This window comes from Ptiloglossa arizonensis, chromosome 2 (assembly GCF_051014685.1).
Source record: "Ptiloglossa arizonensis isolate GNS036 chromosome 2, iyPtiAriz1_principal, whole genome shotgun sequence".
NCBI classification, from domain to species: domain Eukaryota; kingdom Metazoa; phylum Arthropoda; class Insecta; order Hymenoptera; family Colletidae; genus Ptiloglossa; species Ptiloglossa arizonensis.
Genome location: NC_135049.1, coordinates 5,416,583 through 6,354,198, shown reverse-complemented (window position 1 = coordinate 6,354,198; position 937,616 = coordinate 5,416,583). Strand labels below are relative to the sequence as shown.

The 937,616-nt window shown below is 33.0% G+C and overlaps 31 protein-coding genes and 3 long non-coding RNA genes across 100 annotated transcripts; 20 read left to right on the top strand and 14 right to left on the bottom strand.

The window, feature by feature from the left end:
- Window positions 1-14,774: 14,774 nt before the first annotated feature.
- Dnc (phosphodiesterase dunce) lies at window positions 14,775-636,456 on the bottom strand. 17 transcript variants are annotated; one of them, XM_076327449.1, is made up of 15 exons: window positions 636,433-636,456; window positions 610,183-610,384; window positions 607,844-607,961; window positions 112,936-113,124; window positions 109,768-109,800; window positions 103,376-103,396; window positions 72,911-73,012; window positions 71,727-71,791; window positions 70,383-70,495; window positions 26,881-26,974; window positions 23,390-23,619; window positions 20,028-20,291; window positions 19,584-19,683; window positions 18,843-19,501; window positions 14,775-18,160 (listed from the first exon to the last, which is right to left on the bottom strand). In XM_076327449.1, the coding sequence occupies exons 1-15, from the start codon at window positions 636,439-636,441 to the stop codon at window positions 18,026-18,028; spliced, it is 2,334 nt and encodes a 777-aa protein (XP_076183564.1). In that variant the 5' UTR covers window positions 636,442-636,456; the 3' UTR covers window positions 14,775-18,025. The 17 variants fall into 17 exon arrangements, with proteins under 17 accessions (XP_076183564.1, XP_076183573.1, XP_076183570.1 ...); XM_076327458.1 differs by lacking the exons at window positions 607,844-607,961; window positions 610,183-610,384; window positions 636,433-636,456 and adding exons at window positions 471,206-471,433; window positions 485,901-486,287; XM_076327455.1 differs by lacking the exons at window positions 607,844-607,961; window positions 610,183-610,384; window positions 636,433-636,456 and adding exons at window positions 327,745-328,130; window positions 361,827-362,481.
- LOC143155110 (uncharacterized) lies at window positions 55,345-58,689 on the top strand. The gene is made up of 3 exons (XR_012994320.1): window positions 55,345-55,545; window positions 58,165-58,331; window positions 58,407-58,689. It is a non-coding gene; the product is annotated as an uncharacterized LOC143155110 (long non-coding RNA).
- Window positions 416,952-419,351, top strand: LOC143143555 (uncharacterized). The gene is made up of 5 exons (XM_076304926.1): window positions 416,952-417,108; window positions 417,274-417,403; window positions 417,679-417,757; window positions 418,110-418,338; window positions 418,378-419,351. The coding sequence occupies exons 1-5, from the start codon at window positions 416,952-416,954 to the stop codon at window positions 419,349-419,351; spliced, it is 1,569 nt and encodes a 522-aa protein (XP_076161041.1).
- Window positions 636,457-638,621: 2,165 nt separating the features above from the next.
- On the top strand, window positions 638,622-641,715 carry LOC143155366 (uncharacterized protein F13E9.13, mitochondrial). 6 transcript variants are annotated; one of them, XM_076328010.1, is made up of 8 exons: window positions 638,960-639,100; window positions 639,176-639,297; window positions 639,416-639,473; window positions 639,899-639,981; window positions 640,050-640,190; window positions 640,267-640,466; window positions 640,556-640,683; window positions 640,795-641,715. In XM_076328010.1, the coding sequence occupies exons 3-8, from the start codon at window positions 639,449-639,451 to the stop codon at window positions 640,992-640,994; spliced, it is 777 nt and encodes a 258-aa protein (XP_076184125.1). In that variant the 5' UTR covers window positions 638,960-639,100; window positions 639,176-639,297; window positions 639,416-639,448; the 3' UTR covers window positions 640,995-641,715. The 6 variants fall into 6 exon arrangements, with proteins under 6 accessions (XP_076184122.1, XP_076184123.1, XP_076184125.1 ...); XM_076328009.1 differs by having other exon boundaries at window positions 639,176-639,322; XM_076328007.1 differs by lacking the exon at window positions 638,960-639,100 and adding an exon at window positions 638,622-638,826 and having other exon boundaries at window positions 639,176-639,473.
- A 2,316-nt stretch (window positions 641,716-644,031) lies between these two features.
- Tp53inp (Tumor protein p53 inducible nuclear protein) lies at window positions 644,032-664,748 on the top strand. Of its 6 annotated transcripts, none has more exons than XM_076327468.1 (4): window positions 644,032-644,178; window positions 659,815-660,001; window positions 661,611-662,002; window positions 663,031-664,748. In XM_076327468.1, the coding sequence occupies exons 2-4, from the start codon at window positions 659,839-659,841 to the stop codon at window positions 663,184-663,186; spliced, it is 711 nt and encodes a 236-aa protein (XP_076183583.1). In that variant the 5' UTR covers window positions 644,032-644,178; window positions 659,815-659,838; the 3' UTR covers window positions 663,187-664,748. The 6 variants fall into 6 exon arrangements, with proteins under 6 accessions (XP_076183583.1, XP_076183578.1, XP_076183581.1 ...); XM_076327463.1 differs by lacking the exon at window positions 644,032-644,178 and adding an exon at window positions 644,185-644,516; XM_076327466.1 differs by lacking the exon at window positions 644,032-644,178 and adding an exon at window positions 644,185-645,122.
- Window positions 647,651-649,726, bottom strand: LOC143155109 (uncharacterized). 2 transcript variants are annotated; one of them, XR_012994319.1, is made up of 4 exons: window positions 649,422-649,726; window positions 648,738-648,854; window positions 648,017-648,569; window positions 647,651-647,893 (listed from the first exon to the last, which is right to left on the bottom strand). It is a non-coding gene; the product is annotated as an uncharacterized LOC143155109 (long non-coding RNA). The 2 variants fall into 2 exon arrangements; XR_012994318.1 differs by having other exon boundaries at window positions 647,651-648,569.
- Window positions 664,749-668,167: 3,419 nt separating the features above from the next.
- LOC143143077 (uncharacterized) lies at window positions 668,168-670,888 on the bottom strand. Its single transcript, XM_076303952.1, has 3 exons — window positions 670,672-670,888; window positions 669,924-670,088; window positions 668,168-668,761 (listed from the first exon to the last, which is right to left on the bottom strand). The coding sequence occupies exons 1-3, from the start codon at window positions 670,781-670,783 to the stop codon at window positions 668,448-668,450; spliced, it is 591 nt and encodes a 196-aa protein (XP_076160067.1). The 5' UTR covers window positions 670,784-670,888; the 3' UTR covers window positions 668,168-668,447.
- An 849-nt stretch (window positions 670,889-671,737) lies between these two features.
- Window positions 671,738-673,275, top strand: LOC143143076 (uncharacterized). Its single transcript, XM_076303950.1, has 3 exons — window positions 671,738-671,806; window positions 671,893-672,148; window positions 673,094-673,275. Exons 1-3 carry the CDS (start codon window positions 671,738-671,740, stop codon window positions 673,270-673,272), a joined length of 504 nt encoding a protein of 167 aa, XP_076160065.1. The 3' UTR covers window positions 673,273-673,275.
- On the bottom strand, window positions 672,526-694,038 carry LOC143143074 (uncharacterized). 5 transcript variants are annotated; one of them, XM_076303945.1, is made up of 7 exons: window positions 693,638-693,697; window positions 693,215-693,239; window positions 692,826-693,141; window positions 686,332-686,501; window positions 674,571-674,655; window positions 674,450-674,496; window positions 672,526-674,143 (listed from the first exon to the last, which is right to left on the bottom strand). In XM_076303945.1, the coding sequence occupies exons 1-7, from the start codon at window positions 693,650-693,652 to the stop codon at window positions 673,968-673,970; spliced, it is 834 nt and encodes a 277-aa protein (XP_076160060.1). In that variant the 5' UTR covers window positions 693,653-693,697; the 3' UTR covers window positions 672,526-673,967. The 5 variants fall into 5 exon arrangements, with proteins under 5 accessions (XP_076160060.1, XP_076160061.1, XP_076160062.1 ...); XM_076303946.1 differs by lacking the exon at window positions 693,638-693,697 and adding an exon at window positions 693,732-694,038 and having other exon boundaries at window positions 672,527-674,143; window positions 693,215-693,253; XM_076303947.1 differs by lacking the exon at window positions 693,638-693,697 and adding an exon at window positions 693,732-694,038 and having other exon boundaries at window positions 672,527-674,143.
- Window positions 694,039-696,464: 2,426 nt separating this feature from the next.
- Window positions 696,465-705,521, bottom strand: Ack (activated Cdc42 kinase). 2 transcript variants are annotated; one of them, XM_076304095.1, is made up of 4 exons: window positions 704,822-705,521; window positions 702,873-703,415; window positions 699,620-702,790; window positions 696,465-699,346 (listed from the first exon to the last, which is right to left on the bottom strand). In XM_076304095.1, exons 2-4 carry the CDS (start codon window positions 703,394-703,396, stop codon window positions 699,247-699,249), a joined length of 3,795 nt encoding a protein of 1,264 aa, XP_076160210.1. In that variant the 5' UTR covers window positions 703,397-703,415; window positions 704,822-705,521; the 3' UTR covers window positions 696,465-699,246. The 2 variants fall into 2 exon arrangements, with proteins under 2 accessions (XP_076160210.1, XP_076160209.1); XM_076304094.1 differs by having other exon boundaries at window positions 704,896-705,521.
- Window positions 705,522-710,793: 5,272 nt separating this feature from the next.
- On the top strand, window positions 710,794-729,071 carry LOC143143144 (neprilysin-1). Of its 3 annotated transcripts, XM_076304092.1 has the most exons (15): window positions 710,798-710,943; window positions 711,674-712,156; window positions 712,355-712,512; window positions 714,720-714,939; window positions 717,611-717,649; window positions 721,697-721,942; window positions 722,966-723,174; window positions 723,449-723,628; window positions 724,166-724,377; window positions 724,834-725,050; window positions 725,865-726,047; window positions 726,118-726,280; window positions 727,563-727,879; window positions 728,132-728,400; window positions 728,535-729,071. In XM_076304092.1, exons 3-15 carry the CDS (start codon window positions 712,405-712,407, stop codon window positions 728,536-728,538), a joined length of 2,367 nt encoding a protein of 788 aa, XP_076160207.1. In that variant the 5' UTR covers window positions 710,798-710,943; window positions 711,674-712,156; window positions 712,355-712,404; the 3' UTR covers window positions 728,539-729,071. The 3 variants fall into 3 exon arrangements, with proteins under 3 accessions (XP_076160206.1, XP_076160207.1, XP_076160208.1); XM_076304091.1 differs by having other exon boundaries at window positions 710,794-710,943; window positions 711,674-712,512; window positions 728,535-729,070; XM_076304093.1 differs by lacking the exon at window positions 711,674-712,156 and having other exon boundaries at window positions 710,803-710,943.
- An 846-nt stretch (window positions 729,072-729,917) lies between these two features.
- Window positions 729,918-734,067, bottom strand: LOC143155340 (RNA transcription, translation and transport factor protein-like). Its single transcript, XM_076327965.1, has 4 exons — window positions 733,891-734,067; window positions 732,605-732,826; window positions 731,784-731,885; window positions 729,918-731,382 (listed from the first exon to the last, which is right to left on the bottom strand). The coding sequence occupies exons 1-4, from the start codon at window positions 733,949-733,951 to the stop codon at window positions 731,018-731,020; spliced, it is 750 nt and encodes a 249-aa protein (XP_076184080.1). The 5' UTR covers window positions 733,952-734,067; the 3' UTR covers window positions 729,918-731,017.
- Window positions 734,068-736,275: 2,208 nt separating this feature from the next.
- On the top strand, window positions 736,276-748,131 carry Ranbpm (Ran-binding protein M). Of its 3 annotated transcripts, none has more exons than XR_012991001.1 (8): window positions 736,276-736,529; window positions 739,989-740,344; window positions 740,812-740,999; window positions 741,089-741,201; window positions 742,070-742,492; window positions 743,218-743,538; window positions 745,126-745,309; window positions 747,992-748,131. XR_012991001.1 is itself a non-coding variant. In XM_076303884.1 (7 exons), exons 1-7 carry the CDS (start codon window positions 736,331-736,333, stop codon window positions 745,257-745,259), a joined length of 1,734 nt encoding a protein of 577 aa, XP_076159999.1. In that variant the 5' UTR covers window positions 736,276-736,330; the 3' UTR covers window positions 745,260-745,663. The 3 variants fall into 3 exon arrangements, 1 of the variants encoding a protein (XP_076159999.1); XR_012991002.1 differs by lacking the exon at window positions 747,992-748,131 and adding an exon at window positions 745,392-745,663; XM_076303884.1 differs by lacking the exon at window positions 747,992-748,131 and having other exon boundaries at window positions 745,126-745,663.
- Window positions 748,132-758,113: 9,982 nt separating this feature from the next.
- Galphao (G protein alpha o subunit) lies at window positions 758,114-803,759 on the top strand. Of its 3 annotated transcripts, XM_076327471.1 has the most exons (10): window positions 758,114-758,811; window positions 758,904-759,073; window positions 771,927-772,408; window positions 780,443-780,485; window positions 781,992-782,133; window positions 784,689-784,849; window positions 795,007-795,135; window positions 796,995-797,124; window positions 799,717-799,870; window positions 801,220-803,759. In XM_076327471.1, the coding sequence occupies exons 3-10, from the start codon at window positions 772,291-772,293 to the stop codon at window positions 801,405-801,407; spliced, it is 1,065 nt and encodes a 354-aa protein (XP_076183586.1). In that variant the 5' UTR covers window positions 758,114-758,811; window positions 758,904-759,073; window positions 771,927-772,290; the 3' UTR covers window positions 801,408-803,759. The 3 variants fall into 3 exon arrangements, with proteins under 3 accessions (XP_076183586.1, XP_076183585.1, XP_076183584.1); XM_076327470.1 differs by lacking the exon at window positions 758,904-759,073; XM_076327469.1 differs by having other exon boundaries at window positions 758,114-759,073.
- A 6,536-nt stretch (window positions 803,760-810,295) lies between these two features.
- On the top strand, window positions 810,296-812,226 carry Psf3 (DNA replication complex GINS protein PSF3). The gene is made up of 4 exons (XM_076305361.1): window positions 810,296-810,518; window positions 810,963-811,107; window positions 811,420-811,549; window positions 811,884-812,226. Exons 1-4 carry the CDS (start codon window positions 810,413-810,415, stop codon window positions 812,109-812,111), a joined length of 609 nt encoding a protein of 202 aa, XP_076161476.1. The 5' UTR covers window positions 810,296-810,412; the 3' UTR covers window positions 812,112-812,226.
- Window positions 812,227-813,991: 1,765 nt separating this feature from the next.
- On the bottom strand, window positions 813,992-819,826 carry LOC143143730 (SET domain-containing protein SmydA-8). Of its 2 annotated transcripts, XM_076305345.1 has the most exons (8): window positions 819,199-819,825; window positions 817,686-817,940; window positions 816,636-816,890; window positions 816,147-816,300; window positions 815,582-815,738; window positions 815,012-815,367; window positions 814,387-814,487; window positions 813,992-814,264 (listed from the first exon to the last, which is right to left on the bottom strand). In XM_076305345.1, the coding sequence occupies exons 1-8, from the start codon at window positions 819,337-819,339 to the stop codon at window positions 814,109-814,111; spliced, it is 1,575 nt and encodes a 524-aa protein (XP_076161460.1). In that variant the 5' UTR covers window positions 819,340-819,825; the 3' UTR covers window positions 813,992-814,108. The 2 variants fall into 2 exon arrangements, with proteins under 2 accessions (XP_076161460.1, XP_076161461.1); XM_076305346.1 differs by lacking the exon at window positions 816,636-816,890 and having other exon boundaries at window positions 819,199-819,826.
- Window positions 819,827-820,173: 347 nt separating this feature from the next.
- Window positions 820,174-826,881, top strand: LOC143143729 (transducin beta-like protein 3). The gene is made up of 16 exons (XM_076305344.1): window positions 820,174-820,424; window positions 820,522-820,664; window positions 820,884-820,935; window positions 821,002-821,212; window positions 821,554-821,728; window positions 822,053-822,223; window positions 822,310-822,488; window positions 822,963-823,162; window positions 823,241-823,444; window positions 824,093-824,282; window positions 824,795-824,913; window positions 825,005-825,163; window positions 825,245-825,410; window positions 825,470-825,694; window positions 826,077-826,204; window positions 826,320-826,881. Exons 2-16 carry the CDS (start codon window positions 820,639-820,641, stop codon window positions 826,512-826,514), a joined length of 2,400 nt encoding a protein of 799 aa, XP_076161459.1. The 5' UTR covers window positions 820,174-820,424; window positions 820,522-820,638; the 3' UTR covers window positions 826,515-826,881.
- Dic1 (Dicarboxylate carrier 1) lies at window positions 821,661-841,029 on the bottom strand. Of its 3 annotated transcripts, none has more exons than XM_076305353.1 (9): window positions 840,856-841,029; window positions 840,216-840,326; window positions 839,999-840,149; window positions 839,676-839,831; window positions 839,398-839,564; window positions 839,123-839,330; window positions 838,817-838,897; window positions 838,693-838,749; window positions 821,661-821,702 (listed from the first exon to the last, which is right to left on the bottom strand). In XM_076305353.1, exons 3-9 carry the CDS (start codon window positions 840,092-840,094, stop codon window positions 821,676-821,678), a joined length of 792 nt encoding a protein of 263 aa, XP_076161468.1. In that variant the 5' UTR covers window positions 840,095-840,149; window positions 840,216-840,326; window positions 840,856-841,029; the 3' UTR covers window positions 821,661-821,675. The 3 variants fall into 3 exon arrangements, with proteins under 3 accessions (XP_076161468.1, XP_076161466.1, XP_076161465.1); XM_076305351.1 differs by lacking the exon at window positions 821,661-821,702 and adding an exon at window positions 836,633-838,101 and having other exon boundaries at window positions 839,999-840,112; XM_076305350.1 differs by lacking the exon at window positions 821,661-821,702 and adding an exon at window positions 836,634-838,101.
- LOC143143732 (pH-sensitive chloride channel 2) lies at window positions 827,181-833,542 on the top strand. Of its 2 annotated transcripts, XM_076305349.1 has the most exons (10): window positions 827,181-827,635; window positions 829,421-829,494; window positions 829,695-829,884; window positions 829,997-830,226; window positions 831,106-831,188; window positions 831,273-831,428; window positions 831,499-831,654; window positions 832,163-832,328; window positions 832,421-832,607; window positions 832,683-833,542. In XM_076305349.1, the coding sequence occupies exons 3-10, from the start codon at window positions 829,711-829,713 to the stop codon at window positions 832,944-832,946; spliced, it is 1,416 nt and encodes a 471-aa protein (XP_076161464.1). In that variant the 5' UTR covers window positions 827,181-827,635; window positions 829,421-829,494; window positions 829,695-829,710; the 3' UTR covers window positions 832,947-833,542. The 2 variants fall into 2 exon arrangements, with proteins under 2 accessions (XP_076161464.1, XP_076161463.1); XM_076305348.1 differs by lacking the exon at window positions 829,421-829,494.
- On the top strand, window positions 833,554-844,198 carry Elp6 (Elongator complex protein 6). 8 transcript variants are annotated; one of them, XR_012991232.1, is made up of 4 exons: window positions 833,554-833,809; window positions 833,899-834,202; window positions 835,329-835,450; window positions 837,971-839,564. XR_012991232.1 is itself a non-coding variant. In XM_076305355.1 (4 exons), the coding sequence occupies exon 4, from the start codon at window positions 843,304-843,306 to the stop codon at window positions 844,120-844,122; it is 819 nt and encodes a 272-aa protein (XP_076161470.1). In that variant the 5' UTR covers window positions 833,669-833,809; window positions 833,899-834,202; window positions 835,329-835,450; window positions 843,287-843,303; the 3' UTR covers window positions 844,123-844,198. The 8 variants fall into 8 exon arrangements, 7 of the variants coding, with proteins under 7 accessions (XP_076161470.1, XP_076161471.1, XP_076161473.1 ...); XM_076305355.1 differs by lacking the exon at window positions 837,971-839,564 and adding an exon at window positions 843,287-844,198 and having other exon boundaries at window positions 833,669-833,809; XM_076305356.1 differs by lacking the exons at window positions 833,554-833,809; window positions 833,899-834,202; window positions 837,971-839,564 and adding exons at window positions 834,832-834,936; window positions 843,287-844,198.
- Window positions 844,199-847,418: 3,220 nt separating this feature from the next.
- On the bottom strand, window positions 847,419-848,824 carry LOC143143209 (uncharacterized). Its single transcript, XR_012991059.1, has 2 exons — window positions 848,627-848,824; window positions 847,419-847,722 (listed from the first exon to the last, which is right to left on the bottom strand). It is a non-coding gene; the product is annotated as an uncharacterized LOC143143209 (long non-coding RNA).
- On the top strand, window positions 848,606-850,971 carry Mrps7 (mitochondrial ribosomal protein S7). The gene is made up of 6 exons (XM_076304223.1): window positions 848,606-848,712; window positions 848,805-849,170; window positions 849,467-849,652; window positions 849,738-849,969; window positions 850,051-850,191; window positions 850,770-850,971. The coding sequence occupies exons 2-6, from the start codon at window positions 849,121-849,123 to the stop codon at window positions 850,848-850,850; spliced, it is 690 nt and encodes a 229-aa protein (XP_076160338.1). The 5' UTR covers window positions 848,606-848,712; window positions 848,805-849,120; the 3' UTR covers window positions 850,851-850,971.
- LOC143143208 (transmembrane protein 186-like) lies at window positions 850,875-852,151 on the bottom strand. Its single transcript, XM_076304224.1, has 2 exons — window positions 851,661-852,151; window positions 850,875-851,255 (listed from the first exon to the last, which is right to left on the bottom strand). The coding sequence occupies exons 1-2, from the start codon at window positions 851,989-851,991 to the stop codon at window positions 850,936-850,938; spliced, it is 651 nt and encodes a 216-aa protein (XP_076160339.1). The 5' UTR covers window positions 851,992-852,151; the 3' UTR covers window positions 850,875-850,935.
- Window positions 852,152-852,845: 694 nt separating this feature from the next.
- LOC143143206 (dual specificity mitogen-activated protein kinase kinase 4) lies at window positions 852,846-855,856 on the top strand. Of its 2 annotated transcripts, none has more exons than XM_076304221.1 (9): window positions 852,846-853,214; window positions 853,481-853,552; window positions 853,672-853,786; window positions 853,892-853,966; window positions 854,074-854,251; window positions 854,317-854,436; window positions 854,502-854,801; window positions 854,882-855,108; window positions 855,195-855,856. In XM_076304221.1, the coding sequence occupies exons 1-9, from the start codon at window positions 853,172-853,174 to the stop codon at window positions 855,358-855,360; spliced, it is 1,296 nt and encodes a 431-aa protein (XP_076160336.1). In that variant the 5' UTR covers window positions 852,846-853,171; the 3' UTR covers window positions 855,361-855,856. The 2 variants fall into 2 exon arrangements, with proteins under 2 accessions (XP_076160336.1, XP_076160335.1); XM_076304220.1 differs by having other exon boundaries at window positions 853,877-853,966.
- An 11,150-nt stretch (window positions 855,857-867,006) lies between these two features.
- LOC143143455 (forkhead box protein J1-B) lies at window positions 867,007-870,347 on the top strand. Its single transcript, XM_076304700.1, has 3 exons — window positions 867,007-867,280; window positions 869,598-869,776; window positions 869,925-870,347. The coding sequence occupies exons 1-3, from the start codon at window positions 867,043-867,045 to the stop codon at window positions 870,345-870,347; spliced, it is 840 nt and encodes a 279-aa protein (XP_076160815.1). The 5' UTR covers window positions 867,007-867,042.
- Window positions 870,348-875,146: 4,799 nt separating this feature from the next.
- LOC143155283 (GDP-D-glucose phosphorylase 1) lies at window positions 875,147-879,620 on the top strand. Of its 3 annotated transcripts, XR_012994367.1 has the most exons (7): window positions 875,147-875,431; window positions 875,526-875,843; window positions 876,853-877,133; window positions 877,964-878,066; window positions 878,225-878,531; window positions 878,831-879,087; window positions 879,273-879,411. XR_012994367.1 is itself a non-coding variant. In XM_076327845.1 (6 exons), the coding sequence occupies exons 2-6, from the start codon at window positions 875,634-875,636 to the stop codon at window positions 879,407-879,409; spliced, it is 1,038 nt and encodes a 345-aa protein (XP_076183960.1). In that variant the 5' UTR covers window positions 875,147-875,431; window positions 875,526-875,633; the 3' UTR covers window positions 879,410-879,620. The 3 variants fall into 3 exon arrangements, 2 of the variants coding, with proteins under 2 accessions (XP_076183960.1, XP_076183962.1); XM_076327845.1 differs by lacking the exon at window positions 878,831-879,087 and having other exon boundaries at window positions 879,273-879,620; XM_076327847.1 differs by lacking the exons at window positions 875,526-875,843; window positions 878,831-879,087 and having other exon boundaries at window positions 879,273-879,620.
- Window positions 879,621-880,372: 752 nt separating this feature from the next.
- Chchd3 (Coiled-coil-helix-coiled-coil-helix domain containing 3) lies at window positions 880,373-883,119 on the bottom strand. Of its 3 annotated transcripts, XM_076305313.1 has the most exons (4): window positions 882,899-883,119; window positions 881,923-881,984; window positions 880,876-881,350; window positions 880,373-880,667 (listed from the first exon to the last, which is right to left on the bottom strand). In XM_076305313.1, the coding sequence occupies exons 3-4, from the start codon at window positions 881,243-881,245 to the stop codon at window positions 880,498-880,500; spliced, it is 540 nt and encodes a 179-aa protein (XP_076161428.1). In that variant the 5' UTR covers window positions 881,246-881,350; window positions 881,923-881,984; window positions 882,899-883,119; the 3' UTR covers window positions 880,373-880,497. The 3 variants fall into 3 exon arrangements, with proteins under 3 accessions (XP_076161428.1, XP_076161427.1, XP_076161429.1); XM_076305312.1 differs by lacking the exons at window positions 881,923-881,984; window positions 882,899-883,119 and adding an exon at window positions 881,623-881,881; XM_076305314.1 differs by lacking the exons at window positions 881,923-881,984; window positions 882,899-883,119 and adding an exon at window positions 881,656-881,881.
- Window positions 883,007-886,676, top strand: LOC143143715 (B-cell receptor-associated protein 31-like). 4 transcript variants are annotated; one of them, XR_012991223.1, is made up of 4 exons: window positions 883,007-883,231; window positions 884,368-884,668; window positions 884,769-885,284; window positions 885,615-886,676. XR_012991223.1 is itself a non-coding variant. In XM_076305309.1 (3 exons), the coding sequence occupies exons 2-3, from the start codon at window positions 884,398-884,400 to the stop codon at window positions 885,197-885,199; spliced, it is 702 nt and encodes a 233-aa protein (XP_076161424.1). In that variant the 5' UTR covers window positions 883,007-883,231; window positions 884,368-884,397; the 3' UTR covers window positions 885,200-885,393. The 4 variants fall into 4 exon arrangements, 3 of the variants coding, with proteins under 3 accessions (XP_076161424.1, XP_076161426.1, XP_076161425.1); XM_076305309.1 differs by lacking the exon at window positions 885,615-886,676 and having other exon boundaries at window positions 884,769-885,393; XM_076305311.1 differs by lacking the exons at window positions 883,007-883,231; window positions 885,615-886,676 and adding an exon at window positions 883,379-883,580 and having other exon boundaries at window positions 884,769-885,393.
- A 226-nt stretch (window positions 886,677-886,902) lies between these two features.
- Window positions 886,903-890,518, top strand: LOC143143713 (B-cell receptor-associated protein 31-like). 4 transcript variants are annotated; one of them, XR_012991222.1, is made up of 4 exons: window positions 887,446-887,572; window positions 888,316-888,617; window positions 888,718-889,233; window positions 889,564-890,518. XR_012991222.1 is itself a non-coding variant. In XM_076305308.1 (3 exons), the coding sequence occupies exons 2-3, from the start codon at window positions 888,347-888,349 to the stop codon at window positions 889,146-889,148; spliced, it is 702 nt and encodes a 233-aa protein (XP_076161423.1). In that variant the 5' UTR covers window positions 886,903-887,248; window positions 888,316-888,346; the 3' UTR covers window positions 889,149-889,346. The 4 variants fall into 4 exon arrangements, 3 of the variants coding, with proteins under 3 accessions (XP_076161423.1, XP_076161422.1, XP_076161421.1); XM_076305308.1 differs by lacking the exons at window positions 887,446-887,572; window positions 889,564-890,518 and adding an exon at window positions 886,903-887,248 and having other exon boundaries at window positions 888,718-889,346; XM_076305307.1 differs by lacking the exons at window positions 887,446-887,572; window positions 889,564-890,518 and adding an exon at window positions 887,279-887,422 and having other exon boundaries at window positions 888,718-889,346.
- On the bottom strand, window positions 889,715-894,633 carry LOC143143712 (FAD-dependent oxidoreductase domain-containing protein 1). 2 transcript variants are annotated; one of them, XM_076305304.1, is made up of 8 exons: window positions 894,512-894,633; window positions 893,897-894,187; window positions 892,620-892,901; window positions 891,955-892,437; window positions 891,479-891,624; window positions 890,869-890,955; window positions 890,633-890,786; window positions 889,715-890,466 (listed from the first exon to the last, which is right to left on the bottom strand). In XM_076305304.1, the coding sequence occupies exons 2-8, from the start codon at window positions 893,984-893,986 to the stop codon at window positions 890,212-890,214; spliced, it is 1,497 nt and encodes a 498-aa protein (XP_076161419.1). In that variant the 5' UTR covers window positions 893,987-894,187; window positions 894,512-894,633; the 3' UTR covers window positions 889,715-890,211. The 2 variants fall into 2 exon arrangements, with proteins under 2 accessions (XP_076161419.1, XP_076161420.1); XM_076305305.1 differs by having other exon boundaries at window positions 893,897-894,096; window positions 894,512-894,625.
- Window positions 893,285-919,864, top strand: Liprin-beta (liprin-beta 1). Of its 3 annotated transcripts, none has more exons than XM_076305302.1 (11): window positions 893,285-893,420; window positions 896,290-896,428; window positions 897,056-897,213; window positions 898,221-898,382; window positions 898,555-898,686; window positions 898,814-898,988; window positions 906,172-906,464; window positions 906,572-906,748; window positions 910,674-911,045; window positions 912,867-913,049; window positions 918,339-919,864. In XM_076305302.1, the coding sequence occupies exons 2-10, from the start codon at window positions 896,299-896,301 to the stop codon at window positions 913,023-913,025; spliced, it is 1,758 nt and encodes a 585-aa protein (XP_076161417.1). In that variant the 5' UTR covers window positions 893,285-893,420; window positions 896,290-896,298; the 3' UTR covers window positions 913,026-913,049; window positions 918,339-919,864. The 3 variants fall into 3 exon arrangements, with proteins under 3 accessions (XP_076161417.1, XP_076161418.1, XP_076161415.1); XM_076305303.1 differs by lacking the exon at window positions 893,285-893,420 and adding an exon at window positions 895,432-895,723 and having other exon boundaries at window positions 898,814-898,895; XM_076305300.1 differs by lacking the exon at window positions 893,285-893,420 and adding an exon at window positions 895,432-895,723.
- A 1,296-nt stretch (window positions 919,865-921,160) lies between these two features.
- Window positions 921,161-924,232, top strand: Fbp (fructose-1,6-bisphosphatase). 2 transcript variants are annotated; one of them, XM_076304315.1, is made up of 5 exons: window positions 921,161-921,336; window positions 921,685-922,149; window positions 922,232-922,421; window positions 922,774-922,973; window positions 923,176-924,232. In XM_076304315.1, the coding sequence occupies exons 1-4, from the start codon at window positions 921,161-921,163 to the stop codon at window positions 922,963-922,965; spliced, it is 1,023 nt and encodes a 340-aa protein (XP_076160430.1). In that variant the 3' UTR covers window positions 922,966-922,973; window positions 923,176-924,232. The 2 variants fall into 2 exon arrangements, with proteins under 2 accessions (XP_076160430.1, XP_076160429.1); XM_076304314.1 differs by having other exon boundaries at window positions 923,171-924,232.
- On the bottom strand, window positions 922,763-924,119 carry LOC143143254 (cuticle protein 7). Its single transcript, XM_076304316.1, has 2 exons — window positions 923,621-924,119; window positions 922,763-923,463 (listed from the first exon to the last, which is right to left on the bottom strand). Exons 1-2 carry the CDS (start codon window positions 923,762-923,764, stop codon window positions 923,191-923,193), a joined length of 417 nt encoding a protein of 138 aa, XP_076160431.1. The 5' UTR covers window positions 923,765-924,119; the 3' UTR covers window positions 922,763-923,190.
- A 5-nt stretch (window positions 924,233-924,237) lies between the features above and the next one.
- Window positions 924,238-927,531, bottom strand: Septin4 (septin 4). 3 transcript variants are annotated; one of them, XM_076304310.1, is made up of 9 exons: window positions 927,401-927,531; window positions 927,041-927,217; window positions 926,888-926,980; window positions 926,644-926,809; window positions 926,406-926,556; window positions 926,126-926,291; window positions 925,870-926,038; window positions 925,579-925,660; window positions 924,238-924,939 (listed from the first exon to the last, which is right to left on the bottom strand). In XM_076304310.1, the coding sequence occupies exons 1-9, from the start codon at window positions 927,417-927,419 to the stop codon at window positions 924,778-924,780; spliced, it is 1,185 nt and encodes a 394-aa protein (XP_076160425.1). In that variant the 5' UTR covers window positions 927,420-927,531; the 3' UTR covers window positions 924,238-924,777. The 3 variants fall into 3 exon arrangements, with proteins under 3 accessions (XP_076160425.1, XP_076160426.1, XP_076160427.1); XM_076304311.1 differs by having other exon boundaries at window positions 925,882-926,038; XM_076304312.1 differs by having other exon boundaries at window positions 927,041-927,213; window positions 927,401-927,499.
- Between the last annotated feature and the right edge of the window lie 10,085 nt (window positions 927,532-937,616).

Here is a 937,616-nt window from a genome sequence, read left to right as displayed (position 1 = left end):
ACAGCTGTACATAAAGTAGCGTTACATTCACGAGACACGTTTCCCTCCATGAGACAGGAACTTTGCGGCGCGTTCGTGCTCTATCTTCGATGGAACTGCTCGCCCTGGAAATATTGCCGGCCTCTTTTCCGGATTATTCCTCTCCTTCTTACCTGGGGACCTACATCCTTCTCCAGGCACGTACATATGTTTACTTCGATATGGTTGTTTCGAGGTCCTCGGTTGCGAGACAGTCTTATGGTTAGTTTCTGTGGAGGTTAGAGTTCGATCTGTGGCTGTGGTTTGGATTGGTTTGCTTGGGTGTAAGCTACAGATCTTTCTGGAAGCTATTGTTTTGTGGATGCACACAAATCTGTTTCAAGTTCAATATGGTATCAGAGAGCTACAATGTTCTGGGGAGTTTAATTATTGGAGGGCCAATGGAAATATAGATTTATTTAAAAGATTCTCGTTCAGTTGATATTCATGAGAAAGTGATAATCGTATATTATAATGTGAAATATTGGTGTATATACATTTTTTATTAAAATCGGATTCAATTGTCAATAAACTATCGCATGATAAGTCGTCTGATCAATTTCTGTTAGCATTTTCAATGACCAAGTCACACGATCAATTATATTTTCAACAAATGTTTAAAAAATATGGATGACGATACTACACGCAGAAAAGTAGATTAACAATGTGTTTCTACTTTAACAGGATAAAATTGATAAAGTTTTAAATAAATGTGAATTCTAAAGAATCCCTATGTATGCATACTTAAAAAATAAATAAAGACTATTTAATGCACCTTACCTCACAATTTATCTGCAAATGCGAATATGACATTATTTATAATAATATAAATATCATAATGTTATTAAAGACAAGGATATTTACGTAAATAAATAAAGAATCAAAAAAGTATGAAAAGACACGAGCTAAATAATAAAAATGACACGTAACTCGTCTTCCCTCGTTTATAGGTTAATTAATTCTTCCGATTAAGTGACATCAATTTTTAATAGGCTCGAGAAAGTTGTTGCACATTAAACAAACAATACCTGTTTCATTAAACTCTTGTAAAATGTCTGACCCGATCAGTTATTGATCGTTCGTCATAATCAATACGAATATTTATGTTTCATGAAGTGATTATATCAATGCAGAACACTGAATCGTTTCGTAGAATTCAATAATTGAAGGAAAACAAAGTACATGATAATTGGAAAGTAAAGAACAGAATGAAAAAGTTAGGAGAGAAAATGATAAAAAATCATTACTGAAGCTAAGTCGAATATAGTTTACAAACTAATGTTGAAAATATTATTGTCGTATATTGTAAAGCAAATTACAACGAATGAAAGTAACAAAACTATAAATATGGATACATTTTATTCGTATCCATATCCACAAACTAATTGTTATAATTATCAATCTTTATTGTAATTAGTTTCAAACAAAGTAAATATACAGGTAGAGACAATTGAAATTATTACCTTGATTTGTATCAATATTATTATATTAACAGAAAAACAGGCCAGGTGAAAGTTCCATGCTTTCAACAAGAGCATAGAGTTTTAAATGGAAAAAGTAATTTCTTTTTAACGAAATTAATGAATGCATTACGTTTAATACAATCATTATAATTTACACAGCCATTAACCATAATAGTCGATACAACTTTGTCGATATTACTTGATTTTTCGTTTTAAATAATGTTGTAGTGTGTTAGTGCACTATCAAGGGAGTAGAATGAGAAATTGATACTTTCCCAGTCATGTTCCTCTAGTTTTTGTAATGTATTTTTTTGGATTGTATTGACAGAAAAGGACTTTCTTTCCATTGACAGAAGCTACCTATCTTACTTCCAATGTTGATTTCAGTTAAACCGTTTGTTCACTGTAAACATTACTAGTACTAGTTTGAATGTATTCTAGCACTTCAGAGTATAACAACCTCTTGCATATTGTACCAAATAGTTAACAGGATTTTGACGTTACTTATGAAATGAAGAATCCTCTTCTTACCATAAACCTGAACAGAAATATCTTACATTTTAAACAATACAAGGGAGAAAAGCGGACTAACAATTTAGTGAAAAATCTTCTTGAAACAAGCATGTGACATCTATTTCTCCAATTTGGACACTCCTGGAAGGTATTTTTGGCATTAATGAATGGCGAAATTTCTCGAATTAAATTACTAGAACGGTTCTGCAAATGATCTTCAAAATATATTTTAAACGCATTTTTAAATATACGATTGTCCTTAAAGTAACACGAATTGCATTAAAGTCTCCGGTAGACCTCCATTTAAAAAGATTTCGTTCAATATGTAATATCTTCTCTTTGAAAGCAATAGAACTAGAAATCTTGGCCATTTCATCTGGGAACTGTAATATCGATACGAATAAACGTGACAGTTTCAATTACTTCACCTTGTACGTTTCCTGTACGCTTGATTCGGTTTTGTTAATCAGTGTCCAAGGGAAGTGAAAAGAGTTGTGTGTGCAGAGTAGAAACGTCGAAGCTGTCTACGTAGATAGAATTGGCGAGGTTTCGCGTTGCTTTGTTACATTGTACGTTCGCTTTTCACGGGGATGGAAAAGCCTGGGGCTGATGAAACGAGTCGAGAGTACTCATAAAAATGCGACGAATACTGAAATACTGCCCTTCCAAGTTTACCAATATTTACATGTTCCTTTACTGATTAGCGTGTTCGACTTGGACGTCGATATTTTCGCTCGATTGAACGGAGGTCAAAGGGAAAAAACGAGATTGGACCGAGGAATCGGGAAATGTTCGACGATGCACGATGTTCTGGAAAATGACCGGTAAAAATAAACGATACGGCGATATACGATTTTCTCGGTGACATTTTTGATCGGACAGGTATTTACAAATATTTCAAAACTGGTTCGTTTAATATCGTACGTGTAGTTTCTTCGTTATGTTCAGAACGAACGACACTGCTTCTAAAATAATTTACAAAATATATTCTCAATTTCTTCGTGCACCCCTTTTACCAAGAATCCAGTTGAATACAGTTGTATTTCAATATTTGATCGCAATCAAGCCCAAGGAGTCCCCGCGATTGTGTCACACGTTACACAGAGCGATCTAGAGGGTGTCCCAATCATCACTGGTCGATTTACATTGTTTTCCCTAATCGATAGCGTCAAAGATCGCGATTCTTCGTAATACGCTTGAATAATTCGCACGCGTTCTTTCACCGTGTACTTTCCCACGATTAATTTCCCATCCGTCTAGATGACGTGCGTCGAGTTTCAGGTTAGTCGGTTCGATGTTTTAAAAATACCGCGAAATTCAAATCGACCGGCGACGACCGGGTCGCCCTATCTAATCGAAGAAAAACAAAACAAAAAAAAGAAAGCGACGAAAACCAAAAAAAAAGAAAGAAAAAAAAAATACAAAAATAAGGGTGATGGGGCCAATACTGTGTGCGATGAGTGGTGATTGTGAGCCCAAGTGTGCAAGAGATAGACGCGAGGAGACGAAAACGAGAAATTAGTACTTATTTAAGTCTGCAGGGTTTCCGCCACATTCGCCAGGGGTGCACGCGATGTTTCCCGGCCGAACGTTGTGTTTACTCGAGACTGAGAAAACAGGAACATTATTGTATTTCAGCTGTAATTATACACACGTTTTAATTAAAGTTCCGCGGCACGATCGCGTCGTGACGGAGGGAGAGAAAAAAAAAGAAAAAAACGAACTCTCTGTGCGTGTGTAAAAATGGAAAAAATAGTGATGGAGTGGGGGGAGGGGGTGGGGGTGGGGGGTGAAGTGCCCCGGAGTCTCACCGGGCTACGAGTACCGACGACGAACGAACGAACGGTTATTATTATAACTATTATTGTACGTGCAGGAACGAGCGTGTAAATGGACTTCTCCCTTCTTCCGTGTCCTCTTTTTTCTGTATTTTCCTTACCCTCCCACTCTTCGGCTTTCGTTCGCGTTTTCCCGAGGGAGATCATCGGGGGCGACGTTAGCTCGTAAGTGCCGCCGTTAAAAGCTACCAGGACACTGTGTTTTAACCGAGAGAGGAAGCTTTCCCTGATCCGATCTCGAGGTCATCCCCAAAACCGGTCGACCGACATAACGACTTTTGGATTAACCTTTGAATCGAAGCACTCCGCAAAAGATTGTTATTTTTACGTAGAATTTGAGCAGTCGATGAAAACAGACCGTATGGTATCTGTTTAGAGCAATTTGCTGATAAGGGGTACGGACTGACTTGACAGAATTGTCTTCATTGCCCGAAGAGAATCACGTTGCTTCGAGGGTTAATTCGGAGAAGTTTCAATGCGGGAGATTGGCTCGATGCTGCGCAAAATGGCGCCGAAAAGGAGAGATGGGAAATCTTCCCTGTATACGCACGTTACTGTCATCACAGCGGCCAAAACGTCCATTCGTCTCTTTCTTTGTTCTGGGATCATTTTCTAACACTGATTGAAAAACTGATGCGATCTCTGAGGAAACATTTTGTATGCAACTTGTGAAATTTTGGTAATAAATTGGTCACTCAGAAAGAAAGAATGACAGAAAGAATAAAAAGTTTATTTTGAAACGGCTGGGGTTCTTGCACATCATGATGCTAACAGTTGATAAGCCTTGAAAGTTCAGCGAACATTGCAGTTCATTTTGCTAAGGATAATGCACTGATACTGATGTACTCACCTCTCCAAAGAATTCACAGTTATCCTGTATAAGATACAGTCATGCTCAGTCGTGTGTAGATGGCAGGAACTAGGTATAGCATAGACACACTGTATAAACACGAGAGATGCCTCAAATTAGGCTGTTTACCATCAATCATGTTACACAATATTATAGAACGATAGAACTAACGTGATAGCTACGAGAAAGAGATAGCTCTTGAGGGAGCTGGAACGATGAAGCACTAACAGGGATACTGGCTATCAATTGAATTTTATATGAGATATTTTTCCATTTTTTAATCAATTATGATTAAAAATATCGTTAGCAATCCTTGATACAAGCATGGGTATCTTAAGTAAGTAATACATTTGTTTACGATTACAACAAAGAGGCGCATGTCAGTATCAGTATCTCAACTCCTGATAGATCCAACTGAAGTGACACCAATTGAAAGATACTAATGCTTAATTGGGTTTATGAGAATGAGAGTAGCGTGAGTTTAAGATATTGGAAAATTAAGATTATCTTCATATTCCTGGCCCTTGTGTTAAGTAATCCCTTTAAATTAATGCCAATCTCAATGGTTTATATGATAATGATCCAAAGTATCACGTTAGCAGGTTCTGTTTGACAATTCGACACGTACGAGCCAAGATGTCCAAGATTTTCTAGTTCGCGAGAATTATCAAATTGTAGTGCATATTTGTTAAAAATCCCAGAACAAGGAAAGGTGGTATCGTCCATTGACGACGAGACGAGATATTATTGATAAACACGACATATCGATATCAAGAGGAATCGAACAAAGAAGCCAGATAAGCTGCTAGGGCGAGAATTAGACTATGCGGAAACGATAGATAATTAATCATGCACCTATTTGATCAGAGCTAACGGACTTTGAGACATAGGAGAAGAAAGAGAATGAGAGGAATGAAACGAGCAAAAAAGAAGGGATACGATCCTTTTAGCGGAAATAAAATGCAGAAACCCAAAACCTCGACAAAGTACACATATTTTTCACTTAAACTATTTTAATTAAGTACGCCGATTGTAAGAACGAAGAAAGAGGAGAGTACTTGGTCGTGTATTAGACGGTTACTATACATACTTGGTTAGTTGGATATACATAATATAAATATGAATATAAATATAAAATATAAATATATAAATAAATAAATAAATAAATATATATATATGTATACATAAATATATAAATACATGAGGACAATTTGATGTTGGCTATAAACTGTACACTATTAGGTAAATGAAAAGGAAACGGAAATTTAAAAACGAGGGAATGATATATCCGTAACGGTTGTCGGTAACGAGCCAAATCCACTTTTTAACCACTCAATGATCTTTGAGACTTTTGCTGTCCTGATCATCATGAACAGTTTCTGATTGTTGGTATGAAACGTGATAATTAGCGTAACGATTCACTTTGTACTTTAATATACTTTCATACTTTCACCGACTAATATATTTTTAATTCGACAGTGTAAATTTCCTCCTAACGCTTTTGAACATTTTCTGTTCACTGTTGAAAGTATGGAATGCATTATCCATAAGATTGATTGATTACAGACTCGACCAAGTCTATCGTAAACGTAACATACATCCGATCAATATTTAAAACAGTATATCTCAGACTTGACTCGATCTTGCTCAGGTCTAATCGATATCTTACTCAATCTATCTCGTACTAGGGCCTAACATAGTTCAACTGAGTTACATTCAAATCTAACTTATGTTTTTTGAAACTGGATTCAGTGAACTGAAAAGAAAACTCAACTCGAACTTTCACTTTATCCAACTGAAACTAATTTTCGGATAATTTCTGGTTTTATTAATACACAAATTCCTATTATCATGGTTCATCATCACTCTTGCAATGACAGCTAAAGTGTCGAAATATCACAACAATTAAACACACTATATTTATTTCATTCACTCTTCGTTCCACACAATTTTCCGAATGCTTAAAAGTTACCTAAATTTAGACGCGATTGCATCCAAACTTCAATAAAATAGAGAATCAAAGCATGGTTATCTTAGTCTCTCATATTTTTCTAACAATTAGAACAAACGAACACGGATTCTGATGTTTCTTTTTTTTTTGCCGAAAAGAATGGGGGAAAAAGTGAAAGAGGAATTGCGAGCCGACAACTCGACCTATTTGTAAATAGTAGAATTAAAGATTTCCGTATAGAGAACAAAGAAAAACAAAATACGGTCAATCAGTTCCATGTCACGATCCTCGAACGTGGCTGGTTTAATCGCTGGACAGACTTTCCTGTAAAAAATGAGAAGGAGAAAAAAGACCGAAAATCGGACGACGCACGGGGAGAGTTCGGTTTTATATAGAACGCGAGAATGTAGATTTCAGGGTATTTATATCGAGGGTTGAATAGTTATACGAAATATACAAAAATATTTAAATATAAATTATATTATAAATATAAATATGAAAAAATATATTATATATATTATATATACTATGTTTTTATTGTTGTGAAGTTACTGAAATGGTCGAAAACGACCGTGTCGTCAGTGGGGATATACTCGTGTTTCATCGAAGAACGGATCTTTGTGATTCAGCCGTAGCTGTTCGCGTAGCTTTTAATATTTTCACAACTATTTCGTAAATTGTGCGAGCATTTTCATTTACCAATCACTCGTGTAGTAGGCCGATTCGCACCTGTAGTGCACGATGCGTTGTTTTAAAATGGAGGGTGCTTCTTCCTTGAAATCTTTCTCGAGTGGATTTCCCTGCGGCTAAGTAAAATGTACAGGGCATAGTTGCCAGAATATTGATATGAAACTTCATGTCCATATGCTACCCGTCAAAGTTAACAAAAAGATATTACTGAAGTAGTTGGCTTAAAAGTCATTCGTTTCAAAGTTGTAAAGCGATTTTGGTGATCAGTTGCTGTCATAATTGAAAGATCAGTCCTGATTCGCATGCAGTGGTATTGGGTAATCTGAAGTCAGCTGTTGCCATTAAAGGAAATTGAATTTCTTATTTACAATCTGGGTCTGAGGCATTTTGTCTCTATTATCCTGTAAGTGATCCTTTTTTACCGTTAAAGATAATTGTAGAGTTTCAATTTGGTAATGTGTTACCGATACGTTCAATAATTTCATTCTGACCTGTTAGTGATAATGTGGAAAACTACCTAGTTGTTATTAATGCCCAGACTTCAAGACACTTAAGATTTCTTTTACTCTCATTGTATACTGTTTCGAGAATTCATTATAATGACGAGTTGCTGACATATGTGGTAAACCAGTTTTGGTTTGCTGATAGTAGTATTTAAAAATCTAGGATCACCAATTGTTATTAACACCAGGGAACGAAGACATGCAAACTGAATAATCCTCTATTGATCTAAAATGATCTTTCTTAACCCTAGTGTGGGATATAGGGAATAAAGTCTTAGGATATACGGTGACTGACAAAAGTATAATGACAAAACAAAAATATTACTATAATGCTGGCTACTCAGTTCTGCACTCGCTGCTTGCTACGACAAGATTCTTATACCTATGGTTTTGGGCCTATATGACGTAGGCTAAATGGTCTACCTTTTATGGGTGGTCGCTAAGGTGTAAACCAGATGGTGGGCCTCTCTCTCTCACACGCACAAACCTTCACTAACACTCTACACTAAGTCCCGTAATTCTGTAGATGAATTCTAGGGAGTTCATCTAGGGTGTTCTATTACACCCTACATTAGATTCTGTAATCCTGTAGATGAACTCTTCTGCCTTTATCTATGCAAAGTTTAATATCTTCTTTTTCATGGAAACACGCGTACACTTCGATGCGAACAAACTGTTAAGTAAGTTATTTTGGTAGTTTGTTCATCTAGAAATATTATAAAACACAATTCGTGTGCTTTTCCTTTCGTTTAATTGGGGAAGGAATAATCCTTTTATTCTGGTGTTCGAATTTCCTTAAATGTTACTTAAATCTCCAATTCTTCGCTTTTGTATTCCCAAAATTGAACAAATTCAGGCACCAAAGTTTTCCACGTGTATATACTAGTCCGACAAAGTGTCCTTCTCATCACTGAACATCGCTCTTAAATTTCCCCGCCCTTGGAGCATCGAGTGTTTGAGGTTTGAAGTGGCGGGCGCGCAGAAGTCTCATTTCACATTTCAAGTTGCGGATTTTCAAGAGGAGAACAAATTTCTGTACTACTCGGTCGGTGTTTTCATCGACAGTTTCTTACACACACACACGCGCGCACATAATACGTAGAAAAGTGTTTGATGATTTTTTACAATCTACACAATTAATTCGTGTACTCCTAATAGATATCTTCGTTCTCGAAGCGTGATACATGATACGCAATCCTTTAGATCTTGAACGTTGGGTAGTCTATTTTGTCGATCGATTGTGAATCGAATTTCATTGTGGTGATTTCTGTTTTTCGTACGAATGTTTTTTTTATTTCTATTCTGGATAATTATTAGTTATCGTCGCCGAAAGAAAATTATTTCTTTTTCAATAATTGATTACGAAGTCAACATACTTACGAGTATTTCAGATGGTTGATTTAGAAATGTTTAATAATTAGAAAGTTAAAGAGTTAGTTTCGAACTAACAATTTTCGTACAAATCCTTTGGAAATCGTCACAAGTTCATTTGGTGAACTTTGTAAATAAAGGAACCTGGAATTCACGGGCACCCTGATTTAATATTCAAAGTTTATGGATTCTTTTCTTATAAACGAATTCCATTGAGTGCCAAGGATCACTTCTTGGGTCAAATGTGGTTCAACTAAGCATTTATGCTTTTCAAGAGTTCAATGTAGGAACTTCAAAACTTCTAGTGAATTAACTTGCGATCCATAAAACTCAAAAATCCATGCTGGAATTCATTTTATGTTTTAGCATCGTTTAATTGCAAACAAATGCCGTAATTTCGTCACAAATTATATGTAGAATTAACTCGATGCCCCAAATATTTTTCAACGTAGAACAAGTTATATTACTCTTTGTCAATGGTAATCAGGGAACTTTCGATTAAAAAAAAAAAACATGTTCCACAAGTAACAGTACACGGTAAAGACAACGAAAACGTATCCGTCTTTTTGTGAACATGTAAAGTAATGTACATATCGGATTAAAAATTCAAGGGTCGACTGTTTTCACACGAAGATGTTATCGAAAAATTAAAATTAACAATTACAATTATAATAAACAATACTTCAAGTACATCAAACCATCTCAAACCACCTTAAACCTTCTCAATTATATTTTTGGATGCTACGGGCGCTTAGAAGCGTTCAGTTTACCAGTATACTGCATGCATAACAAATTTGATCTTAGGATGATTATACTAAACTTTCAAATCTGCAGATCGAAAAATTCATAATGCATTTTATTCAATTGTGAACAACCTATCACAAATCACCAAAACGTAAACGCAACACAGGTCGTACTGAAAAATTAACGAAAGAAAAAATAAAATTGAAATTATTCGTTCCCTCTCCTCGTTACGCGCACATGTTACTGCCAGTAAAACGAAACACAACGACTACTACCGTCTCTAGCTTAGCGATTTACATGGTAATTTCGATTTCGTAAACGACGAAAAATCACGGCCTGGCGATAATCGATCGAGACTCGAATGGGGAAATCCATTCGATGTATTGTCCTCGATTTGTACATATCGAGAAGCTTAATTCGACCGCGTCAAAGATCAAACGTAACCTTGCTCGCAGGTGAATGCAATTAAAGAATGATATTGCCAAAGGAATTATTGATAATTTGGTGAGTAAGGTTGATACTTCAATCGTCTTGCATTCGATTGGATTTGATCATCCCGGTTCGTGGAAAACATGAATTTTCATTTAAAATACGAAAACGTGATCAAAGTGTGGCATTGTTTGCACACGTCTGGCGTTGTTCGTTGATGTTTTCTAAACAAAAGCGGGATTAGTTATTTTCTACGAGTTTAAGAAATGGTGCACTGCCGATTGCACTCTAAAACAAGAATGGAAAATAAGGCAAGAACGTTAAAATTAGAGACAAAATTGATGTAAATATTTATTTCTCTTCTGTTAATTTCTTATTGTATCTGAAATTGTACCAGAAGGTGGGACACAAAATTGATCGAGAAACGTTTCAGATAAAATAAGGTAAATAATTTTTGATCATCCATCCTAAATAATGTAAAACAACGCAAACAATGTCCTCATGGAGAACCTCCGGGGTGTCTCGAAGAAAAACTCCTTCGTGCAATGCTATAAATCTGATCAAGACTCGGTAGATCACGCCATTCGAGACTCGATCGAAGGTCGCACCGTGAAACTCGAGCCATCTCGATAATACCTGCAATAACCACGCTAGATTAAGTATGAACACGTGTAAAAGGCGCCTGATACATTTTTTACCGAACGAAAAGAGAGAAGATATCGACTTTATTTCGCGAACCACGATAGCGTTCGGGGTGAATGGGGGATGAAAAGCATCCCCCACCCCTCCTTACTCTAAGCAGGGTATCGGTAAACGGTACCCTTAGGGCAGGAGAGGAAAAGATGACACGATTGAAACACACACGTTTTCTGCACTCTGAACTCGATCCGATGGTACTACTATCCTAGAAATGGATCCACGCTTGAAAGCTACGAAGTCTTATACATAACTGAGTGTTTTACTAATGGATTATAAATATTACGGCGATACTTATTAATGTACATGATTTTTCATTACTATATTATAGATGTTACTTAATAATATATTTACAAATAATTAAGCGAAAGTGGTAGTTTCATTGACGTCCTCCGCCCCAAGTACTTCATTCACTCCCATCACTGTAACGTTCCCGATAGTTTCTAAAATTAATACGTGTATTTTGTATTTCTTCTGTTGCGATAAACTTGATAAGTGTCTTCAAACAATTATATGTTCCAGGATTATTTTTCACTTCTTTCTTTCTCGTAACGTGTTCGGGAACTCCTCAATGAAAGTCACAAACTTGAGTCCACTCGGAGACTTTTATTTTATTTCGTGGGAAGAAGATCACCATGGAGGTTTCAATGAGTGCGCTTCACACCCAAGGGCCAGGGCATCCCCTGTTCCCTCTGACCTCACCCCATGGAAACGAGGAAGTCTTCGAAAGATTTTTTCTCATGAAAAAAAGACCTAATCACTCATCGGGATCCAACGATACTGCTTTGTAGACACTAGGGGAACAAAATCCATGGCAAACAACGAGAGAATTAACAGGAAGCTGGACACGTCACAATGTACCTTTTATCGTCATTTGAAAAAACTCGGGAAAACTTGCAAATTGGGTAATATAGAAACAAAGCATGTTCTATGACACCAAACTGAACTCTTTTGAACAGAATTATCACTGGTAGTGAAAAATGGGTAACACGTAAAAATGTGATTAAAAGGCAATTGACTTGATAAATATTAACAATCTCAGCTAGGTTTAAAACTTCCTTTATACGATAGAACGTTTATGTTGTGCGTATAGTGAGATTTCCGGAAAATTGTAACCTCGAGATATTTAAATCACAACGAAATACTCTCCATAAATATTGCAGTAATTGCAACGAGTGCAGAAAAAACGTGGAGAAGAATGTCCTGTGCTATCGCAAGGGTATTGTTCTATCGTATACAACGAAACCTATGGAAGAAACAATTTTAAAACATCGGTGGTCAGTTCTATTTGTCAGACATCACACCTACTGACTACCATCTGTTTCGAGCTCCATAAAATGCATTAAATGAGAAACAATTCGCAGATGATGAACAAACGCAGCATTTTGTGGAAAATTTTGTTGCCTCAAAAGGGAAATTGTGATCAATAACGAAGAGGAATATGTAATAAACTAATGTAAACATTAAGGTGTGTCAGGCAATCGGAAATGGAAAAGAAAGAAAACAAAAGTTGTCAATACGGAATAAAAAGAGGAAAATAAAACTAGGAAGTACTGGAAAAGCAACAAAATGGTGCTCATAGGTTTGTAGCTATTAATAGAGAAGAACTATTCGTACATTATGAAGTCGGTATGCAGATGACTTCCTCGAGTGAAGGTGTTTTTTTAAATAGAATTGTACATTCTGTAATGCACTAATACAGCTTGTTATTTCCTACAGAAAAGTATTAAACTACTTATGGCAAAAAATCATTAGTTTAGAAAAAAAAATCATTAGTTTAGAAAACATTTGAATTTTAGGATTGAGTAGTGGTATTAATACTATATATCCATAATACAAGTATTAACACTTATCTGTCTAATCATAGTGCTCAATAGTACGTCCTTCAATCTGAGTGTAGAAATTTACTCGATATTTAAATGACATCGATTCATTTTTGACGTTTGTAGTTGTATATTTTTCTGTATCGACCTTATCTTTTAAGTATTTCGATAAGAAAAAATTCAGTCAGATTTGATAATCTTAGTAGAAATTAAATAGACTCACCTTATCCAATCCAATGGTTGGGAAATAATTTATTGTGGCTCGAATTGTACGGTAATAATAAGCGGGAGCACATGAATTGCAATTTGTATCGATGGTATCATTGACAGGAAGATTGTGAAAAGAAAAACGAAAATAAAATATTATGTACGAAACTTTTGTAACGCGTAAGACTGTATGGAACCTTTTTATACTTGAATGGAATACAAGAATATGTATGTAACCGATTCATTTTAATAAATTAATTTCTAGTAACACAAATAGTTTTTGTCCCCTCCTTTTTACTATCTCTATATATGATTTTAAACTATGATGTTAAAAAAGTGACATCATAGTTTCAGGTGTTATTTAACCGTTTGTTTCTTAGAATTTAAGATATTAGAGAGTACGTGCTGACACTAGATGGGAAGATTTTAATGAAGTATTAGGGTAGCTGTAACTTTGAAAATATTCTTTGTTTCATAGTGCTAAAATATTCAAAATTCTATCTGTTGTCACATCGAACTTCGAGAACGAATAAAACTTACTGTTACAATGTTTTCTGAAACTGAATAGGTTTAATAGAAATACATAAGATGTATAATCATTTTTCTACGTTTAGTATCTTTATCAACTTCAGTGATTTGATTGTAAATAGTTCTCAATATCACCATTTTTAAACAAAGAGATCGCTTTAGAATCACTGATATTTTACGAAATCGGCATTTTAAATTGTGCGATAGTAACTCCCTTGTTTGTGTCATAGCATCTTGATATGAATTCTCGACTGAGAAAAAGATGAAGGAACATAACAGAGAAAAAAAGAAGATAGACTCTAATCAATGAAATTAAACCTGATAATCCCTGCTTTAGACGCGTGGGGTAATATCATGAGTTTTGCAATTTATACTTATACGAAGTAGTATAGAAGCAATTGTGTATATAGCGAACCTCTTTATTGTCTTGGTAATCTGTCAACAAAGATGTGACAACTGTCTACTCTATATTTCGTCCGATGTAACACAAAAAAGGTAAGGAAGACTATAATATATCGTGTATCTTATCTGTGATAGAGTGTAAAATATTTTCTGCAATTATTTATTTCAATTCTTATCACTAATAGAGAATTTATTCCATCTTATTCCCATTTATTCCATCTCGAATTGATAATGTAGAAGTTGCCATCGAAATAATGAACGTATCACTATAGCATCCCTTTTTAAATCTAAATATTATAGACACCGATTACGCTCAAAGTACGTTAAAGTGGAAGATTACGTGTGTTTAGGACAAGAAAGTCTCGATTAGATTTGAATTGCTTGTGGATTGCAGCCAGTGCAAACAAATGAAATACAATTTCAGTTGAAAGTAAATTGTAATTACCTACTATGCTTTTATTACGTTCTGATTCCTATAGCTTCAAAACTAAGAGTAAATGATTCTTAATCGTTGATAGAGGACACTCTCTAATCTTTCCTCTACAACGTACTTAGAAGTCATTAACGAGTTTTTTAGTACTGTGCAAATTACCGAATTTTTCAATTTTCTAAACTGTAACTGGATAATTCTTTCACATCGAGGCTACAACTCTATAATTTGTATACTCGTTCGTTTCCAAATTGTTCGAAGAAATATCTTCAAAGATCGTGGATCTGAGCTGGAGGTAAGAATAAAAAAAAACAGGACTGATAATTCCGACAATAAATATGTTTTATTACACATACATCTCGTACGAGGGTTACACGATATTAATACATGTTCATTTAACTGTCCAGCAATCAAACACGTTGTATTTCTTTTTACCTCTATTTATTTCGCAATCATCAGCATCTTAATGTCGCGTGACCATATCGTTATCGTCATCGTCGTCACCATTGTCACTGTGATTAATACAAGCACACATATCATGTGATTTCATGGTCATTGTCATGCACGGTAAAACAATCACTGGATTAGTCATCGCCAAGCTACTGTGTATCATACGAGGTTGAACAATATCGACGAAAAAAACTTTTGGGGAGGGGGGAAGGTAATAGAATAAAAATCTAACGGGTGAATGGAAAGGAAAAATCGAAAAACCATGTCGTTCGATCGGTCGTTCATGCTTGAACGGAACTTTCTTTCCTTATCGTCTTTCAATTATCTCTTTCTTCTTAACTTTTATCTCGATCCGATCAAATCCATCTCGAGCGGAATTCTCGCAATTTTTAAAGGATCCCGTGGGAGAGGTGGAAAAACTCATTTTCCCTCGAAAGAGCGTCCGCACGCCTGCGTTACGTCAATTTCTCTTCTTTTTACGGTTACACGTTAATTATCATTAATAACCTCGTTGCTTACGCTCTAAGAAGTTCGTTTAAGTTAATCTTCAGCTTAATATGTAGTCTCGTAGCCTTACGTAATACTTTTACGAACTAAGCTTGGTGACCAGCACCAAAAAAACATTCACTAGGTTCACTGCCTACGACACAGATACAGTTTCGCTCCTTTCTCAAGTAGGTCTCGATTACTTATTACTTTGTTGCTTTTTGAGCCCCTTTTGCGCGTCGTTTGTTTCATCTTATTATATATAACTCAGTTATACCAATCTCGATCCACAAGAAATTTTGACAATTCGATGACGCTTGGTCGGCGAGGAAGTGACGGGTTCTATCTGTTCGATTAACAATGCATACTTGTTTCGTTTCACTTTCGTGTCGATTTATTCGTATAAAAATTTATGAAAAACAACAAAAAGAAAAAATAAAACAATTTTCGATCACAGAAACACGGCGTTACACGCCGGAAAGTAATGATTGGGAACATTTTGTAAAAATCTCAATACAATGTAAACACTCTTTTCGATTTGAAAAAAAAAAAGAAAGTTTTCCGAATCGACAGTCGTTCGCAAAGAAAATCTCTCTTCGAAATGGCGCATCAATTTTCCAGGCGAATACTGTCCCCATTACTCTCGTGCCAACACGCGCTCGAAGTCCAATCAGCGTCGCGAACCGGAAGTGGACACGCGAGTGGTCCATTCTTCGAAAAAGACAACGTCGTGTTCCCAAGGAATCGACGTTCGACGATCGAAATATATGATTGATCGCATGAATACTAGATTAAAGTCGCGGTTCCGAGATGACTTTCGTCGAGGTCGACTCACGAATTTGAGCGATTCACAGACATCCAAGCGAGAGTAGTTTGTATTTTTTCTGGATTTTTTTATCATTATTATTTATTTATTTATTTATTTATTTATTTATTTATTTTTTCGTAACACATCGAGCTGCAATCCTATCTAATTAATTTTCACTTTGTCACGGATTACGATCCCCTACATCTACCATCGCTAGAAGCCAAAACGTGCGATGATTACTCGCGAGAAATGTTTGTTTCGTTTGTATATTTTCTTTGTTTCTTCGGATGAAGATATTTCGAATGTCTTTATTTCTCCTTCGACGGTGACTAACATTATTCTTTGGTTAAAAATTAATCCTCGGTGTCTCGTGTAAATGTGTATGCGCGTGTATGTTTGTGTGTGCGTGTGTTTGTTTCTTTGTTTGTTTGTTTGTTTGCGAACGTTGCGACGAAAACGTCACTACACGATAATTTTAATATGAAGAACCCAAAGAAAAGGCCAGCCTTTAGCGCAGTTCTATAGTAAAATTAATCGCTCGTCCGTTCGTTCCACGGTCCGACATGTAGCTTCGAGTCTCAACAGATTCCAGCGACATCCATTACGATCTCGTTCGCATCGGGCGTGGCTACATCTGGCTCTCCATTGAACTTCTTCCACCGTTACTTCTTCTACGTACTAGTCAGCGAGCATGACTTTGAAATCTTACGATTAGAGATAGACTTAGTCCTTCTAACGATTAGGTTGCTGCCGAGGTATTCATCGGAGAATCAAGGATGAACGTGAAACGCGATACTAATGTTCCTCTAAAGTCTTCTGTTCAATTTCTGCCCCTGATCCCCTCCTCGAGTTCCAATCACTGTTTGCATCTATTATTTGTACTTGTACTTCTTGGCGACAATTTTTCCAATTGCTTCGTACCTAGACTGATCCTCTTCGACGACATTGTTAACGCCGAAGAGGAACTCAGCCTCTTTTAAAGCCCACGACCAACGAGATTCGAATACTTTACTGTTTTCCTCTCGGTGTATGCTCGATGAGGGGTCAGCTGGCTACACAGAAGATCCTCCGAATCGTTCGAAAATCGCGGCTTCGACCGCACAGCTTGTACCATGTAATTGATATGTCAGTAAGGATCCTGTCACTGCGAAATGAGATTTCTGCATCCTCGAGTCGTGTCGATTCTAGGGAACCCCGGACAGGGGTCATCCCTTTCTGGTATCAGCCCTCCGTACTTTGCACAGGTACTTCGTGAAGAGATTCGTCACTTCGTTCGACTCTCGGACACCCTTAGGGAGGGCCCGATCGAACGACAACATGGGAAAGAAAAGGACGACAATGGTAACGACGACGATACTCATCTCCATTGCGAAGTGAGGATATCACTTTCGACGCTTTCGATACGCATCGAGCCAGCCGAAGCGCAGCGATCGAGGATCGTTCCTCATCCTGAGACCCGCGTCAGCGAGGAGGAAACGATCACCAAAGCGTACAAGGAGCTCCTCCTTGTGTGTGTGTTACTTTCGATTGTTTTCATTTTCCTTTCTGTCTCTGTTCGTCTCGTTTCCAACGCATCAGAAAGAAGGACCTTTCGTGTCCTCCAGGTCTGAACTAGCAGCGACTAGACATTCCCTTCGTATCCTTGCTCGTTTTATCCCAACAAGGCTTTTCCCACCGTTCCAGGGAGTGGAGCTTGGCCAAAGGTCGGTAGATCGACACAAAAAGACCCGGCCAGCCGACAGTGAACTAGTCGTCACTGACGCACACGCCACAAGGTCTGCTGCACCTTCTCTTGGAGCTTTCTGCAAATACCCGCGAGCCTCCGTCACATTCCAGCCTCCGCGGCGTTTTCATCTGCCTCACCGCCCCCTTCGTCACTCGGCATAGTTGTTTCAGCCGCTCCACCTGCGTCCCCTGTCTCCGTTGTGTCTCCAGTCTCGTCACCCTCTTCCAGTGTCACCTGAAACAGTTGGTACGTTCAAGTTGATCAAATGGTTCGACACGAGATGGATGTTTCGATACTCGTACAGGTATTCAAATATACTCGACAACTTTTATTGCCAATTTACGAGATCGAGTTTAAACGTATGCGACGCATACTTGAACCACTTAAAGAGAAGTTTCAAAATGATCGGATTTTATGACAAATACGCGCGACAGAATTATCTTATTATTTATACACTTATATTCTATATTTATCGATGAGTCACTATTATCAAATCGATTTATTTATTATATTACGCGAAAGAAAAATACACCGTTTTTACATTTAAGTACGAGTACCTAAACTTTATTTCAAATACGTTTTGTGTATATGACAATATGCCAACAAAACTAAATTTTTCAAACACGATCCACACCGATTAGAAATTTGATTAGTACTCGATCTAACGTACTGACATAAATGGAGAAAATTGTTACCTAGGTAAATATTTCGAATGACAAATGAAAGGTAAACAATTTTTGATGCGTTATTTGTCCGATAAACATTACAACGAAATATATATTTTACATCGGAGAAATAAAATTGACACTTATCGGAGTAACCGTCAGTTCAATGAACGTTATAAATAAATAGCTGAACAGGGTTTTTTATACGTCTGAACCTAGGTAGTAAAGAGTAAGTCATGACGCTAACTCACCTGGAAGTGTATTCTGTCGGACTGTTCGTTCCCTTGATGTTGCTGTTGCTGATCGTCGGACGGTGGCGACGGAGGGATCATCGACAAGTAAGAGCTACGGTTATCTTCGAGGGTGTCCAAAATTTCTTGTGCGTCAGGGTGTACTAGATCCGCCCAGGTTTCCCAAAGAGGATGGACAATGTAATCGATGAACCCGACCTGCGTTTTCTCGATCGTCGCATTGTGTCGGTCGCACATCGGGCTGATATCCATGTTCAATTCGCGTTCACGATCGCCTTGCAAGAAGAACTCCTCCATGAGTAGACCGACCCATTGTCGGTAAAGGGGTAACGGTTTTGTAGGGTTTGACAGGTCAGCGCAGTGTACCAGGTTCTGCAGAACTTGAATACGGTCCGTGTAGTTGTCAAGGAGGAGTACACCGGACCCGGCCACTTTCTTTGTCTCCACCATGGTCTTCAGATCTGCCAATAGAGACATGTGCTTGGACATGTCTGTCGACAGAACCATATCGATCACCATCTTGCGGAGGGTTCGACGTTGTTTCGTCGTTATGCTGACGTATATGTCGCAGCCCTCGTTCTGAAGGAGCTTGAACGCCACTGCCAAGTGGTGATTCTCCAAAACGGATTCGTCATTGTACATCAAGGCGAGCTCGGAGCCTGGAGAGATAAACAAATGGATAACGAATACAATTTTTCCGAACGATTTCATATTTCAGCGGCTAGCTGATCAAATACTCACTCGAATTGATGAGGAACTGATTCGTGAGTCCAGGATGGTCCACATCGTGAATGGTGGCCGCGAATAGAGCTGCGGTGATTTCCAATGGCGTGAACACGGACTGTGAAGAAGAAAAGAAATCCAGTTCATTACAACTGTCCGTATTCGGTAAAGTCATTTGACTACGATTAAACGCACAAAACCGCGAATCAATGGCTATTGGAAGCTGGAGAGTAACAATTAATATTAATTTATAGTAAGTAATATTCGTTAGATCTTTGTTAGGTACCAAGAAGTTCTAATCAAATGGTAGCGAATTTGTTAGGCTATGCCACGTGTACGGAAATACTTTCTGATGGAGAGAAAGGGGGGATCGAAGGAAACAGTTGTATTCGACACGATTCTAATTGCGAAATTCGCGCGAGCACGAACAGTGAAACAAACAACAGTGAATACAATATTAACCTCGAGTGCGGGCGTGTTGAGGAGAGCGTGGGTGGATTGGGTCACATCGGCCGCGTGGAGACTATTATGGAAGGGATTGTCCTTGACGTAGTGATCCTCGAGGGTCATCATGAAGGTCACGAAGGTCTTTGGCGGTATGCCCAGAGATTTCAGCAGATCTCGCCTCTGGAAGACTGTGTAGGCAACGCAGGTCAATGGTCTGTTGCTGCTCAGCTCGCCTATCCTGAAGATGTCGATGCCCCACTTATCGATGTCCGACAGAAGCTGCAAATTTTTAACATAGGGTCATTAACAAATTTGTGCGCACGCAAAATAAAAACATTTTTCTTTGGTAAAGTTATTTAAATCATAAGAAGGCTGTCTAACCCTGATTTCATCGAGTAATATAACAATTAATAATATTACCGCCTTTTATCCAATGTGCGTTTGGTATATAGTCAAAACTCAATTTTTTATTAACAAATATTCAATTAGAAGCCCAAAGACATTCCGATGTCTATCATACCTACTATAACTAGTCTTACAAAACTTGGAATTTATTCATTCGAATTACGTTATTAAATAAATCCATACATTTTTGTGAAAGTTTTAAACATCTTATATTACATTTGATGTTCAACCTATGTCAACAGCTTGTTCGTTAAAAACAAAAAATACTTTCTAACATCAAAATTTTATCCAGTACATTTCTACACTTTTTAAAATGTGTATCGATCATTGATCAATCTGAAGATAACCAAGTATTCTAATTATTCTGAAATATTAAAATTAATAATTTTCTGAATCTATATCAGCTACCAATATTCTAGTTAAATCAGACGAATATTGGGACGATTTATGAAATACACAGGAATCTATCAATGGTTTCCATATTTCAAAGACGACTTTGTTGCGACATAGTCTTCTTTTTTCTATTCTTTCACTTTCTAAATTTACTATCTTAATATACTCGCATAACCGCCAACAAGCAAATATTTGACAGTCGTGGCATCTTTCATGCCGCTGGAAATTTCCTAGGCCAAATGTTTTCGTAAAATCTCTAGAGTCTCGTATAAAACCAGTGCCTATAGACGCAAGTATAAAGATAAAAAGGAGCCGCAATGAAATCTTATACTAACTTAAGTGGTGACTTCTCGATTTTTATAACAAAAAAACTTTTGAAATACGATATTTTGATTTTGAACAAGATACTCGTAAAACTCCAAACTAATGGACCTATACAATTAATTCTTTAATTTGTATACACATAGACTATAAAACGCTTCGCAAACAAATTTATTAATAAACTTACTAAATACTTCCTAAAGGTAACCCATTTGTCTCAAAAATCAAATGCAAAGCCATGCTGCAAAGACACACAGACACAAATAAATTTTCACAGTGCTGCAGCCTAACCCAGGTCTAATCCAGTTTAGAGCACACCTGGCTCCAATCCAATAAAAAAAGAAAAATAAAAATAAATTCTCACAGGTCTAATCCAAACATAACACAAGCCTAAGTAAACCTGACCTTGGCTCATATCCAATGCAAGAAAAATACTAATCGTTTCTCACAGCTTTTGAAAGTTCATTCGAATTTGATCACAAATAGGGAACACGTCGAAGAATCCGACACCAAATAAAGAATTGAAATAACTGAACAATCTTTCTAGGGGACAATCAAATCCACAGCTGCGCAACGAATATAAACAACAGATCAGATCTCCATGTTCGTTCAGAATGTTGAAACGAACGTAAACTCGGATGCCTTCTGTACGTGTCAGGGATTACACGTGTTCCAGGTCTCGTGCAAACGCAATTGATAACCAGACAACAGCATGGAATTAGCAGAGGAGTAAATCTGGAATATTGCAGAGCAGTGTGTGATCTGATTTGCGGTTTCACCACGATTGGAAACTATGGAAATGAAACGAAGTATTGCGAGTAACTGTTTATTCCCGTCGACTGTGAACGAGTATAGATCCAGTTTATTATTGAACGAAATTTTATCAAACATTTGCATTCACACGATGTGGTATTTTTTTCATATCGGTATTCGCGATTTGTAATGAACAATCAACGATCGAGGAGATTCGTAGATTGGTTGTGTAAGTGACACTCACTGAAAGCCATTGAATTCGTAATCGAGGTCTTCTTAATGGGTAGAAAGCGTTGGCCCTGTTAATTAATTTAGCTTTCACGATTCTAGGTTGCATTCTCAGAGATGATTACACAATTCGAACAAGTAAATTTGGACATAGGAACATATACTTTGGTACATTGGAAACGACGTAATAGAAATGTCAATCTTAATCTTGATCTTCTCGGATAATATAGCAGTAATTAAAAATTAATGCTTGAACGAAAGTGGTAATCAACGATGCATCTTTGTGTCTATAGTGAACTTTAATACAATTAAAACTGATTGCACATTCTGATACTCTATGTTTACATCAGCTTAGGTTTCATAGTAAATTTGTCCCTAATATATGTGTAATTTAAGCTATGCTCTTGCTATTTATTATATTTTTTCCCAATTGAAATTTTATAATTATAATGCAATCCAAATTCCACGTTTCTCCGATCCAATAGTTGTATCAACTCAATTCACAATAGTCGGTGCAGATCCAATTAATATATAATGATCAGGCAAGGAAATCTGGTCTATATTCTTACATGTCTTTCTACCTAAAATCTTATGATCCAACGAGAGTATCCAACATCCACGATCATGCTACCAAACACTAGCATCTCCTAATTTTCATAACCATCTTCTATCAAATTAGAACCTGACCTTATAGCAAAACAATTCCATACAAGGAGTTTGCAACTTAACTACAGTAAAGTTAGCTTTCCTAGATGACTTTTCTATAATCCCAGTTTTTTTTAAATATAAAAATTATTCTATTAACTTAATCATTGTCTCAGCATTTCTACTTTTTAAAGACACATTTAGCTTAAGATTTACATCAATTTAGCTTTTAGGTTCAATTAACTTCCACATAAAATCTAATGAGCAAATAAGAGTAGTTATAATAATGTATATTACCGTCCTCTCCTTAGTTGTCATAATAATGTTTTGCCCAATTAGAACCTGACATATTAAGAAATCAATTTAACACACATTTGCAGCTTAATCATTGTATCACTTTAAATTTTCTACTCGATTTCTTCTGTATTTGACGATTTGTAACGCAACGTGATGCTAGCTTTAATGTTCTGGTTACTTCGCTTTCTAACAAAACCTATTGAGTTGTATCTCAGCATTCTTAGTAAATTTTTAGTATACTTCAACCTAGTCATCAAATCGTCAGGGATTGAAATGTGTTTGGCTACCAATCTTCGGGTGAGTGGCCAATTAAAAGCGAAAATATTCGTTCTTACCTTGCCAAGTTCTTCTTCGTGAGGTGTTTCAACGCCATAAAGTGGTACACGCTCCCCTGTGAAGCTATTCGTGTGAGTGAGTGGTCGTTTAACACCACTTATGTGGGACATGGCGGCCGGACCTCTCTCAACCCGGTCCTTCTTCTTCGCCGCCCGTGCATCTACGCTGCCTGCAGCTGCAACTGCATCCTCGATTCTCAAGGACGGTAGGTCCAACTCCTGTTGCTTGTCTGCGAACATAGACAGAAAACTGACCAATCAGAAACATAGAATAATGGTTAGATATTTTCACAAACAAACAAATTATATGACCTTTAAAGAAACAATACAAGTAGATAAAACTAACGAACAATTGATGCAAAGCTTCTCCTCCGCGTTATTACGCAAAGATCATTTTAGGAAATGGCAAACTGAAATTATGTCGTAAATGGTTTATGTACCGGTAACATTTTTCGTTGAGCGACTCTGCTGGATGCAATCAATTTATTTATTTTATAAAAGACTTAGTGCATCTCATTCTAATCGACATTATTCTTTCGATATTTTATTCAGATAAGTAATTAGATTAAGAAATTCTTGAAAAATGTTTCAATTTCAGTCTAAACATCGAAATAAAGTACTAAACTTACTTTTAAGACAATTAAGAAGTTTGATCGTAATTATGTTGCTTTTTCGTTTAATTTCTATGATCAAGTTCTCACATGTTCGAAGTTGGAATTTCCCTTTAGAAGGAAACATTTTTCCACGTGAAATCTCCGACGCGATAATCGCAAATGTGCTACAAAAGTGCCTTTCATACCATCCTCAAATCGGTTGAAAAGGCTGTTTACGTAAACGAGAATTCATTTCCTGGCTTAACGAGCAAAAAGGAATCCACGGGACAAAACGAGTCAGACGGGATGAATGCTCGAGAAATATGCGTGCAAACGCGGGGTCTCAAGGGCTTTTAATGCGTAAGAGTTGGTGCTCGATTCATTGTCCCTGATAAATTTGCTCCTGGCGATGGCCTCGCAACGCTTAACCATTATCCTTTCTCTGTTTTGTCTTCTCGGTGCTCCAGGTCGCGTGACGTACATTGCGAATATCAACGAACTCTGTCCAGGGCAAAAACTTTCTTCAAAATTCTATTTTCCACATATGGTAGTAATTGGAACTTTGGAAATTCAATTCAAACCTACAGACGTGTTCGAACCTTAATACGTGATAACACAGAATTACCACCATATTAACTGCCTACCAGCGTGTAATAGTTAAAAAGGAAAGTACACTTTTAGAATTTTGCAACAACCTAACCTATTATATAGAAATAGTATTAACAATAAAACTTTGTTGTTTTTAATGTATAGAACAATATATACCGAAGTAATGTAAGATAAAAATTGTATATTATAAGTATTGTTTTGAAAAACACGAAAAATTTATAGCTGTCCGGTGCTTAATTATCTAGTTATTCTAAATTTGATACCGTTTTATAGGCAGGTAAACAAATGTTCGTTTCTTCGAAGAAGGAGAGAGAAATTGGCAAAAGTTCACAGGGATAAAATATTTAAATACAATTATAACTTTCATTAGAAGTTATACTTAGATGACGCTTAAATTATAATTAATTAATATGTAAAGATAATATTTGCTGAAAATAGCTTTATCTTAAAGATCGAGAAGTGCTCCAAGCATTTGAGAGGTAATATAAGTGTTCTAGAAATTAAACATACTAGTAGTTATCTAATCGAAAATGAACAACTATGAGAGTAACTAAGATAAGTTAAGTGGTGGAGGTGCATGACTATCTGACAGCTAACGAGAAACTACTACATTTGACTTGTGAAAATGAAAATTGAATTTTATGTCTTAAATTGAGTGAAATTAATAGTAATTAACATTTCAATGGGATACTGACTGGAGTTTCACTTGGTAACTAATTTATTCGATTGTTGCAGATAAAATGGACAAATTTATATTAACTGAAATACGATGCAGTAGATTCAATATACCTTAACCACCATGAAGTGACTACAAGTATGCTTTTATTGAAAAGTCAATACATATTTTGTCGATCACATTTATATCTTCTAATTAAAATTATTTAAACCAACAACCGGTTGTTCGTTTGCTATGTTCCTAAAAAATTGTGTTAACTAACTCTCCAGAGACCAACTAATTTATTATAATTTAACAATCTTTCTTGACCTAATGCTACAAAAAAATATGTTAAATTTTTCACAAGTTTCTCAAAATTCTACAAACTCAATTTTATGCGCATAAAACTTTCAGTTTTATGATTGTTAACATTGTTTGAAAAGCTGCAGAAGAAACAAAAACACGACTGCTTTACACCCAGATTTCAGGCGATGTGAAACACGAAATAACGATATTTTTTTCTGTTACTTCTGGAAAACCGCTTACAGAAGCACAGGTACGAAAATACCTGGCATGATGTCATACCATACCAGTTTGCGAAAATACCGGTAAACACTTATTTACATAACGAGTGTTTTTTACGGCGTATTTCTTGTACATATTTTTTATGAACTCTCCATTTAAAAATTACATCTGTATTACGTATATAGTGATTCTTGTTTTTAAATGGCAATATTTATCCTGAATTCAAGTAAAAAAGTCGTCATCATCACTATCTAGGTTTCTTTTATATTCGCCATTATACGAAATAAAATTATAATTCTGTGTGGAATTTATTGCATTCGAAAAACCAACACGGTATTTCAGGAGAATAAAATAGCTTTCAGAACAATGGTAGTAGACCATATTTTAACTTAACTTTTTTGACACCCATTTGTATGCATGAATACGTGTATTGTAAATAACTTTATGTTCCTCTTATATTTTACACTCTTTCGTTTTTTCTTTCTTTTTTCGATCTCTTCTTTTTCACATATTTGTTATCTTCTTTATTATAGTCATTATTTTAATTTTATTCATTTCTCGTCCTTTTTAACCATTACAAATTAGATGTAACAATAGCACAGCTCGTTTTTTGCACTATTCTATTGTGTTAAACGTTTCAATATGCACTAGGTTTTTTAGAATAGTTTAATATTATGTATGTGTGCAATTTAAGAAATACATAAAAATTATATTGGATAGATGAAAATAAAAAAAAAAGGAATCAATTTCGATTTCATTATAATTTTGATTTTGAAAATTTTGATATATTAAAGTTTTCAATATGATTTAATCGAGAAATTACCAATTACGAAATAGTTTCAGTTTTAAGTCTTTGGCACGAATTACAAAAAATAACTGTTTGTTTAACAGTTCAGAAGGATTTGTAAAATAAACTGGGAAGTTGAAAAAGACTGTTAAATTATTGATTTGTTCAATCACAGAATATCATATGATAATTTTCCTCTATTTTAAAACATCGGTGCTCAATTGTCCGAAAATGCTATCTTCTATTTTATTGCAATTTAACAGTCCTCCAGAAGCTTCTATTTTCATTGAATAGGCGAAGAATGAATAATTTTTAAACATACCAAGGAAGGTGCTGCAGATGTACTCCGATATTTGGTTTCCAGATTTTGAGGACTCTGAGAAATGGGAGAGTTCCTTGTTCAACATTCGTTTGAACTGTAAACAGAAAAGAACATAGTAATTAGTGTTCGTCGTATAATTTTTTATTATTAATTGCTGTAAAAATAAAACTGAACAATTCCTTGTAAAAAAGAGATTAATCGTTATACGCTGTTCAAAATAAATAAAGAATCACCTACTGAATTCTATTTACATTTGGAGATTTTAATGTATCCAATATTAAACTATAATACCAAATGTTTGAGGAAAATATTAACAAATTACCTAAATTACTCGAAAACTTTGGATAAAACATTATTTGAGTAATTTCTGATGTGTATTTTTCATTTTATTTCACTTAATATAAAATATAGATATTTTGATTATTACAAATCCTATCAAAAATTTGTATATAAGAGAAACATTTTCAAATTTAATTAATAATATTTGTTATGTACACGTACATTTGCTGTAGTAGCAGGAGTAAACGGAATAATTTTCTGGCAAAAATTTTGCGATCTTAACATAAATTTTAAATTAGGTTACTGTATAGATATATTTCGAATTGTGTCGCAAATGTAGATTTGCTCTGTATGAAAACCACACTTTGCTATTTGCATTATTTAAGACAATTAACGTACAGGTGATTACCACGGAGGGCTCACAATGTTCATGCATCTAGAGAGGAATGATTACGAACAGGCAGTTGAACGCGGTGGAAAAACTGGCATAATTTTCCAAATGGGGCGAAAACTCGTCAAACAAGACCGAGAGAGACGGGAGGCTCATTTCCGATTCGTCGAGCAGCCCTTATCTCTTGAAATTTACGATATTTGTGCCCGGTGTCGTGTATGAAATTTCAACGCAGAAAAGTACACACAAGCAAATGGGACATACACACAATCGAGTGTAGACATACTCGTACAGACGGTAGCAAAACTCTACGTACACCCTGGAATATTATGAACGAAACGAGACGCAGCGTTAAGGGCAATATTACAAAGTAAACGAGAGTGTCTGTTTTCTCCCAATTAATTTATGGAATGTCGCATCAGTTTACGAATTATTAGAAAAAACCCCCAATTACACTCTTAACATTCAATACGTATCGCCAGTGATAGTATTTATCGATAGGATTTTAAATAAATATAAGCATTTATATATATTGAATTTATTTATATAAGTATTTATATAAATTTATATATACTGGAGGAAAATGCTGCAATAAATGCTAGATCAGAATTGTTTTGGTGAAATACGAGATACAATGCTAACAGATTGTGCATTGAAATATTAAAAATATATTAACTTGTTAAGTAAGGAAGGTGTGTTTCCAGATATTTTGTCAATTTTTTATTTATTCACCTGAAAATCTCTGTCTTTACTCGTGTCGTGATATTTGTTTTGATATAAATGATATCTTTACATTTACTGTGTGATAAGGAGGTATATATACACTCTTTATTCATTTCTAACGTTTAGAGGCATTTATGATGAAGTTACACGGTCGTCGGGTTAGAGTACACAAATATTAATCCTGTCGCTATACATATTCATATTGTGCCCGTCAAAACATGTTCAGAACACAAAAGTCCTATAACAGCAATTGTACTCATTAAATGGATACGTGTAAACTTTTGTGACGGTTTGTACGTGTATATATTTTGACGCGCATACAAAAAGAGACAAGATTCGCAAATAGATCGGCTGTTCCGTTGTCTGGGTTTCACTGTCTTATCAGCTTTGTAGCAGTCGTCAAAAGGATTCTTTTTTATCCCTTACGATTATGCGGATATCGATGCAGATATGCAAGCGAGAACGAAACGAGAAAGGAGGAGTGACCTGTTATCGAATCGATTGTTTTGAAAACTCGATTAAACGTATGTTGTTTAAGCGTTTCTTAACAACGCTGGAACGCCTCTCAGCTCTTGTACACTCTGATCGCTTCGTGTAAGAAACTAATTAACAAATTTATTATTTCGAGCCTGGAACCCCATATTACTCGTTTATCAATTTTCTATTATCTCCCAAGTAGTTCTGCTACTCCCCATATCGAAATCGCGTTCTGAATTAAGTCCAGATTGATTTTTGAATTACAACATTCTTGAATATTCAAATTTAACATTCTCATACGTTTTAATTTTAGAATACTTCCGAATGTTACGCTCTTCCGATTCTCGAAAAATTGAGTCGGTGATTTATTTTCTCGTCTTATTGAACGAATAATTTTTCAATTCTCCAGCTTTTATCTCCAGGAACTTTCTGGAGCACCAAATCTTTAACTAACATTTTTTTTAACTCAGTTTAGTTTTTAGTTATTATTTAGTTACTTTACTTATTATCAAGGACTTCTTCCCAAACTTTACTAAAATTCACATCGACTCTACTGCAAAAATATCGAGAAAATAATTTTAAGATAAACTCATTATGTAATTTCATAAAAGCAATCGAACAGATACTGCGCACAACAAATAAACGTATCTACGTGCTCCTCGCTGCGGTGATATATCGTTCCTAACATAATCAATTCATGAGAAGCACGTTAATGCTTCCAGGAGACAAAACAATTGTTTCCCGCTATGCAACGTTGCGGTAATGATCATAAATATATTAATCTATAACGTCGCGCTTAGACAAGCTTTATATATATACACGTCTTTATCAATTAACCACTCGATTGTACGAAACATTCTGGTAAATAACGTGGAACGTAAAACTCTCAGATACAAGAGTTTATAAATAAATAATCCAATTGCGTATGCCTGGGTAATTACAAGATTTATATAACGCGGCCAGTTAAATCACCGATAAGATTATCGATTATGTTGAAAAGATAATTTTTGAGAGGACACACACGACACTAATTTTCTGATAAGTAGCTGTATCGTCGATCGTTTTGATAGATATTCTTATATAGATGCAACTTCACAACTTTTTGTTTACTAACATTATATAATATATATCGTACCATATGTGCCAGACGAAAGTTTTTATTTGTCTTTTAATCAAAAAATGTGAAATTAATTCTGATATTAAAAATAATATCGAACAGCTGCAGTACGAGTTCCTTCTTTTAAACGAAGGCATTAAATAACATATTTCTTGCAAGCAAAATTTCTTTTATCAATACAAAGGTATTTAATACGGGAGTTTAGTTTCAATTGCACGAAGAGATGTATAATTAAGAATACTCTGTTATAAATTAATTTCAATATTTTTAACTGGTCGCCATTAAAGTGGCACACTAGTCTAGGGAAAGTGGAATTGTAAGGTTAAAAATAAAAATGTTATCTATGGTAATTTCTAATGCAAAGAACCTGCAGTTTTATAAGAGAACGAGTCAAAAATTTTAAACATTTCTTCGTTTGAATAACTTGCTTAAGAAATAACATTTATGTAAATATTTTTATTCTTGATTTTATTCTTCAGTATCAAATAATACAATTTCTTCCTTAATTGTAAATTAATAAATCGAATTCAGAGATTCAAGAAAAAATTATTATGTATGTAGCTGGAAGCTGTTCGCAAAATAATATTTCTTGAACTTTAGAATTTGATTTGTTAATTTACAATTGAGGAGGAAACAAAGCAGGTCTCAAACTTCCATTATTATTATATACTTTTAATGAATGTTATATTTCTTTTATCTCATGATTCATATTTTCATTAATTTCAGTCGATGGTAGAGTTATATAGTTGTAGAAAATTAGAAAAATAAAGTATTGAAGCACGAATAATCTGTTCCAAAATTGCGAATGAATGAGTCAGTTGGAGAGTCCAAGAAAAATCACTATTCCAGGAAGACACATAGCAAGAGCAACGACTCATTATATTGACAGTACAAGTTCCTTATCGTTTATGCTTCAGCGAATTAAAGTTAATTGCTCTGGTACTTAGAAAGGTGCTAACGTAGTTTTTCGAGACGTGTCTGTATCTAGCAACCATTATGTCATCGTCAATGATGGATGTTGAGCTACTTCAAAATTTCGTGACAAGTTTTCCATGTGATTTCTTATCGTCGCGGTATAGTAGTCTGCAGCAGCTTTCTCGTATCTCAAATCCAACCTTAAGCAAATTCGCACAGATCCACGTCCGCGTAATTTATGATCGTGGAAAAGTACTGGATCATTGGGTACTGCGGATAACAATTCTAATCGTTTAAACGCACAAAATTTATACTTCAGGGTACAAATGTTATTATATAAATTGTGCTTGAACGAGAGACGGAAAATGAAAAGATGAGCATTATACATCGAGCGAACGAACTAAAAATTAATAAAAATATTCCCATTTGAGAAAAAAATAATTCCAGGAAAATTAGAACCCAATTTTTTTTTTCTTAGAAGTTACGTTTCTCGAGAGTAATGAAATGAAAATCGATGACGTATCCTTTTGTGTTAATCATTAGGAAACTTTCCAATAAATACAGAATAACCGCATTGTAAAAGAGTTAATCGATAAAAAAAGAACGTGGAGTCAGTGTTCTCCAATTATTTTTTTCAGTATTGAAACAATTGAGTTTATTTGAGCTTACTACGTAACGAAACGTCATCAATGCTGTGATTACATGACCTCATGACACTCTTATCGGCGACATCCTGAATTGCCATTGATAACATTTATCTTCTGGTTCCCAAATACTCGAGTTTAATATCTTTTTCTTGAATGATACGTTGGTGGAATATTTGAACAGGGTTGGTTGATACATTTGATACAGTTTAATGAAAAACTAAGATTTTCATTCCCGGTTTGTTTCCAAAATTCCACTCTTCTTTTTTTTGACGCGACAAAATGAATTGATACTAAAAAAAGAACATACCGTCCAATAAATCCCAGAGGGAAAATTTTGCATGTACTTTGTAGATTAAATTGCATACATTTTACGTCAATGTAAATAACAATTCCGTTGGATTCTATTCCAATTAAAATATTAAACCAGTTAAATTTGATTGGAATTGGAGTATCAATTTGTTTGAATTTTGTAAGATGGAAATTCTAGTTACCCAATTTATTAAAAATAACAATAAAATTACTTGCATTTCACTGCGAAACGCTTTAATTGAAATACTCAAATTTGTTTAAATAAACAAAAATTATTTTCATCGATAAACACTTTACAATCCTCGTCGACGTATTACAAATAACTTATCCTTAAATTTGTTACTTTTACGAAATTAAAGAATAAAATGAATCGCTATAAAAATAAACTTGTACACTAAAGGACGTTTTGTATCAAATTTTTAAGAAACACACGCAAAATTATCGTTTCATCGTGGATATTTTTACATTTAATCAAAACGAAAGAGCAGAGTTTATAGTTCGATATTTGGATGTTCGAAGATTAACTTCTCAGAGATATGTCAATTTCTGGGAAGTGAATATACTATGTATATATGTTTTTAATTCGACGAAAATTTCGTAGAAAAAGTTCATTGTGCGCGAATTCGCAGATAATATACAAACGAGCCGATACAGAAATCTGAAATCGGTTGCTAAGATTGGTTAATCAGATTTAATATTCTCTGTAAACAAAGGAGGAGATAAAGAACCATGATATCTGATTGGAAAACATGCATACGAGATCCTCGAATGATGATATATCCATTAACGATCTTTTTAAGGAAATTTTTCGATGCTCAGTTGCACGATTGTCACGATTAAAATTAAAAATATAATGGACAAATTCAATAACAAAAATATAATCGTTTATCGTACTCAAATTGTCACAAAAGCTTCAATATCTTACTTTTTCCATTGATTTATTTCCCATGTATGTGCATCAAGATCTAACAATGGATTCGTGTCAACATTACATTACAACAACCATTATCGATCTTTCTCAGTTGTATTTATTTTTCTGTTTCTACACATTTTTATCGCTATTAGTAAAATTGAGATCGAAATTAAGACTACGATACAGATAAATAACTAATAATAGAAATATTAGTTGGTCAACTCGTTCGATAAAAGTTCATCAATGTTTGATTTAATTAATGTTAAAAATTATCTCGTTATTAACATTTATTCTCCACATTTTTGTCACAATTGATAAAATTAAAATTGAAATTAAGACCACGATACAAATAAATAACAATATAATAGCCAACTCATTCGATAAAAGTTTATGAATATTTGATTTAATTGATGTTAAAAATTCACTCATTATCAACAGTTATTCGATTCAATCGATTGAAATTTCATTGAAAATTTACAAAAATTAACTATCACGGACGTCTGAGACAATTCAACATTCCACAATAGAATCTATTGTTTCTCATCGAGTTTGATTAAAAATTTCACAAACATAGAATTCCGTGGTCAGGTGCAAGGTTAATCGGTGAATCGTCGTGAAAACCGGAAACAACTGATCGATTAACGAAGCGATTTTTCGCGTCACTTCGCCCTCATTCCGTGGCAATGAAGGGCGTAACTCGTTGCGATATCGATCGCTTTCGAAATCGTCACAGCGAAACCTCTACTACTTCGTTTCGACACAACATATGGTGCGGAGGATCAAGATGTACATGCGAATCAAACGATTCAGACTAAATCCACGGTATTCATTCTATAGATCAATATTTCCTCTTTTATCTAAGAAAGTAAGCCGCTAGAATTGGAATGTAAATACTTTTCGTGGAAGCGTACGATCATTTTTGCCGCCCAATCCGACAAAAATTTATTTGCAAGAAAAAAAGAATTCCATATTAAAACTTTCAATATTCAGATTCAACATTCAAGATTCAAGATTCAATATTCTTTTGGCATCTTATACCTCGACCGAAAAAGAAAAATGTTTCTAGAAAATATAGCTTTGAGAACCAAAAAAAAAAAAAAAAACATAGGAATTTTGATGTGTTTATTAATAGCTTCGGAGAAAATATGAAATATTATAATGCACATCCGGAATGTAACTTTTCTTGAAATTTTAACAAATCAGATAGTTCGAGGGATGATTCTACCTTGAAGAAACAGTTCTCGTGTGAAAAGCGATACTGATATTTATTTTTAGAAATATGTAGTATCATCAAACGTAGGAGTTCATTTTGAAGTGTTTCGTTTACCTTTTCCATATAAAAAGAATGACTTCGTTAATATAGGAGATAGATATTCTGCTTGCGTGATTATTGTCACGTATCAAGTTGTATATATATATTTTTAGATGTCAATGCTCTTAGAGATTGGCTCGAAACAACCTTGTTGACAAACTTTCTCTCCAATCATTGTCTGTAGAAGTATTCTTCACTCCTCGTGAAAATAAAATAAGATTTAAAAAATTGTCAAACTCAAGACTAGTTGTAAATTTATACGTTGTGTAGTTTCTAAAGAACACACTAATCGAATATAAAAATACTCATACATCTATATTTACGAAGAATGTTTCAATACAGACTTTGTACTATCAGTAGTATCCAATCGATCGATGTATTATTCGAAAAGTGAGAATAATATGCAATAGGAAATCCTGATCTTATCGACTAAACTTTAAGAATACAGAGTTGAAAAAGAGAAGAAAACTAATCTTTCAACCACAGTGATACTAGTTAGAATCTGTACAAGAACAAAGAAACTGTTTTCATCTCATCGATAAAGATGTCTGGATTCAGAAGAATGACGAAGTCAACTGGAAGATGAATAAATATAACAGTAATTGTGTCGAAAATCTATTTAAAAATGGAATATGTTCATAGTAAAAGTAGTTGATCGATAAAATTCTTAAGAACAGCCAAAAGATGAATTTAACTGTAAATAAGCCATTTTTAAGTGAATAGTTCAGTTGACATTATTTTTAAATCAAAATCTCGCCACCAACAATAGCGATAACTATTTGGCTTTGTGAAGAAGCAATGATTGAATAATCGAAGTGGCATGTTTGAAATTAATATCTCATTGTAAAGTGTCCACATAACAGTGGCGATGTTTTATCAAGGAATATCCATAGATTAAAAATTGATAAGATCCTCAAGAACAATCAACGAACGCATTCAACCGATGACAAATTGTATGCAAGTAAATAAACGTCAATCTATGACGTTTCTGAGAATAAAGCCTTCTCTTCGAGTCTTCTACAACAATAGCCACGTCTGCCAGTTCTCGTCCAGGAATATCTACAGATTCAAGATCAGCTCCATAAGATCGTCAAGAATAACCAAGAGGGGGGGTCCAACTAACGGTACAATAATCCAAGCCGAATCAAACGTCAATTGGTAGTAGTATGAATGTAATAAATTTGGTAATAGTAGTTCCGCAATAAAAATCCCATAAAAGAATTACCTGGACAACTACGATACTAGCCATGGCTGTAAGATCAGCTAGGGTTGCCAAACAATTGAAATATCTCGCGGACTCGTCCACGTTTCCGGTTCCGTACTCCGTGTCCATCTGTTGGACCATGGTTCAATGGTTCTCTCGTTCCAATGGGCGAATAGTCTCCAGTCAACGACCAGATTTTACCGGTACACGTTGTCGATACACGCCAACGAGGAGCAAACTACGAGCACAGTCGTGTCTCTCAGGTCGCAGGAAATTGACTCACTTTCACCAACCTTCCTCAGAACCTGTCTTCCTAACCGTACAGAACTTGCAACGCACTTTCTATATACTGGAGCTTCTCTCTAACTCTATTAGTCTTATTCTCTCCCTTTGGCAAATCAAACGATTTTTGACACTTACGGTCCACTTGGGACTGCACAAAAACTAATCACAAGGTGCTTGTGAAAGACTAGAAGATTCACTATTTTTTTTTCTTTGGCCACGATTTGCGAAACTGGCCAAAAGTAACCGAGTACACCAATGTGTTGTTTCACTGGATATATTGTGTTACGAGATGCACTATGCCTCAGAGGACGCCGCGACTCGCGTGAACGTCACTCGACTGCTAAACGTGGTCTACGTGTCGGAATCGCGTCCGCCTGCTTTTTATCGCGGCCAAAGCACTGTGTCTCTTTCACGCTCGTGAAACGTTCGCCTCGCGCGAACTCGCGCCAAAGGGTGGGGGAATCGTTCGGCTGCTGTCGCGCGAATCGCTCGTGCGAGAAACGGAGTTTCGAGAATCGGCGGGAGCCGATGCAATTTGCTCCGAGTCTTCTTTTGAAACGATATCACGAGAAGGTAAGACTTGCGATAATTGCGCTTTGGATGATTCACGACGGTCACGAGATCGTATCGTAACGATAAACGAATTGAAAAATTAAGTGGTTTCGTCAATGAGCTTTTGGTTCTTCTCTTTTTCCACCGGTGAGAATTTTTCTACCAGAAACACTTTTTTTTTCATGTGACGATATAATTTCAGATATCGATCGTATGGATCAGATACATCTTTGAAGTAAAAGTAAATAATGATTTGTGTAAGTAATGATAATAATTTTAATTTTTGACAAAAGATTGTTTTATAGTATTAAAATTGAGAATAAAATTAGAGGTGGCAGAATTTCTGATAAAAAAGAAACGAAAGGAAATACAGAATAAAATTAAAAATTTAAAAAGGTTATTTGGATTTAAATCCTGGAGTGCAATAAAATTATATTATTTTGAACACTCGACAAATGTTAAACAATGTTACGTGTTCAATATTAATTTCTTTATTTTCATTGCTATGGTGTGTGGTTGTTTGAAAACGGAACAAATCAAATTATATTATTACAAAATTAAAACTGTGTTCATTTTTATTGGCCAAAGAAAAAAATCTTTTTTAACAGTTATCTATTGACCACCAAGAGCAAAATTATACAATCTTTATAGTTGTTGAGTATTTTCATAACACATTAGTATAAATTGACTTTCCTGTTTTCATCTTTTCAAACCTGACATGTTGTTCAAAAATATATACAGTATATATTAGCAAAAAGAATTGTGTATGTTTGTAAGTATGCACAATAACATTTACGGATATACAATATACATCTTAAAATTATTGACTTTGACACGTCACGTACATGTATGTCAACGTCAACTCCAAAGGATAAGGAACACTTGCTTAGCTTTAATGAACAAAATAATGGAAAACATAAGTCAAGCTATTGAACGTGTCAAATATACACTTTTCAACCTTGATCACTATACATAACATGATATAATAGATCGATGTAGAAAGTAAGGTCACCGGTGATTTTTAAAATCACCGAAATGCAAATGTAATTAAAACAGAACTGACAAGCAACATCATTCATTTGAAAATCTCTTATTTTTATAACACGTGGCGCTCTGATAGAGCATTGAAAAATACTCCTCAAGTTATCGATGGAATACATATTTGGTTAAATATCTCGAAAACTAATAGAAACAGAAAAAAATGTTCTACATAAAAAAAATCTGATTTATGATAAAAAAATCTCTGTCTGAATAAACATTTCACCAAGATTGTTTCTTTGTAAATATCTGATTCGTTACAGTAAAGTCACCTATCACTTGGTAACAACAATTATAGTCAATCCATGGTAATTGAATCCGGATTGTGGACAATTATATTCAATCAAATTCCTTCTTTATAAATAGCTGATTGGTTACAGTAGTTTTAATTGCATACAATTCTGAAACAATAAATTTTAAACACAAAATAGAAACACGCTCATTCGATACATTACTGATTTTATTTTTGTACTCATGACGATCAGGAAATTAATTCATAGTGTAAGTAATTCATATTTATTATACAACAACGTTTCGTCAGTTGACTGAATTTACATTTCAGTAGTACTAATTCGATTTGAAATTCATAGTTTCGAGATCACAATTTTTCTAGTAGTTCTTAGATCGAAGAAACTACAAACGTGACATATAATTATAGTACTTTTTTTATTGAATAATAAATTCAGAAGGGAAGAAATTAGAAAACAGGTTTGAAATTTTGTATTAAACGTTTAGACTTATTAGTGAACGAAATAGAAATTAAAAATATTGAATTGTGATGCTAGGTTTGCTTAAATTACTTTCAGAAAAGTACAAATGATAAAACTAGCAAATAAAACTTTTACTTTATTTTTAAGTATAGCAAATATAAACAACTTGAAAACTTATTTGAAATTGTTTTACAGATATTAAGATGATAAAATAATATGAATTGAAACAAAAACTCTGACACGATATGAGACAATGTGACCGTAGTATTATTCGTTCTAGGGTAATTTTTTTAAATATTAAAAGTACCAAACAACTTTTTGCTATTAAATTTGTAAAAAACAGACATAAGCAAATGAAATGAGAGTAAACAGCATCAAATTGTAATACTAATACGTTTATAACCATATCGATTTATATTTCGCCAAGTTGCAAATTACTCTCTTCTAATATTAGTAGTAGAAACAAGAGCAGATAATAATAGACAAGAGCTGAAATTACATAGGTGTACTTTTGGATATTGTTCTTAGCAAGATTTCTCACTGTTCGAATTTATACGAATTTAAAGGAAACCTCTTTGAGATTCCATTCGCGTCATTCTTGATCATTGTTAGAGTTTCCAGGAGGGACGTTACTTCGAACGTGTTTTCTGTGTTGAGAAATCCCGCTGTGCAAATAATTTTTTGGTATTTTCATTTTGGGTCAACAATTTTTTCGTATAATACAAATTTACTACACATTAAACGAGAATACTTGCTTTCGTTAGGAAAGGCTAATATTGTAATTTATTATTTTCAGTTGCCAGTTTACACATTAATTTGCGCGCTAAGTGAAATTGTTTGTTATAAGTCTCGTACTTTTAAAAAGTGAATTACCAGAATAGTCATACCGATCTTTGAGAAAATTTTCCTTCCAATTCAACCTTTCCAAACAATTAAACGAAGAATTGAAATCATGAAATTTAGCAATTAAATTTAGTTAATTAATTCATCTTCAGAATGCTGTAACTTCTTCGAATTTCCACACAAATGTAACACACCAGGGATGGGCAAAATTATTATATTCGAATAATACACAACAAATACAAACTATGTAAGATTACTTATCTACAATATTTATTCGGTTGACAATCAGTTGGAGAAGCTTGTATTCGTTTAACGTGAAATGTAATTTGGTTGTGTAATTCAGATTGTAATTTTTGTTGAGCAAATAACGCATGAAAAATTGTTTCCCTGATATTCGATATTTAAAATATTTATAAAATTCAATTCTTGACTCATCGAGTCAGCCCCCCAAAATTCGTTTTTCACTTTGACCGAACCTCGACAGATTCCATAAATGAGTGTCCACTTTTCCTGACCCTGATATCATCGACGACGAATTTACCTAACATCCGAAGAATTAAATTGACTCACTTTCTGCTTCTTGAAGTGAGTCAACAAAGAATTTCGACGAATGCGAACGTTGTCTCCTATTTTGAAGCCCGACAACTTCCAACGCGACGTTGGACTAAAAAAAAACGACACATCTCATAGGAGTGTCTTTCGTTCCACTTAGGAAGTATCCAATAGAGCGAGCAAACGACTTATAATTTTGTAGAAAATATCGAGTATCGATGAGCGAGTAATTATGTAATTAAAAACGTCACTAGAGGTACTAAAAATATCGTGGTACAGTCAAGCCTTAAATAGTAAGATGAACCGTATATTTTTCATACTTTGTGTACTGAACTGGAAGAATCAAATATCCTTCAAATTTCCAATTAGAGGATCTACATCGATACGAGCCTCGATATTTTTGGTCACCTTTGTGACGGCCATGTTGCGTAAAAAAGGCTTATAATTTTGCAAGAAATATCAAGCATCGACGAACGAATGATTACGTAACTGAAAACATCACAAATGATATTAAGAGTACCATGACATAGTTGCGCCTTAGATAACAATATATACACGTGTATTGTATATTTTCTGTACTTTGTGAATTGGAGCAATCAAATATTCTTCTTCAAATGCTCAATTGAAAGACTTAAATAGGATCCTTGACATTCATGATCGCCTTTTGTATCGATCGTGTTACACAGGAAAAATTTGCAAAGAACCCGTCAGTTCGAAAAAGGTTTATTGAAATCACTTTGCATTTTCCTGTACAAAATATATCATAACACAAGGGCACAGTATCATCGACGAATTAAGAAACGAATTAACAAAAATAGTGACAAAAATTTTATATAAGTATGTGCCCCAATTCGACAGTTTGTTTAACATTTTATTTTCAAGTCATTAAACATTTTTATAATCTACTAAATAATTTGCAAATAATGCTCGATAACTGTTTGGTATCTCTCAAGTTTGTCGATAATTCTATTCTATTCCTAGCCAGTTTAGCTTTATTAACTAATACAACTTAATACTATACAATGTATGTGTACAAATTATTCTTGAAGAAATGATTCCATAACTAATGAATAGACCATGAAGGATCTATTCTTTGGCCTATTTCACAAAATTCACTTAAGAATATTTGTTTACTCAATTTTCATGATTGAAATACTTTGGCAACGTATACGAGAAGGCTGCCAACAAATCCAACAAAAACTAGGAACATTTGAAAGATTGAGAAACTGTGATACGACACGTGCGGTCTTGTATGTATTTGACCATTTCAAGCACTTTCTGTGAAGGTAAACAACTGCACATTGCTGGAGTACAGAAATGGTTATAACTTGGAAACAAGGTTAAACACTACACATCTTTATATAAATCATTTTCATTATTTCGTATCCCGCATCGACCACTTAAGTGACTCCCACATGTTATGATACACCTTATATATTCAACGAGCCAGAATATTCTTAGAATTTCCCAATAGGGTTATTACACCCGAACTTGGACACTTTTTAGAGTAACCTTTTTATATTTCATCGACCTTTGGATATATTATAACGTTTAGCGATATTTAAATATCCTTTGAAGGATTTTACAAAATTTTGAAAATATTTATGCTACAATTATTGCAATAAATTATAACTGTTGAAATAGAAATCGAATGAGAATGAACTTCTGAGTGTTTACACTGAAAACATAGGAATTTTAAATAAAAATTATTTCGATTTAAAAAATTATCCTTTAATCGCTTCTTTTTCCCATTGTTTCGAAAAATTGTGATTTTTTTAAGGGAAAGGTCAAATTGAAAGATTTTTGAAAATGTGGATACAGGTTCATTTATCCTTTTTGGAAACAAATTTTAAAAAATGGTGAAATTTAAAAAATTAACCGCACGAAAATGACTTAAAGTCAACGCTGCGTGTTTGTATATATATTATCGTTAAAAAGTTTAGAAGCACTTGAAATATATTTTTATAGTAAAAGAATGCAGTTGTGTTTCTGAACTTACATTTATTAGTAATATTTGTTTTCATGGAAACAGTAAAACTACAGGTACTATTATCTTAGAAATGCTACTCAAACTGTTACTTTTCTCTCAAACATACATATAAACAATGATTAAATACTTTTTGAATGTAGTTTAATATTTTACAATTACAAGTGTAGCATAGTTTTTGACGATTAAAGTATAGCGTTTTATTCAGCGACACAGTGATCATTAATTAAATTTATCATCGTGTGGAACTTCTATGTCAAAATTAAATTACGGACAAAAATTTTAAATATTTGCAACTATTTTTATCATTGATTCATTCTTTAATTTTTGTGAAAACGATACATTCCTTGAATCTATTGTTAGAGACCATGAGGAATAGATACTTCATAAAATGTGGAGCGGAAACGATCGTTGAGTAAGTGAGATGAAGCATTGCTAACAAGTCGAAAAGATAGTCTGCGTTCATAGATTATGTTTTACATCTGGTGTGATTGGAAGGGAATTCTATATTACGGGCTACTTCCAAATAAGCAAATCATAAATTTGGACTTATATTTCTCGAAATGGGACCAAGCAAATGAAGGAATTAAATAGAAACGACCGAAATTAGCTACTAGGAAATATATTTACGTTCTAGGATGCTAACACGAAACCATAGCTTTTAGGTTCACTTGGATGAATTTACGATTACTTATTGAAAAATTTTTTTCGGGATAAAAATCAACTTCGTACCGTTTTTCATTTGAAGGAAAGAGTAATTCTTCTGGAATTATGAAACTATCGAGCAGACAATGAAAAATCATTAAACAAAACGATGCTTATAATACTACAGTGATGGCCAGCTATTTAAAGCCGCTACAGAGTCCAGCAAATAAGCATGACTTGCATTTCACAAATTGAATTTTTCACGTATTAAATTTATCGATAGTATATATTGAGTATTGTATAATACAATAGTAGCATAACATTAATTTCAACTTAAAAGTTGCTAATATTTTTGCAATATCGTATCAACTATATCAAACCAATTTAAATTAATGTTGTTAATGCAGATTACATTAATAAAATGAATGGTACAATCATATATCAGACAATATAATATAAGTTATAAGTTAGGAAGGTATCAGTTAGTGCATTTCTCTCTTTTGTTGATATATTTTATAATTGTTTCGCAATGAGATGTCCCTTCTGTGATTATATAGCATTTAATTAATTAAATAGCGAAAAAACTCAACTGGAGTTTTTTTTGAAATTTTCAAATTTCATACATATTTCTCCAATCCATAATATTAATATAGCATTGAGATTTGAAGATTAAGGAGGTCATGGAAAAATTTCTTATATCTTACACAGTTATATCAATTTACATTTCGAGTATTTAAGATCATGTGTTTGAAATCAACTTATAGAATCCAGTTCCCTGGAATTTGATCATTTGTAAATGGGAAGAGTACTGTGCTTGATTTATGCACACACAATATTGATCTATAATACAATCCATCCTACGAATAAGAATATACCAACATCTTCTAGCATCATTACTTCCTGAATGATTACACATTTTCCTGACGTTTGCACAGTTGATTTTAAATATTTTGGAAAACATTCTTCGTTTACACGTAGTCGAACCCAAGTTTTTTCATAAAGATTCAATCAATTAAATATCATTATAAATCACCCATAGAAAAGACTTTAGCGAATTTCAAACTTAACAGTTTGACGTATCCATCAGTTTAAATTCGTTTGATCTTATCCTTATTGTTTAAATTCTAATTTTATTGCTAATTTTGATCCCAGATTCAAACATGAAATAGATGCGAAGTTTTCCAATTGTTATTTTACAGAATCGTTTTTCCTGGACTACAATATTTTTAAAAATCTTCATAGTTAGCATATACATCGTTTTAAAAATATTTTTACCACTTTCTAAAGAGGTGAATATAAAATACAACATAATTCCTAAAATGTATACTAAGCACGGTACGTACTAATATTATAATACAATTTTAATTTTGTCATTTTTAAATATATAAAATTCAAGACTTATCTAACAAAAATTTAAAACATTCTTGTAGCTGAAGCATAAATCTGCCACGTAAATTAATCGACTAATTCTTATTAATTAATTCGTTTAGCAGACTTAGGACGAAAAACAATTCCATTTTTCTCGTCTAACCTATAATTTCAACTGATCATATTACCAGCATAAATTTAATTCTTAATAATTATTCAAATATAAAGATATCTCTAAAACCTAATGGTAAGATATTTCCTCCTAGAACTTCCGTTATTAAAGAACAAGGTATATAAATCTTATTTTCCTCGAAAGAAAGTATATTTTATGTGAATAAAAACCAAGCAGAGGCTTTTTTACCGCGAATCGCTTCGACAGCTGTCAATTGCTAGGAATAAACACGAGGACGTGACAACGCGCACGTAGATACAGTACACTCGACACGTCGTATCTCAAAATGTGAAATATTACGTAGCGCCAGAGAGATAGATAACTCTTCTCCCAATTATTACATACTTGTCTAAATCCCCCAAGCAGATGTCCTTTGTGCTATGGCGTGTAGTTTCCAGACGGAAATTGCAGCACGTTCTTTCTCGAAAGTTTGATTTCGCTGTAAATTCGCAGATACTTTCTGATTTTTTTATTTTTGACCTGTTTCTATGGAAGTACTTGAAATATACGAAATTTTGTTTGAAATTATTTTTACATAAAATTCATAGTATTTTTAACTTGCCAATCTTTTACACAAACTCGAAGATCGCAGGCTTGCAAGCATAATATTAATATTCAATGATATCGTAAACAATTTGTTAACGAATAAATTTATCGATAAAAGTAGTATCCAATTTATGTTATATATAAAAATTGTAAATATTTTGTTGCAATTTTTATCTACGTAATTCAAAATATATTAAATGATGATATCAATATTTTATTTCTTCTTCAAGAAAGATGTTTTAGAAAATTTCGTATACTTAGAAATTTTATATATATATTTTAATGACACGGAATAAAATAAAAATCTCTAGAACCTATGTATTATATATTACATATTATATATGTGTTTGCAAGACCAATACCCTGAAGCTGATTTATATCAGTATGATTATAGCATTAAAGTGACATTTGCAAAATGTCAAAATATGTGAAAATCTTATCTCGAAATAAAAATTTAATTAACTGACATTACTAAATATGTAATATGAAAAATTGTAGGGAGTATCGAAAATAATACAAAAATTTGATAAATAAACAGGTACAAATTGTTTGTACGTATTACACCGTCCGTTTATTACAAAATTATGAAAAAGAATAAAACTATAAAACTTCGTAAGAGTTTTGCAAGCAAAATCAGCTAAATTGAGTTAGGGACATAGTTATACTGTATTGACATTGACAAAATTTTCGATAGTATCGATATTTTTCTTTAGGATATCTAAATAATTTATCGTATTGAGAACAGTAATAGATATAGTCAAGTAGTCAAGTTTTGTGAATAACGTATTTAAAAATCTCAAATATCTAACTAACATTCTTTAGAATTTACATGTCAATAACTTACACTTGACTGATTTTGAATGAAAAGCTTAGTGTACTCTTCAAATACGTAAATTTATAATCAAGTTTTAGCACATACAACAAGTCGTTAATAATCATAATCAGACTCGAGAAACGTAATTTAAAAAAAAATGTGCGCATGTGGAGATCATTTTGCAAAATTAACCAAATTCGCTGAAATAAATTCAAGGCTGTTTCATCGAGACGATTTAAAAATCGACGTCTTGGAGTTTTAGTTCAATGACGTTAATGACGGTTCGTAAGTAAATTATATAGCTGAAATAATTATGAAATCCTAAATGGTTGTCGATTTTTAGCTTCCAGTCATGCAACAAATTACAGTTCAAGGTTCCGAATTCCCAGCTTTGCTGGGGAACGGTTGAAATAATAATCGCCCGTGATTTAATGCCGAGAATGGATCATTTCCCACGCTCTTAATTTAGATCGAGAATTACAGTTCTTGGAGGAGCTCGCCACGGAATTGATAAGTTTATTTGATGTACTCTCGGACCTAAGGAAGCTGCGATGCTTATATAAAAGCGTAGGCGAGCTGGTACTCCGAGTTTGGCGATTACGATCAAACCGCTGTTCCCGTTCACTTTGGAAATTAATTTAACTTGAAAATCGTTAAAAATTGCACAGTTGGTGGAACATTATTAAAATAATATGTAGTTGATTCGTAACCGTATGCGTAACCGTAGTCCATTCTAATGCTAATCTCGATTGTGCAGTAACTATTTTCGTGTCTTTATTACTGGAACAAGTTGCCGTTAACAATGATAATTAAGTACACGTACGGTAACTTTGCAAAGAACAAAAACCTCGCAATTAATACGGATTTTGAAATCTGAATAAATTAAGATCCATTTTACTTCGCGTTTCACACCGATTTCACACTTAACGCAATAGTATTTAATGATACACGTTTCTATCAACTCGGTTTCATATCAATAATTTTATATTGTAAATATATTATATCAGTGTTTCGTATCTGTCGATTCTTTAAAAATTTGTCTCGTACGACATATTATATAAATACTTAACAACGCACATACGAAACAATGTTCGTTTAGAATAAAAATGATCCTGTATTTCTAGTTAGATAAATAAAATTGCAGTAAAATTTAAAAAATTCCACACTAGAATTAAAATCAAATTGAGGAATAATATATATATACACATATTCCCAAACTATGTTGAGACAAACTCGAAGATCGAAGAAAATTATTTTCATTTTGTTTAATAATAATTCATAAATTTCAAATAGAACTATGTATAATTCTGTTCATTGTTAAATTTATATTAAACAAATAAATTGCATGTATTTTTTAATATCTTCATAAAAAATTATATTATTATGTAAATCATGTATGTGTATATACGTATGTAAATAAATAAGAAAATTGTTACGATTATAAATATCAACGGAAGATCAAACATTTTTTGAGTAAGCTGTATTCTATATTAGTTTCAAGGAATCAAGTTATTCTTAAAACACAGTAAGCGTTATACTTTTGTTAGTATTACGATTTTTCGAGTAAGCTCTATTCTATATTAGTTTCAACGAATCAAGCTATCCTTCTATACAATGGATTTGCTCAATCCTTCTTCGCTGAAAAGATAGGTTAACCCCTTAAAGATGGAATTTCCTATCGACGTCAGGGTACGTTTAACGTACACGTCGAAGGCTTGTATACCGATGCAATGGAAATAAATCCTTCTGTTTTCCTAAAAACGTTTTTCACCGTACGCGATTGCGTCAGATGATTGCGTCTGACAGGCGCCTACTCGAAGAGAAGTCTCGACGCAGACGTATATACTGTAATCGGTCAATCAGAACTGGAGCCGAAGACTCCTGTTTGATCATGTATGAGTTTCATAATACACGTTTCTACGTGGTACGCGTACTTGATATGGGCAGAATTTTATTCGAATAATAGATGACGAATATTTTAACTACACTCACTCCGTAATGTTTATTCAATCGTAAATTATTCAAAAAGGCTTCTAGGCGTTTAACGTTCAATATAATTTGATGGTATAATTCAGAATATAATTTCTGCAAATCTGTGAATTGTTTATCTTTAGTTCGTTATTAGAAATTTGCCTCTAGATAAAAATTCAACCCACCTCTAACACGTACCTGGAAAAATCATCGCCAAGAACACGAGCTGTTACGTCAGGCGTATTTGATATCTTGAAATTCACTGAACTAAAAGAATCGATCTTCGTTTGAGTAATTTTAAATAAAATGGAAATAGGAACCCACTTCTTGCAAAAACATTTTGCGCCTACTTCACGTGTCATAAATCTGAGCGATGAAGTACTGTATACTGTGCGGTCATAATGGACTGTTGGATTAGTTACGCTGTACGCTTATGGGATCGCGTAAACTGGGCTTTATATAGAATATTTTATTAAATTTATAAACGTACTCGTTGGATCAACGAAACTGTACCGATATGGTACACGCATATTGGGACACGTTACCTCCAATTGAGCAAGTCTCACGTGTACGGTTTGGATATACATATACCCGAGAGAAACTGCAAAAGTGTCGAGACAATAGTGCCCTTGGCTGCAAGGCGCTAGCAGTTTCAGATCTTAGCACGCTTACTGCCTCCTGGAGCAGTGGATCAGGATATTTCTTCACGAATCTCAGACCCGCGTACAAGTTGAAGTAACTACGACCTAAGAAGCTTACTTTCTATAGCGTTGTTTGATATCCATTTTCTCGGTCGATTTTTCTTTATGTACATTCTATTTATGAGTACAGTGAACGTGTCAAGACACTGGTCTCTCCTTTGTCCTTTGCTGTCTCAAAAATACTGATCATTCTACCATATGGCCCACAAAACATAGAATTTTTTTTAAGAAAAAACTTTCTTCAAAACACGAAGAAGTAAAATTCTGTGACGAAGAAAACAAAAATAAGCTTGACACATATCCAATAAGTACAGCCCTGCAGCAGTCAATAAACCGTTACCCCACTGAGAAAACCCATTTAACGACTAACACCCAACAAGGGCAGCGCTTTAGAGACCTCTTGAAACTAACCGAAGAAAACCGTATTATATTTATATAATATGATTGTATTTGTATTATCGATTATATGTCTATACGCATACCTTTTACACGTACATTATACTGAAGTGTAATGTCGGATCAAAGTCAAATGACCATTCAAGGCTACTTTCTCGTCTATGAATCAGACTAGACACGATTCCAACTTTCACACCACTTGATTGTTGGCTGACAGGAAGTTTTATTAAGTGTTGTTTCCGGCGGCGAATTGTCGTATCATTCGATATTGCAACGTATACGCGATATAGGCACGAATAACCTATATCTACGCAGTAATTAATGCCGTAGAACCGTGTTGAAACGTGACCGACACGTTGGATAAATTAAATCTTGATACATTTTGTAATGTTCACTGAAACGAGTTTGAATGAACGTATACAAGTTGTTTCTTAAAAAATGATATAGTTCTTGTGATTTTTAATACGAAAAGAGAAGGCTTAGAGCATCAACGCGTACACTATTCTCATAAGCGTAAATGACCTTCACTGGCGTGCCCTAAAGGGTGTCCCAATAATCACCGGTCGATTTACTTTTTGAATAAAACTCAAGCGGTTTAAGTAATCTTGATACTTTCTCTTTTATTTAAAAACACAAACTTGGGAGTTAATAATGGAACAAGATATCTTCCAAATGACTGCCTCGGCTTTTTTTACAGACCATCAATCTTTTCCCAAAATTTTTCATAACGTTTTTCCACAAACTGGGATTAATTTCACCAATGACACGTTCGATGCTGTTTTTCGGCTCTTACGTTTTAAAAATAGCGCGAAATTCAAATCGACCGATAACGATTGGGACACTCTGTATAAGTCTCTCGAGTTCAAACTATTCTAACCCGTATATGGGTCACAGACTTTTGAGTGAGAACTGTCCTAACACACATGTAGACCCACCAAGATGTGTAAAATTCTTATATGTGTAGATAAAAACCTCGAATACATTAAGTAACTTTATCTCTAGAAGTTTATAGTTTCCTGGAACGTGTGACGGTTGTTTCTGTTTATGGAAGCAGTGCCGGTGTTAAAGCCCTATACCTTTCCTCTTTATGCTGAAAAACACAGACACAAGGACATCCTAATATTTGCCTCACGTTATATCAGTTTTTCAAAAATGAGATAGAATTGTCCTCAAAAAGACGACGAACCAAAATTCCATGGCAAAGAAATAATAATAGAAGAACCTAACAATAAGTCAAGAATCCAATAAATGGCAGTCGCTTTTGTCGACGAGCAGAGTTTAACGTGTTAAAACCTTGAACTTCATCCTTTTATTTAAAAAAAAAAAAAACACAAAAACATTCTGCCACTGTTACCCATGCCAGAAAGGTTTTTATACCACTTGAAATCGGTGCTCCATTGGTCATTTTGTTATTGGTGTAAGCCCACCTTAAGCTCCCGAGCAAATAAACAGTGTAATCAAGCTTAGTGAGCTCGATCGATGCACTTGAACGTCATTGTCGGGAGAACGGGCGAACCAGAAATAAAAAATGAACGTACTGCAACGACAAATTATCGATCTTCGCGGTCGGTGCATGTGGGCCGTCATCGGAAATAACTTTTGTTCTTCCTTCCGACGGATGGAGGAAGAAGGCCGTCTGCTTTGTCAGTTTTCTTTATTTCGCTTCTCGTTTTCTCGGTTTCCGTGTAAATGAAATTTCCTAAATCGATTTTCTAATAAACGAACCACCGAATCTAATATTCGAGTACAGAATTGATGTTGATCGGTTGGTAATTGGTTTATTGACAAATCGATCTGAAAAATCGGTAATCTACAATAATCTGTTTTTTAACAAAATAAATTTTTATTTTATGTTAATGATCCATAAGTAAATAATTTACTTTCTTGGTTAGGTGAAGAAATTCGATTTTTAAACGATTAATGTAATTTTTCATATATATTACGTGTGCCGATAAAATATTGTAAAACGGTGAATATTCTCAGGATTCTTAACTTTGTCGATAAACAACTGAACGACGAAAAGTACCATAAATTACATAATCTTGATAATGACTGTAAATTTGCATTTACTCTGTGTATTTCAAAAACATGAAGTGATATAGACAAAAATATAGTTTGGTATAGAAGTAGAACGAGGTTGAACTTTTTCGTTTCGTATCTTCATTGACACAAACAATATAAATGCTTGTTTCGGCTAAAATCGAAATCATAATAATAAAGGAATTAACGATAGAAGAGATAAGATCCACGGTTTTCAAAGCAACAGATGCATGTTATTGTCTGTAGAAGTATTAAATTTAACAAATTGATAAAATGGGGCAGACAACTATGCATTGAGTGCATATCGTTCAACGATGATTGTTCACGTGGCAAACGCGTGTTTTACGAATTGTTGTTGACACCGATTATGTGAAATATTAGAGAGACAAGTGTCATGTCACAAGGTACAAAAGTGCATCTGCAATTTGCTAAGGTCGTGTAGAATAATTGATGACATCACATCTTGTTAGCTGGTTCTTCAATGATTGGTTGATGTAATGATTTATTTTTAATTTATTACATTTTCTATTACGAATAGATATATTCTAAACTAATAATGTAAACTATATGTTCTATCGTTACAATTTTAGATCGAGTACACTGATATTGGAAAATCTTGAGCAGGTACTTTTGGAATGTATTAATTGATCATTTTTCTTTATACTAAATTTCTCAATTTTATATCGTATCCATGTCGTTGGTGTCCTTCTTCGTAATATTTCAGCTTTTTATTTTTTCTACATATATGATTTACAATTGTGTTCCAATATTCATTAATTAATACATTCACTGAATCTTCTACTTTTCATTTTGTTCTAGTTTCACAATTTTTATTTCTCATAAATTCTGATTTTCCTCAATAACTGTTGTTGTAGTGTGTACGTAGACATCCGTGACTGTTTTTGTCGAATTGTTATTATAGAATTTATAGCTTTGTCTCCTTCTTTTCCCTTATAAAAACGTTTCGTGAACTTCTTTTACTTCGTTAAATTCTATATACTTATAATGAAGTTGTGATTTCAAATACGCATCGAAAGGTTAATTATTCACCACTTCATTAATACAGTATCGGATTATTTTAAATATCCTATTTCTTTTTTGTCAACTTTACAAGGTTAATAGTCAAGAAATAAGAAATTCAGTACAATAACTTCGATATTGCTTCTATTCAATTACACATTTAATTGATTTTGATACAAATGGCACGCCCTAGTTTTGCAGAATGATTAAAAGATGCACATTGTTATGCAATAGAAAATTGCAATTCAACTCAGCAACATTTGTCGCAATTATCAATTGCGGCAATTGAATCTTAATTACGCGGAAGAAATGGTTAATTAGTTTCCCGTTTTTGCGCTCGAATTACAAAGAACCAAATTTATGCTCTGCAATTAGTGTCGTACACAACACTGTAGATTCTAATTAGTTATTTACGATTCTCTTCGTGAGTGCGTTAATTGGATAAAATCTACCGAAAGTAGAGTTTACAATTAACAAGATTTACATTCCATTTTCTACTAGGTGCACAAAATATCTATCTTTTCAATTTTTCCAATATTTAATCTCTCTGTTATCTAATTTCCTATTTCTCTTAATTTCATTAGTTTCAATCTTCGATTACCTCAATCTTCAATTTCTATGTTTTATAACAATCGAATATTCGTTTTTCCGAACTTTTTTTAAATTCCAGTCATTGTAGTTTCCAACAAACTTTACCTTGTATTTTGTAACATGAAAATATTTGCAAAAATTTTCCACGAATAGACGAAGAAATTCTAAAGAATTCTAGACCGTCACGCAACCGTTCAATTCCTTTAATGTTACCAAAAAGAAGCCACAATAATAAACTTTTATAAATAACATTTCACTAGGAATGACCACCCACATACATCGTTACATCAAAGAAGCAGACCGATCGATTAAATAGAATGTGTGTTCTTTGTATCTTCTTTCAAGTCGAATATCGTAATAGGCAAGGATAAAACGCTTCTAAACGTGTCTTTAAACATTGAACAATGAATATTCAAAATAAAAACGAGTTTTTCTTTACTTTTTTTATTCTTTGTATCGAGTTAACTGTATCCATTCCGTCGAGTGCAATTCACTTGGTGTACCGTGAACCACCACGTTTGTTTACTGCCTGTTGTTTACTCATACAACAAACAACCTTCTGTGTTCAATAGACGAATATGCTAGTATTACTCTGTAAGTTTTCCATGCAATAAATTTGTACGAGATCAAAAGAGGTGTATTATTGAAGAAGAAAGATAACAATAGTTGTTTGGTTATTGAAAATAGTAATTATAGTCCTTCTTGGTTATTTCAAGCATTGCATTTATAACGTTTTTGATTTGTTATTTAGATTATCTTCAGCAATACGGGGTTTTTCTCTAAAGTTTTATAAATTGAACAAAAATAATTTTTTTGTATAAAACATATTAAACGTGAAAGTGAGAGGAAAGTCATTTTTGAAAATTCACTTACGTGGTGGCGAAAAAAATGATATTAACCTTGTAGAAATTTTTATTAATATTAAATTTTATGTCCCTTGTACTGTACAAAGTAATGTGTAGTTAATGAAAACTTCCTGTTTGAAAATAATACATTAGATTTCAGACTTTTAACAATTAAGACTGCATTACTCTAGAACGACCATGAATTTCAACTACCACGACTCTCATCCACAACTTTAAACGACTGAATAATTCTAAGCTTACAGACTCACTGCATTCTTTACCCTAACGTTGCACACACACACACACACACACGCACACACATTGAAAACTGCTTGCTTTTTAAACTTCACGTGCAGCCCTCGAACCAAATAGTCATTATCATTCACACGCAGCACATAGAAAATTTATTCATCTGTATTGAGTTTGGGACAAGAGTAGACCGAGTTGTATCATAACAATAGGATACATTTTGTGAATCACGCCAAATCTTACTTTTATGCCATGCACATTCTTTCAAGTCTATTCTTGCAAGCTCGTAATGTGTAGCTCAGCATAAAATGAAATTTCTGGGCTATAGGTATATAATAATGATCTCATTGCAAGGTCTCATCCGTAACATTAGTGTTCTAGATTTAAATAATTCTTCCAGGGATACCTGCAAGTTTATCTGAAGAAACCAGGAACAGAATAATATAAATAGATAGTTCGATAGTGCAGTGACCTTGAGCGACTAATTCATTTTGCTATTACTTTATAATCTATCGATAAAGACGTAACAAGTATAAATGAAAGTACATTCAACACTGTGTATTTACGACAAAGTACACTTTCTGGATATAACTAAGGAAGTGATTCAAGTTGAAAGAAATATATGGTATGAAATTTTATTTAACGGATAACCTACAGTTTACCACGTAGGAAACAAAATGATAAATCGAGCTGCCATAAATTGATCGTAGGTAATTTGTCTCGTCGATTAATCTATCTGGAAGTATACCCTCGTGTACGTCAGACAATGTTTGCGTCACGACCATGTGTGTATTCACTAGTATTCTTATCTTCCGCTTACAAAATCCGTTTGCAACGGTGACATTATTTTGCAGCTACCGCAAGTGCGTAAATTTTGCGTTTACACGAGTATCAGTCAGGGTTCAAAGTCGAAATTACGTTTTGCAACTTGTATGCAAACATTATGATAGCCTTAATAAAAAAAACACTTGTTTCATCTAGTTAACATTTTATCACATTATGATGTTATGGTAATCTCGATAGAAGACATTTCATTCTTCTTAATTATTTTAATATATTATTATTGTAGTTGTTTGTAACGTTTCCTTACGTCACAGAAAGGGATCATAATAGACGAATGTATCATTATATCAAATTATAAAAAGCATGAATTTTAATAGTGATTTATCCAGGGAGAAATAACGAGGTTAGGTGGTTATTGAAAGGTATAACGCCATCTATCGATGAACAGTTACCGAATGCGTTGTAGCGTTGTAGCTACATGTCGGTTAACTCTTTGTACTCTTCAACTTTTTCTTTATCTGTCAACTAGTCCTTGATTAATTTACAAAATACGTCAAGAAATGAAGGTCTCGAGAATGTGTTGTATTGCAACCGTGTTTAACAAATATACATTTCATTTAGGTATTCACTTGAATTGAGGAGTTGGTGTAAGTAATATCGAGCCACACTCCACACAGAATTGTTAATAGTTAATATGGAATATGGTAAAGCTCGACTACGCGTATGCGAAAAATCGGGACTGGACAGTAACACATAGTGGAGGTTGAATTTTTTTTTCTATTTTAAACTGAGCCATGCATGAATTGCATGAAACAAACAGAGAGAATGGGATAAATCAAGAATAAATGCAATAGCGAGTGTGTCTCGTATTACAGGCGCTCAGTTGCAAAACTTCAAAGGGATACCATATGCCTATTGGTGTGTCAGCTGTTAATGCAAATAAAAAGCTTGTTACATGTTTTATTGTATCTTCATAAAAGTATTATCCGAGATTCTTCTGATAAAAATTAGACCAAGCATGATTGTATTCGAATTACTTTTAATTATATACATATTTGATTTGAATTAGTTCTGAAAAACTTCTAATCGCATATATTACATAAGTGAAAATATTTTATGTAATGTTTGCAGTATTAGGATGATTTAAAGGAAAATATTTGTGAAGATTTTAATAATAGCCATCACCTTATAACAAGCAGTGAAAGTGAATATCGGAAGCAGTTCAAGGCTGTTTCGAGGGTGAGAGAACACATCAACGTGTTGACATCGAGGGTTGAAGTAAGGCGTCAAGATGCTTGGCGTCGTTTTATCGTCCCCGTTCATTCACTTTCAATCGATTAACAACGCGATGAGTACTCCATTTAAAATCTTAGATGTGAATTTAAAGATATTACTATTAATTTCTATTAAAAAATTTTCAGCATTTTGCTAATTAAATATATTGCATTTAATAACCCTGAAATAAATTCGATTGTATATTTAATCCATTTAAGTGGTTACTTTCTTTAACAATAATTTTTATCGTTTAAATATGTTGCTTGCACTTATTAATAAGAACAGCCTTTACGTAGTGATTTATATTTCATTTCTTTGATAAGTCCTCACTTAATAGCCATCAAATATGTTCGATTGTATATTTAATATATTTAAGTTGTTTTTCAACGATAATTCTGATCATTTAAATATGTTGCTTGCACTTGTTAATAAAAACAAGCTTTACGTAGTAATGTACATTTTATTTGTTTTTAACTTCTAGCTTTACTTGTTATAGATGATCCATCCAAGGTTAAAATTATTAAAAATTGTTAACGTCATATTTCAAGAATAATTCGCAGAATTATACTATGTAAATTAAATAAAGTAGGATGTGCAGTCTTGAACATCCGTATATTTAATTGTATAATTATTTTGCATATAATTCTGAAAATGATTCTGAAATAGAGAATCGAAATGTAAATACATAGATGATTAAGACAGCAATTGATGATTAAGACAAACCTTCCTACCAGGAAATTACAGTAGCAAAGGAGATGGTACTAATTCCGTGAATGCTTGGAATTTCACGTTAAATGTAAACAGTAGATAATAAAGCTACATATTGTTCTAAACATAAGAAAAAGTCACATCGTTATCGAGTATGTGCTGTAAAATAGATAAATAGCTGTCGAAACACGTGCAAAACTGATGTACGTAACGACGAGGGTAGAAACACAAGAGGGGTGCAGAGTGAACAGTGCATAATGGCATAGCACACGGAGATGGCGACTTATGTAAGGTTCGATGTATTTTTATTAAATGCTACCTCTATCTAACGTTACGTGTAATAACCCTCGAATGAGCTGTCTGTCGCAGAGCTTAAAAGGATCCATTATGTAACACGGATGAATAGTTTCAAGAAAAGTAGAGATAATAATAGCGAATGTTGTTATCCGAATAATTTTTAAATATATATATATATATATATATATATATCTGTTCTTTAGAAATTCGTACGTGTCTTATCTTCTTTATTACACAAATTAGTTTCTTTTCCCCCGTTATTTAAATTATTTTCAAATTTTAAGTTAGTATTAATTAAATCTAGATTTACTCAAAAAATGTTACAATCTAAATTTATTCGCGATCCATTAAAACGATATGTAATGCAAATTTACAAGTGCAATTTTTTTATACAAAATATAGATTAACGAATCACAAAGTATTTCGAAAAAGTTTCTTTCACGATGTTTTCTCGTGAACCGGGTCAAAAATTATAAATATATAATGTAGATAAATATAAATTGTAAATATGTGATATTCGGAATTTGTTTTTGATAAAAGTACACGACGTATTCAAATGAAACTTTCTGCACAAATTAATACACTCGTGAAGACAATAATCCTATATAAATTTATTTTCATTTCAATTTAATTATGAACTTTTGGACAAAATGATTATAGCTTTCCTGTTACGAATAGTAGAAGAGTCGAGCAGAATACAATAATAATTTTAGGAAGAGAGACAAAAATTGAAGCACATTCCTTTACAAACGAAAAAGAAAGTGTAAGGAGAGAATGGAAAGTAAAAGCAAACAGAGTAGTATGAGAAGCGTTGCGACGTCAGGCACCTCTTGGCTGGACGCCAGTCTTATGGATTTTCGGACAATTTCAACGAACACATTCATTTGTCTCATTTAGGTCGCCGGGTGAATAGATTTCGCCTAATCTATCAAGCTTAGTATAGCTTCTGCGAAAATCAGGCTAACTGGAAGCGATGCCATTCGTTATCAATCAGACAATTTCGAGAAACAAACTTTCGGATTCGTCATACCTTTCGTAGAAACGAACGATGACCACAATCATAACAATAGAATTTTTCGTATATTCACAAATTTAGAAAACGTTACAGAAGAAAGAACGTATTCGAAAGATTTGTGAATGATTTATATCCTGTTAATTAAATTTTTTTCGAAACTGTTATATTTTGACGAAATGCATTTATTGAGATGGAATTTAATTACATACTTAACGTATTAAAGGTGCTTCAATCTAGTAAATATTTTTATTATCGAATTTTATTCTGTTAATTAGAACGAACACAATTTACGATATCAATGAAATAAAAGATATTTGGAGTGTGATTGTACAAATGTTATTTCATAAAAATAAAATACAATATAACTTTAATTATATTCAATTTAATATCTGCTGAAATTAAATAAAGTCTAAATACAGAAATAAAATTCGTTTAAATGAAAGTTATATTCGGAATGGAGGAAAAGCTTTCAATATTTATTTTTTATTTAGTGGTTTGCTCGTTATTTGATAATTATCGAATAGTATTAATATCAATAAAATTAATGACATATAGAGAATATATTATGATTTTCGTTTTATAACTATTTGTCAAATAATAAATGTGAATTTAAAACAAAGATATAATTAATGTCTGCAATATAAAAATGTTAACAAATATAACGGTAAATACTTTTGTAAAACAATTTATAAGTATCAAGAAAAATATCAGTAACACTAGATGCATCGTTCTTACATTAAATATTTCTCTATTGAAAATAATTTACAAATATTGAAAACCAATATCAGTGTCATTCGATTCTTTACTTTTATACTGCACATTAAATATTCATCAAATTATTCGTATATACTAGCAAAAATGTCACCATTCAATTTGTATTCTTGTTTACTTATTTACTTGTGATACTTCACTACTTGATGTATTAAAATGATTAAATTCTTCAATTCCCAAAATCAAGATCTTTTTAAATTGCCACAACATACAAGAATCTTCTAAGAACATTGGGTAAGTTTAGCCTTCTGCTACTTCAGAGACGATCGTAAAATTTAACGAGAATTTAACACACGTTGAGGAAATTTCTTCTACACTCTTGTCAAAATTATGTTGATATTAATACGTTTTATGTTGCGAAGACCACCAGTACGGTTCTCTATTAATCCTTTCTTTCTTAAAGTATTTAAAAGTCACAAGAAAAAATATTTATTTATACATGCGTTTAAAACAGATAACAAATAATCGATTCATGAAAATAAATGAACGTATAAAAACTTTAACGATTTTTTCCATACCATTTTTATCGTAAACATGTATCGTAATTTGCATTGAAAAATTCATATACACAATAAAACCGGAAATATTTCAAGGATGTCCTCTAGACTCCAGTTATATGTATAGATAATATTTACATTAGTATCACACTGTAAAAATTAATACCTATTCATAGATTTTAAATAGAGATAACAGTAATATTTAATTCATATGTGATCATATGACATACAGTGGAAACAAAGGGTATAAGAAAAATATTATTACAAAATATTTCATAGTATCATGAATTATAATTTGTTCGATAAAAATATTTGACTGTTTCTAGGGCAATTTGTACGTTTACCTTTATTTCTTGGTATTAATAATGTATTTATAAGACATAAATGGTAATACACGCGGCCTAAATGGAAAGTCACGCAGAATTGGCGCAGCACAGAATGTGTTATGCACAAAGGAATTTGGGGAATCCGTGATGTGGAAAGAAATCGACAGGTCTGGCTCTACGCCATCTTAATTCGCAGTATCAGCAACGAACAAAAAGACTCATATTTGTTTGCCTTTCCATAGATGATTGACTGTCGAAAGCCCTTCAAGTTTCGGAAAAAATTGCGGAAAAAAAATTGCAGATCTCAGCTCGAAGAGGAAATCCAGACGTTATCGATCGTACTTCGACATCCGGGCTACGAGTGGAATCGGAAAGAGTCTGTGAAAATTCGATTGCCACTCGTCGCGTGGAAACTTTTTAAAGGTCACATTGAAGACGGGTTGGCGAACGAGTGACTGTTCAGGGAATTTCAAATTTCACGCGGATCGGCTGCACGTCGACAAAGATGTCGAAATTGTTCCACCGATGTTTGTCAACGGAAACCGTTGTTGTAACACATTTTGACTGTTAACTGAGGTGCAAATGTATTCAAAGATGTTCATAAATGTGTTTGAATGTATTCAAAGATGTTCGTAAATGTATTCGAATGTATTCAAAGATGTTTGTAAGTGTATTCGAATGTATTTAAAGATGTTTGTAAGTGTATTCGAATGTATTTAAAGATGTTTGTAAATGTATTCGAAAGTATTCAAAGATATATCTAAATGTATTTAAATTCATTCATCGACTTGTAAAGAAGTATTCAAACATGTTTCAATATTGATATAAACGTATTTGACTATGTCCAAAGATTTGTGCAAATGTATTTGAAGTTATTCAACGATTTGTACAAAGGTATTCCAATGTATTCGAAGATGTACATAAATGTATTCAAATGTATTGAAAGATGTACGTACATGTATTCAAATATTAATATTCAAACATGTACGTATATGTATTTAAATATTAATATTCAAAGATATACGTAAAAGTATTGGAACTTATTTAAAGATTTTCCTGACCGTTTTAGGACAAATAGGATTATGAATAATTTGAAAAGTGTCGGTGACAAGAGACACAATATAAACATGAAATAGTATGAATATTATTTTAATCGGACAGTAGGTAATCTCTGCAAATAAATACATAATAAGGTTCGATAACAACTTGACTTTTACGTTGTGTTCATCAAAATATGTTACGCAATAACGAAAAACATTTAAGCTAGTAAAATTGATCAAAATAATTGTAATAAAATTTTGATAAAATTTTCATATTATTGTATTATAAATTAGCAACTGTTGTGATAAGTTATCTTATCTAACGTACACGTTTCCCGTAATTATATAATTCAAAATTGTTAATAGAAACGTATCTAATCAGATGTGTACATACGCATTTTAGTTAAAATTATACCAAATTTCTGCGCGCATTAAGTATCCAACCTTCTTTTCAAATGTGAAAATATCAATTTGCTAGATATCTGATACAATAATTTTGGTTTTCACTAAAAATGACACAGTCAGTAACTAGTATAGAAATTGAAATATAGCGTGACTGTGAAAGAATTTAAAAATTTTAAAAATTCATACCAAAATATAATGTGAATCAATATGTCAAAGAATTCTCACTATTGTGGCTTAACCTTATCGGTGTTAAATATCTCGTAATTTCATTCGTAACAGCATAAATTCAATTGCTAAATAATTCGTTCTTTAGAGCATGTAATTTGTTTCAAAACATCCTCTAAATTCAACGGTATAAGGGCCAATAGATGCGTGTGGAAGGACGAAAGTGAAACTGAACGCCTGCTTGAGTGTTATAAATACATTAAAGTTCTGCTACTTGCTCGACAAAATGATATTCATAGTTCGTCCACGTGCATGTACACCGACCTGCACGTTGGCTCGCTCGCGGTATGTCTAATGATGAGGTCACGAGTCATCGCCGTCAATGTAGGTCAATTAATTCAAACTATCGATTTTGCGGTAGAAAAAGCCGAAATAGACAAGGGCGGCCCTTGAGTCAGGCGAGAAATTCGTTCGTTTTTATCTGAAGGTGTTTCAAGTTTAAAAGTTATCTGTTCGAGAAGTTAGAATGAGACGAAGAAATAGAATTTCGTTACCTGAATATAATTTTCAGGACCATTCGATTATTTCCTGAAATAAATTTGTAATTTATTCGCATACGGGATAATTGAGAAGAGTTGAGCGCTTAATAAAATTTGAAAGTTTATTTTAGAATGAATTTAATAAGTTCGTAAAATATTAAGTTTCTAAATAATAAATATTTAAAACTGTGTAGAATTGTTTTTGCATTACTCTACATATTATGATATTGCATGTCACGTCTGAGACATAAACATTTGAAAGAGCTAGTTTATAGAGGACTATGGAAAGTAGACATTACGAACTAAGTATACCAATATCGTTATGCAATATCTGCCTTGCAGAGTATATTGGAACTTTTACGAGTGCTGAAATCAGATTTGCAGAAAATTGAGGGTAAACTTGGATAAACATTGAAACTTTCATGAGTTCTAAGATTAAATTTGTAGAAATTTGAGGAAAATATACCATATATGAAGGTTGAATATCAAATATTAAATATAGTAATATTGTTATGTAACAGTTACCTCAAGGAGGATGTTGGAACTCTGTTCGGTATATTATACGAGTATAATATATACGCATTCAAGAAATTTACTACATTACAATATAAATCTTCATATATTACTTAAATTTATTCCAAGATTACAAATGATAAAAATATAGGATTTATTATTCTGATAATAGTATAGAGCATTTATGCTTTAAAAAAAATCCTTTTAATGGAATAACTTATCGCAACATAACATTTTAATGTTTTATGATCGCACATATGATTAAAATATCATAAATATTATAAACACCATTAGCATTCCTTTTATTTTATTAATTCTAATTCATCGGTATTGTACAGGGTATAAAATCAGACATAATTTCAAAGGTGAAATTAAACGAATGTAGAAAATAACTAAATTAAAAAATAAAGAATATATAAGATAATAGGCACAATACTTTCTTGATGTTACTATAAACTGGTCCAATGATAAATCTTTCGTTATATTCGGTAAGAATCGACTGATAAAGACTGACATTGTACTAAAAATAATTTCATGCACCGAAAATGTTTACACGTAATTCCGCTGGACGTATCTGATTGGCAAAAACAACGTTTGCATGATAGTTTTCAATTTTCGAATCTGCAACATGACGCCGCCTACGCGGTTGCTTCCAATTAACGGTGCTAAATGCAGTATGATCGTCTACGTTTCTGGCTTTTCGCGTGGCCATAATCGATATTTCCTTGAATTCTTGCCAATTCGACACTCGAAGAACATCCGCTCGCGTACCGTCATCTCGCAAAAGAACCAATACGCGTGAAACGGTTCGCAAAATTACAGGAAATACTTTACCAATCTCGCGCAATTTTCACGTACATTCTGACGATTGTTACATTTTTCACGTCTATTTTCTTTAATCGTATCACCGATATTAATTTTTTCCTCGGTTCAGAAAATGCAGTCTATCGATATAGCTTTTGGATCATTTGATGGCTCTGTTTTGTTTTACGAGAGACAGGACTTTCAATTATTTAAGTACGCTTAGAGAGGTCGAACTACAGTGTCAACTATAAATAAAGAATATTTTAAAGTATGAATCTTACTCCTCTCGATTTCTATCTATGTGGAAAATTAAAAAATATTGTTTATTTTAGCAGGCCTATACTACCCGAGAATATGAAACAAAGAATTATTGTAGCACGAGTTTCAATTACGTCATAGGAGTTAGAAAATATACCGAAATCATTTATAATGAGACTTGATTATTGGATCTAAGTGAATTGCAATCATTTTGAACACAACTGTGATGTAACTTCGGATCACGTAAGTAAAATGAACATTTCTCGAGATTGAATGATCGGAACAGTATGGTTTATAAAATTATTGTTATTTAAAAAGACATCGATGACCTAAAATTGTGATAAAAAGATGACCTCAAAAAATAATAATGCTATCGTTACACGTGAACCTTTGATTTGAAGAATTTTTTTAGAAAAAATAAATATTTCAGAGATACTTAAATATTCCTATTTAAATGGTCTATCTGTATACTTATCTGCTTTCTATATACAAAGGGTGAAAATAATATTAAATAGTTAATACAATATATAAATACAATAATATTGGTATTCAATATCTGGTTTATGGAACGTAGATTATTATATCGGAACTCTATTGGGTTCTGAAATCATATCTAGTGATAATTGAAGAAAATCAACCATATACGAAGGGTGAAAACGATGTTAAATATTAAGTAAAGTATTTAAATAACAACTAGTTATCGGTCTAAAACAAGTTATTTTTATTATTAATCTTTCGACAGATACGTTTCCAATCATCTTTAAAATAGACATAATTATGTAACCTATAAAAATAAAATTAAAATTAAAAATATTTCAGAAAAATGTTAGGGGAAAAGTTCCCAAAAAGAAAAATAAGAAATTGATTAAAACGAATAATTAAAGAGGAACAATAATACATTGAAAATATATAGGTACTAAATTAACTTCGTATTGGCTTTTGCCTGTTTCGAAAAAGCGATTTAACTGACTATTTCTGCGAACAAAAGATTTCAGTTTCATCCTTTTCACGGCCTAAACTATTGTTCCATACTCATGACGGAAATACCCCAGTACACGATCGAAACGGTAAAAGAACTTTGCCGGAAATATTCCGCATTTTAACCATGTTAAATCGAAACCGTGTAGAGATGTGCAATGTGAGTACCGTGTCAATCGGAGGTTACCTGTATTGTTGAAATCGAACAAATATATTTTTATACGTGTTAGGCCTGAGCAATGTAACTCAGACTGACCATAGTAGCTAAAGTAATAATACTTGCGATTCCTCCGACAATCTCACCACTGACGTCGTTGGACTTACCGTGAGCTACGAACGAAGTAAAATAAACGCAATAGCCCTGTGTTAGGCCATGGAATGTTCGTACACAAGTAAACACAACTTATATTTGAGCATTTACTCTATGATCGTTATTCTCATTGTAGAATAACGTAGAATAATAATAATTATTTACTCTACAAATTATTAATCATAAATGTTATATTCATTAACTTCGTAGTGTTACGTCTACTTATTAGAATTAAATTAATTATTATTAATTTATAGAGTACAGATACGTAATAAGAATGAAGAAATATGAGTTGCGTTTAAATATATTGTTTCTTATAATATAGTATTATTTTTATTTGTCTACTTTATCCATTCCTTTAACATTCGTTCACTTAATATGAAGGGTGTCCCAATCGTCACCGGGCGATTTACTTTTTGAATAAAACTCAAACGGTTTAAGCAATGTTAATTTTTTTTTTTTTATTTAAAAGTACAAACTTGTGAGTTAATAATGGAAGAAGATATCTTCCAAATAGCCACTTTAGATTTTTATACAAATTGTCTATCAGCTCTGGAATTGTCTCTGGATCGTCGGCATAACCCTTACCTTTGACCTCAAAAAAAAGTCCAAAGTGGGGGTTTTCTCACACTTTCAGCAACAACAGCAACATTTTGCAGCAGTGACTTTTTCAGATCTTCATCTGAACCAGTTTTGACAAATCTAGCGACCAAACTTTGCACAGTGCTTTTGAGATATGATTTCGAAGTTCCTAAACCGTTAGCGTTAAAGATCGCGATTTTTCGTAATACGCCTGAATAATTTGCACGCATCCTTTCACTGTGCACTTTTCCATAATTAATGTCCCATCTGTCTAGATGACATACATCGAGTTTCAGGTTAATCGGTCAGGCGCGTCAAAAATAGCGCGAAATTCAAATCGACCGGTGATGATCGGGACACCCCGTACTCGAAAGATACTCACTTTTTAGAGAGACGTAAAACACCCAGAAAATAAACCCGAGAAATAATAAATCCAATCAGAATGGACATCATTCTTCCCCGTGAAAGAGTATCGATATATTCTCTTTGATTCATTCTACCGAATGAAAGATTTTGAAAGGCGGTGATGTTTCTCGACGACTTCGCGAGTTGTATCTCCATAACAAGTCTCCCTTCGAAAGTCCTCGCCCCGAGGCATCGAACTTCCTTAAAAGTTTCTTCGCAGCTTCTCGAACAACTTCCTCGTGGGTGGTAACATTCTCAATGACCGAGGTCCGGAGTCCAGTTCTGACACTCGATTCCAAAGTCCAATCGAGTTCCACGTGGAACAAAGTCAACAGTGACCGCTACAATTTGCCAGACGGCCTCGGGTAGCGATTTATCAGCGCCATCGGTGCTTTATCAATCGCCTTAACCGTGAAATGCGAGCACGGTTACGTAATACGTTTCTCAAATATTGCGCATACCGCGTGTTCGCGTGCTCGCGGGGTCAAAGTCGAGCCAGAGACTCGGCAAGTTTCTATTTTCTGGTCAAACATCGGACTCTCGGCACTCGATCGAATCAAAACAAGTCGTAAACATTCCCTTGATGAATATAAATAAACCGGGGCAAACAATCGAGTACATGTAAACAACGCAACGATCGCGGTTCGGACTTGAGTCGATTATAAATTCCGCTTCGCCCCTCTCTTTCTTTTTGCTTCGCGTGTACTTTGGAACTTGTCTCGTTAGAACGTCACCGCCGTTCCGACACTTTCGAAGGAATTTCAGAGGGTAATATCGAAGAAGCGATTCGAGATGTTTCGAGGTGACTTTTGAACGTTGCAATACGAGCAATGCGGAGAGAGTACGCAGAGAAATTTCAAATCGAATCGTTATTCTAGTTTAACGCTTCAACTCGCAAGTTCTATTCGCACGAGATTATTTACAAAATGAAGTTGGCTAGAATCGTTTAAACGATTTAAGAATCACACTTACCGAAAGGAATGTTATACAAGAACTAGATTATAGAAATATTATTGAGAAATTTACCGCTTTAAATATTATTATCAGGGTAATTACATTTTATATGTTTCTACTTCATTAATCGATGCTCCTAATTTTCTTATTACGAATGTAAAAAGTTTCAATCGAAATTCGTGTCTTTATTCGTGCGAGGAACTTAAAAATTCAAGTACATTATTTTTAATTTTTCTTTTCACGAAAGTAATACGATCGTTTTAATATATTTGGTCTTTTCAAATGTGTTTCAATGTGATTTTGTCTATGATGAACATCAATTGCAATTATTCATTATGAAAGAAAGGGTATATTTGTTCTTTAATCATCGTATGCGTAATAGAAAATTAATGTTCAGAGACTGTCTAATGTAGTTACACACAATGCACTATTATCAATAACAATTCTGGTACTATAACGTGATAATTCTCGATCGGCCACCAATTCCTGTCTGCATAACTCGTCAGTTTACCATGAGAAATAGGACGTTGAATAAAATACCATTTTGGATTTTACTTAAATTTCAATTCGACTCAAGTTTTTCAAAATTCTTTAAATTGTGGATGTTACATCTGTTTGAATAATAGTGTTATATTAAGGAAAAAAATTGGCTTCTGGCTATTTACATCGAAAACATGTTTATTCGGAGTACCGAACAAAAATTTGTTCAGTTTAAAAAAATAATTGCTTCACCATTTCTTTGTACTTCCTTTCTCAAATAAATAGCACGTTTTTATAAAAAGCGTAACATTTTTTGTTGCGAGAAGCATTAAAAACATAGTCTCATTTATCCTCTTTCAGTTTGAAATTCACTAAATGGATAAAAATTTTGGATAAAAATGAACGGTGATCCTTAACAATAAATATTTAGTACTCCTTCTCTGTCGAAACATTTTCATTCTCGAGATATGTTTAAATATCTCCGAAGACCACAACATATTTAAACTTGAGCAAAATTCGAAATGATGCTCCATTTAGTGTTCGATTTTACATGGAAAGACCCCCATAAAAAAAAAAAATACAGAGACATGAGAATATTTCAGAAAATCCAATTTAAATAACGACGTCAATCCCATCCAGTTTACGCGATGAGTAATCAAAAATTAAAACAATTGGTAAAGAGGGAAACATCGTCGATAAAACTAGGTCACGATCATGATTATTTTTACGAGAAAGAGATGCAAATTGTCAGTTTAAATAAAAAATGTCTACGATTCGAAGTAAAAAAAAAAAAGAAAAAGGTTATGTGTCATCTATCTACAACTGACTCGAAACGTGCTCCGCGAAATAAAAGTTGCAAAAGAAACGAGAGCATGGCAATCGATCGTCTGCCTCGAAACGCCAAAAAACGCACTGCCTTGACCCGGCTACGTGACACGCGCGACATTACGCGAGTCTCTATTGCTGGCAAGGAAAGCGTCGCCGAAAAATTGCTTCCTAGGGAAGGAAGTTCGAGGCTGTACGGTCAAAATTCTGTCAAGTTTTCCAGGAATTTCGCGAGGCTGCCGGCCCGCAGCGGGCGCAATAAATTACGTTCGTCGAGGAACAGTGATAGCGATCGCTGCAGGCTGTTCGATTCTATAGAGGTCGATTTCCCTCATACTGATCAGCGAATGTGTTACAAAATTTCCTGGAATATCTACCCCGACATGGCTACGGAAGTTGTTCGTGGAAATTTTTGGAGACAGAACAGGAAGCTTGACAAATTTATACAAATTTGTATTATAGCTTGTTCGATAAGTTTTGTCGTTTTTTCCATTGTAAAAAGATACTATGACACTTCAACTTTGAATAATTGTAAGTATACGAACGAGTCGACAGATCTACGTGAAACTTCACACATGTACATCGAACAGTAGTGCCATATTTAGAAAAATAAAACGATGAAATTGGTGGCTACATTTCTTATGGGACGACGAAACTAATTGAGCAATCTATTGTATTATTAAGGTTAGACGATTTCTAGGGGAAAGAATGTATACTTCGATAAACAGAAGAGAAGTGACTGATTTAGTATTCGTGTATGAAGAACTCATCAGGGACTGTAATAGTGGCTTTGAAAACTTAGTTAGGTAACTTGAGTTTAAGTTAGAGATTCCCACCGGTGACAAGGTGCCTATTATAATTGTAATTATAAGTTTGTTAGGAAACAATATATAAGGTAGATAAGGTTTTGGGTGTGATGTAACATATATAAAATTTTGAATATAATAAAGATAGTAGTGCAATACTAGAGAGGCTCAAAAGGAATGCATATAACAACCATAACTATGAATGCATTATAAGATAACTTAGAATGGTTATTTTAACAAATATGAGGAAAATAGCTGATTTAGTATTCTGTGCAAACTTCTAGTGACGTCATTGAGAGTATTTCAATACTCGAGAAGTTCTAATTAGATGCATTCACCAGTGCGAATATGCAACAATTATAATTATCAAACTGTTCTGAAACAACTAAAATTATTTTGGGAAAATAGACCGAAAGTAACTAAACAATATTTACGTGTGACTGTTTTAGTAGTAAACACTTGAGAAGTTAAAATTAAATGTACCGTTAACAAATAACAAATGTGATTGTAAGCTTGTTATAGAACAACTCTAAATAGCTACCTTGGTCAATAAACAGAATAGAACTGATATAGATCTTATATACAAGGTACTTAGGTTCCAATATTCAGAATTAGAATTGGATAAAAAAATTTAACTCGAGAAGTTAAAATTTAACGAAACTAAAAAAATAATATTTAATAGACCATGTTTAGCTTTCTTTTCGACAAAATAACGATAAAGATTCTTGAAGTTCGGTGGTCTAGTTTTTCATTGATAAAATCATCACAGCTCTCGTTTGATAATTCTATTACAATTTCAGATTTCATCATACATTTACGCAGCGTCCACCAATAAGGATAGCCTGAGGTATTACAGTATACGTGCTCAAAACTCGTAATGGAAGCGTGACGTATCTTCCTGGCGGGAAACCGAAAGCGCGTTGACGTAAAATCCGTTGGCATGCTAATGAAATTTTTATCGCGGGAACCACGCCGCAAATTAATCTCAAGAAATTGCGTGCGAAGATTCGCATAATAATCCGCGCGATCATAAATATTCATGGGACTTGGTAAGACATTCGCGTCATATAACCGATCGATTGGAACTGGACCACGAAATGCGCGGAAATATTCAAAAATTAATGTCAAATCGAGCTTGATTCATAGACCGAGAATTATTTAATATGCGTCATAATATCTAGATTCGATATTGCAGAGATTTTTTCTAATACGTTTTATCGATTTAATTTGAAATAGTGTTAACTTTGCTAGACATACGACGTATATTATTAAACAGAATTGAATTTTTATGCTAATAATAAAATTGAGATTTTACACGCTAATCGAAGATTCAAAGTCGAGTTTTTTCCATGTAGAAATCGAGTACACGAGACAAGTCTTGTAGCAAGGTAAATGAAATTACACAGGTGTTTCGTTTGTTAACTCATGAAATTAAAGTGAGACACAATCATTTTAAGAAGCATCTTTGTCGGAGCTGCGTATAAAGAAATATTTGAATTTAATCCAGTTTCAAGTTTCTTCAGGGGCAAAGTTAGACAAAGTAAATTTCAATCGCTTCGAGATTTAAAAAAAAAAAAGAGAATACGAGGAAGAGTCATTTAGCTTGTTGACCTTTCTCTTCTTCTGGTGATTTTTTTTTACGAGAAACGGAAATTGGAAAGTCTCCTAAACGGAATATGAAAGTAAGTCAGGAAATTGTTCGCTCGCGAAAAGATTACCATTGAGAGTACTTCAAGTGCAATTCTTTTTTCAGATCTTAGGATTTAAAATGTTATTCTTTGTTCCTTTCCAATCCGACGTTGTAAAAACGTTTTACAAGGTGGAGATTCCCTTCTTCGTCGATTCATTTTTAAAACGATTTATCCGAGATTGAGACGAAATTGATAAAAGTTTGGGATCATTTATCAAAGTTGAGCGAAATTCGTTACAATTAAAAACCACATCTCGATCGAAAGAAGAGGAAAAGGAAAATGACAATACTTCGAGTTCTACAGAATGTTTAGAAAAATGTAAAACCATTCTTTAGGATAGATATATAACACAGGCTGTAACATTCATTGTGCAATCAATTGAATAAATTATAGTATGACGAACATTGGAATATCCATTGCTAATGATCTTTGACTTGTAATAAATTACATGACTCAGGTGGTGCAATAAAATTAGATGGTTCATGTAGACCTGCATGGTCATCTGATTCATCAGTTTTTGTGTCGTTGGACATCAATAATTCGTGGTATGGATACTCTAAAAAGATGACTAGCATCTTTTTCTTAGATAAAATTCAGCAAAATAATTATACATCTCAAATAGTATTGACGAGGCAAGTCTCGTTAACAAAGATACACTGATCAACCTGGACAGAAATGTAGACAATGTTGCCACAGTGTGACATCAATTACTTAATGAGTTGGTTAACTTAAAATCTGCGATTAATGACAATCAGTTATATCTGACATGAACCTGGATTGCCTAAACAAGTCACATTGATTAGGTGAAGAATACCAATGTCAGTGAGTTATCAGACTCCTCACAATTTCAGCTACTTACACTCAGTATGCTCTGACATTGCTAAACGATTTTTATCGATCAGGTGAGTTTATTCTAATTATAGACGCTCTTACACATCTTGTTATCAACTCTTGTTAAACATATCATTAAGTCATCACGACTATGTAGTAGTTACACGAAATTCATCAGAATTAGCATGTCATCAACTCAGAGAGTGTCATTTATTTTTCGCGATCATGTTACGTTGGCTTAACTATAGATACTATCAACGCCTTCTAAACATATCAACAAGCAATTGAGAATCATTTGTGAGTTACACAATAGTTGGGAATCAGTATGAGTGTTTCATACAGATCCTAATTCCTTATACCCACAAAGTATTATCACTTATAACGATAGTTTCGAGCAACCAGGTGATTTTATCTCAACTATAGTCACTTTCTCATTCCCAGGTACCAATCTTAAATACTTCATCTTCAATAGTGACCGAATCTCTCTATCTCTCCCTAACAGATATTCTCAAAAGATTCTTTAGAATAACATTGGAATAAATCTTTTGAATATTGACGAGAAGATCAGCGTAGATGTAAAAAAAAAAGAATAGGAGAAATTGAATGACTGTGAGAAAATAACTAGAACCTACCTTGAGGGAGGCCATGTCTGACACGGATCGATGCGTCTGAATAGTTTCCAGCTGGTCCAAGCACCAGTCCAACTCCTCCATCGTTTCCACCGCCAACTTCTGGTAGGGCTCCTCTGAAAGGCAAAAGGAAACGAAGACATTAGTCGACAGACGTATCAAAGGGAAAGTGACTGAGAGTTACTTGGACCAGACAAAATTAATCGCAGAACGAAAGCGATAACTCAAAGGGATACTTAAGGATTGAAAAGGAGAATTGGAAAGATCTGAATGGTTGTTTTCGATGAGAATCATACACGATAGTCGATAATTATACGTTTAGCTTCAAATAGTGAAAGAAAGAGAGATCCTAGGAGAGTATTATATTTATTTAATTCAGAAAAGAAAGAGTGAAAACAATCATAAAGCTGTGGGTAAAATAGAAGTTTCGTTTGAATTGATAATTTATTGGGTTGTAATTTGTAAATGATTCGATTTTGTAGGAAGATAAAAAATCCGTTTTTAACAGAAGGCTCAACGTAAATTTGTTTAATTTTATTTCGAAGACTGTGGAAACAAAATTTAACGTAACGTTTTATTTGAAATTTGAATTTTTTTTTACATTGTAAATTATTTTAACGTTCTAAAAAGTACTTAGTTTCGAAGTTATTTAAGATTTGATTTAAATAATTAATGAATTATTACATAGAATAATTATTGAAAATATTACTTCCTAAAATTTAATTATCTAATTTGATTGATGAAGATAACAAGTCGTGTTCATTTGTATAAGTTGATTCCTCTATCTGACTCAAACGAATAGGTTACACCGTGAAAGCTTAAAAATGAGATACTTTGTTTGGAAATGAAAAACTATTAGAGCTTTGAGAAGATTAATAAGAGTGGGCGGCGAAAGAATCAAATTTAAATCCTAAATCCTGTTGAAGATAAAAAGTTGTATAAATGAAGTGAGTAAAATGTTGAAGCAAAAATTAGAAAAGATCAATTTGTAAATTTGTAAATTTGTAAATTTACAAATATAGAAAATGAGCATTATTAATTCAAAACAAAATCAGTTTGCATATTCGTACGAATTGAGATAGTCAATAGGAGTATTCCAGTTTCGAAATTGAAATTTTAGAAATTGATATTCACAGAATTTCGTTTTTATGTTAAAACTAATTCTCAAAACAATTTATAGATTAATTTTGCAAGCGTGGAAGATGAATTATGGCCAAGTGAAAAGGAGCTCGAATATTCAGATTCAATAGATGCATGTCGTTTCCGAAATTAATTAATTTTGAACATCGTAATGTACCACATTTTATTTATACATGGGCATTGATTACGAATTTTTTAATTGTTTACCTCCTGGCGCCAATATTCGAGGTTGTGGTGTGCTACTGCCCTGCGCACCACTACTCCTTCGTGATCTGGAAATAAAAAATCAAAATACCATTTCTATAATACAAATTATATGAAATATAATTCTTATTCATAATAATAATATATATAACAATAAATTCTTGAAAAGTTTCCAAAAATGATTCACTAACGTAATAAACCTAAAATTAAACAACATTGACGTCGCTTTTAGAAAATTAAGAAAACACGGAATTTCACTAATACTAAAAATGCTAGGAAAACTAACACATATGAATTTGAAGAAAGGAGGGAAATTCGAACTCAGGTTATTTCATTTTAAGAAATGAATTCGAGTACTTATAAAATAATGTTATCGAATATTACAAACTTTGAGCTCAAAAGCTCAAATGTTTCATTCAAAGTATTATATAATATAAAAGAATAAAAGGATATCTTCAATTATAAGAAACACGAGATACTGTTGCACAAGAGTAAAATACACTAATTAATCTTCTACGTTTCAGTCGTCAATATAATTTCAGTTGTCACAGTTCCATTGTACCAAATCGATAATAATTTCATGGTTTCAGCATATTCCATAAAAATCTTAGCGCGTTTCGAGAAATTTACTATGCATATGTTTTAACTTATCCCAGTAGTGTTTTCATAAAGTAATTGGCAGACACATTTATAGATGAATTGTAGAACAAAGTAATAATAAAAAGAGGGTGAAACGTAAATAAATAATTAGTTATTTATTAAATTCAGGAAGTCTAAATGAAGATATTTGATGTCGGAAAATGAGAAATTTATCTATAGGCTACATAAGTAACATTATTGTTATAAGTAACATTCAGTTCCTTCAAGAGATGTCCAATATCTCGTTTGCAATTATCTCCACAATAAAAGTGCGTGTAATAAAAATTCAAAAATAAATTCAATTTGAAAACTTTCGTTCTGTATATAAATCTTCGAGAGAATATATACCAACGAGATATCGTCCATATCCTGCCTGTCTTTTCAAGGAGGATAGGTAGCAGTAGAACCCTATTGATTTAGAGAGTACATAAGATGTATATATGTAAGAAAGTAATAAAATATTGTTTACATTCAAGTAATATTTCCTACCTCATACGACGTTGAATAATTCAGCTAGTTATTATACAAATGAAATGATTTCTACTTACTTGTTTGGGGGTACATTTGTGAGCGACGCGAAGTTGTTCCTAACCGAGCGCAGAGATGCAAGAATCTGCGCGAATGGCGTGACGATGAGCTCCTCGCCATGGCTGCAAAACGAAACAAGGGAAAATCAGTATATAGAATTTCAAGTCATGTATTAATAGGGAAATCAAGGAGTCAGAGGGTTCAGCGTTTGTGTTGCAACGAACGCGTCGTCTATTGCATGTTAGCAAAGCTGTACTCTACCGACATGCAAACATGGCGTTTCGAAGTAGCAAACTGTACACCGTTCATTTTCTCTGATAATTATCTCTTACATTAATTCTGTAATATCGTTGTCTTGTATACTTGTCTTTATTAACTAAGGACGAAAATAACAAATTTCGGAAGCAATTTCAAACGACAGCAAACAAAGTAGAAGTTTTTCTTTTCTAAGTGTCGAAGAATCAATATAGCACTTTTATCGAGTTATAATGGGTGTAATAAGGGACATATATAACTTCTTTACCAAAAAGTAAATCTGAAAAGGAATTGTTAAGAGCGTGAGTAATATTCGTATGGAAATACGATAACCATAGTTTTGTAATTTTCCACGGTGTTTATCATAAATATAATCCTCTGGGGGAATGTTAAACTCGTCTCGAGAGGAATATAAATTGTGAAACAAATAACCAAGTTATTTACGATTTAACGAGGGAGAACTACCCCTAGTGACTTAAAGAATGTACAAGAAAGATGTTCTTTAAATTGATTTAGTAGTCGAATCGGTAATAATAATTCGCAATGATTTAAAAGTTGCCATAAGTTTGTTGAATTACTGTTGGAGGTAGATTTATTTAACAGTTTTCTCCTTTCCAGTTGTTCATTGAAGTATCGGACATCTGAATTTCGAAAATTGTACAAGGAAGAAATTACATCGATGAAAAGTTTACGGTTGAAGTAATGTACTATGTGAAAATTTTTACCTACAAAAATTAATAAATATTTTTTATTTAAAGAAATTTAATGAGACAGAGATTTGTATGCAATTGGTATTATTGCAATTAGTGAATTAAAGAAAACCCCTATTGATAATTGACAGAATTATCATAAACGACATCCGTTATGAATAAATTTATTTAGCAAAATTTACAAATCGAAGGAATCCTACTTTTTAGAAACGAATTAACAAAATTCAATGTTCAATGCTTTTTCAGAAAGAAATCAGCATAACTTAATGGTTCAAATATTAACAAGAAAATAATTTTTAAGTAATAAAATTTTATTATAACGAAAACAAACAGATTGTATTTTAATTGATTTTTCGTTGCACACGTATTTTTTACAATTCAATCAATTAAATTCACTGCAACGTCATCAAAAATTTATCATAACGTAGTTATGATAAATAAATGCTCATTTATACGTATATGTGGATTTTTATTACCGTGAATTTTGGAATGTACTCATTAACCATTACAAATTGCGGAAATAATTGTAAAATTGTCAAAATTGTAAATCTATTACAAATGTGAGTTTCTTGAGAAGTATGCCTTAAATATTGTTACTGCTTCTTGTCAAAATCATTCGAATTATAGTTTCTATTTATTTTACAAATTATTTATATAATATTACTGAAGTTTATACTTACACTACACCGTACTACAGATTACTCATATCATACTCTATCATACCGAGTTCATAACATACTATACTATAGTAAATGCATATCAATAAAACTCGTACTATATCATATTGGGTTTCTAGTTGTTCTTTCTCTTTTATAATTTCTCATAAAACCAATTTTGATCACTGATGATTCCTTGAACGATTCACTATATTAAGTCATTCAAGGATTGCCAGCGGAGTTTACTTTAATTAGATCATACGCTTCTTCCGGTGTGTAATCAATTATTATACACCATTCTAGCAAATTTCTTGTAAGGTCAGGGTTCACGTGCGTTCCATTAATCGCCATTTTACTCTAACATTGTCTTTGATCTTCACAGAATAATTAAGTTCTGTTAATTGGCAATTTATTCATAGACTGAGAAATGCGATGATTAATATCGAAGTGAACGTACACTGTACCCGAAAATTGCTTTCAACCGTCATTTAGTGAAAACTGATGACTATGAATAGGGTTGAGTACAACGAAACGTTGATCATTTAAATAAATCGAGTTGCGTCTACATGTACAAATATTTTGCAAATTCTTTCTTTTCAATTCGATCAAAATCACAGAGCTTCATTTATTTTTTGTTTTTCGTTCTGATACGTATCATAATTTTACTGAAATTTTTTACCAAGAGAACATCGTGGTTGACATCAGGGGGGATCTTCTCGATAAACTTTATCTTATAGAGACGTCAAAGCTATACTTTCTCATGCTATTTGGCGATCAGGAAACATGTTCAAGGTTTCTTTATCCTTACGATCATAATGGGTTTTGTAAAAGATAAAGTTTATCGAAAACAAAATATTCCTTGTTTAACTTAAAATCATTTAAATTTATTCATGTTTGATATCATATTCACCATGATACTATTGTTGATAGTAGTTTATAGTAGTTTAATCATGATAAAATAAAACGATAAAATTTTTACTTTTCTGCTTCAATAGCTCATCACTGATATGATAGTTCGCCGGTTGCGTGTCGATGATGATACTGAAGCTTGCTCCAAGTTAGCAGTTCCAAGAAATAGCAGGGATAATCATGCAAACCTTCAGAAAGGAATTATTGTGACACTTATTGTTAGAGAGAATGTACTGTACATGGAAACTACTTCATTGTCAATTAATTCTTAAAGTGGTACTGTACCCTGTGTACACATACAATAAAGTATTCTTAAACTTAGACGAGAAATGTTTTGTACATAAGATCAGACCAGATGAAATTCTACTTGAAACAAAAACAATAAATAACAATTCAAAATATTCCAAGTTTATTTCCCGCAATATTATTTGGATATCGGTCGATTTATTTGAAATAACAGTATTAACATTCACATAACCAATAATTATCTATGGATTGACTACACAGTCGTTTATTATTTTTAGGCAGCTCTTTCTCTTTCTCTTTCTCTTTCTCTTTCTCTCTCTCTCTCTCTCTCTCTCTCTCTCTCTCTCTCTCTCTCTCTCTCTCTCTCTCTCTCTCTCTCTCTCTCTCTCTCTCTCTCTGATGAGAATACATTAAGTATAATCCGTGGATTTCATCAACAATTTTCGATAACATCCTACAGAAGCACCTCACTGGAAACTCGAAAGGTACGGTCAAATCGAGCGCTCAATTGCGTTCGTCGAAATAGAGGCACGAACGTTCCATTAAAACCACTGGTGAAGAATATAGATTCAATCGTCGAGAAAACGAATCGGAAATAAAACGTGAGGGACTCATAGCCACGTTACTGGCAGTCCGTGAACGAATGCAGTTTTATATGTAATTCAACAATCGACTACATATCATTTTCTCTTGTGTCAAATATAGAATTTTCAGCGATATTGAAATACAATTTTAAACCCAGAAATTGTTACAAACTTCCTTGACAAAAACGGTTATGTTACGATAGAAAATCACTCGATAGTGCGATAGAACAGATTAGTGTTACTCCTTCTAGACTTAAGACAGATAAAGAGAGTCTATCAGCTCGACGAGTGTTTTGTTTTTAACCGAGCCGTATTCTAGTTGTAGAAACTATAACTAGAAATAAATCAAACACAGTAATCATATCTAATCGACTATTTTTTTTTTTTTAATAACTTTAAACTTTTAAATGACATTATTACTGGGTCGAGTTAATTCTTCATAGAGTCGAAATATTCTGATAAAATAAACAATTTTTATAGAATAACGGTCTAGTGTCAATAGTTTTGTTAAAACATTTAATTTTTCATCTTTGTCAAACATGCAAAACTCAAGAAATTACACAATATTTGTTCTTAACGGTATAATGGAGAGAACTTCTTATTTGCAATACCTATTTGTTATAAATAAAATCATGTTTAACATTAAAACATGATATCGATCATATAATATTAAAATTTATTTTCTTCGTGTTATATTGTTCATTTAATCATATTGTTTATCATAAATATTAGAAACAGTAAATTTTGTAAAGTAATTAAAATTGAATACTGTTACTGTGAAGATTATATTATCTCACCATTTTATACATTATATCGTTTTAAATTCAAAAGCCTTGTGTTTACCAATCCTTGACGCACTACAAAAACAGTTATTACAAACGACAAATTTCTTAGGTCTTACAAAAATCATTAAAATTGTATTATTTAATGCAATTCTTTTTGAATTGTATATAATGTTTTTCAGTTTACATCATTCAACCCATTTACAAAATGTTAATCAGAATCATGAACTCTTACATGTGTAATTTATTTCCATTTTGCTCGTCTTAGTACATATATGGGGCGAAAGTAAAATCAAATGAAATACATAAGATTAGTGTCAACAATTTCAGGAAGTGATGGACAGCATTGTAATTATTTGTTTAATTCTTATTACACTAACCCCCACATGTTAGAAACAATTTTACCCCACATGTACGAAATGGTGTCATCATCAGAATAATATCTTCGGATTGATGAAATTTTTTCAACAAAAGTGAGTCTAAACTCAACCTTATTCAAAGGCGTGATTATTTTCAAAATTGGGAAGTGATTATACATACAATTAAAAATACTCCAAGTAAGATAACGTTCATGTTGTCACTATACTCTGACGAAGATGTAATCAATTAATTAAGGTATAAGAATGAATATAAAAATCTTAACTTTCAACAGTAAATAACTCATCCAGTTCGCAATGAAAATCGTTCTCGGTTGAAAGAAGTTCGAAGAACACGATTTCTATTTCATATTTTTGCCCTTATCGTTCGATTCTGGTAGACAAAAGACTGAAAACTATACCCATGAGTCACTGGAATATCAATTCCACTCGAGAACTAAAATACTTGTCGCCAAAATTGCTCCCACAAAAGGTTCTACGACATCGTATCCCTCGTTAAACAAAATCCAGGAAAGTTTCCCTCGTTTCAGGGATCGGTCGAAGAACTTCGTAAAGCTCCGAGAAAAGTAGGTTACATTAAACGATCTTGGACGACCATAAAGCGTATCTTTTCGTTGCTAAGAAGACGTCTATGTCCCTCGATAAAGTTCCAGACAAGAACTACGCGTCACGTATCGAGGTGTATCTAACTAGAGATTGTCTATAAAGCCTGTGTGCAGTTTTAACCTTTAATAACCTTAGGATGCACACGTGATAAAAGAACATGATGCACACGTGATGAAAGAACACGATGAAAGACTATTGTTGTTCGGTGATTTCTCAGATTTCATTTACGAATCAGTCAGTATTCATTCAAATTGCAAATTACACAATCAGATGAGATTATCGAAAAGTAAGTTTCTGATGCGCTCAACATGATCATTTTCTATCTACAAGAGGGTAGCAAAAGGTCAGTACAGTGGTTCTCCCCTCGATCAATACCTCGAGCCGAACTTTTCGACTTTTGCAACAGTGTAGCGCAAAAAAAGGAGAGAACAGAATGACAAAACAAGAAGAACGCTGTAAACGGTTCCAGATGGAAGAGGAAAAACCTTTTCGACGGAGTCTCAACTGGGGCACCATTTAAAAGACCACTTCTAGGTAAATGTACGTGCATCTTTTACGAACTGGAGAAATTCAGGTACTGTCGAAGACTGTTTTCTGACAAGTTAGAAATTAGGGTACTAAATTTCAGGACATTCGAGAACAAATTTTTCCATAGAATGATTCTTTGAAAATATGTATTCTTAAATATATGAAGATTTTACCTCGATCCTGTTCTTTATAAAAAGGACACGATTTTTAATTTTTTTATAACTTAAAGTAAGTAGCGTTTAGAAACAATTTCACTCTGATGATTCGATGAAAATGTTAGGTGATTAACGTAACGGACTTGAATGCAACTATTCATATTTTGGTTGTTTAATTTTCGACGAGGAAGAAATATTTTAGTTTCGAATTTTTCATGATAAAATAATCAGTACTCGTACAATTTTTTTTTTAAATTCTTCGGAAGATGAAGTCCATTTCAATTAGAGAATTCTTAATAAGATGGAGAATCAATTGTTTTAATACAATTTTAATTTTAATTTTGCAGTTATAAAGTACAAAATACAATCGTTTTGAAATCTGCTCCATACTAATTTATTTAAATATTTGAAACGTTAAGATCCCACGAAGAATATTCTTTTGCAAGAAATACGAACAACATCATTATATAAAAGTAAATGAAATATTAACATTTTCTTTTTTTTATCATGTTAATTAAAGAATTAATAAATATATTTTTCATTAAATACGAATATTTTTCAAAATGCTACGTTTGAAATTATTTCCTATGTAAAACAAATTTTTTCCTATTTGTGAAAATAACATTTCAATTTAAAGCCCTACCTATTTATTTGTTGTATTGGAAAAATACAAACTAAAGATTTTGTCCGGCATGAACAAAAGCATGCAGTTTCAAATTAGGGAAAAGGTAGAATATGATTGACGCACTTATAATATCACTGGATTACGCAATCTGCAAATGGCTGAGCGAAATTTAGTATTGGTCGAGTGAAATTTGACAACCAAAAACGAAAACCATATTTCACGTAGCACATAATTTCACGAATTCATATCAGTAAAATTTTTTAATTTACGAAGAATGACGCTTATCATATTCAACTTCAACAGGAATTAGAAAATCAAATAATCAAAAATTCGAAAAATACATTAATTTCAATAACATTACATTGTTAATATATTTTGTATCAAATTATAATTAAGAATAAAGTTCATACTGTAATCAAACCAAACTGAATTCTTACTAGAATTGATAATTGGACTGATAGATTGTTTTTGTATATTTTTTAATTAATGAAAGTCAAAATTTAAATTTAAGTTGCAATTACCACCCCCTATCGTTTTAACTTAGGTTCAAATATAGTTACAAAAATCTGCTTTAACAATACTTTTTTTATGTTAAGTGTAAAATTGCAATTTACAGTAACGTTAATTCATTATCGAGAAACAAGAATTATATTTTCGTTGAACGTGATGTAACAAAAATGCAATTAACCAATTGCATCAAGTTTTCCTTATAAATACTTCTCATTCGACAATTTAACTAAATTTTAAGTAAAATAAATACAAATCGTGAAATAAAAAAAAATGATCTTTCCTGGAAAGCAATAATAATTTTTAATCTTTAATTGTATTAATTTTTCAACAAGTGAAAATTCGCATTTAAGACAGAAATAGTTTCCCTAGAAAATTCTAAATGGATTTTTGGCCTTTCTCCAAAATGTGGATTTATTTTCTCTGACAGTCATTTACTTGATTCATTATGTAGATACATCAAACCGATAAATATACGTGTAATAAATATTAAAGTCATCCATTCATGAGTCCCTTGAATATCCGCCAAATATTTTCGTCATTTCTATGCATTACGAAATATTTTGCAATCAGTCTTACGATTGTATTTTTGTCCAAAAAAATTAAGTAAGAATATGTGAATGAATTTCTAAAACTTCACTAATTATCATTTATTAATTAATCTTTATTTTACGTTAAAACTATTCATTTTGAAATATAATCAGACATTGTTTTGAGATAAGTACTCAAACAATGTTGCATTACTCAAAGTTCAATTAAAATGTCGATAATCAACATTTTTTTTACTATAAATAAAGAATTATCAAAGAATCATGAATCGATATTTTATGAATAAAAAGTTATGAACCGCACCTAAATTTACTTCACATAGATATCATCATTTGACACTTCATTGATCAAACATTATCACCAATTATATAATCCAATTAACTATTCTCGAATCGTGCATCAAAATGTTATCAACAATTTATCAACCTATCAACCTCGATCAACCTTTAATACTCATTAATGCTCGATACTTCATTAGTCAAATATAATTGTGAATTATAATACAATTTACAATAGCAAGAATCATCGATCCAAATTTTATCAGAATCAATGTCACCGACGTCAAAAAAGAAGAAGCGATAAACACTCGACGCGTTGTATACATTCATACTATAAACGCAATGATCAAGAACGATTTAACAACCTCGTCAAACAACAGTAATCAAAATCAAACAATAATGGTCCTCGTTAAACAAGAATGTATCCACTTCAATATACTCATTCGCACGTAATGATTATCATCCAGAGACTCCTGATGATCGATAATTAAATCGACCCTAAAAAGTTATCCAAAACCTGTACAAAATGGTTCGTAAGGATCTATCACAAATAGGTATCAAACAAACCTTCGTCAACTCTATTCATCGAGGTCTCAGAAGTCTCAAGCATGACCAGTAATTACTAAACTACCTCACGACTGATTGTCGACCTCGATTCGACACTCTTAACTCCTCCAACAACCATCATCCACTTACAAGTCTCTCTTTGGCGGCGAGTCGAAGCACTGCTCCCAGAAGAGAGCCTTCCTAGAGGATCGTACCCGGAGAGCGGAAGCCGACTGAGTTCGAGGCAGCCCTCCGGAATTTCCTGCACTGCCTCCTGCACCCAGAGACGGCGAACTCATGCCACCGCCGCATCTCTTCAGACCACCGGTGGACTCGGAGAAGTCCATTAGTCCGCCGCTGGAGCCCGACATCGTTAGGCTGGCCTGTTCTCTGTTACTCCTTGGTATTCCGTCTTCCAGTACATTTCTGACGAAGTAGACCACTCCTTAATTGTCACCGTGTCGTCTTCGTGGTTAAATTATACGAACCGAGTCTTCATCAAGCTGGAGCTTCGCTTTGGATAGCACCCAAAATATGCAATGGATCTCGTCCTCGATCTTCGATTGATTGGAGAATTTAGAAAATTTGGAACAAATACAATGGCTGATCACAATGCTAGTTGGTCAAGTGCTGATCGAGGACAGTGTCCTCGGAACACTTTCATTCCATAGTTATTCATGTGCAATAGGATTCAATTTACGATGGAATGGTTTATTTTAGAATCCAACTGAACAATTTATTCTCGGTTGCCATTGGAGGATAATTCCTCGACGAGCTCCAATTGTTTTTCGTTTCTTTATTCACTGAGAATACCAGAAAAATCTATTCACTGATGAATAGATAAACGTTCATTCTTCACGATCCCATCTCACGGAATACTTCTTGATTTTCATTTCCAAACTTGATGACAAGGTAAACACTCATTATCGTTGATCGATATTATTGTCTGATTAAATTTCAAACTCACTTTACAAATATAGAGAATCGCAGTTCGATCGTCACTGAAAACTATTCTTGATTGGTCACATCGAAGGAAACACTTTTCACGGAGATCTTCCGAAGGAAATCATTGTATAAGAAAAATTCACTATTCGTGGTATCTTTGATAACGAAAGCTGTCGATTATGAAAGTAAGAACACGTTTACTTAAAACTGTCATTGCATCTTTCATATCTCCTCAGTTTCTACAATTTGGTTTATTTCCCTAATTGGCTTCGCTTCTTTAGACAATATACTGCATTATAACAATAACATAGAAGTACTGAACTGAACACAATAGAAAAGATGAAGGAGACTAGTCAAAAGATTTCGTTTGTCTCTCACTAATTGTCAGCCAAATTATGAAATATATCGAAAGGGATCGAACTATGTCTGAACATTACTATCAATAACTTTAGATTACACAAAGAAAGGCTCCTGATCTGCTTAACAAGTTCATAAATTACATACAGAAAATAATTTTAATACAAGTGGAAGGATTTGTGAGCATATAGAGTGGTTATAAATGTTTCAGCTATCTATTCAAAATGTTTATCAATGAAGTCTAAACTGAACACAGTAGAAAAGATGAAGGGGACTAGTTAAATTCGTTGTGACTTAAACTCGAAATTACTCTTAGTTTTTCTAGAAAGAAAAGCTCATAATTTCAATGTGCATTGTACATAGGATGATTTTAACAGAAGTTAATTTTACACAATTGCAAATTCTTTAGTTTCCTATTCGAGCTGGTTGCCAAATTGCAGACTTTAATGAGAAGATTGTAATCGAATCTCATGGTCAACAAATTTGGTTCGAAGAAAGGAATACTTTTTGATTTCCCTAAAGAGCCAAGTTAATTATCACCACTTATTTTATATACAAGATGATTTCAACTGGATTTTAAAGATCATTCATTAAAATGTCTACCAAAGTATAAAGTTTGATGATAGGATCGTTGTCGTCGAAGATAATAATCAAGCAACCCTTGGATCAAACAAAAGAATGTTCGTGATAATTTTAAGACAAACGATCAATGTATTATATTTTGTGCAAAGAGTGATCTTAAAATTAATCACAACATCGACAATATACTACAATGTACAGTTTAGGAACTGTATTTATTTATCTTGTTAATATACTTAAGTATATCACCTTATCAATGATTATAGCAGTGCTTCCACGCTACTTGAAATTCAACAACTTGAATCAACTGGAAAGTCTGATCTTTTTACCAAGTTACGCATGCATCATATTTTTCTAAACAATCTTGCGTTGCTCAATCTTCTCGTTACTGAAATTCGCAAGCAATTGAATAGCAACAAGAAAGTAGATTTTCATTTACATGATCGTTTCCTAGAAGACCTTCATCGGAACGAGTGAGTATCAAACGGACCGTTTCACAGCAGAAATCGTAACGTTGATCCACTCGTCAAAAGTACGTGTAGGCGTCGCGACGCTTCCGTAATTTACATGTAGCATCGAGCATTCAAAGCGAGTACGTGTTCTGTTGTCGTTCAAATTGTTATCATTTGGTGGTTGACTTGAATATCGTTCGTTCATTGCGTTCATACGAAAACGAAACAATTTCGATCCCTTTAGCATCGCTAACGAGAAGAATTTTTATTCGCATCGGTACCTTCGAAGCTATTGAACCTTTTGTTTGTGCTATGATTCTTCAGTTCGAACAAAATCATTAATTAAGCAATATCGAATGAAACGTTAATTAAGATTCTCTGTATCGACGATACAGGGGAACTGTGGCATTAGAATGGAATGGGGGAGGATCGGTTTTACCGTGGACCGTCGGACAAACTGGGACAAGTACCAACTTAACCAAATGAAACTAATTAGGCTAGACTCTCGTTACTCGATGGCATTGCGTCTCTTTATCTTGGAATTTAAGCGGTGATGTTAAATTTCAGCGTATGCTTTGACTGGTTCTCAACCTCAGAAATGTGAAAAATCAGTGTCGAAGATGAAGAACATCTGTGTTTTTGAAAGGAAACTTCTTATGAGGTGAAGACAAAATTGCATATTTATTATCATAATAGATGATGAACAGGTTTCATAAACTTGGGAATTTAACCGTTTTAACAGATGAGTTCACATTGGGTGTTACAAAGTATGCATCGTGATTGAAATATCACCTGAAATAACAGTACAGAGGAAACATTTTATGGTTTTAATGGGGAGTCGGATGCAATGAAAATAATTTCTTTTTCCATTTCATGAAGAACCATTCAAGGTCAACTTAATATTTTTAAAGAGAGTTCTGCATTTTTGTTTTTGTCGATACAAGGTTACATTAAAAGTGACGCATTCGAAAACTAGGTAGTTGATCTAAATTGCATTTAGATCATTATTAAACCATAAGATTTTTTCGACAACAACTTTTCGTTGGTATTGTCACACGATTTTTCTCGAGTATGCATACAACAACTTTACATTCGCGAATTCCTCAAATTTTACTACCTCACCTGTCTCGTGTACACCTTTATTTGTATTCATTTTTTAACACGTAAAACAGTCAAAGATTTTCTAACTATTTAATCTATTTAAAAAAAAAAAAAGGTAACCACGAAATGACCAACGATGAAGGAAATCAGAATTTCATTCTTACTGGCGACGACAGAAAAATTACGTCTTTGTTATAATTTGATAAAATCAGTAGTTCAGGGATTATTTTAACTAGAATTTATCGAGTGTGCCAATAAATAGATTTACTTAAATCTACAACCAATGTGTGAAAAAGATTTACATTCAATATCAAGTAATCCATTTGTAGATTAAATAATATATCTGTATCAATATATATATCTATAATAATATCTTAAAACAAATATCTATACATTGCGCAGTTCATCGTTAAACAGTATTAATTCTGTTTTCCGCATTCAACTCTCAAAGAGGAAACACTAACGCACAATAAAACACGATGTTCCGGTTTTTGTAGTTAGGTCTTACAAGAATTAATGAGCACAAGGATGTTCAAGGAAAACCAGTATGTAAAAACGTCGTCTAACGTGAAATGCAGTCACGACGGTTGTCCGACTGGCGTCCAGTGGGATCTCTCGTTTCAAACAAAAAATTAGAATTTTTGAGCAACCGAAGTTTTCTCGTTAGCCGCGTTACGATCGCCGCTCCATGGGATTACAAAATCATCTCGTAATGCGTTTCTTTATCCATCGAAGGAAAACCGGGGAGAAGACTGACCTTTCCAGGCATCGAGAATTGACGCAATTCAAAAGAAATCCTTCACCAACTCTCTTTACGATCGTTCCAGCTAGCCTATAAATATATTTAGATCCTTTCCGGTCAGTGGAAAGGTAGATGACACTTCTGATTACGTCTTCCGATACCCAGTGTCTTTCTCGGAAATCCAAGTGTAATTTCGCACTAACAAGAGCTTCATTTTACGAACCATTCGGTTTAAAATAAAATTTCGAACAATTTTGCGCTCGATGGAAATCTGAATAGACTAAGGTCACAGTGTTAGGTCTAGATGAATCCTATGCACTAAATTTTTTCTTTGAGTAAATGGGTTATGTTCTTGGAAACTTTAGATTATCGAGATTGAATTATCAAAAATACTGTCTCGCTCGTAATCATTACTATTGGATCGTAAGGAGGATTATTTTAATTTTCATGACTAAAGGAGAGTGTTAAGAAATGCCCATTTTTAGCATCGCTTGAAAATGAAAAATTCATACAGAATCTTTTAGATTACCTTGTCTTCCAAGGGACAAAATATGTCCTTATCACTTTTTCCAGAAACAATGGGAAAGTTGTCAAAAATAACTTCAGAGGAATTTGACTCTGAAGTTTTGCCTGTATGTTTTGGAACATCCTGTATATTTAAAATTAGCAAGTACTATTTTATATTTTGAATTAACAATTAGTATTTAGTAGACATTTTGTATTGGTAACTAGTATTTAGAACTGACGAATAGTATTTAGTGTTTGGCAATTTCAATTTAAAATTCAATTGCCAAATTTAGTATTATGAATTATCAAGTATATTTAATAATTCAAATTGTTGAATGTTTTTTTCGTATTACGAATTAGGAACTAATCTTTAATATTCAAAGCTGGTAAATAGGGTTTGATGTTACAGATTAGTAAGTAATATTTAGGATTGGGTATCTATATATTATTTAATCCTTGATATTCACATACTATTAGGTATTAGGTGTCCATTTAGAATTTAGTATCTTAATTAGTAAATAGCATTTAATATATATTTAGAATTAATTGATAGTAATTAATATTTAGAATTAGCCTACAATATTCGTCATTTAATATTTTAGGTAGACACACGTTATACAGAGTTTAGTATTTTGAATAAACACAGAGTATATGCTATTTAGAATTGAACGTTTACGTTACGATTTATCTTATATTTTTGATACGAGAAGAAAAAGAAACGTATATCAAAAAGTGGATTGCATCTGACATATTAATTTATAAAATATCCTTCGATAATTCCATATTTCGATCATTATAAACTGACATTAATCTCCTCCATTCGCAATTCTTTAGCATCGTTAAAAGTTTTTTTCGATTTTCCAGACTGTACAGTATTTAAAAAGTCTTTAAGTGTCAAGATACCAAAAAATATTTACAACGTAAAAATTTGGAGATGCAAATATAAAACACATTCTTGAAAAAAATATATTTACTTACTTTATCTATTTTCATTGAATTTCTCGTATTTGATTTAACATTGTCAACTCGTGTTTTTATGCTTATACGTACGTATAGCAACAATGATTAACGCTTATTGGGCTCTTCGTTAAAATATGTCACTCGAAGAGCCAAACGAAACTACACACGTGTAGTGTTTACATAATAGCCGACGTCTATTACTGTTTTAGGGTCAACGAGAAATTTGAAAACCTGTTCTGCGAACGGTTTATGTGACATTTGAATTATATTTTTCAGGAAGTACACTATTTTACCACGTATTTAAGTACGTTAAGTCTACGACCGAAAATTATATTAGGCACTTAAACGTTACTCAATAACGACTAAATATTTAAATTATAGTTTAATACTTGACTTTCTGGTTTACACTCTACTTGTTGTTGAATGTGATAATTTCCTACTATTTTAAGTTCTAAATTATAGTATCTTGAACCAGATGGCGTAATTAATATTTCTAATAACTTAACATTAGTGCATTTCTCGATCCGGGTTTGAAATATTTCAATTTTTCAATACCTGATTCTTTTCTTAAATAAAATTGAATATAATTTCTTTACCCGTAATAAAGTTCACAATATATTTAAATAATTTTATCCCCTTTTTGAATGTTTTAAACTTTATAACATAATGTTAATACTTTATTTCTTTTAAACATTATAAAATAAACTTTAATATTTTATTTTTAGTTCAAATACAATTAAATGCAATATTCTTTCAGAATTATTGTGTTCGAACAATTGTACTCATAATATCAATAATATACTTGTATGTATAACTAAATCCGCTTTTTCGAATCAGGTCTGAACATTTCTTCGTGTTAAATATCAATACTTTATTTTGTGCACAAATACAATTAAATTTAATACTTTTCCACTACTCCACGATTTTAAACCCTAAAGGAAACTTCTGTCAGATGTCAAAAAAATATATTTTACACCATTTAATTCTCTTTTCCAATCCAGTTCTAACCAATTTTCTTCATTTCACATTCTCTTTAAAATACCAATTTTCATCGGTCAAAGTCCAAAATTCAATGAAGTTTATTATTGAACAATCGTTACATACATATGTATATAACTACGATCCGAGTTGCCTATTCTAAGCTCTTCTATCACCGAATTTATGCGTCCAGATAAGACTCGAAAATCGTTTCGATATTGACTAGACTGTGTTGATAACAGTATATTACCGCAAGATAAACATTATCTACGGCTTTATCTCGCTGACAAAATTCAAATTCTGACGTCAGCCAATGTGAAGTGACAAAGACCCCTCTATCGATGAGAAAAGAAAGTCTGTTCCGTTCATTAAAAGGGACGTCAACTTTTTCAATAATTCGTCGATTCGTACGAGGTCCATTCGCGTTTGTAACCATGGTTAAACACACCTCGTCAAACTGCTCGGGAAGTGGCTTTATTTCTGATGCTTAATCGCCAAAATTCTACGATTTTTAACGGCGAACAATGATACGAGTATTAGTAATAATACAGAGTGAAAATAATAATCTACAGAGAGAGGAAAATTTATCGCCCTTTAATCACTATCGAAGTTACTTTTCCACGAACTTTAATAATGTCTACGTGCGATTGCTTAACTCGATGTTTCATAAAGCGCGGTGAACTGCGAGTTAATCGATGCACGGTGAGAAAGCATAGATATATAAGCTACCTTTACGTACACTTTCCATTGAACGTAAATGAGCGAATGACATTAAAACGTTTTATTCAGCATGCACGCACACAGGAGAGATCATTATAACAGGGTGTACTTGCATGAAATGCTTTTGTATACGGCTTAAGTAAGTTAAAAGATTTCAAATGCCAATTATTGAGGTATTCAGGATTCCTTGTGTTGCTCATACTGCGTGAACTGGATATTTAAAAAAAGGATAATTGTGTTAATCTCTGGGGTGCACTTGAGCGAGAAAAAGGAATTAAAGCTACAAGAAAATGCGAACCAGCTGGTTTTTCGTTAAAAGGAGGTAGAGCTTGTTAGATCATTTCCTGATATCGCGAGAAGTGACAGAGAGATATCAATATTCAAACGTACAATTAACGTTTCATGAGCTATTAGAAGTGTGACGTGGTTTTATATCTAAGCGAAGCCAGAAGTTGTTATTACTTGATCACATTGAATTTGCTCTTCAGTATGCATAATAACGTCACGTGTAAATTTCAATTATAAGTAAAATTTCTTATTTGTAAAATAAGAAATAAATTTTCTAGAAGAAAGTGTTACTTCAAGTTAGAAATTAGAAATTACAATAACAGTTGAAAATGTAGTTAAAATGTCGATTTTGTTCCTCTCCTGATCGATTCAATTGGCAAAGTAACGTAATGCACGATGCTTGTCTAGCTAGCCAGTAGTAATGTTTAAAATATATACGATTTCTATCTACACCAAGTCCAAGTTATCTACGAATCTATTGCAAATCCTCAAAAGATGTACAAATATTTAATGTTCAACGAATCCGTAGTTCCCTCTATCGGTTATATCATTCTTTTCGGATCATCTGTCACCGTGTCATCACTTTCTCACCAAGAACTGGGTATGGGCGTCACAAATGCGTTTCAGAGGGCCAACTAAACGCGCATTTCCCATGTTTAGTCGTCATCCAATACCGCAAAAATGGCTACCATGCTCACAAAAATACCGATCAGTGGAACACTTAAATCTTCATTATCCTTTAATCTGTTTCAACAGCCACGTATCGATCGACCCACTAAACTCGTACACCAAATCCACCGATCGATTTATTATTTCTCGGAAAGGTTACGAAGAAACCATGTGTCCATTCATAGCGCTACTGAGTAAGGGGGCACTTGATTGAACAACCGCGATCGATTACTAACGAAAACGACCAGGTTTCCAGCTTTCGTCACGTGCTCGAGCGAAATTACGATCTCCATACTGAAAACGTGACGAAATCATACGTCTTGATTAAGTTCGGTGCCACGGTGAAGCGATAAACCCGTTCGGTTCGCCGATCTAATGCACAGCGAATCTGATAAGGAACTGGAGAGATTAGGGGGATTCGAGTACCGAGACAAGCACCCTCCTGTGTAGACCGATAACGTTGAAGATATCGACGATGGGACCAGTTGATCTTCCCAAAGTCGTTTTATGGAGGGAACTACACTTATCTTTATAGAGTAAAACGTCGAATAACCGAAATTTTAATCTTGATTTTAGAAAAGCCTTTCACCGAACGACTAATTAGCGGGAAAGATGAGATAAATCGTTCGTTGGGTTATTTCTAAAATATTTCAGATCGGGAAAATGTAAATTTTTTTTTTACATTTGCTACAGTCATGTCTACAATATTGTAAATATATTCGGTAATAAATTATAACTATTTCTGTTCTCTTTTTGACGAATATTCTTTTAGTCTGTCTTTTTTCATTTTTTTTTTTTCAGACGAATATTCGATTTCATTTTTGTTTTGTCGCCTTATTGTTCCTGATAAGCGACCTTCTGTTATGGTTATACGTTTCACAGTTGCAGAGGAAACTCTAAGAAGAAAGGTGTCTTCTTTTGTTAAATTAATCTATTCTTTTTCCATTCAATATTATCAAATCTTACGACATTGTGATTTTTTGTTATCGATACAAATTTAAATTCACGTATGATTCGATAAATTATACAGTGCAAAAATATCGTATAAAAATTTGTAAATAGTTCATTATATTTTCGCGAGATCGTTTTTCATTTCTGCTTTACACGTAATTGTATTATGTAACATTACCTTCGGCAAAACTTTCGTTCGGTGCTATACATATAATGTTGTAGCAGTAGAATAAGCTGTGCAAGACATTTCAGGAAATACAATCTTGTCGCGTTGACACGATTTCATTAATCTCAGTAGTTAGGAATACAAAAGAAAAAGATTAAAGACTTGTTCTGTTACTGGTACTTCAAACATTAACAAATACTCAAATATACGAAATAATAAAATATAATAATCAGAACCAACATTTCCACTGATCCAATAATAAAGGAATATTCACTGAATATACATACATACATTGAATTACTATACATAGTAGTTCAAGAAGCTTCGAACTTCGTTAAGAAAATTAAATACTTCATTTTTTGGAAAGTATTCTTTCATTTATCTACCACTCCATCGAATATAGTTTTGTTTTTAAGTAAGTACTAACACAATATGCGTGGGATAATATATCCAGAACCATCTACACTGAAATGTCTATATTTTCATTATTTTGCGGTATTTAGACAAATGGTTGTAAAAGAATATTTCTAAAAGTACTTTCCGAAAATGAAAGAGGAAAAAATCGATCTTTTTGGGCGTGAAAAATCAGAATGTTTTTTTTTATTCAAAACAACGGAAACATGTCGATCGTACAGGATTACGTTTACGACCTAATATTTTTCAATCCAATAATTTTCATGCGGCTAATTTATTTTTAACGTTACGTTCGCGTCTTTTAGTACGTCTTATGTAGCCGTTCTGTCGGCTGACAAAATGGTATAGTGAATCGCGAAACGAGTCGACGAAATCGCGAAACAGGAAACGCTGGCTGTCGGTAATTTCCATCCGGCTGCGTTAAATCCAGTGTCGTTATTCCGGCGGACGACAAGGTTGTGACAATCGAGAGGAGGATCTCGATCTGGGAGTCAATTATGAGAGGAATTTTTCTGTCGCTTAGAGGCTGAGTAGCGTCTGGTTACGATAAAAGACAAGTGGGACGATAAATTTATTTAGGCATGAAAGAACAACCTATATTATTATTATTATTGTTGTTGTTGTTATTTTACGAGTAACGATTCTTTTATAAGTAAATTTTGTTAACTCTGTGAGAATCTAGTGGTTTAAAAAAAATTGTTTCGAGCACGATAAACACTGTTTGCTAACTGATGCATACGGTCTACATTAGTGGTGCAACAAAGTGCAACGACGAATGCAGTTGCTTCTGTTGATTCAAACTATAGAAGAAAAAAAATTAAGTTAATACCTAATTTATTATTCCAATTCCCTATTATTAAATGTACGATATAAGAATATGAGAATATATCCAGCTGTACCGAACGATACTTTCAGGAAGATCCTCAGAAAACAAATTGATTGGTATTGAAGGAACTCTGTTTGCTAGAGGCAACATTTGATCTGTTGTTCATAAAGATCTTGTTCAAACACTCAATCTTCAGATCATGTTGCACTACGTGTAAAAGCATTCTTCCATCCTACGTATCTACGTAAATCGTCATTTTTTAACTATGAAAACAATGAAAAACAAGCACAGAAATAGTCTTACATATTCACCGAATTTTGATAATATTACAAACGGAAACGAAGTTCAAATAGATGGATAAAAACAATTCTTTAATTGAAAATAAAATTCTTCATTTTTTAAAGAAATGTCATGTTTTTGTTATTTGTTACTTACATTTTAGCAAGTGACTTATTGAAAATTATAAAATTCATATAGATAGATCCTACATATACGTATAATACATGCACTTCAAATTCGAGAATGACACATAATAACACATAATAATATTCATCAATGATTCTGATGTGTGACAATAACTACAAGAAAATGTCCCAAGTATTCTAACTTTAAAAACATCGAGCTCGAATATTTTCAGGTTTTCAAGACAGTCAATATGTCTATCTAAAACCTTGAATATAAACACCAAGTCGGATATAGATCGGCATTGTTCGGGTATACACCGGTCTAGTCGTATACGTGACATGTCTTCAGAATTGATTGTCCTAATTTATATGCGATAAAACGTATGAACTTGTATTGGATATTTTCTATACAGACAGTATGGCTAACATTATAAGTGTTCCAAGCAGAAGAGTTCAGAAGTAGTTCGATCAAACTTTTGTACGAAGTAATTCTCACAAAAATATTCGATCCCTAGTCCATTATAGATAAATTTACATATGAACATGTTGAAAATAACCGTCAATATTTGAAGTGAAAACGCTATTTAACAATATTCCAAAATCTCGGAAACTACTAGACATAGAATAAGAATTTAAATATGAAAATAATGTATTTCTGAATGCCAAATTCAGCTGTATAAACAAATATAAAAAAAAACTATTGCGTAAATCATATATTAAAAATTAGTACACGTAAATATATTGTAACATATTTTTACATCGAAATTACTTTTTCCATCAGATCCGAAACTAACGACCCTTTATTTTGTTACAGTCTGTATAAATGCACAAGTTCACTTTAAAAGGAAACAATCAATTTTTGTCGCGTGACGTCGAATCAACAGCCAGCTCGAGATTTCATCAGTTTCAAAGTTCGATCAACTGTCGAATCCTATTCAACGAATGAAATTTTCTCAAAAAGGAAAAATCGTCTGGAAACATTTTCAACGAGGAAAAGAAGAAGCCTCGCGAATAAGTCGTAAAGTGCAATTACCCGAGATTGGTCCGGAAAAAAGTTCCCGGCCGAGATCAAACCGATTGCTGATGCAGTTCCCTTTGCTTGCTTAATTTCTCGATCCTCTTCGCACAAACGAAGTTCCACGGATGCATTCGGAGCTTTAGATTCGAAGTTCCCAGTTAATTTCAAGCTACAGTTCGGTGGTTAAACGAACCGAGCGACTCCGAAGTTTGATCTCTTTCTCATGGAACGACACTCCGCATCTCGACGCTTCCTCCTCACTCGATAATAATCGAGTTCTTTATGGATAGAGGCGGAAAAGACCCCCCCGTGAAGAAGGGTGATAGAGTGCCATAGAAAATTCTTTGCAAAATCTATCGAGTTGGAAATTACGACAGATGTGCGTGAAAAATGTTGTCTTTCGTTCAGCAGAAATAAAATACAGAAATAATGCTAAACAGAAAAATGAATAAGAAATAATTTTACAAGAAACACGGTCCAATCAACGATCTCCAATTTTTTCACGAAACTTGCCACTCATGGCGTTGAAAAACATTTTTTAATCGGCTAATTATTATACTCATGGGGTAACACTATTCTCGGAATAGTAGATAAAATAGTAGACAAACGCTTTCGATGATTGAAAATAATGCATGCATAGCTTGTCAACCGAATTCAGCATTTTTGAAATATGCAGAGTTCATGTCGTATTTATATATATATATATATCAATAAATACAAATAAGTAGCGTGAGGCGTATATAAAATTCCATAAATATTCAATGTTTTCCAGATTACGTTCAATGCATATTTATGGAATCTGTTTTTTCTCTGGACAAATAGTAGATATTGTAGAGTATTACTAGCTTAAAAATGCATTTAAAAACTCCGCATCGTTTATATAATGTATTGAAAAATTTATCATATTAATAAAGTAATTTCTGATCGTTCTTTCTTGGAAAAATACTCTACAAAGTCTTCTCCAAGACTCAAATACAAACTCAATGAAGTCAACAAACTCGAGTTGTTGATATCTTGAACTTAGGTGCAATTAATTACAAATAGTGTAACGTATAACGAAGAAAAGTCAAGTTTCAAGAATGCATATAATGTCCGTTTGTTGTCTACACATAAACACGTAAAGCCTCAACCATTTGCTACAAATAAATTAATAATTAAATGAACTTTAATCTCGTCTATATAATCTACATAGTCACATTTAAGAAAACAAAATTTTAAACCGAAGAACAGAAATGTAACCTTATTGCTTTTTTTTGTATGTGACGAGTCTTAATTTATTAGTATTTATTTTAAATAAATAACTGATTGGAGAGAAATCCACTTTATGTAGGTAGACAACTTACAATGTTTATACATTAATGACAATACGTAGTTCGAGGATAAAATTCTCAAAAGAAGCGTATAAAGTTTAGCTTCTTTTGTGCGTACAGAATCTTGACTTATTCGTATTGGATATGAATAAATAAATAGTCCAATATACGTGTTTAGTATAAAAGTGAGCCTTGCAAAGGATTCGTTAAAGAAAATACCCAAATGCCTTCAACGCTTAAACAAAATTAGTATCGCCTCATCGATCGTTTCATTAATCCCACCTGAATTATAAGTAGCGAGCCACATTCGTGCAATTAATAGACAAAAGTATAAATAGAAACGGAATAACCGTTATGACCACTTTCGTAACAGTGTCTATTTCCTCCTAGTCCTAATTCTATTCACGTAAAATGCTTCACGAAAAGAATAACATTCTCCGTGACAACTCCTGAAAAGTCTTCCGTGTTAACGGTTAACAAAATATATTCATAGGGACTGCATTTGCCACGACGATTAATTCTGAAACATCGAGATCTCCGCCTAACCTCCCTCCCCAAGGACAAATGTTTTCGGAACGTCAATCTCCGAATACGCATCACTCTTACTTTCACAATGAACCTCCGTATTGACAATATTTGATTCCGTGAACACCGAACAATCGTCGACCATCGATCTTCCTTCCCTCTCACTGAACAGTTTCCGATAGTCCCGACTGTTGATCGTGAATAATCATCGAAACTCACAAAATGTTTGGTCCCGATCGAGGAGTGTCGAACCGTGTCGCGTGATTACACGAGCCTAGTGTGCGACGTATACGATGCAAATCGAACCTTTCGCCTACTCGAGTCCTCCATGGAATGCGTAATTACACCCGACGGAGCGACGCGGGATCATCGACGGGCGATCGATGGCCAGTGCATCGATCGTGAAACACGCTCGAGATCCTGACACGTAAACGGACAGAGGAGTGAGGCAAATGAGTGGAACTTAATAGAACGCGGTCAACGTGACGCGTAACCGAAGGTACGCGCACTACGTGTTGAAAAAGGTCGGCGCGCTGATGTCGTCGAACACCTTGTGTTCGTCGCGACGTCCAACTGGCCAGGGTGTTCTGGTTTCGCAGAGATTTCACTCGGCGCACGGGGGAGGGGAGGTGGGGCACGGTTTGCGCGGGAAACTTGCGCGTCGTCCAACCGACGCTTCTCTCGCTCCTACCCACTCTTTGGCCTCTGCTCATCTTTTTGTCTTCCGTTGATCTACGGCTAGTTTCCGTTCACTACGTTCCTCTGGTTATCTTGGTAGCCTCTAACTTCACTATGCTTGAAATATTTTCCTCTTCAAAAATTGCTTAACCTTTCTTTTACCCTCTTCTGTGCCGAAATTGACAGCTTTAGTTCCTTTTCCTTCCCGACTATCACGATACTCTTCAATTTAGTTTCTCTATGCTTGTCTACTTACCACTAGGAAAATACGGAATTTTTATCTAGAATTTCAATCTTTTGTTGTTCTTTCAAGTCTTGGGATTTTCTATGGATACATAATTATGTTGTCTTCTTTTACTTTTTCTATTTCTTCTCTTTAGTTTCTCTACCTTTGTCTCAACTACTTTACACTATGAAAATACTGAATTTTTATTTATAATTTCAATCTTCTGTTGTTCTTTCAAGTCTTCAGATTTTCTATGGATATATACAAATGCTGTCTTCTTCCACTTCTTCTATTTTTTCTATTCAGTTTCTCTGTGCTTATCTGAACCACTTTTCACTATGAAAATACGAAATTTTTATTTATACTTTCAATATTCTGTTGTTTTTTCCGAGTCTTTGGATTTTCTATGGATATATACGTATATATGGTATCTTCTTCTATTTCTATTTCTTCTATCTTTGTCTATATGCATAGTTTTCTATCTCACCTTCCTTCCGACTAACAACATTCTCTTAATTCTGATTTATTCGTACTTGTTCGATTTATTTAGTTCTATGAAGATATAAACATTTTTTCTATACTTTCTATCGCTCTTTATTCTACTTTTTTTCTATCTTAAACTCTTTTTCAGGACTTTTTAAAAAATTCTTTTTATTTCTTACGCTGTAAAATGTGTACAGTTTAATTCGCATTCTTGCCTTGAAACTTTGAAGCTTCCTAACCTTATCTTTCTTTCTATTACACATTTACTTTCGTCCTCGCGTATCACATGTTGCATTTGCTTTTTATTATCTCTGACCACGTCTGCATTTACATCTTTATCTTTGCTGGTTCAGTGTACCTTTCACGATTATTCACTTCTTCCAAGCCACTTTTCTTTCACTTCGTGTTTTACATTTTTACATCCCTTTGTCAAGCTCTGAACAAAATTTTGTTTATTTGCGACACTACTCAACGCCGAAATATTTTTGTAAATAGAATACTCTGAGTTCCATCAAGTACACGTTTCAACTTTGTAACGTGAAATTTTTCGCGCTTAAATTGTCAAAGTTGATCGAAAAATAAAATTCCACCGACGAAAATCGAAAAGAAATGTGAATCGTTAGGCAAAGATAAAATTGATTTCAATCGACTAAAGTTGAAGTCGAAAAAATAGAAATTACATTCGATGAAAATTGGAACGCAATGCGAGACAAGTTTACGAGAATATTAAACATTTACTTTACAAAAATTTACGACGTTGTTTATCAATGAAATTATGGCGATCAAAGATTAAAGAGAGATATTTATTTCCTATACCTTTCGGGTCATCGTGCGTGGCATTTAAGTACGATCATCGAATTCAGAGTGATCATTAACGCATCGAAACGCATTAACGGGACATGTTCAATGAATATTCAATCAATTTTAATGCCCTATTTTTCGCGTAAATGCATTGTTCGATCGAAGATTTAAAATAGTATTTAATACTCGAAACCACATATAAGAATCCCAGTGCATCTCTTTCAAGAAGAAATATAATCCTGAGAACCAATCATAAAGAAACAGAATTTTTAAATAATTTTTCAATAACCATACTTCAGCTACCTTTTTGCCATGAAATGTACTTGATCTCTTTCAAAGAGTTGTATACACCAAAATGAAAAAATTTGAAAACTCATATTTGCTTCAATTGTGTATCATTTGAATTTAAAATACTTTTAATTTTCCAAAAATTAATCGTCCATGTTCAAACGTGACTCTAAACGGCAATCACATTTCCCTAATGCGTTACAATTTTCCAGATAATAATTACAGAATATAAAAGAATGATTACGAAAGTAATGAAACTGATAAATTTGAATAATCGAGTAATAAAAATAACGGATAAGGTACTAAGAATTGTTACATCAAACTTAATTATGAAATTATATTCATCGTAATTTATTCCACAAAATTCCATCCCTATTTCAGCAAATTCTAACTTAACCTAATCTAACCCGGATCTAACTGCCATTTGCTCAATCTTTTACGCAAGTGTGGCGTCATCTCCTCGTTGCAATTTCCAATTGCGTCATTAGCAGTGAGGTTTTATTGTTAACACAGAATTTTCAATTTCGCGTTAAAATCGCACAACTGACTAGCATAAACCGCGATAGGCCCTTCACACTAGTTCGCTAAATTTCACAATACAGTCTCGTGAATTCTACAACATTGTTAACAAAAGTTTTATCTTACTCTCCACTCAGAAGTCACATTTATCTACCGAAGGCCATTGATGTTCACGAACCACAGACATCGCATTTTGCAGCCAGAAAATACAACAAATTTCACCCACGGCAGCTTCCTTCGATAGAACAACAGAAACAATTGTTAACAACGTATTGTCTATTATGATTAGTCCTCCGTAGATAGATCCTACAACGCGTAATAACGCTCGACCACTGGCAACTTGTCACTTCGAACGAAACGGAGATATTACATTGACAGACACTATCCGCAATACAGTAATTGCTACGTACACAGTTGAAACAGACCAGACGTGTATAGTTATCGTTCTATTCCTAAATGACTGTCTTAACGTGGAACGGCGGTAGTTATTTTAATGAACACTCCAATCGGTCTTAATTCCCTGGATTCTTTAACTGCACCTATGCAACCGATCCATCGTGGATCGTAAAACAACGAGGCCGAGGAATTCGAGGCGATCGTGGATCAGGTTCGCTGTCAAGGACGTCGACGAACATTTATTCTTTAATATACTTAATAGTTCCATGCTACGAACAATTGCCTCAGGCTTCAAATCTTACGGCTAATAAGCTTATCGTCGTGCAATTTTTTACAATTCACTCGATCTTGCTTTCCAAGAACGAAATAACAAACGAAGAAGTTATAACTTGCGGTTACAAGTTCAAACGAATTGGAAACGTGTACCAATCTCTATAAGAATATACATATTTTCGTTCGTTTACGAACGCTTTGTTTTGTCTGTACTGAATTATAGATAGAATTAATTGGCTGTGAAATACCACCGAAGCTATCTTACTCTGCCACATCGTTTGTTTGCATCATGTTTTATTTTTAATCTCTTTGTGTAAATCTACAGACAGGGATGGGAAAAATGTTCACCGTTTATTTTTATTCGTTCTGCGTGAAATACGATCTCATTTTATAATTAAAATTCCGATTTCGATTCAACGAATAACGGATGAATATTTATCCTTTTTTCCTTATTCACCTAAGTCAACATCGCAGGCATATATTCTCGGTATTGCAAACAAAATAGTTGATTTACTGGATTAATAGTTTTCTAAGAATAATAAATTTAGAATTGTAATTGTATTCTAAAGTAGCGGAGAAAAGAAATTGAAAATATGCAACTGGTTATAAAAATTAAATTCTTATATTCTTTCACAGAATGTCACGCATTTTAGTAAATTTAAGATAAATTTAATTTACTTGCTGTTTAAAATCATATTGATTATTCGTATAAAGGAGTCTATGTATTTTGCTGAAAAGTTTTTCAATATATATCAATATTATGTATACAAGAGTAAAATTGGAAATGAAGCGATGCAACGGTATGAAAATATATTTTCAAATATGAAAATACACGTGACAGTAATATCACACTTCGTAATTTTATAGATATAGTTTTAAGGTTAGAGTACGAATAGAAAGGTTAAAAGTAAACAATAGTTTGTTTTGGTTACAGAGTTTTATAAACAACATCCAGTAACAATTATTCCGAAATTAAAACAAAACTTTCGACCAAAAAAACATTCCATACGTGTGATAGTTCAAATATCAATAATGGTAATATTTATAGACACACTGCATAGTTCAGAATAACTAACAGAGTACTGTCGTCAACAATTTCATTAAGTTGTCATAATGCCCGGTAGAACGCGATAATTAACTGGACTCGTCCTGTTTGATTGGTATCACTATACGCATTACAAATTCCCGCTCTGGGAATTAGATAAATTGTCAAGATGAAGGAAAATCATCTATGAGTATTCTTTAACAACACTCGAAAAACGTATAAAAGGAAAATCGAGAATTTTAATGAAATTTACTCGCAAAGAAATTGTATTTTACCGTACACTCAATTATGTCGTTTAAACTCTGAGAAAAATTCTATTATTCACTGTTCGAAGAAATTAAAAAATGGAGATTTGCAGGAAAATTGAAGGACCCTAAGTTACTACGTTGGCACGAATGCCATCATTTTGTCTCGAATTTTCGATTCTGTGAAATTGCACGGATATTGCTGTAATTCGGCTGAGATTAGGTTTACCTAAACAATGCGCATATACAGTTCACGTTGATTATAGTTCCAAACCTTGGATACAGCCGCGCGTGAAAGCAAGGGTGGTATTAATAGCCTTTATTACAAGGTTTGCACAGTCAATTTCACCATTTTAATTGATTCAAACTACTGTCATTGGAATCATTATTCAGTAACGAAGTCCGTTCGAAATGTATTAAGGAAGTATAATTTGTTGCTGAAATCGATCTCTCGTATTTCGAATCAAGACTTAACCATATGTGAACTGTCCGACGAAGGAAATGAAAGAAATGCATCAAGAATTCAACGACAAACGTCGATCATGGCCTGTATCGGTATAACGGGTTCTAATTGCAAAGTGAAAACTTTTTGATTAATGTTTTCGTAGTTAACATGTTCGAGCTAAAAAACATACTTTCGAATATCAATGCTAAGGACATATTATAGTAGCAATTTATTAAGTTAGAGTTATATTATTTTAAAACATGACTTTTAAGATCGTTCATCAACTAGTGTTCTATAAGTATACAGATACACCAGATACTGTTGTTAATCTAATTTAAATAATATAGAATATTGTTTCAGATTATTTACTGAAAGTATAGTATCACAACGATATACAAAAAGTCCACTCGCAAACAAACTAAAAAATCATAAAATGACTATCGTTCGCTGTGTCAAAGAGATTTTTTAAATTATTAACTTTATATTTTTAACTGTCAATGTGTATACAGTATCGGTACAAAGGTACGTATGGCTAAGTATGAATTAAGAATAACAATAGTTCGTAATTTCATATTTTCACAAACGTTGAGAAGAAAAGTAGTGAACGCGACTATTTGATTTCCTCGTTAATTTCATGGGATTGGCGTGAACATCTTGTCTTTTTTCCCCGTGAGAAAAGCATATAGAATTTGTCTTGGAAACTTGCTTTTACGTCCGGTAGTTTCAAAGATACCATCGAAAGGATAAAACTTCGGAGGCTGGTTTCACCCCTTAAACTCGAGTTACAACAGTTAAGAAAAGTCGTGTTGGAGTCACCAAAAGAGCGTAAGCACGATGCAAGGGTTACTATAACTCATTACTGTTGTCCAACTTGCGCTATAAGAATCTACCAGTAAGGATGACACGGTAATTGCGAAAGACTATATAAATCGCGACTCGAAGACTCGAATCCCTCGATGCAACTCTATGCAAATCGTGACAGATGGAGTAAAGTGAATACACTGCACTACCTCCTACGTATCATCTATGTTTGCTCTACTCGAGATAAAAATATTTGCACGCGGTGCACTTCCACTCGCGTGCACTCACGCTGCATTCGTTGCGCCACGAAAATATTTACCAATGAGCGCTTCCGGTGATTTGCGTCGAGATCAACGGAACTGCAGCGATTAACACTCATTTCGACTCCAGGAAAAACAAATACATTTCGAGTAAACGCTTCTTCCGCCATTCCTCGCCTTTTATTCGCGAAAAGTGCTGCTTAATGATCGCGCGATCGTCGTTGCCATCCTTATGCTTGTAATGTTTATACAAACGTGTTTTTTTAGCTGCACGTATCTGCTACCACCGTTTAGTTGATAAACGATACGCCAGAGACCATGTTACACTTAAATAACGCGACACTGGTTTATAGTTTTTACTTTATTTGTTTCTACGAACATAAAATAGAGAGAATTCAAATTATTGCTGTCACATATAGGAGACATTGTTGGTAGCGAACGAGTTAATAATTTTGAACATTTAATATGCAGAGTAGTCCACCTAAAAGCTCTTCCAATTGTGATGATACAAAAAATACTTTTCATGCAATATGTTACAAAGAATGTTTTTATTTCATGGTTATTGATATTCTTTTTTCACGTACAATCTGTCTAACAAGAACGTGACCAACATAGTTTAATAACTATCCATTGTAGTCGCAAGGAAATTATTGTATATATTCTTCTTATCTAGTACTATGACCCCTGTACTATGTTCATGAATGGTCCAGTAACCATTATCGTTAAAAATTTTCTTATGACCTGAAGGCGTAGTGTCGATTAACTTAACTACATATTCCTGAGGTAAAAATTTCCATAATATTCATATCTATCGAGATAATTGTTTAATATTCCGCATACTTTTCCCTCGAAGTTCCATCTTTATATGACTCCAAACATTTTGTATTATGTTCGCGTCTAGTGACTGTAATGGATTTTCCAACACTTTAATGTATTTTTCAACTTTTCACTCCCTGTAAAATCGACTCCTGTTATGATTGTTCCGGAGATGTTTAAAAACGCACGAGTTGACACACTAAACGAAAATACCGCGTTTAAGGCAAACGATTAGTGATCCTTTATTTATTACATCGAAATTTTTAAAATTTAATTTTGTAAATTTCTAGTTTTAAAACAAAGTTTCCAAACTAACGTTTCGATAATAAATTTCATATCGATCAATTGGAGGCAATAATATTCAATTTCCATTTCGTAATAAACAGAATACAATTTTTCAAATTTTATTTGCCCAAAATCTTCATTCAATTTGATCAGAAACAGGGATACAGGTTTGTTGGTACTAATTTCCTGTTAAAAAATTTCTATTCATCGACAATAATCTCAAAAGAGGCGACTGAATCTTTGTCGGGATATTTCCGGCTCTCCGAATTTTATCGATCATTTGTATTAGTCACGCAACGATAGTGATACAAACTATCTTCTTATCCTTCAAACTCTTAACAAGATTGAAGCAATTTTAAAAACACCAGGAAAAATATAAAATTTCCAAATTAAGACCTCGGAACTACAGTCCAAGTATTAACACTTTCCGGTATTAATGTTTGCTCGATTTTCAGCAGACAAGTTTACATCGAACAAAATGCATATTCTATAGCGGAAAAGCAGCAGGATACAATCTTTTATTGCAAAATCAATTGCTTCTGTTTTTAATAATCACAGCTCTCGTCTGTAATTCCATTTCCATCGCACACAATAAATATCATCGATTAAAAAGCAGTATAATTAAAGAAGCATTCCGGGCGTACAGTTTGCAACTATAATGATTACGGCATACCCAAATTACGTAATAATGCAACTTACCTAAACTGATCGGTAAATATCCTGAAAATAAGAATTCATTTTTATTCGAAAACGTTCCACTATACGCGACATGCTGTTAATAACTTATGTATATCCCGCAGTCTAAAGAAAACAAATTCGAAGAAACAATAAAGATTCTATCGTGTCAGAGTTATTTTATGTTTTCTATTGTTCTAAGGAACTTAGCAAAAGCTGGCTGCCTGAATGTTTTACACGAGGTTTGCGCGTTTAAGGGGATATTCTCATTAGTCCGGTTAAAAATATCGATATTGTTAAATCACATCTCTTAAAGTTTAACCTTTTAAGGTTGCGTTTCTAATGTATTGTATCGAAATTAACGAAATAATGCAGTTACAGTGATTTGAACACAGCGATGCATCGCTACAGGCGCAACATAAAAATATTATAGAACGGAAAAGTTTAAAAAAATTTGTCAACCAATACATGAATTTTTATTTATAATTTAAATTTGTTCCAATAAATATTTAAACGGCTGCAGTAGTTTGATTGTACGAAGGTAACATAATTTGAAGGCATTCAATTGATGCCTTGTACGAAAAGATTAATAATATGAACTGTTTCTATTATATAAATAGAATTTAAATTTTAAGTAAAAATGCACAAGTACGGTTAAATAGCGAGAAGGCCAGATGTAACATAAATATATGTCGCACATATGCATAAAATAATAATAAAATCAATTACTTTGAGTGTTCGAAATTGAAACACCTGTATTGTGGAAAACAAATAATGAAATTTACATTTGATTTAGCAGTTTGCATATGAAATTACGAATTTTATTCAATCTTACAAATATCATGTTTGATGAGAATCGATATTGCTCAGTAAGCAACAATATTTGCCAATTTGATAGGAGTGCATTCAGAAATGTGAGAAACCCTTAACGCATTAAAACAAACTACGAGAATACTTTTCAAATCATGGTTGTTACGATATTTAAAAAAATTAACGAACCAACTACATTAGAATTTGACACGCGTATAAAATACATAAATACATGCTTATCGTTCGTATCAAAATAAAGTCAATATCTGCAATAAGTATTTCTTTTCTTACAAATTGTATAAATTGAAAAATGTGTGATAAAATCATTGTTTCGTGATCAAAAAGTCTCCATTTTGGCAAATTGTATTTTTCATGCATTATTTTGGTGTGATCGATAATCACACTCATAGATTAAGATTTTCATCGACCGATATGTACAAGATAAATAGGTCCATGTAGACATATATTTTTAATGCATCGTAGAAAATAATTAAAACTTTAGAAACACACGAAGTAATTGCATGCAAATTTTTGTGCACTTTCTCAAAAGGTTAATGTGTGTGACAAATTTCAAATACCTGAGTTTTATATCCTATATCTTATATACGTTTTGTTACATTAACACCTAAGGGCATTCCAAAAATGATTCTTTAACTGAGAATATCCCTTTAATAATGACACCTAACGATTAAGAAAAAAAAGAAAATAATTGTTTGGAGCATTTTTCTAAAATTCTTTATAACTTTTCATCCTCTTCTACAAACTTGGCATTGTTTCGACGCTGTACAATGTTTATTGTTAGTGAAATGCAATTGTAGTGCTTTGTGTCGAAATTTGAAAATGGAATTTTGCTATTGCGTTCTGTTTTATTTGTTGGCGTGTATAGATGTTTATGTGAGTGCTGAAGCAACGATTTGATCGATCCAATTCTACCACGTATTTCAATTGACAATTGTCTCGATAAAATTCTATTGACTATGTTAAATTCACAATGACTAGTCTGTTGCATAAATATTGAAAAAAAAACATTGATGACAAATTTTGGTTGATTTTCTACTGACAGTTTCTGAATTAAATTAATTTTTAATTTCTAAATTAAACTTTCCTGGATCGAACAGGAAACTCGTTGCAATTTTTTAATTCACTTTCTACTTGCAATTTTTCAGTTTTCTTTTGTGCTTAACTTAATCGAGATTTTTCAAAACTTATGGAATATCCAATAAATTTTTCCTGAATTAATTAGAAGCATCTTAAGCGTGAAATGATCAATATTGTAAACAAAATTCCGGAAATAATTTTCGAAGTACGAAGTAAATGAATTCTTTTTTTAACTGATAGAAGTTTTGTAAATCACTAGCTGTGGTTAACAAACGAATCTATTTGTTTTCGAAGAAACTTTAACCGAAGTTTTTTATATAATTGTCAAATGTCCGAAACAAAACAATAAAATATTTGTGAAGTAATAAACACATAGAGGAGAGTTGCCAAAATGGTACCATACTTAATAATAATAAATTTTGTGGATGAAAATAATAAAAAGTAAAGTTAAGAAGAAAAATTATTTTACTAATAGATATTTTATCGATAAATAAGCAGAAAAAGTTCAAGGTATATTACAAATGATTAATTAACGTATTTTGTTTGTTTTATAAGTCACAGTTCAAACAATAGTAGATATGGTTTCTTTCTAGACTACAACTTTCAGTATTATTTAAGAAATCTTGTGGTGGTGTAATGGAGAAATCATGGCAATTTTTAGAAAAATATCGATTTAATCTTTATAACAGTTATAATGAGTAGATAAAATGAATATAAAATATTCTGAAATAAATCTACTGGGTTGAATCATAAATAACTTCCACTGTAGCTAGAGATAGCTTACTCTTATAAAAGAACCCATGTGGTTTATGTTAGGTCATCAATTCTTGTAATTTTATAAAAAATAAGTGTCCCTCATTTTCTGATCATTGATAGTATTCTAAATCAGAATATCATTTTAAAGTATCGTTTTGAATTAAAGAAATGAAAAACTTGAAAATGCTTATTTCTTATGTTATTTTCTGGAAATTTAAACAAGGAAATAATGCAACCACAACGGTTAAAAAATATCTGATGTATAAGTTATTCTTATGATAACGGATTGGGTAGTACAAAATTGATTCGTAAAATTTCGTTTGTGAGATATGAACCTCAAAGATGAATCAAGGCCTGGTCTCTCATCAGGCTTCAAGGATGACACTTTGAAGATGTTAATGGAATAAAATTTACTACAAACAATAACGAAATTAGCAGATAAACTGGACACGTCATAATGTAGCATTTATTGTCATTTAGACAGAAGTCGAGAAAACTACCCAACTGAGAGTATGGATTCTTTGCAAATTCAGTGATAAGAACAAAGCAGACAGTAGAATGATCTTTTGTCACGATAAAGACACGAATAATCTTTGGGCAGAATTAATAGGTTAACATAGTATCATTGAAAGTGAAAAACGAATAACATAAAAATATGGTCCATAAAAACATTTTCTGAAAATACGTACACTATCGTGCCTAAGTATTTGGCACACTGTGAAACAATATGTACAAAACAATACCTAATAACCATATACCTTAACATTGAGAAGATTTATGATATGATATGGAGACAGCGAATTATTCAACTTTTATCACAACAGAACATCAATGAAAACATGCTTTGGTTCATATATGGGTTTTTAAGTAACAGATCATTTATTTTCCGGGTCAGTAGATACCTCTCAGAAATGACAGTGATCTCAAATAGAGATTCTCAGGAGTTGGTCTTAAATGTCCATTTCTAATCACAATTAATTATGTCGCTAAAATCATTCAAAAACCTGTAAAATTCTCCTCGTTTTCCAATAATTGACAGTATTTATCAGTGGAAATGTTCTAAAGTCAACAAATCTACAAAATACCTACGACACCCATTTCCTCAAATAGTAGAACATTCAAAAATGATCGTGTACAATTGTACTTGGAACCACAACTGATTAAAGTAACAGACACGCCAAAAATTCTTTGTTTCGCTTTAGATAAGAGGTTTACCTGGAAATCACTTCTCAGAAACCTCAAAGCCGATTGCTGACAGAAAATAAATATAATGAAAGATTTTTAACGTCAAAAAATTGAGGTGTTGAATTCCAAGTTTTAATCAAAACATACAAAGCTCTGATCCTATCCAAATTGGACTACAGCTCAGTCGTGTACGAGTTTGTGAAATACAGTATTTTAAAACTTCTCTCGTCAATAAATAGTGGCAGTGTTAGGCTAACACCTGGTGCCTTTCACAGTGGTCCGATATATGCGATTCTATGAGAAGCAAACATTCTCCCACTTGAGATAAGAAAGACTTATATGCAAAAAACTTATATACAATATCGAAACTGTCCTTACCACCAAATCCTATCTATGACATAGTCAATGCTTTTAATATATTTCAATGATTGTACGAATAAACCAAAACTATCGAAACATTTCAATATTCGATTTAAACAATATCTCTGAAATCTACAAATTGATTTTCTCTCTATTATTTCAAGAAAACAATAACAATTGTCACTGTGGAAAATGGAAACACCTACCATAATTGAAAAATTCTCAAAAATAGGCAAAAATAGACTAAATCGGAGTGTATTCAATACTCTATATATGAAACTAGGTAACGAATATTCGAAATGTAAATAAATAATCACCAATGCTTTCAAAATAGAGAAATAAACAGGTTGTGCTGTATGTACAACTAAAGAGGAAATGTTATTACGATTATTTAATATTTTTACATCAATTTTCAATAGCGAAGTGAATCATGCAGTTTTGCAAGGTTTAAAATACATAGGAAAATCGATACAAAATAAATTCATAATTTTCTTAGATCCCAAAAGTGTCGTATCAGCTTTAAAGAAATTTGATAACAATATTACAACACTCCAAGGCATATTAGAAGAAACTGCAGTACTCAGACGTGATAATAAAGATATTGTATAGTCATGGATTTCAGCACATTCTGAAATAGAGGGAAGTGAAAAAGCAGATGCAGCTGCTAAGCGAGTTCCAACTCTATAAATAAACTCTATACCTGTATTCCACAGGAATTTTCAAAAATTTCTCCTGAAAGCCGCAACAGAGTCTTGGAATGAAGATTAGAAGAACTACATAGAGACCAAACTACGAAAAAACTCTATTGATTTTCATTGAGTAAATTATTTTATTGAGTAAATTTTAAGCAACTATGATAAGTAGAGGGAAAATATGTTTAAACATGGTTTGTCAACTTTACCAGAATTGCTACAAACAACTCATGTAAAAGAGTGTTAGCCTTTTTAAAAGAAAAATTATGTTAACTTCGAAATCGATTGTTTGATACAAACTCTAATCTAAAATTTAATTACTGACTTCTCCAACGTGGTCACTAATAACCCAGAAGGGTTAATGTGACCTTAAATACTAAAATAAAAAAAAAATTGTGACCAACTTAAAAATATTGTTATTATTTGATAATAATAAAATATTGCTATTATCCAAAAAGCGGACTCGTAAACAAACGAAATATTTAATAATTTTCATTGGTTCGTTACAATGTTGTTTAACATTCTACGCCTCAATAATATTTATCAATGTTAATTGTAAGTAGAAATATTGTAGTCTAATAAAGTTACAAACCTATTTAATCATATTATATAGAGTATCCACATACTTATACACGGTAATGTACGTACAATAATTGCAACAAATACAGAAAAAACGTCCTGTGTTTATCAATTGCAAGGGAGTTGTTTTTCCACATGACAACATGTAATAAAATTTACGTAATAAAAAATATTGGAACTTAAGTAGTCAATTTCAAAAAACAATTTGCTAACGATGAACAAATACAGTGGTAGTTCGTTAAAAACTGCTTTACATCAAAATCCACTAATTTTTATTAATAGGGAATTGACAAATTGCTAAATAACAAGGGCGAATATGATTATATAATAAACTAATATAGACATTAATATGTGTTGGACAATGGGAAAGAAAATAATGATTTCTTCTCAACTCGATACTTTTAGAAAACAGTCAACATTTAAGATAAAATTGTATTATTATGTTTGCAAACTAAATAAATACAGTAAAAAATGACACCAATTATATTTAATTGTCTTAAATATCTAGAGCAACCGTATAATAAAATATTATCTGTCAATTTTTGTTTCTATTTTTCGTTGCTCAGTTATTTTATACATATATTCACCGTTACGTGATGCTTGCATTAAGTAAGAACAAAAAAATTGTAGAAGTGCGATTTAGGTGAGGTTTACATTAGGCAACTCTTCCCTATAGTGATCAAAATGAACAATGTCGAAAAAATATGAAAAAATTGCAGACTTTCTGTACAACGAAGAAATCCATGCACATCGGAACCCAGTTCGCGTGAAAAATAAAGAGGGAATCGAACAGAGGTGTTAACGGACAGAGAATCGAATCGATGTCACAGCGATTAATTATGATGGCAAGGGGTGTCGATTAGTCTTGTGAGTGTGTAGTGGATATATGTGAAATAAAACGAGATTGGTAATAGATAATATGGATCGAGTACATACGCTCGCTCAACAGGAAGCTCGGTCTCTTTGAACCTGCAATCCAAGGATCACATATGTACATATCGTCGTAACCTACGCCCATTGGTTGCGCTTAAAAGTAAAATCGTTTCGACGATGCAGCAAGGCGCGAATGCAAAAACAGGTCGTTCGATCAAGAGGACACTGGACATTAAATGGAACAACCACGGTTACCTAAAATTTAGATCGTTTTAGCAATTTTAGTAATTTAATTGCATCGTAGTAATTTATTTCTGAGTTCGGTAATTATTTTTTTAATTGTAATTTATCAATGTATTAGCAATACCTTCTTCGAAGAATATACGTTTAAAGAACCATTGAAAGATGTTGATTTTTGTTTAGATCGTTTGGTCGTCGAAACTGAGTGTCTTGTGGTTGACAAGTTATTGTATATTATCATTTACAATAATATCGGTATTATTAAGTTGTGGATTTTTATCAAATAAAAATTTCTAAAATTGTGGAACTCGTTTAGAGTTAAGTGTCACACTTTTTATGTCAATTTCCTCGGGTTTACAAATATAAAATGAAAGCAAAGAACCCAGTCAAGATCAAACAGTATACAATATATCAGAGAATGTACTGACAAGTTTATTATTTTGAACGTCAAATTAAATTGATAAATAAATTTCAAACTAAAATAAGCAAATGCATTTCATAATAGAGCTTTGAGAATATATTCTTATATAATTCAAATTTAAATGTTTCAACAGGGCACCGTGGTTATTACCATTAAAATACATCAAACTCCTACCAGATATTTCTCATGATTTAAGAATTGTCTACTTAAAAAGAGACAACAGTTAAAATTCAATTAACTGAACAATTAATTAACTGCGTCTATAGTTTTTAGGAGAATGAAATGTTGTATGTAATGTAGTTTTAAAGTAATTGTAGAGGGATACATTCGTAAAGGTTTCTTCTTACGAACAACGTTTCAAAGAACACTTATAGAAATGGCATAAACAGCAGAAATTTGTACACCAAATTGCGCGTTCATCCTAATTAAAAGTAATTAAAATTTAAAATTAATATTACTCTTTACGAGTATATAACTTGAAGGAAAAACTGTGACGATTTTGTTGTAATCCAATCTGATAATTAATCTGCTTAAAACATTTATAATAATATTCGAGTAGTTACGTGTGCATACGTTCAAATTTCAAATTTCGCGCCTGCAGTTGGTCCACTATTGACTGTTAGAGAAATGAATTTAAAATTCTTGAATTTTGTAAACAATTAATTCGTTAGCACACTACTTTGATATGTTCCATGAAATCATCGTAGATTTTTCATTCGGCACCTTATTGCATCGAACGCGTGAAATTATAAATTATAATAATACGCGTTGTCAAGCGTCGCCACCAATAAAGGAAACTACGATAGTTTCAAGCTACACATACAGAGAAGAGAGATCGTAGTCTGTTTTTGTACAGTTGTAGTATGACGCGGCGGTATTCGTAAGATTGTGTTCAGATCAGATGTCCAACACTGATATTTCGCTGTACACTTGTTACATGTGCAACTTGCAACTCTGCGTGAACATCTTGGTGCAAATGCAAAAACAAAATCGATCCGCAACTACGTGTAACAATTCTTTGATTGTTATTAAACACACCGATTTTTACGAAAATTTGATTTCCAATTAAAATTGCTTAGAATTTAAACGCTCCGAATCAAATTGTAAAATAGAATCAATAAGAAACATATAGTGTCTTACTTACGCGCTACCATGATCTAAAATTGTTCAGAAAAAAGATTTTTTCCTACGATCTTGTCAGTATTAGTACAACCATAGTCAGACATCCAACATATATGAAGTATTACTGTTTAATTTTAATCAAATCGATAGAAATATAAAGGGTTTGTTAGAAGTTGAATAATAAAGTAATTTACACTTTAGTCATACGTTCATACAAGTTTAGTTACGTACAAATATACACAAACAAATGCAGTTACAAACCGAGGTTATACAGTAACTGAAAAAAAAAATATTTGTTTCACAATTCCATGTAATAGTAAAATTAACTTATTTTTGAGTTTGCATCGTTTCATTTGAAAATGGTATTCTACGTTGCCAACTGAACGAGTCTTTAAACTTCAAAGTTCTTCCAAGGCTCTCAAGGGAGCACCAATATCGACATAACTTTCAAGATTCTACTTTATCTTCACCAATAATGTTGAAAACTGTTGAAGTATGTTACCAACCGAGGGTCCACTCCCGTTTTCGCGCCTGTAGTTTGTACTACAGTCGGTAAAGTAAATATTTGCCAATCGATAATGCAGTTGAATAACGTATCCAAATTAGGGCGCAAAGTATGTTTTAGGAAAATATAAACGAATCAGTGAAATTACAATGTATGATTATACATTTTACGTGCTGACGTCAAGTAGTCAGTAAAGTGATATTAAATCCAGGTCGTGTTTATTTTATCATTACCGTTTAACTATTCGTGAAAACATGCATATTGCGTTACGAGTTACGACACACCAATTATCATCGGTCTGTATATATAGGTTCATTAACGGCGCCATGGCAAGAGGAATCCGTGATTTACGTAGGCGTAAATTACAGTCAGCTTGCCTAATTATGAACCATAGTTTGGCGTTGAATAACCAGTAATTATGAATTCCTCGCCAGTACACAAAACATCTGATAACCTCAATGAACGAATCAGTGTAAATACATGATCAAGTTGCGACAACGTGTTCTTTCATAACGATATAGAAACAGCTAATGATTCTATTTTGTTCGCAAATGTAACAGACCAGAGATCCCAATTATTTGAATTTTTTTCAATAAATATACATTTCTTATATCGAATAATAGTAAATCTGAAAATAATAACTGATCAAAATGCACCAAAATTGGTTTTCATGTTCCGATTTGGATGTCTGACCGTGGATGACCATTTTTACTAAAAATTTAACACAATTTAATACTTTTTAAAATACAAAATTCGACAACTTTGTCTGATCGAAACTGCACAATGTGGTTGTTAGTTTACGATACTCTACATCTCTCAGGACTTCATTTATCTCTAGATTAGGTTCTTTTCGAATTTTTCTAGGGTATTGGAAGAAAGAAAGACGATTTTCGTTCAATTTGATTATCGTTTGAGAGAAGGAGCAATCTTCGAATTGTCTCACCTTTCGCTGGCGATCGAACTGTTTCGAGACATCGATTTCGGTGACATCTCGAAATCACTGTCGCTACGGTAGAGGAAGCTTTCTCTCCGCTGTGGCAGAGTTTGGAGAACGAGGCCTGCACTTGGTGAGGCGCCACCGCCGCCTCCAGCGCCACCGTCCAGAGTCGAGGCGCCATTTTCCACGTCGAAACTGTAAACAAAAATAGAAAGCGTCTAATGAAGAACAATTTCATTCGTGCACAACGTAGCAATACAAGTCAACATGACTATACAGTTGAAAAATTAATTTCAATTTGTCCTCAACAAGCTGAACACTGATTATTCAACACTGTCAAGAATAAGATACATTATTTTATTTCCTGATGTACAACAGTGTTCACTTGATTGTTCGAAAAGAATTCTACTGCTATTCGTTCAAGTATAATTCCAAATTTTTTTAAGAAATACATAAATGAGTATTAATGTCTAGATACAAGCCTTGTTTGTAAGAATTTCGTAATAACTTTCACAGAGTTTTAAAACTTTAGAAAAGTCCCTGTAACACTGAATCATGACGCTGTAAATAACCCACCGACACATTAGACAAACTTCGTTATGCTAATGATGGTGTTTGATTTCACCATCGAACTACTCTTTTTTCTGGTCCACGATGTCCCATAAATATGTCTAATTAAACCGCGACGAAACCGAGACACGACACTTTTCATCCTGCGAAACCAATTTACTCTACGTCATTTGAGTCGATGGAATAGTTTACTTGCAAAGTTTCAAACTTTGTATTTCTATGTAAAAACTTTTTCTCGTAACTGCACGCACTATTTCCAATTTCCACAGTCAGTAAATTTAAACGGATAAAATTATAAAAGAGATACTTTTGGGTTTTTGTGCCATTGAGTTTGAAACTTATATTAGTTTCAATAAGTAAGAAATCAAAATGCAAGAGATAATATAATAAAGATGATGTTATTTTCTAACAAACTAATTTCAAATTAGAACAATCCTATATACACGCTTTGTCACAAAAATAACCGAACTTGTTGAAAATAGCATAACATGGACAATTTTTTAATAGAAATATCTTATTTTATTCAAAATGCATTCCTTCTACAGCGGTGCAACGATTTTCATCCTTTTGCGGATATGTGTTTGAGAATACTCGTCACAACGTTTTCAATGTCTGGAGTGTCATCGTGACGGTTGCTTTTCGTGGTTATTTTAAGTCGTGGAAACAAAAAATAATCATACGGTGCTAAATCTGGTACATATAGCGAATGGTGCATTATAGTAATTTGTTTTTATGCTAAAAGAACAGTTGCAGTCTCCGCAAGGTGAGCCGGGCGCATTATCGCGTCAGAAGGCCCAACTGCAGGTTCACGATATCGAGGACGATTATGGCGAATTCATTTTAATAAACGTTTCATAATTCCTAAATAGATGTCACCATTGACTGTATGACCTGGCGAAAAATATTCCTTGCGAATAATTCCAATTGAAGCGTAGAAACGGATAAATATTTTCTTTATTTTCGATTTCTGCAAATAGCATTTATTTGAAATATTGTTACAAGACAGATGTCTGAAAAATTGGAATATATATATTGCAAACACAGACGAAGCGAAACATTCAACGACGAATAGGAAATATAAAGTATTGACAAAAAAGAAAACTGGGAGAAATGTAAAATTAGTAAAACCAATTTTAGTACCTGTGGGTACTAAATTGTGGGTTGATTGAAATTTTGAATCAAAATTTTAAAAGTCGACCGAGGTTCACAATGTACATAAATTTTTCAGTTAACTGGTCAAACGATAATTAAATTTACTGCAACAGAGGAAGATTTGCATCGAATCATAATATGAAAATGGGTAAAAAAAATTCGGTACGCAATATGGAAATGTTTGTTAGGTCGCCAATTATGAAGAATTTAAACTAATAGCGATCGAATAGTTTAAATTTGCAAATTACAATTTAAGAATGATGTCATTAGTCCCATACGTCGAGACTAATATTTTTCAACCAATTGTTATAATATTATTCGTTGATGGATTTAAGGCGAATTGAACGTAAGGCGTATTAAAGACCATTGTTTCCAATCTGTATTTTAATTTTAATAACAACAATCTAAACATTTTGCTGATAGGGAAAAAAAAGAATAAATTTCATTGAGGCCTTCACGATTGATTTGCGTCTTAACTAGTCCTGAAATAATTACCCGGATAATAATTGTCAAGATTGCAATCAATTCGCTCGTTAAGCGAGTCTAATTACCCAGGGGAGCTTAACTAACATTCTTTTATTCTTATGATCGTCGACGTTGACCAGAAAACTCGTTTCGTTTTCCTGTTCCCGATAGTAATCATTATACGCCATTATGTAAGCCGCGATTAATGCTCTGACCTTCCTATTCGATGGTTAAGTAGTTCGCTATTGCGACAGTGACCGACCACAGAATGAATGCCAATAAATGTTTCTTTCAGAATTAAAAAAATTGCTATCGTGAGTGTTTGATTGCTATCAGCGGTAAATTTAGTTACTAATGTTAGATTAAAGGGACATTCTAGTGTGTCGTTAAGCAAAATTTTGTTTAGTCATAAAACTGTGTCCCTGAAACTGAAAAATATTCATATAGTTACTTAAATCATGTATAAACATGCCTGCAGTTTTACATTATTTATACTTTTGCTAATTTGCTTTAATAAAATTCTTGAAAATTTATTTTTTAGCGATTCAACATTGTATACCCTCTTAAGGAGTTACGTTACATTCGTGGCAAAACAGATTGAAAAATTTGTTTCGTTGTATAACAACAGTTTCAATCCTCAAAAATAATATAGAACAGGTCCCACTGAAAAAATTATAGTAATGACAGCGTTCGTATTACGACTGCAAGGTGGAGAGCTAAAGACACAACGCAAAAGATCAGAATTGTTAAAGGATAAATAAAACGATACACAAAGATTTAATGATTAAAGGTGAAGTAAATCACGTTTATAATTTCAAAGTTATTGGAAAGAAAAGAATATCTCTTGTATGACAATACCTACTATTTATATAATATATGCAACTTTGAATGCATTTTTTTTCAAAACTATGTTGTCCATGTTATCGATAATTTTATTTCTCGTTATTATCGTTATTGATAACTTTAATTCCTCTAAGTTAATTTTTATGAAATTTGGTACAAATATTTTCAATCATATTGCCAACTGTACGTAGTACGATTTCTTTTTTTATAATTTCAGTAAGATAATAAACAAATTTTTCCTACGCATTGAGTAAGTTATTTTGAACAAAAGTATCATATACACTATAGGTTCATTTCGTTCCAAGTCAATACTAAAATGCAACTGAATACCATGCACAAGTTTTACCTTCACTATTGGAAACCACTGATCCCTCGTTTTGAAACCAACAAAAAGAATGTTTATCCCATTAATGAAATTAATCGTGTAAACGATTGACATTATATCAAAAAATGGAACGTCGACAGTTTCGACAATACTTGTAAATTTCATATAAAATAAAAAGTAGAATAAAGTAAATACGTCAGAATTATTGTTTCGTTATGTAATATATTACTCTACTACTACTATTCCTCTACTATGTTTTCTAATATATTCCTCAAGTTCGATGTATTGTAAGGAAAACAACAGATCACTCTTGGATTTACAAAAATGTAGTAGGTACAATAAATAAAAGAAACGTGGATAGTGTCACCTAATTTCTACTTAATTACAGGCCTAACTAAGGCTGACAAAAACGTCTGACCCAATACGACTTGTAATTCTTTCCAAAACGTATCTTTCTTTCTCTCTAGAATACATTTGGTATGCAATCTCAATTTTCAAAATCGAGGTTGAATCGATCCATCTGTACTCCTTTATAAAAAGTCAATTGGCCAACAAGATCATGCGATTTGACACCTTCGGAATTTTTTCTTTGGTGTCACGTCAAAGGTAAGGTTTGTACTGACAATCCAGAGCTAATTCCAAAGCCGAAAGACAACATCGAACGTGTCATTGGTGAAATTGATCCGAGTTTGTGCGAAAACGTTATGAAAAATGTTGGGAAAAGGTTGGTGGTCTGTAAAAAAGGCCAGGGCGGTCATCCAGAAGATATCTTCTTCCATTATTAACTCTCAAGTTTGCACTTTTAAATAAAAGAAAAAGTATCAAGAATACTTAAACCGTTTATGTTCTATTCAAGAAGTAAATCGACCGGTGATGATTGGGACACCGTTTAGAAGCTATTCGGTTTTTCCAATTCATAGCTATTTAACTCAAGTTGGTCGCAGTAACCAAACATCCCTACTATTGACAGTAGGCCTACCATGAGATACGAATGAAAGAAATAAAATAAACTCGATAACCAAGCGTGACAGTTACGCAGCCTTGCTATAATTAGTTGAAAGCAGTACGATTCCAAAAATGAGTCAGAAGAGTGAAAATTAAGGGAAAGATCTGCGCTTGAAGACGATGCATGTGATTCGACAAACTGTTGCAACAAGTGTTTCATTTCGGAGTGCAAACTCACGAACAAGATATGGGGAGCAATCGTGACGTTTATCTGACACGGCCAAGCCTGAACAGCTAATATTAGTTGTCGAGCCGAACCAATAACAAAGAAGTGATTAAAAGGCACTTCCGTTTTGTAGCTGCCGCGCCTGTAACACTGTTACGTAAGAAGCGTTGTTCTGCATTGAGTAATGGTTAAAAGTAACACGATCGATCAACAAGGGCTGTGCAACCTCGATGTAATCCGACCGAGAAATTTTCGTGGCGAAATGCATTGCTTTCGTTGAAAAAAAATCATTTTCTGTTCGAAGAAAATGAAAACCGACTGGAGAAAAAAAATTCTACAACTGTAGCAAAATATGAAAGTTGCTATCATCTTAAAAGGCAAGGTCCAGTCGAAAAGTAAGCTTGCAATAAAATTTATGTTTGAATTAAAATAATGAAAGAATCATTAATTTTTTTACTGCTGAATTAATCAGCGATAGAAGCAGCCTGTATGCTGAATTAATTTCACAATTTTTTTTTCATTATTATATTCGTGAATACATGTTAAAATTGAATACAGAAGTAAAGGATCTTACAAAATTGTAAACAAAAATTCAAATGTCTATATACCTGGTGTTTTACATACCTTGAATATCTAGAATAATATTATTACAACTATATTATTATTATAAAATTTTAATTCTTGTTCATGATTGTCAAGTGTTCGTCCTTTTCGATCGGTTTAAAGAAAAAGTAATTCGAACAGTATGACAAACACGTTTTCACTAAACAAAAATTTAGCCTTTTTGTTAACTAATATAATTGCTCTCCTTCGTATAAATGACAAAAGTTTCTAATGAATTCCTCTTTCAGTAGTATTATTATTGCTAAGAAAGGGTTAACTTTAAATCACCGAAAATCCTTTTTCAGAGACTCGAAACTATAACTCGAGATCGCAATGCTTCCACGCTATGATTACTAGTATATTTCGTAGGATCATGAGAGTGAATAGTGTTCTCCATTTGCATGTAATGTGTTCTTCTTAGTGAAACAGATCGTCTCTATTTCTCACTTTTTATATAGAGAAAGCTTAATATTTTGCCCTGATGAATTTATTCCTTGCACTGCAAATAACATAGTAAGTAAAATGAACGATTATCAAATATATACCACACGGTAGTAATTATTGTCGGTGATTTCAACAAGTTGGTAGATAAACAATGTCGACAAAACTTGGTGTCGGTGAAAACATTGTCCGTGAAATGATTGTCAGTGATAAGAAAATGAATGTGTAATTAAAAAGGTTAAGTAATTCAGGAACAAATGGCGTTCACAGAAATGGACAAAAAGTATCCATTTAATATGAACTTCTGAATCGACTTTGATGTACCTAAGGTGAAATAAAGACAAAAGATCATTTCAAACCAGAGTATTGTTTCGAATTTTTGCAAAAAAATATTCGACGCATTTATCCTCCATTTCAATTTCGTCACATAGATATAGAATTGTACCGAAAAACTGAATAAATGTTGTAGGTCAACTTCAACGTCATAACATATCGCAGTTTGCATACAACTGGTTTTGACTAGTAAAATAAATTGTCTCTGTCAAGGTGGATTTGGAGACTTTATACGTCGATTGGACATTTTTTGTCTATTTCTCTAAGCACTAGATCCATAAATTCCTCTGTCTCTTCTTTGGATCACCTAATATACTCTCATAGTATTTTAAATATATACAATTTTAAGTAAATAATATTTTTTACTCTCAAATCTCTACTTTGGTTTGAATTAATGAAGATTTAAGGGAAACGTGCTTAGTTTCGACATTCTTCGTCTTATTTTTAATAAACTATACATTTTAAATTAATTTATCGATGATGGAAACACTGTAATCATTACCAACACAGAAATCCTAGCGATTAAGTTTTCTAAATTTTATGGACAATTTTGTTCTCATTTCGTAAGTAAAAACTCGTACAATAGTTTGAGGACCTACAGTCAAATTCTCGAACATTGATAACTTGTTCCTTGAGAAATTAAATAAAAAAACAAACTGTACTTTTATAAAAAGCTGAAACATATTAATAGTATTGTAATATAGACAAGAAATAGTACCCAGAATTTCCAACCTATTTACATTCAAAGAAATGAATGCAAAAGAATAAATCGTTAATTAGAACATTTACTTTATTACTTCTATTTACTCTATTCTATTTGTCGATCTCGAATATTATTGAATTTTGTTCAGTCAGAGATTCAGTTTTGCGAAAACTTTGATAAATTTTTCTGAACAAACAAGGAAGGATTAATTAATAGTAATCGACAGTTTAATTTCATTATCGGAAATTGGGCGAAACTTGTGCGGAAAATAACATCGATTATCGACCCATCGGTGCATGCGTTGCATATTCAGCGATTGGAGGCGTTTCGTTGATCGCGACAGTCTTGCATTACAAACGAGGATTGGTCATTTACACGCACCAGTCCCTTTAATTCTCTGTTCCCGTACACTTTTCAGGAAATTACGCCAGGGATGTCCGATTCCAGCTGCGTGTAGATTTCACGTAATCGCTGTTGCACACGCTTGACGTTAACGTGACAGTTGAATCTGTGATATAGATCTCTTAGAATACTACTATATATAGAAAGAATTGTAACGAATTTTTAATCAATTGATTTTTGCCAGTCACAGATATAATAATTTTTCGTAGAATAATGATAAATAATTTATATAATTATTGTTGACACTAATGTTTTAACCATGGTTGTAAAATACAATATGGAGTTGTGCAATCACTTAGAATACTAATAATATTTTTTCACAACATTTTGAGAAACTTCTCACGAACTGATTTCTAGGGATTGTTAACGTAATCATTTTTTGTACAATAATTTACAAACTATTTGAATAATAATTTTAAAGTATATGGGGTTGTAGGATCTAGTGTATGATGCAATCATGTTATGGAGGCCTATGGCAACGCAGCACTGTTATTTAACACGGCCATATCGTGCTACAGATTATACAACATTACACGCATTATAACTATCATTCAAACAGTCGCATTAACTATAATGGTACAAATTATTGTACAAGGAATTGTTCATCAACGGTAGTGGTTCCTATTAATCTTTTAACTGCTGCGCTCGAATGTGTTCAAGTGTGAGAAATATTATTATACTACCCGAACTCTCAAGTTGAAAAAAAAAAAACACTGAATATATATGCTTTTCGTGGACAATTATCTAAGATTGTTTATTTCGTTATTTCATTTTTACATATACATGCAAATATAATTGTAAAAAATAAAGTGTGAAATTAATTCAACATACAAGTTTTTCTTATAAATTACATATAACATATTCTCTCTCGATATAACGTCACGTGAATTTCACTGAAATTAAAATGTGCTATTAAGGAAGTCAATCGCAGAACTTGTTGGAAATTTATTTATAATTTTAATTTTCCTTATTTTCCTGTTTATAATGCTCCTTCCTTATTTTTAACTCTTTTGGAAGTATTCGCTTTATTAATATTGTTAAATCTCTTTTAGATAATAAATATTTAAGTCATTCGTTTATGTTGTTCAGCTAGAATTATTAATAACTTCCTTAAATCATAGAATTCAAATACAAGTTTATGTATTTGAACAAGTTCTTGCATTATTTTAATCTCTTTAAGACTGAATTATTGTCTATAAGATAAACTAAAACTGACCGATATCGTGACCCATGACATCTATCAAATTTGTAACGAAGTTTTCGTGTAGTATCTATTAGAAAAATAATATGAAATAATGTTTTCTTTCCCCAGAGTAATACCTTTCAAAATTTTTTTAATCGCTGATTTACATACATCATCTCGTGTATAAATTGTATATCAACGTTTGAAAAGATATAAGAGTTTCTGGAATTTGATGCAGTTATTAGATATATTAGAACCTCGAATAACTGAAGAAGTCGAAGAACATAATACATTCACCGATGTGCGTGTTTGTGTGTGAATATTGTACAATAAACTTTTATGCTTGCACTAAAACATTGTCATTTGATTCTCCGTATATCCCCTCCTCCTAACAACTGCCTTTTATTCAAGACACTGTTGCATTCATATAAATAGTCAAAGTAATACATTTCCCAAGACCTTGTTGTACTTGAAAACAGATACTTTTCCTAGAAAGAAAATCACAAAATTCCATTCTAAGAAAAGTTGAGTGTCCTCAATTATAGTTGAAACTAACAAGATAACGAAAATTGTCCGAAATATTTTTCGTCGATCGTCATTAAGTCCAAGATCTTAGTGTAGAGGGTGTTCCAATCATCACCAGTCGATTTACTTTTTGAATAAAATACAAACGGTTTAAGTAATCTTGATATTTATCTTCATATTCAAAAGTACAAACTTGGGAGTTAATAATCGCATAAGAAACCTTCCAAATGGCTGCTTCGGTTTCTTTTTAGGGACCGCCAATCTTTTCGAGGAATTTCGCATCTGGTTAGATGACATATGTCGAGTTTCGGGTTAATCGGTCCGAGATTTAAAAAATAGCGCGAAATTCAAATCGACCGGTGATGACTGGGACACCCTGCATTTCAAAGCAGGTGCTTTTCCCAGAGAAAAAATCAGAAAATTACATTCTAAGGTTGAGGGGGGAGGAGAGGCGAGTTCCTCGATCATAATTGAAACCAACAATCCAGATTACTAAAGGTGCCCGGATTATTTCTCGCCGATCGTCGTTAAGTCCAACGATTCTCCAGCGAACAGTAAATCTCCCTCGATCGTGAATCGTTGTGCCGTGATTAAGGTAATTGCGCGCGACTGTATCCGCGCGTAGAGCGAGGCTCGAGTCTCCCTCCGTCGACTAATTAAACGGAATCATCAGTCGGACCATTATTTCGAGCTCATTTCCTAATGGATTCTTTCGTTAACGGAAATGGCAAAGGCTCATTTGACCGCTGAGTTAAGGTTCCAGGAAAAGAGGAGCTCCGGATAACTGGCCAGTGAAACGCAACGCAAACAGAATTTGCATTAACTTTCGGGCGCAGGTTTCATCCGGGATCCTTCTCTTTCACTTGATGGTAACTCCGAGAGAGTCGACAGAGGATTAATGGCGATGATCAAAGGTTCAATATGTACACAGCAAGTGAGATCGATTCAATATCTAACTGTAAACACTGGTCTGCGATCAAACGGAGATAGGTAAATTTTTTAACTACATGACAAATTTTGAACAACGAATAAAAGGTCGACTACTTTCGATTCGTTATTTCATCGATAAAAATTACTATTTTAATTCAGAAATTAAATTATATTTCACAATCAACGAATGAAAACTTGTCTTGATAACTGTTCGGTAGAATAAACGTACAGAGTTACTCACTACCCGCCGTTTTTATTTCTAATTGTATTATTCGAATCAAATATTACCCATCTCTGCAATCAAACAGTACTCAACTATATAACCATTTCAGTTAGCTTCTAAACGATGAAGAAGATCGATGCTCTTCGAAATGATCTGTAATTCTCAATAATTCCACGTTCTCAGGATTTTTATCTTCTCGATATGCAGCGAATCTGCAAACTGGAACAAGCTGTAGCTCTTTTCCAGGCAGATATATAAGAAATTGATATCACTGTTCAAAGTCATCATTTTAAATGTATAAATTAAAGCTCGATATTATAAAATGCAAATTTAATTACAACAACGGTTTTTTCTGTAACTGTTATTCAGTAATCTTGGATGATCTTGAACTGTAGATAGCTTAGTGTATATTTCTAGAACAAGTCTCTGATTGAATTTCTTTAAAAGAGAAAATAAATGACCTTGAAACACATGTCCACCTGGAATCAAGTATATTTCATTGCACTACAGTTCCCTGGAAATGAATATTTGTCATAAATATTCTTATCTATCGTTAAAAATAAACAAGTTATCCGAATAACCTGTCTTTAAGTGTATACTCGGCGTTAAGTTTTAATACAGATACATTTGTAACGATTATTTAACCAATCCCGTATAGTATCGAATGGGCATCGAGACTTGTGTACATACATGTAAAAATAGTAAGAACTAAATCGTTATGAAACAACAGCTCCGACAGGAGAAACGTTTGCGATGCTTATCTCAAATGGACATCAATTCTGTTTGATTCTGTTCGATAGCAGTTTATAATTTATGACTTGTTATCGATAATACTGAGTCGATATCATCCCCATTAGTACCACGTTGATCCGTCAAGATGCAGGTATTACACTCTATCTGATATTCTTATCAGTCTTGTTCTTGTTAGTCAATCTAGGAAACTTACGGGACGGCCACGTAGACCAATTTAGGGTGCGGCTTCGTTCTTGATAGCGTTGACACGCAACCACTATGCCTTCTGAACGAAGACAACGGAAGTGTCACTCTCATCGTCCCCGAATCTCTGCGTGCCAATCTTGAGGAGACCTCGTGAGGCACGAGAATAGTGTAGTCGTTCATGTCGACGTCAATAGTTCCCATTGGAAGTAATTCTCCATCGATAATTACGAACGACCCCTTCACATATCGCGTCACTCACATTTCGTCTGTATTCGATAGTTGAAATGCTTTTTTTAATCGAAAGTTAGAAATTTAGTAAGCACTCGACAAATAATAATTATCCTTTCGATCTCAAAAAATCGAAACAGCCTCTATGTAAGAATTAAAATTTAAAAACTCAATTTTTTATTCACTATTAGAAGTATTTCAGAAAATTCATTAAGTTTATTTCGGGTTTAGTGTTTAGGAAATGTTCGATTTACGATTTACCCTTTCGACTTTGTTTCTGTAGAATTTTTAATGCCTCAAGTACATATATAACCAGGAATAAATTCTTGCCAAAGACGTAATCGTTTAGCTGAAATGTCAAGATAGACTGACACGAGATATTTATTTCTGAGCATAAAATTCGAACGATACTGAATACGTAGGAAATACGTAGGAACGATAGGAAAAATGAACATTTAAATGCAATATCTGAAATGGGATCATAATAACGTTACAACGTAGCATGTACAATAATACCAAAGGAGGCTTCCGTTTCTGTAATAGTAATCTTTGATGTGTGGAGAAATCGCCGAGGAAAAAGAATAACGTGATACACCAATGGAACAAACAACTTCTCCACGTCTAAATCAATTTCTTCGGAACGAATTTCCTCGAGAAAAAAAACTGATTGCTTTGTGCCCACAGAAGGGCACAAGGAGGAAAGGAGAAAACTGTTTCTCCTTTCTATCTGGAAAAAAAAATAATACAGAAAGTCTCAGTAGACAGAGGGTGAACGAATTTCAACTTGCAATCAATCATACAAGTCTGAGACAAAGTGCAGTCAATTCGTTAGTTTGAAAACTAAACTCAAAAGTATGTTGTATGTTTGTCTTAAATTACTTAGATCTAAAGCAATAATTGTAACAACGATTAAACTGTAAATAGAATAAAGGCTCTGGTGGCATGTTTGATTCGACAATTTGTGCGAAAAAAACAGGCTTGAAATTTAAAAGTGCAACGAAGAGTGGTAAATTTAAAACTGCTGCAGAACTGCTTATTCTTACAAAGAAGGACAAAGAAAATATTACTATAATCATCGTTTTTCGAATCATTTCTTTATGTCGTTCCGAGTATTTTTTTAAATATTTTTAAACATCTTGAATAATTTTATCTGGAGAATGAAAAAAAGAATCGAGATCCACCAAAAACGAGGTCGATAGTATTGAAATATAAGCATAACCTTGGGGATGATCTTTTTCCCATAATTATACTCGTTGCTTCGAACAATTTAACTTCGCACTGAACAATTTTTGCATTTATTTTCTATCGAAACAATCCTTCATCGTGAGAAACAGAATATATGGTAATAAAACATACAAAGAATGAAGGTGCAACTGAATCGCTATTTCTGAATCTAACATTAAATTTTTCGAAAGGTGTTTATTTTTTATTCAGTAAATTTAATAAATATTATTGTTTCTTAGAAATGTTTCATACTTTCTATATTACTGACAATGCATAGGGTGTACGTAGATTTTTGTGTTCGATTGTATACTTGTGAATTCGAATCGGAAAAAACATTCAAAATGTAAGAATACATTCAAATCATCGATTTTAATTCAAACGCGTTATCTATGCGTTTCAATCTGAAATAGGGAAGCCAATTGCGAATTTATGAGTAGATTTTTATTTATTAAACGCCGTAAAAAAAATTATAACTGCACAAAAATGCCAATCTTGTATCTACATCCTGATATCACGAATAGCATGAAAATTGTCCAAAACGAATTTTCAAGGGAATTTGTTTTCGTGAAGAAAAGTTGAGGAAATGAAAGCGGAAAGTAACTTTTATGGATGAGGTCGACGCGAAAATTACGGTGAGTAATTGTAAATGGAAAAATCGAGAGAAATGTTCTATCATTTTAAATTCAAATCGGTCTTGGCACTACTTCTTTGTCAACAGATAAACTGAACAACGTGTTTTAAATAGATTCATTGACGGCAATGTTTTAAATTTTGTTTCAAAAGAATTTCATACTACATTTTCTTTACCCTCGAAAATTCTTTTGCCTCGAACATTTGTATTCTTTGATTACGTCTCCGTGGAAATTCATTTCTCATGTTTCAAAATGCGTCTTTCGTCAAATATTAAATATTAAATCGTTTTATTCTATCGAGGAAAGTATTGCATAAAACAAAGTCTCTTCCACTGAGAATGTGTTACTATAGTCAAACACAATTGACTAAATATTTAATTAACCATCAGGTACCATTAAAAGCCATGCAATGCAAGAATAAATAAATCAAGACATTCTCAACATCGATAAGTCAAATTTTGTAAATGACAAACTGTTTCGATATTAGACATTATATTTTACTATTAAAAATAAACATCTATTTTTATTTTTATTCGAACAGAAACAATTGATTAAATTTTATATTTAATAACACACACACGTATATATATTTTCATTCCAATAAAGAACAATTTCGAGTACTCTTTAATAATTTCCAACCGACTTGTACGTTAATTTATCATCTAATCAATTAGAACTACCAATTAGAGCAGCGTTACTTTTCATTAGAAATATATTCCATGAAGTATTGGACCGTTTTTTAAATAAAATGAATACTGTTTACAGGACAAAACTAAAGGGAAGATTAGCATTTATTCGTAATTGAAGAATAAAAACAAATTAGTAGTCTGACACACCCTCGCGCTCTTACTTACAGATTAAAAAAAAATACATACAAGACAAAATTCTTTTCCTTTGCAAATAGTTTCCACAAAAGTGATGCAAGAGTTTACCAAATTTTCTGCAATGAAAATTCCTCACTGAAATTTCTACCTGAAGAAAGAAGCATAGCTTCTAAAGAGCAACGTACAAAATGATTACTCTGGTTTTAATTCTCTTCTTGAATAAAAAAGGCCTGTATGAAACGTGTTCTCCCATAAAAAGGATTTAGCGTGAAACTAGGACACCATTTTCCAAAAGGAGAGCTTCTTTTTAAAAAAGTATCTCCGTTTCATCGATCAATATACTCCTAAGGGTAGTACGATGTAAAAGCAATTTAACTCGACGGGAATTTTTTATGGTTTCGAGTTATTCAAATTGTATCGTGAAAAATACACACGTTTAACATAAAAATGTACATTTTTTTTTTTCTATTCACTATTGCTTCTAAAGGATTCCTAAAGAACTCAAAGTAAATATGAAAATGCGCGACAAAAGAGTCGAAATAAAGCGAGTGAAATAAAACAGAAACACGCGAAACATTCGTAAAGCTTTACGAATTTCATTATTCGTCACTTTATTCTATTGTGGGGAGCATTTTTCCACACCAAACACTTTTAGCCGCAAATAAAATAAAGACGGATAAATTGTATTTGAAATGAAGCGACGAATGAACCAATTTCATTAATATTTTCAGTTTGAACCTATGATATGTATATATATATACGTTTGAACCGAGAAGGAAGTGATAGTTTAAATAATATTGCTGGAAACGTTGCCAATTTTTAAAGAGGAATGTATATTGATGGAGAAATGAATTTTCAATCGAAATAAAACGGACATGAAAGTATGAATCGAAAGGTAGTTCAGAATTTCCTTCTGTTTTTCCTTTAAATGTTTTGAAACATATGCAGAAGTTCCACTGAGGTGAACAATATTCTTTGATACTGAAATATGACTTGAATTCCTGTGTGAGAAAGTTTCGCAACTTCTTTGTGATCATTTTTCACGTGTTCTACTTCAGGTTTGCTTTGAACCGTGATTAATCAGAAACTCCGTAGAAATTTCCTGATTCGTGCTTAAATCGAGAAAAATGTCTCTACCATTGCCTGGGAAATGGTTTTTGGAGATACATTGCTGATTGGACACAAAACACGTGCACCATAGAATGACACGAATCGCTTCTTTAATTCACCTGCATGCAACGCTACAAAACTATGTAACATGCCATAAATCTGTAATACGAACAAGTTTTTGAATAGATGTATAGAGATGTATAGAGCAATATAGAGTATTGCAAAGATGTATAGAGTACCATTCAGTGTACCATTTCATTCGTATGCAACAATTTTGTCCTATTTATTTGACAGAAATGATTTTGAATACACGCGAAATAGAACTTCATTCATCCCTGAGAATGTAAATATTTACAGTAAAAGATCTTACAATTAAATATTAATTAATTTTCAAGAGAGGTTGTCGATGTAGTAGTAAAGAAAACATTTATATGTCTTATGACAGAAATGGCAATGTATGAATATATTTTCATTTACAACTGATGCTTGTTTTTTAATTTTAAATCAACAACTTATCCTAAAGGCAAATAATGTATAATTGCAAGATTTTTTGCTAGTAAAATAATCACAGGACAAGAAGAAACGAAATTTAATTAAAAATTAGTGAATACGTTATTATATCTTTGTCAGAGTATTGTCGGTGGATCTTCTACGTTTTCCCGATAAAAATGAGTCTAAGCACATTTTCATGCCAATTATTTTTAATTATACGAAACTGCAAGTTCCTCAGAAATATAAATAATATAAAATAAGGTCGTGTTTGTATTCATTTTCACCGAGGAAGCATCATACATCCATTAAGAATACTGTCTGTCATGCATCATGACAGACAAATTTTAACAGACAACTGTACAAATTTTAACTGTCATTATTGAATAATTCGTCAGTCGTCAAATTTTCTCTTACTAATTTACATAGGTCTAGAAACAATGCAATTTAAGAATTGCATAGACACGAATAAAATGGGTAGCTCTGGTAGAAAGGATTTCTCTTTAAAACTGAGAAAGTAATGAAAACGAAATACGACATAATTTCTAACAAAAATTAGCGTTTGGTAGTTCACAGGATTCCCTCGCGAGTGAGAATCAGAAAAGTCAGCAACACAAAACGTTCACGATTAGAACGTCATTTTTAAGATACAATTGTTGGTAAAGTGATACGAAAATAGAAAAATACCGATAATCGTGGAAAAAATAACAGTGTCAATAATATTACAATCAGTAGCTAAGAATGTAGCATCAACCAAAGTCTCAAAGAGTCTTGACTCATTCTTACGTAATTTTGCAACATGCTACTATTATCTTCCTAGTCTCCGAGTTTCGAGATGAGAAAGATTTACAATAACAAGACTACGCTGCTGTTAAATTTTGAATATGTTTCATTAAGTTTCTATATTCGTATATAGAAATGACAAGAACGAATGAAAACTAGTCTTCTTTAACACTAGATTTACCAATCAGTTAAAATGATTGATTCCAACTGCCTCCATAATAAAATTTACTTTAAATTCCATGGCATGTTTTCTGAAGGACTTATGATTTTCCTATTGCAACGTATGTGATCAATTTTATAAATTCTTCTTTTTCCTCATCGATTGATTTTCTTTTAGACATATATATATATATATATATATATATATATATATATATATATATATATATATATATATATAAGGAAAACTTAACATTACGAAATCTGTCGGTAGTTCTAGTGTTAAGATGTAATTTCCTCCTCTGATGGCAGAGAGGGGAGTAGTAGCCGAAACTGAAGGAAGAAATCTTCGTTTACCGTGAAAATCGTCGACATGGGGGAAGAAGGGAGATTTACATAGAAATGGAAAAAGTTCCAGGTGGTCTGAACTTTGGCTTAAAGAGCGTCTACGACAAGAAGGAGGCGTGCTCGAGGTAAATTTGGAACAGCATCGTGGGGGACCGTGAAAGATTAACAGCTCGAACCCTTGACAGACAAATGGAGCCCTGGTGAGATACGGAACGCGTTGTATTAAAATTAGAAAGCGTGTAACGGCTTTGCTTGCGATTAGAAGCCAAAGTCGAGATCGTAATGGATAAAAGCAGCCTTTATGACTTGGCTAGGTACGAAAGCCTATGAATAACGTGTACATAATCTATATTCTAAGGAAATGCTTTCTGAATTAAAGTTACATTTACGGTCGCTATCTTTTCGCGAATTAGAAACGTCGAACATCTCTTTCTTGATTTTCCATGCTGAGATTTCTTTGTCGTTGGTTCTTTATTGGAATATGCAGGTGCATTATTTGTAATAATAAATATACCAAACAATTTTGCACTCAGAGTGCAAAAATTGGTTTTGACTAGCTTATCTCCTTGCGGAATATTTCTTACTAAAGGAATTGTTGATTATTTTTTGTTCAGGTCTCGAATTAAATTTTCTGTGTTGCTTAATAGACGTTTTATAATTGATTAAAATAAAGATTCTATGAATCGTATTACTATGAATAGTTATGAATAAATTTATTCTACATTTTATGTGTCTTATCTTATTATTTCAATTTCTACCTATACTAACAATTTCTGTCCAGTTAGAGACTTCATGACTTATTTTTCTGTAGAGAAATGTGAACAAGTTTAAAAATCTACAAGAGTAAAGATTCTACGATTTGTCGCATAATAAAAAATGAGAAAAAAATCTCTATTCTAATACAGAAGACCTTTTATTTTCTATTTTGATGAAAAGATACATTTTCTATGAATAAAATAATAGAGTGAAAACAGAGAATCTATGGCTTCCAAATCTTCCATTTGATTTGATAGATATTCCTTACGTGGCCCTAAATAGAGATTTTATAAATAATTGTACTATATCTACCTGCAAATATATTCTCCTTGTGTCTTATATAATTCCAAAATAAGCCAAATTCAAGATTTATCCTACTATAAAGAGCTCTAAATAATATCTAGCCAAAGAAGCAGATCATATAGATATCTTATCAGTAGACAAAATAAGAAAATCTATAATTAACTTTACTAAGAATAGTATCTTCCACAAGAGACATTTTTTCCCCACTATGCCTTCAATTAAATTCTATATTTGAATGAATATGTATCTTTCGAATGGATGAAAGTAGAGTTCCTGTAAAGTGTCTTATTATGAAGACTATGAATTACTATATCATGAATAAGAGCTGTGATAACATCGTAGTGAGATCATCAACCACTGCTTCCAATATGTTTACTTAAATTCATTGTTTCCATAAGTAGAATGCCATAACGCCAGACAATAAATGTTACCATAAACACCATGGAAAAAGAATGTTCAATCATTTCTGCCGGAATTCAATTTTTCTTTGGCTCAGTAGACAACCGTGGAAACTTTATAAGTCACATTATTGTCAATCATTTGTAGTATTTGTCACAGATATAATAAGCCAAGCTTTTTGCAGGATCTGAGTAACATTCTTTATTTATGTGAATAAAGCACTTCTAAAAATATAAAAATAGAGATTCCGCGATTTATTTTATTATGCTGAACCGCGAATAACCAGTTGTAAAAAGGATAATAAGTTACACAATGGCTGGAAGTAAATATTCTATTTATATAAATAAACATGTTAGAGGCGGTTGAAAGCAGATACTAAGAATGTGAACAAATATATTTGAAATGGACATAAATAGGATAGAATAACTTTTTGCAAAAGAAATGGTTGACAGTACTTCTGTGTTTTGAGCCAAATCTTTTTTTAAATCTTTTAAAATTGAGAGTTTTCTGTTGTAATAAATTTTATCGATTACTTTGAATTTTTGTAGAATTTGATATAATTTTGTATGAAAATGCTATATGATGTTAAATGATATTGAGTGAAATTGATTCCTTTAGTGAATCTAATTAATTATCGATCACAATATTCGTATTCAATTAGAACGTTAATGTTTAAATTCCACTTCTTCCACGAATTATTTACTACTTGTTCTAGATTAAATGTATTGCATTTCTTTCCATTTAAATGCAGTCTTATTTAATTATTTATTACATGCAGTGTTACCTACGTCAGAGAAGATTATTGGAAGTGCTTTTTCGGTAACGATTGGAATGCAATATTACGATTCAAATTTCAGCTTGACTGATTGCCTTATCGTTTCATTTAATTTTCAATACACAATTCTCAGAAAACTAATATTAGAACGTATGAAGCCATTCTATAATCCTAATAAATTTTATATAATAGTTCTATTAAAGTGTATTTAAATTTTCATTTTTCATTTGGTATTCCTATTTCAACTCAAAGTCTTTTTTGTCGTTGATTTCGAAATTATTGTTGTGATAATATTACTTGTTTCGGTCGTCGAGGCGTTTAAGATCGGAAATTACAACCGAAACATGATCGATAATTGTGTCGTTGATACGTCCTAGCACGATACCCTTCGATCAGCGACCAGTGTTTGCATAGATACGGAAATCTACCAGAATCACTATCGACGTGAGTGTCGCGAGACAAGATGCGATAACAAAAAAATTTTTACAACATAAAAATATTGCAAACTTCGTTGTTCAATCGTTGGTCATGTGGGAATTTTCTATTTTTTATCCAGCATACCTTGAAAGGGTTGTTAATTATACACGATTTATTATTGTATATATTATAAGTATTTAGATTCATTGGCATAAGTGTCATTATTTTAAAAGTTAATACTATTTTTTTCAAATTAATCTATGTATTTTCTTTTGAATTATTTATGGCGCAAAATTTATTATTCAATGCCTGTATAATTATTAAAATTTATTCACGTAAATATGTTTAATGTCGATACTGTTTTGCATTAAATCATGCACTGTTAATATAATAATTATACTTATCAATTCTATCTTTAAAATTCTTACAAGTTTCGTTTGTAATACTTTCTTAAATATTTCACTGAAATTCGTAATCGAAAATTGTAGTAATAATAGAAGTCACATTTTCATATTGACATAATATCTAGAAAACATTTATCGAACTTCTTCAGACCAATTGCTACTATGTGTATTTTGAAATTGTTTGCACTGATTAAATTATTGCACAATTATAACTATACAACACTCAACGAATCTTGGTATTTAAAAAATTATTTAATTAACCGATGTTCCACTGATGAAGGTATTTCTCATATAACCATGTAATAACTATCATTCGTTTCAAATACATGTATTTTTACTCCAGTATTCTGAATTCCTCGAATCGATAAGTATTGATGAGCCAGCATATTTCGCTTGAAGTAAGAAAAATATTTATTTCCATTTGTAGAATGTTAAACCGACATTTTCGCGAATATTCTTCGTAGTGGTGGTGTAATAATAATAATAACAGTGTCGTTTATCTCGACTGTGATTGAACGTGAAATGAAAGTATTTATTCACTTGCCTCCCTTCTCTGATATTTGATTTACCCTTTTGCTTCGTTTAACCCCTGACGTGATGACTTATAGAATTGTTAGTCGTTAAGAGAAATTACGTTCCGCTATGCGTTACGAGGAAACGAATACGAAGACTTTTACTATTGCTCGTTTTATTATCGTGATAAATAAAAGCAATTTGACTTTAATTAAATTTTTTAAAAATTATGGCACACAAGAGGGAAAAATGTAAAATTTCTTCTCAATGAATCGATTTTATAAATTTTCTAGATGAAAATTTAGGTTCTACGAATTTTTCATTACTTTTACATACGAATATTCTAATTCCGTGTTGAAAACTGATATCGAAACGTAAGTTTTCTATAATTTGCATATAGTATAATAGGATATCAAATTATCAGTCATGGTTTTTTTGAGAAATATTACTAACAATATTGCACGAAACGTACAAATTAGAAATGTGGTCATTTAGAATATAGTGTTATACGAGTATCCGATTTTCAATTAATTAATTTCTTACTTCGTTTAATTCTTAAAGTGGGAAATACAAGAATAAAATTGAAATTTTCTAACTATAATGTTATTCAAGGAGAAACACAATGTTATTTGTCAAGAAATATTGATGAAACAGTGAATCAACATTTGAACAACTCTACAAGTCTTACTCTCTCGTTAAATTAAACACAAAATTTTAATTAAAACTCGTGCCGGAATGTAAATAACGTAATGTACCAATGTCCAGAATAATCCGACAGGAAATCCCGCCTTAAGAAAACATTTCCTTTTTCCTGATTTTTCATCAAACTAACGAATGAAGTAAATAAAGAACTTTATTCCAACTAAACCTTCCTGGAAAAAAAATCTTAGAAAGTCTGTCGAAAGGGCAAGTACCAAACTCTTGATTACTCATGAAACAGAATCAAAGATAAAAACGAAACTCGCGGAACATCTTGCTAATTCCAAAATTCTTCAAAGAATTTTGGATTCACTGCGAACTGCGTTCGTCTTTAAAAACAGCCACCAATTTTTCATTAGATCATCACCAATCACTAGTTAAGATCACCGCCTTTGGATCGTTCGATTTTCTTCTTTCTTCAAAAAGCACATCCCGCTCCTTCCAAGGTAAACAAAAAGGAAATAAAAGTCCACACGTTCCTTCCTCGGAGACTATTTGTAATGAAATTAAAAGTGACAGAAATTAAGACACTCGGGCCAGCTCTGTTGATAAACAATTGTACTTTTCACGAACTCTGTATAGTTCTGGCGCGTGTCCTGCAGGAAGGACGCCGGCATCGCTCACGCGCAGAGCGAAGAACGATCCTCGTCGGTCGCGTGTCGGCTGTGAACTGACTCTGAGTACGCCTGAGGCTGTTGCTTATACGTGGCTACAGGTGTGTGTACCTATGTGCCGCACCAGGGACAACGTTCGAGTAAATATTGAAATTTTTCACGATTCGAGTATCGAGTATCGAGGGTGGGATTTAGAAGACGACAGAACGTTGGTTTACAAATAAGTGGTAGCCTGGAGACTGAAACCTTTGCTTTTTACTCGATCGTTATTTCGATGACTATTTTCAGCTTTTACGGGACCATCCGCCCTCTATTACATTTCCAGGAACTGTTGTTTGCAATAACTTTGGGAAGATATGGTATAAACCGTGAAAGTATTTTGGTGCCAGTTATGGTATTCGTGAGTATTAACCGTGATAGTGTTTTGACATTAAGTAGTGTTATGTGCAGTGTTAATTGATCGTTACTTGGATGACTATTTTCAGCTTTTACAGGACCATCCAACCTCCGTTAAATATCCAGAAACTGTTGTTTGGAATAACTTTGGGGAGATATGGTATAAACCGTGAAAGCATTTTGGTGTCAGTTATGGTGTTCGTAAGTATTAACCGTGATGTTGTTTTGATATTATTTAGTGTTATGCTGGTGTTAATTACAGCATTATATAAATATTAACAGTAGCGATAGAACGTCATCTGGATGTAGGTGGTACTCTGGAAACTAGAAACATTGATTTTTGGTTAACTATTACTTCTTGATGACTAGTGTTATTCGACTGAATCTCTACTTCTATCGTTTACAAGACCAACCATTCACTCTTGTCTATAATTCCAGAGGCTATTGCTTGGAATAATTCAAAGAGATGTTAACTATAACGATAAAATGTTATCCAGATAAGTGGTAATTTGGAAACTGAAAACATTGGTCTTTAGTTGACCATTGATTTGAAGTGTTAACTGGAAGTTTTCATTTTGAGATTTGTTCCTACTACAGTTTTTACAAGTTCCAAAAACTACTGTTTGCAAAAATTGAGATATGCTGTTCAACGAAATGTTTCTTCGCGTTAACTGAGATGTCCTAATTTTTACTTCTACTTTCTACATTTAGAAGTCTGAGTTCAAATTTAGACGAAGTGTGAAAAACGTAATTTAACTAATTATAACGAGGAAAGTGGCTTTGCAAACATTGCTGTATTCCAAATAGAAAAAAATGACCTAAGTTATTTAGATGCAAAATACTCGTTCGCTGTCAGTGTTGCTGTTAGTTTTGATAGATATAATATCACTCTTGTAGTCTTGAGGTTTCACTTACACGACTATCCTTATGTTACGATTATCTCTTTTTCTTACATACATAGGTCATAACAATTTATTCCTCGTAAAGGTATGCCCAAAAATTAGTAGCTAATAGTTCAATCAAATCAATTAATTTTGTACACGAAGTGTAAGATTTATGATGTGTCTGTATTTTGTTGTAGTTGTTATTAGATTCAAGATACGAATAAAGGAACTCAGATGTTGAAAAATAACTATCGCATAATTAATTGATGACAATTTTTACATTTGTTATTAGTTAATAATTGGATTACAAGCCAATGATTTTTTTTAATTATTAAATGGCAAATAAAGATTAAATCGTGTCGAATATTGTTAATTGTGAGCTATTTCTGAAGAGTAAAACAGCGGACATGTCTGAGAATGAAGAAACAACATTGAATCTATCGTTGTTGTGAAGATGAAAACTTGCGTCTGTTAAGAAGACGTAAAAGATATATCTTTATGGGGGAAGTTTTCGAATGAGACCACTTACTATTTACTTCGTGGTGGAGATAACACAGCAAGCATGAGAGACGGATAATAAAAAGTTGAACGTTTATATTTTTCTGTGGAAAGTAAAACGTATTTAATACGCGTGAACCATGCATGAATAAAAAATATGCACATGTGTATGATTATTATAGACATTGACATTTAGAACATTACTACAGTTTCATAGACTAACAACAATATCAGACTAAATCACATTGTTTTATTTTTTCCTAGAAAAAAATATATTTCCATGAATAATTGTATTCCTTCCTTAAGTTAAATATAAATAGTAAATGTTCTTCGCAATAGGAATTCCCTAATGAAATTAACGATTACTGAATACAGCCTATAAACCGTTACAGATATAACTGCAAGCGTAAAACTGTGATTGCAATAGTGAGATGTTTGTGTTTTTCATAGAAGAAAGGAACATATTTAAAATGTCTGAATCGAGACATTCCCCTACACTTCATTTTCAAGTTATAAATTCAAATTTGTAAATATTATTTGATGTAGTGTAAGATACTTTCTTGCTAGATATTATTATGAGATGCACTTCTTCGAGCATCAGAAATGATTCTTTTATGAAATTATTATTCATAGATAATTCAATTGAAAGATTCATGAAGTGGTGAAATCTCTGACGTCAAGAATTTTACAGTAAAATGGAACTACGTACAATTTACGTTTCATGTATTGAAACAGTTACTAAATTGGCTGAAGCTATAAACCTAAATGCATCAATGAAAATTGTAGCAATTCTCGTTAAGAGAGCCTCTAGCTGACACCACGTGATTCATAAGTATTAATGAAACGTAGGATCAAAGTTTTATTCCTTTACCATTTCTTTCACAATGAAATTGTTTATCAAACTTCATATACTTCAATACCTATATTACTATAAAATAAGAATCAAAATTTATTCCTTCTATTGAAAAAGTTTCGTATAGAGAAATATAAAAAAATGTCTCTTAATATATTAATGTATTTTAATATATTAATGAAAACTAAATACATACGCATGAGTTACACTTTTACATAGTCGAATAATTAGAAATAGAAATCTAAATCTACTAATTCATTAATTTTCTTCCAATGAAAATCTTTTACATATTTAATAATCCACAGCCTTAATAATTATTACAGCCCAGTATAATTATTACAATAACGATTATAATGAAAATTACTACCATTTATATTATACAAGTTAAACATATACAGTACATTAATGATAAATAAATCTTTTATAATTAAAATTCATCAAGTTTCATATATTTTCGATGCCGGTCTGAGCAATAAGAATCTGAACTAGTAACAATTTAACAGAACGGAGAAATCACGATTTAAATTCTGGTTAAAGTCACCAAGGAGTATGTTTTAAATTTTCCTCGACTTGCATAAAAGAGACAATCGTATTTCTTCTTTCTGGATTTGAAATTAAATGGAGATGAACGACGTTCAAAGAATCAGGATTGAAGCAGTTCAAGTGACAAGTTTGAACCGGTTTCTATTCGATGTTTTATCGATTCGAATGATCCGACTAAATTGGAAGATGTGGAAAGCCATAGACTCGGTTGATCGTGAAGAAAATGAACGTGTCACGCTCGTCTAATTGAGCGCCGCAGAAAATCCTTGTCAGGGTATTACAAATGCCATTACACAACATACCGTTCTCCCAGAAACATTTTATTGGTTAATAACACCAGAATTATAAGAACAGCTACTGTTTAAGAGGAAACTTTCTTCTAATTTAGAAAATTTCATTGAAACGGACGTATCTTCGAATTACTTAAAATCGTCCAAGTTACTTCGATAAATATTTATACGATTTTTACTTTGTATTTGTACGGAAAAAGAACTCAAGTTCGTTATCAATTACTTTTCTTGGTCATCCAGAGCATCGATAAATTAAAAATATTATTAGTTCGATTCTCCCTAAGTATACAAACTCTACGTTTCGTTCATATTTCTGAACCTCTTCAGGAGTAATCATTGAGTAAACATATTGAGATTAATACGAGTTACTTAATTATATAAGATAGAAACAAACATCAAGTCGAGGTATCTTGGAAAAAAACTGAAAACGATCTAACTCGTAAAAATTTCTTTGATATTGAAAGCTCAAATAAGTACGAAATTTTTCGAAAAAGTTTCTATTGTTTAATATTTTATAATTAGTAGCAGCTGTGAAGAAATATATACACAGTATGGCCCACAATGAGTGAAAAATAAAACAAAAACACAAAATAAAAATGTGTTCTTTGACGTTTTGTTTTCACAAAATTTAATTTTGAAAGTGCCTCACGCGCGCATAGGTTAAAATTACATAGAACTAAGAGTGTACACTCAAAATCTATTCTTTCAAAAATAAAATGGTTAATGAAAAATACTATTCTACGTATTTCAACTTTTGCCTGTGGAATAGTATATTGTTCGGTGGCACAATTTATTGACAGATATTTAAATACTTTTGATTTTCAATTGATGTAAAAAAGGAACATAACTGGAGTATTATCGAAATTGAAAAAATTAAATTCTATTTAAGTATTCTATCAATAATGGGCCAATTAAATTGATTTCTGACGTGTCGATAGATAATAAAATTTTCAAAGAATTTTCTAATCGTTGGTTCGACGAATCAATATAACTCATTTCACACTCACGTAAGTTTTTCGTTTGCTACAAGGTGGAATTAACCTTCAAAGGTTTTATGATTATTAACACCGGGAATTTAATTTCTCTCGCGTGTTTTTGCGTTACGCATTCATTTTTGGAACTTCATTTTCCGATTTAAAGCAGATTATTTATCCGACGATGCTTTAACAACAGTAATTTTAATTAAATTCTACCGTTTCAATTTCAACTGTAATCGTAACAGGAGGGACGAAACTTCATGAGTGAAATTTCATAGAATCCCGAGAGATATATTTTGAATTTTAGCAAGGAAGGAAATTCCTAACTGAATTCTGAATCGTACGAAGCAAAGAAAAGTAGAGACTTGTTTCTGTCGTAAATAAATTGTAAAAAAATATTATACTTGGAAAATACAAGAACGTTTCCAGATTATAAAATTTGAAAATACGAAAACATACGAATGTTTTAACGAGGATGTAAACTTTGCTCAAAGACGCATCGATCGTCACTGGTTGAAATTACGAGTTTCCATGCATTTTCCTTATTGGAAAAATCGAAAACAGTAGCGTGTTCGCAGTAGTGCGAACAACGAGGTTCGCACAACTACCCAAAATAACAAGACGTTGTGGCTATCGTAAATCCCAATGGTGACTTTTATACGAACTTTCGTATATATCTAATTTACCACTCGTTTTGTAAACCAGCGCGTTTTCGGTCTGAAAGACAAAAGCAAGGAATCTGAAGTGCCAAACTCGGTTCGTCTAAAATTCTAGATGATCAACCTTTGCCTAATCTTATCAGGAAGATAACCATTATAGTTGTGACGAAGTATCTCGATTAAATATTGGCAAAGTTGAGTCGTGGAATATTACGATAGGGTTCTTTTTACCGATGAGAGACACTTCAGAGATGAATTCAACTTTTATGGATAATAAAAAGATCTTCGATCCTTTGTATCAGTTGCGAGTATTTCTATTTCCTTGACCCTACTTAACAAGCTCTACTTAACAAGCTGAACCAAATCGTAATAAAACGAATTGGCCATTTGCTCATTTTTAATTATGCCACAAGCTATTCCCTCAAGAAATTGTGTTATAATTTTTCACAGTTCTGGGAACCACGTAATTTTAAATTTTAGTTATTTTTGTTTCTGGATTTTTGCTTCTTAGTTTTTATATTTACAATAGATGTTATACAAGTATCACTTAAGTGTGTAATATAAAGGAATTGGTATTGAAAATTAATATTAAATAACTGAAATGTCGATACCTTAGTTTCTAACAAGGCACACTTTAGTATTGAATTGTTTGAGTACTATCGGTACATAATCGTGTTAGGCTCATCACTGGTTAACATTGGTATTTTCCTATTGGTAGGTCTACATGCACTGATAGAAAATATGTAATAAGCTAAGAAAATAAATTTACAGACTTTAAGGGTATATATTACTCGTTAAACTGAGCAAGAAATGCGAAATATAGATCATTAATAAATAATATAGAAAGTAAAGGGCCTGAATGAGAGTCTCGAAGAACTCCAAATTACGTATTAATACAAAATGAATATGAACCAATTACTCGAACAACTTGTCTTCGATCAGCTTGAAAGCCATGACAAAATTGAGTTACAAAGACCAAAGGAGGAGAAATTTTTTTTAAATTCAGCAAATATGGTACTACCAACACTTATGTACTATTGTAAAAAGCAGGTATTGTGTGTTTGGTAGGATAGAAGTAGACCAAACTATCACAAATCGTAAGCACAAATGAAATTTTATCTTTTTGAAAATACTGTAACCATTTGAAAGTGTGGAACCTGACAGTTTTGGAAAATTATATTTCCAGCTATTAAAAAGCTCAGATGAAATACGTACATTGTAAACTACGGTAAAATAGTAAGTAAGTAAATTAGGTTGAGAAATATTCAGCTACCAATATTACTATTGCATCAAAGAACTGTTAGTATAACTTTTTCACCGGTAACTATTTACTTTCAATAATATTGATAACTCTAAAAGTAATGTTATCCTTCGATAATCAAAAATGGGTTATTTTGCAACTGAACGACAGTAGAAGGTTCTCGTGTGTGTTTAACAACGAAACAATTTTAAAAGTTAAATCAGGGAATCTTTGGCCATCTCTAATAATATATTTTCCTATAGAACTCTTATTATGATTTTTTGAGTAACTATTTATTTTGACTAATATTGGTATAGAAATTGTTAGTGTTTGTCGAAAATATTAATTTATGTAATGAAAAAAAGTGAATTTAATGAATCGATAATTCGCGTGCAATGAGAATTTCTAACTGCAATAGAACGAATGAAGCACTTGTTCCATTATTTCACTATCTTTTGTTTACCTTGTACTTAAAATAGATTTTTTTACAATCCTGATAATACTTTGGATTTGATATTTTATTTACTACCGAGCTTAGTAACAACCTGCATTTTTTAAAGCCGTAATCTTAACACAGAAGTACGATAAAGTACTGCCAACTATGAAACGAACAGTTTTGATTTCAAAATGCAACTGCAATACAAATATCAAAATTATTAACTTCACTGTCTCTCAGATTGTTTACTTCTGCTTAGTTTATTCGACAAACCATATATTTTCATTATCAAAAAGTCTGTCAATTTTAATTTTACTGGTTCATTTGTTAAATACTTATTTTTTACTGATCGTTGAAAGTTTGACTTAAATATGAATATACTAGTAACGGAATATTTTTCTTGTATATAAATTCAGCCAATAACTCCATGAATTCGTTTGTACAGAGTGAGTCAATAAAAACTGTTATCTGATATAGCTTGTTATCTACTAAATTGATTAAAAAACGTTTTGTACGAAACATACTGTATATATTTTAGAAATGTTTCAGAAATAATTTAGAAATTCTACAATATTCACTAATGTTGCAATAACATTTTAGAACTACGTTAGAAACCATATAATAATCTGATGCATTGAAAAATGCTTTAAAAGTGTTTAAGAAATATTTCAGCAATATTTTAAATGATGAAATATTTTGCAAACAATAATCAAATCAATTCAATACAAATTGTGCTCCGAGAAATTTACATTTGTAAAATTGGTCCTACTTAACGACTTTTTTAGAAATTTCCAAAAATGTGATAGTAAAGTTTATTATATGTTAACAGTACAATCAAACGTGATGATTAACATAGAAATGAACTTGAATTCATAAATCAATAAACACTTTGTACAACCAATCGATATACAGGACCTTCAAAAGATATGCAGCTGGATTTGTACAGTTCATTTAGGACAAATAAGTGAAAAATAAATAATGTACTTAAATCCTCCAGTAAGATTACTTGGATGTTTTACATCCACAACAATTTCAAATTTTAATAACTTATCAGTTCACATTCTCACTAAACTAAGTTCAGTAACTGCATTTTGTAACGTAGTGAGTCATTTGCCATAATTTGACTATTTACGTAGTCGTTATATTATTCATTTTAAAGTATTTGTCAGCTGTTTGAACGTACTATATCCAGCGACACTATTTACGTAACATTCTTCGTAAATAAAATCATTGAAAAATTTACAATCTAATTGTTCAAATTATTCGAACATTCATATATAAACGTTGCAACTATCAATGGGCGCATTATTTTGCTACCATAAGAAACTAAAACTAAAAAGTATAACAAAACTATATGAAAACTTTCTTGGAAGATTTAGTTAAGGCTCTAATAATAATATTCGTGCTAAACTCGTCAATATTTCTACAAACTTTAGGTATTTGTTACCAAATATTCAAAAATCCATTAAAAACTGATATGGCTATCACAAGTTTGGAACATCAGATGCTGATTGTGTAAACAATGATGGTTGAGAAAATATTCTTGATGTCAGTTATTTAAAGAACAAAATTAGAAAGTTAAATCATTGTGCCTGGAGTGCAATATTCGTGCACTGTTACTTGCGATAATTGTTCTGACAAAGAAAGAAATAGAAATTTATCAAATTTTATCGAACTTCTGACATGTAATTAATTTGTAAACCCCTTTGTCGAACTTGTACAACTCTTTTATCCTTCGTAATATTTTCTTTCTCCAGTAAATTAAATTTCAGTTCTTATATTTTGTTTTATTTCTATTATAAAGTATCTTTCGTTATCAATCATTGATAAATCGCCATAACGCAAGTGGATCGTACACGAACTATTTGCAAACATTACAGAAGAGATGTAATAGTATTCTGTGCAATGCATTCGTTTTACTTTACACGCTGTTTTTATTTTAAACATAGTTTTACAATTACCAAGCTGAATGTTTCACAAGAATGGTTTCTGGGTGAGTATTCTCTGCAATGCATTCGTTGCACTTTATACGCTGTTTTTATTTCATACGTAATTTTACAATTACGAAGCTGAATGTTTCACAAAAACAATTTCTAGATGAATATTGGCTGTGTTACTGTGTGCAACGCAAGTTGTTGAAAGATTATCATCTATGAAATATGTAGCCTAAGCGTGGGCGTGTTAATAAGCAGAAAATGGATTGTAACCCTTGATTTCTTACGGAGATGTGAAATATGCCCAATAACTAACAACGACCTCACCTCGTAAGAGAAGTCGTCGTCTAAGGGGAATTGTTAATAACATCGACTCGATTTACGTCGAGAAACAGTAGCACGTCCAAGTCAACGTGTTCTGTGCAGATGTGGATAAATTTATGGCAGCTACCGGTAATAAGTGAGCGGTACTTAATGTATGACGAGTGCGTGGTCGAAAAACCTTCTTAATTTCTTCGGTGGGATGACCTTTGAGTTTAGTTATACTAGATTTGTAAAATATTCTAAAATGGCGTAGTAATTGTACAAGTTTGATATGATAATTATTTAAATGTAAGCCAAATATTCAAAAATCCATTGAAAACTGAGCTTGAATTGACACAACTGTCTTATCAACGGTTCTAAATAAAATTTTAATATTTTCTAATATAAAAAATGTTAACACATTGCTTTAATAAAAACAATCGTAATTTGGTTACATTAGGTTGGAATTTGTACCACAAAGTCGGTTGAAGATGATCTAGATGGCACTTATTGGGTCAAGAACTAATTCTGTGACTATCTAAATGATTTATTGGATCGTTGATGGAATTCTTATTTATAAAACGGTATTCCTCTCAGATCTTAATTTCTGCTACAGCCTTGCATCAATTAGAAACTGAGAAATATTTCTTCTAAGTAAGGCGTTAAAAATGAGAAATTCTAGTTTGCAGTGGTATATAAGCACGCATGATCTACTTAAATAGTTACCAAATTTTATTAGCATTATTATACCGAAATACGTTTATACATGTCCTCTTTAGAAATGATTAATAACGGTGGTTGAAAAAGAGTGATATTATTCATATATTGGATTACATAATTTTTGGACACCTACAGGACACGCTGTAGGTTTCTATTAAACAAACAAACAAAGACCAAAGAGAATGGAAATAGACTTAAAAGCTTGGAGAATTTATAGAGCAGAAATGAAACTTCGCCCTCATCGCAAAATAGAAATATAAATAAATGTTTCTATAGATTGAAGAAACAAAATATACGAATTAAAGAATATTAGAACGCAGATATGAACATTTCTGCAAATTACATTGTGAAAAAGAAAATAAAAATTTGCATGAGTCAGGGAACGTGAACTAGAAATTACAATTAAAGTTTATGCGAGTAAAAAACTAATCTACTGAAAACATTTTACGAAACAAATTCTCTGTAGAAAAATTTACATTTTCACAGTTACAATTACGATATTATCGGACTGACGTTCACGCTTTCCTCATTAAAACGTTACTATTATAATAATTGTTTGTCCAATTTTACAAGTATTAAAGTGTCCTAAAAAACATTTGGTAGTTTTAATCATTTTGGTTCATGTTATTTCTAAACCATTCATCGAAATAAAGGACACAGATATATTTAAATCTCTAGTTCTACATAAGATTTTAGTTAGTTACATTCAAATGGAATTATTAACTTTAAGATCATTTGAAGAAGAACTTATTTTTGTTCATAAAACTATATTTCTTATCTTTCTTTCCAGTGTAGTCATTTTTTGAGACATTTCTTGATAGACTATATTTTTAGTATTCTCTCGAGGAAAAACTCTATTGTTGTTAGATCTGGAGAAAAAGTTAACCATGAAATTTATTCTCCACATCCATCAATTTCGATAAAGTTCGTTAAGTGTTCTAATCTCTGAGCATAATGTGCTGGACGCCCATCATGTTGGAAACACATTGCTTGACAATCATTTAACGGTATATTTTCAAATAATGTCTCATTGTATTTCTTACAAAATATTCATATTTTTCAACAGCAAGATTATCGTCCATAAAATAGGCTCCAATTATTTGATCGTGAATAATTCCATGCCATACATTAACTTCCTATAATCGTTGATGCTTTACTTGTAATCAATGTAGATATTTAACATATCATAATAGTACATACATATTATGTAGATTTAAATTTCCATGATTACTAAATTTAGCTTTATTGGTAAATAATATTAAAAAAAAAAACATTCCACTCTTGGTGAAAATTAATATGATATGGATAAAATTTATATCGTTTAAGAATTTATAATACACTTCTGCTGATATCAGACTTACGATTTACGTGTATCTAGACATTCTGTATAACTATCATACTCCATGCAATATCGTAAATGCAGAGTTGGAAAAAATGTTAGTGGAACGCCATGATAACTAGAGAGGACTTCGCTTGGTCTGCCTGGTTCCTTGTTGTAATAACATTATTCGTAAACGTAAAAATAACAGTCGATAAATTGCAGCATTTTCTAGAATAAATCTAGCGACAGTAAACGTTTTTGTGATTCTATGGTCGTCAGTGAACTTGAATTTATTCAATTCGTTGTACGGTATAATTTTAAAATAGTCTCAGCCACAGCTATCGTATAACGATAAGAAACATGTTACATTTCGTTTAAAGAATATCGATGACTTTGAAGTCTCATCGAAAAATAACTTTAGAAAACATTATACTATAATATTACAAGTGCTCGTCGAAACAATCTGACTTTGTTTTCACTTGTTTATTGGACGAATAACAGAGATATTCAAGGTGAATAGAGTTTTTGCCCCAATTTATGTGTGTATGTTTAAATTGACTCTACATGGCGTAGGTATTTGATTTTTAATTATGAAAAAATATAGATTTATTTAATGAACGAATAAATGCACTAGTTTCACGACAGTTAATCGATATTGGATAAAATTGTAACGGTTGAACATTTCATTACTAATTCATAGCCATTTTATTCGCAAGAACCGAGTATTTATCAGTTAATAAATTGAGATTTAACAATACCCAATATTTTGTAGCCTATCGTATTATTATGGCGTCATAATTATTTTAGATAAATTCTATGATTAGATGAAAACTTCAAATCTAAAAATTTCCTCTTCTTACGTAAAAGCAGGTCATTTTTCGGTTTCTCTTTTTTTGCAACTGGGAGCTGAACTAGGTAACAATGGATCATGAATAGGTTTAAAATACTCGTGTTACAATGAATAGTATAATCCATGATAATATCAGAAAAAAAAAGTATAGAGTTGAGATTCACAGTCGATGAACGTTTAAAGGCGTGGCGTCTGTTCGTCCATAGCTACTGTCAATATAATTTTCCATTAGCTCAGCTGAATGGAAACCTCGATTATGCTCTAAAATTAGGTCGCGAATGATGCTACTAGAAGGAGAATATATTACAATACACGCGGACCTATCGTGCGCACGTTAATGCAAAAACGTTGATTAGAAATCTTCGTTAAGAGTGTAAATACATATTGTGAACACTGCTTAAGAAGAATTGGTTGTTTTTAATATTTTCATTTATTGCATGGAATTTTCAAAGAAATAAGTGGAGAATGTTTGAGGTAACATCAGAGAGTATTTAGGAAAAATACCAGGGAACATTTGAAAACAAAGTAGCGATGTTTAGACAAAATATAATAAAAATTGAATGACAACCTGGAGAATATTTAAGAGATCTATAGAATATTTCAGAAAAATTAGTCTATGGAAACATAAATTGTGGAATATGAGTGCAATTCGTAGCTTGATTTATGAGTAATTATTAATTACATTTGAGGTTAAAAAATGTAAATATGTTTACTACGATCAACTATTTTAAATTTTGTTTCGCTTATCGGATTGTCAATTTGGAAAATATTTAAGGGAAAAGTAAAAACTATTATGGGGTAAGTAGTGAACGAAAAGAACAGAAGATAGTGAATATTTGGATACAAAGTAAGGAATAGCCTACATGTAGAAAATATTTCACGAAAAAATTTAGGAAGTATCTTTGGAATCGATATTTGTGGATGAAAGTAGTATATATTTAGAAAAAAGTTGAAGCATGATTAAACGCAAGAGAGTGTTTAAGCAAAAACTAAGAAATACATAGGGATAAATTGAAAAGTGTATTTAAAGGAATAGTGTCAAATATTTGGAAGAGAAACGGATAAATATTTGCTGAGGGAAACTAGGCAATGTTTACACTGAAACTTATCTAAAAATATTTAGGTAAACACTACTAAACGTTGATTGTAAAGGCACAATTCCATAAAATTTTCTTTTTCGTAACTCGTTTGTAACTTCAGAAAAGGGGAATTCTTTTTTTCTGACTTTCCTTAATTTCATTTTAATTCTTATTGCACAATTATTCGAACGTTTTCAAACATTTCAAGGAAAATAAGAGAATATTCCATATGAACATTTTCTCAGTTCTCACCCCCCATCAAATCCTATCGAGAGATTCTCCACAAGGGTGACAAAGCTGGATTAGTTCTCAGATTTTTCAGAAACGATTAGAAACACGAACTACCCCAAAGGTCGGCCTGAAAGCTCGGTATCGATCACAAAAAGAGTTGGCGTGCCACACGGTTGTTAGGGGTGTTTATCACCTACGTGCTCTTCAGGGTCGTCAGATTTGTGTCAAGAACTCCTTTCTCAACTTGTCTGAGTGCGATATGCACGTACCAGAAGTCGTAAAAGAAACTCATCGAACGTACACAGAAGAATTTACGATGCTACAAACACCGGATATTTAAGGCGTAAAAGTCGTTGTATTCTTCTTCTACTAACGATATTCAAGGATGGTTCTATGCAGCAATCATGGCCTCGACTTTTTAACACAACTGCTTTCCTTTCCATAAACCATTTTGATTAAGCTGGTAATGTTCTTCATTCAGGATAGTGCTACTTGTACGTGAAGTATTTTTTTCATAAGAAAGAAATTCAAACTAAATTATTCGTTTCCAAATAAAAGAGTAGCGTCTTCTTGACAGCACTGTTTTTCTATTTTAGAAAATAAATAAATAAATACGCAATCGATTCTCTTTTGCTTCTTTGTTTTCCAATTCGTGTATGCCTCTACTGTATTCATTACATACACTAGTAGTTTCTACTAATCACACATTCTTCATTGGTGTCACAATTTTCATTTCTAATACTATCGATATATCGATAATACCTACACATATATCCACAAAACTATACAAAGTACCAACACGGTCGAACCTGTGAGGCCACGTTAGTATTGTAATCCAAGACACTTAATTCTCGATTAATTTCATCGCTATGATGTGCATCATGTCCATCCACGTATTACGAAAATAATAGTGCTATTCATTGTGTAATAAAGTTACCACCATATTACTTGAACCTTCCTCTTCAAAATATCTGTTATTCAAAATAATATAATATCGAGAAAAACGTTTAAAAGAAAAGATTAGGTATAAAAGTTTCTCGTATCTTGAATCTTAGGTATAAACGGTTCTGTATCTCCGTTTCTCGGTTACAGTTTCCAGTACATAATCGGTAAGTTTTAATTTTTATTTAACATCCCCAGGAATCGACTCACAGCTTGGGAAATATGCATTGAAGGTCCAAAAGAAGATAACGCCATTTTTTCTTTCTAAATTTACTCACAGAGAACTGGACACGCATCGATTCCTTCAAATTGCAAATAAACGTTGCATGATCGACAAGGGTAAAAACAAAAAGATACACGAGGCTCTCAAGATTATATCGAATACCAGGTGGTAACGAATTTTCGTCAGACGGTTAGTAAACTGCACCGTAAGCGAGCTGCGCAACGATTACATTAGCATTAAGGGTAGTAAGTGGATCAGATTTAATAAACTTCGCTGGATATAATCTTAAAGGAGCATTAAACGCCCCCACTTTATTTACACAAGGCTATCTAGTAAGGGTGCAGTACGCAGTTGGGATTATTACGAGACTACTTATTAAAATAGCTTAATTTTGATCTCCAGAGAGTAATGCGATTAAATGCGAAGAGATGACATGAGATCAAGAACTACAATTTTGTCTGTGACCAAGTTTCTTAATTTAATACACGAACACCATGTTGATACACTTAAATGATTTCAATAAACAATTTTGGGATGCCAAGATCCTTTCAAGCATGCATTCATTTCCCTAAACGGTACATACTAACAATATACTTGAAAGAAACTAGTTTTTCTTTTGCTCTTACAAGTATATGGCATATACAGTGGAAAAAATTGATACAAAATTATTATTTTTAGGACTCTACCTTTTAAAGGAGTTATGCATCACTCATTGATAAATGTTTTCGACATTAGTATACTCCTGAAGATTTAGTATTCTTGCTACTTTGTGTTATACATGTATCTATCCCTGAAGATCGAACTCGACACGTTCAATTTACTACGCTCTAAAAATTTTGTTTTCAATAAAAAAATATTCTAAAGGCTTCACCAATAAGACAAATTATGTTTCTCCAGTTGCTTTACGTAATTGTCTGTAATTATTAGAATATTTTTCTTTCAAAGGAATCATATTTCCATTTTTCTTTCAAAAATAACACGTAGAATTTTACATATTATCCAATCATAATTTTATATAAAACATTCATCATTCGTTGCATTTTCGAAAACATTCAGTCCCCTGTCATTACAACGCTACACATCGAATGATTTTTCACACCGAGTCGCTGCAAGAAAGTCAATTACCTCTGACAAGAACATCTCGACATCAAGGCGCCACTTTAAAAAATAATTAACGGCCCGTTACTCACCTCCTGTTACGATCGACGTAATAACGACGCGAGTGACGTCGAAGACGATATCGACGTCTTTCGACGTACGATAAACCAATAGTTGCAGTCTCTCTCGAATTTCGTCTCGAATCGCTTCGATCTCGACTATCCTTAGTGAAGGAATTTCTCCTGGAATCCTGATTCTGATCCTGCTGCTGCTCCTTCGACTTGACTATCGTCCAGATGAAGAACAACACGGCGATCATCGTCGTGTCTTCAATCATCGCCTTCGTTCCATTCGCTCATCGATCGAGGCATCGATCATCGACCGTCCGGAACTCGAAATTCGCACGGTTGTTCAGCGATCACACTTTAATAATTTTCACGAGCACTCGGAGAACATTTTTCTTCTTTCCGATATCAAATCACAAGCGATTGAAACTTTTATCGCAAACGATGCAAATTTACTCGATAAACATTTCACTCCCCCTCTATTCACAATAGTCTTTTAATTAAATTTTTAGCGATTTAGTAGAAAAGAATATCATCCGAAAATAACAAATTGGCGAAATTCTATTAATTTTTGTAAAAAGTTTCAAACAAAAGAAGTATGAATTTTAATTGCGAGTGGTAACATTCTTCTATTGTTCAATAAACACTCTTTTATTTTATGACACGAAACAATTACCTTCAGATTCATTTTTAACAAAAGCGATCATGCACATCATGACATTTTAGTTCATTTTTCTATCAATACTTATAGGAAATTTTTATAACAAAAGATAGTAGATATGTGATCAATTTTGTTGAAATTTCCTTTTATAGAACGTAAGATACGTAATTTCTTTTTTATTTTCAGCAATTGAGGGCTAAGTTTCATTTTCTTGTCGAAGGAAATTATTTGAAACATTATCGATTTCATAACCGAAATTTTTTTTTGCACCATTGAACGTAAGTTACGATAGAACGATTTTCATGAATCTTCGCGTTTCATTTCGCATTAGAAGTTAACGTTCTATACTTCCATTTTCAGCGAAGAATGTTCGCTCTGTTACGTTTCTTTTCTGCGAAAATATTTCTTGTACCAAACAGTGAAAAAGTAAAAAAATCACTTTCTTTCACTAGCGCGTCGTTTTACATTTTTCCAAAGCACTCTACACCTATTTTTACGATCAGCGACCATTTCCGCTGTCGAATGCACGTCACGTGCAGTTCGAAGAAAATGACTTTTTGCATTTCCTTCGATCGTCACCGGGCTAGAATTGTCTCGTGAGAAAAATAAAATGGATTTATCGGTCTTGATTTAAATCATCTAACCAGTTATCGAATTGTTGTCTAACGATGCTGAAGAATATTACATGATGTATTCTTAATGGATTCAATTGCGTCCTCAATTGGGCGTAAATAAGCATGTGAAAATCGACTCGGTAACGTAACTGCTTTAAATCTGAACGAACGTTGTACAATTTACTCGTGTTAAAGTGCAGTCTCGCAATTCAGTAACAGTATCGCGTTATTAATTTATTTTAATCAAAGTTATATTAATAGGAAATCATAGTGACCAGTAACTAGTAAATTGGCAATAATCACTATCGATTAAGAAAGTTTCAACATTTTTTCTGGCGAGTGAGAATGAAAATTTTCTTCGATAACAATGTACTTTTTTATATAATTTTAGCTCGTATCGAGGAGGATCCAAAATAGGATTGGAAGTATTGTGATCACTAAGATAAGCAAATAGAGGGATTATTTGTTTATGAATATGGAGAATTTTAAGGTCTAGAAAGATCTAAATCAGATCTGTAATACTTAACCAAGATTTCAAACCAGACTTGAAATACCTAACCAAGATTTAAATTCAGATCTAAAATACCTAATCAAGTCTTAAATCTAACCTACTGAAGATCTACACCTAGATATTCGAGTAACGCTAAATTTTCCAGGAGCAATGCCAAAAGTGTCATACGATCAACTTATTTTCCAACTAAGACCTAATTCAGATCTAACCCAGAATTTTTACCAAACGTAACTTTCCCAGAAGCGTCGATAGCAATATCCATTCGATAAAATATATTTTTCAACCAAACCTTCCAGAAGTAATAACAATAATACAATTCGACCAAACGTGCGTTTCAAAATCACAATTTGTGGGAAAACGTGATGAAAAATTTTGGGAAAAGATTGGTGGTCTATAAAAAAAAGCCGAGACGGCCATCTGTAATATATCTTATTCCATTATTAACTCCAAAGTTTGTACTTTTAAATAAAAAGAAAATATCAAGATTACTTAACCAAGATTACTTTGAGTTTTAAATCGACCTGTGACGATTGGGACACCTTTTTTTTCACAACAGGGATAAACCTCATAATCACGTGCATAAAATCTTTTTTATCTAGCTGAAAAATTTATCCGGTAAAACAAGTCGTCCAATTATTCTCAGAAAAAGGTGGAAACTGGAACTGTATTCTAGTGAAAATCAATTTCACGCTCAAGACCACGGTCTGAATATCTCCACAGATGTTTGGCTACTTCTAGCATTTTATTTCTTGCCTCCTCGCGTAAACTAAAAGTGTTTCCAGCTTTTGGCAATTGTTATTTAAAGATCTTAGTCTAGACTAGAATTCCTGTCTAGACATGGACATCAATTTGGAATTTTATAATACCTAAACTATTTAAGATAGTCTTCAAACTTCACTTTATCGTTTATACAAATCTCATTAAATTACAAATAAAAATATATATTAGTTTTAACGTTATAGGCTATTTGTGCAATTACTGTAAGAGAAAAGTATCCTCACGGTTCAGTGGCAAAAATTTTTTAAAATTAAACAAATTATTAATCTATACGAGTATGGTCGTAGGTATAACTGGAAGAAACGCTGTTTAAATAATTTATGACAGGATGCATTATAGCAATCTTCGGAAAAATGCTTATCTGTTTGACGATTTACATCCATGGCTAACGACAATATGAATTATTTATATGAAAAAAAAACCTTCTGGGTATTCATTGAAATTTCCTTTCCACCATTCAAAAAGAAAGAATCCCATTCTTCTAATTAGACAAATGATGAACTAATTGTCGTTTATCTATGGAAAACTAGAGGTACATTTTTTGGGTTTCCCTATCTCTCAATAAAAAAAAAAAAAAAAGAAGAGAGAATCTGTAGTGCGGATATGCGTTTCCGGCAGTTGCTGCCGTCATCGCCTCGAGAACAATAAATATTGTTCTTGAATAACGTCGAACGACTCTTGTCCCAAATCTCGGAAATAATGGATCGCCGTTTCGCGTTGTCGTGTGCTAAAAAGTACGTTGTTGATGATTTCTGCGAAACAAGGCTGACCTAATTCCTCCGATGAAACTGATTTTTTTCCAATTTGGTGTCGATGACTTGACAACGATACGCTTTGAACTTCTTTAATACCAACGTGGTGAAAATATTTAAAATTTAAATACAATCCTGGTCTGAATTTTCTAGTCTAGATTATACATAATTCTTCGGTGTTCGATGAGACAATTATTCAATTTAATGACAAAGATTACTTTATGAATCAAAAATGGTTTAATATCGTATAAGTACCATCAATAATAGTATTTAACTTAGCAATGATATATTTTGATAAGGTCGATATGGTGACAGGTTTTTAATATGTAAACTGAACGTTGATGTTTAATTCTGTTCCTTTTGACGTCCTCTAAAACTTCTTTTATATACAATCATAATTTCCAGCTAGTAATTAAAGTATTTCTTACATTTTGTTATATCGAAGTCTGGATGAGAGAAGAACAATTAATTAATTTTTTTTATACGTTGATATTACAATATTTTGTATTGTACCTATATTTTGACTAATTTTCTCGAAGAAGATTTGAAAACTGAATCGAAGTATTGAAAAATATTTAAGTTTTGATAACTATTGTGCTCTGGACAGTCTAGTAAACTCCATTGACAATTAGAATTTATTTGTACAGTTAATAACAAAAGAAAATTAGTGGTATTACTCGAAATGGTCATCTTTCATAGCGATGAAAGTTTACAAACAACGCGATTAGTTGTCTATTACGTCAGGCATTGTTTTTATAGTTGTTTCAAAAGATGCTTTTCTTGTGATATTCTACGGAACATAAAAATTTCTATGAGAAGTTTTATACGACATAGGTAACTCTGATACTTATGCATAATCGTTTCAAAATGGATTTATATCCAACACACTAGAAAACCAGTAATTGTTTTTTAAATAGTGTCCTATAATGCACTTCCATTTCTGTAAGAAAGGCATAAAAACTGGGATAAACGTTTACCAAAAAGAAGTACTGGAAGAAGTAATAAAACCCCTGAGTATGACTCTCTTCCATAGACAAAAGTGGGGTTTTCAACAAGATTTTGCCCCAGTTTATAAAGCAAAAACAACTTAAAAGTGGCCACGGAACAATGGCGCAAAGTTCATTTCAGTCGAAGACTAGTTCTCTGGTAACCGCGATTTGAATCTCATTGATTATAAATTATGGAAAATGTGGACTGTAAAACTTGATATCAAAATGTAAGTAGCTCGAAAAATACTCTGGAGAAGTAATTTCTAAATTAACCTCGAAGATCGTGAACTTCGAAGAGTGATATCACCTTAGCTCATTGGCCACATCGTTTACAAGCATACTAGGTTGTTCAATAAGTTTTGTCGTTTTCTCCATTATAAAAAAAATACTATGATAGTTCAACTTTGAATAACTGTAAATATATGGACGAGTCGACAGATCTACATGGAACTTCACACACGTTCATTAAACAGTAGTACCATCTTTAGAAAAATAAAACGACGAACCTAACAGCTTCATTTCTTATCAAACGACAACATTTATCGAGAAACCTATTACATTATTGCAAGACACTTTTATTAATATTACTATTTTTCACTTGGATTCTTCGATTGATGGAAACCTGCATTATCGCAGAAGGACAACTTTTTTTGAACTTTTGAACCTTTTTTATACCTGTCATAACAATTGATAAAAATCATGGAGCGTTTATAAATTTTCAGTAAAGAATTTTCAGAAGTTTCACCATCTCGTGGAGAGTGTAGGAGATAAAAAATAGGCTTAACTATTATTAGTAAAAATTCTTCGACAGATGATCAACAATTTTCCTTCAGAAAACATAATTTAACAATCGTACATGTAACAAAAATAAACCCAGCTTAAATTGATTTGCTTGCGTTCTATTTAACGTAAATAATAATACAATAGCGTGAAAATAGGATTAAAAATATACGAAACAATGCAACTTCCATAATTAACATTTCCTCGAATCATAATGCCAAATATTTAATACATTATATTAATAACCAAATATGGACAGTGGGGTGCATAGTTCGGCAACGTGACAGAAAAAAGTATAATTTCTTCCGAAAATATATTTTCCAAAAGATCGAGTACGAATGTCTCCGATGTAGTGGAATACAATAAAATTGAGAGAAAAGGAATTCTCGTGAGTCGATACAACGAATCGTGAAATATGGAGGGACGTCCCGTTTCTTTGTTCGCGAAACGTTGAAAAGTTGCGTCCCCATCGAAGAATTTATCGATGACCATCGTTTTATCGGTTCCCTGGCGTGAAATTTTGTTAGTTCCCTTGCGAGAAAAATAAATCAACGTTAAATAGGAGGCCATTTCTTACGATCGAATTTACGAAGAAGCATCGTTAATCATCGTGCAAGACTCTAAATAATGCACTCACTATCTGTAATTTATTGCCACTATTTAACACGTTTCAAGGAAATACCAATAAGAATTATACCAGTGTAGCAAAACCATCGAAGAAGCATTTGTTTGGCTAGAATTATCGAAAGATCGGATTCATTTTTGGATAATCCGATATAACGCGAACGAAAATCGCGAATAGAGCGAAATTATGGAGTTTTTAGTAGCGAAGAAAAGGATCTTAGGACATGAGATTACCCAGAAGACGAGGTTGGTCGAAGAACACCTCTATTTACGAAAGAACTATTCTTGAGAAGAATAATTCGCGAACTTGCGGATATAGAATTCTATTATATAAAACAATCAACTGGTTCGAAGGCTAAAGAAATGAACGATTACTGGCCAGGGAATATTCTTCCGATTTAAAAATGAATAATAATTTTAACAAGAGGCTACCGATGGTTGACAAGTGGCAGAACTGTGGACCTTTTCTTTCGGTAGGTTCTGTTCTCAGAAATTCTGTAGATACTCTAATCTCTGAGCTAACACTTTCATCGACATCTACGTAGAAATAAAGAGCGACTTGGACTTTTCCCTACAAAGGATTGGCCTTCGAGGTCGACGACGTTTCGTCCAATTTTTCGCGATTTCCACGACTTTATCACGAGGCGGAGAAAAATTAATCCCGGCGGCCGGAGTGCTTCACAAATATTAATACTTTCGCGAACTCACGGAGCGGCGAATCCTTGCCCGAACCTCGGAGCTTCTCCTCGGTACACTTTGCAAAAGGATGACGTCACGAGATTACGCCTTCGTTGCATGCTTGTGCGATACTTCTAGTCAATATTTAGCGATCGAATCACGGTCGTGCAGAATCGAACAAAGAATCCCGCAAGCGGCGAGGTTAATTGCGTCTCGTCTTGCAAACAACGCGAATGGCGCGCAATTTAATCGTACGATCGTGACTAGGATTTTGTCGAAAACAAAAGACGATTGAGTTCGTGAGAGCGCGACGGGTCGAACTGGTTAAACTTCCGGTTGATTCGCGGAAGTGTCTGTTAATATCATCTCCACAGTCCGTTGCTTCGAAGAACACGAAATACGTAATTTAACGTGTTTATTTCGATGATTCCAGAGTACCGATGATTCTCTACGCGAAAAACACTTAACAATTAGAAAGTGACGAAATTAACAATCCGACGTTACTTTTCCTTGTAGAAAATTAGCAACGAAATATTCTTGTAACGATAAGATTTATTTCTTTGTAACTTACGAATTGACGATCGAATAAATGTATTTGTATTTATGAAACATAAAATTCAAGTATGTCAAATTAACAATTAGAAAGTGACGAAATTAACAATCCGACGTTACTTTTCCTTGTAGAAAATTAGCAACGAAATATTCTTGTAACGATAAGATTTATTTCTTTGTAACTTACGAATTGACGATCGAATAAATGTATTTGTATTTATGAAACATAAAATTCAAGTATGTCAAATTAACAATTAGAAAGTGACGAAATTAACAATCCGACGTTACTTTTCCTTGTAGAAAATTAGCAACGAAATATTCTTGTAACGATAAGATTTATTTCTTTGTAACTTACGAATTGACGATCGAATAAATGTATTTGTATTTACGAAACATAAAATTCAAGTATTTCAAATGTTTAGTTCACGTGCAATTTACGTATCTTATATAATAATTGTTAAAATTTCATTCGATCGTCGATTTGAAGTCTGTAAGGAGAATTTGTTTCGTCGAGAACGTTTCATCTTTAAAATCTTTTAATTTGTTGCAAACCATTCGGAGAAAAATATCTTGTTATTTATATTCGACAGTGTACACGTTACGAAAACTCTTCTTTTAAATCTGTCTTCGAATCTAATAAAATATACAAGTAGAAGAAATTGTGAAAAATTGTCCGTGCTTGCAAAAAACTTTTTAATCAGATTTGACAGTAATTATGAACCAAGTGCGAAGGTCTGTCTACTATTTCGAAGTTACTAATTTTGAATAAGTGTTTAGTTAAACAATTATTCACGGCCTTACGCTTTCAAAATAAGATAATAAAACTGTGCTTTGTAACGAGTAAACGATACTTTGAACAAAATTACGATCTAGAAAATATTTTCTCGCAATTTTTCGACTAGATTACTTACAAAATTTAGCACACATATAACGCATAGTGTCTGCAATTACTGTTTCCTATTTAAAAACTGTTCAATTTTTCATATTAAATTACACTTATCATTTTAAAGCGTCGTCGTTTAAAATATATTCGATACAATTTCTTTGTATAGTTTCAGCTATAACTATAGTCTCACTAGATACTAAACTGTGTTATTGTCTCGTTTTGAATAAAATTTAAACAATCAAGGACACCAGCAGGGTATGTTTTCTTTCACTGAAACTGTTCGATTCGTATTTTTTATTTTTGAACCAATACTTTTCTATTCTAGACTAAAATACCCCCTTAATTCAATGGACGAAGGATGTGATCGATTTCCGACGTTCGTAGGTCTGGATTTTTCAATGGAACGCGTTACGCTGGAACAAAATCGATGGAATCCATTACGAAAATTGAAATTCCCAGCCGCAGCGAACTCAACAAGTACTTCGATCCTGCCACTTCGTGGAACAATGTCTCTGGCCTGGGAGAAGGCACCACGTCTACTTTCCCGAAGGCTGTCGATTTCTCGACTCACTGACTCGTTGTCGATTCGAATTTCTAATAAAATGAAACTACGAACTCCCTTTCAATTTTTAAGAATAGAACTGTTGAATTTCCAATATCATCTAAAGATGATACAACAAAAATCATCTCTAGTAATCGTGTACATGTCTGTGTATATATGTCAATATACGAATGTATGTATGTATGTATATATACCTGTGTATATATGGTATGTCTGTTTAGAATCTACGAACTCACTTTTGATTTTTAAGAATGGAACTGTTAAATTTCCAATATCATCGTTTGTACGTATACACCTACTTCAGAGACGTTTCCATTAATCAAAACAGTGGTGCAAGTAATCCTTTTTTGAAGCATTGTACAATAACCTTATTGTTTCTAGTTTTATGGTGTCCACAACCCCTAAATACCTTACATGAGGTGTTTTATTTTTGGGAATAAGACAAAGTCACAAGTAATATGTTCTTAATGTGTTTCTAAAGTTTAAAAGAAAAATTTTTAATCAGACTACACGTGCAATCGATTATGGATCGGTGTGTACTTTCTATACTGGATCGAAGAATAGAAAAATAATTTCTTTTGCGACTAAAACTGTTTGAATATGTTTTATAGTCGTTCCTTTATAATATATAATTGCTACGTTTTACGAAGATTTCGATTACGAAGAATAACCTAAAATATAATTACTGTAAATCTTTTACATATTTTGCGTTTCATCCATTTTGTAATTTATCGTTCAATGCTCTTTTCGTCTCTACAAAAAAAAAATTAGGACGTTTTTATAGATAACTGTGAGATATTTCAACTTTGTATAGATTTTGTGACCTAGAAAATTTTCATTATTACCCTGGGAGCACATGCGTTGGGATAAAAATTATACACGTTTTTGCAACACTGAAAATGTGACCCAGGTGATAGTTCCAGGTTTTTTTTCCTCGTAATGTCTTTCAAGGGAATTTTCTTTTCTGGATACTGACAATGTTTTTAGACATTTACTTTAATCTATTGACTATATATAATATCGTTATCTTGATTGTGACGAATTATAAATATTTCACGCAGTCGTTACCGTACATTTCATATTTCACATGTAAATAAAATACTAGATAATAAATCTGTTATTGATCTACCGTACAATTCTAATTTTAATAGTTTTTTATATTATTATTTATTCACGATGTATCGATTCAGAGTATGCCAAGTAAATTTTATCTCACTCGTGTGTACTGTCGGATTAAGAATTTTATTGTATTAAACTGTGTAAAAAAACTTATCGAAAATTAAAAATTAAAGAGCTAATATTTATCAATAGAAAAAAATTCTGTTTTCTTCTATATTTCTTTCGAATATGTTACACAGAATATCAATTTCTTCTTTTTTCACCATTGTATATACAACATTTTTATTTCTTCCTTTTGCAGTTTGAAAAGAGCTATCGAACATTGATCAAACTATTCAATTATAATCGTTATCAGCACTGTATTAATAAAATCCCCCCTATAATTAATCTACTCTTAACCGGTTTAAATACATAAATGTCGAATTAAACTCAACTAACTCTTTAACATAGTGAATAGTAATGCTGTAAAGTATTCGCAACAAAGACTAAAATTAAATGGAAAAACAAATTTATGTTTTTCAAAGGGCTGTATGCGACTATTTTATTTGAAATTTTCATTTTGTTTTTATAAAATCACTTTAACGACTCTTTGAACGTTTCATTTGCTCTGTATAATTTAAAAAGTTACGGTGAACATCGAGGGGTCTGCAAATTTTAATCGCAAATTTAGAATAATCTTTTCGAAGAAAAATATATCTGATTACAAATTCTCGAATAACACGTCTCGAGTTAACAGGAATAATAAATATATATTTCTACAAATAAAAATTGAATATATAATAATTATATAATAAGGAAAAAAATAAAAGCAATAAATATTCAGGAAAACTAGTAAAAAGTTAATAATAATAAATGCAGAAATGTAAATGGAAGAACAATAATATACATAATATGACGAGTATAATTATATAACAACAAAAATTTCTTAAAATTAACATTAACGTTATTAATCAATATGTTCAGACTAAGATGCTTATCAGTAAAGATTGCTCATTGAAAATATACATTCTTATTATTTAAAATAAATTAGATATTTATACTGTATGAAGCATATAAATAATAAACCATACTATCCAAAGAGTTATACAGAATCACTTTAATTGTTTCCATTCCCAGCAACGAAATCGTACACTCTCAAGTTTGTTTCCTCCTCCTCTCCCTTCTTTTTTTTTTTTTTACTCTCCTTTCTTATCTTTTTTTCTTCTCGTTATAGTGTTTTACATATATTTTTTTTTTCAAACAAAACGATTGCATAATCGGAAGAAGGGTAAAAAACACAGAACAAACATCGCTGTTGTTGTTAAAATAACGAAAATTTATAATCAAATAAGAACATTTATTCACTCCCAAGTGACTTATCGATCTGAAAAAAGAGAGAACAAAACTATTTTCTCAATTATACAAAGCTCTGTGTAATCAGTCTTCGTATTTGTTATTCAATAATTTTTACCGCTGACAAGTGTGCTTTTGTTCGAAAAATTTAATAGCCTATTGTAAAAATGTATCTCTGTGGCTCGATCAGTGTCGCTTCACAGTCGAATGCAAATTCGTTCGCGCGGCTCACTACTCGAACAATGATATAACCGGCTCCATAACAACGCTGAATTTTCAATGAACTTAACGAGCGTTTGATAAAACGAGTGCGACGTTCGTAACGTGTGCGCGCGAACCACCCGTGGCCTTCCTCTCGTTCACGTGAACCAACCACGCTAGCGAATTAACACGAACACGATAAACATTCGATCAAATCGCGGTCGGCTGTGAATCGTCAATATGAAAGCAAATTGACTGCAGTAAAAATTGTCGACGGTTCGTAGTAAGAAATCATTCAAAATAGCGTTAATTGCAGAGATGACTGAAACGAACGTAACATTCGGAGTGTGAAAATGAAACATTGTCGTCATCTAATTGCAGTTAGTAATTAAAAATGGAATTAATTCGATTAAATATTCCAAAGTATCAGCATCTACGCGTTTACTTTTTAAATTATTATGTCACCGTAAAATCATTCCAAGAATTGTTAACGTTTCAACCATTTTATTCTACCCCCCTCCCCCCTCCTTAGCAACATACGATTATACGAATGCATATGATAGAAACGTTATAAAAATTATCTATGGTTGGACAAGAAACATCCTAACAACTTAGTAGTTATAGATGATAATATTATGGCCAAGTTTTGTACAGAAGAAGAGTCAAAGCAAATAGAAATACGTAATTGAATATACTAAATATAATATTTAGAATTAGGTTAAATTTGGCTTGAAATATTTGTAATAATTCCTTTCGCTTCAAATCGACAAGAAGTGTACATGTACGTGAATGTATTGAATGAAAATATAAAATCAATGTTTTAAGTTATTTTAAGTATTGTAACATGAAAATAATCATTAAAATGATGAATGTACGTATATTTATAATTGTCATAGAACAATATCGAATTGAATTCTTCATCATTTCGAACAAGGTGAAGTAGGAAATATTAAAAGATATCCAAGTCTTAAGTACATAGGTACTTTATCATTTTCGAAACCGATACTTTCGTTATGTAAATTTGTAAAAAATAAAGAAATAAACAGGGTAAGCAAACCGATATAACGGCTAGTACATAATTACAAAACTTAATCGGAAAAAGTAACGACCTAAAAATTTTAATAGAATAAATTAAATTAAATTTATTTATTGAATTATGATAAATTAAGTACAATTGAAAATACAATGTATGACTGTGCTATTTCAAAGGTGGCTTGATTTTCTTTAAAGATAAAAATTTAATTATTCTTCGCACAATCGACCATACAAAAATTTGATTTGTTTCGATAAAGTTTTAAACTCGAAGACCAAAATGTTGGAGACTGATATCTACAGCTAAGGTCGAACAAATGAAAGAATCGGTTGGAAGACCTCCCATTTGTTGTTTCGTTAAGGAGAACCTCTTACTTTGATAGCATTCAATGAAAGTAGCGATGGGATCGAGTGAATTGCAGAAAAAGCTTCGTTTCCATACGTGTTATTTCAATCAAACGAACTTGACGAAATAAATACTATAACAACGTACATTAACAGTAACGACATTAAGAATAATTATGATAAAAGACGATATCTCTATGATCATGAATTTTTGTATTTATTTATTATTTATTTTTCCTAAAGAGCACCACTTATATATGGTCGAAACATCCTAATTCTTTGTTTAAATAAATAATATTCCTCTTGCTTTAATGATTAACGATAATTACCATTTCTTGACAAGATTTCACTAACAATAAGAGAAAAAACTGAAATTGTTATGTTCATATATAACTTAATGACCGTGACTGTACTAACTCGGAAAACATGATCGTCGGATAAGCTAGGAAAAACACGCTTAGAAACTGAATTAATAAAGAATAGAATAAAAAGCATAATATAAAATTTATAACAGAAACGTTTTAATACATTTTTATAACTGGCGTCATGAAGTACTTAAAAAGTGAAATAAGAAAACAATATGTTTCCTAGATCGACCACCAAACATTGTATCTATAGATAAGTACGTAATGGGTAAAATACATAAAATAGTAATAAGAAGTAGTAACGGTAATAGTGATAATAATATTTGTAAACCTTATTGATCACAAGTTGAGTACAATCGGTGACAATATTGTTTGACCAGCAGAAGTCGTTAAATGTTTCGAATACTTCGCTAGAGGAGTTCGAAAAGCTAGGATTTAGGTAGAGAGTGGGGGCTCGCGTTCCTGGAACCTCTTCCCCTAGCCAAGTTAATTCTTTCATTTGTCCGACCTTAGCGGCATTAGTTTGTACATAGCTTTTTGGTCTTTGAGTTTAAAACTGCATCGAATGAAGTAGAAATTCAACTGGCCGATCGTCGCAAGCATAATTAAACCACTGATCTTTAAATACAATCGAACCGATTTAAAGAGCGATTAACGTGACTATTACGTACTATTATAACATACTATTAAAATGTGTTCCTATTTCGAAGAAAATAAATGACCTGCAGCACCTACGAAAGTCAAATTCTTAACTCCATTTAGGAAATTGTAATTATTATTAATCCTCTGAACCATGTCGATTATATTTAATTGTTCAAAAATGTAATTGTTTAAAATGTTTCATACCGATCAAACATTGTTGCTTATTTTTCATATATTTACGGTAGTATTATTACTTACTCGGTTTATACGACACCGATCGAGTATTCATTACAAAAGTGTCGGTATTGAAAATTGATACCAAGTAGTATGTCCTGTTGAAATTGATACATATCGATACTTTCGCGTAGGTATTACCTATCCGTGACAAGCAATAAACAAATAAACGAAATATATGTAATTTTAGAATCAGTAGTCTAATTTTATTATTAAAATCGGCAAGTGAATGTGAGACAAAAATTAGGGGAGACCACCATAATATGCCATTGTGTCGACTGAGCTGTGCAAGTGTGATTAAATTCATAATATAATAGTTGAAGGTGAATAGTTTCTATGTCGGTTGGTCAGCAGATTGTTACATAATTATTCGAATTTAAAAGATGAGTAATATCTTCGTTTACCAAGTAAATACCGGGATCTCGCAAAAGCTTAAAAATTCATATTTCTATTAATATTTTTTTTTAAACGATCGAATTCTCAAACGAATCTTAGGTCGCACTGATCATCGAGGAGTTAAATAAATATCCCGCCAGCATTATTGCTCTCCTTTTACACTCACGAATCGATTCTAAGAACATAAAATTACAAACACACAAATATGTCTTTCATAACGTCACAATGTCTTCGATCGGTCGACTTTTCGTTTCTGCTGCCACAGAAAAGAACACAGACGCGTTTTGTCTGTTGATTCGTGTCACGTTTCACAGAGAATCACTTTGAAAGTCCTTGAACTGTTAGAAAATTTACGTAAAAATCGTTAACGGTCCGAAACATCGTGGTCTCGTAGAGTCGCAAAGAAAAATCATCGATTTTCAGCTGGGCGTGCGATTTTTCAAGTCTCTTGGTTGTAATTTATGCAAAATCTATAACCGAAATGAGAACGTCGAAGGTCCGTACGGTACAATCACCGAAACTTTCGAATGCAGTGGAAGTTTCCAAGATATCGAAATATTCGAAAATCGTGGCGATTGCAGACGAATTGAAAGACTTTTGGCTGCGGAAAACGATCGAAAAAGGACGAAAAAACAACGAACAGGAACACGTTTCACAACTGCACTACCACGTGAGTCGAGGCGAACTAAGCGTACGGCATGCGTTTACGGTCACGCGACGTGGCGACGCTGGGCGTCGCGACGCGACCACCGGCGCAACTGCACGCCTCTTGTTGCACGTTCACGCCCGAATTTCCATATTGGAAATACTCTTACATTCTTCGTGTTCTCTTTGAAAAATAACCAATCTCCCCTCGTATGTAACTGTCAACAGAATTTTCGAACGATATTTTCTAAATCTTGATAAATAATTTCCAAAGTTATTTGATGTAATTTTCTTCGTTATTTCTTTATTACATCGGGTAAGATGTAACGAGTATGAAAAATAATTAACCTCCTCTGGGGAACAATTGCTAACTCCAGTGTTTTATTCGTTAGAGATGTTTTCAGTCACTTTGGAAATCGTTTAGTATAATTTTATTGAAATCTTCTCATTGTGTTGGACGAAATAACAAACAATCGACCTACTGTATTATGTAATTTGTCAGTGTACGTTTTTAACACCATACTGGTATTTTAAGAATTTAGCGAAACAGGTTTGAAAATGATTTACAATTGTCTTAGAATTCTTTTGTTAGATTGGTAGAAATTAAAAACGGGGTATTGTTTAATTCAATAATGATATTTTAAAGACTGGAGTTTACGGTTTTGAAAATCATTTGTACAAAAACATTTTTTGAATGGATATTAGAATATGTAACACATACACTGTACTTTACACAATAATCTCATTTAATAATGAATAATATTTATCGTGCAATACTGTTTAACATTAGGGTTACAGACATATCTTGTGTGAAATTAACGCGTATAAAATTAGAAAGCTTTGAAGAAAATGATTTCGATACATATTTATCTCGGTAAATGAATAAAAGTCTGGAATGAGCAACTTGCATAATTAACCATATTTGGTCTCGTTTTGATGTATCCAAGACGCGCATGGAATAGATTGATTTATTATTTTTTTCATTTTATCCCATATATAAATGTATTTGCGCAGTTCTGGTCATAAATTAATTAAAAATTTACGAAGAAAATAAATTATCTTCGTAGACATAAAATAAAATTAGTTATTCCTGATTCGCTGTAAATATTATTACTAATGTTGGAATTAATTAGCTTCTTATTCTACACGACTAATATACCAATAATAATACTTTCCCTCTACGCACGCTCTTATTGACTTAACCATTTATGGTTAACTGACTAATCGTCTAATGTTCCAAGTATCGATACCACTCTCCCTACTCCAACTATGGAAACTCCTATTTCCATATACGCATACATGTATAATTATGATATATATAATTTTCTAAAAATAACATAAAAATACAGCCATTTAAATTTCATTTTTACAAAAAATTTCCAAATTACAATAACGTATCACCGAATATAAAATCAAGAAACATATCGAGTTCTCTTTACTTTCTCTAAGTGCTCCAAGACAAACCAATCACAAGCACAATATTTTCACTATCACTTTTCAAATTTTTGTCTAACTTTTAGTTTAGATTTGACCAAAATAGGGTCTCTCCTTGAATATAGAATTTTTCGAGGATCCCAACGGTCTATCGACCAAACGAAATTAAATAGAGTAAAAACGAACATCTGTTGCCAAAGGATGAGTGCGCGAACGCGTCGTAGGAATTAGTGGAACGAGGTTTCGCGAGAGTTTTCACGTTCCAACGATCACAATGGCCGTTCGATCTCGTGACGAAAGTAGATCAATCTGCGTTTCGAGGTGCTCTCGTTGCGAGGACAAACTAAGAGAACGGTCGAGGTGGAACTGCTGAAAATCCGTCAGCAAGAGAGAGAAGGAAAGAAATCGATTGTCTTGCGATATCTTCGCACGCTTTAAATGCGAACCATTCATGGCCGTAGCTTTGGCTCGCGGAGCCCGGTTCATTCGACCGTCTTCGTTTCATTTCTGAGAGAAGTGGTCCGCGTCAGTATTATTTATTTGCAGTTACTTGTAAAATCAATATTATTTATTTCAATCGATTACTTTACAAGCTAAGAAACTTACGTTGAATAACGAAACTTATATTTATTAAAATTATTAGCAAATTTGATAGTAAATATATGTACTTTCTTATCTTCGTTTTTATTTATCGTGTAATTTACTTTTGACCATCTACAGATGTAATGTTTTAAATAAAAAAAATGTTCAAGAGTTATGAAAGTAATCATTAGCAATAAGTAAATTTGTCTACAGACGAACCTTTCTCAAAAGAATGAAACTAAATCTAAAGAGTATACAAATTGGTATAATTACTAACGGTAAAATGTACGAATTAAAATTCTATAACAAAATTGTCTCTATTTACTAGTAACGTACAGATTAATTTTCTTATCGATAAGAATTGTTCACAGAATGAAACACATTTGTGTTATTCAAGAAAAAATTAAGTATTCTGTTATTCATCCTTCTTCGATTGATTACAAAAGCAAACGGTAGATTACAAAACTAACCGTAAAATGAAAAGAAGTGTATGTTTTCCAAATTGCAACGGAAGATCTAACAATTTAATATTTCATTTCGAATAAGAGTATTATAATACCTATCTCACGTATTAACTTAATTTTAAAATAATTCTGTCGAGTTTGACTTCTAGAGTCATTCGAGACATCTTGGGAATTTAAATTGCATTAGGTTTGTGGTTCATGAATTTATAGTGCATATAGTACTAAAGTAACGTTATTTGTAAAACAATATTACTATATTTTCACTTATAATAAAGGAAAATATAGAAGGAATAGAAAGCACACGAACAATTTCATTAAAAAAGTAATTAACTATTTTACATAACTAATTCTACGTAAACAAAGTGGAAGGTCTTCCCGAAGGACGTGCCAAAAACCAGGGCTTATAACCGTAATTCGTGTTAGTTTTGGTTCTCTGTAACACGGTGGAACCCAGGCAACCTAAAGAACCGTCTGTTAGATGCTTTCGAGTAACCCAGTTAACCCGGTAAGAACGAGTTTTGAGTACAAAGTTTTGACTTCCTATTCGTAACTACACATAGCAAGTCAATTTGCTTAGAAACTGATTTTAAATGACGTGAAAATATAGCTTATTATTTGTACGGGGTAATTTTTATATTATTTAATTATTTTATAATTTCTATCTTATGTAATTTATGTACGCAGTATTCAATTTTCATTTATCTCGTCACATCGCAGCATTATAAAATTCCAATGCTACGTTTACATTCAGTAGTCTAAGGTTAAATATTTTTGTACTGTCTAAAAGTAAAATATGACGTATAGCTACCACGAACATAGTATTGTGTTAATAAATATACGATGTTATACAGTTTTTGAATTCATTTCAATATCTCCTATAATACGTTAAGAAAAAAATATCTGCTTCTATTTGAACAATTCAAAGTAACACAAAGTCGTACACTCGATATCGATAACTTTCTGTTGAAAACTATTTTGTCATATAAAGTAGCTAAAAATTCGTGTGCCTCGTTAAAATATATACCCTAGTGACTTCAATACAACTGTCACCACTACAAATTGTATCTCACACATAAATAATCTCTTAACGCACATGGCTCGTGACTGTCTTTGGAATATTGGGAGCATAAAAACATGCTTATCCAGAATTATAGACGTTCTCGAAAATTGTTTACGCTGTATCCACCAGATATCAGTAGAACTATTCTATTTTCAGCACTGAAATTTGTATTGAACTATCAATAATCACGAATAAGTTATGATATTCCAGATACAGGTATTAATGTCTAAAAACGAGGCTGGTGTTAAAGTCTAAAAAATTATATTATTATAATTATGATTATTTCAATATTATTGGCATTATTATTATTATGATTATCATTATTACAGAATATATTTAAAACTTTATTAGAAAGTTTCTTTCAATGTTATCATTATTCCCTCACATTATATTACCGCCACTGTTATTCTTAACACATCTAATTTTATCGGATTAAATTACTTCAAACAGTAATCATTTTTTGTACCGAGTTATAGTAACGTAACGATTAGTCTTTTCTGGTACTTGGGAACCTTTTTCTCGTGACTACTACGGGTTACTGAAACTTATAGGAACCTTTCTTGGTTAACCGGGTTAACCAAGATTCGGGTTAGGCGGTGAGTTAAGATCCCTGCCAAAATCAATCAAATTAATTTGAAATTTATTCTTGTGTCGGCATTTCGGAGTAGCATTTTCTGCAACCCATTTTCTGCGACTAATTAATATTAGCAAAATTGTTACCTGCTTATACTAATTGTTGATACGTGTGATTGGTGATTGGTTGAATGTATATATTATATGTGTTATTAATGTTAGATTAGTAGTTGTAGTATTATTAGTATTAGACGTAGTATTGGTAATAGGTTTCTCTTTTCACTAAAGATACATCGACTATGTATAAAACTAAGCTAATCGTCTTAGTGCCCTCGCGTCTTTAACGTCTTCGTCGTCTACGTCTTTACAAGTCTCTCATCTCACTACGTCTTTACCAGTCCTTTCTCGTACTCTTACTCATACTGCCATTATATTTTTACCAGTTTCTTCTCCTACTCTTAATGTCCTAAACACGCTCCTTTCGCACCCTACATCCTTACGTGCATTCATTCTCTTTCATTCTAATCCTCAATCTCTCTCATTTCAGGACCAACGCATTTCCTTTCGTTTTCATGCATTCCCACGCTTGGTCGTCTTGCACAACCCCCTGTAAAGGGTCGCTCGTGCCCTTTAAGAAACCTGGCAACAGATCGGCGCAAAGTGTTTACCCTAACGCAGGTCCATTCGTACGAAATGTATCTTCTAGGCCTGTACTCGAAGCAGGCTCAAGTGGGCACAGAAGATAATTAGATATACTAATTATTATAATATTTACCTTTTCTATTTTTCTCATTTTAAACGTGGCATACCAATTTGTATGTTAATAATACAGGTATGATTAAATTAAAGAAAAATAAATAATCGAAGAATAAAAATATACTGTAAATAATTCAAAGATTTGTGGGACCAGTCGAAAATCCAATAGCCTTTTTATGGTTAATGAATGTTTTTGTCATACTTGGCTAAAGAACACGTTTGTGTTGAGAAAGAGATTACTGTAATCGGTATTCAGTGCATTATTGACTTTTGTTTTCTTATCGTTTTATGTTTCATAAAAAAGTATAGGGTATTTTCTTCGTTATTGTCGAATCAAATTCAATTGGTCATTTGAGGCCATTTTCTTCATTGTGAATCATATGACGTATCACATCTACTTTTATACCACTTGTTAATTTGGGACACAGAAAGTGTGTAGTATCTGTATTGCACAAAATGGTGAGAGTTAAAGTTACAGAGAGAGGAGACTCAACTCACAGTAGCCTTGAGCAGCTAATACATTTCGTACTAATTTCGAATCTAAGATTCAATTCTCGAGTAATCATTCAACATAAAATACCAAGGATATTTTCATACGTTTCATTGAAAACTATAAATTAGAGAAGTATTAAATAAAAGATGTATCTTTTCTAATTGAAAGGAAAATAATGCAGTTCAATGAATATGATGTAGATTGATTATTAGCACGGATAATCAAGAAATTAAATTCTGCAACGCTTGTAATTGAAGACTCCTATTGATTTTGCCGAAAATTAATCGCTTCTATTTAACAAAAAGTTTCATAAAGTGAAACAAACGTTTACCTCCTACCATTAATCCAATTTAACTTACATAAAGTCACAATGTCCACGTTGGAGTGAATAGGCATTCAAAATTTATAGCAGCCACTTACCTGTAACAAACAAGTTAAAAAATGTTGTTAATAAATTATCTCAGGATATACAGATTACAAAAAGTGAATCATATGCAATTTTTACTACAACAGTGTTTTTATAAAAGTGAACATACAAGGTGGTAAAAGAATAATTGGTTACTTTTAAGATATATTACTTAATAACCCTGTTTAGTCTGAAGTGAATTAAACTACAAAAAACTATGAGAGTTTCATTACAAATCGATTTGGACCACATTTTCATTCGCAACTAAATCATTGAATAACAAATATTCGAAAGTGTTCAATTATCTTTTAATTGTCCTGACATACATATACCTTAGAAACAGCTAACTTTTTAGTAGAGAAAGATTTTCTTTTAATTATTTTCTATTTGATACTTGCTTTAAAAATGAGAGTCGATCAACAACTATGTATCTGTGTAATAAGTATTTAATATATTTATAAGGTATAACATTATACCTTCTTTTTCCAATTCGAACGATCATTATTCCATTGAAAAATATCTAACAATCAAGCGTTTTTATCTATTTACTTAATTGTATTTGAAGATATGACAATTTTGTATATATGCTAGTCTATATTAAAATTAATACATATTAATTAAAAAAAATACTTCGCTTCTGTCAGTGTCGACACTCGAATCACCTCAAAAACGTTTTTCGTACTCGTAAACAATTAAAATTTAACGAATCGTACAGGCGGAGCATGAATATTAAAAATGGCACGAGTTCACGGTTGAGATAAGTTAAAAAAAAGATTGTGTAATAGTGCCGGGAGAATCAATTACTGTAACAATCATTCAATAAATGTGACGCTCTTGGTGCAAATACTTTGGAGTAACAATTCCTTTGTTATGAAATATTCATGCGTAGACTTAAATAATCGAAGAAATAATTATTCGTGCAGGAGTTACGTTCATTATACAAGCTTTACGTCACAAATTATCGTCGTGTTACCGTTTTATTTCACGCGTTATGCACTATTCTTGAGCCACTATTTGAAAACTGTGCCGCAATAGGAAAATATTAAGAAGCTGATGACTTATACGATAAGCTTTCCTATTTTTCATGTTTCTAACTAGATAACACGAAAGGTTTAATAAATTATTTGAATAAACAGTCTTGGAGTATACTAGACTATATAAAATATATGAATACTGTAGCATAATATTTTGATACTAATGTGCAATCATTACACAATTGAGTAAAATATGGTATGGCATATTTTTGTATATTAAATAGTAGCGTATTAAAGCATACCTTAGTGTATGCATTATACTTCGTGAAACATAGCATATACATACTATTTATATTATAGTATATTGTTTTCAAGCTAGACTGAAATATAATATACTAAAGTGTTGGAATATTTTACTAACACACTACACCTTTAGTCTAAAAGATAGCTAGTAATTAACAGTTATGTAGCAGTAACGAAGCACTAATTTTCTATGTGAAATATACGGTGTAGCAAACGTTTGTTTATTTATATATGGTACATGTATTATACTAACCTATACTATAGATGAGCATAGTAGTGAATTGGCTAGTATCGAATGTATACTGCATCTCAATGGAATATAGTGTTTATCACTACACTATTCTACATGTGTAGTATATTTTCTACTATACAATAAATTGCATTACACTCCAAGAAGCAAATACCAGCTGGTTTACGTTAAAAAATTTACGAGTTTAGTGATATGCTTTTGCACATATATTTTTATGACTACATTCTTTAAGAAAATTAAAAAAAAAAATCGAATTTTTTGGTGGGTTACAGTAGAAGATCCCCTTAGAGGAGGAATAGGAGGGGGAAGTTATGCGAGTTTTCAAGCACGTTGTACATTGATGTACTGAATTTCTGCGTTATTGGTACTAATTGTAGTACAGTATTTTTAGTATACTATATACTATAGTATTTATAGAATACTGTAAAGAATAGCATTTTTAGTGTATCGTGCAGTATAATATAACATAATTAGTACAATAGCAATATTGTGTCTCCTAATAAAGTGAAATTCATCAAAAGGTAAAAGCTTGAATAAAAGTTTTTAGAAAATTATTACTTTTCTTAATCCCTTTCCTCAGTTTCAAGACAGCTTAAAAAGTCGAATCTGGTATTCTGTTCTTCCCCTCTTTAGCAATGTGAAAACTTTCGAACTCGTGCTATGTAAACTCTGTAATATGCCAAGTATCGAACAGAGCTGCAGTTGAACAAATTGCAATGTTCGTCCCCTAAATTTATACGTTTAGAAAAATAATATCTTCGTTCGACGCAAGTTTCTTAAATTCTTCAAGCAATTCCTATATTAATACCACTTTTACTTGGTTCCGCATTTCTTCGTTAATTAAATGTTTCAGCTCTAATAATTTCAGTTAGAACGAAAACAATCGAGGAAAAATTCTCAATTACTCATTGTTCGCTTCTAAACTATGAATACTGTCATCGACTGATTTTCCACAAATTGAATTTCAATTGGAATACGAACTATCGAAGTACATTTCTGTTAAACTTTGAAGATATTTGAAACACTTGTTTCGTTATTTCCGCTTTCGTTTCGTATAGTTTGAAATTTCATAGGAATGGTAACATTTCAATTTCTTTCTACTTTTTCAAGAGTCGATCGATCACTATTTTAAAAGAAATTGTTCAAGATTTAACAATTTCAATTTCTTTACACTTTTTCAAAGGTCGATCGATCACTATTTTAAAAGAAATTTGTTAAATCTTGCGTCAGTCGACCAGTTTCGACGATTTGTCACTATTTAAATGAATCAATTGTTTTTTTGTAATTTATTCCAAATGTTGTTAGCAAATTTCATTGCGTTTTGTTTCGAGAAAAAAAAAAAGAGGTTTCGATGAATCTGACATCGCAGCTTTCTAATAAAGTTTCAGAGACCTCGACGCTCCCCTTGATCTTTGTTGGGCATCGAGGACTTTGTGAACAGAAGAACACAATGGTGCCCCATGCTGCACGGAAAATCAACTCGCGAGGCTACGTCGACCTACATTCGTTGCACGCAAAACGATAAATCATACATTTTGACGTCACAAGTACAACAGTTTTCCTTAATAATGTCATAAATGAAACTAAGAGATATTAATAAAAGGAAGCTTGTCATTCTTCTTTATTATTTGAAATGCAAATTTGGGGATATATATCATTTCAACCAATTGTGTTAGTATTTATTTTTTGCGATAATTATTTGACGGAAAGGGTTCATATTTTTCATGAGTGTCAAGGATACTTTTATAATTATATAATTACCGAGTAACAGGGAACTTACGAAATTATTGCACGTGAATATTATACGTTTTTGTAACCATAAATTTGGTATGTTTGAAAATATAAAGAAGGACCATACTACAATCTCTACAATCCATTTACAATCTTTGTTAGACTATTATTCTATTTTACTATATCATATTATACGATACTGTATCAACTGTAAACATAATATACCGTATTATACTGTAAGCGAGTGTACTATAAATACTATAATGTACTTATACATACAGTACATTAAAGTTTAATTTAGAATAGTATTCGATAGTATACAAATACATATGTAGCACATAGTAGCATATTTGTACAAAAATAAACTTTAAAATATAGCACTTTTGTATAATATACAATTACTATGTACTTTTGCTACAGTATTTAAACTATAATACATCACTTGGAGAAAGTTACGATAAAGGTTTCATTAAGTAAATTATTCGAATAAAAATGTTCAAACTAAGCACAATACTTTGAAAACTTACGTTTGAGATGTTGGTTGAAATAAAATTGACGAAAAATGTGTCGTCAAATTCAACAGAGTATAAATTATTCATAACAGAGCTTAGAAAGCGACGATGGGAGCTTTTATGAAACAGCTCACGAATTTAATACTCCCTTGATAAGGTATGTATATTCAATATTACTAGGACGATAAGGTAGGAGAGAAAAGTATGTCGATAAAGAAGATTCCTACAGCGGATGCCTACCGACTGAATAGGTCTGATGCTTTCCACTTTGATGGATTGTATCACGATATACGTGTTTGCGCATTGAAATTCATGACAGTATAATTCGGAAAATATTTTCTTAAACCGATAAACGTAAAAATAAATCATCCACAATATAACAAAATGAACAGTTACACGTTCAAATAGAAGTAATATTGCTACAAAAATAATTCTTTTTTGGGACTTTCCTTTTCGTAAGTCCCTAGATAGATTTAAACTTCAAATTGATACGATACGTGTGCTTTTAAACAGTATGAGATTATTCGGTTAATTTGTAATCCAGATTAAGGTGATATTGACATCCTTTAAAATCCTTAAAGAAATATTATTAGATGATGTATACTACATAAATGGTAAAAATAGAATTTGATTAATTTGTATAGATCTTGAAAGGTGATCATTACTATAAAATGTCTTTCTTTCAATTCTACGAATCCTTAAATTATTGAAACACAATTCACCGTAAGATTAAAGTAAAACTTTCAAGGCAGAAGTGTTGCACAAACAACAATATAAATCGTTGTACGACGTTTACAGAAAAATCATAGATCCGATAAAAAAAGTTCGTAGGTCATGGACCATCGAATGCAGCAGGATCCCAAAAACACGTAATCGTTCAGTTCTGTAAGAAGAACTCAACGATCGTTCTTCGGATAAAGATTCAACGATCGTAATTTTCCAAAATAAATAAACGAACGTACAAAATGAATCCTTCCTGTGTGTCCAGAAACCTGTAACTTTACAAATCTCCGAAACAAAGACCAATTGAATCGAGAAACCGAATTTCCCGGAAGAGGACAACAGACACGTGACCTCCTGAAAAATCACAAAATTAAATGGAAAATAAAATCCCTAGCTTCGCGATCGTTAAGCGGATCGGGCGTGGGAAGATCCATTCTCCAATTTCCGAGTCCAATTTCCCCCTTTCGAGCCCCGTTCCATGATAATGCCAACGAGCCAACCAGATTATTGCTTCGCAGCACGAAAAAGCCAGGAATTATGCTCCCAGTTAATAATCGTCTCGCTATGACCCGTCCGCGTTAACGTGCCGCCGTTCCATTTTTCTAACCTATACGGCGCACGACGTCAGGTAGGAGAAGTCGACGCAAGGCTGACGATGGAAGAAAGAAAGAAAGAAAAAAGAAAAGAAAAAACGAGTCGGGTGGTACGGTGTGGTGCGGGGAATGCTAGTTAGGGTGGGGAGGTCAGGGGTTAAGTGGTTGAGAAACAGAGGGTGCAGGGGTGCTGCAGAGATTCTCTGATACGCACCTGGCCACGCGCATTTGAGGGCATCAGTGACGTCAAACTTCGGGGGTGGAGGTTCTCGATTACGTCACTGGCCCAGGCAGCCTTCGCCGCCACAACATCGATCAGTTCGGATCGCGTGGCGCCGGTTGGTGGGAGGGGCGGCTTGGGTCGAGAGGAGGGGCGAGGCGACGGCTGATTCGAGGAAATATCGCTAATAACCGACTCGCGGTCCATTAATTAAATTTTTGATCCGTCGGCGATATACCCCGGCCCGGGCCCTTCCAACCAATCGATGCTCACCTAGAAACGAGACTTTCCAGATCTTCGAATCGTACCGTGAGATTTTCATTTCAATGAACCGTGTAAGAAAATATGTTCGATTCGCGTCACACTCCTCACCGTTAAGTATTATGATTAAACGATTGCGCTAAAAGTCACTTAGGTGTGGTCGATGTCGCGTTGTGTATATACCGCGACGCGAAATAAAATTTCTCAAACCCTCACGGTGATTAATTAATAACTGTTTTAGTCATGTTTATTAGATTATTTTCTTTTCGCAGAGGAATAATTTTTAAAAAGTATACTCGGTTCTGTTTCCAGGTAGGTATATTCTTGAGACATAGGAACCGATCTGAAGTAAAATTCACTCTATATAGGCAAATATTTAACACGAACTGGAGAGTATCGTTGTTTCTTCAGTATTGGCATTTGCTTCAATTTAATCACGTTTGCTGTCATTTTCCATCGAGTCTGTTGGTTTTGTCATGCATAATACCGTTCAAAAGTTCGAAGCGTCCTTCCATCTCGATAAAAATAAAACTTTTTTATACGAGTGTACTTCTTTCATTGAGAAGTATACTCTTTCGTATTACAAGGATATCACTGAGGTACGATATAATATAAAATTGGCATATTGTAAATATTCAGTAGAAAAACACGAAAAGATTACAAATTGTTCTTTCTCGCAGAAATATGTAGTAAATATTGTGTTTTAACGTTTTACTCAAACTATTTCTTTTTTAATAAATTTGATATAATATATTTTTTACATTTACTGCGTCTCTTATGTCTTATCTTATTGTCAGTTTCCTGCGATTTTTATTTTTAAGAAAGTTTGTATTACGGAAGAATATCTCTGAATTACACGATAAGAAAGTTGAACCAAATAAACATTACTCTTTGTAAGACCGAAATTTTATGGTGTTCGATTGGTCAACAAAAGAACATTCTTGTTGACATTTAAATTTTCCGATTTTTTCCTTATTATTCAATTTTCACTTCTTCGAAGAAGTTGATAGACAGATTATTAAAAATTCACATGCGACGATACATTTAAATCCACGTACAATTATAATTGTGACCTTGAATTATACTTAAGTAATATTCAGTTAATACGTAAAGATAATATTTTTTCGAAACGTTTGTGCATACGTTCGTGCGAAATACGTTCATTTACTTTAAAAATTAAAGATCAAACGGTACTCAAAGTTTGTCAGCGACAATTTGTGTACATTGTGTTTAATTATAGTTATCTTCGGTATCCAATTGCAAAACTAATAATTGTACTCATCGAGACATTTTTACATTCTTAAAAGCCTAATATGCAACTCTTAATTAACAATAGGTCACAGACGCTACCATGTAGAAACCAGGTCAAATGCGCGGTTGTTGCCAACTCATGGGCGTCACCAGATGTATTCTTTCGGTACACGTTCTATACATATGCAAACTCTGTCGTGTGGAAATATCAGTATCAGTTCAAATAAAATTTGCATTGGTAAGTTGGATGTTTAGCATTTACCAAAACGAGGAAGACCATCGTCAAGGTATTTTTCAGCATATGTTAATCATTTACGATGTCATGTATTTTCAACTCTTATAATCCGGAGAAAGAATTAACAATTAAATAGTCTAAATATAGTGATTAGAGAAATCGTTCTACAATCGATATAAAGCTCGAGTGAGATAACAACAATTACTATTTGATCGATTCAATTGCGTTTGCTCCAAATTTCAGAAAATATCGAGCATCCAAAAGTTTAAAACATATTTTACAATTCTCACTGTAAAATATGCATTTGATACAGTCTTTAGACAGATTTGAATTTTAAATTAATGTAATATTTGTACCGACGAAATATAATAAGTTAGTATACACACTATTATCTAAGAAAATGTTTAAGTGATTTGTTGAATACAGGCCGATTAAAAAAGAATTAAATAATATACTTCAAAAATAAATATGTCGGTAACTAAATTCATTTTGGAATGCAAAAAACTACAAAAGTTTCTGAACAAATTCGTTTAGACGATAATTTCAGACGAAAAATAATTGTTGATTAACGGATTTTTTAAATTACTCGATTATTTATTAAACATTCTATATATAAACCTTGAATGTAATTGAATTTCATTTACCCAGTTCGAAGAAACGATTACTGATCACAGACAACAAATTATGCAATAAATTTATTAAAAATTGAATCGCAATTAAAAAAATAAGTTGCTATAGTTCTATTCAGAATCTAAACAATACAACAATCTAATTTCTCCGCGTACAAAATACAAGCACACGTTTCCAAGTTCGCGGTAGTATCTCCCAGAATTTTTTACCGAGGAAGCTCGAAACACGAAAACTGTCTCAGGTACGTCTGTTAATTATTAGAACTCGTAAAGGTTTTACGCGAACCTTCGGATATTTGTTTTGCAGCCTCTGCAGTTTGCTTCTCGGCTCGGTGCACGAGCGAGTAATTCTTTTGCTGCATTTTCGAATAGAATTTTCCGCGGTGAAACAGTAGCGTGCGTCGTTTCAGGTTAATAATGGCGCCGCGGAGACTCAAAAAGAGGAAACGCTGGAAGAATAACTGACGCTGGAAAATAATATAATTTTACGTCCAGCCATCGCCCTCGCGGAGATATAATTTTGCGATGTCTCTTTCGTTTATCACGTTTCCTGTAACGTTTCGACTCGTTTTACGTTCAGAGAACAATTTTTGCAAATAATATTTTGTTCCATAACCATGTCAAGATTTCATCATCGATTCACGAAAAGAACAATGAAGAAAGAATGATACAATTGCTCATTAAGAGATGATTATCTTTTTTAAGGAGACTTCAATCGGGTTGGATCAGAAATATTAAACAAATATACATAAAATTTGGAACATTTGTCAAGTTTTCGAGTCAGAATTGGTTAACTCAACAATTTCTACGATTCAGGAAACGTTTGAATTGTTACTCCATTTTCGAAAATTGTTCAAAGTTTGAAATCCAACAACTCAGAGACTCTCTTCTCAATTTTCTTCAATACCTTGTCCCAGCGACACCAAGCGACGACACTTTCACGACCACAGCTAAAGAGAAATTCTAGAACGCGCTCACCCTCATTAATCCCGTTGCTTAATTAATTTCACAGCAAGCATGTCAAGAGATAAACTCAACGGCCCACAAAAGTGCCGGGAGGACACCTATACCGGTGCCATTACAGATAACGCATAATGGTTTCTGAAATTACCAATCTTTCCCAACTTTCCATAAATGTTCATTTTTCGCGACCATATTTTGCAAATTAAGCACGAAGACTACGATGCATCCGATATCGGTTTATTGAACCGACATCGTTAACTGAATTCTTTGTTACGGTCATGCAGATGTGTCTGAGTCTGACCAAGAGTTCTTTAACGTGTACAATCCGAGTAAAATTGATTGGTCACTCAAGGACACGCTGCACCGTACCTTTTCTAGCATTCGAGTATCCCTACTCTATTTCTCGTTCTTTCGTACAAACTTACAGAAATATGAGCTCTGTTTTTCAAACGTGGCTGAAACTATTCGAATAATATAGTTTAAACCTACAGAAATATGAGCTTTGTTTTTGAAACATGGCTGAGACTCGAATAATTTAATATTGGAATATTACTATTGTAATTATTGAATGAAATACAAATTTTTTAAAACGATGGAAATTAAATCAAGATGAGTTTTCTTCTGTGGCAAATTTAACGAAATACTTTTTAAATATTCTACCACTTCTTCTTCGTTGAAAGAGTCTTTTTTATGAATATAGTGACTGCAAGAAAAAATTGCTTACAACCGAAATATGTAAGAATTAGTTTTCTTTTATCACAATAGAAATGTACAAAATATCGTTAACGAAATATCTTAAATGAAAATAAAATTTAAAAAAGAAGGATAAGCTTAAAAAACTTGATTTATAATTTACATTATACAATTTATTATTCAAATACTATGCATGTGATACTCGATTAGTGCCCAAAATATTTCAATAGATTGCATTTGATTAGTATTTGAATTGTATTCACTGAATATTTGAATCGTTGAATTATTCAAATACAGAACAATCCGTAAAGTAGTTTCAGTACTATAGCAATACTGATAGGAAAACTGGTATGATATAAATACGGATGTCGTGATACATAGTGAAAGCGTGACCTTGAGCAACCAACTTATTCTGTCCAGTTCAAGTTGATTCTATCTCAACTGTAGCGAAGGAGTATAAGTTGGTTTATCGATATAGTAAAAATTTATTTACAACTTACAAAGAATTCTGCAGTCCAAGATTCATTGCTAATTTAATCGCAAAATAATTTATTATCAAAGCTCACTTAATGCCACAGACATTCGTATTAAATATACATTCATGTCATTCGTGTCATGAATGTTTAGTCTCGTACCGATACAACATGTAGACTTTTTATTACCGTATAATGTAACTGAAATCCCCTCTGTCGTAACACAAATAAATGAAAACTTTAGAGATTTTGATTTTGAGCGGTCAATTTAAATTTGATTTGAGTTCTTTCATTACAGGGTGACTTTTCACTATTTATGGAAAAAAACTGAAAACCTACTCTTTCCTACGTACACGCTCACGTTTACTAAAATACGAATCCATCAATAATTTAAAACACGTCTGAAAGAAATGTACAACACATACCACTACCATATACGAAAAGCTGTCAATAAAAGATCAATGTTCGAGGTTGACCTTTTAAGGCATACCTGTTTCTCAAGGAGAGAACACGTTAGTTTTTTAGGGATTCAACGCAGAAGACATTCAGAGCATACTCGTACTACAATGCTTGCTGCAACGTAAATTAAGTTTGCTGGATGCACAAAGATCATAGGTTAGATTGACTTCCAAGTATCCCAGAATAATACTTATTTTTGCAAAGACAGAGTTCACCAAACATAGTTACCTTCTACTTATGGAAAACTACCAATAGAAAATAGTAATGTTAATGTCAGAGGGCACTTGCGAACAGAATAAAAAATAAGTAGTAATTTATGTTTGCAAACATAGAGTTCATCAAACATAGTTACTTCCTATATAGAAAACTGCCAATGTCAATATCCAATGTTAATATCTAAGAACACTTGCAAACAGAATACTAAGTAATACTCCTAATTAGTCGTTTATGTATGTGAATAGGTATACCAAGCTATTGTTACAACTCGTTACCACTGCAACCACCTTTTACCTAGCCTGATGATATTAATTTCTATTTATGCATATACTGAGATGTCTCTATCCTGAACTTTGTTTCACCTCTCATCTTCGTCTTTGTAAAACGTTTCCCATTTCAAGTAGATTTTACAATGACAATTCATAGTCTAGATTAGATATAATATTAATATTTTAGTTTGAATTCATCCAGTATTCAGTAACACAGTCGCTTGAAATTTTTTGCAATTGTCGGAGTTTATAGGGTGTCCCAATCATCACTGGTCGATTTATTTTTTGAGTAAAACTCAAACGGTTCGAGTAATCTTAATATTTTTTTTTTATTTAAAAGTAAAAATTTGGAAGTTAAAAATGGAATGAGATACCTTCCAAATGACCGACGCATGATTTCGAGAGAAATGCTTACGAAGTTCTCGAATCGTTAGCGTTAAAGATCGCGATTTTTCGTAATACACCTGAATAATTTTCACGCGTTCATTCACCGTGTACTTTTCCACGATTTATTTCCCATTTATCTAGATGACACACGTCAAGTTTCAGGTTAATCGGTTCGATGTTTTAAAAATAGCGCGAAATTCAAATCGACCGGTAATGATCGGGACACCTTGTACCTACCGGAAATACGGTGTCAATTACTTTTACTGTGTTCAATGAAAATCGAAAGGTTCCGGAAGAACTTTCGTCATGTGAGACGTCGACAGAGCTCGCTCCACTATGCTAAAACACATCTCACGTTCTCGTAGAAATACTCATCGTGACCAATATCACGTGTTACCCGCTTCGATGTCGGTAGGTAAACGCTCCGAATCGTGCGAGTTGCTTTTCGACCTCGCAACGAGCGCGTGTCAACAGTCGAGACGGAAATTGAAAAAGATGTCACGAAGGTGGGTGTAAAATGAACGATAAATGCACATTTCTCGATGATTTTCATGGAATGTGGCAAAAGGAATGAGAAAAGGGAGTGTTCTTTCGAATTTGGTTGGAATGTTCGACCTACGTTTTGTGATAAACAAAACTTGCCTTTTGCCAGGTTTTACCAATGTTGGTTATGAAATAAATGGTTAATGCTAATCGAGATTGTAGAAGTGAACCTTCAGGTTCAATGAAAATTTTCAGCTAATATTCGCAACAAAAGAGTCTCTCTTGGTGTTCAGTTTAGAGATAAATGTTTCCTAGTTAATATCGTTCCACAAGTGTTTAGTGGAGTTGAATGAAAATATCTGACTAATATGTGTTAAACCTGACAACACATTTAGCTAGTGTTTGCTACAGCTGGATGAGAATCTCTGACTAGTGTTCACTGAAGTTGATCGAGAGTGACTATTGTTCCCTAGAGTTAGATGGGAATATCTGCCTAACGTCTGCTGGAGGAGAATGTTTGATCAGTGTTTTCTGGAATTGATTGAAAATGTTTGAGTAGATATTTCTAGAACGGAATGACGATGTCTAAATTGTGTTAGTTGAACTTAAACGAAGACGTTTGACTAATGTTTCTTATAGTCAATCGAGAATATCTGATTGGTGTTTACTAGAATTAAGTAACACTTAATATTTGGTTAATGTTTGATAGAGATAAATAAGAAGACTCGTGTTTTTATCGAATTCAACTCGCTATTAATAGAAGCGCACAAAATCTTTCAAGACTTTTCCACCGAAATTTTCCACCGGTACGTTTGCAGTACGAAAGTTTTGTTATTAATTTTTGATGATAAAAGTATAAAATTCCAAACTTTTTAGCACTTTCACAGGAAAGAAGTTTTCGTAGAGTAATCACGATCGATTTTTCTGACTGAGAGTACGAACTGACGCGTAATTTGCTCAGAAAGGAAAAAATGCTAGGGAAAACGTTACATGAATGGATGAAAAGTGAATTTGATTACAGCAAGTTCGTCAGCATTTGAAAAAGTTCCTCGAGCAATTTCTTTCCTACAGAAGATTAATCGAAGCTCGTGCGATTGGGCTTTACCTCTCGAAAGACATTTCACTGTTTCTTTTCAATCATTCACGTTTCTCAAATAATTCAAGAATCGTACAAAAATCATTCAATATATACGACCAAGAGTAACGATGAAAATTGTATTAATGCTTCTTTAATTCCATTTTGTAATAAACGGTAAACCTGTAAAATTCTTAGAGGAAAATTGAAATGAAAATTCTAGGATACATTTCGGACTACTAACTTCAAAATGTGCTGCTTCGATCAATTTGTTTTCGAACAAAAAAGAAAACAACCAGTAATGCGCAAGAAACGAAGAAACTCGTTAACATTTTTATACATTCACGCTCCTAAGAGATTTGACTTTTCAACGAGTCTGAAAATTGTTTTCAATTGAGTTTTAACAATTTATCACGTTCGTGCATCTCGAGTTTCGCGATAGTGTCGCACAGGAAAATCGTGGTATTATTAACAAAAATGCTGCAATGACTCACGAATGGAGCATAATTTATTACTGTTAAAAAAACAAACCTTGAACTGTTTCGAAATGTGCATTACAAAATTTAAGAGAAGGACGTTGTAATTTAATAATTTCTTCATTCATCGGTCTCCAAGAAATGACAACTTCGAATTATCGTGTAAAGTGTTCTCTCGTGCGTTATTTCATCAAACGTTATTTGTAAAATGAAAAGAAAGAACGAGGTCTGTGAATCTACACACGCGCTCGTTCATTTCAACGCCACTAACAAACAGTTTCTTGAAGTCGTTATTCCAAATACCTTTTCGATCGTTATTTTATTTCACGTAAAATCGCTAAATAATTGTTTCGATACTCACAAAATGGAATTCATTAAGTACAAACTCCTTCGTTTATTAACCCCCAAGTAACTACTTCCTCAAATCACTTCGTGACCTTGTCTGTCTGAAAACATCGTTGAATATAATTTTAAACGCTAATGAAAAAATATAATGGCGGTGTAAATCCATTTAAAATTCTATGAAATACAAACTTTGTAGTTAGTAACCCTGAAGAAGCCAACTTTACCAAACTGTTTCAAACATCGTTTAACTCATTGCTTTGTCTTTCGAAAGAAATCGTCAAGAGTAGTTTCAAACGGTTGTCATCACGAGCAACCATAATTTAGAATATCGGTTACCAAACCTTTCGTTTCTAAACAAGTCAAATTCGAACAAATCATTTCGAACGTCTTTTTATTCGTAATCTTGCACTCTCTCTGAAAAAATCGTTGAAAATAATTGGAAGCGCTAGTCACAGAATACAATGATGGAGTAAATCGATTTAAAAATTAATAAAATACAAACTTCATCGAACCGTTTCCAATATCGTTTCGCTCGCTGCGTCGCCTCTTTAAGAACTGTTTAAAAATATTTCAAAAGGATTGTTGCAACGATTGTGACTACAATTTAAAATTCATCGGCTACCAATTGCCCTCCGTTTACAAACCCTCGACAAGAGTCACTTTTGTTAAACCATCTCAAGCATCTTCTCATTTACGATTTTATCACGCTTAAAAATGGTCGAGTATAATTTTGCCTGGCAAGGGCAACCTCCTTGGTTCAATTACTTAAAATTCATCGTCACGTCCTTCTTAAACATTCCTGAAACTAATTCTGAACGCTACATTCGAATTAAAAGCTGTCCCGTCGTCTCACTAACCTACTTGAGGGATGAACACGTGGTCCGCAGGGGCAGCAACCGCTGCTCGATCGTTTCCTCCTACGTGCACACCAATCCTGACCCATCCTCCGCGTCCAACCGTATCAATTATCACCTCTTCCAATAATCTACGCGACGCTCGAGTCCTCGAGCCACTGCGAGTTGCTCAGGAGGAACGCTTTTCCTCTTCGAGAGAAGCCAACGTAAACGCATTCTCGTGGCAGGGGTCACATTTACCCTCAACTTTGGTAAAACTCCAACCTTCGACCAGGAACATTCCCAATCCCTTTGCTCCTCGCTGAAATGTTTTCATCGGAGCCACGACAGTCCCGACGTTTAACTTTAATCCGTTCAGGCTACGTTATTTCGCACTCGGTCGAAACCATGTTCTCGAAGCGCGATAAAAGGTAGAATTTATCGTTTTCCGTTCGAGCCAAGAGTCCAAAGGGAAACGAATAAAGATATCATCGGTATTCCTTATAGATCCCCAGAGGAGCTTTCAGCAAAATTGTAGGATTACACGCAATCCTTCCAATTCAGAGGACCGTGTCACTTCTACTTTAACGATCCAGCTCGAGATGTGACCAAGATGGATTTTCGAAAGGTCACGGGGAAGCGTCTCCGCTTCAACGTCAGGCCGAACCTCTCGATCAATTTGCCAGAGACGTGACTGTAGTGGCATTCGATCTTGCATTTCCCTTTCGAGGAATCATTTTTTCACTGCTCCTAGCTTCCATCGCGAACCTTGACTCTCCGATCCCGTTTAAAAACTCGTGGCAAAATTGACGACGCGAGTCATCCATCGCAAACCTCCTAGTATCGTTCCAACTTGCGGAACAAGCTTCACTCTGCTCCTATTTTTCATCCAGACGACACTTCACGGTGCACGGTGCACGGTACACGGCTTCGAAACACGTTCAATGTATCTCCGTCCATTGAATCTCCGCCAAAAACGGGACACTCCGCTCCCCACCCCGCGCGCACGCTCGGATTTTCACTCCAGTCCACTGGCTGCCCTCGCGAAGTATGTCTCCGTGGACGATCCACCACGAGGAATACGGAATTCGTTTCGACTCGATCCTACGGGACAAATCGGTCCTCGCGATACCACTGTCTCTCGACCAGGTGTGAACGACACGTGGACACTTCTCACCTACTTCCTACGCGCGAGGATACTCGGAAACAAACAAACCTCGACACGCTGATTCGACTTCCCAACACGATGAGAAACGAGGACGGATGACGTCGGTGAGACACCGCGAATACACCGTGAAATCTCGAGATTCACAAAAGATTCGAGACTAGAGTCGGTTACCAGCTACGAGGATGTGGAAGATCGCGTTCTCTGCCGGACAGGGCGAATCCTCGCTAATTTTTCGAACGTCACGGCACAGGAGGGTGGCTGATACGTGACGAGCTCCAACGTGGCCGCGGAAATTGTAAACTTCTTCGGGGATGTGCTCCGACGTGAGGAGCGTGGGGTGGAGGCCAACGAGGGGTGGGTGCGAGCCACGTTGGAGCAAGACGAGGAGACGGCGAGTCGTCCTCTCGTGGCTCTATCGACGCGAGCGCCTCCTTCGTCGAGGCTTCGGCGCCGAAAACGACGACGCCGGGACCTCTGGAAGGGGTGGCTACCGAGAACGCCCGGGGACGAGGGGCAGACACGAGGAACGGAAGACGATGCGTGGAGTGGAGTGGAATTGTTTTCGAAGGGTGCCAGATCTGTGTAGTTGTTGTTGGTCTCCTTTTCTATTTTTTTTTTTTTTTTTCGTTCTTTTCCTGCGAATTTTCCCACGTTTTGCGCGTTTTTCGGTCGTCAGGGGTGAGAGAGTAGAACGAAAGAATACCCTCGAATCGCGTGGAAGTTTTCGTTGTTAACAAAAATTTCGTTTCTGTTTTTCTTGCGGTTCTGAACCTTTTGGTAGCGAACACTAGGTGCAATTTTCCATGAACGAAGGATTTTTGGTAGGATATTTCGTAGACAGGAGTTTCGTGGCATCGTGATAATCCTCGAGAGTTTCCAGCTTCCCTATATTGGATCTTGAATTCTTGGATCGTGATAGGTGAGAGTTTTGATGGTATGATGGATCGGTGATAACATTTGACAGAAATTCTGGGGAAAAATTGATACGTGGGCTATTCTTAATCAACGTTTTGGCCTTTCGAATAGGTATTTCAAGATCTACGAACGGAAGCAGGATAATAATGAATTTAAATTAAATTGAAGAGTAGATAATGTGCACATCAGGTACATATGTAAAATATTTATGAATTATTTTAAGGAGCATTGTTACTTGATGTTAGAAAATCATCAACACTATGTTGAGAGAACAGTTTTTTAAAACACCCCAAAAATGTTATATTACGATAATTGTGAAACATCTATGTAAGATGGTGTGCTGGTTATACATAAATTGCAATTTAAACAAAAATTTGCTCCATATTATTTGTTCTTAAACTAAGAACTGTGACCTTTAACTTTTTGATTCACTTTTCAAACCAATGACACATCGATAAGTATTTGTTTTTATTTTCTAAACAAATTTTTGTCGTTTGTTTTCAATTTCACACGATATTGATTCGAATATTACTGTTTTAAATAATACGAGAGTATATTTCTTCGACCACAATCCACATTATCTTCAATGAAGCGTTGGTTTTACATCGTGTGTACATTATTTATTGTTTAATTTAAAATTATGTTGCTATATCTTGAAATATTTTTAATTTACTTGACAACAAAAAATGAATAATTTGATAATTTAAAATACCGTCTATATTAAGACCTTGAACTCTTTTGTACTGGACGATTCAACTCTTTTGTACTGTACGGTAATATTTGAAAATTTTTTAAATAATCATTTGTTGACTTTCGTGTTGAAAACTTGAATCATCTTATACTGTCGAACTGTTTAAACTTCAGGTTTAAAATAGATGTAGACTTTAAGAAAGATGGAATGTAGACATCAATGCCTATATGGTAATAATTTACGTATCTAAATTGATAAATTGCTACAGTTAAACGTTCGAAAAAGAATTTCGTTACTACTATGAATTAGTGTTAAAATTTATATTTAGACTATAAATTCTTCTTATTGTAGAACTAATCCAAGTGTTGGATCATACCTGTCGAAAATTGTGAAAATGTTTACGTGTGTATAGATTGTTGAACTTCCATGATTTAAAACTTCAAAAATTCAGGGGTTGGAATATTTTGAGCTTGAATTCGCCTCTGCTGGAAGGTCTGCTGAAGGATTATGTGTAGCTAATGGTATGGTGTCGTGAGGCCAGTGCTAATTTTCATGTTGAGTGCTCGAGATATTTTGCACTGAAAGGCTGAAGTCATCTTTAGACCTGGAATAGCTCGATCTATGTAGACGATGAGGTGACTTTATGGACCGACCACTACTAAATTTGAGAGTTTCTGTACTGAATAGCCAGCTGAACTATTGGACCGAGATACTTACAAATTTCAAGCGGTATTTTGTTGTGACGATGAGCTGGTACAATAGAACAATGTTAATATTAATATCAAGTGCCTGAATTTAATTATAATTGAACACTGGTTAAAGTTTAGGATGATAATACAGGATATGCAGTTCTGTTCGAGAAAATTATTTGAAAATACTCACATAAAAATGAAACAAAATTTAAACAATTTCCAAAAATCAGGTGTTGTAGATGTTAAAATGATTTTCTGCGTTGGTACCAATTGTTATATCAAAAACTCGAGCTCACTTTTATCAGAGACTTTGTTGAAGACTTGGACCATTGTATTCGAAGATTATAAGAATATACAATTGTACGTAAATGAGAAAATGGGGTTTTAGAACACTCTTAGTTAAGAAAACTGTTTAAATTTTTAACAAAGATTTTATCTAAATAAATAGATAGTTTGTGAATGAGTATCATTCCTTACAATAGGGATCTTGTTTATCGAATAACTAATTCGTTTGGGTTGCGATAATTGAAAACTTTACGTACGATGAAATATACAGACTGAAGTTTATATTTCTTGAATAGCGCACTGAATTTTTGGGTGGCGATAGTTCAAAGGTTTCTTGAAGTTTATTCGAAGGTAGTTGGCATAGATCGAAGTTAGTAAGTTAGAAGGTTGAAACGATACTTGTACAGATTATAAAGTATCATTGTAATCAAAGACTAAAACTTTCTCTTCGGTAATAGTAACGAAATTTCGATGTTGTAACAGTCGACTGCTTTTTAAAGAATTTTGAAGTATTCTATTGCAAATTCTGTTTTACTTCTGTTGCATCTAATACTGTCAATTTCAATTCTTGAAAGAACTATTTGCTGTTTGTGTTATAGCATTCGAGACTTTGGAATTTTATCCCAAAATTGAAAATTCCACTTTGGAATTTTATTTACAGAATTTTTCAGCTCTGCTACTTTCGTTTTCTTTTAGTGTTTAATATTCACACTGTACCTCGTTTTACGAAACTCATGATACAAGCTCTCGAATATACAACATAAAATGCAGTTAGGAACATAGATAGAGAAGTTAGGTATCTCCGAGTGTACAACACAATGATTAAATGGCAAAGTTTCAATGAACTCGGTCGTTTTGTCGTAAACATCACCTGTTTATCTATATTTTGTTAGCAACTTTCGGAACCGTGACGTTTAACAAAATTCTATTACTCCAACTATACCAATATTGCAAAGCATTTGTTGTGTTACCCAGTTAACTGTTTTCTTGATTATTTATCATTTATTTTTTTCTACTGCTTGTAAAATAATTATTTATTAAATAACCGAGCAACAGAATATTTTTAAAATATATTTAATACATTTAATATTTATTTGATAGATTGATTTTTAATTTTCGTGCGAGTTATTTCTACGTAGAGCCAGATAAACGTTTATTAAATAGCTAGTATGTAAACATTTTTGGGACAGTCATTTATGTTATCGAGAGCAAAATGTAATTTGTCTTTAACTGATTTATTTTTTACGTGTAATATTTTGCTTCTTGACTGACATTCTGTACAGTAAAAATTTTAGTTTTTGCTCTGAATGGCCACGTGCTTCGTGACACACCCACGATGCTCAAAATCAATGGACAGTGGGAAGGGGTAGGGGAGGGGGAGGGGGAGGGGGAGGAGTGGCGGAAATGCCGTGACCCTTCCTAGTTCGAATGGAAGCTGTAGTCTCTCGACCGAAAGAATTAAAAATTAACAATCAAAACTGTTGGAAAATATTTTTTGAGACATTCGAACAATCTGTTACACTTAAAAGTTTTTGACTACTTGTTTGAGTACATTTGTAGAAGAAATAACTTACAACCATTTCCATTTTGTTCTTCATTATTATTATCGAATTTTTAAGGTTGCAACAACAATCACAATAATTACATTATATAAGAGTTTAACATTTTCCAAAAAAATTCCCAATGCTATGAATGTTCATCTTTCGAAAATGTTTCGTATCGTATTAATTTTAATAAAAGGAAAGAAAATAATTGCCTTTCATACATAAGCTGAGAGTGACGCTAAACAGCTACAAACCATGATATACCTCAACAATCGGGATTTGGTCAAACATCATCAAATATTGTTACATACAAATTTTTCGAACTTCTTTTTAATCTTTCTTCAACGTGTACCTTTAGTTTTTCAATTATTTAAATCTTGTAGCAGGGAAGTAACCACTACAATTGCGAAAAATATTTACAATTACTAATTTACTCATGGTCACGATGTTGATAGATGTTAAAGATAAATATCAATCAGAATATTTATTTATTTCGAAGAAAATAATTCATCTTCGAAGAGGTTGAGATGTGTTGAACTTTCGAACCCAATTTTTGCAAGTGGAACATTTTTGACACTTTCAGTCTCTTAAATCACTTAATACCGACTGATGTCTATTCTTGAGATTGTTTAGCCTCTCTCAGAAAATCGAGGAAAGTGATGAAGAACGAGACACGTGAGAAAGAACAACAAGGAAGTAGTCAGAAGAACGTAAAAAGCAGTTGATTTCACTCTCGTGATAGAAATGGAACCATGACCCGCGTAACAAACACAGTCATGATTATAAACACCGTAGACAGTGAAGGCAGCGGGTTACCTACAACCTACGTCAACAATTTCTATGCTATACTGATCCTACGCACGCTACTATTAGCATCACGGAACAAACGGGCCGAGTTATGTTTCGAGAAAAAGCTAGAGGTTAACAATTCTGGCAGAACGATGAAGCAATGCGACAAGATCATTTAGAATTTTTACATTGCGTTGTCTCGATATCAAAATTATATACAATATACAACTAGCGTAATACAACCAGAATATACAAACAGTCAAAATTTACTGGTGTCGAAATTTGGACTATTTGTATATTCTATTATATTAGTTGTATATTATATTATTGCATATTAGTTGTATATTATATTATTGTATATTAGTTGTATATTATATTATTGTATATTAGTTGTATATTATATTATTGTATATTAGTTGTATATTATATTATTGTATATTAGTTGTATATTAGTTGTATATTATATTATTGTATATTAGTTGTATATTAGTTGTATATTATATTATTGTATATTAGTTGTATATTCTTCATTTACTGTTATCCAGTAAATAAACTAATTATTTACTTTTGTCCAGTAAATTTCAACGAGGGGGAAAAGTTGCTAAAAAGCAACATCTTTCTGGATATGCAAGTATGGTTGCGTTGATGGGTGTGGCAAAAGAATTGAAAGAGAGAAGAGGAAAGAGGGCAATGGGTCCACAGATTACCACCTCCTTCGTTTTTCTTATCCTGAAGCTCGTTGAGGTGCAATCAGTGATAGAGAGGGAAGTTTCCTGACCATCCTTCATCCAATGTTGAGGATTTTTCTGAACCCTTTCGTTTACTATATCGTGTGAGACACGTAGTAAGGAAATGGAACCCAACGTAAGAACCAGAGGTGAATCTTGTCCACATTCGTACGTTCAAATATATTTCCTCGAAAATATTAGAGAGGAACCCTTACGTAATGTCTTTGAATAGAAAATTTAGCGTTCACGAGAACAGTTGGAGTTGTGACTGATCTTGATGTTGATTGTAACACGCGTTATCAAAACTTAAATCGTAAGGCAAACAATCCTTAAAGAGTTAAGGAGCTAAAATCGTAAATGGAAGAAGGGAGGATGATGTGGTACCCTCCTATCCACCAAATCAGCATGGAACAGGATTTGTAACAAAATTGATTTTACCAAAGTTGTTTTTAATAAAGTTAACACTTCAAGTGTCGTACAGCATGAAGGGTCAAAGCATCAGGTATTACGTCGATGGCAGTTTTCGATTCTCTGGACAACTTCTTGTAGGAAAAAAGGGGGTAAAATTATACTCTTTGAAGGGGCACGTGTAATAATTAGGTCTAGATTGAATGAAAAATGATCGAGATCGATCGATCGGAATAGTATATTTTAAAGGTCGTTGGATTTCTTTTCTCTTCTTTTATGATCGATAAGGATATCGAAAAGAATAATAGACTGTTATTCAAAAAAATAAGGATAATCTTAAATTCTAGCAGAACAATGATCTTGGAAAAAGAATAAACCTACCACATGTGTTTCTTCAAATAGTACAACTTTCTCCTGAAGAGTTCTTTATACAACCATAAGTAGAGATTTAAATGTCCCCCATTTAAACGACCCATTTTGTATAATATTATTTTCTCGATGAAATAATTCGATCGTTTGATGAAATTGCCAAAATATATGTTTCGTTTACTTAACCCCAGCCAATCACCAACGACCCTTTATCAATTGAAACAGATGAGGGATGAAATGGAAGCTTGAAATCGATCCTATCAAACTGATAATATATTCTGAATTACTTTCATCGTGTTAAGTCTCCTCGAATAATTCGATTGAATCTATATTTTCCAGCTCCAGTTTCGGTTTCTCGTCACAAGCGAGCCTCAGACTCTCGAATGAAGCTTTTAACCTCGAGAAACTTCTTAGCTCCCGTGAAAGCGTCTGAGGTGTCCCTGAAACTCAAGCAGAGAGAGCGAGCTACATTGCTTTAAACTACATCGCGTAACAACAAAAAGCATCGTGTAATGTGATTTAATAAAAATGCAGCACTGACTTGCCACTAAGAAATTTAGTTTCTACTATACTTAAATCAGCTTGATTTAGTGGAAATTTGGGGCACTTAAATACTTAAATTTGACACTATAATACTCAACTGTGACGAGAATCTAGGAAATTTTACTTGGAGATTTTAATAAATTTGGGATGAAACTGAAACGATCACGTTTATTTTGGTATGTCCACAGCATTAAGAGCTCAGATTTTTAAATTCGATTTTAGTTAGCAGATTTTTTACTTTAAGTTTCGATTTAGTGTAAACTTTCATTCGCGAAACGTTTCAAATTAAATAAAAAACACACAACGATTTTACTTTGTGGAAATTTTTCACAGGGTGATAAATTGAAACCGTTTCTAATTGGAGAATAGAAAAAGTCTAAAGTTTTTAAGGATTTCATTCGTTTAGCAGTTATTTATGAAGGTCAATCGAACGTTTGGATTGAATAGTGAAATATTCTGAAATTGTTTTTTTCAACAATTTGTACAAGATATTAAAAATAATTTTGGAAGACTTGGACCTCTTTGAAAGACTAGTATGTATGTACGCGCTTATAGATTTGTATTAGAATATATATATCTTCCATGTTTTATATATTTATCTATATATTGTATTTTCTATACCTTATTTTTCTTCATAAATTGCATTACTTCATTATCCATTGTTTTCTAAAATTGTCCAAAAAATAGTCAATTTTTAACAAAAACTGAATACAAGGATTTTGAAAATTTAAGAAAAAATTCAGATGATTAAAGAGTTTAAAGTGTTCCAAGTTAATACGAAATTGATATTACTCTAGAAAATTTCGATTAATTTTATTAAATAAATGTATTAAATTGTCTCCTTAAAAGAGGTTTTGTGTCGTTTTCTATAATTCCACTATTTTTTGGCTAATGGTTATCGAGATATGTCTGAACTTTGAATACTAATGGTAAAAATAAACCAAAGCAGAACAGATTTATCACCGAAGAGACAAGCGAAAACAATCTGGTTCTAGTTATTGATTTACTACAGACACTTTGGTGCTGCCGCAATGCTGGCGTACAAGAAATTCTGCAACTTTTGTGATAGTGAAATTTCGCGTCGGTAAAGTAGTTTTCTCGACATGATGTTACCTACAGTGGTTCAAATCATTTTCAAACAGCACTTGGACAATTTAGTATAGAATCTGTCCAATACTGGCGCCACGAGAAAATTAGTAGCTGCACGCTATAATTATTTCGGATAATTTGGTGAAAATTCTAACCTAATATTGACAAAAGTTTGCTCACAAGTTTTGTTGAACGTAAATAGTTAAAAAAATTAATATATCTGTAGTTCACATGAATATTTAAAAATTTTATTTAGGTTGTTAGGTTATATTCTTAAATTTGATAACCTTAATTTAGGATTTCCGAAGATTCGGTTTTTTAACATTCATCGAATCCGAAAAAAGTAATTCAAATATTTGTTGAACTCGAATCCGAATCCGAATAATGAAATAAAACAGATTCTAAAGTACAACGCCTACTATGAAAAAAAAAATTTTTTAATCACCAACATTTCAATCGAAATCAGATGTGACAACTAAAGTAAAATAAATTTAACAATTTTATCATAACGAAAATCTGTATCTAGATATTCGAAAGTTTTTATAAAAAATCGATCTCCAAATATTTGATTATTACAACAGGAATAACGAATCGAAAATTTTACCAAAGATTTGTTCGAATTCAAATCCGAATGATTCATTTCAGAAACCCTACTTTAACTTGATAAAATAGAAAACTGATTTATTAAATTTATCTGCTTCGATCCCATGATAATTTTTTAAAATCAAACGATAGTTTCCAAATTCATTTCAAGGACAAATGAATTTACATCCTACAAGATACGCAAGAAGATTAGTTAGGTTAATACGAAGCTTAGTTAATTAGTGAGTTATCTCAGATGGAAATTTCGAGGGATTCTATTTGTATTTCAACATAGAAAATTAACGAGCTTTGGATTATTGTTGCTTGTTCAGCGAAAACCAAACTATGGTTTGGCATTTATGTTTGAATTCGAATTGGAGGGTACAACGGTAAAGCGGAAATTCACTTAGCGCGCTCAGAAATCAATATTTCAAATCGATCACTAACCCACTGGAGCCCATTCTGCAAACAACAATGTCTAATCGAATTATCGATGAAACAGCCGGTTGTGTTTCGTGACACAGGACACATATGATCTATTGGTGACATGTTTGCACAATAAATAACTGACATTGTGCGACTGAAATGTGAGAAACGGAACATTCGTTTCATACGTTGCAATTTGTATGAAATAATAATGTGTTGAAGTGTGTTAAAAGTAAAGTAAAAATTTATACAAAGCAACAACAAATATAATAAAATAGTAATACATGTAAATGAATCGTTTAAGTAAATAAAATAATTGTCGATCTAGTCAATAGGAAATAGTAATCGACGAAACAATTATTCTTGAAATACGCAGTTGCAAAACTTTTGAGATTTTTCTATACTGTTTGATTTGAAATATTAATATTCGTAGATCAGTAAACAAAAAATGTCTCGTTCTCTGTACAGTCGTTTCGTCTTTTAATCTTGCTTAAATTAATACTATAATTTTCTAATTGCTAACAACATTAGTAAACTACGTGCTAAATATATTGTTTAAATGTTTGTACATTTATTACAGGATTCAATTGTAATAATTTAACGAGAATTTTTCTATCGAAAAGTGTATCAATAAAATGATTCAAATCAATTATGACATAATCGAAAGCCTTGTCCACATTGGAAAGCTGTTTCACCACCGAGTCACTCTCGAAACCTCAAATCAGGTACAAACAACCGAAGCACTGATCGCTAGGACACATGAAACCAGAAACGTTGTCAGAGTACCGAACAACATGTTTCACGTCAGAAACAGTTACTATCTCTGTCAACTGTATAGTACTAACTTCCAATTCTAATTACCTCGCATTTACATTCTCGAATTTCCCTTTTCTCTTAAAATTTGTCTTCTAAATTACCTAAATTTATATTTTCGATTACACCCGCGGCTCTCAAGCTCTTTAAACAATTCAATGTCTCTTACGATTTTATCTTATAATGTTCCATAAGTTTTTAAATTTCTAATTGTGTCCACTTTTATAATTTTATAATTTTCCATATGGTTCGTCAGATTTCAGTAATCTGGTATTTTTTAATTTTCTAATTTTTAAATTTTATAATTGCCTAGTAATATAATTTTTCTAGCTTGCACTAGCTTCCTTTTTTAACTTTAATTTCAGTCTTTTATTTTGTAACATTCCAAACTTCAAACATCCTTCTTTATAATAATTTTACCGTGAATTTCCTAATTTTTTAATTCTTCAATTTCTTTAACACGCTAATTTAATTTTATATCGATTGTCTCAAAAAGATACAGTGAATCAAAGAGAAGTTACTTGGTCTAGAACGTTTTGAGTAAAATTGCAAGATGCAAATAAGTCGTTCTTTAAAAAAAAAATTGCAATTTGCCTGCCAAATATTCAAATAGTACAATAAACCTTTCAAGTTAAAGGTTAACGTCAAAATCCTAACTTTTCCACAAATAATTCCGTTTAATCTGTAACGAACAACGGATAGAAGTTATCTATCCTTTACTTGTTATTCGAAACTTTTAGTTAAATCGTAATACAGCCCATAAAAAATATACACAGTGATGAGTATGATTCCGTGATTCGAATTCGGAATAAAAATTATCATATAAAGGAAGCAATTACTGTAAACGAAAATTTGTTATCGTATGAATCTGATTACAATTTTTTTCATTTCTATTTTTAAACTTTCTCCAATAATCTTATTCACAACGAAGTGTCCGAAATGGAAGAGTTGTTTTTGGAACGCTGGAAACCATCTTGGGTCGTTCGCGAATTAAACGGAATAAGGAACGAATCCAATCGATGGTCACCTCGTTAAAAATTACGATCACAGTATTGAAACACTGTCAGCGTGATACGAGCAAGCACGTAACTCGTCGGAAACAATTATCGTCCGTGTACGTTCGAGCACCGACATTCGAATCGATAACTTGAAACCGACATCACCGCCTTTCTTCTCTCTTCGAGTCGCGATACGAGCACACGATCGAGATTGCACGAGTTGCGACAATATCGCACAATCTCTTAACAAATAAACTCGATATTTATCATATCGTAATATTATCAGTGCAAGGATTGCTCTGTTCCCAAGCTTCTAGATCGTAAAGTTAAATTGATCGATCATCGAGTTCTGATCCATGTACATTTAACTCCTAGTTAAAACGTCGCGTTTGTTTCTCGATAAAACGTACCGAATCATCCCTATCATTGGCTAAGCTTCGAAATAATATCGTACGCGTATCAATGTGGCTACTAATAAACACTAAAATCATTTATATTTTTTATCGTATCCTCGTGAGAGTATTATAAATGGATACGAAGTTGTTCTGAAAAAAATAAGTCTAAATTCAACCTTATATGTACTATTTTTAATTTTATGCAATAGACAATTTTTGAAAAGTGATTCGTATAAAGCATAAGTGTAAATAGTCCGAACAAATTTGCTTTTACTTTTATCGGAATATCTTTACCGATCTATCGATAATATTATCACGAAGATACTATGAGAAATAAAAAAATTTTTAGTTTGTATTTGCTACTGTTGCGCCGATACGCGAGCAGAATCGCTTTGAAGTTTGATAATCAAGCACTTGTAATAGGAAGTGCGTTTACTTTAATGTGTCTCGTTTATTCTCTTCGTTGGACATTTGTATCGCGAAAGATTACCTAACCTCAAATATGAAAGATTGATTCGAGAAGCAAGTTCTCTACCAACCCTTCTTAAAACATTTGAAACGATCTCGAAAGTGTACATTTCAACATATAGTTACTGTAGTAGACAAAAGAAAAGAATAAACTAACAGTTTGTTGATAAATGTTTATGCAATCAACAACGTGACATGGAATGTGGGTTGGTAAAATTATACGAAACTAGATCCAAGTTTGACCTACATATGGATTTGACGTTAGACTCTGAACTAACACTGAACTTAAACTTAAATTTGAAATCAGTGTAAATACAGAGATTCACTGGAAATTGAAAAATGAATTGGTTAAGATACGGAGATTAAATGTTGACTTAGAACTGAATTGATATTGTCTCGGCAAAAAAAAAAAAATAGAACGGTTTTCAGTGCTTTCGCTCATGATATAACCTACATCAGAAGAAAATGTCAATTGCATCGACCATTTTCTCTTTATAAATTAAGAGAATTATTTTTATCGATGCAAATATGTAGATTCGAAAGGTTAAAACCGGTGCAAGTAAATGTGAAGTGTACTTACGAACATCGAGAATTTATTTTTTATTTTAGATATATACATCGTAGAAATTCTATTATATCGTCTTTAACAGATTATAGCATTTCTACAGTAAAAACATAAAACCATTTATGTCCCAGGATTTTACACCATTTTTAAGTGTGCTTGGACTGACCTACATACTTTTATATATTTAAGTAAAAGTGACTTGATAAAGGAATTTCATTTTAATGACACTCGAACTTTTTTTACAAAGAAAGTTATGTTTTTTAAGCATTGCTCGTAGGAACACCATTTTTATGTTAAAACTAGATTCATGTAATAGAAAAACAATACATTAACACACGTTCAGAAGTGAAAGAATACGAAGGCATTCGAGTACTTATTTTAATCGTATTATTAATCATTTTATTAACATTGTCCTAAAACTAAAAATTCATCATACATTTAACACGAAGCGAACGCTGCTTTATTTCTTCAATTGATTGTGTGGTATCGGAATTTTCTGGGCCCACTTGGGCCTGCTTCGAGTGCAGGCCTTGAAGATACATTGCGTGCGAATGGATCTGCGTTAAGGTAAACACTTGGCGTTAATCTGTCGCCAGGTTTCCCGAAGGGCACGAGCGACCCTTTACAGGGGGTCGTGAAAGACGACCGAGCGTGGAAATGCGTGAGAACGAAAGAAAATGCGTGTGGTCTGGAGAAAATGAAGAGTGTTTGGAAAAGACGAACGATGGAGATGAGCCAACGTGACCAGATGTCCGAAGTGAGAGGGATTGAGGACTCAAATGAAAGAGAATGAATGCACGTAAGGATATAGGTTGCGAAAAAAGCGTGTTTGGGACAATATGGGTACGAGAAGAGACTGGTAAAGAGGTAGTAAGAGAGGAGAGTTGGAAAAACGCAGTAAGATGAGAGATTTGTTAACACTAGGTTTACAGGACACGTCATTTTGACGCATTTCTATCGATGAGGAAAATTACAAGAATTACAATACTTCGGTCACTTGTACCGACTTTTATCCAATTAACGAGACAAATATTGTTGTTTCGTTCTCTCCTCCTATCACTTGGATCTCTGGAGGAGAGATCCTTTTGAATGATTTATCCCCGTACGAGCCCCCAAATAACTATTGCTCTGATGTGGTATATTAAAGTATATTTAATAATATTATATATTACAATGATGATAGTGTTAGATGTAGTGTCAGTGGTTAGTTTCGCTGGATACGTCTCTTAGTTGTCTCGTCTTATCGTCTTTTTAGTCATACCGACACACTCTTCGGACATACTCTCGTCGTCATACTTTGTCATACTCTGTTCCTACGTTCTTCTCGCGCTCTATATAGTCATTCCCATTCATTCTCTTTCATTCCAATCCTCAGTCTCTCTCACTTCAGACATTCGGCCACGCTCGGCCATCCCAATCACCCGTCTTTTCTAAACACTCTTCACTTTCTCCGAACCACATGTATTTCCTTTCATCCCCATGCATTCTCACGCTCGGTCGTCACACAAGACCCCTTGTAAAGGATACTCGTGCCTTCCAGGAAAGCTAGCGAGCCGATCGGCGCTAAATGTTTACTTCAACTCGAGTCCAACCGCGCACGTTATCTTGTTTAGGTCTACGCTCGAAGCAGGCCTAAGCGGACGCCGAAAATCCGATACTACAATATGTATTGAAATTCATTTTCTTCAAAGCTTTCTAATTTTATAATTCTCTATACGGTATACATATTTCTTCACGATACGCGCCAATTTAACACAAGAAATATTCGTAAACCTAGTGTTAAGACGCAGACGACGAAGGCGATAACGACACGTGCCGAGGGCACTGAAACGATCTTAGTTTTATACATAGTCGATCTATCTTTAATGAAAAAAGAAACCTATTACCAATACCACGTCCAATCTATAATATTGCAATAACAATAATAATACTAATATATAATACTAATATAATGTATCCAACATCAGCAACCAACACACGACCAACAATTTTTTTATGTAATACTTCCATTGTACGAATATTCAAGCCATTAGGAATTATTGAAACAGTTTCGTGAAACAACAACGAATTTTTTGATGCTATTGTTTCGAAGTTTGGTTCGAAAACGATGTCAATTTGTACTTTTATCGTAAAAATTACAGTGTATCTCGCTTCTTGCATATTTCATAATAGAACAGTACTTTATTATTCATTATGCAAACAGTGAACATTAAAATTGGATCAATCACTGTAGAATATTGCGGAAAGGAAAAACTTTACCACATTATCATAACCGACCTAAAAATGCGAGAGTTGACATACGAGGTAATATTATTGCAAAGATAACAGAGAATTAGCATTGAAGGAGCTGCATTTAGTGCAGAAGGTTCGTTATATGGCCCTGCGGCAGATGAATTATGATAATATATTTGCAATACATAATTGTAACTAACGTTGAAGCATGCAGCATCATTATTACGAAGATAATAAGGGAGAATTCCTAGTGTTAAATTTGCAATATTTGTGAGTACTATAAAACAGTAACTGATTTTTCAGCGATTACTTTTATAATTGATTAATAAAAGTATTCATAATAATGAAAAGCATTAATCAGATAATCGTCATCCCTGAGGTTATTCAGTGATCATAAATAAACAATTTGTTATTATTCGATGAAAGATTGATTTTAACATTTACTACCTTTTTAAACTTTTTTACTACTAAATTGTTGATTCAATCGTACTTATAGACGTGTAATTATTTTCCGATTAAATGATTAATCATTTAATCGTATCTGACAGATACATTTGCTTTGATTACACGCATTAGGTATTAATCATGATTAGATACTGATTTCTTACTAATTACAATCATTAATTGTTAAACAATAATTAGATTACGTTTTGCTCATCACTGCTATGGAAGGTTCGTTATATGGTAGTGACTGGATTGGAATAAATTTCTAAATTTGGTTATTAGTATATTAAAAAATAATATTATCTAATATATCTCAAACACGTTTCTCATAAAATCGATTTTTTCAAACTAACAGACAAGATTATACTGTAATCGATTTATTTAAAATTTGAAATGTTCGCTGGCGCTCAAAAGTAATTTGAATACATGTTATACATATATGCGTATGTTTGAGAAAACAGTAAGAGATTGATTATTATTTTTAAATAGGTAAGATATTCAAAAATATGTGTATATAGTTTTACTACTTTTATGAATGTAAACATTTCTAATAAAATACACGTGTGTTTGAAAATGCGGTTAAATGCTTTTAGTAAATTAAATTGAATTTCTGTTGCATCGATTGCATCATCAAATAGTTTCGAGCGATAGTGTGTATTCGTAGCTATGTTCTCTATTATTGAATAGATCCTTTTTACGTCCGAGATGTTTCCTAAATGAATTGGAACCACCATAACTTCAAATGATATTACATATCTCGCGCGAGTGCTATACAGTCTACGACAGATGCGTGATAAAACATTTAGGGCTCTGTTATTTTTACGAATTTTAATCAAATCTTTTATGTGCATATATGTTAAACCCCGAGGCATAAAAAGAATGCAAAAAAAAAAAAAATTTTCCTAGCTGCTTCACTCTTACATATATTAAAATTTCAACTTGTCTCTGTTCGAAATGCTCTCATACTGGTTGTCATCTCTGTTAGCTGGAGGCGTTTCAGCGTTTCAAAAACAGAGGAAAAACATTTCATTTACCATGAAATGGAACTCGCTAATTAATGATCGCGTCGGTGCCCGTTGTAACATGATTAGCGTTCCCCATGGTGCAAATTAAATTCGCAGGTACGCAAACTCGTGCGACGAAAGCTTATTAACGACGAAAAACAGGGTCCAACGTGAAATAAATTGCACGTAAAGCTTCCTTAGTTTCTTGATCATTGTGCATTGGACTAAACGGCTTCGAATTACTTGAAAGTAAAATCACACAGTACGCGTGAAAATATCGCGGCTTAGTAACGAAATGTAGAATTCAATTAAATAATGAAACAGTTCGTCCGTTGGCAAAGCCTGATCAACGTTGACGATCCATTATTTAATACGTTCCTGTTGAAAAGTAAATAAATATCGAGACCGGTGTACGAATTAGTATACGTTCCGCGTCACTGAGAGTGAATATTGATCACTGGAGAAGTGAAACGTAGGTAGGAAAATATACGAAACAATAGACTAAATTAAAACCTCGAGAGAAATTATCGAAATAGTGATATACTTAAGAAATTGTTAAAAAACAACGATCAAAATAGTTTGATGAATATCTGAAAAAAACTTCTTGGAATACAAAGAATTCCATTTAAACGGTTGAAATTGAATTCTTTGAAAGGAGTAATCAGTTAGGGTATACATTTCACATAGGGATGTCGATTCTTGTTAAAAAAAATTAGTTTTTTGACTTTATACGGATCACACGTTAAAAAATAGCTAGTGAAAATGTCATGGTAAAAATAGACCCAACCATAAGATTGATATAAATCAATCTTTTGAAAAATTCGATTTAAAATTGTAATCTGATTTTTCATGTTTCCGTACCGATAACTCAATCACCGTGATACGAAACTCCGTTTTGTTTTTAGCCATTAAATGACTTCAATTTGGCGCTATTTTAACCCTGATATATTTCTTTATTATATCTAACAGCATCTAGCAAAAAACGAAACCCGTGATTAGAAAATTTTACTCTTATTTGGAAAAGTGCACTTTTGTGCACTTTCATTTTCTTTTGTATTCTTTTCACGAATGAAATCTCTATAGATATATTGGGTAAATAACTATTAACAAGGTACTATTAACACAGTATATGTGGGTTAATAGTTAAATAAACTAATGCAATAATAGCGAAAATAAATTTGAGGAAACTAGTACAAATTAAAATCGGAGAATAAATACAGATATATTTGAACAAATAAGATAAATGAAGCAAAAAAGGAAATTAAAAGAAAAATAATTCACCGCCTATGAGCGGTTAGCACTGGTTACCAAGGGGTCAACCGGCATCCGTGGTAGTCTGTCGAGGGTCCAGTTATCCAAACGGGACTGGTCAGTTGTGGTCAGTATTGGTCAGCATTGGCCAGTAGTGGCCAGTAGTAGCCAGTAGTACTCAACAGTGGTCAGTAGTGGTCAGTAGTGGTCAGTAGTGGTCAATAGTGGTCAGTACTGGTAAGCACTGGTCATTAGTGGTCAGTACTGGTAAGCACTGGTCATTAGTGGTCAGTAGCGGCCAGTAGCGGCCAGTAGCGGTCAGTAGCGGTCAGTAGCGGTCAGTAGCGGTCAGTAGCGGTCAGTAGCGGTCAGTAGCGGTCAGTAGCGGTCAGTAGCGGTCAGTAGCGGTCAGTAGCGGTCAGTAGCGGTCAGTAGCGGTCAGTAGCGGTCAGTAGCGGTCAGTAGCGGTCAGTAGCGGTCAGTAGCGGTCAGTAGCGGTCAGTAACGGTCAGTAACGGTCAGTAGCGGTCAGTAGCGGTCAGTAGCGGTCAGTAGCGGTCAGTAGCGGTCAGTAGCGGTCAGTAGCGGTCAGTAACGGTCAGTAGCGGTCAGCACAGGATTAGTCGGGCTCCATGGTAGTCTGCGGATGGTCCACGTGCTTCAGAGGGACAGATTCCTCCACCTCGAAGACTCCCCAGAGAATGAAATTTTTGGAAACCGGCGGCACTATACATACCCTCCGACAAGATGGTTTGCAGTTACTTCGATTGCTTTTGTTCGATTTAACCAAATATTTCAACAAATTGATGTTTTCAGTCATTCTTTATACTAAGACATTACGAATAATTGTTTAATGTATGGTCCTACGAGGGTTTATAATAATTATGATAAATAAATATCAAGATATTGCGAAATCTACGAAGGCGAATGGTTTTAGTGAATGTTTGTTCATGAATGCGATCGTTATTAACATTTACTCCTATTCCAAATATTATCCTTACAAAACGCATCTTATTCATATATTATAAATAATTAATTTGCCTGTAGAAATTAATTTTGATCAAGATTCGAAGTAAGGAAATGTTTCTTTATGTTGCGAAGTAATAATTGTTTATTGGATACATTAATTTAACATTTCTTTAATTCTTATAATTTACACACTACGCGTAAAAGATGCATTTTTACTTAAAAGAGCCGAAATTCAATCAATCACTTTTCTAGGTAGAAAAATCATCTACTTAGAACCAAAAACAATTAATAAATTATATACCACTATATTTAAGAAACTCTCTTCTATTTTTGAGGGCTAATTAAAAGCTTTCTGGTGATTCTTGCTTGTGATCGTATGAGCAACAACGGATTACGAGCGGAGCGAAGATGTAAACACGTGTGCCTTCTTCTTGTGAACGGATAATAGGTCAAGGTACTTCCGTAATTTGCGAGTGCTCCTCTGCCTCGATGCTTACACTTTGAAGACTCGTATCTCGGAAACCGATAGAGATATTGATTTGAAACGAAGTGCTTCTTGAAGAGCCAATCTTCCTTAACTTACAAGTATATTTATCTTCATCCTCTGGTGATTATTCGAGCTGCACTTTATGTTTAAACCTCACATTACATTTATTATGTTAAACAGTTTCATCGATTTCTGAGAATGCAAAGAACTTCCTAGCCCTATTTCCATCATTTCGTGTCCCTTTTCCTTGTTTCACGTGATCGACTAATAACACCATGTTGCTTCTGAACTCATTCATAATTTGTTCCTGTTCTGTTCTTAAACAGTTGTTTGTGACGCGAGGACTTGCCAGTTTAACATTAAAAACTAAGTTTATGCGCAATGTGAATAAGACATTCGAAGTATCTTACTAAACAATGCGAAAGTGACAACTTAAAAGAATAAAATTCGTTAGATATTTATTCGCAAAATAGAACATTAGTTTACAAAGCTATCTAATATTGAATACCCTAGAATAACTAGTGCTGCAACATGTAAAAATCTTGAACATAATTGTGCAGGTTAATAATATGAACTTTGATATTTCGTACCAATATCCAATATTACTTTAGAGGTTTACATCAGAGGGTCAACGGATTATCGAGGCTGTCCAACCGCTCTAGAGAAATGGCTGGACATAAGTTATGGCGAACTCAGCTTCCATTTGGTGCAGGTGTTCACCGAGCATGGATGCTTCGAGAGTTTACGATATGTCAATCGTTATTGTAGACGAGGTAGTAAGACAACACTACAAATCCAAATGGTCGCCAGAAGCCCAGAAATTTCATGACAACAAAGCAATTTCTAAGACCTTAAACTTTAGCAGAGTTTGACAAGCGGAATGATAATAATTCCGTTAGCTGTTATTAATTAATTTCGCGTACGATATTATAAACTCAGGTTTAGAATACCTGAATACATCGTCCTACATTGTAATCGGTCAATAATGAAACATAAATTAATATTGTTAGACCAATTAGATAATTAATAGGACCGCATTCCTATTACGAAATGTCAACACCGATATTGCCTAAAATTAAAAGCTGGTATTATGTAAAATTAAACGCCATTTCAAAATGACATTTCAAAGTAATTTTATCGAAATTTTTCTTAATTGCTTCGATCGAACCAATTATAACCGGAAACTTTTGCACCATATACGTAAATAAAATTACTTTCAGGCTCTTGACTTAACTTCGAACTTTAACACTCAACTGAGTTTAAAAAATGTCTCTGAGTGGTTAATCCGAAATGCATATTTTGCAATCTCGTCATCGAGGAACACGAGAGAGAACAGAATAATACGACATTTTAATGTTAGAAACTGTAAAATTAATTATGTATATGATAAAGATTCATAGAGTATGTTTTATAAATATTTCTAAAATAAGTTTTGAAATACTATATGTTTTTCGTTGTCTAAATTATTTCAATTTCACATTAAACATTGATAGTTTTTTTTATCAGGAATTAATAAACTAAACGCAGACACGTGTGCTTAATTAAACAATTATTGGAAAAGATACTCGTCCTTCGGTTCTTCGATATTAACGAGAACTTAAAAGCATTTCGTTTCGAAGAAAAACATACTTTGTTAAAATCAGTACAATGATAACATTGTTTAAGTAAATAACAGTTTTAAAAATGTGATCTTAAATTCCACGATCTATTTAACATAACGTTTCAAATACTATGAATATTTAAGTTTCATAGGTAGCATTTTCAAAATTAAAGACTACTTCAAAGTACAACTTTAATTTTTATCCTTTTTTTTGATAAGCATTACAAACAACAGTTACACCATACTGTTCAAGTTAACATTCAGAGTATACGTCTAAAGAAAAAGGGTAATTTGTCTGGTAAGCAAAAAATACTTTTACACAATATATTTTAAATGAAAAAAATTCTCTTAGCCTACCATAATTCTCTAAAAGGCACGGAGTTAATTAATAAAATCCTTTTTTCTTCTTTCTTTTTCAACGAGAGAGGGAAAATATTGCAAAGACAGGAGAAAGGTAGGAGAATCTAATAATTCCATTTGACAGATTAAAGCAGAAAAAGCGCTATAGACTACAGACATTTTAATTAAAAAAATTGCGTCTTCGGCTGAGGAACGAAACATATTTTATAAAGATAAAACTGTAATAGAAACTAGTGTCAAAAGGAATTAATTATACAAGAGAGATTTTGATTTCGAAAATTATGTGTCAAAATATATTATTAAAAGTAACAATGAAGCACTGAGAATAAAACCACTATTTACTTAAAAAATTGTTTTATAAATCATTTTACATTTGACTTATTAATCAAAGATTATTTAGTTAACGACATAGCATAAGTAGCAATAATTACGTACTATTTGTACTATCATTTGTATTATTTAAATAAAATGAAAATTTTTTCTACGCCTTTTTTAGTAACTATATCATAAATTTTTGGAAAAGCACTTCGAAAAATACTTCGATTGTGCCTTTTACAAACAATAAAAAATTATGCTTCGTAGAATATGCTTCAATTTACTTTTTATTTGTATTTTTATTTTACATGCATGGACAATTATGTTTAGAAAAGTTTTATGGAAAAAACTTTGGCTATATTGCTGTAGAAAAATATTTAATTTAGGAAATACCCTTTATAAAAAAATATTGTTTTATTTATTTATACGAGTATATACATAATTCTTTTGTAATATTAGTTTTGATTTCTGTTAACTTTCTGAAGTTTACTGTGCCAGAGCTAATTAGCAGTTACATTGTAGTTATACTAGAAAGTCATAAAATTGCAATTAATAGAGATACATGAACAAACACATCTCTTCCTATTTTAATTAAAGTCGTCCTCCAATGCGTAAGAAATACGAGGCTATTATTAACATAAAAGTCATTTCAATTTCAACGATAATTCATTTCTCCAATTTTCCTCTTACGCTTGTTTTTAACATAAAAAACGAAAAATTGATTGAATTCAGTATTAAATTTAATACGATTCATGAAACATCAAAACCGATACTCATCGTTCATCCGTATAGAAATGTGCAATAAAACACGCATACGTTGTCATTAATTTAAAAATATCCATTTTGTTCACAACAGTGTATTTTCTTTAAAACACGTATTTATATTTAGTAAATTACATTCTCCTTTAATTCAGAATTTGAACTGGCTATTTAAACAAATTAGTGCAACGAAAGGACAAACTATTCTCAATTTTCGCGTAATTGGCACACAACTTTCCAGGAAAATTTATTTTGCTCGTACAATGGCTGGTCGTAGTTTCTAACTCTAGGAAAATTAATTTTTCGCCTCGTGAAACGTGAAAATAATCGTAAAACTTGTAAATGCATATAGCTTATAATAGGATCAATGAATTACGCTAAAAATTTTATTTTGCCTACATCTGACAAAGATTAGAGCGTTTTACTTTATGTAAATCAACAAGATTCTACTTAATAAATTTCTTGATAAAAAGTATCTCGCAGCAAACGTATTAAAGAAAACAAAGGATGGAAGTATTGATAAATACGTCTACATCTCCCTCTTTAAAACCGATAAAATAAAAGGAGATAAATGCACAAGACGTTCGAGATGTCTAGTCAATGGTACAAACGTGACAAATTGAATAATAAAATAAGTAGAAAGAAAATAAATATACATAGTTGGCTACAATATTGAAATACATTTGAAAATTCTATCACCAAGTTTTATGACAATTAGAAAACTGAATTCGTAAAAAACGAAACAAAAGTAGAATATATTCAATGAATGTTTCTAGCATTCGTCTATCGCGAATATTTATTTGTCCAGTTTTCATAATCGAAATAACTCACACTCAAAAAATTCAATTTTCACTGAACAGTTTCTCATTTCACATTTCGAAAAGTTAATGAACTGAAAGACCTCCAACCTAATAAGAAATATATGTATTTAAAACGATGGTTCCCTTATTGCAAATTCTAAACTTTTAATTACGTTTTCTGATTAGCAGGCAGCGATTGTAGTTAACGGCCAACCAGGTACAACAAATTCACTTCGAAACTGCGCTTTAGTCGTGGAGGATCAAATTAATTCTAAACACGGACCCGTTTGCGTATTCAAAGGAATTTACCACAGGGGTTGTCGGTGCTCTAATGTTTGGCACGCGAGACAATTACACGACTTAACCCTTTGAAACAGTAACGAGTTGAAAGGTCACGCGTGAGCTTTCACGCTTAGTGAAAGTTTCCCTTGAAAGGTGACACAATTTTTGAAATTAAAAATACCGCGGCTCTCCGTGTTACCATTTAATTTCACAGTTTTATGTTCATCCATAATTTTAGTTACATCGCCTTTAGCGGTCTATCTAATAAAGTTTATTCGAACACGACGTAGTTTTTAACGTACGAATGTGAGACCCAAATGAAATGCACTATAATGTTACTGTGAACCTTTTTATAATAAACGATGAATTTAGTAATTCACTCGATAGTTTTGAGTTTCTATCCGTTAAATAACTCATGTTTCTTCTTTCAGATTTAATTTACCCTATTTTTATTTCGAATATAGTGCTTCTAAGTTAATTTATTATTTAGAAGCATTCATTAGTCTTTGACGATATTAGTTTACGGTACGAGTTTAATATTTATTGATACAATAGAGCTTTTATACGTATGAAATCCTACGAAATAACAATGCTCCGTTGATAACTCAGCGTCTTCTAAAATTTAAAGTAGATCATCGAAGCAAGCGTTAAATTAGTTTTTATTCGATGCGTTTCATTGCATTTTGAGAAAGTTTTGAGCGATTTAATGCATATTTGATCTAAAAGGGATACACTTACACAAATAAATCGCACATAAGAAGAATACATAAAAATTTATATTTCTATAGATTATAATACAGGTTGATTCTCTTGTCAGTGGGCTCAGAATGAATGTCGCTGCTTGAACGTTACGGGGATAATCCCGTGTTTGTATAATATATAGTGATTTATCGATGAAGAGATGATAACGCTATTGTGTCATCGGTTGGTCGATGATAGCTACCACAACAGCATATTATACAGTACTCGTGCAATGACGCAACAGCAATATCGTCGATAGATCATTGCAAACAAATAGAAGATTATTCTCGCGGTGTTTAGATAGTGGCACTGCTTTTGAGTCCACTAGCGAGAAAATCACCCTGTATATTTCATAATACGCGAGTGCATTGGAATATGCAGAATTTATCATAAACTGCATACTCTGCACATTTCGAGATATTCTGCATATACATGTTTTTTAATATATTCTAATGTATTAAACATGTGTAATATGTTTGTGTATAATATGTATATGTGATTTAAGTAAAAGATGCAAATTATTGATTGCACGAATTGGAATTCATTGTTAAAATGCAAGAAAAATATAAATAATAAATAATAACAAATGAAATATAAAATGCAAAGTTTACATTTTTTCTAAAATGCAGGAAAGCTAAATTGAAGTTATATATTTAAGCTATAGTGTTCGCTGACATGCAGGTTAGTCTAATGTCTACTTTGATCAATGAAGGTTGAACCCTAACAACTATTTGTGAGACGAACTTACATTACAGACGGTTCTGTTCTTCTTTCTTGTTGAATTTATTATTAACGAACAGTGGACAAAATTTTTGAATAAGTTCATCATTGTACCTAGAGAAATTTCTATTGATATTCTGAAACCCTTTTGTAGGCTATCGACTTCATAGATTTAGTATTAATACTATTATAAATTATGTCTTCAAACACCGGTAAAAATAATTTTAAATGATTCAAAAATAAGTACTTAGTATTATTAGTTACTCAAAAATATTTAGTAATGTTCAATAAAAATGAAAAAACAGAGAATTATGAACAAAATTTAAACATGAAAAAATCCTCTCTAGGACATTGAATAAAAATTACAAAAAAAAAGCAAAATAACATCATTATTCCTCCAATAAAAAATCGTCATATTTTAGTCCGTTAAAAATCTTTTGAACAGCTTGCTATCATGAAGAATATCAGCTACTTGGCAGACTCTAATTTCAATAATACTTAGCCCATTGATAGAGCATTGAAAAATATTAATCCCACCTTTATTTGCTAATATTCATATACAAGGTGTGAAAGTGTGAACCTCAAATATTGAAATTTACATCGAGATCTTGCGATTATTATAAATCAATCATTTGTTCTTCTAATTAAAATTTTTGCATTTCCAATTGCTCTTGAAATGTTTTACTAAATATGTACCTCATCCAAAACTTTGAAGGTAGTTAACACTCTTTAAATATAAATATTAGCAAATAAAACAAAAGGTTCCAAAATCTTTCAATACTCTATCCGTTTCTCAAGTTTTATAAACAAAGGAGATATTAATTCGATATTATTTGTCGGTAAATTAATGTACAGCAGCCCTTCGATAAATAGCTACGTTTGTTTTTCTATAAAACGTACCAAATTATTCCCATAATTTTTATTAAAATAATTGAAATTAAAAACCAGCTCGCCAACCTTCAAACTTGTGCCTCTCGCGTATCGACAATAATAATGCAAACTAAAAACTTTTATATTTCTTATCACGTTTTTATGAGTGTTATCATCGAATTGACGAGATTCTCAATAAAAATGAGACCAAATATGACCTTATCGGGACAATTTCTAATTATACGTACATAGTTGAAAGTTTTCAAACGATGATTCGTATGACATATATCTGAAAATAGTCCGAATACGGTTTGGTTTCATTTTTATCGGAATAACTTTACAATATATTTATAGTACTCTTATAAAGATACAACGAGACATATAAAAGTTATTAATTGTCATTTGTTTCATCACACCGATACGCGAGCAGTATCCCTTTGAAGCTCAGCGACCGGGTGCGTAATATGAGCCATGCTCGCTGTTACGCGTTTACTCTCCTCGTTGGACGGTTGGTACGTGACTAGGTCTGAATTCGTGAAACAAAAAGTCGATTCCAGGAATAAATTCGTTACCGTCCCCGTTTAAAAAGCTTCGTACGGATCTGACAGTGTGCGTGTTATCGATGGGTTACTGTATTTAAAATGTTTCTAAATCTAATCCATCAACAGCAATCACTACAGCCAAGCGATCTATGTCACGAAATATAAAGTTTAGCAATTTTACGTGTATTCAAACCAGCCAGATTTATCCACCTCTCCAGAAGTCAACACCGATTGTCGTAACTCTATCATGTTAACTACTCACTCTAAAAAGACCTCGGAATCGCTTCTGGGCAACACCAACCTCGGCAGAACGATAGCCTTCCTTCGCCTGGTCTTGAGTGTCTGGCACGCGAATTGGAATTCCGTAGACTGGAGTGGCGAATGAGGACTCAAGATTTTGATCTTCCGATCACTACCACCTGGACTGGTTAGCGAGAACACATTGGACGGAGGTGGTAGGCTCAGATGTTGAGGAATCTTTCTCTCCAAACCGGTATTAGCAAACAATCCGCGTCTGACTTCAGCGTTCAGGCTCTCCTCTCTATTGAGGTTATCACTGCTTCTAGACTCCACAGTGACAACTCTTCTGACGTCCTTCGTGGACGAGGTTAAAAAGCTTCTGTAGTGACTTCTTGTACCAGTCATGTGAGTTTCCGAGGATAGAGACAGCGACTCCAGAGATTTCGAGTCCTCGCTGTAGCGATCGTCAGCACTGAGGAAGTTCTTCGAGGTTCGTAGGCTCTCCATGGATCTGGCTGTTATTTGACCACCACTGCCGGTTGTCAGGAGGTGCGGTTGCTGATGTTGTTGCTGCTGCTGCTTGTGAATCTTGGAGAGGCTCTTCACCTCGGGCTCGTATTCTTCTTGGCTCGACGAGGATTGGGAGCTCCGATTGAGCAGTCCAATACGCGCACCAGAGTATCCAGATATCCTGGACTCCTCGTTCACTCTGAGACTGGTCCTGATCATCCGCTGACGATTCAGTAGCAAGGTTTCTGCTTCCTCGGGCACATCGAGTGAGTGTCGATCCCCGCCTGATATCCTGTTGCCTTTCTCGTCCGTGACCAAAGGTTCGGGCACCTCGTCGTCCTTAGGGATGTTCTCTACCTCGTTCTCAGAGGCGCACTCCATCGTGTCTGAATCTTCTGTGGAGTTACGATGACGAATCTCGAGTTTAGAGAACCTGGAGCTGAATTTCGAGGAGGCCACCAGGGTTCTGGTCTTGGATTCCTTGTGCGATAGTTTGTTGACCAGTGTCACGGATTCCCGTTTTTCGTCGGTGTCATCGTCATCCATTTTTCGAGAGTCCCCTAACGTTGAAGGGAATTGTTCGAAGCGATCGTCGACAATGCAGTTCTTTTTCCTGTTCTAGAGTCGTATACCGGTGAGTTGGAGGTTTAAAATGAAGAAAGAGGAAAGAAGTTTCACGTTCGAATTCTGGCTTCTCGAGTTGCTTTTGCGTCAACGCTTGAAAGTGTGCAGTTTCTGTCAAGGATAATCGAGTCCTAATTCCTCCTGGATTTCTGGGATCATCTGAGTGCGAATAACTCCCGCCACTTCGTTCTCCCCTGTCCTCTCGGATCTCTTATTTTATCTGGCTGGCTGAAAAAGTTAACGCTACTTTTTCACAGTGTTCCCCGATTAACGCGCGATAACTTTACTTTTGGAGTACCTACGGTTACCAGAGATTAATCAGAGACACGAGGGTATTATTGAACGAAACCCAAGTCCTCTATTCCTGGAAATTTACGCTGGAGTACTACACTAAATTTAGTCAACGGATTAATCGCAGTTCAAGGTGGACAGATACAATTTTTTTTCATATTTAACCTAAAACGAATTTTTCACACGATTACATCAGATGCGTTTTTAAGGTCATACTTGGTGGTTAAAACGAACATTCGGATCTGGAATGAAACGTTTCGAATAACGAACTTGACTGTTCAGAGGGGTATTAAATTCTCGTCAATGTAAAATTCCAGCAATCGTATTAACTACGCTTGCAGGCGCATCCGAGGAATCGCTATTAACAATGATTTAATCGATGATTGATGCGAAAAGGATCGGTTGGAGTTAGTATTCAAAGTGCAATTTTTTGCAGTCGAATGGAACTGGAACGACATCAGACTTTGACATTTGAGGAAAATCTAGTCGATTCGTAGAGAAATAAATTAAAAACATATAACCTGCAAATTATCCGAGTACTTCTTCAAATTAAATCATTTTATCACTGATAATTATTGTCCCAAAAATGCAACCCTTTTTCAGATTCAATGTAAACACGATTCTTTTATTTAATGTTCGGAAAATTAATTTAGGAATTTGAAAAATTTGAAACCAACTTTAAAATATAACTAATACAATATTAAAATTCGATAAAAGAGATATGAGATTTCTCAATATGGAACGTGATTTCTTTAGCGAAATTTAGTATGTAAATTAAATCGGAATGTAACGAACTGTATTAATTATCGGTACGAGATAGCATGATTAATTAATCTCTCTTTGCTGGGTTTGAATTTGCATTTTTATTGCGGCACAATATAATTCGCTATCGAATGATTTATTTTTCCAGTAATTATAAATGTCCCTTCAAAATGGCCGTTAATTGAATTTTCGGGGGGAATATACGTTATCGAGCTCTCAGACTGAATTTCCGATCAATTTCAGTACGTACAATTTTCAACAAATTTTCAACCGAAAGAGTTTCCAAATTTGCTCAACTCAATTTTAAACTACAGTTTATTCAGCGGGTGCACTGAATCTCAGTTTTCACGTTGGTTTTTATTCGATTTCTATTCCCTTCCGAGCGGAATAACAAAGTAAAATTAAATTTCACGTGATACACGATTCTAACTTGGCGTGTAATTTTTCCTTCTTCATCTACAATTTCTGTGATATTCTTACTAATTGATAACGGGTCCCATGAATCCAGATATACTTAATCTAACTATCGAAGCTCAACTTGGCCTTTTAAAAGGTGTGTATTGACGTGTAACATTTTTCTCCTCAATTTTATACCTTTCTGTTTGCTTTTTCGCTATTCACGTGCCATGCAAAAGGCACGTAAACGTTACGATGAAGTAAATTTGTGAGTAGATATCTATCCTAGACTCGTTTAGATTAAGTCCCTTTTATCTCCAAAGCTTTCGTTAATTTTATGCTTCTAAGATTTTAAAGAATTTAAAGACGAGAACAGTCGATAAAGTAGTACTAAAATAAACATGTACATAAAGCAGAAAGATAACAGAAAGATAGATAACGATTGAAGTATGAATAAATAAAACGACCATAACGGAGGAATAAATTTTCGATTATAAACTACATAGTTTGATTTTACAGATTCTGTTAGATCCTGAATACAGTTCAAACGCAGATAAGCAATAATACGTCTCATGTGAGTAAGACGTCTCCAAATGAGAATAACTCATCGTCTAATGCTCGAAATGTTGTCTAATTTTAGATCACACCCGTAAGAGATGGGACTATATTGGGTATCATGAGTTATATTAGTAATAGTTATATTCTTGGATATTCTTCGTGACCTCGCTGGGAGACCATCCCCTGGACTACATTTCTATATCCATTTTTGATTGCCTTCTCATGCTGAGATTGGGTTGACTACTTTTAGCAGAGTCTCCTTTATGCTTTATTAAAAATACTACTTGTCAAATTTACTTTGTCGAGATTACTACTTGTCTAATTTACTTTATCTAGTTTACTACTTATCAAATTTACTTTGTCAAGTTTATTTTGTCAAATTTACTTTGTCCAGTTTACTTTGTCCAGTTTACTTTGTCCAGTTTACTTTGTCCAGTTTACTTTGTCAAATTTATTACTTGTCAAGTTTACTACTTGTCAAGTTTACTACTTGTCAAGTTTACTTTGTCAAGTTTACGTTGTCAAGTTTACTACTTGTCAAGTTTACTACTTGTCAAGTTTACTACTTGTCAAGTTTACTACTTGTCAAGTTTACTACTTGTCAAGTTTACTACTTGTCAAGTTTACTACTTGTCAAGTTTACTACTTGTCAAGTTTACTACTTGTCAAGTTTACTACTTGTCAAGTTTACTACTTGTCAAGTTTACTACTTGTCAAGTTTACTACTTGTCAAGTTTACTACTTGTCAAGTTTACTACTTGTCAAGTTTACTACTTGTCAAGTTTACTACTTGTCAAGTTTACTACTTGTCAAGTTTACTACTTGTCAAGTTTACTACTTGTCAAGTTTACTACTTGTCAAGTTTACTACTTAACAAATTTACTACTTGTCAAGTTTACTACTTGTCAAGTTTACTACTTGTCAAGTTTACTACTTGTCAAGTTTACTACTTGTCAAATTTAACTGTATTAGATGTGTTTTTAAGGTCATACTTGGTGCTAAAATGAACATTCAGATCTGGGATGATCTTATGGTCATAGGATGTTATTTAAACTCAGTTTCATTTTCAATCTAGTCTTCGTGCTGTTCGATCAATTATTTGTTATTTAAACTGCATGTTTCGCAATTCAAGCTATATATTAAGAATTGATGTAGGAAGTGTTTAAAAAACGATCTGAGTTTGGCCTAATTGTGACGATATATGTTACAGAATAGATACGAATAAACAGTAGAATGGATAGTGTAGGTGTATATGTAGAGTAGGCAGCGTGAATAAAACTGGTGTGAATACAGTAGGTAGTAGCAAGATTAGGATACGTAGAGTTTATGGAGTAAGAGACAGGTGGGGTTGGTATTGGAATCAGGCGTAACTGTTGGAATAAGTTAACTACATAAACAAATATAACTTATGTAATGGATATAGATAGGAAAGGTAAAGACTGGTGGAATTCATGTGCCACATAAATAAATAAATGGTGGATAAAGACTGTTGGAGAAAACGTGATTTATAAACAGGGAAAAGATAAAACAAATTCACTAGATGAGGATAAATAGAGTTGATGAAATAGATGTGACATATGATCAGAGAAAAGTCTGATGTAATAAATTAATGAGGAATAAAGGAGGAAAAACGCAGACATGAAAACCGAAATATGAACATACTAATGGTATAGATACTCTACAAGAGGTATTGAACGAGTGTAACTGATAGTTAGGATAGAACAAAGACCAGTTAACGAATGAATTACTTACAATTAGATTGAAGTAATTATCAAAACAGATATAATCGAGAAGAAAAAGTTATACGTGTCCAGTTTTAAAAAATATTAAAATTCTTCATCTCTGATACCCGATATGAAAAAGTCAGTGACAAGTCCACCACTTTTACGATATAAAATAAAAGTACAAGAATGTTCACATTTATCCTGTTCATGTTTTTAAATGTGGATAAAATTTCAAATCACTCTTTGAATAATTAACGGTATCAATTTATTCCTAACTAAAGTATAAATTGATCAGACTGCAAACGTCCAGTTGAGCTAGAGTAGAGTGCAAGAGATGTTTCGAAACGAACATATGATATTAATTCACAGCGACAGCAATCTGTAAATTATTCTCATCAGGCGATTTATAAGTTTGTTTTACATCAATTCTCGTGACTTGAATCACCCCATAAGTATTCTTCGATATTTTTGTTTGTTTTCGAACGTTACAGACAGCCAGCGATATTTTATTTGTTAAGAGGAGCCTGACAAAGCGATGCTCGAAAGGAGATTGGATTCATCAATTGCCGATACTGTAGACTAAACTTACTTCACGCTCTAATTGAAGTTATAAAGAGTTACTATTGTCGAGTATTCGAGGACCTGGGTTCGATTGCTCCGAACAAACAAATACCAAACGTTTCATGGTTGACAAACCTATATACTTTGAGCAATTTCCTTCTTCGATATAAATGTAGTTTATATTAATTAAAATGACGAAGAATACAGAAACGGTGACTAAATAATTATTAATTTCAAATAAACTGTTTTTATTCTCCAATCTATATATAATAGAATGGCTCAATGGATTTCAATGAAAGATTTACATTGAATATTTTCGTAATCGAAATTTACGAGAAATAGAGTCTTTAATGTTCATAATACGCATTCATGGTCAGTAGACAATCCACACATTATTGTGAAAATTCACTTTCAAGAACGATGGAGTTTCAATGTGGAACCTAGCAATCAAACAATCGAAGTACATTTTCTCCTGGATTTAACAGGCGTATAGTATTTGTGTTTTTTTATTTTATAATTTATCTGGTTTGTACAAAAATTCATTTCTTAGGAGAAATGTACACGAGGTCGATCTATGCATCGAAGAAGTTCTGGGAACACTTGAAGTGTTTACTTCACATTGTAGAAAAGAATTAGGGGATTAACTGCACTTGAGTTATGTCTTGTGCTGCATGAGGTTCTAGCAAGAACGATACACCCTTCTTGAGAAATAAAATATAAAGTAAAATAGATTACGTTATAGTTATTTCTTCTAGTAACCCATAACTATCAATAGATGACAGAACTTCATTCACACTTTACCAAGATGTTCAAAACTTTTTCAACCAGAGATATAACTGTTGGATTGGCCAAGGTGGAACTGCTACGTAGCTCTTGAGATCACTAGATCTTACTTTTTAAAATTTTCATTTATGAAGTTACAAACACATTATCAAACACATTACTTTTAGTTGATGCTTCGTTAATTCATTCAGTAAGAATTTGTCAACGATTGTTTAACAACGAGGAAGACATTTTCAACATTTGTAAATTACTAGAATAAATCGATTATTGAAACTTACGGTATACTGTTAATTAAAATTAAACCATATCCTAAATATACAATACTGTTTACAGAAGTAACGAGCGATGGGAATTACGAAGCAGACTTGTTTACATGCACTCGTGCTTACACGAAAAAACTTTATTCTATATTTTCGTCTCAATGTTGTACGAGGAATCACTTCCCTACTGATTGTACCACGATTTCGCAAACACTCTCTATATACTTATTTTTTCTTCTGTGCATTCATTTTCATTCCTGTCATTTTCCATTTTTTGATACACAATCTTGATACAATGACGACACATTACTATTATTTTCTTTTTTTTTTATTCAATACTTAAATTCGTGTTGCAATAAAATCTAGATGCAATTAAGATATATTATTATTATTATTATTTTCAATTTTTTGCTTCTCCATCGAAACTTTTGCATTTTACACCGCTTATTTATTGATTTATGTTTAAGGTTTGTTATTTTATGTATAATTGGCGCGAAAGTCCTTGGTGTTATTTTAAATGCATCTGTAGAACTCGACATGGAGCGACTTTTCGTGTTATTCGAGCGTAAATATTTCTCAGAACGTTGATTTAACATTTTCATTTCATACGCTTACTGGGACAGGTAATTATCGGAGAGACTTTTGACGCGATTGATAAATCGCGAACATCAGAAACGAGGAAAAAGCAAATTCGCTCGACGATTGCACTTTTTTAGAGAGAAAATCGAGATACGATTTCAGGTTAATCTATTTTCGATTTTGTTTTACGAAATTACCGAGCAATATTACCTACGCTTTGAAATTTTGTGAAATTATCCTTTGCGAACGAATATCAACGTATATTCATCTGGTTCGGTGTATATTCGATAAATAAATAAAAGATAAAATATAAAATCACCAGGCTGGAAAATAAGCTCTCCAACGTAAATAGACACGTAATACACAAAACAGTGCATACACAGCTAAGCCATAATTATAATTGAGATTAAAATGCATGAGAATGCATTAATTGTGAAAATAAAGTACTATATTACGATTTCTTTGGTTTAAACAAATAGAGTAAGATAAATAGGACAACAGAGTAGAATGAATGAAACAGTATGAAACGTAAATTAAATGATGAGATTTTCATTACAAATTCTTAAACTGGAAATAATTATAATCTTCTTAAATATCGTTCAAAATAATTTATAGATAAATAGTTCAACGACTAAAAAATTAAATTATTTTTAAATCCAGAATTTCACCACAATGAAAAATATTGAACTGTCTCTTCCACATTGGATGAGTTTAGATTAATAGTTGTACTGACAATGTTAAAAGAATTCATAAATTATAAAACGAAGAATTTCTTAATAATTTTCTGTAAATTGGTTCAAAATAAAATTCCTCAGAAAGAGAATGTTCAACATTAGAAGAGTATATCGAGTGTCGGTCAGCAGAGTGCAAGAAATTTTCCATAGGCAAAATTTTACTTCCAAAAATGGTGACGAACGGAATCAACATAACGATTAGATGATTAAATTTTTATTTCTTCGTTGTATTCACAATTCGAATTATAATTTTTATTCAGCCAGTAAGAGATAAAAACATCGTTTGTTAGCTGCTTGAAATTTCCATCCGCATACAAATTATGTCGATTACTACTATTCAATTTGGTCAAAACAAATAGCCGACCCGTTGCAATAAGCTACTTCAAGGATAATAACAATCTAACTTTTAAATAATCTTACTCGGAGCTGCGTATCAGATTCAACGTCACGATGCACCGTATTGGATACCGTGAAAACGCGATGGAGTCTCGAGATTGCATGCTCCATTGCATTCAAATATAGGTTCACTCGCAGTTTACCTATCGATTCTGTGTTAAGAAGGGCAAGCTTTTACCAAAATTACCAGGGAATTTCTTCGAAAGATAAAATCAGAACTAGTAAATGGTTTGGCACTCGTACGTTTGCCACAATCAAATTGTTATCTGCTTCGTCATGTAAAATTAACGATTAGGTATCAACGAGACATCGATAACCCTCCATCACAGATGGGTATTTAAAAACTGATGAAAAAGTATAATATAAAACTCTATCATATTTCTTAAGGTATTCCACATGAAGTTATTGTCATGAATTTTTTCATTTTCTTTCTTTTCATAGCAGCTGAAATAATTTTAATACAGAAAATTCATTTTCTATAAAATGTATCGTGAGACCTAATGTGACAAACGTTCCTCTTTTGGTACAATTGATAGAATTTTGAAGGTTTCAACCATATTTTGCGATACATTCGATACATTAAAAAAATATAGGTTGTATTTACTCACGTTAAGATAAAATTAGTTAACAAAAAATTATTTTTTAGGACAGATTTATTATGCGAAACATTACGACCGATTAAAATTACTTTACACAGATAATTGCAATGCAAAGTTATATTGTACGCGACTGTGCTACTTCTAGTTGTGAACTTTGTGTTTAATAGACTTTTAGATATATTTATGGATATTTAAGAAATGAAATGTTCAAAGCACAATGCAAGAAATTGTTAGAAAGGTAATTTTTTGCTTTATCGTGTATACAGGCTTCTATTTCACGTCACGTGAAGGTCTCTAACTGAAGAAATATAATTCGATGTCTTGAAATTAGACCGAGGTAAATTCACTACTAGGTCACGGTTAACCCTACCAAATTTTATTTCTCACTTTCGAGATAACCTTTCGTTAAAGATTCCATGTGCTTTACAAATCACGGAAGACTGTAGGAGAAACTTACCTATAAGGGTAGGTTAATTAATATATATTGTTAATAAATTTGCACCGACATGTGCTCTACCGTGAAAAGATTTACCGTAGAAACAAATCATTAATATGCCATTCATGTGTTTCTGACGACATAATCGCACGTTGTGTAAAAGTTACCAGCGTTTGTTCAAAAAATGGCCACGTAAGTAAATATTTTTTCTCGAAGATTTTGTGTTTCATTGTTTCAATTACAGTGGAATAAATGTTAAATGAATATTTCAAAGTTTGTTCATTAGACGACTTTTTATCGAAACAATATTCTTTTATACACAAATAGTTCAAAGTTATGTAAACTCTAAAGTCAAAATTATCGATTCGGGATATTTGATTAGTAACATTCGAGATATTAGTTTATATGAACTTTTCTTCACCAAAGGTTAGTTCATAACATATTTCATAGCATAATGATGACATGTGGAAGAAAGTCAGAGTTCAACATCAAAAAAAATTATTGAAGAAGCATGTCACGAAATAATTCATAAACAAAAAGCATTTTGAGAACATTCTAGGGAACTGAATACACCATATGAAACATTACACAGATATGTAAGTAAAATGAGAAGTAAAAGAAGAAAAAGGTCTGAGTTGGTTCTAAACAGAATTGGATATCAAAGAAATAGATTTTTACCACTGAAGAAGGAAAAGCTTTAGTCGAATAAAAAAGCTGCTGATATTTATTATGGGTACCCTCTATGAAACAAGCATATGAGTATGCCATGTATAGCAATAAAATGTTATCCAATCTATGAATAATGAAACAAATTGTCGAAGAAGATTATTTGGGAGTGTAATAAAATGTATAATATATTTGAATCCTTAACATGTAAATAAAATCAAAAAGATTGATAAAATCTTGAGAATAAATCAAAGTTATTAAGTAAACACGTGTCGCAATCTTAAACATGTATTGTAACACAATGAATTGTGATACAAGGAACATAATTCACTTCTGACATTATAGTTCTTGTACAATAATTCATTGTGTTCTAATTTATATTTACACCACGTGTTTATTTAATAATTATGATCTTCTTCCGAAGATGGTTACAAAGTACAACAGCAACCGAAAGTGTATCATTTTATTTGCTCATTAAAGCTCCGAAAAATCACGAATAAAATATAATCTTTCGTTATCGAGGAAGAGTTTCAATTTCAAGGCCTCTTATCGCCAGAATTCCATTTCCGAGCGAAGCTTCTGCTCAAGTCCGTTTCCGCTCCGTGAACTGGAATCGTTGCGATAATATGCAACTCGGTGCAAGCTGCATAGATCGATCGTACTTTCGGAAATTTATTCATATGTACGGCTTAATCATCGACGTACAATAATTTACAACGATTCAATGCGTAACAAACATTTTTAGAACTTTCAAAAACATTCTTACAGCGTAATTATTGTCAAACAAGGTAATTATTTAGAAAAGAGCGAATCTCACCGATTTTGACGATTTTTGAATATGTTGTAGAAATCGACATTTCGAACAACTTTTTTCTATACATCTAATGTTGTAGAAATCAACATTTCGAACAACTTTTTTCTATACATCTAATGTTGTAGAAATCAACATTTTAAACAACTTTTTCTTATATATCTAATGTTGTAGAAATCAACATTTTAAACAATTTTTTCCTATATATCTAATGTTGTAGAAATTAACATTAGATATATTCAAAAATCGTCGAAATCCGTGAGAGGCCCCATTTTTTAAACAATTACTCCAAACAATTTCAATTATCTGTGTCAAGTAATGTCCGTTTCGACCTAAATATAATAAATAGTCAAATACTATTCACGAATATTACTGTCTCTATAAAATACTATACAAGGTTAATCTCAAATGAATTAAGTTCACCAATTGATTCGTTGGTAATATCATCTACGATTGTCGGAAGCCTTTAGGTGTAAGATTATATCCTTTTGAGAAATTATGGTAGCTTAGTCAGGACTGCGAGTATGTATGCAGGATTAATCAGAGCCCAGTAATAATACCTTCGCGCTGTAACAGTAAGGACTATTGAATAGTATTACTCAAATATTTGAGTCGTTTAATGAAAATTATAATTTGACATTATAAAATTAAATTGTATTTTTGTTGAACGAATAAAAGTTTATCCGAATATCTGTTTAATAGAATAATCATTATACGGTATTTTTATTCGCCATTTAATTTGTGCATAACATTTTTTCCATTTCTGCTTGAAAAGATTTTGAATGATTCAAAGGTGGTTAAAAATCGTGTTTTTCACGATTAATCATTAGCCTGGGATCATCAAAGCGTTCAGTTTTTGAAAGAGCGATATTTGAGAACATTCATTACGAATATGGTAGACTCTTGGTTCTCCGTCATTGAACAAAATTAGTCTGATCTATTTTACTATCGAATTTCGAGGAAACAATGCGTAGCGCTTTTCATCGATATCCAATTTCCTATACCCTCTTCATTTTTAGCGTTTCGATCGGAATGCGAAATACGAGCATCGCACAGTGTTTCGTTCAATAGACAAAAGTCGAAAAATTGTCGTAAATATAATTCATAAATTATTATATCCCGAAATACTAACGAAGGTAAATAAATTTTAATACAGCCCATAATTAATATCAAAGTTACTAATTTTTTGTGACAAATGATGATCGAAATTCATTGCAATTTTGACTGCATTTTTTTTAATAAATTCGATTTGGCGAATTATGTGTTTAATTTATCTTAATTATTGTTAATATTTTGTTACCTCTCAAACCAGTATAGAATCTTTTTTAAATATTTGCAAATTAATACCATGTAAAGAATTAAAGTCGTTAATTTTTTCAATGAAATGAAATTTCGATGGAAGTTTTGGTCATAGTCGTTACAAACAAAAGTTTATCGTGCACTTAATTAACAGACGTGTTTATGTTTGTTTCAGCTATGGTTCCAATTTATATGGTGGACACGATTAACAAATGTACTCTGTGGGAAAATGAAACTCCTTCAACGTCATAATTATACTTTCGTATTTTTTAAGATGATTTATTGTTTTAATTTAAGTGAGAAAATGATTTCGACATAATTTATTTCGTTTTACTACAGAATCAAATTTACTTTTTACGATCTATCGTTTTTAACAGGTTATTCTAATCTAACATAATGGAAAAATCGATTTTTTTTTAAATTCTTTTACAGATTAACGTCTTAAAAATGTGGTCGTAACAAATTTTATTAAAATTCATAAAAATAATGGTCCTATAAACGTTTTATCGTGTAGGTGTCAAGTATTCTTTGCATATTGAAAAGTGCTATAATAAGACGTTCGAAGCTCTCTTGAAAGCAAGTTACATATAGTTTCGAAACACAATGGAAAATCATAAAATCGAGGACAATGTATCAGTGTGCATATGAAAGATAACGAATATTTAATGAATTTCATAAATCTTGACAATAATGGGAACGAAAATCTCGAAAAGACGCTTTTAAAAATGGAATCATTCAAGAAAGGTGCATTGTGGAACTTTGATGGCACTGATTAAGAATAAATACTATGGAAATTCTGTTAAATCTACTCAAAACATTAAACGTGTTTATTTGGAAACAATGTTTTTTAAATTGGCGAGATCGATAACTAAGAAACGACTTCTCCGATTGACTCACATTTTTGCATAAATATGGTGACTCTAGCTTTCGTATGATAATTTTCACCCCGGATTCAAGTAACAAAACATCGACGACATCACTGTTTTCTTCAGTGCAAGCAATTAATCGATTTATATGCTCAGCAGAAGTGTATATAAATTTTGAGATAAAAATCACTACGTATCCCGCTTTGAAGTTAACTGACACGTCAATAAATCACTCGTGAACAGAGTTAGGTAGAATTTTATTTGAATAGTAGATGAATGCAAACTCCGCGCAACAATTTATATGCAACGTTTATTCGATCGAATAGTTATTCATAGAAGCTGAATATTTTGTTCGTTTAACATAAAATACGATTTGATTGTACGCACAACTCGAATTATAATGTTTATTGAACAAGTAATAGATTATTTTACTTGGATGAAAATTTTGTCTATCGTTGCTTGTCATACATATTATGCATTTACAATCACGTCGAAATCCATTTTGTTGCTTGAAAGCGGGCATTACTGTACACAGTACAGTCTGTTACACAAGAGCGTAGCAAGTGAGATGAAGAGAATTGTTATACTCTTGAAGCACATATTGTATAAAAATATGAGTCATAAATGTCGACCAAGTATCGCTATAGTGTGCTCTCAAGAAAGAAACTCAACCAGCCAGGAATTACTTCATAGAAACTCGACGATGTGATTTCTCAAAGAAACACGAATCATTAACTTTAAATATATAATTAATCGATTCAAGATTCATTAATCTTAAAAGCATATTCGCAACAATCTACTACGTATTTTGTATTATGTATTGCAAAACAAATCGTGCAAATATGGTGGTTAATGTTGAAATAAAAAATAAACAAATAAAGTCTCTTCAGCATGTAATGACTAAAGATAACCTATACTGCTTCATTGAAGTGTATCCATAAATCGAAACACTTTATTAGAAAGGGGATAATTCAAGAAAATATATTTCAACGAATGAATGTGAACAAGATTCACCTGTGGTTATTATGTTTGGCCTGATTTACTACGAGTCTCACACGATATTGTAAACGAAGGGATTAATTTATAGCAAAGAGTATATTCGTGTCATCAAACGGTATACTAAAGAGTGTCGGACGATTCCAGAATCTGTTAACTGAAACGACGCTGAACATTTTGGTCCTTGAAGTCGGATCAAGTCCTGTAAGAGCTTTGTTCCTCGTGGACTCATAAAACACAAAGAAAAAGAGCAATTGAGACGCACCAGACTGAGGAATTTTAGGTGAATGTGACCAAATGTATCGAGTGAGAAAGGTTCAGAATTATAATCAAAGGGAACGAATGCATGAGAGAATATACGTTAGGAAAAAGCGTGGAAGAAGCTAGTCGAGCGAGGATATTGAGAACCTTCGTGTGAGCCTTAACTTCTATTTTAAATAAACTTGTTATTAATATTAAAAGAGTTCCTTTAGTTCTTATACCTTAAACCTTCGTCCACGTGAGATTTAATAAAGATAATCTCTATATTAGCATTAGTGAACCGTATATATCGGCTAAGTGCGAAGAAAGTACCGGCGCAAATGCATCTAGCTTCGCAAGTAGAACTGTTTGCACATCCATCAGATGCACACCAAATTGAATTAAACGTGAGTTCACCGTTAACGGAAACCTCCGATATTCAAATCCGATTGCCTCGAACAGACTTGCCAAAGTTTAACGGCTTGTACGAATCCTAACCAGGCTGTTGCGATGCACTCAAATCTATCATTGCAGGATAATCTGAGTTTCCAAGATTCGCAGCGACTCGCATATTTGTGTTTGGAAATCACGTTACTTATTCCGTTACGTGGAATTTGTTAGAAAAATCCTCAAATGATCTTATTACTACCAAAAAAAAAGCATTCTTCGAATTATCTGCGTGTACGAGAGTGAACCCTTGCATCCCTGGGAGAAATATTAGACATGGCGAACAAACACTATCGCGTTTTAAAGTTCTCAATGGACCGTTTTTGGAAGCATTCCAAATTTACGTTATTACATCAAAATTAGGTGTACGAACGTGTTTACGTTAAAAGGAAACGTTTCAAGGCGATTCGTGTCTTACCATGGAGTAATTATTCGAATTTTTACACTTAATACTGAAAAATTCATCGAACCTTGTTGTCATATCCAGTGACTAGATTAGCACGTTATATATGTGTGTGTAAAAATTTGCATTTTACGTATCAGGGGCCAAAGTTGGTCAAAGTAGCTATCCAACAACGCTTTGATTTGATAAAGGACGTTGAACTTCATAATAATTACTTGTATCTTCGTTACACTGCGTACAATGCATCTCTGTTGGCTGGAAACAGTGTAAGACAAAGCATCATACAAACCAACAAACGATAATATTATAACGATAGTATTATACTGCATACTACAGAATTTTTTCTTCCGAAGAGAATAAAGATTTTCGTATAATTTGCCTACGTGTTTATTTTTTCTTTATATTCCTAAAGTAATCCTCTGGGAGATATCGATATCTATGATATTTATATTTGCGGTTTGCAAACGTTGCAAAATCAACGTTGAAAGTCCAATTTTCCACTTTAGAAAATTCGATGTTATTTACTTTGGGTCATACGATGTCCAAACTCGTATAAATTAAAAGTAAACTTTTCAATTGATTCAAATGATCAAGAAGTGTACAGTAAATGTTACCAAATGAGCAGAAATTTCAAAATACGATGACCTTTTTACAATTAGTCGAAACACGAATTAATATCTGCATAATACCTCAGTGTATTGAATTCAATAGTATTCTTCTTAATTCTTAATACGATCATTCAGAATAGAATACTTCGATAAGTTGACTGCCAAACAAATTTCATAAAATCCCTGTGAGTCACTTTGAGTTTTTTTCATAATGTAAACATTTAACATGATACATTCGAATCGATGACTAGAAGAATAGTACAAGTTCAAAATTAGCCAGTTTTAAATAATCTTTAAACTATATATAAAATGCATAAAACATTTCTATCAAAAAGCTACTTTCTCAAATATTTAAAAATAGTGTGATTTTTGGATTTGTACTGTTTTTCACCTTATCGATTAATTTACATAACCCGTTTGGCCAAAAGTTTCTACACAGAGCTATTAAAACTTATTTTATGTACCCTGTGAGAATGTAAACTAATAAAAGCCAAAACGTCTGGTTAGAAGCGTTGTTTTACTTTGCTCTGGAAAATCCAACTTTCTGTTTAATTCCCGTACACGAGATAAAAAAACAACAACGAACATTTACACCGGTATTATTATTTCATTTAAGAATTGCCTAAATACAAAAGTGGCTGTAACTTGGCAACGAGGTCAATTAAGGCATATCTTTATACGAACTTTTATCAGCGTTTCCGTACTCCAATCTAGATGAAATGGCTGCCGTATTTTATGATACGCTCCATAGATACTCGACGTTAATGTGTCGAGGACAAAAAAGTGGTTAATCTACTGAAATTTGCGATGTTACGAAACGTAAATGGTCGAAAACAACGATAGGAGAAGGATGACGTATGATAGTAAATTTCTGGAAAAATTCTTTGAAGTACAAGAGGCTTCCTGGCTTCCCTCCTTCCCTTTTCTGTATTCTTTTCATCTCCAGTAATACTACCCAGCTGATGTGAATTCTATTCCAAGAAGAAATACAGAACCTCGGGCAAAGAACGCAGTAGGGTTTCTACGAGAAATCTCGAAAGAAAATTGATACTATGAGACATTCGATGGTGGAAAGTCTTTTATAGAACTGGCATGGAAGTTGATACATGCAGCACATTCGATGAATGTATATTTCATAGAATACCAAGTATTCAAATATTGTATGCCTGGTATTCTATGAAATATAATAATATTATTCCATTATTTGTAATGATAAAGTATCGTTGGTAATATGTATATAAGTAACGACTAATTGTCAATCTTCGATAAGTATCTTATTATACTTTCTCACGATTTCTTTCGTTCGTTACACGATGGACTTCTACTCCAATTAATAATGACAATATCTGTGGGCAGAGGTGTCGCTGTAACAATCACTGAAATCAGTGAGTCGAATGAATAATTACTTTCACCCCTGTACCATTTTAGGTAGTGTGCCAACATCTCATCTTCGTACAACGTACACCTGGTCTAGTAGTTCCTGTCACTTCAAAGAAGTTAGAAAGAAACTTGGTTTAATGAAATGCAATTTCTGTCGAGTAGTCGGCATTTGCATTCAAAACGAAACCCTCGAGATTTCGCGGCGATTCACAGTTATGATAAAAGAAAAGTTTCCCTCCTTAGCTAGGATTGTTCTTTACGCCGTGCTCGTTTCATCGTGTCCTCTTTTTCCATCCGTGTCGATGTACCGCTGGGAACACTGTTGCGAGGCAGCGTTTTAGAAAATTAACGTCAAAATGCATCGTTCTTCTTTCGATTACTAGACAAAATGAAACACGTTACAATCGAAAAGCAGATAATTCGCTCGTAAGAGAAACAGACGGAAAAATTTAGAACATTTATTACATTTACACCGAATCACTGACAATTAAAAACTGTAATGGTATTTTTTTTTCATTTATTAAGACATTTTGACCTGTCATGGACAATAAATCAAGTTTATGGCTTGTAATTGGACCTCATCTTATACACCAAGTTGCTTGACACATTTTTATAGTAATAGAGTTTATGGCTTATAATTGGACCTTATCTTTTACACCAAGTTGAGACCTTTATACATATTGAGAGCTTTACCTCATTCTAGATTTCAAATTTAGAGGCACAAATCTCTTAAATCTGCGTTTATTTGTTTTGGCACACAGTACTTTTGTAGCCAATTTAACGATAATGAGGCTAAGAAAGATGTTAGAACTACCAAGGTGTCTGTGTTTGAGTAAATTTAAGTGTTGAATATTACGTAACTACTATATTCAAACGAAATTTAATAGAATGCTCAAGGCTATCGTTCTCTTAGTATCAGTTACTCCAAACACTTAAGTTACATCGTGTTAGCTAGCCCTTCTATGCATTGCTAGTTTACGTCATAAGACGACAGATAGAATGGTGGGTGTAGCGAATCAATATGAGAAACTTCTCAGTGACCTTGAACGGATGAATGATTTTATTGTACCTGTAGCAAATTCGGTAGAGAACTCAAAGAGTTTGGAAACACGTTTTCAAATGATTATTATATGTTACTTACGTTATTTAACAACTCAAATGGTTGTGCATGTATTTATTATGTTCGGTGCAGAACGAACATCGGTATAATATTATAATTATCTAATAAAACAATAAAAAATAAAGTAATTTTGAAAAGTGCATGTTCATTGCGTGAAAGATCAAATGATGAGTGTAATATAAAAAATAAATTTTCTCGTTTTAGTGTGATATAAAAAACAAATTTTCTCGATTTAGTGTGAAATAAAAAACAAATTTTCTTGTTTCAGTGTGATGTAAGAAATAAATTTCCTCGTTTTAAATTTTCGTATAAATAAAACTCTCCTGTGAGGTAATACTCTAAAATGAAACAATACGAGGCATGAGATATGTGTAAGTATACGTCCACCGCGTGTGCGATAATCCGCTACTAAATATTTATAACCAGGTTTCGTTTCCTGTTAAAATGAATATTTAAAGACAACTATTCCTTTCAACTATGACCTTTCGCTCATCTTAATGCTATACTCGTCTTATTTTAAAATACCACCACTTCGTTTTTGCGATATCTATTTCTGCATTGCTCGATTTATAACTTATTGTTCGTTGCAAATTTTACACTCTTTTGGGATAGTTATTGCCTCAATCGCTCCACTCATCTTGTTTCGACATTCGGATAATTCTAATTCGTTACTTTTAATTGTGCTAATCGTACATTTTCCATTATTGTACCATATCTTATTTTAAACGTTCAATAAACAAGTTATGTTTCTTGTCAAAATCGAACATTGCGAGTGAAAAGTAGTGCTTTAGTCCTCTTTTCAAAACGGTTCCTCCTCTGCGTTGAATTAAACTATATTAGCTACAAAAATTAGAAAATTTTTAAGCAACACATTCCCGCAAACATGAGCGACCCCTGTCTATTTTAAAGTGCAAGTTCCTCAGGGCCTTCACTCTGAATAATCTACCTCAAAGACAAGGTCAAAGGCAAAGGTGAGGGGTAAGTTTTTTCAAATAATTGCCAATTTTCTTCTCAAAGGTCACTGGAAGGTATTTTTAAGTATTGCATTTTCAATAGACTTCTGTTGCAGCGTTATTCTCTATTTGGTTCCAGGAAATGGAACCATACGATGTAATCCTTGTAAGTGTCATTGACAGACTTATTTCATAGAAGGCATCACGAAGTAGCGATACAAGCAATACATTTGAGCAAAGGGATGATCCGTGACATTGGAGTCAGTCGGGAATCGGAAACAACACCGGATGAGGCGACATCCAGGAACGCGGTCGTGGTTGGCGCAGTGTCAGCATCGAGGAGGTTAGGAAATGAGGCCAGAAAGTTCGAAGGACTCGTGAATGATGCGGCCTCAGGGCTGTAATTTGAAATTCATACTCCCTCGTTGCTGGAGGAACTCGACCGTGCAGTGTGTCCGTTTGTCGCACTGCTATTTACCATTTCAAGGAAGTCAAAGAAGGTCAGGTTGAACGGTGACACTAATCAATTAGCTAGTGTCGAGTATCTTTTGAACTTTGTCACTTTGTGCTGCTATGTTTGAGGTTGGTACAGCGATGAAAAATTTTTGGCAGAGTTTTCCCGCCTCGAGGATGATTCGAAGAGGAGAGAGTGTATTACCCTGAGCTCGTAAGAAACAGAATGAACGACTCGTCGATTGGTATACAGGGAAATTTATTTGAACACACGGTCTATATTCTATGAAAACTGCATCTCCTTTTCTAACGAGAAAAAACAAGGTTTTCTTGATTAGAAAACAAGAAGAATAAGGTTTTCTTGGTTAGAAAATAAGAAAAATAAGTTTTTCTTTGTTAGAAAACACGAAAAACAAGATTTTCTTTCTTAGAAAATAAGAAAAACGAAGGTTTTCCTTGTTAGAAAATAAGGTATAATTTTCATAGTTGAAATAAATTTCCTTGTGTGCTAATATTTTTATATACGCGAAGTCGAATCTTTCAAGTCAAGAGAAGAAGAAATCTAGAACAACGGAATGGGAGCGTCTTTCTTCTTCCTGGTATAAATACTCCTTGTTGTTAATAATTGATCCCTTGACGTTGGACTCTATATCACGTAGGGACATTGTGTTTTTCATAGATCGCCGATGACAAGAGGAAGTACGAACCCGTGCAATCGGCTGTTTTCACTGGCTTTGCGTCGACATAAAAAACAACAATATTGTAAAGGAAAATATGTATTTGATGAACTCCAAAATATTCCTATCTATTAGATTTTATTTTATTTACAATTACGTAGAAAGAATTTGAAAGACTTCTCATCTAATTATTTTTGTTAGTGTCGGACGTATCTTGGTGCGGTAAAGATATCAATTGTGAAAAGAAAATAATGTAAACCTAGAAAAAATGTGAAGGTTCTTCTCTCATCGGAAGTAAATGTGAAAGTAGTTGATAATTGTCAAAGAAATTCTTTTTTCGTCGAACGAACTCCATTTGGTTACTTATAAGTGAAAATGACCGTATATTTAAACTTTTGTAAATAGATCGACGATTTATAAATAATGAGAAGATCAAAGTTTCTAAGAAGAACACAAAAACTTTGAGCACTCTCGAGAAATCTCATCAGAAGTCCGATCTCTCTGTTAACGAGTTCGATGTTTGAATAGGATTATCGATCGCAGAACCGTCCATGTCGTCGACATCAAACAATTCTCCGAGAAAAACAATCTCTGGAAATCTTTCGACGAGCGATGAAGTAATTCTGGAAAGTTTCCAATCGAAATTTCTCCTCTCGAAGGAGTTCATTGTCTGGATTGAACTCAAATTGCGTGTTTAATTTATTTATGACCAACATAAATAAAACTGGCTTCGTAGCCGAGATTATACAGTACAAGAATAATTTTCCCATGGCAATGGTTCCTTTTATAATAACGCAGGAAGTTAATTGCATTTGCAATCAAGTAATAACGTTAATAAGCAATTCATTTAACAAATTTTGATTTAATTCAAGGACATTTAATATATCCAAGATAACGAAACGTCTATTTTATCTGTTACAGATTTCTATGTTATATCTATGCGAGGATTAACTTTTGATTCACCGAGGAAACCTAACACCAGAGTCGACACACATAAATGATATACTTGAATATACGTGTTCGGGCTAACGCGAATAATTGAATTTCTTATTTCTTGTTTAATTTGTGAATTTTCCACATTGAATAGAAAACGTTACAAAAATTTTGCTTAAATATTGTAAAATAAAAATTAAAGAACATATACAATATTTCATATCTTTATTCAAATTACGCGTTAAACAATAACTTAAAAAATCGTGCATTCCCAAATGGTGACCGTAGAGGAAAATGGATTAAGGTGAGGAGTAATGTATTATAAAATAAATATAATCAGTAGTCATGAATTTCGATACAGATGAGATAGGACTATCGTTACGAATTACTGATTCAAAATTCCCACAAATACAATCTCAAACCTCTCAGTTGCCAAGAAATAATAAAATCAAAAATATAAGGAATGTGTTAAGGACTGATTTTCTTCTAGCTCTGCAGTGAAAAGTTGCATCGCTCGCATACTGCAGATGTAGCTGTCGATACATTAAAATCTGGAGTACGAAACAAGAAAACATAGAGTCAACGTTTCGAAAACTCCTGATGCAGAACTTTTTGCAGTTTATTAGGGAAATCTCGCGATTGAAGCTCCCAGAAGCAGGTGAAAGCTAAGTGGGAGTTGCTAAATTCATTAACGTTATCAACGAAGTGCTCGTTAAACGTTAAATGAATTCCCGGTTAAGTTCCACGTTAATTATCCACTTGGAATACTATATTCCATGCGAACGAACGAACTCGAAGTCGAAGGGAATGGACGCCCTTTTGCCTCGAGTGTTACAGCTGACGAAGCAGATTAAAGTTGTCGCTGGCTCCTCGAATGTTGACTATACTGGGACAAATTGCTTCGATTCACTGACGAAAAATTAGCACAAGTAATGTTCCTACGAAGACTCAAATAACCTAACAATTTTCAATTGAAAATATAGCAATTCGAATTAAAAGTAGAAAAATGAATCGAACAATGAAAAATAATTGTATAACCAACGTATATACAGTGTGAAATTAAAAAGGAAACTTTTTTTCCTTTTTAATTTCACACTGTTCTGTTCATGGCAAACCTTTCAAGCTAAACATAACAAAATCAAAATTGACTATACTAGGTTGTTCGATAAGTTTTGTCGTTTTTTCCATTGTAAAAAAATACTATGACACTTCAACTTTGATCAGCTGTAAATATAATGAGTATAATGAGTCGACAGATCTACATGAAACTTGACACACGTTCATCAAACAGTAGTACCATCTTTAGAAAAATAAAACGACGAACCTAATAGCTCCAGTTCTTATCGAACGACAAAACTTATTGAGCAACCTATCGAAACATGGATTACTGCACCATTTCGTGCGATTAACAGCTATGAATAATGCTGGATTTACACGTTATAAATTGTTTCGCCTGCCTCTCCTATTCGCCTTCGTGTGGTAAACAATCTATTTATTCAAACAGGAAGAGATTTCTCACCATACGTCATAGAAGATACTCCTCTCCGGTGATAAATGACCAGCAACTTTACCTTTTTCTTTGCGTCGTGATATAACTATCAATAAGTGTAAGAAACATATCATATGTTCGAGTTGTTTGCTGTCGACGATCGTGGCGAGCATCGTTCAATCTTTAATCGTAGAAAATACAAACATCGTTTGTTGAGACTCCTTGATACCGATACCTAGAACAGCATTTGTTTCGAGAAACATGTATAGTTCACGTGCCAAAAGTACGCATCTGGCAGTTAACCAATTGTACTCATCCAGATATCCAGACACCCTTGCTGTTCTTAAATACATCTTTGGTGCTCGTTTTTAATTGTTCTCAATGCACAACTACCAAATCATGCGTATACACTCTGCTGTTGTTCACATGGTGGCTGAGGCTTATAATAAAATATATAATTTTCTTATCAAATTGTAATAGAAGAATACGTATGTTCACTTGATGAACATCATCACTACTAATCACTCATCCCTAGTACACTTACTTTGAATTTACCCATAATTCATAGCTTATAGCTGTTACTGACCTTTACACCAGACTTCGATTTTCCATTAACGACCCAATCATCGACCAGGTTACGGTGAAGTAAACGGAAAAATCAACACGGCTAGTGAAACTCCCACTCTATCATCCTAAATAGACACTTGTAATAGTGTTCAAAACATTTTATGATTTTATAAATATCAAACAGCATTATCGTTGTTACGATTGTTAAAAATGATTAACAAATTCAATTTTCCAGATTTAATTCGTCAGAATGGTAAATATTTCCTTTTTTGTAATCGAGTGCCTCCATATTTGAAAGATAAAGAGTGTGTGGCTGCAGATTTGCACAAAGGGATAAAGTAATGAGAGTAATCGAATCTTATCGTAGAGGATCAATTCTCAGTGGCTTTGAGTGGTAAATTGAATACGTGCAAACTCAGTCCATCGTTTTGTACAGAGTTTGTCTACATATTTCATAAAAAATAACGTTCTTCTAGATGCCTATATCAGGAACTCAATTGTCGAAAGAAGAGTCTATGCTTATTCATAGTATTCAATTTATAATATTATGCTGATACAGCGTATCAATAAAAATTTGCATTGAAGTAAATATCATATATTTTCAATTGTTCATATGTTTGATTATATTTAAGTATTCAGCACTTGAATTTATGTTTTTCAAACAGAAGAAATCAACGTGTTTCGAGATGAACAATTTATTTAAATAAATTGACTGGTTACGTTTTATGTATATGTTCGTTAATATATCGTTTAGAATAAAAATAGTGTAAGGTACAACCATTGTTGAAGCACAAAGGGCACGCGTGCTTATTACAGAAACAATGTTCTCATTAGACAAAGTAATTACGTGTACATTCCGCTTTTTCGAATGGACTCACGAATGATTACTTTACCAAAGGAGAAAAATGGAGATGGAGAAGCTTGAATTCAGGTAAATTACAATTGTGAACATTAAATGTCGACGAAAGAGGTTAACCAAGTGTTTCATTAAACATATTTCGTATTTCCTATCGAAGTAAAATATCAAGTTTATTGAAAATTTGCAACGATTTTCAAATTGTCTAAATATACATTTTTTCATTCCTTAGATATAAAAATGATTTTGTTCAATTTTCTGAACTTATTGAATCTTGGAAATTTCTAAGAGTTCCTAAATATTATTAATGTATAAAATTTTTCTCAAATTTCTAATTTCATTTTCTCCATAGTCTTTGCTTACCTCAATTATCAAATTACCAAAAATTCCAATATTCCAGGTATCCATCAATTCATAAACTGTAACTGCTCGAAACCTTCATGTTTTTGTAGCTTTCAAAAATATTAAATTACATTTTTCTATGTTCATTTTCTTTGGCTATCCTCGGGAATAAAATGTATGATATTCAAATTGACGCATGACGTCGTGATTAAAATTACAATTATTCTAGATGACTTGTGTGAGTGAACGTTGACGAAGTCCAACTTTAATGTGTAAAATATATGCACGAGAATCTTATACGAGTGACTGGACTGGTGTGCATAATTTAAATGTCAGCCCTCTGTTTCTGTCGCTTAAATTCATTCTATCATTCTACTTTGCATTACGTCGCACTATTATCCTAATAGCAATGTTCATCAATATTTAATTTCGTAGTATGCACACATAATTAGTCAATCTACTGATGTTAGCAACATGCATTTGTAAATACATGCTTAATTTTATTAATAATAAATACATTGGTAAATACATTAGCTTTACTAGGTATTTAAAAAAGATTGTTTCTAATTATTTATTAATTACAAGTTTCTGTAACTTTGGTTTACTCTTTTTTTGTTTCTATTTGATTTAGTTATAATTGATATTCTTCCTCCCCGCACAGACGGTAAATGTAACAATAATAGGAATTTTATACCATACAAACATTGTTTTGCTGTATACAATTTTGACTATATGGACGTAATTTTTGAGATCTACTTTTTCTCCTTTAATGTAATTTAATTAATATTGTTTTGTATAAATTCACTTTCCTTTATAATATTTTTCTTTTACGTTACATAAAATAAAAATTGCATGCATTGTCAAAGGGAACAAAAATATAATACAGTTGAAACGTTTAAATAAATTGGACTTTGAACAAAGCTTGGTTTGCTATATAATTGTGAATATTTAACTTGAACAACAACACTAAAGAAGACACTTCTATAGTAAAATCATATTATTTGCATGCCAGAATTTAATATATTCCTTTTATAAAAGAATTTTTAATTGCCAAATTAGTCCTGGTTATTATGAAAAATAAAGTAGATTATTTTAACTGGGATACTGGAGAACGTGCATTTATTTAAAAGACATTTGTTTTATTTAAGTTGAAAATATTCTTGCATTAAAAGTTTCCGATAAACCATAGTCGTGTTTCGAATACTTTATTCATCGAATTATTACAGCAGTGTTGGCTATTGAAAATAAACACGAAATACAAATTGCACGGTATAGATATTTAATTAATTCAAATTATCTCATCACGAGGTTAACGGTGTAATATCCATAAATTTTGAGGTATTATGCATTGCAAATTTGACGTTTTCCTCAGTCTATTTCGTAAACGACTCAGCTTTAATTAAATGCCCCGAGAGCACCGAGATGATATGAATTGAATTTCATTAGAAGGAAGTCTAGTAATTTCAGATATTTGCTACAGATTTTGCTATTTGTGATTGTTAAATTGTTCAGGAATTTCATTACTTTTATTTTTAATTATAGATGCTTGTATTTTATACAAGTTTTTCAAATTTGGTTTCTTAAACGTTGAAAGTTCATGAAAATTTATTGATAATTTTTTTCTTTTTTAATATATCAATTATGATTTTCAAAATCACAAATATTCTACAATATGTAGTCGATATATCACATTAGTTCTTGTTAAATTGATATTGCACCTTCAAAAAATTTGTATAAACGTACAGGTTACGTTTGTTAGCTATTAAAAATTACTGAATATATAAATGTAACTGTTTATAAGTTAATAATATTCGACATGTTTGGACATCAAGTATATAGAAATATTTTATTTGAATTCATTGACAAATCAATTTTTCAATAATCATTATAAAATCTGATCGTCCAATTTCGTTATTAAATAAACGAAACGTTATGTTTAATCTTTCGTAATTCATTTTCAGATTCCAGTAATTCCTCGATAAAGAATAGTCGTTGGGAAAGTGTCGTTTTAAAAATAAAATATCTTGTGCTCTTTGTTGCATCATATCCATTCCTCGTTTTTCAATCTAAGAAAGTACAGTTGATAATGTAAAACAAAATTGAATAATTTTATTTTGGCAGTCAAGTATTCGTAAGAATGCAGCTTTGACGGAGTGAGTTGACCGATTAAACTGGCCCCGATGCGAAATTGTCGATTACGAGGAAAAATGGACTCGTACCAGGTTGAATAGCCTAGAAATCGAGGTTGAACGACGGTCGTCTACACGCGCATTGTAATTGCACGTTTTTGCCATCAATAAATCAGAGGGAACGCTTGGAATGTTTTCTTATGCACATTTTAACTCGCAAAAATGTGTGCTCCAATTTTTTAAGAAATACAAAACATAGAACACTCTTGCTACGGTTTTAATCGAGACGCTCTAACCTTGCGATAAATTAAGGGGTTGCAACATTTTTTTGTTGGACAAAACTATAGTTTGAATCGTATAAAATAATATAAAATTAGTATAAAATTATCTTTAAAACCATGTTTTTTGTATCGGTGTACTGGAAGATTCAAATACATTTACTGTTAATCTGACTTTAATTAAATTCTTTACAATTAATTTCTGAAGTATAACCAGAACATTCTAGGATATTTTGAAATTTATAAATTACTATACTTGATACTTATAAAGTATAAAGAATACCTTAAAGAGCAATAATATTGCTCAACTTTGAATTTTTAAATATTAATGGACTAGAATCAAGGATATCGACGTCATGCACATGTCATAATCGTCACGAATAACAACAACGCCATTTTATTTTCTGGAATTTAATGTGAACATAAAAAATAGTTTTTAATATTTTTAATGAATAGATTATCAAATATTCTATTCATAAAAATAAGATTTGACTCATTCAGGCGAATAATAGTGTTATAAAAAATTCACAAAGATACCCTTGGTTTGACGCAATCAAGGTAACGTAACCTTTTAATATTGACACACATATAGTATTCGATAATTAATATAACGAGAAAATGAAAATTAGTGGTAAAACGTTACTTTAAAATTCTAACAATAATAACGAATATGTCGAATATACGAAGATATGTGTATATGTGGCATAGAAAAGTATTTATACAAACGTTTGTCTTATTTGACCTCGTTTCCAAGTTGTTGGCATTTCTACAATACTTCAATAATTCTTGTTATGGACTGACAGTAAGTCTAGCATAATTGACTTGTTTCAGCTGTTTACTATCAATGCCTTATGTGTCATGTGCGACCTTACTAACTATAAACACTTTCGTAACATTCTACGTATCAGTTTAGTCTATTTCCTGAATAAGAACGCTAGACGGTTAACAATTCAATTTTTGCTCTTATTTAATCAATACTTATTAATAAATTGTTTATTTCATTCTAATGTTACGAACTACACCTCTGATTATTACACCCCTGATTTTGTACAATATTTTCTTCTTCTTTATTATTATTAACTTTTCCTCTTACATATTATTCGAGTTTCCCGCGTTTTAAATTTGATTACACTAAATTTAAACAATATATAAGAACAGCTGATACTTAGTTTCTGTATATTGAAAATACTTGTTAGTGGTAGAAATAACCTTCTTATAAATATTTCATTACAAGTGAAACATATAGTTTTTTATAGGCAGTATAAATAATATTTTATGAATTTTTACCATTAAGTTACTTATATTTGGTTGTACAATTTTTCCGTAATTAGTCACACATTATTTCTTGATGTAAATGTACATAATTTGTACTACTAGTAAATTTGTTAATAATTTAATATTGTTCGTACGTATTATTTGTATAATCATTGGACGTTTATCAATTTGTTACATTAATTTACTAAAAAGGACCCACAATCGGAACCAAAAACATTTCATTGAATATATATTCGATGACTAAATACACAAACAATGTTTATTATCTTCGCATGAGCACTCAATGTCAAAATATTTAATTTATATATAGTTTTCTAATATGTCTCATTTAAAGCGATAATGTCAAACTATGCAAATGCAGGAATGGTAAATATGCCCTTATTGCATGGTTTTGCTAATTACAATTCTAATGCAGTTTACGTGTCAGAAATCGTAATAGTGTCCCAAACCAAATAGATGCAAGTAAAGTTTAAAAAGGGAAACATTATTGATCCAATAATAAACAATTAATAACACGTAACTTTAGGAATGAATTCAGCACAAAGAATAACGATAAAATGTTGTAAAAAAATTTGTCCTATTTGACCTAGTTTTCGAGTTAGAGGAATTTTTCAGATATTTCAATAATTCTCATTACAGACTGACTTAGCGTGACTGTTTTTACTCAACTATTAATTATTAACGATAAATATGGATGACTATTGGTAAAATATATAATTCCAGTTACAAAAACACCGATAATCTTAATATTTCACAAAACTAACGTTGAGAAAACCCGTTTCTCTCTGTACATGTGCCTCTTAAAACAGTGAAATCGTTTTTCAAGAGGACTTCTTCAAACGACCATGAATAACGGAGATATGTAGGTGTTACCATTTATATGCTTCTTTTTATAGGACACAACTGATGGTGTCCCATCAAAGCGAAATCATATAGGACTATCTATAGAAATAAGTATGAAACAACCTACGTTAGACAAAAAAAGAATTTCTTCTCGAGGTTGAGGGAAGACTCGTATAAGCGTTACAATATTTTAAATTTTAAATTCTTTCCAAGAAATAATTTTACCATTGAACAACGTCAAATGTTTGTAAATTTTGTCTACTCTCACGAAAACGAGCTGAATAAGTGAATTTTTTTATCTTCGAAACAATTAACCGTATTGAATCTCTCATTTCTTTCATTTTCATAGAAGAAAATCGATTTTTTGAAATGGATTTTGTTTTCGATCGATTAATCTTTTTTGCAACATTAAAATTATAGACAAATTCTTATTTTGGAAATTTCGGATCGAAGGTTTGTAATTCAGAGTCTTGAGAAAAGTATTATCCAATTCTCTGAAGCTTCCTCTTTAAAACAAGTAATTTCTAGCGTGTTTGTTTCATAATTAACATCTCAGTGAGCTGTTAAAGGTCGTGGTGCAACCTGTTTTAGGTAACTGACCCATATGTCCAGCTGCTACGTTCAGCGGATCGTACAGCTCTCACATTATATTGTTTCAAACAAGTTTGCAATCGAAATCGGTATTCTTTATTTTCAATAAAAAATACAAATATCTACAATACTTGTATTAGAATTTATTCTGTATTATTTATTAATTTTGTTCAAAACTCATGATTCATGGTAGATTTATTTTATAATAATTTTATAATAATTCATAATGTTATGAATTATAATGTCGGTATGAAATTTTGAAGTTTGCATTAGAACCCTAGGTGGTCAATTGAAGTATTTTCTTGGAGAAAAGGCTTCTATGTGAACTCCATAGCCAGCTTTGTATGTATATAACAAGAATTATTGACGAAACAAAATGCCTACAACTTGTGAAGAAGGTCAAACAGAACCAATGTTTGTACAAACTTTTTCATTCTTTTGCGAGCCAGAATCATTCTTGAAATTGTGGCTGTATATTTTGCAGATAGAATAGCTTTTGATATTAAAAATCTAACCAAATACAGCACTAAATACCTATCAGATTGCTCTAAACTTGAGAGTCATAACAAGCTGAGAATAATAATAGTGCAGTTACAAAGTGCATAGTAAGGTAGGTGAAATTTGAACGCTGTTACTATGTAATAATTCAAACACACTTTCCTCTCGACTGTTGCTGGGTGAAATGTAATCTGATTAATAATAAATGGTTATTATTATCGTATAATCGAAACCAGTGATTAATGATTATGATTTCTGAGGATTCAATTGTTACGGTTAATGAATTACACAAATAATAAAGGTTAGTACACATTTGATCATAATTAATTCACTAAACTACTATTAAAGAAAATAGTAGAAGATAATATTTAATTAAATGGAAAGAACCTATTGGTAGACAAAGAGAAGTACAATTTCAGTCGAACAGAGAAAATTTAAGTATAAAAATATACACCTAATAATAACAAACTGATGTAATGTGTATATATCATATATAATATTGAAAAAGAAAGAGAAGGAAAATAAAATAAAAAAGAGAGATGAACAACATAGTTAGGGAAAGCGATTATAAAAATAATACTAAAAACTATACATAGTGCAATGAACAGTATTTTTAAAGGTAGTAAACGAGTTACAGAATGCTGATAGTCTAGAGAAATTAAACAAGGATCGATTTCTTACTAAGCACAATTAGAAAATAAACATGTGTTTTCTTGAATAAGAATCCCTTTTGTTGTACAGTTCCAGGCATTTAATGTTTCTTTTCTGACCGAAGAAAGTAATATGCACGAAATTAGTTTTCCTTATGGTCGCCATAAACAGTATCTACAGTAGAAAGAAATTACTGTTTGAGTGATATGTTATGCGACTAACGTATAGCTAAAGTTGCTCGGTTTGGAGGTAGTTGAAAATCTATCTATTCATTTTTCTCCGTTTAAAAGATAACTTCTGATGTTTCTTACTTAATGAAGAAGTCGAAGTTTCGAAACAGAATTGGTTCGTTATAGAATTGAATATTTATACACTGGTAAAAGTCTTTTGAAATTATGGAAGAAGTGAAGGTGAGGGGAGGAAAATATTGTGGAAAAGGGGTTTGAAACTTCTTTGACGTGACTAGTTTTCATTTCAAAAGCAGTTGTGTAACTTTAATGGGAGTTTGCAGACTTTCGAAAGTTGGGCTTAACGAGGAGTTTATCATCTGTTTATCGTGTAATGGAGATGTATTCATTTTAGGAAGCGTTCACGTAGACATTATACCTTGAGTGTCTCAAAAATGTGAATGCTAAGCAAATTTATGCATCAAGTAATATGCACAGCTCAAAATTTCATTTATTACTTTCAACATACACCGATCAGATGTATCACTACATATATCAAATATATACGTTTTTATAAATCATTGTGAAATATGAATCTGATGAGAAATAAATAAAACTTTTAAAAATATCAATTCATTTTCAACTTGTTTCTGTAATAATCAGAGAAACAATACTGCAAATATAGTAGTTTCATTAACAATAATATTCCTGTATAGTTTCATTAACAATATTATTCCTATATACATATATTCTCAAATATAAATAAGTATATTTATATACAAGGATTATATAATATTAAGAAATATATTGTGATATGTACTTAGTAAAAAATATACAAATTGTATTTCTTTCTATTTTGGTGACTCATTAGTAACTGACTCATAAAATAGTAAGTAGAAAATGAAATGGAGGCACTTTAAAACTAGCAGGAACATAGTATTGCACTATTGTATTTACTTACATAGTGTTTCATAACGACGACCATACTATTATACAATATAAGAGGCTTAGATTTGGGATCTACACACTACACAAGGCTTCCCCAAACGTGTATGTGTGAAATGTCATTCGTGGATAAACCTATTTTCAAAAAAATCGAATGGAAAATAATATTTCAAATAAGTTTAAATGTAAATATTAAATATTATTTGCCTGCCGTACATATCTTGTCCGAAGCAGTAATTTCTTATAGTTATATCTCATTGTTTACCATTCTTACCAAATTTATTTCAATCTTTCGAGACATCGAGGTGACCTTGAAGTGATGCAAAAATATTTAAACGAAAAAATGTTACGAAAAATATACAAGATATTTTTGATATTTTATTAATTAACTACCTGTCAATTACACGTCGAAATGTTTGAGTTCTTAATGAATTTTGTCGAACACCTCTTTCATATTTGCTACAAGAAACTCATCAAGAAGTAATCTGCATATGTGAAATAATAGTAGCATGAAATAATCTAACAGTAAAACTCGAAATTCGAGCCTTTGAAATTAAATTGTTTCATGTTCTTTTTGTCGTTTAGCATCTTGTCATAGAAACGCAGTAAATACTCCAACGTGAATTATTTAAATATGCAAACGCAGGAAGCACTCTACCCCGAAGAGCTACAAAGAGATAGCTAGCCTTTGCTGTGTCAAATGGAAAACACACGCGTATTTCTCGTGAGAGATTTGCATGAAAATATAATTAATTCAACCTTCGAGAAAACCTTTGCGCATCCTTACTCGTAAATATATTTAGTAAACACAATTTGAAACCTCGAAATTATTCTTTGCGTTACTTCAAAAATTTATTAAAAATTTGAGTACAAAAAAAGAATTTAAAAATGAAACATTATTTGATATTGGACAAAATAATAGATATTCGAAATCTGAGTTAACTTATTCTCGATCTTCAAATTATTATTAATTTTTATTAGAAAATTTAATATAATTCAGAAGCAGAAGTTTCGAGAATATATCATAGAATTTTTTCAACAGGCTGAAGAATAGAAAATACTTTCATTTTTTTTTTTCGATAAAAAGCACATAAATGTGTACTCGGTTCACATCTACGCTCTGATAAATCTACTAGAGAATTTGTAACATAAAATTGATTTCAAACTATTCGTGTATAATTTGATTTAACGTCAAAAAGTTGGACTCTACTCTGCCCACACTATGTGGATTTTAATGGTTTTAGAACGGAGCTGGAAATAATTGAAAATCACGAAAGCGAAAAATTCTACGAATGAAAAGAAACAATTAGCGATGCGGTAATTGCATACATGCGAACATTGATTGGATTAAAATTGAATAAATCTGTCTCGGTGAAACAAAATGGCATTTTTCTAAAAAATCTGCTAGATACGAGCAGGGAAATCCCTTTTTAATTAGATTTAAAGGAAATCCAATATTGAACAAATTATAACAATAGTTTAAGGAAAAATAAATTTATTTTCTCTTTAAGTTTTCCTTAATGCAATAATATAATACAAAATCTCTCACTATTAAAAAATGAATCAATCTGGATAATTTATTGGAAGGAGCTCTACGCATAAAGTAATAAGTGAAATCTTTCGAAAATAAAACATCAGAAAATAACTGAATTAGAAAACGACTCTTCGAATAATGATACTGTGTCACTGTGTCATTGTAAAACAGTTTCGAAATTGTTTTCAATTCAAGGAATTAATATTTCACAGAAGGGGAATGTAAATAGTGAATGTTAAACGAAGCAATTCAACGAATTAATTCTGCAAAGAAATACAGTTTACATATGATAAAATCGGGACCACCAATTCACTTGAAAGCGGGGTAGGTAGCGACGATTCCATTTCAGTTTCATGTAAAATAAAATGGGTCACCTGAAAGCAATAATTACAATACATCGAAAACTTCGTGGGAGTTATTTCACCTAGAAAGAAATTAATAAAATTTTACATGAAAAAATGAACGAATGTGACTTACCATAAATAAAAACACATCAAATTTCAGAAAAGTGTATCCCACCGCAGTACTTGAACAAAATATTAATTCGTTACAATATTATTCACGAATGTAACCAGTTGAAATAATTAAATTTTCTACGCAAAGAATTTATAATTGAATAACAATAAGTACAACGAAGAAATAGTTTAATTAATGAGGCGAAGATGTAGTTGAGGCAACAGGAAGCATTTCGTATTAAAAATCCGGCATAGTGCAATGTTTCGTAGAAGATCCTGTTTACTTTATAAAAAATTTACCAGCATCCCTGAAGCATAGTTTCAATTATTCATTCATTGGCTGTGCAACAGAACTACTGCTACGTGCGTTTCATTATTAAGTCGCACTTTCAAAACACACATTTGTTTACCGTTAGGCAGTAAGACACTTTCAAGCAAAAAGCTAGGAGTAAAAATTGCGTGCGTGGTTATCATATCTATGCATCTGTGTAAACTATATAAATGGACACCAATTTGTCGCCGCGTGTTTTCTGTTCTAACGACGATCGAATATATCACTAGTGGTATCGAAATGTACTGCGATAGATTCGAATCTAACATGAGTATTTTAAAAAACAGTAACAGCATTTACATTTTGACATCACTCGTGTTAGTGCCAAAAGAAGGTTAGTAATTCATTCCTAAGGAATATTCTCTAAAAGTGAAAGTAAAACGAGTGTTTTTCTTCGTTAATGAAAATGAGATATCGGACGAAGTATGAAACGATAGTAAATTATTAAGAGAAACACTGAACAAAAATCTTCATTCGTTACATACGTGGGCAAGCATACATGTAGAATAATATTGGAATAGTTTGAATACTTAAATGTTTGAAATATATTTGATAAATATTGAAAACAGTTAATAAATGTTATAAAACAAAAGCATCCTTCGCAAGTATGTTGAAATATATTCACATAAATTAAGTTAAAAAGGGAATAGTATTTCTGGAATAATTTTAAACGTTAGTTTTAACGACACATTAATTTTACCCACTTTTATGATTACGTAACAAAATTAACAGAGAAGATATGCACTTTTGGTACGGTAACATCTCGATAAAAGTCACAATCTCAAATTCTATATTCGCTTTTACAGAATACAATGAGAGTGGACGAGTGGCCAAAATGTCAAAGCAATGTACATCAGTGTATCAACCACCAATGCAAAATAATATATATTTTTCATTATTTCTTCATGAGAGTTTTATTATTAATGTAGTGGCGAGGTTTCCACGACGAAAATGAATCTAAATACAACTTTATCTGGACTAGTTTTAATGGCAAGTTATTCAAATAATATTTTAAAGCCTTCGACTTATTAAATATTAAATATCAACGTAGTAACATCAGTTACTCCTGTAAGTAGATTAAATGGAACATCACTGTTAATCGAGTTTAACAAAATTATATTTAGGTATTAAACTGACAAGGAGTTTACGACCTAAATCATCGATTTAATTGAAATTTTGGCCACTGATAGATTTTGTTATCCCATTACACATATATACCATTATAAAGTCATATACTCGATATTTTTCAAGATATTTACAATTAAATTTGAATATTCTTCGGAAAATAATTGAATCAACAGCAATGAAGTATTGTTGTTATGACCCAAGTGTTGTGTATCACTTTTTTGTTTCCTTCCCTCGCCAGATAAAAAGTTTAATTAAAAAGCTCTAAAACTACAGCTATCTGATAGAACTAATAATTAAAATAAAGATATTTTCATGAAAATATATTTTTTCACAAAAGTATTTGAAATCAAAATTAATGTATTTTGTATGTTTGAATGAAGAAAAGAAAAGAAAATTTATTCACGGACTCTCAAGCCACGGTAGCACTCTTTTTAAGGATATCGAAACTTTAATTGACAATATCTTGAAAAATATTGAGTACATACTTATAATGGTACTCATTTGTAAATAAGATAACAAAATTTAATCGTGGTGAAAATTTCGATTAAATCGATGATTCGGAGGTCGTAAACTCTACTTGTGAGTTATATTCTTGAATATATATTGATCTAACCACTGGCCTTTCATTGAACGAGGAAGTAGGGTATGAAATGCATAGTCAGAGAAGTAATCGTAAATTCCATTTGTGTGCTGAGTATAGTCATGTTAACTGACGTCGAATATGATAAGACGATAAAGATCTAAGGCTGTGGTATATACGACGACGCAATACCGGAAGTAGGGCATCTTATGATTAACGTTGATTGATTGCTTCGGCATTATAGCACCTGATGAGTTGATACATTCAAAAATGATATTTACAAAAATTTTTCAAATTTCACTGTATTTGGATATTAAACGAACATTTGATCCAAAGAGTGTACCTTGTTTGTTTATATGCAAAATGCTGTTGTTTTATTGGCAACATACGTGTCAAAATGATTTTTCAAACTTATACTTATAACAGCGAAGATATATAACGGCTATAATACGTAGTTTGAAATATAGTTATTTATCAACAGGAAAGAAAACTTTTATATTTATTCTCGATGGAATATAACTATTTATATTTGGTTACAATTAAAGAAATACATTTCTATTGAATGCGTGGTTTATTTAGAAACTATAGACATTATAATGTATTGTTATCATTCTCTATTGTTTTGAGTATTTTATGAAGTTACATGTCACAAATGATTTTCTATAACTCAGTTTTAATGCTATCATACTCATACATGTTTTCACTTTTGTAATTCATTTATATTCTGAACGTTACGTTCCTAATAATAATAGTAGACATCTGTATAGGAAAATTGAATATTCGAGAAAGTTCTATGATGTTTAGTTAAAGTTGTAGCTTAATTTTCACAACGAACGTAACTTTTACTATTGTTGCAAAACGTTGTCAATTTCTAGAGAATCACAGTATTCAAATATTCATTTATTTTCATCAAGATTCTATCATACAATTGAAGTATATAATCATGAACTTTGTGGCTGACACAATTACCAGAGAATTAATTCAGTGTTTCGCAAATGTTGGCTTACACTTCATCAAAGTTTAAGTCTTCAAATGTTTACATTGGTGAACTGACGAAATACACACAGCTCAATATATTCAAACGATACTAACTGGAGGCAAATCGGGAGAATTAACAAGATATCGATGATGATAAAACTAAATAATGTTAAAACCTTATTGCTTTATAGGATTCTATAATCCTCAACTTTCAGAAACTTTCACTAACAAGAGAATATCAACTGGATGAATATATGACAATAGATGTCTTCAACGAGGAAAGGAGTTAACAAATTCATCGAAACTGGTTAATTAATCCCCCAAATAATTCAAACAATTCGGCTCGTTGATCTTTGCCAAATTTGCAAGTTTAGAAGCCAGCATTGCTGCAGAGTTCCCAATGAGGATACATCGGTGACTCATTGTTTATTACTCGATATTACTTCGAATAAATAATTATGACCATAGCGAAAACTTGTCAGACAGGTTTCTATAACTACGAAACCGATTTGCGTTGATAGATCCCCGACAACGTGCATTGATGCGATGGAATGCAACGTCTTGTATGCAATTTCCTGCGAGTATAACGTGTTAGGAGACACCTAACGATTGGACCTTCCATTTGCCAACTGGCGATCGTGAATTGTTCGGAAATATCAAACGAATGCCAAACTGCTGTAAAGGATTTCGCTATGTCACTGGGCAAAATATTTTCACGAAGACCTTGGGCGAATTGTTGATGCAATTTTAAGAGTGACCGGTTTCGAGGAGTTGGAAAATGTTACGAGATAGCTAGCTGCTCTTTTAGTTACGAACACCAATACCGATATTTCGAGAACCAAGTCACATGATTGCGCCGGCGCAGAACGAAGCAACCCTGCAAACAGGAGAGACAGGGAGCTTATTGTTTCAACTTTTAATTAAATTTATTCGACAGTAATGTTATTTCGAATACAACACCTTCAACTACCACAGTCAAATCAATAGTTTCTTTTTTCATCTATATATTGCTCTATTAAATTTAATTTCCAATTAATTCAAAGATTAAATTTATTGATAATAGATAACAACACACGTGACAAATTGTATGTACAAAACGATGTCAAATAAACGATATTCGTAAAATAATTAAAAATAGAGAAAAATTCGTAAAATAATAATTGCAGATAATATTTCGTGGTTATCTCGATTGCAGTTTCGTGAAATATGCACTTAGCGTACTGAACACACATTTTATAATTTGTTTGTTATAAAAGATACCCTCGATTCGAGTTGCATCACTGATTCATCGATATTTTATAGAATTTCGAGTTAGTGTCGATTATACTCAAAGCCAGACTTTCAGCAAACGTGTCAAAGGATTTCTATTTAGGAGTGAAATATTGAAGAGATCACAAACCGAGACATTGAGAATAAGCATTTATTTTTAATATAAACTAAGTAGCGCGAGTCCTGCGACAGAAATAACTTTGCTTATTACACATGTGCAAATCAAGTCTTTTTTTTTTCTAATAAAATTAGTGTATCGACGAGAATTTTAAAGCGATACTTCTATCCTAATCATGTGTAAACGACCTTCGTTTCCATCTAAGAGTCTCGTAAGTTGAATTGTGAAATTGATAAACAGTACTCACATTTCTAGAGTATTCTGGATTGTTAACGGTTCACTGCGAATTTCAACATAAATATTTAAAGACAAGATTTGGCAATGAACAGCTTTATCGCATTCACCTGTAACATTTATCTGTAAAGTATTGTACAACAGAAGAATAATTTGGAACTTGAAAACGAGATCAACCAAAACAAATGTTTCTACAAACATCTGTGTACAATTAGCTCTAAAAGTTATATAATATATATATATATATATATATATATTATATATATATATATATATATATATATATATATATATATAAATTATCATATCAATGTGTCCAATTGAAAATCAAATTTGAACTTTTTTTTATATTAAAATTTTGAATCTATTTCTTTCTGCAGTAGCTATGTTCATGTTTTGTGTAACAATTTTCGAGGCAAACATTTGCCCTGTTAGTTGATAATCAAATTCCAAGTTACATTGTATGCACATAACACTCCAGCAATAACATTTATGTGTTATGAAACAATCTTTAAAGCAAGTACTTGCTTCTCAACTGAAAGTCAAATATTTCTAACACCCTAACATTTATTATTTTATATATTCAATTCACTTTTAGTTAGTAACTAAATATATGTAGCAATAGTTCTCAAAGTAGACGCTGTGGGAAATTTCAAATTTTTTAGGAAAACGTTTATAAATATAAAGTATACTTTTTTAATCAAATATTCTTATAGCGATCATCTTTTTCTTGTTTAAGAATAAATACTTTTTAAGTTTAAAGTTATTTTGAAGTAAATATTTAATAATTGGAACTGTTTATTCGCTGATTATATGAAATAAGATTTCCACGGCTGAACGAAAAGAAATAGTGCCTATCATTGTTTGTTTCTTTAGCACGAGCAATCCACGTGAAATGAAATCGAATTCATCCATTAATGGAAATTAAAATTGTTTTATTCGAAGAAAATATACTGTAATAATATGATAATATATTAATTATTTTGAAAAAAGGCAATAATGTAATGCTAATTCAGTATCAATATTTACAACCACATATAATTTTCATATCAATTATTCATGAATTATGCTTTCTGTTAGCTTCAATAAATATATATAAGCTTCAATAATAAATACAGTTACACATATAAACATTCAATTTTAATAACTTACATTGCCTGTCCATGGCTTTCGTTACTTTTTGTAACGAAAATTTGTAAATATTTCATTTTCGATACTATCAAAGATTATTGTTTCTTTTCTTAAATTTATATAAATATATTTTATTTATGTCTATAATTCAACGATAATTGTTTATTTTTCACACTGCAAATTTGAGGACCGAAACTTTAAAGGAGCTTGTTTAAAACTATTATTTTCCCGATATACGTAACTAAAAGTTTCTAAAAAATTATTTGAAGTAAAATATACAATTAGAATGTTAATTTTTATCAATGGGTAGCTCATACTGTGCACGCGGCTTATCGGTTAAAAGTCGTTTGACAAACAGGCTGTGAAAATATTGCTGATACAGTAAGAGCTTTGTGAACAGAAAATGTTTACAAACCTCTGATCTACGCATTTATTAATCTAGTACGCTATCTTCATACCTTCAGTTTGCAGTCCTGCAAGTATTTGTCCTGTCGGTCGAAAATCAAATTCCAATTTTTATCTACGTATGAAATTTACACCTGCATCAATGTCCATGTTTCATGAGACATGCACTTGCCGCGGGAAGTATATTAACAACATAAAAAAGTATGTATTTTGAACAAACAACAATGTAAATACGTATCTTTTTATTTTTAAACCACAGAATTTTATTTACAAACCGTATTATAATGTTACTGTTTAATTTGTACTCAAGGACATGTGTACAAAGTCAATTTTGTATTTGAAACTCAAGTGGAAAGTAAGTTAATGAATATTTTCGACTTTACTTTATTGTAATATACTCAAAGAAATATTTTTAAGTTATTAGAGATATTTTTCAGAGATTAGAGAAAATTGGAACAGCAAAAACTCGATCAGGACGACGACCGTGGAAGTTAATAAATATTTACTTTATTCTTTTTTTTAATTTTACGTCTTTTTTTGTACATATATGTAAAGATACACATATAAAATAAACAAGTAAAATATACTAATAATTGTGCAAAAGGGACAAGGTACAGCTAAAGTGCTATAACTAACTTCACCTTGATTGTTTCGTTTTTTCAAAACAATTGAACTCAAAGTTGCAGCATTCTATTTACGAAACTTAATTTTATATACAAATTTAAAGAAACAGGATCTCACGGTGGGGTGACCAGGAAACATTTACGTATTACTTCCACAAAGTTAATGTACGAAAGCAGTTAGAGAAATGGCATATTTAGTGACGCATAAAATTTCAAATTTCGTTTAAATAATAAAATAAAATACCTGCAAAGACAACGCGGTGAATATTTTATACCCAATACGATAATTTCAACTGACAAGCACGATAGTGGATTTGTATTAATTTAAGATGGTCTTTCGTTATCTAGCGCAGACAATTTACACTTAAAAAGAGTAATGATGTATAAATATGTATTGTACAACAAAACCTATATGGATCTACCGAAATCTATCTAGGCATTTAAGACTTTTTTATTGTGTATTATAAAAAGATAACGACTCTAAACATACATACGTGTAGTCGTATCAAATAACGTCGATTCGACTTACAATGTCATGTGTAGATCACTGCATTTGTTTTAACAATCGTTGTTATATTATAAATAAAATAAAATTAAGAGTCCCATTTAAAAAAATTGACTTTGATATCTTTTCCATTACTACATCTACAGGAAAATTATTTATACCACCTAATGTGCCAAACAACATTTACACGAATATTCTTTTTATAACTTCGATCCCTCATGAGATATTCCACCGCTTCCGGTTAAACGGATCACCCTGTATATTATTTTTAAATGTTAAAGTAAACTTCCGTACATTGTGCGTTAATTTTTGTAAAAAATACTATATTTTACTAATCAACATGTATCAATTATCACTTCGAGTAACAATATTATTCCAGATGTTCAAGTTAAAGAAAATACTAGTATATCGACTTTATGGTTGTGTTTTATGTAAGATTTTCTACTTCTTCGTTTAACTTTTACATTGTATTTATAGATATAATTATTCAATACTAAATTGTGAAATTAATTCAGCATAGAGGCTCTTTTCGTGAAAATTTATTTTACAGTCTTATCGATATATTTTCTGCGGCGAGTGTACTCCATACCACACATTTGTCCTGTAAATTGAATGTATACCACGAACTGCAACACTTAACGTGTTGCCTAAAATTCCTCCCAAACGTCTTAGAGTTCACTGTCTCGAAACTTGGCAAGCTTGCCAAGCCTTCGTCCACAATTCCCTAAAATTACCCAAAATTGTAATCCACCCAACGTCCGCAAACTTAAATCGCGGTTGCGTGCCAAGTTTACCGACTCATCCGCGATCTGATCGAGTGTGTCGAAAGTCCATAGTGATTTCAGCCGTTTTTTCTTTCACACAGCTGTTGCTCTTCACATCGTTGTTCCACATTTCATGCGTAACACATTCCCATGCGACAGCGACAGCGACAGCACCAGCTGACTGTCAGCGCTGTTCAAACGAGTAACGTTGAAAGACCAACACTCGATGGTCCCTACTTCTGTTGTGTCGTTTTTTTCCGTTAGTTCAAATTTATGCGAGACGTTTTGTCATAACAATGACGAGCACTTTGTCAGACGGTCCAACGAAAATGACACAGCCAGAAATAGAACTTTTCGAGAAGTAGTGCTTCAAATTCTTGCAATTCCACTCATCGTCACAGTTTGATTAAGTTTTATAGGTATAGTCGACTGTTTGCCTCGGTATTTTTTTTTCATAAATAAATCAATATTTTCCTTAGTAGGAAATTCGAGGAGCGTAATACCAGAATTTATGTTTTCTATATACATATATTTTTATGAAAATTGGCAGAAATATTGTTTAGAGTATATTCTTTTAATATATGTACGAAACCTTCGTATCAGACGTTCAGTGAAATCTTTTCTGAAATTCTTAAATATCAGAATTGTTTATTCAGCCTGCCAGGTGGTTCTCTCTGTTAATAACGTAAGTATATTTTTATTATCATAAGTAATCATACCAGGCATTGATCTATGGAAACTGACCATTAATTTTCTAAATTAATACAATCTTCGTTTGTTAACGGTTTTATAATCTAGAAAAGAACATCGTAGCAAAAGCTTAATTTAGAATGCAGTTCTCAGATACTATAATCTAATAGACATCCTCAACCATGTTCTCCTAACACGTTTGTCGATTCAAATTTGAACAATTGACATAGAAAATGCTTCCATTAAAGTCGATGAGGGAAAGAGCATTACGCGAATATGCTGCAAGTTCCATTTAGTTTTTCCCACTTCGGTGCAATTTTTCTAGGTCAACTCATTTCAGAAGGTCTTCGGCTGAGGCACATCACGAAAAAGTACCTGCAGTTTCCTACGTTCCAAAAGCAACCAGCGAAGCAGTTTTCTTCAAACGAAGACACTTCACGAAAGTTTAACGACCTTCCAACCAGGTGAAACAAAACAGAGTTAAAAGAAAGTAGTGCAATCATCTCGATCGATGTGTGAACAAAGAGTCCAAATTGACATCAAGTGGATAAACAGCCTAATTAACTAATGTAGATTGTACGATGTACCAGAGACCCAGTCTAACTGAAATGTCCAATGTCAATTGTTAAGACACTTTAATTAACGTAAAACTGTTGGTAAATTTGATGCAAATCAGAGTTTCAAACTGTCAAATACTAAATTGATAAATATTGAAACAGTTAATTAATGTAGACTGTTTGGTGGACCTAGCAATAATCAAGATTCTCTGATAGAACTCAACTCTTCAAAGACTCAAGTCCAAATGTCCATGCTGGTGTTTATCGAATCACTTAACGAATGTAAATTTGCTTGATGGAAGTTAAAGATTCAAACAATCAAGTCCTAATGGCTAGGCTGATGGATATTAAAATAATCAATTCGTTTAGATTGTTTTGTAATCAAGATTTTCTGATAGGACTTCCATTTTCAAAGATTCAAGTCCTAATGTCCACGCTGATATTTAGGAAATCATTCAATTGAGTAGTTTCTGTGGCAGAGTTTATAAAACTTTTGGTCTGCTGATGGAATTACAAGCGTCAAAGAAATAAATCCCTGTGTTCGGACTAGCATTAATTAAGGTGCCAGAAAGAACGAAGTTATCAAAGAAACCAGAAACCTTTGAAATCGCTAACGTTATCCAGAAAATGTAGTTCTTGGTGTATCTATCTCGTATCTTGTTTGAACAATTAGTGGCCCTGGAAAGCAAGGCGCTTTGGTTCGTTCATAGGATAACCTGTATTGTACTTCTCTACCATAATACGCGAGACGAAAGGAACTAGAGTTGGTTGTAGTATGGAATAACAATAAAGACATTTCCTGGTACCTCCTTTAATTCTCCAATGAGTATACTAACTTCTGTGATGTTTTCCAGTGGAAAAAGCTTTTAAAATCGAGTTGTTTGTTAACATTTAAAAGTGTTCAGGTAAGATTAGAGATTATTGCGAAGTAGTTTTCGTTAAAGTTCAAAGGTTCTAAAAACGAACCAGTTATGTTTACAAACCACTAAACATTATCTATAATAATAAGAATTTTGCTTGTAGATCTATTAACTTTTATTACCGATTAACTAAGCGTTTAGCTGTCGTAAAGTTTTAGCAATTTAGCAATGCCAATACTTGTGCAACGTTGTAGAATTTTGATTATTGTTACTAAATGTACTATATACTCGAAAGAACGATAAACATTTTTAAATGACCTATTTGTCACAGATTAGAGTACGATTTCACTGCAGAAGGCTAGCCTAATTTCTCAGATGTCATAACGTTCCTCAATTTCTTCGAACAATTCCAAATATATTTTGTTCTACAATGTTGCCTATGGCTTCTTCGGCACTTATGAGCGAATCAATATCGAGAAGCGAAATGCCCACGGAACTGATGATCCGTCATAATCGTTTAACATGTACCCTAACAAAATAACGTGCGCTGTCCCTCTTCGGAGAATCGATTCTCTGTTAAAGTTTATGACAATCGACCAGACGGTTTTATCGTGTTATACGAACCTCTAGAAAAGTTCTTAGCCTTCCCAGGAGGTAGGCGATATATAGTGACCGTAGGTACTCCAAAAGAAAGGAAACGATTCACGAGGTAAAATTGTCATAGTGGCAGAAGAGTCCTTCCAACGAAAGTTTGCATGAAAATAATTTCCTTCTTAAAATAGTAAATACGAACGATGTAAAGTAGAGTTCACGGGTTCCAAAATTATGACGATCAAAAAACTTTTTCAAGAGAGACTCGGGGATTAATGCATCTGTTCCTTTGGCGATCAATGATTCAACGTTTTGGACACGTGGAGGTGTGGTGTTTGATCTCGAAGTAGCTCGTCAACTTGTTCATTACCTTTTATGGGTTCGGAGTCTTGATAAACAGAATCCTTTCAATGACGAACAGACGTCAACAATTCGTAAACCCTTCAGAGTTCAGTGACAATATTTATCACACGTGGAAATTTGATACTCGATTTTTGCGAATGGAAATTTGACGAATCATAAATTGTATTGTAGTTTAAGAGTAGAACTGACTTTTCCGTTAAAATTCAGAATTTTTACCATATTATCAATTTTCCAACTCGTCGAAACTTTTACTCATACTTGAAGGAATTGTGACATCTTTCGTCACTTTTATAGATTCGTAGCCTTGACAAATAACAATTTCGTAATCGTTTAATATCGTAAACGTTTTTAAGCTTTAAAATTTAACCATACTTGAAATGTTCCGCTCGATTGTTTTATCTACCGATCTAAAGTCTCGATGATCATAACTCTAACAACTCAAACGCAGGATTAACGTTTCAAACGCTTATCAGTTCAGAAATTTCACAACGTTAGAATATTTCTCGTCGATGCTTGGATCTGATATAAAATATATCGTTAAATAAATAATTAATCGGATCTTGGAAAACCAAAAGTAAATATAACCGAGTGAACAGTTTATTGTTTTAGAAATTGATATAATAAAAAAAGAGTATTTTCTTTCGTACTTTCAGTACCATAGGACTTGTACGTTCACAGCGAAAACAGGTAAAACTGTAGATGTCACCAGATACGCTTTTTCTTTCCTTCGGAGTTAATAATAAAGATGATCAATTATAACTCAACAGAAACTAGCGAACCGGCTATTAATTCATGCTGCGATCCACTCTCGGTAGTATCGTTCGAAAACACGCAACTTTGAATATTCGGTTCGAGAATTACTAGCAAACACTCAACACCCTCATTGGCCAGGAAATATCAGGTCCTGTACAACGCAAGTGGACAAGTGAATTCTGAACTCTGAAGTTACATATGATATCACATTCAGTCTTCAATGCAACCAATCCAAAAGTACAAATTTCGCATTTCAAATGGTAGAATATTGTCAGAATATTGATACCAGATCGATCACAAGCCACACTGAACCACGTCCGACCCGAATGATCTAGGTATCACCAAATTGAATCGCATTGATCGCCAATAAACGGGTGTATCTCCACGAATCTTTCGTTCACAATGGGACTAAAGACTCTTTCGATGCAAGTGACCCAATTCGAAGTACTCTTCTCCATTTTCTCACAAGCTCACTCTCACCTCGACGATTCTTAAAATCCTTCCTCCTCGACACCAACAAACACACCACGGCGAACGAAGACGACGGTTGCGTCAGAGATTACTCCACACTGGCCACTGACGAACAGGACACTTCGAGTCTCCCATATCCGCGTGCTGACGACGATAACCAAGCGATCGACGATCTACGTGGACGAAGTTACGGATCGAGCGGCCGTGATCCGCTCGAGGTCGCGCGTACTGTCCGACTGAGAGAACAGCAGCGTCGAGCTGTCCTCCTGCGAACCCAGACCAGCGTCGTGCTCACCCACTGCCGTGAACATGCTCTCTATCCTTCTTCCGCGCGCTCGACGCGGCTTTGGTCTCGTACCGCGCTAGTCGTGTCGGTGACAGAGAATGCGGACAGTCGCTGTGTGAATGGGATGGGGAGCCTCGGGATTCCGGCTCTGGAGGGCGAATCGTTGATACCGTAGGGGTGAATATGTTCGTGTGCGATTTAAGTGCTGGTCTCGGAGCTCAGTTGCCCGGAAACGTGAAACAGATTGGGGGAGAAAAATTCGAACGAAGAGAAAGTCATCCTGCTACTAAGAATTTGACAGTGTGCGTAGTTTGTAGCATTGGAAAATTCGTTCAGTGTTTAGTATTTGCATTCGTGGGAAAACTTTCGCGCGAGAACACTTAGGGACGTGTCTTTCAAGGAACTGTGACGCGCGAGTGCCCAATGAAGTCAGAAACTTAATTCGTTGAGTGTTCAGTATCTGCATTCTTTTGGGAACTATGACGCAAGGGTACCCAATGAAGTCAGAAACTTAATTCGTTGAGTGTTCAGTATTTGCATTCTTTTGGGGAACTGTGATGCAAGGGTACCCAATGAAGTCAGAAACTTAATACGTTGAGTGTTTAATATTTGTATTCTTTTGGGTAACTGTGATTCAAGAATACCCAATGAAGTCAGAAACTTAATACGTTGAGTGTTTAATATTTGTATTCTTTTGGGTAACTGTAATTCAAGAATACCCAATGAAGTCAGAAACTTAATACCGTGAGTGTTTAATATTTGTATTCTTTTGGGTAACTGTGATTCAAGAATACCCAATGAAGTGGGAAACTTAATTAAGACTGGGGGTTACGTCTAAAGTACAGCGATAAGAGATGCTGCAGATGTTTAAAGAGTGTTCTGGTTTTGAATGGAGGCTGACTTCTACCTGAACTAACTGTTACATTGTGAATGAAGATTTATAATCATCTACTGAAGAATGTGCCTAGAAGACAGGAATGCACCTATTCTTGATTCTAGACGCGAAACAACTACTTAACTAACTGAACCGGGAAGAAATGACTTTAGAGTGGATTTATTATTGTAATAGATGACCATCTAAAAATGTTAACCGATAGATGTTAGACTTGCACGTAAAAAACTATGTACAAATTTGTTCTTACATTTTCATGCAGTATTTGCTACTTTTTCAAGAAGACAGGAAAATATAGTTATTTTATCTAGGAGATATTCTTAAAATTTTCCCCATTTTTATAAATCGGTGTATCTAATAATTATTCTTTGAACGATATTTAAATGTATTATAAATTCTTTTATGGTGTTCGAGAGCAGCAGTAAATTATATAATTTATTTTAAGGTTTGGGTTTGAATTAGGTTTAAGTTACGTCCAGTCAGTATTGGATTTAGTTAAGTCTAAGTAGGTGTGTATCTAATAACCTGTACTACATCTAGGTTAGGTCTGGTGTTACGTATTGCACCGGGTGGTTAAACCTTAGGAGCGTATTATACTTATCGAAGAATGAAAAAAAGTCATGACTTGAACTGGCTGTTGAACTGGATGTTGGACATGGCTTGAGAACTCTTTCTATGCCAGTTTTAAATATTTATTTTTCACGATGGAATTTGATAAAGAGTTGGCTTCCCATATTTAAAGGTACAAGTAATGTTATGTTTCTTCTTCTGTTAGAATTAAACAATAGTAATACTTGCAATCGAATGTGTTAGCTTACTATCTAATTATAGACTTTTTATTAAACGTGCTTCAAAATGTGTAGTAGCTAACAAAATTTTCTTCCATTTATTCTTACTAAATTCTATCGTAAACAAAAAGGTTCCTTAAGTGGTAAAAAGAGCCATTTCAGGGTTCATGTTCGTATGAAATTTTTGTTGAATAGAATACTCTTCTGAAGCTTGATCATCAATTTCTGAAACCCTCTGTACGAGTTTATAGAGTCGTGTTGATTAAAGTTCGAGCATGTTTCCATGTTTAATATCTTGATCGCAAAGAAAAGAATCGTAAGAGGCTGTAGAATAACGCGAGAGCGGTCAATAACTAAAGTGGTATTGTTGTAATGATCTTGGAGCGTTTCCTGAAACGATATTAGAAGCTCCAACTGTGAATCAAACTGCATTTTCCATGGATGTAAATTGAACAATGGTAAGAACCCAGATGCAAAAATTTGAAGAGAATGGAATACCTCGCACCACTTGAAAAAAGGGCGAACAAATTAAACTCGAAAATAATAAGCTTTTTATAATTAAAGGGGAAATGAAAGAGGAATAAGAGAGGGAATTGATAAAAGGGATGAGTGATTAAATAATTTCGTCACTTCTGGGAAATGCGATGAAACCTAAAAGATGCACAGAGAAAGAGGCATTTGACAACTATATATAGAACTTGTTATTTACCGACTGGATTTTCGAAATTAAAACGAAGCGAGTGTTGATTCACGTTGACTTGAATATTGGCAGCCATTTGCGAATTCTAATGGAAATTCTTGTTTCTATACATATTTGTTTTCTAACAACGGTAAACAAACCGCAGGGAAATATTGCAATGTTTATAAATATTTCCATTCGATTCAGATCGATTACGCAAGTATAGAAATACTTATTTTTGGAATCATGCCACGGCTTCATTTTAACCGTAGCTGAGTCCACATGTTCCCCAGTGATTAAAATTGTGAGAAAAACAATTGAACGCGTGGTATCGAACTTTTGTTAAGTTTACTCGAGTTTATATTTTTGAGTGACAATAATACTACCAGCCCGTACTGTTATTAAAGTTGGTTAAGCCTCAAAGGGTCGCTTGAAAAACCATCTGTTGTTAAAAAGAAATTTGAGATTTCTTTCCTTCGGTTACCCAACAATTATAATTTTTTGCATTCTTGAGTAACTTGTACTGGTAAATGTTTCTCAAGCTAAGTTCCAGTTATTGCACGAGTCACAAAAAAGGTAGGAAGTTGCAATTCAATACGTACGTACAATCGCTTTAAAAGGATATTTAATTTTTGTTCTATCAAATGACCAGATCATCTGGATCGCGTCATTTGACAATTCTTAGCTAGTTTATTACTAAAATAGTGTGTACTCGTACCTACAATAGGTATACCAATACCTAGCACTCAATGTCTACGATCAAATTTTTGTTACCAGACGTCCAAATTTAACAATTTCTATTTCTCCAACTTATTTAAAAATTTTTTAACAAATTAATAATAAAAGTAAAAGTATTCGTCAGACCAGACTCATGAGACTTTCTTCAGACACGACGAATGTTTCGTTAAACGAAAGTATTTAATATTTCTCTATTTCCTTCATCTGTCCAATCGAAGAAGTGGACAGCTTCATTCACTTCTAAACAAACCGAATTAATTCCCCACGATTACTGGCTACCACCTCGATCTGCAAGCACAGGCACTCGAGGCTCGAAATAAGTCTCTCCCAAGTGCAGTAACTTAAATAGCGTGAAGCTTTTCTGCACGGAACAAGAGTTAACTCGATTTCTCTGTAAAGTCAAACGTGATAGCTTTCTCTAATAATCAGTCCAATCGCTCGAACTTCCCGTAAAGACGCGCTCTTTTCTATCTCGTTTTTCTGCGCACAGAGACCAACAAAGGCTCAAGGTATCGTAGCTCGACCTTTCCTGCTTTGACGAAACCTTCTCTGGTGAACATACCCCGCTTCCTTCCTACTTTACCGGTCCCTTTTCGCTTAATATAGGCTAGGTGCTTGCACTCTGCTTGGCTGACATTGCACGAGAAAAGCCCGCCTCTCTGAAAGGATTTAGTCAGCCTCGAACGCATCTCATCCGTGGAAGTTTGCATGCAAAAGATCAGATAAACTTGTCACACCGTGGAAACAGTGACATCGTTCCGTGACTCTTAGCGATCTTCGTGAAATTACTGTGCAAGGTGTCTAGCGGTGTTGGGGGATTTGTTCGATACCACCGATCACAAGCTTCGGCACGTATGTATATGTAGAGTCTTAGAGCCTTCGATGCCCTGCGTGCAGCGTTCAAAGTTTTCAAACGATCCCGCTCGACGTTTCGCAATGCTCTAAGTTTGAATTCCAATCTGAACGTTAAAGCGAAGTTGATATTTCGAGGATTTCGATCGTTCCTACGAACCAAGTCGACAGATTTGGATTTAGACCCTGATTAAGACGCACTAGCTAGGTAATCTTAGGATGCACTTTGTGATCACCTGGTGAGAGAAGATAGAAGCCTAGGGTACTTTGGAAATTTGAAATTAATTGATAGTTATTGATACCGAAGCCATTAGGTGTCCTGACTGATCTGTTCTAGTTGCCCTGGTCGTTTTCATAGTGGATCTTTCGGTCATTCTGATGCAGTTATCGTAAATAATATTCATCTATAAATGAATATTTTACTGTTGAAATCTGATTGTTTTGGTAGATGTTGAGTTTGAGCCTGAACTTTAATCGAACACCTAAGATCCTTCTTTTCGAAACATTTGTCTTATTTGACTTATTCTTTAATTCATCCATTGAACAAATTTCATTTTCTTTAGTACCCAGAATTTGGTAGTAAAAAGACCAAATAATTTCACGCGCGAAGTGAAATTGAGAAATGCTCGACAAAATTCTTTAATTAATTTTTCAAAAACTTCTGAATCATCTGAAGAACAAATACCAATGTATTCTAACAGTTCCACTGTATTACTAGGATTATACCTTATAAACGTTTCTGTTTCAACAATTGAATTGCGTTAGTTAACAATAGTAGTGATACCGATTAATAAAACAATTCGAGGCGTAATTGAAATATAAGATGAAATTTAAAAAATGAAATGCAGAGTATGGTGGAAATGGTTTATCGAATGTTCAATACAATAATCAATTACCCAGTAAGTTATTCCTCTGATGGATAACAAAATTGCCGAAATTAACTTCGCAAGATTTTGTTAAATGTTTTGAAAACAAATACGTAATAGAAATACAAATAGTAATCGAAAAAAAATTTTAAATACCAAGGAAGTTTGGCGTTTCGACGAGCAATAACATTGTAAAAATAAAAATTTCACCAAGTCATAGTTAACGCTACTATATCCAGTCGCATCACTTTTCTATAAATATTTCTGTTCAAACATGTTTCTCCTGACTGTTTCCTTGAGAACATAGCAAAATATAAACTTTTTAAGTCGTGCATGTGAGTTATGCATAAAATTATTATTTCTCGTCAGAAATCAAACTTTTTTTTCTATATTAGTTTCTGCGAATTTTAACTAAATATGTATTTTTAACATCGAGTGTAGGTTTGCACCTTTTATTTCTAATGTTTTTCAATGTTCTCTCTAAGTTTCATAAAAAGCAAAGATTGTCATTTGATTGATGTTCCTCGCTCTTTAATCGGTGTTTTGTTTCCAGGAGATCACTGATTGTGAGAATTTACTCTCTGTCGAAAACCTGTAACCAAAATGATCCTTAAGAAAAGAAAATGATCGATTCGTTCATTTCGCGACTTCACGATTTTATAAGTCATAGCGTTTTTTTTCAGCTGAAAATATTTCCCCAGAATACTCGCAGCAGTGGAGTTCCAAGTCACAGTGGGAATTCCAGGTTCATCTATTCGTCGAAATAACTGCATCGCGCGAAAGCTTCAATTCGGTCTGGCAGAATACCTCTCCTGGATAAAAGGCAGAGACCACGAGTCTTCTGCAAGTAACTTTTAAGGAAAGACGTTTCTACGAGACACGAATCATTAAGAGAAGCATTACACGGTACAGGTACAGAAACTACGTTTACCGCTCTGCTAGACGTAATGCAGTTTTAAAGCGATGGTGCATACGGAGGAAACGAAGATGACCTTTGGAAGAAAAAATTGCTGGAAAATATTATCCTTGCATTCAGAATTTCCCGGCTAGTTGCAGATTAATATAAAAGTGCAAAATAAAATCAATTTTTATAATTCCACAAAATGATTTGCAATTCAAACTGTAAGAATATTTGACACGTAAAATTTATAATCAATAATGTATGTCGTAACAGAAGATCAATTCATACAGATTGTAAATTACGAAAGCATAATTTAGTACTCTTATTGAATATTTCGACCCGTTTCTGTACGTCCTCTTCAGTGCACAAGAGATACAAGTAACCTATATAGTTAAACAAATAAAAAAAAAATACTACATTCACATCAGAAGAATTAATACATCAGAATAATTATAGTTCTTTTATCAAATTGTTCGACTGATGAACTTTTATTGGATCGAAAAAATCGATTTTTGTTTTTCTACACTTTTGTTGAATCTAAAGATTTCGTTAATCAATTCTAGTCGTTACGAAATAATGATCTCTAGCAAAATACCTCGAATCTTTGAACATACTTGTATAAATGTAATGCACGGAAAAAACGGCAAGACGCGTTCAAATGTGAATCGAAGATAAAGAATAAAATTTTTTTGCCAGAGTCTCTATTTTTGAGGGAAACGATTTTATCAAATATTCGCGCAATAAGTGAAAAAGCCCAGTGACAACCACTGGTGCCCTCATTGCAGATAGTGTGTATACGCAACGAACCTATTTTAAATCTCTTTTCGAAAAGGAACTGTCGTAAAAAAAAATATATATTTAAACAAATTGTAAAACTACAATTTTGATTCATTTTTAAACAAGAAACCACTTTTCGTAAATTGCACCAAGAATTTTACCGATATTTCATTTCATTGATATTCCAATTCGTTGGAATAACTCGCTTCGTAAATTCTCAATGAAAATACAAATGATAAAGACAAATTAACAATTAAAACATTGATACGGTAGAGATTCATGTGCAACACAAGATTTACATATTACAATTAATCATAGTTGTAAAATCATCTTATCCCGTATACATATTACGATTAATCATAATTATATAATATTATCTTATTAAAGCTACGTCGATCCTGTTACAAAAGATCCTTGGCGAACGTTCATTATTTCAATTTCCTGGAATGTGACGGTATACCTGGATTTAAGACCACCGCTATAAATTAAACGATTGCTATTAGCAGATAACGACGAGCGCAGCAATAATGCCATAAAGTGATTCTTTCAACATTGGAACATCATTTACGAAGGCGAGAGGTTTCAAATCTGCGTTGTGGCTTGAATAATCGCCTATACGATCGATTGGCACGGAATGTAAGCTCGACTTCGTTGGTAAGCAAAACGTGAGCTCCAAGAATTCGAAAGACGCAGTATACGAGCGAAGGAACTCAAAGCACTCCACTGTTTAACTTCGGAACTCTCATCAACGCAAACTCGGTCTGGTTTAGTTCTATGGTCAGAGAATTGTTCATAGGCAACTGTTTTACGTGACACGATATTTGTCGGTTAGGTCATTCGGTATACCAGGTTGCTCGATACCACAATTTACCCTTGAAGACGTCGATTTAACTTAAGACAGTCGAAGGTTTGTAACAGTTTTACGAAAATTTAATGTTAATCACGATACACAGACTGATGGAATTGTTTGTATATTGAAACGTGAAGAACGATCGTCTACTTCCAATGGAAGATAATATAATAGGTTGCTCGATAAGTTTTGTCGTTCGATAAGAAATGGAGCTATTAGGTTCGTCGTACACATTGGTCCTAATAGAAATGGAGCTATTAGGTTCGTCGTTTTATTTTTCTAAAGATGGTACTACATTTGTATTTTCATTGAGTATTTTCAAAGAATTGGAATATCAATGAAATGAAATATCAGTAAAATTCTTGGTGCAATTTACGAAAAGTGGTTTCTTGTTTAAAAATGATTAAAAATTGTAGTTTCACATGGCTTTATTGCTGTGCTCGTCGTCGTTATCTGCTAATAGCAATCGTTCAATTTATAGCGATGGTCTTAAATCCAGAACATGTGTGAAATTTCATGTACATCTGTAGACTCGTTCGTATATTTACAGTTGTTCAAAGTTGAAGTGTCATAGTATTTTTTTACAATGGAAAAAACGACGAAACTTATCGAACAACCTAGTAGTTAAAAAATACATTCTTCCTTTAAGTTTGTTATAGACAAAATTTCACAATCGATGGAATATCAATTTTTGTAATAAACAAGAGGTGCAAGAAAATATGGAGAATTAATTCATTTATTACAGAAACGAGAAATAGCTGCCTCGATTAATTTTTCGTAGATTTTATTCAATTAATTATTAATTATTGTTGTCTCAGTGAATACGTTATTGGATATTTCCAATAAATTATTCATTGTCGATGTCTAATTATGTGGAAAGTTATGACCTGCTTTGTGTAGGAGAATTTTCTCTTTGATTTACGTTAATGACCCAAAATTTATAATAGAATTATTGCCGTGAGAATGAATTCAATTTTTAACAAGAGAAAAATTGTTAACTTGAACCTCGATAAATATTACATTACTTTTACTTAACGTTAATAATTCTAAACGTTTAATGTCGCAGACTATGCAGAACGCAGGATTAACACCGTCGATTATTGATGCGCGAATATTTCGTGCGAAATTGACATTACGTAAGCTTAAACTTGCTTCGTTATCCGTGAAATTAATCCACGTTTCGTAACATTTAGGACAGGTTCAGATTTTCAGTTCGCTGCAATTAGCATGTTTGATCTAGATAACGTGCAATCAGGCGTACGGAAATCGTTGTGTCAAGGATTTCTATAAATAATACCTTACACGACCTCCCATAATCGTTAAAACTGAACAAGTTTTGTCGGATCATCTAAACTGGCAAATGAATACGATTAATGATATATCTAATTTCAACAGAGTTGAGTGATTTAATTAGTCGTCCTGTTTTTCTTAATTTCCAGAGTCAACAAAGTAGAATGTTCTCCAAGCCTAAAGTAGTTGATTCGATTTGGAAATTATGATTTAATTCAGTATATGCTTCATATGGGCTAGTTACCATATGAATTAGTAATAACAACTTATATTTTCATTTATAATAATACCAGAGTCATTAAATAAGTAAAGAGATAAATGTTACAGTTCACGTACTATTCGAATAAAAAATAAAATACTTACTGAATCGTTAGTCGACATCCCTACCATTAACTTCAGTCGACTGTTTGTTTATAGTTTCAATATCCATAATCTTTACCGTTTGTTCAAAAATGGTAAACTCATTCGAAAACTGCACTTTGGAAGAGTAACGTTTAGGTGTAAGATTCTTAGTTCTTGAGAATGTTAATCATCTGAAATTTACTCGAGAATGTTATTAAATAATATGGTACAGCTTGTATGAATCGAGCAAGTCTCTATAAATGAGTGAATAATTTCAAAAACGGTCGAATACACGTTATGGATAGTCATCGTGCGGGAAAACCGATCTGTGTTTCAACTACTATGGAAAGTAGTATTTATAAACTCATTCTTGGCGACAGGCGAGTTACAGTAGAACAAATGCTGGAGATTATAATGTAAAAGTTGATGTCGTTCATCTCGTTATTCGCAAGAAACGAAACTTACGTAAAACATGCGCCAGGTGGATTTCCAGACAACGTAATAGGTTGTTCAATAAGTTTTGTCGTTCGATAAAACTTATTAAACAGTACTACATTGAACAGTACTGTTCGATAAGTTTTATCGAACGACAAAATTTATTGGACAACCTAGTATATTATAGTTTGGTTATTACTACGAAAAGCGAAAATACTGTTCACAGATGGTACTACTCAACGTGATACCAACGAGCTTCGCAAATGCGATAATTTGTATTTCAGAAGCCGATAAGCATCAGTTTCCAATTAGTCATTGGTGTGTTGTTATTGAATTATTGTCCATTATAGATAGTCTACCATTTTGCAATGTTTGATAAGCAGTAATGTTCCAGTACGTCGCACATGAATTTTCTTTATTTAATGCATTACGAGTCCCGAAGATGACAAAGATGGAAACTAATAACTCATTGTTAATAATACGATACGACACACTGCTAGACTTTTAAAAACTTCAAGAAATTGTGTTACTTCACGATATTTATAATCTACAATAAATTACGCACTAAATATTTTTAATTTATGTTACTTTGATCTTTCCCCTTTTCCCTTTGTTTATGGCTCAGTCTATAATCAATTTAAGAAACAAAGGACTGACAACGTCGAAAACACTGCACTTGTGAAATTTCCACTCTATTAACAGACACTATCAAACATGGTACAAAGATCACTTTAAACAATTTTCACTCCATTAACCGATTATTTTTGGTTTTCGAATTAAACGAAATTTTCTAACGACAGTCTATTGTTTCATAAATACATAATACAATTAAAGAAGTAATTACCAAATTGTAGGAGATACGAGAGAAGTAACGTGACAACATCTTCATCATTTTTCATCTAAAATTTGACGTAGAATTTTGTCTCCAATTTTTCAAACTGATATCAAATTCACAATCGCCTCTCACTTAAAAGATTAGCGATGTCGTGGTTACTTGTGGAACTAGTCGGTGAATTAGCATCTTTAATTCTCACTCGTAAACAATTTAGTACGTAAGCAATCGACCAAATATTATTCAAGTATTTTTTCATTCTCCATTTACCCACGAAATTATATTAAAATTGTCACGACGTTCTCTCACTAGTTTCAGTAATAATACGGAGCACATATAGTCGTGAATTACGGAGATTCGAATTTAACCAGCGTAAGTAACATCCTTTGTCGCATGCAAAGCATAAAAACGGCAGAACGAGTCGGACCAATTTTTGGAGCGATCTGAAAAACAAGCAACTGTTACCTTTGAAAGCTGTACACGCATTTGTGGTATTCACTGCTGATGTATAAACTTTCATGCATGCTTAGTCTATTAATAACTTGATACATACAATAATTGGAATAAGCACACTCTCGCTTATAATTTAGAATCTCGAGTATAATCCTCTTCTTTCGTCCTCAATTTATCATTTCGAGTACAAAAACTGTTCATCCGCTTACAATGCAATCTGCCTCGAAACAAACGTTAGAATATAACGATGCAATCCGAGTCGGTATAATTCTGCCGAAACTTCCATTGCACTATCGTGCAGATATACTTTCTTGTTCAATTTATGCAAAAATAAACTATACCGTCAAAACGACTATCAAAATACATATTTTCACAACAAATTTCGTGTTTCACATTCACCGATCTCCCTCTTCTCGAATGCAATTTCTTCACAGGTTATACTAGTTTACCTATTATCGAGGTTTTACGGTTGCTACAAGAAGTCATGAGAATGTTGCGAAAGGATAACACCATTTGTGCCCAATATACATATGTACATACAGCATAGCGAATTATTCACACCACACGTTCCGTCTATCGCAATTATTTTCGCACAGGGGATATTTAAATGAACACAGTATCGAGAAAGAAAACTCGGAAGCTACCATTAGAAACGCAACAAGCATACAGTATTAGATAATTCGCTACAATTACAATTAAGTGCTATCTCGGAGAGTTATTTGTTTGCACGTAACAGCGGTTATGGTAACCACCCATCTGCATTCGTTACATTCAATATTTATCGCAATTATCTTGCACCATCTGTCTAATCTTCTGAATCAATATCTCGTAGATCAATCTACCACTGGAAAGGACTCCAGTAGAATCGTTTCGCTATTTTGTAAAGAAAGTATGAGACGTTTTCGCTGATCTCGTTATTTCGTAGTGTGCTCATTTTTACCAAGCGTACCGTTGATTTCAGTTTGTTCCATTATGTTCAACAATGTAACAATAGAAAAGGCCATATCATTTACTCAAATCATTACAACAGTGAGCTGCAACTGGCCACCACCTGCATCGGCTACCAAGTTTCAAGTGTTGCGTTACAAGATTCATAAATCTCTAGCAATCCTCAGCGCTGTAATATTCCTTTACCCTCTGATATATGGAGCCCATTTGCACAGAAATGATAAAATTATTGTTGGAAAACTCGTGTGCTTTATCGATGCCCTCGGCCATGTGATCATTCAGATCGTTATTGGCTCCATTGCTTCCGATCGTATTCAGGTAAAATTTGCATCACTATTAAGTTTTTTTTCTTTGCTTTAGAGAAACAGAGAAACATCCGTAAATAAACATGTCGTCCATAACCTTGTGGATGGATATCATTTGTTAACAAGACAGAAGTGATTAATGTACTATGCGAAATTTTATAGTTTCCTGTAAATTGATACGTTACTGATGAACTATGTTAACAAAAGAACTGTATATTTTATTGGGTTGTTCGGAAAGTCATTTTGTTTTTCTTGGTGAAAATGAAACACAATTTTTTAGAGTATATGAACATTTTATTAAATTATATATTCTCCATTTTGGAAAATGACTTTACGAACAACCCAATATTTGAAGACACCAGTAACGGAAGTGACGTGTCACAGGCGACAAAAATGATTAATATTTCTCAATGTACTATCTGAGTGCGAAGTTTTATAATTTCGTGGAAATGGATACGTTACTGATGAACGATGTTAACAAAACAGAGCTGTATATTCTATGTAAAGACACCAGCAACAACTTTGAACCAGTAACAGCAGTGACGTGTTACAGGCGATGATCCAAGTGATGCTTGATTTCTGCGCGACAGCGAAGTCATACGAAAAAGTCGTTTTGCAACGATACGTCGACAAGTATTCAAAGTTTTACGGGCTGTCTTCGTGTTGGCTGATGGTAGCCTCGGGCAGCTTCGTCGTTTTAACACTGTTTATAGCTCAGCCCTTCCCAACAGACGCGGAATACCCTTTCGCCGTCGACTATGAACCTTTGAGGACCATCATTTTCTTGCACCAAGCTTACATCAACCTGCAGTGCTGTTCGATGCTGTGCAACAACGTGTTCATTGCACTGATGTTGTTGTTTACGGCATCTCGATTCGAGATGTTAATGGTGGAACTCCGTGCCGTTAAGAACATAGAAACATTGATCGAATGCGTGAGGAAATATTACCGTCTGAGAAGGTATTGAACAAATTATATCAGAACGAAGGATAAGCAGTTGTATACGACACAAGCGCTTCAAGTGGAATAGCTGAAAACAAGGCAATGTCTTTCCAGTTACGCGCAGGAAGTGGTTGGAGTTTTTGGATACATAGCTATAGTTACGGTAATGATGGCCACTGTGCCTATTGTGCTCTGCGGATTCAATATTATCGGTGCAAGTATATTACTCTACTATTAAAACAGTACATATTGCAAGCTAAAATTACATATCTGAAAATATTCTTATAAACAGCGACTACCGGTTTTGGTAAAAGTGCAGTTCGTGCTCATGGCTGGGGCTGGACTAGTGGAGGTTTTCATGTGCGCATGGTCAGCTGATATTTTGATGGATGTGGTAAATTGCTCTGTACCTCTATTCGTACGAATCTCTAATTTCTATTACATTCTTATTATATATTGTTATAACAATTTGTTTAACAACAGAGTGAAGTCGCTACTCGAAGTGTGTACGAATCGGCATGGTATGCACAATCTGTAGGAATGCAAAAATATGTCCTGCTCACGTTAGTACCTCAGAAACCGTTAACCATCAGTTTGATGTACTTCGTTCCAATTCTGTCATTGAAGTACTTTTGCTCGGTATAAGAACGTTTTCCTTGAAGATCTTCTGCCACATTACGATGCCAATTGATAATCTGTGATATTTCAGTATGTCGGGAACGTATTTTCCTTGTTTACTGCTTTACGAGTCGTGATGCACGATGACGGTGAACAGTGATGAACGAGACCAATGACGCTACATAGACTACTGCTTGAGTAACGGATTAAAGTGTACGTTAATAGTTGGATAATTGTATATTGAAATATAGCAATACACAGTGAATTTTGTAAATTATTATGCGAGCGGTGTTGACACATGCTCGCAATATTCAATGCGTAAGACTCGAAACAACGTGAAACAATACATTTGAAATTGGATAACTGTAATTACACGAAACTAGGTAACTGAAATTGTGAGAAAGAAGAACCGCTTAAACAGAACGGGAAAACGATTTTAGTATGTTACTAATCACATAGTTCAAAGTGATATAATTATAAAAATTAGTACACAAGCTTGTATAACAAAAAAGAATAATTTCTTAATTCCCTTTAATGATCATTCTTTCTTCCTAGAATAAATAATGTTTATATTATCCATTGATGTTATACTGACTATTTTGAATTAGCTAATTTACAAGTACCGAGAGTATTTCTAGATGAATAATACGCAAATACCAGTTGTATGCCGGATGTTTCCATTCCACCGCTAGATAATATCTAATCCAGTAAGATCTTCATCGTTACTCTACATTTCATATTTTTCTTGTAATTTTTATAAAACATTTGCACTACGTTTATATACTATTTTGGCTTTTTTAGTCGTAGAACACGCTGACAAAGTTTGTGTGAAAACTATGGGTTACCTTGTACATATATTTACCTCTTGCTGGACAAATACAAGGCCCAATAGTGTCCATATTGATTAACAATCGAACGTAACAGTTGTGTCGAGTCAGTACTTTGTAACAATCATTGGAATGTCAGGTAAGAAATTGCGCAAAACAAAGAGTATTCTACGAGTTATCGAAAGCTCGCCAGATACTACGTATATATTAGAAATGATAATATATACCGAGAAAAATGTGATAAATGTAATAACATTACTGTTTCTATATACAGGATGTCCCAAACATCACCGGTCGATTTGAATTTCGCGCTATTTTTAAAACGTCGAACCGATTAACCTGAAATTTGACATGTGTCATTTAGACAAATGGGAAATTAATCGTGGAAATGTACACGGTGAAAGAACGCGTGAAAATTATTCAGGCGTTTTACGAAGAATCGCGATTTTTAACACTAACGATTTGGGGAAAAAGGTAAATCGACCGGTGATGATTGGGACACCCTGTAGACGCACGATCGAGAAATATTTCAGCATTTACTAAAAGTGAAAACAATATCTTTTTTTATTTTCATATAACGCATTTTGGATGTTTAAATATTCCAAAATTGTACTTTGGTCATTACCAAAATAATAGTAATCATGAATATAGACAAATATGAAGTGCGGCCGACTGTTGGTTTATATATTATACGATCTGTATCGAATTTACAATCGCATCTCACTTAAAAGATTAGTGATGTAGTTACTTGTAGGACTAATCGGCGAATTAGTATCTTTAATCCTCACTACCTTGTAAACGATTAAGTACGTGAGTAACCGACAAAATATTTAAATATTTTTAGATTCTCTATTTACTCACGAAATTATATTAAAATCGAAGCACAACACGTCATGAAGTTCTCTCAAAACGAGCAATCGTTATCTTTGAAAACTGTATACGCATTTGTGGCATTCGCCGCTGACGTATAAATTTTCATGCATGCTTGGCCTGTGAATAATTTGATACATACAATAATTCGAGTAAGCACGCTCTCGGTTATAGCTTCGAATATCCAATATAATCCTCCTCTTTCATCGTCCATTTATCATTCCGAGTACAAAAACTGTTTGTCCGTTTAGAATGCAATCTGCCTCAAAACAAACATTAGAATACTAGACCGATGTAATCCGAGTCGGTGTAATTCTGCCAAAGCTTTCGTTGTACTATCGTGCAGATATTCTTTCTTGTTCAATTTATGCAAAAATAAACTATACCGTCAAAACGACTATCAAAATACATATTTTCACAACAAATTTCGTGTTTCACATTCATCAATCTCCCTCTTCTCGAATGCAATTTCTTCACAGGTTATACTAGTTTACCTATTATCGAGGTTCTACGGTTGCTACAAGAAGTTATGAGAATGTTGCGAAAGGATAACAGTATTTGTGCCCAATATACATATGTACATACAGCGTAGCGAATTATTCACACCATTCGTTCCGCCTATCGCAATTATTTTCGCACAGGGGATATTTAAATGAACACAGTATCGAGAAAGAAAACTCGGAAGCTACCATTAGAAACGCAACAAGCATACAGTATTAGATAATTCGCTACAATTACAATTAAGTGCTACCTCGAAGAGTTATTTGTTTGCATGTAACGGCGGTTATGGTAACCATCCATCTGCATTCGTTACATTCAACATTTATCGCAATTATCTTGCACCATCTGCCTAATCTTCTGAATTAATATCTCGTAGCTCAATCTACCACTGGAAAGGACTCCAGTAGAATCGTTTTGCAGTTTGTTCCATTATGTTCGGAAATGTAACAATGGAGAAGGCTATATCATTTACTTAAATAATTGCAATGTTGAGTTGCAACTGGCCACCATCTACATCGGTTACCAAGTTTCTAGTGTTGCGTTACAGGATTCACAAATCTTTAGCAATCCTCAGCACTGTAATATTCCTTTACCCTCTGATATATGGAGCTCATTTGCACTGAAATGATCAAATTATAGCTCACGTGCTTCATCAATGCTGTCTCCCATGTGATCATTCAGATCGTTATCAGCTCCATTGCTTCCGGTCGTATTCAGGTAAAATTATAGACAATTGTTCCAAAGATCAGTTCAGTGGTTCTTAACTTCCATGAAATCATAAACACTATGCTATATGTAAATGCCTAGCAAAAATGAAGTTGCAGTTTTAAAAGTTTACAAACTTTTTATTATAGTCACTCATAATTAAGAAATTTGTATATTTATTGTACATGAATTGCGTCACGACCTCAAGGAGGTGAAGTAGCTTCTATTAAACTCGTAATGGCAAATCAAGAATATACTAGGTTGTTCGATAAGTTTCATCGAACGACAGAAGTCATTGAACAATTTATTATTCTAATCTGTGCCATGAGCTAAAAAGAATTAAGAATCACTACACTAGCCTAAAACTTTATATAATATTGAAGACACACACGGAATTTTGCACAACTCTATGAGGCCGATTTTTATCAAATATTCCACATGGATAAAGTATTGGGTATTACACAGTCATATTTATTTAAGTTGCTGAAATTTATGACAACGATGTGAAAGCTACCCTTTGTGTTCTGAATGATATACATATTTAATTAAATCTCTCAAAAACTAACGGGAATATAAAAAAGTTTCGAATATAAAAACAGTTCTTCATGGAAAATAACATGTGTATAAATAAAATTTCACTGAATTATAGGTAGCACTACCAGAGCTAATCAGATCGCATTTGTATAAATATTTCTTCTATAAGATAGTTTTGAAACTAGGCAACTGTAATTGTGAGAAAGGGAAGCCGTTTAAACAGAACGGGAAAATGATTTTTAGTATACTGATCACATTGTTCAAAGTAATATTATTACAAAAATTAGTACACAAGCTTGTGTAAAAAAAAGAAATAATTTCTTAATTCCCTTTAATTTTCTTCCTAGAATAAATAATGTTTACATTATCCATTGATGCTCTGCTGACTACTTCGAATTAGCTAATTTCAAAGTGCCTATTATATACTGAAGACTATATTTCTCGAGATCTGTTTTTCTGTAAATTTTAAGTATTGTGTCACGTGTCTGTTTTTCACTGGGTAACTCAATTGTGCGAGGGTTGCGCGCCAACATTCAAAAGGATTGTTGCACCGGTTCAACTAACGTGGATTTCTTTGGGCAAAGCAACAAGGATTGAAAGTTTCTTCTCGCGTTGACCAACAATACAAAATCCGAACTTCTGTAAGTAGGGGAAAAAACACATGGAATGGAAATGCCTTAGGGTTTTACAGTGTTTAGCGAAGTTGCACACCGTTACGCGAAACACAAGCACCAACTGCACCACAGCAAACCATGGGACCACCTCCAGCACAGTCTGGAGAACCCATGCTCCGACCAGTAATAATTATCCTGGACGACCAACTCCCTTGGACGTTTTTTAGGTTTCATTCATTCGTCCCATCTCTTTGAGGATTCGATTTACTCAATAATGAGGTGTGTTTGAAAATAAAATGTTCATTGTTCAATGAGCGCAATTAATTATCCAAAATCGAACATCCTATTTTGAATCATCTCAATATTAGCAATTAAGAATTTTAAGAATGTTGAGAAACTTCTTAGTGACGAATTGAAATTGAAACGCAGTAGAAACCTATCTTATTCGAATTACTAAGAAGGTACAAATATTTGTTTAAATGGAAACATCATCTTTTGATCCGAAAAGAAGAATTTGGGAACTTTTATTGACAATATACAAATATCTGATAGAAATGATTGATAGATATTTGAAACGTATGTACTTTAAATAATATTTCTGGCAGTTTTCATAAACAATTGGTAATTTATTTGGAAGATGGGAGGATTTTTCTACCGTCCTATCTGAACTTTTTAATCTCATGGTGAAGTCGATCACTCTGAGCCCAATTCTCAGAAACGAATATAATTTTTAAAAACTAGATGTTCATACGTCAATATTTTTTAACTATTTTCTATGAAAAAATGTAACTTTTCAGAGAAAACAACAACTTTTTATACTTTTCTCGAAAACTGTTAAAGAGAACAAAAATTCGAGGGTATAACTGTAGAAATTGTTGTGAATACACAGTCCCAAGTTAATCGAAGAAATAGTTTTTTAAATTTTAAGAAAATGCAAAAAAGAAAATATCAATTGTTTGAAATCGAAAAAGTCGTGTTCTACATTAAGAAACATTTCGAATAATAGTATTATTTAAAAAATTACCTACTCTTCTGACATTGATTAATTTACGTCTATAATAAAATTAAAGAAATAACGTCAGGAAGATAATATATACAAATAATGTTTTTAAAAGTCCATAAGTTCCGCGTATCTTAGTCATTAGTCTCACAGTTTATTTTAACATAATTCCATGGAATCACGTTTCTTTTATGTCTCAAATTATCAAAGAGTTCTTCTTAATAACAAAATGCTCGCAAAATTTTCCCGGCACCGTGAAATTTTTATTTTTTAGTCTATCAATTGTCATGAAATGATCAATTGACTTTAATACGATCATTAATTATACTGAATTAAATTTTTTTATTAATTAATTGTCAATATTATGAAAAAATGTTTCAATTTAAAAGGACCCTCTATTTAGAGAATGGAAAACTCGGATGGTTAATAATTCCGATAAAGGATGTTCGTATAACGGAAGTTCTACTGTATTAATTTTCTTTTCCTATAACCGTAAATTGTCAAATTATTTCTCGACATATTCATGTACGCGGATAGATTGGTACCTCCCACTACCCAGAGAATTATTTATTTTAGTAATATAAATGTAAATATACATGTAAATATATATGTAAATATACGTGTAAATATACATGTAAATATACATGTAAATATAAATGTAAATATAAATGTAAATTCACATTCAGAATAATTAAAAGCCGCTCACGAGATCATTCAAGCGACTGATGAATCACGACCCCTTGCGTCAAGTCGCATCACGACAAATGTTGACGCTTCGTGAACATTTTAACTTCGTGAGAGCTCAAAACGAAATTATCAAACGATAAATAACACAATTTGAATATATAATATCCTGGCTATGATGTAACAGAAGTCACCAATTGAACTAAAAGTGAGTGTCTCTGGAAAACAAATACCTATTCTAGGAAATTTGCAGTTTTAGTTCGAATAGTGCGTTTAAATAAGCAAATTGAAAAATAATATACACTACGATATACAAAGTGATTCTCCTAATTTAATCGCCCTTAAATATCTCACCTGTTTTTCATTAGGAGAAAAAATGTCGAAGAAAAACGTTATTAATGGTATTTTGATCGATGTCGTATTTTTATGGATTTCAAGGTCACTTGTATTTTTTTAAATTGGACTACATATTGTTATCATCGTGGCATAATTGTTGATGTTAACATCGATTCACTGATCAATGATAAAGTAGATCTAAAATAGATTAAAGTCTTAAATACTGGCAAGCATCAGTTCGAGCAATTGTTCAAATTAATTTTCTTAACTAATGTATCGTAGTTACGGTAATATATAATATATATGAAAATACATACATACATATGTATGTTCATATTGTAGGAATTTTATTTAAATAAGTAGTGGCGGTTATAGAATAAGGGTGAATACATTTCTAGGATACATGTGCATCGAATGATGTAGTATTAGGAACAAAATATTAACAAATCACAGAAATAATGACTACACTAATTACGCTGACTACGCTATTCCTTCTTTACGCGACACGTCGCGCTTTCCCAACCATTCTCAATGACTGCGAAAGACTGCCAAAGACTGTCAAAGACTGCTAAAGACTACCCTAAACGCCCTTCTCTCAAACCTTATATCTTCACACGCATTCATTCCGTTTCATTCTAATCGTCAGTCTCTCTCACTTCAGACTAAATCGTTAGCGTTAAAGATCGCGATTTTTCATAATATGCCTGAGTAATTTTCACACGTTCTTTCACCGTGTACTTTAACATTGTAGAGGCTTGCAGCTGCGGTTTATGGCGGGACCGTGCTTCGAGTTTGTTAGAGAAATTGTCCACATGGCTACGGCAAGGGCCTGTCACCGTGGGTCAGTTTATTTGTTGTTCGACTTGAGGCACGGAGCAAGTGATGGCTATTTCCCGTCATAAAACACTGCAGGCACTTGGACAGGGACCCTCTGCACAGCCTGGCACGCGAGGCCCTGGCGCGGCCTTGTTGCGTCATTCGGGATGCTGGAAAATTCCAGCCCAGGCCTGCAGGGGTTTGGACACCCTGTCTACGTCGCGACGCCCCCACCTAGGCCCCATAGCGATGGGCATGTCTTAGATTCGGCGGGACTAGGACCCGTCGTAATTGGTCAGGCATTCGTCGCCACCCACCCTTAATTCAAGGGAGTAGGGCGAACCGAGGCGACGTTTGCACTGACCCGAGAAATCTTAGACTAGTGCACAGAATACCACCAAGACAATAGAGCCAAGGGTCCACGACTAGAGTGTACAGAGTATCGCCAAGGGTTTACAGCCAGAGCGTACAGAGTACAGCTAAGAGATCACGGTTAGAGTTTCGGCCTGAACGCACGGATTGACGTGTGAAGCTTCCTGCGTTAGTTCCCATAAAGAACTTGCACTCCTCGAGGGAATTACCAGCAATCCCTCGAGCCTCCACGGAATCTTGGACCTTCGAGGAAGTTCGGCAGCCGGCTTGTGCATCCAGTGAGGCGCCGTGTGTGAGGACAACGCTCAACACCCCCCTGGACGTGAGAGCAGCAAGCGGCGGAGACCTCGAAGGCGGCATTACAACCTCCATCGGTCCAGCCTAGCGGACAACGATCAACAACAGTTAGTCCTTCCAACGGGAAGGTGGTCCTTCGAGTAATCTATAGTCGGCACCCATCGTGCAAACACACTCAATGCTCGAAAGATCCTCGAGATCTACCACGAGCAGCTACAAACATGATTAATTTCCCATCTGTCTAGATGACATATGTCAAGTTTCAAATTAACCGGTTCAACGTTCTGAAAATAGTGCGAAATTCAAATCGACCGGTGATAATTAGAACACTCTGTATAGTTTTTGCTCACACTACACTCTGAGAATATTAAGAATAATAAAGAAAGGAAAGTATTCACCATACATTACCGCGCACGAAAAACAAGGTAGAAAAATAAAGCTGAATGTAGCATATTTCTACTCGCCTTTTCAATGTGTTATTCGAACAATGAATTCAGAAAATTTCTAAAATCGTGGCTCACGGTCCTTGAATAGGACTATCAACAACAAAATCCAATTATCCGGCAGCTTCTAATGTTATCTTAACTCCTCTCGCCTGATCGATAAATCAGTTAAGCAACGAATGAGTAATTAACGAAGCAACTGACGAGGAAGAGCTGACACTTTCCACGGGAAATTTCGAGCGACCAATTGTGATCGAGAGAGAGGATGTCGGTAAATTTTGCTGGGGAAAATTAATAGCTAACACTATTTGCACCTAACGATTGAAATACCCATCGAATTTCCTTGAAGTTACGAGTCATTGAGGAATTCAATCGTCGACCAGTTGTTTGTAAACTTACGAGCGAAATTAAACGAAATTGAAAATTCCTCGCTAGTTCGTCGAAGTTTGTCAGTTCACTTGCAATTGCAACCCTTTGAAACATTTGTTGCATCGAATTACATCGTAAATGGATTGTAAATTTAAGCTCGAATAACGGTAATAATGAACTACAAACATGGAGGGCAGTTCCGGGAACTGAAGTGGTTTTCATTGTTGCAATCTTGTGAAATTATTCGAAAGGATAAAAATGTTAATTCGCGATTCTTTTGAAAACTTTTACGAATGTATAATGAATATATAAATGTTAAATAAAATTATTTTTGTAAATTCGTTGTTTATCATTCATATGCCCGTAAATAGAAGTAATTATATTTTCTTTAGACTTTTAATAATTTGATAATGCAAATAAACTATACCTTCAAGGGGGATGTACAATTACTCGATTAGCATTGTTTGAACCATATATTTGCAATGTGCCAAATTTCTTTGAATTCTCGAGTTAGCTTCCCTTGAATTTCTGAAAGCTTTCAATTTCTTTTGAATCGCCATGCAGATTACTCGTAGAGATGAATGAATAGATGCCTTTGAAGTTTCTACTTTAGAATCTTCTCGATGATGGCTCATTAAATGTTGTCAATGAGGAGCTTCTTTATTGGCAACAAAGTGTACGAAATCTGGAACGCTCCATCCAGACTTCACATTTTTGTCGTTCTTCCAGTTATTGATCGAGACTTTAAAACTCGACGCGAATAGGAGCTGCAAATATTGAAAACGCTGAGTGTGTTTGGTCTGGTGGTTGCATCGTTTCACGTAAATATTGCCTGACTGAGATTCGTAGCGAGACACGGTATAATACGGGACGTTGTTTTTGCTGGATTCTCCCAAAGAATAACAGTGATTCGATGTTGTCAGCGAAAGCATTGAATTCACGGCTACGAGATGCACTCGGAAGCTTTTCGAGCGTACGGTAGTATACGATTCGATGTTCGAGGAATGTTATCCAATAATCGAAAATATATTTTCGGTTATTCGAAACAAAACTTTAATACAATACGAAACACCGTGTGTCGAATAAATGGGTTTACAAAAATACTAATATACTATTTTTGTCACGTAGCGAACTTGTAGTCCGCAATTTGAAAAAGATTGAAGCAGTCTGGGAAAGCTGTGCACGTTGATCGAATGATTCTTTGTTTCTGGTAACCGCTTGCTCGTTTTCCAGTAATTCTTTTCTAGAAATAAAGCTCGATGGTTTTCCAAGAGGTACTGAATTTACATTGCGATGCATGTATTGTAATATCGATGGCAAAAATATAAAAATACATACTTAGTTTGCACGAAATGATCCCTAAATATTAAATGCGAGTTTAAAATGTATCGATGCTATTTGGTATCATCTTTCCCTTAAAAATTCTTTTGATCAATTATTGTCTCGAAAGCTTTATATTTATTGCGCATCAACCTTGGATAAAAGGTTTGTCCGATTTTATGGATTACTTCCATAAATTATTAGAAACATTTACTTATTAAGAATGCAGCTTTCAAATATATATAAATACGAGCGAAATGAAACGAAAAACCTGTAAATAAAAACAAGTGTGTGTGTGTGTGTGTGTGTGTGTGTGTGTGTGTGTGTGTGTGTGTGTGTGTGTGTGTGTGTGTGTGTGTGTGTGTGTGCACGTATTAATATATAATTTTAATCGAAGAATCCAAAAATATTAAAAAATTAAGCACCACTTACATGGCACTTTAAATTTTTGTATCGATTAATTTATTCTTTTGTTAATAATATTTTCCATTCTCGAAACTACTTTTCCCAGTTTTCCAAAGAAGTAAACAAGTGTTGAACTGATTATTTACATCGTAGACATGTGATACCATAAACGATATTGGTTATCGAAACAGTTTATTTTTTAGGGAGAAGCTATGAATCTTCCTTCCTGGCAATAGTAAAATCACACAAACAATGTGTAAAGATTAAAATATGGTCAAATGTTCAACCTTGCACTTCAGATTCAAGTGCAAAATACAAATGCAGTCGATGTACCTAAATTTTTTACCAGTACTGTATATTCATTGGTCTGTCAACGTACGTTCATATACTACTTACACGTAAAGTTAATTTTAATTCCAATCTAAAATATAAGAAGAAATTTATCACGCATCCTACGTTGAAAACTGTAAATTTAATTTTCCTATTATTAGCAGCCAACTGAAAATTAAAGCTCGTAAACAAAAATAGTAAACACTTAGTTTTTAATATATCGATATAAAAAAGAAAATTAAACATTTTTAAAGTTAATCCGTCGGTTTGTTTCGTATTTACACTTCACTGTGACAGTAGTACGAAAATTTAGGTAGATTCTTACTTCCAGAAAAAATTTTTCATCTGGTTAGAAATTACACGAAAGACGTGCTTATCGTCACTCGAAAGAGGGTAAAAACATGGCGGATTGCCACGCGCGATATTGATCTACGCTTTACTATACGAGATATCTCAAATCCAGAGAGCTTTCAAAACGCATCCGAAGGTGGCAGCGCTGTCCTGTTCAACAATTTACCAACAAACCATACTTGAAATCTCATTACCGACATTCCAGAAATGTTATCCAATGATTTTCTTAACAAATCAACTCGAATAGTCACCTTCCTGACATAAATATCAAATTCAAGTTCCAAATAAACAAATAGAGAAACACGAACAAAATACTGAAAAGAATCGAAACATAGTTTCTGTGAAATGCCAGCATAAGTGTCAGCTTGATTATTATGATGAATACTTGGCATTAGTCTTTGGTATGAGTCGTTGTTTCTACAGCGTAAACAAGTTTGGCTTAGGTACGTGTTAGATCTGGATTAATATATTGTTACTTTGATTATTACGATTAAGAGCGACACGATTGTTTGTTTAGCACAAGTGCACTTTTCTACTTCGTGGCCAAGTTTCGGATCTTAATTAAGTTAGATTGGTAACTAGTCTTTATTTCAGGGTAGGGTATTTAGGTAGTAATGGTATTATATAGCATTCAAGTCGACAGAGATCAATCTCTCCAAGGTTAAAACTCAAACGATAGTCCCTCGGGTACAAGGTATCCCATTGACTAAAATGGTATCATCGTCTACTTCAGTCTGGCGCCAGGTGTGGGGTAGGCTACGTCTATACATCTTATTGTAAGATAGGTAACAATGACGTAAGGTCATTCACCACTCGAGCTTTGTGAATCTTTGAACGAAGTTTACATTCTACAGCAACAGTCTCAAGGACTGTTTCCCATTCACACAATGTCTTTTGCATAATGATCATCTTCGATATTTCCATTGTATTCGAACATACAAAAACATTTCTTTCTTTCCAAGGAGTACATTATATAATTAACGTATCACATTTCACGATATCGAACGTTGATAAATGCTAGTTTCTTATTAAACAATTATTAGACCTAATTGGAACAAACAATATCTTCGGAAAAGATGACTGGACATGAATTTTTTGCAGTTTCATGTTCGGAGAACAATGGATATTTTTTCATGTCACTCAAGATGACTGTGACAAAGGGTATCCTCTACAATACTAAATACTAAAATCATCGATAAAATTCACAGATTCTAATACGTCCTACCCTGCTCGGTGCAATAATTTCTCTATACAATTGATTATCGAGAATTCAATAATTTTGCCCCTGACGCATGAAATGCAAGTAGACAAAACCTTGCAAGAAAACCAAATAGAGACAGTAGATTAATCAAAGGTACTATAATCCGAAACTGATCGTTCAGATATCATCAGTTAAAAATGCATCCAGTTGAATGTCTTTAACTATGGAAAGTAACTGTACGTCAGGTCTTTGCAACGAATGCACAATGCATGGTAGGTTAATCTAAGAAATTTATGCTCCACTCTCTCGATCATTCCTACGCAACAACGGGACAATTCAGCTCTCCTGGGAGCACCTAGCCCATTCTTGATAAGGGAGGTTTCACCCAGAGTGAAATATGCATGATTTATACTCACCGCACTTCATGGCCGACCACCACCGTCCAACCCCTGCGCCTTCTCTTATCTTTCCTCCGTAATGTTTCCGCGACACTGAGCCTCTCCATTTCGCGACACGTGTCTCAAACAAATCTTCCACGTTGCTATTGAATTGGCCTCGTTTCTCGAACTCTTCTCTCGCTCACCACGTGGCTAGCTTCCCCCGCGGTGAGCGACTTGCTCCATGGCGTGAAAACGATACAGTACCAGAATTTAACCGAACTACGGGGGAAAAATTATTTTCTTCGACCACCGAAACGACAATGTTTTCCGTCGCGCTTGAAAATCCTCCTAGCGTATCATGTGAAAGCAAAGAACCAACTATCGGGCTTCTCTGTTCGAGAACTTTTAGGGTAGCAGTTGAATGTTTACGCTGCAAAGGAACTCCAGTATTCGTTGGTTCAAAATCGATGTTTGCAATTAACGACGAAATTGTACTCAGCTGATGGAAAGTTCTGCAAACGACACTGTCAAAGGCCTCATCGCGAAATAAATACCAGCAGGTTCGAGTATACCGCAGAACCGAGAACACGGAATCATCAATAACGCATAGTGTCACCTTGTCGAGTCAGTTCGTGCCACTCAAGACCAAGATGAAACAATATTCCATCGAAAATAGCATCGTGTAGTTGTGCTTCCAATGCCAAACGCATGAATGCTCGCGAAACTCTTCGCTAAGTACGTCTCAAAATGTTCAATCGTACACTGCAACCACCCACATTCAACGATGACACATGCACGTCAACTTGCCGAATATGATCTAGAAGAAAAGGAGCAATTCATCGATCGAGACCAATGTTACGCACCAAGGAGAATGTTACTCGATCGTTGATCGCGAACATTTCGCGTCGAGTGAACAGCGATTGGATAGATGCTACTTCCGTCAATCCTGATCACCTTATCAACGAAAGGTATCGCCACAGAGAACGAACACGCGTCAGATAAACATCCGAACTTCGCGACGCGCCGCACAGTACTGAATGCCGCATTGTATTTATAGAGCGAGTTGGATTATTTTGAACGGCGTCGCTTTTCTCACGTATACGTCGTTTGTTCAAGACGCTGGTTTGTCCAAGAACCCCCCTGGTTTTCGTGGAAAACACCTTCCCCTTCGTTTTGTTCGAACGCCAGGATTTTCGTAAACACGCGCCCGAGAGCTTCACGAGACGAGGATCGGACCTCGAACGAGTAGTCGTTTCTGTGTCACGACTAGTGGCGGGATTCGAATTCGTTTCGATACCATTGGTACAAGTACTTTCGAAACTGATACTCTTGTATCCGATCTGATGAATGTCTTCGAACAATTTGACACTCATTGAGACGCACGATTGTACTCGTCGATGCTCGTCACACGATTATACTTATTTATGAAGATTCACACGTTCGATGCTTATTTATGTAGATTCACGACTCAACAGGAATGAAAGAAACAATGCGATAAGAACAGTTAGCGATCAATCTGGACGTCAAACGTAATTATGGTTTTTAGGTTAGAATGAATTTTCCATGGTGAATCATCCCGAATCTTTAAAAAATTGGAAATAATGAAGGCGATATGTACGCCAATAGCGATATTAATTTTTATCGAAATGAAGGTTCGTAAATGAAAATGATAAGTGTTCATTTTTTGATCTTCAAAGTAACTAGGACAATGTCGATAGGAATGTGCAATGATTTACGTTTACTCAGTTAAACGTTTTGATCGTGTAATTTCAGTCCTTGTAAAGAACAAAATGTGAAGAAGGTAAAGATTCAAACATCCTAATAATAAGAGGCAACTTAAGAGAAACGATATAAGTAAACTATGTGCTTCAACAAAGTGACATCAAATGGAGCAAAAGAAGATTAACACAGCACTTAACTTGCTGCACTTAGAGGCTGTTTGGTATATGTATATCATTAAAATTAATATTAATAACGAACTGGAGTTTTCATGGAAAAGTATTAAGAACAAACGTGAAACATTAATTTAATATAAAAGGCCAAAAATAAGAAAACCATAGTTGTGTGTTATAAATATTTTTTCCGATCGATTGCTTTTTAAGTACTGACTATTTATTAGGTTAAATTAATGCTCCGGATTTGTGCCCTATAGTTTGCCATCTTAAACCAAGTTAGATATTAATGTCAATTTTCGTGTAAAAAATCTACAATCTGAAATTATATCGATTTTTAACCCAGTATATTAATTTTTATTACGTTAAACGTAAACTACTTATCGTTATCGAGGTTTCGACAGTACTTGATGTTCAAATATATCAGTGCTACAAAAAATGTCAAGAAGTGGGTACAAATTACCAATATCAATGACGACTCATTTATTCTAGACACCTGTTTAATACCTTATTCCAATCATGGGAAATTGATACGTGTATCATTGAGTTTGTTCCATTGCAAGATAAAGTTTCCATTATCTAGTATACACTCAAGCAATATTATAATCGAGACTACTTTTCCCAATGTATAACATGCCGAGTGTATTCCTCGGTTCTACTTGTTGATAATGATGGACATAGTGACCAATAGATATTGTTAGAACACTCGAATACTTTCGTCCTACTCGCTTTACGGAATTGGTATTGTTTGAGAGGGAATAACTCCTCGGTGACCTTGAACGATCATTCGATTTAACTCCGACTTCTTCGTAAGTATATAAAATTAATCCTAAACATTATTACAAAACACAATTTTCTTTGATACTACTCGTATAGGATCAACAAAGCTATTACTTATTTGTTATCAATTCAAGGCTACGTTAACCGTTTCAATCCTTTCGTAGAAAATTTCAGAATAGACGGAAAGTAATTCAGAAAATACGCAATTCGAGATGATTCGTGGAAGAAAATATGCAATTGGAGATGATTCATCGAGGAATATAAGTAGAGGGAAATATTTTGGGCATAGTGAGCAACATAGAGTCGAAAGGATCTTTTCATTCGTGGTTTGCGCGAAAATAAACATTTTCGCAAACGAGTCTAATTTCTTCTTTCCTTCGAAAACTGAGCACCACTGACAGAGAAATCGTGTCGGGACATTTTTTATATACTTCCTTTGGCACGTCTTCAGAGTCACATTTTATAAGTTGTACCAACGTCATAGTAATGAATTTTTCTCCCACACACAAGTAGTCGAGGCTGGCTACGGAAAGTCGATCTTTCCAAATTCCTCGTTGATATGGACAAGAAACGCAAGAGCGACTGTCAAATCGCTCTTTCCAGTCTCTTCGAGTACGCATAACTGAACGATAAAGCGACTATTACCTTTTCCCTGATATCTCTCGCGATCAGTAACAGAATTTTAGGTTTACCGACATCGTAGTACATCGAAACAAGCATCGAAAACTTGCAGTACTATGGTGAGGGACACGTGTTGCTCTCAGAATGCAGTAATGTGTACAAAATAATTGCCAATAGCGTGACAAACGGCGATTAATATAATGGGAGACCGGTGCCAAAGCACGTGTTTCAACAAATCGTCGTGTGTACAACGAACAAGAATGAATGCAGAAATACACCGATCTCTGTCTCAATAGTTCTTCAACCGACTGTTGAACACTTGTAGTTATGTCCGACTGTAGACGAATATTTTGTCCGGATACGTGCGAAACAATTATACTGCCAATACGATAATATGTGATGATGGAAATTGAAATTTTTGTATTCGATATTATACGATATCTTTATAAGAATAATATCAATGAATTGTTGACGGTTTCACATTGGAAATGAGTCCAAACAGTTATTTATGTACACATCGAGCACTACTTTATCTATGTTATACACTCGCCAGAAATTGTGACGCAACTACGGTAGATGGCAGGACGGTATATAGAGGTTATGGTGAGACACCATGGGGCGTTTAGCGCGTATCATCCAGGTGAATTTTACCGATACTAAAAGACGTAATTTGTTTCGTGGCTGTACTATTGTCTCTAGGTCTCTCTACGAATGAAACTTTCTGTGTCAATTTTGGAACCTATATTTCGTTTTATAAATTCATACTTAGTTTTCGTTAATTTTAAGCTGCCAAGTGAATCAACACCGGAAATGATCGAACGAATGATAAAATCGAGATAATGTATTGCCTTTGAAGGATACTATTTTAAATATTTACAAAAGTAAATAAGGCGATTCAACAACCTAGTCATCGTTGCTTCATTTTTTAAATACTAGACCAATCCTTTCGGTGTCGGCTACGAAACGAAAAATAAGAAAGTACGTCGCTTTGTTTAGAATAGCAAATTGACCTTCAAAATTCTAAAAATGTTCCCGAGAAACAAATTCTTACAATTATGCAAAATACGTTCTTGACATTTTTTTCGTATCCTCGAAATTAAGAAAATTGTTCAGTTTCCAGTGGACCAACTTGGGATTCCTGTATCATTTTTATAATCAAACACGTATATATAACCAAAAGTAACACTATCTCGATTATTTCACGATTATATTTACACCTACACATACACGCATACACTTCATTTAATTTTGTTTCATATATAACTTTGTAACTATTTTACCAAAGAAACGGATACTCGTTACGACTAAAAGCTAAAAATTAATACCAAATTAAAGATTATTCCGATGTAGCGGAAAAAAGACTCTTTACGAGTCTTAACGTATCATAAATTAAAGCAGCGATGGAAATAAAGCCATTTTTTATATTTTGCAGAGTTGAGTCGAACAGCATTGACCGAAACAATTATTTTTTAATATCGAAGACTCTTAAGACGGCAATAAATTGTAGACAATAATAGCGACTACATCAACGGTGTCATTTTTGATAAAGAAAAGAAATAAATATAACCTATTTACTATTTCTTACGCGAATTAGTAAAGTTGTCGAAGAGGATTCTATGTCAGCAAGTGCAAAGAACTTTCTCGACCGAGAAAAGTGGCCGTAAGAGAGAGAGACGAAAACGATTCAACGACAAAGTTATGTTTAGATCGCCTTGATCGCAAAGAGACGCGACACCGCCGGAAGGTCGTCGATTATTTATCGTAAACAAGAAATTCCGCGTCGCGAATATAAATCGTGGGAGTCACGGGGACCAGTTATAATGGCCGTATTTCGGGAACCGTGATCCCGTGGTCGGTGGTGGCCAACTTCGTCGTCACGATGGCCGATTTTTCTCACACTCGTGCGAAATGTTGGCAAGCCTGCGGGCGACGCGTGATGCAAGACACGACGTGAATCATAAGCTGTTATAATCTGGGCACAGGCTGCTCGCCAAATCGTAGGACTCTACTACGATATGCGACGAAAAAGAACACGGGACGGACCTAGCTCATCGGGACTGCGATGCTACGAAAAAGTTCTGTCAGAAATGAGAAATCATCCCAGTTAACTGAAAATACAGTGCTCCAGGTGGTTTCTATTAGTTTTCGGACCTTGGTCTCATTGTACCAAAGTTATATCTCCTCTGCTCCTTCGCTGAGTGTTTACTGTTGCATGGATTGCTGGTAATGGTAATAATCAGTATAGACGTATGAACCGAAGGGGTTCAAGGCTGATCTCCCCACTCTGAACCACGCCAACCTCGACGCATATTTACTCGTCGTGTCAGCTTTATCCTCCATTAGAAAGACAGAGTGCGTTGTGGTAGAGAGCTATAGGGATGGTGACAGTTGGACAATAAGATAACGCCGGTTGATTTTTGTTTGGATTGTAGTTGACTTTTATCTCAGTCTAGAGCACATTTTGCTAAAGTAATATTAACTGGATACGTATATGGAAATGTTAGTAATGTATAATTATCTCTGTGCGACTAGAAGCCAGAGATAATTAAGATTCTGCAACTTATACAAGGAAATACGTGTAATTTCTGACCTATTATTCAAGTTTATTTGTATTAAAATTTTTTTTCGCAGAATTTATTGAAAGAAGGGTTTCTTTTATCAAGATGAAAAACAAATAAATCTTGAAAATAAATTCCGTTTCAATTTTATTCTGTTAATTCTATAGAACAAACTGATATTTGAATGAAGTCTTCTGAAATCTATTTAATTTACTTCTCAACAAACCTAATTCTATGTATACGTTTTGTATGTTGATTTTCGCGAAGAAAGGAGAGGTTCAGCGGTGGGGGGAAATATCTTTGAGCGGTCAGATAATTATACCTCGACTTAACATCCCGATATGATTACATCCATTAGTCTTATGGATATAATATTACATTAGTTTTTCGAATAGATTTGCTTCTCTTAAAAAAATTAATACATTAAGAAACTTAATAGTATTAACACTGTTTGTTTATTATATTAACATTGAAAGTTTTGTGACGAGTCATTTTTAATTAAGGATACTGTATAAACTTGTAATAGTATGGACGATTCACGGTTGGTTAATTGCTTTGAAAATACAGTACTCTCATTTTTATTACATTAATGTTTAATTTGGTCAAAGAATACTTAAGAAGATTGGAGAACAAATGCAAATACTTATAGATTTTTTTAGAGTTAAACATTTCAGAAATACTTTTACTGTAAATAATGTCGTATTTTAAAATCATTGTTTAAGACTTGACCTTTTGAATTTTCAAAAGGATATCAGTAACTTTACGTTATTAAATTCTTCTTTTCTACAAATACACTTAACTGAATACCATTATTTTTTAACGTATCTCTCAGCCTTTCTCAGCTGGTCTAATTATTTACTATAACTTTTTTTAGAATTTAGAACACCCAGTGAAAAGTTGGAGATTGTTGCACGAATTCTGAGCATTTAATTGCGCGACACATTAAGACAACAATGAGAGAAAAATTGTATAATCGATATCCATTCGAGTTATAGGCATATTGCGTACATCAATTATTGTCCCGTCTTTTATTGCAAACGTAACAGGACCGTTATGGGTGCTTAATGGATCGTTTAGTTAATCGTGACCCTTACAAACAATTCCTCAATTCGTCAATTAAAGGACCTTTTCCTTTTCTTGTAGAAACTTTTAAAAGTTTTTTTTAAACTTTAAAAGTATACTCGTATACTGATACGTGAATGAAGATTAACTTTTTTTAATAATAAAAGAGATTAGAAGACATACAATTGTGAAATTATATTCTATCAATAACTACTATTACTGAAAAAGGAAATTGAATATCAAGAAAATATTATAGAGAAATAATAATCTAAAACACTAGAAAAATAATGTTAAGGAGTCGAATTTAAGAACAATGTACTAAGATCCTTAGAATTTTTTTCATCGAAATTTTTCGCGTTAATCTTTAGTATGCAATCTTTGACAATAACATCATACTTGAAACCAAAAATTACTACAGTCGACGTTAACTTTATCTCTTAACACTTTAATAATAGAGAATCCATGAAATTGTTATTAAAAGTTATATTTGTTTAAATGAAAATCTATCACAGGGATGGAATGTAATTTTATCGCGTACACTTTGATGTAGAAATAGGAAAAGTTTTATTGTATTTTCAGTCAAATTTAAGAAGATTATAACAGCCAAATAAACGACAGTCGTGTTCCTATTTGATTTAAAGAAATACTAGATATAAAAATTACGAATATTCGTTCGTTTTAACCAAAGGATAATGAAAAAAGAATTTGTAATAGAGATTTTCTAGTTACAGTTTATGTAGATCCATTCTAAAATGGTATTCAGGCCGAAAAACTAAAATCTTGAAAGTCTGGTGAGCGGTATGTGGGCCACAACCTTGTCACAAAATCTGTGCCTGTTATTTTGTAATGTTGCTTTGAAATCGTAAGAAGCATCGATATATTAGCAAAAGACTGACCCGTTTTCGAAATAACAACGAAATGGAAGTTAAGATAATGCATTTCTTAAATTCTCTGGTTTTACATGGTAGAAGCTTCTTTAAAAATAATATCTCACTCGTAAGTCTGTAACCTGCATATAGCCCATAACGAATGGTGATTCTGTAAAATGATTTTACAAATAATTGAACGTTAGAGAAGAAATTCGAAATTTAGTTTTCAAGAAGTTTCAAACGTCGGTGAATAGTTATTAATCGGAACCATCGAATTTTTAGGGAAGTTTCAAAATTTCTTACATATTCAACGAACTTGGTTTCGAGAGCAGAACTTTCAGTTCTACAGAATTAATTTGCACCAATTAGCGTGAAACGATGAGTATAAATGAAACATGAGTAGAAAATGAACAGGTGCGTCCCAGTGTAAGAATGACACTGTTGAAAAAAACTTCAAAAAATTAACCACTGACTGATTAATTATATTTACGAAGAGTGTATCTGAAAACTAAATTGTTATTTCTATTTATCGCAATGAACTGTTCCTTATTTTTAATGAGCAATAATTGTATATGAATGATCACCTTTATTAAAAAATTAAATGAAATTTAATGTCAAAGTAGCAGTTTTAAGTCGTTAACAACACAGAATTGTAGTACGTACATATGATATTCGAGTAAATTAAATGGAAAATTAAAATCTATAAAATGGATCGCAAATATTTTAAAAATACAATTATACAAACTGAATATAGAATGTTTGTATTTAGGTTATGTTCAAGAATTACGATTTCAAACAGATACCTCCGTTATTAGTTACCGAAAGTTGGTAATCGTACGATAGCGTGGCGCCATCGGTAGATTCTGAATGAACTGTCTGACGTGGCACACTGGCATGCTACTGCTTCAATGATAACTGCTACTGAAACTGCAAAATATCGGCCAACAGTTACGAGTTAGATACGATTAGGTTACACGAGGTTCATTACATACGAAACTAAAACATTCTACAACAATTTTATAAATAATTATATAAAATAACATTGTATCAATTTTGCTCGAAGAAAGCCATTTCAATTTTTTATTTTATTGAATTTTCGATAATAATAATATTTACTAGAAAGACAGTTCAATGGTCGTCTACGAATCGAAAAATATTTTCCCTTCTATAAATTGTCGATCATCAAAATGGATTACGTGTACAAGGCTATTTTAGAAACAAAATTTTTTTTCCCCCAACTGTAACGTAAATTTTTATTTCTTCCAATCTTACGGGCCAACATGGTTCTCATCAATCTTCCAAGTAGACCTTCGTTAAACCCAAAAATAAATACACAACAATTTATCTTCCAACACGGAAGAACCCGTCAATCTACGTCACCCAAATAAGCAAGGTACCGTGAAATCAAAATTTATTTGGAAAGAATACTCACGTCTCTAACGAAATATTCATGCGGAAATGGTTCTCCCAGGTTGTAATTTCTAATCTCACAGAGCACAAGAGAAACGACATCGTATGAAGTTAGAATATTCTGTCAAAGACGCAACGTCTTCTCATCAGTCGTGGGGAAATGAGAACAATTGCAGAGTGCACGTTGGCGTCAAACAGAAAAGCAAACCATTGCGGCTTAAGGAGTTTGCGATTGCTCGCGAACAATAAAATGCAAATTAAGATGACACGGAAGTAAGGGCTAGCGATGTTTGAGCGCGAAGAGACTTCGGTTTACTTGGCGATTCGTTTCTACGAATGAGCGGAGCGTTGCTAATGTGGTAAACAAACACAAGGAGTATGCAACAGGGACCAGTGAGCGTTCTATGCTACAAGTTCCACGTCGGGGTCGTAATTACTCCAAGCTTAGGGGAAACTAGAAATTCACAGCTTCAGGGTGAACGGGAGGGTTTGTTTAAATAGGTGTGCATATTCGTAACGGATGACCAAAGTCCCGAGATTTAGTCGCTTTGGGGTATTTTCAGTCTACGAGAGACAATGTTTGAAGATGGCTAAAATCTAAGTGTCTAAGAGTAGTCTAATTTCATGAGAATCGTTTGTACGTATGAAGGTATTTTTCTTGAATGTGATTTGATCTGTAAGTGCTCGAAGGTATTTACTTTGACCCATTGAGGATGAACGTTAATGATTCATTCCTTAGGATTGTTTCGTTTCAAAGTTGGACCACGTGTTTACATTTTAGCTCACCACACAGCACCACACTTTACTCTCACACTTGGTACTGTTCGTACCAAACGAACGTACTTTGTTTGTACCAAAGTTTGAAGTTCTCGTTCTAAACCATCACAATCTTTGATTCCCCACCAGTGCTACAGAATTTGGAAATCAAACTTTAAATACTTTCTATACTCGTTATTTCGATTGAATCTACCAACTGAAATCTCGAGAGCGTTCAAAATGTTGCAAATGTATTTGAAATGACAAGGAATATAATACAACATGCGATGAATGTTTACGACATGTTCGTAATACGCAGTTTAATGAATTACGAAATTTCTTCATTCTTACAGTCGTTAATTTTGTCCATATTGTGAAAAGCGTTCAAGTCAAAGTTACATTGTCAAGCACAGAATTAAAAATTGAACATGAAAGCTGATTGTTCGTGGCTAAGGTTACTTGTGAAACAAGGTTGGAAAATATCAACAGTGTCCCCTGACTGTGGTAAGAGGTGATTGAAAGTGGTTGGGCATGGCTCCAGCTCTATCTCAAAACGAGAAAGTATTACGTATGTTCATCTGGGAAAGGTCAGCTTATATACAGAAAAAATACATAAACGATGTCTATTGAATCTGATACTTGTACTTTAATAATTGTTTTTAAGGAATTGAGAGTGTTCAACCATTGAAACTCCAAGTACAATGAACGCTTTCACTAATGTGGGAATAAACTGATTACAATTTTTTAATTATTTAAAGAGAAATTAATTTCATAGAAAATGTAGTAAAAATATTGATTTTTTTCATTATCTTTCGAGGAAGTATCTTCGGTTATTATATTCTGTTTGTTAAGAATTTGGAATTCTATTCACCACAAAGATATACCGATTCAACGTTTCTTACAAGTTAATATTATTTATCATACTCTATGATAATCTGTGAAAGGAGCGAGTCTCGACTTGAAAATTTGAAAATAAATCATCTTAGATGAATTACACATAATAGATCGCTTTGCAAATTGGTACACGAGTTATTTTCACGCATCAACAAGCATTTAAAAACATCACGCGATTTAACTACAACGCAAACTGTGTTTGCATACTAAGTAGGCATACTTGATAACGAATAGACATATATATTTACATATTTTCCATAAACAAGTTTTCCACAACATCGTTTATTTACGTTGAAAATTTCATAACCTCGTCGACGATTTCATAATCAAGTGTCATTAATGTTGTCAATAATGATGACTGGTTGGCGGCAGTTTCTTCATTAACTTCCTCTTTTTGCTCGCCATAGGAAGATTAATTATTCATATGACGCGAGAAGAGATTTTCAACGATTTGTCGATCGAATCTGTCTCGAGAAAGAGTTTCCAATCTGTCGACGAATTTTTCCTTCTTTTTTCCCCAACGCGAAGATTAACGATCGAATGTCTGAAAATTGAAACACACATCTGTGTTTGCTACACCGAGGCCTCTAACCAATCTCCATTATTATTTCGTTACTGCTCCAATTGTTTCCTTTCTTATCTTACTTGCCAATTCATTTTTCTGGACGTATGTAGTTTATTACCCTCGGTACCTTCCTTCTGCCAATGTCCTCCCGCGTCTCAAGATTCTTTCATCTTTGTTGTCCAGTTTGCTATTCGACTTGGACGTTTAACGAATTATTGTAAAGGTAATTCTGAACTTTTCACTCCTTTTGTTGAAACGTTGAACTAACGTACTATTGTAAAGGTAACTATTAAACTGATAAAGAGAAAGCTATCCGTTCTTTCTTTTGGCTTCTTCGTATATTATTCTACTCCGAAGAATAATTAACTAAAGTGAACGTCGACTTCTTTCGTGTTCTGTCTGTTTCTTTGATAATTTAACATGTTCCTTTAAGCATCTGACAATCTCTCTTTTGTTCCCCGATACCATTGTTTTGGACATCATTGTATTTTGTACCTGGTCTGGCAGTGAAATATAAGTTCCTGCGACACGCTTTTCACGTTATTGTTTTTATTATTCTTTTGCGCTAAACGTCATTACGTTCATTGTTTATTGAACGATCTAACGAATGCTGATAATAATAATATTTCCGATCTCTTTTACGATTATTTCTCGATCAAAATAGTTATTGTATTTCTCTTATTAATCATATATATATGTAAGTTACTATTAAGAAAAAAGATTAGCTTCTGTCGTAACGAAAATCAATAAAAGTGAATTGAAACTTGTATATACAAAGGTTTTTCGAGACGTTAAATTATTTAGAAACATTGATTTACAAGTAAGGGTTCGATAACATATTGTGAACCCAGTAATTAAAACTAGTTATGTAATTATGTCACGCACAAGTAATATAAGTACCTTTAAAAAATATTCTCTTCTTTTTTCTTTTGAGTACCTCGCTTAATAATAGTAAACAAATTAGTTTGTATTTGTATATTTTTCATACCTTTAAAATTCATTTTTCTCCTCTACAATGAGCTGGATCTGTGTGCAATATTTTGCAAGCACATCGAAGCTTTTAAATAATAGAACAAATTAACTCTTGTTAATTTATACAGATACAATGTTTTCAAACGTTCGTTAAATTTCTACATAATGTTATTCATATCCAATTGTTATACTTTAAAGTATAACAAATTGGGTTGTTCGGGAAGTCATTTCGTTATCTTTGGTGAAAATGAAACACAATTTTTTTAGAGTGTATAAACATTTTATCAAATTATATATTCTCAATTATATATTTGGAAAACGAAATGACATTCCGAACAACCCAGTACGTGGTTACAATTACAATATATATAAATAGCTAATTGATGCGGCCATTTGGAAAATATCTTACTCCATTATTAATTCCCAAGTTTATGCTTTCAAATAAAAAAAAGAATATCAAGATCACTTAAACCGTTTGAGTTTCATTCGAAAAGTAAATCGACCGGTGACGATTGGGACTCCCTGTACGTACACAGATCACGAAATTCTGTTTAAACGCGCATTGACAACCGTCTATCGTAAATACTCTTGTAGATCTTCGTTTTTTCAATGAATAAGACCAAATGTCCTGTCTTGTCAAACTTACGAATACTTTTGATCGGTACTATACGAATCATCTGCCCGTTCTACAATTCTCGGCTGGATCGCGTGCGTCGCGTCGACCAAGGTTCATTGTAGAGCTTTTATAGGTCAAGTTCTCGTTTCGTCTCGCCGTGGAAGGTGCAGCGAAAGCTCGTGGGTGTGCCGTGTTCGTGAGCAAGTTAATGGGTGCGACTTAACCCAGGCCTAGAGCCCGTCTAGTATTTCCTGCTCCGCGATAACAGCGAAGGTTACTAGACGTCTGTTTTTGAATAAAGCATCCTCAGCGCCGTGAAAGCTCGAACCGAGTGCATCGTGAGTAAAATTAGTTGTCAGCCTCGTTCGAAATAGGCTTGAGAAAGCTATTAATACGAAAATTTCTGGTACTTTTACCAAGGGGGGAACACCACCGTGACAAGTCAAAAGAATGGAATTCTTTTCTTATTTTCTTGAAGTTTGATTTATATCGAAAAAATATTTCGACACCACCCTGATGAGTCGAAGAAATGGAATTTTTTCTTATTTTTTTTAGAGTTCGAAGTGTGTAGAATGTTATATCGAAAGGATATTTCAACACCCCCTGATGAGTCGAAGAAATGGAATTTTTTCTTATTTTTTTTTAAAGTTCGAAGTGTGTAGAATGTTATATCGAAAGGATATTTCAACACTCCCTGATGAGTCAAAAAAATGGAATTTTTTCTTATTTTCTTAAAGTTTAAAGTATGTAGAATGTTATATCGTTAAATGTATCTCGAAATTAAAACATTTAACGAAATTGCAGTGATAAGTAAACTTGTTTTACGTTTCTCTCGAAACTATATCTTTCAACTTGGAAATCTCCGGAACTATAGATCCGATTTACTTCAAATTTTATAGAGATATTCCGTATAGAGTATTCTACAATGTGGCGTATAGTTTTTTAAATACGTTAATTGTTTTATTTTTCATAAACGTATAAAGTCATTTTCTTGAATAAAAATGATTGTTTTCTCTTCAATCTTCGACTATTTCTACAATAACTAAAATTTTCGAAAAATCGTACAAAAGAAGAATTCTCTGCTAGGATAGAAATTCTTCTAGAGTCACTCCAGACTCTAACATTCTTCTTTGTTATCTCGAGTGACAAGTCTGATGGAATTTCTATAGACATCTCGACAACTTTTCAAAACGCTTCGCAAGAGTTTCAATTTTACGTCTCAAAAATGAAGATTGATCGTTCGTCCGAGATGTACTTTGACGGTGTCTGACTTAGCAACTTTGGAGCTTGAAACTTCTTCAGAGTATTCTTCGCGAGAATTCTTCGAACTTCAAATTTTGGCAATAGTTTCCATACCGGATCGTAGTTTCTAAACTTAAAATTGTCGAGTTCCGCTAATAATATTGAAAACCCTCAACTTTTCGTAAAACACAGCTCGGACTCTGTGGTCATCGAACAATATCGATTCTCGCCAATAACCAAGATATTAAATCGAAGAGCTGTTTCAATTCTAATCCGAATACTTCATAATTTTCTACTCGATTATTATCTGTATCCTGATAATGGAAAATTAGATGCTGAGAGTACCCATTAAAGTATAATTAAATACGAGAAATATTTAATGTGCGGTTAAAGTGAATATTCTTCTACGAGGTGATCACAATTTTTTAATATTCTTATGGAATATTAATGTAAAAGGTGTCCATTTACTTTTATGTTTCCAGCTTAGTAATTTTGATTAGTTGAAAAAGATTATTGGTACTAATACAGTATAACGAAAATATTAGAGTAAACGAGTGAATAATTCAAAATTTTTCAGTAACACAATGTTGCAAATACACCTAATAGATTAACTATCGATATTTGCTTACAAATAATTCTCGTTATTGACTCAAAATTGCTTCAATACCTGGATAATAATAATTTACATTAATCATAAGATTTGAAGCCACGTCTCGCGTGCATTTTCGAAAATTAATTCGCAAGAAAAGTCTACTGAATTCTTTTGCATTAAATCTGTGAGAATGTTTAGGATAGAAAAATTAATATACGTGGTTGCACAAGCAATCGTCCCTACTTCACGACCGTGTCAATTGTTATTAAATTATTTAACGGAATACTAAAATTACTTGCACTCTCATTCGTTCGAGTTTTCGAACGAAATGGAATCTTTACTTCACGACGTGGGTCGTGCCTATTGATTGGGAATCAAAATGTAATTCCAACTGGCTAAAATTTGATTGTGTACCACTGCGCGGTGGCGCTTTGACAACCGGTGATATCGACCGCCCCCAAAACGCGTCCTGGTCCCAACCCCCTTCGCGTCTCGTCGAATAACTACACTCCCTTGGTCGACTATCTCCGACACTAGCATCCGAGCGTTAAACTGACATTTTTTGTCCAGTCCACCGGAGAAATGTTCGAACGGAACATTAGGTACGGTGGGTGAAAAAGCGTGAGGATTATAATTCGTTAGGTTGCAATCGTTAATTAACTCAACAGACCTTACTAGTGACTCTAAAATAAACGAAACGCATAGATGAACCTCTACGGTGATCCTGAAGAGAATCAAGTGAATGGTTAAATCGGTTTATTCATTTGGAAAGAAGTGAATAATAAAACGTGTAAACGAACGAACTGCTGCATTTGATTTTGAAACGAATAATATATTAAGCGAGATAAGTAAACACTCGCAGTGATTGTTGGATAAATTAAATAAATTAATATTCCGCTGTTAATAAAATTAAATGTTATTTATATATGCGAGCTTATATTGTTTCTTAATCAATTAAATGTAATTGCATCGAAGCAATGCTGATGAACGAACTAAACGAGGTAAATATTCATTTCATGTTCGTTTCGAATGATACAAACGATCAATTGAAAGGAACTATGTCAGTCTGTAGTCACTTTTGAACAAATAAGTAGTAATTTAAATACATCGATACACCTCTATTTTGATTTTAAAGTAAATAAATTGTAATATCAGTATCGTGGTAGGTTAAATTGATCAATTGATAAATAAGTCTCTGTATTGAATCTTAAATAAAGTAAACGAATCGACGAACCCCTTACAGTAACTTCGAAACAAATACGTACGAAATTGAATAAATGAACAAACTTCGAGATTATTTTTAAAATAAATAAGCAATAAAGTTGGGTAAACGAATGAGCCGTTATACTGATTTTAAAATAAGCAGTACACCGTGAAAGTTAAGAAACCCCCAATGATAATTTAAAAATAAATGAAACGAATCAAGAAACTTCTCTTCCGCTCGTTTTATAATTAGGAAATAATCGATTAAGTAATATCTCGATTAATGGAATCAAACGACGGGAGAAAATTATTATTTTAACGCTTTAGCGAAGAGATTGAAGTATTTGAAGAAGTAATGTATAATTTTTTCTGGTCCGTCGTGTACCATTTCTCATCGAAAGTCGGATTGTAATTAAAGGAATCGCGAAAGCAAAACGACAAGTCTCGCAGCAGCCAATCACGTGCGAGGAGAATCGCGCTCGAGCTTAATTTCGCGTCCAGAAGCACAATGGCAAAGCGATCATTATTTTTCGAGCGGAAGGAGGAATCGTTTTCACTCGAAAACAGACGAAGGTAATTTCCTTTGGCAAATCGAATCTCGCTTTACCAACCAGAAGGGCAAAAAATGATGAAATAATGGGTACAGGGAACGTCGACCTTTTTCCTTTCAGCAGCTCGATTGTTATTTTCTAATTTCGTGCAATCATTTATCAAAAATTGAAAACTTAGAGAACAAAGTGAATTGTTACATCGACATCGATACCAAGCTTTGAGACCGAATATTTTTTCAAACCAGATAAGTGGTTTGAAAACCATTGTTACTCAAATTCACAGAAAGAGGGTGAAAAGCGAGCTATACTGATTTCGATGAAATTAATATTGGTGGGTCTCTACTGACGAAGACAGTGTAAATAATACGAACCGTAGACAACCATAAAATTTTGAGAGAGAGAAGGTATATATTTTGAAAATTATACTGAGTCGTTATGTACCTACTATTCACTGTATCATTTTAACAAGAGTAGTTGTAACATAATGACAGTATGTACCATCTATTTTATTCAAGTTCAAATTACGTGGAAATATATACTTGTTTACTCGAACAAATTATTTATTGATGGTTATAATCGTAAAATATTTAATCGCCAGAACGAATGTAAAAATTAATTTCTAACGTTAATTCCATTTTATCGAGGTATTTTGATTATACCTCGAAAATAAACGATTTGGTTATATTTTTTGTCAAAATAGGCAAACATCGATTGAACATTGTTTAAATTATTCACAGAGGCATTGTTTCGAAACTGTTTCATAATTTCAGAGTAGTTCGAACTATTTCGAGAATTCGGTAGAAATGAAACATTCGTTGAAATATTCGATATCAGGATGAAGCCTAAAGGGAAATGTAAAAATAAAACTGGACTAGTTCTCGATTTTACGAAATGAATGTAGCCCTGATTGAAAGCAGCACGGAAAATCAAAAATTTACTTCCCGCAGAAACGAGTATTGAAATTATAACTTCTTGACCCTTTTTCACTTAGTACTCTTCAATTTGCTCCCGTTTTCGATTACAGAGATCGATCGAATCGGATCAAAGCACGAGAAAAATAGTTGAGACAATTAGTGCAAGAAAAGGGCACAAGAAAATCTTGAATTGATGATATTGAGAAGAAATTTATATAAAAAGGAAAAACGTAGTGTTGTTTGTTTCGTTTATTTTACACGAAGTTCTCTACGTCTAAACTTTTAATGTATATTGAAGTTTGAATAGAATTATTTCCCTTAAATTCCATGGAGCGGATTAAAATTCTATAAAATTGGGAAACACCGATTCGAAATATTGAGTTGAATATTTGTAAGGAAACACTAAGATTTCGTTGGTAGATAACGGAGTGAAATCAAACAGCAACCTGTGTAAAGAACGATGTTAACCAAACACATCTCTTGTACTTGAGATTGGTATTTAAAAGCAGAGGAAGGAAGGTACCCCAGGAAACTGGCTTGATCTAATATTCCAAAAGTAAATTATTGCCCGATAAAAGTGTACTCTACCTGAACTTGATTTCGCGTCCATTAATTTCTCTACTGTGTTTAGAAAAAATTCAAGCGAAGCGTAATAAAATTATTTTACTCTTGTGCTATCGAAATTTTACAGTTTACTAATTTCAAATTGCCAAGTATTTTAACAAAACTGATTAGTTTGATGCATTCGATTAGAGAATCTTTGCAAATAAGAAATAAACATGAATGAAAATTTGCCAGTTTTCGTAAAAGCTGTGCAAGTAAAAATTGGAAAAGAAGGGGATCAAAAGTAGTTTCAATCGTAATCTCATACGACCTATTGAATTCAAAAGAGTAAATAGTCAAGGCCATCAACATTTCTATTTAGCTATTAAACAGAATTGGAAATACATTTATTTGAAAAGAGACGTAATTCCATTCAAGATTAACAAAAAAATTATTCTATTAGGGGAACGCTAATGAAAATAATAACGTAATATATTTGTATGTATCTAAAATCACAAAAACAATACAAGCTTAATAGCATTGATCAATATTACAGATACCATTCTAATGCAAACAATTAAATATCGTAAAACAAAATAATTAACAGATTAAATGATTCGACAATTTTAAAGATCTATTTAGCTTGATCTACATTACGTTCTATATATTACGTATTACAAAATGAACCACGTAAGTGTAGTCGCTGATACCTAAAGAAAAAACATGCGATTTGAAATAAAAAAAAAAAAAAAAAACAGAGATAGAAAATTATAATATTTGAGTTTATGATACTTTCAAACGTAATGGTTTATATAAGAAAACCTAGAAATTAAAAGAGCATTGCGTAAACCTTCAGCACGCGAGAACGATCACGTAATAATAACATTGCTCGCGATTTCTTCCGACGCAGCTCGCTATTCGCAAATGTAAATCAACGATAATGAGTACCGGCCGACGGTTCTGTCGATCAAGGTAACGTAACATTTCTCGATCGCCGGAGAAACGATAGCACGTGTTCCATCTCGTGCACTCGCCTCCAAGATCCGCCATTTTGTTACACCGCTGATGCGCGCGCCATCTATCTATCAAAAACCCAATTGTGTTCGATTTGTATTGACTGATTGTTGTTTTTAGATCGTTCACCCTCTAAAATAAGACAAACACAACGATGAAAATGAACTACAGGTCATTTGCAGTTTTCCAAAAAGTTTATGATTCACCACCGGAAGTGGAAATTATTATACTTGTGACTCAACCATACTGCTGTAATTAATGTCAAGACTGATTGAACCGTGTACCATAACATAATGTTGAAATGAAATTTGACGCAAAAATGTATAACTTTACAGTAAAAATCTTCGATTGTGAAATTATCTAGTCGTCTTGAGTTTTCAAATTTAATTCATACAATATGAAATCACATGGTGTGAGTTTACCAAGGTAATACCTACATGCTATATTTTCCTGTGAGTTATTAACTTCTGCTATGTTAAGTTAAAAAATAGCTCAACAACAAACGTAAATATTACAATATCTTACTTAATGGATTGATATCTTCAAATTATAATCTACCATAGTAAATACTGACTTAACATAAAATATCTACGTTCAAATTCATTTTAATATCACATTATGGCACGCATTATAAAAATATGCAGTTCCATTTGAATAGAAAAAAAATTAACGACCTTGAAAATCTGAGAAAAATGACTTTGAGAACAAAAGGCTACGTATAACCTTAACTTCTCACACCATCTTCAAATCCATTCGAGATAGATGTCCTTTTTCTCGCGACTCAGCCTGTGCAATAATACGACGTATTGTTATTGCTATAATTACAATGACGACTTAAGTGCCTCCGTGGATGACAACGTTTATGAATTTATCCGAATGGAGCCAATTTCCAATTGAAAAATCGAGGAAATCTATAGACTCTAGTGAATACCGTTAAAACCGATTTTACGTGTGACAGATTACGTCTTACTCGATCGACGAACTGTTGCTCTATTATTAATTGAACTGCGCCTAATTACGCATCAGAAGAAACGACTTACATTTGTGCAAACAGCTGCACGAGGAATAGACGAAGGTGAACTTTAGTGGTTGAATGATTGCGTTAACGGTGTGTCGCAGGTAGAGCAATTTCTTTAAAACTATTTCAAGTTAAATCATTTATCTCGACCGTCTGAAATTACTCGTAAACTATTCGGTGTAGAAAAACATATTTAAAAAAAAAAATAGGTCACATGGTACAAAGAGGGAAGTACAGTACGGTAATCAGTTTTTTGCTATTTTTCTTTTTTATCGAGATACCAAGGTTAGCTTGAATGATTTAAACATGATACCCAAGATTTCACTTTGTAATGTTAAGAGTAACAAATACCAAGTGAAAATTTATTAAAGTGCACGGGACCAATTATTAATCATTACTTAAATATTTTTGTAATTACGTTCAATGTAACTGATGTTTTTGGTGACTTGTTTCTTCAAATTTAACGTCACTTGGAAGAATGTAACAAATGAAATCTTTTGCGAGCAGCTAATGACAATTGAAGACATACGAGAATGTATCATTACAGTATGTAATGTTATACCTGGAGACACATTTTAGCGTGTCACTTTCGCTCGTTAACCGATTATGCACTTGCATTGAGCGTAATGGACAACATTTCGAAGCATCATTTGCGAGAGAAAATAATTTCTGATCGAATACTTCAGGATTATTTCGACTTTAATACTAACTTTTGACCCGTATAACAAATAATATTTCAATAACCATTGATGTTGGATTCGATATAACATTTTCACTCATCGTTCAATATCCTTCGGAATTCCAAAATGAAATTGGGTGTTCTATTTAAAAGATATTTGTACAAAAATAACGAAAAGGTTGTTACTATAATCAACGTAACTTGATAATGATGATAATTCACGCGACTGTTGCTATTTCGCACAACATTCATTGTAAATAATCTTTTTCGAAATTTTCGAGATCACTTTCACTCGTTTCGCATCAATATCACATTTCGTTTCAATTTGTACGAATTAACTAATGGAAACAGAGCGTGAACAAATATTAAAAGTCATTCAATATACGTGGGAATCTTTTTGATAACGAGTGCTGCACGCTCGAGTAAAAATTCCACCATAAATGAAATGTCCATGAATGTATTTTACGATCGTTAAAATGTACAAATTTCGACGAAAGACTTTAAAATGAACAACAAAAGCAATTTTAAGAAACGATGAGTATTCTCACGTATAATGGAAGAATATACTGCGATTGTCTACAATTACCGATTTACATTTGCATGATACGTAAATGTATAATTGACGAATTTTACGAACGATAATACCACGAAGTTATCGACGTTGGTGCATCGAGCTTTGATCGTTGTTACAGAGATGCACATTCACGACGCAGGCGCCAAGATATCGCCAGACGCGTGTTGATAGCCGCGAAATTATGCCAATACACGCGAACAACTCGGTTTCATTAATCACACAGTATAAAATTACATGTTGCACGACGCTATGTTCGTGTTTCACTCGTTCTATATTGCGGCTGTGGTTCCCGTCGTCATCCTTTGAATTAACGAGAATTTCTCTCGATACTAACGAGCGAATTAACAAAAAGGAAAACAACGTGCAAACATTGTTGGCATTTTACTACGTTACAGGACTATAATGGAAGTCCATTTTTTATTGTTCCGCGACAAAAGCGAATGATTTGTGAAACTTTGAAGCCATTCAATTGCAAAAACTCGTTACAGTCGAGTTTGAAAAGAAATTACTACAAAGTATACTAAGCGCAACATTTCTACGATTATTAAACGGTGTTTACAAGGTTACTAATGGTTAACTTTTTGTAAGACAGCACGTGTTAGTAATAAATTTTTGTGCAACTTCGAATCCATTAACATCTGAATAGAGTTAAATATAATATTATCGTTATGGAATTTATCTCGTAAAAAATTTGCCAGTTGTACTTTCTCGGGTACGAGTAAAATTTGATTTTCTTGCTCAGAAATAGGAATTTTCATAAAAATTTTCACAAGTTAATTAATGTATAATAAATATCGAGTACTCGAATTCGAAGGTTAAATTGGTACTCTGTAGTTTCTTCGTAAATGAAATAATTTGAATTCGAGAAATGAGAATTTCAAGGAAGTAGTACAAGTTACATTTCCAGCCATTCATTTCGAAAATTGCCTATCCTTCTCCCAGTCTATGTAATTCCTTCCATTCTTGACAAATTACACGCCGAAATGGAGAAATTGCGCTCCGAAGCTTGCTACCTCTGCGCAGATAAGACCGATTGCTAATAAACGTTACAAATTATTCATTTCACACATATTTTTCACTACTATACTGTTTCCATAAAATAAATCTCCATCGTAACTGTATCTAATTTTATTAATACGGTAATGGAATTAAGTTGATCGTTTTGAAAAATTATCTTTTTATTTTATTCTAGCGAATTTTCATACACTTTGCACAGTGAAATAAACCGCTTTCTCCAGAAAAATCTTTCTTTATTATAAATACCATTATACATGAATGTTTAATCGACTAATGAAAATTATAGTTTCTGCAATTGAGGAATATGGAAAAGTTTCCAATTGTTTCATTTTGAAGTTTATCTATGGAAAATAAGTACAAAATTTTAGTAGATTTTCACCACATACTCTCTATATACATTGTACATATATGTGTATATATATATGTATATACATCGTATATAGAATCAGACAAATAAAAATATAATGCACAATTTATATTTCTATTACACGAACATAAAACAAATGTATAAATCAGAAACACAAATTGTATATTAACTTTTAAACCGCTCGATGAGGTCCGAAAGTAAAATAATCGAAACGTCGTAATTAAGCATGCCAATAATTATTCTGAAAAATTTTAAATATACCTTCCGTTGCATAATTTCCTTGCAATATAGATTAACAATTGACTGTTTGTACTATGAAGAGAATTTCAAATCAAAGATCGAAAGTCTGTATATAGTACTTCATAGTATTTGTACTATAATCAAATAAGTAAAAAAAGTTAAGTTTTCAAAATATAATACTTAAATTGTACAAATTAAACGCATTTCAATTTTTGCGTTTCAATTTTTTATGCACTCAATGTCGGGAACCGAATATTTTATAGAAATCGTTCGATAAACAGAGTATTGCACTTGATAAGAGGGCACATTTGGCAATTCTGAGGGGGCACATACTCGAAATGTGGCTACTGTGGGGACGAAAACTAGATGCAAGGCTACCGGGGAGAAGTCGGTGGTCCTGAGGGATCGATACGAACCGTTGCCTGCCTCCGCTTGCACAGGGTTGCACGTTCACCAATAGGCGACAGCCCAGTTTTGTTGGTTGTAAAATTCAAGGAATCCTGGTCCACGTGAGCTTGTCACTGGAGTTACATAGGTCTTCGTAAGAATCCCGAACTAACGAGACACGTGTTCTGAGGGAAGACGTTGATCCCGGGAATTAGACGTAATTTATTAACCGAGATACTTTCCGTTAGTCATTTAGGTCCTTAAGTGGGGACACTGACGAGTTAAAAGAATGGAATTTTTTTCCTTATTTTCTTCAAGTTTGAAGTGTGTAGAATGCTATGCCAAAAGGATATTTCAGCGAAGTTGCAGCGAGAAATAAACTTGTTTCACGTTTTCCTCAAAAGTATATTTTTCAATACGGAAATCTCCGGAACCATACATCCGATTTACTTCAAATTTTTTGAATATGTTAATTGTTAAATTTTTCATACGCGTTTAAAGTCGTTTTCTTGGATAAAAATGATTGTTTTTTTCTAAAATAATAGTCTTTAATTTACGAATCGACAACATTTTTTGATTTCAAACTTTCCAGTTCTTATTAACTGTGGCGGTCAACAAACATTGTTTCACCAGAAGAGGTTCTAGGAGTAGCGAATAACTTCGCCATTTTGTACGGATTTTTACTTCCGCAAAATTGTAAAATCAAGTTGAAAGTTATATTTATATTCTCCAGAAAAGACTACTTTTTTCATTTAGTTACTATTTAGAGAAAAGGATTCGCAAAATTTACCCGTTTTTCGATGTCTCAGAGTGGTGTCCTCCCTTAAGTTGTTTCAAACTCTCGAAGATTATTAATTAAATTTTTTGCCTTGTTACAACTGACGTTTCAACGGTAACTGTCCGAATGTTTTTTTAAAGAATATACTCGCAGAATACCTTTATCGAATTTTTGTTCAAAAGTTACCGAAACCATGAACCGCGTGTTCTGACAGAAAGATACTAATCCCTGAAGTTACACGCGACTGTCGTCGTTATATCAAGACAGGGATGCTATTAGTTCGGAGTTTGATCCTTTGAAATGTTGACGTTTTGTAGATAGTACAGAATGATTTTGTTTCAATTTAAAGGACATAGATCTGTCAGCGCGTAAATATAGTTTCTTGAAATTGAATACGTCAGTTTTTATTAAAATTAAAATACAGACACTACTAGAAGATTCGATCACTGAGAGTTCTGATGGACTGTGTCTGTCAATCCCGGTAGAGTCTATTTTACCATCTAATTTTCACCACTTAACATCAGTCATCGAGACAATGATCAGTTCGTATAATCTTTTAGCTCTTTTATTTGAATAAGTAACCCCTAAGGAAAGACCTTATTTTAATCTATACTCTTAAGCATGTTTGCACGTTGCTCTTTAGTGATGAACGCACTGTTCATAATAATGATTGCTTCAAAAGATCTCTTAGCTCTTATCCTGGAGTCATTAACTCCTTAGAAGTCTTAGATAAGACTTTGAACTCCTTGTATTAATTGGTTTCAATTAGTTATACAGTCAATTACTTCCTCAGGTAAGACTCTCACACGTTTGTGGTACTAGTTACTTAAACTTGGTCTGTACAAGTCAATTAGTTCTTCATTAGTCTTAGAGAAATTTCTGTACGAACTCAGTGTTTGAGAATCAGATGTGTTGTTCCGTTCTCTCCTCCTATCACTTGGATCTCTGGAGGAGAGATCCTTTTGAATGATTTATCCCCGTACGAGCCCCCAAATAACTATTGCTCTGATGTGGTATATTAAAGTATATTTAATAATATTATATATTACAATGATGGTAGTGTTAGATGTAGTGTCAGTGGTTAGTTTCGCTGGATACGTCTTTTAGTTGTCTCGTCTTATCGTCTTTTTAGTCATACCGTCCGCGACACACTCTTCGGACATACTCTCGTCGTCATACTTTGTCATACTCTGTTCCTACGTTCTTCTCGCGCTCTATATAGTCATTCCCATTCATTCTCTTTCATTCCTATCCTCAGTCTCTCTCACTTCAGACATTCGGCCACGCTCGGCCATCCCAATCACCCGTCTTTTCTAAACACTCTTCACTTTCTCCGAACCACATGTATTTCCTTTCATCCCCATGCATTCTCACGCTCGGTCGTCGCACAAGACCCCCTGTAAAGGATACTCGTGCCTTCCAGGAAAACTAGCGGGCCGATCGGCGCTAAATGTTTACTTCAACTCGAGTCCAACCGCGCACGTTATCTTGTTTAGGCCTACACTCGAAGCAGGCCTAAGCGGACGCCGAAAATCCGATACTACAGATGCTTGCGTTCCATTATATTCAAGAATATATGATTATATACAGAAGAATCTTGAAAATTGCAGGAAAACGAATCCAAAAGTTCCTGCATGTATCGAGATTCTTGCAACTATCAAAGTACTCGATCTAATAAAAGGGAGCCATACAATATATCTCCACTACCTATGGTCATTACTATCGGATTCACCTCCAGCTTCACTCGTTACTAAGCGACTAGCCTTTTCACTTGTCAACACAATGCAACAAGCTAAGTTCTCGTGGAATTATCGAGGTTTAATTACAGTTCTACCTTAGTCATTCACTGAAACATTGTCATGTAACAGCGTATAAATGGACTATCGGACTTTTGTTTAAATGAAACATTGTCCGTTCAATTCGGAGATCCCCAAGCAGAATATGTATTTCTCTTGAGCCTGACAATCCATTAAAAATCATTACTGTCAAGGATTCGGTAAAATTGAAGATTACTCGATACTCAAAAACAACTACATCAATAATTAAAAATAAAGGAAAAAGCATATACTTGCGAATGAAATTTCTTTTACATAGATAAGTATTCATGATACATTTTATATTATTTAAGTTCGCTCCTTGTCCTTATAAATCAATTGAAACGGATTGGTATCGAAAACGATGTAGTACAAATGAAAAGGTTATTCAAAGAGCAAACGATTCAAGTTTCGAACATTCGAGAAGAATGGCTCAATTTCGAGCGATTTCAGAAAGAATTTATATCGAGGCAACTGCCGCTGTCAAATGTGACCAATAGCGAGGAAAATGAAACGAAATTCGAGCGTAACGGGCCACGAAAACGTCGCTTGATTTTCTCGCTCAACGCTCTTGAATTCGCATTATCGCACAGCTATCCGTTATTTCGATCGGGTCTGGTGAATAAAACTCGAAGGAACGCGACTATCGTGCCAGGACTCGTTCGTGTCATCTTTGAAAACAAAATACAAGGTGGGTGGACAGGGACAGAACGAAAGAGGAGGTTAGAACGATCCACGAAAGTCTATAAATAAGGAGTTAATAAAACAACGTTCGATGTACTTGACCTCTGGAATGCGGTACCGACGATCCAAAAGAGGAATTGTGTACAACGGGTGTCTCGTTTATTCCAGCGACTTTTGGCACCACGAAAATGTGTGAAAGGAAATAGTTGTGGTTTAAGAACATTTTACTTGGTCGTGATTTTTGTTAGAATTGAACATTGTGTTTTATTTATCGTTGGTCGAATTAAACGATCATATTTTTTCGACGAGAAATAGATTTTCGTTAGTTGTTATCGACCTGAATTGAAAGTGACAATTTTGGAAATTATATCAATTTCGAATTCAATTTATCGTGTATGTAATAGTTCCATGCAGCATTATTTTAAAATGTTTACCGATAAGTAAACGTCATACAATACAATCAATTTATAATAATTATTATACGAACATGAAAAGTACAATGTACGTATCGTTTTGTTTTTATTTATAGGAGCCAATAAATGCACAAAATCAAATGCATATATGAAAAACTTTACATCTCGCCCAAATTTTCTATTCCACAAATAATAAATGAGACACAATTATATGTTATAATTGTATATTGTATTATAATTAAAATTATATATTAAAATCATTATAATATGTTTTCCAATATTTTCTCAAATACGACTAATCTCAATTAGAATGCAAACGGTGGTTTAAAAAAGGCTACTTTTTCTTAATAACTCTGCAATAGTAATAACTTTAATTTGTAATAATGATATAATAAATTTATAATACTGATTTAAAAAATAAAAGTTACCATTTTCTAATATTGGACCCTTCGATATTTACAAACTGGAAGGATTAACAAAAAGATTAGAATTTCCAGGTCACCGAAGATTTCTCATTGGTAGAGCAGAATAGAAACTATAGAATTGATCGAAAAATGGAAACAATAGAATGTTGTACGAAATAATTCGGAATCTAAAGAAAGATTTTTCTGTGGGGAACGAAATTAAATTTCGACGACTTTCGTCGATGACAAGTGGATTTCTATGAGAGAAGAGCTAGCAAAATGGAAATTATGTTCATACTCAAAGCTTCTTGTGTTCTTTATGCAAGAGTTAACGCAGAAAGTGGTTCAATCCTTTTTCATTCCGAGAAAAGAGGGTTTTACGCCCTTTGTAAATTCGTTTACCTGCCAGAGAGCGTAAAACCGCTGAGATATTAAAAATGAAATGTGTGAATTGTAGCACTTTACTTACGTAACAGCGTCGCAACACGTTTAATCATGTGTAGACTCACCTGAAATAGAAAAAGACAATCGATATTAAAAATAATAGAATGGTAATAACAGTAACTTGTGGTATAGAAATTTACAATTGTTAAAATAGATTGTACAATTCTAAACTAATGATTTTAATACATCAGTTATTATCGGTACACTTGTCTTCAATTTTCATTTATATTTTTATTGTAAATTTAAATTTCAGTTATTATTGCAAAATAATAATTCACCATTATATTAATATCCGCAACCGTTATTAGAGTTTCATTAAAACGCTCTCAACTGTAATTTCGGTCCTCTTTAGTAAATCACATAATAATTTTGAACATAATTGCATACTAATTATAAGATACATAAGAAGTAGAAAATTATACATATTTATTTGCATTTTCATGTAATGTGCACTTACTGATATTATCATAGTATTTAAATGCTTTTTATAACTATTGGACATGACTTAATTTATTCTACTGTTATTAACAAAGAAAAAAAATAAAACAAATATCTGAATGTACTGTGAAAAATTATTTTACGGTTGAATATATTTCGTTTCTCGACAAGGTATACTAAACTTTACACTTTCTGCAAAAGATATGGGTACAATCTTGCGCGAAGAAAATTTATACCGTGTTGCTGCATTTTTATCATCCACATGCGTCACATGAATCATCTTCAACTTTGTCATCGACGGAGTCAATGTCATCTACATCTGATTATAAATATGTATGTAAGTGTTTGACGTTTCTATAAGTTCTTTCTCTTTGTAGCCATTTTAATCGAAATATGCAAAATGTTTTTAAAATTTATTATGTATAGTTGTAAACTAGCAATAGTAAAACAACCAATGTGTAACAATTGTTAAAGTTTGACGTAAATTTCAATGAGTATGATACACAATGATTGAGTAGCTACGCGCATCGAAATTTACAACAAACTACAACCAGTTCAAAATTACATACCAAAGCATTTTAGTTTTACGTAATAATCTCCAAAATTTACAGAGAAATATCTCTATAATAAAGACAACAATTTTGTTTCACTAACCTTCAAAATTTCTGACAATTGTAGTTTACACTAACAGTTTTAAATATTTTATAAAATACTCAAGAGATGGTGTTACTGAGAACACGATTTGTTTTTTTCTGAACACGTTCAGAAAAAATAGAATGTCTCGTCCCCAAAACTATTGCAAAGACAAACTTCTAAATCAGTAGGATGACGAATGGAAGAATGTCATACCCTCGCTTTTTTAAAAATAGACAAAAAAATGTTCCGTATAAATAAAAATAGAGCCAATTTACTCGGAAAGAGGAAACAGTATCAAATGGACTAAGAAACAACTTAATTTCATAGTTAATTTCCACAATAAGTCCTCCAATTTGTAATAAGTGCAACAGAAAAATTATAATAGTATTACGTCGAAATGTATCAAATACTTACTCTGAATCTCAAAACATATAATCAATAAACATCAATTGACTCCGGCCCCAACAGAAAATGTGAACGATAGTCATAGAAAGCATAAGACAAAATTGTTTTTGAAATATGATATGCACGGTAAAATATACGCGTTTGTTAAGTTAATGAATTTTACGTAAACAAAATTTGAAATTCTAAAGAAATCAATGAGTAGAAACTATTTTCACGTATGCATTCGATTAAATTTAAAAAATGTTTCCTACAGTTATTGAAAAATAAGAATTTAGATCACTTGGAACCAAAAAAATAACAACATATCCTTTCCATCGTTTTCAAACCTCTTCAGAGAAGTTCAGTATTCCTTTTGAACTGGAGTGCTTTTCTAATTCAGCTAGCCATACGAAATATTATTTTCTTTAGCAAAATGCTTTTAATAGGCGAAGAATAGAAAATTCGAACGAAAAACTCCGCTGATTTCTGAGACGTCTTTAAGATATAGAATAAATAGAAGAGGAAAGCAGAGCTGAAAATACAAGTCTGGGCCATCTGAAATCGATATTTCCGGATTTCATCGTTGCGTCTTATGGACACTCGATTCTGAAGCTTTTAGTCGCTTCAAGTCTGACCAGCTAAAAAAATATTCGTATCTTCGATTCCGTTGTCATTTATATTTCGTCATTTGTATTTCTCATTTACTCTTGTCACTCTACTTCGAGCAAGTTTGAATCAGGACAGAGGCTACTTTCATAATTATTAAACAAACAGTTCATCCATTCACCATTATTTCTGTTTGTTATTATTTCTATGTAAATATTTTTAACGTGTAATAGTACTGAGCTGAGAGGCTTTCCGTTCAATGACGTACATGTATTTACATCCATAGCGAAAGGGTTAATGCTCATCTGGTGTTGTTAAGACAGCAGTCTCTATTACACGTCTCTACGACAAACCTAGAAGTCCCATCATCGGTGTATTTTCCCGACTGGTTCTACCTCAAAGTGAAGAATGGACGTCTCGTTCAGAAGACGAGATAATAAACGACGCTTCAGCTGGAATCCCGTTTCTCTCGATGCGCTGCCACGCCAAAGCCACCGCAAAGACACAAGCCGGGTAAACAACCCGAAACAGATCTACCAGAACGAATTCTCCGTCTTCGTTGAAGAGGAAAGATTGGGGACAAGTGTATCCCCCTATTTTTCATCGTTTGAGAATAGTCTAAACCCCTCTTGACTTCTATTCCCATGGCCAATCTCCAGGGACTGTTGAATGTCTTCGATTGTCCTCAAAGAACGGAACGCATCTTTATACGTGATAAGGTCACGAAAAATGCTTAGCCAAGTCACCATTCTCGTGTACGAACAGAGAGCAAACTGCCTGAAAGTTGCGTGACTAACCTAACGCAGATCAGCATATACTGATTCTCTGAATATAATAATTCTCGATTTTCTTCGTTGTTCTCTTCCCATGGTCGAGACAATTGTATTTTTAACTCTAGACTGTACTTCAGAAGTAGATGTAGAATCTTATCAAAAATGATAAAAATTTATAATATTTTCTACTAAAATACACACGCTATCAAAGGTATCTGAACGGTAACTGCATGTATCAGTCAAGGGATGAGGATTAAAATAAAATTTCCGAAGGTCTAGGTGAAATAGCTTTTTGCCTCCAGTTGACAAAAAACGTAAATTACGCTAAAGAGTATATAAACTTATCAAATGTATCAAAAGGAAGTTTGTTAGGTGTGGTACATTCTAATTCTGAGATGTATCATGCATTAGTTTAGATAGTTTATAAAGGATATGTGTTATTACCAAAGAAATAAAATGAAGACAGATATTAAAATGAGACTTCTGATGAATAATTTTTCTTATGACAAGAAAATTTTCAAGGTGGACGAAATTATGATAATAAATATGGAAAAATGACTTTCATGGGCTGTATTAGGAGAAGGACAATGTTTATTTTACGGAAAGTGCATTTAATTGCCTGAAAACTAAGTATTAGAATATATCTTCTCTTAGATCAATACATGTTTAAAGATGAACATAATGGTCAACATTTTACCTTAAGTTCACAAGAAACAACTACAGCGTAGAACATGAAAAAAATTTGTGAACGTAAGAGAAAGTAGATTACAAGGTTTATAGAAATGTCAAAGTAGCTTCTAAGAAGTAAGAAATAACTTATAACTCTATGAAGGGTACACTTAGTGTTAAAGTAAATACTAAAATAGACCTTTCGAAGAAAGGAATTCTTAAGGTGGACGCAAAGTAAAAAAAACTTTATAAGCTGCGTCGAACCTAGGGTATCTGTTTTATAAAATAACTTATCCCTCGGAAAATGTGCCTGATAGCAAAAACACTAATTCGACGGCTACGCAACATCGTTCATGGAAGTCTTGTAATAAAATTACTGGAGGAACAGCAAATTTCTCAAGGTGAACAAATCAGTCCAGACGCAACGACGAGAATTTATCACAAGTTCGCAAGTACTGTAAGAAACTTAAGGGCAAACATAATAAAAGGATCTTCGCAGGGTGTATCGTGCCCTAAAGTGTCCTCTAAGCCGTGACATAAAGAAATACAAGAAACTCGGGAACAAACATTGTTCCTGAAAAGTATCTTCCAAGAACCGTAGAACATAAATCATCACTCCTCTCCTTAAGGGGGCACATCACCCTGACAAGTAAAAAAAATGGAATTTTTCTTTTATTATTTTCTTAAAGTTCAAAATGTGTAGTATGTTATGTCAAGAAGATATTTCGAAAATCGAACATTCAGCGAAGTTGCAGCAATAAATAAACTTGTTTTCTCAAAACTATATTTTTCAACCTGGAAATCTCCGAAACTACCCATCCGATTTACTTGAAATTGTGTAGAGATATTCTGCATAGATGATTATTTAACTTTTTATAAAAGTTTAAAGTTTTTTTTCCGATAAAAATGATTGTTCTCTCTTCAAATTTTGACCACTTCTACAATTATTTAAATTCTCGAAAAATCGTACGCTACATTTTAGATAATAGTCTAGTTTACGAATCGACAACATTTTTTTATTTCAAACCTTCCAATTCTTGACAATCGTGGCGGCTAACGAATAATGTTTCACCAGAAGGGGTTCTGGGTATAACAAATCACTTCGCCATTTTGTACGGATTTTTATTTTCGAAAAATTGTAAAATGAAGCTGAAAGTTATATTTATATTCTCCAAAAAAGACTACATTTTTCATTTGGTAACCACCCAGAAAAGAAATTCGCAAAATTTACCCATTTTTCGACGTCTCAGACTGCTGCCTCTCTTTAAAGACAGAGCAAGAGAGACCTGGAGAAGATAACGAATGCTCGATCAATGATTGTCAGAAATATCGCGGTATAGATTACGTTTGCTAGCGGGGTTGCGAGGAATTTTCAAATCCCTTCAACCCCTCTCGCCTCGAGAAGGGGCTCGTTTTCTTTCGCGAGGTGAGAGCGCTACAAAGGAACCCTCTCGGTGAGGCTCGAGCAGCAGCAGCAGCAGCAGCAGTAGCTATTTTTTTATGAAGCAGCACGCGTGCTTTAACGATGATGGCTTCTTTGTGGCCGGAGTGTTTTATGCATTTATAGTTAGTGCGTTGATCGTTTGCCGAACGAGCTTATCGATTTCATGGTTGCGGCGATTGTTATACAAGACGGATCGCCTGGAATTTATTCTTTAATTACGATACAGGGTGTCGAAATAGTAAAGAACACGAGAAAATGCACCAAGGTCTTTTCTCGTTGACTCCATTGTTGTCGTTACCACTGTTATATTTTTAACAGAAACTTGTCGTGTAATTTAATTTATTTGTTTTCTTATTAATAGGATAGACGGTTTGGTGCAATAAAGTTTTAATAGTTAGAAAATTTAAGTGTACATAAATAAATAAATAAATTTATAAATAGATATAGTAAGTGTATCTGAACGTGCGTAAACGTTCATTGATATACGGAAATACGCATAACCATGCGTAAATATATGTTAATCGACGTAAGTTGTGTGATAAAAATAAATATAAGGGAACGTACAGCTACAGTCAGGAACAAAAATATTTCGACACTTCACAGTTTTCACCCTATCTCTTTATAAGTTTGAATGTGACAAATGATAACATAATTGGAGTACACAGAGGAATAGGTGTCACTGGAAAACATTATTCGTATGAAAGGAATAAATACTGTAGTAAGAAAACAATTTTTTTGAAGGTTATATTTTTAGAAATTTCAAGATTATCTGTACTTCTTTGCAGATGAATGTGAAGCCAAAACTGTTTCAAAACCTCACCTCAAAAGTGCAAACACATATATTCCACATATTTTATAAGAATAATACAAGATCATAGTACAACTCTGTAATGTAGAGCTGTGTTTTTTCAATTCGGTGAATTTATGTTGAACTATCTCGAAAGAATGCACAGTTCAAATAAACCATATTTGAGAGTTAAAGGTATAAGTAGAACTTTAAAATCATGTTTAATGATTTAAATATGGAATAACTGACAATTTGTTTTGTGATTTAACAAGTTTTACGGTACAGCGATTTTGAACATGTTTGGCACAAATACGAGAATCCACTGCGCGTGAAATTAATATTTTTGTACGTCCATGATATAATAGAAAATACAGAAGACTGCTAACGAAACATGCGTGGGCTTGAAATAATATTGAAAAGGTAAGGAGTAATGTTGTTGAGAAAATATAATTATAAAACTTTTTATGGTATCTTTAATATTATGTTAATATTTGAAAAATCCACGAATAGATACTCTATTGTTAACAGTAAAAAGAACGGACGCGGAAAATTCTTTTCATCCCTTCCGTACAAACAACTTCGATGACGTCAAGAAATTTTTTCTTTCCATTTTTTAAATAATCGATGCAATCAGTTCGACAGTTTTACACGAGACTTTTATAGCATGCTAGTTATTTTTTGAACGTTTAACATTTTCCATATTACGCTTTGTCAGTTGACGTTAGATAAAGAGTTCTATAGTACTAATTGGTAAATATTAAATAGCTACTTTCGATAGCTTTTAGAGTCAATGAATACAGTAATGGACACAAATATTTGTATTGTCTATCAAAAATGAAGTCCCGTTAATAATTGTTTTTATTTTCTCGCGCATCGACCTGTTTAATCCACGTTCAGAGTTTGACGTTGCTGCACAAAGTACAGAAGATTTGCAGATAATTTCATTAACGTCGATGAATCAAACGCGTAACGAGTTTGATATTAATTGTCTCGTTCGTACGGGACGATAAGGATTCAACACATTCAGTTTTAGCGCGAAATGCAAATTTGAAAAATAATTCTTTGACAAGTTTAGAATGGCATTCAAGTTAATATTATCACTCTCCTGTGACCTATTCGTGTGATCTCGCACAGTTTCATTTATGCGATATTCTTGGTAATGTTTTTATTCTTAATCTGAAATGAGATTCGAAATTATTCACTATGGAAGGTATTTTCTCTTCAAACGATAATTTTATTAAATCTAAGTAATGTAAATTTCTTATTAAAGATATTGTCCATGAATTCTATATTAGTTTATTCATTTCTACATTATTAGATATTTTTATCGAAATGTGTACAAATAACTGTGCAGAGTTTTAAAAAATTATTATCAGTAGGGTTTGAGTAAACAGTTTATGAAATAACATTTGTTTAAGCGTTTAAATTAAGAGATCCTCTTAACCTTTTCTTGAATAGTGCGGGACCATTAAAAAATCCTTTCAAAGGTTAAGGGGATACTCTATTCTATTTCATCACTTTACTACAAATGTTTTCTCGGGTTTCAAATAATAGTGCAGAAGATTTCAAACAATTATCGTTAATATTCTACAAGATGAAAAACACCACCGACGAAATGTAATACGAATTAAGTAATCTGACCTTTTCAAAATTGATGTTATTGTAGCTATTGTCGAAACTAAGAAATATAACATAGAATAACGTTTAACAAAATGGAACACACATCGAAACACACACTTAATTCTCAATGTTAATTTTTCAACTTTTGTAAACTGTAAAATAAAATATTACAGTTTTTCAACATAATACTATTTCAGATAACAGTCAGGAACTTAATTCATATATTTCATACATATACTCTCTAGGAGCATATATAAGATGCATCAATTTTACCAAGTTGTGTAAGTTCAATAGTGAACATCGAACGAACTGTACTATTCGTTAGTTGCACAAGGTGCTCTTGTATTTTAATGCAATTAAATCTAGTAATTAATTTGTCTTCAAAAGTGGGACAAACTGTTGTAGAAGCGAGCTGCACTCTGCGGTGCAACTATAACGAATTGACTTAAAGCAGGGGTCGAATAAACAAATTAATTTCATCGTGACTTAATTCGATCCAATAGAAGGTAATTGCACCGGAAAGTTTGACCGAAAACTTAATCATAACAATCTTCCGAACTAACAAACGCAATATGATATCAGAAATATCGGATTAAAAAGTAATTTAACCCTAAACTTTTAACTTTCCACGCAAGAAGGGAAATATGTACACGAATTTTTATTCGATAAGAAATAATTTACAAGGGATATCGCTTAAGTGTAAATCACCGATTTTGTTGAAGCTTACTTATAATATAGTTCTTAGAAAAATATTTGACACGTATTCTTTTTATCTGCAATTATCCATACGTAGGGGGTGAAATTAGCCCTCTAATTTGAGGCAGAAAAACACATTTTTCTTGATACTTTGAAACCTAGAAAGAAGATGATTTGACTAACATTCTCTGACTCTCATTTGATCAGACTATTACAAACTTATTTAAACGTAAAAGATTTCAAAATCTCAAGTTAAAAACAGTCTACGAATAGATATACTTCGATTTAAAATCAAAAAGTTACACATAGCATAGAATTAATTGTTTCTGAGATATTCAGCAATTCGACTTATACAAGTGTTTGTTAAAGTGCGATCAAATAGTGGTCGGTGTTTCGACGCTACTTCAAAACCTGAATACAGTAATTCCTGTTTCCAAGTAACATAATTGAAACCACTAGTTCACTTGAAAGTAGAGTAACAGGCGATTTCTGTCTCGAGCTCAGATTCAATCACGCATAAACTACCCACCAATAACATTGAATGAAGTACCCCGAGTGTGAGCGAGATAAAGCAACAGTCAGCGAGTATAGCATTACGCGCGCTCGGTGACCGAAACTTCAAAGCGATGGTGTATATGCATCGATGTGTTAACCACAAATACTATATAAAATTTTGTAGATATATTACTACATATCTACGAAAGTATTATCAATGAATTGGAGCAAAAAACACAATTTCGCTCGAACTATTTATTCAGCTCAGTTTCTCTTACTCGAAAAAATGCACTTTTGTGTATTTTCACGCTCTTTTGTATTCTTCTCTCGACTGAAATTTCTATAGATACACTGGGTAAATAACAATTAACACAATATACGTGAGTTACTAGTTAAATACATTCAGTATTTTTTTTTATTGTATATCAAAGACATGTGTGATCAAATAAGATAAATGAAGCAAAAAGAAATATTACAGAATGGTCGCCAGTACTCACCACCGCCTATCAGTGGTCAGCACCAGTTACCAAGAGATTAAACGGCATCTATGGTAGTCCGTGGAGGGTCCAGATACCCAAAAGAGTACTGGTCAACAGTGGTCAGTACTGAGCAGCACTGAGCAGCACTGAGCAGCACTGAGTAGCACTGAGCAGCACTGAGCAGCACTGAGCAGCACTGAGCAGCACTGAGCAGCACTGAGCAGCACTGAGCAGCACTGGTCAACAGTGGTCAACAGTGGTCAACAGTGGTCAGCACTGGTCAGCACTGGTCAGCACTGGTCAGCACTGGTCAGCACTGGTCAGCACTGGTCAGCACTGGTCAGTAATGGTCAGTAGTGGTCGTTGGGTCTGCGTTATGTAGTAGTCGGTAGTGATCATTAGTAGTCAGCAGTGGTCAGTTTAGTTCAACTTGGGTCCGCAGTGGTCAGCACAGTGGCATTCGCACTCTATGATTGTCCGCGGATAGGCCAGGTTCTCCCGATGGAGAGATCTGTCCACCACGGAAGTTCCCCAGAGAATAAAATTTACTTTGATTGCCTTTGTTGTATTTAACCGAATATTTCAACAAATTGATGTTTCAAGCCATTATTTCTACTAAGATATTATTAATAATTGTTTAAAGTATGGTCCTATGACGGTTGTGAATAATTATGATAAATAAATATCAAGATATTGCGACATCTGCGAAGGTGAACGGTTTTAGTAAATATTTGTTCCTGAACGCGATTATTATTAACATTTATGCATCTTTTGAGTATTAATCTTACAAAACGCATCTTATTTATCCATTATAAATGATTAATTTGCCTGTAGAAATTAATTTTGATCGAAATTTAAAGTAAAGACATGTTCCTTTATGTTTCAAAGCATGCGAAGTAACAATTATCTATTAGATACATTCATTTAACATTTCTTTAATTCTTCTAATTTATACAGTACGTGCGGAAGTTGCATTTTTTACTTTAGAGATCCGAAATTCAATTAATCACTCTTTGCTTATAGAAACTCTTTGCTTTTCATTTTATTGTTATAAAATCTACTACTCGCGAGAAAAAAGCTGGTAACTAACGGTGCAAACACCCTATATACATTACATTTAATAGAAACAAAATTGACCTTTGTATCTCCTCTTCACAGTGTTCAGCAAAGAAACCATTGCAACGATATTAGGTTCCTCTTTGGCAAATAATATTTCTTTCTTTTATTTACAATAGAGAAGATACAGGAGATGGACAAAGTTATTGGCCAATTTTGTATTTAATAGTTATGTTGCCGTTGGTCCAGGACCACACGTCCTATTCCAATTCTTTCCGTGAAGCGTTTGTTGTTCGCTATATAGACGAGACTCTAGTCTCAAGAAAGCACCATTGACACGTGCATCGTATATTAATAGCCAATTGTTGCTGACACGTATTTACACGCGCCTCGTACGAACGATCTAAGGTGACACGAACATCTTTTTGCGACGCCACTCGAATATTTCAGACACGTGCATCAGATCCACACTGGCCATCCTGATGCGGATCTACACTGATCCAGACGAAACGAGCGGAGAATTAATATCAACGCTTGACTATGTTGTTTCATTACTTTTCTTCCATATAGGTCGGAAAGTATCGAAAACATTATTTTTAACGGAATAACACGTTTTAAGATCACCCGGTCACGTTTTACCTATTAAATAAAAGGGATAATTGTTTTTGAATGTGGCATTCGCACGTACACAATCACAAAAAAGTTTGGAGAATCTTTCGAACTTCAAAATAAATGAATCTTTTTCACACACACACACACACACACACACACACACACACACACACACACACACACACACACACACACACACACACACACACACACACACACACACACACACACACACACACACACACACACACACACACACACACATATATATAATTAATAATATTATCCTTACATTTTAATTGGACATTATTTAAGTACAGTTTCGGTTAAAAATTGTAACTGCACGTATTATCTAGGTGTAAAACCTCTATTGTTTAAAATATTTGGAGAAAGATTCTAGCAGAAAATCATTTTGTAGATATTTCTACAAATATTCTAAAAATCAGAGGTTTTTAAAAAAATATTTCAGACAAAAGCGATACATATTTTTACGTAAAATAGGATTTCGAAATAAAAGATATAATTTTATGGTAAGAGAAATAAGCTAACCTCAAAATGGACTCGAAAATGTCCACGTATTAAGAATGAAAAACTGAAAGACTGAAAAATATCTTCCTTTTTAATTCCTTGTCTATGAAATTCTTTGATGTGGCAACTTAAACAAACACCCTGTATATGTGTATGCAAAAATTGTTCTTCTATAAAAATTGAAATGTGTTCGAAACTTTTAGACGACAGTGCATGTATGACTGAAAGCGTGTATACCCGTTAACACGATTGCGTTAATTTAAATGAAACTTTACATTTAAATTTAGTATTTTCATTTTGAGACTTGATTCAATTTTGAGCAAAATTAATTAAACTCTGGTCTCTATAGGCTGTTTACCAGTAAGCGCTATCGTAAATGTTCATCATGAATAATAAACTTGCTAATCACGATCGCGGTGGCGGAAGTGCGTTTGAATAATCGAGCACGGTCGATTTTAATCTGTGATTGGTGATCGTAGTGGCTTCGAAAAGAACGAGTCAGTTGTGTTCAGAATAGGCGAGTATTTAAGCCGGTGGAAAATGTAATTAAACTTACTTGAGATATCGTTTCGCGAAAGAAATGACTATCGTGGGTGGTGGAAATTGAACTCCGTCGATCAAAAGAACGTGATTAGTTTTGGAAATAACGAATCGTAAAGCTGATATTAGTAAAGCATAATATTTAGAAATATCATGATTATTTGATAATTTCTATTATTCTATAAATTTTCGCAAAATTTTTCAAAAATTTCCTCTATTACGATACTTCTCGTATAAAATTAATTTACAAGTTGAAAAATGAAAAATAAAATAAATACATTTAGAAAGAATATTTACGAGTACGAGATAAATGCAACTTCCACAAACGCAAACTCGATATTTGCACGCGAAACTGAAAATGCAAGTGAAATCGATTGTACGTGAGAAAGGTAAATGTATACGTTTATTGGATTGATTATGTTTAATGGATGTGTTCATGTTTATTGGATTGAGTGTACGGACACAATTTAGTTCGAATGTTGACCTTAGGTCGGTTTGGAGGAAGCTGTCGGTTTCAGAGTTTCATTTTATCTGATTTTTTGTCATGAAATTCGGGAGTAAATACTAAATTTAATGAAATTGTCACGGAAATTGAAGCGCCACATTTTCCTCGGCTACTTGCTGAGAGCTGACTAGGACCTCTTCTTTTTTTCTCTTTTTCCTGCCTGGCTAGGAGACCATAATCTTTATGTTTCAAGATCTCTGATCGCCTTATCGGGGGATTCCCTCACTTTTTACCGGCGAGGAAATAGCACAGGAGTGGAAAAACTGAACTAGAAGGCATTACGATGCGACAAAAAGTCTTATCAAGTTTCGCAGATGCTGTAGCACGAGCAACGAAAATAAAGTTTTCTCGAGATCGTTAAAACGGAACTGTTAATGCTACGTTGAGAAAACTTTTTAATCTTTTTCCTTGTTAATTGTGTAACGTGTTATTATATTAGTAAAAGGAAAATTGGTTATGAAGTTGCTCTTATTTCATTTAATTAACGATATTACGTTAAATAATCAAACTTTGTTTCCGTATTAAATATTATATTAATTTCCTACAGCTCGACGTCGAAATATATTTTAGTATTGAATATTAAATTATTTTCTATAAATATTGACAGTATTGTTTATTCAAAAGAGGTAAACAATACTGTATAAATTATTTCAAAAATATATTAATGGTTATTTTATTGAATCTTTCAAAAATTTACTCATTAATTGTAAGAAGCGAATATATCGAGCAGAGAAACTTTCAAATTGATGGCAAACTGGCATATGTCGTTTCAATACCTATTTAACAGGTAATTTTTTACTTATTATTTAATATATGATCGATTTTGTATACTTTTCGGTAACTTCTAATATGTAATATTTTGGGAAGAATATTATAACACGGATTATTAATAAATAACGAATATTATTTTCAAAACGTTGAATTTGTATCGTTTTTCTCTTTTTAAGTATCTGATTTTATTGAAATTAATTTTATACACTAATCTTCGATGTTTTGTACAAAGAATCAATATCGGTCGATCAATAAGGTCGAAAGAGTAAATAAAGGCAATTTGATACACGATAAAAAAAAATAAACTTTTTATCGACTCAATGAAGAAGTCTGGAAGCTGTCTCTGATCTAACAGTTCACGAAATTCATTCCATTTCGGAATTATTCTCAGAACAACGTTCTCGGTCGCGAACTGATAGATCTTTCGGAGATTTAATTAAATTTCGAAATTGAAACGGTGAACTGGATCGGATGAAACGTGGTGGAACAAATCGACGGAAGTTTACTGCAAAACAATTACATAAAACCATTTCCTTTTTTCTGTCTACGTATTTTCCTTTTTATCGTCTAATATTTATCCTGTTGGTCCAAATATCGGAGCGATTGTAATGTAAGTGAGAAATCACAAGCTCAATTTTTGCAACAAAATCTTCCATTCCGACAGAATAATATTATTTTTACTTTATTTTTCATCTTTCTCAATTTTCCACAAACTAAGCTACGTATAATTAAGAAATAGAATAAATATATTTTCATTTTGAAAGTTCTGGAGCTAAAATCCCTTAAACATTTTCTCCAACATTTTGTTACACGGATTGCAATGTTGATACTTTTCCATGCCAAATTTTTTAACTATCCACAAGTTTAAAAGAATATTGAACTCGTCGATAGTCGTTGTCTAATAGTAAACCCTCTTCACCAAAAATTCTATGCTGGTTAGTCAAAAGAATTTCAATTAACGTCATAAACACTTCGCGCCGGTCACCAGGTTTCTTAAAGGGCACGAGCGACCCTTTATATAGGGTCGTGCAAGACGACCGAGCGTAGAAATGAGTAAGAGCGAAAGGAAATGCGTGTGATCCGGAGAAAATGAAGAGTGTTTGGGAAAGACCAACGATTGAGATAGGCAAACGTGACCAGATGTCTGAAATGAGAAGGATTAAAGATTGGAATAAAAGAGAATGAATGCGTAAGGATATAGGGTACGAAAGGACGTGTTTTTGGGAACAGTATGGGTACGAGAAGAGGTAAGGACAGTATGAGGTAAAGACGTAAGGACAGTATGAGTACGAGAAGAGATTGGTAAAGACGTAAAGAACGGTAAGAGTACGAGAAAGGATTGGTAAGGACGTAGTAAGAGAAGAGAGTTGGAAAGATGTAGTCAGATGAGAGAGTTGTAAAGACGTAGTCAGATGAGAGACTTGTAAAGACGTAGTCAGATGAGAGACTTGTAAAGACGTAGTCAGATGAGAGAGTTGTAAAGACGTAGTCAGATGAGAGAGTTGTAAAGACGTAGTCAGATGAGAGACTTGTAAAGACGTAGTCAGATGAGAGACTTGTAAAGACGTAGTCAGATGAGAGACTTGTAAAGACGTAGTCAGATGAGAGAGTTGTAAAGACGTAGTCAGATGAGAGACTTGTAAAGGCATAGGCGACGAAGACGGTAAAGACGCGTGTCGAGGGCACTAAGACGATTAGCTTAGTTTTATACATAGTCGATCTATAGTGAAAAGAGAAACCTATTACCAATACCACATCTAACACTAATAATACTACAACTACAATAATAACACTATATGCTAGTATAATATATGTACATTTAACCAATCCCCAACCACACGTACCAACATTCTGAATAGACTTAATAAGGGAAGAAAAGGAAATATTCTTGTAAAAAGATAAAGTCAAAAGTGTGGAATAAAATCGAATCAGATTTACTTTTCGAAAAAATGGAAGATAGATGATCGTAAAGCGTGTAAAGAAGAAATCTTACATCCGATATGCATTTATTATACCCATAATCCCTTTCTAACAAGCAATATCTAATTAACGTTTAGGATAACCAGAAATGGCTATCTCCTTTACTCCATTTTTTCCCCTTCCTTATATTTTCTGTTCTTTTATCCCTGATGCGTCTCATAATTCTTTCTTTACCCATTGCGTAATATAATGTTCCTTTATCATTAAAATTATTTTAATAGACGCAACTGGAAACTTCTGCATTTTCTTACTCACTTTACTGTATCAAAAAGTAAAAAAAATATGAGTTTCGTATATTCAAGATATTTTTTACCCAAAGTGCTTAACTTATGGTGAGAAACGTCATAAAAAGATAAAATATAAACCAACACAGCATAAAAGTAAGTTAGACGGAATTCATTGAGCCGGGTTAAATATCTAACGATCGTTCCCTAATTTATAAAAAAAAAAGTATTCAATATGCAAAAGATAAATAAATTAAGCAAACTCCAGTTTCAATCGCATGCAGTAAACTTTTCGAAATCGTTCGTCTGGCCTGGCAAACCAACTTCCTGCGTGCATAGGTCGAGCCTTCAATACAGATCCCCAGCCATTCGATTTGCCGATAACATCGGCCCATCGAACATCGAGAAAAATTCTATCGAACCAAATCCAATTTCCTCCAATTCGCTCGGATCAACAGGTATGCGGAAAATTGCTTATGGTTGCAGCGAGGCTGTTGAAACTTAACGATATTCGTGACACCTTAGTCTTTAGGGAAATGAAGAAACTTCACGGGATTGGGTGTACGAAGCGCAAAGAGACTCACCCGCAGATCCAGGAGTGCCTCCTCTTGGGCACGTTGCTCTGCGGAACCAGCAACAAAGGGACGGTGCCCTTTGTGCTTCCGCCATTTCCACCGCCGTCGCCGGCCGGAAGCCGAAGCTCCGGTACCTGAAGGCTGCTCATCTTCGACCTGTGTCGCGCTTCACGTCACCAAAGTGACATCACCTCGACGTCCTCGCAGACCCATCGATCACGCATCACTGACCTCTTGGCTCGTTCGGTTCTCAACGAATCCATAAGAATCGTGGGCGTGGACTCGAGCTGCCCTGGTTATAACACGCTCCGTGAAGACTACGAAAGGTACATTCTTCATTTGTACTCGCGGAATCGTCGCCGTTTCCTACTGTATCCGACGTCGGGCCGCAAATTCTACGCACGGTAAACCCGACGCATTGGGTCGCACGTTTCACGAAAAAGGTTCCGACAAAGGGGACACACCCTTTGTCAGAATGTACCACTGATATTTAAACGAGCTTTCGTTCAACATTGGAACTTGAAATTATGAAGATAATGATACACGATTTTGGATATACAGGCTGTCCCAATCATCACCGGTCGATTTGAATTTCGCGCTATTTTCAAAACGTTGAACCGATTAACCTGAAATTTTACGTACGTTATCTAGATAGGTGGATAATTAATCGTGGAAAGGTACACGGTGAAAGAACGTGCGCTAATTATTCAAGCGTATTACGAAATATTGGGATCTTTAATGTTCACGACTCGGGAACTTCGTAATTCTTTCCCTCGAAATACTGTATCGGCAAAAAGCATTACGAATAAACAAAATTGTCGCATATGGAGCTCGGAAAATCTACGACAGGTTGAACAATTGTCAATGCAGCCAAAAGAAGTCACTGTTTGCTGCGGTTTTTTATCAAAAGGCACGATTGGGACATTTTTCTTCGAAAATGATGACGGCAAAGTCTTTACTGTGAATGGGAAACGATATCGCGACACGTCAACTGGTTATTTCTGGCATCCATTGGAAGATCTTGACTTGGATGATATTTGATCTCAGCAAGATGGTGCCTCGTGTCACACAACGAATGGAATAATGTCACTTTTGCAAACAAAATTTCCGCAACGCGTAACTTCTCGAAAAGATGATGTCGATGGGCCACCAAGATCATGCAATTTGACACCTATGGACTTTTTCCTTGGGGGTCGCGTCAGAGGTTAGGTTTATGCCATTCAGAGCTAAAAGACAACATCGAACGTGTCATTGATGAAATTGATCTGAGTTTGTGCGAAAACGTCGTGAAAAATTTTGGGAAAAGATTGGTCTATAAAAAAAATTAAGGCGACCATTTGGAAAATATCTTGTTTCATTATTAACTCCCAAGTTTGTACTTTTAAATAAAAAAAAAAAATATTAAGATTATTTAAACCGTTTGAGTTTTATTCAAAAAGTAAATCGACCGGTGATGATTGGGACAGCCTCTAGAAGATTAATAGTTCAGAAGATATTTAAGGGGGTAGTTAAACTTTAAATCTTTAAGGTGGATAAATTTTAAATATTTTAGGCATATATATATACCTACCTATTAGGTATATACATATAAATGCCTTCAACATTTTAAACCCTATCACTGTACAAAAGCTCATTGAAATATCAGATTCATCGGCGTCTTACAAGTCCCCTTGTAAGTTTGAGAATCCACTTAACACTTTATAAGATGTATTGATAGTTGATAGTAGCTCCTTATGGGAACTGTTATGCACAATACTGAGAATTTAATGAAATTTTCTTGAATATAGAATTGTATCAATGAAAAGAGAACCATTTAGATGACAAGAAATTTTGTAAAAGACTTCGTATCGTATTTAATTTCGAAAATTATTAATTTTCCTTAAAAGAAAATCGTTTCGTTGCTTACAATTGATTAGGTATTAAATTTAGTCTGGATCTAGTACAAAATAAAAGAATTTGATTTCTTATTTCTTTGACATGCTAGCTTATACCGCTATCTTACAAAAAATTAAAGGGAATTCTCTTTTAACTCACGAACGTATCGCATACGCTTATACAAATTATTTCTTCCCGATGGTATCAGTGCTGTGTGAAACACGAGAATATTTCGATTTCCACGGTTCTTTTCGCTAAAAGTGCTCTAAACTTTGTGTATAATTCTTCGTAACAAAATACGTCAAAAATGTGGAATACAATTGTATTACGTCTTCGTTTGTGAGAAAAATGACATTGAAAATTGTCGAGCGCACATGTCGTTAATGAAACAGCTGAATAGTTCTTCGTACAAACAGTTGCTACGGTCTAGCACAATGTGCACAATGTTGTTTCGATTAAATAAATGACTAAACAACGTGTATAAGTCACCAAGACGAATATTCTGTATTGTATTACATTGATAAACGCGATATAATGTACCCTTACTCGATACACAGAAGTGACCTGTATGGAGAACCACTGAGATGCCATTGCCATGAGAGCGGCTGATTTTCTCGCAGAGGATCTATGAAAAACATGTATTCTACACTTTTGACTAGTTTTGTTTTATCATACACGCGCACGAATGCACATATAATACAGATAATTTTTATATTATCTTTTTAGAGTTCACGATCTCTTGGTATACAATTTCAAAGTCTCCAATTATTAAAATTCTCATCGATTTTTCCTTTCCAGAACTCGCGATCTCCTCTTCCTTCTTCCTCTACAGTGATATCGTACAATTATCGTTTCTTTATTTGAACGATTAAATTCGCCACGCACAAACCTTTCTCGTTTATGCGAAATAAACAGAATTTTCCACACAACTGGTTCCAAATATTCTCAAAGTATCTTCTTCGTATCTACATATTCTACTATATTCTCTCTCCAAGAATTTATCGCCGTCAATTCCATTCTCTAATCTCGAACATTTCTCTATTATCTACAGAAGCGACTTCACACGAATACGTAGCTGGCGGCTATAGGAAACACATTGAGCGAGAAATTATTGAAATTCATAGCGATTAGTGACGACGTTGAACGGACCTCATTAAGTCGGATGACAATTGTTAGACACCCGCCTCGAGTGCTCGTTAACGTCAGATCTGGGGAACGATTGTTTGTTAAATTATGGAACAATGTCAGAGATTTCCTAACGAAAGAACCTCGGTTTTTCTCAACGACTAGTCTATGGCCTCTCCTTGGTTAGAGCACTTTTTGTCGATGACAAAACGTCAATTCTGATCATGAGCGCGACACGTTTACATAAATATGATGCACGTGAACCTGGCACAACCTGATTCTTCGATTCGAGCAAACCCATTTAATACAGTGCATAATGCACGAAAGATTGTAGGTGAAAATTCCATTACAACAGATTTACTGTTCCTCGCGTGCTTGCAAGCAGCCATTTACGAGAAAATAACACAATGGAAGAAAAATCTCTCCTTTTCTAATGTACCTTTTATTATAAGAGAAATATGATCGCAGTAAATCTTCGTTAAAGTAAAGAAACGAAACTATACAAACTTTCTAATTCAAAGGATGCATCTTGACTCTTTTCTCTATCCTGAAATGTTGTGCTCTGTGGGGAGAAATAGATGAAAATTGTTGAAAATAAACGAAATAATATGCTTCTTCTGTTATTTTTCATTCAGTAGAAAAAAATGAAACAAGCGGTTAATATTATCTTAAAAAGATTCAATCGAGAATTGTTTGTAAAGAGGAGGGTTAGCATGGTGTCGCAATAATCATGCTTCAGAAAAAAAGGGGATGACGAAGCATCCTTGATCTTATATGTTTAATTTTACAGTCAGAAGATTATACACCTCAGGAGATAATATCAACTATACTTAACCGAAAGTACAAGTCACCTAGAAACATCTGATCGACCGTGACATCCAATGGCTCCTATACACGATGCAAGTAGCTCATTGGCTAATTTGACCTATTCAGAATCTGAATCGCATTTGTGTTAATGAAACTTACAATTTTCTTAATTAGGTCCTTCTTGTATATTTGTTGATATTGATATAATATTTTTCTATCGTTAAAATTATTTTAATAGATACAATTAAAATCTTCTGCATTTTCTTAGTTATCTTCTTGTGTTAAAAAATTAAAAACTCGAGTTGCATATATTAGGGATATTTTTTACCCAATGTCCTTAAATTTATATCGAACAGAAGGACGCCATTCAAAAAAAAAAAGAAAGACGAACCAACATAAAATGAAAGTAGGTGACGTTATTCATTGAGCTAATTGAATCTGATCTAATTTTGATTAAATTTTTCTATAACTAATTCAGAATTGCGTACAAAAGCACCGAGAAAAATTCTATTAAGCCAAATCCAATTTTCTTCAATCCGCTCGGATCAACAGGTCTGCGGAAAATTGCTTATGGTTGCAGCGAGGCTGTTAAAACCTGATGATGTGAAATGGAGAAACGTCGCGGGGTTGGATGTAAGAAGCGCAAAGTGACTCACCCACAGATCCAGGAGTGCTTCCTCCTGGGAATGTTGCTCTGAGGAACGAGCAACAAAGGGATAGTGCCCTTTGTGCTACCGCCATTTCACACTTTCTCCAAATATATTGCCATTTTATTCTGTTAGGAAAGGCTACCGAATATGATGCAACAATAAAATTGAGTACATGGAAAATTCTTCAAAATGTACATTCCTTCAGTTTTAGTATCTTCTGAAAAGAAATATGCCAAGGGAATATACCAGTTGTCTGCAATTTTTTTTGAACAGAGGGAGATAAATATATGTAGAATCCTACTGTCAAAGTTTGAAACGCTGTTTTTGATAAAAATAAGTCAAAAATGTGAAATAAAATATTTTGTGCGTGACTTTGTTGTTGAGAAAAATTATTTCAAATATTTTACGAAGACTTGTTATTAGCAAAATAATATTTCTAACGTTTCGTGCAGATAACTATTACGTAACACTGGAAAAGTGAATTTATCGACAATTTAAAAGTAAATTGGAAAACTTGAACGAACGTCACATTCAGAATAAGTCTTTTACAATTGTGATTTATTTGTTCATAAAAATCTGTACGCAGAATATATTTTTTTATTATTTTAATTTAGATTTAGTATTTACTGTTATTTATTATAGTATACTTTTTTACCGTTTTCGTTATTAACTGTTTCGTTAAATTGGCTCCTTTATTCGGAAAATGTACGGAGTATTTGTTTTAAACCAGCGCCAAAATTTATATACAAACGATCAAACAAGGAGGATACGTGTCGAATAATCGATTATCGATTATCGACGCTCCCTTTGACTCCTGTTGACGCTCGACTAGCGGTCGCTTATTAATTATAATATAATAAGGGTCGCGTGTGCAGCTGCATCGTTGTACAATACGACACGCATTAATTGCACAGGCTAAAGCCTTTCTTTGACCCTTTACCCCACACCGCACGACCTGGCTGCGATCGTGATGCGGTTCACTAGGGACAAATTGCGTGTTTATTAATAATAATAGCAAACATGTCCCATTATCGACGGTTCACTCTATAGTAGCAAACTTGACAATCCAAACAATCTTCTTGTTTTCACATTTCAGTTGAAACATCGCATACATGAACGCTACAAGATTTCTAATACCGAAAACACATATATCAAACGACATAGAGTGAGCAAGAATGAATAGTATTGACCGAGTATACGATGATTTCTTACGAGAAAATAAATTGAAAATATACAATACAATTTTTGTGTAGGAATCTTCGTTTTCGAAAAAATCGAACTTGAAAGATTATCGATTATCGACTTGACCAACGGGTCTGTTTATCAGTCACTACTTCTACTTGTGTATCAGTGTTTCTAAACATTAATGGCAGTAGAGTATTATCTGTTTTCCACTTATTTAACGATCCTGTAACTAGTTACAACCAATTAAAATAAATAAAACGACCAGCGATGTTCACGTACGCCAACACAAGTCAAGATAGTTAGTAATGAAGAGACACGTAGGCCAATTATTAAATTCTACGAGTACTCGAGGAATTTTTAAACCTGATTTTCTTGAAAAGGAAACATCGAATAAAAGAGAAATATTATTTCTTATTTTTAATGTATTCTTTTCACGGAGAATTACCATATTTCTGTTTGTATCATCGAATCTCACCCATTGGGTATATACAGGGTGTATCCCACGCAATTTGACCAGGGTGTAATATTAAATCCTTAAAGAGATGCAAATTGTTTGAAATAAATAAAAATTCAAACAGATATTGAACGAAATCGTATCAAGCTGAGTCCTTTAAATGTCTATACTACAAAAAATTACTTTATAAATTAGAAACGAATAAGAACAACATCTTTTGTCCTTGTTGTTTTACAAAAAATAAACTTCTTTGTGTCACATTTAAATTTCTTGGAAATGAATTGAAAATATATTTAAAAAGTTACGAATAACGAACATATGCCAGAAAAATCAAAGAAATTCAAGAAGTGAACTATTACTTGCCGATTTTGCTTAAAATTGAACGAGAATATAAAACGTAAATATAAATGAAATTTCCATTTCAATATTCGTAGTAAAACGTAGACAGAAAGTTTCAAAGTCTGTTTTTCCGTAAAAAAATGTTTTCGAAATTTGTTTCGATCACAATATTTACCTCCCTTATAGGTTCGAAAGTAAAAATAGTGATTTAATTCCAGTCTCAGGGATCCGTCAAAAGTTTTTCTTTATTGATGGGAATTGCGGGAAGGCGAAGTTTCAGAAATATTATGCTAAATAATTTATCCCACGGACTTGCTGGGATCCTATCAACGCCGTATAAAAAACATTAATCGAAGTTTATTCATCGTAACAGTTTGAACGATACAAAAAGTGAATTTCGTAGCATCTCTTTCATCGAACGTCTCATCCGTTACAATCTATCATTAACAAGCAAGATCAGAAATCGTTTGTCTACTCAGAGAATGTTTACTGTATAATTAGCAGCACGTTAACGAAGAAAATTAATCGACGAAACTGAAGATAGCTTCTTGACAGTAGCTCGCCTGTTTCTAAGAAAAGGATCTCCGATCTCGAGTGCAGTCACCTTTGCCAGCAATCTCTATCGTTATAAGGCTTCGCGTGCGGTCTAACAAAATTACGACGGAGGACAAAATGCCATGATTACACCCTTAGGGCAGCTGACCTGTGGCGTCAACGAGGACGAGGATCCCATTGATCGGTGATAACACAATCTCGATGATCCGTGTCTCGCCATGAGATAAATGATATCGTTCAAGAGCAACGAAGTGAATTCAAGGTAGTTACGATTGAATGACTGTGACACGGTAATTGAAAAGAGGATCAGACTTATATATTTTCAATAATTAATCGCCGATGCTGCTCTATTTTTCTGAAGCGAATTTGGTCGAGGAACTTTATTCTGGTTTTAAAAATTGAATTGTGTTACATCCTTAGATCTGATTTAACATTGATTTACTTAGACAGAAATAAAATATTGAAATTTTGAATCGTTATCTTCGATGAAATTATTTATATTTATCAAGATATAGACTATCGAAATTAGCCCTGAACTGAACGTGAAAGAACATACAGCATTTTTCCTGCAGTGGGTTATGGAACATTCATCGATTACCAAGTGATTCTTATATACGTATTTTGTGAGTGATTTCACAATGAATGCTAGAAAAGAAGTTAGATTCTTCTATTATGCTGATTTTTTATGTCAACAATAAAACTCAACTAATTTTAATCTCAAAACGTAAAAACTGAATAGGTTTCATTACACTTTATGGAAGACAAAAGTTCCAAAAGTCGATATTTTCTATTTAAAAAATGTATACAATTGAAACTTTTACGATTATTAAAATGTTGGTTTCTTCACAGAAGAAATATAATACCAGAGAGTGAGTCACACTTTTTAGAAAGTTACGAAAAAAAAATTACTCGAAATAAGCCATTTGGTTTTTTCAAAAGAGTGGAACCTACAGTGAAAGTTATTTATAACTCAACCCAGTAAATATTTTCTGCATTCAGACTCCAAAATTGGAAATCTTGGAAATCTTTCAATTTTGGAGATTTGTGTCTCCCTGCAAAGTATGTTTTTTTTTTTTTTCTTTAGAAAACTTATTGCAAAATCTCGAACACAATGGTCTAAATTTTCTTATCTTTTCACAAAAGATACACGTAAAAGTATAACAACCTAACAAGCGAAATTAAAATTTTTATAAGACGTTTTCGATTTTCTAATCGCGAGAAAAATGATTTTTCCTAACAATTCATCTCGGATAGAGAAAAGGTACGAATACTCGCGTTGCTTTCAGGAACATCATGATATTTATTAAGCCGGGATTCAACAATTCCTCACGGGAACGTGAAATGAGGTTTCCACTGCAGAGAGATCGTACGTCTGTATCAAATCACAGAACAGCATCATGACATTCTCATTTCTGTGATAACGAACATTAATTAAACAAAGAAATTGGAAATGCGAGTCGCGAGATTTACTCCAAACAATGGCGTTGTGTCGTTGGAATACCGATTCGACAAGAAAAAAAGAAATGACCTGATTCGAAATAGCATCTGACACTAATTACGTCGCAAATGGTGTCCGCGCCATTATGAGACCATAAAAGATCTTATGTAGTTGAAAAGTCGATCGTAATAAAATTAGAATAATAAGATTATCTTGCCAACAATTAAATATAAAATTAACGGAAATGAAATTCAAGGAGGATTGTAAAATTAACGGGACTTTCATGTGACCGTATGAAACTAAATTCGAAATTAAATAATTAAGCGTAGTCACGTTTAAGGCAAGGTTTATTAGGTCATCTTTATCGACGAATTGACTAGCAAAATCTGAACAAAACTTCAACTTGTTTTCGTAACCTTTTGTTTTGAATTTATAATTTTGATTAACAGTTACTTCTTCATAAACCTCTTTTTTTACAAATGACTTTTTGCTTATAAAGAGCAAAAGTTCTTGGTGGATTATTACTTAATAATGAACAATAATCAACGAGTAATTTTAAATTTCTATTATAATTATATAATTAAATCACTTTTAACGTAATAAGTAAAATTGTGCGAAAATATTTCTAAAGAGAAACAAAAATTAAATTTTCTCTGCAAATGTGATACTTCTCTCTTTTAATTTAAACTGTGTGCTGTTTGTTTGTTTCGCTTTTCATTTTTAAAGGACGTGCAATATTCAAACCTTTTAATCACGTGATATAACCATTAGTTTACACATTGTAATGTACACAAAACAGAATACTGTGAAACAGAAAGTTCTTGCACTCTATGAATTAAAATCACGTGCAATAAGCTTATCAAGTACATTCAGCTGCGACTGCATGTGATTTCATTTCCAAGCGTGACGATCCTTTGCTACCAATGAAACATTTATTGAAGTGTTCCGCCCATTTTATATATATATATTTTAATGAAATACAAGAACGTAATCATTTTATGATCATTTTTTCACAATTACCATCAGAAACTTGAAGTTCGGTCTTGGTGAAACAAAGCTTTCTAATGGAAAAATATTTCGAGTAAATTATTCAATATCAGTAGATAAAGCAACCAGGATTTGCACTTTTGTCGATTCGTTAATAAAATTTTGATGAAACTTTGATTACAAAAATGAAATCTGAATTTTATCGTAATTCTACTCTTATTTTCTTTTTAAAAGTGAGACATGATGAACGGATGAACAAGAGAATACTCAGTTTCATAAAAGAACGTAAAAGTTTATAACAAATTGATCAATTGCTAAGATAGCAGAAATCTAAAATATACAAGCCACATGTAACTGTACATGCGTCTCTATGTGAGTTCATCTATGTACGAGTTAGCTTGTACCAGATACTTTGAAGCAGTTATAGAATCCGAAAGATTTTTTAAAAAACTCAAATGAATTGTTTCACTTGGGGTTTATCTATGTACAAAGTAGCCTGTAGTCTAGGAATTCTCCAACTAAAACATGCCACCAAATCTGAAACATCAATGAAGAAGTAGATCAAGAAGTAGTACATCATTGAAGACATTTAACCTGTTACAGCTGTAATCATTTGTTTTTGTAACAATTGTCCGTGATAAATATTATAACCTTCAAAATACTATGGTGTCTCTCCAGAGATTTAAATAATGTCCAATAAAACCTTTCGAAAAAATTGTTAGTATTATCTCACGATTGGGTCGTGATTGAAACGTCGAAGTTAACGTGAAATATAAAGCATCCTCGCACTCAAACTAGAGAACAGTTTCATTGACCGAGGCCAACGATGTCTCTAATCAAAAAAAGGAGCTCACCGCGTCTTGCCGACTCAAAAGACGCTTCAGTGTATGTGTTCCCCTGCGCGACGAAAAAGTATTCATTCCCTTGACATCTTTCTTTCACAGTGTCATGCCGACGATAAAGTGTAGTAGTGTCGGCTTAATTACTGTTTTCTTCGCTCCATCCACTGTGCCGAGGTCTTTCCGGTTTCTTGCTGTTTTATTTTACGTTCAGGAACGTACCTCGGCAAAAGAGACCAGCAACTACCTACAAGAGAATATGATGCTTGATAATTACTGACGACCGATGACATTTTGCTCGTGAATTTTCCTGACCTGAATTTTGGTACTTGAAGCTAACATTGATAATAAATGGATTAGAAAGTTTGTTGGGAACACGAACTGAAGGTGTTTCAATTGTACAATTGATTGAACATTATTCAATTGTATTGGACAAATTTATATGCGATGCGCGTTAATAATTATGATTCGGTCAGAATCGAAAAATAATGTGTCGTGATGTGAAAATAATAGTTGCTCTGGAGCAAATCGATAAAAGATGTTTCCTGATATTGCTCCACTTCATGTTATGAAATTAATGTTGAAGTGAATGTTGAATTAAATCAGTCGAGTTTAAATATGAATAATTTTCATACAAATGGATTGACAATTGAGTTTGGAATTTTATATAGATTGACAGCGATTGTTATGATGTTTATTGGTCAAGTCTTCAAGTTTCGATTCTCTAGGTTCTTTGTATAGCACTTTGGTGACCAATGGACGCACCAATCAACTACAAGCATTTTTCTCCTACGAAAACTGCTTACTTTATAGCGTTTTCCCAGCTCATGGCCAAGTGTGACTTTTGTTACCTGAATTACCTCGGTCGACACGTTCCAGGTCGATATTGTTCAAAGGTTTTTATCGAAGATATTAAAATCCTCTGAAGCCTTTAAAGATCTTATTCTTTATTGTTACGCCGTAATGTTGGATTGTTCGTAAAAAATATAAATCTTACTAGAAACTGTAGAAAATAAATACTATTACAAAGCTCGATAAATGACTTGCGCTTCCTCGAAAACCAATTCAAACTATTTGTTATACAATGGTGAAATCAGAGAGAATGTAATAGCTGGTAAATTCTTGGCTTTCAATTTGTTGATGCATTATCGAGTGCATTCGATAGATCGTGTTCTGCACCGCAGACAAATTCCAATCATCCCTGCGACAGAACTGGAATTCCCGGAATCCTAATTATTAGGGAATCTTGTGTAGAAACCGAAATCGTCTGGCATTCGAAGCTCTAGGACGTGAACATCACTCGCAGAAACGAGGAGCATCGATTGCATCGGTTTTTCTCGTTCGATCGGTGCAACCAATCGGAACTGGTTCCTCCATTCTTCAACTACTGTCGACTACACTCGTCGCGAATCCTCGATGCTTCCTTTGGAGACACCAGTTCAAGCAAGAGCCCCCAGAGACGGACTACAATGGACTCTTATTCCTTAAAACCAACGCGAACTTGAGCACGGGGAGGAACTTATGATCGATCGGTGAATCGTTTACCTTTTGTGTAATTTCCTTGCAAAGGAATTCTATGAAAACGAAAGAGACCAAGAACACCCGATGAAGTTTGATCTTGAGGAGACTTCTTTTTCAAAGAAATTCTCTTGCGGTAAGTGTAGCGTGTATTATCAATATTCTTTTCAAGTGCTTCTTAAAGACAACGTTAAGGGTGGAGTTTACGATACAAACGTTACACTACTTTTAAATTGTGTCCTCTGCTCAGCTCGTACAGTGTTACAAGTTCTTATATTATTATTATTATTATTATTATTATATTGGGATATTATAAAACAAATAACGATCGTTGTCGTTTTTAACCGATCAGAATTTATTTTCACAGTTAATAAAAGGAGAACAATGACGGTGTTATTCAAAATGGCCACTTCTTGCAGTGATGTAAGCTTACCACAGTTTATATCCAACAAGATTCAAATTTGATCTATCAGAGGAGCAATCTTTGGCTGAAATGAACTCTGGATTTTTTAGTTGTTTTTGCTTTATGAATCAATGAACGAAAACTTGTCGCAGAACCCGTTTGTCGACGGAAGAAAGTCATACTTGGGAATTTTTCTAATCTGCTAATAAAGATTTCAATACCCCCCTCCTAAAATTAGAAACACGTCACACTTTGATAGGGCACTCCCCACAAAACAATCACTGGTTTTCTGGTAGATTAGATTTGAGATCACTTATGGACGATTATAAACTATGCTCAGATTTGAAGAATATATATACGCTTCAATTAATTCGTGACTTGTCCACCAATAACTAAAAATATTATTTCCATATTAAAGGGTTTCCCCATCTATCGAATAAATGAATTGTAAATGACGGTACCGAAAAGTTAAATGGCAGAAAAGTGTAAAACAGTAGTTAAACCGTAAGGTTTCTCAAATTATGGGTATGTACAAGGTCAACAAATTGTGAAAAGAGTTTGCAAAATTCTTACATTTGATCTGACAGTTATACCTATCACTATCTTTGAAAGATTAGTGTCTTTTTAGACACTGGAAAGTTTAAAAGATCGCGAGCAGAACAAAATTAAGTTTAGGATTAGAATTAACTGGGCTTTTAAATAAAAACTGAGAAATTGAAGCTCTGAACTAAAATTTTTCAGACTTCAATTGAGTTTCTCGGAATATTCATTAAACTTTCCGAACTTACACTTTTCAAAGGTATAAAACATTTCTAAACTAGTAATCAATAATAAATCTTTCCTATTAATAAGACAATTGTATTGATCAATTATCCATAACTTACTAGATGATCAATTCCATAAACTTTATAAAAGCTGGACATATCTTTAATCCATTAGAACGTCAGGTTTGAGTTTAACGAAATTGAACTATAAGTCAAAAGCTTATGGTCTCTTGCTAGATCAATTCTAGATTGACCGTCATTTATAACCATCGAACAGAGCCTTACAGATCCTAGAATTAATACAACAATCGAATGAACTTGGAGAATTAGTTGAAGATTAGAACAAAGCTTTCTACTTTTCAATTCTCTTGGATATTAAATTCACTGATATTACTTGAACTTTCGAACTATGTTCATTCCGAATTCTATATGAAAGTGTGACTCGTCAACGTTTGTTAAAATTTCTAGTATTGATCGAACGAAATTGCGTCTGCAATTAGTAATATCATTTGCCTTAACGAGAGTTGACAATTTTACATACGAAGCTACGTACATACTTTTTCAGGTATGCTGTCATTTAAAAAATTTTTAAACTTTTGTTAACCCGGTACTATTAAGTTCTCAAGTTTGCGACTTTATAATATCCTAAATATGTCACCTAGAAAAGCAGAACTTTTCAAATCCTATTCATTAAACTTCCCGCCTTTCACATTTTTGAGAATCTAAAGTGTCCAAGTCTTGTTGCAACTTCCGCAAGCCTTAAATAGACTAGCACCCTAAATCTTCAAACTTTTAATTGACGAAAGCATTAAATTCACCTTCCACGGAAACTTTTCAGCAAGCAACAAAAGCACTCCGAGTTTGCCAAAATAGGTAACAAACGTGACGAACAGAATGTATTCGTCACGATAATGGTTGGAACAGTGTCAAAAATACAGAAAGTATTGGATTTCACTATTCTACGACCTTTACTCCTGCAATCAAAAAGCTTTCGATTCGAAGACCTTTTAATCTTATTGCATGGAAGTTCCAATTACTTAACATCGTTCAATTCCGACGAAAGTCCATATCGATAATCTGGTTGATTTGTCTGCAAACTGAACCCTGTTCCAACTTGAAACAAAATTTTTCGTCGACGTTTTCACGTCGATTTTGCCATATTATAGGCCCATATAAGGAATTAATCTTCAACGGAAATTTGAATAATTGCAAAAGTTTACACAAGATATCTGCTATGTTCATTTACGTTAACACGAGTAGGGAATTATCTTCAAAGAAGTCGATTTAATGGCTACAAAATTGCATCGATACATAATTTTACAATATTTTAAGATTGTAGCAATTTTCATAATAACTTTGATTGCAAGCACATGAGTGTTAAAAATTGCTGTTAATTTAAACTGTTACGTGTAAATAATAAAACTACTAAGACACGATATCTGAGATTAATTCGCATCGATCAGGTTTGAGCCTGATTGCTGCAAGGCTTAAATTGTACGATGCTAATGTATAATTAGATATAATTATGGCAATTAAATCAATATCGATCGCGATTAATCGGCGACCCTATTTGCATATAATTGTCCGCGGATTACCATCTACTTGAGTTATGCTAATATGCCATGGTTCTATAACACGTGTAGCTCCAATCTGTAATTTGTGTTCCACAAACATCAACATTTAATTTGGAATTTCTTTTCAACCCGAATACTTGTGTATAACTTTTAGGTAATAAGTTTCTGACGTAACTTCGGTATTTCTGTGAAATTTAAAACGACTACAAATAGGTATGTCAATTCTGCGCTAAGCTTGCGAAGTGAAAAATTCAAGAAACGAATTTCCTGATAATAATACAACTATTTCCTAGCAATTACTTTCAACGTAGATCTTTTAATCTAAATACATTTAAATATTAAATACTTAATTTTTACGTGACAAATTGTATTTATTTAAAGACTGCTTTTACTTGAAGATATTCAAACTCGCACAATTGTTTATTTCAAAAACAAAATAACGAACAAATGAATCTAACCCAAGAAACTATATTAAATAGTTCGTTGTATTTATAAACACTGAATCATCTTGTGAACATAATTTTTAAGATTTCATCGGTAGAAATAATTTACAGAAACGTAAAGTTACAATTACAATATTAAGAAAAAATTTATAATATAATTGTAATGATAAAAAGTATACAAGGGATATAAAATTTATGAACAAACGAATCTTCATCGACTAATATATAAAAATATGTATGCGAAATAAACATTTTTCTAAAGTACTGCCTGTTGTATGCAAGCCTAGGTAAACTGCAACTATCTGCATTACACTTATCTGTTCCAGAATCTTTTATCACTCACAGAACAATCAACTCGAAGGCCACCGTGCCCTGAGAATTATTTAGAATTTTAAATGGAGGATTAGTTACAAACCCAAGTAGACTGCAACAATTCTGCTTCGTTCAGAAATCTTTTATCATCCATAGAACAACCAACTCGTAAACCACCCAACCGTAGGGATTAAGGAGGCTCTGCAACCAAACGCCTAGTCACTCTTCAGGTACAAATCACATTACCGGTACCATAAATGTAGTAACATCTGCTCAGTGGATATTGATTCTGGCAGCATCGAGAAGCAACAGAACATCCAGATCAAATATTAATAACAATTTCTCCCTACGTGATAACGCCCACTACGATGGACCTTGGTTATTCCTCAATCGTCGCATCTTCGTATCCAATCAAGAGTTAAATTTGATTTTTGACGAATTAGCGCGTTTACACTGAGGTAACATTTTTCGTGAACGATCAACTTTCATTAGTTAAACTATAACAATCGGTTAGACCACGTCTCTTGAAATAAATATAACAACACGAGTCAGACTAATACTGTGTGATATATTAATTTCACCTAATACAATAAAATAATATTCTATACATGTGGTCTGTGAAACAAAATAAAAATTGTTACACAGATAATAAAAATATACTATATATGTGTTATGGTTTATTCGTTAAATACCAAGTAAAACCTAATATTGGAAGAAAGATGAAATATTTTCTCGTAGAATTCCATTATCATTATATTATAATAATCTTACGCGAGTTTTCAATTATTTGTGTATATCATAGCAAAGAAAAACTTCAAAATATGACCGAAAACGTTATATAAACGAACCTTAACATCGTTAACATCGATAGCTCCTCTTTTCCTAAACTCTAGGGTGTCCCAATCATCACCGGTCGATTTGAATTTCGCGCTACTTTTAAAACGATGAACCGATTAACCTGAAACTTGACATATGTCATCTAGACAGATGGGAAATTAATCATGGAAAAGTACACGGTGAAAAACGCGTGAAACAATGGAACTTTTGCAAACAAAATTTCCGCAACGCGTAATTTCTCGAAGAGGTGATATCAATTGGCCACCAAGATCATGCGATTTGACACCTTTGGACTTTTTTCTTTGACATCACGTCAAAGGTAAGGTTCATACCAACGATTCAGAAAAAATTCTAGAACCAAGAAACAACATTGAACGTGCCATTGATGAAATTGATACGAGTTTGTGCGAAAACGTGAAAAATTTTGGAAAAATTTTGGATTGGTGATCTGTAAAAAAAGCCAAGGCGATCATTTGGAAAATATCTTGTTCCATTATTAACTCCCAAGTTTGTAATTTTAAATAAAACAAAAATATTAAGATTACTTAAACCGTTCGAGTTCTATTTAAAAAGTAAATCGACCGGTGATGAGTGAGATACCCTTTAATTATTCGCGCAACTTCACCGAAAGATAGAATAATTTTAACATCACGATTAAAAGCAAACAACCACCCCAGAAAGGTTTAGTGCGCAACATTCCATTCTCTTGAAAGCAGCCAAATTTTTCTTGTTTTCTAATTCCCTTGAAACTGCCATGAGTAATAAAAGGGGAGCTCCAGCAACGTTCCATGCACTTGCGCGAAAGTAAACGTAAAACACGACAAAGGTTCGCCCGAAACAGCTTCATCTTCGCTTCCGGAATCGCGGTGTACGTGCAGAGGTGATATACACCAGCTTCGAGGAGCCATGAGACTTGAAAAAAAATGGAGAAACCGAGAAAAATGCCATAACGGGCAAAAATGTTTCAGAAGACTGTTAACGGGAGTACCGATCGAGCGATATGGTACAGAATGAATAATGGAACGTAGCTGGCCGCCATTCCAAGCGGGATCGCAACGAATACGAAACGAGTTCTCAATGGATTATCTTGCTGCTGACTGCAAAGCGCCGAGAGAGCAACCGTGCAACAAGAGCCTATAATCTATCTGAACGCGAAGAAACTCTGACGCCGACGTTGACAGAATCGACGGAATAATTAGGGGAAACGTGTCGACGCAATTTGGCATCAGACAGTTCGCTAATTTCTGGAGTTCCCAGCTTCGATGGAGTAATGGCCCTTTAGCAGTTTCAGCCAGAAACCTTGCATCGAATTAACTAGGCTACATACATACATAGATCAGTTGTTACGTGGGAGGATCGTCTCGATAAATAACAGGAAACTGGACGCAGAAATGGTTGCGATTTACATTTCACGGCAGCCTTCTGCAGAGTTGTCCTAATTTTATTGGGCATGGTACGAGCCAGATGAAAGTGACGAAGATAAATTGTATTAGGAAGGAACGAGGTATTTCCGGCTACATAAGCAAGAAATGCTCGACAATTCGAACGAGTCGCATACCTCTTACGATTTCGCTCTGAAATGAAAAATTTAAGACTTCGAATGTATCGTTTGGGAAGCATAAATTTAGACTTTACAAAATTAAAATCAAAAAATCACAATAGGCGATTCGTTTCTTCTTCGTGATTTTTCTCCATAATAGGAATAAAAGATGAGTTAAATTAATAAATAATCCGTTCTTTCTTTCTTCAAGATGATTAATTAAATATAATCTTCAAGGATCTTTCGTCCCGTGCACTTTTTATGTGCTCATTGCCCTTATTATATGCATCTGCACCACTTTCACCAACTCGTTTAAATCCTTTGTATAACCTGCAAATGTCATTGGCTATAATCTGTAATACATCCAACTGAGAATTGAGTTTGTTTTTCACTTTTCTGCCTCTTGTTCCTTTTTTTCATGTTTCTCCTCCTGCTTTAATTGCAACACTGCTTTCAGCGATGTAGGCATGAGAATTTCAGTGTTTTAGTATTGGTAAAAAATTTGCAATTATGTCGTATGTTGAATCTGTTTCTTTTGAAGAAAAACATGATGAAGGATCTACTAATCCTGAAGGACGTGCCAATCTTGACTTGTTTATCTCTACTTTCGACAATATTTTTCTCAGTTGATATTAACAAGGTTCATGGTAAAAAATCCTCATCGTTAAAAATAAATTTCTTGACGGTTTCTATCTATGCCCGTGGTTCGAAATCTTTCAACTTTATTAAATACTTTTACAACCACATAGGGAATGATTTTTTCTAAATATTTAGTTTATATATATCTTAATTACTGTTTAAAGGGGTCAAGAATGACACACATTGTCAAGAAAAAGAACTCAAAATTGATTTTAGTGTTGCAAACCTGAATACTAAAATGATCAAATAAGAGAATAAAATTATTTTAACGAAGCAAAAGGAATTGGTGCAAAAGCACGTAAATTTGCGACAAGAATATTCGTAGCCAGAAATATGCGACACGGCGTTAATGATCATCTTATGTCACGGGCGACATAACAATCGATTATCAAGTCCAATCTTGTTTTTTCCTTTCATTGGAATTCAAGGTACGTGACCTGAGTAGCTGGAATACAATGAAAGCATAAAGCGGTGTTCTCAATGGCAGAAATGCTTTTAGAAGGATAAAATCGTTTGCAACTGTACATTTTGTTATCATATTCGCTCACTTTTGTTTCCTATGTTTCGTCAATATTCACCTCAAAATGAATAATTAAACACATCATATGTTACTAGGAGCGACAATAATTTAATCCATGTAATTGTTACAAACCGATGAATTTGTATACTTCATACATTTAAAATTGCTACCTTAAATGTATAAAATAAATTTAAAAGACTAATGAATGTAACGTAACATATTTTTGTTATACAAGAACAGGTTGAAAGCGAATAAATGAAAATGGAGAAAGTAATTCCTTGAGTAAATTTGATAACACAAATACCTAATCATACAAACTCACTACTAAAAGTGACTAAATGTAACTGCGTAATGAAGCAATGAATGTGGAAAGTAATACATCATTATTTAGTTCGATTTAATTCCAATGATTTAAAATTTATTTCAAATTCAGTAATGCAGGAAATAATGGAAATTACGTAAAGTAAGGTGTAGTTAAATAATAACCCCTTTGATTATTTCACACGAGGCAATTTAATTTGAGTTCGACAGGTGTTTGAAGAATGAGAAATGTGTAAATCGCAGACGTGTTAATAGCGTGAAACGATCGATCATCAAGTTCGATGTACATACGCTACGCACGAAGAATGTAATCTCGAGAGAGGAATTTAAATAACTGCTACGTTTTAATCGTGAAAAATGTAATTGAGATGTCGAAAAAAAAAAAGAAAGCGCAGGAATACGATGTATCAAAGTCTGCAGTTATATAACAAGCGAACCAAATTGTTTTCTCATTCACTGCACACGACAAATAAATAATTGTGTTATCAAAAACAATTTCACAACGATTATGATATTTCTGTTCTTGTGCAACGTTCGGATGTAGTACTTGATTTCTAAACTTATACCTGATACAATCATAATTTCTACCATTGCAAATTGATTTTTCTTTAACCATTTTTCTGTGCTACGCAATTTACAACGAAATTTTAATTTTACAAAAAATTAAACTGATTCTGTGATTTCTTAAATAATTGTCATTTCTCTGTTAATATTTACATTCATGCAAAAGTATAAAAAGTATAGTTATTATTCTGATTAGTTATTAATCGAGTCTTATTTTTATTATTTATCGATTATATATTTCCGATGTAAGTATTATTTACATAGACATAATTTTCATATTAAATATTACTCTTGTGTGTTAAAGTTTAAAGACTTCGCAGTAAGCAAAATTTAATGCAGAATATTTTATTAATAATTCATTTGAGTAATTTTAAATGTTTAAGTAGAAGCGTTCAATGTGCAGACGCAGTAAGTAAAAACAGATACGAAGAACCGAACACCGTTCCATACTGTAAGGAGATTCAGACAGTGGTCAGACATTCTGCTGTATGCACGTCACTTGAAAATTTTCTACTCGAAGTTACTTTCAAAACCATTATTATAATTTATAACCAACATTTCTCTCTCACAGTAAAAAAAACACCAATCACTTGTTCACTTGCATCGTTTTCTTTAGCAATCAATTTTAATCTATTAACGACAAAAGCTCCTCTAAGTATTTTTCTTTAATAGGGTTTTAGGCACGTATTGATTAACAGGAACGTTTTTTTTAATTAAAATTTGCAAGACAATTTTTAACCAAAAAGGTACAAAAAGCAGAAAGCAAGACACGAGTGGAAATTTTAACGCAACTGCAAAAACAGCTTTAGGCAAATTTATGCACGCAAACATACTCGTTCTTCATTATTTTTTTTTTTATGGAGAAATTCTTTCCTGTTCGATTGACTTAACTCGATTGCTCGTTTTGATTTATTGGAACGGTTACAAATTTTTTACCGCGGGAACGAGAATGAGGCAATGGAAAAATACCGCTGGAAATCGACAAACAAATGTTTGCGATAAAAATGCATTTATGTGCCGGAGCTGATAGCTTTCTGTTGCGATATGAAAATTAGTTTGCTTCTGCTGGAAAAACAGTGCGTCTTGTAGGAGCGTTACAGTAACAATCATTGTCAACTATTAACGGTTACACCTGGTCTGGATTAACAAAAAAATATATGTTAGCCATGATAATTGATTTAAAATTCGATCAACAACGGTATAATAGGAAACAATAAAATTGTTTGTTAAACTGTTGTTTAACAGATGTTACAAAATAATTTATGCTCAAAGACTGACCACAAAATAAAAAATTTGCTCTTTCTGATGTCAAATAGGAAATTGCTTTCGGTATTTTTGAATCGGTGAACCAATTGCATCAAATTTAGTGCGAAGACATTGCAAGATGTTAAATTCATAATTAAAAAATACGATTAATTAGGAACTATTCCAATAACAATTCTTTGAATCTAACAGCTCAAATTCCATTTCTATGTTTTTTACGCATTTTTATTTCATCGTTCTTTGTACGACTTTAACTAATAATTTTCAAATATATGAGAGAAAACATATACTAATGTACTCAATAGTAAATCATCTTCCTAACGAAAGTAAGTGAATTGAATAGATTTATTCCAGTTTTCTACCAGCAGAAAAAGTTCCGACATTAATAATAAATTTGTAAAGACGATTTGCGGAATGGAATAGTGGCCCAAAGCAATCGCGAATATGTTGGAAGTGGTCTAAAACCGGTTGCGGCTAATTTATAGCCTGTTGCAGTATCGTATTGCGATCACGTATGCATTTACTCGTTTATGTCGAGGCAGCGTAAAAGGATCAGATAATTTGTACTTATGAAATCCCGGTGTTTGCATTAACTTTCCACGATTCGTTTATCGTCCGTGAACTAAATAATTCGTCTTGAATCCCGGCCAATCAGCCTTGTTTTCCAAAGTGTTTACAGGATTTATTAAAGCGACTGCTTAATCAGAATATGTTTCGACAACAAAATGAACTAAATATAGGGTACAATCGCGTTTGACAAACTCTGAAATTCGAAATTTAAACTATGTTTGACAATTCATGAAACATAAATCTAACACTTAATGATAGTACTGAATGATTACAGTTAGACAGAAATTGTATACAAATTCTCAAATCAAGGTCCCATTCTTGTCACAATTCGTTACAAACTTTAGTGATTACATTCTAGAGTGTTGATGCAACGAGCATTGTTGAACTCCGCGATCTTCAAATTTACAACTAACACAAAGTATATATTTTAACCTCTATACTTACTTCAATAGCGACAATTCTAATATTTATATTTTTAATTCATTATAATAGCAATAATGCCCCACAAACCTCATCAAACTATCGATTCGAAGGGACCGTAATTTTAGTATCAGAATTTATGCCTTCATCCATAACTATCATCATTCGGAGTCCCAACTCTGTTAACCACTAGTCTATTCTAACTTCGAAATGGTTCTATCTGACAAATAATTACAATAATCACTAAAACTTCAGAAAATCGATAACAATATTACTCTAATTGTAAGAGATGATCTCCGATATACATATCTTAAAACCTAGACAATTTATAGTAGTAATAATGTTCTAGAAATCTCAACGAGTAAACTAGTTCCAACAAACCATAATTTTAACGTTCAAATTTATAACTTTATCCACATTATCGTCACATTCTATACCACTCATCTTCATATTTGAAATTGTTTCGTAATAAACGCTAAATGCTCAGTCTCGTACTACACGTCAAACAGCTACAATTACACGACTAAAACTTCAAAGAACTCCGGACAATGTTATCATCGCCTAATTACAAAACAAACAAACTTAAATATAACTAACTCAAGGTCCAAACATATTACAATAACAACAGAGTTCCACAAACCTCGTCAAACCAATATTAAAAGAATATAATTTTAATCTTCAAATCCATAACTTTGTCCATAACTATCGTCGTATTTCGAATCCAGATGTTTCACCATTAATATTCAATTATTACATTCGAAATTGTTTCACACTGTCTATAATGAACACTAAATCTCTAAACCTATACCGCAATTGCAAAATAACTATAATAATGCTTAATATATCAAAGAGCACCCTGGACAAAGCCACCGTCTCCTAATTGCACGAATGGTCGTGAATAATGCGTTCCTATCGTCACTGAATCCATGCATCCATATAGACTCCCATTGTCTGTGTCCTGTACGGCGTTAGACCGAGAGATACTCGGCTATTGTGTCGGTAAACCATGTGTCGCTCCCGCCACTTAGTTATCGATCAAACGGATACACGATATGCTAGCTTTAAGGCTTCGAGACCGCGAAGGACGTCTTTTTCTTGCGAGGAAACCGGTGTGTGACAAAGGGAGAACACTCTCGACAACTTTAGACACTTCGATTAAAAGCACATATAGAAACAAGTTTGAGAAACGCCCCAATTTCTATGAATCCTGTGTGGGAGTATCCTTTATATCCTTTAAATGGAAATGCGTTTCCTTACGTTCGAGACCTTTATGTGACATTTGTGTCGGAACTACACAAGTGTTACATTTAATACCCGAGCGATTGTTAGAAATGTTGGGCAACAATTCTCTGAAATGCAATCGAAAGAACACCATAGACTTCTCGATTTAATGCTGTTTAGAAACAAGTTTCAGAGAGAGGCATCTCAATATCTGCGAATCATCGGTAAAAATATCCTTTAAATATGTGTTGTATTTGAGACTTCTCGGTAATTTTGGGTCAACAAGCCTTGTTTAAAATCAAGAAAGAACGCTTGAACATCTCGATTTAATGCAATTTAGAAACAATTTTGAGAGACATCTGGATTCCTATGGATCGTCAGTGAGAATGTCCTGTATGTTCTTTGAATAGAAATGATTGCAATTTTCTGCCATGCGTCTGAGACTTTTGTGCATAATTTCGATGACAAGTATCCACATTATTACCAAACAAGTTTGAACGATTTCTAAGAAGGGTGGGTGAAAAGTCTTGGCTAAAATAAAGAAACAATACTTTATGCACTTCAATTTAATGCAATTTAGAGACGAGTTTACGTCTTTTGGTTGGAAATGAATGTTCCAGATTGCGTTTAAGATTTCTACGTGAATTTCGAATCAGAACCAAGTTAGGTGATCACTAAATATAACCTCTGACCAATTCCTGGGAATGTTGGGCAATAAGTTCAGGCTAAAAACAAAAAAGAATATTTTAGGTACCTAGATTTGAAACAATTTAAAAACAAATTAGAGTGACATCTGCATTTCTATAACACTAATTGGCAATGAAAGTGCTCCCTTTACATCCTCCGAATAGAAATAACTTTCTCAAATTGCGTCAAAGATGTCTACGTGATTTTTCAAGGACAATTAAGTGACTACCAAATTTCATCTCGGATTTATTACTAGAAACAATGGGTGATAAACTTCAGGATCAGTATTTTTAATCGCTCGAAGTAGAACATTTTTTTCAGTCTATAATATTCTTTTTCACGTTTAGCAAAGACTTATTATTCACTATAAAAGTATCCGAAGTCTTCGATCGTCGCCAACGAATATTTATCCAATTCACCGATAACGGACAAGCAGAAGCACCTGATGACTGTCTTCTAAGGCGAACAAATAAGGAAACCTGTCAAGGCAGGAAAAGAAACATTCGTTTTATGATACAGAGGGGAGTACGTGCGATTATGCACACGAGTGCGACGTAAAGGTTCCTTTCAGAATGCCCAGTCAGCGAGAAATACTCGCAGAAAGGATGAGCAGTTACATTTAAAAGCGTGGAGATCTCAAAGCAATGCTCTATGAAAGATAGGAGCAATGCTTTCTCACCGACTAATAGAATTGTCTCGTTGTTAGGAGTAACAATATACCTCTGTGCCAATAAAATCTACTCTCTAGAAATATTCCCGATACACCGTCGTCACATTCGCGCTTCAAAGGGGCCGCGAACTTCTCCAACGGATTTCTAAAATAATGGCTGGTGTATGGATTTTCAATGCAGCGCATGGTTTGTTTGCACACAGAAGAGTACACGTAAAAATACCTACTTTGTTGCGACAAAGTTTGTTGCGCAATACATTCGCTCCGAACTTGTAGTAAAGTCCATAGTTCAGGGACAGTAGAACAGTTCAATCGATTGAAAACATAATGTACAACGATAGAATATTGTGACTGATGCGAGGCTACTCCGATGTATAGTGTTGTCAGACCTTTTTGTTGACAGTAGCTCTGGACAATCGGTGGTGTAATTGATGTCCAGTTAAATCTTTCACGAGGGATTATACTGTTAGAGGATTACGACTGCAGTTCAAGTATTTGTAAATCTACTTTTCATCATTCTTATATAGATGTAATTCAGAAGATACGTAAGGGGGATTGAGATTCGAAGTTATAGGGGTTAAAAGTCACACTTATTACCGCTTTTGTATTACATCGTGGCAATATTGTCAAACGAACCGGAGAAAAACTGTTTCAATAAAGCAGTTTTTTACATTGTATCAAATAATGATGCACATATGTTTCATATTTGATTCAAAGTTTGAGTGTAATTATCGGTAAAGTAAATAAGGTTTTTATTTAGAATTCGATTTATCATTACTATTTAACTATTGGTACTACCAACTCCTTATTGATACAAATAGTACTGTACAATGTAGGCTTTATATTGTTTACTTATTCGGGGAAAATAAATTCGAAGTCAATTTGTCACACGGTATAATTTGCCCCATATTGTTTTATATACGATACTTTATTATTTTATGCGTAAAAATATGTTTTTGCTTTATTTGAAAGCAAAAATATAAAATTATTAGCTATAAATTGGGAAATCTGACGGAAAGCTCGCTTTCTATCATACGTAGATAAGAAATGAATGTTAATTTTTGAAAATGACAAAATTTTGTAAGAAACAAAACTCGTAGATTCTGTGCTATTGATATACCATGGTATATGTGTAAACAATATAAAAGAAATAATCACTAATCACTTGTTGTTAATAAATAAATTTGATCTTTGAACTAAATTAAAATTAAAATTAAAATTACTATGGAAATATATAAATGAAAAAAAATTGATTCGATTGTGGTAGTTGAAAGAGTAGTATTCAAAATAATATCGTACAAAAAGAAAGTTACCTAAAAATTGAAAGAAGCCTCTGTTTCTCCTACAATTTATTCCATGTTAATTGGTAGATCGGTAGAAAATACGTAGCTGATACTTTGGAAGCTTCGAATAGATGCATCGTAACACTTACAAAATTAATCGTGACACTTACCGTAATAAATATACCGTTCAATAAAAGACAATCCAGGATCGTTGTTTTCCATTTTAAAAAATGAATTTCCGAATCTTTTGAATTTCTCAAATTTATATTAGTCTGGTCTACAATTGAACGCAGTTCAGTGTACTGGTCTTAATAGCGCTGATGGAATATGAAATATTGCCCACCACCTGACATTTTCTCGTGATATGATCAGTATGTACGAATCCAGAAGTTCTAACTTCTGCAGAGGTCGCATTAATATTTATTGCGAATTTAAAACACGAAGTAAGCCTCTATTAAGCCTTGTCGCCGATGGAGCAACCACAATGCTACAGCAACACCTAGATTCGCATAATATGCGAGCACTAATCATGTTCACAATAACTGTAATGTTGTCCATAGAAAATTTACAGTCTCTTTAAGTATAGAAATCCCTAGACGACATGCTCGTAGAAAAGTAACCAAGGCACGCGTCCGTCGGAAGTGGGAAATCAATCTTATACCTACGGTACTCTCCAGAGACCATCGGAAAGGTTTCGTTGCCGTTTCATCGGTTTTCAAGTTCCAGACCAATTTCCAAGTGGCTACGGAACCATTAAGGCAACGATAAATGCCTCCACCTATTGTCTATCATTATCGACAGATCACGCAAGAAAGTTTCGGGCACTAATTTCTGTACACCTATTATCCGTTATAAAAGTATTAAAGACGCCAAATTACGAGATGCATTAAAGACACCAAATTGTGAGATGTGTTATAGACACCGAACTGTTAGATAAGTAACTATTCAAAGTGATAAATACTTAGAAAATTAACGAAATTACTTAAAGTATCATCAGGCGACAGTATTTTAGTAGCTGACAGAAAAGTATCCTCTATTATTAAAGAATATGTGAAAATACTCAACAGTGAACTCCTAACTTCGAGCTGTTGTCGAACTGTTCAAGTTCCATGGTATTCCAAATGTTTCGATTAGAAGAGAATGATACTAAGATTTCAAATGCTAGTGCAGAACAGATGTAAAGTAGTAAACACTCGAGAGTCTCCTATTATTAGCTAATAAGTAAGACACCTAACTGACAAGCTGCTTATCAAATTATCCAAGTTTTCATAATGATATTCTAACTATCTAAATTAATAGGAAATGACCAAGGTGGGCAACAATGCCTTGGTATAGAACACTTAGGTGTCTTATACTATTATCTATAAGTATAAGGCACCTAACAGAGAGCTAATTATCGAACTGTCAAAGTTCTCGTAAAGTCCAAGTAATAATATTTTAACTATTCAAATTGTATAAGATGACGCCAAGATATCTATTTCAACGAAAGAACCAACAGTTTCCAAACAACAAACATTTAGATGTTCTCTGTTATTAACTAATACATGGAGGACCTCCAACAGCTAAATATACACATATTCAGATCTCCGTAATAATGTTTCAAGTGTTGAAATGCACATGAGATAATGCAAAGGAACTTCTTTCAACAAAAGCATCATTGTACAACTGCAACTCATTACTAAATGGTCAAGTGCCCTTTGTGATTACATTGAATGCTATGAAACACCGAAGATACTTAACTGCGTGCCAAATGTCGAGCTATCCAACTTCTAATAATAATATTCCAATCATAAAAGTTACTAAAAAATAATTTTGATAAAAATTTTATTCAAATACAAATACTTTCACAATAGAAGAGGCGTTAACGTCGTACCTTGTACAACGAAAATATTAGAAAGAGTAATGGCATTCTCCTTCCACAGTTTACGTTGACAAAAGTTTGCACGTTCAGTGTAGTTCGAGTTTTCCATGTTCGTCCGTGTTGTTCCGTGTTATAAGGTAAACGCTTACATAAAGTACGAAATGTCCTCGCGAAACGGGTATTACGCTAAAACCGTGTCGACTTGATTCTTGTTGAATACACTGTGTTTCGTTTAAAATTATAGACGGTTAACATTTGAAAGCTAGCGGAACAAACGTTAATTTCTAGCTTTTGTGTAGGTATTTTGCGTGAGAACTAATTACGTTTGCAACTAAAACGATTATGTATATTCTTTTGCATATTACCAATGATACCACTTGTTGTCGAGGATACTCTTTTACAATTTACAATAACATTATCCTTCGATGAAAAAGAAACTTGGGTTACCACGAGGATTTTCTTCGCTATCAACGTCCCTTACATAATTCAAATCTTTAGAGAAATAAAATAAGATTCTTTAGATAGAGATTCAACCTTGAAGATCAACCTCCATCAAAGACGAGCACAGCTAAATCCTGGCTCCGTAGGAGGACACTTCGTCAAATACAGCAATTTCTGTCAGTAAAAATTGCATCTTTAAAAAAGTGGTAAAAACCCACTCTCCTAGCATCTCCTGACAGAAACATGTCGATTCAACCAATAACGTCAGGAGGATAGAAAATGTTCTCGACGGGACTATTAAATCGTAGCGCCCGATGTTCCCGCATAATTTTCATGCGATTTCTGCATTGTCGCGATCGACAGACAGTGAAAGGTCAGAAGGGATTGTAAACGATCTATCTCGACAGACGCAAAGATTTCTTTCGTAAAGGGAGAAGCTCTCTGCATACGGAAGACATACGTCGTTTGGTTAACTCGAAACGCTTGTCAGCGTTATTGACAGACAGCTGTGATCCAGGGGTCTTTGTGGCTCGTGCTACGGAGTACGAAGAAAAATGCTCTTAATGATTGCTAAGCACAAAAGAAAAATCCTCGATTTTAGTCGCTGACGTACTCCTCTTAAATCACGCTTCGATATCCAATCATTTTCACTGGGGGCTCGTTTAGAAACACCTCAAGAATTCTGCCATCGCAGCTGAACGCGATAAAGAACATTAACGATTTGTTCGATCAACGACGAATGGAGAATTTGTTCCCAAGAATGCCTTTGATGGAATTTACCGAACAGAGATCATCATTGATTAACTGCGTTAGAATTGGTTCTTTCGGTCGAAGGTCTTGCAGAGAATATTGTATTTTATGTAAAAACTTATGATAACGTGAAATTATAGAACTTCATTTGTAGAGTTCCTCCTTCTGATCTGTTTTTATGGTGAAGATTAGTGTTGAATAAATAGCGTCAGGTTTGCATTCGCTATCTCTTCTTCTCTTCTACCTGATTTAATATAAGTAAATTTGTTTCTGTTTATCGAGAACATTTTATATTTTTCTTCTTCTGTTTATATATTTACCTTACTCCGCACTTAAACAATAGTTTCTTACCATTCATATTCATCGACACACATTCCATATTTCTTTGTCCAAAGAAAACTAACTCCTATGCATGAATTGCATAATCAAGTTTGCGAGGAGAGCCTACTGATGTCGAAACGTTGAGCGCAACGAAGGATCATGTGAAACACCAATATAGCCGTTGAAACAAATCACGATCCCTTTCTACCATTTTCTTGATCCATCGTACACAATGACTTAAAAACTATCGAAACATCGATAGAAATTGAAGTCTCTGCTCTTTTTCAAATGTTCAAATTCGATTTTCTATTCAACGCGCGTGTAATCTACCCTAATACTTGAACCAAAATAATTGGAAAGTTTCGACAATCACGATGAAACTTTACGAAACTGAAGAAAGGACGATTGATTTATAGTGTCGAATCCATTTTCAGGAGTGAAACGCAAGTTGTATAATAAATCAACTACTACAAAGAGTCACGAACTCGCGTTTCTCTAATTTAGTTCGATCTTTCGTCTAAGTCTAGTGGTTATGCAATTCGCTGACAATTCGTATTTTGATACAATTAACACAATTTCCTGCGATTTACGAAACAGCTTCAAGCACGGACAACACACGGTTCCCAACTACGACGACGCGTTTGTACTAATTTACAGACGAGCAGCGTTAAATATGAATTTCGCAAGGATAAGTGTGCGATGTCGCGTTGGTTCGGCAGGAAACAACCAACGAACCGAGGTGTCGCGCATTTCCGTGGACAGAATTGTCTATTTTTAACGCGTCGGAGTTCAACGAAACCCTGGCGGTAACTCGTTAAAATTTAAGCAAATAAAATAGAACGTAACCGTGAAACAAAAATAGAGACAGGAGAGGAAATTTTTGTTAATACGTGAGAGGGAAAGAAACGCAACACGCGCGACTGGTTGTCCTAAAAATAACAGGACTGTGTTCGATGTGCCGGCGGGATATTGGCCTAAAGAAACCGGAACTACGCATAATAAGACGAATTTAATAGAAAGACTTCAAATGGTCTAATATCGCGCAAAATTTGCACATCTTCAAAATAATACAAATTTTCGGGCAAACACGCCGAAAGGACCGAAAGTACCCTCTGAATAATGATTGCACTGAATTTTTAATTAAGACTCTAAACTTAAAAAGTTATATAAGAAGTCTTATAATTCGTACGATATTAAATTTATTAATTTCATATCGAACAATATTATTAATACTGGCTAGTATTTTACTCTTGAATATTATTTCATTTAATATATAAGGAACAAGAAATGTAAATTATATAAAACGAGAAAGGATACTCCAATTTAATGCATATTTGACTCATTAATTAGATCCTTATTACACTTTCCTTTTCAATGTTTCATAATAATAAGTATATTAATATTTTTCAATTTTTTCGAAATACTTTTATTAAAATAAATTTTATTGAAATACTTTTGTCAATTTATATTATATGTAGTTTTATATCACTTGTATTAATTTTAATATTTAAAATCTATCGATTTATGTATTAGTTAATAAAACTTACAATTTTACTTTAATACGTGCATATACATTCATGTACATATGTTAGAATGATTCCAGCTATAGATAGTCGAAAATTTTGGCCAAATTGTTTAGTCTCGCCCTCGAAAGTGATTTCAATATCGTGCATTAAAAATATAATTCCTGTCAAATATAAGCTCGATCGAATAGCGAAAAAACGTGTCATACAGGCCTTGAACTACCACATGTAAAATTACATATACGTAGCTTCACCACTGTATCAAATGTTTCAAATATAACGAAACTATCCGACCACTATATTTATTTTTTGACTACTGCAGTCAATTTTTTAATATCCCTTCAAACAAAAGACGCATTGAATGCCATTATCTTCTACAACCATTTATCTAAGATTACCTGATTGCCTTGGGTTTGAAATGTTAATAGAATTAAATAAAGTTTGATAGATCATTTAAAAGTATGCGATTATTTTTTAGAAAAGCTGTTCGACAAATATAAAATTTATAACCAAATACTTATTTATAAATTTTCCTGTCTTGAACGAAATAATGTTTTCTTTTTACGATCAGAAGAGCGACATTGATACTCTTTAACAGTTTGCAAAATTGCTTTCAATCTTACCAATTCTAATCTTCGTTCTTCGTAATTACTTTATTACATATTTCCATCAATTCAACGTCTCATTTTGTCGTAATATTAATCATTTTTCATTTCCTTGCAATTTTTAATGCTTTTTTAAAACCATTGTTTCCTAGTTGGGTTTTCTAGTCTGTAGTCTATGAATAAAAATTCTCAATCTAAATGAAATCTATCGAAAAGAGAATCTAAAGCGCATTTGCGTCAAGAGGTCACAGAAAATCTGTTATGTACCCGTAAATAAATAATAAAATTACCAGATTGGTGGACAAATTCGGTGGAGAATTTGAAATAAAAATGAGTAAAAATCTTCGATTACCTATAACTAAGGACCATCTTAATATATACACCGTGGGTCGAAATTCGTGGTACAAATGGTGTTAGACCGATTACTTATATCGATTCAAACTAAAAAATGCATTTGAAACTCAATTAGGACCCATACATCTAACTGATGACTGACATTACGAATTCCACTACAGACTTTTAAAATGCATTTCGCTCAACTTAAGAACGCATTAATAGATAAGTATCGATAGTAAACAGTACCTGACATTCTATCCTATAAAAATATAATTACGTCGTTTGTAGTGAAATCCGTAAGGTCAGGCATCAGATTTTCAAATGATTTTTTTTTTTTTCAAAACAGATTCACAATTTTGTTCTTCTTTATTTTTTTTTTATTTTGGGCCAAAGAATTTACCTGACTCAATTCATACCACAAATTTTGGCCTACTGTGTATATCCTTAGCTATAGATTATCGAAATTTGTTTTTAGATATTACGAATGTATATAAGTATAGTCTATTTGAAGAAAATTTGGAGTATGTAAAAAGTTTGTATTTTTAAACAATAAAATAACTTCAAACGTTCCATTTATGTTTCAAAAATATGCTCACGGAGTGAAACTCGACAGAAAATATTTTCGCGATTACATGAATATTTTAATCGTCTCTGACATAACACACAGATTGCATTTCTCTTAAAAGCAACACCGCTTTCCGTATAAATCAACCGGTGGAACCAGGTACGAGCATAATGAACTTAACGAAAAGATTTCCGTGATAAACCAATACTTCTCTCTATAACTCTAAACAATCCAGCGTAAACTTTTCACGAGGCCGCAACAAGAAAGTCTTGTTACCGCATGGAATTAGAACTACAGAAATAGGCTAATAATTAATTACTCCCAGTTTCTGGCGAACAGACATCGTTTCGAATACTATTGTATATACAGAGCGAGAAGGAGAGCTTGAAAAGTAAAGGACAGATAGCGTGATAAATAAACGAGAAAGAAGGAGGATGTTCACACGTTTCCATTTAGTCTTCGTTCGAAGCACAAAAACACACCTTGTCGTGAATTTTTCTCTACGATAACTTCTTTCCGGTTGTAATGGCGCCGAAAACCAACGTTCGCGAGTCACATAGCACTGATACCCTTGTGTGTATATATACTAGGTTGGTCGGTACGTTTTATCGTTTTTTCTATTGTAAAAAAATACTACGACACTTCAACATTGAACAACTGTAAATATACGAATGAATCGACATGAAACTTCACACGTGTTCATCAAACGGTAATACCATCTTTAGAGAAATAAGACGACGATCTTAATAACTTCATTTCTTATCGAACGACAAAACTTATCGAGCAACCTATTGTATATCTCTACTTACTTTGTACAACAAAACGCTTATAATCTATTTTTCCTTTATTCTTTACTATTATCTTTTTTGCAATGTATCTTTCGAAATTGTTTTTTTGGAGAACGATTCGACGTACGAGACACTTGTCGAACGTTACGCACATTATAATTAATTTACCAAGCAATCCTTGAACGGAACGAGGGGCGGGAGGGAGGGACAGCAGTGTCAATAGATCCAATTATACGTGAATTATTTAAATTCGATAAAATGGACACGAAAATCTTATCGCAAAATAGAATTACTTTACTTTTTGCTTTTTACAAATGTAGTGTCATTTGACACTATGATTTAAATGTGACAGAAACATTAGAAATTTGATCAAATGATTAAGAATTGGCAAAAGTAATTTTATCTTTTACCTTCAAGTAGTAAAATATATCGCGATTATGTACAATTTTAGAGACACTCGAAAATTATATCGGAATAAATAATTGTCTTAGTTTTCAAAATTAAAATAGTCCAAGGTTATCAAATTGTTCGGTAAAAACGAAATATTACGATTAACATTACGTTTCAAATCTGACAGAAGGTTTAGAAAATAATTAATTTTATAAATTGAATAAAATTTCCGAAAACCTTGCCGCTAATAATAATTACATAATTTTGAACTTCAAAAGTACATTGTGTCACAGTTATTTGGTACTTTGTAATAAATTATAAACGTCGGTAGAGGTTTCATGGCAGGTTAAGTGGAACTGGAAAGTATGCCAGCAGACAAGCTAAATTCTATAAACTCAAAAATCGTATCATCAAAATAATCATCACCTTACGTTTCAACTGTAAATAACACATCGCGCCCACAATTATCTATTTTAATCGAACGTGGAACATTCGACACTTGCTTCGAGCAATGTAAGAAGCGAAGGAACAAAGAGAGACGAATTCCAACCTCAGAAGGAAAAACAACGAGGTAGGATTTCGTTTTAATGATCTTTTCCCCCTCCGTTTGCCGCCCCGGCGGTCCTACAGGAATTTTCCGAAACAGAAGTCTCGTACGCGACGTCTCCGTGCGTCGTTAACAAAACAAGACGTAATTTTTGTACTCACGTGATCCGCTCGAGGTCTCGTTTCTTCCCTCCTAATTAGATGCGCGCAGCGCAAGTGCGTTCGCCGGCGAGTACGTTGACACGCCGGCGGAAAAAAGGGCAGGTCATGTACGGTTCACGAACACATTCACACAATGGGAAACTCACTCGCGGGGGAGGCAGAAAAAATACACTGATCACCATACGAACGAACGTACGAACGAAGAAAGAAGAAGGAAAAGGAAACGGTGAAACTGCGCGCGCGAAAAAATCATGCCTCCTTGATCGCGCTATCGAAAGCGGCCCGGAAAACAGCGCACGGCTCGGTTCACTTCCGACGAATGAGCATCGTTTTCGGCTTGAGTGCGCAAAACGGTGAGTGCCTCTTGTTTTGTTTTCTAACCGCGGGACGCGTGAAAGAATCGCGCGACGCGTGCACCAGCCGGCACTGTACACGACTGACTAGCTGACTGACCGACGAAGAGTCGCGAGAAAACAAGCGAGAGAGAAACGCGGAACGTCGTCGCAAGGATTCGTCGGGCCGATTTCGCGGCGAAACGGTGTGACCAACGCGTCAACGGCCGCCAAACGATGAATGAAACAACGACACGTCCTTCGGGGCGCGTGCTTTTCACGCGAGTCGCCCACCGTCGTGGACAACCGCGACGAAGACGATCGAGACGACGGCCACCGCGTCGAGAAAGCACGAAAACTACTCGCGCTGCGGCGCTGGTGGCTCGCACGGGCCGCGCCGAGCGAGCCCGATCGCCCACGAAAACGCACGAGGCCTAATGTTGCGAGTCCGTCGCTTTGAATTTATCGGACGCGCGCGTCCTTTCAACCCTTTCCGATGATTATTTTTATAGAAAATATTCAATTCGCATATCCGAGGTGTTTCATAGGTGTGTGTACTTGAGAAACAATGCGGAAAGGACGAAGATTGGACGTTGAAAATCACGGAAAAGACTAGACGGTTATGCTTACGATAATTGCGCGAACTTTTGATTGCTAATCTGTATGCGACAAAATTTCGCACTGGTGCGTCAATGTAGTGGGTATACAAAAATGGTTGTAGCTCTAAAGTGATTCTATATCACGTATTGTTATTAAATTTCACACGAACGCTTGTAACGAGTAAGGACACCTTACCTTCACTTTCAAAGGGAAACTAATATATATTTATTGTACTATGCTTGAGTAATTTTTAATTGAAATTTTCGACGAATTATCCAAATACTTTATCGTCATTATCGTTAGTATATGAGGCTAGTTTTATGTATTATCAATATTAAACACCTACTTGGAGATATTTTTGTGACACAATAATAAGAAACAGAAGAGTTCGATATTGATAACGTTTGATCTTAAAGCACATCGTTTATGCTTTTCGGTATACGTCTCTATTTGATAAGAACAATTTTTATGCGTAATGAGGGACACGCGATTGCAATGACTGAATATTCCTTATGAACCGATAATTGATATCGCACATTTATCGTCTATTACATCGTCATTACGTCAACCGGAATATATACATGTAATTAGAAGGAGGACAGAGAGTGAGACTAATTCTTTAGATTAACGTCTAATTCATTTAAAAATGAAATTATGTCAAAATACTTAAATGTTATCATCAAATTTATAGAACATTTTATTTAAGTAACAAGCACGAATTTACAGTTTTCAGTTTTAGAAAAGTGATTTTCAATCATGAAACATGTTTTTCATAATGAATTGAATTAATAAGATTCGATTGACTTAGACGTTGATCAATTAACATTTGCAATGTTAATTATAATGCAAATATCGAATCATAGTGCTGTATTTTATTAAAATATAATACGGAAATGTATGTTTGACTATACATAACAGGCTGAAGAGACACACAAGTATTATAAATTCATCTTGAAACAAAATAAAGGTAAATACATACTTTTAATAACGTTACATCATTTTTCAATATCAAGCGACACATTAATCCAGTGATACTGTAATAAGAGTACATAAATTATGCAAATTAAGTATTAAATGTCTGCAAATTGTCTCTCTATACATATTGCAAACATTAATTATTTATTACTTACCTCAGCACGTGAATTATAATTGTATTATATCAGCAATGAATATTGCGATCCATTAAACATTTAATGAAAAACAATTTTAATGATAATGATATTTCGATAAATACCTAAATTACTGCCAAACATGAAACACAAAAATTTGTATTTGAAATACAGTTGTAAAATGTATTCAACGTAAAGGATTACGAAAGTTTCTTGGAACACTATTCTTCAGTCTCCATTTTATTTTGTTAAAATTCGTGCACATCCCGGAGGTAGACGAAAAAAACGAAACTTTTGGGATAAGTAGATTTCAAACTGATGGTCGAAACTTCTTAGTAAGGGAGAATCTGGATCGAAAGTTTCATCATGGCCTCCAGCTCTTCTCTAAAAATAGTGTCGAATACTTTTCTCAAATCGGGAGTAAGAATTCCTCGATATCTTCGCGATTTTTTCTTCAGTTCCAAGCATGATTTTCGTTTCCTATTTTCTCGTCAAACGAACAGAAAATATATTTCTAAAGTGGAAAATGCGACAGTATAAGTTTTGACTTTCTTATAACTTTGTAAAACGTTCGTATTATCTGCTTGTATTCTCGTAGCTTTTCTTTTATTGCCACGGCAATTACAAAGTTGAAGGTACCAGTTCAAAAAGTAAAGCAGTGGTTTCTTACTGGTTAGAAAATCACAGGATCAGAGTTCACAAATATGATTTTTTTTTGGCGCGCCTGGCCTCTGGAATATGTATTATAATTTCTAATATCAAGGGAGATGTCGTCATGAAGCTATTACAACGACGAACATTGATCGTGATATGCAAATCTCTTCGTAGATGCAAGTTAAATCATATGTATTGAGTTGAAATTTACTGTATTCGATCGAGTAATTGATGGACCTTCTATTGAAATCCTTTTCTCTGCACGTAAACATATCTTGAAACAGTTTTAATTAAGCTTCACCCTTTTTCAAGATTACAAATATATTGGACACCATTCAATAATATCGAAGTGTTTTGTTCCAATAAAAATTTATTCGAATAACTTGCAACTCAGATATGAATGTACTTACAGATCAACCGTATTAAAGTCGTTCAAATATTGCATACAACACATGTTTAATATACACACATATTACATACACACTGTACAAATACTACATACACCACACATACACGCATTACATATACATACGTACGTGAAAGATAGTCTTATCGTCTGATACGAATGAAATTAATAATTTATTCTAACGAATAAATTTTATTCCAAATGAAAATATATTCCTCCTTTATGAATATGTTATTCAAAATAGAATTTTCTTAACTCTGGTCATTAGAAATTTAGTAACAGAGGGGATATGAATATTGACAATATTTATCTACGTATTCATCCATTTATTCATTTTTTTAGTGATGTAATTACTTAATCGGTTACTTACATGTTTATTCATTTAATTATTCTGTATATTCTAGCGAAAATATACAGGGTATCTCATTTAAGTTAACACAACGAAATAGACAACAAGCTATTTGTCTCGTAGAAAACAAACTAAGGAAAATACAGAATACGTCAACTTATTTCCTTTTTATCATGAACATATTTTTTTTATTTCGTGGTTTCATAATTTCGTAGTTTTATTTTGTGTTTCTTCTAGTTAATGAGTAAAAACAAGAAACGAAGGAGAAAATATTACGCGATATTTGCATAGAGTATAATGTATACAAACGTTCAAAATAATTTCGTAAATAGTATTAAAATTGTTAATAGACCAAGTCAATCGAAAATAATTAATAGAAAGCTTAGAAATTATATTCACTGAGTTAGACAATTTTATTTCTTCACATTCTGAAAAACTTTTTATATAAACTATTCAGATACAAATAATTCTGAATATTAGAATATAGTTTATAACCATGGTTGGTAATATACTTGCATCAAACCTAACAACATTTTGTTTACGCTCGTGAAATCGTCGATTTCTTCTTAACTCACATTTGAGTCAGTGAATCAAGGTAAAAAATCGACAGAATAATTCCGTATAATGGCAATCGGAATCATGTAATTTCTAGTTCGTATCGGCGCAATTAAAATTCATTTTAATGATAATGCATTCACATTCGAGGTAGCCGAGCCAAGTTTGCCCATTAACTTGCGTGTAACTGCACGAGTCTTAATCGTTACATCTGCCTGGAATAAAAGACCTAAAATTTTTCAGGCTATCTGATGTATAATTTACTTTTCTATCTTTCGAGACGAGGTTCTCGAAAGTGGTAAAACCAAATAGGAATAGCACGAGACCGCGATGGAATTAGGAAGGGCTACTTGATGACACTGCATAATTTTCACGAATTTAATCGTTAAAAAGTTTGTTATTTGTTCTATAAGCGGGGTACGAAAATTCTGGAAATCAAATTTTCGTCAAACACTACTGTTTTTATAAGTTAACAATGCATCGATAATGGACCTACTTGGAGAAAAATAAAGAAGTATATATATATATATTTTTTTTTTCCCAATAATATTTACTCTATACAAAACATTTCGAAAAAAGAAAGAAAATAATCGACTTCAGGCCTCGATGAATCTAGATCCGCCCCTGTCGACTATAACGACTTATTTGGTTCTTCGCATCTGAATTTTATCTTTCCTTATCTATTACAAATCGTAATAAAAACCGACATCGAATATAGTTCACTCGGTGGCTTGCAGAAAAGTTTACGACAAGTTGAGAAGTTATTACGCGAAAGGAAGGAACGCAAGCGGCACGCGAACATGGGTATAAGTTCCTAAAGACATAGGAAGACATATTTAATAATTCTGGACGGTTCGCGAGAACCGGCCGAATTGCATTTACAAATGTTTTACCGGTGCGCGCAACCATACTATATGTATCCCGCTGTCAGAAGTGTTTAATTAACGCCACGAGTTACAACATTGTAGACAGAACGGTATGAATTACGTGCACCTCTCTCGCTCGTTCATAACTAACGCGTTATGCAATCAAACGCTATGCGTCCGGCTCGCGAGACTTTCCCAGGTATTTCGCCCCGTATTTCGAATGCCGAAAATAATTATTCTCTCGCCGCTATAATAATTGCACGGCTCGTGTGGATTATCGTCGCTTATATCAGAGGCACGCGCGTACCGCGACGCTGCTTGAACGAAATGTGCATTACCGAACGAATTGGCTAGCGCGAGAACGCATTCGCGATAAGAGCGTACAGCAGAGGCCACGTTATTGAAATTAGCGTTAGGACTGTTCGAATATTTTTCAATTATTCGAATACCACGCATATTTTACAATTATTCGAATGCCACGAGTATTTTTCAATTAATCGAACGCCACAAGTATTTTTCAATTAATCGAACGCCACGAGTATCTTTCAATTATTCGAATGCCACGAGTATTTTCCAATTATACGAATACCACGAATATCTTTCGATTATTCGAAAGCTACGAGTATTTTTCAATTGTTCGAATGCTACGACTAAATTTCGAGTATCAATATTTAAAATTTGAATATTCGAATGTCATTATTCGAATAATAATAACTAAGAAACTGCTCGCTGCCTAAAAATATAAATACATTACTTTCTTTTCATCGAAATGGAAAGTTTGTCTAGAATATTGTGAATGAAATATCTTAATCGAAAATGTTTAAAAAAGAACGACAAACCAAAGGACTTAATTTCTAGTCTGCACAATACTATTCAAATACTATGAATATTTAGATATGTAATCGCTGCACATAATTATTCGAATATTCAAGTATACGAATAGTATTTAAGTGAAATAGGAAAAGAATATCTGAAGAAATAAGTATAAATGTGGATGATAGATACAATGAAACGATTTTCTGTAAAATTTTTAACTCAACCATTTTAACGTATGTTACGTGTATCGAATAGAATTGTTAGGTCAAAAATTTTTACTTGAAGTAGACATGCTACTAAAAAGAATTAAATAATATTATATTATTACCATAACGCATCAACATGTACACGTTTGAAGACTGGGCTTGTAATTAAAAAATGATGCGACCATAAAATCAAATATAATATTTAGAACAAAATATTGATTCACAGGAACGAATTGCAGCAATATATCTAAGAAAATGTTACGTCGTATTAGTATAATAAAAATTTAATATGTACGTAAAAAAATGATAATTATATTTAACATAAAGTCAAACATTTCACAGTACTGGTTTTCCACTTCTCTTTCGTTTAAACTTTTATATTCAGTTCTCGCAACATTATAACGTGTGAATTAAAATGACAGAACATTTCTATGTACCTAATGCCTATGATACTAACGTTTGTAAAAGAAACTTCGTTCCTTTTCTGAAACACCTTGATTTCATCAGAATTGGAAAAGTTCTTAGAGTGATTTATTTCGGGGGAAAAAATTAATTAGAGTTCCTTCTCGAAAGATATTTCAATTCTCTTTCGACAATCACTGAAAGGTTGAAGATTGGCGTAAAAATTACTTTGTATGACAGTGTTCGATCGTGTTAGAATGCGAAGACGGCATAATTCTATTTCTGATGTCATTTGTACATACGTGGTAACACTTGTTATGTATCAGGATCCGCGAATCTTGAATTCATTGCCTAGTACTCGCACACAAACATCGTCTAAGGGAAATTGATGTTACCGACACCTGCTGAGGAATGGACTCCTCTTTCATGCGTTACAACTTAATAGGATTGAACGTCTGTAGAGCATTAATTGCGTTATGCTCACGTGTCACACAATGTTAATCCAATATTTGCGTGCAGATTTTAGTAAACTGAGACAAAATTTCGCAGTTTATTTTGTACGAGCTGAGGATGCCCGCGAATTATATCGAATTATACCATATTCAACATTTGTACTAAACCTTCTATCGTTTGATTTCATATGTAAGATTGGACAAAAGTTTTAGTGTGCTCCAAAAGTGATTTCTTATAGTTATAAAACTCACTTGCTGTATAGAATGTCTCATCTAACTTAAGTACATTAAGTATCTCACTTGTTTTTTATAATAGGAAAAAATATTTAAGAAAACGTGATTTATTTGAAAAGGACACGTACTATAGGAAACAACAAATTCATCTTGAGGTCATTGATGTTATTTGAAATGGAACCTCATATTTTTATCATTGTACAGTATTAAATGAAGTCAAAATCGATCGAACGAGCAGCATTTGAACAAGAAAGATTCCAAAATGTGTAAGAATAGATGTAATTAAGAAAATAACGAAAATTTGAAGCGAAGGCTTCTATTTATTGTAAACGTTTTCAAAATTACATCCATTAATTTCGACACAAGCAGCCACTTACGACGATATTTCACAATCTCGGACGATACGAGAAAACGATATGAGAGAATCGTTCATTTATTGTATAAAATATATTATTAGATAATATCACATAATACACAGATATAGATATATGCAAAGTTAGATATTATTTAATTACTTACACAGTACTTACTAAGTTATTTGCAAATATATTCAAAAAGAAATTGTGCGCGAAGAAACTTTATTTTAAATTATCTATGTATTTGTTGCAGAGGAACCGGTTACTTTCAGTTTCTGCCACCATAATTTTGGCATCGTGCGTCGGTAAGTAGTTTCAATATAGACAATTAGCAAAAAGTTTCTTCGGTAGGGAAAGCTTCAACGAAATTTCCAATGAAAATGAACTTAAAAGCACCGATAGATTTGAAATTGTAATTTCCCGAGAGCAAAAGAGTGCCTTGAAACTTCGACACAGTTAGTTTTACTTATTAACGTCGCTTACAACGTCTCTCAATCGTTGAGTATCAGGGAATCTGTTTCCGAACCGTGATTACTTTTTACATTTATCTAGCACGATAACGAAACCGAATTTCTTAATGTCACGAAACTTGATCAATTATAATTACAATTTTCGCATGCACTGTTCGGTTCATCGATAATTTATGCAGATTTCTATAGCTTACGGATACAGTGCAATACTTACGAAAGCGCCAAATTTATTTTGCTGAAAAGCTTTCAAGCACGAAGCTTCAATTTATCGCGAACTTTTGAACTAGTTTTTATTCGGATAATGAAGAATTTATTTGTCTTAGCAGAAATCGCTTATTTCCAAAAATCGAAAACTATTTTATCTCAATTAATATTTTTACATTAAAAATAAAATATTACTTCGCTTCTATCATGCACAATGATCAAAAGATGTACAAATCTATAGACACTGTAAGTATTTCAACATAAAATTTCATTCCATTATGTTGTCAATACTTATTGCAAATTTGTAGGAAAATCCCAAAAATGATGTTTTAGAACAAATAATTAAGAAATTTATACGTACGGTTAAAAACGGTTGGAGTCGTAATAAAATTACAAAAATAAGTTACTTGCTTATTTCGAAAGAATATTTTATAGAATATCAGTTAACTTCTTTGCAAAATACGCATAAATATATTTAAATGCATTTAAATCCAAATTGAAAGAAAAATACAAACAAATAAATAAAAATGTCAAAATTGAATATAAAAAACGAGCATAAAATGAACAGAACTGTAATAGCAGCAAAGAAAATAAAGCATAAAAGAATACATACATTGACTGCAAAGTTTGAAATATTAAAATAGAACTTTTCATCCAATAGAGTAAAACGTTTTTTCTAACGAAGAAATTATATGTTCAGGCCGAAATATCGAGTACATCGTTTGTGCACGGAAAGTTATTATTTCCGCAATCTTTTAAATCGTGTCGATCATAATGTACATACACTTGATGGGCGAATTCTGCCAGGTTCTCGCGTTTATCGCGTTCAGACATCGCGATTGCAGATACCGTTGAAATTTACAGAAAACAAGAATAATTGCAGAAACGATAAACAAAAATACCGCGAAGTTTCACAATTGGCAACTCCTCAAAACAATAACTTTCTAGCACACGTTATTGCACTTTTTGCAAGAGTATCGTGTATCGATACGTGTGTTTCTTCGCAAAATACGAGTCAGAGCTGTGACCAAACGAACGTATAAATGAAACGTTTACTTTTGCAAAAGTATCAGTATGCGATGAGAAATCTGTTCTTTTTAAAGATATTGCTCCGGGACTTAAATTCGTTGAAGATGGTTAGGCTTCATTAAGAATTGTTGATCGATGTCACATGATGACATTTATTGTGCATTTAAAATATTAATACAATTTTTCAGGGATCCTCAGCTTTGTTTTCCCTCTTGATTAACTCAGTTGAATTCATATTCAGGTTCAATATGAATTTTCGAGAAGTGTTATTGCAATCAAGTAGAATCAAATAAAAAAGGAAAATGATATATACAGATATATAATTATTTGCAAACGTTTCGATCTTTGGTTTAGGTCTTCTTTGGTATGATATATTATTAATCTAAAAATGAATTACACAAAAACTTATTTTCTTAAATTTGCGATACTATAAGTTTATCATATACGTGTAATTACTAAAAAAATTCATATGGGTATTTCTGTTGTACTTAAAGTTTCAAGAAGATACTACATGTTTTTGAAACAATGTTTTCTATAATAGATAGCCGTCAGATACAAGCAGAACTAGTAAATAATTCTGCGTAAATACAAATTCTTGTTCATAACCAATTGACAATAACTTACACTGTTGGTCAGAATCTCCATAATAACTACTTTGTGCAGGTGATTTGACATTAATAACTTGTTTGGATATGAGATAAAAAATGTTTCCTTCTCAGTCATACTCCTTTACTTGTTTTTTTTGTTTTCCTTTGTTGATCACTTCTGTCTCCATATGTTTCTTTGCGCAAGTGTATATACGTATACTAATTAATTTATTAATTCACTCTCTGCTATTGATTCCTTTTGTGATCATTACTTTTCATTTTTACTATACATTCAACTAACAAGAGGTCAAGACAATTTTCTTTTAATATGTTACACAAACTATTTTTGCATTTCATTTGATTTTCTAAATCACAAGCATCTAATTATAATTATACCAACAGTTTATGTGCCTTATAATTATAATTGTAAAATCTTCGAGTGACTTCTTTACATTTTCCTTAAGATAATTTTCTGTAGAAAAGCAACAGTCTCGAAATTTGAATAGAATATCTACGATTTAATACATATGAATCTTTGCATCTGCAACCGTTTATTTGGAAAATTTATGCGAAACTTTAGTCATGCGACGGACCTTAGCCTGTCTTCGGAGTTGATGATAAATGACATACACCGTTTCGACTAATTTCTGCAAATATCTTGTATTTGGCAACAGCGTTGATCGAACAATTTTGGAACCCTAATAATACCCGCTAGAATATTCTTAGCTTCATCTATTTAAATAATCTGAGAAAACATTTCGATTTCTACCTATCCAAGCAGATTACTAAAGTACTTCAAGTTGTGCCTACTTAATAATCTATTAAAATATTCTAGCTTCTACAAATCCTATCAATCTCAAAAAATATTCTCAGTTACCATACTAACGTTTCAATAAAATATCCAAAGTTCCTTCTACCATGGCAGTCTCAGAAAATGTTCTTAGCTATATGTATTCGAACTCCTTAACACCAACCCATCGAGTAGATCTACCTTCTTTGCGTCATGCCGCATAGTGCGCTTACAAATATGCACGAACAAATAAGCGTGTTTATACTAACTGTAGACAAACTGAAATCAAAGATAAGATTAACAGGCATTAAATAAGAGTTATTACTTCATATTTGCAAAGGATATACACATTTAAGATCACTTGTGCCGCTAATATGCGGATTCTTTTAGTCTCTTTCGAACTTCGATCGAGTACTGTTCGTAAGATGTTGTTTCTGCACTTAGAAGAAAAACAGTTATTTATTAGTTATTTTATTGAGCAAGAGTAATGTTTAGTAACATTGGTAAAATTACATACGAAATAGTTTTATTTAAAAATTTAATAATAATACTTAATATTTGTATAAGCATTAGGATCTAAATATAATTTGCAATTATAAGAAACTTCGTTCCTGAATTTTACTAGAGAGACACGATAAGTATTGTTTTAATATTGTATATAATTAATCTCAATATTACAGGAGTTACACAAATTTACATTAAAGATGTATTGCATATAGTTCACGAATAGTACGCGATTGGCAAAGTGTTAATAAAATATAGACCATTCTAACTTAACAGCTGACTAAAATAGTTTAAATTTTGCTCAATCTGACAACCAATGAAAATATTGCCAATTCCCTTCTGTTCTCATAGTTTCATGTTACAATAGACGAGACCTGGAATATTTTCTTCAATTATAGCCATAGATATAAATAGAATATTGTATTCTCATAGAAACATTGATAGAATTTAAAATATTTTAGTAATGTAATTAAAACATTTTCAAAGCTCCATAAATTTCAACTTTTACTAAAATATTCCAGGTTCAATCAATTCTGATCTCTTAATAAAATATTTTAAGTATTTTAATTGCAACGAAATAATAGCAAACCTTCGTACTTGTATAAAATTTTTCGTTTGTAATATAAGTTTCATGTCTTTATGAAAATGATCACGCTTAATGTATTATAAATTCAAAATTTACATACATGATTCTTATCTAAACACGAGAAACCTTCAAATATAAAACACTATCATTTTACCAATTTTTTCTACTTTTCCTAATTTAATTAATAAAAATATTTTCTTGTGCAACAAATATTTATAAGTTTATTTAACATATTAAAAAACACAGTCACAAATTAATAGTTATTATAGTAAAGTAATTATAAACTTTGACAGGAACGGACACAAAAAAATAATGAAAATTCATATAAACATTTATCCTGTTCGACCTTATTTTCGTATGACAGGTGTTTCTGTAATTCAGTAATTCTCGTTACAAATTGAATAAGCTTTCTTCTCAAACAAAATGCCCTAAGTGATCGCCTCGGGCTTCAGTGCAAGCTTCTACAAGTCTTCTCATTGAGCTTCTAATATATTCGAAAATTCCAAGTGCTGCTCTCATTCTTTGACATCATCTTCAATGCATTAACGAAGTAATTAAATGGCATCCACCGTTTTACTATATATCTCACATTTTAACCGAAACCATGTGTACAAATTCATTGAACTTAAATTTGGAGCTTGAGATGGTTAGACGATAGATTCTTTACGTTCAGTTTATTGAACGTAAGATCTAATTTCAAAATTGTCTTATCTTACGACTAGGCAAGCGTCGTTATACATAAACTACATATGGTGCACAATTTCAAATGGAACGTCGCACAATAATTTATTTAACACATTTGCTGCGGATGACGCCATTTGACGGTTTCGCTTGTTTCAATACGTATGAACGACACCAACTGTCGTTGTCACTTGTTTTACGATTCATTTGTTAATATCCATCGTACACGTTAGTGAAAGAACACGCATTGTCACAGATATTACGAGAAAGATTCAGTGCACGTGTTACTTATAGCCATTTTTAATTTAATATGCTTATGAACATATTCTTAATTATGCAAAAATGAGTGACGCTGATAATGATCAACCATGCTGTTCTGGAACGAACAGATAAAAAATGGATGTCATACATCATGATATAGATTTCAACAGAATTTGAAAGCACTGTGATGGAGAGGAAAAACAAAAGAGGAATATTAAAAAAGAAACCACTTCACAGTGTTGAATAAAATAAATACACGAGTGTCATCGATAGGCAGAACCAAATGGTGGCTAACTATCGCTCTCTTCGAAAGTCGTTATATTGGTACAAAAAATTGGAAATTCATATTTTTCAATTAATACTTTTAAATTTCTATATTGCAAATTTTCTGCTGACAATATAGCATATTTTGAGTACAGAATGGAAATTATTGGAAAACTATTGCCTTCCATAATAAATACAGAAAGAATTCAGAAACGTATGACCATTAAGCTAGAGTCAAACGAGTATAATACTCGAAAAAATAAGAAGAGATACTATGTGGAAATGCACGTTCTGATAAATCAAAATTGTATATTGATTCTTATTTTAGTTTATTTCATAAAAAAATGTACGATTCTGTAAAATATATGTAATTTCTTACATATGTACTTTTGTTAATTTTATTCCCATTTATGTATCGCACAAAAATTTATTTACTGTAATACTACTAAGAATTACAAAATAAAATTTTTCACTGCTGACAATTTTCTTTTTCAGTCAGAATAATGTCTTTTTTAAGCAACGCCAATTGGCATCAGCTGCACAGTTTAATACATATATTAGTACAAGTGACACCAATTGACGTCAGTTAAATTAAAACTTAAATTAAGCTTTGTTTAAAAAAATACATGCTGTCTATTTTTTTACAGATCTGCAGCATTTAAGTAATAGTAACCCGCTCTTACGCGGTTTATTGCGACAATAAATTCTCTCTCTAATTTTTTATCTGCGTATGGTAAATTGACCGTTACAAAAACATAGGGAGTATTTGTTTCCTTTACTAATACCTTGCTCTTTGACCATATTATTCGGATTGTGTTTGGCTTTACATTTAAGTGTATCGGACAAGTCAGTAAATGGAATTTTAGTTACGTCCAATACCTCGGAGTTTGTTGTAGCTTTAGCTAGAACGTTGGCAATCTCGTTACCCAATATTCTTATATGAGATAGAACCCAGAAGAATTTAAAAAATCGTAACATAGCCTCTCCTCGATTATGTTATCATTTTTTTAATTTCTAGAATATACTGATTGGTTTTGATATCTGCATTCGGAGTTTGGAGTCTTTTTAAGACGCTTACGGTATCAGTAAAAATAAAAATTTTGTTTCCTTTGTTATTTAGGGCAACGTTGATTGTTTCATTTACGGTAACGCATTCAACTGTGAAAATTGAGCTATTTTTTTTTATCAATGCTCTTTGTAATATTTAAGCCTAAATCTGGACAAAAACAAGCTATATATTTTCAGAAATCTTACTTCCATCTGTAAATATAATATACTTAATACATGAAATTCAATTAATGTTATTTGTTGAGTAAATATTATTAGTAATGTGCGACAATAATTTTAATTAAAGTTTCCAGAACACTCAGAATTATAAAGAATACAATGATGTTCTGAACTTAGTTATAAGCTTACAGGTCCTCATCAGGAAAGTGAGTATAATATGTAATAAAAATTATATTTAAAGATTGTATAGTTCTCTACAACTATAAAGAAGATGCGAAGTATAATGTAGATACCTATCAATTTATATACTTTCTATTTAATTACTTTTACTATGAAATTTTGAAATTTAATTTTATATTATATTTATCTAATGAAAGCTTAAAACCTAGAACGAGATATGCTCTTTACACCAGATGTTCTAGAAATATTAATTAAAATTATTTCTCCCATGTTTTCTCCTACATATTATTAGAGTGCATAAAGTTACAAACTTTTTTCAGTTTATAATTTTATAGTTATAAAGCTGTGTTAGTTAAAGTTGTTAAGTAAAAGAACTCTGTTCTACTGTCAAACTAAGCACCAAGCATTGTTTCGAAGAAAAATTATTATCATTTTCAAAGGATCCCTAAGAGTAACGTGCAATTGCATTTTGATTTGCATACATGGGTATATTATTAAAATTTCATGAAATTGTCTTTTCCTCGGTTGTACACAATGGTTCTTCGCCGTTTGTGCCACAGAAAAAGTAAATGCAGAAGAAAGTGCAAGGAAATTGCATCGCGAATAACGACGGAGTTTTGTCCTTTATACATCGTGGCAGGATCCCGCAAAAGGATCCCTGTTTCTGAAACTCTCGACAAAGGATTTTAATGATTCACTCAATAGACAGTGTCTCGGATTTCCCAGCGAACGGACGGCTCTATGATTGCAAGGGTTCGTTAAAAGCTTCGTTGAAACCGTCGTGGAAACTCCAAAGGCAAGGTTCCTCGTTTTAAGTTTTAACGTGTGTGAGATAATGAGGACTTTTCGTATCTGAGACATACTAGTGACTCAAAATTAGTTGCATAGGTTATCCGAGCCACCTAATTTCCAAGGTCCTTGAACAATATTTCCTACTAATTCCATCGAGATTAAAATGTACAGTATGTGTCGATAGTTTTTACACATCGAATCTATTCGAGAAACTTCGAAGCAATAGTACAACAAAATTTGAAATAATAAATCGCCTTCAAGTCGTGTATTGACACTTTCTCGAAATTAATTTTCAAACACCAACTGAAAATCAATTGTCGAATAGACTTGTACTGAATTCATATCATTAGGATTTACTCAATTTCTTCCTTATATGACTTCAAGTATCACACAAAAGTGAATATTAAATGATCATTTACCAAACGTCGAAACCGAGTTTAACAAACAGTTAAGTATTGAAACTTTTTATAGAATATTTCCTATTTATAGAATAAAAGGGGTGATGAAATTTGATGATCGGGCACTAAGCTGCATCCTAGAGACTTATGGGCCACATGTTTGACATTACTGTCAAACCTTCACCTTGAAATGTGTTATCAAGAACATCCTCCAATCAGTTGTACTAGTTATTCATTTTTGGGTACAATATTCACTAGAAAAGTTTTAAAAATATAGCACTTATTTTTGGTAATTATTCGGCAAACAATAATTATTCGGTTAACAACATTTCTCTATAAAGATCGTCAGACGTATATAGAATGTATGTGGTATTTCAGTATATACCATAAGATATAAGAACTTCTCCTAAATAATCCTCAGGCAGTTGTACTCATTATTCATTTTAGGGTACAAAGTTCACTAGAAAATTTTTAAAAATGTAGCACTTATTATTCGGCAAACATTATCATTTTTAACATTTCCCTATAAAGATCGCCAGACATATATAGGACGTATATGGTATTTCAGTATATAGGAAGTAAAGTTGCTTGTTTTTAAAACATTATTTCGATTTAAGATAAGCAATTTAAGATAAGAAACCAATCTTACCGATCTCCCAACATCCCGTGGTATAAGGCAGAGCCTACTAGGATACCTTACCGATGAGTCCACTAGCAGGCCCGAAATGAAAACTTTTCCTACCTTTATCACCCTACAGCGCGCCAAAATTTCAATGATCTTGTCGATCACATGACAGCAGTTGAGCTATTAATCTAATCTAATTCAACCTTATCCACCAATTGAGTTAGATTAGTTTAGATTAGAGTTGAATTATTTTAGGGTGGGAGTGTAAGCAGACCCCCACCACCGGCCGCATGGTAAACTTTCAAAGAAAATATAATTTTCTCTTATATTGATTCAACAAATATAAATACTAACCCCTTCCTCGCCCTCCCGCTCCATAACAAACATTACGTTTAAACATTAGTCTTTTTAGCGATCAACCGAACCAGACGATATTAATTTTCTTGTAAGTACGGCTAAGAAGTATGAAGGAATATTTGTTATCTTATTAAATAGGAAATATGTATAGTTGCGGTAAATGAAGTGCTAGCTCCCAGAGAAGGAGGTCTCATGCTGGATAGGAATTCGCAAAAATAAAGCGTGGAGAAATAAAAACAAGTTGGACAAGATGCGTTGTTATGTAGACTGAAACTCAACACGTGTCATTGTCGTCGTGTTTGGTTCCTCGAAAGTTAGATCTGTCACTAATCAAGGGTCATTTGCACATGGTGCAGTGAACAACCGGACAATGACGCTTCGACGCTGTAAATATCGTCGGAAACGCCAGTGACAAGGAGAACTATTTGGAATGTGGCCAGCAATGCGTTTATCTACACTCTTGTGGGAATATCAAGCATTAAACGAACACGAGGTGACGTTTATGTAGCCTCCGTTGTCAATTAAACCGAGCCTTTGATGTATGTTGTATCAGATACCTGAAAGAGCTCCCAATTACTTCATAGGATATATGTTCCCTCTTAAAATAATAAGCATTTCATGACCAATCGATTATCCAATTATCATGTACTTGTGTAATTGCATAATTATTTCAATTACTAGCAATATCCTTAAACAGGACACAACTTTCTTTTGATATAGCTTAGGTTCTGCCAATGTTAATAGCAATCCTTGATTTGTTACCATATAATTCTTCATAAATATCTATTTAGGTACCAATTTTATTCTTATCGAGCTTATGTTTATTGACAGAACTTTAGCTGCGCCCCTCATGCATTTATATATTCGTAACACTTTTTAAACGGTTTACTAATAAGTATTTTACTAATGAAATGTTTTGATTCAGACCCCACCTTTCTTCAGTTGTTCTTAAGCGTATTTAAAAATCCATTGAAATTTTTATACAGTTTCTGAAATTGTGTGGAGCTCTATCGTTAGAGTTTTCTGATTCTACTTCACCTCGATATAATACTTTTCCTTTAGGATTAGATTTAACTTGGAGAATGAAAAGAAATCTTTTGGAGCGAGATCAAGCGATTACACGCGTTTTTATATGTATATTAGACAAAAGACACGTTTTTAGTACAACTTGCGAGTATAATATATTGTGAAAACCAATCTTATTAATGTTAACTTCGTTCGCCATAATTCAACGTATTAAGAATATGAAAGTAACGTTATTCACATTGTATTACCTACTGGTTAAAAAAAAGTGACTGTAAAATATCATACAAATAGAGGAAAACTTTTCATTTATAATTTGAGTATCGCTCAATACATGGGAAATTGAGTATTTTGTGGAAAAAATTACCCCAAGACCTCTTTGAAGAAACGATGTACGTTTATCATGCACATGCACTTTCATATCTTAGGTAATAAGGGTGTATAGATCTGCAACAAATTATCTCGAATTTTCCAAAATGGTTGCATCGAATTCCAAACAACGAAACGCAAACGTCACTGATGACTTATCGAGCAATCTGCGAGAGCAGCGCGGCGAATAGTATTTCCATTAATTATGATCTCATTCCTCATTCTGTAGAAACCTTCTTCAGTCTGCGTAGGGTTCTCTTTAAACGTATCCGGAGATCTTAATAAAGCGAACCGAAAATTCCATTAGGGTGTAAAGCTAGCAGCGAAGGAAGCAAAACCAGAAGACGGATAGTTAATTTATTGGAACTTCAATCTCTTTAATATTTCTGTCCCAAGTGGCTCACTTTGCTACAGAATGCGTGGCTAATAATTTCGTTAAGTTTTGATCAAGATGACCCCAGCTTTCACTTATTCAACGTGACAAGAATTATCCAAGAGAACAGAACACACGAGTATGTCTGAAGTTATTTCCCCTGAATTTAGGCCTCGTGTCACTCAAAGATATTTTGGACAATATTGAGGTGAAACTTGTTGCTAGGTGGTACGAAAGATTTATAGAATATAGTAACTTACTAGGAAAGATAGAAACTCTCCAGGACGATCTCGATTTATTTATTCGTTCAGAAGTGACAGGTCTTGACGATAGAACAACTTCCGATTAAACCCTATAGTTCAATAGACACGTGGCAGCAATCTGCGTACCTGCAACAGCTATGCAACAGTTGGCCAATCCGTGATCAACCTCAATTTATGATTGGGCACGCAGTTCCACATGCATGAGTTAGCAGCATTATGTAAAATGCCGTTCAAACAGATTTCCTTGAATAGAAAACCGGTTTGCAAACGTGGGTTTAGCGACGGTGATCGGGCTCCTGATTATCCGTGACCACTTATCACGTTGGTACTCCTACGTCACTGACACCGCTCATATAATAAAATTCGTTTTAGCGACGGTGTGTTTACTCGAAATATGCGAAGGAACTCGGGTGCAACTGTGCAAAGAGAAGCAAATTCGAACAGTAGATTTGTTTGGAATGTCGAGAACGATGAATACTCTTCAGTAGTGTTTAACACTGAGCTATCTTCGCGGGCATAATTTATCGGCGACGAAACGTTTGAGAAAGACATCCATTGAAATACTTATGAAACGTCTCCTTTTATTTACTCCAACAAAACTAGTTACATTTACTTCTACAAAAACCATATGCAAGAGACGTTGTATTCTTATTTACAATAATCGGTAGCAAAAACTTAATCGAGGCTACGTTATCTACATGCATCGATTATAATTCTAATAAGTGCCTCGAATCCGTATTCTCAATTTCAGGTAAAAGTTTACAAAATCTGTATCACCGTCAGATGTTAATGTAACATCTTCCTCGCCCGGGAAAACTTCAAATAAAATCTAAAATTACGTTATTCACGGTAAGCTCTATCCCAACAAAGTGCAGAATCCTCGATCCCAGTTTTCGAATTTCTCCATGTCTCGATTCAGTTGATCATCCAAACATTTCCCAAGACGAGTCGTTTTGATCGTAATTCTGGGAGCATCCATAGATGCAACACATGTAGCATGCCCTTAAACGCAATTAGGTCGAATGCTCAGGTGTCGTAAAGAAAATCTTCCGGTGAACTACTCATTCCACGTATAACCTTCTTCGCCCTTTGTTTCGTTGACTCTGCACATGATCTGCTCGCACGAGTGTTTCCAGATATCGTGCTTCCATGTCTCTTGCTCTTACCAGTCCTCTGATACTGTTCCGATAGGGTTTTCATGGTGCTTGACAATTGGGACGGATGTTTGCTGTGCATGGATGATGCATCCCGACTGACGCAAGAAACTGACAGTCCACTATTCCAATGATCTCTGTTTATCAACTTATTTCCCAAATAAGTCTCCATTGCTAATGATTCGACACTGGTGTCAGAGAGCAAGCTGCTGTGCGTCAAAGTGGAAGCTCTTCCACCTAAATTCGCCATACGATTATTTGTTCTGGGTAAATAACACTTTGATTTGGTAAATTTGAAAAGAGGGACCTTAGGAGGCTCGGGTACCCCATCGATGAAACGAATTGGGACTATCACAACCTTCTCGCCGGTATTGGGTATTTGTATATTCCTCGTTTTGTCAGAGTTCGACTTAAATGTACCGCTGTCTTCGGATTCTGAAGGTCTCAGAAGACTTTCCATCGATTGACGAAGAACGATTTCTTTCTGACGATACGTTAGATTGAATCCTGAACATTGAACATCCATATCGCGAATCTTCTTTATTTCTCCGCCAAAATTCTTCTTCTTCGTGATTAAGTGCGTCGAGGAATGAGTCACCGCATTCTGTGCCTTTCCAAGGTCTGTTGTCTCTATGCTTTGGTCTTTCTTCGAAATGATTAGAGATGTCTGACTGTTCACACGCGTGTAGTTTACGTAACGGGTCTTGTTACTTCCAGACGATCCAATGATCATCAGAGGCAAGACACTCTCTTCGGGAGGATGGTAGAAACTATTGTCGTTGTTAAGCAATTTCTGCTCCTTCGTAAAATCCTGACACGGGCTAGTCACCTCTCTGAAGCTAGAGTTTGCACCTCCAACTATTCGACCAGTGTAGTGTTTTTCCACCGTGGCACAGAGTTCTGTATTCATGCTGATAACACGTACCTCTGGAGCAGTGCTCGTAGAGGGTGCATACGATGACTCCGTCAAATTATTCGACACTGATTTCTTTCCAAACTCTTTTTCAGCGTATCTTGAAGTACATGCCGATTCATCGGATACCATGACGCGTGACGTATGCTTAGGTGTTCTGGATTTAACATCCTGATATCTGATGTTAAGAAAATTCGTCCGATCAATTGGTCTACTAGAAGCTGACATGGTATCGGTACTTATATTGGATAACGGCTGACTACCGGGAGAAGATCTTATTAAACTTTGTTTCCTATAACTGCTACTGTACCCACCAGCTTCTAGCTCATTGGAATAGTAAGGAGTACGCGGCCTCTGATAGCCAATTCTATTCTTGTAACACGAACTGCTGACAGAAGGTATTAAAGAACCCGAAGGGTCCTTGTTGATACGACCTTCGAATTGAACATAAGAATTTCTCACAGTAACGCAGCTGTCATTTTCTTCGAGCAACCAGTTGCTCGTCACATTCGACACAGCTTTACTAGGACATCTGGACGGATACAAGTTCTCAGGTACAACACTCGCGCACTTGCTGAACGTTTTATTCACTGAAACGGAGTTGCGATTCAAAGGGACAGACTCGGTGCCCAATGGATGAAACCATCGGTTATCCAAATGATCAGTAGCTCCAACTTCCCGTGAGAAGTTGCCCGTCATGGTACAATTTGGTATCTTTTTGCCAACAAAATGGATGACGTTATTGATGTTCGAGTCACGACCAAAGGTGTCTGTTCGATGGAGATAGTAGCTGGACATATTCGGTGATGGTGTGCCCCAAGAGGAGTAATGTCCTTGGCTTAACAGAGGCGGGACAGTGAGATTCAAGGCTCGAAACTTGCCAGTTATCTCGTTCAGTTTGTGCTGGAGAGGACTTAGTTCGCCATCGATCCTCAGAAGAGCCTCCAGGTCTTTCATGACCCGCGGCTGAATCTTCGCTTGCGTCGAAGAATTCTCTTTCTCTTGCGGGTTTGGGGGAAAGTAGAAGGATTTGATAGACGGTTGAGGATTCTCCGCGATATCTATTAGATCGTCATTTTCCTGCGAGTACTGGGAATTTCCAGTTTCACTGCGGAGCGAACTATAACTCTTTTGTGACCTCTCCCTCGTAGATTGTTCAACGTCCAACATTTCGTAGTATGTCACCTCTTTTGAGCTACTTGACAGCTCGTCTATCGTGTCCTGGGAAAAAGAGGATCGAGAATTTAGGAACTTTAGACAATAGTCCAGGGAAGATGGGCAAACTGCTCAAAAAAGACTGGGGGTGCAAAAGTTTTTAAAAGGAATTAAATTCCTTATTATGTAAAACTCGTTTCTCTGGCACACCTAGAAATCCTGTTTCCCCAGTCTACGGTACGAAACTATAGTGTATTGTATCCAAATCGTAAGTGAAAGACATTCGCATACCTGTAGCACAGGTAACTCGGTTTTTGACTCCAGCTTCTTTGCTTCGTAGTTGTCGTCAATTAAATCCACCTTCAACGTATCCGCGGAAGTGATCATCGTTAAATTGGATCTTGAAGAAAGAAGTGGATCCATCCGAGCCATGATCATCTTCATCTTTTTCTCGCGGGCTAACGAAGATTCTGAAGTCAAAGCGACATGTCCCACGTCCTCATTTGCCTCCTTCGACGATGAATTCTTGAGCATCGGCATGGACTCCGATCTCGTCAAGATAGACGATGAGCAAACAGCTTTGTAATCGTAAGAAGACTCCTTTGTTGACATCTCTTCCTTCGAGATGGGATTCTCTGCTTCGTTGTTACGTTCCGAACACATTTTCATCGAATTTGTGTTTTCTATATTCGATTTTTCGATAGTTTGTTTTCCTTGCACTACACGAATCCGTCCCTCGCTAGACGTCTCATAGTCTGCTTCTATGTTGACGTGAAAAACAGAGATCAGGCTGTAGTTTCTCAATGATAGTGACGAACGTGGGGAATTTTCTGCTAAATGTGAAAAAGATTCTGCTATAGCTAACTATAATTATTGTCGGGGAACCAATTGTACGTCGATGAGAGTTACAACTTTGTTGTTCATTCGAATGAACGAAAACTCTTACTTTCGATGTATTAGTGACTGGGAACGCTCTTTGAGCGTTATCCCCACGTTCGAGGAGATAATCTACTTGAGAAGAGCGAGATAAGCACGTAACAAGGACCAACCATCGGTTTCTGAGGCACAAGTGGTTGTAGTACTGCCTTTAGCCTCGATTGACATCACGTTCGAAAAGGTTAGTTATCGATATTCCAGCATCTCGGTTGATTTTTTTCTCTTATCACACCTCTAATGCCGTCGACAAGAGGGATACGTATTCGTGTGGCTCTTGGGTAGCATACTTCAACGAAATCGCAACGCGAATGCAAAATTCCTGGATGGTCACTCGTGATCCAATGTATTCCGAACGAAGACAATGACATTCGAGTGTTGCTGATCGAGAAGTCGCAGCTGCTCGAACGATTGTTTTTTTTCGAGAATAATCAATTTCAATGGTAGATTACACAAGAAGATTCAATTTGAAGATCTGTCTATCTCGAAATGACAGAAATTAAATGTTCACGTACATATTTTGTGCAGTAAATAAATAGATGGTGTTTACGTGAACTTAGCTTTTAAATTGCAACTAAAATTTGTAGAGCATTGTAGAAATATTAAACCTTTTATTGCTTATAGGTTCAGCATTGCATCAACTGCACCTAAATTGTTATTAAAGAGGATGATACAATACTATCTGAGTACTGCTTTAAATAAATGTTTTTCACTAATCTCTGTGTCGTAATTATTTCAATAGTTACATCTATTCCAATACTAAAAAAAGAAAAAAATTTTTCGTCACATAGAGATCGTGTTGTTGTAGGTTATTGGATTATTCTTATATGAAAAGCAGAAACATTTAATATTTCATTAAGTATTTCTAACTGAATTAGTGTTCTTTACGAGGTTAAATTATTAAGGATTCTTTATGGTGAATGTTTTTAATTAAAGATTAACAATTTTAGTAACAATCTGAAACTTTAAATAATATTAATATATTTAAGGGCTGCTTAAATCGAGTAATTCAATCTATTTTATGTCCGCATTTTCATTCGACAGTTCCTGAAAGATACTGTTATGTACGACTCAGAACACGTAACTGGCTAAAATCGAAGAACGACAAAAGTGCCACTGGTTATTAACACTTGGGCGAGTATAAACAGAAGATTTATTTCCGTCAATATCATAAATTCGTATCTCGTATTTTCCGCAATTGTTTAGTATGAATTTCTGTACTGTAAATGACGGTCAGTAATTGAAATAAATTGAAATAATTTATGTAACACAAGCAACATAATTCCATGTATTTGAAAATAATTACTTATTTGAGAATAAAATATTTGCTCATTCTAGAATTACGACAGATTAGTAACATTCTTCGAAGATTTCTGAACCACCGTTATTATTAGTTTCTTTTTAATCGCTACTTTGAGAACAAAGTAAGATTTTATGTAATAAATTCTATATGTGACGAAAAATTGTTTAGAAACAATTCCACAGTCTTTCTACAAAATTTGATAGATTTTAGTATATCGAATGAAATTATTATTAATGCTGGTAAAATTTTACTTAAGTGTTTAGTAATAGTTGATAACGAAATCGTGTAGTAGGTTCACTCCGGGAATATCTGCTGATGAAGTATATGAAAAGAGTATTGGCGGATGAAAAAGTAGACGAAGAAACTTATATGTTATTAAGAGGAACGTCTAACTACGAAGCATACCTCGTTGTATAAATATTTTTCGTCGTAGATCGTAAACAGATATTAGTAACAGCGATTTGTTTTATTCCGTAGGACTTTGATTCGGACTGTATAATAAAAGTTACGTTTGGTACGTTGTAAAGAGGATATTATAATTGTTAATGCGGAAACAGTACATAAGTGTTAGTGTAAAAAAATTAAATGTAAAATCAAATGGGCGAGAAAACATTTACCGATCAATGTTAAAAACTATTTTACGACGGCTAGGCGACGTTTACTTAAGTGTATTATGAATATTTCAAATATTATGCATATTGCATTTTAACCGAAGGTTAGTAGCAAGATGGACTTAGATTTATACGTTGCTTTCTTCCCAGGATTCTAGTTCAAATTTTGTATACAGTATATACATATAGCAAAATTACGCTGTGAAAAATAACTTTTTTTTTTAATCTATGCTTACTATAGAAAACATTTCGCGATAAGTGTAACGTCAAGTCGAATATACAATCGCAAATATGTAGATGAATTTCTTTTGTTGATCAACTAAATTGTCAATGTGGATGTAAAATAAAAGTTATTGTAGTTATAAAATGTTTCTCAAGGAGAAAACATGAATAACATATATATATAAGAGAAGAAACACATTTCCGACATTATATTTATGGTAAGTGAATAATTTGAAAGAAGCAATTAGTTTGTACTACGTATGATGAATCTCATTTAATTGTGTTTGTTTGCAGGATTTTTACCGTACTTTTCTTTAGTATTTAATGAAATTCCGAGAAAAACTTAGTTAACGTTCGTTTACAATTTACATTCTCACGAAACCAAGGATTCTGATAATCTCACAGACTATTGTGCTTGAATATGTCTTGTACCAGAGATGGATAAAATATTTATTTACATATATCTTGGAATAATAGATGAACGAATTATGTACCTACAAGTTTCAAGTTGTGAATAAAATATAAAAGAGTAATAACGAATAATGAATACAAAATAGAATAATTATCTACATAAAAATATTAAATAACGAATTAATGTGAAAGAATTATGTACATACAAAATTCGAATAATGAATAAAAGATAATTATGTTTGAATTTATTACTCGTTGAATAAAAATAAAAGTTTGAATTAATTTAGTAATTCAGACAGTACGCGCAGTCGTAGCATGTGTTGCATAATAGGACCAAAATATAATTAATTACTTTGCTAAACATAAAATTTATCGTCATGAGTACCTGCAAAATAATCTATTGTGTAATTTAAGTTCTTGAAATTTATGGTCTTGCAAATTTATCTACTTCTGTACAAAGGAAACAATATTCTTACGAAAAAAATGTAATGTGAAAGTTGGAGCTTTTACTCGCATTGTGCCTTTTATCACAATAAAACAAGTGTTAAATTAATGTATCTAGTAAACAATTATTACTTTCCATGTTTTAAAATTTTAAGAAATATGTCAGAAACCAATTTTTACTTTAATCTCGATCAAAATTAATTTCTACAGGCAAATTAATCATTTATAATGCATAAATAAGATGCATATTTTAACATTAATGTTTGGAACAGATGTAAATATTAATAACAATCGCGTAGGGGAATAAACAATCACAGAAATCGCTCGCCGTTGCAAATTTCGCAATATCTTGATGTTTATTTATTATAATTATTAACAACTGTAGTAGGCCATAGTTTAAACAATTATTAACAATGTCCTAGTATAAATAATGGCTTAAAAGTCATCAATTTCTTAAAATATTCGGTTAGATCGAACAAAGACAATCGAAGTAACGGTAAGTCACCTTGTGGTGGGTACATAAGGAACCCCCGGTTGCCAAAAATTTAGTTCCACCGGTAGCCTCGGAGCTGGACGGATGTCTCCATTTTTGGTACCTGGATACTCCGTGGGCAGCCGTGAGCACCGTATGCCCTTTTAGTAGCTGGTACAGATAGGCAATGGTCAGTACTGGCGATCATTCTCTAATTTTTTTTGTGACATATTTGTATTTATTCTCTGATTTTAATTTGTGCTTGTTTTACCATGTTTATTTTTTCTTTTCACTACTTCGTTAATTTCTTTTGTTACTGCATGACTATATTTAATCATTAATCAACTTATTTTCTAATAATGTTACTAATGTTTCTTGTTACTTTGATTATTGTCCCATTCTTTATTTTTATATAACGCCATATATTTGTATGCCTCTTAATTTATATCGTGTACTTCATGTCTACGGTGCCAAATTTTCTATCATGCCTTGATTAATCTCATATTTCTCTTTCTTCAATTTCTTTCTCCGAGGTAAGTACATTGGAAGAACGAAGAACGAAGAAACGAAGAAACGAAGAAACGAAGAAACGAAGAAACGAAGAAACGAAGAAAGAAACGAAGAAACGAAGAAAGAAACGGAGAAACGAAGAAAGAAACGGAGAAACGAAGAAAGAAACGGAGAAACGAAGAAAGAAACGCAGAAAGGAACTAAGAAACGGAGAAACGAAGAAAGAAACGGAGAAACGAAGAAAGAATCGGAGAAACGAAGAAAGAAACGGAGAAACGAAGACAGAAACGGAGAAAGGAAGAAAGAAGCGGAGAAACGAACAAAGAAACAGAGAAACGAAGGAAGAAACGGGGAAACGAACAAAAAAACGGAGAAACGAACAAAGAAACGGAGAAACGAAGAAAGAAACGGAGAAACGAAGAAAGAAACGGAGAAAAGAAGAAAGAAACGGAGAAACGAAGAAAGAAACGCAGAAAGGAACTAAGAAACGGAGAAACGAAGAAAGAAACGGAGAAACGAAGAAAGAATCGGAGAAACGAAGAAAGAAACGGAGAAACGAAGAAAGAAACGGAGAAAGGAAGAAAGAAGCGGAGAAACGAACAAAGAAACAGAGAAACGAAGGAAGAAACGGGGAAACGAAGAAAGAAACGGAGAAACGAAGAAAAAAACGGAGAAACGAAGAAAGAAACGGAGAAACGAAGAAAGAAACGCAGAAAGGAACTAAGAAACGGAGAAACGAAGAAAGAAACGGAGAAACGAAGAAAGAATCGGAGAAACGAAGAAAGAAACGGAGAAACGAAGAAAGAAACGGAGAAAGGAAGAAAGAAGCGGAGAAACGAAGAAAGAAACGGAGAAACGAAGAAAGAATCGGAGAAACGAAGAAAGAAACGGAGAAACGAAGAAAGAAACGGAGAAAGGAAGAAAGAAGCGGAGAAACGAACAAAGAAACAGAGAAACGAAGGAAGAAACGGGGAAACGAACAAAAAAACGGAGAAACGAACAAAGAAACGGAGAAACGAAGAAAGAAACGGAGAAACGAAGAAAGAAACGGAGAAACGAAGGAAGAAACGGGGAAACGAAGAAAGAAACGGAGAAACGAAGAAAAAAACGGAGAAACGAAGAAAGAAACGGAGAAAGGAAGAAAGAAGCGGAGAAACGAAGAAAGAAACGGAGAAACGAAGAAAGAATCGGAGAAACGAAGAAAGAAACGGAGAAACGAAGAAAGAAACGGAGAAAGGAAGAAAGAAGCGGAGAAACGAACAAAGAAACAGAGAAACGAAGGAAGAAACGGGGAAACGAACAAAAAAACGGAGAAACGAACAAAGAAACGGAGAAACGAAGAAAGAAACGGAGAAACGAAGAAAGAAACGGAGAAACGAAGGAAGAAACGGGGAAACGAAGAAAGAAACGGAGAAACGAAGAAAAAAACGGAGAAACGAAGAAAGAAACGGAGAAACGAAGAAAGAAACGCAGAAAGGAACTAAGAAACGGAGAAACGAAGAAAGAAACGGAGAAACGAAGAAAGAATCGGAGAAACGAAGAAAGAAACGGAGAAACGAAGAAAGAAACGGAGAAAGGAAGAAAGAAGCGGAGAAACGAACAAAGAAACGGAGAAACGAAGAAAGAAACGGAGAAACGAAGAAAGAAACGGAGAAACGAAGAAAGAAACGGAGAAACGAAGAAAGAAACGCAGAAAGGAACTAAGAAACAGAGAAACGAAGGAAGAAACGGAGAAACGAAGAAAGAATCGGAGAAACGAAGAAAGAAACGGAGAAACGAAGAAAGAAACGGAGAAAGGAAGAAAGAAGCGGAGAAACGAACAAAGAAACAGAGAAACGAAGGAAGAAACGGGGAAACGAAGAAAGAAACGGAGAAACGAAGAAAAAAACGGAGAAACGAAGAAAGAAACGGAGAAACGAAGAAAGAAACGCAGAAAGGAACTAAGAAACGGAGAAACGAAGAAAGAAACGGAGAAACGAAGAAAGAATCGGAGAAACGAAGAAAGAAACGGAGAAACGAAGAAAGAAACGGAGAAAGGAAGAAAGAAGCGGAGAAACGAAGAAAGAAACGGAGAAACGAAGAAAGAATCGGAGAAACGAAGAAAGAAACGGAGAAACGAAGAAAGAAACGGAGAAAGGAAGAAAGAAGCGGAGAAACGAACAAAGAAACAGAGAAACGAAGGAAGAAACGGGGAAACGAACAAAAAAACGGAGAAACGAACAAAGAAACGGAGAAACGAAGAAAGAAACGGAGAAACGAAGAAAGAAACGGAGAAACGAAGGAAGAAACGGGGAAACGAAGAAAGAAACGGAGAAACGAAGAAAAAAACGGAGAAACGAAGAAAGAAACGGAGAAAGGAAGAAAGAAGCGGAGAAACGAAGAAAGAAACGGAGAAACGAAGAAAGAATCGGAGAAACGAAGAAAGAAACGGAGAAACGAAGAAAGAAACGGAGAAAGGAAGAAAGAAGCGGAGAAACGAACAAAGAAACAGAGAAACGAAGGAAGAAACGGGGAAACGAACAAAAAAACGGAGAAACGAACAAAGAAACGGAGAAACGAAGAAAGAAACGGAGAAACGAAGAAAGAAACGGAGAAACGAAGGAAGAAACGGGGAAACGAAGAAAGAAACGGAGAAACGAAGAAAAAAACGGAGAAACGAAGAAAGAAACGGAGAAACGAAGAAAGAAACGCAGAAAGGAACTAAGAAACGGAGAAACGAAGAAAGAAACGGAGAAACGAAGAAAGAATCGGAGAAACGAAGAAAGAAACGGAGAAACGAAGAAAGAAACGGAGAAAGGAAGAAAGAAGCGGAGAAACGAAGAAAGAAACGGAGAAACGAAGAAAGAATCGGAGAAACGAAGAAAGAAACGGAGAAACGAAGAAAGAAACGGAGAAAGGAAGAAAGAAGCGGAGAAACGAACAAAGAAACAGAGAAACGAAGGAAGAAACGGGGAAACGAACAAAAAAACGGAGAAACGAACAAAGAAACGGAGAAACGAAGAAAGAAACGGAGAAACGAAGAAAGAAACGGAGAAACGAAGAAAGAAACGGAGAAACGGAGAAACGAAGAAAGAAACGAAGAAACGGAGAGAGAAACGAAGAAACTAAGAAACGAAGAAAGAAACGGAGAAACAAAGAAAGAAACGCAGAAACGAAGAAAGAAACGGAGGAACGAAGAAAGAGACGGAGAAACGAAGAAAGAAACGGAGAAACGAAGAAAGAAACGGAGAAACGACGAAAGAAACGGGGAAACGAACCAAAAGACGGACATACGAACAAAGAAACGGAGAAACGAAGAAAGAAACGGAGAAACGAAGAAAGAAACGGAGAAACTAAGAAACGAAGAACGAAACGGGGAAACAAAGAAAGAAACGGAGAAACGAAGAAAGAAACGGAGGAACGAAGAAAGGAACGGAGGAACGTAGAGAGAAACGGAGAAACTAAGAAACGAAGAACGAAACGGAGAAACAAAGAAAGAAACGGAGAAACGAAGAAAGAAACGGAGAAACGAACAAAGAAACGGAGAAACGAAGAAAGAAACGGAGAAACGAAGAAAGAAACGGAGAAACGAAGAAAGAAACGGAGAAACGGAGAAACGAAGAAAGAAACGAAGAAACGGAGAGAGAAACGAAGAAACTAAGAAACGAAGAAAGAAACGGAGAAACAAAGAAAGAAACGCAGAAACGAAGAAAGAAACGGAGGAACGAAGAAAGAGACGGAGAAACGAAGAAAGAAACGGAGAAACGAAGAAAGAAACGGAGAAACGACGAAAGAAACGGGGAAACGAACCAAAAGACGGACATACGAACAAAGAAACGGAGAAACGAAGAAAGAAACGGAGAAACGAAGAAAGAAACGGAGAAACTAAGAAACGAAGAACGAAACGGGGAAACAAAGAAAGAAACGGAGAAACGAAGAAAGAAACGGAGGAACGAAGAAAGGAACGGAGGAACGTAGAGAGAAACGGAGAAACTAAGAAACGAAGAACGAAACGGAGAAACAAAGAAAGAAACGGAGAAACGAAGAAAGAAACGGAGGAACGAAGAAAGGAACGGAGAAACAGAGAAACGAAGAAAGAATTGGAGAAACAGAGAAACGAAGAAAGAATCGGAGAAACGGAGAAACGGAGAAACGGAGAAACGGAGAAACGGAGAAGCGGAGAAACGAAGAAACGAAGAAAGAAACGGAGAAACGAAGAAAGAAACGGAGAAACGAAGAAAGAAACGGAGAAACGAAGAAAGAAACGGAGAAACGAAGAAAGAAACGGAGAAACGAAGAAAGAAACGGAGAAACGAAGAAAGAAACGGAGAAACGAAGAAAGAAACGGAGAAACGAAGAAAGAAACGGAGAAACGAAGAAAGAAACGGAGAAACGAAGAAAGAAACGGAGAAACGAAGAAAGAAACGGAGAAACGAAGAAAGAAACGGAGAAACGGAGAAAGAAACGGAGAAACGGAGAAAGAAACGGAGAAACGGAGAAAGAAACGGAGAAAGAAACGGAGAATCGGAGAAACGGAGAAACGGAGAAACGGAGAAACGGAGAAACGGAGAAACGGAGAAACGGAGAAACGGAGAAACGGAGAAACGGATCAGCTCCTATTTCTTTAAATTTAATTGGGGAGGTATTTTTATTAATTAATTTAGTTATTTGGTTGAAAATATTAGTAATTTTATTGTTATTTATATGTTTTTAAAATTTTTTATATTCAATATGTATGTTCATTTATATTTTTCACGGGAAAGGTAATTATTTTTACAAGTATAGAAATAGCTATTCAGTATTTAATTATATAATAGTTTTAATACATTGAATTCCTTTAAATTTTATATTTTAGATATAGTATTGTTTTATAATTAAGTTTACATAGTTTATTAAAAATATTGATTTGTGGAATCAAAGATATATAATGTTATTTTAAATTATGATTTTTTTTTTATACAGTTTTATTTTAATATTTATTAATAGGGTGAGTTTTATATTTTTATGTTACAAAAATTGATTTAATTATGGAGTGAGTTTTAATAAATTTAAATAGGATAAAATTAAATTTTTTAATTTATTTAGATTTTATGAGTTTAATATATTTAGGAGTAGTTTTATTAATTTCGTCGATGATTTTAATTTATAGGGTTGAATATATAGAGGGTGATATATATATATTGATCGGTATAAATATATGTTATTATTATTTATTATATCTATATGTATTATAATTATAAGACCTAGAATTTTAAGTATTTTAGTTGGATGGGATGGTTTAGGATTAATTTCATTTTGTTTGGTAATTTATTATCAAAATTTAATTTCGATAAATTCTGGGATTTTAACGGTTTTATGTAATGGAGTAGGTGATGTGTGTTTATTAATATTAATTGCTTTGGCTTCAGTTAGGGGTTCTTGGGAATATATATTGATTGATAGAATAGGAGGCTCTATGATTTTGATATTATTAATTTGTGGAATAACTAAAAGAGCTCAAATACCTTTTTCTTCTTGATTACCTGCTGCGATAACTGCTCCTACCCTTGTTTCTTCTTTAGTTCATTCTTCAAATTTAGTTACTGCAGGAGTTTATTTATTAATTCGATATAGAAATATAATTTTAATGTATAATATAAATCTTTATTAACATTAATTTCTAGTTTAACTATATTAATGGCGGGTTTGATAGCAAATTTTGAGTATGATTTAAAAAAAATTATTGCTTTTTCTACTTTGAGTCAATTAGGGTTTATACTAATATTTTTGAGATTAGGGTACCGAGATTTGGCTTTTTTTCAGTTAATTGTGCATGCTTTATTTAAATCTAACATATTTATATGTGCAGGGGATTTTATCCATAGAATAATAGGAAATCAAGATATCCGGAAATATGGCGGTTTAGTTAAAATTTTTCCTATAAAGAGGATAATTATGATTTTGTGTTTATTGAATTTGGTAGGGTTTCCTTTTTCGTCTGGATTTTATTCTAAAGATATTTTTTTAGAATATTTTTGTGTGGAAAAATATAATTTAATTATAATAGTAATTGTTTATATCTCTACCTTTTTGACTATTTGTTATAGAATTCGTTTGATTAGTTGGGTTTTATTTAATAAAGAATTAAATTTTAAACCTTTAGTAAATTTGGGGAAAAATAATTATATGGTAAGGTCTATAGTTATAATATTATTATTTATATTTTTTTATGGATGGATATTTATAAATATATTTATGTAAATGTATGTTATTCCTGTGGGGGGGATTGATAAGTATATAGTGTTAAAATTATATCTAGTTGGTTATTTATTAAGAGGAATTTTTAATAAAGGATTAAAATTAAATATTAATTTAGTTAAATTATTAAAATTTATTATAAGAATATTTTATTTAAATTATTTTTTTAAAAATTCTTATGGATATTTATTTAATATAGTGTATAAATATGAAGTTTGTGTTGAAAAGGGGTGATTTGAATTAATTTATGGTTTAAATATTTATTGATTAATAAGATTAAGAAAATTAATTGAAGGGGTAAAATTTAATATTATTAATATAATAGAGTGGTATATTTTATTTTTGATAGGGTTGTTTTTATTAAATTTGTATTGTTTAAATAGCTTAAACAGTATAATATTGAAAATATTAGGATAATACATATTTTGTATTTTTTGACAGAAATAAAGTAAAAAGAATTTCTAATTCCTTTAAAATGATTAAAATCATTTTATTTCTAAATTATGAAAATATAGGTATAATTTTATTATTGATTTTTAATAGTAAATTAAGTTTTATAATTTAACTAATACCGAAGTTTATATAGTTTATAAAAATATTATATTTTCAGTATAAAGATAAATCAATGATTTTATTATACTATATATATTAATAAATATCTCTCCAAATTGGTGTATAGAATATATATATATATATATTTATTAAATCAAGCTATTAATTGGAAATTAATTATATTTTATTATACTATATATATATATGATTTATTGAATCAAGCTATTAATTCGAAATTAATTATATTGTATTATACTACAATATATAGTACAATATGCAATTAATTGGAGATTTAATTCAATGAAATTATTAACAATAATTTACCTCTATTTTGGTTTCAATTAAAGTGTCATTTTAGAAATTTTATGTATCATTCTAGTCAGAGGGTCAATAGTAGAATTCAGATGATAGAAATAAAAGAATAAAAAGTGGTTATTTCATAATATTTATTAAGAGTAATGATTATAGGAACAATTAATATAATTTCGATATCGAAAATTAAAAAGATTAAAGCAATTAAATAAAAATTAATGGAAAATGGTAGGCGATTTTCTGATAGTGGGTCAAATCCACATTCGAAAGGAGAAATTTTTTCTCGATTTTTAAAATTGGTTAATGAAAATAAGTGATTTGCAATAAAAATAATTATGGGAATAATTAGAATAATTATTATTTTAATGAAAATATGAATCATTTTAAATATATTTAAACAATAAAAATTTAATTATAAGTTAAATATAATTATTTATTATATTTATTTTATATTAATATATTCGTCAGTAAATTATTATATATAGAAATAATCATACAACATCTACAAACTGTCAGTATCAGATAGCAGCTGTAAAATTAAAATGACGAATTGAAGAAAAGTGATTATTATTTATTCAAATTATAATAATTAATAATATAAAGCCCCCAATTAAAACATGTAATCCATGGAATCCTGTTGCTATGTAAAAAATTGATCCAAAAATCCCATCATTTATAGAAAAAGAAGATTGTTTATATTCATTAAATTGAAGACTTATAAAAATTATACTTAATAATCATGTGTTTAAAAGATAAATTTTTCTATAGATTTTATTTTGTAACAAAAGAAAATTATGCCTTAAGGTTAATGTAAATCCGGAGGAAATTAAAATGATAGAATTTAATAATGGGATATCAAATGGATTTAGTATTTTAATTGATATAGGAGGTCAATTTATACCTAGTTCAAAAAAAAGAAATAAAGTAAAAAAGTTCAGAAATAATAAATAATAATATACTTATTTTTAATATAGAATGAATTGATTGAGAGTGGAATCCTTGAAATGTTCTTTCTCGAATAATATCTCGTCATCATAATGATAAACAAATAATTAATATAGATAGATTTGTTATTAATAAAGTGAAAAGTTTTAAATTTGTGAATAAAATTAATCTTACAAATAAATTTATAATATTTATAGAGGTAATTAAAGGCCATGGTCTTGGTGTAACTATATGATAAGGGTGGGTAAATATTTTCATAATTTGATTCATTAGAATATAGGGTTAATAAAATAATAAATACGTATATTTGAATTAAGGAGACTGAAATTTCTAAAATAAATAATATGTTTTGAATTAAAATTGTAAAAGGTAGTCAAGTTAGAAATTTTCTAATAGTTGAGCCTAATAGGGATAGTAGAAAATGTCCTGCTAGTATATTAGCTGTTAATCGAATAGTTAATGTTCAGGGTCGGATAATGTTTCGAATTGTTTCAATCAATACTATAAAATTTATTAATATAAAGGGAGTGTTTATTGGTACTAGATCAATAAATATTTTTTTAGTATTGATAGTTCACCCAAAAATTATAAATCTAATTCATATAAATAATGATATAGATAAATTAATTGATACATGTCTTGAAGAGGTAAAAATGTATGGAAATAAGCCTAAAAAATTAAAAAATAGGATTATAAATATAAGTATGTTAAAGATTAGTAAATATTTTGTAAAGTTTTTTTTTGTCAAAATTTTAAATTCTGAGTATAAAAATTTTAAAAATAAGTTTCAAAATGTTTAACATCGTGAATTTAGGACTCAAAATTTTATAGGGATAAAAATGAATGGCAGTGTAAGTCTAAATCAATTTAATGATATATTATTTCTTGTTGATGGGTCAAAAATAGAGAATAAGTTTGATATCATTTATCATTTATTTGTTCAATTATTTGGGAAAAATTTTTTAATCGTGGATAATTTTATTTTATTAATGTTGTTAAAATAAATATTTGAAATATAATAATTAATAAGATTAGGATAGTTAAATATAAAGATGTTCAGTGAAGGGGTATTATTTGAGGAATAAAATATATATATATATATATATTTTTTTTTTCATACGAAGGTAAGCTTTTAATTTGATTAAAAATCAAATTATATTTATTTTATTTTATGATAAAAATATTATTTTGTAATAACTTTAAAATGACAATTTAATGTTATAAATTTAACTAATTTTTATAGTTTATTTAATCATTAGAAGTAATTCATTACTATAATTTGATTTAAAAAATCAATTCTTTTGTCAGACATCTAATGATTTGATTTAATTAAATATTATGTAATAAGTAAGTTTAAATTTAATTTTGGTTGTTGATTCAATTAATAAAGTTTGAATAATTAGTTCTTTCTGCTACAATTGGTATAAATCTCTGATTAGCCCCACAAATTTCAGAACATTGACCGAAAAGTACTCCAGGCCAATTAGTAATTAAATTTATTTGATTAATTCGTCCTGGTACTGAGTCTATTTTTAAGCCTAAAGAAAGAACAGTTCATGAGTGAATTACGTCATTCGATGTTGTTAATATTCGAATTGGTGTATTTGATGGGATAATTATTCGATTATCTACATCTAGGAGGCGAAAAATATAAATATTGTTTAAATCTTTATCTATATAGGAGTCAAAATTTAAATTATTAAATTCTGGGTATTCATAGGATCAATATCATTGGTGTCCAATTGATTTGATCGTTAAGTACGGGTGTTCATAGTTCATCAATAAAATATAGAGCTTTTAAAGAAGGGAGTGTAATTACACCTAAAATTATTATTGGAATTAAAGTTCATACAATTTCAATGTGATGATTTTTAAGTAAAAATCGATTGATAAATTTATTAGTAAAAATATCTAGTATAATTATTAGAGTTAATGAAGAGATTATAATTATTATAATTATTGTACAGTTGTGAAAAAGATTTAAATTATCAGCATATGGGGAATTGGGGTCTTGAAAATTAATTATTTTTCAATGAGACATGTTTAATAAAAATATTAAATTTTATAAATGAATCTTAAATTCATTGCACTAATCTGTCATATTAAAATTTGTTTTTAATAATTAGAGGGACAGAAAGGAATGAATGGTCTTTTGGGGGAAAGTTTTGGAGTCATTCTAGTGATGATTGATTAAATTTAAATGTAGCTAGACGTTTAGTTATAAATCTCTCCAATATAATAAACAAGAGTAAAATTATTCTTTTGAATGAAATTATTGAGCCAATAGATGATAATAAATTTCAACAGTAGTAGGAATCCGGGTAATCTGAATAACGTCGAGGTATTCCTATCATCCCTAAAAAATGTTGAGGAAAAAAGTTATATTTACTCCAATAAATATTATATAAAATTGAGTTTTAAGATAAAATTGATTTAGGGTTAATCCTGTGAATAAAGGGAATCAATGAATTAATGAAGCAATAATAGAAAATACAGCTCCTATTGACAGTACATAGTGGAAATGAGCGACTACATAGTATGTATCATGTAGTATAATATCAATAGATGAGTTTGATAATATAATTCCTGTTAATCCTCCTATAGTAAATAAAAAAATAAAGCCAAATGATCAAATAATAGAAGGATTAATAATAAGTTTTGACCCGTAGTATGTAGCTAGTCATCTAAATACTTTGATCCCTGTGGGAATTGCAATGATTATAGTTGCCGAAGTAAAATAAGCTCGTGTGTCGACATCTAAGCCTACTGTGAATATGTGATGAGCTCACACAATAAATCCTAGAAATCCAATTCCGAGTATTGCATAAACTATCCCTAGGTTCCAAAAGTTTCCTTTTTCCCTCTTTCATTGAAAATGATATAGGAGATTAATCCAAACCCGGGTAAAATTAAAATATAGACTTCAGGATGCTCAAAAAATCAAAATAAATGTTGAAATAAAATTGGGTCTCCTCCCCCAGTAGGATCAAAGAAGGAAGTATTTAAATTTCGGTCTGTTAATAACATAGTACTAGCTCCGGCTAATACAGGTAGTGAGAGAAGAAGTAAAATTGTAGTAATTAATACTCACCAAGCAAATAAGGATATTTGATCGAATTTTAAAGCATTATTTTTTATTTTAAGAATTGTAACAATAAAATTAATTGATCCTATAATTGAAGAGATACCTGCAATATGCAAATAAAAAATTGTTAAGTCTATAGATAAAGATGGGTGATAAAGATTTGATGATAAAGGAGGGTAGATTGTTCATCCAGTTCCCGAGCCTGGGAATAATAGTGTTGTAAGAATTAAAAGTAATAATGAAGGCGTAATTAATCAGAATTTTATATTATTTATTCGGGGAAATGCTATATCAGGGGCTCCAATTATTAAGGGAATTATTCAGTTTCCGAATCCTCCGATTATAAATGGTATAACTATAAAAAAAATGATTACAAAAGCATGTGATGTTACAACTGAGTTATAAATTTGGTCGTTATTAATTCAAGTTCCTGGCCTACTTAATTCTATTCGAATTAGTATCCTTAAAGAAGAACCAATTATACCAGATCATATAGCTGATATGAAATATAATATCGCAATATTTTTCTGATTTGTTGAATAGAATCATTTTATAAAGTACATTAAGATTTATAATTTTGTTTATATTTTTAAATTTGAAGTTTAATAGATGTAATAACTTAAAATCTTTGCAATAATATTATGCCTGATAAAAGGAGTAAATTGTAAATTTATGTATGAATTAAAATTTCTAATATTAATTTTTATAGTTTAATGAAATTTTTAAATTGCAAATTTAAAATTACATATATTAATTATGTTAAAAATTAGTATAATCAGTATATTATAGATATAAATATAAATATTAAAAAAATTATAAATACAGAATAGTTTAGAAAATTAAGGTTAATTTTGTCATATATTTTTGATATAATTGAAGAAAAAAATATAAGAAGGATATATTTAAATAATTTCATGATGTAATTAATCTTATAAAAAGATATACAATTATTAAAAGTATAAATTTTTATTCTTGAATTTATTAATGTTTCTAGGATGATTCATTTCAGTATAAAGAGAGCTATAGGTGGGAAATTTGTATACATAATAATTAATGAGTATAAAATAATTTTTATTTTATTAGAGGTTAATATATTAAATAAGGAAGAAGAATTAATTTTTATTATTTTAAATATAAAAATTAAAATTAAAGAAATTATTGAATATAAAATGAAATATGTTAAAAATGTATTTTTGTTAATTATTAATAAAATAACTATAATAGACGTTTGTATAACAGATGAATATCCTATAATTATTTTGATTGATTTTTTATTTAAGCAAATGATAGGGGCAATAATTACATTAATTAGCCAAATAAAATAAATTTCATTATTAAACTTTAATATGAGTTCTATAATAATTATAGGGATTAATTCTATAAAATTATTATAAAGAATAGATTAATTCAATTTAATGAATAAATTAAAGAAATGAATCAAACATTTAAAGAGTACATCCCAATTTTTAAGATAAGTGAAAAAAAAACAATTATTATAAATAAATAATTAGTTTTATTTCTGATTTTGTGTAAATTATTATTTATAGTAAATAGTATAAATAAAATTCTTCTGGAGACTAAAGAGATTAAAAAATATATTAAATATGTATTTAGAGAATTAGTGTCTAATTTAACTATAGATCAACTGATTTATAATAGAAATTATAACTATTATAATCAATTAATCGAAACGGAGAAACGGAAAAACGGAGAAACGGAGAAACTGAGAAACGAAGAAAGAAACGGAGAAACGAAGAAAGAAACGGAGGAACGAATAAAGAAACGGAGAAACGAAGAAAGAAACGGAGAAATGAACAAAAAAACGAAGAAACGAAGAAAGAAACGGAGAAACGAAGAAAGAAACGGAGAAACGAAGAAAGAAACGGAGGAACGAAGAAAGAAACGGAGAAACGAACAAAAAAACGGAGAAACGAAGAAAGAAACGGAGAAACGAAGAAAGAAACGGAGAAACGAAGAAAGAAACGGAGCAACGAATAAAGAAACGGAGAAACGAAGAAAGAAACGGAGAAACGAAGAAAGAAACGGAGAAACGAAGAAAGAAATGGAGAAACGAAGAAAGAAACGGAGAAACGAAGAAAGAAACGGAGAAACGAAGAAAGAAACGGATAAACGAACAAAGAAACCGAGAAACGAAGAATGAAACGGAGAAACGAAGAAAGAGACGGACAAACGGAGAATGAAACGGAGAAACGAAGAAAGAGACGGAGAAACGAAGAAAGAAACGGAGAAATGAAGAAAGAAACGGAAAAACGAAGAAAGAAATGGAGGAACGAATAAAGAAACGGAGAAACGAAGAAAGAAACGGAGAAACGAAGAATGAAACGGAGGAACGAAGAAAGAAACGGAGCAACGAATAAAGAAACGGAGAAACGAAGAAAGAAACGGAGAAACGAAGAAAGAAACGGAGTAACGAAGAAAGAAATGGAGAAACGAAGAAAGAAACGGAGAAACGAAGAAAGAAACGGATAAACGAACAAAGAAACCGAGAAACGAAGAATGAAACGGAGAAACGAAGAAAGAGACGGAGAAACGAAGAATGAAACGGAGAAACGAAGAAAGAGACGGAGAAACGAAGAAAGAAACGGAGAAACGATGAAAGAAACGAAAAAACGAAGAAAGAAATGGAGGAACGAATAAAGAAACGGAGAAACGAAGAAAGAAACGGAGAAACGAAGAATGAAACGGAGGAACGAAGAAAGAAACGGAGCAACGAATGAAGAAACGGAGAAACGAACAAAAAAACGGAGAAACGAAAAAGAAACGGAGAAACGAAGAAAGAAAGGGAGAAACGAAGAAAGAAACGGAGAAACGAAGAAAGAAACGGAGAAACGAAGAAAGAAACGGATAAACGAACAAAGAAACCGAGAAACGAAGAATGAAACGGAGAAACGAAGAAAGAGACGGACAAACGGAGAATGAAACGGAGAAACGAAGAAAGAGACGGAGAAACGAAGAAAGAAACGGAGAAATGAAGAAAGAAACGGAAAAACGAAGAAAGAAATGGAGGAACGAATAAAGAAACGGAGAAACGAATAAAGAAACGGAGGAACGAAGAAAGAAACGGAGAAACGAAGAAAGAAACGGAGTAACGAAGAAAGAAATGGAGAAACGAAGAAAGAAACGGAGAAACGAAGAAAGAAACGGATAAACGAACAAAGAAACCGAGAAACGAAGAATGAAACGGAGAAACGAAGAAAGAGACGGAGAAACGAAGAATGAAACGGAGAAACGAAGAAAGAGACGGAGAAACGAAGAAAGAAACGGAGAAACGATGAAAGAAACGAAAAAACGAAGAAAGAAATGGAGGAACGAATAAAGAAACGGAGAAACGAAGAAAGAAACGGAGAAACGAAGAATGAAACGGAGGAACGAAGAAAGAAACGGAGCAACGAATGAAGAAACGGAGAAACGAACAAAAAAACGGAGAAACGAAAAAGAAACGGAGAAACGAAGAAAGAAAGGGAGAAACGAAGAAAGAAACGGAGAAACGAAGAAAGAAACGGAGAAACGAAGAAAGAAACGGAAAAACGAAGAAAGAAATGGAGGAACGAATAAAGAAACGGAGAAACGAAGAAAGAAACGGATAAACGAACAAAGAAACCGAGAAACGAAGAATGAAACGGAGAAACGAAGAAAGAAACGGAGAAACGAAGAAAGAAACGGAGGAACGAATAAAGAAACGGAGAAACGAAGAAAGAAACGGAGAAATGAACAGAAAAACGGAGAAACGAAGAAAGAAACGGAGAAACGAAGAAAGAAACGGAGAAACGAAGAAAGAAACGGAGCAACGAATAAAGAAACGGAGAAACGAAGAAAGAAACGGAGAAACGAAGAAAGAAACGGAGAAACGAAGAAAGAAATGGAGAAACGAAGAAAGAAACGGAGAAACGAAGAAAGAAACGGAGAAACGAAGAAAGAAACGGATAAACGAACAAAGAAACCGAGAAACGAAGAATGAAACGGAGAAACGAAGAAAGAGACGGAGAAACGGAGAGTGAAACGGAGAAACGAAGAAAGAGACGTAGAAACGAAGAAAGAAACGGAGAAACGAAGAAAGAAACGGAAAAACGAAGAAAGAAATGGAGGAACGAATAAAGAAACGGAGAAACGAAGAAAGAAACGGAGAAACGAAGAATGAAACGGAGGAACGAAGAAAGAAACGGAGCAACGAATGAAGAAACGGAGAAACGAACAAAAAAACGGAGAAACGAAAAAGAAACGGAGAAACGAAGAAAGAAACGGAGAAACGAAGAAAGAAACAGAGAAACGAAGAAAGAAACGGAGAAACGAACAAAAAAACGGAGAAACGAACAAAGAAACGGAGAAACGAAGAAAGAAACGGAGAAACGAAGAAAGAAACGGAGAAACGAAGAAAGAAACGGAGGAACGAATAAAGAAACGGAGAAACGAAGAAAGAAACGGAGAAATGAACAAAAAAACGGAGAAACGAAGAAAGAAACGGAGAAACGAAGAAAGAAACGGAGAAACGAAGAAAGAAACGGAGCAACGAATAAAGAAACGGAGAAACGAAGAAAGAAACGGAGAAACGAAGAAAGAAACGGAGAAACGAAGAAAGAAATGGAGAAACGAAGAAAGAAACGGAGAAACGAAGAAAGAAACGGATAAACGAACAAAGAAACGGATAAACGAACAAAGAAACCGAGAAACGAAGAATGAAACGGAGAAACGAAGAAAGAGACGGAGAAACGGAGAATGAAACGGAGAAATGAAGAAAGAGACGGAGAAACGAAGAAAGAAACGGAGAAACGAAGAAAGAAACGGAAAAACGAAGAAAGAAATGGAGGAACGAATAAAGAAACGGAGAAACGAAGAAAGAAACGGAGAAACGAAGAATGAAACGGAGGAACGAAGAAAGAAACGGAGCAACGAATGAAGAAACGGAGAAACGAACAAAAAAACGGAGAAACGAAAAAGAAACGGAGAAACGAAGAAAGAAACGGAGAAACGAAGAAAGAAACAGAGAAACGAAGAAAGAGACGGAGAAACGAAGAATGAAACGGAGAAACGAAGAAAGAAACGGAGAAACGAAGAAAGAAACGGAGGAACGAACAAAGAAACGGAGAAACGAAGAAACGGAGAAACGGAGAATCGGAGAAACGGAGAAACGGAGAAACGGAGAAACGGAGAAACGGAGAAACGGAGAAACGGAGAAACGGAGAAACCGAGAAACGGAGAAACGGAGAAACCGAGAAATGGAGAAACGGAGAAACAGAGAAACCGAGAAACGGAGAAACGGAGAAACCGAGAAACGGAGAAACGGAGAAACCGAGAAATGGAGAAACGGAGAAACAGAGAAACCGAGAAACCGAGAAACCGAGAAACGGAGAAACCGTGAAACCGAGAAACGGAGAAACGGAGAAACTGGGAAACGGAGAAACGGAGAAACGGAGAAACGGAGAAACCGAGATACGGAGAAACGGAGAAACAGAGAAACGGAGAAACGGAGAAACGGAGATACGGAGAAACGGAGAAACAGAGAAACAGAGAAACTGAGAAACGGAGAAACGGAGAAACGGAGAAACGGAGAAACGGAGAAACGGAGAAACCGAGAAACGGAGAAACGGAGAAACGGAGAAACGGAGAAACGGAGAAACGGAGAAACGGAGAAACGGAGAAACCGAGAAACTGAGAAACGGAGAAACGACGAAACGACGAAACGAAGAAACGAAGAACGAACGGGTTTCTCATCGCAGCCGGCGCGGGATCTTTAGTTAATTTTTAAGTTTAGACTAACAATAAGTTAGTTTTAAGGCCACCACGTACAAATATCTGTGGCCTGCCAAGCAATTATCGAATCTTTAGCTTCTTTTTGCTCGCTTCCTTGTTCCGTAGTCTGGTCACATCTGCTTGTTGCAAGAGCAAGTGACCGGCCGTGTAGCTGGTCCAAACGGTCAGTCGCCGTCTCTTCTGGTGCGTCCATTTCCAAAGAAAGAAGTTGCGAACACAGAGGGAGATTTTTCATCTCTGTCTCTGCGAAAGTCACTAATCGCAGGAGTGGACCCTCTCTTCCGTAATCCTTCGTAGGTCTTGTCCACGCTTGCGTGGCTCGCGGCGCGGAGTTGTGGGGAAATGGGGCACTCGTTTCGGTGGCGTCGGCCACTTCCTTTCGAATTGGGCCATTGCGGGGAAACGGGACCGATCTAGTAGGACCAACTCCACGGTTCGCGTCGCGTTTTTCCTAATTTCGTCTTATTTTGTTCGACGATGTAATTGCTTGGCAGAACTAAACGAGGGAGATCGATGGAACTTTGATTCCATCTATCTCTCTCCGGGTCTCCGCTCGCAGCAACCTCCACGTGGTGAGACCTGGTAATCGGTATTACTCGTGACAAACGATAATCCTTCGTCACGGGTAGTACCGAGCTAATTGGCTGCGAATTTAAAATAGTTATTTGAGATATAGGAACAACCACAAAAAGAATAACACATTTAATTTTACAAATTATACATGTTCTATACCCTTAAAAGTATATACCTGGGTTATTAACATAGTCAGAAAGAACAAAACTTGTTGCATTAAATTTATGCGACTTGTTTGGTTGCTATTTTACGTGTATATTGTGAAATAAAAAAATAAGGAATCAAATGTCTTGGAAACTGAATCGATAGGTTGTCTAGACACAGTAACACCTTTTTCGTGATCGTTTCTGTCCCGAGTAATTTGACAACTGTCAGAGTCATTGATCTTCCTGGCGAAAATAAATTCTCCAGTTGGACAAGTATGAATTGAACCGGTTGAAGCTGGAACATGGCATGGGAAAAAAGTAAAACGGTGAAGACGTGACGGTCTTGTTGAAACAACTTCTAAGATGTTTTTAAAGTGGAAGATCTCGTTTGCATACAGTTTACAAACTATTTATAAAAGATACTACATAGACAGTAGTTTAAAACAATTATTGGTCTAATATTTTTGTATTTACAGTTTGTTAAACATACTTTTAAATGATAGTTACACCGTTTAAAAATTAAAAAAATAGATTAGAAAGAAACATTTAAAATAATCGATGAATAGTTGTTTATTTATTTAAAATTATTTATTGGAATTACAATTATCTTGTTCAAAAGGGATCGCTAAAAGAATCATTTTAATATTTTAATACTTTTTTAATTACTAACTATTTTAATGACGTATACCATGAGGTCTTAATTTAGTCAATATTAATTTTTTATTCATGAACGAACAATTATGGAGATTATTCTATTATTTTAGAGACACATTTACTTAAATAAGTGTAGAGACAAATTACATTTTACTGCATTAGCTTAGTTTTCCTTATTTACATTAAACAGATGACGCGATATGTACTATTTATTTATTTTTGAATGAGCTCTATGACTAAACAATTTCCAAAAGTTACATTCTAGTATTCTCTTGCATAGACAGTATACCTTATGAATATGTATGTACTTATAAAAAGTGGAAATATAAATCTTCGAGAAACTTTTACGAATTTACGAGCGATAGCGTCTTCAAAGTTCCTAGAATGAACTTTTATTTAAAATAGAATTCAAATTTAATTTCAAAGGTGAAGTTTTAATCGATATTCTCTTTAACGAAATAGTAATTAATGATACAAAATTTCAATTGCGCTCGAATAAAATTTCGTACTTTTTTGAGTGTTTTGAAATAATTAACGAAAATATAAAATGTTACGTTCGATTTTTTATTACACCTGTGTGTAACGTGATATAATTATAAAATAGTAGAGCATACACAAAATTGATTGTATTTAGTTAGACATTAAAATGTTTCTTCTTTTTAAAGTAATTTGGATTATTGGGCAACAATAATCAATAAAATTCATTAACTTCGAACACAGTCCTAATAAAATTGTTCTATTTAATATATTTTACGTCCTAATACTTTAACATTTAGATAAAACATAAGAAGACTTACATGAAATTACGAAGAGAAAACAGTATAACCGTTAATGTTGTACAAACAAACTGGTGGAACGTAACATTTTAATGGATACAAAAATTCAAAGAAAAGGATATAAACATCACGTCAAATATGTGGAAGCTTCGTAAAACAGTAATACGAATATTATACAGATGTTGAGTGAAAACATCGTACAAACTTCGAATTGAAATTATACAAACATTAAACAGAAACTGTGTAATAATATCAAATAGAAACATTGTGCAATCATTGGACGAAAATTAACATCAGGTGTGAGTATCGTATAAAGCTTGCACAAACATGTAAATATCAAACACAAAAGATAATCATCCGCATATGATAGAGACGTCAAATGGAAACTTCGTATAAACAACAGACAAATATCAAATAGAAACATCACCCAAACAACAGATGGAAATTTCATACTAACATCACCGAGCCTCGTATAGATGTGAATATCGTACGAACTGTTCCCACCCTCGTAAAAAGACAAACAAGCCGGACGACTAGTTCATTCGTATTGGGAAAAATCCTTGTATTGTTCTAGTTCCGAGATTTGTGAGGTACCAATCGATGGCAAACGGTATTTTCAAGTATCGTTCCATTTATTGACTCCCAAAACAATACTATCGTAAAATGCTACCCTGATGAGTGAGTACCGATAACCAATTCTTGGAATTGGCTCTTCTTTAATTAACCTGATGTTTATCCTGAAGGAAAACATCGATCTACCTACTTCGAAAAATTGAAGCACCCATCACGTTCGAACTCCAAATATTAGTTATCAAACTTGTGTCACAATCATCGTGTAATATTCGACAGAGATCAAAGACACGTTCTATTAGATCATCCGAGAAGTTCGTGTCGCGTAACGTAAACATCCTTCGTGATGTCCTCAAATAGTGATAGGATGTATATTGAACCGCCTCGAGCCATATTGGCCGAGGACTGTCTAGAGACAATCTCTGAGTGTGCATCTGTGAGTTTAAAAATGTTTAAAGTAACAAGGAATACTACCGAAACATTAGTTGCTACGATATTCTTACTCCATTGTTTATGAATTGTTGACGGTCAAATGCCTCATCAATTTTGCGTTGAAAATTGACTCAGGCCCGGAACAATGAAATTTGTTAAAATTGGACGAATAGTAATGATACAATGAGTAGAAAAAATATAGCAGTTAAGCGATATAAATGTACCCTGATATCCTCTCTCGAGGAAAAATGTATACATTGCACAAACGTCACATTACAATTCTCAAAATTAGTAAAAAACATAGGACGAGACTTGTAAACGATATCCAAAAACGACTTTAACTCGAAAATTATTTACAGTGAACGTATTTCTATTTTTACCGGACTTTATACGTATCTTTGAAAGTAGAAAAGAGGAATTAATTTACGAATATAATTAATTGTTTATTTTAATAATTGTCACCGAATATCTCAGGTAAATGCGTCGTCAATAATTGAGTAACTTTAAAAAGAAATTTAAACCGGGGTCAAATGATACCTTTGGTGGTTTCGGTGTACAAATGTGTCTCGAATTGAAAACTAGAAAATGTAGCACGTAGAAAAGTCAAAGAATCGGAAGTATGGTGTACTTCCTCATCCTCAGATTGAACACCTGATTTCCTCCGGGAGTCTGGCTGAGTTTACGCTGTTGGCCAATATCGGCGTTTCGATTGATTTATGAACGTGTTTTCGAGTCGTCGTCGTTTGTTTTTTCAGTGAGAAGTTCGGACGTGAGTTGTATTAATGAAGGTCTGCACCCATCTTCGTCGCGTAATCTAACCGTTCGTGTGGATGGAAACCTATTTTTTGCAATGTGGTTCGCAACGACTCCATTATTTGTCAATACTTTGTTGACATATTAAACGATGTTGTATAATCTGTCTCGCAAGATCGTGACCGAAAAACTTTAACAACTACTTGTTCTAACGACATGAAACTTATTTTGCACGTTTCTTTGACTTAGTTTTATCACTCTATTGTATCAACTATTGATCTAATCACCATTGTCGTCCAAAATTGCCTCACAATGTAAGTGCATGCTGTCAATGAATTTAATTGCATATGCCTAAGGTACAGATTCCAATAATATTCGTATTTGTCGTAATAATTATTTAATATTCCACAGATATTTTCCTCCAAGCTTTATCATCGTATAACCATAAACATTTTCTATCGCGTCTGGAGGTTATGTTTACCAATCCAATAGTTTGAACGTCTTTTTGAGATGTTGTTTATAAAGTTGATTTCTGTAGTTAGGGTAATTATTCTCCTGTAATATCCAATTTTTGTTTTCTCTTCCAAATCACTTGTCTGTACATTTCAAAGGAATTCTCTTATTTTTCTGCGTTTAAATTACCCATAAATAATCATAAAGTTCCAAGTCCTCATTTTGAAAAGTAATCCCAAATATGCGTCTTTATCGAGTGTTTAACTATCCCCTGGAGAAACTATTGATTGATAATGATCAGTCGTGGAGAACTGAAGATTATGCCGAAAAAGAAGACTCATCCGGAAAAAACGTTATCCAATCACGTTCGATATTTAAACATACCCAAACGATCCCCTTTCTCAATGTGCTTTTGCAACAATAGTAGTTTCTTGATAATAATACAGAAGTTAATGTTCCTTTCAATCAATCGTCTCTGAATAGTTTCACAGGGTACATCAAAGCCCTTTTCTTTTAATTTGAAGAAAATGTCGATGATCAAAACTTATCTTCTCTATTCGTCGTTTCTCGTTTCGTATCACTTGTTAATAAAAGTCTTCGATTTCTTCACAATAGATTGCTCGATAAGTTTCGTCGTTCGATAAGAAATGGAGCTATTAGGTTCGTCCTTTTATTTTCCTAAAGATGATACTACTGTTCGATGAACACGTGTGAATGTTCGTGTAGATCTGTCGACTCGTTCGTATATTTACAGTCGTTTAAAATTGAAGTGTCGTACTATTTTGGAAAAAACGACAAAATTTATTGAACAATCTAGTATATTTCGCAACGTATTTTCGCGACATTTTCATCCCTTTTGAACGTGTACACTAAAACACAGCTTGAAAACACTTGATATAGACGACACTCGTGATTAAATATGTTCGGTGTAACGACTTTGACGCAAAGATGTTAAGAACCACCTTAGCGTAGACCCATCACTTTGAGAATGATCGTTGCAGCCTAACACAAGGGACATCGCTCTCTAAAAAGTATAGAAAGAAACGCAGCTGGAACTCAAGAGAAAATATTCGATAACACGTAGACGTATCACAGGAGTGCGATCGTCAGACCTTCACAATTTAATACTTTCATCGGTATTCCGGGGAACAGTTTGATGTCGATACCGATCACTTTCCACGAACGTGTTTGCCCATTCTCTCGTTACGTTCTGACCTAGTAATTTAACATTGTTGCGAGTCGAGATTAGCCAAATTATCGTACATCTAACATCGTCTGTTCCTTTTATCATTTATTTTTTCGACAACGTACACTTCCTGCTTGTTCCGTATCGTAGAATCATGGCCGCTTTACCATTGTAAATCTAGATAGATTTTCTGTTTCCGGACTTTCTCTGTCGTCAACTTTTTAATAACCTTTCACGAATGACGGAGACAGAATGCTTCGAACATTTTACGTTAGACAATATTCTAAAATTTAATTTACACTTTCTAAAGGTACGTTACTTGTTACTTTCCTGAACATTTTCGAAACTCGAGGCTCTAATTACTTTCAACGATGTATTATTGCATAATTGGCTGTGTCGTTAAAGGAAAAGAAGTCCTCCGACTATTCATTCGTTTACAATCGAGAACTTTTAATTAACAGAAGGAATGCAAACCCGGAGCGCGAAGTTTTACTAGCTTCTTTTAATAAAAATTAAGTATACGATCTATCTTGTATAGTTTACTTGGAACTTTTCATTAAAGGATCCAGATTTCGCTTTCGATCTTAAGCAACTCTCAGTTACAGTTAGATTTTTATCAGCTTGAAAATAATTTGTATGGAACTAATTTGCTAATGTTAAAACTCGTATCGTTTAAAATCAGATGTTCGATTATGCGAGATCTACACTCCAAATTACATACGGAGGAAAGAAGATGAGAATTTATAGACGAAATCAAAATTTATAATAAAAAGGACGATATCAAACGCAAAATCATCAATGAAGGATTAGGATCAAAAGCCTATCATAGAAAACTTTGTCTACTTCGATCGTAAATTTTCTTTTAACTTCAATTATTTCAATACTTATCAATTGTTCCAAATTTTCTCCTTCTACAAGTGAAAAGTACTGTTAGAAAAAACAGTTAAAAGTAATAACCATCTTTTGTTTCTAAGTATAATAAGTTGAAGACTCACGTGATTAACATTATAATCATACACTTTGCAAAAGTCATCTAGACTTTCATAATTTTGAGAAATTCACGAATATTATTAATTCAAACTTACAAAAGCACTTACAACAAGCACTTACACTTGCATTCGAATTTACAAAAGCACGATAACAATGATAAACCATCTACAGAATTCGTCTCAAAATTCATCTCAAAATTCATTTCAAAATTCATTTCAAAATTCATTACAAAATACGTCTCACAAATGCGCAAACTCGATCTCTCGATGATGTCCAAAGTGAACCATTGTTAAAAATACTTTGTCACCCGTTAAAATAACGTAACGAGTTGCATTGGCTTTTCTCCGATAAGTTAACGAAGACTTAACTGCATTTCACGGTCGAACAATCAGTTCCAGGATGCGATAATAGGCTCAACGTTTCCATCATCGGGAAGCGTTCACGTCGCATTAAATTGATCGACGTGTTCGAAATGACATTTTCACGGGCTAACAAAACAGGTTCCAATAACGAATGCATTCGCTGGAAAATGAACACTGACCAACGGTATGCCGAATGAACGCTACGTATATGAAATTACCTCGGTTTGATAGTCACTTTAATTGCCAATCGCGACGCATTCATGAATTTCAGTTCTGTCAGGCAGAAGGCGAGTCCACTGTAAACGAGCATTTAATGCAACCATTTTCGATGGGTTGGTATAGATCGTATTCTGTAATCTTCAATTCTTAAAGATCGTAGCTCTGGCACCTACTTCGACTCTTGATCGATTAATCTTATCGAACGATTGAAATTGGTCAATCGAAAGTGGTCTTTAATGCTTGAAGAAAATAGAATCAACACCTAAGAAATCCTGAGCAATGACTTACAGTGAAAGATTAACTTATGGAGAATCTATATTCTTGAAGATTTCAAGGTTAATATCTAGTTTATCCTGATCGATTGTCCAACACGAAATAGTTTAAATTAAATTTTCAACTGTCTATATACTTTAAATATGCAAAGTCAGTGCTCAGATAATCCTGATTACTGGATTGGATAGAATAGTCGAACTTAATTTGTTAGAAGTCTTCGTGCTGGTAGATTGTAAGTCAATATTTAGTTCAACTTAATATAATTTGTCAAGGGTTTTAAAACTACTTGTTTGGAAAATTTTTGCAAAGTGAAAATTCTATTCGATGATTAATTCTAACTGTTACGTTTTCAATATTGCGAAGAAAGAAGTTGTCAGGAGTCTTTCTTGCAAAATCGATACTTGGTTTATGGCCATTAATAGAACATATTGAATAATGCAAACGAATCTTTAACTTCTAAAAATAACTGCTGTAACATCGAATCAGTTTTAGGTTTCAAAACGACAATTATAATTGCCGCAAAGGTGCTGATCTCCCGATATCGTTTTCCAAAGTACATTGTACCTGTACTGGCAATGTCACGAGGAAACCATAATGTGTAATGTAATGCCACGTACGATGCAGTTTCAATCGCAGGATTATATGTCAACCAATTGCGAATTACTACCGTATGATGTAAGGATGAAGACCACTTTCTTTGAAATGTGGTTGTGTATTTCCTATCTAGTATCGCAATTTAATAGTTACACTTTTCAGTTTGTAAATTATAAATATATGTACACGTGAATCGTACAGTATGCATTAACACACGAAATACAACTCTGAATTGTCGATAAAATTAAAAGGATGTTTTAAGTTGCTGAATTCAATTTTTTAAACAAAAGCAGTTTACACATTGACCAAGTGTTCGAAATTTCTTCAAAACTGCCCAATACTATTTGAAATATATTTTTAAAAGGAATCAGACATATCGTTAAAATCCTAGATTCTTCGAGAATAATTAAACTTTTTAAAACCATTCGGTGGTACCGTTAAAGTAGACGTAAATAGAATTAATAGTTAACAAAATCCGCAGACTCTTTATTTCTTTCATCCCTGCTGAAGAATGACGATTCCAGGTAGCATGTTTAGATAATGACGCAGACGTAACACTTGCCTAGAATCTTCCTAAGTAGAGGTACAGCGATTTGAATAAAACGTACTTTCCTGGGAATATATGACGTGAATATAAAGTGGCCCCGTAATGTCCGTGAAATTCAGCGGGGGTAGGATTTACTTCTTCGCGTAGCCATTTCCTGGATGAAGAATAGCTCGGCTTACATCAACTGCAAATTTTTCCATCCGATCCCAAAGGAGACTTCAGTTATCTTCGAATGCCAAGCAATCACGAGATTTAGTTTTATTAACTGCATCCCTCACCGTCGCGATTATTGTCGTTAGAAATAAATGATCAAAATTCATATATTCGTTTTGGCTCGTCGTTTGGAAATTATTTGAATCATACGTCTCGAATAAGCACGGTGATGTGCTTGGTAAAAGACACAAGTTATTAAGTGTAAAATAATTCAGGATTAATTCATTATAAAACTAAACACTCTGAGATAGGGATTAAAAATTGTTGGTGAGTTGAATTTATTGTTTATTGCCAATTGAGCACGATTGAAGTACGATTGAGTACGAAAAGCATAAGTGGGATACTATCTACAAATAATTACGTACTATAATTTTAAAAGGATAGTTTATTTTAATTATATTCTACCAATTGTAATTTAAAGTTCATTTCTACAAATTTGAAGTTCGTTTCTAACAACGTGTTATTAAGTTTTAGGATACTTTAGCTACAATATATAAATCTCCAAAAATGGAGATTTTTATTAATTTAATTTGATTGCTATTGATAATAGCAATAATAAATATACGAATAGTATTTACAAATAGTTTTTTAGGAAGCTATTATGTTATACAATACAGTTTCGATTACATGTGTTTCTAGAATATCTCCAAACGTATTACACTATTGTTTCGTTAAAAGTCGTCCATTTGGGGGACAGGCACACCTTATAACGAAACAGTCTTCTATTTTCCAGTTCTTCTACTCTTTGACGCGACAAGTGAGACAGACTGCATATTTAAATATTCTTCCCCAATATTGTATAAATTTATTCAAATTTACCTGCGCTACAGTTTATAAATTGTAATGTTTTTATACAATATTTAATTCATAATCACACAAATTGACAAACAGAAGATTTAGTAATAAAAACGTTCGGTTGAGCTCGACAAATTTTGTGATAATTAAATGGTGATTTGTTCATAAATAGTATAAATTCCTGAAATCATCGACGCAGGAGAATTGATTCCTAACGCGGAAGCGCGCGCAGAAGCTTCTTTTTGCCGTACAAGCCGCCTTTCAAATTCGAGGCCATGATTTGTTACTTTGTACCAGACAGTTAATACCGAATCGTTTTTACTTTCGTCACTTCCGCGCCTTTCGAAGTCACCCGAGTTCGATATCTCACTTTGGCGAACTGCATCTCGATTGTCCTGTTATTTCGATAGGCATACCTTTCATAGTTCATTATCAATCATTATGTGCAGAGATACTGTGCCTTTTACCGGAACCAAAGACTTATACGTCAATTTTACGGTCGATAATTAACACAAGTAGGATGTAATCAATTGCGGAAGATGTTAAAGTTCATTGCACTGTTAATTGGATTATGTTCATTCCGTGTTACAGGTAGATATACTTAATTACAAAATCTTTGATCGAGAAAATTTTCATTTCAAATTCTACGTATTGAAGTTTTAATAATACTTTTCATCGAAGGGTGTACTTTTAGCAAATATTAAAAAATTCGTTTAATAAAAAATTCCATTATCTATATTCCATTAGGTGATCCACGTCCTCTAATAAAAAATTTATTATATTACAATTTTCTCCAATTATTTTCACTTTTTGCAACTCATTGTTTTATGAATATCTCATTACGTTCATTACGACACTATTAATTACTTTAATTAAATCTACTTAATAAAAAATCTATTATCGACAACTTTCGTTGTTACTCATATCTGGAAGGCATAGTAAATAATAACTTCGCCATAACTTCGCCCTTTTTTAATTATATTTCTCAGAAATAGGGAAATCTTACACAGATGCTTTTTATATTAAATAATTATTTTCTCGAAATTCACATTCCAACACATGTTTCAAGATGGATTTTTTCTACAGTTCTGCCACATTTTAACCCTCCGGTGTTTAATTTAAAAATTGTATTACAATTTTGTTTATCATACGTCATTAAATTTTCATATGACATGTTGTACGTAAAAAATGTGAGAATTAACACACGTATGAACTACAACCAGCGTGTGATGCAATATATTTGTAATATAAGGATATTGTTGCAAAACTGTGGGTTTAACATGTAATAGTAAATGCGTTTTTGCAAACAGCAAATTGAGTTTTTATATTAAGGAAAGTGAAAGACTATCGGCATTGCCTTCGTCCTTCGAGCACTAAATGAACGAACTGTGAAATAAATTAATAAAAACCGAATAGAACTTTAGGCTTAAAAAAAAGATGCTAGAAATATATAAAAAATAGTAATAAAGATCATTTTTAATTTTCGAGTAACTTTTATTTTAATAATTACATTGCATTTGAAACAAATTTGAAACAAATTTGAAATATATTGATTACTCAAATGAAACAGTCAAGGTTAAATCAAAATCATTTCCATGGATTTTGAGTTAATTCGGACCAAAGAAACAAGTAAATAGACAAAGAAAAATCCTAATAATTCGGTCTAGATACTCTACAAACCAGTAGAAGTCTAAGTCGAATATCCCCTAAAAATTTCACAATTTCAAAAAAAGTTACGATTTTATTTATTGTATATAGAAATAAGAAACGTTGAAAAATGTAAATTTAATCGACACGAAGCATTGTCCGGAATACATACCTACTATAAGATTATTATTGCAAAACTGAGTCGATGCAAAAATATATCATTGCGCACTGTAGGGTCGAACTTCTCGGTAATTGGACTACTATTGCCTGTTCACCTTTCCTCCCTCCAAGAATAGCTGACAGAATTGAAAAATCGTCATCGGGCTTCCTGATTGCGAGAGTCATCGAGAACAGACGCACACGAGATCGTACATGCGTCGCAAAAACGCAGCCACTACGCGTGCACGATACACGATACTGCATAGAAAGGCGAGGATCATGGAAAGATAGTATCAATCTGAATGGTTTTATTGAAACACCACCCCAAGTTAAACGCGATCCAATAGCGCACGCACGGAAGAGTGTATGTCCTGCAACGCGGAATCAGTCTGTTTTCAATCATTGCGGTTACATCACAAGAGGGGGGTCGGATGAAGTAGTCGCAGAAAAATTAGAATGAGAGTATCTAGCGAGGCGTGCACCTCCGTCGATTTAGTGAAAGTGATTGCTGTGTCCGACACGGACAACTTGTATAAAACCGGGGTGTGGACTGGAGGATGGCACACTCCAAGCTCACCTCCGAGAACAAGCAACAATGAGGACCTTCGCAATAGTAAGTAGAACGTCGGTAAGCTTTCCGGACTTTGAAAGGAGAGAATGTTCATGTTTGAGAGTTTCGTAAACTTTTATCGAGGAAAAAATTCATATTTCGAGGGTTTAACGAAGGAGAGAATTATTACAATATTGGTCGGAAGCTGTAACCATGTGATAAATTCAGGTATTGGGGTAAATAGAGTGATCGATCATAGTGGATGCAGAGTTTCATTAAATAGTGGGTATCATGAGGGATTTAGCACTTTCAAGACTAATGAGAGACTGATATCCATGAATCTGCAGTTTGTGATTTGGTGACTTTAAGAATAAATATATTTGTGGGACCTCTAAATAAGGGTTAATTCGAGTTTCAAGACGAGAAATGTTGTTGGTGCAGAGTAGTTAACAGAGTTAGGCCATTGCATTGTACAGTTTGTTTCATAGTTTGGAAACTTTATTGAATATTGGTAAAATTTTTAAATAGTTCATCAGAGCATTGAATTTTAGAGATTAATATTCTCGGAACATTTATTGTCAGAGTAGTTAAAAGATACTATACTATACTATACTATAAAGACAATATATACAGGTATATTGAACAATGTGTACTTTCTGATAAATGTTGGTGTCAAAACAAATCTTGCAAAGCTCGAAATACGGAAAAATTTGTTTTTAAAATTTGAAAATTCCATTCAATGAAAGCTTTAATACATCCAATTTTAAGAATATTCGAATGAATTTCATTAAAAAAACAGCTACAAATGCAGCCATCGTTAGTATAACTTTGGAGTTATTCAAATATTTTTTAACAACAATATTTACCTCGTAGAGAATATAATTTGTCACTTTACTGCATCATTTCAATACACGTAAAATTGGATCACTTCAAGACCATCCACAATAGTCTTCTAAAATGTCATGCATCGAGAAAACGTTTAGCTTAAACTCAGCCATAGTCACTGCTATCTTTTTCATGTAAAACTGATATGATTACTAAAAAATGATTATCCGTTCACGCAGATTTGCCTCCTGGCCATTGCGCTTTCCGCCGAAGCGGAACAAGCGAAAAAAGAGAAGACGAAAAGGGGTATCTTCGGCGGTTCAGGAGGATTGGGCGGATCATCTGGTGGACTTGATCTTAGTTCTAGTTCAAGTTATGGCAGCGGCTTAGAATCAAGCGGACTATCCGGAGGATTGTCCGGTGGACTGTCCGGAGGTTACTCTGGAGGTCTTTCTGGGGGACACGGAGGTGGAATTTCACTTGGAGGAGGTTCAAGTCTCGGAGGAGGACTCAGTGGTGGAATTGGCGGAGGTCTATCAGGAGGCCTCGGTGGAGGTCTCGGTGGAGGTCTTGGTGGAGGTCTTGGTGGAGGACTTTCCGGTGGCGGAGGTGGTGACACCCAAATTCGCACAATCACCCAGCAAGTCCCGATTGCTGTACCTCAACCGTATCCTGTCTCGAGACCGGTACCTGTTCCCTATTACGTAAAGCAAGCAGTCCCCATTATCAGGGAAGTGCCAGTCCGTGTACCTCACCCAGTACCAGTCACCGTTGAGAAACCAGTAATCATTCCTCAAACTGTGAGAGTACCAGTGCCGGTTCCTCATCCAGTGCAAGTCCCTGTTCCGCAGCCTGTGCCAGTTCCCCAACCTGTGCCTATTCTGGTCACCGTATCGTCCGGAGGATCTGCTGGATCTGGTTTGGGCGGTGGCTCTGGATCTGGATCTGGTTTAGGTGGTGGCTCAGGATTCAGTTCGGGTTTGAGTTCTGGACAAGGAGGATCTGGATACGGTTCTGGACTTAGCTCTGGATTTAGCTCTGGATTCAGCTCTGGACTTGGCTCTGGACTTAGCTCCGGACTTGGCTCTGGACTTAGCTCTGGACTTAGCTCTGGACTTGGCTCTGGACTTAGCTCTGGACTTAGCTCCGGACTGAGTTCTGGACTTAGCTTGAGTCTGGGATCTAGCTCTGGTTCAAGCTCAGGCCTGTCTTCTAGCTACGGTTCAGGATTAAGTTCCAGCGGAGGTTCTTCGGATCTCGGCTTGGGTTCTAGCTACGGTTCAGGATTGGGTTCCAACGGAGGTTCTTCGAGTATCAATTTGGGCACCATCAGCATTTCTGCCAGTTCAGGATCTGGCTCTGGTTCGAGCTCAGGTCTCGGATCTGGATCCAGCCTTGGTTCTGGATACTCTGGTTCTGGTTCCGGCTCTGGTTCTGGTTCCCTTGGCGGAGGTGGTGCATTGATAATAAAGAAGTGGTGATCCGATGAATCAGTAAAAGTCGAGGTATATTTTGTATAGATGGATATATCCATGTAAACATGTTTCTAACAGTGTGATACTCATTTTTTTGTACACTTTATACGATAAAATTATATTTTTTTACGATACTTTTACTTATTGTTCCTAAACGCTTTTAATTATCCCAATAATCCCTTTTTGTATAGTAGAGTATTTTAATTTATATATGAATAATTTTTTATATGAATACATTGAATCAACTTTAACGTGTCACGTATTGATTGACACGAACGTCGTTCTTTAAGAGACAGTGGATTGTACCCTAAACTTAAGCAACGATACACAAGAAGGTATAGCAATGAAGAGCATCTCCTTCGTAAACTAAAAAGAATATATAATAAGTACGAGATTAGAAAAATAAGAATTAATTGTTTTTATATCCTAAAACCTAACAACCCTGAAATACCATATTTGTGTATTAGAAGCAGAAAAATATCTGTGTACCTATATTGTACATAGGTGTGTAACAAAAAATTATTTAGAACAGTAAAAAGAGCAAGAAACTCGAGCGATTCTCGAATTTTGTTTTCAACTGTTCGTAAAATTGGCATGCAAGTTTCGGTTAAATTTCATTAAATACAGCGTATTTGTATTATAGTAACTCCTCTGTAAATAACTCTTCTTCTTCTTCTATAAAATATAACGAATCATCATTTACTTGAGCAGTCAGTAGCTCTGAATTTAAAAATTAGCTGACTACTGGTATTAAACTTTCGTAGATCAATGGTTTGATGAGAAATCAAACACGAACGTATTCGAATTATATTTAATTATACACGATAGAAAGTTCTTCTGAAATATTTATATATTTACAACTGCAAAACAGTCCAAATATCAAAAATAGTTTGGTCTTATTTTTGAGACAAAGGTATCTCTAAGACAAGATATCGCTTTAAAGTTCATCTTGTTAGACGGTTCACACGTGACTGGATTTCACAATAAGAGATAAGAAACGTTAATTCCAGGAACAACTTCGCTACTGTCCCTCCTTAAAAGGTCTTACACGAACGCGACAGTGAGCCTTTTATCGAGGAGTTATTGTATCATCGCGATTATACCGTAGAGCGTCGAATAGCTTTACAACCCATTACCTAGAATGATGTTCAACAAAATTTACAGTGGAAAATATTTTGTTGTAAATTGTGTAATAATCACCGAAAAGAGTTTCAACGAGATGTACACAAAAATTGAAGAAAAGTAGGCGATATTTACACACATATGCATATAATAGGAATAATAGTAGTTCCTCGAGGCAATGGCTGAACATGGAGATCATGTGGGCTGTTATTACACCCACAAATACCCTTTCGCGACGTATAAAGCTCCGAAGCTATTATGCAAAACAGGCAACCCCCTTAAATTTGAACTTATCCTATTTACAAACACAGGACGAGGATTGTATCTTCACTCAGTATCTTTCCTTCAGCAGAATCTGAACAATCGATCGAGTGAACTGTATACTTGAGTTAAAGAAAAAGAAAGTAATGCTACTTCTTCATCGATATTTAATCGATTTCGAATTGTAACAATTCCTTGCGTATCTCTCTTCGTAACACGATATTATATAGGATCGATCTAGCATGTAATGAAAAAATTGCCCAACTTCGAGTTTCTATAATCTTCCAAACAAATAAAATTCGATATTATAGATGGAAGAGTGAGCAGTGCTACTAGTATCAAAAATTAAAACTAACGTCATTAGAAAATATTCTGCATTCTATCTATTCTATTAGAAATTCTATTAGAAAAATATCAACGATGCAAAAACGAACGAAACTAGAAATATTTTACCAAGATTGTAGAGTACATGGATGGAGTACGGTCAAAAGTTACAGCTATTTAAGCAACGTATTAGATTGTCCACGATACTTCTATTTGCGGACCTTACTCTCGTATCTTCCATTTTAAGGCAGGAATAATTAAATAATACTTGGAAGTTTAATAGCTTTTCCTTTGTCTCATAATTTGGAATTATATAAAAGAAATAGAAGCAAAAGAAAGGACGAAAGGCGTTCCTTTGTTACCAGACACGAATCTCCCGAAATATGTGAAGATTACCTACACATACTTATATTTCATCATAATATGCGTTATAAAAGTGTTCCAAGTTAAAATATTACACTTGTTCTCGTACCATAAAAAACTATTTATTTTAAGTTTGTTCTTTTAAGCAAAATAACTTAGAACAATTCTTATTAATACCCCTTACCGAGACTACTAAACTAAGCAGATAAGAGGAATCTAATCTTATTTCTGCTAAAATAAGGGTGTAACGTACCTCTTGTATTTTTCTTCCCAAAAAGTGAACTTTCGATACGTTAGTAATTCAGAATAAACAGATAATTATCCAACTCAAAGATAAATTGCAAAGATAACCTTACTTTTCGGCACGGCACCGTGGTTATGCTCCTTAAAACCTCGTCCATATTATTGACTTTCCGTCGCATAGTAGTTGGGTCGAGGTTGATAGAGGTGATACAAAGCATTGTCCTATAGTCGAGGAGTGGTAGACCACGATCCCACATAGATCCATGTTTTTTACCACCTCGACCAAATTCTCGTGAAACGAAAACGATAATTAATTAAGTTTCGATGTATGCTCGAAACTTAATTATAGAAGTCACGAGAAAATAAAGAACGCGAATTTGAACTTGGAGTCTTCTACTTGCTGATCGAACTCTTTATCTATTACAACGTTGATCCTTATTGTTGTTTTTCCTTCTTCGGATAACTAGACAAGTGTGCCTAGTTATTGATCCCCGTACGAGCCCCCAAATAATTGTTGTACTCGTGCGGTGTATTGATGTATATTTAAGAATATTATAAGTTACAGTGTTATTAGTATTAGACGTGGTGTTGGTGATTAGATTCGCTTTTCACTAAAGGTAGATCGACCGCGTATAAAACTAAGCTTATCGTCTTGATGCCCTCAGCACGCATCTTTATCGTCTTTGTCGCTTATGTCTTTTACTGGTCTTTCGTCTTAGTGCGTCTTTCTAACTGTTTCGTATTATTACGTCTTTTTACTCGTACCGTCCGCGACATACTCTCCGGACATACTCTCCGCGTCATACTCTCTCATACTCTGACATACTGTCTCACACTCTCTACGTCATACCGTCTTATACTGTGACATACTGTGCCAAACGTTCCTCTCGCACTCTATATAGGTGCGCACATTCATTCTCTTTCATTCTAATCCTCAGTCTCTCTCACTTCAGATATTCGGTCACGTTCCGCCATCCTAATCGTTCCTCTTTTCCAAACACTCTTCACTTTCTCCGAACCACATGTATTCACTTTCGTCCTCGTGCATTCTCACGCTCGGTCGTCTCTCAAGACCCCCTGTAAAGGGATACTTGTGCCTGCCACGAAACCTACCGAACAGATCGGCGCCAAGTGTTTATCCTAACCCAGGTCTGTCCGCACGCGCTATCTCTTCTAGGCCTGCGCTCGAAGCAGGCCCAAGCGGACACGGAAAATCCGATACCACATTATTACCCTACTATCCTCTCTTATGTTTATTAGACATAACTAATAAGGAGAAGAATTTATTACGTTACATTATCGAGGGAGAGCTTAAAATGAATCTTGTTCCAAGTTTCTTTGTTCGACGAAACACCGAACTAAGAAAATAAGAGAAATATATAAATTTCGCATTTCAAGTAATCTTCTTTCGAAGATACGATTAGATGAGGGGCCCTGTGAATTCACGAAATAATCAAAATATAGAGATAGTAGATAATTGAGCGAAATATTTTATAACTAAAATGTTATTTAGCTGGGGAGTCACTTTAGCTAAGGATTTAAATAGAACGTGATTTCCTCGCCATTCTCGTAATTAAGAATTTTTATGTATATTTGCTGCTATACTCGCATTTTTAGTAATTATAACTAGGAAGAACCCAGGACTTGGACATTTTGAATGAAAGGAACGATACTATGGCAGAAGAAGGATGTGTGACAGCAGAAGGATATGTGACAGGCCCACCTGACCACAGAAGTCGCCAATTTTGGACTCTTTTCTGTGATGAAGTCATCCTAAGCTTTGCTCAACTCGTAGTACAGAGAGCAATAGAAAACTCGTTTCGGATCGTCAATCATCTTTTTCTTCAATCCGACACACTAACAATGAGAAGCACTCAACCTGGTTCACTTCCGATTTTAACCTACTTTTGTAGGATGGTAGGTTAGAGGTCCCTGTTGCTACGTGTAAAATATTACTTGTAAATACTCAATAATATTAGAAATACAAGCAATTTGTATTACATACCTTCTAATGTATACCATAAATATAAATTTCTGCTTGAATTTCGTTTACCCAATATATGCTCTCTTTTAAAATGATGTCTTTTATTATTGTCACAGAGGTTAATAAAGAACAGAAAAATATTGTACGTATTGTATGTATTATAACTTTGAAAGATTTTCTAAGGCATAAGAATGAACAGAAATATTAAAATGAAACGTAAGGATAAGTGCATAATTTTTATGTATTTCAATAATTTAATTTTTAATAACACGAATAACTTTCTTCCTATACTTCTTTGTATCCATTTTCTTTATATGATCCTAAGTTTCGAAGCAAAGAGAAAGATATCAAGCTTCAAAACGCCGTTTCATCATTCCTTCATTAGGAACTTCAAGTATTTTAGTTAGGTGCTAATATAATTGTAACTTGAAAACTCTAGCACAGTACGAATATCTTCCAAGTTCAATTTATTCTCATATTCTAGAATTATTCAAAGTTCCATTTATTCTGATATCAAACTTTGAGAATGGGTATAATTAATTGTTAAAATATTTTCAGAGATTGTTAGGCTAGACTGAACCATATATTGTATGGAATGACAAATTTCTTAACCATCTGATAATATATGTACAAGGTCCAGTTTTTTACGTTTCTTACCTTTAGCGGTAAATATTTGGATAAATAGTGAATGTCAATTATCGTCCTTACATCTAGAATGCGCTGCAAAATCATTGCCAAGTCGTTGAGTCGGTATTTCAGTTTGTGTGATACTAACGTATTACATAAGGTACTAGATCCTTAAGATGCTAGTTTTATGCTATTATCTACTTTACTATCAGTAAATGATATTCCAAATTTATAAAAATTATTCATCACTGGTAAGAAAGATACCTGCAAATGGACGCAGATAAAATGTTCCTATCATATAAAATGTGTAAGTTACATTTAGAATTATCTACCGTAGATAATTTTCTGATTTATTTACAACAGATAACGAAGAGCGCGTATACTACCAACAGTTGGTAATATTGCAAGCTACGGTTAATAATACAGTGTTCTACTTTCACTGCACACCGATGCTAGAATTGTATGGCTTCCTACTTAGCCGACAGTCGGTTTGCCATGCAGAACTTTAGTACAATTTATTTAATGTCGTGTTTTAGATTTAAAAATTAAACACATTAATATTCAATGCAATGCGTTTTAATACCAAAATCTAATACCAAATGCTCATTAATATCAAAATCAGTTACGATACAAAATTCTTCATAGGGAAGTGAGACAGAACGTGATGTTATCCATCATCTCGATTTAATAATCTACGTACAGTCATGCAGAATCGTAACAAAAAATTTCAACTTACGAAACTCTGAGTACTGACTAAGGGAGACGAATGAATGCACACTCACCTGAAATAAAAAGAAAACAACAGTTATTTACTGTATAGTTTATGAAATGTTTACGACACGTTATTACAAATTGAAATGAGTACAACAAGAAACGATCCCTTCTAGAATTATTACTTCATGAACAACTTGTCCAAGAATATTTTTCTTCTCATTAAATGAGGAATAAAAGCTAGTCCATCTGTTTAGTGCACCTGCTGCCTCGTCATATATTATACATCCAGTAAAAGATATTGGAAGCACAGAAAAGACTGGTGTGCAATGCTCTATGCAAAGCAGCGCGCATAATGCCAAGTAATTTTCCTTTGCAGACCCCGTTGCTGTGTTAATTACCACAAAAAGCATCGTTTTTCCGAGAAAACTTTTCAGCAACCAGGCCGTTACGGATATTAAGGGGAACTGCACTGTATGACTCGTACGCAGTAATTCATTTTTCCAAGGTAGGCCAGACGTTACTTTTACAATTAATTATAATGCAATGTTGCCTCGTAAATAAGAAAGTTATGAGAATGGTAGAACATTTTCAAAAAAAATCTTCAAGCATGTTCCAAAAAGATTGAACTTGAAAACTCTTGCATAGAATGTAGTGAAAGTGTTTTACAGTTTTTTCAAGTGTTAATAACGCGAGAAATTTTTATACGGAACAATTTTTAAAAGAATTCATATTATTTCAATTTTACAATTTGTCAGTGACAAATTTATAAGAAACTATTTTATTTACCGGCGAGAAATATACGATAAATTTGCGAAACAATACTCAATTTTATAATATTTTATTTGTCAATTAAATAACACATATCTGACTTTTTAAGGGACAAAGTTTACCTCTTTGAACATGAAAATTTATTTTGATTGAAATAAATTTTACATTTTTTTTTATATATTTCCAATATTGTATAATATTATTTTCTAACTTGTTATAAAGCGACATACAGATTTTTCTAACCGAAATACATTCACCAGCAATTTTATCCAAAACTTGCTGTGAGAAATGTTTACATATAAATTTTGTTAACAGCAACAAGTTTGCAGTTGATCGTTATTGGTACATAGTCTTTTTTTTTCAGGTTAAAGCGAACTGCAGGAAGTGTCGGTCGATGGATTTGCATATTTTATATACAGTTACGGTTGCGAAAGCTTATGTAGAAACTCAACGTAACTATGTAGCGAAGTATTGACGTTCCGAACGCGAAGGATAATTTGAAAACTCGATGACTGTTTGGATAAAACATTATCTATTTGCGGTAGATTTATTAGTAATTGGGAGGTTATTCTATTGTACACGTAAAAATGAAGAAAAAGTAAACAATAACATCTTTTCGTAGAAAGCTCGGTTTTGGAGGAAATGAAATTTGAAATTACTTAGATAATTACTTAAGTTAGGTGGTTACTAAGGTTGATTACTTAGGTATTCATGCAGTTGACTGCAACTTGACTAATGTGTCTGTTTATTGCTCGTTGTTTCTTACTGTTCGTGAACATTGTTGACGCTGCGGTATTATGTGTTATTATTCTATTTATATTGAATAATACGAGAATCAAAATTAACAAATGGCACAAAATGTTTGAAAATTCTCCTGGAATAATTTGTATGAAATACGGAAATAAGATATTTTCGTCGCGTTCTTTTTCATTTCATCCCAATCTGTTCACTATTCTACATCTTGGATCTAATCAACCTTCTCCACGATTATTATTCGGTCGTACGGACGAATCGGTAGGTAATTAATTAATCATGCGTTTGAAACTTCATCATCCAGCCGCGAGAGTAATTCGTATTATTAATGTAACCCGTTCGCGGAGCGATCATTAGCGATCGAGTGATCCCGTTGATTATTTATCGTCGTCTAGCTTCGGGAGCATTAATTTTCCCTCGGGTAAAATCGAGCTTCGAAATGATGATTCGTCGTGCAACATACGAGCGAGTCGATAGGGATTTATGGTAAATTTGTCACAATTCTGTTCGATTTTAATTTAGCAAAATTAAATCTCGCGAAAGTCAGTGATATTTTGTACATTTTTGTATAAAAGTACCTTTTATGAAATAGAAATAAAAATAAAAAGGCGATTTTTGTAAAATATACGTAGGGATGTTATTGTCGAATTAAATTTGAAAGTTTCGGAAACATTTATTATTGCACAAAGTAATGTTCTTATCACGTGATGTTAATACACAGATACATGTGATATAACTACTAGTTATATTTCTATTTAATACTTTTCATTTCACGTGATAGGTACAGATATGGCGAATTTATATTTTCATAGGAGAAAATTTCACCGAAACATGGACATATTCTAAATAAATTCAATTTTATGTCATAAATTTTAAATCTGTGGAAATTTTATGAACTATAATAATAATGTCGATTCTAGTCTCGATAAGTTATTTATTATTCCCTCTTAGTTTCCAATCTTTACAATTTCCATACAAGGATAATCTAAATTCACAGAATAGTGAGAAAGTACTGTAACCGAAATAATAATTTTTAAAAAGTATTTATCGTAATGGTCTATTTTGCAAATATGTATTTTTTATTTAAATTTCACACGGATTTAAACACTTAGGTTTCGTTTACAATAGTTCTTTACTGTCTCCATGTTTCTTTCACCACTATGAATTTAGATTATCTCAATGTAGAAATTTGTATTAACGTCATTGATTTTACTAGAACAAGCTTTATTCCATTTAATGTAAATTACAAGTATTTTGTAATAATGCACAGATCTCTTAAAATAATTATACGTTCGATTGAATAGTAACAGTGCACGTGTACCGACATGCTGAGCGACCTTCCGTTCGACCATAGTATGCTAAATCTAGCAACACTGCGCTTGCACTACGCAATTATTTTCACATTGCGTTTCACAAGCTTCAAATTAAATTGAGAAAATTTCATAAAAGTAACATTTTTTCTTTACTTGCAATGTTACGAAACTGGGATATTGATTACTTTCTTGCGATTTTATGAAAGCGAGACATTGCTTACATTCTTGGAAACTAAAAAAAGAAAAATAGGAGGAACATAAATGTATTATTCAAGGGTATTTGCAAAATTACGAAACCTGTTTCGAGTGTCAGTTCTACGTGCAGAAACTAAGAAAATATTTCTTTTCATTCTAGTAGAATAAATGTAAAGTCGATAATCTAAATATTTACGAATTGCTCTCGAGGATAATTGGAATCCTTGAGGTAAATTATTTTTCATCGTAATTGACCTTCAACAATATTGAACGACCTTTAACCCATAGATTACTACACGCGTGTTGAAACACTCTATTAGAAGATAAGTAAAAAATTATTACATTTAAAATCGACAATTTAAAACTGATGCATTTTTTTTCTATCGCATATAGTAGTCAAATTATTCAAATGACTTGTTTTAAACATCCCAGCTTCTACGTTACGGCCGAATATTGCAATAAAATATATTCTACAATTTTTTTCTTTCTTTTCTCTTTTTTTGTTTCATCTTTAGTCTCGAACGCTGTTCGATCGAAAATGAAAATAAAAATACAAAGTTATTCATATTTATTGCAATTTATTCTTACGAGGCAACGCACATTTATTTAAAAATAAACATAGATTAAACCGGACGGTACAATATTCTAAAATCGTTGCCTACTGTTAATTCTCAGGTGTACTTGGCGTAGGTCAATGAACACTCGCTAAGACTCGGTTTACTTATTTAATTATAACTACCTTATCAGCTGTCTATGCACCACGGTAATTCACACGTTGGATACTGTGCACAAGTTTATTCGAGGAGCTCCGAGTAACCACCAGCAAATGAACAGATCGTCCTCAGTGAACTCAGTGTCTGATTTTCTGAACAACGCCCGTGGAAACATCGGCTAAATAGTGGGTGTTCCAATCATCACCGGTCGATTTACTTTTTGAATAAAACTCAAACGGATCGAGTAATCTTGATGACTTTTTTTAAATTAAAAGTACAAATTTGGGAGTTAATACTGGAATAAGATATTCTCCAAATTGCCGCCTTGGCTTTTTTTATAGACTATCAATCTTTTCTCCAAATTTTTCACGACGTTTTCGCACAAACTCGGATCATCAGGATCATCAATAACACATTCGATGTTGCCTTTTGGTTCTGGAATTTTCTCTGAATGGTCAGCATGAACCTTACCTTTGACGTGACCTCAAAGAAAAAGTTCAAAGGTGTCAAATCGCATGATCTTGGTGGCCAATTGATATCACTTATTCGAGAAATTACGCGTTGCAGAAATTTTGTTTGCAAAAGTTCCATTGTTTCACGCGTTTTTCACCGTGTACTTTTCCACGATTAATTTCCCATCTATCTAGATGACATATGTCAAGTTTCAGATTAATCGATTCGACGTTTTAAATACAGCGTGAAATTCAAATCGACCGGTTATAATTGGGACACTGTAGTTTCGTTCGATTGTTGCTACCCGAAAGTGTTTGATTCTTCAAACAGGATTTGAAAAATTAGATTCTTTGCATGAGATTTCTCTAGGAGGTCATTGCTTCGGTGCAGTCAAGCTGAAGTATCATCACTTTAATTTTTCCATTTTCTATTCTGAATTATTTCAAACGATAAATAATTTTTCTTTTTTTGCTCCATTGAATTGAAGTCCATCATTTATCCAATATATAGTGCAAATTATGTTTCATGTTATAACTTTTCCGTACGACTTTGTTCTGCAGGCATCAAGTAAAAAATTATGATAACTTTAAACGTGGATGTTACACGACATTTTGCAGGCGTTAAGTCAACAGTTCTGGTAACATGAACCGGGTGAATGTTACATAGTATTTTGTATCAAAAGAACCAACATGTTGTTGTAGAGAAATGTAATTGCTTCCGGTACGTTGTCAGAAAACCATGAAAACTCAAATTTTTTTAGTCGAGGAACATATTTTATCTCACAATATAAATATACATGTATGGTTTAACGCTTACATTTTTCGTGGCAATTTAAGTTTCAAAATGAAAAACGTACAATTAATGTTGAAACGCGATTTATTTTTTAAAACAGCATCGAAGTAAAAATGAAAAGACACGAATAATGCCCTGTGAATAATGCACATTCGCTGTGCTTTGAATTATTATACTTCGTTCCGTTCACGCTAAATCAATGTAATGACGACGATATAATATGTAGAGTGCTCGACAACAGGTGTCCAAAACATTAAGGCGTGATTCTCTATGCCAAAATAAGACGAACTGCATTTCAGGCTTTGTGTCTAAATTATTAATTACTGAAGGTACGTGCAAGAGATGTCAAGAGCCAAGAACATATATTATTGACAGCGCTCAGACGTTAGCTGTCTGACGATAAGGTCAGTGACCGACAGTGCCGTAACTATTTAAAAGGGTCCGCTTATCTCGTAGTCAACATAATAATTCATAACATTACGTGCTATAGTTACAAAAGTTGCTATTAAATTAAACCTTCTGCACAATTTTGGAGAGAAACTTCTAGGTAACCACGACACTACCCTAATCGTGAATTAGCTGACATCCGTGCCCCGACAATAATACAGGATTGGTCTAAATAACTTGTATAAGCAAGCTGGAGGTAATTGTTTATAAAAAAATAAGGAAAATATTAGGAAGAAAATTTTCTTATTTTTCTCATGCATTTGCATTTAATATAAGATACGATTCCCTGATATTTACCAAGTATTATAATTGAGTAGGACAAAGAAATGAATTCTATTAACTATTTTATTTATTACTTAAAAAAATTTCTGAGATCGATTATCTCGTTCTCAGGTATGCATAGCTGTGTTTAGGTAACGTATTTCATTTTTTAAGCTTTTGAATACGCGATTAATACGTTGCATTAAATGGTACCGACTTTGAATGTCTTTGTTGTAAACTTTTCCTCCAATGTGACTCCACCAATAAAAACCAAGGGTCGTAAGGTCAATTTTTACTTCACGACCAATCCAATATTTATCATTTTCGAGCGTGGCGGAACATCATCATGTTGGAAAATTTTTCGTTCTCGAATGGTATAAGACACAACATTTAATACTGTTAATAATTTTTCACATGAAAGATGTAAATAAGATTCTCCTGTTAAAGTATGCTGCGAAAATTGTCAGCCAAAACGAAGATTCACGAAAAATAGAAAGTTTAAGTAGTATACCAAAAATCATAATATATTATTTATACATACAATCGATATTATACGTGTGCTTAATGAATCGTATTTTAGCCGTAAGTATGTAGATACATACGGAGTGAATTTTCAAATTTGATTATCTCGTAAATTAAGTCGTAAATTAAGAAATTGTATGTTATTTATATTTTTTCTTTTTTTTTCTAAGGAATCATTTGTCACTTACTTACACACGTTATTTAAACACACCGTGTACAAATCTTTCACTTCTCGAAATCTATTGCAATTTATTATTCTTAATTCGACGTACAGAATTATTTATTAAAATCGCGTACTACTTTTACCGAACACGTTTAATTCATAACAATATCGATCGAAATTAGACCAATCGTATACAGTGTCTCGGATTTTTTCTGAAAAACTGCGAACACTTTATTTATAGAGAAAAATAAGAAAAAAATGTTGTGCTTGTATCGGGGCTCCAGGGCAACATTTTAAAACGAGGAATTAAAATACTATGTAATCATTTTTTATTAGACTGATTATTAACGACAAGAAATTATTACCAAGCGATAAGAAACATGTCACTGTGGTGGAAAATGCGCTGTTACATGTTTTATACGTAAAACAGTTAATAAGTTTGCAACACAGTGTTTATTAACCAACCTTCATTGTTTTTCTCGCGTATGTATATTTTTTATTAATGCCTCGTTGGTATTATAATTCTTACCTGCCCTATTTAAACATTATTTATGTTTTTTTGATAAACAGATATATATATATATACCAGTGGTATGTGTTTGCTTTAGGAATATTATATAACAAATTTTTGAATTCACGAAGAAGAACTGTAACTAACCGAACGCAAAGTAGTAATAAACTAATAGCTAAAAGAACGAATGTAAGAAGGCAAAGAGCATTCTAACGCAACAAGATTATACGATAAATACATGAAACCAGGATTAGATGAAAATAAATAGTTACCGCGACAATTACGTGTAATGTCATCTTAAAAAATACATTCTTTACAATTGCAAAAATTATACAAAATTATATTATTCTTTGTAATTGTGTACAAAAAGAAGATTTACAAAAATAATCATTTTCAAAAAAGAATTATTTTTCGAAAATATATAATTGTAGACTACCATCTACCACCTTTAGTCTTTAATATAACGTGGCTCAATGTTTTCAGGGTTAAGGAGAAACCCTTGTATTGTTCTGCAATATCGAGGCGTTTGCGAAGTGCCTGGGAACAATACCACCGTAAAACCCTATCCTGGTGAGTCAGCTCCGACAACGGCGCGGTCGATTCTTAGAATTGGCCATTTTTAATTAAGAAACCGTTCCTCACACTCGTTCTGAAGCAAAGGTCTCGTTCTCGGCCTTTCTTCTCCAAAAAATCAAAAACTAATCATTCTTTTCCCCACGATACCTTAATAATTCTTCACGCAGAATGGAAGGGAGAATGGATCTCTGCTGCAAGAAATATGCATTTTCACTCGAAGAAAGGATGCAATTCTTAATTGAATTTTCGAAAAGAAACTAAGGTACTACAAATGTATCTATAACAGAGTTACGACTTGAAACATTTGCCTGAACCACCCAGTATATTGGAAACACACAGTTTCCCTGTGAAAATGGATCTGTGCTACAAATTATATGCACTTCCATTTAAAGAAAGGATGCAATTCTCAATTGAATTGCGTATCTATAACAGAGTTATCACCTGAAACGCTCGCGACCACCCAGTATATTAAAAGCGTACAAATTTACCAGCACAAATGAAACGGTCACCCAACTAGTTACGAGGGACATAACAACGCGTTGTATTTTCTGGGAAACCTTAATATTTCAACTGTCTTCGTGATTTCGATTCTCATCTTCCCCTCTGTATTCGTAAAATGAGAACTACCTACAATAGGCGGAAAAAGTTGAACGGGAATTTATTATCGCGTCTTATCGAAGTTCACGGGACAACATCGTCGAAAGCTAGCGCTCGACTCGGCCATATCAAAGTGGAAATTAATATCTGCTCCGGGACACGCGCGACGTTCAGTACCTACTGTTATGTCGACGAAGGCTTTCTGCTTGCGATCATTCCCTGACACAAATACCGTCCCCGCGGAATAGTCGTTGGTATAACTTTGCGCTCTCTTTTGTTCGATAAATTCCGAGTTTCGTACGTTTTCCTCGTCCCATTGGCGCATTCGTCAATGACAAAGAGTCAAAGTGACAGTATCGAAGCGAAGAATTTCGCGCGAACTGGGTTATTGATTAAGCTCGGTATTGGAAATTGAATTCCGAGTACGTTCGAAGGGACGATTAAGACATTCTTTCGAGCGCGGATCATTCCTCGTACGCATGAATCTTTCGTCAAAAACCGGAAATTTCGGTTCGTTGATCGATCGAAGAAGTCTTTGTTAGGCGAAATGGATTAACAAACTAATTTCAAAGTAACCTGGCGGGGTCTGACAGATCACAGTTGACAAACATGGATTTATACGAATAAAGCGCTTAATGAGCTAGCTTCTGTCTAGTTTCTGACTCATTATGCAGGTGTTGATGTTTTACAATTCGGTGTATCGTTTGTAGCGGAAAGTAACAAGACAGTTGGATCCACTAGATACAAAAGTATATCCGAAATCTACACATATAAGCGACGGTGTCTTTTATTTGTAAATACTATACATAAGAGATAACCTATTTTTCGATTTTTTCTAATAATCTTGAATAAACATTATTAATACGATTTTCGACAAATATTGATATATATTTGTCATTAATTTATTCATCCTTTAACGTTTAACAGCTCACTATAATGTCAATTATAAAATATCTACTTTAGAAGCGAGTTCGTTTTCGAGAATGATTAACCTTTTGGGACGAAGATTTCATTTAAGCTGTAAGCTGAAGAATCGTTTTAGCAAAGGTGACAATTATCAAAAAATGTTTAATTTTTAAACTTCGAATTAAAGGAAAATTTTTAGAAGTCTAGAAGAAATATAAGCATATTTCTTGAATTTTTATCTATAAAACGAGGTTAAGGTATGAAACACGTCTATGTTAACAGCTAATTATAACGTTACTTATAAAACACCCACCTTAAAATAACATCGCGTCGTAGTTCTCCACGAAAAGCTATAAGAAGTAATTTCACGTTTTCTCTGAGTTTTGAAACATCTCCTTTGATCCGAAAATCGAAAAGTACGAATTTTATTATATTTTTTTTTTTCACTTGCAATGATGACATTTCAGCACAAAATAAAACAGTTCAAATATTATTCCTTCTCGATAAAAACAAACGAATTCGGTATAGTCGTTAGTTTTAAAGATAAATAATGTACGCCCCGTTTTCGTACAAATATATAAAAATTGCAAAATTCAATATCCTGTATTTTTTAAACGAATAAAATGATCCCCGTCGTATTTACGTGGGTCGCGGGAAATTTCAAATTGATCAAAATCCCTGACACAGAGCACAAAAAGTACTCGATTTGATGTGAAACGATCCCTTTTTTTTTTTATCCTTCAAAAGCTCGCAAACCTGCAGGGTTTACGGACCACAATTTAAAAAACACTGTTTCAAACCATCGCAAACAAGGGAACTCCATGGACCAATACCAGAGCGGGGGGGGGGGGGGGGGATAGGATAGTCGGGGATTTTCTCGAAACGAAAATTGAAAAGGAGTCGAATAACAGTGTAAAGCATGGACCAACCTGACCACTGAAGCGTGAACGTAACGCTTGCAGCTGGTATCAATTTATCGCATGACGTATCACAGTACGACATCATACTGTGTGCACGTGTTAAGCAACACAACAAGGGAGTGGTTTACTTCGGGCCACTTTCCACCCCTGCCCCTGGTCTTTCTTGTTGTCAACGTGACAGAAGACACAGAAGATGCTGAGCACCGTGTATGTACACCCGGTATTTCGTGATGCAAACATGTGCACTAAGTGTCTGTTTGTATCGCTTCGATGAATTTCCCTAATCTCTTGGCAAAGTGTTATTAAATGCGAAAATAGCTATCTAATATTAATTGAACGAAGAATGCTTTGAAAGAATTTTACTTGGACTTATCGCCGAACTTAGATGCTCAAAGTCTCGACAAATTTCATATTTTATTAGATCGAGTGTTTTTGAAGTCTAAGAAGTACATGGCTGAAAACAATAACGAATTCCTGTAAATTGCTTCGCGCTTAAAATTCTAGAGATTCTTGAATCTACCAGGAGTCTCGCGACATATTTATGAACATCTGGAAGAGTTGTTTTTTAAATTATTCAATGAAGAATTTGAGGAGGATGACTTTGAAAGCCGAAAGTATCTATTAAATACTTAAATTTCTATCGTTCAAGCTTTAAAAGTAGAAGAGAAACTATTTTACGCGATAATTCGAGTAATTGATCGAGTTTGTGTCATCTTAGATTGTCAATTTTTATTGTATACATATAACTTAGATTACTTTGTAAAGTCTTTGCGTAAGGAAGATAGAATTTAATTATACAACAGGTAATGATAAAGTGCAACAGGAATGATAAAGGCTTTTATCCCAGCTTCTGATTGTCGCATTGTTGAATCACTAGATGGCGTTACTACAACGATTTAACATGGCCGAAACCGTCTAAAATATTTGACACAACTAACCAATAATAGTGTCGCAGTTATTGTTTCTTTCATCGTTACACACAACTTTATTTAAATAACATATAAGTATGATGCATTTATTTAAAAAATATTGAATGCAAAGTTTCGTTGCAACTCTATCGAGATATAGTAAAATAAGAATCATTATCATTTTTACCCAATCAGAATTTACTTATATCGTTAATAACAAAGAAAAACTGTTATCATTCGATATAGCTTTTACAACGATGTAAACTTGCAAACGTTACCTAACCTGACCTCCTATCAACAAAACTTAAATCAGTTCGCTATATATAAAACGTTTTACACTAATTAAATGAAATAAATTCTTGCTTCTGACGAAATGATAGAAAACAAGGTGACTATCGTTGTTCGTTTCCAACTGCACTTTTCGTCTCGGTCGGTTAATTGATTCTAACGGAAAGAGGATATTTTATCGAGGACAGCGTCGAAACGCCCTCTACACAAGGCTAGGAACGTGTGTAGGTAGCTTCGCCCATAGATTCAAAAGAGTGTCCAACAAGCGAGCTCAATCAGCCACGGCTGATAAACTCTACAACACTATTTTCCCTGTGTACACCATGTAACCATTTCATCGTAGCCTTCCACTCAACGTAACATCCTTGGTATCGATGACACACATGCGCGCGCGCAAGAGAGAGAGAAAGGGAGAACGAAGGGAGAGGATTTACGTAGGGACTACAACAGAAATTATGAGGCTGGAGCGAGTGTGAGTCTGGAAGAAGCAAAAGAGAACAGGTAGAAGTAACACGGAAGAATACAAGTAGAGGATGGCAGGTGAAAGAGGAGAGGAGACACTCAAAGGCCACAGAGGCCAACGAGGATAAAAGAGAAACTGTAGCAAAGAGGATTGGAAAGTTGAGAAGAACGAGTGAAAAATGGTTAAAAAATGAGAAACGAAAGACCTGGAATTTTGTAACGTGGCCCAGATTTGCGACCGTAAGCTCGGTAAACAATGAAGAAACGCATGACACAAAACTGCACTTCTCCTGTTGGATGTCTCCGCTTTCCTTCACTGTTTTAAAACACTCCCGGTTGGTATTATCAAAATGCCAACGGAAGGTGATTCTTCCTCCCTTTCAGCATTTTTTTCTTGCAGAACTTCATCTTCAAATATTTTCACTCCTATATAGTGATATCGAACTTCGCTTCTTTCCGAGCTCTTTACACCCCAACTCTAATTTTAAGCTTCGAAAGTTTCCGATTTCAAATAATTACGATATGTTGTTCAATTTCTCGATCGCATAGCTAAACGAGCTATGTGCAATACAACATTCTGTGCTTTGAAAATGTTTCAATTCGATCCCTAATAATTTGCACAAAAGCAATTCGATTCTCAAAGTCACCATCGAGCAATCCTCACTATGCCGTTTGCTTCTCCACTTGTGCATTCTCATCCTCTCATCCCTTCACACAAACCCATAAACAGTGCCGTTTGTCTCTCAAACAGAAAGACGAGATATACACAGTGCTAAATCTATTGATCAGTCAGAAATATTTTGTTCTCTATGAATAAGGACAAGATCATTGACTATCGCAGATAGCCAATGTTTCCTTTTCTCACGTAGACGAACACTTATAGAAGTGTCCGTCTTTTAACTGTCAATCAAATCTAGATCTCTTGAAATCTTCTTGGTCTAGAAAACATCACAGTGAGTCAATTCATGTACGTAATAATATTCTGAAAAAATATGCTGAAAAATATAATTATTTCAATTTTTATCGTCAATTGAAATTTAGAACACAGGGACAATCAGTATACTTTACACACTTTGACCAACTGACACTTCATCGAAAGACTTCTGATGTTTCCTGGAAAGACTGGCCACGTAGTAAAGAGAGGCCAGTTTACCTCTATGTTTGAGTCACAGACGGTGTATAGTTCAGCCGAGTGTAGTTTTAAATGCGTAAGTGCAAACTAACAGTTGGAATTGGTGCAGAGTTATATCTCCCTTCACTTCCTATTCTGTGCTTAAACGCTGGTGTGTTGGAGTTTACTTGAGGTTATTCTTCACTCGACACTTCTCACTGTGACGTAAATTGGTCCATAACTGTTGCCCACCGATTGCCTATGAGCTGAAACAAGCAATCGGTCACTCATCCCCAACTCTGGCGAATGTTTCTGACCCACCTATCCCATCACACACGTCTACCCTCAGAAGCATTAATGCGTCCTGTTGACAAGCGTCTAGTTGTTGCGCGATGGAAATGCTAGATGGTGCTGTTGCACTAGTGCAACATAAAAGCGTAGGACAATTATGTATGTATGCACGAACAAGTGTGATCATGTTTATCATATAAGCGTATACATTAAAACTAATTACAATTATATTGTTCATAAATGAATAACTTCAAATGTCTCAATAGTTATGGATTATCTTACTGTAATACGAATACGAGGACGATACGATTAGTACCTGTATTAGGGGAAAGAAATGCATTTAAAAAAAATTTTTTTAAATTCATTTTTCAACAGTTTAACTCGATGCGCTTAATCACGTAAATACAAATCAAATATTATAATAATCATTAGGTAGACATATAAGTACAAATTGAATTTAAAAATATGTTACGAATTCAAGGAATAAATAATTTTTTTTTTATCAACACTTTCCGATAGGCTAGCTCGAGTTAACAATTCTACTTAAGGTGTGGATGGATTATATTCTAGCTATTGTGGGTATATTTAATTCTATTCATGTACGCAAATATATAGGAACATATGCTTACATACATTTTAAAATTTTAAATAATGAAATATTGAAATAGCGCGATAATGTTTCTAAATTAGTTTCTAAATTCGTTCACACGAGCGAACAAAAAATATAAACAAATATATATCAAAGAAAATATAAATATTCAAATATTCACACTAAAAATTTCATTTTACTTAAAAATTTCTGTGTACTCGTATATGGTATTTACGTATGTATCATATTTTATATTATAGAATTTCCGGATGAGGTATCCCAACAGTAATTCACATCACCTTCCTTTTTTCAATAGGAAAGCATAAGATACAAAAGAAAATATACATACAAATATGGAAATTACGGTTTCAATAAAAGCTGCAGCTGTTCATTCGACTATAAACCGAGGCGAACTGACCCGTTATTCGGGATAGGAAAATCAGGCCTCTGCAATTCAAAATGTATAACACGAGGCAGCGTGGAAAATAATTTATTTTATAGCTAAACATAAGCCCATCGAATGAGCGTAACTTAAGTAATCACGTAAACGCATCGTCTCGCGAGCACGGTTTTCATCGCGTTTTCTTTTGCGAGATTAAAGGCTCTCCCTTCCGGTGGAAAGCAGGCCGGAAAAAATCTGGGCGAAGCTTTATTAAATTCTAGAAATCTTCAGGGGAAATTGCGAATTACATTGCACCGGTAAATTTCGTGAGCGAAATAGAAATCGAAATTGGACGTCGCTATAAATGGAAATTCAAGTTTGTTTTTTCGTTCTTCAACTCGTCGGTATTTCGTTATCAATTTTTATGTCACTAGTCTGAAGATTAAATCGACGTAAGATTAAGTGCTGTAACGTAGGGATCTCCAATCTCGAAAGGTATTGGTACTATTACATAGATCAAATAATTTCCAATGAGCTATTTGTTGGGAACTCATAGCTGAGAATGTACCTCAAAAAGTATCGGAGCTATTATACAGATCAAATAATTTTTAACGAGTTATTTATTGAAAACTCATAGTTGAGAATGTACCTCAAAAAGTATCGGAGCTATTATATAGATCAAATCATTTTTAACGAGTTATTTGTTGAAAACTCATAGTTGATATGTAACTGAAAAGATATTGGAGCTATTATATAAATCAAGCAATTTCCAATGAGCTATTTGTTGAAAACTCATAGTTGATCTATACCTCAATAGGTATTGAAGCCATTGTATAGATCAGATAATTTCCAATGAGCTATTCGTTGAAAACTCATAGTGGATAATATACAAGATGTTTCAATAAGATCTACCAGCTGAAACATACAAATATTTCCTGGAAAAGAAATTGAAAAATTCTTCACCGTTTTGCATTTTAAAACTTAGCTATCGAAGTATGAAGAGTTAACAATTTTACGCGCGCAACACAGATACGTATGTATATCTCGTGTATGAATTCGCGCACAAGATGACTGGAATATAAATACAGTAGTGTCAGACTATATATAAGAAATCGAAATGAACATTTGCATGTAATCGAACATGGTTACGAATCCGTTTTAGAAAATCACACTTTTTATCTCGAGGTAAAGCTCACAATTAACCCCGCGTGAAATGTCCAAAGAGAAGAGTGAATGTACTACACAAAAAGTAAGCGTAACAGCGAGCGTGTCTTGTGTTACAGATGCTCGGTCGTGGAGTTTCAAAACAATGTCGCACGCGTTCTTTTATTTTTAGACAATTGCAACAGCCATATTTTTTTCCAGCCAATACGTTAAAAGACGATAATTTTGAAACGATGTATTTTCTTTGCCTTTTATAACTCGACCAATGGAATTTCTATATTATATTTCCGAGCTAAATTCATACAACGAAAAGTTTTTAAATATTCTGTTGGATTGATAGAATTCTATGAGAAATAATAATATTAAAGAAATTTGTGACAGTCCAACTCGTTCGATTTTTAAACATGCATCGTTAGATTTTTTATCTACGAATACTTTGTACGATACTTTGTCTTCTTTTTAAGCGCCATCTAGTTTTAGTCTATTTTCTCACTTTCTCTTCTGTGTTATGGTTAAAAGCAGCCTCTCTGACTGTAGCCCGTCATTGTGCCACTTGTTCGTTTCATGACAATACGTGTGAAATGTCTAAGAAATGTACACGTATGAAATGTGTGTAAATACATCTGTGTAAGATAAGCTTTAGTTTATTTTACTTAAGATCTTCTCTGCAAGTTCGATGATCGTTTTTCGTTAAGATTTTAGACCGATTTTTAGAAGTGCGTTTTTCCCTTTATCCGTGACAATGTTCACTTTTCCCATTATTCCATTTATTTGTTATGACATTGTTTTTAAATCGGAAGCGGTATTTCTTTCACTGTCGAATACATTATCCATGTTTATAAACCGTGTCTGTTGGGATATGAGAATGCAAGCATGGATTTTCGATACAAAAATAAGAAAAAAATTCATATAAATAAATAGTTAACTTTGTTTTCAAGTTTCAGCTATCACCTGCCTTCGAAGATACTGTCGATGTGACCATCACCAGCTTCAATACAGACATAACTAATTGTAAGTCGTATCATCGATTCTCGAATATGTTCGAATAAGCTGGATATTGTACAGATTTGACAGCAGCCTTCGTTAACTCGTTGACGTAGTGTTTCAATATTATCGACTGGATTTCCGTAGACTATTGATCTTAAACGTCCCCATAGATCATTTCTTCTTTTTATTTCTAGAAATCACACCTATAGTAGTACTTCTCACATGCATGCTGACACCCTGTATAATTCTATTCACATAGAAATCTTTCGAACGAATTAAACGCGTAAGTTGTTTTCAATGTACGTATATTATATTGTTTCTATATACGCGATAAAAACATACAATAATAATTCAATAAGAGTGAATTATTTCGAGCCAGTTCGCTCGAAACTGACGATCTTTAGCAATTTTTATCTTGTGGACACCATCTAACGAGGAAAACGAGCAATAGAGGAATAACGAGTGGTTGTCACATTACACGTAGAGCTAAGACTACTTGTCGAATAATTTTATATTTGAATATTGGAACACTCGAGTGACTCAAGGACTCTATACAGTTTGAATAATAATAATAATAATTTAGGTGGGACCTATGGTAATGAGTTCAATATAACGACCAAACGCGATCTAATGAACGCTATTGCCGCAGAAATGAAGAATTCGAGTCGACATTAAAAATTCCTCGACTCGGAATGGAATTCAAAGAGGAGCCTAGTCATTCCTTCGCGTTCCACCATATATCACTTCGTAGTTTCGACACGTTCCAATCTAATACCGAAGTTCGAGGCATCGATTCCCAAAGGAAATCTCAGTCCGCGTATTCTTCGTTGCACTTAATTAAAAAAAACTACACCGAAACAGTGTGTCCGGTTCGGTGTTGTTTGTCCCATAAGTACGAGGAAAACTAACCTTCGATAACTATGATTTAAAAAAGAACTTCGTTGAATCTTATCCATCTGGGAAATCTGAATATTTGATCTTCTTCGAGTACGAGAGAATCCATTGTTTCACGAAATGACAGAAAAATGCAAAATGTCGAAGTCTGAAGAAATAATATACAGGATAAATTGTTACTACTCAATCGTCCTTAACATCTTAGAAACATTGTCGAGAAATTTGTAACTAATACCAACGAAAATTGTTGTATTTGATACACTAAAATAATGAAAACAATTCATACAAACATTTGTTCTGTTTGACCTTGTTTCTAAGTTATCGTTTCTTTTTTTTACGTTAGTGTATTAATTTTATTTAAAAACAACCTTTTAAATTATTTAGATTATTATACTGAAAGGACCCAAAAACAAGGTCCAAAGCTTTAATAATTAAAGTAAATTGAGAACTATGAAATTCTCATTAGTAAATTATACGAACTGTTAAGAACTCTTGTTTGAGCAAAAAGTTACGAGTCTTTTTTCAAAATGGGCAGCTCGGATGTTTCGAATAGGAATATAGCGGGGAATAAAAAGCAAATTGAAAGGTACTGTCAAATACATTATGTAGATAGTAGATCTTTTTGGCCTGGGGTGTGATACGTCAGTTATCTACCTTGTATCAAGATGAATTGTACATTTCTTTCCAGCGAAAGAAATTGTAGTATTATGTACGAAAAGAGTGACAAGGGGTTTCTTAACAATTTTGAATAAAAAATAAAAATAACAGCGTGTGTAGACAATTTTAGAAAAAGATTCAATATGTAAAATCTTTAAAATATTAAAACTATTTGAACAATTGATGAACCCAACTCGAGTCCAACCTAACATAAAGGCAATTTAGATCTATTTACGTAGGTTTGAATGTGTTTCGTTACATTGGCCAATGACTTTTTTCTATAAAGTTTTTACGAAACTAACACTAAATTAGTTTAGATCTAAAATACATCCAATTATCTTGATCACCATCTACATAGTGATGAAAACCACGTGTGTGTTTAAGGCTGTTTATGTATGACTAAGTAGATCTATTTATATATGTTTGAACGTGTTTCACTACGTTGACTAATGACTGTTTTCTATAAAGTTTTTACGAAACTAACACTAAATTACTTTAAATCTGAAATACATCAAACTATCTATATAGTGATGAAAACCACGCGTGTGTTTAAGACTGTTTGTATATATGTAAGTACGTTTGACTGTGCTAATAAAAAATTATGCAATGAACCTAACCCATACCTCAATTATTTCTAGCTATCTGTCTTATGTGTGCCTCTAGTATTCTTTTTCTCTTTATTATATTATATTAAACGGCAACTTTAACAATTGTGTACTATATAATTTTATAAATACACATTTCTTTCGCTATTTATTACGTCAAATTTTTATTTCAAAATGGTAAGAGAAATTCACACTTCTTCGAAGAATTTATATTTTCTCGTTACAGGACGAACAGTAAATTTCATATTTTTGAATTTCCAAGAGCTTGTGATAAGGATTTATCTTGTACATCCATATCGGATGCGACCGTCCACGAAACTAGAAGCATACTCCGTTGCCTCGCAGTTCTGTCAACACGTTCGAGGATGAAGCCGAGTCTAAATATATCTCGAAGTCTGCCAGATCAAAGATACAAAGAACCAGCGAATTGCACTCGGTCCGAAGAGAACTTACGCGTTCGAAGAGATAATCGATCAGATTGTAACACTTTCTAGAGGGTGGCGGGTTTACGGTAACGTCACTGATAAGAATCTCTCGACGCAAGCAGAAAAGTGAATTGATCAGCTGGTTCGGTCGCTTGATCGCTCGGCTCGAAATTCGCTCGAGATGAGGGGAACAATTTCGCGCGATTTTGAAATACAAAAATTGGAACACTGATTTCAAATAACAAATACCATTACAAACTCTCGTAATAAAAGATACAGCGAATAATACGAAGATGTCCAAAGTATTAAAAAAAATCAGAATTTCCAAATCCCGAAAGAGAGTGTTCAGAAACAGCAGCGCAAATCTCAATTCGGAAAATCGTTTTAGGAAACATAAAAAAATCTCCACAGTATGCTGGGCAGAATTAACCAATCGTATTCCAATCGTACCTGCAATACATAACTTGAAATGCGTTAAAAGTTAAAAGGAAACTTGAAAATTACGCTTTGAAAATCCCATCATTTGTAAGATGATAGGATTTTCAAAGCGTAATTTTACATCTTACAAATGATAGGATTTATCTTATAAATCCTAGAATCGAATCGCTTAAGAATCTCGTTCTTTAAAGCGGTAAGCAACAATCTCGTTATCTCTCTGTCAATGGTTATCTCGGCAGCGGGTCACCAATCTCAAAGAAGCTCTCTTCAATAGTTTCGATGTGTCAGGGTTCCGTGGACTCGTACGTAGAGTTTCACTTGTTGGACGTCAAAAGAAGACGAAGGAGAGGGCACCAGCCACCTGATGCTACGCCACTGTGGCATCGATTCCCCAAACTACCCCACCACCCGTTGCCATGGCGACCAGCTCCCCCGTCGTCAGCCACATCCGAGGAACCATGACCCTCGGTTCTACCCCCTCCACACGCTCAACTGGCGGAGGTAAGTGACGTCAGGTGATAAACATTAACCGCGGCGTGAACGTGCTCCGTACGTGCACGCTATAACCCCTCTGCGCTTACACCACTGGGATTTTTGACCAATTGATCGCTTCGTCTCTCAGGGAGGAAAGAATCAGAGGATTTTCTCTTATTTAGAATTGGGATGCGCCAGCAGGATCGAACGAACGTGCCAGACCCTGTAATTTACAGGGGTCGCTTCCGATATTTCGTACGAGAACGATGGGGGTGCGCGTCGATGTAAGTGGGGTGAGATTTTATTGATATTTTTGCGTTCAACTAAAGTATCCAGAATTTCAAGAATAAAATTGTACATTTTTATCACGATAAGTTCAACAGTGTCTTTAATTGTAATTGAAGCACTTTGTGTCAATTTGCGACAGAGTACGATTCATTGTTGAAATGTGGATAAAATACGTGGAACAAAGCTTTCACGTATCGCGTATCGTTTTCGTGAAAATGGTCTTTGAAGTTTATTGGTTGTGCGCGCTTCCTGAAGCCCCAAGGCGACTTCGTCAAACGTGTACACACAGACTTCGAAACCGATTTTCTCGAAAATGAAGCCACGTAGGGAAAAATTCATTCCGCGTTTTCCACTTTCCGACGGAAAATTATCCCCTGGTGAATTATTTAAAAAATTGCAACATTCGTCCATTCGAATTGCGCACTTTGGTTTAGTGGAAATACTTTCGTATTTTCAAAGGTAAGGAAGGTACTTGATACGTCGACCTGTGTATCACACTTAACAGAGTAATGACTTATTTCAAAGAAACAATATTTCTCGGTAGAGTAAAAATATTCGATGGAAGACTGATTAAAGCTAAATTTCTTCAAGGCTTGTGTTCAGCAGCGAAAGCTTCGCTTTTAATAACAACAGAATACATCGTCCTTTCCTCAATGCTTCATGAATTTGAAAGGATTTATTTAAATTGATAAAATACGCTTGAAAAGATTTCCTGAACGCATAGATCGGAGATTATTTACATTACAGAGGTTCCTGATGACGTGGGGGTTTCATAAGGAAGGGACAGAATTTTCTTCTAGCTGTATTTAAAAGTATAATCTACGTTGCATCTGAAAGAGGGTGTTGTTGGAAAAGCAAAAGCTTCATAACTTAAAACAAAATATTATGTTTGTATTGTACAAAAAACTTTAGTTTTGTGCTTTGTTTGTTCAATAGTTAAAATAGTCAAATAAAAACCAGATAATATATTTTCATTCTTGAAGACATATCTCATCTTTGTACGAAATTTCAAATGTTTTACAAAACTCCAGAATCTCTGTTTTTGAAAATGCTTTATCATTGTATATTAGGAGTATATATAAATTTCTATTCATTTTCTGATACATAAGTTTCTATCTATTTCTATGAGCGTGCTAATAACTAATTTCTATTAAATCCCATTTATTTTGCGATAAATTTATTAGTCCTTAAATACATATAAATTTCTAGTAACTTATATCTTCTTGTAAATCGATAAAATCAAATGACATCACTTTCCATTACATTTAACAATTAATAACAAATAATTTCCTTACTGTAATGTATTTTGACATTTTTGTAAACTACTTTTTTTTTGTATTATTTATGACGTTTGATAGAGGAAATACAACCAAAGATAACTTCACATATTCCCATTTTATTACAACCGAAGACAACGCAAGTTTTATTGGCTTGTCCTATATATTCGATTAAATGCGGAATCGTATATTCTGATGTTATACACTAAACATTGCATTTATCGTCAATGGATTTCCTTGAAACCCGATTTCGTTCAGGATCAATATCTTTGCATCTAACAGCTTGATTACTTAGACTCGCTCTATAAAGAAGATAGTTTGTTTTTATTATTCGTAGTACAGTCAGATCTTACGATTTACGAGTGTTCTACATCTGTCTAAAGCGTTTTCCTTTTTACAACTCCAATTTATTTGAATACCATTTTTATAATAAACAATCGCAATCTCCACATTTTATCTCCATGAAAAACCATTTGTACAATTTTAGTATTTCCAACAAAGTGTTCGAACAGTTTCGAAATTACATTTTTGATTATTTAAAGTTAGGTCAGATCCCACCAAACCATGTTAGATATACTTGTACGTAATAAGGTTTAAATATTTCAAGGTTATCTAAATATTTTCAAAAATATAAAATGTTCACTGCATTTTCATTAGTATATATTTTATCTTGCTTGTTGTAAATAATATAATATCATCGTAGGTTTATTAATCGTCACTGATTGGGTACGCAACGAAGTTTTCCCTTTGACAAAAAAAGGCTCAAAATAAAAGCCCGCATATAATTGCGCCACGAACGGTTAAAATGAAATTACACGTGCAGGGAATCGTAGCTCGTTATTAATAGCGCGAGCATGGATTCGATGTTCGCGAAATTCAGCCCAGAATTCGTAATTTCCTGTGCTGTTGCAGGTGTGCATAAAACTAATTGTGTACAAACTGCAGTGTCCGTTATCTTTGCACAATCGGTCGTCAATTATATTTTATAGAGTCGAAAATTTTAAATTTGCGTCTTAAAATTGAATTTCTGCTATGTTTGTATTCCCCTCGTTCAATGTAGAAAACAAGTTTGAACTTTATCGGGAAAAAAATAATAAAATTAAATATTCAAACGGTGTTTGAGAATTCCAATGAACTACGTGTCTAATTTTGGTAAAATGAATATCAGACTTACGGAGAAAATATATATTATATATTGATAAAGTTCGGCCAAATTGTATGCAATAAAATTCATTATTCTCTTTGCTGGGAGATTCGTTCTCGTGTTCTAATTTCTCGGTGAGTAATAAATTTTTAACGACTGGAATACGGTCTCATTAATATCAAACGACGAATACAAATCATGTTCCCTCTTTACGTTATCGAACAAAGTTAGGCGGTTCCAAATTATGTTCACGTTCGGGTTATCTGGCTGCCACATATTTCGTTTCATAAAATATCTACCTAGGTTAATTTTTTCTCAAGAAGGAGACCTTGCGGTGTTCTTAAGAACTCTGTAATCTTAAATGTAATTGGATACTCGGCGTAATAAAACGATGTTATGTTCCTGGTCTTCTACCTCAGACAATAAAGAATTCATCTCGTCGAAGGTACTCGCAATCATCGTAATAAGAAATGAACGCCTTCGTCTCTTTTTCCATTAAAAGGATTAAGAATAATTTCTTAGCTTGTTCTATTATTTCGTCTCAAGTCGGAGGGCTTTAACTCGAGATTTTCGAGCATCGTTACCTCGATAAAATAATTTTCGTAAATATTAATTTTGATACAGAATTTTACATTCTATAGGTATCAAATTTTCATCTCCAATTCTATATTTACGAATTAAAATTTTATTTCATAACGATTTATATTCTTTCTCATTGTGCTTTCAACTCTACAGACGTATGTATATTTTTACGTTTAAATTTTATTTACAAATTTCGTGTTACCTTTTGAATCTATCATCCATGTATTCGCTAAACATTTTCAACGAGTTGCCATTCAAATTTGCGAAAACTCGTTAAGAGTATTATGAATTCCACCGAATTGATTCATTTAATGGAATCTTTATATTTGCAAACGGTTGGATCCCATCGAATTAGACTCCTCTCTTTCATTTGATACGAAATAAAGCAGAAACAACGAGAAATTTCAAGTAGAATTACCCAACCAATGATCCGACGTTTCCTGACTCTCTCTCTAATTCCTGGAGAAATGAAAGAAAAACAACACCGAATCCGTCCTTACATCCTCTAAAAACAATTTAATTCAATCGATTGATCAAAATTTGATCGATAAAAACACGACGCCATCTCTAACATCTAAACGGACCAGTCTCTGCGATACACTGGATAGATTTGTACTTTTCGATTGTCTTATTGAAGTATTGATAAAAAATATATACGTAAGCCATTGGAAATATATACGTTTCCATTTTCTTTAGCAATAAAAGTCAAGTTACAATTTTTGTTTGAAAGTAATGATTGATCCTACAATGAGTATTGCACATTATTAAGCTTAGGAGCACACGAAAAGCTAAAATTTAGATATACTTTGGGTAGAGGACATACCGTCTGACACTATAATTTCGATTAGTGTATACAATTCGATTTAGGATCCACTATTGAAGGGAGTGGAATCGAGCAAAGTGGAAGAAATATAAGTATCAACATTCGATTATCATTGAGAAATTGCAAATCACTCATTGCAAATGACAGGCTTTCGATCTGTAACCAGTCTTCTGACTAAAAGTCCAGTTACAATTTTTTTCGAAAGTAATGATTGATTCTACAATAAATATTGCATATTATTAAGCTCAGGATCACACGAATCTCTAAAATAAATTCTCCAAAAGAACTGAAGTCAATCGAATCTAAAAAAAAAGAAATAGCTGTTACCTATGGGAGATTAACGACTTTCTTTGTTAATAATAGATATCATTATAGACTTATGGTCAGCGTTTCGGGTTAAAATCATGCGTTTCGCACGAACCTTCGCAGAGGATTATCCGTTTCTGAGCTCCCAAAGCGTTCCGAATCAATGCCTATTCGACCAGCAATCAGTGCACCGAGGAAATCGAGGAGCTCTCCAATTGGTCGTATATTACTTTGTGATGGTCATTCGCGGATACCTGTTTCGAGCTGCAATACACGAGAACTGCGGTGAATTATCGACCAATGATAGGACACCATAACGGTCGACGAATCTTGAATATTACATGATCGTGATGGAGCACAGGTGTTTGACCGAATCTAATTACCACAAATGCTGGCTACGATGAACTTAAATCCTTGTTCCAACTTACACCAGTCTTCTACGTGTTTAAGTAGAGATTGCAATACGCTTAGCAATATAAATAGCTTTCCATTTGGTCGTGTAAAAATGAAACAACATCTACGAAGAACACTAGGTTCAATACACGATGAATATTCATGTAACCTAGTCAATTAAAAACTGATGTTTCAGTCACTTTGTGGGACACTGAATTTCGATCAAACTTCCTCCTTACTACCGAAACGAACTTCGAAATAGGATTAAGCAACCAATCATGCAGAGAAACTTCGTTTGCCTGTACTAGACGCGAGAATTTACGAGAACCGTACCGGAACTCGTAACATGCCGAGGACAGGCTTACAGGCTACCTTTCTGAACATCTGGAATTTCGAATTTACTATCATCGATCATATTTCACTGTACAAGGTATATAGGACGTGCCAGAAAAAGGGACCCATTTATTTGCATTGTTATTTTCGATACCGAGTTGCTTCGACAGATAATTTTACAGGCCACACAGGATACGTTACGTGAAAAAATGTTTTCGTAGAAATAATTTTCTTCAGAGTCTTCAATGTTATCGATAGTGTTTGAAACGAATGCATATTGTTTCGTTTTTCTATACTTTTGTATCTTAGCACGATTTGGAGCACCAACAACTAAGAACCTTTTCAAAACCTCGAAAATTCTTAAGGAATGAGATCAAAGAAGAGTTCTCTTATTGGATAGTATCTCAAGTTATGAACCACTGGAATTATAACCGAGGCATTTATCCTCAAGGGTGAAACTAAAGGAGATAATTGAGTGAATTGTTTCTAGAGTTTGCAGCAAAAATGGAGCTAAGGATATTTTACGATTCAAAATAAGACGAAAACGAAGGAGAAACTGCATTGAAGGCTTTGTTTTCGAGAGAAATGCACTTAAACGTCAATCAATTACGCGTGCAGCTGATCGATGACTTGTGAATTTTGCAGTCCATTTGAATTTTACAAATGGACATCGTGATTGGTTTGGTACATTTACTATCGATACTTACGTATCTATTAATGCGATCTTAAGATATGTAACGTCATTTAGGTGCACGCATAATAGATTTCTTTTGAAATGCATTTTTCTTAAAAACGAAATCTCCAATGTAATTTCCTTATTGTGTACTGTACCCTAGTCAAAGTCAGTTACGATCGAGTTAAAAATTCTCAACGTTTGTACAAGTCGAATTATCATCGATTGCAGTCTCTGTAAATGAATAAAACTTAAACTCATTGAATTTCCTTCGTATCATTTTTCCTTGCGCAACACTATTAAAAAAAAAATAACTCGAGGGATTCGGAATCGACGGTTTACAAATAACCTTCGCGGCAACATTTGCGATGCACCTAAGTGCTATTAGCTCGAATGGTGGGATCAAATATTACTGGTATGCAGGATCCTTATACTCACACATAGTCACAGCTATGTCTCTAGGAAAAGTTATGGATATTAAGTCCAACGGAACGTGAATTTACCCGACGTGCTGGGATTCGATCCTATTTGCAATGCAAGCTAGAGTGCGAACATATCGTGTCGGAGCACATTCATGTGCATTCATACAAGCGTTTATGTTAATGGATCGACGGACACAAGAAACAGCGTGTGCACGAGCATGGTGATTGAAGATTTTCAGGAACTAACAAGGGGACTTACGATAGTGAAAATCGTTTTTCAAACGGTAGTAGATAGTGCATACCTAGTATCAAAAAACCGTAATAAGTTTTTTCAAAATGGGCCTTCCTTTTTGAAATATTTTGATTTAAAGTTTGATACGCATATATTAGTATTTCAATAAGTTACTTAAATCTTTTCAACAGAGTAAGGTTTGAGTAAATTGATAGAGCAGGTAACTAAATACTATTTTTATTTTAGTATAATTTCGAAATGCTGAAATATGTTTGATTCATTTCTGTATTTAATATCAATTCTACGTGATATGATTCTATGTGACGTCAATTCCTTGCGAATTTTTCTTCTAAGTAGTTACTGAATGAAAAATGTAGTCTTTTCCGGAGAATGTAAATACAACTTTCAGCTCCGTTTTACAATTTTGCGAAAGTAAAGATCGTACAAAATGGCGGAGTTATGCACTATTCCTAGAACCCCTTCTGGTGAAACATTGTTTGTTGGCCGCCATTGTTGACAAGAACTGGAAGGTTTCGAATAAAAAAATGTTGTCAACTTAGAAAGTAGAGACTATTATTCAAAACGTAGCGTACGATTTTTCGTAAATTTGAATAATTATAGAAATGGTTGAGGGTTAAAGAAAAAATAATTATTTGTATCCAGAAAGAACGACTTTAAACGTTTATAAAAAATTAAGTAATTAACGTATTTAAAAAAGCATACGGTACATTGTAGAATACTCTATGCAGAATATCTCTACAAAATTTTAAGTAAATCGGATGCGTAGTTCCGGAGATTTCCAGGTTCAAAGATATAGTTTTGAGAAAAACGTAAAACAAGTTTATTCATCGTTGCTGCAATTTCGCTAAACGTTTGAATTTCGAAATATCATTTTTACGTAACATTCTACACACTTGAAACTTTAAGAAAATGAGAAAAAATTCGATTTCTTTGACTCGTCAGGATGGTGTTGAAATATCCTTTCGATGTAACGTTCTACACGCTTCGAACTTTAAAAAAAATAAGAAAAAATTCCAATTCTTTGACTCGTCAGGGTGGTGTCGAGATATTTCTTCAATATAAATGAAACTTTAAGAAAATAAGAAGGGTGATGTCCCTCCTTAAACGGGGATACAGTCCCGCATTTAGGAATCCATCTAATTCGTGGGTACGCTGTGCATTTTCTTTACGCCCATCTGAAAATCGACTTTCGATCTCGTTGAAATCGATTTAGCACAGGGTAAGCGCGGTGCATCGACGTCAATGACCTGCTCGAAGGCTTCGCAGCACCCATTGCATATTTCACTCCGCACACGTCATGCGCGGCAGATAGTGACGTCACTGGTAACCTACATACTTTAAGCGAAGGAATGATTCCGATGCTGCCACGGCCCGCATAGTGGCCGTCGAAGCTCCTTTTAGTAAAATATACGTCGAGCGGTGCACTGGGGTAACTACGGATGCATTTTACGTCTCCGTGCACGTATGTACAGTGCATTTGTTCCCGACCGCGGAAGTGCGCGTAGAGTTTCCGCTCGCAAGCTTTAGAGTGTTCGGTAAACAAGACCGGAGCCCTCTTTGAGTTTCGCAAGACGATGTATCCGAAGAAGAGGGTTGAGACACAATTTTTGCTCCTATCGTTTTTTTCGTTCGGTTTAGATGATTTTTAGAAACTTTCAATTGTACAAACTGTGATCTCTCCATTTCTTTTTCATATCAGTTAAGTCGTGTGACACGACGGAAATTGTACCCTTGAGTTTGCAGATAAAGGATTTATAGTACAGAGTAGAGTTCGCAAACAAATATTTGAGATCTCTTTATTTCAATAACGAGCTGCTTCCTGGATAACGAACGATAGACGTATACAAAAATTTCATTCAACATTTTCGTTCTTTTTCACGAAGAATTCTCCTTTTCTCGGTTGTAGGTACTACAATTACCGAGACACTCTACATGTCGGTTATTGCGTTATCCTTTAAGTATTTCATACAGTCCCTTAAATTGAGATATTTATTTATTTTAATTACGAAAGGGAGTAACCTTGTAATATAATGAAGTTAAATCCGTATATAATTAGTTACAATAAATTTAGGCTTACGTTGCGACTAAAGTTATTTAGGAAGATGAAAATTCTATTAATAGGATCGTTAAGACAGTGATTATTAGTGCTTAGTTCGGTGTACAGTAAGTATCATGGAAAGGGGAAATTTCAATTATCTATTGTATACGCGCGAAGAAATTGCGTCTGATATTATATAACGGATCCTATTCGTTCAGGGATCCTTTTTCAGGTGCCCGTGAGGAGAAAATAAAAAATAAATAAAATAAAAAAATAATTCTTTTTTCGTTTGAACAGATAATCCCTGAATGAATAGAAATTTTTATAATTTTATACACACACACACACATAATTCTACTACTGTATAATATTTGTAATACCTACTGGATACAATTTTAATACATACCCACGAATTGATTAATTCAACGAGCAGTTGTTTTTGTAAAAATTGAATATATTTCTTCATATTAGAGTATTTTGCCTTTTTCCTTTACATGCTTCAATATTATTCGTACTTTATTTCTATTTCCATGCGCCTAATAATGTAGAAACAGTTTCCAATTATTTGAAGTCAAATATTCAATCTTGTATTCAATCCTCTTCAATTGCAGTGCAATAATAACTCCTCTATAGTAACAGGCATTGCTTAAAAAGCTTGTAAGAATCTAGTAATAAGACGAGAAGAAATACCAATAAATAGAAAGCTTTCTCAATCGTCAAACAATGAACTTCAATGGAGCTCGCAATTTAATGAGACCTGGTTCCTAACTAGATGCATAATAGTGAACTAAAAAAGGGAAAAAGGGAATGACTTAATCTGCGTCCTTTGATTTTAACGTGTTTTTACAGGATGCAAAAATAAGGGCCTCCATTGCAATATGTAAAACATTAAGCGTAGACATTCGATAATTGTGAATATCGAATATATATATTTGTAAAAATAGTATATATAATATATTATTATATATAATATATAAAATTATTACATTATATAAAATTATTACATTATATATATATATATATATATATGCTTTGTTTAAGTGATACAATTGATATATATTAAGCTCATGGTTACACTACTTTTTTTTCCTTCTCAAATATACTATTTTTCTTTTGCGAAGGAACAAATATATTTTTGGCTGTAACTATCCAGAGTATTTAATATTGTGTAAGAGTATTTTTTATTTTTAACATTTGTTTCCGTGAATGGTTCATCTTGGCATGATAAAGTCTACCAAATAATTGTTCGACTTTACATTTACGTCACGCTGATCTCGACGATAGGTTAATATGAACATCGTATAACCCAAGCTTGAACTTTAATTATTTATATCTCTAAAATTATCCAGTATATTTTGTGCATCCTAACAGGAAACTGTACTCTATCATTCTGCGAAGTCACGTTATAATCGGAGAAGGTTAAACTGGTTCTTTCACTTGTTAATCACTCTTGAAAATTTCTTTTTGAAATATCTGTCATGGGACAACTACAAGATGTGTTATTTCATGAAAAATTAATTCCTGTAAATGGATAAATCGATCATAATATAAGAATGTGTACCGTAAAGAACTTTATTATATTAAAACACTAAAAATAATAAAATAAGGATATGTACCATAAAGAACTTTATTGTATCAAAACACTAAAAATAATAAAATAAGAACATATACCAAAAAGAACTTTATTGCATTAAAACTCTAAAAAGTACATACTAAATTAACTTCAGTAATTATTACATATTATTTTAAGAAGTGAAAGTGGGGGTCGTTCTGGGTTAGACATTTTAATCAGCCTTGATAAGGCCAATAAAAATGACGGGCACTGTTCAAATTCCCCTTGTGTATGGACTATATACCCCATAATCTAGGATTTATTATTGAGTGCGCGTTACTTACGTTGAATTTAATATTAAAATCAAAACATTTCGAATACATTGTTTAAAGTGAATATTCATATTAAACAACTGATAAATAATATATTTATTAAATATTAATAACTTGAAAGTATACAAATAAAGTTAGCTCCAAAATTAAAGTGGAATAGATAACCAACATTTTTAAACTTACATTGTAACATTGTTTTTACATAAATTATCTTTCTATAAAATGCATCAAATCTTGGATGTCTCGTGATAAAAATTGTATGATCAAAAAATAAGGTTTGTGGTAATTTATCATTAACACCTACAGAACAGTCGCCATATATGTACTTTTCGAATAATTATGTAAAATAAATCGTGATATTACAATATCAACTAATACAGTAAGCTTTAATATTTATGTAGCGGTACTTAATTCCAAAAATAGGTTTCCATATGCATCTGTTTGTGTTATAATTATAGAAATAATATCTATAAGAAAACTAAAATTATTAAAAGGAAAGCAAAATAATCGTTAAAACGAAAGTTACGTTCAGAGTGTGCGACATTGTTCTAAGTTTGGTTAAAAGCGTGAAATATCAGCCTTCGTCCGGAAAGAATTAAAGCTCCTGAACGTGTCGGATCATATTGTAAGGGTCGAGAAAAAATTTGCACGTGAAAAGAGAGAAGCTGATCTCTTCGAAGCATTATTCATTTTATGAATGCATAATGAAATCTTAAATACATGTGAAAATTCCTACTTTAACCTAACATCGTTAAATTATAATGACAACTCTCTAAGACTCGACTTAAATTCTTTGCAATTTTCTTTATATTCTGAAACTGAGAGAGACATAAAAATTGAGAAAGTTTAGAAAGTAAAAGTGTGTAAGATTAAAGTAAGAGAATTTATTAAAGGATCTACTATATTTCACCCAATGAGAAATTTAATTACTCTGGCTGAGTTATACTTTATTATATAATACAATAATTTACTGCTATTGAATGATACTTTGTTCGATCAATCTCAATTTATTTAAGAGAAAAGAACTGAAAAAGTTATATTCTCGACTGCAGTCACAACGTATTGAGGCACGTAGTTTGTGATGTCATTCACAGTTTAGAGAAGTGATTTGCACCTATTCTAACTGTTGAAATGATCTATAACCACATTGAAACGCACGAGATGGTCAGCAATCTATGGAATCCTAGCTTATTGCCAACGCAACAAATAGATATGTATTATAATACCCAATTTACCAACATCAAATCCTGCTATATTTAATCTCAGTTCGTGATCTTCTTATCGAGACAAAATTTATTGAAATGTGCAGTAGAAGATTCTTTTTACATAAACTTGTACAGATTCGTGTAAGAAACCGTCTCTTCGTGCATTAAAATTTTAAATGACAAAACGAGACAATGTTAAACCACAAGATTCGTATTAATTAATTTGCAACGAATTGTCCTTGTTTTCACCAGACATTTTAAAAACAAGCTAAGTTTCCGTCGGTAGGCTGTCGACGTTGATGCGAAACCCAGATTTAATTATTCAAATAAGTCCATCTGAGCCGTATTAGACTCTGACGCGAAAGGTGTCGGACTTTTTAAACTTCTTAACGAGTTTCCTCCTCGAGAGGTTGGCACACAATTTTTAACGATGCACCGGACGCTCACGGTAACATTTTTCCGTCGTTTCCATTTCCGGTTGAGCCACGGATATCCTCTTCCTGCGAAATTGAGCGCTGACTGCATTTCTTCTGGCAATCAATGATCTCACCAGGAATCTTGAAAAACTCTTAGGAATATTAAGAGCACTGCAAAACTAGCTGTTAACCTGAATATTAAAATGCAGATACCTGGACAATCATTAAGAATCCGACCTAACTGTAATATTTTCTTCAGTGCCAAAATTGCCTGTGAAATTTATTAAATGGGGATTGAAAATTGAATTTTTATCTCAAAAGGAAATTATTTCTATAATCCATGGAACCAACCGATTAATTAGATGTTTAAAGTCTCGCAGCTTAATAATCACTGCAATTTGAACCCATTAATATTGTTTCATTCAATACTGGCTAGAATGTCCAGAAGGTGATAAAAATTAAGTTAGTACCACCGTAACAACTTCGTGAAATCATCCGATGATCCACATATCGTGTCGATCTTAATCTTTGATGCAGCTAGTGATAGTCAAGCTCGATCTAACATTTTCCACTTAAACGTAACAGTAGAATCCATAAGGTGATCATTCGTTGTAAATATTTGATATAAATTAGCTGCAAATGTAACTATAGACTTCGTGAAATCATCTGATGATCCACATATCGTGTCGATCCTAATTTTTGATCCAGCTAGTGATAGCCAAACTCGATCTAACATTTTCCACTTAAACGTAACAGTAGAATCCATAAGGTGATCATTCGTTGTAAATATTTGTTATAAATTCACTGCAAAGGTAACTATAGACTTCGTGAAATCATCTGATGATCCACATATCGTGTCGATCTTAATCTTTGATCCAGCTAGTGATAGTCAAACTCGATCTAACATTTTCCACTTAAACAGAAAAATAGAATTCACAAGGTAATCATTCGTTGTAAACATTTCTTCTAAATTAGCTGCAGCCTCTAAATACCAGTCATTGTCCTAATACTGACAACTTTACACTTTGAATGGACTATTGACAAATCCATGTTTCCCCAGTATCTTTTATTTATTGTCAACCAGCAGGATCATGTGGATGATCGTTCAGAGTATATTGCCAGTGTTAGCTCCATGTTACCTATAGAATCCAATAGTAATGTATCGGTTCTTAAACACAAGACATTCTACATGATGATCGATCTACTCTCTGGCAAGAAATTGTCGAAATTAGTTTCCAGCTGGATTCTCAGCGACATTCCAAACCGGAGGAAGTATTCTATCGGTTTGCTTCCGATAGTTTCGCCGCCTATATTCCAGATTCTGTCAGTCCGTGAACTTTCGGCTTCTGGTTCGGGTCAAATGCGGGATAAACTCAGTACACCGATACTATTGATTTTGCTACGGATGCAGAAAGAAGGGTGGCGGAGAAAGTGGAGGGTGGGTGAGGTCAACTCCCTTTTCAGACGAGCTCGTATTAAACAAGGTTTTTCCGGGGCTTATAGCGTTTAATCCTTTAACGATACTTTTCTACTGGAAAAAATTGATGTTTAACTCTGGAGTTCTGGTATTTTACTATGCTGCATTTAGACGAAATCCTTTTGTTTTCATTAACGGTTCATTTGGTGCTAGTATATTGTGCAAAGTTTCTATCTTGCTGGTTGTTTCATTAACGTTTATTCCTTATCCAGAGAATATCCGAGTTTTGATCATCAGAGCTTCTTTAGTTAATACAAAAACAGAGCTATGGAACTGAGAAAATTCGAGGACCGCTGTTAGATCGATATGTGAAAATGCTACGAAGTTGAGAGTTAATTTTTTGATATTTTGACGTTATTTTTCATAGACTCTGACTAAAGTAATTTTAATAAGTTTTTTTTATATCGAATTGTGTTTCTCTTTGGTCACGATGCAAAAGAAGAATTTCTAATCTAGAAAAATATGGATAACTTCAATGCCATTTTCGATTAATATATTATTAACAATCGTAAGTATAGATTTTCTCGTATCATTTGAAATATTCCACTTACCTCGTTCGATAGATACTTTCATTTCTAAATGTTGGTCGAAGAAAATTATACAAATATATTACTCAATTTGTTTCGAAGCACATTATTTGTCATATATTGTATAGTATAATAAATACGATTTATCTATGAGGCTAGAGTTTTTCTAACGATTACTGAGAATAGAAAATTCAATGAATTGAAACAAATGAAACCAACTTACTTTTGAATTAATTGAAATAAAAATAAGAAACATTTTTTTAGTATGAATTTTGAATAAAAAGTTTGAAATCTACTGTTGCAGGCAGACAACTCCAATTCGTCCAAACCTATTCAAATTAAGTCAAAACTACTCGAACGTATGAAAACCTGCGATATTCGTTAAAGCATTAAAGTTAGTCCAGTAATTAAAAATTTTTTAAACTTTCTTCTTACAAAAGATCATCTTCAAGTGTTAATTGCTAAATTTAATCAAATACAGCAGTTCGGTAAAGTAGTAAAAAATTGTCGGTACATTTGTTCTTTAATTGGCCTAAATTTTACCTTGAAGAAGTGAAAATAGTTCTCAAAGTTTAGAATGAAAAGTATATACAAACAAAAGTCTAAGAAAACATTGTTCACATAATTACATTCATACGTTTAAGCATACAATTTGATCTGTTTGTTTAAATATAACAATTTCTCTCTCAAATTTGTGATCCGTTTTCACCCCTTTAACGTAAACCTTGCAAAATAAATATAAACGTTGTATACTTTTGGCTATAAGTTTTCTAAATTTCATAAAAATCGAAGATTAACCATCAGTTATCATCGAAGCACCCTTTTCGATAAAGCAAGTTTTCGCAATAATGCGTTACGATATTAATACATTATTAAGTGTTGAATTCTATTTAATAAATTACTATTTAGCATATTTGATCAATATGTAAATAAACGCAACGAATTACCGAACGAAACATATTCTCGTTACTCAAGCGTCGTGTTACTTTTCTCCCGCTTAAACTCGTATTTCTTCCCTTCTTCGATGAAACACGCGGAATTACCATCCACAGAGTAATGATTTATGGGAGCGAGAAAGTTGCAGCGAGTAAACGTCAGCCTCGATCGTTTCACAATAAGAAACGTGACAGCGAAGCGCGCGTAGAAGCGACGTCGCGTGATTGCATTTCCCCTATGCAAACTAAGTTACGTTTATCCGCGATGTATACAGGTGCAGGCTTATTTTAAGCGTTTCCTATGGAGGAGGCTCGATTTCAGACTACCTTCATGTTAAATACCTCGCTGAATCACGAGAAAAAATTGTACTCGTTTATCCGAACCCATACAATACATTATGACTTGAAGGCATAACGTTTAATGCATTTTGTATTCATAAATATCGCGAGATAAATCGACCGGGACGATTAATCGAGGCATTGGTTGGCAATCAATCTTTCTTTCAGGGAAGATTTATTGCAAGAACTGAACATTTCTGGTGTTGCAGTCACTTGGAACATACTAGAAATGGGGTTTTAGGTTTCGTTGGTCCTGGTAAGTCGGTATTACACAGATTAAAAATTTCAATCTTGTACTGTACACTGGAAACCTGGTTTTTGGAATTTCGGATTTTTCAAATTAAGAATCTTTGATATTTTTAAAAAATTCAGTAATAAAAAATCTACCGTTCTTTAAAAGACCCGATATGTGAAATCAATGAGGGTGCAAGATTGCTAAGGTGAAGATTAACTAAAACTAACCAAATGAAGATGACATGTTCAGAAATGAGTAGCAAATAGTTTTTGTTTGAATAAAATTTATCTTTCACTCGTATCATGAAAATGTCATTAGACAGTTACTTTAGATTAATTGAAGTGTTTAGGTGAATTTTAAAACGACCACAATATTTGCTGTTAGATATATTCAAAAATATGTACAGGATGAATTTCTACCGATACATTTAAATGATTTGTTACAAATATTAAACGAACATTCGGGTGAATGTAAACCAGGAAATCGGAAATATTACAAAATTTATATATTAAATGTGCATATCTATTTTAAACGAAGGATTACAAATAAAAAGAATATAAATACTGAAATTAATAAAGAAGGTACTGTTTCTAATGTAATGTAAGTATTATGTACCAATATTATTTAAAACGTACTAGTATGTATAAATTTATATTATTGGTAACGTATATCTGAACATGTAAATGGATTTTAGGTTTAAGTAGCGTTAATGTTGAATCAGTCGTTGTTATATTAGTTATCTAGTAGACAATGACTGCTTGAAACCAAGTAGTAAATGTCTCGTTTCGGTGGAACTTGCAAGAAGGGATGAAATGCTTAAGAAAGAAGATTGTCAAGTTTTCTTTCAAGAAGATCATCCCGTTGAAGGGACTAATCCTGCTCAGATGGTCAGTTCTCCAGATAAAGTTATATTGGATCAATGAGTAGAGGATTTAGCGCTAATTGTTCCTCGTAATGGTTAGCAATTTTTTATCCGGTTCAAGACATGGAGAAGATGTAACAACTAATACAATACTTGTTATTTCTAGACCACACTTTTGTCTGGTCTCAGCGAATTCTCTTATAGCATTATCGCATGCACTGCAGCGAAATAGTTATCAAAGAACCCTAGTTACTTTACAAATTATATTCTTAATTATCCTCATTGATTAAAATAAGTGATTAAATCGAGTATACTCGAGCACAGCAGTTAAAAGATTAAAGTTGATAAGTGGCAGCAGTGAAATATTAGTTTTTAGATTAAACGTAACGAACGAACATTTATACAAAATTTCATCTATACCAGTTGATAGTTTTATCTTCGTTAAACGATATTTCGCGCTTTCTGTGAAATTTTGTCCAAGTTCGCGTGTAATCTGCAAATACACTTGCCATTTAAATATCAGAAATGTAAACGTCCAATAAAAAAAACATCAATTTTATGAAAAGTTTTCAATTTCCAATGGAAAACTTTCAGTGCTTCTTCTACGCCAAAATAGGTTGCTCAATAATTGTTGTCTTTTGATAAGAAATAGAGCCATTAGGTTCGTCGTTTTATTTTTCTAAAGATGGTACATGTCTGATAAACATATGTGAAGTTTCATGTCTCTCGACTCGTTCGTATATTTTCGGTTGTTCAAAGTTGAAATGTCGTAGTATTTTTTTTACAATGGAAAAAACGACAAAACTTATTGAACAACTTGGTATGCGATCGCTTTAAGAACGATTAAAAATACGGTCGTTCAACGAATCCCCGGATCCATGACCCAATTGATAATACTAGTCGGTGGAAGTCTTTTTGCTTTAAACATAGTGTCCATTATCGTTACATGTCATCCAGTAGGAATAAAGCCCAACGACACGGTCGTGCCTCGAAGTACCTGCGTAAAACACGATAGCATCCGAAACGTGGGTATTCCCACGAGATTTCACGTGTCATTTCCAGCGGCCACGGAAGGCCCCTTGTAAAGTGCACTAAATGAAAACGATCCGGGAGAACTTGACCGCAATTGCACGCTCCCGGAGCTTCGCATTTTCTTTCCTCCGTCTTGCGAAATTACACGTGAACAATAATTAAACGACGTCGTTCCTGAATCACTAATATCACCACTGGTCTCCATGGGTTCTCCACTGGAGAAGAAGACTCGCGAAATAACTTTTTTTCCGCGAGCTTTTTCCATTACGGAACCATCAATGAATTCAAATAAACCGAAATGGGAAAACAGTTTGAATATTATTGTGGGGTAACTAGTTTTCAAAAATAGCCGCAAGCATCAGATTTTGTCACGAGTTTGTTTCAAAGATCGAGAATGAACTTTTTGAACAGTGATATATTTACCGATAACTATGATATTGACTGAGAATTTTGTAGAAATGAATTCTCATTGATAGTTCGTGAAAAGTATACGCTTCTGATACTCTGAAATATTTCAAAATTCGAAATTTTGGGAACTAAAAAATGTTTAATTTTAAAGGTTGAAAATCTTATGTTTGAAAGTTTTAATTCTTTTTGAAGAATATATTAATTCTGATCCGTATTTGAAAACTAACTATTCAGAAAACGAAATCGATACATCGGTCAGTTTCGACACATAAGAATTCAGACATACCGTGTATGCTATCGACGTCATTTCCAATACACTTGACATGGTCTCCCGGGACAAACAGAGCTATAAACAATGCTAAACACTTTCGCGCCAGAATTTTAACGATTCCACGTCGACTCGCAACTAAATAAGGAATAATCGATCGTCGCGTCTCGAAGTCTCGACATGTTTGCGACCGTGTTCAAGTTGGTTCAGAAAATTGATGGAGTAAATGGAATTCAATTGTGTTTTTTGGAAAAATTGGTTTAACGAGTGTTGGAAATTTAATACGAGGCGTCAGCTTTAATTATGTAACGCTCAGAAATAGAATCGTACTTTTCGTAAAGTTGTACTTATCTCGACCAACTGAGTTAACCATACTAAATCACGTTCTGTAAATCAAACTGTTATACGTTTCTCCGGTGAAAACAATGCATTCTCGTACAAAGCATCCGACAAGTTAGGAGAGATTCCATTGAAAAATAGTTTTTCGACGTTCGTCGATCAATATTTTATAAATTTATTAATTTATGAATTTATCAGCCAACTGTACTGTGTAATTCCTTCTACCGTGGAATACTTTCATCCCATCGTGAGACGTAAAAGATCATGGCAAATGAAGAAAGCATAGAGGACACCCTCAAGAATGGAAAGGACGACTCTCTCGAAGTGAAAGGGATGAAGTTTCCAAAGGATGCAAAAGAGGGCTCGTTCAACGACGCACAAAAAGACTCCTCCAAGGATATTGAGAAGGTCGTCGAAACAAACAACTTGATTCCTGGTACACCCAATATTATCCCGAGTTCTCTGACCCTGGTCGTATAATCAACTACGTCTAGTTGCATAGTCAACTACGTCTAAGGTTTCTATTAACAGGTCTGTTATTGCAGCGGTAGACTCAGAACACATGCAACAGAACCCGATCAGTCCTCAGAGTGCTCGAACTGGAAATCTGCGGCACAAAGTTTCGGAGGAAACATCAAAGAGTAAGAAAAATATTGGTAGCTCGCAGAAGCTTCCCCTGAACGGGAAGAAGAGTTCTCTGGTTAAATTGAACGAAGATAAGAAACCGAAACTCGGTAGACTGAACCGCCAATGTCAAAACCGCTTCCGTGAGATGATCGGCAAACGAGAAATGAAGAACGAGGAGCTGGAGAAACAACAGGGTGACCTCACACAACGATTGAACATACTGGAGTGCTCCATGCCTGCAGTGATGGTGTGGAATATATGGCGGATGTCTCAGGGCGGTTGTATTCCGAATCTTCAGCGAGTCCTGGAGAAACAGTTCCAGGGGCCAGCTTCGGGGGAGGTGTACTGTCCAAGCACTCCGAGTCGTCACTTTGATTACAGAATCAGAGAAATCGAGGCTGAGAGGAAGCAGGCGCAGAAGAAGGTAGAAGAGGCACGAACACTTTGGTCCGAGAAAATGGCTGCGCTGGAGGAACGGGAGAACAGACTGGAGGTAGCCAAGAAGTGTCAAAAAGAGCAGAAGCAGAGGATCGAGCAACTGACCGCCCAGAGTCAGAAGTTACGAGAAGCTAAGAAAGCACCTGACAACGACAGAGCGTGCGAGAGTGGTGAGGTTTCGCCTAATACCTTCCCAGGGCCAATGGCAAACATTGCTACCTGTGAACACTTTGTCATAGATCAATCACAATCACTTCTCTCTGATATTTATGTTCATATGATACAAAGTACGGTGGGATTAGTGCAATCGAGCAGGAGGTGATTCTTCATTGAAGTATAAATAAAAAATTTAGTAAAGGTTTTCCGTTCAAAGAACGTATACCACCATTCATAAACATTAATTCCGATTTAGTTCACAAGTACCATAGACATAGTAACACAGAAATCGATCTTGCAATTTTATACCAATTTATCGTAAGTTACTGCAATGACAACGTACCATAATCGCAATTCTACCATCAATTGCTTGCACTGGAAGCTTGCCATGACAATGCTTCTCTTGTAAGGTGGCTACACAGTATGTCCCAATCATCACCGGTCGATTTGAATTTCGCGCTACTTTTAAAACGTCGAACCGATTAACCTGAAACTTGATACGTGTCATGTAAACAGATGGGAAATTAATCATGGAAAAGTACACGGTGATAAAATGCGTACAAATTATTTAGGCCTCGAACGAGACAACTTTGTAACAAATTTTTTGTTTATATTTCAATGTATATGCTATATTTTAATGTATATGCACCTTGTATGCGCTATATTGTCACTTTACCAATATTACCCTCCTTTGCCAAGAATCTAATCTCTGCAGGAGAATGCGGGGTCATAGAGTGCAAGAAGAAGTGGCTGGAGAAGATTCGCAGCAGCACCTCCATCAAGTCAACTGACATCGAATGCCTGGAGAAGCTGCAACAACTGGCGGAGACCGAGTTAAATATGAAAAGACAGATCGCCGACTTGGAACACCGAGAAGAAACCTACATGAGAACACTCCAGCAGGCGGATGAACTCTGGTGTAAAGTTGAAGGGGACACGCTAACTGTTCTGCATGAACAGCTGGACATGAAGACGGCCGCGAATCAACAGATGGCTGATCGAATTTGTCAGCTGGAGGACGAGCTGGAAAAACTCAGGGCGAAGATGGTCATGTGCAGGTCAGAACTGGAGAAATTTCTGAACATCGACCATACCGAAGCTCTATCCGGCAGAGATGACGATTTCGCTGATGTTACTGACGAAGCAACCGCGATTAAAGTCCCGCTCAAGGATAACCTGATAGGTGGAGATGACGATTTCGCCGATGTTACTGACGAAGCAACGGCGATTAAAGTCACGCTCAAGGATAACCTGATAGGTGGAGATGACGATTTCGCTGATGTTACTGACGAAGAGATTGCGATTGAGGTTCAGCTCAAGGATGACCTGATAGGTGGAGATGACGATTTCGCTGATGTTACTGACGAAGCAACCGCGATTAAAGTCACGCTCAAGGATAACCTGATAGGTGGAGATGACGATTTCGCTGATGTTACTGACGAAGCAACTGCGATTAAAGTCACGCTCAAGGATAACCTGATAGGTGGAGATGATGATTTTGCTGATATTACTGACGAAGAGACTGCGATTGAGATTCAGCTCAAGGATGACCTGATAGGTGGAGATGACGATTTCGCTGATGTTACTGACGAAGCAACCGCGATTAAAGTCACGCTCAAGGATAACCTGATAGGTGGAGATGACGATTTCGCTGATGTTACTGACGAAGAGATTGCGATTGAGGTTCAGCTCAAGGATGACCTGATAGGTGGAGATGACGATTTCGCTGATGTTACTGACGAAGCAACCGCGATTAAAGTCACGCTCAAGGATAACCTGATAGGTGGAGATGATGATTTTGCTGATATTACTGACGAAGAGACTGCGATTGAGGTTCAGCTCAAGGATGACCTGATAGGCAGAGATGACGATTTTGCTACCGTCGATGAGAAGGATGTTTTGGCCAAGACAGAAATGGCGGAGAAGGGTGTGCTGATCAAAAAGAAAATAACGGACAAGAAAATGTTGGCTCAACTGAACACGAAGACGGCTGTGAATCAGCAGATGGCTAATCGGATTTGTCAGCTAGAGGACGAGTTGGAAAAACTCAGGGCGAAAATGGCCATATGCAGGTCAAAACTGGAGAAATTTGAGAACATTGATAACATTGAAGCTCTATCCGGCAGAGACGACGATTTCGCTGACGTTACCGACAAAACGATTGCTGTTGAGGTCCCACTCGAGCATAGATTAATAGGTAGAGACGATGATCTTGCTGCAGTTGATGATAAGGACGTTCTGGTCCAGAAGGAAGTGGTAGAGAAGGGAGTTCTGTCCAAGGAGGAAATGGCGGAGAAGGACGTTCTGGCCAAAAGGGAAATGGTGGAGAAGGGTGTTTCGATCGAGAAGGAAATGGTGGATAACGATATGATGGCTCGACCGGATATAAACGAGGCTGGACTTGACATTCAACCGCAAGATTTTGAACTCGAAAATCTCAGACTGTCGGAAGCAGCGGCATACCTGGCTCAACTGGATTCCCTCTCAGAGTTGGATCGGGACGATTTTACCACCTGTTCTGTTGACTGCAATGATCTGGCATTGACGGAAACTGGGTTGACCGAGGAGGAGATGACCGCACTGAAGGAGAATCGTATCACGGCAAAAGAGCTGCTAGAAAGGGATATTGCCAGAAAAGAAACAATAATGAGAGATAAGATAAAAGGAGAAATCGTATACGAGAGAAAAGATGATGAAGTACCGGAAGTGACGAATAAACTGAGCGAAGTGGAAGTTCCACCGCAAGAACCAGAAATAATTCAGGAAGTACCGATGAAAGTTGTCGACAAGGAGAAGCCTGAATTAGAAGAAAAACCAGTGAAAGTGAAAGTGCTATCAGTAGAGAAAGTTGAAGTAGAAGCACTACCAGTAGAAGTAAAAGTAGAAAGAAAAGTTGAAGAGGAGGCAGAGAGAGTAACCGGAGAAGAAATAATTGAAGTATTATTGGAAGAAGGAACACCTGAACTGGAAGTGCTAGAAGTATCTGCTTCGAAAGAATTAGCAGTAACTGTTCCAGAAGATATCAGAGTCATTGATGTGCCTCTTGAAATTCCAGTCGCCAAAATAGAAGAGCTTTTGCCTCCTTGTGTGTGCAAAGAAAGACCTAGAGTTTCGTTAAAAACTCATAGCGTGAAAGTGGACGATGCTTCATTTCCCTGTATATGCGGTAACGCTCCTAAAGTTTTGTCAAAAAGTCATTCTCCTGTTGAAAAGGAGGACATTTGTCTATGCAAAGAATCGCACCCTAGAATCGCGCCAAAATCTCCCGATGTCAAAGTGAAGAAGCCTGTTAGTATCATTCAATATTCTCTATCCTTAAATCATTTTGTATTAACTTCACGAAACCTCGTAATCTTCTTTCTTTGTGCGCAGGAGACACTCGACGAGATCAAAAATACCCAAATACAGGTTAACCAGATGGAGGTCCCCAAAGCTAGTGTGCAAATGATGACTCGTATAGTCTCTGATATCGGGATGCAAACGCAACCAACGCAAACAGTGATCAAACCCAATCATCGTAGAATCAACGATCCAGAAGCAGAGATCCTGAAACAATTAACTCGTTGGAGAAAATCTTCGAAGGAATCGTCGATGATCGCAATGGCTGCTTCTGGCACCCAAACAGTGAAATCTAGCACACCTTATGGAAATTATGAACACGAACAGGAACTCAGAAGTATCCAATATGGTCGAAAATCTGGAGGGACCGATGCATTGTGTAATTGTTGCATGTGCGGAAAGTTGTCGTCTAACACGCTGCTCCCCCAGAGATCTCCAGCGAAGACACAGAATTTATCCGTGAGCAAAGCTGAATCGCCTCGTATTGACAAAACACTGCAACACGAGTCAGTTTGTCTCGTGTGCAAGATAAAAAATCTTCAGATGTCCTTGCGAGACCAAGATTCACCGAGACAAATCGCCAAGAAACCTATGCGTGATCAGGAAATCAGTTGCTGCGGATATTCTACGTGGAGAACATCTCTACAAACGTGCAAGCAAAAGTCTGATCAAAGTTGCATGGTAGGGATTACTAAAATCAAGATCGAACGAAAGAGGAGGACGGACTTGACGTCCAAAATAGTGAACGTAAAAATGGATGGGCAGAAAATGATAGAAGTTCCAGAGGAAACGGACACAGAAGAGTTCAACATGAAGGATAAAAAAGGAGACAAAGTAGAGAGAAAACCCTCAATAGATGACTGTCCTTGCAGTAAAACAATTGAAACTAAACCTGGAGTAATGAAGAAATTTCATTGTGCCTGTGGAGATCCTGATTGATGTCCATATGCAATCTTCTGGAGGGATAGAAAGCGATGCTGGGAGATGTAAGAGGACTGGAAGTATTACACCTTTGTTTCGGTTAGTTGAGAGTATGTTTTATGAAAGCATGTCTCGCAATGAAATTTGAATTTCTTTTATACTGTACAGGTAACTGTATCGCATAAAGAATGGCATTTGTAGATTGTCTATAAGAATGATTTAGCGGCAGACACCGTCTTTCGAACATTACGTGACACGAAAGAATAAAAGATTCAAGTTTCATCCGATACAAGCAATGATACTGGCGTTTTTAAAGTTCGGTGAAAGTGAATGCAGCAACTCTCGCTCTTAAGAAACTGAATCGGGATTTCTCGTTTTCATTCGTAAAAGCAAGATAGCGTTTCTTTTCCAGATATCGATCTTTTTATATCTCAGTTTTGCCGAGCTTCACGTATACCTCGTGAAGGAGGGTAAACAAGATACACCGAGATTAAACGAGATATATCAGCAGAAAGCTAGTTTCCATTTAGCTATCAGGCGCAGGATAAATTATTCGTCAATGAAAATTGTAGTTTTTTACGTGTTTCATTATATCTTCACGAGAGTATTATCAATAAATTGATATCAATTTCTCGATGAAAATGTGTCCAAACACGATATACCTTGGACTATTTTTAATCATATTTAAATTCCAAATTTTTTAGAAGCGTCTACCGTAACAAACACAGTATTGCCTTAAAATTGATCTCGACTCGTTTTCAAACTCAAAGCTAATAACATTTGATCGGCATTTTTTGTCTGTCTTTCTTACTTTCACATATTTTAAGGATAAGAGAGGGAAACATAAGTGGAATACAGTTAACAAAGGCTGATAACCATGCAACAATTTCTCAGGAAATACTATATTTAAAAACAGACTAGATGAAGTCGTGTTTGGACTGCATTGACTATCAGGTATATCTCGTAGTGGATGAAATGCAATTACAGTTAAAGCCGGGACTATTTAACAAATTTTCCTGTATTCAAATATTCGAACACTAAAACGATTCAAATGTTCTACGAATACAATTTAAATTCTATTCAAATATCTTGTGTACCGATCAAGTATTTGTAAATAGTATTTGAATAATGTTCTTTATGTTCACTGGTTTTTTTTTCTGAAATATTTGAATAATGATGTTCGAATACTCGAATATTTGAATAATGAGGAGAATATTGAGTATCCAAATATTTGAATACTGAACTATTCGAATAATCATAGCCCTAATTGCGATAAGGACCACTCTCGTCATCGACTGAAGGGGTTGAGAGCGCTGAACGAACAAAAGTGTTGCCGACGAAACTCTAGATTCATCTATGCGAGGTAAAAATATTATTCATAATTGGTTGGCACTTTTACGATTCTTTGATGCCTGCAACATGTCCGCTAATGTTCGTCAGGTTCTGATACGCTTCTCGTAATCCGAAAACGTAGGTACAACGAGAGAATTTGCCAACGGGACGCATTAAGAACATGAATGAAGAAACCAACCTTGAAAGGAACGAACGCGCTCGACAAAAGCTTCCGACTGAACGAGTACGAAGATAGAATCGAAGATAGATGCGACAAAGGAACTGGTATGTAATTTCCAATAATATGACCGACTCAATGGTATTCTTCTAAAATCAATAGCGGAGAACTATTGTACAGAAGAATGGTAGTCCTTTCATCTGCTGGATTCGTAGTAGGATCAGTTATCGGCATAAAATTAAATTTCAGCATCGGCTTACCAAAAATAAATGTCTTGTGCGTGGTCGCAAGACAACGTTCATAGTTTGCAATTCCTTATATCCGTACAAAGTATAATAAAGTCTACTCGCGTTTACCATAAAACATGCACATGTTTTATGATTCAAAATTAGATAATTTTTCTTGTCTCTCTAACGATTTTTATCGGGTACCGAGAACCATTTGCCTGTCGTACGAGCGTCAATTTAAGCGTTGGAGTGAGAATTCCAAAATTAAAGGGAAACTTTGAATACGTTTGCAACAACTGTGACATTTCCCTTGAAATATTACAAATAAGATCGAACGAAGTTACTCTTCGTTTCGTACAGATTTTCCTGAAAATTATCTCGCTAGAACAGCCTCAGAAATTTACATATTAATGGAGCCGCGAATATCAAAGAGAGCAAGGAAGAAATGTCAGCAATCCTATGATTTACGATATTTTAGTTACCACTATAGATCAGCTACGGTCGCGCATTTGACACAGGACGATTACAATTTGTCGTGAAACTGAAATGAAACAAGTCCAAACAGGTGTCACGCAACTCGACTTTAAGTTAAATTGATTGCTCGTCGAGAATCTTTACATCCTCAATCTTTATCATTCATCGTTACCGTCGTTATTAAAACAATAAAAAGACGAACATCGAACGAAAAATATCCGTTCGGAATTGTACTCGAATAGTCATCGCGTGACGATAGAAGCAAGAAACAAACCATTATTATAAAGCGAATGAAATGTTCTAGCATGTGTCTCGGTAGACACCTGGGTAAGCAATCAATACTGCAAGCAACAAGTAAGCCACGACGAGGGGTCAATGAAATATTGTCTTCAGCTTGAACTGACACTGCTTGACTTTTCAAGCTGCCAGTTACTTGTAACGTCTCCAAAATGGAGACTGGAAATCCAAGTTCCCTCTCAGACCAGACAAAATGTTCTTCCACTTACCGAACGTTGGCGAGGGTATGCCTCCGTGACCTCAGATTGTGATACCCGCGCAGCTCACCGATGCTCCCCTGTTCGGCCTGCATCCTGGCCTGCGCAGTTGCAGCTGCACTGGCGATCACGTGGTGCTGGTGTATCGGTGCACCTGCTGTCGTGATGCTTCTGCGCGATCGCCAACCCGTTCTGCTACTGCCACCGCCACTTGGGGTCGGTGATTTCTTCTGGTACGGCCTGCAAAATTCAGACACCGCCAACGCGATCCAATTTCACGCAAGGCCTTTGCCTACTTCACACCTGACGTCTTAGTTTCTTTGTCCTTCGTTTTTCGGTTCCGCGATATCTCACATAAGATTAGACATATTTCGTCTAACTTACAAGTCATCACTTCGCACCTGACGATTTAGTTTCTTTGTCCTTTGTTTTCCTGTTCCACGATATCTCGCATAAAGTTAGACATACTCCCTTTCAGATCTGATTATTGATTATTCGGTTATCATCGAAGGACATGATGGACACGCAAGCCGTGTCCTTTAGTTAAACCGTTCCGAGTATCAGTGTCATAGCATGACAGTATCGACATCACCGTGTCATTTGACCTCCCGATGAAGTTTCAATGCTGACGAAACCAAATCCAAGAGGACACGGTTTATACCCGGAATATACCATTGTATATTTCATTTAATATAACGGTAGGTTCAAGGAACTTGAACATGCGTTCGAGGTTGACGCATTTTTTTATCAGGATTTCGAATGTTTATCACGTTCAATGTTCAAGAGTTTGAATGTATATGGTTGACATTAAATTGGTCGAGTCAACTTCAATCTACGAAATACATTTGACAAACGTATATTCTCATCGTTTGGAATTTCAACTCTATTGAATAATAGCTGCAAGTTAGGTAAGAGACGGAGCTTTTACGATTCAGGAATTTTGGGACATATCCAAAAATCAATATTTGAATTACGTATCCCATAAATCATTCGTTCGGTAAAGTGTGACGGCAGATTTCTAGACCGAACGAACATTTGATAGATCAATTCGATCGATTAAGAATATACAAATGAGATACCCTGCGATAAGGATAATGAGTTCAGTGACACGAGAAGGAAACTATTTGGATTAATTGAAAAATCAGATAAAGAACAATTTTACTCTAAATACGAAGGAAAAATCAATGTTGCAATGGGGTTCCTGAGTTAATGAAGAGTCGTGCGAACAGACTGTAATAAATGGAGCCACTTGAATGAAACAAGCGTCACTTTATCGGATTTCTTTCTGGCTCCCGCGAAACCCAAGAAATGTATCAGCTGTTAACGCGAACAAAGCAAAGGAAGTAAGACCAGTTGAGCAAGTAATTCGCAAACAAACTGTCTGGTATTTGCCTAACAAGTGCCACCTAGAAGACCTCTTGGTGTTAATACAACCGAGGTCCTTCTTGATTAAAAGGTTGTCCTCGAAGATGCACCAATGGGTCATGCACTCGAATCAAGTATTCATAAATTCAAAGGACAATTATGTTGTAACTTCAGCTACATGCAACAATAAATGAGTGGAGAAAAATTTCTTAGTGGCAAAGACCATAACGAATCGTTGAAGGAAACTTGTATAAAATTACTATAATAGGCTAGTACTTGCAGTACAATGTTGAACTCGATGACGTTACAAATTTTGCTTTCGTTTTAAAAATGATCCGACCTCTGAAATCATTTATTTGTCAATTAAAACAACGCTGGAATAGTTGGAAGACAAATATTCGCGTTTCGCGCGACAATCCTAAAACCGTAATACAGAACAATACATAAACTGTGGTGCTATACATGTAATAGGACACACTTCACGCCTCGAATCGAATTCAGCGTGCAAACGTTACGTAAGTTCTGCGTAAATACGCATAACCAACACCGAGCAAGAGTAAATATTTTCATTACATCCTGTCCTATCTTAAACGTTCGTTCTATACAATGGAAAATGGAGACCTAAAATTCCTGGCGGTTGTCCAAAAGGCTAGATTGCCTTCAAAATCTATGAGGCCTCTATAATCCGCGTTTCTTGGATTGCTGAACGGGTTGTTACGTGGATAACTCAGTACCAAATATCACATACCGTATTTATGTTGCACAAATAGTGAAACTTAGTCGGTGATGACACTTCTGGTGACAAATGACTCAATTGCTCAATTTTGTGCCCGGGAAGCATGTCTTGTCAAATTGAAGGGACAATCAGAGGGATTGTTTCATCTCGTGATTAGACATCGAGACCTTTATTTAGCTCGTACACGGAGTTTGAAACTTTGTTTCAGCTTATAGATAAAACTTCAGAGTCCCTTTTCATTCACGATTAAAGATCTAGTTTGAACGCACAGATCAAGATTAAGATCTGGTTGCACTCATAGTTAAATGTAAGAAGTTATATAAGCCCACAGTTAAAAATGAGACCTTGTTTCAACTTATACTTAAATGTTCAGGACTTGCTTGGATTCATAGTTAAGAATTAAGATCTTGTTGCAGTTGATAGTTGGAGATTGCGACTTTTAGACCAACGACCTTTAGCCCAATCCAATACCTCCTTGCAGGTAGAGTTTGAGACTTTGTTTTACTTCGTAGACATAAATTGAAACCTTGCTCCAAGTCATACTTGGAAACTGTAGTTCAAACGTAAGACTAAATTTCTCACTAAAGTTAAATATAGAAAAATTTCTAGCAATTACATTTGCTGATTCAAATGTACTTTTCTTTTTAAGTCATATTCTGAACATTCCAGTACTACCCACTTGATTCTTATACAAATCTTTTATTTTTCTTATACTTACAACCGGTTAAAAGTAGAATCCTTAATTTCTAGCTACCAATAGTGACGAACAAAAACACGATGTCAGACACGCGCGTGTATGCCGCACAATACGCACATGAATTCTCTAATTAAACAAGCAAATGGAAATGACGTTCAGTTTCCAAGAATCAACGTGTGATGCATTGACAGGTCTGTGAAAACTGAAAAATGAAAACTGAACCGCGTAGCTGGATAAATACAGCTTTTTAAAGCTAACCACAGTATTAATGGCAGGCTCCTCGATTATCGAAAAATCTATGAAATGAGGAACGGGGAAAAATAATCTCCATGGATTCGAGATACTTATTATCGATACTATTCGAGAACAATTGGACCACCAGAAAACAAATACTACTACCTAATATAGCTATTGCGTACAGAAATCTAACCGAAACTTTTATTATTCGACAATATATAAAATTTAAGATTCCTTTCATTTGAAAAGACTTATTTGAGAACTTGGTTATTTATTTATTTTATTTAAGAAATGATTCGATAAAGACAAAGGCAACGAGGACGATGACAGTGCGACACTTAGACTACGACGCGATCGATGATAATCCTTTGTTTTGGCGCCAGATTCAAAATTCCGTTTCAACGCGTTTAGTCTTGTTTCGGTAATTCGGGTCGTTAATTTCTAAACAGTTCATGCTTGGAGGCATCTTCCTTCAATGGTGAAGCTGGTCGTTTCCGTTAACGAAGGAACATAATGACGCGTCTCGCACGTACATAGGTAGGTTCAACAATGTCAGAAACAGTGTTATCGGGAGCTGAGTTGACGCCATTATCGTGGAGTTGCACCCGACATGGGTTCTATCTGGTTGAAGCTGATGACGTTGCTAAATGTCAAAGGAGTAAAAGTGAAACCAAACCTAAACAGCGATGAGTTGCTATCGTAGTAACAGAATGTCCTAAATTGCATGTTCTAGTGCATCGTCCTAATAAATATCAAAATTTGGATAACAGAGAAGATTTTTCTCATAATCGAAATACTTGGAAACTTAATAGATTATGGACATTGAAGATGCAACTTTAATATTGAAATAAATTTTGAATCTACTGGACCTTCAGCTCATTGCATAATCGCTCCAAGTGATTCAATTATTCAAGCCAGATATATATATAGATAGATATCTCATTTCTAATGCTAGTGCCCACAACTTGTCCAGCCTAATAAAGTAGGATCAAACTCAATCCTAGAACACGCGAATGAATCTCACTACTGAAATCTCATGAGAAAGGAAATAGCCAACCTGACTCGATGGCTGACTAATCTAACTAATTATTCTGTTTAGATCTCTAACAGATTCCTTTTCGTTGCTCTTGATAATTTAAATTGTTACAACTTAGTCGACTTAATAAAATTGGACAAAATTACTACATAATGTATTAAAAAATGGAACAAATCCTATGTTCAAAAATTATTAAGAGAAAAGGTACAAGATTACACTTAACATTTAAGCTAATAGTCATAAATGAAATTCTAACCACGTAACAGAATTTTATTTTTCGTTGCAAAATAGATATCGTTTATTCCTCGAATGACGACGAAATTTCGTTCTAGTGTAATAAACAGTGTCATCTTGAGTAATAATGAGATTATCCCCAAATTATTATCGCAAAGACATTGATAGTTCGTGAATGCAGACCTCGCTGCAGCATTTCCTTATCACGACGATTGATCCTCCCTGGTGGTGTTTCTGACACGAATCTGCAACTGAACCATCAACAGGTTGTTTCACGATGTAAAGCAAGACGACGATGGGAATATATGAGGATTCTTGAAAAAAATCATAATTTCCGAACTAATCAATTTTCGGCCTGAATACCTAAATCGAATAAAATATTTTTATTTTTGCAATCCGTAAGATCAAATATTTTATTTTGACAATCTAAAACACATAATAAAATACTTTACCGCTGTTTTATAATTACGCAATTTCTAATTAAAAGCATTCTTAATTTGAAAATAAATTGTGATAAGAGGCAACTCAAGAAATAACATGTTTAAAGTTAATTTATTTACTTCCTTCCAAGTACAGCTATTAGCACGTAACAAAATGCATCGTTCAAAGTTTTCTTCACTTAAAGTACTTCATGAACAAAGAAATAATCCAGCAAAACTGAACAATCTTTCAATTGGAGCAGACGACGAAATTAGCATATTACATTTGAAATATAATTATTTTATGTATCATGAGCGATGGATATGTAAAATATGAATAAAATATTTTTATTTGTTATACTAATTCTTTTTTCTTCAAATATTGATATTTACGATTTCATTTATTAAACAATTTTGAAATATTATATTTTCGAAATAAATTGAATATTTCTAAGTGTACTTCGTTATTTCAGTACTTCAAATACAAAATGATTAGCTTCAAAGTTATTTCATGAAAGAAGGTAAAGAAATTGTATTTCGATAACGAAATAAATGAAATAACGTAACATGTTATTTGAAATAATATTTCCAAGAACGCAATTTCGAAAGTGATGAAGTCTGGTCCTGTAGTAGTAGGTTTGTGCAAACAGTTGACGGATAGAAGGTTAGATTGGCTCAACAGTGTATTTCGATTTCCTCGTCAATGACCTTGAGAGGCCAAGATATATGGGCCTCGTTCAATATAACAGCCAAAATCCCATTATAACAGAAACTGACGCGTATGCGAAAGAATCTGACTGTCAGTTAAGGCAATTAAACTTCTTACACATTCAATACAAATATCAGTTGTAAAATCAACTTCTATTCGAATAATACTTATAAGTAAACCTTATTTAAAATCGATTTGAATTGACACTAATGCACACAAAATGTGTCAACAGAAAGAGAACAAAGACCAAACACGCAAAACATTAAATCTATGGTATAGCAAGATTTCTTATTCGGTATTTCACGCGTCTATAATTTTTCGTTCCTTTTCATGAATTTCGTCAATCAATGAGCATAAACAAGTGTTGCAAAATTTACAATACAGTCGGACCAAATAAATTCTGCCTGGTGGATTTGTTGTTTCTAAAGGGGAGGTTTCTGTTAGCAGACAATATTCGACAATCGTGAGCTTTCATCCATTCACTCGGAGATTTTGCTTACACAACGTGGCTGGAACAATCCACGCGTGGCGAGACATTGTTCAACGCTTTGCCCCTGGAACACCCTTTTATTGCTGGTAAACGAAACGCAACATTTTGGTTGCAATAAAACGACATGCTTGTGTTTAATTACCAGGATCGGTACAGGGTAAAATGTGAGTACCCATTGTCGACAAGCTTGTTATCTTTTGCGGATATGATGTCATATAGATGAGAACCTCCAATTATGGGACAATAACGAATGGAATATCAACAATCGTTTAATCAATGTCCGTTGTTTTGGAGGATTTATTAAACTTTGAACGTGAATTTCCACGAAAATTATCTACTCCACGTAAAATGCAATTCGGCTTTATTATCAGAAGACTTGCGAAGCATTTCTGTCTTTTGTATCCTTTGAAGAATATCTGTGTTGATGATAGGATTAATTCTTTTACAAACGCACAAGGAAATTAATTTTTGGAATAACTATTTAAGAGGAATTAGATCTGAAATAGATTAAATTGAACCTATGTTAGCTTTAGGTTAGGTAGATTACTAAAATGTGTCTACATCAGTTTATGCTGTGTCTAATATAAGCTAAAATTGGTCTTTGTTATATTAAGTTATGTTTAGTGTAAGCTAAAATAGATCGATTTAAATGGAAGCTAGACTAGGTCAACACTATACAAGTTTATGTCTATATTGCGCTATGTTAAGTCCATATTAGGGTTTTATATGTACATAAACCTAGGTCCACTTAAAGCAGTCCTTCATTAGACTCTTCATTATGAGGCTAGATTAAGTGTACATTAAACTATGGTAAATCCACATTAAGTTAAGTCAGCTTTTGGTTTTGTTTCAAAAGATATTAGCAAATATTGAGACTGTATATGAAAGTCAAAAGGCTTTAGTTTACATTTGAGTTAGATTATGCCATACCGACACTATTGTCAAAATTAGTGAAAAATTGGCAGTTTATAATATCATATGCGTTTAAATAAATTGACGACAAAGGACGTATTGATGGGTAAATTATACTAAAATAGGAGTACGTTAAACCAATTTAGGTTTAGGTTTGTATTATGATATATCTAAAAATAAAAAGCTACTTTGAAAATTATTTAACAAAATACCACTTCTTGTGTCATAAAGGATGTTATCTCTTCAATATCATTTTTATATATTTAAAAGTAGCAAAATTAATTTTTAGCTAGCACTCAATTTTCTTTAAAACGCCAATATAACAATGTGAATATATTTTATACCAATATTAATTGTTTGTGTGAACCAATAACTTTTTACATCAGTCGTTGACTCGATTTCTGTAGATATTCACTATTTATTCTCCGAGAGATAATAAACCGACAAGACACGAGTCAAAAACTTTTTTGCAAAGTGTAAAAAATATTAATTTTGTTGCCACGGAAGCTGTCAAGCGAAAGGATAATTATTTAATACAGATTTAAAAAAATTTTAGAAACTATGAATAAAGCTTATATGAAAAACGATTGAAAGATTTTGGAAATAAATAAAGAAAACTAAGTTTAATAGAAAGAATAAGTTTAATGGAATGCAAATCGATTAAATAACGTTCTATTTACTAAGACAAGTATTATATATATATACTATATAATTATATAATAAGTTTCAGCTCAATGACTGGAAAAGTATTCAGTGCATGCAAATATCACTTTAAAATATAATACAGTAATTCATTGCATTATATTATTTCTCACGTTGTATTAATGTATTACAATAATCTTCGACAGAATATTTTCTGTACATTTTTTTAGATATTTTTACAAGAAATACAAAATCGTGGGAAATAAGTACTTAAAGTTCTGATAACTTAAGTTTTTATTTTGTTATAAATTTTGACAAGTTTTTTTTATGTTTATTATACCATTTTAAATTATTCGTCCGTAAAAATACAGAATAATAACAAAAAATGATAAACGTAAAAGTGTTAGAGCGAATATTTTATTACAAGAAGAATTCAGAGACAAATAGATATTGGGAAAATGGACAACGAGCAAAAGTGTGAAGTAAAACCCAAGCTTTTATTTAATTCCAAGTACTCTCTGAAATTATCTTTTTCTGTTACTTGAGAGTTTTCAGCAGCACGGAAAATAGAATTTGAAAGTTGCAAAATTCGAAAGGGCAAAGTTGATTCAATTCAATGTGGCCCTCGCACTGACACTTTTAGAACCTTTCCTCTGGCTTTTTACAGAAAACCGCAACATTTTAAAGATGTTAACGTCAAAGTAAATTGAGGCTGTAATTTTTAAAATTGCATCGTGTTCAGTAATATTCCTTTTCCTTAACGAGTACAATATTTTCAACATCTATATCGGGAACAAAAATACTGTTAAAAATTTATCACGAGAGATTACTGAAATTGATATTGTCTCTCAAAATTACTTTACAAGCATTTCAATACGAGAATAGAAAAATTGTATAAAAACATTTGCAAAAAATAGTGCAATTCTTTGTTTATTAATATTTTATAAAATATAAATATTCATTATTGAAACTGAAAATATTCACATTCAATAATTCCAAATATTTCAATTTATTTTTTATAATAACTCACAATAAACATTGTAATCCAAAAGAATTAATATGAAGTGGAATGTTTAACATAATGTTATTAGTACATTTAATCTAGCAATCGTGCGATAGTTTTTTACACTTAGACCTAAAATCACAGAAATTATAGTATGGTAAATAGTTAAGAGAAGAGTGGATGATAACAATCGAGAGAAGAAACCACATTTAAGTTGTTAAAAGAGAAAAGACAAGATCGAGTATATTGTGTGGCTATTTTGTATCGTGTTATATTGAAATAAGTGTAAATAATTGAAATAATTACGAACAATATAAATTTATCTGAGAACAGAATAAGGAGGAATCTAGAAATAAAGATTACCATCTGAGTTACTGTGCCACGATGTATTATATTTGGTAGATTATAGTCACCCATTAGAATGAGGTCAATGTTCGCAGAGAAACGCGATAACACCTCTTCTATCATTTGATAATGGGTCAAGTATAAACATGGGTCACTACTGGTATGTAAACAGACCCAATAACGAAAGTTTTCAGTCCTCAACGTTCCTCCACAAAAATCTGTTCGCCACAATCGGCTGTTATGCGAGTATGATGACTGAGGAGTGACTTATGCATCAAAATTAACACATCGCCACCCATATATTACTGTTTCTATCGAAACGAAATATATCATAGTTCTGTAAGCCAAGTTCAGAATCCGAAATACTATTACATAGCCGTGCTTGAACCAAAATTATAATCGAGAAGAGATTAACAGATGAAAGAATAGCAAAATTAAGAACGCATAGTTTACACCTAGGACCTCGAACATTTTGATAATAAATTAAAGATTTACAATTACCTGTTTTTGTTCACAGAAGTTAGGAGCTTATATGTATTTACAATCTTTGAAACACTGGTAATACACTAAATAGTTTTATTTAGAGCATCAGTAGAATGAAGATTTGCTAGCTTTAACCTCAGTTTGCCTTTAGGGTCACTTGAACTACATTTCTATGAAGTTTCAAATTCTTTAGAATTTTTGAGTTGACGAACCTTCCTTAGAAATTACGATAGATCTATGTCAGACTAAATTTTGTTTATATATTGATAGAATAGACCTGTTGGGTCGATTTATGTCTACATATATTAGACTAGAGCATGTTTACATTAGACTCGCCTATGTCTATATGGACTAGATCATGTGTATATGGAGATTTGTCTATGTCTCTATTAGACTAAATCTTGTCTACATTAGGTTGATCTATATCTAAAGCTAGGCCCACTCTAAGCTGTACGAAGCTGTAATTAAGTTTCAATTGGTTAGCATTTCAGTCTCAGATGTATTAAGTATTGTGAATTTAGATGAAATTCAGAAGCTTTAGTTTGCCTTTTAAGTACGGTTCAGATTTTTTTGGAAACATAACGGTAGATTAGCGGTTCCTGATGCCTTATTAAAGGTTGGAATTTCTGTTCTCGGAAGAAAATTCGTAAAATTCTTTACTGCTTTCGCCAGAAGGAAGAAAAATCCTTTAAAAGCATCGCCTCGAGGGCCATCAGCTCGAACTCGCTTGTTTACGACACCCTCAATTTATCGATAAAACAATCACCAGTTAGGCAGACCTCCGAGCGAAATAAACGTGACTGTAATTTATACAACACCAGACCTTTAATACGCAAAAAAAAGATGCCCCTTGAGGCTTCTCCCACCTTATCTATCTTTCAAACCCTGTCTCGTAGGCTGCTTAACTTTAAAATTTGCATATTTACAGAGTACGCGAGATGACACAACTTTTCTATATTTTAACGCCTCTCTCCTAGCTAACCTTTTAGCACTTGTCTACGAAATTTCGTATAAAAATAATCACACACTATTCCTCCTCTTTAGCATTTAAAAATAGTTTCAATTCGCCACACAATATTTGGAGAAAAGGAATTTCAGAATTTCGCTTCGCATAAACAAGTACAGTGTATACACAGTGCGTACATTTCGAAATAGCAAATATCAAAACCTGTTTTCAGTCACTGTATTAATATCATATTGGTCTACATTACAAACGTAACATAGAAAGTCCAACTGTGTTCACTTTTAGATTACTTTACTTGTTTATACTCTTCTAAATTTTCTAGAACAGCCCGATGTCTCTCTGCTAACTTCTCTCTATGTGTTTCCTGTAGAAATCCCTTTTCTAAGATTAGACGTTCCTGCACCCACTACCAAAAGGCTATTCAATCGATCCTGTTCCCGTAAATTCACGCTTCGTAACCGGTTGTTGTATAGGCATGCATCGATCAATCCCCGTGCACTCGTGTCTGTGGCAAGGTATACAGGGTGAGGAATTTAAAATTGGTCATCCGAAGAACTCGTTTACTTCTCACGATAGAAAAAAATCCTTCAGGCGAGTCTGGCTTTATATTAAAGATTTGCATAATCTGATGTCAATAATTCTTTTGTTAACGAGTTGTAAAAAGGATACGAAGGATTATTTGCATAATCTGATGTCAATAATTCTTTTGTTAACGAGTTGTAAAAAGGATACGAAGGTCAACTTCGTTTCTATAAATGAAACGATATATCTTCTAATAGAGTCTCTTATCTTCTAATGGAACGTTTTAAATTTCGTTCATCAAATGCCATGAGAGTTCGTATGTCCAAGATGTTACAATAATCCAATATGTTTCATTGGATATTCGATGCAGATAACCATTAACGCAAACCCGATACCAGATCATCATTACTACCAGGGCATTGTGGTCTACAGGAGAAACGCCATAATCAGGATTAAGCAAGCAATATCGAACAGGCTATTGCCACTTGGAATAACACACGTGCATACATGTGTAGACCACAAGCAGAGAGAATGATGCAAAGGACGAAGCACAGAATGAAAAGGAATTGTCACTACTTAATTGCGATTTGATTCATCATTTAAGGGGGATTAAACTAGGCTAGATCCACATAGGAAGCTAAGTTCGATCCAAATTAGACTGTACTGGGTTCACATTACTCTGTAATGTATCTGCATTAGGTTGTGGGGAGTCGACATTAGGCTGTGATGGATTTACGTTAGGTTGGCTTTCGATTCGATTAGACTGGAATGCGTCTATACTGATCTGAGTAAAATGTATACAATTCCTAACAGAAGAATACTACTGCAGTCCAATAATTTTTTCCATTTAAGTAGAAAGTAACCAACTTCGCAATCAATCAAGACACCTAACAAAGAAGAAGGTCCTTGCTGCTTGAGCTGACTATTTACTAAAGCCTGTTCACATTAAAAGAATTGTTTATACACCGGTGGTATTATATTAAGAGTTTGAAATAGATCTGCGTGAAGTTAATATAGATTTAGATTGAAAAATTTGAATTGGAAAATCTAAATCTGCATTACGTTGCGTGGGTCTTTATTAGCCTAGCATTCTCCGTGCTTCAACTGGGATGTGTTTACATTGGATTGAAAGACACGTACAATGCAAAGCTTGATTGAATCTATCTTGGAACGATAAATTAGATTTATCATAAATTAGTAAGCAGAGGACCTACATTTATTCATATTAGGTCCACACGATGTTGAGATAGGTTTACAATCGACTGACTCAAGTCTTTGTGATACCTTTCATCAAACTTATCCGTTTCCAAGACCAATGTGTAGCAAATGGTGTTCAGTATATGGCAACATTAATATCGGTAACAACATAACTCACTTCATGAATTATCTTCCTCTTTCTATTATTCATTTAAATTAAACTTGCAGGAGTAATACCATTACCGCCCATTAAACTCGGATAAAAAATGCATAGTCACAAGTTTTGGGATCACCCTAGGTAGAAGCATCTCCTTTGTCGAGGGTTTCATTCAACGAGAACCTTGTTAAGAGAGAACCCTTTGTGCAGATATATTCGCTTTTTTCTTTATTTCTTTCATCTATTCTATTCTTCGCGAATATACATTTTGAATATTTGACATTCAATTGGTGCACCGAAGGTACACATGTGTGAATTTACAATATCCAGAGAACAGCTTGGACCACCACAAAACCGAATTCACTAACAACCATGTTCTATTCGCATCTCGAGCTTTTCTTTTAATTTTGTGGTCTTCGACGCCCTTTATTTTCATCTTCGTTCCTCTTTTGTTTCCATCTTAATTTCCCATTACACTGGTCTTTGTCTCTGATTTTTGTTCATATTTTTTTATGTTTCTTCTAATCCTGTTATTACGAATAACTGCATGTATAACCAAACTTATGAAGGAGACATGTCTGAAGGTTTAATTTTATAATATTCTATTACGAATAAGTGAAATCGAAATTTGAATGATAAATAATAACAGTACAATATCGTAAAAAGAGGGAGTCACCAAACAACTAAAAGGAATAGTTTCTCGTTCCCTCCATCGATATAAAGTCCATCAGATTCAGAAATCCTATACTATCCCCGTGGAAGGATAAACTCGGCAGATACGTTCCAAACCCTCAACAGTGTAAATAATTCATCGAGTATGAAATTCAATGTTATACACGCACCTCTAGGAATTCTTGAAGAAATTCCTCGCCTTAAACCTGGAAGAAAATTGCTTAACGACAAGGAAAAAAGTAATACTTATTTGGCCAATATTAGCAAGTTTTCTTAGACACTTTGCCAGTTTCTCTGTATTTTCATAATGTAAAAATTTATGATGTAAAAATATTACATCTCCCCTTTCTAGGAGGTTGGATGATGAGGAACAGAAGATCGACGAAGACGTGGTCTGTAAAAAAATCCGAGGCAGCCATTTAGAAGATATTCCATCATTAACTCCCAAGTTTGTACTTTTAAAGGAAAAAACAAATATCGAGATTTCTTGAACCGTTTGAGTTTTATTCATAAAGTAAATCGACCGGTGATGATTGGGACACCCTGTACATCTGAGTCCTGCCTCGAGTACCTTCATTATACTAGACACGATTGCCACTTCCACTCCATACGAGATTGCATCTTGGAGAAACTTGAAGCGTGTGACGATAGGTTTATGCGAAGAGACGAGAAACAGTGTTGGGGGTAGTCTAACAGTATAGTGGCAAGTAACCTCTCAGTGTCCTTCAGTGGATAACAAATTCCGTTCAGACTTGTCGACGTATCACTTGCAAATAAACTAACGTTCGAGAGAACTTTTACTCCATGAGATCTTCCCGTTTAAAAACATTCTTCCTTCATTCGGTTCAAAACTCTGAAGCGGTAGTACCAGTTACTAAATTGCATAGTTGTTTTTTTTCAAACGAAATTAAAAGACTGTACCGATACAAATTTCATTTCACTTTCGTGAATTTATTAAAAATAACAGTGTTCTTAGAGGAATTTCGTCCACTGATGCCTAGTATACACGATGCAAAGGAGTCACAAGTATAATAGTGTTCTAAAATATTATATATGGACGTGAATGGGACGTTTCATCTCATCGTACTTGAATTTTATTTTATATAAAAGTCGTCTTAGCTTTCATCTTAACTGAACGAATCGGATAGACTGGATGTTTGTCAGTACGCGTGAAAACGAACAACCCGAGGCATAACTTTTATTCATTCGTAGCAGGTCAGGGGAAATAAGAGAACTTGAAAGTAGCTTCCAGGCACGTATGACCCAAAAGGGAAAGTTCGTCCACCTAAACGCAGTTATCGCAGCAACAGATGTTTCGAACTTTTACTGAGGACTGCAATTCTTTTCTTACGTCCGATGGAAATTTCACGAGCAAAACGGACAATTTATAATAATTCTATTATCGATCCACAATGCAAGAAACTTTCATTTACAATCCGTCAGGAATAATCGTCTCCTTCTTGAAATTGTAATTACAACTGTAACTATTACTCGTCTCATTGGTAATTAGCAGTTTAGTTTAATTCAAAATCTGCGGACAACGTATATAAATTTACCCTACTGAACCAGGAAGCCTCATTAATATTTTCGATTAAAGCAACGATTAAAATAACTGCAGTTATGTACAACACCGATTCAATTTTCTATAGTTCAAGTCCCATGGAACGTTCTTCATGATACATTCCATGTGTATACTTTACACTTCCCAGTAATAATGAACATTAATTTCATTAACATTAACTACAATCGCCGACTTTCGAATTCGTTAAAGCTACTAAATGAGTACAACTCTCTGAATAATTTCGAAATCGATCGGAAGAATACTCGAAGGATCAAAGAAACCAACATCGGTCATTTCCGAAAAGGTGCAAAAGAAACTTCACCTACCTCTCCCTGGTGTTGCGGCCGTCCTCATCATCCTCTTCCTCGATATCGTGCAGCCTAGGGCTCAAACGATGCTGAGTGCCTCCCTCTTTCGAGAAATCCTCCTCTTCTGTTCGAATGGTGTCTATTCCCTTCTCGTCGTCCAGATCGTCAAGGTCCTCGTCAAGGTTGCTCAGAGGCGCCAGTTCACTGTCTTGAACTACAGAAGTCTTCTTCAGCTGCTGCTGCTGATGATGATGCTGGTGCTGTTGGTGCTGCTGCTCCTTCTCCTGTTGTTTCAATTGTAACAGCTGTTGTTGCTGCTGGTGTTGATTCGGTTGCTGTTGTTGCTGATACTTGTGGCCGGTGGAGCCCCTCTTGGCCTCGGGGGTGGCCCCCGAGACAGCTGCACCACCCCCACCCCCGCCGCCACCGGCGCACGGCAGGCAGCAAGACCACGCGCCCCCCACCTCGGCACCCTAGCGCCACTTAACGTCAAAACATCCAGGGTCGGCTGCACAGAGTTCTCCTCAAATCTCTCTCGACTATCACAAATTATTCTCAGACGCTTTACACACGTTTGTCATGGACTACATTGTTCTCACGTCGTCTAGGTTGAAATCAGACCTAGTCTACGTTACCCTCTTCGTCGCCTGGTTGGGGATTCCTGGGATCAAGGATTACAAATGATTCCTGGATTCTTATCAGACGAGGATCTTCTCCTCGGTAAAATCTGTTCACTTTAGAATTAATTTCACAGGTCTGTTTAAGGCTTTATCTTCTTCTAGACCTTGTCCAGATGATCCTAGACACTCTTTTTAGGGAGGACTGTTCTAGAATTCTCGATGATTCGAGAATCCTCATTCTGGCTTCCTTTGGGATAAGAATCGTTTGTCCGGGTGGAAATTGTTTACTCGGGAATCAATTTTCACAAGTCTTAGTTCAATCTCGAGCTTGTTTTTATCGTTCTGGGTTCAGAAGATTTTTGTAGACTACCTCTTGAAGCGCGAGGATTTATTTAAGATCTGCAAGGTTAGGCTTTTAGGCTCCTAGACTCTAACTGGTGTCTTTCTAGATTGTCAAGACGGCAACTTTTTCAATACTTCTTATAATAATTTAGTACTCCGGGTAATTGAGTTTTCCTCCACTCTAAATAATAAACATCCATTTGTACAGAACAGTCTTCTTTGCTTTTCCTTTTCTCGTATGTATACAAATTGCTATGTGCGTGTAGTTGACACATTTGAGAAGTCTTTCAGGTGATTTCATATACTGCAAAATTCCTATTTATCTACATTCATCTGCTTTTTTACAGCGACAGATTAAAGTTGGTGAAATGTAACAGGCATTTCCTTCATCTGTGAGGCTATATTCGAGTTTCAGTGGCTGTTTAAAATATGCAGGAGGAATTTTTAAGCTTTATTTACAGCTTTGTATATCTTTAAGAATTCCAATTCTTTCGTCTAGTTACTAAGTTGGTTTTTATCGATTGACACATAATTTCTTAAAATTTCCAAATTCGTATCGAACGTTTAAGTTGACAGCTTGAAATTGGAAAGTACTGAAAGGGAAGTTTCAAAATGAAGTATCTGATGACGTCGTAGGCCTTTTTTCTGTGTTTGTACAAAATTGTAATGATACTATTCAAAACGATAAAAATATTTTCACGAAATCGAAGTGTGAATCGATTTCTCTCATAATCTGGCTACTGATTGAAGCTTCTTCAATGACATTATTATTCACTTAGGCTGAACAAGGCTTAACGTTGTTATCAAACTTGACAAAAAAGGTCGATAAATTTAGGAAAGTTAGTTTTCATACTTTTCGGAGCTCACGATTTCTTCCTCTTTTACAAACAGAAACGATTTTTCTTTTTTTTTTTATTATTATTTTTTTCTTTTTATCGTCAAAGAAGACGAAGTATTTCTGGTGAACATCAAAAGATAAACCCACTTGGTAAGTATTTCCGAAATACTCCGAAGCTGGAGAAAGATCCAGGTCCTTTAAATCTGTTTGACCACCTCAGAATTCCTCTTACAAGTGCCATTCAGGACTTATACAGAGAGTTTTGAGTCCATTCACATCGAACTTCGTAAAGAAACATCAGGTTTCGAGAAATAAATTTCCATTCGAGCATCTGACAACTGCCCTTAAGTTGATCGTAAAAGTGTTCCTCGAACAGCTTTTCACAGGTCAATTTCTACGCGAGAACACAGTATACTCTTCTGAAAAAGTAGTTAGAAATCGTTGAAAAATCACTATATTCTTCCTCCCGTACAAGAACGAGGATACTGACATATACACAGAATCTACCAGATTATTCAAAGTCTGCTACATATAAAAGCACACTATCACGACTGAGACTTCTCCAACTTCTAAACAAATATCTGGTGTCACAAGCACGATCGGTATTCCACAAAGTGTCCTCACGCCATCGAAATCTCTTGAACATACACCAACTACACAACGATTATACTTGGAAACAACCGAGTTTACGGAACCATACTTTCACAAACAGTTACTTTCTCTTTCAGCGAGGAAACCACAGTGTTTGAACGTGTTTGAACAAGTTTATACCAGATCACGAGATAAACACCGCTTCATACGATGTTAACATCGATTTCTCAGCTTATCATCTTTCTGTTAGATCCTTGTTAATCGTAATTCTCTCTAATATCGAGCTACTGGACTAATTAAAAGGTTGAGTTTCAAACGTACACCACTCTTTCATCCTCCCTTCATCCTTGCTTCGTAGTCAGATCATCCTTGTCACTAATTTCGCCTTGCCAGATTCACTGAAGAGAGATGAAACAGTCAGCATTGTCCTGGACAGTTTGTCTGTTTGCCTGACCCCTTCTCTCTTCTCCAAAAAACAACAACACTGATCAGCATCGATTAAACGAGTTCGTACAACTTCTCCAAACTTTGGACGTCTGTCTTCGAACAGGATCGTTCGAAAGAGTAGTTTGGCACCGAATTGCGTAGAAAACGTGTGTAGAAAGCGGCTCAGATTTCTGAAGGATCGTCCGATGACGATACGAATATGTCCAGAACATTCTCGCGTCTCCGTTTTCTGGAACACTATGTTGTAGCCGACGTGGAGTAGAACACAAAACTGATTGTCAATGGTGAAAAGACCGTACGGCTGCACGGTGATCTCGTTCGCTGCTAACGATACTTTTGCATCGGTTCTCTGCAAAATTTGTCCCGTCAGATTGCAAATGAATTTGAATTAAAGGAAAGAAACAGAGAGAGAGAGAGGGGGGAGAGAGAGAGAGAGAGGAGGGATAAGGTAAAATATATATTTATACATATAGCAGCACCTGATTCTCTCATACAGACTAAAAAAAAGAAAAAAGGTACTATAGCATTGTTAAGTTTCTCAGATGTACATAGATATAAGTGAGATGTTCAGATATAAATTGTTTCGTATCACACCAGGGTCGTATTGAGCAACAGTTGAATATTATCCAACAAACAACAATTCAGTTTGGTTACTGATCGTTTGGATATTGTAACGCACCGAAACAATTGGTAAATTTAATATTGTATCGGCAAAAAGAATGGCATTGTTTTTTCGTGGTAGGTAGGAATTGTATATGTATACTGATAGTTAAATTTAAAGGAATATCAAAACAAATATAATAGTACATCGAGCACATTATTCGTGAGAATTATAAAGACACCTGATAGGTAGGATTTAAATCTACATAGTCATAAACAATTGGCATATCAACTACACTGTTGTTTAGAGCTATGAAACCACCTAACAATCTTTGTTAATTAATTAATGTTTAATTATTATAATAATTAAATCGTTCTATCGACCAGGCTGATTAAATGAGCTAGTTCGACGATGAAAGAATTGGTATATCAAATATACCATCAACCAGAAGCATGAAACCAACTGAAACATTATTTTTCATGACACGCAGGCAAAGCATCGACCTAACTACACGCCATTTACCTAATATGATTATATTCCACCCTCTAGTATAAGCGTGCTATTAAATATACCGTGAGTAAGAATTTGAAGACTCTAACTTGCTGTTTATCGTAATAGACATCTAAGGATTAATATAAGACTATACCTGGCAGATAAAGTTTAAGTTTGGATGTATTAAATATGAAATAAGCTAAATATATGAAACTGCCACTATGGACTTAAGTTCACTAAGATATGAAAATAGAGATATTAAACAAATCAATTAGGTTGCAATAAGAGTTAACAGTTACATACATGTGATTAATGGAACCTAAATAGTTGAATCACCGTTTATCGAATGACATTTAGAATGGAAATAAGTCTGTAGTTATTAATTAGTGGCTTAGTCCCAAATTTGAATATCAAAGTAATTGAACTGAATTTCCATTTTGAGGAGAATTTAGTCAACGAAATTGATTTATAAAATACTATCCATAATAGTCTACATATTCATTATCCATAATACATACATAGTAATTCTTAATTAATATCATTGAGCTTCTTATTTCTGTTCAAGCATTTGGTAATATTAAGTGTCACGAAAGCCTATTTCCATAGGCGACGGAAACATTATCCTAGTGTTCATTTGAATTAACAATTATAGGAATAACTATTTCGTATCGTAAATCATTTTTCAAATGAAAATATTATTCCCCATTATAATCAGTAAATTCTGGTTCGTCACTTTGATACGTTATCAATCTTTCTAATTGAAACAGTCGTTCGATAATACTTGATGAGGGTTCTTTATTTTCGTTTTAGTAAAGCATAATGGATCTACGATATGTCATTGCTATGTCATTTGTGACACTTCTATAATTCTCTTCGTCGAAATATCAAACATTCATCGATTCGAGTGTAATATTCGACACCACTTCGAGCAGGAAATCGAGTAGTTCCATTCGGGCATTCGATATTAGTCGAACAGAAATCGATAGTCGAGAGCAGTTATCTTCAGAAGCAGAAAAATTGAAATCGTTTTAGAACGATTTTCTGGCTCCAGCGTGGTCGAACTTCAATACAACTCATTAACAAACGGAAAAGTTTGTTTGAATATCTAGAATGTTTTAATATAAAATTTTTACTAAGTAGAAACTGCGTTCAGTATTAATAAGTTTGCATTTATAAATATTCTTAACGAGGAAACCACCTAAAATAAAATTACATTTAATTGTGCTCTTTTTGGTAATTGAGTTTGCTAAATTGAAAAGAGTTTGAAATATACTTTTATATAACAATGAAACAGAGTTTAAGTAATATATTAGTTGCAGACGCAGAAATAAAAATTTTATTCCAACTAAAAATGGGACATTCGAATTTTTAAATTAAATTTTGCTTAGATTATTATTTTCAAATTTTAACATTAATTCTTAAACGTAAAATTTCAATTTCTTTCATTTTCATTAAACGTGTTAACTTCTTCTTGAACTTTCTTAATAATGTTTCATTTTTCAATTTTACAAAACTTATATTTGTTAAAATTGAAACAAATCTTACCAATGTTATAAATATATTATTAATTGTTCGTTTCTTCGCCTATATTGTGCGAAATAAATAATACTGTCTCGTGTCCATGAAAAGAAATATTTTTCACAGAAATTTATTTAATCCAAAGAGTATCGTGTCTCGATGAAAAAGTTCATTTAAACAAACCTCAACAATTCATTCGACTTCAAAAATGAATGAGCGAGATATTACAATTTATAAATTGACAAGAAACTCAATTGTCAATTCACAATGAAATGTAACTCACTCGGGACTCCCATTATCGAAATATATTTATAAATAAATTGCCAGAAACGGATCTCCTTAGCTCACGGTTCAAAATGTCACGAAACTAATCGTTTCGTCATCCAATTACACGCCTTCACTTGACATTTCCGGCAATACTGCTGCGTTTTCACCGGAGAACTTTTATTTTTCACTCTGAGTTTTCCAACCGAGCACGAATTCAAAGCAGGTTAAATCCGAAGTAATATCGTCGTGTAATCTCATAATTAACGCCTCATCACTGATTCTTTCGTATTACGTTTAAATATATTGCGGTTAGATGTTTAAAAAATATGCAATTTATAAAATATTTAAAATTCCTTAATAAGGAAAAAAAAATACATGTGTATGTATCAAAATGATCAAAAATGATCTGTGTACAAGAATTGTATGAAGTGTAATAGGACTAACGTGGATATTACAATAAAGTTATTATTCCTTATGAAATAAATTGTGAAATTTCTCTGAAAAACTGCCCCTAATTCAACATCCCAAATATTTTAATATCGAACAATAATTAGATTCGTGAATTTCCAAAGCTGTCACATTAATAAATTAGAAGTTTAAAATAATAAAATTCGCAAGTTAAAAAATTCGAAAGTTGATGCTGCTAATTCAAAAAATGTGAATCATATAATTAAACGAATTCGCAAATACAACATTTAGAAATATATAGATTTTGAAAATGTAAAACAGTTTGAAGAAGCAATAGAATCGAATGTCAGAAAAATGGAAAGCCAGTGGAACTTGTATACGTAGACAACTGAAGTAAATTTCACAAGTTCAGAAATGTATTGGCGATAAAATTTACAAATTCAATGAATAGAGTCTGATGACATTTGCAATTCAAAGAATTTGAAGGTAGTAGTGTTTTCATAAAATACATCTAGAAACCCGAAGGAATTAAATTAATACATTTAGAAAAGTGAAGGACACTTTCGAACAAAGCAATCAAAACACAGAAATATGATTCTTTAATTTACAAGTTAACGAAGTTTTTGACAAAAGTGTTCATAAATTTAAAATCTCGATGAAAATAAAGTTTGTGAAATAACTTACCTTGTGATTTTTAAACAAAATTAAGAGAAATTTGATCAATCTCCTTAACAAGGTTAAAAGAAATTTCCTGGTCCTACGTTAACTGCCCTCATTTTCCAAGGTATGAAACGTATTGCTCGTAAAGCGTGATAAAAAGCAAAGTTCGCAATGTATCCGATTATCCATACGAGCAGGGTGGGGTGTAGGTGGAGAAGAGGAGGGGGGATCTGATTCTCTTTACGATCGAAGTGGAAACTACTTCACCTTGCAGAAGAGGACATTCCATTTTCTCCGGAATCCGATTAAAGGCTTCCGGTGTATCGAATAAACAGGAAATTAGGTTACGTCATTAGGCAACACTTTCTTCAACTTTTTTCCAAGCCAATAATCTCCTAGCCAAGTTGATTGACGAGTAATTTCTTTTTAAATGAAAATTCAAAGTCCAGCTGCCATTTTTTCACCAAATAACCACCGATTTTTCTAGTCTGATTTTTCGATATCAATAGTCATGTTAACCCATGTTTAACACGTTCAGGATTTATACCCTGTAGGTATGATACGTCATGTCAAGATGTCCATGCATGACGCTGTACATCCTTTTTATCGATCCTGTCACCAATCAAATTTTGAGTCGCGTTTATTTTGGAAACCGATTGAGTGTATATGTACGATACACAATATTCATACCTATACGTTTTGATTTGTCAAGCCTGACAGCGTATAATTGCTTTCTGCAAAGTTTATATTCCAATGTAAATTAGATATTGCTCACGGTAATATTGATGTAATAATACTTGAATACAAAAATAGGTTTATGCATGCAGTTATGAAAAGAACAGAAACAAGCTTCATATATTTATTCTTGGAAAACATACAAATCGGGCAAACAAAGAGTATATATCGATATATAATACATCAATGTTCTAAATTAACTCAAAGGTATCGGTCTTGTAAACACGATCTTAATATTTATTCACGTTTTTAACCATTTTTTTTTATCAATCTCATACGTCTAATTTTAATCTGAACGATCATTCGCAGACTCGACAAATTTTAATCATCTATACAAAAAACAATGTAGTTTTCAATAATTTCTTAACAACAGATGCTTAGAGTTGTATTATTTTTTGCGTAAATAATTCAAAGTTACTCCATCCAAGGTTGATCGTATATATCAAAAACGTTTATATAAACAATAAATATTAAAAATTGTAAGACAACATTGTTGACAAAATTGTAATTTTGAATCAATTGAGAAAATATATTCTTGAAAAATATAACAAATAAAGGAGACGCTAAAATAAGAATTATATTCATGGTGTACACATTGTCTTTAATTCTGTTCAGAATTATATAATTCCTGAACGTGATTAATGTAAACAATGATCCTTGATAAATTGAGAAATACTTGAGAAATACCTTCTCCTAAGTTTCTAGTTATCTCCCCTTTTTTGTCCCAATGTGTCATTTCATAAGTGACTAAGAACTTATCCATCCCTGTATTAAATTATTTTCAAATGTTATCGAGTCGGTTTCCAATATAATTTTGTTAGTATTTTAGAAATTAAATTCGTGTTACGCGATGTAATCACCCTTCGACGATACAACGTTTTTCCGAGCGTTGTTGTCATCAGCGCCTCGGTTATGTTTCTAAAAATATATCCGTCCCCCTTTCGAAAAAGGAAGCAAAAATTGAGGAAGAACATTGGGGAGGAAGATGAGAAAACGGGGAAAAAATAGCGGGAATTCATCGGTGCCGCCGCGATAAATCACGTTTATGGACGAACGAATGAGTAGTTCGCGTACGTCGATGAAAAACCCTCGACCGGAAACCGAACGCTTTCTCGAGCTTCGGCTACATTCACGATTTCCTTTCGTTCCATTAGCAGCGGAGTTTGGGAAATATATTAGACCGTTGAGAGACAAAAAACTCGAAGAAAGGAAATAAACCAACGAATGAAAATAATGGCCCTACAAAAATGTCCATAAAATATTTGCTTGTAAAATCATTTGCATACGGTAATTGTTGTTAAGGAGACAATATTTGCGCGCTATTAAAATTACTGTAGAAATAAAACGATTGTCGTGAAAATGTACGAGCCTCGCTATTGTAACTGTGCAAGGGGAAACAGACTGTTCATGGCTAGACAGCCAATAAGATTTATTAGAAAACTTTATCAAAATACGTCAAACACAGAAGACAATTTTTATTGTCGATGATGCAATGTGTGGTTTTCGATTCGAAACTTTAATGTTTGCGACAAATATATAGGATATGATAAATAAACAATATTCAATGGAAACATGAAAAAAGAGATCTATGATAGTTTAATAGAAAATAATACAATGTTTCCATAATTATTCGTACGTCTATGTTTTGAAAATTGTTTTCTGAAAAATCGATTTAGATTGTTAAGAACATACGCAAAATTCTCAATTTAAAAAAAAAAACAGTTACTGTACTATTATTAGAATTGTTTCTATCGTGTTACGTTATAATTCTATACTGTTGTTTTTTCTGTAAATTTGATGATTTCGTTGTACAATATCTGATTCCTATTATTAATATTTGCTGCAGCGACCAGATATGAAATTTTGTGGTAGCACATGTTCAAATAACTGGAAATGTTATCGGAGTAATTATATTTGAACAACTTTGGTAATACACTAGGTAAAACTCATGGGTTTCTCTTGCGAAGAATAGTTAAATATCTAAACACAAACAAGATTCAAGAAATACAATTTTTTCTTTAGAAACTTTTATTTCGAAACGCATCAATCTCGACCATAAAAATTTTATATCCGACTCCGAATTACAATATTCGCAAATTCTCCGTATTGCGTATCAAAGTGATCGAGAACCAAGAATTCTACAAAACAAATAACATTGTTCGTACGTTATACATTTTCTCTCGAGCATATTTTTTTGAATTTTCAATTTTTCATCGCTATAGCTAGTCGTTCTCTGATTCGGTGTCAATCGTGGCTAGATTGTTCGATACAGCGGTCATTGTTGCTACAAATAACAAACCTACGCGAAAATGGAACCGGTTTGGAGAGAAAAAATGTTGTTATTGAGCTTTCAAGAATTTTCTCTTTGTAACGTTCGAGGATAAAGGGAAGTTTATTCGAGAGTTCGGCAGCGTTTTCGAAACCGTTTTTTTTTTTTTCAACATACGACTTAATTACTGGATGCAGCTCCTGTCATCAATTACAAGGGCGTGAATGTGCACTCATCAAGTGTCAGCACGAGCGCCCTGGCATGTATCAATTAATCGCGCCCGATGGTTAGTAGCGTGGTGGAAAATAAAATTATCGACGGCTCCTGAATCAGCCGTCAAAGAAAGCTTTCAATGAACCCTGCTCCCTGTTTATTTTTGCAATTACGTAACCAAGTTTTACGGCTGCGACAATCGGGTTCCGGGAAACTTGGTTCGATCAAGGGGAATACGTCGTTAATGGTCAGACAACACGAGTTGGTGTTACGTTCAGAGGAATCACCACGCTACAGTTTCAAAAATAATAAAAATGTCTTTCTCCATCTTTCGAAGGTTTAACTATTTCGGTATACATTCCTAATATACGTTCTGTTATAAAAGTCGATAGAGTAATAATGTTATGGTATATTTTCGAAAACGCCTCAAACTGTTCAAACACAGTCCAACAGGTTCGAATCTGTTTACCTCGAAACAAAGTTTTTCGAACTGTTTGACAAGATCTCTTATTAGTGTTTTTCAACAATTGGAAATTTTATACAAAAAATTGAATTTTTAATTTTAAATGGCACTCATTGTGTTGTAAAATATTATTCTACAAATGGCAAGTTTTGCGACGCTACTATAAATGATTTCTTTTTTCCAAATGCTTCAAGAGACTAAATTTTGACAACCACAAATGTTCTTTTTGGAGAATTAATTACGTCAATGAATAACTATAAGCAAAATCGATGAATTTTTAGCAGATTAATAAATTAGAATAGAAACATAATTTCTGATTTCAAAGATGAACGTCAAATATTACTAGTAATTTGTTACAACAAATAATTATATGCCAATATAAAGAACAAAATACAATATTTTACAATGAAAAGAATCTAATAAATTTCCATCGTAAAGTCGTGAAAGTTAATCGAATGCAATGAAAATTATTTTAAATTTCGTCCTTCAAAGTACGTATAACTCGAGGAAACAAAGTAGTTGATTATGAAATATGAATTTCAAATTGTGTAATAACCTCTGTTCAAAAATATACTATTTTACATCCCTATAAATTCTAGTTACTAAATAGAGTCCCCCAAGGAATGAGAACGAGGGAATATTTGAGCAAGGGGAGTATGTCACTAATGGTTGGACAACACGAGCTTCAGTATTGTATCAAAGGAGGAAATATACATACACATAATGGTGTACACTATTTCACAAGAAAAGAAAATTAATAAATTGCTTACGTGGTTGACATGAAAATAAACAAGGTACGATATTTCACAATGCAAAGAATTTTTGTAAACAGTATATTAAATCAAATATCGAAATTAACAAGAATGTAATTTTTAAAAGTGTAAAACGTTTCGACTATGATAATTAACGAAATACCTTTTTAAAAATATAAAACGCTTCAACTATATGAACTAACGAAATACTTTTTTAAAAATGTAACGCGCCTCGACTATAAGAATTAACGAAGTATTTTTTTCAAAATGTAACGCGCTTCGACTATAAGAATTAACGAAATACTTTTTCACAAAAGAAGTGTATATATGTATTTCGAAAACACTGAGTCGAGCATTCGAAAATACGGCCAGAGTTTAATTTTTCCGATCTGCGCAATTTTCAACAATACCGTATCTCCGTCTCAATTCGAAAAATAATAACGAAAAGCAATCCGCAGCGAGGCCATGAAGCATCCCTCGTTTCCCGTTAAGTTTATCAACAGCACTTTCCTCGCTCGACAAGAAAACATTGCGCATTGCAGGCTTAATTGCGAGTGCCTCTTTCATCGCGGAACGCTCACGAACCGAGCAGCAACGAAGCCTTAATTAAGCAACCCTGAATAGGAATCACCCTTTTATCAGCTTCCTCCATGCCCCGGCAGAAGTAACGCGAAGAAAGAAAAACCGGGAGCAACAATCCTCACAGCACGAACGAATCTGCTCGAGGGTGGACGCGCACGTATCTCGAATTAAAGCACTTTCACAGTAGATTAGAAACGTTGAGACACTCCCTTTGAGAGTGGATTCGAGGGGATTCGATCGAGTTTCTTTTCTATCTTCGATCAAGGTATTTTTCTTGAGCACACGAGGTCACTCATCATTGACAAATCCTCCGTTTCTACTATTTGGCTGTATCAAAAAATACATTATCTCTGGTTAAAACCCCCTAGTAACGTTTCAACTATAAAAGCAACGGTGCTTAAACGTGTTTATATACGTATGTGTATCTGTATGTTTTTTAACAGAATTGAGTTTATACTGCTGAATGGATTTTAATTGAACTTCATGTTTCAGTTTCGTGTAAACCAAGTTCAAATTTGAGCAAGAAAGATTCATGGATAATAACGGTTACGTTTTCTAATTTTCTGTTTTCTGTGATATATATATTTATTAACTACAAACTTTTTTAGATGTGTTCTAAACGAATCTTAAACAGAATTAAATTTTACATGAAAAAGTTAAATAAAGTTAAATTAAACGAAGTCTCAATTATTGTATACTTAAATCGCATTCTTTTCATCGGAAAATATTGTGACACAATCGTCATTGTTAATTTAACGTTAAATTCAAGTTCATGTCTTGACCCGTCTGGCAGTTAATAGCTGCGTTAAATTTAACATATTGTGAGCAAATGATTGAAGGGCGACTGCACAGAAACTTTTTGAAAGCTTTAATTTGTTTTATAGAAACAATAAACACGAAAACTAATTAAGAGAATTTATTAGAAATAATAGAAAACTGCTGTGACTCATGGTACCAAAAGAAATGATTCTTTTCAGATAACTATGATAAATGAATTTTACATTTCGCATACAAAATTTGGCCTCTGCTTTTGCAATCTGCATACTTGCATCGATGCATACTTACGAGCCATTTTTTCCAACATAGGCCTCTTTACATTTTTTATCTAATATAAAAAAAAACTTAATTTCAATTAATTAATATTCCCATGGTAAACCTTTTATCACATACAAATAAATTTTCAATCTACGTACGGTAACGTTACTTATGTTGTTTATTAGAAAAAAAAACATCTTTCTTTTGTTTTTTATTTTTCTAGGCTTGAAGAAAAATATTTATCCGACGTTCAAATTTTATTATAATTAACTTTTTGCACTTGAATTCATAATCAAACTTATACAATTATATTATACAGATTATTGTATTATTTACCAAAGAGGAAAGAAATTACAGTCGAAAAAGGTATATTAAATTTTAAGTTTGCGGAAACTATAGTGAAGTTTGACAACTTTATAAGACTATTGTCAGCGAGAAGGTGTAAAATCATTCGAACTCCATTTCCGTCCGTCAAACAATAATTAAATTTCAGAATACGATATTCGATTTACTAAAAGTTTCATAGCATAGTTCGAAATTTTCAGTTTAACTACAAACTTCACCCCATTCCCTGTAGATTCGACCAACTAGGCACTCTTTTATTTCACTATGCCTGCGAACCAATTTCGTACTAACTTTAAGTTCCTCTACTAAACTCAGAATATGAACTTTTTCCATCGTTCCTTTTTCTAACATTCAATTCATTCCGAATCCGTAAGAAATTTCTGAATTTTCTCCGAATTTACACGAAAATATTCTTCTCATTATGATTTCGTCCGTTCACATTTTCATATTCTAAAATTTTTCAAGTCCAGTCTAAATTTCACACTTTCATAGTCTAGAAATTTCAAAGTCTAGTCTGGATTTCACATATTCATAGTCTAGAAATTTTAAAGTCTAGTCTAGATTTCAAATTTTCTAACCGTCTTTCTCAATCTTTTTATTTCTATTATTAAAGGACATTTTAATATTTCGAACCTTCCATTTGGGTTACTCTCTACAGTCTAATTTGAATCATATAATTATTTGAATTCTAGCTTCATCAAAAAACATCAATATTTCATTTGTTAGAATAATCTTTCGCCACTGTCTTACAGACACTTGTCAATTAAATATACTTGACAAATTTTTTGGAGCACTATACGATTCCACATATTTGAATCTTGTCTTTGAATTACCTTATCGAGTTCGTCTTCTGATTCGTGAATAACAAGTACTGTATACTTTCTACTGCCAACAAACGACACATAGAAAACAGTAACAAAAGAAGCTTCACGCATTTAAATAATGCGTTTTTGTCTATTACGATCAAGTCCCTACAGTCCTCGTACCTTTCTTCGATCCCACTGTCCAATATTACATTTCATAGTCACCTCGTTTGGACTAAAGTATCTTTCCTCGATTTGGTCGAGTTACTACATTATTAATGTTTCTTCTGGTTACCCTATCCGATTTTTCTTCTCATAGCAAACGAGCAGCGTACGATGTCCCTTGTCAACAAGTACTGCACAACAAATGCAGATTCCCAAACCATCGATCCCTCAAAACGTCACGAAAAACGACCACTAAATGAAATCACTGCCAAGATTGCAATCTGTTTTCCAAAACGGAAGCTCGTGATACCTCGTGACAAGCACCGGCACATTTACATCGAAAAGTTTGCAGCTTAGGGATTAGAGGAAGTAGTGGACAACAGGTAGCATGTCGCACGACACGCAACTTGCTCGACGTTACGGGATAATTTTCTGCACGCTTACTGAGTGCTTTGAGCGGCTTGCTTCGGGCTTGGTTCACTCGAGGCTCACGATTCACCAGGATGTGAGAAAGCAAAATCTCACAGGACGTGGGTGTCGTGGTCGATGTGTCCCCTATCTGATCACAGAAATTCACACAGATGCACAACACTTTCGCCACGCGTGCACACTGGTAACCGTGGTTGTTACCTCAGAAATGTTAGAAAGAGAAGAAAGGGAGCAACACGAGAAACGTGAATCGATTCGGTTAGGTTTGTCTGCCTTTGCGAGGTATCGAAGGTGAAAATTAATATTCAGGATACACGCTGGAAAATGTATAGTCGATAAGAGAGGTGGAGAAAGAAGTATGGTGAAGAGTACAATAACGATCAGTTCGGAATGGATTTCGTGTGGTGAGTTTGTTTACGTTTGTTGGTGTCTCTAGTGGTTGTGAGTGAAAATTAGTATTTAGAGTGAACACTGGGAGAAGAGTAATCGACAGAACAATTAAAACGAATTAAGTGAGGCGAGTTTGTCAAGGTTTGTTTGTATCTGTAATTAGTTGATAGTGAAATTTAATATTTAGCACGGATATATAGACAAAGTTAATCAAGAAACGAATTGGTAAAAGATAAATTGGAATGGATTTGATGAAGTTTGATTGTGTCTACGGTCAAGGGACTGTAGACGCCAAGGGTGATCGACGAAAAAATGTTGATGAAACCGAGAAATGAAATAAAACAAAACTGGAGATAGAGGTAGACTCGATGAAATCAGTTTTTTGAAGCTTGTCTCTGTGAATGTTCGGGGATGAAAATTAATATTCGCTGAAAGTAATTCGATAAAAAATAGTTGGTCGATGAAAAGAGTGGAAACAAAAGGATGATGGTTAGAATGAAAAATTACAATGGATTTGATGAGGTGCATTTATTGTTTATTTCTCTCGTTGTTTGAGAATAACAATTAATATTTAGCGTGGACACTACAGTGGAAATTCGTGGCAAAACATGTCGAGAAACAAAGAATGAAATTTGTTATAATTATTATGTAATTTAATATTTGAAGCAACTATCAATTTTTATTTAAATTTTAACGTTCCTCTAAAAGGAATATTGAATAATATTCAAATTAGAACTGGAATCTGTGGTTTTTGACAAACTGAATTTGTTCTTATATTAAGTGTAATTACGTTTGACGTTGCTTCAATAAGGAAATAATTTTCTAAAATAATACTGTTATCCTTGCACAAAGGATTAACTAAACTCGTTTTCTTGCTATATAACCATCTGAAATGAAACGTAATTTGAATAAAACCGATAACATATATTGCAAATATCAATTTCAATATCTTCGAATTATCATAAAATATTTATATATCATAACATTTATAGTGAATACTTCGGGTTAAGATCACACTTTCATATTGCAACAATTTTGTCTAAACTATGAATTTTAATCTCAAAACAAGGACTTTGCCCGGGACATTCCCAGATTAAGATATCCATTTTCAAGATACGGTGCTAAAAAAACTGTAATCATCAGGCATAAAATTTTCACGATTTGGAGCACCACGTTCTCAATGAGAAGCAACGAAGAAAATTATAAACGATTCATGCTACGAACATCGATAAACACTTAACACGCGAAAAAGAAAGTATACCGGCGCCACGTGCAGGCTGATCTAAAGAAGTCACCTCATTTTTACGCTCTTGGTGTCAAAGAACTCGTGTCCCACGATCACTTTTGCAAAAAAAAAAGGAAGAACTTCATCCAGATATCAATTCCACCAGATCAGTCTTCACTTCGAAACAGAATCACGAACACGAGGCAAACAATAAATAACACAAACAAAACTTGCTTCGGAACGAGCACACCACAGGCACACCAAGATTGCTACCCTAGAACGATCAACAATGCCACCTTGATGACGATATCTCTACACTGTTGGAAATTCAACGGTGCCACGGTCCACTGAGGGAAACAGTCTTCGAAAAGTTCTGGAAAACCGGGGAATCCAGTCTGTTCTGGGTAGAAATTTTCTCTCTGGATCCCTCGCGGTCGCCTGACACGCAGGGACACCTGAGTCCCAGCCGCGTCCTTTCAGCCTACTTTTGCAGTGCAGAGGAGTTACGCGGAGGAAAATGCGCGTCGAGAGCAACGAAGCGAGCGGTTAGCTCGGCTCTCGAAGAGTGCACTGGCACACAAACACTGTTTCGAAGGGAGGCAGGGTCTGAAAGTTGCACTGACGGCACAAGGTGAAAGTTAGGTGGTTAGTGACGCAGAGGGAGGACGAAGGGCTGAAAAAAAAAATAAAACAAAACAGAGAGATGCGGGGATATATCGACGGGGAGAATAGAGACAGGGAAGAGAATAAAACGGTGCTGCGAGAAAGTTGTTACCGCGAGATGGCTCGGTGCTTTCGAGCCGAGACGATGAACTCGTGCGCCGTCGTATTGACGTTGACGGCGGCCGAGACCCGACTGACGGAACGATTCTCTCTCCGGCGTCGCCGTGGCACAGTACCGTAGCATCCGGAAAGGCGGAGGGTTTCACCAGCCCGGTGGCACCTCCGCGACGCCGCCGACGCATCGCTTCTTCCTTCTCGGTGTGGCTCTACACTCTATACTCACGGGCGAATGATACCATCGACTACTGATACAGGTAGTAGAAGACTACCTTTTATTAGTTGAATTTGAAGCATTGGAAAGTATAGAAAATATAGAAAATACAGAAAGTATAGAAAATATAGAAAATATAGAAAATATAGAAAATATAGAAAATATAGAAAATATAGAAAATATAGAAAATATAGAAAATATAGAAAATATAGAAAATATAGAAAATATAGAAAATATAGAAAATATAGAAAATATAGAAAATATAGAAAATATAGAATATATAAAAAAAGAAAATAAATATAGAAAATATAGAAAATATAGAATATATAAAAAAAGAAAATAAATATAGAAAATATAGACAATTAATATAGAAAATATAGAGAAGGAAACTCGAAGTACAACCCTGATTATTCTTCTATAAAATTTCTATAAAATTCTATAAAATTTCCGTAGATTAAAAATAGGATGAAAACTGAGGGTAGTTTTCTTTAAATATTTGTTAAGTTCAAACGACTCTACCGGCCTTAATAATTTTGTATTGCCATCTAGAAGAAAGTCTCCTTTTTACAAAAATCCTCTGAAAATTAACATACAACTTTTTATTGCCGTTTTATCGCAATTTAAATGAAAACTGTGCAAAACTGTAAAAGGATAATTCAAGGTGCAAAAACGGTGCCAAGATGTGATAAGGAAATACACGATTTCAAACATACTAATACATGTTCGACCTGAACAAACACTAATTATACACGAAAAATACACAGTATACTTACACAATGTACACGAGGTACAAATCCGAGCGTGTAACCTCCTCGTGGTGTACCTTGGGTCATATGAATATCGGTGACACAGTTTTTCATTGAAACTGCGATAAAACGACAACAAAAAATCGTATGTCGATTTTCAGAGGGCCTTTATTAAACGGAAACTTTCTTCTACATCGTGATATAAAATTATCAAAGTCGATAAAGCCATTTGAACTTACCAAATCTTTAAAAAAAACTACCCTCAGTTTTTCGTTCTATTTCTTAATTTAAAGAAAATTTCTCAAAGTTACTGTTCATGTATCCGAAGAAAGACACTGTAAACTTTAGAACAAACTCAAGCTGATTGTCGCGATGTTTATTTATGAAGTTACAGCAGTTTAAGCATGGATAGTTTCACTTTTCTCCATTAAATTAAGGATAGACCTAAAGCTAAATATCTTGCATAAATTTAAGGTAATGCAAATTTAATTTGAAATTGTTAAGATGTCCTTTTTTCGTTTTCTTCTTTCGTGTTACACGTTGTTTACAATTTTCATTATATTATATTATATTATAGAATCACGTTGTAATTTTAGTTCGTGTCTTCTAAAGAGACCCACCAAATGGCCAAACATTATAAGTGTAAATAAAATTATTATTTCCAAGAAAGTGTGCTTCCGTAACCAAAGAATCTATAAAACGAACAAATGATCCTTTTCATCTTTATATTTCTGTCCATTGTCGTATCCCAACTCCTTCGATAACATCATATTTCATTTTCAACCTCTTTCTTTAAGTCTTTATTCACAGATCTCTGGATGTTTCACGTGTCTCTCCATATGTCTCCTTTTACCGAAATACATTCCACTTTTGCCCCCGTATTTTCCCCCATTTTTGTCTGCACCACTATTTGCCTGTTGTTATCCACTCCCATTACGTTGTTACTTCTCTTTTACCTACTTGCTCGTCCAAGCGCTACACCACTTGCCTCCAGATGCGTTCTCGCAGATGCTACCAATGGTTAACCAGAGTTATTCGTTTCCTTTTCTTCGCGCGTAACGTTGGTTTATCGTCCCCATTCAGATATTTCCGGATCGTGAAGCTCGTTGCTTTATGCTTTCCAGGCGCACCTTTACAGACAACGTTCTCGAATCATAACCACGCGAGTATACACTTCTGTGTTTTCCGTAATTTAATGGATACTCAAAGTGGAAAAAACGAGTATGGTTTATAAAATGAAAGTGGTAAGAGAATTCAATGATTTCGTAATCCGTTTCCCTTTCTTCTTTAGATGAGATCGGTATCGGTTTACTTTTTTCTTCAAAATGCTTCGTCTGATAAATTTTCTTGTTTGTCGAATTATTGTTTTCATTTATCTCCTTGTCGTGTACAATTTTCTTGATTTGTTCAATTAAGAAATTTTTGCGTAATATAATTGTATACTTTACATATAGATAAATACATATTTTGTAAATGTATTTTATGAATAAATTTACATAATATGTAAATTTATATATATCACGGGCCTTCAAAATGTCAGGGATGTATGTACAAAAATTGATTGCCTGGACGCCAAGTTTTCCTTTTACGTGCTAAAGTTCATCAAAGCTCAAAATTTTTGTTTCTAAAAGCTATAAAATAATTTTGTTCCGAAAACGTGGGAAAATGTTTTCAACTTCCGCATGATCGTACAACATTCAACATTCAATTCCCTCGTTTGACGTGCATCGCTCAATAATTACCAAGTTTCAAAATCGATGGCAACTCCGGTTAATTAATCCCATTTCCTCGATCAAATTGCTTAATTAACATTGCGTATAATTCATTTCACGAAACATCACTTCTGTATCTAACAAACAAAATGAGGTACCATTTATTCAGCAAAAATTGTCATACCTAATTTTCTTATTAAATGTAATTTTTTTGGTATAATAATAATAAGAATAATTTTAGTTTGCAACGAACAACAGATACTACAAGTTACATATAATAATAATCAACGCACCGCGAAAAACAATCCCAAAATGGCGGACAAAAATTGAGAAACAAATTGATTAATTAAGTAGTCTAGGATGTTCGAGTCGTTTGACACAATACGACAAAGAAAATGGATCGAGAAAAATAGCAAAGCACATACATAAAGTGACCAAGGACAGTAACAAAGCATTACAAGGAACGACAGACACATGAAACAAAAACTAATAGTATATGCAGCCAAGCTAAAAAGATATAAAGAATCCAATGACAAGAAAAAGGAAAACGCTATATTCAGAAGTAACGAGAAACAATTCTATAGAAATATACAAAACAAAACTGAACTAACCAATGTAACACCAAGCTAATAAGAAACGATAGATTTTTGGTAAACTTTTAGTCAGAAAACAAACAACACAACGACAATGCCCAATAAATGAAAAAGGAAGAACACAATCACTCGCACATGATAGAACAAACGGACCACGCAATAACAATGGAGGAACTTTCAGAAATCATAAGAAATACGTACAACTGGAAGAGCCCTGAGATCGATCAAAAGTGTAATTATTTTAAATTATCCAAGATTCAACCATTTTCAATTGATGCTACTAATATTGAAAATAGTCAAGATGATTAGATTACGTCATTGATCCTCCATATTGCCTGCAAGTTCTTGGGTCCTTGGTATACGAGGAGAATTTCCAGATTACTATAAACGAAAAATGAAAATTGTATAACTGATATAAAATTAAAAAATTAAGAAACAATTAAAATCTACATAAAGTAAATTGAAAATTTACATTAAGAATTGCAGCACGCTAAGTAATGCTATATAGCTAATTTTAATGAGAGTTCTCATCGTGAATGTAAACGTAGAAGATATAATTTATATGCAGTGTTACTGTAGGTCGCAATAATGTTCAAACTCACACGTGCTAAGAAATAAGCAATGAGATAGCAATGAGAATTTGATACACACTAGAGATAATGTCGAGCAACCTACTTAGATCACGGATCTTGGTAACTAAACCTAATTTCTAATATGTACCAAATTCTCAATACATTAATTCCTAACGTATGATCCTGAACTATATAATATATGTATGTTGCTAAATGTATTTTACCAAGGGTTTCGCAACAAAATTAACAAGTGCAACTTTCGATGAAAATCAATAAGGACATCTCTGTGATCATTATTGTGCCATTAATTGCAAATTTTGAAAATTAACGTCAGCTATCGTATGTTTTATACAAATAACAAAATACTGAAATTGATAACGACTACTAATAACTAAGACCGTGACAATTTACGTGATTTGTGATATTTGAATACTTAAACATTTGAAGTTCATTCGTAGCATTATAGTCAAATATTCAAAGTTTATTTGCATTGAATTTATGCGGGTAGTCTCAACATTGCTGGTAACGCAAGCACTCTGTACATACAGTTTTTGTCTTTTAGGGAGGATAAACGATCATGATTTAGGCTTTTTAAAACGCAACGCGTCGAAACGTTTTCCATAAATTGCTCTTTTTCACTGAGAATCGATTCCAAAGCAATAGTGGACACCGTAAATCAGGAAATCGAAGTGAGTTGTTGCTCGAAGAACAAAAGCATAGCTGCGGCCTCGTTTCATCCTTTAAATTTTCAACGCTGACTGTAACAAAGGTCGCTGTTTTCAGGCTGACGACAAAACGTGAATTAAAGAGAATGAGGAAAACAAGGAGAGAAGCTCGTGACACTACGTTCGTTCGGTATTTGTTAACAAATAACGGGCACGACAATTTTGATTCGTGACACTCAAAATCAAACATTTCGAAGTTCTCTGTACTTGATGTATTTCAATCGAATGATTTTTGTTTGCTCCTGCACTCTGAAAAAACTGGCAGAAACAATTCAATGGATGTTACTCAAAGACAACAGTGTCCTTCGAGGCAGTTCCAGCGCAGGTTAAGAGGAAATACGCTCGTGCTTCGCAAATTATACCAATCTTTGCGGCAGATAGCGGTGTTATCATTTCGTACGTCACACAAGTGGGTAATAGTTGGGAGACCGTCCATTGAGTCTGTCAGTTCTACTTAAGGCGACACGATCGTCACATGACGCGAAATTATGGGACACGCGAGCTGCCTGCACGCGAGTTGCTCGATTGTTTTTTTTACTGCTGAAGGGAAAGGACTACCTGACAATTCGGGCAAAGCGTTATTCACTGTATCAACCAATCCACTGAACAGAGTATAGTTATTATCCGCTTGAAAAAGTTACTACGAATGAACTCTGAAACGGAAACTATCGACATTCGAGATTTGAGTCTCGAAATTCCAGAATGGAGAGTCGAGACCAATATCAATTGATCGCGGTGTTTTTTTCGATAGAAATTAGTCTAAATAGAATCTCCTTCGAACGATTTTTTATTATAATTGGGTCGAATCGTTTATACAAGAAATTGTAAGGCTTTGTAATAAAATAAGTTCAAACGCGACATTATTCGGACTTTTTTTCACCAGAAAAATTGACCAATTCTTTGATAATACTACGTTTAGTCTAATTTGATTTTTAGGCAAAGTATTACTGTATAGATTTGTTTCCTTCTTAACATAATTTATACCTAAATACGTATGTATATAAATGTTGTTTACATTGTTGCTGCATTTCGTTAAGATGTATTCAATCACCACGGATCAATCATTTAACTTCTTCAACTATATCTTAATGATTATTATAAATTCAATATTAATATTGAATTTAATATTTTCCACAATAAACAACTTTCCCTTACAGGGAGTACAATAAACAAATTTAATCAAAAACGATCCTCTCTGTTCTATAATACATTGAATAAGTGAACCACGCTATACTAATTATATCAAAAACAACAAATTCTCGAAAATAAATAACATTCCAACGTAAAAATCGATCCGAAAACGTACGTGTTTGATTGAAAGTTTGCACAAACCCACTCTTGCATCCTTTTGATCGAATTTAAGTAGTTTTAACTATAGATTTACATTTTTAGTTTTCATTTATATTATCAACTGGAAAGTACATCGTCTATAAACTTATTACCATATTGACAAATAACAATTAAAATACCTCGATGCAATCTTCGTACGATTATTATTCTCGTGTCTGTTGATTCAGCTCTACGTTAACGTAGAACTCTAATTTGTGAAGAAATTAATCTCAAGAATCGGTTCTTTGATAACGACACCTAACTTTCTCGCCCGAGGAACGCGAGTGTGGTTGTTCCGGTTAATCATCACAGAGAGAATTAACGAAACAAAGGAACAATCAGGGAATAAATAAGTACACAAATGCTCTATGAAAATCATCGCTTCTGCTGGAGGACGTGCTTCGGGACACACTTTCGACTCGAAACAACGAGAAGCAAGGGGAAAATATGAAAGCTCGGTAAATAGCAATTAAAATGCTGCCTGCGACGCTCCCTTTCGATGGTTCGTTATTCAACCCGAACAAAGACTTTTTTCTCCTCTAATGCTTATAATCGATGATTTTTCAAATCTCACGATGCCAGAAACTGCGCTTTGAAAATTAATCAATTAAATCGTATATCGAAGAAACTGAAAACTTTATAAGAACGAAAAGAAATCGAACGGAGCTTCGAGTGGCTAAGTAAAAATATAATTAATACAAATTCGATCTACTTAAAAAAGAAGTTTAAAATACTATGTTTTTTAAAATACATAATATATCACATTCGTTTGTTAAATTGTATCGGAAGATACTTCTGTATAAAAGTAATGGATTCTCTATACATTTTTGTACATTCAATCTGTGTTTATTGAATTTCGTAGAAATTATCAAACGCTGGACCGAAATATTTGTTTGTTTACGGAAAATGATAAAAGTGAAGCGTATTCTATCGATATAAATTACATCGGGGCTGGATGGTATTTTCATAACGAAATTGAGCGAAAATTACAAATGTTCAAAAGCCACGCATTGAATGCCTTAAATGTATTTCCGTTTCTTTATTGAACTGAAATAAACACCAGCTTCAGTATCGAAGAGTATTAATTAAATACAACGTCTGTGAACCAAGCGAGTAGAACGATTGAATAAACAGTTCGTTGTTCCGACCACAAAATGCTACCGTTGTATGCCAACTCTCTCTCTTGTAACCACAGATCGAATTTTATGCACTGTGATTGCAATCATTGTAATATATTTGCAGATGACGTTGAAAGTAACGCGTTTCGAATAATCTCCTGTTACTTCGGTAACTTCAAATTGCAACGTCGAAGTTAATAATAGGTTTCTCGATAAGTTTTCGTTCGATAAGAAATCGAGCTATTAGGTTCGTCGTTTTATTTTTCCAAAGATGGTACTATTGTTTGACGAACATGTGTGATCCATTCGTATATTTACAATTGTTCAAAGTTGAAGTGTCATAGTATTCTTTTACAATGGAAAAAACGACAAAACTTATTGAACAACCTAGTATATCCTGACACATAGCAAATTTCATTCTTCTACTACTATTCGATAATAAAAATAATATTATCGAATATTATTAATCGAATATTATTAATATATTCGATAATAAATTTGACAAATCAAATATCTGAAACATCGAGATTATAATATTGTGCTCGTTGTTCTATAATATGAAACATTCGATATTCTATGACGATTGTTCGCTTTAATGATTATCGATCGCTCGGTATCCATAATCATCGTACAAATTATTGATTGCTCAGTGATCATAACCATCGTAACGATTATTGATTACTCAGTATCCGTATTCATTACGGTGAATATTAATTACTCGATAAGTATTCGGTAAGGAGAATAATAGTGATTATTATTAATTATTCGGTATCCATATACGCCGTAACAGTTACTGATCACTCGGTATCGATATTCGTCATAGTGATTATTTATTATTTATACTTTAACCACTACAACTGTATCATACTGTACTACTTAATAATACCGTCCAACAAATTGGAACTTTGTTTCTGTCTTTCAATAACATAGTCAAATTATTAATTAGATTAAACGTATAATGAATTACATCTAATCATAGTAATTCATAATAAGCATAGCAATTCTTGATCATGACGATAATCATTTTCAGTCATCGTGATTCATCGTGATTCCTCTTGATTATTCAAAAATAACCATTCTCACTATTACAGCAAACGAGACTTATCATTTATCGAATTCGCGTAACAAATAAGAAATATTCCAAACGTAACACGCAATATCGAAACACTCTCTTCCCTCGAAGAATCAAAGTATTCAATGTATTACGCGTTCAATCTCTGATAATATTTCTTACCAATTCACGTACGAATTAAACATTCAGTAACCCTCCAATATCGTTCGTTTCTTAATCGAATAACTCTCTATGCGGAACAAGGGTCTAAAACTCGAAAAGGGCGGAACTTTTTTCGTGTTATCCATTGACCTGTCCAGAAATAAAGGCCACTTCGTTTCCGGGTGCGACTCATCGACACGACCGCTCTTGCTAAGCCGGCAGATGACAAAGTGTAAATAAGAGCAAAAATAGACGACCAGCTTGACGAAGCTCCAAGTTGGGCCCTTTCAAGAGGAACGATATGCTCGAAGGGTGAATCGAGTTTAACGAACGTGTTTATTTACCTTTCCTTATTTTTTTTTTCACGGGAGTATGCATGGAAGAGCAACTTCGTAGACAAAATCCTTACGACGAGCGAGGAGAGTAATTTTTTCGAGAAATTTTTGTAGCTCGCAGAACCCTTCTGAAAATATTTTTTTCTCAGGGAATTCATTTTATGTGGGATATTTGTTTAAGCAGCCTTTCCTGTGTCGATCAATTTGAAAAATATCATTTCAAGAGAAACGACTTTAAAGTTCCGACCTGCAGTGTTAGTTTATATACAAGGTTGTACCTTTTACAACGAAACATCTTCGGGAAAATATTTTGAAAACTCAATTTCTTTTTCCTAAAAATTATACAGACCCTTTAATAGTGCTTTTTATGTAAAAGCTGATACAATCTTTACAAGATAAGTAGAGTCAAAATGTTCCAAATGGAAAATACAAAAGTAAGGAATTGCGGAAACTTCGAAATAAATGATAATAGAGTTCCGATAATGAAAAATGTAGTAAAATCACCAAACAGTGGAAAATAATTATGTTCTCGTGAATGTAATATAATCTTCCAAATGAGAACTAATAGACTCTTCCAGATACAAACTGGTACAAAGTTATAAGCGAGACATGGAATCGTTAATTTAAATAAACACAAACAGTTGTACAAGTTTGTAACAGTTTGTAAAGTCCATTAAAAGTTTAAAGCTCAATCTTCAAAATATTATCCTTACATATTGATTAAGCATTGCTTGACTATAATTTCAAATATAAATTGTAATTGTATTTGTTTTTAGACATTTTATCGCTGGAGATTCTTAATAATTTCTCTCCGGAAACTTTTCCAAAAGAGTGAAAATCTAGACTGCATTGTCTTCACACGAGTTGCAATGAAGATTGCACCGTGTGCAATTGCACGTAGCTGGTATTCTTATACGTACCCAAAGACTACGCCATCAACGATAAATTAATGGCGTTTAAGAGGTTTTGAAGCAATGTATTGTTATTAAAGATGAATCGGATTAAAATATAATTTTAACTGTACTTTTATGTATTGTACAAGATCTTATAATGATCGTAATGGTACCAAATCGTCTTAGGATCTCTCGTGCGATCCTGATGTTACAAAGTTATAATAGACCCTCTTGTACGATTATACTCTACGATTATGTCAACTCTGAAGAGCTTTCGAACAAGAGTTATCCGAAAAGGCAATAATTAAATATCAAATTCACCTTTTACAAGTCATTATTTAATCTTTAAAAGTAACATTTTCAAGAAGATTACGAAGCAACCTTTAAACGAAATATTGTGATATATTCTGCACCCAAGGTAACGAATTCTCTAAACATAAAATAGAAATTTTTGTAAACAAGATTTAATAATAGACATTTGCGCAGCAGCTAGTGTAATCTTATGAATAGAAGAGAATAAGCTTATGTGCATGGAAGACTGTAGAATCTTCTAAATAAGGGATAATAGTCTCTTCTAAATACAGGATAATAGGATTTTCTACAAAGGAGCTCGAGAAATCTTGCGAACACCACATAGTCGAAGTTTCTGAAGAGAATAAGAGAGGATTTACTATATAGAAGCTATTAAGTTCCAAACGAAAGAAAGTTAGATATTAAAATTAAGGAACGATCGAATCTTCTAAATAGAAGATTTTCGAGTCTTCGAAAAAGAGTAGAGTAGCCCGTTTTAAAAGTTTACCAAACGTACACTTTTATACTTCTTCAAAGTCCTATAATATAAGGATTAATAACAAGAAATTTTCAAATAGTTATTTAGGAGTTCGAATAATATTCAATTAATTATGGTTATATAAAATTGTTAAATAAGATTATTTTATCTACAATTTTATCAATGTTACATAACATTGCTTTTACAAGTATATAAATATGCTTTCTTTTTTCTTAAGTACTTAGAAAAACTAAAAGAGTTCACACAGTAGCGACATAAGCGATCTTAAATATATATCTGATCTTACCATAAGTGGCAACTATTGGGCTATTAAAAACGAAAATGTAAGAAACATTGGGTATTTTAATCATTCATAATTTATTCACAGAGTTCATAACAAAAAAGAAAATATGGTATTATTTGAAATAACCACCTTCCATAATTATTCAACATGGCTCGATCAATTGGCTATCACGGCACACAAATTTCTATGAGAAGTTCTATAGGTCATTCACCAACTCTGACCATAATTTATAATTGTTCATAAATGAATTCAAATCTGGTGTAGATGTTAAAACCACGAACAAAATCTATCAAAAAGATGTAGTGGAAGCAATAATAAAACTCCTGAGTGTGATTCGTTTCCAAAAGTAAAAGTGACTTTTCCAACAAGATTTTGTTACGACTTACGCAAAAACAACACTATGAAACAATGTCCTCGAGTTTATTTCAACCAAAGACTCTGGTGGCCCAGATTTGAATCCGGTTGATTATAAATTGTAACCGAGGCTGAAGAACACGAAGTACTTCTTATAAACATCTGAACAGTCCAAAGAACGCTCTGACAAAGTAAAATTTCAAATAACTTAAGAGAACGTTCAATTGTCTCTATTGTTTACAAGATTATGTCACTACAAGAACTGTCCGATTCTTTTTTCTCCATCGTCAAAAGCAGAAAGGTTATTCGAGTGACTTTTTTTAAACGTTTCACCCCGTAGAGTGCACATAAACGTTATCTTTATTTTTAAGTTGCTTACGCGTAATAGAAATACACTTATTGTATAAATTTATCAACGAGCGGTATATAATAGTACAGTGCAAAGAGACAGATCTGCCTAATCGACTGATAATGAGTTAAGTACAAACTATTGGAGATCAATTAACATTAAATCAAACCTCATTGTATTTACTAATCACTTTATACGTAAATAGATACCTAACTTTGAGATGAATTAATAGTGCCTTCGAAATAGGTGAGAGTTAGGTCTTGAAATTAACGGATGGTCGAATCTTTCCAATAGAAGGTGGAGTTTACGGAAGTAATGGAATCTTTTAAATAGAATACAGTAAACTTCCTTAAAGAGAAATTAGTACTGTCTGTTAAATAGAAGACAATTAAGTTTTGCTAATTGGAAAATATCCGAATCTTTTGAATGAAAAATAGTAATGTTTTCTAAATAGAATAGATTGAAGTTTCTTAAATAGAAGTTGATTTAATTTTGTAAATCAAAAATAATTAAGACATTTAAATTAAGATATTTTTATTAATATTGTATGTAAATGTAATTGCAGTTTTTACAGAAGAATCTTCGAAACAAGGATATTTCTGTGTTTCCCATTTCTCTGGAACATTTTTAAACTCTTTTAATTTGAAGCACAGCTCCCAGGTGGATATAGAGAAGACAGAAATTAACTCTATCTACAAACAGTATTCAGTGGGACCATTTGGAGTAAAGCATTTGTAGCAAATCCGTTTTAAATGAGAAGCCAGGGATCTACTTTTATTAAACACGTCCTAATTCGGCTTCTATAAAGCCTAAAGTCCACGTAATTTACAAAAATAATAATAATAATCATAACAATAATGGAAAAATTAGAAGAATAAATTGAAAAACAATTTAATGAACAGGGAAAACTTTACTGATTTATTCACACCGACAACGTATCAGAAAAGTATAATTAAATTTTTTGGAAATATTAAAATTCTTAACGGTATACAAAATGTATGTGAAGTCAGTGTTGACATTGGTATAGTCACTAACGATTCCAGCAGCTGATACAACTTTGAACGTCGTTTAAAAAAAAGAAAAAATAATTTTATAAAGTTTTAATAATTTTTTTATATTACATAGTTTCAGGCTATATTATCTGATATTATTCTTTGAATATGGAATTTGAAAATTGCTACAACGATACTGTAGAAATCAATTTTCCAGTGTGACACTCAACAAAATGACACGGTATTATTAACAAATTGTCTCGATATAAAAAATTTGTTGTGATGGATAATAGCACGTGATGCAACATGAAACAATCACTGATAACTGCAATGAATTTTTATTGAAGTTCTACAGTTATACATTACTAGTATTTCAGTATTAATGCACGTGTGATCGATTTCCTGTAATGGAGGCACATTTATTCTGCATCTCGTAATGCAACAAAATGCTATTGCATTATTAATATGTATGAAAAATGTGGGCTATTTATTTCAACAGTGTACACCAAGCAATGTATCCTTCTTAGAAGAAAATTTACTTAATTTCGAATTGCAAGTATTACTGAGCATTTGAATCAGGATGAAAAAGAACAATTCAAATAAAAATTAGAGAAAATTATTATGGAGCAAATTAAATCGATTAAATCGATCAATCTTTCATAACATACATGTTCTACTTTTCTACAAACAATAAATTCTTTTTTTTTGCTTTAGGAAAGGTTGCATCTAATTTACTACGTAATAGTTTTACTTTAAATTAGTAATTTAATTTACTTTCAGAAGTACCTTTAAGGTGCAGATAATTCCACAGTTAGTAAGGCGAAGGCCATTAATCAAAATTAATAAAAGTAAGTAACAATTTCAATCTTGGTACCATGGAAAGCACTTCTCATAGACTAATCTTAATAATTACTAATTACAAGAGCAAATAAGATAAAACTCTCTTTAATTTTAATTTCAATAAATGTCATTAGTGTATCTCAATTAAAGTTAAAATTGCTACTGAACTTTTCTATACTCGAATAGTATAATGTACATTAATTAGGCCTGGAATTCTTGTCGAATTCTTTATTCGAACAGTTCATTGATTCTTTCAACAGATCGTTTGTTTTAAATTTTATTTTCATTAAAAATATTAGACAAAATTTCTTTACTATAGAGAGTTTCAAATTATCGCAACAACAAAAATGCTAGCAATAAATGCAAAATTTAAAAAATGAATTTATCCGAAGAGGAATGAATCTGCGTATGCTAAGACATTTTATTTCAAGTTGATACTTCAATCAGTTCTCGAGATATAAGGCTTCGAAGTAAAGCTCTTAAGGTTCACCCAGGAGTGAGAAGCAGCAGTCAAAAGTCTTGGAAACGTTGCACGTGACCTATTTTTCACCCGGATATGCGTATGTCGCTAGTAGTAATAGTAAAAAGCTGGTGACTCAGCGTCTAGCATTGACCAGCCCGCAGCGTACGAGCTTTTGTCGTAGGTCAGTGAAGGCGCGCAAGTGAGAGGTTCAATCACACGTGCGCGACAAAGATACGTACGATTAAAAATTAAGCTTCCCTTTAAGCAACGATATCTCGTGGTCTACCTTGCTCAGGTAAAGTTAGAAATAAATATATTATACGTGGTACGAAGAAAAATATAAGACATTTGATTAAAATAGACTCTAGACACGAAAGAAATTCATATACACGTATGGTAAAAGTATAAAATAATTGAATAGATTTCACTTTCACTAAGACGTATCGATGTTGAACAAAAACCACTTTAAAGGAACAAGTTCCTTGTTTCTAACGATGCAGCGTGTACCATATCACGTGTATATACGATCGCGTGATTTACAATTTGTTTATTAGTGATCGTTCTTTGTTCGAATCGTCTTAAAAATTAATTGCAATCAGTTTTTTGTTATTCTTAATCCTGCCGCTGTTCGTATGCATTTTTCGTGTACGGGGATCTTAAATCAGAATTGGGTAAATTTAAAAATTTTAAGTTTCGTTCGCAAATAACTAATGTTAATATTTTTATTTTCATTTTTTATATGTGCGCCGTTATTGTGTTGTGTGTGGCTGCGTCTGTATAAATTATACAGTAGGTATTTAACGAGTAGTGACAGAGATGGGTAAAATTTTACTTTGTATAAAATATGATAAATAAAACTAACCAATAGAGACGTTTATAAATTCTACGGTTAAACTTTTGTTCTTTTATTATGAAATATTTCATGCTATAATTAAAATTCTAATTTCTATTCGACGAGTAACGAATAAACAGTTATTCGTGTTTTATTTGTTATTCAAATTATCTGGACACAAATTTTATCTATTTCTGGTGTACAGTTTGTTTCATTTCTTTACGTTGTGTAATAAGTATGTGATCAGCGACTTAGATGCCATGTATTGTACAATCTGTTATTATATTCAGCGACACACAATCTGTTACGTGACAAGTGATGTGTTACTGTGTACAGAGTATGTAGTGTGTGATTTATATAGCGAGTACTTTGTGGTGTGTAATAGAACGTGTACCTTATGCTTTAATTTTTCCCTATATCTTGATCTTTCTTTGATTAATTCTTAATCACAAATTTAGAGGAATATGTACCACTGATTCTATTAAACTGTTTGTATGAAGTTCTCGATAAATCCTTGACATCTCTCAACCTTGTTCATTATTGATTTCTATGAATATTAATATCAAAAGTAAATCACTTAAATTCGAATACATTCAGCAATCAAATTCCATTCCAAACAGTTTCCATAAGCAGATGCACATTACCAAAGAACAAAAATGATAACTTGGTAACAAGGTCAAATGCGGTACACGGTTATATGAACTTTTTTCATTGATTTTGTGTCCCCAATCCACCGTCGAAATGGGTCTCACATGTTACGATACACCCTGTGTATCATATGTTGTATACGTGACGAACCAGCAAACGTGTAAAGTGAAACAAAACATAATATGTATACATCTCATTCGTAAACTGAAAAATAATTCGTTACGGGATATTTGAACAAAATTATTCATTATTCGCAAAGTAATATCCCGTTCGTACGCAAAGTCAATGAATACAAATTTATTCAAATAATGTTCAACTCTGTGGGAAGCTTTCTCTTGATCGTAAATCAAGCTTATGATATTGGCCACTGTTGCTACGAATGTTGAACTTTGGTAACGGAATGTAAGTTTGGAATAGATCGTGCATATTCTTATTTGAAGAATGGATGTATAATCGTTATCTAATCGTACAATCGAGGCTATCAGCTGTGAAAGAATGGTTCACAGACAGTCAGTGGTCGATATACGAAGGAACGCTTGCGCGGTTTGCCTTTCGCCTCTGTTCGGCACTAATATCCCGAGTTATCTCTCGTTAAGGGGAAACTGTGCTCGAAACGTGCCGAACCGATGGTGTGCAATGTGTTTTACAAAGTTTCTTCTGGTGGAAGTGTATTGGAGACCGAGAAGGGAAGTCGGTCACAGCAACGACTGCCGACTTCTCTGGATACTTTATAACATCGAAAGACGAAGATTCAGAAGAAGAAAGTCTCAAAATTGGTTAAATTAACAGGTTCGATTAATATATCAAATAACTAGAATTCTGAGATACTGTGTTAACTACAACTATGAGATACTATGTACCATGTTAACAGTGTATTAATATTTTTAATTATGAAACATTTGACGGTATCGAAAGAATATAATAACCGTTTGATTATTATTTAGAGCGATTCAAAAATAATTAAACTAAAGTTTCATTTAAAAATGATGTCCAGTTTTTTCCAGAGTTGCTCGTTTTATCGTGTCACTCTGCACAATTTATACAGGCAAGATCTGCGTGTCCATAAATTTGATCGATATTGATTCGAAAGTGAAAAGGATTCCATCTACCTTGCAGACACGTCAATATTCCTTTAAGAATTCCAAGGATGAGTTATTAATGTAGCAATTAGGAATCTTGGATGAAATCGTAAATCAACTAGCATCCTTCTTTCTTTCAAGATTCCCGATTCCTTTCAGTTGATTCAAGAAAGGTGACTGATTAACAATTCTCCACTAATTCTTCTAATTCTTCGTGAATCGAAAATGGTAAAAGAAGTAGTAGTAATGAAGTCAACAAAATTAATTCTATTAGTGATTTAGGTAAGGTTAGAAATAAATATATTATACAGAGCGCGAAGAAAAATGTAAGACATTTTATTAAAATAGACTACGCACTACACTTTCCAAAGAAATTCATATACAGACATGGTAAAATTGTAAAATAATTTAATAAAACACTTTCACTAAGAGCATGTAATTTAACTGCATTTGATGCAACTTGTCATAAATTAGCTAATAAAATTACAGGCAGTAAGAAATCAAACAGACATCAAATAGATTCATTGCACTGTAAACAACAAATTCTGACCATCTTGCAAATTTATAATTATAATAATAATTATAATTGCACCTCTCTATATTGAATCAAATATACAATATATAATATATAATATATGATATATAACGTATAATGTATAATATATTGTATAATAGTACATATCCATGCGGATCAGTTATAAACATATGTATATTAATGACTAAAATTAATGAAACCGTACGTCTCAGTATACCTAGATAAAAATCGTTATAAAAAGAAATACATGAGTATGAATACTCATCGAGACTAGACAAAGTTATGTACAATTTGCTAAATTATCGTCAATACCTTGCACCTAATAACTCAAGGCTGCAAAGTTGAGGAGGACGGTAATTGAAATTAAAAAAGTATTAAAGTACAGAGCAAAAGTCTTATTAACCAATAATAAAAATAATCAAGGAACGCACACAGAATATCGGGGGCAAAGTTAATCGGAAAACGTGATAGATCACCCGTTCAAACAAGCTCTCTTCCGAGCAGCCAGGGTTGACGTTCTCCCTAAGCCTCTGTGCAAATTTGCGAAACTCTCGTCTCGAGATAAGGGCAAATAGCACGGCAGGGCAAACTTGATGCACCTGTGCACCCTTGGACGAGGAAATATTCGCCTGTGATTAGCGAAATTAGCTAAACCGTGAGTGAGCTGAAGAGAGGTAGCAAGGGCATCTCCATAGACTCCCTTAAGGGCTTACTCCCTTTGAGCGATCACCGACGATCACATAGCAATAGTGAACAGATATTACTGGCCACTTGGCCATTAATTAATTTCTACTATACTATATAGGACCTCTATAATTTGGAATATCGGGAAACATAAGTGTTCGTTTACGGTAATTTTCAAGCAATGGAATATAGCGAATCCTCTAGTTTGTAGATGGATGATTATGTCTACTCTTAGCTTACACGTTTGGTATGTGATTAGAAGAAAGTCAATCCAGTATGTCGTATTAAAAATGTCGTGGTAGATCGAATGTTTCGCCAAATAACTCTGTTTCATAACCATTTTTAACAAAATATTAAACCACAGATCGATGCTCGTTGTTCCGAAGCATTTGTTAAAATTTTGTCGATATATGAGATAGCTCCAAATATTCTTTCCGCTGATGTAGCTTCTTCTTGCGAATGAATTTTCAACGATTTAATTAATTTTACCACTGACACAGTTACCTTCGAATTTTTAAAGTTACGTTATACATATAGTTAATTAATCAATTGCACCGATTTGTATCTCCATTGTAAATTACGTTCTTTCTCGTCCTTCACCTATCGATTTTGTAAATTTGTTGTGTCCCTAGAATTATGTTATTATTTTGATCAATATTTTAATCGTATACATTTTAGTACTTCGTTCTAACAGGTTTTTTGAATAATATAGAATTTTAGGAAAGGAAAAAGTAGACGGTTAAGATTGACACTGCATTCGAACCAATTTCATAGTTTTCGTAAACGAACGCACCTACATGATAAAAACCATTAGTCGGAAATAGAATTACACCAGATGTGGAACTGTGAGTAAAGTTAATTTAACTTCGTCACTATACCTTGACAATACTTTAGCCGAACTAATGAAACGTAAACGTTTCAAGTGAAGGATAATTTAATGTCAGTATTTAGTCTACGATCTAAATGTTTTTTTACATTTTTCCTCAAGAAAGCCAAAAGGTCAAAGTGGACTATTCGAAACATTAAAAGGGTTGAAAGGTCGTACCTTGTGAAAAAATATTTCTTTTAATGGATTGAATATATAAAGGGGGAATTTGTATTAATTTCTTTGCAATGAACATTTTATCGGCCGATTCGTTAAAATTAATAAGCCATTAATTTTAAGAAATTTGAAATCGTATTTACGCAAGATTTAAAAGCGATACAAATTCAATAATTAAAAATGATGAATAGTGTAGCGAAGAAACGCGTGTAGCTGTTTCTATAAAACGATTTCAGCACACGAATCTATATACGTACTTGAAACTGTGGTTCAGTGAAATACAATGGAAACTCCTAACAGATAAAACACTGTTTCGAGCATCATTGTACAAAGATAACGCGTGATTGTTACGCTACTCAACTTGAAGTTGAGTACGTTTCTCAACGTCTGGAGAAGGATAAGTTGAACAGTGATTTGGACATTGTATCTCATGGCAAACCTTATTCTGAATCTAAAAAAGCAAAAATCAAAACTACTAACAACAGCCTCGATCAAAATTCAATTAAATACTAGAATTGAATCCGAGTTGATTAAACTGGAGAGTACTCTGCATAATCGTCATACGATTTCTTAACATCTTTTAGAACCAAGCTTCGAATAATTGCAGATAATTCTCGATAATCTCACCATGCATCGTCTATAGACACGGAAAGATTCCTAATTACGAAATAGACAGCCCTCCCAGTTGCATTAGCAGATTTGGACCGGCAACAGCAGACCGCTGACTATCTGCTGCAGGGAGGATTATTATTATTTCATCAATGAGATTACGGCCAGCAGCTTTCGAAAATAGCCCATGGCGATCCATTGGAGTGTATTCCCGTCGATTGGACAGCCATCCTCCTACATCCGGTGGTTCATTGGCAGCATAATAATTTTCGTGGTCTGTACGCCGCATGCGCGATTGCGCAGCGAATTTAAACATCTTATCGCTTGCAATAATAATGAAATTTCGAAAGCTGACTGTGCGACGTCCATGAAAATTCGAGCTAACAATAAATGATTTATGCCTATTTCTCATTTCTAAATCAATTTGTAGTACTATAAATACATAGATAAATTTATAGTGTGATGTTTTGCATTGTATAATTAACAATGAACAATCTATGCCTATTTCTCACTTGTAAATCAATTTGTAGTACCATAAATACATAGATAAATTTATAGTGTGATGTTTTGCATTGTATAATTAACAATAAACGATTTATGCCTATTTCTCACTTGTAAATCAATTTGTAGTACTATAAATATAATACATAGATAAATTTATAGTGTGATGTTTTTCATTGTATAATTAACAATGAACAATCTATGCCTATTTCTCACTTGTAAATCAATTTGTAGTACTATAAATACATAGATAAATTTATAGTGTGATGTTTTTCATTGTATAATTAACAATGAACAATCTATGCCTATTTCTCACTTGTAAATCAATTTGTAGTACTATAAATACATAGATAAATTTATAGTGTGATGTTTTTCATTGTATAATTAACAATGAACAATCTATGCCTATTTCTCACTTGTAAATGAAATTGTAGTATTATACTATAAATAGATACGTAGATTTACAAATAGTGTGGTATCGGAATTTTCCGTGCCCACTTGGGCCTGCTTCGAGTGCAGACCTAGAAGGTACATTGCGTGCGAATGGACCTGCATTAGGGTAAACATTTTGGCGTCGATCTGTCGCCAGGTTTCTCGAAGGGCACGAGCGACCCTTTAGAGGGGGTCGTGCAACACGACCGAGCGTGAGAGCGAAAGGAAATGCGTGCGGTCTGGAGAAAATGAAGAGTGTTTGGAAAAGATGAATGATTGAGATGGACGAACATGACCAGATGTCGAAAGTGAGACAGATTGAGGATTACAATGAAAGGGAATGAATACACGTAAGGATATAGGGTGCGAAAGAAGCGTATTTGGGACAGTATGAGTAAGAGTACGAGACGAGACTGGTAAAGATGCAGTAAGATGAGAGACTTGTAATGACTCAGGCGACGAAGACGATAACGACGCGTCCCGAGGACACTAAGACGATTAGCTTAGTTTTATACATAGTCGATCTATCTTTAGTGTAAAGAGAAACCTATTATTAATACCACGTCTAATTTATAATACTACAATAACAATAATAATACTAATTTAATACTAATATATATATATATATATATATATATATATATATATATATATATCCAACCATCACCAACCAACACCACGAACAACAATAGTATGATGTTTTGCATTGTATAAGCCTGTTTGTTTTTCTGTGTTTGTTGAATACACTAAGAGCTTTTAGTATCTAGATTATTGTAGACCATCTAGGCTATCAAAAACGACTAGCATTGCTATTCTATTTAATTTACCGTGCAATCTAGAACTATCTAGACTAATCGTTAATTTATTTACACTATCTTCCACTCAAATTAGTACTTAGTACCACCTGGACCACTTGGATTAAAACCTAAAATCACTGGAGCCACTTAGATTAGTACCTAGAATCATATAGAGACCACTCAGATTGGTATCTAAGAGCACCAGACGCTTCAGTATCTAGGGCTACCTAGCCCACTTAATTCTTACAGCGCTTTTTAAATTTTAAAAATCTCGAAAACAAAGATGAAATCGAAAAAAATGTATTCTTTTTATTTTTTTTTTTTTTATTTTCTAATAAAGAATCACCCTCAACCTGCTTTTACATGTTATTCAGGAACACTCTGTATATATAATATCCTCTAGAACCTACCTCCATCGCAATCTATCTACAATTAAATTTAAGGGTAGTATGGCAATGTTTGCATCTGCACATTATTAAGGTATTAATACTTTCTATGATAAACCTATTGCCCTACAGAGAAAGAAACACATCAACCTATAGCAGTGAAGAGCCCCTGAAACCTTTTCGTTCATGAACAATGAATGCTCCTTTGAAAGGAACTTAGATTACCTTTCTTTAGAATCTCTCCTCCATTTCATCCCTTATCATCTTCGCTGACCAATACCAATATTGTATCTACACAGTCTTAATGACTTTTCCTAGCAGGCCTTGGCAAATAATATCATTTAATAATAAAAAAAGAAGTAAAAACAGGTATCCTTGAAGAAAGAGACCCTCGATGTAAAGCTAGGAAATTCTTGCAAGGCGTGAAGACGAAATATATCCCTCTCTAGATTCCAAGTCGAAATTTCGTCCATAATTCGGACAGGAAACGTCACTTTCGGCACGAGACAGGAAAGCCATAGCTATTTCGTCGTTCGTGTATAGTGTTGAAGTCCTTCTGCTGGTACTTCAGAGGGTAGAAACGGAGGTTAGTTCACCGTGGAAATTGTCGAAACGATTTTCTTCAATTTACTCGAGAGGAGAGAACTTTTTTCTTTGATAATTTTTATCTGTAAACTTTTTCCTTTTCCATAGTTCGTGCATGGCTGTTTGACTTTTACACAGAATGGAGTAAGTTTTCTCGAAAGTATGAAATTCGTATAACTCGAAAAATTAGAGGAAAACTTTTTTGGAAAACCATTGTTTAGTGCTAGAAAGACACGTGTCTGTAATATGAAAATATCACTTATCATTTTTATTAGTATATTCGTTACGAGTAATTATTAATGAACTTGCATTTTTCCAATTGTAGATAGATTTTTAAGGACACAGAACATTTGGAAGTTTAAAACATTATTGGAAATTTTGCACTTGTTCTCGATAATTTTAGTAATTATTGTGTAATTAACGTTCCAAAATATTACTTGCTTTTCTCTCTCCTTGTAAACACTAATAGTACACCTGGAAAAATTAAGCCATTTAAACAAATTATATAAATTGTAAAAGTTGGAGAAAATTAAAGCTGGAGAGTTAAGAAAAATAATAAAATTTTTAAATTAAGGGAATTTAGAAGCAGTGAAAAAATTAACAAATTTACAAAATACAGAATATTTACCCTGGAGGAGAACTAATTATACATTGTATTATATAAACATGTAATAACTATGTACATTAATGCAAGGCTACAAAGGTCCATTATTCATAATGATTCCAAGAAATTTATAATCATAAATAATAATTAAATTCGCAATATCGTTAAGAATATTTTAATTTTTAATTAAAGTCGAAATAATAAGATCATAAAAAAAGGGAATAAAGTAAATTCGTAGAACCACCGGGATGAGTGCGCTGACGATGACAAAAAACAAGAGAATCACAATGGATAATTAACGAGGTATCATATCTGGTACACGAGTATATCATTATATGAAAAGAATGTTGCATTTACCGCTCAAGTAGAGCGAATCAAAGTGAAATCTATTCGATTCGCAGGGTAAAATGGAATACGGTTTTGCTTCAAAACGTTGACAGCTACATTGTGGCGTAAAAACGCGGGAAGAAAAATGGTCGCGGACAATGTAAAGGACACGATACGATGCAGTAATGGATTTTGTTCCCGCGAATTCCGTTTTGCCGCGATGCGCGTTGCGTTAATAAGTACGTTCACTGGACGATTCAATCGACTCTTTCTTTTTTCGTACGATGAGTGAAACGTGGACGAGTAATCGGTGAGTCGTTTACCGATAGAAATTGAATATTGATTTCTCGAATTGCTTTCAACAACATTTACGTTCGAATGCAAACCGTTAAACTATTAGTATTTCAATTTGAAAAGGAAATCAAACGGTAATAGCGAAATATAAATTTTCAATCTTTTCATTATGTGAGATGAGTTTTTAAGTTACAAGTGAGTCATATATTATTTATCGTTTAAAGAATTTACTGTATAAAACTTACTTTAGAGATACATTCTTAATGATTAGTTCTCTTTTCGTATACCGAGTACATTCGTTTAAACTTATTTGTTCTATTAGGATTTAATATAAACTCTGAAGTATGGTATGAAAGAAAAACCATATTAAAGAAGTCATATATTTGCATATTTTGTATTTAGAGTTAACGTAAATTTTGTCCTGTATCGGTTCACAATAAGGGTTGAAATATTGTATGTGAATGTTCAACATCTTGCCAAATTCTTTTTAATTTTGGTTTTAATTTTATTCCAACTAATAATGTTGATTGATAATCACTTTCGCAAGGGTAACAAATTTATTTTAAACGCATTAGCATAACACTGTTCTCTAAAGAAACAATTAATTGCATTAATATAACGAAAGTCAAACATCCCTTAGAGTCTCTAGTAAAAATATATTTGTACCTTCTACGTAAAGTTTAAATTATTTTCAGGGAACGCGCATATTTCCGATGTGCGGCCATGTATTTCACTTAACTGTGTTTATCGCCCCACGACGTAAGCTTATTTGTAATACCAACGTTGAACGAGATTTAGGTAAAACTATGCCTTAATATCGCCTTTATGCGTTACTTTTTTACGAATAAATATCACCTTCGAGGTAACAAAGGCGAATTAAAAAAATATTAAAAGACGAAAGAACATGGAAAAATAACATCACGGAATGGGAATTAAATTTAATTTAATATCGTCGATAAACACGTATTCTCGCGTCTAGTAACTGCATCGATGTACTTCCACGAATCTAAAGAGAAAAAAAAGCGGGAAATGGAATGCAGTTCCGAACGAATATTTTGAAAATAACAATGCACAAACAAGACCATCGTCAAACCCTTGTAAACACGTTCTCTCGAAGGGGAATTAGAAAAGCTTCATCCACGATCGAGTTTCACCATAAATAACAGTTCAAACAATCTGGGTATCGATGTTTCGCAGACAATCTTCTGAATGCAAACAACTTGGTCACAAGGATCGTGAGCGCGAGGGGAACAACCGCGTTAAACTCCGTACGATTGTTTACTCGTCGTTCACCAGAGATAAAAGAAAGTGGGAAGTTTGGATGTAACATGGAACGAAAATATCCAAATAATCCGAGAATGGTGGGATATCCATTAGACTAAAGAAAGGTCGAAGAACAGGAGACAAAAGAGAGTAGAGGGGGTGCATAACCACCGCAGTGGCAGAGTTAAAAGCAACAGGCAGCCAATCAATAACCGACCTTCTGCCTGGGCTACGACTTTACCAACTTCACGGCGCTCAGCAGAGGCTATATCCGTGGCAATATCCGTGTGAATTCTATTCCGTCGATCTAGATCGATTCAGGCTCTCGGATGTCTCGAGCCTTCTTCGCTCGCGAAGGATTATGGTCGAAGTGTGTCATTTAACGGTACAGGTTTGTGCCAGGGTACCTTCAAGATTGTAACGATATCTAAGAGAATGCATTAAAAAATTCAAGTTGTAAAAGGAAGTTGTGTTTGACCACCGCCCAGTGATCAGTATTCCGTTTCAAACGACATTTCTGCAAGTTTGGAAAAAGTATAATCTCGCTTTTAGTCTTCTTATTGACTTGTCGGTCGAATTTTAAGAAACGGAAGACCTACATCCAACCTTTGGCTGGACAACTCGGAGAATGTATTGGTCTTTTAACGCTAACAGATGAGGCTAGCTTATTGGAATTCATACTTCCCAATGGTCGGTAGTCCTCTTGTTTTCCTTATCCAGCATACCAGGTGACACTCTGGTAGTATTGCTATCGAGGATCAGTCTTGGTGGATCATACTCTTTTGGTAAACGTTTTTCACCTTTTGTAGCCTCTACTATTATCAAAAGGCATTGCCATATACCATTGCCTGGATTAACCTGCCCAAGGGATTTCTTTTTGCTGGGTAAAATTGACAGTTTCACGACAGACTTCTGTAAGAACCCTTTCTCAATACACTGTGTAAGACCCAGAAACCGAAGCGACTTGACTATTTCTTCCATCAGTACTTTACACGAAACTACACACTTCGTGTCGTAGAAATCTTCTCTATTTACACAGCAGACCAAGATATCTAGTTACTCTTGGTCGATGGAAACAGTCGAATTAAATTTCTGACGTAGTGCTTCAATCGAAACAGTTGAATTTCGTGCAGTTCTGAATATATTTCCACAAAATTAGCATTACTTCTGGAATAATCTGATAGTTCATTATCAAAAGGCACGATAACCTAGAAACATTGGACAGCCGTATATCACATCGACCTAAACTAGACTACTAGATCTCTCAACCGCAGAACTCTTCGTCTCGATCAAACGTTATTTTCGAGTAACGTATAAAATTGAGATTTAAAAAGGTTTGTGGCATCTTCACAAGCCTATCGTTATCAACAAACTGACCGAATACATTACCAAACCGACCCAACGACTACACTCAACGACTCAAATTACCGCGGAAGGAGCTTTTCTCTTCAGAGCGGCCCAAGAGTTTCTTAATTCGCCCTCCTCACGGGAGAACCGATAAAAGGACTTGGGATTGCAGAAGTTCCCACGGCCGAAGCGTGTGCATCAACGTTGCACAGAAACGGAAGACAATGAAGAACGCGTACGGGACGAGCAATTAAGAAAGTTCATTAAACTCGCCCAGAGGGCGGGAGGCGCGTCGATTTCGTGACCGTGGCGAATTACAAGTGTACAGTTTCCAATGAAACACGATTGGAACCTGACGACGCGACGCGTCGCGACGCGACTCGACCGGCTGACTATCGATTTTCGAGCACGTCCAACGAACGGCGCCCCATATAAATTCGCCCGATAGCGCAGTCCGTTCTAGCCTGGCGTTTCGTTATTTATTGAGAAATAGATTTGTCCACTCGATGACGCGGTCGTTTTGAACGATCGAGTGCCGGGGATTTGAACGGACACTGTGCCAGCCGCATCAACCGGAAGCGAGAACCGCCTAACAAGGAGGCGGATTATTTAAAGAGACCAATCCTTTCAACTGAGAAAAGATTCCATTGTCACGTGAATCTACTCGACTTTGACACTTCGTTAGACCGTAGTAAAGGAAGGTTCAGTAAGAGATTCAACGTGTACTTAGTTCGAAGGCTAGACTTAGGCCCTATTCGCACGAGGATCTATATATATATATATTGTTGGATTGTTTCGGGGTATGGTGAGCATTAGGGTAAAGTTCAGTCCCTGATGTCATCTAGGACATCATCCAAGTTTAGTACCTGATGTCATCTAAGTACTGTCATTCTGGGACTATAGCTTGTTTTTGTGTAAGTCGCAAGGGCAAGGTTGGCGTCATCTGGTGAGAGGTAATCTTCGAAAGATGAGACGTTTGATGCTTCACACGGTAGTAGACATCACTTTTGAGACGGTATAGGTGCAAGTAGATACATACTCTATAGATGCATAGTACATTACTTAGTAGCAAAAAACCCTAATGGGTTTCTTCAAAATGGGCCTTTGTTTTCGAGATATTTTGATTTAAATTTCAAACAAAAAATGATAACGAAAGGCTGGGGATTCGATCCCACTACCAACAGCTTTGTAGTCACACGCTATAAAGATTTACCCAAAACTCGTTCTGCTGAAAAAATTTAAGTAATTCGTTTACTATGTGCGTATCAAACTTTAAATCAAAATATCTGGAAAAGGAAAACCCATTTTGAAGAAACTCATGAGAGATTTTTTATACTAGGTATGTACTATAACTTACACCTACTACTGACTCAAAAATGATGTCCACTATCGTAAGGTCCCCTTGTAAATTACTCCGTAATAAATTTTTTTGAACAATTGGAATTTTATTAAACATAATAATAACTTCATTTATTATTTGGATTCTATAGTCATTTTGTATATCTTATAAAGCTCTTTAATAACACAGATTACATTAATTTTTTAATTCAACTTATTGTTTAACTAAGGTTGCGTATAATATGTTACATAACACAAGATGTTAATTAATTACAATTACATATATTTAATACGACGATAACTTTTTTCAGACACAGTAACAAAACTGATTAAAATACTTTTCAATTTTCCTTTTAGTATTTATTTTTAATGAAATAATTTTCTACCTTGCTGAACATCCAGAAAATAATTAGTTGTAGTATTTTACAACAAATCATAGTATATCTCATATCCCAAATTAACTGTTATACATATAATATAATGTAATATTCTTTTACTACGATATGATTTAATGCTGTGTTACTTTCTCTACTATCTCTCCGTTTGATAGTAAACTATGTTTTAATTTGTATTGTTTCCAAAGGGAATTTACTTCTGTAAGTATTACCAACAAATTATTACTCTCAGTGCTTACTATAACTAGAAGACGGTATACTCAATGCACAGAAGATTGACTCTCATCTTAGTTCTACGAGCAGATGGAACGAATTTTGTTTCAATTATCAGAACAAGGAAGAAGAGCAAGTTCAATTAAGGAAATTCGTTAAACTTTCCACTTCGGTGTTCAGCTGTTACAAACTGCTAATCTCCCCGTTGATTACTGTAAACGCAGCAATTAAAATCACAAAAAAATTCGACCAAACTTCGTAAAAAAGAATCACATTGTCGATGGTAATTTTATTGACTAAATTAATGTCAAAACTTTTATTGGATCTCCTCAAAGTCATGATCAAAGCATTAAATCAAACCATAAAAAAGATATTAATAAACACTAATATAATTCATAGTATTGTATCGACAACTAATGTAAGGGTTAATCATTTTCATGATATGAGAGAAATTTCTTCAAACAATGTATCCTGATTTTATAAATCAAATCAAATATCAAATTAAAATATCTACAAAAAAAGAAAGTAATTAATATAATATATAAGGCACAACAATATGTACGATAATTGATCATTTACAGACAATGAAAGAAATTTTCAGAAACAGTATAATCGTGAAAATATACAACATTTATTTTACAAATTAAATCAGTAATAATGTTCATTTTTAATTTTTTCAAAATTACGACAGAAATATTATTCTTTTTTATTCGGAAAACGACTCTCAGTGGCCCCCTATCAGTATTATTTTAACTGCACCGGAATTTTTCTAATTTCCAAGGAAAACTTTATAACTCGAGATGAAAACAATTCTTTGTAAAATATACAAAGATATAAGATCCAAATTAATTCTGCGATTCGTTATTATTTTCAATTTGAAAGATCTCTTCGAGGTTTTCAGTTTCCTGTATAAAAAAAATGTATCGAATGCAAAGGGTTAAAATGCCCATGAAAAGGAGAGGTAATTAATAAAGTTTATGAATTTCGATAATAAATTTAATAATCGGTCTTTTCAGAGAATGAAAGAAATTTTCACGAGAAATTTTACCAAGATTAAACGCGATCGTAAAATATGAATGTCACTCGACGAATTTCATTGAAGAGCTTTAACAAACATAAAAAAATGATTGATAGCTCAAGCAATATCACCCTTTGCGCAGAATCCCGTCATAAAGGATATAGTTTTCCCCCTTTGCTCCTGATTCTTCCAGCCGGTGAATGAGCCGGGATTAACGTGGAAACTATTTCAAATGATTGCACCGAAAGCTTCCACTAAACTCATGTCGCGGAAGTAAGATTACTAGGAGATTGATCAATTTTTTATCGGAAGGCATTCAACGTTTGCGCTGTCTATGATCGATTCAAACAGAGAGAATAACTTTGGTTTTGATAATCCTACTTTTACCTCGTATAAAAATTAAAATTTAGACCAATTTTTGACTAAGAATTCCGAAAAGTAAAGATTAGTTTGATATCAAATGACGAATGAAACCCTGATCCATTTATTTAGGAGTATTTTAAACTAAGGAATCTCTGTTCTTATTTTTCAAAGAGGTTAGGTTTTGATTCACATTATTGCCTGAAAATTTTGAATTAAGATATCTCCCTGATTAATTAAAACGGAACGCAATAATAAGTCGTTACAATTTATATTTTACAATTTCGAACTAAGAAAAAGAAATATTACATCGAAACGTCAACTGAATCAAGTCTGAATGAAGTACCAGAAATATTACCAACTTTTTATTAAAACTTTCCCATTTGAAATTAATTTAAATTAAATGAATCCACAAGAGAAGGAATAAAAGTTGAATTGAAAAACTCTATCGAAACACAAATCTGTTTATATAACAGACTACCTTAGAAAATTAATAAAAATTATTTCTAAACTTGTTAGGGACTTATACTAGGCAGAGTAATCTTAGGATAATTGCAATACATACTGATTTTGCTAATTAATAGCCAATTAGAAGTCAAATTCCGTTTGACACTTCCTATTAGTTTTCACTACACTAAACGCCCATATTTATACTAATAAATGTTCATAAATATAGACAATACCTAAAAAAGAAAAAAGCGAAATATTTGGAAATTAAATTTTCTGTTTTCTCTTCGTTGTTTCAACTGGTAAATTAAATTTTCTTAAGTAGAATACCAGCAATGACCTTAAATAATTTCATGCATACAAACTTACCTGATTTAAAGTTGAGGAAAAGTGCAGTGCATGCATTCGAGGTAACGTTTCTTTGACTTACCTGGAATAGAAAATACGAAAAATAAATTGAAAATCGCTTGTTTGTAGCTACATATCGAAACAAATTGCCGATAACATAATACATTTGTACGAGCTACAAAACAGTTTGTATTAAAAGCACCGATATACCTTCATAGAAATATGGGCATAGCCGAGTTATCGAATAGATATCTTATGGAAATTGGTGCAATACAATCTGAAGTACCGACCCAGTAAAAAATCAATGGCTTTACAGCGCACTCTATGTTCAACCACGGTGACTCTGGAAACCATATTCAACCCAACGACCTATGTCGATAAAGATAATCAATGTAGAAAACTCATATGCCTTATCTGTGGTTCTATCAATCCTACCAATCTTAGAAAATATTCTAATAATAAATCTTATTCATTCTCATAACTTGATATTGAAATAGGTGATACACTCGTTTGAAAAATATTTATCTGCACTATTACAAATGCATGATCACCACTAACCAGTCACCTTTCTTTCTCGAGATGGGCAACAGTTTTACACGGATAAAAGTTTTAAACAAGAGATAAATAGATAGTGCATCTATAATAGTTTTGTCAGGGACGCGAAAATTTTTAAAATGTGAAAATGAATTAGATTACATCTTGTTAAAATTGCCCAACTCTCATCTATTTTCATCCTACGATATTCTTGATATTCAAAGGGAGGAATTTATCAAACAAGAATTGAATTTATATCTTTTCCTTTATATCATAATTTAAAATCACTTATTAAACAAACTCTTTTCGTTCTTTAAATTTTTTGCTCGCTTTCTCCTCTAACTTTCTTGAAATACATAAGAGTTACATACATATTCTTACATTTTATCAAAATATCTAAAGTTTTGTTACTTTACAAAAGTTTTCTACCGCAATATTAAAATTATTCGTATATCTTAACAAACTGTTAAGACAGATTTTGAAAACTTGACAGAGTTTAAAAAAACTGTTAGGATGGATGTAAGTTTGAAAAGATTCTTTATTTCCTGATGTTAAAATTTCCAAACTCCATCTATTAATATAGTAAGTTTTGATAATGAATAGAAATTACTATTGCTATATTTTTTTAGATTGATACGTTTGATGGAAGCACAAATGATCTATGGAGTGAAGTTATCTGCATTTACAACCGTTACCGACTTTGATAGTTTAGTCAAATGTAGTTCTCCGAGTCACCGTCCTTACACGAGAAACTTTCCCTAGACCTAGTTACATTATTTCGAAAGGTCGGTATTTTAGATCATTGTGACAAACTTCCATAAAATAAAATATCTAGTCTGTGTCTCGTTCGTATCTATGCCAGTTAGATACGCTTCGAGATATCGAGATGAACTACGGTACGTTGGCGCCATTTTCTATTCTCTTTGCCTGTTAAATTTAAACTTCGATTTAAGAGCATCCGCTCCACGTAATTTTCTTCCCTTGGAATATTATAATGCAATTTAACATCTCATTTCCTGGGTGCATTTTTCCATGGTATTTTGATATAAAGATTAAAACGCATAATAAATATATGACGATGCATATAATCTTTTACCGAAAATTGCTACATATCACAAAATATTAAATATTAATACTGAGGTGATATTATATAAATAATAATAATGAGGTGATTACATCGATATAATCACACATAGCTAGACATATAAAATAAAATATAAAAATAAAATATAACAAAATAAAAAAGCAACGGTTACTTCATGGACGTGTGACAAGATAATAATCTGGCCTCAACATAACTTGATTAGTGAATTAAATTAAATTAGAATGTGTATTGTTAAAATCTCCAAATTCGATAGTCAGTTCCAGCACGTTTACCCGTTATATAACCTGGTGGCAGACCACCGCAATGTGTTTATAGAAACAGCAGATAAGAGGCAATCCGATGCTGACGCATATACTGCCCCACATGTGTGCATATGAACAGAATTCAGTTGCATCGTGCATAACCCAACATTTTTTGCAAATATCTCGGAAATTAAAACCGATCGCCCATTATTCGTAAAGAACAATGTTATTTTAAAGAAAAATGAACACTTCGAATAGATATTAATAACAGGTAAATAATTATTAAGAACGAATACAACGTATATAAATATTTATCTGTTATTATTGTGGTATGTAATTGTTAAAATAAAATTTTGTACGTTTAAAGGATTAATAATCTTGTGTGAATTTCTTCGTTTGATGTTAAAACAGAGGAAGTTTAACGGAATATGTTTAAAAGAAAAATAATGAAATAAATTTCAAGAACTGAACAGACATCGTGCCTATATGTTTAAACAAGCTGCAATTGAACATTAGTTAAATAATTTTAAATCAATCTTCATTCATATAATTATTCGAAGAAAACGTTTCATTCGAATAATTTATACGCCTAATCATTACTCGTTACTTATTTAGTTTGTTATTATATTGGAGTTTATTCTAATAAAGAATTTAGATGAAACAAAATTTATTTAGTAATTTAACGATGGAAGTATCTATTACGTATACACGCGCGCGTGTTTATCCTGAGTAGGGTAATGATTCTAATTATTACCAAAATAAGTAACTCTTTTCACGTTTAGTTTTAATTCCTAGATAGCGCTGAAATTTTGTTCTAGTCTGAATCGATAACGTTGAAAGTACGCAGATGGTAAGTGGATTCTCGAAACGAAAAGCCATTGCTTGTATGTTTATTCCATATTTCGCCTCTAGCTCGTGCAACTCGAACTCATACCGACGTTGTGATAAAGAAGGATTCTACAATGCTCTATGAGCTCCGCTTTAATCGAAGCTTCTACACTTCGTCGAAACCAGAGTGCAGCACGAAGACAGTTCTGCGGAATAGAAACAAATTTACTGGGTGTACTCACTTACCCGTTTCTTATTGTTAAAAATAAATTATTTTCTGTAGGGCAGAGTTGGGAAAAGTGTTTATTCGAATAAAAATATTTAACAACGATTAAGATATTTATTTGCTAATTTATCCGATGTATAAGGAAAATTGTTTTTAATTTTTTATAAAAAGCATGGTTGCATCAAAACGACTTTATGCATTTCAAAAGAACTTCACACTTAAGTTTTATATTCTCACCTCGTGATTTAACAATTAATTTTGATAATCTTTTGTTTTTTTGTGATATACATATATTTGTTACATGTTAGATTAAAAGAAAATGATTCTTTACAAATCTTAAACACGGTAAAAATTTACATAAAAGAAATACATAAACTTTTTCTGTATTTAAATTAAACGAAATTTTACGCGTTGCATACTTGATGCAAAGAAAAATATAAGATTACGCAATGTAAAAGACAAATACCAAGATACATAATACCTATGAAAATGTAAATTTCATTGGAGATCATACAGACTCGAGGAGAATAACAGAGTTAAACAATGGGCAGAAGTTAACGAAGGGGCCCGTTCGGAACAGACACGCTCCATTAAATCAACACGTTTCATCGGGTGGAAACGTTAATCTGTTATTTTGCCAAAGCCAGGATTATTATCGTACCTCCATTTAGAAGCGGTAATGGTAATGCTTCGACTCGTGGGTACGCTGTTCATATTCTCTAAATTATAATTTTGCGCTAAGTCTCCCAGAGAGAAAAGTTCTTCGAGTTGAATTTCTCGGTTCATGCTAGATTTTTATGTTAATGTAACATGCCTCGAATCGAGAGTCGCACGTGACACGAATATGAGCACAAAAGAAACGTAAGGGTAGTTCACTAAATGAGAGTAGTGTCACGATTAAAATAGGGGAGGGGAGGGGAGCAAGTGGTAAGCAAGGCATTAGAGTCTTGCATCATGTTGCTGGTAGGATTATTTTTCTTTTTCACATATCGGTAAATAAAAATTTAATATCGATCGTGATACTTGTTTTAGGATATTAAGTTCAGGGATGATTTCGTAACAATAGATCGTTAAATCTCACTCTTTACACTATAGATAGCACTGCTTATTTTGTATATTGTTTTATTTCTCTTCTCCATTGCATTTGCTTCTGTGATTGACGTATTATTGACATGCAATAAAATCGTATTATTATTTATAGTTTCCAAAGTCTCAACAAATAAATAAAATTTAACGGATTTGGTTTTTACTTGGCAGCTGTCTATTCGGAAAAGATCATAATTATTAAATAAATATGTGGAGTAATCTTAAATATAAAATATGACGTAATACTTATAGTACCATGAACACGTTGCAATAAACAGATAAATAAAGAACAGAGAAAATAGCATAATTGCGTATTTAAAAAGAAATATAAATAAATTCTAACTATTCATTATTAAGAGCTATTCGTTCAATTACTGATTAGTTTGTTACAATAAGATTCTTTTTGTATTATTCTCAGTTATTTTATTAATTAGAAAATTTTTATTAATTGATTTATTTGAATATGAAAAATATATTACATTTACTTAGATATAAAAAATGTATATAGACGCATGAAAATATTTAATTTATATAAACAAAAATCACGTATAAGGAAAGGAAAAATAACAAAATATGCAATGTTATTGGGACCAATGGAAACCGTGTGAAACATTAAATTTATGAAATCGTATACATACAATGAGATCACAATCGTACAGAATATGTGTGTCATTCGTTATATGGTGTCGACTATACTTAACTAGATACAGAACATGATGACAGGTACAAGTGTCTTATAACGATGAAAGACAAATACGTGGTTTGCCATAAAGTACGTAGCAGATTTAAACTATGCTTCAACTACTATGAGACGAATCCTTTTGTTTTAACGTCAATATAGATGCAAATGTAAAAAATAAGATTAATAAAAAAATATAAGCGACTAAATATTGAACAGTTAAATCTTTTTGCAATTTGGTATTTAAATTTTTCTTCTCTATATTCATTGGGTGGAAAGAGCTTTCTATTATTATCATTATAAATTGACCAACATTAGTTGAGAGATTAAAAGCAGATTAATTTAGAAATTGTTAAACGAAAAAGTAAAAGAATATGAAAGATCGTGTTATGGTACTTTATAACTCGGTAGAACATACGAGACCCTGAATCAACAATTTTAAAACAATATGTATAAAACGAAAGAACGATTGGTTTGCAAGATGGTCAGAAAACTCTCTCATAAATTTTGATCATCCTTTCTACATTTAAATTACTTCTAAACATGCATAAAATTTCCAATCTTCGTTTTAAGAAATAGCCCCAAACATGCACCTTGATTGAAGCTTAACTATCCTTCAGAGAAATATATCGATTGATGATGATCAGGCAGTTCTCAGTCAGGAGAATCGAAGGCTATCCAAAAATAAGATTCACCCCCATAAAACAACACTATCCCAATCACTGTCGATATTGGAGCATTTCCAAGTGGTAACCAAAATTTCAAATCGTTTAGTTAATTAATTCTTTAAATATCGTGTTTCTTAGTTTAAAAACTATCAATTCGAGAAGAATGCATTTCAAGATTTGCACACGGTATGTACGAATTGTTCCATTCGAACGTTCGTCGGTTTTTTGATTCTTGACTCGCTACTTGAAAGGAGTGGTTGAATTTTTAATTTTCAGATAACTCGACAAACAGAAATGGACTTTTTAACCCAAGACACGAGGAAATCACCGTTATGGACGCCATCGTCAATGCAATCGCTGGGAGTCCACCGTATAGAAAGTCGTCACGAAATTTTCCTGCGACACGAAGCACCTTGGCGATCAATTCTTAACCTAAGCGTTTACGATACACCTGTGTGCACACGCTCACCTGCTGGCAGGTTGATGCCTGCTGTAAAACAGGTCGATACGAAGCCGTAACTGCATTGCAGACAGAACGGCGAACCTATTCGATAAGTCGCTGGAAAACATACCGTTCATTATCAAATTATTTCGAGGATTCGTTTCTCCTTACCTGGAGACTCTAAACAAGCCATGACAATATGTTCTAGCAAGACACGATGAACGTTATTTAAAAATTTCGTGTCACTAGTCGTTATAAGAGTTACAGACATTTAAAATGAGCCATATTATTCTGGCGTTTTGTCAGTCGTAACTGGAGCAGTTGGCAAATTGGTTAAAATTACTATAGCTACCGATGCCAGTGGAATTTTCGAAGCCAATGAGGTCTCGTAAGTCATTGCAGTTGTAAAAGCTACTGCAATCTCCGAGGATAATAAAATGCTTGCGATCATGGAGATTGCTGAAAGTTGGAGACGTCACAGGTAGAAATTGCTATGGTTTTCTACGTTACTTCCGCACAGATCCCACCAAGAATAACTGAAATGGATCAGGTGAGAAATCCAACACCCACCAAATTAACTGACGGTGAAATCATAAGCGAGAATATTAAACGAACTCGTAAAACACGAAGTGCATGGTTCAATGAGGTAGACGAGGCAGGAGCTACGAGGAGAACAGACAATTTGCAAATAGTGTTATTTGTGTCAGCACATATTTGTGTGTACATTGCACAGAAGAGGAAGATCGTTCTAGCTCGTATGAAACTTCGTTCAGAAATAGAGATTTGTTCTCCAAAGTAAAACCTATCGTTTGAAACAAACACCTAACCACAAAAAAAAAAGAAAAAATAAGGAGCAAGAGGACTGTGAGAAAGTTGGGTCGATTTTTTTCATCAAAAGTGTCCCACCGGTCAACACAGCTGAAATTTTTACTTGGACAACGTCCACTGACCCTACTATGGTTACTTCTTTAGTCTGCTCTAAATTTGCATTGGCGTGCACGTGTATGGTTAAGTAGGAGCGGCTCTGTATACAATGAGTCACTACAAACCGAGGAGACAGCTAACTTCAGAAGGTACTTGGAAAGACTCGAGAATGTAGACGCTGCGTTGAAAACTGAGAAAAATTAAGGTCATCGTGAGAGACAACTCGAAACATAAAAACTGCCTAATTATCATCATCGTCGTCGTCATCGTCATCATCGTGCTTTCATGGAATAGATCCTTCAACTTCTCCCCAATGTCCCTTCGTACTCTGTCATAGTTTGTTTTAGGAATCCCTTATCGTTCGCCTAATGCAGATGATCCCAATCAGTGTCTTTTGTAAGACTTCGTGATACCAATCGGGGATTTGAAGCCTCAATTAGGGACTACTTAAGAATATTTCTCAGAATTAGTAAGCTCGAGCATCTCCATCGTTGAAAGAATTCTAGATCACGCTGACTCAGTAACGAGATGCCCATTAAATCAATAACTTGTCTAACCTGTTGAAGATCACTTGTAAGCGTGTAGCTGAATAGAGTCTACATGCATTATATTCGTTTAATCTTGATGGATAATAGGGGTCGCGATGGTACTTGAATCTCGGGGCAGATGGCACGGATTAATTTAGTAAAATAGATTTCATTAGTTGTTATCAAGGCCCACCAACAATGACAATACTCGACGGTGAAATACGCTAATAGAGGTCCACTCGATCCGTCGTTTTAGCGACTCGATCTCCCAGGTCTGGGCTAAATGTTTAATCAACGCTCATTCAGTATCGTTCAATCACCCTCCTTTATTACAATAACCGCCAATTAGATGTAGCCAACGACGAGGTGCATCCGTGTGCACTGAATTTCGTATTCATCGGGTGCCGTTTGGACTACGCTACTTCGAAAACCGAAGCCCATTAAATTAGGGAAGAGTAAATAGCATGACAATGTGACAACTTGTGATAGAGAAACAGATGGAAACCATTTGTCCGGGTGTACTAATGAATAACCCGACATCGGTACGTGGTTAGTATCGTAAACATGTCCGATCATAAATGAAACTAAAATATTTCAGTTTGTGGTAAATTTATTTAGAAAAAAATACAAACTTTCATTTTCGACACAGAAGATCAGTGGACTAATGAGTTCAATTTAAAAAAGGGACGAGAATTGTACTCGTAAGATGAGAATATTGTAGCGAGCGTAGCCTGTTAAAGTTGAGTTTGTTCTTAACCCCACTGAAGGGGTTAAGAAACAGAAAGAGCTTTAAGGATTCCAAGTCCCAAGTAGAATTTTAATTCACCTATAAAATTACCAAGAATGCAAATGCCGTAACAAATGTGCACAAAAATATTTAATGTCCAAGATGGCAAGAAAATGACACCTGCATCGTAAACTCAGACGTTTATAGAATTCTATTTAAACAATAAATCAGTAAACTGTTGTCATTTTCGGTTCGTGTAAATGTTGTTACATAGTTTCTTGAAATAGTTGTTACATAGTGTTTTAAAAAAGCCATCAAATTGCACAAAGTTTCATTCATGAGTGCGAATGAGATGTGATGATTGGAAAATTTGCGTACAATCTTCCGAGAGTGTATCTTCAAAACAGAAGTTAGTTCTATAGACAAGCCTCTGACCAGATATCTAACTTAGCTGTACCTCTCTAGAAAATTCTACTAACGCTTGACCAACATTGTAGCTACTTCTATCAGAGGCGTCAACTATTTGTAACCTACTTAAGAGGTGTCACCAGTCACAGTCTTCTTTACGAAGCTGCTCAGTTAAAAATCACAGGAAAAGAAACCACGCAAAATTCAAGCCCATATTCCTGACAATATTACCAAGATGCAATTATTATATAAGTCTTTGACTTGCTATGAAAAATACCTCTTTGATAATCGCTTTGATTCCGTGCAATATCATCTTTTGCCCTGTAGTTCTTCGTGAATACTTTATACAAAGATATTCTTTGAGCTAAGTACAAACGCTCTTCTTATCTACATTCTCAGTAGAAGAAAGTTTAATTATTCTTCCTGACTGCATGAACCCGAATCTCAGTGGATCATCGTGCGTTCGACTGGTCTAGATTCACTCTAGACCCACACTCTAGATTCACTCTAGACCCACACTCTAGATTCACTATAGACCCACACTCTAGATTCACTCTAGACCCACACTCTAGATTCACTATAGACCCACACTCTAGATTCACTATAGTTTTTCGTGAATATTTCATAAAAAGCTGTTCTTTCAGTCATGTGCAAACACTCCTCTTGTCTACATTCCTACTAGAAAAAAGATTAATTATTCTTCCTGACTGCATGAAAACGAATCTGACTACATCATCGTGCGTTCAACCAGTCTAGATTCACTCTAGACCCACACTCTAGATTCACTATAGTTTTTCGTGAATATTTTATAAAAAGATGCTCTTTCAGCCATGTGCAAACACTCCTCTTGTCTACATTCCTACTAGAAAAAAGATTAATTATTCTTCCTGACTGCACGAACACGAATCTGACTAGATCATCGTGCGTTCAACCAGTCTAGATTCACTCTAGACCCACACTCTAGATTCACTATAGTTTTTCGTGAATATTTCATAAAAAGATGCTCTTTCAGTCATGTGCAAACACTCCTCTTGTCTACATTCCTACTAGAAAACAGATTAATTATTTTTCCTGACTGCACGAACACGAATCTGACTAGATCATCGTGCGTTCAACCAGTCTAAATTCACTCTAGACCCACGCTCTAGATTCACTATAGTTTTTCGTGAATATTTTATAAAAAGATGCTCTTGCAGCCATGTGCAAACACTCCTCTTGTCTACATTCCTACTAGAAAAAAGATTAATTATTCTTCCTGACTGCACGAACACGAATCTGACTAGATCATCGTGCGTTCAACCAGTCTAGATTCACTCTAGACCCACACTCTAGATTCACTATAGTTTTTCGTGAATATTTTATAAAAAGATGCTCTTTCAGCCATGTGCAAACACTCCTCTTGTCTACATTCCTACTAGAAAAAAGATTAATTATTCTTCCTGACTGCACGAACACGAATCTGACTAGATCATCGTGCGTTCTACTGGTCCAGATTCGCTCTAGATCCGATCTCTGGGATTCTACTCCAAACTATTCAGGTGCACAAGGATTGCTCGTTTCCGAACGGAAACTAAACCTGTCTCATCGTCGTCAGAGAGTTAAATTCAATGGGAAACGGAATTGCTACGGCGGACACGTGGCACAAAATGAATTTAGCCTCGGTGGTCCACCATGAAATCGATTAATGTTTTGAGCAACGCGCAGTTTTGGCTACGCATTTATTTAATAAGTTATCGGTCGTACACGCGCTGTTAACGCGGCGTGATCGACAGAATATATCGGTCACGGGGACGTTAAGAGAAATCAACGCATGATTTCTTTAATAAACTAAACCAACGATCCCTCCAAAGATCGAGTTTCAATTGCGTTTAAATTATTGTTTGAAATTTTTAAGGCTCGTCGAAGCTGGAAACTCATTAATCCACGCCGACGCAAAACCAGCGTTCAATGATTTCGATAAAAAAAGAAACTTGTTGGCATCGTTGGGAACGCGTTGGTAATATTATTGATTACGCGGAACGCGCAATATTCAGTTAATTGTTGCTGCACGAGAAACCTTTTATACGATGTTTGAGTTATATTCGTTGACTCGCGTGCTTCTAAACGTAGCATTCGATGAGATTGGTACAAGATAGTGACATTCGAGTGTCTTTCGAATCGATATCAAAGTATTGAAAGACAAACCGTAACGCGAAATTAAAGAACGTGGATTATTTAATTCACTAGATTTTTCGGTTACCTACATTCTTTTATTTTTCGTTTAAGGTCAAGTGTGTATTAGTAGTATTAGTATATTATGAATTAAGAGAGACTTTTCTCAGTGGTAATTAAACAATGCACCCAAGGTTTTTTAACCAACAAAATAGGTCAATGGATCGCAGAACCGCCAGCCAAGGGTAATGTTACATTAGATGAATATCAACGTTACGTTAGAGTAAATAAAATAAAACGGAGCATTGAGTTTCCACTTAAAGGTGGAAATGAAACGGCGCACTACAATTTACAGTCTTCCTCCATATCATGCGGGACATTTCATTTTACAAACAGCGCATGAAATTGAAACAAGAGAGTTCAGCATAACTTCGCTCGTCTTTCTATTATCATAATAACCAACTACGTACTCAGAGAACCGCCTCGAGTGCCCGACCCTTATATCGAAAGAAGAGAAGTAGACAAATTCCTTTACGTTTGTTTTACGTTGTTGTAATTCTTCTTCGTTACGATATTGCGGTATTTTCTGTTTAAACGGTTGCAAAGAATCGAAATTTTTTTTCTTCACGTTTCCTCGAAATACAATATTTTAACAATACCCTTCTAAAATATTAAGGCGACGTTCGAAATATTAACGAAAACGTAACGTTTTCCGTGAAACGTGTTCACTGTCTAAAATTTTAAACGCGTTTTTCTCGACACAGGCGTTTACCAACTGGTAGGTAATTTTCTTTAGAAATCGGTTATATATAAGTTCGAACAAAAAATATAGAATGGGTGTATCCAGTAATAGCAAAATGCAAATGAACTTGGAGACTCAAATGTTAGAAGGAAACGTATCAAGAAAAAAGAAATTTCTCTTTAGATTGAGAAAGCAAATTTCATTATAAAAGCAGTTGCAACCAAACGTTTTGACTTTTTAGATTGAGAGCTAGTTTGAGTTTTTTACTCAACTACAAGCTAGTTTGAGTTTTTCACTCAACTACGAGCTAGTTTGAATTTTTTGACTCAACTACGAGCTAGTTTACATGTTTCAGTCAAGTACGAGCTAGTTTGAGTTTTTGACTCAACTACCAGCTAGTTTGAGTTTTCGATTCAACTACCAGCTAGTTTGAGCTTTCGTCTTAACTACGAGCTAGTTTGAGCTTTTCACTCAACTACAAGCTAGTTTGAGTTTTTGACTCAACTACGAGCTAGTTTGAGTTTTTGACTCAACTACAAGCTAGTTTGAGTTTTTGACTCAATTACGAGCTAGTTTGAATTTTCGGCTCAACTACCAGCTAGTTTGAGTTTTCGACTCAACTACGAGCTAGTTTGAGCTTTTCACTCAACTACAAGCTAATTTGAGTTTTCGTCGCAACTACGAGCTAGTTTGAATTTTTTGACTCAACTACGAGCTAGTTTACATGTTTCAGTCAAGTACGAGCTAGTTTGAGTTTTCGACTCAACCACCAGCTAGTTTGAGTTTTCGACTCAACTACCAGCTAGTTTGAGTTTTCGACTCAACTACGAGCTAGTTTGAGCTTTTCACTCAACTACAAGCTAGTTTGAGTTTTTGACTCAACTCCGAGCTAGTTTGAATTTTCGACTCAGTTATACGCAGTGTACAATATTGCCTCATAATATTATACTTCTTGATCAGAATTTTTGGGAATGTTCGGTTACACGTGTCTTACTCTGTATACGAGTATCCCTTTACCCAATAACAACGTATCGAACGCCCTTTTTTCAGCCCTTACTCGAACATCTATCGTAACAAAATTACTACCACCTATCTGATAATGACAACATGCCTGCCGTCGTCGCAACATGTCATTACGCGCGCTTTTTAGTTCGTACTTCGCCGAAGAAGCACGAAACCACTTTAGCGTGTATTAACCCTCACGACAGTTGAGAGGGAAACTTTTGTCCAGTCGTGAATGGAGGCCGCCAAAACTGACTGGACGAGACTTTATCTGGCTCGTGGAAATGTTCTTTTTCGCGAGCACGTACGCGCCAAAAGCGGAAGTGGTGCGAGTCGATATCTGGTCAGACGTCTAGAGCTTTGCATCCCCTCGTACAAGCTCGGTAGTTGCATGGATAGGATATGTTTATATTTGGCGTAGTTAGAAACGTGACAACGATGACGATCTCCGCTTCAGTCTAGTTTACTGTCGGTTTAATAGAGTTCCGTGAAATTTCATTGGATTAATCCATTAGATACCAGTGTCCTACTTAGAAGATATTTAGAAATTTGTTTTTTTCCCCTGGTACATATTAACGCTTATTTGATTTGCAAAGTATACAGTTAAGAGCTGAAAACAATGTGTTTAATTGTTTTTTATCATCCTTTACTATATATTGTGTGTAAAACTATATTCTATTCAGTAATAATTTACTTGATTTTTCTTCTCTAGAATATTTCCAAAGTTTAGTTAGTAAAATTAATTCCATTTTACATTACTATGGTCTTCCACTGAAAAGAAATGCTTTCAGGTGGCTTGGTTGGTTTGTACTATATGGTGTACAAGTATCTTAATATTATTAGATACTTCTAGATGTGAGTGTTTTATGTAGAGGATGTCCCAATCATCACCGGTCGATTTTCTTTTCTTACCGAATTGTTAGCGTTAAAGATAGCGATTTTTCTTAATACACCTAAATAATTTGTACATATTCTTTCATCGTGTACTTTTCCATGATTAATTTCCCATCTGTCTAAATAACAATGTCAAGTTTCAGGTTAATCGATTCGACGTTTTGAAAATAACGCGAAATTCAAATCGACCGGTAATAATTGGGACACCTTATAGACACATTGTAATTTTAAACGAGGTTTCTTTATAATTGAGTACTTTGTAGGACGAGGGAGAATTAATTGAGTTTGATAAAATTTAAGGTAAATACTTTCATTTTCATTTTTAAGATTGCTGAAATCGAAATTGACGTCAAAAAATTGCCATCAACATTTTTGGTTTTTCGGTAACTTTTCCTTACGTTTGTAATTTTGTTTTCGAAAACACGTAGATACAATGATATGGAATTCGAAAAATACAAATATTATATGTATCGTTGAACTCAATCTTCCATTAGCGTCGATTAATTTTCTTTTTAATTACCACGATAGTGGAACATTTCTCACTTTTAGTTGAACCCTGTTTAAGATAAAACCCGTAGCAGGGAATACTGTTAAAATTTTTATAGGGCTAGCCAGCTCCGTGGAGTGAACTGTAAATGGCGGAGAATTTTATTTTATGTTCAAGAAATTTCTGGCGAACGATCCATGATAACGGTGCAGAGCTTCCAGCGCAATAAATCTAGCGAAAAATTTGTTGCTATTAAAAATAACGAGTTCATGGGGAACTTCTCGTATTTATGGAGACGGAACATCGGATGCTTTAATTTGTAATAAAATAAAGTATAGTACACTTTGAACGAACTAAAGCTTTTAATTTTCTTGCAAATTCTCTTTATTGCAGCTTTGTTCTTTTTTTTTCTTTTTAACTTTTAATTTTTGTACATATCGATTTATAATCTCCATGCACAATCTGTAACCATCGTATGATATAACTGTCTCTGGGACAAAGCATAATTTATATTACATCCTAATAATTTATATTAATATTAATTTCTCAATGAGAAATTCAACCAATGAATATTTTCCTTTGATTTTCTTACAGAAACAAGCTGAACCATCGGATACAGAACATCTGCACAAATAACCTGAAAATATAGTTTAAATGCAATTTCAACTGCTTTATCGTCATTGTGGTTTTCATTGGATATATTACTCGTATTTCCAACTTTTGTTTGTCGATATATCACGTTGAAAGAGTCCTTTTATTTCAAGAACATCGAAGTACAAAAACATTTCTCAACGTTTGTCTAGATGTCGAAGAAGTAGGTCACGGCTCAATTTAAAAACTTATAAATAGAGCAAGAATTAGTTGGCGTTACAAAAAGCAATTAATGTAATTCATAAAAGGGAATTAAATTATCGTGCATCGATATTCAGTGCACTACTATGAAAAAGAACGCTTATCTCTGTTTACATTTTTTAATGCGTTGTTTCAGGTACAATAGAAGTAATCGTGCAATTCGACGTTTTCTACACAATACTAGCTCCAATTCTCTTATAATCTCTATAATCCTATAGCCCATAGAGATTTGTAATCCATACAGCTGTACAGTTGAAACAATTCTGTACACAGTGGTAAGTCTACGGCTCCTTTAATAGGATAGATTTTTAGCTTTTGTTGTCCTGAAGGTTGCATCGACCTACTGTGCTCATGGTTCAATATGTTATATAATTTTATAGTGTCTATAATACTACGTTATATAATTTTATAGCGTCTGTATTACTATAATCTATATAATTTTATATCGTCTATAATACTATAACCTGTACAATTTATAACGTTGATAGTGCTATAACCTATATAATTTTATAGCGTTGATAGTGCTATAACCTATATAATTTTATAGCGTTGATAGTGCTATAACCTATATAATTTTATAGCGTTGATAGTGCTATAACCTATATAATTTTATAGCGTTGATAGTACTATAACTAGTATAGTACTACAACCTATATAATTTTATAACGTCGATAGTACTATAACCTATATAATTTTATAGCGTCGATAGTACTATAAACTATATAATTTTATAGCGTTGATAGTACTACAACTAGTATAGTACTACAACCTATATAATTTTATAACGTCGATAGTACTATAACCTATATAATTTTATAGCGTCGATAGTACTATAACTTATATAATTTTATAGACTTGATTCTATATCCATTGTAATGGATCAATATCTATGGTGTTGGAACACAAATAGTAAAATATATCGAATAGTTCAATAGTCTCTACAGTTCTATCATTTCGACAATCGTTTAAGTCTTATACTTCTATAACGCCCACTACAGTCATTACGCTATGTAATTTTGTAGTCCCGGACTCTGTACAGTTTTATATACCATATAATTTTATAGCTTTAAATTCCATATAATCTTATAGAACAACGGTTCTTAAAATAAGCTCCGTGGAATCCTAGAGTTCCGCAAGCTCAAAATTATTCTTTCTTCGAGATAATTTTTTTCAAAGAATTTAAGGTCGTCGATAGTTTTCCAAATCTTGCCCAAAATTTGTTCGATGTCTTTATAGAAAATAAAAAGCAATCCTCTTGCATTCACATCCACTTACACTAAATTCAACTTAATTCGAATTATACTTCTGTCGACTCCTTTAAATACATCATATTACAAGTATGTTTCATCAAAGTGTGTCGTTTATCTTAGTACAAGACACACTTTATGCAGTCTAGCAATATTTTGTTCCTTGTAATTATAAAATGTTTGCGAAGAAGAAAAGTTTGCAAACATTTGTAAAATATCTTTTAATATTTGAAAGTTTTATCTTATGAAAGTAGTCTTTAAAGCTATTAAAAATACTATATGTAAGCTCGAAAATACTTTATACGTGTACCAATTTAAAAAAATATTTCAGTACACTTCTATAAATAGTGAAAATTATAGTTTTAACCTACTTGAGCCTTAAGGCTTCCGAATAGAACTTGAGAGACGTTGGTCCACTCTAACATGTATCCCTTATATTATAGTTTTAGAACTGTATGAACATACATCCTGTATAATACAATAGTATTTCTATAGCCTCTATACTCCTGTAGTACCTGCAGTGTACATAAATCTGTGATTCACTTGGCTGCCATTTTAACGTCTCCACGAGTCAAAGCATACTTTATATCAACAATACGTAATGAATTCACAACCTACCGAGAATTGTTTGCAATTTACTTTCAAATGCGAAAGCAGAATCCGTTCTTTCAGACAAAAAGCACGCGAAATCCAGCATTTGAATTAAAAATTGTAAAGTCACTTGTACCAGCCATTTTACTCAAGCATTCCCCTTTAAAGGGAAACTCGATTGTTTTTATCGTTTTCAACGGTAGACGAGAGCCATGCAATTGGATCACCATGGATTCTAAAGATAAAATGAAAAACGAAGAAATGTTGGAGGGAATGAATGATCAAAGAAACAATGACTATCGACCTTTTTAGTTTCACCATTGCCAATGATTTTGCATTTATCAATAAAACCAAATTTCGTACCTTTTTCTACATATTCACATTCTACTATGATTCTATTACAAGCTGCATCTCTCGTGTCTTTATACAGTAAATGAATGTTTACTGTATAAAATTCAATAAAAAAAAAAAAACTGTCAAATGAAAACGTTAAATCAAAATTAATTTTCTTCTTCCCACTCTTGATAACATTATCTGTCTTGATTTTCTTTCTTTTATATTTTCACATTATCTCGAAATGAATTTATACAACAGTTGCAAACAATTGGAAGTTTTATAGATTTGTATAGATATATTTCGATTTCTTATGGCTCGAAGTTGCTCAAATTATCGAATTTTGAAATAACATTATACCGATTACGTTATAATTTTTTCGCGTCTGTTTGTACGCTGTTGAATATTTCCAGAGAATGGGAAACACGGGAATTCAGAAGGGAGTTATAAATTTTATAATTCACCGAGAAATAATGTAAATTTACGAACGAAGGGGGAGCTAAACGTCGACGAAAAGTACGTTTAACCAAGGATGTGCAGCTTTTTCATTTTCACCCAGCAATAAATCTTGCGAAGTTTTGTGATTCACGTAGGGAGTAGAGTCCATTCATATTCTTCGTAACATTGGATTAACGTTTATTAAAACGAATGACCACTCATCGCTCAAGTGAATGATAAAATGTCAATAGTAGCACTAGATTACGAAAGATGCATAGCATCGAGAAGTTCCAATTTATAAAACATGTTTGGGAAAAATATTGGAGTAAATATCGAATGTAAGCTTCAGAAACGTAGATATATAAAAAAATTACTTATTAGGTAAAGATAAATCTTAATTTATATTAACAACACATTTTCAAAAAAATATAATCGCTGCAAAGAATGTAAATTAATGTTAATCGTCGTACTTATTACAACAATGGAGTGACACGCAATTGTTTCGTTTGTTTTCACACGTACTTATGTACTTACAGTTTTAATTTAAATGTTTATCGATCAAAGAGTAAAATTTCTACCAGTGTCAATTAAATATTTAGTTAAAGTCTCTATCGAATCTATTATACAATAATTAACTATAATTCTATATTACTCGTTAAAGTCGATGTTTCGGTTTGAAATATTTACAGGTTTCTTTGGCTCTAGGTTTGAAAATTTCCAGTATTTTTTACTCAGAAATGTTGCTTTGAAACTATTCTTTGCATTTTTCCCATGTATCGAACAGCTTGAAAAGTGTACGTCAATCTCTTTACGAAACTCTCGATTATTCGCTGCACATTTCATCCAGGATCGTGCATATTCATGAAACTATAACGTTACATCCCCAACGATACAGTTGCATTCGCTGCGCTAAATGATACTGCAACGTTTTGCGATTGATACTGACCAAATCAAATTTTCTCCTTTTCAATGCATTTCTGAGGAATTGAAACGATACAACGCATTGGTTATACTTTTTGATCGAATAATGAAATTTAATTTATTTTCAATTATTTCTTACTAATTATATCACGGAAACAAATGATTCAACATTGCAGGTTACAGTAATTTCTACGAGAAATTTTACAGATCATGTTCTCCAACTGTGGCCACAGTTTACAATCGTACATAAGTAGATTCAAATTTTACGTATAAAAAAATCAATAATTGTTGTATAAAGAATGTATTATTTAAAATACTATCCTCCATCGAGGTGTGATGCACTTTCATGTCTGTAAAAAAAATTCGTTCAAATTGAGGCCAAAGTCTACCGAAAGAATGTACTGAAAGGATTAGTTAAGCCTCTGATGTATTTTTATAAATTAAAAATAACTCAGGAGTCGCTACAAAATAAGGTATCAAAATTTGTTTCAATCATAGACTTCTTGGTAGTCCAAATTTAAATATGTACGCTTATAATCTATAGTCAGAGCTGGTAAAGATAGCTTGCAAGACTCTTTATAAAAACTCACGTAGATAGCTTGATAAACGCCCTGAAAGAGTAGCTCAAGAAATAATCTTGGAGACGTCGTTTTCAAGCATAAATTACTAAAAGAAGGTAGCCAGTTCGAATAATAACATTATTTTCCACTCGTTATTAACTGCAAAATAACGTAGAAATAAATTCTAATTAACTGATAATTAGAGCTTTGTAGCTTTTAGCGATACTTAACCGACTCTCGAGGAATTTTTAAACATTTTGAATATTGTTAATTTCACAGCTGTTTGAAGTAGAGTGCTAACTGTGGTTCAATAAATTGTAAGCAACTGTTAAATTGATAATCGGGTAAGAATAAGCTTTCGGTCGTTTTTACGGGAACGAAAGAACTGCTAAATAAAATAAATAATATTCAATCTTTTTTTATAACTGCTTCAAAGAAATTCTCGTTTCTAATAGCTTGTGGAAAATTGTCAAATTTATAAAAAATGAGAAAGTGGTTCTATTCGTTCACTTTAAAAATTAATTTTAAATAAAAACGACAGGTTAAAATCTATTACTAACTAAAGAACACTTTCATCTTTTTTTACAATTCTTTTCCTTTGAATTTTCATTCTCAGTTATACTGTTTCTTATCCGATTGTGATTTTTCTAATATTTTCATATGTTTGCATCTTACGTGTAAAAAAAGTGAAAAAATTAAATGTTAAAAATGAAACCTTTAAAATGATGTCGTTACTTTATTATCAGTTATTATTTTACAAAAGACAATCGTACTATGCTCATAAATATTCATCAATAAGAAGAAGTTCCTCTTCGTGGTTGCTACAGTGACATCTTATAATTGACGTATACTTTCTACATTGGTACATTCTTTCTATGTATACATTCTATGTATTATACGTTATAATACCAAAAGTATAGCTCAACAAGTTTAACAATATGTCTGTAGGAGTAATTTAAACGTAAAGGGTAGTAGTAGGAATGAACTCAAACGAGGAACTACCCCCTAGGTCTATAACCTGACTATCGCGTGTCATCGGTTACATCGTTGCACATCGGTGCACTTTATCTGCTAGAGTAGATTATGAAAGAAAGAAATTTAAATAGTAGAGTATCGAGAGAGTGAGGTTAAGTAATCTTGACCGCGAAATCGATAACAGGTAGATTATTCAACGCGAGATAACATCGATTGGTAAGCTGTCACCAAGCACGTTTCAACATGTCGTTTAACACGAAAGAATAATTTATAACAGCTTGAAAAAAGTTACATACGCTAAAAGGTGAATAAGGATCGTCTCTCTCACTTCGTTAACAATAGCTCGGGAAATCGTATATTTAAATTACATAAAATAATAATTAATAATCGTGAATGGATTACGTTTGGATATTTCGTCGAGTTGAGCTTTTATTTAATTTCAAGAATTATAATTGTAAAATACGATAGATTCGTATCGAAGGTAGTTGAAAGTTTCGTTTGCAAATTTAATTACAAATGTGTAGACATATTATATAATACAGTTTTGTTAGTATAAACTAATTTCATTTGTTGAAACAAAATAATTATTTTCAAAGATATTTCATGCAAGGTAACGTACTTGTATTTTAAACATTAAAATCATCTTGAAATGGAAACCTGTTATTTGAAATAGTACTTAAAAGAAATTTATTCCTTCCTGATAAACAATATCAACTTCAGTCGTAGGCTTAAAGAAATTTAGTCGAATGCAAATTGACTCGAATAAATTTTATTCCAAAAGCATTATTCGTTACTCGTCAATATCTAATGCAATCATAAATTTGATAATAGTCTATACGAATAAATTTCTATTCAAAAAATATCCAACTTTATTCACGACTAGTTTGAATGGATGTCAGATTCTACGATTATTGAAGAAGTTTCCAAAGTGTTCGTCAATTATAGGATGCCACTGAAGCAACCACGAAGAGGAACTTTTTCTCATTGGTGAATATTTATGAGTCGGTAAAGAAACAGGAGAATTGGCTCCATGAGGGACAAAAAGTTGTCCCGTTTGAATAATTACCTCTCTTAGTTAATTAGTCTTTGTAATTAGTTTATCTCGGCAACCATAACTTTTTGAAAGTAGAAAAATAACAGATAACTCGTCTGCCAATTCGATTCCAATTTATTATTAGAGAACACTGTACATATAAAATTTCAATCGATATTATTTTCGGAAATATAATTAATTGGAAATTTTAATTTCAGCGGAAAATGACGCTACGAAATATTTACCTCAAACCTCGTTACATCGATTAAATTAAACAAGAGTACACTTTATAGATCGTATGTTATACAATTTGAATTTTTGTATCACGTTACGTGAATTAATGTAATTTTTTACTTTCTTTAGTACGGCACAGAAGTACGTTTGTCACGGACAAGTGACAATTTGGCATTAAAATTTATGATTTCCAACTGGAAAAGATGGCATCGTGAATAAATTTAAATTTAAATGCCATTAATTGCAAATACCGAATCAAAAGATACATTGTTGATGTTTAAATGACATCGTGAAGAAACACAATGTCACAAACTTAGGCACAAAAAGTAAATGATGTTCAGTCATTGGACAAATGGAACGTCGCTTTTCAGACGATTTCTTGCATAGCATCTCCGTTTTATCTGGGCTTTACGCTCAGAGAAGAGCGATCGAGTAATTTTATCATACGAATTCTTCTGGGAATTGAATTCAACCCCCAACGTGTTTCTGACGTATTCTCTTTTGTCACAAGATTTCTCCATTATGTACGAAATTCAGTGTGAAAGCAACAATGGTTGTTTTTCCGGTTCTTTCACGTTGTAAGTTTTTATATCGACTGTAAGATAAACAGGCCCTTCAAGATGGCTGCTAGTGACTCAGCTGACATCCACGCCTATTGTACCATATAAATCCTTGAATCAGACAGCTCGTACGTGTATTTTCAGTAATTAATAACTCGAGCACAAAATCTTAAATGCAATTCCATCATTCTTGATTTAAGTTTTATTTTAGTACAATTATTCTTTCAAATTTCTAACACCTGTTGCCAGACACTATTTACAGGTTATCCCAAACATCACTGGTCGATTTTAATTTCACGTTATTTTTAAAACGTCGAACCGATTGACCTGAAACTTGACACATGTTATCTAGATAGATGGGAAATTGATCGTGGAAAATTACACGCTGAAAGAACATGTGTAAATTATTCAGGCGTATTATGAAAAATCGCGATTTTTAACGCTAACGATTCGGGAACTTCGTAATCATTTCCCTCGAAATCATGTGGTCTGTAAAATATACTGAGGCGGCTATTTGGAAGATATCTTATTCCATTAACTTCCAAGTTTGTACTTTTAAATAAAAAAACAAATTTGAACGACCGGTGATGTTTAGGACACCCTATATAGTGTGAAAGGGAAATAGCCAACCAAGTACGTGAAGCAGTTACTTGAATTTCACTGCGCCATTAAACAACTATGATGTCAATTATAAAACATCATCATATTGCAGTTTCACTGTATTTATTCCAAATTACAGTTTTTCTGTTATTTTATTTGTTCCAGGCAAATAAAATCAGCTCTTTTCAGAGCACACCAATCACTTCACAGCATTATATCTTTAATTTCAAAATAATTTGAAAGACCTAATTTCACACCCAATAGGGCTAACAGTTTTTCAAATTAGCACATTTGTAGTAATAAGACAGATATAAGAACAATAGTTATGGATACGGTCACGCTTTCCTAGCTTTTCAATCAGAAACAATATCGCGGACCAATTTCTACCTGTGGCGACAAGTTTTAATGACCAAAAATTAATTAACGATACGTATTATAAAGAGATGCTATATCATATATTTTTACAACTTTTCGCATACGCTCCAAAAATTCACGTTCCATATTGAAACTGATTTTATTGTATCAACGCTAACTTTTATTCAAAGGATCGAATAAAAACTTTAAAATATTCGTATTTTTCATATTGGACTATAGTTTATATTGGCAAATTTATGAATTTGAGAAACAATGAATTGTATAAAAAAGTATAAAAAATGAAGATTTTTTAACATATTGTTTAAACAAATTGATATTTTACAAAACTGTTTGGAAAATTAAATTCATTATTCAAAACTACGCAATTTTTGTTTAAACAACTTTTTCCCAGGACTCATCGTTCTCAAAATATCGAGGTAAATGTATTTCTTCAAAAAATTTAGGGGCTGATTTCTCCCCCTAGATATTAATAACAACAGATAAAAAAAAATAATTAAAACAACAAAAACACTAAGTTGAAAATATCCATTGTGACAATAGTTACTATAGTGTATAAAAATGTAAGCATTCCGTATAGTATTATTAGCTTGAAAATATTAATACAAATATTGTAGTTACAATATTTGTTATTATTTAAAATACTGTATTCCAGCTTTATGATTTTCTCCCATTTTTCTAACAGAAACTTATTTCCACGTTGGAAAAATGCAGGTTCCTTTTCAACTCATTTTTCCATTTCATCATGATGTTTGTAACACTATCCTTTGAACATGTCCGTGTTACATCGACCTAAACAAGTAACAGTCCAAAGGGCAGCAACCGGATATAAGAGTAAGGGAGGATTGCTGATCCCAGCTTGTTTACTATACAAGCAGTGGTTTTAACAATATGCAGCCTGACATTATTATACAGTAAAGTAATTTTTGTTCACTTTGACGCTTCTCAGATTCGTTATGAACGAAGATAAATAAATGTTTTTCTCTAAACATTAAACTCTATTCATGTGTTTGGTTATGGCAAAATAACAGAAAATCGACAAGAAATAGTAATTGAATAGAGTCTAGCACCATCTAAGAGCAATTTGCAGAATTTAGTTAACAACTTATTGTTTGTATTAATTCATACCTTTCTTTTATCTATATCTCGTAGATCAAATAAACATTAGTGACAAATGCTAACAAACAATCTCTAAATAAAACGGAATGAGAAATGCAAATTATAGCAACTTTGTGTTGTGTAATAATACTGACAGCAATAGTTCTTAAAAGTACTGTCGGATTAAGCGTTGATACTATCTACTTAAACGAAGAAACGAGATTACAGATTCAAAACTTACTTTCTATTTTCCTTCTCAATGGAAAAGAAACAACGAGACCTATTTTCGTTTTTCAATTGGAAAATCTCGTTCTGTAAATTATGCTTCCCTGCAATAATAATAATTAATGGCAGAAGTGTTTAATTTTCGGAAAAGTAATCTGATTTGTCATTATAATACTTTAGAAATTTCCTAATTATAAATTTAGTAATTATATAATGGAGTTTTCAAGTAAACTGTGTAGAGTAATATTATTTCGCAAACAAAATTACGTATTACCACAGTGTTATGCAAATTTTGATTCTTACGAAGTAGAAGAGTCGTAATACATTAATTAAAAGTTTAGTTGGTACTTCAACTCCGTATTAATTTAGTTGTTGAATGGATCATTGTAATAACTTAATATAGTATTTGTGTGAGGGACCAGCCGTGCTCTATGATAGAAAATTAATGCTATAATTTATGTAAGAAAATTCACAAACTTCTTTTATCGTACTGTCAAGAGAATTTTTCACGTTGAAATTCTGGGTAAGTTTGGAATATGAATTTTAAGTCAAGGAATAATTTTCATCAGTCCTTATTCATCAATCACAAAGATTAATTTGATGCGTGACACGTGTTGAATTTAACCAAGATACATTTTGTCAAATCGATTTGACACGTAACATTTGCTCCGTCGATCCGAATTTGATATGAAACAATATGAACAAGAATTTTACTACAAAATACAATTACTGTTACTGAATATTGTATACCATATACGTGAAATATTCGTAGTCACCAAATATAAATACGAGTATTCTCCGTGTATATATAATCCTTATCATATTGGATCGTTTGATAAACAGTATGCACTATATATCACACTATTATACTAATTATCTAAAGCTCTTTCTTAGACTTCTGTCTTCGTTCATTTTCATATGATAATTACTGTTCAATTGTCGAATTTTTGTTCTATTATAAAAAAAGCGTTGCTCGCAATTGAAAATGTTAAACATTGTAATAAATGCCTGAGAGGTTGTCATGAGGATGAATTTTTATTTAACGACGAGTATTGTATTATATTTTCCTCTCTTTCAATTTCTGTAAATATTCCTAAGGAAAATAATACAACTTTTTTTACCTATATGTCCACCATACCGTATATTTATTAAATGCAGGTATATGGTAGTTTCTTCGTTTAAACTCACTCAAAATATTCTATAATGACGTTCTCGCTTAAAGTGTCATTTTGTTCTGAAATCTAAGGCGAGAGACTTGAAAAAGAAATATTCAACGAGCCTAAACACGCGACACAACGGCACCGTCAAAACTCCATTAGATAAAGCTCAGACTAGGTTTCCAAGGGCGGCACACTTACCGCGATATGTAGCATCGTAACACCTTGTGAAAAAGTAATGATACCGGTAAGAAATAAGCTGGACAGAGTGCAACGTGGCATACGGAGCACAACATGCTGAACTTTTGCGTTAGCTTCCCTGCTAGGAATGAAAAACGCAAGTGAACTTCAACTATGAAAAAGTGAACGCTTCTGCGCGTTATTCGAGGACGTGGTTCACTTTTCTAAGAATGTACTCGGTTGGATTGGAATCATTTTAATTCATCGGATATTAATCAATTCTATTATCTCGGGATTATAACGTACGGTGAATTTTATTCGATTTGAATATTTTTGACATATTTGTATCTATTATCTCAAATTGTTTCTCTAATCAATATTTAAATATAATTGATATTCTAAATGCACTTTCATCGTTTTCAATTCACTGCTTTCCGATGAAGATAAAACAAATGACAGACGGAAATAACTGCAAATTTAATTAGCCTTTCCACTCGAAAGCCGATCCAATGTGCGAGCAAAATTAATTAGCATTTCCGACAGGTGATACGAACGCATTGGAAAAAACAAATTTGTGGAGAAATTTAATTAAATATCTCCGCTTAAAAACTTAACATCTACTAAATTGCATTGCATAGTAATATTAAGTATTTTCAAAATCGAACACAATTCTTTGTATTATTTTTCACAACTATTAAAATACACAAAATTATTCTATAATACCGTTAATTAAATATCGGTTAAAATAAAAATTAGTTTATTTATGAAAAATACTTATTTCAATAGAAATAACTCATTTTGAGACAGTCTCCTTTCGCGATATATTATACTATAAGCTATTGTTATTCTACAATATAGAAATTGCTAATCTATTGTAAGAGGTTCAACTAATGAAGTCATTTAAAAAATAACTCGAATTTGATGAATATTCACGAATGATTATTTTAACTCAACGTAAGAAATTCCGAAGAAAAAGTTCATCAATATTAGTAATCAAAAAGAGACGCAGTCAATTAAGGAAGACATTTCGTCGTGTGGTCATTATGCAGACTGACATCTCATCTTTATTCATAAACACGGCATAATTATTGCGATTGACGCAGAGAAAATTAATTCATGTACAGTCGTGTGGAATAACGACACCCTTGATGTTTACTTCGTAAAATCTTTCTTTCGTTTCTTTCGTTAAAAAGTTCTTCTTCTTCAATGAAGTCAATTCAACATAAATTGTAATATAAATATAATATGAATTGTAATACAAATTGTACACGATATGTAAAATAATGTTAGTTTGTTAGTTTATAAAAGAAATATTGAACTACACAAATCCAAAAATAATTTTGACTACACTATCAACGTACAATCTTTACAAAAATCTACAGCTTTTAAGAAATCTGAAAAGTATTGTGGGGTATTACTAGTCCATTCGTTTTCCTCGTCAGATAGTACACACGATACGGGCCCGCATTTAAGATAAAAATCGTAACTTACCCCGCTTTTAAGAGAACTGCCGGTCCCGATCGTTCCTTAAGCTAACGTTTATTTACCATTCATCACCGTAGGATAAACTTTTTCTCTTTAAACTGAACTAGCTACTATGAAAGTCTCTGATATTATAATATTGATTGTAATATTTATCGATATGTATTAAATGTCGAACCATAAGAAAGTATTCCGTAGAAACATTGCGTGGACTGGAACTTTTATTATTCCGTGATCGTAAAGAATTAAATCATCAAATTAAAAACGCTAAATCCCTTCATGCACCAATGAACGGTCGTATTATAGCTTATATGGGACAGAATTTATAGTTTTATATAGGAAAGCTCTAACTTCGTATCCTTCGTATCCTAACTCCTATCTTATTGTGGTCGTAAACGACGGAATTTAATGAAACTTATGATAGCCTTGTGCACAGCTGTGTACACAGGGTGATACAAAACTTGTCCTAACGTTATAGAAAGTCTCCCACACGTTTAGTTTTCGCATCCTGGTCTCGACTGACGCCACTGGTATTTTTCTAATATAGAGACAAGATGTGTAGCTCTCGGTATACGTTGTAAATATTTGAGATCTGTATCATGGATGGTAAATATGATTTTCTCGTATTAAATGAACTCTTAGAGATTCGTACGTGGAACGAATTCGAAATGCGTGATGTTTATCATTCGTGACTTTTCAGACTCCGTAAATGAAATATCGAAAAGAGGATACGTAACCAGAATCATTTATTTCCAAATGAACGGAGATAAAATTTAATAATACGATAGACAAATCGATAGACTAATTGTAATGGAGAAACACGAGTAGAGAGAAAAAATTTGAAACACTTTGATAAAATGATATATAATTCAACATTGGCTACCATAATTGAAGATTTTTAAATCACTTGTACTTTCCTGAATGCCATGTTTCACAACCAGTTGTCATGTTTAAATTTAAGTAACACATTTGTGTTACACTTAGGTAACGGTTAAGATACTTCGGATATTTACTAAAAGAAATCATCTATCTTAACTGATACAAAATACAAAAAATTGAACGAGTAAAGATAACACGTCGAAACTTCTCTTTTAAATAAATTCTTCTGATTAATGTGTATATCTATATTTGCATACAGAGTATATCAGTTCATTGACATTGGACCAATTACAGAACTAGTTATTATTATAAAAATTGTGATGCTGCATTTTGTGTTACTCCATACTTTGAATTTTACTATCTACAAAAAAAAATAAACAAAATTGTTTTTGTTTATTTTTCACTTAATACCCACTATAATGTGGATCGATTGTTCCTGAAATTATAACTCTGCTAATAAACAAACTTCCAGAGATACCTCGTTCGTGGCATCATACAAACGATATTACATTGCAAAATATCTGCTCTATGTTTATAAAGTGATTAATATTGGGACAACTACTTTGAAATTAGATTTTACCGTGTAATTAGTCGTACTACTCATAATTAGATTGAACTACGTTACTGTTGCACTTCCTGACAGGAAAGTTGATCACATACCGTAATATAGGGTGTCCCAATAATCACCAGTCGATTTACTTTTTGAATAAAATTCAAACGGTTTAAGTAATCTTGATATTTTCTTTTTTATTTAAAAGTACAAACTTGGGAGTTAATAATGGAACAAAGCATGAAATTCGAATCGACCGGTGATGATTGGGACACCCTGTATAATAGCATATCGAAAACAAATGTGTATTTATCGCTATATATACGATAATAACATATTGGTAACTCATTACCAGTAATAACTTATTAGTAACTTATTACTAATAATAACTTATTAGTTATTGTACTAATTTCAATCATTTATGAACTAAGTTCAAATTAAGTAATCTATAATTGAAAACTATTTGTCAGAAAAGTGTCCTACCTTCTGCAGTGCATCGGTGCAACGGGCCAGCTCCTCCTGGTCCGAAGAATAATGGCGGGTGGTTTTGCAGTGCCCACAACGGGTGCTGAGGTGCGTCCCTGGGTCCGTTTCCCCCACAGATGACCACTGCCACCACCGGGCCCACTTCCGGTCCCCGTAATCCCAGGATGCGGACCGCTCTCGCTACACGCTCGCCTAGAGAACATCTCGCGCTTCCGGTCGTCGCACTTCATCATCTTCTGCGTTGCGTTCACCTTTGACCTTTCCACTTGCCTCTTTCACGCAGGAAAAATGTCACGGAAAAACGGTTTTCGAGTCAACCAAGAGCAAGACGAGTGCCAAACACCCGTGGGAGTCAAGTTCCTTGCCACTGTGCGAACTTCTTCTCAACGATCGTTTCTTACAGACACCAGATTCAACAAAAGTTTTTTCCCTGTTCCGTCAAGAATTTCGTGAAGTCTCAGGACGATCATGCTGACGAAGGATCCGCTGGTTTCTTACCTTTACTCCACTGGAGGCTCCGTGAGAAATTCTCAAACTTCGATCAATTCACTTGGACCTAAGTGTTTCTGAATAAACGATTCTATCAACTTTCGTCTCACTTCGATTTTGTTTTTCTTTCAGTTCACTGTTTCGACATCCTTTTAAAATGTTCAGTTCTCGAGTTTCCAGGTATCACGAATTATGCGGCGTGGATTATATTGTTTCTCTTAATTTTTCACCGGTACGTTTGTATTTTATACTGGTTCCCCAGGAGTCGAGGAATTAAGATGGACTCGGTACACTGTACCTAATCTACGAGACTGGAAATGGAAGTTTTTACGAGATTTTCTTGGAGTCGACTCTCGACGATGTAATTTATAAAGAGAGTGCGCGTCAGTGGAGGCCTTTATTTTTCCACGGATTTTTACGACTGTTTTGTCCTCAATGGTGCAATAAGTTCTGATTCTGGCTACCCTTTGGAACGTTCCTTCGCGCTATAACGTTTCGGTAAAAAATCTAGCAACTATGCTAGCGCACGACAATTGAAATTGTGAAAAGTAGAAAAGCGTTGGTCCTCCAGAGAGTGTGTGATTATTTGTGAAAAATTGTAAAGAGGTAAAATTACAATTACGATCGAGAAAAATAGTGGTTAGTATAAGTTAGTAATCTCTCTAGCTTGTTAATTACTGGTTTGTATAATTTAGGAATTATTTACTAAGGTGCCAATAATTATTTACGTGAAAATGTTATACCTATATTCATAATACGACACAAATTCTGTAAATGTAAGTATCTTGCTGTTATATTTAAAATATTCAACGTATTGAGCGAATGTTTCGATCTATTTTTCATTCGCTTATGAATTTTTTAATGCAGACTACAATTTTTATTACTTCTTAATGCGACGACGACGAATTCATTTTTGCTGGATCATTTTCTTCCTCGACGTCCGAGAGTCCATCTGAAATTGGAGAATCGATGATCTGTGAATTTTTCAAACATTGCAAACTTTTGCACCTGTTGTGAAAATAGAGGAACTCGACCAATTATGAAATCTGCATTTCTATGGAACTTCATAATAATTTACAGAAATCCTTTATTGTAAACATCGAAGCTGATGGTTAGGCTCACTCTTTTCTCCTATAGGTACAAAATAATCTTTTTCGTATAATTTCACCTATAACTGTAATTTAACTTAGTTCTTCTTGTACCTTGTAGGAGATTTTAAATATCATGGTTTCTAAAATATCATTTCCAGGAAAACGCGTTTAAAGTTTTTCGTACAGTTTCTACCGTAATATAATGAGAAAACTTGGTTATTTAAATTTAATTGACGATATCAGGACTTTGTAAGTATCTTTTTTCTTTCTTGAAAAACTTCACCTAATAAGAATGATCTCTTCTACGATCAGTTTTGACCTTTTCTGTTGTGTACGATGTCCGTATCTCGAATCGATTGATTCGTTTATAATCGCTATTATTTATGAACGTCGTGGTCTCTTGGTCTATAATTACGCCCATCATTTTTAACATACTCGAAATAGGACTATATTCTTCGATAAACATATTTGTAGCAATTTCTATGAATGTTTTTTCACAATGAAGGTATTTAGAAAGTTTACATCAAAAAAGAATGTAAACGTTCGTTATTATTTTGTATGCTTGGTAGGAAATCCTGATTTCTAATAATTCAACCATAGTTATAACGTCTATACTCTCTCTATACTCTATACGTCACTACTCAAATTCGAATATTCTTTTCGAATGGCGTACAATTGTTATTCATGTTTACTCGGTGAATCAATCGAATAAGTAGAAAAAGTCAAGGGTCGTTATTATTAAACTAATGCAGTTCCCGGTAATTATGTACATTGAAGATCATCAATTTCGATAAAATAAAAATGTATTATAAAGCTCAATAGTTTGACAAATTTTTGATAATTATTTAAAAAAGGCGGAAAGGAGTTTCATCGATTTTGATCATCTTTGAGTATGTTATAGAAATTCGCTCGGCTTCAGTTTTTGAGATTTTCGCAAAAACTATTTCTACCTTTAAAATAGATCTCACCCAATGATCGAACTATTTTAAGTCCCATTGAAAATTTATAGAATAATTTGAATAATTAGATGTGAACGAAAAAAAAACTGGAAGAACGCGAGCAATGAATATAGAATTAAAAAAAAAAAATTATTTTCTATACATTTAAACGATGCAAAAGTATAATAAAATAAAAGGGTTAAGCACACTAAATAATGCACAAATTGTACGTTTTTTATAGTATACGAATATTTTTGTAAAGCGAAAATTTGATACGATCCTGTTTAATCCATAATGCAGTATAATTATGTTAAATGATTTAAATAAGTTATACATATTTATAAACTATAATAAATAGTGCACCTCGAGAAATAATTTTCATTCTAATGTCCCCATAATTAATTAGTATATGTGCTACATTATACTGTGGGTTACATAGACTGTAAAACCATACGGATTATGTTCAAAAACTGTTCACTTTTTATACTACCATTTAGAAACATAAGTTAATATACTTTTCTTAACGTTGTCGATGAAGTTTTAGGATTATAGATTAAGGAGCCTTCAACTATAATTCTCCAGGGCTAAGAATCTTCAGCACTCTAACTCAAGAGGTCTAGGAATCGTCTAATTTAGAAATTTAAGCTATGGATCCAACGAGATTCTAAATTGGGTCCTTAAATTTAAATACGAAACTGTCTCGCAATAATTTAGATCAACTGTGGGCAACGATACATCTCCCAATAGAGTGGATTGCGCGAAAGCAAAGGAACAACGCATTAACAACCCCTGAAAAGGACGATTCTGTGAGAAATAATTGTAAAATTACCATTCATCGTCTCCTTGTACTTCACAAATTTTAGCAGTGACAGATTCTCGCGTGTTCCAGCAAGAACCGACTCTATACTTGCCTCGAAACGCTCCACTAAAGTTTAAAGATTATACCAAATGGATAGAAGCTTTTATGCTAATGCAGGTTCGATCTTCCGAACGCGTCCCCTCTCTAGTTACTTAAAGTGCCTGCCGATAATCTTGGTCTACTCTTTCGCCAAACAAAGCTGTTTCAAGTTGCGTATATATAAAGTAACTCTCTTCGAACGACCGAACCAGTTTTTTGCCTTACTCTTTCGTCGAATAATTTCATTCTTCAACAAGTGGGGGAATTCCTGAGAGAGATCCTCTCTCGAAGTATACGACGTAGCATTTGGGAAGAAATTTCAACAAATATCAACAAATTCATTTCACGTGTTCCCATCAGAGCTCAATAAGCTGAAATCAACAATCATTTACCAATACTGGCTTTGAAAGAAGAATTTTAATCATTTCTATTTCACATTTATCAGCTGAATACACTTCAATCCCTCATACGTGGAAAGAATCAATTTCAAGAGATACAAACGACACTCTTGAAACGATGCATTAACGATGCATTAACAGAGTTCAAGACGAAGTGCATTGCTTCGACTTACGTAACTCTGGTGCCACTCGAAAGATAATTCCTTGAGTTTCTAGGCCGTTGGGAATAAACATGAAAAAGGAAGGTAACACGCACTGCACCGAGCTTCCGCAATGACGATGCAAGACGCACTGCGGAGTGAAGCAGACGAGAAACGAGGAGATTCGTTTTTTTTTTTTCTTTCTTTTTTTTTCCTTCTTCCCACTGCCAGCATCTCGTGAATTTAAAATGAACGCTGCTATCGTGGCCAACGTGAAGTTAACCCCATTCCAGGTGGATTTGTGTATCGATTGAACGTGTTTCAGGGAACGTAGGACGTTGGCCTGCACTTCGATCGAATTTGCTTCATCGATGTTGAAAGGATTTACTTCGAAAGCAATGGACACGAGAAAGAGAATTTCCATTTGAATGGTTTGAGAATGATTGCGTTAAAGGTTAATTCAGAATTATCGTTACCGAAGCTTTTATTCGGGAAATGTTTCGAGTGCTGGAACTCGAAGCAAGTAACGTCGAAATTTAATTATGATTTTGTTATTCGTACAAAAATGGCACAGTTTTGCCGTGGAATTGTACTCCACGATGAGAAATAAAATTTCACAATTCCGAAGGGAAACATTCTTCGGTGAATTTCTATCGGCTGGTTACGTACAAAGACTATATATTTGTTTAAAATTAAATCCACCATTCTCGTTGAAGAACTTCGTTAGCTACTTCGTTCGACTTTCGATCGGAGACGATGGAATTACAGCCCTTGAATGAGCTTCTCGATAACATTCGAGCAACCATAAAAACGACATCTGGGATCACGTCACCATGAAGATGAGAACTAAGAATACCGTGAAGAACGCTTGATTGAAAGCAATTTAATGCCGGACGCCTTTGACTTCTTACATTGATCTTTGGTCTGTTATTTCGTCGATCTCTTTTCAATCTTTCCAATGTGAGTTCTTTTAATCTACATTTTTATCGTTCCTTTTATAATATCACGATGTATGTTACCTACCAGACAAATACGTAACTTTAAATAATACGTCAGAGATTAATTATTACACAGAAGAAGCTTTAAAGCTGACGTATGGTAATACTTTTTCAGAATTTTCAACTACAAACAATCGGATCCAGAATTTGCGACATATAAAATTTGTTCGTACGATTCTCGTGTTTTTTTTTTTTTTTTCCATAACCGTTCGGCTTGAATAAAAATTTATTTGGAAAAGCCGTTCCTTCTCGATGAAAATAAAACAGAGAGAAATTCAATATGTCTGATAGTTTCGAAAATAAAAATTCAGTTGTGCAGCCAGTTTTCGGGAAAATAGACAAAACTTGCAGCTCTTGACGTCTAGTGTTCTTTAAATAAATTCAAAATCAGTAAAATAATGATTTAAACTCGCCTTAATTTTACACGGACCTCAACGTACTGCAATTTCACCAAAATCACTAAGTTCGAGTATAGAAAGTTAACAATTCTGCATGGAATGACCCATTGACTTTGCCTTATAGTTTATTCTAATACATATTTGCAAAACACTCTTTTATTTAGATAGATTCAATCCTTTAGGTTTGTGCATATGTAGGTTATCATATGTGCCATAGAGATACACTTGCGCCCGTATTTTTGTTGTCACACTGTATTCCAATATAAAAGCAGAAAAACACCGGCAATAACACAAATATGGAAATTCTTTATAGCAAATATTATTGCAGGTATTATTGCAAATATTGTATAAAAACAAAAGACAAAGGTATTTGATAAACAGTATAAAAATAAATGAAAATATTCCGTAAATGTGTTGTAAGAGGAAAAATGTTCGCAGTGGTCCTCAATTATATTATAATTAAAATAATATTGTAATTCTTGAAGTTCTGCAAAACCTTTTTTTATAGAAATTTAATGTATTATATAGAGCTACAGATGTACAGACATGAAGTATAAGTTTAAAGGAAGTATAAAACTATGAATATTGTAATGTTGGATTATACGGTCCACAGGTTAATATGAGCTATAAAGCTATATGGGATATAAAAATACATACATATATTGGCGATACGAGTTTAGATGGGATACAATCTCTAAGTTACTAAATTTAAAGTTGTAAAAACGTCAAACTTTATTAGAAATTTTGTCGTACCGAAATCTAACAGTTATTGTTCTACAATATTATCGATTTCTCATTAATAACTTGATATTGACAAATGATGGAGATCGTGTCAATTACATATGTATTTTTCCGAAATAATTTAGTACATCCTCTGTTATTTCGAAATATTCATTTTCAGTCTGTTTCTTCAGACTCAGAACCCCTTTTGATAACAAATAACATTAAATAAAATTAATATTCTCTCTCCAAAGAAAGAGTTTTTACTCCTTTTAATATGTCTACAAACCAGTGTAAAAAAAATAATTACCAAGCTCAAAGATAAATTGAAAATGTGATCCTACTTTGCAAACCTGCCCCCTAGTTATCCCCCTTCAATATTCTATAGAATCGTTCACTTTTCAAATGATACAATAAAATTTACAGGAAAGAAAGAAAATTTACTTTCTACCACAAAGTTATGAGACCCCTCCCTCGCTTCAATTTTAAATTATGCCCCTTTAATATTCTATAGAATCGTTCATTTTTCGAATATTACAATAAAATTTACAGGAAAGGAACGAAATTTATCACTTTCTACTTCAAAATTATCCGACTTCTCCCTCAATTCAATTTTGACACGAGCAGTACCAACAAATGCAAGTGCGAACACAAGGATCTGACAATCAGCAGGGGAACAACAAGGAGCAAGGGTCTCTCAGGAAACATATTCTTTCTCGTGAAATACCTCCGCAAGTTGGACTTAAGACCATGGAACATTGCTGGAACTGTACCTCGAGGACGTAGAAAAAGAGTTCTCGGAATAAACAGAGGTGGAAAGATCCTCTAGCTCATAAACCCAAAGGTTTTACGAGGGTGCTGTGCGATGAACGTGGGTGTATGGGTGATCCTTTATCGCGAGATCCTTCGGTGGTAATTCATTACTTGAAAAATAATTTCATGAAAGAGACAGGACATGCTGGCTCGTTGCGTTCGCCAGTAAATTAGTTGGATGGAAAGATCCAAACAAAGCTGGAAACGTTACTTTTTCATTCTAACACACGATGTGAATTGTTCAGGGAATTTGTTTCGAGTACAAGACGATTGATTATTTTGTTGTTATTTACTATCAGAGTGTTTACATTCATTTCTATTCTTATCGAGTAATTTCTAATCGAGTAATCTTGTTGCTACAAAACATTCGAAATTGTTTCTTTCATTTCTGATCTTGTACAACCTTGAAGGCCATCGTATAGCACATGGATGAATTTGTTTCATTGCATGTTTCACTTTAATTTCTCGGTTAATATTGTAAATATCAAAAATCTACGTACGCTATGATGTTCGTCATCGAATGTTATAAAACGTCATCAAATGTTTATTCTCTTCCATTTTGATCTAAGATTCGCTGAGTGCAGGAAAAACGTTGACTAATAATAAAGTAAACACTCTGTATACATAGAATAGCATATGGTATAAGCAACTTTTGTCGATATTATTTTACTTGGCTATAGTTTACTGTTATATATTATTGTTCTTTTTACTGTTACATCCTTGTAATCTCAAATTCCTGTTCATACGTTAAGTGTCTTTCGAAGACAAAAAGTTATCAAGGATCGATAAAGCAATCCATCCCTCAACATGATTTATTGACATAATAGAGATCACGTATCGATTCGCGACAGTACGCAAAGTAAAAGCAATAACATTCAAGAAACGTGCAAACATATACAGTGTTTGAAATAACCATTACCATAATACACTTAGAAAGAAACAATTTTAAAGCTAAACCGTTGGATATAAAAAGTATCCCCAATCCATGAAATATAATAAATACCAGAAGAAATTTAAAAGTCATTCTCCCAATTCGTAACACTTTGAACACTTAATATTCTTATACTATCTTTTATCGATTAGATTAGTATATCTTAAATCTGTGAATAACTTTCATCGCTGTGTGTATAATTATTAAGGTAAGCAAGCATTGATTGCAGATTAATTATAAAGTTCGTCTCTAGAACGCGCAAATACTGCGTCAAGTTATAATCATTAAGGGAAAACAAGATAATTCCAGCCAGAGGATATTTCCAGCCATAGTTGATGTTAGCATAGTTACTTGACTTCCTTTGGTATTACTTCGAATTAGAGATGTGATTAATATTTATTCGTTTAATTAATTAATATTTACCTTTTCCGTAACTTTAGTTATCTCTTTGTTAAATTATTCCGTGAGAATTATAAATTAATCTGTTAAATAGAAAATTGTTTCCACTTTTAAACTCACATTTAGTTCTTGGTGATATTTAAATTCAACTCAGAGTATTATCTCAAAATCTGAACATAAGGTGTGGAATAATATTAATTAAAATGAAGAGGTAATTCCAAGCAGCTTTTAACAATGTTTCTTTTTCCGGCTTAGTTACCCTGGATACATAAGCGAAATATAAAAATAAAGCATAATGGAACAAAAAGATAAATAAGTTTATTAAGGTAATTCGTTAAGAGTATTTGAGAAATTTATAAGATTAGAGGGAGAACTCGTTCAGTTTTGCATTAAAAAAAAATGTAATTTCACGAAATGAAATCGGTTAAAAAATTTATGAAATCCAGCAGTCAACGAAATATGGGAATCGAACAAAAATCGTTCCTCTGTATTATTTTGTCATTTGTGTTATTTAACTTGAAATATAATAGAACGATTAACATCGAAACAGTAAACATTTCATTGAATTATCCGTCATATCCCCTTATTAGTCAAGTTAATGAATGTTCATGAATGTTTTATCACATTTTATTGAAAATGAATAATTTAGTGTTTAGTGCCATTTTTTAATATAGGATATTTTTTTGAGAATCTTTTATACTTGAAAATTTAATTGAGAAAAATATATATGTATATACGCTTCTTCGTTGCACAAAAATGTTACGATTAAAAGACACTTTGTTCCTTGAGTAAAATGGTAATGCAGTGTAACAAGCATTTTGACTGGCTGGAGAATAGAATTAATCGAAGAAAGGGTGCCAAGGCGGAGAAGTGGAAAGTATTGTAGTTTATTTCCCTGAGAAAATGGAGGATGACGATGCAGATGAGTCGAATGCTACAGTTTCTTAATTATACGATATAATTATGCAGAATGAAAGGAACGGTAAACGAAACTGCAATATCTTACTGGGGAATAAAGTGTACCGATTTTCTTGTCGAAGAAAAGTTTCCAATGCTTTCGTTGGTCCCGTTTGCATAACTACTTTTGCTGTTTGCTCTTTTATTACGAAGAAATGTTTATTTGCATGCATGTATAATTTCTGCAAAATCGAAAATGGTAGGAAGTATTTTTAAATATGCAAACACAAATGTATTTTACTTATTTTATGTTTTCAGTTCGAAATGAATTTCTTATAAAAGTTTAAGCGCCTTGTTCTTGAAAAATTTTAATGTGTTTTTATGTTATGGAATAACCGTAAATAGAGTTATGATGTCTCGGATATTTGTATTAAGTATTCTATCCTTGTTTTTATTCATCGTAATATATTTATATTTTTAAATATGCTTCGTGAAATTAACACAAAAGCAAGTTCGGTCCCCGACTATATTGTACATAATCAAAATGTATAATCGGTATTTTTTCAAACGAGAAAGCATTTTTATTTACGCAAAATGATGTAACTTGTGAAAAAACAAATTCTTTCGCAAAGAATATATTGATCTTTAAATGAACGTGTGTAACAAAAACCACTTTTATGAAAATTATTCTAAACAAAAGTGTTTGCTTACTGAGACATTCACACCTACGAAACGAATGTTTCAATTCTTTTTCAACCTTTTTACGTAATATCAGAAAATATAAAAATATTCTAGATGCTGAAGTCAGATGTAACACCTTGTATGTATATATGTAAGTTATCCCTATATAATGTTACAACCTATATGCTAGAACTTTGTGCACACGCACCAGATCCTTGAAAATGTGTCAGCAGAATTTCATCTGTCCAATTTTGTTCGCAAAAATTTTCTTAAATAAACCTTATCCTTTCTCAGGAAATTTGAAACATCTCGTCGTATATGCATTTTTCGAGCATATTCCTCCATACTCTTGTACCGCACGCAAACTCTTCCTTTGCAATTTACAAGTACCTCATACGCCTTCTTAAATTTGCACGAGTTAATTAATGAATTAAGGCGATCTTAAGTACTATCGTAAAATTATCTAGTACATGATAAAATAGTAATTTGAAACGTGACATCTCTTATACACACAATATGACAAGAAGGATTAGTAATCAAATATATAATACCGAGAAAAATTATCTTAGGAAAGATTATTTTCTATTATTATTTTTAATCCTCCTAACACTTTAAGTTTCTCTTAAACTGTTCGTATATATATACACGAAAATAGTATATTTTCATTTAAATCATCTAGTCTTTAGGCTTACGTATAATATTTTTATTTATTAACGTGATGTTTGTAAAATTGCCTTACAAGAAATTTAAGCATACTCTGTATATCAGGCGCGTAGGATACAAAATTTTCCATGGTTGACGATGCGTGATATTACGTACAAAATATAGCGCTCTAAGCTTCGATGGATCGAAATTTACAAATTATAAAAGTAATGTCGTCATTATAGTATGCCAAAACTTCGTATAATATATGAATTACATTGGTACCTGAATTATAATGTTGTATATGTCATAATGGTGTATTGATTGTAATACTATACAAATTAAATATTTATATAGTTGTAATACTATATAAACTAAATATTTATATAATTGTAACATTATACAAACTAACTATTTATATATCGTCGTAATTAAAATTTTCATTTCAACGAAATTAATAGTACTATTGACGCAATTAATACAATCAATTTCAATTTCCTTACAAACAATCACTCTCTCGGAGTTTCAAAGGCGTAATATAATTCATATTAAAACCGTGCTATGCTAAATCGTTTAAATATCTAACAAGATAGTCCACCTACAAATTTTTTTTCTTCATTCCGCGTTATTAAGTCATCCCACAAGTAATGTCGTTTTTTGCCGGTGACTTTCGGTGAAAAAAATTAATACTTACATTTATTTTCAATCATCGATATATTGACCATCAGTTTCGATGACCTTTTTCCATCTATCGGTCAACTTCCTTATTCCATTTTCGAAAAACTTCTGGGATTTTGAATCAAAATACTCATTTAGTGCTAATTTTACATCCTCTCTATTGATGAAATTTTTTCCACTTAAAAAATGTTGCATCGACCGGATAGTAATCGCTTGGGGCAAGATCCGGAGAGTATAGTGGGTGTAGCAGAAGTTCCCAATTGAAATTTTGAATTTTTTCTACTGTTATCCTTGCTATGTGTGGCCTAGCGTTATCGTGGTGGAATAGAACACCTTTGCGATTCACTAACGATGGTCGTTTTTTCACTAACGCTGCTCAAAGACGTTCAAGTTGTTGGCGGTAAATTTCAGCTATTACGGTTTGATTTTGCTTTAAAAGCTCATGTAGAGGCTTGCAACTGCGTTTTATGGTGGGACCGTGCTTCGAGTTTGTTAGAGAAATTGTCCGCATGACTACGGCAAGGGCCTGTCACCGTGGGTCAGTTTATTTGTTGTTCGACTCGAAGCACGGAGCAAGTGATGGCTATTTCCCGTCATAAAACACTGCAGGCACTTGGACAGGGACCCTCTGCACAGCCTGGCACGCGAGGCCCTGGCGCGGCCTTGTTGCGTCATTCGGGATGCTGGAAAATTCCAGCCCAGGCCTGCAGGGGTTTGGACACCCTGTCTACGTCGCGACGCCCCCACCTAGGCCCCATAGCGATGGGCATGTCTTAGATTCGGCGGGACTAGGACCCGTCGTAATTGGTCAGGCATTCGTCGCCACCCACCCTTAATTCAAGGGAGTAGGGCGAACCGAGGCGACGTTTGCACTGACTCGAGAAATCTTAGACTAGTGCACAGAATACCACCAAGACAATAGAGCCAAGGGTCTACGACTAGAGTGTACAGAGTACAGCCAAGGGTTTACAGCCAGAGCGTACAGAGTACAGCTAAGAGATCACTGTTAGAGTTTTGGCCTGAACGCACGGATTGACGTGTGAAGCTTCCTGCGTTAGTTCCCATAAAGAACTTGCACTCCTCGAGGGAATTACCAGCAATCCCTCGAGCCTCCACGGAATCTTGGACCTTCGAAGAAGTTCGGCAGCCGGCTTGTGCATCCAGTGAGGCGCCGTGTGCGAGGACAACGCTCAACACCCCCCTGGACGTGAGAGCAGCAAGCGGCGGAGACCTCGAAGGCGGCACTACAACCTACATCGGTCCAGCCTAGCGGACAACGATCAACAACAGTTAGTCCTTCCAACGGGAAGGTGGTCCTTCGAGTAATCTATAGTCGGCACCCATCGTGCAAACATACTCAATGCTCGAAAGATCCTCGAGATCTACCACGAGCAGCTACAGCTCAAAATGAATAATTCCTCTAATATCCCACCACACGCGCGACAAAACTTTCCGGGGATGAAGCCCTGGTTTTGAGCACTGTAAAGATGATTGACCAGGTGATAGCCATTGACGTTTTCGTTTGGGATTACAGTATAAGACACACTTCGTCACCAGTAATAATCTGATCGAGAAATGAACGATTATTTTGTCGATCTCGCAGGGAAGCACGAATGTTCATGCGCTGGATACAGGTTAGAAACCGTCGTTCATGCGGTACCCATTTTCCCAGTTTTGATACTTTTCCCGATTGTATTAAATGTCTATGGTCAGTGCTGCTTCTACTGCCTAATCTCTCAGCAATTTCATCGGTAGTTAATTGTGCTTCTAACTCGATTAAAGCTTTCAATGCCTCAGGATTGAACGATGTTGCTCGACCTGATTTCGGTACGTCGGAAAGATCAAAATCACCTTTTCAAAATTTGGAAAACCATCTTTGACACTTTCTCAAATTCAAAGCACGTTTATCATACACTTCACAAATGTTTTCAACCGTATTCGTAGTTGTACTACCTTTTTTAAATTCGTATAGTATACATGCCGCAAATGAAGTTCGCACACGCTCGTTTAAAAATTTGTTTTCAAGTGAAAAATGTCGATCAAACTGCATCAAACGCAACCGATAGACTGTGAAGAGAGTACTCTTTAAGCTACATAGAAAGAAGTTTCTATAAACGCATCGCCGAGATGCGACTCAAGAGTTTTTTTAAAGTACGATAAGAGACGACATTGCTTATGGGATGACCTAATAATTTAAAATATGAACGGGAATGAAAGATTTACATAAAACTGTATACACTCATGCTTGGAACTGAAATTAATTTTCATGTCGAAAGCAACAAACTAGTCAGCAGTCTAGAAGAATATCTCAAAGAGAATTTATGTACTTGTAAATTACTTGCAAATGCGCTGCACTTTTTCTTATACTACAGTTTGGATTAATATAATGGTTATTTATAAGTAATTGCAGAGAGTGAATTACAGTATATACATTCGATCACACAACTATAGACATTATAAAGATCTGAATTATTAAGTTACATGTTTAAAAGAATATATAGCCTTTATAATGATCCAGACAACAGAATGTTGTAAAGATATAACAGAGATAGATAATAGAATAAGTAGAAGATTGTAACACTTTCACCAACATTCAGAATATCTGCAATGCATCAATTTAAATAAGCAACATTTTAAACATGTATTGTTATGAAATTAATGTTAATGTCAAGAAAATTGAGCACTATCTAACTTTCACCTATGAAATTGTTCAAACTCTATAAGCAACAATCAAACGAGGAATAAGAAATAATGTTTACATCGAAAGTATGAATTAAATATCTTGATAAGTGATGTCCCTTCTAAAAACGTATTTGTTTTGATTCCATATTTTAAAAATATTAATGACCTTGATAAGTTGACGATAATTCACTGTTTTTCGAACAGTATTAAAAAATCCTCGTTACTTTGTTTTCAGGTAAAACTATTTCATTAGAGACCAGAAGTAATAAAATTTACCATATTTATTACTTTTAAAAGGAACAAAATAAAAGAACGATATTGATAAAAAATTTCAACCGTTTCGAACTTCCAAGCTTTTTCGTTCGCAATTTTTATTTTTATGCTTTTCTGCTGGCGATTTTTTACGAAAACTTTTAACTGATGTTTCTAACAAGAATAAAATACTAAGGGAAGCATTTTTTATATTCCACTATATCGTCAGATTCATTTTACCTTCTGAGAGTTTGCGCACCTCCAAGAGTCTCCGTAGATCACAATTTGACAAAACTTGTTTTATACTAATTAACTTCTTAAAGTAAATACTTTCTAAAAGCCATCAAATATAACATTTCTGTACAAGGTAAATTCTTCTGTTACTAAGAAAATGAATGTACCAATTATGCTTAATTTTTTTAATAGAAATGAAACATCTTTAAAAGAAAATATAATAATTATGTATTTCGTTATACAATATATACATTGAATGCTCAATATTGTTAAACCAAAGATGTAACATTTATATAATTATTAAATAAATATTAGAATGATAAAGTGTGAATTTGTGATTTTTAAACATTTTCTAATGCACCTTTCCTTTCCCCTAAAAGAAGAAGGAATTTTTGAGGGTTTAAAAATTGTAGTTTAAAAATAAAACAATTTATTAATAAAAAAAAGGTGTTACAATTATGCACATTTCTCCAAATTTAACATTTTCTTTTGCACCCTCCAATGGACGATTCTAAGACACTCTCTTTATGAGTCACACACTCCATTTTAGAAAACACTATATAGTTTAAATAAATTCAGTGAACGATCATTGGCGACTTGGTTATTGCTACGCTAATAGGAAACGCTTCGTAAATTTATTTCTCTCTTCAAAAATCCCGAAAGATTCGTCACAGATCAGTGTAAGAAGTGTTTACCGCATCAATTTTTCTGTTTCAGTGCTCATAGAAAAGCGGTAAAAGAAGTCGTTCCGAGAAAACTGTCTCTCGTTTCTTTGTTTCTCTTCTGTTGTTTCGTGTTTACATGCATCTTGACTCGAGGATGCTACGAGAGTTTCTCTTTGTTAAGCCAGAAACAGCGTGCGTCTGTTAGGTGTACGTTCTAGAGACCAAAAAGATTTTGCAATAGAAATGCAATGGAGCTTTACTTTAAAAGTATCAATAAGATGGTCGTTTTCAAGCAAGTTGTTTAACTGAAAAAATCAAGGAGCAAACACCAAATTTCTTTCACTTCCAGTAATAATTAACTTCTGCTCAAAGTTTCATAAAGTTTAAAGCTGCTCCATGAAAGGAGTTTTCCTTGTTTTCAAATTTCTACAAATTTCACAATCTTAATTTTTTCTCGTAGAAAGCGAGGACAATAATGGCGTTTCCGGAAAACAATGCAAATTTCGATTAAAGTGAACAAAAAAAGAACCAGGAAACTTTTAAGCATTGCTTATTAAACGTCATAACTTCTTTTTTTAAATACCTTGAAGTCTTCACGAATTTTTCATTATCTCGTTCTACTCTTATATAAAGGTTTCATCTTTCTAGTGAAAAAGAAAACCTCTCGTACCGTAATACTGTATAGTTCGTGTATCTACTATGTATCATACCATAGTACTACATAGACAGTGTGTTAATTATAGTGTGTAAATTGTCAATTATGTATAATTAAAAATTGTACGAACAATATATAATTAAACTCATTTTTATTAAGGAAATCTCATCAATCTATTGATAATATTCTCATAAGTGTACAATGACAAATATCAAACATTTTCTTTTCAGTGTGAAAAAAATTTTGGAACTTCATTGAGATTTTGGAGAAAGAGTAAATATTCAGTAATAATAATTAGAAATTTCTTTACACTCTACTCATACCTTAAGGAGATAATAACCATAATACTCAGTCGAAAAGTCAGACTATGTTTGTAATCTATATTTGAGTTGGATAATTTTGTTTTTTATTGTCATTTATTAGTACATTAAAATACAGTTTTTGGAGAGTAAAATAGAGAAGTCATCGAAATATATTAAAATATTAGTCGCAATTTTTCGATACAAGAAATTGCATTAACATTCGAACACAATGAAATCTGAGAAATTATTGTTTTGGATATTTTATTTGGATGATTGTTTAGATAAAGATTTCTTCGAAGTTATTTAATAATGCCCAACTCTTAGTAAAAAAACAATTAAGTTCTTGTACTCATGTACCCGTGTACCTGTGTAACCGTGTTCACATGTGTAAAAACGTGACATATGGCATCACGTGTTAAACTGCGTGCAACGTGAAATACACGTGTACACGTGTAAAACAAATGGATCTATTTTGAACCATCTGAAATAAAATTCTTATATGTATATTTACAAATTAAATAAAATCTCAGAGGTCAAAAACTTATCCCCCATAGACTTACTTTCTTTAAACAATGTCACATATATTAGATCCAGCCTTCTTTTTCAAAATTAAAATTCCTATCGAGGATCGATAAATCAATCGATCTCTCGACACAACTTACGTATAACTCCATGTTTTGTGGTTGTCGCGTTTCTGTCCGTTTGAAACACCTTTAAATAAAAATGCAAGAAAAAAAAACAGCGTCGAAACATGTATATTTGAAAATGCAATTTCAAAATTTATAGCCAGGAAGTTTATTGCATTGTAGAAATGTTGACAATAAATTCGTGAAACACGGTTTCAAAAGAAACGAGCGATCTAACACGCTCTCGAAAATATTGTATAACTTCGTCATTTTTTCGTATTTAAAGTAAAATCGTAGTAATATTTTTCGAAGTGGATGAATTTTTTGAAAATTTTAAAAGAAATTTTCGACTTACTAGTGTGTCGACATTTGTTAAAAATACTTGAGGAACACTAAGAGTTAAACGAAACAAATTTAATCGGTTGAATTTCTACGTGTGATACGCTACTGAAATGCAATGTTAACGAGTTTTTTCTCGATCGAATCATCTCAGACGATGTAAAGTAGATTCAGCGTAGCAACTTTAATCAAAAAAGATTAAAGTCGTAGTAGAAGATCGGAAAGACTTGGAATGCATCCAAAGAAGGTCATGCTGTGTATCTGACATTTAAAATTACTCAAGCGACATTGCAGCTCATCGATCGTAAAAGTGTTTGATTAGAATTGCCAATGAAATATAACTTTTCAAACGACATACAATGCATATGTGCATGAAATTGATAAAGGATCGAAAAATCGACGAGACGTCGACGATACGGTTTCTTAAACAAATCGAAGATCATTTTCGAGCAAGTGCATTCAAGTCCTCGAAATCCCTCTAGAGGGTGTCCCAATCATCACCGGTCGATTTACTTTTTAAATAAAACTTAAACGGTTCGAGTAATCTCGATATTTTTCTTTTTATTTAAAAGTACAAACTTGGAAATTAATAATGGAACAAGATATCTTCCAAATGATCGGTACATCATTTCGATAGAAATCATTACGAAATTCCCGAATTAGCCTTAAAAATAGCCTTAAGATCGGTAACCTTAAAGATCGCAATCTTTTGTACTACACCTGAATAATTTACACGTGTCCTTTCACCGTGTACTTCTCCACGATTAATTTCCCATCTGTCTAGATAGCATGTGTCAAGTTTCATGTTAATCGGTTTGACGTTTTAAAAATAGCGTGAAATTCAAATCGACCGGTGATGATTGGAACACCTTGTATACAAGTCGTTCTTAAACTTCAACGTGTAAATCCATTTGCGTAACAGCAAATTATTGGTTAGTTCTAAAAGTAGCGCACTCTGGTTCATTCTAGCAAATTACTACGTGCTTCGAGCAATCGGTCCTTGCGATTAAACAATTTTAAGTTTGCAACTTCGGAGATGTTGAAAGGTATTGAAGGCAGTTCTATTTTCCGAAGTAACCCATGACAAACCTTTCTTTCCTGATTAATTAATGCGATTCCTTTCTAGACCGAGACTGTGCTTCGAAAGACGTAACGGAGCGAAGATGGGAAGCTCGAAACGTGTCTAATTTTTCCACTCCACTCACTTCGATGCGAACTAAATGGTTAAATCCTTCACCAGCAGCGCTCCCTAAAGTTTCAAAGACCATCCAACGAGAGACACGAATCCTAGACTAGCTGCCATTAACAGAGGGCACTATCAACGGTCCTGGTTTTGCAATAAATGTATTTAGTCTTTGAAAATGTCATCTGAACTCTACTAAAGAATAGTAAAGAGAAGAATAGCAAGTTAGATCTGCTACCGAAATGATTCTCTGAATAAATTTTGTATTCAATCTTTGAAAATATCATCCGAATTCTACTGAAGAATGTAACAAGAGTGGTCTAATAGTAAGGTAGGTGAAGAGTATAGGTATAAAGTACATCTGTAGTGCCATAACATGACCTTGAACTAATTTTGAGCCTCGCAAAGTAACCAGATTACAAATCGGAGCATAGATGAAAAGCATAGGTACGAAGTACATCTGTAGTCCCATAACATGACCTTGAACTAATTTTGAGTCTCGCAAAGTAACCAGATTGCAAATCGGAGCATAGATGAAAAGCACAGGTATGAAGTACATCTGTAGTGCCATAACATGACCTTGAACTAATTTTGAGTCTGACAAAGTAACCAGATTGCAAATCGGAGCATAGATGAAGAATAAGCTTCCCGTTTACGTTATTCGAGTCACAAAATGATGTCCCTCGCGATGCATAAAACGCATACGATGTCTAAGACGATCAATAACTGATTTCGATGCCTTTTCAATCGTATCTGCTCGTGTAGCAGCACAAGCTTTAAGAATCCTATGTCTCGTATCTGGAGTGGTCGATCGTTCACGGTAAATATCCTCTTTCGACTTTCTCTGTAAAAAAAAGTTATCACTAGTTATTCATGCTCTGTCTTGCAGCCTAATCACTTTGCGAGGCTCAAGGTCACATGTGTTGTAGACGATTGAACTCGTTTCAATGTTACAAAAGGCAGGACGAAATAAAAGTGGTATCGTTTTAAAAAAATGTCGACAACCTCGAAACACCTGCTAAAAAATGACCTCGGAGAAATAAAATGTTATACCTTCGTGAACAAAACATTGAAACAATTTAAATCGTATCTGAAACCTTTTTTCGTATCGTAAGAAGTAAATGGAAGAGAATTAAGTGTTCTGTTTCATGTGGAGGAACTGTATAGTAATAAAGAATTCCAACACGTAAAGGAACGAACGTACACTTACACAGGGCTTTCTTGTAACTTCAGGGACGAATTCGAAACATTAAAATAAACAAGATAGCTCTTAGAGACGTACACATATATCCAATATGACCTTATTTCCGAATTACATCCGTATTATTCCAGTTGTTCAACGATCTCGTATTGTTTGAATTCGCTGGCAACTCTCTTGAACACTCTTCGAATAGTTGCAGTAAGAGTTTAGTTTGTCATAAAAATGACTAAAAATTAAAAACGACTGTAACTGATGTACAAGCTCACATCGGGTACATATGCATACGAACTTTTTTTTTTATAATACTTTAATGTCCTGAATTTGACATCTGAAGTTACGCCCACACATTTTGTAACACCCTGTATATCTAAATTACTTTTAGGATCAAGCAGACCAGATCAAAACCATGTTACGATATTTAGCTACGCTATTGAAGAATGATGCGTGTTTTATTACTCGTAAAATTTAACAGGCATAACTTTGTACTCGTTTCATTACGCTAGTAATAATTTATACAAATATTGTCACTTTGATTATATCTGTTCACACGATTACGCAACGAAGACGCTCTTATCATTATCATTATTAATATTATCATTAGTAGTGGTAGTAATGTTATAATTATTATTATTAATAAATAGTGGCCGTAACAGCGCTAACGATGCCCATTTACTGATCGTTAACCCAATACGCTACGGAACGGCTCTCAATTTTCTACATCAGCAGGATGTAAAATTCGTTCTAAAAAATTTCATCTACTTAAACCGCTCTAACCAGTCACTGATTGCGCGAGTAGGTCAATAATCCTCGAAAAACTTTTCAGTCATAAATGGTGAAAGAAGGAGATTCTTTTCCCAAATCCTCAATAATTTCAGCCTCGCGCTCGAGTCTGCGAGCTTCCGAGCAATCACTTTACACATTCGAGTTTCTAAATATCAGGCGACCTTCTTTCACCCAGAGCGCGAGGTTAAACGAGGTCGCTGAGTTTTTCTCTCACCTACCAACCTTCTTCATCGGCCTAACCCCTCCCAGTCGTGCCCTCCTCGTCTAACACACGGTCTTTATCCCCATACGGTGGTTTGCCCACTGATGCACAGGTCGCGAGCCTAGCGACGCGTTAATTAACAATTCCGAAGTGACTTCTGCATCGACTGCTCGCGAATCGATCGCAGAACACCGCAGACGGGGTTTCTCGGTCGAGTACATCGGCTTGATTTCCGATGCGAGGAATTAAACGACAGGAATATTCGATTCACCGCCGCGACGAGCTCTTCTTATCGAACATTCGCTTCGTCACCGAACAACAACAATTTATCTGGTTTATGGAACAGTAATGAGCAAACAGGACTTCGAATGGAACAACGAACGCCAGCTTGTAATTCAACGTACACTCGAATTTCGGATACATTTAAATATCACATTTAGATATTACATTTGCGATATAATTTATTCAGTTATGAAGAATTGATACTTTGACAGTAGCTGGCTAACAGTAAATAGCGTGACTGCGACACTACAACGCTTCACAACTATTCGCTCAACCCTACTCGATTCGACACTACTCGACTCAACACTCCTCGGTTCGTAGTGTTGGTATACTAAATACAGTCGTTTATCTGGCACGAATTTTGAAAGACGTGTTTCATCTAAATGTAGTTTATTAATGAATGAAAAGTAAAAATTGTATCTATATGTAACGGGTTGTTCAAAATTTTGTCGTTTGATAAAACTTATTGGACAGTGCTGCATTGAACAATACTGTTCGATATGTTGTATTGAACGATAAAACTTATTGAACAACCTAGTACCATTCAACGTAGTATTTATAAATTTATTGACCCACAAAACGTGAATACTAATTACATTCAGTCGAGTAATAGAGTAAATTTAAGAAAGTAATTTACTTTTCGTTCGAACGTGATACTGAATATCTCTTTTTTTTTATAGAATACGAAATATTGTTACATTCGATATTTACATTCCATACATATTAACGTTCCATAGCATGATTAATACACATTGTCAAGATACTCATTAATTGAGATATGCATTGAATAGAAGTATGTATCCAGTATTTTGCACGTATTTCAATTATGAAAGCATTCGAAGCAGCCCATCTCTGCCCCGGAATTAACGCTTGACCTGGCCATTATTTCCATATAATCATTAACCTCATGGAGGTCTTGAATTATAAAAAAATTATAAAAATTATAAATTGTAAAACTCAAATTATAAAACTCTTTTTATAATTTTGTTTAAACCGATACATTGTAGAGCTCACCGACAAAGAGTGACTGTGAAAAGGAAATCTCTGTACAATAATTTCTTTCATTATGCCAAAAATTCTCTTTCATACTGTGTCGCAAGGTTCTCATCCCTTAATTTCTGTGAATGTCTCAGGTGACTAATGAGTTACCGAGACAGAAAAGTAAGTCTTTCTTTACTTTACTTAAATAATTTTTACTGATACAACGAGTGCTTGAAAATGGCAATAATATGTTGTTCGATAAGTTTTGTCGTTCGATAAAACTGTTCAAGTAGGTTACACAAACTAATAGAAACCAAATTTCTTTACTCGTTGTTAGAATACAAAGATTTGACGAAATAAATTTAATAGTAAAATAATAAGGTAAACGTTGTCGTTCAAAAAGTACGCGTTGAATATTTTTGCAATGACTACTAATGAAATTTCTTCGATACTTAACAAACCTACGGGGAAAAAATTAAATTACCCGCAAAACGTTAACACATCCAATGTTTTCCTTCCATATTCTCGTCGCATCACTTTATTGACAAATTAGAACAGAGGACAAGCGAATCACAGTTTCTTCAAAGTTATGGCAAAGAAACTTGGAACTCTGCGGCCTTCCAAAGGTTGCAAAAAGCATCCAGACTATGAAAGTTGGTCCAAGACGAATGCGACTCAAAGTTTTCCCTCGGTACAATAATTTTCCCGAAGGAGGAAATTCGACCACTTTCGGAAATCCTGCCAACTACTCGATCTAAAAATAGTTGGGGATGATTCGTTTCCTGATAGATGCTTATAGAAAACAAGATTATTTGAAATTATAACTAATTACTCGAACAATCGATTATGTAGAATCCGACACTAGTAGAAACTACGAGTAATGGTTAGACACAAATCGTATTCAATCACACGTACATGTATATATATCCGTCAGATTTTTAATTCGTGTTGTATGAAAATTTTTTAAGGAACAGTTTAGATCTATTTTTCCACAAGTAAATGTCCAATACTTGGTTGCACTATTAATTCCGACCCACCTTGTAAATTGATCCCTTAAGTAAAAATATGAAATCACGACACTCTATTTGTCAATAAATAAAACGATTTCGTTTCGTTGACAATATGTTAAAAAAAAAAAAATGGCAATCCTTTGACAATGAAGCAATGAAATGGTGTTTTCATATTCGGCCGTATCCTCCACAGGTACTCGTTGTTATTTTCAGTTTTTACGTGACATCGATTAATCGGAAGTACGTCAAAACATGACTGACAGTTGAAGTTAAAACGAAAAATTTGTACGACCCACACGTGGACAAACGTTAAGCTTAAATAAACTGTCTATCTCAGTTTTCCATTCGAATTTTAATCGTAAAGGGATTTAAAGTTAAAAACTGAGAGAAATATTTCAAATGCAGGCTAGTAAATTGCACATGGTTCGTAATTTATTCCGTTACTACCATGAATTCGTATTTTTTCGAACAGTTTTTAAAAATAAAGTTCGTAAACAGGAAGAAAAGTTATTCGACTCGTCAAATATTAATTAAACGACCATAAAAGCTTGCGATGAAACATTTGCTAACTTCATAATGAAGAAAATCCTTCGAAAAATGCTCGACGAGCTTAACTGACAATAATTATCATTAGTAATTTTTGTCCATGTTTTCGCCAATAATTTGAAAATAATTTACTTTAGAATTTTCGATCAAATATTTTTCGTTTAACTGTAATATTTGTAGTGGAAAAACAAATAGAAGAGAAAACTAGAAGTTGCAATAATTATACTTTATATAATACGTAACTCCATAATAAAAATATTCCATCCGATTCCTTGATCCCTTTTCTACACAGTACTTATTGTTATAAACGATATAATTTTGAAATCAATCACAGAAAATTTCAATTTTCACTCTGAAGAGTTGTACCGTTTACATTATTCTTCTTAGAACAGAAAACGTGTCTCATTTTTCCGTAGTTTATTTTAAAGTACACATTTTGTAAATAAAGATTCAAAATATAAGATGATGTATTCTTTTTAAGTAACACTATATTAGAAAAAGCGTTTTAAATAGAATCCAGTTTTGACATTTTTTTCAGAAGTTATTTCAGGTTTCTAGTAACGAACATTTAAATAATACGACGATAATCGCAACCAGTACGATTCGTGTGAAATAAACTCACCATTCGCGACTCTAAACGTGTGCTCAAAAACTCTACAAAATGGTCCTCAATTGAAAAAAAATACGAGTATTTAAAGAGAAGTTAAATTATTTTCACATTTGAAAATATATTTGAATCCGAAAGCGGTCAAGAAAATAGCCTGCGTGTAATGGATGTATGACTTCCTAACTATAGCATTTCGGATGACTAACTTCAGTTCCAATAATTTTGCAGTGGTGCTTACGACGCTGATTTTCGACAAAATTCAAACTAACTTTTAGCAACGTAATCCAGCCACACGGTTGACTACATAACTGACAGAACACAACAAAACCGTTGCGAGAAACAAAGTTATGCGCCAACTAGAATTCAGTTTTGATCACAAATAATAGCGACGATAGTGTAAACTTGATTCGCAATAAATCAAAGCGCCAACCTATGATGTGAGACAGAAATTTTGACACGATCCTAACCAGACACATTGACTCTGGAAACAGTGAAATCGTAGAGAAAAGTCGAAGAACATCCCAACTGTTCAAGAGGGAAGAAATTTAAATCATCGAAGTGACTGTGGACTCAATAAACATTTCATTTATTTATTCATTTGTAATGAATGGCGTAAAACTTTTAATAGGAATAAACAGAACGATATTTATGGCAGAATTTTAGAGCAGATAAGTGTTTTAAAATAATACAATGAAAATGTAAGTTATTGATCTGTATTTTGCAACATTAAAAATTGTCCCCTTTGTACTATAAGACGCTCTCTCACTTTGGAAAACACTATTGTGGAGAGTATCTCTGAGAGATTGAACAGACAATAAATTTTACACTTACAAAATACACCTGCAAACCGGTTCTCCAATTTTTATAAAATTTTACAGGTTTGTAGACTCAAAAATTAGAGAAACGTATTTTTTTTGCGAATGCAACTCAAGATTAAGGGGTGATACTAATTTACAAAATTAATGTTCTCCGCTAATGATATCTTGAAAACAATTGGATATTGTACAAGAATTTTGATTAAACAAAGTTTTTCTAACATTTGATGGAAAATAACACGAACAAAAGAGACTAATAAAAAGAAAAGGAATCACTTTTACCATCTACATTCTCCAAATTATTCAAAACACGATGTAGCGAATTATTATTATAAAAAGATAACTTGCAGATCTCCTTTAGACGATAAACAATAATCGGTCTTAAATGTTCAGTAGTTAATTTGATCACAGATTTTCTTCGTGCGTGCAATCAACCACTTGCAAAGTGCAAGTGCAATCTTTTTAAAATAAACTACATAAATTCTTTACACTGTGTGTTTCTCCTTTTTCGCATTAGTTAAAAATACACATAAATTTAAAAAACATGTTTCGTTATAGTCACTCTCCCAGCCAAAGCTATCCGAATATTTGACTGAAATGAAATAAATGACAGAAAATAGGTAAGAAAAATAAATTCTAAAGTTTCTTGCTTGTTACCATTCCAATACTTTTCTCCAAGACGTCTAATTACAGTAGTATGATTTTCTATGGTAAGAAACCCCTTGGTATTGCGACATATTTTTCGCATTAGTCACAATCAGTTCGATACGATAGGAGTTATCATTGGCCTCTCCTTGACGATAACTGTGGAAAGCTTGTTACTGGCCAAAGTAACGAGTCTTCCAGCGTCAGGCATCGCTATATTTGATATTTCCACATCTCTCCACTGATGACAATCTATTGGAAGGAAATGGCCTGCTGGGAAGTCCATTTCGCTAACTATACGAGATAATATTATCAGTCAAGTATCTGAGATGGGTTTCTTGTTGTCCTACTTCAGCATCAAAGTGTTGCGAAATTAATGAACTTCAATTATCGGCAATGACTGCTGACGACAACACTAACGATATCTTTCATTGCATTACATTATTCTTCTTAGAACAGAAAACGTGTCTCATTTTTCCGTAGTTTATTTTAAAGTACACATTTTGTAAATAAAGATTCAAAATACAAGATGATGTATTCTTTTTAAGTAACGCTACATTAGAAAAAGTGTTTTAAATAGAATTCAGTTTTGACATTTTTTTCAGAAGTTATTTCAGGTTTCTAGTAACGAACATTTAAATAATACGATGATAATCGCAACCAGTACGATCACCAGTATCTTTCGTTATTTTAGTTTTTTACGGTTAATAGGAACTAGTATCGTTTCTGTGCTCGATACTCTTTTCAATCATGGATGGATTTCAAGTTAGTATATTTTGGAAAATTAATTTAACTTCAGATCGATTGAATCGGTTTTTCTCAAACTGAAACCCATGGACCCCTCGGGGTTTACGAATGCATTTGTGAGAGTCCGTGAGTTCTTTGAAAGAAAAAGAATAACTTTATAGAGAGAATGAAATAACAAAATGTTTTCTACAGTATGATCTTAAAATCATTCATGCCATTTTGCCTGATATACTTTCTTCGTAAGAATAATTCAAGTCTAAATACAGAAAGAGAACGAGACTAAATTATTACTATCTAGAATTACATAAAAAATTTTCCAATTAATTTCTAAATAAAAATAGCACCGTCCACATCGTTTCGAATTTAAATTTCCAAAAGGAGATAGCAAATTTTATTTCTTCGTATACAATGAAATAGTTTTATACAAATACAATATAACAAAGTTTATTATGAAAAAGTATTAAGTAAATCTTAAGAAGAGCTACATAAATTTGCTAATATTTGTTCATATTTATTTGTATGCATTTCTTTAGCAAGCAACGTAAAGAGCATAAATTAAGAAATATGAAACATTTTCATTTGAGTAAAAAATTATAAGACAAACAGATTTTTGTGAAAACAATTTTAAAATATATTTAAAAAATAATAACTTGAATCAACTTTATTTGGTACATCGACAATTTTTCTTTACCGGACATCATTCAACAGATATATACAATTAATTAATTTATTCCTAAGCACGAACCAAACAAAACTAATTTTTTAAAAAGACATTAAACTATAGTGCAAACATTATAGAGAAAAACTACGTAGTTCAAATTCCATAGTGTTACAAAACTAAAGCACTAAACTAAATTTAATTACGGATGCATGTCTATTTTAAATTCCATTATTCTCCATCCAGGAACGTTCATTCGCTATATAATCTCATGGATGCAGCGAATAATATCATGGAACCCAGAAACGGTTGCGTTAGAAGAGGATTTACGTAATACCGACTCTCAGAGTGTTCGTTCAACTTGATTTACGCTACATTAATGTTTTCCCGCGACCTGTCGCCATTGCCGGCTCCGTAATAATACCAAATAACGACTGAATACCCGCGTGAATCGAGAAACATGTTGCAGCAACAGTTACGATTATGCAGAATATGTTGCTCAAGACATTCGAAACCAATTGCTGCACGCACTGCTAATGATTCGGGAGTGAAGTAAATAAGAAATAGTAACGAAGAAAATAGTAAGGAACAGCAATGAAGAAAAAATAATTAATTTAGAGAGAATTTAAAGAAGGTTTCTACTTTCTTACCCGAAGAAAACTGGTAATATTTGTAAGAGTGAAAAATGTAAGAGTAAAAAATAATACTCGACAAAAATATATGATATTTTACCTACTAATTTATAATATTTAAGTTTAAATAATATTTTGCTTCCCTATTCCAGGATTATCCCTTTGGATTTATGTAAGTTCAGGAGCTCGAGAGTTTCTCTCACCGTTCGTTATTTATAATATTATAATCGTTACGACGAAGTTTAATCATTTTTCTTACCGACGCGACACACAATCCTTAAAGTTGTTAAGGTACTACGCGTCCTGACACGCTTAATTAAATTTGTGCAAGTGAAGATTGAAAGGACTGATAGGTGTACGAGAAGTTGGTACTGCTTTGGAAACTGAAACAGTACGGAGGAAAAGGGAATCATCTACCAGCGTCACTTGTGATGTCACAGCTACGCCTTTAAACAGACACATTGTCAATACTGACTATAATGAGCAGTATAGAAGTTTACCGCGTGACGACAAACTGAAACGAAGAACGCATCTGATATACATTCGCGAATTCTATCAATTGCAGTCGTTGAAACTGATCATTTTACATAAACGAAGTATTTCAAACGATATGGTATAAGTGTTTCTCCATTATCAAATGACCAAAAAAAGACACTCTCTCTGCTACTTATATGACAACACTCAAACACGGTTTCACTATCGGGCGGTTCGTTTCTGATACGCTCTCTATCCCTTGCTCTAAAGGGCCACGGTGCAATTTGATTACGGGAACATGAAAGGCCAAGTTGAAATGCCGATTCTAATAAAAATACCTAGACGGTTCTATTGAACTCTATTCAGCACGTGTCGCTGACGCGGCATAATCCAATACGCTGGAATGTTCGGACACGCGGCATAGAAATAATGCGATTTTAAAAACGATGGAACATAATAAATTTAACTTAACTTTTAAATTAACTTTTACGAAACTTTCGAATAAATATTATATTAGTTGTTGCTCGAAGAAATGGGAAAAAAATATTTTTCTCCGCAGGAGAAATCACTCACGGGAAATCAAACACACCACAGCGATGATTTTCAATTTAGAACAAAAAATGACGGCACATTCTATCATTTTTGAACTTTAAATGAAAAATTAATCTGTCCAGAATGGTATACAAAAATTAGTTCATCCTAGGAAAGAATTTAACTTACATAAAAATATATTTACGTTGATTCTTAATCAATTTCGATTGATTACGTTTGTTCCTAAACGCGATTCTTATTAATATTTATGTATGATGTAAGTGTAAATTATAAGAATTAAAGAAATGTTAAATTAATGTATCTAATAAACAATTACTACTTCGCATGCTTTAAAACATAAAGAAATATGTCTTTACTTTGAATTTCGATCGAAATTAATTTCTATAGACAAATTAATCATTTATAATACATAAATAAGATGCGTATTCTAAGATCAATATTCGGATCATGTGTAAATGTTAATAACAATCGCGTCCACGGACAAACACTCGTTAAAACCATCCTCCTTGGCAGATTTCGCAATATCGTGATGTTCATTTATCATAATTATTAACAACCGTCATAGAACCATACTTTCAACAATTATTAACAATGTCCAAAGTATAAATAATGGTTTGAAACATCAATTTGTTGGAATATTCAGTTAGATCGAACAAAGGCAGTCGGAGTAACTGTAAGTCACCTAATCGAGAGGTGAATCTGGAGCCCATTGGCCTTATGGTGTCCACTGTTGACCACTGTTGGCCACTGTTGGCCACTGTCAACCACTGTTGACAACTGTCGATCACTGTTGATAACTGTTGACCACTGCTGACAACTGTTGACAACTGTCGACCACTGTTGACAACTGTCGATCACTGTTGACAACTGTTGACCACTGCTGACTAGTGCTGACCAGAGCTGACCAGTACTAATCAACGCTGACCAAGTTGATAGGTGATGGTAAGTACTGGCAATCATTCTCCAATTTTTTATTTAATGTAATGCAGTATTTAATACTGTATTTAAAGTAATATCTCCGATGTTAATTTATACTCGTTTTTCCATGTTTATTTTTTTGTTACTTATTTTTGTCGAAAATCTTGGATCTTTCTGACGTAAAGCAATTCTCTATTCATTCTTGTTCTCCATTACTAATAACGAACAATTCTAAACTATTTCAGTTCGAATTCAATTAATTTCTTTTGTGTTTAAAAACATTTAAATCCTGCATTTTTCTTTCTTTTACAAAATGTCCAACACAGTTCCTCATCTCCAGATCACGATTGCTAGCTAGATTAAGATGCAATTTAACACATTTTCTGCAGCAAATATTTACAATATAAAATGTCCTTCTCTACCGCGGAGATACTACTTTTCGATTGAATTCGATTATTTTTTCAATAATAAATAGCCAAAACGATCTTTTCTAAAGAAATTATAATGTCGCAAAAAAACCCAAAATTGAACAAAGTATGTAGACACAATTGGATGCGTAAAACAAGTGACCGATCATTCGTTTCTGGAGAGGAAATCAAATATCGATATTCGATATCGTGTACAACGCCAGCAATCAGTGACAACGTGACTGGTTGCAATTAGCTATACTGCCAATCGATGATATTAATTAAAGATATCAACGAGAAGCATGCGCTTCGATAGGTCAAACGGGAACGTTAATTTAAACAAATTACGATCTAGAGTTCCTGTTGGTTAGATATCTGATTCTAAAGGGTTTTCTTTCTTTCTCGAGATCCTCTACTTTTAATTAACTATTAATTAGATGTTATACAATCTCGGAACTAATTTTTATGCAACAATCTCAATTATTCTTCATAATAGAGCACGACCGTTTTTAATTGAAAATTTATAATTTCCACTGTTGCAACTAATGTTGAATAGAATCTTTAAAAACTATGACAATTAAAAAATTGTTAAGGAAAAAACTTTCAAATAAAGTAACATGCAAAGAAATTTCTTACGCCTCTGGAATAATACAGTACAGAGAAGGTCGACTATGTCATTAATAATTGTGTCATTAAGTTTTCACAATTTGTTGGAAAATAACTGGAACATGCTGTACGCGATAAAAAGAATTTATACCTATCCCCTATGTTCGATAATTCATGTGAGATAATAAATTGTATCGTATCTTACAAATTGGGATCTAAAAGATTAACCATAAATCATTGTACAGTAGTAGTTTCAATTGATTATACAATGTGTTCGTTTCAACCGATCTCACTGCAATATCTCAGCAGAAACTGAAATTATAAAAAGAAATGTTTTTACAAAAATTATTTGGCACGAAGGAGAGCATAATGTTGGTACAATTGTTTTTTATGAGTAAAATACTGGGGGAGATTTGAAGAAGTTGTTTTAAATTGAACGCCACGGTTTTTTTTTTATTTACGATAATTATTATAGCTTCTCTTGAAAGGGATTCAACGTGGTGCTACACAATGATATCTAGTTTATGAAGGTTGTAAAATCACGAAGAATCGAGGGGTCTGGTCAACACGTGTTCGCCTTCGGTCAGCTAAACCCTACTTGACCGTGCCACTAATTCAATCCAGACCACACATTGTTAAAAAAAAAAGCCTCTCCTCTCTTCCCTCGTAAACCATTTACCAACAATCGATAAAAACTAATGAATATTTAAAGGACAGAAAATGTTCTGAAACACTGTGAATTACTTATTTTCAGTTATAATTGCTGAGTTTAATTTAGAATGATTTACTGATTTGTTCTTTTGGGTGCTCTGATTGATACAGTTTTGTAGCCTTGGTACGAATTCTACTTTAACGTTTTGAAGCATTTTGTGTCATATTATTGGCGCACATACTCTTGCAATCTTTCTCTCGCAAAATATTAACATTTTCAACAGGTAGTTAAAAGACTTTGTTGTTTGAAATATCTCCACAGACAAAAATCAAACCATGATAAATCTAATGATCTTGAACGCCATATTATATACCCTTTACATTCAGTTCATTTATTCTTAGCATATATTTGCGGAATTAAAACTAAGTTAGTTTACGTAACGCTAAAAATAATTGAAAAGAGGTCCTGTTTGGAGAGAAAAATTTTAATTTTCGTCAGAGGATGAAATTTATTCCCGCTTGCGATAAGGATTGCTCAGTTGCTGAACTGAATGAACATAAATAACGGCGGGAAAATTTCATTACTTTAATTCAGTATAGAAATTGTCATTTGAAAACAATATTAGCGAAATCGATGAAATACACATACGAAATCGAATTTCATCCAGCAAAGAAAATTAAAATTACTATATTTCACATTATATTTCCACGAGGATATTATCAATGTATCGATGCAGTTTCTTCGATAAAAATACACCCAAACTCGACTTCGTGCGGCCTACATTTATTTTCGTAGTCGAAAATTAATCAAGAAACACTCGTACAACGTATAATTAAATATAATCCGAATTAGGTCGTGTATAGAATAATTTTCAACCTAGCGAATCTCGACAATTTATCGTTAATGCTTCCATGGACATACAATTTACATATAAGAATACAAAAATAGATATTTCTAGATATTAGATATAAGAATCTTAATTTTCATTATTAGGAATAAGTGAAATTTGCCCGTTTGAGCAACAAAGATCGTTCGTGTGAAACAAAATTAGTGATCACGGTAATTCCGTTACTTGAATCCGGGGTAAAGATGTCACATGGTGATAACATCCTTCCAGGAAATCAGTCAGGCGCCATACCTATCACGTGTGATACTAAAAACGGATTAACAGCCATAAAGGATGACTGAAGGATCGTTGAGAGCAGGATCGAGCCCGTAAAACGTTTTACAAGGTCTTTGGATGAATTCGCTCGATAGACATTAGTCGAGCGCACACTGTCATCGTTAAACGAGTCGGAAATTACGTAAGAGAAGAAATATCTAGTGCCTGCTTCGGGAAACACGAGTCATCTTCGCTGTAGTCATCGCCTAGAATCGTCCTTTACGGTCCTTCGACCTCGTGCGTATGTAACTTCCTGTCCCTCGTGCAAACAGCACATGTGTACGAAGCTTAAAAGCCACCCACCAATAAGATCGTGCAAAATGGGTCTCTCCTTTGTGACGACCGTCGATCTACGATGAAATAACACAATATGTCCCATACATGATAGCTCGAGGGGCGTTTTTATGGGTGACACTGTCAATTTCTGCTTATAGGGAACCTTGCCTTCTTCGACGTAGCGTAAACTGGTTTCTTAGGTTCTTCGTAAAGGAAGTTAGTTTCGTGTACCTTCAACTCAAGCGTACGACCATATCATGTTGGCATAATCATGTTGGCATTCCAATTTGAAGGGTTAAAAACTACGGGATATACGAGAATTTTTTTTTTAAAGAAAAAGCAAAGGTATAAATATAAAACTTTCGAGATATACATGGATTATTTAAGTAGGTGTATGAACTTTGTTACGTCCATATATGTAATTTTATTGCAGGTAAAGAAGAAGGTATAGAGGGTATATAAATTTTGTATACATTTTTAATAATTATAATATTTAATAATTATATATAAATATTACTATTATACAGCGAAAAAATTATACTTTCCACTTAGTGAACAATATTCACTACTACTTCTGAAACAGTGGAATTCAATTGTATCAAAATTAATGCGAAAGTATTAAAATTTTGAAACTGTAAGTTAAATGCACAAGTTTCCATTGTATAATTATTTTGAAATTTTGCAAATAATATTTACTCACCTACAGTGATAATTTAGAACGGTAGCATAAACAAACTCGCAAAAGAAATGTTGACCAATATATCCAAGGACCACCCTAGTACGTATACTTTTTAATTTATTGTAATTGTCACAAATACACAAAAAACGAAAAGAAATTATTTAACATGGAAATGTTGTGAAGTAGAATTTCACTTTTTATTCGCAAATTTAATCCAAATTTGATTTTTTGTCGATAAAACAAAATATAATAATCATAATCAAAGTTAAATCACTACAAACAGTGAAAAACTAAATCACAAATAATATGAATATATTAAGAGTGCGTAAAATCATTAACCTGATCGAAACAACCCCTGAAATACAAGGAACCATTTCATAATTATGTATTATTATTTAATAAAGTATAAATGAGAGAAGTATTTTTACGACGGAGTCCATATTCGCTACTGAAAGAATTAAGAACCACCATATTTGTGTATTATTATTTCATAAAGAACGAAAATATAAATGACAAGAGTATTTTTACGATGGAGTCCACATTCCCTACTGAAAGAATTAAAAAATCGTTAACATCGTGGGAACAACTCCCGAGGTACGAGCACTCGATAAATTTTTAAATTATTGCTCCGCGAAGTAATACAAACACAATTCTTGACGGTACGTGCTTCTACAGGTTGACAACACGATAAACTCGAATAAAAGCAGGCAAGAGAGACACTTGTTCGCATGACAATGAGCCACATAATCGTACATCAAACGCGAGAATGTTCGAAAATATGTAGATCTGTGGGGTCGATTTCAATTCCATTTCCGTTTGGTCACGCGGCAACGGGGGAAAGGATTAAAACGTAGGAAAGGCTAAGTCGATGGAGAAACGCGATTGGAACCAATTAATACGATCGATCAAAATCCGATGATTGCTCGAATATAGTCGCTGGAAATTATTTGAGTCGAGGATGTCGATATCAGACTATGGATGTCGAGAGAAGTGGTGATTCACCCCTCGTACTCGTTCGGTGACCCTCGACGAGGTCAAACGACTACTTCAATGTTTACAAAGGTCGCATTTTATGGAATTTAGAGACCGTGAAATTTTCAAGGGATTATTTTTCATATTATTGTCAGAGAGCAATAATTATTAATTATACTCTGTATTTATAATAATACAGAGCTATTATTATAAGCTTTTAACAATTCGATACAGAGGTATTATTATAAATACTGATAGCTGATCGAAACAATGGCAAGAAATTCAATTCTTGAATTTGGAAATTCTTCCAGAGAGTATTTTTTTATTATATTTTGTATTATGTTCTATTAAGTTCTAACTGTAATAACAAATTACTTGAAATATAGCGATCTCTGGCTTTTTGCAGTAATTTTCATAATAATTCTATACTGCTGCAAACCTAATCTAGATGTAATACAAACATGCTAATTCTTTGACTGTAAAAAATATGCACCATTGTTAGAATACTAATTGTAAGTACTCGAAGAGAGTAAAATTTGGACTGCACGTTGAGTGAATTATAATTTTAATCTAGAAATCACAAAAGAACTAGTTACTTAAAAGCATAAATTATCAAGTTAATAAGTTACTTACTGTTAAATAATTTCAAAGGTTAATGTTCGATAATAAAAATAAATTTGTTTTCAACGTGTAAGAACCAAGTTACCAATTAGTAACCGAGAAAGTTAAAAGATGAGTTCTTCTTGCTTACTACAAACGTGCAATATTTATTAGTAATATGTTATGTGCAAAATATATATATATGATTTATACTTTAAACTATATATATAGATAATTTATACCTTAAACTATATTCTTAGGTAGAGAGGTTCGAATCATGACTGAAACGTTTAAATATATCAGCATTTGAATTGTGCTTGCCTAGACCATTGTCAATTTCAATCATTCGACGTATTAAATGAATGTCATATTACATACAAAATTCTGACCAAATAGATATAAAATAATTTTCAAGAACAGGGTGTGCTAATTTTTTTAAAATACATATGAATACACACAAACATTAACTTCTAGAGCCAGTTGAAAATTTATAAAACAGTCTAATAATCATCTTTTCACGAGGTATAAGATTCAAAGAAACGACCTAGTGAGAATTATCAAAAAAATTGTAACATTATAAACCGGAGTGGTAGAGGCAACCCTATCTCCTTGAAAATTCTTTAAACGGAGATCACATTGTCATGTGATGATACAGAAATGGAGAGGGTGAAAGTAATCGCATTGGACCATAACAGATCCTCGAGCAAAGACTTAATTCGCGCATATCGCATCAAAGCTTATTCGCGATTAAATGCAGGTCAGTAAATACGGTGCAATAAAACCAAGACTAAATCACATTTCCCAAGAGAGAATCGATACTTTACGAAGCGATAAAAATTGATCATTTGTTCGTGTTTCCTGCACCGTCAAGTTTTAATTGAATTTGCTAACGATGAATTCGTTTGCTTCTCAAGTAAACCCTTGAAGTGTGTATTAGGCAGCTCTTATCATAATATCTTAAGTTATACGTGTCCAATGATTGTCGTTAGATGACCATCGATATAATTAATTAAGTTATGTACGAACAGTGGGTGCCGTACGAAAACACACCAAATTACATCATTAATATAAAAAAATGACACCAAATTTATGCCGAATAATAGACCAAACAATTTTGCTTTTAAATAATACAACCTCGTAATAATATAAGACAGATCGAACTGGAAAAAACGTAGAAATGACGAATACATTCTTAATAAAATTTTTGTCGCCAAGAAAATTAAACCTCCGAGTCTTCAGAGGATTTTTCTACTTTTAACAATGAACACAGTTCCAGAAAATATTCAAATTTTTTCTCTAATGTAAATTACTCCCATTCTGTACTTTTATTCCAACCGAAAGAACAAATATTTATCGATATTCACAGGTAGGATACCTTCAAACTGGGCAATTCCTCTGCAAACAAAAGTAAATGAAAAATGTACATTGAATTCTTTTATCTGTAAAAATTTGTTTTCAAGAAAGTTGATCACAGACATGCGTACCATCATCGTTTCGACGACTATGATTAACACGAGATCCACACGATACCCATTAAAATGGATACACAGATTCGGATTGTGCGTTATTCCTCTCGTGGGAATGCATAAAATCGGCGTCCACTATTTGGAAACGTCCTTGGCTGCATCCTGCTGCAAGGTAATTTCGCACGTTTTCCAATTCTAACGTGGCTAGAACTACCAAACCATCGACGAATGGCCAGTCGACACGCGATTTCTCTCTAACTACTTACTTTACCCTGACTCGAAACCGTGGAAGCCGTGAAACTATTGTATCTTACCGTGGCATTGCAATATTCCCTGCTCGGTAGCTTAAGACACAAGTTGAGAGAAGAAAGTTGAGAGGGAATGTTTTAATTAAAAACACACAGCAGGATTTTAGGAATGCAATAACAGTGTCCAGCTGGAATAAATCAACCCTGTTCGAGTCGAAGTAAAGTCGTTGTCAAAGTATGTGAACTAGTTCTATCATTTACGGGGTGTCCCAATCGTCACCGGTCGATTTGAATTTCGCGCTATTTTTGAAACGTCGAACCGATTCACCCGAAACTTGACATATATCATCTAGACAGATGGGAAATTAATCATGGTAAAGTACAGGATGAAAAAACATGTACAAATTATTTAAGCGTATTACAAAAATTGCGATCTTTAACGCTAACCATTCGGGAACTTCGTAATCATTTCTCTCGAAATTATGTGCTGGCCATTTGGAAGATATCTTATTCGGTTATAAACCGTTGTACTTTTAAATAAAAAAAAGGATACCAAGATTACTTAAATCGTTTGGGTTTTATTCAAAAAGTAAATCGACTGGTGATGATTTGAACACTCTTTACTGTTTGTTCTTACATCCTCGGGGTCAGCACTTTGACAGTTAAAAGAGGTATGAAAGAAATAAGAGAGAGTACCATTTTGTTCAGTTATTAGATTCATCGGCGAGGCTACATAGGGGACTGTAAAATTCTAAGAAGAAGTTCTAGTGGAAAGCACTGGTTGCGAAGACGAAAGGCGCCATTATACTGTTTTACTATATTTCCCGTTTCAGTTATTTCCTTTCATTTCCATAAGCTTTTGTGCCAATGGAAAAAAGGACACCGAAGACGAGTGCAGCGGAAGAAGAAAATAAGTAATGATTATAACGACTAATTATCGATCTTATGCGAGCTACTTCTGTTAACTTTACAATCGACGCTTTTAGAACGTGACCTGCTATACATCACGAAAAGGAACGTGATTATGTAAAATTACTGACAACCATGAAAGTATTATCAGAATAGATGAGTAATTGTTAAAACTTGTAATGATTTTATTCTACAATTAGTTTTTTAAAAGAAATACATTTTTTAAGGAAATCAAACAATCAAAAAAGTAAAAAAATAGATCGAATTTATCGTTGCAAATGTGTCTTGTTTATCACGATTCTTCTCTGTTAAATCTACTTATTATTTTTTCTATTTTGTACATCGATATATTGTTTAATACAGCAAATAAATTAAGTGCGATTGTGCAAATGTTTTGTTTTTTTTTCTTTCTAAGTGATGGTTATCCATATGTCTTAATTACATTACACAAGTAATGTAAATAATATTACTATTATTTTCCATGCATCATTTAATTCAATAGTCATTTAATTCCTTTCTTAATATTTCTGCTTGTTCCCACTACTCTTTTTAAATATTTATAATTTTACTTTTATATTTTACGATTTATATTTATGTTTATTCTGGTGATGGTTACTTATTTATAATATCGAGAAACAAATAAATTTTGAAGTCGACGAATGTAAATACTTATAGTCATAGTTTCAATTAATGGAAATCATAAACATTCATAGTTCAATCGATAAACATAGTTTTCGATTAATTTCAACTCTCAAAATCCATAAATTTCCTTATCATCTAAAACCTAACAATCAGAATGATTGCCACTTAAATTTAAACTAAAAACCATGAATATTTATCCCGGACGATATTCAAATCTATGTCATGTAATACAACTTGTCACGCCATTTTTAAAACAGATTAGTCATTTATTCGAGGGTGACCTTATTTCTACCAATCGCTAAAAAACCAGTGGTTCTCACACTGAAACCCCAGAAACCTTTAATTGAAATACCAAGTTTAAAAAATTTTTAAATAGTATTTTTTCTTCTAATTACCATAAATTTATAATCAAATATCGAATTTATAATCAAACAATTACAATGGAAGCCAACTGTTTCTATATTATAATTAATGAATATTACACGATGATCTTATTTGTACGTGTAGCAGCACGAGATCACGAAACACAATATAGAACATTTCGTGTAGTCTAGCCGTGCAGGTGATATACTGTCATAGTGATATGTCATATAGCGGTACAGTGTTACAAATTCATAACCAACGATGACTTTTATTTATGAACGAAACCGGAGAAACGAAAGCAAATGCTGCACGTTACTGGAGCGGACATCCCACACCCCTACCAAAGCTTATGGCTGGAGTCGCTAACATGACTGGATACTTTTCGTATCTTTTTAACATCAGCATACGTTTCTAAAATCCTACGCCTCGTTTCTTAAACATTCAATTGTCTTAAACGTTTAATCTTAGCTATTTATAGCCTTAAATCGAAATACTGAGTTTTAACTATTCAATTAGAAATTACAATTTCATATAAATATACACCAGTGTATTTGGTAAAGTGCAGAAAGGAAACTCGAAAGAAAATTTGTAACCTGGGAAAATATGGACGACTAAACTTCTCTCTCTATTGATCTATCAACGATGTTCAAGAACTGTAGAATTGTACTTTTCTTTTTACCACTTATCTCTGGGGTAGTTTTCTTTTCTTTTTAGGGGGCGTCTTTCCAAACGTTTAAAAACCACTGATACGGACCCATGCATAATTCATACATAAGGTATACAAGCCATAAGTTGAATAAGCTATTTCGAAGAAAATTTACTCGAGTTTAAATCAAAATATAGATAATATAAATTTAGAAAATATCGATATTTCAAAGTATCAAAAAATGTATACATTAGTATAAATTGTGTCATTAATTAAACCTGAACACCGACCAATCACTGATCGCACGTATTATAAGAATAAAAAATAATTTTAATTCTATTTTTTAGCAACTATTTTGTAATTTTTCTTTTAGTTCGGTTATGTGTATACATACACATGGGCTGACGTTTCTTTTTGTTTCGTATATGAAGTTTAAACTCACCGAGCTATGATTTTGTTTAACAAACTTCACCTGTGCTTCAAACCGTGTGATTTATTTTGTAAATCCAAGCATACGAAGCTTTCCCAAGCGAAAACTCAGAATCGATATGTACATTGCACTTTACCAAGAGGACTCGCACAATTTGTATAACTTGATTTACCAGGCCATGATTCGCGATTCTTGTCAACGAGAAGTAATATTCTCTCTGAAAAACGTTCAATATTTTAATTTATATTTTACTTTCGGAAAGTTTTGTGTTTTGAGTAATACGTTGGATTAAAAATTCAAGCCGTGTTACATATTTCGTCCATTTTTCTTTCACGGTTGCAGTACATCATTATCAGTGTGCAATAGATTGTTCAATAAGTTTTGTCGTTCGATAAAACTTATTGTACAGTACTGTTCAATGCAGTACTGTTCGGTAAGTTTGATCGAACGACAAAATTTATCGAACAACCTAGTAACTATAGAAAACAGTCAAAGAACCGAATAACAAAGACGAGATTCTGGTTCTATTTCAAACGTGTGTATTTTATTACGACTTCGGGGGTTTATCTCGGCAGTAAACACGGGTGTTCGTTAAAAGGCCGTCACGCGATAACAAGAAGATAACGTGAACATTTTTAGAACAAAACGCGGGGCCGTCGCGTGAACAAGAATCCGCAGGGCTATCTTTAGGCCTGATTCACACCGACGAAACAATTTACGATTTGATCGCGGTTAAGTACTATTCGGTGCGCTGAAATTTGATAATGTTCGTTGGTGAACTCTGAAAATTAAACCACGAAAATTTCAACCTCCAAACATGAAGGCTTCCGAAGATATTAAAGGGAAGACATCCCTCTGAGACGTTGAAACATGAGTAAATTTTGCGAATTTTTTTCCGAGTAGTTACTAAATAAAAATTGTAATTTTTTTCGGAAGAATATAAATATAACTTTCAGCTTCGTTTCGCAGTTTTGCAAACGTAAAAATCGCACAAAATGGCGGAGTTATTCGCTGTTCCCAGAACTCCTTCTGATGAAGCATTGTTTATTGGTTACTACAGTTGACAAGAACTGGGAGGTTTGAAATAAAAAAATGTTGTCGATTTATAAACTAGAGACTATTGTTCAAAAGGTAGCGCATGATTTTTCTAAAATTATAATAATTGTAGAAAATGGTCAAAGTTTAAAGAGAAAACAATTATTTCGACCCCACAAAACGACTTTGAACGTTTACGAAATATTGAATAATTAACATTTTTAAAAAATCATTAACTAAATTGGAAAATACTCTACGCAGCACATCTCTATAAAATTTGAAGTAAATCGGATGCGTAGTTCCGGAGATTTCCAGATTGAAAGAAATTGTTTTGAGAAAAACGTGAAACAAGTTTATTTATCGCTGCAACTTCGCTAAATGTTTAAATTTCGAAATATCGTTTTGACGTAACATTCTAGACACTTTAAACTTGAAGAGAAATAAGAGAAAAAACAATTCGATTTATTCGACTCGTCAGGGTGGTGTCCCCCTTAAACATCAAAGTTTAGAAAAATTAGACTATTCCAAGTTTCTTCAACTCTAATGATCCTTTGATTGGAACGTTGACGATCCAGGAATAAATAATAAGATACGCCAATAAACTCGAATTTCATTCATTACTGGGGTATATTTATTCGGTAGACACTCCATATGAAATGGACAAAATTGTTACCTCGATAAAAGTTCCGAATAATATATAAGGGATAAACAGCTTTTCATCCCTTACTGGTTGAATACAAATTAAACACTGATTTATAGGATGAAATAATTTCCCATGAACAAATCAAAATTTAACTGTCCAATCAAAGAAACAGTCAGAAATAAATCCCAAAACGTCGGTTTTATTTGTCACCTTTTATTCGTATAAAATTTTTCCCATCTCTGGTATACAGTAAATCTCGTTTTCAAGGCTGGATTTTTTTTCCAGATTCATGGCGCAGAGTCATTCCTGCCATTGTTTATGTTTCTGCAGCGCAAAAGGACTCGGCAAGCCGGCAACTGTGCCGATAAAAACCTTTCTCGCTCATCGCCTCGAATTTAACGTTCGAATGAAATAAAAAATGTTTACATTTGTCATTTTATTTTCGCAACAATATTATTAATAGATCGGTGAGGATTTTTCAAAGAAAATGAGTCCAAACACGAGACCATTCGGATTATTTTTAATTATATGTGTAAAATGGAGTAATTTTCATCGTTGATAATACTTTTATAACGATGTAACGAAAAATGTAACAAATTTTGTTATGTTTCGCTCGCTGTTGGTGTATTAAACAACATATGACACTTGTGGACGTATAGTTAGCATATACAAAAAATATGCAAAATATGCAAGTATAACATGTGTACAAAAACCATATAAACTGTATATGCAGTATTACATTATATTCAATTTAGTGTAATTTAATAACGTAAATTGGACTTATAATTACAATTAACGAAACTTAACAAAATGAATGTAGTATCGAGGGAATATTTAACAAAATTTTGTTTATGAATGTACGTATGTACTTACATAGGTATGTATTATATGTGTATATATATTTGTTGATACAATTCCGTTTAAAAAAATTCAATGAAACCTTGTATTTAACTTTCAATTTTGAGCCAAATCTGTGTATAGATAGTTATGGTTCCTCTTGTAATTTTCCAACTTTTTCATTTCTCTTCTTTCTTAGAAAATTTTCTTAAACTTGAAAGTCATTTCTCTCGAAGAGGAAGGCTTCCATGTAATTTTAGAATCGAATACTAATAACATTGAATAAATTACAATCGCGTGAATCGATAAACCTATTAACAATCGAAGCTGAAGATAGAAGTTTGACTCGGTCTTCGTCGAATCGATATAAGCGATTTACTGCGGTTCTAGAAATTCTATGTTCCATCTTTGGAGATGTTATTTTTCGTTCGTGTAAAAGAGTTTCACGAGTTGGAAAGCGCCGGTCAAAAGGTCGTCGAATGAAGCTCATGTTAGTGGAACATGACAAGCTTTGTACTCTGCTACCTGATGGCTCGATAAATTTTAAGAGCACGCTGCAACCTGATGTCGAAAATTGCTGATAGAGCACCAACAATTATCCACCTACGAACATTAATTCCTGCCCTTTGATCGGTCGATAAGATAATCTATAACCTAATTAAATAAAGGTCTGTAAACCTAATACTTAATGTTTTTGAAGAATCTTAACAACGGGATTATTAGATTCTCAAATCGAATAAAAATTGTGAAGTTTATACGAGAATGTTAGATTCTTCAGGAATACTGGCACGTATGAAGGTGTAAGTTTTATTTTTAGGTTAGATAACATGTAAAACTTACATCTCGTGACTTATTGTGATTATTGTTAAATTCTCAAATAGAATAGAAATTGTGAAGTTTATACGATGATGTTAGATTCTTCAGGAATACTGGCACGTATGAAGGTGTAAGTTTTATTTTTAGGTTAGATAACATGTAAAATTTACATCTCGTGACTTATTGCAGTTATTGTTAGATTCTCAAATAGAATAAAAATTATGAAGTTTATACGAAAATGTTAGATTCTTCAGGAATACTGGCACGTATGAAAATGTAAGTTTTGTTTTTAGATTAGATAACACATAGAACTTACACCTTGGGTTTTGAAAATGAAAATTACTATATAAATCACGACCCCTTGTGTCATGAAAAGCAACAACAAAAGCTTTTCGAAAATCTTTGCAAAGGACCTAAGAATATTAACAACACTAACACTGAATATTCATAGAAAACTGCAATATCTGCATAAGACTGCATTCTCCCCATACCATGCTTCTAAGATACGAGTATAAAGACCGATATCACGATATAAAAATTTGTATCCTACAACTAAATAATTCTTTGATGTGCACAGAATCGATAAATGAACTCCTAATTTTACTCAGAAGTTTTCAAAACAGTGCAATCACACTTTACCAAATCACTTTACCCATTCGATTCATTTAATAGCCAACATTCTTCAACTATCTCGTTGAAAATTAAATGAATAAATGCAATCCATTGACGTGCCAACAATAGGAGAATTACGCTAAAAGGGATTCGGTTAACTATTTTCAATTGAACTCGACGATAGGAGGAAGGAATTTTCGTTTTCGAAAACTTTTCAAGCGATTCCTAACTCGTTACGAGTGGCCTTTACTTAGTACGCACAGAAAATTGTAACCCCGTCAATTTCCAATTATTTGCAATTTACATAGTTCGATGCAAAGACGTCGATCAAGAATGTTGAATGTCGATCGGTTTCATTTTCTCTACTGTTTATCGACTTCTGCGACAGCCCGACCATCGAAAGCCTGACAAATGCAGATTTCATAACGTGCCGTGCTTTGCAAACGTACTGTTGAGTTCTCTCTATGTTCATTGCAGGTCTTCGTGGTATCGATGAATCGATTGAAAATATCGATATTCCACAAAACTATTGAAAACGAGGAAGTTTCGGTGTAAGTTCGCAACAAGTATGCCTCATTGAACTCGAACGCGACTGGGATTTCATACCCTAAACGTGAATCAGTTGGTGTCGAACTTGGTGGAATGAAATATTTAAAACCACCTTGATCACCAATTGGGATTTCGTACTCTAAAAGTAGAATAGTTGGTGTTGAACTTGGTAGAATTTAATATTTAAAACCACCTGGACCTTTGGTTTTCCAGCATGACTTAGCTTCTGCTCGCATCAACTTTCTCAACAGGTACTCCGATGGCTGTTCGATATCTAAGATTAAATTTTTTATTAAATTCGAACGAGAAGCTAATAGAATGTAGGTAATCTCTAAAGGAATTTTGGAGCAATGATTCATCTATCTGCAATTGCACTTAAACTTTCAGTAGCCTTAGACTCCTTAGCTTTTGTCCACATCAACTTTCTCAACAGGTAGTCCGATGGCTGTTCGATATCGAAAATGAAATTTTTTATTAAATTCGAACGAGAAGCTAATGAGACGTAGGCAATCTCTAAAGGAATTTTGAAGCAATGATTTTTCTATCTGCAATTACATTTAAACTTTCGGTAGCCTTAGACTCCTTTCGGGTTATCTTCGTCAATGATTTCGTATCTATGAATTTCAATAAAGGGACAGAAATCGTGTACCTTTTAGATCGAACGAAAGTTTCCAGAAGGGCACCGAAACTTCCTACTCCGAAGAAATGAAATTCGTTACCTGTATTCTTCCTCTTTCTTGATCCACCATATTACCGGATTGCTCGGACGAATGTTTGGTATTCCTTTATCTTACCATTGATTTCACTTCATGTCCACACATTTTGCCCCAACGTTTTAACCGACACTACACAATAGAAGAATCTCTGATCCCGCGCACGTTCACCTAGTACCGTCAGAAAACTTCACAAGGACAGTGTACTATCACGCGGTAGCTCTGAAATGCAAACAGTCTTCACTGAGCTCTTGTTGCGCATAAAGTCCTCATAACCTCGGACTTTAGCTACTCCGATGCGATGATAATCTCTCAGGTTTCGACAAGAATGTACGATCAACACCGTCAAACTCCACTCTACCACTCCGTCGCAGCTTGAACGATCCTTTCATCGTCCCAAGGAGACACCTGTCCGAATCTACGAACTCCTTGGAGCACGTTTTTGTATCAATCGCGTGACACCTTACCGGACACGTGTTTGCCGAAAATATGAACGTACAAACTCGCGGAATTTCACTCGCTGTAACGCGTTGATGTGTTTCACCTCTGAAAGGAACTTTCTCGGATCATGTAACACGACTTTGAAACAAGATCAGGAATTATTCCTGGACCAGAGATCGCGGCGAGTTCTGGTTGACCGTGCTACTACGACTGAAGTGTGTGGGGCATAGATGAACCATTATTCCCAGGTTCTAGGGAGGGTGAACCAAGGATCGAAGGTGCGCCACACGCGATAGTTCACGCGGAAGGGAAACACGAGCGATCTTAAATCCGCACTGCTCGGCCGCAATCACGCGCAACTGTCGACAAAGCCGTCGCGGTCACAACAAAGCCAGCGAATCGGGGGAACCACGAGGGGTGGCGGTGTCACAACCGCCGCAACGACCTCTCGCGACGAGACGATGAAACGTCTCGATCACACCGGCCGATAAAGAAGAACCGAGGACAAAAACGACGTTATCGTCAGACGATACAAACGTTTCCAGGGACAAAAAATTTGATCGCTTATTACGTTCTCTGAATATTTTATCGTGTATTTGTCTTGCACCTTTTTGTGTTTCGAGTGGATGGTACCTCAATATCTTAACAAAATTAAACGAAACTAAAACAAAATGTTAGATGAACGAGAATCGATGTTTCAGTCGTCAGATTAGCACCTACAGGTACTCGTCTCACTGTACCAATGATGCTTCCAATTTCTCTTTATATTTCTTGTTAATATCGCACTAAGTATTTTAATTGTTTGTATCCTTGAAATTATTGAATAACTACGATTAATATTATACACCCACCTTAAGGAACCCGTATGATACTATTCTGCAAAAATGCATTAAAATCGGAAAGGACCGATATTGGTTCTTTTCTTGTTAGTGGTAATATAATGTATGGAACAGAGACTAAGGATAAGTGAGACTTGACTTAACTTTCAGTTAAATGTTGGGGTAGCTGTAACTCTAAAACTATGCTTTATTCCATGTACTGTAGCACTTTGTTAATATTATCCAAATTCCACTTAGCATTGTATCGTTATCCATTTCAACGTAAAATTATGAAAATTAATAAAACTCATTGTTGGAATATTTTCTGCGATTAGTAGAGTTAATATAACCACAGATGTGGTACAGGGACGAAGTTTTTTACGTTTATTACATATACCAACTTTTACACTTGGGTTGGGTATGATATTCCTTGAGTCGCTATTTTAAAATGCAGAGTGTACCTGCAAAACTACTGACTTTTCACGACGTCGTTATTTCAGTTAACAGCAGTTTCTTCTATACCTCGTGATGCTTGAATATCGTTTGTGGTTGAGGATAAATGAGCTGTCGATATTACAGGGATCCTTCAAGTATCGCGCACGGTACTGTCTCGATTGATGGCAGAGAAGATTCGAGTAATGGTAAAACAGAAAATTTGTCATTTTAAAATTGTTCCGTTAGTTACCACCTAACGCCAAACTTACTAAAGTTTTAATTGCAAGAGTAGTTACTATATTTCTCCAATAACACGGTCCCTTAGACACCTTGCTACTGATGCAAAATAAATTATATTATAACTTTGCGCCGTGTAAAATATAAATCAATTTCTTCAAAATATTACATCACAAAAATAAGCTACCTTTATTATTAGATTAAACCCTTTAATTTTACTCTCATTTCTTGCATAAAAAATTAAAATTAACGTTAACCGATAAGTTTAGTTACTTAACTGACGATCCAAGGTTCAAAGAATTTGTTGTGTTACATTTCCTCTTTTTCCAAAGATTTTCCATTACTGAAATATTAACAAATCCACTTAAACGAAACATACAAATTTTCTAAGTTTCGAGAAATTCAATCACGTTCCGTGCACTCTAGTATCAGTGTCTAGGTATTCGTAAGAATAGCTGACTAGGTTACAGTCGATATCATAATCAACAAAACTATGAGACGCGATCCAGAAAGTAGCAGAATTCCAAAGATGATTCAAAAGCCAGGAGTGACCAAACTTCAGGAGATAGTTCCTAGTCGGTGCTGATCAACTTGGCCACAAGATCGATACCAGGCAAAACAGAAAGGACAGAGTTCATCACTTACCCGAGTGCTGGCCATTCTCCTTCGGTAGTGGTAGTTGGGGCCGACGTACTTTTATTAGGGAGACTCAAACGTGGCCCGATGCGAAGTGTCATTGGACGTCTCCTGCGCAACGTGTAATCTGTAACAACGATGAGGATGAAAGGTTCGTGTAACTCTGCACGACCCTACGCTATATACAAAGATTAGAAAATGTTAGTCAGGAAATGGGCTACGCGGGGATAGGATTCAATTTGAAAAGATTGCCAACCAGAGTTCGTGATAAAGATGAATTTCAACGTGTTGGATCCTAGGGTGATTGGACGTGAAATAGAAGTTTAACCACAGATATTATTTATTTATATATTTAGGGGTACGATTTTCAATCGGACGATTAAATTACTGGCATTGATTGTCCCCCTTCTAAAATCGAACTTGAAAGAAAATAATTAAATGGGATAAATAAATTATTAAAGACATCAAAATACTTTTCGAGGACCAAAATGTGATTGAAAAAATTATTACAAGTAAACAGGTACGATTTGAGTATGCAACGAATAAGATTTTATTTAAATTTTGCTTCACCGAAAAAGACAAAGAAAAGGGTTACTTAATTCTTTCGTGTGAATTTGTAAGTTTGTATAAAATATATTTTACAGTATTTACAAGTAAGGACTATACACAAAAGAAAAATGGTAAAAATTATTCTACTAATCGACTAAAAAATATAAAAATAGAATATAGCTTATTTTAAAACATACGATTATTTAATTATATGGAACAATTCAAATAATGAACAGTAAATGAGGTACACGTAAGACATTAAGATAATTACTATGTATTTAGATTAAATGTATTAGATTTGTTCAAGTGTACTTTTTATCACAAATAGCATCGATCTTGATCGATTTCTTTTTTGTATAAGCAAAAATAAGTTTATCAGCTTTTGTTTAATGTTTTTCTTTAATGAATTGTATAAAAATCAGAAACATTGGTTTGTATGAAATCTTTTCTCCAAAGTACATATTTGATAGACATATTTTAAAATTGAATAATAATTCGTTGCTTTTCGAATATAATGTTTCTTTGAAGAATATTCAAGCGACATAAGGAGAAAAAGAATTAATTAGACATTCTGATAGTTGTTAATAATGGAGAAATGAGATTCACTAAGTACGCTTTATCGCTTCTTTAAATGTAGAGAATCGATGATAATCAGAATCTAATAAACGGATGGTGAATAGCCGGCTCTTTGAATCGAGTTCGTTTAAATTTGACGAAACTAATTAAACGCGGACCACGGCCATATTGAAAATATAATAGGCTCAAGTACTGATTCTATGTTGAATAATTGAGCCTCGAAAGAATGTTTGGTCATTGTTCAAGTTGTATCTGTTTACAAAATTATAGTCGTAATTTAACTTCAGTTGCAAAATTACAAAGTAAAAATTAAAAGATTTTACGCAAGATTGCGTATATTTGAAAATAAAACCACTATCTATAATGTTCATAGGAAAGAATTCAGTTAATATGAGCTAAATTAACAAATGCCTAGAATTAACAAAGATAAAGTAACAAAATTGATTAAGTAACATTTGGTTAATTTGACGTTCGATGATTGACCAAATTTCTTAATTTTCCCTGTAGTTAACAATACGCTAAATTAACAAAAATCTCCAGTCAACATAAATAGAATCGAGAAATATCTCCCCATAACATAGATTGAACTAATAAACACGACTGGTTGGAACAGATACGTTTAACAAAAGTGACCAATTTAAAAAAACAACACATATTAGTACAGATCAAATTAACAAATATATCCAATTATCAAAGGCCTACTCGACAAAAATCTTCATTTCGTACAGATTCGAATAACAAAAATGATGTATTAACGTTATTGTAATTAAAAAAAATACCTAGTTGATACAAATCAAATTGAAAGGAACAGCTAGTTATCGTAAATCGAATAAATAACCACTTAAACTCTCCAGTTAATGCAATTCGAAACAACAAGAAAGTGTTGTCGTATTCTTTCCAAAAGCTTATGATTTGCAAATGCACTCTCGTATTGTCATCGAAGATGTTCTTCGAATGCAGTCTCCCAGTGTACAGAAATAATTTAACCTAACTTATCTAACAATTAGAGCTTAACTTATAATAGGTTGTTCGATAAATTTTGTCGTACGATAAAACTTGTTAAGCAACCTAGTACTATACTGTTGAATAAGTTTTATCGAACGACAAAACTTATTGACGAACCTGGTACAGCAGTTGGGATCTGTCCATATATGTAATAACAATTCGAATCAGTTTAACCGTACACAAAGCTACCATGAGTGTAAAAGTAAATTCAATTTTACCGTTTGCAGAGCAAAGGGAGTTCCTCCCTTGAAAAACATGCGGTGACAAATACTGGGGATGCGGATTTGTCGGGGTTGGTGGAGATGTGCGACTATTGATAACCGACATCGTTGTCCAAGATGGCGCTGCATTTTCAACAAGGTGTTCCACTGACGTGGTGGTGGATACCTCTTTGGTTACCCGCACTTCTATTCCCACGGACTGTAAAAAAGAAAGAAAAACAGAGTGAACAGAGTGAATTAACATCCTTCAGTCATCAATGAACATTTCTTCTCAAAATTGTTTATTTACAGTCGATAACTCCACTTCGCGTTGTTCCGTATGAAGAAAGAACAAGTGAACACTTAAAATTCTAAAAATATCGATCTCGAGAGAAAGGATTCGTTTCGAATCGTGTTTCGGATAGACACCATTTTGTATAATGCGAAGATGAAAATGGTGAGAAAAAATTCAGTCTTGGTTTTATACAATCACGGTGACATATGATGCCGAAAGGTCGCTCGGATTCTCGAGGCCTCGTCGATAGAAACCCTTGGGAGCCACCTCGTTCTGTGTCATCGAGGACGTGATTCTTCGTTGGTTCGAGAAAATCATTCGACTAAAAAAAGGTCATGAGCTGATACGGCCAAGGTCTCAGTGTCCGTTAAGAAAAGAACCCAAGCAAAGGACTTGCTCTAAAGGAGGAACATGCCTCTGTGAGAATTTCTCGAGCAATTTTCTTCTTGCGTTCGATAATTAAATTGCCCGCGACATTAATAACCTTACATTGTAGCTCTCTAAATAATTAAACGTTACGGGCGACGCAACGGTGTTCCTTTACACACTTCGCTTTTTCTCGAGATACGGACCAAGTAATTATTTTTTACTGGGACACATTTACTCACGGCATTATGTTTTTCTAGCTCGAAGCGAAATACCGTAGATCATGATATGTTTACTCTCACGAGAACCAAAGAACGCGTCATGTAGAAATACATTGGTGTCTCTGAGTTTCGAAAAGTTATCCGGGTGTTGTAAAAATTACCGTTCAAATAATGTTTAATAATGTTGTCCACCTCGTAGTGCAAAACAGAAAATCGAACGATAGGGTAGCCATGATTGAAACTTGATATTTCGAACGAATACACTGTGATGGGACTTGGTAACATGAATATATGAAACGAAAATAATTCCAACTGAGGACTACTTAAGAAGACCAATTCTTTCGAATAAGAAAAGATTCTCGCGTGAATTTACTCGACTTTAACACTTCGTTAGACCGTAGTAAAGGAAGGTCTAACAAGAGATACAACGTGTATTCAATTTAACTGCTAGACATAGATTTAAGTTCTATTCGCACGAAGATCTATATATTGTTGAATTGTTTTGGGGTATGGTAGGCGAAAGTGAGGATTACGGCAAATTTCAGCTAATGTTATCCAGGTACTGTCATTCCTAGATGTTGTAAAGTTCAGATTATAATATGTAGTTTATTATAATATGCAGGGATCTCGCGTATCCAGTGGTATAGTTTTTGTACATATGAGAATACAAAGTCCGAACAAACAAGTATACAGTAATACAGTTTAAGTATTATATTTACTAAGATTAAATTTACTTATACTTACACTTATAAATAAGTACTTATAATAAAATACAGTTTAAGTATTATATTTATTAAGATTAAATTTACTTATATTTATACTTATAAATAAGTACTTATAATAAAATACAGTTTAAGTATTATATTTATTAAGATTAAATTTACTTATACTTACACTTATAAATAAGTACGTATAATAAAATACAGTTTAAGTATTATATTTATTAAGATTAAATTTACTTATATTTATACTTATAAATAAGTACTTATAATAAAATACAGTTTAAGTATTATATTTATTAAGATTAAATTTATTTATACTTATTTATAAATAATTACAAACTTATACTTATATTTATACTTACACTTATGTTTCTAAATACGATACTTATAAATGTAAGAATTATATTTTAAGAATACAAAGTCCGAACAAACAAGTATACAGTAATATGCCTTGACGTGAACGACGATAGTGTCGTGTAGTCTTCGTGACTCTCGACTTGGAACTGAACAGAAAAAACCCAAGAGAAAGAATAGCCAAACCGTTGACCGCCTAGCGGACGACCCTTCCGCTTCAATATGGAGACAATCCTTAAAACTGACATGGACCATTCGCTATCGACGTCTGGCACTCTTAGGATCATTGTTTCATTCATTCCAACACTGGACTATGGCTTGTTTTTGGGTGAGTCGCAAGAGCAAAGTGGCGTCATCTGGTGACAGGTATTCTTCAAAAGATGAGTCGACTGATGCTTCGTAACACCATATGAACGCCAGAGGACCGACCAAACTGTTTCAGGGCAACGGTTGAAATATTTGAACACCCACACCCTCGAATTCGAGACGCGTTGCGACTTTCCTCCATGGCAAAACGATCGACCATTTCAATTATAATCGATGCTGTCAGCCAGGCGAAAATTGAATTTCAACGACGCTTGCGACGAACAGCGATGAGCTTTCTAAACATTGTCATACCCTTGTATTCTGGAATTCAACGTGTATAGTACTTGATTCGAAAGTTTTCGCTTTATTTCAGTTCACCCACGCGGAGACGTATTGATTTCGCGGGTTCAGTCAACAGGTAGCCAGCCCTTGTACTGGTCACAGTTTCACGAACATCTGCCAGGGATCTCATTATTGGCTCCTTCTACGTTACAATGTGTTCCATAAGAACGTGTTCACGATACAAGGGACACTTATCGTATAAGCAATTTAACCCATTGAAAAGGGGAGAGATTAAATTTTACAAATTATATGAGTCAGAATCAGATTACTGCTGTGATTTTAAAATATAGACAGTGATAAAATAAATTGTAACGATAGTGCTTCTGAAAATGTCAAAGTGCTATCATAGTCAGTGTTACATAGAACTTTATACTTGGACAATTGGTACTCTTCGCCAAAACTGTTTATAACTTTAGTTGACAGTAAAATTAATCTCGATGGGAAAGTACGTTCAAATAGAATGTGTAAGTGTATACTAGGTTGCTCGATAAGTTTTATCGTTTTTCCATTGTAAAACAAATACTGTGACACTTCAAATTTAAACAACTGTAAATATACGAATGAGTCGACAGATCTACATAATACTTCGCACACATTCATCAAACAGTGGTACCATCTTTAGAAAAATAAAATAACGAACCTAATAGATCCATTTCTTATCGAACAACAAAACTTACCGAGCAACCTATTATATTTAACAAAACCATTTTAATAATATGATCGAAAACGTTTCATTCGCATAACAAACCCATATTCCCCCGAATAATTATCACTCGTCCAAGAATAATTACTATTACATAATTGTCTCTCTTGAAAATATTCAATTGTTTCCTAAACCATTTTTTATACAGCATTGGCAAGTAATTCACATTCATAAATTAAAATCAGACCTCGTGTATACATAATACTACGTACCAGATAGGTCTCAGTGCTTTTACGTCACTCGATCAAAAATATTTTCACTCGAAAAATTATGCGAGTAATAAGCATACCACGTGAATCCAAAAGTATAGTATTTCAGTTGTTATTGAGGCAGCATATACGGTTTATTCTCAAAGATGGAAGCCTCCACATTTTATAGAGGCTTTATACGCTTGTAAGTCCCGTCTCGTATTCAGTCTATAGAGATCAGTGTAGAATGGTGATAGAAAGGCATAATAGCGATGGTAGAAAGGAAAGAGGAGCTGAAATCTGTAACAAAAGGAGCGAGAAAATATTTTAGAAGAACGAGATTACGGTATTATATATAGGAGAAGAATCATGGTTTTTAATAGGAAAAATGAGGGGGTTCAGTGTACTTGTCCATGATCAATTTCCCACCTATCTAGATTTTTATTTAAAAGTACAAACTTGGGAGTTAATAATAGAACAAGACACCTTCCAAATGACCGCCTCGACTTTTTTTACAGACAACCGATCTTTTTCCAAAATTTTAATATGTCTAAACGACATATGTCAAGTTTCAGGTTGATCGGTTTGACGTTTCAAAAATAGCACGAATTTCAAATCGAACGGTGATGGTTGAGGCACCCTGTATAGTGGAGGCCGAACTTGTTCGATGCAATCGTAAAAAAAGGTATGGTAATTTACAGAGCAGAGATACGAGGACGAAAGAAATAGAAGTGAATGGAAAGATTACAGGAGAGGTACTTTAGATGGATCTTGGAGCTGAAGGGGGCAATGTTGGGATTTGTATTACAGGAGAAGCTAAAAAGAAACTAATTAATGGTGGAGACAAGAAAAAGGGAGGTGAAATAGGACGAGGAGGCAAGAAAACAAAAGTAAGTGGAAGTTTTTAAACGATTGAACTTTATAGGGAACTAAATAGATAGAAAATGTAGAAAAGAAAGGAAAGAAGAGGAAGAACTCAGAGATGTAGAGAGGAGAGAGATACTCCAGAAGGTATGGAGGACAGAATATAGACAATATGCACCAGAAAAAGTAAAGAAATAAGTGTAAGGAGTATACCTGTGTACCTAAAAGGAAAAGTAGAAAACTAGACTGTGAAGTGGAAATGATCAAAGAGTGAACAGATTTTAGAAGGTAGAATAAACAACAAAGTACGAGATGTCTAAGGAAGAAGAGATTATGGAACATCTGGTCTGGAGGTGCAAAGAAAGGGAAATATGACAAGGTAGAGTCGGGAAAAAAAAGGTATGATAATATCAAAATATCACAAGAAAGGCAAAAGAAGAAGATTGGAGAAAATGAAAGAAATAAATTAAGGGTATATTAATAGGGAATGAAAATGTTGAATTTAGAATACAAGTGATGTATTGATGTAAATATAATATTAAGAAGGAACTGTAACAACAAAAGGGAAAGAGAGTAATAATATCCTCTGCACGCAGATGGAATATTAAAGAATAATACAACACTGACAAAGACAACACATAAGATGGATTTCCATCTTGGCTATACTTGGATTTCCTTCTATATTTTCAAGGTGATAATATTTGACTATTTTGTTTATTTTTATTCGTATGTGAGTTTTAAGATTGAAAAAGATTAATTTTTAAGATAAGAGTTATTTGCATTTTATTTTGAATTTTATTAAACAATAGTAGTAATTCAAACATGTCCTCTGAATTTATTACAAATGTGAATAATTGAACTTATTAAGTATAGAAGAAAGTGTACATGCACAATACTGTGTACCATTTTCTATAACATATTATATAGAAACTTAAAATAAGGTTTCTTGAATATTGCTATATAAAGTTTAATCGCTCGTATTCCTCCTGTCGCCGTGTTGAGTTTTCATCGCTCGTCAACCGTCATTAAATGATTTAATCGTGGTTTAAGAACTACCACTTAGAAACTCGGGTCATATACCTAGTGGAATTTTAAATGCCTCCAGCAGCAGAAATAACCCAAGAGAAAACATCTTTAGAACAGCTAAAGACTATGAAACTAATGGGTCGTTTATACCTGTTCTAATTACTTGGATAATAATGACAGGGCTAGTTATTCCTAGTCAAAAGGCCCCATAATAGTGATGCTAAGGAGGAGAATCCCTTCATGATCATCGGATCAAAGAAAACTCTAAAGTGCTGCGGTAGAGAATAACGTTCAATGTCACTTGAAAACGGGAATTACCCTGCAATGCAATAATGTTAGTGAGAACAATGAAATAGGCAGACAGTATCGAATTTCATTTTTTAATGAAAATTAATATTTCTGTCCTTGCCATTAAATCTTTATGAAAATAATATCAATGCATTGGTGAGATTTCTCCAATCAAAATAAATACAAACACGACCACATTCAAGCCATTTTTAATTGTACATAGTTGAAAACTTTTTAGAAATGTTTCAAATAATGTTTAATTAATGATATTTCGAATAAGCTTGTTTTTGAATACACTTTCATCGGAAAAACCTTATCAATCCATTAATAACAATTTCGTGAAATAATAAAGAAAAGCGTACAAAATTTTATTTTCGATATATAATTAATCCTCTTCCCATATCTACTATGAAAGTATTTCCGTTAAAATTTGATAGAATTTCGTATAATATTTAAACGCATATTCTAAATAGGTAGTATACATTTAGAAAAATTGTGAAAATAAAAAAATTAATCTTGTCGATCCGAAAAAAATCAATACTCTCTTAACTGTAACATAAAATGCAAAATCAACACCATGGCTCGAATCTTTGTGGCGTGTGTATCGAATTGTTTTAACTGAACGTTTGTCAGCCCTCTATATAAAACTGTACGTATTGATTTTAGTATGAAAAGATTGTTAAGAACTGATCGATGCTTTGTCTTTCAGTCCACGTGTCACATTCTACCTGTGTGCACAATTATATTTAACTATTTTATATTCTACGAACAATCTAGAAATTCTGAATGTCAGGTCTGATACGAGTATTGGGTGAATGTCAAAGAGTCCTCTATTGTAAAATATTTCTGTAATGGAGCTCACTTCTGAACTATGCAAAATATTTACAACTTGATCAATATAGTTACCTAGCTTGTGATGTATATACGCCTAGGTGTATCAATTTCACTGTTTCTTGATTAATTTTGTTGAATTCCCAATACCATCTAAAGGAGATACAATAAAAATCATCTCTAGTAGCTATATGCATGTGTATACATGAATGTATGTACGTGTATATGCACGTGTATATATAGAATATCTTTCTAGAATCTTCTAGAAGATTCTATTCTACGGATACTTGATGTTTATTAAACAAAATAAGAGTTTGTTTATTATCATGACGAATCTGAAAACCGGTCTCGTAAAGAACCCACACAAAATATATACCTTCCGGAATATTAAGAAAGTTTGTTTTATTGATAAAGTAGAAATAACGAACTATTATTTAATCGCACCCATAAGCCAAAATTCCAATAAATTTCTTCAAATATTTAAACGATTCGATATCCAAATCCCAACCCCTTCTCACAAAAGGGGACAAAAATATCGTGTAGGTCGTTTCGTATTGCACGTATCTGTTTATGGTGACAAATATTTATGTATCTCTGATGCGAGACTGCCTGTTGCTTCACAGACCTCGAACGTTAATTGCGTATCGATCGAGGCTAGTCTGCTAGATGTATTTTCTTCTTCGCGACAGGGTTTTTAATCTCTTCCTGTGCAAAAGCCTAACGACATGCACATTTCTCTGCATTTAATATTTATTCGCGTAATCGACAGGAAACGCAAACTTCCGAACCATGTAGCATGCTCCTGGTAAACTGGCAACCATCAGAAACAAAGGAAATGACTCTGAGTATTTGAAATCGTCGAACCTTGATTTACCATGTGACCAAATGACAAACTACTTTCGTCGTCTCCAGTTATTCACTATAGTCGTAACTCGTATGGTACATACTAATTGTAAGGTGAAGACTCAGAACGTGCTCCATGTGGCAATATACTCATATTTGTTGGACTTGAGAGTCCCAATCATCACCGATCGATTTGAATTTCGCGCTATTTTTAAAAGAACCTTATTCTATAAGTTTTATATCCATGTGTTTCGATTTTTCCAATCATGAAAAATGTATATCCATAAGGAGGGAGGTATTTCGTTGTTTCTGAATAAGTCCCTTTCAAACGAAGAGAACACTACATATCTTGGCTGAAAAAATTAAAAAGGAACTACGTTTCAGGCATATCTTATTCCAATTTAAGAATATTCTTCAATTTGAACCCTTGTTGATTACCACCTCATCAAGGCGTATCTTGGCTTACTAGGTGGAGATTAGACGTACAAGTTTAATCAGTTGAAAGAAACCCCTTGTCTTGTAAGTCAACGTGTCCCTGTAAGAACATCCAAGGGTACATAGCTAGGATGAGATTAACAAGGAGTGTAGAAGACCCCTCACGTTTTCGGATAATTTATTCTATGCTCAAGGCAGTTTGTCGGTGTTTGAATATCTTGGGGACGCGATTCAAGGGTGCATATATCGGTATCCAAGAGAAAAGAGAAGAAATGTCGAATTAGATTTCTAGAAAAGAACACTTTCGATATCGCATTACTTTTCGTAAGATACAAGGAGAATCATTCGACATTCATGAAATGGCCGAGTCTTCTAACGGTGGTGAGATTGTTGAAAATAACCATACGGTAGTTAAATATATATTAGTTCAAAACTGTATGCAGGATACTTCATTTTGCAATGAAATTGCGCCACTTGAATTTTATTGACACCGAGAAGGAAAACAATTCCATTTCTCGTTGATTCAGCGACGTAACGTGTAACAGATAACGTGTAATGTGTAACGTGTAACAGATAACGTGTAATGTGTAACGTGTAACAGATAACGTGTAATGTGTAACGTGTAACAGATAACGTGTAATGTGTAACGTGTAACAGATAACGTGTAATGTGTAACGTGTAACAGATAACGTGTAACAGATAACGTGTAATGTGTAACGTGTAACAGATAACGTGTAACAGATAACGTGTAATGTGTAACGTGTAACAGATAACGTGTAACAGATAACGTGTAATGTGTAACGTACAACGTGTAACGTATAACGTATAACATGTAACATATAACGAATAACGAATAACGAATAACGAATAACGAATAACGTATGACATAACTTTCCCTCAACAAGTTGACCCTGAGTTGACAAAGCCTAATGATAGTGTCATGGGGTACCTGAGTTTCACCGTGTAGTGCCAAAAGGCAGGACTGGAATTCTAATATCCGGCCAGGAACGAACATAGACGCGTCTCTAGCCTGTCGACGAAGACAAATCGAATCGTAAGCCTGACAGAATTCCGTATCAGCGACCCTAACATCGCTCGTGGCGATAGAAATAGACTTGATGTTCAGAAATCAAGGTACCGATAGAAACGAGTAATAAACACTGCATTTGAGAGCTTCGGTACATCGGACCATATGCTTCGTTAGTGAAAACTTTGTCGAGACATTCGTCAAATTTGAATATACAAAGATAAATTTAAAATAGAATAATATATAAGGTTGGAGTGAAAGTTTTTACGCGATATCAAATTTAATTTATTTTACTCGAATTAAAATTTACATAAAAATAAATAATTCATTTGTACTAAATATAAACAAATGTTATATAAAAATTACCTCGTATAAAGTATATTGATTCTTAGAAGGACCTTCTCTCCAATCTTTTTTTTAAACAAAATTGAAAGAAACGGAGCAAGTATACACGAACGAAGAAATAAAATAAAAATTGTTTTAAAATGTATTCATCTGAAAAAAACATTTCAAGTAAATAAGTTTTCCAAATCCTTGATTCAAACACTTTTAGTAAAAAAAAACATTCGGAAAAATTTTGTTATGATACTTTTTATTTGAAGTTCCCTGAAAAAATATTTCGAGCGGAAAGTGAAACTTTTTTTCTCGATTGACGTTCGTTTGAACTTTATTTTTTATGGATGATGGTAGTAAATAAATATACAGTAGGATCTCGATTATCCAGATTCTCGATTATCCACGACCTCGGTCTATCGGGGTCTCGATTAACCAGGGTCTCAATAAATACAAGACTGGCTATCTAAAAATAATACAAAGATCACCGAGGCAAATGCAATCGTTACTCAAAATGAATCCAAGAATGAGAATGAACAAATTACCCATAAAGAGAATGTTTCAATTTTGAACCAGACGATATGGTAAAAGAAAATAGATCAATGATGAGAAATTGGTGTAAAAACCCTTATAAGTGTAAAATTAACAAAATAAAATTTAAGCAGACATACATGCATTTGATTATAACTATATTATAAAAGTAAATACATCTTCTAAGAAAAGAGAGTTAATTTTATACGGAAAACACGCTCTCAATTATTTTCCTTCGAGCCTCGATTTATATAGTTTATCGAATAGATAGAAAATTTTAAGAATAGATAAGTAAAATATTGATATTAATTTTCCAGTACTTTCAGTTTTTAAAATAAGTAAAATATGGATATTAATATTTGAATAATTTTACTTCATAAAATGAATAAAATGCTAATATTACTATGTGAGTACTTTAACTTAATGTGTAAAATATTCGTAATGCTAGTCGGATACTTTTACATTCAACGACAAATAGATTATTGAAATTAATATTCAACCGTCTACATTTTCAGAAATAAATAAAATTAGCTGAATGAAAATTGTGCAAATTCAGCGTCACAGATTTAACATATACAAATTTCATGTCATATAGGAACAAGCGAGAGGTACTAAATACAATTACGAAATTCCCAAACCAGAGATATTTTATCCGGAATTTGATCCGAGATTGTTCACAATGATAAGCCACGTGTTTCATTAACAGTGACGCCTAATTAAATGTCTCCTCAACCGCTAATGAATTGCGATTAAAGCAACTGTATAATTTTGTATACCACGATACAAGGAACCATTGCGATGTACTCTACCATTGTGATTGGTTAATTAATTTTAATCGTTTCTAAAATACTATTCCCGATGAAAGACACAAGACTGCTTAAATATAAAGCAGTGCAACACCTGTGTCGGTTTTGTTAATCACTAGAAATGAAAAATTTATACATTTTGCATTAAAACTTAATTGAAATATTATCAATAAATTTGTATAATTTTTCCAATGAAAGTGAGTCCAAACACGACGTTGTTTCGATTTTTTGGAAAACTTTTATTTACAAATAATTACAAATTGTAATTATTAGTTATGTTTACACTTATTTTCGTCGCAAAGGACTCATTAATTCATTGATACTACTTTAATGAAGATAGAATGATAACTGTACAAATTTTAATTTTCATTAGTAGATAAAATTCGATCTCTTACAATCCTATTATAACAATTGATAATTATACGAAAGTTACTGTATTTGCTCAAAAGTGATTAAATTACACGTTTGTTTATTTCGTTTACAATATTATATTTTCGTACTAAGAGCGATTCAATGACGCGATTATTCGCCATACTAAATTTTCCAATGATAACCCTCCTCCCCTAAAAATTACTGACAACGAAAATAGAGAAAGATATCGTCGTTAACGATAAACATTTTATACAGAGTTTGATTCTGGTTTAATTCAATTAATAAAAATTACCATACGAATTCAATTCCTCGATTTGCAACAATTGTATTTTTCACATAGACTCTGCGCATCGTAGTTTGTTCTTGTTTTTAATCGCGCATGATTAACCATACTGACGAGCCTACCATATTGACGAGTTAACAAACATTACGTTGAAAAACTCTCTGCTCGCGTTGTGGAACTTTTTATCTCCGGATTTTCCAATCACTCGAAGGGTAATTTTTTTTAATCGTGTGTGTAGAAGGTCGGACGTTGACTAATCCCTCAACCTTCGTAACTTTCGTTCAAACAGGGACATTCTAATGGAAAAAATGGAAAACTAATCTCTCCGACGAGTATATTTAATATAGAAAAAGAAATGAAAAACAATACTTATTAAGAACATGTAGCTGGAGTTAGGTTGTGTCGATAAGAACTGTGTTATTGTTGAGACCATCGTTCTAGTATTCAGAATTTTTCTATACGTGTAAGAATTCTTTTCCAGAGAAAGTTAGTTGATATTTTTCAACTGTATCACTCCCGACGCCATTTGACGTGTCCTTAAATATTTTTAATAAAAAAATATACAAATGAAAAGAAATAGGATAAAATTTTCAAAAATTGAAGTATTATTAAACGTATTCATGTCCAGGAAAAATCTTCGACTAGTATTTCTATTATTAGAGTTCCGTAAAATATTGAGTTACAAACTTCCATCGATTGCAATAAGTTAATGTTGTTTGCATAAACCTCTGTTCTATAATTCTGAAAGAATGAAATAAAATAATAAATTAGAAGTAACTGTTTGCAGATACTTTTAAAGTAATTTTCCAGACTGTAAAGATTCTACTCAGGTAAGAACGTAAATAACTCACATTGTATCACATGTATCAATATTTAAAAATTATTGTTTAGTTACTTTTAATTCATGTATTTGTCAAGTTAGCAATTTGTAGTTAGATATATTCGATTTCTTTCTCAAGTTTCTTTCTCAAATTGCGACACAGTGTTTTTGACCGATACAAAAAGTTATACACAGATTAGAAATCTGAATTGTATTAGAATACAATGCCATACGTTCCATCTTGATCAAGTTAAAAACATACACTGCATTAAATAAAATTACTACACGTGTAGTATGTAGTAGACAGTTTTTCAATTAGACGATGCTTGCAAATCTGTTAAAGCTTTCCAGCAAAAGTTTGATAAAAAGCAGAGAGCAAATGCTTTGTCAAAGGTACCAGCAGTTTCATGGGAAATTATAACAAGCTCAAACTGGCATAACCCAGAGGGAATTTAGAGAGCACCTGGCTCAAATAAACGAAACTGGTGTCTGCAGAAAATGTAAATATGTGAATATAGTAAGTCAACATTGGTTCAGAAACGTGTGACAAAATAACGAACAACGTGAAATCTCTTCGCCTTAATTAGAACACATGTAAATAAACCGTCGAGAAAAAAATATTGTTCGCGTTTGTCGTTTTACAACCTTTATCCAGCATGTGTGAATACGTTTAACAGGATCGTGATCAAAGTAAATGCGTGAAGCGTTCAGAAACTCTTTAATCGAAATTCCACAGTGAGTTTATTGTGAACAAGCATCGATCTTGCGCGGATTAGGTTCGACAGGATGCTACCGGTTATTATTACACGGCTAGCCCTCCCAAGGGCCTTATTGTTTCATAGCTTTTGAACTCGAACATTCCTGTGAGAGAACTGTGGACGATTTTCGTCCACTTTTCGATTACTTTTTTAAGTTTACGATCTTAAAAATATAATTACTGCAAACTACTGCAAATTTCATCTTTTTTCATCGAGTCATCTCACAAATAATAGGAGTACTTTTTTCTTTTTGGAAAGGATGATATCGATATACATCTCTTATGCTCTTTGGGTGAAGATGAGTGGGGAGAGTGACAGACCAGGTAAATATTTTTCAATTTACATATATATTCACAAATTCAGAAAAAATAAATTCTAGTGATTTATCGCACCTGTGTCAAGGATTACATTTTATTGGGTTGTTCGGAGAGTCATTTCGTTTTCCAAAATGGAAAATGCATAATTTAATCAAATGTTTATACACTCTAAAAAAATTGTGTTTCATTTTCACCAAAAGAAACGAAATGACTTTCCAAACTCAATACTTTCATACTTTCATAATTATGTACTAAGATATTGGGTCATGATAATGGTAATTCGTAGAAAAGATAACTGCATAAACCTATCAGTTTACTATCTCTAGTATTTCTAAAATATTCAATTCTAGGCGTTTTTAAAAACGTGGTCCACTATAGTATTGCACGAAACCTAATCCTTTAACAAAATCTAACCCAGAGCTGACAAATTCTACCGGAAATCAAACCTCAAGTACTAAAATATCATTTTTGTAGCCAAAGTACCTACAGGCTGTCATTCTTGGAAATTACATTCATTATATTCCGAAGGACACTGGAGGAGATTTCTTTGAATCAAATGGATGTTTGATGAAGGTAAATTTTCCTGAATAAGTACCGTATTTGAGTGACACAAAGAATGTAGAAATCTGAATGTACAGAGGATGCAGGATTTCAATGCCCTTTATTTCTGGGTCATTAGACCTAATAGGGGTTAATTATCTCGCTGCTGTACACGATTCCAACCTTTAACTCTTTGTTTTTGCCTATCGACATCACATCGACGAATTCCAATAAGCATTCTTTGGCCATGCTGGCTGGATTCTAGCCAATTATAAAAATTTTTCGATCAAAAGTATGAAAAATTACAAAGAAAATATCCAAAGAGAAATATTCAGTAATGAACAATTGAATGTCTAGGAAAGTCAACGATGAGAAAATTTCGTTATTTTACAATTCTATTTTAGATAACAGTATTTTTGGGAGACACGACAACGAACAATATGAATTTGACTTAATCGACACTGAACGAAATATGTGTTCGTTGTGCAGTTTTGAAAATACGAAAAAATGTAAACGACAGACGTCACATTTAAAAGTAATTTACGTACAAAAGAATTTTTTTCTCAAGATTAATACTTCCGAAACATTGTAGATCGACTTGCTTTTTTTATTCGAAATAATATATTTTTATCCTTTTCGTTTTGTAGCGTATACTGAAACAAATTTAACGATGAGGTTAAACGTGGCCTTGGATATAAAAAAAATTATACGGAAACGTTTAAAACGATATGTGCAACGTAAGCTCTTTTCATTCGTTGTTCCGTGTTTGTCCAGAGTAGTAGATACGTTTTTAAATCCTTGTAAAGGATTGAAATTTTAACAACTAGACCGTTTACGCGTATTGCACACCATGAAGCTGTAAATTAACGGAATTCTAAACATCACGAGATTCGATAAGCACTAGTTTTCCACGATTGAAACACAAGAAGCGTGTAAACAGAGGACCAGAAACGATCTTTCGAAAAACAACAGCGGAAAATGAGATACCCTTCGAAAATAGTTCACGATGTCTCTGTATTTCCACTTTCGAATTTACGATTGATCGAACAAAGGTAACTTGTCCTACGTGTTTTATACATCGCAATATGTGCACAATACCTTACAGAGCAATCGATGAAATACAGCAGTAGAGAAATAAAAAATCTTCGTTTCCACTCTCCTCTCCATCGTTATTATTACGTTGTAAGTACATAGGAATGTGGAATTCCTTTTCACAAAATTCTTGACTTATTTAAAAATGAGGAACGACTACCATAATTGACCCAAACGCGAAGACTCTAAAAGGTGTTCTGTTTGTAAAAAGCCACTTTATACAGTACTAATTGTTTGCTAACCACTGTTTCCTTCCAAAAGTATTATTCCATCAAGAGAGAGCCGCTTAAATGAGAAAATGAGGATTAAAATTATGAACTAATTCTAAATATTAGAAATAAGTAACTACTGTGATTGACCCAAACACGAAGACTCTAAAAGGTGTTCTGTTTGTCAAAAGCCACCCTATACAGTACTAATTGTTTGCTAACCACTGTTTCCTTCCAAAAAAATTATTCCACCAAGAGAGAGCTGCTTAAATGAGAAAATGAGGATTAAAATTATGAGCTAATTCTAAATATTGGAAATAAGTAACTACTGTGATTGACCCAAACACGAAGACTCTAAAAGGTGTTCTGTTTGTGAAAAGCCACCCTATACAGTACTAATTGTTCGCCAACCACTGTTTCCTTCCAAAAAAATTATTCCACCAAGAGAGAGCTGCTTAAATGAGAAAATGAGGATTAAAATTATGAGCTAATTCTAAATATTGGAAATAAGTAACTACTGTGATTGACCCAAACACGAAGACTCTAAAAGGTGTTCTGTTTGTGAAAAGCCGCTCTATACAGTACTAATTGTTTGCCAACCACTGTTTCCTTCCAAAAAAATTATTCCATCAAGAGAGAGCTGCTTAAATGAGAAAATGAGGATTAAAATTATGAGCTAATTCTAAATATTAGAAATAAGTAACTACTGTGATTGACCCAAACACGAAGACTCTAAAAGGTGTTCTGTTTGTGAAAAGCCACCCTATACAGTACTAATTGTTTGCCAACCACTGTTTCCTTCCAAAAAAATTATTCCACCAAGAGAGAGCTGCTTAAATGAGAAAATGAGGATTAAAATTATGAGCTAATTCTAAATATTGGAAATAAGTAACTACTGTGATTGACCCAAACACGAAGACTCTAAAAGGTGTTCTGTTTGTGAAAAGCCACCCTATACAGTACTAATTGTTTGCCAACCACTGTTTCCTTCCAAAAAAATTATTCCACGAAGAGAGAGCTGCTTAAATAAGAAAATGAGGATTAAAATTATGAACTAATTCTAAATATTAGAAATAAGTAACTACTGTGATTGACCCAAACACGAAGACTCTAAAAGGTGTTCTGTTTGTGAAAAGCTACCCTATACAGTACTAATTGTTTGCCAACCACTGTTTTCCTTTCAAATATTATTCCACCAAGAGAGAACCGCTTAGAGACGGAAATGAGGATTAAAATTATGCGCGGTTACGGGATAAACAAATTTACTTGGCTGCCTTGTAGTCGATATACAAGCTTAACGTCACCGTTTCAGACAACTTCCGGCGGGAGTTTTGAAAAACACATAACGTCCTGCGTCCAATAAAGATGATGGTTTCAGTATGGTAAGCATATCGATGCCTCATTACGCGACTGCACTATAGTGCAATTATTTTCATCTAACGTTACCCATTAATTAGACAATCTAATTACACGGTCACGGTATCTCTCGCTCCCTTTTCCATAAACTTCACGGGACACGATGGCCTATCGATTCATTGCGGTCGCCATTTTGATCGCTGTTCAAGAAACGAAAGTGCTGCGTGGACTATCACAACATTACTCTAACGTGCGAATTTGTGGCAATTAGTTTCGTTTAAGGAGTGATCCATTGGTGGTTGATTCGAAGAACAATAATTAGGATTGTAGACCTAGATCACGGGTAATAGGAGGCAGTGGTATTACGAGTGCCCTGAACTAACCGCATGGATGTTTGTTTTAATCCTCCTGAGGTTGTAAAACAGAGAATTAACCTTCGTGTGCGTTTAGTCCAGATCTATCATCCGATGACTAATTCAATTCTAGTAATAGAATTGTGACCCGTGTCACAATTGTACATTGAAACGCGTCTCGAATTATTCGACGGTTGATGTATACTCGTGATTCTAATGCTTTTAACGGATAGATCTCTGTTCCTTGTGACAAAAGAGAGCTAATCCCAAGAACTGACAGCACCGTTGTCAATGATGACACGCCAGGATAGCATTTTACTAAGTATTGTGTCACGAGTCAAGAGGTACATCGAAAATACCACCATACACCATCGATTGAAACAATATAGAAGTTTTTCTTAGGACGAATGAGCTGGTCATTGAAGAACTGAAAGAGAAATGATTGTAAATTTACGCAATAAGCGTTTTATTAACAAATAATAACGTCAATATTTCTTCTGACTCTGTCATACGTAAAAATGAAAAATCCACGTTGTTGTAATGTCCTTCGAATAAAAATATCTTTGTTTCGATTACTTTTTCGAACGGTACTGTTTTTTCAATAAATACGAACCGATAGAAAAACACAAAAATAGGTGTATATGAAAAATTATTTGTGTATCTGTACGTAATACGATAAGAAAATGTATTATCTATATTAGATTTGATTAACGACGATAATAATTGTAATACATTTTTGCACCCTGTTACCGATAATGAAGTTCAATAAAATCGTTTCGAAGTTTAAAAATTTCGCAATAACTGGATAAATGTCATTGTTCGTATGATTATCATATATAAACTTGTAGGTTGCTTCGCGCGATGAAAATATATTTAATAAAAAAAGTTACATGATAACAGATGATGCATCGTTCGAAGTGCAACGGTGGTCATATAACATGCACGTATCGGCTGAAGTTATTTACACTTAAAATAAATCCATCCGACAGGGATGGGATTTCATTGTTTTTAAATAAGCTTTTTTTCTTTTTACTGGTTAATATTTTGTTTCTCCAGATTATACGACACCGAACGAATCTGAATATATTAAATTTACGTCACTAAAGAAGAAACGGGTCATCACTATTTTACATAATTTATATTACAACATTTGTAACGGGATATCATTATTTTACATAATTTATACAAATGTTGTCGATTTATCCGACATGAAAAAATTTACATTAATCGTTATGTAAAAGGATCGAATGTAACTAGGTATTTAGATACTAGTACTCTTACGAGTGTGCTCACTATAATAAACAGCCATTCGATTTGGCTTTTAACCGCTCAACTTGTTTATATACGTCGTTTAGTTTAAGCGCAGTTTGCAAAAATGGAGTAAACAACTACTTGTAGTATGATAAACATCCACTAAAGCAATTTAAAAATCTATCACCCAAAATTACATTTTCTCCATGTTTTTTTAATTCTATTTACCGTTTCGAGTAGAACTTCAAACGATTGAAAAATTTTGACTATTTTTCAAGCAGGTTTCTAATCAAAGAAAAACATGATTATTCATCGAATTTCATTTATACAAGTGTATAATAATTTATACAAGTGTACAGTAATTTACGTTAACTTTACATCCATGGCTGAAAATTTAAGCGGAAGAAACGCGTTTCTAATGCCATACCTCGATAAAATATGGTCTTTGAGCGCGAGTTATGTCATAGCAATGACGTCATTACTGTTCAACACCAAACCAAGCTGCGCCAGCAACGCTTGTTATCGCTTATACCACGTAAACGTTTAAACTGAATGTAACCCAGGTAAAAAGGGTTGCAACGTAAGGCGAGTTGAAGCTCGAAGACGAAGATTATTAAACACGTTGCGTCCTTTATTTAATTTTCTGTATATAATTAAAAATATGCCATGTGATACAATAGATTTGGTAAATTTGATAAATATCCCTTACAAACTGTTTCTATGTTACGAGAATTGAGCAACGAAATGAGTTACACTCAATTTTCTCTGAAATTTATTTCTAGGCATCTATTTATTACACTATACAGTTCTCCTATATAGTATGACTCGAATTTTTCCTAACAAACTGTGAACTTAATTTACAAGCAAAAGTAAGAAAAAAATGTTTTGTATTATATATCAACGTTTGGTATAAACGTTTCGTTACAGCGTTATAAACAAATATTTTAAATACGAAATACTTGGATTATTATTTATGGGGAACTACGAAATAACAGTTTTATTGTTCAAAAGTGATTCCCGGTGAAGAATTGAAAACGCAAAAAATTATAACATAATTACTGAAATTCGATAAAATTTTCAGGAATTTCGTAGAACGATAAATACGATTGTTTATCGATTTTACCTGAGCCCAAGAGCAATATTTGAAAATGAGAAAATAAAAATACAAAGTAACCATTTTTTATCACAATATCTACTAACGAGACGAAATTATTAGCAGATGATAATTGACATGTGGACATGAAATTGTTCGTCCCCATTTCCGTTGTATTTGTTGTAAGTTCAAATTAATAATACTCCGGAGCACCGAGGAATGGCAAAAGCTAAGAAATTGCACGATTTGGGTGTAAATAATGAGTCTCTTAACCAAGATTTAATTTTGTTTTCCATCATAAACCATGATGAAGAAGTTGTAACTCCCCTCGTAGTATTCACTATACACCATGCATAATTTTGTTTCTGTTTTCTCTTGAAACAATCGATTACAAAATGCACATGAAATTTGAAACGTTTCCACAATATCCAGTTGTGATTATTGACCTCTTTCTATTTTCAAAAAATTCCTTTTTTCTAACGCAATCAGGTAAGAGTAATATTTTTCACCATATTATTCAATTATTTTAAAAATATTTTTCGAATTTATTTAATTTTTGTACGAAAAAAGTAGCCAATAACAGTATTATTAATTGCAACGAACACTTTGGACACGCCTAATGAACTTGAAAATTGTAAGCATATTAACATTTAATTAAGCGTCGAAATTCAACTTTCGCATTTCGATATAACGAAAGTTTAAGCGGACAAACCACGTGTCAAATAATTTTAAGAACTTTTAATAATGCGAAGCTCGTCGCAGGCTGAATCGTACTCTTCGTTAAATTTTAAAGTTTTTATTACGTAATCTCGTTTGATGAATTTTTGCTTAAAAAAAGAAATACATGGGCATTTTTAAATTATGCTAACGTAATTCTTATTTAAAAAAAAAGAAAAACAGATTAACCCCAAAACTTGCTACTTTCGTTTATCGATAATAAAAATATCCAAAAAACGCTTGAAAAATATTTTCGAAACTGTTTCTAAAATAATGAAGAAATACGTTAAAAAGAATATTTTTCCTGAATGCGATAGAATGTATTTGAAAATAAAAAGAGGTCAATATAAGGAACATAATACTATGAGAACGTCTCGTAAATTTCATTCGAATCCTTTAATCCATTTTTTCGGAAGAAAAACAAAATTATGCGAGGCGTTTCATGAATACTAGTTTTAGAAGGGGAGACATTTTACAGCTCCTTCTTCATCGCAGCCTAAAGAGGGAAACAGAATGAAATCTTGATTAAGGAACTCATTATTTACGTACAAAACGCGCACTTTACTTGCTTTTGCCATTTCTCAGAGCCCTAGGGGATTATTAAATGAACTCACAGACAAAGTGTGGAGTAAGATGAAGGTTTAACGTCTCGAACCAAATACATAAACGTGTGAAGAATATTTTCTCATTTTATTTCATCACAAGACTACTTCCATATAGGCTAGAACATTGTCTCGTTGAGGCATTCAATGTTGTTCAAATATTTTAATCACAGCTGAACATCTTGACAAAATACAAACCCATTTCAATTGTCAATTGTTGCATTCGTCAAGTTTTCATAAAATTTATGACACGAAACAGAACATTCTAGTGTTTTTCATGAAACTTTATATCCCCTATTCTTGTTCACTCGAAACAGTAGAATATGGTTGTCTGATCAGAAGTATGAAACCATTGAATTACACTAAACAGAATAGCACACGTACGTTTACAAAATCGGAGATTCACGTGGAAACTAATATTTCATATAGTTATTTTTGAAAAGTAGTGCTTGAGAACCAGTATTAGATATTAACGAAAAGAAATAGAACATGGTAAGTATATGATCAACGAACTGCTGAAGATCGCTTCTCCTACTGCAAGAACATTCACGATCCATTTTTTTTGTTACCAAATGGTGTAGTGGGGTCCATCAGTGACCTTAAACCTTAAGATCGATTTTATTTCGACTGAAGGAAGTGATAAACTGGAAATCAGCGAAAACAAATAAGCTTTGAAAGTGATACAAAGGGAATTGCACTAGTAAAGTAGGGAGCAACTTTATTGACATTTACAGAACCAATACTTCCTTTCTCCTTGCTATCACACAAGGGTATGAAACCAACGTGAGTAACAGAGATCGTCACCACGTGAGAGCATTTTTCAACCTGTGTTTGTAGAGTCTGTTTAATTCTCAGCCCTCGAAATTAAACGATCTCTACAATTTTTTAGAGTAATTAAATACATGTACTGAGATAAATCTCAAATTTTATGTCACATAAAATCGTAAGAATTTTTACGAATCATACGAATTTTTTCATCCACAAACGATTAACTTTGTAAGAGTTACGTGCAGGATGGAAAAGTAAATTTATCTTCACGATTGAAATAATAATTCTCGTTCTGACTGTCAGAAATAGAAGATTCAATGAAATTCTGAATCTGAATTATCGTAACGAAATAATGAAAAATGTTCAAAAATTCCAAATATTGCACGATCCTGAAAGAATCGATTTATTATGAAACTGACTGTTATCAGCAATAGGAACAAAATCCTCGCAGTTATCGAGTAGAATTTACTACGAGCTATAGAAGGGCATTTACCTTATACGTGACTAAAATTTGAAACTACTCCATCCATTTATTTCGAGCAAAACAGCTTTCAAGTTGACGTACATTGATAAATTATATAAAGGGTTGAGGGTCTTATAACTTTTTCAATTTTTTCAATTTCATTACAGTCTGCCACAATTATATGTTAAGGACTTCAAAGTTTAAGAGAATGCAAGAACAAGATGTTTTTGTTTATTTTAGAACTAGACAATTTCAAAGATGACCGAATAGCAATAAACTGAATAGATTTAATCGTACGATGTTACGTTGTAAACATTTACAGAAATTATTTGCAAACACTCCAACAACAAATTATCTTAAACATTTTATTTCAGAAGATGTTAATCACACGATAAATTCCGTTTACAAATTATGACGTAAACTTTGCACATTACACGTGTTAAGTGGTGGTTTAAGTATCAGTGTACAGGCAACTAATGTGAAATAAAATCTTTTATACTATTTATTGTATCACTACGAGGGCACTGCCTACCGATTGGTGAAATTTTCTCGATGAAAATGGGTCCAAACATGACCATATTCGAAGATGTATTTGCAAAATACAAAATAATTCGTTTCGGGTAAAATTAAAAATAATAATAAAATCAAAAAAGTTATTTTCATCGGTAAAATCTCATCAATCGATTGGTAAGACTAATACGAATATGCATTGAAACATATAATTGTAACTGAAAATATAAATATCGTTATTAAAATAATGATAAACGGGAAGTACTGTATTAAAAACCACTTTTTCTTTTTAACGAAAACATTGGTTGTGATGGATTACATGACTGTATTTTCTCATAACGTAATTTTCATACTTTTGTGTCTAAATTGTATTCATAAACTGTGGAAAGAAGACGAAACAAACGACCAGCCCGACATATTTCACGAAGGGATAATTATATCGCGAGAATGGCTACGAACTTTCAAAGGAAACCAGAGAAGGTAGATGGTAGCCATTTGAATAGGAACTGCAGACCCTCGTAGTATAATTTGTAATATGTTTCAAACATATTCTATAATTGTATAAAGTGGTTCATCAGCAACATAGCATCAAACTATTTTCTTTATCATTAAGCATACGTACAGATGGCTGAGATAAATTTCGTATGGTGAGAATGGAGCGGAGAAGTAATTATTCTTAAAAGATACCCTATCTTTCATAATTAATGTTGATGATATTTTTTCAGAGCGAACCGTATGTCTTTTCCTAAAAAGAGAACATGGCGAACTTTCAGACATCGATTTTTGAAAAGATGCCCTATCTTTCATAATTAATGTTGATGATATTTTTTCAGAGCGAACCGTATGTCTTTTCCTAAAAAGAGAACATGGCGAACTTTCAGACACCGATTTTTAAGAAACTGCATAAATGTTTATCGATCCAACCCAAGTATTGTGCCATATTTTATTACTATTCTGTTTTTACTTTAAAGGAGAAACCACCTCTCTCAGTATCTACTACCCATTCTATTCGTGTTTATGCAACTCTTGGATAATAAAATATACTGAAAAATGTTTCAAGTAAAAGATACATTGCTTCTGCAAGCTTGTAAATTAGTAGGAAAAATGTTCGAAAGGAATGTTTTCTGAAACTAAAAAAGTTATCATGCTTTTAACATTTTTCCCTACCAATTTTCAGACCTGAAACAATACAACTCTTATTTGAAAGTGTTTTCAGTATTTTTTATCAAATCTAAAATATATAGGTACAACTAGAATGGATAGTTCATCCCTTAATGTTGAAAAGTAGCAGCAACGAAATTTAGCATTATTTTTAGGCTGAATGTTAGGAAAATTGTACATTCGTGCAAAGTTTCGTAAAAATCGATGTCTAACACATCAAGATGTCCCCTTACAGTTGTAAGTAGAATTATAATTGTTTTCAAACAAATTGAACAAGATACGATATGTAAGATTTTATTCTTAAATTACGTTCTACAACAACGGTGCATCATGTATAATATAGACAAAAGCAATATGGGTCAATACCGAAAGCCGTTAGTAATTCTTCGATACAATGCTATACCATAACTCACGATAATAATTCTTCAGGGATAAGACCTGTTCGAAGCGAAACAAATACATATTAAATTGATACTCAAGATGATCAATTTCTACCTTTACTTTCAAATATAGATACAAGATTGCAATCCAATGAAATAGATTCTATATTATGCATATAGAATAACGCGAAAAGTATCATTATTTTTCACAATTATTTAAAATTTTCCCCAACATGCCTTCTTGTTGACGATTCGAAACAACATCCGGTGATTCAATACCAAAATTTGTTCTCGAATAAAAATTTCAAATGACAAACTAAAAATGAATAACTATCGATACCTTATTTGTTTAATACAAATTACGATCCAAATTACACGATAAATTTACCGTATACCTCACGAAGAACGGACTTATGTTCTTGTGAACTTTTATTTTCCGAATAATCGTTCAAATTGAATAAACGTTCCGAATAAATCGCTACATATAGAGTTTTTATTAAGAAACTTTTATTAAGAGCCTTTAAGAAACTTAGGTAGAGAAAAAATCTTCGAAAGTTTCCCAACAATCGTGAGCAAAACACGGCCGTTGGCGTTTGCAAAATTACGATTTGTTCAAACAGAACAAATCTGACTAACTTCGATGCAACTTTCGTTGTTGCAATGGCGCGAGCAACAGATTGTTCCGAATTGATCCATACTTTCAGTGAAGGAAAAAAGCTTAAAAGAAATGATACGAGCACCAAATACATAAACGAACAGGCCAATCGACTTACGTCCAATAAGAGAAACCGAGAGGTCGATCGATTATGTGGCTAATTTGCAAGGTTCTTGATAAAAATTCACGTGAATTTTCTCTCTAGTTTCTTATTTAAATCGAAATTTTCGATCAAATGTAATTTTTCGTTATTTAGTAGATAAAATTGATGGTAAAGCTGTTAATTAATATGATAGATTTTCAAAACCGTCAACGGTTTTTTTAATACCTCGTTTGCTTTTAAACGTGCAATTACTTTCATGAAAATGTTTTCATGTATCTCTTGCATGGTAAAATTGTCAATATTAAAATATTATGGTCCATCGAGTATTTTCGATATAATCTCGTTCGCAGTGGAAACGATGATATATATATATATATATATATATATATATATATATACATTTTTTTTACGCATATATATATATGTGTGTACAAAAATGAAAGAAATCTATGAAAATATTTGCTTTAATTTCTCGCAAGTTCTAGTTTATCCTCTTTTTACACTTAAAATTTGGCTCGTTTTTTTTCAATTAAATATTCAAAGTTAATGCGCAAAAAAAACATTTGCACTAGGAAAATTCGAAAATGTGTATACTAAAATTGAATCCCTATAAGGTTGTAGTAACTTAAAATCAAGTATATCACTGTTAGTATATTCATGAAGTATATTCGAATATCTTCCCCTAATACATTTGTATGCAAAATGTTGAGGCGTCCCATTTATTACGACGACAAGTAAAAATATTCTACTTTTGATGATATAAAAAGCATCTCAGGGAAATATTGTTGGTTACGAAAGGAAAAATATTGCAAAGAGCAACATATTTTCTCTGAGGTCACTTTTTTCAAAACTTCAACGTTAGTGGATTTTTTTCTTTTGCAATGAAACGGTATATTTTGTCTACCACAGTATAATAATTAACAAAGAAACAAACTCGATCGACACAAAGCGTATTGTTCGAACAAATTCCAACATAATTTCGCAATTAAATACAAAACGTTACCTTAAACTGAATAGTGAGAAAATACAATCGATAATCTTTTAGAAAACTACGGTTCAATGAATTCATGTTGTTTTCACTCCACACGAGTCAATGAAACATTAACAATTCACGAACATAAAACATCGAAGAGTTGATTGTATTATTGTATTAAAAGTGAACAATTTCCCATAAAAGTAGGAGACGTTCGATCACATCTCATACTAAAAATCTATACCTTTTCCAGTTTCTTCGAATTAAAACAATAGCGAACTTTCTCGAGTCGATTTGTCATATTTTTTACTAATATCTTTATAAAAGTATTACTATTGCCTTGACGAAGTTTCCCTGATGAAAATGAGCCTAAACACGACTATATTTGAAGGTACTTGCAAAATTAAAAAATTTTTCATTTTACACATAATTAAAACTAGTCCGAATGAAATCGTATTTGGATTAGCTTCCATTAGAAGAACCTCGGAAATTCATCGGTAACACTGACACGAAAGTGAAATAAAAAATATACAATCTATACGTTTCATTAGGGAAATTAGTATGAAACGCAACAAAGAGCGTTGTCAGTGTTCAAGTAGCAAATATGGGCATCATTTTATTGGTGCGTGACAAATAAAACGAATAGATAGCGATTCATTCACGATGTTTATTCGATGAGACAGTTAAAAATTGTATTGCACGCTACAGTATATTTCAATATATACTTCAAATTCTAATGTTCGTTCACCGAGTAACGGATAAACTGTTCATCTTTTTTATTCGTTATTCGAAACGTTTAACCAAACGAAACTCCGTCGGTTGACATTTGTTGTCACAACTGCTCGAGTCGATGTGTCTCTCGCGGTAGTGAAACGTAAACAATAGTGGGGGTAACTTCGCGCCTTTAATCCGAGGAAAAATATAGACTTGAAAGCGGGTATCGCTCAATCAGTCGATCGAAGCACAATTGCATCGATTAAAGTGAGTTTTCATCCAAATGCGAGTACTCACATGATGCATCGAGTACGCGGCCCTACCGACGAAGAAGTCCCATGCCCGAGCAAAAATTCGTGCACAGATGTGCATCGACGTCAGTGGCAGAGTGCAGATCTTGACTCTCGTTAGTGTCCACTGCACCAGGATCCTCTCGTCACGTAGCTACGATGTCGAGCTTGTCGCGATTCTCCCGCCTGAATTTCGATTACATTTCATCCGCTCGTGTTTTCTCATCATTGACGTTCTACATTCTCCCGAAGCACTTCCAATTTTCTTTCTTCCTGCACTGCAGATTTTCCAGACCACTCCAAGTTCACTAATAGGATTTTCTGGAAGAATTGCTCGACAGAGAAAGCAGTGCTAACTTTGATATACCTCTGCAAATAGTTCAATCATCATTGCAGATTGATCATTTAAACTCTCCCTCAGCTTGAGAAGTCTCGATGCTGGATTCACCAGATTCGAAGCTTTTTTAGGTGATTCTTAACTTGTCAACAAGAGACATTCAACTAGATTCTTCTGTTCGATTTTCATTACAGATTGTTCAGTTTCAAACTTTACGTTATCGTCATCTCTCGACTATTATTCGATCATCTTTGAAACCTGCTCGTTATAATCGTTCAGTTCAGGAACACGGATTAATGCTTCTTCTGAAGATTGTCGTCGAAGCGATCAATTACAGTCCCAATCGGTTTCAAAACTATCGATGATCTCGACGTTTGATTACTAGACCTGAAACTTCCAAAACCATGAAATCGATGCAATAGATTGCCACGTTCCATCCTCAGGCCTGTAGAGTTGCGTCAAGTTTCGATTTCGATTACACAACTAGAAGAACCTTCGATTATAGACATTGTCGCGATTGTCAGTCGCAGTTATTGGCCCGTGATCCTGTCCGGATGTCACTCATGCACTTGGAAAAAGGCAATCAAGCGTTTCTCTAACAGTAATTACATTTCCGTCACTGTGCACCACATGAAAAACAATTGCCAGTCCTAGCGTTGCTTCACAATACTAAAGGTTGTTAAACAACACACTATTTGGGATGCTGAGAGCAATGCTACTGTCTATAAGCACAACAAGCTACTTGTTGATCAACACTGATCTACGAACACCACACGAGCACTTGCCCAAAGAATTGAACAACTATGTGACTGTTCCTATCGATCAGCACACGATCTTCTGTGAACTATGCAATGATAAGGAAACGTTAATATCGACGTGTATTGATGAAAAATGTTAATATTGTTAAGATCTCCTCGAAATAAGTACGATTGTTTTCTCGTGTAATAATTATCTGATCGAGGCACTGCTTACGGGGCAAGAATTAATACGTCGTATGAGAATACAATTACAAATAGATATTTAAAGGAAATCTCTTGATCGAGGAAATTTTTGATCGCACACCTTCACGGAGAACACTCTCGTCTGAGAGACTGAGCGACACTGACGGAAGAAACGCGCGCGTGCCGCTTGGAAACGCATAGGGGACGCGGAACGCATGTCAAAATGAATATCTACGGGGAACGGTACACAATATTTTTCAAATAGACCCATTTGGCAGATTGATGAATTTAAAAAATATTATTGGAACGCAATGGACGAAGCCTAGGGTTCTGGAACGATTCGAGGCATAACAATGAAACGGTATAGATTTGAAAAATTGAAACCAATAATGAACAGTTTGCAACTTTTCACGGGTATATATCGTTCAATGAGATACATATTAAGAATCCAAAGCAAAAAGCCTGGTATACAATACGAAAGCGTGACAATATCTTTAACAATGCGTTCGAATTATTAAAATGCGACAAGATCAATTTTAAAAAACCTTGGTACGTGATTTTAAGATTTAGATAATTTTCTATTTGAAAATTTCTCATGATAAACGACAAATCTTAATTAATGATCAAATAAATTCCGAATTAAAATACGTGACAGTATAAATGTATCTAGAATTTTATTTAAAGAAAAAGTATTTGAATATACAGTTTAAAATTTTTAGCGCTACATCTTCGCCTAGCTAGTGTCGCCACGGTCGGTTAAAATGAGAAGTAAAAAGTATCTAGATTCGTTATATTTTGCAACGTACACGATCGAAAATCTATTTCAAATACTACTATTGCTTTAACAATGTTCGATATTTTGCAGAAAGTACTGCATGATTTCTATAAAATTTCAATTTTGCAACAAAAATTTGACACGCGACGTAAAAAAAATTTAGTTTTACTCTTAAAAGCGTTCAAAAATATTATCTTACACAATTATAAAGACACTTAATGCTCGTAGTATTTAAAAATATAAATCCTAAATTTCATTTTATAAACTGTATTTTCAAACCATTAACAGTTATGGAGGCGGCGCCACATTGACCTTCTAAGAAAGTATCGTTTTTATAACCGACTAATGGTATATTTTCTTCTGATATATGATCATTAAACATTCCCGTTTATGTTACATATATTTTATCAGAAAGTTACAGTTGAATTTACAAAACATTACTTTATTTGAAAAGTATAGAAAAATAAAAGTAAATTTTTCAATAAATGAATGCACATTCTATTTCTTTTCAAAAATTAATATGTATGAAGTTCTTAAATTGTGAAAAAGTAAAATACTTAAACGAACATTAAACAAATATAAGTACTAAGTAAAATCTTAATATAATTTAAATATTTTTTAGGTACATTTAAATGTATTTAAATAATATCGATAAACGATTAAATGAGAATTTAAAACATTCGATTGAACTTTCTAGAAATCAGCTGTTATTGGGCAAACTCTTGTTTCTCTTTCCAACCTCCGTACTCAACAAAGCACACAGCCCTGTCGATACCAAACAGCTGATTATTGAATCGGAATCATGTAAAAAAACACAAAGTACAGTTATCTCGGATTCATAAGTGTAACTACAATTTGTTCGTTTTTACAAGTGATTGTAATAAGAATTAAAATAACTTGTTTCATTCATACTGACAAAATGTTACGTTTTCATAAGTTCTTTCAGAAAGGAAAGTGTTCTGTAATTGGAATGGTACATGTCGGTGGATTACCCGGTATAGAATTTTTATAAATTTTTACATATCTCGAAGAAAATTACGTATTCAACAAAATTGAATGAGATCTTTCTGTACTTTACATATAACAAACGTAAACTATTTTATTATTTTATGCCAACTGATCATTCTAAAAGTCTGCTCTGAATAAAATTTATTCGATACTAATTTTATCACTGTTTGTTTCAGTGTGCCAATATAGTGATTTATCTTTCCTTTTAATACAAAAAAAAATATCCGTTGCAAATAATATGCATTGGAAACAACATACTTTGTATATTATTACTCGATAAACTAACATTATCTATAAGAAGTAGGTTGTTTATCAAACAAATTATTATTTGTATGGTTTAGACATTCAATTTTCTTGAATTTGGATTATTTTGTAATTTATTAAGTGGATAATTTCAATCGATAACTTTCAGGAACACCTTTATATAGTGGCAATACAACAAAAATTATAAATGATGCAGTCAACGATGCTATAATTTATAGAGACTGCAATATTGTAAGTTTAATTTGTAAACTAGCCAAAACATTAATTCTGCAATAGTTAAGCTTATGTTTTACTATAAGGATGGTATCTTAGTGGAAAATATGCATGATATTCCATATGTACGGTCAAGAGACTTATTTCCGGAAACTATATCAATGATGACCAGAGTTTGCATAGAAATTAAAAGAATATTACCTGAAAATATACCATGTGGTATACAGGTATAAGTTAAAACATTAAATTTAATATAAACTTATATAAGCATTATATACTTTTCATTTAAAAAAGTTAAAATAGATTTTAGCTGGATGTAATAAGGAAGCAATAGCTGTAGCAAAAGCTACTAATTTTCAATTTATTAGGGCAGAAGGATTTGTCTTCTCTCACATAGCAGACGAGGGCTTTATAGATGCATGTGCTGGTTCTCTTTTGCGATATAGAAAACAGATTGATGCCAATGATGTTCTTATTTTTGCTGATATTAAAAAAAAGCATAGGTAATTTACTATATTTTTATAAGTAAAAAACTCATGTCATATTCAATTTCTTATTCATTAAAGAATTGTGATATTTTATTCTTAAATAGTTCACATGCTGTCACTTCTGATGTAAGTTTATCAGAAACAGTAAAAGCAGCAGAATTTTTCTTAGCCGATGGAATAATATTAACAGGGACTGCCACAGGTGATCCAGTTAAAACAACAGAGTTGACAGGTATTTTGTTCATGTTAATAAATAATATTTTAAATTATAAGAGGTAAAGATTTCAATTTTGTTGAATATGTTAAATTTGTAATATATGGTTTGTTTATCAAAATTATACAGAGGTTAAAGAAGTTGCTAAAGGTCCGGTCTTTGTTGGTTCTGGTGTTACAATAGAAAACATGGAAAATTACATACACTCTGATGGAATGATTATAGGTTCATATTTTAAGGTCAATGGAGTTTGGAAAAATGCAATTGATAAAAATAAAGTTAACAATTTTATGACTAAATTAAGAAAACTAGAAAACATTGGAAGATAATACTTTTTGTACATTCATTTTTACATTGTTTTATAATATTGTTCATTATTGATATATTTTTAATACATGTTTATAAACATACATTATACCGATAAACAATTAACTTTTTACCCCCTTCTCTTAATCGAGCGTTTTTATCGTTATAATAATCGGCGATAATCGGAAATACGTATGTAGTGACAAAAAAATTTAATTATATACTGAAGCGGAAGCACACGTAACCGGTTCCATAGAACCTGTCCCACACAGTGTATGAATAGATTCTTAATGGTGGGGTGCAAACCCAGGCTTCCAAACCAAATTTATTACAATAAAATCATAAACTATAAACTTTAAACTTTGTGTATAGAGGTTATTAAATAGTATCAAGCGCAATTACGATTTTTTAACATTATCGTTTATTTTTTTTAAATCCATTTTTGAAAAGTCAAATTTCCTATCTTGTATGTGTAATTTTGTTTACGTTTTCATTTGTATTCAACGATTGAATTATTTGAATACTGCTTCTATACATGACAAATATTGAGATATAATTAATGCATGTAGAAATTTCAACTTGGCAGAACGATTTCGTGATTTTAGTAGTATATGCCAAATCTAGACGCGGTACTCGTGATATCAAGAACATGCCAAAAGAAAATTCAGTTTGTGACCTCGTGTTTATTGTTAACAAATATATACGTAGTACTTCCGTGATGATTATACATAAATAATGCATACAATATACATATACATAAATAAACGATCTACTTGAAAGAAAAAACATAAGTTTGAGATTATTTAAGAAATATATAAATGACAGAAAATAATAAGTTAACTACGATTTACACATAACCTGTGCATGATACATTTTCTATGCGTTATAATATATAATTAGTATATTTATTAGTGAATATGAAACAAATCGCTGTTTTCATCTTATTTTATGCCATTTTATTATATTCCCGTTGCTTAAAAACTTTCGACATATGTGAAATAATAATAATAGCAAAATCGTTGACAACAATGAACCGTATAAATTCGAATTCATAATAATGAAGTTTACCTTCATGTTTCCATGTAGATAATTTTATAAACGAATTAATATAGACGTTTTTATCACAACTTTGTTTTCGTGTTTTCTTACCAGTACAGACAATTATCTCTGTTCATATGTATTGTCATACCAAATTATAGAATATCCATTTTTTCACATTTCTAACGTGTTATAATTTTAACAGATTAAGATTTAAAATTTTATTTGATAAAGAATAATATTTTTTGTTTGAAATAAAATTATTATTGAATATTTGTAGTGAAATGCGTAAAGGTCGTATTTTTCAATCGTATGAGAGTATTGGTAAATAAATTTAAAAATTGGAATGTGAGATACTGGATCGTAGGAAACAAATAGTCTTTTGCGTATATATGTTTAGTTCAACGAAGAAATAGAAGAATTCCTCGAACAGTATTAACAGGGCTGAATCGCGGAAGCATCTTACTGAACTACCACTATGCCACTGTTGAACAGTGGTATTCCAATCTTGTTTCATTGACTGTAAAATCCACTTCCGCTTTCGAATGACACCCCAATTTCTAGTCTATCCCGTTTTATACAGTTTATATTTTACAACTTAAACCTTATCTATACTGGCCACAACGTTTCGAATTTTATTCACAAACGATAAGGTTACGCAAAAGTCAATAATATTTCTAGGATAAATAATTATCTTTCAGTGTATCTGTATTTACGGGCTACAAATATTGTATTCCTATGATTGCTATGCCAATTGAAATAACTATCTTAAATTAATACAAGAGTTTTTAAAAAATTGATCTTTTGCATTGGGTTCAGTGACTCTGTCTGTAGTGTGCGCGTCTTATTATGAGAAGCACTGCTATATATGATGCCATCTTGCCACTATGGGCAACGATGTCGATGCGAGCTAAACGAAACTATTTTATACCGAGAGAACGTAATAGCGAGCGATAATTAGAGAATCGATTATGAGTAATTGAAGCTTTGTTTTGTACGCCGGTGATTTTCGATCCCGAGAAACGGTACAGGTTTTCGCGAAGTAACGGAAATTTACAGGCACTGGTAAAAAGGAAGTTTTCCAAGTGTCCCAGCATTAACAGCGACCAGCAGCTGTTCGCCCAACTGAACGTTCCCCCACCCATGATTACTGCTCACTACCGAATCAATGAATTCTCGGATCCCCTGACACGTTCTTGGTTGATGATCGTTACACCAATCAGCATTATGTACGTGTCCATAAAAATAAGAGCGCTTTGTTAAATTGTGAAACGTTCGAGTTACGTGAGGTGACGTTAATAGAACTATTCCATTACGTTCGGATGCGAACTCTAACCAAGCTGAAGGACGAAGTAAAAATAAAAATCACCTGAAATGTGTCCGCTATGTTCTCATTTTCTAGCAATTCGTGAAAATATTATTTCGCCAACGCAAACACGACGATTTTGCGACTTAATGCGGCCGCGGATTTCTTTCGATAATATTTATTATTGTAGTAACCCCTGGTCTTTAGGGGTGCAATGATATCTATATCGCGCGTAATATAAATAAAAGCAGTTAAGTGTTACATTATCACTGCGCTACATATTTCATACGAGAGCCTTGTACCGCCAGCTTCGAGACAGCGAGACCCGCATCGATTTTCTGCTTCCTGTATTTGGTACGATTTCGTGGTTTTTATTCTCGAAATCCTCGTATGATTTACTATTTTCTCGACTTCGTATTGCATTATCTTCGTGTTCCTGAGAGGAATACTTTTCTTCGATAATCTAATAGATCGTTTTGTACGAAAAAAGAAAAGTAATTGATTGTTTGTCAAAGATTAACTGTGAAAGATATACGTGGATCGTGCGCGAACAATAAAGTCACGTAACGATTATTTATATCAATCGAAACTGGTTTTTGCAGATACGACAGCGAATTTTTTAAGATAGTTGAAGTAAGTACGTGGTGATCGATGCAAGAAAGGGCGCCTCGAGTCGCACAATAATACGTCCCTGATATCGCTTTGAAAGCCCTCCCCGCAGCTCGTACCCCCCACCAACAGTTCCTACCTCTACTCTCGCCCCTTGACAACGGCTTGACTGCCCAGCCAGCCAGTCGAAATCAGCTGACGACTATTACTGCGGGCAGTTGCTACCACGGCGCCTCACACGCAACACTGTTCAGGCGAGTGGATCCTTTTCTTCATACACTTCTTCCTCCTCTTTTTACTTTCTGTTACTCTCTCGTTCCCTTTTCGTGTACCGCTTGTTTCTGTCGTGTCGACAGAGGGGTCAACGATATCTCGTGGCATCGCGCGTAGCTAATATACATGACAACAATCGGCGTTTTGTCAGTCGAGATAAAACGTCGAACGTCACCCGTACCTCTCTTCCTTCGTCTGTATTCTTTTCCTTTCTACCTGGCCTGTTTACGATACCTGTGAGTGTGAACGAAGAGGAAAGAAGGAATCGACGATACATCGCTGGCCTGAAATACGACTAAGAATGCGTCTGTGGTCCTGTGTGAGTGTTCATGAGTGGCTCATCAACGTCCGGGATGTAGTGTGCGGGTTTTCTACTTAACTATGTTATTACCGCATCGAAGGAAAACTGCCCAAAGTTACCTATTCATTCCTTGTCCCTCTCTCAGGGAAGGGAAGAGAGGAAGAAGTGAGCAAATTCGAGATCAAGACGGAATGAATGCCATCACGAAGTCGTTGCGTTTGTGAAAGTGATATTAGGAAGACAGCGGTGGCGGCCTTGTAACGCGGTCAGGATCGAAGTACGAATAAGTAGAGAGAGCCGTGTTTTGTGTGTGAACGTCGATGCGATAGAGCACGAAGGATGCTCAGCGAGAGGGAGTGAAAGAGAGAGGGAGATGACATATAGTAGTGTGGAATTCGATCGAAACAATGCAGTGCAGGAGCCGCTTGGTAACCGCCTGATCGACGCGCATGGATTGTTAGAAGTGCAAGGGCAATGGCAGTGGTGTATAAGTCACTGATGTGCCGTCTTCCCGTGTCGCTTCACGACGCTCTATTTCAGACGAGCGCCAAGGAACATCGATGACGTTTGCCTGGACGTTTTCTCCTCGAACGTCAATTGTGCAATGTCGCTGTTTCGCGAACGGTGCGTGAGCCAATGCTTCTATTTTCGTCCCGATAATACATCCTTTTATCCGCGGATCGAGCGAACGCAGTACTACTTTACCGCGGCACGGACACCGAACATATCCCGTCTTTCTCTCTGATTCCTCGCTTTCTAGTGATTCGTCGAACGACTCTGTTTACTCGAACCGTAGCAAGCGGATGAGGGAAAACTACTGCGAAAGGGAGGAGTAGGAGTATCGCGCTGGCTCTTACCCCGCTCCGTGTTCAACTATCTTCCTCTTCTTTGTTCTGCGAGACCGTCGGTATTGGCGACACTGCGACTGGGTTGGTAAGAATATCGCTTAAGAGGGCAGTCCGGTAATTTCAGATAAAAAAAATCGATTCCTTTTTATTTTATTTTCTTAAAGACTCCAGTCTTTAGAACATTATTCTAAAACAATTATGGTGAAATTTAAAAAATTGGCAATGCTATAAAATCTTCTATATGATCTAACACTGCACGCCAAAAGTTAAAAGGTGTTTTTCTCGAAATGACATTTATCGGCATGGTGTGTATAACATCTCGAAAGTTACGTGGTCGATTAATTTGAAATTTGAATGCGTTATAGAAAACACACTTATCCAAAGAGTGTCATCATAAAATGTTAAATGTTCTAATTTTATAATTCATTTAATAAAAAGAAAAGGGAAACTTTCATTTCATCGTGATTCAATCGATAGATAAACCAATCCAGATCAATAATCTTCTCGATATTTCTCCGTTAGATCAACGGTTAAATCGAGCACATCGATCGGGAAGATTTTTTTTTCTAAAAGAAAGATAATAACAAAAAGTTGTCTCGAAAACATTACACGTATGTATAATATATATTAATTTCTATTTTGATGCAATTATTTTTTTGTAGACAAAAAAAAATGTTTAATCCAAAATACCATACTGCCTCCTTAATGAAAATTCTTCCGATTCCGTTTTAGTCGTGAATTTTATCTTGTCAGTCCAAGGTGGGGTCTCGGATATTACTTTCAAGAAAGTAATTTGTTTCAGTTGTTCGGTGAAGTTCAGAGCGGAGAAATTGTTGGCAATCATTCTACCGGGCATTTCTTGAAATTCTAAACGATCGAGTTCACTCCAAAGTTTAATAGCCCAAAGAGGCGGGACATTTTTTCGATCGGTTCGAACTGTACTCTCGGGCAGTGTTTATTAAGGTTTCGGAAATGGTTCTGGAAAGTAAATCTGTCTCTGGTAACCGACGCAGTTCAAAGCCTCGTGTATCTTCTATTTTGGCCTTGACTGAGATCAGTCTCCGTATTATTAGAAACCACGCAAACTTGTATAGAAATTTCATCATCGTAGTAGTCCCGCACATCGCTCTGTTCGCTCGAACGAACAAACTGGTTTTAGTAATTTCACCGTTCTACTCGGCGCACTTTTTCCTCGTTTCAACAGTGAACACATTGACCCCGTTAATCGCTTCTCCACTAATTTCGTTCGTCATCTCCCGTGCGCGTGCAACGGAGACAGATGCCAAAGCTAACCGCGCTCGTTGTTATGCAAACTAACGTTCGCGAGCGTTACATAATTTTCGAGATAAAAACGGAAATGTTTCTTTTGGCACGTACCGCCCCGCAACGCATTCGCGTCGCGGTGGATAATTGCGTTCATTGATTCGGCGCGCGTGCAACAGAGATTTCTCGGAACTGTAAAGGGCCGAGTCGATGATTTTCCCTCGATGGTCGATGTAGAAGGTTGCCGGAGTCCCTTCCTCTTTGTATTCCATATAAAGAGTCTCTCTATGCAAGAGGGAACGTTCCTTGGCAATCTTTCTATCGACTTCGCGTAAGTTAGCTAGCCTGACTCGTAAAGTATGATCGTTGGTTTGTGTAAATCCTGTTAGTGTTAAATCGATTATGAGGGGAGTCTACGCACAATGAAGAAATTTAGGCGACACGAAACGACGATGCGAAATAAAGGGTGTCCCAATCATTACCGGTCGATTTACTTTTTAAATAAAACTCAAACGGTTTAAGTAATCTTGATATTCTTTTTTTTTATTTAAAAGTACAAACTTGGGAGTTAACAATGGAACAAGATATCTTCCAAATGATCGGTACATGATTTCGATGGAAATCATTACGAAGTTCTCGAATCGTTAGCGTTAAGGATCGCGATTTTTCGTAATACACCTGAATAATTTGCTCGCGTTTTTTTTACCGTGTACTTTTTCATGATTAATTTCCCATCTATCTAGATGATATATGTTAAGTTTCAAGTTAATCGATTTGACGTTTTAAAAATAGCGCGACATTCAAATCGACCGGTGATGATTGGGACACCCTGTATTCTTTATTGTCTGAAGTAGCGTTTTCCAAATTTCTTTCAATGTGGTTACTCGAATGCGGATTTCTCTTGAAAATAAAATTCAAATAAGAATATACATATGTATATGAATGATAAAATCATTGGGAATTAAGACTGTGTTCTACATAATAAATAAATCGATTTAAAATGTAATTAATAACCGATGAAAATAATGTTAAAAATCATAATGTTGCAAATATGTTGCACACAATAAATGTACACATTTATTTATTATACTTCTGAAATTATTAATTACAATGTTCTTACATAAAACAGTTTATGAAACCCTGTTCTGAGCAATCCACCTAAATAGGAATCTCTAGTAATTCATTTCATTAAATTAGGATTGTTTGCGATAAATGTTACTTTGAAGTACACACGATCATTTTAAATTCCGTTAGAACTGTAACGGTAATCAGAAGAAACCACACCTAGTGAAAAAATGTAGGTCAGAGAAAATGACGAGATACTGAAAGAAATACTCTTTAATGCGTAGAGGGTCCATTTCAATAGATAGTTTTGGTATATCGTATTTGTTAAAATCATAGGATTACCTTCAATTGAAAAATGCTTCAATATCGTAACACAGATCAAAGAAGAGTTTTCTTGCTATGAAACTGATCATCTTTTTAATAAAATAGGTTTCGAATAATTTCGTAAATATCAGGAATATATGTAGATACAGGATATCTCCTAAATGGCAGGAAATCGAATACAGGATGATTCTTGATAAAAAATATTAATCGAAAATGTAAAACATAATTTTCTTTTTTATAAGCCCGTGTACGTGAAACTTTTCAAACGTCAGATATTTTATTGAATAGGTAAATGATTTATGTTCTTGTATTTCGACATGTGCAACGTATTCGATTACAAAATGAACCATTAGAAGAATAATTTAAAGTCATCGTTGGATTCTAATAAACAGAGCTAACAATAAAAACACGAATAATAATAAATTACTGTAAAATGACGATTCCTTTCGAATTTCCTTAAAAATTCAATACGTCACTTAATTATCCATTCGATAGCTCATGAGTCATTGCATTTTGCGCGGTAGTCACATCCACGAGTCACGATACGATGCAAAAATGCTTTTTATTGTGCCTGTAAAATGTCTGCGTTATAGTTACAGCGATCATAATTTCTTGAAGAACATAAATGATAAATCTGAAATTACGTTTCAGAATGAAAAAAAAAAGAAAAAGAAAAACAGTTTATGTTTACTATTTTATTCTACAAATGGGTGTTTAAAGATAAAGTTAAATAACTTACGTTCAAATATATTTGAGAAAAGGAGAGAAGTATATTAAAACAGCAGTAGTTGATTAATGAAAAAGAAAAGTTAAAAATAACGTTCTGTCATTTTTTTTTTCTTCCTTTAATTTGTACCTTTGAACAAAATTCGATAAATAGTTTCCGTATAGACTCAATACTGTATTGAGTTACATATTGTCTGTCTCCAAATGTTTTTTAAATAATCAATGAAGATTCGAAAAAATCTCTAAACTGTTTCTCTAATTACTTTGACATCAATGTGTCACTTTTTTCTAAATTGCAAATAATTTCTTAACACTCACGAGTAAATAACCCCGATGATTTTGTTCAATCGATTTCAGCTTCGTTTAAAACTTTTTAAACAAAATAACGCTAATTATTCTGTTTCTTAGAATAACGATACATAGTTCCGAATTATAAGAAATCAAAAGTATAGTCAAAACGTTGAATCGTACGTTGTGATTCAAAATTATGTGATCAAAAAAAAAAAAAAAAAAAAAAAGAAGTATACAAACAATGTATAGGTACCGTAGCCATAGTCAGCAGTGTAGATATTTATTCGCGTGGCATCGAATCGAAAGAAAATTTTCCAAATGCGCGATCAATTATTAAACGATCCAATTATTAACATTTTGTTCTCTCTCAGCGCGAAACTAAATTAAAAAATTTGCTTTTTTATACCTTATCACGTTGATCGTGATTTGCTCGAGCAATCCACCGCGTCAATTAACAGCTTCCCCGTGATTGATCCCGACCATTCCTGCTTCAAACGAGGGCTGGTATTTCATTTTCTGAACTGTCGGCCAGATTTTATCCTCGTCGTGGTTCACGCAAGTTGCTCGTAAACAGTGTGAAAGAGTCGATTTCTATTAACAGAATGGCAGTTAAATTATTAATACTCGTGATATTGCGCCGTGAAAAGACTTTATAACGAAGTTAATATGTTGCTTGAATATAGATGTCGATTAGACGTGCGATGTGCGTGGTACACGGTCTCGTATTCGTGGCACTCACTTCCGCCTATTTAACTCGACGTCTGGGCAACGTTATATTGTCAAGCCCGCATCAATTTGCAGCTCTGGGTTGATCACGAAGCAATATTCTAATATAGCAAACTGGCAGCTTCAAATTTAGATTTAAATCCAAGTCGGATTGAAGAAGAGCGGTTTGAAGTTGTTTCGTAGAACCTGACCCATCATTTCTCCCAGCTGATGGATTGAAATGGTTAAGTGGTAAGGTGTAGGGTCGGCCCTGTTTGATAACTGATTAGGTAGATGTATTGGACTAACCAAGAATACGGATTCAATTTAGGTTTTAGGAAAGCACTTTTACTACTTCTTCGAATCTTCCCGATTAACATATCTTTTTAAAGAGTACGGTGTCTTGAATAGGTTCTTGATCGAATTAAGTTCGTTCTCATTTATAGAAGTAGGATTCCAGACGTTCGTCTTGCTAAGAATGCGAGTATATTTACGTTAATTCTGTACTGACCTGTTATAAACGCGCAGATAGAGTACACAGAGCTTCAAGTAGACAACTATTGCAAGTAGACAACTATTGCAGCCATAAGGTAGACCATTCTCTGAGTTTGCACAGAGCTTTAAGTAGACAAGTATTGCAGCCACAATGTATACCAATTTGATTCCATTCTGTGATTTCGCATCAAATATTGTTAGATATAGCTACAAAGTTCTAAACGAGTTTCTTCGTTCAATTTAATAGACAACACAATGGCTTTCAATTGGCTCTGAAACCATTATTTCTGACAATTTACTTTGTAGATTAAGTTTGCAATCATATGTTGGAACGGTGTTCAGTCGTAATATCAGAAAGGCGAGTTACAATTTCAGCGATGAAATCAGTGACTCTTCTGACGCAACGATAAGGCCTACGGTAACCACCATGATTAGCCTGATTGTGATTCACGAGGAAGGAGTGAAACCGAAGCTCGCGTGTACGTATCTACGGTAGCAGTCGTTATTCGCGCGATATCTGTATGAAACGAAAACAAGATAACAATACATGTATATCGACTGATTGAAGGATTACCGAAGGAAAAATACGCGTGTAAGAATAGTAATTAACGGTGAAGTAACGAAGACATCGTCATCGTTATTTTTAGGTAGTCAAAGGACTCGTCGTTTTCGCTTCGAAATGCAATTCTAATGTATCGATTTAACACGTTCGGTATCACACATTACAAACCAGTGTTAGGCACTAATCGATTACAATTTTTAATCGAGATCAATGTAATTTAGAAATTATTTGTAAATAACTTCAATCGTACCTAATTGAGACGAACGATTTCAATTAAAATTAACGTCAATTGCAATTGAAAAATTAATTGTGCGAACATATCGATTCCGGTCAGTTTTAATACAGTTCTGCAACGGTATATGTAACTAGTATTATGTTTGTTCATTACATTTATCATAAAATTATAACAAATTTGTTACGAATTTATAAATTTAAAAAGAAAATGTTTTTTTACCTTAGAAATTATAGATGAACGGGCAAATTATATTTGAATGTAAAAATTCATAAATTTACGAATCTGTTAAAAATTCTTTAGTAACTTACAAATTTTGTACATATTTACAAACTACAGATGGAATTGACAGTTGATCAATTTCAATTTTGATGAGCAATTGATTCTCGTAATTGAAGGAATTAAAATCCAATTCAATTCATAAGATCAGTTCAATTGTAATTATTGATTGCCAATTCAATTACATTTTATCTAATAGTGTCACATAAATGCGAAACAACGATGATTTTGTATATAACGCACGAAAAATTAATCTTATTTAATGCATTTTATTTGTTTTGTAGTTAAAAGCATGTATCGTGTTAAAAAAAAATAATTAAACGTGTTAAGGGAGGATACCACTCCGTTTTGAGACGTCAAAAAATGGATAAATTTTGCGAATTTTTTTCCAAGTAGTTACTAAATGAAAAATATAGCCTTTTTCAGAGAATATAAATATAACTTTCAACTTCATTTTACAATTTCGCAAAAGTAAATATCGTACAAAATGGCGAAGTTATTCGCTATTCCCAGAACCCCTTCTGGTGAAACATTGTTCGTTGACTGCCATAGTTGGCAAGAACCGGGAGTATTGAAATAAAAAAATGTTTTCGATTTATAAACTAGAGAATATTATCCAAAATATAGCGTGCGATTTTTCGAAAATTGTAATAATTGTAGAAGTTGTCGAAGTTTGAAGAAAATACAATTATTTTGACCCGAAAAAACGTCTTTGAACGTTTATAAAAAATTAAATAATTAACATATCAAGAAAATCGTACACTACATTGGAGAATACGCTATTCAGAATATCTCTACAAAATATGTAGTAAATCGGATGCGTAGTTCCGGAGATCTCCAGGTTGAAAAATATAGTTTTGAGAAAACAAGTTTATTTATCGTTGCAATTTCGTTAAACGTTCGAATTTCGAAATATCTTTTTGACGTAACATTCTACGCACTTTGAATTTAAAAAAAATAAGAAAAAGAAAATAATTCGATTTTTTTTTTACTTATCAAGGTGGCATTTCCCTAAAACACAATTGAGGAATATAGATACTACTGTGTAATTTCGTTGCGTTTCAAAGCAACACGCTTCAAGGATTCGTATCTTTAAAGGAGACGAGTGGAAACTGAACCGTTGTCTATTAACATAATTACGTTGAGAGACGCTTAGCATAATTAAATATCGGCGAGACGATCTAACAGCACCAGGTGCCGTGTTGCATACACCTGTGATAACGCAATTGATGGCACAGGCTCGCGCAATACGAGTAAACGTGAGAGGAAAAGAAAAGTCGAGCAAGTTATGTATATGGCAACGAGATATTTATAACTGCGTTAAAAACGTAAGCTCTGGATACGTAATTCGCGCATCCCTGTCTCTCGCTAGCAAAAACACTCGTGTAAGCGAATCGTGAACGAAAGTGATCCAATTCGGTGCTAGATGAAAAGCACTTTGCACACAGAGAAAACAATTAATTTCAAGATGAAAATAGGACAAGAAGGGAATGGTTTATTTTTATAAAAGAGAATAACGTGGACCTTAAGCAGTAAAACGTTCTGAAATATAAAGGAAATGCAAAATAACATTATCGAATATGCATCGATAGACTTTAAAATACTTCTCTTCATTTTCAGAGGACCAAATCTGGTTACCTAACACTGTGGTGTGTGTGCGCGCGCGTGTGTGTGTGTATTCGAATATATGTATTATATATTGGTGGACGTTCACATAACACGTACACTTTCACATTCACTTTCAGAGAATTAACTCTGATTGATTGTGACAATCGAATTCGTTATTTTCGGGCAGTCTTTTAATTTGATTTCATTGATTACAATTTCATAACAAATTTAATTCTTCTTTCAAAGAATTAAATCCGGTTGATCGTGACAATCAAGTTTATTGCTTGTTGGCATCGTTTTACATTTATTTTGCAGTTTATGGTTCTGTAACGAGTCAGTAAGCACGGTTGCATACATAGACACAATTTCGATCGAATTAAATGATTCTTTTTCTTCTATTTTTCCGATCAAATGCAAACTGATCTTACTCTCATAATTATGAAACATGTTTCCGTTAATTACGATTTACAATTTAAATGGAAATTTTAAGTCTTCATATAACAGCTATAGTTACTGCTTTCAAAAATACAGTTTCAGTGATGCCTAAAATTTTCAGAATCTTTGTATTCATAATGATAACAATTATCGTTGTTTCTGAAGGGAGGGGGCTAAGGTGTAATCTTGACATCTAGATTAAGTGTTAATAAGGATGCTTAAGAAACAACTTTTTTATTTATAGAGTTATTTGTAGGCCTTAACGTGATAATATACAGCGTACCCCAAAAGTAAATAATAAAAAGTTGTAACGAAAGAAGGAAATAATAATTTCTATTGGTCTCACATTTGACAATTATTACACTGATCAAAATCACATTAAATCTTTTTTTTTACTGTATTTTTAACATTTCTTCCTTCGACGTTATGCGCACTTAAAAATCTATCGTTTTCCCGAGATTAATATTTACATTGTACCGTTTTACCGTGACATTTTAAAATCAGTTCACAAAATACATTTCTCTTCTTTCTTCTCCAAAGTGTTCACGCAACCAATACTGTTTACTACAACTGGAAACTCTAACCGACATTTACACTCAAAGGTATAAATATCTCTATCGTTGAATATAATTATTCCTTATTCGTTCGTTCCTATACTTTGTTTAATTCTGAGACATTCTATACATACCTTCCCTTAAAGTTAAAAATCGAACTTTTGTGCATAATCGTATACTAAAATCTCTAAAAAATGTACGTATGTGTATAGAAAACGATAGTGATCGTTGGAAATACGCGACTTCGACGCAGATCGGTCGTGCGGAATCTGCGCCGCAATACGCATCGCGGAATAAATCGTTTGTTTAATCAAGCACGTATGTATGTATTTGAAGGCCCGTGACCATCCATTTGGGAAATTCAATTAATCGATCAATGTTGATCAATATTCGTGGAGTCTTGCTTTTTCGTTATTTTTTAATTAATAGAACGTAAGGTCAAAAACCTAATCGGTGCTGGTTGCATCATAGATGTAACAGCGATAAAAATGGTTATCTAAACAAAATTAGCTAAACAGATGTTTACCAGCGATACGATTAAGCCACGCTCTTTTCTTCGATCGCGTTCTCACTCCTCGTGATTCATACATTCATATGAATGTATGTATTTACGTTGTACGTCGTTCGTGGATGGTAACACGGTGTGTATCGAGTCTTCGTGATTTTTCCGCGGTGTGTTATCGAACTCTTAGCTTTATCAGCGAGTAAACACACGCACCGAGACGCTATTGAATTCTTTTAATTGTTCATTTTTTTGCGCATCGTCGTTGGGATCCAGTCGTATTCGAATAGGCCATTTAGTCGGTTCGTGCGGTGTATAGTTGAATTGTGCTAAGTAATAACATTGAAGTACTATTTGTTGATACATCAAAGAGTTATCTAGCCACCATGCGCGTTAAGGGGGGATACTACTCTGACGAATAAAAAAAATCGAATTATTTTCTTTTTCTTATTTTTTTAAAGTTTAAAGTGCGTAAAATGTTACGTCAATAAATAAACTTGTTTTCTCAAAACTATATTTTTCAACCTGGAGATCTCCGGAACTACGCATCCGATTTACTACATATTTTGTAGAGATATTCTGAATAGCGTATTCTCCAATGTAGTGTACGATTTTCTTGATATGTTAATTATTTAATTTTTTATAAACGTTCAAAGACGTTTTTTCGGGTCAAAATAATTGTATTTTCTTCAAACTTCGACAACTTCTACAATTATTACAATTTTCGAAAAATCGTACGCCACATTTTGGATAATATTCTCTAGTTTATAAATCAAAAACATTTTTTTATTTCAATATTCACAGTTCTTGCCAACTATGGCAGTCAACGAACAATGTTTCACCAGAAGGGGTTCTGGGAATAGCGAATACCTTCGCCATTTTGTACGATATTTATTTTTGCGAAATTGTAAAATGAAGTTGAAAGTTATATTTATATTCTCTGAAAAAGGCTATATGTTTCATTTAGTAACTACTTGGAAACAAGAATTCGTATTTACCCATTTTTCGACGTCCTAGAGTGGTTGGTGTCCTTTAAACCGAGCAGACTTTCCGTGCAACTGCTTTTATTTATGCATCTTCGATGCAATCGAGCATTGTGAGTTTGGTAATTCAATCACGATGCAATTGATCACGTGTATCGTTTTATACAGTGTTCTGTGATTCGATCCCGAGCCTGTGACAACTCGACAGAGAAGTAGATCAATTTTGATCGATGATATATCTCTTTGACTCACTCACCTTTATGTATACCGCGTATGAGAGTGACTGAAACACAATTAACATGGTGTGAACAGTTTGAGAAAGCGGTTGGTTATAATTTTGTGACAATCTGATAGGGACTTGTCGGGCTGAATCGATTACCTTAACCAGGGCTCGGCAAATTACCGCCTACCGTATATAATTAAATGCATTTCGTGATAGAATTATAAAGATTATGTTCAGTACACACAGAGTATTGTTTTTCAAAATGCGGGTTGTGACTCTTTAGTAAGTCGTAAAATCGATATAGTTAATTACTCATTTACACAGAAGAATGATTTTAAGAAATTTAAGTCTGTCGTTATTTTATATTAAGATTAAAGAGAAAAGTTTTATAATTAAGTAAAACTTTCGCTTAGAATTTTCTAAAACAGAATTTCTATGTTCGTGGTTTATAATTTTTACAAAAATTATGCTTTCATCAACGTTGATAAATTGAATTTTTTACTGGAATATAATGAATTTAAAGGAAGCTTCTGGCCAAATTAAACGTTCGTAAAACGATTGCATTATTAAATAAATTATATATACTAGATATTAAACAACGTATTTGTATAATTTACTTAAATTAAAATTTACAAGTGAAGACATTTGTTGAATGAAATAAGTGGTATACAGGTACATGCACGCTCTTCAAAGTCATTAACACGTATGTGCACGTTTAATAATTTTGTATGAACATTTTCCTATACAAACAATTTTCTTTCGCATTACCCATTCCACATGCGAGTGTATGTATTTACTTGACTTGAAATACCATATGTAAACTTATTTTACAAAATTCTTTTGCGTTATAATTCTTTAACCGGGAAAAATAAAAAAATTTCTGATAGATCAATGTTGTCGAAAATCATAGGAGTTGTTATAAACTGCAAAAATATAAAGCGCTCTGTTAAGAAAAAATTTTAAAACAACACAGGACAGTCGTGAGAACTCAACAGTAGTGTCGTGTGCGCACTGTAAATAAAAGTTCTCTGTAACTAAATGGCGAAGAAAAATCATTTTGTTAACTCCAACACATTCCAATAAACTAGTCTGTAATACTTTTGGAGAGGTCACAGTCTATATACTTGCTTAAATAACAAAAGACTGTCGAGTTAACACTGTAACAACTATGAGAATTCCGTTGGAAAGAAATACAATGTATAATACAATGCATTATACATTGGCACACACTTCGTCACTTGCACTCACAGTAACAACACGACAGTTCTTAAATGCCATCCATTATTTAGTTGTACGTATCGCTGCGTATCCCTGTGAGAAGACATTTTTAAAATTACATACATTGCACGCTAGATTTATTTAACGAACATCTGCAATCGGTTCTTCCGCTAGGGAACACTAACATTAAATTTCAATTAAACGTAATTATGTGTCGTAAGCAGGAATTCCATTCTCACTAATTTCTCAACATTTGTATTTATATCATTCGTTAATATAAATTATATTATATTCTGTACTTTATTAATAAAATATTGTTTAAATTCTATTTCTGTCTTATATGTATGTGTATTAGTATATTATCCTCGATTGTACCTTTTAGTCCACAGAGCCTAAAATATTTTGCCATTTAAGCCTTTGTTAGTCACAGTTTACCGACCCCTGTTCTAAACTGAAAGATATTTACGCTGTAACATTTTTATCGTACTATAATTATTCTGTTATATTTAGTTCTCGTATGAATATATTATTTTCCTTATCTGTTTAATTATGTAGGTTAATCGAATCTCTTATATACCGAAGGAAGCCAAAAGAACCGGGTCGAAACGTTTAATGAAATTATTAAACTTTCCTTGTATCGATTCGATCCACTTGATTTAAACTTTTCTCGCAATAAATCCACCGTGCTAGAGTTGGAATGGGAAATGTATTCGTATTCAGATAATTCTACAGTCGTTAACCAATTTGATTTTTACTTATTCGAATCGATAAAATTCAAAAATGTATCAATGACTTCGTTGTGCCAAACGATCTTACAAACACGAAATCAGATCATAGTTTAAACAGTGACAACAAATCATAGATATCGGAATATATACATTAATTATACAATTGTCGTTTCAATTTATTGATAATGAAAAATAACTGAAACTTACCAACGTACTTTTACATTCGAAGCTACTTTCTATATTTTTTAACGATTTCTATCTAAGAAATTATCTCTTACATTAATTATTCCATGGTTCACTGAACTCTCTGGACGAGCTTTCTCAGTTAAATATTAAATTGACCCACAAATGCGGCCAGATTTCATCGACTTTGTATACCATACTGTCGTACTTTCGAAGAATTATTCACTGATCGCGATCGATAAAATCATTGTTAGGACATCGTCTTATTATTTTGAACGATGCCGTTCAATCTGTATCGGGAGATTGGTCAGAGTCGTTGGCAGAGAAACGAATGACAACGCGTTGAAAAATGAACGAAGCGCGGACATCGGTGTCCCATTTGCGGCGAGTTTCTTACCAAGGCGTTCTCACGCGTTTATCGATTGCGCAACGATCATGAAGTAATGCAAAGCGATATAATACTTTTACAATTGCTCGTGATCCTTGGCGACGAACCGACACAACCACCGATTCGTATACCGCGAAGCATCGATGCAACACGGCGCACGCTTCTTACACGATTCAATGTCTAGTGCGTCGTTCGACGTGCAACGGGCTTGAAATATGCAATTATAACATGGTGACCATGGACCCGATAGCACCGCGATTCCCACTTACGTAGACGTTCGCGTTTATGCGATCCGCGCGATGTCCGTCGTGATAAATCACAAGGATCGATGTTTCTTCCTCACGAGGGCCAGGATCGATGCTTTTTCGTCACAAGTGCCATAATCGACGTTTTTCTTTTTTTTTTTTCATCACAAATGCCAGAAGTGGAAATCGTTTCACGGTTCTTCGATGGCGGTTCTCAAATGGGGATTCTTTTTATGGGTGATTCTGTCCCCCGGCTGATCGAAATTGGTTGGTGTGCTGACACGTGACGTTTAATTTTGCACGTAGAGTGAATGATCATTATAAACCGAACTAACTATACTGGGTGGTCCACGCAACTGTTTCAGGTCGTTACTCGATTATTAATGCATTTAGGAAAAAGTGTCAAAGAGCGCTACGTCTGTAGGGCCTTGGGTTTGTTTCAAATTCAATGGTGCATGTGCAATTAAGAAGTGCATCCTTTCTTCGAACGGAAATGCATATTTTTCGTTGCACAAATCTTGGAAGTCGGTATCAACGGAAGTTGTACGTATATTTTTCTTTCTCGCTGTTACCAAAATACATTTTCTTTTATTTAATGAAATACAATCAATTCTTCAAAGTCTTGGTTTTGTATTTGAGTCACGCTACGTAAATTGCTACTAAACGATCAAATGTTTACTCGTACAGGTCGGTATTTGTTATGTCGACACCGTTGAAACGGTGTTTACGTTTACGATACAGTCGTGAAGCGTTTGAGCATTTTCGATAAAAACATTTCTTGAAAATATCTCGAAAACTAATCATTTTCTTGCCACGATATCTTAATCATTTTTCGCGTAGAATAAACAGGAGAATGGATCTGTACTGAAAAAGAAAAAACATTTCCATTTAAAGAAAGGATGCAATTCTTAACTGCACCTGCACTGTTGCATTTGAAAGAAATCTAAGGTCCTACAAACGTTACATTTTTCCTTTGACATTTTTTCCTAAATACATTAATAACGTAGTTACGACCCGAAACAGTTGCACGAACCAGCCAATATACCTACGTTGTACCTAGAGTACAATGAAATATATCTGTTTGACAGTGCTCTTCGAAATTGTTGCGAACATTGAGCCCTTTCTTCGGGATTATTTATTCGAGTCCAAGTAACTCGATGATCAATACGTAGCAACATTTATGCCATCGTAATATAAAAGCAACGACCAAAGAAAGCCTATCTATCCTATTCAGTAAAGATTGTATAGACATCGTCTCACGAAGATGTACAAACACTTGGAGATTAATTCTTCATACTGTGGGGCTTCTTTCCTTGGCTCATAATTTGCATTTGAGTAACTGCTTCCGAAACTTCCTATAAACATACATCTCCGAATCCTTTGATACGCAGAGACCCATTGAGTATTGAGTTTCACGCTGGAATATTTTATTTGACTCGACGGTTCGTTGGCATTGCAGGCGCTGAAGAGCAAGAAGGTCAGGATGCTGAGCAGCTTGGCAAACTACTTACTCGGAGGTAATATCTCCGGTGAGCAAGATTCACGGCAAGGGTCCAATAGCGAAACCTCGGAGTCCCTTTCAGTGTCAGACAGGCTCAGCCAGGTGGAGGTTGAGGGCGATGACTGGATCCTCATTGACCGTGCTGGTACGTCTGGACAGAAACACCCTTTTCAAAGGAACGTTGCTCGAGAAATTCGAAAAAATCTGTCAACCCCTTGCTGGCTGACTGCTTCTCGCGTTGGGGAGACCGATGTGCATTCGAGGCGTAAACCGAAATGCATCTTCGGTTGAGAAAATCATTCCCATTTAACAAAATATAATTCGCTTTATTCGTTCTCAAAGTTTTTTTTTTTTTTGCGTTAAAAGTACGCCGATTATAGAAATTTCGTGTTTTTAATTTTACAATACGATGAAAGAATCGAATTAATTCAGGAGCGGCCAATTGCATCTATTGTAATGGTTTTAATTGTAGAAGAACAGTACGGGTCGAAAAGGACCCAAGAAACCCACTAGGGTTACTAGCGTGCGACAAGAGTAAGGTATCGAAAGTTTAAAAGGACGAATCGCTTTGTTTTGAAAAACTATTTTGTTCACATTCGTAGCAAAGTTGAACCGCTAAAGGAACTTTTTTCGTATTATCTTGTTGTGCTTAGTTCTAGCCGAAATAACACTTTCGAAACTAAACTTTTTCACTTTCTATAATGGCGAGACAACTGCAGAGCACTCTCGTGATTGCATAGTAAAGGATAGCTGTTGATAAGACCTTAGTTAAAACTGCTAGAGGCTTTTAGGTGTGATTGGGTCCTTCTCGAAAATAACTTTTACATTTTGCTTTATTGCAATTGATCTCGTTAAAAGTTTCAATATTCGTTCGTAGTAACGATCATAGTCATTTTCTAAACGGCCTAACCTTTGACAATTTTGACTCTTCAAGAAGCCTCTGACAATTTCTAACTTTTACAGACATATCAGATCTAAAGAACAGTCGATCCTTTTATGTGAAATTTCTCGAGGATTTTAGATTAAAAAATTCAAAAACTTTAAAACAGAATACATACTACGTGTATATAAAATGAAGTTTATAGGGGTTCGTAGAATCGAAGAAAAATTCGAGAGAAGATAGTCGGTAGAAATATTTTATTATTTATAAATCTTTCGATCTTGGGTTTAGAACTTGGGCTTACGTCTTCTTCGCTGTATCAAATGATCCACCTAATCAAAAATCGAGTTAATATAAAAAGATTATCAATTAAACAACATAGTCGATGGGCTGCAAGTGAAAAACAATTTTAATGCATTCGATTTGCAACGTTACGACGATTACCTAATTTTTATTCAGACTCTAGATCTATTTTTGTTTCTTCAGTCAATACATATTGATCTATTTACCATTCACTTAGTGATTTAGACGTAAGCCGACATTACAATCGATAAGTTTTTCCGTATCGTTAACACGATTCTTACCTGTCACGATGCTTCTTCGTTCTTGTATAATTAGTTTCTCGATCGATAATTTGTTACATCGAGAAAGACCTACGACCATCTTCGCTCTTTTCCAAAAACTCGCAAGCATCGATATTTATATTCACTACCGTCTCGTATCGTTTCGTAAAATCGATCAATCCTAATGAGCATTCGGTGCTCCACTTAAGATACCAAGTCGCAACGCGTGTGCGTAGGATTAACTGTAAAATCTCGTCCCGTGAAAGGCTCAAGGATCTAGGAATTGAACCAGCTCTATTTATAAACCGTAGTTGAGGGCGCGACGACGCTGGAGGAGTCATGGTACGTAACACCACCCCCATGTTTCACACGGGCAGAACCCGTGAACGTGGAAACATCACCGCTGGAGAACTTGCTGATCGAGCATCCCAGCATGTCCGTGTACCGAGTCACAGCGTCCCCGATCGCCCCCGACACTCCACCACCCACGCCAGATGCAATGGAGAATCGGGATTTCGAAGAGGACGTTTTACCTCCTCTTGTTACCGATGCACCGCCGGTAACCACGCTGCAACGGAACCCAATAAGAACCGTGAACGATCACGTGATTCCTGGACCTTCCATTCACGATGGAAGACCCGTCGCCGGTCGTGTCCGTGCCGAGAAAGCGATACTCCAGAATCGAATGCGATCGGCGCAGAAGGTGCTAATTTTTCTCTTATTACGGCTCGCGTTATGTCGATACTTCTTCGATATCCGTGATCATGATCTCGTAGAAGTAATCGACGTCCTAGTTTCTGAGACGTTGATCCGATTATGTAAGAGGGTTGACACTTTCCCTATCATCGTAAGAAACAGACCTTCACCGATTGGTCTGGGTTAGGTCTGGGTTAGATCGAAAAGCCACGAGGTTTGCGTTAAACCACGTATGGTAACAGTGAACATGTGTCGACAAGCACACCGTTGTAAGAGATTGGAGAATTGTATGTTCGAATCGATTGTATCGTCCATCGAGATTCAATACTCTAATAGAATCAAAATGTTACGTGGAGTTACTGCGCAGTAAAATCCAGTCTGATAGGATGAATTGTAAACTGTTGTTTAGTCTCTACGTAATCTCTTCGAAGACTGGTTATTTTGTTTGAAATGCCGTGTTGTGTTATTGGGGGATTTAATCACGTATGGTTATAAACTCGTTCGCCTAAATTGGGGCAAATATGAAAACCACGGTTTAGTGGTTAGTTTTCTCGAAAATGTTAGAAAGAAACCCTTATATAACGATTTGAAAAAGAAAATTTAGCGTTCAAGAGGACAGTAAGAGTAGAGTCTTGACCGATCTTGATGTTGATTATAACACGCCAAAAGGGTTAAGAGTAATAGTGATTGCCACCGTGTGACTTAGAAAGTAGTCGTACACTTTTGCGTTAGTTGAAAAAGTTTAAAAAGAAAACATTTGCGCATTTAACAGCGAAACAAGACCTCTCGGAGTATTGAACATCTCAAGGAGCGATACAACCACATCGAATTTTGTTTTCAAATTATTTCGAATATTGTGTCGGATAAACGGTAACATCGTAACGCAATTCATTGGCGTATCACCGCGTTTCGGAGTGATTATGATCGCCAACGGTCATAAATAGTAGCGCGTGCTTTCAAACGAAAGCATAAGTTTTCCGAAACGACGTCTTGTTACGATCCGTGATCTTCACTGTATAATTGAAATCTGTCCAGATTCTCGAAAAGAGGTCTACCCAAGCGCTGAAGAGAGGTCGTCTGGAGAGGAGCAACAAGGCAACGGAGATGTTCAGCGTTAAAAATGGACGACTCCGTCGCCATGACCGGCTGCGTATCCAGAACAGTGGCGCAAACAACAATCGGAAATGCTAGTCATTCGATCTCAGGGCAAGGTGTACTCAAGTACCTTCTTCCTAAAGCAAAGCAAAAACACAACACGCAAACAAGACACGCAAGAAAGCAAAAAAAGGAAAAAAAAATGAGGAAAAAGTAACGACGACGTTAAACTAATACTTAGTTCAATCCCTATCGCGTTCTTGTTCGTTGGCACGTGTCACAACGACGTATCACACACATATACACACACATACACACACACTAATAAAATGTGCAAATCACGTGGAAGTATACGTAAACTAGGAGCGACGCAACGGGATTTGACGGAACCCATTGGCGTCGGTATCCTCTGTGATCTCATCGCACGGACACACGCGTCACGTTTTAGTCGAGTACCGTTCTTTTGTATACGGAACGACTCGATTAATGTATTTTTATTTACTCGATCGAGACGAAACGACGACTTTCTCGATCCTCGTTCGTCGAAAGGACGCGATAAGGACCTTACGTAATTCGCTGCCCGTACCAAAGCGCGGATGACATCCGAAGTCACTTGAGACTTGGCACGATCATCCGCGATCTATTTACAGATCGAGGAATTAGGGATGGCAGGAGCATAAGTCTTGTTATCCGTTCGAGGAACTGTATTGTGAAAACGAGAAGGAAAAAAAGTACCACACCATCGAGATTCGACCGCGGTGAGATTCAGTGGGGTACCCCAAGAAACGCATGGGGACGTCTATGGTACTCTCTTTAATCGCGTGTATATTTTTAGCCTCTATTTAGTATGGGCAAAATGTGTTTTTACTCGTACTCGTTAACTTTAGTTTTATTTAAGACGTCCCCCCTCACTCCCCTCGACCCCCAACCCACCCCAAACATGCAAACACACACCTAGCGGACAGAATTTAGCATAATCTTCGGATACGTTTTGCTCCTTTGACGCGTTACCGGACGAACAAACGAGACAACCATCATCGACGCGATCACCGTCGTACTGCTCTGGTCGGTCCGTTTACTTTCGCTGACGCTAGAATGAAAAGGAAACTTTTCGGTGCTGGTTCGCTGAGAAGACGAAAGGGCAAACAAGCGCACACGGAGTCGCGAGCTAGAAATTCACATCGGGACCACGTCTTTTGGGTTTCGTGTTCTAATTAATTCGCGCTGGACTTTCGCGACGTAAAGAGGATGACCCGACGAGGGTACAGGGGGAGGACAGGTCGCGAGAGCACCCGCGTTCGCGATCCTCGATAAAACTGATCGGTCCGTTCAACTATCCGAATTTTGGAACCTCGTTAATAGATGTTATGTTACTTGAGAAAGAAACACTCGTTCGAACCGGAAACGCGACCGGCGCTCCGCGTGATCTTCTTTCTCGAAACCAGCACCGTCTGTACGATAAGTTCAATAAAAAGAAAATAACACAAAAAAACAAAAACAAATAAATAAGTAAATAAATAAATAAAACTAAATGAATAACGAAAGGTCAGTCAGGGTGTAGACTCTAAGCAATAAAAACGCTCGCAATTATTAGACAACGCGTTGTAACGTCTATTAATGGGTGTCCAAATACACACACACACACACATATATATATATACATACACACAAACTATTATATATAAATATATATATATATATATGTATGTATGTATGTATATATATATATATATATATACACATATATATATATAGATATGTATTTGTTTAGCAAAACGTTACATGTACTATCGGTTGGGCGCTAATATTGATTAATATTAAATCTAGCGTTAAGTAGGCTATCATTTAAACGCGATCAAAGAGGGAGCGACAAGGCCGTAATAAGATTCCAACAGGAGAATCGGTTTCTATATAGTTGACGCGCGTTGTAACGCGTCGAAGTCTCAAAGTATTCGCGGACGAGACGAATATAGTGCAGCTGCCCGCTCGGCCAATGAATCGCTTAATCCGTCGTATACGCCGCGATTTCGTTTCTAGACGCCTGTCCCTGCCAGCGCGGGAGTTTCCGGCCGCCACTCCCTGAACCCCAATTCGCCATTAAGGGGGCATACCACCCTGACGAGTCCCAAAAAAAGTGGAATTTTTTTCTTTTTCCTATTTTCTTCGAGTTTAAAGTGCGTAGAATGTCACGTCGAAAAGATATTTTGAAATTCAAACAATTTAACGAAGTTGCAACGATAAATAAACTTGTTTTCTCAAAAGTATATCTTTCAACCTGGAAATCTCCGGAACTACGCGTCCGATTTACTACAAATTTTGTAAAGATATTCTGAATAGCGTATTCTCCAATGTAGTGTACGATTTTTTTAATACGTTAATTATTTAATTTTTTATAAACGTTAAAAGTCGTTCTTTGGGGTCAAAATAATTGTTTTCTCTTCAAACTTCGACCATTTCCACAATTATTACCATTTTCGAAAACTCGTACGCCACATTTTGGATAATATTCTCTAGTTTATAAATCGAAAACATTTTTTTGTTTCAATACTCCCAGTTCTTGCCAACTGTGACAGTCAATGAACAATGTTTCGCCAGAAGGGTTCTGGGAGTAGCGAATAACTTCGCCATTTTGTACGGTTGTTACTTTCCCAAAATTGCAAAACGAAGTTGCAAGTTACATTTATATTCTCTGAAAAAGGTTACAGTCTTCATTTGGTAACTACCTGGTAAAAAAATTCGCAAAATTGACCCATTTTTCAACGTCTCGGAGTGGTGTTCTCTCTTAACCCCTTCGATCGTCCGGGTACCCGGGTGGAGGAGCATTTTGACGACATAGGAGAGAAATCGATACACCTGTCGCGATGGTCGAATCCGACCACACCGCGGGAACATCGATTTCCGAGGAACGCAGCAGACTTCAATCGTGTTTTTTACTCTCCGACGAGTGGCACGGAATTGTATAATAATTTCTTCTGTGAAGAAAAATCATGACGAAACGAGCGTCTCTTGAATTCGGAGTTCGGAGAACATTTCGAAAGAATAGTTTTTGCGAAAAATGTGATCGACTTCTGTTCAATGGCGAGCGAACCTAACCAAATCGGAGCTCTCATAGAGCCTAACCGAGCTAAACGTTTTTTCGAGCCATTTCTACTGGTACAATTAAATCACCGATGGTATCTCGGACCACGTTCCCGGAAGTATTTCTTCTTCGTCGTTTCAAAGGCTGCTTCACTCGAACCGGATGTAACCAGGTTGGTAGCAATCGCGCGTTGAATGTTGGTGCACAGATTCCCGTAATTCGAACCGAAGAGTTCTTTGGTTTACACTCTCCACCGTAAGGAGAGTCTCTATTTTGAACAGGACACGTCCTTTGCGGTCCAGGTATTCCCATCGAGACGTGGCAGTAGTCTCGACAAGTGTCCTCGACAGTAGTCTCTCGACAGTAGTTTTTTTTTGCAACATTTGCCTTTGGACACTTGTCTATCGCAACTGTCCAGGTAGTCCTGATGGTACTTAACGATTGCAATCGATTGGAAGTGATTTGGGTTTCGGCGTGTTGGACCATCCTTCGACACAGACGATGAGGATGTATTTTTATTTCTCGAGGTATAGGAAATTGAACTCGATGGACCGCAAAGGAGTCGATTTGGCAAATAGTAACCGCAGCGGATCCTCCAAATCGATCTGGTTTTATTCCGTATGTAAATAAAGAAATGACGAAACGTTGTGGATTGTGTATACAGGGGCCACGTTCCAATCACGACGTTGCCGAGCTGCACAAAACTAGCTAAATGAAGGATGAAAGAGGGTGAGATTGTGAAACGTTCTTTGCTCGTGTGCGCGGTTCGTTATGTGTACGCACGTATGTATTATCTCTACCTTTCTCTCGTAAGGAGCAGATGGAGTCAACATTGTGATCCAGACCTTTCGTTCGTATTTGTTTTGAATTTGTTGTAACGATCGACTGTATAAGTTGAATGTATGCTCATACACCTTGACCCTATAACTGATGATTAATAAAATATTTTATGTCACTAACAACGTGAAGGCGTTTGGTGACCATGATAAAAGAACGAGCTTGATTTTTTCTCTCTCTGTCTCATTAATATAGAGTGTCCCAGTCATCACCGGTCGATTTACTTTTTAAATAAAACTCAAACGGTTTAAGTGATCTTGATATTTGTTTTTTTATTAAAAAGTACAAACTTGGAAGTTAATAATGGAAAAAAATATATCTTCCAAATGATAGACACATGATTTCGAGGAAAATGATTACGAAGTTCCCGAATAGTTAGCGTTGAAGTTCGCGACTTTTCTTATGTGCTTGAATAATTTGCACACGTTTTTTCATCTTGTACTTTTCCCTGATTAATTTACCATCTGTCTGGATGACATATGTCAAGTTTCAGGTTAATCGGTTCGACGTTTTAAAAATAGCGCGAAATTCAAATCGGCCGATGACGATTGGGACACCCCGTAGTTGGATCGATTGCTCATTGAAGAAGGAATAATAAAAATTTGTATTTGCAGCAGTCTCGGCGAGTGTGTTTTTTTCGATTTCTTTTGCAAAGTACAGAAAACATCTATAATGAAAATGTATATAAGAAAAATGCAGAGATAATATTTTTTTTTATATTAATAAAAATAATAAAAATTTATATTTGCAGCAGTCTCGGCGAGTGTGTTTTTTCCGATTTCTTTTACAAAGTACAGGAAGAAGTCTATAATGAAAATGTATATAAGAAAAATGCAGACATAATATTTTTTTTTTCTATTATAGAAGGAAAAAGAAACCTGCATTTCCTCCTTTAAAATTAAATAGCTACTTTGTAAGTTTTTATTGACAACTGTACTTTTATTCCAAATTACACCGTCATTATTATTTGCAAGACAATTATAAATATTTCAGACAATTATATATCAGAATTTCAGACGAATCCAAGTAAGACAGAATCATTTTTGGATGATATTTTATATTCTTTTATTTCCTGTTTCGAGACACACTTTGCAATACATTTATAAATTCAACGAACGTTTCAAGTGTTTCTATTTTTCTTTTAGTACGAGCCCATTACGAAGCTATATTCGATACAGTGAGTTCTCGAATTACACGTTTATGCCCCACTTATATCCTTATACACATACATCTATGTATCTATTCAGATATTAAATAAAGTTTTCCTTTCTTCAATTTCTACCCTCGCATAGGACTACACGTAGATCCGTTTAACTTAAATTAACTTTTAAAACTCAAATGTACATGAAATGTATCATAGAGAGAAAGAAATTTCTCAGAATTCGACCGACTAATTTTCTCGAGATCATTTTCTCGCGTACTCGCGATCGTGTTTACATCTCTAATTGGTTAAGTAACCACCAAGCTCGTCATCGGACCTCTTGAAATCCGCGATATAGCCACAACTGTGAACCGAATGAGGTGTTCTATCCTTTGGGCTGAGAATGCAGCGTAGATTGCTCTCGGGGTTCAGATTCGGGGACACTTCCCTTATGATGTCAGAGCAACGGTAGATCTCGTAGTCTACGTCGATCTCTCTGCCCTTACGATTCTTCGTGAACAACAGCTCCAGGCCGCAGATAACGTTGACGAGCTCCTCCTCCAGTTGTGGATCGCACGAAAACGAAACCATACCTGGCTCGCAGCCAGGAGCACCTGTCGAGTTGGCGAATTGAGTTGTGCGTTAATGAACACGTAAGACGATTTTGACCTGTTCGTTTTGTAAATTTGATTTTTCAAGATCACCTTCACTCTCATTGTACACAACTGTAATTCTTCCCGTGTATCATTTGCTGATCATTGAATCCGCGTTCGGAGTAACGAATTTGATTAATTTCTTTTTAAATTTGATTAATTTTGAAAGTACACTACCAAAGTTTAGAAAGTATACTCTACGATTTTGTAGAGTTTATAATTTTCTTTGCAAAAAATTCTAGGAAGGAACACCTATGAATTAGCATAAATTGAATAATGCATAAAAATATGTATATAGATAGTAAAAAGAGTCTAATATTATCACCTTGAAATATATATATATATATGGTAGATATTTTTTTAACAGACATAGCGACGAATTGAAGAGCCTATAACAACATGACCTTCGAGTGATCTTTAGAATGAAAATTTGTATTGCCAGAACGTGACGTTATGAACAGACACTGCTGTTGGACAGGAAATTCCTGGCATCCGTTCAAAATATTACGTTCTGTCGACACAAATCATTGCACTTAAGGTAATTTCAAGGTCATGTTGTTAGAGCTCGTTGATTCAACGATCAGTAAATGATAGACAGGAAGAGTTACAGTTGTACACAATGAAACTGAAGATAATCATGATAAATAATATTTACAAAACAAACACAACAGCCACATAATGTTATCATCTTGAAAGGATTCCTAAACCATGTCGTCTATGATTTGCGCTATAATTTACAATTTTTTTCTACTTTTACATGGTTTAAAGCACCATATATTATAGATGAATATAACAGTGAATCTACGATTCGAACGAATTTTGTCTGCGAAACGACATAATTGAAAAACAATAGACCGTTAGATTTCACTTTTACCTAAAATCTAATCACGGTTGATAATGATCGTAAAATCTACAATTTGACACCTTTTGGTAATATCTGTGAGCTCATTTCTATCGTAAATAAAATATGATCTATCGGTTGAAGGAGGAAGAGTATTACGATCAACGATTATTTCTTTTATTGATACTCCTGTTTTTCAATATTTCAAGGTCATGAGTATTTATTAGTCACGAAGAAAGACTTTCAGTTGGCTCTGGTTGATGAATGGACATGCACTGCTACCTTGAGTGTCCTGTACCGTTTCCCAACGAACCAAGGCTTCCTGTAGAGGTTTGTAAAGCTGTCTTTTGCTAGGACAACACCAGTTTTCTACTTTAGCATCCAGTTGCTCTCTGTCTTCCGTGCCTAGCTGGCTCCAACTTAGAAACAGCTGCTTCAGTCGTGGCACTGTCATAGAAGCCCATCATAAGTACGCATCTACAGTCAGTTCAATCGAACGTGCATTACATGTCCGTGCAGGCTCGAGCTGATAACTTTGAACTGATAACTGATAAGCAATTGACATTTATCAGTTATTAATACAGAAACTATTTGTGATCAGTTGTCGCTCATCGATTCTCAATTTAGATCGTTTATCGATTTTTCGTAGACAATAACAAACAACTCGAGGTATACTCCGAAGATGAGAACCCCTAAAATATGTTCGCTATGAATGTACTCTTCACAAATTTTGAATGCTTTACATTTTGAATACTTTGAATCTTATTTGAGCTATTTTCCGGAATTAAATATCTATGTTTTCGATCTTTTTCTTGTTCAAAAGAAGCAATTTTAACTATTTAATTGGGTATGGTTCGGAGCAGGGGGTTAATAAACTATAACGAAAGTCGTAAAATATTATCATATTTTTAACCAAATATTTTTGCAAATGAAATTAATACTTATTTGATGTTTCATCGTGCCAAGTATTTTCACATATATTTTACGTATTTCCAAAGAGTTCCTTGATTGATTTTCTGATTCGACGCACCTTCGGGGATCAGAATGAATATTGTGTCACATATCTGCTCGAAAACAGACTCTTCCATCAATTCATCGATGACGTCCTTGTTGCTGATGATGGTCGTGGATTTAGATTGCATCGCGCATTTTCAACTGTATGGGAATTTCTGACATTCTCTCTCCAAGTGAAAGAAAGAATAAGGCGGAGGAAAACAAAATGATCGCGCATGCGTGTTATTTTGCAGGCAACTTCTTGAAGATTTTCGATAAATGCGCGACGTTCATCGTTTTAAATGTTTAAAAAGGAAATATCTGTCGCAAGACTGTGGTCAACGACGTTGAATTTTCCATCAATTGCCATTTTCTTTTTAAGTATCTTTTATTTGTAACTTTATTTCTTAAAATATTATTTTTAACGACAATCGTCAAATATTTTCATTTAAAGAACAATCAATTTTTCTAATTCGAAAGAAGTTATATTAACGAAGCAGAAAGAGAAGTGCAAAATACAAGATGCTACTTTGACTCGAATATTCCAAGACTTCAATTTTTAAAATTCAATATTCAGGTAAGTTTAAATGAAAATTGTAGAACGAACATTGGTACGTATTTGGCTGTTTTATTCAATACCATTCAAATACAAAAATATTTCAAACGTTGACGAGAGTTTTGTAAATGCAAGATTTTTTAACAAAAGCGTATCGAAAAATAGCTGTTTGAAAGAAAATGTTTACGTAAATGTATGCCACAAACGAGGCGACGTCTGCGCATGTGTAATGCGAACGCGCCTTTCGCTCTGAGACACGAACCTCCGTGGTTCGCATCCATTCTAAATCGTATCGCATTTCTTCGTTCACAGTTTCAACCAAACTTTCCAACGTCGTGTAATATAATCTTGTTTTGCGAAATTGATAACGACGTAAAAACTACTAATTCAAAAATAAATTACTTATTAAGCATTTTCAATCTCGAGCAAAAAAAAAATTGTCGAAAGAAGGAAATACATTTAGACAGGATCAGAACCAAACGGTGGTTCGTGTCTGAGGTTATATAGCTTGATAAAAAGAAATTGCTAAAGCTTCGAGAAATACAGAATGGAGAACGAAGGGTACCTGAACTCCGAATTCCAAGCAATTCTTGACGAATTTACGAGAGTTCGAGATGTATGACAAATTGTTGATTGTTTTCAATTGCACGGTTTAAAATATTCGGGAGACAATGATATTTGTAATTTCGTAATAATTGACAGGAATACGTGGCGTTGAAAGCTTTCTGCGACGCGCAAGAAGAAACACTGACGATGAAAAACGAGCACTTGGACAAAACGAAAAATAATTTGAATAAATTATTACAAGCCTACATATTTCTCGAGAATCGATACAAGTCCAACATGGAGGGGTTGCAAACAGAGAACGAGAATCTTCGTAAAACGATCGAAGACCTAAAAGAACAATGCGACCGTTTGCGTTTTATCGTCACTGACTGTAATGGGAATAACGAACAAAGTATATTTCACTAAAACATTTATTATTTTTTATGAAATTATTATAACATAAGTGATTTTTCAATGATTCTTTACGGAGTATATTATTTTCTTCGATTGTTTCATCAATTTTTATTCGAAAGAATCGATATCGTTTGGTTTCGAAACAACTTGTTGATAACACTGGCGCAACTTTGCCGATAGCGTATTGTTATCGGTGTAATTAGCGTTAATAATTTGTTAATTGATATAAAAGTTATCAAAGATATTATTAAGTGTGAGATATTAAGTCACAAGTCATTATTAGTATTAGGGTTGGGTAAATTTTATTTGAAATAAAGAAAGAAAATAACAATTTAACACAACGAAGTATTCCAACTCCACTTTATTACTTTTGTTTAAAAAATAACTTACGCAAAGTAACTTTATTTTATAGAAAGATCAACTATATAAGATCAAATTTGGTAGTTGAATAACGAATGATTCAAATCATGAATGATTTTGGAATAATCATTTGCTTGTTCAAATAAATAATTATTTCAAATATAATGTTTAGTCAAACATTCATAATTAACTGAATTCTCGGTTGAAAATATTTAGTTATCATTTCAGAATTTCTAATCTCCAGTAATTCATTTCTTCAGAATTTCCAATACATAGTTATTAATTATCAATGCAAAGTTCACAATACAAACGTAACTGTTAACAATAGAAAATGCATAGTACGTAACTGTTATCAATGGACAATTCACGATATATGTCAATTTGTTGGTTACCATTTCAAGTCAGCGTTGTCATCAATTATCAGATCAAAGTTTATCATTTTCCTAAATATCGATAATCCGTGCAAAGTTATTTAGTACCCAGTATTAGACCAGAGCTGTTTGGTATCAGTTAACAGTTATCAATTCTTATCATGCCAGTTACTTTACATTATTTATTATTTCTTATATTGTTAATAACACAGTATCCAAGCTACAGAACGAGATCGAAGTTCTGAAAGCCCAATTGCTGACGCAGGAAGAGAAACACGGCGAAAATGTTGCTTTATTGAAGCAACAACATTCTGACGAAATACAGAAATACAAGGAGTTGTCATTGAACGCCAAGCAGGATGATGTTACTTCCGTAATTCGATATTTATAACGATATTAATAAATTCACAGAACAATACATTTCGTGGTATCGTATTTATAAAATATAATTTTTGTATAATACAGTGTCAAAATAAGAAAGGGAGACGATCGAAAAATTTAAACACAAGGAAGAAAAGTACACCGTATTTTAGGTATTATTCTTCATTTTTCAATAATAGAACAACATTTACGATGTTCTAAGTGTTCTCGATCGAAATATTAAATCATAATATTGAATAATAAATTTCTAAGGTGGCCACAATTGGATATAGAAAAGTCTAACGTCACCCCCATGGATATCGAGGAAAAAATCGAGAACAGAGTTACAGGAAACAAGAAAAGGAAATTGTTTCATGAAAGCAATGATACTGCAATTAATATTGTTTAAAATATCTGCTCCATGTCGGATCAACGAATAAGATCAAATTAACACGTAATCGTTGAACATATTAAACTGTATAAAATTAAGAATAAGTAATTTACTTTTGGATAAAATTAGCTTCTGATTTCCCGTTCGTCAATTAAACTAGTAACAGTTTTTGGTTCGACGCCAACATTCTTAAATAGAATATATTACATAAGTAATTGACGATGTCATTAACTGTCTAAATAGTAGTTAAGAAAATAGCAAAAAACTTTTGTTTTTTTTTTACTATATTGGTATTTCTTGTGCACCAAGAGAGAAAATGATGGAAAACGATATGGTTATTTACTGATCTTGCGGTTCAGTGAGTTCCAACTGTTTGTGTAATCGATCTTGAGGTGGCCATAAGTGTTCAAGTCAAGATGCGGGGGTGGAACTATTTGTACCATGTATTTTTCTTTTTCTGCATCTGCTACTATCGAACGATATTCTGCCTGAGAAGGTCGCTGTGGAATATCTGTGAAAACAAAATATCTGTACAATTACAATTACTTCATTGTGAATCATTTGAATTGTTTAATTTTACTTATATTTTCATTACGAAGAATTTATGTATCGTTATTAAAACATTTTCTAACGTATCGAAGATAATTTTCAATCAGAGTTTGCATTTATTTGTAGTATACATTTTCGAAATGTCAACTTCCAAAGAAAGTTTTCAAATTATAATTTAAAAGAGATTTTCAGAGCGAAGGACTTCGATAGGTATAAATAGTGCATATTAATTTTTCAATTAAACATTATATTGTAAATTTAAGTTTACCCAATTCGACGGCGTCCATTGGCGATACATGAAGGTCGATTTCGGACCTTAACAGAAACTTTATGTTACTATTAATTGTTTGTCAAATTACAACACTTACATGAATATTTTTCTGGAATACCTGTGAAGTTCCCCCATTGATGTAGATTTATGTCTGTGCCTCAATCGTCTATGATCTTCCATGAACTCACCACTGTGTCTTATTTCTAAAACATCAACAAGTGTATATAAGAATAGCAATAAAATATCCGAAAAATAGACATTTAACGCCCAATATTTGTTACAAATACAATTATTTATTCATTCTTTAAAGACATGCTTATAAATACAAAAATTTTAACTAGTCTCCACTTTTTAGAGACTTCGATAAATTAATATTTGCATATATATTAAATTTCCAATTTATGTTATTTTTGGGCAGTATAATTTCAAAACTACTTATTAAATATAAGGAGTTGTTCAGGTATGGAAAAATGATAAAAATGTAACAAATCCAATAATAACAATAATAATTGTACGGAAATAATTCAATGATTATACAATTCCATTTGCGTTACATTTTACGTTCAAGTATTTTGAATAGTATTAATTTAAAGAAATAATTTTTTTTATTGCTTCAACATCAGGATAACTTCACTTTTTATGAATTCCAACGTAGACAAAAATGTCGTACAAAATTAAAAAAATAGTTAAGAATTGCTCATCGAAAATAAAAATTTCACAATTTTTACCATGTAAAAACTAATTACAAAAATTCGCATTACTAGCTCTTAGACGAAGATTTATTCGAAGCTATTCGAATAATCCACAACTCTGATAACAAAATGGCTGCATTGTTCGTCTGATTGAGGTCTCAATAATATTCGACGTTTCAATAGTCTCGATGCTAAAAAAAATCTGAGCAAGTATATTTCACTAAAATACTGATGATAACGAATTTCTGACACCTGGTGGATCTCTCGAAAAATTTCTCTAGGCACGTATCATCGAGTATGTAATTGGATTAGTATTATTGCGAGAATAAGATCGATTTCTTCGCGTTTGCAGCATTTTCTTTAAATTTCCATAATGAAAACAAAATGCATTTCCCTAGGAATATACATTATAGAATATACTAGGTTGTTCATTAAGTTTTGTCATTATTCCATTGTAAAAAAACTGTAAATATACGAACGAGTCGGCAGATTTACGTGAAACTTCACACATGTTCATCAAACAGTGGTACCATCTTTCGAAAAATAAAACGACAAACCTAATAGCTCCATTTCGTATCGAACGACAAAACTCATTGAGCAACCTATTATACTACCTATAGTCCGTCTGAAGATTCACGTTTTCGTTCATCGGTTGGCGGTGTACCATGTTCGCTTGAGTAATCCTCTGATTAATAGAAGCACAGTCGAGGTCTTCGCGTTTTAATAGGCTTGACTTTAATCTCTTGCTAGATTGGACGCCCACCGACGCCCTCAGTCTTTCGCATCGTAACCTTGAATGGGTCGCGTTTACGATTTGGAACGAGGACAGGGAAATTGTTACAACGACTCGGAGGAATTCTTTCAGAAGAACTTTCGAGCAAATGTTAGAACTTTTTAATTTACAAGAATTTTTAGACTAGGAGAGATAGGAATCCTCGTGGATTTGTTTTTTTTTTTTTTTTTATATATATAAAAATGAAAAAATTAACTGTATCATTAACTCGAAAAGAGTGCAAGGAATATTGTATTTAAAAGACGTTGATTCTATCGACAACTGTGAATTCTATTACAGAGCAGTTTAAAGCAGGTGTTAAAATATTTAGGTTTAGGTTTTGGGCAGAGAAATTTTAGGAAATAGAGATTTGTGAAAGCGGAATATTCATTTACTTGAAAATATACGATGACAGTTTGGAATTTTATTTATAGACAGTATATGTTAAATGTTTGCGACGATGAATTTTGAAATTTAGGATTTAACTCAAATGAATGATTTTAAGATGTTTCTGTGGTTGAAAATAATTGTTACGGTGACAACCAGTAATTCTATATTAGATATTGAATGTTTTATGTTTAAGAATTAATTAGATTTATGTGGTTAATCACAGTTATGAAACAAAAATATGTATTCCCTTAATCTTTGTTCGGTTCGATTCGATACGAAATCGAAGTTGGAATTAAATTTTGAATTTTGGATTACTTTTTGAAAAAATATTCGATTTTTATAAATTTTTCTCATTTTTATCAACATTACTCGAAGTAATCATACAAGTAATCAGGCAAGGAAAAATTGCATTTAATGTGGTTTTGTTCAAAATATTCATGTTTGTTATCCTTGTACTGTTCGAGCCTATTTTTTATTAAATGTATATCAGTTAGTGTATTTCTCAAGAAATTTATAATAACTAATTATAATTCGGGTATAAACAGACATTCGGAGATAAGTCCGAAATATAAGTAAGTTATATTATTAAATATAACAGTTTCGAATATAACATAAATTTTATGGACGATTTTTACTGCTATATACAATGCATAATAATAAAAAACTTTCTATCAAGCCGGACTAAATACCAGAAATTGTTACACATTATAATTCTAGCGAAGGTCCTGTGGATACACTATACATACCAATTATTAGGAACAAATACACACATGTATGTACCTATTTATGTATGTCGGTTATTTCTAAACAAATTAAACCAAGATTTGATAAAACTTACATTTGTAAAAGGACCGTGCTACCTTGATCAAAAAGTTTTAGGACTTTATTCATAAAATCAAAAATACAAATTTATTCGTCCAAATCGATATGGTCCCCTTCAAAGTAGTCCCCATTGACTGCAATGCACTTGCGCCAGCGCTTGATCCAATCCTCGAAACACCGCTGGTACTCAATTTTCCGTATGTCCATCAGAGCCGTCTTCGATTTTGTCATGACCTCCTCTCGGGTACTGTAACGCGTTCCGCGAAGCGGTTTTTTAATTCGGTTGAACAGAAAAAAGTCGCAGGGAGCCAGATCTGGTGAATTTGAAGGCTGCTGGATAGTGTTCGTGTTGTTTTTCGTCAAAAACTCGCGGATAAGGATCGCATTGTGCGCCGGTGCGTTATCGTGGTGCAAAATCCACGAGTTGTTTGCCCACAAATCTGGCCTTTTTTGACGAATTGCTTCGCGCAAACGTCTCAAAACGCCCAAATAATATTCTTTGTTGACTGTCTGTTTTTCTGGCAAGAATTCTTGATGCACAACACCATTGTAATCCATGAAAACCGTGAGCATCGCCTTCTTTCTTGACTGAAAACGACGTGGTTTTTTCGGTCTCGGCTCTTCCGGTGCACGCCATTCACTCGCTTGATGTCTGGATTGTGTGTCATACTCATAAATCCACGTCTCATCTCCAGTGATGATACGTTTAATAAATGTTAGGTCGGATTCGGCCTTGGAAATCATGTCTTTCGCGATTTCAACGCGGTCCTTTTTTTGCATGAAATTGAGGTCTTTCGGCACCAGTTTTGCAGCGACACGTCTGAGGCCCAAATCACTAACCAAAACGTCTTGAACGGATCTGTGGCGGCACTACCCACGCTTGCCACCAGAGGGAAACTCACCATCAACCGTTTCCCGCAAGTTCCCGTACCTGCTCCGATCGTTATATATACGACCTCTTACCGATCTTCCAATGTCCCGGCGTATAAGGCAGGGCCTGCTAGGATGCCTTACTGACGAGTCCACAGCAGGCCCGGGATGAAACGCTTATCCCCCACTTCCTTATATTAGGGGGACCGGAAAGTAATGTCGTTTCCCGACATTAAATTCAAATACATAAATTTTTAACGAGTTTTTATTTTTAATCAATGATATAATCACCCTCATTATCAACAACCTTTTGCCATCTAGTGTGCAAATTTTCAATGCCGGATCGATAAAAATCAATTGGTTTTTGAGCAAAATATACAGAGATGGCATTTTGAATATCATCCAAATTTGCAAATCTTTTGCCACTTAGAAAGTGTTGAAGCGATCGGAATAAATGGAAATCCGATGGTGCAACATCGGGCGAGTATGGTGGGTGAGGCAGTACCTCCCACCCCAATTCATTAAATTTTGCCAAGGTTCGTCTTGCGCAGTGCGGTCTTGCATTATCGTCTTGCAGAATAACGCCTTTTCTGTTGACAATCGCTGGCCACTTTTCAATTAAAGATTTATTTACACGATCTAATTGTTCACAGTAAAGGTCTGCATTCACAGTCTGTCCAGGTTTCAGCACTTCAAAATGAACAACGCCGCGAATACTCCACCAAACACACAAAAGGGCCTTTTTGGGGTGTAAACCTGGCTTAGCAGTACTTTGTGGCGATTCATTTGGAGAGAGCCACTGCCTTTTGCGTTTTGGATTATCATAAAGAACCCACTTTTCATCTCCGGTGATCAAGCGATCAAAAAACGCTTCTGTATTGTGCCGTTGAAGCAATAAGTTGCATGTGGTGGATCGGTTAGCCTTGTTCTCTTCGGACAGATTATGCGGGACCCAAACACCTGCTCTGCTTACTTTCCCAATCTGCTGCAAATGTTCTTGGATGGTCGACCAAGGTTGGTTAAGACTGTTTGACAATTCCTCGATTCTCTGACACGGATTTGCTTCCACTTCCGCACTTAACACGTCATTGTCTAACGTTGTTGGTCTTCCTGATCGATACGAGTCGGAAAGATCAAAATTACCGGATTTGAACTTGGAAAACCACCTTTGGCATTTACGAACGTCTAATGCATTTGGATAAACATCGCAAATGTTTTTGGTAGCAACTGTTGCGTTACTACCCTTGCGAAACTCAAAAAGCATGCAATGCCGGATATGTACCTCTTCTGGTATTTGGCTGGCCATTTCACCCAAAATTGTAAAGAAAAATTTTAAATTTAATTATTTACAACTAAACAAGTCACTATAACCTCAGAATGTCTTTGCTACGACTTTAATGTACACAATGAGCTGACAAATGACAATCAAATAGTGACATGCGCAGAAACGACATTACTTTCCGGTCCACCTAATATTTCCGTTCTCTCCTACCTTAAACATCTTATTAGCGCCGCCAAAGATCCATAAGCAATGTTCAAGTCCTCTGCCAGCTCTCTGATGGTCAATTTGCGGTTTTCGGACAACATTTCTTGAATTTTATCGATGTTTTCATCGGTTTTCGACGTTGTCGGCCTGCCACTGCGTTTGTCATCCTCGACCGACTCACGACCACTTCTGAAGCGTTCGTGCCATCGAAAAACATTTGATCTCGAAAGAGTATCGTTGCCGAAACACTTCTCCAACATATCCAAGGTCTGCGGACCGTTAAATCCGTTTTTTACACAAAATTTAATGCAAACTCGTTGATGCTCAAATGATGCCATTTTCAAAATCGAAGACACGAACAAAGGAGATGTGCTCAGTACAACGTAACTTTTACAAATATCAAGCTATGATGCTGAAATTGGAAGGAAGTGTTAATGACAGATATGGTAACCTAACAAAAAAAAAAAAGAAACAATCGGGTGATTGACAGCGACACACGGGGGACAGTCCTAGAACTTTTTGATCAAGGTAGTATTGAAAATCAATTGCCAAAGTTCAATTTTTAACATAATTAAAAACATACAGAAAAGTAATACATTATCAATACCAAATCATACATATGATTTTTAATCGTACATATGTACGTACGTTAAGAACATTCGACAATTGATTTAATTTAAGTAACTTGTAAAGCATTGAAAATCATCTATGACATTTTGTATTAAAAAGAGCACTATTTATAATTTATTGAATATTATAATATTTTTCGAACGTAGGTCAATTCGACTCGAACAGCTTCAACGTAGCAATTATTTTAACAGTGTTCATTGATTAAACGAAATTATATTTAGGAGATATTTAAAACCGAAATTGAGTACTCTGTGTCTATGTCTTCGTTTAAATTTCTCGGTAGAGGACTTTGACAAACATCTGTGAAAGCAGAATAAGCAAACAGAAAATCCCAGCACAATTTACAACCAAAATTATTCCGGCATTAAGTCGCTGGAGAGCGACTTTTTCCTTTTACACTTGGCACGAAGTGTCTCCTCGACATTTGCAATTGAAATCATCTATGGACAGAACTGTCAAAGTCATTGGATAAAATTTCAGAAAAAAATGTATTCCCCCAGATCGTAAGTCTATGCACGATTCGATGTTCAGAAGAGAAAGTGGTGACACTCGAAAGTCGTTGGAAATAATAATTACGCTTCGAACGTCAAGTCGCGCGTTGCATCGAGCGTTCTCGCGACATATAGTAAGCTCAGAAGTATGATTCGTCACGGCGATAGAGACTTTCTAGGACACGATAGAAATCGGTCGACTTATTGCGACGCGTGACAAACCAACTATTACGATAACCATTTCCAACAACTATTTTCCGCGAAATCGGTTCGTTCTCGTTCGTCACCCAGCGATTATTTTTATCACTTTTCACGACAGTTCCTTCGAAGATAAAATGTTTGACAGCTTTCGGATAACTCAAAGGAATGTCACGATCGAAAATTTTTACAAATAATCGGTGAACAAACCGTAAGATTAATCACCTCTATTATGGAAGAACACCACTCCGAGGCGTTGAAAAATTGGTGAATTTTGCGAATTTTTTCCCAAGTAGTTACTAAATGAAAAATCTAGTCTTCTTCAGAGAACATAAATATAACTTTTAGCTTCGTTTTGCAATTTTGCGAAAGTAAATATCGTACAAAATGGCGAAGTTATTCGCTATTCCTAGAACCCCTTTTGGTGAAACATTGTTCGTTGACTGTCGTAGTTGACAAGAGCTGGGAGGTTTGAAATAAAAAAATTTTGTCGATTCATAAACTAGAAACTATTATCTAATGTATAGCGCACGATTCTTCGAAAATTGTAATAATTGTAAAAATGGTCGAAGTTTGAAGAAGAAACAATGATTTTTATCCAGAAAGAACGACTTTAAACGTTTATAAAAAGTTTGAAGAATATTGGAGAATACTCTATGCAGAATATTTCTATAAAATTTTAAATAAATCGAATGCTTAGTTCCGGAGATTTCTAGATTGGAAGATACAGTTTTGAGAAAAACTTAAAACAAGTTCATTTATCGCTGTAACTTCGCTAAATGTTTGAATTGCGAAATATCTTTTTCACACAACATTCTACGCACATCAAACTTTAACAAAATAAGAAAAAAAAATTGAATTTTTTCCAACGATTAATTCAACTCGATATACTTTCTGGGTAATTCTATAAGATTTTTCACCTCTTTGTTCAGTTTTTGTCGACTCCTGTGTATCATTATTTTCATAAAATTATGATATTATTGTATTACAATTATTTCATTATTTTCAAAAAAATTTTGAAATTTCTTCCATCGCAGTAATTTTCTCCACAACGAACAGTGAATTGATTCAACAATGAAAAGGTCATTTTCACACTCCATATTTTTGGACGCTCCATAGATCGAATTTAAACAAATGGAATTTCTCTCTTTTAACGTTCCCACGTGAGCTGTCAGGCTTTCCTAATCCCTGCAAGAACGTTTCCTCGCGATTGCAGTCGATTCTGAGCGACATTCTCGAACTGGCTCCTAGACGGAAGTGCATTCCTTGACTAAATTTGTCAGACGCGTTAGCACGTGCACTCGGCTGCAGGATCGACGATGCAACACGAGAATTGCGTAACGTTTTCGAATCGCGAGGTTTCCCCATGCTGAGCACCGAGTATGGCGCGCGTAATCGTGTCGCCGCGTACAAGAATACCAATTAACGCTACTGACATTGCGACTTTTGGTCACGAAATCACGAACGAGGAACGAACTGGTCCGTCAGGTCGATGACGTCTATGTTTATGAACGAACAGACGTGTATTCGTTCGTCAGATTATCTCTTTAATACTAGAACTACCGACAGATTTCGTAATATTAAGGTACACCTTATATATATATTTAAAAGACAATCAATCGACGAGGAAAAAGAAGAATTTATGTAATTGATCAGATGCGTAGAATAGAAAAATCGTAACGTCTTCAGAAAACATGCCATGGAATTTAAAGTAAATTTTATTACGAAAGCAGTTGAAACCAGTCATTTCGACTGGTTGGTAAATTTAGTGTTAATAGTATCACTGTCTCCTGAAACATTTTGTCACCTGTCTGCTAACGTTTTAAGATTTCTCACGATCGATAGAAATTGCCACGACGTTCAATCAACGTTGTAGGATTTAGAAAAAGTAATGGTCACTCGGTACAAGATCTGAGAAGTAGGTTGGTTGAATCATCCTTTCCCAACCAAATTCCTGCAGTTTCTGCAATATCGGTTTTGTCACACGTGGTCATGCGTTATCCACATGGCTGCGTTATTCATCTGCTACCAAGTGAAGCTGACTCTTTCGTGTCCAATGTTGATCTCAATCCTGCTCTCTTATCTCGAAGCTAAGGTGTATACTCCTGAAATATTCTAATCAGTCCTGCCTTCTTTAGGCAGTAATTTGGTTTTCGACACACTTGGTAATGTGAAGGGTTTTTATGATAACAGCTAGTAGGTTGTTCAATAAGTTGTGTCGTTTTTTCCATTGTGAAAAAATAGATAGATCTACATGAAACTTTACACATGTTCATCAGACAGTAGTAACCATCTTTAGGAAAATAAAGCGACAAATCTAATAGCTTTATTTCTTATCGATCGACGAAACTTTTTGAACGACATATTATGTATTTATTTCTAGTTTGTATCCCTTTACACAAACGTTTCGAATATGGCCCCTGTTTCAAAGAGGTCAAAAGTAAAAGAGTATTATAAGTTGTTGAATATCTCAATCGAACCTACTTAAAAATTCTATAGACATTTTCAATGCTCTATAAACCAGTAACAAGATTTCTGTTTCCTTTTCATTTGTCTTCGTCATTTAGCATCATTATTTCTTTATTTCAATTTTACGCTGTTGTTACAAAATGTTTCAAAAATGTGTGATACATTTACTAATATTAGAAATAATTTCTAACAGCACGAAAAACACTAAACTTAAGCTTAAGCATTCAAGTTGTTTATGCGTAGAGAAACTAATTTATAAAAATATCGACCTAATAATATTGCACCTACGTTACAACCGGGAATGATACTTCTATCAATTTTGAACATAGTTTCGACCTCGTAGTTTTGTCAAATCCTCGAAGATACTTAACGTTTGATTGTATATCGATACTGTAAAAAAAGCTATTCGATAACTCAAAACGATGCTTGGAAACTGGTATGTTTTGAAATTAACGAGTACGTCATTGGTATATCAATTGTATTTTGTTCGATATATTTAATTCGCTTTTTAATAGAACGATCTCACACCTCTTGTTCCCACCAGGAATTTCAATCGCATGATCTGACACTGCATCATGACCTGTTTAGTCTAGAACAATTATTCCCAAGTAACCTTCGCGACGTGTACAGACGATGTCTGAAGTAGGCTCTGAGGAAGGATCAAGAGGAGTAGCCTCTCATTTTGCCTCTCAAATATCTAGACGTGACTGATCCAGACTAAGTAGGTCTGGACTAAGACCTACTTACTCGGACTAAGTGAGTAGGTCGTGTGTGTTCGTAACCTAGAATAAACAGCCTTGATTACCAAACTCTTGTACTGTTTTAGAAATCCTAACCATCATTGGTAAAGAACCAATCCAATGATATTAACATACTCATTAATACCGCCTCGAATGAATTCTCAAGTGTTCTATTGGTGTACCAAATGGGTACCGAAATAAGTTATCACTAGTATTAGTAACTTATACTAAGTTGTTCGATGAATTTTGTCTGGATAAAACTTATGGAACAATCTATTACTTCTTGCAATTTTGATCGATCTCTTTAACAACTTGCCCAGAAAAAGGAAATTAAGCTAAAAGGTGTGCTTCTTAAAACACTTTAACCATTTCTAATAACATTTTTTAATGTCGCCAATATTTTGGAAATATTTAATCGTAACACTTTCTGTGGCTCATCCGGTGTATATTCTTTCAAAAGCCATAATCGTTGAATAGGAATCAAAAATTGAACGCGAATCAGAAAAACAGTATCGTAAGAAAATAAAAATCGTTTCTTTGAAAAATCTGTGAATTAAGCTCAGATGAAATCCATAAGGGAGAACAACGGCTCAAATCGTTTAATTTTTTTTCTGCGTTTAAACGAGGTTCGATTTCGAGGAAAATAAAAACGTGAAATATAATATTTTGATAGAGAGAAACTCAACGACTGTTTAAATAGTGTACATATGCAAACGCATGAAAATAGTTTCTTCCTGTAAGCCGCCCCAAGAATGCTTTTCACTTAGGAAAACCTGGACGAAGCTTCACCCGGAAAATGTGATGAACTGAATATTGATTAGGTGAAAGCGCGATAGGAGAAAATCCATATCACGATCTTCCGATCGCGTGTCGAGTCTACATAATTATAGTCTTTGTTAAATATTAAATTCAATCGAGTATTTCTCTTATAAAGAAGCAATGGAAATTGGAATGGAATTCGTACTGTACAGAATATTTCATAATATACGGGGCATAACTACAAAAATAACACGCAAGAAGAATGATAATTAATTCATACGAACGTTTCTTCTACCTGACCTTCTTTTCGTGTTAGATCCTTTCTTGTTTTTACGAGCTATTAATTCCTTTCGAACAAGAATGTTTAAAATAGTTAGTCTACTTAAAAACGATGCGTTATAAACTTTCAAACTAGCTAAAAATATAGTAGATTTCGTACGAATCTAGTGGCATGCAATATTAAAAAATACTTCATCCGGTACCCCTTGTATGTTACAATTTGTTGATTTGAAAATATTTTAAGTATCAGATGGCTACTAACAAGATCGAATTCGCGATAGTAAGTTAGATTGGAAAGTTCCACAAATAGGAAAATAGTTAATTGATCGTATTTAACGCAGAATCTACCTTACGCGTATACGTATTTTCTAAACATTATTTTAAAATATCATAACTACTTTTAAGTGTCAGAAATAATTGCTTTCTGAAACTGCACAGTATCGAGTTTACCCGAGACTTTCGATTATGTATTATATTCTCCAGGACCTTACATTTTCTGATCTTACAAATTTATTAAGTATCCGAAGTCTTTTATTTTCAACAAGTTGCGAGTGTAGTTAAACAGTTATCAAAATTAATGCAATCTATAGGTATCGATACAACAGTGACGTGTCTCAATGAGTCTCAAATCGACAAGACTCGATAAGTCTCAAATTTCTAGAATAGTTGATACAAAAATGTATCAATTTCAAAGATAAATGTATCGATGGTATCGAAACACTTTTCACTCCTATCGTTACCCATCATCCTACTCAAGAAATACTCTACCGTTCGTATCTTTCTATCTATTATAGAGTAACAAGTCTCAAATCGTTCGAAGATATTTTCTAGAATGGTTTTATACGAAAGTATTAATTTCAAAAATAAATGTATCGATGGTATCGAAACACTTTTCACTCCTATCGTTACCCATCATCCTACTCAAGAAATACTCTACCGTTCATATCTTTCTATCTATTATAGAGTAACAAGTCTCAAATCGTTCGAAGACATTTTCTAGAATGGTTTTATACGAAAGTATTAATTTCAAAAGTAAATGTATCGATGGTATCGAAACACTTTTCACTCCTATCGTTACCCATCATCGTTCTCAAGAAATACCCTACTGTTCACACTTTTCTGTCTATTTTAGAGTTGGCCTAGCTATTCTATTATAACATCACTTGTCATAGACCCAAACTCTGATAGGTTCTACTAGCAGTTTCCGTGTCTAACTGTTATTAGAGACCTCGATTCGTTGCATGGCGAATACTGCCAGGGAAAAAGAGTAATTAATCTTACCGGAGAGAGGTGCGTAGACCGGAAATGGGGCGACGTAATCCGGTACCTCGTCCTCGTAGATCGGCTGATGATAGTAACAAGTATTGTTCGCTGTCCTAGGTGGTCCACAATACAATTCTTCCACGAAAGCGGGTGCGGCGTAACCCGGTTCTCTCACCGAGGATGAATACCTGCAACGGTTGTCATTTTCTTGAATTGTTATTGTTTAACCATCGGAGTAACAGTACAGTTACCAACGGTGAACGTACTCCTATTTGTATCAAACCATATACGTATCTTTAAAGTTAGACGAGGGAAACGGTAAATTAATTTACGAGTACCACTAGTTGTCCATTTTGATAATGTCCACGAATATTGTAGGCAAAGACGACGTTAATAATTGAGTAATTTTAAGAAGAAGTTCGAATCGAGTCAAATTGATTCCTTTAGTAGTTCCAGTGTTAAGAATTGCACGATCATCGCACGCTCAACGAATGTTGAATATTGAAATTTTTAATTTGTAAAAGAAATTCAAAACAAGTGAAATTGACTCCTTCGGTTGTTCTAGGGTTAAGAACTACACGAACATCGCACGTATAATGAATGTTGAAAAAGTAATCCATACTAAAATTATTTTTCTATGCATCTTGAACGAAAATTTGTAATTCTTGACTTATAAATACGGTGTACTGTAGAAAGAAAGAAAGATCACTCCCGAGGTAAGAAAAATACGATACAAAAGTGGTAAAGAAAATGTACAGTGTCGATCAATGTTTTCTTAGTCACAGATTTTTAGCTGAAACGTTTGATCCAATACGAATCGGGAATTCCTCCCAGAAATGATCTCTCTTCCTTTGTTTAGTAAATTTGATATAGGATTACATGTATCAAAAATTAATGATAGTTAAACAGATTCGTATGTGTTCTTTTACGAACTTGAGGACTCACTGTACTGCGAATTGGAACAATGTAAATCTAGTTTAACGAAATATTTCAATTGTTTCCTAGTAGATCGAAATTTAATACTCCTGTGCCTTATTTATAATAACCATCTGACTCAATCTTTAAAGAATCATTTAGTAAACTTTGTATATTATAAACTCTTGTTTCGTGAGAATTAGTCTGGTTGAAAAATTGTACAAATAAATAATTCGTCAAATATTTAATTTTTGAATCTCTTCCTTAAATTTCCATATATTGTTATTTTAAACATTAACTTTGATAACTACAATACAATTACACGTATTCCTTAAAAGTAATAATCAAACTCTTACATTTTCATCAAACATGCATATAATAAGAATAATAGTGCATGTATATGTTTCGACGAATTGCCCCAGATTGTTATGATTATTTTTGGATCGTTAGAAGCGTATAATTCTGGTGAAATTAATTCTGACAGCTTGAAATGTACACGTTCGATGTCGATTTTATGCAAGGGTAGTAGCATAACATTTGGATATTAATGTTTCGTTAGCAGAGATTATTTAATATAATTCTCATTCACCGATAATTACGTAAGCATTAACTCTGCGTCAGTTTCACTTAATTACAATGTATCAACAACCTTTTCCTCGATTGCAAAATCATCGTGGTAATTTCTAACCATCACGCAAACTGATTTGCATAAATAATTAAACGGTTTACTTATAATTCCGCGCGGATAAATTACGCAGGAAATTCAAAGAACGATCAATAATTGAACAAAAAACCGTGGGCAAACAAATCGTCGGATTAACAAACGAAACTGGACCTCCAAAACAAAGAGTAGAACAGATCTAAAGAGGTCGTTTAATTTCTAACGTGGTAATTTCTAAACAAGTCGTTTAATTAATATGCGCGAACTTAGCTCAAAAGAAGACGCTCGAATTACCATGAAACGCTGATAATCGATCTCGACGCGGTTGCATAAAAGAATCCCTCATTGTAAGAGCGCAGTATTTTTTTTTCTTTTTTCTTTTTTTGTTCACAGTCTGTTTAACCCAATGTATTTTTTATGCCTTGCAATCTGCCCGAGAAAGATCGTATCAATGATTGCAAAGTAGAACACAGTGTTCGCGAGTATTGTTCTCGCGATGTTTATTAAGCTGCACCTTCGGTTAATGCATCTTTCCAAAGAAACGGAATTTTCAAAGGAGTTTTCTTTCTTAGACGAGTTAAACGAAAAATTTAAATACAACAACGAGGGAAAAGGATTGTACAACATAACGTCATTGCATATAAAGCGTATAAAGACAATACTAATTCCCTGGAGAACGTCGAATCTTTCAATTTCTTTCTTTCGAAACTTTCACTTTCAGTATCTTATAAAAATATACACTTTCAACTTTTCAAAAATACACCAGCTATGAACGGATTTTAAAAACCTGAGACACGAACAAAGTTTCAGGGCTCAAATTTTTTAATAATACCTCCATGATCTATTTTTGATTAATATCGTTTTTACGAAACATTATTGATGAGTTATCCGAATGGCCCTCGCCACTGTTATTTCTTAAATAATTCCGTACAAATAGAATCTTTATTTAAATTAAATTAAAACTTTTAAAGGAAAAAATTAAATTTTTTCTTCATTTTGGGATCCCTGAATATATGAGGCCTACAAGCTTAATATCAGAATTAAAACTGTAATTAATTAATGTTACGGTGGAGTAATATATAATAATTCTGATTAATATGATAATAAATAATTAATAATAGTTGGGAAAATTGTATCTTTTACTCCGATATTTTTCAAAATCTCTGACCGTAGTTTCTATAACATGTTGCACAACGAAGCTCACGAAGGGGACACAATCATACGGGAATTTAATTGCCGGAAAGAGACACTTCCTTTAATCGTAATAGACATCCATCAACGATTCGACGCGGTGCATTGAACCCCCTAACGGCGTTTAAATCGATGACTCGAATCGAATCAGTGAAAGGCGAAATCCCCCGAGTCGTTTCGCATCGGGAATTGGCCCGTTTAGTGATTTTCAGTGGGAGAAAAACACAGAGAATGTCATTCGCGGCATACTGTTCCGCTCCAGGGAAACTGAACGGGAATGATAATACAGGGTGTCCCAATCATCACCGGTCGATTTGAATTTTCCGCTATTTTTAGAATGTCGAACCGACTGACCCGTAACTTGACATATATCATCTAAACGGATGGAAAATTAATCATGAAAAAGTACACGACGAAAGAACGTGTACAAATTATTTGGACGTATTACAAAAATTGCGATCTCGAACGCTAACAATTCGGAAACTTCGTAATCATTTCCCTCGAAATCATGTGTCCACCATTTTGAAGACATTATTATTATTAATATCCATTATTCCACTATTAATTCCCAAGTTTGTACTTTTAAATATTAAGATTACTTGAACCACTTGAGTTTTACTCAAAAAGTAAATCGACCGGTGACGATTGAGACACCTTATAAATGGAGATCGTCGACCAGATCGCTATAATACGAAGTAAAACAAGTCCACGAGATTGAACATGGAATTGTGGCTTTCAAAGTTGTAAGATCTTTTGTTTCTGAAATGTAAACGTTTAATAGTAAATTTTTGTGAATTTTTTCCGTTGGAGGTAGATTGTGTTGTATTGTGAATTTGTTAACAGATCTAGGAGATTGAAACAAACGATGAAATACTCGCCAATATTTCAGAATGTCAATCATTAGGTAGCAGTTGTATTTTGAGTAATAAATGATCCATAAAAAGTGAAGTAATTAAAAGACCGATTGTGAGACGTGTTTTGATATTACCATATACAATTTACGTTTGAAATTGAAAGTCTGGTATCAAACCATGCTGAGAATGTCTTTCTTTGGACAACTTCAAGCATGTGACTGTTGTATCTAATGAGAGAAATAATAGAACAACATTTTGCATTGTAATCCTATTAATAGCGATGCGTATCAGTTTTCAAGCACTGTGTTCGGGTATTAAACAAATATTGAGATAAGTTGCCATTGGTATTAATAAAATGTACTTGTCGCCATTTTATGGTATCAATTTAAACATTAAGTACCATTAAGAACTCAATAAGAGAACGATATCGTTAGTCTGCTATCAAAGTTGTCTATTAGTTGAATATTTTTAATTAATTTGTCCAATTTTCCAGTTTTAAAAACCAATTTGGCGCCATCATTAATAAAACGGTTATTTTTTGGAATAATTGTTGTAAAGTTAAAAGCAGAATTAATATACCTAATACAAATGGAAATGTATCGCAACGATTAATAATCAAGACATTAAATTATTTTTGTTAAAGAACTTCCTTATTTTAATATATGGATTCAGATACTTGTGTTACATTTATTTCTTATCCTTAAACTTGGAAGATTTTAATACAATCAATTATGAAAAATTCATTAGATTCAAAGCATGAAAAACAAGTAATTATATTTAACGTCCAGACTAATTGTCGAGTGTTACCATCGCTTCCTTTATTTTTGATGAGATGCAAATGTAATTAAATATATATGAATATGATAATCGTATTTTTTATAAGGTTATCATCCCCGAATCCTAAGAAAAGAATACTCATTCTTTAAAACAAAATCGAGAGATGGAAAAGCAGAGAGATGGAAAGGATAAAATTGGTTTATATGCGTAAGATGTAATAGGTATTCAATAAAATAAATAAATACCTAAAATATAATTTTTATTGACATAACTATAACATTTTAATTGAACGAGGAAAACCTTCGATTGGTGTTAAATTAAATCGCAAATTAAGATAGGTAACCATAAACGTTAGAAGTACTGTTGCAATTCACATACACAAAAGAGATCAATAATTAGAGTTTGAATAAAATTTTTAATATAAGCGTAAGCATGAAATTTTAATTTAAAAATTTCATATAGTATAGCGTAATTACAATTTTAAAAAAGTACATGTACTCATAAAAGTGTATAATTGGTAACTTTAATTTTTTAATAAATTTCAAATCGTTTGAAGACATTTGTTGGAGTGGTTGGATAACAGAGTACACTAACAAGTAAGTTCTCCAGTTATGTTTATTCGTAAATAAGCAATTACCTTTTTAACTCTATTCATGTCTTTATACATATATATTTGCATATCTGTATGGATTCAGATATCAAATAAAGCTTTCTTTGCTTCAATCTTTTCATTTATAAAGGAGTACATATTTATTTATTTTACTTTAATCGACTTTAGAAACTCAGATCATGTACCTAATATATTCTTAAGAGAAGGAATTAAGAATCATATTGGGTCAAACGTTCTAATCAACCTTCGATCAAACATAAATTATAAAGGAGTACATATTTATTTATTTTACTTTAATCGACTTTGGAAACTCAGTTCACGTACCTAATATATTCTTAAGAGAAGGAATTAAGAATCATATTGGGTCAAACGTTCTAATCAACCTTCGATCAAACATAAATTATTCGATACCGTTCACATTCTCTTTACTCGTTGTACCGCAGTCCTTTTTACCCGAGATTGATCTAACTTTCTCTCTGCAATATATCATATTTATTCAATTGAGGACCGACTGTATCGATTTCAAACGTAAATATAACAATAGTCTCGTATCAAATGTATCTTAACTATTATCATTCGTAAAGATAAAAGAAGTGATAGTAACACTTGACAGTCACTCTGAACGTCGAAATATAAAAAGTAACTTTTTCGGGTTAGAATCGGATAAATTGTCCATAGTTCATTGTCCTAAATATTTCAATCTTGAAAGGAAAAACCAAATGTAACAAATTGTTAAATGTTCAAATTCGATGGTTCGTGTTTCTCTGAGAAACAGTAGTTTCCATGTTTGTTTAAAAAATAACTAAATAATATTCTTTCAACATGAAAGAGCAAAATTTTCAACGAAACAAATATACTCGTCTAAAAAAGTCTTATTTCTATAAAAATTAAACGTTACTATCAACTTTTGAGTGGCAGTGTGGGTATGTTGACATTATCAACCACTTAGCAACACTATTTTGGTGCTAACAACGCCCTCTCAATCCCGGAATGTGAATTTTATTATACTTTGTTTATTTATTATTATATTTACACAATTATACTATCGTTATGTGGTTAAATTTCAGGGTCAACTCTGAAATTTAAGGATACTGGTATTCGGACACGTATACATACAAGTATTTTTAACATTATAATGTGGAAGTAACTATTAAAATCGTGAACAAGTATTCTTACTTAATAGACTGCAGATTTTATGCATTTAGGGCATATGCTAATCGATACAGTAATATTAATATTTTCATTTTGCATAATATATTCTGAATACGTTATTCAAATTTACCAACAGTGCATAAAACTTACCTATAATTTTGACTGTTACTTATACATTATGATATTTACAATACTGATAAACCGTAATTAATTAACTTGACTAAACGCAACACAACATCGTTACAAAGTTGGCGGAGATGTCATGGATCGATATCAACTCGAATTTTTATTTATTTCGAACAAAATAATTCCTCTCTGGAGAGCTTCACAGTGTATTTACTGTATCACTCACCAATATTCCGAATGAGCACGTGTCTCCTGTGACAGTCGATAGGCCGGGCGTCGATGGTGTCGCGACGCCTGTTGCGTCAGGCCGGCAACGCTGTGTCGACGCAGGTACGCATAGTTCTCCAAATCCCACGGATCGACATAGTGGCGGCTGGCACTTCCGGAGCTGCAAGCGTCTCCGGAGCTGCCACCGGATGTAGAGCGCTGGGAACCCACCGAGTCCCAATATATCGAAGAGTCTGCTGGCATTTTCATGGCGCAGTTCTTTCCGGTTCCTTTTCTGTACTTCACACTTCCGGTAGATCGATGTTTGCAAGAATCTTAAAAACGTCACGATTCTTCTTTCTTTTCGAACTTACGAGCAAACTTTACCGAACGTTTCAATATTTCTACCTGTCTTCCTTTTCGTGTTAATAAACTGGAACGTCGCTTCTAATATTATAAAAGGCTTTGTAATATGTATTATAAAACTATCGTAACTCTTAGAAAAAGGCTAACTATTATAAGAAGGTTTCGCGTAGCTGCTCATGAGTTTGAAATATCGCTGCTTCGGTATATCGCAAACTCATGGTTTTCAAATATCGCTACTTCGGTATATTTCGATGCAAACAATTTCAAATTTTGCTAACAATTTCCATATTTTACGAAGATCCTAAACGCGAGTTGAACATTGGAATGTTGTAATTCAGTACTGCAAGCGTGAAGAGGAATCTTCGCAAAAATATTTTTTCAGAAAAGAATGAAAGATAAACTTGGTGTCGTTAACTATCTGTACAAGCAATATTTCATTACGCTTCGTATACGTAAGTAAATTACTTCGTTGTATTTCATAAAGCAATAATGTTTCGTACACTTTCAGCTCATTGGTTATTAAAAAAAAAAAAAAAAAGAAACTTTGGTTTTTTGGTACCCAGAATGATCTTTCCCGTAGATTTCGTTTCACACACGAAAACACCACCGAACAAACGTCCTCTCTTCCCTAAATTTTTCGAGCCTCGATTCTTTTTCGCGGACAGTCTGCAATGGGAGCGACGAGTTTATCCGTTTCCGGTTGGTCGAAGCGGCGCATTGTGCGCGCCGCGAACACGATTTCGCTTCTGGATCCGTTCGAGCTGTTTCAAGCGGTGGGTCACTGTTTTTCTCTCCTACTACTGGCCAGGTAGACGCCGATCTCTTGGAAGACAAGTGAAACCAAAGACTTTCACGCCTGCGCTACTGCCAGCCCCACCTTCTGCTGAAGCTGGTGCACCATGCACCTGCTAATCGCTTGCACATCATAGCAAAACATCCTGCTTTCGGCTTTGACTTCGAAGAGCGCAGTAACCCTTAACCCTAGAGTAGTCTGCTAGAGTCTGCTTGACCCCAAAAGTAATTTTTATAATTTTTTTAATTTTATACGAGCTATGTACGTTTTCTTCTGTATATAGGATGTTCCAATCATCACTGGTCGATCTACTTTTTGAATAAAACTCAAACGGTTTAAGCGATATTGATATTTGTTTTTTTATTGAAAAGTACAAACTTGGGAGTTATTAATCGAATAAGATATTTTCCAAATGGCCGGCACACGATTTCGAAAGAAATGTTTACCAAGTTCCCGAATCGTTAGCGTTAAAGATCAGGATTTTTCGTAATACGCCTGCATAATTTGCACGCATTCATTCACCGTGTACTTTTCTACATTTAATTCCCCATCTATCTAGATGACATATGTCAAGTTTCGGGTTAATCGGTTCGACGTTTTAAAAGTAGCGCGAAATTCAAATCGACCGGTGATGATCGGGACACCCGGTAGACATAAATGTAGAGTACGCAGAGCGGTATAAAACTTGTCCTTCTGTTAAGTCTATTAAATTTTCTTTGTGGCTAGTCTCTTTTCATAAACCGACATTTAGGTTCCTTTAAAAAGAAACGCATGTGAAACACTTACGAAATTCACAGTAACGGTTACTTTTTCAGGTATCTACAACGAAAGAACCATCGAAGTGACATTCTTTTAGTTGCTCGTTATTTCTTTTAACGAAATAGTCAAAGTCCCATACGCACCAGTTAATTACGCAATCAACTTTCATTGGCCTTTTGAAGGAACGATCGTCAACCTAATTCCGTTTAATTATATCAAGCGTACGTGAATTGTAACCGTCGTTTATTTTGCTAGATCGAATAATACCCCGGGCGAGTCAATTAAACTGCGCTGGTGGAGCATTTGTACAAGAAATATGGCCCTACTCGCAACAAATCAACATAACTGGCCAACAATTCTTAGTGGAGAAACCTGTGCTGCTAGTTACCTTGGAAAAATTACCTGCCAAACATACCTAAAGTTCCTACAATCTAATCTCGATTCTGTTAAAAAATGTTTCTTTATTAGTCTATTATTTTCCTTTGGAAAAGCTGTATCCACAGAATTAAAAGTGTTAACACGAAAAACTGATTAATATTATATATATATAAAATTGGATTCATCTGCTATTAGTTCAATGAGATAATTAGATTCACTTAGGAAGAAACACTTTGGTTCACTTCGTAAAATTGGCCCATTATCTCATGTTCCGATATGTCACGTAGGCATAAGAATAACAAATGCTTGTAAACTTCTACCAGTTTATTAAAAATAGATAACAGAAAGTTCTGGTACTAATAGCGAAAGAGTCACAATTAAATCAATGCACTTAATACAATCACAAATCAGTTGCAAAATGATACAATCACAACTTACTTAAATCGATAGCTTAGAAAAAGTACATTAACCAGAATTAATATGAATAATGAATAGAAAAGTGAGACCAAATACAATTAAAACTGAAATAATTTCCACGCGTTTCGATAATCACAAATAAACACCTTGGACCAAGACTCGTAGCACAAAGAAACGTTTTAACGTATATGTTCGTGTATGCTCCTGGTGTAGTTAAGATAAACTTAATCGCGACCACGTTATTGCTTGCTAGAGAAATATCGGTCTCGCGGTATTTCTATAGCTGCTTTCTGCGATATTTCTATAGCAACTATAGTTTGCATCGATGAATATTCATGAGGTTCCGCGATCCGATCTATCGAAAACTGAAACTACTAGAAAGTCGGAATCGTCCTATACTTTCTTCCATCTTGGTGAACAATGCATCGAAGTGAACACGCCTAGAAATTTCTTTCTCTATTGCTTTCTCATTGAAGGCAGTTCACCCTCAGTGATTTAACTTCTTACGTCTGATGCAATAGATGTCTTAATTGTTCTCGGTGTCCTAGATGTTCGATTACGTAGGTGTTGTAAATTTTTTAATAACGCAGGTATTGCAGACGTTTGGACGTAGTAGGTGTCCTAGTTACCCTGGTCAGTGTAAGTATTCAAAATGTTTCAAGTATCTGACGTTTTAAATATCCCGAGTGTAGTAGAATGTCTCAACTGTTTCAAGAATTCTACGTGTCGGTGTTTCGAGTGTTCAGGATACTTTAAACTTCCTCAGTTTCTTAAATATCTCGGATATTTCAAGGGTTCCAGGAATGTTAAATGTTCTCTACAGTAATAGACTTGGTCTGGTAATGAACTTCTTTCCTGAGGTTATTTTAAAATGAAAGTTTACAAACCAAAAAATTGTGAAACAAACCGTATCCTGAAAGACAGAGGAATGAAAGAAACCCAGAGTCTCGTACTTTACGCGTGTTTTATTTATGAATATCGAACATTTTCTCGATCCACGACAGCAGCCAATTATATACATGCTCCGCCGTCCCAGTATCGGAATCTAAGGGAAGGTTAAGAAATAGTCTGACTTCCGGTGAATAAATTAAGACTAAAGTTAGAGAGCCAATCGTAGTGAACAACATTGTTCGCTTCGTTTTGCTTGTTAGACGGTATTGGAGTGCAGACTATCTCACCTGAACTTAACTTTCCGTTTTTCTTGCCGCGAAAACGCGATTTTGCAATGGAGTTGTGTGCCCGCTTTTTTTATGCACGTTGCACGGGTTAATTGTTTTCTGGTTTATCGAAGTAACAAAGAATCGATTAAGCAAGAGAATCGCGTGAAATAGAAACAGGAAAAACTGTCAGTGTCCAGCATGTATATTTTACATTTTATTTTTGCTCTCTGCCTCTCTCGAAACGATTGCTTAAAAAATAAAGTTTTTTTTTTAATTATTCGTTAGAAAATAGGGACGTGATCTTTGCTCGACGATCACAGCGTTTCCTGTTTTCATTCCACGATTGGGCAATACTGTAAAGAAAGGATTCGACGAAGTTACCGCAACTTAGACAAACTGTTATGTCAAAGCTAATAAGAAACTTAGAGCACAACTGTAAAATACAATCCAGAAGAGGCTTCCCTTGAAATTCGTGATCACACATTAAAGGATCCACAGTTCAAGCAACGTGAGTATCTTCCTTTATAGAATCACATTTCTCCGAAAGATTCTACATACTTACAGTCGGCTTCCTTTTCAAATCTTTATAGATGAACTCTGCAAGTTTGAAGCTAATTAATGGACCTGATGATCGAAATTCTCTATTCACTAAACTTTTTTTCTTTCGAATATTCGTCGGTTTCTCTCTCCAAACAATCATATTCGATTTCGATTTTACACCGAAGATTGCAAGTTTGAACAATTCTTTTCCAACTTTTTACAGATTCTCTACCTTCTGCGCAACACAGTTGAACCTCGATCTCGCGAGAACATTTCGACCGTGATTGTCAGACGAAACAATCAGCCCAGAGCATTCGTGCACACTCCAATTACAGCTTAACTCAGTCGCTAAACGGCTATGTACACTTCTGGCATTACGCAAATACAATCTACTCGGCCTATCCCTAAAAAGGACAACAGAGAAAAGTAGAGTTCTTTCTCTGTCTATGAACAGTACTGCCTAGAGCCTTTAGTAACGCATATCACAGTTACAAATTCAACATTTTTTTCGGCTACGTAATTTTCCTCCTGTGTAATTGAATCGTTTTTATTCTTTTCTTTTTTTTTTTCCTTTTCTGTGCCGTTTTATCGCGCATTGGATTTACGCTTTCGTCACCCGATTGCGTCGCTTTTACCCGGAGCCACTTGCAGTCGGATTCTAAGGCGTTTGAGGCTAAAACTATGTCAGATCAGAAACTGTGCACACCGATGTGGCTTCGAGTACCAGCAACGCGTACAAGTCTTACAACATATTCATGCCCCTTGTTTCGAGACATGGATTGCCTCTTCTATATCGGTTGAACCTGAACTTCTCACGTCGAAAGCTAGACTGGCATTCTATGCTTATTTTTGGTGGAACATTCAGTTTAGAGTATATTGCAGGTAATTAAAGTCTAATAATGGACTCCCCTTTATACTTTCTAATCGAATTGGTAAAACATGATACAGCAGATGCCTAAAAATTAGTCAGTCAGTCATCTGACTTTTACGAGTACTTTCACAGGAATACTGTTATAAATATGGATGAAACACGCTCGAATCCCAACCAAAAATGAGTTTTCGCTTTTACAAAGGATTTCATAGAGTCGAACGATACCACCCATTGGGTCCTCGGTGATCCATTTCACTTCCGGTTACGCGGAAGACTTGTTACACGTAATAATTATCGACGCAAAACGCATCAGGTTCCGAGTACATTAGGCAAAAATATATTGTTATGTATAGTTGTGAACAAATTACTCAACGCTTGTAACCTTTCATTCATGTATGTTTTTCAGGAAGACATTATCCGTTCATAGTTTTGAATATTTACCCAAGACTTTGAAGCAATACTGATTTTGGTATCCAAACAAAGGTTTATTTGCAATCGTCGTACACCACAAATGAACGAAAGGGTCAATCGAATCTTTTGTAGGATAAAACGGCAAAAGTAAATCACAATTTTCACTCGCTAAGAAACACGCATTCAACGATAAAAGAGTATGTTAATCCTTAAAAAAATAATACGAACGATCCGTCAAAAATTTCATTTCGTTTGCATACCCACCCGTTTGAAACATTTTCGCGTTAATGTTGCAGTTACACGCTGGCCCAAAAGCAATTGTTTGTTTTTTTTACACGCCTGAAACGATTCGCTACGGAAGCTTGCGGAATTATTCGCGCCATTTTCTGGAATGCAACGTTTCTTTTGTAAAACTGTTCTGTTTCGGTGCTCTTTGAATGATCAAACTGCTTTACAAACAAAAAAAAGACAAAGATAAATAAAGATCTATTTTAGCGTCAACACACCTTATTCGTCAAAAGAGAAATTATTGTCCTTTAAATGTTTTGATAACACAATATTTCTTGTCGAGGTGAAAAAGTTACAGTTCTTTTTTTGGAAACACCGTTACAGTCGCAGCCCGTAGCCTCGTTTACGCGTGTATGGCTAGTATTTATAAATATATACCTATATATATATATATATATATCGCTACAGTTATTTTACAATATTTCCAGTAACACTCTGACACTGTTTAAATGTGCCTTCATCTGACCTGATCCAGCAACAGGGAAGCCGCTAAGTCTACATCGTATTCAGTCTGCTTCAAAGCACCCTCGCACTCTTGTCTGTCTGCCAAACCCAATCTGGAATTGCAACATCCGTTTATATAGCTTTTAATTCGATTATGTAACTCTTAAAGTCTATTCTGAGCATCTTTGCAAGTTAATTTTAAATTTTATCAACGTCTTCAAAACCAGATACATTTTATATTATACGGTTCCAATAAATTAGATCTCTGTGCAAAATTTTGCACAGAGGTGCAGAGAGAACTTCTGCATAGAGGTGCAGAGAAAACTTGTGCACAGAGGAAGTCACGAAAGTACTTAAACTATCCGCGAAACAAAAGCAAAACTCACCTTACAAGGGACTCTATCTTAGCCTGTCTGTCTTTCAGGATTTGTTTCGCAGCCTGATTGGTGTCCCAACCGGTCGCCTGCAGAGCGGTTAATATCTCCTGCTGTGACGCGTCAGCAGCCTCTCTCTGCACCTTCATCACTTTGTTTGCACGAAATTCGTCGTTAAGGGACATAACTAACTGTTGGGAAGCGGCTGTCAAGGGGGGGCTCACTCCGGAGGGGTATGCCGACGTAGAGGGAGCCAATTGAGTATTAACAACTGTTTCGTTCATCTGGGGTGGTATGCTACGTAACGAAGGGGCTTGTGGTATCATGGTACCCTCCTGAGATACGTTTGTGTTCACGAGTTGCAATAGATTCGAACTGTTCCCTGCATTGCCCGCTAAATTGGACTTCATTACCGGACACTGGTTCTGTACCAAACCGTTTTGGACAGATTTCATTGGGCTCCAAGCTGGCGGAGGAGGATTATATACAGGGGGTTGCTTTAAGTGGGAACTGAAGTCACAAGGATGACCCTGTACCGAGAAATTTCTCGTCAGACTTGCACGAGCTTGTTGCTGCGAACCACTAGCAGTTCCCTCTGGATAATGACTATGACTTAGATTACTCGAATCGGAGACAGTTGATGTGCTGGCGGCATAATAGTTTCTGAGGATGTTCTGCTGGACCGTCTTGTTGTACAGTGTGTTAAATTCATTCTGCGATAATTGGTCCAGATTAGGCACCGTTTGCTTTAGCTCCGCATACACCTGCTCTGAGAACACTACGCTGGCGGGTTTCGACGAGACATTGCTCGAGTGAGCTTGCTGAAGATCATTCTGTATCTGTGTTATCCCGTGGCTCACGGTAGACAACGCAGGATTCTGGAAGGTATCGGTTTGGCTAGCCGATGGTGAGTTATGTGCGTGATTGATGTTCGTTTTAGACACGTTGCACGGATTACCGAGATTACTAGGTGCAATCTGCAGTAAGTTCAGATTCATCTGAGTATTAGTGGGTGCGCGATTAACGTTTTCGTTAGTATAAGTATTCTGCTGAGACGTCTGCGATTGCTGCCAGAGTTGATCAGTTGTCGTCTCCAATACACGCTGTTCAGACTGTGTACGTGGCAGTTGTATGTTCGTAGTTTTCGACTGCCAAGAGTTCTGCACTTTACTGGGTAAATTGCTGGACCTATGGTCAATCTGTGGAGATTTCGGTTTAGTAGATTGAGGTGGCGGTCTCAGCACCGGGATCGTGTTCTCTTGCAATTTGTTTACCGATGAATACGGATCGGAAACGCCTGGACTCTCTTGACTGGCATTCATGTTCTTACTTGCTTCTTTCTCCCCCAAGTGTTTTTCCAACTCGGCCAGAAAAGCAGGATCCAACTTCTTTGGAGAGAGATTACGAGTATTGATAGTCAATTCGTTTAGACTTTGGGCAAGGTCGTGATTTGATTTTGGCTTTGGCGGACTCTCATTAGGGGCGACAGGTGGAGGAGGTGGCGCGTCAGAGGTTTGTAAATTTCGACTAGAAACATTTACGTATGTTTGACTGTCGTTTTTCAGATCTTCCGGCCAGTTCGACCAATTTGCAATGGGAGGACTAGGTTTGTCAATTTCGCTGTAGTGGTTTTGAGCGTACGCGTTACTCTCCTCCGTGTCGACGTTTACATTCACGTTCAAATTAATACTGTCGTTTCTACTTTCTTTACTCAAATTTATGGAATAATGATTCATGTCCGACCCAGACTCCGACGTAAAGTAATTTGTACTGTCTTGGCTGCTACCAGCATCTTGATTTTGCATGTTTCCATATGTCTGGGTTTTTAAATATCGGTTGCTCATGTCAGGTGGAACTTGACTGTAATACCTCGAATGAGGAAGCTTCATGAACACAGACGACGTGTCAAACGGATCCGAGTACGCAGGATCAACGTTTCCAGGGAAATTGGCATACGTTCTAGGATCATCTTCCTGCCAATTCCCTTGTTGCTGCCGTTCTATGTCGTCAATAGGTTCGTCGAGAATATTGACAACTCGCCGACACGCTGTTTCCGATTGTGCCATGTTTGTGTTGATCATTTCCTCCGGAGACAAGTCTATCAGGCTACCCTCTTGACTGCTGTTTGCAGCTGACGCATTCGTCGATTTTACAGGACTAGCTCGTATATCGTTTTGGAATTTTGTGTAATTAAATTGTTTCCGTGAACGTGATGTTCCGCAAAAGAACTTCTTTTTCAGGTGACTATCCGGGGCAGTCGCAATCCCGACGACATCAGGTGGTTCCATGGGATTTCGCAGGTAAACGTCATCTATATAAATAGGACTACCCCAGCTTTTCCCGAACGGCGCACCATGACCAGTGTGGATAAAGGAATTTTCTAACGGTTTGCTAATGTCTTCTGGCTGCTTACGCCTCATGGGGTCAACTAAACAGCGGGGAAAGAATCCTATTTGAAAAGTTCGTTGATTTTGGCCCTTCCACCAATAATTTTCAGGCCGACCGTCTAGGATAACTATTTGATCGCCTTGTTCGATGTTCATTTTGTCAGTTTCATCAAAATGATTTACAGCTTTCATTACGGTTGGAACCATTCCCGTAAGGGATGTTTTCAGAGTAGAGAAGGTCGGTCTTTCCGAAGGTTCTCGAGCCCAACAACGCAACATTAATTGGTACATTACCGGTGGCGTTGCTTCCGGTTCGTGTAACCGTTCTCCTTCTCTATCTATTTTTCTTAGAATTTCTGAACCATTTAGACCAACCCATGGTTCTTCGCCAAATGTAAGCATTTCCCACAATGTAACTCCGAACATCCAAACATCAGACGCATGACTGAATTGACGTGCTTTTAACGATTCTGGTGCACACCAGGGAAACGGTACCTTCTTATGCTCTGTCATAACGTAACAGTCTTCCTGTTGAGGCAATGCCCTCATTAGGCCAAAATCACCAATTTTTACTTTATCTACTGTGCTCAGAAGAACATTTCTACAAGCTAAGTCACGGTGTAGAAAACGTTTCGCTTCCAGGTATGCCATTCCTGTGGCAACCTGCAGAGCATAATTACAAAGAGTTAATACTGAAATTTGACTACACTGCTTTCGTAGATAGTCTAACAAGGCCCCAAGAGGTGCGAGTTCTGTCACCATCATCATTGGTTGCGATAACACCACACCATATAATCTGTAAAAAATAATTGAACAATAGTAAAAATTACTGAAACAAAGAACTAATTTATGTATATTGCTTTCAGTAACATACGTACCTAATAAGATTATGATGATCCAGTGTGTGCATTGCTTGAACTTCAGACACAAAGTCTTCTATGACGCTTGGCTGCGTCAAAGCATCTGCTTTCAGTACTTTTACAGCAACTGGCAATGATCTACCAGAAGGAGATGTCCACTCTCCACGTCTGACAACACCAAAACTGCCATCACCCAGTTTAGTGGACAATGTCACATCCTTGTCTTGGATGAGGCATGTTAGTACCGTCGAACCTTCAACTGGTTGTGAAGATCTTTTGTTGCTTTTTGTGCTACTGCCAGGTCTAATTTTGGTAATCAAGCTTTTCTTCCACTGTGTGTTTCTCTTCTTTTTAACAGCATCTAATAATCGCCTGATGCCTGGTTTCCCCAAACCTATTTTCTCAAGATCTTCTGGTTGCACATAATCAAAGTGATGTAATCGAGTCACCTGTAAATCATCCCGTATTCTTGTGAAAAATTGTGAAAGTTGAACATCGTGCAACAATTCTTGCAGCCATTCGGTACCCTCATCTTCAGCCATGTTCAATTATTCTAATACTCTGCAAGATAAAAATCATTAAAAATTATCAATCAACTGTTGTTTATTACACATACAAATTATTATATAGAAAATGTTAATATATGGAAAAAGAGTAATAAGAATGAGAATACGAAATTTAATTTTTTAAGTCTTATATTGTGGATTTTAAGCATTCAGAACTAAACCATAAATCTGTTTTATTTTTACTTTTGTAGTAATGTGTAACTTTTAAGCATTGAAAAATTGTATTTCACAGATAGTATTCAACATAACAATAGTGAAAAGGATATGTTGTCCAATTTTTAAATTTGAAGGTAGAAAGTTTACTATGCCTATTTAGAACTAAGAGGTAGCAAATTAAAGTTGTACTTTCAACATGCTTGAGAATAAAGAAAATAATAACAAATACAGTATAAAATACATGTTTGCAATAATTGTATCATAATTAAAAAAGAAACTTTACATACATATAGTATAAAAGGATAAAAATAGATATATATTTAAATAATAAATAAATAAATATATCATAATCATAAGATATTTTGTCCTATTCGTTATTATATACTAGTATAATTAAATATATAAAATATGTAATAAAATAAACATTTAATGTAAAAATCTACTTTTAGATACTTATAAGAAATATGGTATTATTTGATACAGTATTTCTAGTGTATACAGACTGTGTATGTACAATCTTATCTACAGTGCAAGGGTTAAATATATATAAAATTACACAGAATCCATTTTGATTAAATACAGGAAGTTTAAAAAGAAAGTTGTAATAACTAGATAAAAACAATGAATATGCTGTTAATTTTTATTAGTTTAGTTTATTTTGTTCTTAAGTAGTCAGGCATAAAATAAATAACATCAAATTATTGCGTAGGTGTGTAGCATGATACGAATATGGTATTTATCGTTCAGACTCGTCTCCCCCTGAACAGGAAATGAAATAATGTTTAACTGTGAGGAGAAGCACTGCCGGCACATGCCACACCATGCATTGCTTTGTACGTACAAAAAAGCCAGACATAAATTGCAATCACACTGAATACACTGCACACACACGCGCGCGCGCGCACACACACGCACGCACACACACACACACACACAATGAATACTTCTATATATTCACAATTGTGTACTTTGATACAGGATTGAGCAAGGATTTATCATGCACATTTTGCAATCAACTTTGCATTCATTATCAAAAATGAATACTGTTAGAAAAAAAAACACACACACACACAAATCGAAAAGTTCTAAATAGTAAACAAAACTTATTTCAAGAAAAAATTTGTTAGCAATAAAAGTGAAGATGGCAAACATTTAATTAACACAACGATCTAAAAAAAATAACGCGCAGCATCACGCATCGATCACTTGCACGTTAAACGGCCAGAAGCAAACAGAGTCGCTCACAAAGTAGTCACGAAACCATCAACGGAAAGCCGGTCAAAAAGAAGTCTGGTTCGAGGGGAGGAAGAGGCATTCACCTTTTTAACGGAGAAAGAGCAGTCACGATAGCAATTACGTTTCCATTCTTTCGTAGAGTCTGTTTATCTTCCGATGCCTCCGCGGCGTCGGGAAACTCTATCCGAAGATCGACGCGGCGAAATTCGAGCGGAATCATCGCCACTCGAGCCTCCGCATTTTTTTTTCCTATTTGTGTCTCTCTCGTTGGTCGTTCACGGGAATACGATGCGTGTGAGACGAAGTGCAGATGAAAAACTGCAAAGAGGGAGGAAAATCGAACGAGCAAAAATTGGCTCAGAAAAGGTACGAGAACGGAGAAGCGTGGAAATCGCGACAACCTTCGCGTCGAAGTTCCAATCGCACGGCGTCCGAGAAACTTTCACCGTATGAATTTCTCACACCACGCATTGTTATGCACCCGACATCGGGGAGCTCGTTTAACCTAAAACACACACTGATTCTCGTTGCACTTCCGTCGACGGTTATCGAGCATAGTCGTCGAAACGCGCGTCGTTCGTTACTCGTTGCATTTTGCGTTAACCGTTTTTTCTCTCTTTTTTTGGAATTTCACACGAGTCCGGAATCAAGGATAAAAACAAAAAACACAGCCATCCGACGGTACACTATTATGCTACTGCCACGGACCATGCACTGATGCAGCTGAAGACTCCTTACCGAGATGGCGCCATCTTCTCGTTGCAAAAATCGATTGAAAATTACAGAAAAAAGTGTTTTTTATTTGTTAGTTTTATACGATCGGTTATTGTTATTTTTGTATCTACGTTATATATTTTTTTTCCGAGAGCAAGGATAGTATAGAAATACATCTTCGTGAATTCTGCATGATTAAAGAGATGCTTTACATTCGTGGGTAATAGGGACCTTTGTGGAATTGAGAGAAGGTCCCTAGAGTAGAGCAGTATCCTTTGCGCGGGAATGTTTGAAAATATTGCACTATGTGTGAGTACGTTGTATCAAATATTTAGTATTATCCCGAGTGCTTTCTCTTCGCAGTGTCTTTACTAAAATGTGTTAAACAAGTCGTGTAAGTTTATGCTCATTGAAAGTTCGATTGATGAAAAGGATTTGATAAGAACAAAAGCGATTTCTACTGCACGTTTCGAAAATCTATAAAATTATGTAAAATATATAGAGTTTCTCGTGAGTGAAGCAGACATGCTTCCCATTTATTGAAATAGTGGAAAAACTTCGATGGTTCGAAGATCATTTTATACGAGTTTATTGTACTTTATTCATGATACTAAAATAAAAATACATCGTATTATTTGAAAAAAATATGTAGTAACCTTAAGAAAAATAGGAATCAATTTTGTAAAAATTGTGTAAAATTTTATGAAAAAGAGGAATCTATAATGAAAAACCTTCTCGATATTACTTTCTATGTCACTAATTTCGGACCACCTTGTATATTATTTAAAAATTTTAGCACCAGATCCATCGTTTCACCATTTTTTATGAAAGTAATTTTAATTGTATATTTGATCGCAAACCCGATGCATGGTCCTTGAATAGCAAGGACGATAATTACGAAGTTAATAATTATCATTATTGTGTCACCTACATATCAGTCACATGCGGTGCAGAATTCCTCTCTCGCATTTTAATATCGTCGTTCGACTGCCTTTTGTGCCTGTTAATGAATGCAACACGCGTTCCATCGAGATGCCGCGCCGTTGCGTCACTCTGCTCAATAATTAAAAAACACGAGCTGTAAAAATGATTCCTTTCCGTTGCACTGTTTGAGAAACGTTTCGATTTCATTGCACTCGCATTTTTTTTTCATGAAATCTTGCATACATTACCTGCGCGTACTTTCTTTTTTGTTCAACATCACGTGACTTCAATCATCGTATTGTACGAACATTTAAACAGATTACTTTCTTTATTCTTCTTTGATTGCATATGGTACTGTACTTGAACGTGCAGTTTACTTTGAGAATTTCAATATTTTATCAATGTTAAACTTGGAAAGAAAAATCTCGCTGTACTTGTTGTTTATTGAAGTAAAATTTTATCACATATATCCTTCGAAATTCTTTTACAAGATTCAATTTTAAATTCTTGCGCAATCTGGTAAAAGAGCTTTATTAATATTTCTTATTAGATTGATTTAATGCTGCGAGCAATTTGTCATTAAAAAAAGGTTGAACTTTGGAAGTATTTTTGAATAATTTGAAACGTTTTGTAAAGCAATAGGATTCGAACAAGCAACATACTGAAATGAATAATTTACCTCCACAGAATGATCAGAATATTATTATATTATTAACAATTATGAACTTATTGAGTTTCGTGCGTGACTTTTCAAGATTATGATAATGACGTGAATTCACAATGACGGCGCATGCTTGATATCGACTTGTACCAGCAACAGCTTCGTGAAACGCGGTCACAGCTGCAGCAGCAACAGCAACAGAGAATGACGATAAATGGGAAAGGAAACAGAAACGATTTTAGTGGTAAGAAATACAGAAAAGAAAATGTTTTTTAGATAATTCTCCAGTTTCTTCGAACTTGAAATTTTGAACACGACAAACGCTTAAAATGTTTACCTTCGATGTATGCTTTTTTACAACTATAATCTTCGATAATCTTTAATTTCATTTTTCAATTTAATTTCCTAATATCATCTTTCACAGTTCTTTTTTAATTTTCTACTAATAACTATACATTAACAGAAAATAGATTACAGAATTATCGCAAAATTCGAATCTTAATTATCAAAGAATCAATCTTATATTTTCAAAGAATCTTCTAATTGATTTCTCTTCAATTCTGTGATAACAATATCGATTCTTAAAGTAAAAAGGAGTTCGTCGTTTAATAATTTTAATTGTTATGAAGAAACGCACTTCACTTTAGACTCCTCAAATATCGTAAGTGTATAAACTGTTTCTTTCCATCTTCCAACAAATTTCACAGCCCCTTTAGAACAACATTTCTAAACTATTGAACAAACAACGCTGAAAGAAAAGAGAGACCTCAGAAAACGATTGGTTTTCCTAGCAAACTTCACGTTTTCAAACGGTTTGAGAAAGTTGTCACATGTACTCCCATTCCTTTTACCGAAAGCAAAAATAAAAAATTGCCTTGTCGCTGTAAATTTACGCGAGGGGCGCAGCCGCGTCGAAATTCCATCAGTCTGGCATTGACCGTCGTCCATGTTTGTGTTTTTCCCAGTTTTCCATGTCCACTGAAAAAATATACTCCATCATCAACCAATCTAGTAGAACAATTCGGTTCCGTTAACTGAAAAATCAAAAACATTTGAAATTCGTCGCGATACTTGTGTTCGTCATCGTGTTTTCGTACAAATCTAAATGTTTTTCAAGAAGCTCAAAAATTGACTATTTTTCTATAAATAAGTATGCTTGTGAGACGGTTGAAACTTTGTGCATCGATTTTTTTAGTGTTGTATAATTCAGAAATTTTTCGGGAATAAATTGACGATAAAATCGAATTCATTTCACGATTGAATCACACGCATGTGTTGTTTACTGTTTCGATTATTTTTCATCATTTTTAATGATACAAATTGCGTATTTTATTTTCGCGAATTATAGACATTCGTGTGGTTCTTTATTTAAATAACACAACGAACTCGCAAGGAGTGTTCATCGACAGACGACACCGCTTGTTGCATCTGTGATATCGTGTAAACAAAAGGGGTATACTCGAGAGGGTAGTTTTGTCTGCGCTATTCTTTTGTTACGTGTACAACTTTTAATTTCCTAGATAATTGAAACTTTTTCTACAAAAATCATGGTGGAAAATAATCACTTTTGATTAAAAATTTTGTAATCTTTTAACTTATTATTCTATTAACATGTGTGCTAATGGTTTATGAATATTTTAATTGATAAATCATAGTCGAGCATAATTCGAAATCTGCAAATTCTTGATGTGATTATTATGTTACTAAAATGAAAAAAATTTTAACGAAGCATAAATTTCATAAGTAAACAATACTATTAATTTTTTTTCTTGCACGAATTCTTTCTTTCGTTTTGATTAAAATTATCCTTATTTCTGTGCAATATTTATAGTAACTTTCTAGTTTCAAACGCAAGTATAATTATACATCGTGCTCAACGCTCTCCGTTTATGTATGAGATAGAAAGTAGTTGATTCAAAATTTGAACTGGATACGATAATTCTCAGTAATTTTATTATTTTGAATTACTGAAGTTCGAGTGTTAAAAAAATACTATCGTAGTTTATTCTTCGTTATTCCTGTCGCTGATTTTAAAAACCAGTAGTTTAATCGTTTAGAAGTTATAGAATTCTTAAATGAATTATGAATAATAGAAATCGAATTCTCAAATGAAATTTTAGAAATAGAATTCTTAAATGAAATTTTAGAAATAGGATTCTCAAATGAAATTTTAGAAATAGGATTCTCAAATGAAATTTTATAAATAGAATTTTTAAATGAAAATTCCTAAAAATAAACATAAAATCACTACTCCTATCTTTCACGCGCTTTGTTCACTCTCCCCGCCTCACTTCAACCCCTTGCTTTGTACAAGCAAAGTGCATTGCAAATTATCATCAATAAAGCCGTGTGTCTGATCCACCGCTTGTTGCACGTACTTCGAGTAAACAAGTGGGTTTAAACGCTGTTACTATTCGACGCCCCTTCTGTCTCAAAGCGGAGAAATTGCTTTTGGTGTGCAAAAGGGAACACCTTACCATGGCGTGTTACAGTTCTGCGGAAAATATTTATCAAAGTTGTTATTTTTGTTTGGATAACAAGTGAATATGTTCTTCGAAGACTGTGTAGTAAATATGGGAGTGAAAGGGGTGGGGGTTGACGTGGAGATTCTTGTAGCGATACTAAAGAAAGAGGGGCGTGGGGTTGGAAGGGTTTAACACGTCAGCGAGCTTCTTAGCCAGCTGGGGCGTTAGTATTAAAGGTATGTTGGTTGGAAATATTACAAATAATAATTAAGGATTGCATGCGCGTGCTTGTGAACTGCATTTCGTTTCAATTTGAAGAACGACATTTAATTTAATTTGTAATTTCGTTTTATTTTGTATAGAATTTAACAAATAATTACACGAACCGATCTTGAAAATCTTAATCGTTTTCTTCTGTGCACATTTGTCCTATGTTGAAAGAATAATTTTGGAACATTATGTACGTAGTTGGGTGTATCGTATTTTCATTTTTTTAAACAATGATGTTTAATCTTTCCGATATAGCTCATTCACTGGACATGAATTTTTAGAAGAAATGTTTCAAAATAGGTGTTGAGAAAGATGAAAATTTACAATATTCTCTACGATATAAATTACTGGCATTTATCGTTATTATTTTCGCAATTACTTTCGCGCCTTAATTTCCCTTTAAAGTGTTCCCCGCTTCGTCGCAACCTTATTGCGTTTCTCGAAACGGAAAAAAGTGGCAAACTATAAAATGCAATGCAACTTAAGGCGAGCTATTAAAATAACCGCATACTATATTACGTGAATTGATATAAGATAGAGATATTAATAGAAAAACCGAGTTGTCGATCGATATTAAATCCTCGCAGAAAATATTTTCCACTTTCCATTGACTTTAAATCATCGGACGAACTATACAACTAACGAATATATACATATATACATACATACATCATATATACATATACATATATATTATTATATATTTTATATATATATACATATACATATACATATATATATATATTATATATATATTATATATATAAAATACATATATATTATATATTTTATATATATATATATATATATATATATATAATGATGAAAGTTACACCACAGTGGAACAGATGTAGGGGTCGAGATTAAATTTAATCATAATCGATTAGTGTTATCGTGTTCGTTGATTTTTCGCAGTATATTGTCACCGGAGGTAAACTTCGTTTCCTGTAGGAATCGAAGACAATTGGCAAGGAGAAAATGTCTCGGACGATGGCGCGAAAAGGGGGTTGGAACGTCGAGGAGGGTGAATTTGTGGAGCAAGTAAACGACGATGTCGATGTACCCAACCTTCTGATCATCGAACCGTGCCACCCTAGGTAAAACGACTGTATAAATTTGGAAAACATTGCGAATACTAAAAATTATTAGCGTTTCGTTAATCAGTGACAATGGAAAAACATTTTTGACAGTTTTAAATAAATATAATACTCCAATTGAAATATAATACTCTTAAATAATATAATAATTCGATCGGTTATACTATCGATAGATTTCAAGATTACTGTCGAGAGTCGTCTCGTGTAACGAGACTTTTTCAAATGCTGTAAAAACCAGGAAAATATTTTTCATTTGTTAAAAAACATTTTCACACGGCTGTACAAACAGTATCAGGAAATTGATTAAAAATTTATCGAAGATATACATTTGTCTATAAAAAAATATTTATTATTTACATTATACAATTTAGTAATTCTATTTTTCAACTAATATTGTTACGAGAGGTGTTCTTACGTATTAAAAATATTTCGAATACAATAAACTATCGGAAAAAACCGAGAAACCAGTCCCAGTAACAGAATACACAATTACCAAACAAAAACGTAATTATCATTTTTTTCTAAATTTATTTACTCAATGTCGCATTAGTTCGAAACTCATTAACGAGTTTAAATCTTGTATAAATTTAACGTACATTTACTTGTCATACGTATGATCGTTCAATATTTACATATCAATGTTTTCCTTCCATCATAATTTATCAAGTATTTTCGTCCTTTCTAGGCAACTTATAATTCCTGCTACGCGGTTCTTGTCTCGTTTAAACAGTCTTTCAGGGTTGTTGGTAGATTTCCTTCCCCGCGTATGAAAAGCACGATTATTCAGCATGAAAGCAGCTAATAAAGACCATCGACTTGTCAGAACCTATCACGAAGGTGATACTGTACCTGGAACCCCCACTCCGTTGGTCTGATTCTCGTTGTAAACAAAATCGAGGGTTGCCCGAGGGTGAGGAAAACAGAAGTGGAGGGGGAAGGGACACCGAGGTGGTGCGAGACTGCGAGGTGTCCGTGATACTCGTCAGTAGCACGGCGGTCACAGATCCTTTCGGAACTGAAAAGCTAGCTGAGTCATCGCGGAAGAAACGTATCTACAAAGTATCCACCCATCAACGTGATGAGCCAGGATCGAATCACCCGTCTCGTTGAACAAACAGAATAAAAAAAAAAAAAACTCACCCACCCGGTGACCAAACAACGTGACAGACGCGAAGCCAGAGCGCTTCCGTTGGTCCTCGAGAAACAATCAAAGGTGACTGTCAATGATCCTCAGCTAAGAACCACTCGCGAGTGAGAACACTGAACGTTTTTCGGTGACGATCGATCGATCATTCGGCGGCTCGAGTGCTTCGCGCGTTCTCCCCGATCGAGAGAGCAGCCGCGATGTCAACGTTACACCGGTCGTTGACACAGTTCCCGGGTTGAGAATTGGACGTTTCTGCTGCTCCAGTTGATCCAGCCCAGACGCGGACAGTGTTGGCTCGACCCGGAGGATCAAGGATGAAGTCCGAGAGTAACAACGGGTACCTCAGGGCGACCGTCATCATTGAGCAGAACGAAGTATCGCCTGGTTCCGGTCAGGAGGCACCAGCGACCAATCCTCTTCAGGTAAGAAAGAATCAGCCCTTGTATCGAAACGATGATCGCGAACTTACGCTGGGTTTTGATTAGTCGATGACTCGAACGACATGAGTTTGTCAAAATTAATTACAGTGGAATAATTTACAGTAGTAATTTACAATGGAATCTATACTAATAGGGAGACAAGACAGTTCGACGAAGACAGTTATCGTGTAATGAATAGAACGCTTACTAATAAGTTCGATAAATTTTGTCGTTCGATAATATTTAATCGAATTAATATTTTTATCGAACGATAAAACTTATTGAGCAACCTGGTGTTATAGTGTTCAATAAGTTTTATCGAACGACAAAACTTATTGAACAACCTAGTACTTTGCTAATGGACATTGTTCGTTTCATACTTAAAGTAGAATAATACTAATAATACTAACCGAAATGAAAATATATGTAAACAAATGGGTTTATGGAATGTATAGGAAACCTGTGTTTACCTTTTTTGGCTGCTAGATCTAGAATGATTTTTCAATACGACTAAACTACGACTAAATTGCATCCCTTTTATTCTTGAGACGATTATTACATGGAAAAATAAAAATTGCGCAGTACCGAGAAAGGTATGATGAATAATATAGAAAGAACCTAGTAAGACTATTCTTGCATTGAAACATAAAAATTGCACGGTACCGAGAAAGGTAAGATGAATAATACAGAAAGAACTTTGATGATCTTAAGCACATGATTGTTTCCATTGTTACTCGTATGAAACTCTTGCGATCGAAATTAATTTTGACTTGTATTAAAAAAGTAATAAAAAGTATACTTGTGGGTAATACTTAATAATGATAACAAGCAACCTGTAGGATAAATAATAAAATTTATAAACAGAAAGGGGGCAAGTATAAATTTTGTTTATATAAACTGTTGTTTATGAATAATTGGTAGCCAAAAGAAATGTATTCGACAAAATTAACAAACTCAATATTTCGTTGCACGAATATATCGCGATTACTCTTTTGAATTTCTTATAGAGGAAAAGGCTTAAATAATATTCTTTTAGTATAAAAAGAAAATTAAAATTGTTAATGAAACAAGTAGTATATATCTACCTTATGAAGAATATTTAAAAAATATTTATTTTTATAAAAATCGAAAGGCTAAAAACCGAAACTTTGAATGGCAAGGTATTTTATTTAACCTTAAGGTAAACTAGCGATGCAACGTTAAATTTTGTGCAAAGCTGTAGATTAATACGAATGTCACATTTCAACCCTTAATTCCTTTGATTATCAAAATTGAAATAATCGATGGTGAAATGTGCACAATTTTCTTAATAAGAGTTATTTGTTTGCTCTGGAAGAATGTATCGGACTCTCCCAAAAAGTATTGCACCATTTCGATCACTTTGCTTATTATTATTTTTAAAAAATCGGATTATTATTTATTCTGAAGTTTCTAATACTATAATCCTCGAAAGGTATTAAGAAATGTTGATGCGGAGTGTCTGATTGAATTCAAAGAATGTTTAGAAAAAAAGGATCAAAAAGTAGGCGGACGAAATACCATAACAGAAAATGAGGAGAAATATACTAATGATCGTAAATAATAAATTATTTCATTTCATCCTTTTATAAATGAAAAAATATACTAACGTTATTTATGTGATAACTCGATACTTTACGCAACCCTAAAACGAAACTTTATTACTTATTTAGTTGTAACATTTTATGTTAACCTGGGGACCAATAAGATTGTCAAGCTTTAACAGAGTCCTATATCTTCCCCAAAACCAGCATTGATCAATTTAATAACTAAAAAGTACTGTTCAGACGGTACTTATCATAGATCAATTACAATAGATGTTTATTTTCAATTAAATAATCGTGCAGGTAGTAAAGTATTTATTAAAATAAAAATTTCGAATAACGAATAAAAGTAAAACAACTTTTCAAACGTTATTCGTTAAAAAAAAATTCAAATCGTACACTGAAATATTTCACAACGAATAAATAAAAAATTTAATTATCCGATTATATAAACATCACGAGTAAATCGCTATAGGTACATTGGTTTTATACAAATAAAATTTTGTCCATTACTTCGTAAGAACTACGACACTTTGTGCACCATTCGCGTTACGTCCATTCAAGTTTCTATATTTTTTCACCGAAGGGGACGATGTTGTTGAACTTTTTCCTCGATTTAACGAGTAAACGAATACGTTCTGGTTGCAGGTGACTTATGGTCCCCGTGGAAACGCGACAACCACGGTTATTCATCATCCTGGAAATAGGCCAATCGGTGGAATAACACGGGCCACGTCGATCACGAGTAGACGAAGAACCAACAGGCAGCAATTGCTGGTTGTGCTGGCTATCACTCTCGTCGCCACTTGTCTTTTCATTCTTCTGTTGCTGGCGTTGAACATGAGCCGCGAGTGCGTGCAAGAGCCCCGTAAGTTGAATTAGCCCTAAATGACACCGGTTAGCTTGGATGATTCCGCTTTAATTAAGCGATAGACGATTGGATGGCTTAAGCACGCTGGGTGTTAGATCACACTGGTATGAAATTAAGCGTTAAACTGTACCGATGTAGAGCTAAGCATTAGCATTGAAGTAAACTGATATAGAATTAGGTATTAGAGGGTGCTGGTGCAGAGTTAAGCGTCGGTACTGGAAGTATACTGGTGTAAAAACCAAGTGTCAGAGAGTCGAATAAATTGAGTTGAAAAATAAATTTTATTTATTTAAATTTAAATTTAAGTTGAATTGTGTTTGAATTTATAGAACGATTTAATAAAGCTTTTAAGAGTTTTACGATACTTCTTCGTATCGCAGCCGGTAGTTGCCTGATGATTCGATTGATTTTCTTAACATCTTTGTAACTTCTGGAAAAATTATTCGTAGAGATATATTTATATATTAATATTATTATTATTGATAAGACTTGGAATATTTTTGCAGTAATTTTATTTTTATTTTTGAATTCGTCGTTATGAAAAATCTATAAAGATTAACCGAAGTGAATTTTTTGGGGTTAAGAGTTTCTTAATGAAGTTATCGCACCGGAAAAGCGTATCTAGTTTCCGTTAAATTTGAAGCTCGACCGAATAATTTCAAAAACTTTTAGAAAAAGATTTTCACTGAAGTCTCCCTCCAATTTTTGAGGATTTCTTCAGAACATTTATTTGAAACTTTGCAGAACACAAAATAATCAATTTTACTTAGTATTTTTCGTTGAAGGAATTGCAAAAAACTGTGATTGATTTTACTTTCAAACAATTTAAAAGACAGTCGCTCTGTTTGTTTGCTCTCAATTGAAGAATATTCCACTTGAATAAATCAACGTGTAATAATCTATAAAAATTTATTATAATAATATAGAAACACTGTAATTTTTTCAAAATATTTTTGAATTGCTCTGCCTCTTTTATAAATTAAATGCAATCGTATAGATAGAATGACAAACGAACGAGTCAAAATTGTTTACTTAAATAGTAAGTTTACAATTTTAAAAAATTGCAAACATTAACTAAACTTTCAACTTACATGAAAGCAAAATGCATATAAATTTCTGCACCGTACGTATTCGATTGTTTTGATTTTACTTTTAAACAATTTAAATAATTGCTCGTCTAATCGAAGAACAATCGATCCTGATAAATCAATTTTCAATAAGAAATTATTATAATTTTTATAGTAATCAGTTTACAGCGTTCCATTTACCTAGTGAAATGTGTCAACTTTTTGAAATTACTTTTTAATTATTTATAAAGCATATTTGTAAAATCTTTTAGCGTAATATTTTTTTGTCTCAATATCGAAGCATCAAGTAGAGAAAGAACGAAACTGAAAGAGTGGGCTTTCAATGTCGAACATCGCGATGGTCGTGTCAGAAGCGAACATCGATCAGCCGAATCGAATCGAATTGAGTCGAGGCTATCAAGTTCCACTTGAAAAGGCCGCTTCGCCGTGTTACCTCATAGCTTCAGACGAAATTAATCACTTTCCTGACATATACATAAACGCTCGTTGGGGACAAAAATCGTAACTTTTCTAAATGGCGATTTTAATGTAACAATGTTTTATAAACGAATCGAACACGAACTGTTGCAATAATTCCTATGAATGTTTATTTTGTTAAAGTTACCAGACCAAGTCGCTCATTACACAAATTTTTTCATGTAACGAACTACAAGCCCTTTCATTTTACAACAAATATATAAATATTGTGATGACTGTTTACTAAATTAAGAATTGGCGCGAAAACATTGTGAATTTAATTTATAAAATTGGTGCTAAATAATTTATCCACTATAATAGAATATATAATACAATTATTTGAAAAAATCAGTACTTATACGTAACAATATAAGGTGATTCTAAAGAGATTGAACGTTTCCAAATATTTATCGCTCGCTGATTTGATTTTATAATAGTCCAAACCAATTCACAATCTTTTATAAGTTTAATTTTCATTTTCGTATTATAATTCATTTAAGAACAAATTTGCTTATTTATTAATCAATTTTAGACAGTGTTCGATTCTTTTTCAATCATTCTGAAGCAAAAATGGATAGAATTTTATTCGAATTATAATTATTTACTTGCACCATTTATTTGATCGACTGTTATTCAAACAATCTTTTATTCGTTTAATGTGAAATATAATTTAATTGTATAATTCAGATTGTACTTTTCATTGAACAAATAACACATAAAAAATTGTACATTTTCTATTTGTTCTTCGACATTTTTACCCGGATAAAAATTTTACCTACAAAGGTAAAGTGTTTGAAAAAGGTGGTTTGCAATGGTACATCTGTAAACCAACATTGCCGAAACAAAAAGAAATATTGCACTTTAGTGATGTAAATGCGACTCCTTTACATTTTTTTTTTTAAGTATAAAGACACGCTGAACGCTCTTTTGTACAAGCGAAGATAAAAACGACGATGACACGCCTTTGTTTTCACAACAGGTGTTTCGAACAAGCACTAGGAAGTCGCATTGTTAATATGAAAAGTTGCTATATGCTCTTGGTATGAATTGGTCGGTGAATCTTTAACGTTAACTATATTTTCTTCAGCTAGTTGAAGATGAATTTTATATATTTTTTCTTTCAGGTCCTCACGTTTGCCTGACAGAGGAATGCGTCAGAACAGGTAACCACAGGCTTTATTCCAAATGTTTTTCAGTTTCATTTTCTTGTAAATTAAGGCTGTTAGTACATAATACTACATAACTACATAATACATAATACTACATAACTACATAACTACATAATACTATATAATATTCATTCGTGTTTTTAATCTTCTTCAAACTATCTATCAAAGATTCAATGCAATAGTGCTTTTTTTTCGTTTAGTGATCGAGCGTAGTCAGAATTTAATTTTAATTCTACATTATAATTCTACAAAATTTTGATAAAAATCAATATTTTAATTTTTGACGTCACGAGTCATTTTTGTACGTAGTTGTAAAAAATAATACCTTACCGTTATTTGAGAAGATGTTCCTCGTAAACTAAACTTTAATAGCAGATATAATTCTGACCTATAACCGTGATGATGAAGACTGTAACGACGTCGATAGATTCCATACGATTCGAGAAAAATGGATCATATACTCAATAGAGACAAAATTGAAGTGAAGTTTGAAGATAAAAATCAATGCGTCGATTGTGAGCGAAGATTATAACGAAACAAGCAGAAAATCGTGAAAAGATATAAAACGATAATAATAGAAATCATTTCTTTCCGTTTAATAAAAATAATATCTATAGACTAATTTATCAAAAGAATAAAATACAAGCGGTTCATTTCAACCGTGGTATTGTAGGAAAGATGAACCACAAAATAAACTTATTATTTTCCTCTTTTTACAACTGTTTACCAAAGTATTGTGTCATGATAATTATACATTGTATACAAAATAATTCATTACGTAAACCGATAAGTTTGATAGCATTTCCAAAATATTCGATTTTGAAATGTTTTTAAAACGGTCTATAATGATCTAAGTGGTCTATTTTTCCCCAAAAATGATCCTCCAGAGTGAAGCATCAGTGTGCCTAGAAACCAGGTGTCAGAGAACTAATAAAAATGGCGCCACACACGTGAACCAAAATATCGAGCAGCAGATATCGCGGCGACCAATATTCGAGGTGGTCGAGGGCGAAACGCAATCAGATCAGCGAAAAGTTATCGGTGGTCGGTTGGAATTGCATTTGTCCCGTGATAAACGCGTGGTGTGCACACGCGAACGAAATCGGATTAACCAATCTCCGTGGAATTGCTTGTTGACCGGGGACCACGGCCACCGTTGCAACTCGATTTTCATTTCTCGCGAATTTGTGTATTGGTTGGCTGTTGATCCGGCATTGTGCGGTTTAAATTGCTCAGCGAATCGAAACAAACCGTGAACGTTGGTCCTGAATTTTCCATTATTTATTCATTCGAGAGGTATAATCGAATAGCTTGGATTTAGTTTGTCGTACTGTTGCTGCAGTCATCGAATGGTTTAATTATTTTGATTCTCTCTCCTGGTTTTGTCGGTTTAATTTATTCGGTGGTAAGAGTTTTCAAGGACTCGATCGATCCAAGAGTAGCCCGCTTAAAAATTGTAGTATACTCGATCCGGTGTAGTCTATTTGAGTCCAAAATTTCATACGTTGAAATTTTTTCATAAATAATGGAAAGTATGTATCTCACAGATACATTGCAAACAGAAAAAATGCATAACGCGTATCTACTAGTCTGTTTACGTCCCATTTTGTTATAAAATTGTGGTAATATTTACCTATTGTTACTACATTTGTGACAGAATTAGGAATAAAGTAATCTTTAATGGTTTTTCAAAAACGGTGTGTAAAATAATTTAATAATTTACTTCTTTAAGAACAATTCCAATTCCTATTTAAAAAAAAGAAATACTTTCTAAAAATAATTTTAAAATATAGATTTCGAAAGATAATTTTTTCCCATCACTGTATGCATCTCTTTAAATAGTGAGATTTTGACTTGAGAAGTTTTTTAATACGATAAATAACGGAGATACTTTGGAGTTTTGTTTCTTGTGATTCACCCTATATAATATTGAAACGTGTATCTCGCTTCGATGACATTTTAATCAAACAACGTAGTTTATTTACAGCACGAAACAAACAGGTTTAGTTCGCATCGTCCAAGTCTCGATTTCAAACTGCCGCCATGGAATTGATTTCCGTTGGTCGGTAAGAAACATCCGGTCTGTCTTGTCTTCTCTTCGTTCACGTGTAGAATGGGCACTGCGTTTATGTAAGCGATACTCGTAACAATATTATAATGCAAAAATAGTGCTTTTAAATCGGGTTTCATATTTTTATTCACCCACTGTTGCTACAAATGAGAATAAATCTTTTACATATAAAAACTTTTATTGTTTTCCTTTTGTTGGTTTCTAAATTACAAATATATTTCATAACACAAGACAATTATACTATTTCTGTAAATCTACCAGCTATAATACACAAATACAATATACAAGTTTCAGAAGTAAATAGATACGGAGAATGACACCGGTCATTAGTACTGATTATTCTGCAAAATTAGAACAAAAATTGTGTTTCTGTTCAATTAATTAAATTTAGAAACAAAAAAAATAAAAAACAAACAAAAGAATTGGTACAAACAAGAGGCATAATTTAATTGTTCTTTTTAAATTGAACAATTGTCCTTCTTCTGTCTCGAGTTGAAAATACTGTGCATTAATTAAAATCCGATTCTACAAGAAAAGGTAAACATGGAAGGCACTCGACCTGAATTTATAATTACAGAGAAATAACAGCTATTTCATTACGTGCAACTATATATTTTCATAAAAATGTTTATCGCTTGAAATTAAAAGAAAAAACTTTTAATATTATGAAATATATTCTTGAATTAAATTTAACGTTGCAAATGTAGAATAAATTCTTTCCCGAATCAAAAATAACTATTACAAAGTTTAATAAATTCATAATTGAAAATATAACTCGGAAAAAGTGACACCACAAATATTTAATTCCAATAGTGTTGTTTATATAAAATATGTGAAAACGATAGGTTTACTTAAAAATGTAGAAGTTTTTTTCATAAAGTTAATCAATTTGTAGATCTATATTTTGCTTAAATTTATTTTTTGATTGCTTCAAACAGACGATAAAATGCAGCATTACAAATTTATTTACTTTATTCATTTTTTATTACACCCAGAAAAAAACATGTTCTAAATATTTAAAAGAGTAGAATATTAAAAATATTCGAGAGTAGCGGTAACTTCTTTTTTCAATGGTAATGAAGTCTTAAGGCGCGATGTCACGATATTTTAGAGAAAATTTTATTACTCGTAGCAGATAATTTATTGGACGCGTAATTAATCATGAAATCGGGGCGAGCTTCATTAAAGTATCTTCACTCGATTAGGCTAGAGAGATATTAATCCATCATAAAATTATAAAGTGTTGAGGAATGTTTCACCGTCAACTGTAAGCCTTTATTTAAAAAATAAATGTCTTCTTTTTGATTAGTAAGAAACTATCTCCATTTTATAGTTTTATTTTAAAGATGAGTAGATTTTAAAAAAATAAATTTACCTTTTCTATTTCGAGAGAGTAAAGTGACGAAGAAGTAAATTAAATTGTCTTTTCTAAATTTAAAACAAGATAATTTCATAGACTCATAGACGTTAGAGTTTTGTTATAAGATTAAATAAATGTTAGATAAATAAATACACTTAATTATTTATTTTTATTACAATGGGCCAGGTGGTAAGGAAGTAATTTAAATTATCCCATGAAATTAACACGTTTCTCCTTAGTGAAAAACATAATAATATCGTTCTTACAATAATTAAAAATAATATTTTGATTTGAAAGTAAAGAAACATTGACATAGTAACAAAAACAAACTTGATTTTCAAGGAAAACGTGTTTGAAATTTTTATCATTGTAGTTTACTAGCACTTGAAACTCCTTTAAATTGACATAAATTATTAAAAAAACAAAAATAACATTACAATTTATGTACGTATAGGATGTCCCGCACAAATGAATCTTTCGTATTCTGTTATTAAAATCATTTCGGATAGAAAAAAATATTTCAAGGAGAAATTGAATAAAATAAAAACAAAAATAGATAAAAACATTCATTACCAAAAATTTGAATTTCTTGCTACGAAAATAATTTCAGCGGCTAGTCTGATATCAGCAATGGATCGAACTGCGGCACCCTGTGAGAATTTCTTTCAATATGCCTGCGGTAACTGGAACCGGCTTCACGTGATACCGGAGGATAGAAGCTCCATCAGCACGTTCGAGGTCCTGGCTGATCAACTGCAAGTGATCCTGAAACGTGCTCTCGAGGAACCACCGAACAGTGACGACAACGATGCCACGCTGAAAGCGAAAATGTTCTACAAATCGTGCATGGACATCCGTGGGTACAACGAAAATCTTTTTTCGAACAAGTGCTTTTGCTGAATAAATTTCATTCTCTTGCTTTGCGCCACTTCGAACTGAATTGGGCTTCTTCTGGTTTTAATTCTCTAATTGCTGTTTAAATAGAAAAATCCATTACAAGTACAGTAGTTCCCGCTGCTATGTAACAAAATCGAGATCGCTAATTTGCTTGAAACCGGGGTAGGTTAGTGAATCTTATCTCGCATCTGTTCAAAGAGAGGACAGTGAACGAGATGGCGCAACAAACGAGTCTCCCGCCTCACATTGTGTGCATTCGATGGTCGTAACTTAAACGAAGTTTAATTAAAAAAATAGAATTTCTTATACCTCTTATTATATCTTTCTGACAGGATTATCAGTCTTCTGCAATCCAAAGTTCTCCTAATAAAAATGAGATTTAACGTGACCATTTTCGAACTATTTTTAAACATATGTCAAATTACATCAAACTATGTCTGAAGAGCTTTCAATTACATATAATTAAAAATTTCTCGAATACAGTATCATTTGGATTTATTTTTACTAAGATAATTTCATTAGTCTATCAGCGAGACATTTATGAACATAATGTAACATGTATAACAATTTTAATTTTCATTAGAGAATGAAATTCGATCGGTGGATCGCTTGTACGGAATAAATATAACCAATGATGGGGATGATTAATAAACTTAAATCCCGCATAAGTATCTCATGAAAGCGGGGACTACTTCATTACATTCTTTGGTAACAAAGGTTACTTTTCATTTATCGAAGATATTTCGTTAACAAAAATGGTTTCTTCTAAACAACTATAAAAAAAGAATTATGGTGCACTGGTGTTATTCGATCCAATTATATAAATTACTGCTAGCATGTTTATCGTTTCTGCTCAAAATCATGAATAAGCAAACCATCTAACCGACTGTAATTAAATACCGTAACGCAAAAGGTGATGATAAATTCATACTGGAAGGCAATTGCAGTCTTCACTTTAAATATTTTTCATTGTTTTCGATAGCTCGCATTCGGAAGATCGGTGATGTTCCACTTAAGAGGACCTTAGAATTCCTTGGTGGCTGGCCAGCAGTAGTTGGTCCAACCTGGAAGCCACCTTCTTATTCGCTCGAGGTTCTTTTGGGTCGACTACGTGGGGAATATAACGAGGGAGTGTTACTGGAACAGTGGGTCGGTCCGGATGACAAGAATTCCTCAGCCAACATCCTGCAGGTGCGCCGGCAAAGTAAGGCCCCTTGGTCGACGACAGGACAGTATAAAAATTGTAATACAAGGGAAGAAAGAGGGGGTACGATAGGTAGTGACAGAATTTAAATTGCATCAAATTTGTTCAAATATACAACGAAACATTTCAACCAGTTCGAATGTTATTCGAAGTCACCTAATCCTGAAGGTCTCGTTGAACGTCTCGATGGACTAGGAGATCTTCGAAGCCACCTACGTTTAACTGAAAAACGAAGAGTTATCGAATGAAACTTTTTTGCAGCTGGATCAGATGCAACTGGCGTTGCCAAGCAGAGACTACTACCTGAAGAGGAACAGCGAAACCGAACTGAACGCTTATCATTGTTACATGACGAACGTTGCTCTACTGCTTGGCGCCGATCCTCAAACTGCTTCGAAAGAGTTCAATCGTGTGATCGTACTGGAAAAACAATTAGCTAATGTGAGAACGAAAGTTCAAATTTTCAGTTTTATTTTACGGGGCAAGGTTGAAAATTAGAGGGGCACATTTATTTTATTTTAAAAAAGGAGAAACAATCGCTTAAGAATCGTGTTCCGTCTACGTTATATAGTACGTTACGGCCTCAAGCCATGTGCTCTCAACGAATCTTATTATGTTAACTTCGAAAATTCTGTAAGGCAATATCCATATTGATGTGCGTTTCGTTAACTGTATTTTTCTCAATAAGCAGCGATGTGTTGGTTACAGGATCGCACTTGTTACTCGTAACATTAAACTTTTAGTACTTATAAAGTATCCCTCAAAATTTACCTGCAAACATAATGTTATTCAGGTCCATTAAAATTTAACCATCCCAGATTTGCCAATCGTGTAGATTCATCTCCATCTTATAGATATTTGTGGGTTGTTACTCGTTAAAAATTGATTAGAAATTCCAGTCAATAATCAAAATAAGAATTAACATGACAATGTGAATTTAAATCCGTGAATAACTCCAGTCAATTTTAAAATAAATAGGCATCTATACCGGAGGCGGATAGGCACGACACCTCCGCCATATACCGGAAACTGACATTGCGGGAATTGCAGAGTGAAATTCCACAACTCGAGTGGCGTGCTTACCTGCAGGAATTTATTAGTGCTCCTATAACAGATGAGGAGCCAATCGTGGTGTATGCTATGTCATATTTCGTGAAAATGGGCCGTATCATTCAGAGAACAGATCGCAGGTAATAGATAGTCTACGAGCTGAATGAAAGTGTTCACGAAACGAAATAGCTAAAGATAGGTTTTCATTTTCGAATATCTCGTTTTATATTCCAACACCTCAGATGGAATTGATTGTGGCGTTAACTTGCTCAACAGTCCTGCGGATAAGACTATAGTCTGAACAAAATTAATTGGTCGCTCAAAACTACTAGTCTGGTCAAGTTGTTTAGATGCAAGACAAGTTGACGTGACGCAAAGTTGAAGTAGGATCTGGATTGATGATAGCCAAAGAAATGATCTTGGGTAGTCAGTTGATTTTGATCCGACTAGAGTAAATACATTTAATTTCTACTAGCAATGCCAGAAAAAGAAAAGTAATCTCATTTTATTAGCAGCATCGTAAAATAGAACGTAATTGATGACTAAAATCATGTTAGTAATGTGTCATGTTAGTAATCTTGAACGATCGTTTGCAGAACCCTTCACAATTACATACTTTGGCGTCTGGTCATGTCTATAATGCCTCATATGATAGATGAATATCAACAAAAGAGGATTGAATTTCGGAAGATACTCCAGGGGATATTGAGCGAGCGAAACAGATGGTCTCAATGCGTTGAATGGACGAATAAAAAGCTAGGCATGGCTGTGGGTGCTCTCTTTATACGTGATAATTTCAATTCCGAAAGCAAGGTGACTTTTCCAAATGTTTTAATACATATGTTCACACTATCGTGTGTTTACGAGCCATACTTGCGCAGACTTGCGTAAGACCGCCACCAATTAGATAGTAGTTAAAAAGAAATACAAATTTTAATAATTACATTATATTTATTATAGTAATAACTAAATAACAAAATATCTGATGAGGTCATCATTTTCATTCTTCGGGATTTTCCTATGACAGAAGCATTACAAAAAGATTTCATAAATAAATGTCAGTTTATACAATAACGAGACTCAACGAGGTCATCATTTTCATTCTTCGGGATTTTCCTATGACAGAAGCATTACAAAAAGATTTCATAAATAAATGTCAGTTTATACAATAACGAGACTCAATGAGGTCATCATTTTCATCCTTCGAGGCTTTCCTATGACAGAAGTCTTACTTAATTAACGAGCAGTTAAAATAATAGTTCTTATTGCTACTATATACACGATTATTTATAACTGGTAGTCGCTTAGCGATTGTTTATTTGTTTAAGAAGAATTTGTAAAAAATTTCATGTTCTGTTACACCTAATCAGCCACTATCATTTCAAACTGCTAATTTATTTTTATCGCGAGTGGTTATTAGTAAACTTATTATTTTATATCAAGTTTTTGACATTCAAATACTGCAACTAGAACACCTAATCTTGCAAAGTTGTATCGTCAGCAAGTAGATACTTTTTGCAATTTTCGATATTATAGAATTGTTGGTTTGCACTATCCTAAGTACAACCTCTTCCTTGATTCCACTTTAAAAATCGTTAATAAATATGAAGGATTGTTTACTTTCTAGGAGACGGCACTTGAGATGATTCATTCAATACTCGAAGCGTTCAATGAATTGTTGGCAGAGAATCAGTGGATGGACGATGAAACAAGAGCCGTGGCTAAAAACAAAGCTGACTCCATGAACGAGAGGATCGGGTATCCAGAATTCCTGAATGATCCCGTAGAGTTGTCAAAGGAGTACGTGATGGTACGTGATATCAACAATGATATCAGGTTATTTAGAAATATAACATTACAACCCGATTTTAATTATGCAGCTAAACATTACCGAACATCATTTCCTCGAGAACATATTGGCACTGTTAAAGTACGATGCTTATCACAACCTACAAAAACTACGGAAGCCGGTTGATAAAAATAAATGGTCCACGGAGCCGGCTGTCGTGAATGCCTTCTACAACCCCAACAAAAATGACATCGGTAAATCCATTCACCTTCTCAAAGCAGATTTTTAGATTTCTATAGTTGTTTACACCACCATTACTCAAGCTAAGTCTCATGAAACTTCTGGTGTTAGGTCTGAGTTAGGTCTGGGTTAGAGCCAAATGAAATACTCAACGTTATGAAAACTACTCGTACTATAACTGAACATGTATTATTTATTTAATGTATGATTCATTTTTTTTTATCTGAGGGAACTCTTTCAAAGATTCCCTCGGCCCCTTGAAGCAGAGTCGAGAGAAATGTAGAATTCCTCGCATCCAGTTAACCTAGGTGCGGAGCCTACCCACTAAAACCCCCATAGTAATCATTCTCGTACGAATTCGGAGGGACACCGGAAACTGGGAACAGCATAACACACACACACACGCGCTAACACCTCCGGTTCGATGGGAAGTGTTTATCATGCCCCATCTCCCTATTTACCCTATTCTCTATCTAAAGATAGCGTGAGGACGCAAAGAAGCAGAGCGGCTCATGCTGTCCAAATCTTTCGTCTTCTATTAATTCCGTGGAGGAGTACAATTAATGAGTGAGCCTTCTTTACGGCTATCTCCAACGATATGGAGATGTGAGGATTATCCTCCCAATGACAGCCGGTGTAGCCTTTATCTTGTACTCTTAGAGGGCGGGACCAGTCCACCCTCCGAAACACACGAACAATTTACGTGTGTAAAAAGGGCGATCGGCTTATTGTCAACTGTCCCTGACCTCTCGGAGGTTGGGGCAAGGACTTCAGGGGACCAGCTACGGTTTTCACAGGCCCTGCCAACGACCTCGTAGCCTCCTACGACATTACACGTTCACAAAAAGTGGTCACGATCATTCATCTTCTCGAACAACCGAGCATGGCACTTGCCACGTCTGGCAGCGAGAGTTTTCTCCCAATTTCATTCATCAGGACACGACGTTCACCCGTCCAAGAGGGACACATCTCAAGAGTGTGTTGTGCCGTGTCCTGGTCGCCAGGACAATACTAGTAGCATGTTGTCGGTTTCTTCTCTGTAAGGTGCAGGTACCGTAAGTAGCAATGTACTTGCACCTTTCGATAGATGAAACCGCTGTTGACTGATTGTGAGCCAGACGGTGCTGCCATTGCAGCAACATGCACTTTCAGAGCTTCTGTCTCGCACTTCGCTAGGACCTCTCCTGCCACTCATGTTTGATTCATTTTACAAAATTTAATCCTCTGTCGCGTCTAGTCTGCTAGAATTGACACTCTCGAATCTGTATTTCTATAGAATTAAACGAACTGTTTCAGTTTTTCCAGCAGGGATCTTGCAGCCACTGTTTTATTCCCAGCATTTTCCAAAGTCATTAAATTATGGTGGTATCGGTGTGGTGATCGGACATGAGATCACTCACGGTTTTGATGATAAGGGTCGTCAATTCGATAAAGACGGAAACATGATACACTGGTGGAATAACGCGACTATTGAAGCCTTTCGAAAAAGAGCTCAATGTATCGTTGATCAATATTCCAAGTATAAACTGCAGGAAATCGGTTTGAATGTTAACGGGAGAATGACTCAGGGGGAGAACATTGCTGACAATGGAGGACTTAAACAGTCCTTTCGGGTAAGTTAACTGAACTGTTTTTATGAAATGTAAACGCAAATTGTAAAATGTAAAATGTACGATATGAATACAGAATGAAAAGTAAAATGCTATGTACGAAATTCTTTCACGAGGTTATAACAGAGCTCTCTGTTCTAATTCTACCAATAAAATAATATTATTAAAAAGATGAAACGCGCTTTAGTTTAACCGTCAGACGACAGACCTGTTGTACGATAATCAAGTTATCATCTTCTTTCTCTTGCACTCTAGGCGTACAAGAAATGGGTATCAATTCATGGGGAGGAACCTCTACTTCCTGGCGTAAACCTCACTCATGATCAGCTATTTTTCTTGAACTATGCTCAGATCTGGTGCGGTTCCATGCGACCGGAAGATGCTCTAACCAAAATACGTAGTAGCGTTCATTCACCGAGTCCTATAAGGGTTTTTGGTCCTTTGTCTAACAGCGAAGACTTTGCCAGGGCCTACAACTGTCCCTTAGGCTCGCCAATGAATCCAATGCACAAGTGCAGCGTTTGGTAAGTTTATTACGTAGTCGAGTTAGAACTACCAAATTTTCGAAATTATGAGTTTCTTAACTCCTTAATACCTAATTACAAAACGTCTCCATAGAATCACTTTCATTGACTAATCCTTTTCGTAACGAATACAGGTAATACTGGCTGGCATCGTCGCAAACAAACAGAATAAGTAAGAAGATACATCAAACATCTTACCATATTCTTAAACCAAAAGCACAAAGTATCTTGATGGAAGTACTATCATCGCAGATGAATTTGTTCATCTCATATCAACTGTTGGCCACGATGAGACCACAGGAGACTAGCTTTACTATATTTCATCGTGGTTCACTGTGTTGTGAATTTTGCTTAGATCAGGAATTGAATACATGGAAATCGAGTATCCTTACAGGAATTCGAAAGGATTATACTATTGTGTATGTATGTGTGTACATGTGTGTATGTGTATGGGTGTGTTAATGGGAATCAGTGAATGTCAGCATAAGGTCAGGATTACGTACGGTGTCTGCCTAAAATCTTACGAACAGCAAGTACATGTGTATATATAATGCGTTTTAACAGTTTAATCATTTGCGTCTTAATCGCTTCTGTGTGACTCAGCTCGTCATGGACGAGTCTAATAAACTTTTCAATCAAAACAATGGAGAAAGTAATAAACATGCTTTTCATTCCCTTTTCGTTTTGTTTTCTCTAAGTGTCTAACTTCAAAACTTATGCTATTATTTCTGTAATCTTTTTATATAGAACGTACTTAAAAATTGAAACGTTTTACAAATAGATAATTGTATAAATATTATAGCACAGAGTAGATTCGTGATTTTATATCATTACATTAACAGATAATATATCAACTTAAAAATAAGAAAGATGTAATGATTCGAATTAAGTTTGCACGACAAAGGGAGATTTTTTTTTATCCAAAATAAAAAATAAGGAAATCTATCTAACATAAGTAACAAGCGACTTATAGCACAGGTTTTAACCCATCATAAGAAAATGATCGTGCAGCTGTGTCCGTAAAGGTATGTATACACCAAGCAATAATCACTAGAAGATCGCTCGGGATTCCCCCAAAACTACTTGACTGATTGAAAACGTACCGGTACGTTATTTACCCTAAAGGATATTAAATACTAAAGACCTAAATGGCATTTACAAATGGCAAAGAACCATGGCCTAAATGGCAAATAAAAAATTGCATTTATATTCATTTTAAAGCTGAGAAAATGTTTTTTCAAATTATGTAAAATAACTGTTAAGTATTATTATTACAAATAATGTTTGGAATGAGGTGGACAGACGGGTTAAATATTAGTTCTCTTTTACTAAACTTGCAAATATATTTGGCAATATATCGATATCAAGCGACTATATCCAAATTTTATATTGAAAAGTCTATCAATAAAATCTTTTCTTACAACTCAAGGTAAAAAATATTTATATTCTATGTATGTATATGCGTAATACATTTCTTAATTTCTTATAAAGAGTTTCATAATACACAGCACACTCAAATAACAACAGTACTGAGTACTACAATACGTATTATTATAAGTATTTAGTACTAAGTACTAAGTAATAAATTAGTAACAGACTCGCATTAAAAACTATGTAATAAATTAAACAAAATTATTTTGATTTTTCACTAATGTGATGCCAAAATAATCCACAGCTATAAGGAAAAGAATATTTTTTGCGAATTTTGAACAAAAAATAGTTATTTCCTGAGTACACCATAGTTCTGAATAGAGTTAAGTGTTATTCAAATAAAACTTCGAATAAATTTTCTTTTAAATAAAATTGAATTATTTAAGAATCACGAATAATTTTTTATTCGAATAGATGGACGAATAAAAGTAGGGCACTAAAGAAGCAAAATGTTATCATGCCCGATGTCAAAACTGATTTACTGTGTCGTGGAACGATGTACGCAATACAATTACTGTAGACCATTATTCGTCACATTTATTCGTCTGTTGAGGTATTTCGAATAACGAATAAAATCTTATTCTAATAAAGCTGGATCGAATAAGGCTACATATTTATTCGTTTTTCATTATTCGTTATAAAAATGTTATACTCTATTACCTATATTTTATGTAACTGAGAAAACTTCATAGATTAAATGTACATACTACTACTATAAGTGATTCTAAAAACAAAAATTGAATGTAATTCATTCGATTTTAAATGTAGAAAAACACTTAACACCTTGACAACCAGTCCTGTACAGAATTGGCCCGCATTAGTCAAGGAACTGCAAAACTTTTGTAATTTAATTTTTACTTAACATTGTAATTTCAACATGCACGTACCAATTTATTTATAGATACGTTACTGATACATTTTATCATATTTCATATATTGCGAAGATGTCGCTGACAATTTATTAATGAGATCCAATTCGAGAGATTCCATAAACTATTAAATATATTGATTTATTTTATAAATACAAGGAGTTTAAGAAAAAATTCAAAGCAGATGCAGAAAAACTACTATCCTTTCAAAAAACTTAAACATTTCTCATTTGAAACCTCCGCATCTCTATAATTCTGAATTTCTCGCAGTTCTCTAACAAAATCTCAAACTCCTTATAAACTTATAGAAAAATTATTTATTTTCCGACTTTGCCTAACTTAGTGTCTGTTTTAGGATTAGCCGTAATACTTTGCACGCGAACGATCACCTCATTGATTTTCGTTTGAAGATTCCTAATATCTTGAATATAAAGGAGAGCAAGGATCTTGGCTGCATTCTCCAATGTGGGTTTGTTCAGTTGGAAACCAGGTGCAATGTTCATCACAGGGAATGGTTTGCCTCGAATAATTTTGGAATTTGGATTCTGCAGGCACTCCATGTTTAATCTCCTTTGCACTAGTTTACTGCAGGCTTTTAACGTGAGCAGATGATTCAGGTGTCGTGGAACTCGAAGTAGCTTTGCCACAGAGTATGTTCCAGTTTTGAACTCAATACTGTCAACTAATAATTGTAAAATAATCAGAATAATAGTTATTCTATTAGTTATTCTAAAAATTAAAAGCTTCTTATGTGAAAAACTGTTTTGCATTTGTATTTGTATTGTTCATTAAATTTTTATTTCTCTTAGTATGCAATAGGATTACATAGAAATTTAATAGGATTACATTTAATGTAATCATAGTCATTTGAAGAATTTACATGTCAAGTAAGCACATAACTAATTGTATGATATAGTCATGTATTAATAATCATGACTTTTATTCTTTTCAACAAGTTACAATCATGGAAAAATTGGTCAGCATAAATAAATTTAAATATTAATTTTTACACAAAATTTCCCTTACAACTTAATACGAGATATTACATTTTTAATAATTATTATAATATTTATATATACTCACAGTCTAAATTGTCAAGTGGATTTTTGGACCTAAGGCGGGGAACCAGTGCTTCATTTCTCATTTTTAATTTCATCTCTTTCACATTTTCAGAATATTCTTCATCTAAATCGTAATTCACATTATTGTTATATAATCATAATTAACAACTTATCTTTGCAATTGATCAGTTTCAATAATGAGAAATAGTCTTTTTTATTATTTATTACATAACTAAATGCCATCCGATTCATGACGTATTTGATTTTGTTTTGATCAGAAAAATATAAGGAAAGAAGTTGCATTATAAAAAAAAATAAAAATAAAAATAGCTTTGCCAATACATTAGTTTGTTTTTGTCTCCGCACAAGAATTTTTTTTTTGGAATACTGGTATTTTTTAAAACAAAAAGAGTCAACTACTGCTGAATCCTACTGTAAAGAATTAAACATTATCCATCAAAAACTGAAGGAAAAGTACACAATAATGCTAAACAGACGAGATCCTATTCTATTATAGATATTTTATATACTATTATAAATTATTTTCATAAGTTAAAACTTAATAATAAAGTAATGCTATAGAATATATACAAGTATAAATTAAAATAATTATTCTAGGCACATGAATTTTTAAGGTTCTTTCTTTAAGAACGAAAACATTGTACAAAAGGATTTGTTCAACATTATTTCATAAAATACCACTTTGTTTATTTTAAACATCTACATTTATAATTTAATTCAAGAAAACATTTGTAAATAATGTATAAATTGTAATCAGATTAAATATTATTTATTTTAACTTTAATTTCAGTTCAAATATAAATTTCATGCATAAAATCTTACTGTTATTTTCTGCTTCCAACCATATTGCATATCCCAATAGCCATTCAAGTTGATTTAAAGCATTACCCGTAACTGGACACTTAGCATCCGTACAATATTTTTTAAAAACCTTAGTCCAATTTTCATTTTTTAAGTCACGTAACTGTGTTCGATCTTGAATATCATATTGACGTATTTTTTGATCCTCCAACCAAACTGTTACTTTACGAAAGTGTTGCTGATCTATAATATTTAAAAAATATGATTTACCACTGAATTCAATAAATGGTAGGATTAATGTAGATAAATTGAAATTAATGTAATTAAAATGACACAAATGTAACAAAGTAAACCCTTTGATACCATATATATAATAAAATTTGTAAAGTTTAAATGAAATAAAAAGAAAAGAATAACATACGATAGATTAAATTGACTAAAAATGCAAATAAATAATTACATATTTCAATGATTCACATTTTGTATAATATTTTTTTATACTGTTTTATATACATAATACACACAAACAACATTGTAATAGAAAGGTTTTTTTTCATTTTCTAGTACTGAAGAATTAACTGATAGAAATGACAGTTTCTAAAAAAATAATGATTTCAATACAAAAATTAATAACTCAAGTTTTAAAATATTAAGATTAGTCTTTGAAATATTTGAAAAATGAATCCCTTACAGAATAATTTCTTACAAAATCAAACAATTTTCAGTAATTTTAATATTTAAAATAAATTTTATCATATACATACGATTTTATATCTACTGTTACAAACTCAATTTTTATTATTGAATAATTATAGAATAAGTCAGTGACAGATGTTACGATTTTATAGGTTATGAAAATAGAAATTTAATATTAACACAATAACAATTAATTTTCAGAAATGAAAATTATTCAAACATCATTCGTTTATACAAAGGCAATATCTCATAAATTAAAATAACTCATTTAATGAATTAGGATATGCCGGTAAATCTAACGAAGAATAATGTTTTAAAAACTAAAACGTTTATCAAATATATTTTCGCATTCAAGTTTTCATAAATTTTCTTAAAATAAATTCGTTCTTCGATATAAAGTAATATAATAATATTTATTGATACGTAAATTTCTTAAATTTTCGAATTTCAAAGTAGGTTAAAACTACATAATAAAATTATTCACAATAGTGAAAAAGATACATTTTTTTTAATAACTATCCTTCCAAGCAAATATACCTTAAAACATGTTGAGATACCTTATTAATAATATATTAAAACTTTTTATTGCAAATGATATTAAAGAAACGAACCATTTATATTAACTTTGTCCCATTCTAAATAGCCAAGAGCTTTAAGTCTTCTTTTAAACATGGTGAATTCACAAAACTACTAAATGTATTCCAAATTAAAGAAATAATTTACAATTTTATAAAAGAAACGTTAAACCGGCAATTAATAACGTACTAAACGACACGCTTACGTTTAGGGTGGCCATTGAAGATACAGAACCAACTGTACCCAACTCAATAATAATTTTCCCTAGTAACTATTTTTAGAAGATGACAAAATTAGTACATATGTTTAAACAATTTATACATGTTAAAGCGTATACATAAATTAATTTAATCAATTTATTTCATATAATAGTTAAACAAATAGATATTCGTTAACACTGAAAGATATACATTTTACCATTAGATCCACGTTAGTAATAACGAATATAACTAAACAGGATTATTAATACAAAAAGTATTAAAGAGAATATAATAAATGTACATATCTTCTATTCAATATGAAAAGACAGAACGTGTAAATAAAATCACGTTTCGTTGATAGAAATGTATTGTACATATATTAATAAAAAAAACTATATAAAAATATCAAAAAAGTTAATACAAATAAAAATTATATTTTATAAATACATAAACATACGAAATAACAATATCTGATCAACATATTTTTAGATAGAGAAAATCCAATCATACGATCACTTTTTTAAAAAAAGAAAATGGCTGGGATAAAGTTAGGCCGGATCTCCACAAGTAGCAACCTTCATATAGATCTGGACAATCGATATTATTTAGAACATAATTACGAATTGTATTACCAGGAGCAACATAATATAATCATTAATTATATAGTAAATAATATGAGCAAATTGGGTCCAATCTACCTTTTTTTATATAAGCGTTAAAGTAACTTTGTTATATTTATTTTATCAGTTTTAGAGCTGATGCAGATGTCTGATTTTTTCCCCTGCATTCGTATATTTTTTTTTATTCTTTTAATTGAAAAAACTAAAAACAACTAAGGCAGACATACAATCGCAGCGGAAAAAATCATACGTTTGCATCGGCTCTTAAAGCTACTTTATGTGACGTAACAGCTGAAGAAAACATTCTTTTGTAAGTTCGGTTTTAGCTCAGTATATTGATACAGATCTAATTAGATCATTTATCATGCCCACTAGATTCAGATAGCTACAAATTTCAATTTTCAAATAAGTAACGTTTGGTATATTTAGTTTTAATTCTTACCGCTTGTAGCGTGATAATCTTATTTTAGTCTGAGTCGATAACGTTGGGTGTTGACAAGTCCCTTTATTGTTTCTGCATCTCTTTCAATGTTATCGATTCAGACTAAAATAAAATTATAGCGCTATGAAGTCTAAGAATTAAAATAAAATATGACGAGAATGAATTATTTTGATAGCAATAAAAATCATTAGCTCAATACACACGCATGCGTATGTAACAGATAGTTTTATTGTTAAAAAAGCAAATAAATATTTTCTTAAAGAAGCAAATAAATATTGCCAGCATTACTACACTAATTGGAGCATATAGCAATGAAATGCTTAATATTTTTATAAAGTTAAGTTCTGTTATGGATGTGACATGTGGAAGCATAAAGTAGACACTGCAGAGTACGACAACTGGCTCGAGAATCATAAGAAACCATCTACTTACAAACAATCATCAAGGCAGTGTAGACAAAACGGAAGTAAATGCAGTAAAGGATTTATTTTTCCGATCCGAAGACAAATTTTGAACAAAATATATAATTTACATCGGAAACGAAGATAGTAAAATGTTCAAATAGCTTTTAGAAGTAAATTTGTATAGGGATGAGGCAATGGTATTGAAAGAAGAAGGTGTTGATAACGTTCAAAAACGAATGAGTTGAATATAATTCCCAGAATTACCGTTATTAAACCAAGAGGTCGCTCGAAAATCACTAATATTTACGACGTCGGTATTTCAGATCGTGTGAAATCACTCCCATAAAGTGAAACGTCTATCTTATATCTCGTCTGTGCTAAACTTCACAGATGTGCAACACACTCTGCCATTGAATAACCAGTCTATGTTCTACACCTGGTTAGTGATTATAGTTTAGTGGTTCTTTCAAATTTTGTACTTTTACAGTTTTATAAATTTTCTGTTACCGACCTAGCTAAAGTCACTCCCTATCGTACTATCTGCGTTACATTTGTCGAATAACATATACATTTCCGATTAATTAATCAAAGGTTATTTACCTTCCAAATTTTGTTCTTATTTAAATGCGTTATGAAGTATATATGAAGTATATTATCTATGTATTATATATTCATCACTGTCATGAAATATATTATCTGTGTATTATATATTTCATGAACCAGGAGGTAAAGCTGAGTTGCGCAGGACCGTTGCGCAGTCAGTCAAGCACAGTCCACGGGCAAAAGTAGTGGGGCTGCTCAGGAGAAAGATGGCCGCCACCAGCGAGGAACGGAGTGTTATGGAGGCTTCTCAAACGAATCCCAGGCAAAATCAGCCCGTCGATCCTCTCAAGATGCTTTATCCGATGGTTAACGAAGAGGAAACGCCGCTGCCAAGGTCCTGGAGTCCTAAGGACAAGTACAATTACATCGGCCTCTCCCAAAACAATCTTCGTGTTCACTACAAAGGTACGTTTGATCACTCTCGATCTTTTGCAGTGATTTCTTTTCCTCCTAGAAAATTATTGAGTAAGATTTTTTAAGTTTCTGTAATCGAAGGATCGAGGAACAATCTTGACGAATAAGATTTGATTGTTGCTCGATACGGACGAATCGTTGACGGAGCTATAATATCGATTGAAAATGGCAGGGCTCCGTTTCGCGTGTGTCAGCGACCTAAACAAAGGAATCAGCTGATCGTTCATAGTCTCTATTCGACTTTCCCTCAGTAGTTCATATTTTTAATTTCGCTTCAAGATTTTTCACAAATATTTTTCGTCACTTAAAATTTTTTTGAAATATGTAGCGCACTTAGAGTGATTTTTTATGAAATTCGTGGAAAAAATGAATCTGCGTAGGGAAGGCGCAATGACAATGACAGCTGCGATGTTTGAACAGTTACTTTTCTCTCTCTGTCACTCTCACTACCTCCCTTCCATCTCTTATTCTTCGTTGTCGACTTATTTCGGAATATGCATATTTCTCACTAAAATATTTACATTACGTAGTTTTTTAAATTCAATAAATTAACATAACTTATACACTCTTAAGTATAACATGCTGGTATTCTTATACGCTGATTTTCCAAAACACTTATCTAAATTAAATACTAGAAAATTTTATGTTTCATATCTGTCGATATATAATATTAAAAATGTTGTAAAAAATTTTTTTAATACACATACAATGTATTAAGATATATTATTTGTTATACAAATTTTTTAGTTATTTTTACAGAATTAAATAATTACCTTACTCTAATATGTGATGTAAAAATGAGATAATACTTTTATTTTAATAAAATTGATTATGCTTTATAATTCTAATTATTATTATTTTTATCCCTCTGATAAAATGATATAAAATATTAAAATACATTAAAACACGAATTTGTTGATATTTCTTTGTAGCATGTTGCAGAATATTCATTCTTCAATACACATTTTAAGGAATACTTTCAATTATATGTATTATTAATTAAGAATTTATCTAACGAACCTATTGAATTATTTTATATTTTTAATAAGATTAAAATAAGTTGTACAGTTTTCCATTACATAGCACAACTTATGGTACTGTTTAATTATTTCTCATGTTTTCAATTTCTTTTATAGATAGAAGATATATACAGTAAATTTATTACATTCTGCTTTTCTTAATTATTTATTATAATTTCTTCTTCATTACTTGATTGTTATTCCACAATTTTTTTTATTTTCAATATGTAGAACAGACATTGTTTAAAGCTACAGGGAGAAATGCAAATGTATTCAAAGAAACTAAAATTTAATAATAATTCTTTACTGTTAATTGTATAAAAAGAAAAAAGAAGTAAAAACAATTTCAATTAATAAAATAATATTCTGTATCATTAATTGTAACTAAAACGTATAACCTCTAATACAATTATTACTCATATAATTATTTACTAATTTCTGTTAATTGAACAAAAAGAATAATATTTTTATGTATATTTTATAATAAATTTTAAAATATTCAATTTTGTATAAATTGAATTAAAAATATTTAATTTTGTATAAAATAAATTAACAAATATTTAATTTTGTATTGAATAAATATTATTCATTGTGATAAAAATTGATAAAATCAATTTATAGCAAGAGAATATATGTGGATTTATAATATAAAAGAAACAGTTAGTATTCTTTACAATAATAGGTATAAACATATTAAACAATTTTTTATTGAAGTAATGTAGATTTTAAATTTTATATTGTGTACACAAAATGTTTTGTAGGTGTGATATTATTAGATGTTTTTAAAAAAAACCATTTTAGAAGAAAATTGCACTTACTGTTCAACACTTATTAAATAACATTGGATAATATTTTTTCTTTTATTATTTTGGTCTACTGATATCAAATGATAATTTTCTAAATTGTATCTGTTGCTCTAATGCCCATTAAGCATAAATAATTTGAAAGAAATTGCTCGTGATAAAATACTTTTAATATTTTATATGAAATGATTTTTAGTATTGAATTTCACATTCTATAATGAAAAACATGTTACATTAAAAAATTATAATCGAGAATCCACTTTTTTTTTACATTTTTCATGTAAATACTACTTCTAAGATTTGTAGGTTACTATCAGTTAAACTGAAATGTCTTTGTAGTTCATTTGATAGTCCCAGTACATCATATTTAATTATTTAAACTTTCCTTAAACAGAAATTCGTAAACAATATTGTTTTTACACTGATAATATTACTTATATATAATATTATTTATCACCTTAATAATATTAAAAATTATTTAATATCTATTTATTTATTGTACAGTTCTAATACATTATGCCACAAGGAAAAATTAATCCTTACTCATTAATTATACAACTTTTAATATTTTTTTAATGAATATACTAAAGAAATAAACAGATCATTACATCAATTTGTAAAACAAATATTTTTTATTATAATTATGAAGGTAACATCTATCAGTTTATGGTGTTATTTTTAAAAAATGTTTTTGTAAACAATCTGAATAATTTATTATATACAAAACTTAACAATACAGCATGTAATAATCAGCAATATGTTTCATCTTTTTAAACTCTATAGATATTTACAATTAAAGGAATATACTATTGTGAACCTAAACAATTAATAGATTTTTATTTACTATTGTCAGAAAAAGCAATATTTAAGTAAATCTTTTATATCTATATTTATTTATATGATTAATAAGCCATTATATTTGTAGAATCTTACAGTTATCAAGTTGTAATGGACTATATTTGCCAACATTTAGTAAAATCAGAATTTTATGTTTAATTAAAGGTAAAGTCAGTTATTTTAAAATACTAGATGCTTAAACTAATTACATTGGGATAGCATCCAAGGTTAACTATTATAGTGTAATAAGTGGTTGCATGTATATTTAAACTTTTTTTCTCTAAATTTTCAATACAATAAATTCTTTTCAATAAGAGTATATTGAGTAGAAAAATAATAAGATTTAAAAATATATATTTATAAGTAAATAATTGGTCTGTCGGTTTAAAATTGTGCTAAAAAGTTTTAAAATAATGATGGGTATTTTACTTTGTACTATTTTTTATTAATAAATATTTATAAAGTTTTGTATAATAATTAATATTGATAATATTTTAATAAATAAGTGTAAATGTATATATTATTTTTCATATTCAAAATAAGTATTGTAAGAAATATAATCCAAACGACTTTTAATTTGAGTCCTCTTCAATATACTTATTCATAATAAAAAGTCCAATTTTAATACTTGCAGAAATGATACTGGTTTCTGTTTTCAACAGAACTTTGAATGTTTTAACATTTACATCTTTTATCTTCTCCTTCTTTCCTATAGATTCTCAGCGATTGTCACTGTTGTGTCTGTGGTAATTTATATATTGGTTTAACACATAATACTACATTTGTTTCAGGTTACGGAAAGACTCACAAAGATGCAGCAAGCGTACGTACAATACACTCTATACCAGCTGCTTGCGGTCTCTATTACTTTGAAGTGAAGATAGTCAGTAAAGGCAGAGATGGGTACATGGGAATTGGTCTGTCGGCTCATGGAGTTAACGTGAATAGGCTGCCAGGCTGGGATAAGCTCTCCTATGGATATCATGGTGATGACGGACACAGTTTCTGCTCTTCAGGAACAGGACAACCGTATGGGCCAACATTTACCACAGGCGATGTAATCGGCTGTGGTGTAAATCTTGTTGATAATAATGCCTTTTACACAAAGAATGGACATCATCTTGGTATTGCCTTTACTGATCTTCCGGTATGTAAGAAGTTAATCATTGTCTTAAAAAATTTGATAATTTTAGAATCAAGCATTTCAAACTTTGTAGGTTTAAATCAGAATATTATATAAATTTCAAAGTGCATGTTGATAATGATTATATTAAAGTGATTTGATTGTTATGTAATCTTTGAGTTGATTCTTATAGTTATTAGAACTTATTTTTAACAAATACTATACATTGTATTCAGATAATTGTTGCTCATTTCACAAATTATATGTTATTATTCAATTAGGATAGTTCTAATGATAACAGTGTTAGTTTTTCTTTTATTTAGAATTTTGATTAGAATTATTTATTAAAATAAATATTTGTTATTTTTAAATAAACCATAGGTAGAATTTAACTCAAACAAAACTTTCTAGTAATGGAGGTTCCTGCTAACCCTTTTATAATACTTTTAAAGAATAGAATATTCTATGATAATACTACTACTTCTTTACAGCCAAATTTGTACCCAACTGTTGGTCTTCAAACACCAGGAGAAGTGGTCGACGCAAATTTCGGTCAGGAACCGTTTGTCTTTGACATTGATGACATGCTTAATGAACTTCGTGTCAGAACAAGATTGCAGATCATAAATTATCCAACACCAGATCATGGACAGGGTCAGTGGCAAGCAGTTCTTCATAAGTAAGTTTAATTTCATTATATATATGTTTGTACATATACATTATACATTACATATTATACATTCAAAAATTTCTATTTATTTTTTACAGAATGGTCTCTACATATTTGGTTCATCATGGTTATTGTGCCACTGCCGAGGCATTTGCCAACAGTACCGGTCAGGTATTCGAGGAAGATTTTAACTCCATAAAAAATAGACAAAGTAAGTTATTTAAAATTCATTTTTAATATTCTTTTCAATAATCAATATAACTAGCTATATGAAATAGTATGCATTTTTATTTAAATAGGTCAACAATATGTTTAGTAAATAGGTAAGTTTGTTATTTTGTACTTAATACACCTACATCTACTTAAAATAATTAGAGGATTATATATTCAAATAAGGTAACCAATATCTTAAAAATGACTTATATTATACGAATTAAACATTCACCCAACAGTCTATTTTTCCTTTTTGATATTTAATGCATTCTATAAAATCTGATATTTAGTTTATTTTGCATACATATCGTTTCCTATTTATTTGAAACAGTGCAGAATATATAAACAATTAAGTAAAATATTTTTTAGTTAATTAAAATAACTAAAATGTCAAAATTAAAATGTCAATTTATATAAGATTTTTAAATGTATCTTGTTTGCAATTCGTTCACTTTCATATAAAATAAGCAACAAAGACTTATAAATTTGTTAATTTATATTTGAAAGCTATTTTTATAGTATATAAAGTATCTAAAGTAGTGACACAACATTTTATTTATGTGTGAAAGCTAATTTGTCAACAAATTTTTTCTATTTGTCATGGATTTAGAAATTTTTTTTTAGTTTCGTCATATAATTGTGTTCATTGTAATATTCCAAAGTATTTTTCTGCGCACCTTGTAATTATATAAAATTTATGTACAGATACTCACATTTGTCTGTTCAATTATATTAATATGTAGGTAACAAAAGTTATCTAGTATTCGACGTATTATGGTAGATGGAGCTATGGAGTCATCTTTCAGTACACACTGTTAAGAATACATTTAGAAATGAAACAGCGTTATTTGCCATATTTGTTTCAGGAATTCTAAAGTTGGTACTAGCAGGCAGAATGGGTGAGGCCATAGAGTTAACCAGTCGACTGTATCCAGGTCTCCTTGAGCGAGACCCAAATCTCCTTTTCGCCCTGAAGTGTCGACAGTTCGTTGAAATGGTGAACGGTAGCGATTCTGAGGTTTGTCAGAATTCCAATATTAATCAAACTAGTGTTATACAGTCCACAAAGGCTTACACCAAGTCCTCAGCGAACGGTAACGTTGAGGAGATGAATATTAGCAATACTATCAACGGTTCCACCGAGCAACAGTTTGTAAACGGACAAATTGAAGACGATGTAGACATGGAGGAGAATATTGTAAATGGCGTAAGAAATAATAATGGCTATCAAAATGGTGATTTAAACACAAATGGATATAAGTGTCGGAATGGAGAGGATGTCGATATGGGTGAGAAGTTATTTTGTTACTTCTAAATCGGTTAACTCTTTCGATACGGAGAACAACTTTAGTTAACACGTTCATAAATCATTTATATTAACTCAACCACTGGGATCACTTCGCAGTCCGATAATTCGTGGCGAAAGGGTTAATATGCATATATAATTTTAGAAACTATTTTTTCATGAGAGTTAGAAACAGCTTTTACTCTTACTATTTTCTTATTTTTAATAGAATTTTTCTATAGGATAATAATTTGTATTAAATTATCCTACATAAGAAATTCTATTGTGCTTAAGAACTTATAAAAATAAATAAAATGTTAAATTGTACCAAAATTTATTTAAATCAAAACAATTAAAAAGAACTGGAAACTTTATTTACTTTTTTAAAAATGATTATTAATGTAGGGACAACTAATCAAGACTTTTGCCTTATGTATTGGGTACAGACACTAAATAATTAAATTATTATTTTTGTTGTTTATATTATGTATCAATCTTTTTATAAATATAATTCTTTGTATAAATGAAGCATTTCTCGAAAAGAGTTTATCAAAGTTTATCAATATGTTTTTACACATTTTTCTTATAAAATGAAAGAAAATGTTAAATAATGATTTCTAAATACTTAATATGATAAATAAATTCAAGTATTTGTACACTTCTATACTTTGAATTTATTTGAAGTATATTTTAGAATTTCTCTTTAAAAAAAATTCAATTTGTTTTCAGAGATCGACAATACTAATCAAATTCAGCAGCAACAGAATGGCAGTTGCAATCCAGAAAACACATCAAACAAGGGTAACAAGAAACAGCTTTGTGGTGGTGACAAGCAAGCGATTGAAAAAATGTTAGAATTTGGCAGACAGCTCTATTCCCAGTCGATACATCTGCGACAACAACATGGTAAAAATGAAAGCAATAAGAAAATGCTCCAAGATGCGTTCAGTCTTCTTGCTTATGCGAATCCATGGAATTCACCGGTTGGATGGCAACTTGATCCTCAACAGAGAGAAACTGTTTGCGCAAGACTCAATTCTGCCATACTTGGTAAGAGAATCTCATTTTTTTTTTATATTTATTCTTTATAAAGTTTGGGCACTTAAAATAGTACAAATACCTCTGTTATGTTTAACCCTTCTGGTACTTCATAAGATTATTGTAATAATTCAAAATTAAATTTAATCTTAATATAAATAGATTCAATGTAATCCCTTAAGCCTTTTAGATGCAATCTTGTAAATGCACATGTACATAGGTACGTTTAAAAACAATTTGTTTTAAACAATTTAAATGTGATTGATAATCTTAAAATGATTTTTTCGTATATAAATTTTTGTTTAATTACATATTTGAATGTAAAAATGTGGTAGAGAATTCTTCTGTAATTTATTATAATATCTTTTATGTGTCCTATGATTGGTCAAAATATTTTCCATCATTATTTATTATTTTTTGCCATCTTTCAAACAAAAGGTAGATACAGTAATTTAAAACATTCTTAACTTTAGAGGCAATGAAGTCATTGACAAATTTTTGGATTTCTTTATGTTTTGAAATTATAATCCAGAAAATTTGTATTAGATGAAGTGAAACAATTTCCCATCACAGCTTCATGAGGGTTTCTTGTGTTGACAATGTAAGGCATCTGGCCTGGTATTGTCATACAGAATAATTACCTTGTTCCGTTTCATTGCAAAGTGTGGTCGTTTTGTAATCAGTTCTTTATCCAACTGTTGAATTTGGCAACTGTATACAACTGCAATAACAGTCTGACCTGATTGTAGAAGTTTATAGTAAATTTTATCAAATACCAAGGAGACATATATCATTAATATAAATTATCTTTGATTTTTATTGATACTTGGTAAATTAGTAGTGTGAAATTTTGGTATATCAATAAGTTGTAATCAAAATCATATATGAGGCGCGCGCGCGTGTTTGTGTTTGTGTAGATATATGTTGATATAGATATATCAGACGAATTTCAAACACTCTGATCTATAAGATGAAGAAAATTTTTTTTATATTATCTATGTTTAGAAACACTATTTAGTAATGCTTCGTTTAAAGATCAAGTTTATGCTTATATTTCTTGAACTCGAAGGACCGACAGCCACAGCATGAATTTAAAAACTGGTTTGTCAAATTTCAAAGCGACATCGCGCTCTTATCGATTCGGCAGCTACTAATGCAAACTAATGAGTTTTCAATTTCTATTTCTAGTGTTTTTACAATAACAAATGAAAGTTGAAAAATATTTTAAAAAGTCGATGCTTGACATGTTATCTTCCGTTATTTTGTTTATCGTTATTTTTAACGATTTTGCACTTGCTATAAAAGATAACTTTATAAATTAAAAATAATTTTTAATTATTTATTTCTGACCAACAGAATGAGTATTATGTAACCATGGAACAATACAAATGAAAAACTGCCTATGTTCTTACGTATAACTTTTTAAATATCAATGTTTTTGCTATATAAAAATTTGTACATCTTGAACAAAGGTGCGTGTGTGTGCGCGCGCGCTTACGCTTAAACAAAGTTATCAATTGTATACTTTGTAGTTTCTTTAAAAAAAATTACAATCATTATGTTTTCAAAAAATATGAATATCCCTTGATGTGATTTCAGAATCGAGTAACTTGCCACGACGACCGCCGCTGGAAGTCGCTGCGTCGCACGCGAGGGAACTGGTGCGACTGATGTCTCGCGCTGGTCTTGGGGCATGCGGCTTTGCGGTTGTAGACAATATCATCCAATATTGACGGTGCCTACCCCTGCTGCCACGTCTGCTTCTTCTGCCGGCTCGAGTGTGGTTAGTAACTCTCTTAACGCGTATATTACGCATCGATTACAAGAAGCTGGGGATAGTTGATACGTTCTTCTACGATCAACAGTGAAATATCAATGCGAGCATCAAAGTGAATGCGTATGCGGTCGCTGTTAAGCCATTAAGGAGGATTGTTACAAGAAGCGTCGAAATTTTTAAATTAAGCTATATTTTGTGATAAGAAAATATCATGCATATTTAAGTAAATACATTTATTAATTTTGTTCATTGCCAATAATAAAGTATATCCATTCTTGTAAGAAAAATAAAGCATTTTAATTTTTGTTTACTCATCTGTCTTTCATCTGGAATCTGCTTTTAACAATTTTCTTTGCACATTGTTCATCTTGACCTTACTTTTTATATAAATTTCTAGTTCTCTTCCATTTTGTAATAATTCTGTAAATATTTAGTCTTTTGTAGCATTGGTCAGTGCAACACTTTTAAGATAATCTCTTTACTTACTTAACTTTTTAGAATGTTGTTTTAAATTTTGAGTTTACAATAGAAGTAAATGAGAGATGATTGCGATTTTTTATTATTTTTATAATCGAATTTATAAACGACAATAATAAATTATATTTAGATGATTATTGTGAAATATTAATATGTTAAAAAAGTGGATGAGTTAAAGAGGCTAACTTCAACTTGAATCACAAAATTTGAATCATAAGCTTTAAACTGTTAAAAATTGATATCTCCTGTATATCAATTATCCCTGGACTTTCACAGAAACATTTTGCATCTTTGTACATTTCTACTTATAATGTAGATAATATTCAATTAGTTTTGTCATTTATGACCATTTATATTTTTTAATTATTAATTGTAATTATCAGATATTTATCTTTATATAAGTTTTTCAAATGATACAGGATTACCAAGATAATATAACATCTTTTGTCTTCATTGAATTCATAATTATTACATTTTTATGTTACTAACAAAAACGTTATCTAACTAATTAAACTGCGCTAATTTTTAGTGTTTTATAAACATATACATAGATGTAATGGGTGGATTCAAAATTATGGTGCTGTAATTAGAAGTTAAGCTTAAGTGTTACGAATTTTTTTACGTAATATATATTTTCATGGAGCATAGTTCTACACACTTAGCAATATCAGAAATAAAGTATTTCGTAAAATTATAATTTTTTTCCTTTGTAGAATCCTAAAAATAAGTTTTCACATCCCAAAGAACCCTTTACAGTTACTTTAGAACAATGAAATTTGTAATGAATTATTAATATTCGAAATTTTTGAAATTATAATTTTTTTAATTTTTTTACCATTTTTGCGATATTTGTGAGTATATTGTAGGTAACTTTAGATTTTTGTTCAGATAAAATTATTTTAATTTACAATTATGGATGAAGAACCATGATGTTGATGAAAAGTTGTGTACACAATTAAGAATGGATTATATCATATAGTTTATTGCACCTTTTAACCATTTCATTACTAAAGACAACTTAGACGTACTTTGCAAGGTATTGGACACACGAGAAGAATTATCTTTATACATAAATTATACAGTAATGCTCGCTTAGATTTTAATTAATCGGAAGTGGGCATTGAAATTGTTGCGGAGCATCTATTGATTTTATTCCAGAAATTGTCTCGATGCCCTCGACAAGGAAAGAATCAATCTAATGAAAGTAAGCAAGAAAAAAATAGTGTGCAGATTAGAGGATGATCGATCTCGATCGTTTCAAAGAAACATCGGACACGCTACGATGTGAATTATCCAATTACGAAAATTTAAATTTTATATTTTTTCACTTGATCTTTATGATAATGGTAACAATAGATTGGCGAGGTTTTTCCGAACAAAATGAGTAGCAAACATTTCTCCAATTTATACCGTGTTTGGATTTATTTTGATCAGAGAACCTTGCCAATTTTTCGATACCATTATTATAAAAACGAAGTAAAAAATATAAAAATATAAATTTTGTAATTGGACGATTTATCATAATGCGTGTAGCGCTCTTTGAAGCGTTCGAGTTCGATTATCACTGCCTTGGCACACTATTATTTCTCGTTTACTCTCACTATATCTATTCACTGTCTTTGTTTTAAATGGAAATAATCATATCACTGAAGTTTTTGTATAGATCTTTCCAACGCAATGAATATAAACCAATTGGTAAAATTACCAGGACTTAAGTACAAAGTTATATATTTTTAATGAAAATTTTACAATTATATGAACGCACATAATGCTATACTGAGGGAGAGGAGGTAATTTATGACATTCACAGTTGGAGAAGTGGCCTTGATGAGCCAGTTGATTTTACGTCTACTATATCACCTTAAGGACCTGAACATACCAACCAAGAGTATTGTATGGCTGCCTCTGTAGTGAGTGGTGAATAACATGTTTGATGGTTTGTACCCGTTAGGGTATCGCTGTATATAACATTTGAGTGTCTAGTATTTCACTATATTTATATTTCTTCCATTTAATATACATTATTGCATCCTAATCTTAAGAAAAGAATGCAACTACTTTAGACTTAGTCAATAAAGGTATAAGAGCAATTAATCAAGACTTTTCTTTGATGTATTAAGCGCAAATAATACTAAATTATTGATTTAAGACTTCTATTGTTTTCATAATGATAAAAACATGTCCTGATTATAATATTGCTGTTTGTTTCAGGATGTGGAGACGGAACGTGGAGCAGATAATACTTTTGCAGCAACAACATCGCGACATCGCGTGCCTCTTCAGCTAGAGTCCGCTCTACCGGCAGTTGGCTCTCTGGCTCGATCTCACACATACATCTCAACACAAACGAATACATGTACACGCGCGCGAAACCCACCAAAAAGTACACGATGTTATGGCAACGAGGACAAGAATAAGGATGATGATGATGCTGACGTTAACGATCAAGCTGATGATCGCTATATATGGACACGGTTGAAATCGAATTAAAGAGTTTGGAAACTGAAGCGGTTAGAAAGTAAAGGCGTCCGAGGATCTTGATATAACCGTGGTTATGAGCAGGTACAAAAAGGAAGACGTAAATACATACATTGAAACTAGAGTTTAACGTTAAGATCAAAATCAAGGTTAAACGTTAAAAAGCTAGATGATGTTGAGAAATGACGAATAAAGATTAAGATGAAGAACACAAGATGAGAATGGCAACCGTGAGAGTTAAATTTTAAACGAGAAAAAATTTTCGTTAATGTTACTAATACAAAAATGAAGCTTAAAGGAGCTAATTTTAAAAAAGGAAAACGAGATTGTTGATCCAGATTATGAACTAGGACGTAGGTGGAGAGAGAAAGATGGAAAACAAGGTGGAATGGAAAATGGTGATGGAAGACCAGTTTGAAGATGCAAATAAATTTGAGGATGATGATGATTTTAACACCTGCCAACCAAGACGAACCTTTTCTCGTTTTTTCTTTTTAGCCCTGCAATTCACCATCATATTTGGGGTTGTTCCCTCGTTCCCATTATTGACTGTCATAATGTACCATTATTACCATAACGAAACGTGCTTTTATATTTGCTTTGTTTCAAATATTTTGTGAGCGGACCGATGAATATTTCAGGTAGGTTTTTAACTTGTTTTATCTTATTATCATCATTCAAACATCATTCAAACATCATTCAAACATCATTCAAACATCATTCAAACATCATTCAACCTCTTCTCTATTTCCTATCGTTTAACTTTAGAGACGTTACCTTTGTCCTTTTCTCTATCATTTGATTTCAGAGTCATCGCTTTTGCCCCTTAAATAATTGGAACAATCAGTTTTAATATTTCTTTCTAAATTTATCATTTTTCCTTGCGACGCTGTTTAATATTCGTTAGGCTGACTCCACTTAACACTCTCTTCTTAATGTTTGCCATTTTAATGAAGTTTTAGTTTTATTTAAATGTAACGAGTCCTTTCGTTGCGAGGGATAATCGCGGTGCCGTGTTGAAAAATAAAGGCATCTTTGCAATTTATTTTACTTTAGTCATTTTTCTAATATAATTTATTAATATACTAAAAATACATTTCTCGGAGAAAAAATAAAAAGTGAATTAATCTTATTTGAAGATATTTGTCGTTGAAATTGAGCGTCGATATTTTTTAGTTGTTAATTTTTTGTCCGTTTGAATCGTTCAAATAAAAAAAATGTTAATCGGTAATATAATCTACAATAGTATCGTTATCGTTCGATTGTCACTTTTTGTATAATAATAATTTATAACAGAATGGCTGCCATTTAAAATTAAAGGTTCCAGTTTTAACATAATATCCCTTGATTTTTAATATTATAAATGAAAAAAGTAGAAAAAGCTACGATCGAATGATAAATAATATAGCTGAGATTGTGCTGACAACATTTAAAGTCACTAAGTTAATTAGATCGGCACGCTCTCAAAAATTTTCTATAATTTCATTATTTTTTCGAATTTATAAATAAAAATTCAGGAATATATTTTTAAATAGTTGAACTTTTTAATTATGTAGAAAAGAATTTTTCGTCCTTTTCGTCTCTGGATCGCGATTATCCTCCTTAAGTTCAATTTACACTTATTTTTTACAACAAATTTTGTGTTTACTTTTAATGTCTCGTTCTGTGTCAATCTTTATTATGATTCGATTTTATTTTTGTTTACTTTTATGCCAAATTTAAATGCTTCTGTCATCTGCTATTGTTATTATTGGAGTCACTTTATTTAAAAAAAAAAACGAAAAAAATTAACGAGAAAAGTCTGTCGATAATTGTTACGATTATTAATTCCCGTCGAGTATCTTGGGTAGTCTTTCTAATCGTATCGTCAACGAGTCGATTTTTGTATCAATTGTTAGTTTTTAAACAAAAATATAAATATAAAAGAATATTCTACGATTACTTGTCATATATTGTAATTAAGCTAGAGAGGTAAACATTGTTTCGTGTTAATATTAACAAATTTCAATTTTATCTTGATTTTTGAATCGATAACAGCATTAAAATAACGACGGAGCAATAATTTTTAACTACATTCTTTTGTACTCTTTATTTTTAATTATGTAAATTTGTACTATTTTCTATTGTTGCACATTCGTACTAATTAATTGGCATTTTTATTTACTAATCGATTATAATTGCCATCGATTAATTATTAAAAACTTTGAATTAATTTTATTCGATTCTTTATTTCGGTTAAAAAAATCGTGCGTTAATTAATGATAATATCGTGTAATTACGAAAAATGTCCAAAAAATCGAGCGCAGAAATCGATGAAAATTTCATGATCCTGAATTATTGTAAAAAATCGAAAATTATGACAGTTATACAATGAAAATGAATAAAAATTGTATAATTAAAGTGAACGTTGTAAAATAAGCGGTGTTTTGTATTTCTCTTTTCGTTTGACTTGCGTAAAGTTTCATTACAAATATTTTCTAAACTACTTGGCGTTTTTACAAACAGTTTCTATTATTTGGCAACGAAGTATATTACCATACGTTTGAAAAATATAAACGAAGTTCTGAATTTAAGTTCAACGAGATTTTTTCATACAGCTAGTTGTATAGATAAATTAAATGAGAACGAAGTTTTGATAAAAGTCAATAAAAGATTTTAAATTAAGTTAGTACGAACTTTCTTGTTTAAATAAAAATAGACTTTTATACTTAATAGAATACGGAATCTAAAGTCTAAAATTAGGCGGTATGTTCTCTTAATTGCATAGGCATTACGTTTGAATTGTGAATAAAAGTGAAATTTTGTACCAAAAGCGATCAAAACTTTGCTTTTCAGTACATTTATTTTTAACGATTCAATTTCTACATTTCTACAATTTTTGATATTCGGAAGAAATTAAAATATAATTAAATTAATTGCATCTCGATGAGACTTTCGTGTTTAAATTACCATAATTGTTCCAATTTTCTAGAAGTAGTATTCTTATATTAGGAATTTGCAGTCATTGTAATTGTCTTTTTGTATTTAAAAATTATTACGATTTTCAAGAAAACTTTTTACTCGAGTCAAAAATATTAGTCTTGGTACAAAATTTTATATTCGCAGAAGAAAAAAAATTGTTTAATGACGGAACGGGGGAACGATTAAATAGATTTAAAAATGGAGCGAGAAAGGCGCGATAAATAATAACAATAATAATAATAACAACAATACTAATACTAATAACGACGGTGATGATGCAAATTGACACTCAATTAATTAAAATGAACAAATTAATAAGTAATAAAATATATGTATACATACATACATACATACATATACATATGCACATGTATATGTATATAAATATGTATATGCATTTACATACGGGTATACATATGTGTATGTATATGTATGAAACAATCTTGTATTCTATTATAAGTAATTGTTTTTTATATGCGACATAGTGTATTATTATAATACGGCATACGTATATATGTGCATCTATGCGTATGCATATATGTAGAAGTATATATAAACATGTATATGTGTATAAATGAAAACGAAAGAAGTAATCGTATGATTAGCGTACGCCTGAGATTTAAGCAAAATTTGATTATTTTATGTATATGTATTTGTATTGACACACATATCGATATGTATATATGTGTGTACGTTTATATACATATAGGAGGTGTTACACAAAGTGTGATAAGCTATTTTGCTCAGAAACTATTAGAAACAGCTATAAAATTCTGTTTTTGAATATTTTAATGTTTATTGAAACCTTGAACCCTTAAGCGCTGATGAGCGTGCGAAGAAAAAATTCAATTGTAGTTCCGACAAGAATATCAGTGACCAACTTGTTAAATAGCAGTATTCGAGAAATCTTATTTTAAGCTTTTCTATAATATATTACAGATAACATTACACGGTATTGTGTACGTTCACTTTTTCCACTAATTATTATTTTAATTCATATTTGTGTACAAGAAACTATACGAATGCAATTTGTTGACGTATTTTCTAGAGAACATATTTTAATTACAACTACTGTTTAATTAAATTTAAATCGAAATATAAACGGCTCCTACCTTAAAAATTAACATTTATAATCTTTGTAAATTTACTTTATTTTCTTTTCACAACTTTTTTTTACTTCTCAATGTTATGCCTAAAATTAACGAAAAAATTGGGTGTGAAAGCTTTCGAAGTCTACCTGTATTATTGTAAATCAAATAAAATTCAATACGTATTATTATGTAAACCATAGATAGTCACATCTTCTAATTAATGTCATACGGAGTCTGTGTTATAATATCATTGTTTTTATCGAAACAGAGACATCGTAAGCAGCAAATACTTCGGTATTTTGCAAAGTAATGAGAAAGTACTGTAACTCCTTTTTGTATATGAAATCATTTTTCTTTGACTGAATGAAATGATTCATCTCCACCATAATTAATGTTTTTTCGTCGATTAATAATATTAGAAAAAAAAATAAGATACAAACGTCGAATAGAATTTTATCCAAGAACGAAAATTAAAATTATTACATTTGTTATTGAACTTTGATTTATCTGAAAACATTGCAAACTGTCAAACTTTCGATCATTTCGATTTTTACGAAATTTTACGAAAAACCATAACATATTTCGTTTATGGCACTATTTGACTTTAAAGGAGAAACTGCTCCTTATTATACCAAAGCCATTTATTTTATTCATTCTTATATACATAACTCTCAATGGTGTCTCTTAAATTAGAAAATATATTAAAAAGTTTTTCAAATAGGAGTAATACTATTTTCAAAGGTCTGTAAATTAATAAGAAACATTGTTCGAAAAAAAAAAGGAAAAAATAATTTCGAACATTTTTTCTACTAATTTGTAGACTTTTAAAAGCAGTACAACTTCTATTTAGAATGTTTTCAATATCTTTCGTAATTTAAGAGTCATATAAGAGTGAACAAAATAAGTCGTTGTTACAAGGATTGGTTTCTTCGTTAAAGTCGAAACGTAGCAGTAATGACATACGATGTAATTCTTAGTTTGGATCAATGAACATTTGTGTAATAGTTTCATAAAAGATCCAAATTATAGTAAACTCAAAACATAATATTATATCCAAATGAAGTATATATATATATATAATTAGTATTTCTCATTCTCGTCGGGAAAATCTCAACGAGCCGTTAATAATATTTCAGTGAAAAAATATCGAAAAATATCCAAATTTTAATTTTCATTAGTCGATGATTCATCTCGTGCACGTGTATTATCGCTGTTGGTTGCCAGCCGCCGGCTGTAATTCGACACTTTCACACTGTTGCTCTATTTTGCTCATTCCTTGTTCCTCCTCCTCGAGCAGCACGTGGGAGACTTGACTTCATTCTTGTATAAAACGGGTCGATTCCTGGGATAGTAACGCTACCTTCCCTCGTTATATGAAATAGAGCAGACATGACTGTTTTTTACATCTGGATACTACCATTTAATGAGAAATACTGTTTAATTTGCGATTACCTCTAGAAATGTTTTCTTTTCCGTTTATGCATTAGTAACTCGAAAATTGAAAAATATTTCCAAGAACGAGAATACCATTTTGAATATTCAATGTAATGATTTTCGTCTTAGAATATACTGATCTTGACACGCTTAATCTCCAACACAATATTCTTTTCCCGAAGAATATTTTTAATCGTGTTTTTTTTTTTTTATTCTGTAAAATGTTCATTTGCAAAGAACTGCCCGAAAATTTTGAAAAATGATGTGTCATTCTGATAAAAAAATTTGACGTCTGACAACAATATAAACAACAAATATAACAGTAAATATGAAAATACGGAAAAAGAATTTTTTCGCGATACGTAATAGTTTTCACGAAAAAAAGCTTATAACACTTTTTGCGGCCCACCCTGTGTATGCAGATATAGCAAATAATCGAATCAGTGAATGAGTGATAGAGAAAAGGTGGGAGAGTGTGTGTGTGAGAGGAAGAGTATAATTTCATTGATTCTGAATGGAATGCACTGGAAAAATTTGACGACTTTTAGTGTTAAATGTTTTTCTGTACTATAGGTAGAGAGCCACGAGTATTTTGCGAATAATACAGTATGATTTGGAGATGTTGTTCGTTGAACTATGTTTCTATCATTCATTTTAAAAGATACTCTGAGATGTTTATAATTTTCTTCTACCAAAAAAGCGAACGAACATTCCCTAATAATATTTACTACATACAAATTACCACACTTCTTTTTATAGATTATTCTATTGTTTATTTCCAATAATATTTTTCAGACTTTATCATTTTATAATAATTATATGCTCTATTGGCATAAGTTACATTAATTAATTATGTCTTTCTAATAGATATGCCGAGTAAATTTGATTAATTTACTTTTAATTGTAAATCTAAATTATTCTTGTTAATGTATTACGATTTCTTGTTACATTTTTTAACAGGCTATTGTTTAAACATTCAATCCATAGAAGAGAGAAAAGCTAACAGTAATCTTTAACAAAAATTCTTTTAATGCTATTTCTATGGGTCGTCATAAGTAGATTTATCTACGTTATTTTTACTGCTCTCGAAGTTATTAAATTTCATTGTTACAATTTCTTATTCCTGTCACAGACAAGGGATAGAATCGTCTCGATGTTCAATAAGAGTTTGTATTAAAGGCAAGATATGGAATAGACGTATCATCTTACGTAAGCTGATATCACCTGGACTGAAATACCGACGTCGTAAAATATTAGCGAGTTTTAAGCGAGCTTTTCGTTTAAGAATGGTGACTTTGAGAATTATATTCAATTAAACCAGCGAAATGCTTTTATCCGGTTAAAATTTCATTTCGTGACTCGTGAGTGATTTCAAATTTCCATGCTGTGTATTCATAGTCAAGATATCTGTGTTATCTACAATTGATAGTTCGTTTCACAAGTATATTTAATTGTGTTACCATTTGTTGATCATAAGATAAGTTACTGTTTTTGATTCACTATTTTTTATACTTTTGAGAAACTATCTTAAGAAAACGATTTTTATAACATATTTGAATTTTATTTCGTTTAACAGAAATACGTACAACTATCTCTACTATTTACAATCGATAAAATTTGATAATGCAAATAATTGTTTACAAATAGTATAGACGAAATACTAAGAATTGCATTCTAATAAACGATGTGGATTGAATTATTTAGATCATTTAATAATTTATTTTAACGATTCAACGATTTATTACAAATCCATTACTTATGTACGATTGATTTTTTGCACGTAAACCTGGATATACTAAATTTTAAGATTGATACTGTAACCAATATAATTGCTGGCATTTTCAATATAAAATTACTATTATTATTCGATTTACAGTATAACAATTTGTTTTTCAAAGTTCTATATTTATCGATAACGTAAATGTCATCCACGTTCCAGTGCAGCACACATATTCACTTGGGGTTTTTATAGTACTTTATAATACTATAGAGCTTCTTTGAATGTTAGTTACATGTGTCTTCCACCTTGTAACCAATTCTGATCAGACATTGAAAGTAAGACTCTTCAGTAAGACACTTCAGAGAAACATAGCCGCCATTAATGGTTTATAAAATATTATGTTACACTTTATGACGTAATGCATATTTTTATTCGTTCTTGTGCTGAATGTAAACGAGATTCATTATAATGACAGAAAAATTAGATTGCAAAGCTTTCGGTGAAAAAGATGCACTTATAATTTTCTGTAAGAAGAAGTACATAGCTAGTAAAATACTGACAATTGTTTATGTATGCCAGCAGAACAAATATTAATTACCAATGCAAACAAAAATATTACTAAAAGTTATTTGAAAATAAAAGTTCCTAAACAGATTCTCTCAAACCTGACTAAGCCTACAGCCGTTTTAAACGATTGAAAATTTTTAACTAAACTTAGTCCTATGGAGAATATATTTCAGTTTATCAGTATTATATTATAATATTAATAAACATATTTACACGTATTTGGTATTTTTTAACATATGTAGCGAGTTAATATTCTTAACGAATAAATAAGTTACAATAAATAACAGTTACAAATAAATAACAAAATTGGTAATTAGTGAGTTATGTTGAAAAGTAAGAGTCACTTTATGTTGTATCGAAGATGCATTGGACACACATAGCTGTAATAATGTTATTACAGTCAGTTTATAGCTAAAGAAGAACAAAGTATTAATATAATAGAAACAACTTCTAATTTTAGGTTTGAACTATAATAATTAATATTGATAAGTAGATATTGAACATGATTCCATCGGTAGTAGGTACACAATGAATTACTAGCTTAAAAACTTAGAAGCCGAATAATATTAAAATTACTCGTGTTTTCTATCAGCTTCTAAAGTTTGTACAATTCATTAACACACTATGTATCTGTACAATGTTACAGATTAAGATCTGGCAACATAAGACCACAATGAGTTAACTCATTGAATCACCGTATCGAAATTTAAAGATATTGCTCAAGTTGAAAAATATATAAATAACAGTGATAATTATCTACTCGTAATTCCCCCAGCGTGCTACTTGTGATATAAAAGGAAGTCTTAATTGGATCAATTTACAAAAAATTTACAAAAAAAAAAACGGCTTTTAAAGTTAATAAAAAAAAAATTAGTACATTCGTCTGAGTTCAGTTTTACTACTATTAATACTGCCCACAGTATTTCAGTAGTTCAGTTTTACTACTATTAATACTGCCCACACACATGGCGGTTTATCTAATAATTCATCCCTTTTCTTGAATTTTTATAAGAAATTATTCAATATGACTTCTTACGCGGTAAAGAAATTTTCAATAGTCAATATTGAAATACTGACTATAACTTCAAGGACCGATTCATCTTATCGCAGAATTGAATTACATTAATAGATTGTTACAAGAAACCTTTGTAACTTACAGAATACAGTGATATTGTATCAATATCTATTCATAATTATGCGGTAGGGCGGGATCGCTCCTCAATGCGTTAATTCGGGAAAATATAAAACTCACGGTACAAATTTTTCAGCTTTCTGAATAAAAGGAACAAGCATATCAACATGTATATACTTCTAAATTCAAGGAACTAAACAAAATCAAAAACCATAAGAATCAATGGAGGTAATAAGGTGATTCCATCCTTTTGAAAGAACGATAATTAACAAATCATTTCACCGTTGAATTAATCAGCTCTAGTAAAAATCGCTGTTTTGAATTAATTTCATAATTTTGTTTCTCGATAATTGTACTTGTAAACGTATGTTAAAATTAAATAAACGAGTGAAAAAATCGTACAGAATTGTTCACAAGAACCATAAAGTTTATATACCTGGTGTTTTTCTTTTTTTATCTCGAACATCTAGAATAATATTATTACTTGTGCCAGAGTATACTCGAGCACAGTGATTAAAAGGTTAAGGAATAAATCGACGTGCACAAAGTGTATAGAAATTTGAAACGATGGCTTACAAATTGTCCCATCACGCAGGAATGTCATCGTGACGAGTGAGTTGTCAGTTAACCCGCCGTGGTCTGGAGTTAACACGCCCGATACGGTAGTTCCCCATAGTTTAATTCGCGCCCAGGTCACCCAACCTCGTAGTACGGAAATATCCAATATTTCATGGGGAACGCGTACACGAGTCCTCCCCTCTCCACCGCAGCCGTACGGATGGTTGAATTTCAAATCCTCGAATTCCGCTCGATCTTTCGGGAGGCTTTCGATTCTCGACTATCGAGGAGAAAATCCCGCGCGTGCGCGCTAATCGATCACTCTCGCCGTCCCGTAAGCTCCAGTGGTGGGGTCAGTCGGTGGATCGATCGACGTCCTGTCGAACCTCGATGCTGTGCGCCGCTGCGCCTCTGGGCGGGGCGAGAGGGCGCCTCAGTCGTGCACCGGAGCCCACCAGGGACGCGTCCAGCTCCTCGAACGCTTCGAGTTGCTCGTTCGCTCGGATCTCTTTTCTCTCGACCGACCTTTTCGTAAACGGTCCGCTCGGAGCTGTTCGCACGGGTGTTGTCGGGAACAAAAGCTCGCGGTAATCGTCCGGAACGAGGGAGAAAGAAAGAGAGCGAGAGAGAGACAGGAAGAGAGAAAGAAAGAGAGAGAGAGAGAGTTAAACGCGAGCTTAGTGTTTCTTTCCCCCCACCGATTTCGAGATCGTCGATTCGCCCGTATCTTAGATTTTGATATAGCACAGCCCCTCGGTCGGTTCAACACCTGGTGATCAACCAGTGACCCGACGTACGCGGCACGGTTCTCCTCGGACGTATTCGGTTTTCGAATTTTTCACGTACCGCGGGTCGCGTTCAGTTTCGTATCGGCCACGGCTCGCCGGTCGTATCGATTCGAGAGGTGATACGGGCGTACGTGCGTACATAGATACACGCGCGTACGAGTGAGACAAGTGAGATATACGTTACAGAGGTGCGTAGAGAAAGGGTTTCGGAACTATCCACGGGGGAGAGGCGTCTATGTGCGCGCCCGGAGACACGGAGAGCTACCCTGGCACCTAGCGGACGACACGGGGTGGCTTCACCAGTGAGTCTCAGCTTTACGCCCTTCTTTCTTCGCTGAGTTGCTTCGGCTTTCGATCCGATTTCTTCGTTTCGCATCTTTTCGGAACTTCGAAGGGGAGGTCCTCGCATCGTCGTACCACCGAGGAAAAGTCTGGAGCGCTCTTATTGACCTTCAATCGAGTACAGAACGACGATTATCAACTGTTTCGTGGAAGCGCAGTATAATCCTTCCAACACCCCGATTTCTCGACGTCTCTTGAAGTCTCGCCGGAAACTTCCGAAAGGTTTGCCTCTATAGCAATAAGCACGGAAGTCGTTGACGTTGACAGTTCGCATCCTAATACTTCTAGCCTGTTTTTACAATTAACCCTTAGCATACCAAAGTGGAATGATCGATGTCTTTATCAAGGGGAGTCCTTGAAAGACTCTATGGCTTTTTTATTGTTATATTAATTATTATTATAGTATTTTCGTTTTAACATTGATCCTGTTAAACGTGACAAGGACGTCGTTAGAAATTGTGATTTTTAACTAAAAAAAAAATGTTTGGGTCTTACGATTCTTCTCTTCTTCTGATTGCTTTGTTACTTATATTGTTTAAAGAAAGAAATATATCGAAAGCGTATACCACATTTCACTATAACTCGAACATTTGTCATTCACAGTTTAGAACGGCTCACTCTTATCGCTCTATACTCTATTTACAACCATCCAAGACGCACGCGATCACAGTATTAAATTACTCATTTCCACTCATTCAGAAGCAGATACGTATTGCGAATTCTGTGCTATTAATTTATTTCGATACATTCGAAATTCATCAGTTACCGAAAGATCGTACAAACTTTTCTGGAGATTTTTCATTTTATAGCAAAATTCATTTCAATTGATTTTTTCTGTCCCTATCAATCGAGGTTAGTAATAAAATATATAAAAAAAAATTACAAGCAATATATTTCCAACAATTATGAGGTGGCATTAAAAAAACATATATTGGGGTCCCTGAGGAACCGCACCTTGGTGTGATAAGGGTTAAACACCTTTCTGAGAGAATTTGTCTGGGCTACCCTGGAAGCCAACTATTTATCTGGAGGCAAATCTTTCGATAGCCTGGACACACGTTCCCTTCGAAGGGGTGCCGAGAAGTGTAACTCGATGACTAAAAAGTGCTTTTTTTTTTTAATGGCTCTGATTAAGGTGGTTGAGATATCTATAGACAAGGTGTATCCTCATCGGTAAGATCCAGTGTAAAGACAAATTTAACATCGATGATAAACAATAGATAGAAACAGTTTATTAATTTGATAGATGAATTTATCGTCGAAGGGCAATATCCCTTAAGGAGATAAAAATAGACAAACTCAACGTAATTAAAGGGTCACTAACCTAAATTACATTATTCATAGTACTTATAATAATGTGGATAGACTTTAAGGGTTTCAGTATACACTATACACAGTGTATCGATAATTCTAGTATACCTGAGAATTTGATGATTCATTGTGTAAAAACAAATCGAAAAATCAGAATGAAATGTTTTCGTACGACATTCCATTATCAGGTACAACAGCCTTGAAAATTTGTAGGTTATGCACGCACTTGAATCGTTCTAAAAGTCAAGCACAGTTCCGTACGCAGCATCAATAGCATTTTGAATAATATCTCTGATAAAATTTATTTTAAATTGTAACTGCCTAATCCTGATTTACGAAACCATTGATTAATTTAATTAAATACAGTCTATAACAAATTGCGTTAGATCGAGATTCGCAATTAGTCAACCCCCGATAGATTCTCAAAGTTGCTTTTTTTTTCAATTAAAAAATTAATTTCATGACAAAATTCATACAGAAAAATAATTTCAACTTCTTTTAACGGCTTCATCATTTATTGTAAAAATATTAAAAACGTCAGAACTCAAAGTAGACTTTATTGAGGATCAAGCTTATTTTTTTATTTATTTTTAATTGCTACTTAACTAATATGTTGTTGAAAATTGTAATAAAATTGTTTCTTCGTCTCTCGTTAAAAAAAGTAAATTTTGTAACTTAATTCGACATTTTGAATATAAAAGTAGACAAAAATTGATTTTTTGAACTTGATTTCTTGCGTATCAATTAGTATTTATACTCCCACTAATAAATAAATCATATTCATTATATTTCATATTGCAAACAATATAAGAATAAACCAAAAATCACAAAAATCTAGAAACATTTGTATAATTTTCTTGAAATAAAATTCAGAAATAGATAAATTAATTAAATGTGATCAAATATTTAATCTTTTCAAGGATACTGGTACATAAATAATCTATGTCACATTTAAATAATCTAACACAACGGTAATCACTGGAATTCTGAATAAATGTTCATAATTAAATTCCTCAAAGATACAACACGACATTGGCATCGCAACGTTGATAAATATCATGAATCAATATCAGTTAGAATCTTAGTTTACATTACACAAAGCAATTCGTTCTTGAAGAGGTTACAATAACATTTAGAAGAAATATGTCTCTACTCCGATAATTTGGGTATTAATAAGAATAGATGTTCAAATTGTCTACATTTTTCAACATTAAACATATTCTTTTGTGCCCCCCCCCCCCTTCCCCCTTGAATTGTAAGGCATCCCACTTAGGGATCGCGCCCCCTACTTTGAAAAACACTGAATTAGAGGGTCACCTACTCGAATAAAATTGTCGCTCATTAAGGTATACTTCAAGAGCCCCAACAAACTACTTACGTCAGATACTTGGTAAATATATCATTACCTTAAATCTACAGTATTTCTTCCGACCTCCTAGTTATTGTATTTGCCTAATTCTTTGGAATTGTGTTTTTTGGAACGTGACCCTCTAATTGCTTTGATCACTCTACGACCCATTTCGATTTATTTTCGAGTTCTGCCACATTTAAACACTTGTTTGGTGAACGATTTCCAGATACATACGTATGTGTAGAAGTTGTACAGGTCTACTTACAGTTTAGAACAAAATGATAGTTGTTAAAAATGATATTTTTCGTTGAATAATTACTCTATCGAACATTATTAACAAGGGTAATTTCACAATTGGCGTGTCTCCTTATTTATAGTACAATTTAACAACGTATGTACTTTGAAAGCAAACGATGTGTTCGATATAAATTTTTAGTGCATTCGGTGCATCGATATCAATAGTATGTAAATCTTGTAATGTCTTTCGGAACATTGCAGCTTCCGGCAATATTTTCTCGTGGTTTCAAAGGGAACACGTATTTCGTCTGACAATTTGTCGCATAAAAGCGTCCTTTCGGAACCATCGAAAAGAGGGAACGAGGTATCAGCTCGAGGGCTAACGTTTAAACGTCGTATCATCAATAACGTTGCATCTTTTTTCTTCTTCTTTGTCGTGAACGCTTTTCAAAACGTACTCAAAGATTTAATTTCCAAGGAAAATCTATTTTCACTTAAAATGAAAAAAAAAGAAAATAAGTGAGAAAATATAGAATTGGATGCGAAGTAAATCAGAAAATTACTCGATTTCGTCTCATCCTGACAAAGCACAAGCACGGTTGTTTATACATTGGGCCAGTGGTTCTCAAACTTCAGAGAAATAAACTATTGAATATATTTTAATAGAACTTTCGATTAAAAAATAGCAATACTTTTTTTTATATCTATTTTTTCATTTATCCGACCAGAAAAAATATACTCTCCAAAGTTTCGCGAGAATGTATCGCAATTATATTTTGTTTAATGTTCTTTCCGATAACACAAATACATATCGTGTTTTACGCTCACGGTAACAAAGTTAACACGTATGCATGCCAAGGAATAAAAATAATTTTACACTTAATCTTACTGTGTTTTGTACAGTACTTGTAAGATTTATTAACCAAGAAATAACGTAAATCATACGTTAAAAGAATTATCAAATTTTTGCTCCACTGTATAAAATTTCTTTCATATGTTTCTACTTGTCGTTATTTATGTCTGAAACTTTCTAGTAATATTCTATTATATTTTAACGAAAGTTTCATTAAAATATCTTTAATCGATCAAAAATTATTAATTTATTTCAATTTTCGCTCCATTCATTCCTTCATGCTGCGCTCCGTGTAAACTTAGGGGGAAATTAACAACAAGGATTGCTAAACAAGATTTAGAAATGTGCAGAAATTTAAATAAATCGTATACGGAAGTAGAGAAAAGACTGTCATTTTAAAGTAAGTCCGTTTGTCTTTCATACTGGGACACATATGTAAATATTGACAAGTTTTATGAAATTCTCTTACAATAACAGTTTCGCTTCTATTAACTGTAAATAGTTATGTATTCAAACAAGAGGGAAATTCTTATTTACTCTTTGATTACTTCAGAAGCATAGTAAACATACACGTATCATTGATTCTGGTCTTAGTGTAGGCCTTCTTCAGGAAAGTATATAAACATTGAAATACAGATGTTACATTGTACACAATTTTAGAAACATTTCGTGAATTATTTTGTTCATAACTTGGTATAAAATATTTCAAAACAAAATGCGTCGAACATTATCTTATCGTCGAAATAATACGGGCACACATTAACACTTGGTTATTTGGCATGATTTTCAAAATCTACAAAATCCTCCTTTTTCCATTTGCTTCGTAGATTTTACACACTTGTAGATTGGTGCATATAATTTTCCTGAGTCTGTACAAGACGTGAGAAAAAAATAAATGCATTATTTTTGAACGATTAAAGACACCACCATGATACTTGCATAAGAAATTAATAAAAACTAACTGCTCTTAGACAATATACATGGTTCATACGAGTTACCATTATTTTTCAAGATTTATAGAAGAAAAAATTTCTAAAGAAAATTTACCTTAATTGTCCGAGATTTCGAGAAAAGTTCGTTTGATTAACAATATAGTGCATTATATTTTATACTTGTTGTTTCGTTTCAAACGAGTACGAGTTTAAAAATTATTATGTTTTAAATGAAAAATCATTCAATTCTACCAGTACTAAGATTAGAAAATTCAACGAAAACAACGTGTGTAAACCTCGTAATTACATTTATCGAACATATTCATCGAACACAATTAGGTATTCGATGCACATAGTGTTCTGGTCGATGAAACATTTTTAAACAGTCGAAGGATTAATACTTACAGCATTATCGAAACTCCTATTGTTCATAATGTTGCAACTTGTAGCTTGACCCTTTCGATACCAACGGAGACTATAATTATCCATCACCATTGTTAAAATTACGCATCGATTCGTAACTTTATTGAAACATAACATACATAGCTCGTTATCTCCACGGTTACTGATTTTGTTTCGAAGCGTACGTTTGTGTCCTAAATGCCCCATACAGAAGTATGATCAAGCACGTGGCAATAAAAGAGTTACATACAATTTTGTAATTAACTATAAATGAACAGAATCCTCAATGCAGAAAGAGTCTCTAAAAAATATTTAAACTAGTACACCCAACTGGACAGAGTTGGATCGACAGAGTGAAAATATAAAATAAATTTTAATAGATAGAACAGTGGCTTTATTTTTCGGCGACGATACGATGTAGATTGAATACAACATTTTATCTTTTTATGTTCGAGAAAAAATAGAACAAAATTTGTAATTATATATTCATATCAAAATATAAATATAAAATATGTACGAAAGCTAAAGAAAGTGATGGTAGTTAGAGATTTTTTTGATTAAATATAACGTTATATTCCCTATTCTTCTGTGATTAAATTAAACATTATATTTAATTAAATATACAGCGACTACGAATGATGGCAAAAAACAATTTTGTATAATATATGTACGTGTATTGTCGTTGCTTCAACTTTGTGCGGGTACGTCGGGTGCATCAGTATTCGTGCGAACAAAGTACTTAATGCTGCTAATTGCAAATGGCATTTATCAATTTAGAGTTCGTTTACACGCTCGATAACTTTTCAGCGGGATGAGTAATTTGTTTTGTTGCGTCATGTCGGAGTTAACGACGAGTTTAAGAACCTCGACCCCGTAGATATTATTCGTGAACGACTCGTGAACGTTCACCACGTTGGGCAAGAGAATCCCACTTCTTTTTTTGGGCGAGAAAATTCTTTTTTAAGCGTGTTTCTAAAAAAAACTTTGGATCTCGAGAAGTCCAACATCATAATTTCGGCCGTTCTTAAGTCAGCAATTAAGAAGAAACGCGCGATTCGCAATCAATGAAAATCAATTGTTTCTCAAACTTTGCAGAAAGAAATATATTTAAGGAGAATGTTCTTTATTTTTTCTTATCATCTAGAACAATACGTTACATTAGTTAGATCAATGTTTCGACCGCGTGGTTTCGGTCATATTTAACGATACAATTTTTTAAAATAAAAATACACAAAGAATATAGGAAACGATAAGAATCAGCAGTATGCACAGAATTAATACGAACAAAACTCCACAACAAGAAAAAAATGATTTAATTAGTAAGAAATACAGTATTGTCTGGTTATAAATCGTCCACTTGGGGGGAACAGGCACAACTTATAACGAAACAGTCCTCTATTTTGCAGTTCTTCTGTTCTTTGCCGAGACGAGTGCAACAGAATGCAACTGAGCAAGACAACACATGATAGCGGCAAACCATAAAGGGCCGCTTGATTGTATAGGGATACAGGAAAATAAATATCGTTTTTTTTAAAGGAACATTTAAATTGAAAAAATTTTAATAAATTATACCATTACAATTATTATTGCAATTGAGTGTATTATTACGGTTAAATTGTTATTAAATTATCATGGGATGGAAAAGAACCTCATTAACGATAGAACGGAATAGTATCAAATTTGTATAGAAACAGTTCGACACATTCAACGTGAGAAAGGTAAATTAAGAAGTTATACATGCTAAAGTGATCCATAAATTAAAAATTAAAAAAAGAACAACATGCAGTTTTAAGGATTTGGAAAACGGTCTTTAGATGTGGTTTTTAGAACAATGAGAAATTCACTCACGGATTTATTATTACAGGAAAAAAGCATGGAAAATAGAAAATGAAATTTAACCAAATTTAAAGATTGTCGCTGTATAAGATTAATTATCAAAGCTGCCAAAGAATATAGCGAACTTTATGGTTTGTCGCTATCATGTGTTCTCTCACTCAATCGTAGTCTGTCTCGCTTACCACGGCAACTACAAAAGCAGTGGAGGGAATAGCAAGATTACTTATAACGAAACACGAACGGTGGTATATGCACGAAAACCGTGTGGAGAGTGAGAACCGGGGTTCGTTTTCTGCAAGCAGATATCGCAGCTCTTCGAAGCCTTTAAGTATATACTTAATATCAAAAGCCTGCCGCAAGCTAGGGCGTTTCTTATCAGTGCCGCGTGAAACACGTTCCCTGACGGGTCAGAAATAATCGTGAATAGCTTTATTAATATTCCTCGCGCGCTTCGGGCGTTCCACGCGTTTCCATTTCGCTGCTCGTTAATTGTGTCTTAAATCTTGAACGTTTTAGCTGAAAATTGTCGAGACGATGATCTACAGTCAGTCGCAAAAGTTCATCCACGAGTTATCCATTTGTTATATTATACAAAATACACGAGTTTTGACAATCCTGTTTCTATAATCCCATAAGTTAATAATCTATAAGAATAAATAGTTTGTCGATTAAAATTGTGGAGTATTTTTTAAAAATCACTATATTTATTCGACAAGTTTTATAAGTAAACACCGGTAAATACAGTGGTATACAATTTGCATATAAGTGTCATAGGTATATTTAAATTTAAATTCGTTCCAATGATTAGTGTTAATATTATTCTGAACTTTCTTTAAAAAAAGTCATATAATAGTATTACATTGGGTAATAAATAGTAAATAGCAAATTTGAAAAATTGTAATTTTAATCAAATTAAAATTCATCGTTGACAGTATAAAATAGCATTTTAATTCAAAGATTTAAATGTAAAATTAATTCAAACAAGGAACATTTGAAAGCTATTCGTTTCTTGAATAGACTCTTCTTCGGATGACCTATACATAATTGAATATTATGGAATAAAGTAGAACCTCCACAGATGTAATCTTGATAGTTACAAATAGAAAGAATGGTTACTTAGCAACAAGGGAAATTGAAAATGGAAATCCTACGTCTCTTCTGATTCATATTGAATCGTTATTGGATAACTTGTTTATTGGAAATGGAAAGTGGGTATTGTACAATTATATATTCAAAGAAAAGTGTATCGTAAACCAGAAATATCCATACCATGAGTCCTGAAGCCTGAACTACACGGAAAGAGCTATGTTTTGTGTTTAGTGGGACAGAAAAGGGCCAATTATCGTGAACTTTTAAAACAAGGTGACGTCGTTGATTGTAAAGGGCGTTATTAACAATTGGACAAATTAAACGTTGCATTTGAACCGCAAGCCTGCATTCGTTAACAGAAGATGGATTGCTTTCCGCGATGACTATGCTCGGCCACATGTAACAACCGTGACTCACAAAAGTCAGAAAAGAAACTCCATGATTTATGTTCCGTAGTGCAGTAACCATCGCCTAATTGTTTTATTGGTGTGTCAGTTGCTAGTATAAAGTTGCTAGTATTTCCTGGCAAAAATAATTCCAAATGCTACTCTAATTATGCTACTTAAGTAATTCCAAATGTACTCTTAATTATTATACGTTATTTCGATATTTTTCAAACTGTGGTGTACGATAATGATTGTGGTTGGTGGAAATTCGTGAACCCTTGGGAGAAAATTAAATAATAATAATACACGTTAATTAAATATTTGTCGTTCTGTCTTATCGTTTGTACTTCGTTATGAACATAAGTTTTGAAATTTTACACTTAAAGAACGTTTCTACAACTTTTACACTTTTATTGGTTTGGGTCCTCGTTCTCATAAAAAATACATAAAAAATATATATTCTGTATAAAAAGATATATCTGTATAAAGTTAAATCAAATAAATAATCTCATCTTTTTCGTACGACGATTTATTTTCGAAATAATTATTTGTAAAGTTGGTTGGAATGTATAGCAAAATTGACAAATCATGAAACTATTACTACCAGGGGAGCAACAAGTAGTACTCTGCTCGTTTAGAATGCATCTACACACAATTATGAAAACTGATCACTTTATATGCTTTTTTAAAAAGTATAACGGTTGCGTAACATATAAATTTCAACTTAATAATAATTAGAAAAGATCACGCACACACTTCTTGGGCACTGCCGCATAATACGGACTTCTGTAATACGTTAAAGGCAATTCCAAGTGTACCAGCAAATGAAAAGTAGCAGTTGTGTAAACATTTCGATACGGTAATGTGAATACGTTTTTACACAGTGGTTTTAAGAAACTGTTTCAGTTTTCGAAACAATTTTTAAATATAATTTAATCGAAGAAAAGTTGTTTCATTTGAAACTTTGTGAAATCTATGAGAACACCTTAAATTAATTTTGTCACAGATAATGTGACGTTTCACTGATGTTAGAATTATCTACATTTTGAGAGTTTTTAAAAATACACGTTATCAAACGTAGCTGTTTCATTAATGAAATCGTACACTGGAAACTTTGCCTTCGATTAGGATAAATGAATATGGTTGTAGAAAGCGGGACCTTCTGCAACATTACGAAGTGAATTCGTGACAATTAAACTTTTATTACGGTGGCAGTAGTTCATTTTTACAAATATTATACTTTACAGTATAATTTATGCAAATATATTTTACAGTATAATTTTTACAAATGAATTTTAGAATCATATTTATCAAGATACAATAAGAAAGACATTAAAATCAAGAGAAAACATCGTGTTTTCATTGATACCGCTTCCATACGTCTAATAAAATATAATATATTAGAAATATTATCTTGCATTAATGACTGACACTCTCTGAAGTTTCGGCCATATATAATGCAAAACTTGATCGCTGTTGCTCTGTCTCGTTCACTCTTAGTGTGTCCCATTCACTTTCCTCATTGATGGTACACGCGAGGCTTAAGCTGAGCTCGAGATAAACATCTTCCTACTCCGGTTTCGAGTGAACTAGCGACCAGATTTTGTCACTCGAAAGCAGGAATTACTGAATGAATACTAACCGACACAAACTTATTAAAATTACACAGTGTGTTACAGAAGCGTGGAGAATTCCAATTGGTAAAAACATAAATCGTTAACGCCATTCTATCAATTGAAAGCTCTTCTATCATTATGACACACTGTCCAGTTTTTACATGTTCTGTATTGGCCATCTGTATCCAGATCAATGTCTCAATTGTTAAGAGAACTTAACACTGGACCTACCAAATGGGTCAATTTAATCTGTTCCAAACTTCTTTTTAAAATTACTTAATCATTAACGGTGTCTTTGCCTACAATATTTCTGGACAATTATCGAAATAGACAACTACTGGTACTCGTAAATTAATAAATCCTCTCCTCGTCTAACTTTGAAGATACCTATGTGGCCTGATACAAATAGGAATACGTTCACCATTGTGAAGTGTTTAGTGTTAATGAAAGTAGGGATGGGATTAAGCGTACCGCATAAATCTTCTTTTTATGAATCCTATTTTGACGAAACGAAACTTGAGTATTAAATTCGTTAATATGCGTTAATATGTACTAAACTCAATCTCGGTACTTAAATGTGTATAGTATGTTGGAGCTACCGAAGTACTAGAGTTTGTTGGTGAACGATAATTTCAACAGGTGATTCACTTGTTGTTAGTTTCTGCGTGTTGTATTCTATGAGATTAACGTAGAGTGAGTGATTTAATTTGTAAGATGTATATATAATAAACAAGAATAATAGCACTGGCTTTTCCTTTGCTACGAACGAGTTTGATCGTCAAAACAGTTACCGATCGTAAAATCACGCGATACGGACTTCAGCTTTGCCACGCAGATATACATACGATTGCTCTCATACATGCAGTCAGTCTCATAATACTACAGTCGACTTAAACTCAATTGACCGTTCAAGATCATATCCCCTACTTTGAACCGTGAATCACGCCAGAAACAACTGCCACTCTTACGCAATGCTAGCTTGTCTCTTTAAGGCTATATACATATACATACAAGTAGGTTCTCTTTCGATAGGACGATACATGTGGCATCCTATTCTCCTGATATTGAAGCAGAGGTGTTATAAATTCCTAAATTTCAATTTCTAAAGTCTATGGATAACCGAAACAATATTGCGGATGAGTAAGATAATAATAAACAGACAGATTTAACTTAGCAAAGATTACACAGGCAACACACATTCTTGTCATGCACTCTTATATATCCAAATCCACTTACATCCCTACAGATCCTCACTTGAGACTAGAAAAATGGAGAGAGACTATGTTCCTCGCAGTAGTAATGGGAAAGGGTTGAAAAGACCGATCAGATTTTCACTCATTGGACCGATTATAGATTATGGAGGTAACTCTCATGAGATTCGTCAATTTTGTCACAGTCCTCTGTACCAAAAAATATAATTGCTTTTCCCGCTCCGTGACCAAATTCTCCAGAAACAAGGGTCCTATTCATTTAGCAATGTAACGTCAGGATGCTTACCACCTTAATCTCGGTTGCCGACCGGAGCCATGTGTTCACACAAACCATAGGCAAGTGGCACACACGCTGCTACTAGTATATACATGTGTATACATAAGCATTCAATGTATAGTAGCAACAGTTGTTTAAGGATATTGCAAAGAGTAAGATTTTCACAACTGCTTCTTACATTTCAAAGCAAGTAGTTGTTCAAAATATTGCCCTTTATAATATACTCTCTCAGATAATATAGAAACGATACACCAGAATCGAGATTCAAACCAGGTTCGATCAACATTTTACTCGTTCCATCAAAACGCTTGCAAACGACTGGTAAGTCAACGTTTGTGGTGGGGGAGGAGTCAGGCCGAGTTATTTTGTAACTTTATTAATTACCATTTTCCAAACATTTGAAAAATATTTGCTTCACAAAACTAAGGGAACAACTGCGACGTTCTCTTTCTTGGACTCTAGTATTTCTATTCTACAAATGCATACATATGTACATTCTCCGTCTCTGGTTTAGGCGATAGTCCCACCTATTCGTTCACTACCTCAGGGAGCTTATTAAAGTCGTCGGATAATAGAGTTTGTGTTTGCAGATTGCGAAATGCAACAGGGGATAGAATGGTGAGGTAATCGAATTTCAAATAGTATAGTGAGGTAACCGAACCCCAAGTAATATGGTGGAGTAACCGAACTCAAATAGTATGGTGGGGTAACCGAACCCCAAATAGTATGTAGGGGTAACCGGACCTCAAATAGTATGGTAGGGTAACCGAACCCCAAATAGTATGTTGGGGTAACCGGACCTCAAATAGTATGGTAAGGTAACCGAAGCCCAAATAGTACGGTCGGGTAATCGAACCCCAAATAGTATGGGTAACCGAACCCCAAATAGTATTGTGGGGTAATCAAACCCGAAATAGTATGATGGGGTAACTGAACCCCAAATAGTATGGTGGGATAACCGAATTCCAAATAGTACGATGAGGGAACCCCAAATAATATAGTGGGGTAACCGAATTTCAAATATTACGGTCGGGTAATCGAACCTCAAATAATATGGGTAACCGAATCTCAAGTAGTATGGTGGGGTAACCGAACCTCAAATAGTATCGTGGGGTACTCAAACCCCAAATAGTATGGTTGAGTAACCGAACCCAAATAGTATGGTGGGATAACCGAATTCCAAATAGTACGATGAGGGAACCCCAAATAGTATGGTGGGGTAATCGAACCCCAAATAGTATGTTCGGGTAACCTAACCTCAAATAGTATAGTATGGTAACCGAATCCCAAGTAGTATGGTCGGGTAACCGAACCCCGAATAGTATAGTGGGGTAACCGAACCCCAAATAGTATAGTGGGGTAACCGAACCCCAAGTAGTATGGTGGGGTAACCGAACCCCAAATAGTATAGTGGGGTAACCGAACCCCAAGTAGTATGGTGGGGTAACCGAACCCCAAATAATATGATGGAAATAACTCTTCGGTGGCCCTGAGCGGCCAATTGAATTTGATCTCGCTATACGCAGAGATACACGGAGAAGCACTCAAGGGAAACGTGAAATCGTTTGTTTCAGAGCTAGTGCTCGCGAGAGGTTCAACTCGTCCCAGGGTGGCGGTCTCCGTCGGCAGAATCGAAAAGTGGCGTGCGTCGTGGAGCAGCTAGTGAGAAAACGCCGGTAAGGAGTCGCTCGAGGCAGTTCGTTGGGGAGAAAGACGAAGACGACGACGACGACGTCGAGGAAGAGGTGTTCGAGGGTGGCGGCGGAGGAGACGAAGAGGAGGCGGCGGCGGAGGAGGGTGGCGAAAATCTCGAGGCGACTCCTGCGACGCGAGTCGCGAGCCGAGGTCAGAAAGAAGCTAGAGTAACGGTTCTGTTCTGCGGAGGAAGGGAGGATTTAGAGGTTGGTGGTGGCGTTTGTGAGGGCAACCTGTGGCAAGATGGGCTGCGCCATGTCGGCGGAAGAGCGGGCCGCGTTGGCTCGTAGCAAGCAAATCGAGAAGAATTTAAAGGAGGATGGCCTTCAGGCTGCCAAGGATATCAAGCTACTGCTGCTTGGTGAGTAGTCTTACTACCTTGCTCTCGATTCGTATTGTACAGTAACTCCCGCTTTCAAGTGACAATTTCTATACCGAGTTTAACCTCTTCGTGAACAAATTATTTTGCTAGATCTTTACCTACCAATCCCACTATAGAGGGATCTTCCGATCATGTTGCAGTGTTGTATCACTCGGGAATTTAATTATGAATATTTCTCTTCAATTTTAGCTATTATAACTTTAAAATCTGTTTAAAAGTAAACATACGTGTACGCCAGTATCCTTGAAGTGGTTAAGTAACGGAATCCGTTTATCTTTCTGTTTACGTTTACGCAGTACGACTTCGCACATCGACCAATACGATCGGTGTAGTAAATCTAATAAAAATAAAAATTTATATATTTTTCATTACATAGACGGTGTTACCAACTGATTCGTATGTTTCTCCCGATGACAATATGTCCAAATAGGACTTTATTCGATTTATCTTTAATTGTATGTAAAACGAATCGTTTAAATTTTCGTAAAATTTCATTTATCGAATTCTTCTAATACAATACTTTCTCGTTATTGTGCTATTTTGCTCATTCTTGGTGTATTCACTTTTATTACCAATCCCCCCCTTTTGAGTAAATTATCGATCTCGATTTTGTCACTTAAAAACGGAAATTACTGAACTTTGCAACGTAATATAAAAATAACGTTTATCTAGGATAACATGAAAACACTTTACGTTTATAACAAGGGATAATTTAGTTGATAAAAAATATTTCACGTTCGAACAAAGGTATTTTTGTTATATTTTGTTATAATATTCTTTGAATCCTATTCTTGTAGAATTTTGGTATTTTATTTCGAATGAATTACAAAACGGAGTTTTAAAAAATTGTTCAAATAGCAAAAAAATTGGCAATCGTTGAAAAATCAATCCTAAGAGCTGTGGTGAACGTAGCAGATTTTCTTATTTGGGCATGTTGTAATCTTAAATGTCAAACACAGAAGAGAAGAATTTGTTTTGCAAACCAATACTGGTTGATTCTATGTGAAATTTTTAAAAAATAATAGTACAATAATAGTTTTATCTCATTGTAGAAGGTTTAACGAATAACATCGATTCTGATTTATCAAGCATCCATTCTTTTTTTTTCTTAGAGAGTGCATTTAATTTTGACATAAATTTTGATGGTTCGTGAATATTTAGTCAATGAGCAAACCGTAGTTGATTATCACATATTATTTATTTCTCGTTACAAATTGGTATCCAATTTGAGAGTAACTCGGTGGAATGTCATCGTAACAATAATATTCGATATCACTGATTTTTGTTGAATTTACAAGCAGCCCACTTTTCAAGCTCTCTGCCTTAACAAATTTCTCTTGAATGTCAGGAACCTGTCATAACACTTATGTCAAGTTATTCTAAAAGTTTCCCGACAGTTTGACGTAAATCTGTTTCAACCAGAATTGCTTTTTCGATATTATAATTCAATATTTAGCTCACTAGATTCACTTGTATTGAACTTCATTTGTGAGGGCACTCGAGACATGCTTGGGTTTAATTGTTCTGTTAAGTGTTTTTTATTTTAAATTCAATCTACAATCTAATACAACAATTTCCGCTTTCAAGTGAAGTAAATATCCTATTGGAACTTTTTTTTTTCGTGATATAGTGAGTTTTTTTTTTGCAGTCATTATTTCGATAAGATAAGTTAGTATAAGTGATGCTATTCGATTTTTTACGAACAATGCTCGATATATTACGTACAACTCTGCCGAGTATTCTACCGACATGATTTTGGAACTTAAATTAATTTTTACTTTTGATTATGTAATTTGAAACTTATTGTTTATAGAATATACATTGATACTAGTGAAATATTCCATCAGAGAATTGAACAAGGTTCACACCAAATTCAGGGTACACTTAAATCTGTCGAAAAGATAAGAAGATCAATGATACGATGTTTGCAGGCTTGTATTAACAAGGAAACTTTGCAAAGTGCCGCAGTCTTCCCCTCTCCAGTTTGATAAAACTTCGGTGCAAGGTTATAGATTAGAAAAAGATAAGGAATATGTATTTTCTTTTAGCTGCTGTAACTCAAATTTAAGGGATAAGTCTAATCTTCAGAGTTTTACTCACTAATGTTGTCAAATGATGTTTTTACTTATTAATTATTTGGGCCCGATGTGTACACACGAAAAGGTTAATTATTACATATTTTATTTAATTAAGGAAAAGTCTCTTTCTAAGGGGCTTTCCTAAGGCCTCTTTTTAATAATGAAGGAAAAGCCTGTCTTTAATAATGAAGGAAAAGCTAAACGTAATGGTCGTTAAGACATAAGTCTCAAAAATACCTATATATACGTTGCATGTTCTAATGAAATTTTACTAAAGATTAGAGTACAAGATTTGGAATTGATAGAAAATTAATAGATCTTTATCTAACTTTCATTTCGTAGATGAAATCTATTGGGATTACGGTTTGGATTATTTAAATAATCTCGACAACGATTTTATACGGTTTTTAACTTTTTCTTACAAGGAAGGTATATCCTGTCTTTAGGAGATCTCTATGCATGTGAATCGACACAAGTGTCGAAGAGTCTGAGCGATGCAGATCTGTAACCTGCCCTTTTATAAACACTAGCTCTTTCGTGAAACCTTAGTTCCATATAAGCTATTTAATTGCATATACAGTTTGGACCATAGATTAATTTTTGTCCGAGGTTAAAGTTACTTTTCAATAAAACCAATAAATAATACTTGTAATGTAAACAATTTGAAAATAAAATTATAGTATAATAACAATAGGTGTACTAGTTTGGTAATGGATTAAGTTTCATTAATAATGATAAATCAATCGATAAAGTATACGAGGCTTAAAAATACTAATCATAACGATTCATAATAATCAACTTTTGGTATCTGCAGCAAGGAGTAAGTGATTCGTTTACCAGTGTGTAAATAAAATAATATGCATTTTTTAAATTACAGTGTTTAAAAACATATTCCATGAAGGCAAAATAGAATAGGATCATTTTCCTGAATATTTTTCGATATTTTTCGAATATTTCGTTCATTGTTTAAATAATGATTATAAGGCAAACTAATCTTTACCCAATCAAAAGTTGAGTATTTAATTCAAATAAAATTTATCGCTAACTCCGGATTACTCGTTCTGTGCCCGGATTAAACTTTTTATAAAACAATGAAAAGTTTACAAAAAAATTACATCGGGTAATCCAATTGCTTAATATTAATCAATTTTTACGAAAATCAATTAAATATGCCAACAAAGCAGTTTGTAATTGTTAATTATTTTTGTACATTGTTGCTCAATATTAAGCCTTACCGATTAATGATTTTGTAGATTGAAATTTATTTTTGATAGCGATCATTATCGCTTTAACAAGTAGTAAGTGAAATAAGTTAAATTAACTTTTCACTGTGCTCACACATTCAGTTTCTGCTCGCCTTACTGCTTATGTATAATGACTCATTTGAATAACACGACATTCGTGACTTTAAATTAATGAAGTGCATTTTAATTACAGTGTAATTATTATCACAAATGTGCACTTGCAAATTGACACCTTTACATCAATTACGTGTATTACTTTTGGAGGAATGAAAGGAATAAAAACATTAAGTTTTCGAAAAATATTCTAATACATTACTCTTCCTCTTTAGGGGGGTAATGTTTCTTTAAAATTATCGTTTGATTTTCTATTAAATTTATTAATAATTTTAAGAAATATAATTGTGAAATTACACAAGTGTAGAGAAATTCTAAATATATAAACATACAATCATTCAATTTCTAAAGTTTATTAGGAAATGCGAAATCGGTAAAATTAATAGGAACAGTTAGTTAATAATGAGACAAAAAAACTAAATTAATTCTCATACAGAAGGAACAACGTGCATTTCTCGACATAATTTTGTTGTAGAAACCCAAGTGACTCTTAAAAATTGATTTAATATCAAAATTTAAAAAAACTTGTCACATGTATCGATCAAAAATACTCGACTCGAATTGTGTTCTTAGATATCTGACAAAATTACTACAATATAGATTCGATATTGCATTGTAACATGTCGTTTAAAGATGGTCCCAAACCAACGACAATTCAACTCTTTACAACTATTTAATTGTACTATACAATTTAAAATAATTTGATAATAAACAATACGATTAAAATATTGCAATAGAAATTTATACAGTGATATCGTTGTACAATAACGGTGGAGGACCAAACTATTGCAGATTTTTCGCGAGAATTCGGTTAAAATATTCGTTTTCGTAATTCCAGTATCTGCTTAAAGCGGAGATAAAGAATCTCTGGTTTTCTGGTCGGCATTCAAACCGAGATTATTCGAGAGAAATCTGGGTCCTGTTTATTGGTGTTACCAATGACGTCATTCCTTTTGCTTGCGTCTTCTCCGAGTATTTTCATCCCATTTATGCTGCAGGAAACGCACGCGATCGTTTTCTCTCTGACTCCTATAGATATCATTCTCTAATTCGAATGCGTGTGAAATATTTGCAAACCGACAACAATGATTCAGAAACAAAATGACAAATAGAAGAGGAATTGATGCTTGTGTTGCAATAAAAGTTCTTCAGAAGATTAACCTGTTCAAGTCTTTTTTATATAGGTACATATATTGTTTTCTTGTGTCTTCAATAACATGAAAAATGCCAGTACACATGATAGAACACTTACATGTAAATGTTACAATATTCTTGACCCTACATTTTCCAAGACTATTTTCAATCATTTACATAACAATGATGTTAACGTAATAGGTTCGCGTAAATTTCAACGTTTGTTCGTTTCCCAAAATATCACAATATTTAACTTTGAACAAAATATGTAGTTACAAAACTTTATTGTCACAAAGTCTCATTGTAAACTATGCTACGATATTAATTTTCAAAACGAAAATGCCAATATTACAATTACAGCTATATTATAAATCTAATTAAAATAACTGTTCAACGATAACAAAGGTAAACAATACACTACAATTACACGTATTAATTAATGAATGATAAGTGTTCCTTCACACTTACATATACTCATTACTCAACTTCACTATACATATGTTTACATCACTTTCGTCTTCTGCAACTCTCGTGCAATAAAAAATCCAATGTTACAATCGGCAGTCGGGTGTCTTTGACCCTTTCGCGACGACATCAGACGTGACTAGGTCACCACTGTACAGTAGTTAGAACATTACAAAGTTGCGGGAAAGAAATAATGAAAATTGCACTCTCTGTAACAGTTTGCGTGTGAAATTTATGCAATTCTACGAATCTAATGTTTGATGGAAATACGAATTAGTCAATATTTGGAAATTTAAGTAACGGACACTTAAAGGGGGCATTGCAAACTATGCTACAATATTAATTTTCAAAACGAAAATGCCAATAAAGGGGGACACCACTCTGAGACGTGAAAAAATGGATAAATTTTGCGAATTTTTTTTCCAAGTAGTTACTAAATGAAAAATGTAGTCTTTCTCAGAGAATATAAATGTAACTTTCAGCTTCGTTTTACAATTGTTCGAAAGTAAAAATCGTACAAAATGGCGAAGTTATTCGCTATTCCCAGAACCCCTTTTGGTGAAACATTGTTCGTTGGTCGTCACAGTTGACAAGAACTGGAAGTATTGAAATAAAAAAATATTGTCGATTCGTAAATTAGAGACTATTATCTAAAATGTAGCTTACGATTTTTCGAAAATTGTAATAATTGTAAAAATGGCCGAAGTTTGAAGAAAAAATAATCATTTTTACCCCCAAAAAATGACTTTAAACGTTTATAAAAAATTGAATAATTGACATATTTAAAAAATCGTACACTACATTGTAGAATACTCTATGCAGAACATCTCTATAAAATTTGAAGTAAATCGGATGTGTAGTTCCGGAGATTTCTAATTTGAAAAATATAGTTTTGCGAAAAACGTAAAACGAGTTTATTTATCACTGAAACTGCGCTAAATGTTAAAATATCGAACAATCTTCTTACGTAACATTCTACACGCTTGAAACTTTAAGAAAATAAGAAAAAAAGAATCGAATTTTTTCGACTCGTCGGGGTGGTGTCCCCCCTTAACCGACGATCTGATATCGGTGAGAGTGGACGTAGGATTGCATGATAAAACCACGATCGTCGAACAGCTCGCATTAATTTATTAGGCGCGTTAGCGTAAGTGGCATGCGAAAAACATGACGGAAGTTGAGTAACAGCCAATTCGATCAAGTAGAATTCGACCGTTCTAGTCGATCGGCAGAAGTAGAACGTAGCTCTAAGTGCGAGCGATTCGAAGCACATCGTTCGGGATGAAAGAGCTTTTTAAAAGAGGGGAGACCTGCCATCCATAAGCAGGAAAACAAGTTCCGCTGGCACACTGTGCCATCGCGTCATTTCCGGTCCTGAGCTTCCGCCTTAAGCGCCGCTTTTTTATTTTTCCCCGTTTTGTATATATTCTTTTATTTTATTTACGTTTAACGATCAATTTGCGCACGAATCATAGGTTACGTAATAATTCACATACTGTTTCCTTAAGCCTCACTTTTTTCCCCCCGTTTATTGTTTATATTTTTTTATTTTATTTACGTTTAACGATAATTCCACGCGCGAATTATAGATCACAGAATAGTTCATATATTGTTTCCAGTTGTAATAATTATTTCTTTCTCCTTATTGAATCATTTCCCTGGTATTGGAAAATGATATCAATGGATGATATTTTTTTTTTTTTAATTGTGTTATTTATTTTTAAGATTAACGGTAGCTAAGGTAGTGGAAAAAGGTACAATAATGGATGACCGTAACGATCACGTACGAATTTATTGCAGTCACTCACACGATCAAGTACTTGATTAAGTTCGATGATTTTCGCACTATTTCTCTGTAACGAGTCAATAATTTGGTACAGTATGTGATGTAGTTCAATTTGTCGTTTCATACTCGTCTTTCATACAGAAGAAACAAAAGTATAGATTGCATTTGAAATGAAATAATATGTTCCGACGAACCAGACGACTTTAACTTCGAATTTTTAAAAAATTTTAGTTAACCACTTAACGGCCGCGCCAAAATTAACCCGAGCAATATAGCCGCCAGATAAACAAGCGAAACCATGTTCAGTGACTAAAATAGTAAAGTGTAAAAAGAAAGAGGAATATAAAATTTAAAGCAGACACTTTTAAATATAGTTTCGTAACTGCTTTTAAATATTCAAAAGTGAAATAACTAAGCTTTGCGTTTTTTATACCGACGATTGAAAGAAGCTTGGCAGAGCAATAGTTAGGTATCATAATCATCGAATACGAAGGATTAATCTTTTTTCTTTATTGAAAATTAGTCAATTACTGAATACACTATCTTATAAAAAATGTTTTGTTCGTTGCGTTGGAACCAATAAATATGTAATTGATCACGAAATAATACATTGGTATAGAAGTTTTAATTGGTCACTTAGTTTTCGAGGGAAACAATTTTTAATATGAAACTATTATTGGACGTATGAGCAAACTTGATTCCTTCAGAACTATTTGACTATGTACTCGAAGGATTTAGTTTATATTTATTACTCAATTTTTAATGACAACACGCCTCTTGGTTGTTCCGTAACTTGCTGTAAATTCTGTATACTGTATACACGTATTACTTTAAACGATATTAATCGAACAAATTTTGCACTATTACGATTTCTTATTGCACTGTTAGTGTGTTGGTGTTACTACTATAAGTATTATAAATGAATATGAGATAATATTATATACAATTATGAATATATTTCTATCGACACCATTCTGATGAATTTTATGTTAGGTACTTGCTTTGAAATTCTCCGATAATGTAATAATAATTATCGATGTAAATCGTGTTATCTTTTAAATATTATTAGAATGATTCGATGCAGATATCGATAAGCTCAACTTTTTTTTCCAATACGTAAAATGCAAATTTTACTAAAAATTTACATTACGTCTTTTTGTTACATTAAATGCAATATATTTTTATGTTTCAGGTGCCGGCGAGTCTGGAAAAAGCACCATTGTTAAACAAATGAAGTAAGTAATTATAAATAATTTTCTATTAGATAAAGTATGAAACGCTTTTTTCAAAATATTCTATTGCTCTACGGACCAAAAGAGTTTCATACTAATATTAAGTAGGGTTGCCAAATGTACTCTCTTTTTGATAATCTCAAATGGTGTACATAAAAGACCTCACTTGATGTTAAATATCGAAAAATGACGAGTAAATAAATACAAAAATTGAGTGCTGCCAGCGAAATTTATCGAAAGAAAAACACTAATTGTATTTTGATTTTTAATGAATATAGTTCTGTTTACATAATTATTCAATTGAATAACCCTCATAAAAAAATCATTTACACACTACTTGTAGTGTGATGTTAGTCGTTTTACGCTTCGTTTACTTCGTAAATTTTAAATTACAATATATTTATAGTATAATTCTTCAAAATTAATTTTTGTATGAAAATAAAGAAATAAATACCTTATAGTATACTATAGTATATGTATACTGCATAAATGTTTAATGTATAATGATGCAAAAATTGGTATCTTTCGAAAATTGTTTTACAGTCTTGTATTTAAAAATAAAACACGAAACACTAATGGCTGTTAACTTCATTAAGGGTATGGTAAATCGGTCGTTCACCTTAAAAAATCAATATTTTCCGTGCTGAAAGAACAGTTGCCGGTAAAACGTGTTTTAAATTCTATTTTCTCGTCAATGAACCCATTCATGACGTTCCATGAACAAAACCTCGTGTATTCAGCCGCAGACAAGATTTCTGGAATGCTAACTTAGTATTTGCACGAACGAAACATTATAATTTCTTATTTGTAATTCTAATTGTTAATACTTTTGATTTAATATTTTATGAAGCATCATTTCGCTCAATATCACGGTAAAAACACTTTTCTTTATGTTTATAACATTTTTTAATGTTTTCAACATGTATTATAAAACGAAAAAAAAATTATATATAAATATTATTTTCTTCTAATTACTTTTAAACGTCACATTGTTATAATATATTTAACGACGTTTTATTATAATTGATCTTGTTATCTTTTTAATAAACAGATACTTATTGTAAACAAAAGTACAATGATTGAAGTAACATTTCAATGAATGAATCTTTTTATTATTGAATAAAATATAAAATTACTCTACATATGTGAAATATACAACTATAAGTCAAATATTTTAAAAAGATAATGACTTTATACTTATATTATACTATTTGTAGTTCTGTTAGATTTTTATTATTTTTTACAGTTTTCACGTGTATAATAAATTTGGATAATGCGAAGTATGGAAATTTAGTACGCATGTTCGTACAATTTCTAAAATTTATCAAGAATGTACAACAATTTTGCACTTTATTAGAATCAAGTTTATTAAACGTTTCAATTAGCCATTCAGGCAACCCTCTTGAAAAAGTTAAGTTGTCAATGTTACAATACTATTAATGTTGATCGTTAGTAGTAATCAGTTTTATTGTACGAGACTTGACAAGCATGTGTCGTTTATTTGTGCAGAATAATCCATGAAAGTGGATTTACACCCGAAGACTTTAAGCAGTACAGACCTGTAGTGTACAGCAACACGACACAATCTCTAATCGCTATTCTCAGATCGATGACGACTTTGGGCATCAGCTTTGCGTCCAATGAACGAGAGGTAAATGAAATTTGCCTTTGGTAACTTTTATTTAAAGTACTTCATCCTAACGAATATATATACGCCGATTCATATAAAGTGACCGATCGAATTATTTTGTAAACTTAAAGAATTAGAAAATACAATGTCTTAATAAAAATGTTTTGTTTAGAGAGGGACAATATGTATAAATATGGTCTTTTATATAGGCAGAAATGCTAAAGACATCTGAAGGCCAATTTTGTTCTTTTTACGTAGAATATTCTGTTTGTTATAGTGGAATGAGTACAATAGAGTAATTAATTTCCAGAGTAGAATTATTAAGAAAATTGTAATCTTTGTATTACTGTATCGTGTCTACATAGTGTTATTCCATAAACCAACAAACATGTAAACAATGATTTAACGTTGCTTTAGGAGTCAAATGCGGAAACTCCTCGTTAATACGACATAATTTTGCCTCGATAAATACTTCAAAATAGAATTATCGTGGAATTTCTGTTTTTTAACGACCATTAGATTTAAAAGAGTGATACTTTCTACTTTCGTTCTCAAATGCGTTACTCTACCGAGTGCCACTATAAAAGAACAAAATATTATGTTTAAAAAATAAAGTTGACCTTTAAATGTTTTCAGCACTAATATCTACAAATGTCTCTCTTTGAACAGCTTTCCTTGTATCTTTCCAAGTTTCAGAAATAACTCAATTGGCTACTGTTTATAAATCACTGTGTATTCTACCTACATTTCAAAAGACATCTTAATATCATGTATACCGCGTCAATTGTATTATATCATGGGACGTATACCATTTTCATACTAATTATGTTTTTTCACTATTATAAATATTGTAAACGTTAAAAGCAAAACTATCAATCGCTATTGTGTGGGGTGTATTCGCTCCACGAAAGTAACCATAAATCGGTCCGGCTCGGAACGCGTTAATGGAGAATTCTGTACAGAGATTTGTAATTATCTCTGCAAACCACGATGCGAATTGAAGGCTAAGGGGCTACTGACTGAAGCGAGTCAAAAATTATCGATGGACTGAGCACTTGAACGATCGATGCGCATCTCGAGGCGGTTCTGAAGCACCCTCTTCAGCATATTTACCGATCGTGCAGCATTGCGGCTGCGTCGTTTACCTTAGAGCCAATAACGAGCCCTCGCCTCGAAAACAAGTACGAGGGGCTGCCTCGAGTACCGATTGATCTGACTTTTCAAACCAGTGCTTCTCAGTTCGATGCTTCGTCGTGCTAATATTTATGGTTTTATTTCTTTTATTAGAGTTATCTATTCGTAATAACATCTTCTTGAAACTGACGTATATTTTTTACATATTTATATTTGAAGGGAAACGGTTGAAATTTATTTTTATCCAATCAACGATACGTCCTTTTTAATTATCTTCAACACTATGCCAACTTATACGCACCAAGTATAACATTTCGAACGATCTTCTATCGATTTCATTCTTGTTTAACTCTGGAAAAGATACACGATTTGTATCAACATGAACCCCTTGCCCTACGATTTAAATTTCGATAAGGAGTGTCGTAATCAACAACAATTTTTAGTACAACTCTCACTGTCTTCGTGGACGCTAAATTTTCTTTTTGAAGAAGTTGTATAAGGGTTCTTTTTTAATATTTTTAAGAAAATATATTTGAACGTACGAATGTGGCCAAAACTCATATGGTTCTTATGTTTGGCTGCATTTTCTTACTAGTCTCACACGATATTGTAGGCAAAGGTGTTAATGGATACCTATATAAGGTTTTACAAGACCCTAGAATCAAGTTTGTATCCTATCGAGTAAGTTTTTCGTTTAGAGATACATATGCATAATAATTCTTTGTACATATTGTATTTTGTCACTGTTTATAATGAAATAAAATAAAATAAGTTAATGGGCACACAGAACTCCGAAGACCTTAATTCAGGGAAATCTTTCAGTTAAGAACTTCAATAGAATTGTCTTTCTTTACAAAATATTTTCTTAAAATATCATATCTTGAAAACACGTTTATATAGAATTAGAATTGTTGAAATTCAACAAATTAGCGCAGTTATAGGTGTTGGAAGATAAATGCAAGTAAAAATCAAAGCATTTGGCGCACGCGAAGCACTTGCTCGAAGGTTTAGCACAGAAGTGACTCAATTTACTTTTTAATGCCCTTGTTTGCATTTATCATTGTCGTGATGTGATTAAATTAATCACTGAATTTTAGTAGAGAACATTATGACAGAATATACGCGTTATTTGAAACCATCGCGTGTCGACGTTTCTAACTTCAATGCCATTTTTCTCAGAACTATAATACTTCTGTCGAAACTGGCGTTTCTAAAAACTTTAAAATTAATGAACCAAACCTGGCCGAAGTTACTATACACAGATAAAGTAGATTCTATTTTTCATTCTGGGACTACAACCAGTATGATATCTGCAGTTCCTTCTTTCAAGTATACGTTTTGAATTTCTTTCGTATGCGCGTGAAACTTTCAATGCCAATACATTGAAGATTTTCAAAAACATTCCAGACAAGACACTGATCAGTTGGAAATTTGTTCTCTAGACGGACTCGAAAATGGTGTTTGACGTCATCCAAAGAATGGAGGACACTGAGCCGTTCAGTGAGGAGCTTCTAGCTGCAATGAAAAGGCTCTGGGCAGACAACGGGGTGCAGGAATGTTTCGGCAGGAGCAATGAGTACCAACTCAACGACTCGGCGAAATAGTAAGTAGCGCAAAAATAATAATACTGTATGTACCATTTTATATATTTTTCCTTGTTAGAGAAATTTCAATTTAACCACAATCGTATGTGGCATACGTAGATACAGAATTAAATCTTATCAAACGTTTATAGTTTGGTTTAAAATCACTATTACGTTGCTACAGATTACTAGAATTCTTATACAATGTGCTGTACAATGTTTCTTTGACATTTTGACCTCTCATAAATAAATACTTATTATACATTGCTGCAAATATAAATATCCACGCCTCACAGTATTGCGTAACACAGATTACTGTAGTACCTGACTTGTAGCGTTGCTATACTGTTAATAACGCTATGTATCTTCGAGTCAAAATGATGTCTTACAATAGAATATCAATAATTGCAGAAAACGGGGTTGAAAATTCGTGCAAGTACCGAGATTTGTACAATGATCGAGGTAACCAATTCAATAAAAAATTGTCCTGTTTAATCAATATACACTGTCACTTAAAAATATTTGATCTTACATTGAGGGAAACAGGTGTTTGTTCTTATTCGTGAAATAAATGTAGTCGTAACATTAAACTTACAGATATTTTTCTTTTGAATATTAACTTATACAGACGCAGCATAATCGAAACTACACTGAAAAATACAACTACCTAAAAACTTTCTACAACTATTGTTAAATATTCCTTATATTTGTTTGATTTCTACAAATGTGCTAATTGAGAAAAGGGCTAACTTTATTGGGTGCGACATTAGGTTTCTCAAATTGTTTTGAAATTAAAGAGATAATACCATAAAGTGACTAGTATGTTGTGCGTTTGTAAAAATTTCCAAAATTTAATTTTGGAGACGAATTACTTAGAGATGGTCCATTGTCCTACAGGCAATTCTAATGTTAACAAGACACTCTTGATACTCTAGTCGAATCATATCTTACACAGACTGTTAGAGTGTTAACAGGAAAACTGAAAGGTCATAATTCATCAGTAATCCAGCATCTCAAAACATAGGTAAAGTGAACAAGTTAACGCAGTACGTTTTTATCAACTTTGTATTTCCAATGTTTCTTCTTCATTGTCGCGTGATGAGAACGATCCTTTCTCACATCATATCGTAACATGTGGGTGCGAAGTGAATTCTTTTTGATAGTCGTAAATGTACTGCCACGTGGCTGAATAAGAAGAATCCTTCTCTCAAATCGTTAACACTTGATCTCTATCCAAGAAAAACAATGCTCATACTTTAGTGATCTGAGTAGAGAATTGTTTGTTATTTTTTCTTGAAAATTGGACAAAGTATCAGTAATGTTCGCTTAAATTTAAGCAAATTGTAAATTGGCGTTGAAATTATCGCAAAGCATGTCGCGATTTTATCCTAAGAATTGTCTCGAGGCCTTCGATAAGGTAAGAGAATGATCATAGTGAAAGTAAACGAAAAAAAAATAATGTGGAAAGTAAGGGTGGTCAGTCAATCTCGAACATTTCAAAGGAATGCCATACACACCACGATGAATGGATTTTTTTAATATATACGTAATTAATTTTGAGTGCTTTATAAATAACTTGAACTGAATCAAAGTAGTACTTTAAAGCTAGATTATAGTAAATATAAATAAAAATTTATTTATACAGTTTTTACAAACAATTACTGAATGTTCTTTGCATACATGATTTTTGATGCCGAGCAAACTATATTTGTCTTCCTAAGGTTGATGGAAGAATATAAAGTACAACGATATTGTTTACTACTTAATTTCGTTTTTGTAGCTACAAACAGTACAGATGTAGATGATATTTATAATATTAGGTCATACTATAAGTAATGTCGTTTCTTATCGTACTTTAAAAAACTCTTGAATCGCATCTCGGCGATGTGTTTATAGAAACTTCTTTCCATCTAGCTTAAAGAGTGCTCTCTCGATAGTCTATCGGTTGCGTTCAATGCAGTTTAATCGACATTTTTCACTTGAAAAAAAATTTAAAAATGAGCGTGTGCGAACTTCATTTGAGGCATTGTATGCTGTATGAATTTAAAAAAGGTAGTACAACTACGGATACGGTTAAAAACATTTGTGAAGTGTATGGTGAACATGCTTTGAATTTGAGAAAGTGTCAAAGATGGTTTTCCAAATTTCGAAAAGGTGATTTTGACCTTTCCGACGTACCGAGATCCGGTCGACCAACAGCGTTCAATCCTGAGGCATTGAAAGCTTTAATCGAGTTAGAACCACAATTAACTACCGATGAGAGATTAGGTAGTAGCAGCAGTACTGTCCATAGACATTTAATACAATTGAGAAAAGTATCGAATCGAGGAAAAATGAGTATTTTGATTCAAAATCCCAGAAGTTTTTCGAAAATGGAATAAGGTAGTTGACCGTTAGATGGGAAAAGGTCATCGAAACTGATGGTCAATATATCGATGATTGAAAATAAATGTAAGTATTAATTTTTTTCACCGAAGGTCACTGACATTACTTATGGGATGACCTAATACATTACTGTTCTACGTATTTTGGTAGCACGATCCTACCTACGAGTGTAAGGTTTTATCGACTCTTGGCTCAATTCATTTATAAATAACGAACGTTTACTTAATTTTGTATTATTCCAATTTGTAATTACCTTAGTTCATACAATAACTACGTGAAAACCTAACATATCGACTATATAATAAAACAAAGTCATTGGCCAACGATTTGTCTGACGTCGACAGGTGAACATATGTTCCTACCAATTGATCCAATGTATCCATACCACTTTTTATAGAATTATAATGTGTAATAACTTCTGGTTTTTGATCCGACCTAGTAGAAAGTGTTTTATTATTGTGCATTGTACTTTGTAGTGCAAATCACATATAAAATTGGTTATGTTTGGTATTCGATATTCGAAGAATGAAAATATGAATTAATTTTTGATAATGAAAAATAATTTGGTGAAAGATGAGCCTAAAATATAACTATACGGCGGTAATAATTTTTTAATGAAAACAATAGACGACAAGGAAATAAGTTGTACCTAATTCAATACATTCATCTATAGTCAAGTCGAAGAAGTTTACTTGGTTTGTAGGGGAAGTTCCACGAACGAGAACTCCCCACTCGTGCCTTGCTCCTACTGCTCCAGATACCCCAAGCGTAGTATTAGAAACATTGTACGATTTCCATTTCCTCTAGTAATACGCGAAGTTTGTAATGACCCGATGTAATCAAACTTTAATTTCAAATTATCGTGCATTCTTCGTATTCAAAGTTGTAAAATTAAAATTCGATTTGTATCGCTGAATTAACGACAAAACAAGTGTTAGCTTATATTTTTATTCTGCTTACGATGCGTTTGTTTCCATTACTAGTCATCACCAAACAGAGTGAAAAAGAGACAAGTAATAGCCAATTTTCCAAACATTATATATGTATGTATATAATATTTTTCTGGAAAAAAAAGGATATTTCAAAGTTGGAAGTTGAGTTCAAAAGGACGTATTAAAATATATATTACGTATAACTAATAAAATCAAAGATTCATTACTTTTGGAGGGGTAGTGACCTATCATGTTACTCTTTTTACATTTCTTTTTTAAATGTTATTTAAAATATGTAAACATCAATATCCCTTTCTTGTTGTTAATTATTTTTCATAATCGATTAAATTGAAGCATTATATTATATAAAACCCAATAAAAACGTACAAATTAACCGAACGATAGAAAGGTCTAAAATATTTTTAACTTAATATAGTTTTCTAATGTATCGTTAAAATAATTCCAAATTTAATCTAAATTTAATTCTGAACCAAAGTAAAATATTTTGTTCATCTCCTCTGTAATTTAAAATGCTTTCTTCCCAAACCTATCCCAGACCTAATCGTAAATCTAAACCTAACCTAAAATCTTCACCCAATTCTACAACGTTTAAAATGCACTCTTGGGTTTAAATAAGGTTTTTCATGGATTTGATTTCAACTGCACATGGTGATACAATATATAAAAGGTTGTGATTAAAAAGAGTAAACTTTCAAAAGTTTAGAGATTTTTGGATTTAATATAATCTAACATTCTGATTTCAACCCTACCAGGAGTAAAGCGTACTCGGACGTAGTTCGAAGTTTATAGAGGGCATTCTGCAAGGTAACCGATAAGCGTTTGCAGCATATTTATCGTCCTATTCTATGCTAAAAAAGTCCTTTACACTATAGACCTATTTTCATCCGTTATTGAGATAAACATCGTTTAGTCTTAATGTCACGTTCTAGATATGGATGAAGATGCAGACCGTTTGCGATACTCAGTCTGCATCTAAGTTTTAATTAGTTCATTTTTATTCACTGCACACGATATCTGATATATTTTCAAACGTAAAATATGTCATTATTATATTCGTAGTGGTAGTAGGGTTATCATGGTTAAATATCAACTGCGATACCCAAGTTGTAACATTTCTCCCCATTCCATTTTTTATGACACAGATGAAAGATCCAACTAATTTGGATGACATTTAGAAACTTTATATAAAAGCAAAACAATGCAATGAATTAACAGATATTAGATAAAAAGATTATTGTTTTATTATAACTACGTATAATATTTTATTTCCATGTAATTCGATAACGGATTAAAATGATCCCGTAATGTATCTGAACATTTTGCTTTAGAATGATCATGTCATACATATTAAAAAAGTTTGTTGGTTAGCTTGCGGGGCAACCTGTATAGATCCAATTTCGATTGAACGTATGTTAATAAATACATTCCATAATGTATAAAGCGCCATTGAACTTAATCAAAGTTTTATATTAAATTAATTTCAATCAAACATTGTGGGCGATTAATACAAAATACATTGAAAAGTGTGCATTTCTAAGGATTTCAACGTTCTCTTCTTTTTCCCGTGGTTTTCTTCTCTCTTATTTAGGTTCAGCGCGTGTATTGATCGCCGATGACGTCACGCCACGCCCGTATCACGTGGCCTAAAATGGCCGCCGACACCATCCCCTCTTTTTCTCCCTCTGTTACACGTTCGCTCGTTTTCAACCTCACCCCCGACTGTTTCTCCTTTCATTCTGTTACCCCTTCTTTACGCTGGAAATAGTAAGAAAATAGAGTGATACAAGAATGAAAGGGCATAGGAGAGAAGGGAAGAACAATGGGAAGAAAACACTACTACTGTTGAAAAATTCGTAATAATTGGACACTTAATAATTACCAAAAGAGTTGCGAATAAAAGCAGGATTTAAAGGGGAAGAACAGTAGAAACGAAACGTGAATTGAATACATGAACAGAAGAATCCTTTCGTTGTTAATGTGAATATAATTTCATGATCCGATTTCTTAAAAATTTTAACATATGCACATCAGAACAATTTGATTAAATGTCTCGTCTCATCTAGGAATCTTTCTGAATGTAGAAAATTCGTAATAGTCAACTCAACCTAATCTTACTTTAGTATATATGTGCTTCTTAACAATTCAAAATTTATATTGTAGAAAAAATTATGAACCAATACATTCTCTTTATAATTTGTTCATATTGAATACTTTCTGTATCTTGATTCCAAAATTATATAGGATTGTTTATGGAACTGTTCAAAGTCATAACTCAAAATAGTTCGAAGAATACGACATTTATAGGATATATTTTTTTCAAGTGCAATGATGCATGTGCATTCAACAATTGCATTTTTTTTAACGAAATTCTCGTTTGTTTTTTTTTTTTTTTTATTGAAACCCTTGATCATTCTACGCAAAAGAATATGGGGTTGAAGTAATAAGAAAATTGATTGATTCATTATGAGATAATTATTACTGTATAATCAAAATAAAAGTTGAAACACGATAGCGATAGAATGTCATATGGAATCACCTGATATATATCAGCCAATGCAAAGAACGATTGTAAACATCAATGACTGGAAAAGTAAATGACGTACGATATTTTCAGAAAGCAACTGATGATAAAACTACGTACACTGCAGTTGGTGTAAAGGGTGTGTATATTACGTAAATATGGAAGAGATTTCTTAGAAGCGTAACCTTTTTTTTTCTTAGGTGTTGGTTATCGACTATGTAAAATATTGGTATCACAAAAGCTATATGCAACCAACATGTTAAAAAAACATATCCTTAATAAATCTTAAAAAGAATTAATTTACAAAAAATTGAACTTTTCTTTTATCTTTTCTAGTATAGATATACTATACTGTTAATTTTTATTTCGATGCTCAAAGTATGCCCATAGTCTTAAAATTGTTCTGCAAAATGGTTTATTCGAAAGTAAGAAAAAATGGTATTGGATGACTCTCAGTCATCAGTTTTACCAAGTATCACTTCAAGTCGAGCATGTGACCGATGCCACCTCGATCGATGACCATCTTTATCTTAATTTCATCGCGAAATCTCTGAAATCTACCCTTACTGCAGTCCTGTCATGAAATTCTACCGAAATCATTTCACAGAATTAATAAAAAAAAAAAACTAAAGAAACAACATGTCAAAGTAAAGTAGCTTTTATAGACGAGTCTAAATTTAATTATGTCGAATCGAATAGAAAAAGAATTTGATACACTATTAAAGGAAGGAGTGGATCAAGTATGATTTGAGGAGCAATGGCAATAAATGACATTCGTTCAATACATACTGTATTGGACGTATACAGGGCATCGTGTTCACTTAATGATTTGTATAAAAATTGTATTTTTTAAACGGATAATAACCCTAAGCACACAATTCCTGCAAAGAAAAATTATTTCAATAGCATTAATCTAATAAAATGGCCGGTTTAATCGCCAGATTTAAATTCAATAGAAATGCTCTGGAATAATATGGAAAAATTAATTTCAACACAACAGCCATCTAATTTAAATGATTTATTTAACGTAATCTAAAGCATAAATGATATTAATATTAATCGATGTATACGACTTGTAGAGTCCGTTCCACGAAGATGTGCGGAAGTTATTACAAAGCGACAATTTACCAATTTGACTTTATAGTAAATATTTCTAAAATATAATGACAAATTCTGCTATTGTATAAATATAAGGCATATATATATATATATATATATATATATATATATATATCAATATCAGGATGTGTTTCTATTTATTTATTCGCGTAAAATATATATTATTTATTTCTAAAAGAATAGAAAGCATTAAAGTACATAATATTGTATAAGAATATATCTGAAATATAGGAACGCAAAAAATGTCAGTTAAATGTTTAAAAATACTTGTACCTATTTATATACTCGCCACTGTATATATGTATGTAGTTCTCAGAATTGAACTTTGTTCCGAATAAGTGGGAACACGAGTCAAAACAGGAGAACACCACCGCGTCTGTGAAAAAATGTAGACTCGTTAACATTGACATCGTTGGAAAATAAAATCGTTACATAACATAATATTCAACATAATAATGAAATTTGCCGAATGCAACGATTTGGAAAATTGCTCCGAAGTCGCTAACGAGTGGCCTTGAAATAGTTGAATAAACAGCAATATTCATTGCATTCTGCATTTTCAATAATAGTTACGAGTTACGACAGTGTTTTACGAATTGGGTCGAATGCAATTCATGCTAGAAATTGAACGCGGAACGACTACGAGTTGTTCACGAAAATGCTTAAAAAGAACGATAAGAGGCACAAATTGCATCCAGATAGCAAAGATAGCAAGTATTGAAAGCGGGAGAAGCTAGCACGCAAAACAATCTCCATAATAGTCTAGGAATGTTTGATCGACACAACCATTATAAAGATTTCGACTCGATAACTTAACGTTTTCCTTACAACGTGTTCAAATTTTAGAGAGATCGGGCAAATAATTATCGAGATATCGTTTATAGCGTGTAGCAAAATATTACTCTCGACAAAAATGTGTTTAAAGAAAAAGAAGCTTGTTATCAGATTTTATATTAACTTACGATTCAGTGATGCTATGCAGCAGTCTCTACTATTCAATAAAATTCATTTTTAGTCTGCTCCTCCTGGCTAGAGGAACTTTAGAATTTTCTTTTAACTTTCTTTAAGATGCCATTTTTACGTTTTTCGGTATAGTGTTATAGTCGGTGTTCGTCGCGATATTGAGCATAATTATACCCTTCCTTGCGAATCGTTACGTTCGTAACATTGATTGAAAATGCAAGAAGTCAAAAAGATCTCAATTTCAATTATTCTTGAGCCATATGTGTATATTTTGGAGCAAATTGTCAAATCATTGTATATAAACTGTCGCTGTTATTTTGAGAGAATCTTCCGAGACGTCTGTTGGTGCGTTTTTAACTTTTAAATAAATAACAATTTCAAATAACGAATGCAAAATAAACAACTGCATTATTTGAATAACAAATTTCGTATATGTTATTTGTACGATGTAAATGAAAAATTACAATCTCAATTATATAATTAAATGATATTTAACATTGAACGAATAAAAGCTTATTCAAATAACAATCAACCAAGTAAATGCAAATCAATGTAAATTAATCATTCACAATATTTTTTCTAAATCTACTTGTTGCAATATTTACCTTTGATAATAATTTAGAACGAACGACAGAACGGGAAAATTGTACCCAATAATACATATTTAGTGATATTTTTTTGTTAATTTTAGAGAGTTCTTGTATACGAGGGAAGTTTGTATGCGTATCATAAGATCGAAGTAATAACTTCAACGCGACATGCATGAACTGTTTCTAGAGGTAAATGACACTTTGAGTTGACGTTGTAGCCCGAGACGCGATCGATTTTCTTTACGCATCGTATAATTATGATCAATGCCAAAGTTGGATGCACCTGTAGTAAACGACAATTGCCAAAGTTGAGCGCACTTATAACAGGAGCGACTGCTTTCACCTTATCGCGATACGTCAAAGGTTTTATATTGCTTTCCCGGCACATACGTATAGATATCGAACGAATTAATGAATATCGGGTGTTTCCCAAAAATAGCTCGTTATTATTATAGAACAATGAAACGTTACCGAAATAGAGCTACGTATTTTTGTAATTTGTGCTGAGAGAATTACATTTTACCGATTTCGTGCAATATCACAGATAACGACGCAAACAATTTAAAAACTAATCCGTCTTAACAGATTTCTATCTGTTGTTGACGTCAATTGCTATAGACGCCGAGTAGCGTTGTCTGTAATGTTGTCGCGAGCTGTGAGCCAAGCCCCGACAACTTGAAGAACGGATAGAGTTCGTTTATCTCTGACAAAGAACATCCCCAAAGTGCTCGATTTCTGCAGATTTTTAAAGTGGAAAAGAAATAAGGGATACAAATTTTTTAATTCAAAGTTGAGCCTTTCGATATCCATTGTCCGAAGAAAGAAACGAAAACCGATTTTTTTTAAAAAGAGCTGGAAAATAAAAATGTGTTTTGAATATAGTACCACCTTGATAGATGTTTGTCTCTCAAACCTCGACAAAGGTGCACAATATCCCCCCCGCCCCCAATGTTACGTATCCTAAAGAAGTCATCCGATGAAAATTTAATTTTTTATATTCTTTCTTGTAAAATACTGTTAATTGATTTGCAAGATCCACGTAATGAAAATGAGTCCAAACACGATCTTATTCTGAGTATTTTTGGTTACAACAAAATCGATTACACGAAATAGGTATAAAATTTACAAGTACCAAAATTCATACAACGATTGGATTAACCAATTCAATAAGAAATTTTGTTTACACGGTACATGTGTCTCCATTATTTATACTTACTACTATCGTTATTTCCACCGCTAACTTCAATCATTCTTAAGTGACTACTCCTTTACTAGTCAACGCAATGCAACGAACAAGGTTGGATTTATCGAGGCCCTACTGTACATATACCCAGGGGTCCATTAATCCTTGCCATTTGAGGGGAATACAACACTCCAAACGCGTCCCTTTCTCTTTCTCGATAAACTTCCAGTTGTTGCACGATTGAAACGCTAGATGGTGTTACTTAAACTTATAGGTTATCGTTCGAACAAATGGATTATTATTATTTATCATACGCATTTCATAGAAATAGTTCTGTAGGAGGAGTCAATTAATTTTCATTTGGTTACAATAGGACAGCTTTTGTTACAACCGATACAATGCATTTTAAAAATAATATTGGATAATACGTGACTAATATATGGCAATTTGTTTGATATTTCAGTTTCCTGGATGACCTAGACCGATTAGGAGCAAGGGACTATCAACCTACGGAACAAGATATATTAAGAACTCGTGTCAAAACCACGGGTATAGTCGAAGTCCACTTTTCCTTCAAGAATCTTAATTTCAAGTAAGTTGTTACACAATTCATTTATTTACGATATATTTGAAAATAATATTTAAATCGCGAAAAAGAGCATTGAGGAAGCTATGTGTGCGAAAATTATCGCTTTTAAAAAGCTTCTTACGAATAAAGAAAATTAACAAACTTATTGCGTTAATAAACTTAAACAATTCCATATATAAATCGATAAGAAATTAAAATTTTTAATTTCATTGAAATTCATATGCTGTTTAGATATAATTGTATTAACACGATTAGACATACGCACAAAAATTTCCTCGAAATTTGTTTTAGTTACAATATTTATTCTTGACTGCAACATATTCCGTATATAAAGATCGAAAAGTAAAAGAGCCTCAACGCATATTCGTCATTCTAGATTTTCGTCTTATTTTGGTCCGTAAAATTATCTTTCAAAAAATTGATCACCTGTAGATAAACGCCATTTACATGATACTGTTTAGCTAAATCAGCTTTTGAATTACAGCTATTTTTTCTCTACCTACTATTTATCCAAGTGGATGATATCACTCCAATAACAATTTAAAGCATAAAAATGAAAGGAAAGAGCTGAATCTTTGTTTCAACTTGATACTTGCAGTCAACCCCGAATACAGGTGTTATTTTATCGATGTACGCTGATACGAAAGAATGTTATCATTTTGGGAATGATAGGGTCACCCAACAAACGAGAAACTGTTTTCCATTCTATAATTGAACGGTTTTCTCCTATCTTGTACACTCGCGATAATATAGTTTAGGTAGTTCGTGTTAACATCCTGTACGGTGTAGATACTGTCGTCAAAGCGTCGAATTTATGATTGTTTTATAAAATAAACGTGTGCTTTCTATTTCAGCATATGAAATTTCATTTCAAAATTGTTGTTCAGTATTTCGCGTCAATTTTATCTGTATACTGACGCAATTTCATAAATATGATTATTTATTCGAACAAAATTTTACTATATACTCCGTTTATTAAATCTAACTGGTACACTCTTATTACCCAAACATGAATCGATAGTTGATTACGAATAATTTAAACAATAGATCAGAAGACATAATGGTTGAATCAAGAGACATCAGAGATTTATACGTCTTCGTATTTAATAATATAAACTTAGATGAAACAATCGAAAGTTATTCAAGACCTATAAATTAATAGGAAAAATTTTAGAAAATATTTTTCCTAGCATTTTTAATTACTATATTACTCTTTTATGAAAGAGAGAAATTGAATAATGCAAGGGAGAGAGAGCAACGTTTTATGAACGATTGAGCATGAATCATGGGGCTGATAATTTAAGAAGCTGATTGTGAGAGCAAACATTCTTTAAGTTGCTCTTGCAATGAGAAATATTTCCCCGTTATAGATTACTTTAATAACCAGTTACCATAGAGTGCAGCGAATTGTAAATAAATAAACGAGAAATAGCTACATTAAGAAGAATTGTACACTAATAAGTATACGGTAATTTAAAAATTTACATTTACAATTTGAACGTTTCAATTTTATATTACGCAGCTAGATTAAATTAATGAAAATATTGTTAGAGTGTTAACTCTTCAGAAATACCGTCACACGTGTGTACATTTATTTATTTGTCGAGTTACTGTACATAAAGGGACATGGACATAGTCGCAAAAATTTTGTATAAATATTCGTCATTAAATTTTCCAATGATGTAACACGATAACAACATTGTGAGTTGTAAGATGTTATGATGTCAATATCGATGTGAATTTTTATTCATTCGAACAAAATAATTCGTTCCTGTAGTAGCTAAAATAAAAGTAAAACGCTGCATCGAGTGGCTTAGCTGCTTGATTACCGATTAATCGCTGGGCTCTTGTTTATATAACAGATTGTTCGATGTGGGTGGCCAGAGAAGCGAACGTAAGAAATGGATACACTGCTTCGAAGACGTTACTGCGATCATATTTTGCGTTGCGATGTCTGAATATGATCAAGTTCTGCACGAAGACGAAACGACGGTAAGCGATCGTTCATCAGTTAACATAAGAGGTATCAGTAGTAATGGGACCAAACAAAGCGCAAGTATCGGGACACCGTATATTAATGTTATCTCGAAATCTGGTCTTTCGAGTGTATAGGCTGTCCCAATCGTCACCGGTCGATCTACTTTTTGAATAAAACACAAACGATTGAACGAATCTTGATATTATTTTTTTTGTTATTTAAAAGTACAAACTTAGGAGTTAATAATAGAATAATATATCTTCCAAATATCCGCCTCAACTTTTTTTACAGACCGCATGATTTCGAGAGAAATGATTACAAAGATCTGGAATCGTTAGCGTTAAAGATCGCGATTTTTCATAATACGTCTGAATAATTTGCACATGCTCTTTCACCGTGTACTTTTCCATGATCAATTTTTCATCTGTTTAAATGACATGTGTCAAGTTTCAGATTAATCGGTTCTACGTTTTAAAAATAGCGCGAAATTCAAATCGACCGGTGATGATTGGAACACACTGTATAAGTATATATAGAAATATATATGCAGCGTATCCCACTTAACGTCAACATTTTAAACATCTCCACCACTTTTGATGACACGAAGAAACGCCAAAGGAGAAAAATGTTTTGTTCGAAGAGGTAAATATTTTTGTCAAGGTCACCTTTTCCGAGATTTCAACGTCACAAACACGACACTGGTGGTTTGCAGCGAAACTACCTAATTAACGATACAGAAGCATTTAACAATATCAATGATGTTAATCTTGCAAAGATATACATATGCTTATCATTATACATGCGGACAAACCTTTTTTATAAGATGGAATTGTTTTATTAATAATAATTAAAGTTGCAAACAAAATTAGAAAAATTCCCGTAAATAGATTTAAACCTGAAAGAACAAATTTGTAATCATACTGCTAGCGCACTACTAGTGCAAATTGTTTTATTGCATAAACATATTTGACTACAAAGTTTTTACAAATTTTTCTACCTACTTTTCTCAGAATTGACCGATCATCTACGATATCGTTACGTTTATTGTTGATATAGATTTATTACCCTGTCAAATCTCATGACAATTGGTGGAAGTCACTTTTGGGACTACCCTTGTAAGAAAAATAATAAATTTTCCAATAATATTGTGAAATGGTCAAAAGGTATGGTCTTAACGAATCAATTACATTTGCATAAAACTGGAAAAACTATATAAAAAGGATACAATATACACACACATACATATACACATCAGTAGGATGCAGCTGGATTTGAAAACTGTGACGAGCATTCCTGAGCTAAGATAACTAAATAATGTAAGAGTATAATGTGTCCAAGTGTAATGTAACATTATAATACTCATACCCTCGTGAAGATACGTGATCCGCCACGGTGCTCGAATCCGTAACAATGAAGAAATTCAAGAATCTAGAAACTAAAGCTTTTCACAAATATACTCCATGCACATATGGACAGCCAATTTGTACTTCTATGTAGGAAGAAAACCTGACAGTCTGATTGTTGGAAATTAACGAGTTCTTTTGGTGAAATGACCTCATCTATTAACCTCTCTTATTCTCGAGTCCAATAGAATGATTTGTTCTTTACTTTGCTTGACGTTAATCTGTCTTACTTTTGTGTAAAATACGAGAAAATATTTCAAATGAATGTTATTTGTTTGTAAAATAGCTGTCCAAAAAGGAAAAATTTATATGCCGTTCCATTTAAAAGAATGCTGAGTGGTGTCCCCCTTGGGTGCCTGGCAGTGATACCACATATGTATATCATACAAAAGGTCACAGTGAACTTTAAAGTATCGAAAAACAAATATCATCGCTACCCCTAATAGTTTGTGAAACAATTGCTTATAATAACACTTTGTGTGATTTACCCTGTATACATGTAAATACACTCTTACGTTAATATTTTTTCTAGTGATTATTTTTGTAAAATTTAAATCAACTGAAAAAAACATATTTCAATATTAATTTTTAGACAATATTGAATTCTTAACTTAATTTTACACGATGTATCGTTTATAAATACAGAGTATACCGCAAATGAGTGATAAACAGGGATGATTCTATGTATAAAAATCAATGGAAAACATAGAGAAAGTAATAACAATAATTGTTGTCAAATAAGAAGTTATATTTTTTATTCTCCAGTGGCACGAACAAAAAATGTAATTGCTTATAAAAAAAACATAATTGCTTATTTGACTACGATTACTGTTGTTCATTTTCAGAATCGATCTTCTAGAAAACGAAACTCCGTACAACAACATTTTGTTTTACAATTTCCATTAAATTTTGTATACAGATTCCCTCGTTCCAGGTCGCTCCGTATAAGTACGCATAATAAAACTAAAAAATAGTTGAATTAGTGATTAATTTAGAAAGCTTAATACCCATTTTATCTAAATGATCGCAGCCATATATAATAATCGAAATCTACGTACGATTTACTCTTTACCGAACATTCGTTTCAACTGATTTTGCTCAGACTGTGTTGTGTAAATTGTAGTTGCCAGAATTTTGATAATTCCTTTGTTCTGTGATATTTGTAATTCTAAGTAACTGTTGACAATCGTTATCTTTTCACAGAATCGAATGCAAGAGAGCTTGAAGCTGTTCGACTCAATTTGCAATAACAAATGGTTTACCGACACCTCGATTATTCTCTTCTTGAATAAGAAGGATCTCTTCGAGGAGAAAATTCGCAAGTCACCGCTCACCATTTGCTTCTCCGAGTACGCCGGTAAGAAACTATTTTTTTTATTTCGAATCATATTTTTATTTGAAAAAGGTTACAAACTATTTCATTTTAAATATCGATCTTTATCATTACTGCATTATCACTTTGTTGTGTTTACGTTGTAAACCTTCTTTAAATTTCTTGCTAAATATTTGTTAGAAATACTTCTGTTAGTGCAATGTGAAATATAAATCAAATTCTTTAACTCTGTCCTTTTTTTTTTAAACTTTATTTTCATGTAAGTTATTATACAACATTCGTACAATTAGCACTTTCGGTGTTAAATTATCCATAGTGCAACGAATAGATCGTGAAGAACTATTGTACACGATCTTATGCCCTATCGTGAAGTAATGTAAGATATATTGCGGGAACGAGCTATTACATTTATCTACGTTTATGTACACTTCTTTATTTGTATACGGTTACACGTATACGTGCAGATTATCGATCATGTAAGAATCATCGATTTCACTCAACACAAATATAGTATTTAAATACATCATTAGCATTGTTTAAATAATATAGAAATGTCTTTTTAGTTGAACAATAATACTGGAATACTAAAACATTCGAAGTTTATTCGTTAAGTAAACTTAAATCGTGCTATGAAAATACACGTATGTTTGTACCATGCAACACACTAACTGTAACAAATCACGCAGATCGAACATGTATAACACGCACGTGTGCATCACAAACACACCCCCACACGTACGAAAAAAGTACATCTATTATTTACACAATAGCGTTACTACGATTAATAACAGAAATACAAGATTAAAAACCTTAGGGACTATATTACACCCTCAATCAGGCTATATTTGAAAGAAATTGCACCTAGAGCCTTTTACTGCCATTATTTCGAAGGTAGCATAATTGTGTGTAATATCAGAGCAAAAGTAACTAATTGTATCTTAGGAGCAGCAAAGGTAACAGAGTTTACTTAAATATGTGTGACCTCGACGACATGATAGTAAAAAGAAAGCAACTTGGGGATCATCCACTGTTATAATATTGTCAGCAATAATGACGAACGCAAAGACAAGAAGAAACAATTCGCCATCGCAATATCCAAAGCTTTCTAGACTCGGTATTAACCAAAATTTCCTTAAAAATAATAACGAATGTGTTTATTCTTTACGACTAGAGGTCACGTGACCTCAACGACACGATAGTAAGAAGAGAACAACTTGGGGATCATTCACTGTTATAATATTGTCAACAGTGATGACGAGCATAAAGACAAGGAAAAAGAATTACCCATCGCAATATTCAATATTCTTTTTAAACACCATATTACCCGAAATTTCCGTACAGATAATAACGAATTTGTTTATTGTTTACGACAGGGGCGCAAGAGTACGGAGAGGCCGCCGCATACATTCAAGCGCAATTCGAGGCGAAGAACAAGTCAACCACTAAGGAGATCTACTGCCACATGACTTGCGCCACCGATACAGACAACATTCACTTCGTGTTCGACGCAGTCACAGATGTCATTATCGCCAATAATCTCCGTGGCTGCGGTCTTTATTAGGATAAATATTCCCGTCGCGGAACCGATCGACCGACACACACTTACAATCACACACATAAATACGACAGACATGTATTGCGAGAACGAGGGAGCGCGTGAGAATGAGAGAGTGAGAGACTGACAGCTGGCGAGAACGGGAGAGAGTGATAGAGGGGGAGAGAAAGAGAAAGACATCTAAGTACCACCGCTACTACTACCGACCACCTGCGGATACCTTCTCGTTTTTTAAAACAAGAAACATTTTCGTGCGATCCCCTTCGATTTATAGAGAGGTTCTTCATCGGTGGCAAACCTGATCTAGATCTATCCGAGTCCAGGAATGGATTCAGCATTGAAAGACAATGCCAAGTATTTAGTTTCTATAAACGCACCACTGTTAGATCTTGTTCTCGAGCTGAAGAAACGAGCATACTTCCATGTTTTGGTATCCCTTTGGAGACACCCAACTCGTACAACCGATTGCAACGAATTGTCACCGACTTGACTTTCTCTAAGTTATGTAAGTTTATCTAATACTGAGCCAATTGGATCTGTTTGTCTTCGCATCGAGTACTCTCAACGAGGATCACCAATCATCCGGGAACTTTCGGGGGAATCCCACGAGGTGTTGACAAATCAATGGTCCTAATTACATGGGCTACGAATTCATATTGGTTGGTCGATGTTAATTAAGAACAAGAACTGAACAGAGAACATTAAGGCTCCCACTTCGTTTCGGCGCAAGATTATAGAAAGAAATCTAATCGATCTTTAATTGTAGACGTTAAAGGGTACAGTGTGAAAACGTTCGATCTATCGTGAATTCCAAGCATCGAAAATAATTTAACGAAGGTCTCTCAGGCATTACTGCATCCACCGTCTTGCAAGATGCAATTGACACAGTTTTGTGACGAATCGAAGACTGTCCCATCGATCGTTATTTGTGAACTTTAACGGAACTTACATAAATTAAAGAAATCTGTACGTTAGTTCGCAACAATTCGGTATAATCAGTTCTAGTAACTCAGTTTATCGAAACAAATACAGAAGCACAAGGATGCCTGTAACTCGAGTACAAGATTGAGTACATCGTATTCAGCGTTGTTAAGTGCCGAATGATATCCTAAAGTGCGCCCACCAATGAAGAAATATCTTTATAGATGCGCCACGATTGGATTTTGACATTGATCGAGGATGATCGAATTCGTCGTCTTCGTTTCTGATAATCTTTCAGGGCGATTAGAATCCGGTGAATCGATATCTTGCTCGATCAAACGGATAAAGTATCTATCACCTGGTCGAACGAAGTAGCTGATGACTGACACTATTAGGAGGAATCGACTTTTGCGTTGACCGTAAACATTCGGTATCAAGGAACCTAGTAGAAGATCGATAGTCCTTTCGATACGAAGAATTAGATAGAGATTTGATACAGACTTGATCCTTTATGTCCTGGACATCTGAATTTCATCGTACTTCTAATCGTTTAGAACTTAACAAGCTAGAAAGATGAGATTGTTTTGTAACCTTTTCGATCGAACGAAGAATGAAAAGATTACACGCAGCTCGAAAACGACAGTTCGATCCTCCAAAGTTTTCACGTTTAAGAAAAAGATCGAAGAGGGACTCGCCAATGATTGATCGAGATTTTCATGGATTTCGCGACGAATAGCACAAAGACCAATCATGAAGCACACTCGGATCTCGAGATCCATCCTCCATTTTGGTTTTATTGTAAATTAGCAAGCGCGTCATCAACACGTGGAATACGTAACTCTGCCTAGGTAGAAGATTGTTCAATTTTAAGGTCTCCTTTCACTTTGTTACAACTTCAATTTTCATTTGAATATTAATTTTATTAATTTTCATCGAACCTTTTAATAATTTTTGCAACAAGACATATCTAAAACAAGGAAAGACCCGTTGATTATCGTTAAAAGTATTACAAAGTAGTTTATATTAAGCGACCAATCCGAATACTTGCCAAGTTTTGATTGACATTAAAAAGTTCAGAGAAAATTCTAGTTAAAAACGTCAAGGACACTTGAAGGTTATTTGAGTTATTTTACAGAATACTTAATTTTTCTTAACGCGACTTGAGGTGATCTAACGAGACGAATTCAATTATTTAGAAATAAATCATGCTTACGGTTACGTTTAAAGAATAGAGACCGTACACTTACGGTTAACGTGCTCTCTATCTTTCGTGTAGCGTTGCAACACGACAATACTGTCCAACTTTAAACATGTTTTGTTTCTAAATTTTCCAATCAGATTGTACAACGTATAACACGGTTGAATTTATCTTACTAAGCCTTTTTTGCGTTTGAAATATAAAATATAGGTTTCATTTGAATAAAAAACGAAGTTACAGACTTCTTAACGTTTTCATTTAAAACAATATTGTCCATAAGTCGAGTGCTATCCGTACTTCTTTCCACCTAATTCAATTGGTCGCTGAAGGGTCATTTTTTCCATTGGGAATCTTGCCTCTTTAAGCGACAGGGGAAAAAGGATAGGTCAACGAGTTAATCAGAAGTCATGATAGGGGTATCCTTTAAGAGTCCTTGAATAGCCAGTCAATTTTATTCCAACTACACCAACTTTTTCGAAAGGTACGTACAACGTGAACATCGCTGTACCTCGGAAACAAGAAATCAGATTTTTCTTATTTTTATGATATGAATAATATACTCAACTTAAAAATACGCTCACATTTTATAAAAATATCCCGTATAGTAAGGTGGATAATGCTTCTTCCTGATTATTTAAAAGATAATCGTTTTTACTATACGATATTATTCCGAGAAGATTATTATTTGAGAATTTTACGAAAATCGTCATGTATATTTTCAACGATGGCGATTATGCTTTTGTGAAAGAATGTATTTTTATTCGTTTCACGATAATTACGAATTATCAAGTTTTATCAATTTTCTACCTAGAAGAGTTTGAGCGGTTTGTAATATAAAACACGATTTTCCTTTTCTTCGCGTACTGTACAACTGTTGTTCAATCTTTCAGCTTTACTTCGACGAATATGTTTATTTTTATTGTCGATCGCACAAGTCGCGCACAAAAAATCGATGAGGAATTATACGTGCTTTGCAATTTTTTAAACGACGATCAAGTTTGTCGGAAATTTGTAACAGCGACGCAGTAATGTTATGTTTTTGAGCATTTGTTTTGGATTGGAAGACTGAATCAGAAAGATAAAAGATCGAACGTTCAACTTCAGAACACTTAAGAACTACAAAGATGTCCAACGATTTGCTAACGTAAACATTACAAAATTATATCGATTGAAACAACAAAAGGCCAAAAACATGAAACAATTTGCAAACTCGAAGAAAAACAAATTAAAACACCTTGGTGTAGAGAAATTTGACATTTGTAACACACTAAGAATATTAAGAATTAAATAAAAATTCCAAAACTTTAGACCGTTTTGAACTTTGTACGAATTTGTACGACTCCGGTTATCGATGTTCAAGATTAAACACCGACAAATTTTAACGATTCGAAACTTTCCAATTGGAGAAACTCGAAGAAACAAATAGAACAGAAAAATCGAAAGATCGGAGATAGAAATTGTTTCATGTATTTCAAAAGATTTACGTGTACTCGGTATTTTGATACTTTGAAAACTGACTTTAATGTCGTTTTGTTTCATCGGTACGCATATTTACACGAGTTTACGAACATTTTCGCACAGTTACACGCGCACACGCATATACATATTTTCAGCTCAAAAACACAAAGTCTTTATATCATTAAAAAGATAAAAAAAAAAAAAAACAATTCCACCGAATGTACTAGGAAACTGTTGCGAATCCTTGAATTTCCGAAGTTGAAACAATTTAGTTTTCCTTACAGATTGTTATATTTATGTTGTCAACTACGCCTAAATATTTTGAAAATTTTCTTTACGAATGAGATTTCTTAACATCGCGTTAAAAAAATTAGTGGTTTGCGGCAAATTACCGATTTTGACGCAGTTCCTTCATCAAGTGAATTTTCATTGGCTCGAAAAGGATACCAGCACAATCGAACAACTACAAATGAAACATTCCACGTACAAATGCAGTTCTCTTCCGTTTTTATAATTTAATATTTAATTAATGCAAATTTCAGCTGCAAAAATTATCCCATGAACCTTTTAACAAATTCTTCGATCAACCGATTCGCTTTCTGTTTTGTGACATCCTAGTAACAATTTTAAAATATATTTTTTTTTTATACTTTTTGTTGAAATTTTGGCTACAGAAGTCGCAAATTTGTTCTTTAAAAATTTATTTTAAATGGTCTTGCTCAGAAGTAATTTCAATGTTTTCTCAGTAATAAATCTTCTTCGAAGGATATTTATTTACAATTCTCCATAGATTGTTTTTCCAATGAATTCTCAAATAATTTTCTGAAATTCAATCTTGTACAATTTTTTTGTTTCAAATATTTAAAAAAATTCTAGAACAATCGATTTAGAAGAAACATTGCACTTGTAACTTCACATTACTTAATTGTACTTTAATTAATAACCGAGAAGAGTGTTTGACCAAAAAGAACCAAAGAATCGAGTAGAACAATAATTACGATGTAACAAAAGAAGTATTCTCGAAATTTACAGTAATCCGAATTACGTGTAAAAAAAAGACCAAAAATAGTTGTTACTTTTCTTTCCTTCGACTACCAAAAAGAAAACATTCTTTTCATTTTGACTTCGACTTTTGTTTCCATTTTTACGCCGATTTTGAGAATTATTTTTATATCGTTAGTTGGATCTAGGGATAAAAAAAATAGTATTACTGTCACCGCCGTTGCCATATTACTATAAAGTTAATATATATACATATATATAAATATATATATTTATATATATAAATTTTAGGAGTATGGATTAATTAATGAATTAATTAAGTATTCCTATATGTAGTAGCTATAATTATGTATAAATAAGTACACACATAGAATTTCTAGTCAAGTTAGGAAAACGTACTAGCTCGTGCAAACACGTTCGGGGAAGAAATTGGTTTGATTTTCAACGAGGAAAAATCTTATTTGAATATTGATTCAATTCGATCTGGTCGCTAATTGAAATACACCAAATGAATCGCATTTATATAGTCGATAGTGAATAAAAACAAAAAAAAGAGAAGAAAAGTTTTCTATTTATATCGTATTAATATTTAGCCGGTAAGCTAAAGTATTTTGAATGAAAAATGATTGTTTCGTTTAAAGCGTTAAATCCGAAAAAATAATTCTACCATCTAGTATATTTAATTATAAATCAAAGATTTCTATTAATTTAGCGAAAGTTCGATGTAAATTCACATCCGAATGAGTCATTGAAAAATTGTGACAGATTTGAATAAAGGAATTTTAGCACTCTCGACGATTTCACGAGATGAGGAAGTTACGGTAAAAAGATTGCAAATCAACCTATAGTCCGGCCGATGAAATAATCGACTTGGATGACGGAGGAAGTTGATGGAGGGAACAAACAACAGCTCCTGCTCCTTACTCCGCTGTTCCGGATACTAGTAGCGAAGTATTCAAAACACTTTACAATTTTTGTTAATAATATTCACGTTAATATTGTAACTATCATTATTGTTATTATTACTATTACTACTTACTAATATTTTAACTATTTTATACATTATCTACATATCTATCTAACTATCTATTTATATATCATTGATTAACGATTAAACAAATTTGAGATGTAAGAGATAAATTTGAAATAAGCTATTTATTATTTGTTATTTACAAATAATGTATTTTTTATTTACAATCTAATAAAAAAAATATAAAGTACAACTTTCTTGAATAATCTAGAAGTACATAATGTTTGAAAAGACAATGTCGAAGTAAATATGAAATAATTAAGTGTTATAAATAATTAATCATTAAAATATAGAATTATTTCGTTCGTGTTGGCGTTATTTAAAGTAATAAATGATATTAACGAATATAACAAATAATAAGTACTTCGAATTAAAAGTAACAAATAATAAATAATATTTTATATCCATGATCATTAAATAGAGTCTTTGATTTAGTGTTGGGATCAAGTTCAATATATATTCATTATTACTAATCAATTTTGTTACGAACACTCATAAACACAAATATACACGCGATACGCTCGATCCCACCACTACTTTTGATAAATAATGGCCAACCAATGAGTATCCAAGTGTCATCACGGAAAGAAATGAGTGGGGGGTGAGGGGGAAGAGTTTACTTCGACAGGGATGACTAGCGAGAAATCTCACAATTCGATTCTTTCGCCGGCCAGACTATAGCCTCATTGCTCAATCTTTGTATCTCAACAATTTTCAGTGCTTTTTAAACCGAATTTAAAATACTTTCTTTAGGTACTCTGGACTAGCAGTGATAGTATTTTGGAAATTTAAATTCATACGGTCATTTTTTTTAAATCTGTTTTGCCCCGAGCAAATTTTCCAAAAGTGATGAATTAAATAATCTTTATTTGAATTTTGCAAAGGTTTGTTGAGGGTGCTTCTAAAATTACGACAAAGGAAACAATGTTTCATCCAAAGCCACTTTCAGGAACTAGTTTTTTTACTAATTATTTCGAATCATTTTTTGCTTTACATTCATCACTGGTATCGCATTCGTTCCGTTTTGAAGTTTTTTTTTTTTTATAATTGGACGCCTTTCTGCCTCCGACTGCTTTCGTTTCCGATTTCGTACAATAGTTGTTTTCATTTTTCCTTTTCTTTCATTAAATGTGAAATTCAGGGATTTTTCGAAAAACGCTGTAAAATCTTTCCAATTCTGCAGAATATGTATTTTGCTTCCCAGAGCTCGTTTGTCTCGCAAAGAATCATTATTTTGCGACAGACTCAACGAAACTATTTTGCAATTCTGCACACGTTTTTATTGATATTTATTCTACTAATGACCTACAAATTTTCGATTTGCAATTTTTAACAAATTTGATCAACGTTCTCGACTCTGAATGCCATTAAAATACTATAGAAAAATGTAGACATTGAATGTGCATTCGGAAGATACTACTAAACTAGTGAAAATGAAGGATCATTAAATTGCATCTCGAAAAACGTATTCTCGCAGTTTACAGTTCGTAAGTTACAATGAAAGAGAGAAGAAAAATATACAAAGCAACAAAAAAAAAAAAACAATAACGTACAGAATGACGAAAGTGTCATTAATACAAAAAAAAAGATGTCAAGTAACGAATGAAAAATATTTTTCATGAGAACAAAATTCTTATGTACGGAAAATATAGAGTACGAAACGAATGTTGTATGTGTGTGTGTGAGTGAGAGAGAGAGAGAGAGAGAGAGAGAGAGAGAGAGAGAGAGAGAGAGAGAGAGAGAGAGAGAGAGAGAGAGAGAAAGAGACAGATCATGAAAAAGAGAAAACAAAGTGTACGGCGAGGAAGCGAAAGTTATAGGAGTGGAATAAAGGATGGAAAAGTAGAATAAAAAATTGCTATCGATCCTCTGCTATAGAGGAAAGAGAGTGTTGGTTTGGCAGCTATACTCTCTTACGATACACCAAAATTATAATTCGCAATTTGAACGTGGCGCCAGGGTTCCTGGGTGGGGGTAGGTGGCCGTGTGGTGGGGATAGAAGTATTGGCGGGGAAAGTAAGGGAGTAACTACACTAGTGTTATTATCGTAATTGTAACGATTAATGGTAACGATCATAATCTTATCGATAAACGCTAAATGATAATAAGGGACGTGGATGAAAAAAAATGGAAAAGATTTCACAATCTTTGTGATGAACGATAAATAGTGCGCCCAAAACAAATCGTTTCGTAAGATCATTCATAGACTTGACGAATCAACGCCGTTTCTTTCTTACTTTTACCTTTTCATTCTTTTATCGTGAAAAAATAAAGAGAGAGTGAGAACACGAGGATGAGAGAGGGAGGGGGAGTGAGAGAGTAAACGATAGGAGGCAGGGGGATTTTCGGGGAATGAGAAAAGGAACGTTGCGAGAGGAGAATGCTCTCTCATTATACATATATAAATATATATAATTATTATGTAATAATTGTCCATACATCTTGAAATGTCGAAATAAACGAACAAACAAAGACAAACGGTTTTTATTGATCAATCAACTGTCTCGTAAACAGAGACAAATAAGAATACAACGCTTAATGTACAGTGTGTTACAAAATTGTTAGCACACACAGGGAATAACAAGGTTATGGAAATTAAAAAAAATAATAAAAGATCTTTTTATGTCTTTTATTCTATTTAAAGAATGTAATATTTAGACTATAAACTTATAATACCATGAAAAAGAAAATATTATTATAAGTTTATAGTCTAAACATAATATTTTTTAAATAAAAACGGTAAGAAGATCTTTAATCATTTCTGTTACCTTTCATATCCCTGTTACTCCCTGTATATGTCAATAATTTTATAATTTACTGTAAAGTAAAATGTAACTACTAGCGATACCACTCTTCCCACTTTCACCCGCCTTCGACGAACATCAGTTTGAAATCAAAATATATGTTGTAAATGACTAGAAATGTTTCAATTGACTTGTTCATATGCAATTAAAGAAGTAATTAAAAGCATTATCTGATGGTTGACTAAATTTAAATAATCAGCTGATTTAAAATATTATTATGAAAAACAGGCAACATTATTTTGAATAAACGTAACTGAATATCATCACACCGCCTTTAAAGTCTATTACTTTTAAATTTATTATCGCTAAATATTTCGAAATTTATGTGAAATACTGTTAGTAACTAGGAAATTAATTCAAAAAATCGATTTTTCGAGGTTCGATTTCTAAGAATCGATTTTTTTACAAGAATCGAACATTCCTATTAGACAGATGAGTCTAAAATATTCGTAGAGGGAGTCACATTCAACAAGCTCTAACATCACGCCAATCATTTAGTAACGGGTTTGCGCCATAAATTTTTAACGTTTATGGTTAATTTCTGACTTATAATTTAATTTTTTATTCTCATGCGTTCTTACATTTATTATTTCATAAAATGGCATGTTGTCAAAGTTATTCGCCTAATTATTTTGAGATAAATGATATTTTGTGCACCGAAGAACGTATATCCTGCAGAATCGAAGTAGAATTATTTGGACTAGGTAATATTTAATTTATTTAAATTATAAATTTCTTCTGCTAAAGTTATTTCATTTATTGACTATTAAATTAGCACTTATAGACGCTAATTATTAATTAAATTCCCGATTTTGATATTTAACCTACCTTTAGTAAACTATACTCTTTACACATAAATTTTTATTACATGAACTTGATTGTCCAAAAATCAATATATTTAAAATCACTTAATTAAAAAATATTGTTACAATAATAAAAATGTTCATTTTTTATTTCTTCTTTCTGCTTGTATCATACTATGTTAACATCTCTTTACGATTTTTAACCTTAATCGTATTGTTATTAATTGCCGGCAAATTGTATTTTTATAAAAAATTGATATTATTAAAGTATATAAATTTGAATACCTTACTTTAGAAAAAAAATCAAATGATATAGTTAAAACACAAGTATTCTATTCTTTTAAGGTTTTTTGGATTCCTCGTCCCAATTTGAGAATTTAAAGGTAGGATCGAAAGTGGAATTTCCACTATGGCTAGCAGAGTCTTTGAAAAATCTACAGAATTCTGTGGTTAGTGTTGATATACCAAATATATATAAAGAAGCATACAGGTACAATTATTAATATTTATTAAATCATCTTCTAATTTCTTTTAACTCAAAATATGCAAAAATTTCAGAATTAAGAATATACCTTTTTGTCAATGTTCTGATTAATTTTATTATTTTCCTAGAAATAATAATGTTAATTTTGGGCATAATTATCTTAAGCATAAAATTCTGCGTCTATATCTGCTTCAATAGGAAACAAAATTTAATGTAATAAAACAAAATGTATTGTTTTGAAAATCGATGTCAGATATACATTACATAATAATAGGTCTATTGTCCTTTTTGTTTATTCATTTTTTTATATTCTGTTAGGGAAATTTTAGAAGCAGATGCAGATGCCGTTGTTTTAAGCAAATGGAACCCTTACTTTTACGAATTAGGTATATATGTACAGAAATTTGGTGACAGAGAATCTGAACAAATAACAGAAAGTTTGTTACAGGTAAATGAGTTAATAAATCATAAATATTAATATTAAATTTAATTTATACAGTAAAATGACAAACAAGACTGATAAGTATAGAGGTCGGTAATACAATATAGATAATGTACATAACTTTAAAGATTTAACTATTTTTTCTAATACCTAACCCTTATAATAATACAATCTCAAAGTACTTAAATTTAAATTATACATTTAAGACCAAGATTTTGGTCTATTATAAGTTGTAGAAAATACATTATTTATTAAAAAAAACAAGTTAAAAAATTTGTTTTAAATTAAATATTATTTTGGGGTTTCTAGTAGTCCTTGTATTACATTTCTGTACTTTCAGACATTTAAGTCTCGTTTTCGATTAGTTATGGATTGGGCTCAAAACCCAGTATCCGATCCAACATTGGGGTCTCAACTTCCTCGGCTTGAAAGAGATCTTTTTCTATATGGAAGAAAGGCTAAACTTCGGTTACTAGAATGGCTAAAAATGGGTACTAATAGCATCCTTCCATCTGAGATTACAGCAAACTTAAAGAAACGAAAGCGCTCAGACTATGAACTTGAGTAACATTTTTATTTTACAAAATATAACTGCATGAGAATTCATTATCTATGCAATAATATTTTTAACTATATATACAACAAATTAATTTTTTGTATAATAAACTCTTTATTCGGTTCTACTTTTTTATTGACTATGTTTCTCACAAAAAAAGAAAGAAATACAATCGGTCAAAGACACGAATATATCTTCAATAATCGTCATCAAAATTTGCATGTTTCCTGAATCATGAACTCACATATGAAGTTGAAAGTATTACAACTGCGTAAATCATAAGTTACACTGTTGTAATATTATGACAATTATAAGAAAAATAAACATTCTCAGATTTCTTTGATTTTGGCAGCGCGAGATTTGAAGATGTATGAGGAAGGAAAGAACGGAAATATAAGGAAGTGGGGGAGAAGCGTTTCATCCCGGGCCTGCTAGTGGACTCATCAGTAAGGCATCCTAGCAGGCCCTGCCTTATACGCCGGGACATTGGAAGATCGGTAAGAGGTCGTATTATATAGCGATCGGAGCAGGTACGGGGGAACTTGCGGGAAACGGTTGGTGGTGAGTTTCCCTCTGGTGGCAAGCGTGGGGGTAGTGTCGCCACATAACCCCCTTGCCAGTGGTAAACGATACTTTGAAGTTCCGTCCTGATGTCCCAGTGGCGTAGGTATTTGTTCCGTTGTTCGGTGGCACAACAGGCACAGGAGGAGGTTGTCCAGAGCGGTGGAAGAGAAGAATGCTTCTTTTTCGTAGTAAGGCCCAGCTGCTGTCGATTACGGAATACGCGTGGCGAGCATCGTTTGCTCAAGCCGCGTTTTTGCTTGTTGTCCGACGTTGATGCGTGAGCGTACCGGTATTTCTGAAACGCATCCGTGTGGTCGGTGAATAATATCGACTAAAGCTGCCTGCTGCTGTCCTCCTGGGGTTGATCTTGATGGTTAGCCGGGAGTATAGCGTTCGTGTCGTCGCTGGCAGGTCGAGAAGTCAACTTTAGGAGAGGGGGATTAACGAAAATCGGCCTTTACGTTGCGTTCCTTCCATCGTCTTGTGCTGCACCTCTACTGCTGCGCTGTGCTGTTGTCCAGAAGGTTGCGTTGTTCCTAGACAGGGTCACCACTTTGGCAGCGCGAGGTTTGAAGATGTTTGAGAGAGGGAAAACGGAAATATAAGGAAGTGGGGGAGAAGCGTTTCATCCCGGGCCTGCTAGTGGACTCGTCAGTAAGGCATCCTAGCAGGCCCTGCCTTATACGCCGGGACATTGGAAGATCGGTAAGAGGTCGTATATATAGCGATCGAAGCAGGTACGGGAACTTGCGGGAAACGGTTGGTGGTGAGTGTTGAGCGTCGTTTCGCTCTTCGTGGCCGCACTTCGAACTTAACGGAGTGCAGCCTATTTGAAATGGTTTGAATCACAACCGACGGGCACAGGCCGGACTTAGAGTTGTAAAGTCTAGTGCGACGCTACAGCTTGATGTTAAGACAATCAGTTGTGACTGGCCTGCCTAAGGTCAGTTGCGCCGAGGAAGGTTCGGCTGGGCCCGTGCTCGTCGGTGATTCGTTGATGCTGTTGCCGTCTAGGCGCGGAGGGCGTATTTTTCGTCTAGGCCTAACCAATAGACAATTTTGCAAGAGTCCGCTGGAGGTGGCATGCAATGTTTACTAGTAAATCAACGAACTCGGTGCCTCACAGGGTGGTCGCGCGTATGGTCTTTTATGGCGGCGCCTGCCGGAAATCGGCAGGCGCCTGGTCGCCAAATGCTCGACCCGAGGGTCTTATTTACGACGGCCACTTCCAACGTACCCTTGGCCACTTGCGACGCAACAGTGAGTTTCCCTCTGGTGGCAAGCGTGGGTAGTGCCGCCACATGATCATTAAAAATTCTCTGTAAAAATATGTTTTATGCGTTTATTTCACTAGAAACAGTTTCATCTACACTTATTTATTTCTTATTACGCTTTCTACGACAATGTGGAAAGACATTTAAAGTAATTGCATGGATACGTCAGTGTTATGTACTATCCTTGGATTTCAAATTAAAATGCTTCAGAATTTTATTCGTTTTTTGTAAATTTTCTTTAGCTTGAAGTGCAATTTTTCCTTCTGGAAGAACTGTTGGTTCAAATTTTAATAATCGATAAGCCTCGACTGAACATTTCTTTGATTCCTATTGAATAAAAAATATGAAGAAATAACACAGCAAACAAATTTCAATCTTAATTTAAGACAAATATTTTCATTTGAAAGAAATCTATTCTTTTATAATGTACACTTAAAATTTCGTTTTACCAGCAATAATATTAAAGTATCCTTTGCAGTGTGTCTCCTGCTGAAGTCTGCAAGAGCTGCATGCAACTCAAAAAGAATTAATCCTCGAATTCGATTTTCAGCTGAAAAAATAATACACACTTGTACTATGTCATATATATATACCTACAATATGAATACACAAATATTATTGTTATTGTATAATGTACAATAAAGTCATAAGCTCGGATCCGCTTGGACAGAGGTTTTTAGAAAAACCTTTTTGAATGTTTGATTATCGAAATATTAACAAAAAGATCTTCTTTTGACTCAAGAATGATTTTCAAAACGATAACACTGATAATCTGTTTATAGGAGGTGCAGATAAAATTTAGATAGCAACCTAATATTTTAAGACAATTAATTTTACAAGAAGAGCATTTGAAATGATTCTGATTTCTAATTTTTTGCTTATGCAAAATAAATAAATTTTTCAATAACACTTTCGAATCATCCTGTGTAGGAACAGTGAATAAAGTAGGGGAAGCTCTAGAGCAGCCTTGGATAACAATTTTTTACTCATTGAATGGTATATGGCATTGTAAACTTATGCATTTATTCATTATTGTTAATATTGTTTTAAAAATCGTATTATTTTTCAAGTTACCAGGGGCAAGAATTTGGAGTAAATTGTCGAGTTTCTTGCATAGTTCAATTTTCATGACAAGGAGATCTTCTTCGACTGCTTGTAATCCTCCACTTTGTTGACCAATTAATTGGGCCAGAGCAATATTTACATCAGTATTATAAAAATGATTTGGATGAAGAACAGTTTTATAATGATCTAAGAACGCTTTACATGCAATAATATCATTTTTCTTCATTCTTGAGAAATCTATGCCAATGTTTTCTAGAATTTCTTCAACAGTTTCATACAATACTGTTGAACTACACATTGAACATATATAATCTTTTTCTTCTTGGCAAAGAAAAGTTTTAGGCAGCATATATCCAGAACAGTCTCTAAAAATATAATAAATATAATAAATACCATACAAATTTTCATTTAACATTTAAAATCAGTACTATATATTACTGAATAAATTTTCACCAACTTTTGACATAATAAGATGTTTCGTAAATGCATATTAATACTTCAAGAAGTAAATTTACACTAGAATGCATTTATGAATTACCTGGTGCAGCTTCAAAAAATATACAATAACTTATAACTTACATTTTATTGCATTTTGTAGCGTTAAACATTGTTCCGAATTCTGTGGGATCTTTGCATCTGTCACAAGTGCATTCAAAAAATTTTGTTTCAGAAAGATGGTGCCTTCTGTTTGTAGTACCCCATAATGGATCGGTATAGCAGATAGAAATATGATTTCCTATAATGATAAATTAAATTTGTGAAATTATTTTTGTCACAGAATTGTGGTACAAAAATGATAAATAAATACTAACTATAGAAGCAATTGCACAAAGTGACAACAATGCAATTAAAAGTCTTAACAGGTGGTGTCATTATACAACAATAGAATCTGAAAGTTTAGAAGGAACATCTACTTTTTTAAACGACATAGAAGTATAATATGAAAATTTATTTAATATCTTCTTTCAAAACATAAAATACAACTAGTCAGATAATATACAGTATTTAATAGAAAATGAAAAACAATTAAATACACGTTGTAATAAACAAAACCTTTATATTTTTATTATATTATATTTAGTCAATAATCAAAATTATTTTACATAGCCTAAATTTTCTTATAAGTTTAATAAAATATAATCACCTTTTGTGATGTGTGTTGCAGCATGAATAATTAGTCCACCTTTGTTGGTAAAGCTTTTCGAACAATTTGGTTTACAAGCATGTTCGAGTAACGATGCCAATTCATAAACTGCAATATACGAAGGATTTGTGAGAGGAACTTCATGTCCATTTACCTATAATTCAATGATAATTTTAATTTTAAACACTAATAACTTTTCAATGAACAAATTAAGCCTCTTACAAAGTTAATACTAGAAATTATAAATATGATCAACTGTTTAAGTAAGTGCTGTCTAACATAAACTCCAATCCTTCTTAGCTACTACCACTGTCTCCAGGACTTTATCCATCGATAGAACACATTAGGCTGTTCAAAGCTGTTATGTGGTTTTATATAAAAATTACTTATATCGTAAATAAATTTTCAGTTCTTATACTTTACCAAAATATTCAACTTTTATACATCAATAAATAATTTATTACTGTATTAGTTTGTTAAATTTTGTACCTGTAAAACACCGATAATTTTCGTAATTTCTTCTTCCGATATATCGTCCGTTTTGAAAAATCTTTTGATAAAATGCACAGTATTCCGCATGTTTTCAAAACAAAAATTTTTCTTTTCTTTCATTTGATTTGAATGACTCTCAAGCGACAATAATTTTCGATAAGATTCTGGATTGTTGTCTTTCATAGACAATATTTTTATAACATTTATACACTGATAGCTTGGATGTGTATAACCAAATTCAGTGATAGATACCTATAATATCACATTTCTTATGAGAATAGAAGTGAAACAATTAAAAAATATTACAATTATACAATGGAAAAATTGTTATTAATTTGTAGCACTATAATATTATTGTACTATTAATATTCTGAATAATTGTTTTTGAAAAAGAAGTGTATATCAAACAAAAGTATTGTTACATAAAATCTGCTTGATTTAATGACAATATTAATATGAAAATTTATAGCTAAATATGCATAATTTAATAAGTTTATTAATCATTTCGATCATTTGTGTTTCGGCTCTCTCTCTCTCTCTCTCTCTCTCTCTCTCTCTCTCTCTCTCTCTCTCTCTCTCTCTCTCTCTCTCTCTCTCTCTCTCTCTCTCTCTCTCTCTCTCTCTCTCTCTCTGTGTGTGTGTGTGTGTGTGTGTGTGTGTGTGTGTGTGTGTGTGTGTGTGTGTGTGTGTGTGTGTGTGTGTGTGTGTGTACATGCGCGCGCGCGCGTGTGTGTATATATATATATGTATCATATGTAATGTATAGCTATATGTAAAGGAATTTTTACATGTTAGCGATAATGTGTTTTTGAGGAGAGTCAGCTATCGAATGTCTGAACTGATTGTATGTGTGTCTGGGGACAATATGTGGTAAACAAATTGATCATGCATCCCATGAATCAATAAATTATGCGATTATAGCAAGATGTACATTCATCGTATAAATTGAATGTACATCATTAGGGATGAAAATGCTTCAACCCTTTAGCAAACCCTCTTTGTTTAAGAACACAGCTACATAACATTTATTTTTAACATAATTATCACCTTGTTGTCTCTACGAGAAGAAGTGAAATCACATTCCAAACCATGGTCCTTACAATCCTGACAAAGAGGCCATCCACATTTCATACAAGGTACAGCTGTAGTTTTATACAACATTGTATAACATCGAAGGCATACAGGAACAGAATTGTGCATAGGACCAGCTACTAGAGGTTGGTCATCCGTAAGAACAATTTCTCCTATTTTAATATTTCTCGTGGCCACATAATGACGACCCAATGTAGAATTTTCCATCAACTGTGAAATAAGTTTTTAAATTAATTGCAAATATGTACTTTGATATGAATTTTATTATGAAATTGGACAGAATGTTAATGTTATGAAGTAGTCAAGTCAATCAACAGATATAAGTACTATAGAAGACACATAGAAAAACATAAATCTGTCCCCCAATATCTGTCAACTTCTGTACTATATTGAATTAATGCTCTCTAGGTATCAAATTCATAAAAGTTTAGAGTTTTTTGTGTTATAAGAGTATTAAAAAAGTCTGTATGTTTTTATTCAGTTATTTTCACTAATTATCATTTAGTTTATAGGAATAGTGTTTCTTATCTTGTCAAATTTGGTGCATTTTTGTTTCCATGTTGTTCCACGTAAAGTAAGATAAAAAACTATTTTATAGTTTGCGCAACTAATTATATATACATACATATATAAAAATGAGTGAATAAAGTATTTTATAAAATTAATGAGTAATTACTGTTTTAACTTTTGTCAATAAGCCTTATGTATTACCTGTTACACCCGAAGTGAAACAAAAGTGCAAGAAAGAAAAAATATAATACAGAATTATCTGGTTATAGGTCGTCTACTTGGAGGACAGGCACGACTTACAACGAATCAGTCCTTTATTTTGCAGTTTTGTTCTTTGCCGCGGTGAGTGCAACAAACTGCTAGTGAGCGAGACGGCACATGACAGCGGCAAACTATAAAAGGCTGCTTGAGTTTCAGCGGCTTCAATTGTATAGGAATATAAGAAAATAAATATCGTTTTTTAAAAGAAAAATTATTTAAATTTAAAAAATTTGTATAAATTGTACTATTACAATTATTATTGCAATTGTGCGTATTATTATAGTTAAATTATTGTTAAATTATCATGAGCCTGAAAAGAATTTCATTAACGATAGAAAGGAAAATTTACATTCTCAACAAGTTGAACGCAGTGGGAGGAACTATTCCCAATTTAGTAGAGCAGAATCAAATCTGTATAGAAACAATTCAACGCATTCAACACGAAAAAAGTAAATTAAAAAGCTAAAGGAATCCATGAATTAAAATTAAATAAGGGCATGCAGTTTTGAGGATGTGGAAAACCGTCTTTGAACATAGTTTTTAAAACAACAGACAATGAGAAATCCACTCACAAATTTATTATTACAGGAAAAAGCATTGAGTTATTACAACATTATCGTACTGTTAGAATATTAAATCTCATACTATTGATTTCGTGATAGTATCAAAAAAACAAATTATTGTTATGGTTACCAACCTTGTATGGTTTGCAGACTTCTGTATGTTTCTTCCAATCTTCCTTTTGATGCTGTCTACTACAATAATATACATTCTCGCAAGCACTACACTTATGAATTGCATCTATTCCACAAATAGCACAAACACTCCGACATTCCATCTTTGGTTAATACTTTGCCGACCGCACGCGCCATAGGCAACTGTTCGGTTTCCACCGCGCTTGGGAAAGCCAAACAGCCCTGTCCACCGCGCATTTTTCGGAAATAGCACGGACTGAATTTCACTATTTGAACTCAAAACAGTTCGGAAACTAGCCATGTGGGCAATTATGTTTCACTGCAATAATCTCGTTTAACTATTTCACGTATTATTTATACAAAACATAAAATTAAAAGTCAGACTTTATGACTGGCATAACTTGTGCGTTGACGGTCTTTAGAGGTCCCGAAATCCCGAACCGAAAGAACCGTAATAATAGGCAATAAGACGCCTTCAAAATTAGTTGATTTTATTATATGTTGTGCTCCATAGCAGCAGTCCGTCAGCAATCGCGAAAAAACCCGAGGCTGAGGTAGTTAACAATGACAGAAAACGAGAAACGCGTTGCTAAAGTCAAAACGGGGAGATCTCCCCGATCGGTCGGGCACCGACTTTCTTCAAAATGGGGAGATCTCCCCGATCGGTCGGCAATGTGTTAAGTTTCTAAAAATTTTATTTTCCCGAAAGCGGAAAATAATTAAAAGATATGTTACATAAAATAAAATTAGGAAATACTCATTTTAATTATACTCGTTTTTAGCGAGTTTAATAAAACCATAAATAATTTTGTTAATTCAAAATATTTTTTTTTTATACAAAATATGATTTTTTATGCAGTTACAATCAATGAAAAAGTAATTGATTGAATAAATTAGACAACTGTTGCTCAATCAAGGTTTTACAACATTCAAAGTTATAAGAAATCCGGTTATTTGAACCAACGATCGTCCAGTTCCACAGAGAAATCATCAGTAACTAAACGTGCACTGGTTTGCTCGAGAGGAAGTTGAATTCCTCTATAGAATCTATTTATAGACAAGGGGGAATACTTGTTAATGCATACGTACCTGTCTACCTAATATTGTCTATACTAACATGTATTTATAAAATTTAGTTAGAATTTATAAACTCTATTATACCTATTTATTCGAAACATAACCCTCATCGTTTGGATCCTATGTAATCACGTGGCTTTATTTATACCAAGTACTGTTTCAGTGAACAAAGTATAAAATCTTTTTAGCGTAGACCCAATTGTTTGATCAAATATTAATTTTAAATTAATATGTGCATGTATAATTAGATGCGATCACATGTACTTAACGTAACCTATAAACAATACACAAGGATATTGAAAAAGTTTGATTAAACTTCAAATATTTGTAAACCACAACAATGTTTTTATAATATACCAACAAAAATGAATCATACCAATTTAAAGGAAGCGTAAGTAACTGTTTAGAACTCTTGTAAGTGTGGTCTTTTAAATTAATTAGTTACATTTTTAACTGATTTAAGTTGTTTAAATAAGTCTATGAAAATATTATTTTAATTTCTTTGTTATCGATTCTTTAGCAGAAATTATAATAAAAATGACAACTCTATTTTGCTATGTTTATTTATTTAAGTATATATTCATTTTTATATAACTAAATTCAATTTCAGATTTGAAGTCAAAGCAAAGTATGGACCATTTTATACAGGAGGAAATGTTCAAGTATGTTAATTATAGTTATTTAATTCTTTTGGGTATTTCGTTCAAAAAATTATGTTTCTATTATAGTGGAGTACAGATGGGCAATATATGTTTTGCCAAAAATATGGTACAGTTACTATATTATCATTGAAAGAAAGTATAGAAATAATATCTCATATAGGAGAGAGTGATAATAATGAAGAGCCTGACGTGATTAATTCATTTACTGCAAGTACTAATGGTATAAATATAATTACGCACCACAAAAGCGGCCTTTTTAAATTATGGAACTGGAAAGGTATTACAACAATAAAAATGGATTTTTAATAAGTATATTTAAAACATTCGTACTGGCAACTAATTTTGTATACTTCTTCATCTGGTAGTGCAACATGAGATTGCATAGTAGATATCGTTATCATTATCAAATATATTGGTACTTCTAACACAGATATATGAATACCAAAGAAATTGTAATTTAATTGGTAAGTCAAGCTGGTCTATCTAGATGTAGGACCAATAAATCCAGTATGAATGTATTACTGATAATTTTAATAAAAATAAATAAAGCAATTTACTTAATGCTTTTGTTTAATAAAATTGTATTTACATTAATTAATTAATATATTGTTACTACAGATAGTAAACTAATCAAATTATGGAAATCTTCTCACAATGGTCCAGTGATTTGCATTGCTTATTGCAATGAAAGGAATTTAATGGTTTCTGGAGGTAGTGATAGTGCTGTCAGATTGTGGGACTTACAACATCATGCTTGTACTCATAATCTGAAAGGAATTCAGGGAGTTATCAGGTATCTACTTTGAATAAAATATAACTTTTGTTTAACATGTAAAGGTTTTAAAAAACTCTTAAATTGTAGTGTAATATTTTATTGTTGTCATCACCTTCCCCTAGTTTTAAAATGTATTGCCATCTTTATAGATGCTTTATGGGCATATATGGAAATTATGAACTTTAGATCCATTGTTATGGATATTCTTATTTGGAAAACAGCCAAAAAGGCCTAATTTATGCCTTTTGATTAGAACTTTCAATAGATGTATAAAAATTACAACATTTTTTTAGATTTAATATATCCTATAAAACTTAACATTGTTCTTTGATATAATTTCAGTGTTTTAGCTTTTCATCCAAACATTGCAAAGAAACTTGTCTTTGCTGCAGGTGATGATTTAAAAATTCATGGATGGAATATTATATCTGGTAAAGAAGAAATTATTCTTTCTGGACATTTCAGTAAAATTACATCTCTATCTTTTCATGAAAATGAAAATTTTTTAATTAGGTAATGTAATGAAACCATTGGGTATTTTTATCTCTGATTAGACATATTGGATTTATGTATATACAATGTTCAGTATTTTTATACAGCTCAGGAAGAGATAGGGTACTAATTTTATGGGATATTCTTTCTGCATTACCAATACGTATTTTACCAGTTTATGAGGAAATAGAAGATACATTTGTTTTATCCAAAGATGTATCATTATCTGCATCTTTTCACATTAAAACTGAAGATGCTATTTATGTTGCTGCTGCAGGAGAAAAAGGTTTGGTTATGGAGTTTAAATTATTGTATTATTAAAAAGATTTTTTAATATAAAATAGACCAATATTTCATTATTACTAATTAAAGAATGAATACAATAGGTTTTCTATTTTCTTACATAATTATTTCAAAATTTGATTTTTGCTGATTATTCCAAAATTTATTATTAATTTTATACATAAAAATTAAACTAATTTCCCACAAAGGGAATATTTTATAAATACATTTACTTAAAAATTTATATGAATTTAGTTTTCATTAGTTTTTAGGCATTGTAATTCTATATTTAATAACGAAGAATAAATTCAAATTTGAAAGATAGTGAACAAAAACTAACAACCAGTAATCACTAAATATTAAAATAAAGAGTTATTGCATTTTTACCTAAGGAATTAGTTAATGTTGAACTGTTCTAACAAAGTATTAATTTAGAAATGACAAGGAAATATATATTACAAACTTTTTATTTTTATAGGTATTGTAAAAATATGGGAAATGAGAAGTGGTAGGGAAGTATATACGCAAAAGAATTCTACTTTATCAGCAGCTAAAGAAGGAGAAAATCTTTCTATTATACATTTACTTTATAATAATGATAATAATACTTTTGCTGTAGTTACTATTGATCACAATATAATTATTTATTCATTACAAACATTTGAATGTTTAAAACAGGTAAATTTCATTTGTATTTATATTTCGCTAATTTTTATATATACATTTACAATAACTGAAATCTTAAATTTGTTGTAGTTGGTGGGTTACAGTGATGAAATTTTAGACATTGTGTATCTTGGCAATAGACAAAGTCACATAGCCATTGCTACTAATAGTTGTGATATAAAATTATATAATATATCAACTATGAATTGTCAACTATTATGTGGACATTTAGATATTGTTTTATCTCTTGCCTCATCATCTGCCAATGCATATCTACTTATATCTTCGGCAAAGGTACATAGGATTTGAACAGTTTATCTGTCTGTTTCATAATTAATAATTAGACTGTCCAGTATATAATAAAGTAATTTTTTGTACAGATACTATTTCAATAATTTATTATATATGTTAAACCATATCATTTTCTAGTTACTGAATTACTATTAAAAATAATAAGACTTTTGTTTAGCATTTTAAAGTTCATTAATGGCAAAAGAATTATTGTTACCTTGTGCCCTATAGGGACTGGCTGTCATTATTTTATTAAATAAAATATCAATTTTTTAACTTTTATTAAAAATTTTTAATTTTATTAAATGTTTAGTACATTTTTTATTATTCTTAATGGTTTACAAAAGAATTACTTGCAATTCTATACAATCCAACTTGTTAAAAGTACACCTTCATAGCGTAAAGAAGCTGTACTATTTGCCTTAAAATGTATAGTTCCATGTATTTATGTGTGTACTATTTTTTAAGCCTACTATATATCATTTAAAACATATTATAAACATTAGTCATGAATTAAAATAAATGTAAAATGATTATGAAAATAGTAAAAATATATAAAGTGCACATTTTAAAAGAAAATATTAGACACTTTTTTACATAATATAATATAATACATTTATCAGGTATTTAACAATATTTTACATTTTATAGGATAATAGTGTTCGTGTATGGTTTATGGATAAAGAAACAGCAAAAGTCTCTTGTATTGCATCTGCTACTAGGCATACTGCTGCTGTTGGTTCTGTTGCAATTTCTCAAACGTCTGCTAAATTTTTTACTTCCGTTAGTCAAGATTCCTGTCTTAAATTGTGGAATTTACCAAATAATTTTGAATTAGAAGGTAAATATAAATTATTATCAAATACACATTCAACAAAGAAAACAACATTTTCTCGAATTTGCAATATCCACTGAGTGAATAATCCTTGAGATTATTGTACTCTTTCAAAATATAAACATGTCAACAAATTTTATTATATTTTTATCTTAAATTATCTTTCAGACATATTGAATCATAAATTTAATAAAAATAGATGCATAAATAATACTCAAATAAGTTTGGAAAATATATGCTAGACAAGAAATCATTTGTAAAAATGTAAAAATAATGCCTATAAAGTATGTACATCAGCATTTTTTAAAACTTTCATATTCATTTACATACATTCAAAATTACAAAATTTAGTAAAAGGGTAATATCTAAGAATAATAAAGCAATTCTGCTTTTGAGTTTGTGATCAAACTGAGTAACTTTACAAAACTCACCTAATAAATTCTACAAATTAAAATTAGTGTTAAATAGTGGTATAATTATTAAGTATTAATACTACTTTAAATGCTTAATAATTCCAGATACACATTCCTTAAATGTAGTTCATACAGTACTAGCTCATCAGAAAGATATTAATAGTGTAACTATTTCGCCAAATGATAAATTAATTGCTACTGGATCACAAGACAAAACAGCAAAAGTACGATAAGTAAAATTTTATAAAATTTACAAATAAGATCATTCTTTAATTTATATTGTATTTATAAATATATTTATATTGAATACTATAGTTGTGGTCAGCCAATGACTTACAATTACTTGGAGTATTTCGTGGTCATAGAAGAGGGGTATGGTGTGTTCGATTTTCTCCAATTGATCAAGTACTTCTAACAACATCAGCAGATTGCACAATAAAACTTTGGTCATTGACAGAACTTAATTGTTTAAAAGTAACTTCAATTATGTTATAATTTAATTTTATCTATTGAAACAGATATCAATTGTCATTAATGGTTTTAATTATATGATAGACACTAGAAGGTCATGAATCATCAGTTTTGAAAGCAGAATTTTTGACCCGTGGCATGCAGTTAATTACAGCAAGTGGAGATGGTCTTTTGAAACTCTGGAGTATCAAAACATCAGAATGTTTATGTACTTTAGAACAACATACCAGTCGTGTGTGGACACTCACTGGTAGGTACCACTTTGCTATTTACGCTTTTGTAATTATAATATATTTATTTCAATTGTAGTCAGTAAAGATGAAAAGACCATAATCAGTGGTGGAAGTGATTCACTAATAGTTATTTGGAAAGATGTAACTGAAGAAAGAAAGGAAAAAGCAGCATTAGAAATGAAACAGTTTGCACTTGAAGAACAACAATTAGCAAATTTACTTAAAGCAAATAAATTAAGCTCTGCATTAAATTTGAGTTTAAAATTAGAACGTCCTCTACAAGTTCTTAAAATTATAGAAAGTGAGTTTTAATGAAATAATATTAATTTATGTTAAACTTTATTAATTACATTGTTATTTCTTCATTTTTATTATTTTTAGTTCTAAAAACTAGTTATTTTAGTCTATGAACGCGATAAATTAAAAAAATAATAACGTCTAACTTAATTTTTGATAAAATTACAAGTAAATATCTGAAAAATAATTCAGTATTTCATTCCACAATTGTGCGCTTTTTTTAGTAATTATATTGTAAATTATTAAAGCAGTAGTAATAAGAGTTAAAATGACAAGCAATGTATCTAAAATTAAGTTGACTAATAGTTTATAAACCTGTAAAGTGATCATAAAATTGAGGTAAATTATTAACCAATGTTTAATAATTTTTATATTCTATGAAATAGGTATTTTAAAGAGTAGTAATTGTCCACTTATTCAAGCAATTAATGAGTTAAAACCTATTTATAAGGACAAACTATTTAAATGTGCTATTACATGGAATACTAACAGCAAAAATTGTCAAATTGCTCAGGTATATATTTAAAAAAAATTAAACAATTTGTTGTTGTTTTTTTTTTTTTTTTTTTTTACAAAAATGTATATATGTATACAAGCATTTGATTATAATTTCATTTTATGTCCATTAGGTAGTTATAAATGCCTTAATAGTGGAACTGGAACATGAAGAATTTGAAACAAAGTCAACCTTTATGCTGGAATCTATGATACCATATACTGAACGACATTACATGAGACTTACAAAACTATTGCAAAATCTTCATTTACTTACTTATACGCTTAATCGCATAAAACCACATACTACATCCATAGATACCAAGTAAATATATAATGTAACTGTGAATATATACATTACACAAAGTGGTTAGGTTTGTTGCTTGCTAACTCTTTCAGTGGTAAGATTATCAGCACTATTTACATACTATGTGCATAAAACTTTACATTTTAGATAAATACTATAATATAGATTATCATGATATGTAAATAGAATATTCTGTACACATATAACAAACCTATTTATTGAGTACCTAATTATTCATACTAAGCCCCTATAATCGTTCAAAACGCAATTTAACTACAAGCCTCACATGTATGTGATCAATGTTGATAATTTTTTCATCAAAAGATTGATAAATTTCATCTGAACATAATAAAGTAATAGATTGGTATATTCACCTTTAGCATCATCTGAAATATAATTTCAATAACAATATATAATGTCGCTTAAATTATAGAAGACTGAAGAATAATTTTTGTAAAATAATTTTCTTACTCTATAAATTTGTACGAGTACCTAATTTCTTTAATCAGTACTAAAAATCTACATAAATACTTTAAACATACGTGACAATACGATATCGAACAGTATGAAGGGTAATTTTTTCAAAAGTTTATTTGCTTTTAATAGAAGCTAACAATTGAAAATATTTTTAGTGTAAGTATTGGAGTTTATGGTCACTTCAAAATCTTTGTATAATGAGTTATTGAATTTTTCTTTGTGTTAGCTACAAAATGATATTTAAAGGATACCATGTGTTCTCTTCAAAAAATGTTAAAATAACCTTGAAGTATTAAACAATAGAAGATTTATGAAAAATTATTTTTAACTTCTCAATGTATTCTATTAAAAAGTATACATTTTTCCTAAACAATTTTTTTGTGCTATCAAAAAAATATATATGAAATGCAAATTTATCATGAATCACTCTGTACATTTATTGTATTTACTACCAACTTAATGTCACATGCAAGCGCCTGAGTATCACATTGTAAAAGAATCGCGAGTGGGAGAAGTAGTTGGGTAATATCTGGTTTCCAGTAAATTAGTCTGAGTTTATTTCTGAAGCGGTGTGATGGAACTTAAGATGGCTTTAAGAAAAAGAGTTTATATTTTCATAATTTTCGTTTACCTGCTGCAAATGTTACACTTAAATACATCTACTATGTAAGTTACATTTTTATTATAAAATTAAAATTATTAAACTTTTTGATATTTATAACTCTAAACATACTTTATTTACATTTAATAGTAATATTGCTTTCTTAGATGATGTGCGCTAAATATTTAAAAATGAGTTTAAATAGTTTTTGTTATATGTACTGTGAAAAACTTGTAATTGCATAATGTATAAATTTATACAGTAGAATTTTAAATTAATTAGGATAAGAAAACTATATAAAACTTATTTTTTAATCTTATTTTCCTGTAATACAGATAAATTTTAACAACTTACATAGGTGTAGTGGCTAGTAGTAGCTAGTAATAGCTAGTTTCATAATATTACATTTATTATAAAAAAATATACATTTAGTAAAATGTACAAAATTACAAAATTAACAATCACCATGATAAACATTTTTCCTTTGAGTATAAAAACATAAAGTATTTAATAATAATGTTTGTAATAAAATTATTTGTACGAAATTTCTAATAGTCACTGCAAATTACTAAGATTACTGTTTCCAAATCTAACTTAAAGATTGTAATAAGTAAACTTTAGGCCACTTGTGTAAACATTGACATTCAAATTTAATATTATTGATATATCTTAATCTGTTATAACTACAATAACGTTTTTAGCAATTTTATATTATTAAACTACGTTTTAATCATTAGATAACAGTGATGAAATTAATATGAGAAAAAATTATTTAAAAATAAATATAAATTGGTAAAAGGTTTCTTTTAATTTCACAATGCAACTATTGTACCTATATACCAAATACTTCTATGGTATTTAACATTTTAATCTTAACAAATCTTTCAGTTTAACTGCACTTACACTAAATGAAGTAAATAAATAACTATAAATCTCTTCTTTAAAACATGCACTTTATATTTAATGTTAATTTTAGTAAATAATAATTATTTCCAAATACAAAAAGTGATCTATCTACTATGAAGAAAGAAAAAACAATTGTGTTCTGAATCATGATACAGAGCCTATGAAACAGAATGTACATATGTAGATATTGATAACTTATACAAACACCTGCACATTTGATGCCATAAATTAATGTGTTTATGTAGGCAGATAAGATCAAGATGTTGGAATTGGTATTCTCTTGTTACAGTTACGAAATTGTATTCTTTAAATTTAAAAATTCATCTTTTGTATTTATGAAAATAGTAATATAATTTAAGTTTTGTTTGTTTGTTGAACGAACTTATTACATTATCAATTACGATATAAAAGGTACGTAAATATATAATTCTAAAAAAATAAGTTATGATCTCAAAAGAAAAAAAAGTTGTAATGTTGCAAAAACTAATGTATATATATTAGTATACATATACTTAATAACTTTCTGCAGATTGATCATACATATATTTAAAGTTTAATATTTGGTATATATAATTATCAGAAATTGTCTGTAATTATATTAAATTATTATAATTACTATGAATTATAAAAAAGTTTTGAAAACTATAAATAAATATTTCTTTTTATAAGTTTCAGTTTTAATGTATTCTATATTTTATATTGTAAGCTATAAAAATAATCATATTTCTTATACATTTAAATTGAATAATAATTCTGACAATGCAATAGATATATGATCTACACAGAGTTTAGATTTAATAAATCTTATGCAAATCTATGTTTTATTATTGGAAGAATAGGTAACAATTTATTTATTACTAACCATCCCTCTAGGAAAAGACTTGTCTTTAATATATATTTTAAAAATTACCTAAACCGCCAATAGTAAAAAATTCTTTTTATAGTGTGAAGAGTCACATGCATTACATTATGTCATCTGCATTGATACAAAGCAACAATGGACCATTCTTATTACATGGTAACGTCTGGAATTTTAATTCAAGGACCTTCTTTTGAAGCAACGTTTTTTCTTACTGTATTTTTAACTTTTGAACATTGATTTTCCATTGTTATTACATATTCCTTAAAAATGTTGTATATGTATAGTAAAAATTATAAAATAATATTACCATCTTGGAAATATACTTTTTTTGAATATATAAAATTGTCACTTTATAGATTGGGAAGTTGTCCAATGTTAAGTAGTAACAACTCTATGACACAAACTGAACTCTTACAAGAATTAACAAACGATTGCCGATATGATAAAATGGCTAGACCTTTGGGAGAAGATAATGTTACAGATCCAATTAAAGTGTATACCCGAGCCTACATTTACACAATTAAATCAAATATGGCCAAAACACTGGTAGCTTAAATTATAATTACATTATTTTATAATTATAAATAAATATTTATATGTATTCTATTTATATAAAAATTATATTTTTTATTTTGTATATTGAAAAATATTTTTGCAGCAGTTTGATGTACACATGATGTTGCAATTTAGATATTTGGACACTAGATTGAAATTCTCAGAGATTGCTCCATATTTGAGCCAAATAAATGGTGGGCAACTTGCACATGATTTAATCTGGACACCTACTGTTTATGTTTCCAATGAACGCAGTTCAGCTATAATGGGAAATGGTGTTAAAGATCTACTTATTTCCATAGACCCATCAGGCATGGTCATATTAAACACTAGGTTTGTAATTTTTTTACATTTTATAGTAAAAAAAATATTTTTTTTTTTCTTTCTTATCAACAATATGGGGTATCTAATCCTAGTCTATATGCAAATTTTATAAAATCCATAACAATTAATATTAACTTTATAATTAATCATATTTCACCAAAAATCAATTAGCAAGGAATTCACTGAAGGAATTTCTTATTCCTTAAGGAAAAATTAAAAGGATATTATTTTGAATGCTAAAAATCCCTTTGCATTGTTAAAAGAAATAAAATAATTAATAGAGAAACACAAAATACACACATTTAAAGTATAGAGTGAATGATTCAAGAATTAAATTTCTTGCTTCTTCAATTTTCAACATTTTTAGGATAACTTTTTAGGAATGATTTTGAAGTATCCTTTATGCATTCATGTATCAATTTTTCTCTATGAAAGTCCAATGATCCTCCTAAACTTTCCATATGTTTTATATATTTAGTTTCTTCAAAACAATATATTTTCTAAAGTATCCATGTATAGATTAAAATGTATCATCTTGTACATTTATCATACATATAGAAGTTTGTTAAGTTTACTTAGAGAAAGAAATAAAGATGGTTAAAATTTAAAAAGAATCACATAGAATATTTCTTACAATAAATATATTGATACTGTTACAAAATTGTTAGGCATTATTAAATGTGGTCTTTCTCACAAAAAATAAATTTTGTACTGTCTTGTTTAAAAAATGTTAAAGTAATCATAAGATATAAAATTCATTTTTATTAAAAAGAAGTTTCAGATTTATAATTTCATCCTAAAACTGATAATAATGCTACCAAATTTATTATATAATATTTAATAATTGACTTATTGAATATAATAAACGTAAAATTTATATTTTTATAGGTTACAAGCTACCCTTAACTGTGGCCTTCGTTTGGAAAAGTTTCCATTTGATGTACAGGAATGTCCGCTTGTTTTTGAAAGCTGTAGGATGTCACTGTTGTACTACTACAATGTCAGCTATTTTACTCTACTGTGCTCCTAGGAATGAATGGAATTTTTACCTACAGGGACACACAATGTGCATGACATGGTGCTGTATTGGGACCAAGAACCAATCATACTTGCAGATGAATTGCATTTAACTGAATACAAGCTTATTGACAAGTGGGTTAATACATCTGAAGTTTTCTATGCTACATCAGAACAACATTATGGTCATTTTGGCACGTACTTGGTTATATGTGACAAATAATGTTTTAAAACTGCTTTAAGTAATTATTTTTGTATTTGCAGCTGGTAACTTCAGCACAATTAGTATAACATTTAAATTATCACGTGAAATGGGATTTTTTATGATGGATTATTATATACCATCTATACTAATAGTAGTCATTTCATGGGTATCTTTTTGGTTGCACATGGATGCAAGCCCTCCACGAATAGTTTTAGGTAACTTATGCTTAAAAATATAGAATATATCTAATATACATTATACAGGGTGTTTCAGAAATAGGTAGCCAAATTTTAGGAACAGTACTTACTATAAGGATAAAAAAAAAATCATATAAACATATATCTGTTCACTTTTCGTTTACAATCAAGTTCAGTAAAACTGCTTGCCATGCTTAAAGTTTTAAATAGTATTACAAATTTTCTTCTTACTACAAACAAAGACAGTACTTCCAGTAGAATAGATTGGATAATTGGATAATTGGAAAATTATTAAGAAAAGAGCTCTATGCATTATTAGAAGATGCACCACTGCAGATACAAAATCGAATGTAGTTCATATATGATGAATTACAGCAGATCCTTAAAATTCATTTATCATATTTCTATTGCTATTATGGAAGTATTTTCCATCCTTACGATAAGTGGAATACACTCATAAAATTTGACAACTTATTTCTAACACATTCTGTACTATATAAAAATGAACTATGATTTATATTTCTAGGAACAAATACCATTTTAACATTTATGACTCTCGCGTCAAAAGTAGAAAATTCCTTACCAAAAGTTTCATATATAAAAGCCAGTGAAATATGGTTTTTAGGTTGCACCATATTTTTATTTGCAGCAATGGTTGAATTTGCTTTTGTCAATACAATCTACCGGAGAAAGTATGATATATTATTTAATTTCAAAATGTACTACACTTTTTATACTGCACTTAATGGTATAATTATTTATCCTGTATATGTATTTACATTAGGAAAAATGTTCCATTAAAAAAAGTAAATAGCAAATACATACTAAAATCAACACTGACACCAAAATTGGCACGAAAACAATTTCAAAAAAATACCACAGGTTTGGAACGATCACGTTCTTGGTCATCACTTGATAATGCAAATAGTAGTGGTCAAGATTATACAAGTCAGAATTATCTCACTGTTCACGTGAGTTAATACTAAACATAATATAATTAACATTAAATCAAATTATTTTTCACAAAAAATATTTTTCTATAATAGAGTTTTCCAAGTACTCTCAACATTCCTTCTGTAAAAATTGATGAAGACAGAGATCAAGAATGCTCTGTTGGAAGTATTACTACTGTTAACAGTACTCCGCCATCAAAATCTTTTTCACGGAGAGCAACTCTTGCACAATTGCATAATTTTACAACAATGACTCCACAAGAAATTGCTCAATGGATTGACAGACGTAGCAGAATTGTATTTCCTGTGGCTTTCATCATATTTAACATTTTTTATTGGTCTTTCATCTGGATATAAAAATCCAGTGATAAAAAGGAGAACACCTGATTAGTTAAATAATATACTTTTTAAACAGTTGAAGTGAAAATTATTAGAAAATTAAAGAATGTGACTTATATAATTTATATAATTCTTTTTGTATTAGTTACATAAAATATCGAATTTAAAAAATTGTTATTTCTTTATTATACTCTTTATATTGTTTAGTCATTATTTATGTATTTACTATAATGAAAGTTATTTTGTTTATGTTCTACATACATTGACTGTGCATGTAATACAGAAGTAGATATCATGCAGATAAAAGATGAGAAATCCACACCAAAGAAGTTTTTAATAAAGAAGCATATGCATATTGAAAAATCATGTATAAGGGATTCAGAAAGGAAAGAGTAATTCTATTTGCCTTGAATGCAAAATCTGAACCATAATATGTGCTAAAGTAAAACTATGTGCTTTTCTATTTAAGAGACAAAATCTGTCTGCAGATAGAGATGGGTAGAATTTTATTCAAATAAAAATCTCTGTATAATTATTTATTTGTAAAGTTTACTGAATTAACAATTATTCAGATAAGGTTTTATTTGTTTAATATGAAATATAATTTGATTGCATAAAAAATTGTTCATCTTTCATTTGTTATACAAGATTTTAATCCAGATGAAAATTTATGTACAGTGTACTAATTATAGGACAATTATATTCGAAATGTACAATTTGAATCATTTCAGTATAATGATCATAGAAATTGAAGCTTCTACAGTGTTTCACTATGTGTAATACGTTCCAAATTTCTACTCCTTTCACAGTAAAAATGTCTTTCAATACTGGTTTGATTTTGAAGAGGTTTCAGTGAATCATGTACTTCTGGCATTGTAGAAGTAAGTAATCAATTATTATTATTATTTTTTACTCCAAGTGTTATAGGTAGCAATAAATTTGAAATACTTTTCTTTTTTATTTTTAACAGTTTAAAGAGTTTAGAAACATCAATTTCTAATGAAATTTTTGTTACTTAAAATTGATCAAGAAATACATCATATTTTGGATACATCAAATTGATTGGTATCCACAAAAATATATAAGAAAAAAGAACAGAACACTGAAGTATTAAAAAAAAGTCAAATATTATTTACACAAAGATGTCCCATTAAACCCCTCCATCGGTGTTGGTTACGCATAGCCACGAATCAAGGCAGACGAGCAGCGAACCACATGGCGGCAAAATGCTGTACACGCGTTGTCAATGAACATTTTCTCAACCTGCTCGAAATGTAAGTTGTTTTGACACTTCTACCAGACAGTTTCTTCTTTAGACATGTTTACAGAATTCGATCGTAGATACAATTTTTGTCCTAGGTAAAGAACTTTTTGTAAAAATACAAAAATAATACAGAAAGACTACACACATTGGCACTTTTCTAAACTTTGACGTTAATTTATAACTATTTAGGACTAAAAACAATTAATAAATTGTACACTACTAGATTCAAGAAACTCTCCTCTATTTTTTAAGACCAATTAGAACTTTCGAACATTTTTACTTTTCGTGTAATATCTCATTTTTGTCGAAAATCCTGGGCTTTTACAAAAACTTGTTTTTTTCGAAAAGGAGGGTGACTCTACAAGGATCACCCACTGGTTATTGGAAGACAGAAAAAAGTTTCAATTTGTTGGACAATTTAATTTTAATATTTTTAGTAATATTGACAACAATAGCCATACTGGAATTTGGTTCAGGTTCTGCCATATCATCTATTTGTATAATAATTTTTAATTTTAATGCTCATTCAAGTAACTCATAATATAATATATTAAACTAATGCATTAATATTAATAATATGCCTTACTAATTCCACAATAACATTTAAAAATGCAGAGCATAAAATACTTCACAAGGCGCCTCTCTTTTATCTTCACTACACTATACTTTATAACAGTATAGTAATATAAGTGTTACTAAAGTTCATTTGCCGCGTGGTTGTAAGTTTACTCTGCCAGATGTAAGGTATAACAGTATATTTAACAACAATACAATAGAAACAACCATTATTTCTCCCATTCCACCGCACGAAAGAAAAACTAACCCTAAATTAATCTAATTCGTAAAAATTAATTTTGTTTTGATAGTTACGAATTAGCCATGGCTTATTTTCATCCTACGCATCTTATAAAACGATTCGTACCGTACTACCTTCTCCCACACCTACCAGTTAGGGATTTAGGGAATCCAATCTGCCCATCCTGATCACGTGACAAATTCTGTTTACATCCAATTCATTGTCTCCGGTACTTACAATAAATTATAATAATATAATTTGTATGAATCTTTGGTATAAAAAATATAAAATTTTGTTGAGAATATAATCAGATAAAACACAAAAAAATATTTCATTTCAGATATGGACAATATTCCATGGGGTCATACGATATTAAAAATAACCATGCGGATGGTGAAGAACTAACCTAATTATCGATTGCAGTCTTAACAAAATGTAGCGTCGTGATGATTTAAAACCAAAGTAAGTATTATTTTTATAAATATAACAAAAGCGGTAACTAGAGTATCTAATAAAATTGTTTGCTATTTACCTACACCAACTTCTTATTAAAGAAAAAAAGCAATAATTTACTAAAATTTTAAAGTGCATACAAATAAGACCATAATTTTTATTTTAAACAGTATTTATTTTATTTTGTGTATAGTGAATCACGTTTGTTACTGTATAATTATTGCACTTTATTTATTTATACTCGCTGTTTTAAGAATTTTTGAGTATTGTATACTTTTTTTATTAAATTATGCTTGAAAATTAGTAGTAAATATTATACATAATACCCTTATTTTCTACTACAGTTAGTTTTAAGGAAATTTTACATCTATCAATAACTTCATTGAGCAAATTTCTATTGTTCTCAGAAAATATTACTTAAAAATAATTATATTATTAACATGTTCACTGTTTGAATCTCAACACAGTGGATCTTCTTGTGTAACCAATTAAATAATAATACTCTTTTAAATAGAAAATACATTTTTTCTGTTGTAAGACTTAAAAGCCTATATAACTGTTGGTCAACAAAAAGGTTATACGTTTTATCATTTTAAAAAAACATGTCATAATGCAACATTAATTACTTCTGTCAAGAAATAAAATAAATTAATATTAGGAAGAATGTAATACTATATTAAGTGGGAAGAGGGCAGAAGACTTTCCAATTAATATTTACCAATAAGAGAAAGTATAACTTTGTACAAAAAATTAGCAATTTAGTACCTTAAATAACAACTTACATTATACTAGTGTTTAATTATAAAATAAGAAGAGCAAAAAAAATCCATGTATTGCATGTTAGAATTTCATTCCCGTAAGAACGTATTCAAAAGTGTTCAGTATAAGAGATATGACAGTCTGAACAAAACCTCTGTGATCTGTATGCATGATATTGCATTGTGAACATGTTAATTATTGTATCATAGTGTGTAATTTATAGCTTACAAGGTTTTCATATTTTTTTATTTTTTTGATGCTATTTAAAAAATTAATTAAATTATTTTTTACTTTCTGATGTTAACTATTTATTTGTTGAAATTGATGGTTAGTATTTTTAAATGTGTAAAAAAATACATTTAAAATGTATCATTTTAGCAAAAAATTAAAAAATACGATTGTATTGCAATTTAAATTTATTTTGGCAAATCATGTACAATATGTCCATTTTAAAATAATTTAATTTACAATTTGTAGAATCAGCAGAAAATATCCTTTTCATATATTCTCATCAAAGCTCTTTTTATGGTAATTGTAAAAAGAGTATATTGTTGTATAAACAATATTTGTTTAAATACCATTCATTAAAATATAAATGTATAAAGTTGTATACATATCAAGACTCAAATATAGGAATATTACCATGGAATGTATTATCTTGATATTTTATCATTACACATGATGTTTCAAAAAAATAGGACAAGCTGAAATATGCAAATTCTTTATGCGAAAAGAAATTAAAAAATCCTTTACTGCTTTATAATTTGATGTTTTGTTTTCAAGATAAAAGTTATTAAAGTTTACTGCTACAAGTTCTTCCAACACATGTTATTTATAACTCAGTCAACTGATTGCCTGGCCACATACATAGGCATTTTTTGCAAGAAACACGTGTCTATGACATTCACACGTGTAAAAACTCAATATCCTTACATATTGATTACAAAATCTCAAATTGCAAAAGTAGTAAACATCTTTTTGAAACACTTTGTATAATTATGAAAGTAATAGTAAGAAATATTTACTTCTGTTTGAAAAATAACTTTAAAAATATACATTCATACACAACTCCTTTAAGAATAATACAATTGTAAACAGTATACATACAACATTTGCGCGATAGTTTAAATAAATATATGGTACTGTTTAATATTTGTGACAATATATCTAGTACAATTTTCGAAAATAGTAATGCAATAGTATAAACAGTGAATTGTGAAAATACTCTAACACTAACAGTTAAATTATATAATAATCAAAATGTGCAAGTTTAATGATGTTTTAAAAATATTATTATGTCTAAAATTAGACCCAATTATTAGGATTATATTGGCAAATATTGTTGAATTTCTAATAATATACATTTAGTTTTAAAAAATTTATTTTAAACAGAAATAGCACCTAGTCATGGAAGTATTCAGAAAGTAAATCATTGTTAGTTTATTAGACTGTTTAATATTTTGATGGAGTATCTTTAGTTTTAATTATGTCTCAGATAACAATCCATGCTATTTGCTTATTTTTTGTAATTCCTTTCTTACACTTTTCATCAGCTCAAATAAAATAAACATTCCACTTAAGATATTAGAATTTCATTAAATTTTGCCTACATTACTTTGCTAATTGTGTACATAATATGACACAGTTATATAGTCATAATAATGGTTTAAAATCGTTTAACTTACATATTTTGTTCATTATAATTTTTAATGAAAAGCATTCAAAACTTCAGTAGCCCAATGTTTATATATATTACATTTTGTGTCCCAGGGAGAAGAAGTTGAAATTTATGACATTGAGCTTTTAGAAGGATAAAATCCAAAATTAGATTTTAATTGTTCCAAGAACACAAATGTAAGAATGGTATGTGGAGCTAATCTGATAAATGCAGGTACATAACCCTAAAATAAGGTACTTATTAATAGCGTTTTGAAAAAATATCTGTTGTAATTATATCTTTTGAATAATATATCTCAAGTGAAAACACCATAATCTGAACAAATGCATTTGAAAGAGAATGGACATAGAGTGTAGAAATTAATAATCATATGTAATAATCTAGAGAGAAGTTGAAGAATTTCATCACAAATGTATAAATCAGCTTTGACGATTTATTAAGATCTAGGCAATTTTATTTTATGATTTTGTTGTACGTTTTTCTCAGTTTTATTTTAACAGATTACTTTATTTTGCTCTATTTTTGTCGAAGTTGATTTATAGATATACATTAACTAGACATTTTTGTTTATTTTTATATTGTATGCACCTAAATTTTAAATGAAAATGCATACTTAAAAAAACTTCATACACAATACAAAATTAGATGTCTTTTGTTTGAATTCTTAAATTTTTGACTCAATAGTTAAAAAATTAAAAATAATTTCAGACATAGATTAATGAGATAAATATGCAGAGTAACCCATTTAAATCGATCCAATGTGTTTGTCCAGGAAAAAATTTTAAAAATGATTATAAATAATAATTAAACTTACTTTGAAAAATGCCAATGGCCCAAGCTTAGCAGTGTAGAAAAATAGATCCATTAGGCCCTATAAAATGAAAATATTGTATATAAAATTTATAATTTTTAAACACGTTCATTTGTACAAAAATTACCTTAAATTCTCCAGGCTTAGCATTCATCGCTCGTGTTTTTAAAACATCTAATGGTTGTGTAAGAGTTGTGGCTATAGCACCCTTAAATTGAATAAATAAATAATGAATACATATTAATTCAGAATATACAGTGTAGGTTCCTCAAAATAAATTATCTATCTAAATGCTTGCCATATTTTTAGAGAAGAAATTGTATGCATTGTGAAAGTACTATTACTTTTAGTATCTTTTTCTAATTCTAGAAATAGGAAAGTTATTTGAATAAAGATATATGTTTCGGAATTTTTACAGATTTAATATACTTACTGCACATACACTTGATAATACATGAGTTGCAGGATTGTCCATAAAATAACCACTATGCAGCAATGTAATTTTAATTTGATCATAGAAACTTAATTGTCCAATAGTCATTAATGCAGCTCTTAATGTTGCAGTTGAACATCCACTAAATAATTTCTTTACACCTTCTTGTCGAATTATGCATACTATTCCATCTAGAGCATGCTTATAACTACAATAACATTTAATATTAAGTAACAAATATGAAATGAAATTAATATAGAATAGTATTTTCTTACTTTCGTCTTAGTTCTGGTGAAAGTTTTATATCATTTTGCATGCGTACATTAATTACATCTCCTGGTGTACCAAGGATACCACCAGCTGCACCAGAGAGTCCAGCCAATAGTAACTTTTGATGGAATAATAATGAATGTCCAGGTGTTTCAAATGTTTGTTTACCTACCTATTTAGATATAATATATTCAAAATATATGTATAATAAAACTTTTTCAAATTTATTAACTATAAAATGGCAAGTTACAAACAAATACATGTCTAATATAAATAGATATACTTCATATGCTCCAAATCTCATTGTAGAGTATGTAAGTTGACGAAGTAAAGAAGCACTAAGTCCATTGTATAAAGCTAATATTCCTTGTTTCTGTACTATAGAGGCTGTTAATCGTACTACAGATATTTTGCCTTCTTGTTGTGTTTGTAAATGAACCTGAAAAATATTTTACATGTCTTTTGAAATTACAAAAACGTAATCATTTTGTGTATAATTTAATAATGAAAGCTTACAATATAATTAAAGCATACATATTTATTTATTAATATAAAGTTTTAACAATAACTGTAATATGTAGACCAGGATTTAGTAACAAAAAATACCTTTATCAAATCCAAAGGATGAGTAATACAAGCAGCACCTGCAGAAGAAAGTCCACCAAAATACCAACGTGATAATTTTTTTGTTTTATCTGTCATTTTTGTTTTGTGTTATATCTTCATAATGGAAATTAGAAGAAGCATACTTAAGTAGCTATAAGTAAAATTTATATTTTAAAGGTATAAATGATTTAAAACATAATTTATTTAATAGACTTACCTTTTCTTTTTGTACGTCTATTGTAATATAAATATAGTTATGTTACATACATTACTAAAGGATAAAAATTTCCATTGTAGGTTGGACATTTTTTAAATAAAACAATAGAAGCTAAAAGTAAAAGATAAAATCAATAATTGATTTAAATTAACATTTTATTTTATCTTAATTAATTATTTATTAGCATAAATTAACATTCAAGCTTTTTAAAAACATACTATTTAAAAAAAATTCTAATAAAATTATTTTTAAATGTACTTATTAAAACTAAGGACATAAGTATCTAATATGAATATGTAACAATCATAATTTAGTATGAATTAATAACATTTTTTTTTAGCAGCATATAAAACCCATATATTGCTTTTATACACGAATATATACATAATTTTATATGTCATACTGATTATAATGAATTGTCAATTTACTGAAAGACACTGATCATATAATAAAAATTCAAGTAAAAGAATTATTAATGATTTATTTAAACAAGAAAAATTTTAAGTGATTATAAAAGCATTTAGAATTAAACATAATAATACATAGAGTTTTACAATTATTTATAAATAAAATAAATCACATGCACGTCCAAATATAAATGACATAAAGATATAGATATGCTGAGAAAAACAAAACATACCGTATATTGCAGTGCCAACTCAATTTTTAGATCATTGTTGATTTGTAAGTAGTATGCCACTAGAAAATGTGAACTTCCTCTGATGAAATACACTATATTACTGAGCCTGGACTCTTACGGACGCGCACGCATCAGCTGATAGCCACGTGTAATACCACCTCTTCTTTTCATCAAGGTTAAAACTACTTTCTTGTACTTAGTTTTGAAAATGATTTTATTTATGCTGCAACATTTTGGGAATTAGCAGTCATACGTAAAAGTAATTTGAGAATAATGTTAAATGTGTTTTATTGCTTATCGGGAAAATTGTAGTGTATTAATGAAAATAAATATAAATTAGATGCATTTATACGTATACAAATTTTTCAAAAGTATATTTCCATTCAAATTACAAATGTAATAAAAATACATATTTTTAAAATATTTTCTTAATTACATTTTTATAAATTGACAATTTCTTATTTCTTTAAAATTAAACAAATAGAAGATAATAATATTGTACTTTGTAAAATATAAAGTATTTATATCTCATTCATATGTACACACTACTTTTATTTTCTAACAAACTTCAACTAAAGTGCATACATTGTTTAAATGTTTAAACTATCTTAACTTTTTCAAACAAGTTAAATGTTGTTCCAAAGCTATTTTTTTTTTCATTTTGTAGAAATCAAAATATTTATTTTTTAAGTTAACTTTTTTAATATTCTATTCTGAAATTTATATTTGTACTGTAAAATTTCTAATGTGTTGAAAATAATAGCTAACAATAATATTTCGACATTTTATTCAAATTAGGTGTCTATTATAGATTCTAGAGCTCATTAGTTATCAATTAAGTTGTAATAATATACAAATAAAATGATTTATTGACAATTCAATATAATGTAATATTACATTAAAAGCACAGACTTTTTGCATAAAGTGGTTACGTAATTGGAACCATTTTAATAACTCTGTAAATTAGTACAGTTCACTGGTGCGGTTCCTATGCGACATTATCCTACTCTTCGCGTCGTATTCTGTTTGCACGATGGGGTGTGCAATACGTAACGCGGTATCAGCCAACGTTCCCATGTGTAGTAACAGAGATAGAGTGGGGGAAGTTGGACATTGGACAGCATGACCATAAATATTGATTCTAACGAAATTTAGTCCACATAAATATTGCATAGTTCAAAGAAGCTATATAATGTATGTATGCATTATAGCATTCAAACTATTTTATTGCTTGTAATTTGTATGATTTTAAAACCGTATTCAGTTATTTAAATATACTATGATACACATTCGAATGCGCGTACGCACACAAATCTTTAATAGTCTTTAAATAAATTTTGTAATTGTAAGTATCAAAATTTTATTGATATTTTTAATATCAGACTCAGTATCTAGATATCTCCTTTAAGAACAGTAAGCAGCAAGCAAATTGATGATGTGGAACCATATTTTACTTATTCTTTTAGTGATGAATACAATAAAGATACAGAAATATATTAATGTTCAAGAATGACACTTTTTAAAGATTTCTTGTAAAATAAATATACAATAAGTTTTTGCAAAATAATCAATAAATCACAAAAATTAAGAGAAGTCAATAAAATTACAATGATAGTTTCGAAAATGTTTAAATACTGATTTTGAATAATGATTTTTTAGTATTGGATGACCATGAAATCACAAAATAATGAAAAGTAATAACAAAAATTTGAATAGTGCATAAGATAGTCTTTTTTTAACTAACACAGTATTCGTCTTAATCGGTTTTTTCTACAATTCATATTCACGGGGTTATCGTCAAGGTCTCAATTGCGCGAGTCACTCTGTATATGTATTAAATACTCACTCATAGTATTATTAATACAAGAAACAAACAAGTAGAGGAAGAAGAACAAAGAAATTACCACAGATTTCTCTTTTTACTAACTCTTCCATTTACGTATTAATATATGCACATTATACAAATATCGTACATTTTAAAATTTAATAAAAACTTAATCGTTATTCAAAGGTCGCGCGGTTAATTGCGACATTGCGCAATCAATAAGGTTAGAATTGAATTTCTAACCTTATCTTGTATATACACGTATTTAATTTGAAAAGAAGCATGTTTTACATCATAGAATATAAATGTCTAAAGAACTAATAGTTACAGATGTCCAATTTTGTTTTTACGATTGTATTTAATGTGAAAATATATACTAAAGCGGTACGTAAACTAAAAAATAAAAATTTCATTATGTTTTCAATCAACTGCTTACTACACTAATTCAACGTATTTGACTGTCATTTAGAGTGTTTAAATTTATGATAAAAATAACGTTTTCTAATGAAAATAAATATTTCATTAAATTTGTTTGTAATAAATCCACATATTTTATATATCATTTTTAAATACCTTAAAAGTATTTTATTTACTTTTTTCTTTTAGTGTAAATTGTCAGCAGAATGGATTCAATATCCAACAAACTTGGTATTGATATGGTAAATATGGATAGAAAACTAATTTTAATTGAAGAACAAGGTAACGTAAATGCAAGCTTCTTATTAAGTTCAATGATCTTCGATGCATTAAAAAACGATTATGGTATTTGTTTTGTACTTTTTCATAATACCTATAATCATTATTATAATGTATGTATGAAATTTGGTTATGACCTTAAATTTCTAAGAGAAGATGATAAGATTCAAATTATAGAACCAATGAAAATTATTGCAAACACTATGCAATGCACGAACGAAGAAACATCACATAATTTAAATACACCTATTACTAATTTGTCATCTAATAATAATGAAGATATAATCCATAATTTATTTACTCTTATTACAAGAAAATATAATGAAATGATATTACATAAGAAACGTGCGATTATTGTAATTGACGATTTAAGTCATCTTTTTAACTTAGGACTCAATTTGAGAGAAACCATGTATTTTGTAAGATATTTAAGATCACTTGTTGAACACAACAAACAATGTCAATGTCAACTTTATGTTCTAGTTCATACATATCAATGTGAATTGTCAAATTACTTTCCTAATATATTTATAAATGGTTTGAAACATATGGCATACTTATTTATTAAAGTCGAACCTTTTAAAACAGGACAGTTTAGAGATGTATCAGGGCTAATAACACTTAATTGGCAAACAGGTTGTGAAACAAGACAATTTAACTTGCCACAGATTGTAAGATACATGTATGCATTATCAGATCGTCAAGTAAAAATTTATACACCTGGTACATTAGCCATGTTGGTATAGAATAAATTTTTATAAATTTATAATTTAATTAATATACGTGTTTACATGTAAAAATGCAAATAAAATATTTGTTCAATTATTTGTAAGTTATATACATTTTTTTTATACTTCCATATTAATCCTTTAAACAAATTCTTTCACTATTAATATAAATTAACACTAATTAATTAGCTAAGTTCACCTTGTACTCTTTTTATTTCTTGTAGCAGGAAAAACTTTATCAAAATTTAGAATAGTTAATATGTTAATTAAAATTAACTACTTGTGCTAAAAAGATATGCTATATAACTGGTGACCTATCCATATTAGAGTTGAAAACAACGTGCCATACATATTGTGTAACTTGTACTTATCGATTCAAAACCATCGGTTCGCGCGAGTTAATATATTGCCGCATCACTTTTATTAACACATTTTAATGTTTTTTACTACTTTTATATATATAACTGTTAATACATGTATGGATGCATAACTATTATTATAGTATTGAAGTATTTCAAAATGCGCGAACTTCTGAAACTAAGTTACTAGTATAAGTTAGATACTAAGTATCTAGTATATTACTCAATAACAAAAATAGTTATACTACATAGGTATAAAAACCAACAAGTGTTTGAAAGTGTAGCCTCTCTAGAAACGTTCAGTCAAATTCATTAAAATAAAGGTATTAGATTAACTCTTTGATGAGCTGTCCCGTACCTCGCACATGGACCTTGGGTTTTTTATTTGTCGTCAATGTCAGTGAAGATATATCTAGACTGGACAGCAATTGCCAGACACGCGTATCCAGCGAGTTGAGTTTAATAGTCATGAATTTATCGATAGCATTTTCGTTTCGTTACGACTCTGCTTTTGTTATCTCAGATGGAACAATTATGATGACGTTTTCGCGATCGGTGTTACCTCATTTTACGATCTGAAATAATAGAGATAAAAAAATGTTGTGCAACGAAATTCCCAATAATCGATCGAAAGAAATGAAAATAGAAAATTTGTAATAGAAGATAATTTCTTTGAAAAATACTCACTTATTCGATGCGAATGATACTTATCTTTTAGATGTTATGTGTAAATTAATCGTCTTTAGACGAAGATAAGTCTGGTAAGCCTTTCAGGACAAATATTTGCGCACTATCTACTTTTTCTGTGCATCTGATCATTTTAATGGAATATACAATGCATTTTTAGCTTCAAAGCTTCAGGGAATAGTAAAAAATAATAGAAAGAGATACGAATTGATGTAACTAGATGCTTATACTATCCCTGTACCGAGATTGCATATTTAATTAACCCGAAAATATTACGATCTGCAGTTTAGTATATTGAATTTTATATATTTTTTATATTTTGTGTTATTTAGATAGTTGTTATCGAACCTAATAATATTTATTTATGATAGATAAACAAGTCAAATAATCAAAGGAAATGTAATCAATAGACATGAGATTAACTTATCAATCTTTATCACGAAATGATTATATTCTTGATTATGATTGAATCAATATATTGATAATAGAAAAGTTATTAAAGATAAATTAATGTTTTATTATAAATGACTGATTTATGATTACAGAGTACAATTGTTATTGATTTCAATAATGATTCAATTGATTATTGATTATTATTATCATGATTACTTATATTACTCAATAACAAAGGTAATCATAAAATAATCAATTATTGTACAACTTCGCCATGAACTTGATAGATAAAGAAATTTGTATATTTTGTTTTTGGTTTATTGGATTGTAATAAATTATTGATTAATTACAGTATATTCAAGTTAAAGATAAAATGGATTCCAGGTAATCTTCACGTGATGAAATTTATGTTGGTCGCTGTGTCACACTGTCAACACGCTGACGTTTTTCTGCCCCACGTGCCTTTGTGCAGAAAAACAGAAATGTCCACGAGTAGTCCCTCGTGTACTTGTCATAATAAAAAACAATATACTAATTTTTGCAGGAAACAGCCGTATTGGGTGCGTATCGTATAGCGCGACATCAGCCGACATATGGTATCATGTTTATGTACAAAGTGGGGGAAGATGCCTTGAAAGTTTTAGATGTTCCAAACCAGTGTTGTCAACCCTACAGATTTTTCCGTAGATTTACGTATTTCTTACTTTTTCTGCAGATCTATCAATTTTAAACAAAAATCTACGGATTTCTAACCTTTTTTTTGTTAATAATTTTCAAATGTTAACATATATAGTATTATATAGAATGAACTGTAGAACCGTAGAATTGTTACATTTATTACTTTGTAAAATAAGTTGTTAAAGAGATATCTGTTTATGGATATGATTCATTATTAAATATATTATAAATAGCAATGTTGAACGACTTTTTCGTTTGAAAAAATTAGCAATTAGCCTTAGTTTTCGAGATGTTTGCAAAACGTATTAGAACTATTCAGTGAATTTTATTTATACGTATATATCAGCGGTCGGCAACCAAAATATATAATGAGTGACCATACAATATAAAATATTTACATATTTCTAAAATTTTAGATACTTATGTACAACATGGATTAAAATAAGTTTGGGCTAGATTTTTTAAAGAGATTCTATATGTCAAAAGTCTGAAACATAAACAAGTGGTCGAACAAACAAAGTACCTAAAATTTTTGAACTATAATATATATTTTGTATTCTACAGTCACTCGCTACATACGTTGGTTGTCACCTGTCGTACTAAATCTATAGAAACAGTAGATAAACAGTTCGCTTATGCTGACGCACACGCTGCCAAAGACGTGTGCGGCGTGTAAACAGTGTGATCACATTTAATGTACTTTATCGAAAGTTTTTTGCAAATATTTCAAAAACTAAGATGTATTGCCTATTATATGAAAAGGAAAAAGTTGTACGAAATATTTAAAAATGAACAAAATTTATGACAGAGACCTCTTCGACAACGATTATTTTCTATTATAAATCTTATGTATAAAACAAATTAAATATAAAATCATTACCATACTTACTTTATACTAAAAATTGCATTGAATGTGCCCTATTGTGAAGTAGGGAGGACCATCATAAATTATTTAATACAATAGAAATATATTATTTCAAAATTATTGTAAAACTAAATTGATAGTGATTCTGAATCTGATATTTAACAATAAAGATTTTACAAAAATAATTGTCTGATATTATTTGCCGTTTAATGTTAATTCCACAATACATTACCTTTCTGATTACATAATATTTATTTATCAACCAACAAAATAAAATAAAAATAATTAAATGGTTGGAAAACAATTTTATTAATATAAAATTATTATTCATTAAATAGTGAAGAAAATAAACGGTTTTCATTAAACTGTCATCAAATAATTAAATATTCTCCAAGTACGTATTACTTAATTACGCGGTGATTGAACAGATCATTTATCGTTTAGAAATAGTAATAATATCGTACATTACGTAATATTGATTCTTTATCAATAATGTGTACTATTATTTAGTTCTATGGTATTTATTATACTCTATATATTCTATTTATTATACTCTCCACGGTTGCCTTAACTTCTCCATTTCCTCGCATTTTGCCAGCCTAGACTCTCCTTTCGTCTTTTCGCTCTTGCCGTATGCTATAAGCAGAGCAAAGTCAGTTTGGGATACTGCCGAATAGACTGTGACCTCCCAGCGTTCGGTCACGTGAAGAGATAGTAAGAGTAGTAAAATAGTAAAAATGGCGGGGAGGACCTTAGCAACGGCGTCTTAACGTCCCGTTTGACGCGACACCATTTTTCATATAGAATTCAGATATATACATATGTATATGATAATGGAAATGAAAATTATTATATATGAATCAATATCACATGTATTTCAATTTCTAAAATGTCAAGAAAGATATGGTTATGTTACATTTACGTCGCACAGTGGAGTATTTACCCGGGAAAGGCGGACAAATATTGTAAAATTTTGTTTCCTAAAGTATCTAGTTAAATGTATGAGTAACAATGAACCAACATTTATTTTTTCATTCTTGATCTTACAAAGAATTATATTTTGTTAAAAACTGAGAGTTTTTATGGCACGCATTTCTTTCTTATTCGTGCCCCAAAACTTCATTCGCGTGTAGTAATATTTTTAGAGTTTTAAATAAATTGTACATATTTTTTCATTATGGAAGCTTTATAGATAGGTATGTAGTGTACTTCCAAACAGGTTACATTTGATTATCATTTACATGTTTATCAAAATTTAAAGACAATTAATTCAATGACTTTTATAACAATGATAAAACTTTGGTAATGATTTTGTTATACTTCCGGGTTACTCCCGGTGCCTAATCTTATTTTATTACATTCGATAAAGCTTTATGATTACAATCCAAAAAGATTGGTCCTGGGTTTGCCCGAATTGATATTTTATAATTAATTTAGTGATTATCGAGAGTCGTGTTTCTAGTGTCAACGCACGATTCAACCCGTACGTTTGCTTTTGATGTTATAGCAAAATCTCTGAAAGAATTCTTTGAAGACTCACGTGCACTTAGAAATGTTTATATGTTGCGTTTGGTCTTCGACTTTCTGATCACATTCAATTGGAGCGGTGACTTCACAGAATGCACAGTGATTATATGAAATATTCTTTATTCTTATATGTGATATTTTCATTTTTATTTCTATTTATTCGATTTAATAATAAGTTTTGTTTTGTATAGTTTATTCAAAGTGAGTCAGAGCGATAATAAGAATCCAACACCTTGATGCCAAGCTCATTGTTTTGGCCACGCAGCTTGTACATTCGAATGTGTAGCGGTGAGAAAAATTCAATATGGCAGTTGGGATGCTTTTCCTGGCATCACTAATTCCAGATTGAGAGTCATATTTAAAATTCCAAAGAATTTGCGTAACGTCGATGTACAAGAATATATTAAGTCATTAGTAAATGTTTAGGCTTACACATTTAACCTTGGATAATGTAATTGAATTTAACAGTCTGTGAAAAATATTAAAATTAATAAAGAAGTAAATAAAATGGTTCTTGCAAGAACATTTAACCTATTAATGTTGCGCGACTTAACAAGGTAATTTATGTTATTTTATATATTATATGCATATTTCTTAACTATAAATTTACATCAGTTTATTTCATAATGAATACATTAAAGATTGTTTAAGAAAAATTTGTTTATATAACCTCAACTCACAATATATGATTAGTTTTACTAAATTTATTTGGTAAAAATTTATATTAAAATATTTTTAAAAATGCTTCATTAAAGATATATTACCATTTATAATGTCAAATAATGTGTATTAATAAATAATAAATATTTGAATAAATGAATAGTTATTGCAAGTAAAAAATATTATTTTATAGGTACAATTCAATGAATATTATCCAGTTTTATAGTGTTTTTCCACCTTCGTTTGTTAAGCCAATTTTTAGAAAGGAGGAACAAGAAATCTTATATAATAAAGGAGAGGAAAAATCATATACTCATTTACGTATAAGACCAGCTACTCCTTTTCAAACATCTTCTGAATTTAACGATCGACTTATTAGGTAGCCAATTAAATTTTCAATTAAAAAAAAATGCTACAGTGTTGATGTGATTTAAAAAATATTTATCAAAATTAATGTTTATTAGGAAATTCATAAATTATATAATGAAGGCAGGTAAAAAAGAATTAGCTAGAAAATTAATGGACCAAACCTTTGAAAATATTAAAATGATACAAATAGCATCTTATAATAGAGTCTCATCTGATCAGAAACAAAATATTGAATTGGATCCAAAAGTAATTTTCTATTCAGCTATAAAAAATTGTACACCTATTTTAGAACTGAAAAGGATACAAAAGGGTGGAATTCCTTATCAAGTATAAAAACATAAATTTATTTAAATTTAATCCATTACATATTTTGAATTAATAATACAAACAGCCTTTTCTTATACATAGGTTCCTGTACCAATAGATTCAGCCAGAGCTAATTATTTATCTATGAATTGGTTAATTAATGCCTCAAAGGAAAGAGATAAAAAAGCCTTTAAATTTACAGAAGTATTAGCGAAAGAGATTATTGCTGCTGCTAACAATCAGGTATCTAATATGTACATGTATATACAAAGTGTTTTAAAAGGATGCAACAAGCCAAAATATGCAAATTCCTCATATTTTTCAATCACTTTTAACCATTTATACCTGAAAAAGAAAGCTTCAGATTGCAAAATGGTAAAGGATTTTTTGTTGTATGACAAATTGACTTGTCTCATCTTTTGAAACACTCTTTATGCAGTATAAACCTAGAAACTAAGCTGCATAGTAGCTGTTTTCAAAGTAAAGATCAAGAAAACAGGTAAATGCTTTTATATACAGAATAATAAGAATTTATATATAGCATATATATAGTTTTGTTTAAGAATAATGTGCAGACACATTAGTGTAATTTTTAAGTAAATGTGATTATGAAAAAACAGAACTTTACAAAACCATATATTTACCTTTATTTTTTAAAAAGAAACTTCAACCATGCTCACGTTAAAAGACTTATTCTGCATATTTTAGTAATTCAAACGTATAAAATGGAAAAATCATTTTCTTTAAAAATAATCTGTGTTACTAGGCATGAAGTATAGTTCTTATTTAATTGTAATAATTTATAACAATTTATATTTCAGGGTCGAGTTATTAAAAAGAAACAAGATTTACATAAGCAATGTGAAGCAAATCGCACTTATGCTCATTTCAGGTGGTCATGAATAAAATATTATAATTGTTTAAAACCATTTTTAATATCTGTATAAATTCTTTAAATAATGTAGTATTGTTACAAGTTACAAGTAATTAATACATTGTATCACTTGAAGTACCAAAGAGAAATTCAAAATCTGGTTCTTCATTGATATATCCATATTGTATACTTAGTTTTAATTTTTCTTTGCATGATTTAATATTCAATATTCTATAAAACCTAGAAAGAATATTTAAAGGACATTTTGAAAAAGGTACAATGTCCATAAGATTGGTTTTTAAATCAATCCTTTTACCCCAATAACTTAAATATGAAAGTATTACTGTTTTATCAGCATCATTGAAGTATACAAAACCAATAAGATTATTCCAAAAGTAGGAAGGAATATGAAGTCCAAGAGTAAATAGACAATCTACAAGAAATAAATAATAAGGTCATACAAGTAAAAATCAATCATATACTTTTATTTTCCAAAATTATTTCTTATGCCAAATCTACAATTTATCCTCTTTAAATCAGTTTTTGTCAAATTGATTCAATCTTACATATGAATACAGAAATAACACATAAGATGAAATATTGATGAAATATTGATTAAATACTTAACATGTTTTAAGTTTAAATTTTATGAAATGTTAATTTTTTTACATTTTAAAATAATATAGTCATTCTTTAATAGTAAAAATATTTGTAGTTTCATTTTTCTTTACTGTGTTATATATAATTTTTAACCAAAAATACTCGTGAACAGGCCTAATTTAAAGTATAACAAAGTTACAGTTACACATAAGGGTTAAATATAATGCATCAAACTTACTAGTAAGTAAAATTGAGAGCTCACTGTTTATTGAAATAAAATCAATCATTTGCAAGCTCATAGTTATTGGTATTAATACTCCAGTCAAAATAGTTTGATTACGCTTTAGTACGTTTATATAATTAATATATTTAATGTGTGGAAAAGTATAGATCACTTTGTAACCAGGAAATTTATTTATTGGTTTGTTTATTTCTGAACGGCAATTATTTTCTTTTTTATCTTCAATTTTATTACATTGTTTGACTGCGTTATTAACTTTAGTAGATATACGATGTATTAATCGCTTATGAAGGTTGATTGATTGTAGATATATGGCAAACTGTACCATTGTTAGACATAAAATTAAATTTACCTCATCAGTAAAATACACTTTGAAATAACTTGTAACTGGTATATTTTTCTGAATAAAGGTACAATTTACAACTACACAGATATACGACCCTAAAGATGATACGTAAAATTGCGATATTTATACCTCTAGTGGTAGAAATGTGAATTTACAATATTGACTAGTTATATTGGTACATATTATTAAAATAAAAATTATGTTATTATTAAAAAGTAAGTTTATTATCAGAAGATCTTAAAATGCAGATATAATTCGCACAAATGGTAGTTATAATTAATTCAAGTCGAGAATAAAATGTGTGTAAATATAACAAACTGACTGCAAAAAACATAGAGTAAGTTCTTGTCGTGTATTTGTCATTTGGGATCAAGCTTTGTTTGGCTGTATTTACATACATATATTCGTATTGAACTGGGAATAAAACAAAAATAAACGTTTGTAGTGTAAGTAGTGAAAGATGTCATTTTGACCGTAAGTGCTTACAGCGCCAAATCAAACATTATAAACAGTGTTGGGGTTGTAAGAGATGCTTATGAACATGTATAGTATCTAAAATGGTGCACCAGGTACGTGAGTGCCTAAAATGAGTCTACTCGAGGTTTTGATGATACAAGAATATTTAGGTGACCAAGTTACTACTAGCGCCTACGATGATAAAATGAACTATGATAGTTGTGAATTTCTCCATAGGATTCCAGACTTTGTCAAATGTTATATAAAATGAAAATAAATCAACAATGAGAAGTAATTCAACACAAAAGTTTTTATTCAGTATTGAACTGTTAATGCAGTTCAATGTAAACTTACCATTACCTTTCTTTTGTATAGACTTATCATATGTATTGTATGAAATGGCACGTATGCATACGCCGACGCAGCCGTCAACTATATAAGTGGTCGCGACAGGTCTGTGGTGAGGTGCACTTTGATTTTCACAATAGAAAGAAAGTTTAATTTCGTTAATTCAAGTATTTAAAAACAGTAAAAGAATAGGATTTCTGGGTGTGCTACTTGCAAAAGAACAAAATTGCACAAATGGTGCGCTTGCAGCAGAACACGTATGCTACATTGTTAAAATCTTGCAGAAAGGTCTCCTAAGAGAGGAGTGCCTTCGATAACAGGTTCTTCTTCTAGTAGTTAGGCATTGAGAATTTTGAAAATGACAGACAATCGAGGGAATTTCTCAATTCCAACGAATCAAAGTAAGTTGCAAGGCTAGAAAGCTTATTGGTAAATGTAATAATGACTTTAACTACATAACCTACATGCTACTTTCTCTATTGTTGAGAAATCATATAATTTCATTGTATACACACACATATATATACATACATTGTGTTAAATATATATAAATATATCTATACACATGCACATGAACATGGTAGTTTATAAATATAAGTTGTTTTAGATATTAAATTCTTTTTACAATAATGACAATATTTTTAGAAATATTATTGTCAATGTTTAGGTTCCAGCAGATCATTTAATTCTCTACGTCTGGATTTTGGACCTATCAATGATGTTCAAAATGAAGTGTCAGGTATAGTACATATAAGCTATAAAATATATATATATATATATATATATATATATATATATTTGAATTTGATATATGTACTTAATTTTAATAGAATAATATTTACGTTTATTTTATGACAGACAAGCGAAGACAATTGAAATCTAGTTTTCAAACACAAGGAAGTGATATGTCATTTACTAATTCAACAAACTCTTCCATTTCCAATTCAAGTGGAGCTGCAGCTTGTCCACCAATGTAAGATATTTGTCAAGATGAAAATATGAAAATATTAAAATTGATTTTAAACAATATATTTTGTACAATTATTATTTTATTTAATAATAGATCTTTTCGTCCAAGTTTGCCTTTATCTTTGCCGAAACTACCACTGAGACCACGTTCTACAATTCCACAAGATCTCCCTGATAAAGCAAGGTAATGAAAATGATTTATCCTAATTACTAAATAATATTTGTATTGCAATTAATACTATTAAGTATGTTACCTTATTTATATATATTAACAAATAAATAACATTATAGAGATAAACTACGAATGTGCCAGTCCATACAAAGTACTGGTAAATTACAGCTATCACCAAATGTGATATATGATTTCACTAGTGAAGATCTTCAAGATCTAGGAGAAATAGGACGAGGAGGCTTTGGCACTGTAAATAAGATGATTCATAGGATAAGTGATACTGTTATGGCTGTGAAGGTATATACATTAATGTTATTCAAGTAAATTGGTCATTGTGTTCGTAACCTTAAATTTATTTTTAGAGAATTCGTTCTACAGTGGATCAAAGGGAACAAAAACAACTATTAATGGATTTAGAAGTTGTAATGAAATCTAATGAGTGCCCATGTATTGTGCAGTTTTATGGAGCTTTATTCAAAGAAGTAAGTTTTAAAAAACGTTAAATTTAGATATATTTTAATCTTGTATCATGTTTCATTTTTACTAGGGTGATTGTTGGATATGCATGGAACTTATGGACACTTCATTGGATATATTTTATAAGTTTATTCATGAGGTATTAAAGGAAAGAATACCAGAACGTATTTTAGGAAAAATTACTGTTGCTACAGTAAAAGCATTGAATTACCTCAAGGAAAAGTTAAGAATAATTCATAGAGATGTAAAACCTAGTAATATCTTATTAGATCGACATGGTAATATAAAACTTTGCGATTTTGGTATATCTGGACAATTAGTTGATTCTATTGCACGCACACGAGATGCTGGATGTAGACCATACATGGCTGTACGTAAAGTAACAAATTAAATGAAAAGTATTTAAAAAATTCTATGTATTCATTGAAGCAGTTAATTTGAATCTTTTAGCCAGAAAGGATAGATCCTCAGCGTGCAAGGGGTTATGATGTCAGAAGCGATGTATGGTCATTAGGAATTACATTGATGGAAATTGCTACAGGTTATTTTCCATATCCAAAGTGGAATTCAGTGTTCGAGCAGCTTTATCAAGTGGTTCAAGGTGATCCACCACGGTTATCACCAAATGAAAATGGAAACCATTTTACTATGGATTTTGTGAACTTCGTGAATACATGGTAATTAATTTAATATTAAATAATTATAAATTTTATTATCTCTATCTATTGCTAAATAATGTCTATTTATCTTAATATTCTTAAAGTTTAATTAAAGAAGAGACGCAACGGCCGAAATACAACAAATTGTTAGAACACCCTTTTATCAGAAAAGCAGAAGAAGATACAGTCGACGTTGCGGCGTATATATGTGGCGTTCTCGATAACATGGTTCTCAGGGGATTGACGCCTTTTACTACTAATCGGCATTAAATCGAAAATATAAAAAGATACACATTTGTACCTTAATTTCTATTATTTTTCAAATTTTAAATTTAATTATTGTAAATGAGCAGGTCATTTGCACTCTGATCTAGCATAGGTAGTAAAATTGATCAACATTATTGTTGATAACAAATAATTTTGTGTAGGATCATGTACTATCGTGTCGCAGAGTTCTTATATATATACATATATATATATATGTATATATATGTATATGTATATGTATATGTATATGTATATGTATATGTATATATGTATATATATATAGCAATTAGAAGTGTTCTAATGACAAGTTGACATTAACAAAGTAACGCATAGGGTGAAAATTCTGAATTGGCTTTCTCATTGAAATCATACTATGACAACACGTTTGTAAAACTATGAATCCATTATCCACTTCATATAAAATCCTGAGGATGAGAATGGCGTAATTTTAAAAATGTGGCATTCAGTGTATGGAATAAGAATATTGAGATAACCAGTTTTTCAATTTCTTTTAACTTATACTCCTCTCGTTCTCATGATCTTCTCGTCTTATGATTCATAGCATCCATTATAGTCTAAATTTTACAATCCTTCCAATAAGTTCCAATAAATTAAAACTTTTATTAGTATATATAATAATGAATGCAATTGCTAATTGCAATACATGAATTGCAGTATATTATAATATCATTTCTTTATTTTTCGCAAGTTTATGATATTGTATGTATTGTGTTTTCAATTCATTACAAATTAACAAAATAAAAGGCAAAGAAACATGATTGTTCTTTTTGTAGTAAATGAAATAGAAATATAAATTAAAATTGTCGTAAAGCTAATAAGAAAGAAAAATAATCTACATTTTATTACAATATGAATATCATATTCATCAGTAATTTGTCTCCTTTTTTTGTAAAATATATTTTTAAGACTCGTAAAATTGACTCTATTTTGTTTTATTTGGGATTACATATAAAAATTATTTTTTATTTCTGCATAGTTTGCAGTAACATTCTACGAAACGAAGTCATGAATTTTTCGTTTCATTTTTGAGTTGACATTAGATCAAATTGTATCTGGCTTAAAATATTCCCTCTTAAATTTGATATGTATATGTATATACACATACGGATGAAAACATGTATAAATAAATATTATGCATTTAATGTATGTATATGTACATACACATGTGAGTACACATTACTCGCGCTTATAGATATATGTATATACACACATAAATCACCATACCTAACGTATTATCTTTATAAAATTATGAACTGATGTTCGAAGGATATACGAGATAAAATTTCTTAAAAGATTCATAAACACATACTTCAGCAGTTTGAAATGGAGCAACGTAAGAATGACGTATGTAACCAAACATTTATGTCTTTATTGTTAAAGCAGACATTAAAAAGATTATACCTATTGGAAAGTATTACATTTATTTCTGTAAATGTAGTTCAATGAACAATTATTGTCCACCTCGTAGTAAATGCGTTAATTTAATATTTTAAGCTACATATTCTTTGCATGTGTAAATAATACAAAATTTCGTATGCTTTTATAATTTCTTGATTTACTTATATCTACAAATGTACAACAGTGAGACTGTTAATAGAAATGTTATGATACGATCACAAGAAATTATGACAATTTTATAAATTATTCAGACCCATAATTATGAAAAATATCAATTCTTTATGCATATTTAAGAAAAAAAAATCTATTTTGCCTAAAGCAAACTCTCTTTATTATAAATAAAAAGAAATATTTGTATACATTTAATATGTACACAAGATGCATAAAAATGAATTTTAACCATAATCGATAGTCCTGACGAATGTGTATCTACATACAGGTGTAAGGTATTTTATATGTACCTGTGGTACCGGTACCGTTCACTTGAGGAAGGAGATGGCGGTAGAATGGTGCCAGTGGTGGTTGATCGTTATAATCGCAATTTCAAAGGTAGCGTTGGTTCAAATTCGAATTGTTTAGTAATCTTCTGAAACCCTTGCAAAATGGCAATGAATGGCTTACTTGTAAAACTTACATTAATGTGTAATGATTACACAAATTCAATCTTAAAACTGAAATATTTTTTCGTACGTGCGTCCTTATTAACAGTTAAACGAAGTGTATAATACATTGTTCAAATAATTCTAATTTTTTAATTGTACTCAAAAGTCCCGAGGTATTAATAGACATTTTGGAATAATTTTGTTTAGTATTTTTGGATTGAATGAAAAAGCAAGATCTACCTTTTGGTGAATTGACAAGGTGCAACTGTAAAGGTAAATATTAAACTATAAGTGTGTAAAGTTTATTTACGATTTACTTCATTCACGTAATACACTGAAGCACAAGTATATTTGGCCGTAGAGTGCATATGTTGAAAAAATACGGTGTGTGTACAGCTAGAACTGAAATAAAATTCTATTTTTTGTAACCGCGTCACATTGTATCCATATTTTGCAGAAAAATTCACTGTTTTGGTAAAATTATATAAAATTAAATTGAATAATAATTACTCAGATTACTTACAATTTCACTTTCTACGTGAAATAAATTACCTTATATCACAATAAGGTACAAGCCATATTTTATATGTAAATTATTCTCGTTACTTCTCGACTTTTGCTTGTATTATGAAAGGTAACGGGGTTCTTAACTGAGAGTGTTACCATGTGTCTCTATTGTTAAAAATATTCTTTTTTCGATCCAACGTACAAAAGAAATACAATTGTGTTTTTGATACGTCTTTCTATGGATTTTTAACTACCATCGTTGATTTAACTATATTGTCGTCACTGTCGTTGCTACTGCTGCTGTGGTTGTCGAAATCAATTCTCTTGAATATTTTATGAGAACACCATCGCTCTCTTGAAATCTATACTCACATTCGTGTCTATATTTGTAACTTCCCGGGGTAGTATCTAGCCTTTCAAGTTACCCATTGATATGCGTCCACATCATGCTTCATGCGATGACCTATAAACATTTCTTAAGGGTACACATTAAACTGATCGACCTCGAGTCGGACTATATTTTTCAAGGAAATGCTAAGGTCTTCCGATAAATTTTGTACAAGTTACTTATTTCCATGTTCGATAAATATCAAGTATTATTCGCGAAATTTTTTCAAACGATTAATGTAACGTTTTAGTGTGTCACAGCGATTATAGTAAACATAGAGAGATTATCTGCTTCATTTTTTCAAGAGCATTTTAAAACACTTCGCAATTAACTGTTTTATCATTAATAATTACTCAAATGAGATTACCGTCACTCGAGGATAAAGTGTTATTTTATTTTTTTCTAGGTATAAAAAACATTGTATTTTTTTATTAAATATCAAGGGAGATAATAAGTACACTCAACATTATAATTAAAAACATCTCTCTGCTATTGTTAGCGATACGAGAATAAGAGACTTTTGTTTGGCAAATAATACAATAACGAATATATTTTTTCTCAAGATCACGTTTTTCAAGATTTCAAAATCACCAACATATTTCTAAATCGATTTCGTCTGAAGTAATTTTCACCGAGGATACTACTTTCCGAATTATAATAGTTCCAATCATGCCAAGTCGTATGATTAAAGTTAAAATATCTCCCAAATTAGTGGTTTTTGACATAAATCGGTCAGTATCTTTTTATACAGAACTACAAGGTGAATCGACCACGGTATAAAAAATATATCATTCCATTTAAATAAATTAATTTAACCTTTGTATGTATATATTTAAAAAGATTAATAATGTGAAAATATGTCCCCCTCATAACAATTAAATTCTTAATTGAAACATTTTTCACTAAAATCATTACTTACTGTGTAACCGAAATGGTTTCAGTTATCCTATCCTGTATATTGGCCTTTCAATCATTTATTCACAATGTGTTAAGTTTAGGATAATTGATAGCAGCCAAATGAGTCATTGAAGAAACTGTAATCCAGGATTTAACAAAATTCAAATAATTAAATGCGTTTATATACCAAATGCTAAGTTTTTATCTCAAAAAAAAATGAAAGATTATGATTGAAAGGCTTAATAAGAGAAAATTACCGTATGATGAATTAATGTTGGTGGTTTGATTTGTATATGAATTTTCTTTGATTCATTGACGAATATTAAGAACATTCAATAGATCGTTTCTGGAAAATTGTGGTCCATTATTAAATAATATTGAATCAGTAAAAAGTTCTGATTTCCAACGGAAATATGCAATAACAAAGCGCAGATCACTCGTGGAAGAAAGTTACTATGCGTAAAACCTTGCACCAGGGCTGCGTGAGTATGGCCGCCCTTGTATCAACTTTCATAAGACCGCCCCTTACTAGAAAGTAGTTAAAAAGAAGTGAAAATAATAAAAATTATATTATATTAATTATAAGAATCAAATAGTAGAGTGAGTATAAACATATTGGAAAAGAAATTAAAAAAGGTATGAAGATAGCCATATAATTTTGGAGCATTAAAGAAAAATTTCACAAGTAAATGTTACTTTACATAAGTAATAACAGAAATGAATCGTATAGGATCATAATTTTTATCCTTTGAGCTTTTACTATTACAAAAATCTTAATATATTCACTAATTTTCAAACTATCCATAATATAGCACTTATCATAATGTATATACGATATATATAAATCTGTTAAGTGTTCTCGAGCTATGGTGGATCATGAATGCTTTTTCATTACTTTGAGTTTCGAGAAACTTCTAATTAAAAGAAATTAAAAAGTCTAAACGGTAAAAGCAAAATTTATATTTTCAACTAATCAATCTGAACGTTACCCTGTTGATTAGACACCCCTGCACGGTGAACAACCTGCACACCTGCACGTGGTGACCGTACCTTGCACCGATTGCATGTGATATGGATACAACTGTTCATCGTGTAGTGTTCTTTAAACAATCATGTGTCTACTACATATTTTGGTCGTTAGATTTGAGAATCTAAGTTTCCAAATCTGCAGATTTAACGGTTCTAAATGTACAGTGTCAATATTCTGTAAGTGTGTGTGTGTATTTTTTCAAATATTTTCCTATTTGGTATATGTCCATTGGGAAAACAGTTCTGATAAAATAACAGTGTGTATTTTATAGTGAATTGTACCATACGATATTTTATATTTTATTTGTGCGACGTATTCGAACTTTGCATTTCTCATTAAAAAATATAGATGTCGTCTGGTATTAACACGAGTGACTGACCTCGCAGTAATCTTAAAACAAGCATCGAACGTGCCATGCAAGTAAACTACTGAAAGTACAGTGAGTAACAAAAGAATTGTTAACTATTGGACATAAACATTCTTACGTTTATTAATAAATCATTTTCATCAAAATTTGTCAATATCTGCAGAAAGAAGTATTTCACTTCAGGGAGTGTTGAAGAAATTGAAGAAAAGGAAACTTTATTCAAGTGTAGTACTATTAAGCAGGGGGCAATTTTACATGAGAAAGTAAATCAGAAGTGATAAATAAATATTTTTTTAAATAACGCATCGTTTTCGAAAATGTACCAAGTATACGTACACTTGATTCATAGATAACGATTTGGTAAGTTTAAGTGAACATCTCTAATTGTAAGACTAAAAAAAAAAAGGCCATCTGGTTATTATATGGGAAATAAATGCACGAATACTTGGTATATTTTCAAAATTGATTTTCTCAAAAATGAAGCGTTATTTAAAAAAATTTTTTTTTTCATATTCAATTTACTTTTTCATGTAAAAGTGATGTGTTATATCCTTCCACGCGAACAAATTACGTGAAAAGACATAAGTGAAGGCACAAACGCATACCATTTATATATAACAATTTGTAGGTATTTTTGTTACGAACGAGTTGATTTTATTAGAATTTTGTCAGAGTAAATTTTACGTATATATAAATATAAATGTAGTAAGAGATTTGTTACAAAATTTTGAATGTATCATTATTCGAGTATGTTGTTTTCGAACATCGTGGAGGTACGAATATGTATAGGATTGTATATAATATTCGTAGTAAAAGATAAACACGACTAGTCAATATAGATTTCCAAATCGACCACGACAGAAATAAAAATACTTTATTCTATTTACCGAAAATTAATTGTATTTAATCTGCGATACGTCACGACGTACTCGTTTACTTTCAATATATACATACATTGTCGATGTTATTTAAATTTTACACCACGAAGATACAAATTTAACGTTGAAATACAAAGTAAACCCGTCGAACACCTTTCTCAGAAAATTGAACCAACGAAACAACTATATTTTGACACAAAACAACAATTTGCCTTTATTTCGCTTCGTCTTCGAAATTCACTTGCGGACGAATAGTTGTTAGAAATTATTTGTTTATTTTCGTGAGTATTGTACATCGTTAAATTATTCGGTTTCTTCTATCCAAGAAAGAGGAAGGTATGGAATGGAAGAAAAAGAATGAGAAGGAATAAAAAAAAAAAGAATAACTTAAAGTATATTAAGGAAGTATTTCTTCGACAGTAATTGGTAGTGGTGATAAAACGGAAAGTGATCATGAGTCACAACCTGACGCGGCTGCACGGTCAGGGGAGGGTAGCAGGTGCTACTATTGTTGGTGCTGGTGGTACTGGTGGTGCTGCTGGTGTTACCATTACTGCAGGGGTAGCCAGCTGGGTAAGCCAGCAGGGGAACGGATGTTCCCAGGAGATTATTGATCGTGCACGTAGATACTTCCACTTGGACTACATAAACGGCACGAAACTTTGCTAGAACGTACAACTGAATTTGTATTTTTCTTTGCCAATGAATTCGCGTTATCCCTTTTTCACGCACATAAGCAAAGTGTAAAGACTATTCGCGCAATGTAACAAAATATTGCATCGAGGATGTATAATGAAATTTATATTTCATTATTCATCGAAGACTACATAGATGATATATTTACAATTTGTTAGCTTGTTTGTCTCACTATTTAACAGTACTTTCTCTCCAATTTCTAGACCTCTTTAAAAACATGGAACAGCATTGTACAGTTGGAAATATTTTTTATTTTTACCATGAGAATTAATTTCTTTTTCAATTGTCCTCGGTCTCCTTTGTTATCGGACGGACAAGGTTATCATGATTCTAAATTCGTATCGGTTAATGGACCGAACTAATCAATGAACGTATCGACGCTTTAACATTTGAATCCTCTTCCATGATTCTACGAAGAGAGGGTTGGCCGAATATTTGGATAACGCCCACGCGAGGGTTGCTGCGTAGAGGGTGAAGTTGTGTCCGCGTTTCGTGCGATTTTGTCAGGGGGATTTTACCCTAACGATTCTAACGGTCGTCAACCAATAATAAACAGAGTTCTGAAATTTAACACGCCATTCTCGACATCGTCGAATAGCTGTGCTTCTTTCCCCTCTCTTTTGCAGTAGGGTATCGTAAGTGACGGTCACTGCCTTCCTGATTCGATCAATGAAAGTACCTGTACTAGAACGACTAGGTTATGTGACCACCCCTACTTTATGTACGGTCAAATAATTTTTAGCTGTGTTTTGGAAACGAATGTCTGCTGCTTATCGATAGAAATGCGATAAAAAATAACGTTAAAATTGGTCATATTCAATTGTTACTAATCTTTATTTATTTATTTATTTATTTATTTATTTATCATACAAGTACGTTACAATCGATCGATTAAAATGTTCGACCTTCTGTATTTTTTTATCTTTCACTAATATCGCACGAAAGATAGCTATACATATGCCAGAACTGTATGTTCATTCTAATTACAAGTCAATAAGTTTATATTTAGTTATAAACTTCTGAGAATCGTAGTGGAGTTAAATCAATTTCCCTGACATCCTCCCCTGTCTCTTTTTAAGACATAAACGCTGAGGGTGTGATATTTAATGGAAATATAATAATAAAGAAAATTTGATTTTATATCGCTCTTTATTTATACCACACTTACCTTCTGAGAATTATAAACAAATTTTTAACAGTGAAAAAACTACGTCATCGTTACTAGATACAAAAAGTGACCAATCCTGTGGCAAACAAACAGAAAATAAAAAGTCGAAAGCACGAGATGAACGGTGGATTATTAATATTGTAAAAAATAATCACCATATTAGTGCATCAAAAGTGGAAGGTGAAATTAAAAAATTTTTTCAACTCAAAAACTTCATTTTTGTCGAAGTTATTCAATAAAATCGACTTTTCGTTTTTCCGCGATACATACAGAGATATTTATCGAAACGTTTGTTCAAAATGGCTGAAAAAGCTCTTTTTAAAATTTAAACATGCATTGTTAAATTCAGCATAAAAAATTACATGAAAGTATAATTTTTCCAAGTTTCGTCTTAAAAACTACTGGTAGTTGATTTTCATGTGAATATTCTCTAAAAGATTTAAAGAAACGATTAGTATGATTAACCGTAAAAAAATCCTCCACTAACACAGGTTAACGTTGTCTGAGTAGGCATTAGGTGTTTAGAAGAGCAATTGGTTATTTATTGATGAAAGCGTGAAAAGAAATTAGGAGATTTGAGGATGAAAAAATCTTCAGCATCTAAGAAACTTTCGATAAACAAAATGATTGTGTCTCCACACACTTATTTGTTGATTCATGCGATGCACCATGTGTTCCATGTAACCAACATCCAATCTCTGTGGGGGTTTATGGTTTGAGGGGATGTGTTTTATCGCGGCCATTTTGTTTCGCGAGGCTGAAGTGAAAACTTAGCGATAGGCAGTGTTTTTAAACCCTTCGTTGAGCCACTTACTCAAAAATTGTTTAATAGTAAACCTTGAATTTTTCAACACGGTTACAACAACCCGCGTACAAGGTGAAAACAACTTAAAATGGGTTCCTATCCCATTTGACCTTAAATTCTAAAGTGTTTAGGTAGAGATAGCGTGAAAAAAAACGTCATTCAAATTTGGAGTTACTCGTGACTATACTTGAATGAATTGACGACTGGACAAACGGTTTACGACTTTGGGAGTAAGACTGATTCATACCTTGAATGAAAAAAATGTGGTTTTGCAGCATTTTTTGTCTATTTGTAGACAACCAACCTATTATAATTACATTCTATCGCCTTTTAATGGCTCAATCTGTTGTTTCTTTTTTTTTTGTTATATGAGAAGAATTAAAAGATATTGTAAAAAGGGGCTCTTTCCGACATAGGCGCTTTTTTCGATTATTGTATTTTTAGAATCTATTTATCGTATCATAGATGTCTCAAATTGCCAATATTATACAACAACAATGAATTTGGATACAAAACAATTAAACGGAAAAAGGATCTTTCGAGATAGATCTTTGTATTCTTAACGTTACTGTACTATAGAATGTTATACTACTATAATTATCTTACATTTGCATTAGAAATTCGTGAGGTATTAGTTTTGTTTATATATTGTACTCTTAACTGTGAAGAACGAATTTCTATTGTTCATATTTTTATTACACGTACGTATTTGTTTCGTCAAAGTATTCCGGAAATAGCGTGTCGTTATACGTATTTCATATTTTCTCCTTAAGTTTTTGAATTGTTCGAGGTTTATTTACATGAACCAGTTTTTTCAAGAAGTCCCACAAAAATAAATCTGGAGACCAAATAAATATTTCCTCCGAGTTTTAATAATCGATCTTTCACCTGAATAGAAAAACCCAATGAGTTTTACTCGTTGCTGGGAATCGTACGTAGCCATTTTGATATTCAAGGAATACTCTACAATCAATTGAAAACAAACAAGGTATAACTTTTTCAAACCCTTCAATCTTTCAATGGCTACCCCGTAGAACAGAATAACGAACAAGGTCAAGAGATACCAAGGATTTACCAAGCATTCTATAAAAACAATTTAGAAGAATCCTATTATACTAATAGGTTGTTCAATAAGTTTTGTCGTTCGATAAAACTTATTGAGCAACCTAGTATTATATTTAATAGCGTTCAAAAGTGTCTACAAGTCGAGAGGAACAAGGTCGAATAGGGCACATTTTTTCATCCTGGTTCTCTATCTCCAATCCATTGTTGATGTAGGTTCAAAATGTTACGTTACATCCTGTACGTTATATCTGCATCAGAAAATTATCGACTTCGTAATATCGTGTACGCGTACATTACCATCAGGTCTGAACATGTCTGCCCCCCGTTTTGGAAAATTTCTTCGGTATATTTTGTTAGACGATCGAGTGCCATGAATTGGCGTCAAGAAAACGAAAAGCGAAAACAGAGCTCAAGAGTGAGTATCGTGAATAAGAAACATGCGGTTGAGGTTCCCCTGTTTATCGTCCGAGAAATTAAGAGAGGGAAGAGTGCCATAGGTTTAAACAGTATGTATGTACATATGGTCCACCTGCAAAAGGGAGCCAACACCTGTCCCGTGCGGCAACCACGACCAATGGTTCACGGCAAGAAACTAGATTCAAAGTGGGGGATTATCAGGGTTCTCGCTACCCCGTAGTACTAGTTTCATTCGAACGATCATGCGGTTTAGACATTTTAACGTGTACGTCAGTGGAAACGTATGTATAAACAACACGGTAAATCGCGACACACGTTCCTGAGTATTTTTCGTGTAAATATTTTTAACGAAAGCGTGAAACCCAATCTAGTCATCGAGTTTTTCCAAAACTGAAAGCAACTCGATCGTAATCGACGCGCGTGAAACTTTCGCTTCGATATTCGGTCTACTTGTGTTCCCAAGTGTCGAGTGTTATTTGATTTTTAATAAGAATGTACGAGTAACTAACAATCGTTATAATTGATGAAATAAACACGTTTAAATCAGCGATTATCTTCTAAAGGATATCTTCGTACCGGACGGTGAGTTCAGAAGATACGCAGATCGATGAAATTGGACGCAATAATTTTCTTTGTCGATCGATGGAATCGATTCTGGAAAATATTTGGCCAGTGTAGTTACATTTGCCGTGAACGCTCGTCAAGTATTGCGCAAATGTCTGTAAACTGGTTTATTTTATTAAATATTTCTTTAAAAATCGACAAAAGCATTCGTAATGCAACCCTGAACTTTCAATATCATGAATTTGTTGCTACACTGACCGTGATAAAACTCTACCTATATTATACTAGTAGTTGTTGCATTGTCTCTACTACTTACAACTACTACAAACATTTTACGTTCAATGTTTAGGCACATAGATTAAATATGTTTTTATGTAAAAGTAAAATGATTCTTCCTTCAAGATCTTCTTCTTGTTGTTCATGGGTAAACGAAAGAAGAAGCCATGAAATTTAGTATAGTAAAATATTGTTGACGTAAATACTTAAAATGTAAATAGTAGAACTTTGTCTGAATTGTGAATCGCGCATAAGTGATTAAACCAAAAAGAAGTAAAATTGCCACCAATCTTCGCCACCAGGTTTTACTAGTCAGCTTTTGTTAACCGATTTCTTCTTTTTAAAACAGTTTTGTGTAAATATACACCGAGAGATAATTGTTACAGACAATTGGCTACATTTTGTAACGAATAGAACAACCGTAGTATTTTTGTTTTCCCAGAGAATAAGAATATCTAAAAATGGATTATGGAACGAACAAAGTTGCTCGGTAGATTAGTTCTTACGCATAATAGTGCAGTATGTGCATTGCTTAATTTTTCTTTCTTTATTTCTGTGCAGATTCTTGTCACCTGCTTTATACTTGTGCGATGAGAAATAACCAAAATGAAGGCAGAGGTGATTGACATTGACGCACCAACGGATCGTGATTCGTCAGTTATGGGGGAGAACATGCACAGCGAGGACTATGGTGTCGAAGCAGAGTTGACGAGTCTTACCTGGTTGCAATCGCTCGATATTACGAGTGCTTCTAATTTACCAACGCCACCGTGTTCTCCATCTCCACCGCCTGTGACCAGACAGGCGAGAAAAAAGCTATCGCCTTTAATTAAGGCCGAATTAGGTAAATAATATTTCTTTATTCTCAAGTGTTTCGCAAGTTCATTAAATATTCGTCGATTAATTGTGTTCTTTTCTCTTTTGATTCACACCGTTGAAAATTTTCCGAATTAAATCGCCGTACGATAAAATATATTAAAATTCGGATAATAATAGAATCTATTTTCTAATAATGAAAACTTTATTTTCTACTAATAGTAAACAATTCCCTGTCCGTTACCGTGAATTTCCCCTTATTTTATTCGGGATCGTATACAGAACGAATGATTTGTGTGCTGTCGAGAGCCAATATCTCACGAACCAACAGTAGTGTCGTAAAAATTGTTAATGATCTAACAGTAATAAACAATGCGTTGTTTGTGACTATAATTTCCGGATAAGAAATCTCGTTTTGGAGGAAAGCAAAATTTTTAGCATTATATTGGGTTGTTCGGAAAGTCATTTCGTTTTTTTTTTTGTGAAAATGAAACACGATTTTTTTAGAATCTATAAACATTTTATTAAATTATATACTCTCCATTTTGGAAAACGAAATGACTTTCCGAACATAAGATTTTCGCGTATAAAAAATTTCGACAAACCATACTTTTAACTGAAAAACGAACTAAACATAAATGATCGAATTTATGTTAGTATTTAGTTATCAATGACACTCAAATTCGGTTTATTTATATTTTCGCGTATATAGCATAAAATTCGGGCATTTTTCCTAACCCATTCGACAAATAGTGTATTATTGTTCGTCAGGGTCCAAAACGGATTAATTTTAACAACCTTATTTGTGACATACAATTTTCTTAAAGTGACGTCAGTTTTTTTATATCCTTTTTAAATGGTTTTATAGCAGAAATCAATAGAAACAAATACGTACTCTTTTTAGCAATCCTGAGATGATAAATTCCTTTTTAAAAATTCGTTTTTACTTTGGCGAGTTGTCGTTATTTATGCCAACGATAACAGATCTAGATTTAGTTTTATCGCAATAAATGCTGAACAATGGCGACAGGTCACGTTTTTAAAAGTTTCGTACAGTGACAACGAATGTAAAACTTATCTACGCCATTTTATGTTGTTCGACACATTAAAAACAAACCTTTAAGATCTCGGACATCTAGGTTGCTCAAAAAACATATGCTTTTAATAGTTACGGATGCTGCTATGCAACGATGCAACAATGCTACAAGAAACGTATATTATTAAAAGAAATTAAAAATTGAAAAAAAACTTTAATATTTAACAAAGCCAATACTGCTTTAAAAATAATCATACATCACGTACGACAGATCGTCAATAAGTGTCGAGGATTCTTGAGATAATGACTCGTAACAAGTAACAAGTGTACTACTCTGTGTATATTATTTGAGTATTTACAAATTTGAATACCCAGAGTGAGAAACATATATACCAAATCACCTGAATGACTTCTTTATTTTTAGACGTAGAGAAAACTGTCTCAAGCAGAAATTATTTGATTTCGAATGGGACATTGTATGGCGATACTTTGTTTCTTCTAACAATAAGTGGAATCGTCAAGGACAGTTCAGGTACAATTGCCTTTTTTTTACGTGGAGTGACATATTTTTTTATTTATTTATCTTTTAAAGAGACTTATCTTTTAAGACGAGTACAATGATGTATGGTTCAAGGTCATCCAAAGGTCATTGAAAGTTAGTTACAAACAAAAATCGTGCTAAATCTTCCAAGTTTAAGAGGAAAAATAAGTGTAACAAATACTGCAATAAAAAATGGTATATTTCTGTCATTCATAATTGTATACCTTAAATCGTACTCGTCTTAAGTACCTACTCGATTACATCGAGTTACTTACAGAAGATAAATAAGAAATATTAGTTCGTTAAAAAAAAAAGAAGAAGAAATTGACGACATTAATGAATCCTTGACGCTTCTATAATATTCACTGTTGGAACAAAAAAATGGCACCATGCAGTGTTCCCGTTCAAAGAGAACACGTTGTGCTCGAAACAGTTTCTTCTCTCTCTTCAAATAACAGGGGGTTAATTAAATGGTTCGTTTTAAACATCTCGTCCTGTATTGAAACCATAAAAAAAAAAATAAAATCAAGTACTCGAATGAAGTCGAATATGAATGATAAACATCTGTTTAAGTAAAAGTAAACATTTATATATAATAAACTTGATTATCCACCGAACGAAACTTGCTTTTTATTTCTTTCACTAGACGAATTTAACAATGTCGTTATTAAACGTGACACAGATGTACAATAATAATAATACATCGTTAAGAATGTAACAATATTTCAGAAACAATATTAATTTTGAATGTAACTTTTATTTACACAGATCTAGCCGAGAATGCTGAGAAATATCGGACCGACCCCGATGCAAAACCGCCATTTTCTTACGCTACGATCATATGTTTGGCAATGCGTGCCAACAATAATAAAGTGTCCCTCTCAAACATATACGCATGGATTCGAGAAAACTTTCTATTTTATAAATATGCTGACCCAGCATGGCAGGTACAGGATTTTAAATAAAAAAAAAAGCAAACATTTCAATATCTAGCATTCTTCTACACGCAAATTATCACTAATTTTCAAATCACATGCACGCAAACCTTGATAATCACTAGGTAAAAATTAAAATATTTCATTAACTTTTAAATAGAATTCAATTCGACATAATCTATCGTTGAATAAGTGTTTCGTGAAGCTGCCCCGCTCGAAGGATGAGCCGGGAAAGGGTGGTTTCTGGAAGTTAGATTTAGAACGAATGGAAGAAGGAAGAAAGTCGAAACGACGTGCAACGATATCTCAACGAATCCGTGCATCGAAGAAACAAACGCCCGTGACAACTATGGTAATAAACAACGCGCAAAACAACTCTGCGCCAACGATCAGCTGTCTGTCGACGTTGTACGAGACACCCCCTAGTAGCGTATCTCCTCCAATTCCAGACTGCCTTTCAGAAATTCCCGATTCCACGCAAGTTAGTTTAAGTGAAGATGATCTTACCGGTTTGTTAATTGCCACCGCGGGCTGGGACGAAAATCAATTGGATCTCTTAGATTCCCTTCTGGATACACTTTAAAATTAACCGATCGATCCATTCTTTTATACACCAGCTCCAAAATATTTTTTAACCGAAATACGAACACGATATCGATATTCAATTTCCATTGTCCCGATGTTTATGCGTTTTCGATCTCGATCGTAAACGTAAAACGAATTTAAAAACATACGTGGCCCCCGTGACCTTCTTACTTGCATGCAGCCTGAGATTTCGATGTTACGCAACTGTAAGGGTTATTATTAACGGATACAAAGTACACAATTTACTTTAATCGTCGCATTGTAATTTTACGTGAAAGGAATGGAATACGTAAAAAGATATTTCGATCTAGTTTGTTCGAACTATCGTTGCGTTAAATATTACATTACCTGAGTTTACCAAAGAACAATTTATGTACATTAACGTCCATTTATTACCGTTTATACTCTAGTAGCGTTCATTTATTATGATTTATATTTTTCTTTGCTTCAAAACACCAATCTATTATGAATTACGTATAAATGTATAATATATTCTGGTAGAATAGAAAGAATTTGAATTTGAATTTGAATTTGAATTTGAATTATACACTGTGAAAGAATATTACAAGGCATGTATATTTGTATGCACAAACAATAAAATAATTATGAAAAGATAATATACAGGAAACAAATATACATACAGCATCTAAGTTATTTAAAATTAATTTAAAGAGTAATATTCAATTATTCAGCAATAATTATTATTGTTGAAATATTTTTTAATACACAGAAATGATTTGCACATATTACGTGACTGAAGAAAAATACAATAGATAATGTTACGAGGCAGAGAATTAGAATTTCTTTGTTTAGTAATAAATGGCTAAATAGTGATGGGATCAAACATCTTACAAGTTAATTTAAACCCTGATTGGGTAGATTGAACCCTTTGTAAGTACATCGAGAAACAAAAGCAGTATTTCCAAGTAAACTCGAACCTAAATGAAATAGCTTGATTCGAATCTTCTATAAGTACTTTGGAAAATGGAAGTACTTTCAAGTAGCATCAAACCCTGATCAAGTAGGTTTGAGAACAGATCAAATTTGTTGCTCGAATTCGAGATCAAGAATCATCACCACCATTGTTTGTGTTTTTTCGACTCGAGCGAATAGTAGCTGTGAAAACAAAATAAAACGAAACAAAAGTAGCAAAAGTACATTGATAATTTGCGAGGTGCTACTATATCTTAACAGAAACGTTACGTGTTGCATAGCAATGATTGAAAATATTAAACGAATATCGTGCACAGTTCGATTTACATAATGAGGTTCGACTCCTTCAAATATCAAAGTACTTACATACGTATAAGTATATTGTTGAATTTTGTGAACACTCATTCTGAAGTTCGAAACCATCTCGTATAAACCGAATGGTTTGTAAGTACGTGCAACGAATAAAATATTTCTTACGATCAGTATTCCAACCTATGAAATGAGCCTTGGGTATTGGAATTGACTTGGATTCTTGACTATGCGTGTATTGAACTTGATCCCATCTAATGTTTCGTTATCAAGAGTAGTCACAAAAAATTCAAACGGATTGAAGTGTAGAGGTAGCTTCTAGAGAACGTAACACCTAACTCTCGATTTACGCCAGTGATGGGACCAATCCAATGGCATTCTCCTTATTATCGATACGTATTAATTCCCAAGTATTGTATTAAGATATCAAACAGCTATCGAAATAAATTGTTATCGGTGTGAGTCAGACGTGCTTGTTAACATTATAAACTATATGGCCTAAAGTAGAAATCAAAATTTGGCGTCGTCATAATGTAAACAAGGCACGACTAAAATATCTGTTACAAAATGATTTGGTAAAATCGATTAATAATAGAAAGCAATGGGGGAAATTTTATAAAGTATTGAATTTTCATTTGTGTACAATTGCCATTTTCATTTTTCAAATAGACGAATGATTTTCAATGCGAGGTTTTTCTTTTCTAACAGCTCTTTTTCTTAAAATTTTGTATTTTGTGTTACATTCTGTAATTATAATAATACGGCTATAATAATTCTACATTGATTATAAGTGTGTTCTATTTGTGTATATACTGTACTTTATGGGGACTAATGCGTAAGCGAAAGTGATAAACGATTTTCGGTGCGAGTAACTGTACATAGGAAATGAAGATATACGATACATAAGTTCTAAGGTTTCGTTCTTTATTTAAAATGAACGGTTTATATATATATATATTTGTTAAAAGAATGGACACCTCCCTTTGATATTTATTTTACGCCAAGGAACAACTTTAATAATTATTTATGTTTATATTTATTACGTGCGACTTTTGTACATGGAAATATTCTTTAAAGATTTATATAAACGTATGATATAATATTAATGAAAATGAAAGATTATTTTATATCTTCTTCGATTACCGTTAGTGAAACAATTTTCTTCTTCTTTTTGTCTTGAACGTTACTTTCGTTGGTAACTACTTCGATCTCAGTTTTAATTCATTCACCAAAGATATTAATAACTTTGTTTCAATGAAATCCGTTATCAAAGATTGTCTGTTTTATTTCTATTCAATTCCTTGTTATCAATGAAAATATATTTTAAAATACGATATATTATAGTTTCTTTTCTCCGAGTGTGTAAAACCGAAATCGTGCAATGAGAGTACCGCGTAAATTGAGGGTTAGATGTAAGTATTTACCTTGAGCAGCGATATCCAGCAATGCCTCGCTGACTCTCGGAGTCATGGTCTTGATAGTTAGTAAAGAAAGCAGTTGTTCCAAAAATTGAGCGCTGCGATGTAGTCAACGAATGAGAGAGAAATGAGAAAAAGAAAGAGAGAGAGTAACGATACAATTAAGCGATGGGGATAACTATGCAACAGTTAACGAGGCAGAAACCACGATAGTTAGCGAGGCGTTACTGTATATCGATGTGAGTCCATCGAGCTTTTGTTACTCATAAATGTCCTTAAAAGGATAAGTTTCTCAAGATAAATGTAACTCGTGTTAAGAGTAAACGTTACAATTTGAACTGTAATTTAACAGTAATTTAACGTACTATATGAACATGTAAGTGATCGATGGACATTAGAGAACCGATTTTGCAGTATTTCACTTTTTTGGAAAAATGAAATCAACTGCTCGTCGCGATTGTACCTTTTGTGGGCAAAAATTTGCTCAAAAAATGAAGGGGGAATATTACATTACTCTGTGCGAGAGTTTTAGAGGTGCCACAGACGTAATGATTTATTGTACTCACCTACGATGAGCCAATATTACAACTGACTCATATCCGTCGTATATCGTTTATTTGATAGAAAATAGTAATTTATTTATTTATTTTAGCTTTGAGCTAAATGTAGTGAATTCGAATAACAAAGGTTCGGATAAGGAACTTTCTCACACAAAGTCGATACCGTTCTCTCTAGAATTATCATTGGTCTAGTCGTATCCAATTATATCCACCACAATTATACAACTTATCGTACAATAAATCTTTGCGTCTATAGTTCCAATTACTGAAAAAATCCGTCTCCACTATGGCATACACATGTTACGCTCGCGCTCTAATGGTAGTGACTTATTGTTAGTTCGAATACGAGCGTTTCAACTCCAATACGGAATTACATGTAAGCAGTTGATACTACTCAAGAGTTCCGGATAGAAGCCATGTTCTTCTGGAAATATATTCTCGCGTTTCATAAGAACATGGGCTGCGAAAGCCTCAAATATCTTATTCGAAGGATTATGAAATCGTGAGAAAAATATACGACCATAACACCAGAGATCTTGCTACAATTTTATGGTTGATGTGTAAGAAAAATGATTGTAATTCTTGTAACACACTAATATGTATAGTACCTTTGAATAAGTAATAAATATTTGCATTTTACATCATGTAGAATAAGTTTGCTAAGTCGATTAATTTGTATAATGTATGATATATTTCTGCTTTGAAGTCATGTAGACACAAAGTGCCTTATAACTATTATTGGCAAATAAATTGTACTTTAAAGTAAGATCAGCTGTCATAACAATGGACACAATCTTTCAAAACAATATATGTATATAGAAACATAACCAGTGCTAGAATAATAGATTTAAATTTAATTCGGGTACGTGAACTAATCGATTTTGAGATATTTTGCATTGACTCGCAAGTCAGTAGTTTTGTGTAAAATTGGTAATCATTATAATCAGTGTTATAAAACAATTGATAATTTAGTTTACATTTTCACTTCAAGTACTAGTGATATTATGAATCCGTGTTTTTTTTTATCATTTCTCTCACCTCAAGTAGCTTAACCAGATTCTTTTTATTCTGGTTTCCACGGTCCTGTGCTAATAAAAAAAAAACAACTGTACAATGATTAATAAAAATATTCGAACGGTGGCGTATGTTTAAGTACATCGTTTTGTAATTAAATTATTTTTCGTTTGTAGATAAATTAACCAAATTTTTTGAAGGCAAATTTAGTACATTTTTTATTATTCCGTACATTAATGGAACACAAATTTCAATTAAATGATTGAATTTCAATCAATTAATTTTTAAGCATTATTACACATTACATGACATTCTACATCCGTCCGAAAAAACCGTTTCTCCGAATGAATAAAATCACTCTCGTTAGAAAAGAAATAATAATAAACGATTTGATTTCACAGATCAAGTTCTTTATTCGTGATTTTTTAGTATTAAAATCCGAACAAAGCTTTCAAAATTTGTGTATTTGGTCACTAGACCAAAGATGTATCGTTTTAAGAATTGCATAATCTTCCGTTCCGTCAGTGGTTCTCAAACTGTTTGTCGCGGCGACATAGAAAACAGACACTACAAAACACTTTTAAATATTAAAGAAACGCGTATAAATTTTTGAAGCTTTTATTACATACTCATATGACGATCTCGTCTTTTTTTACCAATAATAAATATTTATTAAGTGTTAAAATATTTATTTTTGTTCATTTTTTATCCAGAGGTGCCGTGAAAATATTGCTAAGATAAACACATCACTTTGCTTAATGTTTACCATAGTGTAATGTTTATAAATTAGTTAAATTGGTTCTATATTTTTATTAAATATATTATAAATGAATCATCACGAAAAACAGGTATGTCCAAATATTTATCTTATTTACTGTATGACAAAATCATGAAAAATATTCCTGTTTAATTTTTTAAATTTATCATTATTCACGTTTTTAGTTACGGATTCGTTACGAAATATTATAAATAGATAGATCTACGTAATTTCAAATTACTTAAATTTTAAATAATTTCAAAATTAAATTCCATTTGTATTAAAAAAAAATCATGTCTCAATATTTTAATACTGTTCCAAAAAATTGTATCCCTGAAACAAGTGATAACTTCGTTCAAAATATAAAAAAATGCAAAGAATCCAATTTTGATCGTGTTTTAAAAGAAAAATGGGAAGAGGCACAAACCAAAGGAGTATTTCGTTATAAGTTAAACATTCAAGGTACTAAAGTATTAGATGGAAAATATCAGTTTATAGCTCAGGTAATATTTCAATATTTAAGAAAATTTTGTATTTACATTTTATAGTATACTTCTACTATTTAATAGTAATCTGTTTTAGTTATTTAAGTTCTTTGACTAGCTTAATATTGCTTAATATGTCTCATACGTTGAAAATTACTAAGAGTATTATTGGGATAAAGAATAGAATCATTTAGCTCAATAGAAAGTTAAATTTTAACTGTTTACGTATATGTGAAAACAATATAATTATCGTACTAATAGCAGAGAATGAAAAATATTTAAGTTTTAAATTAACATTAGTTAGTTTTAGTAGCTTTATTTTGATTCTCTTTTACAATACTAAATATCTTTTAGTATTGTTTCAATAATGAATACTATTCAATGTATTTTCAATTTGTTTAATTTCCTTAAGCATTTAATTCTCTTAAACTTTTAAACTAATGCTCAATGTACTGATGATAAGTATTTTTGGACACTCTCCATATGTATTCTCTTTATAATGTACACGTATTTCTGGGAGCATTTTTTATTGAGAACTTATTACATGAAGTAATAGAAAATAATATTTGAATAAAGAAACCTAAATTATGAAAAGGAAAATTTAAACAGATACATATTAAAGTTGAGCAGCTAAAATAATTATTTATAAGATTAGCATTAAATATGTAAAAATCATAATATTGTGGTAGTAGCAATCCATTATCTACATTCTTTCTACTCATGGTACCATATTCTTTTTAACTCAAAACTGATGTTCCATTCTTCATGCAATGCATCATATTTATAAAATTCGATTTGTACCAAAAGCTTTTGAACGAATTAACAACGTAAATGGAAGATTTACTTATAACTTCAATAAGTATTTTCTCTCTAATAAAAGTTAAGTTAGTATAATACTATCTCACATAATGTTTGTACTAGTACAGTTTACAAAAGTGATAGCAAAAACTTTTGTTTATTATAAAATAATGTTATGGAACATAATTTTATATAGAACCTTTACTTTTAAAACTTATATTAATTTTAGTTAAACACTGATCGTGGTTATAATAGAAGATCTCCTGAAGATATTACTTCTATGACACAATTTTTTAATGAGAAACGTTTTAACTTCATGCAACTTACACCAGCAGAACAAATAATGGATTTAAGTAATGGAGATGAAGAAGATATAATTGCAGTTAATGTTAGTCCTATAGAGTATTGCCATTCTCTTTTGTTACCACAAAGATATAAACGGTTACCCCAAGTTGTAACAAAACATAGTCTATACAAAGCTATTGAAATATTTTCCTTAAGTTCTTCTTTGTAAGTACATGTCAATTTAATGTAAAAAGAAAACAATTAGAAAATTTAGTAGATAATGTATGTATTTACTTTCTAAGTGTTAAACATAATCTTATAAAAGTTTTGTAGAGAGTAATTAATGTGAAACAATAATACCTTCAAAAATGCTTGCATGCCAGAGCTGCTTGAAGTGAGGGACTAAAGTTTTTTTTCAACGTACTAATAAGCTCTTCCTGATGAAAATGAAACAAAATCACAATATCATACGAATGATTTTGAGTTATTCTGGCTATAACATAGTTATATTTTGTTCTCATTCTTTCTTGATCTCACATTCGGCAAATTATGAGTGACCTGAGAAACCATAAGGGTGAAGCAAAATCAATCTGTAGCTGTGAGCATCTTTGCAGATACTATTGTATTTGATTAATCTTTATTTTTATTAAAAAAATTGTTATTAATGTACTTAATGTACTTAATTAAATTTTGTTACATATAAATTAAAGCTAATTTTTGAGGAGTACTTTACAAATACAAAATTATTAAAGCATTTTCACAATTAGATCTGTTCCTTATTTACTTTAGTCATTGTTTATTTTATATATTTCTGTTTTATGGTATATAAATGGTTTTAAATATAATGAAATTTTGACAAAATCCACTAACATAAGTGGTTAAAGAACGTCAAATATTTTTTTAGATAGTATATAAAAATTGTTTTATTTAAAATATTCACTTTTTCTGTAATAAATAATATTGTTTAAGTTTGTTTACATACACATTTTTGAAAATATTAAGAAAATAATTAAAAATAAATATTTAAAATTAATTATTTTATAATTTCTTCTCAGGTATCTCCGAATGACGTTTAATAGCCTCTGTGCCTATGCATCTGTAAACCATCTTCACTGGCACCTGTACTATTTTAACTATAGGATGTTATTGGAATATACTGTAAATAAACAATTTCTGTTTTCCTATTCCTGAATGGTCAAAGGCTATGAAGCGAATAAAGATATAATGGAATTAACTAATAACAATATGTCTAATCATTGTCTTACATATTTGTAATTAATTTATCTCTAAAATATATTATCATCATTATTTTTTAGGATCTTGAGGAGTACATAGGTCCTGTTCAAATTTTAAGAAACTACCCAGCAAAAGGATTCTGTATAAAGCGATCCAATGTGCGGGACATAGATGACCTGGTAGTTTGGGCATTTTTAATAATAAATTACTTGCAACAAACACAAATAGCACACAATGTATATATTACAAGGGCAAAAGCTGATTCTGGAGAAGAATATAAAGACTTGAGGATTTACATTTGGGCTAGAAAGTCCACTAAAGGTATAAAGGACACCACTATTCTTGTTCCAGCAGCTTGTGAACTATTTGGCCATATATTAGTAAGAGGTAAGAAATTTTTATAATCATTAATGAAATTTCAGAAGTGAAATTATTGTACTTGCCTAAAACATTATTTATGAATGTAAACACCATTTTGTTCAATGATGACTTTTCATCATCTATTAGGTTGTTAAAAAATTTCCCACTCTTTTAAGTAAAAATTATTCTAAGCCCATTTTTCATGCATCTATTATATTAAAATTTTGACTCTGAACTGTTGATACTAAACGTTTAATACATGTATCAAGTTAGTACAATATATTGAAGATCTATTGTACAAAACTAGTATGTTAATCCCTAAATAGGCATGCAGGGCATTTAGAAGACTCCCATTGGAATACATTATGTATCGTTGCCTGATACAAATTGTCTATCGTTTAACACTTGAATGGTAAACTGTCAGGTGAATACGTGAATGGTGATGCTGGGTCCATTCAGACCCCTATGTAAACTCATAATATTATTTAATTCCTGCAAGACATGCCATGAATAATAATAATTGATAACCAGAATAAAAGAAGAAACGAATATATCTAATTCTACTTCAGCGTTACATCGCGAGGTACATTTATCATAACGTAAAAGTGTTCTCACAATTAAATAAATGATGAATTATACTTTTCAACATGAAACAGAAAAAGCGTGATTACACTGCTTGTCACTCAAATAGTTAAATGTAATTTCATCGAATTACTTAACTATTAAAGAATCACCATTGCATTTTAATAAATAATATATATTTTACAGCTGAAGAAACATATCGAAATTTGTCAGAAGAATATGTAGCTCATACTCTGATAGATATAACAGAAGAACCATTTTTATTAGTTCTTGATGGAGTAAGAAATTTAATACAAAAACAACTAATGTTACCAGGACTATGAATATGCGAATCTTAATTTATTTATCTACAAGCTATTTTATAATAAAATTTATAGTTGTATAATTTACTTTTTTTTTTAGACAAAATGTAACAGTATATAAATACTAAATTCTATTATCTTTAGTTCTTATAATTATTGTAATAGTAGTGAGTATATAGTGTAGTCAGATGCAAATATGTAAACATTTATTCACTACTTTATATCAGACACATTATTAGATAAATACCAAAAAATTAGATAATAACATTTTATAGTATGTATAATGTATCTAAATAAAAGTTTATTTTACAATAATCTTGGATGAACTAAAACAATTAATTATTATACATGAGAAAAAAATATAGTATAAAATGTAGCATAAACAAACATCTATTTTTAAAAATCTTTTATTGTAAGAAATAAAAAAGTGCACAATTTGTAAACAATTGCATAGAAACAAAAGTTATGTAGGTTCAGTTGAAGGAGTAATTCTGTAGAAACAAAGTTACTCCTGTAATAATTTATTATATGCAACCTGGTCCTAAGAAAGACAACTTATAAGGAAAAATTTTCTAAGAATTTATTTAAAATTTTTTAAAGTTTTTGATATAACAGAAAACAAAGACGTTCTCTTCTTAACAATGATTATTCTTGTATAATTTAGTTTTACTAATAAATAACAAAATTGTGATTGACTTTTACAAAAGTCCTCATATTTGTGTGTACTTTTAAAATTTTCAAATGCATTTAATTATATCAAAAGAAGGATTAGAGCTTCAAAAGAATGAAAACCAGATAATTGATTTTTGATTCATAAGTCCCTTTCTTGAACAGGTTCCCCACTTATCATTAATTGTTCTCTTTCTTAATTGTAGTAAATTTTTCTTTGTTAATAATACCAGTATACATTATCCACTTCTGACTTTTACTATATAGTAATAATTTCTGTCAGTAATATAAATATAACAAAATTAGAAGTCAAAATCTTGTTACATATTACATAATTTATTATCAATGACTACAAATTTTGTTATTAAAGACCATTATGTTTCATAATAGTATGCACTACTATGAAATAATAGAACTACAGTGTTTCATATTGAAAAATATTAACAACGTGCTGCGATCACACGGGTACGGCATTGATCCACACAGTTAGAAAATTCTTCTATTAAATTAGAACACATCAAAATTTCTTTAGGATGTTCTTGGTAACACTTGAGTACTTTTTCAGTAGTCCCTAAACATGGTTGTACAGTATCTTGAACATTCTTTTGATCTGCAAAAATGATAACAAAAAATGTAATATAAATAACTTACATAATATTACATTTTATAATTGAAACAATGTATAACATTTATATGTTTTTTATATTTGTATTTGTTTAGTCGCATATACATTGATTTAAATGCAAAATACAATGTGAAAAGTGAATAATTTGATTTTGATCAAATTTCTAAAAATATAGCATTAACTTTATGTATACCATTTTTGTATAATTCGTCTACAGCTTTTTCATATTCCTTATCCATAATGTTCTGAATTTTCATATGACTTTCTTTCAAATTTTTTAAACGGTTTTGCCAATATTGATCTTGATTATGAAATTCTTGCTCTTTCCGTTGCTGTATTTCAAGAGCAGTTAATGTTAATTGTGGGTAATAATATACAGGATAACCAGAAGTAACTGGTGCATCATTGCTTTCAGATGATTTTGGAGATACAACTGTATTAGCAGAATTTATTTCATTTCCTTTTTTAGAAAATCGTTGTAAAAGAGTATTTGATACAGTGATAACATCTATTTCTTCTTCGTTATCAATAGTAAGCTTACGAACACTTTGTTCAGCTCCCATTTCAGTAATTTATATTTGTTTTTGAGGTATTTAAACCTGCTTTTTTTTTTAAATTTAGTTACCTCACAATGTAAAAATCAATTAAATATATATGAAACAGTTAGCCTGAAAAAATACATACAACTATCATGAAAGAAATTATATTATTCACTTTTTTAAGAAAGATTATCATGTGTATCTTTTATAAATATTCAGTATAAAATTCTACATTTAAACTAAATGAAATTAATAAAAGTACTTTTTAATGACATTTCTATCAGTTACGACAGCAATTGTTATTTCAAAACTGTGGTTATGTTCTTAAAACTAATAGCTTTAAGGTAGCAAACATATTTCTATCACTTGTATTTTACTGAATTTAGGAATACTTTTCTTACTATTATAGGATGATTGCCAAGAAACTACATGACCTTATTTTTATCGACGTAATTCTTCATCACGAAATCAAATACATTTTTTTCCCGTATTTTTCTTGCTATATACACTTTCAAAAAAACTTTCAAAAGATCACACACATATTTAAACTCCTTTATATTTTGTTAATAGTAAGTATTAGAGAAGAAATAATACTGATTTCTTATACATATGAATTATTATGTACATTGCGTTATAATGACTATCAAGCTATGCTTTATAGTAGGTACCTGGTTTTTATTATTTAAACTATTTTTACTCACCAATAGTGTTCTTACAACATATAGAACACACAATTATAAAATCCAAATATATTGTATATGATCTAAAAATAAAACTGTATGTTATCTCTTTCTATATATATATATAGTTATTCTTTCGCATTACGGAAAACATTTTAGTTATATTTCAAACAATCGAAATATGTCAAGCACATTTTCAGATTTCATAATAATTAGAAAAAGTGTACGGTTCAAATCTTTATCATTTGTGTGAGTTTACATCACTTAGCTTACATTACATACATATTTAAATCTTGCCTTGAGTGTTAACGTCAGAAAACGCGCGGATACTTGAATCGCATGAAAACAATAAATTTTTATTGCAAAATTCATATATCGATGGCATAATATTACATATTAATTTCGATTTTCATAGATTTTACATACATTCTCAGAAACATGTATTTTCTGAAATATTTTTAATTTTCGTGTAAATGTAAGTAGAGCCATAACCCGTGATAAATGTTTCATAATATAATTTATTTTTTTACCCACAAAATATATGCAATTTATAAATTATATGAATTATAAAGTATGTCAAGTATGTCAAGTATGTCAAGTATGTCAAGTATGTCAAGTATGTCAAGTATGTCAAGTATGTCAAGTATGTCAAATATATCAAGTATATCAAGTATATCAAGTATGTCAAGAATGTCAAGTATGTCAAGTATGTCAAGTATGTCTTTTAGAGTGTTACAAAGTGTTCTTCTCAAAGTTATTTTTAATATATAAAACACTGATTTTAATATTAACTATAAAAACAAAAACAGTACTATAAGCATTTGTTATTATAATTTGTATAAAATTGTCTGAAGATTCTAGAGTTCAAAAATATATACAAAAAAAGTTTTCGTCACTATTTAGACAATTTTTCAGTTTATAATTATTTGTGTGATTTGTAATACGTATTTTTAATTAAAGCAACACGTTTTTCTACTTATTTATCATGTGTACTTACATATATATGTAAGTATTTTATCCAAGAATATTTATGCACAACGAAACACTTGGACAGATATTGACGCGTACTGTCATTTTCGCCTGAAGTTTGTTACTCACAGGTTATCTAAAATAGATGCAAAACCGAAATTTTTCAATTCTGTGAACCTTCATTTTCTTTGTTATTTACTATTTGAGTCTGGAATCGTTGTCTGGCCCAAGGTGCACCTCTCCCACTAAGCAATCAAAGTGCTGCAATCTAACATGCCTGCGTGAGAGTAATGTCAAAACGAAAAGCAATCTAGAATATGGTGATTTTTCCCCGAATTGGTTAGAATTTATTTGATTCGAGGTACATATATATAATAATATTTATTATATAAATAGTAATGTTAATTGATATCCTAGCATCGGTTTTTCAACCATTTGCTTGTCTGTCATCTTTCAATTCGTAGTGTGTTAGACCTATAATATATCCCTGATCAAACAATGTATCAATACAACGTATGAATGGGACTTTGATTTCGTAACGGTTCTTTAAAATAAGCTGTTTCAAGTTCAACGTGAACTTAAGGTTTACTTAAATGTGACGAATAATTTTAAAGGCATTTGGTTATGTGTCAATCTGATAGTGACACTGTAAAAGGAGGTGTATTTATAAAATTTGCGACATTAACGTAGGACTTTGAACTTAATCATCGGTGCGGCTCTTACCAATTACCAGTATGGTATTTTTGTCATTCAGTTTTATTTTTAGCACAATTGTATAATTTTTAGTTTAAGCGAATATTTCAAAGAATAATATTATATATAAATTGTTAGTGAAATTGGTATATTGAATATAAAATTTCTATATTTATCAGTCAACTTTTTTTTACAAATGTTCAAATATACTCCATATATTAAAATTTCCAATTCACTTAGTAAAAAAGTTGATATTATTCCTAAATTGTTACAGCTGCTATATGAACACATTTATAACGTATATAAGTACACTAAAATGAAAAAATATTTAAAACGAAAAGAACAAAATACTATATTCCTTCTTAATATTTCCCAATCATATATTTATTTTCACTTCTCTCATAGTAAATAGTATGTAAAAGCACTATAATATATTGAGATTTTGTTTACAACTGTTATTTTATTTGAAAAAAGATTAAAAGTTAAAAATAGGGATCATATTGTTGCTAATATGTATAGGTTACATCACAATATAAAATGAAATTGTGCTATAAATAACAAATATTAGTAAAATTTTTAATAGGAAGACTTGATTGTTTAAAGACTTAGTAATTATTTTTTTAAATTACAACATAAAAAGAAATAACTGTATTATTAAATAACTCTTATTATTAATCCAAATTAAGAGAACCTTTTTAGAAAATGTATCATAATTTAAATACCAAAATTATTAATTTCTTTCTATTATTATTATGGTATTTGCTGTATGAAAAATAACAATTTAATATTGTTTTTTTTTTACAGATATTAACATAGATTTAGAATAAAAAAGCCATGAGTTTACAATGGACAATAATTGCTGGATTTCTATATGCAGAAATCATTTTAGTATTATTATTGGTATTGCCAATAATCTCTCCAATGAAATGGCAAAAAATTTTTAAATCTCGATTCCTGCAAACCTTACATAATCAAGCATCTATATACTTTTTCGGTTTACTTGTTATATTAATATTATGTTTATTGGATGCTATTAGAGAAATTCGAAAATATTCAACAGTTGGAGAAATTTCAGATCGTGCTCATTTGGATACTGAGATGCAAGGTAGATATAATTTTATATTGTACAAAATATTTATAGTGTTTAATGTAAAATTTAATTGCAATGTTCCCTTTACTTGTAATTTTATCATTGTTTTATATAGGAAACATGAAATTGTTCAGAGCTCAAAGAAATTTTTATATATCTGGTTTTGCATTATTTTTATGTCTCGTTATACGACGTCTTGTAATCTTAATTTCATCTCAAGCTACACTATTAGCACAGAGTGTAGCAGCTATGCGACAAGCTCAGTCTGCAACAACAACTGCAAAAAGTTTGTTGTCTCAAAAAACAGTTGGAGAAAGTGCACAAAATGATTCAAATGAAGCCCATGATAAAGTTCTATCTGAATTGAAACATCAACTTAAGGAACTAGAAGTAAAAAATCAGGAAATAGAGAATAAATTTACCAAAGAAAAAGCTGATAAAGAGGCTATAAAGTCACAAGCTGAAGCGCTTGCTAAAGAATATGACCGTCTATGTGAAGAACATGCCAAATGTTCTTTATCGAGTGGTGACAAGAAAATTGATTAAATTACACTTGCCTTCCTCCGCTTTTCATTTCCTCCATAATAGTGCTATCACCTAAGTAACAAATTTTACATCAATCTTTCTTGTGGTTAGTGTTTCATGTTACATAATATGTTAAGATGTAATTTGTAATAAGTATTATTTCATATTTATGTTTTCTATTAAATATTGAGGGAATAATAAATTTGTAAGGTATAGATATTTAAATGTATATATAACATTGCACCCTTGAACATTTTTTAAGCTTTAATAGCAAGTAATTAAATTATATGATAGTCTAAATATAACAGATAGTAGATTTAGTTTCAAGTTAAAATTATTTGTGATTATGTAGAGTGTTTCATCAAACCTGTACATCTCAATAATTGTCTTTATGCAACACAAATAAATACTTCACACAAAAATTATTCATTTGCAGATGTCAAATATTATGGTTGACAAATTATTTCCAAGATCATATTCAAGAATTTCAAAATCAGCTACATGTATAGAGGATATTTGGAAAGGTTGAAGTCAAATTTATACAATGTAGTAATAGGAACCACGTAGGTAAAAAAATTCAAGTAAACTTATGTTCAAAAATGCTTTATTAAGAAGTTATAAACATTCAAAAATTTTGTTCAATTGTTATGTCAGTTATAATCAATTTTCGAAAGATCTCCCTTCTATTAAAATGCAGGGTTTCACTCGTGGAACTACTAATTATAGATCCACAGCAACCAATACAATACCAATACAATGTTGAGAGAATCTTTCATTAAGAAATTCATGTACAATCCTTCTAAAATAGGGAAGAGCATGATCATATAAACTACATTTTATGATGTGGTGCCAATGGGACATACTTCAATAACTTTTCCCTGAAGCATTTTTAGTTCTAAGATTAAACGAACTTTTTTTATCTACTCAATCTCATTTCCCCGTCGTATTATTTGGCCCCAACTATATATACAACCACATGTATTTATTATTATATTCTCGTAGCTGATGAAAATGCAAATTTATCTACATATAACATGTTGACCTGTGGATGATGTTAGTTAAGTAAATGTTACATTTTGTTGAAAAAACAAAAACTTATGAAACTTATGAAGACTACAGACTTAAATTGTGTGTGAATCGTGTGTGTATTTAATACACATAAAATTTAATGTTTTGTGAAGGAGATAACATCTACATATGATTAGATTGAAGTTGCAAAATTTCTACCATTTAGATACTTTAAGGAATAGTTTATAGTTTATACTAGTAATGAGTAACATAGTTTTTTATCTGCTTATCTGTAGCCTGCCGAAACGTTGCACAGTTGAATTGTAAATATTGTAAAATATTTATTATCAATATGTAGTGTGCAAGCAGTGATTACTTGAAAAATAATCACTTGTGGTAATACGCGAGAAGAGAACAAGCTAAATTAACTAACAGCAAGTCAATGTGTATAATTGATTAAAACATGTGATGTGTCTAATTTCCAAGATTGTCATTTGCCTTTCCAGTTACATATGACTAATCGGACTTTAAAAATACGTGTCTGAAAGTAGTTATATTATTCTCGAATTATCACATTCAGCGAACACCTAAAAAATCCTTCCTTAATTTTCAAGATATTTGCAAAATTCCGTTGGTATTATACGTTGAACTTTTTAATTACAAATGCACGTTCGTGACGCAGTATGTATCAGTATGCTAAGCTAGTCGGTCATCACTTACAATTTCCGTAAACTCATCAGTGGTTCGCAATCGACTCCTTTCAAACTAGCGTGAAGTTACATTCCCTTTACTATGCAACGATAGAAAAATTAGCTCTATTTTAACCTAATTCATAAAAATTAATACTGCTTTAGTAGCAATAAATTAGATTAAAGTACGGTTAGTTTTTCTCTCGTTACTGAGCAAAGTGACGTTATACTAAGTTGGTTACTACTGTTGCCAGCTGTTACGATGCAATGTGAAAATATGCTAAATTGCAACACTTTCTACCGATAAGCATTGTTTGTAAGGGAGGCATGGGGATACGACTAATTGTATTATAATCGTGTACGATTGTTTATGGTGTGTATTAATTCGTTGTGTGTTGATCCTATAATATATCCCCAGTCGAAAACGTATCAATATAGCCTACCAATGGGATTCCTTGAATCAATCTCATGACAGTTATTTTTTCCATTCACATTGCTTTTAAGTTGTATGAACAATATACTAATTCAAGTAAACCATGAACTTAAGGTTTGTATAGATGTGACGAATAATTTTAAGTGCACTTAGTTATATGTAAATCTGATAGTGACGCTATAGAAAGCGATGTATTTATAAAATTTGCGACGTTAACGTAAGACTTTGAACTTACTTATTACCTGTGGCTCTTGCCAATTACCGGTATGATATTTTGGACGTTTTGTTTTATTTTTAGAATAATTTTTAGTTAAAGTGAATATTTAAAGAATCATGTTATACAAAAATTGTTAGTGAAATTGGTATATTTAATATAAAATTTCTATATCTATCAGTCAACTTTTTTTACAAATTTTAGATATATTGCATATATTAAACTTTTCAATTCACTTAGTAAAAAGGTTGATATTATTCCTAAATTGTTACAGCTGCTACATAAATACAATAATAACATACATAAGTACACTAAAATGAAAAAATATTTAAAACGAAAAGAACAAAATACTATATTCCTTAATATTTTTCAATCATACATTCATTTTCACTTCTCTCATAGTAAATAGTATTAAAAGCACTATTATATATTAAGATTTTGTTTATAACTTATTTTATTTAAAAAAAGATTAAAAGTTAAAAATAGGGATCATATTGTTACTAATATGTATAGGTTACATCATAATATGAAATGAAACTGTCCTATAAATAACAGTTATTAGTAAAATTTTTAATAGAAAGACTTCATTGCTTAAAGATTTAATAATTATTTTTTAAAATTATAACATAAAGAGAAATAAAAGTATAATTAAGAAACTCTTATTAATGTAAATTAAGAGAACAATATAAAAAATATATTTTAATTTAAATACCAAAATTATTAATTTCTTTTATTATTATTATGGTATATGCTGTTTGAAAAATTACAATTTAATATTGTTTTTTTTTTACAGATATTAACATAGATTTAGAATAAAAAAAGCCATGAGTTTACAATGGACAATAATTGCTGGATTTCTATATGCAGAAATCATTTTAGTATTATTATTGGTTTTGCCAATAATCTCTCCAATGAAATGGCAAAAGATTTTTAAATCTCGATTCCTGCAAACCTTACATAATCAAGCATCCATATATTTTTTAGTTCTACTTGTTATATTAATATTATGTTTATTGGATGCTATTAGAGAAATTCGAAAATATTCCACAGTTGGAGAAACTTCAGATCATGCTCATTTGGATACTGAGATGCAAGGTAGATATAATTTTATATTGTACAAAATATTTATAGTGTTTAATGTAAAATTTAATTGCAATGTTCCCTTTACTTGTAATTTTATCATTGTTTTATATAGGAAACATGAAATTGTTCAGAGCTCAAAGAAATTTTTATATATCTGGTTTTGCATTATTTTTATGTCTCGTTATACGACGTCTTGTAATCTTAATTTCATCTCAAGCTACACTATTAGCACAGAGTGTAGCAGCTATGCGACAAGCTCAGTCTGCAACAACAACTGCAAAAAGTTTGTTGTCTCAAAAAACAGTTGGAGAAAGTGCACAAAATGATTCAAATGAAGCCCATGATAAAGTTCTATCTGAATTGAAACATCAACTTAAGGAACTAGAAGTAAAAAATCAGGAAATAGAGAATAAATTTACCAAAGAAAAAGCTGATAAAGAGGCTATAAAGTCACAAGCTGAAGCGCTTGCTAAAGAATATGACCGTCTATGTGAAGAACATGCCAAATGTTCTTTATCGAGTGGTGACAAGAAAATTGATTAAATTACACTTGCCTTCCTCCGCTTTTCATTTCCTCCATAATAGTGCTATCACCTAAGTAACAAATTTTACATCAATCTTTCTTGTGGTTAGTGTTTCATGTTACATAATATGTCAAGATGTAATTTGTAATAAGTATTATTTCATATTTATGTTTTCTATTAAATATTGAGGGAATAATAAATTTGTAAGGTATAGATATTTAAATGTATATTTAACATTGCACCCTTGAACATTTTTTAAGCTTTAATAGCAAGTAATTAAATTATATGATAGTCTAAATATAACAGATAGTAGATTTAGTTTCAAGTTAAAATTATTTGTGATTATGTAGAGTGTTTCATCAAACCTGTACATCTCAATAATTGTCTTTATGCAACACAAATAAATACTTCACACAAAAATTATTCATTTGCAGATGTCAAATATTATGGTTGACAAATTATTTCCAAGATCATATTCAAGAATTTCAAAATCAGCTACATGTATAGAGGATATTTGGAAAGGTTGAAGTCAAATTTATACAATGTAGTAATAGGAACCACGTAGGTAAAAAAATTCAAGTAAACTTATGTTCAAAAATGCTTTATTAAGAAGTTATAAACATTCAAAAATTTTGTTCAATTATTATGTCAGTTATAATCAATTTTCGAAAGATCTCCCTTCTATTAAAATGCGGCCTTTCACTCGTGGAACTACTAATTATAGATCCACAGCAACCAATACAATGTTGAGGGAATCTTTCATTAAGAAATTCATGTACAATCCTTCTAAAATAGAGAAGAGCATGGTCATATAAACTAAATTTTATGGTGTGGTGCCAATGGGACATACTTCAATAACTTTTCCATGAAGCATTTTTAGTTCTAAGATTAAACGAACTTTTTTTATCTACTCAATCTCATTTCCCCGTCGTATTGTTTGGCCCCGACTATATATACGACCACATGTATTTATTATTACATTCTCGTAGCTGATGAAAGTGTAAATTTATCTACATATAACATGTTGACCTGTGTATATACATGGAACTCCCCATGTCCTGCTATACATGTAAATATATACTTCAAATAATATTAGTTTCAAATCTAGGTTTCTCATAAATAATTCTATCAAATCCGAGATGCGATAGATCAATTGTCATAAATTCCCCATCAATAATTAATTCTGAAATTGCTCTTCCAACAGCCGGCGCCTGTTGAATTCCATGTCCACTAAATCCAGTTGCGAAAAATAAATTCTTATAATATGGATGTGATCCAATTATTCCATTTTGATCAAAGGTATTAAACTCGTAGTATCCTGCCCAAGATGATATCAACTATAAAAAAAAAAGTGTATTACCAAAAATCCAATATTTACGTTTTGCTTTATAGATACTTTTACTTATTTAAACATATTACTTTAAATAAGAAAGATATTTCTATGAACAGAATTAAAGTCTTAAATATTTTAAGTAAAGAGAAATTTGGGAAATTTAAATATACCTTTAACTTTGCAAAACTTTTAACTCTCTGTGCAAGTGTGGGCCAGATTATTTCGTTGAAGTAGTCATCATCAACAGTCAAGTCTTGAACTGAAGGCTCTTCGGATTCAAGCGGTGATCTTCCGCAAATATAAGTGCCTGCTAAGCCTTCTCTTCTAAAACAAATATTACAATTTATTTATTAAAAGACATTGTATTGTTGGTTTTTAAGAAAATTTAATTTTACTTATCTCTCACCTAAAATATGTGCCTGTATAATCTATTGTTAATGGGGTGTTTAAACTTGGTCCGTCCGGACAATGGAAACAATATACATATCTTTTCCTGTGAAATAAAATTACTACATAATTATTCATATTCTCTACAGTATTAAAAGTGGATACTTTTATCATCGCTTAAGATACCTATATGGCACGAAATCTAATCAAATTTAATGAAATTATTACTTTGACTACGTCAATTATTGTATTTCTTTTTAATTTCTAAAACGTTCGTACTGATTTTAATGTTTAAACTGAGTTAGTTATAAAACTGATTTATGATTTATAAAATCATAACTATGATCATTCAATTGCGAGATATTTACATCTGAAGATTGATGTCCTCTAAAGGTTCACGAAGCAAACATAAAAATTAACTGTTTCCATTATTAGAAAGGATAAGTCCGAAAATACTTGCTTAGAGTCAATTTCATCTTATAATTAGTCTATATATAAACCGAAAATTACTGATACCGAAACAATGTTGATTTTAAATCTCTACCTTAAACTATAATACTTAAACTTTTAGAACATGTTTATTTAATATTTTAATTAATATAAGATAAAATAAATTATTAATCAATTACCTTGGTTCAACAGGCAGTGATAGGCTCCGGATTCCATTTTCTGTACCAATTTTAGCCATCTTAGCAATTTCTCCACTAGAAGCACCAGCAGCCACAATAGCTATAGAAAATTTTATAGTTCTTGTTTCACCCTCTGGAGTTTTTATCTAATAAAGATTATATTTGTATATTTCTAAATTTTTCCATCTAGAATAATATAATATACGATAAAAAGAGCTTTATGTTTTTAGTTTTATATACTTTGAAAGTTACGAGTTGTAAGAATTACTGGATAAAAATGTGGAAAATAAAAGCTGAATAAGAATTAATTTGACCCATACTGAAGTCTGACATTCTGAAACATGTTTTAAATTACATTTCAAATCTAATTATATTTTAAGCATCGGATTAAAAATGACTCAGATTTGTCAAACAAGGGTTAATACATTACAGAGATTTCATTTGTAGTTAACATAAAGATTAAATAAAAATCTTACAATCAATTTATCCAAATGATCTTCATAGTTACAAAAATTCTCCTTGTACATAAATCCTTTAGCTTCTGCATAGGCATATTCTACTCCTAAAACTAATGCTTTCTTTTTAAATGCACAAAGTAAGGACCATGGATCAAACCAACCCTCTTTCTCTAATCCTAAACAACCCAATGCAATATCTCCTGTACTTAACCAAGGAAACATATCTTTCAATTTGGTTGATGACAGCAAAATATTCTTTGCTCCAAGAAAATTTTGCAATTTAGAGTTTTCTGATAATATTTTGGCTCCGTTTTCACTCGCCAACATTAAGTATCCATATGGATGAAAGTATGGCTCAATTAAAGGCTGTCCTTCAACACCTAAGTAATCATTGATGTTGCGTATAAACTCTGCACCAAAAAGAGACATTTCAATATTTTCTTCAAGAGAAAATTGTTGGCGTAAACCTCCAACAGAGAGAACTGTTGATGCTTTTGTATACTGTAAGTACAAATCAAATTTATTTTATCAAATGCATTGTACCTTCTTTTCATAGTTAATTCTGACATTATTGCTTCAAATTTGTAAAATTTAATTGGTATATTTGAGAAAAAAGAAACAAAAACAAATTGTAAATGTTTAATAAATTAAAAATAAACAAAATTATGTAGAAAGAAACATACTGTAGGGTCTTTCTCAATAACTATAATTCTGGAATCGTTGTATATCCGTTTTTTCAACCAATAAGCTATGGAACTACCCATTACTCCACCTCCAATTATGACAATATCACAATATTGTGAAATTATTGGTGGTTCATTTATCCATGGTACTGAATCATCATTAATTTCATCATTCTTCCAGGATGCAAGAGAGTTTTTTATTGATTCAAAACCATTTTTTAATTTATTTGGTATTATAAAACTAGAATCCTTTTTCTTTTGTACGATTCTATTGGAAATGTTCTATAAAGTAACAGAAATTAATATAATTTATTTATAAATTTTCTAAAGGCACTATATTATACTATTACATAATAATTTACTCTTTATTAATAAAATAATTAGATATATTAAATTTAATAACATCGTAAGATGTATGTGTCCTTTGCAATTAGTATATACTGTATCTTCAAAACAGTTAGGGATGAGAATATTAATTTCCATAGATGACATAATTTTTCCATTTTTAAATCATATGATGTGTACCAAAAGGTTTTGAAAGTTCAAAAAATTTAATATTGTTAACAAGTTTGACGTATAAAATAATTAGAGACAATTTCGTATTCAAATGAGTTTAAATTCAGTTCAAGATCTTCACATAGAAGAGAAAAAATTTACAGGTAGCCCAAGGACTCGGACTACTCTCTACAAGAACAACATTAGGAGAAGATTCTTGAATGATGTGTGCAAGCATGGCCAATGGTATAGTCAGATGTAGTCTACTTGGAAAATGAAGCTCTTACAGCCTACTAATATGTACAGGTAATTTTTCATGAACTTATTATACATTTTGCTTCTTTTATAGAGGGCAATTTCAATTTCATGCCTATTTCCATGTAGCCTGATATGCTCTATATTATTTAAATAAAGAGGTAATCCAGTTATTGGAATATTCAACATACAAAGTGAACTAACACGTGTAGTGAAGTTATTTGTAGCCTATTTTAAATAAAAAAAAGCTGTCATTGTGTTGTAAAGATCTTGCAAAAATTTTAAGTGATGAAATGTTTTCTTTGAGGAAAGAAACAATTTTCAAATTTAATTAGAAGCTTGATTAAAAAAATGCAAGTAATAATTGAATTCAAAAATAAAAAAATAGTATTATATTTCTATACAATTACATTAGTACATTAGATTTTATATTATTTAAGAATTGAAATGTGTGGAGTTACATTTTGTTAGTCAGTGTAAAAATCTATAAAGTAAGAATGAACTTAAAAATTCGTTTTATATCTTACCTTTTCTGTAAAAGATCTTTTAGTTTGAAAATGCAAACACTTTTGCAAAAAATTAATCCGTCCTTCATTTTTAACAAAAATTGACAACATACTTATGATCACTGTTTTGTGAATACTTTGAGAAATTCTTCTTATCTTATATATTTGTGATTATCTCAGATACATTGTAAAAGTTTAATAAATTTTCAATAAATGATAAGCTACAGATAAATAAGCATTTTATAAAATTCATTTATTTTTAAAATATATCGTTGTGTAATAGCAATGTGAGTCAGATAAAACATCTCTTATCTGTAAAAATACGCGTAGAACACAGTAAAGGTTAAGGTTGAGTTAAATACCATCTAATTATAAACATTGTTTATCGACACATATATCGTTTATTTAATTAATTCGATATTTGAAACTTTTCATTAGAATTATAAAATTATATGTAGTTCCTTAACCATTTACGTTTTAAATCAAAGGTAAGGATGCTAGAAAAAGCATCACGAGTGAAGGTAGCGTAGAAGACACCGTACTTTTACCATCGATATTGCGAAATCGAGATATAAAAACTATCGATATTTATTGATAGATTTTGATATTTGTATATCTACAGAGTAATTTTCTCACCAGTAGATTTAAAGCAGTGTCGCTGCTTAATATCCGAGCGATAACCTTGTGCGAGTTTAGTTTTTAAATCACAATTATTACGAAAAAATCTCCATTGAGTTCTCTACTGAAAGAATTACCCTGTACAACTTCCTAACTCTTCCATGAAGTTGGCTGCGATTGATTTTGCTAAGCTAGCTCAAATCTTTGTGTTTAAAATTTTGAATCTAAAACATAGTACGAACGTCGAAATATTTTTCCCTATTTATGTTTTATCCAAGATGAATACTTCCACACCATTGTGGAGAATCCCATGTTCCGTTATCCACTCCAAGGAGTCGGAGGAGGTTTTAGAAGATTTTTTCCACGAATAAAGGACAAAAAACTAGGGCCAGGCGACAAAAATATTCCTCAAATATCATACATGTAAACATAGTTTTCATAATTAAATGTGTTTGCATTCTTCATAATTAGAATGCAAACGATGAAATTCTTTTGCAACTCTTGTATGTATTCCCGATGGATAAAAAAATAATAATATTTTTTAAGTATCTCTTCCACTAATTTTGCGAGTATTTAGCCAATTACAGTGGCTTTATACTAGCGGTGAAACAATTGTATTTATAACAAACAAATTAACTCTTAGCAGAACATTTTATTTCCTTGAATATTTTATTCTAAGCTTCCTCAGTAGTGTCTTTCCTTAAATAATCTTCACTCATTTCTTTTATTTTGTAATAACTCTGATAAAATCGGAAGTGAAATCATGAAATCTACAGGAATGTGCAATAAAATGTACACCTTTCGACTGGCATTGTATATTAGGCGTGGGAGATATGATGAATGAAGATTGCAATGAAAGTGTGCTAATGCATGCAGTTCTTGCGTTAGTGTGTACAATGGTAGAGAAAATTCAATATGGTGCTGGGTAGATTGCAATGCTTTTTCTGACCACAGTGATCGTGCGTTACTACTAGCAGTCGCCAACTTTGAGAATCGTTTTCAATGTACATAACTATGTACAGTCTTAGAAAAAGATAAAGATGCACGCGCATGCTCGTAACGTGAAAAAAAGAATACTATCATGGCGGTAAACTATTGGGCGTTGTTCTTAACACCTGTTGATTATTCTCGTGTTATCATTTTATGGTTAGAAGTAATTCTTGACTGAAAATTCAAAGAAGTCTAAAAGCATTGATTAATCAATTTCAGTTTCAATCATGGTGCAACAAGGTGAGTTTTTTCAAGAAGTTGGTTTAGATGAATTCATATTTTCGTTTTTATTAATTATCAAACAAATTATCTATGTTTATATCTTTAGTCTAAGAATTGCAAACATATATAATTAACAAAAAAAGTGGTTAATATTTTAAATTTGATTATTTAAAATATTGAATTGTTTATCTGTTTGACAGATATTATTCATATATATTCAGATATAATTTCATTTTATCTGTCCCTGTCTTGCTCTTTTTGTTTTTTTTTCCATTATTATAAATCTAAAAATGGAACTATGATTTTAAATTCATTTTTTAAATGATTTTTATTATAGTAATTATTGTAACGCATAGAAATAAGTTTGTAAACAATTTGTTAGGTTATATGTATTTAATTTTTATACAATTTGTCATCAATTTAATTTTTATACATTTTGTCATCAATTTGATTTTGAAAAATTTTGTATAAATTTGGTTTAATATTTTATAATATTCGTAATATCTGTATAATTTATATATAGTTACTATAAAATTTATTTATGTGTTATATACCTTTGGATACATGACGTTTTTCTTATTTAGACACCAACAATGGGTAAAAGTGAGAAAAGCAATGAAACGATAATACATGCCGGTGAGTCAACTTTTCTTACAAAGAATTCAAGTGAGGCCAGTAAGATGTTAGAAGCTGCTTTGTTACAAATGGATGATATTATTTCTGGTAACTCATGATTTTTTCTTTATATTAATTTTAATTGGAATCTATGTACACAAATGTTAGAGAGCATATTTTAGTTCATGCCATAATTTTTTACATAATTTTTGCAACTTAGGATACAAAAATGTTGAGCACATAGTAGTTGAACACTTAGTCAAGTTTTGTACAGATATCTATGTTTTGATTTATTGTAAAAAATGTCTATGATCAATTATTGAAGATAAAAGAAATCTTTTTAAAGTGCTGGATTAGTATATCCCCTTAAATAATGATTAACTACTTATGTGTACTTAAACGATGATTACCTACTTCTGTTTATGTGCACTTAAACAATCAACTTCTTAATTTATTTATTTCTCCATATGTAAGTGAAGTGAAACTTTGTATCAACAGCAAATGTATTGAAAACACAATATGTATTATTATAAGGTCAAATAAAAATGGATAAACATTTACTCTTTATAATAGCTAGAAGGTTTTATTTAGTAAAAATTTGCATTTTAAAGTTTTCAAGTTGTAAATTTTTTACTTTTTATAAATTGTATTAAGTTTCAACCATAACTTTATAATATATAACATTAAGTTTGAATGAAAATATACATATAAAGAATAACAAATATATATTCTTAGGTGTTTGTACGGAAAGTAATAACGAAGGAAGTACAGAATGGAAAGATTCTGTTAAAGAGGCTACGAGAAATCTCATATCTGCAATTAAAAATGCTCCAAGTCCTCCTTCTGCTCCTGATGCAGCCACTACTGAAATTTTATTGCAGTGGATGCAACCGGTAAATTAATTGAAATGTTTATGTTTTTCATTATTCCTATGCTTTACATCATACAACTTTGTACTAATATAAACAGGCAATCGGGTACCATGTTATTTTATCTCTCAAGAAATTTTTTACTTTAGCATTTTTATTATTTATATCAAACAATTTAGTACAGTACTATTAATTATTATGTTAATTAATACACAATCATACATGTAGAAGTAAATATTAATTTTATCTGCAAGTAAGGATTTATAATATCATAAGTTCAATATTGTCCAAGAAAAATTAAAATATTGTATCTAGAAATATGGAGGATTTTCAAGAGGTTTCCGAATTTATGATACAACCCATAAAGGGGTAAATCTATATGAAAAAAATAAGTAAAAAATAAAGGGTGACATTTATTTGTGTAAAGTTTCATTTTTAAATAAATCAATGTCGATTTATCAACTAAGTACCTGTGCATGTATGTATGATCTCACATATGTCTTCATTTAACAAATGTTACTCCAATGCTTGTATTTGTAGCAATTTAAAATTGTTTTAGATTTAAAGTAACACTGCGTAATAAACCACACTCATATTTCTTGATATCAACGTTTATTATTAACAAAAATATATTTTTAATTGTTGATGTGCATATGAAGACTAGTGTCATTCCATCTTTGGTAAAATACATGTGCTGTAAACGTTTTCTGATATATTTATTTTTTTAAAGTGATGCCATCAAAAGCAAGAATAATTTTTCTATTTTATTTTCTACTCATATGCTATAGAAAACATTTGATGTGGTTTGATAAATAAAAATCCATTGGTGTTAAATTTGAGAATGTTTTAACAGTGATTGTATTAACAGAATGTTAATGTATATCTATGTATGTAGGTTATTAGTAATATAGAATCTGCAATTATAAAATTTGTGTTCCTAAAGCATTATTATTATTAAATTATTCAGTAATTATGTAATTTATACTTTGAAATATTACATGATTTATGTAGTGTTAATTTTAATATTGTAGGAACGTTTACGGAAATCAGAAAATGAACGTGGAGCATTATGTATGGAAGTATCAGTTTTATCTGAGCAGGTAGATGCACAATCCACTAAAATTCAAGAATTGGAAAGTATACTTCGAGAGAAGAAGGATTCTCTTAGAAGAATGGAAGAAGCATTACAGAAAGTAATTTTATTCATTTGTTTTCATTATAATATTCTATTAGTTTTCTTAGTGCTTCATTGTAACATATTCCAAGTTTTTTGTTAATTTTATTCTATTTTTGTTTACTCTATTCCATTGTTATTTATACCTTATTCCTATTATGCTTTGATACCAGTAATTTCTATTTTTAAAGGAAGTGATCTCAAAAAGTGCTTTGGAAACACAAAAGTTAGAGCTTTTAAGCTCTTTCTCAGAAATGAAGCTCAGACAAACAAATTTAGAACACGAAAATCTTGCACTTCGTAGTGCAAGCCTTGTGACAAATGTAAGTTAACATAATTTTAATGAAATTCAATTTATTTTTAAAAAAATCATGTACCCAACTCTTGTGGGTGTACAACTAATATAATTACTAAATAGAGACAAACATTATTGTTAGACATTTATTACAGGAAGAGAGACTTGGAAGGCATACCAGCCAATATAGTAGTCTTCCTAGGCCGCCGAGTTCTTCAAAGAAAGGCGTAGTTTTCGGTAAGGTTTCCAGTTTAGCTCCAGGAGCACACACGACTGTACCATTGGCCATTAGAGGAGCCTCCGCGAGATGCCTATCTGCGCCTACTCTAGGTTGCGATTGATTTCTCCTCTAAGCATGCATCTTCATATGCTTTTTTCGAAAAAGCAATTATTATTTGTTCCTTTTGTGTGACAGGCAGTCGTGGTTAATAACTCAAAACTCATTTTTATATTAGTAGTTAATTAACTTTTTCACTGTAACTCTCGCGTAACTAATAAGAAGAGTTACCAAGGTGTGATGTGCATTTTCTAACAGATTTTTCCAACATGAGAAGTTATACCGAAACTAATGATATATATGTATGCACATGGTTTAAACCTTCATGGTCAATAGCTTAGATAAGCTATTAATGAAAATTTTTGGAGACAAGAAGCATCTTCATTTTCTCGTTCCACATCCGAGTACAAAAGTATTTTTGAAAACATTCAATTCTGTGTTGAAAAGGTAGAGTTTTGTCCTTTAAAATGAGCAAAGGTACACCTTTGTACGTTTCTCTTTTTTTTTTTTACAAAATGTCAGCAGTTCAAGATCGATAATTTTTTGGTCCAAAATTAGTGATCTCTTAATTTTAGTGTCAAGTGGATTTGTACAATATGTTTTTCATCAGAACGAAAGTAACAGTATTGAAAATGTAAGAAAACTATCCGTTTAATACTCTAATATACTTTGTCGTCTTTAGAAAATCTATCTTATAAAATTTATTGTTTAAGAAATACGTTCTGTAGAATATTTTCAACCTAAACATTTTACACGCAAACAAATTTTTATACTTTACATATTTTTATAATAGTATCATCTATACAGTATGAACGAATTGTATGTGAAAATTTCATCTCAAACGAATTGGTCTTGTCTATAGTTTTTTAAAAAGAACATTGTTATGAAGTTTCAATTCTCTATTCTTATTTTAAAGGGAGTAACAGTGAGAAATGTTGCTTTTAGGTTAGGATGTCTTTTTCGAATTTTTTTGCTGCAAAATTTGAATTTAAAAAAATTAAAATAATTAAAAAATTTGCATTATGAAGTTATTTTATTGAAGTTATCAAGCGACTGTCGTATTTTTACAATTAGAACACATTGACTATATTAACAATATAGTCATTTGTACAAATTGTAAAATGTTTACATAACAGCATTTTTTTTATTTGAGGCTGATTGGTGGATATCATATAACTTTGTAGCAATAATGATGTTTAATTTTCTATAATGTTTTTCGAAAATTAATTATAAATCAAAAATTCAAAGCTAAAATTCAGTACCTTTTTTAAAGGAATTCATGATTAATGCACAGAAATCAGATACTTGATGTTTACGTCCTGATTCAAGAATTGTGGCACTTATGTTCTTTAAATTGTAAGTTCATAGTTTAAACAGAAATTCAACAATAGCTTGGATTAAATTTCGGGATTTAGAGGTAATTATTGGAATCATCATTTCACGAAGTTATATTAGGTTTTCTCAAGTTAACTTTGTAAATACATGCAGTTATTTCTTTAAGAATAGAAAATCATCTATTATATTTTTGATTTTGATGGTTAGCACCAATGTGTCATTCGCATAACACGTTAGGTTGACGCTGTCAGGGAGGTCTTCAGCCCGCAAAAAGATGTCGTACCCGAGGTTCCCTAACAGGGGTCTCAGTATAGACCTCTGCAGATGGTTGCAGGCCTTAGCCATTTTGAATCTCATTTATTTGACTTATGATTGTTGTGAAGTAAGACTTGGTCTTTTACATTTAAAATTTGATTATAGTTTGATTATTCTTTTGTTCTGATCTTTCTTATATTGTTTTTTATTTTGTTCGAACGTTTTCCTAGCATTTTTAATGAATTCGTCTATTTTTCCAGAGTTTGAATAATTTGTCTTTACTAAAAGAAGGAGTGGTTGCTATTGTAGAAGGCATATTGGCTTTATATCCAAAAGTTAATTCCGAAGGCGTATAGCTTGTACCCTCATGGATAGAAGTATTATATCCCATGCAAATGAGATTGAGATTCTCGTCCCAGTCGTTTTCTTTATCAGCTATACAAGTCGGTAGCAAATCTTTAACTAATCCGTGCGTTTTTTCTAAACCCCTGTTACTTTGTGGGTGAAAACGTGTTTAATTTTGAAAGCGTTTTTGAATGTTTCCATTAATTTGCAAACGAAGTTACCTTGATCCGTTAGAATATGTTTAGGAGAGAAGAAGGTATACTGCCAAAAGTATTTGAACATTATTTAAATTTGACTTTAAAGTGTTGTATGAAGTCTAAATGTTTGAATTGTTTCGGTGTACATTTCTCTAGCTGCTGTTTAAAAGCGTAAACCAGAGGTTTGTGTAAGTATAGGGTGTCCCAATCATCAACGGTCGATTTATTTTTTGAACAAAACTCAAATGATTTAAGCAATCTTCATATTTATTTTTTAATCTAAAAGTACAAACTTGAGAGTTAATAATGGGACAAGATATCTTCCAAATGGCCGCCTCGGCTTTTTTTTACAGGTGTGCCTTTCAATAGAATGGCGAATGGTATCTGTAGTTTTGTCACGTTCTGAACAGTCGTAGAAATTGACCATTCTTAACAACGTCGCAATTCCTTTATGTTCGCGAGTTTGGGAAAGTTGCGGATTACCTCTACCTTATTAGACTTCGATATCGTGCCTTACCGTCTACCCTAAGAAATCTATTGTGCTTTTACTAAATATGGAAATTAGGTATTCTCTTAGAGTACGTATCGAAAAGTGCATTGATAATGAAGAACGGTATTTTGAACATATTTTATAATCATGTAAGTCGTGATTTCATTATTCGCCAAAATATTTTTGTATTTTTGCATTTAAGGTTACGTGGAGGTCATAGTATTATAAGTCATTGGATTGGTCTTGACTTGGACTATCATGCAACGATAATAAAAACACGTTGTACTATTTAAAAAGATTGTGATGATCTTGAAATCTAAAGGAATATGACCATGAAAATTTGTTTGCATGCCGCAATATTTGCCCCTCTAAATCAAGCAACTTTTTCCTTTGTCATTTCTTCCTGTTACAAAATGTAAACGAGATATTCGAGGTAATCAAGTTATTTCGTTCACTCTGTATAATAGCATTCTGGTTCGTTTCAGAATTGTACGATTATAGAATTAGATCTTTCCAGCTTACTATCACTTTCGGGATTGTATCGCACCATTTTCTTGTGGGTGATTCCGTTATGTTTTAAAAATTGATCGAATTTTCTATTAACAAATTTACAACTGTTATCAGTTCTGTAGAATAAGAACGATGAGCTAGTGACCGACTCATCCGCATTTTCTTTAATTTTAAATTTGATCGTGCCTACGCCTTTGTAACGCAGTTTCGAATTTTCTCCCGCTTGACATAGTTTGCCATTTTGAAACATAATGTTCACGAACTACTTCAAATTGTTAACCATTTAATTAGACGCGTCGCTTGTATAATCTCTTAAGGGTTCTTTTTCTTTCGTACCTAGAAATTCGAGATTACTACTTGTATCAATTGTTTGATCCTCTGTCGCAACCAAATATGCCTTCTATATCTTTAACCATCGCGTATGTTACTTTCTATAGCGAATTGAAATACTTGCTCATCTGATAGGTGTAATCTTATAGACGCTATCGCGCCTTGGTTCCGCATCTGTCATTCCACTTTCGTTTTTTCCATTGCGTTTTCTTTTAGTTTTTCTTTTTTTGTCACCTTTTAATTATCTTCCGAATATTCAATATTGCCTCCATCTTCACGACCCAAACTAAATAATTAATGTCCGTTAATAGCGGGACTATCGGTAATGGCGTCTTTTCTATTTTTTGTCTAATAATTGAATTTCCCTAATAAATGTTCAGAACTACAAACTAAAAACCACGGATCTATACTACCAGAATGTTATAAAAAGAACATAAAAAGTTCACTAATAAAAACGTATATTTACTGGTTAACTTACAAAATAAATGAAAATTTTTTGAAATAATAAATCCCCCAATACATTTTCTCGTTCGAAATCATTCTTAGTTAATATTTATACCGATATTAATGTAATTTTCTACATCCTTTAAAGCAAGTTTTTTAGTTAAAATTTCTTTTCCAATAATATGTAAATGTTTAATCATACGTTTTTTTTGTATCGTGCGATACATCTGCATCAAAGAAGAGATAGTGCTTCATATAAATTTTTCCAGGTCTGTTTGATTTACACTCTCGTCAATTTTTTTATATTTGCAAAACTGTTGCAACAACCGTATATCTCGATTAGAAATATTTTCAAAAATTGGGGCATTAAATCATATTTAAATATACAAATTGATCATAAATATACACAAATTCGTAACTGTTATAAATTCCGCGTTATTTAATAAAAATTATTCGTAAAATAAAAATACTTTTTGTATACATATATGTAAATGGCTTTAGTTATGCACCTAACACGATACTCTGGAAATATGAAATAAATTTTCTTTAAGCAATGTTTTGCTAATGAAAATGATGATTAACTCTAAGAATTCTACTTAATCACCTCTTGGATGCTTTTGTTGTTTTTCAAGTAAAAGTTCAATTTTATGTAAATATCTATTAAATTGACGATTTTGATAATTTATTTTCAAATACACTTGCTAAAACTAATTCGTACATATGATGACAATACGAAAAATACTATAATTCACGTTCAAGCATTTGTTTTAAAATAATACAGGCATTTTGAAATCGTCCCATATTTGTTCTTTCAGCAAATGGCTAGAACTTTATTCGTTAATTCCCAATTTTCTAATAATTTAGATACTGCAAACGCTTGCTCTCTATCGATCTTTTTATTTAAAAAATAGTCATACATACTTTTAAATACGAAAAATACAGATATGTTTAATATTGACCTAAAATTACTGATTTTGAACTTAAATCTAAATGCGGCATGAGTTCCCATTGTTCAATCAGTTTGAAATTTTGCATATATCATTTTTACCGTCTAGTGTTACAATTTAAGAGAGTAGCGCAAATAAAATTGAAAGTTAAAAAATGAGGACCACTTTAATATACACATATGCAACAAAGTTTTGTTAAAAATAGTGTTTGTTTTGTGTGAAACACAAATAGGCATTTGTTGTAATAGTAAAATAGAAAACAGTTACATTCTGTTGAGAAATGCAAATTGAATGAATCGATAAAATGCAAAAACTTTGGGGGTTAATTTCGTTCCTTTTAACTGATTTTCGACACAAAAAATATGTTCATAGGGTATGTACATGTGTACGAAATTTTGTATACAATATTTGTAAATTTATCAATTTTTTTAATTTTTGAGTTGCCCAGCTTCCCTTGTTCGTACTCGGGAAAGTCTAACTGTTAAATCATGTCAATGAAATCCTGCACAGAAATAAAGCTTGAAATACTGATGCCAGAATTATGGTTTTATAGGAATATTATTAAGTATTTACAAGGTATTTAATGTTAAAATTCTGACGGCCTTGTTCGTCTACGAAAATGTAAGACGATTATCTATCATGACGGAAATTATGACACAAGTTCGTATTCCGTCGGTGCATTTTCTGATAATATATATGTTTTTTCTTGTCCACTCTGTTTTTTTTATTATGCTACCTTTGTTGGATTTATATTTGAGCATTAAATGGAATCTTTCTGTAATGTTATACTTAGTCAATATTTTCGTTGTAATGAACACGTAGCTGAGATATTTACTCCAATAATGTATAAAAAACTGTTATTTGTTATGCATATGTTATTATGAGTTTAAGTCATAAATATTACATAAAATCTGCAGTTTAATATAAATTGTAGAGAATATACAGGATGGACCAATAGCTTTGACCACCTTGAATATCTCCATTATTTTTAAAGATATGGAGAAAATTGTTATACAAAGGATGTATGGTATGAAAGTGTCTGTAATATGGAAATAATAATTTTTTTTCTAAGTAGATACGTTTCGAAGATTTCAAGGTCATCTCCATTTTCTCAAATAGCATACTATACTTTTTTGTTTCTATAAAAGTAGTAGCTGTGTAGACGGTTTTAACGACCCCCTATACAAGGTCATTCGATCATATAACAGGGTACAAAGAGACTTACGTTATAAGAGATGCTCGAAGTGATGTGCATTCGCGTTTATGCAACATTGCACTCGTTGGATTAGTGAAGTCCGTACGTGTGCTATTATTTCTGGATTGATTGTAGCTGATGCTCTAACAAGCCTTTCTTTCATATCTTGTGGAATTCTTGGTTTCTGTTGGTACACGATAGCATTTAATGTTCCCCATAAAAAAAAATCAAATGGTGTTGTATCGGCCGAACGAGGTAGCCATGAAGTTGGTTTGCTGTCACAGTGTGATAGATCACCAATCTAGTTGAATAGAAGTCAATTTGATGAACATTACAGAATTTATTAATTTTTATTGCAAGTTATTGGAAAAGGTTTATAAAGATGACAAACACACCAATAAATGCATTTTACGAAACCCCTTGATTATAGTATTTGCTTAAAATGAATGGTTTGTACTTTTAATTTCTGCATTATATAGAATATTGTACTTTAATGTTTATTTGTAAGATATTTTACATTTAGTGTGTGTTTTTAGTACTTCAACTATATAAGGAAAGTTTACGAACAACGAAATATTTGAATTTTAACTAGACACGAGAAACGCTGTTAAATATTGCATACTTATATTCCTTGTTACGAATGTTCATTTTACCTAGTATGTAGATTAAGCATAAAAAAAAAAAATGGTAAATTAGAGAAGAAGAAGAAAAACATATTATTAACAAAAAGAAAGTAAAAATCCAAACGAAGTTTTGATCTCAGAACATTTTTTTTATAAAAATAATCCATCGTAAGAAATTCCACCATTTTTAATTAAATGGATTACTCTGTATATATATATGTACAACCGAAGTTCGAATTTCGAGCTAAAACAATATTACGTTTCGATAAGTAAGCGCCTTACTTAACAATAAGCTTTTACTTAGAAACTGCATCGTACCTTTCGTAGATAAATAGACCGTAAAAATTTTAATATTAAATACCTTGTAAACTATTAACCATATTCCTGTAAAACCATAATCACAGGATTTAATATGTCGAGTTCCATCATTGTGCAAAACTTCATTGACTAGTCAGACTTTCACCGAAGGATGTTTCCTGGTTAGTACTATTTAACACATGTCTGGATCTTTAAAGATCCAGATGCTGTTGGACGAAGGTTGATTACTGTTGTTTTTCTACTTTAGCTGAAGAAGAAAAAACATTCATCATAGAAGACATAAATTCTCGAATAGAAACTCAAAAACCTTTGGCGGATCTCTCAATGGAAGAAATTGGAGACTGGCTTGCAAATCTAGGATTAGAATGTTATACAAGTGAATTAAGGCGGTGGGGTGCTACTGGATCAAAATTACTTGATTGTTCGCAACAACAGATAGAAAGGGAATTAGAAATTAAAAATGTTCTTCATAGGAAGAAATTGTTGTATGCAATAGAGTCAGAAAAATATGGTGGAATTGAATTCCTTGGATCGGATAAAGTAATTTTATTTTTATAGTTAATTTAATTTTCATATTAAAATTCAAATTCAAATCATTATGTAACTACTATTAAGTATATAAATTATAAATATTCGTAAAATTATAGATGGATAATGCAGCAGTTCTACGATGGCTCGATGATATTGGTTTACCACAGCACAAAGAAGCTTTTCAAAATGGTAAAGTGGATGGTAGAATGTTACATAGACTTACTACCGAAGATCTTCTAAACCTTGGAGTTACTGCACAATTACACGCAGCAAGTCTTAGACGAGGAATTCAGGTGAGTTATAATTTTTTAGCAGCATTATAAATAGTGTCCAGAATGAATACATTAACTTTCTTGCAATTTGTTTGAAACATAATTACAATATAGCAATATGCAAATTTAATGTAACTTAATTTACATGTAGGATGTGACGGAAATAACAGTGCAACTGAAAAGGTGGGTGATTCTTAATATAAAAAATAAATAAAAAATTTTTAATAGAATTTTTTTACACAAGGCTTTGTTTTTGAGAAGATTAATTTTGAAAATTCGTCGACTATGTGTATACTTAAATACGGCACAGTTTATCGAATGATAATTTAGGCGGACGTGTAATTTTGCATTGGATATCTTGAAACAAAAAATCGTTCAATTTTCTTAAACTATGCGACAGTAACTTCAGTTGCACGTAAGGATTTTAAAAAATGATAATTTATTGTAAAAAATAAATGGTGGTACTTTGAAACAAAGATCTCTTAAACGTAAGAAAAATTCAATATTTCTTTTAACACCATCTAGGAACTAATTATTCAATTGAAAATTTTGTACATGTAACTGAAGAAGAGTATATATTATTAGGAACCACCGTACAAAATTTTAAATAAATTGGATGAAAATTGACCGAGTTGTTGAGCCGCCTAGTTTGAAAAATTTGGTTTTAAGAAAATCGAAAGTTTAAAGTTTTACAACAAATTATCTATGAAACAACGTTTGAATTTTTAAACTCATTAAAGGACATCTACTCCACAACCATAAAACCTATGGTTTATATATTTCCTTTATTTATATCTCCTTTTTTCTTCAACCAAGCCTCTGGGCAATAATGATGTTTTGTTTATTCCTTTGTTGAACTTTTATGATATGAAGTTGCTTACACTGCTTTATGTATGTCTTCTATGGAATTGATGTTTCTTCCAATTGCTAGCCCATAGTAAGCACTTAGGCCATCTATCAATTTTACCATCAATTTATTTTTGGCCCGAGACCTTTGTTATTTTTTTTACATTGACGAAACTTTGCATCTATTCGTTACTGAACATGACGTCAATCAATGCAACGGGGATGGAATATAATACAAAAGAAAACGAAGAGAGAATATAATGTTTTCATCGTAAAATTATAATAGGGGTAATGATTGTTGGTAATTATTTTGGTTTCGGGAAATTGACAACATAATTATGATAAGAAAGTAATACCGGTTGTGGATCTCTACTTTTAAAAATTTTTTATAATTGTAGTAAGATAGAAAAATCGAAAAAATTGTAGGTAAATATGGTTAAAAATATTGTTATTTTCTTATAGCAATTTGACGTTGTACCAGTATTTCTGTATTTCGGTTTTTATAAGGGATATTTAGATATTACTGAAAAATATCGATGTAATACCGGTATTTTATATTTCGGTTTCAGCAGTTATTATATTTGTTTCTATGTATTGTAAATCTTATGTAATTCTTAATTAATTTAGAAAAATTCTTTTTACGAGCAACATTTAAAATAATTGTCAGGAGCACTCGTCATATTATTATAATATTTGGAATCGAGTTTTCAAAACTAGATTTTAAAATAGACTGCAAAAGTTCAATTCTTTTCTCGTTTCTGTTGCATTTTTTGTAGCAGCAATAGAAATCAAATTTTGAAGACACTTTCGATAGAAAACTCTTCCTCTTACCGTGATAATGATTTAGTTGACATTCATATTTATCATTCAAAAATTTTGATTAAAGAAGACATATTTTTCAGCATAAATATAAAGTTATTGAAATCTCGTGGTAATATCTCTTGGTGGCTTAGTTTTATATGACAATTCAGCATCTCGTGATTCTTCACCTGCCATCAGTTTCTTATTTCTACACCAATGATCCATGACTATTTCCAGATCATCACAAATTTCTTTTGGAGTTCGAGCGTGACCGCCATAGCGATAATTGTTCCTCTCCAAAGTATTTACATTGTATAAGTGTTGATTTTTGTAGCGATCTACGGCCAAAGATCTCACAATTTGCGAGAACGTTCATGTAATTATTAAAAAATCAAAATAATTTCCAAGAACAGAAACCACGAATTTAACCCAAGCACATCCCAACCGAACATAGAACCTAACCGACGATCGTACGCAGAGATCATTATGAACAATCCCTGTCACAAAAAAGAATAAGCCCTAATCTTGGATGCAAAAGAAGGAATACCGACTAAAGCTTATGAAATTGCTGTCACAAACATTACATGACCTAATTCAATCAGATTTCACGCATCTCAAATGGAAGAGTATGTCTCTATCTATGATCCGTCAAGGTGGCTACTGAAATAATGTCCAAATACAAAAGTATAAAGGTAAACAACACCGAAATTGAACTGAAATCGCTCGTAACACTGTCCCAACGAATTATCCTTTCGAATATATCTCCCACAATTCTAAACGAAACAATAGAAAGCACCTTTAAACGAAACAAGATCCGAACCACCTCTAAAGTCTCCTTCCTTAAAGCTGGATGTCAAGGATCAGATTTCTCGAACATTTTGAGCTTCAGAGGACAAATATTATATATATCAACTTGAAAGATGCTACAAAACTCTCGGAGCCATTTACTGTCATGAACAATGAGACCCAATTTAGAATATTCATTTCCATAGATAAATCAAGCTGCTTCAGTTGCAACGAAGATGGACATATAGCCAAATATTGTACGAAAGAAGCCATATTTAATGTGACCAAGTAGACGAATACAACTAACGTTTTAGCACCGAATATTATTTTCTCCCTTCCACTGTTTCTAACAACAGAAGAACTTTTCTTATCTCAGAAGATAAAAGCTAACACGAAAAAAACTCTTTTTATAACTACTATCGCAACTAATTCAAGAATCCTCATGGATAATAGCGATACGGAGAATCCTAACGTACCTTGTCTTGTCTTCGTCAAGAAAAAAGCAACGACAGCTCGTGTCTCTTTTACATTATATAGTTTTCACTAGTCTGGAATCACGGACTCTCAACAAATAGATAAATACTGTACTAGAAAAATTTTCAAAATTGATTTTCTCGAAAACGAAGCCACGTATAAAATAATTTTATTCCACATTTTGGAATTATTTTTACACAAAGTACTAACCTGCATTTAAATTTTACTGCAATTTCCGCTGCACTGTATATTATAGTTTAATTATGTTTGAAAAATTTTATATATATAAATATAATGTATTATATATATATATATATAACTTAAATGAAATAAATTAGGATTAGATGAAATACATAGTTTCTTTTTCCCTGTTTTATTTCAATTGAGAAATCGTACACAGTAATCTTTGCTTTCAAGGTGGACTTTTCTCGAATTTAAGATGTGAAAACATTCCCGTTATCATTTACAATTTTTCAATACAAGAAACTTGTCTGGCAATTGTGTCAACGAAAGCCGGCTGGTCATCGAAAGTATTCTTTGTCGTGTGTCATATAGAATTTTATCCTGTAACGAAACTTGATTATTATTTTTTTTTCATTATGTCTGTATGATAGTATTAAAAATAGATAGATTAGTAAAGTTTTTTCAATGAAAATAAGTGCAAATATGACCTCATTCGGATTATTTGTAATTATTTGTAAAATTACAGACTCGTGAATTCTGTAAGTAAGGTTTTAGACTCGTTTGCATCGCAATGATGCAATGAAAAAGACAAAAATTGTTATATTTACTATTATCATTGCTTACTCTTTATGTATTCTATTCACTTTTCTCGTTGAACGATTCATATGTGGTTGGTTCTCAACTCGAAATAGAATTTCTAATCGACTTCAAATTCGAGAAACTCTTCGCCTTAAAAGCGAAAATTATTGCAATTATTATCTTTTTATTTATGAATGATACATAGTAGATTTGATGATAAAGATAACATCGTTATATTGGTCAATCTTGCTTCTATTAAACGTATGTGAGTTTCTAGGTTCTACGAGAATTAAATTTTGAATTTGATAACCTTGAAAGAAGATCTACATATGATAATGGAGCAGATGGTAGTAACGTTCGTCTTTGGACAAACCATCGAGTAATGGAATGGCTTAGAGTGGTTGATCTGGCAGAATATGCTCCCAATATGAGAGGATCTGGATTACATGGAGGTTTAATGGTGTATGAAGGCAGATTTACTTCAGAATTATTGGCTACATTGCTTAGTATTTCTCCTGGAAAGACTCTACTCCGTAGACATTTGACGACACATTTCAATCAAATTCTTGGTAGAGAAGTTGTACAACGGAAAAGGGAAATTGAAAATACTCTTGGATTTGTTCCACTCACACTTACCGCTCGTTTAAAGGTAACTTTAATCAGTCTCGTATAAATTAAATATGCATAATATTTTGCATTCTTTTTTTTTTTCAAATAACGTGTCACATCCTTTTATCTATAATCAATTGCAACTCTTAAAATAAATTCCATATGTGCTATTGAAATTATTTAGAAGATTTTAATTGTACCTCATGTTATGTAACGCGTTATGTAAAATTCTATTTATAACCATTTTTACAATCTGTCAACTCAATTTTGCCCACAACTGTAATTTTTACACGATTAAAATGCTGGATGTACACTGCCGGTAGAAAGTATCTAGTCACTTTTTTTTTCGAGTAATACAATTTAACATAGCTGAAAATTATAAAACGGCCACTTATTCTTAAATACCGGTGAATTATAGCTGCTCAATTGAAATTACAAAAACCACAACATTATACGATACCATTGCACCCATTGATTACCATGAAAGCTGAAGATCAGCATATATCGTTAAGTAAGAGGAATCAACAGAAAACAGAGCCACGAATTTGTGCAGAATTAAATCGCACACTGGCTAATGCGGTGTAATTGAATATTGTTAAAACTGTTTGGAAGATACAAACTTATTTGGGTGAATTACAGTGAAAAAACCATTACATTGACCGATTAATAAAAAGAAACGACATCAATGGACTTTTACTCATGAATCATGGAAATTAGGTCAAATTTAGTGGTATATTGTTAATTTAAATGAATTAAATACGGTACTAATTAGTCAATTGCTTAAGCAAGGACAGACATTACACAGTGAGGCACAGAATACGAAGCGAAGGATTATAAATAAATATGATGAAGAATATCGAATTTCTTCTTCATCCAATAAATCAGTCAAACTATCGAATTGTTAAATATACTGGTATATCTGTTAGAACAGTCACCAGAATTTACAATAGAAGTTCCGATTCTGATGAGGATGTGTTAAAATTTTTATGAAAAAAGTGGCCAAGGAGCATAGATAGAAAATTTTATTGCTTGAAAGAGGACAAAAGAATAATAAGGGATATTATTAACGAATTGTACATCGGTGTTGATTGTGGGTTGGGATGTGTCTTGAGTCGATAAAGTTGTTTTAGGCACGAGATTTTTTCTTTGTATATACTATATATTGAGCTTATGATTAGTTCTTAACAAAATACGTGCCGGACACGTGTGATAAAACCGGTCAAAATCAAAACCAAAACCAAAACCAAAACCAAAACCAAAACCGTACAAGCGTGCATACGTTTACACATTCAAACAAACATCTCGAATTTTACACTTGACAATCGAGAAAATAATGATTCCAAGTGAATCTAAATTATTTGTAGAAAAATTTAGAAATATTATATAAAATCTAGAATAGAGAAAATTTGTTGTGGAAACTATTTTTAACAAATTAATACTAGAACTACCGATAGATTTCGATATATTAAGATGTTCCACGTACGTGTCTCAGGAAAATCGATGATTGAGGAAAAAGAGGAATCTATGAAATTGATTATATCTAATAGAATAGAAAAAGTTATAACGTCTTTTGAAAATATTCTACGGAATTTAAAGTAAATTTCTTTGTCAAAGTTGTTGAAACCTGATAGTGTTAAAAATGATTTTGAAATTGAAACGTCTAATAATTTGTTATATGGCATATGTTATATGAAATAATATTTAAAATTTGAAATTATAATAAATTTGAATAAAATAAATTAACAGTTAACTAAAGATGGTTCTATTCAATTATGATACTGTTCATCTTTTTTTTTTAATCAAGTTTTCATTAAATTTAAATGTTACGATTAAAATATATATCGTTAATGTATGAATTTAGGTACCAAAGAAATCTCAGTTCACGTTAAAACGCAAGAAGAGTAAAAACGAAGCAGATTATGGTAATTTGGTCTGCCCTCTGGAAGCTTCACCACCAGGCACCCCGTCGACTCCTACATCGACTCCAGGCAGCCCTAACTTGAATTCACCCACATTCTAACGACAATTACAGATTTATAATTTCGTAAGTCTAACTCAACTAATTCTAGTACAATTCTTTCAATAACATAATACTTTTGCTATTAAGTAATAAATTAAATATTTTATTTTTTTTTGGTTTCTGCATTTGTTTTAAGATCGTGATTATTCAAGTGAGAATAATAATTTCAGAAATTTCAATTTACTTAGAATATAAGACTATTGCTTATGCATTGATTATCGCTTATATAATAACGCATTTAAAAGAATATATATACCGGGTGTCTGATAACTAGTGGGACAAATGGTAATATAATCATTTTACATACGAATATGAAGCAAAAATATGGAATCAAATTGTTAAGTATACGTGTATTTCACTGACTCGATTTGTCGAACTTTTCGAGTTTTGTGGAATATATTGGGTTGTCCAGAATGTTCGTACCGATTTTCGGTAGGTGATGTTAGAACAGATCTGAACATATCAGAATGATTGAAAATAATTGACACGCGTACATATTCTAAGAGGTGATGTTTCAGGCATTTTTAGGAAAAAAGTTGGTTAGGATACATTAATTTTTGTGAGTTTTATACGTTTTTGAATAAGGAAGGAAACAAAGTGCATTATAAACATTTGATGCTTTTCTTTTACCGGAAAAGCAAAAGTGCCACACAAGTAGCAAAAAAGATATGTGCTGTTTACGGTGAAGGTGCTATAGCTGAATGAACTGTGCAGAAGTGGTTTGCTAAGTTAAAAGTTGGTGATTTCAACCTTCATGATCAAGAACGCCCGTTTAGATCCTCCACCATTGATGAAGATCAGGTCAAATCACTGACCGAGAATAATCCACGCTATACAATACGTGAATTAGCAGAAATGTTAAAAATATCAAAAACTACATAAACTATTTTGATGTATGGGTTCCCCGTAATTGAACGGAAAAAATCTGATGAATCGCACTTTCATTTGCGACTCACTCTACAAACGCAACGAAGAAGTACAATTATTAAAGCAAGTAGCGATGAGAGATGAAACATAGATTATTTATAACAATGTTTAATGTTAAACTGTAAGGATCCTGAAGAAAGCGAAATGAACCACTTTTAGTGACCTCAAAAGCCTGTCTTCATCCGATGAAAGTCATGCCTTGTGTTTGGTGGAACTGCAAAGAAACCCTAAAAGTATTGCTTGCAATTTGACAAATTAAAGACAGCAATTGAACAAAAATATCCAGAACAATTAAACAATTATTAACAATGTCCTAGTATAAATAAAGGTTTAAAACATCAATTTGTGGAAATATTCGGTTAAATCGAACAAAAGCTGTCGAAGTAACTGTAAGTCACGTAGTCGGGAGGTATTTATAGAGCCCGAAAAGCATAGGTGGCACCATCTACGGTAAAACGCTCAAGTTTATCGAGAAATAGTTCGTTAGCAAAGAGCTAGATGGTGGCATAGGGACTGCTAGACCGCGTATTCGAATGTAGCTGAGAAAATATAAATTTTTCATATAAAATGCGCATAAATATTACGTTTAGAAGTATACACAGGATGCGTGTTCTATATATAACGGCTAAATAGAATTTTCACATACAATCTTATGTAAAAAAACTCTGTGCATAAGTTTTATTCGATCCTTACATTGTAATACACGTTCTAAGTATACTTACTATACGTAAGACCTTACGAATAAAATATATTTTGCATTTACATTCTGACAGACATCCTATGTACACCTCTAAATGCATTATTCATCTCTATTCTTTATGAAAAATTTATATTTTGACACAATTGTTCACAATTATGATAAATAAACATCAAGATATTGCGAAATCTGCGAAGGCGAACGCTTTCAGGGAATGTTTTTTCATTTTCGCAATTGCTATTAACATTTTTGCATGTTCCGAATATTAATGTTACAATATGTATCTTATCTATGGATTATAAATTAATTTGCCTGTAGAAATTAATTTTGATCGAGATTCGAAGTGAAAACTGGTTTTTGACATGTTTTTTAAAATTTTAAAACATGGAAAATAATAATTGTTACTAGGCACGTTAATTTAACAATTATTTTATTCTGATAAAGGGCACAGTACGTGTAAAAGCTCCAACTTCTACGTTACATTTTTTTCGTAAAAATTGAGTTTCCTTTGTACAGAGATAGACAAATTTGGAAGACCATAAATTCCAAGATTCAAATTCCACGATAGATTCTTCTGCAGGTACTAACGACGATAAATTTTATGTCTAGCAAAGTAATTAATTATATTTTGGCTGCAATATCCCACACGTGTCACGACTACGTGTACTGTCTAAATCACAAGAGTTAAACAACTATTCAATCAATGTATTCAATAAACAATGAAGTTCAATAAATAATGTACACTTATTCTTTAAGAAAGCAAAATCTTTTAACATGAGATGTACTTAAAACGTGTATTGCAATGTAAATGTTAAAATGTTGACAAATGTCAAATTTTCTTTTAATAATGAGGAATAAATTTTGATTTAATAGTTGTACCTAGAAAGTTTGATACGTCAAAGAGACAAAAATTATAAATTTCTCTTAAATAATGAGGAAAAATGATGGTTATACGGATATGATTTACTCATAATATGTTAATTTTGGATTCTTAACTCTGTGCAGAAGCACAAATGCACAAATAATATAATTTGTTCAAAATTTAAATAATCCGAAAAGCACAGGTGGCACCATCTACGGCAAAACGCCCAAGTTTGTCGAGAAATAGTTCGTTAGCAAAGCGCTAGATGACGGCATAGGTGCTGTTACACCGCGTATTCGAATGCAACTAACAAAATATAAATTTTTCATAAAAAATGGAGATAAATATTGTGTGTAGATGCGTGCATAGGATGTCTGCTGGAATATCAATGCAAAATATAATTTATGCCTAAAGTGTTATGTATACGAAGTCTACTTAGAATGCGTATTATAATATAAGGGTCAACTAAAAGTTTTACGTAAAATTTCTTACATAAGATTGTGTGTATAAACTTTATATGAACCTTACATATATATGACATGCATTCTGTGTGTACCTCAAAATGCAATATTTATGCGTATTTTTTTTATGAAAAGTTAAATATTTTGTTGCTACATTCGAATACGCGGTGTAACAGCACCTATGCCGTCATCTAGCGCTTTGCTAACGAACTATTTCTCGACAAACTTGGGCGTTTTGCCGTAGATGGTGCCACCTGTGCTTTCCGAATTATTTAAATTTTGAACAAATTGTATTATTTTTGCATTTATGCTTCTGCACAGAGTTAAGAATCATAAAATAATATTTTATGCTTAAATCATACTCGTACAATCATCATCTTTCCTCATTATTTAAAAGAAATTTATAATTTTTGTCTCTCTGATTGTACGAAGCTTTCTAGGTACAACTAATAAAGCATTAAAATGTAACTGACAATGTATACATTTTTCATAAAAATAGAGACAAATCTTGTGTTTAGAGGAATACATAAGATGTCTGTTAGAATGTAAATGCAAAATATAATTTACACGTAAAGTCTTACGTATGGTAGGTTTACTTAGAATGTGTATTACAATGTAAGGGCTAAATAAAACTTTTACTTAAAGTCTTTTAGATAGGATTGTATGTTTAAATTTTAGTTGACTCTTACATATATAGGATACGCATCCTGTGTATACCTCTAAACGCAATAATTATGCGTATTTTTTATGAAAAGTTTATATTTTCTCAGCTACATTCGAATATGGGGTCTAATAGCCCTTGTGTCGCCATCTAGCGCCTTGCTAACGAATTATTTCTCGACAAACTTGGGCGTTTTGCCGTAGATGGTGCCACCTGTGCTTTTCGGATTATTTAAATTTTGAATAAATTACATTATTTTTGCATTTATGTTTCTGCACAGAGTTAAGAATCCAAAATTAACATATTATGGGTAAATCATATGCGTATAACCATCATATTTCCTCATTATTTAAGAGAAATTTATAATGTTTATCTTTTTGATTGTATCAAACTTTCTAGGTACAACTATTAAAGCAAAATTTATTCCTCATTATAAAACGAAAATCACAATTTGACATTTACACAGTAATACACATTCTAAGTACACCTCATCATGTTAAGAGGTGCTTTTTTCCTAAAAAATAAGTATACATATTACAATGAGAGGTGTGTGTAGAATACAGCAATACAGTAATTCGGCTTTCGGTTTCTTGTTTATGGAGTGTGGCTGTACGAGGATTACCTACTGGTTATTGGAAGGCAAAAATCGTGTTGGACGTAACCGATCGTTGTTCTTCGATGGTTCGTGATGAACAGGACCGAGTTAATAACAATGCCCTCATCTATCAGGATCGATAATCAATAATGTATACAGTATATGTATGTACGACACCCGCATCCCTGTAAATCATCTTAGGCTTATTCTTAGATACATACATATGTATGTGTAAATAGTAATCATAAACTCTATATAAGTACAATTTACACGAAAATAAGTCATGTTAGTTTTAAAACCAGTGTAACTTTTATGATTTGTAATGTCAGAAAATGTGAAGCTTATGTTTGTTTTAATTTCAGTGTGATTTGTTTTTGTGTAAATTGTAATTACGTAGAATTTTGTTATGGGATTCAAGATCCGGAGTCATTTCTATTATTGTTTAGATATGTTTGTTCAACGCGAGAGACTTTTCGACTCAAATGGTCGAGAAATGTGTTGTCAAACCGTTTTTTGTTACACATCCCCATTCCCCGAATGAAAATGAATCAAAAACTGATTCTTTTCGGATTCTTCTTAATTATCTGTAAAATCGAACAGTCTTGAATTTCTTAGGTATTTTCGAAGAGAGTCATATTTTGAACTCGGCCAGTTTCATCGAAAAGACCTTGCCAATCAATTAATACTATTTATACCGAAGATGTACTGAAAAATATAACGGATTTTATTTCACATTACTGGTGGCCATAACGTTTCGCGTGCGGTATTAGTTTGAAGTTTCCACTTGTTTTTGTTCTATTTCGTTTACACTTGACGTTGTATGCGATTCGCTTTAGTTCAACTAGTTCTGGAAACAAATTCTCAACTGAACTAAGGATTATTGTATGTCGTTAACATGTTCAGATCGCTGGCCAACAAATAAGAACTTACGAGAATATCCTATTTTTGCTTTTGCTTCGTAAATCGGTAAATTATTTCTACCATTTATGTATTATCTGGTATATTTCACAATTTACTTATCGATTATATATTTAGCTACATACTCTTCTATCTGCCTTAATATTTTTCTATTTTCTTTAGTAATATTAGAATTCACGAATTTATTTTCAGATTAAGGAGACACCAATCGGAGAAGAGTAATTGGCCGCATCTAAAGAACTTCCGAGCAAAAATGTAAACGAAAAGCACATGTTGGGGACCACCTTACTTTATCTATATAGGTTAAATTTCATTCGTCAATTTTAAACAATAGAAATCATAGTCGTTTCTAAAAATAAAAATGACTTACTTTCTGGGTGGATGAATAAACGGAGATTTAATAAAAAGGAATAAAATATAATTTATACTCGTGTAAAAATGCAAAGGATTAGCAATATCACATGTGTTTATATAATACAAAATAAGAAATAAAATTAGTACTTATACTATCAATTTATACGAGTATTTATATTATTTACTCGCAACTTTTTATTTCCTAAAAATGTTGAGTGTACTTGTTAATTTCTAAGTGTATTTTAAATTATCTAATTAGACATGTAAGAACTTATACTATATAGTAACACTACGTGTTTACTATATCCGTACGCAGAAATGAGTGTCACTCACACGTTTTCAAAGCTGTCCTGTCCAGTGTGACCGGATGACATTTTTACGCTTCCTCTTCTCGCATTTTGCCGATCTAGACTTCCGTTTCATCTCCTCGCTCTTATTGTGAATGCTGCTTGAGTCGAAGCGAGGAGAAAAATAAAATATAATTTACACTCGTGTAAAAATGCAAAGTATGCACACGTGTGTCCTTTGCAGAATTGTATTCTTACGTAAGATAGGTAAAATCAGGTATACTCAGCCATCTGCCGCGTACCGTAGTACAAAAGAGCACCCGTTATTTGTCTTCATTCTGTCACAAGATGTTCGAGTCGAACAGCATTCGTGGCAAGATGTGAGAGAGAACAGACAGAAGGGGAGTCAAGGTAGAATGATAAAGAAGGGGATAAATAATAAAAGGGGAGGGAAGCGTAAAGACTTCACCTGGTCATCCTGGTCGTGATCCATGTATCGGTTAAGAATTCCTAAATAAGAACCAACTTGACCCATCTACGAGTCAGGGATTCCTGATTAAGAATTGCTCTAACTCATATCTAGGTTGAGCGTGTTAATAATTGTGAGTTACAATACATGATACATGAAATGATTGACTGCTGTAATCTTAAAATCGTAAGAAAGAAAGTATAGATACTGTTTAATAACTTTTTTAAGGCAAACGGTTGCGTTTTATACTTATAATTATTTAAGCAATATTTATCTGTTCTAATACATATCCTATGTCTGTAATTTGTGTGTAACATTTCAATGTGTAAGGGCAACAACTTTGCGGTATTTATAATTTTTGTTCGATCCTATTGAATAGGAAAGCTTTGAAGATTCAAAAGTATGTCGTAACGAACTCAAGTATTTCTATCATACTTGTAAAGCAAATTCAATTTTTTATTTAAGTGTTGTTGGTTAGATTTTAACGATTATAATATTAGAATTATATTAATTCTTTTAGTTGTAATAATAATTGTCAACTGTTAATTTATTGATCCGAGAAAATAAATGTAATTTACTTCAATTTTAAATACATGTCATCAAGATAATTGAATAAACTTTATATCGCCTTTGCATCGTCGTATTGCCGTAATCAATACAGTTACTAGTGAAATCGTTCATCTTCCTCATATAAGTTTCGCTACGTTACTTATAACGGGGAATGCGCGGAATTCGACCGAGACAATAATTTAGCGAACTATAAATTATCAACACGAAGAAAGACTTAGAAACCTTTTTTAAACGAACCTTCGTTGTGAAAAGGTTCATACCTTAAAACAACAGTAGAAAAAAAATAAACATTTGATCCATTAGTACTTTGGTTAAAGGCTTCGTACTTCCAGAAATAATTTGTTTTAAACGATTAGAATCTTTTAGGCTTCATTTTTTAAATTTCAAGCTACTTAAAATATAAATATTGTCAGGTACTTATACAGATATTTATTTATTAGAACATCTATTTTTCACTCTGTAAGAAAATACTATAGAAATGATACCGAACATAGCCCTTTGGCATCATTATTTCTTACCGATTTTATTTGAGCATGTTGTTAACTATAATTCACTAACGGATAATCGTGAATTTTCGAATTTTCATATTTCGAATTTTTGGCAGGTTTTCGGAGCTCCGAAATGTAATCATAATCACTAATGTAATCACTTATGTAATTACTAATCAGATTTCGAATATTTTGCAAGCTATTCGAGCAATCATCGAATCGGAAGAAAGTTTCTTATCGCAGAGTTTGTGTTGCAAAAAAATACGATAATTATAATACGCGTCACACGTATTATCAAAATCGAGTCGCATAGTAACTACGCTTTCAATGTTTCTTGGTATCGAAATCGATAACCTTAGAAAGAATCAGTTGCTCCAAAATAATACTAAAAACAACGTAGTGTCAACCTTTGTAACGATTCGTGGATATTGAAAATCGAATTTATTCCTAATATCTATACATACTTTTTCAGGTTGGAGACCAGAAATGAAACAATTCGAAAAATTGCTCAAACATTAGAAACAGAACTTATTCGTTACAATTTTCAATCAAATCTTTAGAGAACATATTTTGATGTTCTTATCAATCTTGTCTAATATGGTGTTTGATTAACAGCTAAGAAAAACGTAAAATAAGACCGTGCAACTACAAACGATAGTAGGTCTTAAAATAAATTGGATCATGTTGCACGAGATGTTTTTTTAAATATAGCTTTCACCATCGAAAGCGATAAGCTAAATTAGATACATAGTATCAAGAAGCTTTATATAATGCAATGCAAGAACGGATTTGCTTAGTTCTATCGTTAAAACCTTGTTGTACAGGCGAACATCATTTTTCGTAAACATGACTACGGAAAAATCTTCTTTCGACTCCGATTGTATGACTCTGACAAGATTTGTACTCGCGGAGCAACGAAAAGTGCCAACCGCTACGGGTGATCTAAGCCAGCTTTTAAATAGCATACAAACCGCTGTAAAGGCAGTTAGTTCGGCAGTTAGAAAAGCCGGTATTGCCAACATGTGAGTAGCTGATGGCGTATTTTATCACACGTGCTGAAATATTCGTATACATGAATATTCGGGTAACTTGGAGCGAAACGAGAACCGAGTTTGATTAACACTAGATTTACCAACCAGTCAAAATGAGACTGGTTCCAACTGTTTTCATAATGAAATTTATTTTAAATTCCATAGCATATTTTTCGAAGACGTCATGACTTTTTGTATTTTACACACGTGATCAATTTTAAAAATTCCTCTTTCTCTCATCAATTGGTTTCTTTTTATGAGATACATTCAAGGTATACCTTAATACTCCGAAATCTGTCGGTAGTTCGAGTGTTAATTATCCTTTAATATTCGAAACAGGTACGGAATAACAGGAATTCGGAATATTCAAGGGGAGGATGTAAAGAAATTGGACGTACTCAGTAACGAGTTATTTATAAACATGTTGACGTCCTCGTTTATGAGTTATCTTCTCGTGAGCGAGGAAAATATGGATGTCATCGAAGTAGAAACTGAAAAACGTGGAAAGTATGTAATATGTTTCGATCCTTTGGACGGGTCGTCTAATATCGATTGTTTGGCATCGGTTGGTTCGATTTTTGGTATTTACAAGAAGACCGATGCAACGAATGATACTATGGTAGCCAACACACTTCAACCTGGGAAGAATCTGGTTGCTGCTGGATACGCGCTTTATGGTTCTGCGACTATGATAGTGCTCTCGATCGGTCACGGGGTGAACGGTTTTACCTACGATCCAGCGATCGGAGAATTTATTTTGACCGAGAGAAACATGCGAGTTCCTTCAAGAGGCGACATATACAGGTAGCGAATGATGAAATTATTTAACGCGTCGCGTTGTTCGTTATTACGGTCACAGTTCGTAACGAAGAGACAATGATTTCAGTATTAACGAAGGTAACGAGAATACCTGGCCTACAGCTATCAAAGAATATATTCGTTCGAAAAAATATCCCAGCAATGGGAAACCGTACAGTGCGAGATACGTGGGCTCTATGGTCGCTGATGTGCATAGAACGATCAAATATGGAGGAATATTTCTTTATCCAGCAACGAAAAGTCATCCAAACGGCAAGGTATGTTTGCTGGTTCAACAAAAGTTTAACAAATCTTCCCTTTGTGCGAACGCAACACGGTGAAATGTAAAAGGTACAGTGTGTCCCAATCACCATCGGTCGATTTAAATTTCGCGCTATTTTTAAAATGTCGAACCAATTAACCTGAAACTTGGCACACGGTGTCTGGACAGGTGGGGAATTAATCGTGGAAAAGTACACGATGAAAGAACGGGTGAAAATTATTCAGGCGTATTATGAAGAATCGCGATCTTTAACACTAACGATTCGGGGAAAGGAGAAGGGGGGAATAAATCGACCGGTGACGACTGGGACACCCTTTAGATAATGTTTTGAGAACGTTTATTTGCAGCTTCGACTTTTATACGAATGTAATCCAATGGCTTACATACTAAAAGAAGCCGGAGGCTTGGCGTCGAACGGAGATATCGATATTTTAAATGTAACGCCTGAAAAAATTCATCAAAGATCTCCCGTGTTCTTGGGATCGCGAGAAGACGTCGAAGAAGTTTTACAGTATATTCAGAGATACAAAACATCGTGAAAAATTGGGTAAGCAACGATAGAGAGGAAACATATGTTAAAATCTCTATTCGGACGATTACTTTCTTGATATCCCGTGTATAAGAATGTTTCATAAATTGTGGTCGTAGAATCTGTTGGTTTGTTCGGGCGAAAATATAATCCTCTTCGACTCACTGAGACGATTTCGCCATTTAATAAGCCTCCGTGTTTATCTTTTACGGTAGGGTAGATTCGAAACGATCGATTAATATCTATATCCTTCGTTACTGCTCGATCCTCCGGCCGATGATCCTCCTGAAGATCCCGGAGCCGGGTACGTTGCTGTTCCCTCGTATCGTACCATTGGACGATAGCCAGCACCATCGGCAACGTAGTCGACAATCTGGGTCCTACCATCTGGTAGCAGCACGTGATACGTTCCAGTTGCCTCGTTATCTTTTCTTGATTCGTGGTGGCCAAAATCCAATCCGGCCACTGCGTCTTGGACTTCGTAGGAAAATTCGTAATTTGCCGGATCCTGTAAAAAAAAGAGTCCAATCTTTGTATTTCCCGTTCCTCGAAAATAAATCGTCACTCCGTTAGCGGTTGCGTTTATTCGTATGTTGTATTTGTTACTCTGTGGCGTTAAACAAACCCGTTAAAGGGCAACGAAAGTAAAATGAAATAGTACTTACACCGGCCCACTCGTCCGGGTGGCCACCGCCACCGCCACCGCCACCACCACCACCACCACCACCCCCGCCGATATGTGGACGTGGTCCAGATGTAGGCGGAAGATAGGCAGGACCTTGAGGTTCGCTCAAAATTCCTGCCAACATCGTCACTAACAGGAGTGCCTGTATATAAAAATCAACGGTAGCGTATATTTTGTTCACTGTCCCGGATGAAATGTCAGATTCGTCTCGTCAATCACACCACAGATTGAGGATTTAGAGTCACGTTTCGAAAAACGTTTTTCCTTTGCGATCTATAACGAGGTCAAACCTCGTTTCTCCTTCGAAATTGTGCAAGAACTTTCAACAACCGATACGTTCGAAGTAAAACGAGGAAATGGTCTAATTTACGCAAACAACGACGAAGAAGAACAGCGTACAAACCTTTCGAATCATTAGCAAGTTGCCACGATCCTGCGAGACTTCAACGAAAGAAAATAGCTTAATGTTACGAACCCAGTGGATTTTATACCAGGATTCTGGTTGCGGGTGCGACGAAATGGAGATGGAATGACAGTTATTTGGGGGAACTTTAATACGAATCCATACCTATAATTATAGTTAATAATAAAACCGCATTGTCTTTCTGGCTATACAGCAGCAATCATTTATTCGGCGTGGTCATAACAGTTCCTGAATCGTTGAAATGCTTGCCACTTTTGGTGCAAGATTATTAAAATTATATTTTACTAGTTAAAAAATTGCTTAGAATCGAAATTCCTTACATAAACGTATCTAAATGTAATCGATCTCGTCTCACAGCTCGAGATTCGTGAAAAATAACAAGATGGACGAGTTTCCTTCTCCGTCGATAATCATTTATTTCTTCCTGGTATCCTCCTTTCGTATCCTTTATACGTACATATAGTAAAATTGTTTCTTCGTGCAAGTGAGTGTAGAGATACCAATACGGAAACTTAGGGTAAAAAAACTCGTTTTACCGATAATAAATCACTCACACGTACAGAGGTGTATAAGAAAACTCTTTGGTTTCGTTTCTTTAAATACATCGTCTTTCAATCTTGTGCGTAATCACATGGGATCAAGTGGAATCGCTTGTACAAAAATTGCACTCGATCGTTGGAAGATACTCCTAATTTAAAGCGATGTTTGAAGATTCAAACATCTATAATACTGTTGCGTTTCTTCTCGACATCCGTGGCGTCCAAATCGTTCCCCAAACTACCAACTCTTCCTCGCAGACCAATTCCAGGACCAACTTGTCCGGTAGCTTTCAACTTTTCTTGCATTTGTGCGAGAATATCTTGCATTCTTCGTATCTGTAACGATTTGAGAAAAAAACATCACTGCTGAACCAAAGATAAATCGGTATAGAAGTAATTGTCAAAAATTATAATATAAATGCTCTTTCTTAAAGAGATTACGAAGAATCGAAATAATCGTACAACTATCACGGGCAGAACAGTTCTCGTGTACAGTAGAACTTCGAGCAAGAATGCTATAGTTGTATTATTTATATTCTTTTCTAGCCGACGAATAAAGTTATTTCGACGATGGTAATTAAGATGCGTTTAACGAATCGCGATACCGAATTATTCGAAGCTATAGTTCAAATTTATCGATCGTTTCCTTCCTTTAGAACTATTTTAAGAGCCATTTTTTTTACAATATTTTATATTAGAATTACCAAAGGGATCGATTTGACTTGTTTCAAACTTCCTTTTAAAATTATTTAATTATTAACGGTATCCTTGCCTACAATATTCATAGATAATGATCAAAGTAGACAACTAACGGTACTTATATATATAAATCTAAACGACTAAGATGTTTCTTAGTTCTTTGAGAACATTGACTCTGAAACAGCTGGTTGAGTAAACGATATCTCGATAAGAGTAATAAGTAAAGTATTACTTGATAAGTAAAATGAGTCGATTTTACTTTCGCGTTTTCCTTACCTCTTCGTCTTTCTGCAAAAGCAATCGATCTGTGTCGGATATACTATTTTCGAAATGTGGACCCGAATCTCTCTTCAGTTTGCTGTAAATAAAAGAAATAAAGTCTTATCTGTGTCGGATTAATCGGTCCGTTGAATACATTCAGAATATTAAACCGAACGATTAAAGGAACGGATGAGAAAACGAAGAAACGTAAAAACAGTGTAGACTGGGGTCAGAGAAAAACAACAGGGAAACTGAGTACGTATATCTAGAGAAAAGTATATCTACTGAAATGCAATACTTATTTACATGCGTAAATACCTCCGTTCCCGAATCGCTTGCTGTGAAATTTGACAAATGCATTGTGCTCGGAAATTTTCGTAATGAACGTCCTGTGTGACATCTTTGAGATCTTGCATGTGCGTAGATATCAGCATTGTTCTTAGTTTGACAAAATCACTGTGCTTTGGATTTTCCACTAGACTCGATCGAAAGTAAGATGTTAATCACATTTATCGTAATTCGAAAATCTTGGAAATACGTATCCAAGTGGATACATAGTTACCTTCTACCACTCCCCAAGGGTATTGACGACCACGGACCTTTCTTCCTGCGACTTCGAGCACAGTCGAACTGCCAACCACAGCAAATGGAATACACGCCTTGAGCTCTTTATCTTGTTGCTTAAATTCCTCGTCCTCGTCGCTATCACAGTCCGGAAACTGATATATCTGTACGCAAATATTAATCGTGGGTCCGATCACAATTTTCCTTTTTCTTTTGCACACATTCCTGCTTGATCGCATTGGAGTAAAAAGAAAAGAAAATGGATCGCTAGTGGGTACCTGAATCTCGTGTTCCTCGATGTCAGCAAGGATTCGGTCTTTCAGTTTCTTCACCTCGTACGTAGTCAGTGTATCCGCTTTTGCGATAACAGGGACAACGTTCACCTTGCGATGTAATCGTCTTAGTATTTCCAAATCGAGTTGCCTGAGTCTACAAAAAAAGAAACAATCGAAAGGGAGCAAAGACATGTTAATACGTCAGGTGCAGTGAAGAATGAAAGTCAAAGACGAGCTATACCCGTGACCGTAAGGAGGAATAAAGTATAAACAACAGTGTACTCGGTTATCTTGAATATTCTTTCTGTTTAGTCCACTCTCGTCCGTAAAATATTGTCGAAATTGTTCATCTATGTAGGCCGAGCACACTTTCCAAGTGTCTTCGCAGTTCACCGCATCACCGAATCCTGGACATAGGTTGGTGTATTTCTGCGTGCATTTTACTCGATCGAACGTAAAGGAATTTTAATTGGGAGAAGTCGTACCTGGTGTATCAACGATTGTTAGACGCAATCTGACGCCACGTTCCTCGATATCCATCGTTTGTTTTTCTATCGTCGTGGTTTTCTCAATGCGTTCTAAAAACCAACGATACTGGTTAACAAGTGCTCGATTTTGCGAGTCTACTCGCTACAAACCTGCAGCATCGAGAATACGACGATCTTTGTAAAGGTCTCCAAGAAAAAGACTGTTTATCAGAGTGGATTTCCCAAGGCCGCTTTCTCCCAGTACCATCAAGGTGAACTCGAACCCTCTTTTAACCGATTTTCTGTGTACTTGCTCGGGCAACGTTGCAAATCCGATATAGTCCCTGTCTTGATGAACAAGATAAAACAATTAAACACTAAAGTTTTTTTTCCCTTGATTTTGGTTTCTTCTCTCCTTTTTCCTTTTCCTACTGTCCTTCTCCATCTCTGCACAATTTTTTCCACCTCTTACACTTTCTCTTGAAAGAAGAGAAGAAGATGAGGCCTAAAAGCAAAGACATACACACGTACCACCGGACATATTCACCATACGCGACGACACCTTGACAGTGTCGAAATATCAACACTGAAAGAACGATAGAACGGTATTAGAACACCGCACGGAACACGAATAAGGGTAGATTGCTACTGCTCTATCACCCTCGGAATTATGCTGCGCTGGCGCACTAGTGGCGACCGATCAATAGTACACTTTACTGCAACTTCAGTCTCTACATCCTCCACTTTTAGTTTCCTGCTTGAGAGATCCACCGGTCTAACAGGGGACACGATCCAAATGTCTGCTAATCAATTTTCGTCTTCTTTAAAAATGTTGTTAAATGCTAAAATCAAAAACAAATGTATCCTTTTATTTGTACCCGATTTTAAATGTAAACAACGCGGTACCTAACTCCTCTTTAGAGATCGTTATTCCGTGGATAATGAATTTTATCCACTTATTCATCATAAATATTAAATGTTTCACATAGGAAGTATATTTCCAGAGGGTTAAAGATTATAAACTTTGTAAAACAAAATGTTTGTTATTAACTTCGAAAATAACGGAAATGACGGTTTCAAAAAATTGATATTGTTTTGTATTTTCGTCAAATTTAACATTCTGAAAATACTTTTGCGCGATATTAAAGAGAAATTCCAAGTAAATATTTCATAGATAAATGCGTGTAACATTTTCGCGCGCTCGAGTAAGCCATTCGACGGTAAATCGCTCGTATTATCAAATTAAATATAATAGAATAAAGTGGAATAAAGTGGATGGATTTGAGGCTACGCAAGTATTATACAAGAAGAAAACTACAGGTCTCGGTGGTAAAGGAGAAATTACTTTGGAATTAAATAACAATTTGAGTAGGTGTTTATTTTGTAGCTGCTTAGCAACATACATATGACCAAGGGAACAAAATTGATTAAAGACACTTGAGTAGTTTCCCGCATAAGTCAATTTGATATTCGAATTTGAAATCACTCGAATCGATTTTTGTTGGATCACTGTTTTTTATTTTATATCAAATCTCTTCCTTTTCTGCTTTCATCTCAAACGAAAAGATGTTATCTCTAAAAGCCACATTTAGACGAGAAAATGATGTTTCGGTTTAACTGATTTTCAAACACAATTTACATTCTTTAAGCACAAACGTACTATTTTGCAAGAGCGCTTGCATCACAACTATATACAATATACATACATATGTATATATTTATATACCACCAACCAGTTCTCGTTACGTGACTGACACAATGTATAAATTAATAAAAGATATATTTTTTCGTTTCATTTTTCTCTTCTTAACATTGATTTTGTTATAAAAGTATATCATAATTAACTTCAATGAAAAATGTATATAATTTCGTATCTGTACCTATACATATTACTCACGTTGACAAACTTCTAATAGAGAACAATTAAAAACTTTTGGAACTGTGAAGAGGCCAAACTTCGAGTTAAGATCTTTCGAATAATATTTAACTTATCTACTTGAGGACACGTGATCCGTTTAATATGCATAACTGTCACAAACTTTACGCGAGAAAAAAAAATACACGCGTACTAGATAGATTTTCAAATGCATATTTTTTTAAACGAAGCTTCCGATGCAATGTTGTTGTTCCTTACTTTTATCTTCTTTTGAGCCCTAGAGTCTCCCTGGCTCCATTTGTACAACGATTTTTGGTCCATGTTGCGTATATGTATATACAAATTGTTGTAAAGTTATCACAAAATATGGATTTGAAAAAAGAAACTGAATATAAGAAATCAATTTGAATAAGAGAATAAAGAAACGGCGGGAAATTTAATTTCGTATGAATACGAATAATGTACAATACGATCGATAGTAAGATTGATTTCATCGATGGAACACAATCGACACACGTAATATCCGAGGACGTTGTCGAGCTAGGACGTTCCTCGAGTTCCGGCGCCACGCCTCGATGTCAACGTTCCCATGGAAAAGTTAAGGAAGGAAGGGGCAAAACCCGGTGGGCGAAGGTGGACGAAGATGCTAGTCGCGCGCAACTTTTGCGGATCGCCAGTCTTGGCACGTGAGCATCACTGTAGTAATACTTGGAACACGAGACGAACCCATCCGGCTTATGTATTACATTGTACGGAGACCGTACTTGCTTCGCATTCTTTCCTTGCCGGACCCTGTTATCCTCGATCGACTGTATAAGTTCGCTTCTACTTTGAATCGCGTGCCAAGGAGATTACGTTTTCCAGTTATACGAATTATCCAATAAGAAAGGCTGATTTGCCTAATTCTTCAAGAACAAAGTTTCCTCTTTGTTTCTGCCCAAGTTCAATATTTTATGTCGTATTGTAGGTAATACGGTTTTTTTCGAGGAGTGTACGTTTATTTAATGCACATTGTCAATTTAGACTTTTTTAATATTATAGTAGAATTTAATGAATACAGATTAAATATTTTGCTTATTCCGTTAATTTCAATTAGAAACGAGGAAAGATATTATGAAAATATTAGGTAGATAGGCATGTTATTGAGAAAATACTATCAGTGCAAGTTGGAGGCAAAAGTGGTTTATGAAATTTAGGTTAGGAAACTGGCTAGTGCCGAGAGATCTGAACAGTTGAATGAAAACATTTTCTGAATCGTTGTTAAGGAAAATTTAATTGTGCTTATTAAATTACTGATTCAAAAATTGAATTCTAACATATTCTACAATCCATGGATAGCAGAAAATTGAAATCTTACAAATACTATCAGTAGTTAATAGTTAACTATTATCAAAGGATTAATATATGTTCAGCTCTTCTCCTTAGAGCGAAAAAAACTATTTTTTTAATCGTATTATTACAGAAGCAGAAAAATGGGTATGTAGTAATATGAAATGCTGACAACAAATTGTCATGACAAAAGTCTAGTAACTAGACTTTTCACAACAACCAAAATTACATCTATGGACATGTAATACGTATATAGATGGATTTACTGTTTGTACAATAGGATATAGAAAAAATAAAACACTAACCGATGTTTTTTATTATAAACAGATAGATCCTTTTGAAGCAGACATCAGAAGGGGGACAAGAAGTTTCGGTCGTGTGACTCAAAGGTTTACCTCATCAGAACAATGTAATACCATACGATATAAAGGAAACATTCAAAAATTTCAAGGATTCAATTGGGTAACTGTAGTTGATTGTTACGCGCTTAAAACATTTTTACCTTTTCTAGAATCTCCAAAACTATTTGGATAGAAAAAAGATGGAGACAACACTAAACTATGCACAATGCCTACATTATAGTAGAGTTTTTTGAAACAAAAAGAAAATAATTTTATTAATAGGAATTGAAAAGTAGTAGAAAGATTTAAAATGGTTCTAAATCAGTGAGTTGAGCAAAATTGTATACTGTACCAGTCGTTAATAAACAATTGTCTATTTGTACTTTAAATGTCATCGAAAGAACATATGTGAATGTTACTTAGCATAAAGTGTTTTAGAACTATAGACATATATTTCACTTGCTAATACACTTTATAAGAAGAAATGAAAAACCTGTAAGAATTAGGTCCATGAACTGATTGATTTCATAATATTTAGTTTTGTAGTTTCTAAGCCAAGTTTTGTTTTTGTAGAATTACATATATTATAGGTTGATTGATTTCTCACATTATTGTGTGCACAGTCGTACATAACAACAGAGTTCTTTATTTTAAGTAATTTTAATAAGTTGACATAAAATCGATGTCGAAATACAATGAAAATTACTGCAAAAAAAAAAAAAAATAAGACATGGAACTACTTGGAAATGCCATAACTACTCATAGTGAATTTTTTTACTACCGGAAACATAATTATTTTGAGACCACCCGCTAGTTTCTCACGTGTTGGACTCTCGGCGTATTAGTTATTGTACAGTATATGTAATCGTATGAAACACTCTTGGGTTATAAAATAAAGAACCAAATATTTTGAAAATGCTAAAATTTCAAACCTACGTTTATTAAAGTATGTTTGTATCTTTTGATACGTTTCATTTATCGATCAAAATTCTACCCGTTATTTTGAAATACGTTATATATGTACGTATGTATGTATTTAAAGGTTTCTATGTAGAAAAACCTTCACAAAATTGAAGAAAAGAAAAGCTTATAACAAACAGATGTAATAAGTAAATACATAGTGCTTGGCCTTAATAAATTAATTTTCTAGTTAATTAAAATATTGAGCTAAAATAATAGTTGTTAAATGCAACCGCACTTCGTTTTATTTACTTTCTACCATACTTCTGAATTTTATAATACGTTTCCATTGCTTATTTCTTTATGAAAAACATTTAAAAACAAATAAGCAAGATAAAAAAGAAAGCACATATGTATTACTTGATTATAAGTAAATATTTTATTTACATAAAGAAAATATTTGTACCAATTCTGTGACTTTAATATACAATTAGCGTACAATTAACGAAAATGATTTGCTCATTTTACATCTAGATCATCTTTCCTTGCTTTATTCGTAATTCAGAAGTACGGAAAGAATGGAGGGACACATTAAAACAATGGATAATGGAAAGATGCGATGAGCGCTAGAAAGATGAGAGAAAGTGAATCCGACCGTCTCTTGCTGTTGCGTCAACATAATTGCAGGAGCGGTTGAGAGTATGTACTTCTCGTGAAGTGGTCTGTGCGTGTTGCGTCAGCGCAATAGATGCTGCAAATCGGAAATTATGTAGCATATGCTTCGTTGAAAGTTATACGGTAAAACCCGTTTCCAAGATGCTTTTAAAATTGTGAAGAAACCATTGATTGTAACACGTAAAGTTCATATGGTATACATACGTACATATGTATATTAAGAATCTTTGAGCAAAGAGATTAAATTATATAATTTTATCCGTTCGTAGAATACCGTCGTATCAATCGATTCTTAATATATTTATACACGTACATATGTTTTTATTTTAATTTGGCAATGGCATGCTATAAGAATTTGTCGATACAGTTCTTTATCGATCAGTAACACGGTGTGCTAAGAAACAAACGATGTAGAATAATTAACTATTCGAAGGTGACTTCTGCTATACTAGCAAGAAAAAGACAGCCAAGTAAAAGAGAAGTGGGGTTACGTAAGAAAGTACATCTGGCGTTTCCCGTCGACCTTTAGGGCCGAATCGCGAATCACGAGTTACGAGGAATCGCGAGGACTCACGAAAGTAGAATCATGAGCAGAGTCACGTTAGCGATGCAACGGCACGACATTCTCCAACTTTCCTCGTTGCTCCTCGATGAGAAGCGTGTACGCTTTCTGGAATACCAATGCTACATAGGAGACTTAACGTTGTACTCTGCATAGCATTATCTTGTTTCAGCGCTCTTTTGTCGCGCACCAGTCGCTTGATTCGGCGGAAGCCATCTGAAAACTTCACTGGTTCCACGAAGAAAACTTTCTGTGATGGAGTCGCTACCGCGCTTGCGGCAGTAGTTACTTGAGCGAACAACGCAACCCGTAGGTTTATATAATAAAAGAACCAGCCTCGCGTTCGTAGCCGTGTCGCGAATTACCATCACGCGAATTCTATCGTTACGCAAGCAACGTACACGGCATTATTCTGGGTTAAATAATATTATGTCACGAGGAAAGCGTGGCTCGTGCAGTTGAAGGTGCTTGTGTGCACATGCCGGTTCTGATGGTAAGATCAAATAAATTTCCTCTATTCCGCTATTTTCTTTCCTATCTCGTATACCTCTCATTTATGGCGACAAATTGATGGCCCAGTTTAAATTTAGCACTTCAAATCAGGTTTTTGTTCAAGAGGAAAGAAAGAGCTACGCGGAGATGACAAGAGTCTCGCTTCTGCACCTGGTCCGATCGAATACTCGTCTCATCTTTAGTAAGGCTTGACGTAATTATGACAGAATGTGGAACCGGTTTTTTCGAATTTTGATAAATCCATGAATATTCGCCTCAAAGATTTGACACAACGATCATTTCGTCTATGTACATACATACATACCGGTATAAGTCTTTCATGTATACATACACACACACATATGTATGTGTATATATATATACATATACATGTATGTATATGTACATACATACATATATATGTACATATGTATGTACGCTCGTCTCGGGCGAGTTTGTCGTTGAGGAATGCTAATAACGGCCGCGTGTGCGCACACTTTTCCTGGGATAACGTGAAGCGGTGTTGGCCCTTTGGGAATAATTCTTCCGCGTACACGAGGCCGCGGAAAACAAAACCCGATCACGTAGGTGCGCGCATGGGCGTGAGTATGCTCGCGACAACGTGTCCCGTTTTTGAAATTGCCTGTACGTGATCGAGGTAAATCCGCTTGAATTTCTCAGGAGGCGCGATTAGCAATCAGCCGTATGGGGACTCTGCCAAAGATTACCAACGAGTTACAGCTCGATACACTCGACGGTTTTTTAAATTTTACAGTGGATTCGGTCACCGAGTGAATGCTAATGGAGTTGAGTTTACATAACGGACATGTAACTGCGAAAGCTGATCAAATTTCTTCAATTCAATTTACAAATATCTGTAAAAAAAAAGCAGCAAACTACGACGAGTTAAAAATGTCATTGCCGGATACGTGTGTTTGAACTATAATGTTGTTATTATATAGGTAGTATATAGTTATTATCATTCGTCTAAAACAGGGATCGGCAAAGTACGGCTCTCGGGTTAGAGCTAGCCCTACAGCTATTATTGTACGGTTATTTTGAAAGATGGTTTTCAAACGAATTTTATGAGGGAATTACGAAATTGATGTTTCGGTATACATAGAGTAGTATTAATACGATGGGTCGTTTCCATTCATTTGTATATCGTTGCAGGCGTATTTTTGTGGACAAATTTCAATACGCGACATTACCTATCTACGTGAAGGTTCATCTTCAAAGATGAAGTATATGAAATCTAGTTACCAATTAGTCTGACGAATTTGATGAATTTTGTATTTTAACGAAGCGTAATTTATGTCCGGTAAAAACAACTCCATACTCCTCGGTAATTTGCTGAAAATCTTTACACAATTGTATTCTGTACTTTGTTAATAGAAACATTGTGTAGATTGTTCAAAATATCAATTTCAACTCTAATGTCGCGAAACCGCCAATGTCTAGTCTAGGCAATAACAGATTGCTAAAAACAGACGGTCACTTGCGAGACAATTCAACAAATCATAATCAATTCTTCGTTGGAACAAGCGAAATATTTAAATATACATATATTTTCGCTCGCGACAATCTCATGTAATAATACTTTGCGATACATTTACTGCTTAATTGTTATTATATTTCGTTTAGGGTTCAGTATATGCATATATCTCTATTCAAAAACGTGTACGTGTGAACATATCTATCCACTTTTTTCTTGTTCCTGTTACTAATGAATGATACAAATCACGCAAGAGGGCAGCACGCATCCGACAACCACAATATCGCTGTCCAACATTCTATTTACAGGAGTGGTTTGAAATTATAAAGGATCGAAGATTGTCTTAGCTTCCGAAAGAACATATTCACATATGTATTCGTGTCAGAGAATATGAATACGGATACGTGTGAGTAAGTAAAGAGGCAAATAACCATACGAGCGAGTGAGCGAGCAGTCCTCGACTAGGGATCGCTTGCGCAACAGCTCGAACTCGTTGCACTCGGTAAGAGCGGATGAACTTTTCCGTATCGGGAACGCTTATGAAACAATCTACGAGGAGGATCGGTGCCTAAAGGTTCACTCGCGTCTTTCACCAGCTTCTTCGACTCGAAAGAAGAGAAGGGACATTGCCGGGTCGCGCATGTTTCTCATTACCATTATGGGTTTTCTTCGAACGTTTGTTCCTTTCTTATTAGCCCAGATTTCGTGCACTTTGATTCCAGTATATTCTAACACAACATTTTCGAAGTAATACGATTTTTCAATTCGATTGCACGTGAAAATGTGTCGGTCGAGTTGCGCCAATTGTAGAACGGGTTATGTTCATCGCGCACGAATTAAACCGATCAAGTTGCGCAAAAGATATCGCATAAGTGATGAGAGGAAGACGGTACTAGGCTGTCGAAACGAAGAGGATCGTCGAGAGAAATTCTCTGGCATAATGTCGATCTCCATTCTCTGCTCCCTCCCGTTCGAAACCGTTTTCCCTCCATACTCTCGATGGAGAAGGTTTGATCGTGCCTCCATCGCGATGCGATCATGTGCCACCGCGAGAAAACGAGACGAGCAGGAAAAGAGGGGAAGGACAGGGTTTGGAGGGAAGGGAAGGGCGAAGAGAAGAGTTAGCCGAGAGTTCATCGTTTATTATGTAAGCAACGTAAGTAACGTAAGCAACGCAAGCGGGAGTCGAAGGTGCGGTAGAAGCGCGAACATCGGTCTGACATTTTCTTCGTAAATACTAATAGCACAATACCGCTCTCGCAGTTCTTTGCAGTAATTTGATTCTCGCACTTTGACCCCCTCCCCCCTACCCCTCTCTTTCTTTCTCTCTCGAATATTCGTGTTCCGTTTCTTAGGAGCGCCCCAAGCTGCCGTCTTTCCTGACTTCTTCGAGAAATAGGAGAACGGGGAAAAAAAGATCGTGGTCCTTGGAAGGATCGTTTTTCGTTTCTCTTCTACAAAGTCGACTACCACGCTCCTCCTCTGTCGTGAGAAAATTTTCTCCCGTAAGTGAGGGGGATGATGCTCGCGCGCGAGCGCGCGCGCGCGCGCGTAACCGGTATGTTGACGTAGGTGCTCTGTCCCGGCACGTTTCATTCTCGTGCCTTCCTTTTTATTCAAAATCGTTCTCTTCGTTCTACGTTCACGACTTCTTTCCCTGGCTGTCACTTATATCCCCGTCTCACCATTTGGCTTCGTAGCAGTAGGTAGTTCGTCTTTTGCGGTCCTGATTTTCTGAACTTTTTCGTGTTGCCGAATACCTTTGAAAAGCACGTACATATCTTACCCTCGCATGACCATTGTTCGGACGAAAGCCGTCATTGTGGAACCGTATCAAAGGGAATTCGAGTGCGTTTTCCTTGCATCCCGTTACATGACCGAGTGAGCTCCACGTCCCAAGGAGAAGAGTCGGTCAATACGATTCGTACGCGCGAGAAAGAGAAGCGGTGAGAACAAGGTGAGGGACTAAAAGGCAAAGAAGGACCTCGAAAAGATTCTGTACGGACCGTCGTCCGTAGGAGGAGTCGTGGGAAAATCGTCGGTAGCTTCGTAAGATGTTTCCGAAGGCGCTCAAGCCGTCTTACCGTTTGACATATAAGAACATTTCGTTCAAACATCTCTTCTGTCTCCTTCTATACTTTTTATCATTACCGTTAGCTTGGGTCACGAAGACGTTGAAGAATGTTATGTCGTTCGTTGATTATCGTCGCACCTAAGACAAGATACGAAAAGCTAATAACAAGGGAGAATTACAGAACGAAATCGTTTTTTGGTTCTATCAGAGGGAAATAGTTTAAAGCGACGAATTATTTAATCAAGACGATAAAGATATTTTTCGAGAGTAAATTATATGTAATTTTGCAACAAAACTGTCGGCTATAGTTCATCGTTGAGGTTAAAGATTGGTTTTAACACGGCATTCGGAACAGGTTTTACGTGCCCTACAGCTTAATTTCCATACGAAACCGTATGCAAATGGGTTTTCATTCATAGATGCGTGAGACACGACCGATCGTTTTGCAAAAAGAACGAGATTTCCTGATTTTGCAAAGAACGGAAGTTCCAGAGATAAAATCTCTAGCTCGCCTCTTGATTGAAAAGACACAATGAATCACGCCTCTGTGCTCCAATCGCGCATGAAAAAAACTCAAATTTCTTTTTCAGAAGAAAAGCAACTCCGTTAAAATTGACTCTGATTTTAAAACCGGATTCATCTTAATCCGGTTTCTTAATATCGTTTTAAACTCAAAGAACCGATCGTAACTTTACTCTAGGATCGGCCATTGTTTCATACGGTGAAGAAACATAAGCATATATAAAGGTTATTAAGAAAATATTTCTCTACTGAGCTTATTACAAACTCAGTACACAATAATGGTGGAAATTTTTCTCTCCAAGATTAGAAACTATCTTAAATATATTAGGTTGTTCAATAAGTTTTGTCGTTCGATAAAATTTATCGAACAACCTATTACGAGCCTTCGTGTTACTCGATAATCACGTACAAATATCCTTTTTTGAAACACAATTGTTAGCATGTTGAACAACTGAACTTCAAAATTATATTCTCCATCCAT

What these genes read in the sequence shown, in the direction of transcription:
- Dnc (XM_076327444.1), bottom strand. Translation starts at nt 212,915, where the DNA reads ATGGATGACGATGACACCGACGAAAAACGGGAATCCGTGACACTGGTC. An exon ending in GATTCCGAGGTCTTTTTAGA is followed by an intron (nt 113,125 to 211,881) that starts GTGAGTAGTTAA and finishes TTTTGTTTACAG; the next exon opens with TTTCGACGTGGAAAATGGCG. An exon ending in GAGCTTCCTGTTGAGCGAGC is followed by an intron (nt 103,397 to 109,767) that starts GTATGTACTCGA and finishes TCTTATTTTCAG; the next exon opens with GATATTTACCGATCAGTTTA.
- LOC143143555 (XM_076304926.1), top strand. Translation starts at nt 416,952, where the DNA reads ATGAGAGTATCTAGCGAGGCGTGCACCTCCGTCGATTTAGTGAAAGTG. An exon ending in CAATGAGGACCTTCGCAATA is followed by an intron (nt 417,109 to 417,273) that starts GTAAGTAGAACG and finishes TGATAAATTCAG; the next exon opens with GTATTGGGGTAAATAGAGTG. An exon ending in CTCGAAATACGGAAAAATTT is followed by an intron (nt 417,758 to 418,109) that starts GTTTTTAAAATT and finishes CCGTTCACGCAG; the next exon opens with ATTTGCCTCCTGGCCATTGC.
- LOC143155366 (XM_076328007.1), top strand. Translation starts at nt 639,398, where the DNA reads ATGTTACGTTTTCATAAGTTCTTTCAGAAAGGAAAGTGTTCTGTAATT. An exon ending in ACATGTCGGTGGATTACCCG is followed by an intron (nt 639,474 to 639,898) that starts GTATAGAATTTT and finishes GATAACTTTCAG; the next exon opens with GAACACCTTTATATAGTGGC. An exon ending in ATATACCATGTGGTATACAG is followed by an intron (nt 640,191 to 640,266) that starts GTATAAGTTAAA and finishes AAGTTAAAATAG; the next exon opens with ATTTTAGCTGGATGTAATAA.
- Tp53inp (XM_076327463.1), top strand. An exon ending in GATCCTCATTGACCGTGCTG is followed by an intron (nt 660,002 to 661,610) that starts GTACGTCTGGAC and finishes TATAAACCGTAG; the next exon opens with TTGAGGGCGCGACGACGCTG. An exon ending in GAATGCGATCGGCGCAGAAG is followed by an intron (nt 662,003 to 663,030) that starts GTGCTAATTTTT and finishes AAATCTGTCCAG; the next exon opens with ATTCTCGAAAAGAGGTCTAC.
- LOC143143077 (XM_076303952.1), bottom strand. Translation starts at nt 670,783, where the DNA reads ATGCAATCTAAATCCACGACCATCATCAGCAACAAGGACGTCATCGAT. An exon ending in ATTCATTCTGATCCCCGAAG is followed by an intron (nt 670,089 to 670,671) that starts GTGCGTCGAATC and finishes CTTCTATGACAG; the next exon opens with TGCCACGACTGAAGCAGCTG. An exon ending in AACGGTACAGGACACTCAAG is followed by an intron (nt 668,762 to 669,923) that starts GTAGCAGTGCAT and finishes CCAACTCGACAG; the next exon opens with GTGCTCCTGGCTGCGAGCCA.
- LOC143143076 (XM_076303950.1), top strand. Translation starts at nt 671,738, where the DNA reads ATGGAGAACGAAGGGTACCTGAACTCCGAATTCCAAGCAATTCTTGAC. An exon ending in AATTTACGAGAGTTCGAGAT is followed by an intron (nt 671,807 to 671,892) that starts GTATGACAAATT and finishes AATAATTGACAG; the next exon opens with GAATACGTGGCGTTGAAAGC. An exon ending in TAATGGGAATAACGAACAAA is followed by an intron (nt 672,149 to 673,093) that starts GTATATTTCACT and finishes TTAATAACACAG; the next exon opens with TATCCAAGCTACAGAACGAG.
- LOC143143074 (XM_076303945.1), bottom strand. An exon ending in TAACACGAAAAGGAAGACAG is followed by an intron (nt 693,142 to 693,214) that starts GTAGAAATATTG and finishes GACGTTTTTAAG; the next exon opens with ATTCTTGCAAACATCGATCT. An exon ending in CGTGCTCATTCGGAATATTG is followed by an intron (nt 686,502 to 692,825) that starts GTGAGTGATACA and finishes CAACCGTTGCAG; the next exon opens with GTATTCATCCTCGGTGAGAG.
- Ack (XM_076304095.1), bottom strand. Translation starts at nt 703,396, where the DNA reads ATGGCTGAAGATGAGGGTACCGAATGGCTGCAAGAATTGTTGCACGAT. An exon ending in GATCATCATAATCTTATTAG is followed by an intron (nt 702,791 to 702,872) that starts GTACGTATGTTA and finishes TATTTTTTACAG; the next exon opens with ATTATATGGTGTGGTGTTAT. An exon ending in AAGATAGAGTCCCTTGTAAG is followed by an intron (nt 699,347 to 699,619) that starts GTGAGTTTTGCT and finishes TTGCAATTCCAG; the next exon opens with ATTGGGTTTGGCAGACAGAC.
- LOC143143144 (XM_076304092.1), top strand. Translation starts at nt 712,405, where the DNA reads ATGAAGTCCGAGAGTAACAACGGGTACCTCAGGGCGACCGTCATCATT. An exon ending in CAGCGACCAATCCTCTTCAG is followed by an intron (nt 712,513 to 714,719) that starts GTAAGAAAGAAT and finishes TTCTGGTTGCAG; the next exon opens with GTGACTTATGGTCCCCGTGG. An exon ending in ATTTCAATTCCGAAAGCAAG is followed by an intron (nt 725,051 to 725,864) that starts GTGACTTTTCCA and finishes TTTACTTTCTAG; the next exon opens with GAGACGGCACTTGAGATGAT.
- LOC143155340 (XM_076327965.1), bottom strand. Translation starts at nt 733,951, where the DNA reads ATGTTTAAAAGAAGACTTAAAGCTCTTGGCTATTTAGAATGGGACAAA. An exon ending in GGACAAAGTTAATATAAATG is followed by an intron (nt 732,827 to 733,890) that starts GTTCGTTTCTTT and finishes TAAATATTATAG; the next exon opens with ATCAGCAACACTTTCGTAAA. An exon ending in TCCACTTGACAATTTAGACT is followed by an intron (nt 731,383 to 731,783) that starts GTGAGTATATAT and finishes TACAATTATTAG; the next exon opens with TTGACAGTATTGAGTTCAAA.
- Ranbpm (XM_076303884.1), top strand. Translation starts at nt 736,331, where the DNA reads ATGGCCGCCACCAGCGAGGAACGGAGTGTTATGGAGGCTTCTCAAACG. An exon ending in TCTTCGTGTTCACTACAAAG is followed by an intron (nt 736,530 to 739,988) that starts GTACGTTTGATC and finishes CATTTGTTTCAG; the next exon opens with GTTACGGAAAGACTCACAAA. An exon ending in CTCCATAAAAAATAGACAAA is followed by an intron (nt 741,202 to 742,069) that starts GTAAGTTATTTA and finishes TATTTGTTTCAG; the next exon opens with GAATTCTAAAGTTGGTACTA.
- Galphao (XM_076327470.1), top strand. Translation starts at nt 772,291, where the DNA reads ATGGGCTGCGCCATGTCGGCGGAAGAGCGGGCCGCGTTGGCTCGTAGC. An exon ending in ACCATTGTTAAACAAATGAA is followed by an intron (nt 780,486 to 781,991) that starts GTAAGTAATTAT and finishes TTATTTGTGCAG; the next exon opens with AATAATCCATGAAAGTGGAT. An exon ending in TTGCGTCCAATGAACGAGAG is followed by an intron (nt 782,134 to 784,688) that starts GTAAATGAAATT and finishes TTTGTTCTCTAG; the next exon opens with ACGGACTCGAAAATGGTGTT.
- Psf3 (XM_076305361.1), top strand. Translation starts at nt 810,413, where the DNA reads ATGGCATGTTGTCAAAGTTATTCGCCTAATTATTTTGAGATAAATGAT. An exon ending in AGTAGAATTATTTGGACTAG is followed by an intron (nt 810,519 to 810,962) that starts GTAATATTTAAT and finishes TATTCTTTTAAG; the next exon opens with GTTTTTTGGATTCCTCGTCC. An exon ending in TAACAGAAAGTTTGTTACAG is followed by an intron (nt 811,550 to 811,883) that starts GTAAATGAGTTA and finishes CTGTACTTTCAG; the next exon opens with ACATTTAAGTCTCGTTTTCG.
- LOC143143730 (XM_076305345.1), bottom strand. Translation starts at nt 819,339, where the DNA reads ATGGAATGTCGGAGTGTTTGTGCTATTTGTGGAATAGATGCAATTCAT. An exon ending in CTTCTCGTAGAGACAACAAG is followed by an intron (nt 816,891 to 817,685) that starts GTGATAATTATG and finishes GTGATATTATAG; the next exon opens with GTATCTATCACTGAATTTGG. An exon ending in ATACTTTAATATTATTGCTG is followed by an intron (nt 814,265 to 814,386) that starts GTAAAACGAAAT and finishes TTTATTCAATAG; the next exon opens with GAATCAAAGAAATGTTCAGT.
- LOC143143729 (XM_076305344.1), top strand. Translation starts at nt 820,639, where the DNA reads ATGAATCATACCAATTTAAAGGAAGC. An exon ending in ATACAGGAGGAAATGTTCAA is followed by an intron (nt 820,936 to 821,001) that starts GTATGTTAATTA and finishes TTTCTATTATAG; the next exon opens with TGGAGTACAGATGGGCAATA. An exon ending in AGTTCTTAAAATTATAGAAA is followed by an intron (nt 825,695 to 826,076) that starts GTGAGTTTTAAT and finishes TCTATGAAATAG; the next exon opens with GTATTTTAAAGAGTAGTAAT.
- LOC143143732 (XM_076305348.1), top strand. Translation starts at nt 827,544, where the DNA reads ATGGAACTTAAGATGGCTTTAAGAAAAAGAGTTTATATTTTCATAATT. An exon ending in CACTTAAATACATCTACTAT is followed by an intron (nt 827,636 to 829,694) that starts GTAAGTTACATT and finishes GTCACTTTATAG; the next exon opens with ATTGGGAAGTTGTCCAATGT. An exon ending in AGAATTATCTCACTGTTCAC is followed by an intron (nt 832,608 to 832,682) that starts GTGAGTTAATAC and finishes TTTCTATAATAG; the next exon opens with AGTTTTCCAAGTACTCTCAA.
- Dic1 (XM_076305351.1), bottom strand. Translation starts at nt 840,094, where the DNA reads ATGACAGATAAAACAAAAAAATTATCACGTTGGTATTTTGGTGGACTT. An exon ending in ATCCTTTGGATTTGATAAAG is followed by an intron (nt 839,832 to 839,998) that starts GTATTTTTTGTT and finishes AATATTTTTCAG; the next exon opens with GTTCATTTACAAACACAACA. An exon ending in CTAAGCCTGGAGAATTTAAG is followed by an intron (nt 838,750 to 838,816) that starts GTAATTTTTGTA and finishes TTCATTTTATAG; the next exon opens with GGCCTAATGGATCTATTTTT.
- Elp6 (XM_076305355.1), top strand. Translation starts at nt 843,304, where the DNA reads ATGGATTCAATATCCAACAAACTTGGTATTGATATGGTAAATATGGAT.
- Mrps7 (XM_076304223.1), top strand. Translation starts at nt 849,121, where the DNA reads ATGGTTCTTGCAAGAACATTTAACCTATTAATGTTGCGCGACTTAACA. An exon ending in AGGGTGGAATTCCTTATCAA is followed by an intron (nt 849,970 to 850,050) that starts GTATAAAAACAT and finishes TCTTATACATAG; the next exon opens with GTTCCTGTACCAATAGATTC. An exon ending in TTGCTGCTGCTAACAATCAG is followed by an intron (nt 850,192 to 850,769) that starts GTATCTAATATG and finishes TTTATATTTCAG; the next exon opens with GGTCGAGTTATTAAAAAGAA.
- LOC143143208 (XM_076304224.1), bottom strand. Translation starts at nt 851,991, where the DNA reads ATGGTACAGTTTGCCATATATCTACAATCAATCAACCTTCATAAGCGA. An exon ending in GCTCTCAATTTTACTTACTA is followed by an intron (nt 851,256 to 851,660) that starts GTAAGTTTGATG and finishes TATTTCTTGTAG; the next exon opens with ATTGTCTATTTACTCTTGGA.
- LOC143143206 (XM_076304220.1), top strand. Translation starts at nt 853,172, where the DNA reads ATGACAGACAATCGAGGGAATTTCTCAATTCCAACGAATCAAA. An exon ending in GCTGCAGCTTGTCCACCAAT is followed by an intron (nt 853,787 to 853,876) that starts GTAAGATATTTG and finishes ATTTAATAATAG; the next exon opens with ATCTTTTCGTCCAAGTTTGC. An exon ending in GTGAACTTCGTGAATACATG is followed by an intron (nt 855,109 to 855,194) that starts GTAATTAATTTA and finishes ATATTCTTAAAG; the next exon opens with TTTAATTAAAGAAGAGACGC.
- LOC143143455 (XM_076304700.1), top strand. Translation starts at nt 867,043, where the DNA reads ATGAAGGCAGAGGTGATTGACATTGACGCACCAACGGATCGTGATTCG. An exon ending in TTTAATTAAGGCCGAATTAG is followed by an intron (nt 867,281 to 869,597) that starts GTAAATAATATT and finishes TTATTTACACAG; the next exon opens with ATCTAGCCGAGAATGCTGAG. An exon ending in ATGCTGACCCAGCATGGCAG is followed by an intron (nt 869,777 to 869,924) that starts GTACAGGATTTT and finishes ACTTTTAAATAG; the next exon opens with AATTCAATTCGACATAATCT.
- LOC143155283 (XM_076327845.1), top strand. Translation starts at nt 875,634, where the DNA reads ATGTCTCAATATTTTAATACTGTTCCAAAAAATTGTATCCCTGAAACA. An exon ending in AATATCAGTTTATAGCTCAG is followed by an intron (nt 875,844 to 876,852) that starts GTAATATTTCAA and finishes TATTAATTTTAG; the next exon opens with TTAAACACTGATCGTGGTTA. An exon ending in GGATGTTATTGGAATATACT is followed by an intron (nt 878,067 to 878,224) that starts GTAAATAAACAA and finishes ATTATTTTTTAG; the next exon opens with GATCTTGAGGAGTACATAGG.
- Chchd3 (XM_076305313.1), bottom strand. Translation starts at nt 881,245, where the DNA reads ATGGGAGCTGAACAAAGTGTTCGTAAGCTTACTATTGATAACGAAGAA. An exon ending in AGACGAATTATACAAAAATG is followed by an intron (nt 880,668 to 880,875) that starts GTATACATAAAG and finishes TCATTTTTGCAG; the next exon opens with ATCAAAAGAATGTTCAAGAT.
- LOC143143715 (XM_076305309.1), top strand. Translation starts at nt 884,398, where the DNA reads ATGAGTTTACAATGGACAATAATTGCTGGATTTCTATATGCAGAAATC. An exon ending in TTTGGATACTGAGATGCAAG is followed by an intron (nt 884,669 to 884,768) that starts GTAGATATAATT and finishes TGTTTTATATAG; the next exon opens with GAAACATGAAATTGTTCAGA.
- LOC143143713 (XM_076305308.1), top strand. Translation starts at nt 888,347, where the DNA reads ATGAGTTTACAATGGACAATAATTGCTGGATTTCTATATGCAGAAATC. An exon ending in TTTGGATACTGAGATGCAAG is followed by an intron (nt 888,618 to 888,717) that starts GTAGATATAATT and finishes TGTTTTATATAG; the next exon opens with GAAACATGAAATTGTTCAGA.
- LOC143143712 (XM_076305304.1), bottom strand. Translation starts at nt 893,986, where the DNA reads ATGTTGTCAATTTTTGTTAAAAATGAAGGACGGATTAATTTTTTGCAA. An exon ending in AAAGATCTTTTACAGAAAAG is followed by an intron (nt 892,902 to 893,896) that starts GTAAGATATAAA and finishes GTTACTTTATAG; the next exon opens with AACATTTCCAATAGAATCGT. An exon ending in TATACAGGCACATATTTTAG is followed by an intron (nt 890,787 to 890,868) that starts GTGAGAGATAAG and finishes TATTTGTTTTAG; the next exon opens with AAGAGAAGGCTTAGCAGGCA.
- Liprin-beta (XM_076305302.1), top strand. Translation starts at nt 896,299, where the DNA reads ATGGGTAAAAGTGAGAAAAGCAATGAAACGATAATACATGCCGGTGAG. An exon ending in TATTGCAGTGGATGCAACCG is followed by an intron (nt 897,214 to 898,220) that starts GTAAATTAATTG and finishes TTAATATTGTAG; the next exon opens with GAACGTTTACGGAAATCAGA. An exon ending in GTCTTAGACGAGGAATTCAG is followed by an intron (nt 906,749 to 910,673) that starts GTGAGTTATAAT and finishes GTGAGTTTCTAG; the next exon opens with GTTCTACGAGAATTAAATTT.
- Fbp (XM_076304315.1), top strand. Translation starts at nt 921,161, where the DNA reads ATGACTACGGAAAAATCTTCTTTCGACTCCGATTGTATGACTCTGACA. An exon ending in AAAGCCGGTATTGCCAACAT is followed by an intron (nt 921,337 to 921,684) that starts GTGAGTAGCTGA and finishes TATTCGAAACAG; the next exon opens with GTACGGAATAACAGGAATTC. An exon ending in AAAGTCATCCAAACGGCAAG is followed by an intron (nt 922,422 to 922,773) that starts GTATGTTTGCTG and finishes GTTTATTTGCAG; the next exon opens with CTTCGACTTTTATACGAATG.
- LOC143143254 (XM_076304316.1), bottom strand. Translation starts at nt 923,764, where the DNA reads ATGTTGGCAGGAATTTTGAGCGAACCTCAAGGTCCTGCCTATCTTCCG. An exon ending in ACCCGGACGAGTGGGCCGGT is followed by an intron (nt 923,464 to 923,620) that starts GTAAGTACTATT and finishes TTTTTTTTACAG; the next exon opens with GATCCGGCAAATTACGAATT.
- Septin4 (XM_076304310.1), bottom strand. An exon ending in TCGAGGAACACGAGATTCAG is followed by an intron (nt 926,292 to 926,405) that starts GTACCCACTAGC and finishes ATTTGCGTACAG; the next exon opens with ATATATCAGTTTCCGGACTG. An exon ending in CCCTTGGGGAGTGGTAGAAG is followed by an intron (nt 926,039 to 926,125) that starts GTAACTATGTAT and finishes GATCGAGTCTAG; the next exon opens with TGGAAAATCCAAAGCACAGT.